Source organism: Rousettus aegyptiacus, unplaced genomic scaffold (genome assembly GCF_014176215.1).
Source record: "Rousettus aegyptiacus isolate mRouAeg1 unplaced genomic scaffold, mRouAeg1.p scaffold_m13_p_2, whole genome shotgun sequence".
Taxonomy (NCBI): domain Eukaryota; kingdom Metazoa; phylum Chordata; class Mammalia; order Chiroptera; family Pteropodidae; genus Rousettus; species Rousettus aegyptiacus.
Window position 1 is genome coordinate 94,425,650 of NW_023416295.1, and position 1,143,509 is coordinate 95,569,158.

The following is a 1,143,509-nucleotide window of genomic DNA, read 5'->3' on the forward strand; positions in this document are numbered from 1 at the left end:
CAAAAAATAAAAATAAAAAACTTACTTCAAAGCTACAGTAATCAAGACAGTATGATACCAATATAAGAATAGACATATATATATATATTAATGGAATAGAATGGAGAGTCCAGAAGTAAGCTGAAACATCTATAGTGAATGTTTTCAGACAAGGGTGTCAAGTCCAGTCAGTGGAGAAAGAATAGTTTTTCAGCAAATGATAGTGGGAAAACAGATAGCCATATGCAAAATAATGAAATTAGACCCCCTACCTAACACCATATACAAAAATTAACTCAAAATGGATTGCAGGCCTAAATATAAGCAGTAAAATTATAAAATTCTTAGAAAAAAACGTAGATATAAGTCTTCATGTTCTCCAGTTAGGCAACAGTTTCTTGGATATGATACCTAAAATGCAAGGAACTAAAGAAAAATAAATTGGACTTCATCAAAATTAAAGATTTTTGTGTATTAAAAAAGTGAAAAGACAGCTCACAAAATGGGAGAAGATTTTGAAATCATATATTTGATAAAGATCTAGGATCCAGGCAACCTAAAGAATTCTTACAAATTAACAATAAAAAGACAAATAACTCAATTTAAAAATGGATAAAGGATTTGAATATACACATCTCCAAAGAAGATCTACAAATGGTCAGTAAGCACATGAAAAGATACTCAATATCATTAGTCTTTAGGGAAATGCAAGTCAAAACTGCAATGAGATAACACTTTATTCCCATTAGAATGGCTATACTTAAAAAACAACTACGTCAGACAGAAAAGGTTGAGAACTATATGATTTCATTCATATGTAGAATATAAAACTGAAAGCAACAAGGCAAACAAACAAACAAAAACTTATAGATACAGACAACAGCTTACTGGTTACCAGAGGGAAATGAGGGAAGGAGAGGTAGAAAAGGGTAAAGGGGGTCAAATATGTGGTAACGGAAGGAGATTTGACTTTGGGTGGTGAAAACACAATGCAATATACAAATGATACACTATAGAAATGTACACCTGAAATTTATATAATTTTATTAATCAATGTCACCCTAATAAATCTAATTTTAAAAATCTCTCAAAAAATTTTACTTCACTGTATCATCAAAAAAAAAAAGGAAAGGAAAATAACAAGTATTGATGAAGATGTGGAGATATTGGAACTCTCATGCATTTCTGTGGTAATGTAAAACGATGTAACTACTGTGAAAAAGAATCTGGCAGTTTCTCAAAAAAATTAATATAAAGTTATCATATGACCCAGCAATCTCTCTAAGTTTACCAAAGAAAACCAGTGCTGCAAAATTGATGGTATATAAAAACATATATGAAAGTTAATTGCATCATTATTTGTAAGAGCCAAAAAGTATAAACAACCCAAATATCTATCAACTGATAAATAGGTAAACAAAATGCGATATTATACACACAGTAGAATATTATTTACCCATAAAAAGGAATGAAATATTGATAAATGCTACAATATGAATCACCTTGAAAACACTGTGCTAAGTGTAAGAAACCAGACATAAAAGGCCGCACATGGTATGATTCCATTTATATAAAAGGTCCAGAACAGTAAATCCATAGAGACAGAAAGTAGATTAGTGGTTGCTGGGGACTAGAGTAAGAGAAAAATGGAGAGTGACGGCTAACAAGTATGAGATTCCTTTTGAGGGTAATGAACATGTTATAGAATTGGATGGAGATGATGGTTACACAACCTTGTGAATATACTAAGAACCACTGAACTGTATACCTTAAAATGGTGAATAATTTTATATGAATAAAAAAACAAAGATCAACTAAATACAGTGAAAAATAAAAAACATATCTCAATAAAAACAAACATCAACAAAAGATGTATGATATCTCTCACCATGCCGAAGCAGGAAGGGATCTTATAAATCATCTGGTCCAACGCGATCATTTTAGAGAGAAGAAAATTGAGGCCCAGAGGAGGAAAGTGACTTTTAAAAAGTGGCACAGCTAGTCAACTGCTGGATGACTACGGGGGCCTAGGACCTCTACTTCCAGACGGTGCTTTTCTCTTTCTCTAAATTCTTTAACAAAAAATAGATCAAATAGCATAAGCTCCTTGTATCTATAACCCAGCTTTAAAAACTGTTAGTACACAACCAGTCTTATTTCATCTATGCCCTCATCCACTTCTTTCCTTCCCAGATTAATTTGAAGTGTATCTCAGACATCATATTATTCATACATAAATACTATAGTATGTGCATATTTCATACATATTTATTTTTATTAAAAATTATTGGGGTGACAGTGATTAATAAAATCAGTTTCAACTGCATGATTTTCAATAATGTCATATATATATATATATATATATTTGCATTGACCACCCAAAGTTAGATTTCCTTCCATCACCATCTTCATATGTTTTTACTTGCGTGATCTACTTCCCATGTATATATGCACACAAAAGAAAATAGTAACTGATCCCTCCAGAAAACAAAAAGAAAACTAGAAAGAATGAGCAAATAAACTGGTTAAACATTAAGTAAATCTATATGCATTCACTGCATAACCGTATATTACATTGTGGGTGAATATATAAGGAAAGTGGAACTATAGTATCTCACAAAATAGCAAGTAAGATAGGGTGGTGGTATATAGGATTACAAGGTGCTAAGGTTCTTGTATTTTTCAGGAGGAGGTAAGAGATGCTGAGTGACATGATCAACTCTTGCACTAGAATACACATACAACAATGTTCATAGACAGCATGAGAACTGGAAACAACCTAAATATGCATCGGTGTAGGAATGGATATATAAAACATGGTACAATTATACATTATAAAACTGTGTGTCATTAGAGGGAATAAACTAGATCTATGTAGATCAGTGTGCATTAATCTCAAAAATACATGGACTAAACATTGCAAAACAATATAAATAGTAAAATGGCATTGATTTGAAGTAAAAAAAAAACCTATTTTCTCATAGTATGGAGAGGGAGAAAGAATAGGCCTAAGAGTGGTACTTAAACGGAACTTTAGCTATAATCATGTTTTATTTCTTTGGAGAAAAAAAGATTAAGTACATATGACAAAAATGTAATAGTTACAAATATTGGATTGGGAGAATAGAGACATTAGTTATATTATTTGTATTCTCTATATTATCTGCACTTAAATTATATATATTATATATATATTAAGAAGAATTAAGGAGTCAGAAGAACAATCTACACTTTTGGCTTAATGTCATCTATGTTATATAAATAATCCCTGATAAGATGCGGATTTTATTGGAGCTATGCACATGCTCCATGGAGGGACACCCACCATTTTTGCTTTCCATTCTCCTATTTCTAGATTCTGACAAAATAATCCACGTTTTTAGATTTCCTGTCCTCATGAGCTTAACTCCAGAGTAGAATTCAGGTAGGTTAGAAAGGAACATTCTATTTGAAGTAAAGTCAAAGGTAATATCCTGAATTAAGGAAAAATAAATATATATTTATTTTTTAAATAAATATTTACCATATTAACATTGTCAAAGTAGGAATGAATTCTGTTTGAGATGTATAAGTTTGCAGGCAAGGGTGTAGTCAAATGCTAAGTAAACCAAAGGAGTTGAAGAAACAGACCCAGCTGAGGAGGCTGGACCTTAAAAGGGCAGCATGCAGAAGTTATGCCAAAGTGCAACTATAGTTAGGGTAGATGTCAGCCCTGAGGATAAGAGATGAATGATTATTGGCAGCTAGATACAGCAACTAGGTTAAGAGCATTAGCTGGGTGAGAGTAAAGGTAAGGCCGCGGCAACAGTGTAATTGCTGACTATTAATGTCAGGATCCCAGCTGGCATACAGAACAAACATTCTGGGAGACAGATTTGTTAGTGACTTGTCAAGGTGATATGACAACAACCTATGAGCTTAGGAAAAGCTTTTTGCATCGGTCAGGACTTTTTTGGTTCTTAGTAATAGATGCTCAACCCACACAATTTGGTGGTATTGACTTCAGATGCAATGGGAACTAGTGGTTTAAATAATCTATTCAGATTTGCTATTATCATGCTGTATAACAAGTAACTCCAAAATTCTCAATGACTTATAACAACGAATATTTATTTTATGCTCACAAGTCCACAAATTGGCTATGACTAAGCTAATATTGACTGGGCTTGGCTGGATTCAGCTAGACTCCAACCTTCAAATTGGCTACATATTTTTTTCTGTGTCTTCATCCTGGGACCAAAGCAGAAAGCTAACAGCGTCCCGCGGCCTGGTCCTTTCATAGAAGAAGGCAAAAGGTCCAAAGTGGTTGGTGGAAACTCTTAAGACCTCAGCTTAGACTGGGCACACTGGTCATTTCCATCACAACCTACTGGCCAAAGCAAGTCATATGGCCAAGTCCAAAGTCAATGGGCAGGGATATAAATTCCATTTACTCTCCTGGGAAGTACTACAAAGTCACATTGAAGCAGAATAGTTAGCCTAGGAAAGTTCCTCACTCCCTCCAGGGTGCAGCTCTAGAAATTTTCATCAGTCCCTTACTCAGCCCTCTCCCTGTTTTGATTTCAAGCATGAAACTCCAGCAGGAGAAACCAGCCAAAGCCAGGAGACAAGACAGATATAGTCTTGAGCGGCCTCCTCCCCTCCATGTCACATGGTAAACAAGCCAAGACTGGGAGGCAGGCCAGATAGCCTTGGGACAATGCCCAAGGCCAAGAAAACAAAAGCCCATAATTCAGTCACCTCAGGACAGACTCTCTGTGCTGCCCACACTTTTCCTTAAGTGTGTACTTTTGCTTTAATAAAACTGCACTTTTCAGCTTGCTGTTTGTCATATCCTTGAATTCTTTCTCATGACATAGGACAAGAATCTGGTCACCAGAGCTCTAGGCACAGGGTCCCTCTTTGGACCTCTGCTTTATGCAGCTGTCTGGCATCAACATGGCAAAAGATTCTATAGATAATAGATGATTGATAGATGATAGATAGCGATAGATAAATGATAGATAGATAGATAAGGTATACGGACAGACAGGTAATAGATCTCTCCATCTATATATATAATTTCAGGGACACAGTGAAAAGTTGAAGCAATAACCCAATCCATCACACTATTTCTGACTTTGCTTTCTTTCTGCTTGACTTTAGCCTGGGTATAGGCTCTGTTGCCACAGGCAAGAGGGCTGTTAGCTGTCCCTGTCTCATTTTCTCCAAGCTTAGTAGACCTAATGAACAGAGACCACTTTTACAGGTAACTTTAGTTGAAGAAGAAGAAGAAGAAGAAGAAGAAGAAGAAGAAGAAGAAGAAGAAGAAGAAGAAGAAGAAGAAGAAGAAGAAGAAGAAGAAGAAGAAGAAGAAGAAAGAGAAGGAGGAAGAATGAATGAGGAGATAGGAGAAAAAGGATCATGCCGCCCCTCCCTCTCCCATCACGCGATCGACCCCCATCCCGCCTAACTCAAGAAAAAAAAAAGAACTCCAAAACAAGCCGCCCTACCCTCCCGAAGAAAGAAAGAAAGAAAGAAAGAAAGTTAAGTTTAAGGGCTCCGATTGGTCTGACATGGATTCTATACCTAACCCTGAACCAGCTGTTGTAGCCGCCAGCCCCTGAAAGACAGACAGACCACTGGAACTCAGTGAGTTATAGGAAACACTCTTTATTCAGCCAGCTGGGTCTGCCAGGGGTATGCAGACTCCAAATTAAGCAGCCCCGAAATGTAGAGGTACAGGGTTTTTAAGCCCCAAATCCTGTTCTTCATTCTATCTAAACACAAAGGGCTATTTTTCTTCTATTCATTACCTGTCGATTCACAGGTCAGGTGTGCAAGCAGGGGTTACAGAAGCAGAAAGCTTGTTTAGAATGTTATGTTCCTACAATCAAAGGCCTACGTGTCTATAGCAATAGTCAAACAGTAATTTCCAGTAAGAGTCAATTCTTCAGCTACCACACAGCCACCACAGCTAGGAAGGACAGAGTTCTCTGACTGTCCAGTCTAGGTCACATGTTCACACTTTATTACTTGGAGGTTAGGAGGGAGATGGGGGTCAGCCTTGAGAGCCTTGCCAGCATCACATAAAACTAGTGAGGGTTACCTAAAGGAACCAATACTGGGCAGATGTAAGCACTACAGTCTCTACTCTCAACAGGAAACTGGAAGCCTAGACAGGGAAACCAAGTAAAGGCCCAGTCCTACATCATCAACAAGAGAGAACTAGAGAGGGAACAGCAGACCCCCAGGCACCAGGGTGACAGATATTGAGGTAAGAAACATCCAAACCTTAACAGAATTTTTGTGAGTTTATTTGAGTCAAACGAGGATATGTCTAAAGCAAGATCTCAACAGAATGAGAAAAATGCTTCCAAGAAGTGACAGTTTGCAGCTTCTTTTATGAATTTGGAATTAAGGAAGGAAGGTTAAGGAAGGTAACATGAGAGTGGGAGAAAGCAGGGTTGGGATGGAATTATAGAATAATAGTTCAGGAGATTATGTTCTCTTTTGAGGGTGGTGACTCTTTAGAAGGAGGGATCTGAAAAGTAGCATCAGAGGCATGAACCTAGATGCACAGAAACAATGGACAGGGCTTGCTTAAAACAAATATAAGCCTTTTACTAAAGAAGTTATGTGCCTGTTGATACAGGACACCACTTGTAAAATTCTTAATCTTTTAGCAGGAAATGAAATGGGACGTCTCTTACAGAGTTCTTAATCTTTTTAGTAAACCTAGTTAAGTTTCTACCTTTCTTTGGGAAAAAGGCCCTCTCCCTCAAATTCTGGTAATTGCCCCGAAAGTGGTGACTTAGATCCTCTGGCTATTAATAAGGGTCATCAGCCCATTGTCAGCAGAGATGGTATTAAGCCAGGCAGGGCACTTAGAGTCTGAGAGAGGAAGGAACTTAAGGCCAAATCTTTTTTTTTACTCTTTAAGAAATATATTAACCAAGCCTGTTTCCCTTTACTCACTTAATAGGCAAATCAATAATAGAAATTAATAGATATATTATTTAAATAAGTGTGTATCTTCTTTTTCTTGTCTAGGGACTGAGGCGGCATTTTAGCAGGAAACCCAAGACCCCACCCTGACTCAGGCAGAAAGGGAAAGAGCTCCATGAAACCCCTGTAGGTAGGGACTAGGGCCATTCTCAGCAGGAAGCAGATATGGAAGAAGAGACCTCCCATTCCTCAACATCTATACTAATAATAAAGGAGTTCATGACTCTTAAGAAAGAGTTAGGCAAGAAAGATAGGGGATTTCGGGTCTACCTGAAAAGACATTGAGGTCATTCTATCCTAGAAGGGGTTGGCCCTAACCCACCCACATTAAGCAAGCCAGAAGGCCTTTAAACTCATACAAAGAAACAAGTAAGCTGAATTAGATACCAGGTTAAGCCAGTCACTCGCACCTGCACAGTGAAGACCCAAACAAATTTCAACTCACTTGATCCTCATTGTACCATCATTATAATATGATGCATATGCCCGGAAGTTCATTAATATCATTATAACAGACTGAATTCTGGGAACAAACATGCGCAGAAAGCAAATGATGAATCACTGAGTCCTGTCAATCTTAGTTGTCAATCAAGGAAACCCACCCCTTTAAGAAAAGTAACCACTTACAGCAAATAGGGATAAAAACCATGAAGTCTTTGTTAACAGGCCTTTTGAGCCATGCTTTTCTTGCTCAGTCCCACTTTCATGTCTGGAAGTGTACTTTCCTTTCTAATAAAGTTTTTCTTTTCTACTGTATTTGGGTGTCCTGCTCAATTCCTTGTTCGAGACATCAAGAACCTGGACAATGCACCAAGAGAGGATCCTCACTCTTTGGTAACACTGGGATGTGACTACCCACCAAGACCTGGCCATTTATGATTTGATCATCCTGTGAGGTCACTTTCCATAAAATCTCTTTTATTGTCCACACTGTAATGGGACTTAGGCTGAAGCTTCTGTGTACTTCTTATCCCCGTGGTAGATCTGGGATGGGCCTAGTAGAGACTTGGAACCCTGGGAGGATACAGCTTTAGGAGCTAGAAGAAGTAATGGGAGGAGAAACAGTGTCTATTGAGCTGTGTTAGTAAAATTAAAATGTGTTTTAAAGCATGAAAAAGTAAGTGCATCTGAATCTCAGGGAAAAGCTATGCCGCTTCAACTTCAAGGCAGACATTGGTGCTGGTTGAGAACCACGGGGTAACATGAGCTCTGCACTTATCAAGGAAAGAGTAAGTACAGTGAGGACAATGTGGCTGGCCTTTCACCAGGCATCAGGTATATTGGCCTCTGTGGACTCATGACTCAGAACATCATCTGATAACATGCCAGCAACTTTATATTGAAAAGAAAAAGATAGCCGAGTTGAAGTGAGTAAAGTCCTTTCACATGAGATGTAAATGATATCATCTCTTAAATTAATGGAATGAAATTTAAACCTGTAGCAATTTTTAAATTGTGTGTTCTGCAAATACATGGTGAATGAATAAACCAGTCATCGAGACTTCCTTCATTGACCAGTTTTTTGGAAGACTTGTACCACTAAGGTGAAATAGGGGAGGATAAAAATAGAGGAGAATGAATAAAGGGGAAAGGGTACCAGTCCTGGGGCAGTGTAGAGAATTACATGCAGTAAAAACATAAAGGCAAGGCACTATTCTACTCCAAGGTGAAGAACGTTTTGCTTCCAGGCAAGCTCTCCAAGGAAATCTAAAAAGCCCAAGTAGGCTTATGTGTCCCCTTCCTGTCTTGGTTTATTCTCCCTCCTTTGGGAGTTGGTTCCCCTCCACCTCCAAATTCTCAGCCTTCAGAAGGGATGTGACATTAGCACTTGCCTCCCCAAATTCTTCCAGAAAGAGGGTCAGATTCAAGTGTGGAAGAAGCCAAATATTACTTCTGGCCTGCATTTTTGGAGATATTGTAAGACTCCAGAATGAGCCCTGTTTTTTGTGTTAACACCAGAAAAAATAAGATGTGCTGAGGGATTTTTTGGTCCGTGAAAGCAAAAGGTCGTGATGTTTCTGGCAATTTATTAAAGATTCTTTGAAGGTGATACAAACAAAAAATAATGTATAAAGGATTCAAATCGTACCCAAATGTTATAATAATCTATTTCTCCCCAGTACTCCTTCTAAGCCAGAACTCCTACTTGCCAGCCAAATAAACTACAAGTGAAGTAGAAATTCTTTTAGATAAGGATCAAGCCAGATTAGGGATATTTTAACCAGATCTCCCAGTCAAGATCAAGAGTTTCCATTTTTCCCTCTTCTGAGTCTGACAGCAGTGACGTTTCCATGAGCTTAGGCCAAGTGGTGATCCTGTGGCACTGAGTGGAAGGTTAGAGGTCTAGAGGACAGACCTCCATGGGGTACACCGAGGGCTCCTCTTATTGGTGGAGGCCGGTAGGGTGATTTGCCACATGACACCTTGGCTCTCACTCAGACTGTTAATTCAAAGTGAGAGCAGAATTAAGTGGCCTGATCAGCAATGGGGGAAGCAGGGATTGGGTCATTGTTACAGAAGTTTCAAAACCAGAGTTTGGCTGAAGCGAGGTGGCACCGATCTCTCTTCCAGATTCCAGACTCCCTCTGCCCTCGTTCTGTTCAAAGTCCGAAGGCCAAGACTCTCCCTAAAGCCCAGAGCTCAAGACACGCCACTCACACATCATATAACACTGTCTTTGGAAAGAAATTCAGTTAGGACACTGGTGAAAAGGTCAAAAAGCAGTGAAATGCCATCCCCCTGAATGCCAGCAGGAGATGTGGTCTTGGTGTGGAGATGTGGGAAAAGAGTGTGGAGGGAGGGAGTTCTCACAGGTGCAGCTCTTCTGGCAGCCACCGAAGAAAACAGAAAGAGGTTTGTTGGATGTTTCCAGCTTGTGCGAAGGAAATCTGATTAAGATTTACTGCTTTCCCCTCTTAGAAGCTGCTTGTTGTTTTTAGTTTGGTTTTGTTGTTGTTGTTAGTTTTACATATATATGTACATACATACATACACACATATACATATATCTATGTTGTCATGTTATATTGATGCAGGACAGAGCAAATTCCCCCAAGTAGCCCTGCACTGAGAGAGGGTGTTTGGCTGAGTGAGTGCAAGAAAGAAAACGCACGCCAGAGTCAGAGTCAAAAGGAAAGTTGATTAGAGAAGAGGTAACGCTCCACAGACAGAGCATGGTCTCATCTCAGAGACAGATAATGAGACAGCCTGAGAGAGACTCAGAGAGACGGAGAGACGGAGACAATGAGAGAGACAGAGAAAAGGACACTGAGAGGGACTCTGAGTGCTCGGGGATTTCAGTTTATATACCATTCTTAGTTTCTATGAATTACAATTTACATGACTTTGTTTACCCATTTTCCTTTGGTATGGGCGCACAGTGTGAAGAAGAATATGTAGTGGGAAAGGCCTGCTGGCAATTCCCAGCCTTTGACCCATATGTTCCCATGGTTTCAGCTGTAAGGAATGAATGATTTTGTTTTGTTTCAGGTGAGACTTAAAGACTCTGTTTTCCCTTCAAAGTGGGGAATGGTTTGTTAGCAATCCCAATAGCAATCTTCCTTTGTTCCGCAGGTTTCCTTTGGTCTGGCTACAGGGCTGACAGCGTATTGCCAACTCTGAATACAGCTTGATTTAACTTTTAGTTCCCTTACCTCCTCCTTATATTAATATTATATTGTGTTATGTAGTAATGTGTGTTTGTGTGTGTGTATGAATGTCAAAGCTGAGTTTCACGCTCTTGGCAGAAAATTTATAGGAAAAAAATCGAAGAGGGTTTGATTAAACATCGTGAGGTGATAAGGCTGGTTAAGTATCGTATCTTTAAATGTCTAGTTAAAGGTTTTAGTCTTATAAGGGTTTTCAGTTAGTTGGGTGGGTAATTTTTTTTTAATTGTGGTAAAACATACATAACATGAAATTTACCATTTTAATCATTTTTAAGTGTAGGGCTCTGTGGCATTACGTACATGCCCACTACTGCGCCACCATCACCACCATCCATCTCCAGAACGGTTTCATCTCCTCCAACTAGGACACTGTCCCCATTAAAACACTAACTTCCCATCTCCACCTCCACCCCAGGCCCTGGCACCCCCACTTTACTTCATATTTTTCAGAATTTGACTGTTCTACAGACCTCATAGAAGTGGAATCACATAGTCTCTGTCCTTTTGTGAATGGTTTATTTCATTTAGCATAATGTCTTTAAGGTTCCATGTTTGTTGTCTGTTTTCCATTGATGGAACAGTTTGTTTTTGTATTCTCGCTATGGACTCTGACACTGAAAATAGGATAACCCTCTGAAAGCTTGCCTCGCCTTGGGGCTTCCTTCTCACCACCCTAACACATATCTATCTTTGCCGTACTGGATGTTTTTCAGTGTTTCTTTCCTGCCTTGTTCACGACGTAACTGCTGTTTATTCGCTGCTCACAGTTCTCAGCAAGGCCCGCACTACCAGGATGGAGAGCATGCATATCTCCTTCTGTCTATCACCCCCCTTACTTCCTTCAGGTAGATTTAGAAAACAAAAAGAAGCCCTTTCTTCTCCTAGGAACCCTAGGAGACCTAGAGGGCAGGCCTGTGCTTACCTTCCTCCCTAAGCACAAGAGGCCCTTAAAGCATACTTAACATAGGCTTTCTGTTTGTTTGCTCTTTATAATTATTATTTTTAAGTAGTACATTCGAATGGTTAAATACATACACAGTAAGAAGGTGCAGTGGAAAACGCATCTCCCTGCCACCCCTGATCTCACTTCCTTGTTCCCCTTCCAGCAGTCAGCCACTGTCACTTGTCTCTCTTTTCAGAGAAACTTCACATGTAAACAAGCACACGGCCACCTTGTCACACAAAAGATGTAATGTTATACCATTGATCTGTATGCTCTCTGGAAAAATACAGAAAAGTAAGAGTGTAATATATGACGTTCCCACCATCTAGAGCTGATAAGAACACTTTAGTCATAGCTGTTTTTTTCTCTTATATGAAAGAAGTAAAATGTTACAGATTAAGTTCAAATATTCTCTGACCTTCACGGCCAATTTTATTCCCTTCCTCCTATTTCCAGAGTCAAGCACTATCATGAATTTGCGATGTCCTTTCAGACAAACATACATATATGTGTCTGAGTAGAATCTATAGTATCATTCTGTGTGATTTTTCAATTTACATTATAACCATGTTTAATATTCATTCCTTCTATTGACAGGCATTTAGATTCTTTCAGACTTTTACTCCCCAAATAATGTCGTGGGTTATTTCTTCCACATACATCTTTGTACACACATGTGAGCATATGTATAAGATAATTTTATATAAGTGAGCTCACTGGATTAAATTTTAATAGATTGTTCTACGGAAGTAGGACCAGTTTTTACTCTTGCTAACAATGCATGGAGTACATATTTTTCCACATTCCCTCCCTAACAGCAGTTTATCAAAATTATAATTATATCTCTTAGAGTTCGAATTTATATTTCTTTTGTTATAAATGGGAAAGCACCTTTTTGTATGTTTGAAAGCCATGCATATTTCTTGTAAAATTTTTTATAAGTCGTTGGCTCATTTTTCTTTTGGGCTGATAATCTTATTGATTTTTTTTTGGTCAATTACAGTTGACAATCAATTTTATTTTATAATAGTTTTGGGTGTATTTCATAGTGGTTAGACATTTATGTAATTTACAAAGTGATCCCCCTGATAAGTCTAGTGCTCACCTGGCATCAAACATAGTTATTATAATATTATTGATTATATACCTTAAGCTGTACTTTACATCTCTGTGACTATTTTGTAACTACCAATTTGTACTTCTTACTCCCTTCATCTTTTCCACCCAGCCCCCCAACCCTCCTCCCTTCTGGCAACCATTGATATGTTCTCTGATTCTATTTCTGTTTTGTTTGTTTATTTCATTCTTTAGATTCCACATATGAGTTAAATCATATAGTATTTTTCTGTGTCTGACTTATTTCGTTTTGCATAATATCCTCTATGTCCATGTTATCGCAAATGGTAAGATTTAATTCTTTTTAATGGCTGAGTAATATGCCATTGTATATATGTACCACTTATTGTTTATCTAATTGTCTATTGGTGGGCACTTAGGCTGCTTCCATATCTTGGCTATTATAAATAGCACTGCAGTGAACATAGGGTGCATGTATCTTTTTGAATTAGTATTTTAGTTTTCTTTGGATAAATACCCAGAAGTGGAACTGCTAGATCATAAGGTTATTTTATTTTTAATTTTTGAGGAACCTCTATACTGTTTCCCATAGTGTCTGTACCAATTTGCAATCTCATCAACAGTGCATGAAAATTCCCTTTTCACCACATCCTCACCAACATTTGTTGTTTCTTCATTTATTGATAACCATTCTGACAAATGTGAGATGATATCTTATCATAGTTTTAATTTGCATTTATCTAATGATTAGTGACATTAAGCATCTCTTCATATGCCGATTGGCTAACCGTATGTCCTCTTTGGAGAACTGTCTATTTAGGTCCTCTTCTCAGTTTTTAATTGGATTGGGTTTTTTTGTTTTTGTTTTTGTTTTTGTTTTTATATTAAGTTGTAGACATTTTTTATAAATTTTGGATATTAACCCATTATGAGATGTATCATTAGTGAACATTTTCTCTCAATCAGTAGATTATTGATAGTTTCCTTTTTTGTACAAAACTGTTTTAGTTTGATATAGTCCCATTTATTTTGCCCAAGGAGACATATTGAAAAATATATTACTAAGAGTGATGTCAGAAGTTTACTGCCTATATTTTCTTCTAGGAGTTTTATGGTTTGGGATCTTATATTTAAGTCTTTAATTCGTTTTGAGTTTATTCTTATATATGATGTAAGAAGGTGGTCTAGTTTCATTTTTTACATGTATTTGTCCAGTTTTCCCAACCATTTATTGAAGAAACTGTCTTTACTCCATCGTATATTCTTGCCTTCTTTGTTATAGATTAATTGACCATGAAGGTATTTATTTCTGGGCTTTCTATTCAGTTCCATTGATCTATGCATCTATTTTTATGCCAGTACTATGTGGTTTTTAGCCTTATGGTATATTTCAATAACAGATAGTATGATACCTCTAATTTTGTTCTTCTTTCTCAAATTGCTGTAACTATTCAGGGTCTTTTGTGGTTCTATGTATATTATAGGATTTTTTTGTTCTAGTTCTGTGAAAAATGTCATTGGTATTTTGATAGGGATTGCATTGAATCTGTGCATTGCTTTGGGTAGCTTTTGGGACATTTTAATGTTGTTCATTCTTCCTGTCAATGAGCATGGTATATGCTTCCATTTATTTGTATCTTCTTTAATTTCTTTTTTCGATGTCATAATTTTCTAAGTACATGTCTTTTACCTTCTTGATTAACTTTATTCCTAGGTATTTTTTTAATCATAAATGGATTCTAAATTTTGTCTATTGCTTTTTTTTTGCATCTATTAAAATGCTCATAGGATTTTTAGTCTTCATTTTATGTGGTGTATCACATTAATTGATTTGCAGATATCGAACCAACCTTGTATCCCAGGAATAAATTCCACTTGATTATGGTGTATTATCTTTGTAAAGTGCTGCTGAATTCAGTTTGCTAATATTTTGTTGAGGATTTTGCATTGCATCTATGTTCATCAGGAATATTGACCTATAACTTTTTTTTTATAATTCTTTTTTGTTATTATTATTTTTTAGGCACGGCAACCCTTGGTTGACCTCACAGATTGCAAGTACTTTGTCAGCTGACAATCCCTTATTTTTTTATTTTTTACACCTATAGCACTTGGTCTTCCTAGGTGGTCTCCTATCCAAGTACTAACCAGGCCCAACCCTGCTTAGCTTCCGAGATCAGACAAGATCGGGCTTGTTCAGAGTAGCATGGCTGTAGACTAATTTTCTTTTTAGATAGTGTCTTTTTGTCCGGTTTGGAAGCAGGATAATGCTGGCCTCATAAAATGAGGTTGGGCACCTTCCTTCTTCTCCAATTTTTTGGAACAGTTTAAGATGAATAGGTGTTATACTTTCAATTTTTGGTAAAATTCACCTGTGAGGCCATCTGGTCCAGGACTTTTATTTGTTGAGAGTTTTTTGATTACTAATTTGATTTTGCTAGTAGTTACCAGTCTGTTCAGATTTTCTGTTTCTTCTTCACTCAGTCTTGGAAGATTGTGTTTCTAGAAATGTTTCCATTTCTTCCAGATTGTCCAATTTGCTGGCATATAATTGTTCATAGTATTTTATTTTTTTATTTTTATTAAAAATGTTTTTTCTTTGACATTTATATAATTTATGAAGTGATCCTCCCGGTTACTCTAGCATTCATTTGGTACTACACACAACCATTGAAGTAATATTAACTCTATACCCTATGCTATACCCTAAATCCCCATGATGGTTTTGTAACTACTAATTTGTTCTTCATCTCTTCACCTTTTTTAATCCAGTCCCCCAAGCCCTCTAGTATTTTCTTATAATTGTTTGTATTTCTGTAGTGTCAGTTATTGCTTCTCTTTCAGTTCTAATTTTATTTATTTGGGACCTCTTTTTTTCTGATTAACAGTTTATCAATTTTGTTTATCTTTTCAAAGAATGTGCTCCTGGTTTTATTGATCTTTTAAATTGTTTCTCAGACTCTATTTTGTTTATTTCTGCTCGGAGCTTTATTATTTCCTTCCTTCTACTCACTTTGGGCTTTGTTTGCTATTTGCTTTTTAGTTTAAATGTAAGGTTGGATTATTTATTTGAGATCTTTCTTTCTTTTTTTCTTTTTCCTGAGGTACTATAAATTTCCCACCTAAGACTGCTTTTGCTGTGTCCCATAATTTTGGGTCATTTTCATTTTCATTTGACTCAAAGTATCTTTTTTATTTCTTTCTTGATCTCATTGTTAACACAATCATTGTTTAGTAGTATGTTATTACGCCTCCATGTGTTTGTGTATTTTTCAGTTTTCTTCTTGTAATTGATTTCTAATTTCACACCATTGTGATCAGAGAAGATGCCTGATATGATTCCAATCTTTTTAAACTTACGGAGACTTGTTTTGTGGCCCAACACGTGGTCCATCCTGGAAAAAAGTTCTGTGTGCTCTTGAAAAAAATGTATATTCTGCTGCTCTCAGTTGAAATGTTCTACAAATATCAATTAAATTCCTTCTGCTCTAGTATGTCATTTAAGGTCACATTTCCTTGTTAATTTTCCATCTGGATCATCTATCAATTGATGTCGATGAGGTGTTAAAGTCTCCCACAATTACTATATTGCCATTAGTCTCTCGCTTTATGTTTATCAGTATTTGCTGTATGAATTTAGGTACTTCTACATTGGATGCAAAAATGTTTACCAGGGTTATGTCCTCTTGTTGGATTGAGCTTTTTATCATTATGTGATGTTTTTCTCTGTCTCTTGTTATAGCCTTTGTTTTAAAGTTTATCTTGTCTGATATAAGTATTGCTACCTCAGCTTTTTTTCCATTTCATTTGTATGAAATATCTTTTTCCACCCCTTTACTTTCAGTCTGTGTGTCTTTCACTCTGAAATGGGTCCCTTGTAGGCAACATATATAAGGGTCTCATTTTCTTATCCATTCAGTTACCCTATGTGTTTTGATTGTAGCATTTAATCCATTTACATTTAAAGTAATTATTGATATATGTAGTTATTGTCATTTTATTACTCATATTGATGTTTCTCCTCCTTTTCCTCCTCTTCTCCTCTCTTCCTCCTCCCCCTTCTCCTCATGCAAGAAGTTCCTTTAACATCTCTTTTAACACCAGTTGGGTGACGATAAATTCCTTTAGTTTTTTCTTGTCTGCAAAGCTCTTTATCTGTCCTGATTCTAAATGACAGCTCTGCTAGTTAGAGTAATCTTAGTTGTAGATTCTTACTTTTCATCACTTTGAAGATTTTGTGCCAATCCTCTCTGGCCTGTAAAGCTTCTGTTGAGAAATCAACTGACAGTCTTATGGGAGCTCTCTTGTAGGTAACTGTTTTTCTCTTGCTGCTTTTAAGATTCTCTCTTTCTCTTTGACCTTTGGCATTTTGTTTATGATGTGTCGTGGTGTGGGCCTTTTTGGGTTCATCTTGTTTAGGACTCTGCACTTCTTGGACTTGTATGTCTATTTCCTTCATTAGGTTAGGAAGTTTTCAGTCATTATTTTATTGAATAGGTTTTCAATTCCTTGCTCTCTCCTTCTTCTGGTACCGCTATCATGTGAATGTTGCTAAGCTTGATGTTGTCCCAGAGGCCCCTTAAACTATCCTCATTTTTTATTCTTTTTTTCTTGTTGCTGTTCGGATTGGGTGTTTTCCACTACCTCGTCTTTCAAATTGCTGACTCAGTCCTTTGCTTAATCTAATCTCATGTTGATTACTTCTAATGTATTCTTCATTTTGATTACTGCATTCTTCATTTGTGACTGGTTCTTTTAATGGTTTCACTGTCCTTTTTTATGTTTACTATCTCTTTGTTAAAGTTCTCACTTAGTTGATCTATTTTCCCCTTAAGTTCATTGTGCATATTTATTTGAACTCTGTACCAGGCAAATTGCTTGCCTCCAGTTTAGTTCTTTTTCTGGAGTTTTCTCCTATTCCTTTATTTGGGACACATTTCTTTGTGTCCCCATTTTGGCTGTCTCTCTGTGTTTGTTTCTATGTATTCGATCTGCTACATTTCCCAGTGTTGGAAGGGTGGCCTTATGTAGTAGGTGTCCTGTGGGGCCTTGTGTAACAGTCTCCCTGGTCACCTGAGCTGGGTGTTCCAGGAGTATCCCTTGTGTGGATTACATGTGCCCTCCTGTTGTAGTTGAGACTTAATTGCTATTTGCTCATCAGTGTCTGGGTTTGACTCTCAGCCTGACTGGCTGTGAGGATTGTCCATGACCACAGGGGTGACTGATGGTGCCTAACCCCACAGAGCGGGATTTGCCCCCGCAGGGCTTTGGTACCTGCCAAAACTACCCTTTAGTTGTTCCATTTGTGGAGCTAATCAGGTACTGCTCTGTTGTGGTCTGAGGCTGGCCACTGGTTGTGCTGGTTCAGGGCCTCTTAGGAGGGGCTCAATGTTGGCCAAGGTCAGACACTGCCTGTGCCTGGCCAAGGGCCATCTGGTAGAAGCTATGAAGTGATCTGTGGTTGACAGCTGCCTGTGTGGGGCTGAAAAACATGTGGGAGAAGCAACACTGTAACCTGAGTCCATCTGCCACCCTGCTGGGTCTGGGGCCACTTAACAAAAAGCACAGGGCACACTGAGGTCAGCTGCCACTTGCCTGGGGCCTGCAGACCTTGGAGAGTTTTTAAGAAAGTTTATAGTACAGACCAGGCTGACCAAGTCACAGCAGCTGAAAGTGCACTGTGTGAGTTGGGTGTAGCGGGGTCTCAGAAAATCACTAGGGTGCGGCAAGTGGTGTTTCGCCAGGATAATGCAGATTCAGTTTTGCCTCCCCCCCCCACCCCCCACCCCTCCCCCCCCCCCCCCCCCCCCCGCTTCCCCGCCTATCTCTGCAAGCTGCGTGGGGAAGAAGGGTAGGGTGTGGCTTCAACACAGGAAGAATGGCAGGCAGCTCTCACCCTGAAGCCAAACAATTCAGTCTCTTCTCATATGTCTCTGGTGCCTTACAAGCTGCTGTTTCTTCACTGGAGCTCAGGATGAGTGCCTGTGAGTGAGTGAATCTGTGCAAAGGAATGTCTGAGTTTCCTGCAGCCCTCTGTCTCACTGAGACAGGTCGGAAGCAGTGCCGATCTTCAAGTTAGCTCTTGAGATGATTACTTTTCCCGGCACCTGATCCCTGGGCTGGGGATCCCAGTGCGAGGCTGGGACCCATCACTCCTCTGTGAGAACCTCTGCAGCTGAGAGATCCCTCCCAATTCTCAACTGCCACATATAGGTGTGGGATAAGCCCATTTTCCATCTCCAATCTCCTACCAGTCCACACATGGCTTCCTCTATACCTTCCCCGCTATCTGGGCCCTATATCATGTGAGGATTACATCTTATTAACTGTTAGGTGTACTTACTTTGCATGTGATAAAAAGCAGGTCTTTGTCATGATATGTGCTGCAAATATTTCCCCAGTTTCATATCTTTTGTCCTAGCTGTTTTAGTCATATGGAAAATTTCAGTTTGTATAGTCAACTTTATCAATCTTTATTAATGCTTTAAAGTGATGATACATTTATTACTTGTTCTTCCCTTTTTTTCTATCTTCCCATTTCTCCCAAATACCAAAATTAATCTGATTTCATTCTAACCCAAATCATATTTTATATTCCTGCGTCTAGGGTCAGATCAACAGCTGGAAGTCACCCGGAGCTAATCCAGATGAACCCTGGGGGTTCAACATAATTGCAGAGGCTCCAGGTGGCTTTGATTCGACTTGCCCTAATATGTATTTATGGGGTGTTCTAAGTTAGGACTGACAAGCACTGACACTTCTGGGACTTCTTACAGCCTGGGGGTACCCCAAAACCCAGCTGGTCTGCTTAGACTCCCTCTGCCATGGTCTGACCTACCCCTTGGAGGCATTGCAGTGGGGCTGACACAGAGGAGCTAGGATCATGGTAACATATTGTTTCTTCTTCATCCTTTTCAGCTCCTTAAAATACTTCCCACTGGAGCCAGGTGTCTCACTATCAAAGAAGGAAAAGGGAAAAAATCAGAATAAACTTTATGGTGTCAGATTGGAACTGGAATACGGTTATCAATGTGAACTCATGATTTCCAATACCTAAGGATAAGGAGATACGTACGATGTATAAGTGTGTAAATTTTTGAATTTGCTTTTGTGTGTTCCTTAAAGATTTTACATACACATCCTTTCCATTCTTTTCATTGAGTCATTCTCCCCTGGTTCGTAAGTGCAGGGGCGTGGCCAGCTGTTTCCTTTGCTTTCTCCACATCTCTTCTACCATGAATACAAAGATCTGCTCAAAATATTATTATTTAGGCATTGGAGATTAAAAAAATAAGACTGAGGAAAAAAAACAAAAACAAAAACAGAAAAACAAAACAAAAAGGGTCATTATTTGTTGTCATGGACTGAGTGGTATGTTCTCTCATCTTTTTTACCTTCCAAGGTCCTTTACAGTGGGTTGACATTTGAACTTCTCCTGGCCCTTATTATGGCTGCATCCTCCACACAAAGGTCCTTCTTCCCTCCCTCTACCCCTCCCTCCCTCATCTCACAAATGTTTACTGAGCTCTTACCACATGTCAGTGCTGTGCTTGGTCCTGGTAGTCCAGTGGTGAACTGGTGCTGTAGCCAACAGACACAGGTGCTGACCTCAGCAAGCATACAACCTAACAGACATAGTACAGTGTAACTCACTAAATAAACCAGGGTCCTTTCTGACAGTGGCTGATCCCTCACCAGAATAGGAGCAATTAGGAGGTCTAACTACCCTCAAGGAAAACACTTTTCCCTCTCCCACTGGGGCAAGAGAGAGGGAGAGAGAGAGAGAGCGCGCGCTTTTAAGTCTGATCCCCTTGTTTTTAGCATATTAATAAAAACTGAGATTTTGTTATTTCACATGCATTGGCTCATTTGATCCTCAGAGGGTGAGAGGGAAGATACTCTGATCTGCATTTTAAGGAAGAGAAGTGGTGGGTTGCCTAAGATGACAGATCATGTTAGTGACAATCTGGTTCTAGTGGAAAAAGAGACTCTTGGGGCAGGAGGAGACTCTCGGGGAGTAAGAGTGAAGTTACAGACAAGTGTGGAGGGAGAGGAAAGCAGAGCGGCAGCAGTTCATGACACTACAGCAGCTGAGCCAGAGCAAGGCAGGGTCAGAGAGGAAGACCCCAGGGGCAGGGCAGGCGAGAGGGACCATGGAAGGGAGAGGAACACAGCTGAGCAAGTCTGAATTCATCACAGGGTGAATTGACCCACATGTGAGACTTTCTTCAGCAAACTTTGCAGCAGGAGAAAAGAAGAGAGAAATTAAACAGCAGTTGGCCAAGGGGAGGAGGGAACCACGCGAGGCCATGCCTATGTAAGCACTTTGAGTATACAAAAGCCATATGTATACAGATGCCAGATACTGTTAATACCCTGTGGGAGTCAGGAATCAGATTGCTTCATAGCTCTGAGAAGGCTGTTTTCCCCAGTGGGAGAGAAAATAAAGTGCATTTCCTAAGAGGCTGGGTTCTGCCAGCTTTACCTTTGCAACTCACGCTACTGGGTACGGCTCTCTTAACCAGGAGGTCCAGGGGAAGATGGAATTTGAGGGTGCTGGCAGGGTGGGGTTGAAACAATTGGCCCAATAGGGAGGAGAAGAAGATGGGGACAGTAGAGGGCAGACAGTTCAGGAAAAGGGGTGTGATGAGACCATGGGTAGGTCTGAAGCATGATGGCATGGCAGGGGTGGAGAGCTGGGCGATGGGGTTGGAGAGGTGGTCTAGGCTTTGGAGTTATCGGATAATAAAGAACTCAGGGGTATGATGAGTTCCAAGGATGTGGCCAGTCTGATGAGTTGGCTTAGTTTGCTGTCATGAGATGGGCTCAGAGGAAGATGGTAGTGCTTGTCTTGTTCCCAGTGCCTTTGCAGAGGGGCCCCAAGGTGGCTGGAAGACAGCAACCCAAATGGGGTGAAGATGGTCTGGCTGGAGGCCTGCCGAGCAAGGTCCGTAACAGTGGTGTGCCTCCAGAGACTGACCGGGGAGAGCCCCGCAGCGGGGAGCGTGGAAGAAGAAGGAACCTTTACGCCAGAGGGTTTCAAACTAAATGACATTGTTAGAGAAAATCCAGAATTCGGTTAGAACAAGGAGTGAGAGTGTTTTAGGAAAGTAATTTAAAGTTCTGTAAGACTGCATTTTCATGGACTCTCCTGGATGCTTCCCCTAGAACCAGAGTTGGCTTTTCCATGAAGTGAAAACAGCCTACACCTCAGGCCTCTGCCTTGCCTTCTAAGGCCCTAATTGTAATGCTGCGTTTGTAATTGTAAAACTTGCCTCCCCCCTTGACCTCTAGGCCTCACAAAAGCTTACTCTGCCTCTGCCTAGAGCTCTATAAGTCAAGGGGATAGAAGGAGCTCAGGTCCCATAAACGAATTTTGGGACTGACGTGCAGATGTACCATTAGCACTGCCAGATGGTACATCTGAAAATTGCTAACAGAGTAGATCCTAACCATTCTTATCACAGAGTAAGAAACACATTTTCTTTCTGTATCTATATCAGGTGAGGGGCGTTAACTAAACTTACTGTGGGAAGCATTTCATGACATATATGTAAGTCAAATCATTATGCTGTACACTTTGAACTTAGAAGTGCTATATGTCAATTATATCTCAATAACTGAAATAAAATTTAATAAAAATACTTCTCTACCTGCAATGTAAAACAAAACAAAACAAAACAAATAGCCATAGTGGTCTGATTTCCAAACACTTTTTCTAGCTCTGTACTGTTGAAAGATAAAAAGGAACGATGATAGATGTTCTACCAGGAACAAAGTTTTGTAAACATTTTTGGCTCTGATATCTGAAGTTGTGTTAGTATAACCTTAGTAGAGGACACACTTACCAAATATTTTTTAGCTTAGAGCGAAGCTTAGGTGGCTGTCGGCAGAACGTGTGACTGTCACATGCGCAGGGTGTATCCCTCTGGGCAGCTTTGGACCAGCCACCTCTGTGTGCTCCTGTTTTCCTAGCAAACACTGGGACCTGGGCTTTGAAGCACAGCCCACTGTGTAGGGGTAACACCCTGCCTGTTTCCTTTTCTGGGAGTTTTGACTGCCCATCCAGCTGTCACTTGTACAGAATGTCCCCAGCTTATGAATGGGTATTGTTCTCAGAAAGAGATTTCTAAGTCCATTGTTTAGAATTGAAAGACATTTTCACAGATAAACAAGGATATGTGTAATCTTTATTATTCAGAACAGCCTGAAAGGACTTCTTGTATCCCTGAAACCAAGGCCTGTACAATGGTAACAGAAACATCACCCTGTGTAAACATACGTCCCTCAGAAAATGCCTTCCAACTTCTAACGTGAGACCCTGGGAATCTTCCATCGTCACAGACCCTCTGCGGGGCCTTTTCCAACTCTCATGCTTTGATGTGGCTGCCATGGCGTGGGGTGGAGGCCAGTGAGGAGAAAGGGCTGGAGGCCAGTGGGAAGTGGTGTGGCCAGTCCCCATGGAGGGCAGAGTCAACCCCAGAATTCCTTTAGGATCTGGCTTCCTGCCCACATCTTCCAAATGCCACAGGGATAGGCCTGCTTCTCTCATGCTTTGTCCTTTTGAAGTTTCCTGAGATTTAGAAACAATGGCAAACAGATTGGAGGTTTAAAAAAATGGCTCCTTTTTGAAGAGAAATGGAATTTTTCACTTATTTTCAGTTAGTGGTGCTCTCAGGTAAGAAGCTGTTTCCTTGGGGAATAATGATGGATTTCTGGGTATACAGAAGACCAAACTAATTAGAGTCCAGGTTAGAGTCCTAGAATTTGTAGTTAGCTTTAATCAAGAGATGACTCCCAAGATCTTACTTGTACTTTTTAAAAAATCATATTTTCTTTAATCTTGCCCTGATACAGGCTCAATCTTTTAAACGTCTATATTTTACAAATGGCTTTCACACCCATTATCTTATTTGAGGTAAAGATATTATTATTTATTTTATTGCTAAGAAAACTGCCTGAGATCACGGAGCTAGTTGGTTGGAAAGCCAGGTCTTCTGTTCCAAATATGTGTCCTTGCTGATGTTTTTTAGAGGTTAGTTAATCCCCCAAAGGGAGGCAAGACTCACAGAGTCCTGGAGCTAAAACGAATCTCCAGGGGATATCTGGTTTTCTCCCTGTCTCCAGACACTACTAAATTATTCTCAACATCTAAGTGCCTCCTGTTTTTTTCTTCTCTAGAGAATGAAATCTATAACTCTCAGTTACCTGTCCTGGTGACAAATAACCTCTTTCTGATTAGAAAGAAATCCTTTATTTCCACCTTGGTTCTTTTTGATACCGAAAAAAAAAAAAAAGTCTATTTGGCAAAAAAAAAAAAAGTGTTTTTTTCTACTTTGTTGGGAATACACAGTAAGAGAAAACAGGAAACTAGCCAGTAATTACTGGGTCAGTTCGCAACAGTCCACAGTACAATTGAAATAATAACTAACACAAGAATGAGATTATGTACATTTTCCATTATGTTTCATCATCTTCTATGGCAGCTAAGCCTTACAAAATCCCTGAGGGTGGGCAGAGCTGGCATCAGCTCCAGGTGCTGATAAGCAAACTAAAGTTTGGAAACCTGGTGTTTCAGCCAAAGCTCTTGCTCAAATCAACAAGAGAGCGAGACTAGAATTCTGGTCTCTGACCCTGGGATTAAAAAGTCACGTCTCTATGCCCACCAAAATGTCATGCTGAGCCCTTAATTCAGTGCTCTGAATTCAGGACTGCTGAAGGCAGAAACAGATATGCTCCCCAGGGACTTTCCTTAGAGGGTACATGAAGCCACAGTTGGCTTCCGCCAGCAGGTCCTGGGGCAGAGCCAGCAGAGTGTATGCAAGTGTGCAGTTGCTGGCTTTGCCCTGCTCAGGCCTGCATGTTCAGAGGCTTCTCCATCAGGTCTGTCTAGAACTGCCTGCAATCCATTTGGTTTTTGTATGATGTAGGTGCAATGCTGCTTTTGATGTACTCTCTATTTTGTGCATCTCTCCAAAGCTAGAGAAGATGAAGATGCAGGCCAAGCTTTGGGCTCAGGTTTGCCTAAAAAAAAAAAAAAAAAAAAATCCCCTTTATCTGATAGTATAATGTGGTCCAAATGACACACAGTGGAGATCAGAAACAGGTCCAGAAAGTTACAGTTGCATATCTTCTTATGTAGGAGGATTTGGAAACAGACTATACTGATTTTTGTCTCTTAGGAGACTCTAATTCAAGACAGTTCACCATTCTATCTCGAAGGTTCAATCTTTAGTGCGTAGATATTGACAATTTACTCCAATCCCCACCCTCAGACTTCTAACTGTTCGAGGTCTTGGTCACACTTCTCTAAGCCAAACACTTCCTGCAAACAGCCATCTCACTGCATGGAAGATTTGGCGTAGCCAGAGATAATAACCTATTAGCAATTCCCAAACCTAGCTGCTGAGTAGAATCGCCCAAGCAACTTTTAAAACACAGATTTCCAGACCGCACCCTAGATTCATTCAATCAACATATCTAGCTCTGGTTCCTGGAAGTCTGAATTTTAAAATTTTAATTCAGCCAGATCAAGGGAAAGCAATTAAAATTGCAATGAACTCCCTCCCTACTAACAGTACCAAAAGGTGGGAAAATCACTGCTCTCCCCATTTCCACACATTAGAGCACCACTTCAAGCTCAGACTCAGTTGTAACCCAAGCTGTGCTAAACGTCCGCTTTGAGCTTCCTCTCCCATACACATGAACACCTTCTTGCTTTGACTTGGGCTCCTTTCCCTCTGAGCAGATAGGGGATGAGGAGCCCTAAGAGCTGCTCATTTTATGGCTTTCTTCTAAGACCTACTCTCCTGCCCCACTCTTGCTCTGAACCAGGAAGCCCAGGTAGAGCTCTGAGTTAGGCAGCAGGAGCTGCTGTTCCTGCTCTCTGGCCCTCAGTGGGCTCACACTGGGAAGTGGGGGTGAGACGGCCTCTGCATTCTCACTTAGAGTCGTAATACCTGCCTCCGTTTCCTTTTCATGCCCAGCGCGCCTCTTTTCCTCATTCCAGTGCAACATGCAATTTCCACGCCTGATTGGTCTGACTGTACCGCCAGCACATCAGAGGGTGGAGACTGTCCTGAGTTTAGGAAGGAGGCCTTTCCATGGCCAAAAATGTGACACATAATTGGAAGATAATTTAGGTTGTCTCCTTTTCTTGTGATAGAAATTAACTTATTTGTGATGGAGAGTTAAGTCCTGGCAATGGAGACTAAGAGGCTGTAAGAGCAAATTGGAAAAGGATGTTTAGAACTTTAGTTCATGGCCCGGTCTGTTCGATATCAGACATTTTTAGAAAACTTCTAAATTTTAAAGACCACTATTATTCAAAACTTCAGACTCATATAAAACTTCAATACCTGGGAAAGGCAATGGAAAAAGAATTTCCTCTTGTGTAAGTTTGAGGAAAGTGGCACAATAGAGAACACCAGCCCTCTAGTGTGGGCCTCTGGGGCCCCTTCCAGATGGCTGGTCACATTCCCATCCTCCTGGGAACAGACTGGAGAGAAGGGACATTTCTGCCAGGACTGCTGGCTGCTTACTAACTGGGAAAAAATATTCTTGGAGAGAGACTTAACTGCTCCAAGGCTTTTGAAACACAAGGGAATTCCAACAACCAGGGGTTGGGGGCATCAAGATACTGACATTCCCAATCCTGCGAGATCCTACAACCTCTTCAGGGGGAAGAGATGATTCTCTGGCCCTGAGGGGCTTAAGTCATCAACCCAAGTAATTGTATGACCACCTATCCCCACTCTTGCTCCCCCAACAGCCCAATTCCATTATTTTCCTCTGCTCCCAGTTCCTACAGACCCATGGAGGGAAAAGCAATTGGCAACCTGTCCCCCTACTGCCTCTGACCTCTCCCTAATAATTGAAGGGAGAGTATTTTTCTTTTTAAGCAACAGGTTAGGCTGGGTCCCTCTCCCTCCTGTCCTTTGGGCCCTGACGTCTAAACCCTTCCCATCGTTCATCCATGTAGCTCATTTCTTTTCTGCCCAGAGTCTATCTAACCACCTCCTACCAGCTGCCTTGGTACTTTCTCCAAGTGCTATCATGTCTTGCCTAGCCTGAGGAATTAATTCCTTTGCTGCGTTGGTGACATTGCCAAAAACAAATTTAAATATTCAGAGAATAAAAAAAAGTCAATTCTGTTACGTAAAATGAACCTATCATGAGGCAGCTTATTCATACTGAATGTGTATTACCCAACTAGACCCACATTCCTAGGCAAGCAACTCTCCAAGCTCAGCATTCCGCCAGTTCTCTCTTTGCTTCAACATGTACATCAGTATATTCTCTTCACTTTGTGCATAATATTGTCATTAGCCCTGTACACTTTGTCCTTTTACTCTAGATTGAGAATTGCCAAGTTCCCTCTGCCATGTGTGCCTATCAAAATACATTTCCCTAGTCACTTCTCATCCAAAATTCATGGTGACAAAATAGGAATGATTATTGTACACATCTTGAGACTTAGGAAAAAATGGGCACTTCTTATTTCAGATGACTAGATCCTGCAATTATCCAGAAATCTACTGAGAAAGAGCTTTGGAATCAGCATCAATTATTGGCTGTGTGAGTCAAATGACATTAAACTTAGTTTTCCTCTCTGTAACATGTGGATAATAATGTCTGCTTTGCAGAGAGAATTATATGGTATAATATATGCAAAGCAGCTGGTATATAGTAAGCATTTGATAAATGGTAGCTATAATTATCCCCACCTCTATAATGATAACCTTCAAGCATGCAAAGTATTAGGCTACCTGGGAGCCACTTAGAAGCAGGAAATAATCCATGAATAAACACATACCTAGTATGCAGCCGCTTCCCAGGCCAGAAATAATCCATGAATAAACACATACCTAGTATGCAGCCGCTTCCCAGGCCATGCTCCATCATCGTTACTGAGGTCTCTCTCAGTGGCCCGGCTGAGCATTCCCCTCATGGTTTCCTTACTTGCATTACCTTCTACATTCGATCTTTAAAAACAAGTAAAAAACACTAACCTAACTTCTCAAATTCGTTCAAATGAAAAATCGAAAACTCTGCTGTTGTCTAGATTCTGTTTCTGCCGTCTATATACAAGGATCCCATGCCCAACTTCTGAACTATGGTGTGAGCCACAATGACATTTGGCTACAGCTGATAAAACAGCGACACCGTGTGGCCAGTAAGAACTGCAACCCAGTCCGGAGCCAGCGCTGCAGGAGCCCATGGTCTTGGCGCAGGCTGTTGAGCAGTTAGGTCCTGTCAGTTAGAAAATAAAATGAGGAAGTCAACATAGCACCTTACAAGTGTGAGTGGAATTACTTCCCACTTTATAAATGTGTCCCTGTCCACAGCCTGAAGGCTGGATGGCTTATGTCTTAAATCAAAAAGCACAGGAGGCTAGCCATGGGGCATACACAAAGTTTCAAATGTTTGCCACTTGCTCCCCAGGAGCTGTGGAAGATTTACAGAAAAATCTTAACCTTTCTTCCACTTGGCATGCCCTCAGACCTTGATAAACTAGAAAAAGCATGAAGGAAGCAATTAATACTGTAGGGTTATTATCTCAAAAGGAAGGTATCTTTAAATCGTTAACAGGAATCATTCATTGGCCCTTCAAATAGAGCTCAGTATAAAAAAAATAATAATGTCAGCCAGGACGGTCACTGAGTCTAGTCACCTGCTTAGGAACTTTTCTCCCTTAATGTTATCAGAGACATGAGCTGGTATTTTTATGTTATCAGAGACATGAGTTCAGGAAACAGGAGCCTTCCTCTTCACTTAGTGGGCTCAGGTTTTTACCTCCTTGAGAAGTCTCAGGACTTGTCCCATAATTATGCATTTTCACCGATAAAGGACTCCTCACCAGCTTTTCCAGGGTAGATACTTACAGGGTCTCCATGCACAGCGCAAGCTGGATTACGAGTTCTCTGATCTGACCATCGGCAGAGAAATTGTTGAGGACAGAGCAGCTCCTCCTGCTTTGATGAACTTTTACACCCCTCCACTTTATTGACTTTAACCACTGAGAGGTCATGGGATGGTGGAGAGAGCCCAAGGGCTCTTCCTCGGAAATTTGGAATGAGAATTAGGAGAGATTCTGAATCACTTCCCATGGCTGGAACTGTAGCCTATTAACTCAGAAGCTGTTGGCTGCCCTGTTTCCCACCATGAGGAACAGAGGAAGCTGGTACGCAGAGACACATGGGGAGGGAAGCCGACTACAGGGACCTGAAAGGACAGAGGAGAAGCAAGCTAGAGGTATCTGGGTCACCTCCTGAAGACCCTAGGCCTATGAGACTCTCCTGAACCCTTATAAAACTATTCTCCTTTTAAGCTGGTTTGAACCAATTTCTCTTACTTACAGTTTTGAGAGGAGAAACTACAGAGTAGCCTGCGCAGTTAATCTCTTTATCTTTCAGTTTCTTCATCTGTGCAATGAGAATCATTCATTTAACAAATATTTATTGAATACTTCCTCTGCGCTAGGCACTGTTTTAGGTTCTGAGAGAAACAGCTGGAAACAGAAGAGATTAAAAAAAAAAAAATTCCTTCCTTTATGAAACTTCCCTTGTCCTCTAAAGTTCTCTGAGAATAAACGTATGAGAGAAGAAATAAACTTCAAATCAGGTACCAGCCAAAAGGCTGTCTGATCTGGCAGACAGAGCACAAGCCCCCAGTGTCAGAAATGTACGAGAGGGCCAGGGCCATTTAAAACAAGACACAGTCTTTTCGGTTTTAAAATAAAATTGGATTAAAAGGGTTCAGCCTTTCTACAGTGGCTTTTCTTTTACATCTTGGTGCAACTGCCAAAGGCTTCTTCTTATGCTTTGCTGGTGGGCACCACACTTAGGCAAAGTCTCCGGATACTGTGGTTTCCTACTTGCTTTGGTTGTGGGCAGCTGTCAGTCTATTCCCAGTTATCATCGAGAGCAGCAGATAATACATGAAAGTGACAAACTAAATTCACAATTTTAAAATCTAATTGTAGTCACTCCTTTCCCACTCAGTTATTTATCGAAACTACTTAGGAAGCCTGAATTACCTGATTTGGTTCTATCTTCTGTTGCCGCCTCTGGTAAAGCTGCAAATGATCAGACTGAGGACCAAAAGGCAGGCAGCAGGAGGGAGAAAACAAAGAAGGTGGATAATCTGCATGATCAACACCCAACTCTTACACAATCTAGGAAATTAACTGTGTGAGGGCTGGGTCTTCCGTATTGTCTGACCGTCATACCTAGGCTGAAACCTTCTTACTTTGGGCAAAATACCCATAGCTCTTCATGTAAAATCAGGAATGAAAGCACTCTTTACTTCTTTTCTTATTGTCTTAGTATAAATACAGTGCAGGGATTCTTATGTAATAAAGGACAAACATTTTCAACTCAGGCAGCCCTTCTCGGCTCCCCAATATTCCTTCTAGAGATTGGAAGTTTGTCATCATTAGCCAACCAAGTGGGTAGGGATTTCCAATAAAGACAGAAAATCCATGTTATGCAGTGTCTCAGTCATTAGTGATGACAATTATTTTAAATTTTTTACATATTCCATGCCTCAAGTGCCTTTCCGTCTCCCCTTCAAAGTTAATGAAAAAATTCATTCCTGTGTGTATGGCTGTGCGTTAGTACGTGTGCACACACCTATATGCCCACCCCCCCATGTACACACACACATACACACACTGAGGTTCTTCCAAAATATATGTAACCAGTGTTAGTGGAGGCTGGCAATGCCTCAGAACCTGTTTTAAGATGAAAATGACTATTTCTTTCTTTTTTTTTTTTTTTTAGAGAATTTTTATGTTTATTTGAACTAAAACTGACAAAGGTTGCAAGAAAGCAAGATCCCAAATGCTCTGAAAATGACAATTTCATTTGACCCTTTCAGGAAGGTGTGGCTCTCTGCTCAAGAAATAGGCTTCTTTCTTGACAAACTACTGCAACCGTAAGATCTCTATCTCGTGGAGCAATCTCAACCACAGACGTCTTGCTAGTTCCTAGAACTCCACAGGATGACAAAGCTTAAATAAGATAATAATGATTTAAGATAGGAAGCAGGGTAGAATTTCAGAAGTAATAATAAATTTAGGATTTTAACATATATAGCAAGTTTTGTTTTTCACCTCAAAGAATGGAGAATGGATAACCACTAAATGAGTTCTCCAAGTTAGGACTTCAAATCCAAGTTCTTAAGACTTTCGTCAAAATGCCTTTATGAACCCAGGGCTGCCCTGATCTTAATTCTGGCTCTGACTCCCTTCTTACCTTCCTGCCTCTTTTTAAATGGAGACAGTCAGGCAGACCTTTCTAATTTTATCTTGAGGACGAGGTGAATACATGCAGACAAATAGCTAAGCAAATATTGCCTTGTTATATTCATAATGGATCCGCAGGCTCCCTCTAACAGCCCCAGGCACAGAACAGAGGCGAACACCCCAGGGCAAGTCAGTTCTGCTCTGTGCCACATACTCTTTCTTGTCTCATCAGAAAGGCTCCCTGGGATGACTACAGCCAATGCAACAATCTTTAAACTAGAGTACGTTAGTCATATATTTCAGGGATTAGGGAATCCTGCACAGGGTGGTCAAGGGCCCTGGGTTGGGAATCAGGACCTGGCTGCCTGTCTCTTTGCTGATCTTGGGCTAGCTGTAATGACAAGAGACTCCGTGTAGTCTCTGGATCACCAGCATGTAGTCTCAGGTCCTTGTTAAAGGTGCATATAGCAGTCCTAACTCTGCCCAAACCAACTGAATAAAAGTTTCTGGTGCTGGAGGGCTAGGACTCTGCATTTTTACAGTGCACTAAGGTTCGGATTTGGGTCCTTATCTGGAAACCCAGGAGCTGGAGAGCTGACTGTCACGTTCTCTCCCCGCTCTAACATTCTATGGTTCTGGGTGGAAGTTCCTTTTAATTCAGGTTGGTCTCCATGTTCTCCAGCCACATTCCTATAGCATTATTGGTCACTTCACAGACAACTGACAAATCACCAGGATTTAACGAGCATGTGACAATTACTATAACTTCATTCCGACCTATTTTGAAAATTAAATACTTCCTAACCCTGGTCGTCAGTGGATGCAACAATCACATTAGTATTTGAACATATGACTTGCTCCCCACATCAGAAAGGAAATATTCAATATTTACTCTATCCTCTTGCCGTGGCTCTGCAGGGAAACCTCGACATAATAGGGATGGTCCATCTCCCTTCAAGAACATAGAAGTCACTTCTAGGGTAGTGGACAAGTCACTCTCAACTAATTTCCAGTGGTTTCCAAGGATGAATTGGCTTTCAGCTCTTAATCACTCTGAGCACCTGATATAAGGTAACTCCACGCTCTCCACAACAGTGATGTGGCAAAGAACAATGATGCCAGCCAGTGTTTCACAACCTGCTGATCTGTGTGACCAGTAAGTTTATTTGGTTAAATGCCAACTAACAAAACCAAGGACATGGTTTCAATCTTTCATGGGCCAGCTGATTTCAATCACTTTCTTTCATGGACCACTCATCTTGAAAACATCAACCAAAGGAGTCTGAGTATGTAAGGAACAGTCACTGGTAAATAAACCTACATTTGATGTTTTTTGATGTTGGGTCAGAAGGTTCCTCTTTAGACACTGAAAATACAGGTGGTATACATGGCCATGGTCATCCTCTGGCAGAATCTCTTTTAGATTGTTTTTGCAATATCATTTACTCATTATAACCCAAGTCAATTCCGTAATTCCATTATTTCCCCCCAAATGTTTCTAGAATAAAACCAGTGTCTTTATGTAGTTACTGGCTCACCTGCAAGCTGTTCAGTCCAGTGCAGCCTGGACCAGTGACTCTCCCAGTAACCCTCACCTGTGCTTTTACCAAGGACCCAGTAAACAAACCAAGGTTAACTTGATAGGCTGTGAATGGAGGAAGAAGGGAAAGGGGAAGGCAAATGTAAAGTTTCAACTTAAATCTCTGAATTCTTTTGTGCATAACAAATAGTAATGTTAATACCTACCATTTATAGAGTATTTAGCCCTTGGGGACAGCATTTAAATACATTATCTTATTCAATTCTGATAACACTCTCCTGTCTTGTCTCTAATTGCCAAACTAGAGCTCTGAAAATCTCAGTTTCCTTACCCTCTTCCATATATGTACCCTGTAGCAGTGTTCTAGGGATTTAGGTAAAAAATCAGAGGAGATTCGCGAAAGCTAATTGTGTGTCCAAATAAGGAAAGGGAAAGAAACTTCAGTGAAGGGTATTTAATGTCAGAGAGAAACTGTACATGTGGGGCAGAGATGAAGAAACCACACCAGGCCAGCCGAGCCCGACCTAGCTAAGCATCCTGTTGTTCGTGAGGCCTCCCTTGATGGAGGAAGTGACAGCAGCAGCATCACAAGTTTCCTCTCCCGGTGTGGGAGCACAGTGCAATGTTCACTCAGTCCAGTTATGCGCCTGGCTTTCTGCAGCTCAGGCACAAATATTCAGTTCGTGTCTTTCCTAACACGGCAGGCCAAATGACCCCCTTTCCTCCTGGTGCAGGGAACTTCTGGCAGGAGCTAGTGAACTGTGCAAGAAGAGTAATTCTCATTGGTAAGACAGGGCCAGGAGTCTGGGGAGGTGCAGGTCCTTTTGTAGTCACCGGACAGAGATGACATCAGACCCCACCTTATTTCTGTAAAGGATTCGGCAAGTATGCACACAAATAGGAAAGTAGGAAGGCACTGGGCCTCTCACAGAACCAATCAATATTCTGGGCAAGATTCTGAAGACTTCGACGTTTAGGCTGAGTTCCTGCCTCTTTCCACGGGGCCTCTTGGCCCATTGGCTTGGGTTACAGGGCAGCCATCTACCTAGCAAAGACTCCAGCCTTTCAGACAAAATCATCTTCTCCATCTAAGCACCACCTCTCTCCAGGCCATGGTGGCTAGACAGCAAAGGTTTTCAAGTCCCTACATCCTGAGAGTTCCCACCAGAGGGAGGGAAAAAAAGACCTTTGTCCCACCCACTGGGAGTTGAGAACCAGCAACGTCCAATCCTCAGAGATCTCCAGCGTCTCTTAAATAAGCTTTTCCTTTCCATTTTCTTCTTTTAATTATTTATCACCCATCCACTCATTTATACAAATATAAAATATATTTATATAGATTTATATAATATAAACTTCTGTGAGGCAGAGCGGAGAAGAGGGCCAGGAGAGTGGGACCCCCCCCAGCTATTTACAGACATATTGGTCGACTATCTCCGTGCACTTCTTGCACTTGACAAAGCAGCACCAGTGGAACTTGCAGTGGCAGCGCTCCACCTGGACGCTCTTGAACTGGTCGTAGCCACGGCCACAGCACATGAGCTCGCAGCCGTCCATGCCCTCCGAGGTCTTGTTGCAGAGGCGGCCCTGGGTGCCCAGGGAGCCCGTGGTCTCGTTGCGCAGGCAGTAGTCGGGGCTGGGGTCCACGTACACCAGGTCCTCAGGGGTGGGCTGGTTGAAGCGGCTGTTGACGAGCTCCAGCTTGCCTTTGCGGGTGATGCGCATGGCGGCAGCGCTGTCGTACTTCTCCTTCAGCTGGTCCCCCACCTTGCGGAACTCAGCCAGCTGGAGCCAGCAGGTCTTGAGGCTGCAGGACCCCGAGACGCCATGGCATTTGCAAGCTACGTCTGCCATCTTATACACAGCCTGGGGGGAGGAGAAAGAAGTGAATAAGAAGGAGTGTCCCTGATGGAAGATGACAAGAGGGTAGCTTGAGTGGCCATAGGCCATGTATAGCAGAGAGCTAATGTGGGGAGGGGCAGGTAGTTTTTCAAATCTGACAAAGATCTTTCCAGGATCCTCATTCTCTCAGGTTGAAAGCAGATAAAGGGAGCACTGCACAGGAAAAAGCTGGGGAGGAAATGCGGTAAGTTTGATCAGCTACAAGGATGACATTTGGGGCACTTGTACTTTCTACTTTACTGTTTCTTATTACTTGAAATTATTACAATAAATGTGTCATCTTTACCATGGGGGGGAAAGGGGAAGGGATATTTCTATCGTGATCAAAGGCTCAAACGAGCAAATAAAAACCAACAAAATGTGTGCAGCTTTTACACGGTGTAAAAAGAGCACGAGTCAGAAAAAGAATCCAGTCAAATCATAAGCCCATAACAGAAACTGTCGGCATGGCCCCAGTTGGCCAAAGCTCCCCCGATTCTGCCAAATCCCCTAAGAATTAAATAGTCTCTTTTTCTGTGTTAACATTTGGTCATTAAATCCGTAGTTATCTGCAGCCTCACAATAAACCACATCATATCTGTGAGCAAGACTACTTTCTTCTATCCCAGCACTCTCTGACACCCCTGGGAGAGGCTGTGAGTATGGAGGTAGAGGGGCAAGGCCCGTGCAAAGAAAGAGCAAGCCGGTGGGCCTACCTATAGGGGTGATGCATTTGAAAACAAATTCACCCTCAGAAGTCACTGAACTACAATGATGTGGAGTGGGTTTGAACCTGAGTTATCCCAAATCGAAATGTAAAAGCAAGAGTAGACCAGAAAGCTGCTTACAAAGTGCTTTTCAATGAAAGCATACTGATGCATTGTGGCAAATAACCCTGGCAGCAGGCCCAGAAGTGCAGATGGCAGGATAAAAATGCAAGCCCACTGCAGAACATTTTCTTACGCCACAGCTATTGTCACCAACTGAGCAGGGACGCGTTTTTCAAGAGTTTTTCTCAGATTTCTTTTCAAGAGTCCCCAGATTGTGTCTTTATTCAGCACTATGCAGAGATCACTGCAGGTGCAAGAAATAGCTTAACCATCATCGGCTCATATTACTGTTGTCAAAATGTTTCCTGATTTTTTTTCTGGTGTGGAATTATTTCCATTATTTTATGGTGGAAAAACTGAAGCACTAGAAAGCCTCAATAACCTGTTTAGGGCCACCCAGAAGGGTCTCAGAATGTCTGGCACTTCTGCACTCTAGTCTTGGGGCTTAAAAACAGCTTAGGGTGGAGAAGGAAGGCAGGCTCCTCCCTGAGGTTAAAGGCACCAACACTTGGCTGGCAGCTCCAGGCTCAAGGCATAAAGGAACCGACACCCCATTCCAACAGGCACTTCAAAGACAGAGCCTGCAATTATTCTTCTGGCACAAATCCCCAGGTCTGAGCTGGAGCCTGACATTCCTCTGGAAATGGTCCTTGGTTTAGACAGGGATGTCGGGCATCTGGCGTTGCTGGAAGGAGGAAGCATTAAGGGCCTAACACTGTGTACCTTGCTGTTAAGTGACTAAGGGAACAGGATAAGCATCTCCACTAGGAACAAACACTTAAGGAGATTTGGGGGGGGGGGGGGGGAAGAGTCAAAGCAAGACCTCACAGAGTAAGGACAGGAATTTTAGTAAAACATCCAAGAGGACCCTCAGTATTTAGACATTCCTCCCATCCTTCCTCTGGGAAGAAAGATATTGTATGGACAGTGTAGAAACATAATATTTGTACTTTAAAATATTTTATGATGGATAATATATACAAGTTCCTCTTATAGGAGAAGGGGCAGAGTATAGAACCCTAATTCTTTGCCCTATCTGCTAACTAAAAAAGCAATCAAATGTTTAAAAAAATTTTTTTTTCTAGTTCTACATCTTGCCCCTGGCAAACCCCTCTCTAGTCCTTTTTCCATTTCTATCTAATGGTGTAACTGAGCTTGGTAACTGAAAGGACTCTCACAAGGATTAGGCTTTTATCTCCATATGCTTAGAAGCCCTTGAGTGACAGGGCAGTATCAACCCACTTCCCTTGCCATCGATATCTAAAATGGAGTTACTGGAAACTCTTAAAGACCAAGAGAAATTTCTTGCAAAGTATGCCCAAGATTTACTCTGTGGGCAAGATGTCAAATCTTAGATACTCTGTTTAAAAAAAAAAAAAAAAATCTGGTTGCAAAATACTAGTCCAGAAAATTTTCAATCCCTGCCACCATTTAGTCCTTCCTGAGGACCTTTTTGCGCAGGTGTGAGGAGGTGGGAGGTTGAACAGCTCTGGCCTCAGATGGTGATTGATGGCCAAAGCCTGTTCCTTGGAGAGGGAATAAAAAACGGAGGGACAAGAATGCCCAACCTGGAGCAGACAGAGGCAAAGGGAGAGATAAAGGGCTCTGGAAGAGGTGTGGAACTGGACGAAGGGGGGCCCAAAGACAGGGAGGCAGACAGGGGAAGGCGGTAAGGGAGAACGAGGCAGAAGGGAGGGAAGGTGCTGCCAAGATAAGGGCCAATACAAACAAACAAACAATTAAGGGCAATAAAATGAGGAGCCAGCAGAAGCGGGGTCAAGACTGTGATGGAAATGGCGCCCGGATTAGGATGAATGCCTAGTCACCTCCGCATCTGTCACAATGCCCCAAGGACAGCTCAGAGCAGAGACAGGAAACTGCCTTCCATGAATTTGACCTCTCACTCAGAAGCAATATGGGAAACTTTGTCTGCATGTTCACATGCTCCCACCCACGTAAAGCACAGCGAGGGTTGTTGCAAAGAAGCGCACATGGTGACCCCTGTCCCTACAGCCTATAAGGTGAAGAAGAGTAAACCATACTTCAGGAGGACAAATGCTCCACTGCAGTTCCGATGCAGACACTACTACCTACAGGGGATGGGAAAGAGTTGAAGGAGTATGTGGTATTTGAACTGGGATCTTGAAAAATGGATAAAATTTGGGCATTCGGGAGATAAAGTGGAGACCTTAACCTTTTTCACCAATCTCTCCCTATTGCTCATGGTTAGACACCGGAAGACTGGCAAATAGACTGCTGAACAGAGAGGAAATCCTGGAGACTGAGGCAGTCCTCCAGGTGCCTTCAGGGTGGTCACCTAAGACAGTCCTGGTCTCTCTGCCCCAGTTTGTACCATAACAACCACCGTTCAGAGCACTAACTAGATAGAACCCCTCACACCACGACGAATTAACACCACCCTCCACACGCCCATCCTATATGTGGCTAAAATCACTGGCCTCGGGATATATGATGTGTAAGGAAGATACCGGGCAACTGACCAATCTAATTTCTACTTGACGGCACACTGTTCGCACTAGTGTACCACATTTTACCAAGCTAACGTCGCAAGGTGCCGACTCATGTAAAACACGCTTCCAATCCCATTTACTTGCTATGTACTCCTACGAAACAGAACTTAATTTTTAAAAGTTGGTATTTAAACACATTTGTAAAAATATATTCATGCTGAGCTATCAAATCACCAATGAACCAACATTAAATTTCTAGATTTATTTCTTCTCAAGAAACCACTGTTCTCATTTATTAATTAGTTCATCTCTACTCTCACTGAAGTACGTTGCCTGGGCCCCCGAGCCAGCTGACTTGGCACAGACCTGAGTGTAAACAACACTCCCAGGAAGAAATCTGTGAGAGGTCTGTGGTCCCCTGGCCCTCTGTCAGGAGAGCACCCCACCACCTGGCACTCGGACCTCTCTACAGGCAGACCGGGATGCGTGTTCCCACTCCCGTCCACACTGGGAAAGCTGAGCAAGCCCCCCCAGTTCCCAGGGCAGAGGCCTCAGAGGGCAGCCAAGGAAAGAGGAATCCAGAGCATGAGCTCAGAGGTGGGGTCTTTGTGAACAAGGTGCAGGCAGAACAGCATCTGCCCTCCAGCGCAACATAACGGCCCCCTAAGGCTGCTGCCCAGGTATGATCTGCGTGCACAATAAAGCGAGCTCACCCCAAAACCCCCATTTTAGCTTCTCCTGAAACTGAGGCCCAGAGATTGTCACATCTTACATGAGATTGGTAAGACTGTCTACTTGAGCCAGGATAGTTGAGGATGGTTGTCCTTCACCCTTACACTTATGCTTAAAACTCCTAGCACACCTGTGCATCTCCCATCAGACCTAACTGAGCTTTTAGACTGGGTTCCTGAACATGGATGACAGCAGCTCATAAGTCGGCTCTGCTTCCACCTGAGCCTTCAAGAAATCATAAACCTTAGACCAAGTCTAACAGCCTAAACTTTCTATCATCCTTTCTGTTCAAATGATAAAGAAGGGGCAGTAGAGACAAGAATTCCACTCCCTATGCCTGGAACTCTGATCTTAAGACTGCACGTCAGCCCTATAGGGACAGATGTCCTATGGAGAAATGAATAAGGTTAAAAAAAAAAAAAAAAAGTAAATGCATGTGCCTGCTGTGAAAGGAACCTTTCGAAAGGGTTAGTCCAATAATGTGGGTGTCTAGGCCAGCAGCTAAAGGCCAGGGGACCACAGACCTCTCCCTAGTCAGGCCAACCCCCTTCCTTGATGGCCAGGCCAGGGCACAGAGCTCAGGGACAGCCTAGGTGGTCTGTGGTGCCTGTGGAGTGTGGGCAGATGGGGCAGGGTGGGGTGGGGTCCAGCTTACCCTTCGACCCGCCTCGTTGTTCTGCAGGTTCATGAGCACCCGGCCCTGCTCCTCCGATCCCTTGGCAAAGTTCTTCTCCCGCTCCCGGGCATCCACAAACTCCTTAGCAAAGCGGTAGCCATACTCCACGTTGTCCCCACAGCCACCCCACAGCCAGTCCCGGGGAAGGTCCTTAGGCCGTGCTGTCCGGCTACAGCCACATGTGGAGAGCTCGCCCTCTCGGCAAGCCCGGCTGATGGCGTTCACCACCCCCGCTGCACTTACTGCATAGGTGAAGGCGGTCTCACGGCTCCCTGCAAGAGAAGGCAAGAGGGGTGGTGAAGGAGGGCAGTGCTCTAGTGGAGTCTGTCCTTTCCCTCTGGCTCCTCCAGAACCACACCTGTCGCCTCAGCTGTCACACTCCCAGGACAGAAACAAGGCCAGGAGGGCACGCCTTTCACTTCCCATGGCCCTGATGGTTCGAAACTTCTCTTGATTACAAGCTGATTTGCCTCCTCTGCCCTATGGACATACCGGACTGAATGACTCCCTCCAGCCCTGGCCCATACTAACACCCATTTCAGAGAAGATTTCTAGGAGGAAGACCAAAATGGAGGGGAGAGTGGGCCTTTGGGAATTTAAAGAATTTAGGGAACACACAAGACAAACAGAATGAGACTGTGTAGAAATCATGGGACCAAGAGCAGGACTCTCACCTCACAAAAATCTCTCCCTCACAGAGGCCATGTTTTCAACACTCAATGAGCCACATCTCTGGCCTTTAATTGCTGCCATTATTGAGCTAGACAGCGTGGCGGAGACCAGGAGTAGAAAGTGGACTAGAATCACTATGTCGTGCTGTCTCCCTGTCTTCCATGGGGTCCACACTGCCTCCCAACTCCAGAGCACTGGGAACCGCAACTAGGGGATGCTCAGCACGGTCTCTCCAAATGTCTAGATCATTTCTAGTAGAAAATCTGAACTGCATTCCTCTTTATTGCTATAATGAACCACTTAAAAACTCACATGATGCATGCTCTACTTCGATAAAAATTTTTATAAAAAATAATACTCAGCCACCAGGGAAATGCAAATCAAAATCACAATGACATGCCACTTCACACCCACGAGAATGTCAATAATAAAAAAGACAACGAATGACAAGTTGGCAAGAATACAGAAAAACTGGAACCCTTGTGTACTGCTGGTGGGAATGTTAAATGGTACAGCTGCTTTGGAAAACAGTCTGGTAGCTCCTCAAAAGGTTAAACATAGAATTACCACATGACCCAGCAGTTCTACTCCTAAGAATATACCCAAAATAAATGAAAACCTAATGTCCACACACAAGCTTATACATGAATGTTCACTAAAGAATTTTTCTTAAGTCGAAAAGAGGAAAGAGTCCATTTTGTCCATCAGCAGATGAATGGGTAAACAAAAGGTGGTATAATCCATACATTGTAATATAAAGTACTGGTACATGCTACAACATGGATGAACCTTGAAATTATTATGTTAAGTGAACCACTTAGCACTTTGTATCTGTATTGAACCTGATATAAAAGACCATATATTATATGATCCTATTTATATGAAATGTCCATAATATGGTACAGACAGAAAGATCAGTGGTTAACTAGGGTTTGGGGAGAAGTGGAGGAGAAAGGGAGAGTGACCACTAATGGGTATGCAGTTTCTTTATAGGGTTTTGAAAATGTTCTGGAATCAGACAGTGGTGCTGGCTGCAGTCTTGTGAATATAGACTGAACTGTACACTTTTAAATGGTGAACTGTGAGGTACATGAATTTTCAATAAAGCTCTAGTAATAAATAATACTCATATGGACTCAAGAATGAAAGGAAGGGAGTGGTTCTTAGCAGGAGACTGAGATTCAATCCAGACCTATTAAACCAGAATATTCTGCTCTCCTTTTTCTTCCATCCTGCATCACCATTGTCAGAAGTAGACACCCCACAATTCTGTCTTAGCAGGTGGAGAGAAAAGCAGTCTAGCAAGATCTCCCACCTTACCTTACTTTTTGACATAGTGAAGTTTATAACCAGATCACATTGGGCAAATCAGTTTTTCTTAATTAACCAGGGGTCAGCTTCTGGTCAGTTGTGAAGTAGGAGCAGCCCAAGAAAAACCCAGATGATACAGGAGGAAATCACATTCATGATTCAGCTCTCTGGCTTGACATTAGAGTCAGGGCTGAACCACTGCCAGAGACCAGAGTCTATCTGGTCTGAGAGAGTCATACTATGAGTAAGAGCCGCCATGATGGTAAGATGGCCAAGAGGCTCTTAGTGGGAAGGGAGTCATGCCTGAAGTCATCCTAAATGGGGCCACAGCCCCATGACCTGGCATCCTGGGGCAGGAAGGAATCTCTGAAGCTGCAGCCCAAATCCACATTCCACCCACTGTAAGCATTCCTTTCACAACATTCCTCAGGGAAGCATGTTGGGTTCTCGAGGCAACTCATTCCGTCTTTTCCTAATGGCTCTAAATCACCAGAACGTTCTTTCGTTCTTTCTTGTATTCAGCTTAAATAAGCCTCCTTGTAACTTCTGCCTGCTGGAGATTCGCTGGCTAATCCTTTCTCCCTCTGACAGCCCTTCAGTATTTGAAAACAACTAATATGCCTTTTATGTGTTCTCTTTTCCAACCTACATATGCCTGATTTCTTCTTCCTTTCTTTAGCAAAATTGCTATTCAGAGCTGAATCACCTCTCTCAGAATTGCCTTTTAAAATACTGTACCTGCAGCTGGGCTTAATATTGCAGATATTATGTGCTCTGAAGGTTGTTACCTATCAGCATGGTTTGGAATCCCAATCTGTCCTCAGGTGAATTAACTGTCCTTTACAATCACTCTGCCTCTTTTGGTCAAGGACATCATTAGGCGGAAGGTGCACGTAGCTCTGCCTTTATGGGGCAGCATTTGGGTCTTTGGTAAGCCTGGTAAGTGCAGACTACTATTGCTACTCTCAGCAAGCAAGAAATAACTTGGGGCTTCAGAATGGATAAGCAATGCAGAGGAGGGAAGGGGTCTGTATATATGAAACAGCTCACAGTGGAAGCTCAAACCATCTCAAGGATGAAGGCTAATAAACCAACGAGCTACTAGAGAGACCCTACTCTAGTAGGGCAGCAGGAGACAGTGGGACAATATCATGCCTTCTCTGTTGCAACTACCATGCTGCCGATGTTCCCCTGGGTGGAGGCTGGGTGAAGTGCCAATAGCTCCCTCTGAGCTGCTCTGCTGCCCTCTAGTGGTGGATTTTTGCAGCCGCTCCAAAGAAGGAGGGAATCTTAAAAAGTCACACATAAGATAGCAGCGAGAGGACTCACCAGGAGCTACCTATCTGGGCCCAGGGGAAGGAATGGAGGACAGCTTCCCAGGTAGCACAAGCCTTCAGGGAAGCTTTAAAAAGGTACAGTGAAAATAAAGCAAACAGGAGGGTTCCATTGGTAACAGAATAGGGCACAGAATGGGGTCTGCTTTCACAAGTCATTCCACCATGGAAATCTGTACCCAGCAGAGTTTCTATTCCTGACAACCCTTTTCTTTCTAAAGTAAAGCCTCACTTTTTGAGCCTTCACTCTCACAAAACAACGCATGGAAAGGTCCAACCAACGTCAGGCGTACATTAGGTTGTTTCCTTAAAGCAATCAGAGGTGCCTCTCTCTACGGGCCATCCTAGTGTCCTCCCCAGGGCAGGGGGTGCTGCTGACCAAGACTTTTTATCAGGAAGAAGGGACAGATGCTTAGTTTATTCAAAAAGAATTGATAAATTATGAAGAAGTGTCCCACCTAACTCCCAGGTCCATTCTTTTGGGAAAGCCGCCCAGTAAGACTATCACGGGACACACATGAGCACTCCTCTTGTGCACCTTGAGTTGATACCAAAGGAAGAAAGAGAGAAGCACGGTTCAAAGTGTACTTTACCTTGGTCCTTACTGCTCAGTCTGGGGCAAGGGAGGTAGGGGAACAAGGTCAGGAAAGTATCCAAGTATCTATAACAGAGGAGCACGGATCTCAACTCCCTAACTCCTCTGCTGGTAAAATCAGTGGGAAAACCCCACTGAATGTCCAGAATGTCCATTGCCTTTTGAGGAGAAGCTGTTTTGAGGGAATGTGAGACAGGGAATACAGTGCTCTAACACCTTCCTTTTATGGCCCTGGGGATAAGATCCAGTAGAACAGGGCCGGATTTCTCAATTTCTTGCAAGGGAGAGGAGAATTGCATTTCAAAAGGACCTAAAACAATTAGACCCCAGATCACACCTCATCTAAGCAATAGGGCAGCCAAAGAATCCTAGCCCAGGAGTGAGAGAGGGGAGAGAACAGGGATCTGGAAAGAGGTGGCCCTCTCACTTTTCTTCTTGTCTGTCCCCTTCCCTCACTTTCACATACACCTCCTTCCAAATGAAAAGCCAAGAATGGATCTGAGTCAGGTCGATGTCAGCTATCATTAACTTGGCCCAAAGTTTGTGATCTCTTCAGGGTCCAAGTAGAAGAGGCGAAAAGCCTCCAGACATTCACAGCAAGGCTCTCAAAGGAGGCCCTGTACTGAGACAAAGGGCACTGGTGGTGGGCGGATTTCCTAATTCATTCTCGCTCAACTCAGATGGTCTAATCCCTTCCCAGTGAGTCACACGCAGGCTGCCCCAGACTGGGGGAAACTGGAAGCAGAGGGCTAGCTAAGCTGAGCCGAGCGGCTCATGTGTCATCTGAGACTGTGCTCCCTGTGTGCGTTTCCCTCTCTCCTTGCACACAGCTTGCAAGTCTTGAGAGAACCCACTTAGACATTCAGGTGGGCCTTCCCTGTCCCTGAGAGAGCATGCTTGCTCCCAGGCCAGGTGAGCAGAGCCCCTTTAGCCAAGTCATGCCTTGGTGGCCGCTTACCTATCTGCATGACCCTCCCAAAGACAGATGTGTTGTCCACGGTGCTGCAGTTCCACCGCCTCTGCCGGAACTGGTACTGGCACTCCTTGATGCCTGTCTTGGCTCCCTCCCCTATGTAGGCCATGTGCTCCTGGTACAACTGGCATAGCTTTCTCTGGCCAGGGGAGAGCCCAGGAAGCTGGCTGCACACAGGCTGGGCACCGATGATGAACATCTCAGGTCTCTGCACCGGGTTCATAGCTAACGACCTACAGCAGCGATCCGGAAAGGGGAAAAAGGCCAAGGAGTAAGCAAACGCCTGTGTGCAGCAGTAAGTCATTCATTCAACACATTTGCTGAGTGTTTTCTGTGCACAAGGCCCTGTACTAAGGGCATGGAAAGGAAAATTGGGGAAACTGAGGCACAATCACAGATGACATGAGAGATGTCAAATGCCTAAGACAGACTTCTGGATCCAGAGTGATCAGACAGCTGGGGAGAAGCTTTTAGAAAGAGATGGCCAGAGAGTGAGCTGGGTCTTAAAGGACATGGGGCAGAAGGAGAAGGCGGCAGAAAGGGCAGGTTATTCATCTGAGGCAGAGGGCAGAAAGAGCCATGACTTACTCACTTTGGCCCAAAGTGCAGGATATGTGATGGAAAGCAATAAATTCCCTTAAATAGAATTCCCCTTATGTCTTTAAAATCAAATCAAATTTACATTTGTCACAATATATTCTAAATGTTTTCACTTCCATATCTGACCCTCACAACCCCTAACACACTCTTTGTCAGCTCAAGGGCTCTCCCTTTTGCTAATCATCCACCAGATGTAGTAAAGTGTTAAGTTAGATGAGAAGGCTGTACATTTGCCATCTGAGTAAAAATATGAGCAGGGCACAGATCGTGCAAAACAGGTGGTGAGTGCCTGCCATTTCCATGTTGACTTGGTAATTATAATAGTCTCAAAAATACAAAAAGAAAGCCACACGTGGTCCTACAAATTCCTCCTCATCTGGTCTTCAGACTTATAAAACAGGAATTCTATTCTCCTTGCCCCCACCAGCAAAATGAACGAACGAACGAACAAATGAATGAATGAATGAATATTCTTGTCAATTCAATAGCAACAAAAGAGATATTTCTAGTCACCCATGGGAATGAAAGAAGGACCAGAAAAAGGAGGATGTAGACAGGATTAGAGGAAAAGCCAAATGAACTAATCCTTTATCCTTGTGGAACCTTACTTCTGGGGGCTTGAGAGAGAAAAAGGCTGTCCTAGTTTTCCTGGAATAAAAGAGGTCTGTAGGATTCCTATAAATAAAGGAATGATCACGACACATTGTGACCTCCACATTTCAATTACCAAAGGAAGCGTAGGTTGTAGAGTAGGACTTCAGCCCCTCTCACTCACCACCAGGAGCTGGCTTCGGCTGGAAGCTGAGCCCAGCTGGAGAGCACTGCAGCAGCGAGCAGCAGCAGGCCGGGCATGGTCAGCCTCAGCCCTCCCCAGTGTCCTGGGAAGACCTCAGGGACTGCCGGCTTCCAACACTGGGCACCCTGAGAAAACAGAAACAAAGGGAGAATCAATGTGGAAATGTGACACAGGAGAGGACCAGGAGACAGCGAGTGAGCTCTGAGATGGATCTAACACCACTTTCTGCTCCTCCAAAGAAATCCAGCCTCTTTCCGGCCTCCATCTCCTATTGCTCTTCTCACCATAAGACTGACTATCTCGTTGTCTCTTACCCTAAACAGTGAAGACCCTATTCAGGGACCTAATTCCAAAGGAAACAATGAGCAGAGAAACTAGAAGAAATGAAAACAAACCACTTTAAGAATGGAGGCTGCTCTATGCAGCATTTAGGAAGAACTCTAGCTGTTGCAAGGCACACCTGCTCCTCTTCCAGAAACGAGAAATGTCCCATCGCCCTTCCCTTTACCTCTCACTCCAGCCAGAGATGGATCTCTCTGAGTGCCAGGCTCTCTTTTGTGAGGCTAAAAACAATTGGTGAGTTGGACTGACATCCAGCCAAACAGGAGTCTTCCCTTTCAGTCTGTACCCTCTCACTCTCAATTAGTATCTTTCTCACTCTCAACAAGTTTTCCAAATCCCGACCATTGTTTACCAAGAATAATAATAGGGAGAAGGGTGAGGACTTTTCACTTACCCAAGGAAACTTCTCTGATAAATGGAAAATCCCTAGAGCCACCACGGGCCCCTAAAGCTCTGGTGGCTGGGGCAGTACCTTCGAAGGCGGCCCTCATCCCATCCTCTGGGCTCAGGGGCCCCGTCTCCCAGCAGCACAGACAGCAGCAGAGGGGGCGCCACCAGCTCCTGGTCTGCAACCCTTGCTTCACAGGCCTGTGCTGAGGACGACTCTTCCAGGAGCAACAACCCCTTCCCTTGTAGCAGGAGAGCCTCCCACATCTTCGCCTCAGCTTTTTTTAACTGCCACCTGTGTCTATAGCCCCCAAGAACACCTTTCCTTCAGCCTTTGAAAATAAATGGGAAATCTTCCTTCTGGATCCTGGAGCAAGTCTATAAAAGCATGCCCCCTCTGGTTCACCCTCACCTCGTTTCTCCCTTAGCTGCCTTCCAGGGCGTGACCCCACAGCTCCAGTGAGCCTTCTTCCCAAGACCCCTTTACACCTCCAACCTTACGCACCCAAACACACACTCGCACGGCTCCCAGACCCCCCACCCCCATCTCACCGAGCTGTCCCCACAGTTCTGGGTCGCTGGGCTCTCCGGGAGGGGTTGGCAGGTGCTTTGGGTCATCAGCCTGGCAGATATTTTTTGTCCTGGGGCCACCAAGACAGGAAGGTGGCCTGAGCAGGATCCAGAGAAGCTGGGCCACAGCCTGTCCCCACCCCTTTTGGCTTTTCTTCTTGAGGTCTTAGCTTGGGGGGGGAGGGAGATGCGGGGTAGGGGGGGCACCAAAGGCAGGTGTGTGGGGCCGGCAGGGGGCAGATCAAAGAAGAAACTTGCTCCTTCCCCTTTGTGATGCATAGCCCGCTCGGAAATGATCGGGTCTCTGGCCGGTCGACTAACAACTCCCCACACGCTACTTTCCTAACAGACCTCCCCTCCTCTAAAGGACGCTCCCTCCCCCTCTAACCTCTACCCCCCATAAATCCTCCCTGTCCCTCAGGGCAGGAGGTCTGTGAATGCACCGACTGGAACCAAGAGAGATGGAGCAGAGATAGGGCTGGCACCAGAAGCTAATGGCTTTATGGAGGGGAGGGGACCAGGTCCAGAGTAGGGAAGAGGAGAGAAAAGCTTCAAAGAGTTTCCTTGTCCAAACATCCTCAGCTCCACCTACCAGTCCTTCTTGGGGACTCCAGTCAGAGTTGCCCCTTCTCCCTGCGGTCCTTCTCCCTCCCCACTCCCTCCCTCCCATCCGCACGGCCATCCCCACCACCAAACCCCCTACTTCCACCCAACACACATCCTCACACATTTCCATGCCAGATAGCTGACTTTTCTCCAGCTGGTGACACTTCTTATCCCCATGGATTCCCCCCTCGCACCGCGTCTCTCACTTCTGTCACACCCTTTCATTGGGCCGTTGTGAAATCTCTCTGGCTCTGCAGGTCCTAGGTTCAACCCAGGCCACTATGGGGGGCCACTCTTTCTGATCCAAGGACAGGAGGCAGTGCCTGCTAACAGTCACTGTGGCTTTGACTCTCCAGCGCCAGGCTGACAGGAGAGCTAAGGCCAAATTTCCCACGAGCTGCTAATTCGTCCCCTGGGCGCCTTACAAACCTAAACTGAGACAGAATCCCTCCCAGCAGTGGTTCTCACTACCCTGTGCTTTCCATCAAACTCTCAGCTTATTAAAAAAGATTTTTTTAAAAAAACTTTAAAAAGAGAGAGAGAGAAAAAAAGACCGTAGCATGTGTGGTGGCTGCTTTCTCTGCCTTCCAGATGTGTGGCACCGTCTCTTGGCAGGCAGATGTGAGCCACCCCTCTGAGTGGTCACAGAACTGAAGTAGGGCAGCTGTCTGCCCTCATCTGCGTTCTTTGATTTCCTCGTGCAGTGCTGGGAGAAAGCTGAATGTTGGAGACTGGTTTCATTAGCATGGGCAGAATGGAAACTTCTTGCCTCAGCTGGACTGGGGAGGAAGGAAGCTACTCTTTGTGGGAACTGGTGATTTGGTCTTAATGAGTAGGATACATCAGAAGCCCTGTTTGTGGGTCACTGGTGAGTTTTATAGCAGGACTCAACCAGAGGAAGCTGTTCTTTACATGGCAAGAAAGATCTAGTAAACATCCAAAAGGCAGGGAGAGAGAATTTCTTTTGCTACCTTTGTAATAACTACAGATTTCCCCCCAAAACTAAACAGTTTCCCATTCCTAAGAGAGGTGAGTGTCATTTTAGACACATCGAACACCCCTGAGGTATGAGAAAACCCAGGGTTTCTCTCCTTTGGGAGTGAGCAGGAGGTTGCAGAGGTTGATGCAACATTCTCCATGAGGACCCCTCCAGAGGGCCAGAGTAGGCTAGTCCAACATATCTGTTCTGCTTCTTCATTCAGTCTTTCATTTATCCAATAAATTTGTTAATCAAATATGCATTAGGGACCTTGTAGGTGCCAGTAACTGCTCTAAGTGCCAGAGATACAGCAGTGAACAAATATATATACTACTGACCCTTGCACAAGGTGGGGTTTTGGGGTGCCAAACCCCCACGCAGTCAAAAATCTGCATGTAATTTTTGACCACTCCCCCCGCCAAACATAACTACTAAAAGCCTGTTAGCTGGAAGTCTTACTGATAGCAAAAATAGTCATTTAACACATATTTTGTATGTTATATGTGTTATATATACTATATTCTTACAATAAAGTGAGCTAGAGAAAAGAAAGTGCTATTAAGAAAATCATGAGGCTACAGCCATGTCACCCTGAATGTTCCCGATCTTGAAGGCTAAACAGAGTCAAGCCTGCTTAGTACTTGGATGGGAGACCACCTAGGAATACATAGGTGCTGTAGGCATTAAAAAAAGAAAAATAAATAAATAAAAGAAAATCATAAGGAAGAGAAAATACATTTACAATATTTATTGGGGAAAAAAATCCATGTGTAAGTGAACCTGTACAATTCAAACCTGTATTTGTTCAAGGGTCAACTGTATATGTGAGGTCCAGACTACTGCTATAAGAAAAAATCAAGTGGGGACAAGAATCAAGAATAAGTGGGGGTGAATGCTTACCTTATTTCGGGTCCTTGGGGAAAGCCACACTCTGAAACATCTGCCCACCCTACCTCTCTCCAAACCACTATGAAGATGGAAAGCAGCAGAGGTCCAACCCTGCTACACATCCCAGACCCCTCTGTGGCACACTCATCGTCCTTACGGAGACAGCACTGCCCAGCCTTACCATCCCAACCAAAGGGATGCATGCTTGAAAGTAGGAGCTCCAGGTTCTCTCCCTTTTTCTAGATGGACTCAGTCACCATGTTCATTGCCTTAGGGGGCTATGGCCATCCAGCACAGGGACAGGAGACAAGGGAGAGAGACTTAGACAAGTAGAGCTAAGATCCGAGCAAGTCTGTTAAAGGGGCATCTCTACACTTTCCACACACACTTCAGACCATGTCTACACTGAAAGCCCTGACCCACAGGACAGGGGCTTAAAAAGGTCTTTTGCTGCTCTGCCCACAAAAACCACTGGGTATGCAGCATTCAAGCAGCTTACGAATCCAACAGAAAATGATGTCCCATCCTATACCTGTCCCCCTGCCCTGGACAGGCACCCTCACATCTAGAAACATATCAGGAAATAACCAAGACTTTTTTTTTAAGTTATATATTTTTAATGACAAATGGCATTAACTTTGTGCAAAACGTGACCATAAATAATGACCACTGGGTGATAACTACTGGAAGTAATACTAGACAGAGGATTACTCACAAAAAGGGAAATTTTCAATAGAAAACTAAATATTCCTTAGGGGATAAACTTAATATTTTATTGTTAAACAACTGGGGCAAAATACTAGATTTGCTATAAACACCATTGCCGTTGGCTAATTCTTACTGGGTGACCCAATGAAGAGCTCCAGCTCTTCATTTGCAACTTCGTTAACATCCCTGGTGAAGCAGACAATCTCAGTGGTCTTTGGAAAAGGGATGCTTCCCTTTGTGAACTCCTGGCTGCACTGCTGTCAAGAACTTGCTTGCTGTTGGATGGTTTCTGTGGGGGTCGGGCAGGGAGAGTTGGAGCTGGAATGACAGAGCTGTCACCACAGCCTTTTCTCCCCTTGGCCACGAAGAATAGAGGAAGATTCTTTATGGATCTTGACAAATACCTCCTAAAGGGTGTGTCAGATTCATGCATTGGCTTCCCTATTTTCAAGTAAGTTCTCACCCTCCTTACATCTGAACAGTTCTTTGCGGTCTAACCCACATAGCTGCAACATGTTTTCTTAAAATACGAACTGTACATCATGACAGTTCATCTGAAAACTTACAGTGGTTCCCAGTTCTACAACCGTTCTAAACTTCCCAATCTGGCCTCATTTTCCCTCTCATCCTTTGCCTGAATCTCCCAGTATGAGAAACTAAACTCCTCCTGCTCCTAGAACAAGCTGGTCTCCTCCTACTCCCTCCCCCCGCCCCGCCCCAAGATCACATTCTGATCTCACCCCAGAAAGGCTTTCTCCTCTCCAGCAACCCAAAGCTTAAACCACTTTCGAGTTCATGTTCATAGTTCAAGTCCTCCATAAAGCTGTCCTCGATTAATCCAACGCCATGAAAATCCTTCCACTTACTTGGGATTTTCTTAGCATTTATGAATACAGATACTTGGTCTATGCCACCCTATCTTAGACATGCTGCCTTGGAACTATATACATTTCTTACTTCTCCAGTGATTGAAAGTTTCCTACAGGTACAAACTTACCTGTTCTACTTTCTGTTTATGTCCCATGTGCCTAGTATAGTTTTGCTAGGCAGTAGTAAATTGACTTTTGGTTGAAAACCAGTGACGATACCTAATATTAGTGAATATTTATTGAGCACCTACTGCAAGCACTGGGCCAAGTGTTTTATATCCATTTTTCTCATTTAATCCTTACTAAAATTCTATGTATTCTATGTGGTATATGCTATCATTGTCCTCACTTTGAATATAGAGAAGCCACGATATAAAGAGGTGAAGTAACTTGCTCAAACAGCATTGAATGGTAGACTCAATCTTGGAATCCAGATCTTTCTACTCTTTCCCAACACAGGTGAACACATCACCCACTTGGTAGTTCCTCCCTGTCACTGAACATAACACCCTCTATGAACTACCCTATTACTAAGGTTGCAAATAGTAAGACAGTAAATCAGCTAACAACATCCTGATTTATAGGAAGTAACACGAAAAACAATGCTTATTAAAAAACAGGCTGACTGCAAAGTTACTAGTACACACACACACACACACACACACCTTGTGGAAGGAAAAAAACCTGACTCAATGTGGATTGAGAATAAGCCAGGCTACATAAAGCTGGAAAAATTAAAATAAAGTAACAGTTTTAGAAAGTTGGTATTTATGTTTATGTTGGGATGGAAAAGACAAACCAGGCCAAGAGATAATGGTCTGGGAAGATGGACCCTGGCATGGTGGGAGGGGCTTATGAGATAGAGGCAGAGGCAAGGAGCAAAGTGGTTATGTGAAGAAATGTTAAGGTTTGGGGAAAAAGTAGGAAGAAATTATAGATCACTTGTAACAGAGAAACGGACCAAGGGATTATGTCCTCATCAAGAGAAGACCCTACTTTGATGGCATAAAATTGTATTACCTTTCAATGAATACAGGTTTCAAAAGGCTCTTTTTAAAACTCGAATTATTCAGCCATGAGAAGAGATGAAATATTGTCATTTGTGACAACATGGATGGACCTCAAGATAATAATGCTAAGTGAAATAAGCCAGACAGAAAAAGTTGAAAATCACATATCAATTATATGTGGGATATAAACCTAAAAGCAACAAATAAAGAGGACACACAAACAGAGACTCATGAACATGGACTATAGACTAGTGGTTACCAGAGGATAGGGGATAGGGGAGGAGGAGGGAGGTAGACAGGGTAAACAGGGTCAAATATGTGGTGACAGAAAGAAATCTAACTATGGGAAGTGAACACACAGTGTAAATATATGTATGCCTTACTGTTAAAGTGTACAGCTGAAACTTATTGGATTTCATTAACCAATGTCACCAAAAAAAGAAAGAAAGAAAGAAAGAAAAAAAAAAACACTCAAATTAGACCATTTGACTTCTGTGCTTAAAACCCTTCAAAGGTTCCCCATCTCCTAAAGGCAAACCCCCTCACCACATCATACAAGCCCTTTCAAATCCAACTCTGCCAAACTTTCCACTCAGTTTTGGTTTTCCCTTTGTGCTCCAGAAACCCTGCACTGCTTACATATACTTCCTTACCTACCCCTCACACTTTTCCTCCGCTTTGTGCCTTACTACCTTCCATCCAATCCAAAGAAGGCCCCTACCTCCATCATTCTCCTTCTAGCATCTTGCATATTTTTGTCACAGCATTTAGTATAATGTGGCATGATTTGTCACGCTAATCTGTTTATTCGTGTTTTTCTTTCCTCATAAGCTTCCCAAGTAGTCTTGTTCATCATTTTCTCTCAGGGGTTAGGATAGTGGCCCAAGGTACCTAGTAGGTGCTCAATAAATATTTCCTGATTGAAAAAAGAGAACAGCCCTCTTTGGCTTTCAAGGATATAAGAGAAAAGCCACTGAAGCCAGCCTCTTCGTGGAGACAAAGGATTCCTTTCACATCCATATGGCCCAGCCACTGACCAGTGAAAAAGCTGCTTCTCTGGATGTATCTCCTTATTTGGGAATGTACTGTCAAGTGCTAAGAGAGATTTCGGAGATTCCAGTTCCCAGCTTTGTCTCTACCTTTCCCTCAAATATGTGAGTGCCACTCAACTTCTAAGTCTGTTTATTACACAGTAATGTGAAAATGTCTAAGACCTTACTCCTTGATGAGCTTTGGTCTAGCTGGGGGAAAAGGAAAAACCTACTCTGAAATGCAAGACACACAAAGTGCCTGAGGAGTCCAAGAGAGCAATCGTGGTCAGGATGTGGGATTGGAGTAGGGCCTTGAAGAATATGTAGGCTTTAAATAGGAGGAAAAGAGCAAGAAGGACTTCATACAGAGATGGTGTTTGATCAAAGAAAATTTCAAGGTGCTTTTGGAAAGGTAGAAGAAATATTGCAATATATAAAGGCCTTTGGTAATTTCCAATGTTTTCAGAATCATTCTTGTCATTAATTTTATGTAGAAATCTGAGTTGAATCCCCACTAAGCATTCAACATCAGTGGCCCAGGGAAATGCCCATGAGTTCCTGGGGGTGTCACTGCAGGAACAGGGCCATCGGCACAGGGTATCAGTCATCTGTCGACCGTGAAATGATGGTTGAGTTGGTCTTCCTAGAGAGCCAAGAAGTACAGAAGTTAAGATACTGATTACGCTCTTCCTTGCAGCCTTGTTATTGTTCTCTAATTCTCTTCCTGATCCAGGCCTAAAATTTTGGTGTCCTTTTTGACTCTTTCCGCTCTTTTACCCTCCATGTCAAATCAACTGTCAAGGCCTCTTGACTGTCTCCATGATATTTTAAAAATCTATTCTCCACTCTCCATTCCTACAGCCATACTCCGAGCTACTACAATTGCTCTCTTTTCCCTCCGATGAATTGCATCTTTTGTCCCATTCTTATCTATCAAATGATTGAATGAATTCTTTCCATATTCAGTTCTCTAATTTCCAAGGTAAGAGCCAGCGACCAGGTTTCTCAAAATATTGTCCCCTTACTAACAGAATCAGTATCACTTGGAAACTGATTAGATACACAAATTCTCAAGCTCCACCCTGACCCATTGAATTTAATATTCCAAGGGTGGTGCTTAGCAATCTGTTCTAATGAGCCCTCTAGGTGATTCTAATGCCCATAAAAATTTGAGAATCACTGTCATAAAGCCATCCATAGAATATGCAATGAACTAAAAGCACTAAATCTTTCCAGTAACATATATGTTTTTTAAGGGCATATTTCTACACATCAATGCCTTGAGCCAGTGGTTCCTTACCTGGGGGCTAAAGACTTCTGGGGGCCGTAGGACCAGAGAACATATATAAACCAAGCGCCAACTCTAGAATGAATAAATATGTCTACCTACTTCTACTCTTACAGTCTACATGTATATAGTCTCCTGTAATTAAGAAAATATTAATTCATTCAAAAGGCTACTGATGATTGTGGGTGTACAACTCTAAGACTACATTAAAAATTATTTAATTGTACATTTTAAACAGGTGAATTGTATGGCATGTGAATTATATCTCAAGAAAGCTGTTACATTTCTTAAAAATTGTTCCTGATAATGCAGCAACTCTCCTGGAGTATCTGCCCAGGTATATACCAGGATACACATCAAGAATGGCGGTGCTGCTAGTAGCCTCAAGCTGGAAACACACATATGCATCAACCATGGCTGGACCAATTCATTGTGACATATTAATACAACGAAATACTAGACAGTAATGAAAATAACTGAACTACGGTTACATGCAACAACATGCATGAAACTTACAAACATAATGTTGAGAGGAAGCATGTCACGAAAGAATATATAAACTATAATTCCATGTATAGCAAAACTATATTGCTTAGGGATCCACACATAGGTGGTTAAGCTATAAAGAATAGCAAGGAAATGATTACTATAAATATCGGGAGAGTGGTTTCCTAAAGGTGGAAGAGGAGATTGTGATGAGGACAGGACATAAGAGGGATTTCTGGAGTGCCATTCAACATTCTATTTCTTAATCTGGGTAATGCGTATGTGGGTAACAATTTATTAAGTTGTGCATTTATGTTCAACACACTCACAAATATTTTATGATAAGAAAATGTCTAATTAATATTAAACGGTTTGAGGGGATCCTAGTAGAAAGTACAATTATAGTCTCATGGGGCACATGTCCTTTTGCAGGGGGCTCAAAAAACAGTCTTTATACCCCAAAAGAAACCTCTGCCTTAAATGCATGTTGGAAAATTTAGGTACAGAGACAGCCACATGGGGTAAACATTTGAGAGCAGGTGGGGCGGGTGGGGAGGAAGGGCGTTCAACACAAACCACATGGGTACTTGATACAGAGCGAGGCCCGGATTTACTACACGTGAAACGGCAGCTGCCCCCACCATGCCAGGAGGCAGCTCAGCATTTTGTTTCTTCTCTTCCCACACTGGGAAATGAGGACCTGGCAAAACCACCTTCTGCCTCACTTTTTTTTTTTTTAACCAAGTATTTCTATTTTATCCTGTAGCTATCTGTTTCTCTTATATAAATTTTTTCATAGATAAAAATTCACTTTCCTCCCTTAAAACTGTATTTTAAGTAGCGACCAAAGGTTAATGCAATGATATACCCAAGACTCTATCAGAAAATTCCATAACCTCTTAAAAGAATCCCCAGATGCTCATCTTTCTTCTCAGCTCAATTAACAGAGCCTTTCCCTGCCAGCCTTAATTATTTCTCTCAAGGGTTTCGCTCTGTCTCTAGGTCTCGCTCGTTCTTTCTCCCAAGCTTTGCTCAATGAATCCTCTTAGCCCTAAGGCATAGCATTTCTTTGTGTGATCTACTTTCTGACAGTTGGAGGAGATGAAAATTTAAAAAGTGGGTTTTTTTTGAGAAGACATCCTAGCTTCCACCACATACATCACTTTTCAGCTGCTCTGATCTCCCAAACAGAATGTCTTTTTTCCTTGTCTCTCTAGCTTGCAGGAATGAGAATGCCTTGGGGATGGGGGATAAAGGGGAGATAAAGGATGGGTAAGGAAGGATGAGATTTTAATTCTGGCCTTCAAGAAATATGCAAATTGCCCTTCCTCAATATTTGTCTGCCATTCACAGGAATAAATTTTTAGGGATTTGGGAAGTGTAGAGTAAAACTGACCCAGTCACAGCGCCAAGTTGCAGGGACACAGAAATAGATCCTGAGACTGCCACACTAAAATCTGGTTCTTGATGTTTCAGAGAAAAGTGATTCCCAAGTCTCAAGTTCCCAATGTCTCAAGAAATGGCCAACTCAGACCCTGCTAAGCAAATCCCACAGAGCAGGCAGACCTGAACCCCAAGATGCCAGGTCCCTGCGTAGCTCCCAGAAGTGGCAGATCTCAGCTGACTCCTCCTCATCTTATGTGTGAAAGCACAGTTTTCTCCTTGGGTACCAAGCAAAACTTCATCAGAAGTCTTATCCTTGTAGAAGATAAGAAAGAGGAATTTTTTCTTCTCCAGAATACTAATAAATTAAAATAATTTCAAAAGATGCTCTAGAAAAAAAATAGCAGAAACACATGGCCACGGATCAGTGTGGTATAGGTAATTATTTTAGAAGCATGGCAGCCACAGTTTCAGCAGTTTGGGAGAGTTTAGAGAAAGCTGTCTGGATGCTCTCACCTTTCTCTAAGTATCTATTTTCACTGGATCTGGTAATATGGGGAAGAACATTAACCTGGGCAACTGCCACCCACTTCCACAAATTCCCTGGTTTAAATAGAGTGAATGAAGCAAATAAATGGAATGCTGGGTCCTCCATCATGCGTAAGTTGATGACCTCTCTCTAGCCATGGGCTAATTAGAATAAAAATATAACTTGTGCTACCAAATAAATGTGCTCCTGTTTCGAAGCATATTTTTAAAAGACCTGAGGAAATCTTACTATTTAATAAAGCAGTGATCACAAACTGACACACAACCAAATCTCCTTGGCTAACATAATGTTTTGAAATTTTTGGAATATGAATGCGTTGGTGGTAGGGGAGTAGCTCCTTAATTTTCCAAAAATTTCCCGCTGCTCTCTATTGCATTTCTTCTGGCTGCTTGGCACATTCATGTTGCTTGTCTGGTGCCCGAAGGCTTTTAAGTATACCACTCTGTTATTTAAAGAAAACTTAATATATGTATTATGTATTATAATTATATTACATATAATAATCATTTTACTATATGAATAATCACTCTGAACTATTTATAAATATGGATTTGCACATGTGGGGTTTTCTGAAAGCAGTGATACTGATTCTTCTTTTTCTAAACAATTCTGTAATCCATCCCAGAAGCTAGGTTTGTATGAGAACTTATTACCTCACCTTATTCTAGTCTTTCTGCTCTCCTGAAATCTACTGAAGCAGCCAACCTTCTTCAAAAATGGGCAATTTCCATTCAGAAAAACAAGATAGTTATTTCATTTTTATTAATAAGTGGGAGATGCGAATTGCAATGAAAAGGAGAGCAGAGGCAGCAACTCTGGATCCACAGAGGCCTTAAATGTTGGGTTCCAGAGACTGTCCTTTAGCCTTCATCAGTCAGGTACACATGGGAAAATGGCAAAGAAATGACTGGGGCCAGATGGGTGCCAATGGCACAGTGGGAAAGGACAGACTGCAGGCTAATTCTCCCTGTAATTTATTGCTCATGCAGAAATGACACCTGGTTTTTTATTTAGGGGGAAACCAGTAACTCTAAGCTCCGTGCACCCCCCCTATTGCTGCCTTTAGCTGCTGCCCCTGTTTCAAATTGATCCTTCGCCTGAGCTGTGGATGAGTACCTAAATCCTTAGAGGAAAGAGTACCAAGCAGCCTTCTAATAAAAACCATAGGCTCAGCCCTCTCAGGCACAAGCCAACTTCCTTCCTCACCAGATGAGAACATTCAAAGGCAAGCTGGCTACCTCTTCTCATTTGCCCCTCGTCAATGCCAAGACACTCACATTTCCTTTACCAAAACTAGGGTCACCACTAGCAGTTTTCAGACCAGATTTGTGGGTCTCGTGGGTCCTGATTTTTGGAATTAAATAACTTCTGTGGCTGCCTCAGGAAAAAGCATGATCACCAAATTCAGGCCTGGGCAGGTTAAAGAGGCATTTGGTTTACCACTGAGATTCTTTTGTTTCTTTTATGGCTCTGCCAGGCCACTTTTCACAGGGCTCTCAAAGCTCTTGCCAAATTGCTCTCATGGCTGCCTGTTTTCCCGGTAAAGGCTGGAGGGAATGATGGAGGCTGACCCTTGTGATCAGTGCTGCCTCACAAGAGTTTCTACGGAAAATGAAGGTAACACCACATAGCCCTTGCTGAGCACATCACATTCAGCAGCCATGCAATAAATGTTAAATGTCATCATTTAACAAATATTTATTGTGGGCCTACTGAGCACCTAGCATTTTATAGGAGATTATAATAAATTATTAAGACATTACTTTCCCAGGAACTCAGTGTCTCTGCACTGTCAAATATGGTAGACACTGGCCACATGTGGGTATTTAAATTTAAAGTGAATTAAATATTCAGTTCCTCAGTAGCAGTAGCCACATTTCAAATGCTCAGTAGCCACATGTGTCTAGTGGCTATTGTTTTGGACAGCACAGATTATAGAACAATGCCACAATCACAGAGAGTTTATAGATGGTACTGGTCTAAAGTGGAAGCCTGGCAAAAAAATAAATCATCGCTCATACAAAACCAAAAGCACCATATGAAATCTACTGCTAAGTTTGATGTAATAAGGGCTATGAGAGTACTAACATGTCAAATATCATGAGCCTCTATGTAAAAACAATTAACTCTAGAAGCCATAACCCAGGATCAACACTGCGCCTATAGGCCAGGGAGATAATCTTTTCCTATTCCAATGACAACCTTTACTTCTCATCTGTATAGTTAATCATTAGGAAAAGCATTCACTATAATAAAAGTGGGAGTAATTTCCCATCATCACAACTAAATGGGTAGCAATTTTGTATTTGCTATTCAGAGTAAAGGAAGTTCAGACCCAGTGAAAATGCCAGAAAGTAATTTAAATGGAATTCTTTTGTGATTCCAATTCAAGTTGTCAATAAATACTACTGAGTATCTACTACGTCTTACTCAAAGACAAGACAAATTCTTATAATTTTGTAGGGATGAGGCAAACACATGCAAAATTACAATATTTAGCAGAATGATATGTTATAATGGAGGTATCAATTGCTATCCAATTGTTATACTAATAATTGTCTCCAATTATTAGCCCTAAGAAAGACTAATTAATTCCGAAGGAGGGGATGCTTCATGATAAAGATGGCATTTGAACTTGTCTAAGAGGATGGGCAGCATTTCCAGAAAGAGAGATGGGAGAGTGAGTCTCTCCTCCTGGGCAAAGGCGCAGAGGCCTGAAAACACATGACACATTTTGAGTATGACAAGAACATTATATAACAATTTTATGTCCAAAATTCAACTATAGAAAACTGGGGGGTGGGGAGACAGTAAGAGAGAGAGAATATGCGCACATACAAGTGTGCATGCATGAGCTAAGTTTGGGGGGAGAAACAAGGCCAAAATTTAAAGAAAAATAAGTCATGAATTCTGGCTGAAGTAGGACCTTCATATGGGACCTTCCTCATAGAGGACCTTGAGGCCTCACCTAGCAGTTTGGGCTTTATTCTGCAATCTGCAGGAATCCTGCAAGATGTTAACAGGAAAGAGACATTATCAGATCTCCTTTTAGGAAAACTGGCAATAATTTGCTGGCAATAATGATTGATAGAGCGTATAAAGTGAGAGTTTAGAGGCTGGGAAGCCAGCTGGGAGAGCTACTCCAGCAGAAACACAACAAGGGGCAGGAGGAGTGAACACCGTCAACCTGAGTGGAAAGGAGAGGAAGAGGTGTGGTCTTTGCATTGTGCAGCCATGGAAATGACAAGTTAGCAGTGGGGACCAACCACCAGTACAGGCCCTCAAACCCTTTGCATTGGTCACTGCAGAACTAAAATAAAGAATACTGACAGTAGGATATCTGCAAGTGGCCTTGGGGAAAGCCCATTATTTCTGTGCTCATCTCCAAGGAGACAATAGGCGGTTGAAGCAGGTTTGATCTTCATGATCTTGCAAACACATGCCATTGATCAGAGTCACCACTACTGAAAAAACAAACAGTACCTATACCATCTAGGATGAGTCAACAGAAACATGTTTATTAAAATTTACAAAAATATATAGTTAACAGTAGAAATAATTATTAATAATTTCTGCATTCCTGGATATATATGTATTTGTCCAAGAGTTACTTCACCCTCATCTGATGTACTTTGGACTCTCAAAGCTACCTGTAGTAGAGCTTGCCCAGTAGTAGTTTGACTACATTTTTCCAGCCTCCACTGAAAATAAGATGCGGTCCTAGATTTGAGTTCTTTCTAATGGAATGTTAGAAGAAATGACGTCCGCAACTTCCAGGCCTGGCCCTGAAAAACCTCCAACAAGCAGTCCTCCATGCTCTCTCTCTTGTCAACTTGATGCAGGCCAGCATGACTGCTTTCAAAGTGAGGGCTAAAGATAGACGCATAAGACAGAAGAAGCCCAGGTCCCAAATTTACCACTTGGAGAACTGTCTGCCAAGAAGGGACATGGATTTTGGTTTTTACATGGGCTAGAAACAAACTTCTATGGTTTTAGAGCCAATTTACATTTGTATATTTGCTCATTACCTTAATTAATACAAACTCTTACAATCCTTATTCTATTTTGTATAAGACTCATCTATATACTTAAAAAAAAAAACTCTTTTAGACTGTAATCACCTTATTTTTATTTGTAGTTGCTTTAGTGGTTTCTAACAAAGACTATCAAAAGGACTTCAATTGTGGATGAATTGCTATCCTCACTAAATATAGAGAGGTGTCCAGCCTCTAGTCATGCAAGAACAGAGAGTGAACGGGGAAACAATGCCTGAATTCCTATTCTGTACAGTCAACGACATTTTATCTGTCTAGAAAGACAGTGAAGTACAAGTGCCTTGAAGTATTAAAAAAGAAAAAGAGTTCAATCTTATATTAAGCTATTTACCTACAGCAAGATCTAAGTAACAGTGCATCATATTCTACGAATGCATTCCGGCTCTTCACAATGTGTGACTGCAGACAACTGCTCTATGTCCTCGATTTCTCTATTAATGAGTGAAGGGCTGAACCATACAAATCCCTAAAGTCGTTTTTAGTCCTAACACCTCTAGCATCTATTGACTAGTCAACCAAGCTAGTTAAACTGGCTCATTAAATTTATTGGGCAATTTATTACTCTTTCAAAATAATTTTTTTTTTTAAATTTCCAACCTTTAATGAAAATAAAGCCTACTAAGACACTAAAGCAGGTTTTAGTCTTACATGACAAAAGTTAATTAAGATGTTTGGATAGTATCATTTAAAATAATCTCTTCTCGTGATAGGTAAAAGAAAAAAAATTCTATCTCATTTTAAATCGCATTTCTTTGTTAGTGAGGGCATACACTTTTAGATGTTTATTAGCCATTCGTATTTCCTCTTTCATAGGTCATTTAGTTTTAAGATTAGAACACTTACAGTAGGATCACAGGAGGGATATTATTGCCTGCATATTTCAGCGAGTGGCCAACTGAAGGAGGATAAAGTATCTTGCCCAGAACTGTTACTAGCTCAACAGACAGAATTGTAGGACCCCTACCATTGGTTCAGCTCTATGCCTCCCAGAGTATCCCTGCCTTTCATTACGTGTTAAATTCAGTGGAATAAAAGTGGCTGCAAGCATAGCATTGTGGGGTTCCATATTTATTCTCTTTCTGTGACAGCCGCATCCAATTTTCTCAGTTGAGAAGTCAAAGGGGTTACAAATTTCACTCAGAACCTGGAAATCCAGCTGGGTGGTTTGACCCTTTTTCTACTTTTCCATGAATAAAGATTCTGTAGAGGGGCCCTAAACAAACAGTGCTGTTAATGATGTGTGAGGTAGATGGGTCCTCAAATTTAACTGGCTAGGGAGACACTGGCTTTGCCTGGTTAACTCCAGCGCAAGAATTTGTTTTTGCCAAAGAAACCCTGTAACTAGATATGCACTGAGGTTACATAGAGAGCGGAAGTGTTGAATCAGAAGGTATTTTTTGGCTGTGCTGCTTTTCAAAACCTAACCATGCTCTGTGGCCAGCACTGTTCCCACTTCACCCTTCTGTGTCTAGGCAACAGTGCATGTGCAGCGATTCAAAAAATGGAAAAAAACAACCCCCTCCTTCCATCTGGGTTCTATAAGCAAAATAAAACACCACTGTTGGTTTCAAAAGCATTTGGAAATTCGGTTTAAAAAAACATATTTTAAAATCTGACAGGGAAATTTTATTTAATGAGAATCCTCTGCAAAAAAAATGCCCAGTAGCTAGTGCCTCTGAGTTCGAGTCAAGGAAACATTAGCAGGAGTGCTACAGGATCTCCACCACTGGAGCAAGAACAAGGGAGGAGAGTTCTTGCACTTTTGCAAAAGTTCCTCATCCCTGTGGCCATCACTGTCTGGGATGGTAGTAACAGGCAAAGACGGCTGGATCTGAATCTCTGATGTACCACAAACAAGTGTGTGTCGATGGCACACATTTCCATGGTTTCCTTGTCTTCCTGGCTGAATAAAAGAAGCTGCGTTTTTTTCTACTCATATCTAGCACATCCACTGCACCACAGAAAGCCTAAACTATGGGTGGCACCCGCAGATGAAAGCAAGAATAGGAATGTAAAGCATATCCCAATACGATTTCCAGCTTCAAATGACCCAACTCCTAGGAAAATTTCAGTGGTAAAATGCATTCACGTTGTGTCAAGAGAAACCACACACCCAACCCTAATAAAAGCCAATATCAACAACCAAAAAGTCAATGGAAAACAGCGCAGCATAACACAGCAAGTATAATGTGACCTGATTTGGTTCAGTAGGGAACAGCATGGAATGTGTACAGCAAATGATAAATTACTGCATTTTTACAACATTAATAGAACATTCTCAAAGACTGAGGCAAACACAGAAATGTCTATGTGTTTTCTACCCCAGCTCCTGCCTAATCCCAGGTTGCTCCCCAGGACACAGACTCACTGATCTATTCTTTAAAAAAACAACCTGCTTTTTCCCTTTCTCTCCCACTCTGCTCCCCACCCCTAACACATATTAACCAAAGTAAAATGATCAGAATTAAAGCTGATTATTGAGTGCTGAATGCAAACACTGTACTGAAGGAGGTGGGTGCACAGAGGACTGTAGGTGAAGAGTAACAAAGAATGATAAAAAAAGATAAAATCTTTGCCCTAGTTCAGCAATGAGAACAGCCAGGCAGGGAGAGAGTGGCAGTCACAGGCAAGAGAGGGTGGTGAGGCTGAAGGGTAAGGCCAAGTTCCCATCCCTGTTCAATTCTGGGCAGCAGCTGCTGCAGCAACCTGCTTGATTGGCCTGTTGAATAAACAGAATTTACGATCATTTGTATACACAGAGGTAAATTTTCCTTGACCCATTAAGCTCCCCCTGACTTAAACACTTTATTGAAAAAAAATATACATAGGATAAAATGTACAAATCTTAAATATACAGCTTGATGAATTTTAACATACGTATATACCCACGAAACCACCACCCAGATGAAGTACCATCTAACCATGAAGCAAATCAGACTGATAAGCTGTAGAGAAAGGGAGGAATAGAATCTCTCATTGCCCTGAACCCCTACTATGCCTTTCAAAAGCTGTTTTATTGTTGTTGTTGATTTTATTCTGATGTTTAGAGACAGTTTACTCTTTGGGTTGGGGAGGCAGGTCCACTTAAGCAGGAGCTGGGAAATATTCTTCTAGCAAACACATAGACACTGAATTCAGGACAGAATTTTATACTTATTTCGAGATCTTTCAAGATCCCTAACATTTAAGAAATGTTTAAGAAAACATTCAGGCTTCAATCTCCTATTGCCACATATTTGAATCCTTAAGTTTCGAAACAGGGTGTGAAGTAGTTTAACTTCTATACGTAATCTGGGTACTTCATCTTGCAATAACACCACAAACTTAATTCTCTCCAACTTTTTTTGGTTCGTGAGCCATTTCTTTTCCTCCATAGAACAATAGGAGACAATGTTATCTTTAGGTCTTCAAGGCTTCCTTTTCCAGCTTTGTCTTAGAATTTAAATAAATGGGGTAAAAAAAATAAAACTTGATTTTCTTTTAAAGAAAAACAAAACAAACAAAAAACCTCTCAGTCTGGAACATGATCCGATGTCTAAAACTGAACAACCAGCTCTCTCCCACAGCCACGGATAATATAAGATGATCTAATGTTAACCATGTGATTCTTTATGTTGGTCAAAGACTAAGAAATGCTCAAGTTTTAAGCACTTTCTTATACCACAGCACACAGAAAAATATTAGCAAATTAATTTATATAATAGTCACAACTTTCTATCAGTTTATGATAACTTACAGGATGTTTTTAATAAATGCTATGTTTATATTGAAAAATATGATGAGTGGGATATTACATGTAGCATAAGGAAGAAAATTGGCAATTTCTGCAATGAAGCATTAGCATGCTGCTAATGAAATCACAATGCAAGCTAATTTAATTTTAGCTATGATAATTTCTTAGTTTATACATTATTTCTCAAAGTATGTCAACCTTTTTAAAATTGATAAGATCGAGAGAATAGAGAACTAAGATCCATTTTTGAAATTGAGCCCAAAGGTTGTGTTTTCCATTCTCCCACAGTACTTTAACAGTCACTAATATGCCTGGGTGACACACATTATCACTCTATTTAAAATGTCTGCTTTTCTTCCCTTATTTCAGATATCGAACAGCAATCCTAATGACTCAGTAGCACAAGTGATCAAATTTCTGTGTACTTCTCCCAATGTCTGATTATTGTTCCAACTATATATGGGTTTTATGGAAACATCAAGTACAAAGGCAATCCTGAGTGCACCTGAGAGGAGATTCAAAGATGCCCTGCAGGTCACAGGAAAGACCACTCGACCTCCATTGTTCCCATGACTCTGAGAAAGTCACTTCTTCATTTTATGCCTTATTTTCTCTATTTGTTAAAACCAACCAACCAACCAACCAACAAACAAAAAACAAGCCTCATCATTAAATATCTAAACCAAACTCTGATAGCTTAAAGAGAATGTGTCACCTAAGTACTAAGTTTTGTTATTATGCCAAAATGTTGCCAACTCCAGTTTAGGGTCCCTCAACCCAGCTAAATCAATGATCCTTGATGGTTATAACAGTAGGTACTGATTACTTAAGTTATTTGAACTTTTTGGCCTTAAACGGCAAGGGAAGTTTAAAAATAAAAAGTAAACAACCAAGAACCTCACTGAATTCTAGGTCTTAAGACTGAGACGAGTTGTGCCAACTTAAGAGAAAATGTGGACAGAGTTCACTTACTGGTTTCATGTCCCTTCTACCGGGGAGAAAAGCCAGTGCTTGGTATGCGTTACTGAAATCTTTGGGAATAACTGGTATTCAGTAAAGTAGCGGTATCACATGCTATAAAGACTGAATTTTATTTCATAACCATCTTTTCTGGGCTGTGAAGAGTTAACCCTAGCAAGGCTGGGACTTTGCTTTTTTATCCCATGAGTTTCTGGCTATTTTTTTAAACCTTTAACCCTATCCTCTTGGCAGAAAAGGAGACCTGGCTGTGAACTCTGCCAACAGGGCCAATCCCTAATACTCCTCTGGGTCTGGCATTATGTAAGAAATGTAAATGCTCAGTTCATCCAATTAGGCCTTTCCAGCAAAGTCTGGCTCAGCGCCAGCCCCTTTTCAAAAAGGGAATAACCTTCAAACCCAGTAAGGCTTTAGACAGCAGAGTCCCAGGCCTGACGTGGAGTTACAAACTGGTTCTGAGTAAGATTGCTCTTGATCCCCTCCTTGCCTTTTGAAATATTTATCAAGATATGACAAATCTATGGGGGTCCTGATAAAAATGACCTTTACTGGCAGATAGAACACAGCCTCAGGCTATGGAGAAGCAATCAAGTTAGCTGTCCACTTCAGGGTTGTGAAAGTTTGGACTTTAGTCAGCCTTTGTTAGTCACAGTATGTGCCTACATCCCTTGGAAAAAGAATTGAGACTTGTTAAAAATATTCCTTCTCTGCTCTCACTTCGGCCATCAGCACTGAAGCTCTGGAAAGAGCTCTAATGCAGTAACCATCCTATACCACAAAAATAAAATGGCATTTGATAAAAGCTGATATGCAGGAGCCTCACTTGAGACATCTTCCTTCCTCCCCTCTCTCTAAACGTTCTGCTTTTCCTGCTTCCTTTTCTGTGCCAGAAGTAGACTAATAATTATTTCTAGTTGCATTTTTCCCTCTCTTCAGATCCTGGCACTCCCTTCTTGCCTTCTGCCATACTCCTCCTTTCTCAGCATTGCCCCTCCATGACAAAATCTCCCTGAGGTTCTGCTCACTGAATCTCATTTGAAGGGAGGTCACTGACATCGAGTGGGCTTTTCATGGATAAAGGGCTAACAGGGAAGTAACCACTAGAGGGTGACATAATTACACACAAACACATTCCTTTGGGACCATACAAGGCTGGAACCTGCCAGGCATCCAGCTGTGGGCCTGGAGGCATAAAATGGATTAGCAGCGTATGTACCCACAGTATTCACACTCACAGGCTCTGGCTGTCGTGTGTGCTCTCTTGTTCTCCCTCTCTCGTCACACACACACACACACACAGAAGGACCTATATTGGCTAGCAAATTAACCAGGTCTCTCTAAGTGTTTCACGAGAAAGCCACACCTCATCATGGCCCAATACTGCTCATAGTACAGTCAATCTTATTCACTGCTTTCAGGGGGTTTGTTTGTTTATTTTGCAGTTTTTAAAAGAAGGTTTATATTACTCTTTTTTATTTTTATTTTTTATTCTAGTTTTAATTTGCTTTATTTTTCAATTACAATTGACATTTAATATTATTTTCAGGTGTACAACACAATAATTAGACATTTGTATAACTTATGAAGTTATTTCTCCCACAAGTCAAGTACCCATCTGACACCATACATAGTTATAATATTATTGACTGTGTTCTTCATGCTGTACTTTATTATATCCCTGTGACTATTTTGTAACTATGAGTTTGTACTTCTTAATCCCGTCAACTATTTCACCCATCTCCCCATCTCCCTCCCTTCTGGCAACCATCAGTGTACTCTCTGTATCTATGAGTTTGTTTCTATTCAGTTTGTTCATTTATTTTGGTTTTTATATAAGTGAGATCATATGGTATTTGCAGTATTTGTCTTTCTGTGTTTGACTTATTTCACTCAACATAATACCCTCTGAGTCCATCCGTGTTGTCACAAATGGTAAGATTTCATTCTTTTTTATGGCCGAGTAATATTCCATTGTATATATGTATCACTTCTTGTTTATCTACTTGTCTATTGGTGGGCACTGAGTTGGCTTCCGTATCTTGATTATTGTAAATAATGCTTCAATGAACATAGGGATGCATATATCTTTTTGAATTAGTGTTTTGGATTTCTTTGGATAAATACTTAGAAATGGGGTTGCTGGATCATATGGTAGTTCTATTTTTTAATTTTTGAGGAATCTCCATACTGTTTTCCATAGGGGCTGCACCAATTTCCAATCCCACCAACAATGCACGAAGGTTCCCTTTTCCCCCCATCCTTGCTAACACTTGTTTGTTGATTTATTGATAGCCATTCTGACAAGTGTGAGGTGATATCTCATTGTGGTTTTAATTTGCATTTCTCTGGTGATCAGTGACTGAGTACCTTTTCATATGTCGACTGGCCATCTGAATGCCCTCTGAAGAAATAAATGTCTATTCAGGTCCTCTGCCTATTTTTTAATTGTTCAGTTTTTTGACATTAACTTATATGAGTTATTTATATATTTTGGATATTAGCCCTTTATCAGGTGGTTTCACTGGAGAATATCTTCTCCCATTCAGTAGGCTGTCTTTTCATCTTGTTGATAGTTTCCTTTGATGTGCGAAACATTTTAGTTTGATTTAGTTTCATTTATTTTTTCTTTTGTTTCCCTTGCCTGAGGAGACATATGCAAAGAAGAATGATATCAGAAAGTTTACTGCCTATGTTTTTTTCTAGAAACTTTATAGTTTCAGGTCTTATATTTAAATCTTTAATCCATTTTGAGTTTATTCTTGTATATGGTACAAGAACGTGATCTAGTTTCATTTTTTCATGTATCTGTTCAGTTTTCCTAACATCATGCATAGAAGAGACTGCCTTTACCTTGTTGCATATTCTTACCTCCTGCATCCTGCTATTTTACTAAATTCATTGATCATTTCTAGTAGTTTTTGGTGGAATCATGTCATCTGCAAATGTTGTTGGTTGTGGGTTTGTCATATATGGCTTTTATGATGTTGAGGTTTGTTCCCTCTATTCCCACTTTGCTGAGAGTTTTTATCATAAATGGATGCTGGGTTTTGTCAAATGCTTATTCTGCATCATTGATGTGGTCATATAATTTTTATCCCTCATTTTGTTTTGTGGGGTATCACATTAATTGATTTTCAGATATCGAACCAATCTTGCATCCCAGGAATAAATCCAACTTGATCATTAATGTATGAACTATTTAACATATTGCTGAATTTGGTTTGCTCATGTTGTTGAGGATTTTTGCATTTATGTTGATCAAGGACATTGGCATATAATTTTCTCTTTTTTTTTTGTAACCTCTTTGTCTGGTTTTGGAATCAGGGTAATGATGGCCTCATAAAATAAGCTTGGGAGGCTTCCCTCCTCTTCAATTTTCGCAATAGTTTGAGAAGGACAGGTATTAGTTTTTTGAATGTTTGGCAAAATTCACCTGCGAAGCCATCCGGTCAATGACTTTTGTTCGTTGGGAGTTACTGATTCAATTTTGTTAGTAGTTATCAGATTTTCTATCTCTTCTTGACTCAGTCTTGCATGAGTGTATATTTCTAGAAACTTATCCATTTCTTCCAGGTTGTCCAATTTGTTGGCATAGAGTTGTTCATAGCATTTTCTTATAATCTTTTGTATTTCTGTGGTGTCAGCTCTCACTTCTCCTATTTCTAATTTTATTTACTTGGGTCCTCTCTCTTTTTTGCTTCATTAGCCTGGTTAAAGGTTTATCGACTTTGTTTATCTTTTTAAAGAACCAGCTTTTGGTTTTATCGATCTTTTGTATTGTTTTTTAAGACTCTATTTATTTCCACTCTGATCTTTACAATTTTCTTCCTTCCACTCACTTCGTTCTTTTTCTACTTCCTTTATGTGTTAGGTTAGATTGTTGGTTTGAGATTTGTCATTTCTTAAGGTAGGCCTGCATTGCTATGGATTTCCCTCTTAGAACTCCTCTGCTGTGTTCCACAGATTTTAGATCGTTCTGTTTTCATTTTAATTTTTCTCAAGTTATCTTTGATTTCTTCCTTGATCTCATTGTTAACTCACTCATTGTTTAGTAGCATGTTATTTTGCCTCCATGTATCTGTGTTTTTCAGTTTTCTTCTTGTAATTGATTTCTAGTTTTACACCATTCTGATTAAAGATGTTTGATATTATTTCAATCTTCTTAAAGTAATTAAAACTTGATTTGTGACCTAATGTGTCATCTATCCTGGAAAATGTCCCATTTGTATCTGAAAGAAAGTATATTCTGCTGTTGGGATGAAATGTTCTAAAAATGTGAATTAAATCCATCTGGTCTAATGTGTATTTAAGGCCACTGTTTGCTTGTTGATTCTGACTGGATGACCTATCAATTGATGACAATGGGGGCTGTTAAAGTCCCTTACCATAACTGCATTACTGTAGATCTCTCCCTTTATATCTGTTAATACTCACTTTACATGTTTAGGTAAACGCTTACAAGGGTTATATCCTCTTATTGGACTGATATGTTTATCATATGTAATGTCCTTCTTTGTCTCTTATTATAGCATTTGTCAGATGTAAGTATTGCTACCCCATCTTTTCTTTTCACTTTCATTTCCATGAAATATCTTTTTCCATCCATCTACTTTCAGTCCGTGTGTGCCTTTCAATCTAAAATGGGTCTCATGTAAATAGTGTATGTAACAGTCTTATTTTCTTATCCACTCAACCACCCTGTGTCTTTCAATCAGAGCATTTAATCCATTTACATTTAAAGTAATTATTGATAGGTATGTGGTTACTACCATTTTAGTACTCAAACTTTTAATTTTTCTTTCTTCTTCTTCTTAAATAAGTCCTTTCAACATTTCTTGTAATACTAGTTTAGTGGCGATGAACTCCTTTAGCTTTTTCTTGTCTGAGAAGCTCTTTATGTGTCCTTTGATTTTAAATGATAGCCTTCCTGGGTAGAGTAATCTCGGCTGTATGTTCTTGCCTGTCATTACTTTGAATATTTCCTACTAATTCCTTCTAGCCTGTAAAGTTTCTTCTGAGAAGTCAGCTGATGGAATTATGGGAGCTCCCTTGTAGTTAGCTGCTTTTCTCTTTCTATTTTTAAGATTCTCTCTTTGTATTTAACCTTTGGCATTTTAATTATGATGGTCTTGGTGAGGACCACATTGGGTTCATCTTGTTTGGGACTCTGCACTTCTTGGGGTTGTATGTCTATTTTCTGTACCAAGTTAAGGAAGTTTTCAGTCATTTCTTCAAACAGGTTTTCAATTCCTTGCTCTCTTCTTATGGTACCCCTATGATGCGAATGTTGTTAAACTGATATTGTCTCCAAGGTCACTTAAATGATTCTCAATTATTTTAAAATTCTTTTTTCTTTTTTCTGTTCTGACTGGGTGTTTTCTGCTACCTTATCTTCCAAATTACTGATTCAATCCTCTGCTTCATCTAATCTGCTGTTGATTCCATGTAATGTATTCTACATTTTAGTTACTGTATTCATTTCTGATTGTTTCTTTTTTTATGGTTTCTATCTCTTTGTCTAAGTTCCCACTGAGTTAATCTATTCTAACCCTAAATTCATATAACCAGTGTTTTGAACTCTATATCTGGTAGATTGCTTGTCTCCATTTTGTTTAGTTCTTTTTTTAGTTTTGTCCTGTTTTTTCATTTGGGACATGTTTCTTTGTCTCCTCAACTTGGCTGTCCCCTGTGTTTGTTTCTATGTATTAGGCAGATCTGCTATATCTCTCAGTTTTGGCAGAGTTGCCTTATATAGTAGGTGTCCTGTGAAGACCAGTGATGGTCTCCCTGGTCACTTGGACTGAGTGCTCAAGTGGTGTCCCCTTGTGTGGGTTGTGTGTGCCCTCTTGTTGTAGTTGAGCCTTAATTGCTGTTGGTACATCAGTGGGTGGGGCTGATTCTGAGGGTGACTGGCTGTGAAGATTGGCAGACTGGCTGTTGTGTGAGGATGCTGAGTCTAGGGAGTGGGATTCGCTTTAGCAGTGCTCTGGTGCCTGCTGAGCCCAGCCTTTGGGTGTGTCATTGTGGAGCTGAGTGGTGCTCTTGTATGGTCTGAAGTCAGCCACCAGGTGTGTTGGTTCTTGGGGCCTCTGAGGCCAAGATCAGCTGCTGCCTGGGCCCAGCCAGGGGCCACCTAGTAGGAGCTACAAAGTGATCTGCAGTTGGTAGCTGCCTGTGCTGGGCTTAGAGGCACCTGGGAGAGACTATGCTACCAACTGAGACCAGCTGCCACTAGTGTCAGATGTAGGGCTGCTTGGCAAGAAATACAGAGAACACCAAGGCCAGCACTGCTTGTTTGGGGTTTGTTGACCTTTGAGAGATTTAGAAAAGTCTGCAGTGCAGGCTGAGGCTGGAGCTTGTGCGCAACAGCCACCAGCTTTGGCTGGTGTCCTCACTGGGTGAGGTAGGGTCTCAAGGAGACTCAGATTTGGCACCTGGCCTGCACCTGCAGGCTGTGTGGAGGGAGGGCTCAACAAAGGAACAATGTCACCTGCCAGCACTTGTGTACAGGAGAGAGCTGCGCTACAGCTCATGCCCCGAAACCAGATAATTCATTTCCTCCTCATGGAGCTTTCTGAGCTGCTGTCCCTTCCCTGGAGCTTAGAGTGAGTGTGTGTGAGTGAGTCTGAGCTTGGGCCCTTTAACAGGATACCTAGGTCTACAGCATCCCTCTTTCTCAACCTGACCGTATCTCCACTGATTTTCATAGCCAGATTTTGTGGGAATGCCTCTTCCTGGCGCTGATGCTCAGGAGCCCGGTGTGGAGCTGGGACCATTTGTTCCTCAGGGGGGCACCTCCACAACCTCCCAATTCTTAACCACTACACTTAGATGTGGGACCAGCCCATTTCACGTCTTGTCCCCTTCTACTAGTCCCCATGTAGTTATAGTTCTGTTCAGCTAGTCTTCAGGTGGTTCTCAAGGGTGGTGGTTTTATAATTTAGTTGTAATCTGACGTGGTCATGGGAGGAGACAGCATTTACTTACTTTGCCACTTGACCTGAAGTCCTTTCATTCACTGTTAACCATTACTTTCATGGACCTCTCTTGATTTGGCGTCATATAGAAGCTGCATCCTAGCAAGGTAGGAACCTAAATTTACATTGTTAAGGCAGCAAAGCAAAATGATTTAGAATGTGGTCTCTAGTTATAGACTACAGAGATCAAGTTCCAGTTCAGCTAGGCGTCTGGTCTTGAGTTCAAGTTACCTGTCTCTCTCTATGCCACAGGTTTCTCTTGTAAAATGGAGATAATAATGGAAACTTCTTCATAATGTGAAGATGAGATATTGTGACGAATAGATAAGTTCACATATCTGAAGACCTTAAAATAATGTCTAATACACAATAAATGCTTAATAAATATTAGCTATTTTCTTTACGGTCAGGAACTGCACTAGGGGGTTCCACACGTTATCCCATTCAAACCTCACAAAACTCCCAAGATATGAAAATCACTAGGCCCCATTTTACAGGCAAGAAAACCAAAACTTTCTTTGGTTATATAACTTATCCAAAGTCATGGAGCTAATAAGTGATAGAGTTGAGAAGATTTTAACCCAGAATCTGTCCGGCTACAAAATCTAAGTTCTTTTCACCATATCACTGGGGGGGAAAATCAGTCTGTATACCAGAGGAGCTTGTGATCGAAAAGAAAAAAGATGGGAGGAAGACAACAGTTTCTTTTTTATATTACTTTGATTTTACTAAAAAGTGAGAGACTGTAACTATATTTAACAAAAGTTTTAAAATGAGAGAAATAAAAGTAGGTAGTAGGTGGTTGTTCTACCAGTGATTCTCGGCTGCCACTAGTGCCAGGCAGCAGCAGCAGCAGCAGCAGCAGCAGCAGCAGCAGCAGCACTCTTTGGGAATGCAAATTCTCGGGCCCCACCCCAGACCTTCTGACTCGGAAGCCTTCAAAGTTATCCTGATGCACACTCAAGTTTGAGAACCACTGTTCTAACCAAAGGAAAAGTGAGCGTTGGTAGTGAAAACATAGGTCAAAGGATGGGTGTTTGTCTGGCAGAGGAGGAGTTTGGGACTATTTCTTGGTGACTACATGGAACATGCTACTCTTCATGACTAACAGAGGAGAAAATGAGGTGCAAAGAGGTAGACAACTTGCTCTAAGTAAAAGATCATTTTATTATGCTCCTGCATTTTTACTATATTTCCGCTCCTTTAACCTGCACATTTCTTAAAAACAGGAAATAACATTTTAAAAATGTTTAACTGTCAGCAGATGTATATCTTTACAATTTGGGAGCACACCGTGTGGGTTTTTTTCATGGTGCATTTATATAAAAAAAATAAAAATAAAACCGGCATTTATTAGGTCCCTACTATGTGCCAGGTTCTACACTAGGCCCTTACTTCATTGTGGATTTTTTTCCTCCATGAATTCTCACAACAGCTCTGTGGGAAAAAAAACTGCTTTGATTTTATAGATGAGGAAATTAAAACTCAAAGAATTTAAGTCACTTTGCCATAGGTCATACAACTATAACGGGAGATCTAGGATTCCAATCCACAACGTCGGACTCCAAGTCTGATGTAAATTTAGCTCACAATGATGCCTTGGAGACAGTGGTGAGCTAAGGAGCCCTCATGTCACAAGCACTCAAGAGAGACAGGCATGGAAGCCACCCTCACGCCTGGGCCTTCCCAGGGGCCAGGCGAAGTCCTGAATGGTTCTGCTTCTCCACACCTGCCTGGATGTGTAACACCACGCTCTATTGTCAGAAAGGGGTAAACTGGACAATGAAAAAGACAGACAATTTTTTTAAAATGTCTCTTAAAGGCAATATTGCTTGTAAAAATAATAGCAAAATCCAAAACATGAACTAAAAATTTCTGACTTCAAATACTGAATTTTAATTCCAGATTGGTAAGAGTTAAGAGTTAAAGCGTCCTCATTCCTGGGAGGGAGGAAAAGCAAGCCAAGAATTCTTTGAAAAGGTGGTTTTTTCAAATTAATCTAACTGATGCCTCAATTTGGAAGAGCCATATCAGTGTGTCACAATGTATGGTTGCTACCATAGCGTTCTTAACTTTTTCTAAGCAAGACGAGAGAAACTTTAGCTTGTTCTCTAAATAAGTTTCAGCACCAAGTAATGCCCTTTCCCCCATCGACACCTATTCAAATTCTAGGCTTCCCTGTGGCGATCCTCTAAACACTAACAAATAAGGTCACTATCAGCAGGTGTTTTCTAGTTTATTGCAGACTTCTAATTCCTTAAAGGCAGAAACACCATCTTCAACATCTTGTCTACTTCACAGCACAGAGCAGTACACAAAAATTGTATTAATATTTCCCAAATGACTGATATGTTCTAATATGTTCAGTGCTGCTGAACCACTACATTTACAACACAGCTTATTTTTTTAGGGTTGTCATAGCTACCTGTTTTATAACAAGTACCTAAGGTGCTTGTTAATATTAATAAATAATAGCTGATATTTGAGATTATTCTATTATATCAAAGTATTTCTAATCCTTTGGTTGGGTGCCTAAAAATATGAAAAAAAATATTAAAGTTGATACTCAAAAGTTGCAAATGACAAGTTTCCTCATTTCCAGAGTAAAAGGAAGGAGGACCACTCATCTGGGCGGGATTATTAACAGCACTTCTTTTCAGTCTCATGAGTTTTCCCAGTTTGGACAACAAGGTATATAGTCATCCTCCCAGGGTTTTAGCTACTCAGCTCTCAAGCCCTTATTTTTATTGTGGTGGAAAAATCCCATGTTTACAGGATATAGTAAAATAAAAATTTGGGAAGAGTAAACAAATATTTGAGGGTGTTCCTGGCAATTTGTTGATGTGAGAACATTTTTCACTCATATTTCCTTTTTATTTACATATTTATTTCAAAATGTTTGTTGTTCAAATCTTGTCATCTTTAATTGTAGTAAAATACATATAACATAAAAGTTAACATCTTAACCATTTTTAAGGGTACAATTCAGTAGTGTTAAGTATATTTGCATTGTGCAACAAATCTCCAGAACTTTTTGATTTTGCAAAACTGAAACTCTATACCCAATAAACAACTCCCATTTCCCTCTTTCCCCAACCCCTGTGAGACTACCATTCCACTTTCTGTTTCTATGGCTTTGACTACTCTAGGCATCTTATATTCTCATATAAGTGGAATCATACAGTATTTGTCTTTTATTTCACTTAGCATAATGTCCTCAAGGTTCATTCATGCTATAGCATGTGACAGGAGTTTCTTCCTTTCTAAGTTTGTATGTATATGCCACATTTTCTTTATCCACTCACAATCCACGGACATCTGGGTTGTTATTACCTTTTGGCCATTGTGAATAATGCTTTTATGAACATGATGTGTACAAATATCTCTTCGAGATTCTGCTTTCATTTCTTTTGGATATATACCCAGAAGTGGGACTGCTAGATAATACGGTAATTCTATTTTTAACTTTTTAAGGAACTGTCGTGTCATACTGTTTTCCACAATGGCTGTACCATTTTACACTCCCACTAACTGTGCACCAAGGTTCCAATTTCTCTACATCCTCATCATTACTTGTTATTTGTTTGTTTGTTTGTTTTATTGACAGCAGCCATCCTAATGGGTGGGAGATGATTTCTTATTGTGGTTTTGATTTGTATTTCCCTAACAATTACTGATGTTAAGTATCTTCAGTTGCTTGTTGGATTTTTCTATATGTTCTTTGGAGAAATGTCTATTCAAGTCCTATGCCCATTTAAAACAGTTTACTTGGGGCTTAAGTATACTATTTGTAGTCAGGGTATCAAGTCCTCGCCTTCTCTTATTTTTAAAATTCTCTAACCTCGAGGCCCCAAGATATTTTCCTGTTTAGAAATACTAAGGATACAGAAAATTTTGCTCTCAAGAAATCTTAAAGTTGTAACATAGTTGGAAAGGCACCATTTTATAAACCTCAGATATCCATTGCTATTGGCTGTTCAGAACTCTTGAAGAAGTTGTGCTATGTATGGTCTTTCAAAAAGATATTACATTATTGTTATTATTATTCTCATTCATTTCAGTGCAACATTTACAGAGTGCCTACTATACAGTAGGCATTGCACCACGGATACATTAGAGTTAATACAAAACAAACACAAAAATTTTTAACTCCTCTGATCCAATACCCACCAGCTAGACTCTGAGTCACTATTAAAAAGCTGACTCTTAAACAACGTAGGGTTAAGGGAGCTGACTTCTGCGCAGTGAAAAATCTGCAAATAACTTTTGACTCTCCCCAGACTTAATTACAGTCCCTTGGTGTCCGCAAGAAGGGATTGGTTCCAGGACCCCAGTGGATACCAAAATTGACAGATGCTCAAGTCCCTTATAGAACATGCTATAGAGCAATGCATACAGTCAGCCCTCCCCATCACAGATTCCCAACCGCAGATCAAAAATACTGTTTTTGATCCATGGTTGGTTGAATCCTCAGATGCAAAACCTGGAGATTCAGGGGGGCAAATGTATATTTATTGAAAAAAATTCAAGTATAAGTGGACCCATGCAGTTCAAACCTGAGTTGTTCAAGGGTCAACTGTATACATTTTTGAATGAAGAGTATAAAAATCTCTTCTGATCTCTTCTGCCAGATGGTCCCTCTCTGAATAAGGAAGTATACATCCTTAAGTAAGCCTGATCTTTGGGTTGGGCCTCTCAATTTTCCTGGGCCCCGCCCCAATCTGCCCCGGTGAAAAACGCACTCTATCTGAAAATCTAGTTTCTTTAAAGTTCTTGATAAAGCTTTGGAAAGACTTCCTACAAAAGGCTATCATTTCTGCTTCTAAAAAGTTCATAGCTCATTCAGAAAAAAAGAAATCATTCTGGTTGCAACTTTTTGAATCATATACAAAAATCTCAATCTGTCCTTAAAATATGCACAGCTATCCACAGGATTGTCTACATTAGTGTACCTCTTTTCCAGGCACGAGTCTCTGGTCTGTAATACCCTTCATTTATTTTTATGTCTCAAATCTGAACCTACACCAAAACCCTACAAGAAGCCACTGCACATGAAAATATTCTTAATGTCTGGCCTGCATTAGAAATAACACATACTCCCGGGATTGAAGCAGAAGTAACCCAGGGGAAACAGACCCAGAATGGGGAGTCATTTCCTCAATGCCATATAGTTACCAGGTCTCCAGACAACAGAGGGCTTGTTCGATGCCCTCCATCTCTTTTCTCACTAATGTTCCTTTTCTTAGATGCTTCTTGATCTTTATGTTCCTATTTATTGAACATGAAAATAATCAAATTGCTTGAAAATCCTTGCAATATCTGTTTGAATGTATTAAATAAAAAGTTCTGTATTGAGAAAACTCTAAAGTTCAATCCAAGGACAAATTTTGCCAGTTCTAGGACCAGGCAGCCAAATTCTAGAGAAAGTGCTTTTAGGCACCTCTGAATGACTCTTTAGACATGAAAACAATGGCCCGTCTAGAGGAGAAACCACTAAGCTCCTCTTTAGGTCCCGCCTCCCTCCCCGTCTAGAAATCCCTCCTCCCCCTTCTCTTGTGTGGTCTAGCACTTTGTTTTGCCTTAAGTAGGATTAAGGTGTTTTGGATTAAGACCTTGACATAAACACAAACATATCTATATCCACGCAACAACAAAAAAGGTGACTCTCATGTAGAGTTCAAGGTAAAACTTTAGGCAGAGTAATCGAGACACCAATAAGCCCAGATACACTCTAGGAAAAGAGTATTAGCACAGGTATGCCCTAGAATTGTGACACGTATTGCCACGGCACACTTGGAATCATCTGGATGACTAACAGTACAGTCTATTATTTTAGGATGGTTATAAAAATCTATGGGCCTCATACCACATGTAATGTGGGTGAGGTGGCAAACTTGTAAGAATTTTTGCTTCTGCATTTCCTGATTTAGGAATAGGAGAGGTGAGTGGGGGCTCTAAAAGTTATTATGCCCATTAGTGAATCTGTATGTACTTGTTCTAGTACAGCACTCTTCTACAAAACAGAAGTGGCCAAGTTAACAATCTTAAATGTTGAATATGTTCAAGTCCTCAAAGAATCAAAGAAACAATTTTCCTTCTTGATAGCTAAATGAAGTTGTCTTGTATCTTGTTGTGTGGATCCATAAATTCACTAAAAATATACAGGGTCATTTTCTCTGATTCAAAAAATCTTGCTTTGAGGGTAGTTAACAGGAGTCTCTGAAATCCTATCCTCTGTGGGCATTTAAGACCCAGGAGCCACATTCTAGAATACAGCACTGTCCTGGTTCCATAAAACACGAGTCTATAAACAGACATTTGCTGGAGCACCTTAAACCAAGTCCAATAGTCATTCTAGTTTATAAAGAAGTAAATCTGTATTAGCGCTTACAAATATATTGACTATTAACATAATTGGGCCATACAGTGTATATACAGTCTTAGAGGCTGCTGAAAAAGAAAAAGATCACGAAACAAGGCTGCAGGAAGGCTGCTGCCTTCTATGTGAAAAGTAGGCTGAGGAGATGCCTGGGCATCTGCAGCGCTCCGACAGTTCACAGTTCAGCAGCCAAGTGCGAAAGTGAAGAGAAGTTTTGATGTATAAAGTACTGAGAGAAACATACAGCCGTGTCTGGAAACACCTAGAATATGCTAGAAGGAAGTAGCAATGAAAAATCTAGAATGAGGACTGGAGAGGGTCAGTGTTACGCTAAGGTATGAAAGCAAACAGCTGTTTCTTCATAATTTAGGGCAAAGAATGGAGAGAAAAGAATCGTAGGAAACAAATACCATTGGGGAGAACTGAGGGTGTGATAACAGATACGTGTTTTAAGGGGCATTAGGGGCAGCTGAAAAAAAAAAAAAGACAGTCGGGGTGATGATTATTGAGTACTACTGGGAGGAGGGTCTTGCAAGAATAATAAAAAGAGAAGGGTGTGAAGGGTCAGGAATTGTCCGGGTAAACTATGGGAAAAGACTATGCAGACGTCAGCAGCAAAGAAAAAGAGGAGCAGGGCTGGGGCGTGGCCCAGAAAGGGAACAGCTCAACTGCGGGCTACGGGTGAAAAGGAGAAGGGTGGGGAGGAGCTTGGCTGACAGCAGCTTTCAAACCGCGCCTACAGGGTTAAAAACCAGGGGCGGGGAGAAGAGGCAGAACTCGGTTTCTAGGGTAACGGCTCCGACAGTTCCGGCAGCGCAGGCCCGTACCATTGCGCGGCGCGCGCGGGGGGAGCGCGAGGGGAGGAGGGCCGCGCGAAGGAGCAGTCAAGCTGAGGGGTACGTCCCGGACGCTACCAACCGCGCGGCCCGCCTGCTCGCCCCCGGGTCGGCGCCGAGCCGCGCTCCGGCCGCTCGGCCGCCGCGTCCTCCGTGCCGGGCCGGCAGCTCCCAGCTGCCCGCAGACGGCAGTGGGGAGGGAACGTGCGCCCGGTGGCCCGGAGTGGCCTCCTGGTCCCCCCGCCTGGGCGGCGGAGTGCGGGCGGCCCGGGCTGGGAGGTTTGAAAAGCGGGCGAGAGACAAAGGCAGCAGGAAGCCTCCTCGGCGCCCGGAACCCGTGCGCGCAGCCCTCGGGGCCCCTCGCGGCCCGCCGGCCAACAACGGCGGCGGCGGCGGCAGTGGCAGTGGCAGTGGCAGGAGGCGGAGGATGCGGCAGGGGGCGTGGGAGCGGCGGCGGCGCGGGCGGAGCGGCGCGGCCCGAGCGCGGCGTGGTTAGACCCCAGGCGGCGGCGCGGTGGCGGCGGCCCGGCGGGCTGGGGAGTGAGTGAGGGGCGCTTTCCCCGCCCGGGATGTGAGGACCGAGCGGAGCCCGGGGCGGGGGGAGGGAAGGGAAGGGAGGCGAAGCCGGCAGGAAGGAAGGAAGGACGGACGGACCAGGAGGAGGAGCGGCAGCAGCGGCCGGAGCCGGAAGGCGGGGAGGGGCCGTCCGTTGGGCCCGAGGCGGCGGCGGCCAGGGCGAACTGCTCTCGTCGCCTCCTCCCCCCAGCGCTGCGGAGGGGGGAGGAGGAAGATGGAGACCCACATCTCGTGCTTGTTCCCCGAGCTGCTGGCCATGATCTTCGGCTACCTGGACGTCCGGGACAAGGGGCGCGCGGCGCAGGTGTGCACAGCCTGGCGGGACGCCGCCTACCACAAGTCGGTGTGGCGGGGGGTGGAGGCCAAGCTGCACCTGCGCCGGGCCAACCCGTCGCTGTTCCCCAGCCTGCAGGCCCGGGGCATCCGCCGGGTGCAGATCCTGAGCCTCCGCCGCAGCCTCAGCTACGTGATCCAGGGCATGGCCAACATCGAGAGCCTCAACCTGAGCGGCTGCTACAATCTCACGGACAACGGGCTGGGCCACGCGTTTGTGCAGGAGATCAGTTCCCTGCGCGCCCTCAACCTGAGCCTCTGCAAGCAGATCACCGACAGCAGCCTGGGCCGCATAGCCCAGTATCTTAAGGGCCTGGAGGTTCTAGAGCTGGGGGGCTGCAGCAACATCACCAACACCGGCCTCCTGCTCATCGCCTGGGGCCTGCAGCGCCTCAAGAGCCTTAATCTCCGCAGCTGCCGCCATCTCTCGGATGTGGGCATCGGACACCTGGCCGGCATGACGCGCAGCGCGGCTGAGGGCTGCCTGGGCCTGGAGCAGCTCACGCTGCAGGACTGCCAGAAGCTCACCGATCTTTCTCTAAAGCACATCTCCCGGGGGCTGACGGGCCTAAGGCTCCTCAACCTCAGCTTCTGCGGAGGCATCTCGGACGCGGGTCTCCTGCACCTGTCGCACATGGGCAGCCTCCGCAGCCTTAACCTGCGCTCCTGTGACAACATCAGTGATACGGGCATCATGCATCTGGCCATGGGCAGCCTGCGCCTCTCGGGGCTGGATGTGTCATTTTGTGACAAAGTGGGGGACCAGAGTCTGGCTTACATAGCGCAGGGGCTGGATGGCCTCAAGTCTCTTTCCCTTTGCTCCTGCCACATCAGCGATGATGGCATCAACCGCATGGTGCGGCAGATGCACGGGCTGCGCACGCTCAACATCGGACAGTGCGTGCGAATCACGGACAAGGGCCTGGAGCTGATTGCTGAGCACCTGAGCCAGCTCACTGGCATAGACCTGTACGGCTGCACCCGAATCACCAAGCGCGGCCTGGAGCGCATCACGCAGCTGCCCTGCCTCAAGGTACTCAACTTGGGACTCTGGCAGATGACGGACAGTGAGAAGGTCAGGTGAGGGCGGCAGCACCAACTCCCCTTGTCCCGCCCTGTTTCTCCTCCTGTCACCTCCCCCCTCCCCCGTCCCCATGCACAGTTATACATAGATCCTTGCAGTGATACGAAGCCTCAGGCTCATTTTTCTCCTCCCTCCTTCAGCACCCCCTGCCCACTACACGTCCATTCATTGCATCTGGGGTTCCTCTGCCACCCCTACCGTATTCCCCTCTCTTTTTCTCTGAGAATGGAGAGAAGGACTCCGCTACTTAACCCATCCACTCCTCTGCTGGGGGATGGAGGGCTGATTGATTGAGCTACTGTATCCTCACTGCGTTGCTTTCGAAAATGGGGGTAGGGGTGGGAAGAACTAGTCCTTTCTACCCTGGGGAGTTGAGGAAAATGTCTGCCTTCACTTAAGCTTTCATTGGAATACTGTGATCTGGTTTTTATTTTGAAATGTTTGAAAGCAAACCCAACTACAACGGCCTTTTCACCCTTCCTCCACTTAATAACTAATCCCAGTCTCTTCTCATCACTTTTCTTTTTACAGTACTCTGATATCCACGCTCATTTCATTTTTATTCTTTTTTTTTTTTTGAAGAAATTTGAAATCATGGTCCTTTTTTTCTGCTGAATATATTCTATATATTATATATATATATAAATTTTATATATATATAAATATATATATATGTCTGGCTACCTCGTTTTAGTTTACTTTTTTCTCTGAAGCCCTGGAATTCTACAAGAGAGATATTTTGAGACTAAAACATTTTTGTGCCTAGACTGGAAAGATACCCACTGGGTTTGTACGTCTTTTCTTGTTTGGTTTCTTCCCAAACCCCGTCCATCCAGTATGTCCCACTTCCACATTCTGGCTATAATTTTCTTTTTCTACTTATCCATTGAGATTTGAGGGCCCAACGATGTTCCTAAATCTTAATTTATAGCACAAATGTGTGGGAGAAATGAGAGTTGAACTGGTTTTTGTTTGAGATGCAGATTGTCTTGCAAATGATTATTATATATGCAAATTATGCCCTACCTTCACCCTCTTCCAAGTTTCCCCACAAAAAGGTCACACAGTGAGGCTTCCTGTTGGAAGCAGAGGAGCAGAGTTGGCCTACAGAGCCCCTGGGGCTGTAATGTGAAGGGAAGGAGACTGAAATTCATGTCTTATCTCTGTTCTGTTAATAAAATGGGAGTTTGTGGGTTTTAAAAAATTCTGTTTCTAAATGGAGGAGTAGATGACTTTATTTTGGTGGGGGTTGGGACTTGTGGCTTTAAAAAAAATCGCTTTTGAGTAGGATGTATATTTTTGTTGGATTTTTTGTTTATTTTTTTAGAATCCTCCACAGCAACATGCGAGACCATGGAGTTAAAGAAACCCAGAGACCTTTATCAATTAATTGTACTGTTTGTGAATTTGTATAAATAATAACAAAGATCCTCTTAAAACGTTTATATTCTTACAGTAAAAGGTTAAACTGATATTTATATAATAAAAGAGGAAATATGAAGTATGTTTTTGAGAAAAAACAACCTTGTATCTGTGAATTATTTTGAAGGCAGTGTGTGTTTGGGTACATGCCAAAGTCAGAGGTGCTGTTTGTGTGCTTTCAAGTAAAAGGAAATAAGGCACAGACTTCGGTGTGTCCTATGTGCTACGAGTAAGCTCACGGTTAAAAATTTCTTCTGTATAAGGTTTACCAGTGACATCTAAATGTTTTGTTTCTAGAAATGTGATTAGATCGAAGAGTTATATAATTTTGGTTTTCAACTGTCAACAACATTGAAATTTAAAAAAAAACTGAACAAAATGAAACTTTTTTGAAAACCAGATTTGTAAGAGTCACAATTTCCCCATGGTGGCATATTTTTCTTTGGGTGGAAATGACATCTAGGGGCAATGTTCAAAAAATGGGTCGTGAGATGTGGAAGTGGGGAAGACGGGTGTCTTTACACTTTGAGTGGGTGTGGGAGGATGTGAAATGGTGAAGGGTGGAGGGAACTGAAGCCATTGTTCAGAAAAGTTAAAAGAGCGCTGTCCTTGCTTCCTTGCCTGCTTGCTCAGTCATGCATGTTGAATCTCAGTGTGAGTGAGGGTCCTAATGGATAGGAGGAGGGCAGTTCAGCCCCTCTTTTTAACATTCTCCTCCCGGCCTGGCTGTATTTAGGCACTTTCCTGGGGGGTGGGGAGGTTGGCCAGGAGTTCTTGCCGGTTTGCATTTTAAGCACTTTCAAAGCTGAGGGTGAGGGTTCTTAGACTGAATTTGGGGCAAATAAATGAATACCAACATTTCTAGTAAAGTGTTCCCTTTGGTAGACAATAACTAAATAGTCTGACACCCTGTGGTTGGGCTGTGGAAATGGAAGTGTATTTCCAAATGCTCAAACAGTGGAGTAATTCATATTCCTGGTTTTACAGAGGTCTTTCCTAGTTGTTTCTGCCTTTTTTTTTTTTTTTTTTTGTAAAGAAAAATACTGATCCCAGCAAGAGCTGATAAGAGTAGTATAAAACTTTCCTGGATCAGCACCTCTTTCCAGGAAGAGAGCTAGAACCCAGGTTTCTCTTGGGATAAGACTGTTTTGTAAAATTTCCAAGCTTTCTGTTTGAGCATATCACAAAAGCTGCATTGTTCCTTTTTGGAGAGCCATCACAATTGGGTCTAATTGAGCCTGACACTAGAACCATCTTCCTTTTCTTTGGGGAAGATGTAAATGTTTCTTCCCTCTTAGGTTACTGCGCTTATTCCCTGGGACGGGATGGGGTAGGAACTTTGAATTAGGGTCTGCTTTCTCATTTAGCATTTGACACTACAGTGCATGAAGGTTACACAAGCTGTAGGTTCTTGGACTGTTTTTCTTCTTCCAAGAGAATGCATGGCTGTACAGATTCAGTCAATAAAAATTTGAGCACTTCCTAAGTCGCAGGCTCTGTGCTCACATTCTTCATTTTAATATGCGAAATAATCCTACCAACTAACTAGAAGGGTTATTTGGTTTTCTGTTTTGTCTGGTTTTTACTTTAAAGGTTAAATATAAGCTTGGCTAAAGCTTGGTAGATTAATGTTTGAAAGTTAAGATCACGGGCCTAGTGTCCTCATCCTGAACTGGGCATACTTAATAATATATTTGGAACATCTCTGGAAAAGATGAATAAACTACTTATTTTCATCAGTCAAGGTTAACTTCTTATCGCTAAACCATTTTGGGTAGAAAGAAAGGAATATGAGTTGAGAATCTATAGTGTGCTTTGCACGGTACTTGTTAATTTCCATTTTTAGTCCTCAAAGCAACCTGTTGAAACAGGTATCCTGTTTTTCAGATATACTCCTCTCCTTAAAGTCATCCCACTACCTGTTGAAGAGAGCTGGAACTCAAACCAGGTCCAACCCTTTTGCTCTATGAGAAGGTTGTTATTGGCCATACTTTGGTTTCCAGTAAGGCGGCCTCACAGGAGTGAGTGGTAGTTGTTTGAACACAGTGTGGACAAGCTCATGCCGCAGGGCACTACTTTAAAGTGAATAGGATCTCCACCATACCTACAAGAATGGAAAGAAATGCTTTTAAAGAATAGAGGCACTAAAGAAAATGAGTTGATACATATTTTGTGGGTGGTACAAAAGTTAAAATTCACTTAAGGGTAATTTTTAGAATAACAGAAAAAACCTGGTTCAGGTATTTGCTGAAACTTTAGGACTGAAAAATTTGTAAACTTTATCATCCAGAAGTAATAAACCTCAAGAGAAACCTCAAGAGAAAGGGATCCACACACCTTTCTTTTTCTAAGTCTCATCAGGCAGTAGCCCTGGAAGATCTGTACTGAAAAGATTATCTATAAATGTAATTGGGATTCATTCAGTTTCTGCAGCCCCCTAAGGACCACAGTACGCCTCTAGCTAAGAGTGTTGGGCAGTTGTGTAATTCTCCCTGCTGAATTCCTCAGTCTTAAGGCTGAGGAGGGCCCTCTTGATTTGATTTGACATTTGGCAATAGCGACAAGGATGCTTGCCTAAGTATAGTACCTCCTTAAATAGTTAAGGAAACGCAAACTGATCATATTCTTTCACGATTCAAGATCAACAAGGCTCTGAAAAGCAAAATGTTCCTTTTTTTGGAGTTTCTTTTTAAAAACTTTCTTTTCACTAAGGACATGATATATAAATAGAAGCCTGGCCTATACTCCCAAATTCTGCTGTTTTCTTGCAGTGGTTACTAGACAGATGCTAGTCTTGGGGTAAAATAAAAGTTAAACCTTTCACTTTGGGTTTAGAGAATTTGAACTCAGGGTTCCAAAAGGGAAAAGGTAGTGGCCCCCAGGGACCGTGTTTACAAAGAATGAGAGCCTCTTGAGTAAAAAGTCAGATTTGTAAAACAAAACGGAGACCTCACGCAGCTTGCAGCTTCTGAGAGCCCTCTGCAGGGAAGGGAAGGCCCAGGTCTCTGCTCTCAGCTGCCCTGCTGCGGAAAGGGGCTGTTGTCAGTCAGTCACCTAGTGGTCGTCCTCTCTGTTGTCTTTCTCTTCCCTGAGTCAGACCTCACACCCTTTTAAAAGTTACTTCTATTCCTTTAGTAGAGGACAAGACCTAAATTTTATGTCACTGTGAACCCCTGAGGAGTCGGGTTAGGCTTTTTGGTTAGATGATGTACATCATGGGTAAAGCACAGGATTAGACATTGGAAAGCTGCATTCAAACCTGAGCTTATGCTTAGGCCACATATTTATCTCATTTTTGCCAATGGATTCATTTACATATTAAGTAATAAGTTAAAGTTCTTGAAAAGTGAATATTGTCAAATAGGAGACGTTCATACTTTGGTCAGTGCCAACTATTAACAATTCAGAACTTATCAAAGGTAAGTGCACAGCTGAAATAAAAGCATATATACTCTGAGGTCTTGGATAAGTAAAGGGGTTATTTATAGATTGTAAATTTTAATGTCCACAAATGATCAGTTTCAGTCTTCCTCTTTCCAGGAATTGCTCTGATTTTGCCTGGTGGAGTTGTCTGTACCAACCCAGCACCTTTGGTACTATGTAAAGCCAAGTCTTCCAGTTAAGGTGCAAGAGAAAGTAAGCTTGAGATCTTGACTGCACGGCACTAGAGTACGGTATGTTTAGCATCCCCCTAAATAAAACAAAATAGAGGTGGAATTTCCCCGCCTGTTTGTTAGTCCAGAAATGTGTACATTTTTTTCTTAAAAACGACAAGTTTTTATTATCTCATTACTCTTCCACTTTGTCTGAAAGACAAATGTCACATATTCTTGTAAGACTGCTTTTATTCGTTACAGTGGAAAGTAGCCTCAATTACAAAGAAGAGAAGAATGAGGTCTGAGGTCTCTAGCAGCAGCAAAGGAACCCAGGTGAGACAGTGTTAGGGATGTGAATGTGGTCTGCTGGAAGAACTTAATCATAACAGTGTTCAATTTCTCTGTCTCAAAGTTTTTGTTTTCCCAAGTCTAACAGATATTGTACCTTTGATTTCATAAATGGAGAAAGAGGCTTGACAAGGGTGAAAATATACTGCCTAGGTGATATGAAGAGTCAGTATGAGAACTGAGGCTGCTCCAGACTTTAATGACCACGTCTTTAATGACCACATCAGAGAGTGATCAACATGCAGGTAGCTCTTTGATCGTTCCTCAGGATACTGCAGAACACCACCCTGACCCCTCTTCTCTTCAGAAGGGTGATAAACCAGAGTATATTTTCTTTGGGAGTTAAAAAAAATGTTGAAAGTTATTACTATTTAATAAGCATTAAATTAGGCAAACATGATATACAGGATTATTCAAGAAGCCGAAAAGCTATTATTAAGTTGGTAAACAGGCTATAGGGTACCCAAGTAGCTAGTAGTGCCAAATCTGTCATCTGTTGTCCTCAGAGGACTTGAGCCAGTTTCTAAAACACTGCTTTGTCACAAATAGTCATATGAAGTACAAAAGCTGGAAAGTCTGTACTTGGACTAAAGTAGTCTCAAAGCTAAGAACTTACACACATTTAACATGTTTACAAATGTCTGTCACACAATCCTTTTATAAAATAGAGTCAAGTTGTGAGAACACTAGCTATTTTCTTTCAAGGATAAAAAGGCTCGACTTCATAGATGTTTTAGTTACAAATCCCTCTTGTCTAGAAAGAGTTAAAGGGTCTAATTTGTTACTATCAGGCACCCTCTAATGTTTATTACTCCTCAATTTATGTAATCCACCCTCCAGAAGGATCAGGCCTATCACACAGCTGTCTGTCAATAATTTGGACTCATAGCTAGGATCGTCTGTGGGAAAACAGATTTTCAAACCAGATTAATTTTTTTAGTAGTGCAGAATTATTCAGTATGGTTTGGAAATCATTGTTTCCCTCATCTAAAAAGAATATGAGAATGTTTACTACAAACATCCATAATTATATTTCTCCTTAGGGAATCTTTACCTCAAGCTGGCATTTTTATGTACACATTTGTGTAGGAATAGCTGCCCGCTTTCACTTTGCTGTTTAAAGAAGTCGTCTCCAAATAGGGAGGAACCAAAAAATTGGTCCTGATATTCCTCAGAATCTTTAGTAAAATCACCAAGGCTGAAAATGGAAATATGGGTAAAATAAGGGAGGAATTGCAATAGTTAAGCCCCTCAAATTTTTAATGTTCTTAGGTAGAAGACAATGTAATTAGTACCTTCCATTTTTACTTGAGTGTTTTAAACCTTTGCTTCATTGCTAGAAAGCCCACTGCTGTGAATAACCCTGCCCCACCCCCACCGCCAAAGGGACCAGTAAGTGTGTCTTAAGCATAATATGAAAATAATGAAATTAAAGTGGCAGTTTGCAGCTCTTCTAAGTTCATTTCAAATGCACAAAACTTAGTCAGGAATCTATAAAAACAGTGTGGCCAGGTTCTGTAGTCTCCTGAACATCAAGCTTGCAGCTTGCTGTTACAGGAAGGCCTTCAAGAGAAGGCCTTTTCTGAGCTGCGATGGATGACTCGCTCTTCCAGCCTGAGCTGACGTCTGTGCACTTGAGCCAGATGCCCTGCCATTGTGCTCAGAGTAAATAGCGACAATCAGTGTGACCCAAAGGAAGGCAGCTGGCCTATCCCTTCCCACACATACGGGTCTAATTTTCAATGGAATCACAAGAGAAACTGCAGAGATTCACTACAGTTAAGCACAGCACAGGATTTAGCTGCAAACTTTAGAAATGAAACTTTAGAAATAAAAACATGTACATGCAAGTTAGGAGAGGACAAGCGCTACACTTTATTGAAAGGCATGGATGGAAAACCATTTTTGTCTCCTGGATTGTTCTTGACCTTCCCTATTCCCCCCAAAACCAAAATCCTCTCCCGCCCTCCCATACAGTTTACCCTCTCCACTGTGATGCAGCTATGTACTGTGCCCACACTAGTATCAGGGAGCTTGGAGGCCAACCCGACCTGTGTTTTTCTTTACCCCAAGATTATTAAGATGATTTTAGGATCTACTATAAGGAAGAAAATGTATGGCTAAAGCAAAACTCTATTTGTTTCCCAATGTGTAAGATGAAAAGTGGACAGATAAAATTTATCCACAAAATCTGCAAACCCTGTGTGTTGTCAGCAGGCGGCAGCATTGTCTATGAGTTAGAGGCTATTTCCAGTAGGGAACCCCAACCTCCTCCCCTCTGACAAATGTCCTCTCTAGTCACCACCTGTCGCCTGACCTACACACACACCCACAAAAAACTTCCCCACGGTATAAGAGTTGACAAAAGTGGAATTTCACGTCATCAAAAAGGTAAAATGGAATTTTTAAATATCAGTGGAACTGCTCAAAGGAACTTTGGGGCCACTTTGTTTTTGAAACAAGTTAATAGCTGCAGCCTCCTCATACCTAGCCACTCTCTGCTTTTGGAGGCTATTGAAATATCAGCTTCTCATTTTTCTTAAAGACCATCTCACACAAATAGTGTCACATTAATATATTTGCGAAGTATGAGAGAAAAAATAGGGAGCATTTTATAATCACACATGGAGAAGTCAATTTTAACATTAACAGCAAAAGGTGCTAGGGTTTTTTATTAGAAAAGGAAAAAAATTATTGTCTGTGATGAAAAATTCTAGAGATCTTTTGAGGAAAAACAAAAAAATATATTTTTTAATTTTAGGATTATCTGTCTTTTTATTATAATTAGGACCTTTATTGCCTAGATGAAGATGTCTTCATAAAATCTAAAGGTGTCTATGAAACTGAAAGGTCCCTGATAAAGAAGTAAGGTTGCTCACATACCTAAATCCCTCCTATGGAAAACTGACATTAGAAAAAGGTAGCAGAAATTAAAACAGAGAAAAGACCTTATGAGCCCACTTCACCAGATTCCATTAAATGCCACAATGACAGGCCGAGGGCAGGAGAGGCCACCAGGGCTCTTGCCCTCTTCAAGCTCAATAGTCTGGCCTCGGAGAATCAAAGCATGGATCTGAAGGGCGGTTGGTACAAACGTGGAATAAAAACGTGGAAGGTGGAAGGCGGAAATCCCCTGTGGCTACTTCTACCAAGCTGTATTAGCTGGATGAGGCGTAGCTCATTAGCTCGGTGATACAGAGGTCATTTTTGGTTAGAGCATGAGAAAAAAGAAAAGAAAAGCCTCTGGAACTTGGGGCCCAGACATGAATCAGATTACCATTCCTGGCACCATCTATGAAAGTCTTATAAAGGCAGACAGTCTCCCCGGGGAGCCTTACGGACACTAGCTGAAATATGCCATTGTTAGCGACAATGCCAAATGAATACAGATTCAGGGAAAACCACCCAGATAAAGAAAAGAGGTGGTAGGGGAAAGAAAAGAGATCATGCATCACTCCACCCAAACTGAGGAGGAGAAAGCAAGCACAGGCAGGCTTAGGAGCCAGAACAATATAGACGCAGTACGTGAAATTACGTAAGGGGAAGCGGAAACTACCAGTGACTAGCAGTTCCTGAAAGTCATCCTCAGGATGAACTAGGAGGGCTGCTCTTTGATTTGCAGTCTCTGAGAACGGCTTTCCTGGGCTGGCGCATGTTTTCTAGAAGACAGGCCCTCTTTCTTTGGTTGTTTGAATCTGACTTGAGACAAAAATTCCAACTAATAGGCCTGAGGTGCACCTGTGACTGAGGAAATGCACCACACACTGAAAATGCTCTGCTCGGAGACATGTGGCTCTTACTGTCCCATGGCCACCATTGTCTCCAGTTCGTTCATTGTAGTCAGGATGAATCTTATGTTTTCTCCACTATCCCATTTTCACAGGGCATAAGCAAGGACAACAGTGCACACAGGGAGAAACAGAAAGCAAGTGTTTCCGGGGCAGGCTGCTGCTGTGACATCCCTACACAGGCCCCTCAAGCAGCAGTCAGCTCCAGTGGCCTGAACACTGCCTGTCAACCCTAAACGATTCAGGCTTCTCCACTCCGTTCTGGCCGAGAAGGTATAACTGACAGCTCTAGTAATCCTAAAACAGAGATGCTATTTTAGGTAACATTCCCCAAACTCTCACCCTAGAGCACTGTTGCAAATCCACACAGCCTGAATATTTGCAGACCGGGCGGCCACTGATGCTTTCGTAACCTTCCTCCTCTATTCTCTTAGTCCCTCCCCGACAAAAATAAAGGTGTCCACAAAGACATCCATTTGCCGTTTAAAGTAACCAGCATGGCCACTTCTTGGCTTCTTGATTTTCTGATGCCCCATCTGTGGAGATTTGAAGAGGAGCACAGAGAGTGACACAGTGGGGTGACTCCAGGTGACGCGGATGGATGTATATAACCTGTAATGAAGCAAGTCGTATGGCCTCTTACACACAAGCATTACCTTGCAATCCTCCCTGATTTGGGTTGCCTTCTACTCGATAGTCCAGAGTTAAAGCCCCCTGTGCCATTCCTAACCCCGTTGGTTCCCACTCATGTGTCCATCTTACTTGTGCACCTGCCAGGAACTTGCAGAGAAACCAAGGCACTTGTGTACAAGTGGCTACAAACACCTTCCCACCCTTCCACTAGTGCCCAAAACAAGCCTGCTAATGCTAATCTACCCCCTCACTTGCAGCTCAACAGCTTTTCTCCTTTAAGCCTCTGATAATGGTTTTACTAAAATCCCCTTTTGATGGAAAAAAATCCCAGCTGGACATTTCAGGCCTCTGCACAATGTACAAGTCTGCAGGTCCTTTCCCTCCCTCACAAAGGCCTCTAATCAAGTGGAAAATGTGCTGGAGGCCAGAGGTTTGGGTCTGCAATTATTTTTTAAGGGATTACCAGAGAAGAATAGGGGGCAGTGAGGACCTGCCCCCCACCCCCACTTTGTTTTCCATTTGGTCCTGCTTTTAGACATATTGAGGTAGTAGTAGCCGCCCAGATCTCCAAGCATATGAGCTTCATCTCTTCCTTCTCTGGTAGAAGGATGTCCTCTTTGAACATCATCACTTCAAAAAGATTTAGAGAGTTTAAAAGCAATATGCAGGTTTTATTATGACCCCATTTAAGCCCTTATTTATAAAACCACTACGGAACAGGACCTCATGTGTGGGGAGAGCACTCATTCATTAACCTCTAACCCTACTCTGTATGCAGAGGGGAGAGTTCGCAGGGCGTCCATACACTGCTAAGATTGGGAGCATTCACTCGGGCTTCCCAGGCTGTGGAGGGCAAGAGGTCATGTTCCCAATCTTGCCAGATTGCCTTCTTCTTATTTATACATGTTGGCCCTGCCCCTCAGCATTGAGCAAGCATCCATGAAACGGGTGGAAATATAAAATGCTAACCATTTTTATCACTTTAATAGGAATTTCCATTTAAAAATGAGCACTGTGAAAGGGAATCTATCCTCTCTGTACATCATGAGGACCTTCTTTGATGTCATTTATACACGAATGTTCATGAAGGATTAACTGATAAAGATGAACATTTCAGGCTGGCACTAAGTTCTGATCATTCTATTTCAGCTCAGAGAGACTGCTCATTCTTCTAAATCTAGGTGGTTAGTAATGTATGCAAATACCCAGTAAAAAGGAAATGATTACAAATTCCTAAACTCATTCTGGGATGATCAAGGATTAGGCTGTTCAGCTCTGAAAGAGAAGTCTGCATACATTTCAAAACAAATACCAAGTTGAGTAATAATTTTCAGATCCTTTCTTCAAAGTCTCTGAAATACCTTGGATCAAAAACATAAAGCAAGTACAAAAAAAACAAAAACAAAAACAAAAGCAACAAAACAAAACCAACTCTGGTCTGCTTTCATCAGTACAAATACCTTATTGACATATTTGACTTATTAATTTTTAATTTCTCCCTAGAGAGAAGCACAATTATTACATTTAATACTTAATGCAAATGTCATGCTAGTATTTTATGTTGACCCTCATACTTTTTTTTAGTGGGTGTTACAGGAGGAAGGGACCACATAGGTTCCCCCCAAGGAAAGCAAGTGACATTGGACTGCTTGGACTACTCTTCCCAAAGAATGACAGACAGCTGGCTGAATTACTTCTGCTGGTTATCAAGATGTTGTGACAGCTTTCTCCAAGAGTGAATGATCTTTACCCTACTTTATATGAACTTTAGAAAGGTGAAGTGAAACATTCAAGGGCATCCAAGGAGACAGTGAACTCTAAAGCAGAGCCTTAGGGAGCCTGACTCCTTAACCAAGGAGCAAATCATGAGATAAGTCTGCCCTAGGAGGGAGTTGGTTCCAAGCTTCCTGTCCCAGATACACTTCCTGAATCACTACTCGAACGTCTATTTACTCCTACCCTGGGCTTATCACCATTATTTTGGTATTCATCAATATTCTTATACTTCTCTGCCCTTTTAACAAACTATATTCAACAACATTATCAATTGTTTTAGAAGTCGCTTTTCCTAGCTAGCCACATCAGTTTGGGGAAGAGTAAAATAGCAATTTGGAAACAAGAATTTTTTTGTACCGCCTACAGCACCTGGTCTTCCTAGGTGGTCTCCCATCCAAGTACTAACCAGGCCCGACCCTGCTTAGCTTCCAAGATCAGACCAGATTGGGCGTGTTCAGGGTGGCATGGCCATAGACTAGAAACAGTAATTTGATAAAACAGTGACAACAAGGCATCTCAGATTTTTCAAGGCAGTGGAAAATTTTGATACTTTGGAATGTAAACATCTTTCAGATTCTCCTTAGATCACAAGGTATCTAAAAACCAACTTAAGACCCATCTCTTAATTTTCTATTCAAAAAACAAGATGAACATAATTAGAATTAAGTACAAAGTATGAGCTTTCAAATTAAGAGAAAATTATGTTCAAGGTCTACAGAGACAAGGAAATTATATCTTGAGGTTGAAATATTATCAGTCCAAAGTTTACTGTGTCCAACTGGCATACCCAAAAGAGTTGGGAAATACCCTTGAGTCTACAAAGAAAAGATACGCAACATGACTTCTCTAGACAGCACCAATGGGGTCGTCCACAGGGAGAAATGGAGCCTCACTTCTCTCCAGTGTTTTCTTTAGCTCCTTCTCTCATACTCTTGATAACTGCAAGGCTACCCCAAAATCCTCAAGTTGTCTCTGTTGTATAGATAGCTTCGTATTTCCAAAAGTCTCCCTGTTCATTCACTTTCCATCATTACAGACACACTTATCATCTGGGTCGCCTAACTCTCCACCTTCCTGCCTCACAATCTCACTTCTGCACCTGCAGACTCTGCTAGGGAATGCTGCACTCCTGACTCTGGCTCTCTGCTTCCCCTTTTCTGCCTCCAACTCCACTCCCAGAACCTCTCAACAGCCAAGGAACCTCCCAGAATCTTCCAGACTTATAGAAGCCAGACATGATAATTGCCATTAGTGTATATGATTGGCAATCTCTACACCACAGTTTTTAAATACTATTTTTACTAAAATATGCTTACCTATTTAAGGCTGTTCTTAAAAGTGATACATAAATCCTTATTTTTTTAAAAAAAAAAAATCCTTATTAAAAACAATCATCCAGAATAGAAAAATGTGGATGAGAAGGCCAAGTTGCCCTTTAATCATGTGATGCCACTTCCCTCCCCTGAGGAGCTCCAGGTGACAGAGTGGGCTGGATCCATTTGGACCCAACTCCAGCTTTCAGAGCGACGAACAGTAGTGACAAATGCCCCAAATTCGGGTCTCACAGACAATCTTATTCTTGACTTACATAAGACCTTGAAATTAAGCATTTGTTGGCATAGGTTAAGCCCCAACAGAGACACAGTAATCAGGCAATATTAAGAATCTCTCTCCCCAAGTCTCCTGCTTAAGAAGCTCTTAAAGTTCCTCTCTGGGAACCATTATGAATTTATCTGCACAGTGCTGACAGTCAAGTGGCAGGACTGATAAAGCTTGTGTTTGGCTTTACTAGTTATAGAGCTAAAACTACTTGAAGAGCCTATAAAAACGCCACCAAATATTCCTTTTGACCAACCCATACAACCCTTGTTTACAATCACAAAATCCTGCTGGTTTATTGGGATTAATTGCTAACTAGTAGTTAAAATACTAGAGTTTATGAATGACTTTTTAAAAATGCAAATTAGTATGGATTCAAGACTATCTGTCTTTCACTTAGTAAACATTTATTTAGCATCTATTGTAGGAGGGAGTCCTGTGCCAAGGGCTGGGGATACAGTGACATCTCACATCTACTTGTATAGAGGTCCGCTTTCTTGAGTGAGAGAGAAAGTAACGTTCAATGTGAACTGCCCCCAACCCAGAGCTGGATTTATCCATGCCACAACCTGTCATCTGGATATGTCTGTGGGAGTGTGCCCCATGTGTGTTTTAGGGGGAAAAAGTTGGGGCTGCAGCTTTACAGAGTTCTCAGTGCAGGCGGGAGCCAGTCAGTGGTGGATAAGGAAGCAGAACTCAGGTTTATATACACACAATACTAATCTCCCTCTCACTCCCCAGACGTTGACAGCCTCGCCTTCCATGCCCAAATTGTTATCCTCCTCCAGGCTGCCCTAGATGTCAGCTTCAACTTGATTTCATTGGTACAAAAGTATTGACTGAGGGGCTAAATGAGCACACAAGGGCCTGTACAGCCAGCTTCTACTCCCCCACCCTCCCCAGCCACGCCCCCCCCCCAAAAAAAAATAATCACTGAAACTGCCATTTTGCCTTTCACTGGTAATCTTAGCCTGCCCGGACTTTATCAGCATAGCACAAGCAACCAAGGGAGGTCAAGCCAAACCAGGTCCTTGATTTAAATGACTATTTGAATTATTCCGTATCATCTCCAATAATTTTGTTTTAGTAGAGAAAGGGTCTGTGAGAAGAAAAGGAAATATTTAAGGTTTCCTCCAGCTGTTTAAAACTAGTTAAATGTGAACAGAAAAAAATTGTTGGGCTGTGTTGAGGCACTGCATACATTTTGTCCTGTGCATCTCAGTGTTCACACACACACACACATGCTGGGAGGCTTCACAAGCAAGAGGAAGTTCCCCTGAGCTCTTTCCTGATGGGACCTCTTCTACCCAAGATCCTGCAATGGGAGAAAGTTCGCGCTCAACCTGCAGACCGCTGTGTAATAACCCCCCAGGACCCAAGCACAGACAGCTCCCCAAAGACACGGCCCCCTCCTTACTCTTCTTCTAATGCGCACATGACAACTGATCGCACTCCACTCACTGTTTTCCAGCGGAGAAGCCAGGTGCCTACATAAGCTCCCACGACTATCAGCTCCAGACACTGACACAGAGCATGGACAGGCGCCAACAGCCGCTCCAGGGGCAAGGATCACAGTGTGCTGGGAGCGGAGAGGGCTGATTCCGATCCCAGAGAATCCTACTGAGCTTCAGAGGCAGGCTTTCTGAGGGGGAGTGGAGGCTGGGAGCACAGTATTCTCACTGACAAATGAGGAGGACTTTTCCCCAGGGGATCCTGAGTGGCACAGTGTCAGTGTTTATTCAAAGTACTATTAACCCTGGCTATGCACAAGGATCTGTGATTACAGCTAGGATATTCAGGACCAGAGATAGAGATGGAAGGATTGATAGAAAGGAAGATAGGAAGGAAGGGAAGGGAGACAGCACCTCCTGAGAAAATGAACTACTTTCATTTCAAAGTGAAATAAGGGAATCTCAGAGAGCAAAGAAGGATAAAACTATGGGGGATGTTTATTTTTATTTTAATAAGAAGTTTTTTCTCCCTTGGGGTTTGGCTTATCTGTCTATATATATATCCATAGAAAATATTATTCTTACAGTCCAGAGTCTGTTCATATTTATTTGTACAGATTTTTAAGGGCAAATAAAAGACAAGCAGAGATACCATTGATACTTATTATTTATACCTACTGTTGTACTCAGATGGTGTGTTTATATCTTCCCCAGCTAGTTCAAGACAAATTTGTACTTCAAGACCAAAAGTACTTTTGAAATATACTATTAAGTTCATCAAAGATGACTTTTCCAGCAAACTCCTACCAAAACCTTTCTGAGAGGCTGTGACCAGATCCAGTCTCTGAGCAAGGGTAGGAAGGACCCTGTCGACTGCACACTGCCATGGCCATGTCCCCAAAGGGTCTGAAGACTCCTCTTTGGCTGTCCAGCTAGGGTGGCCCTTCTCAGATCTCAGTTGCCCTCACTGTCCCTGCATCTTAAGGCACCTCCTCTGCCACAAGTCTTAACTTACTCCAATTCCTCATTCACATCCACCGTTTCTCCTGATGTGGTCTTTGCATGACCTACATGAGATTCACCGGGGCACCTGCTAAAATGCATTTTTCAGGGAGGAGAGTTCCCAACCTCTCTACTCTATCCCCAGAGTCCTTCCTAAAAATTTAATTGGATCATATTGCTATCCTGCTTAAGAACCTCCACTAGCTTCCTGCTGCATAAGCAATACAGTCCCAACTTCTTACTACAGTAGTGCAAGTCTTCAATGTCCCCAGTTACTCCTCAAGCTTCATTTCCTGCCAGTCCTCATGTCCTAAATTTATGCCTTTCTTCTGATCACATGCAACCTTTTCACATTTTTGTGCCTTGTGTTTGTTGTACCCCCAGGCCTAGAATGTTCTTCCCTCCCTGTTTGATTAGAGAACTCTTCCTCATGCTTCAAGGCCTGGCTCAAATGAACTTTGCAAAACCTTCGATTACTTTCTCCCTCTGCATCCCTACATGTTGTCTGAGGCTCCGATGTTAGCACTTTGGGCACTGCATTGTAATCCTTTTTTGTATTACTCTCTCTCCCTAGAAGGATCTCTTAGTCATGGTGGTCAGCAGGGCATACAATTGACAAATGTGAAAGTATGTATTAAGTTTCTATCTGGGGCCCAGCTCTGTACTGGTGGCTGAGGATACAACAATGAATGAAGCTTGCTCCCAGCCTCACAAAGTACAGCTTGTGGAGAAGAGAAACAATTACAAAGTAATTGCCACCATGTGTGATGAATGTTTTGCTAGGAAAAGTACCTAGAACAGGTTGGGGGTGAGGAACCCAAGAGGACCTACCCGGGTCTAGAGGTGAGAGAACACCTCCCGGACAGTGCCAGGGCTCCCTTTTGCATTCCTAGCACTGCTGCTGACACACTGGGAGGTTCCAAACAAATTTCTTTTTAGTGTCACCCAAATGCTGATGATCCTCAAATGCTCGTCCCAGAATTCTAGACCCACAGGCTCATCTATTAGACATCTCTACTCTGTGTCCTACGCAACACATCTAAAACTAAACATTTTCCCTCCCAAACCTATTCTACCTGCCCAAATAACCTACAGCGTCTATAAAGGCACCCCCTTGGTTGGCCAAACAAAAAATATGGGAATTATGTATGATTTTTCCCTTTCTATAATTAAACCCTATACCCAACCAGTGCATCCCAGCGTGTCAATTCTGCTTTCTAGATTCCAAGTGTTTACCCTCCTCTTGATCCCTGCCCCCCACCCTAAGTCAATCTTCATCATTTAAGACTTCCAAGGATGATTTTTCTAACGTACAAATCTGACATAATAAGTTACTTCCTTGGTCACAGTTCTTCAATGGCTCTTTCTTACCTCTGTGGTTCCTCCTGGCGTACCTTGGCCTGAGCACACACTGCACTCTCCCCTGGGAATGGGGCAGGACCCCCGGACTTGGGGATCCAATGTAAGGGACTCTTTTAAGTACAAGAGGGGCTGAGACTTAAGGACAGTGGAGGGTGCCTGGTGTATCTTAGTAACCAAAAAAGCCAAAAGTGTAATGAATAGTGTTTTGATCAGATCAAAATGTTCCTGCATTGAAAGAGACATACTAATTGCATTAAAATGTTCCCTTCACCAGATGGCAAAGGTGGAAGCTTTTCAGGATGAAAAAAAGTTTTGTATCTTGATTGTGGTGGCGAATTCATGGGGGTATACACATCTGTCAAAACTCACCATGTCGTATGCTTTAAATGAGAGCAACCTATTGTATATAAATTATATATCAATAAAGTTGTTATAAAAAATGTCCCCTCCATCAAAACTATTACATGAATATGGCATACTCCCACCTAAAATGATCTATCACAGCTTATCTGCCTGTAAATCCTTTTTCCTTCACTACCTCCATGAAGACTTTCCTGGAGTCTTGATATCATTTCTCTTGTCTTCCACAGTATTATTAGTAACCCCTCCCCATCCTTGACAGTGAGGTCTCTGAAATCTCCTTGACAGAAGAATTGACAATTAAGGAACTTCCAATTTATAGAAATATTGGCTTGTGGTGTCAAGGTCTCAAGTGACTAACGTATGGGAACTATCTTCATTTCGGTAACTACCTACACTCAAAAAGTGCTTGACCTATAGTAGTAGGTGTTCAACAGTATCTGAGGAACAAATGGAGTAGAAGAGACATACTCTGCACATTAGACTCAAGTGATTCTTACTTGAAGAAGGCAGATGGTGCTATTAATAATGACCCCAAATGCGAAAGGTACAATCTTATACTAACCTCGTTGGTGAGTAATGTATCAAAACCCCAGATTTATTAAAAAGTCCTCTTCGATAACTGCTCTGCCCCTATCCTGAGGTAACCATTTCAAAGTCAAAGGAACAACATATATGATCAGAATATTTCAAGTATCTTTTTTTAAAGCATTATATAAGTTTATGCAACTGATGAACTATGGTTCTTAAGCGTTGCTGATTAAAAAAGTGTTTCACAACTACTGCCATACAAAAACATGCTTTGGGGGATATACATGATTATAAGCTAAAATCTAAGATATACACATGATTCTAAAATAGTGACCAAAGAACTGTCCAATCAAATGGTCATAGCAACAACTGATTACTGATAAACAAACGCTGCACAGGACAAGGACTACTGGCAGTAATGGCGTATTTAATTTGTCATTGTCTTGCAGTGATCTTTCACCCAGATTCAGCAGGCAAGGGTAAGAGGAGCAGCGTCATAGGATGGCACTGGCAGTATGTACTTTGCCCCTGCTCTCATTACTCGTCCCATCATTACCACCACTTGGCCGACCACCAAAGGGATAAACATCAAGAGAGACCGAGAAGAATTAATACTATTTGGTCTCTGTGATCACATCATCAAAGATTTATTGACTATTCAGTGTATGTTCAGACTGAAACAGGCAAAAATGGACTAAACTTGGATTTTACTTTGCTTTGTTCATTTAGTCCTTAGCTTAGCTTGATTGACCATCCCTTGCCTCACATTTTTCCCTGGAAAAGCCAGATAAAATACTAGACATAAGCCTTGCTATTAGAACCAGGAAAACACTATAGGGAATCAAAAGAATGAAGTAAATCTCCTCAGCAAGTATGTTCTGTGGGTGTAGAACATGAAGTTGGTCCCTACCCAGATCTCCTCATCATCACTATTTCAGGGCACAGGAGCCCACCTTCTAACACCACATCCTGCCCTTCTTTGCAAGCCCTCCCTGCCCATTCTGATAGGTATTATGCACCAGGAATAAATGCTCCCTGGGACAGCCCTCAGACAACGACTGACAGGAGTTGGTGTATAACCCCTCCAGCCTGTGGGACATGTGTTCTTCCCTGGCTGAGGTCCCTAGTGGGTTGAACCGCAATAGTCTCCAGTGGTAACCGGCTTAGCAACCCACCCTTTATTGGCTGCCTTCCCTTCCTCCTCCCACTCTTCCACTCCCTGACTAGTAGTTTCCTCACCTCACAAATAATCTACACAAACAACCACTATCTTTTACTCAACTTGGAAAAGAAAGAAAAATGAAGAAAAAAAAAGCAAGACAAAGAAATAGGTGAATTTATGCTATCTCATTCTTTTAACTTATATACAGTCTCCATAAAAACACATATGCATATAAAGATAACACTGATTATATTAGCATGTATAAAGATGCACCCATCTTTTCCATTAGTCCTATAAGAATTTTAATGTATTCTTCACAACCCACTTTTATGAAAATATTTTTAAGATTATTATGATATTATTTATGATCATTATTCTAGTGTATTCTTAATGTCTCCGGACCATACTTTGTGCTGCCCAGCCCAAAGTGACCTCAAAGAGGCAAACATTAAGTATATACATATAGTCATAAACAAAAAACAATGATATATATAATGATTATATATGTTTCGGAAAAAGCAAACTGTGATTACACAGCAATAGTTGGACACACAAGGAATTCACAACTCCCCAAAGCAAACACATCTGGATGACCTGCTTAACAATTCCCCTCTGAGATACAGGAATGTCTCCATATTTCATTCCCTGTTCCTTCCCTGTTCCTTCCCTGAAACAGTTTCAATCACTTGACAAATCATTATCATTCATTAATAATGCTTACCGAGTGCCCATATGTGAAAGAAATTCACAACACATTTTACAGATGCAATTTCTTTCCCCATGGAATTTTTGCTTTAATGGAAACAATATAGAATATATATGTCTTCCTTTTACATATTCTGTTTGGGTTTGTTGTTGTTTCTTGTTTTGGCTTTCTCTCTCTGTTGCAGAGGAAAAATTTTCCTGGTTTTACAAACTAAGTTGGATCATTTCACTTCCATGAGTCAGGAAATACTTTATGAAAAAAATAAAAATTTAAAGGGGACTGAGGATAGGAGGTGAAAGGAAGCTGAGTAGAGGCAAACTAAGCTGGCTGAGCAGTGCTGGCTGCGCTCTTCTGTATGAAAGAAAATTCCTGGTGGTGGGTCGGTCACCTTATGCAGGGATCAAGGAACAATCACTGAGGACAAAAAGAGCACACATCAAGAAGAGGTCAAACTGATAGCAAGCAAATATTGTCCCATTATCACCGTTCTCATTGCCTCATCTCAGACTATCTTGTCAATTTGATGAGATCACATTCTCTTGGTCCCCATTCCATAGCCAGAGACTGAATTCCCTACTAAACAGCTTAGAAGTCCAGAAAGGTGGAATCTAATTTTCTCTTCGAAAGCTCTCTGCCAGGTCTGCCTTAGCCCAGTCATGATGGCCAAGGTGTTGGAGAACTCTGTCCCTTTTGATTATTCTAGGAACTGCTCCTAAGCCCAGACTAAGTCTGATAAGAATCCTCGCCCTACTGTTCAGAGACCTTCTGATTTGGATGCTAGTATAAGGACCCAAGGAATGAGCTTCCCTACATGCTGATCCTGGATGACTTGGGCTATTGGTATAGGAGCCTTCCTAAAAACATGGGAGTATCATCCAGTGATGCAGACAATTTGATGGGTAGTCCTTACATAGAATCACAAAAGTTTAGAGGTAGTGATTTAGAGGTCCAACAGTTTTAAACCTATTTTTTAAAAGAACTAGAAGTAGAACTCTGCTTTCCCACTAAAATTGTATGTTGAGGCAAAAGAAATGAAAATATTTATGTAGCTGGAACTTGGGGAGGGGAAGGGATCTCCACGCTGGCCCCTAAGTAAGAACTATCTCAAAGTTCTGTCTTAAAAACCTGTTATCTAGGTCAGCCCCTGCCCCCATTTTATGGGTACACGGTTTCCTGATGCTTAATCCTTTGCTCTTTTTGCTATAACACCTTATCTTGAAGAATCTACTCTGAACCTATGGAACTATGTATGGCAATATTAAGCCATGAAAATTACTGACTCTGCTTTCATTAAAGACTCCCTCCTGTTTATTTCCTGAGAAATTTTTAGTTCTTTGTACCACATTAACTCCAATTGTTAATTTTGGATTCCTCTTGGCAGAAGTAATATACATCAGATTAGGTGAAACACATATTACTATTAACAAAAAAAAATAAAAAACAAAAAAAAATAAAAACAGCTTATGGTCTACACACTCCAGTTAGATTTAATCAGCAAGACTTTAGTATTATACTACAAAAGAATTTGAATAGTGTTTTGAATTTTCCTATAAAAAGATTCTGCCTATATTGTATAATTGGCCTCGTGTTGGTAGATTCGATAATTCAGGCATTAGGTGGCTTCCAAGTCCTTCACCATATTATAAAATGTAACACTAGGATACCACTACCTAGCCCTCAGGAGCTTATCCCCACACTTCATTCAGTTTCACCAGGTAGTCAGATATGACATGCAATTTGCTACCCTGGCACAGAGAAGAAACAGAGAACAGGATAAGAACTGTCAGCACAGCCCCCTTGGGAATGGGCTCTGTGATCCCAACCTGCCCTGTACTAGCTCTTGGATTATTTACAAGACCAGAATCCTTAAAGTAATTATGTTCAAAACCTTGTAGAAGAAGGGAAGCTAAGTGAGAATTTGAAAGAAATGCATGTACATAGTTGAAAAATTGAGAGACAAGGTGGAAGTAGGCGTGGAAGGATGAGGTAGGGTATCAGACTTTGTGAAAGCCTGTTTTGTGGGAGGGCTCCTACACATTCCCACGCCACTGAGACTGGGGGAGGGGAGATGTTGCAGCATCAGAAAGGACTGGTAGTGGAAGCAACAGCAGTGAAAAGGAGGCCACAGGAACGAGGAAATCGTCTACATGGAGTATAAATTCAAGGCCAAGATCCAAGTAAAACATCAAATTGGAAAGAAAAAATAACAGAAACATTTCAGATGACAAAACTGAAACTCTGTCTCTGAGACGTGGCTACTTAGGTCTCCCTTTCACGCCTGACAGCTAGAATCAGAGCCCCGTCACTGCTAGACACTGAGTTCCTGTCATGTGATGCCTCTGGTACAGATGGAACCTGCTCACTGCTCAAGTGATCTGGGCAGGGGACTAGGTGTGTAGGGCCAACTCGCACCTCCTACTCAGGTTTCTCAACCATTAGCTCACATTTGAAACTTGGTATTAGAAAAGTTCATGCTGGGACACTTTCTGAACTCTGCTTGCCCTGGTCCTGGCACTTGTGCCCTACAAAGGGAGGGGGATTTTAATAGCACTGAAAAAAAAAAAGAGAGAGAGAAAGAGGGTGAAATACTTGTAAAGTTTTTGATGGTACTGAGTCACACACACACATATAAGCATGCAAGTGGTAAGAATACTGTATATTGTATAACATACACAATAAAACTTTTGGTAGAACAACCTTGTATATTACCTTATGGAGCAGCAAGGCTAAGTTAGAGTTGAGAACCAAACTGGGGCTTCTAAACATCTGGGGCTTTTACATGCTTTTTACTGTAGATTGTTTTGGAGTTACCTACAGCTTTCTGAACAGAGCGGAGCACTGAGAGCATGTATATTCTGCAGCACTGTAGAAAGAGCTCTGGGGTTAATTATTTGCTATATAATCTTGACTAAGTTATCTAACCTCTGGTCCTCAATTTCTGCATCTGTAAATGGGAATACTGAAACCTACTTCATAGGGTATGGTTGGAACAAATGAAATGAGATGATGTATGTACAGCATCTACTATAGTGCATGGTACACAGTAGATGCTTCATTCATTCAACCAATATTAACTGAGCACCTTACTTTTTGCTAGGCACTGTGCTGGAAACAAAAGTTAGCACAGACAGATTTGTTACCTGTCCTCTTGGCCACCAAATAGTAACACTCATTGTGAATTGCTTGTCTTGAGTGAAGTACCCCAGTGGTCCTACATGGGCTTCAAAAGTAAGTGAGGTATAGACTCTGTTCCTCATCTGCTTAAATCTGATCGAAAAGGTAAGAGAACCATGGCACTGAATGGCTCTGCTACTAATTACGTGGCCTTGAGCAAGTCATACAACAATTTTGGAGCTCAGTTTTCCCGTAAGTAAAACAAGGAGGCTGGATTGGACTAGTGGTTCTCAATCTTGGCTGTGCATCCGAATCTCCTGGAGGAGCTTTTAAAAGTATGGATTCCAGAGGCCCATCCCAGACCTGCCCATCAGAATCTCTACATATGGGGCTCAGGGGTCTGTCATGATTTTTAAGATGTCCTCGAGTGGTTAAATGCAGATATCTTGGTCTTGGTCCACCTGTAAGATTCCTCTTAACAAGAAAGTTCTGTGATAAGTTATTGTAACAAAGAGCTATAAAGCTAAGACCACCACAGAATAGGCACCACATCAACTGGTACCATGGAAGAGGAACTTGAGTTGGGTCCTGGATGAGGGCTAGAATCTCACCTTGAGGAGAATGAAGAACGGAACAGTATGGAAAACATAAGTCAGATATGTGGCTGGAGGACAAAAGTGCTTGAATGGGAATGAGGGGACATGAGGTTGACAATGCAGATTGAGACTAATGTTATTCCTTCCTTCCTTCCTTCTTCCTTTCCATTCATTATGTGACCTTACTTTGAAATAGGGTCTTTATAGAGGTCATCAAGTTAGAATGAGGTCATTAGGGTGGGCCCTAATCCTATATGACTGGGGTCCTTATAAAAAAGAGAAGTTTGAGAGCAGACATGTACAGAGGGAAGACAATGTCAAGAGACGCAATAAGAAGTCATGAGCAGTGGATGACTAGAATGTGCATCTATAAGCCAAGGAACACTAAAGACTGCTGGTAAACCACCAGAAGCTAGAGCAGAGGTATGGAAACTACTCTCCCTCACAGGCCTGAGATGGAATCAGTCCTGCAGATGCCTTAATTTCAGACTTCTAGCCTGTTTTAAGCCACCCAGTTTGCAGTACTTTGTTATTGCAGCCCTAGGAAGCTAATAAATAATATAACGGCAAAGGCAGAAAGGCAAAAGGACTGTTAACGGTTGTGTATTAGAGGCCTACCAACTGATGCAGTGAATTACTGAATTAACCAGCTAATTATGTGCCTGGTACTGCACCTGGAACACCTCATTTACTATCACTCTGTATCAATAAATATTTCCTGAGTAATTAATGAGATGTTGGGAACAAAAGGAGGAGCAAAGATGGATTCTTGGGGAGAAGGTGGGATGTGGGAGGATATGTGGGTTTAATCTCAGACACATGAGCTTTTCCAGATAGAGATATCTAGAGGCAGCTGGACAACAAATGAAACTTGGGAAAGAAGTCTGGGCCAAAGATGAAGTTCTGGGGACCATCCACATAGAGATAACAGATTAGATGCAGCTAGAAAAATTATATAGGAAAGGAAAAGAGTACTAAAAGCAGACTCACTATAACTTAGAGTCTCAGAAAAGGACAGGGAAAGAGGAGAGGAGACAGACAAGTTTGGAGGCACAGAGGAAAGAAGAGATTTCCAGGGAGAACTAGTTATGAGAGAAGGGGAAAGGGAGATGGGAGTTTTGACACTTTTCGAGTTTTCTTTCCATAGGACAATGGTCTTTCTTTTCTTTCTTCCCTCCCTCCCTCCCTCTCTTTCTAACATAAATCCATGATAAGTCTCGAATGGTTTTAAATGGAGCAGCTTTTAAATTTCTTAAAATTCAAATTTCTGGGAGTAAAAAAGTGTTAATCCTGAGTGTTTTAATAGCAGCCTTAACCCAAAAAGCTCAAAGAGTACTGGATCAAGCAAATAATCTAGGAGCAATTATCACCTCCCTAATGTCACAGATAAAAAGGCTCAGGAGAAATGGAGATATGAAGCTCAGTTTTACCTAGAAAATCGGGTTCAGGTGAAGAGTTGGGTTCTGATTCTTGGGCAAATATTCAAATCAAAGCACTCGCCACCTCATCTATTCATTCATTCATTCAACACATTATTGACCAGCTGGCGCTGTACCAGAAGCACAAAGATAAATAAAATCTTAAAGGAACTAAAGTTTAATGGGGAAGATAAACATATTATCAGGTAGTTTAAAAATATGTTAAAGACCTGAACTAGAGAAACTTTAAAAAGACAATAATGTTTCATTGATGGGTGACTGGAGAAACAAATATAAAGACACATGGAGGAACCATGAAGACATTATGCCAAGTGAAATAAGCCAGACATGAAAGGGCAAATATTGTATGATTCCACTTTTATGAGGTACCCAGCACAGACAGATTCATAGAGACAAAGAGTGGAATGGTGGTTGCATCGGCTGGGGATGGGGGGGATGGGGTATTAATGTTTAATGGGTACAGAGGTTCAGCTGGGGATGAAGACAGTTCTGAAGATAGGCGGTGGTGATGGCTGCACAACGATGTACTTAAAGTCACAGAACGGCACACTAAAAAATGGTTATAATGGTAAATTTTATGTTTTGTACATTTTATCTTAATAATAATAATAATAATAATAATAATAATAAAATAATGCTTGTGAACCTATCAGGTAACTGCAAAGACTGAAGTTCTTCTTCCCTGAATCCCTGTCAGAAATTAAAGCTCCTTCAGCTCAGGGAATGGCCAGATTCTTACATTACCAGATGCTATGTTGGAAGGGAAGTATTCCACTTTCTACTGCACAGTTGATAGCTAGCAGCGCCCCATGGTTCTAAAGACACACAGAGGCCTTTTCAACCATGACCTGTGTGTAACAGGTTCTTACCCTGCACAATTAGGGATCAGATGAAGCTGACACAACATTCCAGGGGGTCAGGAATTATGGCCCACCATCAGGGAGAAATACGAACTCTCCCAACTGCCTCCCTCCCTCCCACCATCACAAAAGTGGAACTCCAACCACAGACCTCTCAGACTGAAACCAAGGAATCTGTCATTCAATTTAAATGGCATGTTACCACTGGCATTAACTGTTAATATTGGTCTTAATAGTTGGGCATTCCAAATTTTCTTTTAACATACAGAAAAGATATGGACACGTTAAGTGACTGCCCCTGTCGAATAATAAGTCAATGTCAAATTCAAGCAGAGACCAGGTACAAGCTGCTACTGCAGTATACAGCACATATTTTTTTCAAGTTTTCATTATAATTAATTAGCATTTGCATCTTTAAAGGTAACTGTTGGGTTTTATTTTATTATATATTCACTTTCAGAAATATTAGAAAATAAGAATAAGAAATGAGAAGAAATAGCACTTAAAACCGTATCACCTAGACAGAAACACTATTAACACTTTGGCATACTATTTCTTGCTGGAACATGCCCTATATTAATTTTTAAAGTTCAGTCCCTTGTATAGGTATTTGCCATTCTCCCTAGGTACACATGGCACCGTGTGATCCAGAATGGGTTCCCAACCCCTGGGCCGCGGACCGGTACTGTCCATCCATGGCAGGAGGTGAGTGATAGGCGAGCAAGTGAAGCTTCATCTGCATCTGCAGCCGCTCCCCAGTGCTAGCATCACCGCCTCAGCTCCACCTCAGATCATCAGGCATCAGATTCTCATAGGAGCAGTGGTCCCTGGTGCCAAAAAATTGGGGACCACTGCAAAGGATCAGGTGACTTTCCCAGCATCCCAGCCTGTCAGGAGGGAAGTCAGAATTAGAATTCAATTCTCCTTGATCATCTGAGCCTCTTAGCCTCTCTAGTTACTATCTGTACGATTAGAGTCATCACCTATCACAGCCAGAGTCCCTGGCTAAAAATACAGCCTACTCTGAGATGGTTTCTGTTACTTAAATGTTTGAGAGCCAGCCAGAGCCTGGCCTGGGCACTGAGCAAACATCTGGGTAAAGGACTGGCCAGAGAACCACCCAGCAGCTGGAGGCCATATGGGCACTGAGCCTCCCCAGCCAGCAAGTCCTCCCTCCACCTCCTGCAAATCTCCCCTTCAAAGCCTTCCACCCCCTCTTCTGCCAGATCACAGCTCTCCTTTGCTCCTCTGCCCTCACTTCCCCAATCTGCCCAGGATAATAATTCCTTCCGCCTTCTTTGTTCCTTTTTCCCCCCTGTCACGTATCTATTGTCTTCCTTTTCCACTCTACCTGCACCTGGAAAAGTTTTTCCCTCCTTTGCTTGTCAGTCTGATGGTTTCCTCCTAGTGCTTCTCTCTGGAAGGCTTCCATGGACTTCCCACATCGAAGGCTTTCCTGACCAATAAGTCTCACCAGAGAAGGGTTTAGCCAGATTCGCCAAGACCTGCTCCGGGTCAAGCAGACTGTGTGCTGCTGAGGGCACAGTGATGAACAGGAAGGAGTGTCTCCCCTTGAGTGCCTGAGTCTGGTGAGAGGACAAACCAAAACCAAATAGCTGAAGGAATGTCCTAGGTTGTATGTTAGAATTTCAGTGTACAAGTGTCTTTGAGAGCTTTGAGGAGAAAGCAACCTCGCCCAGGGAGGTTAGGGAGGCGGGAAGAGAGGGCGGCTCTGATTGAACCTCGGTTAATGTGATTATCCCACGGGCTCCCAAGATGCAAGAGAACACTGCAAACATGGGGCAGGCACGTGCCAAGGCCCTCGGGCAGGACAATGCAGGCAGGAACGGCTGGGAACGCCGCCCTCAGGAGGCCGGGCCACGGTGTGCTGTGCACGTGTCCCTTGTAAAAGGGGCTGACACTGACTATGAGCTCACCAGATTCTCCAATTCTTATTTTCAGTGGGGAAAGTTCAGAGCAGATTTCCCTGGGCATCAGTTCACAGCAGAGCTGAGACCACTGCTGAAAGCACCGTTAGAGGTTCCCAACCTCACCCAGGGTGGCACTGCCACAACGGGCAGGGCCACAGTGCAGCCACCAGAGTCTGCTTGCGATGAATAACCTCTGTGGCGTTAGATTCTCAGAACTGGCAAGTTGGCTCATCTACTAAACAGGACGAGGAACCTGCTCTGACGGCGAAGGTTCCATAGTCAAAGAAGTATGGGAAACGCTCCCTCTCCTCAGGGATTTACATTGCATATGAAACATATTAAAGTTCTGTGGTTTAAAAAAAAAAAGTGTTTAATTTGGTCGAAACTAGCATTTCTCGAACTTATTTGATCACACAATCCTTTTTTTCACCAAATACCTATTAACCTCTAGGGAGGAACACATGTTGGAAAGTGCTGGATTAGATGATTTCCAGCCTACCTTTCAGCCATTAAAATTCATTGCTCTGTGGATTAAAAATAAGTCATTGGGCTGGAACTGGAGTAATCAAAATATAATTGGGTTTTATATATACTAACTTTTATTCTAAGAAGATAATGAAACTGGAAGTGTGACATGACTTTACGAAAGGGCGTGATGATAATGAGGAGGGGTCAAGCAGGCGGCCAAGAGGACGAGAAGCGAGACGAGAAATAATACAGAGAGCAGAAAAAGAAAAAGTCCTGAGGGGAAAGCAAAGGGTTGAAAGATAAAGCCAGGAAAACCCTGATCAGAAGAAAATAAGTTAGGAAAGTCTGCAAAGCGTGAGACAGTTTGAGAAATTCTCTGGGCACCAAGAAAGGCTGAGACAGGGACCAGGAGGCCATGAGGAGAACAGCCTTGCCCTCGAAGTGCAGGAGAGCAGTGCGGCAGGGACCACGGGACTGGGGGAAGGAGGCCTGGCCGCACAGGAAGCGCAAGTAAGGAGCGTCCTGTAAGAAAGCACAGCACCACTTCTGGCAGGAGGGGAACAAGAAGATAAGCTTGGGGTGAAAAGATAGGGAAAAAGGGATAATGAATACCTTCGACTGCAGCAGACTGAAAGAACAGCAAGGAGCTGGTTATCGATAATCTACCCGCTTAGTATGAATAGTTACAGGTTAAACCCTCGCCCTCTGCTCTCCATCCTTTTCCCTTCCGAGGCCTCTGGAACCTTGCTCACCAATCACACTCCTCTCTCAAGCATCTTATGCCCCTTTCCAACCCACCTTCAAGTTTTTCTTGACTCTGCTACCCCTGCACCCAAACTACTGCTCTATTTCTATCCTTCATTGCCAAACTTCTTGAAAAATGTTCCACTGACATATTTACAATTTCCTGGTTAGACTAGTCACCTCCAATTTAACATGTGCAAAAATGAATCCATCCACTTCCCACTCAATCCAGCCCCTAACTTAGCTACTCACATGAGTGCCACAACCTTCCAGTCAGCCAGACTTAAAGCAGCAGCCACCTCCCGACGCGTACAGAGGTGATAAGCCTTATGAAATCTACCTCTGCTATATCTTCCATCTGTGCCACTCTTTGAGGTCTCATTGCACCATCCTGACCTCTATTACAGTGGCCTTCTAAATGTTCCCCATACTCTAATCCTGGGAGGGCAAATACCCCCACCGAAGCGCACCCTCCCCTTGCCTTACCAGATTACCAGACATCAATTAAAAGACACAATAATAGATTACAGTACTCTTTCCTGCTGAACCCAGCCTTAGTCTCACAATCCTTAACAAAGTATACAGTCCTAGGAAGCCACCATCAGTCAATTAAAGTTGACACTCAAGATGACACTCAAGCATACATTTTATCGTAGTTTAATAATTCTAAAATCGGAAGCAAATTCCAATACTGTCAGCCAAACAAATTCCAGTGTTGCAATTACGTAGTCCTGACATAATGACTGCCTCTGAATGACAAGAGCTCGGTTGTAGTTGTGCATATTGTTATCACTTCGGTTGGGTAATGTACATTGTTGGTACAACACACACCAAATTTAACTGTCATTTAAAATGTCTTCAAGAAGATGACATCGTGATTCAGCATTGAAACACAAAGTTATCGGTACACAGAAAGGCATGGAAACAGAACAAAATATAAATTTTATATTAGTAAATAAAATGTCATCATTGGAATGGCCAAAGTTCCATATTTTATTGCAAAAAAAAGCTTTTTTTTTCTTTTACCAAAAAGCTTCATGGGACCCAAGAAAGAGAGATACTCAAAAAAGTAGATGAAGTTGGGTTACTTCTTACTAAGATGTACTTATCACAGGCCAAGCAATTGCAACTGAAGGCAAGAGAAATGGACAAATCCCTCAGAACAGATGAAGAAAACTGCAAAGCAAGAAAAACTGGCATAAATTCATATATTTCACGGGACTATCTTAGAAGCATTGTATTGGCAGTGTTTTTCTTTCTTTGACATATAGGAAATAAAAGTATAGCATAAAAATAAAGGCATTTTAGAGTCAAAAAAACTCTTGGTTCATATCAAGCTTAGCTTAGCATCTCAGTAATTTTTTCATTGTGTCCCCAGACAAAATGTCAGCAACAATAAAACCCCCTCATAGCTCCATTTAGTAAGTATTTTAGTCTAAACTACTTAATAAGTATTTATGTTCCAACAACTTAGTAGCCCTATTCAAAAAGATGATACACACAAATTGAAAAAATATATTTTTTTTTCATTTAATTCTTAAATAACCTCACAATAACCCTCTAAGGTGAACTCTCATAACTCCCTTTAGAGATGAGGGAGTTGCTTAGAGAAGTTCAATGACCTTCCCAAGGTCTTAGAGCTAATAAAAGGTTCTGACTTGTAAGATAGCAATCTGTGTAGTTTTTATTTCTCCTGTAGAATATAAACTCCCTAAAAGCAAGAATTATGTCTTAGTCATGTTTGTATTAAGCAGAACCCAACACAGCATCTTGCCACAAAATAAACAGTGAATAGTTCTTGAATTAAATAATTTCTGCCAAAGAACCCCTCTCATTACAGCAGCTTTGACATTTTCTTAGTAGCAGCCTCTGTGCTTGCCATATTGAAGAGGTTGGTTTTGGTACCAAAGGCAATGGAAAGAAGAATGGCTGGACAGAGGTGGCCAAGAGTCACCCAACGGGTGACCCTCCTGGACAACAGCAAGTAGGCCTGGGGAAGTCTTATCCTTGTAAGCCATTCCTAAGCTGTTCGGCCTTCACCAACTCTGATTTGACTGCCCCGCTCGGCTCTGCAGCGCCCAATAAACTCTACCAAAAGCACACAGGTCTTCAGCCACCCGAGCATGAACACCCTCACTGTGAACTAAGGCAGTGTGAACACCAGGGGGTCAGTATCATGTGTGCTGAAACCAACTACACCAAAAGGCAAAGGCCGGAGAACCGAGGTCGGGGCGAGGCTCTGGGGCAGCCAGGGGCTCACTGTCGCTGCTTCCGAGCCAGAACCTGACGCCAGACTCTCCGTGGCGGCAGTTCAGGGCCTCTTCGCAGGTGACTAGTGAAGCCACTTGGGTCTGTGGAAACACAAGCTTCCATCACAACTATATCCACACGGGCACCCTTGCCATGGGAGCTCTTACACAGCAACACATTAAGTGGCTCCAGCTGTATCTCGGACACCCAGCGTGACTTCTGCCACAGCAACCAAGCACAGTAAAATTGCAATCTCATACACTTACCTTATGGCCTGGGTGTGAGCCATGTTCCCCAGTTATCTGTCCTAAAAAGGGTTTTTATTTCTCCTCTGGAGAAAGATCACCTCTGAAGAAAGTGCAGAGTATGCTGGAGGAAAAACAGCTCTCCACAGGAATTCATTTAATTCACTTCACCTCATGTACCCTCCCAAATCCTGAACCTGAGGTATGTATGTATGTTTCATATGGGGTGGCAGACAGAAAATGTGTCCCCAGAGAAACAGCCATGGAGAAAAAACTCCATAAGGATTAAATGGATCTACCACACTGAATGCTGACAAGCCCCTGCAGTTCTGAAACGACAGCAAGTTAAGAACACAGAATTCATAGATCTCCCGAGACCACAGAAATCATCCTGTGGAAGTTACACGTGAGAAGTAAGCTTAGTAAACAGGACTGCACAGAGACAATCCAGGGGCCGGGCAGTCGATCAGTTTGGAGACCTTACAAAAGCCCCACATGCCACATTACTTCTCCCAGGCCTCCTGTTTCCCATTTGCCCATTCTGATGCTGGGGCAATTGGCTACAAGGTGGCAAAGAAAAAAACACAACACTCCACTCTAACAGTACCTCCTCCGATTCTTTGCATCTGTGGAAATGAGAGCAGTTTTTGAGGTACTCCCACATAGGTTCCTTCATTTGGTCCTCACAACACCTCAGTGATATGGCAGGGCACACATGAGTCACGAAGGGTAAGTATTGGCCTGAAGTCAGACCACAAGTTCTCAAATCCAGATCTCTCCAAGTCAGGACTCATCTGCTTCATCTTTAATCCAACGCCTCAAAGCATTCTTACCACCATACAGATGGGCAAATGGCAGCATGAAGTGATTTGCCTGAGGTCACACACACATGCAAAGCGTTATCATATTATCACCTGCTCTTGTAAAATGATTCCCATAAACTATAAGGTTGCTAGTTGATGGAAAGAACAGGCTGGCATGGGAGACTTGACTCACTACCAGTGCCAGACATGTCACTGAAATAAGACTCCTAGAAATACTTTTCAAAATATTTAACGAAATGATAGTATTCAGTTAGAATTTTGTGTTATTTCTAATTAGCTCCAATTATCTTAAGAGGTATCATGTAACACAAAACTAAATTTCGATTCACATTTATTTAAAAGACATATACCATGTAGTATTTTAGGAAAAGGGAGAGAAGAATGTCACAACATATAACAAGTTTCCATCTCTGAAAGTTCAAATTTATTTTCTGAGGACTTTCATTCACCCCTAAGCTTCCACAATTGTGCAAAGACACTATGGACAAAAAGCTAAAGTTACTGTGGAATTTGAACATCCCTAAGATCTCTGAGCTCTAACCACAAGATGCCTCACTCAGCCAATACCCCTATTCAACAGGCCAGCTGTCAGATGGGGCTTTGATGCACAAGTCATCTGTCCCAAAGGAAAGTCCCTAGGCTCCCGAGCTCCTGGAACCCTAATGATATCAGTCAGTGATGATTATAAGATTTTCTACTAATTAAATAAGAAAAGAATATTAAATACTCCAAATACATGAAGACCAAGATTTGTAGTTTATCAATTTATCATGGTTTGGCTGATAAATTGTTCAGGTTACTTCCTCCATTGATAACTAATGCAGGATGCCTAAGAGATCTGTATTAGCTACTTAACATGTTTTACATTTTCATCTTTAGTGGCACAAACAATGCGCCCGAAACAGAAAAAAATATTTTCAATTCATATATCTCATAAGCTACAACACATTAACAACTTGTACGATTCAATTAAAAGATATTCAATCCAATTTTTTAAATTGGCAAAATATCTGAATAGACATTTCTCCAAGAATATATACGAATGGCCAATAAGCACATGAAAAGATGCTCCGCATAGACATTAGAGAAATGCAAATCAAAACCACAATGAAATACCACTTTATATATCTGTCCTATATATCTTTATATATCTGTCTGCTCAGGCTATCATAACAAAATACCATAGACCGGGTAGATTAAACAACCGAAATTTATTTTCTCACAGATCTAGAGTTGGAAGTCCAAGAGCAAGGTTCAAGCATGGTTGAGTTCTGCTGAAGGCTCTCTTCCTAGTTTGCAGACAGCCACCTTCTCACTGGGTCCTCACATAGCAGAGAGAGAGAGTGAGCAAGTTCTCTGGTGTCTCTTCTTATATAAGGTCACTAATCCCATTAAGAGGGCTACACCCTCATGACCTCATGTAACAGTTCCTCCAAAAGGCCCCATCTCCAATACTACCACACTGGGAATGAGGGCTTCAACATGTGAATTTGGAGAGAACATAATTCAGTCCATAGGAATACCCATTAGGATGGCTATAATTCAAAAGACAGATAATAACAAATGTGATAAAAATGTGGAGAAATTGGAATGCTCATATGCTGCTGGTTGGAGTCGAAAATGATATAGCTACTTTGGAAAACAATCGGCCAGTTCCTCAAAAGGTTAAACATAGCTCCAAAATAACCCAGCAATTCCACTCCTTGGTGTCTGCTCAAGAGAAATTTCCACACAAAAACTTGGACACAAATGTTAATAGCAACATTATTCATATAGCCAAAAAGTAGAAATAATACTAATGTCTGTCAACTGGTGAAAGAATAAATAAAAGTTGGTAAACTCATACAATGGGTTATTCAACCATAAAAAGAAATGAAGTACCGACACATGCTACAGCATAATCTTGAAAACATTATGCTAAGTCAAAGAAGCCACTATAAAACACCACACATTGTATGATTCCATTTTTATGAAATGTCTAGAATTGGCAACTCTACAGAGACAAAAAGTAGATTAGTGTTTGCCAAGGGCTGGTAGGTGGATTGGAGAAAAAGTGACTGCTAATGGGTATAGGGTTTCTTTTTGGGGTGGGGGGGGTTGAGTGGGGGGTAAATATGTTCTAAAATTGATTGTGATGATAGTTGCACAACTCTGTGAATATACTAAACACCAGTGAACTGTTCATTTTAAATGAGTGACTTGTATGGTATGTGAATTATATCTCAAAAAAAACGTCATGTATTTTAAAAAATGGTAGTTAATATTTCTGGAATCCGGCTGAGACTTGCCTTAGGAGAAAAGACCATGCCCTTGAGTAAGACCTCTTCTAGACCCAATCTAATAAAATATGACACAAGCCCCAACAGAATCTGCAAGAAAGACGAAGCTAGTGTTTCAGTCCACCAAGTTAGTTTGTGCTTTCTATGAATCCACATGAACAAAGTCTCAAAACGAGCCTACATCAGCACAAAGTGATCAGCTGGCAATTTAACTACCTGCCAAAATAAGAATCAACATACTTCAGGGAATCAGGGAATGATAAAAAAAAAAAAAAAAGCCAGTCTTTAAAATGTTATCAAAATGCCCAATATTCAATCAAAAATCACTAGACAAAAAAATAAATAGGGAAAAGTTGAGAAAAATATTTAAAATAAGATAAATTTGACATGGCCTAGATACTGACCATAACTGACAAAGACCCTGAGACAGCTTTTATAATATTTAAGTCATTAAAGAAAAATATATTCAAATAATAAAAATATTGGTCTTAATGCAGAAATAAAGAATCTCAGGAAAGGAACGCAAACTATATAAAAAAAATAAAAATTTAAGAACTAAAAGGTACAATAACAAAAATGAAAAATTCACTGGATAACCTTAACGTCAAATTGGAGATGTAGAAGAGTCAGCGAACATTAAGACATCAATAAAAATGATCAAATCTAAAGAACAGAGAGAAAAAAAATTAAAGAAAAATGAACTAAATTTTAGGGACCTGAGTGGCAATATCAATCAGCCTAATATAAGTATAATGAAAGTATCAGGCTATTTCACTTACATGTGGAATATAAAACAAAAAGTTACAAACAACAAAACAAACAAAAACAAACTCAGACAACAGAATGGTGGTTTCCAGAATGGAAGGAATGTGGGGGGAGGGTGAAGTAGGTAAAGCCGGTCAAATATATGGTCATGGAAGGAGACTAGACTTTGGAAGAAGAATGGTTAGAGACCACACAATAGAGTGCATAGATGTCTAATTATAATCTTGCACACCTGAAAATTATATAATGTTATTAACCAGTGTCACCTCAATAAATTTTGTTTAAAAATCAGGATAAGTGGATGAGAATAAAGTAGATTAAATGTCTGAAGAAATTATGACCAAAAATTTCCAACATCTGATGAAAATCACTATTTTATATATCTAAGAAGCTCGTCAGATTCCAAGAAGGATAAACATAAAATAGACCATGTGTCAGCACATCATAGTCTAACTGCTGAAAGACAAAGATGAAATCTTGAAAGTAGTATGGATTGTGGAGCTGAGGGAGACATTATGTACAAGGAACAAACATTTATAAAGACAGCGGACTTCTCATGAAAAACTATGAGACAGAATACAATGAACACCACCTGTGAAGCGCTGAAAGAAAAATAACTGAATTTTATATCCAACAAAAATATCCTTCAAAAACAAGGATGAAATAAGAACTTTTCACGAGAATGAGAGCTGAGAGAATTCACCAACAGGCCCACACTGTAAGAAATACTGAAGGGACAACCATCAGGCTGGAAACTTGGGTCTATAGAAAAGAAGGAAGAGCACATGAAATGGTAAATAAGAGTGTAAGTATAAGAGACTCTTATCTTTCTTCTCATAATCTACCTAAAAGACAACTGATTGCTTAAAGCAAAAGTAATAACTCTATAAGGGGTTTATTGCATATGCAGAAGCAAAAGATACAGTAACTTAATAAGGCATGCCAGCAGGTAATGAAATTATACTGCTGTGAGTTTGTCACATCTGTAAAGTATAGACTGTGAAGAGGTACAATATGACTGTGAAGAGATACTCTAAACAGACTAATTAGTTAAGGATCCATACAGTTATCCCTAGAATAATCCCTCCCTCCCATCCCCATCCCCCACACACACAAGCAGGGGAGGGGATGAATAGAAACCAAATAGCGATATGGTAGACTTTAAACAAACCATATCAAAAATTCCATTAACTGATCAAAAGTTAACATCAGTAGTAGTAAGAATACTGACATCATGGACCCCCTGATAAGGTGCAGCGAGGAGGACACAACATCATTTCCATAGCGTTTCTGCCAGAAATATACAACCACGATCTAACCATGAGAAAACATCAGACAAGCCCAAACTGAGGGAGGTACATTTCTTAGCTGTATACATCTACAGGGTCAAGGTCATGGAAAACAAAAGAAACTTTGAAGACGTGTCACTGACTGGAGGAGACTGAAACATGACAACTAAGTTTAATGTACGATACTGCATTGGATTTGGAGTCAGGAAAAGACATTAGGGAAAAATTGCTGAGACTGGAATAAAATCTATGAATTATTAATATTGTAACAATGTTAATTTCCTGTTGTACAATGTTAACATTAGGGGAACTAAGTGATGGGTATGCATAAAGAAATTCTCTGAACTATTTTTGCAACATTTCTGTAGGTCTAAAATGATTTCAAAACAAAAAGTTAAAAGATGGAATTAAATGTAAATAAACATTTCAATTAAAAGTTAGAGATTGTTGTATTAACCAGAATCTAGAATAACTCAAATGTCAATCAAGAGTGAATAATCGAACTGTAGCATATTCATTCAATGGTATACTACTCATTAATAAAAAGGAATGAACTACTAATACCTCAACAATGTGGAAAATCTCATGGATATTATGCTGAGCCAAAGAAGCTGGACACCAAAGAGCTGAAAGAAAAGTACTAAGAATTCTGGTATAAATCTATTCATGTGAAATTCTAAAACAGGCAAAACTAATCCAGAATGACAGAAATCAGATCAGTAGTTGCCTGAGTTGGGGGGCAGGGTAGAGAATGCAAGGAGGATCAGGGGACTTTCTGAGGAAGTAGAAATATCTTGATTGGGGTAGTGGTTGCATGGGTGTATATATTTGTCCAAATTGATTATACAATACACTTGTAATTTTCTTGTATGCAAACTATACTTCTATAAGGTTGATTAAAAAGAAAAAGCAAGTAGCATCCCTACTATTCAGCTGTCAATATAGGGCAGCACTTGAAGAAATAGAGGACAGAATATATGAAACTTACGAGTTTTGACACTAAGACTTTCCCTAACTCTCAAAAGCAAACAGATTGTGGAGGCAAGTTCATGATATCTTTTTAGAAGCAGGCCTCCCAGGTTTTCAAGTATAAAAGTGAGATGCCACATAAGACTCTTTCTCAGTAAAGGAGATAGTTAACAGTGCACTGCAACAATCTCACTTGAAAGAAAATATTTAAAAGCTGTCTGGTAAGGTTGTTACCAGGATCCTCTAGATTTGGTTACAGTGTAATAAACTATGTATCTGAAAATGAAATGTTATTGAGGTCAGATTACTGTTGAACTGACATGTTTGTGTAGTTTATTAATGCCGTGCTTAAGTATGAAAATAACACCAACTCTACCCTTTCTTTCCAGACAGAATGAAATTTCTGATTATGTCAGCAGAACTAGTCTCTGGTGATTGCACAATAGTAATTTTTGTGGTTGTTTAGAAGCATAATTAAAGCAAACATCTACTGGGTGTCTTTTATGTGTAATGCTCTGCTTAGTGCTTTCCATGCATTTCATTTAATCCTCATAATGGCCCTTGAAGGATTTTCAGATATGGAGAAACTGAGGTGAAGAGAGTTTGAGTAACTTCCTCAAGGTCACCTCTGTGTGGTGGTCACACCACTGATGAGTTTTGGGCCAGGGTTGAGCCAGCACCGATTGGGCTGCAGAACCTGATTTCTTAAGCACTGTACATAAGAGATCAGACTTATTCTTTCATAATAAAGATATTTGTGTTAATGTTACTGATAGTTTATCTGTTCCAACGCCAAGGCAGTAAAATAGGAAAATATAAAATGGGGGCAGGGATTAAAAAGCTCACACTCTAGTTATAAGGATATAACTTCTTTTTAATCTTTTAAGATACTATTTCACTTCACCAGACAAGCTTCTATGAAGTTTTTAAAGACTCTTCTAGAAACAGAAATAAGACAAATGCCACATATGAATCACTGTTGAATCACTTGGGACTGTGTTTTGCCAGAGGATTTAAAAAGTCTCTGGGTCACATATCCACTCTGCACATCCTACAAGTAGAAGCAGTGCCTTGCATTGGTTATAACCACTTCCATACATATACACTGTTTCACTTAATCCTACAATAACTCTGTGAGGTAGGCAAAAGGTAGGGATGGCTACATTGTGAACCCACTTACAAATGAGGAAAGGGAAATTTGTCCAAGATATATTTTGCTCAAGATCACTGGGAATACAAGGGCAGTAATTCTAGACTTCTGATTCACAGGTGACCGCAGGAAGGTTGAGCAGCCTCAGCATCAGAGTCCAGGCTCCATTGTACATTTGGTCTTTGCCTAGAATCTCCTATCTCAATTTTAACTCTTAGCAGCATTCAACAAGAAGGTGAAATGCTAAATACTCTACTTTGCAAAACAGCAGAAGCACATTTCTCAGTGAACACCAAAACAGGCACCAGGAAATGACAACAGGTCATTTTAGTGAAAAGAAATCTATTACATTACTTTATTTCATCAACCTTAAGATGCTAATGATTTCAAAATGCACCATTATTTTTTACTCCTAAGAAAGGAAAGTACTCCCAATCAAACAATGACACATTGATTTTAAGGTGCATCCTGATCTCAATGTGCCTTAAAATGTGTCTTAGTATTGATGAAATATGGTAATTTAAGACAAGCTTTCTCCAAGTGCAGATTAAGATGTTCTTAGAAGTCACTAGTTCATTAATTTATCAGCTGATTGCTGGGCCTATTTATTAGTGGGAAGAGAGGGATGGAGATGAGTAAGCATCACTTCCGTCATCCATAACCCACTTCTCATATTGGGCCCCTTGGGGAAAATTCCAAGAGCCAGAGCTACTGAGCTCTCAACACTTCCTTGGTAAGAGCAACTGTCATATAAGTGAATTTCCAGGCCTCCTCAATGTCAAAGCAAACCAAATTACAAAACACTGAGTTCTTTTGGACCAAACTCTGAGCAGTTACTTAGAGCACAAAGATGGCAATTTCTTGAAACTTTTATTTTTTTTCAGTAAAGAGCTAAAGAAAGGCGCAAACATTGACTTAGTGCACACTACTGTGCAGGAATTGCCCTAATTCAAATAAACTATGACAGTGAATGCTCAAAATAACCTTACCGAGTTGAGCATTATCATCTCTGCTTAAAAGATGAAGAACTGGGAGCTCAGAAAAGCTAGACAGCCAGGGTAAGGTCAACTGGGTTGTGCATGGCTGAGTCAGGACACAAACCCGAGTCCTTCTGCCCCTAAAGGCCATGTGCTTTCTACTGGACAGGGGACAGAAAGCATGGTGGGCAAAGGCTTTTACATGCTTGAAAAAAATCACTGCTAGACTAAACTGAAGTCTAGAAGGGTGATGTTATAAACTACATAGTAAATAACAAACCTCTTCTGCTACAGGACACCTCATACAATTTGGGAAGCCATTTAATCAGTAGGGTGGCTGTTCACTGCTCTGAGATGATCCCATTTCAATCCCAGCTGCATGTAGGGACTCATCTAAGATCTACCTGAGAAGGCAGCTTAACCAGCCATGTAGTTAGTAGTGAAAATAAGACGTGAACACAATAAAACTAAATATAAGACAAAGTGCCCAAAAGCCATCATAATAAGTGTCCTCTGAACTGTTAATAGCTCATCAGGGAGCCAGTTTCCAGCCACCAAGAGATCATTCTGATGGAGGCAGCATCCAAGCTGCACCTTGAAGAACAGGTAAGTATGACTAGGAAGAGAAGGAAGGGGAAGGGACGCTGAGAGGAGCAAATGCATGAGCTAACATTAGGAAGCAGGACTTCTGGTTTGGCTGCAGTACAAGGAAGCAGCAGGAGATGAGTCTGAAAAGGCAGGTTAGGTTAAGATTTTGAAGGGTACTGAACACCAAAGTAAAGATATGATATGAATTTGGTAGAGAAATGAGGAGTCACTCAAGCATTCTGAGTGGGAGGGGGACCTAGAGCAGCAGCGTGATTTGTCTGGGAGCAGGGTGAGAGATGTCCCTTTGGGGAGTGGACCAGGGACAAATGGCTGGTAAGAAAGCTGGGGCCAAAACTCACATCAGACACGTAGGGGCTCACACTGGTACAGCAGCACAGAAATAGGATGTGAGACGGATAACAATTCCAAAGGGTTTAGGGGAAATAAAAATAAGGAAAGATTGTCAGGGAAAAAGAACAGAGACACTTTAGAACAGTTGTCTCTGACAAGGGGCACTTTTGCCCCCCACAGGACATTTGGCAACGTCTAGCAACTTGTTGGCTGCCGACACAAGGGGGCAGGTGCTACGGGCATCTGGTGGGTAGAGGTCGGGGATACAGCTAAATGCACAGGACAGCCTCCTACAACAGAGAATTATTGGGCCCAAACTAATCAATAGTACTGAGGTTTAGAAGCGCAGTTTAAGAACCACAGGAAATAAAAGTGGTAAAGATGCTACCATCTTTGGCTCATGAGCCAAAAAGGCAAAGAAACCAGTAGAACTGGCTCTCCATAGACTATAACTGCTTACCACACTGTTCACTCACTCCTTTAATCTACAATTTTGTGCACCTGCTGTACACCAGGCCCTGGCAGGCAATGAAAATAAGGAGAATAGGCCTGGTCCTTGCCTTCAAGGATCACCATGCAGAAGAGAGACAAGCATGTAAGAAACGTACACATGTGTCTGAAAATACATATGTGCTTGTAAATACATATGTGTAGAAAAGACTGAAAAGGAATGCACCAAAATATGATTAATAATTCTCTAATTTGGAATTTTTGTCTCTAACATGTCTTAATGTCAGTTAAAATTAACAGAGGTATGTTCTAGAGACACACGTCCTCACCAGCTGCCCCACGCCTGCAATCTCATCAGGAGGAAGGGGAGGAGGATAGGGAGCTACAGAGCAGAGGGAGGACCAACCCATCTACCGTGAGACTCATCCATGTTGGCACACAGACCCTGTCACTCATTCATTTAATTCCTTCACCTGCTGTGTATCAGACACTGTTTCATGTGCTCCAGAGATAACAGTGAACGAAATGGACAAAAATCCCTGCCCTCATGATGTTTATTCTGTAAGGAGGAAGCAGACAAGAGAGTAGATAAATAAAATACAAAAAATACGCATGTTCAGTAGAGAACTATGGAGAAAAATAAAGCAAAAAAGTGGGCTTGAGAACAGGTGTGAGGGTTGCAATTTACACAGGGAAGTCAGAGAAGACCTGGCTGACGTGACATTTGACGAAAGATCTGAGGAAGGGCACAGAGCGGGGGCGGGCAGCAGAGAAACAACAAGGTGCAAATCCTGAGGCAGAAGCATGCCTGGTGGTGGGCTCACAGATGAGCAAGGCGGCCAGTCTCCTAGAGTGAAGGGGAGAATCGATGAGGCCACAGAGGGACACCGTGGCCAGGTTACCCAGGTTGGTTGGCCACTCTGAGGACTCTGCCTTTTTCCTGCAAGAGATGGATGGTCACTGGAGGACTCAGGGAAAAAATGACATGACCAGCATGTTTCAAAAGGATCGCTACAGCTGACGAAAGCAGGGACACCAGTTGAGAGGCTGTTACTGTCACTTCTCAGGGGAGAAGTGCTGGTGGAATGAGCCAGGAGAGGAGTGGATGAGATGTGGCCAGGAATCTGGGTATCTTCTGGAAGTAGACTTGGCAAGATTCACTGATGGGCTGGATGTGGGCAGTGAAACAAATTAAAAAAAAAATCAAGACTGACTCCAGGGTTTATGGCATGAACAACTAGAAGGCTGAGATAAAGAAAGCTGTGCAAAGAGCAGGTGCAAGGGAAAAGGTCAGACGGTCAAGTTGGGATGCCTGTAAGAGCTCCTAGAGAGGGTGCTGTTTAAGTGATCAGATAGATGTGCCTGTCTGAAGGTCAAGGGAAAGGAGAAGGCAGGAAAAGAACATGTGCGCTTACTAAGAGTACTGATGGTATTGACAGCCATCACAGTGCATTTAGAGGAGGAGGTCTAAGGAGAGACAGAAAAGCAGGGAGGCTGCTGCCAGGAACACTAAAAGCGAGGTGTCCTGGAAGCCGAGTGAAGAGTATGCATCGAAGGGGAGGCAGTGATGCAGCCTCCCACGGCCAAATGGAGATCTTTTCTATCAGTTCTTTTCAAATTATATTCAAAATGGCTATACTGGATATTTATGCTAGGAAACCTGAGACCGAAGAGTTCCAGTAACTCCTAGATGATGCCAGTAGTCTGGAATGACAGTTTGGCAAGGTAGATGACTGTGTGCTTAGGATGCAAAGCACTGGGGATAAGGCACTCATGGGACTCATAATCCAGTTCCTTCACCATCTCTCAGTCTGGTCATACACAAATGAAAACTATCCCGCTGATAACAGCAGCATGGAGGAATGTTCCAGGTCCCCTTGATGCAGCCAAGGATCCAGCCTGAGCAAGAGGTCAGGTGATCGCTTCCTGTCACAGACGGACCACTGGGCTGGGACAGCTTCCTCTGACTGCTTGTGCTTCCTGCATTTCTGCTCTATACTGCATCCCAAAACTACCTGCAGTGTACATGATTACAAAATGGGTCTTAAGCATAAGATATGGGGGAATAAAAGAATTGAGAGGTTCTGGAATACTGTGCACTTGCTATGTGAATATAGTAGAAGTTACTAGAATAAAAGCTACTGAAGTTTGGGAACTACATCTTCTATCTCTAGCACCTGAGACATGCCTAGATCAATATTTGTTATTTGAATAACTGTCAACAGAAAATCATTTAAAATGGCATATTTATTAGGCAAAGTGGGCCTATGTCTAGCAAGAAACATGCTACACAATTATAAAGTTCATTGCCCTGAGATCAATGCTAGCAGATATTTCATTGAGCACCTTTTCAAGCTCAGGCACTGTTTGGCTCTGAAGAAAGACAAACAGGGGGAGCAGACATTTAATAAGAACTAATAACTAAAGAAGGTTACAGATGGTGGTAAGTGCTCTAGAGGAAATGGACAGGGATGCAGAGTGCCTGGGGATTGGGGGCAGTTCTGCATGGCAGGGCCTCTTTGAGAAGCTGAGACTTGAGGGCGGGAGGAGACAACCAACACAGAGATGGGCAGGGGCAGGTCTGACAGAGGGAGCAGCGGGTGGAAAGGCATCTGCATCATGTATACCCACCTGCGGCAGGAACTGGGTTAAGAGAGAGCGGTGCAAGATGAGGTTGGAAGCGAAGGCAGGAGCCAGGTTACGGAGAGCTTGTTAGACCATGGCATTGAGTCTGAGTCATATTTTAAGTTGCAGTGGAGGTACAGAGGGTATTTCTCTGGGAAGTGTGAAAACTCCCTGTTATCATCAAGAATGATACACAAAATCTTTAGGAAATCCCGTTTGTAATGGCTCCTTACCAGAGATGCTGAGAGATTAGCTTGGGAGCAAAGCTGGGATGAATGGTCCCTGGGCTTTGATGAGTTAAAGAACCCAACATGACTCCTAGATGAGGCTTCACCTTTGTTCTGGAGAAGGGCCTACACCCAGGTAAGCAAGTGGGTCCCCGCTTGTCAGTCTGAGGTCCCTGCAGTCAAAAGGAGGGTCTCTGTCAGCATCTGGCCAGCAGAGATGTTTGGTAGGGCTGACAGTGAGTTGCAAGTATCTGAATTCAAATGCCTTTAGGTGGGAATGCAGGTTTGCCACAGGGAGCCCTCCTCTACTCACTATTGCATTATAAACCTCTTCCTCTCTCACTCATTTTGATACCTGCTTGGTTACTGGGGACAACTGACGATGAGACCCTGATGGTTTTTCCCTTCATAGGTATAGTATACTGCCCTCTCTTACAGTGGTAGACAGATCTGGCCTAGGGGAAAAGAGAAAACTCTCAAGTCTGATCTTCCTCTTTATATTTAAAACTTAAATTTGATTTTGCAGAGGTTACCTTTTTAAGAATAAGAATACAAATGTCAAAATTTTGCTTGGTTTTCAAACACAGGTGTTAAATCAGTATCTGCTTAGTTAAAACAACAGCTTGAGATGGGGTCAGCAAGACCCCTTCCTTCTCAGCTAGGGACTCGCTGTATCTTACACCTTACAGGACCATACTAAAATCTAACTCTCCTACTGAGAGCGTCCTGCTTTTCCTTCCCTTCCTGACAGCCAACCCTGAACATTTGCCCTCTCCCGTCACTGGTCATTCCACCAACTGGGACCCTTTATTCCCATCGATGTAATGATCAAAATGACATCTATGCCTCATTGGACACAGCAGGTGTTTGTTCATGAGAGTCCCTTCCTTTGAGAACTGGCGAGCACATGTTGCCATAAGCAGTGAGTGTGCTGTTAAAGCCCCGCCCAAGGCAATCTACACCTTTCAAAGAGGAGCAAGTCAGGGGCAGGGGCCAAGGAGCTCTGACTGCCCTGCCATCGGCCCCTCATCAGCAATGCCATAATAGCTAACACTTCTACAGCCCAGCAAGGTCCCAGATATGGTTTTAGTGCTTTATATACACGAATCCTCACCACTACCTATCTCATAGCAACCAAATGAGAGAAGTATAAAGTTACTATTTCCATTTTACAAGTGAGGAAATTGAAGTAAAAAGAAGTCAGGTAACCTACACTGCCCCAGGCTACATAGCTAGCTACTAAGTGCTGGGACCCGTGCCCAGGCGGTCTGAGTCTAAAGCCCTAGTCTCTACTGTCTTAGCTTCCTACAATCTCTTGTCTCAGGGGTTATCCACATCATACAAATCTGGAAGCCTCCCCCATTCACCAGCTCCAGCTTCTGAGAGGGATACAGCATTTTCTAGTTCTAAACATACACAAAATCTCTTTAAAGTTTTAATTACTTTGATTGTAGGTCTTATACCCCAGACAAGATTTGTATAAAGTAGTTAGTAATTCATTATTCAAAACTTCTCAACAAAGGTGAGTGAGGTATATAATTTTAGAGGTGAGTTTAGAAAGAGACTCAACTGTACTCCCAGCTCCCACAGCAGTGGAAACCTCTTATCCTCTCCAGGAGCCTGCTGGGAAGAGAAATGGGTGGGAGTGCCTGATCCTGGTTCGGACCTAGGAGACACCACAGGGTGAGCACAAAGCCCGTGATGGAGCCCAGAGCGCAGGGCTGCTCTGCACTTCTCCAAAGTCTGGCTCCCTCTGAAGACAGAGTAAGGCTCAGCAGCAAACACCAGTAGCCTGAGCAGATGTTAAAAAAGCTTCATTTCTATATTTTTGTTACCCCAGCAGGATTCAGAGCAAATCTATTGATTGAACATTTCGGATAAATCTAAAGTGATCTGAGGGCTAAAGTTTGTAAACCAAAAACTTTTAATTCACTGCTTTTTCCAACTTAAGTCCAGCTATCATTTCCCAGACCTTGGGAAATTCACTCCTGACCCTTTACCAATTAGTCAGAAAAGAATAACCTTGGAGGGGTTAGCATTTCTGGACTCAAGAAGAAAGAGGACTAGAAACCCATTTAAGAACAGACTCTGGGTGCCTCCCCCCAGGAACTCAGGCAGAAGCCCTGAAGTCACCCGCGGCTGGAGACAGAGCCTCCCCGTAATCCTCAGGAGGCTGGCTAACCACAGAGGCCCCTGCCAGGCTGGAGCCCAAAGCCAGGAGCACAACCTGAGCCTCTAGCTCGACCACAAACCCTGCCTGCAAGACCACGATTTGTGAAACAGTAACTCTGTGAGAGCGGCAGGGCTGGAGCAGCCCCACCAGTGGGAACGCACCTCCTTTGATTGGCTGCTTCCCCACCCCCAGGCCTGGTCCACAGCAAAGGGATTTCCAAAACCAAGCCAGCTAAAGCTATTTAAAATGACAGAGTGTTAGAACTGGAAGGGGCCTCAAGTACAATCTAATCCAATCCCCTCACTTTACAGAAGAGACAACTGAGAATCCAAGGAGAAGCTACATTGCGTCCCCTCCCACCCCCATCCCCATAAACCTTCCAGGCAAAACCTCAAAAAAAAGAACAGGATATACAGGAGGGTTGGGTTCTTTAAGGGGTTTGGAGGTTTGGGGGTGCAAAAAGAAATTCTGAGAAAACACTCTGTGCTCTTCAGGGTTTGCACTGCTGTCAGCACCATACTTACTTAGAGGGGACCCCAGAGTTGCTGGCTGGGCTGGGTCATGATTACAGTCAGCAAAGCAGCCTAAGTCTAGATTTCCTGAAACCTCACGTATGCTATTTGGAGCGATAGGGGACAGTCTCCCCTCAGTACCAACCAGGTTCCCAGGAGGAAAAGAGTTGGGAAGAAAGCCACATGGGTGGAGAACAGGGAGGAGACCAACTTTAGAAAGTCTAGAAGGGATTCACGCAGCACAAAAAGACACAACTGCAACCGCAGGGGCAAAGAAGTCAGGAAATGCTGCCGGAGTGGCCAGCCCAGTGGCCAGACTGTCAGCCAGCAAGTCAAACTGGGCTGGAGGGGGCGGAGGTTTAAATTTAGCCAGGTAAACAGAGCTGCTGGGTGGAGAGGGCCTGGTAGGAGCAGGCAATCACCTGCTCTTCCCGCTGAAGGCAAAGTCCAGCCCAAACCACACCAAGCAGCAGGTGGGCTTTTGGGACTCCATCAAAATGCTGATCGGTGGAGCACAGAGCTAGGTAGATTATTTTTACTTTAAAACATGGCTCACATTAAAAACTATCAGGTCTTTTCCTTTCATCTTTATCACAATATCTATTCCCAACCCCTCTGATGGATTTTGCTGGACTCCTGGATACAGTTTGAAGACATGCCATAAAAAAAAACAAAAACAAACAAAAAAAAAAACAGCCAAAGATGCCCTTAGGCGAGTGGGGAGCTCCCATATTCTCTCCTCACCAGGGGATTTTTATATCTATTGCTCTTGTGAATCCTGAGAGACCTGAAGGAGTTACAAAACCACCACAACAAACTCAGGATTGTGTTCAGGTGTGGGGCTGGAACGGAGGTGGAGCCTGAAGACCTATTTAGAAGATTAGGGAGATAAATGACAGGCAGTTTGAAAGGGTTTCTAGGGAGAACGAAATCAGAATAGCGAACAGGAAAGCTTTTATGGACATATTGGTTTTTATTTCAGAGAAGGCAAGGACTATCACTTCACATAAAACTTTCCTACTCTGCTAGAGATGCCAGGCTGTGGCACTCCAGAAACCAGCAGAACCATCCTAGAAGTAAAAATTAGAACAGACTAGCCCTGGTCTTCTGCCCTCCTGAAAAAGTGCAAACAAAAAAATCTTTCAGCAGTCACTAGAGTACGAGGAGAGTGAAATATACAGGTAAAGACAATCCCCCAAGTTTTTTTATTTTTATTTTTATTTCACAGTATATGGCTGTCAGCAATTTGGCAATATACCTTTAACGTAAGCTTTTGAGACAGAAAATTTTTTAGAAAATGCTTGTTTCAAGCCAATAAGGTACCCTTGGAGATATTGCAACCACCAAATTTATTAAAGAGGACCGGTTTCAGACACCCCAAGCAAACACCTACCTATACACGCACACTCACAGACCCTCCCTCACATATTCATACTCAAATACATAAAACATCAGAGCCTGGGAAAGTAAAAAAACTCATGATGAACAGGGCCAACAAGCTCCTCCAAGGCTGATTCCTACTCCTGTGGCAGGCAGACCCCACAATATGTCACACACCACTGTCTGATTTTCTTTAGGAAAAGAAGGGGAGCTGTGTTGTTCATGGCTGCCTTGAGCTATTTATACACATATTGTCTCTTTAGTTCCCTTGGCTGCATTCACCTTCTACCCTGGTTATCAGCTCCACCTGCACCTTTCGGTGCAGAGACCTGGCTTTAAGCCTCTTTCCTTGGGCTCCTGGACCTGACGGCACCATGAGGAGTTCAGCTGCATCACTCTCACAATTGTGCAAAGAGGTCTCACAGCATTACAGTTCCTTTGGAGGATACACACCTGCTGCTTCTTGCTATTTATAACCACAGATCTTTTGTGTCACAGAGACAGCAGACACTATTTTGAAACGGAGGAAAACCACCACTCAGCCTTTCACCTCTCATAGATCAGTGTGTATGCCAGGACTTGTGTGTGCGCCTGGACAGGTATGTCTAGGACAAACTCAGGGACCTGCACCTACTCACCCATGTCTGAGACTGACAGTCTTGCCTTTGATACACATGTGAATCAGATAACAGCAAGAGCAGCCGGCACCAGGATAGGGTCGGTCCTCAGGCTTTCGGAGGGTATACCCACTGCTCCTGGAGCCCTATGTTACCTTAGGGCCAGCTGTATGAGAGGGGCCCCTAAGCTTTCACTCATGTGCGCGCTCCAGCGTTGATATGCGGCGGGCAGCACGACTCTGCCCCACTGCCCCAGAGGTTTCTGCACCCACACTGACGGTGTGGCACAGATGTCTGCTCACAGCTCTGTCAAGTGGGCACAGTCTCGGTGACTGGAGGAGTTCAGGGGATTGATAACACAATCCCGAGACTCTCTCCTCCAGGTACCAGGCTGAAACTCTGCCCAGGGTGGTAGTGAGTGGAAGCTGCTGCCAACGTGGCCAGGTGGCAAGAGCAGTGAAGACGACCCTGGGGAACGTGGAGAGCAAATCCCCCCATTCACAGCTCGGTAACCCATCCCTGGCTTGAGCCAATCATGCCCCAAGCAAACTAAACGATCTCCCACACTGATTTGCAGGGTGAAAATTTTTATCTAGGAAATCTGGCTCTGACTAGAGTGCATGGCCAAAAATCCATGAGTTTCCAGGAGAAGATGGAGAAAGAAGTCACTTCCCACTTCCGTCAGGGCAGGGTTGGATGAGCCCAAGGAGCAATGAAAGAAAACTGAAAATTCGGACCACCACTCAGGGCTTGACCTGCCCCGGGCTCAGGCAGGAATCCAGGCACCAAACCGCTGTGGGGGTTAAAATAATCCAGATGTAGTCCTCGCCCAGTCTGGCTGATGCGGGGCGCGGACCTCAAGCAGAGGATTCCAGCTGGGCCTGGCCAAGCCAGGAAATGTGAGCGAGAAGCTCGGAGGGGCTCACACTTCGCAGACAAGCACTGCAGGGCGCCAGGGCGGCAGCTCCCCAGACACCTCCTCGGTCGTCCAGCCCTCGGGACCGAGAGTCCTCGGGGACCGAGAGTCGCGAGCGCCCGAGCTGCCGGGGAGGGCGAGGAAACCCGACCCTACCTGTCCGCGGCCGCAGCGCGCGCCCCGCGCCCCGCGCCGCACACTGGCTGGAGGCAGCAGCAGCCGCAGCTTTGTTCGCGGCCCGGGGCGGGGGATCCCTTTCCCCTTCCGCGCTCCCTGCCCCCCACCTGCCCGGGCTGCGGCCGGCGCCGCGGACCCCGCTCCCAGCCAGCTCCACGCGCCTCCTCGCACAGGGCCGGGCCCCAGTGCCGGGAACCGCTCGTGCCTCCGAGCTCCCGGGGGCGGGAACCGGGGAGCTCTGGGAAGTTTCGGAGGCCGGAGCCGAGGAGGGGCGCCTCCGGGCGGCGAGGCCGGGGGCGGCGACGGCGCGCGAGCGCCCCTTTCCCGCAGCGGGCGGCGGGGCGCTTACCTGCGTGTCCCGCCGCCTGTCAGGCCCGCGGGCGCCGGCTCCTCCAGCGACGGCCGCGCCGGGGCGGCCGGGGGCGGCGGGGGCTCTGCCCGCTCTCCTCAGCGCGCGGGCTGCTCGGGCCGCCGCGCCGGACTCCTCATCCGCGGCGCGGCGCGCTCCGCTCGGCAGGTCCCGCCGAGGCGCCCGCGGGCGCCCGGGAGCCGCGGCAGCCTCCGCGGGGCGCGCGCTGCCCGGCGCGGGAGGCCGCGGGCCTCGGAGTCCGCGCTCGCTCTTGCCGCCCGCAGGGCTCCCTGCCCCGCGCTCGGGACCCCGCGCTGCGCTGCGCTGCGCTGCGGGGAGGTGGGCTGCGGAGCCCGCGCCGCGCGAGGGGAGGCCGCGGACCCTGGGCGCCGCGCTGGGGCGCTGCCGTCGGTCGTCGCCGGGCTGCGCGCTCTTCTGCGGAGCGCGGGACCTCAAAAGTTTCGGCCCGAGTCGCCTGCGGGCGGGCGGCGGCCGCGGCTCGGCTCCGAGTGCAGGGCGGGCGCCGGGAGAGCGGATCCCGGGCCCCGCCGCCTCCGCCCCGCCCCCGCGCCGCCTCCCCGCCCCCGGCCGCCGCGCGGGCCCCGGCTCGCTCCTTCCCACCCGCGGGCCCGCGACCCCCCTTCTCGGGGCTCCGCCCCGGCGCTGGGACCGTGACCTCCGCACCTGCCCCGCCGTCCCGGCGGACTCGCCTCTCCCTCGGCTCCGCCGCGGAGCGGCCTGGGCCTTGACTGGAGGTGCGGAGGGGAGCCCCCGCCGCCCAGCCCCCTCCCCGGCCCAGCGCATCCACGCTCTCCTGCTCCCGGAACTCGACCCCGTCCTCCGAGAGGACCGCTGGGACTCCTCTGGGCCAGCAGCCCCCGGTGCGTCCAGCGCTTCTGCCAGGAGCACCCACCTCGGGGGCTGCGGAGCTGGAGGCTCTGGAAGGGGAGCGATTATATTTACATCAAACTCTTGCACGCGCTTGATCCTCCTTTGAATCTCACCAAAGCAGTAGAGTTACCTGTTTATTTACGCTCTACCAACCCAAGTCATTCCTCTCCTGGTCCTGGACCTTTCCCTACAGCACCCATCAGAGAGATCTCTAGGAAAGAAACTTTGATTGGGGGTCTGGGGGACGCACCGAGAAAAATGTTTCCAAATGGGAAATGTGTTCTCTCAACACTCCTGTGACAGCTCAGGAAATGTGTTCTCTCAACACGCCCGTGACCTGTCATTTTACGGGGAAACCAAGGCAAAAAGTGGCGCCATGAGTTCATAGAAACTAAAAAGAATTAGTGGCCTGAAAAGGTCACTAGAGTCCAGATTTAGCCCCAGCTCAGACCGAAGTTTAAATACTTGTATGGAGGTTCCCAAGACCCGTTAGTAGTTTCCTCATAACACCCCTGGATGAGCTGCCCAAGAAGGAGTTGTCAAGGGCCTAGGAGATGCAGGAGCTCCAACCCCAGCTGCTGGATCCTGTCCCAGACCCTGGTAACAGGGCCCCAACTCTGAGCAGCCAGTATGGTTTGAGGCCTGCTCTCCAAGTGCCTTTTCTTTTACATCCCGAAACCTCTCTCTTCCGTGAGTGAGTAGGAGGCTGCCCTGCTAAAGAAATTGCCTTCAAATGCAGTACAGTGAGAAAAAAAAGAAAAAAAAACAATAGTAATAATCCTAGGCTTTGCCTTTTCTTACAAGGTGACAGCCTTCCCCTTTCATTGGGGGAAGGAGTCACAGGGAGGGTGAAGGAATGAGGGACCAGGAGCTCACCACACTGGGTTGGCAATAAGGAGTTATTGTCCTCCCGTTTTTTTACAATAAGGAAACTGAGAGCTATTTTAGCAAATACCTGCCTAATTAGAGGGAAAGCTTCCTCAGAACTGTGCTGGCTTGGGCCGGAAGTGCACTACAACTTTCTCACCTCACAGTGAATGGGATTTATGAGACCAGGTCCAGCAACCTTAAATAAATGGTCTATAATTGCCATGGGAGGCAGGGGCTGCCTTCAGGGTGAGGAGCTAGTTCACAGCTTTATCTTTGGGGACAGATGGAATAGGGAGGAGAGCTAGTCTAAAGCAGGCATAAAAGCTGTGAATCCACTTTGTCAAATTACAAATATGCTCAGTTTCTCTCCTCAGAATAAAGCATTGGTTCTGGGGTTAGGGTCTTTTTGGAGGTAAAGGAAAGGCCTTGTCCAGGTGGCCCCGCTTTTTTTGGAATGTACCTGGGAGAATTTGGGGATTCACTTCATACACATATTTATGGAGCCCTAAGCACACAGATAACCTAGACAAGTTCCCAGTCTCAGAAAGTTTAAAGTCTAAAAGAGTAGGGCGAAAGTGGGGAACAAACTTATTATTTGGGGCCTAGAATGAGCACACGAAGGGACAGCTTAGCTCAGTGCCCAACCGATGACCCAGGACAAGAGCAAGTGACGAATGACAGCAACCCCAGCTGAATGTCCCGCAAGTAGCCTTTCGCCTCCCGTCATCTCCGTCCAAGATGAGTAAAAACTTATGGCCCAGGAAGGGAAGCTGCATTCCCTCAGGAAGGGAGCTTGTGGGTGAGTAGCTGGGAAAACATTTGAATGAGGAGCCCTGGGCCAGCTTCCCAAGGGAAGTGGTGAGTGCCCTATTGCTTGAGTCACGGAGCTCCTGGGGAGCCTACAGCCAGCCCTGGAGGCAAGCGCTGGTGGGAATGAGACAGATCTCACCATGTTTTGTCTGTGATTGCTAGGTGGGGTCTCTCGCCTTCTCCCCAGAATAAAACATATCCTGACTTGGCATTTGTGGTTGAAACAAAGAAAGAAAGAAAAAGAAAAATCCACGTATTTGGACCTGTGGAAATTCGTAATGGTTCCTGCTCTGTTTATTAGAGACGCAGTTCCGCCTTCCTAGTCATGCCTTCCCCGGCCACCAGCCAGCCACACTCAGAGGTCTCTTCCAGGCCAGGGCTAATAAAATCCTGTCGGAAAGCGTCAGAGAGGAGTCTGCCTCCTCCATTTCCTTAGCTCTCTGTGGCCTTCCTGTGGGGGTATGTCTTCGGCTGCCCCCCAGCCCTGGGTCTGTGCATTCTCAGGGCAGTTGTTCCCTTTCCCATCCCAACACAAGGAGAAGGGGCTTCAGGCAGCATCGCTATCCCCGTGGGCGGTGGCCAGAGGAAAAGGCCCCTGTTTCAGGAGCGCCTGCTTCTCTGGCCCCTTTCAAAGTAGTTATTTGGGATGCACAGAAAGCGTCTTGGGGGAACCAGCCTGATGAGCCTTTGAAGCCTGGAAAGGATAGAGAGGCAAAGCTAATGACCTTTTATCCCAACAGGCACTTTACCTCTATTGTCTGTGTTATTTGGTGGTCATTTCTGTGCTTCTTATCTAGATGTTTTGCTAAGAACAAGGGCTTAAAAATCTGGTAGATTCTGACCCAAATATCCAAACACTGTCCATAGGTCTTCCCACCCTCTCCCCTCCCCCGCAGACTTACAGTGGCTGAGACAATTTGGGACATCCGGATGCGGGGAATTCTAAGAGATGAAGGCACAGGGTTGATAAAATGGAAACCCTACTGTGTTAAGTTCTAATGTGGATCTGCAGTTTACTTGTAGGGAAAAACGTGTGCACGAAGAAACCAGCAGCTGAAGAAATTTGTATAAAGGCAGAGAAGGGCTGCGCTATTGACAGTCTTTTAATGCCTGGTGTGTGCGAAACTTACCAATTTATAAACTGCTTTTACGTTTTTATCTTAATTGAGATCTATCAAATGAAGACAGTCCCACTCACCTCATTTGGAGGGCTCTCCTCTCCGTCAAAGAGAGGCAGCTACACTCCAGAGAGGTGGTCTAGCTGGTTACCAAGCAAGGGCTGGGCATCAGCCCATAGGGTACCCCGACTCCCTAACTTTGTGATCTTGGGCAAGGCGCTAATCTCTCTAAGCCTCAGTTTCCTCCCCTGAAAGGCAGTAGTGGTAAGATCACCTTCTTCATGGACATGTGAAAATTAAATAGGATAATGCAGATAAAGAAACCAAGACCGTGTCTTCCATATAGTATGTACTCAGTAAATATTAATCATAGTATTATTACTATTAAATAGACATAACCTGGCTTTCTGTTTGGAGAGTCTAATATTGCTCTCAGTCCTTGAACTCAAAGCGAAGACAAACAGAGTCCTAAATAGTTCCTTGAATGAATGACTGCTTTACGAATACCTAGAATGAAGCAGGTGAAGGTGTCACCAAAGACTGGCAAATTCAGAGCCCCCAGAAGACTGGGGATGGGAAGCGTTCTGTCATCCCATCAGTGTCACTCGTCAAGGTCCAGTTAAGAGAAAGCGGGAAGTTCTAATAAATGTGGTCCTGTTAATAAGCCGCTCCAATGCTTGACTGAAAAACGAGGCACTGTTTGGAATTGTAATTGACACAAAGTGCTGCTTTCCCTTTTGAATCTCTGACATCCTCCTGTTCCCCCTTCTCAGCTTTTACTGAAGTCCTTCCATGTATTCTGTACTGAGGGACACTGTGGAGGAAACGGAGACAGGGTACCTGGCCTCAAGGTGCTCTGCTTTCAGGGTGGGCCGGGGTCTACGTGAATGGGAGTGAATGACAGATGGCAGTGTGTGCATCTCCCAGTACCGAAGCCCTGGCAGATCACGGCGATCAGGGTTGGGCGGGGTGGCCTGGGCTTGTCCCCTTCTCTTCTCAAGGAGCTCTTCACCTTGAGCAGGTGGCATACCCTCTCTGGGCCTCAGTGTCCTCACTAAACAGATCTGTGATTCAGTCAAAGGGGACGTCAAGGAAGATGGAGATGTGGGCGGAAGACAATGAATTTGACTTCACATACATTTCACTTGAGCGTCAGTGGGGGCATTAAGTGCTGACAGCAAGAAATAGAGAACTGGAAGGAGGGTTAGAGGTCAGGGTGGCTGGAGAGGCAGTTTCAGTGAAGTGAACTGATAAGGCTGAAAGCCAGCCGGCCAGGGGTCAAGTCGGGAAGAGATGGTGAAGAACAGAGTGTGGATAATCCCTACAAGTTTAACTAAGAAGGGGGGTGAGGGGTCTGGGGTCAAGTGACGACTTTTCCACAATAAGGGAGCCCTGGACAGCTTGAAAGCAGAGAGGAGAAAAGTGAGGAGGGTGAGAAATTCCTGTTGTTAGAAAGGGATGGGAGGAGGCTGGGGCAGGGGGGAGGCCAGGAGCTCAGCTAGGGGGTTCACATTCCAGAGCATGAGGCGCCCCTTCCTCCTTCCTCTCCAGAGACAGTTGGTTAGGACTGTTTGGACGACAGAAGAAGTGGGAGAGAGAGAAGACAAAAGCGGAGCACGTTTGCAGTGTGGAGCCCTCCTTGAGGAGCACTGAAGAGGCACCCCTGCCCCTCGTGACCAGAGGGCGCCTCAAGGTCATTCAATCCGAAACCCCTCCTTGGAAGGCTTCCTAGGTCACTGATGGGTAAGTTGCTACTTTATCAGAATCCCCCCAGAGAGAATGTTAAAAGCACAGATTCCTAGGCCACCTCAGGCCTTCAAACTTCACATGGTTGCAGTCCGTAACTGTTAAAGCCCCGCAGCCAGGATTCTGACCCTCCACCAGTTTGAGACCCTGTCAGTAAGCCTCCTAGAGGGGAAGAGACGTGCTTGCTGAAAGGTAAACTTGGAGAAGGCTGGGTTCCTCTGAGCCCTAGGAAATGTCTCAGTTAAGTCCCTCAGGCTAGGTCGCAGTGGTGGTGGGAGGGAAGAGGGGAGGGTGCAGCCTGAATCCACCTGGTTTTCCACCAGCTGGGTTGCTTCCTACCTTGCCCTTGGCAAGGCCCAGGGGTTAGTGTGCTCAGACTGGGTTCCCGGTTCTGCCTTCACCATGGTCTTTCAACGTTAACTTTATACTCAATGGTACTAAAAAAGATGATAAAGGAAATCCACAGGTAATCCAAACATCTCTAGGTAAGTAATGGCTTGTCATCTGACCTGTAATTATCATCAAAAACATTTATAAACTCCTGAATTCTGCTCTCTGAGTTGGGATGCTTTGCTAGACAGCTTCCTTCTGAAAACACTTGTTTGGCTTGAGGAAAAATGGTTGTTCTGCAGGAGGCAAAGAGTGACAAATGAGGATATCATGATAAAGGATGATTGGTAAACATTCAGAATGTTAAATTTAAAGCATTTAGCCCAACGCTCTCCCTCGTTCTCTGAAGTTTTCATTCTACATAGTTATGCAAACATGTGGGTACTAACAGTAACTGACTTTAGCAACCTGCATTAAACTTCGAGGTTCTTAAATATGTTGATCAATAAAAATAACTCAGAAAATAGCAACCAGCTACAACGTTCATTAGACTCTAACATTTCTCCCTTCTTAGAAGTCCTTCTTGAGACTTCATGCACTGGCCGTAAGGATAATGGGATAGAGAAAGATGATTGGCGAAGAGACTGAAATTACGTTCAGCATTTCTTTTCCTTTCCAGTTTCAGAACCTCCTTCAACTGTAAGAGCAGAATAAACAGATAAATACCATTTGCTTTCATAGGTTAGCAATGTGCTGGAGGTGCTGACTTGCATTTCCCAAACCTGAGTAGGTGGGAAGGAAAGAGATAAGGAGAACAGGGCAAGAGGCAACTGGCCCAGGGAGGGGAAAGCACAGGGCTAATGACCTCACCGTCGTGCACAACGCTGCCCACACTCCTTCCTACCTCCCCTTTTAATTTCCTTTCGTGTAGCCTGGGAATCATACCTGTATCCCCACCTGCATTTCATTCTGGGGCTGCCATCTGTGGTGTGTTTTAAGCAGGAACTTCTGAAAACAGAAAAACAACCAGATTTGTAGCGGATGACCGACCCTCCAGCGGGAGAATTCCAGGCACTGAGGCATTGGAGTGGAGGAGATATATCAGGGCCCTGGAAAAGCTGATGGGAGCCTTCCCAGTGCCTTTAGCTCTTACCACCCAGACAGCTGCCTGCCTTCAGTCCATTCTCTAAGGTGCTCTGCTCGGGCTTCCCCACCATCCCAGCCAGTGGCAGGAGGCCAGGAGCTGCTTGCTTGGTTTCCTTCATTTCAATGTCCATCTGGGTTTGCAGTATGTTACAAGGACAGGTCTTCAGAATTGGACACTGCAGGCCCAGGTAATCAAAACCTGTCCCCAGTCCTCAGGATTTTCCCTCCCTGGGCAGTGTTTTGAGCATGTGTTTTAAAGGTGCCTTCATTCTAACAGTTAAAGGATCGCAACAAATCCAGGCACAATCAATACTCTGAATCTCCCTTTGCACTTAGAGAACCTTCAGCCTGACCCTGCTGGGCATGATGGCTGGTGACAGCGACCCAGACCGACCCAGTACATATTTATTTAGGTCCAAGCAATGGCTGCAGAGCCTTTTATGTGTTCATGTGGCAGGAGAGAGGAATGAAGCAGGCGGGTCGGCAGCTGGGTCAGGATGAGGAGAGGAAGGGAGGTTTCTGTCTGGGGAGCAGCTGTCTGCAAGCTGCCAGAAGTGGGCGAGGGAGGTCTAGAGCTGAGGGCTGGAATATAGGGTGTCCTGAGGGGGCACAAGAGGGCAGCCACTGGGCGTGCTGGGAGGCCCAAGCTCTGCCAGAGGGCTTGTGGTCACTTGCTCACCGCAGGTGCCAAGGGCTGGAGGAGCCCCTGCCGAGCTTTCACCTATTGAAACAAAGGTATGATCTCAGCATTGTCCTCAAGGGCCGAGGCTGGGACGAGGGAAGAGGGGAGCACCCAGTGAGGGAGGGTGTTGACAATGAGGTTCCTTAGCTGCTGTGGGCCTGCACCGCTAAGGACTGATTTCCAGCTTTGGCTGCCAGGAAGTCATCCCGATGCAGTTACGCCAGAGGTGAGGTGTTCTCTCTTACACAGGTAACACCGGCATCCCACTCGCACTCCAACCCCCACGCCAAAAACCCCACTGCGACTTTATTTCCAGTCTCAGTGGGATCAGGGAGTGGCTGGTGACTGGTAGCAATAAAGAATATTTTGAGCGGCTGAATGCACTGGTATAAACCTGGATCGTGGGGCGGAGACCCCAGTCCTAGAGCAGCCTCAGTGTTCTGTCCTTCTGCCAACCAGGTCCTCCTGGCTAGGGCTGCTCCAGCAACGTGGGGAACCGCTTCACCTGTGGCTGTTGCCGCGGCTCTCCACTTGAGCACTTCTCTGCTCCAGAGGCAACTGAGAGAAATAAGGAGGTGAAGTGACTCTATCTGGTCCTCGTTCCCAACTTGGATAAGAGGAAGGAGATGTGCACTTTCTCTGAAACCAGACCCTGGTTTCTCTCAGCCCTCCTTTCTGCTTTCTCTCAGCCAGCCCCTCTGGGTGTTCCAGGACCTTTCACTCTGGGGCCCAGGTGCGGTGGCTGGGATGGGGATGATGGTGCTCTGTGGGTTGGGGAAGGAACACCTTTTTCACCAGAATCCAATAGTAGATCCACTGTCTTAGTGGTACAGATTCTGGAATCCAGTCCTCAGGAAAAATTTTAGATTTTAGTTTCCACGGTTATTAAACAAGGGTGCTCTGTCAATTGCACTATACCATGTAAATGTTACTTTACATATATTATGTTGGTATGTGGTGTGAGGAAGTATGTGCCTCAATCCAGGACTTACTTTCGAGTTACCTACTCATGATTCCACAGCTGCCAGGTCAGGCTTCACATCCAGTTCAGAAGACACCGTCTGAGGCAACACTGAGGAGAATCCTTGCTGCTGTTTAGGCTGACTCTGCCCCCAACACCACAAGCTGGGAAGGAATTCTCCATCCCTACCTCTCTACAATTACTCAGGGACGGGACGCCATCTCTGGCCCCAATTCTATAAATAATGGAGAGGAAGAGTTGGGCTGGAGAACTTGAGAGAAATGTGGAAGACAAAGTGCTTTTTATATGTAATCTGTTCGAGGGCACAACGAGGCAGGAAACCTATTTTCCCCAGACTAAGAATTGAGGAAAGGGCGGTTCTTTGATTCTTACCTTAATCTCTCACTCCTGGGGCCAGAGACATGTTGCTTTTAATAAAGCAATTTTGAGGTGGTGCTTGGAATCTATGGAACAAAATCTCTGAAGTTTGCTCAGGCTGTGAATGGGTCAGGTCCATGAGAAATGGCCTCTGGGAGCTTGGGAGGGCTGCTATTTCCTTCAGTTTAGTTTCATTATTTCCTTTCTCATCTCCAACAAAGTAGAGGCTGCAAAGAAAGCCAAAGACCCCACCACCCCAGGGTGGGGAGCTCCCTCTAGTGGCCCAATGGACCTACTTGCTGATGGCCCCTGGGGTCTTGGCAAAAGAGAAGGCAGATGTTTGAACAAGTCCAGAGTCTGGCATAAGAGAAAATGGTCCACTTCTAGGTATATACCCAAAAGAAGTGAGAGCAGGAACTTGAAGAGATACTGTTCACCATGTTCAAAACAGCATTATTCCTAGTAACCAAAAGGTGGAAACAACCCAAATGTCCATTGACTGATGAATAATAAACAAAATGTGGTATAACCATTCATGATTTAGTCTTAAAAATAATGAAATCCTGACACAAGCTACAGCATGGATGGAACTGGAAGACATTTTGCTCAGTGAAATAAGTCAAACACAAAAGGACAACTATTGTATAGATTTCATTTATATGAAAAATGTCAAATTCATAGAAACAGAAGTAGAATGGTGGTTGCCAGGGGTAGGGTGGAGAGGGAATGGGCATTTGTTATTTAATGGGTACAGTTGGTTGGGGATGATGAAAAAAGTTCTGGAAATGGATAATTGCACAGCAATGTGAATATACTGAACAGTATTGAACTGTACACTTAAAAATGGTTAAAATTGTACATTTTATGTTATACATATTTTACCACATTAAGAAAAAATGGAAGAAAGAGAGTATGTGTCCACTTATTTTTGCGGGGAAAAGCATACCTTTTTTCAAGTTCCTTAATAATTTCCCAGATTACTCAATTCATGTTGAAATTTCCTGTTGTCTCAGGCTGGGATGAAATCTAGGGGAAATTTTGTCTTAAAATCCACTCATTTTGGAAGAGTGAAGTGAGAGGAATTATTGTACTTGATGTGAAAACTTACTATATAGTTAGAGTAACAAAGACAGTGTGATCTTAGCAGAAGGAAAGGAAGATCAGTGGAACAGAGTAGAACCCAGAAACAGACCTACACAAATATGCCCAGCCGATTTTTGAAGAAAGTGCAAAAGCAATTCCATGGAGGAAGAATAGTCTTTTCAACAAATAGTGCTGCAGCAATTGGATACCTATAGATTAAAAATATGAACCTCAACCTAAACCTCACTCTTGATACAAAAATTATTCTTTTCAGTTTTTTAATTTTTAATTTTTTTATGTTTATGGTGACATTGGTTAATGAAATCGAGTGAGTTTTAGCTGTACATTTTAACAATAAGGCATATATATATATATATACACATATATATATATAGACATCGTGTGTTCAGCTCCCATAACTAGATTTCTTTTTTTTTTTTATTGAAAAGATTTATTTATTTACTTACTTACTTACTTATTTTTTATGGTGACATTGGTTAACGAAATCCAGTCAGTTTCAGCAGTACCCTTTAACAGTAAAGGTGTATGTATATTTATACCGTTTTCCTCCCATAGTTAAATTTCTTTCTGTCATCGCATATTTCACCCCCTTTAACTTGACTACCTTCCCCCTCCCCCTCCCTTCTGGTAACCACTAGGCTATATTATAGTCCATGTGCATGACTCTGTTGGTTTGCCCTGTTCATTTGTTGCTTTTAGGTTTATATCTCACACAGAAGTGATACCATGTGGTTTTCAACTTTTTCTGTCTGGCTTATTTTGCTTAGCATGATTATCTCGAGGTCCATCCATGTCGTCACAAATGGCAGTATTTCATCTCTTCTTATGGCTGAGTAATATTCCATTGTATATACGGACCACAGCTTCTTTAGCTAATCATCTATCATAGAGCACTTCAGTTGCTTCCATGTCCTGGCCACCGTGAATAATGATGCTATGAAGATTGGTGTGCAAATACCATTTTGGATATGAGTTTTCAAGTCTTTGAGGTAAATACCCAGTAGAGGGATTGCTGGATCATATGGTAGATCAAGTCTTAGTTTTTTGAGGAAACTTCATAATGTTTTCTATAGTGGCTGTACCTATTTCCAGTCCCACTAGCAGTGTACAAGGGTTCCTTTTTCTCCACATCCTCTTCAACATTTGTTATTACTTCTCCTGTTGATAACAGCTATTTTAACAGTTGTGAAATGGTATCTCATTGTGCTTTTGATCTCCATTTCCATAACAGCTAGTGATGTTGAGCATCTTTTCCTATGTTTGTTGGCCATTTGTATGTCCTCTAGGGAGAAGTGTCTGCCCATTTTTTGATTGGATCATTTGTTTTTTGTTGTTATTGAGTCGTATGAGTTGTTATTGAGTCGTTTTGTTGTTATTGAGTCGTATTGAGTTGTATTTTGGATATTAGACCCTTATCAGAGACATTGCTTGCAAATATATTTTCCCATTCAGATGGTCTCTCTTTACTTTGTTGACGATTTCTTTTGCTGAGCAGAAGCTTTTTAGTTTGATGTACTCCCATTCATTTATTTTAGCTTTTATTTCCCTTGCTTTTGAGGTCAGATTCATAAAATCCTCTTTAAGTCCGAGGTCCTTGAGTTTGGTTCCTATGTTTTCTTCTATGCATTTTATTGTTTCAGGTCTTATATTTAGGCCCTTAATTCATTTCGAGTTAATTTTGGTGTGTGGCAATAGACAATAGTCCAGTTTCATTCTTCTGCAGGCGGCTTTCCAGTTTTCCCAGCACCATTTATTGAAGAGGTTTACCTTTCTCCATTGTATGTTTTGGGCATTTTTGTCAAAAATTATTTGCCCATATAAATATAGGTTTACTTCTGGATTCTTGATTCTCTTTCACTGGCTCATGTGTCTGTTTTTCTGCCAATACCATGCTGTTTTGATTACTGTTGCTTTGTAGTGTAATTTGAAGTCGACAGAGTGATGCCTCCAGCCTTGTTCTTTTTTCTCAGGATGGCGTTGGCAATTCGGAGTCTTTTGTGCTTCCATATAAATCTGATGATTTTTTTGTTCTATTTCTTTAAAAAATACTGATGGGGATTACATTAAATCTGTATAATGCTTTAGATAATAAAGTCATTTTAACATGTTGAGTCCTCCAATCCAAGAATACGGAATAGCTTTCCATTTCTTTGTATCTTCTTTGATTTCTTTTAATAGGGTCTTATAGTTTTCATCATATAAGTGATGTTTCACATGTTTCATTAGATTTATTCCCAGATATTTTATTCTTTTTGTCGCAATTGCAAAAGGAATTATTTTTTCCATTTCTTTTTCTGACACTTCATTATTAAAGTATAGGAAAGCCGTGGATTTTTGAACGTTGATTTTGTATCCAGAGACTATACTGTATGTGCTTATTGTTTCTAGTAGTGTTCTTGTGGAGTCTTTAAGGTTTTCTATATAGAGAATCATGTCATCTGCAAATAGTGACAGTTTGACTTCTTCGTTTCCTATTTGGATGCCTTTTATATCTTTCTCTTGCCTGATTGCGCTAGCTAGGACCTCTGAGGTTATATTGAATAACAGTGGTGATAGTAGACAGCCTTCCCTTGGTCTAGAGGGAAGATTTTTAGTTTTTCACCATTAAGTATAATGTTGGCTGAGGGTTTGTCATATATGGCCGTTATTATGTGAAGGTTCTTTCTTTCTATACCGATTTTGTTAAGTGTTTTGATCATAAATGGATGCTGTATTTTGTGGAAAGCTTTTTCTGCATCTATTGAATTGATCATATGATTTTTATTTTTTAATTTGTTTATGTGGTGTATCACATTAATGATTTGCATATGTTGAACCATCCCTGTGCCGCTGGGATGAAGCCCATTTGATCATGGTATATAATCTGTTTAATATGTTGCTGTATTCGGTTCATTAGTATCTTATTTAGGATTTTTGCATCTGTGTTCATGAGAGATATTGGTCTGTAGTTTTCTTTATTCATGTTATCTTTACCAGGTTTCAGTATCAGGGTAATATTGGCCTCATAAAATGAGTTAGGGAGTATTGCCTCCTCCTTGACTTTTTGGAAGAGTTTGAGGAGAGTAGGTATTACATCTTCTTTATAGTTTGGTAGAATTCACTGGTGAAGCCATCTGGTCCTGGACTTTTACTTTTTGGTAGGTTTTTGGTGATCGTTTCCATTTCCATACTGCTGATTTGTCTATTTAGATTTTCCAGTTCTTGATTCAGTCTAGGAAGGTTGTATTTTTCTAAGTACTGGTCAGTTTCTTCTAGGTTATTAAATTCGGTGTCATATACTTTTTCGTAGTATCCTTGTATGATCCTTTGTTGATACAAAAATTAACATGTTGATCATTAATCAGTAGAGAAATGCACATTAAAACCACAATGAGATGCCACTGCACATCTATTAGAACAGCTAAAATACAGACAGTGACAGCACCAAATGCTGGTGAAGATGTGAGAAACTTGATCTCTCATCTACTGCCATTGGGGACGTAAAATGGTACAAGCCACCCTAGAAAACAGTGTGGCAGTTTCTTTAAAAACTGAACATATACTTCAGTTCTGTACCCTAAAATGCAGTAATCACACACCTGGACATTTACATTAGAGAGATGAAAATTTATGCTCATGTAAAACCTTCGAATGGAAGTTTATAGCACCTTTATTTGTAATCACCAAACATTGGGAACAACAGATGAAGATTTAAACAAACTTTGCTACATCCTTACCTTGGAGCACAACCCAGCAATAAAAACGAGCCAACTACTGATCTCTGCTGTGATTTGGATGGATCTCGAAGGCATTCTGCTGAGAAAAGCTAGTCTCGAAAGGTGATTTTCTGCATGATTCCATTTATGACAGCCTTGAAATGACAAAATTATAAAGATGGAGGACAGACTAGCAGTTGTCAGGGGTTAGGGACGAGATAGGAGGGAGAAGGATGGGTGTGGCTATTAAGGGTAGCATGAGAGGGATCATTGTGGCAATGGAACAATTTTGTGTCTTGATTGACAGAAGTCTACACATGTGATACAATTGCATAGACTCCCGCTGCCCCGCCCACCCCCTCCCCTTACACATTGAATAAGCTGGTGAAATCTGAGTAAGGTCTATAGATTGCAGCATGTCAAGTTTCTGTTTTTGATTTGTTATATAAGATGTGACTGTTGGCAGAAACTGGATAAAGGGGACAGGGGACCTCTCTGTACTATTTTTGTAACTTCCTGTGAATCTACAATCACTTAAAAAGAAAGAAAGAAAGAAGAAAGAAAGAAAGAAAGAAAGAAAGAAAGAAAGAAAGAAAGAAAGAAAGAAAGAAAGATCCACTCAGCTCTTCAAGAAACAAGGAAGAAAGGAGAGTAAGCATTGCATAGCATTTACCCTGAGCCAGGTACTCTATGGGGATTATTTTATTCAGTTGAGGCCCTGTGAAGTATGTATTATCCCATTTCATAGACAAGGAGACCAAGGCTCAAAGTGACAAAATTGCGTTTCAAACCAAGTCTATCTGACCATAAAGCCTGTTCTCTTTAGGAATAAATGAAATAAATATTCAAGATTTTGCTTTACCTGCCAAAGTTACCATCCTCTCAGAAAGAAGCCCTGTGTACTTTATTTTGATCACTATTAATTGAATGATCTATCTCCTCAGGTTGTCCCTTTTGATGTCCATCTAAGCTAATCAGTACACACTCCTACTTTCTGAAAGCTTATGTCCTTCTTCAAATGCCACTTTCGTTATGCCACTCTCCAGCCCATTAATCTAAGTGCCCACTGAATGAAGCCTAAGTCCTTGGCTTGGTGCCCAGGCATTCGAGGTCCTGCCTGAGTGCCTCCTTCAGAAACGTCTGCTAAAAAAAAGTCAGTCTACGCTATGCTACCCTGAACAAGCCCAATCTTATCTGATCTTGGAAGCTAAGCAGGGTTGGGCCTAGTTAGTACTTGGATGGGAGACCACCTAGGAAGACCAGGTGCCATAGGCATAAAAAATTAAAAAATAAAGGATTATAAGATGACAAGGGCCTTGTAATCTGTGAGGTCAACCAAGGAAGGGTTGCCTCACTACTACTACTACTACTACTACTACTACTACTACTACTACTACTACTAAAATAGTCTGTTGTTTCCTCTCACATGAACCATCTCCTCTAACTGAAATAGTTTGTGGCTCCCATTTGCCTTTCCCGCAATCTAGCTCCCACTCATCCTTTCACTCTTCTTAGCCCATCTGGATTCTGTCCATCTTTACTGAACCGGCTTCACCGCCCAAGAAGCCCGTCCTGACTAGCCCAGTACAAAAGGTGCCCCTGTTCTTCACACTCAAGAACTTAAGTCTCTACTCAGCACACAGTAAGCACCAGGCATAGGCTTATTGAGGAAGTGAATTGATCTTACAGCATATGGTCTTGTATTGACAATAAATGTATATTTCTATGTTAGTTTCACTTCTCTAACCAGATGGCAAGTTCCTTAGGTCACACTGTTTCATATTCTCAGCAACCCTTAGCTAGGTTTACTAATTGATTTTAAAACACCCACTAATAATGAGAGCTTATTCTCATATCCTCAACTGGTTATCCATCTTCACCCTTGGTCAGTTATTCGATGATCCTGGCTTGGACACAGTCACTGCCGGGGGTGCTGGTGGCTCGAGGACCAGCTGCCATTGATTTTCTTCTTCTCGCTTCTCTTGTGAAGAAGTTTGAGTTGCAGAGGACCCAAGATGTGTGATCTCCTCTCCATTGCCCACCCACCCACCTCTCTCTGGATGAGTTCCTTCAGCAGTTCTAACCTTCGTTGAGGGGCTGGCTTGGCCCACGTTGAGAATGAACTCAGACAATGATGCTCATATCTCTCAGGATGAGCAAGTTAGGAGGGAGCTACAGAAAATGTAATAAAAGAAAGATTAGTTAGTGGCTGGGGAAAGGGCTGGGGCTTGACCTCGTTGCCTTTCACACATCAGTCTGTGCTGAGGCTTTGAGGAGGCACGATGGGGTGGAAGGTGTTTGTGAAACTCAGATGATTAGAAAGTGAGCTTGTTTCAAAGACAGTGAGTAGGAAAAGCTGCCTCTCTTTTCTGCTCTCTGGGTGCTTCTCAAAGGGCTCTAGGAACCCTTGCGAGATAGTAAGATGTTGGGGTCATCTGCTCAAGTGGTGCCCTTCAGAGGGAGCTTCTGGGTGTCCTTGAACCTTGATGCTCAGGAGTCAGATAGGGGCTCTGCCATCTATCCTGGCTCTTCAGAAAATCATCTAGAGTCCATGTGAAGAGACTCGAGGGACGGATTCAGCCAGAAGTGTCAATGCCGTGGTCTCTAGGATCCTTCCTGTTCTCTGGTTGAGCAGAAGCAATCTAGGACCACAACTTTGAAGAGTAAAATGGCTTCGTAGAGTGAGGGAGGAAGAGGAAGAAGTGATGGCCAAACCTCCATCTCTGTTTTCATTAATTGGGTCAGTTCCAGGGTGTCTGTCAGAAGGAACAGGCAAATTCCCCTGGAAAGGTGTTGCCGAAAGGTACATTTCCCTCCTCTTCATGGCAGTGTGGACACACATAGCTCTTTGGCTAACAGCACGCTCTTCCTGACCGATATGGTGGCATGCCAGCACAACCCGTGCAGAGCAAGGCTGGTAAATCCCCAGGAATTTGCACCACTGTCAAGAATTGTGGCAAGAAGAAAATGATGACATCCTCAGATTTTTGTCTAGGCCAGAAGTTGGCAAACTATACCTCAGGGGCTAAATCCAGCACGCTGCCTCTTTTTGTATGGCCTAGAAACTAAAAAATGGCTTTTAGATTTTTTAGTGGTTGTAAAAACATTTTAAAAAAGAATAATATTTTAAGAAGTGAGAAAATTATATGAAATTAAAATTTCAGGTCTATGAATAAAGTTTTATTGGCACACACATTTGTTCAAGTATCGCCTGTGGCTGCTTTAACACAGCTGAGCAATTGCATGTGACTGATGGACTGCAAAGAATTTGAGGTGCAAAATGAAAATAAGGGCTTCTCGTTAAAAAAGAATTATTCAAAATTCCACGATGGCAACAGGAGATCAGTAAACCAAATATAGTGGTCCCTCTAAACCCAGGGTCCTGTGTGACTGCCCATGAATCTGGCCCTAACTAAAATATTTACTATCTGGTTCTTTACAGAAAAAGTTTTCCAACATCTGCTCTAGAGAGTCAACACCAACATTAAAAACAAACAAACAATGTTAATCTCTAGCAAAAAATTTAGAGGAAGTTATTAAAGTGTTTCCGAACACACTTTGAAAATGAATTATTAAATACTAGGACACAATATGGGTTCACTCAAATTAAACTTATTTTCTTTTTGCTGGGATCATGGGCTGGAATGGGAGGGACATGGGGGCGGGGAAGGCCAGCGCTGTGGATATGTGCCCCAGTCCTTCGGTTTAGGCAGGCACCCTGCGCTCACGCCAAAACATCGGGGAAAATGAGTGACGTTTGTTCATGCATGAGGTTAAAGTTTAAAAGCGTAAATATTTTCGAGTCTTCTTATTTTTCAGATACCATGAAAGCTCATTTGAAAAACCTGCTTTATGTGCATTACAATTGAGTCGAGAAGTCATTTTTGAAAATTACGTGGGCTTTTTCTCCAGCCATCTCAGAGGCCATGCATGAAGTTGAATACCTGTTAGCATTTTTTGTCAGATACTGTACTTGAATTTGGTAGAAAGGTAGGCAGCAGATATAGTTTAAGGCTCCCAGATGGGGAATTGGGTGACTTCCCATCTGATCCCCAAAAGTTCAAATCTGCCTTATAGATTTTAGAATCCAAGTGAAGGTTATAGTCTGGAAGCTGCCAACACAATCTTCTGCCATCTCCATGAGATGATAAGAGCTTATTAAATAAAACAAGATATAACTTCCATTGGAGGTCCAATGGCATATCCATTTCTAGGTAGAATACTGATCTTTGCTCTTTCTGGGAGAACAGATTGATGCTTGTTGAGGGAGAAAGGGCTGGGGGATGGGCCCAGGCTCAACCTGTGTCTGGCTTCTTCACTGCCAGGGGTGCATTGTTAGGGCCGAGGCAGAGAGAACTGGCTATAGGGAGGAAACTCTGGGGCCTAGCTTTCCCCAGCTCATAGGTGCCATGCTGGAGGGAACCCTGGGCTGGAGAGCAGGTATCTGGGACTCCCCCTAAGTGCCCATGGGACCTTGACCATATTGCTTAGTATATCTAGACCTCATTCTGTTTAAAATGAAGAGACAGAACAGGGTTTTTGTTGTTGTTTTTTTTTTTTAAATTGAGTTTATCGGGGTAACATTGGTTAATACAATTATAAAATTTTCAGGTGCACATTAAAATTTGACATCTATATAATCTATTGTGTGATTACTACCCAAAGTCCAATTTCCTTCAGCTTCCATATATTTGGTCCCCTTTACCCACTTCACCCTCTCCAACCTCCCTACATTTGACCCCCTTTAGCCCATCTACCTCGCCCCTCCTCCCCTACCGCCTACCCTCTGGTAACCACTAGTCCGTTGTCCATAGGACGGGGTTATTCTTAACACCCTTTCCAGTTCTACTCATCTATGAACCTATAAGAAAAAATTTTCTAACATACAGATCTGTTCAAAAATAGAACTGGCTACCTCAGAGAGTAAGAGATGCATAGTCAAAGGGAACCTGCGATAAGAGGGAGCTTAGGGCAACCCCCACTGCTCTCTTAGGGTGCCCTTAATAGAAAGCAGCCTTTCTTTACTTCTAATATAAAGTGAATTCCTCAGGAGGTTTCTGCTCCGAGCCAAACAAATCTAACAAAAGGTAGTTTGCTAACCTCCTTGTGCCCCATTCCCGCTTAGAAAATGGAAGGTGCTCTCAGGTGTACTTTCAGAGTAGATGAGAGGAGGCAGAAAGAGCGGCCAGACAGCCTGGGGCAACAGGGAGGGCAGGGATGGAGGCGGCAATGTGCTGCCAGGAAACTTTGAATATTCCAGAGACGGGAGCCCTAAACTGGGCTGAGCAAAGGAGATGGGACGCCTGGGAGAGCTGGGGCCGGGGAGGCCTGAGGAGCAGCGACCAGGCCAGTGGACGAGCGTTGGTGCCAGGCTGAGGTGCTCAGGCTTATCCCTGGCCAAAAGGAGCCTTTCGAAAGATCCTAGATTAGAGAGCGACAATGACTAAGGCCGGGCCCAAGACTGCAAGGACTGGGTGTAGGAGCAGCCTTTAAATTAAAAAAAAAAAAAAAAAAAGTTTTTCATTGTGGTAAAAAATATATAACATGATATTTATGATTCTAACTCTTTGTAAGTGTGCAATGCAGCGGCACTAAGCGCATTCACAGTGTAGTGTAACCATCGCCATAACCTATACCCCACACCTGTTCATCATCCCCAACAAATACTCTCTTCTACTTTCTGTCCGTATTTGTTATTTTCATTTAATTAATTTCTTATTGTCATAACATTTACATGACAAAAGTTTCCATTTTAATCATTTTTAAGGGTGTAATTCAGTGGCATTAAGTATATTCACGATGTTGTGCGACCATCACCACCATCCTTCTCCACAACTTTTTCATCTTCCCAATCTGAAACTCTGTTCCCATTAATCACCGCCTCCCGTTCCCCTTCCCCGGCCCCTGGTAACCACCATTCTACCTTCTGTTTGCGTGGCTTTGCCTACTCTAGGTAACTTCTATAAGAGGCATCATACAATATTTGTTTTTTTTTGTGTCCGGCTTAACAACTTAGTATAATGTCCTCAAGTTTCCTCTATGTTGTAGCATGTATCAGAATCTCCTTCCTTTTTAAGATTGAATAATACTCCATATGTGTGTTTTGTTTTACCCGTTGAGCCATCAATAGACACGTGGGTTGTTTCCGTCTTTTGTCTACTGCGAATAATGCTGTTGCGAACATGGGTGTATGGATAACTTTTTAAAATCCTGCCTTCAGTTCTTTGGGATACATACACAAAAGTGGGATTTCCAGATCAGATGGTAGTGCTACGGTTAACCTTTTGAGGAGCTGCCATACCGTTTGAGGGTAGCCCTGGGGAAGGCAGCAGAGGAGGGGCTGGCAGGGTCCAGGCAGGCCCGGGCTTCCATCCGGCTGGTCGCGTGACTCCACATCAGTGGCATCCTGCTTGGAGCCTGTTTCTCTCCCGTTCATTTATGGAACACCTAGAATGCTCCAGCCGCTTTCCTAAGCACAGGGGTACGCTGACGATGAAACAGATGTGGGCCGTGTTCTCATTCGACATCTGTATAAAACGTGGACGTGCTCCCCAGGAACATGTGTAAGGGCTAGCTCAGTGTCTGGCTCATCATAAGCACTTAATAAAGAGTTCTTTCCTTCCCTTTAACTCGGCAGCTGGATGATCAAGGATTCTGTATGTTCTCATATAAATAACCTCCTGTCGAGGTATTCACATAAATAACCCCCTTCTAATTCTCATTTTTAAAACAAAGAGGGCCACTGTGAAAAATAACAACAAATCCAGGGCCGGTATGAAGTAGGAGCTGTCTGTTTTTGAAGGGGGCGTTCAGTGAAGAAAGAAGAGGACCTTATGCAAAGCCGGGCTGGCAGGAGGTGTTGGGTGGCAGTGGGGAGCTGGCGCCTGGGTTTGCCTTGGTAACTAAAGTTACCCACAGTCAACAGTGACTGACGCAAACCTGGGGACCAGCACACATTGGCAAACCTCAAAAGGCATCCCAAGAAAAGCTGGGGAGAGACGCAGAACATAAATAAAAGAGTTTGGGTCAGGACGCTTCCCCACCGACCTGGCCTGGCCCCCACAGCTGGGATTTTGTGTCCCCGAGACCGGAGAAGATTGCTTCCTAGCCCTGCTGGGAACAGACCAGACCTTGACACCGCCTCTGGTCAGCACCCGCGTGGACCTGGAGTCCGGCGCGGATTCCGGCCCATGTGGTTTCCTGATCTGGTTGCTACATATGGAGAAGAGAAAAAGAAACATTTTTTGTGGTGAGATCTTTTTCATTCAAAGGGGGAAAATGGGAGAGAAAGAAAATGAGGGCAGTTGCTGGGAAAGGCTTGGCAGGTGTGGGTTGGAGGAGCTGTCCCCACGGGCCGGTTAGCGGCAGGTGTGGGTGAGAAGGGCCGACGCCGGGCAGGCCCAGGCTTCCTGGGGTCGTGGGGCATCTCCTGGCTGGCGAAGCAAGTGCGAGCAGTCGAGCAGTCGCTGCAGCCTGCGCGCGCCGCAGCCGCCTCCGGGGCCTCGCTCCGCCAGGCCAGCGAGGCTTGCAGCACGCGCTCGCGTCTCTCTCCTCTGGGTCTTGGGAGGGAGAATCCGGAGAAACTCCAGGAGGAAGTAATTACGTTTAACAGAAGCCCTGGTTTGCAGACACACATCCAGTCAAGAATATTTAGTCTCTGTTTACAGAGACACCTACAAACACACGTATATGGGAAATTATTCCCGGGGGTTGGTGACGTCTCACCAGACCCACTCCCATGCCTCAGCTCTGAGGTGACAGAGATTCTGGGCAAAGGATCTCATACTCCCAGGAGATTGTACTGAGGAGATCTCTAAGAATGTCATAGCCAGTCCCAAGTTATGCTGATGACTTTTAACACCATGTAGTAAAACCAACACTCTTGCTAAGACAGGAAAGATCAGTGGGTCTCTTGAAATTGTTCAGCCATTTCATTCTAATGGGCCGGAAAAAGATGAGCATGGTCTCTTGCCCACTAAGGGAGGCTCCCTCGCTCCCTCCTGGCACCATTATTGTCTTTATGTCCTCAGGTCAAAGAACTCAGAGGGGCCAGCTCGGGGAGGGAGGGCTCATGTCAGGTGTGGCATGAAATGGCTCATATTCTAGATGCACAGGGCTCTGCAGAGACAGGCTCCTGTCTTGGCAAGCTTGTATCAGAGAGGGGAGATGAGACAGTTGCAAATTCAATGACCAAAAATTGCAAGAGACCTGGTGGTGCAGAAACATCCTCAGGAGTTGAAACAGCTCAAGGACAGCAGCTGGGTCAGGTGTGAGTGAAGCTCCTGAGCCTGGCAAGTCATTGAGGGGAAGGCGGCCTGGAGCCGAATGTGGGTCGGAGGTGAGAGTGGTTCCCTCTGCCCTGTGAAAGCTCTTTTTGTTGGTCTCCTACACCAGGGGTCCCCAACCCCATGCCATGGATCTCTGTGGGTCTGTGGCCTGTTAGGAACAGGCCACACAGCAGGAGGTGAGCGGCGGTTGAGCGAAGCTTCATCTGTATCTGCAGCCGCTCCCCAGAGCTAGCATCACTGCCTCAGCTCCACCTCAGATCATCAGGCATTCGATTCTTGTAGAAGCACTAGTTCCTGGTGCCAAAAAGGTTAGGGACCACTGCCCTGCTCTCTGATCCTGTCCTGATTCACTGTTGATTCACATCTTTGGTTTAGAACTCCTTGCAAGCAGAAATCTTATTCATATTTCTGTGTCTTATGAGATGCTGAGCATAGTCCCTGCCCCCAGTAAAGAGGCAGCTAGTTCTTAGAGGAGTGGATTGTCCTCAGGTTGGCTAGAGAGGAGCCCAGCACATGGGCAACTGGGACCTCCCTCTCCTGCTTGTGTCTCATATGCTACTCAGTGGGTGTTTCTGGCCAGTTCCAGCACTTGCTGGAGTAGACACTGCCCTACCTTGCCACAAGTCTCTTATTGGCATAAATGAGGCTCCATGTGTTAAGAAAATAGTATGAAGAAAGGTAGGAAAAAGAATCAGTAGTCTACAGGCCTTACCTGGGCTCCTGCAGCAGCCCCCACCCCACCGAACTGGGCGGGGCCGAGTCAGAGCTCAGCGGCCCCCACCCCGCCCTTCAGAGGCTGGACGTGGCCCACTCCCACCGTTGTCTTCCTCCACTGATTCCTTCTAGATTAGCTCAGTGTAGCTTTACCCCAAAGACTGTCCAAATTGGCAAGAGTCACCGATTGGACTGTTTGGCTTTTAATAAAATTTATGATTTAAATCTTGTGCTCTTAACACCTTCTTTGCAAGCCTCAGAGGGAAACAAAAATGTTAAAGTTGTTTACTCATTTCCTTCATAACATGGAGTCCCCTCACACTTGGCCAAAACCTCTGTGTGTGTGTGTGTATTAGTACAGAGTTAGGTCATATGGCTGCATAGCACACACACACACACATGCATGCACACACACACACTCGGAGGGAGAGGGGGAACCTTTAAAAAGGCTGGCTGCATTTCAGTCCCTGGCAAGTTCCCAAAACATCAAATGAGCCCTTCTGCATGAAGAATTTCCTCGGAAGAAGGAAAACCTGCATTAGATTCTGAATTTTTCCTCACCGTGATCAGTGAGGTAAGGAAGACACCTTCTCAGAATTCTTGAGAGCTATTGGAAGGAAATGAAAGTTCAAGGACACCAAGGTGCCTGAGCCGAGTTTGGTACAGGCGAGGGTAGAAAGGTCACGGTAAGATCCTCAAACAGGAGACGGGGGCTCTGGGCTCAAAGCCTAGCAGCTTCCCTCTCAGTTGTTTGCACAAGAGGTGCGGTTGGAGGACCCTGCTGCCCCTGCTCTGGCCAGGAAACAGGGACTTTGAACAGGAGAGGCAGCAGGTGGGATTCCCCATGACGTCGAGTAGTTCTGGCACAGGCTTGTTCTGACCTGTCCTGCCCACAGGGGAAGTTCGGTTCATAACAGATGTCTGTGCTAATATTTTAGGGACTGATACGATCCTAGTGACACGTGCTAAAACTGGGCCAGCTGTGGAAGTGTCTCCTGGAATACAAAGGTCACGGAAAGCCGACCAGTGAGCAAACCAGTCTGAACCACTTGGTGAACTCTAGCATGCACCATGCACGCGGGGACCTAAAAGGAGTAACACGCACAGTCCTTGCCCCCGGGGGCCTTAAATGCAGAGAGAAGAGCAGACCACTGGGGGCTGGGTGGGAGGAAATGGAGACCAAAGTGTTCCCTCACTTCTGGGGTTGAATGGGGACACCTTGGGTGCCTTTTGCAAGTTTTAGTCCGCGTAGGAGGGCTCCGAGGCATTGGAACCAGGGTTTGTTTGTATGCTGCGGCCTGAACTCCACGACGTGACGTTCTGGCCAAGGAATCCAGTCTCCCTGGGTCTCTTTTGTCACACTGACTAACCGGCAGGACAGACAAAGCTTGCATTCAACAGCCCATCCCTGTAGGAGGGTGACATGGCCCCAGCTGATGAGGCAGACACATTGGTATCTGGGTTTTTTCCTCCTCAAGCAGAAGCAATATGATTCTTGGCATCTGACTCCCCAGGGGGAGGGGACAGCAGCCCAGGCCTGGGGACTAGGCTCCCAGAAGGCAGGCCCTGGGGTCTTCTGATGGAGCCTCCCTGAGTTCAGGGTGGGCCCGGAGGGAGCCTGGGACAGGGCCGGAGAGAGGAGGTCAGTGATCCCCCCACAGATTTCTTGTTTCAGGTCTCAACTTTCCCACCCGTAGATTAATCCTACATCTATGGAAGATTTTAGACGGCAGGACCCATAACCTTGGAGAGGCTCTGGTCAGAGTGGGATGACCTTCTCTAAAGTGGGTGGTCCTGTTTTCAAGGCCATAGGCAAAACAATATGTGGATTTCCTTACAGGCCATGAGGGTGATCACACCCCACAGCGAGAGCTGGCCCGTCCACGCTGATTTAATGGAACAGACGGCTGCTGGTGCCCGCCATGGCCTGTCCTGGGGCTTGATGCTTTCCCATGCATCGTCCCGGTTACCTTCGTTAAAAACTTGTGAAGTGCATAGCATTATTTCTATTTTAAAAATGAGAAAAATGAAGGTCAAAGAAGTCAAGTGAATTCTCCAAGGCCACACAACTCACACACAGCAAAACCAGCACGGGAACCCGAGTCTTCCAATTTCTGGCCCACCTGCTTTCATGTTCAAGGCCAAGGTTCCCACAGGCCAAGTCCTACTTGGTCCTGAAATCAGCAAGCTGGTTCTTTGCCCGTTCTTCGGGGTAAGCATCCTGCTCTCCACAACTCCCGAAGACCCCACAGAGGCTGTGCTTGGGCTAGGAGCCTGTGTAGCCTGGAGATGGGCACCCTGAAGACGGCACGGCCCCTCCTGGGCAGGGTGTCCTTCTGGCGGCGAGCACGGTGGGACTGTCCAGTGACAAGCCCAGCTGCTGAGAGAGGCTGACTGGCTTCTTGAGTTTTCTTCCCTCCTAGAGTCAGATGACTCCTAAAAGCTGCAGGATCATCCCGACATCAGTGCTTATAACAAAGAAAGACTAGATGCAAAAATTTCCAGTCACCCACTCGCCTTGAGCCTGCCCTATGTTTGCAAGGTCTCTGCCCGCATCCACTCGGTTTACCATTTACCCCAGGGCCTGGCGCTGCTGCTGCGGGAGGGGGCGGCGGTGGCTGCAGCGCCGTCACACAGAAGTTCTCAGTTTTGGGTTGTGTTCTCAGCTCAAACGCTCAGTGAGGAGTCCAGGAACACCGACCCATTAAAATATGCACACAAGTCCAAGTTCGGATTGCAAACAGATGCCCTCCAAAGCCTCATTTCCGACAACCCTTCAGAGCGAAATCATAATAAAAAAAAATTCAAGATCAAGATGAACCAAACAGGAACCATCTCTTGAGTGTGAATTCCACCAGAGGCCAGGAACAGCTTTTTGGCATGGAAACTGCAGACATTTGATGGGTGTTTTTCCCTCACGTGTCCAGTTCTCCCTCCTAAATGAAACAAGGCTGAGGGGACCACGTTGCGGGGTGAGTGGGGGCAGTGTTAATTCAGGAAGGGAAAGATGAGTATCAGTGTGCTGTTGCAGAGCAGTTAGAAGGAAGACAGAGTGCTAGTTTCATAGGAGGACCAGCAGGAGGCTGTGGGTGTCCCAGTTGCCCTGTGAGCCACCACCATGGCAGGGTGATAGCTTCCTTCTCAGAGAACATGGAAAAGAAACGGCCTCTGGACAGGGAGGGCTGACGTGGAATTCCCAAGTCTTTGAGCCTCATTCCTTTCCTACCAAGGGCCTGAAGAAGGTGAGAACATCCATAGTGTTTCATCACCCGATTCTTGGGAAAAAATGGTGACCAGAGCCTAACAATACATGAACTCTTGGTGTGACTCATATCTGTCCTGCTTGTGAACAGGCTAGGAACATGATTTCCCTTCCTCTGAAGTCCTCAACCACCACCTGGCTTTGATGCCTCAGACCCTCCAAGGCTAGTAGAAGTCTCCTTATCAGCCTCCCACATGGCCCTGAGCCTTTCTCTGCAAAGGAACTGCAGAGAAAGGTTTTTAAACAGGTGGACCCAGATTTGAACCCTGGGTCGATCACTTTCTGGCTGTATAACTTTGGGCAACTTCCTTCGACAGCTCCAGGTGCAGAGAGGCCATTTCTCCACTATCTCCAACAAACTTCAAGGTCAGCAGGCTTTTTTTTTGATTAGCCTGTTGTGGCAGTGGTCAGGTCACTGGAGGTGTAGGTAATGCTCTCCTAAGCTGCCTTCCTGTCCAGGGTGTTAGAGAGCTCTCACAACATGGGCCCATCCAACTCCTTTGAAGTTACATTGCAGCCACCACGTTCTCTCCTCCGTGCTCCTAAGCCAAGCAGCATACGATCCATCGATGCTGGACTTCTTGCTAACCCCAACATCCCAGGCCCTTTCCTACTTCCCTGTCTTTGCTCAGGCTCTTCTCTGCTTCTCCTCATCCTTGAACTCCTTTGCTGGCAAAATTCATCATTCGAGGTCAGACTCGAAGGCCTGTGACAAGCACTGCATGGCCACTGCGCTCCCGCAGCACATTTTATTGGGATTAGTTTCCTCCCCTGGACTGTGAGCTGAGAGAAGAGGCCACAATGGTGGGTTGAAGAGCACAGCTCTGGAGACAGAGTAAGGATTAGATTGTAGCCCTACCACTTACTAGCTGCATGACCCTGTACCTCATCTGTAACCTGGGGGTAACAGTACCTACCTCACAGGATTGCCATGAAGATGGAATGAGATAAAACACATAAAGTTCTGAGAACTGAACCTGGCACATGCTATTATTATTTGTATGCCTGGTCCCTATAGCTCAGGAGGTATGAATGTTGAACTGAGTGCTGGGGTGGCAATTTGTGAATGTGGATTACTTGGACTGCGGGGAAAATATCCATGTGTGATGACTGAGCAAGTACAAGTGAAGGATGTGAATATGTAATGTAGGAAATTTCAAACATACACAAGGAGAATAGTATAATGAACCCTGTGTACACGACGCCCGGCTTCAGCAGTTGACTCACGGCCGGTCTTTATCCATATCCTGCTCCTTGCTCACTCCCCAACGCATATACTAGATTATTTTAAAGCAAATTGCAGACGTGAAGAAAGCAATTTTATGCTTTATAGTCTCTTAAAAGAGCTTTCAAAAAGGAAAAAACATAATCATTTATTATCCTCAATATGGCTTGTGATCTAGATAAAGGTGGCATCTTTTTACGAAGGGGAAAATGGAAGAGAGGCTGAGAGGTCAAGGGCAGCCATGGGCTCCAAGGTGCAAGTATAGGGCTCTTCCCAGGACATCTGGGAAAGCTCATGGATCTCAAACCAGCTGTCTCGGAACGCTCCCTCACCCCAAGGTCTAACCAGTTCTTAATCATCTTTGAGCCAGCCTGAGATATTCCACCTCAAGTATCAAATAGCAGCAGTCTTTTCTTAACTCAGAGGGGGGAAAAAAACCAAATTAATGAATGGAATTCTCAATTGCAAGTTCTCTTCTCATATTTTCCTTAAACCTCATGGTCTCTGCGTCCATTTGTCGGCCACTGAGTGCTGGTAGACCACAGAGTGAATAAACAAATAGTGGAAAAGACTAATGGAAACCCCTGGAAACAGCTGAACAGGGTGATCTGACAGCTTTCTGTGAACACATCTGTTTATGGTTGTGATTTTATGCCGTGCAGCATAAAACACGTTCTGCTGGTAAAACTGTCCCTGCCTCTCACTGAACTGATGTGCGACACTGGGCTTGCGGTCCTCTGAACGGCACCACCCCCAGGGGCCCCCTCCACCTGGCAAACTTACGTGCAGCTGCTCTGGCTGCAGAGGTGAGGCGGGGATGAGTCAGGTGCTCACAGGGCCTACCAGGGCTGTCTGAGGCTCTAGCTCCAAGTGCCAATGAGCAGTGGGCAAAAGAGTTTACCTGGGAGAGGGCGGGAGCACAGCAAGCAGGCTGGCTCCTTCCTGGGGTTGACACAGACATGAAACTAAGCAGAAGATGAATTCTCATAAAAGAAATTCCTCAGAATACTTTCTTGTTGAGCATTAGGCCCAAGATAAATAGGAAGACAGGAAAATTTGCAAGCACAGGTTCTCTGGGCTCCCTTTTGTTTTTGGTATCCACACTTCTGTTGACTGATACAGCTCACACATCCTAGAGTTAGTATATCAGAATATACCCAGCGAGGCTCCGATTCCAGTTCTGAACAAAAACTTTTCAAGCTGTGACCCTCCTTGCTGCTCTGCCATCTGAGCACGGGCGGCAGCTCCACAATCCCTCAGCAGCAGGTGCTGACTCTCAGCTCTGAAGAACAATTAGGGATCTGGCTCGGGGTCTAGGGTATAAGCAAAGAAAAAGGGGAGGTGGAAATTGACTTTGAAAGGCAATTACAGGGACTGCCAATCCAGCGTTGAGGTGGGAATGGAAAGGAGGCTTCCGCCTCTCCCTGCGAGCACCCAGCCAGGCCAGTCAACTCCCCCACCTCCCTTAGGACTGGGCACCCCTGGTTCTCGGGTTACCTACCACTGGAGTTGACCTTTTGGGGACTGCTGGCTTCTCCCTGCTCTTCTAGCATTTGAGGTCATCTCTCACTTGCATTATCAGACTGGGTGGGACTCAAAGAAAGACACAGCACACAATTTTTAAATAACTTTATAATCTCCCGATGGATTTAGTTTGTGAATAAAAAAAAAAAAAGCAACAGTGTTTACAATAATTATCAAGGCAAAGTTGACTATAACACAATTTCTTTGTAGTGTCATTATCCTGTCAGTAACACAGCTCTAGCCATCTCACTCACACACGCGTGCGCGCACACACACACACACACACACACACACACTTGAAGGCAGCAGGTGCATTTGCATCACAGACACCACCATTGCGGCTGCTACTGTCACCAAAAGGAACTCAAGCTACAAGGAGTCAGTACCCAGTGCCCCTCAGCTCCTCACTAAGGTGCAGCTCGTCTCTTCTGAAGCAGAGGGGCGTGAGTCCCAGGGAGCCTTCGAGCCTTCGTCCCGGACATCCTGGTGTGCCGGCAGCTTCCTGCGCTAGTCCCGCATGGGGCAGCAGGCCAGAATGGGTGGTGTGCTGCCCTCAGGTGGGCCTAGCTGCATTAGAGGATGATGCAATACTGGGGTGGTGTGGAAACGAGGGCTGGGCTCAGAGGGCTTGCTCCGGCCCAGGACTGGATTCTCTGGCTTCAGCCGGGTTCACTTCCTTTCCTAACCATGGCATCTCAGGCGCCAAGAGAGACAGCCTGAGGCCGAGAGATCTGGGGGTCTAAAAAAGCTTAAAGGGAAAGAACATAGGGACCGAAGCCAGAAAGAACTGAGATCTGAGTAGAATTCATTCACCTGGATGGCACGCTCGAGGCTAGCCAGTGCTCGGCCCATACTGGATGGGTCGCTGGGTGATATAGCACCAAGTGGGCAGGAAGGAGGTTCTGTGGCCTGTACAGGGCTGCTGCCAGGTGTGGGGCTTCAGAGCCAAGCCCGGGTGACCACACAGTCTTAGGCACACTGAGCTGGGACCAATGTGGGGGTGAGAGTGGTTATGGGGTCACAAACTGTGAAACTTCTACCCAGAGGTCCTGAGGACGAAAAGGGAAATGCTGGCAGAGCTGGGACTCTCGGAGCCCCAGATTCCTAGTCCTTTCCTCGGCCGCTGTCTTTCAGCCAGGCAGTCGCCTGCCTGGAGTGCGGACCTTGTGCTTCCCGGGTGGCCAGCCCAACTGCTGCCCAAGCCAACCTGGCAGGAAGGGAGGAGTCTGGCTGCCCCATAGCTTGAATTCCTTTACATGATACTGGTTTCCATTTTTTTTAAAACACAGCTCTTTAATTTTTCAGTTCTACAACTACTTTTTAATATCGTAATCTCAACAATGGACACAATGTAATTGCCCCAATTCTCTGAACCACACAGACAACATCGACAAGCAGGGAAACAAAAGAGGAGGTGGGATGGGACACAAACCCGCTCCCTCCAAATCAATCCCTAAAACCACCTCTCCCCCAAGAGTCAGGAGAAGAAATACCTACGATAGGGTCACAGCACTCTCTAAACACATTGGAAAAAATCAAGAGACACTTGGTTACAGTTTTGACACTAAAAGGTTTGGAAACAGTTTTTGCTTACAAAGAGTTAGTAAAGACAGCCATTTTGTTCAGAAAGATTTCCCTGTATGTTTTTTTGTTTTTCTTCTTGTCCAAATATTTCCTTAGTTCACACGGGGCAAACTCCAGATTCTTTGAAAACACTCCTTTGCATGGTTCGAGTCACTGTCCTGAGAAGCCCCGGGGCTGGCAGTGATGGGCGGTGGCCCTGCAGGCTCTGCAAGGGGCAGCATGCGACACCGCACCTACTCTCTCTTCTCATCTCCTGTTCCACAGTTCCGAACTCTCACAAGTGGGGAGATGAGGCTGGGAGGCAGGCGTGAAAGTCACTGACATTGCAGATACAGGCCCCACTGAAACTTAGGAAAGGCCACGTGAAGGTCACATTCTAAGTGGTGACGAATTCCTCGATTTGCTCTTTCCTCAAAGACCCTGAGGGTAGCCAGTGGGCCTATGCTTAGCAATAGGGGCAAACAGGAGGGCGGGATGGCTCTGGGATTAGCAGGACTCTCTAGCAGCAAATCCGAAAGCTGATCCTGACCATCAACAGGGGAGAAATTAGTTTAGCCATTGACTAAAGCCTTGTGAATGCTTCTCTTTGCTCATTCGAAGGAGTGGGTGGGCCAAAGAGTTCCTCATGGAAAACCAGACTTTTATTGACAAAAAGAGCCAAGTCTTATTATTTGTACACCTAAACTGGTATGATATTGTATGCCAACTGCAATTGAAAAATAAAAAATATTATATATATATATATATATATATATATATATATATATATATAAAAAGTGCCAAGTCACATTGCCACCACTGACACTGACGGTGGTCTTGGGTCCAGTCTGCCTTATTAGTACTTTTAAGGCCCAAGTATAGGAAAGAGAGAAAAGAATTCAGATCTTCTTCAGATTGTAATACACAAGGTCAAAGCTTAGAACTGAAATGGATTTGGGGGATTCCCATCATATTTCTTAATATGTTAAAGCCCATTTAAAGTCTTCTCTATTGCAAATGGTATCCAAGTCCTTGCAAATCTCGATTTGACATTTTGTCAAGAACTCAATGAGTACCTTGATAGGGTATATAAAAAGATGGAGGTTGCATGTTATTTCTTTAGTCATGAACCCCAGGTTGGATCTCACCCATTTTTCTTCTTCTTGTCCCTTTTATAATGACCTTGACTGAGGTACAGACCTTTAGGTGTTAAGGGGCGACTAGACTTGCCAGTGGAACAAATGAGTTTGGTGAACATCACGGGCAACCTGCAGTGAGTTTTCAAGGGTGCAGACCTTTGCTAGTAGTTGGGTGACTTTGTGAAACCCTGACTACCATAACAGGGTCACAGAATGACAAGTCCTTGTGTGATAGAAATTGTGCAATTAGTAGATGTTGGCTCAATGAATGATCTAAACGCAGTAAGATACTCTAAATGCTAGAAACCGTATTAACTTTGTCCCTATAATATAAATGCCGGTCATGTTCACCACTGAACTTTAGCCAGAGCCTATTTTCATCTAGGACCAAACAGTTCCCAGAACCAGTTGAGATATTAGGAAGAATCACTGAGATTCCCTGCTATGGTTCACAGAGACCAGATAGATGATGTCTGTCCCAGAAATTTTCCTTCTCAGAAGCACTTGTCCAGAGGACTTCCATAAGGTTTTAGAGAGGGAGCAATAGGAAGGGTTGAAATGAAAAGGGGAAGGAAAGAGGTGCGGTGAGAGTCATGCACCACGTGGGCAAGAGTGGCAGGGATTGTATTTGATGGTAAAGGCCGAATCAGCAGCATCCAGGGAAACCTGATTGGTGCCTTCCCTGGCCAGACCAGCTAGAGAACAGCCAGCCAGTGCCAGGCCAGGACAGGCTACTTCGCTGGCTATGGCTGCTTCTCCTGCTTTCTCTGCTCTGCTGTATTATACCCTGTGAAGGGTATAATTATACCTCGGTTCTTTGCTTTATGGTAGATAAAGTGAGATTCTACTACACCAGCCCTAAAATGTTAGAGGCTTACTATATGATTTATGGGCAGTGCAATAAATAAATGGAATTGAGGTAATTGACCACAAATGACCACCACTTACTAGCTAACCCCTGCATCCCCGCTCTGACCAGCCTGGCTATCAGGAAGCATCTCAGTAAGAAGTTTATGAGCAGAGTCCATTTAAACCTTCGATAAGAAACACTCTATAGCTTCTCACGGGGAGATTGTTTTACAGCAGGGACTCAGGGCAGCAGGAGATTTGACCATATAAGTTAATGAGATAGTCGAAGGCTGCTGGTGGGAAGATACTGAACTGACGGTTTTGATGACTTTACAGGCAGCAACAGATTCTTTGGGTGAGTAGCAGGGGGAGGGGAAAGGAGAAAATGCATGACAAAGACATTTAGCCCAGCAACTCTTATCAGAAGATGTGTGTGTCTGGTAGGTGTCTGGCTGTAGAGGTGGTCAAAGGCCTAGATTTGCGTTAAGTGGTCTATTTCTTGGTGCCTGATTATTTAACACTGCATTGTCTATGCTTGGGAAAATGCCCTTCAAAATGCCAATACCTTCAAATGGATTTGCAACTTTGTGGTCAATTTTCTGATTTGTGACATGGGGCTGGCCAAGTTCCATGAGGAACTTGGACGTGTTAAAGAAAACATCACCCACTATCACAGCCCTCTAAACAGCACCTCTTTCAGGGTAAGAGCAGAAAACAGAAACCCTGAATCACCCAATGCGATCCTGCAGGCAGGTAAGTGACTCAGCCCTCTGCCCGCAAACCCATCAACTCCATTACGGTCAAAAATGAGAAATGCTGATTTGTGCAAGATTCTTCTGGAAAACACATCTTCTATTAACATGGGGAGGGGATGGGTATGCCTTTTACTGCTTTGACTCAACTAGGTATGTCTCAGAATCCTTTACACCTATCCCTCTTTTTCAAGGATGGGTGCCTAAAGCTAACTTGGGAACAGTAGGCATTTCATAAATATTCTTTGAATAAACGAATGGAGGAAGGAATGTGTGTTGGATAAGAAACATTCATTTGTGCCAGAAGGAGGTTCCAGGAAGTGCATGAGGCTGTGGTTCTGGGAGTGCAAATCAAGATTAAAGCTACAAGGGTGGAGGGGCGAGTCATAAAGTTCAATGACCACTGGGCTGCAAGAGCTGGGATCATGGTGGTGGGAAGGCAGAAGCATTTTTTCGGGACTCAGGCGCCTAGAATGCTGACGGGAGAGATGCTCAGGAGAAACCAGCCTGACCCCAAGGAATGGTCATCTTCTACAGAAGCAGAGCTAGTGACGACAGTGTCTCATGCCAAACTCTTCTTCTCTTTCAATTAGATATATGATCTGACAAACTAAGCATAAGGTCAAAGGTCTTAAACAAGAGGGACTAGGGGGAGAACTGTGCACACCGTCCTCTTGTTAACTGGCTGAGAAGAGCAAGGACGAGAGACAGACAGGGCTGGGCATTAGTGTTCACTGAGCCACCAGGAAGGCTGCTTGCAGCTCCCCTGCACAAAACATTACGGTGAAAGTAAACAAAAGAGACAGTGAAAAGAAGAGCCGGTTTTCTCTTTGTCCCTGTTCTCTTTCCACCCCCGCTCTCTCTTTCTAATACTATCTTTCTGAGATTTTTTTTTTTTTTTTAAACCTTTTTAGGAGAAAGCACCTGTTGTGATATTAGAACACTCAGCTCTCCGGTCCATGGGGAAGCATTCTCTCAGTATGGTGAACTACAAGGAGATTCCAGATTTAGTTCTCATGTCAAAGACAGAAGGTAAGAGGCTCCCTACTCCGTGTCCCTCAGTGAGGGCACAGCAACCAGCTTCCAGAGTTCTCCGCTGCTGATGACCAGCTGTCAGTTCTTCATGGAGACTCAGCTACTCACCCACCTTGGACATCAAGAAAATAAGTGTAGAGACAATATCCAAAGTAGAAAGGCAGAGTAAGATGACAGATGTAGAGATGGTACTGGAATCATACTTGAATGACCAACCAAGGCAGGATGGAGTTCGTAGTGTTTGTTTGGTGCCAAGAAGGCTCTGGGTGCCTGTTTCTCATTGCTCTCTTTTCTTGGCTCCTGGGTTCACTATTTGGGCTGCTGGGTTGGCAACTCCCCATGAAGCGGGGTCAAGATGATTCTTCTAATGCGTTGACCACTTGCTCCAGGATGTCAGGGCAATGATCTGCTATCTGCTGGAGAATGGCATTGGCAAACTCCTGCAGTTCTGCATTGTCCCGTTCACCTTTTTCTAATTCATTTTGAAGCTGAAAAGGAAAGGAAAGATGAATTTTAGATAAAATAAAACAATTCTATTTGCGCTGCGCTAAGAATTATTGTTCATCAATAAAGAAATGACATTTGCAACAACATGGATGAAACTAAAGGGCATCATGCTAAGTGAAATAAGCCAGACAGAGAAAAACAAATACTGCATGGTATCACTTACATGTGGAATCTGAAAAAAAAAACGAAAAAAAGTGGAACTCGTAAAAACAGAGAGCAGAATGATAGTTGCCAGGGGCTGGGGAATAGGGAAATGGGAGAGATTGGTAAAAGGGTACAAACTTTCAAATAGAAGATGAATAAAGTCTGAGGATCTAATGTAAAACATGGTGCCTATAGTTGAAAATACTGTACTGGAGAACTGCAATTTGCTAAGAGTATATTTTAAATATTCTCATAAAGAAAAAAGGAACTATGTGAGATGATGAATGTGTTAACTCGACTGGGGGCTATTTTCACAATGTATATTTATATGAAATCGTCATGTTGCACACCTTAATATATCACAACTTTACTTGTCAATTATGCCTCAATAACACTAAAAAAATGATAAAAGAGACACTTTCTATATGAGGTCTTCCTGCATGTAAGTTAACAACCAGGCATGTGTAAAGGTAAATGTTAAATGTCTTTTCATGAAAATGAGGGCTAAAGAAGTTAGTGACTAGTCCAAGGACCGATGATGGTGACTTGAAGAGCTGGGACTCCAGTCCCGGCCCTTTCATTCCAGGGGAATGTCCTCTGCTGTGCCACACTATGACACACATGCCCAGGCAGGGGGTATGTGGTTGATCTCAGATGGAATCTTCATCTCGCATAATGGTCCTTGCCCCACAAAAACTTTTAATTTAAAAGACTTCCCCTATTTTCTATGTACCACTTTTATTCAATATATCAAACAGCCTACCTTAGGCCTGCTCATTTAGCTAAAGAGATTATTTTGAGAAACAAGGTAGTCCTTTGTTTGTTTAGGAGTAAGTGTATTTCCGACTTCCTATCGTTTTAAACACCCTCTCTGATATTCCTTCAAGCACTAAACCAACATTCTTGAGGGCCTAGATTTGGTCCTTGCCCTGAAGACCCATTTTGGTTAATAAAAGAGACAAATATGTAAACAGATAATTACAGCCCAGTAAGGGCCATACCGAGGCAGGAACATGTGCTACAAGGGAAGGCATAAAAATGGCTATTTCGTCCTGGAGGAGTCTGAGAAGGTACTAAAGGCAACATGTGATTTGGATCTTGAGAGCTGAATAGGAGTTTGGGAGATCAAAGACAGAAGAGGCTTTCAAGCAGATGAAACGAATGCAGATGCACGGAGCTATGAAAGGGCTTGGCACAGATCTAGGGAAGAGTGAGGCGTTCAATATGGTTGGAACATAAAGTAAGGCGATTGGGTGGAGAATGATAGGAAATGAAGCTGAAGAGACAGACCGGGGCCAGATTGTGTATGTAAAGCTAAGGAGTTCAGATTTAATCTGGTTAAAACAACAACAACAATAACAAAACGAAGTCCAAGAATTTTTAAACAGTCCAGGGACATGATGAGCTTCATTTTCTTAGAAGATAGCTATGGAGATAAAAACATGATAGACTGAGTGGGAAAGAGTATGTCAAGGAGGTAACTGTTAAAAGCCCAGGTGACAGTTAAGGAGGGCTGAAACCAAGGTAGGGTCCGGAGCCATGAAGAGGAACAGATGGATGTGAGACTTTCTAAAGGTGGAACTGGTAGGAGGTGGAGTTATCTGAGAGAATGGAGAATAATTTTGACAGTTTTAGCTGAGGATATTAGACAAATAACACTGAAAATACAAGAGGCAGAGCAGGTTTTAGGGAAGGAAGGAAATTAAAAATTAGATTCAAAGTGTAGTTAAGAACATAGGCTTTGGATTTAGGCTGCCTGGGTTTCAATGTCAGCTCTGTCAATTATTAGTTTGTGTTACCTGGACCTGTCTGAGCCTCAGTTTCCTCATTTGTAAAATGGGGAAATAACATTTGTAGGGTTGTTTTAAAGATTTAATGAGATATTCCTATAAAGTACAGTATAATGCCTAACTCATAGAAAATACTTGATATTAGATGTTGTTGTAATTATTATTACTATTGTTTTTTTTTAAAATTATTAAATAGGCAAGATTACTCAGAAAGAGCATGTAGATTAAAAAGCAAAGAGAATCAAAGTTTAATCACAGTGTTAACAGAATCTAGATGCTCTGAGCCATGAATTAACAGGCTACTTCCTCAAATATATCTAACTGTTGGGAACAGATTTAGTAATACACTTTCTGCTAAATGTTGACTAAAAGATCAAGACATGTGAGGACTAGATTTAAACCACACCGAGTCTTGGTGCGATGCGTATCAAGGCCTGGCTGTGTCATATAAATATGAATCTCTGAAATGGGGAAACCAAGGAGGCCAGATGCCTTGTGAATATAGCTGTACAGAATATAATCCAGAAATACAGCTAGGTGAAAAGGCTACAATTCTCAAGTCTCTTCAGTGGAACTGAAATCAACCAGGTAAAGTAAGCGAGGATGACGCCGGGTCCTATTGCTTCAGTTTCCCATCTCAGCCATTCCGGGGACATTCTGAACAACATTGGTTTATATTCTGAGCCAGGTATCTGGACTTCATTCTCTATGGGTCATGTATTTATTTCTCATGATTTTTTTTTTTTAAAATTCTATTTGGGTTCTGTTATTTTAAGTAGATAAACATGAAGTAGCTAATGGATACATTTTAGTTTAATAATATTTTCCAGGTTTTTAAAAAAATTTAATAAGTATTACACATGCATTATAGAAAATTTGGAAAAGAAAAGCGCCAAGAAAAAAAATCACCTATAAACATTAGCATCGGGAGATCGGGAGATAACCACTGCTATATATTCTGTATTATATTCTTTGAGATTTTTATTATATATACATGTAATTTTAGAAACAAAATCGTAATGATAGTAAATAGATTATTTACAGACCAATTTTATTTTCACCTAAAAGTATACCATAAATAAATTTTTAAACCAAATCTCAAAGACTCTTTTTGGAACTTGATAATATTCTAAAATTTATCTTAAAGTGTATACAAAGAAGAAGAGTCAAGAAAATATTCTAAAGAAATAAAAATAATGTCGGTCTTGCTCTACCAAATTATAGAACATACTATAAAAATACACTAATTAGAAGAGTATTATATTGATAAAATTAGATAAGTGAGATTAAGAATATGAACAGGAGACATCTGAAATCAATTAATATTTTAGGTCGACTGAACCTAATTGTATTTAGATTACTGCTTATTTCATATATAAACACGAACTTCAAACTGGCTAAAGATCTAAATTTAAAAATTACACTGTGAATACACCTTCTTCTTAAGTGCATGGGGAACATTCTCCAGGAAAAATCATATGTTAGGACACAAAACAAGTCTTAATAAATTTAAGAGTGAAGTCTCATCAAGCATCTATTCTGAGCACAGTGGTATGAAACTAGAACTCAATTACAAGAAGTAAACGAATATTCACAAATATGTGGAGATTAAACAATATGCAACTGAAAAAGCAACTAGTCAAATAATAAAAAAGAAAAAACAAAATACTTTAATACAAGTAAAAAGTGAAATACGACATACCAAAACTTATAGAATGTAGCAAAAGCATTTCTAAGAGGGAAGGTCATAGATATAAATGTCTACAGTAAGAAAAAAGAAAGATCTCAAATAAAAAACCTAACTTCACATCTCAAGTAACTAGAAAATGAAAGACAAACAAAGCCCAAAGTTAGTAGAAAGAAGGAATTAACAAAGATTAGAATGGAAATAAACAACATAGAGACTAAAAAGATAATAGAAAAGATAAATAAAACTAAGACTGGTTTTTGAAAAGTTAAACCAAATAGACTGTTGGTTAGACTTCTCAACAAAAATGAGAAAGAACTCAAAATCAGAAATGAAAGAGATGATAAAACTGATATCACAGAAATACAAAGAACCATAAGAGACTATCATGAACAAATATATTCTAACAAATTAGCAAACCTAGGAGAAATGAATAAATTCCTGGAAACATAAAACTATCAGAACTGCATCATGAAGAAATAGAAAGTCCGAACAAACCAAACACTAGTAAGGAGACTGAATCAGTAATCAAAAACCTCCCAAAGAATAAGACCTGTACATTGAAAACTCTAAGACATTGATGAAAGAATCTAAAGAAGACATGAATAAGTGGAAAAGATTTAGATTGGAAGAACTAATATTGTCAAAATGTCCATACTACCCAGAGCAATCTACAGATTCAGAGAAATAACCATCAAAATTCCAAAGGCATTATCCACAGAAATAGAACAAACAATCCTCAAGTTTGTATGAAACCATAAAAGACCCTGAATAGCCAAAGCAATGTTGAGAAAAATGACCAAAAGCTGCAGCCATCATGTTCCCTGATTTCAAACTATATTACAAAAAAGTTATAGTAATTAAAACAGCATAGTGCTGGCATAAAAACAGACACATCAATAAAACAGAATAGAGAGCCCAGAAATATATACATACACACACATATATATATAAAATATATATACATATACATACATATATATGTATATATGTATATATACACACATATATACATAAAAATATATATGCATATATACATAAAAATATATACATATATACATATATACGTATATATGTATATATGTACGTATATATACATATATATGTGTATATATATACATATATATGTATATATATATATTTTTCCAATTAACTTATGACAAAAGAGTCAAGAATATACAATGGAGAAAGGACAGTCTCTTCAATAAATGGTGTTAGAAAAACTGTATAACCACATGCAAAAGAATGAAATTGGACTACTATCTAACTCCACACATAAAAATTAACTCAAAATGAATGAAAGACTTGAATGTAAGACCTAAAATCTTAAAACTTCTGGAAGAAAACATAGGTAGTAAGCTCCTTGATATCAGTCTTAGTGATTATTTTTGGATTCAATACAATAAAAGCAAAGACAACAAAAGCAAAAATAAACAAGTAGGATTCCATCAAACTAAAAAGCTTTTTTGCATAGCAACGAAAACCATCAATAAAATAAAATGGCAACCTACTGAATGGGATAAAATATTTGTAAATCATATACCTGAAAAAGAATTAAGATCCAAAATGTATAAAAACTCATACAACTCAATAGCAAAAACACACAAACTGATTAAAAAGTGGGCAGAGGATCAAATAGACATATTTCCAAAGAAGACATACAGAGGGCCAACGGGCACATAAAAAAATGCTCACGATCACTAATCATCAAAACCACAATGAGACACCACCTCACACCTGTTCGAATGGCTATTATCAAAAAAAACAAGCAATAACAAGTGTTGTTGAAGATGTGGAAAAAAGAGAACCTTTATTACTGTTGGTGGGAATGTAAATTAGTATAGCCACTATGGAAAACAGTATGGCAGTTCTAAAAAAATTAAAAATACAATTACAATACGATCCATCGATTCCACTTCTGGATATTTATCCAAAGAAAATGAAAACGCTAACTGAAAAAGTTATATGCACCTCAATGTTCATTGCTGCATTATTTACAATAGCCAAGACATGATGCAACCTGTGTCCATTGATGGATAAATGGATAAATAGATAGATGGAAAATATATAAATACACACACGCACATATACAAACACACGTGGAATATTATTCAGTCATAAAAAAGAAGGAAAATTCCACCATTTGCAACAACATAGATGAAACTTAAGGGCATTGTGTTAAGTGACATAAGTCAGAAGAAAAATACCGGATGATCTACTTACATGTGGTACCTAAAGAAAAACTACAACAAATGAAAATCATCGACACAGATTACAGATTGTTGGTTGCCAGAGATGGAAGAAAAGGAATGAAGAGTACAAAAAAGGTACAAATTTCCAGTTATAAAACAAGGAACAAAAAGAACAAACTAGTCAAAAACAGACTCTCAAATATAGAGGACAATCTGTTGACAGCCAGAGGGGAGGGGAGCTGGGAGAAAGGGGTGAAGGGTTAAAGCAGTAGAAATTAGTAGTTGATAGATAGTCATGCAGATTGGGAGCATGGCATAGGAATGGTTAGGTGGAGAGCTAGAGGAGAGAAAGAGCAATCAGGGGGATCGTTTACAAACTATATAAATCTACATAAAACTATATAAGTCTAACCAATGTACTTATACTTGAAACTAATAATAAAATAAAATAAAATAAAAACTTTGTAATAAAAGTAGGTGAACTAGAAAGAAAAATAAATAAGTCCTGCAGATATAATGTAAAGCATGGTGACTATAGTTAATAATACTGTATTGTAAACTTAAAATATGCTAAGAGAATAGATCTTAAAATTTCTTATCACAAGAAAAAAAACTTGTCACTATGGGTGGTGGCAGATGGTAACTACACTCAATGTGGTGATCATTTTGCAATATATACAAATACCAAATCATTACATTATATACCTGAAACTAATATGACAATGTCATATGTCAATTATATCTCAATAAAAAATTATTTTAAAATTATACCATGAAAGTACTAGAAGCATAGGAATATTTTAAAATAATTTGTGCTGAAGGACTGGTAAATGCTTTGAATTTTATTTTTTGCTATAGACAATGTTTGTGTCCTCCCACTCCCAATTCCTGTGTTGAAATCTTAATCTCACTGTGATGGTATTTTGAGGTGGGACCTTTGGAAGGTAATTGGTCTTGAGGGTAGAACTTTCATGAACTGAGAATAATGCCCTTATAAGAAGAGTTCGGAGAGCTAGTCAGCTCTTTCCACCATGTGAGGATACAAGGAAAAGTAGTCAGTCTGCAACTGGAAGAAATCCATCACCAAAACCAGCTGTCACCATGATCTTGGATTTCCAGACTATAGAATTGTAAGAAACAAATTTCTGTTGTTGATCAGCCACACAGTTTATGGTATTTTGTTATAGCAGCCTGAACTGACTAAGACAAGGGGTAATCCTTTTAAAGAAAGCTATAAAAGGAAAGAAAAAAAGAGCAAATTAGATTATTCAGAAATTTAAAATATTTGTATGGAAACAGAAGAGATATAAATTAAGTTCAAATACAAATGATGGCTTAGGAAACATTTATAATAAATAAGACAGAATGAAAACACAGAGAATTAATATCAATAATTATTATAAAAGTGGTACTATAAGCCTAATAAACTTAACAGAAACATGGGCAGAGGACATGAACAAAAAACTTACAGAAGAAATACAAATAGCTTAATAAGCACATGAAAATATTTAACTCTGTTAATAATTAAAGAAATACAAATTAAACACGGTAGGGTTTTTTCTCCCTTATCACATTAGCAAAAGAATGTTAAAAATCAGTGTTGGTAAGGTTTTGAAGAAGTGGGTACTCTTTATACTACTACTGATGGGAATACAGATTGGTAAGCAATATGGTCTCATCGATCAAATTTAATTGTATATGTCCTTTGATCAAATAATTTCACATTTAAGAATATAGTCTATAGAAATGTATGCACACGTATGTTTACCAAGGCAATTTATAAGAACAAAAACTTATTAACGAACTTGGTGTCAAACAAGAAGTGAGAGAGATCTTTGCGTCTAGACCTATATATAAAAATTTATGGAAAAAATCCCACAAAACTATTAAAAGTGGTTAGTTTGAGTAGACAGTAGGACTTCTGATTTTATTATTTATACTTCTATATTGTTTGATATCACAAGCAACATCAATTTTATGCTAAGAAATCTGAATAAAAATATATAATATAAATATTCAATGCTATGCTTTTTAATAAATTATGTGTAATTCCTATATTTTAAGACACTGAGAAGGGACAAATAGAATTATATAAAATATTCACTTGAAGAGTATTGATTGATTTGCCAATGAAAAGGAATGAAGTTCTGAGACATGTTATAACGCGAACCATGAAAACATTATCCTAGGTGAAAGAAGCCAGTCACGAAAGACCACATATTGTATGATGCCACTTTTATGAAATGTCCAGACTAGGCAAATCCAGAGTTAGAATGTAGAGTAGTGGTTGCCTACAGTTGGGGCGAGATGGGATAATTGGGAATGGCTGCTATAAGTATGATTTCCTTTTGGAATAATAATAAAAAAAAAAGTCTGAAAATTGTGGTGATGGTTACACAATTCTGAGAACATATTAAACCTACTGAACTGTACACTTTAAATGGGTGTATTGTATAGCATGTGAATTATATCTCAATAAAACTGTAAAAAAAATTGAGTACTCTATGCAAAACACAGTGTAATGTCCACAGAGAGGTATAAAGTGCTACTTCCCTCAGTATGGGCGAAGAGGAGGAGGAGAAGGGGAAAGTTTCCTGAAGAATGTGGCGGTTGATATTAGAACACAGAAAAAAGTTCATTCTAAATGGAAAAATAGTATGAGCTAATACGGCATGGAGGAGGAAATGCACTTGGCTGTTCACTGAAGTTCAAGAATACAGGAATTACTGGGTCTTGACAGAAGCAATACCAGCTTTTCTGGAGTGACAAAAGGCTCCTGAGCTGCCTAGGCTTGGGCACTATCCCTCAGAGGACCCCTCCAGCTCCATTCCATTACAAGGTTGCAGTGAAGCCACACCTAGGGCACTGTGTTCCATTTCAGGCACCTCATTACCAGAAAAATGGAGACAAACTGGAATAAGTTCAAAGAAAAGTGGCAGGCATGACTAAGAAGCTGAAAGGATCATTTTATGAGGCAGGATTAGAAGAACTAAATAGTAGACCTGAACTAACTGAAAACTAAGGGGAGGGAATGTGATTATTACCTACAAATGTCAGGAGGGTGTAAACAAGAAGCGGGAAGAATGATTAGCATTGGAGGATGGAAAAAGATTAGGGGGAAAACAAACCAGAGGTAGACTATAAGGCTAGGCTTTTTCCAAGGTCTAATGAATGGTTTGCCTGGGAAAGGTGTTTAAAAAAATAAAGGGGATCAGAAGAATCAAAAAGTTTAGAGAAGGAAGTGTTCGTTCATTAGCTGCAGTTGCTTTCCATCTGGTAGGCCTTTCTCTGTTCTCCAGGGATTATGAATGGTTTGCATTTTATCTGAAAGCAGTATTAAATGTGGGCATGGCTGAGAATGGAGAGATTTCACTGGCACTCGATCCATTATATGCTAAAATTTCCTGTCTCGAAAAAAATCTCAAAGATCAAACTTTCTTGTGAAACTGGAATTACTTATAAAATGAGAGTTTTTATTCTGACTTTGAAATGCAAAGCTTTAGTCATTCTGAAGTCAAAAGAGTACTAGAATGTGTTGTTAAAATGCTTAGACCACTTAGTAAAGAAAGGCAGTGTGAAGTAAGCAAAAAACTTAGACAGATGTGTTACATAGCACAGGTATGAAAACAAATCTTGAAATGCATCAGTACCTCGTTATTTGAAAATATTTTCTTAGCATGTGTATCACATGTAAAAGAGGGTCCCATGGACAAGCTGGGAAAGGTATATTCTAGCTTTGGAAACTTAATTTACCAAATCTCACTCAAGATATTATTGTTCCCTCTACCCCTTGCCCACGGCCCATACTCACCCCTCCATGCCTGTCTATCATCCATCCATCTCTCACCTCTTCCCCAAAGAAATGTCTCTTTAGACTTGAATTTTCCCCAAAGTACAACCATGTAATATTCAGGATTTAATGAAAGTGTTTATTACATCCTAGCTACAATCGATTAAATCCTTCTCTCTCCCTCTTTCCCTTACGTGTTAAAGCTATGAATCCATACTTAGTGTATGTACTCCAACAAGATCTTCCGTGTCCTAGTATCTGCTTTCTAATACTGGCAGGCTAATTTCATCACTGCAATACTACAGTGAAAAACACTGTCTTCTTGCTTACTTTCTTAAAAGCACCATAACTATAAGCAGCACATAAGTTTACACGATCCCTTCTCTGGCTATAAACAATTTTCTGTGTATGCATGGAAGCTTTGCATCTAAAAACAAACTATAACAAACTTAAAAAACAGTTCCAAAATAAAAATTTCCACTAAACTGCACAACAAATTTGTTTCTTTGAATCTTGCAAGCTCCTTCTGTAACTTATGCATTAAACCTCATATCACAGCACCTTAGTTTCCTTCATATACAAAACATCTACTAGAAAAATCTTCCACAAGCCTCTTGGGAACCTCAAGCTTCGGTGAAAAAGTCCTATTTTCACTAAACTTTCACTTCATTGAGATATTCTGGAGAGAGGGGCTATTGGAATAATAAATGTATAGGTGTGTACCTTCAGTAGATAAAATATAAAATAAAATGCTCTGCTAAAAGAAATAGGGATTTGATAACGTGGATTAGGCTGACCACGAGGACAGCAAGTCTGGCTGCTCCAAATTTCCTGCATGTGGGGTCTGGTACTATTAGTGGCAAAGGACACAGCACTTAAGATGGCTCAGGGCCATTCACGGTATAAGCAACCAGTGATTCTGAGGAAACGGTTACTAAGGTAATACAGACATGAAACTTCCTGCCTCAAAAGAACCTTAAGACAGTGTGTGTTCTTCCTTCTCCAGGCTAGCCTGAGCCCCTCTCCATGTCTCTGTCCCTTTGACTGAACCTGTGTTTCTGACCTCTCCCCTTGTCCCCATCCCCCAGTCTTTGACCAGGGCTTCAGAGAGCACTCTCATCCTGAAAAGACCTTCTGAATCTGCATCTCTCACAAGCTAGTACCAATTTTTCACTTTCTTTCACCATCAAATATCTCCAAAGAATAGTCTGCATTTGCTACCTGTTTTTCATTTCCCTCCTTAACAGTTTTAGTTTTTGTCATTTCACCAAAATTGCTCTCAAAAGGTTACTAAACTAAGACCTTTACATTGAAAACTATAAAACAATATTTAAGGAAAGAAAAGATATCTTAAATGGAGGAATACAACATAATCATAAATTGGAAGACTCAGTATTGTAAAAGTGTTAATTCTGCCCAAATTAATTTATAGATTCGATGCAATCCAAATCAAAACTTTGGCAGGGCTGTGTGTGTGTGTGTGTGTGTGTGTGTGTGTGTGTGTGTGTGTGTGTCTGTGTGTGTGTGAATTGACAAGGTGATTCAAAGTGGAGGCTGAAGTGCACAGAGCCAAGGATAGCCAAGCAATCTTGAAGAACAAAGCTATAAGAACATGAAGAATTGTCATGAAGAAGAGTATTACTATACAGCTATAGGAATACTTACAACCGGCTTACAGCTGGCACAAAAACAGACATATAGACCAATGAAACAAAAGAGAATCCAGAAAAACAGCCTAAATCTGGAAATAACCCAAATGCCCATCAACAACTAAATGATAAACTGAGGTATATTCGTGCAATGGAATATCATACAGCAGTGAGAATGAATGAACCATATTTATATGTAACCTAATAGATGCATTACATAAACATGATGTTGATGAAAGAAGTCAGACACAAAAGGATTCACACGGTATGATTCCAGGTATATAAAGTTTAAAAATGGGCAAAACTAATCTGGTGTTAGAAGTCAGGTTACCCTAGTAGGTTGGAGGAGTGACCGGAAAAAATGAAAGACAAGAGGCTTCTGAGGTACTGAGAATGTTCTGTTTCCTGTTCCCAGTACTCAATATGAGTGTGTAAAAATTCACTGAGTTGCATATATATTTGTGTACTATTTTGTATGCATGTTACACTTTAAAACCAAAACAATGAAACAACAACAACAACATGAAAAACCAACAAAGAAACACCACCCCAAACCCAAACCTCAAGGATTACCTAACACCATACTCCAATGGTCTTTATTCAGTCTTCATCCTACTGGAGCCCCTTCTGTGATATTTGCCCCTGATAACACCTCCTTCTAAAATCTCTCTCCTTTCTTGACTGTCTGGCTCTCCTCGGTCTGTCCATATATTTCCTCTCTGACCTACTGCTGTTCTTCTTCCCACTTCCTTTCACATATGTAGGGGTTTCCTGAGCTCTAAGGACTTTCCTCTATTCTTCCTCCTGTGTAATAACCCCTATATGACCTGAATTTAAGCATTATCAAGGTATGTCAATACAATTATAACTCCAGTTTCCTCCTCTCTTCTCTCCTGAGTTTCAGAGTCACATTTTTCAAATGCCCGATAAACATTTCTTTGTGAATATTCCACTTACACATCAAATTGTACTGCTCATACTATTTAAAAAACTGTTCTTTTCACTTACTAATTACTGTAAATAGTTTTTCATAGGATTAAATATTCTTCTAAAACACATAATTCTTCTGTGAGATTCCTGTTACTGCCCTTTTTGTTACTGCTTCTTTTGGTTTAGGTTCTTCATTGCTGATTATCTTCTGGTCACAACCCTGAACACAAGCTCTCATATCCTAATATCTTTTGCTTATTGTGATGGCTTCATAATCACTGGTTTATAAGAGTAATCTTTTCAAAACAGGTGGATTAGGTGCCCTCCTCTTCCTCCAATATCTTAAAGGATTTCTTACCTACAAAACGGAGTCCAGTCCCTTCGGCATGGCAGCCGCAACTTGGCAGCCCTTCCTTGCTTTCCCAATGTCATCTCCTGGCATATCCCTGCCATTCCTGTCTTTGCTTTTATTTGAATGTGTTTGCCTCATCCTAGAATGTGGACAGCCTTACTCCTACACACCTCTCTTCCCTATCTTGTTCATCCTTCACTGTTGAGCTCAATTGCCCCTTTTCTCTGTGAAACTTTCTCCATTCAGAGGTGAATACTGCTGAAATATTAGTTTTTCTTGTGTGTCAGGAGCTGGCTATATGTTTAATTCTCTAACTCTTGTGCAAACTTCTTGATGAATTCTCTTTTGCATACCAATGCTGTCTAGCAAAATACCCTGTACATTGCAAACAATCAAAAAATGAGTCGACAGTCATGCCACCATGAACAAGCCCGATCCCGTCTGATCTTGGAAGCTAAGCAGGGCTGGGCCTGGTTAGTACTTGGATGGGAGACCACCTAGGAAGACCAGGTGCTGTAGGCATAAAAAAATAAACTAAACAAACAACAAACAAATAAATAAATAAGAGACTGTAAGTTGACGAGGTCCTTGCGATCTGTGAGGTCGACGAAAAAACAAAAAATGATGGGTGAATAAAGTAAAGAACAGACACTAATCCTGGGGGAAAACATCGATAACTTTCCAAAGAGCTTTTAAAGATAAAATCTGAAGCATCTCCAAATCAAGACTGATGATGCGGACCTTATAGCAGCGCACATAAACTATACACTGTAGCATCCCACTTTGTTTAAGTTTTTGAAAGATGGAATATGGGACAAGTATAAGATATGAAGGTGGCCTCTGGCAGGGATTTTCTGGCTTTGTCTCCTGAATGTTATTATAATGTATTTTGTTCTTAGTAGCTATTCCAGCCCTCCATGAACTCAGAGTAGTAATATGATTTCTAGAGGGACTCGAGCCAAGAATCACAAATGCAACAGCAACTCAATCTGAATGCTCAATGCAACACACATTTCAAGTGTGTGCAGCAGACGGGAAAAAGAGAATGCTTCAGCCTCCACCCCCGTTCAGGGAAGAAATGGAAAGAGGAAGCTCAGAAGGAAAGTGAGGTATTTCAGAGATGATGTTATACAACCTCACGCCCAACAAAAACATTATGAAGGGCTGGCTGTAAGGAAAACCACTGAGTTCCTTTCCTGCTTTCGATGTTAGGATAACTGTCAGGGAACAGAGCTGATGGTGTGAAGAATGATAAGGAACATAGCTGGGCTGGATGGAGGAATAAAATTATAGCTGAGGGATGGACTGACTGATTCAAGGAAACTGCCTTGGACATTTGTTGCTCAGCACAGGTCTGATTTTAGACCAGGTATAACACCTCTTCATAGCCGAGTAGAGACATCAGGGAGAGCTAACAGATATCTACAAAATAAGAAAGTCTTAAAAACGAGAAAATAACCTTGTTTCAAGGTAAACAGCGCTCTATTTCATGGTCACAAAAAAGATGAGGTGAAAGATGAGGATGTACAGATGGATATAAAGAAGGGACGGTTACTAGAGGTTACTGAATGAAGTCAGTTGTGGTTGGCAGTGACTCAGATTAATTCCTTTCTGTAGATGGTTTGGTGATGGGCGGGAAATTATACAGAGGTGATTATTTTGGTTTAAGCAGACAAGAACATGAATTTGAGGTTTTTAACAGCCGGGTCCCAGGATGCACAGGTCATCAAGACTGACCTGTAAACTGCCATGATCATTGGAGCTTTTCGGAGATGGTGGATTAAGCCGAAATACATAGCCCTTCTATCCTGTCCAGATATGGGCTACGGCCTGCAGCCCAAATCAACAAGCTGTTTAACTACAACTGCTTAGGAAATATGAAGACATAAAATAACTTCCGAGTTTTGATTTTTGAACAACTAAAATAAACGAAAATATATTTTGCCACAATAAGACATCAAATATAAAAAGCAGAGTAGATATTTCTTGCCCAGTCATTTACTTTTCTACAAGTATTTTGTCACTTTTTTAACTTTGTAGAATCCCTCTAGCATTTGTACTAGGGAAAACTAAAGTTGCTCTTGAAGAATTTGTCCCATGATTATTTCCTACAGATTAAGACTAGTATTTCAAGTCTGAGTTTGCAGCTTGAATCTCCCGGTTTTCTTTCTAATATCTCCACCCACCCAGCCTAAGGCCACTGCCACCACGGCCCTGGGTTCTGTGCAATGCTGGCTAGAAGTGGTAACGATCATGACATTGCTGTTGGGCCTTCCTGTCTTCCTTCTCCTACCTTGTAATAAACTCCTTTGCTAGGCAATGTCTGAGAATGTTTTTATAAGAAGGAAAGGCTGTTGTTGCTTAGGTCCAAAGTAAGTGAGACGTTACTGCTCTTTCACGACTAATATTGAACAAAATCTAGTAATAAAAGCAAGAGTTTAGTTCCATTCTACCAAGGGGGCCTGTATATACATGACGCACAGTCAAAGTTTCACTGCCGAGCTACATGGTATTCCACATCAAGCTTCTCAAGATTTACTTGGTGATATAAAGGAACTTTCTTTTTTCCTTCCTTCACAGCAGAAGCGTCAAGGCAGGAGGGAACCTTGGCCTCTCAAAGAATGCAAATCACACAATTATTTTCTAGTATTATCGAGAGCACTTTATGACTGGTACATAGTAGAAGCTCCCTAAATGTTTACTGAATCAATGCTTGCCATATGTCTTAGGGTAGCTGAATTTTTTCAATGTTATATCATCATGTATTTTTACCGTTAGTTTTCAAAGGTTAAAAACAAACAAAAACAAAAACAAATCAGGAGCTTCTCAGCTTTCCAGCTATGGCACTGAGAATTCTGCAGTGTGAGACTGGCAACTTCCCTAGTCCTGAGGAAATAAAACAGTTAAGATTTTTTGTGAATCTGTATTAATACAAAGTACATCTTTAGTTTTCTACGCTACTGCCCTCCTCCACAAAATATCAAACAGTGAAACTGCTAAACCTAAAAGCAGGTCAATACTGAAGTTTAGACTCATCAACCTGAACGGCAACTAATAGAACTACCAGTTCAATTCTCCAACCTTACAAGACAACTGAGGCCTAAAGAGGTAGAGAGGCTGGCAGAGTTTAGACTGACAAAGTATTTTACTTACCTCAGAAAAACTCATGTGTTATCTCCCTTCAAGCCCAACCAGTGAGTGGTTGGGTTAGGAGATCAAACTCTACAGTCTCCAGAGACTCAAGATCTCCATGAAGAAAAAAGGAAGTCTCCTGTGCCTCTGAGGAAAGAAGTCTGGTCTTCTAACTAACCACCAGACCTTAGATTTGTCACATCACTCGCTGTAGCCTATTGTTCTTTGGAAGGTCAGAGTCAGTCATGATTTCATGAAAGTCAGCAACTGAGAGGTCAAGTAACTGAGGTAAAAGTAGACAAATAAATTGTGGTCGGTGGCAGTCTATAGGACCAAAACGCATGTTGCTAAAATCTGTCAGTCCAAATTCATCTCCTTACATACAGCAGGAGCTGGAACCAGGCAAGTACAATGAATGCTAATGATCCAGTTTTAGATAGTTAGCTGTACATAAACCAGTACAAACTTGCTTTCTGATGATTCTATTATGTATTTGCAGATGTCCTAATGTACTAATGTCTTGATTTCTAACCTACTTATGTCTAGACACTTATAAAATGCTAGTTGCTTTCCTGCCTAAAGCATTCTTCCCTGGCTGAGATAATTTGAATTTTTCCTATGTGATATTCTGTGGCTTGAAGAACCTCCCTAGTTACGGTCTTCTTTGAAAGGTTATATCTTGATACAGGTGTTATACCTTCTCTGAACAAGTGGAGGAAGGGAGGGGACAGAGTATGGCAAGAAAACAGAAGACACGGCTACAAAAGATAAAAGTGAAAATAGAAACCCTACCCCCCAAAACCCAATAGGAGATTTACACTGGTCTGCCTATGTCCCCATCATTAAATTTCAAGAACCAAGAATCATTTCTTGTGTAAAAATGTTTCTGGAACACCAGTGGAACTGTGATGTGGCATCCCACTCAAAGAACAAGCCAGTTGTGACTGCAGCGATACTGCCGTATTGTATAATTGAAATTTGCTAAGAGAGTAGAACTTAAAAAAAGGTCAATATGTGAGGTGACAGATGTATTAATTAACTAGACAGATGGGGGGAATCCTTTCACAATGTATACATATAGCAAATCATCACATTGTACACTTTAAATTTCTTGAATTTTATTTGTTAAATTCTCCTCAGTAAAGCTGAAAAGAAAAAGAACAAGTCAATTACCCAACTGGGTTAAGTGCTTAGATAAAGCATAGTTCAGAGACAAAGGGATAGCATCATCTCTACGAGGCTTTACCAGTCCCAAGACTTGAAGAGCTACGACTCGAGGCTTGAGAAAATGTGAAGTGTTAAAAACAAAGAATCAGATTTCTCAGTGAGGCAGAATTTTAACATGGTTGTCTAGGTCGATTTGATAATATCTCTCACATGATTATCTCTTACAAAGCTGTTAACTGACATGAATAGAGACACTCAAATTAAGAGCCTGTCATTATCGAAATAGAGAAAATATTTTCTTCTTTGCCAAAGGGATCCATCAGAACAGCAGCAGGGCTCTGGGAAACTCAGACCCAGCCAGGCTTGCTAGTCGGCCCCATGTATTTGGTTTGGCTCCCAGCAATGAAGAGTGTCAAAAGGGAGAGGATGAAAAAAAAAAAAAAAAAAAACAACCCGAACAACCAATAAGAAATCTAATGCCGAAACTGTCGGGTGGCAAGAACAAGGCTTTGTTACAGCTGAAATGTAAGTGCTAAACCAGCCCAAAGACTAATCCACATCTAGCTCATCTCTCTGGCCAGGCGGGAAGAGAGAAGTAAGTATCCTCCAGGCACAGAAGCACGTGCTCGACGCACACTCCATCTGGGACTGCTGTCTGCCCTTTCCAGCACGCAGTGTCTGATTTTGGGGCCAGTGTGATAGGGAGACTGGCAAGGCTCCCACGGAGAACTCTGGATCTTGCTTGTCTTTTTTCTCTTTTTCGTGCCAATCTGATTATATTCCCTGGGTAGAATCTCCCGACTCCTTAATGAGATGACAAAATGACTCTGCAGTGTGGTACAAGCTCTTGGCCCAGTGATTCAGAAGGACCATGGAAGGGGGTGCCATTACTGACCAAGGCTCTGGGGTCATGTGGGCTGTTCTGAGTGATGTCTTGGTACATGTGATTATCTTATGAAGGACCATGTGCAGTGGTGAGGGACAAGCACGATATGATGACATGGCAAATTGCATCCGATGTGGCTGATATGAAGAAGGCTGGGTGGGGGTGGGAGGGTGGTGGTTCTGGGTTGCACGTTACTAAATTTGGATTGCTAAAGGGAACAAAGTATGTGATGTGATTTGAAAGCTCTTGGGGAAGGTTGGGGTTGAAAGAAAAATATTCCCACAGCCCCCTAAAGCTCAGAGAATTTTGCAGTCAAGTGTTTACTTAGGTGAAAGAGGGTGAGAATGTGAGACTCCAGAGATACTTCCAGTCCATTTTGGCTCTAAGAATGCCCAAGGCTCACCACACTTGTGAGCACAGTTCGCCCAGAAAGTGTGGGTAAAAAAATGACCATTCTAGGGCTCAAACAGCCCCACACAGCTTTATTTCCACATGGAAGGAATGGCCAAACATGGGAAGGAAAGTCCACACCAACGCGAGTACTTCCGGGAAGTTTCACCCAGCTTACTGAAGAGGAGAAGGATCCCAAGATCTCTTCTTCCTACTTCTTTTCCCGAGGAAGTAGCTGGAGAGAAGGTAGCCTCAACCTTCAGAAGCAGCCAAGTGAGAAGGTGAGCTCTCCATGGGCAAGAAAAGATGGAGGAGTCATGGGATCTGCCCTCTGCACACCCCCGAGGGGGCTAATCCAAATGAACAGCTCTAGCAACTCTTGCACGTGGCTCTTTCCAATGATCCCAATGCCCACAGGACCTCTGCCCATGAGCTGCAGAGTACCAGAGAGGGCTTAAGAGTTTCAAGTGACAGTGCAGGGAGCAAGGGAGGTGTCGGCAAAGCTGCAGCCTTGAAGGAGGTTAAAGGAACTTCTTAATAGATATTTTAAATCATCTACTATTCACTTTTGTCCCCCAAAGAAAGTCGCAGCGCTTGGTCAGCACACAATGCCTGAAACAGCGAGCATCTACCTGCCGGTGTCCCTTACTAAAACACACACTGCTTGAGCTAGAGCATAAATGCCCTTGCAGCATCCTGCAGATGACTTAACACTGCTGTGGGACGAATGAGTTATTACTAGAGCGTCCTGTAACAAGCTAAGGGGATTTTCTTCCAAGGGGGCTGCGGGGTGGAGCAGTGAGTAAAGGCTGGGAATGGAAGGAAATGTCCGGTTCCACTTGTGTCACTTAGCTCTGTCATCTTGGGCACGTCGCTTCAGCTCTCTGGCCTCAGATTCCTTATGTGCAAAAAGGTGAGATTAGATGATCCCTAAATTCTTTCCAGCTTTCATAATTTTTGAATAAATAAAACTCATTCCTGATTAAATAACATTAGAACGGTCAGTGCCAACTGAGAGCCTGCTGGCTATTTCTAGATGGGGTTTTTCAGCTCTCGCGAAGGCTTCTCACTGCACTTACTGTGCGTCATCATAGGATGCCAGGGAAAACTCAATATTTTTCCCGTGATTCCCTACCCTCCTGCTAATTGTATTCTTACATCCATCTGTGGTAAACTTACTTTTAGGCATGAATATCTAACTGACCCCAATTTAGACTAAAGGCTCGCAAAAGGTTCCTGTGATCTCCCACAGACTTTAAGCGTATCAGAGAGCTGAACGTCAGAGAACCCTCAAGGTAGTGATGCCTCATCACCAGGCCTGGGGTACACCGAGGAGGAGATTCATCTTGCTTTTAACCTGGCAATTCTGTCCTTTTTTGAACTCTTCTTTTCCTAGTCACTCACTACTCTTATCATTCTAGTGTTCGGGTTCCCTAAGCGTTCTAAGGTGATAGTGAGAGTGGGTGATACCTGCATTTAGAAAGGTAGTGTGCCTTGGAGAGATGCTTGATTCAAAGGAACAAATTGAACCAGTGAAATTTCAGGCATCTAGGCAGGAACTTTATCAAATACCTCATCATACTACTTTTAAGTCACTATCGGAGCATGCTTTTTTGTTAAGCTGGCAATAAAATGTTAGTGTCTAAAGCTCGGCTTAGGGTTTACATTAGAAAAGGGTAAGACTTTTTTAGTTTGATGACATTAAAACCACTATTTATCTTAAACAAGAACCCCACGGAAAATCCCGTCAATCAAAACCTAATCTTTAGGGTTACTAAGTAAGCATCACTGAGGTTTACAGCAAGGCCTGTTACCTGCAGTGGGAGAGCATAGGCTAGAAGGGGGCATTTTCTTTGTGCTTAGGTCTTTTGTATAAAAAGAGGTATATGAAGCAGTAAGATAGCATTTATAGCATGTAGAAGAATACCACAATCTTATCCCCAGAAAATTCCTGATTTTATTCATTTACTAAATGCTTTTTTATCTATTACATAGCTTTTTAAGAAAGGTCCAGTTACTAAGTTCTTTTCACATGGTATTTGGGACTGAAGTCACCAGCAGGCCCTGCATCTCCCCTAAGGGACCACGCTGTAATTAGTGAATGTGAGCAACAGATTCTGCAGTCATGTCCCCCACTCCCCGCAACCTTTTAATCGGCGGGGCCCCGGCATATATCTGGAGCGCTGCTTCCAGACTCTGTTTGGAAGTCAGTTGTTTGAAACTTTGAAAGAATTACCAAAGTAGTAGTTAGATGCCCAAGCAGTCCCCATGGGACTACTCACCCCTAATGTTTGTATAGGCTGAATCATGCCCCCTCACCCAGCTCGTGTTGACGTACTAACACCCCCATGACCTCAGAACGTGACTATTTGGAGAGGTGATTTAAAGAGATGATTAAACAGGGGAGGCTGTGAGGGTGGGATCTATTCCGGCCCCACTGGTGTTCTTGTGCAGAAACAGGGGAATTGCGGACACAACAGGGACGTGCGTGCGTGGAGGAAAAGCCACGGGAGGACACAACGAAGCTGGCCCTCTGCACGCCAAGGAGAGAACCTCAGCAGAAAGCATGCTTACTGACACCTTGATCTTGGACTTCTAGCTGTTTCAGTCACCTAGTCTGTGGTGCTTTGTTACAGCAGCTAATACAATATTATCATAGAACCTAACTACCATTCACAACATTTTATACACAGCTGGAAGGTGCCTTGTGAGTTTTAACTCCAAACACCAGAAACACATCTTCGCCTGCCCCAGTGGCAAGTGTGTCCTGGTCCCATCTTTCCTGTATAGGGGTTCAGGGAGAAAACCTCACTTCTATGGCGGTGGTACCCACAGCAGGATGTTCTTACAAGGGGTGCAGGAGATTGTCGTAGAGCCTCAGGGAAATCTAATAGCAATAATAATTCACACAGGGGAGTCAGGTGTTTGTGTGCATGTAAACTGGAGACTGCTATATTTCAGGTTACACCTCTGATTTTATACTTGGGAAGTCATGCCCTACTGGGAGAGGGGTGTGGTCACATACCTTTTTCTTTTTCTAAGTTTACATAGGGTTTCCCTAGGGTGTTACTGTTGTATATGGCCATTGTTACTATAAGAAGTTTTGTATTCTTCAGGGGTGCTGAGGCAGAAACGTGGTTGAGAGCCCCTGGCATGCACCATAGTAGATCCTGTCTATAAGAAATTTAAGTTCTATTTCTAGACTGCCCCACTAAACCTTTTTGCAAAGAATTAGTTTGGAAGAAAACTAAGGACAATTTATTAAAAATGCTCTGACTAGACTGGAAAACTGTCAGCTCCAAAGTTTGTAAGTTCCGCTGGCTTTAAGTTTGCAGTGCCTACTCTGGTCATGTTTTTTTGGCATTCACGAGGATTAATTTTCTTCTTTGCTCAGTTGAGGAAGCATTATCTTTGAAAGTTGACATTGGAGACGACAGACCCATGTTTAATGTACTGAATTGTAGCAATTGTCAAGACTCATTAAAATTCCAAGATGGTAAATAATTGCTCCTGCAGGAGCTCTAGGGAATCAGGAGTGCTAACCTTCTTCTCCCATGGGAATGCTTTAAACACAAAGGAAAACAAGCAAACAGAGCAGCAAGAAAACATTAAGATCTCTATAAATGCAGAGCTTTGTAATTAAAAAAAAATTCCATACTTATATGTTAGGACTCTAAGTGCAAGACTGAGCTAATAAAAACTACACTGAAAAAAGGTTCCTGCATTCATTGCTGCAAAGCCGAGGGCACATGAGACCTGAATTCAGAGTAGGTGCTTTATGTTCAATTTTATTTAGTTCTGGCAAGTTGGTGGCAAGCTAATGACCAGCTGCCCTAGTCAAGGAGTGTGTGTGTGTGTGTGTGTGTGGGTGGGTGGCGGGGGAGGGGGGCGCGGGAAGACCTGTAGACAAATCAGAAACAGCAGAATTCCCCTTCTCTGAGACAAGTGAAGGAAGCACATGGTTGAAGGGATCTTTTGTATCAAAAAAGGTGTGGTCTAGCTAAGTCTCTTAATACCCTTTCTCTCTACAAACAAGATTATTCTACATTTAGTGCAAAGCATGTAGTTTTGCCCTTATTTAAGTGTATCTTTTCATGCGTACACCATAAGGCTGCCCTCAGATTGGTAGTAAATTGAAATCAATGCTTAAAATCTGTGTGATTTCAACTATGTAAAAGAGTTTCTTATCGCCTCAATTTTCAAATCCTCATTTCCTCTGCCTTTACCCAACTTAGTTTTAGAGGATTTTATCAAGATGTAAAGTAGCAGCTTTGTGTGCTAGGGCCCAATTTAGAACACCATAAGCCCGCTCCCTCTTGTGTCTGCCCAGCTCTTCTGTATCTTCCCCCTCCTTTTTTGGGAACAAGCTTTTCTCTGCCAGATTTTCAGCACCCAACTGGCAAGATGTTCTGCTCTCTGCATAAAAAGGTTAATGACAGCTGTCAGAGGAAGGAGAAAGTGCCAGACTGTGGGAGAGCAGAGAGGAGAGAAACAGTGAGGTGATTCCACAGGGTTTTCCTTGTAAATTTGTCAGGAGAAATACACACACACACACACACACACACACACACACACACACACTCTCCCTCTCTCTCTCTCTCTCTCTCTCTCTCCCCCCACCCACGCCCCATCCACCCCACTCCTGATACAGACACACATTTATCTTCATGGCTCTGCAGTTCTTTTCGCTAGATTGCTGGTCTTGCCTCTCCCAGCCTCTTAAACTCTGCCACTTAGTTTTTTGGACAAGAGCTGAGGAAACAAGTTCAAACATCACAAAAAGAAGAAAACCAGATCAGAAACATTCAGGCTGGGAACCAGAACAAAGTTTGTTGCCCCACAAAGAATCATTCTTCTTTTTTCTTTCTTTCTTATTTTTTCTCCCTGCTTCCCTTATCCCTTGGCCCCCGACAGCTCATATGTCCATTTGGCTCACTTGTGTGGTACAATAATCTGTGCAAATGCATTCAAGAAAGAGAGCAGAAAGTCCTGTTGTGACTGATGATAGATGCACTCCCTGAGTGAGAGCAAGGACTGCAGGTTCTGTGCCCAGTACTGCCCCAGCATTCACACTCTCTGGTCCCCCGCCATGAAAAGAGAGGGGTATGTGCCAAAGAGTGATTGATCAAACTCTAGAAAACAAATGGAAGAAGGGATCCAAGGAGAAGACAAGACCTTAGCCAAGTTTTAGAACAATACTTCCCTGAAAATTAAAAATGGGCCTGAGCGCTGGGAAAGGGAGCTGGAGCCTGAAGCCCCGTGATGCAGGGAGCGGGCTGGCTGGTACGCGCCCATTCCAGGGCAGGCGGCCCCGAGGGGGAGAGGCATTCACGGTGGGGAAAAATGTGTGCTATTGGGAGAAAGTCCATTTTTAGCGTTTTAGCAGAATCTGCCCCTCAGTCAAACTGCTTCAAAAAGTTCAAAAAGAGACTGGAAGTGGAGTATGATTTTTCCTGTTTTTGTTTTAAATTAAGCAATCAATGAAATATAGCAAAATGCACAGATCTTTAAGTGTATAATTTGATGAATTTTGATAAATACATACACCCTCACGGCCATCTCCCCAACCGAGGTATAAAATATCTCCATCATCCCAGAAAGTTCCTTGTACTTCCTTTCGGTTAACTCTTAGAGGCAACCAGTGTTCAAATTTCTACCACCATATATTAGTTTAGCCTGTTCCTGAAAGTCGTATAAATGAAATCATACATCACTTACATATTCTTTTTTATCTGGCTACTTTTGCTTAACATAGCATTTTTGAGATTCATTCATAAAGTTGCCTGTATTAGTTCATTCTTTTTTATTGCTGAGTACTGTTCCGTTGTGATATATAATAATTAAAATGAACATCTGGGTTGTTTCCAGTTTGGGGTTTTTATGAATAAGGCTGCTATAAACAACCTTGCAGATGTCTGTTTGTGGACATGTTTTCATTTCTCTTGAGTAAATAAGAATGGAATTGCTGGATTCTAAAATAGGTGTACATTTAATTAGTCTATTTAATAAAACACTGCCTAAGAGTTTCCCTAAGTCTTGTACCATTTTAAATTTTCACCAGTAACGTATGAGCGTTCTAGTTGGTCCACATCCTAACATCTGGTATTGTCAGTCTTGTTAATTTTAGCTGTTTTCGTGGGATCGTAGTACTATCTCATTGTGGCTTTCATTTGTGTGAGCATTTTTTTTATGCTTAGTTTGTGTATCATCTTTTGTGAATTGCCTGTTCAAGTCTTCTGCCCATTTTGAAATTATGTTGCTTTGTCTTTTCTAACTGATCTTAAAAATATCTTCTTGATATAAGGTCTTTGTTTTATATATAGAGTATTTTCTCCCAGTCTTTTGATGAACAGAGTTTAAAGTTTTAATAAAGTCCCATTTTTCATTTTTTCCCCTATGTTAGTGCTTTATGTCTCCATGCCTGCTACATTGGGGGTAGTTTTAATACTATATGTGCCACTTTGCTAATATCTGGAATTATAACGCGTATCTTTATTAGGTCTTAAAAACAACCATCCATTGCTAATCCTTGGTTACATAGGCCCAATTTTAGAACCAAAAAAAGTTAGCCTTACCAAAAGTTCAGGGCTATAAAGATTTTAAAAATGAAAGTTGCACTTTCAAAAATATTTAATCACTCAACATTTAGGTCATATATGTTTACTGATAAAATGAGATGATATATATCAAACCGGAACAATATTGACAAGTTCAACCGGGTTGAAGAGGGGGCATTAAGGGGGAACTCAAGAGTTTTTCAATCTCTCGGAAAAAAAAACTGTACAACATTCCTTTGAAATTTGTTACATGCTCACAATTCTAGAGTCAGATTCTTATCTATGTTTAACTGAAAATTTTAAAATAATTTAATATTCTCTCATTATGTACTCAATAGAAATAGGAAAGACAAGAAACAGGCCTCCTCACCATTCAGAAAAAAGCCTTCATCCTATAACTGCATTCCATATCTTTATAATTTTTCTATGTTAACTGCCCTTTCTAAATAAGTATCTATTTTTTAATATACCTATCTTCCTCTAAGTCATACACACACAAACGCACGCGCGTGCACACACACACATATGTGTATATATGTAATTTTTTTTTTTGATGGGCGGGAGGGGATTTATAGAGTTTGAGCTAGGGTGTTATTTAAATACAATCTTAAAATTCTGGGGAGCTATTTTACAGTCCCTTTACACTAGAATACCAGGGTTAGAAAAAACCTTAGAAATAATCTGACAAATCACCTCCCAATGCTGAATTCCTTCCATAACCCAACCAAGCATCTCGTCCTCTAGAGAAGAAGAACCTATCTCACATGTGGCTGTCCATTCTTTTTGTGGACAGATCTAGGAAGTTTTTCATTCTGTTAAACTAAAAACTGCCTTTTTACATCTACCCACTGGTCATAGGGGAACATTGAACCAGTCTATATAGAAAAGTTCATTTCTGTCACCTGTGGGTAATATCTTGGGGTTGTCTAGGTGAATACACTTCTTAGTATTCTCAATATTGTTAAATATCTCCATTTTCATAGGAGGATGAAAATCTGAACCCCAGACTCACTGACTTAAATTTTTAAATAACTTTTTATTTTCAAATAATTTCAAACTCATAAAAAAGTTGCAAGAATAATAAACATAACTCTCAGACTCTTCACATTTCACTTCCTTCACCTCATCATTCATTCATTCATCTCTCGATGCATGGATATATGCATGTGCATATACAAACCCACCCATCCATCCTGCATCTATAGCCACATAACTACATATATGCTCCTTAATTGTTAAATTCAGGTTACATGCTGTTTGGCGAGCTTCCTCACTTGTGTTCTTTTCGATGCATATTATCAGGAGGCGCTTTATGTTTTGCCCCATCAGTCACTTAGTTCAGATGGTGTTTGCCAGGTTTTTCCAACTAAAACAGTTTTGTGCTAATTAAGTGGAACAAACTTTTTGTGAAGAGATGCTTTCAGACTATACAAATATCCTGATCCTCATCAAACTTTTACCCACTAGAATTAAAATCACAATGAGATAGCACCTCACATCTGTTAGAATGTGTAGCATCAATAAGTCAATAAACAACAAGTGTTGATGAGAATGTGAGGTAACGGGAGTCTTGAGCTCTTGTACATTGATGGTGAGATTGCAAACTGGAGCAGCCACTATGGAAAACAGTATTGAGGTTCCTCAAAAAATTAAAAATAAATTTACCTTATGATCCAGTAATTCTACTTGTGGGTATTTATCTGAAGAAATCAAAATCACTAATTTGAAAAGATATATGTATCCCTATGTTCATTGCAGCATTATTTACAATAGCCAAGATATAGAAACAACCTAAGTATCAATCAACAGATGATTGGATAAAGAAGGTGTGGTACATATAAACAATGGATATTACTCGGCCATAAAAAAGAATGAAATCTCACCATCTGCAACAACATGTATGAATCTGGAATGTATTATGCCAAGTGAAATAAGTCAGACAGAGACAGACAAATTCCATACGATTTCACTCACATGTGGACTCTAAAGAACAAAATAAATAAAGAAACAAAACAGAAATAGACTCATAGATATAGAGAACAAACTGATGGTTCCCAGATTGGAGAGTGTTGAGGGGCTGGATGAAAAATTTGTAGTTACAAAATAGTCACAGGAATGCAAAGTACAGCATGTAGTTAATAATATTGTATGGTCTATGGCCATGCCACCCTGAACAAGCCCGATGTCTGATCTCAGAAGCTAAGCAGGGTTGGGCCTGGTTAGTACTTGAATGGGAGATCACCTAGGAAGACCAGGTGCTGTAGGCATAAATAATAATACATAATAAGAAAAAATATTGTAATAGCTATGTATGATGCCAGGTGGTTTCTAGACTACTCAGGAGATCATTTTGTAAATTATATAAACGTCTAACCACTATGCTGTACACCTGAAACTAATATAAAATAATACTGAATGTCGACTGCAATTGAAAAAAAAAATTGTTGTGTAGTATGTTATCAAAAGCAAGCAAACAAACAAAAAAACAAAAATTTTTACTCACAGATTTTCACATTCACCAATGATGGTTCTTGCCCAAATCAGTTACTACTATCATGGACCAAATAGTGATTCTGTAATTCCATCATTCCATCTACATTATTTAGCTGGCATTCTACAATAGGATACAGCTTTCCTTTCCCTCTCATTTATTTGTTTATTCATTCATTTATTTATACCAGTAGAGATGCACATATTTCTAATTTATTCAATGAGTTATAATCTGTTACTACCATAATAAAAATAAATACACTTAAAAAATCATGGAGATAGCAAAAAAAAAAAAAGAGTTATAATCTGTTACTATCATTATTTTGCTTCTTGAATTCTTCAAGATTTTGCCATTGAAAACTCCTATGTCCTTCTGACACAAACAAATGGAAAGATATCCCACAGATCAGAAGAATTAATAATATTAAAATATCTATATTATCCCAAACCATCTATAGATTCAAGTAAATCCCTATCAAAATTCCAATGTCATTTTTCATAGAAATAGAAAAAAATGATCCTAAAATTCCTATGGAGCCACAAAAGACCTCAAATAGCCAAAGCAATCCTGAGAAAAAAGAACAAAGCCTGAAGCATCATATTCCTGATTTCGAATGATGCTACAAAGCTATAGTAATCAAAACAATATGGTATTAATAAAAAAATAGACTCATAGACCAATGAAACAGAATTGAAAACTCAGAAATAAACCTCTGCATGTACTGTCAACTACATGGAAAGGGAGCCAAGAATACTCAATGGGGGAAAGGATAGTCTCTTTAAAAAATAGTGTTGGGAAAATTGGAAGTAGGCAGAAGAATGAATTAAGATTACAGTCTTACACCAGTCACAAAAATGAACTTAAAATGGATTAAAGACTTAAACATAAGACCTCAAACTGTAAAACTCCTAGGGGATAACACAGGGAAAAAGCTCCTTGATATCGTACTTGGCAATGATTTCTGAATATAACACCAAAAGCACAACTAACAGAGGCAAAAATAAATGGGACTACATGAAACTAAAAAAGTTTCTGCACAGAAAAGAAACATTTAACAAAATGAAAAGGCAACCTATGGAATGGAAGAAAATATCTGAAAATCATGCATCTGATAAGAGGTTAATATCTAAAAAATATAAAGAACTCATACAACTCAATCTAAAAAACAAACAATCTGATTAACAAATGTGCAGAGGAACTGAATAGACAGTTTCCAAAGAAGATGTACAAATAGCCAACAGGTATATGAAGAGGTACTTGACATCATTAATCATCAGTTATAATCCATAAATCGAAACCACAATGGATACCACTCACATCTGTTAGAATGGCTATTATCAAGAAGACAAGAGATAACAAGTGTTGGGAAAGAGTATGGAGAACAGGGAACACTTGCTTGTGCACTGTTGGTGAGAATGTAAATTGGTACTGTCAGTATGGAAACAGTAGGGAAGTTCCTCAAAAAATTAAAAAATAGAACTACTGTGTGATCCAACAATTCCATTTCTGGGTACATATCCAAAGGAACTGAAATCAGGCCCTTAAAAAGCTTTCTGTACTCCCATGTTCATTGCAGCATTATTCACAATAGCCAAGATATAAAAATAACCTAAGTATTTGTCAACAATGGACAGATAAAGATGTAGCAGACACACACACACACACACACGCACACGCACACGCACATGCACACACACACAGTGGAATATTATTTAGAAATAAGAAAGAATGAAATCATGTTCTTTGTGACAACTTGGATGAACACTGAGGGCATTATGCTAAGTGAAATAAGTCAGACCGATACTGTACGATATGACATATGTGAAATCCAAAAAAGCCTAACTCAGAGAAATAGAGAGTACTCTAAGTGGTGGTTACCAGGGGCTGGGGTATTGCAGAAATTGGGAGAAATTCGTCAAAGGATACAAACTTCCAGTTATAAGATTAACAAATTCTGAAGATCTAATGTATGGGATAGTGATTATAACTAATAATATTGTATTATATCCTTGATTGCTGCTAAGAGAATAGATCTTAAATGTTCTTACCATAACAAAGAAATGATAATTATGTGATGGGATTGAGGTGTTAGCTAATGCTATGGTGGTAATTATTTTATGATATATAAATGTATCACATCAACATGTTGTATGCCTTAAATTTACACAATGTTGTTTATTAATTATCTTTCAGTAAAGCTGGAAAAAATTTCTTTCGGATCTCAGAACTAGAAACAGTCATGGTTTTGCCGGACTACTGGTTTGTTTTACTCTTGTAGGATAAGGCAAACTACAAAACTAATCACATTTCTCTCTTGATGGTGCTTGACAGCTCACCCCTGGATCCACCATTTTTCCCACTAACCTCCTTTCTCCTTGATATTTAAAATGGTGGAGAGGGAGAGTTCTTTAGTAGATTGTGGTGTCCATTTCCTCTCTGAGAAGCCTTGCCCCAGAACTACTCACTCAGTGTAGAGTACTATAACATCTTGAACTTGTTTCTGATTACTCACTCCATTATTCTGGATTATGCTCCCCATTAACCTTAAAGCTGAATTAATATAATATTGTGAATATAGCTTCTGTAAAACTATATGATGTGGACAAGAAAAAAAACTGTCTTGAAGAAATAAAATAATGGCTATTCTTTCATGTGTAGAAGACATTTAAAAACATGCTATCCGTGGCCATAAAGTATCTCAAATGTGACCTGGTCTAAATTTATTTAGTTGTTGGAACCTGACAAGATTGAAGCTAGAGGTAAAAATGACCTTAAATCCATTATTTGAACAATACATGCTTGGTAAAATCTAGAGACAGAAAACCAAAGATTAGAACTCGAATACTTAAGTCTTCAAAATATAATTCACATTCACCTGCAAAATATTTATAGCATACACAATTAACTATAGGTACCCAAAACAAATCTATTTAGTCTTTGGTGACTATCTGGCTCTGGCCAGTGTGTATAATAATTACAAAACATAAAATTTCTTCAAACTAGGATACTTTGACCCAAGAACAATATTATGCTCCAAGTTAGTTTCCACATTCACTTTATAACTATATGAGCCATTGCACTGGTAACAAGTTGAAAAGTTGAACTCTATGGTTACAAGGAAATTATGATATACAACACAGCAGTGTATGAATAAGAGAGCCATAGGAGACTTATCAATGCTTCCTCATCTTATTGTGAGTTGGCCACAATCACTTGCAGCTATGAGAAAGATTACACACATGAGTGTGGTCTTTCCAATACCTGCACCTGCAAATATCTGGAGTGTCCCACCTTGTTGTATCTTTCTGAAACTAAGAAACTGATATGTAGCCTATGTTCACTATAATCTTTTAAAAACATACACAACATTTATGTTAAACTCATTGCTACTACTCTCAAACAAACCAGGACCCAAATCCTTGAGCTCTGTGAAAATAACTGTTTGCATTTATAATGAAAGGAAAAGCCATTTGTCTGAAAAGTTTTAGTTGAAAATTTCCCACCATTTTCACGTAGTTCTATAGTTCTCAACCTAAGAACCAATAACTCAACAACTTGAGTAGATGTTGGTTCTATGTTAGTGTCAATGCTGGATTCATGGAGGCACAAAATTTTCCTGTCCAAGAGTTGTCAAGAAGGCTTGCCAAAGAAATGAAGGCAGCTTATGTAGGAGGAGAGGGTAGAAGTGTAGTGTGGGAAACATGGACCTGGTATTTTAATTATGAGCTATGATTCTGGAAGATAACAGACAGTGGTCAAGTATGGGACTTCTTAAAACAAACAGATGTTTAAATCTAAAACTGAACTTAATAAAAACTTTTTCTTAGTACCAGATATTTTGTACCATAATAGCATTTGACTTTGACACTACCTCAATCTATTTCTTCAAAGAAAGCTTCTTTAGGGCTCTGGAACCACATGTAAAATGGTATAAGATTTATACTTATCTGAAAAATTCAACAATGTCTCTTCTTCTAACACCAAATAACAAAAGGGCCTGGGTTCAGCAAATAATAATGAAAAGAAAGATAGCCTGAATAGTATGATACCATTTATTTCAAATTTGTATCACATTAAACAATACTGAATATTGTTTATAGAAACAAATGTGCATTAAAAGGTAAAAGTATGGACTGTGAAAACATACGGCAACTCAGGACAGTGCTTGCAACTGCAGATGGAAAAGGAAAAATAAAACTAAGAAGGGGAGGAAGAAGACTTCATATTTAGCATGTTAACAATTCTGAAGCAGATATAACATATTAATATTTGTTAATTCTGAGTACAAAGGTGATATTATATTAATCTCTATGTTTTTTCTAAATGCTTGAAATATTTCATGAAAAATAATCTGGTACAACTACACACACGAAAAGAAAAGAGCCTAGGGACCAAAACTGGAACTAAATATATATTATGTAAAAAATGGCAACTGTAGGTTTTCACAAAGGAAACTTTCTTCTGGAATCCTTTGCAAAAATTTTTTGTGACTAAATTATAAAAATGTAAGACGGCTCTCTTGGATTACAACACATATATGGAATTACAGGAAATTTGAAATTAAGAAAGCCCAGATACGACTTGAGATGTACAGTCAGAATTTTTCATGCTCAAGATTCTAGAAGGAGGGAAAATTCCAAGGTTGACATAGGCTGATTTTTAGTAAACTATTAACTGAAAATAATGATGATGGTAATAGCAATAACAACTGTCATTATACGCATTTATAATTCTTACAACATTATGTGCACTGAAAGATAAAGTTATAGGCAGAGATATTAAGAAAACTGAGATCAAGCAGATAGGCCGTGGAGGTAAAACACTGCAAATCTAAGTGTGTCTAATTCTAAAATGCGTATCCTTAACTCCCATACTACACTGAAGCTGACATGAGTAGCACACGACACTAAAGAACGTTATCCATGCATCCATTTATCAAATTCCATCCAATCAAAACTAATATATCGCACCTAAAGAAAACACCAAAAAGTATAAAATTTGGGTGCAGACTTATAATACTCAAAAATTAAAAGTCACTGCTGTAAAGAGATTCAAGAATTTTTCAAAATTAAAAACAACAAAGCAAAACAAAACCACAAGTGGACACATTATTTTCGAATAGTTGAAAAACAAAAGATAAAAAGAAAATCCTAAGAGTGGTCAAGGAAAAAAAACATGACAGGAAAAAAAAGGAAATTGCAGACTTTTCAAAAGGAACTATGGAAAATGGAACAGCATCTTTAAAGTATTAAAAAACAAAACAAACTGTCTACCTAGAGTTCTATATCTAGAAAAGAGTATCTTTCAAAAAGGAGGTATATTAGTTTGCTGGGGCTGCCATAATAAGATGCCACAGACTCGATGGCTTAAGACAGAAATTTATTTTCTCACAGTTCTAGAAGTTAGAAGTTCACGATTAAGGTGTTGGTAGGGTTGGTCTCCATGAGGCTTCTCTCCTTGGCTTACAGATATGCTGTGTCCTCACATTTTTTTTTTTTTTTTCCTGTGAGCATACACCCCTGGTGTCTCTCTGTATGTCTTAATTTTCTTTTCTTATAGGACACCAGTCAGATTGCATTAGGACCCACCCTATCAGCCTCATTTATAGGCCCTATCTCCATATACAGCCACATTCTGGAATTTAGGGCTTCAACATATAAATTTTTTGGGTGGGACACGATTCAGTGCATAATACACCACCCTGCGTAATCTAAAATTCATGTTGTTCTTATATGCAAAACACATTTATCCCCACGCCAAAAGCCCAAAAGTCTTAACACATTCCAGCATCAACTCTAAACCCCAAATTTCATCTAAATATCATCTAAATCAAGTGTTGGGTGAGACCCAAGGTATTCATCCTGAGGCAGAATTCCTCTCTGGATATGGACCTGCTGAAACCAAACAAATTATCTACTTCTAAAATATGAGGATGGAACAGACATAGGCTAGAGATTTCCATTCCAAAAGGAGAAACTGGATGAATAGGAAGGGATCATGGGTCTCAGCTCAGATAAGCCCCAAACCTAGAGGATAAATTCTATTAGATTTTAATCATCTTTGGCTGAATACTCTGTCCTCGAGACACTCAGGGGTGGCAGCTCCAGCCCTCTGGCCCTGGGTGGCACCTTGGCCTATTGAAACTGAGGAGGTAGCCTTGCCCTCTGGGACCAAGGAGGAAGAGATAGTTCTGCCCCCTTGCCCCCTTGACCTGTGCACTGCGTGCCTTGGTGGATATATGCAGTCTGCAAGAAACTCACTCTAAACATAAAGACATAGCTTAAAAGCAAATACATGGAAAAAAAGATCGTCTATGCACTTACCAATTTAAAAAAAGATGGAGTGGTAACATAAATATCAGACAAAGCATACTTCAGAGCATAGAATATTATTGGCTTTGAAGAGGGACATTACATAATGATAAAAGAGTCAATTCATCAAGAAGATATAACAATTCTTAATGTGTATGCACTCAATAACAGAACTTCAAGACACATAAAACAAAATGTGATAAGGTAAGAAAAATGAACAAACCCATAAATCTAGCTGGTATGGTAGCCAGTTTCTAAGATGGAAAAGGAAACAAAACAATTCTGGGAAATCTTCAGATGTCAGGTTATATTTCTATAGGCCAGGCAGTTACACAGTATAGTGTCATGACTCAGGTCATGTCTGAGTGGTTCCTGACATGAGTAGTCGGATTATCCATAGCTACTAAATAACACTGACGAAATTGTCTTGGGTTGCCAAATTAATAATCAGCTCAGTCTATACTAAGCATTCTCTACATACATAGTATTATACTAGGCACTTTGGAAATACAAGACATGCTCCCAGCAGTGAAGAAACAAGTTATCTAGATGGAGAATCATGAAGTAAAAGTTTCTAAAATTAACTAACCATGTGCTCTGTTTCCAGCAGACCCTCAGTTACATTTTCACTACATGGTTATTAATATCAAAAGGAGCTATTAAGAATTCAATTTAATTCTAACCTTTGTATTTTTCCCTCTTTCGAGAAGAAAGATATTAAAATTTCTTCGGCAACATGCTAAATTTGAGAGGCAGGCCTTATTTTTTCACATGAAAAAAATAAGATGGGTAACTAATTAGGGTATTAAATATGTCTATTATTAGGCAATATACACAATGCAGGGAAGTAAGCGCAGCTCTAAGATTCCAGTTTTCCGTTCTTGACCTGAGGGTTGTCACTGCTATCTTTAACATCACACCATGGGAGGTTTTGCATTTAACACAATTTTGCTTCATACATATGAATAAACAAATAATGTTTAATGATAGGAATTATCTGGCTGGAAAATGAGGGATAGCTTCAAAATTCTGATGAAGATTTTTAGAAAATTTATAACACTTGTGGCATTTAAGTCTTTTGGTGTATGGTCACAGTACTTACAAGGGGCTGAATATCACTAACCCCTACCTGAAAACTAGCTTAGAGTTAATGTTTTTAAAACTGCTCTATTTATCTTCTATTTTTAAGTGTTTATTTGATTTTTCTTTCCTTCACTTTCCATGTCTGGTCTCTACCCCTATCCTCATCCCGTTTTCTGTTTATTTTATTCATGGTTTTGTCTCAAGACTAACCTCATTTATTTATTAAACTAAAAAAAATTACAACATGAAAAATGAGAGCCAACAGAATATTACAGGCAACAGTAAGCAAAAAATACAGCATACGGTGTACCCTAAACTAGTTCATCTAATGGTTCTTTTACTTAAAACTTAGTATGCTGTAATCCACAGTTTCCTAGAGACGAGTTAAGATACATGCTACTGACTTGTCAGGAATACCTTCTCCAAATATCCTTAATTCGGACTCTCCTTTAGTGGCCATAATTATTACTGGCCATCACTTCTATGAAATAATATATGGTATGTTAACAGATTGTCCTTAACCCTCTTCCTTCTAAATTAGCGCTTTCTGAGACTTGAGCAAGCTACACTGAGAGAAGAATAAAGTAGCACTTTTTTCAAATGGTAATTCCTAATATCTGCTGAAGAACTAACCATTGCTAAGATTCTTGAATCTGAGCACTGAATCTCCAAGGTAGCTCCTACTGCATCAACCTAAGCAGTAGCTGAATTTTAATAGGGTCTTGTCGAAGTTCAAGTGAGAGACTTACCTGTTCCTGGGTCATCTTCTGCACTTCATTCTTCCAAGTTGCCTGGTCATCGTCCAAGTTATAGGAAGCTGGAGGAGTGAGCCCACGAAGGATCAGGGGGTCTCGGTCATGGCAGAGGGCTGTCAGGTGTCCAATATACAATTTTAATTTGCTTCTATTTTGGTCAAGTTCTAAGAGGGGCTGGATGATCTGAGGTGAAAAAAATGAGGAAACTCAAGGTCAATCTGAAACGAGAAGTTCAAATATCTTTATGCTTCCCAAATCAAATAAGACTGGCCAAAGACTAAAGCTCTTCTAATTAGTATTGAAATCGTCAGGATTATAAAAAGAAACAGTTCCACATGCTTGCACATTTACAACCATGATTCTGGGAGATGGGTAGGAAATACTGGCTTAGTATATCGATAGGAGACTGGGAGTTCCACACTTAGGGGATTAAGCACAGAACTATCTTGTTTTCACCGAGATGACATTCCTGATAAAGACTCCAGTTACCTCACAATCTCTCCTCCCATTTATTTATGAGTAGATTACAAAAAAGTGCTAGTGAAAATTGCTTGTCTGAAAGCCTGGACAACATATACTTCATGTGTTCCTCCATCTCTTGGAATGGAAGAAAAATTCTGTCTCTGGAGAAGGTGCATGTTTTCCTTGGCCAAGAGATGTGATGAGTGAACTCATTATTAAACCTGCCTCATCCTGGCGTAAGCTTCCTGAGTTCTCCAATATTCTTTTTAAACAGTGATTGATAAATCCTTGTTTAGCACCAAATACCTGACTCACAGCCAAGGACTCTGAAATTCTCTCAGCTGAAACACTGGTTCTGTTTTTCTTGAATAGTAGTCCTGCGCGCTCGCGCGCTCTCTCTCTCTCTCTCCTTTTCTTTTTAATATTCACTTAACTCTGGATGAACAACTATCCCTGTGACCCCCTTTGGAAGCACATTAAGTGACAGATGACTTCTGCCCCAGAATTTCTTATGACAGCTCTCATGATAATTCTCTGGTCAGGTATTTGGTAGCTGGTCAAGGCCTGGGGTGTTTAGGAGCAGTTGAGCCAGATCTCATCTCAGAACAATGAAACATTAACATAGCATCTGCTTGATACACAGCAGCTGTGAGAGCTGCAAAACATTGCCAAACTGCTGGCAATTCTCAAAATATTCCCAGGGTTTACAAGGCAGAGGTCTGCACCTGCTGCATGTCACCAGGCTGGCATTTTTCGTCAACAGGACACCTGTGACCCACCTAATGAATAAGGAGCTCAACAATCTTCAAGTCAACAGAAATAAGGCCTGCTATTACTTTCAACAGCGACATTGATTTCTCCCTGGCCTCCTCAGAAGGCTGCTCCTGCCGCTTTCCCTTCTTTTCAATAACTTTTAAAATAAATATTTAATTTTTTATTATGAAATCAACACATATTTTACTTTGAAAAATAGGAGAAAAAGCATAAAAGAAATAATAAAAGAGACAATAGGTATTCCATGAAGAATATCACTTAAAACGTTTTGGTAATTTTCTTCCAAGTTTTTAAATAAACTTATATTAATCAATTTTTAATAGTATGAGACTTCACATTTTGCTTGATAGACTGTTTATTCATTTAATGTTATATTGTGCGTACTATTTATGGTTTTTAATGGTTGCTTTATAAATATGCTACATTTTTTTTGTTTCTAATACTATATTCATGAAGTAATTAAAAGAGGGAAGAGCCAGGGATTACTGGCTAAAACAATCATTAGCTTACGAAAAACATCGGAGTTCAGAGTTCAGGCCTATAGAGTAAAATATAACATAGATGTTAAAGCCTGGCTAGGCAAACCAGAGAGGGTGAATTAATTTAGCATTATTTTTATTTTTTTAATCTCTCTCTCACACACAATTCTAAAAGGATAAAGGTTAAACACTTAGGTGCTGCTGTGGAAGGCTCTGGGGTTCTATAAGAGACCCCCAATGAGCAGGCTCATGGCTCTGTGCTGACATTTCCTAACTATGCTATGATAAATATATCAGTACTGCTAATCACCAAAAGGAAGGGACTATTTCGATTAAGTAGAGGATTTGGGGAGTAGGAAATTGTACATTTTTTTCACAAATAACACCGATCTCTAAAAAATAATTATATTTTATGTCTGACCATACATGTATACTCACTGTAGATAATGCAGAAAGAATTCCAAAGTGTAATCTTTAAAGGCAATATTCCTTTAAATGCATGTACACTTGAATAACTAAACTGTCTAGTCATGGTTCTATTACCACATCCCTCATGCCTCTAAGCAATGCAGTCCTATTTTAATTGCCATTTTATTTTTAATCTTAGATCTCTCTATCTTCTTTCATAGACATGTTGATTTTAAAAAATCACTTTTGGAATTTCTACTTGGTTGTGCAACTCATTTCCATTCTGTGTGTGTATGCGTGTGTGTGTGTGTATGTGTGTGTGCACGTGTGTGTGTAGTTGCCATGACATCTGGGTTACAAGGCTAAAAGAGCTAGTATCTTAGGTAATTACCGTTTGGATTGGAAAACTGGCATAAAAAAAAGTACGACCGTGGAGGGAAGGGAACAATATGATAAATGGTAGTAATCAAAAGGTCAAATTTCTCATAGGAAAACGGAATGACATGAGCTTATTATTGTATGATTAGGGGATGAAAACACTGACTTCTTAGGTCCCTGTTCTTAATCAGAGATGAATTTCAAGCTGATTTAAATGCATTTCATGCTGAAGCACTACCTGTTTAGAAAACATGATAATGTTTTGCACTCTAATTTTTCAAAGTTAAATTGAAAAGTTAAAAAACAATGAAATTTGAAAATTTTTTTCTAGGATAAAAATTTATTCTATGGCCAAGATGTCTGTCTTTTCTTCCCACATCAAAGAGAACTGCTTTAAAAAAACAAAGCCAAAAAAGCTATACAGCTTACTATGTGAGAATATATGAAACTGTCCGACTAGCATAGCTCCCAAATCAATCCTGAAAAAAAAAAAAACCTACTTTGGTCTCTTGGAGACACATTTAACCATGTCACTCATGTGGGAAATGCCCTTATCTCTCCCCCTGTCCCCAAACTAACTTGAGTAGGCCACTTAGAAAAGAAACTGCATTTTCCACAAGGTAGAACTGCCACTGCCGAATCTCAAGAGGGAAGAAGGACACTTTCCAAGCAGAAAGAGGGTGCCTTGCAGGATCCATAAGTTCTATCTTTTGTCCACAGACAAGCTCAGTACTCTGGTGAGGAGTCCTACCAAAAATCATTAGGAATGTGGTCAGGCCACATTAGTTCTATACCTTGCAGAACCACAGTTCTACACATCTTTTTTTTTTTTTTTTGGCAAATAGAAATTAAAAAATGAACTTGTCAAGATAACCTCTGTTTCCATCAAATATAATGCCAAAATAGCCATGTTCTACCAATCCTACATTTACCAAGCTGTTAAAAAAGATTTTAAATTATAAATAGGGGACATTTTTGATTAATGTACTGAGAGTTTTGTTTTTTCTTGAAAGGAGCTATTTACTTATGTATTAGTTCCTCAAGTTGGCTTCAGAGGCCAGCATTTGATGACATATGGTGACAGAGGACAATGGTTTTCCAAAAGTGTTTATTTTAACCTCCTTTCACTTAAGTGAAACAGATGAGTTGCTCCTGTATTGCTTGCTACAGATTATAATGGGAAATTCTACAGTACTCCATTTCTGTAACCCATTCATCTATGAACTTTGAACACACTTTCTTAGACCATTTGGCTTTTCACTAGTAGGATGAAATGTACAGAGCAAAAGTCCCCTTATCCAGTTAATTATACAGCCTCTTTTTGTCTTCATACTCTACTATTTCTGTGTTAGACACTCTAAGTATAGATTAGTTGGTTGCAACACATTCTAGGAACTCAGTCTTTGTCATAAAGACTGGATGAACAGGAACTGAATAGTATTTGAGACTTAAGGTATTTGCCCTTGGGGTACTAATGTTTTGTTGTTTGGAACATGCCCCCCGCCCCTTTAAAAAAAGATAATATTTATTGATTACTGACTATGCTTCTGGAAGATTATTTTTATACTTACCAGGATTCTTTTGTGGCTAGCTCACTGCCCTTAATTGGTTACAAAATCTTTTTGTTCTTCTATCTGCTAAAGTTTTCAGAGGCAGGGTCAACTGTCCATATATTAACTGCATAAATGCTAATGGTAGTTTTGATTTCTCACTGGGCTACCATTCAAATTTCTGTCTCCAATGGAGGTACATTAACAACTAACATATTAACTTCCAGAGACATTTCTCTATTAATGACATTCTTGTTCAGAGGTCCTAGCAAAGATCTAAACTTTGAAAAGTAAAAAAGGGAGGCAAGCAAATAAAATTCATCAATCCAGTCTCGAAGTCTCTTTTCCCCTGAATAACTAAGTTTATCTTCTTGGTCAATAATTACTTCAGGATCAGGAGGATAAGGAATAGTATTAAATCTCTTCTCAAAGGTTTGGAGCTTCAGGTTTGTTTTCACTTAAATGTAGCTATTTTGTGAAAGAAAAGAGTTCTTTGAAAAAATACACCCTCAGAATATTTTTGCTACATTGATTAGATATGCTGCATATCAAATTACGCATACTGAAACTAAAAATTTATATAACCCACTTAACAAATTTTAGCGAATGCCTTTGTGCTATGCCATACATAATCAGGATTAGCTGATTATGAGAATATTAAGAATAAGAATGTGGCCCTACTCTATATTAAAAAAAAATTCATGAAATAATAGGACTAATGTGTTGAGTGTATACAAGAATTAAAATGTGTAAATTCAAAGATTTATCTTTGTTGTATAACTTTAATTTTGAAGCTTACTTCATGCAAATCCTTAAACTGCTAAATAAACCTCTTTGCCTTGATTTGAAACCCAGTCTGACTTAGTCTTCATATATAAAGTTAGGAACAGACTGCCCGCATTCCTGAACGTAAGCTGGAGCTCTGAATCAACTTCCGGGGGCTATCTAAAAAGAAGTAACCACATCCTGTGTATGCACGAACTTGCAGGGCTGTTGCCCAGCGCCAGTCGAAAGTAGTAAATATTTTCTCCTTAAGGACTGTGCACCTATCCTAGAGCTGCACCCCTCCCTTCACCTTCTCCTGCCCCAGCCCCCCTTATCTGTAGCCAGTGTAAACTCTTTCAAAACAACTTACATCTTTCTTCTCCAAAACATAATGTATAAAAGAGCCTGTCAGCGCAGGACAGCAGCAGATGCGCTGCCTTCTCCATCCAGCCCTGAGGCCGGTGGTGTAGACTGCATATCCCAGGACCTGTCCTCTTCTGGCTAGCATTTGGCTCAACAAATCCTTTCCTTCGGAAAAAGTTTTGGCCATCAAAATTTTTTTGTTGTTGTTTAAAAAGGTCGCTGAGACGAAAAAATGTTAACCAGAAATCTTACTACAAACAGAAATATGTGGTTGAGAGTAAAACCTCTTTCCAAAGTTTTCATATTTAAAGGGCTTTATAGTTTGTTAAAGTGTGTGTCTATGAGAACTGCAAAAGGCTACAGGTTTTGCAATATGAAAAAAACTGAGAATCATTTTTAAAAATAGTGTGTGATAATTTCCTCTTAGTTATACAGCTCAGAAATCTGTTGTCAGCTTTTCGTTAAGCAAACCTTACCACTCTGGCGAAACAAAAGAAAACATCCTCTATTTCTTAATCCAGATATGAAAAGAAAGAAATTCTGTACTCAAAGCCATAAGGAAATAGGTAACAGGGTTTAGAATAAAAAGAATCTTAAAATCCGAACTCTAGGGCTGCTTGCTACATTTTGTTTTCACTTGGTTAAAGCCTGTCCTATGCAGTGTAATAAATGCTCCTCAAAGAGACAGAAGCGTGTTGTGGGCCTGCCCACCAGGGAGAGAGGGGAATTTCCTGTTGAGCTCATCTATTCACGTGCTCATGGAGAATGTTAAGGCTTTAGGTATTTCAAGTACTTGCTTTAACAGTTGGAAAGTTGTAAGATACATGAAAATAAGGTTGTTATACAACAAGAGGGCAGACAAGTATGTACAGATGAAGACAGTACAGATAAGTGGGCATAAAGGGTAGAGAAGGCTATTATGAAACACAGAAGCTACTACAAGCTAACCAATTAAGCAGACATATATTATGCACCCAGAAGGGATGGTTGAATGAGAGTGAGATAACTAGAATCAAGAAAGCTTCCCACTCGCCCTACTAGATTCAGAAATGCTAGGCGCAGATGTGCGTTCCAAAATTTTTCTTCCTTGCTCTTAAGAGCTAATAAAGATAGGAAAGCACCTTTGATTCAGTTCTTGGCTTGAGCCTTAACTCTCCACAAATTATTTATTGCATTTTAGTGAACATGTAGGGGTTACATATTAGTGTGTATGTATGTGTGCATATAAAATAAACTAAAAATAAAATAGCTGAATGACTTCCCCACTGTATAGTAAAGTTCCAGAGCCATACACTTCTGGATGAGAAATTACGAGGGGAAAAAGTCTAGACGTAGGAAAAAAGGTAAGGCAAAAGAGGGAAAAGAGAGGCTCACACTTTTTGAGTAGGCAAGTCAAATGAAGGCTGTTGCTAAATTTAAAAGGCAAAACTAGGCAAGCAGCTGGCCAGGTAAAAATGGTGTCCTTCACCTTCTTGCATGCCTGTGTACATACTCCAGTGCTGAAACTGATAATTCATGCTCCAACGGGATCCGTTGAGGTCTGATGCATAAACTACCTCAGCTGTTATTTGCTGCAGTCAAGCACAACAACACTTCTTGGCATTATTATAGGTTTGCTAGACAGATAGATCTGAAAATCAGCAACATGCTTGCTCCCTGCTGGGCAAAACACAATATCAGCCCCGTCGCAGCATTTCATTTTCTTTTCTCTCTAATTCAACATACCAATTACATTGGGTATGGAGGGGAAGGCCAAGTGGAGTTGCCCAGGTTAATAAAAAGGAGTGTCCTAACCTTGATAGTATCTCAATAAATAAGGAATAACACAACAAAGGATGTGAATCTATATACCACAGAGAACAATCTATTGGCTCCTTCTCACAATCTACAGAAATACAGAGAAGAAAAGTACCAAGTATGATTATCTAGTAACTATGAGATTTGATAGCTTATCTGTACAAAAGCTCCCAGAGTCCAGTCTCTGAAGGAGACTACTCTGTGATTAGCAGTTATTTCAAGGTCAGGTTAAAGGTGTGTGTGTGCATGTTGTGTATGTACACAGGAGAGCGGGAGAATAAACAAAGACAATTTACTATTAGTCATATTATCATTTCAATGTCAGCATGAAATCAAACACAACAGACAATGCAGACACTTAGAAGTTTATTGCAATGGCCACGGAGAGTCTCATTCTGTTTCTGAAGCCTTCGGCAGACACGGCTCCTCATTAAACAGTGCTTATCAAGAGAGTGGCCTAAGAGGGCACAGGTGGGCGGGAAGGAGAGTTTACCCATCGCTTGGAATGCAGGGGAAAATATAAATGTATCTGTAGCTGTGTATAAATACCAGAAATGGGTATCTGTGCTATTTAAGGACAAGTTACATACAGGAATTTAATCTCAATGCTAAAGTCGGAAATAGTCAGGAAGCAAACAGTGACAGGTTAGAAGCCTTTATGGCTTGGTGTACATAAGAATGCACATGTATATGCTTGCAGTGGCCAGGGGGTGCCAGAGCAAGATGGGGAAAGATCTGAGCAGAAGGGTCCTACGCCAATATTGTCAGCTTTAGTACAGTTTAGAACTCTACATAACTGAGAGCATGGAAATGTTTCTGAGTATTAAAAAAGTGCACTTTTAGAACTGAAACTAAGGATGTCTCCTTAACTTCTTCCTCTCATTGCTATAGATTGAAATAAAGCGAGGTTCTCAGTGAGGCAGCAGCTAATTTCAGGAAAGGCATGGGCGTTCACCCCCACCTCCACTCCACAGCTTTGTTTTGTATCCATGCTATTCTCTTCCTCTTCTTGCTACCTCTTCTCTTTCCTCCTGACCTATCCACATGAAGAATCTTTATTTCCACTTCAAACACACACACCAAAAAGTGTCATATATCTGACAGTCTAAAAGGGATCTCGGCTGCTCTGATTTGCCTTCCTGGATTTATGTCTGCCATAGTCAATCAGGAAATCATATTTAAAAAGCAAATTCTTTCTGAAAATTTTATATGCCATGAACAAATCCTATGGATTAACGATTTCCAGACATTGCCCCTTTTACCTTGTGAGTAATCCAGGCTTTGGGTGGAAAAAAAATTTAGGAAGACTGTTTTTTCTACTCATTTCCTTTATTTGAGAATACAACCTCCCATATAGTCACTGAATTAATCTCCCCTCCTCATCTCTGAAAGTTGAAATTGCTTAGCATAACCCAAAGTCTGATAGACACCACCATTTTCATAATTACTAGTCACTGATGCTTAAGCGAAGTTTTATTATTCGAGGATAGAAAAGTGACTATGATAAAAGGGGCTCTGCACAGAAATACCAAAAATCCTACAAGTTGTGACTGATATTATGTTTTAAGTTAATAGCCAGGTGAATTTGGAATTAAATAACCTGGAGCAAGCCAAGCTTTTTGGAAGAAGGGCCCCTGTGCCCGAATTCCCTCTGATCTAACACAGGGATCCCTAAGTGCTGATCGAAGATCAATTCTGAAGGGTGGTTGTACAGTGGAGCGGTCCCACCAGGATATGAAAAACAGAATGGTCAGAAAGAGCAAACCCCAGCATTCTGACAAAGCTGACACACCCAGAGAGAAAAACAAGTGAAAAGAGAGGTGCTGGCAGGTCGAGAAAGCTCCAGGGAACCAGAAATGGGGTACCTCTAGACTGAAGCATGTGAAGCTACATGATCTAACAAATAACAAACAGTCAGTAGGCTCCTAGCATAGTAAAGTGACTTGATAGTGGGAGAAAGTGTGCATAAAATCTTTATATTTATTTTATGTACCAGGTTTTAGCCCCACCTTTCAGTACAAAGCTACCATACACGTGAACCCACAACCAAATTTTGTAGCAGTTTTATTGAAGAAATACAAAGAATAGAGACCATGTTTCTGATATAATCAGAATAGCTAATAATATGAGTGTTTAGAAAATAGGAAACAGAAAGAAAGAAAGTGAAGCTCTAGCAATCAAGCAGAGAAGAAAAGCGACAGGAGAATGCGGAAACACACCTCTCCTTTGCCATGTTAATTGGTTCATGTTATTAGCGCTTTTCCTTGGTTTCTTTCCAGGGAGTGAGTATGTTTTGGTGTATAGTCTCAGACTTTAACAGTGACTAACAGGGAGAATAGCCCACTCCATGCTTTACCATCATGCACCGCACAATTTTGGGAGATTTTATATACTTAGTTGCCATGTGGGATTCAGCATCTATAATCTTCTTAAATATGAGATGCTACTGCTGACAAGAAATAGAAAGCCCTTCTTGGATCATCCACAGGGAGCAAAGCCTCTGCCATCTTATTCATCTGAGCAACAAGATCTCATGCCATTTGGTCTGCTATACTTCTGTTATTCGTCTATCTAATAAACCATCTACACATCATTTCCCAGATGTACCGCTTCAAAGAATATTGCAAAGCCATCCTAAGGCTGACATGTGTGTCTCAGACTATCTTGTGAGTTAGTGCTATACATCTGACGTACCTGAAGATTTTAAGCTTTCCCTGATTTCATTAACATGCTCATCTCAATGAGCATATATTTCCATGCTAGAGAATAAAGCATCAGGTTCACATCTCACTTAAAACACACGTACATGTACACACACACACACACACACACACACACACACACACAAGACTGTGGTCTGGTTGGCAGAGGCCAGGCTCCTCTGAACTGGAACTCCTGGAAATTAGTATCTCTTGGAATAATTCCAACTTGTACCTTCTAGGAAAGTACAGTTGTTTGTCTGGCTGCTTGCCTTATGTGCTCTCATGTTAGTTACTTCCCCCATGAAATTTTTTGTTAGTTACTCATGGAATTAAATTAACTTAGGTGGTCTTCTGCATCTTGGGATCTTAACTAAGAATTTTATTTACTTGAACATTTCTCTGGCAAAAGCTGCTCTGGCACCTTGCACCTTATAGCACTATGTTTCAAGCAGACACAGTGGTCTCTATTCTTTAGTGCCAGCAGGGCAGGCAATGTGGCTGGTCGTGGCCACATCCCTGACCATAAACATGACCGACCTGTTCAAACACTGCAGCCATGAGCGTGCGGGCCCTTGAGTGGTAATCATGTTAATTCCTGGGCATCCAGTTTCAGAGACTGTGACAGGCTAAGGCTTTCTAATGCAGAGGCTGCTTTCACCAGAGACAGATTTGTATCACTTGTGTTACGTGTCATAAAACGTTTGCATTGTCCTGATGACTCTGTGAAGCAGTGCAGAACTTCAGAGCAGCACAGTGCAGTAGTTAAGAGCATGGGCTCTGGAGACAGACTGTCTGGCTTAACTCCTGGGTCTGCAACATTCTAGCTATGAGACCTAGGACTAGTTACATTGAAGATAGTATATTTTATGGGATTGTAATAATCTGCATGTCCACCACATAGTAAGCTTCTTTAATAATTATTAACTATTGTTATTTTCAAGAATTTGTTTCACCATCTGTAAACTTGGAATAATAATGCTCATCCTTGTGAGTATCTGAGTACCTGTAAAATACAAGTTATTTCTGACAACTCTAGCTCACATCTTGACTCTGAGGACATTTTAACCCTATCATTTGCATTTAGCTACATATTCAACAACTGCAAATGGTTATATAGTGGTATGTGAAAGTAATGAGAAGCACAAAGAACTGGATATACAATACAACAGATCAGAGGTTGGTAAATTATAGACCATGGCCCAAATCCAGCACCGATGCCTGTTTTTCTACAGTCCATCAACTAACAATGGTTTTGCATTTTTCGAATGGCTGAAAAAATAATCAAAAGAAGACTATCTGGTGACACCTGGAAATTGTATGAAAATCAAATTTCAGTGTCCATAAACAAAGTCAGGTGAGAGCAGAGTTGTGCGTACTCATTTACATACCGTCTATGGCTCTTTCACACAACAGCAGAGCTGAATAGTTTTGACAGAGTGTATGGCTTACAAGGTATAAAATATTTACTATCAGAAACTTTACAAAAACTTCCGCTAATGCCTACAACAGACCAATCCCAGATTATAGGGTAACTATAATATTAAAGAGGAAATTCTTATAACCTTTTCACAGATTAGTTAAGAAATGAATAATAATTGCTGTTTTATAAAGACTCAATTCATAATATATATTACTTGTATGGATAGGAGTATCAATACAAAATAAAACACTGGCTAAACAGAGAATTGGATTTGGCAGTAGGCATAAAGAGAAGATTCATAGTTGCAGAAAGTTATAATTAGTAAAATTTCATATGGATAAAAACGCTAACTGAAATAAAATCTTGCCCTTGCTTTGGCAGCACATACACTAAAAAAAAAAAAATTTGAAATGATAATAAAATCTTTATAAAATTTAAATATTGAAAATAACATCAAAATGCCTCAGTAAAATAAGAATACTGAAAAAATTGGACATTTTCAACTACATATATAAAAAATTGATAAAGAAATTAAACTGAATTAACTTAGTGCTAACTTTAGGAAATATTCAGTGAAAATTCCTTGACACTGGTATAACCTGATTTAAATATTGTGAATAGGTCAAATGTTTCTACTGAGTCAAACATTCTTAAACAAGTACGAAACACGAATTGGATCAAAACAGCATTCTGTACTCATTTTGAGTATAGAACATTAAAGATGGAAGGAATTTTGCATCATCCAGGCAGTTGATCCACTTCTCCTTGCCCCAATTTCTAAGTGTAAAATTCAAGACCCAGAGAGGTCACCTAACTTGTAAATATGGTTAGGAGCTGAGTTACTCAGTGTCCGTGCATCATAGCTTGATGCTTTTCTCCTTGACACATTACAGAATGTGCAGGCTTTCTTTCATTGCTTTTTACCTGAACAGTTCCTGTGGGAAAGTTAAACTTTCTGAACTATAACTGGGCTTTCATACTGTGTTCTCTGTTTTCTAAAGCGAAGAAGACTATAAACGATTTGGGACACTTCTTAGAAGAACTGCAGCTTCTTGATTATAAATATATTCCTACTTCTCGAACTCTTCCATTATTGTACCCATCAAGTCCACAACAATATTCTCCAGGAAAAAGTAAGAAGCTCTTAACTGACATTGTTTCCAGTATTCTCCCCTTTCTGTCCATCCTCTACAGATTATAATGGTATACACTAAGGTCTTTATGATCTACCCACTGCTGACTGCGCCAGCAGCATGGCTTGTCACCCTACCCTTGCCCTTACACTCTGTGGTGTTTTTAAAATAAGTCTACGAATTCTTTGCCATTCCTCCCTTCAAAAAGTAGAACCTAAGACACTACTGTCCCATGAAATGTAAGATGGTCTTAGTGACTTGCAGAAGTGATGATGTGTAATTTCTGACCGTTGGTCATAAAAGACATTATGGCTTCCTCCTTGTTTTCTTCTCTGGAAGCCAGCCACTATGTCACGAGGCCATTGCAGCAGCCTGTGGCAAGGTCTATAAGGCGAGGACTGCAGGTTGTTGCCAACAGCATAAACTGTGCATGAGCCGTCTTGGAATCGGATGCTCCATCCCCAGTCAAGCTCCTGGATAACTGCAATCCCAAACAACATCTCGACTATGACCCTGTAAGAGACTCCAAGTAAGAACTACCTTGCTAAGCTGCTCCTAAATTCCTGACCCACAGAAACCACTGAGATAATCAGGTTTATTGCTTTTTTATGCTGCCAAGTTCTGGGGTAATGTGTTATGTTGAAATAATCAGGATATACTCTAGGATATATCCACAGTGAACTACCAAGAATATACCAATTTTGTTATGTCATTTATACTTCTATATCTTTGCAAATGTCTAAAATTGTATCTGCTTATTAGCAACTGCCTATTGCTTAGGTGTCATCTCCTCTGTGAAATCTTAAGTTTCTTGTAGAGACCTCGGTTTTTCTATTGCATCTTGTATAATTTTTTTTCTATTGGAGAAAATTCATTGTTTAGTACTTGTTTTAGAATCTTAACTAACATATTTTAATCTATATACAGATCTATATATAGTGTAGTGTGGTACATGAGAGAATCCCAATAAATATTTTTTGGGGAACTTTCTCACTTCAGTCAGTTTTAAACCAAACAATAAAAACTTCATATCACACTTACAGAATTATTCTATGTGAACTTAGGACCCAGACATCAATGATAAGGAGCGTGGAAATGTGCTTTTCAGTTTGTTAAAACATAAGAGTCAGGAATAAACATCCTGGTTCAATTTCTAGAAGATACAACAATGTGAATACTTGATTTTAAATAGCGACCCACCAACAAAATGACTATGAGAACTTAGACATTTAAGATGTTTTCATTTAATACCAAAAATGCCAAAGGCAAAATTTGAATAACTTATTTTATATTCACGTGAAAAGGAACCAAAGAGTCTCAGAACCTTCTAGGTTTGCCAAATCCCTCCTGATGCAAAAAGTTTGTGATTCTAGTCTTGAAATTGAGGAAAAAAAGTGGTAAATGTTCAGTGTTGACTATCTTTCAATAAAAAGAAATGAAATCTTGCTAACAAGTGGTTTGCCTTAAAACCTGAATTTTTAGCAGCCATCTGTTTTAAATATTTTAAAGACTAAGCCTCTATTTGTGCTCTCCTTTGATCTCCTAGGATAATAGGAAGACAGTGATACAGTCCAGCTACACCTCAATCAAGTGTGCTCATTTAATTCATCCCAGAAATGCCGAATGCCAGATCCAGCTGGAAACTTCGGCCTCGTCATCCGAGGATCAGGAAGGAGGAGAAAGATACATCAAGGGGAAACAGCTCTTTTGTTTTGGTTGATGATGCATTTTTGCGTCTAAGAAAATATTCTTTTAACCCAAAACAGACAGTAATCCTAAAGACAGAGAGAATGTATAGAAAATAACAAATTAGTGAGGAGCTGAGGACAAGTTAATGAAAGGAATACTGTAGGACCCTATTGTAACAAGACTGTTGTTTAACAGTTCAGATAAAATGTGAGTCGAATCGTATACTCCAAAACATAACTCTATAAAATAATGTGTGATATAATAGGCAAATGTTAGGCCTGTCTTCCAAAACTGTTATTAAAAGGGGGTCCTATCATATGTTAACTGAGGGGTGTGGGTAGTGAACTTGATATATTCTAGAAGTGCACTAGATATTGACTGGAACTAAGATCAGTTTAGGATACTGATACACACGAATGGTGTCAAATTATAGGACAACTCTGTTAGGGTACAGAGAAATAGAAAGATTAAAAGATAAAAACTCATGGACCTGAGAAAATATGCTCCAGAGATGTTTAAAACACTGTAATTTTCAGCCTAGGAAATAAATCAAGTGAGTCAGAGGACTATGTCACCTTAAATCATTCAGCAGAAACTACAAAGAATGTTCCTGTGGAACACTATAAATTATGTCTTAAAAATACATGAAGAGGAAATTTTCTTCTCTGAATTACTTACAACTTACTCATGTGGCCTAAGAGGTTTCTGCCTCTACAAGCGCATGTAATCGCAAAGCTTGTCAGAAATTACTTAGAACCACAGTGCAGAGGTGGTGGCTTCTGCTTCTTTCTATTGTCTCACCATCATCCTCGGGTCAGGAGAAAAAGTCACCTGCCACCATGCAGTTCTTAAAGGTAATTAGTCTGACTTAACATTCATGGATAACCTCCCATGCCTTAATACCTTGGGGCAGTATCTATCTATACTGTTGCTAAGGCAGTACTGGTGAACTTACAAATCGAACAGAGATTCAAAAAAATAAGGTTAATTTCTTTTGCTGCAGGAAAAATTAATTACTAGGATTGTGGGTTACTTATACAATTAGAGGAACGTTACTAATTAGGAGAAAAGAGAAATCTAGAAAGGAAGCAATAGCATCAGCGGATCTTATGAATATTCTAGGGTTGTATCACAACCACTATCAAAGTCATTGCCACTATCCTTTATTGAGCACTTCCTATATGCCAGGCAAAGGGCTAAGTGCACTGAATACATTATTACATTTAGTACTCACAATAACCTTTGCTATAGGTTTCATTATTGCCATTTAACAAATGAGAAACCCAATGCTTCGAGAACAGGTTTAAGTGATTTGTAGGACATCACACAGCTACCAAGCCGGATTCAAATTAGGTCTAAAGACAAAGTAGGCTGTTTACCACCAAATTAAAAGACCATAAAGATAATGTAACTGTCTTGTAGGGGACACAGAAAGAAATATATATTGTCAGTTTCATAAATGAGCTATAATAACACATTAAAAAAGGTAGAAACCTGTAGGTGCAGTAATGACCATGTATCACAACAATGACACCATGTAAGAAAAACAGTAACACTGGGCTGATACAACCAAATATTAATTGAGGTTGCAAGAGGGTGGTGGGATTATGATAATTCTCTTCCTTTTCTATTTTCCAAGTTAAATAATTAGCATTGACTACAAATTTTCTTCCTCCCAACGTACTTACCTTATGTAAAAGCTCAGATATGCATTAAGCCACCTAGATCTCATACAAGGAAGCCTCATGTAGTAATTTATAGTATGTGTAAAATCTGACAGGTAGTGAGAAGAGAGTATATACAAACGGAGATATAATGAGGTCTACTCCTTTTCTGTCTGCTTCTGTAATAGGGTGGGTATGCCTCTATCATGATAGTCATCCAGTTCTGGAAGACTCTTTCTGGGCTTTAAGAAAAGGAGTAGGTGAAAGGGGGTTTGAGATACTTCTAGGCTGGGAACCAGTTAACAGAGAAATCCTAGTAGAGAATAAAATATGCAAATTTACCTTGAATACCCCTGCGTTGTACCTCCTAGGGGCCTAAATGTCCTAGTAGGCCATTAGGAGGGCAAAGGTAGTAGTAGTCATCTTGAAGGAATTCTATCAGTTATAATACTTCTATGGTAGAAAATGTTTTTATAAGAAAAAAATGGAGGTCTTAGGTCCTCGCTTCCAAGATGACTGAGAAGAGAAAGTACAATTGTCATGACAAAAAGGGCCATGGCCACGTGCAGTTTATTCACTCCACCATCCTGTCTGATGTGTGCCCAAAGACAAAGCCATTAAGATGTTCATCGTTTACATAGAGAACAAACTGGTGACTGCCAGATGGGAGGGGGTTGGGTGAAAAAGGTGAATGGATTAAAAAGTACAAATTGGTAGTTACAAAGCAATCATAGGGGTATAAGTATAGCATAGAAAATATAGTCAATAATATTGTAATAACTATGCATGGTGTCAGGTCAGTACCAGACTTATTGGGGAGATCACTCTGTAAATTATATAACTGTCTAACCACTATGCTGTACGCTTGAAACTAATATAATATTGGATGTCAAGTGTAATTAAAAAAAAAAAAAGACATTTATCATTTAGAACATTATAATAGAGGCCGAAACTGTCAGGACATTTCTGAAGCAAGGGTCTCTGATGCCTATGTTCTTCTCAGGTTTTACTTACTTTTCAATACTTACTTTACTCACTTGGGAGGTAAGTCAAAGCACTTCTCGGCCTTTTGGCTAAGATCAAGTGGGGAAGTAAGTACAACTACATAAGTGCAGGAGTTGTGTCATTCACAGTAAGGTAGTCAGGAATCATTCTCCTGAAGCCCAGAAGGACCAAACACTATAATCCCGATTTAGACCTGCAGACGCTGTCACACAGCCTCTGTCAAAGCCCACGCAAGGAGCTAAGTCCTTAAGGTCTGAAGAAAAACTATCCTTTGGAAAAAAGTAAAATAGAAACTATATTAAAAAAAGAAAAAAAAGTGAAAAAATCTGGCCCAGTTACAAACCATTTTAATTATGAAGGAACAAAAAGTGATACACTGAACTCAGAAGTACAAAGGTACACAAAACATGGTGAAAAAATTGGGGCTAATTGCTTTAGACGTGATTATAAATAGGAAATAAAAGCAGCATTCTATTCCTATGATAATGTCAATAGAGCTTTCAAATATGAACTAGTATGCATTATTATACCTTACTGTATGAACTATTAAATAGCATATAATATAGTTGTTTAGTAGCCCCCCTTTACCTGAAGAGATTATGTTCCAAGACCCCAGGTGGATGACTGACATCATAGATGGTACCAAACACTACACGTATTATGTTTTTTCCTATATATACATACCTATGATACAGCTTAATTTATAAATTAGGCACAGTAAGAAATTAACAACGATAACTAATAAAAAAGAATACTTATGATAATCATCGAATGTAGTGTCTGTCTCTTGTGGATATGCCAGACTAAGGGATGATTCACCTTCTAGGCAGGACAAAGTGAGATGGTGCCAGAGATTTCATTGCACTACTCAGAATGGGGCAGTTTAAAACTGACAAACTGTTTATTTCTGGAATTTTTCATTTAATATTTTCGAACTGCAGTTGATCACAGGCAATGGAAGCCATACAAACAAAACTGCAGAGAAAGTGGGACCACTATATTTTAAATTTGACAAAAGCCGTACCCTAGAGCAAAGATCCTAGAATTCTGGGAATTTCTGCAAGTTATCAGAAAGAATGTAGATTTTAGAGAATGCTGATTTTTAGGAAGAGAGACTAATTCTAAAACTATGAAAAGTTGGTGTCAAACAATCACATCTTGCTCCCATTAGCATTCTGCTGACTTAACTGTGAAAAACATTCCCAAAACTAAAAACTAAGAATGTGTGTTAGAATTCAGATACCATGCAAAAGCTATACAGAAGCGAATGTTGGCTATATGAAGGTTAGCAAATAATGTCTATTTTTGTATAGCAAAAGAAAAATAGGACAGTTATCCTCACACTCATTTTAGAGATGAGTAAACTGAGGTTCTAAGAGGTTAATGAATTACTCGAAATCTCTGATGTTCATAGAATGCTTTTTAAAATTGTATCATAGTTGTGTACACTTTTCTTGGATAATTCTTGTCAAACAGAAAAAAGGACATATCTGAATACTGAGGAATTTAAAAGCTCAGTGCATAATGACCAGAAAAATGACAGTTGATACTAAGCCTGTCAGAGAAAAACAACTCTGGCAATTGAAAGGCTGTGCCAAAAGCTAAAAGCTCTGCTCAAGTCATGTAAGCAGATCAACACTGTCCCACAGTCATTCTGGAAAGCCAAAAACACATCAAGGAGGATTAATGTACATGAGACTTGTATCCACAGAGAAATGACTATTTTTGTAACCAATTTTTTTTATTCCACTTGTTGTTGTGAAGAATGGATAGGTACAGGTGACTGACACCTTTCATTTTAGTTGATTCAGAGATTCATAAAGCTGGTTAAGAATGCTGGTATAGAATGTTTGCTTCTCTGCCCTGATTATTAAGGACAGCAATAAGTTTCAGGGAAAAGAGAAGAAAGCAGCAAATCGAAGAGGATGCCATCCGCTGTAACAGGAAAGTATTACTCTCCCTACAGATCATACCAAAAAGTACTCTCACTCTCGACTATTAAAAACAATCTAGCACAGGTGCCTTACCAAAATTATACATGTACCCTTTACGCAACAGAAATACATATTTGAAAGAAATAATTCTTGGCAGCAAAGAATCTAACCCTGTCCTAGTATCAGTGACAGCATGCTATTCCAAAGCTAAAAAGAGATTAATAGCCAAATGAATGACAACAAAAATAAGTTTCTTACATTTTAAATATTGAAATAAATGCTTCTTAAGGTTCCAAGACATTCGGCATCTCCCATGGCTATGAGTGAGTGTGTTACTGCTGACCTGTGGAGTACGCACATCATCAATTCTCCTTAATACATACTATTTCAGCAGATGGCTGGGTAAAGAAAATCACAAGGGATATTTCAGTGTTTGCTTTCTTTCATTTAAAACATCATAACCAGTTTTAGCTTGTTTACCTCTGAGGAAAAGAAATAAGACAGAAAAAACGAGAACATGACCATGAGCCTCCTTCAGGCTGTATGGGTCTCTCTTATTTTCCTACTGAAGACAGCCAGGTGGATTGTCGCTAACTGCCCTGAGGATGTTTAGAACAAGAAACAACTACTCTTTTCAAATACTCATATGAATACACTTTTTTTTTTTTAAAAGAAGATAGAATTGTTGTATTCTGTGTTGTATTTTGTATTTAGTCAAAAAAAGAAAACTACAGACCAATATCTCTCATGAACACAGATGCAAGAATCCTAAATAAGATACTAGCAAACCGAATACAGCAACATATTAAAAAGATTATACAGCACGATCAAGTGGGCTTCATTCTAGGGGCATAGGAATAGTTCGATGTATGCAAATTGATTAATGTAATACACCAAGTAAACAAATTAAAAAACAAGAATCATATGATCACATCAATAGATGCAGAAAAAGTCTTTGACAAGACACAGCACTCATTTATGATTAAAACACTTAACAAAATTGGTATAGAAGAAAAGTACCTTCACATAATAAAGACCATATATGTCAAACCTTCAGCCAACATTATACCTAATGGTGAAAAACTTAAAACCTTCCCTCTAAGATCAGGAGCAGGGCAAGGCTGTCCACTATCGCTACTGTTACTCAGTATAACATTGGGTCCTAGTGAGGGCAATCAGGCAAGAGAAAGAGATAAAAGGTATCCAAATAGGAAACGAAGAAGTCAAACTGTCACTATTTGCGGATGACATGATTCTCTATATAGAAAACCCTAAAGACTCCACAAGAACACTACTAGAAACAATTAACAAATACAGTAAAGTTTCTGGATACAAAATTAATGTTCAAAAATCCATAGCGTTCCTATACTCTAAAAATGAAGCATCAGAAAAAGAAGTGGAAGAAATTATTCCTTTTCCAAATGCAACAACAAAAAAAATAAAATAAAATACTTAGGAATAAATTTAACGAAACATGTAAAGGACCTATATAATGAAAATTACAAGACCCTATTAAAAGAAATCAAAGATACAAAGAAATAGAAAAATACTCCATGTTCTTGGATTGGAAGAATCAACGTAGTTAAAATGATCATATTAGCTAAAGCATTATACAGATTTAATGCAATCCCCATCAAAATCTCATCAACATTTTTTTTAAAGAAATAGAACAAAAAATCATCACATTTTTATGGAAACACAAAATACCTGAGTTGCTAAAGCCATCCTGAGAACAAAGAACGAGGCTGGAGGTATCACTCTGTCCAATTTCAAATTATACTATAAAATGACAGTAATCAAAACGGCATGGTATTGGCAGCAAAACAGACACACGGACCAGTGGAATAAAATAAAGTCCAGAAGTAAATCCATATTTATATGGGCAAATAATTTTCGACAAAATGCCAAAAACATAGTGGAGAAAGGAAAGTCTCTTCAATGTATAGTGCTGGGAAAACTGGAAAGCCACCTGCAAAAGAATGAAACTAGACTGTTGTCTATCACCACACACCAAAATTAACTCAAAATGGATTAAGGATCTGTATATAAGATCTGAAACCATAAAATGCGTAGAAGAAAACATAGGAGCTAAACTCAAGGACCTGGGATTTAAAGAGGATTTTATGAATTTGACCTCAAAGGCAAGGGAAGTAAAAGCAAAAATAAATGAATTGGACTATATCAAACTAAAACGCTTCTGCTCAACAAAAGAAACCATCAACAAGGTAAAGAGACAGCCATCTGAATAGGAAAATATATTTGCAAGCAATGCCTCCGGTAAGGGCCTAATATATAAAATATACAAAAAATTCATATGCCTCCATAACAACAAAAAAACAAACCATCCAATCAAAAAATGGGTAGAGGACCTGAACAGACACTTCTCCCTAGAGGACATAAAAATGCTCAACAAACATATGGAAAGATGCTCAACATTGCTAGCTATTGGGGAGATGAAAATCACAATGAGACACCATCTCATACCTGTTAGAATAGCTATAATCAACAGGACAAGTAACAACATATACTGGAGAGGAAGTGGAGAAATAGAAACCCTCATACACTGCTGGTGGGACTGCAAATTGGTACAGCCCCTAGGGAAAACAGTATGGAGTTTCCTCAAAAAACTAAGAATTGATCTACTATATGATTCAGCAATCCCTCTACTGGGCATTTATCCCAAAGACTTGAAAACTGGTATCTGAAAAGATATTTGAAGCTGATGTTCATAGCAGCATTATTCACAGTGGCCAGGACATGGAAGCAACCAAAGTTTCCTACGATAGATGACTGGTAGAGAAGTTGTGGTACATATGTACAGTGGAATATTACTCAGCCATAAGAAGATATAAAATACTGCCATTTGCAACAACATGGGTGGACCTTGAAATAATCATGCTAAGCAAAATAAGCCAGACAGAAAAAGTTGAAAATCATATGATATCACTTATATGTGGGATATAAACCTAAAAGCAACAAATGAATAGGACAAATAGAGACTCATGGACATAGACTATAGACTAGTGGTTACCAGAGGGTAAAGGGTGGGGTAAGTGGGCGGAGTTAGGGGTCAAATAGAGGAAGGTAGGGGGAGGGTAAAGTGGGTAAAAAGGATCAAATATATGGTAGCTGAAGGAAACTGTACTTTGAGTGGTAATCACACAATAGAATATACAGATGCCAAATTATAATATACACCTGAAAATTATATAATTGTATTAACCAATGTTGCTCCAATAAACTTAATTTAAAAAATTTAATTAAACTAAATTAAAAAAAAATAAAGGGGTGTTAGTAATGGCTAAATCAGGAAATATTTTGAGACAAACGAAAATGGAAATGTAACAACAAAATTTATGGGACGAAGTAAAAGCATTTCTAAAGGTAAGTTCATAAAGATAAGTACTAACCTTAAGAAACAAGAAAGATCTCCAATAAACAACCTGTTAAAGAAACTAGGAAAAGAACAAATGAAGCTCACGGTTACTAGAAAGACGGAAATAACAAAGAACAGAAATAAATGAAACAGAGATTAAAAAGACAATAGAAAAAGATCAATGAAATTAAGATCTGGTCTTTGAAAAGATAAAATTTACAAACTTTTAGCTAGACTCACCAAGAAAATAAGAGAGGACTCGAAAGAAAAAAAATCAGACATGAAAGAGAAGTTACAACTGATATTACAGAAATACAAAGGATCATGAGACTACTATGAACGATTAATTATATGCCAAGAAACTGGACAACTCAGAAGAAATAGGTAAATTTCTAGAAGCATACAACCTACTGAGACTGAATCATGACGAAACAGAAAATCTTAACAGACCACTTATAAGGAGACTGAACAATAACTAAAAAACTCCAAACAAACAAAAGTTCCAGACCAGAAGCTTTTATTGGTGAATTCTATCAAACATTTAAAGAAGAGTTAATACCAAGCCTTCTCAAACTCTTTTAAAAAATGGAAGAGGTGGGAACTCTTCCAAATCATTTTACAAAACCAGCACTCCTCTCATTCAAAAACCATACAAGGATGCCACAAGAAAATTACAGGCCAATATCCTTGGTGAACATACATGCAAAATTCCTCAACAAAATATTAGCAAACCAAATTTGACAATACAATAAAAGAATCATACATCATAATTATGTGAGATTTATTCCGGGGATGCAAGGATGGTTTAATATCCACAAATCAATGTGATATTCCATGATAAAGGATAAAAATATATTATCTCAATAGATATAGAAAAGATATTTGACAAAATTCAACATCCATTTATGATAAAAATTCTCAACAAAACAAGTGGAGAGGGTAAATACCTCAACATAATAAAGGCCACTTATGACAAGCCCACAGCAAACATCATACTCAATGGTGAAAAGCCAAAAGCTTTTCCTCTAAGATCATGAACAAGACAAGGATGCCAATCCTTGTAACTCTTTTTTCAACAATGTATCAAAAGCCCTAGAAAGAGCAATTAGGGAAGGTAAAAAAAAGGCATCCAAATTGGAAAGGATGAAGTAAAAATGTCCCTACTTGCAGATGACATAATATTATATATAGCTGCGGTCCCCAACCTTTTTGGCACCAGGTGCTCCTATGAGAATCTAATGATCCATGATCTGAGGTGGAGCTCAGGGGGTAATGCCAATGCTGGGGAATGGCTGCAAATGCAGATGAAGCTTCGCTTGCTGCCTGCCACTCACCTCCTGCTGTGATGAGGTGGATGGACCCTGAGGTATTATGCTGAGTGAAATAAGTCAGACAGAGAAAGATAGATACTATATAATATCTCCTACATGTGGACTCCAGAACAACAACAAAAAACAAAAACAAACCAAGTTCAGATACAGAGAACAAACTGGTGGCTGCCAGAGGCAAGGGGGTAGGGGGTGAAAGAAATGGGTGAATTTTTAACAATTTAAATAAATTGAATAATAATAAAAAGGACATAACAGAATTGTATTTTATGTTCTAAAAGGGTGTTGATAATGGTTATTACTAAAGTGATGAGAGATAAGTATTGGTGAGGATGTGAAGAAAAGGGAACCTTTACACGCTGTTGGTAGAAAGGTAAATTGATACAGCCACTATAGACAACAGTATGGAGATTCTTCCAAAAATTAAAAATAGAACTACCAGATGATCCAGCAATTCCACTTCCAGGTATATATCCAAAGGAAATAAAATCACTATCTCAAGCAGATATCTGCAGCACTATGTTTGCTGCAGTGTTACTTTTAATAGCCAAGACATGAAAACAACCTAATTGTCCATTGATAGATGAACGGATAAAGAAAATGTGGTAAATATACACAATGGAATATTATTCAGCCATAAAAATGTAGGAAATATTGCCATTTGTGATAACATGAATGGACCTTGAGGGTATATACACATATATCGAATCAATATGTTGTACATCTAAAACTAATACAATGCTGTGTGTCAAATATATCCCGTTAAAATAGGAAAAAAGGGTGTTACTATGCAGAGAAAGAACTTTAGTTAAAATAAATACCAGGAGAGTAGTTTAAATGTAGCCAAAGGTCATTAAAGTCATATATTTATAAAGTTGTCCTTCATGACCTCTTCTAACTCTTCCAATATACAATAGTTTCTCTCTATTAAAACTTATACTGTATGTACAATCAGATTATTATTTTCTCTTCCTATTTAACCTACAGTGCCTACTTACTATGTCATTATAAGGTTCTTCTTGTTGTTTCTTCAATACTAAATATCAGAAGGCTAGGGCCAATGCATAGTTAACCTGGGAGGTAACTAACTTCCTAAAGTACTTTATCTATAGCATCTCACTCTCTATGAGAATTCTAAAATAAGAGTATTAAAAAAAATACATATTTTTATATATAATGGAAACCATATTATAGGCAATTTGCCACCCAAAAAAATGCCAAGAAAGTCAATATCCAAAAGTATTCATTGAATGCTTATTATTTGCCAGATAAACTTAAAGCGACCTTTACTGTCATTTATTCCAATTACACCTGAAGATTTAATACTATTCTTTCGGCAATTAATAGAGTGGACTCCCCCACCCCAACTACAAAATTATTTTAAGTAAAGTCACACAAAATCTGAACTTTATCAAGCACTTGGCCTAACTGATATTTATCGAACGCTATATGCAATAGCTAAAGAATACCGATCCTTTCAGGAGCACAGGGTATGTTCACCAGGATGGGCTATATTCTAGGCCATAAACTAAGTCTCAAAAAATGTAAAGTAATTAAAATAATACAAAGTATCTTCTCTGATCACAATGAGATTAAACTGGAAAGCAATAAAATATCTAGAAAAATCCCCAAAGTTTGGAAAAAGTGAAAACATTTTAAACTAAATGATAATAAAAATTTAACATATCAAAATCTGTGGAATGTGGCTAAAGCAGTTCTTAGGGGGAATTTATACCTTGAAATACATATTTTAGGAAAAGTAAAGATAAAAAAATCACTGACCTAACATCCAGCATTAAGAAGCCAGAAAAAGAACAAAGGAAATCCAGGTAGAAGCAAACGATAAAGAGAAAAAATTAATGAAAAAGAAAACAAACAAAAGCAAAAATTAACAAGCTATAAATTGATTCTTAAAAAGATGGACAAAATAAATTCTCAGATCGACTCATCAAGAAAAAAAGAATAAGCCAGTAACAGGATTGTAAGAAAGAATATCATGACAGATCTTAAAGATATCAAAAAGATAATTAGACACTATTTATTAGGAACAATTTTATTACAATAAATCAGAACAATTGAGACAAAACAGTCAAATTCCTCAAAAAATCCAATTTACGAGAAACATATGATGAAATAAAAAACTTATAACCCAAATAAATAAAATTTGTGATCAAAACATTTCCAAAAAGAAAATTTCAGGTCCAGAAAGTTTCATTAATTAATTATTTCAACCATTTAAGAAAATAATACTTCTATTCTTATATAAAATCTCTGAGAAGACAGAGGACAGGGGAACACAGCCCACCTCACTTTGAGGCCAATATAACTTGGTACCAACCTGACAAGATATTATGAAAAAAAGAAAATTAGAAAACCTTATTCCTTATGAAACAGATATAAATATTTAAAAATATATTGGCTAATCAAATCTAACAATATATAAAAAGGATTGCATATCATTAGGAAATGGAGCTTATCCCAGAGATGAAAGGTTATTTCAACATTTGAAAATCAGTCGCTGTAATTCACCATGTTAACCAATTAAGTAGAAAATCATATGACCATCTAAAAAATGAAGAGAAATTATCTGACAAAATTCAGTACTAGTTCATGATGAAAACTGCCAATGAGTTAGGAATATGAAAATTTATACATATATGTATGTGTTTGTGTGTGAATATAATTAATCTAGACAAACCTTACACAAAAATCAAATGGATCACAAACGGAAAACTGAAAAACCATAAAACTCCTAGAAAATAACATAGGAGAAAAACTAGATGACCTTGAGTACAGTGACACTAAAGACGTGATCCATAAAACAAATAAATTGATGAGCTTAATTTCATTACAATTAAAAACTCTTACTCTGCGAAGGACGATCTTAGGAAGACAGGCCACAGAATGGGAGAAAATATTTGCAAAAGACATGATAAAAGACTTATCCAAGCTATGCCAAGAGCTCTTAAAACTCAACAATAAGAAAACATACAACCCATTGAAAAATGGGCCAATAACCTTAATAGACACCTCACCGAAGAAGATATACGGATGTCAGATAGACATATGAAAACATGTTCCACATATTCATCATGGAAATGAAAGTTAAAATAATGAGATATCAGTGCACACATATTAAAATGGCTCAAATCCAGAACGCTGTTAAACCAAATGTTGGCAAGAATTAACAAGGACTTTCATTCATTGCTGGGAGGAATGCAAAATGGTAGAGCCGCTTTGGAAGGCAGTATGGCAGTTTCTTGTTTACAAAGCTAAACCTACTCTTACCATATAACTCAGCAATCATGATCCTTGGTATTTACCTAAAGGAATCGAAAACTTATGTCCACACGAAAATCTGCACATAGATTCTGTAGTAGTTTTGTTCGTAATTGTAAAACTTGGAAGCAACCAAGATATCCTTCAGTAGGTGAATGGATAAACTGTGGTATATCCAGTCAATGGAATCTTATTCAGCACTAAAAAGAAAAGAGCTACGAAGCTATGAAAAGATATGGAAAGTAGTTACAAAGCAGTCTAACATGCATATGTCATTACTAAATGGAATCAGAGTATGACACCCCAAAATATGCCACTTTGGCATAAGGGTTGTTTCGAGCTGAAGGCACTTAGCTCTCTGCCCTCCTCTTTTCTGTCTTAAAGCAAGGCATGCATACATTTCCCTTTGTAAAGGTAACAGATGTCCATTTGTAAAGATGTCTCCCTCTCTGATACCAGGAAGAGAACAACTCCCGAGACAGCTCTAGTCACCTTAGACTCTTACTTGCAGCAAACCTTACCAAATAATTTAGTTACCATCCAGTTCCAAGTCACCTTCCCATAACTTATCCTTTCTTCAGAAGCCCAAATCCATTTTCCTTTGTCTAGCCTCTGCTCCATATTTTATCTTCTTTTGTTAAGATGGTTTATAAATCCAAAATTTAATTGTCTCCTTGAGACATTTTGTTTTTGTAAGCTCCTGTTCACATAATTATATCCGTTTTTTCCCCCTTCCGTTAAGATCTTTTATCAGTTTGATTTACAAGCTCCAGTCATTGAACCTAAGAGGATAGAGGATATGATTTTTCCTTCTCTATACTACAGTGCGGTCCCTTTCTACTTGTTTAGCTAGGTTTCAAAGAACTGTTATTTCCTTCGACAGTCTTCGCTAATTTTTAATTGGATATCCTTACTCTTTCCCCTATAATTAAAAAACCCCTCTAGCTCTGCTTCCTTATTGGAGGTGGGTCAAATTTTGGCTTAGCTAGACATACCTAGGTTCAAATCTAGCCTCTACTACCTACAGGCTATGTGAACTTGGGTATGTTTACTAAATTCTTTCTCTGCAGTTCAGTTTTTTTTTCAGAAGTAAAACAATGAGAATCATGTCTGTCTTCTAGGATTGCTGTGTTAGATTAAATGAGAATATGCTTATAATGTGCTTATAAGTTTAAACTAAGTGCTGGGGACTTAGTAGGTTCTTTAAATGGTAACCATTATCATCACCATCCTTTAGTCTTTATTCTCCAACATTCTTGTTTGAAAATAGTTCCACTTTCCAGAATCTTTTTGGTTTTGACATAGGTTTAAGCTGCTCGAGACCAGGAAAAAAAATGAAGCATCATCTATATTAGTGTATTATAGCAGTTACATGATAAGAGATGGTGGCTTAAAGAAGAAGGGGTCTATGTATACAAAAAGGGACTTTCGGAGTATGATATGGAAAGCTTGGCATGATAATAGATAAGTTTTGAGACAGCTAGAGAGAACTTAGGATGAAAAGATTAGGAATAGAAGGAGCAGAGCCCTCTGGAAAATCATGAAAAGCAGAAATAAATGAGGATTTTAAACTTATTTTGGGGGGGAAGGAAAAAGGAGGGAGAAAGAAGCAATAAAGACAGAAAGCAGGCTGTGTACTTAGGACAAAGAAGAAACTAGTTAAAGACATTTCTGAAAAGAGTATACAGGAAACGCTATTAAATTGGAATTTATGTGGTATAAGAACAATTCAAATCCAGAGCTGAAAATTAAGGAACTCGCACACAATCCATCTATTTAAAGGAATGAGAGAGCAAGAGGAAAAAAAAGGAGAAAGTAGGAAGAGAGGAGGGAGGGAGGGAGAGATGGAAGCAGGAAGGGCACCATGCAATAAATGGTCAGAGTGTGTCTTCAGGTTGAAGACATTAATAATTAATGTTAATCAAGCAATCATGATATGCAAAGGCACTGTTAAAGGCTTTATATTATCTCATTTTATCACCCAACAACTCTATGAGGGAGGTGTATTATTATTCCCATTTTACATATGAATAAAATAAAGTCAGTTGGTTCCAAAATCCACATTCTGATTAGGGCCCTGAAGCATCAGAACTAGACGAAGAGGCGATCAACTCAGAATGCAGTGATTCAGACAATGTCCAAGGGAAGCTGACTGTTATTTTATTCTTCTGTAAAGCTCAATATATAATTGTTCTTGTGAGCTACTCACATTTATAGTTTTTCTATTTGAATTATGGGCACCTGATATTAATATAGAAGTGTGGATGGGGTACAACCATGGAGTGAATGAAGGGACAATGACACTGGTTTAGGCGGGCTGGTTTGTGTACTAGCCCCCACAAATCAGAATCTCGTTCTGAGGGCTGTCCTCCAAGTGGGTTCCATCTAAAATCCTTTTCCTTTCCGCTTCCATCCACCCAACATTTCCCCGACCTTCAAGAGCCACTTCTCGTCCCTTCCTAATCTGTACAGTTATAAATTCCTCACTAGATTCCTAGGTAGTTGCATTTATAAAAAATATCAGCGAAGTGATGTCAAAAATCCACCTAGGTTGGCTGCTTTTAGCAAGAGAAATTTCTTACTGGTAAAGGCAGTTTTGTTATTTCCTTCTACAGGAATACAATTCAATTCAACATCCAAGGAACTAGACTGCAAAGTGGTATACTCCTTCTCATTTTGGTTAAGGTGTAGTGGGACGAGCACTGGGTCTGGAGTCAGTCCTGGAGTTTACATGTCTGCCACATGTTACCTGTTTCATCTTAGAAAATTACTTAACTTCTATGAACTATGTCTTCTCTTTTATAAACATGTTCTTAGGGCAGCTGTAAAAATTAGAGACAAGAGATATGAAAGTGTCTGGCCCATAGTAAGTGTTCCCATAGTAAGTATTTAATATATGCTTCTTTTCTCCCTTCTATTTCTCTGTAGCTAGGATCCTCCTGCTTCTTGAATTCTACAGGATTTTCCAAACTTTCCAGGAAAGAAGTGTCTTGCTAAAATCTCTAATTCACTTTTGAAAATACAAGGTCAAATCATTCCTTGCCTTTTATATCAAAAACTGGTCCTGGTATTGGTCCAAACAGTTTAAACAAACAAACAAAAAAAATCTGGACCACACTGACAAAATATTCCAATTCACTACTTCGTTCAATTCTGTAAGATGATTTAACATCTCCCTTCCACAGAAATATTCTCAAGAGACTTAAGAGACTTCTAATGTAGTACAAATAGAATAACTTTAGAATGTTTCAAACTGATAAGGACAACCTCACTAGGACATACAAAAAAGATATGTCAGAAAAAGAGACACCTGTTTTAAAACACTTGTCTTAAAAGGCTCTAATTAAGTGACCTCTTAAATGACCTCTAATTAAAAAAAAGTTTCATAACATATTGGTCCAAATCCTGTTTGGCGATGCTATTATGCTGATGTAAAAAGCATGCAACCAATTTTCAGATTTTAGTCGATGAAATGGTCTTATACCAAGACAAACTGCTAAGGCCCCTGGTTGGTACATCCTGTACCTGAGTGGTCTGGCACTGGTGTACACAAACTGCCTCCACAGGATGAAGACCAGAAAGAGCATGTGGCCTTGGGACCTATCATGCTCCAGGGGAGTTTTCATGGCTATGAACCATAGGTTACTAGAAGAAAAGTTTCCACCTGAAGGATGTTAAGTCAGTAGATAGAAAATATTTCTGAATTATACAGAACTCCCTTTTATTTAGCATGAAATTGTAGGAGCCAGATTCCATGACTTAATTATGACTTACCTTTATGTTTTCGACATTTTCCTACAGATCTTTTTTGTCTCTAGATACTATCACGCCTTTCAAAACTTCCTTTTCTTGTACTAGTAATGTCAATATTAAAGCTAACAGCTGATTCTATGCTGTTGGTTTCAATGTGAGTTTTAATGTTTCTTCTTTGAAGTTCATGAATTCAGAAGTTAATTAAGTCTATATATATTTACTGAGGGCCTACTGTATACTAAGCGTTGTTCTAGATGATGGTAACACAAAAGTAAATCTATTTAAGTCCCTGTCCTCTGGGGCCCACAATCTACAGTGAGGGAACAAGAAAGACGACAATTCAGTTCAAATTAATCTCCCGTATGTTGAGGAATCTATGCCCTTGGGAAAACGCCTTGAATTTTATACAGAAATTCCCCATAAAAGAAAGTTAGTCATTGAAATATTCTTTGAAAGAATTTGCTGTCAAGGAAACTTCCTAAGACACACAGAATGAAGCAAGTGTTACCTCCATTTAGAAGATGTGAGAGACCCTTCTCTCTCCCCTCAGCCTATAAAAAATCCAGGTGAAATGTATTTGTAGTCTTAAGCTTGATAAGATATATCATTAATTTCAAAAGATCAAAATTTTAAGAAAATCTGTTCCCTGTAATATTAGCAAAGAAACAAGTGAAGGAAACTAGACAGCAAGTCAAGACTTCCACAGCGTTTTAGGGGTCACACATGCATTTCTTTAGATATAAACCTTATGATGTGAAGATATTTATAGCACATTTGGAAAAATCTGAAATAACCTATCACAGAAACTCTAGCTCTGGCCAGCTAATTGTAACTGCAATGTGTTAAACCAATGGCAATTAATATTTTAGTGCAGTAAGATCAATAGTGCAATAATTGAAAAAACAAAATCGGCAGCATTTGAACTCTTGCTAGGAGTTATTTTACTATGGGAGAAGAGAAAGGAAAATAGAGATCAGGAAGAAATCTATGCGAAGGTTTGTTCGTTTCTCAGTCTCCTAATAAAGTTTCCTAGGGGAATGCAATCCTGTTCATGTTCATGTATGTGTGGGAGGTACTTTCTGTTAAAGCATACCAAGAAGTTCTCATGTTCTGCTAAAACAGACAACGCAGGTTCATTTAGAAGGAGGAGACTGGTGAACTACATGTAACTGCTGTATGGCCCCACATGCTTCATGATGATAAATAACTACCCTCGTAGGGTATGTAGTATGGATAAAGAGAATCGGTACAATAATATTCTCAGCTTAGCTCTGTCTGGCATGCAATATGCTAACCCAAAAAGCATTTTGGTTGGTACTGTGCATTTCATCTTCTTCCACACCCTCAGGATAAAGTCATTTGGAAAACTTCCAATCTTCACAGTATATGCCCCTTTCAACAACTTACCTTGTCATCCTTCTTGGCTGTGTTTTCTAGTCAGAAGTCTACACATGTCCTCATCATTTTAAGAAGTATAACACCACGACAGACTTTTCAGGGAGAACTGACTCCAAGAGAGTGAGATCACTAATAAACACGGGCAGTGAATCCAGGGAGTGCAAGGCCACCAATATGTGTGAACTTATTAATCATAATTATTATTTTCTCTAAGAAAAGGATTTCCTTAGTCAAACCTCCAGGGCATCAGATCAAAGAGAGATACTGCCACAGCTGGACTATGTTTTCCAGCCAATTGGCCTGGAAAGGAGACTCCAGACAGTGTCCTGGCAACTGTTTAACACAGCAGCAATCCATAAAAGAGAGGAAAAGAATTCTTCAGACTGACTTTTTAAAAAGTCTTCCTTTACTTCTTTATTTCTCCGTATTTTTAAGAACATTTTGTGAGTGATGCCAAAGCCCTAGAGGACATCCTTGGTATGCACTCTGTAAGAATTACTGACCCTGCGAATTCAGAGAATTCTTCTACAAATGGAAACAAAAGGTTTTAGTTCACAGCACAGGTTTCTTAAAAAAAAAAAAAAAGACTATATATTTATATTTCATTATCATAATAAGCATATCCCAAATCTACTGGCAGAGTACTTGGTCAATTTTTAATTTACAGTTTGATGTAAGTCACTTACCAGGACACTGCAAAATCACACTAGATCAAGTACTTAATTAATAAAATCACAACAGGAGAAATTTTAGTTATATGCCCTGGAAGTTCTCCCAAAATGTATAAAAAAATTATAAAAGTGACTATTAACACACAACAAGGGAAAAAAAATGGCACTAGACCCAAATCCCACTATAAAAGCATAGCAATACACACAGGAATCATGTGAAAATGAGAAACCAGAAAGCACACCAAAAGATTTCATGAATTACAGAGAAATAAGATGTGAGAATGATTGTGTAAAAAAAATGAAAGCAAACCAACAAAAAAACATTTCTATAGTTAAGGAAAGCTGTTTCTCACCGTTCTGAACAAAATGGCTGAACTAAGATCATCTGATTGGCTATGCCCATATACCCTCCTCCTCATCCTATGGGGAGAGAGATGACAAAGGGAACAATGCCCCAGAGCAGCATGGGAATGAAAAAGAGTTGGTTAGTAATTAAAACAAAGACATAAGCATAAGTAGTAGGAGAAAATGATTTCTAATTTCTTGACTCTTTTTATATTAGGATCTAATTCCCTAAACTACCCAAATGAGTAATTTAGTTTGTCATTACAATTTATGCTTCCTATCTTTCCAAGATACTGTCTCTATCCCAGGGCATGATCTGGTTAAAATGATCAAATTGGAGACTGTTCCTTATTATTTGCCTTTTCTTCAAACTTTCTTTATTTCTGTTTGCTTCCCACGATAGCCAGGCATCTAATTCCTTGTATTTATTTTCAAAATCTGTGTCAAGGAAAGGGTCTAATACTCATTTTATATACACTGGCATAAATTTAGTTCTAAGTATCCAGAAACAGGCAGGGAAAGCAAAATGACTTCTTTGCAGAAAAAGACTGCTGACATCAGGCAGACAGCTCTCCATTTTGCCTACATAAAAGCCTGGCTTGCCTAAAATATAAGGCTTGCCTCAACTGAATTAGTAAATGTCATCATACTATGACTATAGCTTTTGAATCTTAGAAAAAAAATTACCATTTGGATATTACTGTTGCTTTCATCTGCGATATTTCTTCTTCTCTTCCTAAGACAACACCACAGCTATCATTTACTGGAGATGTTTAGTGGGGGAGTTCTCCTTGACTTTTTGGTCATATGGATGTAATTACTTAACTATTATTTTTTCCCCCTCAGCTATATATTTTAAGGTTGAGTGTGATGGAGATGTTGAAATCTGATTTTTGGCAATGGGATATGAGGTAATCTGTTCACCACTCTCCCCATCCATCATTTTCAAGATCTTGGGAGAGTTCCCTTCTTCCAAAAAAACAAGTTGAATATGGTTCCCTTCAGACTCATCAGTGCCTCTTATGCATTGATGAGAAGTTGAAGTCAACAATTTTCCTTCAGAATGACAGACTGGAGAGATCCACCAAGGTAATGGAGTGAAGAATCTATGTTTCAATCTTCACATTTAATAGGTGATGAGCAGAGAGTTTAAAATTTGCAATCAAAAAACAGTAACCTCTACAATGAGTTGTGCCTCAATGAGCTCACAAGGAGTCATATTTTTCTAATAAGGCATTATTTCTTTAATAAGAAAAAACAGTAGCCAATTAGTATGCATCTCTGAGAAGGTTTAAGTTTTTTTTTTCCTCAACCCAACTCAAGGATTATCATCTTCAAATCTTTTGAATATCTCTCCTCTTAAAACATTCAGAATCATCCATCACCTTCCTACAAAGAAATTAAATCTGAGTTTTTTTTAAAAAGTGGAGTTTTCAAAAACTGATAATTTATTTTTATTTTTCTAACTCAAACCCCAGAATTTGTAAATGCTAGTACAAAATACATCAAAATAAAAGCATACTGGTTTTTATAAAACATTCAAAAGCAGTCTTACCTGGTCTGGGGAGGGTTTATGATTGCTTTGATTGGAGTGGGAGGATCTGAAGTGATCATCCTCATAGTTGTCGGCCATTAGCTTCATTCGATTTTGTGTCTAAGAGAAAATGATTCATAAGGTTAAATTTAAATAAAATTTCTCCAATATACTGTAAAGTAACAAGAGCTTTAAGAATGTCATAAGAAAGGATAAAATTAATCCTGTCTCAAATAAAATAAATATAGGATTTCTGAGGATATTGGGAGAAAAATAGTTTAGGCACAGCTATAGGCTGAATTGTGTCTCCCCCACTCAAAATTCATTTTGAAGCTCTATCCTCCAATACTACAATATTTCGGAGGTATTTAAGATTAAATGAGGTCACAGGGGTGGGGCCCCAATCCGACAGGACTATGGCCTTGCAGAGGAAGAGAATATTTCTCCTTGCAGCCTTATTCTCTTCTCTGCCATGTGAGAACATAGAAAAGAAGACGGCTTCTGCAAGCCGGGAAGAGTGCTCTCACCAGAAACTCAATCAGCCGGCACCTTGCTCTTGGCCCAGACTCCAGAATTGTGAGAGTAAATTTCTGTTGTTAAGTTACCCCAGTATATGGTATTTTGTTATGGCAGCCTCAGCAAACTAAGACAGGCACCTAAATTGGTATAGGGATTTGATGGGGAAGAGTAATCTCAAATTAAGCACTTTATGCAATCCTTGTTTTTATTTTTATTTTTTAAAATAAAGACTGGATTATACTCTACATAGGTTGGGACTCTGTAACTATTTTTCTTTTCAGTTCCTGATATACAGGACCTATCTTTCTATGTTACTGTAAGAACTACTTACTCTTTTTTTTTTTTTTTAACAACTATTCCATTTTTTGGAGATGCTATAGAACATACAGATCATAAGGGAAAAAGTTACTATCTGTAAATGAAATGATTATACACCTAGAAAAATCCTAGAGAATCAATTGAAAATTATTACACCTTACGATAAAATTCAGTAAGGTGATCAGACAGAAGCTACATATATAAAATTCAATCTTTTCTTTAAACCATCAATAAACAACTCAGGTCTGGAAAATAAGTCAGATTCTGAAATCTTCTTTGACCCTAGACTAGAAGAAATTATTATCCCATTGCTTTTTCTCCATGTTTACCAAAAAGGAAGACTGGATTGGTGATCCTATTTGATTAATTTAAGCCCTGAATAAACGAATTATATATATAAAACATTTTAGAGATTCCCTTTGCAGAGCAAGCAATTCAGAAAATGCAGGGTGCACTATACATAAAAATCAAACAACAACATATACTGCACTAATAAAATATTGTTGGAACCTGAAGTTTTAAAAGCATTAAAAATAAATTTGCGAGTATCGCATAATTTTAAAATGTTCACTGTAATCTGAAAAAAAATCATGTGTAAATCTCTAAGGACAATGATAATTAGTCTTAATATTTAGGTGTATCCAGTCAGCCTCTTCCTATGCATAAAAAGTGACATGCTCTTCTGATTTATTTTCTATTTCTGCTACAATATGGCATTTAAAAAATTATATCTTACGGTATATTTTGGTATCTGGTTGGACATACCATCTTTCCTCCCCACCCAAAATTCGATTAGGTATCTTTAACACATTTTCTTTACTGGATGAATTAAAAACATTTTGTCTAGTTCTACAAAACACTATATAGAGATTGTTCTTCAGTATTTTTTCATGTAATGATGCCTGAGCAAGGGCTTTAGAGCCAAACTGCCTGGGTCTGAATTCTAATTCTGCCTCTTCCCAGCTGTCTAAGCTTGGGCAAACTACTTAAAAGCTTTGAGCTTCAGTTTTTTCACTTTTACAATGAGAATAACACTACTTTCTCCTCATAAGACTGTTGTGAGGATTAACCAACTGACTTAATAAAAGAACTTAGAAAGCTGACTGGCAAAAAATCAACACTCAATAAATTTTGGCTATCATCATCATTATAAACATTTTTAATGTCATTAAATATTATTCTAAAATCTAATTTTAACTGGCTGCATAGTATTCAGTTGAATGGATGTTTAACGAGTCCCATATTATTGGGCATTTAGGGTCTTTGTATTTTTACCTAGTAATATATGGACATTTCTAAGCTAGTTCTTCTCTCTAATATAAAGTGAAAGCAAAGAACATATGTATAAAAAATTATCTGTAATATCAAATTTGTCTTCTGAGATAACTTACAGTAACCTTGAAAATATATAGGGTAATTTTTCTTATGTCACGTGGTATTACACGACAAATGGAAAGTTTTCTGCAAAGCAGCTCTTGGGAAAGGGGAACGGAGATTGGAAAGGGCAAAGCAGTAGAACCAGAAAGTGAGCGAAACATCTGCATGTCATTCATTTGGATAAGAAACTTCTCCATGTCAACTTTAACAGGAATGTGCAGTGAAAGTATACTTGGCTAGTTGTTTTCTTAGAACATGACACACTTAATCTTAAATACCTGATACCCAGGGTAAGTTTAAAAACTTTAAAAGAACTAATAAAGCACACACAAATCCACTTTCAAGGCAGAGTGTATTTCAAGTATTTCTTAGGAATGAGTATGAAAGCCTTCCAAAGGAACTGATCACAGTAAACAGATAAGACCAAAGAGCACTCATTTGATCCATAAAAGTGAATGAAGACATAATAAGAACTTCTCCATTTTTAAAAGACATGACAATTATTAAAGTTTAGTATTCCTATGTCTAGTATTCAGAAATTTGCTGTGAAGCATTTTCTCTGCATAGTCATGAGGTTGAACACTTTGCTTTAAAAGGAGCTCCTATACTATTCTTTTCTTAAGGTAAGACCAACAAGCAAAAGGAGTAAGTCCTTTACATTTTACTAGCATGACAGATACTTTATATCCAAATATTTTCCCTCTTCAACCATGCCATGTGCATGTGCAGATAGTTGAACTCCCCAGTCCTAATAACATAAAAAATAAGATTGCCTGAAGGAAGGAAAAAAAAAAAACTTGCTGAAATAAACTTTAGCTGTAAGTGCATCATCTATGTACACAGGCAATACATATCCTCCCAGAGAAAAAGGAGCTCATTGTTTATTCTGTTAATCTTTTCTTCTAAGACGAAGATGGCAGTGCTAAGACGAAAGTGTTACAGAAACTGTATTTCACAGAAAAATACTTAGTTAAGCTAAGGAATAGTACATATTAGTTATCTGAACCTGAGTATTAGAAGAAAAAGTTTAAATTCTGATCTGAGTTACCTAGTTGTTTACTAATCTTTGCTTTTTGGTTTGTGATAGTGCTATTAACCTACCTAAATAAGTTTTAGAACTAATTATACTTAGAAACATTGAGATATTTTAGAAGACGTTTCATAAATAAATTTTAACCTTACTAATCTAGGTTTCTTCCAATTATGAGAATATATAAGAAAGTATTAAAATTATTTCCACATATAAGTGCTAAAACTTGGAAATTATTTTATTAGAGTGCGTTTTAATTAAACGTTCATTTTACGTATTGGTATTTAATATATATAATAAAAAAGGCATGATCTCCTTCAATTTCAATTAGGTGCATCAGATTTAGTGTTGGTTATAAATTTAACAAAATCTCAAACTATTTTTGAGCTTTATTTTAAACATTTCATGAAAAAATACAAATTAGTCATTAATTATTTTCGAGTTATACTATGTGTCTGTCATTTCATACACACTTGACTAACGATTATCTTTCTAGCTTGGAAGTTCCTTTTCCACTGGTTAAACGACCTCGGGAAGAACTCACGAGAAGCAGGGCAGCAGGAAGGAGATGGCAACAGAATTAGAATAACTACTGAATCTAGCCCAATGGCTGTCACAGTTGGATTACCTTTACATTCTATTTTATTATCTCAATTGGAGTGTAAGGTCTACATTAGAAAAATGTGTCTTCTTCTGATTTTGTTTTGATTTTGAAACAAGTTAGTGTGGTCATTTAATTTTGGTCCTGATTAGTATTTATAGCTTACTGATGAAGTCATGAAACTTACCCGGCAAACACTTTTATTATGCACCAAGAAAAATGAAACCATAAAGAATTGTGGCTGCAGAAACCCATAAGCTGACCAATTCTCCACATAATTTCCATGTTATTTTAAAAAACTTAATTATTATTTAGAATAATTTGGCATATTTATATGGTACAAAAGTTTATAATAGTAAGTCTGCCTCCTAATCCTGACAGCTCTTCTGCAAGGGGCTCAGCACAGTCACCACTTTCCTGCACGTATTTCCAAAGATTTCCTGACATTCTATGGTTACACAAGTGTGCACAAGCACGTGCAAACATACTTTTCCCTCCAACAAATGGTAGCACGGCTTATTTACTATTCTGCATACTTTTCCCCACCTAACTACACCTTGAAGAGCCTTCCATATTAGTAAATAGCCGCCTCATTCTCTTTGCTGATTTGCTGATGCACTTAGATTATTTCTAATATTTTGCTGTTACAAATAACGCTGTAAAGAATAATCTTGTACATATGACAAACTGACAAAATTAAATTGCCAAGACTAAGTCTCATTGTGTTATATATACCACTGTTCCTCCAAAGAATAGCTTTCCTCTAAGGTGAACGCCTAATTTTGTTCGGTCCTATGGCTGGAATGGTTATAAAGTCCAGGTCCCTAAGACACACATCTGGTTTCACAGAAAGGTTAGAGGGGCGCAAATGGTAAGAATGTATCTAGTGTATTTTTACTTATATAAAAAACAATGAACGACAATAGCATTAAAATGTACATAGCTGTTAGAAATATTTATTCCTATTTGATACGGAAAGGTTGAACATATTCGAATATGGTATTTGTACCTACTTTAGTATTTCTGAGGCTTGTGTATATTATGGTCTCATTATTGGTAAAACATCTAAGAGTTATAGTTGTAGGCTCTGTTTATCAGCCTATAAAAGTTTTTTTTTTTAATACTTTGATTAAGACCTAAAGGGACATCAGATTAAATCAGTTAAAATTATACTTGTGACACAGAAAATATGATAGAAATAGTTTGTGAGGCTCTTTATGAATCAGAAGTCATTTTTCCAAACAGTGTCACATCTTCATAATGAAGAAAAACACAGAGGACAACAAATATGTCACCATGCATAAAGCATTGTGAGCTCCCCTTTCCTTCCCTAAGTCTTCTCGCCATTCTAGGTACAGATTTTTTTTTTTTTGGTAGGTATAGAATTTTAGGGTTACAGTTAGGGTTGAGGTTAGGTTTGAAGTTAGGTATAAGGGTGAGGGTAAGCATTAGGACTATGCTAGGGTGTAAGGTTAGTGTTAGTGTTGAGGTTAGGTATAGTTTTAGGTTAGGGTAAGAGTTAAGGTTGAGGTTAGGTTAGGGCTAGGGTTAAGGTTACTGTTAGATTTAGGCTTAAGGTTAGGGTTAGGGTTGAAATTACTTTTAGAGTTATGGTTATGGTTAGGGTTAATTTTGAAGTTAGGAATAGAGTTGAGGTTACTGTTAGGTTTGAGGTTAGGTATATAGGGTTAAGATTAGGGTTAGGTTTAAGATTATGTATAGGTTGAGTTTACAGTTAGGGTCCGTATGGTATTTCTTATCTCCATGAATGTAGTCATTTTCACCAAGTTGCTCAATATAAAAATCTCATTATCATTCTTGACTTCTCCTTTCCCACTAATGCCTACATCCAGTCTAGCCACAAAACCCCACTGATTCTGTTTCCAAAGATTTTCTCTGTAATTAACCACACTACTTTATCTGCTTCTTTAAATTGATGTCAGTTATCTTCCAATAGAAAATTTGATCCTGACACTATCCTGCTTTAAAAAAAAAAAAAAATCTGCCCACTGGCAGCCACTGGAGTCCAACCTTCATGATGAACAACATATCAAGGCCCTTCACTATCTGGCCATATCCTGCCACTCCAGTCTCATTTTCTCATGGCTTTTGTTTTTTCTTGTAATATATTGAGATTATATTATTCTATTTTTCTCCTTTACTCTAAATCTAAACATTAAACCATCCCTAAATTCTTAAGAGAAACTGTACTTAGTAATAGTATAATATTTTTATACATTGCTGAATTTGCAAATATTTTATTTAGAATTTTTGTATCTATATTCTTAGGTAACACCGGCCTCTAATTTTTTGTATTATCTCCAGATTTAATATCAAAATTATACTAATGTCATGAAATAAGTCAGAAAACTCTCCTTTTATTGCATTTCTTGGAACAATTGTTATAAGGTAAGAATCATTTGCTGTTTTGATTTTGGTGGAACTTATCTCTAAAAACAACTAGGCTTTGTATCTACTGGTAGAAAAATTTTAAACTGACAATTTGTTGGTTTTAAGGGCTACTCAGGTTTGGTACGTTACATAATTGGCACAAAGTCCACTCTATTTTATTTTATGATTTTAAAAGTATCTTTTGTGGCAGTATATGTGTCTTCTCCTTTTCCTTTTCCAAATACTGTTTATCTATATCTGATATCTATTTTCTTAAACAATCTGTCCCCCTATCTTTCATATCCAATTGTAAGTCTCCAAGAACAAGTTTTTGATTTTGTTAATCTTCTCTATGGTTTGTTTTATGTTTCATTAATTTCTTCTTTGATTTCTTCCTTTTTTTTTTGGAGGGGTGGTTTACTCCAATGTTCTTTTTCTAATTGCTTGAGTGATGCTTAGTGCATTAATTTTTAATCTCCTAATCTGCATTTAAGGGTAAAAAATTTCCCTGAAGATCTGCTTTAGCAATATCCCACAAATTTTGACATATATTGTTTTCACTGTTCTAAATGTTTTTTGAGTTTTCTTTAGGATTTATACTTTGACTTATGAATTATTTAAAAATGAGCTTTAAAAATTTTCCAAATGTATGGAATTAAGTTGGTATATTGTTTTTATCAATTTCTAATTTTACTACATTATATCCAGAGAACTTCATCAGAATAGTATAAATTCAGTCATTTGTTACACTTGTTCTATGATTTAGTATGGGATTGCTTTTTATAAATGTTTCATGTATGCTTCCAAAGAATAAATATTTTCTAATTGTTGGGTACATGGTTCTGTATGTACCCATAAATAGATTGTTAATTGTGTCTCTTATATCCTTTTCTGTTTTTTTTTCATATGCTTGATCTGTTAAATTTCTCAGTATAATTGTGAACTTGTGAATTTCTCTTTTTAGGTTATATTCTTGGGTCCATAGAGCTTCAAGTATGTTATATCTTTCAGGTAAATGATTCCTTTTGTAATTATGTAATTAATATTTTTATACCTAACATTGATTTTCTGCTTTAAAGTCTATTTTGCAATAGTGATAGTGCTCTATTGGCTTCCTTTTGGTTATGTCTGCCCAGCAAATTTTTCTAAAAACCATTTTACTTTCATTCTATATCATTTCATTTTAGGTATGTTTCTCAAAAATAGCATATTCATTCATTCTACAAATATTAAGTGTCTGACATTGCTCTAGGAACTTTGATAAATGAACTAGTCCCTGGCCTTATGGCATTTACACTTTATAGAATATTGACTGAACTTTAAAATAGCCTATAGCTGGATTTTGCATTTTTCCATTTATCTTCAATAAAATTTAACCGATTTATATTTAATGTATTACTGATATTTAGATTTATTTCTAATATTATTTTTGGTAAACTATATGGATTTCCCCGACCACCTCTCTTCCTGACTTCTGGTAAATGGATCAACAAAATTTTTACTCAATCTTTTCATTATTTTGAAGTTTTATCTTCTATTTCTATTACATGACTACTGACACATAATATTTTGCATGTATAAGTTGACGAGTCCAAAGTTATCAGATATTTATTCTCCTTCCTTTATAATACAAAGACTTTATATACATAATATTAGGACTGGCCCCACTTACTATTTATTATTTTTATCACTGTTTTTAATCCCTCACAAATTTTGTCAGTTATTAAATTAATGTTTATGCTCAATGCTTATTTAGATTTGCCTATATATTCGTTCTTCCCATCCACGAGTAGAGCTTCTGGCATCTCATCTAATTTCTGTCTTACTCCAGGAGTTCATTTTGAATAAGTGAACATAAATGATAAACTCTCCATGTTTGTCTGAAAATATTTTGAATGCAGAATTTTTACATTTGCAGTTATTTTACTCAACATGTTGAAGATATTTATCATCCCATTCTCTTATGCCTTTTATTGAATTTACTGTCAAATTTTTGTATCTTTGTAGGTAATCTATCTTTTCCCTCTGGTTGCTTGTAACATGTCTTTCTCTTTGATGTTCTGAAGTTTCTATCTGTTACACTGACCTTGTGCTCAAGACTTTTGCTTTTCAGTTTGTAGTTTCATTTGATCAATTCTGGAAATACGTTTTTATTTTAATATTGTCTTTTTAATTTTCTTTATAATCTTTCTTAAAATCATATCAGATGAATGTTGTACCTTTTCAGTCTATCTTACATGTCTTAATCTCTCATATTTCCTACCCTGCTTTATCTCTCTATGTTGTATTTTGGGTAATTTCTGCAGTGTTACCTCCCAAATCATTAATTCTCTTTTTGGATGTATTAATTTGTCCACTAAGTTGTTAACTGAATTGGACTTTTTTTTGGTTTCATTTCATATTGATTATTTGGCAAATCTACATGAACTTTTAAAAATCAATAGATTTTTTTCTTCAATGCTTACTATGTACCAAACACTATTACGAAAGCTTCAGGTAGTTTAATTAACTTAATCCTCATAGTGACAACATGAAGTAGGTACAATTATCATTCCTATTTTATAGATGAAAAATCTGGGGTACGGAGAGCCATTCTAATACAGTAAAGTTCATTTGACGAATAAGTCACAAGGATGGAACTCCAGTACAGTTTTGCTTCAGAGCCTGTACTCTTTTTTAGAACTAAAATAACTGTTTCATATTGAGACTTTCCAAACATACACAAAGGGAAAGATAAAAAGTACCCCCATATATCCATGCCCATCCTCAAAAAACACCATTATATTGCTGTACTCATTTCCTTTATCTGCCTTCTCTTCACTTGCTGAGTTATTTTTTCCTTTTTTAGAAAAAAACACTTTTAATTTTGATGGAACAGGAGATTCAAATGCAGTTGTATGAAATAATATAAAAGTAGCCCAAACAACCTTAAAATGGAGAACAAAATTGGAGGACTCATACATCCTGATTTTAAAAGTTACTACAAAGCTTTCAGTAATCAAGACAGCATGATATCGGCATGAGGATAGAAAAATAGATCAATGGAACATAACTGCAAATCTAGAAACAAAGTTTAACTTTTGTAGTCAAGCAATTTTTGACATGAGTATCAAGATAATTTAATGGAGAAAGAATACTTTTTCCCTAAAAATGGTGTGGGGACAAATGGACACCCACATGCATAAAAATGATATGGCCCTCTATCTCACAACATAAAAGAATGAACTCAATATTCTAAATGTAAGAGCTAAAACTATAAAACTCTTATAAGAAAACATAGCAGTAAATATTCATGTCCTTGAGTTAGGCCATGATTTTGGAGATATGACATCAAAATAGCATAAGTGGCAGAAGAAAAAGCCAAGTAAATTAGACTCCACCAAAATTAAAAAAAAAAAAACAAACTATGCTACCAACTATATCATCAAGAAAGTAAAAAAACAAAAACAAGAACAATCCACAGAATGGGAGAAAATATTTACAAATCATATATCTGATAAAAAACTTGTATCCAGAACTCTTATAACTTAATAATAATAATAAAGAAAGACTCAGTTAAAAGTGGGTAAAGGATTTGAATCGACATTTCTCCAAAGAAGTAATGCAAGTAAGCAATTTGTACAGGAAAATACATTTAACATCATGAGCTATTAGGGAAAAGCAACCAAAACCATGATGAGATACCATATCATGTCCATTAGGATGGCTATGATAAGAAAGACAACAACATGTGTTGGTGAAAACATGGAGGAATGCTTACGTAATGCTAGTGAGATTCTAAAGTGGTGCAGCTCTTTGGAAAACAGTTTAGCCGTTCCTCAAAAGGTTAAGTACAGAGTTACATACAGACCTAGCAATTCCATTCCTAGGTACCGACTCAAGATAACCGAAAACATATTTCCATATAAAAAATTGTACACAAATATTCACAGCAGCATTATTTATTTGGTAAAAAAGAATAACCGAAATATTCAATAACTTATAAAGGAATAAATGAAACAGTTTATGATGAATTTATTCGCCTATTAAAAGAAATGAAGTACTTATACATGCTATAAACATGAATGACAATTGAAAATACTATGCTAAGTAAAATAAGACACACAAAAGGGTACACATTATATAATTCTATTTATATAAAATGCCCAGAATAGGCAACGTCGTAGAGACAGAACATAGCTTAGTAGTTGCTAGGTATGGGAAAAAAAGAGAATAACTTAATATGAAGAATTTGAGCATCAAAATCAATAATGCTTTCAATTTATTAAAACATTTGAATATATTAATGCTACAATATTTATATTACGAGATAAGTACAATCAAGGCTGTATACCTTAAACTTACATAATCTTGGGTCAAATATATCTCAATGAATATATAATAATCTACAAGATTGAATGATACTAAAGAAAAAAAGATCCTAAAAATTAAGAAATTGTGGTGATGTTTATATATCCCGGTATTTACTAAAAACCATGTCTTGCATACTTTAAATGGGTGGATGATGTGATAAGTAAATTATACCTTTAAAAGGTACTTAAGTAAATAAATAATAAAGTAATGTATGGTCATGTGAGTAATGTTTTTGCTTTAAAAAGAAGTAGGAAGAAAGAAAACAAAACTAATTTGTTATCATTAAAGTTTGCAAGGGTGCGCGCACGCACCTGCACACACACGTGCACGCACACACACACACACATTTTTTCTGCCTTCTTATGAATGAAATTTCAGGGTAACAAATTAGCTCCAGTAGATGAAGGAAAGTTAACTACAAAATAATTTCTGTTAATAAATGCAGAATGAATAATTGCCCTGAGGGTTTTTTATATATCAGGGTTTCTGTGTCCTTTTGACATTACCTCCATTATTCTTGCGTCCTGGCAAAGATGTGCTAAGTTCATCTTGTACATTACTTGCCCCAGATTTGGAATCAACCATTTTCCAAAGAGCTTGTTCAATTCAGTGGAAAGCGATAATGTGGGTATTGAGTACTCACAGCTGCTAGATTATTACTGCTTCTAGGCTCTTTCAGTAGGAAATACTTTTTTTTTTTTTTAAGAGGGAGTAAATTATGAATTAGTAGTATTTTCAATTCAGATTTCAGATATTAGACCTTAATCTTCGAGAATAAATTTTTACTTAATTTCTTTGATTTTATACTTTATATCTTTTTTCTCTCATGCTGAAAAATCTTCATTCCTAACAATAATAATTACTTGTTATTTCTTTTCAAATAATTCTTTGAAAATACCAACACCAATATAGTTACTATCAATATGCTTACTATAAGAATGAACTTTAAAATTTCTTGGCATTTTTTTCTTTCTCATTGGAGTACTGAGGATGTACAGAGAAAAATCTGTATTATATAAAGCTGGTTGAAATACTTCTTTGCTCTATGTGGCTATGTCAACAATTAATCTAATATATTACTAGATTCATTTCTTTTTATATATTTTTAAATTTCAACAATTGCTTCCCCCTTTCTAACCTAATTTTATCTGATTATGTAAAACATTCATATGATTCTTGAGTCAAAATTATATAATTATATACATTCAGAGAAGACTTGGTTCCATCCCTGTCTCCTCTATTTCCCTTCCTCCTTTTTATATGTAATTTTTGGGTAAAGTTTTGATTTATCTTTAAGTTTTTCTTTATGCAATTGTAAGCAAACATACACTCTCACAAACATTTATGTATTTATCGGTTTTTCTTATGTAAAGTAGATATTAAATACACTGCATCTTGCCTTTTCATTTAATGATAAATTCTAGAAATCACTCCATATCAATAGAAGTTTTCTCATTCCTTTCTATATTTCTTTCTAACAGAGTAGTCCACTCTGTTAGATATACTATACTCGATTCAACCAATATCCCACTGTTGGACATTTGGGCTATTTCTCATCTACTGCTATTATAAAGTACTGTAAGAAATGCTACAATAGCAAATATTTAATTACCTTGCATATATATTATTTTGTAGTTTTGAAGATATATCTTTGGGACAACTTCTAGGTTAAAAAGTTAGAGCAGAGATAAGTAATTTGAATAGATATTGCCAAATTCCCTCTATAAGAGGAATGCATTTTGCACTCCCACCAGTAGAGTATTAAAAGAACCTGATCTGCACAGACTTCTACTGAGTATGATGCTAAACTCTTGATTTTGGCCAAACGGCACCTCAGTTTGCCTTTATCTTAGTATGAATAAAGTTGAGAATCTTTCGATATGTTTAAAGACCATCTACATTTCTTCCCTATGATCCTCTAGTGATAACTTTTGACCATCCCTCACCTTCCCCATGAAATTGTTATTTTCTTCTTAATTTTCAGGAATGCTTTTCGTTAGGGATATTAGCTCTTTGAGACATTAGTTGCAATTTCTTTTCTGTAGTTTAACATTTGTCTTAATTTTTAGACCTCATTCTCTTAACTACTACACTATATTGCATCCACTGTTCTTTATGATCCTTATGCTTCATCTTTTAAAATTATTGCTCCTTTATGTCTTCAAGTCTTTAGAGAGGTAATCTTGCTGTTTTTTTGTTTGTTTGTTTTTACATTTTTCTCATGGTGCACCAATTGTGAGCACATCTTAAGAGGCACCTATCTTTACGCTTCGGGGACATTGTGAAGTTTGCGTTGTTGAAGAATCCCACCAGCGATATTGTGATTGCTTCCGCTACACTCCAAAGGAGTATGTAAGTCTGGGATAAATTTTTATACTAATATTTCAGGTAGGAACCTCCTATACTACGTGGGGATCTAAATCTATACTCTAAATCTGCAGGAAGTACAGGCTTCAGAATTTTGGCATCTTAAAGGGGACTTTGAGTTCCTTTCCAGAGTCATGGCAGAGAGAAGCTTCTTTGTCATCTATCAGTGGTAAAGGCTTGACTGAATTAATCTTGCTTTCGAGTGTATTACACTCTTCTGACTGCCCTATCCTACAGCAGAGGTTCAGTTCCAACTCCCACCTCAAGCAAATCCTAATATCGTACCTCTTTTTCCCCATGTAAGCATTAAAACCCAAGCTTCTAGTCACAACTGGGTTATAACTAGTCATAACTCCCCAGGGCTGCTTCTGCATTAGTTCAGAACACTTCATCTCTGCCTTTTAACCTCTTTTTTGCTTCAGACACCTGAAGATTTTCCTCGCTCAAGCATCTTTAGGTTTGGAACAAAAGTATTTCAGTGTTATCTGGAACCTCTTCCAGATTCTAATAATCTGTTTGTATATCTTTTCTTCCAATATATTGTTGAGTTTATGAGGGTGGGACAGACTCATTCATCTTTGTATCAACCCAGTTTCTAACAAAATTGCCAGCATAGATAAGATCCTGAATATATGTCTGATGGATTCAAGGATCTATTTCATGGTTTTCACAAAGTGAAAATACACTAGTAGTTCCCACATTTTCTACTATTTTAGACTATAAATTCTTATTTTTTTTGAGCTTCATATTTTGAAAGGGTTTTCTATCAAATTACCTTTCTTAAATATTTTTTCATTAATAAAAATATATGTAAATACCAAACAGAATTCCTCATGCCTATGAAAAATCCAACATTACCACAATGTTCTCAGCCAAAAGGAAAGAAAATAGGCATTTTAACTAACGAGCAGAGTTTTATCCCAAACAAAACATAATTGCTGCTACTTTTATTAGTTTCAAAAAGAACTTCAGAATTCAGAGATTCTGATTTATAAGTATTCATAATTTTCTTTCTTTGATTTCTTCACCTATAAATGGATCTATGTATGAAAAGGAGACCTTCTGGTTATAGATATCCATGCATTTATTTTAGTACTCAGTGGATTTTTTTAAAGCTTCATGTAATTTTCCTCACTTATCTCAAGAATATTCTTGGATTCATACCATTAATGGCATTAAGCTCAAAGAAAATCTGATTTTTCAACGTATTCTGTATTTCCTACCAAAATTATTTTTTTCTTCTTGGTAGAAAGCAAAGAAAAAACAAATGTACACCAAACTGTCTATCTCCTTGTTTGTAGGAGCTTAATCGCTTCTATTTCATTATCATTCCTTAATTCTTAAAATGGCTTTTGTGAGATTCCTTGCTTCTATAACACAGAGACACACAATATAGCTGGGGGAATTTTCAAACGTAGTTAATAGATTTCACTGAGCTGAAGATACCTCTTCTCAGCTGCCACAAAGAATATATTAATCTTAATGGTCAAACCTAATTATCATGTATATCTAACATGTTCCTACAATGCCATGCAGATTTAACTTTGAATTCTGGAGGACAGCAGCCTATACTTTTTCTCTTCAAGCAACTGTTAACATGAAGATAACGATATGTTCAGCATTGTTAAACAACAAAAAATATATTTTTATAAGAATTTCTAGTCTACTCCTCATTTTTGAGAGTTGTCCTGTTTTCTGGCACAGCCATGGTGTGTAACTGTAGTACACTGGGTGAGAAAGTGAGAGCCAGATCTTTAAAGCCATTCCTATAATTAGGTTATAAACTTAAATTCCAGGAATAAAATATCTTGTAGGCCAACTTGACTATACTGATCCAAAGCAATGTCTGAAATGAGTCTGTTCATAAACAAAATGTGACTGAGACTCTATTCCTGAACACTGTCTCACTTTCTAGCACATTTTTTGTCATCCTTGTAATAAATCTAAAGCAACTCTATTCCAGCTTTAATTAGGGTCATTTCTGCCAGCTATACCTGTTCTCAAAGAGAAGCCCTACATTCTGCAAAGCAACCAGAATATTTAAGGGTGATACTAGCCAAATCCAGTGATAGTCACTACCATACCTAAGGAAAGAAGAAAATATAGGCAGGTGTTTTCTGTTACTCTAGAAATCAGCGAACAAATACCGGGATCTGAGAGCATTTACAATTTTGTCTATGGTTTAGGCTGTGAGTGGCTGAGTATATAGTTAAAATTTTAAAGATACAGAAAAGTCACTCTAAATAAATTTCTTCACATGAAACTGAATAGACTTTTTTAAAAAAGCATAGATGGTGTTAAATACAAGTTAAAATCATTTTCTCTAGGATGGTGGCACAAATGATAGGTATCAGTTACAATGTACTCCAATCTAATTAGTGCTACTAAGCAGAAAAGTTTAGTAGTCTCCCTTCGCATAAGACCTTTCCTTAGTAAATACACAGAAATTAACCTTAAATTATTTAGTGCTTTTTATAAAATTTTCTTTTCTCCTGTTTGAGGAATAGCTAAGCAGGCAGACAGTTGATCTTCAAGAATGCTAAGCATTTTAAAATAGACAGGGAAAAAAAAAGCACTTTAGATAACAAATAAATTAAAGTAAGAAGTTTTGAGGGACTTTTATCTTTTCTTTTCCCAAATCATGGTCTGCGTGTGAATAAGGAAAGAACAGAATTGACTCAAAATATAAGTTAACCATAATCTGTATTCTCATGTGTACATACAACGAAGTATCTTTAAATGAATGCAGGGGATATGATAGCATTCAGATTCTTACTGAAAGCCATTCATACTGAAAACAATTGATAAAAGCCAAACTCTGCAATACCATCCTTTCTTACTTATCTGAGAATTCATCATAAAAGGATGTTGCCTTACATATGTGCTTGCACAAACTTTTATATATAAGAGGTTAAATTATTAAAATTGACAATACAACGAGCAGTGCATTCTTGATGTCTTCTCCACTCTCCAAAGTTCTTTTTTTGAGAAAGGGAGCTAACTGACTTTTAGTCTTTTATGTAAAGAGAAAAAAAGAAAACTGACATTTATAAAAATCAGGCCTTCATAAAGAAAGTTTAAATTATAGAAAGATATCTTAAATGAACTCATATATTTATGGTTGTTGAAATACTTCACTTATCATCTGATAAACTCAAGTATTTGAAAAACTTGGATTTCTAGAAATAAACAAGAAAATCAGACAAAGACAGAGTCTAATAAGGAATAGATAACCATTAAGAACCATTTAAAAGGAATCAGAGGCTGAATCAATTAATGATACTAGACAACAAAACTTATCTGCTACTTTAGGTATCATTTTCTAAAACACAAATATGTGACTAGGGTGGGAGGGTAGGGAAGTGATTAAAATAATGATTTCAAAAAAACTGGGTGATCTGAATATAAGCACTAAAATTCAACCTAATAATTACTTAGATATGTAAACCCAGAACATACCCTTTTCACTTTTCCTAAAAGTGAAAATGTGGTTTTGCCCAAGTCTTCCTTCAAAAATAAATGTTAGCTTGTGTCTCCAGAAGATGGAGAAGATATACTTTCCCTATACCTTTCACTAAGTATAAAAGTATGTACAACTAAAAACTATCTATAAGCCATATATACATATAATGCTACACTCACCCACACACGTTACCTCTAGACACACACACACACAAAGGCAGAAAAGATGGCAAACTGGTTAAAGACACTGGGGCCCAAAGAAAGACACAAATGCTAAGTTACCTGGATTTTCTTTTTGCCTCATACAACCAGATTTGGAACTGTCGAAACTGGGAACCCGGAAATGACAACACTCACAGACAACAAAAATCTATGTTTCCACTCAAAGAACTGCAGAAAGGAAAAGGGCAGACTAGCAAGACAAAAGTTTAGACAATAATCGCTCTACTCCAAAGACCACAGAAAGAACTGTGGCCCACTGCCGCCCATGGCAGCAAAGGTGAGCTGAGACTTCAACTGTCACAACTTCCGCTGCCCCCAGGAAAGGGGGTTGAAGGAAACCAAGGAGGGAAGCAGGGCTTTCGTCTCCAGTTGACAGTAACGAAGCCTCCTTTCCACAATGTCAGGGGAGATGAGGAGATGGAGGCATAGGTTGTCCCCTGGTAATTGTCAGAGGAGGCCATGGAGAGTTAGGAGTTCTACTGCTACACAGCTGTAAGGAAGCCACCTCCCTTTTTCCAGCCAGTGGTACTTGTGGAAGTGTTCCTGCCCCTCCCATGCAAGGATACATCAATGGACACCTACTGGGGATATGAATTCACCCCTCTGACTAGGAGTAACAGGGAGCCCTGCTCCTTGGGTGTCAACAGAGGCCAAGTGAGGAACCTGGACTTCTGCCTCCACTGGGCAGTGATGAGGCAGCACTCCGCTCTTCCCCTGCTGAAGCGTGTCAAAGAAAACCAACAAAAACAGAAAGTTTAAATGAGATCCAGAGTTGCATAATACTCAAAGTGTCCAGGCTTCAGTAAAAGAATTACTCATCATACCAAGAACCAGGAAGATCTCAAACTGAATGAAAAAAAGACAACTATGGTTAAAGGCACAGCAGCTACTGAAAACGTTCTTCTTGCCAGCAGGGTTAGGCACTCGGGAAACAGCTGGTTAGCTATCACAGCTGTGGTGCAGGGCCAGAAAGAGCCAGAGCTGTTCTAGATGCTCTCTTCCTTACCACGCTGGTCCTTCCCATTCCTGGGACAGGTTGGGTGAATCAGGATGTGGCAAGAACATGGGGTGCCGTATGTGCCTGAAGGTGACCTCGACTCATATCAGCAGCAATCTCAGTTTCTGTAGCCCTTGACCATGGTTAGGCTATAGGATTTAGACTGAATTACTTTTAAGATTTTTTTTAGTCCGCATTCATTTCACCACTTCAAAATATTAGTGTAACATTTATATCTCCCATCCTCCTTGTTTCCAGAACATATCTTTAATTTATAATGTTAAAACAGCAAAATGGCTGTGAAATACATAACATCACAATTACCTGTGATGTATTGTGCCATAAATGTTTAAAGCATTTTTAAGATGTGCAAAACATGGGAAGAAGAACTTAAAAGTCCTGACACCTCATAAAAAAACTTCTAGCAGTTTGTATCCAATAAAGCCAACTCTGAAATTAGTAAACAGTGTACTGCATAAAGGGCACATGTTCAATGAGTTATACTACGTAAGGATGAAAAGAATGGCAAGTCGATATTTTAATATGTGTTCAGAAAACAGTAAAAAGTAACCATAACTTGCCTACATTTTCTCTTGAGTAAGCTAATTCTTTTTCCTGTTTTTAACTAGCATTCCTGCTTTGATGATTCCAAAAATCAGTGTTTCTAGCTCTCAACATTTACCTGAAGCATAATATTTATCAGTCTAATTGCCTTCTTGAGATCTCTACTTGGGTAGATATTACAGACACCTCAAATTCAACTCCACTAAACAAAGAATGTATCATCCTCTCCATATATGGTATTTCTTCTGGATTACTCGTCTCAAGAAGTGAAACCACCTGTGCTTAACCAAACCAAACACTGACTCTGGCCAATGGTCTGTGGGTAGAAGTGACCTTGGGGCTGAAGTGTAGAAGAAACAGTACTCAACCCTCCAGCTGTGTGTTTTCCTTTGCCACAGTGAATAAGGGGGCCTCATACTGAAAGAGATAAGCTATAAAAATTTCAGTAGGTCTGAATCATTGAATTGCTGCATGAGAGTAACTGCCTCATAGTCAGCAAGACTTGTAGTAAACTCTGCAAACTGAGAAATTAACCTTTAAAATGTTAAACCACTGAGATCAGCTGGTGTTTGATAAAATATTATAGCGTAGACTGTACACTCTCTCTCCACCTCGACTGCCCTATATTTAAAAATTTTAAATTCTAATTCATTTTTTTTTATTGTGGATACACACACACATATGGCCATTTTAAAGTATACAGTTCAGTGGTGTTAAGTACATTAACACTTTTGTAAAACCATTGCCATCATACATATCTATAACTCTTTTCATCTTGTAAAACTGAAACTCTATATCTGCTAAACTATAACTCTCCATTCTCCCCTCCACTCAGACCCTGAAGCCACTATTATACTTCATCTTTATTATTTTGATTACAATAAGTACCTCCTTTAAGTGGAATCATACAGTATTTGATTTTTTGGTTGTTTTCATTTACCATAATGTCTTCGAGTTTCATCAACATTATAGCATATTGCAGAATCTCCTTCTTTTTAAAGGCTGAATAATATTTCATTGTATGTATATACCACATTTTACTTATCCACTCATTCTTTGATGGATATTAGAATGGTTTCTACATTTTAGCTATTGTGAATAGTACTACTATGAACATGATGTACAAATATCTCTTCAAGAGCATGCTTTCAATTCTTTTGGGTATACACCCAAATTGCTGAATCATACAGTAATTCTACTTTTAATTTTGATGAACGTCATACTGTTTCCCACAGCAGCTGTACCTTTGTACATTCCCATTAAGAGTGCATCAGGATTCCAATTTCTCTGCATCCTCAACCAACACTTGTTATTTTGTTTTATTAATAGCAGCCATCCTAATGGTCTTGAGGGGATCTCTTACTGTGGTTTTGATATTTGCATTTCCCTAATGATTAGTGATATTGAGCACCTTCTCATGTTCTTACTGACCATTTGTATATCTTTGAAGAAATGTCTATTCAAGTCTTTTCCCATTTTTTTTTTATTACTGTCAAGTAAAACATGTGTGTGTTTGCCCATTTTTGAATCAAGCTGTTTGTTTTTTGTTCTTGAGTTTTAGAAGTTCTCTATATATTCTGGATACGCATCCTTTATCAGATATAATTCACGAATATGTTCTCACATTCTGTGGGTTGCCTTTTCACTCTGTGGATAATGTCTTTTGATGCACAAAATTTATAGATTTTCATAAAATTTTCTCTGTTTTTTTCTTTTGTTACCTGTTGTGACTTTGGTGTCATATCCAAGAAATCACTGCCAAATCCATTATTGTTATGCTTTTGTACTGTTTTCTTCTAAGAGTTTTATTGTTTTTAGGTCTTACATTCTGAATTGATTTTTGTATATGGTGTTAGAAAAGGGTCCATTTTCATTCTTTTGCAGGTGGATAACCTGTCTTCCCAGCATCATTTATGAAGACTGTCCTTTCCTTATAGAATGGTCTTGGAACCCTTGTCAAAAATCATTTGATAATATATGCAAGAGCTTATTTCTGGGCTCTCTATTCTATTCCTTCGGTGTCTGTCTTTATGCCAAGAGCACACTGTTTTGATGACTGTAGCTTTGTATTGTTTTGAAACCAGAAAGTCTAATTCTTCCAGTTCTGTTCTTTTTCAAGATTGTTTTGGTTATTTGAAGTCCCTCAAGTTTTAGGATGGGTTTTTCTTTTTCTGCAAAAAGCATCACTGGGTTTTAAATGGAATTGCATTGAATCTGTAGATCAATTTATTTATGAATCTGTTTCCATTTATTTATGACTTCTTTTATTTCTTCAGCAGTGTTTTGTAGCTATCATTGTATAAATCTTTGGCATCCTTGGTTAAGTTAATTCCTAAATGTTTTATTCTTTTTGATGCTATTATAAGTGACATTGTTTTTGCAATTTCCCTTTCAGATTGTTCATTGTTTGTCATAGAAATGCACCTGATTTTTGTATGTTGTCTTTGCACCCTGCTACTTTGCCAAAATCATTTATTAGTTCTAACAGCTTTTTTTTTTTCTTTTTGGTGGAGTCTTTGGGGTTGTCTACATATAAGATCATATCATCTAGAAACAGAGATTATTTTACTTCTTCCATTCCAAACATGAATATCTTTTTTCTTTTTCTTGCCTAATAGCTCCAGTTGAACTCTAGGACTGTGTTGAAAAGAAGTGGTGAAAGAGGAACTCTTGACTTATTCCTGATTTGTAGGAAACATTTTCATTTCAATCTTTCATCATTGCATATGATGTTTGCTGTGGGTTTTTCATACATGGCTTTTATTATGTGGAGGTAGTTTCCTTCTATCCTAGTTCGTCTAGTGGGTTTTTTTTTTTTTATCATGAAAGGGTGTCGAATTTTGTCAAATACTTGTTCTTCATCAATTAAGATGAGCATTTGTTTTTTTCCTTCCTCTATTGACATGGTGTATTACACTGCTTAATTTTTGTATCTTCATTACAGGAATAAATCCCTCTTGGTCATGGTATATAATCCTTTTAATATGCTGCTGAATTTTGTATGCTAGCATTTGCTAAGGACTTTTGCATCAACATTCATAAGGGATATTGATCTGTAGTTTTCTTTTCTGATAATGTCTTTGGCTTTGGTATCAGGGTAATACTGGCCTCACAGAATGAGTTATGAAGTATTCCCTTGTCTTCAATTTTTGGAAAAGCTTGAGAAAGAAAGGTATTAGTTCTTCAAATATTTGATATAATTTAAGAGAGAGGCCATCAGGTCCAGGGCATTTCTTTGTTGGGAGATTTTTGATTACTAATTCAATTTCCCTACTAGTTATTATAGGTCTACTAAGATATTCTTTGTAACAGAATCTTGGTAGTAGGGTTTGTGTTTCCAGGAATTTGTCCATTTTATCTAAGTTATTCAAATTTTCTAGTGTATGATTGCTCATAGCACTCTCTTATGATCTTCTTTATCTGTACTATCAGTAGTAATGTCCCCCCTTTATTTCTGATTTTAGTAGTTTGAGATTTCTCTATTTCTTAGCTCCCCTAGCTAAAGGTTTACCAATTTTGCTGACTTTTCCAAAGAATCAACTTTTGGTTTTATTAGTTTTCTCTACTGTTTTTCTATTCTCCATTTTGTTTATCTCTGCTCTAACCTTTATTATTTCCTTTCTTTTGCTGGTTTGAGTTAGCTGGTTGGTTTTCTTCTAATTTCGTAAGGTGTAAAGTTAGGATGCTGATTTCAGATCATTCTTATTTTTTAATGTAAGCAGTTTATAGCTATAAATTTCCTCCTTAGCACTGCTTTCACTGTGTCTCACAGTTTTGATATGTTGTGTTTTCATTTTCATCCATCTATAAGTATTTTCTAATTTCCTTTGTGATTTTTTCCTTTGAGTTGTTTAAATGTGTATTATTTAATTTCTATAATTTTGTAAATTTTCCAGTTTTACTTTTGTTATTAATTTCCAACTTCATCCTGTTGTGATAAGAGAAAATACTTTGTATAATATCTATCTTTTAAAATCCACTGTGGTCTATCCTCGAAAATGTCCATGTGTGCACAAGAGAAGATGCATAAGAGAAGAATCTGTATACTGTTGTTGGGTACAGTGTTCTGTATATATTTGTTAGATCTATGTGGTTTTCTGTGTTGTTTAAAATCTCTATTTCCTTACTTATCTTCTGCTGGTCGTTCTGTCTATTATTGTAAGTGGGATTTTGAAATCTCCAATTATTATTGAAGACCTGTCTATTTATCCCTTCAATTCTGTTAGATTTTGCATCATATATTTTGATGATCTGTCAGTGGGTACATAAATGTTTATATTTGTTATATGCATTCTTTGTTTTATTATACTTTGCTTCATTGTGCTTTAAGATATTGCATTTCTTACAAATTGAAGGTTTATGGCACCCAGTGTCAAATGAGTCTATCTGTGGCATTTTTCCATCAGCATTTGCTCACTTCATGTCTCTGTGTCACATTTTGGTAGTTCCAGCAATATTTCAAACTTCATTATTGTTATGTCTGTTATGGTAATCTGTGAATAGTGATCTCTGACGTTACTATTGTAACTGTTTTAGGAGCTCAGAACTGTGCCCATATAACATTGTGAACTTAATCAATAAATGTGTGTTTTGACCCCTACCTGCTGGCGGTTCCCCCATCTCTCCCTCTCCTTGGACCTCCCAATTCCCTGAGACACAATATTTGAATTATACCAATAACAACACTACTATGGCCTCATGTTCTCAACTTAAGCGAAAAACTAGAAATCATTAAATTTAGTGCGGAAGGTATGTCAAAAGCTAGGCCTCTTGTGCCAAACAGTTAGCCAAATTGTGAATGAATGCAAAGGAAAAAGTTCTTGAAGAAAATTAAAAGTGCTATTCCAGTGAACACATAAATGATAAGAAAGCAAAACAGCCTTACTGTTGATATGAGGAAAGTTTTTGTTGTCTGGATAGACGATCAAACCAGTCACAACATTCTCTTCAGCCAAAGCCTTAATTCAGAGCAAGGCCCTAATTCTCTTCAATTTTATGAAGGCTCACAGAAGTGAGAAAGCTATAGAAAAAAGTCTGAAGCTAGCAGAGGTTTGTTCATGAGGTTTAAGGAAAGGAGCCATTACCATAACATAAAAGTGCAGGGTAAAACAGCTAGTGCTGATATAGAAGCTGCAGCAAGTTATCAGAAATTTAATTAAGATAATTAATAAAGATGGCTACGCTAAACAAAAGATTTTCAGTGTAGTTAAAACTGCCTTATACTGGAAGAGGATGCCATCTTGGACTTTCATGGCTAGCGAGAAGTCAATGACTAGCTTCAAAGCTTCCAAGAACAGGCTGACTCTCTTTTCAGGGGCTAATACAACTGGTGACTTTAAGTTGAAACTAGTGCTCATGACCATTCTGAAAATCCTAAGTTTCTTAAGAATTATGCTAAATCTACTTTCCCTGTGCTCTATCAATGGAACCACAAAGCCTAGATGACAGTATATTTGTTTACAACATAGCTCATCATTGTTGAGACCCATTGCTCAGAAAAGAAGATTCCCTTCAAAATATTACTGCCCACCGAAAATGCACTTGGTCACCCAAAAGCTCTACGGAGATTAACATTCTCAAGCTTGTTAACACAATATCCACTCTGCAGCCCATGGATCAAGGAGTAATTTCGACTTTCATGTCTTATTATTAAGAAACAATATTTTGTGAGACTACAGTTGCCATAGATAGTGATTTCTCTGATGAATCTGGACAAGGTAAATTGAAAAGGATCTTCTAGAAGGATTCACCAATCTAGATGTAATTAAGAATATTCACGATTCATGGGAAGAGGTAAAAATATCAACATTAACAGGATTTTAGAAGAAGCTGATTCCGCCTCTTATGGATGACTGCGAGGGGTCTGGAACTTCAGTGGAGGAAGTAACTGCAGACGTAGGAGAAATAGCAAGAGAACTAGAATGTCAAGTGGAGTCTGAAGACCTGACTAATTGCTACAATCTCATGATAAAACTTTAATGGATGAGGAGTTGTTGCTTATGGATAAGCGAAGAAAGTGGTTTCTTGAGATAAAATCTATTCCTGGTAAAGATGGTGTGAAGATAATGTATTTTCACTAGATTCAGGCTGATGAATAAGAGCCAGTGAAGAGTCAAGTGGGCTCCTACAAGTGTTTAATGTCGTCAGTCTTAATAGACAGCTTGGTATTATTGGTTTCAGGTCTGCAATTTGAGTACATTTGCAAAGAATGCATAAGTATTTAAACACAGTAATACCTATTCAATCTCTTTATATATTTCTGATGAATTGTCTAGTTAAAAACTAGGGTGGCCTGAAAAGTGTATGTTTAAAATTATTTTCAGAGATCCTATTATTTTAGATTTGACTAGTAGTAGCTTGCAATTTTATAAAAATCCAGGAAAAACATCATATCTAATTAAAAATGCCTCATTCAAGAACATGATTGGCAATGCCATAAACTTTAAGTGTTCTCTACTTTGAAAACTAACTACCGAAAATACTGTTTTAGTATTAAAGCTCAATTTATTTAGTTTATTAAATTCTTATATTTTATAAAACATTTGAAATACTAATGGAAAAAAACCCTTGAACTTCAGGTATAAAAGATGTTCATTCTTTGACAGTCAATAGTTTCTAGGAGCTTTTCGATAATAGCTTTTCAATCTCTCATATTTATGAGCTCTTCTTGAGAATGCAAATTTATTGATTTTTAAAATTAAAAAATTCTGGTGTCCAAAAAGTATCTTAATAAATGCTGTGTAACATTTTGGGACCAGATTTCCATCTCTGTCTCTCCCTCTTTCTCTCATTCTCTGTGTGACAGTAGCAGTGCTTTACCACCAGAATTATTTGTGAAGGTAATTTAGGGTTAGTGGCACACAGATTTTCAAAGTTGGCTGCTTCGAAATCAGCCTATCTGATTTCAGATACTGAGTTCTGGATCAAAACTCTGACCTACAGCTGTTCATTAACCCATCAACAATTTCTAAGATAATTGTTGAAATGAGAAGACATCTTTTGATATGAAGAAGAGATTTGACCTGTCAAGATTATAAATTAATTTTTTAAAATTGAGAGTAATCTTTTATGATAATTTATATATTTTCATAGTAATTGAAATAAGGGTTGATTAATGTACTGTTTATCACGAGAGAATTACTAAGTCATTAATAATATGGCTGAAGGCTACTGAAATCTCTAACCAAAAGCAAATAATGAGGGTAACACATTTTGGTAGTGATCAGCAGTGTCAGTACTAGAGTGATTTTATTTGTTCTGAATCCTAGCTCAGTCACTTACTAGCTGAGTGACTTTGGGAAAATCACTTAACTCAGCATTTCCTCTGTAAAATGAGGATAACTGTACTTCAAAGGGTTACTGTGAAGATTAAATGAGTTAATTCAAGTAAAGCACTCAAAACATGGCTTAGCTCAATAAATGTTAGATATTATTATTTGTCAGATGACTAATGGCATAAATACTGCTTTCTAAAAAGCCATGTAGTAGTAGATGATTTAATTTGGTCATGTAAATTACCCATGTAGGGGCATCCAGTGACAGCTAATGCTGTAGTTTATTTAATATTGCTCCTCTTGCCCTTGAATGCAAATGTTATTTAATTCCAATTTGCTTTGAATAAGTTTGAAAGAACTAATTTGCATTAGTTCGAAAGAGACCAAAAGAAGCAGGAGGAATATATTCTGAGGAATATATTGGTCTGACTAATTCCCACCCAGAGAAGTTTAGTGGGGAAAGGGGAACCACTCTGAAACCAATCTTTCTACATTTATGCTTAGTGAGATCCTCAGACCAGAGTGAATGAGCACAGAAAACACAGTAATATATCATGCCACCTGAAAGACATAGAAGAAGCAGGAATAGGAAGGGCATAAGCATAGGAACAGGAAACCCGGGTTGATTTATTTGCATTGAGACAATTCAAGGGGGATCAGGAAACTCAGAAGATTTATAAATTCCCTGTGGCATCATAAAAGGCAGCAGTCTGACAATAGGAAGGGCAAGTTAGATTCGATGCTAGAAAAGAAGGGAAGAAAGAGTCTTATCAAATTTTTGTGAAGAATTTTCCTACATCTGGAATTGATGACAAAAAAGATGGAACAGATGGAAGAAAGGAGACTGGGAGGAATCCAGATTTCCTCACATCTCTCAGCCTCTGGATTTCCCTTAACTCCAAGCAAGCGGAACTTATCAAAATATAATCTGCTTCTTTGTAGGATACAAAAAGAGTTTTAAGGAGATAGTGAGTAATCAAGATTTTTTTTTTCAATTTTAAAATGAAATATTTATTACTGGCAAAGAATAAGCAAATTTTTATATACGGATTTAAACAATCCTTATATATGTGTTTTCTTATATAATTGCCTTCTTTAAAATTATTACTAATGTAAGCAATTAGCAGATAATATAGCTATAGGTAATAAAAATCTTTAGACATTAAAATTCATATTATCTATCCATCCAATATTATAGATGAAGAAGATAAAACCCAGAGAAGGAAAGTTAGGCAGCTGTGGCCTGGTTTATAAAAAAATAAACAAAAACAAAAGGTTATTTGGCGACACTCATATCATTTATAAAATCATTATAAAACAGATTTATAGGTAAAGGGTGTCAAAAAATACAAACTTTCAGTTATAAGATAAATAAGTCCTGGGGATGCAATGTATAGCCTGGTGGCTAGAATTAGTAATATTGTATTTGATATCTGAAAGTTGCTGAGAATAGATCTTAAAGGTTCTCCTCACAAGAAAAAAAAAATATGAACTATGTGCAGTGATGGATGGTAACTTATTATGGAAATCATATCATAATATATACATATATCAATCATTTGTTGTACTCCTAAAAAAGAGAGATTTATATGAAAATCTGAATTCTCTGGGGGAGAAAATAGATGCTTGGATAACATAGGACTTACATCTTCATAGTCACAGCAAGCTGAAATTAAAAGTGGCTGCCTCTTTAGACAAACCATGTGGCCCCTACTTCATCACAGTTGTCTCCTCTCTCTCCTATTTACACTTTGCTTACCTCTTTGTTTTTTTTTTTTTATTTTTTTAAATGTTATCTACCTGGTCCATACAGCCCTTGGGTTAGGTGCTATAAGGCAGCGGTTCCCAACCTCTTTGGCACCAGGGACCAGTGCTCCTACGAAAATCTAATGCCTGATGATCTGAGATGGAGCTGAGAGGTGACGCTGGTGCTGGGAAGTAGCTGCAAATACAGATGAAACTTTGCTCGCTCACCAGCCATTCATCTCCTGCTGTGCGGCCCAGTTCCTAACAGGTTACAGACTAGTACGAGTCCATGGCCCAGGGGTTAGGGACCCCCTGCTATAAAGGATTTGAACAGTACTTTGTAAATTGTAAATTGTGAAGTGATGTATATTAGTTGATGGTGTCAGCACTGCTCAAGATCATACACTTAGTTATCAACAGAGTTGGAGGTAGAGCTCAGGTCTTCTGACACTCGGTTTAGTGCTATTTCTACTGTGCCATACTGCTTCACACAAATATGAAAACAAGACACCAACATTTACAGAATGGGAATTCCTATATTTAAAGAAACAGTCATACCAATGAGAATAATCTGGCATAGAATAAATAAAACTAACAAGTGTAGTGCCAGTAAAGTTTCTCTTTTTCTTTCCTTCGACCTTCTCACGTTTCAACTTATGTGAATTAAAAAAAAAAAAAAAAGCACACAATGCTTTGCTAATGATAAGGAAAACAACTGATTTGATGGGTAGAAAATTCCAAACTACAAAGATGAATCTTGAAGATTAAAGTAAAGATTAAGCTGTGGAAGTAGAAGGCAATTCCAGGGGTGAGGACAGTATATGGAAAATGTTTTACATCTAGTTCCTTTCAAATAAATCTGGATACCATCGGCAGGAAAAATCTAGCTGATCTTAATGTTTGTAGCAGTTTAGAGGAAGAAGTATATATATATATATATATATATATATATATATATATATATATATAGTCTATTTAATATATAAAAATCTGGACTTGAAGGGAGATAGGATAATTAAAAAGAGATTAACATTTTTATCTGACTCAGTCAATAAGGGCTATTGAATCACTGAACACTTACTGAACTGTAATTTTCTATTCTGTCAACTTTTAAATATTATAACTAGACAAAAGCTTTTTACCTTCTATAATCAAAATAGTAGCCACTATCAGGAGATAATGGCATACAAGACAGCTAAGAGGGTGACACTTGTGTATACTGCAAATATAGGAGAAAGCAGGCACTGTCAAGTGCAACATAAAAGGGGTTCTCCAGCAGAGCCTCACATAAACGTGTTCTCTGAGGAACGTCTGCTCAGTCAAGCAAAAGGGAGCTGGCATTACAAATGTGTGGTGAACAAATGGATACTTGAATGCTCTCAAAGGCTGATCTCATTATCAAGAATTTAAACTGCTTAGTAAGAAGGATAAATGCCTACTATGTTTTACTTTCCGCAAACAGCTTCTCTAGCACTCAGGCTACTTTAACACTTGCTACTTATTTTTCTCTTGTCCATTAACAACTCAGGAGCTCTTTGTAGCTTTACTCTATCACTGTTCTTTTATGGAATGTAAAATTGTTATATTGTTCTCTCTCCAATTTTAGATGTCACTTTTAAAGTAGTTTTAACACTATAATGAATGGGTTTTTCTAGTTGTTCCAGAATTGGTGACCAGGGCCCACAGCTGAAGACAAAGAAGAGCTAAGTGAGCCACATAATAAAAGGAGCTTGCTAAGATGTCCAGAAAGAGTATTACTGTCTGCCAGTCCAATTCCACACATGCCTTTTTTGGTGTGAAGTTGGTGTGAGGGTGATACTAAGACTGGTAGAAGAAATTTCAATGTCATGGGGAGTATTTATTCATGTCTAAGCTAAGTGAGAGGGGTTCAAAGAGAATGTAACCCTAAATCCAAGAGTCTTAATCCTAAAGATTGGGTGTGAGTACAAGAAAAGGAGATTGGCATCTCATTCCTTTATTTGGTACCTACTTAGATGCATCAAACATGTTGATGTGCTTGTCTGAGGAGGAAAAAGTACAACTGGGGACAGATGGAAGGATGGGCAGAGAAGTACTGAGGCAGACTACATAGTGTCACTATTTGGAATGGAAAGGATGCATGAGTTTCCTATGGGCCATGATATTATAGGAAGCTGCTAGATTTGTGTCTTTTGGTTACTACTCTGCCCCTAGGGGGTCAATGTTAGCCAGAGAAGCAGCATCAGAGTATCCAATAGCATCAGAGAGAGGACCTTAAAACCAAAGGAGGAAGAAAAAAGAGGAATGAAAGAAAATAGAATTTGTCCCTTTCCCACTGCGGGCCCCTCACATGAGCTGAGGTAGGGAAGAAAAAAGGATTTCTGCTTTGTTGTTTCATATGCTTTCTGAAGTCATACATTAGAATAGTTTTTCCCCTAGAGTTTAATATAAATATGGAATCATACAATTTATACTCATCTATGTCTGGATTCTTTTGCTCAGTGTTTTTGAGATTCATCCACTGTATCTGTAGTTCGTTCCTATTTATTTCTGAGTAGTATTTCATTGCATGTTTATTCATTTACTTCTTGCGGTAGCCATCCTTCAAGACAGCCTTCAACGATCCCTGTCTCCAGTTATTCACATCATTGTGTTGTTCCCTCCACACTATGGAGGGTTGGTCTATGTGATCAACAGAATAAGGCAGAAATGATGGCATGTCACTTCTGAGACTATATTACAAAAGACATTGCAGCTTCTATCTTGGTTGCTCTCTTCCTCTCTCTTAGATCACGTGCTCAGGTAGAAGCCAGATGCCATGTCCTAAGTAACCCTCTAGAGAAGCCTAAATGCCACATGACAAAAATAGAAGTGAATCCTACAGCCCTAGTCAAGCATTCAGATAAGTGCAGACCTGGCCAAACGCCTGAGTGCAAACTCCTAAGGAATCCTGAGTCAGAACAACTAGCTAGGCTGCTCTAAGATTCCTGACTCTCAGGAACCACATGAGATTATAAATGTTTGTTGTGTTAAGATACTAAATTTAAGGTAATTTTATGCAATACTGTATAACAGATTTTGGTAACTGGGAATGGGGTATTGCTGTTAACAAAACCCCAAAACGTGGGAGTGCCCTTGGAACTGTGCAGCGGGAGGAGGCTGGAAGAGCTAGAAAAATTTTGAGGAGAGTCAATGAAAATCTAATCTGCCTTGAATGGACTGTTAGTAGTGATACAGACTTTGAAGAGACTACTAATGGGGTCTTAAGAAAGTGAGGAATATGTTATTGGGATCTTTGTGCCATACCAGAACTTTTGGCAACAACTTCATTTGCTTTTATGTAGAAAGTAAAAAGTGTACCTAATGAACTAAGTGATCTAGTTAAGAAGACTTCCGGCCAGAGGTCTGAAGATGTGTCCTGATTCCTTCTTGCTTCCTACATGAGAGGACAGAAATGCACTAACGTGGTCACTGCAAAGACAGCTTTAACTTGGTCTTTTTATGTTCATGGGACTTTACAAAAAAGCCTGATCTGATAATATTTTTAAAAAACCTCTCTACTTAAATTAGTTATATGTTACGTAAATTAGTCAATATTGGGCTTAAAAATAATCATTCTTTGTGATACACTTCCGTCTGATAGTTTGTCAAGATCATGAAGTCCCCCACTGGAAGTCATAGGTATAGAACATGCTAACTATGCAGTTTATTCAGGATGTCATCTTGAGGTCCAAGTGCTATAATACAACAGTCAGCAAAGTATACTCTGTCTTCATATGCCTTAAATTTTAAGTCTTAAGTTTCTGCTTCCACAAGAATATTTAGTCCTCTGTTCATTCAGAAGGTAGGGAAGGGCAAGTGAATGGAAGACTGCTGTTGAAAGCAGCAAATAAAACTGACTAGACATGTCTTTCTCTGGCTCACCATTATAATACAGAATATATGATGGCAACCCAAGATTTTACATTGTAGGTGGCCAAAGGCTGATTCTCCACTCTTATTGGCAACAAACTTCCATAAAGGATTACATTTCATAAGGAAAGGCTTTAAATGAGCAAGTAATCTACTGAAACCTCTATTTTCCTGGCTAGTCAAAAGGATTTTTCGTAACTTTTTTTTTTTTCCTTTTAGGAAAAGAGAATAAATCTAAAACGGTGATATTCATTAAAACTAGGTCATACGAGTAGATTATTAGTCCTTACACTTAGCTTTGTTCAGAAATATCCTATGTATATTATAGAGAGCCAACAACAAATTTGACTGGTAAGAATCCATTTATTGGGCTCCAATTTGGTAGTCCTAAATGTTACCCTAACAGGTGGGTCAAGGCCTGGGGCTAAGAATTTGAAAACCAAATCTAAGTTTTTTTTTTTTCCTAAATGTATCTGACCCATACTTTCATTCTTCAGAACAACGTTGAGCAAGTTCTTCCTAAAACTTAGTAAGAGCAAATCATATTTTTATATACAAAACAATAGATTTATATTCTTTACTCAAAACTATGCAATAGGTAGAGGCAGACACATTGCAAACAAAATAAAATGATCTCAGCTTGGCTTACTTAGAATCAATATTTAAATAGCACATTCTTTCATAGAAACTATGATTTAAAAAAAATCACGTGCACCAAAGTTGGAGTTGAAACAAATGATAACATTTTGTTGTAATCCTCAGTACCAAACAAAGGGAATTTACTGAACTTTCAAAAATTTATTCTCCTTTGGACCATGAATAAGCATGAGAAATTTTAGTCCAAAGGGTGATTTATTTGAAAAGTTCCAAGTGCCTGGGAGTGGTTATGAAAAAAGTGCTTTTTCAACCATAACTTCATAGTTAGCACATCGTGCTACTATAATAGACAGCAGCCTTCAATGCTATGAGGAGGGAAAGGTAGATGACAAATCTCTGTTTAAAGGTGAGCCAAGGGTCACCCCTAGAACATGTGAGAATAAAGGTCTAAAGTCAAAATAAGAAAGACATTAATCTATACACACATTCTATTCACTAATAACAAAGGAGTAAAATAACCCCAAATAAAGGAAGAAAAGGGAACAAGTCCATATTATAGGATAAATTGTTGCTGAGTAAGATATGTGTACAGGGCATTGAATACCATCATTACCAGTAACCAGCATTCTAACAAGAATAGGAAAGTCTGAAAGAATGTATAAATGTGGCTTTTTAGATGAGTAAATGTATACTAAGCTAGACTGCACTAAGTGCCAGTTCTGGTTCCTTGGGCATAATCAGCAGTTGTCAGAGTTCTGAGCTCCACCTGAAGAAGCAATAAAAAAGAGGGAAAGTATCATGCTGGGTATCATAGGTGCCATATGTAGCTCCTTGAGAGAGACTAAAAACTGTTAACTAGAGAGTAGATAGAACTTAATAAAAGACTTACAGTATAACTCATTTAATTCAGATTTTTTTTTTTTTCATACTGCACCTACTGAAAATACTTAGGGCAACCCATTTCCATCAAGAACTTAAAGATTAAGGAAATTACTGGTCTTGTGAAGGTTAAATAAGTAAAATACATACAATCCAATAGAAAACTAAGAAAGTATGTGAAAATACTTGACTCAAGAGTATAGGACTGCCCCCAGTGCCAATCAGGATCACCTGGGTATAATTTCAAAGGAAGTATCAGTGGGACAACTGGAAAAAGAGTGTGTGAACAGAAGAGTGTTATCAGCCTGGAGCAGTAGAATGGAAAATCAGAGACCAGGAGCAGGCTTTGGTCAACTGAGCACTGTGAAGATGAATCACAACATTAGTTAAGTATTTGGGAATCAGCAGCTTCTCTAAGTGAGAGACACCTTTCTGCAGAATATGTACCAGATCTTAACATACCACACAGCTCTGTACTACTCCTCTCAACAAGCAACTCTTGGTCTCTTTGAAGATACAAACTGATCTTCGTATTTCTCTAATAAAAATTAGGAGAGAGATAATTACCGTTTTATGATTGGAGAAACGAAGTATGAGCACACAGCAACTCATCCGAGTTTTTTCTGTGTCCATTAAATAAGTACATATGCATTATTTATGATTCTTCAGGCCTTAGCTATCCTTGGTCCATTTACAATTAATTCTTCTATTGAGCATAATGGAAACTTTTGTTCAAAAAATATGTAATAAAGACAAATTAAAATTAGTTTAGAGCTCTTAAAATGAGACAGATTGAGCAATCTGAGATTATGTGACAAATTACCAATAATTTTTTTGCTCAGTTTTTTCAAACTAAGTTGAAAAGTTGAAAATGCTTATGTGACAAAATACCTAGAAATACTGGATAAAGTAGTTGAACTTGCAGTAAAGGGAAGTCCCCAATAGTTACGTTTGTTTTGCTTACGCTCGTATCACCAGCACCCAGGAGAGGGCCTGGCACATAGTAAACAGTAAATAATAATTGTTAAATGTTGCTAAATGAATTTAGAAGAGAGTTTAGGAGGATCTGTTAACAGTAAAGGATGTGGGTCAAGGAAGAAGAGGTTCTTGGATAGCAGAGGAAGTGCTAAGGCTGAGTCTTGAATGACCTAGCCCCAGAGTTCCAATTAGGAAGAGTGATGTGGCAAGCACGCTATCTATACTTAAGTACAGGTCTGCTTTTCTTCTTAGCCTTTGGTATCTATAGCTGATTTGTGCTGTTAGCTTATCAGTGCCTTGACATTACTTTTTGTGAACTGGAACTATGCTACTAGTAATCTGTTTTCCTTACAGGAGATCTTGTTAGAAAATGATGAAAGAATTTTGTAAACACACCAAAGAGGGCAAATGAATGCACAACATTACAGATATCCAATGTGAGTATGTAAATAAAAGATGTGAGGCCTTTCTGAGTTTATAGAAACCTTTTTTTATACCCAGATGAATTTTCGATGTAAGTATGCCAAAGAGTAGATTTCCTGAGAGATGTCTTAATACTTCATTAATAAGAATAGTGCAGGTTCTGGAGAAGAATGAGAATAAAGAAGACATAAAGATTCATAGGTTTAATGTTGATAATTTTCATGATAAATTATGAATATGAGAAATATTTGAGAAGAAAAGGTTAAGGCCCCCAAAATTTCGTGATGTAATTCAGAAGAAGCTACTGAATTTTTAAAAAGCAACCAATCGAAATTTTGGGCTTCTCGTTATGACTTGATTGAATTATCAACTTCTCTTACTTAGACATAATTTGGCATTATCTTATTAAAGAAGGTAGAGCCTTTGCCTATGGAACTCAAGAGCTGAAAAGTTCATAGTAAATACCATCATCAGTCACTAAGTTTCCAGGGTAATCTGTGATTATGACAAATTAATATTTCAGAGGTGGTTATTTTAGATCATATTTTAATGATCTCTAAAAAGCAACTCACCCTGAAAAACAACTAAATTAATACAGTCTAAATCTCAAATGGGTGGTCAGGTAAATATTCTTTAAAAACAGTGGTGTTGAATCTGTACCCTGAAATGACTATTCTGACTGGCTGCCCTGAAGGAGACTGTAATCTCTCTTATTTTATGTATGTCATGCTCACTCTAGTGGTATCAGAACTGAAGCGGATTCTCTTAACCCCATGTTAAGGCCAAACAGACTGGCCACACAGGCTACCTCTGGATGGCTGTGGGGTTAGAAACTCTCTTTATGACCCACAGAGAGGGGTCCAAGTGACCAAACTCATCTCTATAATCACTCTGAATTTGAAAAGTCTCCATGTATGCAGGGTCCAAGCTTCTGGGAGGCTGGCCCCTGGCTAGCACTTTTAGGAGTGATTTGCAGAGTGCTCAAAGTAGGCAGAATGAGAGGCATTCCTGGGTGCATACTGTTTTACCACAGCATGTTTAGTCCTGATAGAGGACTGCCATCTCTGATGACATAAAAGAAGCTAAATTATACTTCGTTGTTATTTTATAGCTTTAAGTACATGTTATTTCTCTTAGTAATTTGTAAAAGAAGGACGAAAACACATCATTTCTTTTTTGTTTCAGGTTCTTCACAAGCAGAGAGGGGAGGGGTTGACATATAATAAACACCCTTTCCTATCTCTCAAGGGAACAAATGAATGTCATAAAAACTTGAACAAGCATTGTCTGTATTCTAATTCTAATACAATCTTTATAATTTACGACTGTGGGATTCCCACACAAGATAGTAAGTAAGACAATCGGTTCTAATTCTGATTTCACTACTTAACTGTTATGGAAATTTGGCCAAATAAAGGTAATCTTTCGGGATCTCAGGTGCTCCATCTGTATAATTAGGATAATACTCTCCAGAGTTGTGGTGGGGATTAGATATGATGTATAAAAAGCAACCGTGCCCAGAATATTGTAGACAATTGGTGAGAGCCATTTTTCTAGTTATAATATTTTCTCATAATTCCAAAAAGTCATACTAGTCAGGGTCTTAAAAAAGAAGCATGTATGCAAATAAAAAGTCATGGAACTAGAAAGTGAGAGAAACAGAATATATGCTTAGGAGTTATAATTTTCCTAGGGATAACAGCTTTGGGCAGGTGGGTATTTAAATGATGCTCTTCAATGATAAAAACGTAAGATTTAAGAAAGACATATTGGAATTAATTTTTAAAAATGCTACATTATAGTTGTAGCATTAAAAAATAGGTAGAAAAAGGAAGGATCAAAAGGTACCACTAATTACTATGTAATTAAAAACAGTATAAAACTGGTAGTGTTGAATCTATACCCTGAAATGACTATCCTGATTGTCTAAAGGATGAAGTATAAGCAATAGGTAAGCCTCCGTTTCAGGAGACAGCGCTTTAGATGTGAACTTCCCTGACTCCTTTACTTGCTGCAAACAAAACAAAACAAAACAAAACAAAACAAAACAAAACAAAACAAAACAAAACAAAACAAAACAAAACGGTATCACTGCCTCATTCTCCTAAGTACTCTGAGAAGGACGTTCTTCAAAGGAGTAGAACATACTGTACTAGTTGTGTAATTCTGAACAGGACAGTCAGGTTATCAGAGATGACTGAGAATGGGAGGCGGAGCTGCTGAAACCAGCCCTTTCCTTAAGGAACACACATCCCCTGTGGCACCGTTCTCACCATGGAACAGTGACCTTTGAAGAGGGGATCTAAAGCGCTGTAGGTTTGCTACCTGATTTATTTTCACACCAATCCTGTGAGGAAAGTAAAGTTATCCAAATTTTAAAGATGAGGAACATAAATCTCAGAGAAGCAATTTGTCTAACTGGTAATAGAGATAGCTAGAGTTACAACATAGGACTGATTAGCTCTCTCACAGGCCGTTATGGGAAAGAAAAACATTCGTCTTCCATTAATACAATATTTGACACACAGTAGATGCTCAGTGAATCTGAAATAAATAGGCAAATAAATCACATAATGCAGGATGATTTGATGAGGCTGTCAGCAGAAAAAGATAGTAAGGCCAGGGACTACCCTCTGCGGAGTGGTTTTGCCAAATGTTAAGGACCACTAGTATTTTAAGCACGAGACTGAGCTTCTTTAAGAAAAGTATCATGTCTTTTATTTCCCTCGTGCCTAAAAAACGTTGGAATAAAAGAATACATTGTTTGACATTTAATCCTAATGCAGAGATTACGAAATTGTAGTTGTAAATGAGATTGTCTAGATTCAAACCAAGTGAGTTTAAGTTCGTAGCCTTTACTCTTATGTTATTGTTGACTTTAAAAAACAAAAAACCATCTAGTCTGTCTTGAAAGGCCTAACTTGTCATGACACATCTGCATAGAGCACACAGGGCAAAGCCAGACTTCACACTAACAGCAAATATAATATGTTGGTTGTAAAAAGAAGAAAATAATGCTGAGTGAAAGGCCTTCCTGTGGCTGCTGTGGCTAAACTGGCCGTATTAACGCTTTCCAGAGTTCTATGTGAGTTTACGTTAAATCCAGCATGGGTGCTTGACAATCACAGGAGGGGCTTCTTCATGATTTATAGTCTGAACACACCGGTTGGCACCCACCACAACACATCTGTGGTTTGTTAGACAATCTTTAGATTTTATTTTTTTCATTGGTCCTGGCTCCTTTCTCTTATGTAGCGAAGTGCTACTCTGCCATGAATGAGTCAAGGGGTGGTGTGTGTGTGCAGACAGGGGGTGGCAGTGGTGCAAGGGTGGTGGTAAACGAATTGGGACCATATTAGAAGGTGATCCCCAAATCTGTAAATCCCTTGTTGCTTCACCTCTTCCTGACAGTAGGAATCGTACATGAACACCAGCAGCCCATCAGGCAGTGGCAGCTCCATTTACTGGAAAGCCTGGTCAGTGCTGACTGCTTCCTTGTTAGGAAATGACCTTTGATTGAGGCACATTCCAGAATTCAAGGACTGGAAGCTTTAAATTGAAATGGCACTGATGCCGTATCCTCTTTCCAAAAGGCCTTTTCCTTGTCCAAAAGTCAGTACACACACTTAGAAAAACTAAAGATCAAAATGTATTGGGCAAGACCTGTTCCTTCTTGCTCATAGCATCCCAGACACATTTTAAACGGGCAGATATGTGAAACTTTACATGGAAGGGAGACAGAAACACCGTTAGAAAGAACTTCCAAGAACTAATTATCTTTCTCCTTACATAGGTCACATCACCGCAGAGTATTCAAGGTATATGGTTAGATATAAGATATCAGGAATTTTTTTGGCCATTCTTTTCTAATATTATAAATTCATGGATTAATTAATATCATTAACTTTCACCTAATGAAAACATACAGTCTTGAGAGCCAAGTAATCAAAAGCCACTGTGAATGAGATAGAGTATTCTAGTTTGCTAAACATTATATTATATTTGGTGTCTTAAGGACGATGAACTAGTTAAATCATATGTCTATATAGTCAGGCCTAACTACTTAAAAGAACTGGTATCCATAAATATATATACTCAAGTACAAACCAGTGAAAGTCCTTCCTCAACAATACTCTCCTATTTCATATTATGGGCTCCTCCCTGTTACTGAGGTATAATTGACAAATATAAATTATATATATTTCCATGGCCTCACATAGTTACCATTTTTTTGAGGGTTTAGTTAAGAACACTTACGATCTACTCTCTTAGCACATTTCAAATATGCAACACAGTGTTAACTATAGTCACCATGCTGTACATTAGATCTCCAGAACTCATTATCTTGTGCAACTGAAATTTTGCACCTATTGACCAGCATCTACCTTCCCATTTTTCCCACCCCTCTCAGCCCATGGCAACTTATCTGCTTTGATAAGCCAAATTTCAGTTTTGTACTACTGGGCAGAAGTCTAACAATAAGCACATTCTTCCAGTTTTACTTAACAGGCACTCAAATATTGGATGATGTCTTTTTCTTGTGACAAATTATTTTAGGACACTGGAAAAGTTTTCTTTTACTTGTAAATGAGCAATGGGTTGTTTTTGCTGGTCATCTAACTACGCTATTGATAAGGGACATCTTTTGGTGTTTTCTCAGCAAAGTCAGCCACATAAATAAACATAAAGTCTATTTATGAGCAGTTTTAATATTGGTTTACAGAGAAAATACCTTTCATGTGTAAATATTAATTTTTGCTAATCTGAGCATTAACTATTATGACCTAAATGCTATCAATTGATGATGGAGACTTCAAAATAGAAAACAAGAAATTCCTTTAAGTGAAAAACTCTTTCCCAGTCTGACTACTTCAGGTAAAGAGCGAATCTTGGCAACCAAAATGCAGAGAAATGTAACTGAGAAGGCAGGAGACGACAGTGGAAGACGGGGCTGTGGACACTGTCACTAGAACAGGGATGGCCAGTGAGGCTACGAAAGATAACGAAGGTGACTCGGATGTAAAATTTCAGCTTTCTCCAATATTTTCAAAGGGAACATTTCTTCCCCAGTTTTTAAATTGTGGTAACATATACATAACATAAAATCTACCATTTTAACCATTTTTAAGTATATAGTTCTGTCCATTAAGTACAGTTACACTGGTTGTGCAAAAATCAAAGGGGAAATTTTTAGCTTTTATTTTCAGATGAAAGGCCTTATAGAAAAAGTAAGCATTAAATCTGGGGATGGTTTAGATTGGGAAAGAAAAGGGCAAAATTTTGATCTTATCTTTAGAGCTTACTCACCCCTGAATAACTGGAAATTGTTTAAATAAAAATACATTTAGTACCTTCTGTAGTAGAAATCTAATTCAATATAAAAAAAATAAGCCCCTTTCATTTCAAATGGGCGGTATTTCACTAATTTCACCCAGACATTGCAACAGGTTAAAAAATATTCTCAGTTTTATATCCCACATGGGAGAAACCTATATAATTTTATTAAACAATATCACCCCAATAAATTTAATTAAAAAACCCACATTCTCACAGAAGATGTGTGACATTTTCTAAACAGGTCCTCTTAGCCAAGAATACTCTGCATTTCCTAGACATAGCTGGAAATTTGTGATGGTTAAAACTTATGCTTATGAAAATTAACTAGACACAAAAATTAGATGTCTATTATTAGATATGAGATCTTAGTATATAAGCTGGCAAAGACATGGGTAGAGGATGGCGTGAAAGCTCATCCCAATGACCGTCCTCCAGGAAACCCTCCTGGCACTTAATCATACCTGCTGTTTGAGCTGCTGAACCAGACGATCCTTCTCCCGCTTTAGTGCAGCCACTTCCTCTTGGGTCTTTTTCTTAGAGGATGAAAGCTCCAAAAGAGCGATATTGGCATCTTTTTCACTAATGGCAGCCAGAAGAGCTTCCTGCCTGCAAAAGAAAGAAAATGCCAAGATTTTCATTTAATCCTCAACAATCCTTTGAAGTTACTATAATTTTTACCCCCATTTTATGGGTGATGAAACTAAGGCTTGGCCAAATTTGCACTTGAAGTAAATGGTATAGCCAGGAATCCCATTCAGATTTTCCTGACTCTGAATGTCTTTACATGTTGTCATACTGACATCCCAATAAAGAGTTCCTAGACAAAGTTAAACTTGAAAAGCATACAAAGGTAATGACTTTCCTAAGAATAATCTTGTCACCTGTATACTTGACCCATTTAATTCATTTTTTGATAAGTATTTAGTAGCTTCCATGCAAAATAAGGCATTACTGAAATTAAAAACACTTTTATGTACAGAGTGTATAACAAATTGTAAACATCAGTAAACCAGCCATCTGTTTCTGGGGCATTCTGAACATCTACAGTTCTTTTTATCTCATCAGTGCAAATAAGTTTCCAGTCATGGATATAGCTGGCAATGATCTGTACACTTTAAAACAAAAATTTAAACTTTACAGATTCCTTATGATTTAGCTAACTAACTCTTTGGTTAATATCCAGAAAATAAAAGAAGGTGGGATTAAGTAGGGGGCAGTGGACAAGAAAATTTACAAAATAATCAGAATGAAGTTGGTGAACAATTAGTCTCATTGTCCAAAATGCATTCCTCAATAGCTCATCTTTAATGTAAGTCATCTGTAGGAAGCCAGATTTGATTTACAGGAACTATATAAGTGGCCTGAGCTTTTGACCTGAGGAAATGCTGAATCTGAGAATGGATTGCCCAAGTTTAACCTTGCTTCTGTCTTTTGTTAAAATAATTATGCTTCAATAGCAGTCATATGGAAGAGTTTTAGTTTGGCCACAAACTGGAAGACTATCTTTTGAATAGTCTGATTAGGATATTTTGTATTCTGGATGGGTAGGTCTGAGGAGCTGTGAACAAGCAGTACTAACAGAGGGAGGATGTAGCTGACTGAGTTTACCTCATGGAAATGAAGATTTGTTTAGTGAATGTTTGCTGTTGGGAGGGAAGAAGATTCTTGCTGACCCCAGTATAACTGTCCACTATCCTTACACTCTATATAATTCTAAGAAACTGCAGATGGCTTATCCCAGGAAGCTCTAGTCAACACCGAAGGGATAATGACCACCTAAATATATCCACTGACCACTTGAAAAAAAAATGTTAAGTGGTGAAATGAGCTTAAAGGTGAAGGAGTTCAAGATGGTCTCACTATGCGGTTTCCTGTTGATTGCTATCATCTGTTCCTTTTTTGGGAAGCACCAAGACTGACAAAGCTGAAATGAGAAATGCACTTTCTTAATTAGGGTGCTGCATTTCTGTGCAACAACAGTCAGAATCACACATTTAGCAGCAGGCAAACAAAAGATGAATGAAAGATAAATTATTCTATCCAATTAGATCGAATCATGAGCACGCACCTTTGCTGAATGCAAGATACACAGGTGATCTACTCTGAGTTCCAGTCTATGCTTAAGGAAAGCATCATAACATGAAATAGTAAAAACTATCATATATTGAAGCATCTTGACTGAATTCCAAATTCTTTTATAAATGAATATGCTTGGCCAGCTAGTGTGGTACAGTTAATCTTTGGGGTAAAATGTCACATTCCCAAACTGCAATATGATATAACAGGTGACAATTCAGATCCTAAATTTTAAAATAAAGAGTGTGGGAATGAAGGAAAATTATTCACATTGGAATGTCTTTTTGATAGAGAAAATAATTTAAAGTCTTTTTTCTTTTTATATATAATTCAAATAGAAATTTTATAATGTCTTTGATGCCATTTGTTTTTTATTCAGCACTGATAATATGAACTGCACAGAATCAAGCTTTCTCTCCCATACACATGACTCTCACTCTAAAAATTCCCTAATAGATTAACATACTTTCCATTTTGAAAGTCTACTCTTGATATTGATGTTTACATGTGTATGTGCCTAAAAAGGGCAATTCATAGTCAAGAGAATGAAAAGCTTTGATTACATATTATACGTATAATCATATAAATTCTGGGTACTGTAAGTAACTTTTATGGACATATTAGCTTTTGGGTTTTTCTTTTGTTTTTGGAAAGAGAAAGTATTGTTCTGTTTATAATTTTGGTGAATTTGAAATGGACACTATAGGGGAGAACAACCTCTAGAAAAAATGTAATATTATTATTAGGCAATAATATCAAAGCTAATAAATAGTAACAGCCACTTAACTTTTGGGGTAGAAGAAAAATTGTCATTCCCTTAACACATCTGCTAGAAAACACCATATGGTATAGTCGACCTTATGTGGTTAAGTCATACAGAGAGCATTCAAAATTGTCTAAACCAAAAAATTTTATTAAGAACAACCTGCTTTTCAGAGGGAATGAAATTCAGAGTGAAAAAATCCAATTGCAAAATGAATCTTAGTTTAGTAGCTACCTACCCTTTATATAACTGCTTCTTTGAAAAAAAGGTATTTCCTGGTAAAATTAACATGCATTCATTGAAGAAAAGCTGAAAGATACAGAAAACTATATATATATAAACCCCACCAGAAATATTTCCTTCTTTAATCAGAGTCAATTGCTTTAGATCTGGAAGTCACTATTCTAATTCTAATATGGCTGTTTAAAAGAAAATGAAGCTTGTTGGAGATTAATAATTGACCTTAAGAGCTTTACTCACTAAAGGCTATGAAAAGGAAGACTTCCTAGTGGAGCACATTCTGACTTCATTTCTCATGAGCCCCAGGGAATAATCTAAGCACATAAAATATGAAAGGTAATATATGTATGCCACGAGCCCAGAGCAAAATAAGAACCGCAATGCTCTTCCTGCCAAATTACTCTTCTTGTTCTGTTAGTGTCTTTTCAGTTAAACAAAATGAAAAATATGGACAAGTAATCTTTCAAAGTGATTAGTTAACCCCCTACTGCATGACTAACATGCCATGTTACCTAATGAGTAGTAGCAGAAATCTAACTTTGTGAGTCATTAAAGTGGTCTATTCACTCCATTCCTGGTGCTTTAAACTACCAGAACAGTTCAACCTGCCCTTTGACTCGCAAATCCTAATAGAATCAAGATGTCTCTAAAAGGATTCTGCTGTGGCATTCGAGGTTCAAGTAACAGTAAGACCACCACCTTCTCTGTCCCCTTCCCCCTTCTGAGCAAATTTCAGAAACAGGAGGCAAATACCCAAAGTGAATGAAGCTCAAAATCCTTTTGATAATTCCTGAATCCTTGAGAACAACACGTTAGCCTTTTGTAACTAGTCAATAAGAGATATAACTAATGTTGGAATGACAGCAGTTAATTTAAGAAACTCCTAAATATGTGTGTATGTTTGTTTAAAAGAAATGCAATGTACAAAAGGAGTATAAATGAAGGGATGTTACCAGGGTTTATTTTCTCCTCTTTCTCCAACTGGGTATATCAAGTGTAATGATTACATAATCATGTTTCATAAATTCAATAATTCTGAAAACATCAGTGAAAAGATAATGCAAGAATGAGAGTGTAGCTTTAGACATTGTCATGGACATGTAGGTATAGTTTAATCTACTTCAATTTTATAATAAATTTAAAATCCAGATTTTTTTAAAAAATAAAGTTTATTGGGGTAACACTGGTTAATAACATTACATAAGTTTCAGATTTACAGCTTTATAATACGACATCTGTAAAGTCTAGTCTCCTCTGTCACCACATATTTGACCCCTTTAATCCTCCCCTCCCCTATTTCTCTTCCTGGTAGCCATCATTCTGTTGTTGGCTGAATCTATGAATTTGTTCTGTTTGTTCATTTGTTGCTTTTTGTTAAAATCTAGATTCTTTTATTGATGCTCCCTTGATTCTGATGCCTCCTTTGTTATTTAACTACTTAACTATCTAGAGTAAGTAGCAAACTACTAGGATATCTCTTCAACCATTTCATCTCATTTCTTTTTCATTACTATTTTCTCCAAAATACTTTACAGGGGTCTCAGAGAGTCTGGCAGATATACTACGTTAATTAAGCTCAATGAAAACCAGTCTGTAGGTGAGCCTATGTAGGCAAGCCTGATTGAAATGTCTTATTATCTCCTGTCTAGGTCATCTTTATTTAGATACTCAAAAATATTTTTAATGTAAAATGTCAACACTAACTAACGTTTACCATCCACCATAACGAATTTTCTTTTCGATGTTAATTGAATCATCATATTCCTAGGTCTGTAAGCTAACAACATTTAAATAATTTGATTTCTTCTTTGCTTCCCATAACCAATACTCGAATTTTGTTGGTTCTTCTTAAATAGCTTTTAAATAACCCAACACTTTGTATCTGCATGCTCACCATCATAGACATTACCATACTTTTAACATGGACCTATATTATTTTTAAAACTTCTTTGATTTGCCCATCATTCTATACTGTTCTATTCCTCCAATGCCATTTTATCTGGTGTCTGACAATATCAAATGCTTTAGGCTAATATTTGACCAACTAAAATTTTCAACCTATTTCTTCCTCATTGTCTACCAAGGACTCTCTGTTTATGCTATGCTCTCTACCCAAAATGCCTTAGCTTTCCCTTCTTCTAAATCTGGTTCCACACCTGACTGCTAATTTCTTTCTATTCAAACAGCTTTTCTTTTAGCATTTTCACAGTTTACTTTATATTAAACAGCCATTTGCTCTATAAATGTCTTCCAGTTCTTCTACAGGTGGAGGATCTGTTTCCTCAGCTATCTTATGTTCATGGCTTAGGTCTTTAAATTTTTCTTTCAATGTTTCTACAAGTTTATTGATCTTTCAATTTATTAGTTCGCTAATTTAAAAAAATTAAAAAGTTTTCAATGTGGTAAAACAGACATACAAAATTTATCATCTTAACTATTTTTCAGAGTATAGTCCAGTAGTACATTCATACCATTGTACAACCAATCCCCAGAACCCTCTTCATCTTGCAAAATTAAACTATACCTATTAAACAACTCCCCATTCTCCCTTCTCCCCAGCTCCTGGCAACCACCATTGACTTTCCATCTCTATGAATTTATCTACTCTAGATACTTCATGTAAAGGGAATCATGTAGTATTTGCCTTTTTGTGATTGGCTTATATAACATAATGTCCTTAAGGTTCACATATTGGTAGCATGTGTCAGAATTTCCTTCTTTTTCAAAGCTCAGTAATATTCCACTGTATGTATACACCACAGTTTGTTTATCCATTCATCAGTCAGTGGACATTTGAGTTGCTTCCACCTTTTGGTAATTATGAATAATGCTCCTACCTTGTATTTTTAAAATATTTTCCTTCTAGACACTTGGTTTATGGTTTTACACACCAGGAACTTGCAAATATTGTAAACTCTGCATTGAATATACTTAAACCATTTATATTTTTTTCTTTCCTGGCACAGAGAAGGCATTTCATAAATGTATCACAAACCAACAACTCCACCAATCTCTAAATTGATCTCTAAAAATCTACATCTCTCATCCAGTCATTGTTGGACTAGGAAGGTGGTGGTGGGAACAGCCAAGATCAGATGGACCGAGCAGAAGAGGCAAGGTCTGAGGTGGAAGCACTGACAGGATTTAGTGAATGATGGCAGTAGCCTCATTGAAGCCCTGATGCTCTTCCTTATTAAGTCTATTTCAAAACTGTAATATACAACCATGGCTTCAGGGCCACTAGATTAGATACAATTTAGAATTTCTGTGAACAATTTGCCACTTAATGTTAAATGTTATTTGCAGTAATATTGAAAATCTGTTCAAGAAACTGGAGGTGAGTCTACAGCCATGCTGCCCTAAGCATGCCCGATATCATCTGATCTTGGAAGCTAAGCAGGGTCGGGCCTGGTTAGTACCTGGATGGGAGACCACCTAAAAATACCAGGTACTGTAGGTGTAAAAACAAACAAACAAACAAACTGGAAGTGATATTTATAGGAGTTCCAATATCTGGTTACTTGAAATAAATATTCAGTTATACAAAAGCCTGTCCAATCATCTAGAGGGCCGTAAGACAATGACGCCTGAAGAAGTACTAGAAATACAATAAAGCAATTTGGAGATAAAAGATCTAAAATAAAGAAAGAACCTCATGGGAAAACAGAATGGCTTTAAGGAGCACTGGCATCTAGCTCCTCTTCCATGAATATTTTAAATATAATTGAGCTTCCATGACTTTAAACAAGGTCCCAATAAACTCCAGACATTTTTTCTACTTCCCAACCGCCATGTTTCATACAAAGAATCAGATATTAATTCCATCCCTTACTGATTAGCTGAAAACAAGTAAATGCCTTTTGAAAACTACACCTTCAGCTTTTTTATGGATAGTCATTGTCTTATATATAATGCATTCTGTGGTCCAATGTTTTGCTTTCCTGGAGGCACTTTCATAAAAGAAATTCCATGAGACATTTTTACTCCATTTTCATAACTGTGGAATGTGAATTCGAACTACATTTTTAACAAAAAACCCAATTGAAAAATGGGCAGAGGACCTGAACAAATACTTCTCTCAAGAAGACATACAAATGGCCAACAGATGTATAAAAAGATGCTCAACCTCACTAGCTATTTGCAAATGCAAATCAAAACCACAATGAGATACCACCTCACACCTGTTAGAATAGTTGTCATCAACAGGATAAGTAATAACAAGTGTTGGAGAGGTTGTGGGGGGAAAGGAACCCTCATACACTCCTGGTGGGAATGTAAATTGGTACAGCCACTATGGAAAACAGTATGGAGCGTCCTCAAAAAATTAAGAATAGAATTACCATATGACCCAGCAATCCCTCTAGATATCTATCCCCAAAATTTGAAAGCATTTATCTGTAAGGATATATGCACCCAAATATTCTTACAGCATTATTCATTGTGGCCAAGACATGGAAACAACCAAAATGTCCTTCAATAGATGATTGGCTAAAGAAGCTGTGGTATGCATATACAATGGAATATTACTCAGCCATAAGATGAAATACTGCCATTTGTGACACGTGGATGGGTCTTGAGATTATCATGCTAAATATAATGAGTTAGATAGAAAAAGTTGAGAACCAAATGATTTCACTCGCATGTGGGATATAAACTGAAATCAAGAAATGAATAAGACAAACAGAGACTCATGGGCATAGGAAACAGTTTAGTGGTTATCAGAGGGAAAGTGGGGAGGAGGAGAAGGTAGATAAGGGTAAAGGGGGTCAAATACAAGGTGATGGAAGGAAATTTAACTTTGGGTGGTAAAACATACAATGCAACATACAGATGACATATTATTGAACCATACACTTGAAACCGATATAATTTTATTAATCAATGCCACCCAGATAAATTTAATAAACAAACAAACAAACAAATAACCTAGGTTTTTAGATCTAGGTCTTGTTTGTTTATAGTGCTCAAGATTAAGAAGGCAGAAGGGGTCTGGGTTTTTAACCACAATATCAGCTTCCCTTAAGAGAATGTGAGGTTGGTATGCAAAGCTCATTTTGCTAAAGCACAGATTTCTTTAGTAGATAACAAGTTCTTCTTTTTATTTTTTTTATTAAGAAAATGGTTCTATTTCCAATAACAGCAAAAAGAATATAACATTTAGGAATCAATTTAACAAAAAGTATAAAACCTTACTCCAAAAACTAGAAAACATTATTGAAAGAAATTAAAGAAGACCTATATAAATATAAAGACATTCTGTTTATGGTTCAGAAGACAATGTAGATAACACATTTTTTATTATCTTAATACAAACAGGCATTTTATTTTTCAGGCCAGAGACTGAGATAGAGTGACCTCAATTTCATGTGCCGATCTTTGAATATTTTTCTCTCACCTTTTATGTCCATCCTTTAAAGTCAACACTTATCTTCCCTGTATAAAGCCTTCTCAAGCTACTCTACTTCTGGCATCTTTCACTTGTCAAATCACATAGAACTTAATATATATATATATATATACCATATATTGTTTTGGAAGAGACAATCCTGGTAGGCTGGGAAGAATTTTTAAAAATAACATGTTACACATATTTAAATCTTCAGTACTCAAGATAGGGTTTAAGTTTCTTGAGTATAGGGACCTTATCTTAACTTCACTGTATTCTCCACATATAAGCTCTTCATAGAGCTTACTCTAATGCTTACCCCATTACTTGATCACAGAAAGCAAATACCTTTTTTGCATATAAGCTCATCCAGAGTCATTATTACACTTACTCTTCTTTATGCTAATCTTTTAAAGATGAAACTTTCTTAAAGAAGTCTCAGTACATTAAAGATGGTTAGAGCCCTACAGAAAAGAGCATCCCCTTCTGACTCTATTAAGAAACATTTACATGATACTCTGTCAGACAGAAAAAGCTGAGAACCATATCATTTCACTTGTATGTGAGATATAAAACTGAAAGCAACAAACAAACAAGACAAATGAACAAAAACTCATAGACACAGACAACAGTTTAGTGGTTACCAGAGGGAAAGAGGTGAGGGGGCGGGGTGGTAGAAAAGGGTAAAGGGGGACAAATATATGATGGAAGGAGATCTGACTTTGGGTGGTGAGTGAACAATGCAATACACAGATGACGTACTATTGGACTGCACATTTGAAATCTGTAATTTTATTAATCAATGCCACCCCAGTAAATTTAATGAGAAGAAAGAAACATCTACAATAAAAACTAAATAGGATTATAGAGGGAAAGCATGATATGACCTTGAAGGAAGCTGACACTTTTGCATAAAGCCAAATCCCATAAGATTTCTGAACGTGAGCCTTTGACACAAGCTACTCTGCAATTTAATGTTCTAATGATTCTTCAGAGGGAACAAAATCTATTTCTTTTTAGTGTGTCAAAAAATGTAAGAAATTTATCCCATTCATATTTAATATTATCTTAACGAACAACAAAGGCATCTTTAAGAAAAGGCATACAGCTGAATGAAGAAACGGGAGCAAATGTTTTAGTTACTATAGACATTATAGATATCATAGTTACAGACTGCAGTGATGTAACAATGGAAGTAACCTCACTGAGCTATATTAGAAACTCTCAAAAATTATACTAGGTCACAAAAGCCTGCTACTGAGAAAAGGAATTTAACAACTTTGCTAGTTCATTTTTTAGGTATTTTTATGTGCTTAGCTCTAGGTCCGGAAGCATGAACTACTTCACTTACTAGCCTGAGTCCTGACACTGAGATTCCTACTACCACACGCAAAACAAGATATGTTAATCAATTACCAAATACGTGGAGTGCCTACTACATGCCAGGTTTTATTCTAAGTACTACTGATATACTGACATGATGGCTTCACAGACCTTGGTCTATCACAGAAGCTAGACATTAAGCAAAATTATGCACACAACTAAATAATTTTAATAAACTTTTCTCTCTTTGTTAGATGTCACACCATCTTTAATAAGCCCTTTTTATATCTACTGATGATATCCATGTGCCAAAATGTTAGAAAATTCCTTCTGTATTAAAAAACCAACAAAATCTTTAACCAAGGTTTCTTTTAACAAAGTCTGGGGCACCCACCTTAAATTTTATATGTAGACGACAAAAAGATTGACTTTGTTAAGACCGGAGCAAATGTTGAGGCACTTGCAAAATGCACTTGGCTACAAGGTCATAATAAATATAGCAAAATCTACATTCCATGATTATACTGGCTTGCCCCAAAGCAAATGGCCTCAATTCTACAGGTTCCCTGGATTACTGAAAGTTTAATATCACTAATATATAAAGATGATCCTTATTCCATTTTTCCTTAAAACATAGCAAAAGTTATTTACTTGCTTCCTTCATGAACTATATACCTGTACCTATACTTCAAATGAAGATAAGTTCTTCAAAAAATTCATTTTGGGAAGTTATATAAAAACATTTATTCTAATGATGCTGCCAAATTTTAAACTGGTTTCAAAACTTATGCTATCATATGGCATTAGGATAAATATTCTTTTTTATTTTTGACATCAAGTCTGAGGCATTAAAGTTAAACAACAAATCAGGATGATATGCTTTTGGGACCAAAATGAGGTGTAACTACATATTTATTCTCGGAGGCATCTTGTAAACTGGCTCTGAAATCAACTCCAAGAAAAGAATTATAAATATATTTTTAGCAATGACAGCACCAATGGAATAAGTATAAAATTGTCTAGATAACTATTTGGAGATTCAGTTGGATCCTATGTTTCAACACTCTTATTTTTAAAAATATCCTTTTTTTTTTAATCACTTCATAGACAAACCTCATATTCTTCATGAATAGATCAGGACAACATAATCTCCTCTATACAGTGTTACATCTAGAGATCTCCTTGTGCTGAATATGACATCCAGACTCTTGCTTTTAATATTCTAAGTTTCTTCACTTTTGAATTATATTAAATCAAAGTAGCTTATTGTTCATATAGCTCAGTGTGCTCTCTCCTTCTTCCCTTCTGCTGACTAGGATGCAATGTGGTAGTGAGCCGCCTTGGATTATGTGGATGGGGTAATATCCCAGGGTTGGCAAAGCAACAAGACGTCTCTGAACCCTATATCTTCATAGAACAGAATAATTATACCAGTTTGAACTCTTATACAAAAGAGACAAATTTACATGTAAGTTTACTGTTATTTTTTAATTTTTTATTTGGTACATAATACTATATAAGTTTCAGATGTACAACATAGTGATTAAACATCCATATAACTCACAAAGTCATCAACCCAATAAACCTAGTGCCCCTCAAACACCATACATAGTTATTACAATATTACCAGCTATATTCCTTATACTACACTTTCTATCTCCATGACTATTTCGTAACTATCAATTGGTACTTTTTAATCCCTTTCCCCTTTTCCACCAACCTCCTAATCCCCCTCCCATCTGGTAACCTTCAAAATGTTCTCTGTATCTATGAGTTTGTTTCTGTTTATTTTATTCTTTAGATTCCACATACATGTGCAATCATATGGCATTTGTCTTTCTCTACCTGCCTTACTGCACTCAGTACACTGCCCTCTAGGTCCATCAGGAAGTATCTTTTTCCATCCCATGACTTCTAGTCTCTGTGTGTCTTTTAATCTGAAGTGGGTTTCTTGTAGGCAGCATATGTAAGGGTCTTGTTTTCTTATCCATTCAGCAATCTTATCTTTTGATTGTAACATTTAATAATTTGTCATCTGAAGTACTCATTGATAGATATGTAGTTATTGCCATTCTTTAGACTTTTGACACATATTTTTCTCTTCTTCTTAAAGAAGTCCCTCCACATTTCCTGTAATACTGGCTTGGTGGTGATTAACTCCTTTAGCTTTTTCCTGTCTGGGAAGCTCTTTATCTGTCCTTCCATTCTAAATGATAACTTTGCTGGGTAAAGTAATCTTGGTTGTAGGTCCTGGGTTTTCAACACTTTGAATATTTTGTGCCAAGCCCTTTGGCTTGGAAAGTTTCTGTTGAGAAATTGACTGACATTCTTATGGCCATGCCCTTGTATGTAACTAACTGCTTTTCTCTTGCTGCTTTTAAGATTCTCTCTTTGAATTTAACTTTTGGAATTTTAAATATGATGTATCTTGGCGTGAGCCTCTTTGAGTTCATCCTGTTTGGGGCTCTCTGAGCTTCCTGGAGTTGTATGTCTATTTCCTTCACCTGGTTAGGTAAGTTTTCCATCATTATTTCTTCAAATAGGTTTTCTATTCCTTGTTCTCTCTCTTCTCCTTCTGGTACTCCTATGATGCAAATGTTGTTATGCTTGACACTGTCCCAGAGACTTCTTAAACTATCTTCATTTTTTTGGATTCTTTTTTCTTGCTGCTGTTCCGATTGGGTGTTTTCTGCTACCCCATCCTTTATGTCACTGATTTGATCCTGTTTCATCTGCTTTGTTAATTCCCTCTAATGTTCTTTCATCTCAGATATTGTATTCTTCATTTCTGACTGGCTCCCTATGTTTTCCGTGTCCATTTTTTTTTTTCTTTTTATAACTCTGTTAAAGCTCTGAGCTCATCTACTCTTCCTTTAAGTTTCTTGAACATCCTTACAACCACTGGTTTGAACTCTGCACCTGGTAGCTTGCATGTCGCTATTTTGGTGAATTCTTTTTCTGGAGCTTTGTTCCATTCTTTCAAGTGGAAATTGCTTCTTTGTCTCCCCATTTTGGCTGCCTCCCTGTGTCTGTTCCTATGTGTAAGGTAGGGCTCCTAAGTCTCCCAGTCTTGATAGAGTAGCTTTAGGTAGTAGGTGTCCTCTGGGGCCCTTTAGCACAGGCCTGAAAGGGGTTCGGCTGCAGGCCAAGTTCAGCTGCAGCCTGTGCACTTCCGGGGCCACCTGGTAAGAGTCACCAAGCAATCCGTATACGTCTGCCACCCGTGCTGGGCTTATAGGTGCCTTGAGCAGCCAAGTTGGATACTGAGGCCAGCATTTACTCTGCTATTTTTGTCAAAGCAGGTGAACATAAATCTTAATTTTAATAAAATGTTTCAAATCTGTTTAGTATTTTGTATACATGAGGCAAAATCTATGAAAAGTCTATAAGTAGCAAAATAAACAGTATAACTGGAATCTAGAAATTAAAAAGATCAGAATTACCCTCTGAATACATTATTTAAGAAAAAAAAGTTTGAAGAGAAAGGAGTACCTTGTTAAGATATGTCTGCTCCTTTGGTATGTCATTTTACTTATTGATTAGAATAAGATCCACTAAAATTTACAGGATCCACATTAATTTGTAAAATAATGGCATATGAAATCTTTCTTTAAAAGAAATTGAGAATTATAAAATTAATCAACTATAAAATTGTATGTAAAACTTATCTATATATTTCCATGTGTGGGGATTCTAGTGATGTTATTTGTAGCTTTTGTTATACTCAAATATATAGAGAGCAATAGCCACTTCAATATAGTATGCAGAAAACAACAATTTACAGTGAAACAGTATACCAGAAAGGAAAATAATATCATTTAGGTTAGAGGCTTAGACTGTATTCAATATACGGTCACAGTTCATTAGACTAAGTTGTCTCCACCCCTAGTTCAGTGTAGAAGTGATCCCTGGATTCCACCTAATGATCACCTATTTCCAAGGAGAACTCATAAAAATAAAGAACATGTTTTATTTGTTCTAAAATGATTGTTCAGGCCCTCACCATGCTACAATTACTGATACCTATCTTAAAAAAAATTAAAAAACCTCAACTAACTTGACTTTCTCCTAAAGCTGCTATGCCTTCTCTTTTCTCCTCTTGGTTAAAATTATTTTAGGACTCCAATACAGAACTAATGATGGTTTTGGATTTGATTTCCAGATGGAAAATAAAGACCAATCAGCTCCCTTCTCCCCTAGAAAATCACTCCCAAACACCAGGATAACAAAAATACAGAAACCCTGTCTTTGATAATATAGATGATTTATGTTATGACAAACTATAATTTAAAAGAAAAAATGGATAAGGAAATTCTTAGCACATGAAAATCAATCCAAAGTGCCTATCGAGGGAAATATCTATGAGAGAAAAGTAGATTCACCTGTGGAACCCAAGAAGTGTTCAAGAATAATTAGGTCAATAGTTGTGGAAAGTTGTGTAACTGAAAAAAAAAATATATATATATATATATATTCAGACTTGCCTTATAAACGGTGGTTTCAAACATAAAGAAATCATTCGAAATGGAAGTCTGTGCTTTATTCCTGACCTATTTAATCTGAATTTTGGTGGATGGGTATCTATACTTTTAAGAAACTCTCCAGGTAATTTTGAGACCCAGTACTTTATAGAAAGATGAACTAATTTAAAAGGCCAAAAGTAAGGTATTAGGTATTCCCAATTCCCCACATCCTTGCAAGACTGGGTTTTTAGCATTTATATTTACTTTTCCTAATTCAATAAGTATATACAAAATCTACCAATTCCATAGTGAAAATGATCAGTTATTTTAAACTCTTAAATTCTGATGATATTACAGACATTCATAATATTGACCATTACTCTACTTAGAAATATCATGCAGAGATGACTTCTGTGGTGTGGTTCTATCCAACAAACTGAAAAAGTTTAGGTGAGCATCTCATAATGCATTCAAAGGCAAATTTTCTTCTATCTTCATAGCAAGGACCACCACAAGACAGTCAGGTGAACTCAGGATCTTCTGCTTCATAAATTTCTGCCTTTAAAAACAGCTGGCAAGCCAAGAGAGTTTTGCTGGGGATTTACTCAAATCCTATCAAAATCCCTAGTGAATTAAGTCTTAAACCCACTGATTTGTGTTGGGAAATCTGAGGGTGGGGGAAACAGCTTAGCATGAACCACAAGAGATGAACCTAAGTGGTCGGTTCACAGTGACATCTGGGGATGATGTGTACGAAAAGATTTAAACTGGCCTTTTCTTTCATTTCTGTCTTTACTATTTCACAATAGTATGTCCTTTCTGCCTCATGTTTGATAGTATAATATGAACAGAAAAATTCAGAGTACAAAACCTCCCCTATAGAGATGTAATCCTTTCAAAATAAGGTACACCTGTCGTTGTTACACTCATACTTTTGGGCGACACCATCTACTGTTTTCTTACGAATTTTCTGTTCCCAAAGGAAAATAAAGTCTTTACATTGTTTCTCAGAACTCAAACTCCAGAATACTTCTATTTATTTAGATGTCTTTTTTAAGAATAATTGAATGCTTTAAGCAATTAATCCCTGCACTTTGTCACTGTCCCACTGTTTACTTAACCTTTTCCAGTCATAGATGGATAACATGTCCATACCAGCTGTCCACACTGTGCTACCGTGGTGGCTGGCCTGCCTTTTTTTTTTTTAAGCTTACACTGCATTCCAAGTCTGTTTGCTATGATGTTTGCTAGAAGAATGCCAGTGGTATCATGGCACTCATTTCTCCACCTTTGAGCACAATCAAGAGCTAAGTGTGTCTTGATTTCACAAAATAGCCAACATTCTACAGAATATCTAATGTTTGGATGTGGTACACTGCCTAAAAAAAAAAAAAAGTAGGAATTGTTCCAATGATTAAATATCCAACATATTCTTCAAGCTATATAGGAAGCATCTTAAAGCTGTAGGGATCTACATGAATGACTGCTGGGGTGTGCTGAGAAGGAACTAAAAACACTAGGCTGCTGAGATCTTGACAGTTACCAAAAGCACTGGCTGGCCAAAATGGATGAAAGCAAACTCTAATTTACTACCTCTCTACATTAATGATTCAACAATTCCATCATTAGTTATCAATCTGTTGGCAAGAATTATAAGAACTCCACTCCTATCCAGGTTTGGAATGAAACATCTGGTGGAGAACTTCTACAGAAAGGGCGAGTGACTATGCTTGAGTTTGGAACATTAATTATTACTGTCAGCAGGGATGATCCTGTCTTCTCTGCATCCTCCCTTAGAGTCTAGTTGCTTGTCAAGTGCCAGACATAATCCTGAAAGCATGATTACAATACTTACCTTTCTTTTATCTATCTATCTATCTATCTATCTATCTATCTATCTATCTATCTATCTATCTATCATCTATCTATATGTGGCATATGGTTATAGTAGGCATGAAAGAATGGGAAATGCAGAATGTTTTGATAAAAGTGATTTTTTTTAACTTGAAAATTTTCTGCATAGCAAAGTTATTATTTAGTAGGGAAAATATGCTCACAAACAGTAAAGCAAAAACCAATCTTGTTTACTCAGTCACACATTTACTTCTCAAAGATACGGGGAAATGACAACTGAAAAGATTATTTCAAAACAAGTTTTACAATTTCACTACATTTAAACTGTTAAACTTTGCTGAGTATTTTAGCAAGTATAGTAAAGATTTATTTTAAAACTATAAAAAATGATAAACTACTGCTTGTATTTTGTATGTGGCCTTTGGATCTCTTTCTCCTTGACTAAATATTTTATTTCTCTTAAAACACTTCTATTTTATTTTACATTATAGCAATGCATATATTTTCCCCATTCTGAAAGCGGATCAATGGCAAGAATTTTTATCATGTCCACCTTCAACTCAGCCAAATCTGTGACTCAGCTATAGTGCCTGCCGAACTGGTGCCTTCCTTACAGAGGTAATTTCATTTTCCAAACTGCTATTCTCTGATCAGAGCAAGAATAAGAAAGACAGGATATTTTCCATTATTATTTCCAGTCTGCTCCATAATCAAAATTTTCACCTCTGGCGCACATGTATTCTGTATGTTGGATTTCTTATGTGTATTTCCACAAAAGTATGGCAAGAGACATTAACAAATGTCTCATAAAAAAAAGATTTCCATGGCCAAATAGGAGGAACATTGGGCTTAAAAGCACAATAGTGCAGAACTTATAAGAGCTTTTTATGGTATTGGTTATGCATCTTAAAAGGAACCAACATTTTAAAGCAGGGGTTGCCAAACTTACTGGTCACAAGCCAAATCTGGTCTGCCACCTGTTTATGTACATCCCACAAGCAGAGAATGGCTTTTATATATTTTAAATGGTTGAAAAAATAAAGGAAAACTATTATTGTAACATATATATTTGTATATATATACAGTATTTTGTGAAAATTATTTGAAATTCAAATTTCAGTGTCTTTATATAACATGTTAACAAAACACAAATGTATTCATTTGTTTATGTATTTTCTATGACTGTTTTAGCACTACGACAGGAAATACGAGAGACTGTGACAGAGAGCATGTGGTCCACACAGCCCAATATATTTATTAGTTGGCTCTTTACAGAAAAAGTTTATTAGTCTTATTCAAACCATTTCCCAAACTTACTAGACCATGGAACCCTACTGCCTCATTTTTTGGGTGGAACGCCAATTAACTTGAGGCATACTAACTAGTATTCCAAGAAAACAGTTTGGAAAGTGGTTCCTCAAGAGAACAAATAAAAGAGTATGAATGAACTGGTTAAAAATTCACCATGATCAACACTGCCAGCATGATTACTATAGAGGTGGAAAGTCAGCTAAGCACTTTGCACAGATTAAGTAATTTAATCTTTACAAACAACCCTGTGAATTTGAGAGAGGCGATATCTAGTAGGTAGTTGGAATCAGGCCCTAAGATGTGGATGTGAAAATGATCAGCACAGAAGGTAGCTGAAATAACTGGAGTGCATGAGACCACCAAGATCAGGGGAGGCAAACAGAGCAGCGGTGAAAGAAAAGTCGATAAGGAACTAAAGGAGAATAGTCGTAGAGGTAGAAGAAAACAGGGAGATAGGAGTATCTTAGAAGCTAAAGGAAGTTTTAAGAAATAAAAGAGATCAAATACTTTAAAATGTTTATAGACAAGTTAAGACAAAGAATGCAAAATTTCTATTGGATTTAGCTTTTAAAATGTTACCAGTTACTCTGGAAAGCAGTTTTAGTCCTGGGAGCAAAAGCCACATTGAAAAGGGTTGATGAGCAAACAGCAGTAAAAAAGTAAAAAGAGGCCATAAATTAGTCTTTCAAGATCACAGAGTCAAACTAGAATAACAGACTCAGAATAGCAGAAGACTTTATATATTATCAAATCTATCCACAGAAATCACTGCTTGATTCTGTTCTATAACATTCCTGTCAAATCCCCTCCAGCCTACATTTAAACATATTTTAAGGGATGGAACTAACTCTAGCTATCTGAAAGCAGCCTTAACTAGCATTAATAACCTAACTCTTAGAAATTACTTTATAAAATCAATTCTGAAAGCAATCTCTTTTTAACCTCCTTAGTACTATCCCTTTATGACACATTAAAAAAATTTAATCATTCTTCCACATGATTGTGATTAAAATATTTGGAAATGCTATTTATTCTGTCTCCTTAGTGCTAAACAATTATTTACTTGCCAATAGTTTGACCGAGGTGCTATGGATTAATTGTGCACTTCCCTAAGCCCAAGTAAAATGCATAAGAGTCTTGTAAAGCCAGGTGATCTGTAGGAACTGACATTTGATGGGCTGATTTGCTGATGAATTTCTAAGCTAAGCAAATATGTTTTAGATGTTTTACTCAGAACGATCTGTAAGCTGTATCATATGTAAAGTCTATTCTTAAAATCATAGTTAAATAGTGTCGAGAGATGTTGGACCTCCTGCCTTGATTTTGGAGAACAAAGTAAAGCTTAAGAAATTAGCATAACGAATACAAACAAGAAATGTTGATCTTCAATGGTTCTTTCATGATTAGATTAAAATTAGAAAATTTTACAGAGATTAAAACATTACATTATTTGGGATTGTTCCTGCTTGACTCAGATGAGGTAAAGTGAAATGACCTCCCGTGAATTGTATTATAACTGCCAAAAGGTCTTATTATCATCTCCTGATTGGCTAGGAGTTCTGATATCTTCCCTATGGTAGTTCTCTGTCAATCTCTGCAGAGCAGGAGTCTGTAATATAAGATCTCTCTGTTGCTACTGTCGGAAGTTAAGAAAAGTAAAAGCCTTTTGTGAAGGTAAAAAACAAACAAAAACAACAACAACAAAAAAGAAAACCGACATCATTATTTGATTTGTCCAAATATGCCCCTGGGTAATAAGACTTGATTGCTTCTCACACCCTAGAATTTTATCATAATGAGAATCAAGAGACTGGATTGAGAACACATGTGAAGAAAAAGGATATTTCATACTTAAAGTAGCCCTATTCTAAACGCACATTATCTTACATGAGAGATCATGAATGTAAAAAGTTTTATTTGTATGTATTTTGAAAGAAACGAAAAGAGAAAGCAACAAAAATAAAGTAAAAGCATGTGTAACAGACTCCAAAAACCCTCAAACCATCTCTAATTATTCATTTTATTTTAATTTTCACAAAATTCTGTGATTAGTGTGTATATGTGCCAGCACACTTGAGGACACCAGCTTTAATAGCCTAAGACTGAAAGTGTAGAAGGGTGAGAAATTATTTGGGAATTTACTGACATCTCAATTTTATTTTTCTGGATCATGACAATGAATTCTAAGAACATCCTAGATTTAAAAATTTACCATTCTCTGTAAGTGATAAGTATATAAATTCACAAACTACAAATGATATTCAAACCATTTGCAGTTTGGCTCTAACCCAAATTTTCCAGCCTAATGCTTTAATCTTTAGGAAATTCTGATGTTCCCCAAATATATGCCTCCTTTCTGGGTGCCTTTTTAATCCTTTCATTTAAAACTCAGCCTTTTAATCCTTCTTGCTCCTACTGGCTTAACATTTATTAAATGTCTTCTATGTGACAAAGGGCACATAGGCATTGAGCCAGATAAGGACTCAATCTTAAAATGTTATCCTGAGAAATCTTCTAGGTAGCTGGAACAGGGTGGCATGATGAAGTCTCGCAGTGAATGGAGCTGGCAAGCCCTAAGAACCCTGTGAGGCAATGAAGTAGACAAAGCCTCATGCCTTTTGAAACTCTTGAGGAATAGGGTATTTCAATATGTTACATTGGGTTGAAACTGGTGGCCTAATGGATCTTTGTGTCCTTTGAGGCAGTATATACTAAGTGGTGATTTATCAACTGTTTAACTATATAAAAGAAAAGTAACTGCTTATTTTCTTCTAAAAAGCTATATGTACATAGAATTTGTAAAAAAAAAAAAACTTGAAAATAAGCCCCTTTCAATTTGATTGGTTAACCATATGAATCTAGAAATTAATTTGCTTTACATTTCATTAATAATGCCTCTCCATTAAAATAAGAGACTATTAAGTTGTTTAAGCATATAAGTCTTTGTATTCCAGATATTTTGTCGAAAAACATTTACTATTATTTTTTAAAACATTTTAAAAATCTTCAACTATCATGAGACTGGAAAGACCAGCCACAGACTGGGAGAAAATATTTACAAAAGATACATCTGTTAAGGCACTATTATCCAATACATAAAAGAGCTCTTAAAACTTAGTAATTAAAAAATAAATAATCTGATTAAGTGGGCAAGACATAGTCATCTCACCAAGTATGACAAACATATATATAAGAGGATGTTCAATGTCATATGTCATTAGGGAATTGAATTCAAACAACAATGAGAAACCACTATACACATCAGAATGGCTAAATCCAAAATACAGACAATACCAAATGCTGGCGAGAATAAAAAGATTGTTTATTGCTGGTGGAGATGCAAAATTTGGAAGACAGTTGGCGTTTCTTGCTCACAAAACTAAACGTAACTCTTACCATATGATCCAGCATTCACATTCCCCAGTATTTACTCAAATGAAATGAAAACATATGTTCACACAAAAACCTATATGAGATTGTTTATAGAAGCCTATCAACAACTGACAAAACTTGGAAACAATCAAGATATCCTTCAGTAAGTGAGTGGATAAACTGTGGTACATCTAGACAATGGAATGTTATTTGGTGTGAAAAATAAATGAGCTATAAAGCCAGGAAAAAGATGTGGAAAAAACTTAAATGCATATTACTAAGTGAAAGAAGCCATTCTGAAAAGGCTACATAATATATAATTCCAGCTATATGACGTTCTGGAAAAAGGCAAATTTATGGACATAATAAAAAGATTAGTGGTTGCCAGGGGTTGGGGAGACAGAGAGATGAATAAGGAGAGCACAGAGGAATTTTAGGGCTGTGAAATTATATGATTCTACAATGGTGGATGTATGTCGTTACACACTGGTCGAAACCCATAGACTGTACAAAACTATGAGTGAACCCTAATGTAAACTATGGATGTTGGGTGATAATCATTTATCAATGCAGGTTCATTGATTGTAATAAATGTACCACACTGGTGCCCATAATTAGTACTGGGGAAGACTGTGCATGTTTGGGATTGGGGGTATATGGGAACTCTGTACTTTCTGCCTAATTTTGCCATGAATCTAAAACTGCTCTATAAAAATGAAGTTTATTAATCAAAGAAAAAATATCTAGTAAGTATGGTCATAGTGAGTTAAAGGTCTCTGTTAAGAGGATAAAAAGATAATGTAAAAAATGGGAGAAAATATTTGCAAAACCACATATCTAACAAGACAAGTATTCAGAATACAGAACTCTCAAAACTCCACAGCAAAAAACAATCTAATTAGAAAATGGGAATAAGAAAGAGATATTTCACTGAAAGGATATACAGATGGCAAATAAGCACATGAAAAGATATTCAACATCATTCTCCATTTGAGAAATGAAAATTAAAACCACAAAGAGATATCACTATATACGTATCAGAACTTCCAAAATAAAAATAAAGACAAAACCAAATGCTGGTGAGGATGTGGAAAAGTAGGATCATTCATACATTGCTGCTGGGGACATAATGTAACAGTGATATGCTTGGTCTCCCTGACTCCATCTTGTTCAAGTCTGCCTTGTTTCCAAGGCCTTCAGGCTAATAGCTCCTGCGTTAGACTTGCTAATCACTAGAGGAATTTGGTTGAGCCTGAATTTTTACAAAAATATCCCCTTATATTTTACCTTACTTAAGATAGACTTGAGAAACTACTAGGGCTCCCATCTTCTTGATTGGTGCTTTCCCAATCAATAAACTTTTCCTTTCTTCACACTCTGACAATTTGAGTTTTGGCTTTTCAAAGCATCGGGCACAAACACTTTGGACTGGTAATATTGTAATGCTAGTCTAAAAAGGAGTTTGGCAGTTTCTTAAAATATTAAATATTCAACTACCATGTGATCCTGTAATTGTACACCTGGGCACTTATTTCAGAAATATGAAAACTTAAGCTCATACAAAAACCTGTACACAAATATTTACAGCAGGTTAATATATAACAGTAAAGACTGGAAACCCAGATGTGCTTCAGCAGATGAATGGTTAATCAAATAGTAGTATGTCCATATCATGGAATATCACTCAGCAATAAAAAGGAATGAACTACTGACAGATAAAACAATCTGGATGAATTTCCAGATGATTATGCAGAGTGAAAAAAATCTAAAATGATCACACACTCTGTTTCTGTTTATATAATGTTCACACTCTGTTTCTGTTTATATAATGTTCTTGAAATGACAAAATTATGGAAATAGAGATCACGTTAGTAGCTGCCAAGAGGTAAGTGGCGGGGGACGAGTAAGAAGAAACAGGGTTTGTGGCTATAAAAAGAGATCACTGTGGTGACAGAAATGCTCTGTATCTCGACAATATCAATGTCTATATTGTGGTTGTGATCTTGGTTTTTGTAAGATGTCACTACCGGGGAAAATGCCTAAAGATACAGGGGATCCCTCTACATTTTTTCTTAAAACTAGATGCAAATCTACAATTATCTCAAAATAAAAAGTTTGATAGATAGACGATTTTATTTAGGTTAAAATGAAAAATTAGGAGGTCCAAGATGGGGATGGCATAAAAGGACATTGAATTCACCCCTTCACATAAGCAAAATCAAATATACATGTATGTAGGTAGCAATTACTCCTGTGAAACAACCGAATGCTGAATGAACAGCTGACAACAAATAAGAGAACTAGACCAAATAGGAAAGGCTGGTAAGCCAAAGGAGCCCTCCAGGGCTGCGGAGCAGGCCAGGGGAGCAGGTAGGTGGGCACCATTCTTTACATTCCCCTCATGTTGATAAGGTGGCGAGGAGCTCTATTAACGTGCTTTGGCCTACTTGTGAAATCACCATGGAGAGTTCCCAGCTACACTGCCTGGAGCCTTTTCCCTCTCAAACAAAGGAAGCAAGCAGGAACAATAAGGTATCACTACACCTGCAGGACAACCTGCCCGGAACCACTCTGCTGGCAAGCTAGTGCCCCAGGCACCATAAGCATCTGCTGGGCTCCAAGGAGCTTCTCAAAACTACCTGGCACATATAGCCTACAGAGAGGTCTCTTCTACACAGGGACTACTTTCCATAAAATGAACAAGAGAGAGACTGTATAGTGACAACTGGAGGGCCTCAGGAGCTCTCTGGGGACCGTAGGAATTCTTCAGGGTCAGAGGAGCTGGTGAGTACCACTGTTTATGTCCTCCTCCACCTCCACTGAGTGGGCAGCGTGCTCTCTCCAGGTGCTCTGGCCTGCCTGCAAGGTTGTTGTAGTGTGTTCTGGGACACATCACCCGAGCTCATTTGGGCCAGAACTAAGAGGATGAAGAGGGCATTACTTCGTGCCTTGGCCTGCCAACCCACCTGGGGCTGCTCTGGCTCAGCAGGCCAGTATCCCACATGTCCTAAACACCCACTCAGCTCCTACCTACCTGCCCAAATCACCCTGCACGCACAATCTATTCAGAACCCTATTCTACATAAGACTGCTTTTTCAAGACTAGAAGAGACAGCTACTTTGTTTAATTCACATAAACAAATACAGAAAGTGAAACAAAATGAAAAGACAGAAGAATATCTCTCAAATGAAGGAACAAGAAAAATCCCCAGAAAAAACCCCAAAGGAAACAGAAATAATTGGCCTGATAAAGAATTCAAAGAAACGATCATAAGGATGCTCACCAAGCTTGAAACTGGAATAGAAGAATTTAGGGAGAACTTCAACAAAGAGAAAGAATAAGAAAGAAACAAGTAGATCTGAAGAATACAATAACTGAAATGAAAAACAGATTAGAGGGAGCATTTGTGATCTTGCTTCTCAGCATATGTCATCAGTTTGGCTCAGATGTACTCTTATAAAATATAGTTCTCCACAGGTCTGGACGTTTCTTATTAAACATCAATATTTACTTGGTATACTGAAGCAGGATTTAGAAGCAGCCCACCCAGGACCACTTTGCAGACCCTAACCAGGTGCTAAGTACAAGCAAAAGCCTATTGTGCCCCTCTGGCTCCCCATTTTGCACTGGGTGAACTTGGGTCAGTTTCTCTTGAAATCCTCGGCCTCCTTGCTTTAAGTAGCAGGCAATCACTTTATTTGAGCTGTTCTTAGAAAATCCTTGAGGAGAGATAAGGGTTAAAATACCCCGGGAAAGAAAAAACAATGAGTTGCTCCTTTTAAGGTCAGCTTTTTAATTGGGTTGCTGAGAGTCTGAACAAAATCTTTTCTGGGTAAATGAGAGACTAAATTCTCTTTAGCTTTGAAAGAGAAAGACCTTGCTTTCTCAGCCAGAATAGCCAATAAGGCAACAATGAATCCAGAGCAGCAGAGTTGGGCGGTGGGAGTTGTCCACTGCAGGAATGCAGCCAGTCCTGAAGAAGCTGGCAGAAACCAGCAGAAGCACTGGGGAGAAGGGAAGGGTGCCTGGGAATGGGTTCACTCCGAGTGAGCTCCATGCTGTGGAAAGCGTCGCAGTTCTGATGGCATCCAGTAAGCTCTTGCTGGACCCTGCTTGGTACTCTTAGGTGACTAAGAATCTTTGTGGGGTTGCCTGAGAAAAATATCCTCTAGGGCATAAAGCAGTCCTCTAGGGATATCTGCCTTGGCTCATCGGAGATGAGGATCCTTGATACTTCTAAATTAATTTTTGTGTGCACAGTTACAAAAAGCCAGCTATAAAGTTTTGCAGAGTGAATAGGAAAAGGAACTATTAGAGACTGTCTCAGAACTTTAAAATGTCCATTTTGGCTTGATATTTGGCTACCCATATAAATCCTAAGTGTAATTCTAATAGAATCTCTTTATTAGTGCTGGGGAATCAAGATCAAAAAGCTAGGCAGAATTCTAACCTTCCTGCAATACTGGCATCATAAGCTTAGATTTAAAAGAGGATGACTGATCATTGGTTTAGTAGTCCAATACTATATTTTCCACTTCTTTCCTCCACCAAAAAGAAACTTTGCTTGATAAACCTGTGGGTAATTATCTAAAATATTCAAGTCAATTCTACTTTACAGATGTAAATACAAGAGAAAATATTAATGACAATAGGACTAGACTTACGTTTTAGAAGTATTTTTTAGATATGTAAGCAATGAATCAAACACTAGGTAGACTAAAACACAGCACACAAAAAGCTAAAGAATACATCTCCAAAAGGATGCTGAACCTATAACCAGTTCTAGAACTGTACATCCCTATAAAATAGGAAGAGATCTCTTGGACATGACACAAGCTGTGACTTGCTCTGCCCTATCTTACTTTATGGATTTATGGCAATTTTCCAGTTAAAGACCCATCCCAGAAACCATGTGTGGCTTACATATTTGCCATTCCTGCTATGCTGTGGCATAAATAAATCATGGGGCTTGGGTCAGCACAGCCAGCTTGTAAAGTGATTCATGGAGCCCACAGTACCATCCCCTAGGACTGTGTACTTTATTACAGTAAACCTCAGAACAAGATACAATTTCCTGACTCAAGAAGCAGCTTTTAAATCAGGACACCTGGACAGCGCTGGAATCACTTAAACAATACAATAGGTCTCAATCCACCACTGTTTCTCAGTGCTGGTCTGCAATTTGCCTCAGGCCTGTTACTTTTAACACTAAATACTAAATTCCAAATGCACCCCTTCTGAGTGAATTATTATGGTGACGGAACTATAGAATAAATAAATGCATTTCATCCTCTTTTCTCCTTTGTCCTTTGTTTTTTCCTGATTTTATTTACCTACTCAAGAAAATAATGTTCCTCATGTCAAATTTCCCTCTCAATCTTTTCCCCAGGCTTTAAAACTCATAAACCAAAGAGAGCATCTTTTGGAGCCTAAAATTAAAAAATGAAAAAACAAAAAACCCAAGGGACTGTGAACCTAGTTTACCTTAAGATAATTCAACAAGGAATACTAGTTAGGGAGATCCTGGGGACAAAGTTGCAAGGGCATCCTCTGGGCTTGGAGGCCTGCACTGCAATCAGTGAGATTTATGTAAATAAACCAAGATTGGCAATAGTCCTGTATCTTATTTAGGAAAACTGGAAATATAACTAGTTGTAAAGGTTATATGTTTGTTGAACTCCTAAGGGATTTTACATTAAGCTCTAAGTATAATCACCAAGCTATCTTTTACATCCTCAACTCTTTGAATAAAATGCTCAGAGACACTAAAACAAACAAGATCATATTTCTAGTTATCAAAAAGAACTACTTTAAAGCCAAGAAGCCAAACAGTTTTTAGCTAGACAAAAAACTACTAATCCTCATCAATCTCACTTTGGATTTACTGAAGCCTCCATGTCACATGCCAATCACATCATAATATCATTTTATGCTGCTTCTTATAGAAATCCTGGAGAAAAAGAAGTGTTGTGACTCTCTATTATGACCATAGAATTGTCTTCAGCACCTGATCCTTTGGGGCACAAATGAGGCAAATTTACTTTTATTCAGTAAAGACCTTAATAACCTCTAGCTTACTTCTTGAATCTGTGTCTTGCCAGAAGACATCCAAACAAGGAAGAGGCAGGCCATTTACATTGGTCATGAAGTTGTTTCTCACTAGGAAATGCCATAAGCCTTTGTAGCCTGACAGAAAGTATAAATAAACATTCTGTAAAATAAACCACATTCTAGAGAATTACCTAGTAGGAGAGATCTATGAGAAAAAGCAATTGAAAACAATGTTTATTTCTAGATAAGTCTTTGCTTGCCAGGTTAAGAAACCTGGCAGCAAAAAGGGTACTTTTGTTGGCCAAATTTATTTATCTACACAGAAATTACTACATTATCTCAATTCCCTCTTCGAAGTAGTAAATTTTGATTTGGGTGCATTTTAAATCGACTAGTAAGCACAGTTTGAAAAAATATCTGACACTAAAATACATCCTACTATTTTCATGACCTATTTCAAGATGATACATTGGAAAACTGCCAGGAATGAGTCTTGACAAAGATGAATAATTGCCTTTGTCTCAATTCTATATCTATATTGGACTACAAAATATCCTCAATGGACCCTGGGTCCAAGTCTAAAAAACACACACAAAAAAAGAACAAAACCAAAAAAAACCTCAAAACCATCTACCTATTAAATAAACAAATGTCAAAACACACTGTTTTCTATACATTACAGTAGTTGACTGATACCATCTACTTACTCCAGTAGGGTTAATCGATCAGTGGTTCTCTCAGAAATGAAAGGAGGATTGTCAGGTTTTTGAGTTCAGCCATCGTTGACTAAGTTTTTTAACTATAACATGAACATTATTCTTGTCATTAAGGACTATGACCCCTTTTGAAGTTTACTATGCTTTTCCCCTTCAGCTTTCTCCTTTTTAAAGAGGGACCCATATGAAATAGATATGAATACTAATAAATATTTGTAAATAGCCCTGAAAAAATGTAAAGTGATATGATGAAATGTGAAAAAAGGACAGGTTTTCATCCAAGGAAAACCCTTTGGGTATTCTCTCCAGTACTAGTGATTTCTATCATTCAATACACAACTAGACAGGAAGGCAAACCTACTCTTGCTAGTCAAGTCCACTTCATACTCAGACCACTGGCTGTTACAGATTGTCCAAAGAAGATAAGCTGGTACTGTGTGAAATCTAAGACTTTTAGATACATTTGTAAAGAGAGAACATAAATAGTTTATGTGTAACATAAGCGCTGGCTTACTATAAATGATATTTTTCAAAACTGTATGATGGAGATTAAAGTCATTTATGGTTTAATGACAAAATATATATGTATATATATTTTCCTAATTACGAGTTTTTGTAAAATCAATATTTTCTTTTCAATCCTATAATCTTGACATCATGATTGTTCCTCTTGATTTGCAATAAAAAATTAAGCAAGTATTAAATAAACACTAAACAGACTATGAAAATAAGTATACAAGTGAAAAAAGAAGGCCCAAAATCTTAATTCCATTTGGCTTTGTTGAACTTCTCTATACTCATCAGTAAAACAGCTAGAAGTGTTAGGCACAATGGATACAGGTTAAAACAGACACAGTCTCTGTCTGTATTTAGGAGTTTATAGTCCAGAGGCTGATAAACTATGGCCCATGGGCCAAATTAACCCTGCTGCCTATTTGTTTTTCAGTTTTTCTTTGTTTATTATTATTATTATTATACATGTTTTATATTGTGGTTTACCATATGTTATATACATAAAATTTACCACTTTAACCATTAGGTGTATAATTCAATGGCATTAAGTACATTCACGATGTTGTAAAATCATCATCACTATCCATTTCCAGAACTTTTTCATATTTAAAAATAGAAACTTGATATCCATTAAACAAAAACTCCACATTCCACACTCCCCAAGTCCCTGGTAACTTGTATTCTACTCTCTGTCTGTATGAATTTGCCTACTTTAAGTATCTTAGATAAGTGAAATTATGTATTTTTCCTTCTGTTTTAGGCTTATTTCACTTAACATAATGGTTACAAGGTCCGTCCATGCTGTACCATGCTGTAATATGTGTCAGAATTATATTTTTTTAAAAGAAAAAATAATAGTCAATTGTTTATTCACTCTCTGTTGATGAATATAAGCTGCTTCCACTTTTTGGCTATTGTGAATAATGCTGTTATGAACATTGGAGTACAAGTACCTGTTTGAGTGCATCCATCCTTTCAATTCTTTCGGATTTCTACCCAGGAGTGGAACTGCTGTGCCATTTGCTTTTGTAAATAAAGCTGTATTGGAACATAGCCACATGTATTTATCTACATATTTCCTGTAGTTGCTTTTATACTACAATGACAGCTGAGTAGTTGTGAGAGAGTCCTATGAAGCTGAAAATATTTTCTATCTGGCCCTTTACAGAAAAAAAATTTGCTGACTCCTGGTATAGTCCATTATAGTAAAATGTGGAGGGGGTGGAGAAGCAGCTAATTTTGTCATATAAAGTTATATGGGCTCTGTGAGTGTGTGCCTGTGCGTGTGTGTGTGTTTTGGAAGGGGCAATGGGAAAGGAACTATTAGATCCTAATACTACTACCTTGGAAAATCATTCATATTCTGTATTTACACTGAGATTACAGTCACAATGCTAACTCACTAAACTATTTAGTTCAGGCTTTTCGAAATGTACTTCAGAGATTCACTGAGCTTTACACTTTATCATTATAAGGTAATTATATGGTTCCTTATTTTCTCAACATTGCATTCTCCCTTGGCTTCTGTAAAATCACTTTTCTGGTTTGCTATGTAACTCATATATCATTTCTTCTTTGTTTCCTTTGCTGGATCCTTTTCCTTCCCCAGCATGTTCAAATCTCTGTGTTCCATCTTAAGCTCTTTTCTCATTTTATGTTCTTATTCATTCCCTTTTGTTTGAGCTCCAGACCTACAGATAACCAGGTGTTGATTAGATAGTCCTATCTTAATGTTCTATATCTCAGTGGACCACAACATCAACATCCACCTAGTTTCTCTAGCCCAGAAATCTAACAGCCATCCTAAATGCCTCTACTTCCTAACCTACCACATCTACTCAATAAACAATAAATTATGCCTTTTCTGTTTTTCAAATATTTCTCAAAAACCTCTTAAACCTCATAAGCATTGCTTAATTTCAAGATCTCGATAAGTCTAGATTACTATAGTTTTCATGACTTTAATTTTGTCCCTTATTATACCTCATTCTCCACAGCAGAATCATGAATTTGAAATAAAAATATAAATATCGCATATATGCTCAAAACATTTAATAGCTCTTTATCACTTCCAGGATGGAGTAGCCAGCCTCCAACATGGCTCCCAATGATCTCCACAGCCTGGTATTCACACCCTTTTGTAGCCTCTTTCTCCATTTTACCAGTGCTGATCTGTGGGTAGACAGTTGCCATGTGGTGAGCAGCCCTACAGAGGGGCCTATTCAGTGAGAAAATGAGTTCTCCCGCAAACAGCCAGTGAGGAGCCAGGACTCTTCACAACAGTCATGTGAATGAGCCATCCTAGCTATAGTTCCTGAAGTCACAATCATGCTTCAGATGACTGCAGCCCCGGCTGACACCTTCACTGCAACCTCATGAGAGCTCTTGGGCCTGCAGTGCACAGCTAAGTGGTTCCCAAATTCTCGACTATCAGAAACTGAGGTAATAATTGTTTTAAGCTACTAAGTTTGGGGTAATTTGTTGTGTAACAATAGATAACTAATATACATGATAAGGGCCAAATTCTTTATCATGGTACATAAAGGCCTTAGTACATGAGCTATGATTATGCCTCACTCTCTTCCATTACCTATTCTTATTTATACTCTGATATTACTGAATCACTCACAATTCTCCATGTCTTGTCAACTACTATCCAAACTTTAAAATCCTCTTCTGGTACAATGATCTCCTAGAAGCTGATCATCAATTCCTATCTCCCTTTATGTCTCATATAATTTGACTACTGCCAGAATTCTGTGCTACGTTTATACATGGTACATTACAGGGCCAGCAGCACAACACGATTTGAATTGTAGTTGATATGTGAATGGTACAGTGTGGCCACACACAAGTAACTTTATGTATATGCTCCCATTTTTTAACTTGCTTTAACATATTTATTTATATATCTCTCCTTAGCACCTAAAATAGGTATTCCATAAACACTTGTTGAATAAACAGATGAGCTAAATTTTGGTTATAATCATAGTAGGCAAACAATTAAAACATATGACTTAAAAAACTCCTGCAGAACCAGCAATTGTAACTCATCTCCTATTTTTAGTTATTCTAATTCAAGACATAAACTCTTTAACCCTAGAAAAGGAAAGGCTATGGAGATGTAGAGAATGTATTCTAGGCAATCCATATACAAAACAAAAATTTTTTTTGTTGTTAAAAGGCAAAAAAAAAAAACACGTGCATTTTAGGTTCTGCAGTTTCGATCAGTGTTTATCAACCCGTTTTATAATATGGAACTAACAGAAAATGATAATATTTGTATAGAAAACAGATTAAAAAGATGAGGCTGCTCTTGCCCCACACCTGAGACCATTTTGTAACACATCAGTACTCTGCAGCACCCTGGTTCACATATATTGTATTCTCTTAGAAGGCCTTTAAAATTAAATATGGCAATTTTGCCTAAAGGTAGGTTTCTGAATTTCCGCTCCAATACTTAGAAAAAATAAACAAAACACTGTGAAAAACTGTAAAATATTCACCTGTAGGAACCAAACAAGACACAATCTCAACTTTAGAAGCAGGGAAGGAAATATACCAAAAATTCTGGTGGGAAATGGAGGCGTTCTCACCTGTATTCTATGCCCACAGACAATACCAAGGTCAGAAATGAAGGGACAAAATTGTGTGAATTCCCAGTCACAGAGAATGAAATGATAGCTCAAGAAATGAAAGTCAGAAGAAATACTTATCTACAGAAGTCTCAAACAAGAAAAACTACCAGGATATACTGTTTTCTAAGGATTCTGAGGAATTTTGCAAATGATCTGAACCCTACTAACTTTTATCATTACGAATGCATGACATCAAAATTGCAGATGAAAAAAAAATGAGCCAAGGTCCTTCAACATGTCATCATGGCCTGGCTGAACACTGTTCCTTCTTTCCACATCCCTTAGGGTATAGAAAAGCAGACTGAAGTCAATACCCAGCCCTTACACTATGTCTGAAAGGAGGGAGCCATCAGGTGTCAGAGAAGGTGGGGGTAGAAATGGCATCAGGGAACATTCATCCACTCTACATCAAAAGAAACACATCAAGAATTTCATAACCAGCTAAGTAATTAATTCTTCAAGTATAATGTCAAAATAAACATTGTCAAGCATGTGAAAAATAAAATAAAATAAAATAAAATAAAATAAAATAAAGTAAAATAAGAGAAAATTTCAGTATGTATAACTCTTTCCTGAAAAAGCCAACTAATGATAAAATTCAATAAACAAAAAAAGAATCAAAGAATTCAGAAAAGTAAAGAGAAAATGTGGTAAAGGATAGGTGATAAGTACTGAATATAAGTGAAGAATTTAGACTAAGTAAATCTTGGAATTATATATAATTGTAAATGTATATAATGTAAAATCAAATATAAATGTTATAAACCTTGGTGAAACTGAAATAAAAATACATCATTAAATATATGTGAGAAAAAAATGTTAATTTCCTTATTTTTTTAGAGTGTGGGGTGAGTTAATATTCATTAAATGTTGAAAAAAATAACTCCAATCTCTTAACTTTTTAAAATCATTGGGAAGATAGTTAAGGAATTCTCCTCCTGTAAACAAATAACCAACTGAAATAATCAAAAGAAATAACCATTTTGTAAAAATCAAGTCAAATCAAATCTTTATTCAAAATGCATTTTATTATGATCATCGATTTTCTCATTTTTCCTTCTGTATAGGTGTACAGAAATATGACAGGAATTACTACTCACCTACTACACTGATTATTTCCTAAGCAGTTGATATTTGGGCTATTTCTTGCTTTCTTTTTTCGTTTTGCTACTGCTTAAATTTTTAAAAAGAACAGAATAATTATAAACCTCTGACTTGAGGCATACTATGAGACATTAGAATAAGCATAGGCTTTGGACTTCAACTTAGTCATGTCTTAGCTGTGTAACCTAAGGCAAGTAATTTCTCAAATCTCACTTTTCTTAGCTAAAAAATAGTAATACAAATGCCTAAATTTCCCAGAGTAGTCATGAAGATTGAGACTGTTTAAAATAATACAACTCTATTACAGCTGTGAATCTGGCACATGGTAGGCACTTAACAAATGTTAGTTTTCCTACAGAGCTCTGGCTGTGACAACAGGAATAGAAGAAACCCAATTAAACTTCAGGTTTTCTATTTCTCATCAGTTATATTTGTTAACCTTTAGTTAAGAGTCAAATAGATGTGAGGGTTCATTTCCCAAGATTAGTGTGGCTAAGGACTGTATGCTTTGTTATAACAGGATGACCAAATAAATGTACTGTAAGGGATTTCACAACATAAACTTTCATGTGGTTCCAGAGTCTTTCCTTTCTCTTCTTGACAGATCAATATCTTCTTGATTCAAAGTAAAGAGTATATTTAAAGTATATTAACTATGCGTCCCCACCCCTCGCCCCCCGCCCACTGAGATGCTGACAGAATCTATTGCATCCTGCAAGTAAAGGTTATGATTAGCAATGAAAACTAATCGCCACAGAACTGGATCAGTTACCTTAAAAGCAAAACAAAACAAAGCAAAAAATCTACCTTCCCCCAAAATGAACATTACCCCTTTTCAGTCCCATAAAACTAATTTTACATAGTTAAATGTTTTATTTGTAAACAAAGATGAAACCTACAGGGTTTCTACTGAGAAATCCACTGATAGTCTTATGGGGGTTGCCTTGTAAGTAATAAACCTATTTTTTCTTGCTGCTTTTTTAAGTGTCTGTCTGTTTTTTGATTTTTTGACAGTATAAATTTAAGATGTACAGCCTAGTGACTAGATATTCATATACTATTAAATGATAAATGATTACCATGAGAAGTTTAGATTATATGCATGACCTTATACAGTACCAAAAATTGATTTTCCTTGTGTGGGCAACTTTAAGGATTTACTCTCTTAGCAACTTTCATACCATACAGCAGTGATAACTATGTACATCCCCCATACCTAAGAATCTTAAAATTGGAAGTTTGTACCATGTGACCACCTTCACCCAGTTTCCCTATTCCTCACAACTGCGGTAACGATATATCTGATCTCTTTTCTATGAGTTTATTTATTTATTTTTTAGATTATACATATAAGTGAGATCATGCAGTATTTGCCTTTCTTTGACTTATTTCACTGAGCATAATGCTCTCAGGGTCCATCCATTGTGTCACAATAGCAGGATTTCCTTCCTTTTTTTTTCATGGCTAAAAAATATTCAGCTGGATGTATATACTATATTTTCTTTATCCATTCAACTACTGATAGATGCTTAGGTTGTTTCCATATCTTGGCTACTGTAAATAATGTCACAATTAACGCCAAGGTAACTATTTCAGATATCTTTCTGAAACAGTTATTTCATTTCCTCTGGATATATACCAAGAAGTGGAGTTGCTGGTAGTTCTATTTTTAAGTTGTGGAGGAACCTACATACTGTTTTCCATATTGGCTATACCAGTGCACAAGAGTTCCCTTTTTTCCACATCCTTGCTAACACGTTATTTTTTATCCTTTTGATGAGAGACATTCTAACAGGCATGAGGTGATATTTCATTGTGGTTATGATTTACATTTTTCTAATGAATAGTGATACTGAACATGTGTTCATAAACCCGTTGGTCATTTAAATGTCTTCTTTAAAAAAAATGTCTATTCAGGTCATTTGCCCATTTATTAATTGGATTTTTTTTTTTTTTTTTTTTTGCTATTGAGTTGTATGAGTTCTTTATATATTTTGGATATTAACCTCTTGCCAGATATATGATTTACAAATATTTTTTCTTATTGCATAAGTTGCTCTTCATTCTATAGTTTATTTCCTTTGTTGTGCAGAAATTTTTTGATTGATGTTGTCCCATTTATTGATTTGTATATGCTTTTGGCGTCGGATCTAAAAAATCATTGCCAAGACCGATGTCAAGTAGCTTACCCCTGTGTTATCTTCTAGGACTTTTCTGGTTTCAGGTCTTATAGTCAAGTTTTTAATCTATTTTGATTATACTGGGTATCTATTTTGAATATGTAATATTTTAGATATCTACTTGAATTGATTTTTGTGTATAGTGTAACACTGTGGTTCAGTTTCATTCTTTTGCATGTAGCTGTCCAGTTTTGCCAACGCCATTTATCGAGACTATCCTTGCCCCACTGAGTATTCTTGGCTCTTTTGTCATAAATTAATTGATCATATATGCATGGGTTTATTTATAAGCTCTCAATTTTTTCCCATTGTTCTAAGTATCTGTTTTTATGTCAGTACCATACTATTGTTATTATTATAATTTTTTTTTTATTTTTTTAAATATGGTTTGGAATCAGGGAATGGTGATGTCTCCAGCTTTGTTCTTCTTCGGGATTATTACTTTGGCTTCCATACAAATCTTAGGGTTTTTTTTTCTACTTAGTAAAAAATGCCATTGGAATCTTGGTGGGAATTGCACTGCATTGATAATGGCTTTGGATAGCACAGACATTTAACGATATCAATTATTCCATCCATAAATACTGAATATCTTTCCATTTATCTGATTCTTTTTCAATTTCTTTCATCAATCTTTTGTAGTTTTCAGTGTAGAGCTCTTTCATCTCATTGGGTAAAGTGTATATCTTAAGTACATATGTCTTGGGTAAAGTATATATCTTAAGTATTTTATTGTTTTAATGCTATTGTAAATGGGAACATTTTATTTCCCGTTCCAGCAATTTGTTGTTAGTATAAAGAAAAAGATTTTTATATGTTGATTTTTATCCTGCAACTTTGTTTGTTTTTTTTTTGGTGGCATCTTTAGATTTCTCTATCTAAAAGCATTCCATCTATAAATAGAGACAATTTTACTTCTGCCTTTCTAATTCTGATGTCTTCTATTTCTATTGTTTAATTGTTCTGGCTAGGACTCCAGGTACCAAGTGGAATAGAAAGGAGAGGAATTCTTTAAGCTGATTTTGTCTGGCAACTTATGAGCTTCATAAACTTGGATATCCAAACCTCTCCCCAGATTTGGGAAATTCTCAGTTATTATTTCTTTAAATAAGCTTTCTGCTTCCTTTTCACTCTCTTCTCCTTCTGAAACTCCAATAATTCACAAATTAATCTTTCTGGTGATAGTCCACAGATCGCATAGGCTTTCTTCATTCTTTTTCCTTTGTTCTCAAAGCTCCTATCTTCATTTTCACCGTTTCTTAACTTCTGTGTGATCAAGTCTGTTGTTGACACATTTTCCACTTCATTCAGTACATTCTTCAGTTCTAGAATTTCTGTTTAGTTCTTTTTCGTTTCTATCTTGATATTAAATTTCTCATTTTGTTCATTTATTTTTTTCCCTGATTTCACTGAATTATCTCTCTGTTGTCTTGTAGTTCATTGAGTTTCCTTAAAACAGCTCTTTTGAATTCTTATAGGGTAAATCACAGATTTCCACGTCTTTAGGTTTAGTAACTGGAAAATAGTGTGATCTTTTGGTGGTGTCATGTTTCCTTGATTTTCGATGTTCCTGTGAGTCTTGCATTGCTATCTTTGTATTTGAAGTGGAAGCCACCTACTCCATTCTTTAGTGACTGCGCACTCCAATGTGTCCTAAATCATCATCTTCTGTCCCAAAAGAATGCTGGAATTTCTGTGAACCTAGACTTCCACAAAGGCTCTCTTCTCTGCAGGTGACTTTCGATGTCAGTGTTCTCCAGGGGTCCCAGACCTTGGTTAACGAGGACTGAAGCAGGTTCACATATCACTTCAGGGTCCACAGCCAGGAATGCATGAGTGGGCAAGACTCTATCCAAATCCCTTGGTGTGTGGTGGTGGATCCCACAGGCACTTGTTTGTGGATGGATGCTGAATATTTGTTGTTGGAGAGGACGGAGACAAAGACAATAAATATCTTATGCCACCACAATGCTGATGTCATTCTTCTTTCTACTTTGAAACAAAAATGTACTGCCTATCACTCAAAAAACCGTAGAAAAGATTAGCGATATCTAAGAAATTGCTTCTTGCAGTCTAAATATGGCTTACACAAGTATTACGTTTGTTTGCATGGCATTTTGTTTTGTTTTTAAATGAACCTTGATGCCTTTAGACTGTCCCACTTCAATCATTTATATTATGTCCCATTTCAATAATTTTTATTATTTGTTGGTCCTTAAATATGTCTGAATTTGCTATTATGGGCTTGCAAGATCAAAAAACCGGACCAAGGAACATGGCAAAATCTCACTTAGTGGATTGAACAGTAAACACCTAACATTCAGGTAGCTGCTTAAAAATTTAGAGTTGTCTCGTACATTCAGAAGCATAACAGTTTGATGGGAGAGGACTAGTTCCAGGTAAAATGGAAGTCCCTTGCATTTCACCCATCCTCACTATGCTGAAACATTTCTGAGCATTTGAGTGTAAACTGGAAATCTTGGAACCTTCATAGGGGTCACCACTGTGGCCTGTACAGAAATCTGAGCCACGCAGGGCACATCACCACAGCAGAGTAAAAATATCCACAGAACTACGTAGTCAATTATTCAAGCCAAAAACAAATGAACCATCCTTAATTCCTCCTTTTCCTTCATCCCCAATATCTAATCTATCAGAATGTCACAGGCTTAACCTACAGAAGACATTCTACATCTACCAGCTTTAAGAACATAAATTAGACCATGTTACTACTATGGTTCAAGTTCTTCAATGGTTTCCCACTCCCTTTAGAATAAAAGTCAAATTCCTTTAAGGTCTTAAATGACCTGGATCTTGCCTATTTCTTTGAGCATATTTCCTATGAGTCCTCTTGTTTATTACACATTTATCAATGGTCTTGTTTCTATTTTTCAAACAGGTCAAGCTCAATCCTGCCTCAGGTCCTTTGTATCTGCACCATATTTGGCTTGAAATAATCTTAACCCAGAAATTCACATGGCTAGCTTCTTTTTAACATTAAGGAGATAAAACTCAAGCAAGACATAAAAGAAGTATTCCTGGGCCACATCTAGAAATTTTTGCAACATACCATCAAGCCCCTCCTGCTATCAATTTCTAATAAAGAGCACTTGTATTCGCTTCCTATTACTTAATAACTATCTAAAACTATCTTATTTATTTACCTATTTTATGTTCTTTCCCCCAACTAAAATGTAAGCTCCATAAAGGCAGGGACCTTATCTGTCTTGATCACTTGTGAATCTGATAGCGCATGAGGGATATTTAAAAATTGTTTGGTGAATGAATGAATTAACTTATCTTCAATCATTATATCACTTGTCAATAGTTATCTGAACTTTCCAATTATTTCTTCCAGCTTGGTGTCTGAAAGTTCTTCCAGTCCAATGGAGAGTCCATTAAAATGATACTAAAAAAATTCAAATAAAAAATGACTTCACTGTTATGGGTTTATTTCCTATTTGTATTTCTTTAGTATCAGTATCAGACAGGAGAGTTAAACAAACTTCTAGAAGAAATAACAAGAAAACAAGCTTGCTTGCTGTCAGATGAACAGAAAAGGAGAAAACTGCAGTACAGGATACATGCAGTAGGGGGCTACTGCTGAGATGGGAGCAGATCTTCCCCTGCTAAACACCAAAAGGATTCAGGACTCAAAACCAGCATGTGTGACAGGTAGAAATGAGAAGCCAAAAATAAGGGGTCATTCAAAGTCTATCTATTGGATAGCTCCTCACTTTCTTATCTTCTATACAGAGAAAGCGGCTTATTATTTTCCCTGGCTATGACAAGCAAGCAAGCAAGCAAGCAAGCAAAGAGATCTGAGGGGACCTTCTCTATGGTACTAAATAAACTACTTGAGGAGATCTAAGACTGGTTATGAAAGAGTTGGTACCCCTGAGAAAATTTTTCATTTTTGCACTTGGGGGGAGCCTCTAACCTAGCAGCTGGGTCTATGCCCACCCATCCTAAAGCGATGCCTACCCACTGACAAGTTCTGCTTGTGTATATAAAACTATTTGTCAGCTGCATCACTGAGAGGAGAGGGCTAGCAGAAAAGTAAATCTACAAACAACACCAAAGGAATCTCAATTCGGCCACCTACTGTAAGCAGGTCAATTCTTAAATATGGATGTATAATTAAGGACATCAGGCATATGTGGAAAACCTCCACAATGAAAGAGGAAATAAATCTATAACTGAGGCAGGAGAAAACACAATTCAGGAAACAGAAAAAGTTTTTAAGGTCTAATTACGTTTCTCAAACAAAATCAAGAAGATATTAAAGCTACGAAACAAGATATAGGAGGGTACAAAAAAAATTCTGATTATAAGAAAATTAAAATGCTCATTCTACCCTCCCTCCCAAAATCAAAAGGCTGAAGATGAAGTCAAGAAAATAACCCTAAAAATAAAGAAAGCATAATAAATAGAGTAAAAAGTAAGAGAAATCCATTTGCTAGATTTTGGAAGGTGACAATAGTGAAAAGGAAAGAAAATTGCCAAAGAACTAATAGAAAAACTTTTCTAACCTTAAACAAAGGGGGAAGAAACACAGAGACAAAACCCCAAACCCAGGAGTCTTCAGATTTAAAGAGAGATGTTTTACTAAATTCATGCTTTGAGACACAAAATACCTAGCGGTGACAGATAAAAGAGCAACCTAGAAAGCCATCGCTGGCCTCAAATACAATTTAAACATACGTGTGGACCAGAAATGGAGCAGAAGTACAAAGTGATATATAGGACTGAAGCTATGGCCTGCCAGAAATCTGGATCAATGAGTAAGTTGGGCTGGCTAGGAATTTGACTTCTGATGGAATCTAAAATCACTTTATAGGAGATACAGGCTCACTACTTAAAGCTAGGGTCCAAAATTCTCTACCGACCCTTCCAAATTGTTAACTGCTCTACAATTATGGCATAGAAAATCAAAAAACCAGTCTTGAGAATAGAAACAGAACCAAGATATTTACTGGTTTTGTGACTTGATCTCTGTGAAAGTTTCACCCTAGGTCAGGAAACAATATTATTCTGAAAATGTTTCCTCTCCTGATGGTGTCAGCTAGTTCTTCTATTTCTTTTTCATTATTTTTCATTCTTAGGTTTCTCTCTTCTTCCTTCTATTTCTAGATTTCTTTTTTCGATATCACTGATCTTTTCCTCCATTTGGTTGACTCTATTTCCCAAGCTTGCTATTTCATTTTTCAACTCTTGCATTTTTTTTTTTTTACACCTCCCGAAGATCTATTCTGTTCTTTTTGAGGGGTTCAATATCTTTGCTAAAGAACTCATTCTGCTCCTCTAGTTGGTTTTTCAATTCCTGAAATTGTTGATATGACTCATTTCAGAACTCTGCGTTTTTTCAGAAGTACCATCCTGAATTCTTTGTCATTTAAGTTGCATAGTTCTACGTCTGTAAGCTTATTTTCTGGATATTTTCTCTTTCTTTCTGAGATACTTTGTCACCTTGATTGTTCATGGTGTTTAATGGACCATTTCTTCACCTGGGCATTAATGGAAATGTTTTCTGCTTTTCTTCCAGAAAGAAAATTTATTATATGAAGGTCTCGCTTTAGCCTGCTGCAAAGAAAGAGCTTTTCTTTTGGTTTCCAGTAGTTGGCATCTAAGGCTCTTGGAGCCCTGTTTTATATAAAGCCTTAATAATATCTTTTTATTTTCTTGTAGATTTAATCACACTCACTATCCTCAGTCTCAGTCACTGTCAGTGTTAGCAACAGTTTTGGTAGCGTTTGCTCAGATTCCCTTGGAGCTCCGTGGTTTTCGGTTTTGGAGGATATCGGGGGTGGGAGGCACTGGGTTGGGAGTTGGGGGCTACAGCTCAGTCTCAGTTTTGCAACTGTGGCCAGTAAAAATCAACTCTTGCGTCTCTGCTGTCCCATTTCTCTGCTTTCTTCCCTGATAACTGGGCCCTGCCACCAGCTGCGTGGAGCTCACAGCTCTCCCAGGCAGGATTGTTCAGGGATCTCACTGTACCTTCTCCCCTCACCCTCCATCTACAGGGAGCTCCAGTGGCCACGAGAGGCAGCTTCATTATTTCTTCCAGTCCACTGCCTGACACCCAGGGTTACGACCTGTGGTAGCTCTTATCCACAGATCCCATGTTCAGACATGCTGGTGTGCAGTCTGGGTGTTTTTTGTTGACTTTTAGATGTTCACCTTATTGTTGTTTCAAAAGGAGAGATCTGAGGCATTTCTCACTCCGCCATATTTCTCCAAAACCAAAAATCTTAATCTTTAAATATAGCTCAATTGTCACTCATCTCCTCTGTGATCTCCCCCACCTCAAACTCCCAAGGAGTTGATTCTTCCTTTGAGCTTCCACATAGTATCTCATGCATATCTTTATAAAAAGTGATCTTACATTAGTTTTGAGCATGTCTTCTCTGTTGTGAATTCTCAGGGTTTCATTAACCTTTGTATTATCCCCCTGCACCCCTACGCCATAACATCACTGTCTGGCAAATAACAATTACTTAATTTAAGTTTGTTAAATGAATTAGTCGATCTGAAAAGGGTAATGCTTTCATCATCAGTAAATATCACTGCTTCTCATTGTCAATGCAATGGCCCTATTTTTAGCAAAACAAATCACAAGAGGTGAAAAATCATCTGGTTTAGGATATCCATGCATATGGTAGAGGGTATGGGGAGGGAGAGAAAGAGAGACAAGATAGTAAGAGAAGGAGCTAGAAAGAATCTAGGACTAGATTGTACAGGGTCTTACAAGGAGTTGAGATTTCATCCTACAGGAGATGGAGTGCTATTGAAGAATTTTAGACTTGAGAAATGACAATACCTTATTTACTTTGTGGAAAGTTGCTTAGCAGCAGAAGAAAGTCTGAATTGAAAGGTGAAAACAAGCTAAAGACACAGGATCAGTAGGCAAATTAAATAGCTGAAGTCTAAGATGATGAGAGGCCCAAACTAAGGTATTGAAAACATAAAAGAGAAGAACTGCAGGGGCAAGGAGGGGCAGGCAAGGCTTTAAAGTTTAGGGGATTGGATGGAGGTTAGTACCACTATGTAAGATAGGAAATACAGGAGGCACAACAGATGTGCTGGGCATGTAAGAGTTTAAAATTCCTGTAGGACACTTAGTTAAAAATGTCAAAAGACTGCATGAAAATATAAGTCCAGAAAGCTTCAGGATAAAAAGATTTGGAGTCAAAGATACACAACAGATGCAAGTGAAACTGAAAAAGGGGGAAAAATGAGCGTCATTATCTGACAATTATTAAGTACAGTTGATATGCCAGGCACTGTTCTGCAGGCATACAGGCATTAATTCATTACATCTTTATGATCTAAGGAGTTTCTATTACCTTCATTTTAAAGATAAGAAAATTGAGACAGATTTTAAGTATAATCTTGCCAGGTTTACATGGTTAGAAATTGGTGGAGCTGGAATCTGAACCCAAGCAGTCTAGTTTCAGAGCTCCCCTTCTTTGACACAGCTTCTCAGTAGTAAGGAGAGGAGAGACTGCCCAGAGCGAACTTAGAGGTGGGAGATGAGCGAGCTCAGGCTGGAGAGGAACACCAACATCTAAGAATTAGAAACAGTTCATGTCCATAAATATTTTTAAAGTCTCTACTATATAATAATTAATGTATGCTAGATATTGAGAGGCATAAAGAAATATAAGAAACAATTTACAGTCAAGTAGGGGAAATAGATTTACAAACAAATAACTAAAATACAGAATGACCATTCGACAAAAAGGGGCCATTATCAAAGGATTAAAAGGGATAGTTGAAGACAAGAAGTATGAGAGTACAGTATGAGAGAGTCAATGAGAGGAAACAGTTTCAAGGGAAAAAAGGGGACAATTAGTAGGGTAGCAAATAACTTTGCGCATCTACATAGAAGGAGGACCAAAAAGACAACAGTTTATTTACTTGGGTAAATAAACAAATTCTTAAATTTCATATTGAAAAAGGTGCTGTCTCCAGTTAGGTTTTCTCCCAGCTGTAGATTAAAAATTCTCATAATGTAAACACTGCAAATGACTATTTCAATTGTCAAATACCTTTAATAGTGTGGGAGCTACGTCCCTCACTGCATCAGGCAAATAGACATCAATTTAAGGTCATAAGCACAAGGACTTTTATTCAATCTCATATTACAGGGATCCCTAACTCCCCGCTGTAGACCAGTTGTGGCCTGTTAGGAACCGGGCTGCACAGCAGAAGGTGGGTGGCCGGCGAGACAGCAAAGCTTCATCTGTATTTGCAGCCGCTCCCCAGCGCTAGCATCACTGCCTCAGCTCCACCTCAGATCATCTCAAGTGTTGTGTTCTCATAGGAGCATGGGCCTCTGGTGCCAAAAAGGTTGGGGACCACTAATCTATTACAAACTTGGAAGCAGATGATTGACCACTTTCCGAAGCACAGAAAACACAGAAAATGCTCTGATCATTGGTTCTAAGAGATTAGCACTGGGTATAGAAAGACATAATCCCTTATTTCTAGGAATACATTATTAACATAGGAGTGATTTATCTTTTACTTTTACTAGCACAACAGGAGAACGATGCTTCACACTGAACAGCAGAGTACAATGATTTCAATAAACTTATGGAAAAGAAGTCAGAAACAGTAAAGAAAGACATTTATTATATGAATACTTATGTTATTTATAAAGGCTTCTAAAGCGACTGTATGCTTTCCAGTATATTACTTAAAACCATGGGTAAAAGATATTCTATTTGAATTTCCCATAGAGAACATTCATGAAGAATAGAACAATCTTCAGAGGTCTCGACTTCCTAGTATAGTCTAAACTATACTTAGAAGTTAAAGATAATTCAAAGCAGAAGCTGCATTTTCTATGCTGACAATGCTATATATTACTGATTAAATAATAAAAAAAAATCATTGACAATCAGGCTCCACAGTGCATATATGCAGCAGGGAACTGCTACTTTTACAAGAAATACCTGTGTTTCATATCAGACTATGTGGCAAATATAATTTAAGCTTCAGATAAAGTTACACATATTTGTAGAAAAGTGAAGGTCAATTGTTTTGTAATAAGTGCTGGAGGAAAAATGACTAAGAAAATAGGAATACATCTAGCTTGATAACAGCAGGAGTAAAACCCAATTAAGTACCATCACTGCTCCTTATTTGTAATAGTTATGTTCTATAAAGTCATTGAGAACAATGAATTGGCAAATACTGAACAACTGCTCGTAGAGGAAATGCAGGGTTAGGTTCCTGCAAGCCTTTGGATACATTTTCATCAACCTATCAATATATAACTGTGCTTCATGTGTGTTTCTGTTTAAAGGCATCTTATTTAATGTACACTGTTGATTCATCAACATTGAACTCATGGCCAAAAGCACTACAACTCATATCTGAGTGGAGCTTAACTAACACACGTATGTCCTCTCTAGGTATGTCACAGCCTTTGTGTGCTTAGGAACACTAGATAGTACTTTGTGGAAAAATGGGAAACAGGTGGCCTAAACAGATCATAAAAAGGACACCTATTTACAGAATGAGAACTGAAACAAAAAAGCAAAACATCAGCTGTTCAACCTCAGCTGCTAATGAGCATGTAAGGTGAGTCAAAAAGCTTTGCCACTCTGTCCATGAATGTCTGTGAAAGTATCATGAGTACTGATTTTGGAATTACAAATACATTTCAGCAAGTAGGTAAATTCACAAATACAGAATCCATAAATAATGAAGGCTGACTGTATTTGTTACTCAAATATATTAAAAGAAAATAAACTTTTATTTTCCACCCCAACAATTAATCCTGCTTCCTATTAGAGTAACTACGATCTAACAGGGGCCACCACTCTTTGCTTCAATTTTTGCTCATAGTTTAGAAAAGAAGCAATGTAGCTGGGTTATCAATAAACAAAATTAAATCTAGGAGAAAATACCAGAGAGATTCACTATACTTCAATTGTAACATTATAACTTCTTGAACAAAAGCTTGTAAAGATAATTATGGATAAACTCAGACTGAGTTTGTGAATGGATCTGAACAAGAAATTGAAATTCCTAATTCTTTACCTCCTTAGATTATACTTTACACAATAAGTATTCTCTTTCGCCAGTTCTAAGATTAATTTCATTTAGAGTGGATTCTTGAGATGAAAAGGTTTGGAAAGGTACAGTTCTGATTCCATTTGTCATCAGTATTCTTCCAGCAACTCTAAGAATTTAATTTTATATGTGCATACTCTATCTCGGATTTCATGTACATAACTTTATTTCTAAGAGAAATAAAAATGTGCTTAATAGCAATATAAGGAGTGAAAGAATTTACTAAGTAGAGATATGGGAAAGTTTCAGCTTAATACATCCTTAGAGTTTGTTAAAGAGGTGCTGAGAGTTCACTTTTCCATTAAGACCTCCGAGTAAACAAACACAGCTGCAGTAAGGAGCCTGAGAAATACTGGGCAGGTTTTTCTTAAAAATATTAAGAATGGCAATGGGTATTATCTAATTTGTGCTACAAAGTGGAGTAATCTTCCTCCTTCCTACCTCCATTCTTTCAAAAAACATCTCTATGCCAAGTAATGTGCTAAAAAAAAGAGAGAGAGAAAAGCCCACAATATGGCTTCAATAAATTCATAATCGATTGGAAGACACTACAAGTAAAGAGGCAAATAAAATATAATGTGGTCTGCTATATCTCCACACTGAATCAACTCAAATTTCTATCTATGGTTGAATGGATAAACTGTTGTTTAGCCATAGGCTGGAATACTATATAGCCATGAGAATAAATGAATTACAACTAAATGTAGGGGTAGCAGAAAGTAGGAGAGAGACCATGAAGAGCTATACATACCATACTAAGAAAAATATTTTTGTGTGAGAGAGAGACATGAAGGGAGGAGATAAGAACACTGAAGAATTTCAAGTAGACAATTCAGTATATCTTAATTTTATACCAATCGTGATGATAAGCAATGTGAAGCAGGTATGACAATGAGGCAAGACCACTTAGGAGTCAATTAAGAAAATCCAAGCGAAAATAACTATGAAGGTACAAATTCTGTTAGTGACAGCAGACATAAGGAGAAGAGGACAAGAGAAATCAAATATATAGAATCTAAAGAACTTGGTGTCAAAATGATGTGAACAGGAGTCAAAGATGAGTCCCAGAATCATTTTAAAAGGAGCAGGTAGCAGTTTTTTTCTTTGCAACATTTTTTGTACTATTAAAAGACTCTTTAAGGGTTGGCCAAGTTTTGTAGCCACAGAAAAAATTCTAAAATAAAAATAGTTAAGGACATGGTAAATAAACATATGAAAAGCTGCTCAATGTTACTAATCATCAGAGAAATACAAATTAAAACCACAATGAGATTATCGCCTCATACCTGTCAGAATGGCTATCACCAATAAATCAAGAAATAAATGTTGGTGAGAATGTGGAGGATAGGGAACCCTTGTGCACTGTTGGTGGAATTGCATATTTAAGCGGCCACTATGGAAAACAGTTTGGAGGCTCCTCAAAAAATTAAAAATAGCAACTGCACTTCTGGGTATTTATTTGAGGAAATCTAAAACATTTATTTGAAATGATATATGCATCCCTATGTTCACTGCAGTGTTACTTACAATAGCAGAATATGGAAGAAACCTAAGTGTCCACCAACAGACAATGGGATAAACAAGAAGATGTACGTATATACAATGGAATATTACTTGGCCATAAAAAGAATGAAATCTTATCATTTGTGACTGCATGGATGGACCTGGAAGGTATTATGCAAAGTGAAATAAGTCAGAGAAAGACAAATACCATATGATTTCACTCAGTTATATGTGGAACCTAATGAACAAAATAAACAAACAAAACAGAAACAGAATAAACTGATGGTTCCCAGAAGCATACGTTGGCAATTACAAAACAGTCATAAGGATGTAAAGTACAGCATAGAGAATATAGACAATAATAATTCTTTTTTCTGTTGACAGTCACTTGGGATATTTCCACGTTTAGGCTATTAAGAATAATAATAAAAAAAAAAAGTTTCTGTAATATTCTTGTACCAAACCGAACAAAAAACAAAAAAGCAAAACAAAAAACCCCAGAAATACTGTAATATAGAAACTCAATCTAAGTCATGTGATATGGGCAATCACCTGTTTGGGGCTTTCAAATCAGTAGCCAAATCAGAGAGCGATAGGGTGAGTGATTAAGAAAAATTCTATTTGGCATATGGAAAAAAAGCAGAAAGCTAACCCTAAATGCTATCCTTAAAGCACATATATATATAAAAAAAATACTCATATATAACATACACAGTATGTGTTAAGCATCAAAACTGATTCTTAAATTATAACTTAGAATAATGATAATCACTACCGACTTTTAAAAACGAGCAATAAAAGTGACATTGACTTGATACTAGGGGATGAAAAATGAAAATGATTACTATGGAATATAAAATAGAAGTAATAAGACAGCTATCATAAAGCAAACAACTGAAAGTTCAAAAGCCAGGAACATGGAAGAAATATGGGCTGAAATTTCTCTTCTTTCCCATTTTTGTTGGGGATGACATATTCCGACACTTAGTTACTCCCACAGAGGAAATGCTTTTCTCTAAACTCTTCTTCAAAATTACAAAGAGCTGAGAAATACACAGTAGATTTTTGGCAGTTAACCTTGGAGAGACTGTTGCTTGGAGCTTCTATACCCAAACACTAAGCTTCTCAGCAAACAGGGCCTGCTGTGGCCCATAAACTAATCTCTGTGGAGGGCCCCACTGAGAGACCCAAATGTTCTATAGCTAGTGCCAACACCCCTTTCAATGCTCTAAAGGTTCACTTGCAACTCTGCACAAATTGCCAGTTTCTCTTGGCTCCAGAGACAGCTTCACCTGCAGGGTTTCATTTTTCTGTTTGACACCTTAATGTTGATTTTCCTACATACTACAAAAGAGCTCTCTCCAGTGCTTCTCACACAATTACACAATCACTCCATTGTAACTCAGAAGAGGATTAATGATTGGGTTTTATTTGATTGTAGTTTTGATTAATCCTGACTTTGTTTAATTTGTGACCTTTGCTGGAATCCCAAGGGCTGGGAATTAGAAAATGCACACTGTACCACTGTACTCTGAGCAGTTTGAGCTTGCCAATTTATTTCACGCCTCATTAGCCACAAAAGCTATGAAATTTTAGTCCAAAAACAGCTTCACATTTTTTCAAGGTATGGGTACAAAATTCTGTATGAGCTTTTCATTCTGATTTAAATATAGTAAGCCAATAATTAAGTCTATCCTGGTTATGCCCACAGGGTCCTAATTCCAATTGGCGGGTATCTCAGTAAAATACCACACCCAGGGAAGTCATCATGATGCAGCTGTCCTGACTTCTCAAAGATTAGAATTAGTTTTTGTGAAAGGTTGAAATAAAAATCTGACTTTTTAGATTAGAAAAAAAATTATATAATATTCTTTGATAAAATTATCTTTGAAACTAAAATAAAATCCAAATGAATAAATTTAACTTAGTTTGTGTTAAATCTTAAAAATATCACATAATGAAAAAGATGCCGAAGTTTCTAGTAGTTTACTATTTGAGAATAATGTATTTGTAACATTTTTAAAAAATAATAATATACAACATTCTATATAAAATCTTTACTTTTTGGAGTTCCCAGAATCAACAAATTACTTATAAGATACCCTTTTAAATAACACTCAATTCTGCTGATTAACTCAAAAAAAGTTCATTAAAGAATGGAAAAATTATAAATAAATGTACACTTCACTGATTTTTGATGTAGGCAAGGTTTGAAGCTCGCCGTGTGATCTAATGACTTAAAATCTGCATTGTCTTTTTTTGTATCCTGTCCAGTTCTAGTTTTGTTAAAGTGAGGCTAATACTTACAACGTTTGAAAGCAATTTCAGTTTAAAACATTTTTAGATTTAAAAAATTTCTTCTATATTTAATAATTATCTAACTTTTACCCAATTCGATGGTTTTAAATGACTTACTTGTACCCTCTTTCCAAAACACTCAGCTTTAGTTTCATAGAAATATTTTTTCTTACATGTATGTCATTGCTTTTAGATAATAATAAAAATACATAATTACAACGTTAAGAATAGTAAAACAAGTGTAGGAACAAACACAACTTTTAGTTAATCGTACAACTCGACAGGTTTTCTGAGATGTGCAGGGTATACTCAAGAGTAGTCTACTAGTTATTCTAGCATTCTATTAGCCAGTATCTAGCAGAGTGAAAATGAAGCCTGGATTAAAGTAGGTTAAGGGTTAAGTGGAGGTTGGTCAAAAGGGCTTCTTATATATTTAATAGTAGTACTTAGCCTAAAAGTGCACATTAGCGTGCAAAGATGTTTACCACTTCAAACGATGGATTTGTGCTTCTAGAGATAATATAATTGATATCAGTTTTGTAAAGTGCTGAGAGGTAGGACCATAATTCACTTCTCGGTCTTTCCTAAATTCCATTATACCATCTTTCTCTTATCTTTCTGTCCTTTACATAAATGAACAGAATATTTTACAGATAGAACAGTAATAGGAAGGGAAAAAAGAGGATAAATTTGGGAAGAAGCACAGCCTCTTATTTTAAAATCTTATCAAAAAGCTTATGAGTATTATGTTGTTTACTGACTAAAATCCAACGAAGAAATAGTAAAAGAACAAGTCTTTTATAAAACTAGATCATTAGGCCAAGTTTCATTTGAAAATACTTTGAGGTTTCACTATAGATAAAATAGACAATACAAAATGAACAAATTAAAGCAAAAATATACAAATGAATAAAGAAACCCATAACAGCTATTTTAATTTTAAAAAAATTATATACCTGTATCTAATTAAAAATGATCACTATTATCCTCTTAATACAATATGTAAAAATCCTCCACAAAAAATGTTCATTCCTTACATTTTCTTTAGAAGGAAAAAGGTCTGACAGTAAATTATAATTCCTTAGAAAGTTCCATGAAATTTAATTACTACATGAAAGGAAAAACTGGCTGGAGTTTAAAATACCTTATGTCAATTAACCAGGCCAATCATTCTGCACATGTCTAAAATTCGATTAGGAAAAGTTTCTTGAAGCAGAACTGCAAGAGTCAAAGGTCTGTGTATTTTTAAAGTTTTTGATAAATAGGATCGATTTCCCTACAGAAAGGTTTACTACTTCAGACTACTACCTTACTGTATATACATTTTAAAAAATGTTTACTGTAATGGGGTATTATATGTCTGCTAGTGTGTTAGATGTTTAAGAAGGGCATCTTTTTAATTTAAATTTACTTTGTCGTTAAGTGAGGCTTAATATTTTCTTATAGTTTTATTGGCCATCTGCATCTACATTTTTGTGAACTGTTTGTTTATGTTCTTTGCCCACTTTTCCATTAGGGCCAATGTTCTCATTTCAAAGATGAAAAAGCAGAGGCCCAGAAAGGTTAAATAACATCCACAGGCTTTATAGTGAATCAATCATATGCCTGGAGTTAGAATATGGTATCTTTCCGATCTTTCTAATATAATAGGTGTGTAGGAAGTACTGCTGAAATACTAATAGGTAGCAAAGTAAGCATGTCAGCAAAGCAGGCTTACCACACCTTTCAACCCACAACAAAAAAAGGAGATTCAAAAACACATTTTAAAAAGAATATCTGATATATTTGAAACAATACTTGTAAGAGTCATGAGAAAAATCAGAACATCTTTGATCTTCTTTATACATATTTTGTTCAATTTTTCACAGTTTGAATCACATATGGAAGGCAAGTAGTCTCTTTTCAGTGAGTGGTTAGTACCTCCAAATGCTTGGTTCTTGCCTTGTAATTCTATCTCAGCTGAAGAGTCTAATATGCTAGACAAAATGAAGTTATATGTTTCTGAACAGGCAAGCAGACACTGGCAGACACTGTTAGTTGTCTGTTCAATATCCAGTCCCTTCTTTCCGTTTACTAATGAAATCTGGGTTTTGAATTGAAGAGTCCCCGACTAACTATAACATACAGTTCCATGCTCCCTTGCTATTAGCAGGGCATGGGTGTGGGAAGTACACGTTAAATATTTCTGGCCAGTAAGAAGTAAAAGGAAATATAGTGGGTGGGTCTTTGACAAAAGAGTTAGACCTAGATGGCAAATATATTTTGCCCCTTCTATGTGTCTTTCCTCATAGTCTGGAATATGCATGTTAGGCCTCAGTGAACAGCCCTTTTGCAAGCATAAGAAAAGCCATATACTATAGTGAAAAGAAAAGAGCTCAGACCCTTTGGTATCATGGAACCAATAAAGCTGCCCTAGATTGTCTCCTTCCACACTTCTTGTTAGGTAAGAAAAATAAAACTCTATTTTATTAATATTTTCTTAAACGTTTATTGAATATAGGGGCATCATTGGGTTTTCATTAAAAATGAACAAAGATAATCCTAAATTATATTGAAGTAACATGTCAAAAGTAATAATTGAAAAAATCATTATAGCATTTAAATGTCAGATAGCTTAGAGTTAAGAGAGCGAGAGTGTTAGGAAGACTAGTTGCAGTTTTCCAGAGATAACTTGATAAATACTAAAATGAAAGTGACTGGAGTAGAAACAGAAAAGATACCAAATCTAAGACACTTTGAAAGTAAAATGTTTAAAAATAATCTCAATTCATATGAAAGAATGGACCAACTCATAAATGTGATAGATGATTCAAGCTTAAAAATAACTGTGATTTAACAAAGAGATGTAATTATTTTAGGAGAAAATAATCAACCAAAATCCATAGATTAAATATTTCTTTAAAAACAACAACAACAACAACAACAAAAACAAAAAACCCCAACTGCTTTACTTCTCTGAGAAACAAATATGTTTTAAGAGTCATTGTCACCTTAGAGGCTTAGGATGCAACAAGCAAAATGAAAGTGATATGCCACTTTCTTTCCCCCCTGGTGATTGTTTCTATCACCTTTCATGCTTAAGGCGAAAGGTCAATCTTAGGGACTAAAAGGGCACTCAGCAGTACTACAATCAGAATAATACTTCTATATGAAATCATATCCCTGCAGACAGATAAAGAGCCCCACTAATAACCACTATTGCTGAAATAAGATAAATGGGGGCCATAAACAGGAGAAAATACACTGCTAGGAGAAGAAATTATGCTATCTAACCCCTGAATTGAGATGCAAAAGACAAAATAATGTTTCTTGGAGGGGGAAAAAAGGTAGTTTTCAAACAACGCAATTATATATCTTGGGTAGTATAAATAATAATTGGTGTAATTTTCCACAGCACAGAATCAATCATATAAAGCCAATGGAAAAGTTTTTATATTATTCAGACCTAGTTAAATTCTGTATCATTCAACTGTTGGAAACGTTTGTTTTTGGTCATATAATGTACCTCTATAGGAAGAAAGAAAAGTGAAATAGCCAGAGGATAACTGATAGCTCTATAAAAAAATAATCTTTTTTTGACCAAAAATAAAATAGAGCATTGCTTTTAAATTTTCTGCCACAATTTCCAAGAATTTCTATTCTAAAATAAATTGCACAAGTCCTAGTTACCCAGAACCTATATAGAAATACTGATTGTGTGTGTGTGTGTATGAGAGAGAGACAGAGAGATGTCTGCAGGCAAAAGAAAAGTTCCCTTTAATATGGCAACAATGGATCTACATTAGTAGTGACAACACAAATTATATTGATAAATTATTTTCCTAGACACACCCAGAAAGGCCAAAGGCCAAAGGCACATTTCTCTCATTTACTCTCTAAGTTCTTAAGGCCTTACACATCTCCCAACTTGAGAAAAAAATAATCTCCTACACTTGTCCATCCCAGCTCTACCATTTTAGGATGTTGCAGTTGAATGTTAACCAATAATCAGTGCCACATCAAACTTATAATGACAATAACCAACATATGAAACACTATGTAGCTGAAACCAGTAAGTTTAAAGATGTGATTAATTTCAAATAAAACCAGGGACTTTTCATTGTGTTTCTTCTCAAAGATGGGCTAAAAAGCCCCACATGATGTAGTAGGCCCTGCCTGCTTTACACAACTTTAATAATTTCACTTAATTTTCTACACTTAACCACAGTAGCTTTCTTTCAGATCCTTGAATAAACTAAGCTCTTTACTATTATTGGAATTTTCTTCACACTGACTTCCTGCAGTTGAAATGTTCTCTTCTTCTAATCTCTTACTGACTTCCCTGGTCATACAGCACTTCCATTCATTCTTCATGTTTTGAAAAACGAAAAATCTAAAACTTTAAAAATTTCTAATTTTTTCAGCTTGAGATATTGACATATAACTTATGTAAGTTTAAGGTATACCATATGTTTTGGCAAATGTATACACTGCAAAATAATTACCACAATAAGGATAGCTAACACCCCTATCCTGTCATATAATTACCACTTTTATTTTTGGTGGTGACATTTGAGATCGACTCTCTTAACTTTCAAGTATATAACATAGCACTGTTAATTATACTCATCAACCTGTACCTTAGATCCCCAGAGCTTATTCATTTTATAGAGGGAAGTTCGTATCCTTTGACCAACATCTCCCCAGTTCCCAAAGCCCAATACCATTTTGCTCTCATTTCTATGAGTTCGGCTTTTTTAGATTCCACCAAAAAGTCAGAACAGACAATATCTGTCTCTGTCTGATTTATTGCACTTAGCATAATGCCCTCAAGGTCTATCCATTTTGTCATAAAAGGATTTCCTTTTTTATGACTGGGGAATATTCCATTGTGTGGGCACCAACACAAACAACAAATTTTCTCTATATAGTCATCTGTTGATGGACTTATCAGTTTGTTTCCATGTTTAAGTTACTATAAATAATGCTGCAAGGGACACAAGAGTGCAGTTATCTTTTTGAACAAGTCATTTCATTTCCATTAGATATATACAGAGAAGTGGGATTACAGAATTATACATAGTTTTATTTTCCATAGTGGCTGTACTAAATAACATTCCTATGAACAGTACACAAGAGTCCCCTTTTCTCCAAAGACTCACCAAGACTTGTCCCTAGTTTTATTTTTTTCCTGGCTTTATAGAAATATAATAGACAATTAGTTACTTGCATTTACATTGTACAATCCAATGAGTTTTTTTCAATTATACAATAATTGGCATACAATAACATTTGTTTTAGTTGTATAGCATAATGATTGGACATCTATATAACTCACAAAGTGATCACCCCACTAAGTACCCCACTTCCCCCTTACATGTTTATTACAACATTAACTATTTTCCTTATGTTACACTTTATATCTACATGTCTATTTTGTAACTATCCATTTGTACTTCTTAATCCTTGCCCTTTTTTAACATCCCCTCCAAGCCCCCTCCCATCTCATAGTTCTCAAAATAGTCTCTATGAGTTTATTTTCGTTTCGTTGTTGTTGTTGTTGATTTTGTTCTTTAGATTCCAAACGTACGTAAAATCATGTGATACTTGTCTTTCTCTGACTTATTTCATTTAGCACAATACCCTCTAGGTCCATCAATGCAATATCATTTCCCATACCTTCTTTTAGTCTGTGTATCTTTTAATCTGAAGTGAGTCTCTTATAGGCAGCCTATGTAGAGATCTTTTCTTATCTATTTAGGCGCTCTATCTTTTGGTTGGAGCACTTAATTCTTTTCCATTTGAGGTACTTGTTGATAGAAATGCAGTTACTACCATTCTTTATTCCTGGTTTTGTTACATGTTTTTTTTCTTCTTAAAGAAGTCCCCCCAGTATTTCCTGTAATACTGGCTTGGTATTGATAAATTCCCTTAGCTTATTTTTGTCTGGGAAGCTCTATATACATCCTTCGACTCTAAATGATAGCTTTGCTGGGTAAAGTATTCTTTGTTGTAGATCCTGGGTTTTCATCATTTTGAATATTTTGTGCCAAGACCTTCTGTCCTGCAAAGTTTCTCTTGAGAAATCAGCTGCCAGTCTTATGGGAGCTCCCTTGTAGGTAACTGCTTTTCTATTGCTGCTTTTAAGATTCTCTCTTTGTATTTAACCACTGGAATTTTAATTATGATGTGTCTTGGTGTGGGCATTTTTGGGTTCATCTTTTCTGGGACTCTCTGAGTTTCCTGGGGTTGTATGTCTATTTCCTTCACCAGGTTAGGTAAGTTTTCCATCATTATTTCTTCGAATAGGTTTTGAACTTCTTGCTCTCTCCTCCTTCTAGTACCCCAGATTCATATAATGCAAATGTTGTCATATTTGATGTTGTCCTATAGACTCCTTAAATTATCTTCATTATTTTGGAATTTGTTCTTGTTGCCTTTTTGATTGGGTGTCCTCTGCTACCCCATCATCTATATTGGTGATTTGATCCTCTGCTTCCTTCACTCTGTTGATTCCTTCTAATATACTCTCTCTATTTTATTCCATTTCTGACTTGTTCTTTTATATTTTCCACCTCTATTTTTATGTTCTTTTTAAAAATATTTTTGTTAAAGCTGCCACTGAATTAATCTACACTTCCCCCGAGCTTCTTTATAACTAGTATTTTGAACCCTGCATCTGTTAGATTGCTTGACTCTACTATTCCTGGATATCTATTCTGTTCCCTTACGGTTTTCACATCTTTGTCTTCTCCTTTTGGCTGCCTTTCTGTGTATGTTTCTAAGTACTAAGCAAAGCTCCTAAGTCTTCCAGTTTTATTAGTGTGGCTTTGTGTAGTAGGTGTCCAGTGGCACAGTCCTGAGAAGGGTTCAACGACAGGCCAATTTTAGCTCCAGCCTGTGCCTCTCCAGGGCAACCTGTTAAGATTCAGCAAGCAATCTGCAGATGCTGTGCTTATAGTTGCCTCAAAACCTACTCTTTTTAATAACAGCTATTCTAATAAGTATGAAGTCATACCTCATTCTGGTTTTGACTTGCATTTCCCTTGTGATTAGTGATTTTGAGCATTTTTGCATTTTCATGTAAATTAGACTGTTATTGAGTTATATAAGTTCCTTAAATATTTTGGCTATTAAATCCCTTATCAGATAGAAAATTTGCAGTATTTTCTCCCATTTTTTGCATTGCTTTTTTATTTTTTTCATTATGCTGATTGTTTCTTTAGCTGTGTGGAAGATTTTTAGTTCAATGTAGTGCCACTTATTTTTGCTTTTGTTGCTTGTACCTTTTTTTTTGCTGTCATATTCAAAAACTCATTGCTAAAACCAATGTTAAGGAGTTTTTTCCCCTATGTTTTCTATTTCACTTTCAGGACCTAACATTTAAGCCTTTAATTCATTTCAAGTTAATTTCTGTGAGTGATATAAGATAGATGCCCAATTTCACTTTTTTGCATGTGAATATCTGGTTTTCCCAGCACTGTTATTAAAGAGACTGTCTTTCCCCATTCAGTATTCTTGGCTCCTATGTCAAATATTAGTTGACTGTATAAGCAGGAGTTTAGGCCTGGACTCGCAATTCTCAGTTCCACTGACCGATGTTTCTGCTTTTATACTAGCAGCATAATGTTTTGGTTATTAAAGCTTTGTAATATATTTTGATATCAAGGAACGTGATGCTTCAAGATTTCCTTTCTTTCTCAGGATTGCTTTGGCTATTTGGGGACTTCTGGGGTTTCATATCAATTTTAGGATTTTTTTTTTTTTATATTTCTGTGAAAAATACCACTGGAATATTGACAGTGATTTCACTGAATCTACATATGGACATTTTAACAATATTAATTCTTCTAATTCATACACATAGATATCTTTCCATTTATTAGTGTCTTCTTCAGTTTCTTTTATCAATGACATAATTTTCAGTGTATAAATCTCACCTCCTTGGTTAAATTTATTCCTAAGAATTATTTTTGACACTATTGTAAATAGGATTGTTTTCTTTAGCTGTTTTTCGGAGCATGCTGCTAATGTATAGAAAACAACAGACTTTTGTGATAATTTTGTATACTGAAATTTTACTGATTTTTTAGTTCTAACAGGTTTTTTGGTGGACTCTTTAGGGTTTTCTATATCTAAAATCACACTATCTGCAAACAAAGACAATTTTACTTCTTTACTGATTTGGATGCATTTTCTTTCTTTGTCTTGCCTAATTATCCAGGTAGGCCTTCCAGTACTATTACTAGGAATAGTGAGAATGAGCACACTTGTCTTGTTTCTGATCCTAGTGGAAAAGCTTTCAACCTTTCACTGGTTAGTATGTCAGCTGAGGATTTGGCACATAAGATCTTTATTATATTGTGGTATTCTTTCTATACTGAATATGTTGAGAATTTTTATCATGAAAGAAAATTGCATTTTGTTAAATGCTTTTTCTGTAACTATTGAAATGATATGATTTTCATCTTTTCTTTTACTGATATACTGCATGACATTTATTACTTTGCATATGCTGAAACACCACTGCACCCTAAGGACAAATCTCACTTGATCGTGTGGTATGATCCATTGTTCATTGCTGAATTAGGTTGCTCACTACTTTGCTGACCAGTTTTGCATCATATTCATCAAGAGTATTTGATTTTCTTTTCTTGTGGCATCCTTATCTGGCTTTGGTAGCAGGGAATGCTCGCACTGTAAAATGAGTTTGAGAATGTTCCCTCCTCTTCACGTTTTTGAAATGTCTCAGATGGACTGCTGTTAACTCTTCTTTAAATGTTTGGTAAAACTCACCAGTGAAACAATGTGGTCCTCAGCTTTTCTTTTTGGGAGGTTTCTGATTATCAAGTCAATCCCTTTATTCATTATTATTCAAATTTTCTATTAATTCAGTCTTGGTAGGTTGTATATTTCTAGGAGTTTATCTACTCCAGGTTATCTAATTTGTTGGTATATAATTTGTCACATTAGTCTCTATAGTATCAGTTTTTATGTCTCCTCTTTCACTTCTGAGTCTTTACTCTTTTTTTCTTAGTCTAGTTAACCCATTTTCCGTTTGCCCCAAGAATACTTGCTGGAGGTGCTTGCCACGGCAGCATTCATTCCAGGTTAACTCGCAGATTACAGTCCTTACCTTACCCCCAAAGTTTGCCATGAAATATCTCATTTTTATTCCTTTTCACATTGCTCTAGTATATTGATAGTCTTTGGAAACAAATAATATCATTCTACTTATAGAATTCTGTTTTTAGTAGTGGTAATCCTCGACTGCTGAAAATGCAAATCCTAGAAAACGTAGCATTCCTATGTGTGATGTTAACATCGTTCTTGAACAGCTGTTAGTCGAAGATTCATTTTATGAATCTGATATATGTACACACTTTTGTTACATTAGGATTAGAGACAAGTTCTGTTTAGAAATAACTTCAAGAACAGTTTTTATATTTTATTTTCACATTGAAAACTAGTCAGATTTGCTTCAGTCTCAAAGTGCATATTTATGTAAAATTAAATTAATGCTGGCAGCGAGCTGCATTTTTTTTTTTTCCTAAATGGGAACTAGGTTAAAGGCTTTTTGATTTTATCTTTTCAAAAATTCAGCTCTTGGCTTCACTGATATTTCCTATAGATTTTCTAGTCTCTGTTTTTTATTTCTATTCTGATCTTTGTTATTTCCTTACTTCAGCTAAATTTGGATTCAGTTTGTTCTTTTTTCCCAGGTAAGGGGTAAAATTAGGTTTATTTGTAATCTTGTTTTTTTTAAGGTAGGCATCTATCACGATAAAATTCTCTTAGTACTGCTTTTGCTACCTCTTATAAATTTTGGTATGTTGTATTTCCATTTTAGTTTGTTTCAAGATATTTTTTGATTTCCCTTTTGATTTCTTTTTTGAACCCTTGGTTGTTCAGGAGTGTGCTGTTTTAATTTCTACACATGTGAATTTTCCAGTGTTCCTCCTATTGTTGATATTCAGTTTCATACCACTGTGGTTGGTGGGAAAGATGCCTGACATGATTTCAATCTTCTTAAATTTAATAAGACCCATTTTGTGGCCTAACATATGATCTAAACTGGAGAATGTTCCATTTACACATGAGAATGTGTATTCTGCTGGACGGAATGTTCTACAAATTTCTGTTATGTTCATCTGCTCTAACATTTCCCTTAAGTCCAATGTTTCCTTATTGATTTTCTGTCTGGATGATATATCCACTGTTGAAAGTTGGGTACTGAATTTCTCTATTACTGTATTGCTGTCTCTTTCTCCACATAGATAACTGCCTTATAAAGTTAGATGCTCCTATGTTAGGTACAAAAATACTTACTAATGTTATGTGTTCCTGATGACCATCTTTGTCTCTTATCACAGTTTTTAAAAATTTTATTTTTACTTTCAAGTATACGATATATTGGTTAGACTTTTACATAGATTATGAAACAATCTCCCTGATTACGCTTCCTCTCCTCTGGCTTTCACCTAGCTATTACATTACAAAACCATCTATCAACTACTAATTTGTACTTCTTTAACCCTTCACCCCTTTCTCCCAGGCCCCCAAACTCCCCTCCCCTCTGGCAATCACCAGACTGTCCTCTATAGTTATGAGTCTATTTTTGATTAGTTTGTTCTTTTTGTTTCTTAGAGTCTGCCTACAAGTGAAATCATATGGTATTTATCTGACTTATTTCACTCAGCATGTGAAATAGATCCATCCATGTCATTGTGAATGGCACAATTTCATTTTTTAAATGACTGAGTAATATTCCATTTTATATATGAACCATAATTTCTTTATCCAATCATCTTTTGATGGACATTTAGGTTGCTTCCATATCTTGGCTATTGTAAATTGAGCTGCCACGAACATAGGGGTACATAGATCTTTAAAATTATTATTTTGTAAATTATCAAATTGTTGGGTCAAAAGGTATCACCATTTTTAATTTTTTGAGAAACCTCCCGACTGTTTTCCATAGAGGCTGTACCAATTTGCAATCCCACCAACAGTGTACTAGGGTTCCCTTTCCTCCACATCTTGCCAACTCTAGTTCTTTGATTTATTGATTATAGCCATTCTGACAGGTGTGAGGTCATTTTAATTTGCATTTCTCTGATGACTAGTGATTTTGGGACCTTGAGAATCTTTTCATATGTCTATTGGCCATCTGTATTTCCTCTTTGGAGAAATATATATTCAGGTCTTCTCTCATATTTTCATTGTATTGTTTTTCTGTTGTCGAGATGTATGAGTTCTTTATATATTTTGGATATTAACCTCTTATCAGATATGTCATAAGAAAATATCTTCCCCCACTCAGCCAGTTGTCTTTTTTTGTTGATGGTTTCCTCTGCTGTGCAAAAACTTTTTATTTAGATGTAGTTGCATTTGTTTATTTTTTCTTGTGTTCCCCTTGCCCGAGGAGACGTGTCTGAAAATTAAATTACTAGTAGCAATATCAGAGAGATTACTGCCTTCGTTTTCTTCTATAAGTTTTATGGTTTTGGATCATATGTTCAAGTCTTTAATCCATTTCAAGTCTATTTTTCTATATGGTGTAAGAAAGTGGTCCATTTTTTTTTTTTTCATGTATCTGTCCAAATTTCCCAACACAATTTATTGGAGACTGTTTTGTTACCCCATTGTATATTCTTGCCTCCTTGTCATATATTAAGTGAGAGTATAGGTGTAGATTTATTTCTGGGCTCTCTATTCTGTTCCGTTGATCAATGTATCTGTTTTTATGCCAGTGCCATGCATTACTGTTGGTTTATAGTATAGTTTGATATCAGGTGGTGTGATACCTTCAACTTTGTTCTTCTTTCTCAAGATTGCTGTGGCTATTCGGAGTCTTTAATGGTTCCATATAAATTTTAAGATCATTTGTTCTAGCTCTCTACAAAATGTCATTGGTATTTTGATAGGGATTACACTGAATCTATAGATTGCTTTGGGTAGTATGGTCGTTTTAATGATGTTGATCCTTCCTACCCATGAGAATAGCATATATTTCCATTTATTTGTATCTTCTTCAATTTCTTTTTTTCAATGACTTATACTTTTCTGAGAATAGGTCTTTCACCTCCTTGGCTAATTTGATTCCCAGGTATTTTATTGTGTTTTTGATGCAATTATAAATGGGATTGTTTTCTTAATTTCCTTTTTTATTTTATTCTATTTTTATGCAAGGCAACCCTTGGTTGACCTCACAGATTGCAAAAACCTTGTCAGCTTACAATCCCTTATTTTTTAATTTTTATTATTTTTTTTACGCCTACAGCACCTGGTCTTCCTAGGTGGTCTCCTATCTAAGTACTATCCAGGCCTGACCCTGTTTAGCTTTCGAGATCAGATGGGATTAGGCTTGTTCAGGGTAGCATGGCTGTAGACTTAATTTCTCTTTCTAAAAGTTCATCAGTGGTGTATAAAAATGCCACTAACTTCTGAATATTATTTTTGTATCCTGCTACTTTAATGAATTCATTGATCAATTTTAACAGCTTTTTTGTAGAATCTTTAGGGTTCTTTATATATAGTATCATGTCATCTGCAAATAATGAGAGTTTTACTTCTTTCTCTGCAATCTGCTTACATTTTCTCTTTCTTGCCTTATTGCTATGGCTAAGACTTCCAATTAAATCTTGAACAGGAACTGTGAAAGTGGGCATCCTTGTCTTGTTCCTAATCTTAAGGAAAACTCTTGTAGCATTTCCTCATTGAGTATGTTAGCTGTAGATTTGTCATATATATGAATAGAGCCTTATTATGTTGAAATATGTGCCCTCTATTCCCACTTTGCTGAGCATTTTTATCATAAATGGATGCTGGTCTTATTACAGTTTTTGATTCAAAGTCTATTTTCTTTGATATAACTATAGCTACATATACTCTCTTTTGTTTTCCATTTGCATGAAATATCTTTTTTCCATCTCTTCACTTTGAGTCTATGTGTGCCCTTAAAGCTGAAGTATCTTCTGAAGGCAGCATATAGTTAAAATCTTATTTTTTAATTTATACAGCCACTCTGTGCCTTTGGGTTAAAAATTTAATCCATTTACATTTTGAGTAATTATTGATAGGTAAGAAACTACTAATGTTATCTTATTGTTTTCTGGTTGTTTTTCAGATACCTTGTTTCTTTCTCTTATTTTGGTATCTTTGTTACCTAATTTTCCATAGTGACATACTTCTCATTACTATGATGCTTTCTCATTATCTTTTGTGCATCTACTGTAGGTTCTTGCTTTATAGTTACCATGAGGCTTACATAAAACATTGTATAGATATAAAAGCCTATTTTAAGCTGATTACAACTTAACTCTGCATACAGAAACTTTACCCTTTTGCTCCCTTACTGATATTTTGTTTTTGCTCTCATAACTTACCTCTTTTTATATTGTGTATTCATTAACAAATTATTGTAGCTAAACTTATTTTTAATACTTTTATCCTTTCAACCATTAATCTAGAGTTAAGTGTTAACAGATTAGCATATTACAGTATTACAAATTTGATTATATACTTACATTTACCAAGATGCTTTCTATTTTCACATGTTTTCAATGTTAATAATTAGCATTCTTTTGTTTCAGCCTGAAGAACTCCTTTCAGCATTTCATGAGATCATTTTGTGTCAAAATTTTGTTGTGACATATTAGATCCATGAATGTGAATATCCTAATATCTCCACAGATTTGGAAAGTTCTCCACCATTTTATCTTTAAAAAAGCTTTCTCATTCTTTCTCTTTTTCTATGCCTCGTGGGAGGTCAAATAATGCATTGCTTGTTTCTTTTAATGGCATCCCATAATTCACATAGGATTTCTTCATCCCTATCCATTTTTTTCTTTTTTCTACTCCAACTTCATGATTTTGAATGACCAGTGTTCTAGTTAAGTAATTCTTTCTTCTGCTTGGTTGAGTCTGCTGTTGAAGCTCTCTACTGAATTCTTCATTTCTTTTTTTGTTTGTTTGTTTTTTAGGTGAAGCAACCCTTGGTTGACCTCAGAGATTACAAGGACCTTGTCTGCTTACAATCCCTTATTTTTTTATTTTTTACATCTACAGCACCTGGTCTTCCTAGGTGGTCTCCCATCCAAGTACTAATTAGGCCTGACCCTGCTTAGTTTCCAAGATCAGATGGGATTGGGTTCGTTCAGGGCAGCATGGCTGTAGACCTAAATTTTTCATTTCAGGAAATATATTTTTCAACTCTAGAATTTGTTTTTTCAAATGGTTTCCATCTATTTGTCGAACTTCTCATTTGTTCATGTATTAATTCCTGATTTCATTTAGTGGTCTGTGTTTTCTTGTAATTCACTAAATTTTTTTAGGAGTATTGATTATTCTGAATTCTTTTCTCAGATGATTCATAGATCTCCATTTCTTTAGGGTCATTCCTTGGAGTTTTATTAATTTCCTTTGGTGGAATCATGCTTCCTTGATTGTTCATGATCCTTTTGGCCTTACATTGGTAACTGCGTATTTGAGAATGTAAGTACCTCTTCCCATCTTTACTGACTGGCTTTGCCAGGCAAAGTCCTTCACCAGACAGCCCATCTAGTGATGTCTGTGGGCAGGCTGGCTGCTAGAGTCCTTGGATGGGCAGGCCTGGTGCTTTGGCCTGCAGTAATGAGCCAGGGACCTGGGTCTGCATGGAAATACCTGCATCCTAGATCCACTGGGGCCAACTAGGCTCCAGGGACCACTGGGGTAGACCTGGGGATACCTGGTCCAGTACTAGGAAGGACCAGAGCCTAGTTTTGTGGAAGCCAGCCTGGGAGCCTGGCTTTCATGGGTGTTGATTTTGAAGCTAGGGCAGCTAGGGCTGCTGAAGCTCTCTTGGTACTGGAGTGAGCTGGAAGCCTGGGTTTGTAGTAATTGGTCTGCAGTCTATGTCCTTTGGGGACTCACCTGGTGCTGGTCTGGCTGGAGGTCTGGAGTCATGGAGCTGGCCTGGGGTTGAGGTAAGTCTGTGGTAGGTGGTCTAGAGCTAGGTAGGCCCAGCTAGCAGACTAGATTACTTAATGCACCTGGAGCCTGGGTTCACAGGCGTTGACTGGAAACCTGAGACAAAGAAGTTACCCAGGACCATGGAAGCCAGCATAGGAATGTGCTGGGAGCCTGGGTTCACAAGAGACCATCGGGAGCATGGAGCCATAGGGGCTGCCTGAGGATGTAGAAGCTGGCAGGCACTGGGGCCTGGGCTCACAGAAGCCTGCAGAGAGCCATCTAAGATTGAAGGAGTTGGCCTGGTGCCGGGGTGAACTGACTCTGGGGTCCATGGTGAAGCCAGGTGCTCACTTCATTTTCACGCTACACTAGGATGCCTGGGCTTGGGGGAGGGGTGATGGGAGTAGTATAAATCAATGCGTTTTATTTCTGTACCTCATGCAGGTGTTGTAATCTCTCACATAAATCCTTGGCTCCTCTGAAGGTATCTTTGTACAAGGACAGTTATTTAAATTGATATTTCGGCAGGGGCAAGAGTGCTAGAAATTCCTATGCTACCATTTTGCTGATGTTGCTCTCATTCCTCAGGTCTTAATGCTACTTCACAGAGAAGATCGCTGCAGATTAGCTCAGACTCCCTGTTATACATTTTCATTTAATACCATATTTTTTTGTGAATTAGATGCTATAATTAAATTATTATTTGCTTAACGTGTCCTTCCATCACTAGGATATTGGATAAAAGGACTGAATCTATCCTGTTCGAATTATTAATGTCCACTATGGTTACTAAGACACAGGTGCTATTGTAGACATTTATTAAAAGATAGAAAAAAAGAAAGAGGAAGGAATAAGACAAAGAGGAAGAGTAGAAGATGAAAGAAGTGGAGGTAAATGAAACTCATACTTTTTTATTATGAGTATTTCTTTTAAAAGTAAGCCAAGGTATTCCATTATTTTTTTTCTGTAATGAAAGAGATGGGTTCTACACACTCCTACCAGCATAACCTAATAACCTAGACTAAGCATTATATATTACTCTACTAGCTATAACTTCGTGGAAATTACCAACTATAATTAAACACCAGGACAGACTGAAGAAAATATCTATTAGAAAAAACTATTAATATTATGCATCTAACACTACTGCAGTTGGATAAAAGAAAATATAAAAAATCTTATACAAATGGAACAGGGAAGAGAAGTTTAGGGACCAACTTTTCTTGCAAAGTAGTTGTGTCTATTTTAAGGCTCTTAGAAATTCTAGGTTGCCCAACCCAGTGCAAATAAGTGAGAGAGGCAAGATTCAAATCCTGGTGTGTCTATCCTTAACATTCATACCAGAAAGGATACTTAACTACTAAAAGTTATAAAATACGAACTTGATTACAGGCTTCCTTATCCCTGTTAAATACACCCACTATTAGGGTAACAGTCATTCTCCACATTTCTAGGCCTCTGTTCCCGGTCTTGCTCCCTTGAGAGTGACCCAGCTGGCGAGTTTTGAGAAAGAGATGAGCATGCTTATTTTGGCCCCTTCTGCTCTCTTCTCTTCAGGGATTCACCTGCCTACACAGGATGCACATTTTGTTCTGCTCTCTGTCGTGTAGTAAAATGTCTACAGTTACTCAACTGCGTAGTGGGTAGATCTGTCTAATTCAGGCATGAAATATTAGAAAGGTCATTTGGCTGTAAATACAAAGTCATATACTTTCATCAGCTTTATCAGTATAAAGATAATATTTTCATCTTTCTTGTTCAGACTCCCTGTTTATCTCTCAATTGGATCCAAATTCAGAAGGGTAAAAGCTGAAGATCTTTGGTAAGGGATACAAAATATATCTGCCCCAGGAGTGAAAAAATCCACCTTTTTACTATACATATATAATACCATTTTTAGAGGTTGAATCTTGTTTTTTCCCAGTCCCCAAATATTCTAACCTGTGATTATTCATTGAGATTCTAGTAATAATTAAAACAGAAAATAACAGCCAAGGTCTGTTTTAAGTGTTTTAGATGTAGCAATTTATTTAATCCTCTCAACACTGTGTATTATTATGAATCTCCACTTTATAAATGAGGAAACCAAATAGCTGAAAGTTTAACTATCTTTTCTGTGGTCACATACCAAGTTGGACTCCAGAGTCTTATGCGCTTAACTAGTCTTCTTCAGTTTAGTGGGTCTTGAGGAGCAAGATTTAAAATACAAAATAAACAAGAATAAAAAAGAATAGAAAATATCAGTGCATACAGTAAAAGTACTGCTTTGTTAAATGCTTGTTTCAATTATGTATGTGTATGAAAGTGAAAGAAAAGGGAGAGAACAAGAGGATGGGGAGAATAAAAGAGAAAGAAAGAGTAAGAGAGATGTAAAATATTTTTCGTACTGGGGTCCGAGTCAAAAAAAGTTTGAAAGCCACTGTTCTTAATTAACATACCATGCTGTCTCCTCAAAGGTAGGTGAAGAGAGTCACAGTTACACTGTTAACACTCTACTATACCATTTACCCACTTTCTGGCATAGCAATAATTATTTCTGGACTAAGGTGTCATCAATTCTTATTATTAGGTAATCTTACTCTCTACAATACTACTCAGGTTCCCAAATTGCCCAGAGAACTCACAGAGGCAGAATATTTTGAATTTGGGAGGTAGGAGTAACATAGTGACATCTGTCAGACAATATGAAAATTACTAGCTTCTGGTAGTTCACAGTGTCAACACCAGAGCACGCTACATTCCTGTTCATGCTATCTCTGTGAAGCTGGATTTTTAATGGTTGCTATAATTTAAAAGCACAGAACAGTAGTGCACAGAAATAAATACAGAACCAGAAATGAAGGTAGTAGTGTCCAATCTGATTACAAGATTTGAAGAACTGTGAAGTGCTCAACGAGCACACATATCAGTAAGTTACTGTGGTGATTTAAGAATAAAATTAAAATACTATTTTTTTCAATTTATGTATATTACTAATTTTGAAGTGATTAATAAAGTTTGGACATATATATTTAAATTGTACAAACCTAGTTACTACTGTTAGGAACTCTAAGGCATTTATTTTGGCCTGTAATTCATGAAAAATTTACGTATTGCACTGGGACCAGGAAAGTTTGGGAGCCTATGCCCTATTATAAATAAATGGACTGCTTTAAGGAAGTTATAACATTAAGTCTAAAGTCTAGCAGTTAAGTTTAAGGAAATTTCAAGTACTTTTTCATTCTGTGCATGTAGAACAACATAAGTAGATTTTGTTTTTCATTAAAAATTTCTCAAAAATATTCTCACATTGATATAATTAAACATGAGCTCTTTTTTTTTTTTTTTTTTTAAAAAGAAATCTCAGGTCTTTATCTGCTCTAATCTGCTTCAATACTCTAGGATCCAAAGGAAAACTGCCTGTGAAGTAATAACTACTATTCATGCAAAAAACTTATCACTAAAAAAGAAAAAGAATCTCAAGTGCAAAAATATTACAGTTTAGCAGCTACTCACCTCTCATCTTACCTCTCTCTGTCAGAGGCTATGACAGACATTGCCCTACTTTATGAGCAAATACTACTATTTTCAAAATAATGAAATAACATCTTACATATAACCTATGAGCATTCAAACAAATGTGACCTTTGGGACTTATCTTATGAAATTTTGAACCATGTTGTCAGTATTCAGATGGGATTTATAATGAATCAAAGCTACTACTGTTCGTACTACATCCACAATAGACATAATATTTTCATTTGGTACTTTTTATTAGCCTACAGTTCAGCTTAGTTCTAGTCAATGAAATACACAGTGCTTTCTAAGTTAAAAGACTCCTTTTATAGTACTTTTTAGAAGCTGGGATAGAGAAAGAACACCATAGAAGATAATTCCTGTGAGCTAAAGAGCAAGTAAAAGATACTCAATTTTAAGTAAAAAATCTTGGGTGGCATAAAGGAATCATCGATTTACCTAAACAGTAATTAGTAACTAAAGGGATGCTCTGCTATTAGTTTGAAATAAAAACATGGTCCTGGAACATATTTATACTTTAAAAGTGAAAACAAAGATGTAATTATTAGCAAGATGACATAGGGAAGGATCCAAAGCTAAATAATAGAAGAATGAGAAAGAGCTGCTATAACAAAGAAACTCCTTCACACTAGCAACACCCCAGTTAACTATAAAGGGAAGAAGTCACTTCACTCAAAACTCAATGTGTAAATTTTCTCAATTGCAAGTACTGAGAAACAACAAACACCCTACACCTAAGGCCTATGGACTTATTAAAGCGTTCTGTTGAAAATCACAAATGGGGGGAAAAGGAAGAGGGAAGCAGAGAAGAAGAAAGTAAGTACATGCTGACTCGACAGAGTCATTTCATTAAGAACTTACTTTATGCAACAGTTTATACTTATTTTCAATCAAAGAAGCTGACATCTGCTAAAATAACTCTCATCTTAGTGATAAAAGAGATGGGATATACTAATGAGCACTGGCATGCTACAAATAGGGTGGCTCTTGCCCTGGAGCCCATCAGCAATTCCCAGAATGGTGACTGGGAAAGAGGGTATTGTCCATACTATTTGCACATGAAAGCTCCCCAAAACAACCAGGCCAAAATACTTCTGTTTGAATGTCACGAGTACATAAAAGTTTGTGTGTTGTGTAATTATTTGGAACCCTTCTGAGAGATAGAATAATGATAAAATGGGAGGAAAACACTCTTAATTAGGAAAGATCCAACTAGAATACAGGCATATCTCATTTTATTGCACTTTAATGCACTTCACAGATGATGTGTTTCTTATGAATTAAAGATAAGACCCTCCACCAGCAAAAACAATTATGACCTGCTTTATTGCAATACTTGCCTTACTGCAGAGGTCTAGAATGAAACACACAATATCTCCAAGGTGTATGACTGAAGATAGGTATATTTTCCCTGCTATAGAAAGTCTCTGATTAGGCCCTCTTCCACATCTGGAAATAATTGACAGCCTTGAATCATATTACTTCATTGCAGTAGGACTTCACCCCTAGCAAGGAGAGCTATAGGATCTACTTAATAATACAATAATTTAATCTATCTCCTATTATCTTTGAATTTTAGTACTGATGAGTTTAACCATATTAAGGCTGCAAATAAAATAAACAAAAAAGCAGATCTAGAAATAAAAAGAAATGCCCTCCAGCACAATTTTACATAAAGAGATAGAAATACATAAGTACAGTGCGACTGTCTTATCGCTACAGGAAATTAGTAGCCAAAAAGGTTCACTCTTCCTGTTTCTATTTCTACTTCAGTGTTAATGGGTTGAGCAATTACTACATGGAACAAGCCCCTTTAATACCACTTGGTCTACTTCTCAGCAGTAAATTCCACTCCCAGGCTTGTCATGGCTCATTTAGATAGTACAGTGAGTTTCCTGTATAAGTCTGCTCCAAGAGCTTACAGAGTTTAAGATATAATGAGATATGAAGGTGTTTATCGTGAGGTGGAATAGAACTCTGAGACAACGCAACAGAAACTTGGTTATCACAAGCAGGCTGGGAATAGAAACTTTTTTTTTTCTTTAATGTATTTTGGAAAAATAAACTATGTTTTACACAAGGTTTGGATAAAAATGAAAGATTTTAACAAAAATAATTCTCCACCTTACAGAAACTTAAGAGAACATTTCAGAAATAGCGATGAAGAGGAGTAAGCACATCTTTCATCATTCATTGTCTCTTGTCTGCTCTTCATAAAATTTTGGTTCAAGAGAGTTGTAATTACCTCACCCCATGCAACATGGCAGAAATTTTACCACCGATATTCTGTCTAAAAAGTAGCAATCAAAATCGTTTTTATGTATTTTGAGGACTTCAGGAAGGAAAATTATGTATATGAAAGTAAAGGCCAATGAAAATTATAAGAGGAGAGGTGAAAAAAACAATGAAAATAAATTTGGTTTAAATTGGAACTTATGCTTCTGATAAATATTATAAAATAGGTCAACATAAAAGGACCCTTTCCTCTTGCTCTAAACTCATGAAAAAAACTACATAAAAGAGAAAGCAAAAATTAGGTATTAAGAGTGATCTAAAGCAGAAGTGCCAATAACGAAGATTGAACTCAAAGTCAAAGCATTAATCAGAGATTAGGTGGAATTGCTCATAAGGTGTAAAAACCTAGGTTATAGGCTTTAAAATAGGTATCAGTCTGTGGCCTGTTAGGAACTAGGATGCATAGCAGGAGGTGAGCAGTGGGCAGTGAAGCTTCATCTGTATTTGCACCTGCTCCCCAGCACTAGCATCACTGCCACAGCTCCACCTCAGACCATTAGGCATTAGATTCTCATAGGAGCACTGGTCCCTGTTACCAAAAAGGATGGGGACCACTGCCTTAAAAGCTAAGAACTAAGAAAAAGATTCCAGGATTCTGGCTCAGGGGGAGATGGAAATAATGTGGTATATAAACCTAAACAAAGTCCCAAAGCTTGGTTCCATCTTTAAAATGGGGATCAGAAAAATTCTGCCTACCAGCCCAATGCAAAGAATCCAGATCTATGGGTGAGAAAAGAATCACCCAGGAGAAATCACTGGTATAAGAGAGAAACACAGAATTCCAAACACAGAAATTCACATAAAAATTGGTCTAGAAATAATAAAACTCACTATTTCAAAAAAACTCAGAGTCAATCTGAAGAAATAAGACTCCTGTGAAAAGTAGCCTCACTGAAGATGAGCTCATAACCAATGATTACAAACCATATAAGAAAATAAATTTTCAAGAGAAAGTAGAGTTACAACAAACAGTTTCCAGTAAAGACGGCTGAGTGCTCTCCAACCAGGAGCATCATTGCCTGGAAGAGGAGTTCCCACCACATATGGCTGTGAAAATCAGTGGGGATTCAGTCCTGGTGAGACTGTGAACTGCACTAGACCCAGGCATCCTCTTATAGGGCCCAGGCACAGAGTCGCCAGCTGACAAACTCTCGACTTAAGCTCCAGTGAAGGAATAGCAGCTTGGAAAGTATCAGGGACACACAGGGAGGAACTGAATTGTCTGGCATCAGGGCAAGGGCTGGAGGGGCAGCTCTCTCCTGGATGGAAGTGCTGGCAGGTGCTACTGTTCTTTTGTTGAGCCCTCCCCTACACAGCTGGGAGGAGCAGACAGAAGTGCTAGCAGGTACCACTGTTCCTCTGTTGAGCCCTCCTCACATGTAGCCATTTACCTGGCTAACAACACTTGTTGTACCCTGGTGATTCCCTGAGACCCCACCCCCACACAATTAGTATACAAGCCTGAACCTCTTTCAGCAACAGTTACACACAAGTGGCAGGCCTCAGCCTATGCCATGTACTTTTCCTAAACTTTCTTAAAGGTCCACATATCCCAAACGAGTAGCAGCTGCCTTGGAGTGCCCTATATCTCTTGCCAAGCGGCCCCAAGTCTGACACTCGTCTCAGTTCACAACATAAACTCTCTCAGGTGTCTTCAAGGCCAGCACAGGCAGCTACCAAACACAGTTCACTTTGTAGCTCCTACCAGGTGGGCCCAGAACAGGCACAGGCAGTAGCTGACTTTGGCTAGCACTGGAGCCCTTCCTAAGAGACCCCAGAACCAAATACCTGGTGGCCAGCTTCAGGCCACACAAGAGCATCCAATTAGTGAAACAAATTACATATCCAAGGGTTAGCAGGCACTAGAAGGATGCTAAAGTTGGATCAGTCCCCACAAAACAGCTACTCTGCTACAGTCACAGCCAATACTCATAGCCAATTAGCCTCAGGGTCCATCCCAACCTCTAATGTGTCAATAGCAATCAAGGCTGAACTACAAGAAGAGACCACACAACCCGTACAAAGGACAACCTTAGAGCACTTGGCTTAGGTGATAAGGGAAACGGTTCCACTGGGCATCATGGGACATCTACTACATAAAGCCACCCTGCTAAGACTAGAAGAGCAGATCTACCTAATATATAGAAACAAACACAGGGAGACAGATAAATTTAGGAGACAAATGTGTCCCAAACAAATCAAGAGGACAAAACTCCAGAAAAAGAGCTAAACGAAATGGAGGCAAGCAATATATTAGATACAGTTCAAAACACTGGTTATAAGAATGCTCAATGAACGTAGGAATAAGAATAGATAGAACTCAGTGAAAAATTTAAAAAAGAGAACCAGTCAGACATGAAGAATACAGTAACTGAAATGAAGATTACAGTAGATGGCATTGACAGCAGACTAGATCGAATCAGTGATTTGGAAAGACAAAGCAGCAGAAAACACCCAATCGGAACATCAACAAGAAAAAAGAATAGAAATTAATACAAATTGCTTAAGGGACTTCTGGGATAATATCGAAAGTATCAATATTTGGATCACATGGTACCAGAAGAAGAAGAAAAAGAAAGCAAGGAACTGAAAATGTATTTGAAAAAATAATGACTCAAAACTCCCCTAAGCTGGCGAAGGAAAAAGATCTACAAGTTCAGGAAATGCGGAGTCCTAAACAAGATGAACTCAAAGAGATCCATACCAAGACACATCATAATTAAAATGCCAAATATTAAAAACAAAGAGAGAAACTTAAAAGCAGCAAGAAAAAGCAGATGACTACTTACAAGGGAGCTCCCATAAGACTGTCAGATAATTTCTCAACAGAAACTTTGCAGGCCAGAAAGGACTGGCATGAAATAATCAAAGTGAGGAAAAGCAAGGACCTAAAACTAAGACCACTCTACCCAGCAAAGCTAGTTTCCCAGACAAAAAAAAAAAAGCTAAAGGAATTCATCACCATCAAACCAGTATTAAAAGAAATGTTAAAGGGATTTCTAGAAAAAGAAGAGAAAAGAAGAAAGGAGAAGCAAGGAAGAAGAAGGAAGAGGGAGGAGAAAAAGAGGAAGAGAAAGAGTAATTATGGGGTCATTTTATAAACTATATAAATGTCTAACCAATATACTGTATACTTGGAATAATAAAATAAAATTAGAAAAAATAATGTTTAGACAGAAAAAAGAAAATATAAATAACTACATGCCTATCAATAATCACTTTAAATGTAAATGGATTAAAAGATCCAATCGAAAGACATGGGGGGGGAATGAATGGATAAGAAAACAAGACCCATTCACATGATGCCTACAAGAGACCCACTTCAGATTAAAAGACACAGACAGACTGAAAGTAAAGGGATGGAAAAAGATATTTCATGCATGTGGAAATGAAAAAAATGAAAACTTTAAAACGAAGTCTATAACAAGATACAAAGCAGGACATTTCATAATGATAAAGGGATCAATCCAATAGGAGGATATAACCCTTGTAAACATTTATGCAGCTAATGCAGGAGTACTTAATTACATAAAGTAAATACTGATGGACATAAAAGGAGAGCTTGATAGTAATAGTCACAGTAGGTAACTTAAACATCCCACTGACATCAATCGATAGATCATCCAGACAGAAAATCAAGGAAACAGTGGCCTTAAATCGACCATTAGATCAGATGAATTTAAGTGATATTTTTAGAGCACTTCACCTCAAGCAGCAGACTATACATTCTTTTCAAGCGCTCATGGAACATTTTCTAAGATAGACCATTTATTAGGCTATAAAACAAGACTCAATAAATTTCAGAAGACTGAATATCAAGCATCTTCTTCGAGCACAATGGTATGGAACTAGAAATCGATTACAAGAAGAAAACTGAAAACACACAAACACGTGGAGGGTAAATAACATGCCACTAAATGAATAGGTAAAGTCAAGATCAAGGAAGAAATAAAAAAATACCTTGAGACAAATTAAAAGGAAAAACACAATGACCCATAACCAAGGCATTCTAAGAGGGAAATTCAGAGCAATACAGGCCCACCTCAAGAAACAATAAAAAATCTCAATTCAACTATCTAATTTACACCTAGAGGAAAAAAAAAAAAAAGCCCAAAGTGAGCCAAAGGAAGGAAATAATAAAGATCAGAATAGAAATAAATGAAATAGAGTTTAAAAATACAATATAAAAGATGAATGAAACCAAGCACTGCCCCTTTGAAAAGACGAACAAAATTGATAAATCCTTAATCAGATAGAAAAAAAGAAAGAGGGCCCAAATAAAGAAAATCAAAAATGAAGATGTGACAACTGACACCAGAGAAACACAAAGGATTATAAAAAAAGAATACGATTAAAAATTGCATACCAACAAATTGGACAACCTGGAAGAAATGGATAAATTCCTGGAAACACACAGTCTTCTAAGACTGAATTAAAAGGAAATAGAACATCTAAACAGACTGATAAATACTAACAAAATCAAATCAGTAACTACCAACAAACAAAAGTCCTGGAATAGATGGCTTCAATCGTAAATTTTACAAAGCATTCAAAGAATTAGTGCCTATTTTTCTCAAAGTATTTGAAAAAACTAAGAAGAGGAAAGGTTTCCAAACTCATTTTATGAGGCCAGCATTATACCCCGATTCTAAAACCAGACAATATTACAAGAAAATTATAAGGCAATATCTTTGATGAACATAGGTGCACAAATATTCAACAAAATAGTAGAAAACCAAAGTCAGCAATACGTTAAAAAGGTCATACATCACGAGAGAGTAGGATTTATTCCTTGGATACGAGACTGGTTCAATACAAGTCAATCAATAATATGATACATCACATAAAAATGAAGGATAAAAAACATATGATCATTTCAATAGATGCACTTGACAAAAGCCAATACCCATTTATAATAAAAACTCAGCAAAGTGAGGATAGAGAACACGTCTCAACATAATAAAGGCCATATATGACAAACACACAGTTAACACCACCTAATGGTAAAAAGTTAAAAGCGTTTTCCTTAAGATCAGAAACAAGACAAGAATGTCTACTTTCACCACTTGTGTTCAACATAGTATTGGAAGTCCCAGCCACAGGAAAAAGTAAAACTGTTATTATTTACAGATGACCTGTTACTATATAAAGAGCCCTAAAGATTCTACCTAGAAACTATTAGAGCTGATAAATGAATTCAGTAAAGTAGAAGGATCTAAAATTAAACATTCAGAAATTGGTTACATTTTTATACACCAATGGCAAACTATCAAAACAAGAAATTAAGAAAATAATCACATTAACAGTTGTAGTGAAAAAATACCTAGGAAAAAGTTTAAATAAAGGGGTAAAAAACCTATACTCAGAAAATTATAAGATATTAAAGAAATTAAATGCCAATAAATGGAAACATATACAGTGCTCATAGATAAATAGCATTAAATACATTAAAATGTCCTTACTACCCAAAGCAATCTACAGATTCAATGCAATCCCTATCAAAATACCAAGGGCATTTCCCTTATACTCAGAATAGTTGAGTATCTTTTCATATGTATACTGGAAATCTGTATGTTGGGAAATGTGTCTGGATCAGGTCCTCTGCCCATTTTTCAGTTGTTGTTGTTGAGATGTAAGAGCCCCTTATATATTTTGGATATTAGCCTCTTTTGTGAGGTATTGCTTGCAAAATTTCCCATTCAGTTGGTTGCCTTTTTGTTTTGTTGATGGTTTCTTTTGTTGCACAGAAGCTTTTTAGTTTGATATAGTTCCATTCATTTATTTTTAATTTAACTTTGCCTTTGAGACAAGTTCAGAAAAACACCTCTGAGACCAAGGTCCATAAATTTAGTACTTATGTTTTCATCTACGTGTTTTATTGCTTCGGGTCTTATATTCAAGTCTTTAACCCATTTTCTTTCTTTTATGTATTTGTACTTATTTTAATTAAAAAATGTTTTTCAATTACAATTGACATTTAATATTATATTTTAGTTGTAGGTTTACAACATAGTGGTTAGACACATATAACTCAAGAGGTGAACCCCCACCCCTTGATAAGTCTAGTACACAACTGACACCATATACAGTTATTACAATTTTATTTACTATGTTCCCTATGCTGTACTTTACAACTACATGACTATTTTTAAACTGCTAATGTGTAGTTCTTAATCTCTTCATATTTTCACCCAGCCCCCAAATCCCTCTCCCATCTGCAACCAATAGTTTGTTCTTGGTATCTACAAGTCTCTTTCTGTTTCATTTGTTCATTTATTTTGTTCTTTAGATTCCACATATAGGTAAAGTCATATGGTATTTGTCTTTGTCTGTCAGATTTACATAACATAATATCCTCTAAGTCCATCCATGTTGTATCATTTATTTAACTATTTGTCTTTTGACTGGAGCATTTAATCTATTTATAATTAAAATAATTATTGATAGGTATGTAGTTCTCTATTATTTTTTTCCTGTTTTCTCTTTTTTTATGTTACATGTCTTAGCTCCAGTCTTTTGTTTTGTGTTTACCATTAGGTGTATGTAAAAAAAAATAAGATTTCATATATACAGTAGTCCTTTTTCTTCTGATAACATCTTCATTTGCCTGTGCGAGTTCAATCCTTTACTCTTTCCCCTTTTTATGTTATTGTTGTTACAAAAGATCTCTTTGTTCTCTGCATTTGTTTTCAAATTGTAGAATCTATAGTCAAAAAACTGCCTCATCCCCTTGAAACTTCATGTTATAATTGTTTAATGCTCTATCTCAAAACACAATTTCAGTTCCCCATTTCTGTCTATTATTTTACACCAGTATCATATCTTTTTTTTTTTTTTTTAAGGTGAGGCAACCCTTGGTTGACCACGCTGGTTGCAAGGACCTTGTCATCTTACAATCCCTTATTTTTTATTTTTTTTATGCCTACAGCACCTAGTCTTTCTAGGTGGTCTCCTATCCAAGTACTAACCAGGCCTGACCCTGCTTGGCTTTCGAGATCAAACAGGATTGGGCTTGTTCAGGGTGGCATGGCCGTAGACATATCTTTTTGTTTCTTTTCAACATTTCTCCTAATACAGGTCTTGTGGTGGTAAATTCCCTCAGCTTTTGTTTGACTGGAAAAAATTCACTTCTTCTTTATATCTAAAGGATAACTTTGTTGGATATATTATTCTTGGCTGGTGGTCTCTCTTTTAATATTTTGAATATTGTATTCCACTCTATCTTAGCTTGTAAGGTTTCTGATGAAAAATGCAATGATAATCAAATGGGGTTTTCTTTATAGGTTATAGTCTTTTGGTCCCTGGCCACCTTGAAAAATCTTTTGCATTAACTTTTGATAGTTTTAATATAACATGTCTTGGAGAAAGCCTTTTTGCATTGAGAACATTAGATGTTCTGTTGGATTTTGAATAGAGGAACCAGCTCTTTCTATTGCTTTGAAAAGTTCTCACTGATTATTTTTGAATGGGCTCTTTGTTTCCTTTCCCTCTCCTCTCCTTCTGGTGTACCCATTATCCTTATATTGCTCTTTATAATGGAGTCAGATAGATCTTGTGGATTTCTTTCATTTTTTTTTTCTAACTCTCAGTTTGCTCCTCCCTCTTACTAGATTATTACTAGATTTCTATCTTCAAGCTCACTAATTCTCTCTTCCATCTGGTCTGCTGTGTTTCCCAAGCTAATTCATTCTTTATTTCATTTAAAAAAAATTATTTATTTTAATTAGTTTCAAGTATACAATACATTGGTCAGACATCTATATAGTTCGTAAAATGATCCCCTCAATTACTCTCTCCCTCCTGTGACCCTCCACCTAGCCAATGTATTAATGCTAACTGCATTCCCTATGCCGTGCTCCCCATCCCCGTGACCAACCATCAGCTACTAACTTTATTCCTGTTCTTGATACATGTCTTTTCTTTTTAAAGAAGCCTCTACAACATTTCCTGTAATACTGGCTTGGTGGTGATAAATTCATTTAGCTTATTTTTGTCTGCGAAGCTCTTTATCTGTCCTTCGACTCTAAATGATAGCTTTGCTGGTTAAATGATTCTTGGTTGTAGATCCTGGGTCTTCATTCTGTCGAATATTTTTTGCCAAGCCCTTCTGTCCTGCATAGTTTCTTTTGAGAAATCAGCTGCCAGTCTTAGGGGTGTTCCCTTATAAGTAACTGTTTTTCTTTTGCTGCTTTTAATATTCTTTCTTTGTATGTAACCTTTGGCATTTTAATTATGACGTGTCTTAGTATGGACCTCTTTGGATCCCTGATTTTTGGAATTCTCTGAGCTTCCTGGAGTTTTATGTCCATTTCTTTCACCAGATCAAGAAAGTTTTCCATCATTATTTTTTCAAACAGCTTTTCAACATCTTGATTTTCTTCAGTTACACTGATCAGACAGATATTGGGACTCTTAATAGTGTCCCATTTCTCCTTAAATTATTTTTAAAGTCTTGGCATCTTATCTCTTGCTGTTCTGATTGTGTGTCCTTGGCTTTCCCATCCTGTAGATAAGGCATTTGATCTTCTTCTTTATTAACTCTGTTTATTCCTTTTTTTAATTCCATTTAATCTACTTCTCATCTCAGATAATGTGTTCTTCATTTCAGACTGGTCCCCTTTTATAATTTCCATTTCTATTTCCATGTGTTTTATCTCTTTATCGAAGTTCTCTACACTTCTAAAAGTTCATTGAGCATCTTTGTAACCAGTGTTTTGAACTCTGCAACTGTCAGATTGACTCCATTATATCTGGAACTCTGTTCTCTCATATGGCTTCTGCTTCTTTGTCTTCCCAATTTGGCTATCTTTCCGTGCCTGTTTCTCTGTACTAAGCAAGGCTCCTAAGTCTCTCAGTCTTATTAGTGTGGATTTGTGAAGTAGGTGTCCAGTGGTACAGTCCTGAGAGGGGTTCAGCTGCAGGTCAAATTTAGCCCAAGCCTCTACCCCTGCGGGGCCACCTGTTAAGATGCAGGAAGCAATCCACAAATGCTGTGCTCATAGTTGCCTCAAAGGGCCCCACCAGAAACCGAAGCCAGCTGTCTCCAGTATGAGTCTAGGAGCTGCTCAACAAGGAGCACCTGATTCGCTGAGGACACACCTGAATGTGGTTTGGGTGGGGCCACGAGTTGGAGGAGGCAGAGTTTCAGGGAATCCTCTGGGTGGAACAACCTCTGTTATCCAGTTTGATGAAGTCACCGGGAGGGGGAATGGCTCAACAGGGAACAATAGATACTGCCGGCACTTCCATACCAAGCGAGTCTCACCTATGCCCTCACTCCGACAATGTCTCTCTGTAAGTCCCTGGTGCCCCCTGTGGGCAGCCTAATTGGCACTGGTCCTCAGAGCGAGCAGGTCCATCACTGCGAAAATCCGCTGGTGGATGTGGCCCCTTTAAGAGGCTTCTGCTGCTGCCGCAGCCTCCATCTCACTCAGCTGCTCAAGATTGGGCAGCCCAGCGTCCTCGCCCTGTCCTACTTTCTGCTGTTGCAGGGCGATTTCCTGGATTTCTCCCTAGTTGTATGGCTTGTTCCTTCCAGGCGATTTTTCCTTGCTGCTGCTCCTTGTTTCCATTACAACTTTGATTTGATAGCCAGAGGGGTAAACAGAGCCTCTCTCATCTATGTCATTTTTTCTGTCTTCATCTCATTTACTGAATTCTTCAGCTCCAGAACCTCTGTTTGGATTGTGATTATGGTTTCAACCTCTTTGGTAAAGTACTCCTTTTGTTCGTTGATTTTATTCCTGAGCTCACTGAACTGCATTTCTGAATCTTCTTATATCTTGTTTTTTGCAAACTGCAATCTTAAACTCTGTCATTTAAATCACAGTCTTCCATGTCTCTGAATTTGGTTTTTGGAATATTTAATTCTCTTTCAGAGCTACATTGTTACCCTGAATATTCATGGTACTCGATGGATTGTTTTTCTGCTTTTGCAGTACTAAACTCTTTAGGTACTATTTTCGTTTTAACAATTCAGCAGTAGATAAGTAGATGAAAGTAGAAGAAAGCTTTTGTTTTCCAGTAGATGTTACTATAGCACATGTTTTTATTTTCTTTTACCTGCACCACTGGGACTTCTGGGATGCTGGTGGGGCTGTGTCACCTTCACTGTGAATTCCCCAAGGAGGTGGGCGTCTCCTCTGTGACCAAATTGTCTCAGTCTTAGAGCACCAAGCTGATGGTAGGAGGTGACTGGCGATGAGCCTCCAGGCCTGTGAGATTCTGGTGCTGCCTCCTGTAACCGGAGGCTACCAGCTATCTGAGGTATCCCAGCTGACTCAACTGGGTTTTGCTTCAGTAGGTGGGGGTGGGCTGTGTAGATGGTGGTGACTTCACTCTCTGTGGCTTTGCTGTTTTCCTAGTAATGGCAGCCACCAGTTCTCGGCTGCCACACCTCTATATTTCCACCCTATCACTGGGTTTAGCCAGTGTGCACCGGCTACTCAAACCGGAATGTTGCTTCTATCCCTCTGGCCCTCTAGATTGGGAATGCCTGTGCTGCAACCCAACACCTCCTATGCTGCTACGTCTGCTGGGCTGTAGCAAGGTCCAGGCTGGGTCTGAGATTCCCATCTCTTTCTCTCTATCCTGCCTTTCCCCTGTTTGTTCTGATACGCCCACCTTCAGATGTCTCAAGGCATGGATCTTTTGGACGTATTTGTGTATTGAGCAGGGAGTCCTCTTTTGAATTACAGACGTCCAACTTGTAACTTCAAGGGGAGAAACCAAGAGTTATTCCTCACTTTGCCATGATGATCGAGACTTGATATTTTAGAGTAGTTTTAGGTTTACAAATAAATTGAGAGGGAGGAACGAGCAATTCCCAAATGCCGTTTTAAATTCATGTGTTTTAAATAAAATTAGAGAAATATTTCAGCCATTACTTTTTTCAAAATTTAGTTTCCTGTCTCTTTGTTACTCTTTTATCTTTCTGGAGTTCCAGTTATATGTATGTTAATTAGCCCATGTGATACTGTCCAACATATCACTGAGGCACTGTCCATTTTGTAAAAAACCTTTTTCTTCTTGTTTTTCAGGTTGAATAATTTCCATTGATCTGTTTTATCATCAATGTGACATTTTCCTTTAAGTCTCTGAAGCATATTTATAAGGATAATATTAAAGATTTTATTTGTTAAATCCATTAAGACTTCTCTGAGTTGATTTCTACTGCATGCTTTTCTTCATGATAAGTCTTATGTTACTGTTTCTTTGCATGTCTGGATATATATTTTTTAAATCCAACACAGGCTATTGTAGATAGTAGATTGTAAAGACTCTGGATTCTGTTATTTTTTTCTGAAGAGTAATGATTTTTAGTCTAGTGGGTAAATCAGTTAATAGTTTCTTGAATTTGTGTAGGCTTTGGATTTATCCTTAGTGTGATCTGCTGAAAGCTCAGGTATTTATTTCTCAAACGTCTCTAACTAGGTGGGACTCATCCTCAAAATTCTATTTACCCTTTAGACTTTCTTGGAGCTTTCAGTTTTTTTAGGCTAGGTCTATAGTAGGCTTTATTATAGGTCATGATCCCTACTCTCCTAAAACATAGCTTTTCTGTCATCTCACTAAGATATCTGAAGTTTTAACAAGGATTTTCCTACCCTTGGTTGGAACTCCAAATTCCCCAGTACTGCTTTATCTCTAGTATCACAATTCCACTTTCATCTCCATTACTAAACCTTGAGTAATGTCATCTAGTAAATGTGTAGCCCAGTCCTCAGCCAAGAATTCATGGACCTCTGACCCCCAATTTCTTCTCAGTATACTGTTTACATGTAAGTTATTTTTCTGATTTACTCAGAGCATTTACAACTACAGAATCAATAGATCTCAGAAGGTCACCTAGTCAAATAATTACATAATTTTTCAAACCAGGGATTTGAAAATCTTTAGATATTTAGGAAAACTTTTTATTTCAGCATGAAAAAGCCGCAGACCTGAAAAGTTAAATGCAAATTTGATTTTCAGCTGTATCATGCTTTGCAAATATTCAGCTTCACCAATTACAAAGTACTTCATTACTTTATCTCATTTGATTCTCATGACCACCTGATAAGGTGGGTCTAAGTATTATTGGTAAAATAAACTAAGTCAAAATTTAAACACATTCTTTGCCCTAAGAGCTTCTTATAATACTCTTTTATTTAGGAAACGCTTATGATTAAATGGATGAATTACTATCTTCTACATCCAAAGCTTCAGGAAAGTTCTACCTATTTACAGGATGAATAACTACCTATATGATATTCTCTGAAGAACACTAAAAAGGAAGGTCCTGAAAGAAAAAAAGAAAAAAAAAAAACCATACCCAAAATACCTCACATACTGGTATATTAGATAATAGATTTTCTTATAATGGGTATTGTAATTAGATTAAGGCATTAGGTGACCTACCTGCAACAGTTAACCTTTTAACTGATTCATATGTATTTAACAGAAAGGATCAGGGTTGACCATATACCTTCAGTAAAGGAAAAAATAAAAAAAAAAAAAGTAGGTCAATAATCTCCTTTCTCTTTGAAAGATGACGACCTACTTTCTCAATTCATCCCTTCACAGGTGAGAACATTCTTGTACATAAACCATATATTGATAGGTAGAGAGAAAGAATTATAAAGGCTGGAAAAGAGAGGTACTTTGGAGGCCTTTATCAGAAAAGTTTACTTCTTTACTTGCTACTTAGGGATTACTCCAGCCATTTAAGCCCCTTTACAGGAAAAGATCATTAGGGGGCAAAAATATTTTAAAGAATATGGCTGCTTCTGTTCGGGAGTTACATGACTTAAAGATGGAATGGACTTAGGCTTAAAGGGAGGAGACGGCAAAGAATATTTAAGGTTATTTATAACTGATTCCAGTTCAGGTCACAAGAAAAAAAGATTTGAGAACAACATTTATAATACACATGCCTCTACTGGTGAGGACTTGAGCATCACTGTCAAATTTAGAAGCAGGAAAAGGTAAGGAACTATAAGAATTACTATATTTAACAAACCCATTTCTATCACTATCCTATAGCAACACAGAGCTCCCACTAAACTACTAGTTCTGATGAGGAAAGATGTTAGAAACAGTCATGATCACACATTCTTTAAGGTGAGTAGCCTAAGAGAGTTGACGATATGGGCAAAAAAAGAGAAGGCAGAATTAAAGAGTTAACTAAGACTAGGGGGGATATCCCAAGTCCCAATGGATAGTTGATTCTAGATGATACAAACTATGATTTACAATTTTAATTATAACGAGTACTACCAGTGTTATTTGTTTATAGCTAATACAGTACAGTTGATAGTTAGGAGAGCATTATCATTTTCTTTTTTCAATTCAAGTATAGGGAATTTTTATATTAATTTATGTGATTTCCTACAGAATGTTTATTTTTAATTTTTTTTTTAAGTTTATTGGGGTAACATTGGTTAATACAATTATATAATTTTCAGGTGTACATTATAATTTGACATCTATATATTCTATTGTGTGTTTACTACCCAAAGTCCAGTTTCCTTCAGCTACCATATATTTGATCCCCTTTACCAACTCTACCCTTCCCCAACCCTCCTAAATTTGACCCCCCCTTACCCTGTCTACCTCTTCCCTCCTCCCCCATCCCCTACCTTCTGGTACCCACTTGTCCATTGTCCATGTCCATGAGTCTCTGTCCTGTTCATTTGTTGCTTTTAGGTTTATATCTAACATATAAGTGATATCATATGACTTTGAACTTTTTCAGTCTGGCTTATTTTGCTTAGCATGATTATCTCGAGGTCCATCCAAGTCGTCACAAATGGTAGTATTTCATCTCTTGTTATAGCTGACTAATATTCCACTGTATATATGTACTATAGCTTCTTTAGCCAATCATCTATTGTAGGACACTTCGGTTGTGTCCATGTCCTGGTCACTGTGAACAATGCTGCTATGAACATTGGTGTGCAAATTATCTTTTTGGATATGGGTTTTCAAGTCTTTGGGGTAAATACCCAGTAGAGGGATTGCTGTATCATATAGTAGATCAATTCTTAGGTTTTTGAGGAACCTCCATATTATTTTCCATAGTGGCGGTACCAATTTGCAGTCCTACCAAGGGTTCCTTTTTCTCCACATCCTCTCCAACATTTGTTATTACTTGCTCTGTTGATTATGGCTATTCTAACAGGTGTGAGATGGTATCTCATTGTGGTTTTAATTTGCATTTTCCTAACAGCTAGCAATGTTGAGCATCTTTTCCTATATTTGTTGGCCATTTGTATGTCTTCTAGGGAGAAGTGTCTGTTCAGATCCTCTGCCCATTTTTTGATTGGATCGTTAGTTATTTTTGTTATTGTTATTGAGTTGTATGAGTTCTTTCTATATTTTGGATATTAGGCTCTTATTGGAGGCGTTATTTGCAAATATATTTTCCCATTCAGATGGTTGTCTCTTTATATTGTTGACAATTTCTTTTGCTGAGCAGAAGCTTTTTAGTTTGATGTAGTCCCATTCATTTATTTTTACTTTTACTTCCTTTGCCTTTGAGGGCAAATTCATAAAATCCTCTTTAAGTCCAAGGTCCTTGAGTTTAGTGCCTATGTTTTCTTCTATGCATTTGTATTGATTCCGTCTTCTATTCAGGTCCTTAATCCATTTTGAGTTAATTTTGGTGTGTGGTGACAGACCACAGTCTAGTTTCATTCTTTTGCAGGTGGCTTTCCAGTTTTCCCAGAATCATTTATTGAAGAGGTTTTCCTTTCTCCATTGTACACTTTTGGCTTTTTTTTGTCAAAAATTATTTACCCATATAAATATGGATTTATTTCTGGACTCTCGATTCTGTTCCACTGGTCTGTGTGTCTGTTTTGTTGCCAATACCATGCCACTTTCATTACTGTCATTGTATAGTATAATTTGAAGTTGGGCAGAGTGATGCCTCCAGCCTTGTTCTTTTTTCTCAGGATGGTTTTGGCAGTTTGGGGTCTTTTGTGCTTCTATATAAATCTGGATTTTTTTTTTCTATTTCTTTAAAAGATGTCGACAAGATTTTGATGAGGATATCATCTGCATAACTACTTTCAATTTTGTAGTTAATTTCGAGGACTGCCATATATCTCCAAATGGGATTTTTTTTTAATGTTAGCAACTCTACAATAAATTTTAAAATGAAATACTGCAGGACATTAGTAGATAAAGAAATTTAAATACATTCTAGTTTTAATTATTCAAGGTATAATGGAATGATCACCTAACTATACTATCCCCAAATAGCATGAACTTATTCAATTAACCATATTCTATCATCTTCTCAGTTCTAAGCATATTCTATTTTTCTCTCTTAATAGGCAAACGTTATTTAAATAACATAAATTAGATTATATTATTGGACTTTTTTAGGTACATATAAAAATTTATTTTCTGTGTGTGGTAAGTTAGATCTTTATTTAGCCAAAAGGCATCTCAAAGAGTACATTATTTAGCTCACTGAAGTTTGGATTTCTCTGCTAACTTTCCTAAAGGGATGCTACTTATCAAGCAGCCCTGAATTCTCAAAGAAACTAAAGAGCTCTTCCACTACTTAGCCTAACAAATCAGTACTTAAAGTAATCAAATTCATAGTTTGATTAAAATTTTATTTGAAATGAAATATTCGTCTTTTAAGCTGTATTCGTAATGTCAACACAGGGCGAGACTGCAGTAGGAGTCTGAATCCAGAGCAGTAGAAAATGAATTAGTTCATCTAGAAATCTTAACAGCGAAGTTCATGACCTGAACTGGTATTTAAAATTAATAATGCTTATTAGAGTTATTGTTTATTATTTTCCCCCCTTCTCCCATTCATCTTTTCTTTCTTAGGGAAAGAGGGTGACATAAAAGTGCAATAAAAAAAATAATAATAATGGCTAACATAACCACAGCATAAGGAAAAGAAGAACAAATGTGGGAACTGCCAATAAAAGTATTCCTTTTCTTCAGGGCTAGCTAACCAATTCAAATGTTTCTACTGAATCACTGGCAGGCTACCACAGTTTCACATCTCCCCAAAACCATAACCACCATTTATCTGTAACAGATGTTCAAAAATTATAATCATAGATGCTTGGGATAGAAAAGAACTATTAGGATATTACTTTTGGTTTCACTAGGGTCAGGATTATTCTAGAAAACTAGAGTATTCTAGTTCTTTGCTGAAGAATTTTCTATACAAATGGGCTAACTGCCTTTTCCTCAGGAAAGATTTCTTAGATTCAGAGTCACACACATGCATGTTTTGGTCTCCTGCACAGTGCATTGATCCTCGTATTTCTTCTACATTTCAAGTTCTCTGGTTCTAATGAACAAGTCCTTTAACTTATTCAATTATCAATAATTAAACACTGTACACCTTTAAAATATGGTAGGTCCTGCCATGATTAAAAAATGAAGAATATTGTTACCAATGCCAATAGCCACAGGTAGGATACTGCCTTTCTCCTTTTAAATTTTGTTTAAATAATTTTCTTGTTTTCTTACTAATCACCACTGGAAAATACTTATACAAGCGCGTAACATCCACTATTAAGTGCTTCCTGTGACAGGCACTGTTCTCAATGCTGTATATTAATAATTTCTTATTTTATTGTCATGAAAATTCTATGAGGCAAGATCAATTATTATTGCCATTTTTAAAAAGAGGAGACTGTGGCACAGACAGTTTAAACAACTTGCCGAAGTCACAGAGCTAATAAGTGGCAAAGTCAGAATTCAGACTCAGACTCTTGTATTCTGGGAAATAAATGCTTACTAGTTGCAAAAAGTAATTAGAGGCAGATATGCAGAACTACTTGGAGGGATTAAACTCTTTACAAATTGCCAACAGAATGAAGTAAATTCTGAGCAAAGTTGTAGAAATTTAGACATCCTCAACACTGGACAGCTGCTTAGCACAACTCATTCGACATGTAAAGAGGAGTCCCGAATATAACAGAAAAATGTCTGTTCCCTTGGTTAGCTACATAGTGAAAAGGAATCAAAAGTTCACTGTATCAGAAACCACAATATGTCACTGATAGTGTTTTGTGTATAATTATGCTTATATTAATTGTAGAGTTTTCAACTGAGGTTTTATGAATCATTATATTTGTCTGCAAAACTTTTAACATTTTTAAAATAATATAGGGGTTTCAATTCACTGTTCTAGATGAAAAGAATGAAATAAGTGTTAGTCCCCAAACTTGGCAGAACTATGATCTACAGGGCAACGCAAACAGAGAAGATCTGTTAAGAACCACCACTCTTTCAACAGAGTATTTGGGTAGAGAATTAGGCCTAAAGTGCTGAGATAATTTATTAAAAGGAAGGTATTAACCATTTTACTAAGATGGAAAATGAAAGATAACGAGGGGAAATATAAGTGCAAATTAAAGCAAAGACTACTTTAAAACTTGGTTGGTACATCCAAATGACACAAAACTTGTAGAAAATTGACTAAGAACATCATGAAGCCACAACGATATATCCTGAGCAATAGAAGAAGGTGATTTAAGAGATATATCTTCTTTCAGAGTCAGGTTTTTAGGCTTTACTTCTAGAACTTTTATTTCAAGTTTATTAAATTTCTATGCCACTTAAATTTCTCTATATATTTTAATTATTTATCCCATGCTTAATTATGTAAGTGCTTGATCTTACCAAAAAGTTTTGCTGATCATAGTATTTTTTAAAAATGTAATCACCAACCTGGGTTGGCAAGGGAAGCTCAAAATAGAGTTTAGTACTGTGGCATAAAAAAATATATATTATACACAATTCCTTTTTCAAGTCAAGTATTCTTCAAAAATTATTTCATATCTTTTCCAAGTCTTAATAATACAGGAAAATTTCTATACAAATATACAACTATTTTGGAATAAACAGACATTTGAACTGACTGGGAAAGATATGACAAGATATTGGTACATAGAGAAAACAAAACAAAACTTATATACTGTTGCTTTAGCAGAGTCTGCCCCTGCTTAGGAAAATCACATATAACACCTTGTTTTACCCAAAATTAAATCCTTCCTTCTTCCACTTTCTTAATTACTTTAAGCCTTGATTTAATTTTCTTCTCAATTCTGTCTTCTATCATGTTCTAGGAATGGTTCCCAGACCTCTTCAAATCAAATGATTTTATTCTTTATTACCCAAGAAGTTATCTCTATTACTTCATATTTAAAATATCAAGCTTGAATATTATCACCAGTGACAAAAATTTGTCTCACACCTCAGTCACTAACTTGTCCTAAAAAGCATACTTGCAAACCTTTTTCTCATGAAGCTACTCAGAAGCTTAACCTCCCTGTATTCTCTCAGCATATCAGTCTATCGCTGGCTTCAAATATTCATCACTCCCAACAGATCATCTGTAATGCTTTCCAGAAGGGTTAGAATCCCTTAACCTTGCACTGTACCCTAATAATCCGTAAGTGCAGGTGACACACCAACATGTGCACTCTCAATTCTTGGGTCGTTGTCATATCACAATAATCATGTCTCATGAAAATTCATACTAAGTATCATGGCAAGATCCTCTGCTACTCTATAATTATGGTATTCAACATTTATTGATAGTTCAAAATAGCAGAAAAGAAGAGGTAATACTAGCTTAAAGCACCACCTGGGCTGAGAAAAGTTTGTTTCCATTAGGTCAGGGAGTCTGCATATTAATGCGGAGAAGAAGGAGCTAATAGAAAGTGAGCAAGGATTATGTGAGAGAAAATTAGAGCAGGATTGCAGAGGACAGACCAGTGCTTAAAATCTGTGATAGAGAAAGGAAGCTAGCCTCATGAAGGAGAAAGAACGTCTCCTCAGAAGACAGACCCCCCCGCCCCCCCAAAAAAAAAAACTCCGCAGGTAACTGCTGAGATAAAGGTAACTGAGGGATCCCAGGACAGATGTGGTTTCAGTAAAATGAGAGTACAACAATTAGGTAGTGGTGAGGGTTGGGTGCTAGTACTACTGGACTTTCAAAAGAAAATAAGATAAAACTTATTCTTAAGAGAAGGAAACCAGAACTTTTCAAAGTCACAGAGGAGAAAAAGCACCTATTACGTACTAGCAGATGTATACACGCTTCACAACAGATTATTATCTCAGAAAGCCATAAGACATGGGGCAAGTAGGAAAATAACATACAGCAAAGTTTTAGTAAAAGTGAAAATTTTTAAAAAATTGACTGGTGAGTATGGCAAAATGTTAATTGTTAAATATGGGGGATAGGTATATGGGGGTTCATTATTCCATTCTCTCTACTTTTGTGTACCTTTGGAAATGTTCATAATAAAAAATAATTTTAAAAATTGCCTAGTCATCATATGACCTCAGGACCAATAGTCAACTATTTCAGTAAGCTTAACAATTTGCACAAACTTTCACGTAACTGGATACAGATATGTATACTCTAGAGAATTTTAAAATTCATTGAAGAGGAGTCAAAAATAAAATTCTATTTGACCAGGATTTGTCCCAAATTTATTCTACAGAGTGAGAAATACAAGTTAGCATTAAATTTAGGCTAAGTGTGCCAGAGGTAATAAACAGGGCCAGAAGAAGAAAGTAATGAGGAAAAGTACTTCTACTAAGCCCATGTGTGAAGAATAAGATTAAAACACTTACTTCATCTCCAGAACTTCCTCTAAGTGTTTCCTTCTCTCTGCCCGAAGATTGGTCAGATGAGTTTCCTTTTCTGCCAGAGACTGTTGAGTAGAGGACAGCTTTGCTTTCATGGACTCTAGTTCCTGCTTTACTTTCTCCATGGCCATCAGTAACTCCTCCACCTATGATAAATATGGAAAAAAGAAAAAATGAACATCTTGATCAATTAAAGTCAGAGACCTGCGCAATGGGCAACTCCTGGGTCCGCAAAATTGAATATACACACACACATATCAAAAATTCTGTACTCTTTATGGATTAGACATATATATATCAAGAAGATATAGTAGATAATGAAATAAATCTCTGATCATCCTTCTGCTACAATTCTTTTCAGTTTAATTAAGAAAGAATTTCATTTTTTTTTTTTTTTGATAAACACAAGGACATGAGTTCAAGAAGTTGCCCTTTGCCATGGGCAATTCCTTTTAAGGAATTGTCTTAATTATTTTAATTAAGTAGTTAATTAATTTCCTTTATTATTAGGACTCATTTGGAAATGGTACAGAAATTTCCATGGAAATAACAATATAACACAGATAAAAATATAAAGAACAGAATCAAAATAAGTACTTACAGAAGGATTTTAGGAAATAAGAGACAAATGACTAATAACAGATTTAGTATAAACATAAATTTTTTTTCTGTTTACACCATTAAAAAGCATTTCTTTTTAAAGAACTGCTAGAATTCAATCAGATAATTTCTTGCTGTAAAGGCAGATAGGTAGTTTTTTTAAGGAAGGCAGGAAAAAATGTATATATAAAATGACCACATAAAGAACAGACAGAATGCTCAAACTAAGAGCAAGATATGTACTTTACAGTCATTTCCACTTCCTCTGGGTAGTTCCCAAATTGGAATAATTTAAATGAACATGTTCACTTTAATTCAGAATTAAAAAGTATGCCAACAAAAATATCTGTTATTACCAGGCAACTGCACCAAGTCATGAGAGTTTATGTCAGGTTGCTGCTTGCCAAGAAATAATTTTGGTGATGATAGACCTTTTCAGAGGTAGAGGTGAGTGTAGGTAGATAGGAAATCTGCTGTTCATTGACTCCTACATTAAATTAATTTGTGTGATACTAAAACTGAGAGCAGTGTGGAGACAATACTGCAGTATAACAAATCAGAATTGTTAACAGACCCCTGTAATTTAGTGCCTCATACCTTAACCAAAGTCTCCATGTTAACTGGTAACAGCTGTAAAACACCAATAGTAAACAGATACATTTTGATTTTTGGCACCTGAATTACTTTGCATCTTTTCAGAAGTGATTAAGTTAATATTCTCAGCTAATAGCATCCTCACAGTCCCAGTTGCAGTGAGAATATATATTATCATGCAGATCTTCTCAGATATATATTCACATATCTGCAAGCTTTACATAAACATATATCACCATCTGCCTTTTTGAAAACTGCCAACGAGGATGATTCTATTTTATCAGTTTAATTCCTGTAAAATCTTATCTAAAATTGAATTGAAATAATACACTAAGGTATCAGTAATGGATAGCATTGTTTATAGAAGATCTTAAAAAGTATAGGATATGTCCACCTTTTATGGACTTACCTTAAATACATCTCAGCAAGTCTCCCTTCCATCCTGTCTTTCACTATCTCGGGCAAGCAATGGTATCGGTTTCTTATGTAACTTGGAGAGAGATTTTGTATATACACAAGCAAGCATGTATAAATAACCTATTCCTCTCTTTTCCACCCAAAAGGCAGCCAGCCCATTCTATGCATACTCAATATCTAAACTTTTTGGTAAACTTTTTATTGAACTACAACATAAATACAGGAAAATACATAAGTAATAAATGTACAACTTGAAGAATTCTCAAAATGAATACGCCTATGTAATCAGCACAGAGACCAATAAACAGAACATTACCAGTACCCCAGAAACCCCTCTCATATCCCCTTTCCAGATAAAGAGTAACTATATTCTAATATTCTAGGTTAATTCTGCCTATTTGTTTTAATTTTATTTAAATTAAATTACATAGTATATAATTTTAATACAATTTTTTTTTTCATTCGTTGTTATGTCTGTGAGATTCACCCATGGGTAAAATTATAGTTCTGTAATTCTCATAACTGCATGGTATTCCACTTTGTGAAGATAGCAAAATTTATTGAAGGTACTTTTGATAAATAAAAGTTGTTAATTTTAATGGAATTTAATGACTTTTTTCCTTTATGTTCATATTTTTCTGTACCCTAAAGCCTACCACAAAGTCATACAGATATTCTTTTATTCTTACTTCTAAATTTATGGATTATGTTTTACATGTAGATCTACAATACATAGACGATGGATTTATGAATACAGTATAATGATTAAAATTCATTTCTATCAATATGGATATCTAATTGACTCAGCACTATAAACAGAAGGACTTCAACAGTCATGGTAGAAAAGTACTTTGGGACTATTTGGCAAGAGATTAGAAATTATTTAAAGATTATTTACAAATTGTAAGAAAAATAATTTAACACTGCTTTTATTGCACATAACCAACTTTAAATTTCCTAAATGAGCAATGTGAAATATTACATGTATATAAAAAAGGAATATGTATATATTCCAGAACCAAGAGCAAAACAGATCTATTTATTTGCCACCTTTGTAAGTCAGTTATCCAAATGTACCCCCAAGGCTCCTGAGATAGATAATAACCATTCTTAATCTGTGTTACTTATGCCTTTGAATTTCTTTATTTTTACCTTCTCTGATGCATATATTCTGAAATATATCACTGCTTAGTTTTATGAATTTATAAATATTGTATAAATGGAATATTTTGATTTCATCCAACATTGTTTTTTTCATGCATATAAAAAAAGAGTCCACCATATGCGTATATTCCAGGACGATAAGAAAAAACACTCAGGAGCTAAACGCAATGACAACTAATAGCACTGAATACCACAGTACCCAGTTTATGGTTTTCCACTTAACTAAATGGGCCCCTTAGAAAAATGGCTGATTCGGGTTTGATTAAAAGATGAACTTTGCACATCTTATGCCAGAAAGTAGAAACAGGGATCATGACACAGAGACACTGGTAACAAAACCAGAAAAATACATGACAAGAAATAAAAAAGAAAACTATAAAGGAATATCTATCTCTTAAGAATAAAGATGCAAAAAGTACTAGAAAACAAAACCCAACAAGATACAAAAACTGGACTTTATCCCAATAATTCAAGTTGGTCTAATGTATAAAAATCAATGTAATAAACCATATGAACAGAATAGACTTGGGTTCAATTCTTTTTTCATTTCAATAATAATCGGTGAGGTTAAACATGTTTCATTTGTTTAGGGACCATTTTTGCTGCTTCTTCCTTGAAACTCTTAACCAAATCTCAACCAAATCTCTTAACAATATGTGTGATTAGGCTGCACTTACATCACTGCCAAGAAAACAATTTACCGAATAGCTTTTGCCTTTCATTTGGGTTCTAGAATGAGCCATGTAAATGAAGCATAGACACCTGAGTCAGCAAATAAAGTAGAGCCAACCATGCTCAGCCATGTGACTGAGAAATAAATGTTTATTATTATGTGTATTAGTAAGAGTTCTCCAGAGAAACGGAACCAATAGGATATGCATTGACTACAGTATATGAGTATGTGCATAAACGCATGTGTGCACGCACGCACACACACGCACACGCACACACACACTGTGGTCAATATATATATCCTATTGTTTCTCTGAAGAACTCAGAAATAAATACATTAATGCTATATTAATATGATTAATAATATATTGCTTAATATGTAAAATACATTATCTATAATACATATAAAATATTTTCAATAAAAAATTGCCTCTTGTGATTATGGCTGATGACTGCCAACATCTGCAGAGTGAGTAGACAAGCTGGAGACCCAAGAGAGCTGGTGATGTCACTCCAGTCCAAAGGCTGGCAGGCTCAAGACCCTGAAAGGGCTAATGTTTGAGTTAGAGCCCAAAGGCAACAAAAATTGGTGCCTTATTTAAATGCAATCAGGCAAGATTTATTCTTACTCAGGAGAGGGGAATCCTTTTTGTTCTAGTCGCTTGGACTGGAAGGCCTGAAGGGAACAGGATGAGAGCCACCCACATTAGGAGGGGCAATCTGCTTTACCCAAGTCTATTGATTTAAACATTAATCTCATCCAAAAACATCCTCACAAAACACCCAGGATAGAGTGTGACCAGATATCTGGGTGCCTGCATGGCTCAGTCAAATTGACACTTAAAATTGACCATCATAATTTGCTATTGTTATTTGGTGACTGCTTGTAATATAACATCTGACGATGACTAGAAGCTTTCCAAGGGTTTTAAAATACTGTATTTAACATTTAGTCTCTAATCCACCTAGAATTCATTTTTGTGTACAGTGTGAAGAAGTAGAGGCATAATTTCTTTATTTCCCATGGTGATTATCTAATGTCTCAACACTGTTTATTGAAAACATATTCTACCTTCACCTTTGACATTAGTCAAGTATGTTTCTGCCCTTTCTATTACAGTCTACTGGTTTGCCTATTCTTGCACCAAAATCACATTGTCCTAATTATTATAGATTTATAAGGTTTGATATCTAATAGTCTTATCTTTTCAAGAGCACCATAGCTATTCTTAAATTTCCATAAAAAAAATACTTGAGTCCACTATGTTCCAGGCACTGTTCTAAAACAGTTCATGAAAAAAAATATATTGAGGACTTTAATATCTTTTTAAAAGTTTTATAATTTTCCCCATAAAGATCTCAAAAATTCTAATCATATGTATTCTCAGGTATTTAATATGCTTTTTGAATGGTATAGTAAATAATATCTTTTTTAAAAAATGCTGTTTGGTACAGGTTATAGAAATGCAACTGATTTCTGTATATAGAAACTGTATCAGGCAGCCTTTTGTAAATGTTCTTATTTATCTATAGGTTTTTTATTTACTATGTAGACAACCATATCATATCTGAACTATAATTTTCTTTCCTTCTAATCTTTATATTTATTTTCCTTGCCTTACTGCACAGCCTAGAATAAGGACAATATGCACTCTGTTCTATTTCTGATCTTAAAAGGAATGCTTAAAAAGTGTTATCCAAAAGTAAGTCTTTTATCAGATTAAGAAAATTCCCTTCTATTGCTATCTAGATAAGAATTAAAAATAATTTTTTAAATAAAAAAATAAAAGAACTTTTTAAATTATAAAATACAAATTTTCTGCATTTATTGAGATGATATGATTTTTCTCTTGTCATCTTTTAATAAGGTAGGCCATAGTAATTAGTTTTCTAATGATACCAATCTTAAATTCCTGAGATAAACTAAACTTCTTCAATCATATTTTTCTATTTCACATACATTAATTTTTAATGGGCGATACATTGTTTAGGCATTCTGCATTTCCATTCATGGCTGAGATAGGCCTAAACATTTCCTTTATTAACTTTGTCAAATTTTGATATCAAGTTACATTAGCCTTACAAAGATGTTGGTGATTATTTGTTTCCTCTTTTTTATTTTCTGGAACTGTTTCTGTAAGACTGAAATTATTTGTTTCTTGTATGTTTATTAAAAATCACCAGTATAACTCCCTGGGCTTGAAGCTTGTGGGAAAAAATTTATTACTGAGTCATTTTTTCCCAGTATCTTTTTCATATTTAACTAGTTTTGCTAAGTTCCATTTTTCTTGGCATTTGCTTTTTTAGTGTAAACTTTCAAATGCACTCGCAAAGGTATTTGTATCTTTTTAATACCTGCAAGACTTGTAGTTATGCACCCTTTATCATTCCAAAAATTGTCTACTGTGCTTGCTTTCTTTTTCTCTTTTAGTCTCACCAAAGGCCAAATTTCTTAGTGTTTTCAATGGACTAATTTTTAAAAAGGGGCAGGGTTGGTTACCTATTAGAGTCTGTACCTTGGGCGACCATGGACATTTACTTTTGGGCTGCTAATATACAAAACTAATCTTCAAGCTCAACAACTTATCAAGTACTTATCTTTGAATTCCCTGTCTATTCATTCCCTGACATGAGAATTTCTTACTTTCTTGCCAACTTATGAATGCATATTTTACAACCATCTTCAATTATTTCTGTGGAAGTTATTTTCCCAGTGTCTAGTCTGCCATGTTTACAGGAATGTTTTACGTTTCATTCTAATCTTCCACTTACAAAATTGTGCCTGTTAGTAAAATATAATATTCTTAAAGATTGCTTAGTTTTCCGATCCATTTGAGTGCCAGGCCCTGAAGGTATTTCTACCTCAGATCATGCATAAATCCAAAAAAGTCTGAAAGCATGTTAGTATTTAAGGCAAGAATGGTACCATAAATCAGGATTTCCAGCTAATCATCTGATTTGCTCCCTGGCTCCAAGACAGGGAAACAGTTTCAAGCCAAACTGAAATACTTCATACTTTCTGTTACTTTTCCACAATCCTGGAGAACACATTCCACTTTCTCCATTTGAATATCTATCTCATTACGCATGTTGTTGTATAGTTTGGGGTACAGTCACTGAGAAATAAAGGTAATGAAAGCTTAGTAGAAAAAAGAAGAGATATATACTACACCAAACAATGAAGAAACTCTCCACAATTTAAAAATGTGCTCCGGGTCACAGTACAATTTTCAAAAGCATATGTTTTAAGACATAAAAAAAAAAGACCAGGCCAGAGCTGGGATTCAAGTATGTAGCTTAACTGCCTCCAGTAACATATTAAGGAGAAAGCACAGAGCTTGATAGTGTGCAGTGCCAGCAGGGCCAGATGGTTTGCTTAAATCACAAGCTAATAAACTTTTACTCAAAATAAGAAGGGAACAAATTATGACTTTACCACAGACCCATTTTCCTTAAGAAAGCAAAGCAATTGGGTGCTTCGGGTGCTGGCAAAGACTACATCTTCAAGTTTCCCACCTTCTTCTGTTCCATAACTGAGAGCAAAATACTTTTTGTAGTTTCCAGGATGCTTATGGAAAATCTTGTTACAGTTTCTTGGGAGAGTAAGAGTCACATGTCTCCAAAGGAAAAAAAATGATTAGAAGAAAAAAGGAGTGGTACAAAAAGAAAATTATCTAGAAGTTAAGCATTCATCACATAAGTTAGATTTACACTAGAAGGTACACTAGTTTCTTAACTTCCAGAAAATTCTAGATTAAGATCGGTACCAAGCTTGAATTGAGGAGCATTTTTTAAGTATTAGTAAGAATATACATATATACGTACATACATACATACATTCGACCATCTTCTTCCAACAAACTCCTTAGGTACCTACCGCACAATCACTATAAATGAGAATTTGAATTTACAGAACTCCTAACGGAGCTTTATGGTAGCATTTACACTAGAAATATCTTTTCCAAATATGTTCCTTCGGCTAATGCTTGGTAAATCTTTGACATTATATATACTAACAGTACAGTACTTTATAAATATGGAATAGCTATAGCTATTATAATAATAATACTAATATGGAATAGCCATAACTATTGCAATAATAATACTAATAGCAACTTACATTATGTCATTATATATATACTTTGAAATATTCTAAGCATGTATTGTCTCATTAAATCCTCATAATGATGCTATAAGGTATTAGGTATTATCAGCATCCTCATTTTTACAGGAAACAAAAAAACAGGTTTAGAATTTAAGTGCCACAGTGAAAGTCAGTCAAACAGCCAGAGCAGGCTGAGCCAGGATTCCGACCTAGGTGGTCAGACTCCACTGTATTTACAGTTAATGCCGCTTTGCTACAAAGTTATCAGTGTTCAGTAAGTCCTAAAACAGCTTTCCACAATTATATCTAAAGAATCACTCTGAGGAGTGTTCCCATGTCCACTTTTGTATCTTTCCATCATTCCTTTCTCTTCCTTTTCTCCTACTCCCTCCAAAATATTTATTTCCCACCATGTACTAGGTAATGCATTATGCATTGATGGCATTATAGAAAACAAAACAAACATGTTACCCTATCACTCTTGTGCTTAGAGTCGATGCAGAAATATAGTCAATCAATTAACAAAATTCATAAATATGTAATTATAAACTGTGGATATTATTATGTAAGAAGTTACAGAATAAGTACGATGGGGCTTTGACCTAGGTTTTCGAAGCCTAGAGAAAGTTTCCCCAAGAAAGTCAAGGAGCCAATGGGAAGGAAAAAGAGATTGCAGCTTCAGGGCCTAGCATGTACAGTAATCCTGAAGTGGGAAATCACATACATACAAGGGAAGATAAAAAGTTGAGAGTATCACAAGACCGAGAACAAGGGGATGAAAGGTGTAAATGTGGCAGGAAAGGGAAGAAGGTGCTGGCTGCAGAAGAATCTTGTGGACCATATTAGGGACTTTGGCTTTTATCCTAAAAGTAACGAGAAGGTACCAAAAGGATCTACTAAACAGAAGAGCAAGAGCATTTAGAATGTTAATATGAGAATTACTGAAATAACGGACCACGGAATCTAGGCTGAATAAAGAGGAAGACAAAGACAGAGTTAATGGATCAAGATACACCAAGAGACAAATAAGTTTAAATGACATGGAAAGATAGGTATAGTGGGAATACTTGAACAAGAAAGATAAAATGATAGGATGTTGTGATTAGAGAGGAAGATGCTTAATGAGTGAAGCTGGAAGTATATTACAACAAGGTCTAGAATGTTGGACATGGAATGCAGAAAGTCAGTGGAGGCAAAGACTGAGAAGAGAAAGTAACAAATGGGGTATCCATGTAGATTCTAAAGTTAGTGATATAACAGAAGTCCTCAATGAAAAGCTTCAATGCTATAGCTGAATGGCATAACCTCAAAGAAGCAAGGGTTCTTATAAGAATGTGATGAAATAACGAATGGCCTGAAAGCATAACAGGAAACAAGGATGAGGTTTCTACTTCTAACCCTAAGGTTCAGAATAAATACTTATTTATCACCAGAAAGGGTTTTTGGGAATTTCCAGGGGAGAGGTCAGATTACACTTTAGGCAAAGAAGGTGAAAGATGTTTCAAGAAGAAAACTAGGAATGTATATGACAGAGCCTGGCACAGAGTAGATAGTCATTGACTATTTGTTAATTGAATAAATGAAGACAGATGAATTTGTGAATTTCGGTGACTTAGGAAGATGTGAAAGGGATAAGAGTTGGAAAGCTAGGTTAAGGCAAGAAAATACTGAACTAATATAGGCATGACAGGACATTAGAGCACAGATGACTGGGGGCTTATTTTTTGGACATTATCTAATGAAATCCAGGCTGTAAGGCACAGTCAAATTAACTTCTCTAGGTCCTCTGAAAAGGTTGGGCATTGGTCTCACTGGACCATAACTTCAAAATGAACCAGATACCACTAAAATAAGAATTTAACTTTTTTATTTTTTCCTTTATTCCCCATTTAAATGCATATGACTTATATAATAGTGTTGATTATAATTTTCTATTCCATTTACAGAAAATAAAATATTCTAAGTGATTCTTGAGATATCACTGAATTTAGCAGTATATTAAACTTAGGACTTGTCAGGTACTATCGCTATTTTTTACTTCTGATTTTATGAAGGACCCAAATATGAGTAGGAGTCAAAGACAGAGCACTGAAGAAGAAACCACCGAAACCATATTTCCACAATTCAACTTTGGGAATCACTAGATCTCTTGACTTTTTACATATTGTTGCATTTCTCCAACAAATTAACACTGCCAAAAGTTTGTGAGAACAAATAAAATCCACAAATGACACTTTAAATAATTAATGTGCTCTATGGGTGAGAAATTTACAAAATGTTTTTGCTATTTCTCAAAATATAACTGACATTCCCAAAGGACACTTCACAATGCCAGATATTTCTATAAAAGCATATAGTTTATAAGTATCTACACAGTTAAGCCTGACTTGTAAATGAGGTAAATTCACACTGATTGGCTGTATTCCTTCACTGGCAACCGCCTTTAAGTTTCCAGTAATACTATGCTGTGGTAACAAATCTTCAACTTAAGAGAAATTTAAAAAGAGTGGAAACATGACAATGTGAAAGAAATGCTTCTTTTTCAAGCCATCTCAATTTTCCTTTTTTAAAAAAACCAACTCAGAGAACTTGAGTAGATAAATCCTATAATGAGCACTCACCACTCCTAGATGGAGCCTGAAAAATCGGACATCAATAAAATGTGCATTCACACTTTCAAAGCAAAGCGAATGTCCCCCTGCTGCTATGACTCTCATCATCTTGTGTCACTGATGCTGGAAAGAGGCTTTAAGAAGGACCAATGTTTATTTCACTGCCAACTCTATTTAAGTGATTGTGGTAACATAGCGTCAAAACTAAAATCTAAAAATTTGAATTAAAGCACTGATAACTAGTTTTTTTTTCCCCCAGAAGATTGTTATTTGATTGTCTCCTATGACTTGCTTATTTACTTCAGCAAAAAATAGGGTGTAGCAGACTCAAGTAAAACAAAAATTAATAATTTCTTGGGTCCAGATAAACTCCGTGATTCCTCTCTAACTTAAAAGAAAGACGGAAATAATCCTATTTTCCTTCTTTAGCAGCAGTAACAAAGATGATGTAGCGACCATCATTTTATACATTTTTGCATCTGGGTCTGAGACTTCTTTATATTTTTTTAGGGTTTGTGACAAATGAGTAATTCAGGAAAAGAAATACAGATAGAGGTGGAATGACAAGACTGTTCCTGAACTTCAAGTTCTGGTAACTTTTCTTCTGAAAAAAAAATTTTTTTCTGCATTGCTACAAAGTCAAACTACAGAAGTTGTCCAGGTTTTGAAAAAAATTTCCTTCTTTGTTGAAATTACTTGGTAATTTCACATGGAGAAAATATTAATTCCATTTTATTACAGAAAACAGCAATCCCTCCAGTAGCAGAAAGTCACCAATATGTGAGAACAGACCATTTAAGGGCTTTAGCCCATTTTTCCAAAAATTTTACAAGATCATATAAACAATCTGAATAAAACAGCTTCATACAGTTTTCTTAAGTTTTCAACAAAAATAAAAGTTTACTGGCATTTTAACTGAAATTTTTATCCTCGTTTGCATTGCTAAAAAAAATAAATCAGTGGTATTTTATTAATTAGGGATACATTTTTGTGGAGAAAACATATTATTTCAATATAACCTCTGGAAAATGGTTACAAAAAAAATACTGGCAAATGAAATGCTGGTTATTTGACCTCATTGAGAGTTTACTATTAGTCAAAGGAGAAAAGTAAAAGGGTTGAATTACATGTCTGGCAAACCAAAGATACCAAGAGGGGAGGCTCATTAGTAACACATGAGTGTGTGTATGTACACAAATACACATATATACACAGACACACACAGGATTATTGTGGCCATAAAAATAAGGCTCAACATTTGTATAATGCCTTTATAGGTTATAAAAACACTTGCAGAGATAATTTACTCCACACAGATGAAGCTATAGAGGCTTAGAAAGAATACAGGACTTACCCTAAATCACACTAGTAAACAGAAGAGAAATAGAATCCACATCTTTTAACTTCTGGTTTAATTCACTTTTCACTAACCCTTATTGCCTCTTTATTTATTCATTAAAGAGGGTAGAGATAAGAGGAAGGGACAAGTGAGTGCCAAAATAGAGCTTGGGAAATACCACACGCAAAAACTATCTATTGTGTAAAATAACTCCTGCTGTGTGTATTTCTCTAGGAAAATCTGTTTCATTGAAAACATCCAGGAAGGTGCAGCCAAGGAGAATATAAACTGCATATAAAAATCAGCAGGAAGCCATCTGGTTCTCACGACTTCACCTTCAGCCATATCTTGGATGACTGCCTCTATCGTCAATAACTTGGTTTATCAAAATTCTCAGTAGGAGATAACAGAATAAGGGCCAAACACTCCAAGAACTCATTACAAGCAAACTAAATATCATCTGTTATAGATCTGCCATATAGATTCCAAGAGTGCTTCCCAGTGCAGTAGTGGTTATTCAGTTTAGACAGAAGTATATAAACATGTCTACTTTGAAAACCAGCATCTATCGACTCTGGCACTCATCTCTGTGGTTTGATTTTTGTGCCAAGGTTTTATTTCTTTTCCACTGCAGTTAAATTTTTCATTTGATTATAACTTTTAAACATAGATGTAGTCCTTTTGTTGAATAACAAGGAAAAATCAAGTCAAAATTCAGAGACATAGATACTTCCTGAATTTCTAGGACAATATAATCATGTACTATTTTACCACAAAATTTTCAAGAGGAAGGAACTATGATAACAAAAAAGACAAAACGCAAATGCATTATTTTAAGAACTACTGTTAGAAATTACCCTTATGTATATAGAGAGCTTTTTGGTCATATCATTGCATGTGATTATTTCCTGGGGGCTTCAGTTTTCCTGAAGAATTTCTTTAGTTGTTGTCTACTGACCCCAACTGGCAAAAGTACAGAGGAAGTTATAGTGGCTAAAACTTCTGCAAATCACACTGAGAGTTTTATTTTTGTATTGTTTTATAAAGAAAATTTTTAAGAAATAAGAAAATAGAAGATCAAGGCAAGAGAATCTAAGAATTCTTAGTTTTATTCTTCTATAATACATAGGAGGAGAAAGTACACACGTAATTAAGAAAAGGTCATGCACTGAGTTATCATTTTAAATTCCAGCTAATCCTCAATCTCATTTCATATCACATATAAAATCTCCATATTATTATTGCTATATTATTTATAAAATGTTCCATTTACTTTTTTAAGTATACTATGACCCCAAAGGAGTATCTTTTAGGGCTATCAGTATTCTAAAAGAAAGAATTCATGTTACTGCCTTTTCCTTAAAGATCCTTGTTAGTAATTTGTTCTTTTATTAAAAGTTTTATAAAAACTCTAAGATTTTAAAAAAAATTTTGTTTGTCTAATACAAAGATGAGATAATTATTTTGAAATGGTATCCAGAATAACTGAATGAATGATATTTGAAATAATACAAGACAGTTTAATATTTTAACTATAGAGTTACTAAAAGTAGAGGAATGTCATCAGTTTAAACTATGCATATCAGCCTTGTGATTACAGGTTTTAGTTAGCCGCCATTCTTATTACATCTTATTATCTTATTATTCTACTAAAGAAGGTAAAAATTACAGGGAGAAATTGAAGGTGAGTTTTAAAAACACACTGAAAGTTTTATTTCATCCACCATCTGACTTATTCCTCATTTGTGAAGATGACCTCTACAATAATAATATGGAGTTTCAAATCTTCTTTTGAACATTCATTCTCTGAGACATCTGAGTTTTTAGACTTGGCTGTTATTTGAACATACTGGAGTAATATCTATTAATAAGTGGGTTGAAATAGAGAATATTGTGTTGCCATTACTACTGACTATATCCTTCCTTTAGCTTAAAGCCCATTTCATACATCTTTCTAAGATCAAAAGAAGGAGAAGTCTAAACATGGAGATTTCTGCTATGGCAGGGTACAGCCATTTAACTTCTTTCAACAAGCCAGAGATGGCAGAATTCTCTTTGAAGTGGCAGCCCTGTTAGCCTTTGAAGTCCCTTGTCAATTGCAGAATGGCTCTGGTGGGGTTTGTTTTGTAGCCAGCTGTCACCATGAAGGCAGACATGACGTACTTCCAGCAGTCTCACTTCAGGGTCTGTCAACCCACTGATTTCATAACCAGTCACCATGACAAAGGAGATTCAAACTCACTGATATTAGAGCAAAAGTCTACAACGAAACCTACCACGTTCCTCTTGACAGAGCTTGATTTAAATACTGAAATGATCACACGATGGCAAAGAGAAAAATGAATGTGAATTTAACTATCACATCTCAGATTCTTGGAACATTACAATGTACTTTTCATATGTTTATCAATAAAATGTTTCATAATATCTTACTTTTTTAAAAATGAAATCTCTTTGAACAACGGCAGTTTCAATCTTTGCACTGATGAAAAAAGATGACTTCTGCAGAAATCAGTAAACTACTTTAACAGCATAATTTATATTGCTAAATTACAAATGGACCTTTTACAAGACTCAATGATTCTATATAGTTCTGAGAAACATGGTTACATTTGTAATACTTTTAAACTGCTCAGCTACTCGTACCTCAACAATCCCTATCACTACTGAAACCAGTATAAGACTTATAAAAGTAAAGAAAAAGAATTGAAAATATGTTCAGAAACTTCTATAAACTATAAATATAGCCCATTACACCACAATAAAAGGAAACAATTGTAATAATATTATAAATCTATTTTCAAGGCAGCAAGATATGTGACAAATCTTTAAAAAACTTGTGTCAATTTACTAATGATGATCAGAAGTGTTAGTACTACTGGAAGAAAATAAAGTAGGACCAAAAAGATTTTCAAACTAATTTGGTCATAGTTTATATCTGTTCTACAGTGTTTTAAATTTTTACGTTTTTATGAATATGTCTTACTGTTATTTGAGTTGAAAACTAGGTGCTACATAAGACTTTTAGAGAGCTCCCATTAGCTAAAATACTAACAAGAGCACATTTATCCTAAGAGACAAATTAAGGCATCTATTCCCCACTGAAGGACAGGTCAATGATAATGATAATTTCTAAATTTTATTTTTCCATTACGGCTACCATGCTTTAAAATCATGCACTGAAGAGAACTGCGGGCTGACTAAACAACTTCTGAACAACGAATGAGAGACCACACAAAAATGGGTAGGAGCACCAGAAACAGGGCACCTGAGGTACCCTTACCTGGACATACTGCTCTGTAGCCAGGAGGATGCGCAAGGGCCTTAGTGGACTCACCTGCCCTGGGACACAGTAAGATAAGAGTGATTTAAAGAACATCTAGACTATACTAAAGGGAAATCCATTTACTAATCCTAGAGTAACTGTCAAGCAGGAAGGGAGCTACAGGAATTCCCTCTGACACTGGAGAGTGCCATTTGTGGCTCTCCTCCTCCCCCTTGATTGTAAAAGCAGGAGCTTGATCCAGGTGCTCCAGCCATAGGCCAAAGCCACCCCAAAGCTCTGCTGCTTGTCCCTGGGACTCCCTGAAGCCCTCCCTTGCTCCGTCCACAGCTCTGGGCCAGTGTGGCTTGTCTGTGGGTCTCTTTATGGCCTGCTCCAGCTTCAGTCTCCAGTGGCCTACCAAGGTCGCCCCATGTGGCTTGCTCCTAGGATTCCCCTCATTTTCACACCTGCCCTAGTTACAGTTCCCACCCAGGTGTGGTTTGTCCCAGGTCTCTTTGCAGCCTGCTCCTGTTCCAGCTAATAGACATCTCGACTAGTCCCCAGAACTCTCCTCGGCTCCACACCTGCCCTAGGTATAGGTCTCACCACCTAGGTGTGGCTTGTCCCTAAGACTTACTGTAGATCATGCCCACTTCAGCTACAGCCCCAGTGGTTTATATCCTGGAATCCCTGCAGTTCACACCTGCTTCAGCTTCAGCCCCAGCCCCAGCCCCATTCGGCTTGCCCCAAAGACTACCAGAAGCTTAAGCCCGCTCCAGCTACAACCCCGACTGCTTGCCAAAGCAGTCCCACTGTAGCTGGCCCCCGGGACTACCTTCTGCCTGTGCCCACTCCAGCTAGAGCTCCAGGCCCCAATGAGGTTTGCCACACACACACACACACACACACACACACACACACACACACACACGTCCCCCGCAGCTAACTCAAGCTCCAGCTCTAGCTGGTCTGCCAAAGACACTCAGCCTATACTAAGGCCACTCCTTCAGGACCTAGAGAAGTGGCTGTTTTGCCTAATTCATAGACACAAACAAAGAGAGACAGCCAAAATGAAGAGACAAACAAATATGTTCCAAACAAAAGATCAGGACAAAACCCTTGAAAAAGAACTAAATGAAAGAGATAAGCAATCTATTAAAAGTTCAAAACACTGCTAATAAGGTTGCTCAATGAACTTGGGAGAAGAAATGATAAACTCAGTGAGAACTTCAACGAAGAGAGAAAAATCATAAAGAACCAGTCAGAAATGAATTATACAATAACTGAAATTAAAAAAATACACCAGAGGGAATTAACAGCAGATTGGTTGATGCAGAATAAGGAGTTAGTGAGCTAGAAGACAAGGAAGTAGAAATCACCCAATCAGAAAAGCAAAAGGAAAAAGTTTTTTCTAAATGAGGGTAATAAAGGGATCTCTGAGACAATATCAAGCCTACCAAAATTCAAATGAATCAGAGGTCCCAGAAGAGAGGGAGAAAGGGGCAGAAACCCCATTTAAAGATATAGCAATGGCTGGAAACTTTCACAACTTGGTGAAGGAAACAGACATCCAGGTCTAGCTTCTGGATCTTGGGTTCTATATCACTCTCCGCTAAGAACCAGGGGTCCTCAGCAAAATGGCTGAGTCAAGGGCTGGGGCTGGGAGAATAAGCTTGGACCATTTTGTGCCACAAGTAAGAATGTGCTCAAAGAATGACAGGCACAGAAGCCAGCTTGAAGGAGCTCCCATTGGCCAAGTTTGGGACGATCTGAGCATCAAAATAAGTAAAGAGAGTAATGGATTATAACCTACTGAATAAAATCAGAATCTAAGGATCCACCATCAACTATAGTAAACTTATAAATAAGGAAGAAGGAAATGCCTTTACAGTAAAATGTTAACTAAAAAATACAGAAGGTATGATGTATCATTATTTGGCAATCATAGTAATTAGATTCAGGCAAGAGCCATCAATTCACATAGCTTCAAATAATCTTCCCCACAGATTAGTTATTAATTACAAAGGGGAAAATAGCAATTTTACAGTAGAGAAACTTGTAAGACATGTCCGGAACTTGGTGATGAAAGTTAACATCACCAATATGGGAACAAATAAATAAAGCGATTTGATTTGATTGCTATTACAATTTCCTGCCACCTGATAGGATAGATAAGAACACAGAATCACCTCTGATGTATTCCTGCAACCTATAACCTGAATCTGATGAAGTATCAGATGAATTCAAATCAGGGGACTTTATACAAACCAACTGGCCCCAGCTCTTTAAAATGTCAAACTTGAGAATGACATAGAAATAGTCATTAAGACTGATCCAGATAAAGGACTACTGAAGAGACATGACAACTGAAATTCAACAGCTTATCTTGGATTGGATCCTGGACCTGAAAAAGTCTTACTGCAGAGGACAAGTAGGACAATGGGTGAAATCTGAATAAAGTCTGTGGGTTGGATAACAAAAATTAAAAAAATAAAATCAAGCACTAAAAAAAGTAAGTTACTTGTGAATAAATATCTAATTTGTGAAATAATATCTAATTCTTTAAATCTACAGTTCCACAATCTTTGAGGTTGTTTTTTGATCCAATAATAAAATGCTTCATCAAATCCTATAAAAAGGAGTTGCAAAAGGAATAAAAATGTAATAATTCAATTTTTGGTAACTACTATAAAAATCATAAAATTATCATTAAATGTTAAATTTAGTAAATAAAGTGATACTGCTGTTATCAGGGGTACAAACATTCAAGGAGTCAGAATAAAACTTCATTCACTCACTCATTAAATTCATTCACTCCATAAATATTTACTGAATGTTACTATGTACCAGATATGATGGTACATATTAAGGATACAACAGTAAACAGGACACAGCCCTAGTCCTTGAGGAGTTTTCATTCTAGAGACAAAGTAATAGGCAGTAAATAAATAATAACACAGTGGTATAAAACAAATAGTACAGAGTGTTGATGGGAAACATGGGAGAGACATACAACTCAGACTTGGAAGGTCAGAGAATGTTTTATGGAAGGAGAATTAGAATTTATCCAGACAAGAGAACAGGATAAAGATGAAGACACTGCTTCACACATGTAGTTTAATGCAAACCTTTCTTCACTCTTCTGAAAAAGACCCAATGAGCACTTATGCTCTTCTTCTGTCCAGAAAACATTAAATATATCTAAGGATTTGTTGTTTTAATAATTAAGTGATACTATTTTAAAAAGTACTTATCATAGTGGCTACTAATTAATTGGTAATCAATAAATGTCAGTATCTCAAGACTTGTAATTGTATTGAGTAAGATGCTATGTACTTCCTGTGTGTCACATTTTATAGATATAAGCCAGTCACATGTTTATGGAATCACTAAAAGCTTAGTTCACAGGAATATAGAGTAAACAGGCATCTTGTCAATGTACGTGCACTTCAGATTAAGTGGAAGAAGCCTGTATATTGTGAAACATGTTATCTCCCAAGTTTTTATTTTTAGCTCAGAGTGCTCTTCTGAGTCATATCCATATATTCAACTACCTGACATCTTCATGAAAAAGAGGGCACAGGCATCTCAAATTTAACATATACAAAATTTAATTCCTACCTTAAACCCTTCCTCCTCCAGGTTCCCCACAGTTAAAGAAACATCATCCACTTAGGTCTTCACAGTAGAAAATGCGGACATCAGCCTTGTCACATCCCCCTCCCTCATCTTCCTCATGCAATCCATCAGCAAAATCCTGTTGACTCTATCTATCTATGTTTATATCTGTGATCACCTGATTAACCCCCCTAGTAAATAAATGCCATTAAAAAAAGGACTACATTTGTTTGGTTCACTGAAGTAGTCTCAGATTCTAGCGCAAGGGCTCTCAATAAACATTAACCAAATGAATAATGAAATAGTAAAATAAACTGAACAAATTATATCTCTGAAGCAATTATAACTCAATGCTGGGATGGCATATTCTCATGATAGACAAATGTCTTTTTTTCACTTCTATTACTATTCTACTACTTCCTATATTAGTTCCATCACTCGTGCTATAAATTTAACTGTTTAGTATTATATGAATAAGTAACACACATACACAATTATGATGTCTCTTAAAAGTGACCTAATTCCTCTACCAACCTAATCTTTCACCATTATTTCTTAAAGGAAAAATTACTTTCGACAAACATGTTTTCAGACTGTGGTTTAGACTGTTTTTCTAAAAACAAAAATGATAAAAGGACAAGAAAAGTGTTTGTACTTGTATATATCAGTACTACAACTCTGTAAAACTCAGAGGGAAAAACTAATTAGTAGCTGCTAAGTATGTATATATGTAGGGATCCATCCATCCCCAGAGTTTAGCTATTCAAGACAGTAGCCATTAGCCACATGTGCCCATTTAAATTTAATTAAAATTAAGTATATGTAAAATTCAGTTCTTTAGGTGTTCTAGCCTTATTTTAAGTACTCCATAGAAACAAGTGGCTGGGTGTTACCACACTGAACGAAAAACATATGAAACATTTCCAACTGTCTCAAAGTTCTATTGACCAGTGCTGCTATGAAGACTACAGAGGCTCTAGCAACCAATAAGCACTTGCAAAGAAAAATGTATGTTCACGAAGTTTACTTTATTTCAAAGGAAAACAGTAATTTCTGTTTGGAATTCAAATCCTTTTAAAAAGAAATGGTGTTTAGATACCACCTCTGAGTAACAGGAGTATGCACTGCAACTGAAATAATCACTGTTGCCTGAGTATTTTCAGTGCATGGGAAACGTGTTCACATCTGTGTTCAAGAGAAAAAAGTCATGAATATTCACACGGGTATTTCTAATTCCAATGTAAAGTTATGAGGATCAAACCCTTGAAATTTTTAATCCTAAATCTTGTGTTTTCTTACTTCTAGGAATATGGTCCAGGCATAATGTTCTAAAATTCATATTTTGTTTTAAAGGGTGCTTAAAAAGGTTTTTTTGCCCTCTCTTCTTCCCTCTCTATTTTCTGTTCTAAAGAAAACACAGAACACATGACTTTATAAAACAAAAATAGCATTAGGATTTAATTTCACAGCATTCACTTCTGGCTATTTCCTAAAACTGTCCCAACTATCTTTATGAGGAAAACATAAAAGTAAATTGGAAAATAATGAACAGACTAAGATCCTACACTGACCTAAGACAGACTCTCACAGAATGAAGAACTAGTAACAAGAATAATGCCCACCTAACCAACCTATTAGTTGGCTGCATCTTGGTTGATGCAGACACTACAAACTCTAGGTTGGGTAAGGAGAAGAGATAAGAATTTCCTCAAGTTACGATGATTAAAATTGATGTATATAAATGAAACTTTTAACAATAAACATGCCATCACTGGTATGGAACCAACCAGGCAGGGTCTACAAACAAAGTTTCTCCGGGGCCTTAGACTGGTCATAGCAACCCCTTCCCTAACTCTGAGCTATTAAGGGCAGTGATAGTAAGAACAAAAGTATCAATAGTAGCTAATGTTTATTCAGTGCTTACTATATGCCAAACTCTGTTAGAAGTGCTTTATACTTTTATGTGGCAGATATAACAAGTATCTTTCTTTGACAGCTCAGGGAACTGACATCAAAGTAACTTGCTTGAGATCACAATTTGTTTAAGTAATGAACCTGTAATTCTGACCAAGGCTTCTAACTCTAGTACCTACTTTCATAGGCAGTATGTAAGATAGCTGCCCTAAGGTTCTGAAGTGGCCTTCTGAACTACAGAACCAGGGTATAAAACCTCTGTACCTCACCTATCACTCTGCCTTTCTTGGACTTGATTCTCCTAACACTCACTACACCTAATTTCGGCTTTGTCAGATAACAGTATTTTCTCAGATGAGATGAAAAAGCCTGAGAAAACTGGTTTGACAGTAGGCATCAGTAGTTATGGATTTCAACAGTTTCAGGTTGAGATGTCAATTGGAGTAAAGATATGAAGCAGAACTAGTTTGAATCTCAGAAGACAGAACTGAGCTGCAAATATAAATCTCATATGATAAGAATTCTTCTACTACTACTACTACTACTACTACTACTACTACTACTACTACTACTATATTTCTTTAGCACAATTCCCTGGCTTTTATCTTCAAAGAAGTTTTTCCCTCAATCTTTCTCATCTCAGAAAATGGAACCATCATCTTCTTAGCTGTCCAGTTGGAGGATCATCTTTGTCATCTCTTTCATCCTTACCCATACATGCAATTCACCAAATCTTTTTACATAGATTTCCAAAAGATATTCTAAAGCCATCCGCTCTTCTCTATGTCCACTCCCACTATATAATTTACTCAGCCACTGCCTAATCTGCACAATCTCTTCCTAGACCAGGAGTCTTTAGATGATTTGTTTGTATATCTCCCAAAAGAGTTCATATAACTATGATTTTAACTTGATGCCTAATTTTTTTTATATCAAAACTTTAAATAGTTGCAAAGAATATAATTTCTTGGGTACTTTAAAAATGTTTTTACAAAATAAAGCATCGCTCTTTAAAAAAGAGAAAGCATCCAGTGAAATATAAACCCTATAGTGAACTAATATTCATAATTATCTATTGAAAACTATAAAGACCAACAGCTCATCAATAATTAAGTTTTACATTTTCCTTTTTCTCTTTGGCCTGTGTTTCCATTCCATTTCTTATAATGTTATACTAATGAAATTTATTTTCTACTAGACTGTTTGTATGGATCCTCTCTTGTACTTTTTGTAACAAAAAATATGTATATAAATGTAAATTTAACATTTACAAAATATTCTGTGGTTATAATTCTGTTAAAAATTCTTTTGGATTGCATTATCATTACAATTAATAGAAACGTTCAATAAAAATTAATATAAATTTTAGATATTTTGGGAAAATAACTATTAAAATTTTATTTAAAATGTATCTTAATAAGAAGAAACACGGTGGAGTGAGAGATGTCCCCAGATCTCTCCCCTTGAAACAATAAGCTGAACAACTAAAACTCAACAAAAAACACCCAATCTGCACACCAGCATGTGAGTGTGGCATCTGTGCATAAGAGCTACCACAGGTCAGAAACACCAAAGTCAGACAGTAGACTGGGAGAAGCAAAGAAGCTGCTTCAGGCAACCGGAGCTCCCTGCAGGAGTAGGGGAAGGGAGAAAGTGCGGCAAAGTTCCCTGAACAGCCTTGCCTGGGAGAGCTGTAGGCCTCAGTCAGTGGCAAGGACCACAGATCAGGCAGAAAGGAGAGAAGTAGGGACGTCAGAGAAGCAACAGGTGATTAACACCAGCGTGGCTGCAAAATGTGAGGCTGAGCGGCAGCCCTCATCCCCACAACCCCAAGGACCCCTCTCACCAGGTCCTCTAAGACCGAAAACTGCAGTGCCACAGGGGAATCAAAGAAAATGCTATCAAAACTGTCACAAACACTGACAGAAAGTGAGACTGAGGGTAGCAAGCATGTTTGAATATAAGAAAAAAAAAGGGGCATTATTAAGAAATTACATAAAGTGAGGATCAAAGAGGTTTAGATGCAACCTACCAAAAAACAAAAGAAAAATGCCATCTTAGCAACAGGATCAAGAGAGACCTTTATATAATAAATGTTATCTCTGGAGAAAAAGCAGAACATACTTCCATTAATGTCCAGGCAGAGAAATAGTCCATTAAACACCATGAACAACCAAGGTGATGAGGCAGCTCAGAAAGAAAGAAAAATCTCCAGAAAATAAGCTTACAGACATGGAAATATGCATGACAGAATTCAAGAAGGTAGTTCTGAAAAAACTGAATGAGATCCAAAATAATTCACATCAATAATCCCAGGAATTGAAAAAAACAACTAGATCACCAGAATGACTTTTGTAGCAAGAAGACTGAAAACCTCAAAAAGAACCAAATAAAACTTCTGGAGATGAAGAACACAGTTAAAGGGATGAAAAATAAATAGCAAGCTTGGGAAACAAGTTCTACCAAATGGAGGAAAAAAATCAATGATATCAAACAAACCTTACAAGCCAGAAAGGAATGGAATCAAATACTTAAATTATTAAGTGAAAGAAACTACCAGCCTAAAATAATGTATCCAGCTAAGCTCTCTGATAGATAAGGAGAAATAAAGACCTTTTCAGACATACAAAACTTGAGGGAATTCTCCACTATGAGGCCTGCAGTACAGGAAATACTGAAAGGGGTCAGCTCATCTAAAAAAAAAAATGAAAAATAAAAAAATATAACTATGAGTAAGGTGAATAACAGATAGAAGCAGAGGAGTCCAATCCTTACTAGGAATAGGGCATTATAAGCTTAAATAATAAGAGATTTGCTATTACAAGATAGTAATGAACGCTTAGCATACATAGAGACAAATTGAGATAACAGTGACCGAAAAGGGGATGATTCAAAGATACAAATTTGCAAAGAGGAATAGAGATAAGGCACGTGCAGAAGAATATGGACAACTGTATAATATATAACTATTCTTTTCATATTCATAATGGTAATCACAAACCGAAGATTCAGAACTGATGTATATAACATAAAACAAGAACCAGAGGGAAAATCCACAAAAGTTAACCAAAATAAAGAAAACAGAAACACAAGGACAAGGAGGCAATGGAAACACTGAGCTACCAGAAAGCAAAAGATAAAATGGCTATAAGAGACTTCATATTTCAATAATCACACTAAATGTAAATGAACTGAACTCACTAATAAAAAGGCAAAGAGTTGCAGAATGGATCAAAAAATAAAACCCAATCATATGCTGCCTCCAGGAGACACATCTCAACTCCAAAAGCAAATACAGACTCAAAGTGAAAAGAGGGAAAATGATATTTCAAGCAAATTGCAATCTGAAAAAAGCAGGAGTAGCGGTACTAATATCAGACGAAATAGACTTCAAAATAAAAAAGGTAAAGAAAGATACTGAGGGATACTTCATAATGAGAAAGGGAATTATGCACCAAGAAGACATAACACGTATTAATATCTCTGCTCCAAATCAGGGAACCCCAAAATATGTAAAGTAATTACTAACAGAACTAAAGAGAGAAGCAGACTAAAACATTATTGTAGTAGGGGACCTAAATACCTCTCTGTCAGATATGGACAGACTATCCAAACAGAAAATCAATAGGAAATAACATTCTTAAATGACATATTAAACCAACTGGATATAATTGACATTTACAGAGCCTTTCATCCCAAAACGGCTGCTTATACATTCTTCTTTAGTACACAGACGTTCTAAGGACTGAACACGTACAGGGACACAGAGATAGCTTCAACAAATAAAAGAGGGTTGAAATCATACCAATCATATTCTCTGATCATAATGCTTTGAAGCTGGAGATCAACTGTAAAAAGAAAGCAGGAAAGACCATAAATACATGGAGATTAAACAATATACTGCTGAAGAATGACAGGGTCAGAGAAGAACTAAAAAGAAAGATCAAGAGATACATAGAAATGAAAGATAATGACAGTAAAATCTATCAAAATTTTTGGGACATGGCAAAAGCGGTCATAAGAAGAAAATTCATATCCTTATAGGCCTGTCTCCGAAAACAAGAACAAGCCCAAATAAACAACCTAATGCTTCATCTTAAAAAACTAGAAAAGTAAAAAAAAAAAAATGAAGCCTAAAATCAGCAGAAGGAATGAAATAATCAAAATTAGAGCAGAATTAAATGAAACTGAAAACAGAAAAACAATAGAAAAAATAAATGCAACGAAGAGCTAGTTCTATGGGGAGTTTAATAAAATTGACAAACTCCTATCTAAACTCACTAAAGAAAAAAGAGAAAGGACTCAAACAAATGAAATCAGGGAAACAAAATAAAAAAGAGGGAAAATTATGACAGACATCGCAGAAATAAAAGGATCATACAGGAATACTATGAAAAAGTATATAACACCAAATTTACCAACCTAGAAGAAATGGACAAGTACTTAGAAAGATACAACCTTCTTAGATTGAATCAAGAAGAACTGGAAAATCTATATAGACGAATCAGTAGTATGAAAATTGAAACAATCATCAAAAACCTATATAAAAATAAAAGCCAGGATCAGATGGCTTCACCAGTGAATTCTACCAAACATTCAAAGAAGATTTAATACTGATTCTTAAGCCTTCCAAAAAATTGAAGAGGAGGCAATACTTCTTAACTCATTTTATGGGGCCAATATTACCAGAACCAAAACCTGATACCAAAACTTGGTAAGAAAACATGAAAAAAGAAAACTACAGACCAACATCTCTCATGAACACACATGCAAAATTCCTAAATTAGATACTAGTGAACCGAATATGGCAACATATTAAAAGGATTTGACACCACGATCAAGTGGGCTTCATCTCAGAGGCACAGGATTGTTCAACATATACAAATCGATTAATGTGATACACCACATACACAAATTAAAAAATTAGAATCATATGATCATATCAATAGATGCAGAAAAAGCCTTCAACAAGATACAACATCGATTATGATCAAAACACTTAACACAATTGGTATAGAAAGAAAATACCTTAAAATAATAAAGGCCATATATGAAAAACCCTCAGCCAACATTATACTTGATGAAAAACTAAAAACCTTCCCTTTAAGAGCAGGAGCAAGGCAAGGTGTCCACTATCGGCACTGTTATTCAATATAACATCAGAGGTCCTACTGACTGAAATCAGATAAGAGAAAGATAGAAAAGGCATCCAAATAGGAAATGAAGAAGTCAAATTGTCACTATCTGTGGATGATATGTTTCTCTATATAGAAAACCCTAAAGACTCCACAAGAACACTACTAGAAACAATAAGCAAATACAGTAAAGTCTCTGGATACAAAATCAACGTTCAAGAATCCACAGCATTCCTATACTCTAATAATGAAGTGTCAGAAAAAGAAGTGGAAAAAAATAATTCCTTTTGCAACTGCAACAAAAGGAATAAAATACCTAGAAAAAAATATAAAGAAACATGTGAAAAACCTACATAATGAAAACAATAAGAAACCGTTAAAAAAAAATCGAAGAAGATACAAAGAAATGGAAAGATATTCCATGTTCTTGGAATGGACGAATCGAATAGTTAAAATGACCATATCACAGATTTAATGCAATCCCCATCGATATCCTATTGGCATTTTGTAAAGAAACAGAACAAAAAACCATAAGATTTGTATTGGAAACACGAAGACCCCGAACTGGCAAAGCCATCCTGAGAAAAAAGAACGAGGCTGGAGGTATCACTCTGCCCAACTTTAATTATACTACAAAGTGGCAATAATCAAAAAAGTACCGGATTGGCAGAAAAAACAGACTCACAGACCAGTGGAACAGAATCAAGAGGCCAGTAATAAACCCATGTTTATATGGGGAAATAGTTTTTGACAAAGAAGCCAAAATCATACAGTGGAGGAAGCAAAGTGTCTTCAATAAATGGTGCTGAGAAAATTGGAAGTCTACCTGCAAACCAATGAAACTACACTGTTGTATTCACGACACACCAAAATTAACTCAAAATGGATTAAGGACTTGAATAGAAGGCCTGAAACAATAAAGTGCATAGAGGAAAACAGGAACTACGCTCAGGGATCTTGGACTTAGAGGATTGTATGAATTTGACCTCAAAGACAAGGAAAGTAAAAGCAAAAAATAAATGAATGGGACTACATCAAACTAAAAAGCTTCTGCTCAGCAAAAGAAATCATCAACAAGGTAAAGAAACAACCATCCTAACGGTAAAATGTATTTCCAAGCAATGCCTCTGATAAGGGGCTAATATCCAAAATACACAAAGAACTCATATGACTCGATAACAACAAAAAATCAAACAATCCAATCAAAAAATGGGCAGAGGACCTGAACAGAAACTTCTCCCAAGGAGGCATACAAATGGCCAACAAACACATGAAAAGATGCTCAACATCACTAGTTTTTAGGAAAATGCAAATCAAAACCACAATTAGATATCACCTCATAGTTGTTAGAATAGCTGTTATCAACAGGACAAGTAATAAGGAGTGTTGGAGAAGATGCAGAGAAACACGAACCCTCACACACTGCTGGTGGGACTGCAAATTGGTACAGCCTCTATGGAAAACAGTATGGTTTCCTCAAAAAGCTAACACTTGATCTACCACTTGAGCTACCCCTCTACTGGGTATTTACCCCAAAGACTTGAAAACCCACATCCGAAAAGATATTTGCACACCAATATTCATAGCAGCATTATTCACAGTGGCCAGGACATGGAAGCAACCGAAGTGTCCTTTGATAGATGATTGGCTAAAGAAGCTGTGGTACTTATATACAATGGAATATTACTCAGCCATAAGAAGAGGTGAAATGCTGCCATTTGTGACAACATGGATGGACCTTGAGATAATCATGCTCAGCAAAATAAACTAGAGAGAAAAAGTTGAAAACCACATGATATCACTCATATGTGGGATATAAACCTAAAAGCAACAAACTAACAAGACAAATAGACAGACTCATGGACATGGGTAATAGGCTAGTGGTTACCAGAAGGTAGAGGGGGAAAGGGGAATGGAGAGGTAGATGGGGAAAAAGGGGTCAATATGTGGTGACAGAAAGAAATTGAACTATGGGCAGTGAACACACAATATTATTTATACACACACACACACACACACACATGCCTTACTTTTGAGTTGTACACCTGAAACTTACTAGATTTCATTAACCAATGTCACCATAATAAAAATAAAGGAAAAATAAAATAAGATTAAGAAAAATATAGCATAAATCAAAGTATCCTTTTATTTTCTGAGCATTACTGCCATTTAATTAAAAATGAGAGAAATAAAACTTACTAAAAATTTCCAGATCAGTACAGGACTATGTTTATAAAACCAAAGAATAAAATGTCTACTCAGAATAGCTAAAAGTAAGAAGGCAATGGGGAGGTTTGGGGAGAAATAATAATAGTTCTATTATCATGCATTCTATAGGCCACCTGCAACAGTGGTAACTGTTCTATTTAGAAAAGTACCTGGGTATCATGGTGATAATTGCTATGTAATTGACAAGGTAGGTATGTGGCCAATAGAGTATTTAATAAATTTTTAAGAATTAAAAAAGTGGAAGATCTGGCAGTGGCCACTACACAGAATGAACTCTACTCGCTCATGTGTCTAGTTCTGCTTCCTATGCAAACGCATCTGACAAACCAGGTATGACTGAGACTGAGAAATCTCACTGAATCAAAAGGAAGAAAGAAACACAGGAGAAAAATCCTCTGTCCTCAAAGGAAACAGTCAAATAGAAGACGCAAGCAGGTTAATCATAAGACAGTGTGTGTCACCAATATGCACCGCACATTCCACGAGCATCGCCTTCTCATTTTACTCCTTTTAGCTATTTAAGTTTGTAAGATGCAAAGAGGTTAGATCAAGTTTAACAGACCGTGCTGCCCATTTTCACATTATAGGATCACAACAAAGGCCATTCTCATCTGCCTGTCTGGCTGGCAGGGAAGGAAAAGAACTTGCATGTTAAATTCAGAAGCTGGGTGGAACAACAGCGAAAACTAAGGTAAAAACCAAGCTGGTCCAAGGTGTCCTGCAGGCTGTAAAATGCAGTTTAATCAAGAGTGCTTTGTTTTTGTTGCTCAAATCATTTTAATTATTGGAATGCACAATTTTTAATATGCAAATAAGTTTAAAAACCTAAATAAAAAAGCGTAATCCTAAAAAATGCTCATTAATCAATAATTACTTAGCAAATCATTGGTAAAACCTATGGTCAAGAATTTACACTCAACAGATAAGCCAAATAATGTCAAAATGGTAATTTGAAGAAATTGAGTATCACTATAAAAAATGAGCATTTAAAATAAAACTTAGAACTCCTGCGCAGAACTGAGCCACAAGAAAAAGTTTTATTACTTTAACGGCATTTTTCAAACCTTTAGTTAGCAATCTATTTGCAAATAGCTCCCTCAAAAAGTAAATTTATTCTCAAAATACTCCAGCTAACTAAGATACATAAAGATATTTAAGAAGACAATTTTTCAAGTGCAAAATAAAGGCATTTCTAAAATTTTAAGTTCATAGCAGCGTTGCTGAACTAAGGAGATTGTTTGCTACTTCCTGGCAATTCTGAGTCTTGTTTAAGAGAACAAATTTTTACTCTATGCTCACTTTAAGAAAAGGAACTTTTACATTCAACAAAACACAAAACCTGCCCAAACCTGAGCAGAGAGGTTTCAGAAGAAGAAAACCCATGTGGAAAAAAACTCCTGGGTTTCCCCATGGGAGACATCTTCCTTCATTGGATCATTATATAACTTCTCCAAATTTGGGGCATGGGCTCAATATAGAGCAGCACGTATTAGGAACAAAGATATTGTACAAGGGATACTGTAAAGCAGGGGTCCCCACCCCCTGGGCCATGGACTGGTACCCATCTGTGGCCTGTTAGGAACCAGGTGTTGCAGCAGGAGGTGAGCAGCTGAAGAGCTAGCTTCATGTGTATTTGCAGCCGCTCCCCAGCGCCAGCATCACTGCCTCAGCTCCACCTCAGTTCATCAGGCGTTATTAGATTCTCATAGGAGCACTGGTCCCTGGTGCCAAAAAGGTTGGGTACTGTTGTTATAAAGAATATACGAAAGGAACCAAGAAACATTTTCCTTTGAGAGTTTTTCCTTGCTCACACTTTAAATGGTTCTGTATTTTACTTTATGAGAGATATGGTTCTTAAACAATTTTACTTTGCTCTTTAAGAAATCAAGAGATGAAGACATACTGTTTCTGTGAGAGGGTGTAATTTCTTCTCAGAGGCTAAATTTAGGCAAGAGACAGATACATTTTGGACATAAGAAAGATAATAAGAATAATGTCCCTAGCCCAAAAAACTTCATCCATTTAAGATATTTCAAAAGAATATTTGTAGATTATCTTGGTACGTAAAATTAATACATATAAGTAAAATTAACAGTGGAGTTAAAAGACGCAAAAAGATAAAAATTAGAAAGAATGATGAGACCAGGAAGAGACAATGACTGAAGGTTATATAGCCTCTGAAGTACAAACACAAAAGTGGTTCCTTCAGATCTTAAACAACTTAAAGCCCAAATGACTGGTGTCATGAAACATTTCATTCAACAGCTTCAGCTAGGCAGTGAGTAACAGAACAACATAAAAAAGAGAAAAAAAGCATGCAATGAAAAGCCAATATACATAGCCACTCTAGAAGATAGTTTCAGTTCCTTTCAAAGCTAAGTATAGTCTTACTATACAATCCAGAAATCACACTCTCAGATATTTACCTAAATGAGTTGAATGTTAACATACACTTTATTCATAATCATCAAAAATTGGAAGCAATCAAGATATTCTTCATTAGGTAAAGGAATAAGCAAACAGTGAAATATCATTCAGAGATAAAACCAAATGAGTTCTCAGACCACAAAAAACACATGGAAGAATCTTAAATGCAGAGGCTAAATGAAAAAAGGCCGGTGTGACAAGGCTACACACTGCAGTACAATTCCAATTATATGACACTGTGGAAAAGGCAAAACTATAGAGACAGTGATCAGGGACTGGGGAGGTAGGGGAGGGGTGAACAGGTGGAGCACAGTTGACTTTGAGAACAGTGAAACTATTCTGTATGATACTATCATAGTGAATACATGACATTACACATTTGGCAAAACCCACAGAACCATACAACTAAAAGAGTGAACCAAATTAAACTATAAACTAGTTAATAATGTATCAATATTAGCTCATTAATTTTAACAAATGCATCATACCAATGCAAGATGTTAATAATAGGGAAAACTGAGGTAGAGGAAAGAGTATACGGAAACTTTCTGTACTTTCTGCTCAAGTTTTCTATAAACTAAAAAACTGACCTAAAAACATCTATTAATTATAAATAATTTGCGAAAAATCTAATTTTAACCAGTTTACCCAACAATAGTTTTAAAAAGAACACGTAACAGCAGTCTATAGTCCATAACGACAAGATCTATCATTAATTGTCAAAATTTTTACATAATCTCTGATATGTATGGCTTGTAACAAAATAATAATCCCAAAGCAGAAAGGAATCTTTACAGAAAGAAAAAAAATGGGGGACATTTCAAAAATAAAGGAAAGAATGTAAAAAAGAAGATCTCTCCTCACCCTGCAACAATGGCTGTCACCATCCCTTAGCTCTATTCAACTGTACGTCAGGAAATATTCAAATAAAAAGTAGACTGAGGCATTTATCTAAGAACAGGACACTGGAAGACACTCGTGCAAAAAAGTCAATTTTTTTCAGCTTTGCTAATAAATGTCAGTCTTTCTTTCTTTCTTTACTTGACACTAAAGAAACTATAGTCTCATATCTAACAAGTTATGACTCCCTTGTGGTACGTACTATAATATGTCTGCTCTGAATGGACCCTTCTTCCTTTTTATGCAACTACTTCAACTCACAAGAGCACTGGTGGTCTGATCAAGGAGGTTCCCCAAAAGACTCATGTTATCTTCTCATTGAACTCTTTTTACCTATTTAACATTTCTATTTATTCAACAAAAAAATGGAAAGGAATTAATCACTGAAAAATTAAATGTCATGGGTCTCTATGTGAGGAAGACTCAAAATCTCCAATCACACTCTCATAATGGGAATTGAAATTAGAGTCTTCACTGGTTAAAACTATTTCTTCCATTCACATGTCCCATCTTTAGTTATTCTTCCTAATAAAAAGTTAAAAGTGAGGAAATGAGGATCTAAAAAGATTTAGAAAAATATATAAAACGAATAGCAACAGAACTCTTTAACAAGTCACTTCAAGAGACATGTTGATCTGGTACTCTCAAATGTAACGATATTATCTCCTTCATACCTGCTATTAACCTCAACTTGTTATTATTTTAACTGCTCTTTGAACAAGCCAGAGAATAAAAGAAATAAACTACTTGCTATTTTAAATCAATATCTTTGACTCAGAAAAATTTGTGCTTTTTTATTTGATTTAAAGGCAGGGTTGTGCCCAGTTTTGTAACAGACAAGTTCTATTTCAATTCATCAGATACGAGGATATACTACATAAATATGAAATCAGTCCCAAATTATTAATGCAGAGACTTCTGCATTAACATTAGTCAACTATATTTCAATTTTTATTTAAGTTTAAATATCTTATACTTGATGAATGTTTTTGAAACCATATATACATACCTTACATATAGTTTGCCTAAACTATACTGACTGGGTTTTACCTTCTGTTTAACCAGCGGCATTGCCAGTAACTGTATAAAATTGCAGACCTGTTTTTCAGCATTGGTCCTGGCTGATTCCTCTTGTGCCAGCACCATTTCTCGCTCTGCAGTTATCTGTACACTTTCTCTTAGTGCTTCTTCCAGCTCTTCAATTCTGTCATCCTTCTTACGGAGACTGTCCTGGAAAACGATGGAAGACTTGGTGAAGTAGACTAATTAGTTAACTCAAGGAGAGCCTATTTATCAACAAAAGGGTATCTGCTTATTAAATGTTCTCCCCTTCAGAAGTAAATCCAGGCCAAAAAGATATCATAATAGAAGAAAGAAGTAAAGGAAGTTGAGTAAGAATAGTACTAAGAGCAAAGAGTCAAGTTAGTTAAACAAGAGAAATGTGTGATAGACTTGTTTTCCACAACAGAGAGAACAGAATTGTTTGTATTAGGCAGCACAGGTAGCAAGAGCTTGATTAGTTCGAAAAACAAAGCTATTATAGAACTACTCTCTAAACTGTTAGCTTAAAGACAGCTTAGATGAAGCCCAAGTAATAAGACTCAATGCCAAAACATTCTTTTTCCCTGCCAAGTCAAGATAAAAAAGTTAAGTAAACAACATGGTTTTTCAGATTACAATCTTCATATAGACAATTACTGGCAAATAAATTTTTAAAAAGAAATGAAAAAGAACTTTTTCCTAACAAATTCAAGAAAGCAAAGTTTTCTCTCAATCTTATATGAGAAGACTGATATAGCAAGACTGGTCTGGCTAAAGAAGAGTAATTTAGTTAGCCAACCTAATTACACTGCCCTGGTACTCTACACAAGTTTAAAACCTAAATTTTGAGAAGGTGAATATGAATTTCTATCCGCAAGACAAAATCCTAGAGGACTGTGAGATCATGTAAGACCGGAGAGCTTAGAATAAAGAGGATAAATGAGGCAGTGTTCAGTAGGATGAAGAACTGAATTTATCAGCTTATTATAAGAACTTCCTCATTATATTTTTATAGAACCAGAATGTTAAGAATAAAGTGCTGGCTTTATTAACATATGAAACAAAGGAACAAGATTGCCAAACCATTCTCTAACTTTCAGAATACTTCAATCAACAAGATATCAAATGATTTTGGCTTATATCTATGCAACTCTCATTTAACTATATTTAGCTCACTTTTTTTTATGTGTAAGGTACAAGAAAGTCCTTTTGCAACTCTGTCTTCAGAAATCTAGAACTTAAAATCTGTCAGATTTTGAAATGTTAGATTTTTCTTCCAACTTTGAAGGAATGGCATTTATTATAATATCCTTCCTAACAAAAAATTGATAAATAAATCTTTTGCTCCCTCTAATTTTTCTCAATTTAAAAACAAATGAGATTTAGAAAAAAATATTTACATTTCAATGATGAATGTTATGTTCATTTTAAAAAAGTTTTCATTCTTCTCAGAGGTAATGTTATATTATGATTTAGTCACATAAGTAAGATTCTCTTTTCTGTAGAGCAGTTTAGCTATATCAGAAAATGATTTTTGTTGAGATTTTTTTTTTCTTTGTTGAGATCTTAATGCTTCCACAGTTTGCTTGCCATGGACAGCAGAGTACAATGAGGGTTTCTAAAACAACGCCAAGCAGAGAGAAGAAATGATGCCAGTAAAATCAAAGTCCCAGGTAGCTTGAGTCAAAGAAAATGAAATGTAACAGAAGGATTGTGAGGAAAGCGATGAACACAATGATCAGTTCACAGTTCATTCAGTCCTCTCAAAAATAACTATATTTGTAGTAACATGAAATTCTGATTTACAGCTTGCTCTAAGCAAAAAGAAACACTAATGTTTCCCATTACAACCTTGTGAGTAACTCAGCACTACGTTATTGTCCAATCTATTATGTACTTCACTCTTCAACTGGCTTTTGGAGATTTCCTGAGAAGCTTCAACCTAAATTCAGGTTGAAAAAGTTATTCCAAATAACCTCCCAATTTCGACCAAACAGGTTTAGTTGTACTTCTGCATGGGCCAAAAACAGCTCTGTGGCTTTATCAATAATTAAATTATTTAAAAAGAGAGGATGATTAGTAATTTGTCATAATGTGGATGATCAGTGTAGGTTTTTGAAAGTATCTTCAAAATCCATGGTAAAACCAAAGTCTACCAGATCAATTCAGCGTGCAAGGCCACTGACTCAAGAAAAATTCTTTATTCAATGGCAGAGCCTCGTTCAAAATCTTTCTCTATAATAAAGACAAAGAACAAAAAAAAAAAGAAAGAAAGAAAGAAAAGCCAAGTAAAACCACAAATAAAAGGAAAGAAAGGGCTGTTAAATGATATTTATGAGATATTTAAGTTGTATCTTATTATAAGTTGCATCACATCTCAATGTAAAACTAAATGTGGAACAACCTGCTCTAAAAAACTATATTAAACCAGGGAAGTAACAAGAAAATGAAGATAATACCTTCATCACCTTAATCAACAAACTCCATAACTATTTAATCAATCTAGTATGTAAAATTTGGCTCCAGTTTCATTTTTTGGAATCTTAACAGATATCTGCTAAGGTAAACCACCTTGAATCTACTTCGTTTTAATAAAATATTGAGCCAACACCATAAATAAACAAAAACTTCTAGTTCTACTAACACTGAAGTCCTAAGCACACTGTTAGGTCATATTTCTAATTATTCTTTCTTGTCCTCACTCTTTCAATAAAGATTAAATGCATCTTTCTGTATTTAGATTACATATACTCTTTTTTTTTAAAGTTTAGAATACTAGAAAAGAAATTGTTTTTACATTTTAAAAAAGCCCAAAGTGATCATCCACAAAGAGTAAAAAATTAGAAAGCACTGGAATTTTTAAGAGCCAACACAGAAAACTAGAAGACAACTGATGTAATATTTTCAAAACTTTGAGGGAAAGATGATTTCTAATTTAGAATTCTATATCCAAACTATTAATCAAATGTGACAGTAGAATGCAAAGTCTGAAAAAATATACACCACATTACACACTCAAAAAGGTACTAGAGATGTGCTCTACCACAATGAAGAAATAAAGCTAGAAAGAGGAAGACATGGCATCATGAAAAAAGGAGATCTACCACAAATGAGTGGTGAAGGGAACCTTGAGAGTGGCAGCACACCTAGAGAAAATGTAGTTTGGAGGAGAGACTAGAAACTCAAGGGAAAATATTAACGAGAAAAAAAAAAGTGGATGTATAGATTACCTGGGTTAATTAATAAGGAATAATGTTATTTTACAATAGTAACATTGGGAGGAATGTTATAGTTTGAGAAAGGAAGTTGGGAATAAACTAGTAACTATATATATATATATATAATACATACATACAACAAACGAAAACCCAAAGTGATTATTACCACCAAGAAAAACTAAATGTACAATAAAGGAAATGTAATTATATACTATTTGCCTTAGACAAACAATGTAAAACTTGATATTATAATGTTGGAAAGATGGAAAGAGGGAAATGTGTATAGTGGCTTGTGTAAAAAAGCTAATTCTTCACCATTCATAGTAAGTTGATAGCTAACTATTGTCGAATAAGAAAAATATAATAAAACAATATAAGAATGAGTTGAAAAGGTGGAGGTATACAGCAGAAGTAACAACTATAAGAGGTAAGAACAGTTGTCTTAAGAAAGCAGGAATCAACGTTAGACGAGAATGAGATAGAGGACTATTATTATTTATTATTAGTCACAGAGTATTTCACTTTGTATATAATGTAAATATGTATTGTTCTGAAAAAATTAAAATCAGATTTAAAAATGTTAAAACATTGCAAATAAATTAACAAGAATATAAAGGACTTCTGGAAATAGTTACAAATGTGGTTACTATTTCGGATGCTGATACTCGAAATATATGGATTAACTATGGGCAAATATATCTTAAGATGGCACTAACTGCAAAAAAAAATTTAAGAGAAAAAAATATATGAATTCTAAAAAAACACATGACTGTGCTTGTCGTTTTTTTTATTGAAAAATCCTGTGAATTTCATCATGCCAGTAATGTGCACGAATGAATCAAAATTATCATGAAAAATTCCTTTCCAGTCTTTAAGTAACAATGGGATAGTCCAAATAACATTTTTTAAACGGATGATATATTGCAGTAAGTTCTGTTATTGTTCTGAAGGTTCTAAAGATACCTAAGCTTAAATATCCCAATAACAGATGTCTGAGATACATACCAAGCCATGGACTTTTGAAATTGTCCCCTGTTCCCTTTTCTGTGCGAACAGTTTCCTTTTTTTAATTCTTATTTACAAAATAGTAGTGAGATTTTGTTGGTAAAATCTGACACAGAATTCTAGTGACAAAACTGTTCATCTCTACTATACTTAATCGTGTATTTTCGTTTGAAGGAAGAGAAAATAATTGTTCAATGTCTGAACTTTGAGTAGAAGTGACGGTTTATCACTGCTTCTCTGAATATGTGCAAGCCAGGAACTATGAAATACAAACAGACTTAGTATTCTGCTCTCAGACCCAGGCTCAAGGAAGTAAGGGGATGTGCTGAAACCCGAAAGATATGCTTCTTGGTGACTCAAATAGTGACAGTGATTATACCAGGTATAGCCTAAGGCCCTGAATGTGTTTCACAGTGTTAACTATACTTTTTCTTTCAAAAAAGTCCATGTATACCAGTCTTCGAATTAAACCATGAGACAGTCATACCATTATGAGCCTGTAATCCTAGAGAAATCTACATAGAACCTCTGATATTTCAATACCTTCTATCCCTAGGATAATCCACAGGTTTGAAGGATCTGGGGCATTTAGAATATAGAAGGATGACTTACTGGAACCAAATGTAGATATAGACTAAATCATTCCTGTCATTTACATGCATTGTTGATTTGCTGTTTGCTAGGAATAATGTCTTCTAAACTTTTTCAGCAAAATAAATTATTTTGTGCTGTCCAATACAATAGCCACTAGCCACATGTGGCTCTGTGGCTTCTGAGCACTTAAAATGTGGCTAGTCCAAATTGAGATGTGCCATAAATACACTTTCAAAGACTTAGTACCATGCACACATAAAAGTAAAATATTTCATTAATAATCTTCACATTGACTATTGAAATGGTAATATTTTGGATACACTAGATAACAAAATACATTGTAAAAATAAATGTGACCTGTTTCCTTCCAGTTTATGAAGCTATTAGAAAATTCAAAATGATATACATGTTCTCATTACTACTGGACAACACTGCAACAGCTAAAACAGTTTTTACATATGAAATGTATCCACAAAAATTATACAACACATCAAGTGTTATATAAAATCATAACTTTTCTTAGCTCATATAGCCTATTAGCACATGAATACGGATTACATAGGTGATGATCCTTATGGCAAACCGCGAAAAACTCTAACAATCTTTAGCGCTGAAAATTACTGTGGTGATAACATTAATAAAACAAATTCCAAAGCGGTTACTCTTCTGCCAACAGAGAAAACCAAATTGTGGATTTCAAGAGAAAAAATATTCAAGCCTATGGCAGAATACTTTAATACCTAGGATATAAAGTGCCTGTATTAGTTGTTTCTTGTTATATAACAAGTCACCTCAAAACTTGGCAGCTTAAAACAACAGTGAATATTTTTTATCTCACATAGTTTCTGTGCCTCAGAAACTCAAGAGCAGCTTAGCCAAACAGTTCTGGTTCCAGGGTCTCTCATGAAGTTATAGTCAAGATGTCAACCAGGATTCGGTCCTCTGCTTCTACTTACATGGTTGGCAAGATGGTGATAGCTATTGGAGAGGAGCCTCTGTTCCTCTCCACAGGGCTGCTTGAGTCTCATTATGACATGTCGCCTGGCTTTCCTCAGAGCAAGTGATCCAAGAGAACAAGGCAGAAGTATCAATGTCTTTTATCGTCTAGTTTCAGAAGTCACATACCATCACTTCTGACATTTTGTTGTTCACCGGACTAACCCTGACATAGTGTGGGAGAGGACTACACAAAGGATAATGAATACCAGAATGTAAGGGTGATTTGGGGCCATCTTGGAAGACAGTTATCAAAGTACCCAAGGGTGCAGCTCCAGTACAAGAAAACTGGATTATCAATGAAGCAATGAAGAATGAAAGCAGTGATTACCAAAATTGCTTCTGAGAGAAAAATATCTGTTAGCATAACAAGGCTTTACTATAAAGACACAGCTTTTGTAATGAAGTTATACTAAAATGGAACCCAATGACATTACATTATGAGAGAACTCAAACATTCCTAAAATGTAAAAGGCAGATATTAAGGAGACGTCACAAAATTGAGATATGGATCAGCATATCAGCAGATATGAGTTCATCAAAATATGCATTCTGTCAGGAATTATTCAGAATAAAATTTGCATTTGGGTTGAATTGTAATGAGAAATGTTTTCTTATAACTATGGTAAAATTAGAGTAACCCAACTTCATTGATTAAAACTCAACATTGTGCCGATGATAAGAACGCTCAATGATATGCCCATTAATTAAAGTTCAACAAAAAAAAAATTATTTGGCAAATGTTTAAAAAGCTATATGATGACAGAGGTTTACTAATAAGTTTAGTCCTCACATTTTAGTGAAGTTCCTTTCTTTTTAGAATCAATCCATTTTTAAAGAAAATATGAGAATGACATATTCAGTCTTATCGGCCCCCACAGAGTAAAGACCCTCTTTAAACTCCTGTTCCTTCATGGATTATCATTATAATTGAGTCTACTCTTAAGGTAAACAGGGGAAGGGGGATCACAAAATTTAGCTGAAAACAAGAGTCTAATTTAAAACTACAAAGAGGAATTTATACTGTTTGGAGTTAATTTTCTAGCACTCGTCATCTGGAAGAAAAGCAGTAAACTGCCTTCTGGCGGGGGGTGGGGGGGGGGGTGGGCGGCGACTAAGTAGAGAGAAAGACTTCAATTTCATTTACCTGCTCTAACTTAGATATTTCACTGTTTAACCAAATCAGGCAACCCAAAGTTAGACATTACTCCATGCCACAGAAAACTCATTTAACAGCTCTTTGGTGACAGTAGAGGAACATGCTTTACCATTTTAAATAATTCATTAATCTAAATTAAGATCATCCAGTAATTAAATCATTTAGAGGTAGTATCTTTAGAATTCTACTTCAACTGCAATAAATTACATTTGCACTCATCAAAACACACAAGTTTTCCTACCACTGAATTAGGTACTCAAGCCTATTTATTATGCCAATTGTCCTTATTAACTGAGGTCAAATAAAACTACTTCGTTCACAAAGTATAGGGTTCAAAACAGAAGGTTTGTGTGACTAGTTTTGGGGAGAGAGGAATAGGAAGCTACCAAAGAATTCCTCAAATCCTTAAATAAGACTATATTCAAACGAAACTGAGGCAAACACTATGACAGCTGTAACTGCAATTTCATTCAGGCAAATTAATAAGAAGACTGGTCCTTTTAGCAAATCCCATACTACTACTCCCCTAATACACTTCTCTGAACTGTGCTCCCTGAAATTGGCTCTGTGAACATCAAGCTATATAATACTGCAGGTGTAAGACTCCAGGCTACAGTGCCTTTCTTTCAAATTAAACATTCAATAAAGAAAGCAAAGGCAAAATAAAAAAGGAAAAACAGCAATTAAAAAACACTCTTCTCTTCAAACACCCCCTTCAAAATTAAAAGAAAAAGGGCTCAAAAATATAGTAACATAAAAAGAAATCACTTGATAATGGCAGATCTTATTGAGCTTCTCCCTTTTTCAGAGGCTGAAGGAAGGTCATTGCAGATTTCTCATAGATTATCCAAGATAACAGAGCCTCCCACATTGACGCATCCCTTTCTCAACTCTGACTCTCCCATGGTTATGGAGGTCATTTATTTGGGTTAATATTAAGAGCTGCTTCCTTTGGAGTAAACACCACTTACTGGAAAGACTTTAACATGTTCTGAAAGATATTAATGTTAACTGCTATCTGTTATCCTTAATGTAAAGAGACAGTAATTCTTTATTACCCTCAACCCCACTGCTTATTCTTTCTCCTCTTTCCTCATCCCCCAAGCATATATACACATGCAGAAGATTTCATTAAAATCATCCAACATGTCCGAATTCAATTACCAACTGCTCAGATGTTTAGTGGGGGAAAAAACTGAAGCCAGATGCATTGATGCAGTCGATTTTAAGTAAAGAAGGCTAGTCTAACACAGAGACAGAATTTGGTTACATACCAACTATGTTTTAAAGAAATGCTTTGGATTAAAATTTAAAGATATTTGTCCTCCCTTCTCTTTAAAGTCCCTCAAATATCTTCCCCAGTTAGAGCAGAACTCTGATATAAACTCAATTGTTAAAAATCAAAGTCAAAACAAAAGCAGAGGCATTTCATTAAAGAAACAGAAATTTATATAAAATGATGCTTTATGTAAATAACTTTTACAGAGCATCCAGTACAAAAATTCCATATCTACTGGCCAGGTTTTCATCTTGAAAATACTGGTAATTGATTATCAGAAACTTGGGCAAAGTTGTGGGGTTCACCCTAATTTTAGGACATGTCTTCTCTATCAGCATGCTTATAAAAAGAACTAGCATAAATTTTCAAAGTCTTTACAAAAATCGCAAAGACAATCTTTTATTTAAAATAATAAACAGCTGATGTGGTCCATAAGAGACTGACTCTTGCATCTGAGGTCTTGGCAAAGGTGCTATATATATGTCTGCTTCCACTCTCTCTTAAAAATGAAAAGAATCTTATTGTGGACTTTATATTCCAAATGCGAAGGAGGAGTTGCCACAGTAACACAAAGGAAAGGATTAAACCATTCATTTCACTGGGGTGAGAACACAGTGCTTACTTATAAGAAGTGTTAGTGCTAAATGTAACTTTAAACACTCATCATTTTATGGTGAGCATTTTTATAATAAGTTCAAAGGATGTAGCCAAAGTTCCCAGAGAGCAGAGCCAAACTATAGGAATGGCTTAGCAAGCTACATTAATATAATACTATCAATAAACATTCTTTTGGTAAATTGAATTGGCTATCAAATGGACCTAAATTTTGGCCAGAGGGAAAAGGATAAAGAACATTTCAAACACTATAGAGTTTTTAAAAATAATTTTAAAATCTGTTTTGCTTTTTTTTCCTAAATGGTAAAAAGTGGCACAGTTTGATCTAAAAGCTTTGAAAAGTTGCACGCACACATGCCAACATTTGAGTAATTGCTTCAGCTGTAGGAAAACAATTTTCAAGTTAATTTCAGCAACTATCCACAGGATTGTAAAAAAAGACACTGATTTGTATGTACCCTTCTCCAATGTAACCCTATCTCCATTTAATACCTCGTTGAGAACACCATGAAGACCCATTCATGCCCACATTCTAGATAAAATCCTGTTTTGCCAAGAAAAAAGTAATTAAAAAGAAAGAAATTGAACAGGATTAAATCTTTAAATAGGTCAAAGATCTGTTAAGAACAAAATTTATTTTTACAAAAACAAGAACATTAATAAATTAAGAGGTATCTAGCATGTGACACATCACATACTATTTTTAGAAAAATGTGAGAAAATCTTAATTTTTAAAAGTTTTCTTACACAATTATTCCCATGACCAATGTGAAAACTAAGGAAAAAATTTCTTACCTAAATGAGAGAAATTTTTTTGGTAGATAAAGCAAATCAAACTAAATTTGAAAGAAATACAAATGTTTCACTAATTCTATATCTAAGACGAGAACATGCCTTAAACATATATCTATATATCTGCTTTCCCGACCTCATTTTTTTTATTATCTTCACTTTCTTTGAACTTTTATTCTCAATATTTGTTGGGCTCAAGAGAGCTGACTCGCAATAGCCACTGTTCTTTCAGCAGTCCCATTAATCTCTCTGACAGTACCCTCTTCAAGGTTAAATTAAGATACTTTGTTATAAATAAAAACAAAGCACCAAGCTGCTATTAACATGAGCTCCCTTTCCAGTTCAGTCTACCTTGCCTTATCAGAATATGACTAAAACTTGTAGTTTTGTCAAAAGACAAAGTGAGTGTTATTGCTTGAAGAATAAAAATATATAAGGTAAACATTCTCAACTGAGTGAGGGAAGAGGACATTTCCTTTGTTAAAATATGTGAGACCTTTAAAGGATAACCTATGAAATTTTAGAAATATTAGGATGTTAAATGTAATATCATCATACAAAGTATTTTCTAAATTTGTAACTAAATTCTTAAATTGAATTTTTATTATTTATAATAACTAAAGCTGAAATTAATGAATATCCTATGCAAAATATTTTTAAGAAAGGCTAAAAAGAAATTATAAAAATAGCCCTTAACCAAAGGCTCATATACACTAGTCAAGAAGGGAAAAGAAACAAGACTAAATCACACAGGAGCAAATTTAAAACAATATACTGAAGAGTGTAAAACAATAAACTATAATTAAACATACACGCTGAGGAACAATCAATACAACAATAAGAAAAGGGAAGAATTCGTCAATGAAGGTTAATTTTAAGACAGAATCTTTAGGTGGTAAAACTGAAAATCCACAGGAAAAAGATTCTGCCTAAGTAGACAAGCATAGATTAGGAAACCATAAATTGTATTTAAGGAACACCAACACTATCAGCTTGCCTAGAACAGAGTAGCTACAGTAGTATCTCACTAGAGAATGAGGGTAGGAATACAGTTGGCCCTTGAACAGTGTAAGTTTGAAATGCATGGGTTCGCTTATATGTACATTTTCCCCAATAAATGTATTTGAAAAATTTTTGAAGATCTGTGACAATTTGAAAAAACTCGCAGATAAACTGTATACCCTAGAAATACCAAAACTACGAAAAAGGTAGGTATGTCATAAATGCACAGACATAATTCATCTTGTAAACTTACAGTACTAATCAATACCACACGACACTGTAAATGTATTTTCTCTTCCTTCTGTTTTTTAATAACATTTTGTTTTCATTTAGCTTACTTATTTTGAGAATATACTACATATAACATACACATAACATATAAAATACAAGTTAACTGTTTACGTTATGGGTCTTTTGGTCAACAGTAGGCTATTAGCAGTTAAGTTTTTGGCGAGTCAGAAATTACATGGGAATATTCAACTGCATGGGGTAGGCGGAGGTGTTAGCACCTTTAACCCCTGCATTTTTCAAGGGTCTACTGTACTTGAAAAGTGTGAATGATGGGAGAATTCAAAGGCCAGGCTAAGCTGCTTGTGAATAAGAGTTCTTGACATCTACTGAGGTAAGAGAATAAATATTTTATAGACAGTAACTATGTACAAAGTGCCAAGACATGGTTCCCAAACTCAAGTACATGGGAAAAACAACACACAAAATAATTAGCATATAATACAAAGTAAGATAAAATAAGGTCTGAAATCAAAGCAGAAATAAACTCTAATGGAATTACAACAGAAGGTGTGATTAATTCCAACTGTGAGGATTTAGGCAGGCTTCACAAAGGAGTGAGCGTTTGTGATCTGAACCTTAAAAGATGACTAGGCTTCAACAGAGAGCTTTTAATCCTAAAATCACATCAGTCAAACCAACTAAGATTATGCTTCCATATAATGTTTATTTGGGACACTCTTGTTACCAGGACTTACCTAATTTCAGTTCCTCATATAGCAATTACTCTATGAATTGCACTGTAACACACCTTTTGACATACACAAAAAAGGTCATAATGAGCATATCTAATGCTCATGGAGAGGAAAAAAAACATTTTTTATTTATCTCTATATCTTCACAGCACTCTGCACAGTGACAGTTCCATAATAGTCACTCAATAACTTTACTGAAGACAGCTACAGATTATTCTGAAATCTGATTTCTCCAATTAGAGTAAAATATGGCTTACAGAAAATGTTAATGAAAACTCAGAACTGAATTTAAGTATACCAAGCTAAATTCTTGAGTAAGGGAAACAGAAAATTTGGCAAAACTAAATGGAGAATATGAACAGAATAGGCACTATAATAGAAAAACATGATAATCATGTTTTATCATTCATGTACTATATTCATGAATATAAACTGGGATTGTGAAAGAGTTTAAATGTGAGTACATATGGACTATGCTAGAAACACTTTAAATAACCACTGCATAAACAAGTCTTAAAAGAGCTATGTATATACCTAAGAAGACATTGGAAGATGCAAAAGATCTTATGAAAGATCCTTTTGTTAAACACATTCTTACCCTCTGAAACCACAAGGCTGTCCAGGCGCACTCTTTATCTTCCTGCCCCAGCCCTGGAATCAACCACTTTTCTAAGACACCTTGCTTCATTTCATGGAGAAAGGTGTATAAAACCAAAGCCTGGGTGTTAAATATGCTTACTGCTTCTAAGCCTCTTTAATGGACAGAGTTAGGAAATACATGCACACAAAATAATCCCATGCATATATACACATATCATTATCTGTGTGTAACTTAAATAATACAAATTCATAGCTCTGATACCAGTACAACACCACAGGGTTCATTTATGCCTTACCACTTTGTTTGCAACTTCTTTCTCAAACAATGAAAACCTAAGCCCTCATCTATATTTATTTGTCGAATTCTAGTATGTATGTATATATATATATATATATATATATATATTTATATTTACATATAATGTGGTTTTATAATGCCTAACCTATCCACTGTGAGAAAGACATTTACTACTAGATTACATTTATGTACAGTTCTTTTTGTCTTAGCTTTACAGTATTCAGTCAAGAAAATGTCATCCAAAGCTACTTAAGTTAGTTCCTTTCTTCCCCACCCCTTTGAGGACAGTTATGCTATTGATATATAAAAGCTTGTTTGCTAGTATTTGTGTTCCTTTTTAGGTTCTCCCCCACATCTTGATTAGTTTTTTTTTTTATTTTGGTTTTTGAGCTTGTGAAGGAGGGATATGCGAAACATTACTGAGGTTCTCAAAGTCAGAGCAGAACAAAGAAATATGCTAAAAGATGTCACTTTCTCCTCAAATCTACTATCTCAATCCCATTTCCCCCTTCTTTCCACTTGTCTCCCAACCACTCCCACGGGTAAATGATCTCTTTAATTTCTAATCCAACCTTCCTATTTCCTTTTTTAAAAAGATCAGATATGTCTGTACTTTCTTATACAAGAGTAACATAGGATAGTCTTTTGTGCTTTTTTTTTTTTTCTCACTTGACAGAATGTCCTGGAAATCACTCCATATCAGTTCATTAGAGATCTATCTTCCTCTTTCTTTTTAAAAGCTGCCAGTCTCCAATGTGTGGATATATAGCATAGATTAAAGCACTCACCTATCTATAGGCAGTTAGGTTGTCTCCAATATTTTGCAATTAGCACCAATATTGCAAATAATCTTGTGCATATGTGTTTTTATACTGTTGGAGATATATCTTCAGATACGGCTAAATGTTGGACTGGGTCAATAAGTAACTGCGCAAGTATATAATAATTACAACTCACATAAAAATCGCTTTTGGGACTTTAATAATAATTTTTGAGAGTATAAAGGGTCTTCTAAAACCAAAAAGGTTGAGACTAATATGGATCATGGCAATAACCGTCCAAAACACAAAGATAACAAACTGGATAAAACTGATCAGCAATGTGATAACTTCAGAAAGGGTATTCGTAACTGAGGCCAGGATTTAAAAAAGCAGTGTTTAGAGTCTATGGAAGCCCTAGATTCCCTCCATTTGGGGGTAACATTTTTATTTCATATGTAAGAAATTTGTTTAATCTCTTCAGTACACTTTTAATGTGTTGAGCCAAGAACAAAGAGCAAAGTAATTTGTTTCCAAACTCACTTTCTGCCAAAAAGGAATACTTTTAGTTCCATCTGAAGTATTCGAAAAATGGAAAATTGGAAAGAAATAGTTATCTTTTCAGAACACTTTCAAGATAAAATATGGAATTTTGAATCTAAAAAAAGCCACAGTACAGCAAAGACAATAAAAGTACAAATGCTACGCACAACTATCGTGAATAAATCTCACACGATATTGAACAAAAGAAGTTACAAAAGAATAAATACAATGATTGCATTTACATAAAATAAAAATATGCAAAACTAAACTATACTTTTTATTTAATAAATCCATAGGTCATAGGAAAAGCAAAGAACAATAAAAGTCACAATAATAATTTCCTCTGAAAGAAGGGAAGAAATAATGACTGGGAAAGTGTGTGTGTGTGTGCGTGTGTGTGTGTGTGCGCGCGCGTGTGCGTGCGTGTGTGTATACACATACATACATACATATATATATGCGCCTTAATGTTTAATGTTAAATTGTACACCTGGAACTTACTGGATTTTGTTAACTAATGTCACAGAAAGAAAAGAGAGGTAGGAAGGAAAGAAAGAAGGGAAAGGAGAAGGAAGGAGGGAAGGAGGGAGGGAGGGAAAGAGGGATGGAGGGAGGGTGGAGAGAGAGAGAATCGAGAGAAGAGATCGATAGATGGTGATTTCGGTTCTCTTCATCTTCGCTCTCTCTCTATCCTCGCCTCCCTACCTCCCTCCAGCACTCACGCCCGCTCCACGCACGCCCGCACCACTAACGACCGCCAGAAGACATCCAAAGAAAGAAGAAAAAGAATTTTATTAGTCACAAAAAAGGTAAATAAAAAAGTGGTACAACTCAGGTGGACAACTAACTTCTACCAGAAAGAGTGAAGCCACTGATGAACTTAACACCATTAAGTGTCAGTTACTGAATAACAAAGGGTAAAAATGAACCTTCTCCTTTAAACCAAGTTTTAATCTTAGGAACAAAAGAAAACACACTGTGTGTTTGTTAACATAGTAAGAAAAATTAACTTTTGGAAGCCAAAGTGGCATCTGATAAAGATTAAATATTCATTACTCATCAAAGATCAAAACATTAAGTATAAAGTCTTTTTAAAATGAGAAAGAATATATTTTAATCCCAGAATTATTATTATGCCTATAATAAAACATTAAAATACTAAAATAATTCCTTCCCTTTATTTTCTCTACTTCATGAAAACATCAATAGATGGACACAAATGTATATTCAGAAATTGAAAACACAAAAAAATCAGAAAGAATTTTAAAAAATATAAACCCTCAATCAACTGTTTTTCTGCTATTCTACTCCCTCATGATTCTACTATTAGCCATTTCTCCAAGAACTGCCCACTTCTTTCAGTAGGGAATCATATTTAGAGATTACAATCCAGGGGTGCTAGGGATATTCACTACCCTTGGGTTGTCATTTGCAATAAGGCAGTTAAGAAATAAGTAGCAGAGATAGTAAAAGAACTGAGATCTGATTCAAAGTATCCTATTTGTAGTCTAGTGTTCTTTTTACTAGATTTGAATGAATTACATACATATGTATTTTGCATATGGCCTTCAACTATCATTTTTCAGTACTTTAATCTTAAATATCTATCACTTACCAAGGCACCTTGGAAAAGTCATTCACCCACTCTAAATTAATTTTCTCTATATATAACATATAAATAAATAAAGAATATATAATAATATATAAATAAATAAATATACTTATCTCTTGGATTATATAAAAAAGAATAAAAGATTACATACAAAAGCACTTTTGGTGTTATCATAACAACTAACAGAAGATTAAAAGGGCACCTTTCCATTTACAAAGACAGACTGGTAGTAGAAAACATTAAAATGGCGGCAGGGGAGGGAGAAACAAGACAAATGAAACAGTTAAGAATTTAACGTAAAGAAGGGCTTATCATAAAATAAATATTTTCACCACTTAAAAAATGTGATCCTAGTTCTCAAGAAGAGAGGTTCTGAAATCCTAGAAACAGCCCAACTATTAAAAAATTTCATGAAATATAAAGATGCCAATTCAAATTGGTGAGCAATGAAATAATTTCCTATAGTCTAGTGAAACTGTTAGCAATGAAGAAAAGCTAAGACTATCACCACATGAAATACCCTGAAACAATTTAACTTAAAAAGTACAAGTAGAAAATGAAAGCCTACAACAAATTTAAAAGATTTATAGGCAAATATTTATATGTTCTCTAAATAGGGAAAAAACTGGACAGAAAATCCATGTGGCGGGGGGGTGGGGGGGGGAGGGAACATGCCATGGAATAAAAATAGATTTGAATTACCAAATAAATAAAAATTTAAGATATGAAAAAGTACTCAGCCTCGCTGATAATTAGAGAAATAGAAATTAAAACAAACATTAAATATTTCCACTTATCAGATTTGGCACTTAAAAAAAAGGAGGAAGAAGAGAAGATTGACAGTGTCAATTCTTGTTGGCAAGGGTGAGGGAAATTGGTATGCTACTTTTTCAAAAGTTGGTATGTTCGAGGAAATTTATACTGTTTCTCAAGGAAATTTATACTGTTTCTATAAGGAGTATGTATTTTAAAATCAATAAAAATTATGTAAAAAGGAATGAAAACATGGATTAACTCAGATTTTCATGTCTGAAATGAGTATGTTGAATGCCTTAAAATGCTTCGACATACCAGATACTAACTCCTCCAAATCTTTCCAGTAAAGATTTCACGATTATGCAATTGTGGCATAAGCACTCTATCATATCCAGTTAGAAGTTGTAATGAGAGAAAAACAATCTGGCAGTGGCTTAACAGTCTCAGCAGAAGTTTCAGAGGTTACTGGTAAGTTTATAGTATTCTTTTCTAAAACTTAGGCTAGAGATCCAGGAAGTTTCCATTAGAATGATGGCTGAGCCATTTAGAAAGCTGTGTGCATTTAGGTAAGTAATTTGATTTTTTGAGTCTATTTCGTCATCCGTAAATTGTGCACAAAATCGTCTGCCCCACTGGATCACTGTGAAGGTTAGAAACAGTGAATACCCAGGGCCTACTTTCAAGGACAGGGCACATAATTGGCACTTATCATATGGCCACTGCTACTACTGTTATTGAACCTGAATTAACCTAATCTGTGAATAATTAGGTTTACACATCAATTATCACTCCTTTGAAGCAAAAAAGTATAGTTTATACATTCTGCATGACTGTGAACTATGCTCTCTAAACTGAATTTTAAAAAGGAAGGAAAAAAAGAGAGAAGGAAAAATAGAAAAGAAAGGGAAAAATAGAAAAGGGAAAAATAAAAAAAAAAAGCTAAAACGCAGACATAACCCAAGATTAGCAATGCACTTTAATGAAGGAAAAAGGCAAATAGTTACAATGACCACCCTAAAGCTCAACAGTACCCACTCATTAAACTGACAATGAACTTACCAATTTAAGTGTGATCGACTTGAAGCAAGATGAGCTTTCTCCTACGCTGAGATGTCCTCACAAAGCTGTGGAATAAAACTTGCCTTTTCTATTTAAAGCCATTCCTTTATTGCTAAACAATTGGTCTGAGGGGGAGGCAGCAAGCAGGGTTAGAAAGAGAAAAAAGAGGATCAAGATGAAGAGAAAAACAACATGCAATTATGCAAAGCTCTTCACCCAGTCCTTTCAGTTCTCCTGTGTTCTAACCTGTAGCTGTGCTGAGCTGTCGTTGAGATTGTCCTCCCTTCGCCGAGCCTCCTCTAGCATCTGTGCACTCTTCTTCTTTTCCACCTGTTCCTTGTGCTTCAGATTTGCTACCTTCTTATTCTGGTCTTTCACTTGCCTATTGATAAGGGGGAAGAAAAATCATACCATCATATACATGCACTGAAAAAAAAATATTTTATTTACATACTTATACCGCTGCCACCAAGGAATAGCCTGAAAACCAACAAAGAGTTCCTGCTGCAAAAATTTTCCAACACTTTCAAATGCTCTTTTACCAAGAGTAGCAAATTGTTAACAATGATGTATCAGGAACATGTATTTCAGCATGTACTTTATGAAGTACAATGAAATCATGAAACAAAAGAAAGGCATGAGATAGTCTGAAATGACAAGAGAAAGAAACCAAGTCAGCGATTTATATTGGAAATATGGAAACAGTCTCCTGACATCACTGCTATGAAATAGTAGAATGGCTGATTGAAAAATGTTTCGTAATACAACTCCAATTTTATAATTATTAAATCTTTCAAACTTTCAAAAGGCTATAAGCAATGCTTATGTAAATAAAAATAATGATCTAAAGAACTGGGAATCCAGCTTAAATAACACTGAACTTTATATCCACTTCTGAAGCTCCTTCTCTTCCATTGCCTCCACACTAAGAATAATCTACACTCTAACAATTTTGTGCTTAAAATTCTCGTTTTTATTAGTTTTGCTACGTATATGTATCTTTCATTTATTTTGCGTGTTTTTGAAGTTTATAAAGTTTATTAGTAAACTATTTTGTCTTTTCAATATGTTTTGAGACTCATACTGATCAATGACTATAATGTAGTTTTGTTATCTCCTTCGTTTTCACTGGAATATAAAATAATATCCCACAGTCGTTTTAACCTATTCCCAAGTTGATGAACTGGGTTGTTTTATTTTGCTTACTATTATTACAAACAACACTGCTAGGTACATTCTGATATACCTGTGTAAGAGTTTCTCCAAGGTATAGGCCTATAAACTGAAATGCTAGACAATATAAATGCTACAGCATAAAGTTGAAGTATACCTTCAACTTTACTAATTATTTTCCAAAATGTTGTATTAGCTTCTACTAACATTATAGTGCAAAACTGTGCCTTTTACACGACTACATATCCACTAATACTTGGTATTATAAGACTTGCTAAATTTTTTGTTTTAAAATGCACGTTCCTGGCTACTAAGGTTGAACATCTTTTCATATGACATTTGGCCATTCCTAGACCCACTTCTGTAAAATAGCTACTTATGTGTTATGCCAATTTTTCAATTGGGATATCTTTTTCTAAGAGATTTGTAAGTATTCTTTATATATTTCAGATCATAATCCTTTATCTGTTATATGTTACACAAATATTTTCTTCCAATCTATGAATTATTTCTTTGATTGTTTTCATTTATAAAAATTTAAAAATTTTAATTGTTTCAAATGCACTAATTTTCTCCTTTATGATTTGCAATTTTGTGACTTTCACACAAAATCTTCCCCACCTCAATTTCCTAAATGTAGTCCCTGAAAATTCTATTACTTCATCTTTCACACTGCAGTCATTAATCCACCTGTAACTGATGATGTGTATGGTATGAGGTAATGATACAATTTCATTTTGGGGGTATGTATGAAGAATAAAATTTCTTTTTTTTACATGTATTGATAACTGTCTCAGCAGTAATTACATGCATTGTTACTCTGTCATATATGAAGTCTCTATAAACATGTGTGCCTGTTTTGTAGCTCTCTACTCTGGTATCTTTGTATATTTCTGTGCCAAATCTACACTACCTTAATTACTATATCTTTATAAGAAGTCTCAATATCTAGTAAGGCAAGCCTGCTTACCTTGTTCCTCTTCTTCAGGAATGTCTTAGTTATTCTAGGCCTCTATACTTCTGTAAATTTCAGAACCAGCTGTCAAGTTCCACTAAACCAACCAACCAACCAACCAAACACAGCGAACAAAACTAAACAGCAGACTTTTGGGATTTCGATTGAAATTATACCAAATCTATTTATCAATTTCGGAAGAAATGATACTTTTATGTTCCTGAATCTCTCAATTCATTAACATAGCATATCTCTCCAGTTATTATATAGTTCTCCTTTAAAAGGCTTTCAACAAAGTGTTAAAATTTCCTCAGTAAAAGACTTGCATTTATTTTATTTGTTGGTTGCTTATATGTTTTGTTATTTTAAGTTTCAGATATCATGTCATTATATATGGTTCTTTTATACAAACTAAGTACTCTTAAGGGTATTTTTTCAACAATGTAAATTTAACAAAATTAACAATAATAATAATCCCTTATTATCATCCAATATACAGTCCATATTCAAATTCCCCCAGTTGTCTCAAAAACAATTTTTTTATACTTGGCTTGTTTGAATCAGAATCCAAAAAAAGATTTGAAATACAATTTGTTTGTTAAATCCTTCAAGTCTCTATCAGCCTAGAGAAAGGTCCTCTCTGCCCCCTTTTTAAGGCCATTGACTTAAGAATCTATAAAATAACTCCAATTTTGTATTGTCTGTATACTTCTTCATGGTGTTTTAACTTGGTTCTTTATATCCTTCTATTATTTAAATTAGATACTAACAGCTTTAAAGACTTGAACAGATTCAGTTTCAACATTTTAGGTCAAAATACTAATAATGGTGGCATTTACTTCAAAATGCTTCACATCAAAAAGCATATAATGTCTGGTTTCTCACTCTTAGTGAGCCTAGGGTTCAGTGAATAAATGGAATTAAGGTAGTGACAGCCTGGGTTTTTTTTTATGTGGAAAGTTCACCTTCCATCAACATTTCATCTAATAGTTCCATGCACTAATGAATTTTTGAAAACATTATTTCATTGGTATTTTCAAATGAAATTTTCTAACGTTTTCTTGCTGGCATGTAGACATACACTTGATTTCTGTATATGGGCTTTACATTTGGAAACCTTGGTAAACAAATGCTCCTGCTAATTCTAATAATTTTTCTGTGGATTCTTTTGAGTTTTCTATGTAGACAGTTATATAATAAGTGATTTTAAAAAATCCTTACGATTTTTTTGTCTTATTAAACTTGCTAGAAGTTCCAGAACCATGATGAAAAAAGTAGTGAGAGTCTTTCTCCTAATTCTTAAGAAAATGATATTTACATTTCACCATTGACTATGATTTTTGCTACAGTTTTCTCTGTAGTAATTTTTTGTCTATTTATCTGCCAAAAGTTGCTGTTGTTTTAGTTATGAAGGAAAGAATGCTGAAGTTATTGACAGGCTTTTGAGAGTTTCTAATGTTAAGCCAATTTTATCATAAAATAAACCCTATTTTATATTTTGCATGACATTTACCTCTATAAATTTCTTTACTTCCAGCTCGACTCAACCATACATTTCTAAAACTATTGAAAAAAATTTGGCATTTTTACTGTTTTGTGTAATGACAGTTTCTCGGAGAAAATAGTAAATAATACTGTCAAAAACAAAACTGTGGAATCTTTTTTATAAGGTTTTAAAAATACACATTCTCTTTGGGGTAATTTGAATATGATTCTACCAATAAGTCAAAAAAAAAAAGATTTAAAAAAATAATTTCTAAATATTTCTTCAGCATAGAATTTTATTTATAAGAAATCATTCAAAATCAAATAGTAAATTAATGATATAGATGGTAAGATAAGAAGTCATTCTCTGATGGAAGTGCATACTAATAAACTACTCAAAAGCCACATTTCAGACCTTTATTTTCTGCCATCCTGAATATATCTATAGAAAGTTTCAACCAGAGAATATAATAAAACCAGTTACCACTAGGAGAAATAAAAATGGAACTAATGTCGATATTTGATTTTCCTCACTGCGCAATTTTCTGTGCTAATATCTCTATTTTTAATAATCTGATATCAATCATGTCAACTAATGAAAAAAAGACTGGGATCCTTGCATTAGAAAAAACATGAAAAGACAAAATTTTGTTTTCATAAATCAAACTGATTTTTTTCAAAATTAAATTCCTTATAACACTGGTTTGTTACAAGCAAAGATTTTGCTCTCTGTTTTAAGAGAGAAAAACGTTTTTAATGGTGTATAAATTCTTTTCACCTTGCATCTGTGAATTATTCCAGATGGTGCTGGCAACCACGAATGTCTGTAGGAGAGCCTGGTTATTTGGAGCAGTAGGACACATGGAGTAAAAAACCTAATTAAAACCACTTGACTATTTTTTGGTAAAAGGTAGATACTGTAGGCTAAACTTTGATCCAATCAAAGCCAATTTCATTCTTAAGCACATTTTACCATAATTATATCTTAGAGTGTGATTTTTTTTATCCCAACTATACCTCCAATTCATAGAACTAGGTCAGAGTGTTTTAGTTGTGTTTTGGGAAAAGATTTTAAAAATCCATTGCCTCCATCCTATCCCAACTACCACTCCCCTTGTGTGTGTGTTTTTTAAAAATGTTTATTTTGATTTTCACAATATTGGGCATATAATTTTAATGCTTACCTCCACCAACTCCAAAAAGACATAGTAAAAAATAGAGAATATCAAGCTAAATGGTCCTAAACATATGTGTGTGCATGCACATGCATAACCAAGAAAAATAATAAAAAATTAAACGGGAAAAATTTAGGATATTTAAATTTTTCTCTTTGTGGTTTTCTGTAGTTTCTAAATTTTCTACAATAGACAAAACATTTTTAAAAAATACTTTAAAGTTTTTTTTTAAGTGAGATATGGTTGTATCTTAAAAGAGGGTCTTTGGCCACATGACACTAGATAGAAAGTAATCCAGTATGGTGCATTTGAATCTTCCTTTTTTATTTATTTTGGGTTCTTTAACTTTCCATTTCCTAATCCATTTTGTTTTCAAATTTTCAATTTCCTTTCTTTAACTTAGTTTTGTGGCTATTAGTCCCATATTTTCACTCTACAGACTAAAGGACAATTAAATATGAAAATAAAATGATTTTATCTAAGTCAGGCAGCCAAGAAAAGTACAGAAAATTGTGAGAGGATTAAATCAATCCCTTTCCTGTTGTTTTTCTTCCTCATCTTCTTGCATTATGTGTGTGTTCACATGCAAGCGAATTCATATATAGTTTGAATTCACGAATTAATTAGGGCCAATAAATGCACACAACTTTCTTGCCTCACTGATATCCTTTTTAATACTGCTTTTGGGGGAAAAGCAATATCAACAAAATGTGTTAATAATAAAAATGTTAGGCAATGTTTCTTGAATATATATTTAGGAATAAATATTCTGAAACAGAATCTGTGAAACATGAAATTTCTTTCACTTCTCTTATAAATAGATCAATATATAATTTGACTTAATCTGAGTCCACAAGAAAATCCAAATATGTTAGTAAATCCATACTTTAAAATGCATATCAGAAAGAAAAGGATTTTTTTTTAACTCTCTCATACTGCTGTCATATTTGAATTAATTAACTTGAGTTAAATTAAAAAATGACTTACATCTTTCATTATTCTTCAAACAGGAAAAGTAGAGAAATGAGATATATTCATAAATAAATTAATCCATTAAAATCAGATTCTCAATTTATGAGTTCCCAACAATGATCATAAACAATGAAATGATGAATAACAGATTTAACTCTCTCCACACAGATATGAATAAATCAAAGTGTAAGAAGAGATAAAAGCAAAGATGGAAAAGGAAACAGTTAACCTCTATTGGTCTCTGCCACAAGAAGTTTTATAAAAGGTGGTCCTCTATTTTGCTCTTTACAATGTGATCCATTAACTCACAGCGTCAGCACAACCTGAGACCTTTTAAAAAATACAGAATTCTTAGGCTCACACCAGATTTACTAAACCAGAATTTGCACTTTAACAAGATCTCCAGGTGATGTAAATGCACACTAAAGTTTAAGAAGCACTGGTCTACTCCCTAGACTGTGCTCTGCCCCGATGTACTTTGTTATTGCTCCTTCAGCCTGTGTCTCTTAAACTCCGAACTCAAATTTAGGTAAATCTGTTAGGTCATAACTGCTACTAACCCCTACTACCACCACCACCAACTCCCATAGCACTTTAACTGACTATATCTTATGAAATGTTAATTTGTTCCCCATAATCCATGTTCATGTCTTCTTATGCCTATATAATGCCTTCCTAGAGTTTAAGGTCCACATTTGATATATTTTTGTTCTTCACAATTCCTAGCATAGCTCCTCATGGTGTACAGATGCTCATTCAATATTTGTTGAACAAATGCATTAAAAGGAAACTAAATACATCCCTTCTATTGGCAAATCTACCCACAACATGTCTCTGAAGGAAAATACAGTTCAACATTCCAAAACTACGTTAAGAATTGAAAAATGAATGCATTCCTTCTCTTTCAAACAAAATTAATTGGGAAAGGAATTATTCTTTCCTTCTTCAAAACTTATTCCCACTCTATCTAGAACCTATTAATATTTTTGTCAAAGACTACACTTCTACTGGCTGTTTTGCTTTTTTAAATATACTACCCCACCATAAAAATCTCCTGCACAAATTTAAGAAAAAGTAGAATGCTACTATTGTCAAATTTAAAGAAAAAAACATAGTAAAAATCAAATTTGACTCATATTTATATTTTAATTGGAGAACAGAAGTTTCAGCTAGACAGCTAAAAATATACTAATCAGAAGCAAAATGTTTGTTGAAGTTTTACATATGATATATAAATATCTATATTATATTAAAATGTTACAGAGAGAATAATATATTGTGTAAACACACACTCTCTCCTGCTGTCCCAAAAAATAACTCCACATTCAGTTAATATTCGAATTAAGATATAAAATTTCACACTACCTAAATACCTAAACTTGGCTTAAAAAAAAGAATTTCACATTACCAAAAAAGTATCTAAGTTTCTAATTAAAATGTTTTGGATTATTTCAAAGATGCTTTAAAGAAAGGTATTGTTTCTGTGGAACTGTATCTCTAACAATCTAAAGTAAATAAGCGTAAGGAAAAGAGCGCTATCAATGTAGAATGTACAATGATTAACAATGTAGGGTTTTATATAAACACTTTTAATTCAACATATTTTAATCAGCAAGGGAATAGCATGATAATTAGTCCCATCTTACATTTAATTTCATTTATTTCCATGTTTGTTCTCACTACCACACTGATCTCTTCTTGGGCAAGGACCTTATTTTGTGTATCTCTGCAGATCTTCACAAGGCCTGTCTCATAGCAGTTACTCAAAGTTTACTGAATTGAAATATTTTAACAGAAAGCTCTTTTTTAAATTTTAGTTCTCAGAACTCAGAATAACTCTAATCTATTACCATTAATTCAATATTTCATGAAAGCTTCTGTGTACTAGACAGTAGTTTGGGAATAGGGCTATCATCTCAGCATTCACTGAGATTACAGTTTACAGGGGAGATACAGAAGATAAGTAAAACACACAGAAAGTCAGATGGTAGTAAGCCCAACGAAAAAAGAAAAGTAAAGGATAGGAACATGTAAACAGGGGGCAAAAAGGCAATTTTAAATAAAGTGCCCAGGAAAATCCACGCCGTGAAGGAAACACTGAAGGAAATGTGTGAAGAAAGTAAGGAAGTGGAGCCATGCATGTGTTGAGCAAAGAGTGTTCTACACAGAAAATAGCAAATGCAAAGATTCTCAGGTTAAGAATGTGCCCGGCCAACGGGACTGAAGTGGATAAGGGAACAGTATACTAGTAGATGAAGTCACACAGGTAAAAAGGACCAGATCGTCCAGCAACTGTTAGCAAACTGTTAGAGCCATATAAGTAAATATTTTACACTTTGTGAGCCATATACAATCTGTGTCACATAGCCTTCTTTTTTTTTTTTTTTCAACTCTCTTAAAATGTAAAAACCATTCTTAACTTGCAGGCTATAAAAAAATAAGGTGCAGGTGCGCTGTAGTTTGCTTTCCCTGCTGTAGAGCTTTGTAGGTCACTGAAGTCTTTTGCTTTACAAAGCAATTCCTTGGTATCACGAAGTACAAAGGAATAGCTCATAAATACTAATAAAAATTCAAGTTATCAACTGAAACAAAGCAATGTATTTGTCTATAATTTAAAACCAGTAAGCATTCTCAACTAAAGTTTCAAATTTTTCAGAAAAAGGTTGGTCTTCACTTACTTATTTAGCAAATATTTACTGAATGCCAACTAAGGCCATATAGTTTTAAGAAAGAGAACAGAATACAACCTCACTACCCTCATAGAACTTATTTTCAAAAGGGGGAGGCGTACAAACATAAACTATGAAACAAGTATCTCATTGCTCAGCTGACATGCCGCAGAAAAACTACAATGTAATGGAGATCCTGATAGTGACAGGGCAGTGTGTTTATCTACAATGGTCGGGGAAAACACCACCGAGGAATTGCCATGGAGGACGTGCAAGTGAGTCATGTACAGATCCAGAAGAGAGAGAATATAACTACAAATGCTTTGAGAATAGAAAGAACTTAGCTTACTTTTTAAAAAGTTGATATAGTGGTGTACAATGAAGGGCAAACAGAGGTGGGGGCACAGAGGTGGCAAGAAGTCAGATAATGCAGAGCCTTATTAATCATGGCGAGAAGTTTGGGTTTCATTCTAGCCAGCAAGATTTTAAGCAAGGAGTGACAACATCTACTTTAAGTTTTAAGAGTTCAGTCAAACTGCTATGGACAAGTGACTGGTAGAGGAGCAAGATACCAGCTAGAAAGTTACTGCAGTAGTCCGAGCAAAAGATAGTGGTTCAAAGCAGGAGGTGGAGAGAAATTTCAGCTCTATATGTGAGGTGTAATAGGACTTAGTGATAAATTTGATGTAGGAAGTGCGAGAAGAGAAGAATCAGGAATTAGTCGGTGATTTATTTCCCATTTATTGAACTGCAGAATGTTAGAGAACAAGCTTTGAAAAGGATGAGAAAATCAAGAGATCTGTTCTGGGCAAAGTTAAGTTTAAAATTTAATTAAAGATATCATATATTATTCTGGAGGTCCTTACTGTGTGTGTATGTATTAAATTAATTTGGGAACTATCAATATATGGTTGATATTGAAAATTATGAGACTTGAAGACATATTCTGACAAAGTATATATAAAAAAAGAGAATAGGGCTAAGAATGGAGCCCTTCAGGATCTAGGAGAATATGTAGAACCAGAAATGGCAACAAGGAAAGAATGACAAGTGAAGGTGGGGGAAAATAAGGAGAATCTGCTGTCAGAAATGCCAAATGAAGTGTTTCGAGGAAGGGAGTATGCAGAATGATGAGGAAAGGTAAAAAAGATGGTCATGGAAAGTGATTTTTGGACCTGTCAATGTAATTATATGTATACATATATGTGTATTTATGAGACTGATAATTCTGACAAAAGCAGTTTCAGAGAAGTGATCAAAATATATTTAAAAAAATAAATAAAAATAGAAGCCTGATTTGATGAACTTGAAGAATGGTGAGGAAATGCAGATAGCATTTATAGTCCTTTCTTTTAACAAGATTGACTAAGAGAAATGGGGTGCCAGCCAGAAGGCTATCACATCAAGGAAGGACTTTTAAAGAGGGAGGGTGGAAATTTTAAGGCATGCTTGTTGTGATAATGAATGAGGAAAGAGCAAAATTTTTTTTGAAAATAAAGGAGAGAGAAGGATAATTAGCGGGGAGACATCCTTAAGCTGGGATTGAGAGAAAAGTAGTAGAGTTGAACTTAGAATGGGACAGCGACACTACTGCGGAAGAACAGGCAAAGCACACAGGCGTGCGTGCAAACTGGCAGATTCAGCGATGGGAAGATGTAGTAGCTGGTATCTGATTATTTTAATTTTCTCAATGTCATATGAAGTTAGCAGCTTTCAGTGGGAGAAGAGGAATTTTATAGATTTGACAAGAGGGAATATAATATAATCATCTCTGAGAATGGGAAATCAAATTTGATAGACATTTGTATTAGGATTGCCTGTATAATTGAGAACACACTTGAGATATGTGGCCATAAATTTAAAGTGAGACCAGTCAGCAGTTTGGTGACTTTTTCCCCCAAGTAATATGCCGCTGCTCAGTACAGAAATAGTATAGATATGACTGGGGTTTTGCAAGGCAAATATGAAGGAAGAGAGAGAGGCAAATAAGTTAAGGGTATTTAGAAGAGAGTGATTATATTGCTAAACCATGAACTCTGAGGCAAGATAAGGAAGGAAGCAGGGACATATGAGCTTAAAAACAAAATGATATGTTGCTGTATCAAGGGTCTAATGAGGTCCAAAAATTGTTGGAATGGGAGACAACTAGAGTAAATGAACTGAGGGAACAGGAGGTAATGTTCAGAGCTGCACTGTATTTTTCAGCATCACTAAAACCACTGTGGAGAATTCTGACGTGTAACAATCAACTCCATAGACTTAAATATATAGGAAAGGAAAGATGCAAGTTTTACTCTAGCCAGAATAGCTGTACAATCCCCCAAGTCTAAGAAATGACATTGCCTAGGGATGGTACCAAACCAGAGAAAAAGAAAAGCAGAGAAACCATTCTCTCATATTTTAGTATAATTTATGGATCTGTTTTACTACAACAGTCATTCCTGCTTCTCAAATTGCATAAAGAATCCAGCACAGGTGGTATATTCAAAGTCAATTTATAAAATGTGGAAAAAACCAACCAAGGGTATGACACAATGCTATGACTGCATTGTGCCAAGAAAACTGAATATGTGGTAGAAAAAGAGAACCAAAGAAAATCCTTGCCTTAAAATTCTGACTTGGCTTTTTGGACCTATATAGATTAAATATATTTCAATAGTTTTCATTTTTTAAAAAAAAGAGGATGCTGCTCTATGTTGCTCACTCTGGATTTCTCCCTGATTTATTCACAGTGACAGCGGAAAGCATCAAGCACCATTATGGAAAGTATCCATGTCTTTTATGAATTAGTTTAATTTCTATCATTGTCTAAAATAGTACATACAACCTTAGACTTTTGATTAAAATTTTCATACTAAGAAAAATAAACACATATATCCTCATGCCCTATCTCTAGTTTGTTCTCTCTTTTAAATTTCATTCTTCTTCCCTAACACTCCTGTTTCATTTAATATTTTTTTTCCTTTTCATATTTTTCTATTCATATGCTTGAGGCCTCATAGAATTAAGCAGGGATTCAACCCTGATGGAAGTCAGAAGACCTACGGAGGTTGCTGGCTTCATGACCTAGGAAAAGTAATGTTCCGGCACAAACAGAATAATGAAATGGATAGTAAGTCTTTTTATTTCCTGCTATCATTTCCATCTTTCAATTTGAAAACTACTTTCGTAGATATAAGTCCATGTACTTTTTCCCCTCCAAGGCTATGCTAATGATGAATGCTCTGAAAGTTACAGTTTAACCATACTGCAAAATAGTATATTAAATTGTATATGCAGACAGAGTACACCATCCATATTTTTTCACCTGATGATGTCACAGGACAGGATTCAGGCTAAAAACTAATTTAACTTGGGTGTTTTATTAGAACATAAATAATGTAGAAGTAATAGCTGAAGGCTACTGTGGGAATCAAGGTATTAACAAAGGGTTAATAATAAGCAAATGTATTAAATAGATAATGGTATCGATTTTTATTCTAATGTAATACTAGAATAAATACTAGTGATAGGAAAACTTCTTAAGTAGTTTTCTTCATAAATTTTGGTCAAAATACAGTGAAAATCATTAAATCAATTGGGTAGAAAACAATCACTAAAACATTCTAATGAAATAGGAGAGAGAATAAAGTTTAGTTTTTGATTTCATTAATTAAGGTTGGGTCTAGAGGAAGAAAGGAAGGCAAAAAAAAAAACAATCAAAATTATAACTTATAAATCTAAAAATGTACAGGGAAATTTATTTTCATTACAAAAATATTTACATTCTACTTCCAAGGGGTCCTTAACCAATAGAGCTCTGAATTTATGTAAAACATGATTTAATTTACAAAAATTCAGTGTGCAGACAATTGAATTGTGAAAGCTTGTTTACATTCTCCAGTTTTTTGTTTTTGTTGGACTCATACTGACTATCTAATAATATTCAAATTCCCTGAATTAGCAGCAAAGGCCCTTACCATCTATATTTTGTTACTCCCTCGAACAGTCAAGTTTTGTATTTGGGGGTATTTTTGTGGTTTTTTTTTCTTTTTGCCTTTTCAGGTATTTTAAAGCCCTTACCCTTTCCCCTGTCCTGCTTCTGCCTAGCATACATGCACTCATCCTTGAAGGTGAAGGTCGAAGGGTAGCATCTTGTCAAGCTTTCCAGTACTCCCTGAAGCAGAATTCCTGCATCCCCACAACTGAAGTGCCTGCATCTGAACTACAGTATAATGTATAACTATAAAAATTTTTTTTCTAGATCTCGTGTTTGTAAATTATAAAACTTAAAAATATACAAAAATTAAATATAGATTTCACAAATTAAATATAAGGAAAACTAAAATCATGATTAAATTCACATTACCAACATGAATTTAATACCCAGGGAAATCACTGCTCATAGTGTACTCATAGTACTTACTACTATGGTCCAAGTTCTTTCAAGTCATAAGAAGATTAAATTGTCCCTAAACTTTTATCAAATTGCAACATCATTTAAATGTTGCCTGAAATAAAAGCAACATCATATATTGAGTCCACCACGTTCTTTTCTCATTAGCTTAAAACAAGTACAGCAGTAACACTTAAGGACATCAAGATTATAACCACACAAATGGATGATGTAACTACATATGCTACTTAGTTATAATATATTCACCCAGATGATCCTAAATACGCATATAAATTGTGATTTTGATTGTTTTTGATTGAATTTGTATTGAAATGAAAATATAAAATCGTAACATCTGCGTGGCAAACTTTTAATTTCAAAACATGCTCATGATCGCCCAAGGATATGTGGCCCATTAATGGGAATACAGTGATGGAGAGGTTAAAACCAGAGGGTTCCTCCTCCCCCCTCTGTACAGGAAGACATTTTATTCCAGCTGTAAATAACAACATTAATAACACAACTGTTAAAACAGAACTGGCCAATGATGACATTAAAAGTAGAGTAATAATGTTCTGGGCATTGTCACCAGTTAAATTGTGTTAGGAAGGTGCTAGCATTTACCCATATAACAAAATGGTTCCCCTAATGAGTCTAAAGATGAAAAAAATCACCATTTAGTTTTGTTGGCTCATAGTTTCCATTCCAACCCAATGTTTGGACATAGGACTCCTCTTCCTTTCCAGGAACCATTTAAGTAATTGGATGACTCCAGGCTCTAACTGCCTTCCTGCCACTTTTTCCCTTTACAGAGACCCTGGTGATATTTTACTGATGCTCATCTACCTGCTACCTCCTTAAAAGCAACTGCGGTTTTGTTTAAAATGCACTTAAATCTAAAATCTCTTTATAGCCCTTTCTCTGTGTTCATTACCTGATTCTTACTAGATGGTATTAATATTTTTGAGGATTTCAACACTGTCCACTAAGGTGGAAATGTGAAACTTGAAACTCTTGTCAAATGCTACTACTGGAAAAGGACTGAGACTTAGGAAAGCCATGCTCTTTTTCGTCTACCGTAGAAAACACTACAATGCAAAATTAATATCTGCTGAAATCTCATTTCTAAATGAGCTATAGATCAAAGTCATTGTTAAAGACTTCAGTAGTAGTGTGATACTGTGACATAATATATATTATTATTACTATATATATAACTGGTCTTCCTCTCATCTCTCTTTTTATAAGTTTTATTTTATTATTAGTTTCAAATATACAGTACATTGGTTAGACATTGACATAGTTTATAAACAATCCCCCTGATTGCTCTTTCTCTCCTCTGGCTTTCCACCAGGCCATTACATTAATGCTACCTGCAGTCCCTATGCCGTGCTCCCTATCCCTGGACCATCTCACAACTACTAATTGGTATTTCTTTAATCCTTCACCCCTTTCTCCTAGCACCCCAAATCCCCTCCACTCTAGCCATCACCAGACTGTCCTCTATATTTATGAATTTGTTTTTGATTAGTTTGTTCTTTTTGTTCCTTAGATTCTACCTATAAGTGAAATCATATGGTATTTATCTTTCTCTGACTTATTTTATTCAGCATAATAACCTCTAGGTCCATCCATATTGTTGCGAATGGCAGGTATTAAGGATTAGAGAACTCAGGATTAAATACTGACCCACCATTCATTACCTATGTGATCATAAGCTTCTTGAAACTTCAGAGTTTTTGTTTTAATCTTTTTAATTTGTGATATAGAAATATATCCATCTCTCATAGAGTTGTTATGTGGAATAAATAAAATGATGTATGGGAAATGCTTAGCATAGGATTTGGCACATTGTAAGAGGTTAGTAATATTCATTCTCTCACCCTCAATACATACACATACATTTACCTTATTGTATTTTAACATATTAATTTAAATATTTAAATTCCCTATACATCAACCTCCAGAAAATTATAGAATATGCTTTTTTTTTTTTACCACTTTGTGAGGTGAGTGTGTGTGTGTTGTTGAATGTTCTGAGTATATGATTAAATCTAAATCTAGCATCATATCTAAATCTAGTTTCATATATATATATGCAATACTACCATAACTTCTTCAAATTACTTATTATATACCAAGCACCTTACTGTTTATCATCACATTATCTCATTTGGCATCTTATTCAAAACACTTTTATGAGGTTTTATTAACTCCACATTATAAATGAAAAGACTAAACCTTCAATAAAATTTAGTAATTAGCCCCAAATCACAGTTTTACATATTATAGAACCGGTACTCAAGCCTAGGTTTGCCTAACTGCAACTGCTATACATTTAATCTCTCTGCTATCATAATTATGAACAACAATTGCTTATTTGGTAGGATCTTTGACACCAAATATTGAGTGAAGATGGCTTACATAATACATAAAAAAAAAATTAAAAGGTGAAACCCATTGCTTTATAGAGTTGTTACAGAGCTTCCTTTGTTCTTAAGCAATTTCATCCTTCAGTGTTTTTTCCTTTCTCCAAAAGGGTAGCAGCACATCCTGACATTCTTATATTAACTCATTTCTTTCTTTTTTTTTTTTTTTAACTGAAACCCTTCTAAAAGCAAGCTTCAGCTCAATAGCATTTCTGTGCACTTTGTCTTTTAAAAAGCTACCACTTTCTCTTCACTTGATGAGTGCGGCAGATATGCCTTTAGGTCTTCTATAGAATTTGTCTCTTCATTTACATTAGGTGGTAAAAATGAAAGTGTACTGTAAACTATTAGATACTAAATAAATGTAAAACACTATGATTTTATTTTAACTTTAAATGGGCAGTCCAAAAAGAAACCAAAGGTTTTAGGCAGAAAGGGAATAATTTTACACCTAGAAGATATTACCTCAAGGCTATATGGTTGCCAGAAAACTAGACCAAATGGTAAGTTGCAGGTAAAGAAGACAAACCTCAGCAAAGGGTGGAATCAGGGTCACAAACAAATTAAAATATATGTTTGAGGCATTGCCCAGGAGAAAATGGGCTCTGCACAAGAGGATCTACATTTGTATAAGCTTTGACAGTCTGCTAAGTTCTTTACATTTTCATTATTTTCTAAATACACAAATATTTGGTTAAACACCACCACTGTGTATTAAACACAAGGGACAGAAATCCATGAATAAAAATAGTTCCTGCTCGCAAATACCTCCCAGGCATCCAAGCAAGACCAGTATATACTAAGTGGTACGAGAGTCTAAAGAAAAGGGAGCTAACCTAATGTCAGGGTAGGGGTGGTGGTGATGATCAGGAAGAGGTTTCTGGAAAGTGATACATGAAATTTCCTAAGGTTAGTAGGCAGGGAATATAGTACTAGGCAGAGAGAACAGTATGAATAAAGCCCTGACAAAAAGGAGAATGTGTCATGCTGCGGGGAAACCAACTAGTCAGTATGACTACAGCTTAAGTTTGGAGAAGAAGAGTAGAGACGAAAGAAACAAAGCCAAAAATTGTATCATGCTAAGAAAGGAATTTGTAGTTTAACCCAAGACTTTTGTAGGGAAGTGATATAATTGGCTTTCCAAAATTTTAGAAAACAAACCGAAGGGAAATCATATCAGGGGTGGGTGGGGGTGGGTGGTGTAAATTAAATATATTTCACAGTAATGAAGAACCACCTTGATTGTACTCTAAAGCTGCATCATTAAAATATACTAATAAATAGAACAGACAAGCTAGTATGGTTTATATTTAAGTAACTACCTTTAAATTAGGTAATGATAGCCTATGGTGAGTTTTCTTCTCACGACATAGTCTATGAAAGTTGTTCTGATTATCTCCAAGACAGATCACCATGACCACTTTACCAACTCATATTCCTTGTTTCTTGTTCTTTTGGAAAGTCATTCCTTTTTCATCTCAATTTTGAAATTGCATTTGGAGGGAATTAATTTTCACTACCACTTTCAAAATAGTTTAAGTTTAACACACTTCTTAAATGACTTCTGAATTTAGAAACTTGCGATAACATATACAGAAATGTTTAATACCTAGACCAAAAAGGTAGCTATAGCATATGAAAAATGTCATTTGTGGTCACTGGTGGCAAATATGCCAAGTACAAGAAAAACAAAATAATCCCACCTTAATGAAAGAAAACAAAGTGAAGAAAATTTAAGCAGATATTTTTCTTCCGGCGTATGACAAAGGTCAAGTTCCTCAATTCCATTTGACTTGTAACTTAACTATGAAATCTACTTGTAAAAAGAAATAAACTACTTTACTGATCTTTGCTATTATGATCTAAAATCTGTCATCTCAGACAAGAGCCAGATGGCTAAATTAATAAACTTCATTGACAAAGAAAATGCCTATAATGGATAAATACTTTAGCTTATTTTTTTTTTAAAGAGAAAGTAATACCAATGTGCATGGAAATAAACCAAATCACCTTAGAGATCTGCTAGCTGCCACTTAAGATGACCGATTTCCTTATCTTCTTTTCTCAGTCCACAATCTCAAATTCTGAGACCCTGAAGTCATATTCAAATAGAAAATGAAAACTGGAAGGAAGGGTTCTGTCAAAGTATAATCCATTCTCAAGTCTCCAATTATTTTGAAGTTTGTTGCTTACTCCTCCCTCCCTCACTCAACTCTCAATTTCCTGTCACCCTCGTCACTTTGTTATACTGCTCAACATGTTTTTATGTATATAAAGTAAGATGGTAACAGGTGCCAATGGGAACAACACTTTTACTCTAATACTCAGAAATTTTAACTTGCCTCTTGTACCTATGCCAATATGACACCTCAGAGAGTCTTTAAGAGAGGCAAGGGTGGCCTTCTTATCCTGAAACCAATGGTATAAGCTGGTACAGGGAAATCAACAGAGATGATCTTAAAAGTTTACCTTTTTTTAAAAGAAGGAGGAAAAATAAATTCCAAAAATGTTATTAATTTATAGCCAGCATTCTACAGCTTTACCAGTCAAAGCACGCGTCCCAGATCAGGAGCGTCAGTACCACCAGTGAGCTTCTACAAATGCAAAAAGGATCTACCCAAACCACTAAGTCACAACTGCATTTTAACAAACTCCCATTCAATCTGTATGACATGACAGTTTGAGAAGCACAGTTCTGATGAATGTGACCAAATACATCACATTACCTAGTACCTAAAATATAAGTTGTGTTTTGGAGCTTTCCTTGAGCAAGCTGAGTGTACTATATGAATCAATAGGGCAATACTCATAAATACTCCAGTCAACACTGAAGGAACATCTCATAAAACAAACAGGCTAGAAATGGTGAAAGACTGGCAATTCTCACTCAAGAACAACATAATTAATCCAACCCTCTGCTGCCTTACTCCAAGGAGCTAAAAAGCACACATTTAATAACATGTTACTACCTACTCATCACTTTTGGGTCTCGTAAAGGTCCACAGAACAAACAGTAAATGAAAGCAGTGTGGTGGACACGAAATCAGAGAAACCAGATTTGTACCTCAGACTCCGCTACTTAGTAGCTATGGCCCTCAATAAGTCCCCTAACTCCTCTGAACTTCAATTTTCTAATACTGTAAAATGGGAAAATATCATTCATTTTTTAGAGCTGTTAAGATCTCAAGCGAGATAAAGAATGAGATTGGGGAGGCTGAAACTAAGTTTGTCAGATAAAATACAGAATGTCCGAATTTATATTTCACATATATGACAAATATTTTAGGTAAAAGTATGTCCCAAAATTTATAAGACATATAAATACTAAAAAATTATTCATGGTATATATGATATTCAAGTTTAGCTGGGCATACCATATTTTTATTTGCTAAATCTAGCAACCCTACAGAAATTCAGATTTTGGCTAACTGTAAAATTAGTCCTTCCTCCTTTCTCTATTAAATTTGCCTCCTTTAGCTCATCTACAGAATGCCAGGCAGTTATCTACAATTGCTATCTAGAAAAACAATGTTTATCACTTCTCAGTGCATGAAACAACACTTTTCAGTAGAGAGTTAGCTAGATCAGCACAAGCCTCTGTTCACACATTTTTTACCTACCAAAGGATCATTCCAAACAGTAACACTATATTTATTTCAGGAAAAGTTAGTTAACAGGATGTGTGGCTACACTGCACTTACATGGCCTACTATAAAAAAACTAGGCAATAGTATTGTTTAAAAGGAAAATAATATACACACAAAGAATAAGGTTGTTTAAGAAAGCCAAAAAAATGACAAGTGGAAGCAAAAAATGTAATTAATAACCGATGATTCTCTTAGATTATAAGCTCATGCCCATAAGTCACACTTCTTACCGTTAGAAAACACAGGGCTGGAAATGCTCTGAGACATATAAAGTCCTGAACACTTTGGCTACAAAGTAGGAAAATAAGTAAGCTTTCAAAATAAGGCTTTTTGAATGATATCTTATGAATTTTTAGTGACTAGTGTCAGTTAATCAAGAAAAAAGTATTTCTAAATTGTGCAATCAGAAAAATGGCTGTTTGATTAAGTTAGATTTTTGAAATCAATGTAGAACTCTTTCATCAAACTAGATGAAAGAGACTATAGCAACAGGAATGTATTTGAGGAAGACATAAAGTATTTAACTTTTATTACATAACAATACAGGAACACTAGTCTTAATACAGTTATTAGGAAGCATCCCACAGACTCCAAACATCTGTTTTGAAGACAAGTCTGCAATAGTCACTACTAAATAAAACACAGGTAATAAATATTTAGCTCAATTTATTTATATTTAAGAGTTAAAGAGAGTGAAAGAGATGACATGTATAGGCCTCACTTCCTGAATGTCTTGCCTATAGCCATGCTGCTTCACAGTAAAATGCAAGGATGAATTTTGAACCAAATCATATCTTTCCATCCATGCATGAAATTATTTCTTTGTATTCATTTTCTGGGGTTAATGTCACTAAACAGAAACTAAAGAGAGGTATATGTTTAAAGACAGTGTGAATCTTCAGTTATCATTACTCTAAATAAAATCTCTATGCTCTGTATCGAATGGAAAAATAGATAGGGGAGAACAGGGTAGAAAAGAGGAAACAAATTTACCCAAAATCTAAATGCTTAGTGTAGATACTAAAATACAAATACTACAGTCAAATACCACTTTTAACACAAAACAGGTGGTTAAAGAAAACACTGAAGGGTCAAGTATCCCATCTAAGATCATATAATGAAGTCACTCAAATAATCAATTTAATTTCAAACCATCAATAATAAATTATACTCTCTTGATGACCTACTCAATTGCACTTGAAAAAATAATTAAAATAGTGAGTTGCCTATACATGTCTGTGTGAGTGAGAGTGAGAGAGAGAGAGAGAGAGAGAGAGATTTAAATTCCAATCTGGAACGAAGAGAGACTTTTCTAAATATTACTGCCAAAATGATCATTGCCACTGGAAAAAGAAACCTGTTTTATTTTGTATTCCTTGAAAAATAAACTTATTTAGAAATAGGTATTGTTTAATGGCTTTTACTACTAGAGTAAAAACGACTAAAATGAACCAGCTAACAATATTATAATTAACATAATTTGCAACTCAAGAATTATGTATACTCTAATGACTTCCACAGGCAAATTCTTCTTGAGCCTTTTCAAAACAATTTTAGAAGTTCTGCTTAGAGACACTTAAATCACAAGCTGTCATGCTAAAGACAAAATATGAAACAAAGTGTAAAACTTCCCAGTAAAAATGTGAGTCCATTTGAAGCCTAAAAGTTAGGGATGAAAATTTTCCAAACACAAGAAAAAACCTTCATGATATTTTTCTGCTAAAGCTGAATTCTTTTCAGATTTAAAATTACTTAACTCCAAATAAGTTCAGACTTGGAATTACTTAAGTGGTAAACATACTATTTTACTATATCATGTAGAGAAAATATTTAGAGTAGAATATAGAAAAATACAGTGAAATTTTTATTGCAAATATTGTAAGATTTCTTCTGCAATGAACATAGTTTATTTTGAAATAAAAGTTCCATACAAATTTGAATAAATAAAATAAAATAAAACTGAGCCTTGGGTGGCAACAAGGCAGGAGACCAATAACATAGATGCAAGGAATTTTTTAAGAGAACATGAGAAACACCAAAAGTTACGAAACATGTAAAAGAAGAAAAGCAAAACTGACTAAAAAATGTTTATGAGATTTTAAGAGATGTAGCAGAAAACAATGTCACATAAGCTACAAAAGAAGAAAGAGAGATAGTCAATAACATCTAACACCCCAGAAAGATCAGCAGGCCTAAGACAAACAAGGTCAATGAATTTGGCACTTAGTATATCACTGAAGTAATTTTAGCACATCAGTGAGAGAAGAATCCAAATATTGGTTTGGAAAATAAATGGGAAGTGTGAAAGTGCAGGCAGTGAAAATAAAAAAGATTCTTTACAAAAAATGCACAAATATGGAGAAAATAAAAAATGAAAGGTAAAAGTAAGATATCATACTGAACTGAAGCCAAGGAAAAGACACTGGGAAGGATTATTCACATTTCTTTTATGGATGGGGGAAACTTGGATATGTTTTATGTTTGGGAGAGTCAGTGGAAGAGAATAGAATAAGGGGAAGGAAGAGTGTGGAGAATCATGGCGGAGTGAAATACATCCCAGATCTCTCTCCTTGAAACAACAATAAGCTGAAAATCTAAAACTCAACAAAATCACCCAAACTGTCCATCAGCACATCAGAGTGTGGGATCTGCACATAAGAGCTACCACAGATCAGAACCCCAGGGGTCAGGCGGTGGACTGGGAGAAATAAAAAGTTGCCTCTCGCAGCCTCTGGAGCTCTCTGTAGGAACAGAGGGAGGAGAGAAGGGGTGGTGAATTCCCTGAACAGCCATGCCCGGGAGAGTTTGTGAGTTCCACGCTGCCAGTGACAGTGCCCAGTCATCAAGGCAGAAAGCAGAGAAGTCGGATGACAGAAAACAACAGTTCATTTTTACCAGCCATGATTGCAAAACTGAGGTGGAGCCACAGCCCCCAACCCTAATCCAGAGGGCCTCTCCCCCCATGCCCTCCAAGAGCCACATGGAACCTGAGCAAATGCTACCAAAACTGCCGCTAACACTGACAGGGACTGAGAATGAGTAGTGACAGTGATGAAACATCTATAATTTTAAAAAAGGCATCATTAAGGCTTTATATAAAGAAGAGATCCAAGAGGCTTAGATGTTACCCACTCAAAACCAAAAGAAAAGTGCCTTCTTAGCAACAGGCTAAAGAGACACCTTTATATAATAAATCTTTTTTCTGGGAAAAATGCTGAATATACTTCCATTAATGCCCAGGCAGAGAATAGTCCATTAAACACCACGAACAACCAATGTGACAAGGCAGCTCATAAAGAAAGAGAAAAATCTCCAGAAAATAAGCTTACCAACACAGAAATATGCAACTTAAATGATGGAGAATTCAGGATGGTACTTCTGAAAAAGCACGGTAAGTTCTGGAATGAGTCATATAAACAATTTCAAGAATTGAAAAAACAACTAGATGAGTATAACAAGTGCTTTATCAAGTAGATTGAAACCCTCAAAAAGAACTGAATAGATCTTCTAGAGATAAAAAAACACAGTGCAAGAGTTGAAAAATAAAATAGCAAGCTTGAGACATAGAGTCGACCAAATGGAGGAAAGGATTAGTGATATCGAAGACAGAAATCTAGAAATAAATCAGAAGGAAAAAGAGAGAAATCAAAGAATGAAAAATAATGAAAAGAAATTCAAGAACTAGCTGATACCATCAGGAGAGGAAACATAAAAATAATGGGAATTATCAAAAGCGAGGAAAAAGAGCAGGGATTAGAAAGCATTTTCAGACAAACAGTGGACGAGAATTTCCCAATTCTAAGGAATGAGCTGGAGCTTAGAATTCAAAGAGTACACAGAACATCCAATTATCTCAACTCAAAAAGGCCTTCTCTAAGACATATTGTTTTAAAGTTATCAAAAATCAACATCAAAGACAAAATTCTCAGGGTACCCAGGAATAAGAAAATGGTAATTTATAAAGAAAAACCCATTAGATTATCATCGGACTTCTCAGCACAAACGTTACAAGCCAGAAAGGAGTAAAATCAAATATTTAAACTATTAAGTGAAAGGAATTACCAGCCTAGAATAATGTATCCAACTAAGCTCTCCTTTAGATATAAAGGAGAAGTAAAGACCTTTCCAGACATACAAAAATTGAGGGAGTTCTCCACTGAGGCCTGCACTACGGGAAATGCTAAAAGGGGTCAGCTCACCTAAAACAAAATGACAACAAAAAAAATGCATAACTATGAGTAAGGTGACTATCAGGCAAACAGAAGCAGAGAAGTGCAACCCTTACTAAGAACAGGGCATTATAAGCTTAAATAATAACAAGAGAATTGCTATTGCAAGATAGTAATGAATGTTCAGCATACATAGGGACAAACTGAGACAACAATGACTGAAAAGGGGAGGATTCAAAGATCCAAATTCACAAAGAGGAATGGAGATAAGGCATGCGCAGAAGAAAATGGACGACTGTATATATATAACTATACCTTACGTATTTGTAATGGTAACCACACCCCAAAGATTCAGAACTGAAATATATAACAGAAAAAAGAAGAACCAAAGGAAAACCCACAAAAGCCAACCAAAATAAAGAAAACAAAAACACAAGGGCAAGGAAGCAATGAAAACACTGAGCTACCAGAAAGCAAAAGATAAAATGGCTATAAGACCTCATATTTCAATAATTACCCTAAATGTAAATGGACTGAATTTACCAATAAAAAGGCGCAGAGTTGCAGAATGGATCAAAAACCAAAACCCAACCAGATGCCGCCTCGAGGAGACACATCTTCGCTCCAAAGACAAATATAGACTTAAAATGAAAGAATGGAAAATGATATTTCAAGCAAATGGCATTCAGAGAAAAGCGAGAGTAGCGGTACTATTAGATGAAATAATAGACTTCAAAATAAAAAAGGTAAATACAATACTGAGGAACACTTCATAATGATAACAGGAATCAAGCACCAAGAAGACATAATACTTATTAATATCTATGTTCCCAATCAGGGAGCCCCAAAACATGTAAAGCAATTACTAAGAGAACTGAAGAAAGAAACAGACAAAAACACTGTTGTAGTAGGGGACCTAAATACTCTACTGTCAGATATGGACAGATGGTCCAAACAGAGAATCAATAGGAAAATAACATTCTTAAATGACACAGTAGACAAACTGGATGTAATTGACATTTATAGAGCCTTTTATTCCAAAACAGCTGCTTATACATTTTTCTCTACTGCACATAGAACAGTCTCAAGGATTGACCACATACTGGGACACAGAGATAGCCTCAGCAAATATAAGAGGGTTGAAATCATACCAACCATATTCTCTGATCATAATGCTTTGAAACCAGAAATCACTGCAAAAAGAAAGCAGGAAGAACCACAAATACATGGAGATTAAACAACATGCTACTGAAGAATAACTGGGTCACAAAAGAAATAAAAAGGGGGATAAAGAGATACAGAGAAATGAATGATAATGACAGAACAACATATCAAAACTTTTGGGACATGGCAAAAGCAGTCATAAAAGGAAAGTTTGTATTATTACAGGCCTATCTCCAAAAACAAGAACGAGCACAAATAAATAACCTAACACTTTACCTTAAAAAAGTACAAAAGAAAGAACAAGTGACGCCTACAGTCAGCAGAAGGAAAGATAGAATCAAAATTAGAGCAGAAATACATGAAACTGAAAACAAAAAAAGCAAGAGAAAAAATAAACACAACAAAGAGCTGGTTCTTTGAGAAGGTTCATAAAATTGACAACCCCCTGCCTAGACTTACTAAAGAAAAAAGAGAAAGAACACAAACAAACAAAATCAGGGATGAAAGAGGGGAAATTACGATAGACACCTCAGAAACAAAACGATCATACACGAATACTATGAAAAAGTATATAACACCAAATTTAATAACCTAGAAGAAATGGATGAGTACTTAGAAAGATACAACCTTCCTACACTGAATCAAAAAGAAATGGAAATCTAAATAGAAAATCAGCAGTATGGAAATTAAAACAATCATCAAAAACCTACCAAAATGTGAAAGTCCATGACCAGACAGCTTTACCAGTGAATTCTACCAAACATTCAAAGAAGATTTAATACCTAGTCTCCTCAAATTCTTCCAAAGAATCAAAGAGGAGGTAATACTTCCCAATTTATTTTATGAGACCAATATTACTCTGATACCAAAATCTGGTAAGGATAACACAAAAAAAGAAAACTACAGACCAATATCTCTCATAAACACACATGCAAAAATCCTAAATAAGATACTAGCAAACCGAATACAGCAACAAATTAAAAAGATTTAACATCACGATTAAGTGGGCTTCATCCCAGAGGTACAGGGATGGTTCAACATACAAGATTGATTAACATAAACAAATTAAAAAATTAGAATCATATGATCCTATCAATAGATACAGAAAAAGCCTTCAACAAGATATAGCATCCATTTATGATCAAAACACTTAAAATCAGTATAGAAGAAAAGTACTTTAACATAATAAAGGCCATATATGACAAACCCTCAGCCATCATTATACTTAGTGGTGAAAAACTAAAAACCTTCCTTCTAAGATCAGGAGCAAGGCAAGGCTGTCCACTATTGCCACTGTTATTCAATGTAACACTGGAGGTCCTAGCGAGTACAATCAGGCAAGAGAAAGAAATAAAGGGCATCCAAATAGGAAATGAAGAAGTCAAACTGTCACTATTTGCGGATGACATGATTCTCCATACAGAAAACCCTAAAGACCTCACAAAAACACTACTAGAAATAAGCAAATACAGTAGTTTCTGGATACAAAATCAATGCTCAAAAATCTATAGCGTTCCTATACTCTAATAATGAAGTGTCAGAAAAAGAAGTTGAAAAAATAATTCCTTTTGCAATTGCAAAAAAAAAGAATACCTTGAAAAAAATCTAAAGAAACATGTGAAGGACCTATGTAAACTATAAGACCCTGTTAAAAGAAATTGAAGAAGGTACAAAAAATGGAAAGCTATTCCATGCTTTTGGATTGGAAGAATCGACATAGTTAAAATGACCATATTACAGATTTAATGCAATCCCCATTAATATCCCATTGGCATTTTTTAAAGAAATAGAACAAAAAATCATCAGATTTGTATGGAAGCACAAAAGACCCCGAATTGCCAAAGCCATTCTGAGAAAAAAGAATGAGGCTGGAGGCATCACTCCGTTGACTTCAAATTATACTACAAAGTGATACTAATCAAAACAACATGGTATTGGCAGAAGAAGATATACGAGACAGTGGAACAGAATCGAGAGTCCGGAAGTAAACCCATATTTATCTGGGCAAATAATTTACGACAAAAAAGCTAAAAACATACAGCGAGAAAGGAAAGCCTCTTCAATAAATGATGCTGGGAAAACTGGAAAGCCACCTGCAAAAGAATGAAACTAGACTGTTGTCTATCACCACACACCAAAATTAACTCAAAATGGAACAATAAAATGCACAGAAGAAAACATAGGAACTAAACTCAAGGATTTTGTAAATTTGACCTCAAAGGCAAGGGAAGTAAAAGCTAAAATATATCAATGGGAGTACAGCAAACTAAAAAGCTTCTGCTCAGCAAAAGAAATTGTCAGTAAGGTAAAGAGACAACCATCCTAATGGGAAAATATATTTGCAAACAATGCCTCCCATAAGGGTCTAATACCTAAAATATAGAAAGAACTCATATGACTCCATTACAACAAAAAATCAAACAATCTAATAAAAAATGGGCAGAAGACCTGAACAGACACTTTTCCCTAGAGGATATATAAATGGCCAACAAATATATAAAAAGATATTCAACATCATGTGCTATTAGGGAAATGCAAATCAAAACCACAATGAGATATCATCTCACACCTGTTGGAATGACTATAATCAACAACACAAGTAATAACAAATGTTGGAGAGGATGCGGAGAAAAAGGAACCCTCATACATTGCTGGTGGGACTGCAAATTGGTACAGCCACTATGGAAAACAGTATGGAGATTCCTCAAAAAGCTAAGTATTGATCCACCATATGATTCAGCAATCCCTCTACTGGGTATTTACTCCAAAGACTTAAAAACCCATATCCAAAAAGATACTCGTGCACCAATGTTTATAGAAGCATTATTCCCAGTGGCCAGGACATGGAAGCAACTGAAGTGTCCTATGATGATTGAATAAAGACGCTGTGGTACATATATACAATGGAATATTACTCAGTCATAAGAAGAGATGAAATATTGCCATTTGTGACAACATGGATGGATCTCGAGATAATCATTCTAAGCAAAATAAGGCAGACAGAAAAAGTTGAAAATCACATATCACTTATATGTGGGATATAAACCTAAAAGCAACAAATGAACAGGACAAACAAACAGAGACTCATGAACATGGACTATAAGCTAGTAGTTACCAGACGGTAGGGGGTAGGGGAAGTAGAAGGGGTAAAGGGGATCCAATATGTAATGAAGAAAGAAATCTAACTATGGGAGCTGAACATACAGTGTAAATATAAATATAAATAAATAAATATATATATATATATATAAATATATATATATATATATATATATATTTACTGTTAAAGTGTACAGATAAAACTTCCTGGAAATCATTAACCAATGGCACCATAAAAAAATTAAGAAAAATAAATTAAATAAATTTAAAAAATAAAAAAAGAACTAAGGTGAAGGAAAATTTAATTTATGGAGCAATGTTCTGAAACTGATAAGAGAGAAGGAATAAAGAGAATAGGAAGATACAGCCTGGGCAAGGAAAGTAAAGATGAGTGAAGACAGAAATTTGGGGACTGCTGATACATTGTAGCTCTATTTGCTTGGTAGAGCAAAAGAGGTCAACTGCTAAGAGAGAGGGAACAGGACAGTGTAGATCTGACTACAGAACCCCCTTCATGAATTAGATTAGTAAAAGTAATTATGCAAGAAGGATTTTATTTTGTTTCTTAACATACTTAAACGCCACACAAATTGCTTATTTTTAAAAGAGTCAAACGTAAGTAGCCTTTTCCAGAAGTATGTTTAGATCCTCAATTAAAACACTGAGAAGAAATATCGAGGAGTAGAAATGTGAAAGAGAAACTTTTTCCAAAAAAGACTCAACTTCATCTTTCTACCTATAACAAAAGAAATATGTGTTCTTTTATCATTTTCTACACATACACAACTTTTCACTGGGATTCTACTTTGCACTTTGCCTAACACTAACATGAATCAATAAGAACTGATGGTATTTTAAAGAATCTAAAATGTATGAGGTCATGCCATGATATCCTGGATCAAACAGGACTCCATGAAAAAGGCAAAAAGGAATAATCATGATAGCTACAGTTATTGATTGCTTACCTTGTGCCAGACACTGTTCTAAGTGCTATTTGTATTAACTTATTCAATGTTTCCAACAACCCTTTAGATTAGATAATTATCTCAATTTTACAGATGAGAAAACCACAGCTGAGAAATCTACCTAAGAAATTTCAAGCAATCTGGGGCTCCATAGCTCACACTCTAATTCCCAGGCTAGAGTACATATAATATAAAGAGCCCTATGGTTGAAATGAGAAAATCTGGCTTCCAATACAAGCACCATCACTTACTAGTTGGTTGACTCTACAGAAATCATGTTCCTTAATCATAAGTCTTCATCAGAATAAGTCTAGCTGCGAAAACCAGAGACAGGTGTTTTTATAAATAGTAAATATATCTGATGTAATTATTTTGGGGAAAGAACTGCTAAGTAAAACACACAAATCTCACACCTTTATTAACACTGCCATGGCTCATACACAAAATAAAGAACTCTTAAAATGCAGGGTTCAGATTGCTTTCTGCCAGCTTCTCTTACTAATTTACTTACTAATGAAGATGTAAAGCTTCTACCATAGTGCCTCCAACACATATAAATAGCAGTAGCGGTGGCTCTTTTTATTATCACTAGTTCTACCATTTAGCAGAATCACAAAACAAACCCAAAACTTAAAGATGTGTGTGTGTGTGTTGTTTATGTGAAATAATTCAAAGGTTCTTAGACGAATCCATACTGTGGCAACTTTCCCTCCATCAGTCACACTGCACTTCACCCTCCTAATATAATATTATTAGCCAGAATGTCTCCAGTGAAATTTTAATTAAATTTAAACAGTATCCTCCCTCCACATTCCCCTGATGGCTTTCATCTTCATTTCTTTCTGTCAAAATCTCGTCGGTCTGATTCTTGCTTTCTGACTACTTTCACCAACCATCTTTTGAAGCAAAAACTTTGAGTTCACTTTTCTGATAAACCTAAAACCCCTGACACTTTATGCACTCATAACTAGATTTCTAGCCACTGCTTTCTAGGAATAAGGTCTATCATTTAGGTTCCTTTTTACAGTATGAGATAATGTTAGTATACAATGCTCTATCATATATCTTGTTTTAATACAATCATACTGACCTTGAGGTGAGACTGAAGGCAACAGCAAATCCAGGAAGAAAATGTGAAAGAGAAAGTTAGAGAGAATTAATAAGAACAATATTCAGAAATATTATTCATAGACATAGACAAAACATAAAGCACAGGATTAAAGAAAGGGAAGGAGTCACAGATTCTGCACAGGCACTACAATTAGTAATTTCAGATTTTCAACTTTCAAATGTATTTTCATATTAGATTATACCACTCACTGTACCTTAGCATAAGTTTCTAAAGGAAAAAATTTGTCTAAAATTGACCATTTCCTGGGGCAGGGTAAAAATTTCTTAAACACACGGGCAAAGAAAAAAAGATTAGCTGCTCCTCCTTTTCATTTATGTAGGTAATTGTGATTTCACAACTTTGGTCAGTTTAGTTTTATAAACAACCACCTTAAAACTGACTACTCCTTTACCCATCCCACTCTATTTCTTGGATCCAAGTTACCTATGAGCAAAAACAGAAAAACACTGACAACTTTGGTTATTCTATACAATACAGGCCTCTAATTTATTTTGAAGAATTTGATATAATTTTCTCAAATATGAAAACAAATATTTTTCCCAATTATAAACAATATTTCTCATTTCCAGCCTACCAAAACCTACCTCAAATGGTGCAACATATAAGCAATAATAAAGAAGAACATAAGGCTCTATAAATGTCAATCCATATCCAATACTGCTCTCGGCAGTAAAAGATACAGAATAGCCATGCTTACCACTCCCACATAGCATGAAGCCTCTGGTTAATTACTGCTTTTTATAACAGTTTACCTTTTTAAAATTTAATCAATCTCACTAAAATTAGTATTATTCTCTAAAAATTTAGACTTCTAATGATCAGTGCCATCTGGACTGTCTTCGAGATCTAAATTTTACTTTAAGGAAAGTTTCTTGAATGCCGGGACCATTTAGATGTGTACTTTGTTTTCTAATGTTTCAGTACTTAAAAGAGTTTTTAAAAGTCATTGTGAGAATAATGAAAGGTAGTGATAGGATTTATTATCCCCATTATATTAGATAAAGAGATGAACAACAAACAAAATGACTTTCTCACAATCACACAGTAAGTGGTGGATCAGGACAAGAATGTAGGTAGGTCTGCCCATATGCCACCTGAGATACGTTGTATGTTCTGTGATCTTTCTAGAGTCCTTAAATTTGGAATTTATAAAAATCCAAGGCTCTTTGGCATATATAAAACAGTCTAGAATGCAATATTCAAAGTTAAAAAGAGGTTAATCTCGAAATGACTGTTCCCAATACTCTTCTATTTTACTGGTTATGATACAGTAAGTTAGAATAATTTTAGATCAACAATAACACTAACTGAAATCTCCATAGATATAAGACTATACATTTTCAAAATGGTTGCTTCTACTATAGAAAAAAAATAAGTCTCTCAACAGGTGTAACAGTTTGAATGTAAATAACAGAAGATCCTGTTTCAAAATGTTTTAAACTGGGAGAAAATGTACTATCTCACATAACAAAAAGTCTAGTTTCAGAAACCGTCCATTAGGGTCTGGCTCTGCTTCTTTGGTATTCCTGACTTTGTCACTGAATGCTGACTTCATCTCAAGCTGATAAGAAGGGAGCTGTGGCCATTCTAATCACCACATTCAGACATGATAATGTCCAGAACAAAGAAGCCACCTTTCCTTTTACAACTACTTCTTATAAGAAAATCATTCTCCAGAAGCCTCTCTGTGATTTTCTCATCAAATTACCTGTGGATTGTATGCTCGCTGTGTATGTATCACTGGAATAGAGGGTGCTTTTACCTTGATTGACTTAAACGAATCAGGACCTACTCCGGGAGCTGAGGGCGTAGGAAACTATAAAACTTGTGTCATATTAGGATAGAAGAGAAAATGAATGCTTTGTTGTTATAATCAAATTTGTTCTCAACTCCAAATGAAAAACAAACAAACAAACAAAACAAACAAAAAGGGAAGTAGAAAACTAAAAGCTAAAGTAAAATGTGAGGACTAAAGTGTGATGTATAAGTTAATTTAAAAAGTAGTTCTCAGATCTGTGGTCCCTGAGGCTAGGAAAGGGAAGAGATTTGCTGCAAATGGATATAAGAGAACAACTCGGGGTAAAGGAAATGTTCTGTATCTTGATTGTAGTGGTAGTTGCACAAGTGTGTACATTTGTCAAATCTCAAAAGGCTTAAAACAGGTGCATTTTATTATATGTAAATTGTACCTCAATAAAATAGGGCCTTTTTTTAAAGGGATTCTGAAGAAAGAACTCCTCCTTGAAAGTGTCTGTTCAAACAAATATCACCTTATCAACCAGAGGTTTTTCCTGACCAGCCCATAAATACAGCAACCACTCAAACCCTCACACTCCCTATCTTACTCTGCTTTATATTTCCCATGGCATTCATCACCCCTTGACACTCACATCTTTAGTTTCTATTGTCCATCTCCTCCCAAATGGATCATAAACTCCATGAAGGCAAAGATTCTGTTTGTTTTGTTCCATACTATGTCCCCAAAGGCCAGAACAGTCACCAGCAAATAAGAGCCTCCATAAATAGAAAAATTAATTCATTAGTTAATGAAAAAAAGGTATGTTTTGTGGCAGAAAGAGAATAGATTATAGAAAAAAACTAAACTCACAGATTGGATATTATTTTTAAGAGCTTGATAAATATAAATCTTATCAACAGTGATGTTTTTAGATGCATATCTAAAGGGAAGGTAACCAGGCAAAAGGAATAAGGAGTAAAAAGAACTTTGGGGCTTTCAAAAGTTAAAGGCTTACAAGAAAGCATGTCCTTACCTTCATCTGTTAACCCCACTGCTAAAATGTGAAGTACCCCAAATGAAATATACATCAATTAAAATCCCAGCTTTATATTCCCATAAATTGGGAAATACAGCAGATCCATATTTTCTAATAATTATTTAGGTTATACAATAATAGATTCTATTATTCTTTATCAGTGAAAATTCCTAACCTTCATAAACCAAAAGCAATCTTTGATACCTAAATTATATGAAAATCAGAAGTTGGTTGCCATTCTCTATACATAAAAGCTCCTAAATGATGTGTTGAATCTAATCTAAATGACTTTCATATTACAGTAAACTTAAGATTTCTGCTGCAAACACCAAACTCTGTGGATTCATTAATCCTTCTGTATTATGAAGCATTACACAATATGCAGCATAGGAAAAAATGCTCGCAGTACACTGCCATGCCATGAGTATTTAACTAATAGGATAGTATGAGTAAAAAAGTAGATCACAAACAATTCTTTCAGGAGTCAAAAAAAAAATGCTATTATCAGAATTCTATCAGAATTTTGGTAAATTACTAAATAAGTTAAACATTATGCAAAAGAAAAGCCTATTAATTATGAATCTAAATAAAAACTCCAATATGCTCACTTTAGAAGAGAAATTTTCAATTACATTCAGGGTTCCTGAGGTGAATTTAAATTGATCTATTTACATAAGGACAATGTCAAGTTCTAATTTTTTATTTGTTTTAGTTTTTTCCCCCTAAATTGATCTATAAAGACTATTCAGAACCACTAGGTGATGACTTTCTTGAAGTGTCAACTTTACTAGGCTACTGTGCCTAGTTACTTAAACACTACCTGTTGGTTGCTATGAAGGTATTTTGCAGATTATAATTAAACCCTTTAATCCATTTAAATAAAGGAGATTATCCCAGATAATTGGAGTGGGCAAAACTGAATCCTTTGGAAGGTTCTAAAAGTAGGGCAAAGGTTTCTCCATGAGAGGAAAAAAAAATTCTGCCTGTGGACCACAGTTTTGGCCTATGCCCACCAACGGTCGATCCTGCTAGTGATCTTCTCTTCTTGATAGCTTGCCATACAGATTTCAGACTTGCTTAGCCAGCCCTGAACAATCATGCAAGATGACTCCTTGTAATAAACCTCATACATACATATATATACATATATGCATAAGTATAAATATATATACATATATATAATCCCTTGTAATATATAAGTGTGTCTGCAGATATATATGTCATCGGCTGTATATATGCATCTCTCCTACTGGGTATACCTCTCTGGTTGAAATCCAACTGATACACACCACAGTATGGAATATGAATTTAGAAGTAGTACTTCTTGAATTTAATTTGGAAATATATTTTATATTTGCAGATGTATGGGTAGATGTATGTAATCCTCTTTTTTAAACTTCAGTAAGTCAAGATAGTGGTAGGCACTACATCATCTCTGACAGTAACTACTATTGTTTTATAAAAAGCAATGTAAGGGACTATTTGTTTTTCTCAAGACCACAAAATAGGTCTGAGAATTCTTCATGATTTGATCTAAACCTTTTAATACCGGATATCCTTACCTAAGAAGTACCAGGAAATTTTTAAATTATTAAGAATTTTCTTTAGTTCAATGATTATAACAGTCTGCTTTTATTTTTGCACTTAGAAGGTTGCTGAATACCCTTTAGAAACCAATTCTACATCCCAAATTATGGTGTAGCACTACAGTTGCATCAGCTAAGGGATTACTACCTAAAGGGCATTCCAGCATGAGAACAACCTTATAAAAGGTGGGCTAGAAACAAAAGCTAAGACAATTATAATGAACAATATCAGAATCTTACCATAGAGAACATACACTTTATATATAATGTACTTAAGAGGTACACTGTGGATAAAGCAAAGTTCTATGGGTAAAGAAAGGAGAAAAATAACTTTGAGGGAAAAATATTAAGTTTATCAGTAACTGAAAAAATTTTAACTTAGTAAACAACTTCTGAAGTTAGTTTAATACTTTCCAAACTTCAAGATAATAAAAATATTCCTAAGAATCAGGCTCCAAGGAGCAACATACATTAGTGACTTCACTCTGTCACGGTGTCAGTTTCTGACTATTCAGAATATGAGTAATTAATGAAATCCTACTGGAAAGACTGTTTCTATGCACTTATGAATTTAAGTTAATTATACGGTAGGTATAAAAGAAGAGGTCAAAAGGCATATGCTTAATCTTTAGTATAATACACCCTAATGAGAAAAAAAAAAGACAAAAAAAAAATTCCAAGAGAACTGTCTGGCCCGATCTGTTCAAACATAGTTCATTTTGAAGAATTCAAAGCCAGAGCTCCATAAATATATCCAAGTCTCCTAAAATGTCCTCAAAAGGTCCTTCCTTCTTCTAAATTTGGCCTATGCACTGATGTAACAGCCTGCTTCTCAACAATACAAATTGTGAACTTTAAAAATACATCGCCCAAAGGAGCATCGGCTCAACAAAAAATGATCTAAACCAATGGAAAAATATTAACTCCTTGAACTTGAGGCCCATTTGCTCCTTAAACAATTAAAGAGCAAGTGGCTACTATGTGTACTCTTTCGATTAGCCAGTAGAAAACTTTAATTCCTTAATCAATTAAGACTTTCTTTCCAATCATTAATGTTGAAGTCCATAGCTTCCAAATTTATTCCTATTGTGATGCCATTTAAAGATGGCAACAATGAATTTACCCTGCACTTAGAATAAAAAGTAGAAAATAAAGAAACGTCAAACACCCATGAATCTAAATTCAGAGAGACAGATATATTGAAAAGCGTGCCCCCAAAGTACAGTTTTAAAACCATACATTAATCTTTTCATCACAGTGCGTCCCTGTTCAGCTTCCCTTTTCTTACCTTTCCAACTCAGCAATCTTCTTATCTTTGTCATTCTTCTCATTTTCCACCTCCTTCAAGATTTCCAAGAGGCGGTCAACTTCTGCCTGGGCCTTGCTAGATTCATCTTTATACCTGGCAATCTCTCTCTCCAATTGCTGTATTCGGTCACTCATCTCTGGACTGGCTCTGGCTTCCAATGTTGCCTCATGCGCCTATAAAGAAAAGTTATCAAATTCTATCAAATATACATACAGTGACAGTGGGTGAACCATGTCTGAACTATCTATATTCCAATTTAAATAGGGTACTAACAAATAGCTAACAGTATTCAATTTATAGTTTTTCTATGCTTAAATATTACAAAGACAAAATATTAGTAATAAATGGAGAAACTGTCTTAGATTCCAAATGGATTAGTTTTTAAAATAATACGTCTCTGAATATTATTAGACCAAAAATCATCATAAGCCAAGAGATGCTTCAGAGTCTAGTGAGATGTACTAACAAGCCATTAGACTACAACTGATCTCTTCAAAATAATGTCAAAGGACATCACCAGAGATTCACTGCTGATCTAACTATAGCAGTACCAACGCTGAGATCCAATTCCTACTTGACCTTCACTTTCCTTCCATTCTCCTATATATTGCTTTACCACATATGTATGAATCATAAGACCTTTAGCATCTAGAATCTATAGATGCTGCAAATATGATGCCATAAAAATGGAGTTAGGTTAAGAAAATGGCTATCACCATACAGGTACCTTCCCAATGTAAGGACTTGGGATTTTACAAGATAATGCAAGACAAAGTCAGAATTCAACAATCACATTTATAATTGAGAAAATATTTTTTATTCAGGATCTTACTGCAAGTGGCAACTAGTACCTTCGATGTGTTTTGGAATACAAAGCAGTCTCCATAATTAAAAAATAATTTTCAAGTGTTCAATTTTACTCCTAAATATCTAAAGCCAAGCATGTATAATGCATTTAATGAGAAGGTAAAGATTAAGATGTTTTATTTTCTCTTATTCGATATACAACAAAACATACTTAGTCCCTTAAAATATTTGGAAAAAAATATTAAAGAGGTAAATATATATTCTTAACAAATATTTCAGAAATCTCTGATGCATAATATCTGAGTAAAAATGTTTCTATAAACTAGGCTAAATGCTCTGTCAAAGCAACAGCTGTACTTTTAAGGTTAACTCCTTACCAATATCTTTTGTTACAATTTTAATCAGTTGTGAAAATCTACAATTACTTAGAGTAGCCTTTAAAGGAGAGCCACTGGTAGACACAGCAGACATATTTCAATGTGTTAGCAAAATTCTACCCTAAACTGGTATGGTTAAAAGCCACAGCAGAGTAAAAGCAAGGGGAAAGGAGAGAATTAATTAACTCACTAAGGATTTTTTTAAAAAGCAAAAGCAGAAGAAAGGTAAACATGTCCCAAAGGTTATGGGAGAATTTTGGTCTCACAGAAACTTTTCCACTTTCCAACTCAATATACTTTTTAAAAAGTCAATAAAACAAAATTAAAAAATCTACAGTTTCTACTTAAGAAAGGTAGAGATGAGAAAGACAAGTGTACTCACTTTTCTATAGGGTAGTTGAAAAACTGCATATGCAAAATGCTACCCCCCCAAAAAAAAAATCAACTAAGGCTTTATGGCACTACTTTGCCAGGTCACTTGCTGACTTGGACGGGTGGCTTAACACAATTTCAGGATGCTAAAGGGAGACAAGTCGGGGAGAAAAGTAAAAATAAGAAGGAATTAGTATAAAAACAGAATAAGAGAAAAGAAAAAGAACAGGTGAAAAAATATGGTTAAAAAAAGAACTCTAGAAGAAGGGGTCTGAGAGTGGAGTAGACAGACTCTAAATTCAACTCACCTCCTCCACAGACACAGTGAATATACAGCTACATATGGATCATTTCCCTTTGAAAAACATCTGAAAACTAGATGAACTGCTCCTCCACAGCAAAAGATAAAAGGACCACATCAAGATGGGTAGGAGAGGCAGAGAAACACTTGCCAAAAACAAACAAACAAACAAACAAACAAACAAACAAAAACCCCCAAACCTCCACCCTTAGTATAGCAACACACAATAAGGGATCTCACTAGTCTGGCATTTCACCCAACAAGCAAGGGATCTGTGCCCCTCCCTCATGCACCCTAGCCCTTGAGACCTGTGCCAGAGAGAGATACGCCCTAAAACATCAGGCTTAGAAGCCAACAGGGTTGATGCCCAAGGGGCCCAAAGGGCAAAAGGGAACTAAGACTCTCCTTTTACTTACTTACTTACTTACTTACTTACTTTCTAATTAATTTATTTTTATGGTGACATTGGTTGATGAAATCCGGTTAATTTCAGCTGTACATTTTAACAGTAAGGCATATATATATTTACATTGTGTGTGCACCTCTCATAGCTAGATTTCTTTCTGTCATCACATATTTGACCTCTTTTACCCCATCTACCTCTCAACTCCCCACTCCTTTCTGATAACCACTAGTTTATTGTCCATGTCTATGAGTCTCTGTTTGTCTTGTTTGCCGCTTTTACGTTTATATCCCACATGTAAGTGATATCATGTGATTTTCAACTTTTTATGTCTAGCTGGTTTCACTTAGTATGATTATCTTGAGGGACATCCATATTACTGCAAATGGCAGTATTTCACCTCTTCTTATGGCTGAGTAATATTCCACTGCATATATGTACCATAGCTTCTTTATCCAATTATCTTTCATAGGACACTCTGGTTGCTTCCATGTTCTGGGAAACATGAATAATGCTACTATGAACATCAGTGTGCAAATCTAAGATTCTCCTTTTGAAGGGCTCCTTTGTGGTTTCACCCCAAGACCCAGCACAAAAGTAGAAGTTTAAAAGGCACCACGCCTATATATGAAGGAGATCATTTGTTAATCTTAAAGTATCTGCTGGAGGGGCAAGGGACAGCTAAAATTCCCAATGGAGACAAAGGTGCTGGCAGACACCAATTTTGCACTCTCCACCTGTCCTTCTAGTACAGGCAGGTGAATGTGGACACAGCACCATCTCATTGTGTTGCTAGGACAGGCTGTGGCAAGTGGTCACAGCCTGTCCTGTTGCTCTGCTGAAACCAATAAGCTCAGATGGCTGCAGCATTCCCTCACTCCCCAGCTAAGGCAGGCAAGCACAAATGGTCACTGTATTCTCCTACTCCTTCCCTAAAGCTGATACACATACAGGTGAGACACTCTCCTGCAGGCACACACAGTCAAGGCAAGTTCCTGCTGCCTTGCTAAAGACCATGAGTGGACACCACACCCTCCACTCTCCAGCTGCCTCATTAAACCAGTGGGCACACACAGTTAGTTGTTGGCATGCTTCCACCCTCAGGGCAATGAACAAACAGCAGCCTGAAACATACCCATAGACTCCCTGTGAAAAAGTCTACATTTACTTAGCCTGGAGCTTCAACCTAAGGGACGGGCTTCAGGTTTCTCATATATCTAGAGGCTACAGAAGTGATCCCAAAAACGTAAGCAGGGAGATACCTTCCCTGTACACTCCCTTGGCTATAGCTCGACTATACCTCCCAGAAAGGAGCTTATACATTCGCTTAGAGCTCTAATTTTTGTAATTCTTGCTTGGGGCAGCAGTCCCCAACCTTTTTGGCACCAGGAACCAGTGCTCCTATGATAATCTAATGCCTGAAGATCTGAGGTGAAACAGAGGCGGTGATGCTAGCGCTGGGGAGCGGCTGCAAATACAGATGAAGTGCCACTCGAATGCTAATCACCTCCTGCTGTGTTGCCTGGTTTCTAACAGGCCATGGACCAGTACACATCCAAGGCATGGGGGTTGGGACCCCTGACTTTGGGGACATCTCCAGATCTCCTGGTATGGATACCAGTTGAGTTTATGATTGCAATCCCACAACCTATACATATTTACATATTTTTAAAGCAGCTGCCTAAAAATCTGGCTTCCAATCAGTCTGAGACTAGGAGCTAAATATTTTTCTACTTGAAACATTGACAGGTTTTGGCATACCCTGAATAATGGGGACCTATTAAGAATAAATCAGACTATTTAGACAAACACAAAGGTTAAAGAGACAACCAAAAGCTAGGGCAAGGTTGAACAGTAAGACTCCTAACCTACATAAGGCCACTCCTTCAAGACAGAGAGGTAGGTGTTTCACCTAATACATAGATACAGATAGTTGAGCAAAATGAGAAAACAAAGAAGTATGATCAAAAAGGAAGAACAAAACAAAATCTCAGAATAAAATCTTAACGATACAAATGTAAGTAATCTATCTGATATGGAATTCGAAACAACGGTGACAAAGATGCTCATCAAACTCAGGATAAGAATGAACACAGTAAGAACTTCCACAAAGTAGAAAATATAAGAAAATAAAACAAATAAAGAAACCAACAAAAAAAAAGACTCTTAGATACAGAGTACAGATCGGTGGTTGCCAGAGGGAGGGCAGCTGGGGCAGGAGGATTGGCTGAAGAGACTCGCAGATACAAAATAAAGAAGGCACAGGGATGTAATGTATAGCAATATGATCAATAATAGAGTATTAACTTGCTTCTGTGACAGATGGTAACTAGACGTATTTTGATGGTCATTTTGCAATGTATTTACAAACATCAAATTCACTATGCTATACACCCGAAACTAATATAATATTGTTTATCAATTATGCTTCAATTTAAAAAAAACTCTGATAAATTCTGAATAAATTAACAAACAAAAAGACTCACAGGGAACAAACTGGTGATTACCAGATGGGAAAGGGGTTGGGGAGCTGGGGGGAAAAAGTAAAGGGATTAAAAAGTACAAATTGGTAGTTACGAAATAATCATGGGTATGTAAAGTACAGCACAGAGAATATAGTCAATAATATTGTAATAATTATGTATGATGCCAGCTACATACAAGACTTATAAGGGAAATCATTTCATAAATTATATAAATGTTTAACCGCTATGCTTTACACCTAAAACTAATATAAAATGAAAGTGAATGTCAATTGTAATTGAAAAATTAAAATGAAAAAAAACAAATTCTGAGTCTAGAAATACATATTTTTTTCCTAGAGAAAAAAAGAATTTAGTATTTTTTAAAATTCTCATAATTAAAAAATCAAATTTCAATGCTTTCTTATATAATTCTGATGTTATCTCACACTAAAGACAGAATACCAAAATTGAGGTACAAGGTAGAAATTTTTAAGTCATAAATAGGTCATTATCTCAAGATGAGTCATTTCCTACTCCAAACAAAATACAGAATAAATTTTCCTTGAAAATTTCAATAAACGCAACCTTTCAAATAGCTAATAGAATGCCAACCTTACAGTTTTAAGCAAGAATATGCCAAATTTTACTTTATATAAATCCACAAATAAGCTATAAAGCAAAAGACTACTAACACAGAAGAAAAAGATAAAATTTTAGCCCTAATATACTACTAAAAAGAATTAAATTGTAGCCAATAAAAAAGCATCTGACAATATTTGCCCTAATATTTTATATTTTATTTTTATTGAGCTATATTTAACATAAACATTATATAAGTTTCAGGTGTACAATATAATTCAATAGATGTGCGTTGTGAAATAATCACTACAATATCCATCATTACAGTTACAAATGTTTTTTTCTTGTGGTAAGAAATTTAAGATCTACTCTCTTCACAACTTTCAAATACACAATACAGAATTTTTAACTATAGTCACCATGCTGCACATTATATCTCTCAAGACTTATTTCATAACTGAAAGTTTGTACCTTTTTACCTCTTTTGCCCACCTCTCTCCCCCTGCTTCTCTCTCTCTCTCTCTCTCTCCTCTCTCTCTCTCTCTCTCTCTCTCTCTCTCTCTCTCTCTCTCTCTCACACACACACACACACACACACACATACACACTCTAACACTAACAATAACACTCACACATACCTGCTGTGCCCCTACAACCATCAACCTGTTCTCTGCATCTATGACTTCAGGTTTTGTTTTGTTTTTTTTTACATTCCACATGTGAGATCATACTGTATTTGTCTTTCTGTGTCTGTCTCATTTCACTGACCTACTTTTAAAGTGTAATAATGCTATGGAAGTATTTATCTACTGGAATGAGATAAAATCTGAAATACTATATTAAACAATCGTTCTGAGTCTTACATTTTATTACTTCTTATCCCAATCTTACATTAGGAAATATACTCTCTTTTATTCTAAGATATTTTTTAAAGTCAATTTCTTTACAACAGAGGCAGTTTCCAATACAAATTAATGAGTTTAGAAACATTTCAATAATATAATTAAATGCGCTAGTTCATCTAACATCTAGCAGAACTAAGAAAGTTGTACAAGACAAATATGTTGTTGATTAAGAACTCTATGATCTACTCTCAAATTTCTGGGAATAGGTAACTTATTGATTCCATGAATATTTATGTTACTTAAAAAAACTAAATATTAATAAAACATAGGCAATAAATTGTTATTTTATTATTATTTTAAATTTTATTCTAAGGGGCAAAATTTACATAAATATTTTCATAAAATAAGAATGAGTAGGTCTGTTCCATATGAAAACTACAATAACTTCAGCTCCAACATGTAAAGTGTCTGCAAGTCATCACTACCATCCTTACAGGAAAAAGTTGAAAAACTGAAAACCAATGACTTTTCTTGGACCTGTTAGAGAACTGAGGTCACAGGACCAACAACCTCTCAAAAATCAGGAGACAAGGGCAAATCCTGAGAGCAGAAGTAGAGATCTGCTTACCTAAGAAGAAGCTGTTAAAAGAATCACTTAAATGTAACTTTGAAGAATTGCTGGTGGCTGAATACACATAAACATGAGAGTGATAAAGTCCCAGGGTAACCAATTTTAAGGGGCACTGTCCACCCCCCATTCACTTTTATGTACTTTAGATCTCTAGGAACCCTTCCAAGTGCTCACAGTGAAAAGTTAACAAAAATACCCTTGTGGTTCTGGCGAGGGGATGGGAAGAGTAATAATTGTAAAATATGCCCAATGAATGCTCCATCCAAAGGCAGACTCTCCAGGAGTACAGATTTTTGTTTTCTATTTTGATCACAATATTGCTGGTAAGACTCACCAAGTGATTAAAAGATGGCTGCCACCTGTCCTGTACTTATAGTGGCCTCAAGAGGCCACACCAGAAACTGAGGCTGGATGCCACCGTGTGGGGCTTGGAGGTGCTCAGAAAGGGGCGCAGGGCATGCCAAGGATAGCTCTGGAAGTGGCTTGAGTAGGGTTGCAAGTTTGAAGGAGTGGAGTTTCAGGTAGGTAATCCTCTGGGTGGAGTGACCTCTATTACCCAATTTGATGACATCACAACTATGGTGGTGCTGTGTCTGCACTATGGGACAGGGGATGGCTCAACAAAAAAATAATGAATACCACCAGCACTTCTGTGCAGGAGAAAGCCTCCCCTCTGGTCCTCTCTCCAGAGTCCAACAACTCAGTGTCCCTCTCCTCCATATATCCCTGGCACCTCTTGAGCAGCCACTCCAGTGCTGGAGTTCAGAGCAAGCGAGTCCATCACTGAGAAAGTCTGGTCTCAGTCATGATCCCTTTAAAATGAACATCTGCACCTCCAGCCATAGCTGCTGCAGGCTCTGTCTTGCTCAGCAGTGTGGAACAAGGCAGCCTCATATCTACACCCTCTCCTATTGTTCCAAGGTGACTTTTTATTTCTCTCCTTAGAGGTAGGCCTTCTGTTTATCCACCCCAGGAGACTCTGCTTGCTGTTTGCTCCATGGTTTCGTCACAATTTTGGTGTGGCTGCAAGAGGAGATGAACAAAACCTCTATCCTCTATGCCATCTTGACCAGTCCCCCCAGGGGTAAAGATTTTAACACAGCATTATACCACCTGGGAGAAGAGCATTTCTCCCACTCTAATCCCACTAGCTAAGGAGGGAAAAGAAGATAAGAAACTTTTACAAAGATCACAGTCAGGGACACAGGTCCATAAAAGACTGAAACTTAATCAAAAGATTATAGAAAACTTACCCTCCCCCATAGCTTATTATCACACCAATAGGACTGTAGTCTAATAATAGAGGATTACAGCTGAAAGAACTTCAAGACACAGATTTTGAAGTGACAAACCCAAAGTCAACAGAGAAAGCAAGGAGACTAGAGGAATCTGTAGCATCTGGCACATTTACCTACAGCAAACATTAAATACAGTTCAACATGTAGCTGGAGAAAACCTTACACATAGGTCCATTCAATGAAAAATTACAAGGCATACTAAAACAAAAGAAAAACCATAGCCTGATGAGATACAGCAAGAATCAGAACCAGACTCAGATATTAAGACTGATATTAGAATTATCACACAGGAAATTTTAAATGGTGATAATTAATAGATAAGTACTCTAATGGAAAAAGTAGACAACATCCAAGAATAGATAGGTGATATAAGCAAAAGGAAATGATAGGTATAAAAAACACATAAGAAAAACTAATGTTTTTGATGGGAACATCAGCAGACTAGAACTGGCCAAAGAAGAACCAATATGCCTAAAGACAGGTCAACAGGAACTTCCCAAACTGAAATTCAAAAAGGAAAAAACATAAAATTTAAAAATCATACTACAGATTTGAAGAAACATGGCAGAGTGAGAGATGTCCCCAGACCTTTCTCTTTGAAACAACGAAAACCTGAACATCTAAAATTCAACAAAAAACACCCAAACTGCACACCAGCACATCTGAGCCTGGGATCTGCTCATAAGAGCTACCACAGGTCAGAACACTGGGTATCAGGCGGTGGAATGGGAGAAATAAGCGACCTCTCACTGTAGGCGGAAGCGAAGGGGAGAGGAGAAGGTGTGGTGAGTTCTCTGAGCCCTGTCTGGGAGTGATGTGAGCTCCATGCGGCTGGCTGCAGGAACCAGCCATCAGGGCAAAAACCAGAAAAGCTGGCAAGACCAAAGAGAAACAACAGTTGATTTTTACCAGCTGTGGTTACAAAACCAAGGCTAAGCCGCAGCCCCCAAACCCCAACCCAGAGGGACCCTCCCCCCATACACTCCGAGACTGAACATCTCAAATCCCCAGGAAAATCTGAGCAAACGCTACCAAAACTATAGCTAATATTGATAGTGACTGAGACTGAGGGTAGTGAGCGTGATTAAATATCTACAAGGAAAGAAAAAGACATTATAAAGTAGGAATCCAAGAGGCTTAGACGCCACCTACTGGAAACCAAAAGAAAAGCACCTTCTCTAAAACATCCTAAAGAAAGACATTTATATAATAAATCTTCTGTCTGGAAAAAAAAAAGCAGAACACATTTCCATTAATACCCTGGCAGAAAAATAGTTCATAAAACACCATGAACAACCAAGGTGACAAGGCAACTCAGAGAGAAAGAGGAAAATCTCCAGAAAATAAGCTTATAGACATAGAAATATGCAACTTAAATGACAGAGAATTCAGGATGGTACTTCTGAAAAAATGCAGTGAGTTCTGAAATGGGTCATATCGACAATTTCAGAAACTGAAAAACAACTAGATGAGCAGTATGAGTTTTTTAGCAAGGAGATTGAAACCCTCAAAAAAGAACTGAATAGATCTTCTGAAGATACAAAACAAACTGCAAGAGTTGAAAAATAAAATAGCAAGCTTGAGAAACAGAGTCAACCAAATGGAAGAAAGTATCAGTGATACCGAAGACAGAAATCTAGAAATAAATCAGAAGGAAAAAAGGGAGAAGCCAAAGAATGAAAAATAATGAAAGAGAAATACAAGAACCAGCTGATACCATAAGGAGAGGAAACACAGGAATAATGGGCATTACTGAAGGTTAGGAAAAGGAGCAAGGATTATAAAGCACTTTCAGACAAACAGTTGACGAGAATTTCCCAAATCTAAGGAATGAGCTGGAGCTTGGAATTCAAGAAGTCAACAGAACACCAAATTATCTCGAACCAAAAAGGCCTTCACCAAGACACGTTGTATTAAAATTACAAAAAAATCAATGACAAAGACAGGATATTCAGGGCAGCCAGGGAAAAGATGATGCTAACACATAAAGGAAGACCCATTATTATCGTCGGACTTTTCAGCGCAAACATTATAAGCCAGAAAGAAATGGAATCACATATTTAAACTATTAAGTGAAAGGAACTACCAGCCTAGAATAATGTATCCAACTAAGCTCTCCTATAGATCTGAAGGAGAAATAAAGACCTTTCCAGACATACAAAAATTGAAGGAATTCTCCACTACGAGGCCTGCACCATAGTAAATACTGAAAAGGGGTCAGCTCACCTAAAACAAAATAAAAAAAAAAAAAAACAATAATAATTAGGAGTAAACTGACTATCAGGAAAATAGAAACAGAGGAGTGTAATCCTTGCTATAACAGGGCATTATAAGCTTAAATAATAATAAGAGAATTGTTATAGCAAGATAGTAATGAATGTTCAGCATACATAGGGAAAAACAGAGACAACAATGACTGAAAAGGCGAGGATTCAAAGATCCAAATTCACAAAGGGGAATGGTGATAAGGCACACGCAGAAGAAAACGGATGACTATCTATCCATATCTACCTATCTACCTATCTACCTACCTATCTACCTATCTATCTATCTATCTATCTATCTATCTATCCTTTACATATTCGTAATGGTAACCACACACCAAAGATTCAGAACTGAAATATATAACATAAAACAAGAAGAGCCAAAGGAAAACCCACGAAAGCCAACCAAAATAAAGAAAACAAAAACACAAGGACAAGGAAGCAATGGAAACACTGAACTACCAGAAAGCAAAAGATAAAATGGCTATAAGACCTCATATTTCAATAACCACCCTAAATGTAAATGAGGGCATTATGTGAAGTGGAATACATCAGAAAGAGAGAGACAAGTACTGTGTAATCTCACATGTAGAATCTAAAAAAAATAAAACACAAACAAAAAAGTAAGTTTATAGATACAGAGAACCAATTAGTAGTAGCCAAAGGCAGGGGTGAAATGGATGAAGAGAACAAAAGGTACAAACTTCCAGTTAAAAATAACTAAGCCCTGGGAATATAATGTACAGCATGGTGAGTATAGTTTATAATAGTGTATGGCATATTTGAGAGTTGCTAAGAGAGTAGATATTAAAAGTTCTCATCAGAAGAAAAAAGTAGTAATTAATGGTAACTAGATACTGTGGTGACCATTTTGTAATACATACAAATATAGAATCATTATGTGGTACACTTGAAACTAATATCTTATAAATCAATTATATCTCATTCTTTTAAAAAGGTGTTCTCACCACACACAAAAAAAATGGTAACTATATAAGATGATAAATATATTAATCAGCTTGATTGCAGTAATTTCACAGTGCATACAAGGATCAAATCATGTTGTACACCTTGAATATATATAATTTTTATTTATTAATTATACCTCAATAAAGATGAGAAAAAAGGGTCAAAAATGTATACCCTAAGGCAACCATTTAAAAAAAATTTAAGAAATACAACTGATATGCTAAGAGGGGCACAAAATGAAATGATAAAAAATGCTCAGTTAAAGCACAGAAAGCAGAAAAAAGATGGAAAAGGGATGAAGAACAAACAAAACAAATAGAAAACTACAACAGTGATCTCCTTAAAGCAGGGCATTGTGGAAGCAGTCTGATTGGAAAGCATTGGTAATTAATTAAATGAAAAGGAACACTCATCCATCAAGGGAAAATATAAAAATAAAAATGGCCCTAGATAGAAAAATAGATAATAAATCCAATTAGGTATCCTATACCTAAAGATAACTTTATTTTTTCTCATGAACCTATAGAAAGCCTAAAATATAAGAGCCCATAAAAAAGACCAGCTATAGAAGCATCATGATTAAAAGAAGATTACAAATAAACAGAAAATTTGGGATTGTCATTAACATGAAAGTTTAGAACATTAATTGATAGTTACCGCTCAGGTTTTATAACTCTAAATACAACTTTATCTTCACTATTCAGGTATTAAATAGAAAGTTACCTCTACCTTTGTAGTGAGAAAAAAGGAAAAAACTATCAAATCTGAGTTGATTAGAACCAGAACCCTTAATCTTAATAAAAGTTTTTTCCTACTTATTCAAAAGTAACTAAGATACTATATTTTCTTCCTTTCCTTAGCTAAACAATATTATTTCACTTTAGGCATAGCCTATATGATGATTTATTACAAGGGTATCATGTTGAATATACCCAATACATGGAAAGAGAACAATACTTGAAGTCTCAAGATTAGGCTGTACCTCTTTTTCACTACTAATCATATCAACTAGACGAAGTTACTGTAATTGCTAAGAAGTCTCAGTTTCAATTTTCAGAGTTGATAGCTTGGGACTTCAAAACTATAAACTGCCATACAAATATTAAAGAGTAAATATGTGTACCATACCCTAATATTCACCTGTGTTGGTCACTATCATCACTGTTATATTATCTCCTTGTAGGAAGCCTGATGCTAATGGAAAAAAAATATCAGATAACTGAGATGTTTACATTGTGGTCTTACATTTCATCCATAAGGAAGCTGCATAATTTAATCTTCCCCTGAACTGTCAATTTTCTAAGAGTTTGGGGATTCTCAGGAGTAAAATAAAATCAGTAAGAATTCTAATAGAATTAATCAAGGTATAAATGGTATTTTGAACATTAGGGGATTTTTATTCCATTGGTAGTTATTACATATGAAAAATGGAGTTTTCTACTTTGTTCTTATTTAAAGCAAAGCAAAAAAATGGAAATTTTTTCTTTAACCTTTTTCAACTGTGATTCCATTTTCAGACATTCCTCCTTTTTCTGCTCCAAAGCAATCTCTAGTGTCTTTAGCCGCGAGTCCTTTTTCAGTCCTGAGGAAGCCAGGGATGAAGCATGTTCTTTTAGATCCAAGAGTGAAGCCTAAAAGAAGCAACATATGCCTAGAATAAATGCTTGCTATAAACAAAACAGAGATTTAAATTTATTTTTTTGCTGGCTTATACTTTCTTTCCATTATCGTATACTGACATACTTCCATTTCAAGAACATGAAATATAAAACAGTATTGACTTTAGCTTTCGAGTTATAACTAAAATTAGGTGAATTCCCAAGAAATACCAACTGAATAATGATTTAATGAGTTCTATCAAAATATATCCATTCCCACAAAAAAATGGAAGTAAATCAAGCTTTGTGAATGTAAGCAGTCGACCTCAGTAGCTACACTAACTTAAATATAAAATGCTTTTCCCTTTTAGAAGAAAAATTCTACTAGAAACTTTAATTTCTATAAGTCTTCTCAAAGATATTAGAAAGAAAATTTGATCATAACGTATTAGGCATTTTGCTATTTAGGTCATATAAATAGGATTCTCTAAAAGTAGTATCAAAATAAATTAAGTCACCCAATTGGTCAACATTTAAGATTTTACTGTCAATGGTAAGATGTATTCTAAGAGCTGTTGTAAATAAATTGTTCCTCTTTTGCATATTCCTTTCCTACCATAAGCACAAAACTTCTCCAAATGTAACTGACTTTTAGGATCTTTAAAAAGGTTATTAATAAGAAACCAACTCATAACACACTAAAAGAGATAAGACTTAGGATATAAATGGCTCTGCAAAGCTTCCTTAAATATGCCTAAGTTCTTCTCAAAAGGCCTGCTACAGAATATTAAGAAAATCTTCTATCAGATACTTTTTTATATGTATTATGCAAAAACCAATAACACATAATGCATTGACTCAGCAAACCAAATAATTCCATTTCAGTGATCTTAACCTCTTTCTCTGAGAGGTCGCCTTGCAACAGGCTGACTTTTTCTTTCAAGTCTTTAAGATCTTTTTTGTAGTTATCAATTTCCTCTTGTTTCTCTCTCTCATCTCGGTCCCGCTGCTCCTTTAAACGTTCAATTGTCCGCTCCTGATGAGAGAGTACATCAATACATGAGAAAATTCCTTTCATACTTTTATTATATGACTGTAATTTTACTTTCAGATAAAATTTCACACTTCCATCTTCCATTCAAAAGACAGTGATAAGTTGCTAATAATTTACTTTTTAAAGAATTCATCCTCCCTATCTATCTTGCTATAACAAAGATCTGGCTTTGTTATTTTGATACCCCTAGGTTTCTTTGCACATTATCTCAACTAGTATTAGATATCCCTAAAGTATGCATTCTTTTGGAATAACCCCATTTATTCAATGCCCAAGAAACCAAAAACTGTTATACATACATACACACTAAGAAAAATAAGTAACAAATATTTGTTCTTTATATATAATCAACATGTTGCCTACAAGGCAATGGGTTTTTATATCACAATTTACATACCTAAAAAAAGAGGAGGTTGGGAAGGTTATGATACGTTGAGTTTATAGCATAAAGAAGGGGAAAGAAAAGAGAAACCACTAAAGCTTCTTTCTGTCAAAAGATACTCAGGAAGTCTGACAGTTAAGTAATTTAAGTACATTTCTGGGTATTTTTTCAGAATATATTTAGGGATCAAGTTTTGATCCCCGCAAGGCAGCCTAAAGCATTCTGAGTCCAAGAGGCTTAAGGAACAGTGACCTTATTCCTTCAAAAAAATCCAGTTAAAATGCCCCACTAAGATTCCTTAAACTTCCTTTTAAGACATTAACACTTGTTATGTTGGATCACTTTTTTATTTAGTCAATCATTCCTGAAAACCGGGTTTGGTCATGAAGGCAAAATAAAGTAGCAAGGCCAAGACTAGAAAAACAGCAAGTACACTGTATTAATAACTAAAACCCACAAATACATTAGGTATCAATGTAGCATTGTATAAAAGAACTAATCATACATTGCTTCTTGATGATCAGGAAATCCAATAGTCCCATATCCCCAAACTAATTGATACATAAATAAAAATAACTCTCTTCACAAGATCATAAATGGGGAACACATGACTAATTCTTTAGAAACTTCAGCCATTGCCCTCTAGTGTAGAATCCATCTCACCTAGCAACATATGTTTAAATTGGCAAGAATGCAATGGATTTTCTTTCCCCTTACACTATATGTGTCATGAATAGTATAGAGGACTTTTTTCCCTTTTGCCCAAAGGGATTTCTTCTGTCTTCTGTATCCAAGTCTCATCACTACAGAAAATATTAGATTAATAAGAAAGCAGAGGAAATGTGTGCATGAACATTCTGGACCCATCACCCACTTTCTCTGCCAGGGCCTCCTCCAAAGTTGTCAAGGCGGTGTCGGTGTTGGTGGTGTCAGCCTGCAAGGACTTGACTCGTTCTTTCAAGCTGCTCATCTGCTTTTCCTTATCTCTAAGTTGCTCTTGAAGATTTTCAATCTGAGTGTGCATATACATTTAAGGGAGAAAAAAGGAAATTAAAATAAATATGAATAGGCAAAAGAAAAATTAATTTTAAGCTAAAAACAGGTAGATAAGGATTGCCTGTGAGTGTCAGTCTTGTAAAAATAATTTAATCATAAAGGTTTCAGGACTGCATGCAAAACTTTAAACAAAGAATTTATAGCCAGGACAGAGAAAAGATACACACACGGGCTTGCGCACACACGCATAGACCCAACATACAGAGATGGGGATGGAGAAGGGATCTACAGCGAGGAAAACCATGAGAAATAGGATTGCTTCCAAAATGATAGTGTAAATTTCAAGAGGAATTCCTTCGCAAAGAATCGAGGGAAGACAGAGAATGGAACAGCTAGACAGTAAGAAAAACAAGTCAGCTGTATAAAGGAAAAATTGTTCTTAAACGCTAGTATTAAGTTAGATTTTTATATCATCTTGTATCCAAAAAGCAAGCATTTTCAATGGAACTTCCTATTGTACTTATTCGTTCCTCGATGCATATTTATATGCACTCATTTTCTCAAAAAAGTATATAATGAATTATTTATGACATGCCAGGCACTACTGATACAAAGAAAAATGAACAGACCCATTTTTATTATGTTTTAAGATGGTAAGAGAACTCCCCATTATGTAGCTGAATCCAAACTACGGATGGGCTTGTGTGCCATTCCAAAGGGCACAAATGCTACTCTAGACAGATGGGAACCATTACGGATTTTTAAGTAAAGAAATGGTCTGGTCGGTTCTAAATTTTATAATTCTAATGCCCAAGAAAAGGAAATTTTAGGGGACTTGCATAAAGACATGGAAAACAACTAAGAGACTGTATTAATTCAGGTAAGAGATCTTGGGAGACTAAACGGGAGAAGAGAGATGGAAAGGAAGGAATGGGTTTGAAAAAGTGTGGAAGTAGCATGTTTTCGTTAGGGAGATTTAAGTACACATCATTAAAAATATTAAGCAAAAATATAAAGGCATTGGAGAGAGATATTCTTAACAAAAGGAAAATAAAGCAACTAGACTAGAACTCACAAACTTCATTCATTCATTCATTCATTCATTCATCCATTCAACATATATTTGAGCTCCTACTATATGCCAGGCACTTTTCTAGATGTTGAGGATATAGAAATAATCAAAATAAATAAAAATCCCTACCCTCAAAATAGCTTAAACCTAATAGGATAGACAACAAATGAATTAATGAAATGAATATAGTATGTAAGATGGTGGTAAGTTCCATGGAGAAAAACAAAGAATATAATCACAGTCTTCTCTTGAGCTAATACTAACTAGCTGGTTTATTTTTACATGGCTTTCAAAAAGGAACATATCAGTAAAATACGTTAAACAGAGAAAGATAAATACCATATGATTTCACTTACACAGGCGGAATCTAAGGAACAAAAAGAACAAACTAATCAAAAACAGACTCACAAATATAGAGGACACTTTAGTGACGGACAGAGGGGAGGTGGGTTGGGGGGCTGAGAGAATAGGGTGAAGGATTAAAGAAGTACAAATTAGTAGTTGATAGATGGTCATGAGGATTGGGGAGCACAGCATAAGGAATGCAGTTAGCATAATGTATTGGCCAGATGGAGAGCCGGAGGAGAGAAGGAGCAATTAAGGGGGGTCGTTTTATAAATGATATAAATGTCTAACCAATGTACTGTACACTTGAAACTAATAAAATAAAATTTTAAATAATAAAAAAAATAAAAATAAGACTTCAAGATTCACACGTATAAAGTTGTACATAACCAGATACAGCTCTTAGTAAAACACAAACCTACCTCCAAAAAAAAAAAAAGAAAAGAAAAGCAACAGAAATGCTATCTCCTTTTGGAAGACTTTCTTGCTCCTACCTTAGATTGAGCTGATCACTGTCTGTATTCCATCATACTTATATCCACATATACATACACCTTTATCTCCATTCTTTTACCTATCTATATATTTATTACATTTACCTCCACTCTTACTTCCATCTATACATTACAACACTAATCCCTAACCATCCTGCCACTTCGCCCCAGGTTTCCATCTTCATATCTGGCACACATCGGGTCTACGATAAATACTGGTTAATTAGTGAGTAAATAAATAATATATAAGTTTGGCCTTTTATAAATGTATTTAGGCATACACATAAACTCTTGCCAAAAAGGGAACTACAAAAAACTCGAGATCCAACCTTTAGATAATTTCCTGCATTAATCAATTTAGCATAAGTTCTTTGAGGGCCTGCTTCATTCCATAGAGGAAGAGAAAAGAAGATTCTGTCTAGAGTCAATGAGAATTCCACAAGCAGAACAAATAAGAGAAGCAGAAAGAGTTGGCAAATTTAGAAAAGGGTTCCATAAATACTCTAAGTCTTTGATTTTCATTTTTTTTAACTTTTTAAAAATTAAGTTTATTGGGGTAACATTGGTTAATACAATTATATAATTTTCAGATGTACATTATTATTTGACATCTGCATATTCTATTGTGTTTACCAAAGTCCAGTTTCCTTCAGCTACCATATATTTGATCCCCTTTACCCACTTCCCCCTCCCCCTACCACCGTATATTTGACCATCTTTACCCCTTCTACCTCTTTAACAAAGAAATAATCATACAGATGAACCACTAATAAGCTGAAACGGATTCTAACCTTTTCAATGCCAAAAAAGTCCAAAGCCTGTCATGAGAGAAAAGACCATCACAGATGAAAAGCATTAGTTTTCTTTTAGTTTAATCAGACACTACTACTGGAATCTCACATGAATCAATATTTAGGTTGATCTCACAACCACTGAAGAGAATTTTGCCACTCAAAAATCTAGTATATACTCCATATACATACAGAATGCAATGCCCTGGGGTTTCTATATTTAACCAGCTGTACAGGTCAACCAGTTGCTAATGATATAAACCTTATGCAAAGAAAAGATATGATCATGCTGTTGTTTAGAATTTCTTATCAAAAAAGAGCAATACAAGAACCATTATTTAAAATAAAATTTCAAAGAACCAACCAAGTTTTATATACAAGAAAATGGATGTTTTATGAGCTCAGCTAATATACAAATAGCCAACATATGCATAATAATGATAATACCCTTCTTTCTCCATTGTTAGCATCTAAGAAAGAAATTAAGAAGCTAAATTGTTAACAATTCCACGTATATAATTTATGTAGCCAAACTACTAAAGGCATTCATTATTCTTTGCTAGCAAAAACTCTTCCTGGTAATACTTAGGTGCAAAAGCTGCTAACCTAGGTAAAATCCCCATTAACAAATTCTCCCTAGTCTACTTTCTTCTTCAATTATCCTGATTGACTGTTGGGCTGGAGGGGAGAAAAAGGATGGCTACTCTTGGACTCCTATTTACTTCTAAAGAGAAGGAATAAACACACCATAGTGAAAAGAACTGACAAAATGAAGGAAGGGCAGTAGACACTACTAATATTGCCTCCTTTGGACACGTTGCTCTCAGTGAGGAAGACTTCGAATAGATAGATATGTGTAAAATGCCTGTGCAAGCATCAAATAAACCCAAAAGATGCTGTGGGAGGAAAGGTATGTACAAAAATACTTTTCCTTTATCCAGCTTCATGATGGGTAATAGTTGAGCCCTACTGAAAGGTCCTACTACATATCTTCACTTTGTTTGTGATTCAAAATTGTGCTTTTTTCATCATCAAAGATCTCTGGATTTCTATGTGTTGCTAACCAACTGGTATATGAATGCTACCACATTATTATTGCCATTAATCTTTTCCTTTTCACTAATCTAATATTGACATTGTTCCTCCTGATAGTCCCCTATTTTAGTATTTATTATGCGATATATATATATATATATACAATTTATAGTGAAGAGCTTATTCTATACTAAGTTTAATTATCCACATGATCTGAAATATACAATTTACAAAAATTTTTGACAACCAAGAGAAAACCTAGGTCCATTATGCACATACTTGAATATTAATGATAAAGATGACTGTTTAGAATCATGTTAAGTGGAAAAACACTCCTTTAAATATGCTCAGGATACCTACCAAAAAAAAATCACCTTCATTTTGTAGAAAGAGAAAGCACAGAATCCCTAAAATGATACCAATAACAACAAAAATAATAATAATGGTGTTAGTTAGTGAAGGAAGCAATGATCTTAACAGGAACCACTAACACTTAAAAAGACAGTAGTATGTATGTGACAGGCATTTTATGTAAACAACTCTTTAAGCCTCACCACAAACTAATTACTAGGCAATCTATCTCCAGAATCCTACTCTCTTAATCACTATAAATAGTTTTCTGATGGGAAAAAAAATCACACAAGGGTAACTCAAGCATTTTTCCATAAACTATTTCTTATTAGTAAACAGCATTTATTAATAAACATAGTAAATTATTATTATGGTCACTTACATTAAAATGTTATCCCTATGAAACAAGGAATGAAGGGTGGAGGTACCAAACCACTGCAAATACAAAAGTACATCTTCCAAGGGAGGAACATACATCCAAACACAATATCTAAAGCTGGCGAGCAAAGCCAAAGATATTTGGTATCAGGATTCCAGTATCACGATATTATTAAAATTGTTTGTTTAGCCTGACTTTCAAGGGGTAGAAGTAAGCCAGTTTATTAATATACATGGACTACAGAGCATGTGACAATGAAATAGCTAAAAAGCTTTTCTTCTTTTACTTAAATAACTTATTTTTAATAATAGTGAAAATTAATAAAATGATTATTGCAGAAAATGATATATTTTACAATTTTATGGGTTTTCTTCCTACTTTATGCATACCCTGTCTAATATAGAAAGAAATCATTAAGTACCTTTTAGTGTGTATTCAATTTCTGCATGAGTGAAGTTTTGTAGAAATCAAAGGAACTGGTCTTTATTCCATATATGTGTCCTTGATGAGAAATAGGGAGAAGGATCAACCAGATTTACACAGACAGTTTATTACCACAGAAGAGAACTAACAAAAAAGAATTCAAGAAGGAAATATTTTTTAAATAACTATTTAGAGAAAGAAGACATTTTCTTTACAATGAGCTCTCTAATCATAATATAGTTCTGTTAAATAGGTTGGAAAGAAAAGAGAAATAACATTGGATTATATAGAGCCTTTCTTCTCCTCCCATAATGTATTTTACAAAGAGAGAGAAAAAAAACAATGAAACTAGCCGAAGACTAATACCCGAGCACATGGTACATGTGAATTAATCAAATCTGCATACCAATTACACATTGGCGTAGATTTCTTGACATTTTTTGTTTTGCTTTTTATCAGCATTGCCAATTGTCAAAAACTATCGTGTTTCAACATGAGTGATTTATTCGTAATCAAGTAGGGCTGATTACTCTGCCTTTGAGGCCCTAATCATTGACAAGAGGTAGAAGAGACTTTGTCTAGGATACAATTCTAAGGACAAGGAAACCCAAACACTTCTTATAATCACCTGGCTACTTTAAACATCATTTAAATAATTTTTTTAATGATGCCTCCACAGTTGTTCTAAGCAGCCATAAGCATCAAACTTATCATGTGAAATGAGATATTCAGAAAGGCTCTGACCTTTGCCTTCTTGGTTACTAATAACCTTTGAGTAGCAGTGGCAGAAGTACAGTCTGGGTAAACAAATTGGTCATCATCAACTGGCAAAGAGAGATCTACAATAATTAACAGAATCTAAAAAAGGGAAAACTTATCAAGTCTCCTAATTTCTAGGCAAGTATTTTTCTACCACTCTATACTCCGAAAAAATGTACAAACAAGGCCCAATTGTAATTTACCAAAATGAGTAGGTTTGCCCAGGCTATTTATATTGGCCTCTAAATTTTACTTGTCCAATCATGTGTTTCCAACGATCAGAAGGAAGACACAAGAGTAACAAAGCCATGAAAAACTCTAAGCAATGGTTTAAACTCAAGTTAGGTTGTCAAAAGCTTCCATATCTATACTCTCAATTAATGTTTATGATCTTTAATAAGCCCAGCAAAGATTGATTGACAACCAGTTACTTCTTTGGTTGAGTTTTCCTTTCAATTGTGCTACTCTGTCATTGTGTAAGTCAGCAGTCCTCAACCTATTTGGCCTCCGGAACCAGTGCTCCTATTAGAATCTAATGCCTGATGATCTGAGGTGGAGCTGAGACGGTGATGCTAGTGTTGGGGAGCAGCTGCAGATATAGATGAAGCTTTGCTCGCCTTGTTCCTAACAGGCTACAGACCTGTACCAGTTCGCAGCCCTGATATTGGGGACCCCGGTGTAAGTGATGGAGAGAATTACTGTAACAAACAAACAGCTAATTATGTCACATTGGGCAAGTTATTTGATCTTTCTAATTACTTTATTTATAAACAAAAGCCCACTAATATTCCTTTCAATTCTAAAATTCTTATAATAGGAAAAATAAGAACATCTGAAAATTAATAAACTTTGTCAGAGTACTACTACATTTTATATTAAAAATTGTTCAAATCACACTACATAGAAAGTGTAGGTATAACCTTGAGGAAAATAAAGTCCACTGCTCCCAACAAATTTTATTAGTTGCTGAGAGGGGAAATAAGTTACTTAACAGAACTGCTCATAGGACAAATAATGGATTTAGGGACCTCTTACATTAAAATAACTGAATAATATGAGGCAAAAACTGGTGAGAGTAAAGGTCACTCACTACCAGTCAAAATCTGTTTGGTAGACAATTAGGAAATACTTCTTTTTATACCTGACAGACATATATAAGAACTGGACAGACCTTCCTGTTCTTAATTCCTCAAAAAACAAAGAAGATCCATTGATCCACAACAGCAGTCCTTCTGAGGCAGCAGCAATGGTCAGACTGCACTTAGAACCTCAATTCACATCATCTACATGAATGGCATCCCTTCAAGTTGTACACTAACAATGGCTATTTAGAGTCTTAATAGACATCATAGTTCACTACATTTTTGTGATGAAAGAACTCAGTATTTTTAAACAACTAAAGCAGACACACTAGGGTTAGTTTTAGAAAAAGAAAAAAAGCACTCATTATTTTTTCTGTTATTTATTAATAATAACAAAGTTATTAAAAATCAAATACATGACAATAGGCGGCTAACTAAATTAAATATAATCTATATACTGGCTAGAATATTATGCAACCAGTACAATTCACACACTTGAGGATTAATCAAAGATTTGGAAAATTGTTTATTATATGCAATGACATGGAAACAAAAAGTTATCAAAATGTACAATAATATCCCAATTTAAAACAAGGAAAATTTTATTTTTACATTTAATTTTCCTCATTATCGCTTTTCCATATTTTTCAAATATTTGGAATGAACATAATCATTTCAATAATAATGACAAAATCAGTCATTTTCTAAACATTAAGAAATCTTAAGATTTATGATAAGGAATATAATTAGGATTATGGTAAGAGGGATTCTCTTATCATATGGACCTATCAATATGGGAAATCTCTAAGGGTTTCTGTGGAGCATGTAAATAACTATTTAACCCATACCTTTCACAAGTTCACACTGTGTGACCAAACAAATCAAACTATCAGAGACTTAGGGATTTTCCTACAGCACCAAAGAAAGACTGGGAGACAACAAATGAAATCAAATGAAATCAAAGACTTTCAAAATCTACTTGAAACATAAAGTTTGAACAGAACAGAAATGGGATGGTTCACACATTTTAAGTCCAATTCAAGTTCATCTAAGTTTTTACATTAGCCAGGCCTACTTTTACAGCCCAAAGCTACCTTGGACTAATAGTCAACCCTAGTGTCACAAGGCTAAGACTCTGAGGAGGTGGACCCTGAGACAGATTTTACTGTGCAAAAAGTTTATTAGAGGGTGCTCTTGGGATCAATATTGGTGGAATGGAAGAGGAGGGAGGGAAGCAGGACTGTGCAGAGAGAAATTCTGTTGCCACAAAGTCCCAAAGAATTCATACAACCCCATGAGGAGCTTTGAATCTGGGATGACCTTTCAGAGTTGTCTCAAATCAGGGCAACAGATTCAAGCCCTTACACCTTAGAAGGAGCAGTCACTGGATACCAATGGGAAGGAGAATGCCATTGTACAAAGCAGGTCTCTTCAGTCAAGGCAAATTTCATCGAAGCTAGCACTTCCAGCATCTGGGGGAATACATCCTTCAACCCTTGAGAGGGATCTGGGTCACTCATCACAGTATCCATTATGCCAGCAGCTATATCTTTTCTAGTAACATGAAATCATAATTTACCCTTAATTTATATTGTATCTGAACTATATACATAATTTTATGGTTTTTTAACACCTAGAGACCCTTGAATCCCAATGTGGTTCTTTCACTGTTAGAGGGTATTTTTAATCAGGAGTTCATGGATGGCCTTTAAGGTGTTGTGTATGACATCCTGGTCCACCTAAATAAGTTATGTGCACTTTTTTCACAGAGAGAGCCCACAGCTTTAATCAGATTGTCAAAAGGGTAGGAGAAGTTAAAAATCATTAATCAGGTACATTCTTTTCAAACACACAAAATGTTGTTTAAAATGAAGATCTACTTCCTTGCTTAGCTGCTTTATAAAAATACTGTGTTACCAAATTTGTTGTGTATAAAATGAGTTTGGCTTGAGTGGGATGCAGGAAGAAAAGGACCAGTTTCTTATCAATATGCAGTGGATGCTAAAGAATCTTATAAAATTTGATAAAATTGCCTCGATAAATTTGGATGGCTTTTCTGATCTGAAACACTCTAGGAAAAAAATAAGTGTTAGAAGAAAAAAGTAAGGAAGTCTGGCAATTACAGGAGGCTAAAACAGATTAAGGACAAAATACACATCTGATGCTTGAAGCCATTTTCTGGTTAGGGTGAGCATATTGGTGTGGCAGAGAGAAGGAAAAGCACAAAAAGCTACATCAAAGTTTGATTTAACAACTTCTTCAAGTGGTTAATTATTTCAACTTCTCAACTAGAGTTGACAAATACCTGGGCATCTATCCAAACAGCCATTCCCACAGGTGAGAATGCAATGCAAGTTAATTCATGTCAAATTATAAGCAGTTTTAAGCAGAAGAAAATATTGACCTTGCTTCAGAACTCTGATCGAGCTTTTTTTTTTTTACAAATCCCTGTCCCTTTCTAGATACTTATCTAGATATTTATTACTCTGACATATTCCTGCTACAAGGTCTCCTGAGATACCACTAAGAACATTTGTCACAATAGGCATCTGACCCTCCCATATTGACTTGTTATTTATCATTTTTCAAGTTTAAAACAGAAGTCAGGGCACTCTGAACTAGAGCTTACAAGACTCTGAGAATATTAATATGGCTTATTAATTACACAGATAAACAAAAATCCTCAAATGACCCACTAAGTTACCTAAAAGTTTGAATATTTTAATAAGGGTCAGAATTACTTCTATGTTGTACAAAGTATTACAATATAAACCTCTGAACAGTTCTTATTTTTATTATACCTTAGCACTCTAAAATAAAGCATTTATGTAAAGAATATGTTCTCCCCGGTTCAGTCCTATGATAAGGTTGCTTCCATGATAAGGTTGGGAGAACAACTTTTACCATTTCCTCAAGAGAAAAATACAAGGCTATTTAAAAACATACTCATCCTTACCAAACATTCAAAGAAGAATTAGCAGCTATTCTCAAACTATTCCAAAAAATTCAAGAGAAGAGAAGGCTTCCTAATTCTTTTTATAAGTCCACCATTATCCTGTTTCTAAAACCAGACAAAGTACAAAATAAGAAAACTATAGGCCAATATCTTTTATGATCACTGATGCAAAAATCTTCAACAAAATATTAGCAAACCAAATTCAGCAATACATTAAAAATATCATATACTATGACCAAGTTTATTCCTGGGATTCAAGGTTGATACAATATCCACAAATCAATTAATGCGATATACCACATTAACAAAATCAAAAGATAAAAACCATATGATTACATCAAAAGATGCAGAATAAAGTGTTTGACAAAATCCAGCATCTATTTATGATAAAACTCTTAACAAAGTGGGAATAGAGGGAACATACCTCAACATAATAAAAGTCATATATGACAAATCTACTGCTAACATCATGCTCAATTGGGAAAGGCTAAAAGCATTTTCCTTAAGATCAGGAACAAAATAATGATGCCCACTTTCACCACTTCTGTTCAACGTTGTACTGGAAATCCTAGCTACTGCAATCAGGCAAGAAAGAGAAATAAAAGGCATCGAAATTGGAAAGAAGTAAAACTGTCATTATTTGCAGATGACAGGATACCATATATAAAGAACCCTAAAGATTCCACCAAAAACCTATTAGAACTGATAAATGAATTCAGTGAAGTAGCAGGATACAAAATTAATATTGAGAAGTTGGTTCCATTTTTATACCAATGAACTATTGGAAAGAGAAATTGAGTTAACAATCCCATTTACAATTGTATCAAAAACAATAAAATACCTAGGAATCAAATTAACAAAGGAGGTAAAAGACATGTTCTTGAAAAATTATGTCAGTGAAAAAAAGAAATTGATGAAGATACAAATAAATTGAAGCACATACCATGCTCATTGGTAGGAAAAATCAACATCGTTAAAATGGCCATATATCCAAAGCAATCTATAAATTCAATGCAACCCTTATCAAAATATCAATGGCATTTTTCAGAGAACCAGAACAAATAATCCAAAAATTATATGGAACCATGAAAGATCCCAAATAGCCACTGCAATCTTGAGAAAGAAGAAGAAAGTTGAAGGTATCACGCTTGTGATATCAAACTATACTACAAGGCTACAGTAATCAAAACGACATGGTACTGGCATAAAAACAAATACACAGATCAATGGAAAAGAATAGAGAGCCCAGAAATAAATATACACCTATATGGTCATTTAATCTATGACAAAGGAGGCAAGAATATACAGTGGAGTAAACAAATGGTGCTGGAAAAACTGGACAGATATAAGCAAAAAAATAAAACTGGACCACTTTCTACACCATATACAAGAATTAACTCAAGATGTATTAGACTTAAATGTAAGACCCAACCTTAAAACTTCTAGAAAACATAGGCAGTAAATGCTCTGATATTGCTCTTAGTAATATGTTTTCTGATATCTCCTTGAACAAAGGAAACAAAAGAAAAAATAAATAAGACTACATCAAACTAAAAAGTTTTTGCACAACAAAGGAAACCATCAACAAAACGAAAAGACAACCAACTGAATGGGAGGAAATATTTGCCTATGATACATCTGAAAAGGGGTTAATATTCAAAATTTATAAAGAACTCATACAATTCGACAACAAAAAAATGAACAATCCAATTAAAAATGGGCAGAAGACCTAAATAGGTACTTCTCCAAAGAAGAAATACAGATGGCCAATAAACATATGAAAAGATGCTCAAGGTCACTAATCATCAGAGAAATGCAAATCAAAACCATGATGAGATATCATCTTAACACCTATTGAAATGCCTATCATGAATAAATCAAAAAACAAGTCTTAATGAGGATTAGGAGAAAAGGGAACCACTGTGCACTGTTGGTGGGACTGCAAATTGGTACAGCCACTACAGAAAACAATATGGAGGTTCCTCAAAAAAATTAAAAATAGAACTACCTTTCAACCCAACAATTCCACTTCTGGGTATTGGTCCAAAGAAAAACAAAACACAGTTCATAAAGATCCATGCGTCCCTATGTTCACGCAGCACTATTCACAATAGCCAAGATATGGAAGCAACCAAAGTGCCCATCAATAGATGATAAAGAAGTTATGGTACATATATACAAGGGAATATTACTCAGCCATAAAATTAATAAAATCTTACCATTTGCAATGACATACCTCAAGGGTATGGTGCTGAGTGAAATAAGTCAGACAGAGAAAGATTAATACCACATGATTTCACTTATATGTGGCATCTAAGAAACAAAAGAAATGAACAAACTAAAAGAAAAGAGATTCACAGATCCAGAGAACGACTGGTGATTGTCAGAGGGAAGGGGGGTTGGAGAGCTAGGTAAAAAAGATGTAAGGATGAAGAACTACAAATTAGTAGTTACAAAACAGTCATGGGGATATAGAGTACAGCAGAGAGAATAGAGATCACATTATTGTAATGGCTGAGTGCAGAACCAGATGGATGCTAGAGTAATCGAGGGGATCACTTCATAAATTATATAAATGTCTAGCCATTGTACTGTATGTCTGAAATGAGCAAAAAAAACCACACACACACACGCGCGCGCGCGCGTGCACGCACACACACACACACACACACACCCATCCTTATCCCAGAAATGCAAGGCTGATTCAACATACAAAAATCAATCATCATAATGCAGCATATTAACAGAATAAAGAACAAAACCATAAAAACTCTCAATAAACTAAGAATAGAAGAAAACATCCTCAATCTGATAAAGGGTATCTAAGAAAAACCCATAGTTAACACCATACTTACTAGTGAAAAGTGAAAGCCTTTCGTTTAAGATAAAGAATAAGATAAGGATGTCTGCTCTCATCACTTCTATTCATCATTATACTGGACAATTAGGAAAGGGCAATTGGGGAAGAAAAAGAATATAAAGGCAGCCATACTGCAAATGCATAACTTTATACATACTAAGAAAATACTAAAGAATCCGCCAAAACACTATTAGAAGCTAACAAACAAATTTAATAAAGTTGTAAAACACTATATCAACATTCAAAAATCAGTTGTATACTAGATATGAAAATCTGATAATGAAATGAAAACAATTTGATTTACAATAGTATCAAAAATAATAAAATATTAAAGAATTTTAAAAAGTGCAAGACTTGTAAACTGAAAACTAAAAGAAAAATTGATGAAAGAAATTAAAGACAACACAAATAAGTTAAAAGACATCCTGCGTTCAATTGAAAGACTTGATATTAAGATGGCAATATTCCTCAAACTGATGAAGATTCAGTGCAATCACTATAAGGTCCAAATGCCTTTTTTACATAAATGAACACACTAACCCCAAAATTCATATGGAATTACAAGGGACCCCCAAAATCCAAAACAACCTTGAAAAGGAACAAAGGTAGAGGATTCACAACTCCCAATATCAAAATCTACTTCAAAGCTACAGTAATCAATCAAGACAGTGTGGTATATGGCACATAGACATATAAACTGAAGAAAAAGAAACAAGAATTCATAACTTTCAGCAAACATCCCAAAAATGAAAAGATATATTACATCTCAATAGGGAAAAAAGAGTCTTTACAACAAATGGCTATGGGATGACTGAATAACCACATGCAAAATAGTAAAGTGAGACCCTAACATTATACCAAATACAAAAATTAACTTAGAAGAGATCAAAGATCTAAATGTAAAAACTAAAACTATAAAACTCATTGAAGAAAACGTAGGAGGAAATCTTCATGATCTTTAATTAGAGGCAATCTTTTCTTAGATATGACACCAAAAGCATAAGTGACCAAGAAAAACATGGATAAATTGAACTCATCAAAATTTAAAACTTATGTGTATCAAAGGATGCTATCAAGAAAGTGAAGGGATAACCCACAGAATGGGAGAAATATCTGCAAATTACACATCTGTTATGGTGGGGCCTCAGAATGTATAAAGACTTTCTAGAACTCAATAATAAAAAGACAACTGGATTTAAAAATGGGCAAAATACTTAAAAGACATTTTTCCAAAGAAGATAAACAAATGGCTAACAAGTACACTATGGAAATGAAAATCAAAACAACAATAAGATACCAATGCACACCCATTAGAATGGAATATAAAATTGTGTGGCCACTTAAGAATCAGTGCAGCAGTTCCTCATAAAATTAAACATGAAGTTAATATCAATTCCATTGCTGGACATATAACCAAGAAAAATGAAAAGATATATTCATACAAAACCTTATGCATTAATGTTTATAGAATCATTATTCACAATATACAAAAAGTAGAAACAACTAAAATGTCTATAAACTGATAAATGCATAAATAAAATGTGGTATATTCACTGCAATTAAATATTATTCAGCCATAAAAAGAAATGAAACACTGATACTTGCTACATGATGATGAACCTTGAAAATATTAAAGACACCAGGCACAAAAAGCATATATTCTAAAATTACATGTATAAGAAATGTCCAAAATAGGCAAATCCATAGAGGCAAAAAGTAGATTAGTAGTTGCTAGAAGGTAAGGGGTTGTGGTAGCTTACAGGTATGGGTTTATTTTGGGGATCATGAGAATGTTCTGGAATTGAATAGTGGTGATGGTTGCACAATCTTGAAAGGAAACAAAAAAAATTTTTTTAAATAACTTAATTATACACACTTTAAAATGGTGAATTTTATAGTATGTGAATTACATCTCGATTAGGAAAAAAAGAATCATCCATCCTATTAACCCCTTAGTGATGGCTTAAAAGTCAAAGTTCTACCATGTCAATGAAGTGTGAAACTAAGCCTCAGATTTATCCTGCTTTATTCTGTAAATAACGAAAAAACAATTTAGATAAGTTTGTCTGTTCCTAATGGACTTAAAAGTTCTTTTGCATTCAATGTGTTATCTGTGCCCATATTTAGTCTGATTATCTTCTAGATCAGCAGTCCCCACTTTTGGTACCAGGGAACAGTGCTCCTATGAGAATCCAGGAGCTGAGGTGGTGACACTAGCACTGGGGAGTGGTCGCAAACACAGATGAAGCTTCACACTCGCTCACCAGCCGCTCACCCCTGCTATGTGGCCCAGTTCCTAACAGGCCACGGACCAGTACCACCCCAGATCAAGGGCTGGGTAGATGACAGTGTCTTTCACCTTAGACCAATCATATGCAAAAGTTTTCTTCTAGACAGTTGTGCTTTTCACCTAAGGTGGATCTCCAAAATAAATATGTAGCATTAATTCATCTTCTGCTGTCAGTCCCCCCTTTCCATACACCATATTCCTCTCTACCCTTTTCTTATACATTATTTTCATACCCTGTGATAATTCCAAAATTATGTAAAACTTTTGTTGGAAGCAATGGATGTGACTTTTGTTAAGAGGTGACTTTTGTTGGGAGCAATGGATGACAGAAGCCCTATGAATAACAGATAAAACACTGAGTTGAACATGGAAATAGAAAAATTCCCCTTTGTTCTGACTAATAAGGCTGTAACATCATAACAGAAAGGAGAATAAGAATTTTATCATCATACCACACACAAAAGAAGTCTCACTCATATTCTCAATCCTTTATCCAATGTTTTATTCAACTGGCCCCAAAAGGGCCATAATATCTCCCATCTTACATGCTCTTCTGTAGTGTGGCTTTGTCACACCTTCATTAAGAAGCGTGTCTATTTCTTGACTCCCCTGAAATCAAGGTAGGTCCTGGACTACTGTAAGCAACAGAATACAGCAAAAGGAATCCTCTGCCACTTCTAAGCCAATTCCTAGCATAATCCTTAACTGGCCAGGCAGCTTCAACTTCTCACACCTATGAGAGTCAGGTGCCACATAAGAAGTGTGACTACTTTTACCCTGGGCTCATGTAGAAACCCTGAGGCAAAAGATGCCATGTAGCCATATAGACCGAGGCCAAGGAATACCTAGAATATGTGCAAGTGAGGAAGCCAAATTGGTGGTGAATTATCCAATCGCAGACACCCCCAGCTGTCACCAAATAAATCAGAGACAAACTACCCTTCCTGAAATTCTGGCTCACAAGCAAGCAAAATAAAATGGCTGTCTAAGTCAATAAGGCTTTAGGAATAATTTATGCAACAATATGTTTTTCTCCACCTATCTGTCATAAAACAACGTTACTGCTCCTCTTACTTGATTCATGTATATCTGAAGTTTACTGTTTCTAGATTATCAGAATGTATGGGTGTTGTGCTTTATTTTATTTATTTATGTATTTTGGAGAGCAGAGCTCTGGAAGTGGAAGGGATGGTGAGCAGAAACATATTATTAAAAGATATAACAAGGAAAACTAAGACCAAAGAGGATTTGGTGAGACAATTCTTCAGTCATAAAATGTTCTTGTATAAGATCAACTTCATTTAAAAAGAGTTATCTATTGAAAAATTGGAAGTTAAATTAAGACTTTGTAAGTTCAGCTATCTACTTCCTTATAGTTTTCTTGAAAAAGGGTAAAAAGGTTATATGAAGCAAAGTAAATCCTTACGAAGTATATTCCCCAGTAGAAATAGCATCATCAGTCAGACTTCATTCACTATATACTCTGTTATTTTTTAAATAAAAATTTAGCTCCATAAACGACAAAATGTTAAATAAACTGAGTCATATTAAAAATTATAAGTAAAAGGAAGAAAAAGGAAAATTCCAATGCCTAAGTATAAGTTTCCAACTTAAAATCTGATTGAGGTCTGACTTGGTCTTCTCTTACTTATCTCCATTAACAGCTGGGTTGTGACTTAAAAAACAATAACATTTAGAAAATATTACAATTAATCCTTATTAAAGATAAAATAGCACCATTTTAAATATAAAATATTAATTTTCTCTGAATAAATTAGTAAATATTGTTTTTAATGACAAAACATATTCTTTCCATTTTATGATATGGCAAAAGCAAAGAAACTGACACTGCCTTAGTCAAGAGTCCACAAAAAAACAAGAATATATAAAGAACCTACACTTTCTGACTTGCTACTGAAAATGAAATACCAGAGCAGACTTAAAGAACCATCTAGTCTCAGTCTCAGTCTCTCTCTCTCTCTCACACACACACACATGCACGCACGCACGCACGCACGCACAAACTCTCTATTCTACATTTCAATCAGCTTTCTGCTACTGTTAAATCTAAAGTCTAAATACCAAATCCTAGGAAACTAGAGAAGCAAGCAAGGTGAAATAAACATAAGTTACAGAAGCATAGAAGGGAATGATGATAACATCTGCATCAGCAAATTAAACTCCAAGTTACATTATCATTTATAGTCAATCAAGCAAGAAGCTGCACAATTTTAACACAGATTTTGAATGCAGCTCAGATTCAAATGCTCAATTACATTTTCCAGGTCAGTGATTTACTATAAAGATAAGAAATTTACTGTAACACAAAACTACTTTAAACCATAGGAGAGAAACCTGGGAAGGAGGAGCCCAATGCTAATCCCATTGTACAGCATGCTTGGCCATCTGCTAGTGTCCCATTTCCTTCTCTGAGCACAGGGTTAACCCAGTGCATACAAATATACACAGTGCCTAGAAAGCTGGGAGACTGCGAGTGGGGAAGTGGTACCCAGATGCAGCTAAAAATAGTCCGGAGTATGTGATTCACAATCCAGCCATTATCACAGCTGCTACTGTTCTCAGCAAAGTAATTTTAAAAAAGATTCATATCTAATACATCAAAAGTAATGCTAGAGCAATATACTGTTTCCTAATATTCTCCCTTAAACATTAAAATATTTAAATATTACTTAAATATACAATTATAAGTAATATTTGTGGGAAAAAAATAGAGGATGCAGATGATGCCCAAGAACAAGAAAAGGATGAAAGCAGAGTTACCATACCGTCTCCTCTATGTCTGAATCAAGAAGCAGAGTAGGTTAAGTATTGTGCAGAATTAAGACATCTCTCCAGAAATACCTGAATTTCTACCTGAAAGGTTATATTTTCAATATTCTATTAAAGATAAATCTCTAAAGTTTTTGACAGAAAAGTCTTTAGAACCAGAGGAAAGAAAAGTTGAATTCTATTTATTAGTTTCTTAAATTAATAGGACAATAAAGATGAGTACACTCACCAAAAACTTTCTCATTATATAAAAACAGGGGAAAATTTCCCCAGAAACCAGGTAATATGGGAATTCATATTAAGAGACAAAAGGTATTCATAGGCAGAGCTCTACCAGAAGTTTTTAAGAATTTATATTACAAAATGTTTGAAGAACAGAAGTAAACTTCCAAGGCATAACACTCTGGAAAGGAATATTACTCCACATCATTTATGCTGTTCTCTTGGCTTAGGATGTCTCACCCCTTCCCCATCTGTCTAGCAAATTTTCACTCATTTTCAGGACTCAGGCCCTAAGATACTTTTTACACAAGGTGAAATCTAAAACTTCTGTTTTTGTGCCCCACTGTACAGAATTTGTATAACTTCTGGAATGCCCTAAACTCTTGAGACTCTGAGAGCAGAAACCACGTATTATTTGTCTTTGTAATTAGCACAGGGCCTAGTTTACAGCAGGAGGTACTACGCTTAATGCATGAATGAAGACAGTTCAGGAAGATTTGTTAGACCGGAGAGCCCACAAAAACATAATTTTTCCTATGCATCTATTAATGTACTCAGTAAGAGGAAAAAAGAAAAAGAGCAAAGAATATGCCGGTGCACAAATACATACAGTGCTTAGAAAGCTAGGAAAATGTCTAGGTGGTGGTCCCGAAAAAGCCAAAAATAGTTGAGTATATCATGTGCCTCATAATCCAATTATCACTATAAGAATTATATGGAGTGATCACTCCAATTGACTCAAATTTTTAAAACATTTATAAGGCCCTGGATAAGGAACAGAGAGGAACATGGATTTATAAAAAAGCTAGACCCACGAACAAACTGGGCTTATTTAAAAAAAAAAAAAAAAAAAGACAACATAAACAGCTTTTAGAATTATTTTGATAAATCTATCCATTTGATAGAGACTTCTGATACCACAAAAGTCTTTTCTGGGCCTATTCAACATTTTAGCATTTATATGAAAGTATAAAGAATATGCACCTAAATGGGTAGAAGGCATAAAACCAAAGGAAATAAATAGACTATATAATCAAATCAAGAGTCTAAAAAATCTTCAAAGATTACAACAATTGGTTGAACTTAACAAAGTAAAATTAAATAAGAATAAACAATATTAACAACTTATATTCACAGTATGTTACACTTTACAGGTTCCAAGGCGCTTTCTGACACATTATAAAAAATCCCATGAGGTAACTATTATATCCTGTCCGTAGATGAAGAAATGAAGGTTAGTGAGTTTCAGTGAGGTGCCCAAAACAGTATTTCAGCTAGCACCAGAACAAAACATTAACAGCATTCTAAATATCTCTTTTGCAATTAGGTCCAAAATTCCAACTGGACAAGTATGGAGGAAAAATGAGTTTAGACAAATAACTGCCATCAGAAACATTAACCAGATCCAATAAGAACAATGGAAGAAACAAAGATTTCACCTAGGAAAAATAAGATTTAGGGGCTGTCAAATAGCAAGCTTCCAAAATCTAAAAAGCTATCCTGCCAAAGAAGAATTACACTTGTTCAGTATGACCCGAAGTTAATCTCAATAGGCAAATACTATAGTGGCCAAATTCAGGTTCAAGAAAAGAGGGTGAAAACTGTCCAAGTCATTTATTCATCAAAATTGGACATATTAGACCATAACCTGAATAAATCCATTTGTCAGAGACTTTATAGGAAAACTTTAATCAAACAGACAGCTAAATTTTAACAAATGAGACTCTATGCCTGTATTATACATTGCTTTAAAATGTACAAATGAACTTCTAGGGAAAGGTGGTTCTAATTTCAGAATCATAAAATTTAAGAATAAATTTAAAATAAAATAAAGGAAATATTATTTTTCAACAAAGACAGCTATATGGAGAGAGGTTTTTCTAAGCATTTTGATATTCAAACACAAGAAAATATATAGTTTATAATAAACACCCATGTACCAAACGTGTAAATGTAATAAAAAGATTAATCTGCCTCGAGTTATTTTTAATTATATTACATAATATTTAATACATAAATCTATATATAATAAATTAAAGACATATAAATCCATTACCCATTTTAAGAATGAGAACATTACCTAAACTACTTAAAAGATAAATATGCGCGCACACGCACGCGCGCACACACACACACATGTTCCTCTTTAATCTCACCTCTCTAACTTGCCTACCTCCAGAAAAAATGACTTTACTGAATTTTTACCCTAAATATTTCCTTGTCTTTAAACAAAAAGGATAATATGTTCTATAGTGTGATTATACCACAATTTACTTAACTCATTCTTCTGTCAGTGAACATTTGCAATATTTCCTCACTTTTGTTTTGGAGTTTTTAATCCAAGCAAGGTTACTACAGGCATTCTTATACATGTCCTGGAGTTCATCTAAGGTGTGTGTGTATATATATTATACTAAATATACATACTAAATTGAAACTAAGCATATCCTCATATATATACATACATATATATACATACATACATATATATACGCTTAGTTTATATATATTATACAAAATATATACATATATTTAGTGTATATATATATACTAAATTAAAACTAAGCATACATACACACACACACACACACTTAGTTTTAATTTAGTAAGATAAATGCTTTCCAAAGCAGTTGTACCATTTTAAAATCCCAATAGCACTGTGTGAGAAATCCAGTTGCCCTATTTGCCAACACTTGATATTGTCAGACTTCTTACTTTTTATCAACATAGCATAAAATAGTAGGTATAAAATGGTTTCTTAATCTGGTCTTATTTTGTACCCCCCTGATAACAGTGAGGGTAAATTACTTTCCATATTTATATGCCATGTATATTTCCTCTTATTATATATATTTTACTAATACATATGTAGGTTGTAAAAGTATAAAAACATATATCCTGATCTAAGTTATAGAACATATATATAAACAGCAAAATCAAGTGTTTATCTCTGGAGAGAATGAAGGGGAATACTATCAAAAAAAGATATGCCAAGGAACTTCAACTGTAACTAAAATTTTACTTCTTAAGTAATTAAAATTACATATTATATTATTCTTTATACTTTTTTGTATCCCTGAAATAATTATATTATAAAATATAAAAAGGTAGTATAAACATGTAGTCAACAAACAAGAACTTGGGAAATATAGCACTCATGACCTTCCTGAAAAAGTATTCAAAGGAATTCTTGGACAAGCAGATGCACTGGCTTAGCCAAAAAAGGACTTCTGACTATGCATTCCTGTTGGTAAACTCACAGGTGACCCATGTTTTGGATTACTTATCCAAGCTCATGCATTCTTCAAGTCTTAATAACTGAAATGTTTATCTCTTCAGGGTCAAAAACAATCAGTGTAAAAGGATCATAAAAGGATCAAAGTATCTCCCTATGTGTCAAGATTAACCTGAGAAAATTGTGTGAGCTGTTGACTGAACTGCTTCTCTGAATCAGCTGGTGCTCACTCTAGTTTTAAAAACTCACAGGAAGCAAACTGAAATCCAGAATCTTCTCAGAATAGGATGGAGGAAAATCTGAATATATCACCAAACATAAGAGTTTCAAGCTTTGGAAAGAGCCAAAATGTCAAAAGCAAGAAACTGCAGAGCTCGGTCCCATCTGGCATGATAATCTGATATTATGTAACAAATTCAGCATGTGTCCATCAGAATTCCAGAATACTGATCAATCTCAGGGTTCATGTGATTTAAGAGAAACCTTTAATTACAACTGAGAATCACACCTCAATGTTTTTTTCACAGTCAAGTTCTGGAGTCTTTTCACTGTGTCTGTTTATGTGATGAAGGGCTCCTACCAGCGCGAAATGGAAAGATGACGTTGGTTTGGGGGGAAGACAACTGTGAAACAAGTAGCTATGAATGTAGAAAACACGGCAACCTAGAATGCCCCCACCAATCCAGTCAGTGGAAGCCCTGTTTCTGGAGGCCTCCAACAGATCCTGAATGCCACAGAAACTCAGAGGCTTGTGATCTGGAACCTTCCAGGAACTCAAGATCTCTCTTGCTGTGGTCCTTTCCATAATCACGCTGACCACAATTCTCTCCAATGCCTTTGTGCTTTCCACCTTTCTTACCAGGAAGCTCTACACTCCAGTCACTAATAATTGGCTCCCTGGCCATACTCGACCTCTTGATTTTCATCTTGGTCACATCCATCAGCATCATATCCTCTCACAGAACTTTGGCCAGATCCTATGTGACATCTGGTTGTCTTCTGGCCTCATGTGCTACAAGGCCTTCAACCTGCATCTCTGTGCCATCGTTCTGAATAGGTACTGAGCCACTACTCATGCCCCACATTACAGTAAGCACCAGAAATGCAGCCTCCATGTTCACCATTACCTGGGCCGTCTTCCTCTAGGTCTGCAGTCTGTAACTCTTCTCTCAAATCTTCTACACTATCTACTACATGTGTGGTGTCTTCTACACTCTGTCCATATTGCTCATCATCATCTACATGGCCTTCTGAAGTCACCATAATTTCACCACAGCCCAATTCATCAGAGTTCACGCTATATCCTCCACCCCACACTCCATGAGGGGTACTGCACTCAGCCAGTTCCCCTTGTTCGTCAACCACATGAAAATCAAGTTTGCTAAAAGTATCCTGGAGCAAACGAATATTTGCAGCGTAAAAAAGGAAAGCCACAATAAAAATAGTTAGAGCTCTTTTGAGAACCTTAAACTGTCGAACTTATTGTGTTCATTTTATTTACTTTAAGTGAATCTAAAAATAAAAGCTACTTATATTTAATAAGCAAACAATGGTCCAGGAAATACATCAGCAATGTTGACTCTGATCGTGTTAGTACAGTAACTTCTATGACAAATAAGAAGACAGAACATAAAGGCTCTAAGCACTAAAAATGACAGGCACAGAGGTAATTAAAGAGAAGCAGTAAAACTTAACCAGTTTTATAAGTTGCTGTTTTATCTACTTAATAAATGTTTTAAGACAAATCAAAGTCTGCAAAATGACAAATTAGTTTAGGCAGTGTAGTGTACTACAAAGAACACAATTAGTGGCTCACCACAGCCTCTAGTGAAAGATAAAGAAGCTAGGCAAAAATAATATATATGATGTTTTTATGATTTTCTACAGCGTCGAAAAGCTTTAACATGAACTCTGGTCAAGCTGGTGGAGTAGGTAACCATTATGCTTGCCTCCCCTACTGACCACAACAAAATTACAACTAAATTATGGAGCAACCACCCTTGAGAACCACCTGAAGAGTAGCTGAACAGAACTCCTATAACTAAGACATAAATAAGAAGCCACGTCAAGACTGGTAGGAAGTGAGAACCAGGTTGGTCCTACATCCACATGTGATGGTTAAGAATCAGGAGAGATTAGAAAAATGAAGAATGAAATCTTACCATTCGTGACAACATGGATGGACCTAGAGGGTATTATGTTAAGTAAAATAAGTCAGACAAAAAAAGACAAGAACTACATGATTCAACTTATATGTTGAATCTAAAGAATAAAATAAATCGACAAAACAGAAACAAATGCACAGATACAAAAACGAACTCCTGGCTGCCGGATGGGATGGGGGTTGGGGAGCTGAGTAAAAAAGTGAAGGAATTAAATACAAATTGGCAGTTATAAAACAGTCACGGGGATGTAAAGTACAGCATAGGAAATATAGTCGATAATACTGTAATGACTATGTATAGTGAGTGACAGGTGGGTTCTAGGCTTATTGAGGGATCATCTCCTAAGTTATATAAATGTGTAACCACTATGCAGTACACCTGAAACTAATTAATTTTAAAAAGAAAAAAAGTATTGAAACTAGAGAGGAGTGTTAATTATACATATGTAATTACATTTAGGTGAGTACCATAGACAACACTGACTTAGTGTACTTTATAATGATTAATTCTATTATATGTGAATTTCACCTCAATAAATAATAAACATATTAAAAAGTAACATTAAAAAAAAAGGTTTTAACACATATTACCATGTAATCCTCCCAAAAGGGAAGTTGTTATAATGGGAAAAGCTGTATTTTGGAGTAAGACCAATCTTGTGTCAAAATCTGAAGCTACATTTTTTAGCTAAACAAATTTGTACAAATGAACCTCTCATCACATATTATGTTTGTTTGCTTTGAGTTTATTTTTATTTTGGGGGTAAGAATAGGGAAGCATAGGAGTAAGATGTCAAGATGAAAAGTGTTTCATCAGTAGGTACTGAAATAATTTAAAGAGTTAGGACTAATATATTTTTTATTCCTTTAAAAAACTGGAAAAGATAGGTCAGAGTACTTCCATGAAATTAAAGTAAGTATATTTGGGGAAAGTTTTGTTTTAGTTATCTCTTCTACAGATTTATACTGTCTATGGATACAGATGAATGTGTATGCAATAACATGTAAAATATATTTCTTATTATGTGTCACAGTCTAAAATTTTAGTCACTGATTTGTGATAGAGCAATCAAGTTCGAAAAGTCACTGCCAAAGGGATAGAAGGATTAAACGAGATCCTAAAGTGGCAGCATAAGTGTTGCCATTCTATTTTTTACAAACTACGATTATTTCAGAATAATAAGGTTTTAATTCTAACTTCAAACCTCTAGTCATGGTTATTAAAAACTTAAAAAAAAAAATGTTTACCTAGTTCAAAATAAGACATGCACTATACTTCCAAACAGCTTTTGGGTTCTAACTTGCTACTTGGCAAAATCCACCAACATTACAAATGCAAATCCTTTCACCCAGCAGTTCTACTTCAAGGAATTTACCTAGAAATATACTTCACACATGTACAAACTAAATACGTATGACAATCTTTAACTGCAGCACCATTTTATGTAAAAGCAGAAATATTAAATAAACTAAAAGTTCCTCAGCAGAAACCCTGTTAACTAAATTGTACTACATCCATACAATGCTATCGGTAACAATGAGGAAGCCCTTGAAAGGAGTTTAAAATGTATCAACAGAAAAAAAAAAAAGGAAAGGAATAAGCACTAAGGAATGGCAACATTTGCGTTAAAAGAAACATTTTTGCTTTATATGGATTATGCATAAAATGTTTCTGGAAGAATACAAAAATAGGTAAATATAAATAAAAAGAATACATATTTGCCTGTATGTATGCAGACTGTTTCTGGAAGAATATATAAGAAACAGGTAAGGGTAAGTAGGTAGTGGGAGGAAAGAATGAGAAGGATATATACACACACACACACACGCGCGCGCGCGCGCGCATAAAAATTTAAAACAATAAATTAGCATCTACTAAAATGATATATTCAACTGAAATTTAGAATGATCAAATTTTTCTTTACTTATAGAAAGCAAATAAAAACTAAACTAATATAGGACAAATATATGACACAGCCCTCTTTACGTAAAAGAAAAGCTGAACTGAAGTTTAATAAAGAATTTTATTCTTTAGCTACTGTTAGAGGTTAAAAATAAACTAGGACAATGTCAAATATGTCTAATCTATCATCTCACTGGAGATGAACAAAAAATTCCAGTGTTTCCTGTTATCTCAAGGGCACCCTTTTAAGTAAGCTAAAAAAAAAACAAACAAAAAACAAAAAAAAAAAAACCAGTATTAGTACTTATTTATTCCAAAGTTCACCTCTTCCCAATAATGATTAAGGTAAAAAAGGAATGTACATTATATGTCACACATGTACATTATGTGCTAATTATACTAGCATGTTTTCTATTCAAAATTATAGTCTTATTAATCATGTAGATGGAGTTGCAACCATCTCTAATGCACATACAATACTAATTCATGTTATCATAGTTCCGATATAGAAGAGGTAGAAGAATGTCAACATAAATACTTTGGCAATTTACAAGGCACTTTTCAGAAACAGCAGCATGAAAAATACTACTGACGATAAAATAGTGTTAACTTTAAAATTTTTTAAATTGAATATGCAGAGAGAGAAGTTTTAATAATCTACCTACTGTAACATTGGTTTCAATTATTAACCACAAAAATATAAACGGAGGAATGAGAAAGAAACTCTGACAACATTTAGGTATAACTCAGCAGTAGGAATGAAGATGAATGCCAGATGTGGGACACTGAACTCAGAATACCTGCAACCTTACCTTCTTCTGAAGAACATTAACCTTCCGCTCCTTCACATCCAGCATATCCTTGAGGTCATGTATCTCTCCAGCTTGTGTTCCCTTCTCTTCAGCCATATCCTGAATTTGTTTTGTCTTCTTATTCAACATGGTTTCCTTCTCTTCCAAACGCAATCGAAGAGCATCCACCTAAGAATGTAAGATTTTTACAAATAATTAACATAATTCCTTTCAAATAAATGTGCATAGTTTCCCAAATGATATTTGTATCTATTCATCAGAATCAAATAAAATACCACTCTAAATATAGTTATTGCTATTTAGAAATTAACCCTAAAATTTTGTGAGCACTTTTATAATAAAAATAAAATTTACATCAGTGAAATTTATCATCAGATGATAGGATAAATAGATTTGAATCAAGGGGGCAAAATGAAAAACTGTTATAAACAGATTGAGTTCTGCTACTTCTATAAAAGTAACAGTCTACAATTATGTTTCTCAAACTTTATATGCATTAGAATCACGTGGAGGGTTTAAATAGATTGCAGGATTGGGGCTCAAGAATTAATATTTCTAATTTTTAAGTTCTCGAGTAATACTATACTGCTTGAGAAAATCTAAAATTAGGTATCTGTACAAGGCAAAGCAAAGGTCTACTTTCAGACCCCAAGCCTAGTCAGCTGAAGTCTGGTATCCAGTTATCCTGATCCCTGAAGTTTAACAGCCTTTGTTAAATATAACTGTAAAATAACTAGACATCTAATGATAATACTTATTTTTTAAATCCATCTATAGAACATTTCATTAAGCATTACTTATACATCAAATTTTGGGGAATTTTTTTTGTTTTTATTGTTTTGCTTTTCCACTAAGGATTTATAATTCAGCAAATAGTTACACATTTGATATAGCAAAACAGGAAGTGGATTTCTTTCATCTTAAGACAGGAATAATAACATAAGTCATATGTGAAAGCCACATATGAAATTTTAAGTTTTCTAGCAGCTACATTAAAAAGTAAAAAAGAAACAGGTAAAATTAATTTTATTAATGTTTTATTTAATCTAATCTATCTACAATGTGGTCATTTCAAACATGTAATCCATACTAGAAGTATTAATGAGTTGGTTTACATTCTTTGTTCTGTACTAAATCTTCAAAGTCCAATGCATATTATAATTTACATTTATATCACATCTCAGTTTGGACTAATCATATTTCGAGTGCTCAATAAACACAGGTGGCTGATGGCTACCACACTGGCCATACATATCTAAGATATCAAGCATATTTCCTTAAAATATCTTTAATCTTGAACTTGTCCTATATTACTTTTCCTATCTGAGTATGGATTAGCCTACAAATAAAAAACTAACATTCAGAGTACAGCAAAACTCTCAGGAAATATCTTACAGTACATATCTACACTATAAGGTATCTGAGAACCAATATTGATCAGTAAGTATTATGGAAATTTTCCTAGGAGGCTAGTTTCATTTGAGACTGCCTTAGTTAAGTCATCATGTAGTTACAAATTATGTTGGGCTATGCTGGAAAGGGAAAACATGTAAACAAACTAAACTTCATTCTGCTAAACTACATTTCTACCAACCACTTCAATGTCACCAAGCCAGAAATTGGGAAAGCAATCACTTTAGGTCCCATTTATAATTCTTCATCACAAGGTCTATCAATAAACACTCTTTCACTACTAATTTTCCTCTATTCTACTTTAATAAATGACATATGGTTAACAATATAATATTCTGGAAAAGTCCACCTAAGAACTTGTAAATTACTGACTCTTCCCATAAGCAACCTGAATCAACCTCTGAAAATGGTCCCTATTCAATTGACCCAGACAATCCCATAAAATCATGCAAATCAAGAAGTTCAAATCTCCATGTTCACTTTAAGTACACTAGTGGAACTGCTCAAGCCATCAAGGGTATGCATATCTGAAAAGCTACCAAGAATCTGAATGACGCCACTTTACAGAAGCAGTGTGTGCCATTCTGACGTTATAATGGCGGAGTTGGCAGGTGTGCCTAGGCCCAACAGTGGGGCAGGATGCATGGTTGGTGGCCCAAAGAGAGTGCTGCATGAGCTTAAAAATGCAGAGAGTGATGCTGAATTTCAGGGTTTAGATGCAGACTCTATGGTCATCGAGCACACACAGAACTTGTGGGCGGATGAACCCTACATGAGCGCCCCCGCCACACGGAGACAGTCCTCACTGAAATGGAGCAGAGAGTTCCTGAGCCGGAAGTGGAGCTTGCACAGAAGAAAAAGATGTCCCAGGAGAAACTTATGGCCCAGGAGTAAATTCTACATCAAATAAATGCTAATAAAAGTTGAAAAAAAAAAAAAAAAAGAACTTTCAAACTGTGCAAATCTTATTTCTGAAACAATTCTTTTCCTTTTTCTATGCCTATCACAGCTTAAATTTACTCCTTGTCCACAGCATAACCTCTAATCTATCATCCCTATCTTTTTCATTATTATCTCTATTCTGATTTTACTTGTTTTTCTCCCACCATGAGCAATCATTTCAAACAAAGCCTCACATCATCTCCTTTATTTTTAGTCATATTTATTTTTAAAATGTTTACATCTATATTAAACCATTTTCTTCATCCTACCCTCTTACTTCTGAACCTTCCTGCATATGGTCAAGTATATGCTTGCCAATCATATATACAGTATATTAACTATCCTCACAATTCTATCCTCAAGCATCGTATTTTCTTCCCTCAAATTCTCCCTGTGGAAAATTTCACTCTCTCATGGCAACCTAGGAAACTAGCACTTAGGATGGCAAGCCCAAGGTTTCAGAGCTATAAATAAGGGATAGAGAAAGAATTTAAGATTAAATGGTCTCCAGATGCTATGACCTTACCCATTAATTCTGTATTACACTCCTCCCCTCAGAGATAGACAAAAAGAGTATATACTGTATGATTTCATATAAGTGAAATTCTAGAAAATACAAACTAATTACAGAAATAGAAAGCAGATAAAGGGTTGCCTGGAAATGAGGGAGAAAGATGGGAGTAATAAAGAATGCAAGGGAAGGGCAAGAGAAAGGGATTACAAAGAGGCACAAGAAAACTTTTGAGACAATATTTATTATCTTGACTGTGGTGTTGGTTTCACAAGTCTATGTGTCAAAACTTACCAAATTGTACATCTTAAATATATGCAGTTGATTTTATGTCAATAAATTTTTTAAGAAAAATCAGTAAGTATGGTGTTGGTATAGGAATAAACCAATAGACCTCTGTAACAGAAATGGGAGTTCAGCCACAGACCCATGCACATAGGGACCCATACACATATAAAATAGAGGTGACAATGTGATCAGTGATAAAAGGATACAGTATTCAATAAACTGTTTTTAGAATACTGACGGAGGGGAAACCCTAAGCCATATCATACACAGAAAGGAATCCTGGGTGAATTAAAGGTTTATATAAGAGAAGCAAATCTTTAAAACTTCTAGAAGGAAATATAAGAAAATACTTTTAAGACACTGAGGCATGGAAAGATTTTTTTAAAAAAGACACAAAAGAGGTACATTATGAAGAAAAAAGTACTGGTAAATCCAACTATGTTAAAATTAAAACTTTGGTACATCATAATACCATTTTAGTGTTTGTTTTATTATTTTATCTATATTTTTATGTGCCCGCAATAATTCTTAATAAAATAATACTAAGGAAAATGCAGGCACATTTATAGTTATTTTTAAAAATAAATATTTTGTGAACTAGTCGAAATTAAATATGACCCAATATTGACCTCCAAGTTTCAAAATTTATGACCATTTAAGATTGCTCTTAAAAAATTAAAAACTTAGGTATAAATCTAACGAAACATGTATAGGCCCTATATGCTGAAAATTACACACAGCTAATGAAAGATATCCAAGAAGATCTAAATGAGTTCTTCCCTTGAATACTATATGAAATGTTAACTTGACATGTTAAGGTAGCCAGTCTACTTAAAATTTTCCTCAGGGACAAGGAGACAGAAAATATTTAGCAGTGATAAAAATGTGTTTTACTGACAAATGGCAGAAATAAAATAAGCCAAGCCCCATGGATCTAAGAGATGTTATGCTAAAAATTTACAGAATTCAGCACTAAAAACTTCAGAGCAAGAATTAAAATCCAATGCAAAACAAAGATGAATTACACTGAATTCTCCAATGGTCCTTTCTAAAGTGCCAGATGTCAAAAGTCTTTAAGTTTCCTTCAGTTTTATTTCGTCTACATATTAAAATCAGAAATATTCCATCATGCAAAGAAGAAAAAAAAAGTCCAGAAGTGTCAATAATAGATGGAACACTGATTCAATCAGGAAAAAAAATAACTGCCACCACAAAGCAAACACCTTCGTGGAATATGAAATTCAACAACCAGCCTGCTCAAGATGCCAAAAGAACCCACTGACCCTTATCCATTTGGCATTCAGGCTTAGCTCAAGCCAGCCTACATGGCTACTAATCCTACCTGACAGTACCAGATTTGGTCCCTATTAGCTGAATCCATAAGAGGGTTCCAGTCATGGTAAGTCAAGAGGGTTCTTAATGAATCCATTGACCCTTCTGCAAAGTTAAAGATGTCAAAGTCTTAGAAAACTATACGTAACTGAAATTTTTAAAAAATAAATAAATCATATACTAATCATTTATACCTAATTTCTACATTCTAATTTTTATTTTGTATACTATATATGCCACCTATAATATGTATACTATATATTCCAACGACCACAAGCAAAAACACAAAGCAACTGTCCTAAAAGACATTTTACCCTATATCCCCGAAATACACTATTAAATTCTTATTAAAATGCAAAAGACATTTAAACATGTAGATAAGTCTTAACTGCTCAGTTTCCTTATCAGTCATTTCTTCTCAGCATTAATTTCAGAAAAATTAAAGGCTTTTCATCTGTGGGTCAGAAATTAGAACACAGTAGGAAAATACCCCTCATCACTTTTAAATGTTTCTCATTCTCATGGTGCGAGCATCTCATAGGAAAATAACTGTGAGGCTTCATATTGCTTCTTCTTTACCAAAGTACCTAGATGCCATAAATTGCACTTTTACATTAAACCCCTGCCTCAATTAAATGACCTGGAAAAATGCCAGCACTAACCAGTCATGAATACCTGCATGCCATTTTGAGGGAATGTCAGGTATGAGACCCACAGGAATTGGTGACTGAAAAAGGTAAACAATAAAAGCTCTTGTTATAAACATACAAAGTTTTGGTGTAAGAGTAGCTGGAAATGCGGGCTTTGATATAAAAAATATTGCATACCACAAATATTAGGCACAGAAATTATCTAAGTCCATACTCTAATTACTATACGATATTTTCTTTACTAAATTTTCAAATCCCCTATATACACTTTTTTTTTTGTCCTGTTTTTCATTCCATGCAGAATTTAAATGTGTTGGTATGGAGATCTGAGATAAAACAACCACAAAAACCACTTTGCTACTACTAGATTAATTGCTCTGAATTCTAAACTGATCTTTTGGTTTGGAGTGAACTAAATTCATAGTATAATTTTCTGTGAGGTCCATATTTTACAAACCACAAAAAAACATATTCAGGAAAGCCGCTCAGAAACTAGCAAGACACACAGTCATCACCCGAACACCAATCCTGGCAGGAAGAATAACACCTTGTTTATTCACATCAACTGAGCTGGAGGAACTGCATCCGCTCAGTTAGCCAAACATCAAGGTCTGTGGCAAATAGGTTATGCCAATTTCAATATAAACAGAAGGTTTCTCTGCAAGATTTTCTCTACCAATAGACAAAAACAGAAAAGTGGCTACCTCTCACTTCTGATCATAAAACTATTATCTCAACCTATCTTAACTTCCTTTTGTTTTATATCAATAAATGGACCTATCTAAATGCACACTAGCAGTACTTATTGCATGGAAACAATAGTTTGTTTCCTATAATTCCAGTGGTTATAGCTTTACCAATATGACTCACTCTCTTTCTAACTCTGACCACATCTCTTCAGTTTTCACTCTGTTGTTTTCCCCTCTTCACATCTCACTTTATACAACTTCCTCTGGAAAAAATAATTCAATCTAAAGCTTTAACTACCACCTCCATAACAGCTTCCAAATCTTTATTCCTAGACCAACCAGTTTTAAATGCCTGAGATTTTAACAAAATTTTCTACTTAAACCAGATCTTCCATTGAATATTTAGTTTAGAATGAGATTTTTTTAGAAGCTTTTCTTTTAAAGGACCTTTAAAAATCACCTAATGTGATCGAACATTAATATAAGTTAAATCTGAGTGGTATCCATTATATTATTCTCTAAATTTTTCCTAAATATTTGGCAATATTTCATAATTTTTAATGAAATAATCTAAACTCCTAAATTTAGAAATGAAGCTGAGCAAATCAGAGACCAAACTAAGTGACTTGCCCAAGATCACTAAGTACAGTTTCCTATCACCACATTTCCCATCATTCCCATCTAGAAAGAAGTCTGAATGAAGGGCATTGGGCTATGGGATTGACAACATACACAAGTAAACCTTTTTAAAAGGCTACTTCAACAAATTGCATTGACCTCTGTTTGAAGCCTCATTTCTGATAAAAAAAAAAATTGAAGAGCTCAGAAAAATATCAAAAAGGTCATTCCACAGTAGTTTATTTGTACTTCATTTACAAAACAAAAAAGAAAGAGAAAAAAAAAGCTGCAAATTTATAATCTAAAAAAACAATGTTAACATCATCTCCACCCACTTTCCCTTGAAATTTCACAGTAAACAAAGAAGACACGAATGGATATACAAAGTGTAAACTGTAATAAGCTATATTCAGCTATGCAGTCCCAGTATAAATGTCCAAACTCTTGGTCTCTGCAAATCCAACAAAGCAGTCAGCCAACCTAGTTCTATCCTGACCCCTTCTAAGCCAACATATCGGTAATACTTCCTCATTCTGGTATCAGAACTAAAATCAACTAAGCCTTAAAGTCCTGTGAAAAGAGCATTGGGAGGATCCTCAAAGTAACCTGATTCAATCTCATCTAAAGCCTGAATTTCTTTCAGTGATCCTCAACCTTTTTGGAACCAGGGACAAGTGCTTCTATGAGAATCTAATGCCTGATGATCTGAGGTGGAGCTGAGGCAGTGATGCTAGTGCTGGGGAGCGGCTGCAAATACTGATGAAGCTTCACTTGCTCTCCTGCCACTCATCTCCTGCTGGGCGGCCCAGTTCCTAACAGGCCACAGACTGGTACCAGCGCATGGCCCAGGAGTTGGGGACTCTTACTTCATATAATAACTCTTTTGAGCAGGCTTCTCTAATATTTAAACACCTACGGTAAAAACCAGGTACATGTTTCCTCTCCAGAGGATGCTCACGCTTTGCTTTTAACAGGGATAGTAAAAAAAATGAAGGAAGGAAGGAAGGAAGGAAGGGGGGGGAGGGAGGGAGGGAGGGAGGGAGGAAGCTATTTCTTATCTTGAAGTAAAAAACATGTTTTTCTGTAGTTTTATCCATGGGCTCAAGTTTAACCCCTTAGGCCAGACTCTCTTTCACTTAACAGTCATTCACATATATGCAGAGTATCACGTACACCCAAGAGCATTTCCCAAGTAACCTTCAAGCGTCCCTTAATTGCCACAACGTCAGACTCTTTGTGTCTAAACATGCATAAAAACGCCAATGCTTCTTAAATCATTGTACCAAGGACTCAATATTTTAGGTGTGGTCTAATCACCTTATCCTTATTTCCAGACACTTCAAAAACAACCTAAGATTACAGAGTTTTGAGGGGTTTTTTTGGAGAGGTGGGGTGGCGGCAGCCACTATTCAGATATTGAAGGATAGCTTAAGTAGAATGTTTTGTTTTGTTTTGTTTTTATTGTTGCTTTTAGGGTCTTGTTTTGTTTGAGGTTTTTGCTAGCTTTTTGTTGGAGAAAAGGAGGGGTAGAAAAAAGGTTTTTACAGTCATCCTACTAAATTTTATTCTTGATTTAGCCCATTACTTTCCTCTTTAAACATCTTTAGGAATGCTGAATTTCTTATCTAACATGCATGTTGCCCACCTCTCCCCCAATTTTTTCCCACTCAATTCATTCAGAAAAATACTTAACAAAGAAGAGTCAAGTTTAGAGGGATACAAGATACTACCAGAAATTTAAATGTAGGTTAACATATATCATTAAACATATTACCCAGTTTACACTTCTTCATCTTATTTACATTGCCTTTCCAATGCCCTGGTGAGGTATAGATCTACAATATCTCCCATATTTTCTTGATGTCCCAGACCAAAAATCCTACCAAAGAAAAACATGAGTCTGAGGGGATCTAGTTTTAGTGGTGACTTTAAGTGATCACAGCTTCCACTTGAAGGTCCTCCAATATTCTATTCTAAAAATGCACTTAGAAAACATTAGATTGTGCATAGATGGGGCATTCCTCTTCTTTCCTCTTTTTGAAAATCGAAATGACATTTTCTCAAAATCAATCTAACAAACCTATCTTATTGCCATGATTCTTCAATAATGATCAATAACAGATCTGTGATTTTATTTGCACCTGAGATTCAAACTGTCCTATCCAAAAGACAAAAAGTTTCATAGACTTTCTAAAACTGAGGAAACTCTTAAAATGCAAACTCTGATTTAATAGATCTGAATTAGCTCAAGATTTTGTGTTTCTAATAAGCTCTTAGATGAGCTGATACTTCTGGCCTTTGAACCACATTTTGAATAACTAGGTTGTAGATCTTTCGGATGCTTTCTAACAATATCTCTTTTCACACATCTTGGGCTTCATTTTCATTTTCCCACTGTTGAAATATACTTCCTACCCTTTTTCAGTCCTATTATGTTCTTCTTGATGGGAAAGACAAAAACAAACTAGATAGAGAATTTCACCTGCTCTATAGCATCGACAAATTATAGCAACAAGCAGAAGTAACTGCTAAGGTTTTCCTTTTGATCTTTCTCCAAAAGTCTTTACTTTTATTGGATAAACCTCAATTGATTTTGGAGTTTGGGTTTAATAACACTATTGTTGTTAAGCCTATACCAAACTCTTATGTTAATATTTGATTGTTTTTCCTACTTGTCACACTAACGTCTTTTTTCAACTCTTCTTTCTTGCATCTCAACCCTTCCTCTTCAGTACAATTTCTTTCTTTTTACCAGTTCTTTCTATGTGGAGAGTAGAAAACTCTCAGTTTGTGTAGGTCTGGAAAATGTCTTTATCCTACCTCCACTGATGAATGACAGTTTAGCTGGGTACAGAATTATGAGTTGTCAATGTTTTACACTAAACTTGGAAGATTTTAGTCTACCATATTCTTGTTCCTGTTGTTGCTGTTGAAAAGTCTGCTGCTGGCCTAATTGTTAATCCTTTATTAAAAAACTTTTCTCTCTGGCAGTTTTTAAGATAGGTTTACCTATGGTTTCATTATGATGTACATAGGTCTGAATATTTTCCTGCTCAAGAATTATTTGCTCCTGAACTGAAGTTCTCTTCCTATAATCAAGTCAAAAATTCTCAGCAATTATCTTTTAAAATTGCCTCCCATTCTCTTTACCCTTTTTGAAACTCTCCTAGATATAAGTTAGACTTCTATCTCCACAGCCTTCTCTTAAGTAATTTCTATTTGTTTTATCTGCCCGATAGCTTTCTGTATAATATCTCATTATACAGATTCACGAACTGTCACTACAGCTCTAATTTACAGTTTAAATAATATATTGAGTTTTCATTTTAGCTATTAAATGTATTTCGTGTCCAAATTCCTGTTTTGTTCTTTTACAACCTGCATAGTTTACTTATTATATTTTGCTATTTGTTCATGTTTTAAATCCTTCTTTCATGTATTTAATAATAATAATAAATATTTACTGAATACTACTATGTATGTACATAAATATTTACATATACATGCTTAATTCTCACAACACTTATGGAGTGTTATTATTCTTTTCACAGGTGAGAGAAGACTGACGTACAAAGGTACAAACTTATATAACAAGTGGCAACGCCGAGATTAAAAGATGCTACACTAAACAGCTAGCGCTACCTTTACTGTACTGTATCAGCTTTTACTCTCAATATTTCCACATAACAATCCAATAAGTTATATCTGCTCATCCATTCTGGAGAGTGCTCCCACGCTTATTATACCATCTTTTACTTTAGTTATTTAATGCAGGGGTCCCCAAACTCCGGGTCGCGAACCAGTACCAGTCTGTGGCCTCTTAGGAACCAGGCTGCCCAGCAGGAAGCAAGCAGTAGGTGAAAAAGTGAAACTTCATCAGTATTTCCAGCTGTTCCCCAGTGCTAGCATCACCACCTCAGCTCCAAGCTCCACCTCAGATCATCAGGCATCAGATTCTCGCAGGAACACCACCCTCTGGTGCCAAAAAGGGTGGGGAGCACTGATTTAATGGATAGTTTCGTTTTATTATCCAGTGTTCCAAAGGGTCTAATAACTCTTTTTGTTCTTCTGATATCAGCTCAGAATAGATGAAATTCCACTGGTGATTAAGAAATTTGAGGTTGTAAATTCATTCTAAGCAGGGTTTTTAACTATGGGACTCTGTGAACTAGGCTGAAAGTATGTTCCCTGAGAGCAGCTGTGTGTATATTCAAACTCAAACCTGCTTGAGTGAAGACTTCCTCCAACTCACAAGCCAAGTGAGTAAGTCAGTTTCTCATACTGTCAATTAATAACTGTAGAAGTTTTTTCTAGTCCATTCTTTCTCAGGAAAGTCCTGGATTTATGCAAATGTATCAATGTCAAATCTCTACCCCATTTAGGGCCGAGGTCTATTTGCTATTCACATGTCACCATTAAGATCCATGCCTCTTAGTTACCAAATACAATAATCCTTCATAACAACTCTGGTAGTCCTTGTTGACAGATGCTCAGTATTGGAAGGGTGAGGAAAAACATGGACATCTACCCTGTCAGGAAGATAAGCAAAATCAACTCTGAGTTCAATAGGGCAAAAGATCACATTCAACTTACCCTCATAGTAGTTACAAAGTCAAAATTACTGCTTTCAAACTTTTATCAACTTGGAGAAGGAACTAAATTATTCTCATTCCTCAATTCACTTGAAATTGTCATTGAGCAATGCAGTTTTACTATTATTTTTCCATTCATGTCAAATATCTAGTCCTCCTTCAATATGCAGCGATTATAATGTGTTTAATATGTTCTTGAATATGCATGTATCTTAGAAATATAGCAGCTTATTTTTATATTCACATGTGTTATTTATATAAATGCTATACACCTCTAGTCCTATAAATACTTTTAGGTCATTGCTTTTCTTTTGCATAGAATTCCATAGTCCATATCCACTGTTCTTACTTATCCAACCCACCCTCCCCGCACCCCCCCCCCCATTGCCACCAGGAATGAACACTTTGGTTGCCTTCAATCCCTGTTCTACAGTGAATATTCTTATGCACGTCCTCTTGTGGGTCAGCTTTAATTCTCTCTGGGGACTATATTCAGGAGTGGGATTATTGGGACCAATTAGGATATTGATGTTCCTGTTAGCCCAAATCCTACAAGTACTGAATATTATCCTCATTTCTAATTTCCTTCACTTTGATGAATGAAATATCGTATTTCACTGTCTTTGAAATTGACGTTTCTGTTTATTAATGAAATTGAGGATCTCGTGTTGTATCTGTTAACCACTTAGCTTTCTTTGCCTATTAATTACCTGTTAAAATCCTTTCCTCCCTTAGTATAGTCACTATCTTTCCTCAGTTGCAAACATCCTTTTTTTAATCCTATATCTCAATCTTTGGTGTTTTGGGAAGTACTGAAAATATGTACTCCCAGCCACCCATTTGTTTAACTTTGTCAATGGTGTTCTTTCTTAACTAAAAATACTGAAATTTAAAGGAGTCATTTAAGATATCCTATCTAAAATATAATATTTTCATTAATTAACGTTATTATTTTCTCTTTCACATTGAGATCTTTAATTAATCTGGAGTTCGTTGTTTTATTGGTATGAGATAGGTGGCCAACTTTATTCTCCATACAGTTTGTCCATTTTATAGCACTTCCTCAATTCACACTAGTTTATGATATCCCCTCCAAATACATGTCTCTGATTTCAAATTCTGTATTGTTTTTTCACTGGTCTTTCTGCCCATTCCTATGCCAGTACTACACTGTTCTGGGGTATATTGTTTGGTTTTGTTTGGTTTCTGGCTCTGTGATACATTTTCATATCTAAAAAGGCAGGTCTCCATTCTTTTCTTTTTCTTTCCTTTAATGTTAAACCTGCTTTTTTTTTTCTTTTTTTTTTTTTTTGGTCCATGTAATTTTTTAAAATTTTTAATTGTGGTAAAAACCATAACAAAAAATTTGCCATCTTAACCATTTTAAGTGTATAGCTTAGTGGTGTTCAGTACATTCACACTGTTGTACAACCAAACCCCAGAACTCTTCATCTTGCAAAACTAAAACACTGTATCCATTAAAAAACTCTCCATTCTCCCCTCCCCCAACCTATAACATCCACACTTCTATCTCTAAGAGGGAAGTTTATAGCCTATCTTGAGACAAGAAAAATCTCAAACAATCTAACACTAGGAAAAAGGAACAAACAAATGAAGCCCAAAGTCCGAAGAAGGGAATAATAATAATAATTGGAGCAGAAATAAATAAAATAGTGAAAAGACAATATAAAAACTTAATAAAACAAAGCTGGTTCTTTGAAAAATAAAATAAAATTGACAAACCTCTGGCTAGACTAAAAAAAAAAAAAAATGAGAAAAGACTCAAAAAAAATTAGAGATGAAAGAAAAGTTACAACAGACAGCACAAAAATACAATGAATTACAAAAAATACTATGAAAGGCTATATGTCACCCAATTCAATAACCTATGAGACATGAACAAAATCTTATAAATATATAATCTTCCAAGACTGAACCACAAAGAACTGAAAAACCTAAATACAGAACTATAATTAGAAAACTGAAACTAATCAAAAACCTTCCCAAAAACTAAAGTCCAATACCAGATGGCTTCACTACAGAATTTTACCAAACATTCAACTGTTCCAAAAAATTGAGGCCAACATTACCCTGATACCAAACTCAGGCAAAGAAAATACAAAAAAAGAAAATTACATGTATGATGAACACATATGCAAAAATCCTAAACAAAATACTAGCAAATCTAATACAACAATATATTAAAAGTATTAATCATGATCCAGTGCGGTTTGTTCCAAGAATACGAGGATGATTCAATATCCACAAATAAATGTGATGCACCAAATTACGAAATAAAAATCATATCATCATATCAATAGATGCAGAAAAAGCATTTAATAAAATACAACATCCATTTATAATAAAAAAAAACTCAATAAAATGGGTATAGAAGAAATGAACCTCAACTTAATAAAGTCCGTATATGATAAACCTTCAGCTAACATCAAACTCAATGGTGAAAAATTGAAAGCTTTTCCTCTAAGATCCAGAACAAGACAAAGATGCCCACTCTTGACAGTGTTATTCAACATAGTACCGGAAGTTCTAGCTAGTGCAATTAGGCATAAAAAAAGAAATAAAGGTCAACAGATATATAAAAAGATGCTCGGTATCATATATAAAAAGGTGCTCAGTTTCACCAGTTGAAAGGGAAATGCAAAATTGAAACCACAATGAGATAACACCTAACAATGGCTATTGTCAATAAGACACAAAATAAGACAAGTGTGAGAGAGAATGTAGAGAAAAGGGAACCCTCATATGCTGCTTATGAGAATGAAAACTAGTGCAGCCACTATGGAAAACAATATAAAGGTTCCTCAAAAAATGAACAAAAAAGCTATTATGTGACCAAGTAATCCCTCTTCTGGGTATCTACTCAAAATCTGAAAATACTTATTCGTAAAGATATATGTGCCCCTATGTTCATTGCAGCATTATTCTCAAAAGCCAAGACATGGAAACAATCTAAGTATCCTTCGAGCAATGACTGGATAAAGAAGTGACACATCTATACATTGGAATACTACTCAGCTATAAGAATAGATGAAATACCTCTCTTTGCAATAACATGGATGGATCTTGAGTGTATTATGCTAAGTGAAATAAGTCAAGCAGAAAGGACCAGAACCATATAAGTGAACCATATGAGTGAAAACTCATATGTGGGATATAAAACATAAAGCCACAAATGAACAAACAGAACAAATACAGGAAAAAAACAAAGACCCACAGACACAGACACAGACACCAGAACGGTGGTTGCCAAAAAGGAAGGAGCATGGAAGAACAAAGAGGGTAAAGCCTATCAAATACAAGGTGATAGATGGACCAGACTTTGGGTGGGGATCACACAACAGAGTATACAGATGTCATACTATAAAGTTGTACACCTGAAATTTATACAATGTTATTAACTAATATTATCCCAATAACTTTAATTAAAATACTAGATATTTCCAACTAAACCCTAGTTAAGTCCCACGGACTTATGTAGTGCTTTTACTGTCGTTCACTTCTAAAATTTTTATATTTCTCCTTTAACCCAAAGGTCATTCAGTGGTATGTTTTCAGATTTCGAATTTATTTTAATTTTGTGTTGACTTCTAATTTTGCTGCATTAGGGGTCAGAGAACATAGTCCATGTGACTTTGATTCCTAGGGATTTTTGTAGCTTCCTCTGTGGCCTGGTACATGGTTAATTTTATGATTGCTCAGTAAGTTCTTCAAAATATTGCTTATTCTCTATTTGTCAGTGTAAGTTATCTCTCTCTCTCTCTCTACACACACACACACACACACACACACCCCTATTAGTTTGAACTTATTAATAGTATTAAAATTTTCTCAATTTTTGTTTACCTTTATCAAATTCTGAAAGCAGCATATTAAAATGACCAATTGCTAATCTTGATTTATCTATTTCTCCCCAGTGTTGTTTCATATACTTTAAGATATACTGTCAGATGTATAACTGTTCACTATCATATTTTCTCAATCAATTGTTCCTGTTTTAGTATATAACATTGCTCTTTGTGCTTTATAACTTCTTTGCCTTAAAAACAATTTAATTAGTATTAAAATGAAACATTGGGGAGTCATATTTTCCTGATATACTTTTTATTTTTTAATTTTTCTACATCTTTATTTTTAATTTGGCTGTTTCTTTTTGTCTTATTTTAATTCTTATTGATAACATTCATACATACATACAAACATACATACATACATACATACAATCTGCATCTTATTTTTTAAGGACATATTTTTATGCCCTACTGAGATTGTATTTTTATCTAAGTTAAACCAATTTGCACTTATTGCCTTTCCAATTATTCATACTTATTTCAGCCAATTTTTTCATGCTGTCTACACACCATCTTCCTCCCTCCATTCTTTTCTACCCTCGTCTGGATAAGCTGCATTTTCTACTGATGTTCTGTGAAACTACTTACACATTCCATTTTCATTATCTAGTGCATCGACATCCTTACTTATGCTTATATTTTCCTGTCAACTTCTTAAGCTTATCATTATCTACATCTCCCCAAACGAGTCTTTGAGTGGTACCAGCTCACTATTTTAAGTGGGGAAAGTGGTTGTGGCAGGAAACAAGCCCCACAGAGCCTCTGGTGTAATAATTTGCATCTCTCCCTCTACCAATGTTCTTTTTCTAAAACTATCCTCTAGCTCAGGTATAGAGGGGATGTGAAGAGAGGAGGGAGCACTCAGAAGATGGTCCGTCTACCTTCACAAGTTGGCTTGAACAGCACACTACTGTTACCCTGTAGCACCTGCCCCCACTGCTGACTCATAACTGACATGAGGCTATGCACTGCTCACAGTTGTGACAGGGCAATGATCCAGCCAGAACAATGTGAGAGAGAAGCACACACACATGCACACAAACATTCCAATCATTTTCTATTGTACAACATTTATGTTAATTTGTCAGATTCTTCAACTTCCCTCACTTCTGTGTTATCTCTAGGAGTGGATATGGTGGGAGAGAGACCCAGCCTTTCTGTTTTATTCACCACTGTATCCCTAGTGCCCAGAAGAGTCCTTAGCTGGTATCTACAAATAACTATTGAATGAATAAAAGAATTAATCCATACATCTTTCTCTTCTTTTCATCATCTCATGTCATGAAAGCCTGCCTCTTTTTCTGAAGCTATGTATTACCAGTATTCTAAATTCTAGGCTGTATCCTTTTCTCATCTCTAACACGAATTGTTTCTTTTTCTTCCACTTTTCTATGTAGCTAGTCCCCAACCTACCAATCGAGCAAGAGTCATATCATAATTAGCAAAAGTCATAAAATAGAGGTTCTAGTCTCAAAACTAATATCAAACAGCTGCATAGACCTCCAGCATGCCACTTACCCTCTCTGCAATTCAGATTCCATAGGGAGACAATACAGCATCATAATCAAAAATATAAGTTTTGGAGTTTTAATTGATCAGGTGCTGAATCCCAGTAAGTCATGCAACCTCAATCTCTCTAAGCTTCAATGTGCCCATTTATAAAATGCTACAATTCTTATTTCTTAGAAGATTACTGTGAAGATTACCTGAGAAAAATGAACAAAAGTATGTGCACCCTACACAGTACACGGAAAGCATTTTACATTAGATATTATCATATATATTTTTTTTAATTATGGAAAAACTAGATCATCTCTAAAATTGCACTCTAGTCCTAAGAATGTATTACTAACTGTCAGTAAACTGAGGAAGTCAGAATGCTAGCTTGAAGAGGCTGGCATTCTGGGGCACCACGCTGGGACTGCAAGCAGAAGGTACACGGTAAACAGCAACGGCCAAGCTCCAGTGCCTGAACATCTGGAGCTAGGGCAGTTCTGTACTTTGTACTGGACGCTGATCCTCTGACTCAACTATGAAAGAAGAACTGCTTCCTCTGTCAGCAAGATATTGATGATAACGTCCACTTATAATAAACAGAATTCCAAAACTCAATGTCCTGAAAAAGTAAGAAAAAGTGGTACTACTTTGAGACAGTAAGGTCTCTATTATTTTAACTTATTGATAAAATCATAATGAGAACTCGACCAGAGAATAAACTCAATGAGTGGTCCATGATATATCATTAAGATTAAGGAACAAGAACATGGGCAAAAAACCAGAAAAATTCTAAAAAATACTGTAACCAATATCGAAAGCCCCTGGGTTACTAGTGAGATTGGCCCCAAGTCCTAGCATAATGTGCTAATTAAATACTTTATATAATTCTCAACTAGAAAAACAAGAAAACAGTATTTGTCTTGCCTAACTCATACCATCATTTTGAGGATTAAATAAAATAATACAGATCATATAAAAGTACTAATAAACTCTAAGGTATTTAAAATTTTTTTAACCCATTGATGTTTAATATTTCCCTCCAAATTCGGATGAGAGCTACATAATTTTACATCTATTCTAGCCTTAGGAACTTAGTATGATTATTATTACCCTCATTATAATTATTACCCTCATCAGGAAATGGAGTATTATAACTCACCCAATGTCACAGAACTAATTAATGTAGAGGGCTGTGTTTCAAGGCTAGGTCTGACTCCAAAGCCCATGCTTCTCAACACTGTTACTAAATCCAGACCACCTCCATGAAGGTCAACAGATTAAAAGAGATGCATTTGCATAGACACTGTAAAATGTACACTGTCCAACATGAGAGAGCTGAAATCCCTGGACCCTGAACAGGAAAAAAGATCAGGTCTTTTCCCATATTTCTTTTTTCCTTAAAAAATTTTGAAATTTTAAAATCCATGTTCTTTTTCATATGTGCTTAATTTAGTGATTCGAGAGTTAGGACCAAAGTCTAGGATAGCTGCAGAGAGAAAGACAAAATAAATTAAGATCAAATTATGAGAACTTTCAAAGAGCATGTTCAAACTTCCTATTATGGGCTCTAACATGAGAAAGTTGCTTTAGAAAATATGACCCTTGTCAAGTATCACCACAGTAACTTAAGATAAAAAAACTAATGCTAATAAGTAGGCATATTACATTCATATAATCATCTCAAATTCAAAAGGAAGTTAGCTCTTATACTGTTATATTTTAGGATGAAACAGTTATATTTGAGCAATTGTCCTAATAACTTACGAGGTAATCACTGAAACTCAGTTACTCCCACAATGGCTAAAATCAAATATAAAAATGATTCAAGAATGACCACAAATACAGTCTTTATTCTCTATGGTTCAAGAAACCAATCACAAGCCCATCTGTGTAAGACCTAGCTAATAAGAACATTATTTGAGAGGGGTACAAAGAGAAGGATGGATTGCCAAGAGGAAAAAGTCATTTATTAGACTGACAAGCTTTTAAATGTTTGCATTATCATCAACCAACTGCCTGGTTCTCTGGTTCCCACACCTGCTGCCTCTATCCAAAGCTAACACAGTAGCAAACCTGGAAGTAGACTCACGTCTAAAACACTGGCACCCTCTTCTGATCCTTTCATAGTACTGCATGGACACCAGTTACTGAAGTGAAAACTTTAATAAAGCCACAAATTGACAGCTTGCAAGTAACATTTTCCAGATAATTTTATATTTAAAATTCCCTAAATAAACCTAAATTTAGCTTAACAAAAATATGAAAGAGCAGATCTTCTAAATTAAATTTATGCCAGTGAAAAGAAAACCAACTATGTTCTCTTAACGTTCTAGTAGTTTATATATATTAGCTGATTTTACTACAAGAATCACAATGATGACAACAACTACTATACAAAGACCTTACTGCGTGTGCCAGGCATTAGATGTGAACACCTAGTTTAATCCTAACAACAACCTTATGAAGTAAGCATTCCTACTCTCATCATCTTAACGGGTATATAAAGTGAGGCACAATGAAGTTAAACATGTCCTGGATCAGGCGCTTGGGTAGTTAAGTGGTGAGGCTGAACTTCAAACTCAGTTATTATGACTCCAGAACCAGTCTTCCTTATACTCAAAATAACCCTCTGAGGTAGAATGGATTTTGGATATCATAATAAAATGACAAATGAATAAAAGAGAAAAAATTAAGTTTTAAGCCATCCAAATGTCTCAACTGCAACTACGTCCCAAACTACGAAAATACTACATGGAATCATTTTGGGCATTTTCCAATCCTTCCTCACTTGAGAATTCTGATCTTCTGGGTCTATGTTTTTATGCATTCTTTTTACTACTCCCCATTTCTTTTTTCCATCAAACCATACCCTTATGTATGTATGATCTGGTTCTTTAAAGGAAAAACTAATTCATACTATATGCTTTTTCTTCTACAAAGCGGAACTACTTACCTATTCCTACCTAAATTCTCTATTTCATTGAGACCTTTAAAAAGTATTTATATTAAAATAGTAAATCCAAATAGCATAATCAATTCCTTTTCACTACAATTCTGACAAATTCTCATCTGTCTTAAATTATTTAGTGTATTCTTACCTGAAATCTGGGCTGACAAACTAGATAATCGTCTCAGATTTCTAAAAACTGACTTTCTTTTCAAATAGGGTATTCTAAAGGCACATTGTCTAATGATTTGTAGTTCAAAAGGAGATCTATCTACAACATTTCTAGATTCCACACTTAATAATCCAAACATGGGATAATCAAGCTCATTGTCATTCATGACCAAAAGATTTACCATGGGTGAGAATAAAAGCTTAATTTAGATTTCTTTTTTACAACTGTGTTTTCATTTCATAACGTTAGTCTAAAGCATACTTACAAGTACAGACTTAGTGAAAGTCCAAAGTATTAAAAACATATATAAACTGCACCAATTTTAATCTGTTAGATCCAAAAACAAGACAGTTATATTTTAGTAGGATAATTGATCACATTGCTAAAGAATTAATCATAACATTATTCTTATCCCCTTAATCTAAGCACAACAAAAACAGCAAGGGTAATGCATATGAAATGTACCAAGGAACTGACTCTCTGCAAATATTCCAAAATTCTTTTTACCTCGGTCTGGAGGATGGCAGCCCTTTGTTCCTTAGCAGTCAAGGACTCTTTCAGCACTTCGATGTGTTGCTTGCTGTCTGAGAACTGGTTCGTGAGTGTTTCTAGCTTTGTCTGTAGAGCTAGCAGTTCTGTGTCCTTTCTAGACAGCTCCTGCTTCACCTGACCAATCTACAGGAGAAAATAAAATGCTTTAAAGAAAACAAAAATGAAACCACCTCTGATCTAGATCTCTGACATATGAGTCACAAGATATAAAACCAAATGCAGTATGAGTTTTATGACAAGATGTAGTTCATCTTTTTTGCATTATCTTGTCTTAGATACCCATCCCCCCCCCAAAAAAAATAAAACCCAAAGCTTATTCAAGTAATAAAGAAGTTTCCTATTTTCATTTATTGTGTTTCCTAAACATTATTTGAAATCCTTCAGAAAAGGAATAGAAGGAGAAATATCCCAATTCAATTAGATGACTATGAGATAGTAGTAAACACATGAGTAACACTGTGCTGATAAAACAGTTTTCATTTTATGAAGTCAGACCTCTTCAGAATGTAAAGCAGGATTAGTGTAGATATAATTCAGAAGGAAAAAAAGAAAATTCCTCGTATTGCTATTTAAATTTGAACGCAGCCACTACTGTATTTTTTAAGTTTTTTCTCATTCGGGAACAAAAGTTTACATAAAATCCTTATCTTAAAAGCCACTTTTAGTGCTATAAGGCATTATAAATGTGCTTCTAAAAAAAATCCTATAATTTTGATGAGTTAAGGTTATTATCTAAAAAACATTCCATCTACAAAGTTATATAACCTATGACATATCATACTTAAATAAAGAATGGGTAAATCTCATTCTGTAGAATCTATGTGTGTAATTTAAATTTTAATTATTCTGACAGAATAATCTACAATCCATAGATGCCATTTGTTGTCCTATAAATTTCTCTCATCTTAACTTAGAAAACATCTAGCATCTTCTTTACATTTGTGTTTCTAAGAATTTTTTAAGTAGTCTTTTATTCTAAATGTAAGCCAAATTAACAGAAATCAGATCTGCTTTTATATTATGTCTACTGTCAGCAAGGTAGCTGTGCACTAAGGGATGTAATGAAAGACACTATGCCATTGTAGTATGTGGCAACTGATGGCATATATCTATATAACGGGATGAAAATATAATTTACAATTATCTTCCACTGATGTTCTTTGTATCAAGTACTTTGCATGCAATAAGTATACAAAAATATTTGCTGAACGAATAACTTTATCTGTAAATAAGACATTTCATGCATATGATAAAATGCTTGTCTTCTTGCTAAAAACAGTAAATTAGAAATTTAATTCTAGTGCTTTTTAGAAGGCTAATTTTAATTTAAGTAAACTTTATTTTATACTTCCTCATGAGAAACTGTTCTGAAAAGTTTTGTCCATTATACCAAGGTTATTACAATTAAAATACTTTACATACATTCAATTTAAAAAAATAAAAAGTATTTTTGTTTCATTGGTGATACTGAAATTACTGACTTCTTATCATATTTATACTTCTCATAACTAATCTATCTTAACCAACAAAAAACACAGGTTAGTATTATTCCATCCATAACATACAGACCACACTAAGAACGCACTTGCTGTATGAATGAATCTTCAGGAGAAATGTTTGAAGTGTTATCACTTCCTCAGCTAAAGAACCATGGCCTAAAGATTATTGAAATTTCCAGCTACCTCTAATCAGGTGATCAAAAATAAATACGGAATGTGATTATTATTAAATAATCTTCAAATAATGCTATACTGACCACAAAGACTGAGAAAGAGAAGAAAATATTCTAAGTGGGAAGCAGAGTTGAGAAGCACAAATTCTGCTTAAGAGTTAGAAGCACAGGCTTTGCAGTCAATCGCACCTGAGGATGAAGGTGTCTCTAAGTAATTATTTTACCTCTCTAAAGCCTTGGTTTCCTAGTGAATATGGAAAAAGTCACCAGTGCCACTGTATTGTTTAATGATTAAACAAAATAATGTACAGAATATGCTTAGCCTATTGACACAAAAAGGAATGAATTAATAGCAGCTGAGGGAAAAAAAAGAGAAGTTATAGATCAACTTCTCCTCTAGACGATACATAGTTACTGTAAACAAAATTAGACCCTTGCAGACAAAATGCTTTACTTTGTATTTACTCTATAAAGTGGCCCATAAATAGCAAACACCAGATTAGCATAAATTCTTTTATTCTGCATTCCAGTCTTATCCCACAATTATTTTCAGAAGCACTTTTTTCTGACACTTGTGTGACAAATATGTGCACAGCCTAGTATAGGGCAGTTGAGTGAAGAGCTTATCAGTACAAGTCCTGGAACCAGATTGCTTGTACAAAAATCAAACTGCCTCTTACTAGCTCTGTTTCCTAACCACCACTATGTTACCTCATTTTCCTCATCTATAAATAGGGCTTGGTAATATGCCTACCTTAGTAGGTTATAAAATGCTTATAAGAAAAGTGCTCAACTGTTAGCTATTGTAATACTATATTTTCAAATGAATTTTAAATTCGTTAGAAAGATTGAACTAGATTTAGAGACTTCAAGTAAGTTTCATGCTGTCTAATTTACTAGATAACTCTAAATAAACTAATCACTTTCTATATATCTGTTCTTAAGAAAGTAACATTTGTTGCAAAATCACCACATTGGGACTTAAAGTTGTTGTCTACACATGAAAGTAAAGCATTTTACTCAAGAATTTCAAACTCAAATAAACACTAGGTAATGCACCTAGGACACTGCGTATTCTTTATGCCTAAGAAGAAAAAAGAGACTACCATTCTAATAAATCAACAAGTATGTAGTAACAGGAAAGGAGTTAGAAAAAACAAGCTTTGAAGTACCATCCATACAGTGATAAAAGCAATAATAAAAAACCTGGTATAGGGCTTCCAGAGCAGGTGAGGGCTCACTACACACAAAGTGACATATGGGTCAAACTGGTAAACAGGAGTTGGTTAAAGAGCAGAGCAGGCTGGTTAGTGCCAGTACTGGGCAAAGCTGCCAACCATAGAGAATGAAAGTGTAAGCCACCCAGAAGCCAGAGCTAGCAGGGTCCCACTATGGGATCACTGCACACAAAGAGTAAATCTTACGGCAAAGACCTCAGCCTGAAGACCAGCCGCTCTCTTTTTCAGCTCCTCCCCTTGAGCCTCTTTCGAACTTAGTTCCTCCTTCAGTTGCTCTACCTGTCACGACATTGTTATTCTTTTTTAACTCATGTGTCAATTTAGGTCTTATTATCTGCTTTTGACCCAGAGCAGTAACTGGAAATAACAATAACATATAACACAATCAAATCTATTCCCCTAATTCCCTCTTCAAAGCACGAGAGATGGTTTTCTATTTTCACAGCATTTTTTAAATGGCCTGGAATGTGCTAACCAGCAAATGAGATGCAGAGCTTACAAGGTAGTATATTTTGTTTTCATGTTAGGGTAAAAATTTCATGTTAATAGAAAGTTGGATATGTGAATTTTTGAGTTTTAAATTAACATGAAATTGGCAGTAGTCATTTGATTTCAGATTCTTAAAATATTAGAAAAATGTTCCACAGGTTTACATATGCCAGGTACAAGCATCCAGCAAGAAATCAGAAACTGGAGAGGGAGTTTAAATTGTATGATTCCTTTACAAGTTTCACTCCAGAGGAACTAGCCAATTAACACAATTGGGATATGGTGTGGGAGGGAGAGGCACGGGATACTTATTTTCTAGGTAATATTTTATAATTACAATTATGATTTTTAATTAAACCACAATAAACTTGATAAATTGATAAATGTAATAAACTAAGTTCTCCAATTTACTTAAATAGTTTATAAAATCAAAGGAAGAAATATTGTGACTGAGCTTATAAATGTAGACTGACATGTATCAGTGATACCTATATCTTACTTTACTAATACCTGAAGCACACATGGGAAACAATAAACCTGATACAAAACGATCTTCTCCAAGAGACAGAGCAAAGGGCATTCCTTCATGGAAATGTATTTGAAAGGAAAACATGATTTTAAGCCATTTCAGGAAAAAAAGGGAGGGGACTGGGTTTAGCCTCTTACGGTTTTGACTTATAAAATACTTCATAAGAGGTAGAGAATTAGATGTCTTATACAATGAATAAAACTCATCTGGCTGTAATTCTACTAAATCATCTCAGAATTACTGATAGATATCGAATGTGAAACTATAATAATATATACTTAGCCTCATACAGGTAATTTTAAGTGAAAACTTGAGAAAACTATAAAATATCAGTAATTCTGACTTCAATTCTGAGCAAGTTCCACTTGAAAGAATTATTTTAGAAGTACTCTTCCCTGAAGTCTGATAAAACAGTGCGAAGTTCCCCATCATCACTAAGGACGTAGGAAGAGGCATTGATTTTTCAAACCTCTTTTTAAAATTACGGTATCACACACCATTACCTTATTTTTCATAAATTTAGAATGGCTCCTATAGACTTCCATTTGCTTCATTTCTTCTTCCCGTTCTTCAGTACTCAAAGCCCCATTTGATTTCAGCATCTGAATTTCCTCTTCCAAGTCTCGGAGCCCACGCTCCATAGAGGAAATTTTAGAATCCTGAGGACAATGGAAGATTCAAACATTAAAGTATTCACAAAAAATCAGAGAAACTGAACAACCCAGTCTTCACAGATGTTACATTCAATAAAGATAAATATACAGGAAATTGCTGTCCAGCAACTGATGCCTTACTTCTAAGATACATCCTTTATGGCCATTTGAGTGGGAGGAAGAAGACTCAGCTCTATAATGTGTTTTTGTCTCTATCCCTTCCTACAGTCTACACCTTTTCAATTTAAGTTGAGAGAATTAACTAAAGAAGTAGAAGCAATGGAAAACTGGTTAACGTTTCTTTGTATTTTATGGTCACCAAAATGCCAGTGAAAATTTTTGTAATATTAAAACCTTTTCTAACTATAATATTTTATCATTTTATTTGGTGACCACTAAAGGGTTTCTTTTTGCCCACAAAAGAGAGACGTGTAAAAGAGGGTTTGAAAGATTTACACAATAATGTGTATAATTATATTTACAATAATAAAGATTTTATAATTTCCCATTGCAGAATAATAAAGGGATGAGTAATTACATTAAGTTACAGTTTATCACATTATAAATCTTACTTTTTCCCTGAACTTCTCCATACATTTGAAATATTTCATAATAATTTTTAAAAGTCACTGTCCTTGTAAATCATCACCACCACAAATATCACCTCCTAGCAGAACATCCTTCTATATTCAATTTCTTGGTTTATCTGTCACAGTATCTAGTGATTAGATGTCACCAATTACAGAAAAACTCCTAAATTGAATGGATACTCTTACATCTGTAGTTTCATACACTTCTTTAATTAAAAAATAAAGACCTTAAAGAGCATCAATTAAGTATAGCTTTATTTTATTTGGAATTTTGGAAAACAATTCCTTTAGGAAGTAATTCTGAGATGACTTCCTTTTGCACTTTACCTCAAGGATTGCTTGATTGACTTTCCTTGGTATCATAACTCTTAGAGCAGGCATATGAAAATTAAAAAATTTATCATGAGATGACTATGGCTAGCTATTTTCAGGTTCGGGGAGAAGAGGGACATGTACTCCTCTGTCTTGCATTGCATTACCTTTAAAAATATCACGACAAAAATTTTCTTTTACAAATCTATTCAAATTAAACTTGTATTTGGTTCATAATTAAATGTATTGAATGAGTACAGAGACATTCTAAATCCTAAGCCAGGATTTTGCTTTACTCCTTACAACTAGTGGGCTGCAGGCAATCTCCTGGTCCATAAAGAATAAACTATTTCAATTGAATTTAAAATTCATTTTTGAGATTGCTATACATCTTCCTGGAAATATCAGGATGTAGTCCCTCAAGAATGACTAAAATACTAGGCATATGCATGCGACTAACCTGAAAATGAAAGAAAGTGCAATATGGTTTACCAATGACATTAGCCTAGATGGCAATGAAAAGGGGCCAGCAGAACTGAGGCAGTGAATTTCTAGCACCACTGGTGTGCCACACAAGAATAAATAGCCTTTAGCTAAGAACTCCAAGTTCTGCATTATCACCTAGACAGATTCTACCTTTACAAAGCCCCTATGAGGCCCATGTCAAGAAACATTATCCATCTTCTTCCCAAACCCCAACACAGATAGAGAGGCAGCTACCGACCAACTCAACACCCCCACGACCGAATCATGCACCATACAAGGTTCTCCCCTGGAAGGGACCATAACTGCACCTCTGAAAACCACGAGGAAGGCACTAACTGCCCAGAAAAAGAAGCTGCTAAGCTGTTCTCTGAAATCAGGCCAGAAAACTATTGCCTGATGTGCTCAAGTAGTTCTAGCACCAATGCAACCAATACTCAGGCTGTGTTTATTGGAGGACAGTCCTTTCAACAAGGTTTCTTACTCCTAGAATGTGTAACAATGACATAAGTAAATATTCCTTATCATCTTACTGCTCTGTACTTCCCCAGCCCTGCGTATTCCATAATTAATCAACAAATCCCACTGAGCCTACTGAAATGCTCTGTTCCTTATTAAATTTCCAAGTCTTCAACTTTGTTTCAAAAATTGTCTCTCTACTCCAAGTAAAACATGGCTTTCCCAAATGATACAATTTCCCAGAACTCTCTCCAGGGCAGGTCACTAATCCCCCAGTACCATAAATCAGGCAGGAAAATGTGTGGACATGCTAGTTCCTCAAAGATGTCCCCCTTTATTTAAAGTTCATACTCCTTCTCACTCTCCCCCCCTTACTGCTGCCATCTAAGGACTTCCTACTCACTCGTGCCAATTTAAGAAGTCTCAGCACCTGACTTACAATCAATCTTCCTTCCAAATGCATCTTGTCACCATCCTAGGATTTCAGTATCTGAATTCTTTGATGTCCTTAATTCCAGTGATCTCATCTTCCAGTTCATTTTAGCCATCCAGTTTATAGGTCTGCAATCTGGATCCTATCACTACCCCGGTCTCTCTTCCTACGCCTGTCACACCATCACTCTCATTATCACAGAGATCTCCTCTTGCCTAACTTCTAAAAATTCTATTCCTTCCTACTATTCAGGCTACATTCCTGGACTGATCATCCAAACTTATCTTTCACCGTCATCCTCAATACATCTGTATCCCAATATTTCTGCTACATCTGCCCAGCAAAACTCTAACCCTAGAGCCATACAGTAATTCTTCCCTGCTCCTCCACTACTAAAGAAAAAAGAAAAGGGAGTAAGGAATGAAGAAGCAAAGGAAGAAGAGGGGTAGAGAGGGAAAACATAAAAGGAAGGCAGGAAAAGGGAGCAGGAAGAGGGGAAGGAGGAAGAAGGAAGAGGAGGAGAATTACATCACCTTTAAGATAACTGTTAGGCTCTTTTATTGTCTGTCAATCATCTTCTTTTCCCACTTCCTGCAAAGACTATTCTAGATCTTCATAATCCTCTCAAGCTCATGCCACACTCTCAACAACTCAATTATTTCAATTGTGATTTCAGCATAACATCCGACTGACCTCACTTGGGCCACCAGAATCTCAGAATCTCTTGTTTCTTAGCAGAATGCATAAAGGTTAACACAACTTAAAATAGATCCACTACCAGTTAATTATACTTCCCCATATTTTTCAAAAGGCAAGTAAAATAATTTTGTAAATGTAAGTACATTCATGTGTTTTATTCTTAGGTTTCAACAGGGATCAGGAAATAACAGGTACAAATAAACCTGTGGGAATGGTGAATATTCAATTAAACCGTTCTAAAGGTTCTTTACAAGATTATGTTCAAGACTACTAATTGTATAACTACAAAGAATCTAGAATCCATTAATTTGGAATTTGTTTGGCAAATCCTTTCCCTATTGAGAATAAATATGTGCATGATATAAACTAGGTTTCAAGAGGAAACATACAAATTAAGAGACCAGTCCTCACAACTGTACTTGAAAAACACCTATTTATATAAAACTACTTATATATCAAAACTAAATATTCAAAAAATATTAAATGAAGACCCACCATATACAGTGTCGAACTTCTTTGGAGACATGAAGAAGTTAAAGAGAGAGAGAGAGAGAAAGAGAGAGGTATCCCTATCTGTAAGAATCTTTCAGCTTTTGTAAGAAAGAACATGTTAAAAATAATAATAGCAGCAGCAGCTAACACTGACTGATTGTTTACTATGTTGCCAGGTCCTCTTCAAAGTGTTTTACTCTTTTAACTAATTAAACTTTAAAACAACCTATGGGATGGGTACTATTATTATCGTCATTTCTTGATAAAGAGGTATAGAGGTATGTGTCATATGGTTTATTAAATAAAGTCAGATTTTGAATCCAGGGCATTTAACTCAAAAGGCAAGCTCTTTATCACCAACTGCCATACCATACAGCCTAAAGATTTTTAACTATCCATTAACTTAAAGCAGAGGTTTTCAAAGTATGGTCCATGGAAACCTAGGGTCTTTCCCCAGACCCTTTCAACAAGTCTGCATAGTCGAAACTACTTTCTTAATAATACTATGACTTTTTTTGCCTTTTCTAATGTTAACATTTTCACCAAAGGTTTAAAGGTGAGGGTGGGCAAAACTGCTCATGCCTTAGGGCAACAGACAGTAGCACCAAGGTGTAGCAATCATTGTATACTTTAGTGTCATGCACTCGCAGAAAAAAAAAAGATAGAAAGAAAAGAGAAAATTTTTAAAAGACTGCATCACTTAAAAATGTTCTGGATTACTTTAGAATTTATAATAAATCCCAACCCTTGGGCACACATCTTTTTAATATTTTGTGTGATGAAATAGGATGGAGCTAAGTATTTGTGCTGCATATTGAATGATGGTTGTTCCTAGGAACAGTGCGTGTGTGCTTCTTTGAGTTGCAAGCTAAATTAGGTACTTTTTTCATGGAACACTATTTTTACTAGAAAGAACAACTGACAAACTATGGTTACTCAGACGTGATATGTGGCCGACATTTTCTTTAAAAAGAATGATATGAGCCTGCCATTTTACGAGTATAGAAAGATCATGAGATCAAAAGGTTTGAGAATAGCTGATTTAAGAAATTCTGGACAATCCTTTTGGTACGATTTGAGTTATGCGCTACAACTAAAAGGAACTGAAACTGAAGTTCTTTAAGTGATATTTTCATTAAGTCTTACTATTTCATTTAAATCTATAAAATGAATAAAATATTATTACATACCACTTGTTAAAACTCATGCATTATAGTGTGTGGCCACTTACATGTGTAAACTGACTCTTAGGGTTCTTTATTCTCACTTACCTTCATTTCAATAACAGTTTGCAGGGCTTTTGTCTTGGCAGAATCAGGAGCATTCTCAAATCTCCGATGCATCTCCTACATAAGAGCAGCAAAAAAAGAGAGTTAGTGTCCTCCTTTTCACTCCTGTTTTGTTTGTTTGTTTGTTTGTTTGTTTGTTTGTTTGTTTGTTTTTAAGGGAAAGGAGGGGAAGAGAAGGGAGCGAGAGTAGTTATTTGCAAAAGATGATTACCCCAGCCTTGTGAGATACTCTGGTCCCTTTCGGAATCCCTGACCTTTCTCTGTGAATCAGGCAACCCACAGACTGCACTGGGGCTAAGGAAGCACAGGAGGATGCCAACCTCTGAACACTTAGTTATTTAAAATTAGTCACACAGACTCCAGCGACTATAACAGTTAAAACTATGCCACAACCAGGTTAGTATGTCAATCTTCCACATGGCATATATCTTCCTCCAAGACATATAATCAGAACTCCAAATGGTCCTAAAAGAGGATTAGAAATATTCCCTTTTTAAAAGGAGAAGTAAAAGCAGTCACAGTCTGCATTGCACAAAACTACTGAAAGCATTACTTTTGCAACATCCTCCCATAGCCTCCACCCCCAGAGTAGCAACCAACTGGCTACCTATGATGAAAATCTCTGTCCAGTGGGTCTACAAGTAGAAAGAAAGAGATAAGACTGTTGAACAAGCTCCCTAAGTAGTTCATAGTTTTAAAATGTCAGAAAAACATGGCAATTTTTTTTTTAATCCAAATTTTAGTGAGTTCAGGATCTGGAAGGAAGGAGATAATGATAGTAATATCACAACTAGGGTCTTCAAGGATCACCTTGAAGTCTCCAGAACACTTTGGGTTATTTTCTTATAAGATTTTGTGAATGTCTCTTAGTTAAGTCAGTACTTCCAAAGCACCTTAGACTTCAGTGATGCCAGAGAATAGACAGATGAATACTTCCCAACTGAACAGTGCTTAACCATAATAAAAGGAATATGTAATACTTTATACCTTTGACCTAATTTATTCATTCTTGCCTGACTAGGAAGAATGGTTTGAGAGAAATAGAAAGTAACAACTGCAAACTTCACTGAGTTACTTCTTCCTGAAAGAGTAATTCTAATGAGCTGACAAAAGTTCTAAATTATAAACAGTCAGTAATTTCTGAATAGCCAGTCCCCATCTGGCTGCTGATACTCTGGTGCAAACCGCTATCAAATACACACCACCCTTTCTGTTACCTCTCTCCCTGACTCCAGCCTTAAATAACCAACTGAGTAACCCACTTGTATGTTTAACAAACATCTCAAACTCTACATGCCCAAGACTAAACTCTTGGTCATGCCTCCAAACCTGCTCCATTCTTCCAGTTACTCAGGTCAAAAACCAATGAGTCTTCTTAATGCCTCCCTTTCTCTTTAAAGCCACAGTCAGGAAATTCAGTGAAACTCTACCTTCAAAACATATCCAAAATCGAAGCACTTCTCACCATCTCCACTGCTACCATTTGGAGTAAGCCACTCAAAAAAATATAATCCAACAACAACCTTCTAAAAAGGCTCCCCACTCTTTGTCTAGCTCTCTTACAGTCTATTTATTCTCAACATAACACTCAGAGTGACCCTTTTAAACATAAATTTGATCTTGTCACTCCTCTGCTCAAAATCCTGTCATGCCTCCCCATCTGACTCAAAGTAGAGCCATAATCCTTTCAGTAGCCTACAAGACCCCACCTCTTAACACTCTCCCCTACACTTCGGCCACACTAGACTCCTTGCTGTTCCTCAAATATGCTGGGCATTCGCCATTTTCTTAAGACCTTTACACCAGATGTTCCTGTCGCCTAAACTCTCTTTCCACCGCTCATGAGGGAAGACCTGGTCTTCTTCAAGTCTTGGCTCAAATATCTCTTCTACTTTATTAGGTTTATTAGTTGTGATAATCGAAGTGTGGCTATGCAAGAAAATATCCATAGGTTTTAGAGATACATACTAAAGTATGAAGAAGTAAATGACATCATGTCAGAAATTTGCTTTAAAATCTCTGGTGAAGAAAAAAGAGAAAAAAAGGATACATGAAGCAAGTGTGGCAAAACTTTGGTAACTCGTATATATGAGTAATAAGTATATTGAGATTGATTATACTATTTACTTTTGTGTAAGTTTAAAATTTTTCATTAAAAATTAATGTTTAATGTTCTCAGTGTAACAAACCTTATTTTATAACAAAAATGACAAAAAAAAGAATTCACATGTCCTTTTCCCTTTACCTTATTCTACTTTTCCTTTTTCCTATAGCATGTTTCCTCTAACATATTACATAATTTGTTTACTTGTTATGCATTGTTTATTTTCTATTCCCCTCTGAGAATGTATGCTTCACAAGGGCCAGGGTCTTGGTTTCATTCACCAACGAATCCAAAGTGGTAGAACAGTAGCTGGCACAATGATAAGTGCGTAACAGATATTTAAAGAATGGATGTCAAATGAATGAATAACTAGCGGCTGCCAAACTTTTAAGAATTAGGTAAAGAGGGAATCTTTTAACCCCTTCCTACTCATGTGCTGAATTATGTTCACCTCCTCTTATTTCTCACATGACATACTACACAGACCTCCTTTAACACCACATTAAAATCAAAATAATTTTCATACCAGACTGTGAACTCTTTAAGGGCAAAAACTGTCTTCTGTATCCCTCAGACACTGTCTGACATGTAAGCAATCAATAAAAATTAGTTCTCCTCCACATCCATTCCTCTTTTGTTGAGTGAAGGAATGAATAAATAAATGAATAAATTATTGCTGGTTTCCATTTTCGCTACACTACTGGACAACTCTTTCTACAATATCAAATAAAGGACCTCCTTGTTTTTAAATCTAATAGCTGCTGTCAGTCCATATTCTCTCTGAACTCCATCTAGAAACTGACTTTTTTTAAAAACCATAAGGAGATTTAAGGGAAGAACAACTTTAAAATTTTCAACTGGTTTCTATTACATAATTATCCTAGCTCTAAATTCTTATTCTCTGCCCCTTCCCATATCCTACCCACAGACAGATATTTTCTAAGTTCCTGTCCTTGGAACTCTTCTCAATCCTATAGCCCCAATCCAGAGCCCATAGGGTAACTTAATGTGAATTGGAAAAAAAGCAAGATCTCTGGGTGGACACAACCTCACCATGAAGCATGAGTTGAGTTTTAGGCCCCACTTGTTCTATCAGCAGGAAGCTCTTGTTCTGTGAAAGATCTGCACATGCAAACCATCCAAGGCAGCCCCTCCTCAAACCCACAGATTCAATTATTACCCTTCCAAGGATAAAACCTACAAAATCTGTTTCTCTAGTCACGTAGTAGACATTATCACTCTCTCTTGCCCTTTGATATCTGATCTCCTTTCTATGTTTTGAGACTCCACATTTTAAGGCAGAGTCTACCTCCCACAAAAGAAGCTAAAAATGCCACGTTCTCGTTTTCACAGCCATTCTTGCAGTAAAGTCAAAACACGTGACTTAGTCACCCCAATAAGACACAAACACCACTTAGTTTGAATCGGAATCTTATAATATGAAGAAGCAGTGACATGAATATTTAGAGACAATTCTGGCAACGAGTGGCAGAAATAGCAGCTACCTCAAGTTTCCAGACTCAAAAACAGCAGCGATTTGAGAGGTAGTGAGGCGTGTCGATGACGTCGGGGAACAAGCCGCTGTGCCGTGCCCTGCACCAACAGCAGCACTGTCTTCACCAAACCTGGAAAGGAGCATGACTGATTCGAGGTGCTCTTTTTGGCTATATAACTTCTGACTCAATTCTGCAGTCCACCTAGCGATTCAAGAATCTAAATATTTTATTCATTTACTCATGCCAAGAACTATGCCAAGTTATGGAGATTTAATAGTGAAAAATAATAAATATGATCCCTTTTATCATGGAATTTTTAGTCTATCATGAAAAAACAGATTTTAATCAAATAATCATCTAAACGATTCATCATGGTCACCAGTGACCTCCATATTGCTAAAACTCATGATTAGTCCTCAGCTTACTTGATCTATGAGCAGCATCTGAAATAGTTGCTCAATCTCTCTTCCTTATTATATTCTCTTCCGTTGGCTTCTAACACATGACACTCTCTACATTTTTCTTTCCTCTTACCTCACTGGTTCCTTTCCTGCTCAACTCCTTAAAAGAGCCATGGGAATTGGTCCTTTGTCCTCATCTGCAACATACTAATCCCCCTGTGCTCTCATCCAGTCTCATAAGTTTCAAAATCATCCACATAATAACTCCCGACTTTTACCTCCTGCTGAAATCCACACTTGAATCCAGCACGTTCATGTGTATATCTAAAACCATATCTAAAACCGAACTCCTAATTCTCCCCGTTTAAACTTTTTTCATCTATCCCACCACAATTAATAGTATGTATCCACCTAGTTGTTTAGGCCAACAATTTGGGAGTCTTTTTCATATATTTACATCTAAACAATCAGAAAATCCTGTTGCTCCTATTTTCAAAAACGTCTCCAGAAGCTGGCTGCATCTTATTACCTCTACCGCCACCATGATCTGAGCCAACATTATCTCTTGCCTGGATTATAGTAATAGTCTCCCAACACTGATTTCCCTAATCACAATACGACAGCTAGAATGTTCTTTTTAAAACAAAAATCAAAATGTGCTTGAAGCCTTCAACAGCTCCTCATTTCACTCACAGTAAAAGTTGCAGTCTTTTGCTGTCCGGGAAGGCTTCAAGTGATCTGGCCCCATTACCCGTCTGGCTTCACCTCTTACTATTCCTCCCTCCCCAGACACACTAGCCTCTTTGCCTTCCCTCAGTACATCAGTCCTGCTCCTGAGGTAAGGCCTTTGTGCTCATTGTTTCCTCTGTTTGACTCTCTTCTTCCCTTAACTATTATTCAATATTCAAGTCTGTTCAAAAGCCAAAGTACCTGTAAGTCCCATTCTTGTGATTCTATTTAAAACTGCAATTCACCTCTGACACACACTTCCAATCTTCATAACCAAGCTCTATTTTTTCTTAGTATTTATCACTTTCTAAAAGCATATTACTTATTATGATAAACATAACAACTATCTTAGAACTTTTTTCTTTTTCATTCCCTGATATATACCAAACACCCAGAATAATACCTAGTACACATGGTATACTCAAATATTTGTCAAATAAATAATTTTTCTAACTATATAATTCATATGTGAACATTTTTATGAAGAAAAATGTCCACAGTACCACAAGAGAAAAATTTGAGGAATCTTAATCAATTCTAGAGATCTTGGAAGTTTCCTAAAGAATACTTGAGAGCTGAATAGTGAGTAGGAATTGGAGCGGGCAAAATTCAATTGTAAAAGGTGACAAGAAAGGACTCACAGATATGTTCTCAGCCAACTAAAATGCAAGCTGTGAGGACAAATGGAAGTTCAGAATCTGGAATTGCCCTGCATACTGCTCACACATCCTAGGAAAGTCTTTTGAACTCCAAAACACACAAATATCACGGCTTAAAGACTGCTGGTCTACACCAGTTATCTATCTCCTTCATTCCTCATTCATTCTTGTGTTTTATTTAATTATAAAATATTTCAGACATACGAGTCTAATGAAAGCAACCGAATCTGGCTTTTTTTTTTTTTTTTCCTTTTTTTTTGTTACCTCTCCACTCAAACAACTCATCAAGATCACCAATGAAGTCCTGGTTGCCAAACCTAATGGGCACATTTCTGTTCTCGCCTTCCCAGAAGTCTCAGAAGCATTCAAAGCAGCGGCCCACTTCCTCCTATACGCATGTTTTCTCTTGCCTATTATAACATCACACTCTCCTCTTTTTGTAGCTTTCCAGTTGCTGTGTGTGTGTGTGTGTGTGTGTGTGTGTGTGTGTGTTTTAAGTTCTTTCTTCTAAATTAGATCCCCAAATACTATAGAGGCCAGGGAATCAGTCCTGAACACTTCTCTCTTTTTCATCTAAACTCTTTAATCTACTACACTGCTTAAAATTCCATTGAGATGCTAGTAAATTTCTAGGCCTACCCTCTGCTCTGATTTCAAGACTCATATATCCAACTGTTCATTTGACATTTCTCATTAGATATCTAATAGGTAACTCGAACTTATTCTATCCAAAACAAAACTCTTGATTTTCTCCTCCTTAATCTGATGAGTCTGAAGAGAAATGAGTCTTCCCACCTCATTAAATATGGCACTCCCCTCCCAGTGACTTAAGTCAAACACCAGAGTATCTCCATTCATTCTTCCCAGAAGTAATCCAACAGCAGGTTCTAGTTGTTCTATCTTAAAAATATATCTTGAATTTACCCAGCTCATTCCATTTCCAGTCTAGTTTAACCCTAGATAGCTACAATAGCCTCTACCTAGTTTTACTCCAATTCCTCTGTCCATTTTCAAGAGAGCACCAGGTTAATCTTGATAAAGCATCAACAAATTATGACACTAGTCTGTTTTAAATGCGTCAATGAGTTTCCCATTTACTTCTCACTCTCTACAAAATAAACATGATCTGATCATAACAAAGAGAAGACTGGCTCTCCTGTCCTAAACTATTTTAAAATTAGACAAAATGCATGAAATAACTGTTTTCAGACACTGAAAAATAAGCAGCGCAGGACTATGACCCTAAGAGAAGAGAAACAAACAAGGTGATGGTCCAGACTTGCTATCTAGCATGGGATGTAAGGAGAGAAACCCCAAAAAGAAAACAGCAATCTTGCAGAACTCAGATCCACGTGTAAGACTCCCAAAGACAGTGGAAATGTGTGGAGGAGAATAACAGAAAAGGAAGCTAGCCAGAGAAGAAGCAGTATCCCCTTGAGTCTTTGGCCTAATTAATACGAAGTAAGCATGCACAGAGCAAGACTCCCCAGTGTGTCAGACAAAGAACAACTACTGAGGACAGAACAACTACCACAGAGCTGAGTTGAACAACTACCTGAACTCATATGGGGCTGGGAAAATTTCAAGTTCCAAAGAGCCAACAAGGAGAGATCAGAGGCACTTAGCAGGCACCCCAGAAAGGTCAAGTCTGAGAGTTGAGCTAATCTAGTCCTAGGGGGAAGGCTGTCTAGACCAGTCCTAACAGAGCGTAAATGCAAGTCTTATAAGGATTAAGTTAATTCACAATTAAATTAACTGTTATAAGACAAAACACTTCATTAAGGAAGACAGTAAAATCCAGAACACTTTAATCCAGGACATAATTTGAACACATTAAAAATGTTCAGGCCATAAGAATTTCTCACCTGCATTAAAACAACAAACTCATCAGCTTCCTCCCAGTCTCCAGCCTGTCCACATTTAATCAATTCTCCACACTGTAAACAAGGTGATCAATTGGAATCCAGTAGATATTTAATATTTGTTCAATAAATGAGTGTAAAACTTTAAAATATACACACAAAAATAAAATGAATCCTGCTAATTGTAAATAAAAACCTTTATTGATAAAATTCCTGTAGCTATACTTTGCATTTTTCATTTGTAATTCCTGTATCTACTTGAAAATATTAAAACTGCAAATTCTTTGAAATATTTTGAAATTCAGATACTGAACTAATTTTATCTGACCTCTTTCCTATTACCCAATTCTAAATTAGGTAAATTTCTAAATGCTTTAAGGTAAAACTATTATAATTTCATTTTAAACCCCAGCAAGCATGTAAGCAAAACATAAAACAGAAATTCATTTGAATTTTTTTTAAAAAATCCTATGCTAAGGAGCTAGAATGCATTTTGAACCATTCACAGGCAAAAAAAATTTTCCTATTAAGACATTTTAAACGTATCACTCACAGGAAATTTCCATTCAGAGGTCTGCATTTCAAGTAAGGTTCACTATGAACACATCTTGCAGTCGGTGAGCTGATAAAACTCCCTTTTCCCCATGAGTAGTAAGTACATCAAGCCTCTGGCTCATGTTTAAAACTCCATATGCACAAGCCCCAAGCACTAACCAAAACAAGTCTTGCCTGTAGTTCAATATTTGTCCAATAAAGAGAAGAGACTCTGGAGATAGAAATGAATGTACTATTCAAACAAATATAAGTAGAACATGCTATTTGCTCACTTTCTTTCACTCCTTTTAGCCTAAAAATTTTCACTCAAAAAAATTTAAAGTACAAGTAAAATCATCTATCTGGCTCTTACTACACTGTCAATTGAAGGAGACAGCAGAAAATGTGTTCATTTCTTCTCATTAATTTACTAAAGAATAATGATTAATCTAGAGTTAGAAAACAAACAAGCTAGGAACAAAATTTCCTATTTCTCTTTCTTTAGCAGTTTCTTTTTAAAATTAAGTCAACTTTTACTTATATAAGTGAGCAAAATGAGTATTTGTGACTGAAAAGAACTACTACTATGTTTGAAATTTCTTTTCTTCAACTTTGAGGTATTAGCTTCCAAAACCCTTGGTTCAAGGGTAGAAGCTCCAGACTACTTCTGAAGTCCTTTCATAGATTCCATTTTCCACACAAGTTCTATGATTACTGTACTCACAACAAAGAGGAGGCAGAAATGAAGAAGGGAAGAGAAAATGGAAAAAATCTTGTCTACTTTTCCTGTATCCTAACCCAGTCAATGTCAGACAGCATTGTACTTTAACCATTCACCATCTCTAGTAACGGCATTATTCTGAGAAAAAGTATCTTCTGTCAAAATGGAAATGAGCCATAAATGACAAAAATAAGAAGAGGAGAAATAACCTAAGTAAATAAGATACTCATTTTCTGAAACCACTACAAAAGAGCAAACTAACTAGGGACTCCTGTTTCTTTTTTTAATTCTTCCTATTATTTGTCTGTTATTTCTGTTTTTCCCCTATATATCTCTATTTCTTTTTTTTCTCTCCAATCTCCTCTGCTTATACCTTACAACTTCCAGTGATACGAACAGGCATTCTTCAGATATATTAGGCAAATTCAGTATTTCTAACCTAGAACCTAGTCAAATATTAGGACTTTTAACTTCAAACTTTCCTGCAAACTCTAACATGCTAGCAGTTATACTAATAAAGTTTGTTGTCTGAAATATTATAGACAAAAACTAGAATAAATGTAACAATGTTTTAAAACAAATTTGTATTTTATTCCTCACAATAGCATCTACATTTTAAAAAACAAGAGTACATCCTGGGTCTGAAACATATTATTTATTTGGCCATAGCCAACCTAAGTAATGTTCTGCCAGCAGATTAAGAACCAAAATTTGGGTTTCAAACTTTGGTGTACATCAGAATCACCTGTAAAGCTTGTTAAAATGCCATATGTACAAGCTCCAAGAACTAACCAAAACAAGTCTTGCCTGTAGGTCAAAATTTGTCCAATAGATGTCTTCACTCTCCTATCAATCAAATGAAAGGTACTACACCAGTAAATACAAGTCTAACGATAGTCACATAATTTAATTCTGGTAAAAACAAAATGCTTAATTTAATTTTTTTGGCTTTTATTTGAGGTAATTATTTGCCTGTTACCTACAAAACTATGTTCATAAACAAAATGACAGACTAATCACAAATGCTGCTGGATATGACTGCCATTTTAATGTTACTGTATTTCATCAAATCCAGGATGCCATTGACTTTAAGACATACCACTGATTTATGGGCTGGAAAAAAAATGGGAAATGCCCCCAAAGAAATCATGACACAAAGCTTTATTATTCAGAATTCTTACTTTATATTGATTGCAAGAGTTCTTTTTTATTTAACCATAGTTTAATCATGTACCATTTTGAACTGTTTTCATGACTTTCTCCATACCAATAACTTTTTGTTTAAATGTTGATTCACAGTGCACTATTACTGAAGACATACTGAACAACAATTAATGTTAATAATAAATACCAAGAAAACTCACACCCTCAACTATAGTGATAAAATAAACAGCTATGTTTGTGAATGCACAGGCAAACAAATCTAGCAGGACTGCTGCCTTGCTGACAGACTGTAAAATGTTATCAAGGGTAAGACTTAACTCGATTTCCTATTGTTAAATGGGAAAAACTGTAAGTCTTAGAATTGATGAAATACCAATTTTTGGCAAGATGGACAATAATCTAATAATTCCTAAAACCTATGAAAATCTGACATTTCCAACTCATAAATTTTTTTGCCTTTCATGATACACTAGTCATTTGAAATATACAATAGTCATTTGAAATCGCCACTGACCTAACCTAGTTAAGTTCTTTACTAAAACGTCCTTGTTCATTCTTGACTACCCCCTTCCCATTTATTCTCAATCAGACTAAATTTTAAAAGCTAAACCAGATCTTAACACTCCCTTGATTAAACTTTGGAATAAGGTTTTCTCTTCAACTTTGAATAAAATTGTTGCATTATCTGCAAGAATCATGAAGGCAAGTGCTTTGTCTCCTAGAGGGCATGGATTTTGTTTTATTCCCTGCTATTTCCTTAGTGTTTCGCACATGGTTAGTGCCCAGTAAATTTGATGAATGAAATGAATGATCCTGGCTACCTCTTCAACCTTTTATCCCATGCCAGCTTTCCCCTTATACAATACACTTTTGCCCCCTAGTCTCCTTGCTATTTCTTCAAAACTCCCTCCCATCAAGCCTCAGAAACTATTAATCATTCTTGATGAAATGACTTTACTCGAATGATCAACACGATTGTCTCCTTGTCTTTCTTCAAATCTCCTTTGAAGTGCATCTCCCCAAAGATATTTATCCTGTTTATAGAAATCCCTTCTTCCAACATAATTAGACTCCACTCAATTTGTTTATTTCATCTCACACTTATCAATTTACTATCTCCCTCCTCACCCCCCGCCCCTCCCACACACACACACATACCTAACCAAATTTTTAAGTTCTAAGAGAGCATAGACCATGTATTCTGGCATGAAAAATATATATAACCAGTCCCTATCCCAGGATTAAATACGTATGTGTCAGAGGCTCAATAGATAGCTGCTGTGTTTCCTATAAGATGCTATATTATTAATGGCAACTGGAACTGCATGTTGGTATGACTGACAAGGCCTGAATTTCTTTCCACATTATATATGTTAAGTAGGACTTGATAGCTGTAGGGCTTGTTATTTGAAAATCAAGTCTTAAATTCAGGGATTTTTTTCCTACCACTTTTTCAATTCACCACATTTCTAATTGTTCTCTTCCAGAAAAGTACTGTGGTTTTTCACAATCCTTAACTATTCACTATTTATTAACCCCAAAACTCAAAAACAAATGGGCATAAATTGAATTATTCAGAAGAGAAAAATGTAACATTCAAAGATCATCATGAGACATTAGTTTTCACGTTACATGTTGTTTGACATAATTATGACTTCCCTTACAATGTTCTATGCCCAGGGTTATCTCATTAAAATATAAAGTCTTTAAAGTAAACTGAAAGAAACTCGGGATATGACTATAAAAAAACAGTTGATAGAAAATTTTCTAAAACAATATGCTCTGGTAATTTGAAGAGCATAATATATACACAGCTACAGATTAACTATAAAAATATAGTATATGCTTCTGAAAGATAAATTAGTTCAATCACTCTGGAAGATGAGATTATTCAAAGTTTCAAAAATACACACGCTAAGAAAATTTATCCAAAAAAAATAATGTACAGAGAGAGATACATGATTAAGGATATTCAGTGCAGCATGGTTTTATGACACAGAAAAATTAATAGTGGTCTAAATTTTCAACAGTAAGAGATATTCAAATAAATGCAATAGAATATTATAAATGCATTTGAAATTACCAAACTCTATGTACTGACAAAAAAAAAGGTGGTCAAGACAAATTATTAAGAAAAGCAAGTAACGTTACATTATGCATAGCTGCACTACAGTAAACACTAGCTGCATGCAGATACTTAAATTTATGTGATTAATTAAATTTAATTTTAAATTACTTATATATAAATAAAATTTTAAATTTCACTTCCTCGGTCACACATGTGACTCATGGCTACAATCTTGAACAGTGTTATTATAGAACACTTACTTCATCACAGAAAGTTGTATTAGACAATACTGATGAACAGTGTTCCATCTTTTTCAAGGAAAATATAAAAATAAGAATGCACACATAATAAAAATAACTGAAAACATATACATAATGAAAACCGACAGTTATTGCTAGGTAATGATGCGTTGGGTTTCAAGTTTTTGCTAATCTATTTTCTAATTTTCCTATAACAAATGAAAATGAATTCATGGTATAATGAAATTATTTTTTAAACACATTGAATTTCTTTCAAAAATAAAAATATCCTCACTGTAAATAAATATTCCAGATTTTTTACAAAAGGAAAAATTATGGAACAAACTATAAATTTAAAAATATTCGTTTAAAGTCGCTATTTTGCTGCTTTGCCAATAGTTTCATTTTTCCAACCTCCTTCCTCACATTTCACTTAAAAAGGAATTATTCAGACTGGCACTAACACAGTTCTAAGTTGTTTTCTTTATCCAAATGTGAAAGTTATCTGAAATCTCTGACCACCTACAGAAAATTATAGCTGTCGATTTTTTTAATTCAATGCAAGATGAATTCTTCATTTATGCTTTTGTAAAATGAAGCATTATCTAGAAAAATGAAAAATTACCAATAGTCACAGTTTTCAGCTGAAGTCTGAGTTTCTTCTCTAAGAAAGTAAGTGACAATGTGCTTCTGTATCATTCTTTCTCACTGTGCCTCCATGACGGCAAATGATTTATATCACATATATTTTACAACAAGACAACAGTTTCCATGGAAACCACAGGGCAAACATCCATTACTCTCTGCCAAGAACTTTTAGAAGCACACCTAAACTGAGGTTACCACTTACTTTCTCTTATTAATATTTAACTAACTGACCAATAGTTAGCTACTCTGATTCTGGTTTTGTTCATAGATCTCTATGAACCAATCAAGAGATGAAAATTCTGTGCCTCTCTACAACAAAACGAGTCTATAGAAACCAGGAGGGAAAAGAAAAGACCCTGAAAGTTATGGAGCCAGTATACATACAAATGTTATCTCATACAAGAGAGCAAATAGAAGAGAAATCGTGAAACACTTAAATACTAAAGGAAAAAATCCTTTCCACTAGCTCGGTAGAGCATATAAATTTATCTAGGCCAAGACCCTGATTAATCGCATAAAAAAATACAATCAGTAAATCATAACAACTGAAAAAGTAGTCACTCACCTCTCTTAACATATTGTTCTCTTTTTCCTTCTGCTCCAAAAGGCTTTCTAAGTGGTGGACGTGCATCTCTGCCTCTGCCAGGCGTCTTGTTCTCTCATGGTCTTCTTCAGTAGCCTTAGCAGAAAGTCCTTTACTCTGCAACATCTCCAGAAGCTTCTTGATGGATTCATCCCGAGCACTTAGGGTTTGCTTCTGAGTCTCGATCCGCAGCTCCATTTCCTCCAGAGTCTTTCGAAGAAGGAACAGCTCTTTGGCCTGCCTTTCATGCTCAGCATGTAGCCTCTGGAAGTTCTCCTCTGTGAGTTCTGCTACACAAGGTTCACCAGTCCTAGTGCTGCTATCTTGCTGAAACAACTGGTTCAGGTCCCTCTGGATCCGTAATTCATCCTGGAGAGCCTGGATTGTCATCTGCATGTGCTAAAACCAAGGCAAAAAAAAAAAAAAAAAAAAAAATGAGCTTTCATCCTTGAGCAGTAAAACAAGCAGACTGGGAGAGTCAGAAAGTAAGTTACCTGGGCTCTCGGAATCCTGCACTTAGCCCATTAGGATTCCAGTTAACTTTGTTTTACACTGTCTTAAAAATGATTGCGGTAATCTTTAAAATGTCAGTAAATTAACTTGTGTTTATTCTCAACAAGAAACAAGTATGACAGCTCCTCACTTTGCATAAGCCATGACAAAATAGAGACACTGTTCAAAAGAATAGGTTTTAATTACTACACAGAATTGAAGGGAGGAGAGGGGGAAGACAGGGAAACTTTTAGGAATACAAACACATTGTATACAAAATTTCACCTAAAAAAACAAAGGATATCAAAACACAAATGACTTTTAAATATTTAACAATTAAATTTACACCTTAAATAATAAATACTAGTATTTAATGAGTAGTGTCCACATGGTGCCAAGCACTTTTTATGTGTTAACTCATTTAATCCTCTCTATGAAACATACACTATTATTTCAATTTTAGTGATGATGACACTAGGCTTACAGAGATTTAAAAAACTTGCCCAAGATCAGACAGTTACTGATACAGCTTAGATTCAAAACAAAGCAATTCTCCTAGTCCACCGAAACTAGTACTACCCAAAGTTAATAACTTGAAGCTTAAAAAAAAACAAAAAAACTGAGACTATGTGAGCTTTTTACACAAGGGAGGTAATAACACAGGTGAGTAATTAAATGAAGACGTTAATATAGATAAATTACCAAAATGTTTTGAGAGGGCACGTCTTTAGCCTATATCCTAATGAAAATATGGACCTTTCATCTCAATGAAAAAATCCCAGCACATTATATAAAATATGTTGCATCAAGAATCTTATGTTTAGAAATGAAGAGACAACAATAAAAGATCACTCTTTGTATTTAAGGTATTGAGGACTGGTAGTGCCACAGTGGAAAGAACACTAACCCACAAACAATTAGAATATGTGAGTTTTAGTTCCAGTTCTCACACTATGTCATTTGGGACACATTTTCATCTTTCTGGGTTTCAGATTCCTCATATTTAAAATGAAGACATAAATATATGTACCATATTTTCACAGAGTTAATATAATGGAAATCTTTGTGATATATATTTTAAAAACATACCTTTTTAAAAAATTGCGGCACACTGCAAAAGAGCAGTTTAGTAAATATCTCAAAGAAATAATCTGCCAAATATACAAAGATGTATATACAAAGATATTCAATGTTGTTTATAATAGTGACAAAACTAGAAACAACCTAAATGAATATTAATAGGTGACAAGTGAGGAACATCTACATGATTTAATACTATGTGTCAATAAAAATTAACAATGTAGATTTATATTTACTGATGAAAACTACAATCACAATATATTGTTTTAAGTGTAAAAAAGCAGACTATATAATAGCAACTACAGGATGATCTCAATTCTGATTTTTAAAAGTATATATACACAGGAAAATGTCTAAAAATATAAATGATTACCAATGATTATCTCTGAGTATAGATAGCATTCACATTTTTCTTCATGCCTTTTTGTGCTGTCTAAATCTCGGATAGTAAGTATATAAACCTTTCGAAATAATAAAAGAAATTTTTACCTAAAGAAAAAAGAAATAAGACTACAGAGATGCCTGCTTGAGTACAAAACACTGTTCAATTTGCTACCACGTTTGTTAAAAGGGAGAGAACAATAAGCATTTACTACTTATTATAAATAAGAAATAAAATATTCATAAAAGTAACAATATTTCTGGAAAGTTACACAGGAATAATTGTTATTTTTGTAAAAAAACTTAAATGATTGAGGGACAACTTATAAGATTTTACTATATTTATTCCATTCCTCTTGAAATTTTTTAAATTGAGGTATAACTTAAAATTTTTTAAAAACAGCTTTATTAAATATAATTCATATACCATAAAGTTCACCTGTTTAAAGTGCAAAGTTCAGTGGTTTCAGCACATTAAAAGTTGTACATCAAATACTTTCATCACCACTAAGAGAAATCTCAAGTTCATTAGTAGTCACTTCTGACCTTTCCTCCTCTTAACTTTCCTCTTTAACTGAATGGATGTATTACCTACTCAAAACTTAAATTTAAAAAAAAAAAAAATGCCTACTGATATTTTCTAGCCTTAAAAAGAGAATGAAATTCTGACACATACTACAACATGGATGAACCTTAAGGATATTATACTAAATGAAATAAGATGGTCACAAAAGACAAACATATGATTCCACTTATATGAGGTATCTATAACAATAAAATTTACAGAGACAGAAAGCAGACAGTGGTTGCTATGGGCAGAGAATGGGGAGTTATTGTTTAGCTGGTGTAGGGATTCGGTTTTACAGATAAAAAAGAGTTTTGGAGATGGATAACAGTGATGGTTGAACAATGAATGAATGGACTCTATGCCACTGAACTGTATTCTTGAAAGATGGTAAATTAAAGATAGTAAATAGAAGATGTAGTTTACAAGAAAAAAAAATGGAGGAAAATGCTTGCCACATTATTCCATTACAGGATATTGAATAATTGATTCATAACTATTAATAAATATTTCTGTTGGTTATCATTTACTATTGTAACAGGCACCTTCATATGCATATTTTTGCATACAGATCCAAATATTTTCCTGGGGATAAATTCTCAAATATGGATCTGCTGGACTGGAACATATGCAATGATGATTTTCATACATATTACAAATTATCTCTAAAGGGGTCTAAAGATTTGAACTTCCACCAAACAATGTCTGGGAATAGCCATCCTCCATACCCTCAACGACTTTAGGTGTTTTCTTTTCTTTCTTTTTTCCTTTCTTTCACTGCTTGGCATTTCTCTGATTACAAGCACGCTGAATATCTATTCGCATATCTACTGACACTTTGTATTCTTTCAACTCAGCTGTTCTGTGCCCATTTTGTTATTGGGACATTTAACCTTTTTCCTAATTCACTTTAAAAGCTTTCTATATTAGCAAAATAACCTTTTCCCTGCTGTATATGTTACAAATATATTTCCAAATCTGTCATTTTTTTCTTTTAACATAGTTTATGGCAATATTTTAAATGGAAAAAAATTAATGCAAAGAGATCAACCCTTCTTTTATAGTTTCTGGATTTGGTATTATGCTTAGAACAAGTACTGAACTTGCAATTCTGTAGTCTTCAAAACTCTTTAAAAGCACTATTTTTCTTGCCAAGAATAAATTTACAATAAAATTATCAAATATTTTAATTCATGAATGTGATTTTTTAAATTTAACTACCAGCATCACATTATAGATCCTTAACAGTTGCTACAGTTCAAAATCCTTAATAAAAAGATATGTCAAAATGCTATAGTTCTCTGAAGGCTATAATCAATCCTAGTTTCCTTTTTTACTTTTAGAAGTTAAAAAATCCAGATAAATCCTAAAATGAATTTATCTGATATATCCCAAGAGGGAAATATCCGAAGTTGAATTCAATATTAAAACTAATTTCTATGTAAACTGTTCCTCTTTTTTTTGGTCATTCATCATTAAATGATTCAAGTCAGGAGAAACACACATGACTGACTACAGCTAATAGTCTCACATACGCTTTAGCATTTATGATTAACTCTAGTATGGCAATTAACTATTTTGGTGAAAAAAAATGCAACTACTAGTGTGTCTACTTTGTCAGATCCGTTCACACCCATTTTACTATGGTAGAGAATTGAAATGAATCTCTGACTAGTACCTAGAAGGCAATTTTCTCCACTGAAATAGGAATCAATGTTCTCACCTTAGGCTACATTTAAGTGACTTTATAAAAACTCCTCCCAACTTCTTGGGAGAAGAAGTAGTCTAGATAGAAGCCAGGCTATTCTTTCTCTGACATACTCACACAGAAAATAAAATTAGCATATCTGCACATCTCTTAGCCATTTAAAATGATTAACCAAAAACAAACATATTGAATTTACTGCAAAGATCTGAACTGTAAGATATTAGGAAAATTTCTATTTGGGAATTCTGCTCATGATACTCTTCAAAATGATCTCACACTTCTCACATTCCAGATTTTCTATGAACATACACTAGTCAACTTTTCACTCAAACACTCAGCCTAATCTGGAAAGAATGGAAAAGTGTTTATAATTTACTCCAAGGACTGTACTATTATTACGCCAAGCTATAGGTCAATGAAATGGTAGGTTACTGAAAACAATAATCAAAATTCTAAATTCTGTGATAGAAAATATGACTTTTATTAGAAAAACAATGCATCTGCAAAAATGAGAAAAGATTACAACAACCTTTCATTTATATATTTGAAATAAATATCAAAAGCTCTTCATAGGTAGAACTTCAAGAATAAACTATCATTAGTTTCTCAGAATAAGGGAATGCTTTGATCCAATTTATTGATTTCTGAAAATTTTAGAGACAAAAATTATATATGAAAGTGGTCTCCATTACAAACACTATACCACAGAGAATTCAATGCACGATTTTTCAAGACGACTAGTTAGAAAAATACCAGTATTGCATCATATTATGTTAAATTAAGAATGTTTATGAAACGCATAAACTTTATTAATTCAAGAGCTTATAATAATTCTTACTAAAGTCATCTGAGTTAAGTTTCCAGCTTTTCAGGCTATCTGATGCTCTGATCTGTGCTGCCACAGTACTGTATCCTAAGAACAGCACTTACCAGACTGATCTGCAATTTATGTCTTTGTATTTATCTTCGATAAAAAAACTTCCTAGGAATTGTGTCTGTCATCTTTTTACTCTGGAGCACAGCACAGTGCTTGGTATAATTAAATCTCAGATTTCTGATGAAAGATTGACAAAAACAAATTTTGAGAAATTATTCTGAAAGTAAATGGCTACTGGATAGTCGACGCAAACCAAGTCCCTGGAAAGTTATCTCTTTCTGCTATAAGACAGTTAATTACTCTTCTTCTGTAACAATTAGTTTTTTCCAGCTCAAGAGAAACATTTTCAGATAATTAACAGTCAACAAGAATCTTTCATACTTTTAGTGCTATACAAAGCACACAAAAAGTATAGGATAGAGTTCTTACTAAATTGGTTAAACGCAACAGTTATACACACACACTCATTCACCTGAATTATACCCTATTATAAACTTTAAATTAAGAACGATATTCAAAAAAGAGAAAAGGGACACCTATAAAGCATTTACTATACATACTGTATATTCAAATAAAGTTTGGAACCTATAAAATCATTATGAGCTGGACACATGACTCTTCAATATGAAAAGAAACTATTCTCATTTCTATCATTTTAGAAGAAATTTGGTAAGTAATTTAATGAGTCTGAACCCCAGAGATTGAGACAGACGAAGAAGCTCTAAGGCAGTTCCTTTCTTCTGATCATTAGTCTAATTGTCTTTCAGTTGATGACAAGGATGTTTTCCTATGCTGCAAATAACACTGTAAACTCTGAAATATAACAGAAAAACCAAGTTCTCGAATCTGAACACAGCAAGAGACACGCTACAATGCAAGGAACAACCACACCACAACTTGAATGGATAGATTAAATTGTTGAACATTCTCATCCTTTACTCCGAGCTTTTTCTCCTCTAAAAAAGATGTTGCAGTCTAGAAAATAATCAAGTAAAAATAGAATAATAGAATTCTAGCAGCTACTCTCTGTTACTGAATACAGGAAAAATCAGAATATCTATCTTTATGCTAACTCAACCTAGAACGGAAGTTAAAGAACAAACAAAAATACTAACAAAATCCTAACGTCATAATATATTCTATATACCATGGAATCATCAAGGTAATCAACAACTCGAGCAGCAATAAACTGTTTTTAGTACAAGTTCCAGAAATCTCAAATAACTTTTCGTTATCCAAACCTCATGCTATTTATTATTTAGCCCTTAACCTCTACTTACGCAGTCTCTTCTGCCCTATCCCTCTCTTTCACTCCCAGCTAAATCCTGCTTGTCCTTTCATTCTTAGATCAGGTATCATCTCCCCTAGAAAATCTGTTCTGACTCCCCCAAATGAAAGAAAGCCAGAAAAGAGGAAAGAAGGAATTGCTAGAGGAAGACAAATACAGAAGGAAGGAAAGATAGTACTCCGAACCAGAAATTACAATGGTAAAAACATCATATTAGGCAATGAGAGGATAGAAGAGATTCATTCTATGAAAAATAACATCAAAATAAGTTTTTTTAAAAACAATTTTAAGGAAAATCAACTAGCAGAGGAATCCTATAACAACTATTTCCACAGTGTTTAACTTGAGCAACAAACTACACATCACTTTGTATCTCCTACTAAAAGGCCCCAACCCAGGCAGAAGCAGCAGCTGACCATGGCATGCAATAAAGGACCTCCAAAGAGGTTTTAGAACCAGCACACCTGGTAGCCAGCTTCAGACTACACCACAACACACCACCCAAAAAGCTCTACAAATGGTAAACCCAAAAAACAAACTCAGCTGGCACCAGGGCACCACTAAGGTGACTCCCATACAATAGCTCATCTGGTGTAATCATAGCCATCCCTCACAGCCAGTCAGCCTGTGGGTCAACCTCACTCACCAACAAGCCCACAGCAATAAGGTCAACTATAACTAGAAGGCAAATACAACCCATACAGGGTACACCCTTGGAGGACCCAGCTCAGGTAACCAGAGGAGACCAGGGAGGTTGTGCCACGTGGCCTCACAAGACACCTTCTCTATAAGGCCACTGTGACAAGAATGGGAGACATATTAGATCTACATAAATAAATAGAAACAAACACAAGGAGTGAGCCAAAATGAGGAGACAACTAAACTTGTCCCAAAAGAAAAAAAAAAAAGGAAAAACACACCAGAAAAAGATCTAAAGAAAGCCAAGCAATCCACTAGATACAAAGTTCAAAACGCTGGTTTTAAGAATAATCAACAAACTTAGGGGAAGAATGTATGAACTCAGAAAGAACTTTCACAAAGAAACAGAAATTATAAAAAAGAACCAGTCAGAAATGAAGACTACAATAATTGAAATAAAAATACATTGCATAAAACTGACAGCAGATTAAATGAAGCAAAGGACTGAAAACCAGTGATTTGGAAGACAAGGTAGTAGAAAACACCAATAAGAAAAGAAAAATGAAAAATGAATTTAAAAAAAAAATGAGCATGGTTTAAGAGACCTCTGGGACAACATCAAGCCTAACAACATTCACATCATAGGGGTACCAGATGGACAAAAGAGAGAGCAAGGAATTGAAAACTTATTTGAAGAAATAATGACGGAAAATTTCCCTAACCTGATAAAGGAAAAAGACAGATAAGCCTATGAAGTGCAGTGAGCTCCAAACAAGATGAACCCAAAGAGACCCACACCAAGATACATCATAATTAAAATGCCAAAGGTTAAAGTCAAAGACAGAATCTTAAAAGCAGTAAGAGAAAAACAAGTACTTATCAACAAGGGAGCTCCCATAAGTCTGTCAGATGATTTCTCAACAAAAATTTTGCAGGCAAGAAGGAACTGGCACCAAATATTTAAAGTGATAAAAAGCAAGGAACTACAACCAAGATTGCTCCGCTCAGAAAGACTATCATTTAGATTTGAGAGATAAAGTTACCTAAACAAGAAAAAGCTAAGCGGGTTCATCGCCACGAAACCAGTATAAGAAGAAATGTTAAAGGGACTTCTTTAAGAATAAGAAAAAATATATAAAGTATGAATAAGAAAATATAATGTAAAAGAATTCTCATTAACAAAGGCAAACACTTAGAAAAAGCAGTGGATAAACCAACTATAAAGACAGTACAAAGGTTAAAAGACAAAAGTTATAAAAACATGTAATTACAAAAATAAACAGGAATACACGCAAACACATTAAAAATAAAGTTTTTAAAAAGTGACAGAAACATAAGTATGGAGAGGATGAATAAAATTGTAGTGATTTTAGAATGTGTTCAAACTAAGCCATCAACTTAAAATAGACTGCTACAAATGTAGCTTGGTATATATGAAGCACATGATAAACAAACAACAAATCTGTAAGAGATAAAAGATAAAGAGAAAGGAATCCAAATACAATACTATGGAGTAAAAAAATAGAACAGAACTAAAAAAATTAAAACAGAAAACAAAAAATAGCAATAACCACATACTTATCAGTAATTACTATCAATGTAAAATGGACTAAATGCTCCAATCAAAGGAAAAAAGGTGACTGAATGGAAAAACAAGACTTGTACTTATGCTGCCTACATGAGACCTATTTCAGATCAAAAGACAAACGCAGACTAAAAGTCAAATGATGAAAAAGAAATTCATGCAATGGAAACAAAAAAAAGCTGGGGTAGCAATATTTAAAGAAAACAGACTTTAAAAACAAAGGCTATATAACAAGAGACAAAGAAGGACATTTCATAATGGTAAAGCAATCAATCCAATATGAGGCTATAACCCTTGTAAACATGTACGGATCCAATGTAGGAGCACCTAAATATATAAAACAAATATTGACACGCATAAAAGGGAGAGAGCAACACTCGTATAATAGCAGGGGACTTTAAAACACCATTTATGTGAATGGAAAGATCATCCAGACAGAAAATCAATAGGGAAAAAGTGGCCTTAAATGACACATTAGACCAGATGGACTCAATTAATACTTTTATAACATCTTATCGAAAAGCAGCAGAATACAAATTCTTTTCAAGTGTACATGGGACATTTCACAAGCTAGATCACATGTTAGGCCACAAAACCAGTCTCAATAAATTTAAGAAGACTGAAATCATATCAAGCCACTTATCTGATCACAATGGTATGAAACTAGGAATCAATTACAAGAAAAATGAAAAACACACACGTGGAGGTTAAAGAACATGCTACTAAACAATGAATGGGCTAACAATGAGATCAAGGAAATCAAAAGATACCTTGAGACAAATGAAAATGAAAACACACAATGACCCAAAATCTATGAGACACAGTGAAAGCAGTCCTAAGAGGGAAATTCATAGCAATAAAAACCTACCTCGAGAAACAAAAAAAAAATCTCAAATAGACAATCTAACCTTACACCTAAAGGAACTAGAAAAACAATAGCAAACAAAGCTCAAAGTGAGTAGAAGGGGAAAAAAAGAATAAAAATCAGAGCGTCAATAAACCAAACACAGACTAAAAAAACAATATAAAAGATCCACAAAACCAAGAGCTAGTTCTTTGACAAGATAAACAAAATTGAGAAGCCTTCAGCCAGATGCATCAAGAAATAAAAAAAGAGGACTCAAATAAATATAATTAGAAATGAAAGAGGAGAAAAAAACAACCAACACCACAGAAATACAAAGGATTACAAGAAAATACTATGAACTATTATATGTCATTGTTTTGTACGAATTGAAAAAAAATGAATAAATTCCTAGAAACATACAATCTTCCAAGACTGAATTAGAAAGAAACAGAAAATCTGAACTACTAAGGAAACTGCATAAGTAATCAAAAAACTCCCAATGAACTAACATGCTGGACCAGATGGCTTCAGTAGCAAATTTTACTGAACATTCAAAAAAGAATTAATAGCAATACTTCTCAAACTACTCCAAAAAATTAATGAGGAAGAAAGGCTCCCAATCTCATTTTATGAGGCCAGCATTACCTTAATACCAAGCCAGAAAAAGACACTACAAAAATATTTATAGGCCAATATCCATGATAAACATAGATGTAATAATTCTCAAAAATGCTGCTAGAAAACCAAATTCAGCAATACATTAAAAAGATCATTCACCATGATTAAGTGGGATTTATTCCTGGGATGCAAGGTTGGTTCAATATCCACAAAATAATCAGTGTGCTATACCACATAAATAAAATAAAGAATAAAAATCATATGATCATATGAATAGATGCAGAAAGGTATTTGAAAAAAATTCAATATACATTTGTAAAATTATTTTTCAAAAGTTTTCAACAAAAGAGCCAAAACAAAAAGTGGAGTAAGGAAGCCTCTTCAATAAATGGTGCTGGCGAAACTAAAAAGCCACCTGCAAAGGAATGAAACTAGATTGTTGTCTATCACCACACACCAAAATTAACTCAAAACAGATTAAGGACCTGAATATAAGACCTGAAACAATTAATTATATAAAAGAAAACTAGGAACGAAACTCATGTACCTTGGACTTAGAGAGGATTTTATTATATTGACCTCGAAGTCAAGGGAAATAAAAGCAAAAATAGATGAATGGGAGTACATCAAACTAAAAAGTGTCTGCACAGCGAAAGAAACCATCAACAAGGTAAAGAGACAACCATTTGAATGGGAAAATATATTTGCAAGCCTCTGATAAGGGCCTAATATCCAAAATATACAAAGAACTTAAACAACTAAATAACAAAAAACAAATAAACAATCCAAGTAAAAACTGGGCAGAGGACTTGAACAGACACTTAAGACATAGAAATGGTCAACCAACACATGAAAGAATGTTCCACATCGCTACCTACAAGGGAAATGCAAATCAAAAGCACAATGAGATAGTATCTCACACCTATCAGAATCGCTATAATCAACAGGACAAGTAATAACAAATGTTGGAGAGGATAAGAAGAAAAAGGAACCCTTATACACTGCTGGTGGGACTGTAAATTGGTACAGCCACTATGAAAAACGGGATAGATGTTCCTCAAAAAACTAAGAATTGATCTACCATATGATCCAGCAATCCCTCTACTAGTATTTACCCCAAAGACTTGAAAACCCATATCTGAAAAGATATTTGCACACCGATATTCATAGCAGCATTATTTACAATGGCCAAGAAGTGGAAATAATCGAAGTGTCCTACAACAGATGACTGGATAAAGAAACTGTGGTACATAATATACAAGGGAATATTACTCAGCCATAAGAAGAAATGAAATACTGCCATTTGAAACAACATGGATGGACCTTGAGATAATCATGCTAAGCAAAGTAAGCCAGACAGAAAAAGTTGAAAATCACAAGATATCACTTATATGTGAGATATAAACCTAAAAGCAACAAATAAACAGGACAAACAAACAGACTCATAAACATATACAACAGACTAGCCATTACCAGAGGGTAGAGGGAAGGGGTGAGGAGGAGGCAGATGGGGTAAAAGAGGTAGTGATACGGAGGAAAGAAACTGAAGAAGATAAAGTAAATGGAAGCATAAAGCATACTCATGAATTGGAAGGATTAATATTGTTAAAATGACCACACTACCCAAAGTAGTCTTTTGATTCAATGCAAACTCTATCAAAATACCAATGGCAATTTCATAGAACTAGAACAAATAATTCTTTTAAAAAACTTATAAAACTCAAAAGACCCCGAATAGACAAAGCAATCTTGAGAAAGAAGCACAAAGTTGGAGGTATCATGCTACCTGATATCAAACTATACCAGAAGGTTATAGTACTCAGAACAGCATGGTACTGACATAAAAAGAAGCACACAGATCAATGGAAAAGAATTGATAAAGAAACCAGTAACAAACTCATGCCTATATGGTCAATTAACCTATGACAAAGGAGGCAAGAACATATGATGCGGTAAAGACAGTTTCTTCAATAAATGCTGTTGGGAAAACTGGACAGATACATGCAAAAGAATGAAAGGGGATCACTTTCTTATACCATATACAAGAATAAACTCAAAACGAATTAAAGATATAAATGTTAAGACCCAAAGCCATATAACTCCGAGAGAAAACACAGGCAGTAAATGCTTTGGCATCACTGTTAATGATATTTTTTTGGACGTCTCCTTGGGCAAGTTTAACAAAAGAAAAAATAAAGAAATGGTACTACATCAAACTAAAATTTCTGCACAATGAAGGAAATCATCAACAAAATGAAACAACAGCCCAATGAACAGAAGATTTCACCAATGATATATATGGTAAGATATATTATAGGTAGGTAGGTAGATAGATAGATAGATAGATAGATAGATAGATAGATAGATAAGAGAAATATATAAGAAACTCATATGACCTAACACCATAAAAACAAAAAGTCCCATTAAAAAAATGAGCGAGGATCTCAACACATATTTCTCCAAAGAGAAATTACAGAAGACCAATAAGCATATGAAGAAATATCATCAGTAATCATCTCAGAAATGCAAATTAAAAGTACAATGAGCTATCTCCTCACACCTGTCAGAATGCCTGTCATCAATAAATCAACAAACAATGAGTACTGGTAAGGATGGGGAGAAAAGGGAACCCTCATGCACTGTTAGTGGGACTGCAAATTGGTGCAGTCACTATAGAAAACAGCTTGGAGTTGCCTCAAAAAATAAAAAATAGAATATACTATATGATGTAGCACTACCACTTCTGAGTATTACCCAAAGAAATCCAAAACAGTTACTGGAAAAGATATACCCACCCCTACGTTCACTGCAGCATTATTTAAAATAGTCAAGAAATGGAAGCAACCTAAGTGTCTACTGATAAATGGATAAAAAAGATATGATACATATATGCAATGAAATATTATTCAGCCATTAAAAAATGTGAAATCTTGCCATTTGTAACAACATGGATGTGCCTAGAATGTATTATGCTAAGTGAAATAATTCAAAGACAAATACCACATGATTTCACTTACACATGAAATCTTTAAAAACATATAAATAAACAAAACAAAAACAAAGTCATAGACACAGAGAAAAAACTGGTGGTCACCAGACAGAAGCAAAACTTGGGAGGATGGGTGAAAAGGTAAAAGGAATTAAGAAATACAAATTGCCAATTATTAAAATAGTCACAGATGTAAAGTATAGCATTAGGAATATAGCCATCAATAACACTGTAATAACTATATATGGTGTGAGATGAGTATTACACTTACCAGCATGATCCCTTCATAAGTTATGTAAATATCTAATCACTATGTTGTACACTTGAAATTCATATAATATTGTATATCAGCAGTAATTGAGAAAATTTTTTAAAAACAGGAGACAAGCAAGCGATAGATACGTAGATAGATAGACAGACAGACAGACAGACAGATGATAGATAGATAGATAGATAGATAGATAGATAGATAGATAGATAGATAGATAGAAAGAAAGAAAAAATCTAACTATTAAGCAAATCAGAATGAAAATGATGGCACTAGGCAACCGATGGACTACAATAATCCACTATTGTGTTTTGTTCTAGAGAGATTAAGAATAAATGAAGTACGACATGAGAAGGAAATAAAAAGTATAAGAATAGAAAAAAAGAAACACAATAACTATATAGAAATTTTGAGATGAAACCTCAGAATTAACTACAGGCAAAATATCTGTATCATTAAGAGTTTAGTAAACCTAGTGAATATAACATCAACATGTAAAATTTTAATTTCTCTACACGGTAACAAATTTTTCAAAAGTCGAATTAAAAGCTTAATAAGAACAAAAAGCATACCGAGGTTAATAAAAATAACAAAATGTCTCTAAAAAGCTTTTATAGAGAAAATTATAAATTTTTCTTGAAAGTAAAACACTGAGGCATAAATATAAATATTTATTGTATACACTCCTTAATATTTCGCATGGACACCATTAAATAGGGTATGTCTAAGACTCCTCTGCACATGCTTCTGTAAAAATGCGGAGTAGATAAAAGAGATCTTCATTTTTTTCTCCTCTCTTTAACCCCACCAACCCACTACCACCTCTGATCTACAAAGGTTACAGTCTCCCCTTCAAAACTGGATGTCTGAAGGCGAGGCATCTCCTCCCAGTGCTTGTGGCACATCCCCAGTGTGCCTGGGGGGCCTAGCACACCCCGGGACCTGGCACCCCCAGCGCACCCCGGGGGCCCAGCGCACCCGAAGTATGAACCCAAGATCTTCTGGGTGTAAAGCAGATGTGCTAACCACTACACTATGAAGCCATCCCCAAAATGAGATCTTTAAAACTTAAAATTATTTTGAAAAATTAATGAACAGAAAAATCAATTTGGGTAGTAAACACAATACAAAAGATTGCTTCATGTTTTAGCAGTGCTGATGAGAACAAATAAGAATACCACATAAAATCTTTATGGAGTATTTAAAAGGAAAATTAATTTACACTCCTGATTCACCCAATAAACATTTTCAGACAGATATTTAATTAGTGTATACATATTTGCAGAAATTTTACTTACCACGTGCACTTGAAATTAGAATTCTTGGGTCTATAACCACATTTCAGCTGACTGTAACTTTTAAGGGAAAGATATTTGGATACCTATTTCAGAAAGTACTACTAATAGAATGACTATCACAATTAAATTTTTCTGCTTATTGAAAGCGACTATTATAAAAATAAATTGGTAAGCCACATCCTGGGAGAAATAATAACTGTCAAAAAAAGTTGTATCCTGAATATATAAGCAACTCCCATAACACAAAAATTTAAAAATCCCAATATTTTAAAAATGGGTGAAAGATTTAGATACTTCTAAAAGGAAGATATACAACTAGACAACAAGCAAATGAAAGTGACAAATACCAGTAATTTGGGAAATGAAAATTAAAACCAGAACACTACACTAGTTAATATTTAAACACCACAACCTAATGTTGCCAAGGATGTGAAGCAATCAGAACGTGAAATTATACCCACACTCTGGATACTGGTCTGATAGCTTCTCATAGTTAAACGTGCACCTCCCCTATGATCCAGCAATTCCACTACTAGATATTTCCCCAAGGGAAATGAAAACATGTCCACAAACACATCTGTTTAAAATGTTTACAGAAGTTTTATTCATAAGAATCAAAAAATGGAAATAATCTCATCAACAGAAGAATGGATAACTGAATATGCGATACCTATACAATGAAAATTACTTGATACTTAAAAGGATGACTATAGATATATGCAACAACACAAATGTGAGACACTATGCTGAACAAAAGAAGCCAAACACAACAGAGTACAGATTATGTGATTCCATTTATATGAAGTTCTAGAAATGGTAAAACTAATCTAAGGTAAAAGGAATTAGCATACTATCTATATATTGGGGGCAGAGTAGATATTCACTGGGAAGAGGTATGTCTGGGCCAAGAGCAGGCCGCCCCGAAATACCACACAACAGCATACTGACTACTCTAAATTAAAGTTACTTGACAAGCAGCTGGTGCAAGAAGGGCACAGTGCCCTTCCCTTATCTCCTTTAATGCATGAAATATAAATCTCCTTTTTGGAAGGTGCCTGCAGACTAACAGAGACACCATAATCACTAGAGTTAAGGAATCCAGGGCTGAAAAGCCTGCATAAACATACCTTTTTACTCTTTTACTAATTTATTACCCCAAACCAAACTTTGTTCAGATTCTTCAGTAATAAGTACCCAAACCAAAGTGTCCTGTCATTTCTTCACAACTATTGTTTGTCAAAAAAGTATAAATAGTTGACTGGTTCATCATTTCAGAGAACATCTTTCATGATTCTCCTGAGCACACATATTAAATTGGTTTTTCTCCTGTTATTCTAGTCGTTGGTCAATTTCATTATTAATCCAGCTGTAAGAACTTGAGAAGAGTGGAGAGAATTCCCCCCCTCCCCTACAGGTGTAAGGGACTTTACTCAACAACAGAAATGTTCTATTATCTCAATAAAACTGTAGCTTAGCCAAGTGTTGGCATTTGTTAAAACTCATAGAACTATATTTAAGATCTGTGTATTTCACTGTATATAAACTATATCTCAACAAAAAAAAAATTAAAAGAGTAAAGTTTAAAAAGTATAGGTTTAAAATGGGAAAAATAAATTTATATTTAAGATAATTTCTTAACAAGTAGGAATGACTTCACTTAAAAGGATAATTTAGGTGATTTTTAAGAATCCTAGTGCTAACATGCTTCGTAGCATGCTCCATCACCTAATTCAACCATAACCTTGAATTCTTAAAAAGGTAAAAGAGAAAAAGTAGAAGCTTGGGGTTATAAAGACTCACTCAAACATACAACAAAGTAAGGAAGTCGCTATCGACAATTTGCTTTATTTACGTCAAATCTCACTCACTATTGCTTGTTTAAAATTCACATAAATGATATCATTTGTACATGGTTCTCTTTGCAACTTGCTTTTCTTACTCAACATGTGTTTGAGAATGTAAACTGGTGCAGCCACCATGAAAAACGGTATGGAGGTTCCTCAAAATATTAAAAATATAATTACCATATGATCCAGCAATTCCACTTCTGGGTATTTATTTTTAAAAAGGGGGAGGGGGTGAGAGAGGTAAGAAGAAAAAACGCTAACTTGAAAATATATATGCACCCCTACGTTCCTTGCAACGTTATTTACTACTTAACAATAGCCAAGATATGGAAACAATGGATGAACAGATAAAGAAAATGTGAGATACACACACACACACACACACACACACACAAAACAGAATATTCAGCCATAAAAAAGAATGAAATCTTGTCATTTGTGACAACATGGACAGAACTTGAGGGCATTATGATAAGTTAAACAAGTCAGAGAAAGAAAAACAAATACCAAATGATCTCACTTATATGTCAAATCTTAAACACGTACACACACACAAACATACACACACACATGCAGCTCCTAGATAGAGATAATGGATTGGTGGTTGCCAAAGGCAGGGAGTGAAATGGTTGAAGAGGGTCAAAAGGTTCAAACTTCTAGTTATAAAATAAATAAGTCCTGGGGATGTAATGTACAGTATGGTGACTACAGTTAATAATACTGTATTGCATATTTGAAAGTTGCAAAGAGAGTAGATCATAAAAGTTCCTATCACAAAAAAAGGCTTTTTTGTAACTATGCATGATGATAGATGTTAATTACTTATTGTGATTAACATTTTGTAATATATACAAATATCGAATCACGTTGTGTACTGGAACTAATATAATGTTATACATCAATTATATTTCAATTTTTTTAAAAAATGGATTTGAGATTTATCCACATTGATAAATGTAGCTCTAGTTCATTCATTTTATGAACTGTATAATACAGGTTCACAATTCCTGATCCAAATTCTAAAATGCAAAAAGCTCTGAAGACTGAATTTTTTTCTAAACTTATTTAATGGAAAAACTTGACTCAACAGCTATGAGGCTTTTTGCCATTTATTTATCCAATTTAATATGAGTATTCCTACGTTTTACTACAGATGTATCGATATGTCTGACTACTTGGTGTTGCCCATACTTCAGTGGGAATGTTACACAATATACAGTATATATACAAAATCTGAAAATATCTAAGTTCCAAAATATACAGTATATATACAAAATCTGAAAATATCTAAGTTCCAAAATATATCTGCCCTAAGTATTTTGGAGAAAGGGATTTTGTACTTACATTCTATTTTATAAGTAAATACCAATTTATCCACTCACCTACTGAGGAGTAGTTAGGTATTTTTCCACTTTTTCACTATTATAATAAACACATATACATTCATCTCCTTGTGCACATGCATAAGCTTCTCTCAAATAAAAACACAAAATGAAACTTACTAGGTAGTACAGTATATCTTAAACCTTACCAGTCATTTAAATTTAGCTTTTTCAATTTAATACAGAATGATATACATAATATGGGTAATAAAAGGGGTCAGATATCCAGTCTGGAACTTACATATCTATAAAACTATTAATTATATAAAATTTTCCATTAATCACATAACCATTTTCCTAAGAGAAAATTTTTGGTAGAAATGGATTGAGATACTATTTTTTAAAAAGCCAAATGTCTGCGCATTCAATTCTATCCATAAGGAATAATAGCAGAGAATTTTCAAAGAAAGTTGTTAATGATGAAACTGTTTTAGCAGAGCCCTAGCTTTATTCTGAAACATGAGAAGAATTTTCTCTCTCTGAAAGAAGGAATGAGAAAAGAAACGAAAAAGACTGGGAAGAATTCTAATTTCTCTCCTCCTCTCACCTTTTAAATTAAAATGACATATTTCCTCAAGAACCCCCACAGAAAGCAATTATTTTAATCTTAATACCTAACTTTTGATCTCAAAGATTCCTACAAAATCATCTTAGTGATAAGGACCCTGAAGATTTGAAAACAATAATCAACAGCTTCAACAGTTTCCCTTCTGCCCCTTTCATATTTACTGCATCTATCAATCAATCAACGTGTCTCCTTTTGTATCAGGTATTTGAAAATTAATAGTTACCAGGGATACAGTTATCATTGTATCATTGAACAAGGTAGATGTTTCTTTTTTTTTTTTTTCTGACAGTTTTTGCAACAAATTCTTTGATCCCCATGCCAGAGAAAACTGGCATTTTAAAGACAGCTATTTATTTAACCAAACATTGAAGAATAAAGAAAAAAATACTAAAGTACAATCCCTCACTGATAGAATAAATACTTTTAGTAGATATTAGTGTCAAGCATTATGCTCCTTGCTAGAGACAGAATGGTAGACAGGCATAATAAACATGGTCCACATAAAGGCAGATAATATAATATAGATAACGGTAGATAAGACAGTCAATCAAAATGCAGACACACACTCACATATATATACATATACACATAAGCATACACAAAATTATAACTGCAAACTGGTATAAAAGCTACAAATTTAAGGTAGCAAGGCGATACATAAGGAAAAGACTTGGCCCACGTTGGGAGGTTCAGGGAAAGTTAACCTAAGAAAGTGATTTGGGGTCTGAATGAGATTTAAAGAATGAGTTAACTTCTGTTAACTATTTAAAGACAATTTTCAAGGAAGAGGGACCACTTATGTGAAGACCCTGAATAAGAAGGTGGCATGGCTCTCTTGAGGAATTAGGAAGACTAAAGTACAAAGAACTTTAAGGAAGTATGGTAAAAGTTATAATGGATTTTAAAGAACAATAGGAAGCCACTGTAAAGTTTTGAGCTGAGTATTATCATCACCATCATTACCACCAGCATATATCAAGTGCTCATTTAATTCTTACAACAATCACATGAGGTAATAATTATTATAATCATTTTACAGATGATGAAACTAAGGTTTGGAGAGGTTTAGCAACTTGCCCAAGGTCACATAACTAGTGAGTGGTAGAGCCAGGATTCAAACATCACATGTGCATTTTTAAAAAAACTAAAACCAGCTACAGTGTGGCTGCACATTACATGGAAAGAGAAAGACAAGAAAATTGGAAGACCGTTGTAATAATCTGAGCTAACAATGATGATGACCAAACTGACAGTGGCAGTAGGGGTGGGAAAAAGGATGGCTTAGAAAAATAATTAAAAGGAAAAAAAATCAACGAGATTTGACTGGCAGGATAAGAAATGAGGGAGTCAGGGAATCAAGGAAGAGTCTCAAGCTTCTGATTTGAACACCCTGGACAAGTGGTGGCACCATGAATATGGAAAAAATAAGGAAGAACCAGAATTGTGAAGGGATCATGAAGTGAATTTAAAGTGCCTTTGAGATGTTGAAAAATGTTTCAAGTGAGAAACCAATATGTGGAACAGAAGCTTGGAGAAATGAAATGAGTTAAACATATAAATGTGGAGGTTTTGATACACAGGTGTTAACTGAAGCCACTATAGTGAATGAGACTCCCTAAAAAAAAAAGAACATAGAGTAAGAGGAGACAGTCGTAGGACTGATCCTCTATTAAATGATAAGTACAATATAAGAGGCTGGCAAAGGAAACAAAAAGAGCAGTTAGAGAAGTGGGTGGAAATCAGGAAACTAAAAGAATAGGACCCCTTCTCTAGGTTAAGGGGAGAACACATCAAAAAAGAGTTGCCTCTAGGTTCAATTCCTGGTTGCAACAGGATAACTTTAGTAAAGTTAAACACTCTGAGTCTTAATTTATTAATCTGTATTATGAACATTATGAAACTTAACCTGCACGGTTTTACAATAATTAGCAATAATATATAAAGAGGGCACCTAACACATTTTAAATTATCAATAAACAGTAGTTACTGTTGTTACTGCTGTTTGTAAAATCAAGAAGTGTGGTTAGTGACTTATCGATCCAGGTTCTATGAAGCCTAGGGATTCTAAACAGCATCTCCTGGGTATGCCTGGGAAACTGGGCTCCCCACTTTTTGTCTCAATCAGAACAGCCCTTAAAATAAGTTTTGTTTATATATCGGAATAATACTCATTTGAAAAAAGGGATCTACAGCTGTAAAAATTTTTTCAAAAACTGCTGACTGAATCATTCAATAGGCTCTTCAATTCATTTAGCTTACAGCTTATAATTCTTCACCAAAGTAAAAAGTGTGAGAACAAAACAACCTATCTGATAACATAATTCCCAACAAACCTTACAATTTATGAAAATTACTTTATTAGAATAATGGTTATAAATCCATTAACTGTTTATCTACCAAAAAATGGACTCTTATTCAAAAAGCAGAAGTAAAAATTAGAAGCCAGAGACAAAACACAGGGCCTAAATCATCTATAAAGGTTTAAAATACATAAATGCACACTTATAATAGAATCGATGAATGATATGATGCTACATAGAAAACTATAAATAACCCATCTATTACCACAAATTTGTTCAATAAGTGAATGTCCTTATCAACATGGCATTCCCTTATTTGCCAGAATATCTACAAATAAACCAATCGAACTTTCAGAAGTGATTTCTTTTCATGCAAATCTTCCAAATCCAGTTCTCATGTTCTTCATTAGGTGGCCTATTCTCTTATTTAAAGTTTCCTTCACACACGAGAATCCAAAGAGCAATTTAAAAGCTCACTATTCTAAAATATATAAAAAGAAAGATGCAATTAAAGCCTTTAAAAATACAACCTGTCTTTGCTGATTTGCTGACAAATCTGCCATTAAAAATTCTTATTCATAAATGATAGCACTTGCTAAAAAAGAAAGCCCTATAGGATTTTAATGTAGTTTAACTCTTTTCTTCACTGTTAACACAGTTGCGATCTTAAAAAAAAATAATCAAAAAAATTAATCATTGATTATAAGGCTATGGTGCTTCAATAGCACTAATAACACTGATCCAGGTACAATTACGCCTTTATCCTCAAAGACAAAGAGAACAAGAAATATCAATAAAGACCAAACTGCATGAATGATAGGAGCTCAGCTATCTTCCTTTAAGCATTTAAGTACAGAAATGTATTGGGGTTAGGCACAAAACCAGCAATTAAAATAAAAAACATTTAGGAGGGAGAAAAGTCTGAAAAGGAAAAAGCTAATGGCATGTTATAGAACTAAGTTGATAAAACCTAGAACAGTATTTCCTTTCCTCACGCAACCAATTTTAAATCTTAGGTTCTTATAGTATAGCTGCACTATAAAAGAAAAACATATAGACATACACATATATTAGTAAAGGGACACTGCACTAAGAGCAAAATACTATGATACTTTACTATTATAATATTTAAAACTCGGATTCGGGTGGAAACATGGCAGAGTGAGCGACGTCCCTAGATCACTCCCCTTGAAACAACAATAAGCTGAACATCTAAAATTCAACAAAAAACATCCAAACTGCACACTAGCACGTCTGAGTGTGGGATCTGTGCATAAGAGCTACCACAGGTCAGAACCCCAGGTGTCAACAGGTGGACTGGGAGAAATAAAGAAGCTGCCTCTCACAGCTGCAGGAACTACTTGTAAGAGGAGGGGGATGGGGTGAAGGTGCAGGAACTTCCCTGAACAGCCCTGGCTGAGACTGCTATGAGCACCCCCTCCCCTGCCAACCCCCTCTCCACACCCCCGTGCTGGGCAGAAGGGTCCAGTCATCAGGGCATAAGACACAGAAGCGGGACGGGGCCGCAGAGAAATAAGAGTTGATTTTTAACTGCCCCAGATGCAAAACTGAGGCTGAGCTGCAGTCCCCAGCTCCCAACCCAGATGGCCCCTCCCCACATACCCTCCAAAACCAACCACCGCGGAGCCCCAGGAGAATCTGAGCAAACGCTGCCAGAAACTGTTGCTAACACTGACAGGGACTGAAACTGAGGGTAGCGAGCATGATCAAATAGCTACAACAAAATTTATTAAAAAGGTGTATCAAGACTTTATATAAAACAGGAATACAAGAGGCTTAGACGCCACCTACTGGAAACCAAAAGAAAAGCACCTTCTTTGCAACAGGCCAGAGAAACCTTTGTATTATAAAACTTTCTGGAAAAAGAGCAGAATACAATTCTGTTAAGGTCAAAGTGGAGAAATAGTCCATTAAACACCATGAACAACCAAGGTGACAAGGCATCTCAGAAAGAAAGAGAAAAATCTCCAGAAAATAACCTTACAGATATAGAAATATGCAATTTAAAAGACAGACTTCAGTGTGGTACTTCTGAAAAAACTCAGTGAGTTCTGAAACGAGTCATATCAACAATTTCAGGAATTAAAAAAACAACTAGATGAGCAGAGAGGGAGATTGAAACCTTCAAAAAGAACAGAATAGATCTTCTGGAGATAAAAATCACACTGCAAGAGTTGAAAAATGAAATAACAAACTTGAGAAATAGAGTCAACCAAATGGAGGAAAGGATTAGTGATATCAAAAACAGAAATCTAGAAATAAATCATAAGAAAGAAGAAAGAAACTGAAGAATGAAAAATAATAAAAGAGAAATTCGAGAACTAGCTGATAACATCAGGAGAGGAAACATAAGAATAACGGGCCTTATCAAAGGCGAAGAAAAGAAGCAGGGACTAGAAAGGATTTTTGGACAAACGGTGGACGAGAATTTCCCAAATTTAAGGAATGAGCTGGAGCTTGGAATTCAAGAAATCAGGAGAACACCCAATTATCTCAACCCAAAAGGGCCTTCACCAAGACATATTGTTTTAAAGTTATCAATGACAAAAATATAACTCTCAAGGTAGCCAGGGAGAAAAAATGGTAACCTATTGAGGTAAACCAATTAGATTATCCTTTAACTTCTCAGCGCAAATCTTACAAGCCAAAAAGGAATGGAATCAAATATTTAAACTACTAAGTGAAAGGAACTACCAGCCTAAAATAATGTATCCAGCTAAGCTCTCCTTTAGATATGAAGAAGAAATAAAGACCTTTCCAGACATACAAAAACTGAGGGAACTCTCAACTACGAGGCCTGCACTACAGGAAATACTGAAAGAGGTCAGTTCACTTAAAGCAAAATGACAAAAAAAAAAAACATAATTAGAGTAAAGTGACTATCAGGGAAATAGAAGCTGAGGAGCGCAACCGTTACTGAGAACAGGGCATTATAAGCTTAAATAATAAGAAGAGAACGGTTAATAACAAGATAGTAATGAACGTTCAGCATACATAGGGACAAACTGACATAAAAGATAACAATGACTGAAAAGGGGGGAATTCAAAGATCCGAATTCTCAAAGGGGAATGGAGAAAAGGCATGGACAGAAGAAAATGGACAACTATATATATATAACTACCCTTTTCATATTCATAATGGTAACCACACACTAAAGATTAAGAACCCGACATACATAACATAAAACATAAAAAACCAGAGGCAAAACAAAAGCCAACCAAAATAAAGAAAACAAAAACACAAGAACAAGGAAGCACTGGAAACACCAAGCTACCAGAAAGCAAAAGATCAAATGGCTAGAAGAAGACCTCGTATTTCAATAATCACCCTAAATGTAAGTGGACTGAACTCACCAATAAAAAGGCACAGAGTTGTAGAATGAATCAAAAAACAAAATCCAACCATATGCTACCTCCAGGAGACACATCTCAGCTCCAAAGACAAATATAGACTCAAAGCTGAAAGGGTGGAAAATGATATTTCAAGCAAATGGCATTCAGAGGAAAGTCAGAGTAGCAGTACTAATATCATATGAAATAGACTTCAAAGTAAAAAAGGTAAAGAAAGATACTGAGGGACACTTCAAAATGATAACGAGAATCACGCACAAAGAATACATAACACATATTAATGTCTATGGTTCCAATCAGGGAGCCTCAAAATATATAAAACAATTACTAACAGAATTAAAGGGAGAAAAAGACCACACACTATCATAGTAGGGAACCTAAATACCCAACTGTCAGATATGGGCAGATCATCCAAACAGAAAATCAATAAAGAAATAGCATCCTTAAATGACAAATTAACCAACTGGATATAATTGACATTTACAGAGCCTTCTATCCCAAACAGCTGCTTATACATTCTTCTCTAGTGCACATGGAACATTTTCAAGAATCGACCACGTACTGGGACACAGAGACAGCCTCACAAACATAAGAGAGTGGAAATCATACCACCCATGTTCTCTGATCAAAAAATGCTTTGAAACTAGAATTTAATTGGAAAAAGAAAGCAGGCAGAACCACAAATACATGGATATTAAACAACATGCTACTGAAGAATAACTGGGTCAGGGAAGAAATAAAAAGAGAGACCAAGAGATACAGAGAAACGAATGATAATGACAGTACAACTCATCAAAACTTTTGGGTCATGGAAAAAGAGGTCATAAGAGGAAAGTTCATATTATTATAGGCCTATCTCCAAAAACAAGAATGAGCCCAAATAAACAATCTAACGCTTCATCTTAATAAACTAGAAAAGGAAGAACAAATGAAGCCTAAAGTTAGTAGAAGAAATGATCAAAATTAGAGTAGAAATAAATGAAATTGAAAATAAAAAAAGCAATAGAAAAAATAAATGCATCAAAGAGCTGGTTCCTTGAGAAGGTTAATAAAATTGACGAACCCCTGGCTAGACTCACTAAAGAAAAAAAGAGAAAGGACACAAATAAACAAAATCAGGGGTGAAAGAGGGGAAATTATGACTGATATCGAAGAAATACTAAAGGATCATACAAGAATATTAGGAAAGCATCTTTCCCACCGCGATGGTATGAAACATAAAGTTGATTACAAGGGAAAAAAACTAAAAAACACACAAACACATGGACATTAAATAACCTGTTTTTAAATAATAAATGGGTTAACAATGAGAGCAAGGAAGAAATCAAAAGATACCCTGAGACAAATGAAAATAAAAACACAACACCACAAAATCTTTGGGACACAGCAAAAGAAGTCCTAAGAGGGAAATTCACAGCAATATAGGCCTACATCAAAAAAACAAGAAAGAGCTCGCAGAAATTACACTGAAAGTAAATACAAAAGAACAAACAAATCACAAAGTGAGTAGAAAGAATAAAATAATAATAATCAGAGCAGAAATAGTCTAAAAAAAATACAAAAGATCAATAAATTCAAGAGCTGGTTATTTGAATAGACAAAAAATAAATAAATATATAACCAGACTCATTGGGGGGAAAAAAGACACAAATTAAAAAAAAAAAAAATCAGAAATAAAAGAGAAGAAATGACAACACCACAAAAATTTTTTTTTAATACCAAGAACAATTACACGCCAACAAGTTGCACAACTTAAAAGAAGTGGATAAATTCCTAGAAACATACAGTCTTCCAAGAATAAATCAAGAAGAAACAGAAAATCTAAACGGACTGATTACTACTAATAAAATCAAATCAGTAATCAAAAACTCTCAACAAATAAAAGTCAGGACCAGATAGATGGCTTCACAGGCAAATTTTACCAAACACTGAAAGAATTAACACCTATCATTTTCAAACAGTTCTAAAAATTTCAAGAGGGGGGAGGTTTCCCAGCTCGTTTTACGAGGCCAGCATACTCTGATTCCAAAGCAAGACAAAGACATTACAAAAAAAAATTGTAGGTCAATATCCCTGATGAAAATAGATGTAAAAATTCTCAACAAAATAGCAAACTGAATTCGGCAAAACATTTTTAAAAATCATACATCATTATCAAGTTGCATTTATTTCTTAAATGCAAGGTTGATTGAATATCTGTAAATCAAATAAAATGATACACCACATAAACAAAATACAAGATAAAAATCATAAGATCATATCAACAGATGCAGAAAAGGCATTTAACAAAATCCAACATCCATTTATTATTAAAAACTCTTATCAAAATGGGAATAGAGAAAATATACCTCAACATACTAAAGGTCACATATGACAAACACACAGCTAACATTCAACAGTGAAAAAGCTAAAAGGATTTTCCTTAAAATCAGGAACAAGAAAGGATGTTCACTTTTACCACTTTTATTCAGCATAGTATTGAAAGCCCTCACCAAAGCAATCAGATAAGAAAAAGAAATAAAAGAATTCAAATTGAAAAATAAGTAAAACTGTCATTGTTTGCAGATGGCATGACAACATACAGAGAACCTAAAGATTCCATGAAAAAAACTATTAAAACTTATAAGTGAATTTGGTAAAGTAGCAGAATAAAAAACTAATATTCAGAAATCAGCTGCATTTTTATACACCAATAACAAATTATCAGAAAGAGAATTTTTTTTAAATTCCCATTTACAATTTCATCAAAAAAAATAAAATAAAATACTTAGGAAAAAACTTAACTAAGAAGGTAAAAAGACCTATACTTGAAAAATTATAAGACATTGAAAAAAGAAACTGAAGAAGATACAAATAAATGGAAACATATACCATGCTCATGTGTAAGAAGAATTAACATCATTAAAATGTCTATACTACCCAAAGAAATCTATAGATTTAATACAATCCCTATCAAAATACCAATGGCATTTCACAGAACTAGAACAAATAATCTTAAAATTTATATGTGGAAGAAGAAAGCTGGAGGTATCGACTACCTGATATAAAACTATTCTACAAGGCTACAGTAATCAAAATGGCAAGGTACTGCCATTAAAACAGATACACAGATCATTGGAACAGAATAGAGAGCCCAGAAATATATCCACACCTATATGGTCAATTAATCTATGACAAAGGGGGCAGGAATACACAATGGGGATGGAGATAGTCTATTCAATAAATGGTGTTGGAAAAACTGGAGAGATACATGCAAAAAAATGAAAAAATCTATACTATCTAAAAGAATAAAATCAAATGAATTAAAGATTAAAATGTAAAACCCAAAACTATAAAACTCCTATAAGAAAACATTGACAGTGAACTATCTGCCGTTGCTCTCAGTAATATTTTTTCTGATATATCTCCTCAAGGAAGGGAAACAAAACAAAAATTAAACAAATGCAACTACATCAAACTAAAAAGTTTTTGTACAGCAAAAGAAACCATCGACGAAACAAAAAGACATCCTACTGACTGGGAGAAGATATTTGCCAATGATACATCCGATAAGAGGTTACTATCCAAAATTTATAAAGAATTCATACAACTTAATACCAGAAAAACAAACAATCCAATTAAAAAATGGGCAGAAGACCTGAAGACTTTTCTCCAAAGAAAACATGCAGATGGCTAGTAGGCATACAAAAAGATGCTCAACTCCACTAATCAATAGAGAAATGTAAATTAAAACCACAATGAGGTATCACCTCACGCCTGTCAAAATACCTATCATCAATAAATCAAAAAACAAGTCTTAATGAGGATGGGAGAAAAGGGAACCATCGTACACTGTTGGTGGAATTGCAAATAGGTACAGCCACTATGAAAAACCATATGGAGGTTCGTCAAAAAAAACCCCAAAAAACAGAGCTACCTTTTGACCCAGCAATTCCAATTCTGGGTATTGATCCAAAGAAAAACAAAACACTAGTTTGCAAATATCATGTAGCGCTATTTACAATAGCCAAGATATGGAAGCAATCAAAGTGCCCATCAACAGATGATTGGATAAAGAAGTTATGGTACATATATAAAATGGCATATTACTCAGCCATAAAATTAATAAAATTTTAATATTTGCAACAACATGAGTGGACCTAGAGGGTATTGTGCTGAGTGAAATAAGTCAGACAGATAAATACCATAGAAAGATAAATACCATAGATTTCACTTATACATGAAATTTGAAGAACAAAATAAATAAAATAGAAATAGACTCACAGATAGAGAACAAACTGATGTTTGCCAGATGAGAGGGGAGTTGGAGAGGCTGGGTGACAAAGGTGAAGGGATTAAGAAGTACAATTGGTAGTTAGAAAATAGTCACGGGGATGTAAACTACAGCATAGAGAATATAGTCATAATATTGTAATAACCATGTATGGTGCAGGTGTGTACCAGATTTATTGGAGAAATCACTTCATAAATTATATAAATGTCTAACCACTAGCCTATCCACCTGGAACTAATATAACATCATATTGAATGTCAACTGTAATTGAAAAATTAAAAAATGAAAATGAAAAAAATTTTTTAAAAAAGGAAGTGCCACAAACCAGAAGGAAACAGACCAGTCACGCATCGCAGTGTTAAGAAAGCTTTCCAATTATTAAAAAATAAATGTTCTCTTCACACAAAATTACAAAATAAATTCCAAGAAGATCAAAGAAGTATAAAATTCAAATTAGAAAATAAAAAGAAAATAAACATATTTAATAATATTCAGATAGAGAAGGGCTTTCTAAACAAAAAAAGGAAATTACAAAGAAGTGTAGTACATTTTACTGCTTAGACATTTAGAACTGTTTACATCAAAAAAAAAAAAAAAGCTAAAGAGCAAATGACAAACACTAAAAATTATTTACAACAAATGTAACAGGAAAAACTTTACCCTCACTACATAAATAGCCCATAGAAGTCAATGAAATACTGAGGACTTCCTATCCGCAAGAAAAATTAACAAATAGGAATATACAATTCATAGATAATGTACAAATGGAGAATAAACACATGAAAATATAAAAAAATAATGCAAATTAAAACCGAATAATATTTTTAACCTTTATAAAACAGGCAAAATATTTTTTTTCAGGCAAAAGATTTTTAAACATCATATTAACAAGTAAGGTGAGACAGACATTCTTATACACTGCTGGTGATCACCTAAAGTGGTCCCCTCTTTCTGGAAAACAATGTGCCAATAGGCATATTCATCTCTTTTATTTTATAAACACAATTGTATCACCCGTAGGAAGCAGAGGCTACTCTTAGTAATGGCTTTTTTCCTGCAAACATGAGATAAATAATAATTTGTAGAATCATTTTTGTAACACTTTCTCATTACAAATTAACAAGTACGTTAAGCATTTTAAAAATGCATAAATTCATATGGAAAAAAACTCTCCTATAATTTCTTTGATCCTCCTTGACCCATAGATTCAATATTTTAGCAATCTATCATAGGAAAATAATCAGAAATGTGAAAATATATAACAAAGATGGCCAACATAGTATTACATATGACAAACACTTTGAAAATCCCTAAATATCTAACAAGAATGGTTAAAAGCATGACAGTATGATGTAGTTATTTAAAAGTTTCTGAAGAATATTTATTAACGGGAAATGCTCATCTCATACTAATTTTAAAATTAATTCTTACAAAGAGTGTGTGTGTACACACACACAAATAGACACCTAAGTATAATCCCAATTGGGTGTGTCTGTGACAAATGGAATTACAGGAGGTTTTTTCCCCTGTATACATTTATGTACTGTTAATGTTTTGCTGTATGTATTTATTAATTTTTAATGAGAAAATATGTTATCAAAATAACTATTGGTTTGCATCTGGCTCAAAGAACTCACCTTTTCACCATGCAATATATATGACTTGTTATTGAATTAGACACTTGAAACATTGGATTTTGTTAATCAATGTCACCATAATAAATTTTTTTAAAAAGTCTAGAAATTACCATATTATCTACCTTGTGTTTGAAGAGAGAAGCAAAATACAATGTCTGCTTCCTGAATGTGACACAACTGTGCTTTATGAGAGACTAAACATATATTCTTCAAGAATAAACAGATCAATAAATACTCTTAACAGTACTATTAAGATAATTAATATACCCTTCCATGTACTCCAATGTCAGTCTCTTAGGAGTAAAGTTAGTCTCCAGCCAAGAAACTTTGATTACAAATCCATGAACACTTAGTAGACTAATATTTACTACAGTTAGTACACCAAAACTAAGAAACTGGCTGACCGTTCAAGTATATACTAGAGACATTTAAAAGTTATTTAACAATAGTTTTCCTTGAGATTTGGCCCATATGTAAAAACAGCCTGCTATGAAAAATCCCTTCCTCATCCAGTATCATGAAGGTTCTAATCAAGTTCAAAGTTCATTTAAGTGCAAGTAACCTGAAATCAATATATAAAAGCTTCATTAGGCAACGCAAATGTAATCTTTAGACTCAAGAGAAACTCTCATTTAAGCAATACAGAGAAAACTAACAGAGCACTAGTAAGAGTTTATGCCTATCATTCAGAAACTCTGAAGTCACTGTTTGACACTTAGAAAGTCTATAATAGGATCTTTGAAATCAAAAGGCCACTCTGGCACGACCAGCTATGGCAATTACTCCAAAAAACATCAGCTAAAATGGAACACAGTGAAAGTAGCAAACTCCAAAGAATACATATACAGTTTTGCTATAAAGGATGTTCTTATATTATGAATTAGTTCATACATGATCATGGTAAATAGAGAACTAGCATTGCATTAAAGTTGTGTTGGTTCATAAGCAACTTTTCCTAAGCAAAGGAACAACAAGGGCAGTAATAGAATTACAGCCTTCAGAGGGAAAGGAAAATATCCCCATCTTGACTGCTGCATAAAAAGGAATCCTTCCAGCTCTACTTTAGGAAAATTAAAAATGCACACCTGCAGCATGGATCCTAGAAGAACATACCTCCTTCACTAAGCACCATCCTTCTGCAAGCACTCATGGCTCCCTGTTTAAGGTAGGTTACACTTCCCCTTGCACTAAGAGATCTATATCCATCTGCATTGTTTCAGCGCTGTGAGTAAGCACTTTTACTCAATTATTTTTATGAGTTTTCAGTATCTGCTAGAGCAGGCACCAGCCACAATGACTTGCCATCCTAGGGCTATCCAAGTTATCTCCTGAGGTACCATTTATTATCTCTGTGAACTGTTCTGGTTACAAGGTTGCATATATTTTGATTAGTCTCCTCCCAACTCTAACTTTGCTATAGTGAAATCTCATGATGTGTTCACAACACTTAGTAACTATCTGTCACTGTGCAAAGTTATCACACTATTGACGATTTCCCTTCATCTTTTTCACCCATCTCTTCACTCCTCTCCCCTCTGTCAACCATCAGCTTGTTCTTTTGTTAGAGTGTTTTTTTCTTTTGTTTGTTCATTTTGATTACTTTCTTAAATCCCATGATTTAAATAAAATCATGCATTTTCTTTCTTTGTCTGAATTATTTCACTTAGAATACCATCCATGTTGCTGCAAATGGCAAGATTTCACTCTTTTTATTGATGATTAATATTCTGTTGTATATATTCACTTCTTTATCATTTACCAAAAAAACTCTAGGTAGCTTCCATAATGTTGCAATGCACATATGGGTGCATATGTCTTTTCCAATTAGTGTTTTCATTTTCTTTGAATAAACACCATTAAGTAGAATCACTGGGTCATGTGGGTAGTTCTATTTTTAGTTTTTTGAGGAATCTCCATACTGTTTTCTATAGTAGCTGCACTAATTTACACTCCCACCAAGAGTGCACGAAGGATTCCTTTTCTCATTATTGACAAGTCTCATTATTTGTAGACTTTTTGATAACTGCCATTCTGACTGGTGTCAGGTGGTATCTCACTGTGGTTTTCATTTCAATTTCCCTGATAATCCATTATGTTGAACAACTTTTCTTATGTCTTATGGCCATATGTATGCTCTCTTTGGAGAAATGTCTCTTTATGTTTTCTGCCCTATTTTTTTTATCAGATTGTTTATTATTATCAGATTTTTTTGAGGGGGGGTCACTGAGTTATGAGAGCTCCATACATATTTTGGATATCAATCCCTTACTGGATATATCATTTACGAATATATTCTCTCATTCAATAGGCTGTCTTTTCATTTTGTTGATGGTTTCCTTCTCTGTACAGAAGCTTTTTAGTTTGATGAAGTCCCATTTGTTTATAACTTGCTTTTGTTTCCCTTGCTAGAGGGGATATAACCATAAGAGTGATGTCAAATGGTTTGCTATGTTTTCTTCTAGTTTTATAGTTTCAAGTCTTACATTTAAGTCTCTAATCCATTTTGAGTTTATTTTTTTATATGGTTTAAGAATGGTCTTTTATTTTTGCATTTATCTGTCCAGTTTTCCCAACATCAACTTGTTGAGATTCTCATTTCTCCATTGTATATTCTTGCCTCCTTTGTCATAGATTAATTGACCATATAAACAAAGGTTTATTTCTGGGCTCTCTATTCTGTTCCACTGGTCTATGTGTCTTTTTTTGTGCCAGTATCATATTGTTTTGATTATTATAGCTTTGTAGTATAGTTTGATAACAGGAAGTATAATATCTCCAATTTCATTATTTTTTCTCAAGACTGCTTTGGCTATTCAAGGTCTTTTGTGGTTCCATATAAGTTTTAGCATTATTTGTTCTAGTTCTGTGGAAAAGGCTAATGGTATATTAGCCTGATAGGGATTGCATTCAATCTATAGATTGCTTTGTGTACTATGGTCATTTTAACAATATTAATCCTTCCAATCTATGAGTGTAGTATATGCTTCCACTTAACTGTGGCCTCTTCAAATCCTTATAGTTTTCAGAGTACAGGTCTTTTACCTCCTTAGTTACATTTATTCCTAGGTATTTTATTCTTTTTCATTAAATTGTAAATGGGATTATTTTATTAATTTTTTACTTATCATTATTATTATTTATGCCTACAGCACCTGGTCTTGCTAGGTGTCCTTCTGTGCTCTTCCAATTCCCCTTCACTCCGTGCACTGCCAGAAGGACCCCAATTACCTGAATCCTTCCCAGTCATTTTCTTGGGTGATTTGTGTTTTGATTGCAATCTTTGTCTAGTTTTATCTATTCCACTTTCCTGGTCTTTTTTTTTTTTTTTTAATCCTTCTCTCACTCAGCAACTTACTCTAGAAAATCAGAGTTATGTCTCCTCTTCTTGCTTTTATTTTTTATTTTTTGACTTCTCATAACTTCTCTGAGACAGCACTAGAAGAGTGTTCTGATGCAGAATTAAACTATGATCAGATGGCTGTCGTCAGCATCTGAATCTGACCCCAACAGAGAGTGGAAATGCTTCCTATGATGTTTTTAGACTTTTTAGAACATTTCCTGTTCTTTGAATGATGATGTTGATATTCATGCTCAAACATGTGCAAAAAATCTTTAGATATTCATTTTCCTTCATACTCTAGAGCTATATCCTCAAACGCTGGCTCCTACAAATCTCTCCCAGATATCTTCCTGGTCACTATCAATTCCATTGGAGTAGCTTGTTTCAACATACTCTTAAATGCAGATTCTTTTCATTTCATCTTCTGAGCTTCCTCTTTCTCTCTTTTATATTCACAGGCTTCTGCCTTTTCTAGTAAACTATTAAAAGCCAACTTAATATTTCCAGCATCTAACATGTTTGTTCTTTTAGTTGAATTGATTATTGCCAGTCTTCAAAAGCAGTATTTACTTCAATTACAAATTTTTTATCCTTTAGAATGTCTTTTATTATTTTCTTCTTCTCATCATGATAACATGCTTTAAGATCCTTAACATAAAACTTGAAAAAGTCAAGTGCAGTTGAATCCGGCTGGCCAAGCATATTGGTGAATCTTATGTCAGAACTAATCATTGGATACAATTCCATCCAACATGACATAAAATGCAGTTGTCCACATTCATGCAGCTCATCTAAAAAATATCTGAAAAGATTGTTTTTACACTGTCATCTCCTTTCTCTCAGCAACCTCTTGTTTTTATTCTTCTTCCTTTTCTAAAGCCCAAATATAGTCTTCAAAGCAAATTAATGGGTCGTCTTTATCCATGTTCTGTAACTCTTCATCTTCTGCAAAAGTTGGATTATCCATCAGAAACTGCTGGGCTTCACACCAAGTAATAGAGTATGTTGCATTAGCTACGTTGACAAATATGTTTTTTAAGGCTTCCCAATTACTCTCTTGCAATGGCTTTGCTCACTCTTTCTTTTAATGAAAGAATAAAACATCTTCATAGATTTCGAGATAATTATGTTCCAGTATTGCATACCAGACTTCTATCTCTCCACACATTTGCTCTGCTTTCTTGTATTTAGTTGTGGATATCATTTTCTCATGATTTTCAAGAAAACACTGAAAGGATTCCTTAGCCTCTTTGTATTTCAATCTTGCTTCTTTTTCTTCTTTCTCTGTCTGGACTTTAATTTTTTAGCATTGAAGTCCTGTCTTTTTTTTTTTTTTAATCAAGTTTGCTAAAGCACTGTATCATGGATCATTATTGATCATTTTCATAGCTTGCTCCCATGAAGCATTAGATGGTACCCACTTTTCTTTCCATAATTCTTTAAACACTTGTCTTGCTTCCTCCTTTGTATTCCAAGTATATGGTATTTTTGCTAGTTGGCTTTCCTCTTCTTCTTTACTGATAGAAAAATCAGCTCCAGTTACCTACTTAGATGTTTCTTCTCCAGCATTTACAGGACACTTCGACACTTCCATCCTGAACAGCAGAGATACTAGTTAAGTTGTGCTTTTTCTTCTGTTGCAATTGTTCCTGTGTTTTCACTATCTGCAACAGTAGCAACAATATAAGTAACTTCAGGTGCAGGAATAACTGTAACAGTTCCACCAATAGTATTAAAAGCATAGATGAAAGCACTGGCATTGGCTGCATACAGCAACAGTGGCTGCTGCAAAAACGGCAGCTGCTGCTTCTGCAGCAGCCGTGGTGCTCACTGTGGTCAGAATTCTTTTGTAGGAACTGGAGCTGTTGATGCTGAAGCACACTTTTCTTGCTTGCTGCTTTCTTCAGCTTTGATCATTGCATGCGGGTTTGATTTTGTAATAAGACTTCCAGCAACAAAGGTATTCTGGTATCCTTCAAGATCCTCAAGTTCTTTAGGTGTGGCCCAGAGGGATTCTTTTGTTTGAGAATTATAATAGTAAGGCTTTCCAGAGTCAGATTTGAACTCCTTCCAGGGGCATTTAGATGAAAGTTGTTCAGCAGGTGTTTTAAGATCACTTGGTTTCTCCCAAGTAGACTGTTTTGTTTCAGTATTGTAGTAATAAGTACTTATATTGGGTGGTTTATGGTCAGTCCAGTTGATTTTGAGCCAGATGATGTACTTTCTGCTACATATGTATTCCTTTCTCCTGGCAGTAAGGCAGGCAGATTGCAGGGAAGCGTGAGGTATTATTATGTGTCCATCATTCCAGGCATCTATCCCATTGGTGACCTTCCCATTGAGGGCATCATTTGTGGCATCATTCCATCAGTTACAGAAGACATTTTTACTTTCTGACCCTTAAGGTGCACTCTGACTGGGGCATAATGCATGCCAGGATGCGCTATCATGAGGCCTCCACATTCAGCTCCTGTCCCCAGCCTCAGTGCCTGGCTCAGAATGCTTGACCAGTGGCCACTGCTGCAGCTAGAGAACACGCACCAGGGCCTGGGTTCATTCTTCTTTTCTTGTTGAGTCTGAGTAGAGGTTTGTCAATTTTACTTATCCTTTCAACAAATTTTATTTATCCTGGTGCCATTAATCTTTTTTTTTTTTTTTTTTTTTTTTTTTAGTTTTTACTTCATGTATTTGCACTCTGATCTTTATTATTTCCTCCCTTCTACTTATTTTAGATTTTGTTTGTTCTTCTTCTAGTTCCTTTAGATAGAAAGTCAGATTACTTGAGAATTTTCCTGTTTCTTGACATAGGCCTGTACAGCTATGAACTTACTCCCTTAGACTGCTTTTGCTACATCCCATAAATTTTGGAAAGTTGTATTTCATTTATCCCAAGGTAGTTTTTGATTTCCTGTTTGATTTCCTCTTTGATCCAGAGGTTATTTAGTTCACATTTTTTAAAAACCCTGTATCTGTGTTTTTTCCATTTTCTTCCAGTTGTTGATTTCTAGTTTCATGCTACTGTGGTCGTAAAAAATGCTTCATATAATTTCAATCTTCTTGAATTTATTGAGGCTTATTTTGTGGCCTAATATGTGGTCTATCATAAAAAAATGTTCCACAGGTACTTGAGAAAAATGTATATTCTGCGGTTTGGGGATGAAATGTTCTATTAATATCTGTTAAGTCAATTTGGTCTAATGTGATATTTAAGGCCTTTTTTTTTTAATTTTCTATCTGGACAATCTATCTATTGAGGTAAGTGAAATATCAAAATCCCCAACTATTATTATATTTTTCCATAATTATTTGTTTTATATACATAGGTTCTCCTGTGTTAAGTAGATATTTATAATTGTAATATCCTCTTCTTGAATTGACCCCTTTATTTTGCAATATCCTTGTCTCTTTTTACATTTGTTTTGAAGTCTATTTTGTCTGATATGAGTATTGCTATCCCAGCTGTCTTTTCATTTTTACTTGCATGCAATATATTTTTCCACTCCTTCACTTTCAAACTATGTGTGTCTTTAAATCTAAAGTGAGTTTCTTGTAGGCAGCATATAGATGGGTCTTTTTTTTTTATCCATTCAGCCACCCTATGTCTTTTCACTAGAGCATTTAGTCCATTTAAAGTACTTATTGATAGGTATGTACTTAAGACCATTTGTTCATTGTTTTTTGTTTTTTTTCCTTATCCTCTATTCCTTTCTTCTTTCTCTTGATCTCTTCTAGATTTGCTGGTTTTCTTAGTGTTTTGGTTGGGTTCCTTTCTACATTTTGAGTGTTTTTTGTAAGTTTTTGGCTTGTGGTTACAGTGGGGTTCATATAGACCTATCTCTATTTACAGCAGTCTATTTTAAGCTGATAGCATTTAAGTTCTAGTACATTCTAAAAGTACTACATTTTTACATGCCCCTCTATACTTTGTTTTGACACTGTGTTTTATATCTTTTATTTTTATGTATCCCCTACTTATTACAGGTATAGTTGACTTGACTATTTTGGGGTTTTTTTAACCTTCATATTAGCTTTTTATGTGGTTGAGTGATCGTGTTTATTATGTTTGCCTTCACTGGTGAGACTTTTTTCTTTCCTGTATTTTCTTATTTCTGATTATGGCCTTTTCTTTTTTATATAAAAAAGAGATCATTTAACATTTCTTATAAAGCCAGATTAGTGGTGGTGAATTCCTTTAGTTTTTGCTTGTCTGGGAAACTCTTTATCTCTACTTCTACTGTGAAGGCTAACCTTGATGGATATAGTATTCTAGGCTATAATTTCTTTCCTTCCAGTACTTGAAATATTTCCTACCATTCCCTTCTGGCCTGCAAAGGTGCTGTTGAGAAATCAGCTGATTGCCTAATGGGTTTCCCTTGTATGTGACTTCTTGTTTCCTTTTTACTGACTTCAAGAGTGTCTCTTTAACTTTTGCCATTTTAATTACAATATTCCTTGGTGTGGGCCTCTCTGGTTTCATCTCGTTTGGGAACTCTCTGTGCTTCCTGGACCTAAATGTCTTTTTCCTGTCTCAGATTAGAAAAGTTATAAGCCATTATTTCTTCAAATATACTTTCTTCCCCTTTCTCTCAATGTTCTCCTTCTAGAATCCCTATCATGTGAATGTTAGAGTGCTTGATGTTGTGCCAGAGTTCCTTTATACTATATTCATCTTAAAATATTTTTTTCATTTTGCTGTTCTGATTTGGTGATTTCCACTATTGTGTTTTCCAGGTTGCTAAGCTATTCTTCTGTATTATCTAATCTGTTTCAATTTCTTCTGATGTGATTTTCATTTCAGTTATTGTATTCACCTGATTAGTTCTTCAGTATGTTTTTATATTTTCTAACTTTGTTGAAATGCTTTCTGAGTTCCTTCTGTTTGTTGAATTCTTTGAATTCTTTATCAAGCAAATTACTTATCTCCATTTGATTAGAGTTTTTATCCAGGGTTTTTTCATGTTCCTTCATTTGAGCCATATTCTTCTGTCTCCCACTTTGTTTGACTTTCTGTGTTTGTTCCTATGGGTATGATGAAATAGATCTCTCTCCCAATCCTGAATATGTGGCTCCATGTAGACTGTATGCTGGAAGGTTTTGGCAGGTCGGTGATCGTCAGGGCTAAGCATATGTGGTACCTGGTGCACCACGCAACAAGAAGGAGTGAGTTCCAGACAGGGCAACCTGGTACACACATACTTGGCAGCTCCCTATTATTCTGACTGTTCATGGCCAGAACAGAGTTGGTGCAGGGCAGCCTCATCTGTGCACTCTTTCTTGCCTTTCTGATCCAGGAAGGGCTGCCCAGTGTGCACAAAGAGCACCACGTTGCTTTAATTGTCTGTTGCCTGAGCCAGTTGTGCGCCAGACTGTCCTGATCATTGCTGTGCACTAGCAGTTTTGTACTTTCTTCATACAGGGCAGCCCTTGTGCATACATCACAGCTTTGCCAGTCCCACCCTTTCTCTGGGCAAGACAGCCCCACATGCCACATAGCACCAACTCACTATCTCATTTTCTCTGGACAAGTCAGCCCTGCATGTGGGTATTGCAGTGCTTTGCTAGTTCCACACTCTCTCTTGGCAGATAAGCCCCATACACACACACACATCCCAGTAGCTGTGTGCAGATGCATCCCGCCATACCCACCGGGTCAATCTCCAGGGGAAGGGGCCATGAGTACCTGTGCCATGGCTTCCTCTTGTTCCTGTTGGAGCTAGCTCCAGAACGGGTGGCTGGGAAAGTGCTACAGCAGCCTTGCAGATCAGCCAGAGAACTGGGACAGAGCACCCACCTGATATCCAAGTACAAGTGAAAACAATGGTACTTGCCGGTTCCTCCAGCACTGGAGTGTTCCTTCAATTCCCGGAGAACTCTTGCGGTTCCCTAATCACCTCTATGAGGTCTTTCTCTCGTTTGTTGTGTAGAAGCTGTTCAATTGGCTCTTGGTTGCCTCTTAGGGGAAACTGCCCTAAATATAGGTGTACATTTGATGCGTTTTTGGGAGGGGACAAGCCCCACGTCCTCCTACGCTACCATCCTGAACTGAAATTTAACCAGTAAACAATACAGTGCCATTTAGCACATTCACAAGGTTGTGCAACCACCACTTTTATTGAGTTCCAAAATAGCTTCACTACTCCAAAGTAAAATTTCTTACCCATTAACCAGTTTCTCTCCACAGCCCCTGACAACCACCAACTAGTTTTCTATCTCTGTAGATTTACCTATTATAGATATTTCACACTGGTGGAAACATACAGTGTGACCTTTTGCATCTGGCTTCTTTGACTTAATGTTTTGGAGGTAACACTCACATCATAGTATGTCTAAATAATATTCTGTTTCATGTACATACCACATGAATGGTTATCCATTCATCTATTTAGGGACACGTGGACTATTTCCACCTTCTGGTTACTATGGATGGATCGGTTCTCACTTTTTTTGGGGGGGTGGGGTGAGGAGTATATATCTAAGAATAAAATTGCAGGGTCATATGGTAATTCCATATTTAACTTTTTAAGGAACTGCCAAACTGTTCTCCATAGTGGCTGAACCATTTTACATTCTCATTAGCCATGTACAAAGGTTCCAATTTCCCTACACCCTGGCCAACATTTGTTATTTCTTTTTTTTTTTTTTTTTTTAACTATTCTAGCCATCCTAACAGGTCTGAAGCAGTACCTCACTGTGGCTTTGATTTGCATTTCCTTAATGACTAATAATGTTGAGCACCTTCTCATGTAGCTGTGCTCATAGTCTTTTAAGTATTCCTCCTACGTGTGAAGAAATACCCTTGTTTTAAGTCCTGTTTCCCCAGTATAGGAGTGAAAACTCAAATTCCTCCATTCCCTTGTAGCTAGACCCAGCATGTGATCCAGACTCTAACGATAACACGTGTGCAAAAAAGATTGATATGGGATCAAATAACAAGAGAAAAGAGGCTCTATTTCCATTTGTACTGGGGCAGATAGTAACAGATGGATGATTCCAGCTCTGGGAGACAAGAACAGCAGTAGTTTCCCAGTGATCACAGGTCAATTCTTGGCTCATAAGAGACATCAAAGTATCAACTGAAGTATTTCCTCTAGGGTCCCGTGAGGCAATGGCAATAGCAGAGGTTTCCATATCAATATAGTGTAGAATATTGTAGAAGCTAAGACACACACATCATTCTCCAGCCCTACCAGCAATTCTGTGAGCTATAAAATATCCACCTGGTAACTTCCTTTTCTATTATATCATTATTCTAGAAGAAGCACTACATTTATTTTACCTGGCTCCCAACTGAACACTTAGAATGAATGTCAAGTAATTACACAGAGGCAGGTCTAGTTGAACCTAAGAAAGCTTCCTAACATTTAGATGTTTACTGAATTTTTTTAATTGAAATAAATTACTTTAAAACAGAGTAAACAACCAGTGATTGCAAATATAATGTTGCTATTCCATCTGTCATGGATACTGTGAAGAAGGTGAATGCAGAGTTGAACAAGATGGCCTTTAGGTGCCCTGGCTGACCTGCAGGGCTTCTACAGCACTCTCCCAGCTACGTTTTTCTACCATATATCCTGTACATCTTAAAGATAAAATCACCTATGTTGTCCATTAAACTTAACTCAAATATTTACTAATTTATTAGCAACTAACTCTAGCTTTTGTCATGTAACAATTCATATGAACATTCAGGCTAAATCTTATTCTTTATTATCTTTTACTTTACTATATAAGAAATGCATGTCCATTATAAGAAAAAAAATACAGATAAACAGAAAATAAAATAATCCATAATCCTATTTATCTGAGAAAAAGACTGTGAAACTATATTGGTGGTTATCCTTCAAAACATTTTTTCCCATGTCGAGATTCAGCTATAAAAAAAGATTATCATAAAAATAGAATAGCTAACATGTAATAAGTGCTAACCACATGCCAGTCCCTATTCTAAATGCTCTCTGTATTTTAGCTCATATAATCCTCGGCACTACTATTTTTATTTTACAAATAAGGAAACTAAAGAGAAAAAAAGTAACTTGCCCTAGGTCACTTGGAAATTAAGTGACAGAACCACCTAACAGTCTGACCCCATAGTTTGCACTGTAACATTATGTTAAAATGACTCTATATACTGTTTCCAAAAGACTGATTATGGTATACACACTAAATATATAGCATTCCCCTAATACATTATATTTTTCCATTTCACTAATTCTTTAAATCATGAAATTGTGGGAAATACACTCATATTTTAGGATATACTGATTTTTTAAAATCTACACATAAAATACTAAATTTAAAGAAATCCTAAATGTTAAATTATATTCCACTTATATGAACAAATTGCACCTCGGAGAGAAAACAGCTTACTCTTATGATCCTGAAGCTACTCTAGGACAAAACACTCTAGAATTCTGCTCCTCCAAAAATTAATCTTTATAAAACTCTCCTGCTATATACATTTCATGATAACATGATTTTAAACTCCTCGGATGCATGTATTTCTTTCTCCCCCTCCTCCCTTTTTCTTTAAAAAAAAAAAAAAACTCAAAACATCTAGCATACTACAGGGCATTCACAGTAGGCACTCAATAAATATTTGACAGACTGGTTAGACAATGCTATATTGAAATAGAGAATATGCAGAAACAAAGGTCCTTTCTCTTATCAGAAAATCATATGGATAACCAAAATGAATTCTACCCCTATAATAAATACTGACGTATCACAAGAAAAACAGCTAACATTGCCACCATCTTTGCCTAAATGCTGAACTCTGACTGCACTGTCTAAGGTCAAGTAAATACACAAACAGGCAAGGTACAAACTAAGTAAATTTCTTTTTAAAGAGGATGGGACAAGAATCTTAGTGACACACAAATGATAGGCAAAAACAAATGTTGTAAAGGGCTGGCAACGTGCAGTTCCTAACAAACTCCAATCACTCTGTGATGTTCATCACACTACACAAGGTGCACAGGTCCTGGAAAATCATTTGGCCTTAGGGCAGCCCTCTACAAAGAAGGAAGTCAGTTAATGATTGACCTTAGATTTCAAAATTTGGCTAATCCTAATGAATTTAAGAACTGTGACAGTTCAAACTTTGAATATGTGGGGGTTTTTAAAATAATTTTTCATTTTTAAATTACAGTTGGCATAAAATATTACATTAGATTCAGGTGTACAACATGGTGATTAGATATTTATATAATCTACGAAGTGATCACTCCAATAAATCTAGTAGCTATCTGACACCATACATAGTTATTATAATACTATTGACTATTCTCTTTATGCTATACTTTACATCCCCATGGCTATTTTGTAACTACCAATTTGTATTTCTTAATCCCTTTCTCTTTTTCAACAGCCCCTATCAACTCCCCTCCCATCTGGTAACCATCAAAATGTTCTCTGTATAAGTTCTGTTTTGTTTGTTCATTTTTTTTTCTTTAGATTCCACATGTAAGTAAAATCATATGGCATTTTTCTTTCTGTCTGACTTACTCCACTCAGTACAATGCCCTCTAGGTCCATCCATGTTGTTAAGATGGCAAGATTTCATTCTTTTTACGGCTGAGTAATATTCCAGTGTAAATATTTGCTACCTCTTCTGTATCCATTCATCCACTGATGGACATCCAGGTTGCCTCCATATCTTGGCTATTATAAATAATACTGCAATGGACATATAGATTCACATGTCCCTTCAAAGCAGTGTTTTGGGTTTGGATAACTACCCAAAAATGGGATTACTGGGCCCTTCTTTGTCTCTTGATATAGCCTTTGTTTTAAAGCCTCTATTTTGTCTGATTATAGGTACTGCTACCCTAAATTTTGTTTCCATTTTCATGAAATATCTTTCAATCCCTTTACCTTCAGTCTGTGTGTCTTTCAATCTGAAGTGAGTCTTGGAGGCAGCATAGGTAAGGGTCTTATTTTCTTCCTTCAGCTACCATATCTTTTGATTGGACCATTTAATTCACTTACATTTAAAGTAGACATGTAGTTATTGCCACTTTATTATATATACTTTTGGTGTTTCTTCCTCTTCCTCTTCCTCTTCTTCTTAAAGAAGTCCCTCCAACATTATTTATAATGCAGGTTTGGTGGTAATAAACTCTTTTAGCTTCTTCTTGTATGGGAAGCTCTTTATCTGTTCTTTGATTCTAAATGATAGCTTTGCTGGGTAATCTCATTTGTAGGTCCTTGCTTTTTAACACTGAATATTTGGTGCCAATTCCTTCTGGCATTAAAAGTCTCTGTTGAGAAATCAGATGACAGTCTTATGGGAACTTCCTTATAGGCAACTTTTAGGTAAATGCTTTTTTCTTGCTACTTTTAAGATTGTCTTTAACCTCTGGAATTTTAATTATGATGTGTCTTGGTGTGGGCCTCTTTGGGTTTACCTTGTTTGGGATTCGGCACTTCTTGGGCTTGTATATTTCCTTTGCCCAGTTAGAGAAGTTTTGTGTCATTTCTTCAAATAGGTTTTCAATTCCTTGTTCTCTTCTTCTTCTGGTACTCCTATGATGCAAATGTTGGTATGCTTGATGTTGCCCTAGAGGCCCCTTAAATTACTCTCATTTTGGGGGGGAAGGGGGGCTTGGAGGATGGGGAGATTCTTTTTTATTGTTGCTGTAATGATTGGGTATTTTTTGCTGCCTTATCTTCTAAATCGCTGATCTGCTGCTCTGCTTCATCTAACCTATTGCTGATTCCCTCTAAAGTAGTCTTCATTTGTTACTGTATTCTTATTTTTACCCGGTTCTTTGTTCTCTATATCCATTTTTATGTTTTCCATCTCTCAGTTAAAGTTCTCACTTAGTTCATTGATTCTTCCCCTAAGTTCACTGAGCATCCTTATAATCAATGTTTTAAACTCTGCACAAGATTGCTTTTCTCCATTTTGTTTAGTCTTTCTCTAGACTTTGTTCTTTCATTTGGGACATGTTTGTCTCCCCATTCTGACAGCCTCCCTGTATTTATTTCTATGTATTAGGTAGGGCTGCTATGTCTCTTGCTCCTAGTAGAGTGGTCTTATGTAGTAGGTAGCCTGTGGGGCCCAGTGACACAGTCTCCCTGGTCACCTGAGTCGGGTGCTCAAGGTGTGTCCCTTGTTTGGGCTGTGTGTGCCCTCCTGTTAATAGTTGAGGCTTGATTGCTATTTGTACATCAATGGAAGGGACTAATCCTCAGGTTGATTGGTTGTGAGGACTGGCCAGTGAAAGGCTGACCCTATGGAAAAGAATTCGCTTTAGCAGAGCTCTGGTGCCAGCCCAGTCTGCCCTGTAGAAGTGTCATGCTCGGACACAGCCCTCGGTAGTGCTTTGGCTCCTCTGAAGCTGGCCTCTGGGTGTGCCCGCCCTGGAGCCTCCTGGGAGAGGCTCTGCCACAAGCCAGGTTCAGCTGCAGCCTGTGCCCTACTTGGGGCCACCTGGCAAGTCAGTCACCAAACTGCAGATGGCCACCACCTACACTTGGTTTGGAGGCGTCTCAAGGCCAAGTCACGAACTAAGGTAGGCTGCCACTAATGCCAAGCCTGGAGCTGTTCAGCAAGAGGTACAGGGGATGCCAAGACCAGATGCTCCCTCTTTGAATTTTGTGAATCTTTGAGAGATTTTAGGAAAGTTCAGAGCTTAAGCCAAGACAGGCCAGTTCTATGGAAAAGCCACTGGAAGTGGCTTGGGTGGGCCCACAGTTTGGCCAGGGGCGGGGGAGGGGGAGCGGTCTCAGAGAATCATCAGGAGGACCAGTGTTAGCCAGGTTAATGGAGACAGATGTTGCAGCCACCTACATCTGTACTCCAAGATGGGGTAGGGCTCAAAAAAGAAACAATGCATCTACCAGCACTTCTGTCTGGGAGAAAGTTGCCTGTCCGACCCTCACCCTGAGGCACTCAGTATCTCCCCGTATGTCCCTGGCACCTTTCAATCTGCTGCTCCAGCACTGGAGCAGAGCAAGTGATTCCATCAGCAAGTAAGGCATGGGCCCTTTAAAAGGAATGTTTGCAACTCCAGTGGCCTTCCATCTCACTCAGCAACAATCTCTGCTGGTCTCCACAGTCAGAAGTTATGGGGACTTCTCTTTCCAGCACTGGAATTCTGAGCTGGAGAGTGAGGTGTCGGGCCGGGGACTCTTTGCTCCACCAGAGGAACCTCTGCAGCCGAGACATCCCCCTCGATTATCAACTGCCACATGCAGGTATGAGACCAGCCTGATCCATGTCTCCACTCCTCCTACCAGTGTTGAGTTGGAATCCTCTGCATGTCCCCAGGTGTAGGATTTCCATTCAGCTAGACTCCAGGAGACTCCCAATGACAGCTACTCTGTAGTTTAGCTGTAATTCTGATGTGGTTGTGAAAGGAGGCAAGCACAGCATTTACCTATTCCGCCATCTTGACTGGAAGCCTCTGAATATGTTTTGTATAGCATACAACATTTAAAACAATTTCCTTTTTGTGACTTTTCAGGTCCTTATCCATGAATATGAGGAATTTAATTAAAAATAATAACCTATATATTTTTTATGAATCTAGAAGACTAGTATACTACAGATAACATAGCTAGTATGCTTTGACACACTGGTCCTAACTCCAAATAAGTTGTTTTAGAACTGAACAAATTATATAGTTAACCTTTCAGATTATAAATTCCTATGATTTTACAACACTGTCAAACTTTTCTACAACCATACATAGCAGTTTACCCTCCCGGGTTTCTAGACACAACAAATAAATTCAGTTTATCAATTATGTGAACTATTCAAATAAACTATTTAAATAGAAAAACAGGATAAAATGACAGCACCAGATTTCATTTTAAAAAATGAAATATTTTTTAATATTTTATAATATTTTAATGTTTTTCTTAGATTGAGCATATAATCTAGATTGTACTCTTTCCTGACCTCACTTTGTTACCTAAAACATTGATCAAACAATACAGCATAGTTGCCTCAAGATTACAGTAGTTTAATCTAAAGAGCACTGATCTCTAGCCCAGAAAGTTTCCATATTTTACTCCTTGTATTCAAAAGTGTAAATTTAAATACAGCACCCTATTATGACTAAAAAGGTAATATTAATTCATAATGAATATTTTTCCAAAAATCATTAACAGTAGCTAATTCTAGGTGATGAATACATGAGTTTGGGTTTATTATTTTTAAAGTTTCCTGGATATATGAAGAATAAAATCTAGTCTAACGTCCAGGGTTCTAGCTTGGTTAACTAGTGTTTCTTCAAGTGTGATGCCTATACGGCAGCATAAGCATCACCTGGGAAATAATTAGAAAATACAAATTCTTAGGCCCACCTCAGGCCTACTCAATCAAAAACTCTGAGGGTAGTGCCCACCAATTTGTGTTATAACAAACTCTCCAAGTAATTATGATACATACTTAAATTTGAGGACCATCTGACTAGACAGAAGATCTTACCATTCAATAAGAAGAGAAAAACAAGAGAAGCAGGCTGCAGCAGAGAAGACAATTAGGATAAATAAAAAGTCTTTGTGTTTTACCAATTCACATTCTTTTCACTCCTTCCTGTCATACCTTAGGTGGTCACTTTCTTCCTTATTTCTAATTCCGCCCAGATAAATTCATTTAGCATTCATGAATTTATGCTATTTACATTGTACTTTTTTTAATCCCTAAATTCTCAGGCCAAAATACACATTTTTATTTCCTGGGAGAATTTTTTTTAAATACTGATCCCTAGGTCCTATAAAATACCAATAAAATCAGATTTTCTGGGGGTGGGGAATGGCCAAAGTATCTTTTAAAAGCTCCCCATGCAATTCTAGTGTGCAACCAGAACTGAAAACCACAAAGTCCAAATGAAAGTTCTTGTCTCTACCAGTCTGTATTTGTCTATATTTCCAAGTATGATGCAAAAACTACTTGTATCATAATCACAAAAGGCATACTTCTCAAAATGATGGTCAAGATAATCTTCAGTGATACATACATATATGACTTTTTAATAAACAGCTATTTACTTTTACAGGTTTTTTTTTTAATTGCAAGTGATATGTTTTCTATGTATGGCAGTGAGAGTTTCATTTTAAAATATTGTTTTTTAAAAGTAAGTCAATTAAAAAAAAACACTACATAAAAAATAGTACAAAGGATAAGGCAAAGATTGAAAAGATGTCAGACAAACAAAAAAGTTTGGTTAACTTTGACCCTGAGCCCTATACCCCAGCAGTCCTAAACCAGAAACTACAGAAGTGAGGTCCAGAAATTTACATCTTTAACAAATATTCAGATGATTTTTATTCACTAAAGCTTGAGAAATGCTCTAATAAGAGGTATGTGAACCTTTTGCCAAAAGGCAGAGAAAAAGCTTGAATGTAAAAAGGAACCACCCCCCCCCCATTCCATTCATTTCACTACCACCACTAACTGATCTCACAGAGGGATGACCCCCCAGTGAGGAAGAAGTGCAATTTTTGCTTTGAGATTTAGATCCCACCCTGACTTCCAATTCCATCTCTTTATTAAAAACCTCCCAGAAGCCAGAGCTCATTCTAATTTTGCTCTCTTCTTTTCACCTCTCTCATCCTCAACAACAGCCCTATACTTTGAGTATTCCCACTCCAATATGACCACCTCCTGTTCCATGCTAATTCATATTTCCAGCGGTTCTGTGAAGCTAATACTTTTAAAATGTCACAACTGAATCATCCCCAGGTTGTATATATACTCTCAAATTCCAATGCTAAATATTTTCTATTCATTCAAATGGAAAACTTTTTCAATGTGCATATATTATGACATGATTATAAACCACCTTACTAGACAGAGTATTGAAGATTTCACTTCACATACCAACTTTTATCCACCCACTAGCAGTAGCCAGCAGTTCTCAGCTTCGACTGCACATTTGCACAACCTGGAGAGCTTTTAAAAATCCCCAATTGTTTCTGGAGTCTCTATGACATAAATCTATTTCATAATTATATTCATTATACTCAGTAAAATTAGATCTTCTCATTCGACATTTTGTACACACTTCAGTCTAATATACTATAAATCTTTGAGTATGTGAAATTCAGACATGAAAATCTATTCTGTAATAAATATGCCACCAGAAAGATTACATCAAGTGAAAAATATATTCTTTAAAAGCTAATAAAATTCACTTTACTTTCGGTATGACAAAATGTTTAAATTTAGAAAGTTACAATTCTAATGAACACTTGGCAAAGAGAGTCACAGTTGTATCCACTTCCTGCCATAAATGCCAGCAGCAAGTACATCCAATTTCAGGTTCTTCTGGAGCCAATGAGTGGGTAGAAGACAATCATAGCCAAAATGGGGAATGCATGATATTCATTCTTTGAAAAAAATCAGCACTGAATTACAACCAGGAGGGGAAGCCATCTGTCACAAGAAAAAAATATGGCAGTAGCTATCAAGGACTATAACGTGCCACCAAAACCTGAGCAGAGTCAAGTTTTAGATTTTAATTCCAGCTAACTCTTGCAAAAAGCAACAGTTTTCAAAATTATCAGTGCCAAATTATGAATGGAATGGGTAAGACAAAAAAAAAAAAAAAACTACCAACACTGTAACTCTATCACACTATTAGAAAGAACAACACAGCAATGAGAATCTACACACATGTAAAAATTCAGAAACAAGTCAACACTTCAACAAATTCAATTCCTTCTAGTACAGAAAGCACTGGCAGTTTTATCTGCATTTTATTTCTAGCCTATGAAATCTTGCCCAGAATGAAAAAAAAAAAGAGCACCTTCCCAAATATGAAGGTAAAAGTGAACCACAAGTTAAAAAAAAAAAAACCTTTACTACTGCCCTATATCCCCTTTACCTAACCCACCTCCAACCACCTTAACCATCTTCCAATCACTGTAGTCTGTTCTTTGAGATTCCACGTCTAATAAGGTAAAATCATTGTAATGTAGGGAGGAAGCAAGAGAACTAAAATATTAAATCAAGCTATATTCAGAGACTACAATACGCTGATCAGCCCTAAAGCCAAACCAGGAGGAAACCAGCAGAACAATGGAATATTTCTGCTGAAATTGCTAACAAACTATTTCCCGACTCTGTGAAGGTAAAAAGTCTTTAAGTCTTTCTCTACACAAAATAAAATCATTCATTCCCTAAGGCTAAAACCATAGGGAAGCAATGGATCAAAGCCTGGGAACTGCCAACAGGTCTTTCACACTAGTGTTCTTAACTTTTCACACTACATACTCTTATCCTTTCACACTGTATGACCATACCATGAAAGGAAAATGGATAAACAGAGTCTTTAAACTACAATTCACAGAAACTAAAAATGAAATATAAAGTGAATATGCCTAACACTCGGGGTCCCTCGCAAGTGTCTTTTTCTCAGTCCCTCCCACTGTCTTTTGCTCTGTTCCTCTATAGTCTCTGTCCCTCTGAGTCTCTCTCAGGTGCTCTTACTCTCTGCCTCTGAGAAGAGACCATACTCTATGGAGCATTACTCCTTCTCTAATAAACTTTTGACTCTAACTCTGGTATGCATTTGAATTCTTTCTTGCACTCAAAGAACCGTCTCTTTGGGCAGGAAATCTGGGGGAATTTGCCCTGTCCTGCACCAACTGGACAATTAAATAGATTTGAAAACAGAATCTTAAGTGTCAGTCCTATCTTCTGCATGGTCTTAAATCCATTAAAATCAGTTTTAGACACAGTAGGTTTCTAGGCTTCAGAGGAACACAAAACTAATTAAACATTAGTTACCATCATTTTTAAAACACAAAATACAGTTGATGTTTAATTCAAACAAAGTGTAGCCACCAGATATCAATTTATTTAAATCATCATTTTATACTGTTATTAGAATGTATAAAAGCTGTTTTCAAACACAATACATTATTTGTGAAATCAGAATTGGTCACACTAATTCTAGTTTAGTTACTTACTTGCTAATATTCCTCCCTTCATTCAAGGGTAACCTTACTTTCTCTCCTCAGTCTTCTCTAAAAAAAAAAAAAAAAAAAGTAATTTCCTCTAGAATAAATTCATCTAAATATTTAGCCATTAGGTAGTTAAACAGACATGAGCAATGGGGGGAAAAAAGGAGTGAAGGCCCAGCCCAGGGACTGCCCAAAGACCTCCCGAAGAACATCTGTTTTGTAGCTATAAATCACTCCTGCATCCTGAGAGACAAAGGAATGGAGGGCCATAAACATATAGCTAGTTTAATCCAGCCACAGATGAATGTGCAATAAGGACTACTCTGACCCTCTCTTCATCTCAGCTTTATTATACTGTCATTATATCATGCTTATGCCCAGAAGTTCATAAATTTAGTAACAGACCGAATTCTGGGTAACTGCATGCACAGTAAGCAAGGAGTTATATAACAGCCAACTGTCAATCAAAATAACCTCACATGCCAATTACCTTGAAATGGCTTTGTAACCCACAATCGTGGCCCTAATATATACAGACCTCCCCACCTCTACAAGTTACAGCCCTCGTCGCTGTAACCTACGCCTCACTTGGAGCGTACTTAAATCATACCTTTCCTTTCCGCATGGTTGTAGCCTATTTAGGCATGACCCGCTACTACCTCAAAATGTGCCTTCAGTAAATTTTACCTTTCCTAAACGTCACTGAGCTGTAATTCTTTCTGAATCAAGAACCCCACTGTTATCAAGGCAATGCCAGAGTTCAGACGACACCAAGCAGTAACACAACTACTAATTTATTTTTTCTCTCAGATTTTTGCATACAAAGACATACTCTAAAAAAGAACAGCCATGAAAATTTTAATTAGAAGGCTATATACTTCAAAAATTATTTTTAAATTAAATCAATGACTTGGGAAATATACCTTATGTTCCTTAAGAATACTGAGATTGGATTAAACATGGCAGAGTGAGAGAAGTCCCCAGATCTCTCCCCTTGAAACAATAAGCTGAACATCTAAAACCCAACAAAACCACACAAACTGCACACCAGCACGTCTGAGCATGGAATCTTCACATAAGAGCTACCACAAGTCAGAACCCCAGGTGTCGGCGGTGGAAGGAGAGAAATAAAGAAGCTGCCTCTGGAAGCCTCAGAGCTCCCAGCAGGTGGAGGGGGAGGGGTGAAGGTGCAGTGACTTCCCTAAACAGCCCGCCTGGGATTGCTGTGAGCTCTATGCAGCTGGCAGTAGTGTCCAGTCATCAAGGCAGAAGGCAGAGACACAGGGACAACAGAAAAGCGGGGACGGCAAAGAAACAACAATTGATTTTTTCCAGCCCTGGCTGCAAGACAGAGGCTGAGCTGCAGCTCCCAAGCCCCAACTCAGAGGACCACCCCCCATACCCTCCAAGACACAACACTGCAGAACCAAAGGGGAACCTGAACAAATGCTACCAAAACTGTCCCTAACACTGACAGCGACTGAAATTGAGGGTAGCAAGCATTATTAAACATTCATAAGAAAAAAAACAGGCTTTATTAAGACTTATATAAAGCAAAGAACCAAGAGGCTTAAACACCAAAAGGAAACCAAAAGGAAAACACCTTCTTTGCAACAGTCTACAACCATAATAAATCTTCTTTCTGCGGAGGGGGCCGGCGGGTGGGGGGCGGGGGGAACAATACACTTCCATTAATGCCCAGGCAAAGAAACAGTCCATGAAACACCAGAAACAACCAAGGTGACAAGGCATCTCAGAAAGAAAGAAAAAACTCCAGAAGATAAGTTTATAAACATAGAAATATGCCACTTAAATGACAGAGAATTCAGAATGGTACTTCTGAAAAAACTCGATGAGATCTGAAACGAATAATATCAAAAATATCAGGAATTTAAAAAACAACTAGATAAGCAGAATGAGTTCTTTAACAAGGAGACTGAAATCCTCAAAAAAGAACCAAATTGATATTCTGGAGATAAAGAACCCACTGTAAGAGTTGAAAAATGAAATAACAAACTTGAGAAATAGAGTTGACCAAATGGAGGAAAGGATCAGTGATACCAAAGACAGAAATCTAGAAATAAATCAGAAGGAAGAAGAGAGAAACTAGAGGATAAAAAATTAATGAAAGAGAAATACAGAAACTAGCTGATACCATCAGGAGAGGAAAGATAAGAATAATGGGAATTCTCGAAAGGGAGGTAAAGGAGCAGGGATTTGAAAGCATTTTCAGACAAATAGTGGACTGGAGCTTGGAATTCAAGAAATCAACAGAGCACCCAATAATCTCAACCTAAAAGGACTTCACCAAGACACACTGTTTTAAAGTTCTCAAAAATCAATGACAAAAAATTATTAGGGTAGCCAGGAAGAAGAAGATGGCAACCTATAAAGAAAAACCCATTCGATTATCATCGGACTTCCCAGTACAAACCTTACAAGGCATTTTTTAAAGAAATAGAACAAAAATCATCAGATTTGTATGGAAGCACAAAAGACCCCAAATTTCCAAAGCCATCCTGAAAATAAAAAACAAGGCTGGAGGCATCACTCTGTCCGACTTCAAACTATACTACAAAGCGACAGTAATCAAAATGGCATGGTATTGCAGCAAAACAGATACACGGACCAGTGGAACAAAATCTAGAGTCCAGAAATAAACTGATATTTATATGGGCAAATAATTTTTGACAAAAAGCCAAAACATCCAGCGGAGAAAGGAAAGTCTTTTCAATAAATGGAAACCTGGGAAAACTAAAAAGCCACCTAAAAAAGAATGAAACTAGACTGCTGTGTATCACCACACATCAAAATTAACTCAAAATGGATTAAGAATCTGAATATAAGACTGGAATCAATAAAAAGCACAGAAGAAAACATAGGAACTAAACTCAAGGACCTTGGACTTGAAGAGGATTGTATGAATTTGACCTCAAAGGCAAGGGAAGTCAAAGGAAAAATAAGTGAATGGGACTACATCAAACTAAAAAGCTTCTGCTCAGCAAAAGAAACTGCCAACGAGGTAAAGAGACAACTATCCAAATGGGAAAATATATTTGCAAGCAACGCCTCCAATAAGGGCCTAATATCCAAAATAGACAAAGAACTCATACAACTCAATAACAACAACAACAAAACAATTGAATCAAAAAATGGGCAGAGGACCTGAACAGACACTTCTCCCTAGAGGACATACGAATGGCCAACAAACATATGAAAAGATGCTCGATGTCACTAGCTATTAGAAAAGTGCATTTCAAAACCACAATGAGATACCATCTCACACCTGTTAGAATGACTATAAGCAACAGGACAAGTAATAACAAATGTTGGAGAGGATGCAGAGAAAAAGGAACCCCATACGCTACTGGCGGGACTGCAAATTGGTACAGCCACTGTAGAAAACTGTGTACAGGTTCCTCAAAAAGCTAAAAACTGATCTACCATATGATCCAGCAATCTCTTTACTGGGTATTTACCCCCAAAGACTTGAAAACCCATATCTGATATTTTTGATATTATTCGTTTCAGATCTCACCAATGTTCAGAGCAGCATTATTCACAGTGGCCAGGACATATGAGCAATTGAAGTGTCCTGTGATAGACGATTGGCTAAAGAAGCTGTGGTACATACATACAATGGAATATTACTCGGCCATAAGAAGAAATGAAATACTGCCATTTGCAACAACATGAATGAACCTTAAAATAATCATACTAAACGAAATAAGCCAGACAGAAAAGGTTGAAAATCACATGATATCATTTATACGTGGGATATAAAACTAAAAGGAACAAAGGAATAGGACAAACAAACAGAGACTCGGGGACAGGGACAATGGACAATTGTCCAGAAGGGAGAAGGGAGAGGGGCAGGGAAAAAAATAAAAAAATAAAATGTTAAAAATAAATAATTAAAAAAAATACTTACTGGTGATAAACAACAAAATAAACTTAACCTTCTACCAAGTTAATGGTGCAATTTACTATTCTAATTATACCAAAAATTAAGTTGATATAGTCCAGAAGAGATGTGCTCAAGAATTCAATAGTAGGACATTAACAAGTAGACAGATCACCTCAATCAACAAACCTCTTAGAAAAATAGTCAAACAGCAAAAAGAAATGTTCACATATCATGAATTAATGTGGACTTCTCCATTAGACTACTCAATGATAACATTTTGAGCAACAGAATAAAGCTACTTCTCTTTCCCTAAAATATTTAAGGTAAATGTGAAGAATGTGGTTTTTTTTTTTTTCCTGACAGTGTAGTACAGTGGGAAAGAGACAATGGAGCATATCATCTGGGCTTGAATCCTGACTCTACCACTTAACAGTCATGTGGCCTTGGGCAACTTATTTATTCTGAGTCTCAGTTTTTATATCAATATAACAGGACCTACCTCATAATATTGTTATGATGATTAATAATATATGCTCCTTAGTAAACACTACATAAGCTATAGTCCCTTGGCTATTACTACTTATTATGTGGTCTAAAGCAGATGTCGACAAATTTTCTCTGTAGAGAGCCAGATAGTAAATATTTCAGGTTTAGAGGTTCATACGGACTCTGTTGCAACTACTCAGCTAACGCTGTAGTGGAAAAAGAGCTATAGAGAATACAAAAAAAAAGTAAGCATGACTGGGTTCCAACAAAACTTTATTCATGGATTCTGAAGTCTGGATTTCATATAATTTTCACATGTCACAAAACGCTATTCTTTTGATTTTTTTCAATCATTTAAAGATGTAAAAACCATTCTTGGCTTGCAGGGATATACAAAGCCCGTGGGCAGGATTTGGCCTACAGGGTGTTACATGATGACCCCTATTGTAAACTAATGCTTCTTAAATACCAGTCTATGAACAAGTTTCTACCAACCCTTAATAAAATTGTCACTGGAGAATTAAAAGCTATATTTTCTTGGGAAGAAATGTCCTTTACTCTGATATTATGCAATTTTAATTTCATTAGTACAAAAATGTTTTTCCCCTTATAAAATGGTAGTAAGAGTTTAAGGTCATGTACATTTTTTTAATTGCCTTTATTCGACAATCCCATATCAGCCTCCAGTCTCTACTTGTTTTCTGTTTTTGTTTTTGTTTTGAAAGGGGGGAAAGTTTGTTGTTTATTTTTTTATTTTACTGGTGTGTGAAATCCAAGTCTGAGAATCGTTAATGTAAACTTTTCCAACTAATCAAAACAAGTACTGAGATGTGTTATTTACACCAGCTGATATAGACTGATTGTTTAACCAACCAAATTAGATCTTTACCATCTGCTCAACTGATCACCTACTCTGTCCTTTCTCTTAACTTAATGTGAACTTATTTACAGAAGCCCGTGGATTCTCTGATAGTCCCATTCTTGTACTTACTCTTCCAACTAGAAGATAGTGGAATTTTAATAGCTTTTTAAGTTTAATAAATTACTGAACACACATTAATTTTTCAATAAATATTTTAAATAGGTATCTACATTCGTTCTTAGTTGATATACCACAATGATATTTTAGTTGGCATTGTAACCACATAAATCAAGATCTGTCACTTTCCAGATGTGAGACCTAAAAAGGTTATTGTCTTGATGTTTAGTTTCCTCACTTCTAAATGAGGACAATATCACTTTCCAACTAGACTATTGTTAGGATTAAAAGTAATACATGAAATAATCTAGTATGGTTTCTGTAAATGTTCTATAAAAGTAGTTATTATGAACATGTTCACTGTGTCTCTACACCTGACACTGAGATGTATTTATCGCTGTGAGCAGAGAGCACTTTTTAGCAACATACACTTATGTAAAATAACAGCTAAAAAAAGGAGCGCAACACGGAAATAGCTTAAAATAAACAGAATGAGTAAATATAAGCATTCCATGTTGCCCATTCTCAGGAAATCTCCATTGCCTTGTGAAGGTTAAGTCTTCATCAAAAAAGACACATAGTTTAAATTATTTACAAGTGTTTTGGATCCAACTAAATAGCCAGGAACTCCTTACCACAGAAAGAAAGTAGAGCAGTGAAAAAATTATTTCCAGAAACATTACATTCCTTTTGGGAAAGTACTCTATAATTTATGGATGAGTCATTTTGGAAATAAAAATGTTAAATAATGGATATGACTGTAACTGAAAATCCTGAGAGCTAATTACCCTGCTCAAAGTTTGTGGAAACTCCTTCAGGAATATTAAGGCTACACTAGTAGTAATTAGTTATCCAAATGAAGCTTATTATCTGTTTGACCCACTTTATAGAAATACTGTATAGGTCCCATGCTACTATTTCCCTTCTCATAGCAGATAAAGCATTCTTCATACTTTAAAAAGTGTATACAACATTATTTGTATTTATGCAATGACTTCATTCTCATTCAATTAACATTTATTGCGTATCTATTATGTCAGGTAGTCCATCATTTTATACGTATCATCATCTTTAATCTCATTTAACTATCACAACCACCATAAAAGCATTTTCTACATCTGACAACTGATGAAACTCATAAGAAGGCTCTTTGCTCTTTATAAGCAAGCACTGCTTTTATACCGCCTACCTTGAAAAGAACATCCATAATCAAGTGTTTCTAATTCCCAGAAGCCCCTAACTTTGTTACATAAATCAGTCTAGTGAGCATTACAATCAAAGTGAATAGACTCTTTAAAAAAATCCATCAGGATAACTGACAAAAACAAAATCAGGTAATTTTATAAGAAAGATTCTCCACCTTTATAAGAAAGACCACCTCTCTGGGCTTAACACATGAGAAAACTGGGTGCAAAAAGATTAAACAATGTGCCCATGGTCACATACCTAGTTACTGATTAGCAGAGCCAGGATCAAACTGAGAACGCATATCTCCTTTTTTAAAATTTAGTGTCCTATTCACACATAAATGATTCTCAAAGCTCATCAGACCCAATGCCACCCTTCCCCTTTTTGTAACAAATATTTGTAATGTGCCCTTTACTGTCCTGAAACGAAATTCACAGATGATAATCCCACCTTCATATGCAATCAAAAAAAAGTCATATAACACTCTATAAAAGAAAAATAATAGAATTGTATAATAAAATAACATGTGTGTGTTTATATGTAAATGTCGCAGACAGCTATACCAAAAGACCTGTGCAGCTACAGAGACTGAATAGGTGGTTGCATTGACCTACAATGCAATGCTGCTGTTGAAATAATTTTCTAAAATGATAAATACTCTAGGTAAAGTTCCAAACAAAACAAAGTGCAATCTTCCATCATTTTACACAGGAATCCCACTGGTAAAAAACTTACTATATATTAAAGCCATTCAAAAAAATATGCCAATGTAATTACGTACATGTAGCTATGATCTAGGCTCAGGTCATTATAAACAGATCTTTCACCTACACAAACTTCTGGCAAGACAGCTGAAAATCATATAGAATAAGTGGGAACTTTTCAATATCCAGGGCTTCCCTAAGCAATGCATGGTATCTAGCAACCCTAGACCCTCTCTACCTAAAATCCAAGAAATGCCTTCTGCTTCCAAGTTATTTTCGCAGCCAACATTCCCACAACTTTCCAACAACTGAGAACCAGTACACTACATCTTGAAAATAAGTATCTTCAGAAATACCAAGAGAAATTCAAAAATTTATCCACTACCATTTAAGGAGATCCTCTTTTACCTGCTTTATATCTCTTTAAAATGTTCTGTTCCAAGGGTAACTTGTTTTTACAGAGAAACAAGAAATACCTCCCATGGAATTACAGGATAGAAAGAACTGAAAACACTCACTAAACTATGGTTCTCTCTTAGAATTTGGCACCTATCCTAAGTTCCTATGCCCATAAAGCAGAAGAGCCATGTGGCAAAAATAGTTTTACTAATTATTTGAGTTATCAAATTTCAAAGATAATCAAAACTAAAAATATTTCCAACTTCTCAGCAGAGTTTAAAACCTATACAACAGTTTTCACTTAGCTCCATTTTCTTTGAAACAGAATGTTGTAGGTTTATAATATAAGCACAACATGACTGTGTAAAAAAAAAAACAACAACAAAATTAAAAATGCTATGCTTAAACAAATATTTATCTGTGAATGGTTAATCAAAGCAGTTTTACTTTAACACCATTATCTCAGACCAACAACAGAAATGATACTGGTGTACGAAGAAAAAATTTATATAAATACCTGCCCAAAAACTCTTAACCCCTAATTAGATTTTTGGACAATGAAAATGACTGAATTACAGATATATAACTCTTCCTAGATTTCACAAAATGTAAAAGAAAAGCTCAATAAAAACAATGAAGAAACTTAACCTGAAAAAATATTTTCTTCGGTTATGCTTTTAAGATACTATAAAAATGAAGGACAAAGTTTCTTTGTCGCAAAATTTTACATGAAGGAAAACTTATGAGGTTAACCTGTCCAAATTCCCTTTTCAGGGCAAAATAAAAATGTATAATAAAACGATGAAAATCTCTCATTGTATTTTACACTAGAGGCATCAGAAAATAAAAATGCATTTCTTTTTTACCATACAGAGAATTTAAAAACCAAATCAAAATGAAACATACAAAATATTAGGTGTTAATGTTCACAATATAACTTCAACAGAAGGCAGCAGGTATCACGGGCTAAACACTCACAGATAGCTTTTATTTTAAGCTTAATGCATGAGGAAAGAAGACATTGTATTCCTCAAGCACAAACTAGGTAATAAAAAAGTACATAAATTTTTCCATGAGAATGGCTTAATATGAATTTCCTGCGAATATTCTTAATCTTTAAAATTGAGCTTTCAGAATTTTACAATACTTTCTAATAGTTAAGCAATGGTAATACTGATTCCCATTTTAAAAGAATTTTTCATGATTTGCTCTCTTCTTTTTCAGGGCAACAAATTATAATGTCCAAGCACTGCTCACGAGATGATTTTTAAAGTATGCAGTGATTCTTGAGGAATTTCGGCCCTTCTTCAGCTTCTATTAAACAGCACACAGAGCATGGAAGAACAAAATTAAACATTAACAAAGACACAAATACCACCAAAAATGGGTCAATATGTCCTTTTTCCTTTTTTAATTTCTTCCTAGTAAAAACTGTGTGGGTAATTGATGAGACAAAGAGGAATCCTTACCACAAAACACTCAATAAAGAAAATACTTACTAATTAGCCAACTATAACTATAGGCTAAGGCAGTCCACCCAAGGAATCTAAGAACAGACAAATATAAGGTATCAACAAAAAACATCAACAGAGAAACACTGAATCTTTTGACCTTTGTCAACTTGTTGCTCTTTCTTTCACTGATGTTTCTACTAAGGGTTACTTATGTATTTCTAGAAATCTACTATCCTCACATACATTTTACCCTACTAAGATATAGTTTGGAAAGAAAATTCAGGAGAAAATATATGTATTCTTTACATGCATCCTCTAAATTACTAAGTCACTTTAATTTTAAGTTTAATTCAGGAGTCCAAAAACTCAAGAAAGGTAGTTACCACCTTGCACTTCACACTGCTTTCAGCTTTATCCTAGTTTGGACAACTCACCAGAAAAATATAATGATGCAAAGTATGTGGTCAATGCTTGTTATAGCACGTAAATATTAAATATTAAAACTAGTATTTAATAATAGATGAACACCTTCATGGCTTGCTAGAAAAAGGGTGGCATCTCTAACCACAGTTAGCATCTGAGAATGCACAACCAAAAAAACATTAAAACAGATCTCAAGATAGAACTTTTTAAATCTATGTGCATGGGTAAACTCAATCCAAAACTTTGAAAAAGTACTTTTTGAGCCTTCTAGAACAGCAAAGCTTCCTATTATTTAACATAATATGGGCTGAATTGGGGGCAATTAGGTTTTACCCAGTCTTTTCCCATTACTCACTATTACTGAAGAAACAGTGTAATTTCCTAAACCATGACAAAGAAGCAAAAGCCTTGTTGGTATCAGAGACTGTAACATTTTATTACAACACTAAACAGATAAAAGAAAAGGCACATTAGCTAAAGTATAATCTAGTCAAGACCTTTAGTAGCATAGCAACCTTTTATCACAGACAGAGAACATCTGTAAGACCTTTAGACTTGTAGTGCCTTCTGCCTATAACATTTTACTCCAGTCACATGCAAGTCTCTTTGCTGAACTAGCATCTTCAAAGAAGCACAATGCACTTCTGCTGCGTATTGAAATACAATGGTTGTCTTAGTGAACTGACTGAACTGACAACCTATGATTATTTGACTTGGCTGAATTTTTCTCAAAAATTAATGAAACAAATCTGTCACTTCAAAGACAATAACTTAAAACATCTCTTGCCAATGATAAAATTTGAGCTTTCAAGCAAAAATTAGAATTTTGGAAAACTTGTATCTCCCACTTGGTGAGCCTGACAGCTTACCAATACTTAAAAGATTTTTCTGATGAGATAGGAAATGATATTAATGAATGTAATTTTTTGAATTTGTCTAATGAAATGTGTCAACATGTAAAAGATCTGCATAACTCAATGAACCAATGTTTTCCAAAGGACCAATGCATAATATCATAAATGCAGAAGGCATATGAATTATTCATGTATATTCTCTACATGTAAATGATATGTTCAAAGTGTAAAACAGACCAATGAATTTTAAAGTGATGAAGTATAGAAAGCTCAATGACAAGGTTTCAGATTCCACACTGCAACTAAATTTAAGAAACTATCACTTGCTGATGAAACTGTTCTAAATTGGATTTTTATGGTTGCACACCTTGCTAAATTTACTTTAAAATATCATTGCATTATATACCTAAAACCGAAGAATTTTGTGGTATATAAATCAGACTTCAATAAAGTTTTAATTTAAAAAAAAAATAACCACTTCTCAAATTATGGTGTGGTTTCAAAAAATATCCACAATTATCTTAAAAGGCTTTTGAAATACTCCTGGCTATTTCCAACCACATATTTATGTGAGGTCTGATTTTCTTCATATACTTAACCAAAACAACAAATTTCAGCATACCACTGAAAGCAGAAGCATATATGAAAATCAGCTATCTTCTATTAAGCCACACATTGAAGAGACTTGCAAATGTTTTCACTAAAAATATTACTTATGTTTATATTTAATGGGTTTGCTGTTATTTTTAAACATACTAATAAATATTTTTCATATTTCTATTTTTGTGTCTAATGTGACAAATATTGATAAAGCCAGCATAAACAAAAACTGCTTTGGGCTCCTTAATAATTTTTACAAGCGTATAGGTGTCCTGAGACCAACATGTTTGAGAATTACTGCTAAAGGGACCACACAAATGTTTAAGGTCTCATCCAAGACCAGAACAGTCATACAAGGGTGATTTGAAAGCAAAATAGATCCCTGCATGTAAAACACTCCAGAAGTATATAACTCTGTTAAGGGATGGTATACAGTGTGCACATCAAGGCTGAACTATTTCTCACCTTCTCAGTCTACAAGGTCTGCAACGGATGAAATTAGGCTGGACAGGTGTAATTTCAACCCAGTATTCTCCACCAACTGTCAAAATTTAACAGAACTTACCATGAGCCTATTAGGTAGGAAAAACTGCCAGAACAAAGAGAAAAGGAGGTATTTTCAATAATCATTATTGCTAATAATATGGGAAAATTAAAGGAATAGATCTGTTAAAGACCAACTTTCCCACTCCAGAAAGAAAAACGAATATTTTTAGAAATGCATATGGCAGCAGAGAAAATGAGAAAAATACATACTTTTCATAAAAGCATTTCTAATATTGTCCATAAAAGAATGGAACACTTTCAATACAAAGTTAACCACTTCCTTAATGAAAGCACATTTTATGCAATATTTCTCTTTTTGACAAATTTGCTCCAGATTCATCATGCAGAGGTACATGCTCTTCAATGAACTATTAAATAAAGGACATCTATTAGTAGTTCATTTATCATAGGAATATAAACCTTTACTGACTGTGTTTAATGAATAGTGACTTTCAAGATTTGAGAGAATCACTAAAGTTAACTTCCTTCAAAGAAAAACACCACACCAAAGATAGAAGACCAAAACACAAAAATAGCTCGGTAAGAAAATACATATAAAACATATACCATTTAATGGCTTCTCTCTTCCTCTTTACTACTCACTCCCAAGCAGAAACAAGTAACTTGTGATACTGAACTGACTAGATCAGTAACTTTTCCAACATTAACAAGTATACAGAAAAAATAAACAAGCATGCATATAATAACATACATGTACATATACCTAAGGTCACAGTCATTAGTCTCTTAATTACAAATGCTTAGGAAAAACTTCTACTCAAATTATTAAAACTAAATTCACCATTTCTTACTGTAAATCTTGTTCTAATTAATTTCTAATCTCTATCCATTTTTCATCAACAGCAAAAGTACCTCCCCCTGGGACATCATAGTCTTCTCTCTTGCCATATTAGTCTATATCCAAATATTTCTTTGAAAATATTTCATGGATGTGCACCTTCTTCTCCATCCTTATTACCCAAATTAATCCAAGCCTTCTTTCTGCAACAAACTTTTTTGCTTTCCTTCCTTCCTTCAATCCACTCTGCTGACAGCAATAAAGCTGCTCCTAAACAGTACTTTTTGTTTTGTCATTCATTCCCCTGTTTGAGAACTCCCTAGGGCAACTCCCTAATACTTTCTTCAAATTCTTCTTCAAATAAGTCAGTTTAAGAAAGAAAAAATTACACACTTTCAAAGGATGAATTGAATTATATCTCAATAAAGTTGTCAGAAATGAGGGGGAGAATCACAGGAAGGACAAAAAGAGGTGGGATAAGGGTAAAATCGCTAAACGGTTATCACTTTACTTCATTCCACTTCAGGTATTCTGAAGAACTGAAAGACTTAGAGCACTCACACAGTTTTCAGAGGCAATGTGGCTCCCCAGTAACCAACTTTTTCATCAAATAGCTTTGTTAGAAAATTATTTCTCCATAGAGCCAAAATCTAAAACCCTAAGATATGCACTCATTTCTCCAGTGTTAGCCTTCCAAAGAATGCCAAAAAAAAAAAAGAAAGGAGGAAAAACTTCCTTTTAAATGGCAACCCATCAAATACGGAGTATAACTAAAATGTCACACACATTTTCTTCCTTACTCTCCTCAACCACTAGTTATAAATCATGGTTTCTAAGCATGTAGACTACTCTTCTGGGCAAATAAAGCACCTATAACATGTCAAGTTCCAAAGTAGTATATGATTTGAAAAAAGAAAAAGAAAAATGGAACTATGACCACCCTTGATCAATATTAATGTAACTAAAAACTAAGTTCATTTAATTTTCTGGTTTCTTTCGCAAACAAGAATTAAAAGTGAGTTTCTCAACTCATATTTAAGCTGCTATCTGCAAAGTTACGGTATATTAGCAAATCTCTAAAAACATTCTATTTCATCTGAGATAAAATCACACACTAGACTGCACATGACATGGAAAGGGGCGGGGGAGGGGAGCAGGGAATGGTATCCTCTGGCAAATTCTCTTATTTCCTCAAATAAAATAAAACTTGTTAAATATTTGAACATTTTTAATTAGATTCACTGAATCATTTTCCATAGTACTCCACTACATTCCAGATAAGCAAATTTACCAACTTTACAAAGAACCCAATTTCCCAAACCCACTTACATGGCTGCATATATGACAAGATCCAATGGATGGGTAGCTTAGATTTCTATTAGCCACACATGGACAAATTTTGCTTCTCAAAATGATTAACTCTCCAAAAGAAACATATCTATTTTAAATTTGATTTAATTTGCTCAGGGCATTCCACACAGTGCTTTTAAGACATCCCATTTCTTGAACATCAAAAAAGATCAAATCTATCTGGAAAATAGACTACAACGCCTATTTATCCACAATATGCTGAATAACCATTTATAATTCACCTCTATGTTAAATCAGAATTATCAAACAGAAAAATTAAACAAATAGTCCAAGACATACATCTCAGATTTTAAGATCAGGCTTAACATGACAGTGAAATAATTAACAACCTCATGAAAAAGCTTAAGTTCAAATAATAATGTCCTTCACCATATGACAAATCAAGGTACAACCTAAAATTACAAAAATGGTAAGTCACCAGTGTCTAAACAGTGCAAACAAACAGCAATGCACAGAGCATAAGTTTATCTTTTTCTATTTCTAAATTTGAAATTCTCTTGATTCCTAATAAAACCAAAATCAAAAAGTCTGAATCCTGAATTAATGACTCCATAAAGTTAAACATACTTAAAGCAAAATATTAAACTCACTTGCCACACTATAATATGAAACAGAATGTACTCTGACCACTCAAAGTTCCAATGAAAATACTTTAAAATAATTGTTTTTAAAATAAGCACCCAAATAAATTCAACACACAGAAATAGCACAAGGCATAATAATCAAAAAATATGACAACATCTTGTTAGATGTTGGTTAGCTTAAAAAATATAAGTCAGCCAAAGTCTTAGCTTTGCTATTCAATCAAGCTCACAGCTGGATTTATAGTCATCAGGCAAACATACACGAAAAGCTTTCTTCATTTTCAATTTAAAAAAAAACAAGAAAAAGGCCTTTCCTGTTATAATATATATTGTTTCATCTCTCTAAGGACCAGTACTTGAAAAATTCAATACCAAGAAGAGTATGAAAATAAAAACAGCTGGGTATTTTAGAAACAATCTTCTAAAAGGACTCCATAACAATGAACCATACACATTAGGCAATTCTAAGCCAATATGTTTATATACTTGATAGGATTCTAGACCAAGCGATTCCGATTCCTTCGTCCACGCAGATCAAACATTTAGAATGCATCTAAATCTCCAGTCTCAAACTGAAATGAGGAAATTCGTTTAATTACTATAAATCCTATTAAACCAATCTTCTTTGTAAAGTGGGAAATGTCTGACCTCTGAGGGCTATGCAGAGTATAATGAATGCGGAGTTTAATTAGGGCCCACTGCTGGCTCACTATAATCTATTAATTAGCATTCTCAGTTCTCTATATCTCATTGCAGTGTTTCACTTTACTTTAAAATTACACCCTTCGTTTTTTGGACCAAAGATATACAATTTTAGGATTGTGTGATAATTATAGTGGGTGCAGGAAGAATATATTCCTGCCAGCACTGGTGTTTAATTAGGGCAAGGGGCGGAATCTAGATAAGGCAGTGTTCACCCTCCTTCGGCACATATGGTTTTTTTGGCATCACAGTCCTGTGAACTGTTTCACTTCCACTGGACTGAAGTGCTGAGTCTCCACCACAGTCTTTTCAGAAGATTCAAATATTTTGCCTTTCAATGTAACTTGATAATTAAGAAGGAAATTGCCATTGCTTTTTACCCACACAGCTTTTAAAGTATACGCATAAGCTGCCTCAATTTTTTGAAAATAAAGAAGTGTGCCAATATTTTCCTCGTTAAAACAGGCATTTCCAAGTTACTTAATATTAAAAACCATCTTGATGATAGGCATATTTTCAGCATCATCGGAGAAATGCATTGGAAGCTAATTTAATGATAAATCCAGTAACCTCAATTCGACTATCAAAACACACTCTTAATTTTATATATTTGTATATATACACACATTTGTCTATATATATATTTACACACACATGCACACACATACACACAAAATCTATGCCTGAAAGGTAGAACTTTTAAAGAGAAGTATTTATTCATGTATAATTTTTACACATTATTTTATAATAATTTGTAGCTCAGTCATTTTTCAGGTCAATGGAAGTAAACTGTGATTTTTATAGTAACAATAGACTTGAGATTGAATAATACTCAAGTATGATGCACTATGATGCCTAATTGTCTAAATACACATAAAGTACCTCATATTTTGGCACTGATATACCACCAGTACAAACTAGAAGTTTATCAATTTCATTTTCACAAAACTTAAAAAGCCTAACAACCACCCTAGGACTACAGATATAGTTTCTAAGACCTATGCTACATTGATACTTAATCACAAGACTAAATTAAGCAAACTCATTTTTCTTCTCTTGATGTTTACAATTCAATACAAAACTATAAAAACTTTCAGAATGTACTATTATTTTATATTTAGGAATGATAGGCTATTGATGTTGTATTTCACTTTCTGCAACTTAAATTTTAACTGAAGAAAAGGTATTTATTTCCCTATTCTATTGTCAAATATTATCTGAATATTTTAGCTTGTGCATCAATGATTCTCAATGTCAGAAACATCAAAATCACCTGCATGGCTTTTTTTAACTAAACATAACTAAGATTTTAAACACCCTTTTTCTGTACACACGTTCCTTCTACTGAGGGTCACTGTCACAGTTAATGAACATTAGGTACAGGAGTCTGCCATGACCCTAAGGTGTAACATGTATGGCAGAAAAAAGGATGAGAAGCACTGAGCCAACGATCCCTTGTTTCTTTTCTCTTCTTTCACAGGTGAGCCCTAGAGTGGCAATAAAACCAACCCAAATTCCCTATAGCAGATATGCAATGGACTAGTTTAAGAATTAAATGTACCAAATACTAAAGATCCCAAAACTGGTTTATCATCAGAACTACCAGAGGAGCTCATTTAAAATACAGTTCATGGACCCCACCGCCACAGGTATTTACTTAGTTGATATAAAACAAGACCTGGAAATCTATATTTTAAACAAATATATCCGTTGATAACTGATGTATCTAAGTCAGGATTTAGGAACCCTGTCCTTACTTTTAAGATTCAACACTGGGGTCTATTTAGTTCTTTGGGTTTTTTTTTCCTTTCACTTTTTTAAAGTCTTGAAGACTCAAAAGCAAAGAACTTCCTGAGGAATACTTTTTAAAAGCATTTCCTCTTTTTAAAAAGACTGGGTCTCTAGGAGACTTAGAGATTTAAGTATATTAATAAAACATTCAAATTCTGTATGATGACAAATTAAATTTAGTCACTGGTGAAAAAGTAAAAGCATACTGTATGTCAACCATACTTTAATTTTAAAAAAAGGAAAAGCAAAGTAGTTTGCTATTATAGCTGAGAAAAAAATAAAATTATTATAATTTCTAATTATTTTGAAATCTGATTCAAATGAATTCAAAGTTGTTTTTAACTCATTTTGTACCATTAAATATGAAGATTTTTAACTGTGACCTTAAATTAACTAGTCCAGATACAATAGTATAAAGTCATCAAAAATGACTGTGATATATATATCACAAGACTTTAATATATAGTAGAAATGTTGGCTAAAAAAAGGTCACAACATAATATGTGTAAAATTCCATTTATGAAAACTCTGTATGTGTGTATACACGGATAGTTGATTAAGTAGAAACATCAAAATCTTAACAATAGAATAGCAAACTTATAGATAGGAGGATTTAGGTAAAATTTTATGTTTTTCTTTATTTTTATCTATGTTTTTCTGTATTATTTTTATAATCAGAAAAAAAGCTATTTTATTATTAAGAAAGTAAGTCTGTTGGGGAGGTAGATGGGGTAAAGGGGATCAAATATGTGGTGACAAAGAAATCTAACTATGGGAGGTGAACACACAGTGTAAACATATACATGTCTTCCTGTAAACTTATCAGATTTTGTTAACCAATGTCACCACAAAAAATAAAAATAAATAAAGAAATACCAAACAAAAAGTAAGTCTGGGACTTTAACATACAAACTATCTAACTAGATATTTTCTTCAAGTAACCAAACAATAGGTCTCAATGCCTTAACTGTATATTAGTAACAGAACAGTAAAACAATCAACAGAAATCTTAAATTTACTTCATCAGAGACAAAGATCATTTGTAATTCCTTCTTTATTTTTTAGCATCATTCAAGTACACTGCAAAATTCCAAATAAGTTTATTATGTTCTTCATAATTTTTATTAAACTAACCCCAAAATAAAGTATAATACCGACAATAAAGTAGCTACTTTAAAATTCTCCTTTAAAAATATAGAATTTTTTTTTTTAAAGCCATAGCACCCGGTATTCTCAGGCAGTCTCCCATCCAAGTACTAACAAGGCCAGACCCTGTTTAGCTTCCGAGATCAGACGAGATCAGGCGCATTCAGGATGGTGTGGCCATAGACAGGAGAATTTTTTTAAGGAGCAAATAATTCAAATTTGCAAGTTTATGAAAAGTTCTAAAAGTATTTTAAAACTATTTTTATGATTTGGAAGAAACAGTATAGAGTTGTTCAGATCTTTGGAGTCCTATGTCACTGAATGTGACATGCCTATGGCCAAAACATCAACTACAACCTGGAAGAGTACAGAAAAATAATAAATGAACGTTCTGCATTTCTAATAAGATAGCATTTAGCTCCTGAACTACAAAACCCATAATTATAATGCCTAGTTATCTCATTTATTTTCTAGAAGCAACTAATCACATCGACTTGCCTTTCTTCCACCTTTAATTTATGAATTAAAGAACAAAAAAAGTTATATAAGCATCCTAAAGTTAAACTATCATGAATGTACACAGAAAGAACTGCTCCTCATTGTTGATACTTAATAAATATTTACATCATCAATATTAACTTCTTGGTTACAGCACTGCTGGTTGCTAACCCGCTCCTCCCTTTGGAGCGTACTATCTTATCTCTTTACCTCCCAAGTTTCACAGGGCTGTAGCCTTCCCTAGTGTGGCCCGTCTCCTTCTAAACTGTACTCTGAATAAATCTTACTTTTCCTCAAAAAAAAAATATATTAAACTTCTTAAAACTAATGTCCATTCTATGCTATCAACATATTGATTTGCCTTGTAATCTTTCTTAAGATTAACTTTGTTGGTATTTGTTATGGTAAATCTTAACGTTACACCTCACATGTAAGTTACATAGCCTAAATAATTTTGATAATAGATCTTCGAGTGTGTGGCAAAATTATATTCTCACTAGAATTGAAAAAAGTTAAGATCTGCTGAAAGAAAAGTCAGGAAAAGAAAGAGAAGCCAAGCAAAAGAAACAAGCAAGAATGTGAAGCAAGAGGTCATGGTGACCAGAAAAAAAATGACAGCAAAGGACCAAATCTGGAAAAGACTGAGAAAAGGAGGACAGAAAATACTAAAATAAATAGTAAACAGGAAGATAAATGAACGAAAGGGGAAAAAACAAAGAAAGAAAAGAAAAAGAATTGCTCATTTCATCAATAAACACAAATTCAGACAATAAAGGTAAACATACATATAAAACTAACCTGATTTTCCTCCTGCACAACTCTATACTGTTCCTTCCAAATAGTGATTTTGGAAGCTTCGTCTTTTCTGAGGGCTCGTTCTTTCTTCAGTTCTGGGCTCCAGAAAGTCTTGATGCTATTCATTGAAGAACTTAATTTGCTCTCCTTTACTTCCACATCCTTGCGCAAGAGATCATTTTCCCTTAACACTTCCTTCAGCTGGGTCTGCAGATCCATGATTGTGTTATCTCTGGCCTGACGAAGTGAGTGAGGAACAGTGGACGCCATACTCACAGGAGGAAGGTGATGCTCTCCAAATGCTATGGTGTCACTAGCAACCCCACTGCTAGCTATATTGGGACTACTGCCCATAGCAGTCATCCTAACACCATAAGGCAGACGTCCCCCAGAACGGCCAAGTGTCATGGTGCTTTTAGGAGTTTCTGAACCCACATTTTCATGGTCACTTAGGTACATAGGGCCAGATGTGGCATAGGCAGCATTTAAGGATTGGATATTCTCCATTGAAAGGGTTTTTCCACTGCCACCTCCAACACTGCTTCCAGAACTCCCTCCTGTACTGTTGGTTCGACGATGACCCAAGCGAGGGGAACGTGGAAGCCTAGGTGAACGCCCAGGGCTCTGGTTGCTCGGTTCCACCTTCCCAACTGAGCGAGCACTTCCATACATGGTTGCAAGACGAATTTAGGTGCCAGGAAAGGTATAAAGCAGAAAACAAAATATGGAACTCTGTGAGGTTTCTCTGGCTGTAAGTCTGCTTAAGGCTAATCAGAAATAACAGGTCCTCAGCTGTCCAGTCTTGAAGAAATATCTTATACCATATCTGTAATGAAAAGATCACATATTAAATATTCCAATAATAAACATTTCCCTTCTCAGAGACTTTTCACTACCCCCACTTGAGAAAGATCTCCCTTCTATCACCCATTTACTCATGCATTCAAAATTTCTTTATGGCACAATTTATTTCACAGTAAACATTAGTTTTTAAATACTTCATGTCTCAAAACTGAATACTAAAAGCACACTATACAAATGGAAAAGAAAAATATATAAGAGATATAGTGACTAGCATGGGAAAAATAAAACTCAATGTTTGAATATATGATTTCCTAACTGGAAAACCCAAGATCATCAGCTAATAAGTTATTAGAACAACAGAACTCAAGAAATTGGTCAGACACAAGATCAATATATAAATAGTAATACTTTTCTATATATTAGTAATGACAATTAGAAGATGCAATTTTTGAAAAATCAATTCACAATCACAACAAAACCATAAAAATACTTGGATTTGAATCTAATGAAAATATGCAAGCATTTTTAGAAAAAAACTACAAAATTTCACTGAAAGAACACCTGAACAAAAGGAAAGATATCCATGTTCATGCGTGAGAAGACAAACACTGTAAACGTGTCAGATCCTAATGATTCTTCACATAAAAAGTTGACTCTAAAATTCAAATATGAGGAAAGGTACACAAATAACCATAACAATCTGAAATAGAACAAAGGAAAAAGATGTCTCCTAAATAGCAAGATAAACTACAGAGCCGCAATTCTTTATTTGCAATGCAAAAATCCAAGAAGGTCCAAAAATAAGATGGTGGTTTTTTTTTTAACTTACTTAGCAGCAAAACCTGACCTAAGGACACTAATGTTTACATATAGCTCGCTTAGTGCAATTATTCATACAAGTCATTGAGAAAATAATGTGTAGGATTACAGAATACTGCATAATGCCCACTAGGTATCACTGGGAAAAAATATGAACTCCAAAACCACATCTGACCCCAGGTTTTCTCATAAGGATTTGTAGCCTTTTAAAGCTACAGTAATTAAAAATGTAAAGTACTGGACCAGGAATATAGTCTAAATTATATATGAGTCTAGCGTATGCTAAAACTAACATTTCAAAACAGTGAGAACAGGACAAATCATTCAATAATGGGATTTGAACACCTGGTACTCTTACAAAAAAATTAATTACATCCCTACTTCACACCATACATAGAAATAAATTCTATGTACATTAAAGATATAAATTTTAAAATGATTAAAAGTACTAGAAAACGTAGGATAATATCCTGTGAACCTGTGTCAAGGCAGGGTTTCTTAAATAAGAAACAAAAAGCAAAAACCAAAAAATAAAAATACATTATGCCGAAATGGCAAATTATACCAAAAAAAAAAAAACAACTAAAAGCGAAATTTAAAGGAAGATCAAAAACTAGGTGAAAAATATATCTAAAATATGTATAAAGATCTCTGTACAAAATATACAAAGAATTCCTATATAGGAATGCCAAATTTGAAACAGCAAGGATTAGAAAGGAAACTTGTACATGTAAGGGGAGGCTGAGGGGAAAATGTTTGTGAAGGCTTTAGCTTCACTTTTAAAGCTTTATACTCAGACTGAAATAAAGCTTTAATTTTTTAAAAGAGAAAACATGTTCATATTCTACAAGTAGAATTAAAACAAATTTTAAGAACACACATCACAGCTATCCTTCTTTCCACATTTCTCTCAAAGATAAACCAATAAAGATCTAAACTAGATCTCTAATTCCCTAATATCATTCCACCAAAAAATTGGCTTAGGTTATATAACGGGTTTCAGCATATTAAATAATAATTTCCAAAAATCCACTGTTACAAAGAAACTGATTCTTATAAATGTTTCCTTACTGAAAATGTTATCCAAGTAAATTACAAGATCTATAAATTCTAATAAGATTTTTAAAAGTCTATATAGTCTAGTAAAACTCAAAACAGGTTAAAGGTCTTCAGAAATATGAGTACATTCGTGATCCAATAAAGATATCCCTCAAGTAACAAACAACAAGCAGGACAGGAAAGAGAGCCCGAACTTTTAAGATTCCATCTTCGAAAGAGCAACAGTACACCAAGTTCAGAAATTTTGCTAGTAATGTTAGGAAATTCCTTTTCAGGACTAACCTAGCTCATGAAGTAAAAATTCCTTTTCATAATAAATCTGGACTGTAAGGCAGGTGACAAGTAATAATCTACATGTTACTGTTTGAGTGAATTCTATTTTAAGATCAAAGAGGGATGCAATATTTTTTTTCTTAAGTAATCTGAATATTGCTTAAAATAAGAGCCATTCATTATCCAGAATCCCTCAAATGATAACAAAAGCTAACATATATTGAGTATTTACCATATGCCAGGCATTGTGCTAAGAATTTTATAAGGTTTAATTTAATATTTATAAACCCCCTATAATACAGGTGCTTGTCACCTCCATTTTACGGATGAGTGACTTATCTAAAGTCACAAAGCTATTAAGTAGTACGGTTAAGACCTGAACTAGAGTACCTAACTTCAAAGCCCTAGAGGCTCTTAACTTCTATGCTTAACCACCATCACCTGCTGACATTAATGCCTCAATTGTCCAGTTATTAAAAGCTTCCACGGTTTTATGGCAGTGTGTCCTGCTCATCTAGTACTCCAAAACTGAACTTTAGAGACATCTTAGGTTTCCCAGGTGTAAAGATCAAATAATTATATTTATCTTTCTATCAAAAAGAAAGTCTTTTTTAAAAGTGGGCAAAAGAACAAAATAAGTAAAACCAACAAAATAAAGAGCAATAATTCAGAGTCAATAATCATGCCATTAGAACTTTAAGCTTCCACATTCAATTTAAAAATTCCCAGGCATGCCTTGTGAAGAATTCTGTTTTCACGTAGTTAAGTAACTAAATCACACTGAATAGGCTATGATCCAATAACAAAAATTCACATCAAGTTTTCAACATTAGCAAGTGCACTCTAATGTTCAAGTGACTTTCAGATCCAAAATGGCTTTTGCATGTAGAATTTTTGTTATTATTAGAACTATATTCATTTATACAACAAAAGAAGGAAATTCACTACCTATGTCTAAAGCCTTCATACTGGCTCTTTTTTATCTCATGAGCTTCAGGGAAAACAGTGTTTAAAAAAAAATTCTCTTAAAACTGTGCCAGACACACAACCACAAAATAATAATTCCTGCACTTTGAATGGCTGACAAAAAAAAAAAAATGAATTCTGAACAAAAAAAGTTAGAAAGTATAATTCCATTAACATAAAATTCTAGAACTACTCTTTCACGACAGAAAGCAAATCAGTGCAAGCCTGGGGATGAGGATGAGAGGGAGACATCGATCAAAAAGGGTAGGAGGAAACTTTGGGGGTGATGAAATGTTATCTTGACTAGGGTGATGGTTTCACAGGCGTGTGTGTGTGTGTGTGTGTGTGTGTGTGTGTGTACTCATCAAACTATATACTTAAAATATGTTCAGTTTATTATATACATATTTATACTAGAAAAGTTTGAAACAATAATTTCACAGTCCAAACTCCCTTGCCTTTGATGAATCCAAAAGAAATAGCTTCACTGACTACACACCTGGAAATATGATTGCTACTGGAGAAAATCACGCAGCTGTTTGGTTTCAGCCCATAATGTTGCTCCCAGAGTCCTCCTACAAGTCTCTCAGTTAGCTTTCTATCCAATGTTTTGTTAGCTCCCTATCTAGTATGTTATGGTTGTTATTTCAAACCTTCCTCTGACTATCAAACAGAAAACAAGTCTCTGGGGTCAGAGGAAAAGAACTTTATTACAGCACAGCAAACAGTATGAGCATCATGTTTGAATTGGCTCCCTGCTACACCCAAGTTCTAGAAGGTGACACAGAAGGGCCCAGATAGATGCTACATATGGAATGTTTGCATCACAGCTGAGGAACATTTAAGATTAGAGAACCTATCACTTTTACAATAAGCACAAAGTAAGCCTTTTCTCTCCCCCTGGGAGATATTACCTCAACCCTCAAGGTGACTTGCTGCAAATACAATAATGAGAAATGGCCCAGGTTAAGAGCAGCCAGGGCATTGCATTCCTAGCATACCCAGCAAGGCATACAGGAAAGAGAGACCCACAGAGGACTCACTCTCAATATTTGTGGTAGTTTTATGGTATCTTCCTAAATTCTTTGATACTCCCTTCAAGAGAAGAAGCCAAATCCAAATTCCTCTCTCTTTGAATTAGTACTAAACTTCGTGATTAGCTCCTAATAATGTATCATTTCCAAGACTAACTTACAAAAGACAATGAGACTTCTGTCTTGGTCACTCTCTTGGATCATTCGCCTGGAGGAAGCTAGATATCATGTTTTAAGGATATTCAAGCTACCTCAGAGAGTGAGTCACACGGTGAGGAACTGAGGCCTCCTGCCAACAGCCATGTGACAGAGCTTGCAAAAGAATCCTCTAACCCCAGTCAAGCCTTCAGATGACTGCAGACTTAGGTGGCATCTTGACTGCAACCTCATGAAATACCTTGACCCAGAACCACTCAGCTATGCTCTTCATAAAAACGGTGAGATAATGTTTGTTTGTTTTGAATCCAGTAAGTTTTGAGGTAACATTTTATACAAGAGATACCAAATACAGTACTGTTTCCTAAAACTTTTGTTTTAGGTGTGCATATGCATACATATGTGCATACTGCATCACAATTTAAAATGTGTTTCTTTTTGTAGGTTCTAAACAATTCTCAACACCACTGCCAGAATATAACAATTCTCCAAGTGGGTCAAGAACCCCCAGGGGTTCCTAAGGCACTTTCAGGAGAGCAAAACTATTTTCATAATAAGATTATTTGCCTTTTTCACTATACATTCTCACAAATGTACAGTAGTGTTTTCCAGAAGCTACATGACACGTGGTATCATCCCACTGATAGCTAATGGAATGTGTGCTTGCGTACTCTTACATATTAAATTTTTCTCAATTTTTCTTCCCATTATGGTAAATAGTAATAGATATAGCCTACAGAAACAAATGCTATTTAGGGTCCTCATTAGTTTTTAAGACTGTAAAGGGATGCTTGAACAAAAAGTTTAAGAACCACTGCTCTAAAATTTTAATATGATATAATCACACATACCTACATACATCATTTGATGGCTTCCCAAAATAAGAATCTAAATTCCTTAGTTGTGCATATAAGATTTTTCATAATTTGGGCCCTCCCTATCTCTCTATAGGCAGGTTACTTCTTAGCCACTCTCCTTTCCATGTGATAACCATGATCAAACACCTGAAATTTCTAGAACACTAGCTCTCTCTTGCTTCCCTGACCTTCTTCCCCATCGATTAGTTAACTACTTACTAGTCATTCTTCCAAACTAAGTTTAATAGTCACAATCCTACACAAACCCTTAAATTCCTCAGTCTAATTTAAGTGCCCCTCTTATAGAATCAGGGGCTTTTAAAATAATGCACTTACTATGTTTGGGTTAATTACTTCTTTAAAGGCAAAGGAATGCCTTATCCCCAGTACAATACTCAATAAAAATCAAGCATACAACAAATGTTTGCTGAATCCACAAGTTAACAAACATCCAAGTAAAAATCATTAAGCTAGTTCTTATACATTCAGAAGGTGGTAGTAATCTTGAAATTCGTTTATGGAAAATGCAAATAAATGTAATGTGAGAAAAATATAATGAAAGCCTTTTTATCATTTCTTTCATGTTAATAAACTTTATTTTTAAACTGTAACCAAATTCCATAAATTGACAACCTCCTTCCCTATAGGCTTTGCTATGTATTTTCCATTTCTAATATCATGCCCTGAAAATTATAAAGAAACTTACTGAATTATCAAGATTTCAATTAAAAAAAAAAAACTGTTCTTATATGAATAAAAATAGGAAATTCTGCAGCTAAATCTTAATTCCAAGAAGATAGTATAAGCTCAACAAGAACAGGCTAATACTGTCTCTCATCTTCTAAGAAAACAAATTAAAAATTCACACACAGAGAGCAACCCATAGGCGGAAAATATGCTTATGGATACAAATCTGTTCGCAGTGCTGAAAAATCTGTATTAAATGATCTATCAAGTTAATATTATAGCTAGAGACCAATTAAGTACTTAAAATGAGTTTTCTTATCCTATATTTTGAGTTTTTTAAAATTCTAAAATTTATCAGCACGGCATTTAAATCTTTGCAAGTTTGTCCAGATTTATGTTCACAAAAATTTCTTAAAATCTACCTCTGACAAGAACATTATCAGAAATCTGGTTTACCCTACTATTTGATGTTTTCAACAACACAGTTCTACCTTCAACTCATATTTCAATGCTCCCATAAAAAATTAAAATTTTTAAAGCTTTCCTGTTTCACAAAAGAAACACTTAACTCTGAAAGTCTCAAAATATTGGGTTTCCCATCAAGAGAAGGCACAAGTATTTCTCAGAAAAGAAAATCAAGAAAACTAAAATTAAATCCATTTTGGTTATATGTACTTACAGGCAAAGATTTTTTTCAAGTATACAAGATAATCAACATTAAAAGGATAGGTTTATTTTCTTTAAAATAAAATCATTTTTTTAACTTTGCCAAATGAAGTAGAATGACAAAAGTTAAAAATACAATTCCAAATCATGAAGCAACAACAGTGCTCAGAACACATAGACACAGTAGTTTTTATATTACCCTACTTAACAGTGTAGCCTTTTGTATTAAAGCATTTTAGCACTATGCTCAAATATGAAACCAAAAATGTGACCTATTCTTTCCTACAGAGTAAGTAACAAAAATACAATGCATAGATCTTAAATACAGTTCATCCTAACAAGGACCCTATAAAATAATTTTTATTGTGCTCCTGAGGTTCAGTCATGCTGTGACTAGTAGGAAAGGCTTAGGCTAGTTCAGCTCCACTATTTAAGTATAGCTTTTAACAAATCAATCTTTTAAAGCCTCAGTATTCTCATATACAAAATAGACATAATACTTCCTCAAAGGATAGCTAACAAGATCAAATCAGTAAGTATAGAATATCTGGTCCTTGGTAGGTTTTCAATAAATGTCAATCATTACATTTCTAGGAATTATCTTACACATATTTTCACGCATGTAGGAAAACTAAATAAAGATGAACTGCAGAATTCTTTGAAATAACAAGACTCTGGTAATAGCCTATAAATTATGGGAATATTGTGCAACTATTAAAAAGAATAAAGGAAATCTGTATGTACTGATAAGAAAAGAGATACAAGATATACAAGATATATTTTAAAATTTACAAAAAGAGGAACATGAGAATTTGTGGGAAAAGGTGCGTTTTTACATTTTCTTTTCTCTACTGATTGAGGTTTTAACATGAATTGCTTTTATAATTTAAAAAGAAATTACAGATATGTGGGATATTAACCTAAAAGTAACAAATGAACAGGACAAAGAGAGACTCATGGACACGGACAATGGACTAGTGGTTAAAGGGATGGGAGATGGGGAAGATAGGTGAAAAAATTTAAATCATTTCTTCAATTAAAAAACAATTAGTTGAAAATTCAAAAAATAAAAATAAAAAGTAATTACAGACCCACACATACATTGACTACTCATTTCTGACAAAAGCGCAAAGCAATATAGTGGCAAAAGTAAGGCAATTATGCTCTCCACAACACATCTGAACAATAGATTTTCATGGCCACCACAGCCCATCCCTTGCTTCTCCATGATTGCGGCCTATGTTCTTGAGGGGAATCACAGACAAGGGCAGGTTACTGGAACAAACTACAGCTGCTGTTAGTATGAAAAGCACAAATGATACTCTCCTTCTCCCTTCTCTACTATTCTAAATTGCACTCATCCTCAGTTCTCACCTCAGCAAGTCTTAATAGCTGATATACAGTAGCAACTCAAACTTCCATTCCTAAGGGTTCTAAGCCCTTGGAAATCATATTCATCTCAAACCAGGGTTTGTGCATATGTCCATTTACAGTTAAGACAGAGCAAGAGAGTACTAAAAGGTGCCAAACTGGATCACCTAGATTCTACTACATGTATTATTCCTGCCCTCATTATGTTCATAAGTGAAAAATTATAATCTAAATGTCCAACAATGAGGCATTGGCTATATAAGTTAAAGCACAACTATAAAATGGTTTATTATCTGTAATGGGTTGAACAGTATCCCCAAAATTTTTATGTCCACAGACTTATGTGACCTATATGGAAATAAAGTTTGCAGATGTAACCAAGTTGAGTTCATATTGGATCATGGTAGGCCCAAAAGCCAAAGGCTAGCATCTTTTCATGAGAAAAGAGAGATTCAGTTATATACACATACATAAGAAAGACCATCTAAGATGGAGGTAGAGACTGGAGTGATGCAGCTACAAGCCAAGGGTCACCAAAGCTTGTCCAGGAGCCACCAAAAGCCAGAAAGAGGCAATGGGAAATTCTCTCTAGAGCCTTCAAAGAGAGCAAGGCACTATTTCCACTGATTTTAGACTTCCAGCTTCCAGAACTATGAGAAATAAATTTCTGTCGTTTTACATTACCAAGTTTGTGGTTATTTATTACAGCAGACCTAGATGTGGCTCTATATTTAATTAGAGAGAGAAAGATTTGTGATCTGTTGACAAACCGAAGAGGAAAAAAAAGTTATAAACACAGATTCTACCTGAGTTTTGGATTTGTTTTTTTAATTACAGCAGAATATATAACTATGGGTAGTAAGGTGGTGATGGTGATCTCACTTTCTCTCCAAATCATAATTTTCTATGAGCACATACTATTTTTACCAATGGCCAAAATAAAACTATTTGTGGGAGAGGTGGTATAAAGATATCCAACAGAAAGGATATACTGCCCTAAGACAAGGCTCTAGATACTAAAAACTCCCAATACCACTTCTAGAATAAAGCCAGAATAGTTTCTTAACAGCCACATTCAATGGATTCTCTTTCATTCCACTGCGTTCGGCACTTCTATTTTGAAACTTTTACCTGGGTCTTTCTAATATTTCTTTCCTGGTTTCCCTACTATCTCTCCAAGACAATGCCTTTTTGTACATTTTATTAGCTCTTCTTCCTCTGCCTACCTTTAAGATACTGGTATATATCTTAAAGCTTCTACCAACATGTTCTTGTCTCCCTCTATTATACTTTCCCTGGGCAATCTCATTCACAGCCATTGTTTCAACTTTTTTAAACTATTACCTATTTTAGCTAGGTACATATTTTAGTTTAGATTTTCTCAGTATTACCAACTCTGGCTTCTCCCTTGGACTGCAAACTTATATTACCAGCTCCTTACTGTACCAAGATTTCCTACAGGGAACTCAACAGTTCTAACTAAATAAATATATATTTTTCCCAAAACAGGCTTCTTTCCTCCTATATTCCCTAGTTCGATAGAATTCATTCTAATTCCTCCTCCTTCACTCCAGTATTCAACTCCCATTAACTAATCAATCATTGTGTATCATCAATTCTTACCTTTCCAATATATTTCCTTTCCCTCCCTATTGCTACAATATCATCTTGTCTGGCCCATACTATTACAACATAATCCCCTAAATAGCCTCCTTGCCTATATAATTTTGCCTCTTTCCAATTTACTGATGATTCTTAATTTTATTTTTCTCAACCCAACATATTTAAGAGATATGACAACAGCAGTTATTTTGATAAACATTTTCAAATTGAGGGTGAGAGACATATTAGAAATTCCAGAGGCCAGAGAATCATTTTTCATTTGATAAAAGCCCCATATTGTAATACCCTCTGTTCTCTTCCTCCATGCTCCACTGAGAATCAATATATTTTGTATGTCTTTTAGTTTTGTTTCAGCATTTTTTAACCAATTCATATACAATAAAATTCACCACTTTTAACTGCACAATTGATTCTTAGTATAATCACAATGTTGTGCAACCATCCCACTACCTAATTGCAGAATATTTTCAACCCTGCAAAAAGAAGCCCTATGGACCTGTAAGGAGTCACTTCCCATTTCCCATTCCCCAAGCCCTGGCAACAAATATACTTTCTATCTCCATAGATTTGCCTACTCTAGACATTTCATATAATACAATCATACAATATGAGGCCTTTGGTGTCTGGTTTCTTTCATTTAGCATAATGTTTTCAAAGTGCACTCACATTGTAGCATATATCAGTAGTTCACTCCATTTTATGGCTGAATAGTATTTTGTTGTACAGATACTCTACATTTTGGTCATCCACTCATCAGTTGATGCACATTTGGGTTGTTGCTATGAAGAATACCACTACTATGAACATTCATATCCAAGTTTTTACATGGACATATGTTTGTAATTCTCTTGGGTATATACTTCTAAGAGTGCAATTGTTTGGGCAATATAAAAACTCTGTCTTTAACTTTTTAAGGAAATGTCAAACTGTTCTCCAAAACATCTGCAATATTTTACATTCTTAGCCACAATGTATGAGGGTTCCAAAGTCTCCACATCCTCATCAACACTTGGACTGTCTGACTTTTTTATTATAGCCATCCTAATGAGTCTGAAGTGTTATTTTATTGTGGTCTTGATGTTATGACTTTTCATTTAAACAATAATCTTTAAAAAATTATAAGCACATCTGAAGGCAAATATATTTGGTGTCCGTTTTGAAACTATATGTTATTAATATATTTAACCTGTGACATTAAATATTACTATTAAATGAATACATGCATACAGAAATAAAAATTCAAATAATAAAAGTTCCCCCCATCCTTCTCACTAGAGATAACTACTTTTGACCACTCAGCTTTTAATTCTAATAGTTAACTCTATAACTCTAAATTATGTAACTTTTTCTTCACAGTATTACCATATAGTATGCAATTTGTTTCACTTCCCTGTTTTATCATGTCTCCTTCACTAGAATGAAAGCTCCACGGGGACAGTAAATTTTCCCTTTTCTATTCACTGCTGTACCTCATCATCTAGAATGGGGCCTGACATATAGAAAGTAGCCACTAAATATACATTAAATGAATGAACAAATTCTATTGCTTGAATTATCTAAGTCTTTAAATACATTTTCTTGAGATTCTCAACTAATATACCTTAACTTCTATTTCCTTTTTTCTCTATCAAATTTAAACTCGTAACTTCCCACTACCCATTCAGTACAAGATAAAGAATCTAGAGTTCAATACATTCAGCTTCCTCCCATTAATCATACATACCACTACTTTTACATTATATAAGTATATAACATTTACTTTTTGATCTATAATTGTCTTCTTTGTCTACAAACAATTCTGAAAACAGAGAGCCACAAATAATTTACAATATGATGATAATGTAAACATTACTTACTGCAGAACCAGGTAGTAATTGGAACTATGGAAAACACATAATCCTGTTTATCCCCATCCCAGGATTTACTACAATTTATAATTATTTTTCTTTACATGCTTTGTCTGTATTCCTTACTATACCATAAACTCTATAAAAATAGGATTGTTATACATAGACTACAGCCCTTACTACTACGTGACACATAGCATGAATTCAATAATTATACGTTTATAGATCCATGGATAAATTGTGGAAAGGGGAGAGGAGAAAAAGAGAGGGAAGGCCCAGCCACCATAGACACCCACATACACCCACCAAGGATGTCAGTGCCAATCTACTTTAAACATGATGCCAATCTTCTTTAAACATGAAGTATCATATATAACATCCATTCTCCAGCATCAATCTGAGATAGAGTTAAGGTAGAAGGAAATAAATCTATAAGCTCTACCAGTCCAGCAAACATCAACTAAAGGTTAAGTTAGAATAAGAAAGTGATATCCTTCCTGTTTCTGCATTTTTATAATTTTTACAATAAAAATTTATTGCTTTTCTTTAGGTGTTCATCAATAAATGAATGGATAAAGAATAAGAGGTACATATATACAATGGAATATTAGCCATTAAAAAAAGAAATCTTGCTATCTGCAATGACATGAATGGACCTAGAGGGTATATACTAAGTGAAATAAGTCAGAGAGAAAATACAAATACCAAATGATTTCACTTATATGTGGAATATAAAAAACAAAATAAATGAACAAACAAAAGAGAAACAAACTCATAGATACAGAGAATAAACTGACAGTTGCCAGATGAGAGAGGGGTTGGAGGGATAGGTGAAAAAGAAGAGATGAAGAAGTACAAATTGGTAGTTACAAAATAGTTATGGGGATGTAAAGTACAGCATAAGAAATACAGTCAATAATACTGTATTCAATACTGTAATAATACTGTAAAGCCAATAATAACTATGTATGGGTACTAGATTTATTGGGGCACTCACTTCATAAGTCACATAAATTTCTATTTGCGATGTTCTACGCCTGGAACTAATATAATATTGTATGCCAAATGTGACTGAAAAATAAAAAAATCATTTAAAATAAAAAAGAAAATGCAAAAAAAAAAAACATTTATTTCTTTTGACAACCCATTTCTCTTATTTTTAAAACCCTCTATATGTATGTGGGGTGGAGAGATATTGTATTTTCCCCCCTGGGTTTGTTTTAATAAAGTCCCTTCTGAAAAACTTCGATTTTACTCCAAACAGGAAAAGTACTTTTTCTATCTCTTACCCTGGATATATGGATGGCCATAAAGCAGTATTAACAGTAAGAATAATCCACTTCAAAGCCTCCAAAAGGAAGCAGGGAAATGCTGCTGAAATAAAGCAGGAAAACATGGAAGGCAGAAGAAGCATAGCTGTGGAGGTCAATTCTTAGTGATCCGAGGTTTTTAACATCCTAAATCCTACTTCCAATACTTATTACCAAATCTCCATGAGGTCTTAAAACAACAACAACAAAACTGAGTTCAGACCTGCGCACTACTATACATTCACACTACAAGCTTGTCAACTAGGTCAGGAAAACCATAAAGAGTAGAATACTAGAAAATTCCAGAATAAGTTTTTCTCTACAAGAAAAGTATTATCCCAATACCTACTGAGAGAGAACACAGGCCAGCCCAGCCCTATTCCACAGACACCCAAAACACACCCACTCCGAATCCTGTAGTATAGCCAGGCCCTAAAAATACAAATACTTCCACACACAATGATTGTATGTTAGCCTTTAATTTTCACTCTCCCGCAAATAGCTAAAAGCATAACATGCAACTGCAAACAGCAGTCTCTCACTCTGTTCTCACAGATTAGAAGGGTTATACTAGCTCTCTACACCCTGAATCTCCAAAAGAACACCATATATTCATAATCAAAAGAAAGCAGAAAATCCTTTAATGGCAACATGGTAACCTACTTCAAATTAATTACAACTGGATAGGCTAACAGAGGTGTGCTATGAGTTGTTTATAAGGTGAACTAGAAATACCTCAGCCATTAACTATTTAAAGCATTATATGTAAAAGTCTGACTGAAATCTCAAAATTACTAATCGAACATGATGGGTTACACTAACCACTGATTAGCATTTATATCAGAAAACGATTTAGGTATAACACTGAATTTCAACATTTTTAAAGATTTGGTTCATTTTGTTAAAGAGTTAAAAATGTCACCAGGGGCAAGAAATGTGCTGCTACCTTAAGCACTCTATGAAAAGATTAACTTTTAAATCCCATTCAAGTACGATTCGGCAAAAACTATCAAATTTCAAATGGGCATACCCTCTGACCTAGAAGTCTCACTTTTAAAAGCATTCTCTATAAGATATATTTCACAGGTTCAAGGATATAAGTGCAATGATGATCAATTACTATATTACTGATAATGGCAAAAAAGAACTACTTAAATGTCCACCAACATGATACTGGTTAAATAATGATATCTCCAAAATATAGAATAAAATACTGTTTAAAACAACTTCTTAAATGTTTATATCTGACAATTTCCATAAAGACATCTATGCTATATTGTGAAGTGGAAAAGAAAACAAGTTCAGACCTGTATAATAAAATCCAATCAAAATATAAAAAGTACACATATATAAAAAGCACACATATATGTTTGTATAGCCACAGAAATTATTTGGATAGTAAGAAGCTATTTCTGAAAAATCAGATGGAGCCAATTTTTCCCTTGCATACATTTTATATATATATATATATATATACATTTCAACACCGAGATGTATTACTTTTACTCACACATACACACACAAATACACCCAGTCACTAAAAACTAAGGGCTTAAATAAGGATCTCAACTATTCAGCACTATTCTATGGTAATTAATGGGCTAGGCCCCAGGCTGTTAAGGTCTCTGTGAGTTGCAGGAGGCCAGGGAATGGGAACCCAAGGAGTTAAAGAAGGCACAGATGTCTCTGCTTCCACCCTCAGCAGGTAGCTTATCACGTTTCTAACATCAGGCATCCCTAACCTGATACTCCTAGAGACCAAAAATTATAGAACCATGTGGCTAAAGCAACATGTTTTGGTGACACACCTAAGAAAGAGCACCTCTGCTGAGAGCAGCAGTAACACTTAAAACATCTGTCAGTAGCACTTCATTTTTTTTTTTTTTATGGGTGAGAAGGTTACTAGGTTACAATCAAGTTAATTGTTGTTTTTCATAATTCTTACCAATCAGTTAATCAAGTTAATTGTAAGGTCTATCAAAGTTCTCAGCATGACAAATATTTTGTCAAGCAGATACTTAGAAGCAAATACAAGGTTATTAACCACAGCTGTTCTCTACTTATATCAGCAATCTGTATGTACCACTTAGTTCAACAGAATCAAGTTCTAGATTGTGTAGCCTTTCCCAGTGACTCCATTCCTCACCAATAACCTGATTTCTTAAAATTCTAAAATATTAAATTGTTTATTGTTACCTTTCATTTTACACCCACATTTCAATCTACATCATGAACACTTCAACACAAAGTTCGACAAATCCTACCAGACTCATTAAACTGAACAAACACAGTGAACAGATGCACATGTTCACAACCTCTCATCCACAAATTGAACTCCAAAAATCTATGAAAATCCAAATGTTCTGTAACCAGTTTAGTGGCAAAACCACACTTGAACTGATACAGAAATACCAATGTGTGGTAAAGATATCTATAATCAGGAAGACTACAATCTAACTACACAGAGTTTTTAACTATATTTTATTTTTCAAGCTAGGTGGTGGGAACACCTGCAGTAACTGCACAATTCTAACTTTATGCATGTATGAAACATTTCATAAATTTTTAAACTTTATGTGAAAAAATTGTGGGTACCCAATGTTTCCTTTTCTTCCTTAAAATAATAAGAGCATTTGGAAAGCATCAAGTTGGAAAATGGCTAAGGGTCTTAAAAACATTCATATCTTTTGAGCCAATAATTCCATAAACACGAAACCAATCTACTTAAATGATCCAAAATGTAGAAAAAAACTGGCTACATTATGAATTATGATATACTAGGTTATTAGTATTCATTCAATTGGGAAATGTTTAAGTGAAATCTTTACAAATTAACATGCCACCTTCCAAAAAGGTATTTACAACTAATGTCTGACGTAAGAATGTTTATATTACAGTAAATTAAAGTGGATATACATTTAACGTATGCTTGATTTTGCAAATATACATATAAGCATAGCAAAAAGAATGGGAGGAAATCTGTTTACTTTCTTAACAGTTGTCAAAATTTTCAAAATGAGTATATAACACTTTTTAAAAAGAAAAAACATTTAAAATATTTAAACAGAAACGAAAAGGAAAAAGTCACGGTAATTTAAAGTGAGTATTTCTCCCTTTTGGACCTGGTCACGAAATCCTTCCCAACACAGCACTTCCAGCTGCCACCACCAAATGTAGTTAGCATATAATATCAAACCCATCTGTTGGCCCTAAACGCATCATAAAACATTTTCATTATCTGCAATGATACAGATACAAAATGTCTAATATTATTTCAGACATAAATGAGTATATGAGAAATACTGTGAAGAAGACAGCAAGATTTCCTGACACGCGCTAGGTATACAATGCATGGGGTAGGCATTGTGAAATTGTTTCCTGTCTTCTCCAATACACTTGAGAAATGGCACACCGACAGGTAAAATGTGTAAGATAAAACCTGAGGGAAAGACTCAGAAAAAAAATTTGCAGAGCCATTAAAAATCATAATTCCTTTCTCTTTGACATGGGAGAGTCCATTTTTCACCTGTTACTATGCATCTCTAAATAAACTCTACCAAGAACTGTTTTTAACCATAACTCTTTACATGTATATACCTAAATGTAGAATTACAGACTTTAGATTCTATAGATTTAACCTAGAGTACAAAATTATAAACTTAACAGTATCCAAAAAGATTCAAAGAGAATTCAGTAGTTCCTGGATTAACTAAGACAAAGAGTTAGACTACAATACATTTCAAAGTTCCAGAATTAAAATAGCTTTCTAGTACAGACTACTTAAGTGAAACTTTACAATAGAAATACCACATTATTCTGCATATTTTTAAAAAATAATTTACATCATATAAAGCATTTAACATAATATGGGGATCATACTGAACACTCATCATATTTTCTGTATTTTAAGATATACTTTTTTCCTAATTTAAAATTTCTAAAATTGGGATTCAGTTTTTAACAACATGTATAATTAAAATAGACTTTTTTTCAAAAAAGGAGTAAATTATTAACTTGGTCATACACCCCACAAAAAAGAAATGGCAACTTAAAAATGAGGGGACATGGTATTATACATGGTAAATACTTGCCATGAATAAATACTTCCTTTAACCCTTTCAGCAAAACTTTCAGGAAGAAAGATTTTATTATGCTATTTCTAGATGAGGAATTAAGGCTTAAGTTAAAGTAAGCTGCCCAAGATCATGCACCTAACATTAAAGTTACACAGACTCTTAACCTCTATAATATATGCTGCGTACTCATCTACTATTTTAGCAGTTGCATTTATGGATTTTTTTTGACAGAGTTAATATTGGTTTGTCCAAAATCACAAACTTGTTTACCTCCACGTTCCTCATAGTCCTGCCATCTACTGTCTGTTTCTACACCTCTTTCCTGAGCTCCAGACCTTAATTTCCAACTATCAAGTGAATGCACTTGGTTATTTCAGAGGTGCACTGTCCAATATAGTAACCACTAGTCACATAGAGCTGTTGGGAACCTGAAATGTGGCTAGTGAGACTATGGGACTATGGAGCTATTTCATTGTAATCAAAAGTTAAATTTAAAAACATAATCAGTTCAGGTACTGGAAAACTTTTAAGCATGTTTGGAACAAGTTAGATGAATCCACTTTTTCAACTGTAAATTTAATAGAATCTAAATACAAATCAGGTATTTCTGAGAAAAACTTAGCACCTGAATTAAGATATGCTGTTAAGGATAAAATTGGTTTCAAAGACATAGTATGAAAAAATAAGGCAAAACTGCCTGTTAATAATTTTTAAATATGATGTTTCAACCTGTTGAAATGATGCTTTGGATGTTTTAGGTTAAATAAATGAATATTATAAAAATTATAATATCAAAGAGTTTCTTTTTACTCTATAGTGTGGCTACTAAAATTTTAATTACATATATGGCTCATATTATATTTCTCCTGGACAGTACTTTCTAGAGACTCCTGTTGCCCCCACATAGCTATCAATAGCTCAATGAAAGGCATCACCATCCCTCTAGCTCAGTGCTGCCCAATAGAGCCTTCTCTGATTATGGAAGTGTTTTATATCTGATGACTGGATGGTAGTGGTTGTGGTGGTGATGATGATTAAGTCTGACTCATGGAATCCCTTAGGATATTGTGGAGCCAGAGTTCTTATGAGACTGGAGAATATCATCTATTATTTTGACTTTCCTCTGAGGGAAGAGTAATTACAAAAAACTGCAGACCAGTGCTGTGCAACAAAACTTTCTGTGACAATGGAAATATTCTATATCTGCAATGTTTAATTCAGAGGCCACTATTCCATCTGGCTATTGAGCATATGAAATATTGCTAGTGCAACTGAAAAACTGAATCTTAAACCTTATTTCACTTAAATTCATATAAATTTAAATATTCATACATAGCTAGTGACTACCTTATTATACAACACTGTTTCTAGCCTACCTTCTCCATCTGAAAGTCTGGGAGTCACCTTAGTCTCCTCCCTCTTCATCAACTGTCTTTTCCCCCCACAAAAGTATACACACACACACATGCATAAACACACAGACTGAATTACCTAGTCCTGTGTTCTTTAAAGCTTTCAATTCTGTATGCTTCTCTATCTCCACTTTCACAACTTGCCTTTTCAGGCCTCCTCACTTAGCCCTCCCCATCCACCCTTTGTAAAATGTAAATATATTTGTATTTCCTTTACTCAGTTCTCTAAGGTCTTAACATTGCCCCAAGGTAAAATTCCAAACTCATCTGAGGCCATGCCACCCTGAACAAGCCCAATCCCGTCTGATCTCAGAAGCTAAGCAGAGTCGGACCTGGTTAGTACTTGGATGGGAGATCACCCAGGAAGACCAGGTGCTGTAGGCGTAAAAATTTAAAAATAAGGGATATTAAGCTGACGAGGTCCTTGCAATTTGTGAGGTCAACCAAGGGTTGCCTCACCTTAAAAAAAAAAAAAAAAAAAAAAAAATTCCGAACTCTAAAATGACTTACAAAGCCCTTCATGATCCAAACCCAACCTCCAGCCTCATCTTTCACCATTGCCTTCCACTAATGAAAATGAAGTGAATACTGCCACAAAGGTAGAAAAGTCATCCGTGTGGCATCTGAAGGGATGTATCCTAAAAGATCTGAAGGGATGTAATAAAAAAATATATGTAAAACACAGGTACTTCTTATTTCAGAAGAAATCTTATGAGTCTCTTAGATCTTTAATAATTTCTTATTGATTAATCATAAGTTTGAATGAGTCTTTCTGCCTTGAAAAGGTCAGCAAGAGTACATTCTGTATGTACAAGGAGAAAATTACACACACACAGAAAAAAGGCAGGCAGGCAAAATTAGTCTCTATCAATAATTTTTTTCAAGTGAAAGTTTTTAAAAGAAAAAAATGCTTACTCTTTAATCAGTAGAATTTAAAAACTCATGTAATTAGCCACATTAACAGGTAAACACACACACACACACACACACACACACATTTGATTGTCTCAATAGATATGAAAATGCATTGGGTAGATTTTAACATTTCTTACTGATGAAAAATCTTAACAAATTAGGAACAGAAGGAAACTTTCTTAATCTAGTAAAGGATATGTGCAAAAGCAAATAACAAATATCTCTTGGGGAACAGCTCTGCTGTTTCATGTTTGGCAACCTGCAGCTTACTTGAGCCTTTAGCAGAATGCCTTGTGATTCCCCCAAGAAAGATGCTACCCATCTTTCTTCCAATGCCACCTCCAGTCCATTATTCCTGAACTCTTACATAAAATCCTTGTTACTCTGATTCTCATGCTATTCGGCAACCATCTTCTACCTCCGCCTCTTTAGTATGAGCTAATAACCACCTGGACGTCGCCATTCACACTCGGTAAGGATATGCCGGCAACCAGTTCATATTGCCACTATCTTCTATGCCATCACTCCTAAGCCATTTCAATATACAGGTGGATGAGTCTTCTAACACCAGTTCCTCAAAACCAGGAAACAACTCTCTAATTTCTGGATATAGCCATTTACAACCAGTTGTGAATTTACTTCATTGTATTATAATCCATTCATTTGTCAAATATTTAGTATTATTTGCTCTGTAGAGAACATATGACAGTCCCAGTTCTCATGAAACACAGGACATATATTTTCACTTACCACAAAGACAGCATGAAAAGGTCTGAATAAAGTCCAGACACATTACAACTACTATCTTTCCTTTATTTAGCTGTCTAGGAACCAGTAAATTCTAGGAAACTAGAATTACTATCTGATGTGACCTAGTGAATCCATGCTGTACCCTAGTGATCACCATCTCTCTTCACAAGGCTTCTAAAACTACCTTTTAAATAATCTATTCTAAAATACTGCCAGAGTTCAATATTAGATTCATCAATCTATAAATGTATAACTGTGCTACTCAACACATTAGCTACTAGTCTCAATGGCTATTTAATTTTAATAAAATTAACAATTCAGTTTCTCAGTCACACTAGCCATATTTCAAGTATTCGATACCCACATGTGACTAGTAGGTACTGTATTGGATAGTGAAGAGATAAAACATTTCCATCATCACAGAAAGTTCTATTGGATAGTACTTGTCTAATGTTTTTGGTATTCACTTCCTCCCCCAAAAAACTTAAAATGATAGGTGTCATTTTCCAGTCTCTTGAGAACTCTCTGGGATTCCATAATATCCTAAGAAATTCCATACATCGGGCATCATCCTCATCATTATAATCACCATCATCCCCACCCAACTGTCATCATCAGAGCAGCTGGTTTTTATTGAATACTTATTATATTCCAAGCACTTTATTAAAAGCTTTGTATAATCTCATTTATTCTTCAAAACAATCACATGAGGCAAGACTATTATTCCCATTTTATGGATGAAAAAATTAACTGCATTTTAGACAATAAAACAATTTACTCAAAATTATTCAGCTAGAAAGTGACAGCAATCCATAAAGTTTAAGCAAATTAATAATGTAATTATTTTGCCTTTTTAAGACAACACACTTTTTAACAAAAAGGATGTCACGGTGGCACTCGACATTCCAAACTAATTTTAGATCCCCCAATTTGTCCTACAGCTTTCTTGCCTTGGAGTTCTGCAAGTGCTGTTCCCTCTGCTTGCATCCTTTTCATTTTGCCAACTCCAACTTAATCTTCAGATGTGGTTGCTCTCCCCACAATCCAGTTTAGAGATCCATCCTATGGGCTGATGTAGAACCCTGTACGTGACCAAATAAATACTAAACACTCCTACTAACTTTTCCCTTTCTCCAACCAGAATGAAACTCTAAAAATAAGGGGTCTTGCCCCTTATTTAACATGGAATCCATCTGGCCTAGCCCAGGACTTGGAGCACAAAAGGTACTTAATAAATATTTGATAAATGCAAGAATAATGGAAACAAGACACCTAGATAATCAAATCATTTCACAAATAGTTATTCAACCATGTGTAATCTAATTTGACTTTTACACAAACTTATGCTTCTATTCAATCACAGAATGTTAAATTGCCATTTAGTTGGTAACAAATTATTTCACAAACCTTTTTCCCACATAATATGCAAAACAATACTTAAACCTCAAAGTTCAGGGAGTGACTGCTAATGGGTTGGAGGCTCCTCTCTGGGGTGATTAAAATGTTCTAAAATTGATTGTCACATGGTTGCACAAAAAACTGAATTGTGCCCTTTAAATGGGTGAATTGTATGGTATGTGAATTATCTCTCAAGAAAGCTGTTATAAAAAAACAAAAGGTCTGCAGATAGCTAGACTTATATTATGAACACTATTAAGCCTGCAAAAAAAAAAAAACTAGAAGTTAAAATACTTGTTATATTTATGCAATTTTAAAATAGCTAATGCCATATTTTTGCAAAAAAAAAAAATCACTGGTTAGGAAAAACAATAAATTGGAAACAATAATTGCTTTCAGGAATAACTGGATGGAACAAGAAAGACTTTTCCTGTGTAATTTATACCTTCTGATTTGATACCTGTATTATCTATATTTTAAAAATATATATGTATACATAAGATTAATAACAACAAAGCCATATCTTTCCTTAGTGCAGTACAAGTATACACTCCCAGGCTGCCTATTTTGTTCTGAAAAAAAATAACAAATGAAAAATATTGTAATAAATCAACGTAGGGGCATTTGTCTCATCTCACACTAAAAAGCATTTAGTCAATTTTCTGTTATTAGACATTATAATCAAACAGAATTCTCTTATCCAACACTCTGACACATCTTTAAACAATGACATAGTTGATTGATCATCATTCCCTCCTTTAAAACTTCCTTTCCTTCACTTCAACTACATAGCATTCCCCGAGTTTTCCTAACTCAATGCCTCTTATCAAACTCCTGTGCCAAGGTCCTCTTCATTTCTCCAGAAGATATCTTAAAAGGTAAGTTCCATGAAGGCAGGAATTTTTGTCAGCCTTGTTCAGTACTGTATCTCCCAATAGAAAAAAAAAAGTACCCAGAACCATACTCAATAAATAACTGCTGAATGAATAGATGAATGAATCATGCCCCAAGACTCAGATGTTGAAGGGCCATAGAAATAAATTATGTTCCATATAACCTTTATGCTGTTTATTACATTATATTTCTCTAAAAATTAATAATCAATGTACTGATTATTATTTGATTAACCAAAATACTTCATTCCCTGGTCTTTCTGTGTCAATGTTTTTGACACAGTATGTGTAAAATGCACATTTAACAGCTCTTATACTAGTTTCAAAAGCATAAACTTAGTGTATTAAAAAAGCAGCTATTGCTATAGGAACCTTCACTTTTTTTTCCAGCATTAATGTTGAATAAATAGACTGACATACTTATCTGACTTTACAAATGAAAAAAATTTTTAAAGAACCTCAGTAGACTCAACAAGGATATCACAGCTAATGACCAGCAAGTGACATTTCTTGAAAAATAAAATGTAGGGATTTTTTTAAGTCACAATAAATTCTAAAGAGAAATAGGTCACCTGTATCTTATACTTTCCCCAAATCAAATAATTTCATTCCTACAAGGAGAGAAATCACATCTCACCAAGCAAATGTCATTTTAACAATATACAAAGTTTCAGCCGAAATCTTAGTTCACATTTGTCCCCATGTGTACCCAAATTAAATCAAAGTATAATTTAAAACCCAAAACTAGACTGTGAATTTTAATTTTTCCTTCTAATCCAAAATCAAATCCAAAACTAATCCAAAATCAAAATTATTCATGTACCAACTTATCATTTGATCTATCTGAATAGTTAATAAATATTTTATTTATAATTATGGATTGGACCACACCCTTTCTTTTTTAATAACTACATCATATGTTTCCTATAAGTCTCTCCAAGCAGAAGTATTTGCTAGAAGATAACCTGCTCATGAAGTAGGCATGTTAAAAAAAGGTAATGATCTGCAACTACTGACATTGAAATCCGTATATTTCTCCCTTGGGTTACAGGAAAGCACTTCTCTGGCTGTGTTCCCAAATAAATTGAGTAAGCCTTGGGAAAGTCACTGCTTAAATTCCATTTCATGATGGTTTCTCTTCCTCCATAAATGAATTATTAAGAGTCATGCCTACTTCCATCCATTACATAATACATGTCCATCACAGGACCTATTTCCGAGCAAGAAACAACTTACATGACACTGATAGGTAAGGTCAAAGAATATTGTAATCTAATAGGGAGCAAGAATCCAGAAAAGAAGATTCTGATTTAATGTGCTAAATTATGAAACACTGATGTGAAGAGCACTGAACAATGTTTACTCTTAGTAACATCTCCCTATGAAGTGACAGACACATGTCCCCAAATGTTATTAAAGAGCATTTTAAAAGCACTTGACTCCAAGAACATTTCTCAGAAATTGAGGGGCCTACCGAAAAAAAAAATTCACTTCATTTTTAAAGTATCTAATAAAGACATCTGCAATTGAAAAATAAAAATAATCAATAATTATGTTGAACACAAAATGTCTGAATGTCAAGGTCTACTGAAAAAGGAGCTGGGACAGCTGTGCTTTAAAACATCAAGCATTTTTTTCATGTAATTAGCTCCAACAGAACTGTTCAAATTGCTCATCTTATCCATCCAAAGTAATCAACCACAACCACCTTCAACTATTACTCAGAAATGTGTCTTCCAAAGCAACCACCTGATTCTCAGGCCATCTCTTAAGAGGCCAGGATAGAGCTTGTAAATTAGGTGGTAAAAAGAGATCTCCTAACCACAGAAAAAACAATGGAAGATAACATTTAAGGTTCTAAGTGTAATGGGACCTATTTCCCTAAAACTGCTGCCTGAATGAAGTTGTCTTAACCAAATATCTCACTCTTCTTGAAGGGTGTAAAACTTCAGATTTATCCATGCTCACAATTTATTCACTTCGAGCCAAAAGCAGAGGGATTCTCTTCCCTCCCTGACCCACTCACCCACCCCTCCAAGATGAAAATGAAAAAAGAAAACAGAAAAGCAAAACCCTAAAGTAGAAATGTGCAACAGCTTTTCAACTGCCTCAAAGGCAACATCCACAGCTCATCTTCCTTTGAAATACAACCCTTCATCTCCTATCTTACCATTTCCCAAAAAGAGCGGGGGGTGGAGGGGAATCCTCATCTCTTTTAACATTTTCCATCAGTCACCCAAATCCACAAATCCATCCTGACCGCACCCCATCCTCAAGGCTCCCCAATTTCTCCATCTCGCCACTACCTCACCCGCAACATCAAGCCTCACCAACCTTCCACCCTCCGTTGTCCAAGCACCCAGAGACCCCAGCTTCCACCTCCTGGCCGGGGTCCCCACACCTAATGCCTCAGCTCCCGCCCCATCCCCGAACGCGCCTGGGTGGAGCCCGCCGGTGGGCTGGGGTGGGGTCTGCCGCTCCCCGGACTTCCCCAGCCCCCCGACACAGACAGGAGGGGGAGGGGGTCCTGAAGCCTCACCTACAGCTCCGCCCCTCCCCGGGGGCGCGCTGCCTTGCCCTAGCCAGGGCCGTGAGGAAGAGGCAGGGTAAAAAAAAAAAAAAAACCAAAGGAGCCTCGGGGCCAGCCAGCGACAGACCGGAAGCTCGAGGTCCCGCCTGACTTCCGAGCTGCCGCCACCGCGGTCGTCTCACCCTCCTCCCGGCTGCTGCTGTTGCTGCTGCTGCTGCCGCCCGGGAGCCGCCACCACCGCCAATACTGCCGCCACCACTACCGCCGCCGCCGCCGCCGCCACAGCCTCAGCACGGCCCGGGCGCCCGCTGACGTCACCGCGCCCCGCCCCCTGAGCGAGACACCTAGCCCCGCCCCAGGCCCAGCCGCAAGACACTGCGAGCTCCGCCTTCTCCCTTCCCGGCCACCTCGTTTCCCCGCGCCCTCCGGCGAGCGGGACTCGGCGTCCCGCAGGCCTCTGGCGCCTTCCAGGGAAAGGCGTGTTATGGGCTAGGAAGCGGGGCTGACCCAGGCTCCGGCGGGGGTTCGCGCTGAAGCTAAGTAACGGACAAGGGGCGTCATATGTACACACCCCACACGCGGCCTCTGCGGCCACGCGAGGGGCGAGCTGGAGCCAGCTCGGGAAAAAGGCTGGAGGTGGGAGCGAGGAAAGGCGGCGTTTGTCTCCTTCTGCTTGCCGTAGGAAGTGGACCGGCCAGGTTCTACGAGCGGAATCTTCGCTTTTCCAAACCGTACAGTCGCCCCACCCCCTCCTTGGCTGGACCGTTACGCGAACCCTGGGACTACCGCGCCGTAGGGAGTATCTCTAAGGATTTCCAGCATGTTCCCAGCTGCGCTGCCACTGCTGCAGTGGGCGCCCTTTCTCAGAGGGAAGTTGGACTTGCTCCCTACACTTAGCTTTTGCAGAAGGTGGTGGCTGAAGGTAGTAATATGATCTGAGACCCTCATGGTTGTCCACACCGCCCTAGGGAAAGAACCTAGGTGTCGCAGAAGACCCGCGCCAGTGTAGATCGTTTTTCTGTAGTGACTATCATGAGCATGGGTGGAAATTAATGTTCATATTCAGTCCCTGCGATCTGCCTAGTACTGTGCTATGTTGTCTTGTTTACTCCCCAAGACAGCGATGCGAGTCTACCAGTCACCTGGTAACCTTATTGAAGGCAACCCAGTTTTCCTGTACTGAATCACTGTCGGGTTTCTTTTGTCGGAGCCATGGAAAGAGGGTAACTGCATCCACTAATTTAAAGATATGGGTAAGCTATCTCTTAAGAGTTTGAGAGAATTGTGAATTATTTATTCCCATAAATAATTCTAGCGTTTATTAAAATAATTTTAAATGCTCTCGAATCATAATTTATCCCTACTTTCCACCTCCACAGTTAGCCAGCTTGCACTTCCTCGTAAGGCCACTCACATTTTCCCGTCTCTCAGTATTCTCACATTCATTCACCAAATTTTGTTTCATCCTAACCAGGCTCTTTAATTGTTCCCTCAGGGTCACCACACACTTGGATTTTTGCAGTTCCGGGTTCTGCTATACAGTCGCCCCCTTCAGTACATTCAACATATGGCTGCCAATTGTTAGGCTGCCAGAGAAGGAGACCATGTAGCTGCCAAATAAGCATCCTAAAATATTTTCTTACACATATGACTATTATCAAGGAAAGCCATCCTTCTTTGACTGTTTTTCAAGATCTTTCTTATCTGACTGCTGATCTGCTCTTGTTAATCTCCAGCGGTGTGGTGAGGGAAAAAAAAAAGCCGATGTCATCTTTCTGGTTTCCATTCTGCCATTTTCTGTGTGTGACCTTGGGGAAATTACTCCTGGGTCCTTTTCTAAACTGTAAAATGGGGTGCAACTAGATGTCTGAGATTCATTATATTCCTAAAAAAGTGCAGATCTGGAGAGTTAAGGGGCTAAGCACCAAGTTATACATACACAGTTACTGTCAATATCACAGATTCAGAATTTGTTAGGCTTTTTTTTTTTTTGACATTCCACTAGTTGTTTTTTCTTATTTCCTACTTTGCCCCAAATATCTTTTTTTTTTAACCTACATTTAGGATATATTTATTAAAGCTGACTGAGAGCATTCATTGCCTCTTCCTGGGAGTCCATTAAAATGCTAATAAAGGAATAAAAAATTATACAAACCCATACAAAATAGAAAATGGGAAGGCACCATATATATATTTTTTTAAGTGAGTGCAGTCTAACAAAATGGAAGAAACCATAAAGTGGAATAGGCGCACGGGGTGCTATGGCTAAAGAAGGGAGCCTATCTGCCAGAAGTGATTTAGACTGAAATTTAGGGGCACAAGACAGAGAACAAGATTAAGAAGCAGGGCTGGAACAGGGAGAATAAATAAAGGTCTGTACATAGAACAGCACAATCCTACTATATCAGATACAATAGGTAGGCATTTATTCCAGGCTAAAAATCAAGAGTTTTCATAATCTCTAGGTAGGACTTCAGCAGCTATTTGAGCATTCAATGACTAGGAGTAAAGCATTCTTCATTCTGGCACAATAGTTCATTTTCTACCAACTCACCTTGGAGTGAAGTTGTGCAAGTTAGCAAGACCCTACCAACTAAGTTCACAAGATTCCTAATCAGCATTTCAACTACCTTATCTTAAATATAAACGGACAACCAAGGATGATGATGATGATAATTAGAGGGAAGATAAAAAATGTGACCCTAGAGGAAACGGAGAAACCACAAAGAACTTAAAAAAAAAACTAGTATACTCATAGATATTTATTACACCTATGAAACAAGAATAGTATATGCAGATGAAATAATCTAAAAATAGGTCTTGAAATTAGAAATAAATTGCCAAAATTTTAAATTTACCTGAAAGATAAAAAGTCAATGAAATTTTAAAGAAAATAGAATATGCAATTTCAATTTATTAAATTTATTATATGTAATATATAAATAAAGAATATTAAATTTATTTTAAAGAAAATAAAAGAAATACAGAAAACTTCAAGAGAAATTGCCCCTAAAAGAATGGAAGAAAATTTCTCAGAGCTGAAAGCATTCACTAGTGCAGAGCAATATAAAGGAAAAACATCCTCACAAAATGTTACAACTAAAGATAAAAAGATCGTAAATTTAAAAAAAAGAAATGTGATCCATAAAAGAGCAAGAATCAAGCTGAAATAAGAAATCTTACCAGCAACACTAGGTATGAGAAGATAACAAAGATCTTCAAGTTCCTGAGGAAAATATTTCTTGAATTTCAAATTCTTAGAAAAAAAAAATTTTTTTTTAAACTGTAGGTGTTCAAAAAAATAAATAAATAAACTATTCCTGCCGAATTATTAAGTAAAAGAGCAGAATGAAAACATTTTCAGATATTCAGGGACTCAGGAAATTAAGCTCCCACATACACTTTTTAAAAAAAATATTGGATGTGCTGGAGCAAAACAAGATAGGAAATAGTGTATCTGACATATCCAGAAATCGTTACATCTAATTCAGAAAGTCCCAAGTCCTAGGATATAGTGGAATGCAAGGATAGGAGTTCTGAGAGAAATCTGAAAAAGAATTTGAATAGTTACTATGGCAGAAAGCTTAGAAAATGCTGTTTTTTGACATTTAACTTCTAGACCCAACATTAATAAATTATAATTGTGCTATAGTTAAGGCATAGTTTATAAATTATACCAATGTTGACTCTGTAGCCCAATTCCTGAACACGCTAACTCCATATTCCCCTCCCCACCCCCCAGTCCTCCACTCCCCACCTTTGGCAACTACCCTTCTACTTTCTGTCTCCATAAATTTGGGAAGATGAAAAGGTTTTGGAGATGACAAGGGTGATGATTGCAGATCAATGCGGATGTACTTAATGCCATACAACCGTACACTTAAAAATGGTTGAAATGGTAAATTTTATGTATATTTAACCACAATAAAAACTTTTCTAACCTTTTGTACTTCAAGCATGGTTTGGACTGAATTGTGGTTCTTCAAAATTCCATACCCTTTCCCTAAAGGAGAGGGTTCCAAGAGCTTCCAGGTTGGTGAATACGTGGAGATATTGGGAAAGTGGTGCACCTGGACAGGTGATGGAAGCTCTGTGCCCTTCTCATACTTTGCCCTATGCATCTCTTCCATCTGTCTTTTCTTAGTTGTATCCTTTTATAATAATATTGTAATCTAGTAAGTAAAATGTTTCTCTGAGTTCTGTAAGCCACTCTAGCAAATTAATTGAACCCAAGATGGGGATCATGGGAACCTCTAATTTACAGCTAGTCATTCAGAAGTACAGGTAACAACCTGAGCTTGTGGTTGGCATCCTGAGTTGGAGTCTTGAATTAGTAGCCACTTGATCAGAAACACTGGTAACAACCTGTGCCTGGGCCTGTCATCTGAATTATGTGTGGAGGGTGCAGTGTTGTGGGACTGAGCCCTTAACCTGAGAGATCTGATGCTATCTCCAGGTAGATAGTGTCAGAATTGAGCTGAATTTAGAACACCCAGCTGGTGTCTGCAAAATTTCTCCTTGGTAGTGTGGGAAAACCTGCTTCCCTCCCTACTCCTAGGTATATACCCAACTGAACTCAAAACATATGTCCAGAGAAAACCACAATAATGTATATATGAGTGTTATGGCAGTAGAAACTAAATCGTGACTAAGTAACAAAAACCCCATAATCTTTAATACGTTGGTGGCTTGCAAGATAATAAAGGAATTGCCCTCAAACACTCTGCTTATAAACAGCAAATATTTATTTCTCTCTTAGTTGGAAATTGACAGCTGGAGAAAAAGGTAGTCAGATGTTGTGGCTGTGTTCTAGGTACAAATCAAATTCAAGTTAGTTCCACTTGTCTTCCATTCAAAGACCCAGACTAAAGGAGCAGAAGCCACATGGGTTATATTTTCCTCTGAGTGGAGGGCAAGCACACAGGAGGCTAAGCCACAGAAATTCATTTGAAGCCTCTGCTCAGATGTACAATATGTCCTTTGTGCTCACATTGCATTAACCAAACTAAGTCCCATGGCCAGGACCAACATAATGGTGTATAATGGGAAAGTGTACCCTTCTCATGGAGTAGTAGGAAGGAAGAAAAAAGAGAAAGAAAAAACATGCCCGTTAAGAAAACTTTCACAAACTTATAAAACAAAATACTGAAACTTAAAAATTTAATAGACACATTCGATGCATATGAAGCACAAATAAAGTATAAGATATAGTTGAAGAAACTACCTGGAATGCAACACAGAGAGACAAGGAGATGAAAAAAGACATGGTGGATAAAAAAAGCATTTTCCTAATTTAAATCTATTTAGACTCCCAGAAGGAGAATTGAGAGAATGGAAGTGAGCTTATATTCATATAATGAATGAAAACTTTATCCAAACAATAAAGACATAAGACCACAGATCATGAATCACTATAAATATTAAGAAGATAAATAAAAAATCCAACCAAGATATATTGTAGTAAAATTGAGAATGTAAAAGACCACATCTTTTTTTTTCAATTAAAGTTGACATTCGATATTATTTTACATTAATTTCAGGTGTACAGCATAATGGTTAGACATTTATATAATTTTTGAAGTGAACACCCTAGTCTTTACCCACCTGACATTATACATAGTTATTACAATATTATTGACACTATTCCCTATGCTGTACTTCATGTCCTCATAACTATTCTGTAACTCCCAATTTGTATTTCTTAATCCTTTCATTTTTTTCACCCAACCTATCGAATCCCCTCCCATATGTTAGTTACCAGTTTGTTCTCTGTATCTACGAGTCTGTTTTGATTTTGTTAGTTCATTTTGTTCTTTAGATTCCACATATATGTGAAAGCATATGGTACTTGTCTTTCTCTGTCCAATTTATTTCACATAGCATAATACCCTTTAGGTCCATGAATATTGTTGCAAATGGTAAGATTTTATTTTTTATGGCTGAGTAATATTTCATTGTGTATATGTACCACTTCTTTTCTATTCAATCATCTATTGATGGACATTTAGGTTGCTTCCATACCTTGGTTATTGTGAATAGTGCTGCAGTGAACGTAAGGCTGCAAATATCTATTCGAATTAGTGTTTTTCTTTTCTTTCTTTTTCTTTTTTTTCATATAAATATCCAAAAGTGAAATTGCTGGGTCATAAGGTAGGTCTATTTTTAATTTTTGGAGGAACCTCCAAACTGTTTCCTATAGCGGCTGTACCAATTTGCAATTCCACCAACAGTACACGAGGAGTCCCTTTTCTCCACATGCTCGACAACATTTGGTTGATTTATTGATGATAGCCATTCTGACAGGTGTGAGATAATATCTCATTGTAGTTTTAATTTGCTATTCTCTCATGATTAGGGATGTTGAGCATTTTTTTAATATGTCTATCGGCCATCTGTATATCTTCTATGGAGAAATGCCTATTCAGGTCCTCTGCCCATTTTTTTAATTGGATTGTTTGTTTTTGGTGTTGAGTTGTGTAAGTTCTTTATAAATTTTGGATATTAAGCCATTATGGTTGTGTTTGTTAGTTTATTTTGTACTGTAGATTCCAGACATCACTGAAATCATATAGTATTTAACTGCTTATGGAAAATATCTTCCATTCAGTAGGTTGTTTTTTCATTTTGTTCATAGTTTCCTTTGCTGTGCAAAAACTTTTTAGTTTGATGTAGTTCCATTTGTTTATTTTTTCTTTTGTTTCCCTTGCCCGAGAAGATATATCAGAAAAAATTTACTAAGAGCAAAGTCAGAGTTTACTGCCAATGTAAACTCTAGGAGTTTTATGGTTTGGGGTCTTACATTTAAGTCTTTAATCTATTTTGAATTTCTTTTTGCATAAGGTATAAGAAGGTGCTCCAGTTTCATTTTTTTATATGTATTTGTCCAGTGTTTCCAGCACTACATATTGAATACACTCCATTGTATATCCTTACCTCCTTTGTCATCGATTAAATGACAATATAAGTGTAGATTTATTTCTGGGTTCTCTATTCTGTTCCATTGATCTATAGTCTGTTTTTATGCCACTACCATGCTGTTTTGGTTACTATAGCTTTGTAGTATAGTTTGATATCAGGCAACATAATACCCGTAACTTTGTTCTTTTTTCTCAAGATTGCCGTGGGTATTTGGGGTCTTTGTGGTTCCATATAAATTTTAAGATTATTTGTTCTAGTTCTGTGAAAAATGCCATTGGTATTTTGATAGGGATTGCACTGAAGCTATAGATTGCTTTGAGTAGTATGAACATTTTAACAACATTAATTCTTCTTATCCATGAACATAATATGTTTCCATTTATTTGTATTTTCTTTAATTTCTTTCTTAAATGACTTATGATTCTCTGAGTAAGGATCTTTTACCTTTTTGGTTAAATTAATTCCTGGGTATTTTTTTGATATAATTGTAAATGAAATTTTTTCTTAATTTCTCTTCCTAATGGTTTTTTATTGGTATATAAAAATGCAACTGATTTCTGAACATTAATTTTGTATCTTGCTACTATACTGAATTTAATTATCAGATCTAACAGATTTTTCGTGGAATCTTTAGGGTTCTTTATATATAATATCATGTCATCACTTTTAGCTTTTCCCCACTAAATATGTTAGCCATGGGTTTGTCATAGATGGCCTTTAGTATGTTGAGGTATGTTTTCTCTATTCCCACTTTACTGAGAATTTTTATCATAAATGGATGCAGGATTTTGTCAAATGCTTTTTCCACATCTATTAATATGATCATATGATTCTTATCTTTCAATTTGTTAATGTGGTGCATCATATTAATTGATTTGTGTTTATTGACCCAATCTTGCACTCTAGGAATAATTTCAACCTGATTATGGTGTATGATCTTTTAAATGTATGGCTGAATTCAGTTTACTGATATTTTGTTGAGGATTTTTACATCTATGTTCATCAGGGCTATCAGCCTATGATTTTCTTGTTTTGTAATGTCTTTCTCTGGTTTTGAAATCAGAGTAATGGTGGCCTTATGAAATGAGCTTGGGAGCCTTCCCACCTCTTCAATTTTTGGAATAGTTTGTAAAGAACAGGTATTAATTCTTCTTTGAATATTTGATAAAATTCACCTATGATGCCATCTGGTCCCAGACTTTTGTTTGTTGGATCTTACTGATTTTATTTTGTGAGTAGTTACCAATTTGTTCAGATTTTCTGTTAGTTCTTTCTTTCTTTCTTTTCTTTTCTTTTTTCTTTATTTTTTTATTTAGATTAGTTTCAAATATACAGTGCATTGGTTAGATATCTATATAGTTCACAAAATGATCCCCCCCCAATTGCTCCCTCCTCCCCTGACCCTCCACATAGCCAACATGTTCATGCTAATTGCATTCCCTATGCCGTGCTCCCCATCCCTAAGACCATCCTTCAGCTACTAATTTGTACTTCTTTAACCCTTCATCACATTTTGCCAGTCCCCTAACCTCCCTCCCCTCCATCTGTCACCAAATTGTCCTCTATATTTGTGAGTCTGTTTTTGATTAGCTCGTTCTTTTTATTTCTTAGACTATGCATAAATAGTGTTTATCTTTCTCTGTCTGACTTAAATACCTTCTAGGTCCATCAAAGCAATATCTTTTTCCATCCCCTTCCTCTTAGTCTGTGTGTGTCTTTTAATCTGAAGTGAGTCTCTTAGAGACAACATGTAGGGGTCTTGTTTTTCTTTCCATTCATCCACTCTTTTAGTTGGAGAACTTAATTCTTTCCCATTTGAGGTACTTATTGATAGGAATGTGTTTGTTACCATTCTTTATTCTTATTTTTGATACACGTTTTTTCTTCTTAAAGAAGTCCCTCCAATATTTCCTGTAATGCTGGCTTGGTGGTGATAAATTCCTTTATTTTTGTCTGGGAAGCTCTTTATCTGTTCTTCAGCTCTAAATGATAGCTTTGCTGGATAAATTGTCCTTGGTTGTAGATTCTGGGTCTTGATCCTGTCAAATACTTTTTGCCAAGCCCTTTTGTCCTGCATAGTTTCTTTTAAGAAACCAGCTGCCAGTCTTATGGGTGTACCCTTACAAGTAACTACCTGTCTTTCTCTTGCTGCTTTTAATATTCTTTCTTAGTATTTAAACTTTAGCATTTTAATTATGATGTGTCTTGGTGTAGGCCTTTTTGGATCCCTGTTTTTTGGGGATTCTCTGAGCTTCCTGGGGTTTTATGTCCATTTCCTTCACCAGGTTAGGGAAGTTTTCCATCATTATTTCTTCAAACAGCTGTTCAACATCTTGTTTTCCTTCAGTTGTGCCAATCAGATGGATATTTTGACCCTTAATAGTGTCCCATATGCTCCTTAAATTATTTTTATAGTCTTAGTATCTTATCTCTTGTGATTCTGATTGACTGTCCTTGGCTTTCCCGTCCTCTGAATAGGTCACTTTGATCCTTTTCTTTATTCATTTTGTTTATTCCTTTGATTATTTCATTTAATATACTTCTCATCTCAGATAATGTGTTCTTCATTTCAGACTGGTTCCCTTTTATAATTCCCATTTCCATTTTTATGTTTTTTTATCTCTTTGTTGAAGTCCTCACTGAATTTATCTACACTTCCCAAAAGTTCATTGAGCATCTTTATAACCAGTGTTTTGAACTCTGCATCTGTTGGATTACTTGACTCCGTTATATCTGGGTCTCTGTTCTCTTCTCTCATATGGTTTCTGCTTCTTCATCTTCCCCATTTTGGCTGCCCTTCTATGTCTGTTTCTATGTACTACGCAAAGCTCCATAGTCTCCTAGTCTTATTAGTGTGGATTTGTGAAGTAGGTGTCCAGTGGCACAGTCCTGAGAGGGGTTCAGCTGCAGGCTAAATTTAGCCCAAGCCTGCGCCCCTCCGGGCCACCTGTTAAGATTCAGCAAGCAATCCACAGATGTTGTGCTCATAGTTGCCTCAAAAGGCCACACCAGAAACTGAGGCCAGCTGCCTCCAGTGGGAGTCTAGGAGCTGCTCAACAAGGAGCACCTGACTCACTGAGGATGTATCTAGGTGTGGCTCGGGCGGGGCCGCGAGTTGAGGGAGGTAGAGTTTCAGAGAATCCTCTGGGCAGAGAGACCTCTGTTATCCAGTTTGATGATGTCACAAATATGGCAGCAATGTGTCCAGTGCACTGATAGGGAGGAGGACTCAACAAGAAATAATGGATACGGTCAGCACTTCCGTACAGAGCCAGTGTTTCCTCGGCCCTCACTCCGACAGCGTCTCCCTATAAGTTCTGGTGCCCCCTGCACACAGCCGAATTGGAACTGGTGTTCAGAGTGAGCAGGTCATCATTGCAAAAATTTGCTCATGGACATGGCCCCTTTAAGAAGTATGTGCCACTGCCATGGCTTCCATCTCAGCTGCCTAAAACTGGGCAGCCCCGTGTCCTCGCCCCAGCCTATCTTCTGCCATTGCAGGCTGATTTCTTGGATTTCTCCCTAGTTGTATGGCTTGTTCATCTAGATCTCAGGCAATTTTTCCTTGCTGCTTGCTCCTTGTTTCCATCAAAACTTTGATTTGATTGCCAGACGGATAAACAGAGCCTCTATCATCTAAGCCATTTTTTCCCCTTCTCAGATTTTCTGTTTCTTCTTGACTCAGTCTTGGAAGACTGTATGTTTGTAGGAATGTATCCATTTCTTCTAGGTTACCCAATTTGTTGGCATATAATTTTTTGTAGTATTTTCTTATAATCCTTTGTTTTTCTGTGCAGTCAGTTGTCAGTTCTCTTTCATTTCTCATTTTATTTATTTGGGTCCTCTCTCTCTCTCTCTCTCTCTCTCTCTCTCTCTCTCTCTCTCTCTCTCTTTTTCATGATCCAGGTTAAAGTTTTATCAATTTTGTTTATCTATTCAAAGAACCAGCTCTTGATTTCATTGATTTTTTGTATTTTTTTAGGCTCTATTTTGTTTTTCGATGCTCTGCTTTTTATTATTTCCTTCCTTCTACTCACTTCGGGCTTCGCTGTTCTTCTTCTAGTTCTTTAGGTGTAATATTAGATTGTTTATTTGAAATTTTCTTGTTTCTTGAGATAGCCCTGAATTGCTATGAATTTCCCTCTTAGGACTGCTTTCACTGTGTCCCATAGATTTTGAGTCATTGTGTTTTCATTTTCATTTGTCTCAAGGTATCTTTTAATTTCTTCCTTGATCTCATTGTTAACTCAACCATTGTTCAGCAGTATGTTATTTAGCCTCCATGTGTTTGTGTGTTTTTCAGTTTTTTCCTTATAATCGATTTCTAGTTTCATACCGTAGTTGTCAGCAAAGATACTTGATATGATTTAAATCTTTTTAAGTTTATTGAGACTTGTTTTTGTGGCTTAACATGATCTATTTTAGAAAATATTCCATGTGCATTTGAGAAAATGTATATTCTGCTGCTTTGGCATGAAATGGTCTAAAAATATCAATTAAATATATCTGGTCTAGTCTGTCATTTAAGGGCATTGTTTTCTTGTTGAAAGTCTGCCTGGAAGATCTGTCTATTGGTGTCAGTGTGGTGTTAAATTCCCTTACTATGACTATTACTGTCGATCTCTCTTTTTATGTCTTTCAGTGTTGCTTAATATATTTATATGCTTCTATGTTGGGTGCATAAATGTTTACTAGGGTTCTATCTTTTTATTGGATTGATCCCTTTATCATTATGTAATGCCCTTCTTTGTCTCTTATTATAGCCTTTGTTTTAAAGTCTATTTTGTCTGATATAAGTATTATTACCCCTGTACTTTTTTTTTTATTTTCATGTGCATGAGATATCATTTTCCATCCCTTTACTTTCAGTCTGTGTGTGTCTTTTGATCTAAAGTGGGTCTCTTGTAGACAGTATATGTATGGGTGTTCTTTTCCATTCAGCTATCCTGTATCTTTCACCTGGAGCACTTACTCCATTTACATTTTAGGTAATTATTGTTAAGGATGTAGTTATTGTCATTTTATTATTCACATTTGTGTTCTTTTTTTCTTCCCCTTTTTCTTCTTAAGAAGTACTTTTAACATTTTTTTGTGAGAGTGGTTTGGTGGTGATGAAGTCCTTTAGCCTTTTTTGTCTTGAATGCTTTTTATCTCACCTTCACTTTTAATTGATAGCTTTGTTGGGTAGAGTAAACTTGATTGTACGTCCTTGCTTTCCACCATTTTTAATGTTTTGTGCCAGTCCTTCTGGCTTGCAAAATTACTGTCGAGAAATCAGCTAATATTTTTATGGGAATACACTTGTAAGTAACTAGCTGCCTTTCTCTTGTTGCTTTTAGGATTCTCTCTTTTTGATAACATATCTTAAAATCAGTTGTATATTAGTTTCTAAGGGCTACCATACAAAGTGCCACAAACTGGGTGGTTAAAAACAACAAACTTATTGTCTTATAGTTCCAGAGGACTGTCAGCAGGGCTGTGCTCACTCTGAACCAGTAGGGAATAATTCTTCTTTGCGTCTTCCTAGTTTCTGTGATTTCCCAGCAATCCTTGTCATTCTTTGGCTTAAAGTTGCTGCACTTCAATCTCTGCTTTTATTTAACCTTAATTACCTTTTTAAAAGCCTTATTTTCAAATACAGTTACATTGAGAGTTAGAGCTTCAACATATGAGTTTGGGGGAACACAATTCAGTTCTTAACAGTTACCTCTAGAGAAGAGGGAGGAATGGATAAGGATACTAATAAGATTTCTTTAGGCCTAACTTTTGTAAAGGTTTCCATTTTTAATCACATAAATGGTTTATATATTTTTAAGAAGTTAATTCAAAAAAACTGAAACAATTAAACCTAATTATATCAAATTGTTACATAACCACACTGTTATGGGCAAGGACTCTGGAATCAGACTTCATGCCTTAATTTCCTTATCTAAAATGAGGATAATAATAATAACTACCTCATAAAGTTATTGTAAGGATTAAATGAGAAAATGCATGTGAAGTGCTTAGACTAGTAAGTACTTACTTAGAATGTAAGAAGTACTTGATAAGGTTACCTACTATTATTATTGAGCAGTGAATCAGTTAGGAATGCTTTCAACTGTAAGAGAATACTTGATTTATAGTGGCTTAAATAAGAAGGGCAGGCAACTTGGAGATAAGTGGTTGCTAAAATTGGTTTATTTTTACAATGCCAATCTTGGCCTCTCTTCAATTCCCTTGGACTTTCCCTGATGGTTGCAACACCACCAATCATCACATTCTCCAACAAAGGCATTCAAAGGCAGAAAGCAGGGGGCAAGGAAGGGCAGAGATATTTTCCTCCTGAGCCTTTCTCTCATTAGCGAGGAAGCCGCCCCTCTGTGTTTTGCATTTTGTTTTGTTTTTCAGAATTCTCTTAGTTTGAGAAAGCCCCCAGGCCAAGAAATGGAGGTTCTGGCAGTTGTAGGTTAGGCTGTCCTAAGTGCACTGATGTGGTATAGTCAAGAGATATGTGCGAGGCGCCAACTTGCTCCTACAGCATCTATGAGGCATCTGAAACCTTACATGTTCCAAAACAAACTCCTGATTTCTATGCCAAAATCTGCTCTTCCCACAGCTTCCCCATCTCAGTAGATGGCAGCTCCATCTTTCCAGTTACTCAGGCCGAACATTGGTGTCCTTAATTCCTCTCTTTTACACCTCACATTCAGTTAGTTAATAAATCCTGTCGGCTCTACCTCCAGTTTATGTCCAGAATCTAACCACTTTCATCACCCCTCTCATTACCACATTGACCCAACCCACCATTATTTCTTCCCTGGATTATTTCAATAGTTTCCTACCTAGTCTCTGTGCTTTCTTCCCTCCTCCCCCATCCTTTTAAAATCTAGATCATACTATGTCATCTTCTTGCTGAAAATCCCCAATGGCTTCCATTCTCACTCAGAGTAAAATCTAAATTCTGGTAACAGCCTATAATTCCTACAAGATTTGATCCTCTCTGATTCTTTGACCTTAACTGCTACTCTTATTCTAGCTCATTCAGCTCTACTTGCCCTGAGTTCCTTGCTATTCCTCAACCATTCCAAGCATGCTCCCATCTCAAGACCTGCTCCTTCTGATGGGTACAGTCTTATGCCAGACAGCTTCGAGGCTTATTCCTTCACCTCCTTCAGGACTCAGATGTCACCACCCTTGAAGGCTTCTCTGACTCCTATAGAGAACAGCCATCTCTCCATGTACTCCCTGTTTCCCTTACTCTGTTTTAATTTTTCTCCATCTGACATACTATAGATATATATTTATGTATATGTAGATACTATGTTTCTTTATTTTCTATCTCCCCTATTGAAATTTAAGTTCCATGAGGGAAGGGGCTCTGTTTTGCTCCTTTTTACCCACAGTGCTTGGAAGATGGTAAGCACTGGAAAAATTTGCTGAATAAATAAATGAATGAGCAAATAATATTAGACATTTGGGTTGTTTCACTCTTTGTGTATACAAACTTTTGTGCATATTCCTTCCATATTTTATGATTAATTCTTTTGTATATATTCCCAAAATGAAATTAATGGTTGAGAAGGTAAAAACATTTTTTTATTTTTAATAAAAATTAGCCAATTGCTTTCCTAAATATTTAAACCAATTATATAGAGGGTATCAGTTATATGATGCCCTTGCTAAGTATTATACTTTTAAACTCTTCCATAAATTTTATAGAAAAGACTAACAGAATTGATTATTTTCATATTTATTTGTAATCATCAATAGTATTTTTAAATTAATATAATATAACATAATATTACAAAAATAAAATATAATATAAATAGTACTCAAAAAATTAAATATCATCCACGGATTTTTCTCAGGTTTATTCACCTTTTTGGCTCTGACCTATTCTTGGCTGACTGTGAGCTTATTAACCAACTGTAAACACTATTTCCCTATTTTTCTCTATTAAGTGTCCTAATGGCCTCTCGAGTTCAGAATTCTAAGTCATATTTATTAGGTTATATTTTAGTTAAAGAATTTTCACACTACAGGGAAAAGCAATTGTTTCTCTCTATATAAATATGCCCTTTAAAAATTATCATACCCCTCCCCACAGTGGTTTCTGTATCCTGTAATTATAATAATATATATATCTTGCATATATATGTATATATCTTACATATATATACATATATATATCTTGCTTATATATGTCCACTTAAGTATACTTCATACAGTTATGTTTTCATTGAATGAGAGTAGTTATATGTAGTTGTATTTTTTTGTTTGTTTCAAAGTTTCAGCAAAGAATGTGCCAGGCTTTAGTTATTAATGAGAAAAGTAGTTAATATAACATTCCAATTATTTATTCAGCTAGCACCTTGTTTTATGAGCCTCCTACTTCCAAATGTTATTCTAAATTACCATTTGCAGCCACTTCTTCTCAATGCCCACTCCCAACTACCTTTCTAAATCAACATTTCACAGTTCTTGCTTTGTTACTGTTCTTTCTAGTTTTCATTTAAACCTAAGAACTCTTATCTTTTTCAACCACCAATCCTAATAGGCCAAACTTTCAAACTGCAAGAATTTTAGTAAGTGTTTTGGTTAAAAAAAATGTTCTCTCACTTTTGGTTATAAAAATATCTTGTTTTTTATTTTAAACTAGGGATAGCTTCTTGACCATATTAGATTATGTTAAACAAGAACCCAGTGACCACACTAATTAGCAAAATGAGATAATGAAATAACAACAAAAGAAATGTTACTCTGGAAAGAAAGACTAAATTATGATTATATTACTGGAAGTGTAAGTGGGACATATGAAGAAGATATTTCTCACTTCTCACAAATATGACATTTAAGTCAAGAGACTAGAAGCAAAGTTCCTAAATTATCATCCATACCTATAGGTACAGTGTCTAGTTAACTTCTACATAGTTTCTTCTTTTTACTCCTTTCAGATTTTGTACTTCACAGTTAATATTGAAAACCATACAAAAAACTTGAAATCCTAACAGCTATCCGAAAGAGCATTCAATTGTAAATATATATAACAAGTAAAATATTTTTATATTTTAAATAACATATTTAACATATATAATATAATTAGAACAATCCCACCAAATTCTCATTAAAATAAAATTATAGATTATTATACTTTTGGTATGACCCGATTTTTATTGTTAGAATGTTAAATAATTCTTTTATTGGTGTTCTTGGGATGCAATATATATATATATATATATATATATATATATATATATATATATATACACACACACATATATATTTCTATAAGACTCACTAATTCCTCTCCATTTGTTCAACATTTATTAAATTTTCTATGTGAAAAGTATAGTTACTGATAATGAGGATACAGTGGACAAACTGCGGAGGCCCTCATTGGCCTAATACCTACAGGGAAATACAGACATAGAGCCTTCTCAGGTCTTTCTGGAGTGTGAACACAGCTGTAAGTATGTGCTGGTTATCTGCATTACCAGGAATGTGTCAGAGCTTTTCAAATTCTTATGGACATGTCATCTGCTAGCTTTTTCTTTTAAGCTTTAGTTTAGCCTATGGTGGCTCCACTATAATCCACCAGCCCAGGCAGCGATAAAGTTAAACAATTTTCTCTAAATATTTCTAACAAGTACCTCTAGGGAATGTTTTTAAACCCTGTATGAGATCATAGTCAGGTCAAATAAAGGCAGCCTTGCAAATGGATCTTCCAGGGAAGCATCAGACAGATAAAGGAAGAAATGACCAGAAAAAATTGTCAATAAGTGGCAAAAAACAAAAACATGAGTTGAAAGCATAAGACCTATAACAAGAAACTCCAAAATAACAGCCGCTTACACAAGATCAGTATGTTTCTCTCACATAAAAGAAGAATGAAAGTAGATAATGCAAAGATAGTACGGCAGCTTTACAGTGTCACCAGGTACCCAGGCTCCCATCTTTCTTTCTAAGCTCACGTTTTTGAGTTTCAGGGTCTTCTCAAGGCTGAATATAGAAACTAGAACTTAAATTTTCATACCCAGGAGCAAAAGAGTTGATGTAAAAAGGAGCACATCCCTACATATAAAGGAGATTTCCAGCAGTTTCATACAACACTCCTACTTATATCTGACTAGCCAGGACTTAGTCAACTGTTCAGATCTAGATATAAGGAAAATTGAGAAATACAGTCTCTGTGCCCTTTATCATATCCTTTATTATATAACAAATTTTATTACATAATAAACTGGTAAATGTAAATAAGTTTCTCTGAGTTCAGTGAGCTCTTCTAGCAAATGATTGAATCCAAAGAAGAGGGTAGTGGGAACCTCTGATTTATAGTCAAGTTGAACAGAAGTTGTGGGAAATCTGGGCACCTACTACCTGCATTTAGTATTTGGAGTGAGGGTCAGTCTCAGGATAGAGCTCTTTATCTGTGGAGTCCACCTTACTCTGTTTAGTGTCAGAATTGGATTGAATCATAGGGCACCCAGCTGGTGTTGCAGAGAATTGCTTGATGTGTGGGAAACCCACACATATGGTGTCAGAAGTGTTGTGAGTGTATTAGTATTATGACAGTAAAGCAGAAATACACAGGAGGAAGAGTGTATTTTTTCCTTACTCTTTCTCACTCATTTCATTTGTTTGCAAATGTCATTTTATCAGAGATACTTGCCCCAACTAATAAATCTATCTAAAAGAGTCCCACTTCTTTCATCACTCTTTAGCTTCTGCCTCATCATCTTTTTCTATTTTTTAATTTTTAGTTTTTCAATTACAGTTTACATTCAATATTATATTAGTTTCAAGTGTACAGCATAGTGGTTAAATATTTATATAACTTACAAAGTGATTTCCCCGATGAGTCTTGTATCCACTCGGTACCATACATAATTATTGCAATGTCATTGACTATTTTCCTACGCTGTGCTTTACAGCCCTGTGACTCTTTTGTAACTGCCCATTTGTACTTCTTAATTTCTTAAACTTTTTTCACTCAGCTTCCCAATGCCCCTCCCATCTGGCAATCATCAGTTTGTTCTCTGTATCTATGAGTTTGTTTCTGTTTTGTTTGTTCATTTATTTTGTTTTTGTTTTTGTTTTTTATTTAGATTTTACATGTAAGTGAAATCATATAGTATTTGTCTTTTTCTGTATGACTTATTTTACTTAGCATAATACCTTCTAAGACCACCCATTTTGTCACAAAATAATAAGATTTTTTTTTATTATGGCCTAATAATATTCCACTGTATGTATATGTACCATTTCTTTATCCATTCAACTTTTGATTGGAGCATTTAATCCATTTGTATTTAGAGTAATTTTTTATATGTATGTTGTTATTGCCATTTTATTAATTGTTTTTTGATTGTTTCTGTAGTTCTTCTGTGTTCCCTTCTTATTCTCTTGCTCTCTTCTCTTGTACGTTGATGACTTCCTGTACTGTCGTGTTTGGATTCCTCTCTATTTCTTGTGTATCTCTTGTAGATTTTTGATATGTGGTTACCATGTGCTTTACACATCCTCAGCTATGTTTAAAACAGTCTATTTCAAGTTGATGATCGTTTAAATTCAACACATTCTAAAATCACTACTACTTTTACTCACTCCCTGAATGTTTATGTTTTTGTCATTATTTTTTACTTTGCATGTGTGTGTGTGTGTGTGTGCGCATGTGTGTATCCCTTAATTTACCTTGTAGTTACACAAGATCTTCTACTTTTGTCTTTTAAATTTTGTAGTAGCTTTATAGTTGGTTGATCTATGGCTTTTACTGTTGGCCTTTGTCAGTGAGAATTCTTTTTCTTATATTATGTTATTCATATTTTTGTGTGTGGTTTTTGTTTTTTTTTTTCATTTTTCTTCTTAAATAATTCCCTTTAACATTTCTTGTTTATACTGATTTAGTGGTGATGAACATTTTTAGCTTTTTCTTGTTTGGGTAACTCTGTCTCTCCTTTGATTCTAATAGCCTTTTTGTGTAGAGCAATCTTGGTCGTAGATCCTTGCAAAATCACGGTTGAGGAATCAGCTGAAAGTCTTATGGGAGCTCCCTTGTAGGTAGCTAACTGCTTTTCTCTTGCTTTTAAGGTTCTCTCTGTCTTAAACCTTTGGCATTTTAATGATGTGTCTTAGTGTGGGCATCTTTGGATTCATCTTGTTTGGGACTCTCTGCACTTCTTATACTTGTATGTCTATTTCTTAATATTTCTTCAAATAAGTTAGGGAAGAGGTACAGGGCACACCAAGGCCAATAGCTGCCTTTAGTCAATATTTCTTCAAATAAGTTTTGAATCCTATGCTTGATGTCATCTCAGAGGTTCCTTAAACTATCTACATTTTTTAAATTCTTTTTTTCTTTTTGTTGTTCTAATTGGGTGTTTTCTGCTACCTTTCAAATCACTGATTTGATGCTCTGCTTCATCTAATCTGATGTTAATTCCATCCGATGTAGTCTTCATTTAAATTATTGTATTCTTCATTTCTGACTGGTTCTTTTTTATGGTTCCTATCTTCTTTTTTTGTGTTTCCCATCTCTTGGCTGAAGGGCTCACTGAGATGATCTATTCTTCCCCTAAATTCATTGAGAAACCTTACATACAGTGTTTTAAATTGTATCTGGTAGATTCTTTGCCTTCATTTTGTTTAGTTATTTTCCTGGAGTTTTGCCTTATTCTTTCACTTGGGACATGCTTCTTTGTCTCCTCATTTTAGCTGCCTCCCTGTGTTTGTCCCTACATATGATAGGTCTGCTACATTTCCAAGTTTAGAAGATTTGCATTATGTAGTAATTATTCTGAAGGGTCCAGTGGCACAATCTCCCTGTTCACCCGAGATAGGTGCTCCAGGGTTGTCCCTTGTGTGGGTCATGTGTACCCTCCTCTTGTAGTTGAGCCTTTATTGATATTGCATTATCAGTGGGTGGGATTGATCCTCAGACTAACTGAGGCCTGGTTGTGACTACAGTGGACAAGCTGTTGTGCAGGGGCAGAGAAGAATTTGCCTTAGTGAGGCTCTGGTGCCTGCCGAGTTCATCATTTGTGTGTGTTATTTGTGGCACTAATTGGATAGTGCTCTGGTCTGGTCTGAAGATAGACACCAGGTGTGTTGGGTCTGGGGCCTCTTGGGAGGGGCTCCAGTGCAGACCAAGTTCAGCCACTGCTGTGTCTGGCCTGGGGCCATCTGGTAGGAGCTATAAAGTGATCTGCTGTTAGCAGTTGCTGGTGCTGTGCTGGGAGGTGTCTGGGGAAAGTTATGCTATGAACTGAAGCCAGCCGCTACTAGTGCCAGGCTTGGGGCCACTTAGCAAGAGGTACAGGGCATACCAAGGCCAATAGCTGCTTGTTTGGGATTTGTGGACCTTTGAGAGATTTTAGGAAAATCTGCAGCATGGGCCCAGACCAGCCACTTGTGCAGATTATCTTCTGAAAGAGGTTTAGGCCGGGCATATGAATTAGGTGGTACAGAATCTCAGAGAATTACCAGAGTAGGTCCAAGGTGGTGATGGCCAAGTTAATGAAGAGCTCAGATTGGGTGCCTGCCTGTGCCTGCAGGATAGGTGGGGAGAAGGCTCAACAAACAACAATGGTGACTGAGAGCAGCCCCTCCAGCCTGCACACTGAAGCCAGGCAATTCAGTTCCTCCCTGTGTGTCCCTGGAGCCTTGAACTGCTGTCTCTTTTCTGAACTTAGGGCTAGTGTCTGTGAGTGAGTCTGTTCATGGGCCCTTTAAGAAGACACCTGAATCGACAGCAGCCCTTCATCTCACCCAGATTGAGTTGTTGCTGATTTTCACAGCCAACTGTTGTGGAGACTCCTTTTTTCAGCACTGGTGCTCTGGGCTGATGAGCCTTGTGTGGAGCTGGGACCCCTCCTCAGTGGGGACTTCCATAGCTAAGATATCACTTCCAATTCTTCATTATCACATGCGAGTGTGGGACCCGCCTATTTTGCATCTCAACCCCTTCTACCAGTTTTGACATGGCTTCTTCTTTATATCTTTAGTTATAGGAGTTCTGTTCAACTAGTCTTCAGGTGGTTCTCAAGAGTGATTGTTCTATAATTCAGTTGTAATTTCGATGTGGCCATAGGAGGAGGTGAGCACAGCAGTAACCTGCTTTGCTCTCTTGACAAGAAGTCCCCTACTCCATTTTTCTTCACAGCACTTACTTCTACCAGCAATACGATATACTTCTTTACTTGTTCATCATGTTTCTGCCATCTAGAATACAAGGTCCATGGAAGCCAAGACTTTGTTCTTTGCTCTAACTCAGTGCTTAGATTAGTGCCTTTCACACAGGAATGGTTTAATAAATATATATTTAATGAAAGATGAATAAATGAATGAATGAGAAATATTTACTACTTACTACTATAGTATAGGAGCCTTCAGCTGTTAAAATATTTGGAGTTCACTTGTCATACAGCACTCTGTGCAAAACAGAAAGAGCCCACACATTCTGCATAAGATGCTTCAAATTAAATGAAAGCTTTTCTTTAAAATAAATTTGCTCTTTTTGTCTCTCATTCACATTTCTCAAACCTAGTAAAAATTAGCCCATACAAACTTGCTCAATTAACTGTCTTAAACAATGTCTTCCTTGGCTCCACATCTCTCTCCATCTCCTACGCATTTCTCTAATCACTTTCATTATACTTCTTGAAAGTGTGGCCTATAGGCGTCATTTTTATTTCTCATTCCCATTCTTTTAATTTTACTCAAACTTCTACAGAATTTCTCTTTTCAGATTCATAAAGTTATCTTCTTGATCGTTTCTCCATCCTCATTTAATCCCACTTCTTGTCAATGTCCTGCAGAGTTGAACATTCCCTCCTGCTTGAAACGTTTTTCTCTTTACTTCTGGAATAAAATACTGTATTGCTTTGCTGGGGATGTTGTGACAAAAAATACCACAGACTGTGTGACTTTAATAAGAGAAATTTGTTTTCTCACTGATCTGGAAACTAGAAGTCAAAGATCAAGGTATGGGCAAGTTGGTTTCTCCTAAGGCCTCGCTCCTTGGCTTGCAGGTGGCCACCTTCTCCCTGTGTCTTCAGATGGTGATACTTCTGTGCACATGCACTCCTGGTGTCTCTGTTGTGTAACTCAATTTCCTTTTATAAGGACATCAGGTGGATTGGATAAGAGCCCACCCTAACAGCTTCATTTTTACTCAATTACCTCTTTAAAGGCTTTATCTTTAATTACAGTTACAATTACATTCTGAGGTACAGGGGGTTAAGGCTTCAACTTCTAAATTTCAGGGCAACATAAATCAGTTCATAAAAAATACCTTTTTGGCTTTCTTCCTTACAGGCTATTCTTTTTCAATTTCCTTTGCTTATTCCTTCTCTGTCTTGCCTCTACATGTTAGAGTGCTCAGGGTTCAGTCTTTGGGGTTCCTTCTTCTCTTTATCTATACTGTATTCTTACATTATCTCATCCACTCCCATGGCTTTAAATATTATCTATATACCAATGACACCTACATGCATATTTCTAGCTCTGACTTCTCCCTTGGCTCCTCATTAGCATATTAAGCTAACATTTTCATCTAGATGTCTAACAGATAACATGTTGATATATTCAGAACAGAACTCTTGATTTCCTCCCAACCTGCTCCTCCCTCTGTCTTCCCCATTTCAGCAAATTGCACCACCACCTTAGTTACTCAAGTTAAGAACCAGGTATTGTTTTCAATTTCTTTCTTTATCTCCATTATCCAAATTATGGTCAAATCCTATTGTTTGGATTCTCTATAGATCCTCTATGAACATATTTCTCAAGTCTGTTATCTTTTCCCCAATTTCACTAAGCCACCATCTATCAGCTCCAAACTAGTCCCTCTGCACCCCAACTTGTTTCCCTACAATCCATTCTCCACACAACTGGAGTGACTTTTTTACCCAGGTCAGATCATTTATCTGCTTAAAATCTCTGAAGGCAAATGTAAGGTTTAGAGGGAGAGTAAAGTAGGTAAAGGGGATCAAATATATGGTAGCTGAAGGAAACTGAACTTTGGGTGGTAAACACACAATAGAATATACAGATGTCAAATGATAATGTACACCTGAAAATTATATAATTGTATTGACCAATATTATCCCAATAAACTTAATTTTTAAAAAGATCTCTAAAGGGCTCCCAATAACACTTAGAATAAAAAACAAAATCTTTCCCCTTCTTATAGAGCTGATATGATCTGACCTCTATGCCCTCCCTTTCTGCACCTTACACTAATTGCCCTTTGGCCCATTTCTCTAACTCCTTCCCACTTTGTATTTGCTGTTATCAGCCAGAGTTGCTCTTCTACCAAACATAGCAATATCTGCCTTCTTGTTACTCAGGTATTGAAAAAAAGTCATCATCAGACATCATAACACTCTACCTGGTATGTTATTATCTTTCTTTTCCCACCATAAATAAGTCCCATGATAGAACAGACTTTATCTGCTTTGTTCACAGGTGTGTTCTTAGTACCTAGAAAAATTTTAACTCATCATAGGGCCCAATAAATGTGTTAAATGAATAAAATTATATATTTAAATATAATAGGGTAGCACAGTAGAGTTAAGAGGCACTGGAATTAGACTTGGGTTTGAGTTCCCATTCTGATACTCCCTAACCTTGCCAATTACCTCACCTCTCTAAAATGTACTTCCTTTAACTGTGAACTTGCAATGACAATAGTAGTGCCTCGTTCTTGGAGTAATTTTGAAAATTAAATGAGATAATGCATAATAAAAACAGCATGCTGTTGAGTAAACAATGTTAACATTATTTTTATTCCTTCAGAATTTCTCTGTGAAAGTATTAAATCATATGCCTAAATGCATCTTTCTCTGGTGAGTGGACTGGCAGTGACTTGATAAGCAGTACAGCTGCCATCATACAATAGACAAGGAAAGGAAACCAAAATAATACTCTATGCCCTGGGGATCATGAGTGAATTCAAAGAAACAGAACGTTATTACTAGATTGGGAACCTAGCCACATCGTTAATACTAATACAGTGATGCTTAAGGAAAATGCTACCTAACCTCCTGAAGCCAGACTATCCTGTCTCTGAAGCACCCCACCCACCTCCATTTTATGTAAAATAAAAAGGACCTCTGAATCATCACATCAATTCCACACCGCCCAGATCCTTCCAATTTCAGCCTGTTAAACACGAAGTACATTTAAGGTTCGCCAGCCACTTAATATCCTGGCTCAAATTGCTAGTATTCTGTGGCAGACAGTGTTTTCTCAAAATGGCTGTCACAATATCTTCCATCTCACATGTTCTTACACTGTAACTTGCCACTCTCCCACTGAGAGGTGAGCTATCCTTGAATCTGGGAAAGCTTCTGGCTAAAGTGTATATTGAGTGACTTCTAAAGCTAGGTCATGCAAGGTGATACAATTTTCTGCTATTCTGGAATGCTCACTCTTAGAGCCTAGGCAAATGCCATGATAAATCCCAAGCAGTCTGTGGCAAGGCCCATATGGAGAAGAACTTAGGCCCCCAGCCCCTATCCATACTGAAACCTGAGCTGAGAGTCAGCACTTCCTTCTCAGACATGAGTGAGCCATCTTGAGAAGTAGATCCTGCAGCTCCCAGTCAAGCCACCCCAGCTGATGCCGCAAGGAGCAGATAAAGCTGATGATGAGCACTGTTCAAAAAGAGATTCATGAGTAACATAAATAGTTTCCTTCTCTAAACAAATATTATTTATAACAAAGAAGAAATCAAATATGAATAAAGTCTATTTTTGCCAAGGTCTACACCAAAATGGTAATCCTTAATATGTAAAGATAGTATTTCCTTCTTCAGATTTTTTAATTCTTCAATTTAAACAATGTTACCTCTTTGTTAACCTTTGTAATGTTTGTTATTTTCCTTTTTTTTTTTTTTTTTTTTTTTTTACCGAGTACTGAAGTTAGTTTGTCCAAATAAGGACTTTTGACTACATGGAATTTTTATGCTTCTCTCCTTTTACCAGGTGGGCTTATTATAAGATGTAGAATTGAGAATGACTGCAACAAACATTACTGGAACATCTATTAAATATTGGCTATTAAGCTGTATGTTTTACATTTTAACTAATTTAGTCTTCCCACAACTCTGACGAGTAGGCATTATTTAATCTTATTTTAAGAAAAAGGTTCAGCAACCTAAAGCGAAAGGTTCAAGTTGTAGAGCTGCATAAGTCCAAAATTCATGCTCTTTACATAATTTCTGTCTTTATCTCCTTGAAGTGAGAATCCAGTGATTTCATAGGAAACAAACTGTTATAGGTGAATCTTGCTCCAAGTTTAAATACATTATCAGAATGTGTTTAGTTGTAAGTAACAGAAACTCTAACCACAGTATGCTCATTAAGAGGGACGTTTATTGTTAACAGGGGGTTCGGAAATAGGAGATTCCAGAATTGGCTTGTCACTCTAATTAGAACTTGCTACATAATTTGTGAGTCCCAATGTGAAATGATAATGCAAGACCTTTGGTAAAAATTCTTAACTTCAGGACAGTGATAGCAGAGTGTTAAACCAAGTGTAGGGTGGTCCCAAGTGCTGAGACCTGTGCAACTGGGACCCAAAAGCTGAACCTGGTATTAGGACTCTGGGTTGGCCTCTTCAATTTTCTTGTCTTTTCCCATTTGGGCATAATATGGCTGCAGGAGTGCCAAACAGAAGACGATGGACAGGAAAGTTCCCAGGAGATATCTATTTGCATTTTGTTTGCCAGAACTGAGTCACGTGATCACTTCTCTTTCAAAGGAGTCTGAGAAAGTAAGTATCAGGAAGAGGGAAACTGAATTGCCACAATAGACTTTAGTCAATCGAGAGTCAGCCCTAAAGAAGAGTACATTGCCAGCCTAAACCAGGGTTCTGTTAGCAAAGATGAAGGGTTGAAGTAATAGCCATGGGGCAAGCAATCACTGTGTCGTCTACAAATACCTTTTCAGAGTCAGAACACATTAAACCTTTTTGTATCCTATGGTCCAGCCAAATTGGGCACATTTTTCCAAATTAGATGGAGTCTTAATTTCTTGCCTCTGCATTTTTATTTATGCTTTTTTATTTATATTTTCCTTCTACTTAGAAGTTACCACACACGTAATTTCTTATGTGTCTAAATCTTATTTGTACTTCGGTCTATTAAAAATGTCACTTCTGTCATAAGAAATTATCTGCTTCTCCAATTGTTTCCACATATAAACCTTAAGAACTTTTAACTTTAAATTATAGTTAATAGGTATATTTATCTTATCACCTCTACAGTGACAATTATTTTGTCTGCCTAGCACTTGGTAAGCATCTTGTTCTCAGGACATAATAATGGACATGTGAGCTAAGCCAGTCAATCAGAGCCTTTATGATTTTTCAAATTGGATCTAGGAAAAGAATTCCTTGTGCTCATTGATCACAGAATTAAGAAGTTGAAAATCTGGACTGTCATATTCATCATAAACTTTAACTAATGCCACATTTAAAGGAAAATTGTAGATTAAAGACCTAAATGTGAAAGATTACACTATCAATATTTAGAATTAATTTAGAATTTTAATAAAAGCTGCAAGATAATTTTTTGTGCTCTATAGCCAGGAAGGGATTTTTAAATACTATCAAAAAAGCATAAACCAATAAGGAAAAATATGTATGAATGTTATTACATAAAATTTAAAGATTTTTGTTCAAGAAATGACACCATGGGCAAAGTTAATAGGCAGCTAACACAATAAAAAAGAGATATTTACAAAATCAGAATCTGCCAAGAAACTAACATCAAGAATCTCTAATAATACCTGAAAATCAACAAGAAAAAGGTAATGACTGCATAGAAAAAAAATATGTCAATAGAAGAGTAATATGAACCACCAATTTAAGAATAGAAAACTAAAAAACTTAGCAAGCATAGGAGTAAATGCTTAAAATCATTAATAATCAAAAATATAATTTTAAACAACAATAAAGTATCTCTTTACAACTATCAGACTGCCCCAAATTAGGAACCTGCATCATGTCAGGTGTTGACAGAAATATAAAAATATAGGAACCCTCATGCACTGCAGCTATTGTGAAGTACAATTTGTCATTACTTAGGCAAATAAAGTATATGTCTATGACTCAACAATTTCATTCATACATTCTGTGTGTATATTCCAACAAAGTTCTCACACAGATATAGGAATATGTTCACTGTTGCCTTTATTTATGGTGCTGGGGAGCAGGAAAAACCCCTAATGTCCATGGTAGGGAAAATAAATAGGCGATATGTGGTAGTAGTTATACCATGGAAAATTCTGTGACAGGTAGACAAAATGCATTATATATAACAATGTATTAGTTTCCTAGAGCTGCCATAACAAATTACCACAGACTGGGTGGTTTAAAGCAACAGAGATTTATTCTCTCACAGTCTGGAAACTAGAAGTCTAAAATCAAGGCATTGGCAGGGCAACTCTCATTACAAAGCTTCTAGAAGAGGATTCTTCAGTGCCTCTTCAGCTTTTGGTAGAATGAGATATTCCTTGGCTTGTGACATCGTAACTCCAATTTCTGCCTCTGACTTCACATGACTGTCTTCCCTCTGTGTCTGTCTGTGCCTCTGCCTGTTTTCTTTTCTTATAAGACTACCAATTATTTTGGATTAAGATCCACCTTATTTAATATGTTCTCATCTAATCTTGATTATATTATCTTCAAAGATCCTATTTCCAATTAAGGTCACATTCTCAAGTACTGGGTGTTAGAACTTCAACATATCTTTTTAAGGGACACAATTCAATCCACAACAAACATCAACTGGAACAAACTTAAAAACATAGTGCTCAGAAAAAAAAAATGATATAGCATATTCAATGGCATTTAGATAAATTTAAAAATACACAGACCCACAAAATTATATATCAAAATTTGTAGGATACTGCTAAATCATTTCTAAAGGAAAAATATACCTTGAGATGCTTATATTAGAGAAAAATAAAGGTTCAAAGTAAAAGGCTAGCTTCCACCATAGGAATGAGAAAAAGGAAAAGTAAATTAAAACTAAAGTAAGCAGAAGAAAGAAAATGATAAAGATAACAGTAAAAATCAGTAAAAATTTTAAATGAAAAAATAATTATAGTAATTAATAAAACTATGAGCTGGTTCTTTGAAAGAAAATCAATAAAATTGACAAATCCCTAGCTAGACTAATGAAGGAAAAAGGAAAAGACACAAAATTAGGAATAAAAGGAGACATTACTACATATACTACAAACAAAGGGTAATTAGGGAATTCTATGAACAACTTAATGCCAATAAATTCTACAGCTTAGATAAAATTTTTAAATTCCTTAGAAGGCAAACCAACCAAAGCTCACTCAAGAATAAATAGATAAAGCAAATATTTCTATATCATTAAAAGAAATTCAATTTGACATTAAAAACCTTTCCAGAAAGGCAACCTACCAAATGGGAGAAAATATCTGCAAATCATATATCTGATAAGGGAGCAATATCCAAAATATATTAAAAACTCATAAATTCAATAACAAAAAGATGAACGATTAAAAAAAAGGACAGAGGGTCTGAATAGACATTTCCTCAAAGAAGACATACAGATTGCCAACAGGTACATGAAAAGATGCTCAACATCACTAATCAGCAGGGAAATGTAAATCAAAACCATAGTGAGATATTGTTTCACATTTATTAAAATGGCAATTATCAAAAAGACAAGAATGTCATGAGGGTGTAGAGTAAAGAGAACCCTTGTGCATCTTTAGGGAGAATGTAAATTGGTTCAGACACCATAGAAAAGAGTATGGAGGTTCCTCAAAAAATTTAAAAAAGAACTATCGTATGATTCAACAATTACGCTTTTGGATATTTATCCAAAAGAAATGAAAACACTAATTTAAAAAGATATTTCCACCCCCATGCTCACCGTAGTATTATTTACAGTAGCCAAGGCATAGAAGCAACCTAAGTGTCCATGAATAAATGAATAGATAAAAAATTGTAGCATGTATACACAATGGAATATTATTTTGCCATAAAAAAATTTAAAATCCTGCCATTTTGGACAATATGGATGAATCTTGAGGGCATTATGCTAAGTGAAATAAGTCAAACAGAGAAAGAAAAATACAGTGTGATCTGACTTACTTGTGGAATGTAAACAAACAAACAAATGAACTCATAGATACAGCAAACAGATTGGTGGTTTCCAGAGCCAAGGAATGGAGATTTGGTGAAGGTGGTCAAAAGATATAAACCTCTAATTATAAAATAAGTAAGACCTTGGAATGTAATGTACAGCATGGTGACTATAGTTAATAATAATATCTTATACAGTTGAAAGTTGCTAAAAGAGTAGCTCTTAAAAGGATCTATCACGAGAAAAAAATTTTGTGACTACATGTAGTTATGAATGTTAACAGACTTATTGTGATGATCATTTCATAATATATACAAATATCAAACCATTATATTGTACATCTGAAACTAATATAATGTTATATGTCAATTATGCCTCAATTAACAAAAATCTTTTAAAAAGAAAATTTCAGGTAGATTTCACTAGTGAATTCTACCAAACATTTAATAATAAAATATCAATTGTACAGAAACTTTTTCAGAAAATCAAAGAAGAGGGAACCCTTCTCAGATAATTTTATGATAAGCTTTAACCTAATCAAAAACCAGACAAATATGAGAAATGAATATTACAGATCAAAACCTCTTGTGAACCTTGATCCAAAAATCTCTAACAAATTTTAGCAAATCAAATCTAGCAGTATAAAAACTATCATGACTAAGTGAAGTTTTTCCCAGGAATGATTTAACATCAGAAAATCAACCAATGTCATTCAAGTTAAAAAAGAAAAATCATATGATCTTCTTAATAGCTGCTGAAAAAGAATTTGACACAATTCAACACCAATTCATGATTAAAACTTTCAGCAAAGTAGTAATTAAAAGGAACTTTCTCAATATGATAAAGTACAAGTGTTAAAAATAACCCAAACAACCTATATCTAATTTCATGTTAATGAAAGACTGAATACTTTCTAAGACTGGGAAAAGTTTAAGGATGTCTGCTCATATCACGTCTATTCAACAGTCTAGTAGGAATCCTAGCTGGTCCAAGAAGACCAGACAAACAAACAAAAAAGCATACTGATTGAAAAGGTGTGACTATGTAGAAAATCTTCAGGAAGCTACAAAAAAGTACTAAGTTTGACAAAGGAAAAAGGTAAAAAATTCAATTACATATGTGTAGACTGGTAACGAACAATTGGAAACTAAAAAAATACCATATCAATAGCATCAAAGATATAAAATACTCTAGGATAAAGTTAAGAAACTGCAAATGTTGCTGAAGAAAATTAAAGAACACCTAAATATATGAAGAGATATACTATATTTATGGATCAAAAGACTCAATATTGTTAAGATGTCAATTCTCCCTTAAATTGCTCTATAAATTCAACATAATCCAAAGAGAAATTCTAGTAGATATTTTGTATAAATTGACAAGCTTTTCTAAACTTTACGTGAAAATGCAAAGGACCTGGAAAAGGCAAAGCGGTTTTGAAAAAGAACAACTTTGAAGAATGTAAACTACTTATTTCAGGAATTACTATAAAGCTACAGTAATCGAAACATGTTGCATTGCTCTAAAGATAAGCATATAGATCAATATAATCAAATAGAAAGTTTGGAAATACACTCTCATATATTTGGTGGATTGCTTTTTTTTTTTTTTTTTTGACAAAGGTGCTAAGGCAATTCAATGGGGAAAATGATTATCTATTTAATATATGGTGCTAGAACAACTACATACCTTAAGCCAAAAAAAAAAAAAAAAAAGAATCTTGACATTTACCTCACATGATATACAAAATTTAACTTGAAAAGGAACATAGACCTAAATATAAGAGCTACCACTAGAAGTGTTCTTGAAGAGAACTAAGAGGAAATCTTTCTGACATTGAGTTAGCCAAAGATTTTTTTAAATAGACATTAAAAGCACAAAATATTTTATAAGAAGTTAGATTTTATTTAAAACTATTATTCTTCGAAAGACTGTAAAAAATAACAGTCAAGCCTCAGTCTAAGAGAAAATATTTATAAAACATATATCCGATCAAGGAGTTGTATCCAGAATATATAAAGAGCTAATCATTAGGGAAAAACAAGTTATAATCATAAGATATAACTAACTACATACCTACTAGAATGGCTAAACTTAAAAAAATCGATGATACCCAGCATTTTTGAGGATGTGAAACAAGAGTAACTGCCATACTTTGTTGGTAGAAAACCAAAATAGCACAGCCACTCTGGGAAAATAGTTTGGCAGTTTCTTATAAAGCTACTTTTCAACATAGCTCTTACATTCCTAGGTACTTATTCGAGATAAATAAAAAAACAAGTCTACACAAACACTTGTTCTGGAGGACGGAACTTTTGAGAGTGAAGCCTGTAAAGGGCACGATACTTGTAAGTTTTCCAATGATAGAAAATTTTAATACTTTGATTGTGGTGGTGGTAAAGTAGTTACATGCAATTTGCCAAAATTCATTAAAATTAATACTTAAAATTGGTGAATTTTATTGTATGAAAATTATACATCAATAAAGCTGATGAAATAAGAAAATAAAAATACGTGATTTTCTAGAATTTACCAAAAAGTCACATATATTAAATACATCAAAGTGATGGTAGAGATGAAGAAGAGACATTAGGGTGATTTGGAGATTAATGGGAATAAACAAATACCAACAAAAGAGGAGCCTTACACAGAATAATGTTGATAATGTGCTATAGACAGTAGAGCATGATTAATTCAACTTTTTTACATCTGAGGTTAAGAGAAAGAAAAAGAAAATAAAGACATTTCCTATAGACACATCCTAAGTAATTATGGCAAATGTATAGATGCATAACCCAAAATCTATTCTGGCCTTCTCCTTTACTAACAAGATCCTGACTTTGTTCAAATGGTAATATGCTTGGAGGAAAATACTCAGCATCCCAGGTATAGAGGTGTTTATGTGACCTTCCTTGTTTTGGCCACTGTGACTTAAGTGTAATGCTTAGTGGGGTTTCTATAAAAGCTTCTAAAAATTGTCAGACTTGGCTAATATATCTTTTGTCTTTTCACTCTCTGGAACATGGATGTGAGGCTCAGATAGAGCAGCTATACAGTGATCAGAAGGCAAAAAACCTGTGGATGAAAGCCACATGTTAAGATGATGAGTCTAAGAGAAAAAGGCCTGCCTGCAGCATTAATGACTTTATGAAGCTGCTATACCAGCTTTATGTTAGATCTCTAGACTTCTTATTATGTGAGAAAATTCTACTTCCATTCAATTAAGCCACCGTACTTGGGTTTCTGATATACACAAATGGATACAATTCTAATTGCTATAATAATTATATCATTTCAACAAATCAAGGTGATTCTTTTATTTTTATTGATATAATTGACATATAACATTGTGTAAGTTTAAGGTGTACAACATGTTGATTTGATACACTTATATACTGGGATAGTTGTAGCACAGCTAATACCTCCATCATATAATTATCATTTCTTTGTCATGGTGAAAACATTTAAGATTGAATCTCTTAGCAACTTTCAAGTACATAATATGGTATTGTTAACTATAGTCACAATACTGTGTATTAGGTCCCCAGAACTTATTCATTTTCTAACTGCAAGTTTGTGCCCTTTGACCAACATTTCCCCAATTCCTTTACCTTCCAGCCCCTAGTAACCACTGTTCACCTCTCTGTATCTATGAATTCAGGGTTTTAGATTCCACATATAAGTAGTATCATGCAGTATTTGCTTTTCTCTGTCTTTGTTCACTAAGCATAATGCCCTCATGCTCCATCCACGTTGTTACAAATGGCAGAATTTCCTCCTCCTTTATTGCTGAATAATTTTTGACTCACTGTATAAACCACATTTTCTTTGTGCATTCATCTGTTGATAGATAGGATTGTTTCCATAACTTGGCTATTGTGAATAATGCTGCAATAAACATAGAAATTCAGATAATATTTTGATATCTTGTTCTCATTTCCTTTGCATGCATATCCAGAAGTGGAATTGCTGGATTACATGGTAGTTTTATTTTTAATTTTTGAAGAACTTGACATAGTGTTTTCTATAGTGGCTGCACCAGTTCATGTTCTCAACGACAATACACAAGGGTTCCCTTTCTCCAAAGCCTTGCCAGCATTTGTTATTTCTTATCTTTTGATAATGGCCATTCTGACATGTGTGAAGTGATATTTCATTGTGGCTTTAACTTGCATTTCCCATATACCTGTTGGCCATCTGTATGTCTCCTTTGACAAATATCTATTCAGTTCCATTTCTTAATTGGATATTTTTTCTAATAAGTTGTATGAGTTCTTTATAATTTTGAATATTAAGCCCTTATCAAATACATGGTATGCAAAAATTTTCTCCCATTCCATAGGTCGCATTTTCCATTGTTTATAATTGTGTTTTTTTGGTATACAGAAGCCTTTTAGTTTGAGGCAGTCCTACTTGTTTATTTTTGCTTTTCTTGCTTGCGCTTTTGGAAGTTGATTCTTTTTAAATAAAACATTAAAATTAAGGCATTAAAGGGATCATTTATGAGGGTTTTCTTTAAGATTTTGGATTGAGAGATAAAATACTTAAATTAAGTCATTTATTTTCTCTCCTCCATAACCCTCACAATAGACATTTATGGGTCACCTGCTCTGTGCCTAGCACCACACAAGTTTCCTAATAAGAATACACAGTCTTAAGGAGGATACATACAAGTAAACAGATAAATTACAGTACAACAAAGTGAAAGCCTTATATAAATAAGGAATTTGTCAACAAGAAAAATTGAATCCATACCAGGCATAGAGCTCAGATTCTTGCAGAAGATTTTTTTTCAGAACTTAAACAATGGTGCCTAAGTGTTTCTTTCTGCCATTGATATGCAAATTATTTCCTCTGAACTTTTATTAACTTAAGAACAACTGCACACAACCAACTTGTAATTTTACTTGTCAACAAAGAAAATTGATATTTCATAAAAAATTAAAATCTACAGGAATTCCCAGATCACATTGAAAGCAATAATGTCAACCTAATCCACCTAATGTTTTATCAGAACCACTGCAGCAAAATAGGTTGTAGTTCTTTGCTCACTTTCTGGTAGAGGTATGGAGTTGTGAAAGGGCCAATTTTAAGTCATTTAGAGGGAAAGGAAAACAAGTAGCCTGAACAATCCAACAGTACATATATATATATATATATTAGTGCCAGAATAAGTAAATAAGGAGCACCTCCTAATTTATGCAATAGATTAGCGCAACTATAGGTTCAAAAATAAAAAATTTCTGATATTCAACCATTTCTGACCTGTAAAAAAGTGTCTGTTTATTATGGTTTAAACTGTCAGGCAAAAACAGAAATATCAAAAATAGGCCAAAAAAGAGGGCTAGATCAAACTTGCAGAAATCCTGCACTCTACCTTCTAGGGTTCATTTAGTCAATAAATATTATTGAGCACCCTGCTGTGTGCCAGCCTACTATAGTTTGGTCAATTAGCAGATAGTGTTGAAATTCAATTCTAGGCCTAAAATGGAGCTGCTCCTGCCTGGGCTACAGTGTCAGCAAAACAGAACTTAGATTGCTTTTGTGTCTTTATAAATGTTCTGCTTGACAAAAACACAGTAGATCTGGTCAGCCAAACCCCAAAATTAAGCCAACTCTAAGCTCTATACTTGTTTCCTGTTTCTTATCATTTTCTATTTTTCTCTTCCTTGTTCCTTTTTTTTTATCCTATCGTTACTGTTGGGGTAATCTAAAATCTGTCATTGCCCTGGTAGTACTGAGGGGGTCCTCAGTTGTCACCAATGCAGTAAAGAATTACAGATGAGAGAGATTTAGAAAAAGTAAGATTTCTTAAAGTACATTTTAAGGGAGAAACGCACTATGATAAAGAGGACTGAGCTTCGTAGAAGTAGGAAGGTCTGTGTATTATATTAGAGCTGTGATGGGAGGTTATTGGGGTTATGCTAGATGATTGGCATGTGAGGTCATTTTGACTGACATTTGGCTATTATATAACCCTTTGTGAACTGTGCATCCAGTTACCCAGAATTCATCTGTTATAATTAGATTCATAAACTTCCGAGCATACGCATGGTATTATAATGCTAACATAACAGGGCTAAGGTTACAGAGAGGTTAGGGTAGTCCCAATTGCATAAGTGCTTGTGGCCAGACCAAACCAGCCACTATTTTATGGTTTTTTACTTCTTTGTGCCTTGGGATGTAGGAGTAATTTCTAACTATAAACTGGTGGTTCCAGGGGGGTCTTAAGAGAGGTCTTTGGGAGGGGCATTCATTGCCCAGTCATTCATGTCTACCTAACTACCTAACACTATAAAAGCTTCCTGCCTTTCACCCCATTTTGCAATTCTCTCAACTTGGGAACATAGACTCTCCATAAAGCATCGAATAAAATTTGTTTGTATCAACTAAGTTGCCTTTGTTAATCATTTTAACAGTGGTGTCAAAGAAGACAGCATCATGGCTTGGCTGTGGAATGATACAGGGACAAGAAGCACCAGTCCTACCATATGTAGCTTTCCTGATTTGCTTTTGTTAAATCATGAAATTCCAGTGTCAGAAAGGGACTTGGAGGCCATTTAGTCGCAGACAGTAAATACAGAACAAGAGATAATTTTTCAGATATAGAAGTTCTGTAATAAATGAAGTAATGAAGTTAATGATCACTGACCCTCTTAAAACAATGAAACCAAAGAGCAATCCTTTTTGACTGTAAAAAGGCTTCTCTTAGAGGAGCAAAAATTACGTTAATAGATGTAGAAACTAGACTTATTCTCTCTTTTGTTGAAGCTACAAAACTGCTGTAAAAATAATTGTTTTATATTTTAGATAGCCCTATAGTTTATCAAGCTCTTTCCAGTAGTAATAATTGTGTTTTACATTTGTGGGAAGACTTATAGTTTACAAAGGCCTTTCACTGACAAGATTTTATTTGATCTTCCCAAAAAGTCTGTGAAATGAATAAGACAGGTATTATTATTTCCATTTTGAAAAGCATTTTATTTCAAAATAATTCAGTCTTAAAGAAAAGTTGTCAATAATACAAAGAAGTTCCATATACCTACACTCAGATTCTCTGCCTATTAACATTCTACCATGTTTGCTTTATATCTATCTATTTGTTGGTCTAAAATGTCTTTTTTATTTCTGGACTGCTTGTAAGTTGCATTTCTTTATCTCTAAATACTTCAATGTATATTTTTAAAAACCAGGTAAATTCTTTTATATAACCACCACATAATTTTTCAGTATCAGGGAATTAACACCAGTATCATACTATTAGCTAATCTGCAAACAGTATTCATATTTTGACAATTTTTCTAATACTATCATTGCTAGAAAAAGAAAATTCCACATCACAGACTGCATTCAGTTTTCATGTCTCCTTAGTCATTTTTGGTGAGTACAGGCCAGTTATTTTGTAGAACATTCCTCAGTTTGAGTTTTTCTGATGCTTTATTTCCATTTTTTAAGTGAGAAAAATAACATTCAAAGTTGAAAGATGGGTAATAAATGGCAGAGGTAAGACACAAATATGGGTCTTCTGACTTCAGTATAATTACCCTTCAAAATAATAATAATTTAATTCATTTATACATATGTATAGCTTACTTTTACAAATATTATAACAATCTATTATAAAAATTAATAAACAAAAACCTCATTCAAAATGAAGTCAAGAGGCCAGAAGGGAGAGCTCTCATGCCCTCCATCAATCTCAGGCACCAACAGGAAGAATTCTTTTTATAACAGCCCCTCCCAAGTTCACAAAAGAACAATCCTCTCCTTTGTTTCTCTGGATCTGCGTGTGGTTCACAATTAGACCACATGTCCCAAACTGTAATTCTTTACTGTTCTCAAATAAACCCATTTTGCTGGAGAATATCTGGTTATTTGTTTATGATTAAAATTATTTAATGGCCAGTATGGAGATCCAAGGGAAGACCGCCCACAGAGCCAAATGAGCTCACTGCTTCCTTGCCCACCCTGGAGTTTAAGTTTTCTCCAGGATCTGAGCTTCCTCTCGCTTTGCATTTTGAAGCCCTCCAAGCTCTATTTGGGATCTAATTTAAGGCTTTGTTCTTTTCTGGTTAAGTCCTTGTTTGTCTGCGAGTACTCCTTCAGGATCAAGATGTTCTCACTGGAACTATGCTGGTATCTGGCCTGCAGTCTGTTTAAATTTTAGCTCTTAAAAAAAAAAAAAATGCCTCTGAATAATAGAATCCCAATTGTCTAAATACTTTGAAGGTGCTCTACCCCAACCCAACAGAAACCCCAGCAGATTTTATGTTTAAAAACTGTGGTCTCTCCTCATGCACATTTCTACCTAAATGGACCAACTTAACCAAAATTAATTTAGAATACTAACGGCCATTATATAAACTTTTGAAATTCTCGAACTTATTTTAAAAAACATTAAATTGGATAACCATAGCTCTAAAATTGGCAAACTAAATGAAATACCTATTTCAATTGGTATTTTGAGGCTCCAAATGTTACCCGCAGTCTAAAACTGCCTCTTTGCAAAATAAAAATTTAAGATTAACTGAAGCAAATGAACGATCTAAGAAAGACAAAATGGTTCCCAAAGCCTTGTGCTCCTCTCTCCAAATTTCCTTGTCTCAGATTCCACCTATACTGCCATTTTCTTTTTCCTCTGAACCTACAATTAAGCCTTCTGAGGATCCTAATAAACCCCAAGTTTCTCATATTCCCTAGACTAAGGCCAATCGTGATCCACAGTTAAAGAATTTCCTAAAGTAACCAAGGAACTCCATAGGTTTGCTGAAGAATTTAACATAGTTACTCAAACTTACCAAGCTGGTTTCTCAGATTTACATCAGTTAGTCCACATGCTTATTGGTGAAGGTCAAGCCAAACACTGGATGGAACTTGCATGATGGGAACATACCAAAAGGGATTTAGAAAAACAAATCCCTAACTTTTGGTGAAATGCTAGAAGACCAGCTGTTGACCTCCACTGAGCAATTACGGTAGCGTTCCCAAAGCCTGTTAATTAGAACAAAATCCAGCCTTGCTCTCAAAAGTTTGATGAACCTGTTCATGACTATTATCATCAACTTCAGGTTGTTTTCAAAGAAAATCTGATCTGTCTTCAAATTTTTATTTTACTCGGGCAGCTTTTAACTCTATGTTTATTAATGGCTGAACTGAGACTTTTTTCTTTTAGTTAAAAGGACCAGGATGGAATGAGAGACACTGTCCACTGTGCATTTGGTCAATTTGGCAAATCAACTTGCTTGCACCCTAAATGAGTAACAAAAATAAAATTTAAAAAATGCTAAAATTCTTAATTTTCAATTCTGGCAGATGAAGGTATCTATACGAAACCAACAACCTCCTAGTTTCTGCTTTTATTGCAGAAAACCAGAACATTAGAAAAGAGAGTGTCACAAGAACTTCAGGTGCCTTCAGCCTTCTAATCAGCCCTTTCAATATCCTAATTCCTAATGATGGGGCTCCGAAGAACTACAAGAGCTCTTCCCAATCTTCCCTCTTAATAGGTTCTAAATTGAGAATGAATATAGGAGTCACACTCTCAGTGTTCAACCTCACTACTATAATGTAGCCCTGGCCTCAGAGCACTAAAACAGTTCATATAGGGAGATCTCTAATAAACCACAACAGGTTCCTATTTCTGAACCCATCCCTTTTTGCTAGGGCCTTTTGAGAGATATTCACCCTTTTCTCTTTAGTTTCTCTGCTCCTTTTCATTTGTGAGGCCAAGACTTCTCAGAGAAATATTGTGCCAGAATTTCTTTCTTCTAAAGGGGGAAAATAATTCTAGAATTTGACAACAGCCATCAAAATAGCCAATCAGGTGAATTAAATGACCCTTTGACATCTTTTATTTGCTCTTTTTTCCAATGACACTCTAGCTGAATCTGGGAGCATTGATCATTTGTCCTTATTGAAGCTACTGTCTTCTTTATGGGCAAAATCTTCAACTGATATTGGCAGAATCCACAGTGCATCTCCTATCAAGATTCAAATAGAGCCCTCAAAACCCCTCCCCCAAATCAATCAATCAATCAATATTAGAAGATGACAAGACTCAAGGTCTCATTTTCCATTGTGCTAGTCCCTGTAACACTCCTATTTTACCTGCCAGAAAACCCAAGGACCATGGGTGGAGGTTTGTGCAGGACCCGTGAGCAAGTAAACAATATTGTTGTCCCTCGATACCCTGTTGTCCTCAAGCCTCGAACACTGTTAGCATCTATCCCAACTGAATGTGAATTCTTTACTACAATTGACTCATGCTGTGCATTCTTTAGCATTCCAGCTGATGAAGTTAGCTAATACTTTTTGCCTTCGCTTGGGAAGGAAAACAATTTGACTGGATAGTAATGCTTCAGTGTTCTACTAAGAGCCCTTCTTATTTCTCACAATTCTAAAGGCTGATCTGGATGATATAAAGGTCCCTAGGGGTTTTACTTTGTTGCAATATGTGGATAACTTGCTTTGCTATTCCTTGCAAGTTCCCTGATGGGAAGACAGCATCCACTTGCTAAAGCTTTTAGCCTTTAAGTGTCCTGAGTTTTCCAAAACCCAAATCTAAGCATCAACTGCAAGGTTTTCTCAGTCTAGTTGGTTATTGCCAATATTGGACCCAAAAATCTTTCTCTCATGGACAAATCTCTGTATGTTTTACTAAAGAACAACAACAATGATCCAATTTCATGGGAAGAACAGGACGACATGGCCTATATAGCCTTAAAGAAAGATTTAATAAACCCACCTATCCTTGGGCATTCTAACCATCAGATTCCCTTGTTCTCTTTTGTAAATGGAATGAGAGTGCCCTCAGGATTCTCATTCCCAAAACATGGAGCCCACCATTGTCCCATAGGATAGTATAGCCAGCAACCGGATGCTACAGCATGGAGATATCCCCCTTGCCTTGGAGCCATTACTGTTGTTAGGTAGTTAGATAGATAAATGTGTTGGGGGAACAAAGGAATGAAGTCACAGCCCAGAGACCACCCAAAGAACAGCCGTTTTGGAGTTAAAGAATCACTCACGCATCCTGAGAGACAAAGGACTGGAGGGCCATAAACCAATGGCTGGTTTAGTCTGGCCATAGATGCTTGCTCAGAAAGTGCTACTCTAACCTGCTCATAACCTCAGCTTTTATACCATCATTATACTATCATGCCTATGCCCAGAAGTTCATGAATCTAATTATAACAGACTGAATTCTGGGTAGCCATATGTTCAGTAGGCAGGCTGTTATATGACAACCAAATATCAATCAAAATGACCTCATGTGCCAATTACCTAGGAACACCTTTATAACCCCCATCATAACTCTAACATAATACAGACCTTCCCACTTCCGGGTTGTTACAGCCCTCTTGGCTGAAAGCCCACTCCTTTGAAGCATACTCTATCTTTTATCTTTTCACCTTTCAAATTCTGCGGGGCTGTAGCCTTCCTTAGTGTGGCCCATCTCCTTCCAAAATATACTTTTAGTAAATCTTACTTCTTCTAAATCTCACCGAGCTGGAATTATCTCTGTATCAGTGAAAAGAACTGAGAATCCCCAGTGTTACCAGGGCAACACTGAGATCGGATCACCTCAAATGGTAACACTGCCACTGCCTTTTTGGTTAAGGCCACCGAGGAAATCACTGTAAGATTCCCTTTAACTATCTTTATACCTCATGCAGTAGAAGCCCTCTTGAATTCTTATCACACTCAACATTTTTCAGTCAGCTACCTCACCCCCTATGAAGTTCTTTTAACTCCTCCTCACATAACTCTTTTACCTCGTAATTACCTTAACCTTGCTGCTCTTCTCTCCTCCACTACTTGCAAAGTTAAGCCCTCAAGACTGTTTAACACTGATGGATCACCTCCTGACCCCTGGTGATGATCTGCAGGAAGCTCCTGTGAGTGATGCTGATTTCTCTTGATTCACTGATGGTTTTTATTTAAAAGGTGACAAAGGCAAATATTGTGCTAGTTACACAATATAAAACAGTACCTTTGCCTTTGGCTACTATATGGTCCAACAAGTCAAATTATATGTGCTCATACATGCCTGCATCCTAGACAAGGGCAAAACATTTATAACTGATAGTAGATAAGCTTTTGTAGTAGCTCATGATTTTAGAATATTGTGGAAGCAATGTGGCTTCCCTACTTCCAGTGGAAATAAAATTAAAAATGGGCCATATGTTCAGGAATTATTCAATGCTATTCTTTTACCTGTTACTTTAGCTATTATTAAGATTCCAGGGCATTCTAAACTTGACTAACTGGAGGTTATCACTTTGCTGACACTTTTGCCAGGAAAGCTGCCCTTAAAGGAACTGAGAGCTGTCAAGCTTCTGTCCTGATCCAAAGGGATATTTTCCCAAATGGCAACTGAGATAGAAAAGGATTCAGAGAAGGAAAAACAAGATTTAAAATCCAACAATTACTGGTTTGATAAAAACTAAAAATAAAAAAAAAAAGCTCTGGAGAGGAAAAGAAATGGCATAGATGATAGACATTCTCTTCATCCCTCTGGTGACCAAATCAAAGTTGTGCTGGAAACAAGGAGCGACAGCAAGGAAAAATTACCTGGGATCTAGATGAACAAGCCATATACCTATGGAGAAATCCAGGAAAGCACCCTGCAATGGCAGAAGGCAGGAAGGGGCGAGGACACGGGGCTGCCCCATCTCCAGCGGCTGAGTTGGAGGCTGCAGCAGCGACAGAAGCCTCTTAAAGGGGCCGTATCCACAAGAGGTTTTTTGTGGTGACAGACTTGCTCGCTCTGAACACCAGTTCCAATTTGGCTGTGTGCAGAGGGCACCAAGAACTTATAGGGAGACACTGTCGGAGTGAGGGCCAAGGAAACACTCGCTCTGTACAGAAGTGCTGGCGGTATCCATTGTTTCTTGTTGAGTCCTCCTCCCTATCAGTGCGCTGGACACATTGCTGCCATATTTGTGACATCATCAAACTGGATAACAGAGGTCTCTCTGCCCAGAGGATTCTCTGAAATTCCGCCTCCCTCAACTCGCGGCCCCACCCAAGCCACACCTAGATACAGCCTCAGTGAGTCAGGTGCTCCTTGTTGAGCAGCTCCTAGACTCCCACTGGAGGCAGCTGGCCTCAGTTTCTGGTGTGGCCTTTTGAGGCAACTATGAGCACAACATCTGTGGATTGCTTGCTGAATCTTAACAGGTAGCCTGGAGGGATACAGGCTTGGGCTAAATTTAGCCTGCAGCTGAACCCCTCTCAGGACTGTGCCACTGGACACCTACTTCACAAATCCACACTAATAAGATTGAGAGACTTAGGAGTTTTGCTTAGAAACAGACTTGGAAAAGCAGCCAAAATGAGAAAGACAAAGAAGTAGAAGCCAGATGAGAGAACAGAACGGAGATCCAGATATAATGGAGTCAAGCAATCTAACAGATGCAGAGCTCAAAACACTGGTTATAAAGATACTCGATAAACTTTTAGGAAGTGTAGATAAATTTAGTGAGAACTTCAACAAAGAGATAAAAACATAAAAATGGAAATGGGAATTATAAAAGGGAACCAGTCTGAAATGAAGAACACATTATCTGAGATGAGAAGTATATTAAAATGTGACCTATCTAGAGCACGGGAAAGCCAAGGACACTCAATCATAATTGCAAGATATAAGTTGCCAAGACTATTACAATAATTTAAGGAGCATATGGGACGCTATTAAGGATCAAAATGTCTGTCTAATTGGTGTAACTGAAGCAAATCAAGATGTTGAACAGCTGTTTGAAGAAATAATGATGGAAAACTTTTCTAACCTGGTGAAGGAAATGGACATAAAACCCCAGGAAGCTCAGAGAATCCCAGAGAACAGGGATCCAAAAAAGCCCACACCAAGACACATCATAATTAAAATGCTAAAGTTTAAATACAAAGAAAGAATATTAAAAGCAGCAAGAGAAAAACAGGTAGTTACTTGTAAGGGAACACTCATAAGACTGGCGGCCGATTTCTCAAAAGAAACTATGCAGGACAAAAGGGCTTGGCAAAAATTATTTGACAGGTCAAGACCCAGGATCTACAACCAAGAATTATTTATCTAGCAAAGCTATCATTTAGAGTTAAAAGACAGATAAAGAGCTTCCCAGACAAAACTAAGCAAAGGAATTTATCACCACCAAGCCAACATTACAGGAAATGTTGGAGGGACTTCTTTACGAAGAAAAAAACATGTATCAAAAATAAGAATAAGGAATGGTAACAAACACATTCCTATCAATAAGTACCTCAAATGGGAAAGAATTAAGTACTTCAACTAAAAAACAGAGTGGATGAATGGAAAGAAAAACAAGATGCTTACATGTTGCTTCTAAGAGACCTACTTCAGATTAAAAGACACAGATTAAAAGGAAGGGGATGGAAAAAGATATTGCTTTGATGGACCTAGAAGATATTTAAGCCAGACAGAGAAAGATAAACACTATATGATTTCACTTATATGTGGAATTTAAGGAATAAAAAGAAGAAACTAATCAAAAACATACTCAAATATAGTGGACAATATGGTGATGGACAGAGGGGAGGGAGGTTTAGGGGACTGGGAGAATGGTTTCAAGGGTTAAAGAAGAACAAATTAGAAGCTTATGGATAGTATGGGGGATGGGGAGCACGGCATAGGGAATACAATTAGCATAAATATATTGGCTAAATGGAGGGTCAGAGGAGGGAGGGAGCAATTGGGGAGATCATTTTATGAGCTATATATATATGTCTAACCAATGTACTGTATACTTGAAACTAATTGACATACATAAATTTAAAAAAAAAAAGAAAGAAAGCTCTAGATGAGAACTAATAACCTCCCAGTTTTATCGTAGACTCTAAAATTCTCTTTCTAACTACTGTACATGCATTAAACTGTTGGTCTACTAACGAAAATGATAGCATTCTTGGATCAATATTGATAAGGAAATATTAATAAGGCCTACCTCACTTCTCCCACTTGTCCAAAGTACAACCCAGGGAAGCCTATCTGAACTGCTCCTAAACATTTAAAGTGGCTTAATGGATTAGTCAAGATCTAGCAAGTGGATTTCATGCAGCTTCCCTGTCTCATGGATACAGATATGTTTTAGTCATGGTCTGTAAGTTTTCTCGCTGGAATAAAGCTTTCCCTTGAAGAGAGACTGCTGCTGCTGCTGCTGCTGCTGCTGCTGCTGCTGCTGCTGCTGCTGCTTCTTCTTCTTCTTCTTCTTCTTCTTCTTCTTCTTCTTCTTCTTCTAATTAAATTTATTGGGATAACGTTGGTTAATACAATTATATAATTTTCAGATGTACATTATAACTTGACATCTATATATTCTATTGTGTGTTTACCACCCAAAGTCCAGTTTCTTTCAGCTACCATATATGTGATCCCCTTTACCCATTTCACTCTCCCCCTACTCCACTATATTCGAACTCTTTACCCCATCTACCTCCCTCCTCCTCCCCTACCCCCTACCCACTGGTAACCACTAGTCTATAGTCCATGTCCATGAGTCACTGTTTGTTTATATGTTCATTTCTTGCTTTTAAGTGTATATCCACATATAAGGATATCATGTGATTTTTAACTTTTTCAGTCTGGCTTATTTTGCTTAGCATGATTATCTCAAGGTCCATCCATGTTGTTGCAAATGGCAGTATTTCATCTCTTCTTATGGCTGAGTAATACTCCATTGTATATATGTACCACAGCTTCTTTAGTCAATCATCTATTATAGGACACTTTAGTTGCTTTCATTTCCTGCCACTGTGAATAATGCTGCTATGAACACCACTGTGCAAATATCTTTTTGGATATGGGTTTTGGAGTCTTTTGGGTAAATACCCAGTAGAGGGATTGCTGGATGGTATGGTAGATCGATTCTTAGGATTTTGACGAACCTCCACACCGTTTTCCATAGTGGCTGTACCAATTCATAGTCCTACCAAAAGCATATGAGGGTTTCTTTTTCCTTGCATCTTAACATTTGTTATTACTTGTCCTGTTGATTATAGCTATTCTAACAGGTATGAGATGGTATTTCATTGTGGTTTTGAGTTGCATTTCACTAAAAGCTAAAGATGTTGAGCATCTTTTCATATATTTCTTGACCATTTGTATGTCCTCTAGGGAGAAGTGCCTGTTCAGGTCCTCTGCCCATTATTGATTGGATTGTTGTTGTTATTTAGTCATATGAATATTTTGTATATTTTGTATATTAGACCCTTATCAGAGGTGTTGCTTGGCAAATATATTTTCCCACTCAGATAGTTGTCTCTTTACCTTGTTGATGGTTTCTTTTGCTGAGCAGAAACTTTTTAGTTTGATGTAGTCCCATTCATTTATTTCCGCTTTGACTTCCCTTGCATTTGACATCAAATTCATAAAATATTCTTCAAGTCCACGGTCCTTGAGTTTAGTTCCTATGTTTTCTTCTATGCATTTTATTGTTTCAGGTCTTATATTCAGGTCCTTAATCCATTTTGTTAATTTTGGTGTGTGGTGATAGACAACAGTCTAGTTTCATTCTTTTGCTGGTGGCTTTCCAGTTTTCCCAGCACCATACATTGAAGAGGCTTTCCTTTCTCCACTATGTTTTTGGCTTTTTTGTTGAAAATTATTTGCCCATATAAATCTAGGTTTACTTCTGGACTCTATTCTATTCCACTGGTCCGTGTGTCTGTTTTGCTGCCAATACCATGCCTTTTTGATTACTGTCATTTTATCGTATAACTTGAACTTGGGCAGAGTGATGCCTCCAGCCTTGTTCTTTGTTCTCAGGATGGCTATGGCAACTCGGGGTATTTTGTGTTTCCATACAAATGTGACGATTTTTGTTCTATTTCTTTAAAAAACGTTGATGGGATTTTGATGGGGATTGCATTAAATCTGTATAATACTTTAGGTAATATGATCGTTTTAACTACGTTGATTCTTCCAATCCAAGAACACGGAATATTTTTCCATTTCTTTGTATCTTCTTCGATTTCTTTTAATAGGGTCTTGTAGTTTTCATTATATAGGTCCTTTACATGTTTTGTTAAATTTATTCTTAAGTATTTTGTTGTTGTTGTTGCAATTGCAAAAGGAATAATTTCTTCCACTTCTTTTTCTGACACTTCATTTTTAGAGTATAGGAACGCTATGGATTTTCGAACATTGACTTTGTATCCAGAAAGTTTACTGTATTTGTTTATTGTGTCTAGTAGTGTTCTTGTGGAGTCTTTAGGGTTTTCTATAGAGAGAATCCTGCCATCCGCAAATAGTGACAGTTTGACTTCTTCGTTTCCTATTTGGATGCCTTTTATCTCTTTCTCTTGGCTGATTGCCCTCACTAGGACCCAATGTTACACTGAGTAACAGTGGCGATAGTGGACAGCCTGGCCTTGTTCCTGACCTTAGAGGGAAGGTTTTTAGTTTTTCACCATTAAGTATAATGTTGGCTGAGGGTATGTCATAAATGCCCTTTATTATGTGAAGGCACATTCCTTCTATACCGATTTTGTTAAGTGTTTTGATCATAAATGGATGCCGTATCTTGTGGAAAGCTTTTTCTGCATCTATTGAATTGATCATATGATTTTTATTTTTAAATTTGTTTATGTGGTGTATCACATTAATCGATTTGCATATTTCCATCCCTGTGCTCGTGGGATGAAGCCCTCTCGATCGTGGTATATAATCTGTTTAATATGTTGCTGTTTTCAATTCGCTGGTATCTTATTTAGGATTTTTGCATCTGTGTTCATGAGAGAGAGTGGTCTGTAGTTTTCATTTTCTGTGTTATCTTTACCAGGTTTTGGTATCAGAGTAATATTGGCAGCATAAAATTAGTTGGGAAGTATTGCCTCCTCTTTGATTTTTTGGAAGACTTTGAGGACCAAAGGTATTAAATCTTCTTTGAATGTTTGTTAGAATTCACTGGCGAAGCTGTGTGGTTCTGGACTTTTACTTTTTGGAAGGTTTTGGTGATTGTTTCAATTTCCCTACTGCTGATTTGTCTTTTTAGGTTTGGTCTAACGTATCATTTAAGGATGTGATTTCCTTATTGATTTTCTGTTTGAATGATCTGTCCATATCCAACAGTGGCGTATTTAGGTCCCCTACTATGACAGTGTTTTGGGCTGTTTCTCTCTTTAGTTCTGTTAGTAACTGCTTTATATATTTCGAGGCATAGATGTTAATAAGTGTTATGTCTTCTTGGTGCATGATTTTCTTTGTCATTATGATGTGTCCCTTCATATCTTTCTTTATATTTTTTATTTTGAAGTCTATTTCATCTGATATTAGTACCGCTACTCCTGCTTTTCTATGAATGCCAATTGCTTGAAATATCATTTTCTACCCTTTCATTTTGAGTCCATATTTATCTCCTGGAGATAAATATGGACTCAAAATGATTGGGTTTTGTTGTTGTTGTTGTTGTTGTTGTTGTTGTTGTCCCATTCTGCAACTCTGTGTCTTTTTATCGGTGAGTTCAGTCCATTAACGTTTAGAGTGATTATTGAAATATGAAGTCTTCTTATAGCCATTTCATCTTTTGTTTTCTGGAGGCTTGATGTTTCCATTGCTTCCTTGTCCTAGTGTTTTTGTTTTCTTTTTTTGGGTTGACTTTTGTGCATTTTCCCTCTGGTTCTTGTTTTTTGTTATATATTTCAGTTCTGAATCTTTGGCGTATTGTTACTGTTACTAATATGAAAAGGATCGTTAAATGTGTGTGTGTGTGTGTGTGTGTGTGTGTGTGTCGTCATTTACTTTCTTCTGCATGTGCCCTATTTCTATTCCCATTTGTGAATCTGGATCTTTGTATCCTCCCCATTGTCATATCAATTTGTACCTATGAATGCTGAACATGTATTACTATCTTGCTACAGCAATTCTCTTCTTAGTATTTAAGCTTATAATGCCCTGTTCTTAGTAAGGGTTACACTCCTCTGCTTCTATTTGCCCGATAGTCACTTTACTCCAAATTACGTATTTTTTTTTTTTCGTCATTTTGTTTTAGGTGAGCTGGGCCCCTTTAAGTATTTCCTGTAGTGCAGACCTCATAGTAGAGACTTCCCTCAATTTTTGTATGTCTGGAAAGGTCTTAATTTCTCCTTCATATCTAAAGGAGAGCTTAGCTGGATACATTATTCTAGGCTGGTAGTTCCTTTCACTTAGTTGTTTAAATATTTGATTCCATTCCTTTCTGGCTTGTAAGGTCTGTGCTGAGAAGTCTGATGACAATCTAATGGGTTTTCCTTTATAAGTTACTGTTTTCTTGTCCCTGGCTGCCCTGATAATTCTGTCTTTGTCCTTGATTTTCGATAAGTTTAATACAGTATGTCTTGGTGAAGGCCTTTTTGTGTTGAGATAATTTAGTATTCTGTCGACTTCTTAAATTTCCAGCTCCAATTCATTCCTTCATTTTGGAAAATTCTCGTTCACTATTTGTCCGAAAATGCTTTCTAGTCCCTGCTCCTTTCCTCACCTTCGGTAATGCTCATTTTTCTTATGTTTCCTCTCTTGATGGTATCAGCTAGTTCTTGTATTTATCTTTCATTATTTTTTATTCTTCAGTTTCTTTCTTCTTTCTTCTGATTTATTTCTAGATTTCTGTCTTTGATATCACTGATCTTTTCCTCCATTTTGTCGATTATATTTCCCAAGCTTACTATTTCATTTTTTATCTACAGAATATCTATTTTGTTCTTTTCTGAGGGTTTTCAATCTCCTTGTTTTGCTTATCTAGTTGTTTTTTTCAATTTCTGACAGTGTTGATATGACTCATTTCAGAATTCACTAAGTTTTTTCAGAAGTACCATCTTGAATTCTCTGTCATGTATGTTGCATATTTCTATGTCTGTAAGCTTATTTTCTGGAGTTTTTTCTCTTTCTTTCTGAGATTTCTTGTCACCTTCGTTGTTCGTGGTGTTTAATAGACTATTTATCCACCTGGACATTAATGGAAGAACATTCTGTTGTTTTTGCAGAAAGAAGGTTTATTATATAAAAGGTCTCTCTTTAGCCTTCTGCAAAAGAGGCGGGGTTTTTTGTGGTTTCCAGTAGGTAGCGTTTAAGCCTCTTGGATCCCTGCTTTATATAAAGCCTAAATAATACTTAAAAAAATATTCTTGTAGATACTTAATCACACTTGCTACCCTCAGTTTCAGTCCCCGTCAGTGTCAGTGACAGTCTTGGCAGCATTTGGTTATTTTCCCCTGGGGCTCTGCAGTATTCAGTCTTGAAGGTTATGGGGGAAGGGGTCTTCTCAGTTCAAGGCTGGGGGCTGCGGCTCTGCTTCGGTTTTGCAACCGGGGTTGGTAAAAATCAACTGTTGTTTCTCTGCAATCTCGTTCCACTTCTCTGCTTTCTGCCCTGATGACTAGGTGCTGCTGCTAGCTGCATGGAGCTCACAGCACTTGCAGGCAGGGCTATTTAGGGAAATCACTACACCTTCACCCTTCCCACTCCTCCTGCAGGGAGCTCCAGAGGCTATGAGGGGCAGCTTCTTTATGTCTCTCAGTCAACCACCAACACCTGGGTTTCTGACCTGTGGTAGCTCTTATGTGCAGATCCCATGCTCAGATGTGCTGGTGTGTAGTTTGGGTATTTTTGTTGAATTTTAAATGTTCAGCTTATTGTTGTTTCAAGGGGAGAGATCTGGGGACGTCTTATTCTGCCATGTTTCCCCCAGATTTGGACTACTGCCTCTTCTGTGGCTAAAGTCTTTTGACAAAGATTATTACTCCCTTGGGAACCTTTCTTGAACTCTATAGTGTTAGAGGAATCCATTTTACCGGTCAGGTGATTGGACAAGTCTGGGCCTTGTTGGTTTTACAGCACTTTCCCTGGCCTTACCACCTTCAATCGTCAGGTTTAGTCGAACACACTGATGGCCTTATTAAGTCTCAACCGGCAAAATTTATAGAGTCTCTCAAAATATGTTGGTCAAAAGCATTGCTGTTGGTCCTGTTAAGTCTCAGATCCACCTACTTTGGAACTCATAAAATGAAGGTCTTAATGTTCAAACAGAGACTGCTTGAATATTTTCCTGTTAAATTTAACCATTGAATTGGGAGTGGGTAGTGATTTTTTGAAGCAGAGTTGCTTCAGGGCCAAGAGGGCAAGGCTCCAGTTTCCCACCCCAATTTCACTAGGATAAAACCACTGTGCTTCTCTATTGGGGTCACATCTACAATTTTTTAAAAAAGGATTCTGTTTCTAAGATTTTGAAAAACATTAAATGAGATAACCTTTAAGCTTACTTCAAGTTGTGCTTGAATGAAAGAACAGATAAGAAAATTAGAGGTAGAGACCTATACATGGTTAAGAAAGAAAAAAACCCAATGACTAATATTCTCCAGAAAAAGCAATTTTTAAAACTTCAATAAACTTCAAAATAGCATTCCTAGGTTATTACATTAGGTCTAGTAACTGTCATTCCACAACATAATTTCTAATATCAGTCCTGAAAGATATTAAATTCTCGTTTACTTGCTACTTTCCCCATGAAGTCTTCCTGATGACTATTCAGAAGTAATATCTTCATTCATCTAAATTCCATCATCATTTACTACTTTTAGTCTGTGTTGTAGTTATTACTATAGATGTCTATTTTCCTATTATAAGTTCCTGTGGAGTAGGTACTGTGTTTCATTCTCTTTGTATTCTCTGTAGTTCCTTGTACAGTATTTTGCACACAGTAAGTGCTCAATAAATACTAGTTGAATGAAAGCAATACAATGGGTCCTGTCATTATTTGGGAAAATAAAACTAAAACATTGTCATATAAAAGAGGTATTTAAGTTTTTCTGGGTGGTTCAAAAGGATGAATTAAGAAGTGCAAAATTTTGAGATAGAAGCACTTTCTTCCAATTAGAGTTGTCTAAAAACAGATTTTTCTGACTTGTGAGGTAATGTTGCCTATCTTGTATGGTTTCTAACAGAAGAAATTCAATGGCTATTGAAGATACATAGGATTGAATCTTATTCAGCTCTGAAAGTCTCTTAGTGGCAAAAGCATTAACTTTGAAGCCAGACCATCTGAATTCAAAGTATGACTAAACCACCTACTACCTGGGAGGTTTTTGACAAACCAAATCTCTCTGTGCCACGATTTATGTATCTGCAAAATGAGAATAAGTTCTTTGATTCTAAGACAATTATTTTAACATTTCTTATTACAGTTATTGTCAGCCAGATGGCAGTTGCGACACAATCATCAGTTCGTTTGTCCATGCTTGAAATGAGCTATCTGAAATCTTAGTACATCATATATGTTGAGTTTGACTTCCTTTTAAGATGTCTCAAAAGATTAAAATATAAATTGGCATTGAAACTAAACATTCTGTGTATGCAAAAAGTCAAGGAAACAGAGTGATGGGGTATCAATTTCAGATTAGTTCCCTCATGTAGTTATTGCGAGGACTGTAAGGATTAAATGAGTTAATATATGTAAACTGCTCAAAATAGGGTCTGGCACAAAGTTAGCATCCTGTAAGTATCATTGTTATTATATTTTTATATACTTAGTCATTATGAATTTCAACAGTTGCACCTTCTAATCTAGCTTCTAATTGGGTGTCATATGCAGTAAGGTTATGAGAATTGCAAAAGGAAAACAGGGGTTTCTCCAAGGTGAAAATATAGCCTTGGAAATTAGGAAGCAATGTCATTAAAGTAAAGGAATAGAGTAACATCTTGTAGAACCAGACTCTCAGTTCTCCTCAGTTACGCTAAATGCAAATGAAAGGCTCTGGAAATAAAAATATCACAATTTATGGTGGAAACACTGGCCTTACCACTCTCTTACTCTCAGTTGTTTCTCTGCTGACCCACATTTCTGTTTTGCCACTTTACTGTCTGGCAGAAGTTCCACCATTTTGAAGTTAAATTGCTTGTAAAAGACTCCATTCTAAATACTGACTGATTCTGCAGCAACCGGAAGAGAGCCAGTGCTTCCCCTAACTTCCTTCCTGCCACTGCCTCAAATCCAGGTAAAATAACTTTTCCCAGGGGGTGGATTAGATGGGAAAAGATGTTTTCATTGAAGCAGGGTAGTTCTGATCCCAGCTGGCTCCATCTCAGAACCACTTGTTTGAATATTCAGCCCTTGATGGGCTTTGTGGAATGTTAATTATTGAAGGAATGCAGTATATACATTTTCATTTGACAACTGCTAATCTGAGTTCACAAAGCCTCTTGTTTCCTTATTAAGATACAGGCAGTAGAATGTATAGAAAATTCAAGGTTAACTTGGTGTACTGCTTTGGCTGGGACCACACCTGAGTATTGCCTCCTAGTATGTTAGCTCCTGCTTTTCAACAAGCAATAGTTAGGCAATCACCTATTGACATTTCATTAGTCTTATTCCAAGCATTAAGTTCACTTCTGCCATAACTTCCATAGGGTCAAGCAATGAGAGAAGGGTAATAGAATGGGGAGGGGGGAGTGAGGGGCTAAGAGGGCATTCTTCGGTCTTTCTTGCTCCAGGATACCAATGGGCTGCAAAAATGAAGGATCAGTAAGCTCTGGAAGTATTTTATTTAGATTGCTACCCTGTCTTCTCCACATCCTTCCTTTCTAAAATATTAAGAATTCAGTCCTTGTTACACAGGGGTGACAACCCAGGTAGGAAAGATTGATTTTCAGTATGGCTAGTTTAAGTGTGTGCTTGAAGACAGAGTCACCAAAACAATCAGCTATGCTGAAGAGTATAGAATTGTACTGCTCACAGGAGTGTACTTTAAGGTTATGGAATAATGTCCCTGTTATGAGGTATGGCTCAAACTGTCCTGTCTCTACATCAAAGACTTATGCTAAGGATAAAGTATAATTTTAAAATCCGGGAGCATCTTAGAAGGAAGTTGCTTGATAAACACCAGGTGTTCTAATATACTTAATTCAATTATTGCGAAGCAACTTGAGGAAGTATCAGTATGTCGATCTGCTCTGAAGTCATGTAGGTGGTATTGAAGGCACTCCAGGAGATACAAAGAATGTCTCAACTGCCATTTAAATCATACGTTTTTTTCTGATTATAAAAAATAACATCTGCTTATAGTAGGGAGAGGGGAATGCAGAAATGTGCAAGTTTATAGCAAAAATAAAATCATCTATATTCCCATCATCCAGAAAAATCTGTTTCCTTTTTATCTTTTAAAAAAACGAATATATACATAATACATATGATACAAAATTAGTACTGTATTGCATATATAGTATTTTTGAACTTTTCATTTGGAAATAGTTTCAAACTTACAGTTGCAAAAATGAAAATAGCACAAGGAATATCTGTATATTCTTTACCCAGATATGGTTTATAGTTAACATTTTACACTATCTGCTTTATCATTTGTTCTATCTACCTATCGACCTGAGGATTGCAAAAGAAAAGCAGGGGTTTTCATCTATCTATTATCTATCTATCTATCTATCTATCTATCTATCTATCTATCATCTATCTATAATTTAAGGGTGAGTTATATATATCGCAGCTCTTTACCCCTAATTCAGTGTGTATTTCTGAGGAATAAGGATTTTTCTCTAACATAACCACAGTTGTCAGGTTTATAGATTCATAAATTTACATTCATTTAAAAATTTTATTTAATCTACCATCCGTACCCCTATGTTATCAATGGAGCCAAAAAAAAAAAAAATGTCCTTCATAGCATTTTCCCCCTGCAGCACAGGATCCAGTCTAAATTCAAATCCCTTAAGCCTCTTTCATTCTGGGACATTTTCATAGTCTTTATCTTTTCTGACATTGACATTTTGAAGGATGCAGTGCCTCTCACCTATGCTAACACATGCCTTTATTCTTGTAATTGAATGCTCCCCATTTTGTATTTGTTTACTGTTTCTCTGAGTAGATTGAGGTTATGCATTCTCTGTTGGGACATCTCATAGTTCTGATTCTAGACGTTTTACTCAGCTTTGGATGGTGTTACCGGGAAGATGAGTAGTCATCCAGGAAATGACTCGCCTTGGAGTATTACTGCTCAGCTAATGAACGGTCTGATTAAAAGGAGTTTATTGAAACAACCAATTTGAATACGTAAGGCAAATATTTTATTGGAGTTCTTAGTACTTAATTTGGGGTTTTGATGACTAAACTTTTTAATCTTGTTTTTGAGCATTGCTAATGGGAGTGTAACCATTACCCAGTGGCAAGACACAGTTCCAAGGGACATTCTACAGTACTTCCTTCCTACAAGCCGTCACAGATTCATTTCCTTCCACTTTTAGCTAATTTAAGAAGCTATGAGGTGATGAGTGGGTGTGTGCACCAGTAGCTCGATAGGAAAGAGGCCTCGGTTTGCTCTGCCTGTCTGGGATGGAATCTATGAAGGGCTCTGATAATTATTTCTTAACGAGACTTAAAAGCATTGTTTTCTCTTCCTGCCATATCCCTAATGTGCACGGAAAGGAACTGAGAAATTCCTCCTTAGCCCCATAGCTGCATTCTAAACAGGGAATGGGTCTGTAAAGTAGTGCAGAAGAACGGACCCAAAGTGACTAATGCATACCCCTGGCGAGCTCCCCGGGCCCGCCAGGGGGCAGCAAAGATGAGGATGCCCCACGAACAGATGGAGCGGTTGGGTATTCAAAGCAGAGGGAGCGAACCGCCTCTGTATTTAGAGGTCAGCAAAGCGTTTCCAGCGTGCTTTACGACTTTCGACAGATTGCTTTGCGGCTCTTCTCTCCTTCCGATTTGATTTACAGCTCCTCCTCCTGTCCTTCCCGCCTCCACCCAGGGTTCGCGCTCGGTTCGGACCTTCCTCCCAGGGTCCCCTTGCACTTCCTTCCCAGTCTCCTCTGCGCGGCTCTATCTGAAGTCTCTTCCGCGTGTATTTATCCTATCGCTGTCGGAGGCGCGTAAGTGGGGAGGGAGGATGGCCTGGTAGGGTGGTTCTAGCGGGGCTAGCGGGGCGCTGTGGAGCTGGGACGGCAGAGATTCTGAGTAGAGCACTGAGGCGGTGGTTCAGTTTGCCCTGCGGTCCCAACATACTGAACTTGAGTGCAGAGGCCTGTACCAAGTACAGGGCTTCAGAGAATTTGGTTAGGAGGGACAGGGGTACCCGAAACCTGCACCAACACACGTAGCACACACGCCAGGACCCCACCATGGGGTAAAGGCAGCGTATTGTTAACTGTGGCAGCCCCCGTGAGCGGGCGCGAGATTGCTAAATACTGCTTGACAGGAGTGAAGGGTGCTGAAGTTTCTGTCAGTAGCTGAACAGAGTTGGAATGAGTGGCTGCGACTGGGAAGGAATTACCCATTTAAACGGAATTTGGCGCATAGTTTAGCCCGTACTCATCCTTTCTAGACTTGATTTTTTTTTTTTTTAATTCATCTATGATTAAGTTTATCCTTTTAAAGTGAACAATTCTAAGCAGAGTCGGGGCCTGGTTAGTACTTGGATGGGAGACCACCTAGGAATACCGGGTGCTGCAGGCGTTAAAAATGAAGTCAACAATTCAGTGGTGTTAGTATAGTCACAAGGTTGTGTAACCATCACCATTATCTAATTCCAGGACATTTTCATCACCCCCTTAAAAGAAACCCTGAACTTATTAGCAAACAGTTCTCATTTCCTCCCGTCCCTAAACCCACTAATTTACCTTTTGTCTTAACGAATTTGCCAATTCTAGATATTTCACATAAGTGGAATTATACAATATTTCCTTTGTGTCTGGCATACTTCACTTGGCATAATGTTTTCAGTGGTCTGTATTATGTGTCAGTACTTCACTCCTTTTGATGGCTGAATAATAATACTCAGTTGTAGGGATATACCACATTAGTTGATGAGTTTGTTTTTTTTTTTCCTACTGTTTGGCTTTGTAGACCTTTTAAGGTCTTTTCCTCCACAGAACTCTGAGGTACAAACATTTTAAAACTAAATTCTCAAGGGCCAGCATTTTTTAACTCTGAGATTGAGTCAATTTCGGTGACTTTGGGTCTGGTATTTTTAGGGAAGTCTGTCTTTTTAAAGTCTTTTTAGTTTATTCCTTATCAGATCATTAATTGTACTGGTAACAAGCAGAGAGAAATGTTTATGTGTAGTTCTTATCAGAAGCTGCTGTGAAATGTATGCCATGACCTGTTGTAATGTGAACTGGGTGTAGCTGGAAGTGAGCATGTGAAAATGTTATTGAGATAGCTGTGGGAGAGCTAAAAAAAAAAACAAAACAACCCTTACAGCTGATCCTTTAATTTGTCAAGTCTGTATTTGTGAACTTACCTAACTCTCTAAAAAAAGAAAAAAAAAACTTGATATCCCTTCCTGCTGTTCTTGATACATTCTGACCTCATCCATCACTGAGTCCTGTCAATTCTACTTCCTGTAATACATATCCGGAATCTAGCTTTCCCTGCATTTTCATGTTCTTAGTTGAGCTGTTATCATTTTCTTTCTTTCCTAACTGATCTCTCCATTAATTATTTGCTGTTGACAAAAACTTTCTGAGGCATAAGTAAAATTTTTATTATTCTCAGCTTAAAATTTCCATTGCGCCCCATGGTTTGCAAACTGAAGTTCTAAGCTTTTGAAGGTGGCTTCTATTATTACCCTTCATGATTATGCCTTCTCCTGACTTTAATAAAGATGAGGAGGTCAGAAAAAAGGAGAATTTCCTTATGTAACATGCCTCATTCTCTCTTACTCCTTCCTTCTTTCTTCTTTCATATATAATTAGAAATGCTTTTAGGTAATAAGGAAATGGATAAAAATAAAAATATTTCCTGATCTTGTTTACCTTCTTAATATCTCTCGAATTCATCGATTTCTTGCTCACACTCAGTATCCTAGTTCAAGTTCTTTCCTCTTACCCCGTACAAGTTTTTTTTTATGGGATGGGGTGGGGTGGGGGGTCATAGGTTTTCATTTCTTGGTAAAAATACCAGAAGAATTCTTGGGTCACATGGCAGATGCATATTTCTCAAGAAATTATCAGGTTCATTTCCAAAATTATAAAACTATGAAACTTCTAGAAGAAAACATAGAATATCTTCATAATCTGGGGGTGTAGTAAAGTTTTCTTAGACAAGACTCAAAACAATAACCACTTAAAAGATAAATGGGATTACATCAAAAGTTAAAACTTTTTTTCAGAGACAACTCTAAGAAAGTGAATAAGCAAGCACTGCCATCTATCTGATGCAAGGCTGACACCCAAGATATATAAAGAACCATTAGGGTTCAAGGCCTGGGACTAATAATCTCTGGCTTGCAGCTCTACCTTCTGGACCTATGGCTCCATCTTTAAGTTATTCTTCCCTTTTTCGTAAAGGGTAGCATGTGTTTACAGCTGAGCAGTTTTATCACCCAGTTTTCTGCCAACAGTGATCTAATTGGTTCATCTTGCCAGCCTTTTGTGTGGTCAGTCTTTATTTTTAGCTATTCTGGTAGGTGTAGAAGGGCATGTCATTGTGGTTTTAATTATACTTCTTGATTATAATGATGTTGAGCACTTTTTCCTGTAGTTATTGACATTTGTATGTCCTTTGTGAAATACCTGTTCAAATCTTTCGCTTATGTTAAGTGGGTTGTCTTTTCATTATTGAGTTGTAGGAGTTCTGTATATGTCCCTCTTATATCCTGGATATCAGTCATTTGTGGTTGCCTATTCATTTTCTTAGAATTGTACTTGACAAGCAGTTTTACATTTTGATGTAGTCATGCTTATCATTCTTACAGTTATTGCTTTATGAATACTGTCTAAGAAATGGCCACCTCCAGATTGTGAAGATATACTTCTGTATTTTCTTCTAAATAGTTTATAGTTTTAGGTTTTATAGTTAGGCTTGTGATCCATCTCTATTTTTTGTGAATAGTGTGAAAAATATTTTGTGAAAAATATTAATGTTTCCCCTTATAGATATCCATTTGTTCCAGAACCATTTGTTGAAAATGCCATTGTGTTGCATATGTACCTTTATTGAAATTCAGATGACTGACTGTATAAATGGCAGTTGATTTCTGGACTCTCTATTCTCTATTCCATCGATCCATCCTTATGTCAGTACCACTGTCGTAATTACTGTAGCTTTGTAGTAAGTCTTGAAGTTACGTAGTGTAGGTCAAAAACTTTGTTGTTGTTTTTCAAGTTTGGTTTAGATAATTTAGATCCTTTGCATTTTCCATATAAATGTTAGAATCATCAGTTTCTACAAAAACAGTGGTAGGCTTCTGATTGGGATGGCATTGAATCTTTAGGTCAATTTTGGAGGAATTAATAACTACAGTATTGAGTATTCAAACATAGGAACATGGTATACCTCTCTTTTTATTGAGATCTTCTTTAATTTTAGTACTGTTTTGTTTTCAGTGCAGCAGTCTTATGCATCTTTTGTTAAATTTTCTCCTAAGTATGTTTTTTTAAAACTCTCTTGTAAGATGGAGCCTTTATTTGTATTGTTACTCTGTACATGATATTCTATTTTTTTCTGATGGCTTTCAAGATTTTCTCTTTATTTTTTGTTTTTTAGCAGTTTGCCTATGATGTATTTAGTTGTGATTTTCTTTGTATTTATCCTGCTCTGAGTTTGCTGAACTTCTTAAATGTATACATTTATGTCTGTCACCCAATTTTGGGAAAATTTGAACCATTATTTAAAAAAAATTCTTTTGCCCATTCTCATTAATCTCTTCTTTTGGAACCTCAATTATATGCAAGTTAGCCATTTAGATATTAACTCGTGGAACCCTGAGACATTTTTATTATTTTCGATCTTTTCCATTTTTTATAGTTTTATTGAAATATAATAAACAACTTGTTGCTTATATTTGCAAAGCATAATTCAGTGAGTTTCAGTTACAGTGTGTATACAATAATATATTAGTTTCAGTTGTGTAGCATAGTGATTAGAGATCTATATAACGCACAAAGATCATCCTACTAAATCACCCCCCTCTGCCCTCTATTTATTATAATATTGACGACATTCCTATACTTTATATCTCCATGACTATTTTGTACCTATCCATTTGTACTTCTTAATCTCTTTGTTCTTTTTCATTGACTCCCCCCCCAAACTCCCTTCCCATCTTGTAGCCCTCAAAATAGTTTCTGTATCTATGAATTTGTCTCTGTTTTTGTTGTTGTTGTTTATTCTCTAGATTCCACATGTATGTGAAATCATGTGGCATTTGTCTTTATCTGACTTACTCCATTTAGCATAATACCCTCTAGGTCCATCATGAAATATCTTTTTCCATCCTCTTCCTTTTAGTCTGTGTGTGTCTTTTAATCTGAAGTGAATCTCTTGTAGGTAGCATGTATAGGGGTCTTGTTTTCTTATTTGTTCAGCCACGATATCTTTTGGTTGGAGCACTTAATTCTATATCATCTGAGGGACTTGTTGATAGATATGCCATTTATACGGTCATCTGAATTTCAGTAAAGGTACATATGATGTTGTCTCATATGCTCCTTAAATTATCTTTATTATTTTGGATTCTTTTTTCTTGCCGCTGTTTCGATTGAGCTTCCTCTGCTACTCCATCCTCTGTATCAGTGATTTGATCCTCTGCTTTCTTCATGCTCTTGATTCCTTTAATGTACTCTTCATCTCAGCTATTTTATTCTTCGTTTTTGACTGGTTCTCTTTTATAATTTCCATCTCCATTTTTATGGTTTTTATCTTTTTGTTAAAGTTCTCACTGAGTTGATCTACTCTTCCCCTAAGTTCCTTGAGCAACCTTATAACCTTTTGAACTCTGCATCTGGTAGTTTGCTTAACTCCACTTTTTCTAGAGCTCTCTTCTGTTTTTTCATATGAGACATGTTTCTTTGTCTCCCCATTTTGGCTGCCTTTCTTTGTCTGTTTCTATGTACTAAGCAAAGCTCCTAAGTCTCCCAGTCTTATTAGTGTGGCTTTGTGTGGTAGGTGTCCAGTGGCACAGTCTTGAGAGGGGTTCAGCTGCAGGTCAAGTTTAGCCCCAGCCTATGACCCTCTGGGGCCTCCTGTTAAGATTCAGCAAGGAATCCACAGATGCTGTGCTTGTAGTTGCCTCAAGCAATTACGCCAGAAACTGAGGCCAGGTGCCACCAGTGCGGGCCTTGGGCTTGGAGCTGCTTAGCAAGGGGCACAGGACACGCTGAGGACACCACTGGTTGTGGTTTGGGTAGGGCTGCATTTTGGGAGAGTTTCAGGGAACCCTCTGGGTGACATGATTTCTGTTATCCAGTTCCATGACATCTCAGCAGTGGTGCTGAGTCCACTTACTGGGAGTAGGGTGGACTCAACAGAGGAACAATGGATACTGCTAGCACTTCTGCCCTGGAGAAAGCCCTGCCTCTGGTCCTCGCTCGGACAATTCAGTGTTACCTTGTAAGTCCCTGGCGTCCCCCTGAGCAGCCAACCTGACTCTGGTGTTCCGAGAGAGCGAGTCCATCACTGCAAAAGTCCAGTCGCAGTCATCGCAGCTCCTTTAGAGGAACATTTTCACCTGCTGGCTGCAGCTGCCATAGTCTCACATCTCTGCCCTCTCCGACCTCCTACCATTGCAGGGTGATTTCTTATTTCTCTCCCTAGTTGTAGGGCTTCTGTTCATACGACTCTGCTTGCTTTTTGCTCCATGTTTCTGTTACAACTCTGGTGTAGCCACAAGAGAAATGTACAGAGCCTCCACCATCTACCCCATCTTGCCCAGCCCTTGAGTCTTTATTTTAACCTATTTTTTAGATTGCATAAATTCTGTTGAACTATCTTCGAGTTCACTGACTCTTTATTATCTGTCACTTTGCATTTTGTGAACAGTTTATGAGATTCCTAGTTCAAGAGTAGTTCCTATTCCTTTGTAAGTATAATGAGTATGACTTCTTTGTTAGAAGGCTTTTTGGGGGGAGATGATTGTCTGTCCTTTGACTTTTAAATTGTTTCTTGTATTACAGGAGCCTAAATTTCCCCTCTTTTGCCCTTCTCAGAACAGTTTCGAAGGACATCTTATTCCTTTTCAATGTCTTCTCCCCGGAAACATTGAGTTCTGCGTACACTCATCTCTTCTTTTTCCTAGGCTGCTCTGGTATGCTAGAGCTCTTTCTCAGTATCTTTGTACTTAGTGTGGGTTTTCTTTTTCCTGGAGTGATTTTAGTTCCACTTAGGCTCTTCACCCTCCTCTTCTCTTATATGTGTTTCACTTCCTGTCTGGGTCCTACCTTGCTCTCTTTAAAGAGCTGGGATGAGTGAGAAATATCTTCACCAGAAATTGATGTTTACTTTTTCAGATTCCAGACAACTTGAAGCTTGTAGTATTTTCAATCTTCTAATTATGTTAGGAGATGTGAGATATTTGTGGTTTTATTCTTGTTGGTTTTTGGAGGATGTATTAGGACATTTGGATTTATGTAGCTGCCATAACCCTGCTATTAGGAAGTCTTCCTTAACATTTTATTTAGAAAAATTTGAAGCCTTTAGGAAAGTTATACAATGAACACCTTATACCTTTCACCTAGATTTATAATTTGTTACTTTATTTTATCTTTTCCTCTCCCTTTCTTTGCATGCGCACACACACTTTATTAGTTGACCGATCTGAGAGTAAATTGCAGAAAACATGCCAATTTACTCTAATACTTTATCACGTCTCCTAGTAAAAAAATTTTCCTGTGTAACTATGATATAATTATCACACTCAATATGTTTAACAATGATAAAATACCACCATCTAATATACCACCATCAGATTTCCCCAGTGTTCCCAAATGTCCTTTTTTCCTGATCTAAAGTCCTATCAAGGATCACACAGTGCATTTTAATTGTCATGTCTCTTTAATTTTCTTTAGAAGAGTTCATTAGCTTTTTTGTTTTACTTCATTTTGTTTTTTGAGACATTGACATTTTTGAAGAGTCTAGGCCTTGTAGATTTGAACTTGTCTGATTATTTCCTTATGATTAGAGTCATGATTAGGTTGGTAGAAATACTACCTAAGTAATGTTGCGACCTTCTTGATACATCCATCGAGAAGCATATAATATGACTATTATTGGTGACATGTTTGATTACTTGATTAAGGGGTTATCTGCCAGATTTCTCCATTTTAAGGATATCTTTTGCCCCCCTCCTACCCCACAGTTTTTCTCCAAGTACAAGTAGTTTTTTTGAGAGATGACTCCAGGATATATTGGTAGAGGAGAGGGGTGGTGAGATGGGAAAGAAAAGGCATTCAACAAAGGTGTGTTATCAAGCCATTTAGCACTGCTGGGCAGCTAGAATTCACTGGAGAACTCAAACCAGTGCAGAACTCATGGCTCAGCATTATCTCACAGAATGGGTTAGAAATCTAGGGTCTTTATAGATCAATGCCTGGCAATCACTGTTTGACAGCTGCTCCCAAGGGCATCAATTATCTGGTGCTTCCAGCTTGCCATGAACGGGTGCAAAAGGGGCCCTGGCTGCTAAAGGAAGCCTTCAGGTAAAGAGATGTAGGTGTTGGCATTTGGAAGTTAGGCCAGGGTGTACTCTTGTGTTAACAGCTGAAGGAATAATTGGCAGAGCATTCATAGTATCTGCTATACCTGGGTACTCCAGAACCTGGAGCTTGAGACAAATGCTTGTGTGCTATTATTTTTTCAGGAAGTGAAATTTTAGGAAGCAGAAGTGAGGGAAAGGGGGATTGAGGAGAGGAGTTGTTTCAGAGGAGCCAGCTTGGCCACCTCTTTGGTAACAAGTACAACCGATTGTGTGGTTTCTTAAAGTGTCTCCCAGGAGAATGTGTAAGGTACTGATTCCCAGGACAATCTATCCCAAGGAAGGAAGGAGATTTACCCCCTAGCTTCTCTATCTCATTGGTAAAAGCTTTGGTACATTTATTCCCTAAAACTTCCAGGTCGTACATGTGTGGGCATCAGATGAGTCCCAGAGGTTCTGACACCTCAGAGTCCAAGAGGTGAGAGGCATCCAGCATGAGCAGGAAGTAAGGGACCATGGGGTTGTGCCGGTGTGCAGATGGTTAGAACTTATGCATGTTTGTTCTGCCTAATGACAGCCAGAATGGTCAGGGACCTCAGAGACAGGCAAGGCCAAGAAGACTTGAGGTGCTGCATAAAATATGCCTGATACATTTGGAAAACAAATATGCATATACATACACATAAAACACATATACACAATCCCATTAAAAAAAAGTTATTTCTTGCTGATGAGGATCCAGCTAAATTTTACTTTAGTCCTTATTTTTTGACATGTTTAAAGCTTTCTACAATAAAGATATTTAAATTATATGATAGAACAATAGATACGAACAGTTTTAGAAAAGAAGGCAGAGCAGTGAGCTTTTTTTTTTCCCAAGTGGAAACTGGCAAAAAAAAATTATTCCATGTTTTATGGGCAGAGACAAGGATTGTCTTATTAAAAGATAGAATCTTTTGAGACATTGTTTAGAAAAGTAGCAACAAGTTGCTTTTTAAATGTGAGAGGTGTAACTCTTGCCTTATAAAATTAGTTTCTAAAGAATTAAAAAATATATGTTGTCTCTCTATGTATGTATTATGTGTTGATTCACCTACCAATTTATTCATTTAATTACTAACCAGACACTTCATTCCTGATTCCTACTGTAAGGTACTGTGCTAGTCACTGGGGGTGCCAAGGTGAATCAGGTGGAATCTTCCACCTGCTAGGAGCTCACATTGGAGTGGGGGAAAATGGATGTGGCAGAGAGTACTCATCAGATATTCAAATGGTTTCTTACATTTTCCAGTCTCCATTGCAATTAAGTTGGGACTGTGGGACAAGCTCTGTCCAGTGAACTTGACCAGAAGTGATACATATCACATGTGGGCTAAGGCAGCTATGACTCTCAGTTCTCTCTACTGCTGCCAAGATGACCTTAGAGGTACATGTACAGGTGACACAGCTACAAGATGGACAAGGCCACCAGACTACATTAGATCTTGCATGAATGAGACATAAACCTTTACTGTGTTAAGCTAGCCTTCCTTTTTTTATAGTGATGTAATATGCATAACATAAAATTTAACCATTTTTAAGCATGCAATTCAGTGGCATAAGTACATTCACGATGTATACTGCTTTGTTTTTAACAAATAATCAGGTACTTATTTGACACTTTACGAATATCCTGGTTCTCAACAACTTTTAGTATCCAATGAGGAGTCTAGCTGGATGCTGTTATTATAACATCATTTTAATATGATAAAATTTATGAGATTGATCTTATTCTCTTTTACAAATGAGGATATTGTGGCACAGAGAGGTTAATTGCCCAATTTAAGTAACTTGAGCAATCCTGATGGAGCTGGACATTGAACCACATTTAACTATAACCTTCAAAGCATGCTTTATAGCAGAGGTTGGCACACTATGGCCTGTGGGCCAAATCTGCTGCCTCTTTTGATAATAAAGTTTTATTGGAACACAGCTATGTACGTTCATTACATATTGCTTATGGCCTCTTTCAAGCTAAAGTGCCAAAGTTGAGTAGTTGTGACAGAAACCATATAGTCTGTAATACCTAATATATTTACTTTTTGGACCTTTACAGAAAAAGTTTGCTGATTCCTGCTTTATAGAATAGGTATTTACATTTTTTTTTATTAAAATAATGCACATATTTGGAAACAAAATAGCACCAAAAGCTTTACTTTGGAAAAGATAATTCCTGCTGCAATCTTTATCCCAGTACCAATCCTCAGAGACAGACATTTATGGTTACATTCTAAATATCCTCATTCTGTTATTTCATGATTTATCAACTTGAAATCCTAATTATTGACTAACCTAGGTTAGGCTACTATCCTACTTTTTAGTGCTCTATTATAAATTTGTCATTCGTAGCTGAAATGTAATATTTTATGATTATTTAATTTTCTGCATTTTCATCATAATGTACATAAGAAAATTAACATAAACTTAGTAAAAATTAACATTTATTTGGTACTTCATATGTGCCAGACACTATTCTAAGGCAGATTTATGCAATAAATTTGTGTTTTCTACATGAGAAAACATTATAGAGATTATGTGACTTTCCCCTTGATCGAGCACCTAGTGGGTGATAGAGCCAGACACTCATGTTTAGAACTTGAGCTCTTAAATATTATTTTGTAATACTATGTGAGGAATCATACTTCTTGACATTCATAGATTTGTAGTTCTATTAGCAGTAATCTGAGATTTACAGCATATAAGTTTGCTGAGGCATCAACTTTGAATCTGATTTAAGACAGGTGTAGGAGTAGTCAGATAGTGGGTCAGCTAGTTGCAAGTGCTTGTTCAGAGGGTAATTGTATTTTCTTATAGACTGTAAATTTGCATAGTCTCAGTCTAATGCAGGGGTCCCCAACCCTTGGGCCATGGACCGCTACCAGTCCATGGCCTGTTAGGAACCAGGCCACACAGCAGGAGATGAGCAGTGGGCGAGGCAAGCGAAGCTTCATTTGTTTTTGCAGCCGCTCCCCAGCACTAGCATCACTGCCTCAGCTCCACCTCAGATCATTAGCTCCACCTCAGGCATTAGATTCTCATAGGAGCATAGTCCCTGGTGCCAAAAAGGTTGGGGACTGCTGGTCTAAGGCACTAGCTCTCAAACTTGAGCTTGCATCAAAATCACCTGGTGGGCACTAATTCCTGGGCCTCACCTCTATTTCCTGATTCAGTAAGTCTGTGTTGGGACCCAGAATTTCTAACAAGTTCCTGGTGATGCTGATGGTACAAGGGACCAAACTAGGATAATGCTCTATTATTTCTGCATCTTAGGGATCTTCTGTATTGCCTTATTTTGCTCTTTTATTGTTTCATGTATATTAGTCTTCTCCCACCAGCTAGCTTGTTAGATTCTGGCAAATGTTCAGTTACTGTGGCTTACATTTCTTTGTTGACCCCACAGAGGCCAGGGTCATGTTGCACATATAGTAGGTAATAAGCTGAATGTTTGCTCTTTTTAAAATGTTTTTGTAATTTTCACTTATAAACATTCTCATTGTGAAAATCACCTGTAATAACAGAAAAGTAGAAGCAGCCCCTAAAGGATTTTCAGGGGCTATAAGACTAAACACCGAAGAGCTCAGTCCTTAATTGGGGCAGTGTTTAGAAGTATATAAATAAAGTGACTTGTAGGATATTGCATATGGATGCTCTATCTGATTTTTAGTAGAGGCTCTGGCATTTTAACTTTAGCATTTTTTGAGAATTTTTTAAAATCTTCTGTTTATATAGATGTCAACCAGAATCAACATGTCTGGGACTGAGGAAGCATTTCTTGGAGGCCGTGACAGCCATCCTCCTTCTGCTGGTGGCACCTCTGTATTATGCTTTGGACAGGTAACTGTGTGGGTTTTTCGCACCTGAAAAGAATGAAGTTAAGTGAAAAAGGTATCAGGAAGCAGTTTGTAGAGCATCATTATATACACATGTATAAGCTATTTATTGTTAATGATTTTTTTTTTAGATGCCTTATTTGGGAGTCTTTGAAGGGCATTTTGGATCTTTAGCATCAAAAGACATAGTACTGGGGATTACATTAGCTTTACATTTTGTTTATTTTTGGGATAGATTGTATGTTCATATGACATAGCATTCAAAAAGAAACAAAAACATGTGAACAGTCTATTTCCTTGTTCATTCCTACCCGCTTTTCACCTAGTTCTCTTTTTTGGAGGCATCCAGAGTTTCTGGTGTTGTATTCTTTGTGCATATAAAAGGGATTCTTGCTTTGTCCACCTAAATTCTGTCTTTGTCTTTACCGGAGATCTGCTTGTGACTATTTCATTTAATTGGGGTAAGAGGAAAACTACTAAGGGGACAAAAATCTAAACATGTAGTAGTATATTTACTCTGTAAGATGGGAAATTTGTTCAGTTGGAAAGGAGGTATGCAAGTTTGGAGGAAGCCTTCTCTCTTATTTTCTCTCCCCTACTCCCTTGACTGTGTAAATGTCATAGGTGGACTCGGAGGTGGGAAGTTTTAGTTTCCTAATTCTGGCTTGAGAAAGTTTTGTAAGATTGGTAGTAACATCTAAGGCAGTGGTTCCCAAAATGTGGTCTCGCGACCCCTGGGAATTTACAAGACCTTTTCAGAGTCCATGAGGTCCAAATTTTTATAATAATACTAAAATACTACTCGCTTTTTTTCGCTGTCATTCTCTCACAAGTGAATGGTGTGGAGTTTTGCGGAGACTGCATAACACATGGTGATATCATTGCTCTTATGGCTAGTGGAATATGTGTCTTAAAAGTTTCTCAGTTTTAATACCAAATATTGGTAGATATAACCCATAAAAACAAAACCTCTTAGATCCTCGATACTTTTTTTTTTAAGAGTGAAAAAGGGTGTGGAGACCAAAAAGTTGGAGACTTGCTGATATAAAGAATGGTGGAAATGTCAATTAAATTTTCTCTTTCTGGACTGTAGTACCAATATGCTGCAGAAGAGTACCAGGCCATCCAGAATGCTTTGAGGCAGAGGCTGGGTCCTGAATACATAAGTAGCCGCATGGCTGGAGGAGGCCAGAAGGTAGGAGAGTCTGTATACCTGAACAGTGGGTGCCCATATGGCTGACTCCTCACATGATCTTGCCAGCTACCTTTCTGTTTCCTCATAGATTCAGAAGGTCTCTTGTTCACTGTTACTGGATGTTTCCTAGTGCTTTGGGAGCAGATGGATTCCAGCCTTCATTGTCATCTGAAGTGACCCAAGCGTTGTCTTGAGATTTATATACCTGCCATCATAGGATTTTTACACAATCTTTAAAAAATACGTCTCTTGCCATTTGCTTCTAATTTTAACTTTAGTGCATGTTTTTGGTCTTCTATAATATATGTCAACCTTAGGTGTGTACTTCTTTTGAAAACTGAGTTTTGGAAACTGCTAGGTGAGTGTATGTCTTTCCCCATTGAGTCTAATCCCTTTAGGCAGAACATTCGTTCTAACTGGATTCTTGAGGAAAAAATCTTTGAAATAAGTTCACTGAGAATTTCCCTGGAATATTTAAGGGCAGTTTTGCTAAAAAAAGAGAAAAACTGGCAAGGAATAAATTAAGTAAATTTTTGATCTACATGTAAGTACGGCAGGAAATTTTAACAAGCTTTTTTTCTTTTAATTTTTTCCCAGGTGTGTTACATAGAGGGTCACAGGGTAATTAATCTGGCCAATGAGATGTTTGGTTACAATGGCTGGGCACACTCTATCACACAGCAGAATGTGGGTGAGTATGTTTCCTGCTAACTTCTTCATTTACCTTACTTGGCATTGTCTAATTTCTGATTCGAATATTTTGTGGGTGAGGATGTAGGGTAGATATATTTGGTTGCCAGCAAAAAGAATATGGGTAAGGCACAGGGATTGGTGTCTCCTTCTATTGGTTTTCTTTCCCACTCCTAGATTTTGTTGACCTTAACAACGGCAAGTTCTACGTGGGAGTCTGTGCATTTGTGAGAGTCCAGTTGAAGGTGAGGGTGATGCAATAGACTTGATGCCTCCAAGGATCAGGAGGCTGGTGAAAGAGAATGATCAGGTAGGGAAGTCTCTGGACTGTCGCACAGCCAAGCTGGAGAGCTAGGCCCAGAGCTGTGTCTTAGACAGTGTTCCTTAGGATGGTGGTATTCAAACATTCTTACTCATATGCCTGGTAAAAGAATTTTGAAAAATTCTGTTCTCTGCACATTTTTAAGTTGACACTTAAAGTTTTCACCATAAATATAAATAGTTGCAAGAGTATGTTTTTATGCATATTGTAAAATTTGATGTTCCGAAATAAATCTGTTGTATCTTTTTAAATGTACCAAATGATTCGAAATAACCTAAAGGGTTAAATACTGTCATCCATTAAAAAAATATATGAGCAAGCTGTTTTTTAAAGTAAGCTATTATTTAACCATAAGAAATTTTACATTGTTTCTTCTTTCATATTTCCACTCTGTTTCTCCACTGGCTTTCATCTAATGTATATTTATCATTGAAATTTTTTATTAATGACCTTATCATACTTCTCTGCCTCCGTGTATGTGTGTGTGTATGTGTGTGTGTATAAAATTAAAAATTTTGGGTAAATTTCCAGTGACCTTAAGGCTCTAAATAATAAAAAATTTCTTCTGGATTGAGTTAGTGTTATGGGTATCATTAATTCATAATTGGTCAGTCAATTGTGTTTATGTGGAAGAGACAACATAGCTAAATTAAAATTTTTATGTTTAATAAAAATAAATTTTATGGAAAATGCATTTCTTAATGAGATGTATGAAGCTGTTTTTTTTTTCAATTGGTTTATATATCCATAGTTTAATATTACTTATTCCTAGATAGATCATTCAGCATTAATTCTATTCTGACTTTTTACTTTTATAAATAGTACTAAAAACCTTATTCACATAAATAAACTGGAATGGTTAGAGTTTTTTTTATAGTGTCATTCATTTCTTTGAATGCTTTCTGAGTTCTATTTCAAAAATCATAGAGTGCTATAATAAAAACTTTATTCAGTTCTCTATAAGCTAACAGCTGGATCAGATCTACCTTCACTGTTGGTGAAAACCAAGAAATGGATACCACCTGACTTCAGAAGAATTTGCTGTACAATCATTAGTGTCTGTTAAATAAAATATTTCAAATTTTCTTTTTGTTTGGCATCTCAGAGGTTTTTATACCTTTGGGTAATGCACTTTAGTGAGATTTGGGGTGGATTGGATATGTGCATTTTTTACCTAAAAGAAGAAGTGGGAAAGGAGAATTGTTTTGACATGCTGACCACAAGTACAGTTCCAGGCAGATCAGATGTAGGAAATAGTACTAGGAATTAATTCTCTTAAACTCTCTGTGCCCATGTGCCCTTTAGCAGGCCCCTGGGTTATATGTGCCCACTTTGAATACCACTACTTGAGGAAAAGAAGAGCTGTGGAACCAGAGACACAAATGCAACTTTTCATATTAGATTTGAACTCCTTTTCTACTCCCAGGATGGTTCATATCATGAAGATGTGGGCTATGGCGTTAGTGAGGGTCTCAAGTCGAAAGCCTTGTCTTTGGAGAAGGCAAGGAAGGAGGCAGTGACAGATGGACTGAAGCGAGCACTGAGGTAAGTAGAAAGAAAGGGTCGGAGTCTAACCTGCTTCATTTCAGTGCTTGTTTAAAGCAGTTTTGGCTTTTCTTGAATAGGTAATACAGTCAGTCACATGTTCAAAAATCAAAATAACATAAGTCTCATTCCCATCTTTGTACCCGTCTGCCCTGTTTTCCTACTCTCTTGTATTTTCTCAATGCTTCCTTGTGCTTATGTCTCCCATTTTTGGGAATAAGTGGTAGAATACTATCTTCTCGGTTTTTTGCCCCCCAACCTGACTCAGTAATATTTCTTGAACACCTTCCGCATGAGTACATAGATAGCTTACTCATTCTCGTTAATGCACCTAAATGTTTCATTGCGTATATAAAACATAGAGCAGGGTTTTTAACCCTTTTTGGGGTCATAAATACCTTTGAGAATTGAATCACCAGAAAAATACATGTATAAACATGCACTAAAAATTTGTACTACCATAGCCTGTGGGGGTGTGCGTATGTCCCATATAAAGAAATTTAATCATGGAGGATTGTACCCCTAAGTGTGTGTTGCCCACTCCTAGTGAGGAGTTGGAGCAGTGCTTGGGAAAAAAATCTCTGCTCTGGAATTTGCACTCCATATCAGGAGGTAGCGAATGGGGTTTTGGGAACGTTTTTTTCATCTTTTTATACTCATTGCCTCTCCATGAGGATAGTTATTTGAGACTGTTATGCTCACTCTTCTATTCTCACAACCTAATACAGTGCAGGCATGGCAGATGTTCACTAAACAGTTTTGAATACATATTAGGGTCCATTTCCTCTGCTGCAGTTGACAAGTAACTTGCACAAAGTTGTAACTCTGTTCTTTGATATTTACATGTAACAATTTTCAACCCTGTTTCTCTTGTTTTGCCTTACCCTTAGAAGTTTTGGGAATGCGCTCGGAAATTGTATTCTGGACAAAGACTATCTGAGGTCTCTAAATAAGCTTCCACGACAGGTATGTTAGAAATAGATGAATGAATGCATTACAGTAAAGATATGACTAATTCCCTTGTGTCATGGGTTGAGTATTCAGGGATGAGAGAAGTGAAAACTGAGCTATTTAGATGGTCTGGAATATGTATTTTAGACTTCTTTGATTATCAGAGCTAGGAGGAACGAATCACCTTATTTTACAGATGAAGAAATTAAAGCCTAGAGAAATCATTACTCGTCTCTTATACAAAGAGGACTGTGGTTGAGGTGGTTGGTAGACCTCAAAAGGAGCACATAGCCCTCTGCAGCACCACTGTCATTTCTTAGAAACATTCAAAACCTTTCTTTCCTCTTCGACTTTCTTGCTTTTCTTTAGCTTTGGCATCTTCCGGTTCAGATCTCTCTTATTTTTGTCAATGTCAATCTCATGATCTGGGCACTTGCCTTTGGAGAATGGGGTCTAGAGTTTAGTATCCCTTGAGTCACACTTGACCTGGACTTATTTGGGCCCTGGAGTGTTGCTGTTGCCTGCTTCCTCGGTGGCATTCTCTGCGGTCTCTGCAGCGTTGCCACTCAGGGCAGCTTTCCCTCATCGTTGAGGGTCCTTTTTCTTGTGGAGCCATTAATAGAGGCATGCGTCCAGTGGTGTCTGTCGAAATTCCATTTATTTCCTTTTATAAAATGCTTTTTTATACATTGATGGACTTGGTTTGCTAATATTTTGTTAAGGATTTTTGCATCTATGTTTACAAGGGATATTAGTCACAGTTTTTTATATTTTATGGTAAAAAACACATGACATAAAATTTCCCATTTTAAACATTTTTAAGTGTACAGTTCAGTAGTGAAATAGAGCTTTAGAAATTTATCTTGTAATATTGCAACTCTACACCCATAAAACAACTTCCCTTTCCCCTCTTCTAGCCCCTGGTAACCACCATTCTATTTTCTGTTTCTATGATTTGACTCCTTTAGATGCCTCATATAACTGGAATCATATAGTTTTTGTCCTTTTGCGACTGGCTTATTTCATTTAGTGTAGTGACCTCAAGATTCATCTATATTTTAGCATGTGTCAGAATTTTCTTTTTAAGGCTGAATAATATTCTACTGTATGTATATAAAGGCATATTTTTGGATCGCCTCTCTCTCTTGGCTGTTGTGAATAGTACTGTCATGAACATGTGTGCGCAAGTACCTCTTCAAGATCCTGCTTTCAGTGTTTTGGATATACCCAGAAGTGAGGTTGCTAGATCATATGGTAGTTATATTTTTTATTTTTTGAGGCACTTCCATACTATTTTCTATAATGGCAGTACCATTTTGCAATTCAGCCAACAATGCACAAGGTCTCTGATTTCTCCATATCCTCACCAACACATTATTTTCTATTTATTTCGATAGTAGCCTTCTTAATGGGTGTGAGGTGATACTGTACTTTTAATTTGCATTTCTCTGATAATTAGTAATGTGGAACATCTTTTTATAGGCTTGTTGGCCATTCGTATATCGTCTTTGGAGAAATGTCTATTTAAGTCCCTTACCCAATTTTAATTGGGCTATTTGATTTTTGTCGTTAAGTTGTAGAAGTTCTTTAAATATTGTGGATATTAACCCCTTATCAGAGATATGATTGCAATTTTTTTTCTATTCCATAGATTTTTATGTTTGATATAGTCCCATTTGTATATTTTTGCTTTTGTTGCCTTTGTTTTTTGGTGTCATATACAAGAAATCATTGCCAAATTTAATGTCCTGAAGTTTTCCCACTATGTTTTCTTTTATGAGTTTTAGAGTTTTAGAGTTTAAGTTTAGATCTTTAATCTGTCTTGAATTCATTTTTGTATGTGATGTAAGATACAGATCTAACTTCATTCTTTTACATGTGGATTTTCATTTTACCCAGCATCATTTCTTAAAGAGACTCTCCTTTCCCCATTGAATGGTCTTGGTATATTTGTTGAAGGTCATTTTATCATAATATACAAGGGTTTATATCTGGGCTCTCTGTTGTGTTCCATTTGTTTATGTCTGCCTTTATGTCAGTACCATACCATTTTGATTACTGTAGCTTTGTAATGTGTTTGAAATGAAGTGATGTGAGTCCAACTTTGTTCTTCTTTTTCAAAATTATTTTTGCTATTTCAGGTCCCATGAGATTCCATATGAATTTTAGAATTTATTTTTTTATATATGCAAAAATGCCATTGGAGTTTTGTTAGGGATAGTGTTGTATCTGTATATTACTTTGGTAGTATGGACATCTTAACAATATTAAGTCTCTTAATTCATGAATGTGGATGTGTCTTTCCATTTATCTGTGTCTTTAATTTCTTTAAGCAATGTTTTGTAGTTTTCAGTATACAAGTCTTTCACCTTCTTGGTTAGGTTTATTCTTTTTGATGCTGTTGTAAATAGAATTGTTTCTTAGTTTCCTTTTCGGATTGTTCATTATTAGTGTATAAGGCATAACTGATTTTTGTATGTTGAGTTTGTTTCTTAAAACTTTGTAGAACTTTTTAGTTCTTACAGCTCTTTTTGTTTGTTTTTGTGGCGTCTTTAGGGTTTTATGTATATAAGAAGATCATGTCATCTGTGACCAGAGATAATTTTACTTCTTTTCCAGTCTGGATTCCTTTATTTCTTTTTGTTGCCTAATTGCTCTGGCTAGAACTTTCCAATATGTCAAATAAAAGTAATGAAAATGGGCATCTTTGCCTTCTTCCTGATTTTATAGGAAAAAGCTTTCAGTCTTTCACCTGTGAGTATAATGTTAGCTGTAGGCTTTTCATATATGGCTTTTATTATGTAACAGTAGTTTCCTTCTATTCATAGTTTGTTGAATGTTTTTATCATGAAAAAGCATTGGATTTTGGCAAATGCTTTTTCTCTATCAATCAAGATGAACATGTAGTTTTGTCCTTTCTGTTAACATGGTGTATTACATTGATTTGTGGATGTTGAATCATCGTTGCATCCTAGGAACAAATTGCACTTGGTCATGGTGTATAATCCTTTTAATGTGCTGTTGAATTCAGTGTGCTAGTGTTTTGTTGAGGATTTTTGCAGTAGTATTCATCAGGGAGTATTGATTTATAGTTTTCTGGTTCCCCCTTACCTACAGAAGATACAGTCCAAGACCCCAGGTGGATGCCTGAAACTTTGAATAGTATTGAATCCTATATATATATATATTTTCCTATATATAGATACCTATGATAAAGTTTAATTCAGAAATTCAGCACAGTAAGAGATTAACAATAACTAATTATAAACTATCTTATTGTACTGTATTGACCCTTCTTCTTGTGATGATGTGAGGTGATAAAATGCCCTATTAAGTCAAGTTGAGAACTTTCACCTTTTAACTTAAAGGGAGCACATTATGACTTCTCTTTGGCATATTCAAATTGCCAGTATCATAACTCTTGCAATTTGGGGTATTAACTAAAATCAGGGTTATTTGAATACAATAACTGTGGTACCACAATAGTCAATCTGATAACTGAGACAGCTTACTAAGTGACTAAATGGTGGGTAGAACATATAGCGTGGATTTGCTGGACAAAGGGATAATTCAGGTCTCAGGTGGGATGCAGTGGTTCAGTGAGAGATTCAGTCACACTATTCACACTAAACAACTTATAAGTTGTTTATTTCTGAAACTTTTCATTTAATATTTTTAGACTGCAGTTGGTTGTGGGTAACTGAAACCATGGAAAGCGAAACTGCAGATTAAGGCAGAGGTGGTGAGAACTACTGTAGTCTTTTTTTTTTTTTTTCTCGTAGTATCTTTTTCTGGCTTTGGTATCAGAGTAATGCTGGCCTCACAGTATGAGCTTGAATATGTTCTTTCCTCTTGAGTTTTTTTGGAAGACTGAGGAGGATCGTTGTTAAATCTTTAATGTTTGATAGAATTCTCTAGTGAAGCCATCTAGTCCTGTGCTTTTTTTTTGTTATTGGTAGGTTTTTGACTACTGATTCCATATCTTTACTATTTACCAGTCTCTTCACGATTCAGTTGTGGTAGGTTGTATTTCTAGGAATCTCTCTGTTTCTTCTAGATTATCTAATTTGTTGGTGTACAATTGTTCATAGCAGTTTCAAATTTTTTTCTACTTCTATTGCATCAGTTGTAATGTTCTTTCATTTCCGATTTTAATTATTTAAGTCTTTTCTTAGTTAATTTAGCTAAGGGTTTGTCAATTTTGTTGATCTTTTCAAAATAACTCTTAGTTTTGTTGTCTTCTGTTGTTTTTTTTCCCCCCCTCTATTTCCTGTATTTCTGCTCTAAGCTTTATTTCCTTTTTTCTGCTAGCTTGAGTCGGCCATAAACTCCCGTTAGCAGTGCTTTTGCTGTATACCATAAGTTCTGGTAAGTTTCAATTTCATTTTCATTTGTCTCAAGATATTTCTAATTTCTCTTGTGACTTATTCTTTGATCCATTGTTTGTTTAAAAGTGTGCTGTTTTATTCCCACCTATTTGCAGATTTGTCATTTTTCTTCTGCTATTGGTTTCTAGTCTCATTTCATTGTGATTGGTAAAGATACTTTGTATGATTTCTGTCTTCTTCAATTTGTTAAGACTTGTTTTGTAGCCTAATATATGGTCTATCCCAAAGAATGTTCTATGTGTATTTTAGAAGAAAGTATATTCTGCTGTTGTTGATGGAGTATTCTCTATATCTGTTAGGTCCATTTTTTTGCTCTTATAGTGTTTAAATCCTCTTTTTCCTTATCGATCTTCTGTCTGGTTGTTCTGCCCATTATTGAAAGTAGGATATTAAAGTATCCTACTATTATTGTATTGCTATGTATTTCTGTTTTCCACTGTCAAATTTTTCTTTATAAATTTAGGAGCTCTGATATTTGGTATGTAAATATTTACAATTATTATATCTTCTTGGTGAATTGACTCATTTATCATTGTATAATGTTCTTTGTCTCTCTTAACAGTTTTTGATTTCAAGTGTCTTTTGTCTGATAATAGTATACCCTACCTTGCTTTCTTTTGGTTTTTATTTACATAGAGTATCTTTTTCTGTCCTTTTACCTTTAGCCTGTGTGTGTCCTTAGATCTAAAGTGAGTCTCTCGCAGAAAGTATATAGTCGTGTCTTGTTTTTTAAATCCGTCCAGCCATATTTTAGATTGGGGAGTTTAATTCGTTTACATTTAAAGTATTATTGATAGGGAAGGACTTACTGTCATTTTGTTAATTGATTTTTGTATGTCTTGTAGCTTTTTCTTCTTCTCTTACTTCCTTCATGTTTTGTGGATTTTGGGGTAGTGACATGATTAGATTGCCACCTCATTTCCTTTTGTGTATATTCTACAGATATTTTCTTTGTGGTTACCATTGCAATTATGTAAAAAACATCTTAAAGTCATAGCCTTCTCTTTCAAGCTGATAACTTCAATTGCATACAAAAACTCTAGTTCTTTACAACTCCATCCCCCACCCCACTTTGTTATTGATTTACAAATTGCTTCTTTATATATTGTATACCCACTAACATAGATTTATAGTTAATAAAGTTTTCATGGTTTTTATTTTTTTAATGGTTTTTAAATTTAAATTCTGTATGCATTATATAGTTTTAATGGTATTGTGTTTAAGTTCTATGCACCAAAATTAAAATACTACAGGTTGCTATATTTGTCTATGTGTTTACTGGAGAACTTTTATTTTCATATAATTTCATTCTACCATTTAGTATCCTTTTGTTTGAATTGGAAGGACTCCCATTAGCATTTTTTAAAAATTTTTATTTATTTTTTTAAGTTTATTGGGGGTAACATTGGTTAATGCAATTATATAATTTTCAGCTGTGCATTATAATTTGACATCTATATATTGTCTATAGTGTGTTTACCACCCAGAGTCCAGTTTCATTCAGCTACCATATATTTGATCCCCTTTACTCACTTCACCCTCACTCTATCTCCCTATATTTGACCCCCTTTATCCTGTCTACCTTCCCACTCCTACCCCACCCCCTACCCTCTGGTAACCTCTAGTCCATTGTCCACGTCCCTGAGTCTCTGTTTGTCCTGTTCATTTGTTGCTTTTAGGTTTTTATCTCACATATAACTGACATGTGATTTTGAACTTTTTTAGTCTGGCTTATTTCACTTAGCATGATTATCTTGAGGTCCACCCAGGTTGTCACAAATGGCAGTATTTCATCTCTTCTTATGGCTGAGTAATACTCCATTGAATATATGTACCAAACCTTTTTTAGCCAATCATCTAGGACACTTCAGTTGCTTCCATGTCCTGGCCACGGTGAATAGTCCCACTATGAACACCAGTGTGCAAATATTTTTTTGGATATGGGTTTTGGAGTCTTTTGGGTAAATACCCAGTAGAGGGATTGCTGGATCGTATGGTAGATCGATTCTTAGGATTTTGACAAACCTCCACGCTGTTTTCCATAATGGCTGTACCAATTTGCAGTCCCACCAGCAGTGTATGAGGATTTCTTTTTTCTCTGCATCCTCTCCAACATTTGTTGTTACTTGTCCTGTTGATTATAGCTATTCTAACAGGTACGAGATGCTATCTCATTGTGGTTTTGATTTGCATTTCACTAAAAGCTAAAGATGTTGAGCATCTTTTCATATATTTGTTGGCCATTTGTATGTCCTCTAGGGAGAAGTGCCTGTTCAGGTCCTCTGCCCATTATTGATTGGATTGTTGTTATTTAGTCATATGAATATTTTGTATATTTTGTATATTAGACCCTTATCAGAGGTGTTGCTTGTCAAATATATTTTCCCATTCAGATAGTTGTCTCTTTACCTTGTTGATGGTTTCTTTTGCTGAGCAGAAACTTTTTAGTTTGATGTAGTCCCATTCATTTATTTCTGCTTTGACTTCCCTTGCATTTGACATCAAATTCATAAAATATTCTTCAAGTCCACGGTCCTTGAGTTTAGTTCCTGTGTTTTCTTCTATGCATTTTATTGTTTCAGGTCTTATATTCAGGTCCTTAATCCATTTTGTTAATTTTGGTGTGTGGTGATAGACAACAGTCTAGTTTCATTCTTTTGCTGGTGGCTTTCCAGTTTTCCCAGCACCATACATTGAAGAGGCTTTCCTTTCTCCACTATGTTTTTGGCTTTTTTGTTGAAAATTATTTGCCCATATAAATCTGGGCTTACTTCTGGACTCTATTCTATTCCACTGGTCCGTGTGTCTGTTTTGCTGCCAATACCATGCCTTTTTGATTACTGTCATTTTATCGTATAACTTGAAGTTGGGCAGAATGATGCCTCCAGCCTTGTTCTTTGTTCTCAGGATGGCTATGGCAACTCAGGGTATTTTGTGTTTCCATACAAATGTGACATTTTTTGTTCTATTTCTTTAAAAAACGTTGATGGGATTTTGATGGGGATTGCATTAAATCTGTATAATGCTTTAGGTAATATGATCATTTTAACTACATTGATTCTTCCAATCCAAGAACACGGAATATTTTTCCATTTCTTTGTATCTTCTCCGATTTCTTTTAATAGGGTCTTGTAGTTTTCATTATATAGGTCCTTTACATGTTTTGTTAAATTTATTCTTAAGTATTTTGTTGTTGTTGTTGCAATTGCAAAAGGAATAATTTCTTCCACTTCTTTTTCTGACACTTCATTTTTAGAGTATAGGAACGCTATGGATTTTCGAACATTGACTTTGTATCCAGAAAGTTTACTGTATTTGTTTATTGTGTCTAGTAGCGTTCTTGTGGAGTCTTTAGGGTTTTCTATAGAGAGAATCCTGCCATCCGCAAATAGTGACAGTTTGACTTCTTCGTTTCCTATTTGGATGCCTTTTATCTCTTTCTCTTGGCTGATTGCCCTCACTAGGACCCAATGTTACACTGAGTAACAGTGGCGATAGTGGACAGCCTGGCCTTGTTCCTGACCTTAGAGGGAAGGTTTTTAGTTTTTCACCATTAAGTATAATGTTGGCTGAGGGTATGTCATAAATGCCCTTTATTATGTGAAGGCACATTCCTTCTATACCGATTTTGTTAAGTGTTTTGATCATAAATGGATGCCGTATCTTGTGGAAAGCTTTTTCTGCATCTATTGAATTGATCATATGATTTTTATTTTTAAATTTGTTTATGTGGTGTATCACATTAATCGATTTGCATATTTCCATCCCTGTGCTCGTGGGATGAAGCCCTCTCGATCGTGGTATATAATCTGTTTAATATGTTGCTGTTTTCAATTCGCTGGTATCTTATTTAGGATTTTTGCATCTGTGTTCATGAGAGAGAGTGGTCTGTAGTTTTCATTTTCTGTGTTATCTTTACCAGGTTTTGGTATCAGAGTAATATTGGCCTCATAAAATTAGTTGGGAAGTATTGCCTCCTCTTTGATTTTTTGGAAGAGTTTGAGGAGAATAGGTATTAAATCTTCTTAGAATGTTTGTTAGAATTCACTGGCAAAGCTGTGTGGTCCTGGACTTTTACTTTTTGGAAGGTTTTAGTGATTGTTTCAATTTCCAGACTGCTGATTTGTCTTTTTAGGTTTGGTCTAACGTATCATTTAAGGATGTGATTTCCTTATTGATTTTCTGTTTGAATGATCTGTCCATATCCAACAGTGGCGTATTTAGGTCCCCTACTATGACAGTGTTTTGGGCTGTTTCTCTCTTTAGTTCTGTTAGTAACTGCTTTATATATTTCGAGGCATAGATGTTAATAAGTGTTATGTCTTCTTGGTGCATGATTTTCTTTGTCATTATGATGTGTCCCTTCATATCTTTCTTTATATTTTTTATTTTGAAGTCTATTTCATCTGATATTAGTACCGCTACTCCTGCTTTTCTATGAATGCCAATTGCTTGAAATATCATTTTCTACCCTTTCATTTTGAGTCCATATTTATCTCCTAGAGATAAATATGGACTCAAAATGATTGGGTTTTGTTGTTGTTGTTGTTGTTGTTGTTGTTGTTGTTGTCCCATTCTGCAACTCTGTGTCTTTTTATCAGTGAGTTCAGTCCATTAACGTTTAGAGTGATTATTGAAATATGAAGTCTTCTTATAGCCATTTCATCTTTTGTTTTCTGGAGGCTTGATGTTTCCATTGCTTCCTTGTCCTAGTGTTTTTGTTTTCTTTTTTTGGGTTGACTTTTGTGCATTTTCCCTCTGGTTCTTGTTTTTTGTTATATACTTCAGTTCTGAATCTTTGGCGTATTGTTACTGTTACTAATATGAAAAGGATCGTTAAATGTGTGTGTGTGTGTGTGTGTGTGTGTGTGTGTGTGTTCATTTATTTTCTTCTGCACGTGCCCTATTTCAATTCCCCTTTGTGAATCTGGATCTTTGTATCCTCCCCATTGTCATATCAATTTGTACCTATGAATGCTGAACATGTATTACTATCTTGCTACAGCAATTCTCTTCTTAGTATTTAAGTTTATAATGCCCTGTTCTTAGTAAGGGTTACACTCCTCTGCTTCTATTTGCCTGATAGTCACTTTACTCCGAATTATGTATTTTTTTTTTTTTTTGTCATTTTGTTTTAGGTGAGCTGGGCCTCTTTAAGTATTTCCTGTAGTGCAGACCTCATAGTAGAGACTTCCCTCAATTTTTGTATGTCTGGAAAGGTCTTAATTTCTCCTTCATATCTAAAGGAGAGCTTAGCTGGATACATTATTCTAGGCTGGTTGTTCCTTTCACTTAGTTGTTTAAATATTTGATTCCATTCCTTTCTGGCTTGTAAGGTCTGTGCTGAGAAGTCTGATGACAATCTAATGGGTTTTCCTTTATAAGTTACTGTTTTCTTGTCCCTGGCTGCCCTGATAATTCTGTCTTTGTCCTTGATTTTCGATAAGTTTAATACAGTATGCCTTGGTGAATGCCTTTTTGTGTTGAGACAATTTAGTATTCTGTCGACTTCTTAAATTCCCAGCTCCATTTCATTCCTTCATTTTGGCAAATTCTCGTCCACTATTTGTCCGAAAATGCTTTCTAGTCCCTGCTCCTTTCCTCACCTTCGGTAATGCTCATTTTTCTTATGTTTCCTCTCTTGATGGTATCAGCTAGTTCTTGTATTTATCTTTCATTAATTTTTTTTCTTCAGTTTCTTTCTTCTTTCTTCTGATTTATTTCTAGATTTCTGTCTTCAATATCACTGATCCTTCTCTCTATTTTGTCGACTATATTTTCCAAGTTTGCTCTTTCATTTTTCAACTCTTACAGTATGTTCTTTTTCTTCAGAAGTTCTGTTTGGTTCCTTTTTTGGTTTCAGTCTCCTTGCTCTGCTCATGTAGTTGTTTTTCAATTCCTGAAATTGTTGATTTGTGTTGTTTTGGATCTCATTGAGTTTTTTCAGAAGTACCATCCTGAATTCTCTGTCATTTAAGTCGCATATTTCTATGTCTGCAAACTTATTTTTTGGAAATTTTTCTTTCTGAGATGCCTTATCAACTTGGTTCAGCTTGGTTGTTCATGTTGTTTAATGAACTGTTTCTGCACCAGGATATTAATGGAAGAGCATTCTTTTGTTTTTGCAGAAAGAAGGTTTATTATATAAAAGGTCTCTCTTTAGCCTTCTGCAAAGAAGGTGTTTTTTTTTTTTTGTGGTTTCCAGTAGGTAGTGTCTAAGCCTCTTGGATCCCTGCTTTTTATAAAGCCTAAATTCCTTTTTTATTTTCTCTTAGATATTTAATCACACTTGCTACTCTGTTTCAGTCTCTGTCAGTGTTAGCAACAATTTTGGTAGCATTTTCTCGGATTCTCTTGAAGTTCTGCAGTGATTGGTCTGAAGGGTATGGGGGGAGACGTCTGTGTTGGGAGTTGGGGGCTGCAGATCAGCCTATGTTTTGCAACCGGGGCCAGTAAAAATCAACTGTGTTTCTCTGTGGTCCCGTCCCTCTTCCCTGCTTTCTGTCCCAATTACTGGGCCCTTCTGCCAGCTGCTAGAAGTTCGTCACTTCCAGGCAGGTTGATCAAGGAAATTGCTGCACTTTCTCTCTTCCTCCTCCTCCTATAGGGAGCTCCGGTAGCTTGAGATGCAGCTTCTTTATTTCTCCCAGTCCACCACCCGACACCCAGGGTTCTGACTTGTGGTAGCTCTTATGCACAGCTCCCATGCTCAGACATGCTCGTGTGCAGTTTGGGTGTTTTTTGTTGAGTTTTAGATATTTAGCTTATTGTTGTTTTGAGGGGAGAGATCTGAGGATCTCTCTCACTCTGCTGCCATATTTTAGCATTTCTTGGAGAGCAGGTCTAGTGATAATTAACTTCCTTTGTTTTGTTTATCTGAGAAGGTCTTAGTTTCTCCATTTTTGAAGGATAGTTTTGCTGTAGTATCCTTTGAATATGTCATCCTACTACTTTCTGGACTGTATGATTTCTGCGGAGAAATTTGATAATCTTCTGAAGGCTCTCCTGTATGTAGTGATTTGCTTTTCTCTTGCTGCTTTGAAGGTTTCTCTTTGTCTTTGACTTTTAGAAATTGAGATATCATTGACATATAACATTAAATTAGTTTCAGGAGTACAACATAATAATTCAATATTTGTATATATTTTGAAGTGATCACGATAAGTAGTCAGCATTCATCACTATACATAGTTAACAGTCTTCCTTTTGATAAGAACTTTTAAGATTTATTCTTTTAGAAATTTTCAAATTATTAAATTACTATATTGTCACCATGCTGTACATTATACTTCCATGGCCTGTTTATTTTGTAACTGGAAGTTTGTACCTTTTGACTCCCTTCATGCATTTCACCCACCCCCTCCTGCCTCTGGCAGTCTGTTCTCTGCACTTATAAGCTCCTTTTTTTTTTATTTCACAAATAAGTGAGATTGGTTTGTGTCTTTGTCTGACTTAACTTCATTTACCATAATGCTTTCAAGGTCTATTCATGTTGCTGCAAAAGGTAAGATTTCCTTCTTCTTTATGGTGAATAATATTCCATTGTAGATATGTATACACCATTTTCTTTAACCATCCATCCATCAATGCACACGTAGGTTGCTCTTATGTCTTGGCTACTGTAAATAAGGCTGCAGTGAACATGAGGGTGTGGATATCTTTTCGAGTTGGTTCTTTCATTTCTTCTGATAAATACCCAGAAAAAGTGGAATTGCTGGAATTGCTAGTTCTGTTTTTAATTTTTTGAGGAAACTCCATACTGTTTTCTGTAGTGGCTTTACCAGTTTACATTCCTACCAATGGTGTACAAGGGTTTCTTTTTCTGTACATCCTTGCCAACAGTTATCTCTTGTATTTTGGTAATAGCCATTTTTAACAAGTGTGAGATAATATCTCATTGTGGTTTTATTTGCATTTTCCAATAATGTGATGTTGAGCACCTTTTTATGTATCTGTTGGCCATCTGTATGCCTTCTGTAGAAGAATATCTACAGATCCTCTGCCAGGTTTTAATCATATTGTTCTCTTGCTATTGATTGAATTGTGAGTTCTTTATATATTTTTGGATGTTAACCCCTATTGAGTTATATCATTTACAAATATTTTCTCCCATTACGTAGGTTGTATTTTCATTTTGTTGATAGTTTCCTTTGCTGTGCAGAAGCTTTTCAGTTAGATGTGGTCTCATTTGTTTATTTTTGCTTTTATTGCCTTTGCTTTTGGTACTTAATCCAAATGGTTGTCACCAAGACCAATTTAAGCAAATTATTGCCTGTTTGGTCCTAGGAATTTATGGTTTCAGGTCATACATTCAAGTCAGTACTTCATTTTAATTTTTGTGTGTGGCGTTAATAGTGTTCCAGTTTCATTGTTACACGTTGCTGTCCAGTTTTCCTACACCATTTATTGAAGAGACTGTCTTCATTGTATATTTTTGGCTCCCTCATCATAAATTAGTTGACCATATATGTGTGGTTTTCATTTCTGGGCTCTTATTCTGTTCCATTGATATATATATGTCTGTTTTTTTATGTCAATACCATAATGTTTCAGTTACTGTAGCTTTGTGATATAGTTTGAAATCAGGGTGCATGCTCCCTGCAGATTTGTTCTTTCTCAAGATTGCTTTGCCTATTGAGGATCTTCTGGTTTCATAGAAATTTTGGGGTTCTATTTATGTAAACAATGCCACTGGAATTTTGATCGGGATTTCACTGAATCTGGAGATTGTTTTAAGTCGTTTTAACAATATTAATTCTTCCAGTCCATGAGCACAGAATATATTTCCATTTATATATGTCTTCTTCAATTTCTTTTATCAATATTTTATAGTTTTCAGCATATAGGTGTTTCACATCCTTAGTAAATTTATTCTTAGGTATTTTATTTTATTTTTGATCCAGTTGTAAATGGGACTGTTAATTTCTTTTTTAGTTTGTTATTAGTGTATTGTCTTTGACTCTCAACAGCTTGATTATGTTATCTTGGTTTTATAAGGTCTCTTTGGATTTATCGTATATATAGTTTATTGAGCTTGAATTTGAATGTGTTTTCTTTCCTCAGATTTCGGAAGTCTTTAGCCAATAACCTTTCTGCCCCTTTCTCTTTCTGTTCTCCTTCTGAGACTCTTTTAATACACAATGTGAGTGTCCTATCAGTCCCTTAAGCTGTCTTCATTTTTATTCATTCTTTCTTTTAGCTTCTCTGCTGAGATGATTTCAAATGACCTGAGTCTTTATTCTGCCTGAGCAAGCCTAGTGAATTTTTCAACTTTGTTATGGTATTTTTCAGCTCCAAAATTTGTTTCTTTTTTATAGTTTCTCTTTGTCGATATTCTCATTTGTTCATGTATCATTTTCCCGATTTAGTTTAGTTGTCTTTGTTCTCTTTTAGCTATTGAATAACTTTGACAGTTATTTTAAATTCTTTGTCAGGCATCTCATAGATATGCATTTCTTTAGGGTCAGTTAGTTTTAATTTGTTCCTTTGATTGGGCCTTGTTTCCCTGTTTCTTTAGATGCTTTATATGCTTTTGTTGAGATTTGAGTATTTGAAAAACAACCAAGTCTTTATGTACTGGCTTTGGGCAGGGGATGAACTTCAGTAATTAGCCTAGCTAGAGGTTCTAAGACCTCTCAAATCTTTTATGATCTTTTTATCCTCCTGGGATCTGAATGCGTAACTGCAGCTCTGATGTACAACTGTTTTTAGTGGTGTTCCCCTGTTTTTAGTGGTCGCATTAGTGTTCTGAGTCAGGTGAGACAAAAACCAATGGGCAGCTCCGACATGAGCCAGGACATCGGACACACAGTCCACTCTTTTGCTTCCACACTGAGGGAAGAGCCCTAGTGTGGGAGGGTTCCTGGTTGCACTGCTCTACACCAGTAGGTACAGGGGCACAGGTGGGCATGCAGAATGCCATGCATTTTCTTACCTCTTGCTGGAATCTTTTTTTTTTTTTTAATTACGGTTGACACTCAATGTTATATGTTTCAGGTGTATAACACAGTGATTAGATATTTATATAATTTACAAAGTGATCCCCCTGATTTGTCTGGCATCATGCATAGTTATTACAATATTATTGTCTGTATTCCCTATGCTGTATTTTACATCTCTATGACTATTTTGTAACTACCAATTTGTACTTTTTAATCCCTTCAGCTTTTTCACCCAGGTCCCTAATATCCCTCCTATCTAGCAACCATCAGTTTGTTCTCTGTATCTATGAGTTTGTTTTGTTTGTTCATTTATATTGTTTTTTTAGATTCCACATATGAGTGAGATAATGTGGTATGTTTTTCCCTGACTTATTTTAGTTAACATCATACCCTCTCTGTTCATCCATGTTGTTGTAAATGGTAAGATTTCATTCTTTCTTTATAGCTGAGTAACATTCTATAATATATATATGTACTACATCTTCTTTACCCACTTGTCTATTGATGGACACTTAGGTTGCTTCCGTATCTTGGCTATTATATGTGAAATACCCTTCTTTGTCTCTTGTTATAGCCTTTGTTTTAAAGTCTGTTTTCTCTAATGTAAGTATTGCTACCCCAGCCTTTTTCTCACTTTCATTTCTATAGAATATCTTTTTCTATTCCTTTACTTTCAGTCTTTCGATCTGAAGTAGGTCTCTTGAAGGCAGCATATGTATGGGTCTGGTTTTATCTATTTAGCCACCCTATGTGTTTTGATTAGAGCATTTAATCCATTTACATTTATTATTATTATTATTTACTTTTATTAGCATTTGATGTTGAATTTACTCCCGGGCCATAAGTTTTGTTTCTTCAGCTTCTCCTGGGACATCGTTTTCTTCTGTGCAAGCTCCTCTTCCGGCTCAGGAACACCCTGCTCCGTTTCAGTGAGGACCGTCTCCGTGTGGCGGGGGCGCTCCTGTAGGGTTCATCTGCCCACGAGCTCTGTACCTTCTTGCTCTGCATCTTAGGAGCCTTGTTCTCCTGTGTGTGCTTGCTGACCAGTCTGCATTTAAACCTTGAAGTTCAGCATCACTCTCTGCATTAAGCATGTGCAGCAAAAATTCAGCACTCTCTTTGGGCCACTGACTCTGCGTCCAGCTCCACTGTTGGGCTGGGGCACACGTACCAGCTCCGCCATGGTAACAACAGAATGGCACACACTGCTTCTGTAAAGTGACACCCTTCCAGTGCTTGGTGGCTTTTCGGATATGTATACCCTCGATGGCCTGGGCAGTTTCACGAGTGTTCTTAAAGTGAAAACTAAGATTTGAACATCTTAATTTGCATGATTTTGTGGGGTCTTCTGGGTCAAGTAAATAGGGAACCATTTTCAGAGGTTGCCTCAGGCCATTTACGGGAAGAACGAAAGTAATTATTGATAGGTTTATAATTATTGCTGTTTTATTGTTCATATATCTGATCTTTCTTGTTCTTGTTCTTCCTTTTCCTTAAGTCCCTTTAACATTTCTTGTAATACTAATTTGGTGGTGTTGAAGTCCTTTAGCTTTTTCTTGTCTGGGACCTGGAGTCTTGTCTTGGTTTTATACTGGCCTGAACACTATACCTTCTCAGCTAGTTACCTGAGTTCTCACACAGGTATTCGAGACTCTATGTTGTTGTTAACTCAGTGTCTCTGTAGGGGCAAGAGTGCCCGGAGCTTCCTTATCTGCCATTTTGCTGACATTACTATTTCTTTTTTACTCTTATTAAGTAACTTCTGTGCTAATTTCTCTCTGACTTCTAGTTTCATAGCTTATTTTTTCCTGGTTTTGAACTTTAAATAAATGGAATTGTAGAGTTTGAGCTTTACAAAAATTGAAGTATTAAAAAGTACATAGAGACATGTAGACTTACTCGTGCACATATCATACATAAATGTTGAGCTCGATGTATTCTAAAGTTACACATCCACATAACCAGCATCTGAATCAGGGCAAAAAATTACCAGTACCACAAGTCTCATTTGTGTCCCTTGCAGTCACTGCCAGCCTCTCCTCTTCTCATCACTATCAAAAATAGTTGTTAAACTACTTTCAACAACATAGGCTAGTTTGGGCGGTTCTCTACTTTTTGGATTCAAACAGTTTAATTGTTTTGTGTCTGCCTGTCATTTAACACGTTTGTGAGATTTGTTCATGTAGCAAATAGTAGTTTCATTGCTGTATACATCTCAATTCATGAGCAGCCAACAATTTTTTTCCCATTCTGACTTCATTTGAGTTGTCTGTAGCTTTTGGTTATTTTGAATAGGTCTCTTGTAGGCAGTTGAGGATTCTTGTACTTGTCTTTTGGTGCATATACACACTCATTTATCTTGGAAATTACTGACAGGCCAGAGGACAGGCATAGGCTTAGTCCGAGGAGAGCCTTCCAGTTTTCCAGCGTGCTGGCACTAAGCCACACCCCCACGTCGCAGCATGTGAGTTCCACTCGTTCCATATCCTCGATAGCACTTAGCATGGTCAGTCTTTCATTTTTTTCAAAGCTCATTTTTTCCATTTTTTTTTATTTTGGTAAATGTACATAACAAAATTTACCATCTTAACCATTTAAAGGGTACAGTTCAGTGGTATTAAATACATTCATAATGTCGTGCAGCCATCACCACCTTCTCTATAGCTCTTTTCTTATAAATTGAAACTGTTTACCACTAGTAACACCCCAGTCCCCTAATTCTACAGCCCCTGGCAACCACCATTCCACTTTCTGTCTGTTTGATTTTGATTGTTCTCAGCACCTCCTATAAATGGACCCACACACATTTGTCCTTCTGTGACTGGCTGTTCCACTTAGGGTAATGTCCTTAAACCATGTTGTCGTAAGCTCACTTCTTTTTAACTTACTCATTTACTTTCCGACGTAGAGAAGAAACTTCACTGTATAATTTTTGTTTTTAGGTTAGCTTTCTCAAAATGTAGTCATCTCAGCCCTTCATTTTTAGTTATTCTTTCAGTACCAATATTATGAATTGAGAGCATTCTCCCAAGTGAAAAATCTCTGGTTTCTGTAGTGCTCATGGCTTAGAAGTAACACAGTTTGCCATTTGCTGTGAAATACTTAATCTTGCTTCTCTTATTTGGTCAAATGCAGGAACAACCCCAGTTGGGAGATTCTCTGCAGTCTTGGCTGCTACCTATGTCAGTGCTTTCCAAATCATCTTCTTCTTCTTTGAAGGATACTTAATTGTGCCACAGCATGCCCAAGGCTTCTTTAGTGATGAAAGTTGGATTTGTGGGGCAGGGGCGAGGAACATCCCCTGGCAGAAAGGGCAGAGAACATGTAGGCTTCTACAAAGACTGTGTAGTCATTTCCATTAAAAAAAAAAAAAAAAAAAAAGACAATAGGTAGACATCCCCAGACAGATCTAACTGCCAAGGAAAGATTCATATTCAATTTTATAGGCCATTTACCCTAAATCAAGGCTAAAATAAAGAGTCCTTTTTATCAAATTTCATGAATACTGAATGACACAAAGTAGGAAAGGAAATTTTTTTGCTCTTCCTCATAAAATTAAAAATCTGCTTGAAGTGTCAGATCTTGTCTCAGCTTCTCAGGACCTAGAGGGAATGCTGGATAGAGGATTGTCAAATGCCTTTTTCTAGGAATCTAGATCTTTAAGACAGGGAAAAGAAAGAAAAGGGAAGAGCAGTTGGAGAAAGTTATTCCCCACCCCTTCCCTTCTCTCATTAGTTGCCTCTTGAAGTGGATTTAACTAAAGCAAAGAGACAAGATTTTGAACCATCTGTGGAACAAGCGAGATACAGCAGCTACCGACACAGCATGGCTCCGGGACCCCCTAAACCACAGGAGGTGACCTCCCCTTGCAGACCAAGCCACTCAGATGATCCCCACATTGTGATACAGGGGGATAAGGACAGCAGCTCCCGGTATGGGGCCTAAGTTCCCTCTCTTTCCTCTTCTGCCTCCTCGTGTGGTCTAAGTTATCTCCATTTCTGCCTTCAGAGCTAGCAAGTTGGTTTGTGTGCTCCCTCAGGAACTCTGTATTATTCATTCAGTTAACTCAGGAATTCACTCCCACCTTGCCGCTGTTCTGATGCAGAAGCCTGACCTCTGCCGCAGAGAGTGATGCCACGTATCAGCGGAAGCTACGGCAGAAACAGTTGCAGCAGCAGTTCCGGGAACAAATGGAGAAACAACAGCAAGTTCAACTATCTGCTCCATCAGTTGAAAAGAAGAATCTGGGTGTGTAAGAAGGATGGGAGCAGAGGCCCCAGGAAGTGTGCTCTGAAGGAGGAAGTAACTCAATCCTCTGCCAGTACTGTGCGTTCGTCCAGACCAGAACTCAGTAGGACTTACCTCAAGTTACACACAGGATAGAGGAGCCCCAAAAAATTAAGATATCTTGCCATACCTTTCCCTATTTCTAAAGACACTGATCTTTTCTGGGGGAAGGAAACAACAGGCCTTGACAAAACCTAAAACTAGAAATTTCAGGTTATAGAACTTTTTTTGTTTCAGTTACTTTGGCTCTCTCTGCATTAGAAAGCTTTTCTGAGCCGTCATAGAATGTATGACAGAACTGCATTTGAAGTTAATGGGGGCTTTTGGCAATTACTTATCTATGAAATTAGTTTTTTTCAGAGTCCAGATTCAGTAGGAATAGTAGATACTAGTTACTTTTGTACTCCTTCCCAGAGAGTAGAAACAGCGAGGGCTTATCCCAGACCAATTAGATTATTGCCTAGCTTCTCCCTAAGGATTATGAAGATTCACAGAGGATTTGCTTCACGTTTAGTTCATTAATATTCCCCTCAGTACTGCCAGGCCGAAATTAATGTAACTCCTTCCCCTCAAACCGAAACAGCTTGCTGTGCTGGAGATGTTCTTAGTGAGAATTACTCTGAATCTTTAGCTTCCAAACCGTTGCAGAAGTTCCCTGGGGGTGAGGGGTGCAGGAGAGTAACCTCCAGGACTCTCCTCTTCAGACAACCAGTCATTGTTTCTATCAGGTTTACATATTGAATTTCTGCTTAAGATTTTCTTGGAACAAGGGTGATAGCTTTAAAAAGTAAAAAGTAGAACAGATGTCTTCTAATAATCTTTCTGTTTTTGCTGCTAAAGGAGAAATAAACTCCCCTTCCCCACCCTCCCAATTCGGTGAGGGAAAAAAAGTCTTTTAAATCTCATATATATCTATAGATAGGACTGGGACTCAGGAATCTCGAATTCTACCACTGGCTGTGCTACAAACCAGTGTAACCCTAGGCACTTGAGGCTGCTCCAATACTTAAGTTATATGATTCTGATTTTGTCCTTTCTGTGTCTGAACTGTAGCGCCGCTGCCAGCACCTCCTCTGAAGCACAGCACTCCCATAAATGGCTCAGACCCACTCACTGAGAAAGACTCCCTTGCAGGTCAGTAGGGGCAAATGGAATGCTGAGTATTAATTAGTCAGTACCTATGAAATGCTCTGTTACTGTGCTGTGTACTTTTGGTAGTCACAGATGCATTTTTAAAAGAGGCATAAAAATCCTCATTTCTGTTTTAGAGCCCCTTGAAGTTTTAGAAAGAGGAGGACCCAAAATGGATTATTGGCAGTTCTGAGAGCACATATTCAGCTCTATTATCTTAACCTAAGAGAAGCTTCAGTGTACTTTTAGGGAGAGGGAAAGAGAAATTCCAAAACCTCTCATCGGGCACTCATGACCCGAGATTTCTTATGACCTATTTGTCCAGTGTTTTATGTGAGAACAGTTGTTTGTTTGTTGATGCTACATTTTCCTGTGGTCTCTGGCCTGGCAGACAATCTTGAAATGTGGGATATGGCTCCAGATGCAGGGGACAGTGTTATCGAGCCCTTGTCTAGACCAGAACCACACCAGACCACTACCACACCAGTTCTGAAGAATCAAATGGTGACCCAGAACAGGGCCCTACAAAGCCTTTGCCACCGGAATCCACAAGCAAAATCTGGACCTTGGCACCCCCAAACTTCCAACATTGACCAACACGTAACAGGTAGCAAAAGGTTTTAGGGAGAAAAACTGAAGGGAGAGCCTGGGTTTAAGTCTATGAATTTTAAAGGAGGGGCAACATTCTACTTTAAGAAGTTGGATGACATCATACAGAGGACTAGCGGTGTGAGAAAATAGGAGATACCTGGTTTGGGAACCAGAACTTGTCCTTTGGAGACCTGACTTGTGTGAAGTATGACTCTTTTCAGTCCTTGAAAGCAGAAGGAAGCTTAAGCATAACTGCATTAAGAGCTTTTCCTATGAAAAGTAGGCCCGCCCATCATGATTATTGTGACAGTCTGGTCTTGAAGTCAACAGATTGGATCTGTCCTCCTAACAATTTTCATTCTTGGGCTTTCAGTTTAAAGTAGGATCATTAACTCGTACAATTCAGAAATTACTAGCTCTAAGTTTGTTTATTTTAAAATTATGGCGCCTATATCTAAATGACTTTTTCTTTCATAGGAAACTGTGATTCCTATAGGAAGAACCAGGACACGAAGAAAAGGAAATTGGATCCATCTTAACAGAGGCTCAGGTCACATCATTGGACTGTCACAGAGGGACTTTAGAGAACATTTGGTCAGGAAATTGTTCATCATTCCTAGGGAATGAGCGTAATTTCTAAGGATTTATCTTGCTTCATTCTGAACTTTTCTAGATTTGACTATTGGAACCTACTGCAGATAAAGCTAAATAGTTGGAAAATAAGCATTTTAAAAATATTGTCACACACTACAGCAGGAGGCTTTGGGGAGATTAAACACCTTTTCTTGGGCTCTTTATTATTTATTCTTAAGCTATTATGTTAATAAATACAGAATTCTTAGGAATCACCAGTGGCTACCTGCCCTCAAGCAATATAAGCCACATTACCAAGTACTGACTTAACAACTATTTATCTACATTAAATTATTGTAATCTGCCTTCTTTCACTTTAGGACACCATATTTTAATGCTGCCCATGAGCACTGTGCATCACGCTAAGAACAAAACCTACAGTGCTGTTTTACTACTGCATCAATCCAGGCTGTAATCTTCATGTATGACAATCTCTGGTTTATAGGTTTATGATGTCAGTATCCTACATTTTTTTTTAATCAAGGAAGCAAGGATCTAAGGCTAAAGAAAAGGCATTTCAAGAGCGCAAAATAAATCCTTTATAACACAACAGAAAATATAAGCTGTTGTTTCTGTTTCCCCATTTCGCATGTGAGACAAGCCACCTTTAACATAAAATGTTTTTTCATCATGTCTAGATGTTTCGTAATTCTTTCCCCCAAATAATGAGTTTGCAAATGTACTTTTCAGGTGTATTTCAGGCTGTGTCTTTTATCTAATCTTGAAGGGGCTTTTATTATTTTTTGGATCACAGACCCATTTGTAGGAAGCTGGGAACCTGAGGCAAGGAGCTCGAACAGGAAGGCAGCCAGCCATCTCCACTCCTTGGGAAGATGAAGAGGCAGCTACCCAGACTTCCCTTTTACCTACCTCACCTATTGCACAGATTTAGTCATATAGTCACCTTTTGATTTTGATATCCTTATTTTCTTCAGAATAAATACCTTTCTTGTCTAAAGCATAATCTTAGTTCAGGTCAGAGTTGCTGCTAAAAAACATTCTTGGAGTTAGTTAGGAATTCAGTTATAGATTGCACACAAAACAGGTAATGTGATCATGAAAAAAGAGTTGCCTGGAAATGAAACCCCACAATTCAACAAAAGCAAATTTCGTTTATTTGAATGGTTTCATTAAATAAGTCTACAAAGGTAACAAACTGAAGCACAAAGCGCAATCTTACAAGAAGCGCAACACCCAGAGTTAGTGCAAAATGTACAATTAACGGCTGCTGAGAAACCCCCAAGGTTTGAATTCAGTTTGTTTGTTTGTTTTTTTTTTTAAACAGTATACATTGTTAAATAATGTAAGGAAACATTTATAATTCGGAAAGATTTTTTTAATGTGGAAAAAGATACTCGAAGTGTACTATTAACAAAAATAATTTAAATAGTTCAGTAGCACTAGTTCATTCCTCTAGGCTTCAGTTATTTCATCCACAGGAGGGAAAAAAATCAACAGTAAATAAAACCAGGTTTTTTTTTTTATGCAAAAAGAGATCTCAAAATTATTAAGCCAAAGTAACAAAATAATGTGCTGCATTTGGTTCCCTCATTCCTCTAGCAGGAAGTATTGTTGCATTTGTCTCAGGTGGTCCGTTTTTCATTTACTTGGCGCCTTCTTCTGTCCTTACTCTTACCATCTCCCCAAGAATTATAAGCAGAGAACAAATAATAATTTTGAAGTAGGTCTTGGGACCCCAGCCCTTTTCATTTCTACCTTCCTAAGACCTTCAGTTTTCTTTTACATCTCTGGGGACTAGGCTAACTTAATAAAATGGGGGCCATGAAGGAACGACAGGATAGGATAGCCAACCAGGCCCTTCCTACTGTGGTGACTCCAGGGATGAGCCATTGAGATGGGTTAAGAGGTTGGGAATATATCAATTTCTCAGCTCAAGAGTCAAGAAACACCTCAAAATTTAAGAGTCCCAGCTTCTTTCCCCATCTTCAGAAATAACAAAGATCCCAAACATAGCCAATTAAGAGAGTATTTCCTGAAAGCTCTGAAAATAAAAGAGCTGCCCATTACAACTAGGCACAACACTAAATAATACTGGTTGGTTGCAGTTATTAAGGGGAATATTTGTTTATATGAAATGTGAGACTATCAGTTATAATTGTAGAAATAAAAGTAGCACAATAGATTATGATCCTGCAACCATTTAGACATCATATAGGAAATGAGTAGGAATAAGCATTCTTTCACAATGCTTAATTCAGATGTGGGTCCACTTTCCACAAAAATACAATACCCCAAAATGAGGAATACATTTGAAACAAGAGGAAAGCAATCCAGGTTTTCTTTAGAGCAGCTTTCTCGATCTGTAACTTTTCACTATCATGTTTCCCAACTTCAAAACCAGCCCCCACCCCTATTCCCTTTATATTCAGCCATTTCTTCTAGGTCTGTTCAAGCCCAGCTCAAATGAGTAAGGCTTATGGATGGCATCCATTGGCCAGGCACCACATATCTTCAAACCAAGTTTGTTCTTCCATTCTTTAATCTTTTTCATTCACTTATCACACACCACCCTTCATCTTTTAAATTTTGTTACAACACCCCTCCTCACTATTTCTGAAACAGAACTTTCTGCTTTCAACCACTGATGTCAACTTAACTTCTCACCCTGCTCGTCTTACATCTGCTCTAGACAAAATTGCTGAATGACTTCAAAAAAAAATACTCTCAATTTCCCTTTGGCATAATCCACTGATGGGGTCACGTGGACCTTAGATTTCTTTCCATACGATCTTTGCTGATCTGGGGTCTGATGAGAAGTTGATGCTAATGGCAGAAGCAATAGAAGTCCAAGGCACTAAAATATCCAGCAAGCAATACTGGGACAACAGAAGTATTCAAGTACAGTAATTTATACAATTTTACATTCACATTTATTTATCTAATACAATGGAAATACAAAGGAAAAAGTTAAAGTGTCTCAATAAGTAAAGGACAGAGCTAGCTTTTTTTTCAACTTTTTAAACCTTTCATATTTTCATCTTAAAACTACTGTTGTCCAACAACATTTATATATCACAGTGTTTCCACATCAAAACTGATGGCAAAGTTACATGTCCGCAGGGAACTTTTTTTCCTAATTGCTAATGCTGCAGTCAAAGCTGCTAATATCATTTGCTTAAAGCGCTAATGACCTATTATAAGAAAAGGTTGAAACCTCAGTCCCCTGGTGTTTTTCACTGGGTTCTAAAGAGAGAAAAAAAGAAGAGGAAAAAAAAGTGGGAGTGGGTGGGGGAACAGGGTAGGGGACAGCCCAATACTTTATTTTGTCTTGGGGTTTAGTTGTGAGGAATGAGGGACTGGGGTGGGTACCAAGATTAAGAGCTCCACCCACTGAAAATACAGATGGGGTGTGGTTTTCCCTTGAGCGTTCTAGTAGCTTTCTGATAAACACCATACTCTTTCCTAGCCCTCACTGTTGGGTATAGGTAAACAGGAAAGCATAGTTTGAAGCTGCCCCATCACAAGAAAGCTGCTCATTACTTCTTGTCCCACTCCAATAAATGGTGAAGGGGAGAAAGACTCTCCATTCTGAGGGCTCTAAGCAGTATTAAACACATTCCTTTCTGGCAAGAAATAACCAGTTAAATGCAGCACTAGTAGTTAGTTAGTATATAGGCTACTTCCCCGTCCCCCCTCCCACCCTCCCCTTAGCACTCCGTCTCCTGCCCCCAAATCTATTCAGTTACTGTCTCTAGGTCTGACTAAGTGGTCCTCAGGTTGGAACCTGGGGGGTTGCTGATGGATTTCTGCAAATTGCTGATGTTGAAATTCTGTAAGGAGGCAGTTCCCACAGGTTGGAACTGGCCAAGTGGCTGTGGTGCTGGGCCACCTGTCCCACTCCACTGAGTGCCAAAGGGGGTAGGTGGAAAACCGTACTGCTGTGGGGGGCACATAGACTTGGTGAAGTGACCTAGAGAGGTAGCTGATGCTGCAGAGATGGGGGCAGAGCCACCCAGGTTTGAGGTCATGGAGATGCACAGCTGACCAGGTGCAGAGAACTTCCTTGCCATTCCAGGGCCCTGAAAACAAACCAATTAAATGTAAAGTGTGGTATGGGTGGCAGTAAAATATAATTCTAGAACCAGGACTGTTCTTACAAAACCTTTCGTAATAATTATTGGCTCTTAACACGCATCAAACAAGGGTGAGAATAACCATTCTGACTGGAAGTGGGCAGGGTCAGTGTGTGTGTGTGTGTGTGTGTGTGTGTGTGTGCGTGCGTGTGCGCGCGCGCGCAATTCAGGGTATTGAAGGAAAAGGGAAGAAAAACCTGAATTGAAAGGGTTCCTGGGTTATTTGTCTTGTTTTCTAACAGTGTTAAAATTATTAAGTTACTAAAAAAGGTCATGGCATGAAATGTTGGCCTACACAGTTTATATCGTCTCTGATTCAGACGCGCCAAGTGATACTCTGAAAGATTAGGAAAATGGCGAAAAGGGAAGGCTTACCTCATAATTCATGTGTCCTTTGCTTCCTCTCCTGCCTGAAAGATTCATGGCGTCTCGGGCCCAATTGTCTACCAACTTGTGCAGGTCATCAGTGAATGTGCCCTTCCTGCTGGACGTCATGGCAGGAGGCTGAGCTTGGGCAGCTTGGCTGTTCACTGTTCCCCCGACAGTGTTTGTGCTGCTGGTCCCTAGAGTTAGAAAAAGCAACAGAATATAACCATTAAACGGCATTTGGATTATAATTTCGGGAAGAAGAAAAACTTTACAGAATGCAAATGGCAAGCCACAGAATGGGGAGAGGATGGGGTTGGGAAGCCATGCAAGAAAGGAAGGTTCCATGGTCTTATTTAGCCAAAGTTTTGGGATAACGGTCATGAAACCAGATTCTCTTCAGGGGCTGCAGGTTGAGGCCAAACAACTCAGAGTAATGGTAGGTACAAAAGGAAGGAACCGCTCTCAGTCACTCACAAAGTATCTCACAGAGTACTGAAGCTCACTGCCAGTATGTTCTTTCCCGGCATCACACTGACGAGGGAGCTGTAGGACAGTGAGGCTAGCTGCTCTAGCATGTAGCATAATGCAGGGCAACAGAAGATATTTCTTGAGCACTGGGGCAGGGTTCAAGTAGGAGTTACAGAAATGCAAAGATAGGTGCTTGGCCTAGGAAAAGATGAGGTTTCCAAACCATGTGGATACTGCCACAATCTTCAGCCACTGTTTAACAGCAAGAGGTGATAAGCCCAACAGCATGCTTTGTTCAAAAAACTTTTTCACCTGGACCCATAAACATGAATTTGTAAACATAAACTGGGGAGGAATTAAGGCTTCAACCGCTTCCAATCTCCTATGAGTAAAGAACCCAGATTACTCACAAGGAAGGTTCTCTATCGTGTGTCTAAATCTTTCAACTCCAGGAAGACGTGCTTTTCCTGAAGATGACCTCAGTTTTGACTGGTTCAAGGATTCTCACCCCTTTCCCCCGCTTCCCAGAAGGGCAAGCACTCTTATGTGGAAGCAAAGGAACATTCATTCAGCTGAGGCAGGGGTGCAAAGGGGAGGAGGAAGCTTTGAGGCTTTGATGAAGGGATTCTATTTCTATGGTTTGATGAGAAAGAAAGGATTCTGTGTCCTGCCTGATTTCGGCTCTGCTGGAGGGCACACTGAAGATTATTCGAAGAGGCAAGTTTTAAGGAAGAGGGAAAGAAGAGTCACAGTCTTGTTTTGTACGCTCGCCCCCCACTTTCTTACCAGATCTCACGTTTGCTGCAGAATAGTAACTTCTGAGCCACTAGGCCTTAAGGTATCCAAGTAATGCTGGGGCTAAATAAATGCACACATTTTCCTGCTTTCCAGGTCAAAGCAGCACCAGAGCACAGCAGCACACCTGAAGCAACTCTGCTATTGACAAACCCGCTGTAATCCATCGCTGGTCTCAAGTCAAGTTTATAACACACCACCCAGGGAACGGCACACACAAGCATGCCTGTAGTACATAACAGCTAATTCCGAGGTGAAGCTGCAGAGTGAGGAAGGTCACATGCTTCTACCACCAAGGCAAGACGCGGAACTACAGCAGTGTGTGTGTGTATTAGCTCACTTCTTGGTGCCTGCTGGAGCCACAAGGGGATTGCTACTGCACATACAGTGTAAAGGGAAAAGTAAGTTCCCCTAAGGTATAGGAAACCCAGTGGAAAGTATAAAAGCAAGGAAACAGCCTTCTTCGAATAGCGAGAGTGAGACAGTGGTGGAGTGGGAAGTACAGGCAGCAAGGATGGCAATCGTGATGATGAAATCAGGAGGCAAGCGCATCGCATGCATGAGGACTATCTGTGTGAATGATTATTGCTTGGTGAGCTGGATGATCAGTGAGACAATCAAAACACACAAACAAGAACAGAAATAATAATAAGTGAACAGAGCTGCCAAAAGCAAAATACAAGAAGCTCTGCAGAGGTGAACACCATTTATTCACAAAGAGCTCGTGCTGGGAGTCACACCTCACACCTCTCTAGTTTCATGCTAGTCACCTTTCATGCTGTGAGACCCCTTTATAACCAAATTTCATTTTTCATTTTAGTGTATATTATAGAATACTTGATTCTGAAAGTAAAGTTTACACCACAAGGGAGTCCACCACACAAGTGATGACCTCATTCTGGCTTCTGAAACAGGCTTTCCCATTAAAGAAGGAAACAAACATCACCACCTCACCCCTCTTCTGACCAGAAATTAACCCCTGGGAAAAGATGACTTGACTATAAAAGTTAGTCGAATGCATAGCGCATTTAGTCCATTTTAGTAATAAAATGTTTAAGAACATTTGTAATACAGATGTTCCTGAGAATGCTGCTTGCTTTCCAGAGTACTAACCTCTAAATCTTTCTCATTTCTGCTGAACAGCTCTAAAAATATAGTGTATGCTTTACCACCAAAAATCTGTTTTTTAATCTTCTCCACCCCCACACCTCCAGGTCCTAGTAACAATAACCTACCAGTAGCCACGACTTATTGCCCAGTATCCTAAGTACAGGGTTTTCTGGTTGACCCTCTAGCTGGCCTGTAGGGTTGTTGAACTGCCTGCACTTTAATGAGAAGCCACCAGTCTAAGAAGCCAAACTCTACAAAGTCGTGTTTCTTGCCTCACCAATCTAGCAGATGTGAGGGTATGGACTTTTTGTATGCTTTGACCACCGCTCATTCTCCAGTGGGTAGAAGAGTGGCTGGCACACATTTGTTGACTAAAGAATTCTTTCCCAAAGAAGTCACGAATCCTTGGTCTCTCTACATGTCCATGGCTTATCAAGCCATAACTGTCACAGGGGTAGGCTCACAGGGGGTCATCGCTGAAAGCATTTGACTATGAGGTGATTTCTTAATCTGGAAGGATAGCCAGTGGTCAGCAATTAAGCATGTTAAATAATATATCAGGAAAGGGTGTAGAACTAGACAGATGAGAACTGGAAAATCCAGGAGTTGTGAGGCTTCGAGGTTCAAAGAACTCATGAATAACAGGCTTTGCAATCAAGTCCAAAGGTAACAGAGAGAAAAGATAATTACTACAGAGCTGGTTGCAAGGACAGACTTTTTTCACCATCTTCCCTGAAGCACAAAGAGAGAGCAATGTGTTAAAGATAAACAGTGTAAAATATTTAGAATCTCCAAACAGCACAAAAAGTCCCAGCAAGAGAAGCAGGAGGGGAGACAGACTGGTAGGACCTGGGAGCCCTTGCCACAGATACAGTCCTATGGGATGTAGCTTACTGTGTGTTAGCCTTAACTCGGTTATTGGATGGACTGTGGTACTTGGGCAACAGAAGCTGAGTTTCCACACTCAATCTTTGTATCTAAAGAGCAATGCCCTGCTCTGACATTCTGGGATGTTGGGAATTCCAGTTTCTCAGGTCTCACCGCTTGAATTTCAAATACCCAAGCAGTCTTTCCACCTACCCTGTCCCACTTTCTGTTTCTCCTGCTGGGTTGTTAAAAAGCACTCAATTAAATTCATTAGCAATTTTACCACAGTAGGCTGATAGTACCATCTCGTTAAATTTTAAGTTAATTTAAACTGGCTAATATATTTCCATGTCCTAGACATACATACCAATACCCGCCCCTCCAGAAAGATCTTTAAAAAGTATATAGAAAATGAGCAACTTTTGAACATAAATAAAGCATAAAGCCAAGCCGTGCTTTCAAACCATTATCTATTTTGAGGGCATAAAATAATGCACCCGAAACTAGTAAGACTCCACCACCTCTATAAGCACTTGGTTTCTTTCCCCATATTTGTTTTAAATCTGCCTCTTGTGATTTGTTCACCAAGGCTTATATGATATATACTGATCTGCCTTCAACAGATACAGGGCCTCTCATTTTAGACCCAAAAGGAAGTGGTAAGATTTCCTATTTCTAACCACTTTAATTTGAACAGTGTAATACCACCTACCTTTTAACAGTGTGATGAGAATTTACTGCATTAATTTGAAGTGGTGCCTGTCACGTTAGACTTTACAAAAAAGCCTTGGTTCTCTTTATCCACTCTTAGACATTTCAGGCTGTATAACTAAGGCCTGATGTGTCACATTCTACTTCAAAACACTTGCTCCTATTATTAATGTCTATCTTTCTAGCTGGACAGATAACATTAAATGTTTACTTAAGTACTGAGATGCTAATACTCTTGGTCCAGACTAGTTTAACCAGAAAAGATATCGATTTGAGTGCTTAAAAACCACACATGCTTGGAAAACTACCAAACTGGGTAATGCCTTCCGCTTCCTTTGTTAAATGGCTCTGGACTAGTGATATGTGAGGCCCAAGGACCTCCGAAGCATACACAGAAACAGTGATGGCTTTAGCACATGCATTTAAAAAGCACTTCAATAACCACATCAGAAGTTTGAGGCCTTAACAGAGAAGATCTCTATCCAAAGTCCAACAAAGGTTTTCTAGTTCAAAAATAGGGCAATTTTTTTTTTCAATTTTCATTTCAATATACATGTATTAATTACCATATACCAGGAAGGCACGGGCTAAACAGAGAGAAATGATGTGTGTGCCTCCAGTGCTACTTGTTTTTGTGTAAAAAATCTTATTTGATTTGTACAACAACCCTTGCTATTGTGCCCTATTTTTAAGAAGAAAGCTGGGAAATCCCAGTAATCATGTGAAATAAATCCTTTTCATGTGCAGGTGTTAGGATTTGGTCTTTAGTAGAATAAATGCTCTATGAGACTAACTATATGGAAGCCCTTTTTGAACTACTAATTTTATGAAGCTAGAAGGTAGTGGTGGTGAAAGAAAGGAGCCAATGAAGAGATACTAGTATCTTTTCAACTAATAGATGATCAGGCTTAATTGACAAGAAAAAAAGATTCCAACTTACTCTGAAAAATAGAATAACTTTTACTTGCTTTCAGGATCTAAGTGCATCAGTAGTTAGGATGCTTTCTGTCACTAATGCCAAAGCAAGGGCAGTCCTCAACAGACCGTGGGGTTCAGCCTTCATTATTCTAAATGACCCAGCAATCTATATAGCCTTGACACCACATCCATCCTGTCATGGCTCTATGAAGAAGCAATTCTACCAGTTACTTTGAAATTTATAGAAATCTACTATTATTTCTACACCTTTTTATCATAATACAGGGACCCAAACTTCTGAGGGTAACGTAGTCCAGCCAGGCCGCTGAGTCAATGATATACAGAGACAAATGAAAATGGACTGCGTGAAATATCAGATTCAAGCAGCAGAAAAACAAGGACAAGGAAGGAGTAAAGGTGTTACACACAAAGAGCCAAGCAGGGCGTACTCAGAAATCGGGTCCTCCTGCCACCAGGTTTGAATGTCACCTGCTCTGATGCACAGTTAAACTTCGCACAGCCTGTGAGAGGGAAGAAACGGAAAAACAGAGAGAGAAGAGACAGAACACAACTACAAGATGTTAGAAACTTGAGGCTGGAGTGGTGAAATGAGCTAAGATGGCACACAGAAGAACAAGCTTCTAGGGAAAGGTCAGAAATGTAAGGCAGGAAAATTAGGCCTCAATTCCTTCCATCTGCAAAATGCTGAAGCTTTTTCCAGTGAGAATAACGGCAGCTAGTCTGTGCTCCTACCAACAAGTACACTCATTTTGCAGAGACAATCTAATCTCTAATTTTGGTGGTACTGTAGCAAAAGCACCTAAGCTAGCTAGCTATATTTTCTTTCATTCGTTTCCACCCAGATACCCAACTCCTTTCAATTCTTGTTCTAATGTTGTTAGAAGCTCTTTCCTCTATAGGAATGGTCTGAGTGATCAGTAATAAATAATTCTATACTTGGAAAGGAGATTATAGATAATAATTGAATTGCAGGGCTATTCATCTTAGGATGCTTCACTCATACTTCGTAGTTCAAAAAATCTACACTGGATGAGCAAATGCATTAGCTTTTAGAAAATGCCAAAACTCCTTAGAATTTGGTCCAGGAAATCTCAGCACAGTCTTAAAACTTAAGTTTCAAATCCTAAGTGAGTCATTTATTTAGACAATGCCTCATATAGATCACAAATGTAACTTTTTGCTGTTATCCTTTGAAGAAAAGCTATTTCACCTGATGGAAGCAGCAAGTACACCTATCTAATCATCACCCAACTTCCCCTCTCAGCCCAAAGGTCCTTAAAGTGTACAATACACAGGCTGTGTTCTGGTCAGCTGGTCTTCCAACCCACCTTAACAATAGGTTGCTCATCAGGCTTTTGTCCCAGATATGGCAATACTGCCATTTTAATGTTTTTGGAAAATGGTGGTTGCTTTGATTTCTTACCTTGACCTGGAGCAGAAAGGCTTGGTACTGAAATGGCACCATCACTGGTGAAGGCTGAATACAGGTTGTCACTGGAGGGAGATGGCTTAAGGGGCTGTAACAACTGATTCTGCCCAGTTTCTGGGATGTTGCCGGGAGGGTGGAGGGTCTGCTGGGGGTGCAAGACTGAAGCTTCACTCTGACCAGACATATTACCTGCCAGAAGGTAATGTGGCATGAGGAAACATGTACAGCTTTCCCAAAAAACTTAATAGGCACTGTCCTTATTCCTCTAATTTGTCCCAATGAATGATTAATAATGGGTCAAGAGCTATAACTGATGAACTAAAAGAGGGGAAGTGAGGAATGATATGAGAATCAACAGACAATAGGGCTATTGGAAACTACACCAAGAGACTTTTAGCTTTAGGTAACCTAGATGGTTTTCAGATCTGCGCTAAGTAACACTAAAGTATGTAGTGGATATGAGAGAATTCCATTTTGCAATTTCACAACTGCATTTTTCACCCTATTACAAAACACTGAGTTGGATCATGATACAAAGAGGTCTCTGCTTAGTTTTTCTTATAAGCATGTGTCAGATCAAGTACAAAAGAGGTATCAAAAAAAATGATACAGGTGATTATAATCACACATACTTAAAATTATTCTTAGTAGGTGGCCTTCAATCACTAGTCAAGTGTCTTGATATTGACTAATTTCTCTGTTCCTTCCTAACTTGTGGAATAGAAGTCCACTCCAAAAAAATATGTCAAAATTAGGATCGGAATCTGAATTAGCTGATATCTCTTATAATCACATCTCTATTAATGAATTAGTTCTAACGTGGTAGAGAAAAGTCTGGGTCTCTAAAAGCTTCCAGGGAATGCAAAGCTGTTAAGTTTACATTCCTCCCCAACCTATCCTCTCCAACCTATTTGTATTGAACCTGCAGAGCAAATATGAGTATAAAAGTCAGAATTTTTCACTTTTCAACTAATTACCTGTTACCATTACCATAATTTCACCAAAAGGTAAAAACTCTTTATCACAATAACTCATTACGAGAGATTATGATTTAACTTTTTTTTTTTTTAAATTACAACCACTAGGAAGTTCTTTATTCCAATATAGGTAAATGAAATAAAAACATTAATCAAGGAAATTACCACTTAAGACATAACCAAATATCTATATGAAATTTATATTCATCCTAGTTGCAATTAAAATGAATGATTTCATTCATTAAAAGGAAGAACCTACCTGATCTTAACTAAGTAGATAGAGATCGATATTTTCTTCCAACTGCCCAAGAATTTGGGTGGGAGGGGGGAGGTGATAAGGATAAATGTTTTATCCTTAAGAACAACTATAAATGAAAACTACCAGTAGATAGCAATTATAGATTATAATGGAATAACCCACTGTACTCACGCAGGCTATTTCCATAGACTAAAAAAGAGGTACTATAAATGGGGAGTAGAAAATTCAAGGAAGTAAGAATATTAGGATAGTCAAACTCCTTTGAAATTTAACAACAAATGTTCAATAACTTATATATATGCCACTGGAGACAGAAACAAAAGATGGGACAGCCATGGCCGACCTGGTGCAGGGCTTTTTACCTGAAAGCTGGGGGCTTTTACTCCCCAAGGAACTGATACGACTAGATTTGCTGCCTTTGCTTTTAGTGGGTCGCCTTCTTCTTCCTGAAAGGGGGGCCGCTGGGGGAATAATGACAGCAGGAGGAACCTTGCCCAGTTTAGTATACAAAGATTCAATTTCATGCTTCTGGCGACTCTGTAGGTCTTGAATCTCTTTAAGATGTCTATGGAAGATAACCAAACATAATTCAAAAATATCAAAACCATTGTCATTCAAAAAAGAATAACATATTCTTTAATTGCCATTCAAGTGTTTACTTACTTTTAAATGTTTGCTCCAAATGTACTTAATCTAATTACTACTACCTTGAGATTCTAGTTTGTTGACTCATCTTGCTGGCCTCCACTACTGAAGCCAAAATCCAACAATCTCCTAGCCAACAATAAATGGTTGATGATATGTAAAGAGAAAAAGATTTCCTGACTTTTGAGGCTATTCACCAGAGTACTGAATTTGTTACTCTGATCCAGTCTGTCAGATGTGATCAACCTGTTAATGTAATCTACATTGGATTCATTTGGTAGACTAGTAAATAGCCAAGATTAGGTTAATAATAATAAAAAGTGCAATTAATAAAAATAATAATATACTAACAATAATACAAAGGTGTTGAAGTTCTACAACAAGAAATGCTGTGGGTCCTTATAGTACAAGAGACCTAATGAGAACTACGTTCAGAACACTAGCTTTTGCATATCACCCTTCTCTTTAAAAGAAATAAAACATAAGCATATTGCAGTGAAAAGAATACTAATCTAGACACCAGGAGTTAAGTCTTAATTCTGTTATTATTTTGTCACAGGAGAAAACGTACTTACTTGTCTCGTAGTCGTCGCAGCTCTAACTTTAAGTCTTCATCTTCAATATCTGACTCATTGTCACTACTCATGTAAGAGGAGTTGAGTGAGTTACTAAGGCTTTGACTTAGATTCTGGATAGGTAGACTCTTTGAGCTCAGTTGGTGAGGAGAGTGTGGACTACCTGAACCATCATCTACATCCCTACTTAGGAAGGCGGCCTCCAAATCAGAAGATGGCCCGTTCAGATGTGAAGGCTCTGACAGTTCAGGTTTTTCTTTCTTTGGTATCGCAGCAGGAAGAACAGCTTGTTCCAAATCCATAAAAGGAGGAGATGCCGTCGGTCCCTCTTTCTTTGCCTCAGTGATCCTGTCTTCAGTTCTTGATACAGAGAAACGACCTACTTTGTTTGCTGTAGTTGTCACCTGAAAACGTCCAACCTTGGTAGGTTGCCCAGTTTCTGACTTTGCTTCTGCAGCAGGAGTTTTGTGGGCACTATCTGGCATATCTAAAGAAATACCATGGATGGTTACCCCATTAGAGCCTGGCTTCACCAGGGTACTCTCTGGACTACTACTTGATAGCACTGAGGACTCTGAAGTGCTGGATTCAAAATGAACAGACTTTGCATCTTCTGACTTATTTTTACCCTCTTTTTGGGAATCATCTATTGCAACTGAAACCTGATGGAAGAGACCAAAGAGATTAAAAAACAAAGTCTAAAATATTCCATTTTTAGAACAGATTGTAAAAAAATGGAGTCACTTTATTTCCTAGCCAGTAATTAGGCTGATTATCTGTTTACATAGTTCCTCCATATTTGACTGTGAAAATAAATAGCATACCATTATAGAGAACAACATATCTGTACTGAGATGTACAGATTAGATGTAGATTCTGAGTGGATGACTAAGCTTACTAAGTAAATGACTTACTTTCATATCTTACTTTAATGCACAGGACTCACACTCAAATTTTAGTGAAAATATATATAACAATTGGTCATGGAATTTTGAAGGTTGCTTGTGAATGAAAAAAAAAACTACGAAGATTAAATCCAATAAATGTTAAATGCCAGCTAAGCTTCAAGAATCAACACAACTAAGTGGTACTAAAAGGAGGATCCAGGTCCTCGTCCTAGTTAGTTTATGTGTTATAAATACAAACTCAGCTCAGCTACAAACTCTCAGTTTACAAGTAAGAAAAATATCATCTACAATCCCCAACTCCAAGTGCTATCATGAGAATAATCGGAAAGTTGCTGTGAAAGCAGTACGAAAAATGATTTTCAGAGCTTGTCTGGCACTATATAATAAGAACCAGAAAATGTTCACTTGTTGGGCCAATGGGGAAAATAAAATATGGGGAAAATAAAATATGATATCACTTGATGCTGACTCAGTATTCTTACTTCAGAAAGTAATCCTAAGATTACTCTAAATGTGGAAAATATTTTTATATACAAAGATGTTTACTATTACTTTACGTATTATGAAAAGCAACTAACAACAGGAAAATGGTTAGGTAAATGAACTAATGGATGGGGGAAAAAAACTACTAAGTATCATTTAGAGGAGAAGCAGGGTCAATTTTAAATATATACATGTACATAGGAAAAGGAATGGAAGGAAATACACTCCAAAAATTAATCATGGGGAAGGTGGGAGGATGGGCTGACTGTATCACTATCTATTGTTTCTCTATTGTTCTAAGTATTCTATATTTTCTTTAACTAGAATGTATTATTTTTTAAGAGAGGGAAATAATAAGAGCTATAAAATGCTAATAAATCATCAAATTGGCAATTATGTCTCAAAAGGCAGGTAATGATTTTATTAAATACACATTTGCCCAAAACAGGGAATCAAGGCAAGGAAAAGTGACGGTCTCACCTGAAATCGCCCCGTCTTAAAAACACCAGTTCCTGAACTAGTTGCTGGGACAGAACCTCCTGTGACTTGAGAAACTGAAACAAATACATGAAGGAAGAAAAAAACTTAAATTAGCATTTCTTTTTAGCTAGCTTATTTTTCCTTTGGACAGAAATACTGCAAAATAAAACTGCATATTAGATGAGCAAACTCTTACCTCCCCATCATCCCCTTTGGCTTTGTCTAAAAAGGGGAAACAGTTATCGTTTGCTCTCCTACTAGATACCTTTAGTATGAAAGACTATATTGTTTGTGAAAAATTGTCAAAGTCTGAAAATTTATCATTGATCCTCTACTTTTCCTTGTACACGTTTGATATGGTTGATATGGCATTGTTTGAAGGAATAAAAGTTACATACAGAAGTCCCATCTTATCCGTGGTTTTGCTTTCCATGGTTTCAGTTACCTATGGTAATGCCAGATATTTGAGACAGAGAGAGAAGAGAGCACGTACACACGTGCAAGTACAACAAACATATAACTTTTATTATAACATACTGTTTTAACTGTCCTATTTTATTATTAGTTACTGTTAATCTCATCCTGTGCCTGATTTATTAATTAAACTTTATCGTAAGTATGTACGCATAAGAAAAAACACAGTATACATAGTGTTTGATACTATTCAGGCATCCACTGAAGATCTCAGAACACATGCTCCTCAGATGAGGAAGGACTACTGTGTAACCAAAGCAGCTTTGCCGCTTAACTTCAGCATCAAGAGATACTACAAAACTCAATTCTTCATTTTTTAACTCAAAGACATAAATAAATAAAGAGGAAAATGATATTTTACCTAGGATGTTAAAGACCTATTTTTAAATGAAAACCAGCCATGGCAAACTGGTTAGGCAACACTTAGGCAAAATCCTAGAACAGGGCAGTGAAGGAGTCAGATTGATAAGTAGTTTTGAGCAACTTTAAAGCCACCTAGGTCCTCCTCTCTTGGAACAATCACTTGTTTGAGTTTCTCTCTCTATATAATGTAGATCTATACCAGCAATTTCCTTATTTTATACAACTAAAATATTGATTCTGGTATTTTCATTTAACGAAATAATTTAGAGATCATACTGTATCAATGTCTCATTGTTTTTAATGGCTGCATAGTGCTGTACTGTATGTATGCATCCTCTAAATTAAAAAAAAAAAAATGTACACTTCAACCAGGCTTTTAATGATGAACATTTGTTACTTTAACTTCTTGCTATTATAAAAATGCGCCAATAAATATTTTCGGATAGATCTGTGGAATAAATACCTAAGAATGGAAGTGTTGAATCATCGCAATTTAAAACTGACAGACATTACTAAATTGATCTCCAAAGAGGCTGTATCAAGTCGCTGGTGGTTATTAAACTTCTGAATTTACCAATGAGAAGTGAGAAATGCTCTCACTTGTAGTGCATTCCTGCTATCATGAAGGAAGTTAAGTATTTTCATGTTTATTTTTTGATTATTTTGGGGGCCATGCAGAATTTATGGGAACTCTTTATGTTAGCAAAAATAGCCCTTTTTGTGATATGAATACATGAACATATACATTTCCCACGTTTTTCATTAATCTTTTGATCTAATGAATTTTTTTTTCCACGTAGAATATTCTAAATCTATTACTGCCTGTGGACAGGGGAATTAAACATAGCAATATTTTTCTCTATATCAGGGATCAGCAAATGATGACTCATGGATCGAATTTAGCCTACTGCTTCGTTTTGTAAATACATTTTATTGGAACACAGCTAAACTCACTCATTTATGCATTATCTATTGCTGTTTTGGGGCTATAATAGATCTGAGAGACTGTATATGGCCAGCAAAGCCTAAAATATTTATTTTACAGAAAAAGTTTATTGACCCTGCCCAAGACAGTTAAAAAAAAAAAAAAAGAAAGAAAAATATTCCTTTTATATCTTCTTCTTACAGGACTATTTTATGATATCATTATTCACCTTTGATCCATTTGAAATTCATTTTGGTATAGGCTAGTGATCTATCCTTGCTTTTTTTCCAGATGGCTATCCAGTAGTCCCAAATCATTTATTGAAATATCCTATCATTTTTTCTGATTTGAAAGGTCGCCTTTTTCATATTCTACATTCCGTTTTAGTTTGTCCATTTCTAGTCTTTATAACTTGTTCCAGTGATTTTTAAGTCACTTCTTTTAAAATGAGAGCCAATTCTCTTGAAAATATTTTAATTTAGAGAGGTTTTAAGTGAAATTTAGCATTTAAGAAAGACAGGAAGAAGTAAGAGCATTTAGGTAATCTTATTAATAGTTATACAGGGAAGTATGTTTATGTCAGGTGGTACTGCGAATGGATATATTATAAAAAGGGAAAATTAATATTAAGCATATGCTATACAAAAATCATGTTGAGTAATTACAGCTTACAATTATTTTCACTTTTGAATAAATTTGATTCTGAATAAAAGGTGACAAAAAATAGAAGCTTTAAACTTCCTAAGTTCTACGGGGCTGGATGATGTGGTAACAAGAGATTCACAACAAAACTTTAGGATAGCAGTAGTTGATATGAGTTTATGACTACGCACATGGTGATAAAAGTCCTATTTAAATTGCTGGTACAGCTAATTTTTAAAAGTTAAGTTGGGAATATGCCTTTCTAAAGAGGTTATATTTTATGGACATGCCAATTTTAAAGATTCCAGAAAGATAAAAATAATGTTTAAACTAATTAAAATCTTATATTTGTATTTCCAACATCCATGCTATTTAAGTTTATCTCTATATATTTAGTGTCACAAAAGCCACGAGGTTACCAGTAAGTTAAGTTTTATAAACATGCTTGAATTTCCTCACCTCTCTTAGTAAGGATCTGGTCTAGCTAATAACAAAGGGTTTTATGTTAAGGAAACTAGCATTACCCCTTGCACGCTCCCCCTTAAAAAAAAAAAGAAGCAATGTAAAAGATTCATCAATTTGCTAATATTAACATCCTCTAGATATTAGTATCAATGCTCCTCAGTTATGAAATACATAAAAGTGTACTTTAAAATAGTCTCAAAAACACCTACATTCTCAAGAATGTGTCTTTGAAATGGAAAACTTTGAAATCAATTACAGGGAAGTTTGGAAGTAGTAATAATATAAGAAGAAGAAGGATGCTTCTCACCATCCTTCTGAGGCTGTGCTCCTGCTTCTGTAACTGCCGCTGGAGCCACCACGGACACAGGCTGCAAAACACATACACACAGATACCACAAAATCTTTAGCTTTGGTCACTCTTAAAGTTTTGTACTGCTGCCTTTCCTCTGGTTTTTATAAACGGCAGAGAAAGACAGTATGATGAGGAAACACTTATGTCTGAGGAAATTTTTTTTTTAACTGCCTAAAAATAAGTCTGATGTAAAGAAAGATTTTTAAGAAGAAATTCTGAGTCTTAACCCTTCTAATATTGCTTTATTAATTTTTTCTCCTGGATACTTCACTATAACTTGAGTATTCATTGGAAAGTGTTTTCAACCAGAACATTATTGTGTCACAAGCCTAAAAGGAAGAAGTTAAAACTTTAGGGTATAGCCTCCTTCAAAGCATAAATACAAAACTCACAGGACTCATCTGTGGTATAATTCTAACCAGAGGTTAGAAAAGTATCTTTCAAATCAAATCTTTTCCATATTATACTGTTGGGTTGGTGTTAATTTTTCATTAATTGGTCTTATTTTTGTTGGCTGGAACAAGCAAAGACTAAATAGGTATTAAAAGTATTAATAACATCTAAGTTACCATTTTTGTTCCAGGAATATATTAGGGTTGGGAAGATTTTATCAAGATTTTCAAAACTTACACCAACTGCGGATGTCACCGCAATAGCCTCTGGACTAAGTGCTCTTCTTAACTGAGCATCAAGATCTTCCAGAGGTTGCTGGGACTGAACAAAAACAACCACAATAAGTACAGGTCCTTGGGTATATTCAGAGCCACTATATACAGAGCCAATTTATATAGGACATACTGTTTTGTGCTTAGAGTGACATAACATTTGTCTAGTAACTGAATAGAAAATTCAATATACTAAGCTCAATTTATATTGCTTGAATGATTTACCAATCTCGAAAGTTTTATGTCAACCTCTCAAGCCTTAGGGAGACTGTTACATTCACATTTTTACAGTTTCTAAGTCTTCTTTCCTTTCCTTTATGTTTGGTATTACCTAAAGTGATAGAAAAGTTGTCTATTTGTTCTCTCCTTAAAAATATATTCTGAATCCCATGTTCCCTATTTTCTTTTCAGTTTGGTACATCTTTCTGAGAACTTTGTCTTTATGAATAAAAGATGGCATTAACATGTTTTGTCACTATCAAGGGATATTATTCTTTTTCTTCAGATCTTAACAGTTTATACTCTTATACCCTATAGATGGCAGCAAGGAGGAAATAAATGGAAGACTCAATATTCCAACCTGTTAATGAGGCCTTATCATCATCCACCCTTTGCCAGGCTCTTATTCTATATTTATCTTGGCTTCTATCAACCTGTTCTTCTAGGTTGATAAGGCTTTATTTAAGCCTTTCCCTCTCTATATGTAGGCACTATCCACCCACTTTAACCCCTCTACATCTCACTGGCTGTTTCTCATCACACTTTGAGCCCAATTAGGAATCTCAATACATGTTTTTAATAAGAAAATGGGTTTAAAACTGCTGATTTACAGACTTTCACAATGCACTTTTTTTCAGAACTTAGCAGTTGATGGAATGGGTTCTCTGCTGGAGTTATTACTTTATTATATCAAGTTCCTTAACTTATATTCTACTGTATATCTGGGATTAAAGAAGTATGGTTAATTCAGACTCCTCAAATTAGCAATTTACCCTATTTTTCTTATGATTCTAAAATAAATCCTAATATAGTTTCAATGTTTACCAGCTTGTTCCACAACAGAAGCTTGTTCATGGTTACAGTGGATGCATAATGAATACTTCCTATGGGAATTCAACTTAATGTGTGGAATGGTAGGATAGGCTGGGAAAAGGAAAGGCAATTCTGACCACCATTCTAACCAACAAGCAGAGCTGAGTGTGATAGGAATCTTACATTCATGTCTCTGGTCTCAGTTACTCTATGAGTAATCAATCTCCTGTTAGCTAAGCTGTTATGATTTTTATATTTAAAGACGTAATACATACTTTTTCATGAAACATCCCCCTCATACCCACATATATGTAAGATAATTACCTCATTAGGTGGTCACTGAAAGAAATGTCAAATTCTAGAAAAAACTGGTTGCACTGAATTCATAGAAAAGGGGCATTATCAGTTATCAGTATGTTACTCTTTCCTAAGGTACTTTCAAAGTTAATCTTGTTCACATGCAATTTTTTACTTCCATAACGACATAAAACCAATTATCTCATACTTAAGATGCAATTTCACTATTCTATGAAAGTACTAGTGAAGGAGTTGGCAAAATGTCAACTTGGCTATTTTCTTCCTTTGTGAGATGTGAAAAAAAATACTGATATTAAATGTTTGTAATATTGCTTCAAGTAATCTAGAAAACAAAAGAACTATGAAGCTTCTTACTTTAAGCAGGGCCTCATCAAACATACTATTTTAAAATAAAGTTGTTACTATATCAAAACCAAATAGAAGCCAGAAGCCAAGATGGAGAATTTAAAGAAGCTTTGTAAAAGAAAGTAGGGTCACAAAAAAATTTTTCCAAGTCTTGGGGCACCTGAGTTAGTGAAGGTCCTGGAATAGGTGGCAGCTGCTCACTGGATGGAGTACCAGCTGGAAGTTCAGTACCCACTGGCAGCACCTACAGGCAATGAAAGGAAATTCAAGTCCATAAGATACTAAGAATAAATAGTGCATACTGGAGAACAAATCAACTAATTCAAATGCAGAACCATAAGAATAACATGTATCTAGTTAAGGCATGCTTGTCTCCTGGTCACACTCTGGTATCTATCTCAATTCAAGGACATTATAACCATGATAGTATTAAGGAGTTGCTATAACATACCAAGAAAAATGAACAGTAAATTTAATAAAAGATTCATTCTGTAGGGAAAAGAGAGAAAACAAAGGCTATATGGACATGAGAGGCACAGTACAGATATTCTTGAACCACTAATTTCATGCAGTATAATCAGGCTTTTCCTAAAACAAACAAGACTTTTCTGAGAAAACAAAATAGTTCAGGAATAACCAAGGAGCCGTTCTGATAACAAAAGCCATCAGAAATCTAATACTATCGAGCGATTTGTTCTTTTAAGTGAAGCCTCTATATACTGTAAACAGAATCTCACATCAGCGGCAATGCATAAAGCTGAGTGAAACATACAATGCAGTAAAAAAAGAAATACTGCTTTGTTACTTGGAGATCAGAGAGATTAAAGATGGCAGAATGAGAGCAAATTCACCATATTTGAAAACACATTCTAGTTATTTTATTCCTAGGATTAGATTCTGTCTCCTCCTCTGTATCAAATTTATCACTGATTTCCAATTTTTTATAAAACACAATTGTACATCTGTGGAATCTAAGCAAAGCAGAAAATTCACTTCATTCTCATTGAAACAAAGACTGTAAACTGCTGTTACTAAGTATAACTGCCAACAGAAGCATTTAGCTCCCTTTTGAGATACAGATTTCTTCAGTTTGTGCCAATTAGGAAAAAATGTCTGTAATTTTAGCTGATTATTATAAATTCTTACAAAATTATGCAATATAATCAACTCAAAAATCCTGCCATATTTCAAAAGAAATATCTCAGGTTTAATGTATTATAAGCCAGGCATCTTTATAACTTCATTTGTAATTTGCAAAGCTGACTTGAAAAAATATACTGATTAGGGGAAAAAAGAGTGATCGTATTTATCAAATTATTTCAAAACAAGAATCTTACTGGAGCCTTAGTTAAAGGTAGCTTTGATGGAGCAGTTCCAGGTTTCACTCCTGATGTAGTGCCGACGGGGGTAGAAACTTGCCCAGTTGTGACCAGTGGTGTAACGGACAAACCAGCTGTTCCTAATGGCAAACTGGTTGGTGGTAAGCAAGTACTTGTAGTTGAAGTCATGAGTTTGCTGGGTGCAACAGCAGTGGTTGGGATGCCTGGTGTGACACTAGTCTCTACTACTAGTGATGTCTCCAGTGCAACAGAGGCATGTTGAGCGCCAGAAGAGCTGTGTTCACTAAAGAGGGAACGCAACTTTTCCTCTAAAGTCTTTATGTCATCAATCCCAGGAGCTTTGGGTTGTGTATCAACATCTATTTCAGGGCAGTGTGTATGGGGCTGGTTGGGAAGCAAAGCTGGTTGAGGCTGACTATGAATTAGTGTCTGCTGTACAGCAGGCACATTGGCAACAGGTTGCACCAATGGTGGGATGCTAGGTCCTTGGGGTAATAAAGGTGTAGAAATAGGTACTGATGCCTGGGGAAGGACAGGAGTAGAAGCTATAGCTGATGGGACGACCAAAGGATGTACCCCACCAGACTGAGAAATAGAACTAGATACTCCTGCTCCAGGGGAAGAAGTGGAAGATGATGCAGAGTGGGACAAAGCCAATCCAGCTGTACTGCTATGAGATGTTTTATCTAATGGGTGTGCACTAACCACCACTGTTTCAGCTAGAGTAGGAGCAGAGGTGCTGCTGCTAAGCTGAAGAGATAGCTGTGAAGCTGTGCTTGGAAATGGAATGGTGGTAGAAACTGATGTTAATGTGGCTATCCCTGTAGTAATGCCTGCTGACTGCTGAGATAATAGAGGTGGAGACTTAGCCCCTGGGGTAGCAGCACCGCCCACTGCAGAGGCTGAAGTTGCTGAAACTGGTATAGAAGGGAAAGTGCCTACACTAGAAACAACGCTCCCAGATGTGGGAGCCTGAACTGACTGGGATGTTGTTGATATTGAGACAATTGTCGGTATTGTGATACTTGAAACCACACTGGAAAGAACTGGTGATTCAGATGCAGGGGGTACTGGGAAACCACTTGAAGTTATTACACCTGTGCAGGTGGCAACTCCAGCAACTCCTTTTTCAGTGGGCACTGTAATCTCAGACTGAATTATTGACGTGGAAACGTCATTAAGAGGGCAACTAGTTACAGGGACTGATATTGAAGGTGCGGCTGCTGTTGTCTTTGGGACTCCAGCAATGCTACTCATGGAAGGAGGTACTACTGGAAATGTTGGTCCTGTATGACTGAAGTTGGGAGGTGCTGTATTGGGTCCCTCTGTCACTTGGGCGTGTCTAAGTTCAGAAAAGGCCTGCTGTAGACTAAGGGAAGAAGCAGAGTGGGACAAGTTCACCCCAGCGCCATGAGATGTAGAGGCGGCAACTGCAAAGGAAAATAAATAGTTTAGAATCAGTTCATTTTAAAAGGGTGGAAATAAAAGTTTGTCCTAACAACCTACTTGTGAATTACTAACAATGCCACATACCAACAAGGTTTAAAAACTCTCTCCAGGAAATGATAGGCTCTAAAATGGCAAAGTAAAATAGTAATTTAATCAAAATAAGTTAGCATTTATGAATATCTATTTCTGAAAAAAACATGGAGTAACCACAAAGCATACACAATAGTACTACATGGAGAAACAAAAAAAAATACTACTGTATCTAAACGGTATCTATTACAGTCTGTATCTAGTATGGCTGTCTTTTTTGGCTCTTTTTCTTTAATCTTTTCTATTCATGACTTATTTCCTTCCTCCATATGTTTACCTGTTTGTTATAATCTCAATTTTTAACTCTACTGTCTATGTCATCATTTGAAGTAGTGCTAGAGGACCAAACTTCCAATATAGCAGAGATGCTGCAAGATTTAAAGAAGTATGTGGTAGAAGCAATTCCTTACCTGTATCTGACATTTCACTGGTGAAAACTTTTGATTCTCGTAATCGGCTTTCTGGCACAGGACTCACTATAAACCGTCTTCCGGCAGAATGAACAACTTGAGTTAAAGAACTGGTAGGAATTCCTGGTTAAAAAGAAACAAACCACTTAATTGCATTATTTAGATATACACTGTCACCAATAAGAAGCTTTAAGACTTCATTATTAGAATATAACTTCTTAGGTCAAAGAAAAGAGCAAACATGGAAAGAAAAGATACTCACCTATTTGCTGTGGCATGGAAGATGCAGGAAGTGGTTGTTTGAATTCTCCCTCCAATTTCTACAACAAATGAAAGTAATTAAATGCATTCTCAAATGCCATCTTAGCAATTGGGCAAAGCAAATGAATCACCACATGAAAAGAGAACATAAATGTTTGATAATCTCAATCAGAAGTGTAATATGATATTACTGGACATTTTGCATAGCAAGTTTTAGTACTACAGAAATATTTTTAATAAACAAAACTTCACTAGGGGACTGCTGAACCTACCTGAGAACCTGAAAAGCCATAGTCATCCTTTCCCTGTAGACTCTCCAATCCCTGGTCACCCTCAGGTTCCACACTGACATCCTCACTGAGCATTTCATCAGCTTTTTCAATAATTTCCCGCACTTGATCCACAAATGACTCTCTCTCTATTGCTAGAATAAAGTCATTGTTCACCTGTAATACAAATGTGATGTCAGACTGATTACTACAATGTTTCTCAAGCTTTAAATCACTCAGTTATCACTTTCATGATGTCTGCCCTATCTGTGTACCACATGCATTACTATTTACTTGATATGAGAAGTTAATTCCTCAATACCTAATTTGAAATGTCCTAGACAAAAACATCTCTAAATCACAGGTTTGGTGTACTAGGTATATTCGCACTGAAATAAATAAGTACCTATCAAAATAGATTGCAAAATACTGCATATTTGCCTAGGGTAGTGGACATCTAAATCAAGTACTGAGGCAAAATTGGAACTCCAAATGCAAACATACCATAATTGTTGCTATCTCCTCAGGATTGTCACCATCTAAATCAAATTTGAATGTAACCATTTTCCGATTATGAGTCTCTAATTGACATTCTACTACCCGGTCTCCTTTATTTGAAACCTAAAAAGAAAAAAGAAAAGGTACTTCATACTTCAGAAGACCATAATCACCTTTGTTACTGAATATGAGAAAGTAATGCAGATTATCACTTGACCTTAAGCTTGCTGTTATCGATATTCCCTGAAGCATTGGTACTCTGCCTCTTTAACTGGTAGCAAGAAAACCTTAAGAAAATATTAGTCTTAGAGATAACATACTCATCTTCCACTGAAGAGTCTGGAAGGAATGTAAAGCCTTTGTTTTACGAGCTAAAAGTATTCTTTTTCTAAAAGGTAAATAGAGCCTCGTCACAGAAAATGGAATTTAACAGTATCATTTGGGTGATTAGAAGATCCTAAAGTTTCATCAATATACCTGAACCTTAGAAATATTTAAATAATATTAATATCTGAAACTCCAAAATCAGCAATACTTACATTCAAAATTCTCAATTTGGGGCGTGAAGTCTTTTCATGACGAGAGCGACTTCTTACAGATTTTCGATAATGCCGTTTTGCAGTTCTCCCTTCATGCCTTCCACCAGATGATGGGACATTCTCATTGCCATCGCTCATACCCGAAGCGACATCTGAATGAGCACTTCAAAAAAGAAGTTCAGTTTACAATATGAGATATAAAGGTTTGAAATTTTAAAGTTTCATACCATCCTACCTACCAGTCATGGATAGAGAATTTTACTTTCACATACCTGTCTATAGAAGAAACCAAAGCGGCAGGCTGGGTGGGCTGTGGCTGTGCTACCGAAACTGGCTCTGGAGGAGCAACCTGAGAGACTCCCTGAGTACTCTGTGAATAGAAAGGATCATTCAAATCTTGGTAGTAACAGATTTTATTATTCCCCATTCCCAAAAGCTGCTTGATATTTCCTTATCCCTCCCCTAAGTCCTAGAAGCACTAAACTTACTAGTAATTCTCAATATTCAGCATCTAGATACAGTGGTCTTAAAATTCCAAAGGAAGTTTCTAAAGCTAGTCTCTGGTATGGTGTAACATCAGCCAACACAGTTGCTACGTAGTAAGAAACTACAATTTGCCATGCAGCCAGCATCTTACTAGAAGTGTGCAACAGGGCAGGCAGAGCAAAGTGCAAAAATGATTTAGATCTTTCTCTTAGTAGGGCAAAAATTACTGGGCACACAGTAGGATAAGATAATCTTATGACTGCCAATGGCAAGAATTCATGAAAGGTAAGAATAATGGCTCAAGTACTAGCTAGAGAAGTGAAGTGCTAATAGGGTTAATCTTCTCCAAGGCACACTCACTTCCCAACAGAACAGCCAGTGGCAACAAGGCCCCCACATTGGCATTTCATTCTGCTGTAAGAAAAAGTCATTCAGATGTTAGTTTGAAATAAGTCTCCAAATGAGCTCTAAACCAGGGAACCTATGTTTCTCCTATGTAAGTCTTATCCTATGATATTTGTTTTAGATATAAACATGCAGAAATTCCATTTACCTCCAGAGCTGCTTGCTGGGAGGATGCAGTGGGGGCTTGTGCTAAACTCACTGCTGGTTGGGACACTTGAACCTGTCCTCCTATACTGCCCACAGGAACCATAAGATTTGATTCCATATAAGGCTGCACCACTGTAGGAAAGTAACCTGGTGTAGCTAATGCTTCTGTCGGCATTGGAGGGGATAGGACTGTAGAAGGAATGGAAACAGAAGCCACGCTGGAAGAGGAAGCAATATTTGAATCTCCTGGGTATTGTGGTGGCAGTCGAGGTGGGAAGCCCTGTGACAGAAATGAGGAAGGTGAGTTAGTGCAAGTTGGGTCATCAAATTAGCAAAACAGCAAGACATGCAAAATAATAATAATTAGAAAGAAAGACAGAAAAAAGAAAAAAAAAAGAAAGAAAAGAAAAAAAGCACATAGAAAGAATAGTAGCCCAATACCTTTCTAAATAATTTAAAGATTTCAAGACAATTCTTGAAATGAAATGACTGCTTTCTATTTAGGGAACAGGACTCTACAAGTATACTTTAAATTGCTGTTTTTTCCTCCTGGAGCTTATTTAAATAGGAGGAACAGACATAATTCCTTCTAGAAAAATATCTACTTTCAAACTCTTCAAGGTGTCAGTCATTCCAATCATATCATGACATGCTAGCTCTTTTAAATCTAAAACCTGAAGCTTTTTATCACCATGTTAGCCACTCTATGTACTATATTACAAAAGCAGCTGTAAGTACTCTATTATTAGCCATATCTAGCATTCAATTAGCTTATACTGAGTATCAAGGGAACCATTTTTCTCTTAAGAGGTATCTTGAGAAAAATGGAAATGATCATCAAAAATGATCACCTTATCCTTTCTCAGAATTTTACTTTTTAGCTTCTCTAGTTGAGATCAACTTTTGTTATTGTTAGTTATTCTGATAGTCAACTATCAGATTTTCAAGTCCTCGATGGTCTACTATTAAGAACCAGACCCTCTGGTGCCCTCCTTTTTGCTAGCCAACACAATACCTGGTATAGAACATCTCCAGAGGGAAGTGGAACCTCGGCAGCTTGTCCAAGGTTAGCTGGTATTCCCATGGACTGAACTGCTGGCTGCAGAAGCTGTGGGTGAACCTGACTTGGCAGCTGAGTCACAGACTGCAGAAGGGCTGGTAGCTGACTAGGAGCCACAGTTGATCCCCCTGGGATTGCAGCTGCTGTAGCAGATGAAGCCAAGGTGAGCAGAGGCTGATTAATGCCAGCTGCAATTGTGATGGGAAGGGTTGAGAAACCTGTCTGAGCCGTGGACACATGAGGAGTTGACACAGGAATTTGAGAGGCAGGGTACTGAGGGAGTAAGGAAGTAGGAAGTGGCTGTCCCATAGGGAGGAAATGAGCACCAGAATGCACTGGAACAACTGAGGGTTGTGTCGCAACTGAGATCTGAGGTTCGCCTTGGACAGTTGGTACTGGCTGGGAAACTGGAAGCTGAGAAGGTAAAGAAAAACAAAAAAGAGATTTAAAAAAAATAAAAAAGCAAGGCTGCCAAAAGCAAGATTTATGTATTAGCCAAAAAGAGGGAAAATTAAAAAAAACAACAAAACAAAAAACCCTGCATACATTAGTGTAAGTTAATATGCCACATAAAAATAGGGAAAGGATAGCAGGAAACAAAGAGGCTGATAGACTGGCTACTGTTTCAAATCTTTCTTTGTAGAAAAATTTGCTAATGCTTCATGGTTCAACAGTAAAAATAGGGCCCTTTCACAGGCAAGGTTTTTGTTTGTTTGTTTTACAGCTTTACTGAGATACATTTCACATACCATAATTCATTGACATGTTTGCTATCACTAAATCTATGACTGTGATTACAGTAGTTACTTAAATTCAAATAAATTTCTTTCTTCCAAGTGGAATTAATATTTTATCCACTTTGCTTTTAGTGTAACTCAGGCATATAAAAATAGGTATAATTACTGTATTTCATGTAATTATCTCAGGATGCAAGCATCTCACTCCACCACCTTGTCTCATTTTAACATTTGTGAAACTGAGATATATTTTACAATTAATGGTATGCTAGTACTCAGTGATACATAAAATAATAGCACATTTTACAATTAATAGTATCTCAGATGCGATGCATTATGACAGAAACAATACATTGTGCCAAAATACAAGCACAACAAGCCCCAAAGTTAAAGCTGAAAAAAGGTCATTCAGAACATACCTTCTACAGGGAACTTTTCAGGCGATTGAAAGGACGTCTTAGAAAAAACACCATTCCATATAAGAGGTTTTTATGACTTACTGTCAAGTAGTCAATGAGGGACAAAACAATGCATAAATCTACTTGAAAATATAGCATAGTTGCAGACCTACAATTTTAGATACAGCTGACACAATTCTAGAAAATGTCATAGGTTCAGTTACCAAAGTACCCGTATTTAATCCATCAGTTCTAATACCTGTCGAACTGACTGACATTTACATTAACCAATGCATATGCACAAAAGGAGCAGTTTTTCACCAAATGAATCAAAAATTATTGCAGAGAAAACAACCAACTTTGATATTTCACCTCAGAGAAGGTAGAAGCCTATCTACACGAAAGGACGAGTTACATGCGGTTCCCTTTTAGCATCCTTTTAGAAATTAAGAGTTTACCTGTTTTCCAGCTGATGCTTGAGGCAAGACCTGTGGAGCTTGAGGCTGACTCACTGGCTGTGCAGTAGTGGCCTCACTGGAGGTTGATGTCTGTGGAAGTGAATACTGCACTGTCTGTTGAGGAGGGGCTGTCTGTTGTATTCCATGCTGCTGAGAATAAAATATAGTTATTCAGCTCTATTTCAAGTCATTAAAAGCATGTTTCTAAGGAAGGATGCTTGCCTAAGGCCTTCAGTACTTGTAAATGATGACAATTTTGTAATCAAGATATCCACAAACCCAAATTCATCAACTCCCCTTTACATTTTTTTTCTTCTGCTGTTCTTTACTTGTGATGGTACCACCAAGAACGAACCCATGTTTTAAAACTTGAGTCACCACCAGTTCTTCACCCAACATTCCCCTTTGCCCCAATAGGAGGTCATTTATAAAGACCTTTAGATACTATATCCAAATAGATCCTTCCTCCTGTAACCCAACGCCCCTTGTTTTCCTATTACTTGGTACTGGCTCTCTTATACTGATCTAATCTTCTTTTAATCTCTTTCTCTTAATCTACTTTATAAACTGTTATCATCAACTTGCTTGATTAGCTCTGATTATAGCTATAAAAACCTTAGAGACTGCTCATTTTACGGCCAAAATGAAGTTTCCTTTGAAAATGAGGATACTATCACTCAACTCAAAGTGGAGCATGTGAATGACATTTAGGGAATCAACCATGTGCTAGGCACTTTGGTATAAAACACCTAAATTTGATGCATGGCACATAACTGTACCCAAATACCAACTTTTGTAATAACTTAATGGCCCCCTCCTGCATAACAAAAATCTGAACTTCATAACTGACTTTCAAGACTCCTAATACCTGTAACATAACTTAAAATTTTTAATACAAAAACAACACTTGTTTGCAATAAAAACTTTCAATTATAAAGTTAAATGAAAATACCCCAACCCCATTTCTTTAGTGCCAACCACTATTAATGGTTTGGTGCATCACTGTTATGAAAATTTTTTCTATGCATAAATTGTCATTTCCATACAAGAACATTTTTTTGTTAAAACAAAACCAAAAAAACATGCCCATTATATAAATACTGTTCTCTAACATGTTATTTTCATTTCATTTATCAATGGCATCAATGTCCTAATACTGAATATTTTGGTTGACTTTTTTTAGCAAAATAAAATCACCAAAAGAACCCTGAAATATAATGGTGATGGCAGTCATGTTTGCTTTATTCTTACGTATTTCCGATAATCATTATTTAAATTTAAAAGATGAGGAACCGATGGCTATTGACTTATATAAAATTTATTTGCAGAAACTAAAATACATTATATGAATGCAGCTATAAGGTAATTCTGCATATTTTCCCATTGAAAAAAAACAACTAAAAAACTAGAAAACTTTTTTGGTCAACCTGTATATCTTATTGGTCAACCTGAATATCTTTAATCTTTAAGGAATTTACATGGAAAATCTACGATTATCTAAGTCATAAATTTATATACCTAGATATATTATATAAATATAGTAATTTAGAAATACTGCTCCCATCCATCATTCAAATTCTTCACATGTAATACACCAGTGTCTTTATCTTCACTGGAGCTATGCTATGAACGCTATTGTCTTCTGGAGCATTATATAACACTTTTCCTGAAATTTGTGTCTTGAGATAAAATTTGCCATGACAAGCATCTGTTTGAATAATATTAGCATAGTTGGATGGTTTTTTTTTTGCACTTGTCTTATAGAATATAAGACAGGTTATAGAATATAATTCAGGTTATCTTTGTACTAACTTCTTAAAAGTTATCTTTAAATAAGTTGTTTACAATGGCATACAAACCTAGAATAGTGAAGGTTTGACTTGGAAGTCATTCCCCTAAGAATAAGGACCAAATCTATGTTTAATTTCTTGGCTTTTATTTTAAAACCAATTCTGTGAGATGTTGTCTATAAATATTTCCAACTATATACACTATTTATGAAGTTTTTATGATACATGTAGTAACTATAAATTTTATTTCAAACAGCCAAGATCCAATTGTGCCAAAAGAAGCATTCCCATGCAAATAATTGCTATTAACTAATATCAGTGATGAACTACAGATATTTCATTTTAGAATTTTATTTCTACTGTTAAATACATCAGCATTGTATTCAAGTCTTGAGTTCCACGAACCATTGGGAACAAATCAGAAGTTTAACATTTTTTTAAAAAAGTTCCTGAAGTAGTTGTTCTTAGGCCTTCATACCATGCCTCTTAGCATAAAATCTGATGTTCTATCCCACAAATTAGAAATAATTATAAAGGAGTGGAGCATTACTAAAGTTAAGCACAATGAAACCAACAACAAAATGATCACAAAAGGACAAGTCATAAAGAGAGTAGAAAACTGATATTCTTTGTATTGTTAAATTGTGCTGAACCATCCGTTTAAGAAGGCAAATAACATATTAGTAACAATTCTTTTAAATTTCAATGTATGTGTAATCCAGTAATTGTTCAAAAATACATTAAACAGAAGAGTTTCTAAAATGTTAATGAATATAAGAAATGTTATGTGGCCTCTTGGTTTTCCATTCATAAACTTAGCAAGTCAATTACATCAGAAAACTAATTCAAGATGTAAAACAGCGTATTGACTTGCGAATCCGTAATGTGTAACAATGAGTCGCTCTCACCTGCTGAGAATGTTGTATGGATTGGGAAGATGAAACCCCTGTTACACTACTTGAGGATGGCTGACCCTGGCTCTGCCCCTGTGCCTGAAGGAAAGAAGTAAACAACAAATCAGAGAAGCCCTAAAGTCAATAAATGTGTAGAAAAGTCAGGCTTTTGCAAAACATATTACGCTTCTGAGAATGTGCTAAAGTAAGATGAAACATTACCTTGATAAAGTATGTATGGGAGTCTGTTGCGCATCTTTTGTAAGAAAAGGTTAGAGAAGCACATACTCGGACCCCATGCAAAAACCACTGGTTAAAATAATCAACCACTTCTGCTCAGGCTATAATTTTAATTGGATGTAAGATTCACAGTACAATTGCTATTGAAAATAATCAGGAAAAAATAAGACTATCAATGTGAAAAAAACTCTATGTGAACAACTGAAAAAAAAAAAGGTATTTGATAAGGCTAACTTGGTTCCATTTGCTATTTCTTGTACTGCCATGGTGACTTTTATCAAAAATGTAAAAATCTGTTATCATCAACTGCCAAGCACGTATAGCAATGATTCTCAAGGGACAATTTTGCAACCCCTTCTCCTGCCCCCAGGGACATTTGGCAGTATCTGAAGACATTTTTGGTTGTTACAAATGGGGGAGATGGCTGCTGCTACTGGCAGCTAGTGGGAAGAGGCCAAGGATGCACAGAACAGATACCCACAACAAAGAATTACCCAAACTAAAACATCAATAGTGCTGAATTTGAGAAACCCTAACATAGAAAAAGTTACACAACTGAAAAAGTGAAAAATCAACACAGGACTTTATAAAGGTAAATTAAGGAAATGAAAAGGCCCACCTTTGCTGCTCCATTTCAGTTTAGAGGAGTTTCTTTGAAGATTACTTGGCTATGACATCACATTCCACTGTATCTTAACCACTACAAGTATTCATTCTTTCTGCAATATGTGTGTAAATTAACTACCTGATTATTTGAAATTTATTTTGAAAAGTTTAAAGAATGGCTGGCAGTGCATTAAAATTTACAGTATGGTGTACTGACATAAGTATACTGTATGCCCATGCAGTATAATTTTCAAGTTTCTGAATCTTTTTGATCCTTGGTACTATTTGAAGTAATTGATATTTTATGTATACTTTGAGAGTTTATACCTCCAGTGGGGGACAACTTAGGAGGAAAGTACGAAGAATATATAGTACTTTATAAAAGAGTGGAATATTTAAAAGATCCAAAAGATGGATCTTTTAATTTACACAGGCTCCTATGCAGATTTTTTTTTTTTTTTTTTTTAAGGCAAGGCAACCCTTGGTTGACCTCAGATTGCAAGGACCTTGTCAGCTTGCAATTCCTTATTTTTTATTTTTTTCTGCCTACAGCACCTGGTCTTCCTAGCTGGTCTCTCATCCAAGTACTAACCAGGCCCAATCCTGCTTAGCTTCCGAGGTCAGATGGGATCGGGTTTGTTCAGGGTGGTATGGCCGTAGATGCCTATACAGATTTTATAAGATCTATATATTTGACAAAATGTATAAAAGAAATATATGAAATAGTTAATACTGACTCCACTTCTTTAATTCTATTATGTCCATTACTTTGTCTTTATTTGCAAGAGTACACAAGACTCATAAACATAAATAACAAAATTTAAGTTTGTTCATGAAAAAACTAAGGCTTTGGATAACTTAATGTTCCTTAGCTTGCAACGTATATCACAAATTCTTAAAACAAATAAAAAAAAAACCCCACACCCACATTAGATTCTGACTTAGTTCCTCAAAATTAGAATCAGTCAATTTTATGGATTAACATTTTATTTGGACATATAATACATAGCGACTCATTCCATTGATGCCTTTTTAAAAAAGCATCTTCATTTGTTAAAACAAATTCCTAAGATGTTTCCCTTTCCCTGTCTTTTCAAATCTTTCCACGCTAAAAATGTTATCCTTTCTATTTTTTTTTAAAACTAGCCATGTTTATTTCTAGGGAGAAAGAAATACTTCACATTACTATTTGTAAATAATCAATGCTGAGTCAACTCTACATTACAGACATTTGCATTTTCACTGCTAATTGAAAATATTCTATAAATGGATAATTGATTTTGACAAGACACAAATTCTTGTCATGTTCTCTTTTCCAAGGCTTTGCATATATTATAGGTAAATTAGGCAGTTTCTCTCTATTTTGTCCTTAAATATGTTTATATTACCCCCCAAATGGAGAAACACTACCAATAAAATAAAATAATGTTCTTCATAAATGGAATGGAGGGATAGAAAACTTAAATGTAATGGTGCACAGTAGGGTAGTTTAAAAGAATCATGGAAGTTTTCCTATAACCTGTGGATGGAGTGCAGATCCTCCTGAAGAAAATGAGGCAGATAAAATCTGCTGAGATGTGGTTCCTTGGGGGAAACAGAAGAAAAGTGGGGATTCTTGTAACACTGTCTGAGGTAGACGGATAAAGGGTAATGAGACGTCAGAGCCAAAAGATGCAGGTGCTCCCCCTGTAGGGGGAGGTGACTGAAAATCACTGGGGTCTGAAGAAGTAATTTGTGAGGAATCACTGGAATATTCTGGGCTTCCTATTGGCCAGTTCTGTCCGATAGGCTCTACCACAGAAACAGTCAATTCTGGGACATGGTAATTATGCTGTTCTTCAGTCACAGGCTGCAGGCGGCCATGTACTCCAACTGATTGAGGAGGTAGTTCTTCCTGATTCAAGTCCACCGCAACCTGTCGATTTCGGTAAACACGCTGAGATAAAACTCCTCCTCCTTCTCCTGAAGAGGAGCTTGGAGTGTGAACATGAAATTCAAATACACAATTGCTTCTGTTCTCATTGTTATGAGTTAACACAGCAGGTGCAGAATGAGGAACAAAGACAGGGTGAAATTTCAAACATGTAGCATCTGTACTGATAGGTGCAGAAATACTAGAGAGGGGAGATCCTGGACTCAATCCAGAATCTAATCTTAAATTCTGAAGGTGTCCTACCAAGAAAGCCTGTCCAGATGGAAATTCAAAGACAGAACTCGAGGTAGGGCCCCCTTGTACTGGCTTCTGTTCAGGTATCTGTTTCATAGGACTTGACAGTACTGGTGAGTTGTATGGAATACCCTCATACTGTTCTGCCACCTGGGCCTGGTACTGCACCCCAGCTAGATACACTGCTTCCTGAGGAATAAAATAGTGAGCTTCTTCTGGAAGTACTAGTCCAGGTCTATAGTCACTGTACACTTGAGCTGGTTCACATATAGAATTGACCTGTATATCACATGGCTCTCCGGATATTCTACTGGTTGTAGAACCCAGCATAACTACGGCCTCTGGTGTCCAGTTAGTTGGGCTGCCACCAGGTGGAAGAAGATTTTGGCCAACAGTCCTCAGCAGGGGTTGGAAGTGGTGAGTTTGAGCTTCCAGGAAGGAGGTGCTCTTACGTCGCTGGGAAATGGCTACCTTCGGTGGACAGGTGGGAGGTGGTGAAAAAGAAACTGGACGTTCATGAATAGTTGGGAAAAATATCTGTGATTCTGGGTATGTTGGGGTCCCCCCACACGGATGCGCCATGGACTGAGGCTGTATCAACATGAATAAGACAAGTAATTCATACATTCATATGTGAAATTACATTAAACATGCACAACTGGGTAGCTCTGTGTAACTCTATGAAACAGTTACACCAAATTTAAAATTAATAAAGAAATAACAATACTTTTTGAAATTATGTGCATAGTAAAAATCCATTAAATACATCCAGGGTCCATAAAATTATTCTGTGGGACTCTGCATCAGATAAAAGCTGCTTTTCCACAACTTTCCTTTCTCAAAGGAAATGGAAGAATTTAACTTTCTAAGTGATTACTCTCTTTTTACCCACAATTAATACACTTACTCTCAAGACTTAATATGAATTACATCAGTGGCAAAAGAGTTAAAGGAAAAGTAAGAGTTAAGGGCAGACAATAAGCCCCCAGGTAAGCAATGTGCTTCAATTTAAGCTACTGTACAAAGTCTACCTATATTCTATATTCTTCTTATCCTGTGCTATTAGAGGTTTCAGTGTTATTTTATCAAACAATCATATGTCTTCTGACTAGAGAGCAGAAGAGATTTTTGGTGGACAGGAGAAAACACAACTTGACTAATGACAGTAATGTCTTTCGCTGGTCTATCCCAAACTAGATGCAGTTAATCTTACTACACGAAACATGTTATAGATGTCGAATCACTGAGTATCCACCTTTCTGATAATAGTTAAGGGTTGAAAAATTTGGTGTTCAAATCAGTTGAAAAGTATAACATAAATAACAGCTGATCTGATTTAACAGCACTTTTTCTGTTCACAGAAGCAGTTCTAGATTTAAGGCCCTAAATTTAGAATCCTACCTTTCCAAATGCAAACAATGTGCACTAATAATTCACTTTCAAGGGCTCTTTTTAAAAAAGAGTAAATCAGTTTCCATTTCATTTTTTCAGTAGGGAAGTCTGTTATCAAATTAGCAAAATGGATCAATTGTTACTTCTTCACAACAGCTAACAGGGTCTCTTTTAGTATCCAAAAACCATAAAACACTGTATAGTTAATTATTCTACTAGGTAAAAGAAGATTTTGGGGCTTATGTATCAGACTGTTAACTACATTCACTAACTGGAAAAGCAACAGTAAGGTCCCACAGTGTTTAAAACTTTAAAAGCTAGACCTTTCACTGACTATGGAAAAAAATGGACTCACCTAGCTTCATTGTGTTCTTTAAAATAAAGTAAGGAGAAAACATGTTTGTGTAATGTAAGATAAAGAGAAAATATGCTTTTGATTAGGACAATGAGTTTAAAATTAAATAATAGGCATATACTTTGCTAGAATATGAAAATGCAAGGATTTGTGTATGTCAGTAGGAAATAGGAAAATATAATTAAAGGTAAATCTTATTGTGCACACACTGATATGTGCCACAGGTGTTATAAGTATTCTCTCTCAGTACCTCCTTGCCGTTTTTTCCCCCTTTAAGCCTTACAACAAAAAAATTTCCTGTAGGAAGAACTGGTATCCTAAAAGCATAACATATTACTAAGTTTAGTCTTGTTCTTTATTTAATTTTTATTAAAATTCTTGATGCCTGGATGTATTCATTGGTAGTAAATTTTCATTTGTCAGGAAGTTTATTGTTACATACAGTACTGACAAAGAGGGAAGGCAGGCTGGAGCGTCGGTGCTTGCGCTGAGAGGCAGAGTGCATAGGCAGGACGTGCTCCAATGCTTTAGAAAGCTTTTCGGCAAAAGTTTCCTCAGGGGCAGTCCGAAGGAGGGAAGGAGAAAGAGGTGCAGACAGCACTGGTGGTGGGGTGGAAGGAGCACTGGGAGAGATGCGGGACAGAAAGGGAACAGCAGAAAGATGGGAAACACAAACCAACATGCTACGGCCACGACGAGGCTAAACAGAAAACAAACATATACATGAAAAACACAGTACTCTGAAAACAAAATAACCAAATGTACAATGATAACAAGGCATAGTTGACACAAAGAAATGTTCCATTCTCCCCTAACTCCGCAAAGCCAATTTTGTGAGGAGAGATATAATTCCATAAAGCACACCTGGAAGATCACGTTAATCGCTCTCTACATTGTTAGTCAAGTACAGGTTTATTTTATGAACAGCTATGATAATGATCAATTGTCTTACAAAATATTCTGAAATAACATGGATTGTTATGAATTATGAATAAGGATGAGTGACTGACTGAGGTAGCAGGTCAGGGAAAACAATAAAGATTGGCTTGCAGTTTCTATAAACTTAAGACTAAATAAGAATAAATTCTATTAGTTTAATGTAGATTATATGATAGAGAAGATTTGTAAAGATTTGTTACTTTGCAGGAACTCTGGAAGCCTCCAAAAAGGTTTCTCAATTTTATTTTAGAAGGCATCAGACTAAGAAAGTTGTTGGCTCACAGTATTTTATTTATTAAACTTGCCTATCTTAATCTGTAAATGTAAAAAGTCATTTTCTACTAAAAAAAAGCATTAGCTTTCTAGAAGTAATTCACAATAGGTATAGGAAACATTCTGTATTTTTACTAAAGCAGTCAATGGAAAATGTCTTAAATGTGAATCTCTAAAGAATACCTTTAACTTTTTTTCAGGCATATCAGATATCTAATTTAAGTTTATAAAGTTTAAGGCACCTTAACACAAAGGTTTTAATATAACTACAAAGCAGTACCTCTAATACTGTAAGACTGCCCTAAACAAGTTTGTCATTTTCTTTTAGATATTGTAAATGGTAACAAAATTTTCTTTACCAAAACTGGCTGCATAGAATGCTTTCAGCCAAATTTTCAGCCAAATTTGTGGCCCACCAAAAGCAAGTACGTAAGTATCACTACATGATTACTTAGTTTCATTCTTGGTTCTCTTTTTCTCTACCATTTCTCTTTTATCCTAATTTTTAAATTCCACTTATAATTGATATAAGCCTCAGTAAAATATTTCTGGAACAAGAATTATAAACTTTTTAAAATCCTCAATATTTAAGAACTCTTCATGATACCTCCATAGAATATTATTAAAAAGCAAGACTGTCATTAACAGCCTGCTTTTAGAGTATCAATAAATAAAGCAAGTTTGTGGTTCAAATATTTAAAATCTTCATAAATGACCAATCCATTTCCTTTTCTAATATTGAGACCCAATGTTCATAACTCTATAATGGGGGAAGTCAAGAGATTAAAAAGTTAATTATGATGATCCAGGAAAACAATCAATTGTAAGAGTAGAAAGTGACATGAAATGCTGACAACTAGTAATTGTCAAATCATAGAAATACATCTATACAGTCTAAGAATTTTATAAAGTTCTTCTAACCTATCTATTTTAAAGGTCAGAAAAGTAGATTGTTAAAACATTAGTACATTAGTAGTTTTATTTGTGCTACTTTGGCCATTCATCTTGAGACCTAGATGTAGGACTGATGAATGGACTCTGAAACAAACAAACCATCTTTTATTCCAGGCTATAGGATAAAAGATCAAAGCACGCAGAATTATTTTAAAAAGAGAGAGATTTTCATTTAATGAAGAGAAAGAGTTCTACAAAATTCAGATTAAAAACTTTCTGAGAAAGAGAGAAAACTTGGCACTAAACAAGAGCTATACAGCAACCAGTTATTCTCCAATTCCTTCCTGAAGCAGATGATATAGTTTACTTCTGAAGACTTCATAGAGGGTTGTCAAAAGAAACGGGATGTTACCTGATGATCTACTTTAACACTGTTTATATGAGAAGAATGGCTAATGTAAAACGTGGGTAAAAATGTATGTATGTGTGTATGTCGATATCTGTGTGTGTGCATAAAAAAGCATAAAATATTTCAGGACATAACCTCCAAAAGTTGATTCTGAAAATAAATCAGTAATAAAACAGATACCAAATAAAGGGTACAAGCAAATGAACATATATACCAGGGAAGGAACTTTTGTCCAACACAGACTTTAAAGAGGAACACGCATAGCAACTGATGATTAACTCAACATAAGCATTAAATTAAATGGTCACACAAACAAAGGATTCTTTCGCTCTAGAGGACTCACATGCAGCATTCTATAATAACCTGAAGGTCTTACCTGTGTTTTTATACAAGTAATTTTACAGAATATACTTAGTAATTCTTTTAATAAGTAAGCTTTTGAAAAACTCTCCTCACCTCCACCCCCAAAACATTTTTATGTCCAACTAATGCTGCTCTGAACAATTTCAACTCTAACATGCTAAAGAGAGCATTATCTTTAATCAAATGCAGCAGTCTAAACCTTATACATACTTTCTTCACATAGGAAGTTCAGCTAATTCCCCCCTCTACACGCACACATATATATCCCCTATCCTGCCTGAACTACTCTAATTATATGCTATTATAAACATATTTCCTTCAGAAATATGAGATTTATATTTTCTATCTCAGACTCATGCTGTTATTTTTGAATAATATAAAGAATGTGAATTTGAATTTAACACATTATCTCTTGGCTCTCATTATAGGCTTACCACTCTTTTACACAGTTACTTACCATACTTGAGGGTGGATATACACCATGGGGCTGAGATTGTGCTTGGACAACAGAAGCTGTATGCCCTGGGAATGTGCCAGTAGAATGTGCCTGTTCATGTTGGGAACCATATGAAACTGTCTGTTGGCTGCTGACTCGAGATTCTGTGAAGACAGAAGATCCCTGACCACTGTCAACAGTCCCATCGGCTGAAAAAGAAATGAATTGCCAAAAAAAACAGAGAGACAAATCACAAAAAGGAGGTTCATGTTTTCCCCATCACAAACCTTTGGGGTCAATTAATTTTCTCTTTGCACAAACCTAAACTAAATAAAATATGAACACTAGTTAATTTACCAAGTATAGTTCTATGTTTAAATGAGGGATCCAAATGGATAAGAGTTTTAATGTCTTAAAAAAAAAATTCCCTGGCTATCGCAGACTCTTATTACTTGAAGAATAAGGGAAATAAAATCGAATGTTGTTAGTCAGCCTTAAATTTGACACAACTTACACAGTCTTAACTTTGGAGGTCAATGGTTCTTAGCATTAAGCAGGAAGTTCAACTAAAGCAGTCTCATTAGTTTCTACTTTATGTTATTCAGCTTTGCTAAAAGAGCTAAACCAGATTAATGGGTTTAATTTTAAGTAGCTAACATAAACTTGTTCATTTTTCATTAATTATATTGGAATTTCTAAGATGAAGGAACCTGTAAAGTCATTTTATATCCCAATCACATTTCCTTACTATTCCACACTTCTTTTCTAGTGGTCATGGACCAATAGAAAGAAAGATAGATGGCAACAATTTCAAACTTATTTTATGTTGGATTCATCATTCAAAACCAAGAGGCCAGTGCAAAATCATTAACAAGAAGATAAAAAGTCAATTACAAATATCCTTAGCATATTTGTCTACTTCCTAAAATACTTACATAACACAGATACACTAGGTTGTTGGTACTGTAGTTGTTGATGTTGGTCTGCCTCAGGTTCTTCAGGTTCTACTTGTGTAGAAACTGAAGCTGAAGTGGCAGAGGCAGTAGGTATGCCGGTGCTAGCAGAAGAGAGCTGCTTGATTCCTGCCTGGGAAGCACTTGGTTGCTGTTCTACTTGCTGTTTGAGACTGCTCTCTTCCTGCTTTCTTTTTTCTTGCTCCTCTCGCACCAATTGCCGCTGCTCTCGTTTTCTCTTAATTAAAGACACTCTATCTTTGATGGCTTTTGCCATAGTCTTGTGATCACCTTCACAGACATACCCAGACTCTACCTACAGATTAAATAAATACATTAGGAAGCAGTAGGATATAAAAGAAAACAAACCAAATATAAAACAAATAAAAAATAGGCACTTTTGGGGAAAAAAACAGAGAAGACAGGGAAGAAAGAACTCCGTAAGGATTGGTCTTAAACTGTGGAATTACTGGTCTACATTATGTATTTCCTCACTGTTTGTGCCAGGACTTTTGTAGAAACTTGTGGAATGGGTGTACCTTTAATCCTTACAACAAAAACAATGAGGAACCAAAAACCAAGGTTTTTAAACCAAATAAAACTCATTCTACTCTATTCATTCTATTTCCCACTCACATGTAACCACTAACATTAATCTGTGTTGCTTTTACTTCCTTTCACTAGGCAACCAGTTAACCAGATAAAACAACTGTGGTAAATATATAAAGGTAAAAAAAAAGAAAACACTTCAAACAGCATAAAAAAACTAAAATAAATATCTCTTTCATACCTGACTCATTCTCAAAGGCAACTACTATTGAATGGTTCTTAGAAATTCTAGTAGAGATATTCTGTATCTTTGTATAGGAAATGGCTATTTTAGGCACTATGGCAAGCCTAAAATTGATTGCTTCCTTTTTGAAAAGCGATCTTTTAGAAATACTTCAAAAAATGATTCACCAAAGGCTGCCTACTAATAATTTATCTTGAAAATCCCCTTCAAAGTAAAAGCAATTTATGATCTATTATAGGGTTTATCCAAATGACTGATCAAAGGCTAATGTATCAATATTTAGAAAACATAGCTTGTCATTCTAACAGAAATAGACTTACAAAAATTAAGAGTCATTCAACATCACAGACTTTCAAAATTAAGAATGCATTCTAGTTTGTTCTTTCTTCTCTCTATATTTTATTCTATTCTATCCACCCATCCATCCATACCTATACATATCTAAGTCTATATATCTTTTCTTCAAATAAAAATAACTTTTTGGGATGTTAATCAACACAATTTTTTATCAGTGGGATATGCCAACACACTGCTCTATAAACTACTTTTTACTCAACAATATCAACGTCTATAACCTACAGCAATTGTTAAATGGCTGATTAATAATTTACCATTTCTTGAGCAACATCTTCTGGCACATCCCTCTCCAGGTCAAAGGAAAACTCAATAGCTTCATTGTCTTTGTATTTTCCCTTTAATTTCTTAATATCTTCAATACGTAGCCATAATTTAATGGCTATCTTTTCTCCATCATCTTCTTCTGCTAATTCTACCCGCACCCCTGTTTCCTCCTGGAAGAAGGCATGGTTCAAAAGGTCTTTGATGGAGTATCTTCCAAAGAGAGGGGGAAAAAACAAAACAAAATGCCATTAGACCGAAAAGATAATTTTCAAGTGTGGCTGATTATAATTATGCTTGGAATAATGAAAAAGGACTGTGAAAAGAAAAATAAAGAAAATTTTATAATTCATTTTTACTTGTTTCATTTAAATAGTGATTATTGTTTCATTCTCAAGTTAAAGAACATCATAACCATCTCATTTTTTTATGAGAAGTGAAAGTGAAACTTTTTAAATCTAATGATCTAATCTCATATTAGTTAATAATGTACCTATCACTAGCAATACTAAAATTATCATAGCTTCAAAATGCCACATCATCATTTATATAGCATTTATAGTTAACAAAAAGCCTTATATATATGATTTTGTCTGATCCTTAACCAACATCCAATGAGATATCCTAAGTATTAGGAAATGGACGTTAAGAGAGCTTGAAAATCTTGCTCATAGTTATAAAAGTCATAAATGGTGGAATCGAAACTTGAAAATAAATCTTTTGATTTCAATTTCATTGCCTTCTACTATAGCCTTAAATTTACCACCCCAAATTCTCTCAATTCCTTGTTCAATAATTTGTGTACTAGGCAAGCAAAAGTCTGATTGTAGAATAATCTTCTTTAGATAAATGGTCTCAAATACCAGTAATCTAATAAACTATTCCATCCAGAAAAGAAACAAGAAAAGACTGGAGACAAATATTCCTTTGTTTATAGTAAAAAAAAGTTCTTAAAGATATTAAAGACTCTCCTTTCCTATCAGTGTAAATAAAAACAGAAACCCAAACTAAATTTCTACTAAAAAGCCTTAAAGATCATGATGTTAAGTGTTTCCAAATAACAAAGTTATGAAAAGAGTATGTGACTAGAGAAGCAAAGATAGGAAATTCTTTAATTTGGTTGATATACTTGATTGCTCACATTCTTCAGAAAGTAGACTATGCTCAACTTACAATTTACATTTGTATTAGCTGATCTACTTTTTCTTTTTTGGAGGGTGAGGCAAACGGTGAAGGAAGATTATTTTTCAAAAACAGACACTGGAATTTTGCCATGCCTAACGGGTGATGAATCAGCTACATGGCAGATCGAATACCTGCCACTCCTTTGAGAAAAGCCCTCTGTTAGTACAAATGACTAAGCCAGATCTCCTCCTAAGCTTTGGGCGAAGTCATCTCTTTTTACTCAAAGGAATTTTGATGTTTTGCTCTTCTTCAATTCTGGCATAATAAAAGCAAATCAAGACCTGTATAGTTGAGCCTATTTTAAAGAACCAAAATTTTATTCCACCTTTTAGAATTCAATGGATAAAATGCTAACAGAGATCTGCTGTTAGAGAGAGATTGAACCCTATTGAGTTTTATAAATCATGCTGATGCTTTAAGTGAGTAGTCCTCATTAAATGTAGTAGCTATGTTCTGGTTTAAACCCTACCAAATCACATTTTTACAACATTCCAGTATATCAAATCTGAATACTACCTTCAATGGATAGAATTCTACTTTTAAAGATATTACATGACATAAATGGAGAAACTAATCACAAGTAAAGTATTAAATACACCTTAGATTGAGCGTTGTATTCAGAGCATGTTATATTTTAGGTCAAAAGAGGCAACTTACCTTTCATCTTTGTTTTGCCGAATGCAACCTTCAATAATTTCCTTCACTTCAGGAATTGCTACTTTGTCAAAACTGGCTGGTTTCACCCCCTAAAAACCATAAAAACAGTTACAAAAAATTATTAAGGAAGACAGGACCTTTGAACTTTGACTTTCAGCTGACTCTTAGATTGCCTTCTTATTAACCTGGCTTTTTTTCTGATTTGTCTGCAGGAGCTAGTTCATGCAGGCTCAGAGTTGGGTAGTAGCAATTAAGCTTCCACAAGAAAATAAAAAGGACTAGTTAGGTAGTAGGGTCACTTACTTCCATGGCCTCTATATGTGGATAAGGAAAAATTTAGGCTGTTGTCAGCATCTGCTATATTTCAGGTAAAGGAAATTATTGGCTAAAAGGAAGGCCAAATGTTAGTTGCTTAGAATATCTTTTGTTCAACCTTATTTCCTAACACATTAATCAACATAACATTTAACTATTTTCAACAGTGAACGTGTGGGCATGAATGCACATGCTTCGTTTGGCAGGTATTCTATTATTACAGTACCCTTTAACAAACTCAGCAAGGAGCTAATAAGGATTTGGATTGGTTTGGCATGATAAACTGAAGAGCAAACTGTCTTACATATGAAACTTAAAATGAAAAGTGATATATTAGACTGATATGAAAGACAAATTATTCAATTAGTTTCAGAAGAAAACTCAATACTACTAGTATATGTAATACTAAATAGCATCACAGTGATACTTTAGAATCTTCATAAAAGTATAAATTCTTTGCAAATAAAAATTTTAGCAATGTGTGGAAAATATACATAAGCTATAAGAGTAACAAAATATTCCTATCTGAGAGGTGATATGGAAAAAAACCATCTCATTATCTAATTCCCACTTCACCTATGTAATCACATGAATTGAGTTGAAGTAGCTGTACTGAGACAGTGTTCAAGTGGCACCATAAATCTATAAACACACAAAACACAAGAATTGGGGAAAAGGGCAGAGGAACTAGAAAAGTCAGAATATAAATTCTAATCATGACTGACAAGATATATTAAATCAAAATAGTGATAATTTGATAATCACAGAAATTCATGTAGTATCTCACAGGATGAACTGAAATACAGTTGACCCTCGAACAATATAATATGAGTGTTAGGAGTGCCAACCCCACCTACCGAGCAGTTGAAAATCTGCTTGTAACTTTTTACTCCCCAAAAAACTTAACTAATCGCCTACTATTGACCTTACCAATAATATTAACAGTTGATTAACACATATTTTGTATGTTATATATATTATATACTGTATTCTTACACTAAAGTAAGCTAGAGAAGAGAAAATGTTATTAAGAAAATCATTTAAGGAAAATACATTTACAGTACTATATAGACTTATTGAAAAAAAATCCATGTATAAGTGGATCTGCACAGTTCAAATTGTTGTTGTTCAAGAGTCAACTGTACATCAAAAGGTTAGCTCTAAAAAGTCTTTAAATACTAGACTTGTGGGATAAGTCTCATTATTACTCACTGCATTATTCAAAAGTCCTAATTTGGAGGATTCTACCTCTAGGGCTAATCTTTCACAGCAAGGAACTATCTAGTAGGTCTGATTAGAAAGTTAAATCAATGTATTTAATTTCATTTTTGAGTAGTGACTACAAAGATCACAATTTGTATTTTCCTCAGTCTTCTTAACTTTCAAATCCAGCAAATTAATTTTTTCAACTGGTCTTTGATTTCATACAGTTCTTCTAATGAAAACAAGAAAGTGCTGCTAAAGCAAAGGCTGCTTTAATTGAGCAAGATGGTATGGTATATTTCAAACTAAGGCTTAAGAAAATAGGAACTGCTTAAGGAAAAAAAAAAGATGATGTACTCTAAAAGTTCTCAGGTAATAAAACAATGGAGATTTTGTTTTATATTTATCATTTTCTACAGTAAACATGTAAAACTGTATAAAAGCGATTTTTTAAAATACTATTTATAAGTTAACAGTAAGAACAATCTAAAATACTGTATATTAAAATCATAGAACATTCAGGATTGGCAGAAAATTATCTGAAAGCCTGTTTTCTGGTAAAACTGGACCCTAATACATTGTTGGCCTTTGCATGTAAAAAATTACAAATGTTACAGAAAAGTGGCTGAAGAGAATATACAATATGACTAGAAAAATGTTCATTTGTCCATAAACACATTTTAGGGGAATGTGGTTTGGACCTCCGGCAGAAAAACTCTACATATATTAAGTTAGTAAAGCACATACACACTGATTATATTAAAAGACTCCTCTGTTTCATTTTAGCATAGGTATATTGGAAAGATGAAAAGATTCAACAGAAAACTTGAATTCAGTATGAAATGGACAAATATAAACAGTTGAGTTTCAGATTCCCTGAGTAGCAAATGGGGGTAATCCCTGTCCAACTTACCTATCTGTATTCACAGCAGTAACAATCAAATGTAATATATAGGTTGAAAGTTCTCTGAATTAAGTTTGCTGACCTAAGGCCACTTTTGAGTTCAAAGACAATCACCAAAGATAATAAAGCTTAGGGTTAAAAGAAAGCAAAGAATTCTCTTGAAAAATAATCACCAAGCTCCATAGTAAACCTATTTCATCTTTGGTTATCCTTAACAATAAATAATGTTCTTGTTAATCCTATACATTCATGACTTTACGAATTCCTATTTACACAGAGAAATACTAGCTGAACGAACTGAAATATAATAATAAAACCAGCAACTGTGCATCATATAATGCCATGAATTTACTAGGTTAAGCTATTTTTTCTCAACCGACAGCCAAGGTTTAGGTATACAAAATTCCATACCAATGTTACACAAAACATACATTTAAGGGAATGTAGTATGGCCTCCTGGCAGTAAAACTCTACATGTTTAGATATCACTGCTGCCTTAAAAAACATATTGCAGGTGCCAAAGTAGCCAATAAAATGGAGACACACATTACCAGTCCAGCAGCTGGTAAATGATTAAGGCTGCTCTTACTGTTACTCAATTCAGAAAATTAAAAACATAAGAAGAAATTTCACCAGTCAGCTACCATCAAGAAGTCAGGATTATCAAAATATCTAGCAGAGGTATCCTCAATCATTTCAGAAGACACAAGAATATGTAGATATTGTCTATTAAAAATGACCCCAAAAATGTAAAAATGGGTATAAAACTGCATTGACCCTTAAAGTGACCTACGGAAAAGTCATCTGGGACATATAATAGAAAACTGAGTAAAATAAACAAGTACAGATTTGATATACACTTCATATTGATGGGCTTCTTGTTCTTAAGAGATAAGAAAATGATGTATTTTTAAATATTTTTTGTAACTGATAATTTTTTAATTAAAAAAGTTGGTCAAGGTTATTCTAAAACATGGTTTTAACCACCAGACAGAACAAATAATGAGAATATGTTTTAATAATAAAAGATTTCATCTTTTTTCCTTTTAGTTCACATATTTCAACGATGATCCACTTACAGCCAAATGTCATCCCTTTTTCTTTACTTCCTTATTTAATACCACATAGCCCTATTCTAGTCTTGTTCTGACCAGTAAAAACAAAGTTTTGCTTACCTATTCTGAATGAGGTGCAAAAACAGAAAAACAAAGCAGAGAACTAATGTAGATTAAGTTGGGCTAATGTTTTTATGTATAAGAAAAATAAATAGTTACAAACACATACTCTCTTACTCCTTCTTCCAGAGATAGCAACCTACTGGCTCTAGAAATAATTCTGCCTACTTCTGTAATTCAAAGAATCTCTCTTTAGGCAGTAGTACCACATTATGTTTTTTGACATGGTACTGTAATATGTTTCTTTGCAAAATGACTTGATAATCTATTTAAGATATTTTTGGGGTTATACAAAATTATGTATTCTCTTAAAAAATGAAGGCTACTTTTGTGGAATCTTAAATGTAGTGAAAAAAAACTGTGACTCCACAAAGGCACACCGATATAAGATAAATGTTTATCTTTGAATTCTATATACTTATGGTTTGCCAACTAATCTGCTAGAATAATAAAAGTGAGTCATAATATAGTATTTTTGTGGTTCAATTTCTAGCTATTAAAAACTGTCAGTACTTGCTTCTTAAAAGCTTAAGTTTCAAACTTGTTAAAGTAATATTTAACTACCCTCTCATAAAAATAAACCATCTCTTAACATTCTGAATTGAGAAAAGCCTTTTTCTCCTCTTCACACAAAATGTAGTGTAAGTTACAAAACTTTAAATATTTTAAAAAGCATTCTGAAATAAATGATTTCAATACTTTCTATACTTATCACCAAATGACCATAATATACCACCTTTTGTAAATATTGGAAATTCTTACCTACCTCATTTACACAATCCTTTTGAGGGCAGCAGCAGCAATGAGAATTTACAATGACAAACACTGAGCAAAAATCTTCCTTTGTAAAATCCATGAGAAAAGGCAAAATAGACTTGTTACAGTTACAGGAAAATACGAGGGGAAAGGGATAAGACGTAAATTAATGGAGTAAATTAGCCCCCAGCATAAGCAAGACAGACATCAAAGTCAGACTGAAGCATAATTTCTTGTTTCACACTAGCCATGCTTTCCTAATTCTCAGATATGGGTTTACTCTGCTCAGCTAACAATCTACTTATTCTAGATCGGCCCCTTAAACAAACTATCTTCTGAACAGCTGGGAAAGTGTTCTATTACTATTCTTCCTGCTTCTCTTCCAACAGCAACAGGTCCCTGGACAAGCAAAATGAAATTTTCACTTGCTCAAAGCTCCACCCATTATGTCCACAGGTTCTGCCTCCTTGACATCAAAACCTACATTAGAAATCTACTTACCTAAACATTCCCTTTCCCCTAATCGCATTGGAACTATGCTTTTAAAAGAAAGTGGATATTAAGTTCAATGACCAAAATGTAAACTCAGAATACGTAGCCAAAGGAAATCACAATACCTGGGCTGGGTTCTCAGATAAATCTCTCAGAAACCAAGTCTGTGTGACCTGGGCCATATCCCTTGAACTCACTTGAAAAGTGTAAATAATAGTTCCTCTGTTTACCTGATTTAAAAAGTGGTAACATTAAGGTAAACTGTCTTATGATATATTAGAAAGTAAACAAACAGCTTTGAATTGGTACACGGAACTGGTAAGAATTTATTCTTCTCCTTTCCCCTCTAGTAAAAAGGAAAATGCGCATTTCTACCTAAAGATATTTCCATTGCCAGGAAGAGTCATGGATCCAAATAACTCCTTTGATTTTAGTGATTAAGGAAAAGTTTTTGTTCGTGGCATTAACAGAGATGGGAGAAAAAGCACTGTTCATTGCACTGTTTTAACAGGTAACAGAATAAAGTCCTATCCCTTGTAATTTGGTAAGCTTGAATCCCCATCAAGACAGTGGGTACTAAGGTTTCAATTTCTAAACAAAAGTAGCATAAGTTAAGGGCTTATAAGCTATTTGGTAGGAATACTTCTCTAAAGGCTAGAAAGACTGTATATTCTAACAAGCTATTTAAAAGTAGTTACCACTGATCTCTGGCTCAACACAATTCATCACTACCAAGTAGACAGTCGAGGATGTCAGGTATTGGTCAGAAATATAGCAATGGTCCAACAATTATCTCTAACTTAAGTGTCTGTGTTAGCCTGTTCAGCTTTATGGTTAGCTAAATGAAAATGAAAGAGCTAAACTGTTTCATAAGTTTATCAGATATAAAGAGGTGGGTAGGTTTTTAAACTAATGGGCAACAAACGAAACCAAAATGAGGTAGCTTTTTTGGGACAAAGATATAATGTAGACACAAATATCTAGATCTATAAGGACTGGCCTTTTCTATATATCAAATAAAAATTTTCAGTATATACTGACTTGTTACCTCTCAAAATCATCACTTCTTTTGCATAACATCTGTCACCAACAAAGTCCAAATGATCAAAAATTCACCTCATTAAGCTTAGACCAATTTAAGATGGGCCTCACCATTTCCATTCTCTCCATCTCCAATTTTTAGTTTACACTGTGGCCAGCTCAACAATCTGGCTTCATTTAATCATCTGATATTTATTCATTTACAATCACCTGACATCATTTTACTCACATCACACTGCTTAAAAATGGTTACTAGTTCATACCTACGGGATGGCCACAGAATTAATTACAGATCTACAAAAAAATCTAAGAGTCCCTCCTTGTTCAAATAAGACAACTGTGGGCCAGAAATTAATACCATGTCTAAGTCAGGATTTATAAATTAATTCAACTGGCATCTACAGAGTGTCTAATCTGATCTAGTCTAGTCTAGTCTAGCTAGTCTAGCAGGTACAAGACACCTACTAGATATATTGCATTATCTTCAGCACCTAGAATAAAACAAGTGGAGTCTATATTCCAATGGGGAAGGGCCTAATCAATGGTAAAGCAAAAACCAGAAATCAGATTCTACCATGTATAGTTCAATGTTACTTCTAGTCCATGTTACAGTGTTTTTCATTTCTTTAATCTGTTGTGAAAAGCCCTCACAATCCAATTTCTATCTACTTCTATATACCAAATTAAGTCCAAACTGGTTACTTGTTCACTGAATACTTAATTCTTGTACATCTTCACTGACAAGAATACTCTTTTACTCTCCCCTTTTTTTAGCCGAGCTCTATACTCCTCTCATGGTATACCTCAAATGATATATAATGAGAAAGCAGCAATTACAAAGTATGAATCTTCTGGCATATAAATTATTTATAAGATATCAGAAAATTCAATAGTATTACAATTTATTTAAATATAAAAACCATCTTTCTATACCCTACCTGTTTTTACTGTATAGTCTAATGTCTTATAATATATAAATCAACATCCAGTGTAGATAAGTAAAACAAGCTTTTCTGAGAAATTCTAAAATAAGGGTTTCACAATTGTTCTTAGCATCTAAAACACTGGGAATGATACCCAGAACTGTTTGGTTTAAGATTAACAGTCTGATTAAGAATAAGAACCTTTAATCTTAATCAAATCACAGTAGAGTAATGGAATGACTCTGAAAATGATTCAAAATGTCCCCAAGATACAGCACATGACACACAATTTTCTTTTCTATGCATAATGCAAACATATTGGATAGAAACAAATAAAATTTATAAAGGAACCATTTCAGCTAATTCCAGTAGATTCAGATCTCTGGGACAGCACACAAAAACCCAGCTGCTAAAAGCAAAAAACGCAACATTTCCCTCAACTTTTCAAACCCTATCTAATCGGGAATCAGTCTCCACTCTTTCTGTAAAAAAAAGTAGTGTGAATTACAAACTGTTATATAAAAACTAAAAGGAATTTTACCCTAACTGCTTTAATTCTGTTTTTCCCAGACAGAATGTTCAAACCTTGCAATTCAAAGGCTAATGGAATCAGTGACAAAGTCAAATTACATAAACAAAGTAATTAAAAATCCCCATTATTTCTAACTTGGTTGTTATGAGGCTGGATTCAGCCAGATTCTTACTGGTATGAACCATTAGTTTACAGGAATTTGAACATACCTTATGATCCCATTGGAAAACAAGCCTCTTCAAACTCTCTACCAAATCCAGCTAGTTCTATCAAAGAAAATTAGTTTACCTCATGATTTCCCAAGGCTTATTACTCTCTGGATACATGAAAGCTTGTGTACTGCTCCAAGCTCAAATACACTGTATCTTTCATATAAAAAAATTGATGCCATTGCTTACTGTAGTTTCTTCTTTTAATAGCAGACAAAAATTACACCAAGTACATTACTACTCTTTTTTGGATTTTCTCATTTTAATGACAGAGATTTTCAAAACAACAAGTTTTTCTCTTTTACACAGGGCTCAAACCTATGATACTAGTTTTATTACTACCTAGGTACCTGAAGTTTTTTACTTTCAGATTTTTTCCTTTTGAGATCTAGAAAAAAAAAGATTAAAAAACAAAAACAGGTAAAGAAAACAATTTTAAGGTTTGCATTAGTGTTATGTTAGAGATGGTTGATTTCTGAAATTATAAAAATTATTATTATTTCTCCTGCATTACTTTGGGCAAAATGTTTAACCTCTTACTTTCTTATCTATGAAGTAAAGATACTATCTACTATATACATACTACTTACCAAAATAGAAAATATTACAATAATTAAAATTAGATAGTATATGCAAAGCACTTTGCGAGGTGACTGGCAAGAAAAAAGTGAGATTACAAATAAATATAAGTTCATTTGCTCTCATCTAAAACCTGACTTTAAGTTCATTAAATACATTTTAGTCACTGCAATTTGGTTAATGTCAATAGATAAGACCAGAATAAGAGTCTTCTTTCACTACTAAGCATGTCATAATGATGTTAATAATAATAATGGCAATAACTAATAAGTACTTGATAACTGCATGTCAAGCACTCTACTATTTTCTATATCCTTAATTCTCATAAACGTTTACCTTAGTTTCAGAGAAGTTAAATAACTTGCCCAAGGTGTCACAGCTAAGAAATGACACTGCTGTGATTTGAACTCAAGCAGACCCAACTCCAGAGCACATTTCCTCCACAAGCAACATAAAAGTGTGTTTCACGTTGTGTTCAATTGTGTATTTATGCATTCATTTCACAAATACTGAGTGTCTATGACTTGCCAGTTTCTAAATACTAGGAATATAGCAAAGAATAAGTCAAATAAAATCCCTTTTGAATTCTTTTGGGGCTTTAGATAAATACTGTGAGGCTGTGGTAAAAGCCATGAAGAAAAATAAAACCATGAAAGGGATAGTAGTAAAATGTACTTAAGAATGTTTTAGATTGGTAGGGAAGGCCTCTCTGAATAAGTAACACTTAAGAGATCTGAATGAATTGCATGTACAAAACACTAGCATATAACAGTTTATCATGAGTGCACTATAGAATGTAATTATTAAAACACAGTCTACATTTTATCCCCTTCACATTGGCACTTACACAGATTCAAATGCCCTCAGGTCACAGGCTGACGTTATAATCGACATTTATGGATTCAGTATAGCATTTTGATGTAAGCAGGTGATCTAGGATCACAGTTGTTATTTTCTAGATATGTAATCTTGGGCTAGCCTTCCTGGGCTTCAGTCTGTTCATTTATAGTGTTGATAAGAGTAGTATTTACCTTCCTGCCCAAGAGTTGCTGGAAGAATTAAATTAAATAATACATGCAAAGCGTTTAATGAAATATCTGGCACAGAGGATGTATATTAATATTTACACTACTATCATTGGCTATTTGCATGGCAGTGTACCCTGGCAGGCTCAGACATGTTGCAGTGAATTGATCTAAGAGGAAAAGAGAAACCTGTGCACGAGAGGCTCAATTCTAATAGGGAGACAACAGTTAATGTCAATATTATTATTATATGACATTAATAAAATATAGGTAGAGTATGGTGGAAACAGATGAGGGAGCAATATTGGCATGACTTTCAGCCAAGAATCCTAGAAATATTTCTGGTAAAGAGTGCCAGAGGACTGAAGCTACTTTATATAGACTTGCCTCAGCATCCCTGTTCACAGTAGGCTAATAAAATTCTGTTTAAACACACATTTTCAGGAATATTGTTTTTAACCCTCTCAAGTTCAAAAACCCTTACTTTGTTATGTCCATAAAATCCACCCACATTACTGTAATTACTACTTCAGTGTTTACCTTCCCTACTAGAAGGTGGGAGGAACAACAAAGCCCATTGTCTCATTCACTGTTGTAACCTCAAACTGGCACATAGAAGATACCTAATTAATAGCTGTTAAATAAATGAATTGTTAAAATAAATTTAAAAGAAACTGAGAACTAGAGATTATGGTTCAACTGACTATAGAGTTCTGTGACCTTCAGATCTAAAAAGGTGGACCTAAAAAGATGGACGATTCTTTGTACCCCTTTTCTAAGTTAGTGCCAAACCTACAGAAGATCTTGTGTTCAGGAGGGTAAAGCTTCCTGATAACTAATTGGGTATATACAACATATCTGAGATGGAAACCAGAAATCTGGAGTGATAGAGGCATGGGGCAAGGGGGTGGCAGGGGAAAGTTAACATGAAAGAGCCCTATGATCTCTCAACAGATAACCAAGGATATTTCATTAAAATGTGCAATAGTTAGGTGGACTGATGCTAACATATACATTTAAAAACTTGGTTGAATTTACATCAAAGGCAGACTTAAGAGAAAATATAATAATATTTCATGGTATATCTCAACACAAAGTTATCATTATTGTTTATATAATGACATAAATTATCATATAATCTACTTAGATCCCTCACATTTATCTCAGCACCCAAAACATGAAAAAAACTTTAGGTAATTTAAAAAGGATATAGTCCTTTTTATTCTTCATCGGAAGCCAGAATATAGGACTGGAGATTTGTGAAATCATGACAGCATTTCTCAGATAAGAAATAGCATAGAACAGATAGTATAGAATAATGGACTATAGATAATATAGAACTAAATTTTCACAGCTGAGAGGAAAATAAAGCACAAGTATGTCTTCCATATACTTAGAAACTAAAAATTCTAACACAGCTCCAATTGACTTAAAGAACTCGGCAAGCTTTTTATTCTATCTTTTCTACAGCCTGACTCATTGTTTTGTTTTAAAAAGCAATTCCTTAATAAAGCAGAAAAAAATAATACAATTATAGATTTAAATTTCTTAGTCAGTTTGGTTACTTATAATGCTAGTAAAAAGGTTCCATGAACGATGGGATGATAATTTATTCAAATAATGTTTGGTATTATATTATTTAATGTATTTTTAATTTATTTGAGCAAAAATAAGGTACACAGAACTGACAGGGACCTCAGGTGATTGCTATTGCAGCTCACATTTCCCAAACTTTAATATATACATGAATTATCTTTGGATCTTGTAAAATGAAGGTTTTCATTCAATCCATCTGGGATGGGGCCAAAATTTTACATTTTTAAAGAAGTGCCCTAAGGATGCAGCTTCTGCTGGTGTAGGAACTGCACTTTGCATAGCAAAGATCTAAATACTAGTGATTCTCAAAGTGTGGTATGAAGAACCCTAAGAAGCCCCAAGACCCTTTCGAGAGACCTACAAGGTACTTCACTTTCTAAGGGCATGATCTGCTGGAGGCCAGATTGTCTTCACATACTTCAACCAAAACAATATATTGCCACAAACTGAAGGCAGAAGCGGATATGAGAATCTGGCTGTCTTCCTTTTGACCAGACATTAAAGATATTTGCAAAATGTAAAACTGTCATTCTTCTCACTAAATTTTTAAATTGGTATTTGAAAAAATTATTTTTTTGTGAAATGTTATTGTCAACATATATGGGGCTTATTATTTTTAAATTACTGAATACATTATAAAATTCCACGTTAATTTCTAATATGGTAAACTAGATAAAACAAAAGTAAACAAAAAATCTTTGGGGTCCTCAATAATTTTAAGAGTATAAAAAGGGCCTGGTACAAAAGAATTTGAGAGCCACTGCCTCAAATCATTCAAGTCTGGTAGCTGCTATCTTGATCCCTTCTCAAAAGGTCTCAATGGACAGAATCTCGGACCTCTAATAGTAAACTTTTGCAATGTCTTATAACCTTGCCAAATTATTTATGTTCAATTATGAGTTTTCTGTCCTTATTTAGTCTCCTTTAGGTCAAGAAAACAATTGCTGAGCACCTCCCTCTTCCAGTTATGCATATAAACCCCTTCCCTCAAGAAATTATAGTCTAAAAACTAAAAATTATGGGGCTCAACCAGAAAGGACTCATGATATCAGGAATAGTCTTAAAAAATTTGAAGGACTAATATGTGAAATTACTATTTAGTTTTCCCTATGAAATCTCAGAGAACAAAGTGAGAGTAATTACAGGATAAAAATTATGGAGAAACAAAAAACCACACACACTTTCTAGTCCTGGAATTTTGACTCTTTCTAACTATTTAAGTTATTGTTTTCTGCTTTATTTGTACCAAATATTTTTCCTATTCTATAAAATGTATTGCTTTTATATGTGCATTAGTTTCTACTTGCTACTATTCAATTTCATTTTAGTAAGATGATTTTGTTAATATTTCAAAGGTGACATTGTTTCGTTCCCCTTTTGCAGGATAAATTCAACTCTCTGAATCTTACATACTGTCTAACTGATTATATTTGGGATTCCCTTCATTCTTCAAAACAGTACTGAGTACCTATAATATGCCATATGCTATACAGTATGTATAAATAAAAATTTAATAAATCAGGTTCTAGGACAATACCTTTTAAGACATCATTATATTTCATCCTTCCTGTTCTCAAACCCTCTCCAGAGGTGAGGGTGGCTATAGGTTCATATAGTTTAACAATGAGAAAAGAAGAAAATATAGAACTAAAGGGTATAGAACCTGCTGAACATAACAAATATGGTATATCCATACAATGAAATGTTATTCATACACAAAAAAGAATTAAATACTGATTAATTATATAACATGGATAAACCTTGAAACATTATGCTAAGTCAAAGCATAACACAAACGAAACATAACACAAAAGGATATATATTGTATAATTCCATTTGTATGAAATATCCACAATAGGCAAATTAAATCTATGGAGACCAAAAGTATAATGTTGGTAGCCAGGGGCTGGGTGGTAAGGGGAATGAGGAGTGATTGCTAATGGGGTTTCTTTTTCTGGAGTAATGGAAAGGTTCTGGCATTAGTGGTGATGACTGCAAACCACTGTGAATATACTAAAACCTTAAAATGATTTAAATGATGAATTTTGTGGTATGTGAATATTATCTCAAAAAAAAAAAAAACATTGAAAAACTGACAACAGGGTAAATACTATACTAAGAATATGGAAAGAGTGATATTGGTCTTTCTAGGTTCCATTAAACTAATACCAAAGAATTCTTTCGAGAAGACTTTCTTCTCAATTGAGCTAGAGTTTGCATTTGCAAATAAAGATGCATTTCTTTATTAGTGCCTTTTCTTAAAAATCTAATTTTTCTTTACTTTTATCAAATAATTACCTATATAAATTTTTATTTAATATTACAGCAGTGCTACACCTGATAGTCTGAAACGTACTGCTTTTAGCCCTGAGCGTCTGGTAAGCAACTTTTAATCAACAGAGTTTAGCCATATTTTTCACCTACTCATCCTACACGATCGTTATTTTTAACTAGTTAATCATATATGCTGGGTTAGGTTTGGAACAGGAATAACATTTAATACAGGTCACCTGTAAAATCTGCATTTTAGAAAGTTGGTACTACCATATAATTTATAACTTGATTTCTTTAAGTAATGGAGTTATTTTTATATTTATTTTATACAAAGAAATCTAAAAATCCATGATTCTGTGAAACATTTTAAGTACCAACTCTGTTTAGAGAAGTGTCCAGGAACTAAATTTACAAGATTAATCAAAGACATTTATCACTAAATAACAGAGACAGCCCAGTCGATGCCTCATCAGTGTTTCTAACAGCAGCCTACAAAACAACAAAGCGATTTTCTGCTGGTACATAATGAAAACGACCCGTTACGAATTAGAAATACTGCAAGATCAACAGGCCGGTGCTAAGAGAGATGGCAGAGAATGTTTAAACATATGGTTATCTTATGTATATTTTCCTCTTCTAGTCTGTTCAAGTATTAAAACATTCATCATTGTTGGAATATAAATAAAGGATACTGGTTCATAAACCCTAAAAATGAGTTAACTAGATACTATGTGCCTCTTGAAATACACAGTGCCACATATTAATTATTTTGGCAAAAAAATCTTTAACCTAAATTTTATCAAGCCCTTGGAACAGTGGTTCTCAAACTTGTTACGGTTTCAAGTGGACAACTCTGGAAATATCTCTGGTAGAGATTAATCACTATGTGTAATTTGAACTAGAGTAATGTTTTCATTTATACCTTAAACACTGTATGTACTTATAAATGATTTACTATAGCAATGCCACCCTGAATGTGCCCAATCTCATCAGAAGCTAGGCAGAGTCAGGCCTGGTTAGTACTTGGATGGGAGACTACCTAGGAATACCAGGTGCTGTAGGCACTGAAAAAAAAAGTTTTAAGAAATTAGTTATATCAGTTTTAACCCTTTCAGGGAAAAGTCTGTGAACAAAGGAGCGTGGGTTAAGAGCATTACTTTTAACTCAGATAAATAAACTTTATGGTAGGAGGGAATGAGAACTTACATATCTCATAATAAAGGTTTAAATGAATGCAAGAAGGGGTCCAGGATAAACTGCTGCTTCTTTGACATTTATGTTTGCTCCCACTATATCATGAGCAATAAATAACTGAACTCCCTCTTCCCCCAACACTTCACTATGCTTCCTATTGTTCCTTTTTGCATGGTTTGATATTACCCAGCTTGGGATTCCTTCTTAGATATGACCTAAGATCACCAATCAGTTAGGGGAAAACTTACACTGGTCACTCGACGGTAGATCTGCGCAGCATTTTGGCACTCTGAGTAAGGGTATTCAGATGTGGCCATCTCAAGCATGCACATCCCAAAAGCATAAACGTCAACAGATTCATCATATTTCTCCTCATACATCTCAGGGGCCATGAACTCAGGGGTACCTTAAATTAAAAGAATGATTCAGACTCAATGCCAGTCGAAGCCACATATATTACTCAAAGGGGAAGCAGCAGAGGGCTGACCTATAGTGGAGGGAGGAAAGGAGAAAGGAGAGGGGAAGGAGGTAAGAGTGGGGGAAGAGGAACAAAATCATCTTAATCAGTCTGTTCCATTAAATATCTTACAGATCTTCCACTACAAGGCTTTTATAAAAGACACGGGAAAAGGGTCAAGCATCTTTATTTACTATTTCAAATCAATTACTGTTATACAATGTCAAAAGAGAGCCTTGGATAAAAGATAAAATGATATAACTCTATTGAAAACAAATGGAAAGAAAAGCTAAGAAACTAGGAAGGAATAAAGTAGACATAACGGCATCTACCTGTAAAACAGGATGATGGATTTAAAAAGACCAAAATACTTGTCTGCCCCCTACTGTATGCTAATTGTAAGGTTAACATTTAGCAATTTCCAGAGACATTTTCAGCTGTGACAACTGTGGGGCGGTGGATAGGGGATGTGCTACTGATATGTAGTGAACAAAGGCCAGGGATGCTGCTAAATAATCTTACAATACACAAGAAAACCCTTATAACAAAGAGTTGTCTAATCCCAAATGCCAACAGAACTGAAATTGAAAATTTCTCTTTTAGACATATCATGTCTTCTGAAGAGTAGGAGTAAGAAAAAGCTGATAAAACCAAACTTTCAGAATGAACTCATATTTTCACATTTTAAAATAAAGTTTTAATAGATATTTTTGAATATACACATATACCCAATAGACATTTTTATAAACTAAACTACATATAAATTGTTTCTTTTATGTGGAAACAACACATTATATAAATAAGTATATAATACTAAATTATCTACCAACAGAATGACCCAATAAAATTGATAGTTATATAAGGTTTTAAGAGAGTTCACTTTACTTCTCTTTACAAAAACATTGATAGTCTTAAAGATGATTCTAGAAACGTAAGTATAGAGAACTCCACATCTCATAAGCAGAAGTGATTGCTTCCTAGTTTCAAGTTATGAATTCATAAAGGTTTATTTCATGCAATAAAAGCTCGACAAGGTTGGGTTTCTAAATAAAAGGATGTCAGAAAGCCAGTTAGGCTGCAAGGTACACTTGAAACATACCTATCACACTCTTGGCAAAAGAAGCTCGCTTCAGGGTTGCCAGACCTAAGTCTCCAATCTTGACTGAGCCTGTAGGGCCAGTGATAAAGATGTTGTCACACTTAAGATCTCGGTGAATAATAGGTGGAGTTCGAGTATGAAGAAATTGAAGTCCTTTAAGGATCTGACGGCACCAGCTTCTTAAAACTTTGATCTTCATCACCTTAAACCTTTTCAGATACCTAGAAAAGGCAAGGAATACCAAACAGGTTATCAATGATATGAGTTTACTGCTTTGAAGAATTCCATTAAATTTTAGCATATCTGAAATGGGAATATCGAATTTAGAATATTAAGATTCAGTAACCTTAAAAGTTTGTGATACTTTTATTAAGGTTAAAGGGGATGAGATAATAAGTACTTAAGCAAACTCTGATAACAAAGCATAAAAAATGAAGTCCTTAAAATTATATCACTATTAAAACAATTTAAAAGTTAACAGGTAGGTAGAGTTCAATTTCTGGTAAATGGTGGAACAATTCTTATTGGACACAGAAATCATTATAAACTCTAGTAAAAATCTATACAAAACAACTACTTGAACGCTCTGGAGAGCAATCAAAATCAGGCAATAATTGGAAGGGAGTTCCCAAAAGAAAAAAGGGAAAAAGCACTGCTTTGAGCTTTCTACTTTCTGTACCTTTTCAGTTGAGGGAAGGCTCCTGACTGCAGGACAGCTCAAACCTGGATAGAAAGCTATGCAGCCTTACTAGCTGCGAAAAGTGAGGACAGAGTTCAAGACGACCACAGCATCTATAACGGTGCTTTCCAATAGAAATTTCTGCAATGATCGTCTATCCAATAAAGTATCTGCTAGACAAATGTGAATTTTTATATTTAAATGTAAACTAATTATAATAAAAAATTCTATTTCCCAGTTGCACCAGCCACATTTCGAGTTCTCAACAGCTGTGTGTGGTAAGTGGCTACCACTGTGGGCAGTGCAGATTACAGAACATTTCCATTATCACGGAAAGTCCTACTAGACAACAGGCATCCAGAAAGTAAAGAGGGAAATCCTAGAAAGGAGATGTAGAAGGGGAGCCTCATATTCTGCATATCCACTCTGCAAAACCTTGGGTTGACCTCAGAAATATGTGTATGTGGGGCAGATTCCAAATTGCCCAGCTAATGCAGAAAGAATGAAACAGATTTCTGCTGATGTTATCCAATATAAGAAAGATGAAGTTTTGAGATTGAGTTCAGATGCATACTGAATTTGAAAATAGGGGAAAAAATGAAGAGTACTAAAAATGGTAAATATAAAAGATTACGTTTTCCTCTTACTGTTTTAAAAATATATATGACTAGTTAAAGGGAAATTTACGACATTGTATTACAGGGTCTATAGAATATGTAAATGTAGCATATATGAAAATTATAGCATAGAGAATAAGTATAAAGGATAAATGAAACTATATTTGTGCAAGTTTCCTTTATTTTACATGAAATTGTACAGTATCAACTCAAAGCATATTTTGAAAAGTTAAAGATCATAAATGCAATCTCTAGAATTGCTTTAAACACACACACACATACACAGATATTTAACTAAAAACCTAATACAAAAACAAAAATGAAATTCTACTTTATTCCATAAAGAACACTAATGTTGAAAGTTGCTTTTATGATTTAAAAAAATATCAAAACATAGTCACCTCGAAAGGGTAAAGGAAAGGCTTGCTGGGAAGAGGAATAACGGCATTTAATGATATGATGAAAATGTTCTATATCTTAACAGTTTTGATTACATGAGTAAATGACTTTATCAAAACTCATCCAATGATACAATGATGGCTTATCCTTTTCACTGTATGTAAGTTTTACCATAAGGAAAAATAAAGCATACAAACATTGGAACTTTAATGAAATGTGTACCAAAATGTTTACGGATGAAGTATACTAATGTCTGCAATTTATTTTGAGATGAGTAAAATTAAAATAGATTGATAGGAGAATGATTAAATGGACATATGATATGGTAAAGCAAATGTGGCAAAAGTTAATAACTAGAAAATCTAGGCAATGAGTATGTGTGTTCACTGTATAATTCTTACAACTTTTCTATATAATTGAAATATTATAATAAAATGTTGGGGAAAAGTTGAGGCTGGCTTGGATCTCTTTCACATCTATAAAATAATAAAGTATATAAAATTTAATAGTTTATTATACATTAACTTTGTATCTTACAACCTTGCTAAAATTGTTTAGAATTACTGCAATTACATAATCTGCAAAGGTAGGAAGTTTTGTTTCTTCCTTCCTAATTTTTATGTCTTTTACTAGTTTCTGTTTTTATGCCTTATTGCAATGGGTGGGCCTTCTAGAATAATACCGACCGTTAAGCTGTGAAAACAGGCATCCTTGCTTTGTTCCTCATCTCAGGGAGAAATGGTTTAGGTATGACTTTGGGTATATGTTTTTCCATGGATGCTCTTTACCAGTTTGAGGAAGTTCCCTACTATTCCTCATTTGCTAAGAGTTTTTAGTCATGACTAGGTGCTGAATTGTCAAATACTTTTTCCACATATATTGAAATAATCATATTATTTTTCTCCTTTATTCTGTTAATGTGTTGAATAACATTGGTTCATTCAATGCTAAACTTTCCAATCCTGAGATAAACTCTATTTAGTATTGATGCATTGTGATTTTTATACATACATTCATGAGAAACATTGTTCTATAAATTTCTTTTGTTATAATATCTCAGGTTTTCATATTAATGTTATGCTGGCTTCATAAAATGAATTGGACACTGGTTCCTCACCTCTATTTTTTGAGAAAATTCAATATACTGGTTCCCTACCCCCTTTGTATTATAAAATATACCTAATATAAAATTTATCATTTTTAAGTGTATAGTACATTCATATTATTGTAAAATCATCACCATCATTTCCAAAGTTCTTCCCATCTTACAAAATTGAATCTATATACCCATTAAACAAAAATTCTCCATTCCCCTCTACCCTACAGCCCTGTCTCTATAATTCTAGCTATTCTAGGAACCTTATATAAGTGGAATGATACAGTATTTGTCTTTTTGTGACTGGTTTATTTCACTTAGCAAAATGTACAGTTTCATTCATGTTACAGCATGTGTCAGAATTTCCTTCCCTTTTAAGACTGAAAAATATTCCATTGTACATGTAGAGCACATTTTACTTCCATTGACAGACACTTGGGTTGCTTTTACCTTTTAGCTATCGTGAATAATGCTTCTATGAACATGTGTATATAAACATCTCTTCAAGACCTTTTTCAATTCTTTTGGGTACATATATACCAATGGAATTGTTAGATCATACTGTAATTCTATTAATTGTTAAAATTAAAATAAAATGGATATATAACATTATATTAGTTTCAGATATACAAATAATGATTCAAAATTTGTATGTATTTCAAAATAATCACCACTTTAAGTCTAGTCCATCACCACACAGTTACAAATTATTTTTGTGTGATGAAAACTTTATAGGTCTACTCTCTTAGCAACTTTAATAAACAATACAGTATTATTAACTACAGTCACCAAGCTGTACATTAAAGTCCCAGGACCTATTTATTTTATAACTGGAAATTTGTACCTCTGAACCAGTCATCTCTCCCACCCCTAACCCTGACTGGCAACCAACAGTCTGCTTTCTGTATCTATGAGTTTGTTTGTTGTTGGGTTGTTTTATTTTGTTTGTTGTTGGGTTGTTTTGTTTTTTAAAGAGTCCACATATAAGTGAGATCATACAGTATTTGTCTTGGACTTATTCCACTTAGCCCTCAAAGTCCATCTATGTTGTCACAAGCAAATGGCAAATTTCCTTCTTTCTTATGGCTGAATATTATTCACGTACACACACACACAATCTTCTTTAGCCATTCATCCACTGATGAACACTCAGGTTGTTTCCATGACTTGGCTACTGTAAATAATGCTGCAATAAAAAGGAGGGTACATATGTCTTTTCAAGTTAGTGTTTTCATTTCCTTTAAATAAACACCCAGAGGTGGATCGTATGGTGGTTATATTTTTATTTTTTTTAAGGACTCTTTATACTATTTTTCATAGTGGCTATACCAATTTCCATTCCCACCAACATCATAGAAGGGTTCTCTTCAGCACGCCCTTTCCAAAATGTGTTATTTCTTGTCTTTTTGATAATAGCCTTTCTAACAGGTGTGAGATGGTATTCCATTATAGTTTTGATTTGTGTTCCCTAATGACTACTGGAGCATCTTTTCATATGCCTGTTGGTCATTTGTATATCTTCTTCGGGGTAATGTCTATTCAAGTCCTTTCTCGTTTTTGAATTCAGATGCTTGTTTTTATGTTGTTTAGCGAGTTCTCTATCTATTCTAGATATTAATCCCTTTTCAGTTATTAGATTTATAAATATTTTCTCCTATTCTTTGAGTTGCTTTTTTACTCTGTTGATAATATATTTTGATGCAGAAGTTTTTAATTTCCATGAAGTCCAATTTTAAACACACTGACTTTTAAAACATTTAGTCTGGCATACGTTTCAAAGAATGCTAATAACCAAAGTTACTTCCACTTCTGAGAAAAGGCATCAAGTTTTCTTTTTACTGATGAGGATAGTGACCCCAGGGTCATACAGCTATTACAAGATAGAGTTGGCAACTGAATTCTTAAGTATGGTCTACCTGCTATTGCCTGCCTCCATATTTTACCTCTAATCTGTTATGTACGACACCATCAGATAAAGAAATTCTAACACAGTCCCTGGCCCAAAGTGGGTACTAAATTGTTTTCTGAATTATTCAATGTATTGTATCACTACTGGATTATAATCTTTCTAATGGTTCCCTTCAGAGACTTTTTAGTCATTATTCCTCTTTGTAAACTTTGTTTTTAACCAAAAGGGTTAATTTACAGCTAACCTTTTGGTCTCTATTTTTATATAATTCTCATAGCACCTCTCCACTTACAGAAAAGCTATCAATGCTTTAAAGCCTAATTTAAAGCCTCTTACACTTTGGTAAAGAACTTCAAGATTTCTCTAGCCAGTAGGAAGGAAGTGCTATTGAGTGCTATTGTCTTCTCGACTGCTATTAATTAGAAATTACAATAACTATAATTTAGCCATAAAAAAAGAATGAAATCTTGCCATTTGCAACAACATGAATGAACCCTGAGAACATTATGCTAAGTGAAATAAATTGAGAGAAAGAAACAAACAAAAAAAGCTCCTGGATATACAGAACAAACAGATTGGTGGTTGCAAGAGGCAGAGGTGGGGGTGTGCAAAATGGGTGAAGGAAAGGAGTCAAAGGTACAAACTTTCAGTTATAGAATAAATAATTTATGAGGAAGTAATATACAACATGGCAATTAGTTAATTACTTATTTGGAAGTTGCTAAGAGTAATATTAAAAGTTCTCATAATAAGAAAAAAATTCTGTCACTATGTATGGTGACAGATGTTAACTGGGCTTTATATTATTGTGATCATTCTGCAAAATATCCAAATATTTAATCATTATATTTTACACCTGAAACTAACATAATGTTGTATGTCAACTATGCCTCATTGAAAAAATTAAAAATCATTCTAAATTGTATTATTATTACTACTTTAGTTTAAAAATAGGAATATTATCTAAAACCACCACAACCAAACAAGTGACAACCAGGTATCATCAATGCAGAAAAGACATAATTAATAGATGGATAAATGATCTTCCTGATACAGCATTTTCGAGTCCTTTATTATGGCTCACCCATGTCCAATCGCACTGAAAAAAAAGCCTACTAGTTGAAAAGCCTTATTATAACCATAGCTCCTAATCAGCTTTTCAGTTCTGAAATACTAATATAAAGTGACAATCAACTCATGATTTAAATGGGAGTAATCAGGTTACCTATCCCACAGAACTGGAAGACTAAATGCTAAGAACAATGGCTGCCAAATATAACAATGACTGTTGAATATAACAATTAGAGTATATAAAATTTTAGTTCAACAAAGAATATCAATCAAGAGACAGAAATTATAAAAAGTAACCAAACAGAAATTTTAGAGCTAAAATACAATACTGAAATGAAAATTCACTAAAAGGTTTTAGCAGCTGATTTGAGCATGCAGAAGATAGAAGCTAAAAACCTGAAAACAGATCAATTGAAATTATCCAGTCTAAGGAACAGAAAGAAAACAGAATAAAGAAAAATCAACAGAGCCTAAGAGATACCACCAAGCTGGTCAACATATACAAAATGAGAGTCCCAAATAAGAAAGAAAAGGAGCAGAAAGAATATTTGACAAAATAATGACCACGAACATTCCAAATTTGATAAAAGGCATAAATCTACACATCTAGGATGCTCAACAAAATCCAGGGACAAACTGAAAGAGATCCACAGTGAGACACACTACATTCAAATTCTGAAAGACAAAGACCTAAAGAATCTTTGAAATCATAATTACAAGCAACTCGTCATGAGCAAGATACAATACACTGTGTGAAAAGGGGAATGGGGAGTAACTGCTTAATAAATAGGGAGTGTTCTTTTGATGAAGAAAATGTTCGGGAACTTGACAGTTACAAACAGTATCACTGTGCTAAACAAACACCACTGAATTTTACACTTTAAAAAGATTAATTTTATGTTAGTGAATTTCACCTCAATTAAAAAAGAAGCTAATTTTGTTTCTATCATCTGAACCAAGTTTTTTAACCCAATATTCCCATCTTATTTTTCAGGTATGAGTGTTTATTTATTTATACATATGTGGAACAAAGGAAACTCAAAAAGTATGTACTTTGGAACTAATTCCCATCACTTTCTTCCCATTTGCCTCTCCAAATGCTACCAGTGTTTCTAATTGTTCTGTATTCTTCCAGGTATGAATATGGCTTTGTTTTCAATCTATTTGCTTAGGACTATATACACATCCTCAATCTGAGCCAATATTGTCTTTCCCCATTCTCTTCATTTTTTTTTCCAACTAGAGGGATAAATCTAATTATCTTCTCACTCTGTCTCATTTTCTTTTTTCATATTTTCCATCTTTTTCTGCTTTCTGATTTCTTCATATTTATTTTTGTCAATTCAATCTAGTCTGCTGTTTAACCTAATCATTAAAGTTTTAATTTTAATAATTTATTCTTATTTCTAGTTCTTTGGATCTTTCCTAATTATGCCTGAACAATTTTTGATGAAATTATATTTCTTCATTATGGTTTCTATTCCTTCTTTTATCATTTTATATACATATATATATATATATGTCTTTACTGACATCTTTTTATAGTTACATCTTTATTTTGTAAATTCAGAGTTGTCTATAGTAACTTTAATTCCCGTGGTGCTATTTTTCCAGTTGCAGGTGCTCATCTTTACTGGTGTGTTTTGTAATTTAATTGTGAGATCACCTTCACTGTTTTGTCCATGGGTATGATGACCAATGAAGTACAGGAATGTCCTCAGGAGCTGTTGTTGTGTTCTGGAACAATTACAATGTTCATACCTAGGTTTGAGATTCATGCACCCCAATAGGCAGTATAAATTTATATTACAGAGCTATCTACATATGACCTAGAGTGAGATTTCTGTTTTTCATAGGAATTTCTCTCCCATTCAAAGTCCTAGGCAGAGGGGTTTCACTTGCTGGGGTGCAGAATTCTCCCTTTCAAGAATAACTCAGTTTTTTAACACAAGCTAAGTTCCCGTTCCCCTCTCTACTGAATTCTAAGGTTTTTATCCTTGGCATGGACATTCAAACTCTAGTAACCAATCCTCAAGCCCCAAATGTGGTATGAAAACCCAAGAGAATGCCAGGGCATCAGTTCCTGTTTTGGCCTTGAGTTACTTCTTTGTCTTTTTTATCTAGGGGTTATCTTTTTTTTTCTTTGAAGCTTGGATATGTATGAATGAGCTTTTATTATATTCCACTTTTTCATTTGTTGGTGGGGGGAGGCCATCCCATAGGGGCTTAGCCTACTATGTTACCCAAAGCCCCTCATTACAGTTTTTAAAGCAAGTAAAACTATTGTAGGGTATTCTTGTAGAGTATGCCTGAAAGACTATAGATAACCCACTACATATCCAATCCAATGAAAAGAATCTCAAGATGCAGATACACATATAGCTACTCCTTAATTCAAATATTTATCAAGTTTCAGGAATAGCACTAGGGAGCATAGTCTAGTGGGAAAAAAAGACAAATGTACAACAAAAGCCTGGATGACTAGGATAAGGATGTTGCCATAAATATTACAGAAGTTTGGTAGGGACATTAGAATTTGCAGGGGGAAAATAATCTGTTGGCTTGTCAACAAGTTAGTTTTAAGCATCCAAGAGCACTTGCGAGTGACTACATCCAAGAAATCCAAGACTACGTTTCAAAGATCTGGGATTAATGAGCTCAATAGCATTAACTTAAAAAAGTAATAAACAATAAATATACACTACAAGGACAATTTTTAAAAATATAATTCCTCCACAAGAAAAAAATTACCCCATATAATTTACACTAGTTTCCTCTCTGAGTACAGATACTCTAAGAGAACTGAGATTCCAAAGGCATACTCCAACACTACCATAAAACTCTTCATAATAGGGAACAGGGAATTTCTGTACTTGAACTATCTGTATTCCTGAAAGGGATGATAGATCTAGCTGTTTGGGCTTCAATTTCTGATGCTATAGGAAACGAAGTTACCTAGTGATAATTTTTACAATACAATGTGCATCTGATATGATAGTTGTATACATGCAGCAAAAAGTGCCCAATACAAGGTGATAAATAGGTAAAACTTCTCAGTAAGTGTCAACCTCAATTTCACCACTAGAGGGCTAGCTACCTTGTCACCATTTGTTTTCTGATCCCTTAACCACTCAATTTAGAAAACACCAAGTACTATGACTTAAAAAAAAGTAAGTTTTTTTCTGCAGTAATTTCTTCTTTTAATACCTACCAGTAAATAATTATCAAATCACTTTATACATCAGAGGACTTTGGGCACAGAAAAATGTGCTAATATACTAACCAGGTGAAGAGAGTGTTCCCCTTTTAGAACAATAAAAGTAGGACTGAAAGGCCTAAATTAAGAACACTCAAGTTCTCTCATAATTTTTGGTCAGCTTTTATATTATTAATGGACTTACGTTTTAAGTGTTCCAGATGTCATAAGTTCAGTCACCAAAACAATGCACTTCTTTCCTTTTACTGTGGATTCCCAGGAATCATAGAATCGAACAATATTGGGATGCTGAAGACCCTTTAACATTTCAGCCTCTTCTTTAAATCTCTGCCTCTCAGACTTTGTTAACTTGCGGTCCTAAAATCAAACACCAAAACAGAATGTGGTTTAAAATAATAAAACATCAAGTTTCAGTTAAATTTAGATGGTAACTATGTACCAAATTAAAACCTACTTAACGATTGTTTCTATCCATATCTACAATTCCAAGTTTTCAACAATGTTCTAAAATGCACAAGGCTTATCAAAAAACTTAAAGTAATTTACTTATGTCTTTCACTACAGCCACAATTCTATTCCAAGCCATCATGGTCTCTTCTAGATTCCTGCCAACAATCTCCTAAATTGTTCCCACACATCTAATCTTACCGTTATACAATCTGTTTTCCACTTTGTCCATATACAGCCAGAATATTTTTAATACCATTTTAATCAATTCTAAGGTATGCCTACTTAATTCTTAGAATACCACTTTTCACATTTTTAATATCTCTGAAGTTAGAATGTCATACAATTATGAGTTTTAAATTCAGTGAAATACTGTAGGTCATAATTCTGTTTTAAACGTTTTAATAGTTTTCTACAGCCTTTAGGATAAAGGTAAACATCATTGTGACCATATATATGGTCCCTGCCCACTCTTGGAGCCTAATTTTTTGTCACTCTAATCTTTTCCATTCTCAAACATTTCATGCTTCTTCTCATCCAGGTTCTTCAAAAATGCTGTTGTTCCTTCTATCTAGGATGGCCCTCTATCATCCTTTATTTGCCTAGTTAATGCTCAGGCATCTTTCAAAGATCAAGTCATTTCCTCAGGAACACCTTCCCTGGTTGCCCCTCACTCTAGGTTAAATCATCCCCTCCACACTGATACATGGTTTTACAAACTAGGCAACTACCTCTTTCATGGCATTTAATAACAAATAATATTATATTGAGGTCTATTCTAAAAGCATCGACAAAATGCTTTTTCAGTGTTCCATCTTAAGCATTTTAGTATAACAGACTTATTCAATAGCCATGCATTGAATGAACCCCTTGGATGCGCTTTCAAAATAAAAAAGTATGGGTATGTTCTTAACAAGCAGTTAGCATTTATTTCCCAAGGGATAAAAGAAATTCCTATAGCTAGGGCTTAAAGGTGAGAATTGAATGAAATTGGGCCTCTGAGTCTCAGTAAACTTAGCACAAAGACCAACCTGCAAAGGTCACAGCTGTTATCATTTTGATTTTTAAAAACAGTATGTAAAAACTCATTGTAAAAAATCTGCCAACCACTTATTTATAGCAAAGTATAAAGAGGAAAAACAAACACACAAACAAGGGCTTTGTCCTAACCAAAAATCTACACCAATTTTCCTTGAGGATACACTGAATGGCAATCTTAAAACTTTTACCCAATTTTGCTTAGGAGTCACCTACATTGTAAATAGAGGCTTTTTTACATATAGATTTTTATCCTCCTTGAAATTACTGATGATTTATTTTAAGGGATCTAAGAACCTTGCTTAAATCTGTAAAATTAGAAATATATATATGAAAAATACATATGGTTGCATGAGTACAGAATATCAGCTAAATCGGGGGGAATCCCAAACAAATAATTTGATACTTCTTTCAATTACTTGTCAACATCTCAGAGACCTACATTATTTTAGCACCTAAAAGAATTTTTAAGATAATAAAATAGATCAAAATTAATGCAGAGACCAGTAAGAACAGCTGAGGCTTTTAAAATAACATCTGCCAAGTGTTTGCTATTACTAGCTTGTTGTTTTACTTCTGTTCTCATCAATTCTCAGAAAAACCCTGAGATATCAGGTAATATTACTTTATTTTGACATATAAACACAGACTCAGAAAAATGTAGTATCTCCCTCAAATTTCCATGAAAAATAAAACCAAGATTTAATGAAGATCTAATTTAAAGCTCATGTTCTATACACTGTATACCAAATGTTACCTTAAAAAGCTGTAAAGCTTCTAAAACAATTTTCTTCTCAGAAAAGCCATGCTGATATTTCTGTTATTAACTAGGGATTACTGAAAAGGACTAGGTACATTACTAAATTATAGAAGGTAAAATAAGAGGAGTATATATTGTTTAAATATTACTGTCAATCAAATTATCATGAAGACAATGATATCAAAAGAGATTTAGAACAGATTAGCCACTGTTGCTTTTTAGTACTTTCTCTTCAGCATTACCAAGTTAGACACTCCTAGGAGCTTGATACACTATCCCAATGCAGCATTCATTACCTTCAGTAAAAAAAACTAGAGCTGATGCAGCTAACCCACTCTATTCATTTCATTCATTTCTTTCCACCTACATAAAATTGTTTTGACAGGCTAAATGAACAAAACCAAGGATCACTATCACATGACCTCCCATAACATGCACAGTTGGAGGCTGCTGAGGGGTGGAGGGGGTAGCTGGGCAACAACTAAAACAATTGTTCATCTCAGTACCATCCAAACAACAGTGCTCAATAGATTATTTGCTGATGCAACGTCTTCTTGGGTGAGATACACAATGCTTATATATATGGTACAATGGCCTTACAGTAATTTATACATCTTCAGTTCTTTGCTTTTATTACATTATTTTATTTTAAACATCCAATTTTATTTTAAACATTTTCTCTTTGTCCCTAAATTTCAGTATTTTCTAAAAGTAACAACCTTGTCTCATACTGCTTATTCTATTAGACCCAGAAGCAAATGTTGCAAATAAATTGTGTGACTGAAACGATGAGATTGATTTTTTAATTAAACCTGAAATATTCACTTTATTACCTAATACCTACACACACACACACACACACACACAGAGGCCCTCAAGTCTTATTACATTAAAATGTCAGTAGCATTTTATTTTTAGCAAAATTCAAAGTTTAACTGCTAAATTAAGACCATATGTGATAAGTCTACATATCAAAATATGGGTGGAGAGATGTGTCTGGAATTTCTTGATTAAAATACTTAAAGTCAATACTGGAGTCCTCCCTCCTTATCATGTTCTGCACCACACTGACTTAGCAAAGATCTGGTCATATATTGCACCTTCTAAAGTGATACTAATTGTTGGGTATTGGGATGTAAAAGTAAAAACTTGTCTTCACAGAGAGAACAGCAGTTTGAAACATTACTTTCCAATGAAGCATGGGTTTCAATTACTGTTTGCAGAAAAAATATTTAAGTACTCCATATTTTGAAAGAAAGGAATCATATAAATAATAACTTAAGTCTGGCATATATCTATCTCATAGGCCTACATGGTCTAATAATAATTCAAAGATGACACTTCTTTTTATTCTAAATACTTTGGATTTTTAACTATAGGTAACTTTTCTGCTAAAAATTCCAGAATAATTAAGAGATTGAAGGTGTGGAGAAAGGTGGGAAAATAACTAATAGAAGCCTAATAAATGACTCTCTTGCAAAAACAACTACTTGTTAACAACAAAAAAATGATTAAGAGGGCTTTTAAAGTGTTCTGAAATACAATACCAATATTAAGCCTGAATTTTATGTGCCCAAATCTACAGAGTAAACTCCTACTGTAAATTTCTTTATGACCTTACAATCTGGAACTCTTAAGAGAGGCACTGGGTCTACCCATTGAGAAGAGTCTACATTAGCTGAATTTTCCTCAATAGGTCAACAGATATTATAATTGTGGAGGACGGGTGAAGGGACATTTTTTAAATGACATCATGTCCCTTGCTTCTCCATGGAGTCTTCTAAGAACTAGTCTGAAATAGCACCAGTTTCAGAAGAATAAAAAAGGTCATCGAAAGAACAGTAAAAAAGAACCTGGTTGTTCTAACTCCTCCATCTATCCTTTCTTCTCAGTCTGACTCATCTTCATTTGCATTTCATTTATTATAAAAAAGTTATGTTTCAAAGCAACAAAAAAATATGATCTACACAAGAAAGATTAGTGTTTTCTCAAACCAGATATGTATTGATTTATACAGTTCTATCATTAAGCACCCTCTACTTCAAATCTGGGCCATAATAATGTAAAGTTGGGACCTAAGTGATTCTTTCCTTCTCTATCTTTTGGAGGACGGAGGGACACAAAAGCCAAACAAAATTAAAAATATCTAGAACTTGGCACATATAGAAAGCTTTATGTTAATGCTAAAAATGCAGCAGATACTTTTAATAGCTGAATCACAAAAAGTAAATATAATTGGTCCTATTAGAAAATGGCAAAATATTTTCACAAAATGATTTGCAATATCCATTGTATAGTGAAACTCAGAATACTGCTTTGTCATTCACATAAATTCAAATAATTTTTACCAAAATAGATGAGATTCATTTGAATGTGAAGGCAATTAACTGAGAGAGCTAAACTCCAATTGTAGTAGATAGGGCCTTACATTAAAACTTTTTAAAGAAAGCAAAAAGGCCCAGAAGGGGGCAAGAAGGAAAGCTGAATGTGGATGAGAACTAAGATCAAAAAGGTCTTGCTCATTATAGGAAGAAAATTTTACACTTCAAAAACAACTGTAACTCTGCAGAAGATAGAGAAGACAGTTTCCAAAGATTTTTGAATGGGGTAAGGAAGGGTTGCCAAAGGGGAGACCAATAAAACGAAACTGAAAAACTCAAATGGAGTTACTAGCACTGAAACTTAGTGGGTCATCTTGCTGAGAATCTAGCACCACAGGAAAGCAAATGTGGTGGGTGCAAATTATAAAGACAGTAAGAATATCATCAAAGAATTCACTGAATTTCATATTCACAACTTGTTTCCTTTTATTCAGTACAGAATCAGTAAAATAAAGTCCAGTATATAAGAATGCAATGCATTAGTTTTTCAATGTGTATAAGGTATTCACTTAAGGAAAAAAGACCAAAGTAAAATTTTTTTAATCTAAAAAAAAAAAAAAAAAAAAAAGGAAGGATTCAAAGAATAACATTCATATTAATGTTTAATACTTTTGTGTCACCTTTCCTTCTAGGATTCTCTCCTCATCAGCTGAATCTTAACCTCTCCCTCTTTACCATACCCACATGGGGGGAAGGGAATAAATATTTCAGCTTAACAAGGAAATTCAGAATTCAGAAAGCTGTAAGATTTGAAGAGTAAGGAAAAACAAAAAGAGAAAGCCTGATTTGCATAAGTGCACCTGCCTTAACAGAGTTTTACATTAACAATAAACACTTTAGATCTTCACCCTTGGCAAGGTGTGACTAGTTTAATGTAATGTTTTACTGATTCTAGAACTCAAATTAGTATGTACAAATGTCTAATGGGCATTTTATATGTCCAACTCTATAAGTTTCTTCCACAAGTCAGCTTATCCATTCCAAATTCCCGATTTTTTTGTCTTGCCAGGTAATAAGGTTGAAACCTTTTCCAATCCCTATAATTCCATCATTCTCCACATCTCATTTCTACTGCTGTAAACTAGTAAAAGGTACAACTACACCTCATATAACTACTGTCTAATTAATTACTCTTTTCCCACTTAGACACAGATTATTTCCCAAAACACTATTTTTATAAAGCCAAGTCTCCTAGTTCAGAAATAATGTGTAAAATTAATCAATTTTACCTAATTATAAGAATCTTCTAGCGGAATAACTTATGACAATTTCGGGGAAAAAAAACCTCTAGTACATAAAATTCAAATTCCAAGGCCACTCAGATCCATTTCGTATTGCAACAATTTCCAAAATAACCAGCCACTCACATACCATGCTCATAACATCTTTTGCACTCCTACATCTAAAGTAACTGACATGAATCTTAGTTTCTGTAAAACGGAAACACAATCATTCTTGACTAAGATTTTGAGAAGTCAACATACTGCATGTAAGATTTCAAAACTGTGAATAATTACACAAAATAAGAACATTTTTATGGCAGTCACTCCATTCACAGTGATTTATTCCCTCATACATATTCCTGAATATAATTTACATTTGGCCATTTTTACATTGTAGTGAAACAGACTGTTAAAGATATATATTATCAAGGGAAATGGGCAATTTCTTAATTTGGGACCACAGACATATCAGGGGTGGGTAAAAGAAGTCTGTGCTCTAAATTAATTACTAATTACAAATTTTCTGGCTCAACTAGATGACCAAAAGATTACATGAGGCAATCTGCTTTTTTTTCAATTACATGGGCAGACAAATGATAACCTATATGGCAATTTATAAATTCAAAGTACTAACTGTTTATTTTATTAATAAATTAATTCTGGCTGCAGGTAGGGTAGCATGTCCTAAATTGTCAGCAAATTTTTCCAGTTGATTATTTACTCCAAATTCCTTTACCAGTTAAAGATAAAATTTATGCAGTTATAATTTGTAACTGAAAAAGACATTCTCATAAGACTAAGTTATTCATAAAGGAAGAATGACTAATAATTTGGTTTAGACTAGTAAGGAAATAATTTGATTTTAGTTGGTTTTAATTTGCATTTAATCAAGTGTTTTGATTTTATAGTTGTGTAAGATCTATACAGCACAGGGAGTGTATATTGTTTTCTATTTACACATGTAACATATTAATAAATTAAGTCACACTAAGGGTTCATAATTTTTTTTCCTTTAAAACATGTCTAACAATGAGATACTACTTCAAACCCATTAGGATGGTTATTATTAAAACGAAAACAAAAAACCTAGAAACTAACAAGTGTTAGCAAGTATGCATAGAAATTGGAACTTTTTTGCAGTAACTGGCAGGAATGTAAAATGGTACAGCCATAGAATTACCTAGGCATATGATCCAGCACTTCTACTCCCTAGAATATACTCAAAAGAATTGAAAGCAGGAACTCAAACACATTTGTGTACACCAGTACCCATCAACAGGTGAATGATAAACAAAATGTGTTAAATAGGTACAATCAGAAAAGGAAATGTGTTAAATGCGTACAATAGATATTATTCAACCTTAAAGAGGAAATTCTGACAAATGCTACAACACTGATGAACCATGAGGACATGATGCTAAATGAAATAATCCAGATGCAAAAGGACAATGTTGTAGGAAGCCATTTCCATGAGTACCAAGAAGAGGCTAATACATAGAGACAGAAAGTAGAAGTTAACAGAGGTTGCGGAAGGGGAGACTAGGAGTAAATGTTTTATGAGTTGAGTTTCAGTTGGGATGATGAAAAAGTTTTGGATGTGGATAGCAGTGATGACTGCATAACACTATGAATGTACTTAATACACTGAACTGTATACTTACAAAATAGTACATTTTGATAAATTGATGCTGTATACATTTACCACTAAAAAAAACCCCTAAATATTACTTGATTTTGATTTTGAGGTACCGTGCTCTTAACACTTAAGAAAATGAAAGGCAAAATTCAGAACAGAGGAGACAAGAGGATGATATCGAGAAGCACAGTGAGAACTTCACAGGTTGAATGTTCTAACTTCTTACACTATGTTAAGTACTTGATGTACATGTTGAAATATATATGTGATACTGTATCTAGTTCTTTTACACCTCAGAGAAAAATAATGTCTACTGATCATCTTATCAACTCCCTAAATAAGAGAAAAAATACCTTACAAATTTCACATTTTCTTACTTTCAAGGCAAGTATATAATTCTACCTCAGTACTGACTTTTTGATAAATTGAACTAGGAACCAGACTAGTTTGCATTAATATTATTATTACAACCTAATCCAGCTGTCATTTCACCCAATGAATTGGTTTTAATCTTTTTTAAAAATCGACATGACATGATATATGGAGAATTTAAATACTTAAAAACTTTACGTGAATCCTTTCGAGCATAAAGACAGAATATGCATATACCATCTATATTTGTTACATCTCAATGTTCTACCATATTTGATTTAAATTATTTTCTTTGAAATAAAATCATTCCTCTCTCACCCGCCCCATAGCTAGTTACCTATTAGAACATGGCATTTATCACTCCAATATATATATTTTTATGGTTTTACAATATATGTACACATTCATGAATGGTATTCATCCTGTTTTACGTATTTTTATGTAAATGCTATCTCTGAACTTTTTATGAATCTTGTTTTGCTTATGATCTTTTTTAATGAACTTCTTATCCCAACAGAGAAGGTGACCCTCAGAGTGTACCTGACTAAATAAAACATACATTCTTGTCAAAAAAAGCAGCAATAACCATGGATTTTCAAAGTAACCATTATTTATTTAACTAGTTTACAATACATAAACCTAACCTCTGAATTAATGTATTTTTAGAAGCCGCTTGACAATGGTGTGTGTGTGTGTGTGGGGTGGGGGGGGAATATGCACATTTTCTTTTAACTAAATCTTGTTTATAATTTTAAAATTACGGCAACTGTGGAGGAAAGCTCTTATTAATTGAATATATTCACCTAACTACAAAATTAAATCTGACTGCATTTTATATACGGCTTTAGACTGGCTGGAAAGTTTTTCTGATGAAAAGGAAATCAGTTCCTGATTGAAAAGTATCTTGCTTACTACCCATCTGGACAATGAAGTTTCAGTTTATGTAGAATCATAATCCCTTCATTTAGAAATCAATATAATTCCCCAGTCTTAACGATTAAACTCTGCCATTGAATCTCTAAACTGCCATAGGAGATCTGTTCCAATCTCCGACATTTCCAGATTTATATGCAAAGATTAAATAAAAAATTAAGTAAAGAGTTTTTTTCTATTGCATTCTTGTCTTTCTAAAAGGAAAAATAAGAGATCAAAATGAAATCAGATTTAAGTGTCATAGCTTCAGCAATAAGTCATCTCTATAATCAACTCCACATTATTAACTAATACGTATTCCTCCTAAAGTCAGCTCTGAAAAATTCTTAACTGAAATTATATATAGGATTATTAAGCACCACACGAAAGTAAGTACAAACAATTCAAAGTATAAGAAGAGTGTGGCATCTACATCTGAGAAACTCAAAGGGGGTGGGGCATGTGAAGGACTTCAGGAATTTTTTAAAAAGCAGAAATATAATAAACCATATTATAAGGCTAAACTAAATAAAACTGTGATTTTTGTCAGTCATAATGGTTGAATACAGTGTATGTCATATGATTCAACCTAACATATAACTGAATTCTTTTCCTTTTCATGTCTTCTCCCAGTGGTTTGGAAGATACTTTATTTAATTCCATAGGTGCTTACTTTAAGTTGTCCAACAACATTCTTTAACTTATATCTAGTATCAGGATTTTTGAAGTGCCTCATATTTGAGTTCAAAACACGTTTACCACCTTTTTACTTCTTAGTTGTTAATCTAGGGATTAATTATTGCTTCACTTTTGATGCCATAGATAGTTGGTCACAAATAACATGACATTTATATTCCTGTTACAACTATATTTATAATTTTAACCATTTCGTAAGTACTGTCAGTTATTATAAATTGACTTCAATTCCTTGATGATTTAATTTGTGTTTCAATACTGTAGTCCCTTTAAACACAATAGATGCCATGCTCTTCTGGTATCTAACGATGGGGGTAAAGAGTCTGATTTTAGATCTTTAGTAAATAACAGTATTTTTCTACATAGAAATTTATAAGATGTCCTTACCCTAATCTTTAAAAGTTCAATTATTTTGCTAGAATGTGTCTAGATTTGGGGGGGGAGGGGGGGTTTGATTTTTTAATAGAATGAAGTGAGTTTTCTTCTCTGTATACAAAGACTTTTTTTTTTAACTCAGAAAAGTTTCCTATCAATTATTGGTCCATTAGAAATATCAATTATCTATATTTTGTTTCTCTCATCTTTGAACTCACTTGTCTCATCATCACTCTCTTTTAGCTGCATTCTGAAAGTATCTTTCTCATCACTAATTTGATTTCCTATGGCATCAGATTTTTTTTTCTTTACTAAGTTCAATGTGGATTTAAACTCTGCTATTGTTTTTCTTGAATTGCCTTCTTTATTCCTCAAAATATTGTGGTTTTCTTTCTCACATAAGTCAAGCCTTCACGAATTTACTGAATATGTTAACATTTTAATTTATACTTTTAGATTCTTAGACTCATTCTTTTTTCTCCTGGCTTATTCTTGAACAAGGCTAGATCTTAAACTTAGTGTTTATGTCCAAATTATCTCTTAACACATCTGAAAATCAGATTCCCATCTCATATTTACAATTGTGATAATGCATAATATCAGTACTATTAATAGCCAATTTCTAGTAAGCTCTTACCTGGTGCAGATGTTTCTCAAATTTCTGTTGTCTATCATTTTCACAATTTTTTGCTAAAACCAGTACCAGCTATAATATTTATTTGATTTTTTTTTTTTTACAACACTAAATATCTATTTTAGCATCCCTCTTAACCAATTAGTATTGCTGGTTATTGAAACAAACTGTTCATTCATATATTGCCCCAAAATGTCTTTATCCTACAAGTATATGCACTATATTTTGGATAACAATGCCCATGTACATTACATGCACAATATCAGTTACTATCTTCATGCCCTTTCCCCCGACCACCACATTTACAGATATTCTAACATATGGAAAATCTATGTGGGGCACACACTCAAGGCTTGGAAAAAGGACACTTGGTTTATCACATGTGAAAGTAGGTAAAGCAGATGGCTGCTCAAACTTTCTAGTTAAAATGGGCCCCAAGTCTGACTTTTGAACAAATAATGGGGATAGATAAGGATATTTTTTTTCCTGTTGGTGGTCTCCATTTCAAAAAACAAAAGTTGATGTATATTCTTTGTGCTGAAATCTACAGTTTTTCTCTATCTGGCTCATTGTGCCTCATCGTTAGTACCACTTATGCCCAGTTCTGTCTTTATGTCTATCAATTTTCATCTGTAGCAATGTTAAGAGTTTTCATTCATTCCTGATTTCATGATTATTTTAGCAAGAAAAATAAGAAATGAAATGATGTATTTGGAGTTGCTAGTCAGCCACCATCCTGAAACTTCTCCTCCCCTCACACATACCAAATTTCCAGCTTTGCTAATAAGCAAACAACTAAAGAGCTATACACAATTGACACCAAGGAACAAGCTTGTCACACCACATAAAGGTGATTCAAAATCATTAACATCATTCAAGAAGCTTGCAGGAGGTTCCAACTCAAGATGGCAGTATAAATATCTTTACTACTGTTCCGTACTTTCCCTTCATATCCCATAACACAACAACCCAAGAAAGTTACAAAAATAAAAACTAAATGCAAACAAATAAAGATGAGAGAGAAGCCTTCAACAGATAAAATGTTTGTAAATGGTAACATTCTGGCTCAAGAAGTAATAGCCTAGAATATAGTAGAAGTGTACCTAAGAAGGACGCAAATCCTTTCCTCAAAAAGACTGAGAGACTCAGTAAAATGAAATAAGAGATTTTAAAAAAAGAAATAGAAAATCTTTAGGTCCAACTGCTCAAGGCCCCTTCCCTTCTTTGCATATAGCAAAATGCTCAATCAAGAATTTACCATTGGTGAGAGGTAAAAAATTAAGATTCTATTCTAAATAAGTCAAAGCAATTAATGTGGCAATTAAAGCAGAAGTTAGCATCTCAAAACAAAATCCATACATCTGTCATTTTAAGGGCTCCCTGACTATTCATGGGAGAGTGAAGTCTGACAGTTAACAAGCTCAGCCACATTCAAAGCTCACAGCAAGCCTCCTTCTTAAGTATCAGCATGTAATCACTACACTTGAGAATTTGCAAAGATAAAATTCCCCACTCTACCAAAAAAAGGAGTGTAGTAAAGAATTACATTAGAGAAACAAAAAATTCAGAAACTATAATACACTTAAAAAAATATCCCTTTGTTTAATGAGTACAGAGTTTCTGTTTGGAATGATGACAAGTGGTAGTGATACAAAATATTGTGACTGTACCTAGTATCACTGAATTGCACCCATAAAAATGATTGAAATGGTTAATATCTGTTATATTTTTACCACAAAAAAAACCATTATTGCATGTTATTGAAATGGGAAAAAGAAATGACAGCCATGAAGCAAGAAACCTGAATGTTAGAGGAAAGGTGGATGTTCTTATTATCTTTTCTATATATCACAAATTCATTGCCAAATGAAAAGGTGATCAAAGAGGATGCAGCTAAAAAATGCAGGGGAAAAAAATTTAGAGCCACGTCCGGTTGTTAAAATTTTTTTCTGAATTTTGTGATAGTATTTTTCTTAGTTCTTTCAAGTTTGTAATTTGTAGTGATTTCTTCTCTCATTCATTTTCATAATTTCTTTAAAAAATTTTACAGAACATGAAAAATATTGTGACTATAAAACAATAACAGTAAATGAGAGGGAAAAACCAGAAGGAACTCTTAGAAATTAAAGATAATGCTCATCACTATATTAAAAATTCAATGAAAGCTTACAAAAATAATGCCAAACCAAGATGGCAGACAAAGGGTTGTGGGCAAAGGTGGGATGGTGCAAGGAGGGAAAGAGCACAGTCATTATAAGAGTTTCAACATACAAAATGTCCTCTAAAAAAGAGAATAGAGAAAAACAGAGGAGTGGAAATTATTCAAGAATTAGAACATGTCCCAAAGAAGAAAAATATGTTTAGAAGGGTCCATTTACAACCTAAGAAAATGGATAGCAGAGAAGAAAATAAAAACATAACAAAATAAAAAAGAGAGCCCATTCCTTTAAGACACGTTTCCAAAAACTAAAAATATTGAGGGGATGGGAAGGAATATCAGAAATACCATGAAGAAAAAAAAATGATATTAACAGACTCCTGAAAAAACCCAGAATATTTTTAAAAAGTAATTTCATATGTGGAAGCAAAGTTTAACATACTTGCATACTTTCTGTTGAGCAAGCTACTTAAAAAAAAATTTTTTTTAATAAAAAAAGAGGAACATAAGGGATTCAGGAAACAGTAGATTCAATCTTCAAAAGAAAAAATTTTTAAAAGACAGTTGTGTAGTATCCTTAGATAACAGCAAGTTCAGAACAGGGGTATAGAAAACTAAAAGACTTCTCTGGGAAATCAGAAGACTTACTATATTAGGATGATGAAAACAAGACTTTGAAAATGTGCTAAGAAAAACACAAAGGCAACTGGAAACTACAAAAAACAAAAACGAAACAAACAAAAAAAAAACCAGAAAGGAACTGTATCCACACTTGGTTCAGAGATAAATATGTACAGTAATAAACACTTGGTTCTTTTAGACATTTTTAAAGCACAGAAAACAGAATGTTAATCATCTTTATAATACATACAATGGTGGTTAGACAGTACAGTCACGTATCGCTTAATGACGAGAAATGTGTTGGTTGAATAAACACCACAGAGTGCACTTATACAAACCTATATGGTATAGCCTACTACATACCAAGGCTATACAAGGTATACTTACTGTAGGTAATTGTAACAACGCTAAGTATTTATTTATCTAAACACCGATAAACATAGTAGGTGTGAGAAGGAGGGAAGAAGTAGGGAAAGAGAAGAAAGAGAAGGGATGAGAAAGGGATAGCAGAGATCAAGACATTCAGAGAGATAAAGCTTGAGATGAGTAGTAGGAAAGAGAAATAAAGAGAAACTGAGGGAAGGGAAGTAAATTTGTGCTCATGAGTGTGTATGAGTGCATGTCTGTGTAAGAATGGGTTCCCAGGCTCCCCCTCTCCTCCCCAGTCCTCTCCTCTTATCGACAGAAATATCGTTATGCAGCACATAATGGTAGAATTGAAAAAAGGGTATGGAGGCTGTCATCTTCATCTTACAAAGAAGAGAAACTGTCTTTGATAGAAAAATAAATAAAACTATAACATGGGTAGATTACCTAAAGTTATAACTGAAACTAAGTTAAGCTCGATGTTTCCTTATCAGTATTAGGACTGCTGCTGTATTATCACAGTATTTTTTAAACCTAATTTTCCCTCTGAACTCCATCTTTTTATAAAACTTAAATTTATGATTAAAAAATTTTTATATTACTACTGTGACTGAAAACCAATGATCTGATGCTTGCCTTATATAAAAGGTAACCATAAAAATGGGGAAATGTTACTAAACTAGCTAAATTCTGTTCAACCTTCATTAGACTTGTGTATCTCAAGACGAAAATCATAGTCTTAAAGAATCCACTGTGTAGTGGGGCGGTAAGGAATTAAACAAACCAATCACAATAACAATGATTCAGTCAATCTTAGAATAACGCCCTAGTATAGCAAAGAAACCGTAAAGGAGATTAATTTATGTCTGGGAGGATTATTTAAGAGAAATTACTTCTTTTTAAATGAATTTATTAGGAATTCAAAAAACAACATGAGCATAGAAATGAAAAAACAGAATGTATATAGATAACTTCAAAATATAAAGTTTAGGAATTGTTAAAACACCATCTGAGGATGGAAATGATGAGAGGAAGCTGGATAAACAGTAAAATCTTGGAGAACTTCATATACAATATGGAGATTTATTGTATTTTATAATATATTGTAGAGAATAGGGCACCGCTGAAAATTTAAAAATATGTGATCAAATCTGCATCTTCAAAAGATCACACAGGGAGACAACAAAAATGGCATCGATGACAGAGACTCTGTTCTTCCCTCTGGCCAAATCAAAGTTGTGACGGAAACAAGGAGCAAACAGCAAGAAAAAATCACCTGGGATCTAGATGAACAAGCCATACAACTAAAGAGAAATTTAAGAAGTCATTCTGCAATGGGAGAAGGTAGAACGGGGTGAGGACGTGGGATGGGGTGAGGACGGGAGACTGCCTCATCCTGAGTGGCTGTGGCAGCTGCAGGCGGCTCTTAAAGGGGCTGTGTCTGCAAGCAGACTTTCATGGTAATAGACCTTCTTGCTCTGAGCACCAGCACCAGTTCAGCTGTGCAGGGGACATTAGGGACTTACAGGAGGACACTGAGTAGTCTGAGGGCTGACGTGAGACTTGCTCTGTATATAAGTGCCAGCGGTTCCTTTGTTGAGCCCTCCCCTACTCACAGTGTGCAGACTCAGCGCCGCTATAGCCAAGACTTCAACTGGACAACAGAGGTCACTCCGCCCAGAGGATTCCCTGAAACTCTGCCTCCCCCAACTCGTGGCCTCACCCAAGCCACATCCAGGCGTGTCCTCATTCAGTCAGGTGCCTCTTCCTTGCTGAGCAGCGCCTAGACTCACACTGGAGGCAGCTGGCCTCCGTTTCTGGTGTGGCCTTTTGAGACAACTATAAGCACAGCATCTGTGGATTGCCTGCTGAATCTTAACAGGTGGCCCTGGAGGGACACAGGCTGGGGCTAAATTTGGCCTGCAGCTAAACCCCTCTCGGGTCTGTGCCACTGGACACCTACCACACAAAGCTGCACTAAGAAGACTGAGAGACTTAGGAGCTTTGCTTAGTACATAAAACAGACACAGAAAGGCAGCCAAAATGGGAAGACAAAGAGGCAGAAACCATATGAGAAAACAGAACAGAGATTCAGAAATAATGGAGTTAAGCAATCAACAGATGCAGAGTTCAAAACACTGGTTATAAGATGCTCAGTGAACTTATGGGAAGTGTAGATAAAATCAGTGAGAACTTCAACAAAGAGATTTAAAAAAAAAAAAACATAAAAATGCAAACAGAAATTATAAAAGGGAACCAGTCAGAAGTGAAAAACACATTATCTGAGATGAGAAGTATATTAAATGGAATAAACAAAGGAATAAAGAGAATCAAATGACCTACCTAGAGGATGGGAAAGTCAAGGCCGCTCAATCAGAATGACAAGAAAAAAGATGCCAAGACTATAAAAATTATTTAAGGAGCCCATGGGACACTATTAAAGGTAAAAATATCCGTGTCATAGGGGTACCTGAAGGAAAACAAGATGTTGAAGAGCTATTTGAAGAAATAATGATGGAAAGCTTCCCTAACCTGGTGAAGGAAATAAACATAAAACTCCAGGAAGTTCAGAAAATTCCAAAAACCAAGAACCCAAAGAGGTCCACGCAAAGACACATTATAATTAAAATGCCAAAGGTTAAATACAAAGAGAGAATCTTAAAAGTAACAAGAGAAAAAGCAGTTAAGATATCCACAAGGGAGCACCCATAAGGCTGGCAGCTGATTTCTCAAAAGAAACTATGCAGAACAGAAAAGTTTGGCAAAAAATATTCAACGTGATGAAAACCCAGGATCTAAACCAAGAATACTTTATCCAGCAAAGCTATCATTTAGAGTTGAAAGATAAAGAGCTTCCCAGACAAAAATAAGCTAAAGGAATTTATCATTGCCAAGCCAGCATTACATAAAATGTTAGAGAGACTTCTTTAAAAAAAAAAAAACATGTATCGAAAAACAGAAATTAAGAAATGGTAATAACTATATTCCTATCAACAAGTACCTCATATGGAAAAGAATGAAATGCTCCAATCAAAAGACAGTGGCTGAATGGATAAGAAAACAAGAGCCCTACATATGCTGCCTACAAGGGACTTGCTCCAGATTAAAAGACGCAAACAGACTAAAAAAAGGAAGGGGTCGGAAAAAGATATTGCCTTGATGGAACTAGAGAGTACTGAGCTGAATGAAATGGGTCAGTTAAAGACAAATGTCATATGATTTCATATACATGTGGGATCTAAAGAACAAAATCAAAAATAACAAAAGCGAAAATAAACTCTAGATAGAGAGAATATTTAGAGAGATACTAGATGAGAAGCGGGTGGGGGGGGACAAAAAAAGGCAAAGGTATTAAGAGGTACAAATGGACAGTTGTAGAATAGACATGAAGATACAGAGTGCAGCATGGGGAAGATGGTTAATAACGTTGTAATAAATATGTAAGGGGGAAGAAGGGTCCTAGATTTAGTGAGGTGATCACTTTGCAAGTCACGTGGATTTCTGATCACTATGCTATGCAACTGAGACTGATATATTATCGTATGCCGACTATAATTGGAAAAAAAACTCACTGAATTGTACAATGTAAATAGAAGCAACTAATTATCTATTATATTTCAATATAGACCAAAAAAAAGATCACAAAGGCATTGGTAAGGAACACATCTTAGAGAAATGCACTTAGACTTAGGGAGATGATTTTTAGTGACAGCTACATTGATACAGAAGTGGCAGAATCAAGATGACAAGGTAGTACATTAGAAATGGGAAGAGAGGTCTAAGAAAATTCTCAGGGCGTTTTGGTTTTGTTTTTTTCAAAGCAGAAAAATGGTTAGCCAGGGAGGCTTGATGAAAAAGATGAATCTATAATCATAAGTAAATTTAAGTTATCCCAAATTGGTAATTCAATTTTAGTTTGAGATTTCAAATTAAGAATTCTAATTATAATCCTTTTTTATTCTCTCAAATGTTCCCCTTCCCCTTTCTAATTATCAAGCTTCTTATTGCCTAACTCAGTAGAGTATGTATTTCCTGCTACTCTCTCTTACTTTCACTGGTTCCTATAATTCAGAAAAATGTATGACAAAAATAGCACAAGGATGGTTTAGAGGACCTGGGAATAGTGTACTATTGTAAGGTCCTTGCTGACTCGTGAAAGGTAGAAATTTATTTGAAGACAGATTCTGATTAATTTAAAAAGTATATTATAAACTCTAGTGCAATCATTTAAAAATATTAAAAGTGAAACATATATTAAACCATTGGTGGAGATAAAACAGAAATGCTCAATTAAACCAAAGGCAAAAGGTAACATTAAAAAAAAAAAAAAAAACAGGAACAAGGAGAAACCAAATAACAATGGTATCAGTATCCTATTATATTTTAATGATATAAGGAAACTGTATAGAAACAGATTAACCTAAATTAAATAGAACAACTTCCTAGAAAGACACAAACTATGAAAAGTGACTCAAAAAAAAAAAAAAATCTAACCAGTCCCATAGCAAGTAAGAATACTGAATTAGTAATTTTTAAAAAACTTCCCACAATGAAAAGCCCAGATACAGATGACTTCATTGGTGAATGCTATCAGAGGTTCAATCCTTCACAAACTCTTCCAAAAAATAGAAGAATTCTATTATTAACCGAACACAAAAACCAGATAAAGACATAGGACAACTACAGGACAATATCCGTTATGAAAAGAGATGCAAAAATCTTCACCAAAATACAAGCAAACCAAATGCAGCAACAAATGGTCAGGTGGAATTTATCCCAGGAATGCAAGGCTGATTTACCATATGAAAATTAACCAATGTCATACATCACATTAACAGAATATAATGCCCACATGATCATCTCACAAAAAAGCACTGAACAGAATTCAACACCCTTTGATGATAAAAACACAAGAACCTCTGTGTAAAGAGAACTTCCACAGTTTGATAAAGGGCATCTACAAAAATCCACACATAACATCACACTTAATGGTGAAAGACTGAATGCTTCCCCCCAAGATCAGGTACAAGACAAGTATGGCTGCTCTTACCACTTCAATTTTAACATTATTCTGAAGATTTTAGGTAAGGTAATTGGGGTGTGTGGCGGGGGGGGAGGAGTGTTAATTAAAAGACATCCAGATTAGAAAGGAAGATATTTTAGTAAAACTATATTTGCAGATGACATGACCTTGTATATAAAAAGTACTAAGGAATCCACAAAACACTACTAAAGTTAATAAAAATGTTCAGTCAGGCTGCATGATATGAGGTCAACATACAAAATCAATTGCATTTCTATATACAAAAACACCTGTGGAGTTTCCACACACTAACGATTCAAAATTTAAATTTAAAAAAGTCAATTCACGATAGCCTTAAAAAATAAAATACTTAAAAATAAACAAAATAAGTATAAGACTTGTATGCTGAAATCACAAAACTCTGTTGAAAGAAATTAAAGAAGACCTAATAGAAACACATCCATGTTTATGGTTTAGAAAACTTAACATTAAGATAACAATACTCATCAAATTATCTACAGATTCAATGCAGTCCTTACCAAAATTCACCCTAAATATCTCCCTTTTTTTTTTTTTTTGGCAGAAATCAACTAGATGATCATATGAAAATGCAAGTCACCCAAGAAGTCAATACAATCTTGAAAAAGAACAAGGTTGGAGAACTCGCACTTTCTGATTTCATAATTTATCAGAAAGTACTAAAACAGTAATCAAAACTGGTGTGATGCTGGCATAAGTAAAGGCTTAAGGTTCAACAGAATGGACTAGAGTCCATAAATAAGCCCTAACATCTATGGTCAATTGGTTTTTAACAAGAATAGCAAGATAATTCAATAGGGTAAAAAAAAAAAAAAAAAAAAAAAGTCTTTTGGAAAAAATGGTGCTGGGACAACTGGATATTGACTTGCAAAAGAATCAAATTAGACCCCCTCACTCACACCATATAAAAAACCAACTCAAATGGGTTAGAGATCTAAATGTAAGAACTAGAACTATCAAACAGAAGAAAAGTAGAAGTCTTTGTGAAGCTCCAGTTTGACATGGTTTCTTAGATATGAAACCAAAAGCACAAGTGACAAAATAAGAGTCAATGGGACTCTGTCAAAATTAAAACCTCTTGTACGTAAAAGTTTCTATCAAGAAAGTGAAAAGACAACCCACAGAATGAAAGAAAATGCAAATCATATCTGAGAAAGGACTTTTATCAAGCCTACTAAATAGGCTAGCGAACTCTTAAAACTTAGCAGAAAGACAAATAATCCAATCTAAAAAATGTACAAAGAATCTGAATAGATACACAAATGGCCAAAAAGACGCTTAACATTACTAATCATTAGGGAAATGCAATAAAAGCCACAATAAGATGCCACTTCACCTGCACACTCACTCAAAGCTAAAATAAAAAAGATACATAAAATTAAGTGTTGACAAGGATGCAGAGAACCTGGAACCCTCATTCTTTGCAGATGGAAGTATGAAATGTTACAACCACTTTGTAAAACAGATTGGCAGTTCCTCAACAGATTAAATATCAAATTACCATAGACCTAAAAAATTCCAATCTTCAGTATCTGCCCAAGAGAAATGAAAGTATATGTCCATATAAAAGCTAGTACATTAGTTTACAGCAGCATAATTCATAAGAAACAAAAGGTGGAAACAACACAAATGTCAGAAACTGATAATTGGATAAAATATGATGTATCCATACAATGCAATATTACTCAACCATTAAAAAAAGGATGAAGTACTGATACATGCTACACATGGATGAATCTTAAAAACATGCTAAGAAAAAGATGTCGGTCACAAAAGACCATAATTGCATTATTTCACTTATATAAAATGTCTAGAGAAGGCAAATCTATAAATACAGAAAAGTGGGTTAGCTGTTGGCCACAGCTGGAGGGGCTGGAGAGAATGGAGTTTCTTTTGGAGGTGATGAAATGTTCTAAAATTGATTGTTATGATGGTTGCACTTTATTAAAAACCACTGAATTGCATACATTAAATGTGTTATGTGAATTACCTTTCAATAAAGCTGTTTTTAAAAATGCAATGACAAGTTAAAAATAATACAAACCATCATCAAATGGATTTAAGAACTGCCATATCTAGTCAAACCTATGGTCCCTCTAGTCCAGTGTTCTGTCTCAAATAGTGCCAGAAAAGCGCGCACGCGCACACACACAGAAAAGAAACAGTCCATTTCTGTTAGAAAGGATAATGTAGAATCCTAAAATCATACTGTCACTCAGTATGAACCTCTATTATCTAAAACTGTTATCAGCCTCTCTTTTCATTTGGAATAATTGGTTCCAATGTTTCTACTCACTGAAGAGAGAAACACTGTCCTTATTTTTGTCCTAAATTTACTATTTAGCTCTTTTGTGGGTGTCTTCTTAGTTTAATATATGACAGACCAATGTTTAATAATGAAGACCAATATGTATTATCATTTATAATTCTATTTACCTTTCAGGGTCATTCAACTGTGGTAAACTTTGCTTTATAAAGCTCTTCCATAAATAGCTAATAACTTGATATCTCAAGGGGTCCAAAAACCACAGAGAAATGGTCTGATTTATTCTTCATGAAACAGTTCTTTAATCATTTGGTGACAGTCATCACTGCCATCATTGCTAGGTCCCATAAAGATTTTATTCTCTAGATTTAGAGGGTTGGCTGATTGTGCTTTATTACTAAAAGTTTATTGCTTAGGTATAACAGGATGATATAGAGACATCATGGCTATAGTAGGATGATATACAGATGTCACAGCAGCTACCATGTGTTCGTTTACCAAGAACGAGATACCATTCTAAGGAGTCCATATGCAGTCTCATCTAACCTCTGTAATAACCCTAAAAGGTAAATGTTATCATTATCCTCCTTTTACAAAAGAAGAAAACGGAAGCTTAATGGCTAGCTGGTATTTGAATCCAAATTATTTTTTCTCAGAGTTCGACAGGACCTGATAAGATCTCCATGAGTTAAAGATTAAAAAAGTCACAGAACAATAAGTTGACAAAAATTTTTTTTTTCAACGTGAACATGTATTTGTGTAAATGTATGAAGAAGTGGAAGCACACACCTTTGGGCAAAGAAGTAAAAGCAGGAGGGTAAGGGCAAAAAAGAATTTTTAGGCTCTACTGTAAATATTTACATGTGGCTTTAATATTAAACAGTGCAAATGTGTTCCTATTCATGTTTTTTTCTTACAAGAATAGCAATACCACAAAAATGGAAAATATAGTTGTATTAATCAGAATACACATACTAGAGCATTTCTGTGACAAGCTCTCTCACCCTTAGACCTTTGTCCTCAGTCTACAACATACATATTCCCACCTCTCCCCCTTTATCCTCCAAAGAACTTCCTTGATAAGCTCTCTCACTTTTGGGGGACTAGGGGCAGGAGAACAGCAGTTTAGGTATTACACCAATATAATTAAGAAAGTTTCTGTCCTTAGGTCTAGGTGGAGAAAAGAGTAGGCAGGTACTCAGTTTGGTGTAATGGGAAATCCCTAAATTCCTCTCCATCATTGTAGGTACTCTAGCTTCAGGTCCTGAGTAGAATAAAACTTCTATTCCCCATTGAAGCCTAAAGGTGGGAGTGGGAAAACAGCTGAACCTTGAACAACATAGGTTTGAACTGCACAGGTCCACTTACATGTGAATTTTTTTCAATAAATACACAGTCGACCCTCCATATCTCTGGGTTTGCATCCTCAGGTTTGTATCCACAGATTCAACGAACCACAGATCAAAAACATATTTTCAATACGCAGTTGCAAATCCACAGATGAAGAGGGGAGACTTGAACATCTCCAGATTTTGGTATCTGCTGGGGTCCTGGAACCAATTCTCCCCACTCCCGGCCCCTGTGATGACCAACGGAAAACTGTAGTTAAGTTTTGGGGGAGTCAAATTTATATGGAGATTTTTCAACTGCAGGAAGGTCGATGGCCCTTACCCCATAGTTCAAGGGTCAAGTGCATCATAAAATGTTTAAAACCTAGACTAATAAATAACTTGTACTGCCATATGTATAAACATAAAAAGACTGAAAAAGCAAATGTCCTCACTCAATTTAAGATTAGAAATGGAGAGAAAATTATCAGGAAAGGATATATCAACCATATTAATACTAACTTTAAATACTTTCAGAACTACATCTTGAAGATAAGTTAGCTGTAAACACAATTTTATCTGTTCTCCTCAATATCACAAAGTAAATCATTAATAAATACTTGATGAACTAAAATAGCTTACCATGTTAGGGTGACAAGTTAAAAATGAAATGTAACCTTAAAAAATAAAAAGCTCTCTTAAGCACAGTATCTCTTGTATCAAGTATAAACTTAAACCAGGAATTACAGAAAAGCACAGTTCTAAGTTTTAGATATATTAAGAACTATGTTGTACATAACGCTGTCATCGCATGTTACAAAGAATCAATGTTTATAAAAGCATTCTGATATAGTTAAAATTTTGTGTATATACATGAAAATTTCCAGATGGGCCTTACTATTCATATAGTAATTATCTTTTTCTTTGTTACAAAGAAATCTTTATATACATTCACTTAAAAAAAATCTGTTACTGACACTTCAATTTTTTTCCCAAGTGTGCTACATAATTATTATATGCTGTGGTACTAGGACATCCACAAAATTTACAATAACCGACCAATCCTAACAAAAGCAGTTTTACACCTCTTTAAAAAATATCAGGCTCTCTTAGGTTTAAAAAGATCTTAATACAGTTGTCCATAGAATCTTAATATAGTACACTTCCCTTAGTTTTCCACTGGAGCTACAATTCATTTCCTTAAAAAAATCTAACTTCTAAACCTAGCTCTATTAGCCAAATAATCTGGAGAAAATTATTTAATCTTTTTGTATTTCTACAACTTCATCTCTAAACTTAGAAGAACAAGATTAGGCAGAGAGAATCAAAAGATGTACTTAAGTTCCAGTCCAAAAAAAAAAAAAAAATGGAAGAATTTAAAGATAGGGAACAAGTGGGAGGAAAAGAAAAAAGCAGAAGGAGGGAGGGAGAGGGGAAGGGAAGAAAAAAGGGAGAAGGAGAGGAAGAGAGACAGAATGAAAACTAAAAAAAACAACACTTAGGATGTAAACTTATATTTCACAGTGTGTAGCAGTTTCTTATAAGGCCTTTGTCTCACATAAATGTTTCATTCAACTAAACCAGTTGTTGCATGTTCCTTTCAAATAAGTCCATGACACAGCTTTTACATACACATACATAAACTATCAAGATAGATTCCTAGGGAAATACATTAGGCATGTTTACTATTCTTAAAAAGGAAAAAACAAGAGAGGGAAAAAAAAATGGTGTAGACGATAGAGGCTCTGTTCATCCCTCTGGTGACCAAATCAAAGTTCTGATGGAAACAAGGAGCAGCAGCAAGGAAAAATGGCCTACAATCTAGACGAACAAGCCATGTAACTAGGGAGAAGTTCAAGAAAACACCCTGCAATGGCAGAAGGTATGACGGGCAAGCACCGGGTACTACTGAGATTAAGGCTGAGGTAGCGGCAGACGCCTCTCAAAGGGGCCGCATCCTCGAGCAGATTTCCATGGTGACCAACCTGCACGCAGGGGGCACCAGGGACTTACATCGTGGGAGTGAGGGCTTAGGAGAGATTGGTGGGTACAGAAGTGCCGGTGGTATCCACTGTTCTCTGTTGAGCCCTCCCTGCTACCAGTGTGCAGACACAGCGCTGCCACAGCCCTGACATCATCACACTGGATTAACAGAGGTCACTCCACCCAGAGGATTCCCTGAACCCCACTGCCACCCCCCCACCTCCCCATCCCCCGACTCCCCACCAACTTGCAGCTCCACCCAAGCCACACCCAGGTATATCCTCAGCAAGTCAGGTGCTCCTTGCTGGGCTCACACTGGAAGCAGCTGGCCTCAGTTTCTGGTGTGGCCTTTTGAGACAACTATAAGCACAGCATCTGTGGATTGCCTGCTGAATCTTAACAGGTGGCCCTGGAGGAACACAGGCTGGGGCTAACTTTGGCCTGCAGCTGAACCCCTCTCAGGACTGTGCCACTGGATACCTGCCATACCAAAAGCTGCACTAATAAGACCAGGAGACTTAGGAGCTTTGCTTAGTACACAGAAACAGACATGGAAAGGCAGCCAAAATGGGAAGACAAAGAAGCAGAAACCATATGAGAGAACAGAACAGAGATCCAGATATAATGGAGTCAAGTAATCCAACAGATGCAGAGTTCAAACCACTAGCTATAAAGATGCTCAATGAACTTTGGGTACACGTAGATAAATGTGGTGAGAACTTCAACAAAGAGATAAAAATGCAAACAGAAATTATAAAAGGGAACCCGTCAGAAATGAAGAACACATTATCTGAGATGAGAAGTACATTAAATAGAATAGACAAAGGAATAAACAAAGTGAATAAAGAAGAGGATCAAATGCCCTATTTTGAGGACAGGAAAGCCAATCAGGACACTCAATCAGAATGGCAAGAAAAAAGATGCCACGACTATAAAAATTATTTAAGGAGGATATGGGACACAATTAAGGGTCCAAATAGTCATCTGATTGTGTAACTGAAGAAAATCAAGATGTTGAACAGCTGTTTGAAGAAATAATGATGAAAAACTTCTCTAACCTGGTGAAGAAAATGGACATAAAACCCCAGGAAGCTCAGAGAATCCAAAAAAACTAGGATCCAAAGAGGCCCACACCAAGACACATCATAATTTAAATGCCAAAGATTAAATACAAAGAAGGAATATTAAAAGCAGCAAGAGAAAAGCAAATAGTTACTTATAAGGGAGCACCCACAAGACTGGCAGCTGATTTCTGAAAAGAAACTATGCAGGACAGAGAAGGGCTTGGCAAAAAGTATTCGACAGGATTTACAACCAAGAATAATTTATCCAGCAAAGCTATCATTTATAGTTGAAGGACAGATAATGAGCTTCCCAGACAAAAATAAGCTAAAATAATTTATCACCACCAAGCCAGTACAACAAGAAATGTTGGTGGGACTTAAAGCTTTTAGAAGAAAAAACATGTATCAAAAACAGGAATAAAAAATGGTAACAACTACATTCCTATCAATAAGTACCTCAAATGGAAAAGAATTAGGTGTTCCAACCAAAAGATAGAGTGGCTGAAAGAATAAGAAAACCAAGACCTGTATATATGAAAAGGAAGGGGCTGGAAAAAGATATTGCTTTGATGGACCTAGAAGGTATTAAGTCAGATAGAGAAAGATTAACATATATGACTTCATTTATATGCAGTATCTAAGAAATAAAAAGAAAAAACTAATCAAAAACATTCACAAATAGAGTGGACAATTTGGTGTTGGACAGAAGGAGGGGGTTTGGGAGAATGTGGTGAAGGGCTAAAGAAGTACAAATTAGCAGCTGATGGATGGTTATGGGGATGGGGATCACAGCATAGAGAATGCAGTTAGCATTAATACGTTGGCTAGGTGGACGGTCAGGGGAGGGAAGGAGCAATTAGGGGAACTGTTTTATATAGATGTCTAACCAATATACTGTATACTTGAAACTAAATTAAAAAATAACTTGCTAAAAAAGAAAAACAAAAGCAGCATGGCTCAGAAGAATACGCAACAGTATTACTACTAATTTCTCCTTGTCCACAAAACTCAGGTTAGAAATCACTTTATCTAAAAAGTTGTTTCCTACTCTACTTCCTCTCCATTCCTCAAGATTGAGTTAAGTAGCAGGCACTGCCAATTGTTTATTGGCCATTCTCAAACCTCCTTCAGCTTGCTAACCACAATCATTTATTTGGTTCAAATAGCAATCCTTACTAGAAGAAAGGCAGGACCCATCTCCAGTCCAAGGGAATAAATGATGACTGCCCTCAGCCAATAATAGAGGCCTCATTTTCAGTACTTGATTTAGGCATGGGCATGTGACCACAACTCCTGCCAGCGAGACATGAGACAACCCAAAAGAAACCCTTTCTTCTGCAGCTGAATGCTATGCAGGATCTATGTAATGTTTGAGAATGAGACAATTAGGGGCATTAGTCTGAAATATAGGCTGAGTGTAACAAAAAAGATCTTTAATGACATAATTAAATCAACCCACTGGAAATGCCCTACGTTTTAAGAGAGAGTATTAATCTTTATTGAATAAGGCTGAATTTTCTGTTACCTGCAGCTAAAAACATTCAGAAAACTCTGTGCTTTCAGAACATACTTTTTCAAAGCAAAAATATCACAGAAAATACTATCAAAGGGCTTTTCACAAAAACTACTTCCAACATAAATGGTTTCTTGCTCTTCGCAGAGTTTAAGCTGAGGGTATATTCTCAATATGTGTTCTCTGAATAACAGTGTTAGTCTAAGTGTGTAAGGTAGGAAGGAAGTGAAGCTAGAAAAGTTGGTTAGACCAAGACTAAAAACCTGAACAAGTTAAAGAATTCAGACTTTATCTTATGATAGACCAGGATCTCACAAAATGGTGTCACACAGAACACTGCATATTAAAAGACATATCGAGAATATGAAATGTATTTGGAAAATATTGGTAAAACTAAGTTAAACAGGTTTCTACAATGCAGGATTTATGAACCTACAATATGCAATACACATTCTCAACTCCCAAATCTTAGGAAAATGTAACTTAAAGCAATGGAAAGTAACATGAACATTGTTTTGTTTCATAAAAACAAATCCAGTGACAGTACAGGAAATGAAAGACTTGCATTATGATTGAGTGGGGTAGTATGGGTACACGCAAAGAGAGGTAACACAGCTGGATGCTGAACAGTTAGATTATCAAAATATCAAGATGAGATAATGGCCTAAATTAAGACAATAGATTGAGATGAAAGGAGACAACAGAAAAGAGAAAAATTTCTGAGGTAGAAAAGACAGTTTAATGAAATGGAAAGAAGAGAGTTGAGCTATAACCATACAGTTTCTACCTCAAGGAAATGGAAGGCAAAAGCGATACCAATAACTTGAGCACTAAATAAAGAAAACTAATATAGGTTAAACAGGCGACAGAATCTAAATTTTATGACTAGTAGTGTGCATCATTTACCAATGTATTTCTATTGCAATTTCAGTACCCTATCCTTCACCACTGACTGCACCAACAAAAGATGTAATAAAAGCTCAGTATTCTCTTTCATTGTTCAAATTGAAGGGAGCATGTGGTCTTCAAACCTGAGGATTCAACTAATAAGTATTCCCATTGAAACTTATAATCAAAGGTTAAAGACTACACAACTATTCACATTACAGGTACCAAACAGATGTACAGCATTTAATGTTGATTTCATACATTTAAAAATAGGTTTCTCTTCCATATGTAATGCATTTTAGGTATCAGCTTTTGCAGGCTATTCTAGAAACAATAATTTCTAGTATTAGCATTATAGGCCTTTTTCATTTCGAAGTCAACAAATGACCCACGAACTTTTAGAATATGATGCATGCATAAATTGATCTCATATTAGCAAGGTATAACTATAAATTATATTTTACTAAAAATCTAAATAATGCTTAATTTCCACGTAGTATAATTATACACAGTAACATTTATTTATTTTTTTAATTTCAAGAGGCTGGTGGGCAAGGACAATCTCTCCTGAAACAATAGGCCCACCACCTATGATGGTATTATGTGTCAACTTGGCTATAGGTCCCATTTATTCAATCAAACACTAATCTAGATGTTGCTGTAAAGGTATTTTGTAGACGTGGTTAATATCTATACTCAGTTGACTTTACGTAAAGGAGACTATCCCCTTCTTCAATTATTTGAAAGTCAATAAGAGCAAAACTGAGCTTTCTGAGGAAGAAGAAATTCTGTCTCAGAACTTCAGAATTTCAGAATTTTGCAGTATCAGGGCCTGCAAAAGTTTCCAACCTAATGGCTTGCCCTTCCCCCCAAGGATCATATAAGCTGATTCTTTAAAATGAAATAAATCTATAATATGTGATATTATGACTTATAAGGAGAAATATTTATTTGGCATAGAGCTCCTAAAATCCTTGGAATTTCCTAAGTGATGAGAACAATTTAAAAAGTGTCTTTAGTTATGATAACGAGTTGACTTTGGAAAACGTCTAGGTAACCTAAGGATGGTGGCTGATTACTAGGGGATCCACCCATGTGATTAAAATGTTGGAACTTTCAATGTTACCCCCCCCCCCAACTTCCTGGGGAGGGGAGAAGGGCTGGAGATTGTGCTCAATCATCAATGGCCAATGATTTAATCAATCATGCCTATGTAATAAAGCCTCCATAAATACCCAAAAGGACTAGGTTTGGAGAGTTTCTGGATTGGTGAACATGTGGAGATGTGGGGAGAATGGCACCCTGGAGAGGGCATCGAAGCACATTAGCTTGCCTTATGCATCTCTTCCATATGGCTGTTCCTGACTTAACAGCCTTTATAATAAACTGTCAACATGGTAAATGTTCTCCGCCACATTAATTAAACTCAAAGAAGGGGTCAATGAAACATCTGATTTACAGTTAGCCGGTCAGAAGCACAGATAACAAACTGGACTTGCCACTGGCAACTGAAATGGGAGTGGGAACAGTTTTGTGGGACTGAGACTTAACTTGTGAGATCTGACACTATCTCTAGGTTGTCAGTGTCAGAACTGAGTTGAATTGTAGGACACCCAGGTGGTAAATGTTCTCTGCCACATTAATTAAATTCAAAGAAGGGGTCAATGAAACATCTGATCTACAGTCAGCTGGTCAGAAGCACAGATAACAATCTGTGTTAATTGCCTTGTGGTGTGGAGAAAACATACACACAATAAATGTCTCCTGTTAGTTACATTTCTCTGGAGAACCCTGATACACTATCCCCCACACCCAAATTAAACACACACACACACACACACACACACAATATGTTGTTAAAGCATTCAGTTACCTACGACACCACTATTCCATCCAAGATGTTAACATTTTGTGGTTGAACCTGTTCAGAGGTTGAAGAAGAAATAGAAAGAAAAACAGAAGGAATACACAAAAATCAAAATAAAAGAAATGAATAGAAAACTTAGCTGAACAGAAGACAGATTTGAGTTTTTACTACTAGAGCAGCCCACACACATTACAGAACAATGAAAACAGAATTGTAAAAAGGATAAAGATGAATCTCTTAAAACACTACAGAAAGCAAATACAAAGAACCAGGTAAGCATCAACCACTGGAACCCACAAGAACTAAGCTAATTAACATAGTTTCAAGGTTTTGTTAATAACTGACACCTAATAATAATAAGTAACATTTACTGAGTCCTTACTATGCGTCAGGTCCTGTTTTAGTGCTTTACATACACTAACACAGTTAAACTGTGAGGTAGGTTACTGTTAATGTCTTCTCTCTTGAAAAGTAGCCAAGCCAAGCCAAGTCAAGCCAAGATCCAAGCAAAAGCTGTCTCGGTCTACAGTCTGTACTCTTTTCATTACACAATACCACCTAAGAAATAAAAATAGTATTATTTTTAAAAATTAACAAGTTCTAAAGTTAGATTTCAAAATAAATTTTAAGGTAATCACTTGAATGAATATATAACCAACAGATCACTACGGATAAAAATGCATAAAGAAAATCAGGCAAAAGAAAGAAAAAGCAGGGGACAGGATTCAAGATGGCATAGAAGGTAAAGGCTGTACCTGCCTCCTCTAGCAACTACACCAAAAGTATAACAAACTACAGAGCAACCAGTACATGGAGTTGCCAGAGGTCTGACTGAACAGAAACCCTTCAACTAGGTCACCTCAAATAACAGGTCACATCAAAACGATAAGTGGGGCAGAGATGCGAAATGTCTGGGTCCCACAATCGCATGTGGTGGTCAAGAATAGGGAGGTTATCTTGGCTGTAGAGCCCCCTTCCCTACTTGAAGAATAAAGGGTCGCAGCCACACACTAGGCTCCCCAGCTCAGGGTTCCAGTACCGGGAAGAGAAGTCCCCACAACTTCTGGCTATGAAAACCAGCAGAGGTCGCCATCGAGTGAGACAGGGCTGTGGGAAGCAGAGACCTTCCTCTTACCAAGGGCCCACACCCGGACTTACTCACTGATAGACTCACTCTGAGTTCCAGTGCTGGGGCAGCTGCTTGAAGGCACAAGGGACTTAAGGGGAGGCTATTGGACTTCAGCGCAAGGGCTGGAGAGGCAGTTTGTTCAGGGATAGAGGTGCAAGCAGAAGCCATTGTTCCTTTGTTGAGCCCTACCCCTTCCCAGCCTGCTGACTCAGACGCCATCAACCTAGATAATACGGGTCACTCCACCCAGGAAATTTCCTGAGACTCCACCTCTCCCAACTTGTGGGCCCACCCAAGTCATTTCCAGTGGTTTACTCCATACAAACGAGCTCTCTTGGCTCCTGCTGCAACCTTTCATAAAATCTCTCAAAGGCTCACGAAACCCAAAGAAGCAGCATCTGGCCTCAGCGTGCTCTGTATCTCTTGCTGAGCAGCCCCCAAACCCTGCACTAGGCATCTATAAGCTCAGCATGGGTGGCAGCCATATGTGGATTGCTTTGTGACTATTACGAGGTGGCCCTGGAGGTACACAGGCTGTGGCTAAACTTGGTCTGAAGCTGAACTCCTCTCAGGTCAGTGCCAAGGGGCCTCACAGCACACCTACTACATAAAGTCACTCTACTAAGACTGGGAGACTTAGGAGCCCTATCTACTACATGGAAACAGACATAGGAAGGCAGCCAAAATGGGGAGAGACAAAGAAACACGCCCCACTTGAAATAATAGAACAAAGCTTCAGAAAAAGAATTCACCAAAATGGAGACAAGCGATATACCAGATGCAGAGTTCAAAACACTGGTTATATAAGGATAGGGGAAGAGTAGATGAACTCAGTGAGAACTTTAACAGAGATAAAAAACACAAAAGTGGAGATGGAAATTATAAAAGAGAACCAGTAAGAAATGAAGAATACAATATCTGAGATGAAGAGTATATTAGAGGAAATCAACAGAGTGGATGAAACCCAATCAGAACAGCAATAAGAAAAAAGAATTGAAAAAAATGACGATAATATAAGGAGCCTATAGGATAACATCGAACGTAACAACATTTGCCTCATAATGTACCAGGAGGAGAAGAGAGAGACAGAAATCAAGAAATTCAAAACCTATTTGAAGAAATAATAATGGAAAACTTCCATAACCTAGTGAAGGAAATAGACATACAACCCCAGGAAGCTCAGAGTCCCAAAAAACCAGGAACCCAAAGAGGCCCCCACCAAGACACATCATAATTACAATGCTAGAGGTTAAATACAAAGAGGGTATCTTAAAAGTAGCAAGAGAAAAACAGGTAGTTACTTGTAAGGGAACACCCAAAGACTGGCAGCTGATTTCTCAAAAGAAACTATGCAGGACAAAAGGGCTTGGTAAAAAATATTCAGAGTGATGAAAATCAAGGATCTATAACCAAGATTATTCAATCCAGCAAAGCTATCACTTAGAATCAGAGGGCAGATAAACAGCTTCCCAGACGAGAAAAAGCTAAAGGAGTTCATCATCACCAACCCGGGATTACAGGAAATGTTGGAGGCACTTCTTCAGAAAGAAGAAAAAAATGCAGCAAAAATATGAATAAAGAATGGCAATAACTACATATCTATTAACAAGTACTTCAAATGAAAAAGGATTAAGTGCTCAAGTGCTCAAAGATAGCTGAATGGATAGGAAAACAAGACCCCTTACGTATGCTGCCTACAAGAGACTCACTTTAGATTAAAAGACACTTACAGACTAAAAATTAAGGGGATGAGGAAAGATACTGCAAGATGAACCTAGAATTAGTGTGTTGAGTGGAATAAGCCAGATAGAGGAAGACAAATGCCATATGATTGCATGTACATGTGGAATCTAAAGAACAAAACAAACAAACAGAAACAAACTCATAGATACAGAGAACATTCTGAGGATTATCAGATGGGAAGAAGGTTGACAGGGTTGGTCAAAAGTGGGGAGGAGATTAAGAAGTAAAAATTGGTGGTTACTAATAGTCATGGAGATAGTACAGCATAAGGAATATAGCCAATAATATTGTAATAACTATGTATGATGTAAGAGAGGTACTAGATTTATTGGGGTAATCACTTTATGAGGTATATAGAAGTCTAATCACTATGTTGTATACCTGAAACTAATATACTATTGTATGCAAACTATAATTGAAAAATAAAAATCATTATTTTTTAAAAAGGCAAAAATAGAATATAGAAAGCTGGAAGACGAACTCCAAACATATCAATTATCATTATAAATGATAAATGTGAATAGGTTAAAGTTCTCTATTTAAAAGAAACCTTTGGAACAGGCTTTTTTTCCCTTTTAAATCTAGCTAAGTGTTTTTTATAAGAAATACATCTAAATTAAAATAGAGGAAGGAAGAAGATACAGGAATATATGAGATAAATGCTTATAAAAGAATGACTACATAAAAAACTGAATTTAAGTAAAAAAAAGAATTTGAGACAATGCATGTCTTATATTGATGAAAGGTATAATTACTCCAGTATATTAAGTCCTCACTTAATGTAGCCAATAGGTTCTGCACTTTAAGTGAAACGACAACATTAACAAGAGCAATTTTACCATAGGCTAATTGATATAAACAAGAGTTAAGTTCCTGTGGCATCTAATCAACATTATAACAAAACAACATTGAACAAGATGATGCTTTTCAAGGACCTTCTATATAACATTCACACATTTAACCCAGCCTAAATATAAAGCAATAAATATATACGTACTATATAATACCAAAACTGTTACAAATACAAAAAGAAACTGATAAATTCACAATTATTTTATAGGGCTGATACATGTTTCTCAAATATTAACTAATCAAAGCAAGAATGTATGGAATTTAAGTAATAAGATGAACAAATATAAAACATTTCCCCCTTAATAGAGAACATACTATTTTCGAATGACCACAGAACATTTTTTTTTTTTAGATGAGACAACCCCTGGTTAACCTCACAGATTACAAGGACCTTGTCATCTTACAATCCCTTATTTTTTTATTTTTTCCGCCTACAGCACCTGGTCTTCCTAGGTGGTCTCCCATCCAAGTACTAACCAGGCCCGGCCCTGCTTAGCTTCTGAGATCAGACGGGATTGAGCTAGTTCAGGGTGGCATGGCCATAGAGAACTTCAGTTTTTAAAATACCAACATATCAGGCCATAAGCAGTTTTAATAAAATCTCTAAAGTATAAATCATATAACCCAATCCATAAACTAACCTCTGGCCATGTGCAATAAAACTAGGAATCTCACTAGTGTAAATGGAAAGATCTAAAGTTACTGACATCTGGGTTCCAAAAGATTCTGAACAATCAGTCCTGTCAGATCAGTGAGGCCCACAGTAAACAAGCACCAGCCATTATTAAACTTTTGAATTTCTCAACACCCAACTCAAATACCAGCAGACAGTCAAGGCTCATAGAGAAACTAAAATCAAAAAGCTGAAGCTGTGCAAGGAATTGAAAACTTAAAGAAGAAAGGAAAAATAGGCATCATTTTGTTTCATGTATATAAGAGTTTCTCATTTTAAAGATCTCTTGGAAGTTAAAAATTAAAGCAAAAATGAAACTCAACAGTATGGTCAAGCCAAGAGTTTGTTTCCAAGAAGTCTTGAGAATGGAACTAAAAAAACATAAAACTGTGAATAACAGGAGAAAAAAGATAAGGAAATTAGACCATTTGGTTTAGGAGAAACAACTTATATATAACAGGAGTTTCAGAAGAAGCAATAGAGAAAATACAGGGTAAGAAATAAAAGCAACAGAAGGAAAATTCTGAACTAATGGCTAATGAATTTCCAGATACAAATAGCCATGATGGAAAAAAAGACTCAAACCAAGGCACATCACTGCAAAGCTTTGAAACACTGAGGACAAGTAGAAAAACCTAAAACATTCCAGAGGAAAACAATTGGTTATAGGGGACAGAGAATCCTACTAGCATCAGACTTTAACAACAAGAGAAGTTAGGAGAAAATAGAGCAATGCCTTTAAAATTCTCAAGAAAAATGATTTTCATCTAGAATTCAGTATCCAAATTACCAATTGAGGGGAGTAAAAGTAAGGTGAAGAAAGATATTTTCAGAAATGCAAGGTCTCAAAAAATATTTATCTCCCAATGTCCTTCTCAAACGACTATAAAGGTTTACTTTCAAATATGAGGGAGGACACCAGGAGAGAGAAGAAAATGGGGTTTAGGAATAGAATCCAACATTAACCAAAGATATAAATAATTCCCACAGTGAGTAAAAGGAGACCACTAACCTGGGCATCAACCTAGAAAGCAACTCGTACTTATTAGTGAAGGTTAGAAGTTAACAGAGGCATCTACAAAATGGAAGAATACCCAGCAGCTTCAGTGTATTGACAGATTTAAATAGCTGGGAGAAGAATTTAAGAGAAAAAATATAATAAATACATAGAAAACAAAGCAAAAATGCAAACTCTGACCCCCTAGAAAGCAAAAGGTTGCACGATAAAGAGTAATCATATTATTAGGCTCAGCTTTATACAGTACTTACAGTCGCATGAAATATTTCCATTTCTTTGGAGAAGTGACAGAGGAAAAGTATGCATGGAGGATGTGAGAGTTAATGCATTGTGAGAATCAAAAGATAATGTTGAAAACTGAAAAACCAATAAAATCCAGTATTAGTATATCATGTAGTATATGGGAGTAAATACCAAAAGAAATAGCTTAAAAAAAAAATTGAAAGTAGGTACCTCTTGGAACTAGGAAGAAAGTGAAAAGATAACCTAGGAACCACTATTTTTTGTAATAAGCTTCACAGAACTATTTACCTCTTCAAATTATATGAATACAAAACCTATCATAAAACTTAAAACTTAATAAATGTGCATACCCAGTTACCCAGCAATTCTGCTACAGGTATCCGTCTTGTATTAATATGTTTGCACTAAGCAAGGATGCCTAATATATTGCTTACACTGTTCAGTACAGTATAAACTGGAATACAGGCACACTTTGTTTTGTTGTACTTCACTTTATTGTGCTTCACAGGTGTTGTAGCTTTTACAAAGTAAAGGCAAGCTACTCCAACAACAAAAATATTACAACTTGTTTTATTGTGGTACTAGCTATATTACAGTGGTCTGGAACCAACACAATGTTTCTGAGATTTGCCTGTACATAGCCTAAATATCCCTCAAAAAAGAAATTAAATAATTTATGAAACAGTTATACTATAAAAACTGTGAAACTGTCAAAACAATCTAAGTGCCCATTAATAGACGACTGTATAAAGAAGTGGTACATATATACAATGGAATATTACTCATTCATTAAAAAAATGAAATCTTACCATTTGCAACAATACAGATAGACCCTGAGGGTATGTTAAGTGAAATAAATCAAAGATTTCATTTAAATGTGGAATCTAAAGAACAAAATAAATGAACAAACAAAATGAAAACAGACTCATAGATATAGAGAACAAACTGGTGATCACCAGGTGGGAGGGGGGTTGAGGGGCTGAGTGAAAAAGGTGAAGGGATTAGAAGTACAACCTGGTAGTTACAAAATAGTCAAGGAGATATAAAATATAGCCTAGGGCATGTAGTCAATAATATTGTGATAACCATGTATAGTGCCAGGTGGGTACTAAACCAATTGAGGGAATCACTTCGTAAATTACATAAATGTCTACAATGATGCCATACACCTGAAACTAATATAAAATATAAAATAATTCTGACTGTCAACTCTAATTGGAAAATAAACATATTTTAAAAAGCTGTGAAACTATCAAAGAGACTAATATCAGTGTGATGCAGAATATTATCAGTTTAAAATTTGGGCAGGGAGGGGCAGTGACAACAATATTTCAACTTTTGCAAAAGGTTATTAATTCGAGTAAAAGTCCACTGGTGACTGCTAATGCATATAGGGTTTCTTTTGGGGTAATAAAAATGTTTCAAAATTGACTGTGGTGACAGTTGCACAACTCAGGAAATACGCTTAAAGACAATGAAGTGTACCTTTTGGATAAATTAATTTTATGGTATGTCAATATCTCAATAAAGCTGGCCAAAAAATGAATGAGAGAAATCTGATTTTTAAAAAAGATACAAAAACAATTCAGTGAAGGATAGTCTTTTCAACAAATGGTACTGTAACAGTTAGATATCCATACATAAAACTAATAAACTTTAATCTATACCTCGTGCTATATACAAATATTAACTCACAGACCTACGTGCAAAACCTAAAATTACAAAACTTTTAGAAAATTTCTGTGGCATTAGGTTACAAGAAGCTTTCTTAGATATATCATTAAAAGGATAATCTATAAAAGAAAAAATTAATAAATTATATTTCATCAAAATTAAAAACTGCTGGTCCTTGAAATGCATGGTAAGAAAACAAAAAAGAAAAGCCACAGATTGTAACAAAATATTTAGAAATTCATACATATGTTAGACTTATATCCAGAATATAAGAACTCAAAGAAATCAATAATGAAACAAACAAAAAAATCAATAAAAAGAAGTTGGGCAAAGTATTTTAAGACACTTTACCAAAGGTATACGGATAGCAAATAAGCACATGAAAAGATGCTCAACTACATCAGTCATTAGAGAACTGCAAATTAAAACCAGAATGACACATCACTACACATATATTAGAATGTATAAAATTTAAAAGACTGACCATATCATGTGTTGGTAAGTAAGGATGTACACCAACTGGACTCTCATACACTTTAGAAAATTGTTTGGCAATATCTCAAAATATTAAACATATATCTATCGTCCTAGCTCTTCAATCATAGTTATTTCAAGAGAAATGAAAGCACATATCCATAAAAAGACCTGCACAAATATATGTAACAGCTTTATCTGAAATAGCAAAAAACCGTAAAAACCCAAATATCTATCAATATCAACAAGTGACTGTTTAAACAAGTTTCAGTACATCCATTCAATGGAATACTACTTAGCCATAATAAAAAAGAACAGAACTACTGTTACACACTACATGGATGATAATCTAAATAATTATACTGAGTGAAAATAGCCAAACAAAGGAATGCAAGGAAACTTGATTGAGATGATGGTTGTACAAATATACACATATCAAAACATATTAAATTGTGCACTTTACATACATGCACAGTTTATTGTATGTCAATTATACCTCAATAAAACTTTTTCAAAATAAAAATTTTAAATGTCATAAAAATATTTATATTATAAAAGAAGACACATAATAACATTGAAGGCAAAAATAAAACCACAAGAAAAGCCTATGTACAGACAACATACTGGGTGAAAATTCACTACAATATTAACAGTATTATTTTTGAAAGGTGGAAACACAGGTAGTTTGGGGTTTTTTTAAATTGAGATATAATGGACATATATTAATTTCAGGTATACAACAAAGTGATTAGATATTTGTACATATTGCAAAATGATTACCACAATAAATCTAGTTAACATCCATCACCATATACAACTACAAAAATAATTTTCTTGTGATGAGAACTTTTAAGATCTAATCTCTTGGCAACTTTCAAATATGCAATACAGTATTATTAACTATAGTCACAATGTTTTATTATTACATCACCATGAATTATTTATTTATAATGGGAAGTTTTACCTTTTGACCCCCTTCACCCATTTTGGCCTACCCCCAATCCCTTCCTCTGACAACCACCAGTATGTTCTCTGTATTTATGAGTTTGGTTTTTGTTTTGTTTTGTTTTACATTCCACATATAAGTGAAATCATACAGTATTGATCTTTCTCTGATTTGTTTCACTCAGCATAATGCCCTGTATTGTCGCAAATGGCAAGGTTTCCTTCTTGTTCATGGCTAAGTAATATTATATTGTGTTATGTGTGAAACACAAGTAGTTTTTCTTTCCATCCTTAGATCTTCCAAAATGTACATAATGAGCAAGTATTAATACTCTAATAATAAAAACCCTTAAAATAAATATATTTTCTAAACCTGATACTGAGAATTCAGATAATCAGATTGCATCTATCCCTGTACCCATAGCCTCACTATTGATATTGAACAACTTAATACTTTTAACATCGACTTCTTGGATGGTGGGGAAAGGTTGCTCAAGAACAGTTTAACAAGAGGTCCTTAGCATTCAGACCTAAAAAAATTTAAAACCTCAGAATTGAGCTGTTCAATAATGGTAGCCACTACCAAATACAGCTATTGAGTACTTCACTGAAATGTTGCTGGAGTGAACTGAGATAAGTCAAATGTAAAACATACACTAGATTTTGAAGATTTAATAGAAAAAAATATAAAATATTATATTTTTATTTTGATCCCATGTTAAAATGACATTTAAATATATAGGGTAGGGTAATACAAAATATATTAAAGTTAATTCCACCTTTTTTTTTAACGTGACTACTAGAAAATTTATACTACATCTGCAGTACATGTATTCCTATTAGACAGAGCTGACTTAAGACTTTAATCTTTTTAATCTACTAAATTAATCATAGATAAAAATATAGTTAAGATAAAGTATCTCACTACAATTTTATTTCCATCATGTTTTCCTTGGATTTTAATGAGATTTCTAGATTCTAATTTCATAGATTTAGGAACCCCAAATGATATAGTCTATGATACACAACTAAGCTGCATGTGAGGACCTGCAATTTTAGAAACATCATTCCACCAACTAGTTCCCTTGGGTCTCATCTATAAAATAGGAATGACATTCTATACATGGCATTACTGAGAGAATTAAATGAAATGATATACTACAGAACTAGGTGGCATTGTTATAGAACTGCTAGGTTAAACAGCTATGTCGCTGCTGCTACACTATTTTATCATAAAAAAACCTCAGAAGTTAATTTCCAAAGTCAAGTCTACGATAATGACTAACAATTATATAAAATTTTGTACTATACTATGAGTATACTGCATTTTTTTGTTATTTCTTTTTTAAATAATCCAATAAAGTACATAAAACTATCATTTTCAGATGAGGAAAAGACTCAGAATTTAGCTGAGTTTCTGGATGTCCAAATCACACAAATATTAAAATTCCCAGAAAACTTTATTTTAATCTTTGGATTTAAAAAGCCACAAATCCCATAAGAACTCAATCACAGGGGCAGGGAATAAATGAATCTGATAGAATCAGAAGATTGGCAAGTTTTTTACAAATTGTATCTTCATGGTTAGAATACAATTTAAAAAACTCATTTAAAATAACCACAAAATAAACTCAAATCCAAAAAGGTGCTGAAGATTTTTAGTGCCTATTAATAGGGGACTAAATAGAAAGCAGAAATAAAACTAACAAATCATTAAATTATCTACAATGAAAACCAGCAACTGTAATACTTTGTGTGCTTAACTTAAGCTGTTATGTAAAATAATTATCATTTGTTCCTGCCTAAGAATGAACACTGTGTTCAGAGCTTGTGTTATGGTTAACAATGGCAGGAGCTAAAATTCGTATAGTATAGCCACTATATTTTCATTCTGTGGCAAATATTTAATTTACTGTTTGATTTAACTAGTTAAGTTAAAAAAAAAAAAAAGAAAGATCTAACTTCAAGTTGATACTCTAAACAAAGTGGTTTTCAGAGTGTCAGAGTGAATAGTAAATAGCCTTAAAAAAATGAAATAAAACATAAAACATAACTCTCATCCCTAACAATTATTTTGTGAAACTTTTGTCTTTTTATGTGTGCATGCGTTAGGTCATACTGTGAGTTTTATTTCTTAGAATAAGTCTCGCTCAAAGGTATGAAAGCCACTGCAAAGTAGTCTATCTATAGCAAATTTATACATTTAGTAATTGGAGAAGTGTTGGGGGAAATCAGACTAAATCAAAGTAAAAATCCTCCTTTTTGTCCAAGAGGATAAGAAGCTTATTTAAGGTAACAGCCTAAAGAAAGGATGCTTAAACAATTCTACCACTCACTTTACTAGTAAGACAACATACTTAACCAAGGTCATTCTTCTATAGTTAGCATAGGAACCAGGTTAGAACCAAATCTCCCGTTCTAATTCTCTTTGCACTAAATTGGGCTACAGAAAGGCACTTAAAAAAAGCTATCAGGATTTAAGTGCTAATTCTCAATTTCCTATTTTGGTTTCTAATAACCAAAAGAAACTGCAGTTTAATACATGCAACCATTTCCTCAAGTACTATTCTACCAGATTAATGACCACACCAGCTCTCCCATTAAAAGTTTTTTCCAGCTACTTACTTGGTACTTAGCTTTTTATGGCACTTTTCTTTTCCCATTATGCTCAGCCGTGCATGCAGTACACTTCCATTCAAGAATCCAACACGCTGCTTTTGAAAATGCACAGCTGGGGCCATAATGTTCCTAAAATTTTCCTAAATTTCTATATTCGGTACAAAGTTTAAAAGCAAACTACTACAAAATCTAATTAAATAAGACCACATTTTTTGTGATCTGTGTACCTCACTAATTATAAAACATTATGAATATTTTGAGGTCTCATTCAGAACACTAAAACTTTGAAGTTTGTGCAAAATACTTCATTCCTGGAATCTCTTGACAAATAAATCTTCACTCACAAGCGGAGTCAGTAAGAAGAGAAGATACATTTAAAGACTTAAGTCTAAACAAAGGTAAAAACATTAGATACTACAAGTGGAGGTAGATTATCATCGCTACATAAATAAAGCAAAGATTTATTTCTACATACTCTCTCCTGGTAGTCATAATAAGGTATAATGTTAGTTGCAAAGAACCCAAAAAAGTATTTCACATTATTTCTATAAAGAACATTAATCATTCACCCTTAAACAATTCTGTTAATAATTACCAACAAATTTCCAGATTTTAAAATTACTAAACACTGGGAATGGCAGAAATATAAAATTATTTCTTCTGACTTGAGACTTATGATGACTAGTCAAATCAGTAAAGTAAATAGGAATTTCAAACAAAAGCAGGGAAATGAAATGGAGGCTGACTGAGGTACATTGTCCTTCACACCCCAAGAAAATCTTAGTTATTCTTTATTTCTCAAACCCGCAGTATAGTGGTAGAGACACTTAAAAATCCAATATTTATCCACAATCCAGTCAATTCACAAGATTGTGTATGAACTTTTCTCTTCGAAGACTAAGGGAAAGGGAATTTATAAAACAACTACACATGTATGTATGTATATATTTTGAAATTATATTAACAACATAAGCTAGATGATTTCCCCAACAGGGAATTCTATATCTGAGAAGTACTATTCATATGACAAAAATGAGCTGCCAAAGTCCATTCACTAATTTTTCTAAATTATAACAAAAGTTAAAAGTATCATTATTTTGAGAAAGAGTAAACAACATGATCTTCATGTTCAGAGAAATGTACAATCAGTGGCAATTTTAACAGAAGAGAATGCTGAATTGAGGAGGGTAAATCAGATTTCATTCTTTAAAAAATATAAATCTAGTCTTTTTTTTTCTTAAAAGCTTTCATTTTTTCCTATAGTTTTGTTATGGTAATCTCTTTAAAAAGTGGACATATCCTGTGCCATATTGTTAATAATCACAAGTGTTATCAGAATGAGGTCTCCTTCCAATTTCCACGAATCACTTTTTAATAAATTATCATTTAGCATTACAACCAAGAATCACAAGATATTCACTTTTCTAGGTTTACGTTATATTTAATATCTTATTAAAATATCTTACCATTAGCATATCTACACAAATTTTAACATCTTTATAGATTTTTTTTAACTCAAGCCAGCAAATCTTAATCATAGACATAAAAAAATCTAAATATTAAATACTATAATAGCCCTCTTCTGGTTTCCCACAGCTCAAGTAAAAATTTTAAACAAAATTTAACCTTAATTATAAGCTAAGACGTGAAGTCACTTAGGTTGGAAGATAATTCCTCTTGAGTGAAAATTTAAATCACTAGGAAACAAGGAGTCAGCTATTACTTACAGATGTCTAGCCAGAGAACTAAATAAGAAGTGAGGCCTGAAATCTAAAGCAACTAACAAGGTATCTATTGCCAAAAGATCTGAATTATGTTGAGACATATTTACCTATACTACAACTCAAAATTAAATACCACTCAAAGCTTGATTTAATAGTACAATTCTGCCATATCTCAACAGGACACAAAGACGGATGTAATACTGTAAATTTTTGTAAGCTAAACAGTCTAGTTTCCTGAGTCCGTGGTAAGGTAAATTATTTTGTAAAATAGCTACATTAACTTGTTTCACTGAGCAACTACAGTAAACTTTAATACTAAATATTGACCATTTGTCTTTCAAAAGAAATACCATACCTACAGCAAGCTTTAATTTCACTGTTTCTCTTCAAATCAAATTATTAATATTATAATAACTTGAGAAATTACACAGCTGGGTAATATAATTCCATGGTAGACCATATCTAGCTCGATCTCCAAATTCTAGCAGACAACGTTTGGCCCAAAGTAGCATAATCATCTAACTCCATGACAAAATCTTGTTTTTCACACAGAAACAAAACTAACTCTTTGGCTATTTAAAACCTGCAAATGAAAAACATAGATGCTGACTGATTTTATCCAACGAGAATAGTGACTAAAAGTAGCACTGCCCATTAAGGAATGAGCTAAACTGTGCACCTAATTCTCAATAAATCGCAAAACAGTAGTAATGAAAGGGACCAAGGTCATTTATTTCAATCCTTTATCTTCAACACTTCTGAATGAGCACCTACTCTATGTAAATAGGTCTTTGCAAAGATTTTAGTCAACAATTATGACTCAATCACAGGATTACTGGTGAAATTTCTGCAGTTCATATTCTTATTTAGATTCCATTTTCTTCTATTGCCTTCTGGAAGACTTAGAAAACGATACTTCTCTCCCAAAGCACCAGCTCAGTTACAAATGCCACACGAAGAAAGCACACATGAGATTCAATTCTAACTTTATATACCAAGATATGAAATTAGAATTCCTAGATATGAAAGAAATTCCTAGGTAGGAAATTAGAAAATCATTTATAAACTTTAGAGAGAAGTCTCACAAAAATTATAAGTAATGAAGAAAACAGAATCAAAGACAATACAAAAGAATTATAAGACAAGCCACAGATTTAGAGAAAAGATATAAGCGATAAAGGACGGTTATTCAAAATTACAAAGAACTCTTAAAACTTAATAAGGACACAAACAATCTGTTTTAAAAATGTGCCAAAGACTTAACAGACACTTCACCAGACATACAGATGGCAAATAAGCATCTCCACATACGTCATCAGGGAAATGCAAATTAAAACAACAAATGAGATACTACTACACACATACTAGAATGATCAACATTTGGATCATCAAGAACATCAAATGCAGGTGAAGATGCACAGCAACAGCAACTCTCATTTGTTGTTAGTGGAAATGCAAACTGAAACAGCTACTTTAGAAGACAGTTTGGCAATTTCCTACAAAACTAAATATACTCATATTATACAATCCAGCAATCATAGTCCTTGGTATTTACCCAAAAGAGTAGAAAATTTCTTTCTACACAAAAATGTGCACACAGATTTTTATAGCAGTTTTATTCATAATTGCCAAAACTTGGAAGCAACCAAGATATCCTTTAGTAGGTGAATGGATAAACTGGTAATATCCAGACAGTAGACTATTCAGTACAAAAAGAAATGAGCTATCAAGCCATGAAAAGACATGGAGGAAACGTAAATGCAATATTACTAAGCAAAAAGAGGCCAGTCTGAAAAGGGTACACATACTGTATGATTCCAACTACATAACACTGTCAAAAAGGCAAATCTATGGAGTCAATAAAAAGGATAGTGGTTGCCAGGGGTCAGGGTGAGAGAGACAGATAGGCTATGTATAATTATACATTTGTCCAAACCCACAGAATATAGCAAGAGTGAACTCTAAGGAAAACCAGGGACTTTTAGTTATGAAGTGTCAATGCAGGTTCTCCCTGGATTAAAAAATAAAGGACCATTATGGTAAGTGATGATGATAACGGGGGAGACTGAAGCTATGCATGTGTAAGGGCAGGGGATACATGAGAAATCTCTGTACCTTCCTCTCAATTTTGTTATAAAGCTAAAACTGCTCTAAAAAATTAAATCATATGAAGAAAAAAAATTATGGTACTGTTAACACTCAATTCCCAGCACTGAAAAAGATTTACCGAAAATACACAAAGGATTTTTAATTCTGATGTGAAGAATTTATGAAAATTGATTAGGACAGAAGAGCACCTGAAAGTAGACAAAATATATCAAAAGACAAAAGAGGTTATACAATCCATTATCGAACATACGGAGAAAAGTTCTAAAGAAATAAAACATAAAGCAGTAAGAACTTTTAATAGTATTGATAAATTGTCAGTGAAATAAGAACTCTCACTTGAGCCACTGAAAATACACATAAGCAGTATCTTTTTTTGGAAAACATTCTGAGAATATGTAAAAAGTATTTAAATGTTACTGAGAATTGATAAATCCATTTTTAAAATTTAATCTTAAGAAAACATTTTTACACAGTGAACTCTGAGGTATTAACTGTGTTTTGTTCACAAGGCAATAGGTTTATTCCTTTCCCTTTTCCAAGCCTTTGTGGTCCCCTGCTTTGGGGTCTTTTGTGTTATTTTAGAATCAGCAAGAAGACAATTACCCACAGCTAGCTTCTGATAGAGAAAGTCCATGCCCAAGGAGAGTAGTTTAGCAGTTGGAGCAGTACTGTACCAGAGAGGGACGGGATGGAAGGAATGAGAGAGTTTTAAGAGACAGAAACTGGGTCTACGGCCATGCCACCCTGAACATGCATGATCCCGTCCCATCTCAGAGCTAAGCAGGGTCGGGCCTGCTTAGTACTTGGATGGGAGACCACCTAAGAAGACCAGGTGCTGCAGGGCCTAAAAAATAAGGGATTGTAAACTGACAAGGTCCTTGCAATTTGTGAGGTCAACCAAGGGTTGCCTCACCTAAAAAAAAAAAAAAGGGGGGGGGGCAGAAACTGAGGGATAAAAAGGGGGATTAGAGGATTTACCCAGACAAAGATCAATACCCTCAATCCCGCTGGGAATTGCAAGGGGTGGGGGAGGTTAATGGAGAAATAATGATGACAAGAACTTTGTTTTTTGGAAAATTCTGCAAAAGATTCTCTGTAATTTGGTCTTCATGAGAACTTTCTGGGCTTACATAAATGAGCATGTCAATGAGAAGACTATATGAAGCTATACAAGGATTGGGGGGAGGAGAGGTGTGCAGGAGAATAAAATAGGGGAAGACACAAAACATTAAATTTTAGTAAAGCAGGAATATGATATTTCATGATTATAAACACAGAATAAGACTCATGTCTACTGTATTTATAATTAAAAAAATAACAATACCTAACACTAGGATAAATCATGGCATTTCTCCATAAGGAATTATACTATAAGTGTTCAAAGTATTTATACTAATTCTTATTTTACAATGAATTACAAAATTATCAGCATAAGATTATACGCACACACACACCTATAATCCCAGCAAAGCAATAAGTTTCAGGAGGGCAGTCCTTTTTTTCTATTTGCCAACTAAGACAGTACATAGCACATAAGTTTAACAAATATTTGTTGAATAAATATAAAACTAAGTTTGAGAGAGAAATGAAAGGAAAACATTCTAAAATGATACATCAGCACTGTTTTTTTAGTAATGGAATTTTAGTGAGGTTATTTTGGTTTCTTTTTTTCCCTGTCTTTTGTCTCGAGTATATATTACCTAATTAATAATAATGATGACGATGATGATGATGATGATGATGATGATGTAGTTCCCTTTAAACACATTAAGAACTTCTCATATTTTCTAAATATGCTCTAAAGTAGACTTAACTGAAAATTTCAATAAAGGAAACATTTTTAAGTTACAATGAGTGGGTAGGAAGTAGAAAAAGCACACTAAGTCTTTTTCCTCCTACAGTTTAGTCAATACACAAAACTAAACTTCCTCCAAGAACTTTCCATGTACTGTTATCAAAGCCTCTAACACTTGGATTTTAACCACAGTAACATGTTCTAAAAGTAAAGAATCGATTTAAAATATCCTGACCATGACCAAAAGTATGAGAGGTAGTGAATCAACTTGCTACAAATCTCTGAACAAAGACTGGAAGTTTTAAAAAAATAATCATCTTTGCAATATTTCAACCATAGCTTTTAAACTTCTGTTCAGTGATCAAATGCATCAATAATCAATGTCCAGGATTTTGTTTTAACTAAGAATTGGAATTTGTGGGCCAAACATTCTAATTAATTTTCCTTTTTGAGACTTAAAAAGAAATAACAGATATTCAACTAGGAGTTCAAGAGCTGTTGTACATCCTAACTTAAGATCAAAATGTCAGTTCTGAGCTTTTAATCAAGATGGCAGAGCAGGTAAATGCTGTACTCACTTGCTCCCAGGACATCAAAATTACAATGAAACAATAGATCAACCATCATTGAGAACAATCTGAAATCTAGCTGAACAGAAGTCCTACAACCAAGGACACAGAGAAGCCATGTTCAGACTGGTAAGAGGGGTGGAGACATGAAAGGGGCTGGTCCCACACCCACATGCAGTGGTTAAAAATCAGGAGATAGCTTGGACTGCAGGGGTCTCCTCCTAAAGAGCAAGGGGTCCCAGCCCCACACCAGACTCCCTAGCCCAGGGTTCCGGTGCCAGGAAGAGAAGTCCCCATAACCTCTGGCTGTGAAAACCAATAGAGATGTGGCTGAGTGACATGAAGGGCTGCTGAAGGCCCAAGTGTTTCTCTTAAAGGGCCTGCTCACGGACTTACTCACTGATGGACTCACCTGCTCTGAGCTCTAGCACTGGGGCAGCAGCTCAAAAGGCACCAGGGACATATGAGCAGAAAGTGAATTGTCTAGCTACTAAGCCAGAGCTGGCAGGCAGCTTTCTTCCAGACAATAGTGTCAGCAGAAGCCATTGTTCCTTTGTCAAGCTCTCTACCCACCCCAGCATGCAGGCACAGACCAGTGCCATATTTGAGTCTCATCAACCTGACTAACAATGTCTGTTCCCCCATGGTGATTACCTGAGACCTCACTCCATCCAACTTGCAGGCCCACCTAGACTACTTCCAGTGGCTTTCTATACGAACAGCCTGCCTTGGCTCATGCTGCAGATTTTTCTACAATCTCTGTAAGATCCACAAACCTCAAACAAGCAGCGTGTGGCCTCTGGCTTAGCGTGCCCCATACCTCTTTTACTAAGCAGCCCCAAGCCTGACACTAGCAGCAATAGGCCTTAGTTCACAGCTTAAAACCTCTCCCAGGTACCTTTAAGCCCAGCACAAGTGGTAACCATCTGTAGATCACTCTGTAGTTCATAGAGCCCCCAGGCACAGCATAAGGAGTAGCTGGATTTGGCCTACACCAGAGGCCCTTTTAAGTGGCCTCAGAACCAACACACCCAATGGCCAGCTTCCGACCACCTCCATAAACAACACATACAAAGGGAAGAATCCAGAGCCCCGCTAAAGTGAATCGTGTCCATAGGGTCAGCCCCTGCCAATACCTCCTCCACTGTAGTCACAGCTAATCCGCACAATCAATGTACCTGAGAGTCAATCTTCCTATTCATGTGCCAACAGCAATCAAGGCTACTACAAAAGGAGGGTATACACAACCCACACAAGGGACACTCCAGGAACACGTGGCTCAGGCAACCAGAGACTGTGACACTGGGCCCCAAAAGGACGTAACACTGTTCCATGAAAACCAGGAGACACAGCAGCTCTACCTAATACACATAAACAAATACAGGGAGGCAGCCAAAATGAAGAGACACAGAAACACATCCCAAATGAAAGATCAGAACAAAACTGCAGAAAAAGAACAAACAAAATGGAGAGGAGCAATCACTAGATGCAGAGTTCAAAACACTTGTTATAAGGATGCTCGATGGTCTCAGTAAGAACTTTGACAAAGAGATAGGAAACATAAAAATAGAGATAGTAAACATTAAAAAAAAAAACACAGGCAGAAATGAAGACTACAATACCTGAAATGAATAATACATTAGAAGGAATCAATAGCAGATTAGATGAAGCAGAGGATCAAATCAGTGATTTGTTACATAAGGTAGCAGAAAACACCCAAACAGTACAGCAACAAGAAAAAAGAATCCAAAACAATGAGGATAGCTTAAGGGGCCTCTGGGACAACATCAAGCATAACATCATTCACATCATAAGGGTACCATAATAGAGAGAGGAAGAAATTGAAAACCTATTTAAAGAAATAGTGACTAGAAACTTCCCTTACCAGGAGAAGGCAATAGACATACAAGCCCAGGAAGTACAAAGAATCCAAACAAGATGAACCCAAAGAGGCCCATTCCAAGACACATCATAATTAAAATGCCAAAGGTTAAAAGACAAAGAGAGAATCTTAAAAGCATCAAGAAAAAAGTAGTCAGTTATGTACAAGGGAGCTCCCATAGGACTGTCAGCTGATTGCTCAACAGACTTTGCAGAAGGGACTGGCATGACATTCACAGTGATGAAAAGCAAGGGTCTACGACCAAGAGTATGCTACCCAACACGACTATCATTTAGAACTGAAGGAGACATAAAGAGCTTCCTAGACAAGAAAAAGCTAAAAGAATTTGTCACCACCAAATAGTATTACAATAAATGTCAAAGGGACTTCTTTAAGAAAAAAAAATAACAAACATCGAAAATATATACAATAAAATGGCAATAACTACAAAACTATCAATAATTTCTTTAAATGTAAATGGATTCGATGTTCCAAAAAGATACAGAGTGGATGAATACATAACAAATCAAGACCCTTACATATGCTGTCTGCAAGAGACTCACTTCAGATTGAAGGACACAAAGACAGAAAGTAAAGTGATGGATAGAAAAAGATATTTCATAAAAATTAAAAAAAAAAAACTGAGATAGCAATAAATACTTATATCACGTAAAATAGGCTTTAAAACTAAGGCTGTATAAGAGACAATAACCCAGCAATTCTACTTCTGGGTATTTATCCAAAGAAACTCAAAACACTACTTCAAAAAAGATATATGCATCCATATGCTCACTGCAGCATTTACAATAGCCAAGACATGGAAGCAACTTAAGTGTCCGTCAATGGATAAAGATGTGGTACATGTACACAACAGAATATTATTTAGCTATACAAATAATGAAATGTTGCCATCTGCAACATGAATGGACCTAGAGGGTATTATGCTAAGAGAAATCAGACTGAGAAAGAGACAAATACCATATGATTTCACTTATATGTGCAATCTAAAAAACAAACGAACAAACAAAACAGAAACATACTCAGATACAGAGAACATTTTGCTGGTTGCCAGACGGGAGGGGAGTTGGAAGGACGGGTGAAAAACAGGTAAGGATTAAAAAGTACAAACTGGTAGTTAAAAATAATCATGGCAATGTAAATAAAGTATAGCATAGGGAATATAGTCAGTAATATTGTAATAACTATTTATAGTGTCAGACAAGTACTAGATTTATCAGGTGATCACTTCATAAATTATATAAATGTCTAATCTCTATGTTGCACACCTGAAACTAATTAATATTGTATGTCAACTGTAATTGAAAAATAAAATTGAAAATAACTAACATTATTTTTTGTAAATGTTAGTTCTGAAACTGATGTCACAACTGCATGTTCAGTGATATATCAAAATAATTATAACAGTATATAATCAACATTTTAGTATTCTATCTAAAATCTCAAAAGTTTAAGAATTTTTTCTATAAAGCAGGAAAATTATGCCACCATACAGCATATTCGCAACTATATAAACTCATATACCAATTATTATTACAGTATACTATTATCTTTTTTTTTATCTAAAACCCTCAAATTTTTAAATGGGAAAATGCTTTTACTGTGCAATAAAACAGGCAAACTGTACCACCATACAGTCTGATCACAACTATTAAAATAACTACGGACATGCCACCCTGAACGTGCCCAATCCCATCTGATCTTGGAAGCAAAGCAGGTGCTGTAGGTGTAAAACAAACAAACAAACACTATAAAAATAAAAATCAAATGTACAGAAATTATTACAAATATTAATAATGCTTATCTCTGGATGAAGGGATTGACTGCAGGTTATTTTTCTTTTCTTTTTTTCCCTCTAATTTCCTAATTTTTATAAGAATGTGTTATGTTTATAAAAATGTTTTTAAATCTTTTGTGTATGATTTAAGGATGGTTACAAAAACTAAGGTGGAAATAAATGACGCTCGTAACTCAGAATAAGTGAGTCAAAATCAAATGAAGCACAGAGCTCTAAACAATGACAATCAAAAGGCCCTGCTACAAGAGGAAAGTAGGCTTCTGTGGTCATCAAATTACCATTCAGAATGTGAAAAGCATTGTCTTGGCATCTCAAATACTTCACAACTTTATTAAAATAAAGAAGTTAGCTATATTTTCATAAACCTTTTCATTCTTAATATGCAGGAATAACTAGTCAAAGATTTAACTATTTTGGAAAAACTTAACGGAAATAAGTTTTAGAACTACAAATATTGTCTTTTTTATAAGCACAAAATACCAAAAATCATTATGACCTATTTCTCAATATCATTAAAAGATGAATATGGGCACTAAATGGGTTAATAAGCTGAAGGGGCCACAATGGCTAGAAATTACTAAAGAACATAAATAAAGCAGCAAGTTTACACATTCATTATCCATCTAAACATACACTAGCAGTTTATCTGAAATATGAAAGAGCCAAAAATATTTATAAAATATTTCAAGATATTTGCAGTAAAAACTGACTTCTAATACCAACTTGGCAACAACTAAAGTACTCAAAAAACAGAACCATAAGAAATGTCATTTGATACAGACATGTATCAAAACAACAAAAACAAGATAAAAATGTAAAGAACTAAATGCTAATTTTCATAATAATCAGGTAGTATTAAAAGCAGCAAAAATCAAAAAGGAAAACTTTAAAAAAACAAATTTCTGTGTCCAGCAACAGCAAAACTATTACAGTTTGTAAAAACTGCTAATGAAAAAACCACAAAAGGAAAGTTGCTAAGATATTTTTTAAGTAGTAATGTACACTACGGCAGCATCAGCTCTTTTACAGCATTTTAACAGCAGTGGCCAACAGAACTCTAATGTAAGCTACATGTGCAATTTTAAATTCTCAAATAGCCACATTGAAAAAATAAAAACAGGTGAAATTAATAATATACTAATTTACCCAATATATCCAAACATTATCTTTTCAACATGTAACCAATTTTCTGAAAAACTGGAATTATTTTAACTTTCTTTTTAATACTAATTCTTCAAAATCCAGTGTGTATTTTACACACAGTATATCTCAGTTTGGATGCTAAATTTTCATCAGAAAAACTATGGAAAATAATTAAATATTAAATTTGAAACTAAGACTCATAGAAGTTATCTGTATTTATAGGGAATGATTTTGAATGTGGGTGAGGGGAAAAACTCTCCTGGATTACTGCAATCTCCTACAATTACAAAGTAAATCAGGGTAATTTGTATCATCTCTTTTCTCCAAAAGCAGTAGCAAAAAGAATGTAAAAGGACAGGCAGTAAATTAATATCTGCCTCTCAGGTACAGAGGAAGATACTAGAGGAAGAAGGGACTGGCAGCTCTGCTGCAGTGAGAAAGGTACCTGAGAAGACTTCACAGTCCAAAAGAGGTAAGAGTTTCGCTACTCTGAACTGTTTACTCTCAACACTTTTGAGAACAAACCTCTGTTTTATACAAAAAATTTTTTCCACAAATTTTGTTTTTCAACAAAGTTTTCAATTCTACGGACACTGAATGAATGTCTTATAAAACCAATTCATTTCTGACACTAACTACCTGGAGTTAGCACAAGCCCACAGCTTATTTAAGGGCTCTGTCCCACCGGACTGCCCTAATGTTAGCTTGCAAGTCCCACCAATATAGTTGACACCTATATTTCTGACATGCTATAAATCAGGGGTTCCCATTACCTTCTTCTCAGGTGTGATAATTTGCAGAGTGTCTCAAAGAACTGAGGAACAATTTATTACTATTACCAGTTTACTCTAAAGGATACAATCCAGGCAAAGCCAAGTCAAAGAGATACACAAGGCAAGGTATGGGAGGGTAAGGTTCAGGAGGAGGGCTACGGGGCTGCCATGCCCTCTCAGGTGCATCACTCACCCAGCACTTTCACCTATTCATCCGCCCAGAAGTTCTCTGAACTCTTTTGTTTAGGGTGGTTATTTTTATGTTTGTTTGTTTGTTTGTTTGTTTTAACAGAGATTTCATTACATGGTCATAACTGATTAAATGATTAGCCATTAGTGATTAGCTCAATCTCCAGCTCCTCTTCCCCTCCCTGGAGGCAGGGATGGGAGTAGAGCTGAAAGTTCCAATCCTCTAATCATGCCTGGATCTTTCTGGTCATCAGCCCCTATACTGAAGCTATCTAAACACAACAAGAATACTTTTGAAAAACCTGTCATATTTTGAGGTGAGATCTTGTGTACCCAAGTATAGATTACCCTTGATCTAACGGGGTATGAGATTTTGACTTCAAAGAACCATTTTGGTCTAAAGAACATCCAGGAATTCAGGCTATATGATGATATGCTTATTATTATTAGTCTGTGCTGGTGGGTACATAGGCAAGTAAATCAATTAATATACTTTAAGAGTCTTACCAAATTGCTAATGCAAAGTTTTGCTTGCTACTTTGAGAAGAAAACTTCATTTTTCTGGAAATCTTACTGGAGGTGAGGTAACACCTTACTCCCCTAATAATGCTGAATAAACTAAACATTTCAGAAGATTTCAAAACATAATCATGTAACTTAAATTAGATTTATATTTGGACCTCATACAAGTAAGAGAGCTAATAAATCCTTCTCAATAGCACAATATGTCAAAGTAAACAGTGAAGAGAAGAAAAAAAAGGTAATAAGATTTTTAAGAATCAAGGAAAAACCTCAACTTATACTGTCAGTATCAAGAACTAAACTAACAAATTACAACCTCAATCTTAAAAGTAATTAAAACTAAATCCTATGGAAATTATATAATAATATGTCAATCTACTCACCCAAATCCTTAATTCTGCTTTCCTGGTGAGTAAAAAAATAGCATAGGTACCTAACAATTTTAAGAATTTCGAAATCCAATTAATTCTTACTAACATTGTAAAACTTGAAAATGAACAATCTTTATACACGAGAAGTCGTCTAAGGACCAATGACACAATCCCACCAACATTATAGCCATTCAATTTGTCTCTATTAAATGGAAATTTGATACACACAGACCTCTAGAAATAATACTCCTCCTTAAATATTTAAGTCTAAACACAACATCCTCTACAATAACCAATGTTGTCTAAAAAACTGTGAACACTCCAAGAAGTTAATAAAACAAATCTGCCATCTCCCTCTTTATAGAATCTACATATGCACACTAGCTAAAGGGCCATTTAAATGGAGATTTATTTCATAAAATCCAAGTATAAAAAGTATAAAATGCTCATCGACAAATTATAATTCCTAGAGAGCAAAAGGATTTAGAATTCAAAGTCTTCTTGGTTTAACTGATGTCTTCTGCAGTGGAAAGAAAAAGGACCCAGATATGCAATGTGATCTTAACCAAGTTTTTAAACCTGAGTTAGTTGTCTCAAATATAAAATTGAGAAAACATCTGCCTTGCACTATTGTGAGAATTACAAATAATATGCTGTGGGCATAGCATTGTGCTTGTCACAAAAATGGGCTCTTATTAACGTAAGCATTAGCAATCATTAATACTTCTCCAAATTAATTAATTAACAAGGAATACTGCCAAAAGACAAGACCTGAAGAAAGTATACGCAGTATTTAGGCTTTCTGTTGTGGAAAAGTCCATTCTGGCAAAACCCTACAAATATTATAATAATTTAGAACCTTTCTTGTAATAGAATTAGAAGAAATCTGGCTGTTTCCTCAAGTGACACACAGGATCCTGGTCATTTCAGAGAGCTACTCCACTCAGAAAGTCTATATCACTGTAGTGATAAGCACATATAGCACAAATGCCAGAGATTATAGGAGAAAATCAAACTTCAAAAATCAGCACATTGCCTAAGTGAATATTCTGGAAACTAGTTGGTAAATGGCATAAAGTCTGAAAACCTACTTGGACTGAATTTAGCTATCCATATAGAATAACCAAAACTAAAACAGTAACTGGCTTAGAAAAGACTCTTACAATAGATACTGAGGCAGAGAAAGCAGACAAAATATTATAAAAATATTATATCTCAATGCTTCGACTTTTAAAGACCTTTTCTTATCCATCTATTCATCTTATCTTTGATTACATCTTCTACTTATCCAATCTTCCTCGCTCTATATTAGTTTAAACTTATCTAAAAAAATTACCTACTCTTACTGTCTCTACTACTTAACCTTCCTCAGCCACTTCTTAAATCCAGTGCAGATCTTCCACTCTTTTGAAACTGTAAAATCATCAAATTTTTGGAGCAAATGTGACATAATGTTAATCTTTGTTAATTCTGCATGTACATATGAGTTTTTGATAATACCCTTTGCACATCTTTTCCAAAAAAGAAAAGGCTATTTCTTAAATTACTAATAGAGGATACATTTTCAAAATGTGTAACTTAAGTTATAAAAGTACCACACTTTATACTATTTCTGTTGTGTCAATTAAATCTCAATAAAGCTATTTTTTTTAAAGCACAACTCAACCCAAGATCTAGATACAGCACATTCCAACAGAACTTTCTGCAATGACTAAAATGTTCTTTATCTGTGCCATCTAAAATGGTAGTCAGTCACACGTGGCTTTTAACACTTGAAATGTGGCTAATGTAAAGGACTAAGTTTTTCTCTTAAAACTGTATTTCATTCATTTTAATTAATTTAAAATTAAACAGCCATATGGGGCTAGTGAACAGTGCAGAAACTTAGAGTACTACCAGTGACTTACATCTACTTATGTGCTTCTCCCTTGCTCAATCGCCCCTCACTTATATAATTCTAAATTTTGTTGTTAATGAGTTAACAGCTAAATATAAGATATAATTTCAATAGCCTAAATAATCTCTACACTTCTATTCCTTCTAAAATTCATCCTCAACAATTACTACTGTGCAAATTGGACTTCTGTGCTATATTCCCTTCTTGAAATTTTATTTCTTTGATATTACTATTCTTCTAGTGTTCTATTTAATCTAACTCCTGAGCTCTTTTTTCCCTTTGCCACCCATTAATTATTACTATCGCGGCCTAAGACCATTATTCTCCCGTCTCTTCCTCTACTTCTCTCCCTCCGCCTCTTCCTCCTCCTCTCTCGTTCTTTCTCTCTCTATATATATATATACACACATACACATACATATAAATCTATATATACACATACACACAACTTGCAAATCTGTGTGCGTGTATGTGTTTATATGTCCTCTCTCGATTTCATTTATTCCCCTTATTTCAACTATAACTAATACAGACATTTGAGAATCATTAGCCTCTATCTCTACCTCTGACCTATTCTTTGAGCTCCAGTAAATATATCCAACTGACGACTGAACTTCTTCCTGGAGGTTTCATAAGGACCTCAAATGCCCTCATTCAGGCCCTAGAAATCTCATACTCATAACCTAACTAAACTCTAGGCATCCCTTGTACTCTTAAATCCATTCTTCACAATTATTATTACACAAATATAACCAATTAACTTCTTTACTTAAAATTCTTTATTATTTTTCACTGCTTATAGCTGAGTATTTGTGTGGGAGGGATGTGTGGAGAGTTCAAAGCAAATATAAATATGATGTCGTCTAGGAACTCTTCAGCATGTTTAAGAGATGATCGGTTGCATTTCCCAAATTACCTTAATTTGCAATGATTTACCAGTCCAAGTAAAGAGAGTATGTACAAAGAGATGTATATATTGGGTTAGTTAGCTCAAAACTATTAGCCACAAGCAAGCTATTTATTTATACCTAATAAAGAAAATGTGCACATCAATAATGACTTGATCCACTAATTCATTTCATCCCTCACAGTTTAGTTTACATATATTTGTGTTTAATTAACACAAGACCATTACTATGTACATACTGACCAACAAAAAAAGATTATTTGTCTCTGAGAGGATGAAACTTGGCTGCACAAAAGACATCCACAAAAATAAACAGTATGATTTTTCCTAACCTGAATATGATGACTATAATTAAATTTCAAATCACCTGTTCTTAAATTATTCTTAAATTTCTTTAGAATCTTAAATTACTGGGGAAACTATCTGCTTGCGATGACAAACAGCTTATCCGAGGATCCTTTTCTAAAAATCATTAAGCACATTCATTCAGTATAGCACATTTAATACATCAATCTTGCAATGCCAAGATTCAAGTCACAACATCAAGAAATAAATTCTGTATGAAACCCCATCTGAAAAATCTAAATTAATGTAAATTAAGGTAGAGATATTATATGATCAATTAAGTCAACCACAAAACCGAGCAAATTACTTTTTCTTCATGGAGAACATAATCAATAACCAATCTTTTTAAAACCACATACAAAATTAAGTTTGCCACCTGTCAAAAGCGCAATCCTCTTCCACATAAAATCTCCTAAGAAGAGTTCCTGGCAATTTCTCCTCAGTCTGAAAAGCTATTTCCTTTTTGTTCTTAAACTTTGATAAAATTCCTAAGTTGACAACCAAATAGCTCCTAAAACCCAACTTTAACTAAGATGTTTTAAATATTCAATTTGTAACAAGTGACAACGTATGGCCTTCAAAATGGATTTTTAAAAGCACCACCATCTTTTTATTATATTGTATATAACATTTTACTTTTCCAAAGTACCTTCACATAGCATTTCAGTTGATCCTCAACAATCCTGATAAATCAATAAGATATATTACTAATAAACAGCATTACAGATTAAGTATTTTACTCAGGTTAGATAACTGAGTAACCTAGAACCCAATTGTTCTGCCTTGGAACTCTTTTCTATTATATAATACTGTATTATACCAACCTCAACTCTCCAAATACAAGATTAGAGAATCTGCAAGAACTATGAATGAAACAACTCTGAGATCTATAACTATTTGTAACTTAATAACAGAAAAATTTTAATATTTATTAAAGTATATTGCACAACTACTTATATCTTCAAAGAGCCCAAACACTAAAGAAGTAGACAAAAAAACAATTTGAAGAATATTATTAAAATGATACCAAAAGGAAAAAGATTTTAGCAAATTCTGGAACCTAGTAAGTCAGAAAGGCTGGCATTGGAAAACTGACAGCTCATTAAATTAGAAAGTTAGGCAGAAAACAGGTAAAGCCAAAGAATTTGAAAGTACTGATGACACCATATTCAACTCCAAATTTCCTCCTATAAGAATGGTAGCAACAGTAAGAATTTTGCTACATGATTTTTCAGGCATAAATGTAAACAAAACAAAGAAAATCTTCACTGATATCTCAAAGATAGCCTAAAAGAGATGCTGCACCATCATAGTTAATATTTATGTGGCAGACTCTGTCCTAAATGTTTTACACACACACACAAATTCATTCAACCATCACAATTCTATAGAATAGGTACTTACTGATAAGAAACTAGCACAGAAGTTGCTCAAAGTGACACAACCATTAGCTGAACCAAGCAATTTCACTCTTAGTTACTATATTATACTGCAAAAAAATAGTGCAGTATTCAAATCTAAATTCAAGTTATGCTAAGTCGTATCTATTCCTGCAGACAAGATTGGTCCTATGTTTAAAAACAGAAAAAGAAAAAAAAACTCAAATAAAATGCAAGATGCTAAAAATAAATATATAGAAGTAGTACAGCAAAACCTAATAATCGTAATTATCATTAAATTAACACTTTCAGAAATTGTAATTTGATCATAACCACTCTTGCTGCTTATACAGCTTTATCTAAAAAAAATTAAAGCTACCAGAAAATCCAAACCCAAATCACAGGTTTAGGATGATTTCTGAAAATGAGGACCTAGTTATAATTGAATGTTTCCACAGTGTTTAACTAGAACTTTTAAATCACCAGGATTTTGTACTAGATTCTGAATGCCAAGAAATGAACTCAGTCACCTGGCAACAACAGATTCCTAATTTGTTTTACACAAAAACAACCTTGCTTTCCAAGTTCTTACACTAGGAACAACTGTGATACTAAAGGTGAAAAAAAAAAAAAAAGGTAAATAAAAGAAAAAGATAACATAGATAACATATAAACCCCTAAGTAAGAACAACCTACATCATTAAAAATAATTAACCTAAATGTAATTCTCAATTCCTGTACCACAAAGGTTACTTCCTGCAACAATAATACTAAATATATTTTAAATCAGATCTTGCCTGACCAAAATTATTCTGCTTTTAATTCTATTCTGTCCTTTTTAGAAATAACAAAGGATTATTTCAAACAAGTCGCCAATCATTCTCTAATATGCATAGCAGCTACCCTCGAGTTATCTCAATTTTGCCCATACTCATTAGGGACTATGAGAATTAAAAACAAATTCCAAAGACTATTCCCTGAAGTCTAGTTCCTGGGACTCAAAATTAGTACAGATTCTCATCCTAAAAAACGAGGAATGTGGCAAAAAATTTAAAAGTAGAGGTAAAAACAATCCCCAAAATTCAGATGGGAAAAGATTCGGTTCAATCAGTTATTTTAAGAATTATAACAAAGAAGTTATGATTTCTTAATCACAGAACCACATCCCATTTCTGAAGCACTGCTCAACTTTTTATAAAACATTAATATCACATATTCACAATGACACATGAGCTTTAACTCACCAAAGCAAGAGAAAAGTAAGAACTAAGTATATTGGAGCTTAAATGAAATTTATGATTTGATCTCGCCTTTCAGGGAAATTGGGAAACAATCTCATCAATACATAAAGTGAATATAACAAGTGTACTCCGTATTTAGAAGCAACTTGGGGAGAAAAGTGCTTAAAGTAAGTAAATCATTCCTAACTGTGTATAAATACATTTTCTTAAAGCAAACTATGCTCTGTTTCTAAAAAAAAAAAAAAAAGTCCTCCCTAGAAAAGCAATATAAACTCTGCAAAGTCCAGCTTTAACATTTTCTGACCAATGCATATAATTTGCCTAATATAACCTGGTTAAGAAATTTGCATCTTAAAAGATCTCAGTTATCATTTAAGATCCTGTGGTATCAAAGCATTATTTATATATTATTTACTTTAAGAATTGATACTTGTTTTAATAGATAGCTATACATACTGTGACTCTAAAAAAAAAGCTGGAAGGAAACAAGTTCAATTTGTATACCACATTTACCCATTCTCCAACCCCAAAAGCCTATTCTCCATTTGAAGTGATAAAATTAATACCCGAATCAGAAGTAAAAAATTTGATGACCTCCATACCAAAATAGAATTGCTTCATTTTAGATTTACTAATTAGCCATCTACTAAACTATAAATGCTTTAACATTTCCCAAATTATTAGATCCTAACCAGTCTGTGTTCTTTACCAATCTAAGCAAGTCATTTACTTGCTCTATGATTTCAGGTTCTGTATCAAATAAGTAGTTGGAAATAAATAAATAAGGAGTTCGGCAGAATAACCTAAGATTTCTTCTGGTTTTAATACACTAAGATTTTTAACTCAACACCTGAACATTATTTCTCCCATCTTTTTACAGAAAAAATCCATATATTAGAAGCATATATATTTAATGAAAAAAGCTTTCCTTTCTTCCTAATACTTTAGTAATCCCTCGGCTTGTCCTTTAATTTGGATCCTCTTAAAGACAAAAACTCAAACACTAACCTAATGAATAGGTTACCAGGCAAAAGTCTTTGTCAAAAAAACAAAAACACTGCCCACCTACTTCTAAGGATCCTAGGGCTAGGACAGTCTCATTTAAAAAAAAAAAAAAAGAAAGAAAGAAAAGAAAAATTATAGAAGCAGGATCAAATGACATATGGAAGTTTCTAAACCAGGGTACCACTCAATGAGGCAGGGGTTCTGCAGCCGAATCCTGAATTGGCTTGAAAATAATATGGCAACATTATATATAATGATATCAGATACTCTTTAGTTTTATCCATGCCTAGAGAACAAAAATCCAAAATCTTGCATTCTAAGAAAAACTGAAACACTCATACAAAATTCTTATTGTGTGTGACATTAGATGAACTAAGTTTTTTCCATTGCACCGTTAGTTCCAGGATAATTAACTATCAGAAAATTCTATCTAGGTGATAAAGGAAAACACACACATTACATTCTAAGAAATATTCAAAGTTAAATAACTGAAACTACCAAAATGAATCCATGAACTGCTCAGCATTTTACTTGGGTCCAATCTTGAGAGTAAAGGTAACCAATTAAGGAACAAAATTGTTAAAAATCCCTATTCAAATACGAAGCTATAACGAATAAAATCCAGATCAGTAGCAACAGACACCCTGAGTACAAAAAAATAGGTGTCTGCCTGTAAACTAAATTTTTGCCTGTAAACCATAAGAAATTAGACCTAAGTTTTCTTGAAGACTCATTAGACTTTTAATTAAGTAACTGAAGTCCCCCAAATATGAACTGCTTCACCAATTTGCATATCATTCTTGTGCAGGGGCCATGCTAATCTTCTCTGTATCATTCCAATTTTAGTATACGGGCTGCCCAAGCAAGCACCTGACCTAAGTTTTGAGTATGACTTAACCAACAGAAATAAAGTTATAGTTTGACAAGTTTTTTTTTTAAAGGTTCGCCACCTTTCCAATTCTAAACCACTATAAAATTGAGCAGTTATTTCACAATGCCCTAGAAGTTCTATATCACTAATTGCAAAACCTAAAAAAATTATGTTCTAAAGAACTTCTCAGTTTTTAAGTTTACTTCCTTCCACATGTTAATTTCCCTTCACATTTGATGTGGTCTTAGTCATTTGGAAGGTGACATTCAAAGGATCAAGCATTAACATATTAGTTCATGAATAAAATAAATTCCTAGATCTTTCAGTTACTTTCATATCCTGCATCAGCTTGGTCCATTTCCTTGGCATGAAGAATATGGATAATGGTATTTTTTCATATATAATGTAGCTGACTTTTTTATTCAGTGTAACTGCTTCTTCTACTAACCTCTGTTTACTTCCTGGTGAGGAAATCAAGCTGCTACAGGTAAAGTAACAAGCAGTCCAAACCTAGCTTTTTAAACCTAGAATATACTTGTCAACCAGAATGACACACCATTATTTACACCATGAAAACCTCCCTGAAAGGTTAAAAATAAAAAAAGCACTGTGATTCCTTTGAACTCTTGGGAAAGTTTGGTTTAAAAACCTTTTATAACAAGATTAAAACATGACATCACAACTCTCTAAGCACTAATACAATTTTATGTGGACTCCTGCACTATTTACTGTATACTGAATGGGCTAAAGACATACTAGTTTTAATTAACAATGTCAGATCGCTGCTAGCTACCCATAAGGCTTATTATGCACCATTAGGTGGAACAATATTAAATTGTACCTTACTAGTCCCAAGGCATTTAGCCAGATAAGTCTTTTAGATATATATACACATATATATAGTATATATATATACACATATATATACATATATATAGTATAGTTATTATTAAATGCCTGTGCAGCCACCAACTAAGATATAGCCAAAGGAAAGTCATTCGTGAACGAGGTCGTTCTTAAAAAGAACAGCCTGATCTCAGGGATGGAAACACGCATGTAACACACCAGCAGCTCATCATTGCAGAGCTGCTGATGAGATTGAAATGTACAAGGCAAGAAGACTCTGTACTTTCCTAACTCAAAAACTTTCCCACAAAGTCCAAGCTTCCTGCCAGACACTAAAACAGTAACAAAGAGGCAATGCGTTTGTACTATTTTCGTTTCTTCCCAAGTTGCAAATTTCGTTGGCTATCAATAATTCTTGGTACATAACCCCAAAATCTAATTTCAATCTCTTCCGAAAGCTGATCTCGCCTACTCAGAGTGAACAGTTAGAGAATGAGAAATAAAGGATGAACTCGATAAACTGGCTTAACCAAGCCACATTTGGGATCCAAAGCACTGTAAAATAAAGAAATGGGCGGGGCTGTACCTGTAGTTCACACCAGGCGACCTCCACAGTGGTTTCAGTGTCTAAACCTTTGTAGACCGTCTTAAAGGAGCCTCTGCCAATTTCGATGTCAAACTTGAGAAAGCGGCCATCATTGGACATTCCCACGGCCTTGGTCTCCAACTCTTCGATATCATCCTGTTGCTGGCTCCGTTCCTCCTGTGGTTCTTTGGCGCTGCTGCCGCCGCCGCTGCCACTTCTCGCCGACGGAGGCTCCTCCTTGCTCCCCACATGGTTGGGCTGAGAAACTTGGCGGTCTTTGCTGGTACTGCTGGGGGCAGTCGTGGCGACAGGGCCCGCGGCGGCCGGTTCCCCAGAGACAGCAGTAGAAGCGGTGGGAGGCTGCTGGGCTACCTGGGCAGCGGCGGTAGCGGTCAAGGTCTCTTCGCGCTGGAGCTCTGGTGGAGTACTCTGCGGAACCACCGCGGCGACGCTGGGCTGGGGCAGAGAAAGTGGGAGACCCGGCAGTTCCAATGCAGTGGCATTGGAGTCGCAGATGACGCTGCGGCGGAAGAAGCGGTGCTCTGTGGTGGTGGTCGCGGCTGCTCCACGGCTGTCCTTGTCCATAGTGTGGCGGCGACGCCGATACTCCTCAGTCCTGCCAGTTCCAGCGTCGGTTCCCGCCGTGCCCAGTTTCTCCCCCACAGAGGAATCGGAGCTGGAGCCATTCTTGGGGGAAGGCGCAGGCGGCGAGAGGAACAGAGAGCTCGGAGTGCTGCTCTGCTTCTCCGCGGCGCCGCCAGACATGGTCGGTCCGCTGGAGCGAGGCAGGCGGTCTCGAATTTGTGAATGAACAGAGGGCAAGGGGCCGACCCGAGGAAGGGTGAAGGTCGACAGGCCCAGCTACGACGGCTCCTGCTCCCCTGCGGGTTCGGATCGACCCGGACGACTCCTTACTCAGCAATGACAAGTCACCCCAAAGGCGAAGCGGGACACGGGGCCCAGTTGCGGCGGCTGCTGCGGCTCACAAGGCGGGCTCGTCGGCGGACGATCCAGGAGCTGAGCCACCAAGGTTAGCGCCTCGCGGTCCACATCCATCCTGCGGCGAGCGGCGGCCGGGAAGGCTGAAGCAGCAGAGGCGCCGCAGTCATGAGGGGCAGGGCAAGGTGCCGGCACTGAGTCGAAGCGGATGCGGCGGATGCGGCGGCCGCTCCAGCTCCCCGCCGCTTCGCGGGCTGGGCGGGCTAGGCCCCGAGGGCGGTGGCAACGCGAGGCAGGGACTACCACAGACTCCCGAACGGTGGCAACTCCGGGGCCAAAGAGAGTGGGAGGGGCCGGGGAAGGAGAGGGAGGGCCGGGCCCTGAGGCTCCCGGACAGTCAGTCGGTCGCCGCCTCCCACACGCGCCCCCAGTGAGGGGGACCAGTCTCACAAGGCGCTCATCGCCCGGATGGGAAGGACCGAAGCCGCGAAACCTCGGTGCCTGAGGAGCGGGCCCCCCCTTCCCCAAGGCCTCCCCGCCCGCCCCGGGCCTGGCAAACCCCCGTCTCCTCCCGGGCCGGTGCCGGGGGCTGACTGAGGGAGGGAACGGTGGGGAGGGGAGGGCCGCTCACCGCGGGGCCCGAGCTCCGCTGCTTCTCTGGATAGAGAGCAGAGGAGACCGAGAGGACTGGGTGAAGGGGAATAGGGAGAGAAAAGAGTAGTCACCCCCACCAGGCGCCTTCTGTCACCGAAGACGGAGGTGCAGAGTGGCCGAGTTAGAAGAGCCGCGTCCGCCGAGGAAACTCTCCGCGCTAAATGGCGCCGGGAGTCTGAAGGCTCCACACAGCCCGCTCGGACCCCGCCCCCCGCCGCCAGGGGCAGCCCCACCCCCACCTCAGTCTCGGGGCTCTCGCGCAGGCGTCCCAGTACTGAGGCTCCTGGGACTTGTAGTTTACTTATTTGAGGAGTAGAAGGGACTCAGAAAGAAAGAGCCTACAACTTCCGTGATGCCCTGCAGTCAGTTAACTTTATGCCTCATGGGAGTTGTAGTTTTCTTGTGAAAACCGCCCCTTCTGGGAGGCTGATGGGAGCGTCACCGTGAGTCGCTAAACCGCATCCTTAAGTCCCCGGTAGCTGGGAAAATCATTATTTAGGGAAAATTGTTGAAGAAGAGAAGGAAGAAAAAAAAGAAGAGGGAGGCCGGACAAGAGGAGACTCCCATCATGCTCTGCTAAAGCGAGAGAGAGAGAGAGAGAGAGAGAGAGAGAGAGAGCGAGCTTTTCGGGTTGCCATGCAATGAAAAATGATCTGTTGTTCATCTCTAATGGAGAGAGTGTTGAGTGACTGTAGGGGTAAGGGGTGGAGGGGAAAGGCAAAGCAGGAGAACCAGAACCTGAGCTCAGGGAGTCAGAAGAGCTAAAGACTCCTGTAGGGTAAAAAAAAAACTTTGTAAAGATTGCGCATAAGATTAATATTGATTAAATGAGTTGGGGAAGGAGACAGGAAAAATTATCTTCTATCCTCCTTTCCGTAGCAATTAAGGCCACATTTTCAGTCCCATCCCTAAAACAGATATTCCGGCTCTTGGAAATGAACTTGTCCTACTGAAATCAGGGATCTTAGCGAAATCTTTGCTAGAAACAAACAAAAAACGGTGCAGGGTGGATTCAAGAAAAGATAAACTCTACAGATCTTTGTATCTTTTAGTACAAACTTGAGAGAGCTGAGTTGACTTGTGCAGTTTGTTGAAACTTAATTTCTATCTTTCTTTGACTGGTGGCTTAGTAAAACAATACCTCCTCTTTCTCTAGAGGTGCATGAAAATACACACGTAATTTATACCATGACTTTGGACATAGAGGAAATCTGGAACCATACAGTTCATACTAATGGAATGCTTTCCTTGAAAGCATCCTTGGGTTCCCTGGACCCCTTACTTCTCGCAACTACTCATGTTTGTACAGGTGGTGAGCACCAGGGGGCACCAGACAGAGTAGGAAGCCAAACCAGGGAGCCAGTGGCAGTTAAAAGTCTAAGCCCAAACGGTAAGAGCGGGAAGTACTTAAACGTACGCAACCGCATCAGAGCGTCCACACGCTCCTGCCTCTCATCAGCGCCCGCTGTGGAACGAGCTCATAAGCCCACATCGTAGCCGAAGACCACGCTAAGACAGTATTGGAAACAACTGAAGATTCGTTCGTTAGCTCTAGTTTCCTAGGGAGTGCCCACAACTTATCTGGATGAGCTCCACCTAGAGAAATTTTGCTATACAATTATCATATTAATTCATCTGATACGTAAAATAGTTACACTAGTTTTCAATTTTTTTTAATCAAAAGCTACACTTTCAAGTATACAAAAAAATTTGTTTTAAAACCAATGGTCGTTAGGTTTCATGAAGCTAGCAGATTATGAACATTTTAAAATACAAACTTATTTGCTACGGTAATAGTAAATTTCACTACGGTATATATAATTAATGGTCTGTCTCCAACTCTAAATTTAATATAAGACAAAGGAAGAAATGACTTTAAGGTACATTTTTATCATTCTTCTTGAGGCAGATTCTTAGAACTTGAACTCAATTGTTGCTTTACTGAAAAATAGTCTGATTTTAAACATAAGGCAACTAATTATAAACTGGTGTGTTAAAAGGAGATCAATAAATAGCAATGTTCACATTCCAACACCATAGAAAATGAGGCTATTTTTGTGTGAATAATCATTAAAAGGCTCTATTATTGCCTATTCCTGTTTACTGGGCACTGAAACTTTGGCTACACTGTATTGTATACAAGTCCCTTGATAATCACCATGTCCTATCAACATGTTATTTCAACCAGGAACAACTAAATCCATTGTAAATAATTAACTGTTGATTTAAACCCATACCTGCCCACATGATAGCTTTTCCTACTTGTGTAACATTAGCTTTACTATGAAAACAGTTATAAATTTAAGTTGAGTATCACCATATTGTGTACAATGGTTATATTTAAAGGTTAAACTGTTCAGTGTGAATATTTTACAACAGACACTTTATTTGCTCAGTTTCCTTTTTAATGCTTACCAACTTTCAATTAACATGATATTTTGTGTTACTCATTACTATAATATCCCTAATAATACATTTCCTTTCTGTCATTTCAATTATCAAGTAGAGAACTGACCCCTCTATAGAAAACAGTAAGTGATATAAGTAAAGGTAGCAGAAAGAACCCAGGACACAATGGATGCACTAAGCTCAAAGATTTTATTTCCTGACAGGTGGGTCCATAGACAAATACAAGTAGTTTATTTCCTCTCACCGTGTTCTTTATTCACTTTACTCCTTGTTTATTTTCTCACGTTGATTCATGTTTCTATTTCCCATCCATTCACATTTTATATTTACATGGTCCCTGTCCTTTGTAACTGACTAGCCATGGAAGCCAGAGCCAGCTTTGATTTAGAGTGGCTGAACACATAAAATCTACCTTATTTCATATGTGCTATAATTCATAGGGTAGCTTCTTGAAGTATAGGAGGGAAAATACCACTTTGAAAGCATTTGTCTTTTTTCCCCTTTTCCTCATTTCCCATGCTCCTTTGTCTTGCTTGCAGATAATTTTTATTTTACCTTCTTGTCAGCTGAAACTCAAGACAAGATAAGCAGGCAGTTAAACAATGAAGAATAGATTTTTTAAAATCTTTTTTTATTAATATAAATAAAATAAAGAGGGGTGTGACTTGCCTTATATCAAAGCATAGTATAAAACTATAAGAGTAAATCTGTATGATATTGAGATAAGCATGGATAATGAAACAGAAGAAAATACAGAAATAGTCTCAGGTATGTATGAGAGTTTCATTTATGAAGAACACATTTCAAGTCAGTGGGGAGAGATTAATAAACAATGTTTTGAAATTGGTTATTCATCTGAAAAATTAGGTTAAATGTCTACCTCATGCCATTCATAAAATTAATGTCCACATAGTTGAAAGAGATAATATTTATTAAAAAGAGCCCTTAGAATTTTTTTATAAAAAGAAAACATGAGATAGGAAAGGACTTCAGACAACAACCCCAAAGCCATAAAGAAAAAACAGTTGACGATATCAAAATTGACAATTCTGTTCAATGAAGCACAATGAGTAACGGGCAGAAAAATTTGAAACATGTATAACAAAGGACTAATATCCAAAATACGTAAAATAACACCTTAAATCACAAAGAAAAAGACAACCCAGTAGAAAAGGGAGTGAGGATATGAAGACAAAACAGGAGGAAATGCAAACAACAAAAATAAGCTTGAAAAAATGCTGAAACTCAGTAGCTAGGGAAATACAAATTAAAATAAAGTATATATTTGTCTTCATAAAATTAGCAAAATTCAGGATTTATAATACCAGCGGTTAGCAAGGGTGTGGAGAAACTCAGGTGCAACTTTTTTTGGAGACAATTTGTTAGTACTCATTAAAATGTATAATGTATATAGCCTTTGACCCAGCAGTTTTCTTTCTTTGTACTAACTCAAATACTTGCACATGTGCACTAAAAAAAATACTTATAAGAAGATTCACTACAATTTTCTCTGTAGCAAAAAACAATCTTCATGTGCAATGATAAGAAAATAGTTAAACTATGGTATATCCAATTTGGAAACACCATACAACAACAGAAGAGAAAGAGGTATATATATGATGGTATAAAAATAATAAGTGAAAAACTCAAGTTGCAGAATAATATGCACTAAATTATATGCTGTATTAAAAATCATGTCTCTCTATATATTTAATTTAAATATACAGAGAAAATGTCTGGGTAGTACACACCAAAATAAAAAGGGGAGGGGTTACTTCTTCTGGGGAGTACACATAACTGTATTGTGTGAATTTCTTAATACATTCTTGCATATTGCAGACAATTTGAAAAACACAGAATAGAATGTGAAAGTAAAAAACACTTTACTAGTCAAAGATATCAGCTTTTGATATTTATGTCTTTCTTTCTAGACCGATTTTAAAAAGTTTATAATTGTATTATAAGCCTTTCCAAGTCATTAAATAGTCTTTGGAAGCATCATTTTTAATGGCTGGGTAGTATTCCATCATATGACATTATCAAGTATAAGTTTATTACATTATCTAAAATAAACATTGGGGGAAATATTCATATCATGTCCCAGACCTTAACAAGCTCTCATGGGAAGAGGTTTATCAGAATCACCTAGGAAGCTATTACAAAATACATCCATTAGAGTGTTTCATCACCCCCACCCCCACATCAAGATATATTTTTTAACTTTTTCAGGAAAAGAAAATATTAGAGAATGGATTAGTAAATTAGGATTTAAACAAAGAATGACACTGGAAAAAAATAAATACGTTGAGAAATAGAAAAGGAATTTTTTGAAGTCACATCGAAAGATAAATATCAAGTTAAAGCAAATATAACAATAATTTAATATATATTTATAATATATATAGAAGTAAATGGGCTACAATTACAGTACAAATGACAGGAGGGGAAAATGGAAGAATATGTTTATAAGGTTCTTAACACTAATATATTAAATGGCATAATATTATTTGAAAGTAAACAATAAATTAAAGATATATACAGTAAATACTAAAGCAATAATTAAAATTATAAAATAAAGAGGTATAATTAATAAGCCAATAGAAATAAAATTGAATATTTAAAGAATGCTTAAATCATTCAAGAGGAGGTAGGAAAAGAAGAAAAGAAAGCCCATGGGGCAACTAGAAAACAAAGAGCAACAGCCTACTATATGCTGCTCACTTTCAGAAAACAACTTTAAATATTAAGACAAGTAAAAAAAAAATGATGAAAAAAAGATGTGCCATGCAAATACTAATCAAAATAAAGTAATAATGGCTATATTAATACAAAATAAGGACAAGTAACAGGGATGTAGAGAAGAATATCTCATAATGCTAAAAAGGTCAATTCATCAGGAAGACATTTCAGTCCTAAATATGTGGGCACCTAATAATTAAGTTTAAAAAGAAGCAAAAACTCTGAAAAAAAAAATTAGACACAAAGTCCACAATTATAGTTAGATAGATCAAAATCCCTCATTCATTATCTGATAGAGCAAATAAAAATGTCATTAAGGATATAGGATACAACATATCAAAATTTTCAGAATGAAGCTAAAGAAGTGCTTAGAGGGAAATTTATAACATTAACTGTTTATATTGGAAAGAAAGAAAAATCTAAAATAAATTATTTAAAATTTACCTTAAAAATTACAAAGAGAATAGGAAATTAACCCAGAGTAAGCAGAAAGAAGAAAATAATAAATCAAGAGTGGAAATCAGTGAAATAGAAAGAAGAAAAACAAAAGATAGTGTCAATAAAACCACAAAATATTCATTTGAAAAGATTAATAAAATTAATAAACCTCTAGACAGACTAATGAAAAATAGCGAAAATTCAACCTACCAATATCAAAAACAAAACGGGACATCGTGACAGTTGCTGCACGTATTAAAAAGGTAATTGAAGCATATCATGAACTACTTTAAGTCAATATATTTGACAAATAAGATGACATAAACAAACATCTTGAAACAAACTATCAAAGTTCGCTCAAGGGGAATAAAAAAGAAAATCTAGTGGCGCAATGTCAAAGCAATTGAATTTATAGTTAATCTCACAAAGAAAACTCCAAATTCGAATGGCTTCATTGGTAAATTATAGCAAGCATATAAGGAAGAAATAATACCATTTCTATACAATCTTTTCAGAAAACAGAAGAGTAGGAAACAATTCTAAACTCATACTATAAAGCCAGTATTACCCAGTTACTAAAACCAGACAAACACATTCCACAAAAAGAAAACTATCATGACCAATATCTATCATGAATACGTTGCAAAAATTATGAGCAAAATTTTGGTAAATCATATCTAGTAATTATTTTTAAAAAATGATAATACGGCATATCCAAGTTGGATTTATCTCAAGATATAACAAATCAATATAATACAAAAACAGTGTAATTACCGATGGTCTTATCCATTGCAACAAGAGAAGAAAAAAAATGCAGACTATAAAGAAAGAAGTTAAACTGCCTATATTCACAGATATGATGATGCACATAAAATATCTTAAGGAATCTAAAAATAAATAAATAACCCTGGTAGAACTAATAAGTGATTTAACAAGGACATTGGCTACAAGGTCAACATACAAAAATCAATTGAATTTCTATACACGAGCCATGAACAATTGAAATTTATAATTTTAACTCTATATCACATGGCCTTCAGACTTCAGCAAGTTTCCAGTAGTTGTCCCTTTGCAGAAACATTAATTTGAACAAATATTTACACACAAAAATACATTCACAAGAGCTAAGGATTCCAGGTGGGGATTATATCACCTAGATGGAGCACAGAAATAAGAAAAAAATGCATTGAAGAGGGTAGAAAACAGTTTCGCATTATCCCTGCCACCCTTTTCTCAAGCCCAAGCAGCCCAGTGAGGAGAGAGACACTCTCTCAGTGGGAGAAGGAGAGCAAAGTGAATACTCAGCTTCATGGCAGACCCCAGAACCAGGCCCATTACAGTGCCAGATTGACCCCTGTGGCCCAAGGTTCTCACAGAACTAGAGTCTAGGCCTGTTCCAGTAGATTTCTGCATTGGCCAGCCCCCATAGACCCAGGCACCAGGCCCATCCCTACAGAGCTAGGCTTTAGGCCCAACACCACAGTCCTAGACACCAGGGCTGCCTCTGTGGACTCGGGTCCAAGACCTACCACCGTGGATTAGGTGCCAGGCCTGCTTTATGGATCCAAGTGCCAGTCTCAACCCAGTGGACCCAGGCTCTAGAGCTAGTCATGGAATCAGGCACCATGCTGGCCTCTTTGGGCTCAAGCATTAGGCCTGCCCACCTGCTGACCTCAGCACCAGACCTGCCTACCAAAAGACTCCAGCAGTAAGTCCACCCACAGAATCTCTGAATGAACTGGCTGTTGAAGGGCTTTTTCTGCCAAAAACAGTCTGTAAAGATTGGAAGAGGTGCCTACTTTTTCAAATATACGTATACCAACACGAAGTCACAAGGATCACAAATGATCAAGAAAACATGATATCACCAAAGTAAACTAATAAAGCTCCAATAATTGACACTAAAGAAATGCAGATCTATGAAATATCTGACAAAGATTGAAACTAATCTTCTTAAAGGAATTTAGTGAACTATAAGAAAACACAAAGACAACTAAATGAAATTAGCAATTTCCTGGATGTGATACTAAAAGCACAAGTAACAAAAGTTAAAATGAACAAGTGGGACAACATCAAAATAAAACAATCAACAAAATGAAAAGGCACACTACAGAAAGGGAGAAAATATTTACGAACCGTATAGCTGATATGGGTTTAATATACAAACTATATAATGGATTTATACTACTCGAAAGCAAAAAAAAATAACCCACTCTAAAAATGAACAAAGGACATAAATAGATGTTTCCTAAAAGGAGATATCCAAATAGTCCACAGATACATGAACAGGTGTTCAATAGCACTAATCTTCAGGAAATGAAATCAAAACCTCAAATAGATAAAACCTCACACCTGTTAGATTGGTTATTATCAAAAAGTTAAGATATAACAAGTGTGATAAGCATGTGGAGAAAAGGGAATCTTTGTACACTGTTGGTGAGAATATAAATTGGTACAGCCATTATGGAAAAAACAGTGTGGAAATTCCTCAAAAAAATAAAAATAGAACTACTACATGATCCATTGATTCTGCTTCTGGGTATCTAGCAAAAGGAAATGAAAACAGGATCTTGAAGAGATTTTGCATTCTCATGTTCATTACAGCATTATTCAAAAGATATGGAAACAACCCTAAGTGTTCATTTACAAATTAATGGATAAAGAAGATGTGTTATATATACAATGTGAAATAGGATTCAGCCTTGAGATAGAATGAAAACCTGTCATCTGTGACAAAATGTAAAAAACCCTGACATAATGTGACAACCTTGAAAACATTAAACTAATTGAAATAAGCCAGACAGAAAAAGACAGATACTATTTGATCTCACTTATGGAGCCCATTAAAAAAAAAAAAAAAGTGAAACTTATGGATGCAGAGAGTAGAATAGTGGTAACCAAAAAATAAATATGTTGATTAGCTTGACTGTACCGATCATTTATTTCACTATAGATATGTATATCAAATCGTCATGTTGTACACCTTAAATATATGTAATTTTTATTTTTAAAAATATAAGTAAAAATTCAATATTATTTTAAATAGCATCAAAAATGTCATATAATTAGGAATAAATTTAACAAACTGTATAAGATTTATATGCTAAAAGCTACAAAATATTGCTGAGAGAAATTGAAGATCTAAATAAATGGAGAGATATACTCTACTATGGATCAAAACACTCAATATTGTCAAGATGTCAGTTCTCCCCAAATTAATCTATAGATTCAATGCAATCACAATCAAAATCTCAGCAAACTTTTTAAAAATGGAAATTGATTAACTGATTCTAAATTTATATTAAAATACAAAGAACCTGGTATAGCTAAAACAATTTTGGAAAAGAACAAAGTCGAAAGGCTTACTTTACATGATTTCAAGACTTACTTTAAAGCCATAGTCATCAAAACAGTGTGGTACTGACATAAAAATTGACAAATAATCAGTGGACAAGAATAGGGAGTGCTAAGACACCAATAGACAAAGATGCCAAGGTAATTCAATGGGGAAAGGGTAAATTTCACAATAAATAATTCTAGAACAATTGGATGGCCATATGGAAAAAAAATAACCTTGATCTTTATCTCATACTATACACAAAAATTAACTCAACATGGATAAAACACTTAAATATGAGTTAAAACTATAAACTTCCAGAAGAAAGCACAGGAGAAAATTGTTGTGACCTTGGGTTAGGCAAAGAATTTTCAGGAGCACATACGTTTTTGCTTACATTGTTTAGTTTTCTATGAAAATTCTATAAACTGCTTTAGTATTAATAATTTAATATTCAATGATAACTTTCAGAATCTTAAGATGATCACTTTATTGAACATGCTTTGCTTAATTAACTTACACAGTCAAGTTTACTCTGCAGCTAGAAAGAGTATTAGCAAATTTAGTAACAACAGCAATAATATCACCGTCTCCAAAATGTCTGTATGTGTTTGGACCAATTGAAGATATTGTTTTAATTTGCTTTCTTAGAATGGCTGAGAATTAGGAAAAGAGCTACAAGTTCTACAGTGTGTAGTGCTCCACAGTGTACAGAAGTATACATTCTTTTAAGACAGTAATAATAGTCTTTAAATAGTAGCCTCGTTTTTCTCCAACTTAATCACAAAGCTCATAAAATTGTACAGCATACAAGGAAACAATAGGGGGAAAAGATAAAGAAAAAAGGATGCAGGCCACCCAGGTCAGTAGTGGATGAGACCTTAGCAAATCTGTCTTCTCAAAGCTGGGGCCTTCATTGAACTGAATTAATAAGTTAGTATTCCATTTTCAGAGTGGCAGGTTACTTCAACCTACTCTCTTTGGCACTTCTGGTGAAGTTTCTTTATATTTTCTTTAAGAAAATTCTAAAATGACTATTTATTTCCCATTCCACTGCTTTCCTTCCCTCATCCTCTCCTAAGATACCTCTAAATTTCTTTTGTGTGCATCTCTAGATTAGGTTCTCATGGAAGAGGAAGTATGTCTGATTTCACATTTTGTATGCAGTGTAATTTTAACTCTTCGATAACGGCGCTAAACAATAACAGCAGTCATGATGACAATAGCAGCCAGGTTAAAGATATGCATGTGGCATCTAAAGGTGGAATGTGGAGGGTCCTAGAGAAAGACAAGATAATGTTGCCTTGTACCTTTGTACATGTTGGAATTTACCTGTTGGACTTCTCAGAGGAGACCCTTTCAACTGCCAGGCTGATTTTAGCTTTCTATCCATATATCTTAATAGCTCTTATCACCAAGCTTTGACAGAGGTATTAAGTTATGACAGAAAAGGATTGAGAAATCTTATCACTGGTTTCTGCCTATACCAAACCAGGACAGTGTTAGATTAGCTGCTGAAAAGAGTCAAGACACAAGTGCTAGGCCTTGGTTAGAAAAAACGAAGTCACAAGTAGTAATTAAACAGGTGCCCAAAAGGCTGAACACTGGCCCAAAGAGAAATTTAAAACCCCTGTAAAAGACTTCGTCTCTATCTTATTGCCAAATCAATTTTGATTCAATTTTATAAATGGGAAAAAATATCTTACCTCTTCATACTCCTGTGATACATGGCTATTACCTAAAGTCAGATAACATTCCAAAAAAGATTAACTAAGATGTTTTCAAGTATATAGTTCTCTCAAGAAGCATATGCTGGTCATCAAGTTACATGAATAAAATATTATGTAACGATTTGTGGAAAAACACACAAGCTAGCCATGGGAATTATTTCTGACATTTCCACAATCAAATGTAAGCCTGCTGAGAACAAGGTCTATGCCTCAAGATGAATTGTACTCTATAATATCTATGAGGGAGCCCAGGTCTTAGTAATGTTAACTATGAGATTAATTTAAAACATTAAACTAAACTTGTGTATCCAAGACCACCCCATGCATACATATTTATACACACAACAAACCAGGTTTTTAATAAATTCTGTTCATCATAACAGTAAAAGACATACTTTAAAAATTACATTATTTTTTACACTAAAGGCCAGGAAACATTCTTATTTATTACTGCACTCATTTAAAAATGAGCTTCCATCTTTTTCTCATTCCAGCAGTATATATGTTCTTTTTAGATAATTTAGAAAATAAAGATAAGCAAAAAAGGTAAAAAACACTCATAAGTCTACCACAGAGATAACCATATTAATATGCTTTTATGTATGGGTGTGTTTCTTCTTTTTGTTTTTTACTGTACATGTTTTATGTTTTTACCTAATAATATAATTATATTTTCATAAAAGTATTACTAATTTTTTTTACTTACAATATCATTTTATATGACAGCACAGGCTTTCATTACATAACCGAACCAAAACTTACTTAAACATTACCTCAGTTTTGGACTTTTAAGTTGTTATTAATATTTCACTGCTGTAAAAAAGATGCTTTTGGGAGATCTGTCTCTATTCCCAGATCTATAAGTGCAAGTTATGTGCAACGGGGAATAGAAATAGGTAGAAATGTGAACTGGCTCCACTATCACAGAGACCTCCTCCCTCTCTCTCAGGCCTGGCATGTTAACAGACCTCCTTTAAAGAAAGTTGTTTTTATGGTTATTATTTAAATACTAAATACAAGATATAGAGCCTCATTTTCTTTATCTCTGCATTCCAGCTTGATTGATCCAGTCATTCAATTTGCCCTAACTCATCTTTATATTCATCTTTCCTTTCTAAAAATTGGTTTCTCTCTTCACACTACTATTGACAATTTACTTCACAAAAAGACCACTTCAAAGTTTGTACAATCTGATAATTCTGTTATATTTTAATTATATGTAGAAAATTTATAATTGCACTAGCTATTATCACTAGAGCATTCTCTTGAGGAGTTGGGGGGAAGACCAAAATGAACTTCTTAATGAGATTCTGTTTGTTGCTACAAGCTTTGTGTTTCAAAGTATTTTATTCTTACCGTTAGAGGCTTTGTAATGAGCCCAGTTAGAAATAGTTTAGTAAACAAATATTAACTAGACTTACTGTGGTAATCATTTCACAATATATACAATTATCAAATCATCATGTTGTACTAACACTAATATAGTGTCGTATGTCAATTATACCTCAATTAAAAAAAAAGAGGAAATAGTTCAGTAAGGAAGAGAAATGACCTGCCAGGCCATGTTGTTTTGGTCACCTTAAAGCCCTTAAACTAGTCTATTTTTTTTCCATGACCACTGAGAATAACAAGAGTTGACAATGGGGAAAAGGTGGGGAAGGAAATAAGTAGGAAATTGTGACAAATAGACATGAGCGCCAAGCTCCATTCTAAAAAAGGTCAACAAATCCATTTAGATATTATGATACCCTGTCAGCTTCTAACACACTATTAGCTTTTAGTATTTATTTAATATTAATTGGTGTTTTTTAAAAAAGTCTTCCCAGTCAGTATATACATATTTTTTTTCAGGTAAAAATAAAGGCATTAGGGACAGTCGATGTTGTGTCAAATAAAGTCTGACCTGCCTAATCCTGATAAGAGTTCATTCCATAGTTAAAATCCCTCATCCACAATAGTTCCCAAACTTGCAGCTGGCAATCTATGTGACTTTTAATTTAATGCGGCCAGCAATCCTAATCCTCACATTTAATTTAGAATTAAATAGTTTTCTAGCTGAGTTTACATGTCTGTGTTTTTAAAAGGTGCTGCAATGGCATACTCAAATGGATTATTTTACCATAGGTTTAATTCTTAAAGTATGTTAATTTGTCTTTAATGGGTTATTAAATGGCGTGTTGTATTTTCCTAGTATCTTTCGAATTTGAAGCTCTTCACATGGTCATACTCTTATTTTCATTTTCCCACAACCTTCCAAGGAAGGGAGGAGAATGGGATAAGACAGATGAGGAAACTGTGATGGCACAGAAAAGGGAGGAGTTTGGCCTAGTCCCCCAGGCAGTGACTAAAAACTAAGTTCTCTAGTGTCCAAATTATAACCTCTATCTACACCAAGGCATTGGATCTTAGTGAATCTTAGGATTTTTTTCCCCCTATATTTATTGGTTAGAAAGAAACTTTCCTATCTTAAAACATACTCTTCTGGGTGAATAGCAAGTGCTGAAATCTGGGATTTTTAGAATACAAGACTGGATAAGCACATGATTCCTTCGATGAACTATCTGAGTTCAAACCCCGATCATCACTTAGCTGTTTAACTTGTGCAAGTACCTTAACCTTCCTCAACGTTTTTCTACCTCATGGGATTGTCAGGTCAAATAAGTAAGTGGATATAAAAAATTTTAAACACTCCCTGACTGTTAGTAAACTCTACCATTATAAGTACTCATTGTTAATGTATTGCTTGCACAAATCTTTTTAGAAAGTCAATTGTTGCGTAAAACCCGAAAACTAACTCCTAGTAATAATCCTCATTTCCTTTGTGATAAGAGCACTAACCTGGTAAATCAAAGAAAGGCCGTAAGACATAGTGTCTTTTTATTTTTATCAGGGCTCATTACAAAATCCCTTAGGTTATTTTCATAGACGAGATGGAGAAATGTGAACTGAAAAATATCAAAAGAACATAGCTGCTATATCGGAGGGAGGTCATTAGGTTCATGTCACAAAACTCTGTCCCTGACCTGTATTATTCAGCAGTTTAATCAACGTCTTCAACACCAATTAAATTTTCAGATGACATGAGGCTTAGAGGGATTGCTGATTAATACCATGAATATCAAACCAACATTTTAAAAAGATCTTTGGAGGCTCAGATAATGAACCAAAATGATTGAATTAAAATTTTACACAGATAAATATAAAAGTTCTAAACTTACATTTAAATAAACATTTGCACAAGTAAGCTCTAGAGATGCTTCATTAATGACAACAAAAAGGGAAGGAAGGAAGGAAGGAAGGAAGGAAGGAAGGAAGGAAGGAAGGAAGGAAGGAAGGAAGGAAGGAGAAAGGCCACCATTTGCCGAAATTATCAAGCTAAATACTCAAACCTGATTAAAAAACAAACAAACAAAAAAAAACCTTAGACTTTATTGAATATTCAGTTAAGGAAGGTGATAGACCTATTAAACTCCAAAAATACCATTTAATACCTAGGGTCTATGGATAGGTTTTAGGCAATTCTCAAACTCCCTGAATGACCTGCACAAATGAAGAATTTTGTGTCTACATTCTTTTAGGAGAGAAGATACATAGTTTTCATTGGATTCCCAAAGATATATGGACTCCACCCCCGTCAAAGAAAAACAGCTTCCAAACCACTAATCTATCTTATAGTGTGGAGTTCTGAGCACTTTTTTCAAGGAAGAAATTGATTTAAAAGGTTTAGGTTAATAGAGCGCAGATTGGCAAAAGGCTTGGCAATCATGTTCTGTGAAAACAGTCGAAGAAACCTGGGAAATGGCATGGATAAGAGAATTTGTGTTTGAGGACATAACAGTTTTCAAATATCCAAAGGACTTGTATGTGTAAAATGGATTAGTTTTATTCTGTGTGACTCCAAAGGGCAGAAAGGTAGAAGTTACAAGGTGACAGATTTCTGCTTAGTATAAGCAAGAATGTGCTAAAGAGGAAATCTACCCTAAATTGGAATCAACCACCTTGTGAGCCAGTGAACTCCTTGTTATGAGAAATGTTCAAGCAGCAACTGGAGGACTGATCTTCATTCAGTCAGTGCTATGGAAGGGACTTTTCATATTGGACAGTAGGTTGGTCTGGATGACCACAAAGGACTCTTTCGAATTTAAGATTCTTTCATTCCCTGATCCCTGTCAACCCTAGGCATATTCCTTAGTGCCGCCACCCGCTCCTGCCATTCCCAAATAATAATGAAAAGTGTTTTTACCTACTTTGTGTTTTTTGGTTACATTTAATGGAGCATATAAAACAGAACCTTCCTAGAGAGAAAAAAAAAAAATGACTTAACCAGAATCATAAAATAGGATCTTAGAAGAAGCTTGAAGAGTGCCTTAGAGGTAGTCTAGTCCTATTCTCTACTCTAACCTGCCCCTTTAAAAATAGGTAAAGAAACTGTGGCCTAAGAAAACCAATTTTTTTTGTCCCAAGATTCCGACATTCTTCTACTAGCCAGGTGTGTTAAAGCTACAATATTACTTTTTAAGCTAGTAAATGTTTTTTTCTTTTTCTTTTCTTTTTTTCTTTTTTTTCTTATTTTTTTGAGTAAAAAAGACTCCCAGTCCCAACAGGGAACTAATTATCCTAATGGTAAGAATTTGTTATAAGATGACATTACTGTATAACAACTTCTTTTCATAATTCAAATTCAAATTAGACTGTTTGTGGATTATTTATACTTTTTTTCTCTTTTCTCATCCTGCCAATCTTTTAAGCTATTTATATATTTACAGAGGAGATAAAAGGATAAAGAAACTTAGGGGCAAAAGTGAGGAGTGGGATGCTGGGAAGAAATTACTAGCTAAAATTTCAGTTTTGGATTATCTTTGGATTTTATTTTTCCACGTTATCCCTTCTCTCATTATCAGTTAATCCACAATATATCACATGTTTGTTGGGAACCTACTGTGTGCAAGGCATTGTGATTATCCAAATAGCTATTAAAGGCATTATAAAAACTATGCTATACCTCCACCAAATTTGTATTAGGCTTAATATATCCTTGAAGAGGTTAATGTTATGGTCAAAATATCTATTTTCTTTGTTGCTACCAGCATGAAATGAATACAAACTCGTAGTTGGACTCAGGTGATTGCACGCCACATTCAGAGGATAAAACTAGCTCTGTTCTGAATATTCAACAAGTGATTGAGAGATTAATAAATTTCAAAACTATGTGTAAAATAATGGTGAAGGACCAGGATGAAATAATCAAAATGCTTAAGTAAAAAAAGAATATATTGTAAACCTACAACTAAAATTATACTTGATGGTAAGAGACTGACTGCTTTCCTATTAAGATCTGGAACATGACAAAAATATTTGCTCTCACCAGGTGTGTTCATTGTACTGGAGGTTCAAGCCAGGGCAATTAAACAAGAATGAATGGGAAAGAAAGAAGTAAAACTATGTCTATTTGCAGATGAAATGATCTTGGTTATAGAAAATCCCAAGGAATATACTAAAAAATGATTAAAACTAATATCAAGTTCAACAAGTTTACAGGATACAAGGTCGCTATACAAAAGTCGATTTTATATATATATATATATATATATATATATATATATATATATACACAGTAGCATTGAACAAACAAAAAATAAAATTTAGAAAACAATTACATTTACAATAGCATCAAAAAGAATAAAATAATTATGAATAAATTTAGCAAAAGAAGTGTAAAACTTATACTCTAAAAATTATAAAATATTGTGAAAAGAGATTTAAAAAGATCTAAATAAATAGAAAGACAGTCTATGTTTTTAATTGGAGGACTTACTATTGTTAAAATGGTGATACTTTCTAATTAAACTACAGATTCACCATAATTCTTATCAAAATTCCAGCTGACTTTTTTATAAAAATCGACAAGCTGATCCCAAAATTTGTATAGAATTTCAAGGGAATAGCAAACATAATCTTGAAAAAGAAGAGCAAAGTTAAAGCACACACACTTCCTGATTTTAAAAATATACTACAAAGCTACATAGAGTGGTATTGGCATACAGATAAACATGTGGATCAATGGAATAGAACTGAGAATCCACAAACAATCTCTTTTCTTTATGATCAGTTGATTTTTAACAAGAACGTCAAGACCACTCAGTGAGAAGAATAGTCTTTTTAACAAATGGTGCTGGAATAATTGGATAGCTGCGAGAAAAAGAAAGAAATTGAATACCTACTTCTCTCAAAAGTTAACTGAAAATGGATCATAGAGGCAAATGTAAGAGCTAGACTTATAAGACACTTAGTGAATCTTTGTGACCTTTAGTTAGACAATGATTTCTTAAATATGACACCAAAAGCGCAAACAACAACAAAAAAACTAGATATATTGAACTTCACTGTTCGTAGAAATGTAAAACTTTGGAAAACTGTCTGGCACTTCCTTAAAAGTTTAAACACAGAGTTACCATTGAAATTCTAGCAATTCCAGTTAGAATTAGGCTATTTATATAATTGATAAATGGAGATAAAAGGAAAAAGAAGTTTAGGAAAATTCCACTCCAAGGCGGACACCCAAGAAAAATGAAATGTATTTCCACACACAAAAAAAACATGGATGTTCATAGCAGCATTATTCATAGTAGCCAAAAAAGTAGAAATAAACCACATGTCCATCAAGTAATGAATGGATAAATGAAATGTGGTGTATCATACAATGAAATATTATTCAAGCATAAAAAAGAATAAGGTACTAATATATGCTATAACACAGATGAATTTGAAAACATATGTATAATCTGCCATTAATCTCATCCAGTATAGTTGCCATCTTGGACATAGTTTTCACTTCTAAAAGTTCAGTTTGGGTCTTTCAAATATCTTCCATGTCTCGACTCAATAAATTTAATCTTTCTTCTAGCCTTTGAACCTAGGGCACAGAGTTATAACACAATTCTAATACCTGCATCATTTCTGGGTCAGTTTGATTAATTATAGCCCCCATTATGGGTCACATTTTTCTGCTTCTTTGTTTGCCCAGTAATTTTTTATTAATGCCATTTATTGTGAAGTTAGCTTAGTTGAGTGCTGGATTTTTTTGCAGTCTCATAAATATTTTTGAGTTTGTTCTGGGGAGCAGTTATTTGGAAACAGCTTGATCCTTTCAAACCCTGCTTTTAAAATTTGTTAGGTTGAAGCAGAGCAGCAATTAGTCTAAGGCCAGTTAGCTCCATAACAGAAGACCCTTCTGAATACTTTATTTAACTCCTTATGAGTTGTGAGAAGTCCAATCTGGCTAATGGGAATAGGCACTATTCTGACCCTATATGAGTTCGAGGTTACTGTTCCCACAATACTTTCAGGTGGTTCTTTCCCTGGCCTTGAACAGTTTCTTCATGTGTTGGTGAATATTCTGCTGAATCCTTGAGGGGGACCCTCTGAAGATCTCTGGATTTTTGTCATCGTCATTGTTATTGTTAGTCATTTTCTCTCTGTGGGTAACTCTCTCCTATCTGGTATTCTACCTTGCAAACTCTAGCTGTCTTGGTCTCCCTGGACTTTCAGCTCCATCTCCTCACCTCAGGCTCTACCTAGATTCCACATTTCTATACCATCATCTGGAAATTCTTTCAAGGCAGTAAGCTGAGAAATCGTAAGGCTTACCTGATTTGTTTCCCATCTCTCAGGGATCATTGTTTATGTTATGATGTCCAATGTCTTGAAAATTGTTATTTAAAAAAATATTTTGTGTAAGTTTTCATTTGCTTTAGGCCAGAGGGCAAATTATTTCATCCTGAAAGGAAGTGGAAGTCCAAGCCCATGATAAGTTTAACAAAAAGGTAGAATTGATTGGCTTATGTAATCCAACCACAGAAACAAAAAAAGTACATATTATCTTTAGGGTTGAATCAAATTGACTCAAATTACACCAGAATGCTTCCTCCTTCTCTCTCATTGTCTATCTCATTTCTACTTCTACATGTTGGCCACATTGTAGTGGAGGACATGCCACTATCAGCTCTACAGCCCACCCTGACAGCATGACAAGAACAAAGAGAGAACTCCTTTGCCATCTCCTACTTGGATAATTTGGTGGAAAGAGTGGCCTGACTTGGATGTATCCTATGTCTGCGTACCAACCACTAAGCCCTAGAGGGTACGTTACCAAAATTGACTCACCAAACAACAAAAATACATTTTATCCAGCTTATCATTGTACACATAAGTTTGAGCATTTGTATTTTCTTAGAATAACTTCCAAGAATTTGCTCAGGTTTTAGAGAAAGCTTTTTTTATATTGTCGACTTTCCCACCAAAAAGTTTATACCACTTTATTCTCTCATCAACAGTGAATAATATGGCACATCATAACCAACACTAGTTATTTTTTTCTTTCATTGTTGTAAAACTGACAGGGGGAAATAATTTTTCACTGTTATTTTGAGTTCTTTGATTAGTTCTGAAATCAAATGTTTTTTCATAGACATTCATTCATACATTGGATAATTACTGAATGCCATCTATATGACAGGCACAGTTCTATACAATAAATGTTTACCAGCCTTTTCTATTTTTTGTGTTGTGACTTGCTTATCCTTTGGTCATTTTTCTACTAAGGCATTTGTCTTTATCTTATTGATCTATCACATATGTAGCAATATTTTAAAATTTAAATCTTCTGTCTTTAATTTTTTTATATAATTTGTTGATGTAAACCTTTTAATATGTTTGCGTCAAATCCTTTATGATTTCTGCCTTTGATGTCAATAGTCTTTGCGCTTTTCAGCTGATCACATATGGTATGTTAGTCAGCTTCTATTTAAGATTCACCAAGTCATATGTAAAATTCAGCTTTTGACACATATCTCTTCTAGAGTTTAATCTGCTTCTTATAAAACTCCCAGGATTGCAGGCAGCAATTCAAAACAGGGTTTCTCCCAAAAGGCTAATTAAGAGAGGGAGTACTTCTGTTTACCAAGTTCATCATAGACGTAGCTGATAAACAGACATTCTCATAGATGATGTTCTCAAATGATTAATTTTAGAAAATCTATGAATAGTGATACTGATAAGTCAAATAACAACAATTTATTCTTTTATTTAGGACCTTTTACATTTTGGTTTGCTTTGATCTAATAGCTAACTTATTTCCTGGTAGTCCCAGGAGAAAAGCAGAACAACTACATACATCTACAAATGTAGATGTGCAAGAGCTGTTTCTCTTATATAGACTCATTTACCTTTTAATCAAATATTCTGCACATTCAGTAATAGTAACAGACTGGAATATGAAGACTCTAGCTTCTCAGATATTTTAAAAAGGGTCTCCTAGGGTTTTCTGGCAGTTTCCCAGCCCAAAATATAATTTTTTTAATAATCTGTAAAATACACAAAACTTTCCTTCTATCTTTTGCTTGGCAAGTCATGTTCAAAATAACGTTCTGCAATGACAGAAATGTTCCATATCTGTGCTGTTCAAGATAGTAAACCATTAGCCATATGTGTGGCTATTGAGCTCTTAAAACACAGTGAGTGAAACTGAGAAACTAAATTTTAAAGTTGCTATTAAATTTTAATTAATTTAAATTTAAATAACCGCATATGTATGTTTATCAGATTTAGCAAATAAAAATATAGGATGCCCAGTTAATTGTTAACTTCAAAAAAACAACAGACAATTTTGTAGTTTAAGTATATCCCAAATATAAAATTATTTTTTATATATCTGAAATTCAGATTTAACTGGGTGTCTTATATTTTCTCTAGCAACCTATGCATGTAGCTGGGAACTACCATACTGGACAATGCAGGATATGGGTGGATTGTCCTGTTGTTTGCAAAGTTTTCACAATTGTTCAAAGACTCCTGTAGGATTAAATCAAGGAGGAAAAATGGTTATGGTTGTATTTTGGCAAGAAAAAGTAGCCTGACTTCTGAAAGGAGGCTGTTAGATTACAGGGTCGGTACTACCAAATCAGAGAAATTCAAACCAACAGTTGTTTATTAGATACCTTCTGTGTGCAGAACAAATATTCAGCTGTATACACCAGTATGGCCATACAAATTGGCTAAGACCAGTGTCCATTTGAATTGATTGATGCCTGTGCTGTACTGGGTGTTAATAACCTTGGAAATCATCCTTGACTGAGAGGAAAACAGTGTCTTAAGATCCTCTTCTCCAGGAATTTACAGTCTAGCAGAAAAGCAAACACCAACTTTTAAAGCAAACAAAATAAAAGCCCTTTAATGTGAGACAGATGCTAAGTAATATGTACAAGAAAAATGCTATGGAAAAATAAGATGATATATTGATGTATATATTTGGTCTTCATCCACAATTTCTGTCTCATAGCTGCCAAAACTTTTGGAATTAGGATACGAAGTGTTGAACGTAGAAAATGTGTCTTTTGTTATGTTAATGAGGTGACTTTTGGAAATACTCAGGATGACCTAAGGATGAGGTCTAATTGCCAGGAGAACCAATCTCATAATTAGAGGGTTGGAACTTCCAGTCCCACCCTAGACCTCTGGGGAGGGGAAAGGGATGAAGTATGAGTCAATCGCCAGTGGCCAATGCCTTAGTCAATCATGACCTTGTAAAAAAAAGGCTCCACAAAAACCCCAAAAGACAGAGATTCGAAGAGCTTCTAAGTTGGTGAACACATGGAGATGGGAGAAGAGTGGCATACACCTGGAAAGGACATGGAAGCTCAGTGCCTTTCCCATATACCTTGCCCTATGCATCTTTTCCATCTGGCTATTCCAGAGTTACATCCTTTTATAATAAATCAGTGATCTAGTAAGTAACATGTTTTTCTGAGTTCTGTGATCTGTTCTAGCAAAATAATCAAACCCAGGGAGGGGACTGTGGGAACTTCTGATTTATAGCCAGTTGGTCAGAACAGGTAACAACTTAGACTTGTGATTGGCATTCTGAATTAGAGGGAGTCATTGGAACCTCCAATGTGCAGCTAGTAGACCAGAAACACATAGAGTCTTGGCCTGAGACTGGCCTCTGAAGTATGTGAGTATTTAGGGGTGGGGGAGAGGGCAGTCTAGTAGTACTGAACCCTTAACCTGTGGAATCTAATGCTATTTCTGGATAGTTGTCAGAATTTAGTTAAAGTCTCCAATACCCTGCTGATGTCTGAGAATTGTTTGTTGGTGTAGGGAGAACCCCATACGCAGTAGAATTAGCTATGTGAACCCAATTTAAGGGGTCAATATAAGGACACAGAGGGAACCACTGAGTGGATGATGTCGTTCGTTTGGGGGTTTTTTGTCTGTTTTGCAAAGGTCTAATAAACTCTCGATCTTACCTTTTCTTCCTAGAGCTTGACAAATTGTACAAATAAGACTTTTGGACCTTTGTAGGATTAAATCAAGGTGGGCATATTTGTGTGTGTATTACAAGAAAAATCCCCCCACTTTCTGCAAAGAGAGCCAATGGGTCTCTCAGTCAGGAACCCCAAACCAATGAAATGCCATTCAATTCAAAAAGACATGTGTTGTATCTACTCTGTGCAATGTCTATGATTCCAGGCTACTAGAATTATTCCACTTCCCTAATTTTTACATTCAAAAGAAATGCACAGATTTCTCCATCAGCCACGGACATAGCTGGGGTGTACCCAAGGGTCATCCGGCCCTTGCGCTGCACTGCAGAAAGTTGCCAGTTACAGTATGTCCTTTTCTCCATTCTAAATCTCAACTCCTACATAAGGTTCTCCTTATTTTTTCCTTCATTACTACTTTCTGAAAATCATGACAATTAAAAATTTCCCCTAGATTTCGAACTTGAAATATGACTCCCTGCTGCATAGCAGGTTATAGTGGATGCCCTGATTCCCGCAGCTGCAGGTGTTAGCTATTGATGGTTTATAGCTGAGTCCCCTTCTGAATGGCCCTCAGCAAGGGAGCTGCATTGTACAAGGTTACACTCATTCCCAGGAGCAGCTAGCATCAAATGACTGTTCAATAAGAGATACAAAGGTCACACCTTGTGTTGCTTGGAGCAACTTTGCACTGTTATCCAGCACTCCCTAGGCGTAAGTGAGGCCTCTGTTGCAACGGCATTGGCGTTCAACTTCTCCCTTTGCCCAATTCTGCTTCCCTTTCTCATGTACAACTGTTGTTCCTAAGAGTACTTCCCACCAAAAAAAACTAAAAACTAAAAAGCTCCAACACCCTGCATGCATATCTGCATCTAGGAGTCTGTTCTGGAGAAGCCTTGCCAAAGACATAGGTTGTCAAAATATCTCTTAAACAACCTTCTAGATTTGTAGGACAAACTTCTAGTTTTGTTAAGATTGGCTTTTTCTATTGCTTGGGAAAAATGTGGCCTGAACTGCTTTTTTCCAGACAGATGGGTGAACTTCAAAGAGGTAGGAGACTGAGAAGTTTCTGGAACATGAGAGGAACTTTCCAGGGTTAGTTGCATTAACTGTGATGACCAGCCTGGCAGGTGCCTGCAATTAATCTTCCTACTCCTCAGTATAGTGCAGGTGGCCCAGTGAGATACTCAGATCTCTGCATAGCCATGGGCTAATCCAATCCTGGCCCACAAAATAGTTTCTTATTACAATGAAGGAATCCCAAGACCCAATTTCACTCTCTGCGAGGAATAATGACATCTTCTGTCTTCCAGTAGGTCTTTCATTTATTCCTCTCCAACTAACTTATTTTGAAAACTAAAAGCTGCTCTTTGGAATCTTGGGAGTGGACCTTAACACTTCTGATTCACAACCACTCAGTCCTATGGAATTTGACTAACATCTCTCCTATTGCCAGCTGTCACCCATTCATCTTTCCTTTGGCTCTGTGCCTTCTTTCAGCTTGACTGCAAAGTGGGAAATGAGAATAGAGTGGAGAGCAGTGATCATATGGATGAGTTTATGCTATGTAACTAGCACAATACCGATACTTCCTATTACCTCAATTAACTTCACAAAACCCCTACAAGATAGAGATATAGATATGCTATCTCTACATCCTTACTCTCCTCCTGACGCACACAACACCAAGGTTCAAAGAGTTATGTTATTTAGTTCTTTGAGATGTATAACCTCTCCTCTGTAGGAAGTTATCAATCTCAGCTAGGTTTGCATAGGATTGTGAAGCAGCATCCTAGGTTGATTCTAATGTTACTAATCCTGGTATTGATAGACCTTGGTTTGATAGTGGCCTGGAGGCAGATCTAACCCTTGAGTATCCCCTGAGTTTGCTCCTAAATCATTTATAGTTTTAAGCTGTCCCAGGGCTGTAGGTCAGAGGAAGTATCTGAAACCTAGAGGGTCTCCTAATAGCTACCAAAATTCTTGTTGTATTACTGATTAACTGATTAATGAATTCATTTAACAAGTATTTACTGCATCTTCACTGCCTACAATGTGTATGAAACATTATTGGGGGATGCTATGGCCCAGGAATAGAGAGTGTAGACTCTGAGGTCAGACTACTTAAGCTTGAATCCAGGCTCCACTGCTTAGTGGCCTACTAGATATCTGCTACACTAGATATTAATCTTTTAGGTCCCCAAGTTTTCCCCTTGTAAAGTAGAGGTAAAGAACACTTACTTATTTAGAGGTAGTTGTGAGATTTGAATAGGATTGTCACATGAACTTGGCACACAAACAACTGTTGATCAATAGTAGCCATTCTCTTTCAGGAGAATCAAAATGAAGAACGGATCCTAATTCAGGAAACATGAAGTCTAGGAGGGCAGATAAGGTGTGTGCACAAAAAAACTATAACACAAATTTAGAAAGTGATGCATGATTTGGAAGTAGAAATCATGTGTAATATAATTTAGAGGAAGGAAAGGTTACTTCTTGGTGAGGAAATCAGAAAATGCATCTTGGATAAAATAACATTCAAATGATGGATGATATGCTCACTATATAATATTAATTTTGTGAGTGACAACTTTTTTTTTAAACTTTAATTAGTTTCAAGTATACAGTACATCAGTTAGATATTCCTATAGTGTATGAAATAATCCCCCTAATTGCTCCGTTTCTTCTCTGGTTTTCCACAGTGGCAACCTTTTTGTAAACCAGTAAGTATTACACAAAGTTTAAAATAATACCAAATAGACTCCTAGTGCAGGTTCCTGGAGTATAGCATTATAAAGCTGGATGACCACTGAGTATGATGACGTGCCTACAACATCAGTATAGGCAATACACATCCAACACACAGATTCTGCTTTCCAGTCGGTTCCGCAAGGGTCATTCTGACCCAGGCAAGACTTCTTCTGCTTAGGTGACTTTGATCAGGACCAGCTGTGGAAAAGACTCCAAATTAATGACTGTCAGTAAAAGTATATTAAGTGCCTAGCATGAACCCTAGAGTTATGAGAAAGGATACCAAGAAAGAAAGAAAGAAAGAAAGAAAGAAAGAAAGAAAGAAAGAAAGAAAGAAAGAAAGAAAGAAAGAAAGAAAGAAAGGGAGGAAATAGAAAGGAAGGAAGGAAGGAAGGAAGGAAGGAAGGAAGGAAGGAAGGAAGGGAGGGAGGGAGGGAGGAAAGAAAAGACAAGACAAGACTGAAAAAAAGAAAAGAAAAAAGAAAAGAAAAAAATGAAAAGATGCGACCCCTTACTCTGAGAGTTTGAATAGTCTAGTTAGGAAGGTAAGAGTAAAATATAAAATGATTTTTTAGCATTATTGTTTTTCCTCCTATTTCAAAAGCAATACAAGTTCACTGTTGAAATTACTGGAAATTATGTAGGAAAAAAAACAAAATCATCTTACATCTAATGACCTAAGATTAACCATAGTTAAACATTTAATTATAAATTTTTATACCCCCAAATCCCCAACTGCCTCTATAAACAGGCATACTACCCCCTCCCTCACCTCACACTTACTCATAGGAGGTTCTTATGCAAGTGGATCATAAATTCTCCAACTTCCTCTTTCCCTTCTGGAGATGTCTGCCTGGGAATGTGATTTGGCTCAAAGTACAAAGTTTTTTTTTTTTTTTTTTTTTTAAAGCTACTTCAGGTTCTCAGTATAGCCATCAATCAACAGACAGCTCTGTAAGGGCTCCTGTTTCTCATGCAGGCAGGCTTCTTGGCTTTGTATTACTATATAATGTAAGGGAAAAAGGAAGTGACTGTCAACTCTGCACGAAAAATGTAAAGCTATTCCCATTTGGTTAGGGAAGGATAAGTAAATATTATATTGCACATTGAGAAATGGTTTTCTTCCATAATGTAATTCCAAACTGTACTGTATTTGAGAGTTAATAGTAGTCGGGTTTGCTTTTGTGTGTGCACATGTGTGCGTGGTGCATGCATGTGTATGCTTCTGGATAACTAAGAAGAAACACTCATTCTGCATCTACCAATGGCAGCAAGGTCTTTAAAAAACCTCATAGCCCACTTTGGACGGCTGAAGGGAAGGCCCCCTGTGGTGGTAGTCTAGACCAGATATCCTAAACTAGGAACCCTATATAGTGTTGGCCTGCACAGTGTGTAAATTGTAAATTAGTATTCAATATGAAACCATCAGGAGATATCCATAAAATTTTGAATATACAGTTTCCATTAAAAGAAAGAAATAAAGTAAAAAAGAGGGAAGGAAAGGAGGAAAGAAGAAAGGAAGGAAGGAAGGAAAGAAAGAAGAAAAGGAAGGAAGGAAAGAAAGAAGGTAGGACAGGAGAAAGGGAGGAAGGAAGGGAGGGAGAGAGGAAGATCTGGTTATCCTGGGTTCTTTTTTTTTTTTTTTCCATTAAGGAAATTAGCCATTTGGGTGTCATATTTTTCCCAGCTGGTTATTCACCTTTTAACGGGGGTGGGGGGGGGGGGTAGGAATTTTTGTTGTTTGTTTTTGTTTCTGTGCAGAAATTTTAAATTGGTATATATTTTATCAATTATTTCTTTTATGGCTTCTGAATTTCATATCTTGCTTAGAAAGATTTTAGTCACCTGTATTAGTTTGCTAAGGCAGCCATAACAAAGTACCACCAACTGGGTGGCTTACACAACAGTAATTTGTTTCCTCTCACTTTTGGAGGCTAGAAGTCCAAGATCAAGGTATTGGCAGGTTGGCTTCCTCTGAGACCTCTGTCCTTGGCTTGTAGATGGCCACCATCTCCCTGTGTCCTCACATGGTCTTGTCTCTTTTTGTGTCTGTGTCTTAATCTTATCTCTTATAAGGACACCAGTCATATTGGATTAGGACCTACCGCAATGACCTTATTTTAACTTAATTACATTTTTAGAGGCTCTATCTCCCAAAATAGTCACATTCTGATACTGGGAGTTATGACTTTAATATATGAATTTTGAAGGAACACAATTCAGCCATAACATCATCTAAGATCATTTAAAAATTTATTTCATGTCTTCTTCCAGTGCTTTTATAATTTTATTTTTAACATCTAACCATTTGACCCATCTGGAATTTTTGTATAAAGAATGAAGTAGGAATCCAATTTTTTTCTTGATAGTAAGTTAAATGTTCCAATTCCACTTATTAATAATCTTCCCCTCCCCCAAATCCTGAATTAAATCTTTATCTAATACTTGATTCCTTTATATATTTTGGATACTTTTTTATAACACTAATCTGTGTATTTTTGTACCACTATCAAACTTTTAATTATGGTAATTTAATAATGTATTTAATCTTCTAGGGCTAATCTTACCTTATCATTCTTTTTTGGAATTTTCATCACAATTTTTGCACATTTACTTTTCAGCATTTACTTTCGCATTTTTTGTCTAGTTCTAAAAATATTCAAATAACATTTTATTGGGATAAGGTAAAATATATAGATGAATTTAGAAAAACTTTACATGCTTGTATTATTGAGACTTTACATGTCTATATTATTTCTTATTATTGTTTACCCTTTTGTACTGCTTGAATTTTTAACCATGTACATGTATTTTTTTATGACTAGGAAATTCATTTCTGTTCTAAAAAAAATTAAAAATAAAAGAATACAGCAGGGGTAAACAACGATTATCAGAGATAAATTTATCTAGGTTAATTGGGGGAAAAAAAGATTTGGGGACTCTCAGAGGCACCATTCCCCTTAGTAACATTTTTAAAGGAAATGGCCTTAACTACAGAGAGAATAATTAAGATCTCTTCAAAATAAAAGATAACGAACAAAATCTACCTTTTCTTACATTAAAACCTTTCTTTGGTTAATTGGAAAGAATCTCTTCTAGCTGTGATATATTTATTTATCATGCATTTATTATAATTTGAAACATATATAATGCTGCCAAAATAAATTTGTCTCCTAGTTCCCTTAATGAGTGGAGGAGGGCACTCAGATATTTATCTATCCAACAAATATTTATTGCATGCCAACTTGAACCAGGATCAGTATAGAGTACTGGAGATAATTTCTGCCTTTGTGAAATTTACAGATTAATAAAGGTGATAGACAATAAACTGATTAATAAATATAGAATTACTAACTGAAAGCACTATGAAGGTAACAGTAATGTGATAAATTATAATACAGATGGGCCTTCTTAAATACAGGCAGGGAAGGCCTATCTGAGGAGATAATATTTAAGCTGAAATTTGAGGATAAGAAGGAGCCTGCCATGACATACAAGGAGACAGAGACTGGCTGTGTTCTCAGAACTAAAAGAAGGCCAAAGTGACTGGAGCGAAGTGAACAATAGGAAAAAGAGCTCAAGGATGTTTAAGATGTGGACAGGGTAAGGCTAGATCATGGATCCCCTTATATGCCTTGGGGATGGATTTTGGTTTTTGTCCAAGTGCAGCATGAAGCCAACTTACTTTTTTAAAAGATCACTCTAGCTCTTCAGAGTATGGTAGCCACTAGCCACATATGGGTATTAAGCACTTGAAATATGGCAAGTCAGAATTGAGATACACATGATTTGATATACCTAAAATTATACATTCAAAATTACATTTAAAGCCAATAAAGACTTTTGAAAATCTAAATAAATTGCTATATCAGAGGACAGAAAGAATCATTATAAAATATTTTTCTTAAATATATTTGTTTAATTAGTTTTACTATTAATTACTACTAGTTGCTGCTGTTAACTAATCCTATTGTTGTTTTGTTTAAATATAGCATTTATGTAACAGAAAAGTAAAAAAATACAGAATAAGACATAATTTCAAATAAACATTCATTTCTCATTAAAAATTACATTAAAATGTAAAATATCTCATTAATTTTTAAATTGATTACATGTTGAATGATAATATTTTGAATATATTAGGTTAACATTATTGAAATTAATTTTACATATTTCTTTTTAGTTTAATGTAGCTACTAGAAAATTTTAATTGCATATGTGGTCACATTATATTTCTAGGGCTATTTATGAAAAACAGATTCAAGGAGAAGCAGAGGAAGTGAGAAGACCAGTGATGTGGCAATATTGTTGGAATTTAGCAATGATGGGCCAGTTGGGATAGTATCTGGTCACGAAGAATGGAGAGAAGAAAATACATTAGAGATATGGTTTTTGCTTGGGGGTTCTATGGAACTTACTGATGACTCAAGGATGGTTCCCACATTTCTGACTTGAGCCACTGGTTATATAATGGTGCTATGTACTAGGATGAGTAAAACTAGGGAAGAATTGGCTTTGGGATGGTAAGGGAATCCCAAGCCCCTTTTTAGACAATATTACATTTGAGATGCCTGTGAGACATCCCCATGGAGATGCCAAGCTAGCAGATAGTGATCTGAGAGTGGGGCTCAGAGGAGTGGTTTGGACTAGACTAGACAGAAAATTTTGAATTCTCAAAATATAAAGTTACATGGGTTTAGGAAGATGATGTAGACAGAGGAGAGAAAAGGGCCTGGTGACTGAGCTCTGTGTGAGTTAGTCAATTCACATACCATAAAGACTGTAAGAGTGTGGGTAGAAGACAAGAGACCTGCAAAGGAGGACAAAAGGAACAGAGACCTAAGAGGAAAACAAGGAGATTGTAGTGTCATCGAACCAAGAGAGGAGCTTGAAGAAAGAGAGTGACAAATACTGCTGGGAGATCAAATGGAGCACAGAACAGTGTTCATAGGTTCAAGCAATAAGTGAGCTATACACTGTTAATAAGCATGACGAAGCCATTTTTCAGTGGAGAGGTGGGAACAGAAGCAAGATAGTATGTTGGAGGTGCATGGACACTTAGCACCTTCAGAAGTTTAGCTCTGAAGAGAGCAGAGATGAGGAAGTCACCTGGAGAGAGACGAGAAGTCAAAGGGGAGACAGGAGTGGAGGAATGACAACAGCTGGAGTGGGATTAATGACACAGGACATGGAAGGGATAACCAAAGGAGCAAAGTTCTTCAGTTTTCATGAGGAAATGAGATCTGGGACACAGGTGCAGGAAGAGAAGGATTTATCTAAAGCTGGTGAAGCCGAAGCCTCAAGGCTCCTTACTGGCAAGGGCTCCTTTCAAGACCCAGTTTTTATTTGTAATTTTGTATTCTTTTTATTATAGAGGGCCCCCGAACTATATAGGCTTCAGGCCCTGGCAAAATCTAGTTTTGCCTCAGCATGGAGGGACTGACTTTTGATAGGGAAAGAGAGAGCTCTGTGTTTATCAAACTTGAGTCATGGCAATAAAGTAAAACAATGGAAAAAGTCTCAAGACCCCCAAAAATGTATCATAGGTACCCCAGGAAATTGTGTTCCCCAATACGAGGATCACTGATCTGCTCGAGACATTCGTAGATGGGATTGGAAACCAGGACTGAGATCTGCGTCTTGCTTCACTTGCCCCATGTACAGGGTTGGCTTCATGGCTGTGCGCCCTGCACAGTCACATAGGACCCTGTGCTTAGAAGACCCATGCTTGGTTGAATGCTCTGCTGTCAATGCCTTGAAATTCCTCATAGTATTTAAACAGAGGTCCTACATTTCCATTTTGTACGGGGCCCCGCAAATTATGTAACTGGCTCTTGTCAAGTGTTATACTTGACTTTTTATTTTAATTGAGATATAATTCACAGACCATAAATACTTCACTTATCTGTGCCTCAGTTTTCTCATCTTCACATAACCATAATAATAAATCTCACCTCTTAGGAAGATAGTTTGACAATGAATGCAAAGTTCTGTGAGTTCCTCCAAAGAGGCAATTCTTCCCCTTAGGAGAGCTTTCAGACTTGTTTTGCATACTACTACTTAGTATGCCTGGGTTTCTTGCAGCTGCTGCTGAAGCTTTCTATTCTAAATCCACATTGATATGATTTTTTTTCTTTTTTTTTTCACAACAAATTTTTCCAAATTAGGCTTAAATACATTGATCACATCATCCTCTTTCCCTAGCTGTCTTGCTTGGTAGGGTTTGGGTTCATTAGTGATCGCCTTATGTGAAAGGTATAGCAGATGTAAATCCAAGACTTAATTGAGCAGAGTTGGTGCTTTCAGTCCACTTCTCCTTGTGAGGGTACCTAAAACACAGCTCAAGAGAGTAGGCAAGAAAAGGAACAAAGAGAGACAGGTCTATTTCTAACATTTGCAGGATCCCAATGCTCAAATACAGACGAAGAAGCAATTTATAATTTATGCTAAAATCTTACATCCTTTACCTTGGCAAATACATTTTCATAATGTTGGATAGGTTTAAATTTAGGAGTTCTTGCTGGAACATAATAGTGCAAGGTGAACCAGCCTCCATTCTTCTCCATGTCTCTTCCCATTCTCAGCTCAAAAATCTGGGAGGATGACAGAGCAGAAACCAAAGAGGGGCTGAAGGCAGAAGGGATAGAAAATGCCCAAATATTGCCCTTGAGCTGAGCCAAGCCTGTGAGTGCATCTTAATTTTTATTCTTATAGGGATTTATTTCTCAGTATTAGAAAAGACGCAGGAAAGCTGAGGTCAGCTGAAAAAAAAAGAGCTCAGCTCATATGTTCTAGCCTAGGCCCTGTATACCACTGGCTTCAATCCGCCTGCCTGTTGAGGTCCTGTCAAGAATGGCTGCTCAGCAGTACAGGGCCACTTTCAGTGGGCTTGACAAGACCAAAGCAAAGGTGCAAGTAGTAAAGGAGAGGCATGGTAGGCAGTTTTGAAGAATGGGTCCTGAGACACTATATTTTTCAATGACTCTACAGGTGATATCAACCTATGTTCCTTTACAAGAACAGGATTAGGTACTTGTTAACATGAGGCACAGGTTAGTGAGCCAAGATTTTCCAGAGGAAGTTGTCACTACTGTGATGGATGGTTGTCTAGACTCTGAGAATATCTCCAGAGTTCCCACCATCATAAGAATAAACTTTAGCTTGATGTTAGACTACCATTATCACCAGAAGGATGGTGAACAGAATTTAGCCAAGCTCCTGATAGCTGTCTTGCTTTCTAATATTGGTGTCAAAGAGATTATGAGAGGCAAAGGGAGCTGCCAGGGGACATCATACTGCCAGGTGCAAAGAATCTTTCTGAGAATAAAATCAAGATAGAATAAAACAGAGCCAATAGACTCAGGGAGACAGCAAGCATGAACAAATGATCTGATGACCATGGACCCAGCCTTGCCCAAGAGTAGTAACTCTTAACTCTGATAGCTAATAAATTCCTCCTTCAGTTTTTTTTTTCCATGAGTTAGTTTAAGTTGGTTTTCTGTCACTTGCAAATGAAAGAGTTCTAATTAAACCCTGAAGTAAGGTTTCATGTACATGATTAGAGAGTTGAGTTGAGTTGAGTTAAATAGTACAAGGAAGATCCTTCAAATCATCACATCTGTAAGTATGGTATAAATTGGACACCACGCTTTGAATAAAAACTGATAAACATTCTCTAAGAATGTGTATGAGCACTTGATCAAAAGGATTAGGCAAACCATTCCTTCTAATCCCACTTCCTCTTTCACTACCAGCCAGCTACCATCATCACACTCTGTCCATTCCCCACAACATACACACACCATGTTACCTGAATTTCTCCAGTATAGAAAGTAAGAAAAGCAAAGAAAGCAATATATATATATATATATATATATATATATATATATATATATATCCAACCAGCTGACAGTAAGACTGTTTTCTGTTACTGACTCCCAGGATGAAAGGCATATTGTCCTAATTACATGATCACACACAAATACTTAGTGAGTTCCTACTCGGTGTAAGGCATTAGAATAAATCCTGTGGCAGATGCAGAGAAATAAAAAAACATTGGTCCTTCCTTTAAGAAGTTTATAAAGTTAATTGAGAGATAAAACCTAAATAGTATATATAAAAAGTTTTTTAAAATGTAATTGTTTAAAAAACTATTTGGCAGTTCCTTAATCAAATGGAATTAGTTACCATTTGATTCAGCAATTCCATTTCTGGATAGTTACCTAAGAGAAAAGAAAATATGTGTCCACACAAAAATTGTACATGAATATTCACAGCAGTACTATTCACATAGCCAAAAGTGGAAACAACCCAAATGGATAAACAAAATACGGTATATTCATACAATGGAATATTATTTGCCATAAAAAAGAATAAAGTATTATGGTAGGATAAGAAATATATATTTGGCCTTTGTCCCTGGTTCCTGGCATAGAGCTTCTAAACATCCTTAGAATTTCCTAAGTGATAGGGAGATAGAAGAGTCTTTTGTTATTCATAAAAAGTCCCTTTCGACCATACCTGATTTATGCTAATGAGATAGCTTCAGGATGGGAGCTGGTTGCAAGGAAGAGAAAGACATGGTTAGAGAGTTGAAACTTTCAGCCCCATCCCCAACTTCCAGGGAGAGAAGGGCGGGAGATTGAATTCAATCGCTAATGGCTAATGATTTATTAAATTATGTCTACATCATGAAACCTCTATAAAAAGTTCTAAACAATGAGACTGAAGAGCTTCCAAGTTAGTGAACACATCAAAGTGCTGGGAGGATGGTGTGCCCTAAGAGAGCATGGAAGCTCACATCATATCTTGCCTCATGCATCTTTTCCATTTGGCTGTTTCTAAATTGTATCCTTTATAACTGGTAACAGTAAGTAAAGCACTTTCCTGAGCTGTGAGTTAGAGTCATTCCAGTGAATTATCAGACCTAAGTGGTGAGGGTCATGGGAACCCCTGAATTTGTAGTTGGCTGGGAGAAATGTGGGTATCCTGGGCACTCCATTTGCAGCTGGTGCCTGAAAGGGGAGCAATCTTGTTGGACTGAGCCCTTAATCTATGGGGTCTGACCCCGACTCCAGGACGGAGATTGGCAGAAATGAATTGTGGGACACTCAGCAGATGGTGGCAAAGAATTGGTCAGTGCCAGGAAGAAAGAACCTCAGAAGTATTGATACATGCTACAACATGAATGAACCTTGAAACACTGCACTTAATGAAAGAATCCAGACACGAAAGTCCACATATTATATTATCATATTAGTATTGAATGCCCAAAATAGATCAATATAGAGAGACAGAAAGTAGATTGTGGTTGCTAGGAACTTGGAGGAGGGGAGAATTGGGAGTGACTGTTAATGCATATGGGTTTCTGTTTGGAGTGATAAAAATGTTTGGGAATTTGATAGTGGTGATTGCACAACTTTGTGAATATGCTGAAAACCATTGAGTTGTACACTTTAAAAACAGATAAATAAAAGCTTTATATTTGAAAGAGCAAGAGGAAGAAATGTGGTACAGTTATATATAAGAAGTTATCACACCAGCTTTCCCTGCATAGAGCAATGCATTGTGAAGGAGGCACTATAATGACAAACAGGAGAAATTACAGCTTCTAGTCAACTGACAGTCACTTGAAATAGCTGATTCCATAATAGAGGCTATTTTCAGCCTATTGCCTTAGCTAGCTTAGCCTCATATAGAAACCAAGTATTTTTATCTTAATTACATAGTCAAATCATTGCTCATTCCCAACATTTACTTTCCTCTTAGTCTTAGATCATTGTTTACAAGAAATTGCTTGTTATTTTTGACTAAAAAAATATAAGAGATATCAAAAGACCAATGTTGCTATATTAGCTAGTGTTCTTCCTGGAAAGCAAGGATTGAGATCAAGGCTTGAGTGTAAGTATTGAGGAGGGGTGGCAGAATCAGTAAGCCCAGGGAACTGGGGAGAATAAAACTGGAAAGGAAGGAAAACCAATACGAAGGTGTATTTTCAAAACAGTTGTTGTAGGAAACTGAGTCTCTGTCTCTTAAGGACCTTTTGAGGAGCTATATTTAATGCCCTCAAAATTTTCCACTTAGAATTGGTTCCTGAAGCCATTGGTCAAGGTTTGCTCCATGGGGCATTGACACCCCCGAACTTCTAAGGCTGAGTATACATGAGTGCTGAGTGGATTTTTCAGGTATTCTTCAACTTAGTCTCTGAGTTCTGGGGCAGAATACAAGAATTATGCCCAAGAAAAGTTGGTTTCTTTTCCATGGGACTTAACACCATTGGCTCTCATGGTTCTCAGACTTTCAAATTTGGATGGGAATACCACCAGCTCTCCTGGGCTTCCATGTTACAGATGGCTTATCATGAGATGTCTTGGCTTCATAAGCACATACTCTTTTTGAAGATATTATACTTGAGGACATTGAGTGCATACAAAAATCATGCATAATATGAATTCTTAACATGAAGTTATGAGAGTAATAGTGAACTGCCCAGCTACCAAGAAATCATAGAAGCCTCTTCCTTGGTCTTTTAGATTGTTCCTTCTGAAGACAGCTGGCTACCATGTTTTGAAGACACGCAAGCGGCCTTATTAAGAAGATAATATGGAGAAGAACTGAGGCCAGTAGCCGACACCAATTTGTCAGCTATGGAGAAAATACAGTGTAAAAAGTAGGCTTTCACCAAATACTGAATGTGCCAGCATCATGGTCTGAACTTTCCAGCCTCCAGAACTGTGAAAAATACATTTCTGTTGCTTGCAAGTTAAAAAAAATTGGAGGGAGAGGAGTGAGTACAAGGTGATCCAATTAATCATTTAAAAATATTATAATACCTTAAATTTATACAATGTTAATGTCAAATATATTTCAATTTTTAAAATTCAAACATAGACAATAAATGCTAAGTGAAAATATAGGCAATAAATGCTAATAAATCAATACAAGAAGAAATCATTTCAGGCTGAAGAGGTAGGGCATCATGAAAGAGGTGAAACATCGATTCGTAATATTAACATTGCTCTATATATTAGTTACCTGGTTTTGTTATTATATTTAAATATAATGTATTTTCTTTATATCTTGCTTACAATTTAAGTAATTCCCGCTTTTCTTACCATAGCAGGGAACCTAAAAACAAGTAAACAGAAAAGAGAATAAGGCCAGGAAAGAAAAGTCTCTTCAACAAATGGTGCTGGGAAAACTAAATATGCACATGCAAAAGAAAAAGTTAGACCTTTACCTTACATTACATATAAAAACTAGCTAAAAATGGATGGCAGACCTAAACATAAGTGCTAAAACTATAAAACTCTTAGAAGAAAATATAGGGGAAATTTTCACGACACTAGATTTAGCAGTGATGTCTTGCATCTGATATGAAGAGCACAGACAACAAAATAAAAAAGTAAATAAATTGGACTTCATCAAAATTAAAAACATTTGTGTACCAAATAACACTATGAAGACAATGAAAAGACAAACTAAAGGAGAAAAATTATTTCAAAATCATATGTCTGATAAAGAATTTGTATCCAGAATACATAAAGAATTATAATTCAACAACAAAAACCACACCACCCAACACAGAAAAGGGCAAAATACTTGAATAGATATTTCTCCAAAGCAGATATACAGATAAAGCAGATATACAGATGGCCAATAAACAAATGAAAAGGTGATCAATATCACTAGTCATTATGGACATACAAATCAAAACCACATGAGATACCACTTCGCGCCCATTGGAATAGCTATTATATTTTTAAAAAATTAAAAACAACAAATGTTGGTAAGAATATAGAGAAATTGTAACCCTTGTACATTGCTGATGGGAATGTAAAAGAGTGCAGCCACAATGGAAAACAGTTTGGTGGTTCCTCAAAAGCTAAACATAGAATGAGCATATGATCCAGTGATTCCTCTTCTGGGTATATACCCAAAGGAATTGAAAGCAGGAACTCAAACAAATATTACATACTCATGTTTATAGCAGAATTATTCACAGGAGTCAAATAGTAGTAATAACCACATGTTCCACAGATGAATGGATAAACAAAACGTGGTACATACATACAATGAAATATTATTCGGCCTTAAAAAGAAAAGAAATTGTGACACATATTACAAAACATAGATGAAACTTGAAAACTAATCAAACACAAAGGGACAAATATTATATAATACCGCTTACATGACATTCCCAGAATGGCAAATTCATAGAGACCGTAAGTAGATCAGAGGTTATCAAGTCTGAGGAGGGAGGAATGTGGAGTTATTATTTAATAAATACAGTTTCTGTGTTGGGGTCACAAAAAAGTTTTGGAGTAGATATTGGTGATGGTTGCACAACATTGTGAATGTAATTAATGTCACTGAATTATATACCTAAAAATGGTTAAAATGGCAAATTTTATGTTGTGTATTTTACCACAAAAAAAAAAGTACCAATAAAAAGGAAGGAAGGAAGGAAGAAAAAAAATGCCAAAAATTCTTCAAAGGGACTCAGTCAGCAATATTCAGGGCAAACCCATACCATCATAAACTAATAAAGCAATAGAGAAAATAGGTGAATTTAGAACGGTCCAATCAAAAAATGGGCACAGAACCTGAACAGACACTTCTCCCTGGAGGACATGCAAATAGTCAACAAATATATGAAAAGATGCTCAACATTGCTAGCTATTAGGGAAAGGCAAATCAAAACCACAATGAGATACCATCTCACACCTGTTAGAATAGCTATAATTAACAGGACAAATAATAATAAATGTTGGAGAGGATGCGGAGAAAAAGGAACCCTCATACACTGCTGGTGGGACTGCAAATTGGTACAGCCACTATGGAAAACAGTGTACAGGTTCCTCAGAAAACTAAGAATGGATCTACCATATGATCCAGCAATCCCTCTACTGGGTATTTACCCCAAAGACTTGAAAACCCATATCCAAAAAGATATTTGCACACCGATGTTCATAGCAGCATTATTCACAGTGGCAGAACATGGAAGCAACCGAAGTATTCTATGATAGATGATTGACTAAAGAAGCTGTAGTACATATGTACAATGGAATATTACTCAGCCATAAGAAGAGATGAAATACTGCCATTTGAGACAACATGGATAGACTTTAAGATAATCATGCTGAGAGAAATAAGCCAGACAGAAAAAGTTGAAAATCACATAATATTTTTATATGTGGGATATAAACCTAAAGCAACAAATAAACAAGACAAACAAACAGAGACTTGTGGACATGGACAATGGATTAGTGATTACCAGAAGGAAGGAGGGAGGGGGAAAATAAATAAAATGTTAGAAAGGAAGGAAGGAAGGAAGGAAGGAAGGAAGGAAGGAAGGAAGGAAGGAAGGAAGGAAGGAAGGAAATGTTTTTAAAAAAAATAGGTGAATTTAGGAGCAGGACAGGTAATTTACACCTGTGTGTAATATGGGGCATCTATAGCTGAAGTGCCTGGTAATAACAATGCTTTGAGAAAAATAGTTTCAGGTTGGGTGTTTGGCTAGGGTTACTCTGAAAACAAATCCTTACAAGGTTTAGATTTTCTCTGGCCTGTTTGGCTCCTTTTTTATTGTCATGAGCCAAAGCCAAAACCAGATCACCACCTGGCACCTAAGGATTCAAAAGAGATTTTGGTGCACTAACGCAGTGTCTCTTTTCTTTCTACTCTTGGCTGCTGGAATCCTCTGTTTGATAACTGACTAATGGTCCTGCTATGACATCTTTGCTTTTAAAATGTAAGTCTGTGAGCCCTAGGCATTTTTCTCCAGAATTGCTGAATGAAGGCTTCAAGAATGGTTTTTCTGGTTCTTCCTGTTTAGCCTCTGCTATTGATTGCCCTCTCAGATTCACAACAAATAACTTTTCTTTCCAATTTTCTTTGCCCATGACATACAACCAGCTCCAGCTAGTTTGCAGCCATGAACCCACGCACTCTCTCCACTCTCTTCCTCATTCTGCCTTCAAATTATCTTTGTAGGACACAGAAAGTACCTGTCCCCACAGCCAGCATGTGGCAAGACTTGTGGTGAGCACTTCTGGATTTGGCACAATTTCCCTGGAGAATTTCCTGCTTATTCTTTTCCATGGTTCTTCAAGGCTTTTTTTTTTTTTTTTCTGACATTTGTTTCTCTGGTTATTACTTGTGGGAAGAGATTTACTTCTTGACTTCAAAGGCTTACTCAGAGCAGGATCTCAGATCTACAACCATTTTCAACCACCCTTGATAACTTCCTGAATACTAGCTAAACTGAAGTCCTATAACTAATGATATAAAGAAAAAACCATGTCGAGACTGGTAGGAGAGCATGGAGACACAAAACGGTCTTGTCCCACACTCACATGTGATGATTAAGAATTGCAAAGAATATGTTGGCTGCCAAGCTTCCCCCACAAGGAGCAAAAGATCCCATCGCACACCTGGATCCCCAACCCAGACCACTAGTGCAAGAAAAAGGAGTTCCTGAAACTTCTGGCTCTGAAAATCTGGAGATTCTGTCCTATTGAGACAAAGGGCTGCTGGAATCTCAGACGTTTCACTTAATGGACCTTCGCAAAGACTTATTCACTAATGAACTCACTCCCTCTGAACTCCATATTGGGGCAACAGCTCGAAAAGCACCAGAAACATACGAGGAGGAACTGTGCCTGTAGGCACAGGAAGGCATCAAATCTGAATCGTCATCAAACTGGCTAACACTGCTCACCCTGCTCTGTTACCTGAGAACCCATACCACCCAACTCATGCACAGGCCTGAACCTCTTTCAGTGGTGTTCCTAACAAGCAGCTAGCCTCAGCTCAAGCTGCAGACTTTCTTGAAATCTATCGAAGGTTCACAAACAATCAACAGTTGGCTTCAGCACACTCTGTGCCTCTTACTAAGTGACCTTCCCCATCCAGCACAAGTGGCTGCTAGCCTCAGATCACAGCACAGCCTCTCTCAGGCACCTCTAAGTCCAGCATAGGCAGCTACCAACCACAGACCACCTTGTAGCTCCTACCTGATGGCTCCAGGCCAAGTGTAGGCAGCAGCTAAACTTGACCTGCACTAGACCCCCTCTTAAAAGGCCCCAGAATGAACACGCCTTGGGGAAGCCTCAGACAACACAGAAGCACCACTCAATTAGCTCCACAAATGACACACCTAAAGGGTGGGCTCAGCGGGCACCAGAGCTCCACTATAGCAAATCCCACTCTGTGGGTTCAGCCTCAACACAATAGCTTATCCACTGTAATCATGGCCAGTCCTCACAGTCAGTCAGCCTTAGAGTCAGTTGTACTCACTCACATGCCAACAGTAATCAAGGCTCAACTACAACAGGAGGGCACACACAGCCCACATAAGGGACACTCCTGGAGCATCCAACTCAGTTGATGAGGAGACTGAGTCACTGGCCCTACAGGACACCTACTATATAAGGCCACCTGGCCAAGACTGGAAGATGTAGCAAATATTGACAGACAGAAAGGGAGAAATTGACAGTAATATAGTCATTAGTAGGGGAATTTAACACTCCATTGACATCAATGGATAGAGCACCCAGACAGAAATCAACAAGGAAACAGTGGCCTTAAATGATATATTATATTAAATGGATTTAACTGATATTTTTAGAACATTTTGCCTCAACGCAGCAAAATATACATTTTTTTTTTCAAACACACATGAAACATTCTCCAGGATAGATTACATGTTAGGTCACAAAACAAATCTCTAAAAATTCAAGAAGGCTGAAGCTGTATCAAGCATCTTCTCTGATCACAATGGTATGAAACTGGAAATTAATCACATGAAGAAAATGAAAAAACACAAACCCAGTGAGGCTAAATAACATGCTGCTAAAAAATAAATGGGTTAATAATGAGATCAAGGAAGAAATTAAAAAAAGATATCTTGAGACACAGCTAAAGCAGTTTAAGAGGGAAAGTCATAGCAATATAGGTTTATCTCAGAGAACAAGAAAAATCTCAAATAAACAACCTAACATTACTCATAAAGGAATTAGAAAAAAAGAAGAAAAGTCTAAAGTGAGTAGAAGGAAGGAAATGATAAAGACCAGGTAGTAATAAACAAAATAGTCTAAAAAAAAATACAAAAGATCAATGAAATAAAATTAACCAACAAAACATTTCCAACAAACAAAAGTCCTGGACCAGATGGCTTTACCAGTGAATTTTACCTAACATTCAACAAAGAACTAACACCTATCTTTCTCAAACTATTCCCAAAAAATGAAAAAGAGGAAGGGCTACCAAGCTCATTTTATAAGACCACCATTACCCTGATTCCAAAACCAAAGATATTACAAAAAAAAAGAAAATTATAGGCCAATATCCTTAATGAACATAGATGAAAAATTCCTCAACCAAATTTAGCAAACTGAATTCAGCAATACATTCAAAAGATCACACACCATGATCAATTGACATTTACTCCCAGAATGTAATTTGGCTCAATATCCACAAATCAATTCATGTGATACACCACATAGACAAAATGAAGAATAAAAATCATATGATCATATCATTAGATGCAGAAAAACCATTTGACAAAATCTATCATCAATTTATTATTAAAAAGCTCTGCGAAGTAGAAATAGAGGGAAAATACCTTAACATAATAAAGGTCATCAATAATAAACCCAACTAACACTATACTTAACAGAGAAAAGCTAAAACTGTTTTCCTTAAGATCAAGAACAAAACAAGGATGTTCACTTTCACCACTTGTGTTCAACCTAGTATTGGAACTCCTAACCACAGCAATCATACAGGAAAAATAAAATAAAATGCATGTAAATTGGAAAGGAAAAAGTAGAACTGTCATTATTTTCAGATGACATGATACTATATAGAGAGAAGCCAAAGATTCCACCAAAAAATATTAGAATTAATAAATAAATAAATGAATTCAGTAAAGTAGCAGGCTACAAAATTAATATTAAGAAATTGGTTGCATTTCTATATACCAATAATGAACTGTTAGAAAGAGATATTAAGAAAACAAGTTCATTTACAGTTGCATCAAAAAGAAAATTAAATACCACTTTGCTGCATCTATTACTAGGATGAAGACCATTCTTAGCAATCAGACTGTCGATGTTACAGAAAATGTGGGCATCACTTTGAAGTGACACACAGTCATTGTGTAGGGCCCCAGAGGCACCATGCAGAGGGACTTCAATCACATCAGTGTAGAACTCAGTCTTGGAAAAAAAGAGGCTCTGGGTTGACAAATGGTGGGGAAATAGAAAGGAACTGGCTAATGTTTATACTATCTGTAGTCATGTACAGAATATGATCAAGGGTATTTCACTGTGCTTCCATTACAAGATGAGGTCTGTATATGCTCACTTCCCTATCAATATTGTTATTCAGGAGAATGATTCCCTTTTTGAAATTTGAAATTTCTGGGTGAAAAAATAGATCCACAGGGTTCAGATGAGACTGGGCATTTCTTGTTTAGTAAAGATGAGTTAATTCTTGAAAGAAATGACTTAAACTTGTAACAAATTCAGCTGTTCTGATTAAACAAGCCACATTAGTTATAAAACAAGAATAACAGAAAAATTTTGGATGGTATCTATGTTTCTGAAAAAGGAGCAGTTCAGCAGGCTGATGAATAAGATCAAAGTTGTCCAGCCACAGAAACACCAAGATGTCAGATAATGCCTCAGACTTATTTATGATATTTTAAAGATGCAATAATACTCATGTATTGAAAAAAATACATAAATAAAATAAAATACCTAGGAATACCTATAAACAAAGAGGTAAAAGACCTAAATTGAGACATCAAAGAAATAAATTGAAGAAGATACAAATAAATGGAAGGATAGATCATTTTCATGGAATGGAAGGATTAATATTGTTAAAATGACCATATACCTAAAGAAACAATCTACAGATTTAATGCAATTCCTATTAAAATACCAATGGCATTCTTCACAGAAGTAGAATAAATAATCCTAAAATTTATATGGAACTATGAAAGATCCTGAATAGCCAAAGCGATCTTAAGAAAGAAGAACAAATTTGGAGATATCATCCTACCTGACATCAAACTATACTACAAAGCTATAGTAATCAAAACAGCATGGTACTGGCATAAAAAACAGACACATAAATCAACAGAACAGAATAGAGAACTCAGAAATAAACCCATGCCTATGTGGTCACTTAATCTATGACAAAGGAGGCAAGAATATACAATGCGGTAAAGATAGTCTCTTCAATAAACGGTATTGGCAAACCTGGACAGATACAGACAAAAAGATGAAACTAGACCACTTTATTATACCATATACAAGAACAAACTCAAAATGAATTAAAGACATACCATAAAACCCCTATTACATAATATAGGCAGTAAACTCTTTGGCATTGCTCCTTTTTTTTTTTTTTTTGGATATGTCTCTTTGGGCAAGAGAAACAAAAGAAAAAATAAACAAATGGGACTACATCAAACTAAAAAGATTTTGCACAGCAAAGGAAACCGTCAACAAAACAAAAAGATATCCTATTGATTGGGAGAAGAGATTCACCAATGATACACCCAATAAGGAATTAGTATAAAAAATATAAGAAACTCATATAACTTAACACCAATAATACAAAGAATCTGACTAGACCTGAACAGATATTTCTCTAGAGAAAAAATACAGATGGCCAATACACATAGGAAAAGATGCTCAAGGTCACTAATTTTCAGAGAAATGCAAATTAAAACCACAGTGAGGTTATCACCTCACACCTGTCAGATGATTATCATCAATAAATCAACAAATAACAAGTGTTGGTTGGAATGTGGAGAAAAAGGAACTCTCGTGCACTGTTAGTAGAGTTCCAAATTGATGCAACTACTATGGAAAACAGTATGAGGATTTCTCAAAAAACTAAAAATAAAACTGCCATATGACCCAGCAATCCCACTTCTGGGCATTTATCTGAAGAAATCCAAAGCATTCGAAAAGATATATGCATCCTTATGTTCATTGCAGCATTATTTACAATACTCATTATTTACAAATTCTACCATTTGTGACAACATATATAGACCTAGAGGATATTATGCTAAGTGAAATAAGTCAGACAGAGAAAGACAAATACCACATTATTTCACTTATAGGTGGAGTATAAAATACACGCTAAATGAACAAACAAAAGAGAAACAAACTCAGACACATAGAACAAACTGATATTTACCAGATGAGAGGGGAGTTGAGAGGCTGGGTGAAAAAGCTGAAAGGATTGAGAAGTACAAATTGGCAGTTACAAAATAGTCACAGGGATAATACAGCATAGGACATATAGTCAACGTCATAATAACTAACTACGTGTGGTGTCAGATGGGTACTAGACTTAATAGAGGGATCACATTAAAAGTTATGTAAATGTCTAACCATTATGCTCCAAACCTGAATGTCAACTGTAATTGAAATTTTTTATAAATAAAAAAATGCCTGATCAGTAGAAGATACTGTTGCAATATAGTTCATCTTCCCTGGGTTCCTGTCCTCTGAATAGAATTATAATTTAGCATTTAGTGTATCGAGGATGTCTTACACTGCAAGCAAAACCTCAATTGAGATTTGTTAGAACATTTGCCCTTTGTTTAGTGTTTTTATAATTTTCAAGAATAAATAAGGAAAACATGTTATTTAAAAAAAATTTTAAGTGATGCAAAATAAGTCTGCCATCTTTAAAATTTATCATCAATATTTCCTTTGTTCTTGGCTTTTCCATATACCTGTCTCTTTCCTTTTATTTTAGCTACAGAGTGAAGATTTTATTCTTTTTTGAGTGTTCAAGGCTTATGGTAATAATATGTCTAATAGTTTATCAGACAGTGCCTTTGGAACCAACAACTGAGGATAAAAGGGGAGGAAGCAGAATTGAGTAGAAGTTGAGCTGCCATGCAGGCTTGATGACAGCCTCATCCAACCCCACAGGAAGCTCTGGAACTAAAATGGGTCATCAAGTAATTCCATATCTTTGTACCCTCCTTGGCCATTGGATATGGGCTGCCTTAGAAAGGATGTGACCTTGAGCTAGGGGGCTCACTGTAGCTGAGATAAGTTCTGAAGCCTGCAGCTGCCTACCACATTCCCAGAAGCTGGGGCCACAAGTCTGTCCTTGAAGGGAAGTAGCATATCACCTTGTCCACTCCAATAGTTTTTATGTAAGACTACTGAGGGAAGCTTCAGAAACACAGAAGGCCATGGGACATGGACACCAGTGAGAATGTGGCAGGATTAACACAAAGTATATCATTCACAGTGAGTACAAGGGTCTCTGTGCAGTGATTAAGAACACAGACTCTAGAGCCAGACTACCTGGGTTTGAATCCCTGTTTATGTATTTCCCAGCTGAGTAACCTTGGTCAGGTTACTTAACCTCCCTCTGTTTCAGTTTCCTCCTGTGACTAGGGGTTTTAGTAGAATTTGTCTGACAGGGTTGTTATAGAAGAATTAAATAAAGAAATGCACCTATAGTGTTTAATATAATGCTGTGCCCGTAACAAACACTCTATTTGTCACTGTTATCGTAGCTATATAAAATTTTATGAAGGCTTTGAATGAAGATAGGGTTTTATTTATTTTTATTTTTAAAAATTATTTATTATTATTATTTATGCCTACAGCACCTGGTCTTCCTAGGTGGTCGCCCATCCAAGTACTAGCCAGGCCCAACCCTGCTTAGTTTCTAAGATTAGACCAAATCGGGCTTGTTCAGGGTGGCATAGTCATAGACCATGGACCGTGGCTCCACTGGGGCACAAATTAAGGAGCTTCTGTGTGTAAAGCAGACATGCTAACTGCTACGCTATGGATCCGCACCCAAGATAGGGGTTTTAGAACCTGAAAAAATAGTAGGAAACTAGAAAGAAGTTGAAGGATTCAAAGAGCTAGGTGCAAAATGAACAACAAAAATGAGCAAGGAAGCACTAGAGAATGAGAAAAGAGACATACAGAGAAAATAATAAAAATGACTAGGAAAAAAAGTGTTTAGCTGAACATTAAAATCAAAGGGCAACAAATTAAACAAATTAAAACATGACTAGAAAGATGGTTCTCTGAATATTTAAAGAATCTTACATGTAGCAAAATTGCTTCTGATTCCTACTCGTTTCTCTTTCCAGTCATCCCACTATATTTCACCTTCCTCCTACTCAGTTTCCAAGTCCCAACCCTACTGACCAATTGCTAGGAACTGTCATTATAGGCATATTTCAAATTCAAACATAGTGCACTCAGTTAATAAACATGAATGTTGTCATGAAGTAGGTCAAGCAAAAGATGAGACAAGTAGACCAGTACACAATAGATGAGTGATATAAGCACATCATTCCATCAAATTGTTGCTACAAATAAATCCAGTATGCTGTAAAAAAAAAAATCAGAGTTTAAACTCATAAGCATAACGTTGAAGAAACAGATACTCCCCTCGCCTTTAATGCTGGGCCTTCAAGTGTCCCAGGAGGAAAAAAAAAAACTGTAACTGGTAGGAGTGGAATAGAACTGTCAATAGCACACAGAATCTTTATTGATTCTGTGACAGACTTAAGACTCTAATAATGTTTTTAAAAATTACAAAATTTTCCAATTAGAACATAAAAACAAACAACAAACAAAATGAGAGTACCTTCATATCCTAACTGACAATGATCTTGAATTGTTCTGACCCAGTGAGAGTCCTTCCACTATCTCATCCATGTGATCTGGACCTCTCCTCTCCAAACATTTTAGTCCTGCTACGTTTATGCTGAGGACTGTAGGATTCTGTAGAGCTAACCCCACCCAGACCCGTGAAAAGAAAGTTCTTTTTGTCAAGTATGGTCTGAGTTCCAGACCACATTTGCGTTCTTAATGTGTGTATGGTCCTGCATCCTATTGGATACTAGATTTCTCTTCTGGCTTCCCGGCATTACAACATATCTTTGAAAAGGGGCTAAGCTCCTGAGAAAACTGAGAACCAAAGAATAGGAGCAGGAACTGATCCCCAATTTCGGAACCCTATCTTAAGCCACTGTGTCAATAATGGAAGTATTATTCTCATCTCTTCATCAGCAGGACCCATTGTTCTCTGTTTACAGCAGGAGTGAGATAACAGCAGCTGTGAAACCCCTGCCCTTCCTCTTCAGGGGCCAGGGTCCTGAATGTGAGAAGCCTAGCATTAGAACAGAGGGTTCTGACAGTTCTCAAAAGAGAGAGTTGATGAAGAAGAGGACATGAAAGTCACTCTTTAAACACAAAATATTATCCCCTAGGAAACAGTAGGAGAAGGATGAGATGTTACAATGACTATTATCACTAATATTTTCCTATATTCTGCATATGAAATAATTAGAAAAACAACAGTTTGCGTACAAATTGCATATTTGCATTTGCCATGCCTTATGTAGTCTTTGAGTCAATTTTCAGGTTTTTCTCCTTTTTTTCTTATCTTGATCTTTGTGGTTGTTTCCTGCACCTTACTTCCTCAGATTCCTTACAATGTATAGTCAATTCTCATTTTTCACAGTGGTGATGCTCTACGATGTCACTGTAAACACTGAATTAGTGAATCTGAAACATTGCTCCAAGGGGAAATACAAGCTTAGGTTCCCACAACTCTCTGGTCACAACATTTTTATCAACTGATCATTTATGTGTTTCTGTTAAAAGACATCTTATTTAATATGTTGTTGATTCATTAACATCAAACTTATGACCAATAGCACTATAACTCATGCCTGAATAAAGCTTATCTAACACATGTATTTTCTCTGTAAGTCACATCATAGCCTATTTGCACTTAATACTGGACAGCACTATGCTTGAAGTCCTTTTTCAACAGTCAAATCATACATGAGGAGTACAAAACTGTGAAAAACATGGCACTAAATGGACTTCAGAACCTTTTTTATAGAATGAGAGCTGAAACAAGAAGGCAGAGTGTCACCACATTTGACCTCAGCTGAAAAAGTACGTGTACTTTGGGCAACTCAAAATTTTCACAGCTCTGTATATGTCTATGTATGACTTCAAAAGCACTGCTACGATTGAATTGGGGTTACAAATAAATTTTAACAAGTAGACAAATTCACAAATACAGACTCCTGTAATTGTACATATTAGCAAATAAGACTGTTTTGCTGGTGAAGTCTTGCCATGAAACCAGAAATTAAGAAAACATGGTCCTATCAGCTGTCAGAACATGGAAAATTCTATTTTAATGACACTATAGGATGGGCTAGACTTCACACTGCCTAGTTCCCTTACTCTACTGTCTTTAGAACTTGTACTGGGAGATGATTTTCCGTTATTGAATATTCATTAGCTCTAAGCCAGTGATTCTCAAAGTATGAACCTGGATGGACTGGCAGGCAGCATCAGCATCACCTGAGAACTTGGTAAAAATATAAATCCTCAGGCCCCACTCAAGACCTACAAGATTAGAATCTTAGGGCTTGAAGTCCAGCAACCTGGGTTTTAAAACCCTCAAGGTTAAGAACACTGCCATAAGCCCTCATCTGGCCTTCTTAGTGGCTAGTGCTCTACAGTAGGCCTGATTCATTGTCCTTTGATGTGAAAAGAGCCAGGGCTTGGTAGAAGAATTGGGGGCAAATCCCACACCTGCCTTTTATAATGAAGAGGCTTTAAGTTACTTAAATACTCTGACCCTCCAGTTTCCTCATTTATAAAAATATAGAGATTAAAAGAAATAGTAGATGAGAAAGGGCTTAGCACATAAAAGGCCCTCAGTAAATGTTAATATTCTTTTATTTTTCTCCCTTTCATTATTCATTCCTGAGTATAATATGAAAAAAAATCCCAGAGACAGTTTTCTGTCTTTAGAATAGAATAGATCTTGAAGATTTTATCTCAGAGAAAATAATTATCATGTTCATCATTCATTCTCCACCATCCCCAACTCCAGGCTAGCTCTATGAGGAAAGCTGGTTAAGCTGGCACTCTGGTCCCGATGTAGCTTTATCGGGGAAAACACACCAAAATTCTTCAAAGACAACTCAGATTATTTCCTTTATCTTAACATATAGTTAAAAAGTAAGTTCTCTAGACTCATTAATTCTCCTATTTCCCTCCTATCTTCTACCTTTAGTCAGCTTTTCTTTTAGCCTAAGGAACTAAGAATTCCTTTCAGTTGCCTTGCTAGGAGCCTTAAAGACTTAATTTGAAAAAAGATGAGTAAAAGCTACTACTGCCAACCATCCCTCCACTCCAACTAGATATGGCTGAGGGAGAATTCAGGTCTCAACTTGCCAGCCCTTCATCTTGAGTCATGCAGTCATTAAAATCAAAATAGAGCCCAGCAAGTTGTTGTGTTCAGAGATTATAATTCCGCATATTGGAAGGATTTTTTTTTTTTTGGAAATTACTCTTTTTGCTTCCTTCATAGGATTGTAGTTCATGTTCTCTGGTTGCTTGCAAGGACACTGTCTTTCTGTACTTAAACCCTGTCGGAACTGCTTTTTCTGGCAATGTATAAAATAGTTTGTCCCAATTTTGATTCCTTTCCTCTGGTAATCTTCAATAGGTTAACCAACATTTACAATGAGGAAGAAGAGGTTGCAATCTTGGAATAGTAATGGTAAAAACCAAAGGGAATTTAACAGTAAAAACCAAAGCCCTGCTCTAAGCCAGGGAAATTCCTTAGTACAGGTTTCAAGATACCTCACTGCCTTCCACACTCCAACCCCCCTTAACTTTTTTCATACTTCAAATCAGACTCTGCTTCAGCTATACAAACCTGATTGCCATTTCCTTTCCTATATGATTTCTTCTCTGAAAAACAGAGCTAAAGAAAGCTGAGACCCAGGAAAGAGAAATTATTTATCCAGATCATATTTTGGTCTAGGGCTCTATCTTCAGTACCATACTTCTCATTCCTACTCCTAAGTGATTAACTTAGGCTTTCCCTATTACCCCAACCTTGCTTTCTCCTTTCTACCAAAACCTATTCTCAAACCTTTCAAATCTTTCTTGAAAGTTCACCTCCACTAAGAAACCAGACCTTTCTGATCCTCATCTGGCTCTGATCACCCCATTTACTACACAATCCTCTTTCTTGTCCAGGCATAGACTATAGGGTTGTAGAAATTTATGACTTAGAGGATTACCCCAATATTTATAGAAAAGGACCCCAACTAGCTAAGTCATTAGTCTGAGATCAGAAAGCCAAGTCTAGAACTCAAGTCTTTTGAATCCTTAGATCAAGATTCCTTTTCATTACAAGGAAATAACTGTTTGTGCTTCTTGCTCTATCCATACTCATATGTCTTCTCATGAGGTCCATCCTTTCTATTTTTTTGTCACTATTACCATCATCATAATCATAATCAATGTCATTACTCAGCAGTTCCCCAGAGCATTTTGCACAGTGCCAGTGAGTATTCTATAACCATTACTGATTTCCCAGATCCTTAACTCTTTTTCCTTATGTCCCAAATTATTCCAGCTTTAACACCCTATGAGCGTCCCACCCTCAAGCCTTAAGGAAACCAGAGTTGATACAATGAAAGAAACATTGCTACTGATGCAGGAAACCCACTTCTTTATCTGAAATACTAACTTTCAAAATACAACTTGCTGAACTGAAAGAGCAGGAAAGATGGGAACCATAGAGAACTTAATTTCATGGAAGCTGGCACAAGTCTTGTGTATTAGAATTCACAGGACATTATACCAACTAGTGTGAAGATGCTGGATTTTGGAAGATCCCATTATACTTATGGCTAGCTATAATGCACTGTTCAGCAATTCACTCCAGAATCAAGCTGGGCCAATCTCACTCTCTTATGGCAATTTAGAATTAAAGTATAGAAGCTCTGGTACCTGTCCTTTAGAAGCTAGAATTGTGAAGTGGTGTAAAGCTAGGCCCAGATGGTCATGCCTGATAAAGCTGTGAAAGAGAGAAAATGAAGCAGAACCTCAGAGAAGCAGAGATAAGACACTCAAAAAGATGGGCAGCAATCTTAGGTCCTGATTCCCACTCTTGGTTCCACCTTTTGGTGATCTGTAAGAAACCCAGTAAATCCACCAAAATCCTTCTACTTCTGCTTTTTGCCCCCTTGACTTGAATCAGTTGAGTGGATTTCTTCTGCAACCACAAAATCTTAAGTAAGACCCTCTCCTTCTACACAGAGCTGAAAGATGAACCAAGCAACTGCGTGTGGTTCGGAGGTCTGGGAAAGGGTTGCCAAGGACTTAAAGTCATTGTTTCCTTCTCTGTAGGAGGTAGTTCTTTTCAGTCTGTGATTTCCTGTGAATCAGATCTCACAATCATAGATATTTTCTTCTGCCCCACCTTCCACCCCCATCAAGGTAAACACAGCAACCATTGCCAGCCTTCATCCTTCACAGAATTTTATGTCTTCACATTCACTTCCTTCTGAAAAACCTAGGGGACATTTTTATTTGGTTGGGAACAGAAACATTCCCAAAGCCTTGTTAAAGTTAATCCAACTAGTCTTTCACTTTTTTTTTCTTCCCACTAATCTCTCTTTTGGGAGGCAAAAAGGTACATTGTAGAGATTCACCAACTTCAGTCACTAGCTTTATAATTCTTGACATTTCTACATACCACTTGTACTATGCTTTTCTTAATATTTTTTTAAAATACACTTAAAATTTTCTTGCTTATCCTCACCTATGATATTCATTAATGAAACAATGGATTTGCTGTGTATGTTATATTTCACTAATATATATATAAATGTGAAACTATTACAATAATTTTTTTTATCACCTAAGATTACCTCTTCTGTATCACCTTAGGAAACAGTAGTGTAGTGTGGACATTGGAGTCAGACAGGCCTGGTTCAGGTATTAACCATACCACTTAATATCTGTATGACCTTGGACAAGACACTTAATCTCTTTAAACTTCAATTTTGTCATAAAAAGCATGTCTTTCTCAGGATTTTGGTGAGGATTACATGGGGTAATTTTAAGTCTGGTATGTTTCAAATGCTTAGCACAATAATGTCTAGCACAGTAAATACTGAATAGATATTTACTATTATTGTTCCCTCTAGTTTTGCCCTTTGTTGATTCTTCTTTATTTCCTTTCTTCTCTTCTCAATCTATGTTTGAAACAGGTACCAGCATGACATGGGTTTGCTTCCTGAAATGTATGGAATTTATATAAATTCCTTCAGAGACCAGGATAGGGAGCTGAGTGTGAAGCATCTGCTAGATCCAAATTTGTTGTATTAATGATATGACATTATTCTATTGTGCTGATGTGACTGAGATAATGACATTGTTTCTATAGAACAAGGTTTTCAAGGTGTTCAAAGCCCTTGTGGACATTCTCTAACTCATCCCTATAAAGTGTGGACAAATGTTATCTTCCTCAATTTTCGGGTAGGGAATCAAGATCCCAACAGGCCTGACCCAGTTACTCAGCAACACTGTGGCAGAACCACACAGAAGAGTCCAGGACTACTGATTAAAAGGAAATTATGGTTTTAGTGTAATATTCCCCATGCTAGTGTGAAAGGCATTCCTAGAAATGAGCAGAAATGTTCCATGTGCAAATACAGTATGAACACTAGATTAAAAAAAGTTAAAACAGATTTCTTTTCTGCAAGACTTCGCAACCTGTAATTTGCTAATGTGCATTATTATTATCCAGCAGAGAGATAAAGAATACTTAATTTTCCAAATATGACCACTGGGTATACCTACTTACCAATTCTTCAGATAGTTTACCTCAGAATACTAGTTGGAAAATAGGGCCTTAGTTGATTATATTGGCATGAATTCTACTCCTCGAATTCCTTTCAATTAGAAAATTAAGTTCATCTTGGAATGCTGAAAAATAACCATGTCTGAAATTATTCTACCCCCACATCACCGTAGTTCCACCCTGGAGACTAAAATTCCATTCTTGTATCACAAGCTGTTGCATGCCTGGGGAACTGATTTCCCCACAGCCTGTCTTTGATTACATGCTTGCTAATGCGTAATATTTCAATTCTTTATCTGGTTCTTTGGTTCTTTTAAAAATTTGTGTGTTTTCTCCTTTTTGAAAACAAAATAATACAAGAAAGTAATTATTTCTAATTTTTCAAAATAAAATATTGATATTGATAGAAAGTTAGAATTAGAAGAAATGTCATATTATACAGAAATGAAACCAAATCCTACTGAGGCCCAGTCATACAGCAAAAACAATAGCACTCTGAGAAATAGAACCGAAGTATCCTGTCCCCAGCACAGGTTGTTTTTCGCTACTGAAGTGATTCCTTTGCTTACGTTTACAGGTTTAGTTGTATTACTTAGCCCTTTGCATTACCTAGACTCTGTGTTTCTCATTTGGTTATTAATATAAAATACTGTGTGGGGAAGAAAGGAAAAGATAGTCATGGAAATATCTGCTTTAGAAATATGAAGTAGACCCAAAAGATATTTATCCACAGAGAGAGCATCCTGATTAATACTGATGTGGGTTATCAAAGCTGATCCCAGGTTATAAACTAACCTGGATAATATCAGGCTTTTTACTTAACATTGTAGTCATGTTAAGGACTGAAGTGTAGGCCTCTTCTGCAGCTGAGGTTTCCTCATTGCAGGAGAGATGAAGCACAGTCAACAGAGAGAGCCTGACAAGAAGATAGTGTAATAGAGGGGTCATGCTTTATTCACTTTTGTTTTCTGAAGAGGTTTGAAATAGCTTAAACAAAGGGTATACATACAGCAAATTTAGTATCAGGGTTGCAAGAAGAAGCACATCAAGAAGGCTACCATACACACTGAATATACTTTTGTCTCTGAGTTGCCTGGTAACCATAACAAAAAGAAAAACAAGTTGTAAAAAAAAGATGGATGCCTACAATTTATCCACAATAGAAAACAATTTTCCTGGACTACATTCTTTAAAAAAAATTTTTTTCACACATAAGATCTTATTTTAGGAGTTATTGTGCAATAAAATGGACAATGTCTTGAACAGTAGCTTAACAGTAAATGTAGAAAAGCTTCATAGGACCATTTCCTGTAAAAAGTTTAAATTGGAGTCAAGATTATTATAGCAAGGCTTACTGACTATGGCATTAGATTGGTCTTTGATGAAGAACTTATTCTTTCTGGGCCACAGTTTCCTCACTTATAAAATGAAGAAACTGCCTTTTAGATCAGAGAAGAGGCAGGGAAGCATATCAAATGCATCTGAAGAGATTATTCAAAGTACACATGCCTTCTACATTATCTTACCCCCTTTAAAAATCCCACAATTTTAGCGGCTGAAAACAACAAAAGTCTATTTCTCAATCATGACACATGTTTACTCCAGGACTCGAGCTGAAGAAGTAGTCTGAAATAATAAAACTGTTAGTTACTACAGAAAACAAACAAACAAACAAACAACATAATAAATTGTGTATTTGGTTTTTAAATCTTCCATCCAGAAGTAATACTTCCACTCACATATCATTGCCCGAGGTAAGTCATATTGTCATGCCTAACTTCAAAGAATATACCTGCAAGAAAAGCCAGAGTATTCATGAACAGACCCAATGACTGTCACGGTCTACTTTGCTTCTCTCCCAAGATCTATTTTCCTCTCCACTCAGAGGAAGACACTATTGTGAATTTAGTGCACATCTAGACCTCATTTTATATTGTTACTACAAAATAAACATTTATAGATTGAGGTCAGAATGGCAGAATAGGTAAATGCTGTGTTTGCCTCCTCTCGTGACCACATCAAAATTGCAACTAAAGTACAAAACAGCCATCATTCAAAATCACCTGAAGTTTAGCTGAACAGAAGTCCTATAACTAAGAACATAGAGAAGAAGCCTCCTCCAGGCTGATAGGGGGGTGGAGACACAGAATGAGCTGGTCCCACACCCATGTGTGGCAGTTAAAAATCAGGAGGGATATCATAACTGTGGAGGACTCCCCAAGAGAGCGAGGAGTCTCAGCCTCACGCCAGGCTCCCCAGCCCAGGGGTCAAGTGACGAGAAGAGAAGTACCCACGACTTCTGGCTGTGAAAACCAACAGAGACTGTGGCTGAGTGAGAGGATGGCTGCTGGAGTTCTAGGCACACTTCTTAAAGGGCCCTCAGATGGAATTACTCACTGATGGACTCCAGAACTCACTGGGACAGCAGCTCAAAAGGCGCCAGGGACTTACAGGGAAGAACCGAATTATCTAGCTTCAGGGCAACAGATTGAGGGGAAGCTTCCTCCCAGACAGAAGTGCTAGCATAAACCATTGTTTCTTTGTTGGGCCCTCCCAACTCCCAGAGTGTAGATGTAGACAAGTGCCATATCTGACTGACCATCAACCTGGCTAATACTGATCTCCCTGCTCTGGTGACTCCCTGAGACCCCACAAACTTGCAGGCCCACCCAAGCCACTTCCTGTGGCTTTTCCATTCAAATAGCCTGTCTTGGCTCATGCTATGGGCTTTCCTAAAATCCCTCAAAGGTTCATAAAACCCAAACAAGCAGCATCTAGCCTCAGTGTGCCCGGTACCTCGTGCTGAGCAGTCACAAGTCTGGCACTAGCAGCATCTGGCCTTGGTTAGTGGCTTGGCCTCTCGAACCACCTCCAAGTCCAGAACAAGTGGCAGCCATGTGCAGATTGCTCGGTGGCTCATGCCAGGTGGCCCTGGGCAAGGCATAGGCTGTGGATGAACTTGACCTGTGACAGGGCCTCTCCCAGGAAATCCCCGGATAGCACACCCCACGGCAGGCTTCCAACTGAGCCAGACCACCACTGGAGCCACATCTGAGGGTGACACACCCAAAAGGCAAACTGAGCAGGGACCAGAGCCCTGCTAAAGTGAATCCTGCTCCATAGAGTCAGCCTCTGCACAGCAGTTTCTCCACTGCTGTCACCAGTCAGTCCTCACAATCAATCTGTCTATGGGTCAGTCCTTTCCTTTGATGTGACAATAGCAACCAAGGCTCGACTATAATAAGAGGGCTCACACAACCCATACAAAAAACACACCTGGTGCGCCCAACTCAAGTGACCAGGGAGACTGTGCCACTGGGCATCACAGGACACCTGCTATATAAGACCACGCTACCAAACCAGAAGCAGTTCTACCTAATACATAGACACTAACAGAGGGAGATAGCCAAAATGAAGAGACAAAGAAACCTGTCCCCAGTGAAAGATCAGAACAAAAATCCAGAAAAAGAACTAAACAAAATGGAGACGAGCAATCCACCAGATGTAGTAAAACATTGGTTATAAGGATGCTCAATGAGTCTACGGCCATGCTACCTTGAACGTGCTCTATCTCATCTGATCTCGGAAACTAAGCAAGGTTGGGCCTGGTTAGTACTTGGATGGGAGACCACCTAGGAATACCAGGTACTGTAAGCATTAAAAAAAAAAAAAAAAAAAAGCTCAGTGATCTCAGTGAGTACTTCAACAGAGATAGGAAACACAAAAATGGTGATAGTAAACATAAAAAAAGAACCAGTCTGAAATAAATAATACAATAACCGAAATAAAGAATATGTTAGAATCAGATTAGATGAAGCAGAGAATCAAATCAGTGATTTAGAAGATAAGAAAACACCCAATCATAAAAGTAAAAATAAAAAAGAATTAAAAAATGAGGGTACTCTGGGTGTGGTTCCATAGTGTAGTGGTTACCATGTCTGCTTTACATGCAGAAGGTCCTAGGTTCGAGCCCTGGTGGAGTCACAGTCCATAGTCTACAGCCATGCCACCCTGAACAAACCCAATTCTGTCTGTTCTTGGAAGTTAGTACTTGGATGAGAGACCACCTAGGAAGACCAGGTGCTCTAGGTATAAATAATAATAAATAATAATAAATAATATTTTAAAAATGAGGGTACTTTAAGGAATCTTTAGGATACCATCAAGTGTAACATTCATATTATATGGGTACCAGAAGTAGAGATAGCAAGGAATTGAAAATCTATTTGAAGAAATAATGACTGAAAACCTCCCTAACCTGGGAAAAGAAATAGACATACAAGTCAGGAAGCATAAAGTTCCAAACAAGATGAACCCAAAGAGGCCCACACCAAGACACATTATAATTAAAATTCCAAAGGTTAAAGACAAAGAATCTTAAAAGCAGCAAGAAAAAAGTATCTAGTTACCTATAAGGAAGTTCCCATAAGACTCTCATCTGATTTCCCAATAGAGACTTTGCAGGCCAGGAGAAATAGGCACCAAATATTCAAAGTGGTAAAAAGCAAGGACCTACAAACAAGATTACTCTACTCAGCAAAGCTATTATTTAGAATCAAAAGACAGATAAAGAGCTTTCCAGACAAGAAACAGCCAAAGGAGTTCATCACTACCGAACAGTATTACAAGAAATGTTAGAGGACTTCTTTAAGAGGAAGAAGAAAAAAAGGATAAAAAATAATAGTAATAAAATAGTAATAACTACGTAGCTATCTATAATTGCTTTAAATGTAAGTGACCTAAACAATCCAATCAAAAGTCATAGGGTGGCTGAATGGATAAGAAAACAAGACTCTTACCTATGCTGCCTACAAGAGACTTACTTTAGATTGAAAGATATGTACAAACTGAAAAAGATGAAAAAAGATATTTTATAAAAATGAAAATTAAAAAAAAAAGATGAGGTAGCAATACTTATACCAGACAAAGGCTTTAAACCAAAGGCTATAACAAGAGACAAAAAGGACTGAGTAATCATATTTCTGGGTATTTATCCGAAGAAACACAAAACACTACTTTAAAAGGACATGTGAATTCATATATCCATGGCAGCATTATTCACAATAGCCAAGATATGGAGACAACCTGGGTATCCATCAATGGATGAATGAGTAAAGACATGGTGGTACATCTATACAATGGAATATTACTGAGCAACAAAAAAGAATGTTCTTACCATCTGCAAACACATGGATGGATCTAGAGGGTGTTGTGCTGAGTGGAGTGAGTCAGATAGAGAAAGAGAAGTGTCATATGATTTCATTTACATGTGGAATCTAAAGAACAAAATAAATGAAATAGAAACAAACTCATAGATTCAGAAAACATTTTGGTGGTTGTCATATGGGAGGGGATTTGGGGGGTGGGTAAAAAAAGGGAAGGCATTAAGAAGTACAAATTAGTAGTTACAACATAGTCATGGAGATGTAAAGTATAGCATAAAAAATATAGTCAATAATATTATAATAACTATACAGTGTCAGACGGATACTAGATTTATCAGGGTGTCTAATCACTATATTGTACACCTGAAACTAATATGATATTGTATATCAATTGTAATTGAAAAATAAAAAAATATTGTTAAAAAATAAGCTTTTAAAAAAATATGTGTTATATTTATATTTTATAAAATATTTGTCCTGTTTTCGGGATTTCTCTATTTTGAACCATTTGGCTCTGGTTCATTTATTTAAACTGCTGCATAGAATTCTATATACTGTGATTTATATATCTCTTCCCTTTTCAATTTTTTATTATTACTGGTAGTGTGATATTGTAAATATGTTTGAGATATTACCTGGCAGTCTTTATCAATTGGGTTTAACAGGATAAATCTTAAAGTCATAATGAAATCACTGTATGTAATGAGTTAACTTCTTTCCTATGTGTCTAGAATGATACTAGTTATGTATCATCTTTGGGAGAGTAGAAAAAATAGTCACTCAAATAATTGTCTGTGTTCTGTTCAGATGAAGAATCTGTTAAGTCTGCTTAAAGTATAACCCTGAAATGGATTGGAAGGACTTAGAGCATGAACACTTTCAACTTTTCTAAATGAACTTTGTAATTTCCACCAGATATTTATAACAGTTCTCTTTTTCCTACATCTTTACTGACAATTGCTATTTTCAGACATTTTACTTTCAACCAATCCCATGAGTATGAAATTGTATCTCATTGTCATTTTAAGTTGCATGAGTCTGATCACTGGTGAAGTGGAGCATTTTTTCATATTTAACAACAGAGTTTCTTTTTCTGTAGATTACCTGTTCAAATTCTCTGCCAGTTGCATTGTTTATGTTTTTCCTGTTGATTTATAGTAGTTCTTAACATTTTTAATCTGATGCTTAACTGTTACATATGTGGCCATCTCTCAGTGATCCTGGTATATCTTTCACCTACACATCACCCACCACGACCATTGAAGTCACTTCTATCTCTAACGTTTTTTGTATCTGTATTATAATTTGACATATATATATACATACATACATAGCCAAAGCAAGGGCATTTTAAACAAAGCTATGAAGAGTTCTTCTAAATGTATAGATATAGTTTATATATTTTGTCTATACCTAAGTAACCTCTTCCCTGAATAGAAGAATATTCTGGATTTGCCTAAATTACAAAGAACTTTTAAATGGCCAGATCTGGACAAGGCTGTATTAAGTGTTAGGTTAAGCCCCATTATTGTTACCCAAAGATCAGCAAGTCCAAGTGCTCTCCTCATAGAGGCCTTCTTTGACCAAGTGGACAACAGAACTCTTTAAAATAAGCCGACCAGTCCTTTCAATGAAACAGGATTTGTCTTTACTCTAAAAGACCAAAGCAGAGCACTCAATGGTGCCCTGTGCTAATGAATTGGCAGTAATGTCGTGAAAAGGGACCATTAGTTTAGAAAGACATTCTAAATGCAAAAATAGTATGGTAATTACAGGAGTAAGTGGAGAGTGAAGTTTTTCCTAAAGCATCATCATCAAAATAGACTACGTGCAGGAGTGTGTTAAGATGATGAAGTTATTTATGGTATTTTTTTTCCTTTTCTTGAGTCTCCAAATAGTCTATAATAGACTTATACTATATTAATAATTCAAAAATCATAAAGAGAACTAAAACCAAAATGTAACTCATTTGTAATTAAAAGGATTCTCAGTTTCTCAAGTAGGCGTTCACTTCAAGTAGGGGGAGAAATCAAAGGCAGAAAAGTATAAGGGTCTTTCCCATTTGTAAGCTTTTCAAAGTAAAGTTGAAAGTGCTAGAAAACTGCAGGCTTAACTAGGATGGAGGAGGAAGTGGCAAAATGCTGTGAGTGAGAAGTGTAGAGAAAACTACTGGTGTGGAGGGGGTGAAACAGAATGGAGCAAGGAAGGAAAATGTTAACTCAGCCAAGTTCAAGGGAGTTCAGAATAGATTTTTATGCCTGGCTGAACAAGGCAATGAGGTACAGAGGAAAGAATGAGAGAAGTTTTGATGTAAAAAAGACTCGTGTGTAAGCCTTGGCTCTGCTGTTAACTAGTGTCTGACAATGGGCAAGCCACTCGTCCTCATCTGTGAAATGAAAGTGACTCTCAGGTTGTCATGCAGTCCCAAATGCAATGTCTGTGAAAGTACCGGTAAATGCTTAAGTTCCAAACTCAGGTTAGTTATTATTAATGAGAAAAGGCACGAGGTGTGTGCTAGTGAAGAGCAGATAGAGAGAGAAAGAAAAGCTCCAAGGGCAGGGCCGGAAGGGTGCCCATCGGCATCACTATATATATATGCCCATAACAGAGAAAATAGTGCCACTGCACATGACACAGGGACCCAAACCATCCCTGTCCTTTTCTAATTCATTGTGATTGACCTAGGGTTATAGTTGTAGTGGAGATCCTTGAGACACAGGGACTTGGGGGGAAAACACTTTGTACACGCATTGTATAAATTTAAAGTATAATAATGTTATTTCTTATTAAATCTCTTCATACAACATTGGGTTAAGAGTGCTTGTTAGTAAAGGTCACCATGTCATCTAGAAAGATACACTTTCTAAATGAGTGGAAACATAATACCAAATGAGAAGGGATTTTTTTTTTTTTATTCTGATGCCTTTCATCTTCTGGGAGAGAGATTACATCATCAGCTCTTGTTAAAGAAGAGGCCTCAGGCTGGTGTCCCTAATCCAGCTCTTCAAGACTCAGTTGACTTGAGAGACAAACAACTACCTGAGTATTCTTTCCCTCAAACACCCCTAAGGTGTGGGTTATATTTTGTGATTTTTCTTTCCCCTTCAAAAAAGTAGCAGTACACTAAATGTCTTTCTTTAAACCACAGTTTGGTAGCAAATACATATATATACACACACATATATAGTGATGCCGATAGAAGTATGTACAGTGATAGACCTTACTCCTCTCCCACTTCCTGCCCCCCAGCACCACAAACCTGATTGCAGTTTTCACTAAAGAATTAAAGCCTACTGAGACTTATAATGATTAAGGAAATTTCCCAAAGTCTGGAGTGGTATATTGTAAGATTTCTGTTATTAGCTTCAGAACCAGCTCTTTTAACATGTAGCTCAATGAATGTCAAGAAGTAGAGGGGAGTACGTTCCCCCATTGGGATATTTGTGTGTATGCATACGTGTGTGTATCTGTCTGAGAGGTTCAAAATTATATTCCATATAATAACATTATTTGTATTTGGAAAATAAACTCTATTGCTTTTATTTCGCAAATTGTAGAAAGTAAAACTGATAAAAATCTTCTTGGCCGTTGGGGATATAAAAAGCTATCTTCTTTAATGTGGAGAACATTCAGAGCAAGGAGAACGAGATGTTTATTTTCTATTTATCAGATGGCAGATATGGGTTAAGTTTCCACTGGCTGCATGTTCCTGCTTTGCTTCACTGGTGATTTGTATTTAATATAATCTTTCAATGGAATTATTTTCAGCACTTTGTCATCCGAAACTTCAATATTTCTCACAAATAGGGACTGTTTTCCTCCTATATTTAATGACATGATCTATGGTCTGAATGTTTGTGTCCCCTCAAAATTCATATGTTGAAATCCTAATTCCAAATGAAATGGTATTAGTAGGTGTGACCTTAAGGAAGTGATTACATCATGAGGATGGAGCCCTGGTGAAGATCAGTGCTCTTATAAAAGAGATCCCACAGAGCTCCCTAGCCCCTTCCATTATGTAAGGATACAACAGGCAGTCTGTGACTTGGAGGAGGGCTCCCACCTGACTATGCTGGCACCTTGATTTCAGACTTCCAGCCTCCAGAACTGTGAGCAATAAATTTTTATTATTTGTAAGCTACTGAGTCTGTGGTATTTTGTTACAGCAACCTGAATGGGCTAAGACTCATAGGGAAAAAAGGTATTCATGCTATAAAATGGAAAAGAATGCAATATAATATTTACAATATAATCTCAATGTTACTAAATTTTTTTTACTAATTTATAAGTTACCATGGGAGGCAGTGTGCTGTAGTTAAAGAAAGCATGGACTTGCAATCAGAAAGATTAGGTGTAAATATGGTCTCTGCTGCTTACTAGCCATATAAAGTTGGGCCAGTGATTTAAATTCTCTGGTCCTCAGTTGTCTTATCTGAAAAGTGGAGGGAGTGGGGAAATATTTACATTTATTTTGAGGAAGTTGAATTAAATTAGAACTAATTTATGTAAAATATTTGATACATATAAAGCAGTCAATAAATAATTTTATTACTTTGAGGAGAGAATGTAAAAAGCCAGCTTCGTGGGCACATATATGACTATTTAGTCATATGGGGCCTGGTGCTTGTAAAGGGTTTGTACTTTGTTTAATGCTTTACTGTTGCCATCTTAAAATTTGTAATAATTTTTGAAGAAAGAGCTCTACATTTTCATTTTACACTGGGCCTTGCAAATTAAATTATGTAGCTGGTTCTGGGAATTCACACACACAGACACACACACACACACACACCCCAAAGGAAAGAATCGAAAAGCAATAAACCAAAATGTTAACAATGTTTGTTTTCGGGTGGTTTTAAGGGTGATTTTTATTTTATCCTTTATTTTTCTGTGTATTCTACATTTTCCATAATATATATACACATATATATATATGTATATGTATATATATATATTACTTTTTTTAATCAGGAAAAAAGTGAATACATGTTCTTTTATAAAATTGTTCTCCCTGTTTTGCAGATGAGTCAAATAAGGTAACAGATAGGAAATTACTCACCTAAGATCACAAAACAATTGATATCACATTATGACAAGTGCTCGGTAACTGCACTTCCAGTTTTGCATCTCACGCACTGGGGTCTGAGTTATCCACAGGTTTTCTAACAAGAATCTCTTTGGGCATCTCACTTGGTTTGGGGGAACCCAGCTCTACACCATGCAGAAGGGGCCCCCCTCAGAAGCCCCGGATCACCCACTCTGTGCTTGTCTGCATGGGCCAACTCCTATGGGAGGTTCAGAAGTAGAAGCCATGATTCTCGTTCTCAAAGGGCTTACAGACTAGTCGTATATGAAACAGGGATGTAAGTACTGTCGTTTGGACTCTAAATGTTGTCAGAACAGCAGGGGGAGGACTTGGTTGTTGGAGGAGCAACTGAGAGCACATGGCACAAGTTAAAAATGAGAGAAGCTGGAGTTTTTTTCCTTTTAACTTTCCCAGGCTACCCTCTGTGACAGTGTCCAAAGATAAGCAGAATGAAGGAGAAGGGAATATAAATATACAGGCTACTTTAGTTTGCATACTCGATGGTTTGCAGTATTAAAGATCTCCTTTGAGAAACTTTCACTGAGAAGGTTTCTTTATTTCACATTCACAGTAACTCAAGCAGCAGCTCACCCCCCACACTCTGATTTTTTCCCTTCTGCACTTTCCCTTCCCCTTCTGTTTCTCTTGGCAAGTCATCCAAAGCAGAACTTCTTGTCCTGTGACCCACCTTGAGGGTTCTGTGAACGTCCGTGTATTTTATCCCTGCTTCTCCTAACCCTTCTTCATCCAAGAACCAAACTTATAATTTAAATTCCTCTCAGCAGCACAGTAAATCTTCATGGACTTTAAGGAATCTCTAGAACTCATCTCTGGCGGAATTATCTCCTCCCTGACTAGAGGCTCTGGGCTGAGCTAAAAGAGAACAAGAGAAGTCTCAAGAGAGTTTAACAGCCAGGCGTTTACTGATGACCTTCATGTGAAAATTTGTATTAACTCCATTTAATAGGTTTTTACTCTGTGCCAGGCAGGTAATTAGCTTTACACCCATGATATGATTTAGTTTGATTCTCACAATGATCTTTATAAATTAAGTACTATTAACCCCATTTTTACAACTAGTTAAAACTCATTGACTGTACAATACCAAAAGTGAATCCTAATGTACTCTATAAACTTTTGGTGATAATGTGTCACTGTAGGTGCATCAAGTGCACCAAACATACCCCACACGTCGATAATTGGGGAGGCTGTGCAAGTGTAGGGTCAGGGAGTATAAGGAATATCTCTACTGTGTGCTCGATTTTGCTATGAACTTAAAACCACTCTATAAAGTATACTCTTTTAAAATACAGACACAACTAGTAAATAGCAGGACTGGAAGTCAAAACTAGGTCTGCCTCCTTGATCGATAGTGAGTTACTGTCATCGACAACCTGTTCAGCTAAATTGCACAGGTAAAAATGATGGTTGTGTGTATGCGCGCATGCTCATGCATGTGCACACATATGTGGAATCTTATTGCAGATCATACTGTTGTGTCTGAGTAAGCAGTGAGGTTGGAGGTGTATATTAAGCAGTAGCATGTGGAGAAAAGAGAAAGAATTGGATGGAAAAATCTCGAATTGAGTCCTGGCTCCATCACCTGGTAGCTGCATGATCTTGGGCATATCACTTTGGTTTTAGTTTCCTCAGCTGTAAATTGCAGCTGGGCCATTGTGAGGGTCAAATAAAATAAAATATGTACAAAGTACTTTGAAATCATAAGTAACTATTTCCATATTAGTCGTCTTTCTTCTCTCTCCCTCTCTCACGCACACGCACATACACATACACATAATTAAGAAGGTAACCAGGAAATTTAGCTTCTAATTCTCTAACTCCACCTTTACCACTAAGCTGCCTCTGTCATCTGTAAGATGGAGGGAGTAGTTGGACTGGTACTTCCAATTCTCAGGGATTTTTTTTTTTTTTAGTCTTGGAGTTCTGATTTCCACACTCTACTAAGAATTCTGTTACTGTGCTGTCTAAGCCTCCTGCCCCTGCCCCTTCCCATCAGTCTTAGAGCCATGTGTGTGGTCTCTGTACCCCTTATGCCGATTCCCCATGGCATCTTCCAGCCTTTATCCTTCTCACACCCCAACCCTGAGTCCTTCATGCTCTTTGGGAAAAGCCTTCACTATGTAAGGACACTGTCAGTAAAAAAAAAAATAAAAAAATAAGGCCCTGTGGGTCAGCATCCCATCTGCTGCTGAGATAAATGGCCACAATTTTGACTGTGCTTTTAAAATCTTCTTTCTATTTTTTTAAAAATGTCATATCAAGACTTGAAAACCTCCACATAATTTTGTGTGACTTGTAATTGCCCAGCCCTAACACACCCAAGGCCCTAGGATGGTTGTAAACCATGCCACCTGGTCAGAAGTCAAGGGGTTCCCAAGAGGTACCTTAAGGGATAGCTTGAGAAATATAGAGAGTAGGACAGGTGGGGCAGGAACAGATATGACTCCAGGGTCTCAGCAGCTTTACTTTAATCTGCTTTATATTAACTTCTGCATAAGATCTCACTTAAGAAAAAGATTCCCTTGCTTTAAAAAGTTTGAAAGCCACAAACGTCTCTCTCCTACTACTAAGAAGAGATCAGCTATTACCCTCTCACCTTCTTAAGCCACCAAGAGAGTGCCTGGCACCTTTTAACTTTATCACAGAGATGAGAGGTAAGAAGCGTTCCATATCAACATGACAAGACTCTGTTATTAATCATTCATTGAACAGTGAGTCAAAGTTAAAATCCCCCTACCCTGAATGCAAAAGACCCAAGGGGAATTTTACCTACCACAACCAAGAGCATCCCTGGGTCTCAGGGGGCATTCCCATGAGAGCTGTGTGCCCTGAGTTTCTATTTATGTCAGATTAGACTTTTGCCTAATGAATATCTATCAAGAGATGAGTGGCCAGGATGGGAGTGTTTAATAAGTGATGGCCATGGCTCAGCAATGTTGTTCTTTTTTTTTTTTTTAATATTTTTCATTTTTCAATTATAGTTGGTATACAATATTCTATTAGTTTCGTGTGTACAACATAATGATTATACATCTATAAAACTCACAAAGTGATCAACCCTAATAAATCTAGTACCATTGGACACCCTAAATAGTTATTATTATATTATTGACTATATTCCTTAAGCTATGTTTTATATCTCCATGCTTATTTTGTAACTACCTATTTGAACTTCTTAATCCATTCCTCATTTTTCACCAATACCTCCTAGCCCTCCTTCCATGTGGTAACCCACAAAATGGTCTCTGTATCTATGAGTTTGTTTCTGCTTTATTTGTTAATATGTTCTTTAGATTCCACATGTATGTGAAATCAACAAGGTTTTGAATATACTGAATTTTGGTCTAGAGCTCCACTGTCCAACATGGTAGCTACTGGCTATTCAAATGTAAATATATTCAAATTAAACACAATTTAAAATTTAGATTCTCAGTAACACTAGCCGGATTTTATGTGCTAAATATCTACATGTGGCTAATGGTTGTCATTCTGAACAATGAAGATGAAAATGTTCTTTAACATAACATTTTTTTAACAGTTAGATTTTTTATTCATATTGAAAGAGAACTTTTAGATGCTATCATTCTTATAAAATATAAATGAAAAACCAAAATAAAACCAATTAACATATTCATAAAACTTCACACTGAGTCAAACTCCTTTAAATGAATTTTTAACTTAGCATCATTGATATTTGTGTTTTTTTTCTGCAAAATAATCCTCTGTGCTATAAAGAGTGGTCATGCAATATTTTTAGAGAATTTATAGAAGTGAAACTACCATGTATTGTAGGTAGAACAGGCTTACTTTAGACTTCTGCTAAGGAATGTTGCTAAGTATGTCTATAACATTTTCATCATTGCAGAAAGTTCTATTGGATAGTGCTAGAGTCACCCAATCTAATTCTTAATTATCCATTTGACCATCCTGGGCACCTTATCAGGCTCCCTCCATAGACACGCCCTCTCCCCTCCAAAAAAAAAAAAAAAAAAAAGTTCCCAATTAACATTCATCCCAGCCATAGGATTTCTGGAGCAGTGAGTTTGAAGAGGCTAAATGAATGCGTAAATGAACATAAATGAGTTTGGAAGCATTTTCTGAAGTATGCCTTTATTCTCACTTTGTTACCTTGTTTGTCATGTACCCTTGCCCACTCTTCACTAGCAGAGGTAGTAGAAGGGGGTTATTTTTCCTATAACGTTTCTAATTACATAAATATTTCTTAACTTTTATAAACTAAAATTCTGACCTGAATCTGAGACCTTATACTGTCACACGGGAAGTGTTTAATATAAACGCACATTAGAAACAGAATTTAAGAGCTGAAAGAATCCTAGGAATCACGTTTTATGACAGCTTTGCTTTTCACAAAGGAGAATATAGGACCCAGAATAGTTCAGTGACTTGGCCTAAGAACACACAGTGATTCAGCACACACAGAGGAACCTAGGTTACCTGCTTTTCACCATAGGGCTTTTCTCACTATTAGACATTAAGAGGTCTTTTTGCTGGCTTCTTCAGTACCCTACAACTCATTGTGCCTCCTACCACAGTAAGATGCCCCTAGGGTCTCATTCTACACCCCCATTCCATGATCACTTTCTGAGTGTCTCTGAGTATTTACTTATCTATAAGTTCAAGCATGTTCTTTAAAAAAATCTTCCCAAGAGGCAGTTTCCCTAAAACTGGGCTTCACACTACAAAAGTCACCTAGCAATAAAGAGAAATAGATGCCTTTCCCATTTGAATTGGATAACTACCATATAGGTAGAGATTTAGTATCACAGACAAATGTCAGAAGCATAACTTTAGCTTAACTTTCCATGTATGTGTCTCACAAGGGCATACATTTTGTGATTTTATATCCTAACAGTGTTTAACATATTATCTTCTCAGTAGGGGGCTCAGTTGTTACCTCTCAAGACATTTTTTTTTTGTAAATAAAGTTTTATTGAAACGCAGACACATTCATTTGTTTATATATTGTCTACAGCAGCTTTCACACTACAATAGCAAAGTTGAGTACTATAGTTGTGACAGAAACTATATGAATCACAAGGCTAAAAAATATTTACTCTTCAGTCTTTTACAGAAAAAAATGTGCTGACCCCTGGTCCAGAGTCACAGTCGCTAAACGAAATCCTGCTTGCTATATACTTCCAAATGATATTAATGAGGTAGGGAAATGTCCATATCCAGAAAGATCTTGCCAAACCAAAGACCATTACTATAGCCACTTACAGCTTTTTTTTTTTTTTTAAACCAGTGTGCTTATTAATACAGCTTTTCTCTTTTGCATTTTCTTGTTCTGATTTCCCCTCTAGTCATCCAGATGCATCCATATCATCTAAAGGATGATTAGGATTATCACAACAGGAACACAAAGAGAAAAAAATAGTCAATATTTTGCTTCTGACTTCCAAACTAGGGTTTCTCGGCAAGACAATATTTTTGATAGCCCCGTTTTGTTGTGAATGAGCATTTTCTAAATTTCTTTATCTCCGCTTTGAATTATTATCATAGAGTTCCACAAGAAGCACGTGCTAATCAAATAGGAGAAGAAAGTAGATAAGGCTACCTTTTCTGAGCCTATGGGATTTATGGGAAGAAGGAAAGTAGAGGAAGAGAAAGCACATATCCAAACTAGTGTCTCAATCTCTCCTCTCTGAGCCAAAATCATGGATAAGAGCATAGACTCTGAATCAGATTGCCTGACTAACATTAACTTGTGTTTCTATTTCCTCATCTATAAAGCAGGAGTAATAGTAATATCTACCTTGTTATGAGAACAAAGTAAGTGAGTTTGTACAAAAGTGCTTGGAATAGTGCTTATCTTGTAGTGGAAATTTTTATGGGGGATGGAAGCGGTGGATATTCCTAGTAGATTTTGAAGGAATGCTGAGAGGAGAGTGGACTCTAGATCTCTCTTCCATTTTGGAGTCTAGAAGAAGATCACCTCAAAGGCTGTCCTTGTACCAACCTGAAGCAGCCATATCAAAGCCAACTCTACCAGAAGTAAAGCTGAACTTGCCTTTCTTCAGGACTGTCAGCAGCAATCAGTCCCCAAGTACCTGAGGTGGAACAGGAGCAATTGCCAAAAGTATGGTAGGAGTTTTCAGAGAGGATTATCTTAGAGGCGTGGCCCCCTGAAATGGTACTGCTGGAAAGGGAGCACGTAAGAGTCATGGCAGGTCTCAGGGTGGGCCACGAGAGCCAAGATAAGGCAGAGTCAGCAACGGAGCTGCCTGGGTCCTTAAGAGCAGACAGAGAATGTACCATGAGTTATCTTGGCCACAGACAGTGGTCACCAACACTGGCAGGAGGCCCAGGAGCAGGTCACAGGGTATGTCCAAGAGCCATTAGCCCTCCACCACTAAGCGTACATGAACCACATCGCTCTCCTGTGCACCTAGATGCCGTCTTTGGGGGAGAAGGGTAGGAATCTGAAAAACCGAACACTCTATTGAAACTGAACTATTTATAGTTTAAATTAAATTTAACGATGTTTATTAGGTTAGACTGAAATATCATCTTCATCCTATTGTCCATCTCTCCTCTTACCTCTTGTCCAGCAGGATGGGGACTTATAGAGACATTAGGTCATTTAATAAAGAAATTGCCCTTTTTTCACATTTAAACGTGGTGAGAGTTAATTTGTGACTCTGCTACTCTTCCCCGCCCCCCAACCTTTAAACTCTAAATTAGATCACTCCCCTGTAACACTGCCCACCTCTGGCACTCACAGACATACCCACACCCACTCAGACACAAGCTGGTGTCTAAAATCAGCTTCAGGAATAAGCCAGAAGAGTTTTAGCTTCTAACATAAACAACAGAAAAAAAAAGGAAGAAAAAAAAACCTTCTAAAAAAAAGACTCACTCTTGGTAGCTTTATTTTAAAAGCAGGGAAAATGCAACTACTTGTATAAACTGAATTCGAAGGCATAACTTTTTTCTGTTCTCTTTCTGGCTAATTAAGGGAGAAAATGAGGGCATCAAACAATCTGTCAATAACAATGTGTTATTTACTCATTTTGTAAAATAAGGCTTATGCTTTGGGGCTTATTAGATAAACTACAATTTAATTTTTTTTGGGGGGGGGATAGAGGAACAAAGGAGAGAACAACAGAAGTCCTTCAGCTTCAGTTTTGTGAATATGCTAGAGGCCACTCCACCCTTGGTGACCAGGAACCCTCTCAGCTCCACTCATGTGAGGTTAGACAGTTTCCTCACGTTGTTTTTCAAGTTCCTTGATAAATCTGCAGGGTTTCTGGACCAGTAGTAAAGCCACTAGCTCCAAGCAGCCTGGGTGACCTCAGATGGCTCCTCTGGGACTGGAGGGGCATTGGGGCTACCGGAGAAAATGACGCTGTCACTACCAACTCAAAAGGCCACCTATTAAAGTGTCACTTGCCACCCATGGAGCACGAGCATGCACACACACACACACACACTTGCACGTGTATACATGTGTATACTTCCCCCAGGGGGTGAAGCCAAGACGGGCATCCCACATCAGATGGATGAATAGCAGGTCTGTCCTGCCAGCTGTGTGCTCTCTCCCACCCCCACCCTCCCCCTCCCCCAGAAAAAAAAAGGCAGTAGAGACTTGGACAGCAAAGCCTGGAGTAGCCCACACAGTCTGCTGCCGGCACCCAGTTCATGCAAAGGCACTCCAGAGCAGCAAGATGGAATCAGAAAGAGAAATCATCAACCTTCAAGTAAGTTTTCTCTGGGAGAGAGGAGAAGGGGGACAGAGATGAAGTTGGGGGGAGAAAAGATTAATATTTTGATCACTTGATATTCTCCCTCCCCACCCCCTATTTTCTTTCTTACTCACCCCCCTTCTCCAAATACTCTCTAGGCTTTTTCTCTTTATTCTCTATTTCTCTCTGATTCCCTGCTTGGTTCTTTACTTGTTTTTAAATATGTGAAAAACGGATTGTTTAAACTCCTCTTGGCCTCTGCTTCCTCTTGTCAGTCAAAGATCTAATTAGATTCATATTACCAGAAAATGATTTCACATTCTGTGCAGTGCTTTTCCCAAAACCCCAGGACAGTAGAGACTTATTTGAGAGCTGCCGGGCGGTTCTCTGTAGACAAGGAAAGATATGAATTTTGGGGTTAGAAATAAGGTAGCTGGTCAACTATGTATTGTACAGTTTGGAAAAAAACTGGAGCCTTTCCTCATCTCTCTCCACAAAGCTCTGTTGTGTAGGACAGAGTGTCTCATTCTGACCATTCGAGAAAAGAAAATCAGTATTATATACTGGGAGGAGGCAGAGACACCGTGTCCCTCCTCGCTTGCAGATTAACAGCAGTTCCAGTCCAACACCACAGGGGAGAGAATGGGGTGCTCTGGTGAGAGGAGGGTAGCAGGTCTCCCAGACTCTCTGTCTATTGAATAGAGTTAAGTCAACCCATCTATAGTGATGACAGAGGTTGTGTGATAAATTTTCATAGTGTCTGACAATTACAGTGCCAGAGGACTTTTGAAATGGAGAATTTTTGATCGCAGAATGTTCTTCAAGTAAAACTTTAAGTAGCACCCCAGTATATGCTTCAGATGAAAGAGGAGCTTCTCTGTGTATGTTGGGCAGAATGGTGGGAGCCTGGCAGAGCCTCCGCCTTTGGCCTGTCCACCCCTGCAAAACAAACAGAGAAGTTTTAGCATTACTTGGAGTACTGTGTTAAAACCATTGATCTAGTACAGCCATATATCAGAATCATTTTCCTTGATTGTCATTGAGTCCCAAACATGGGCCCACCCCAGGGTTTGCCAGTCCCTCAGCCTGGAATCCTCTTACCTTGGCTGGCTCCTTCTAGTACATTCAGGTGTTGACTCAAATGTTACTGCCCTTGGGAGCACCCCCTCTGTATAGAAACCCTCCTCACAATTTGTCTTTCGCATTTGTTTTTTTTTCTGCCATAGCACTGCTCACTCTTTGAAGTTACATTATTTATTGATTGATTACTAATACCGCTAGAACATAAACTCCATTAGAACAGAACCTCCTCTCTTTTATTCATTGCTATATCTCTAATGCCCTGGGAAGTGCTCAGTGCACAGTAACTGCTCAGAAAACACTTGTTAAATAAAGAAGTTAAGGAAACCATGAGTTAGAGGGATCCCTAATAGGCATAAGGTCACTCAATTAGGTCACTCAATAAGGTCACATGAAAGAGTCAGGACTTCAACTCAGGTCTTCTGATGCTAGTCTCTCTTCACTTCATCTAGTTCTTACTTCCATTGAATATATAGTAGCTAAGGAAACAGTATTGCTCATTTTCAGTCTCTGGAGAACAAATTTCTTGTGCGTTGATGGACTAAACAATCCTGAGTTACAGGCTAAGGACTCTGCATTTGAAAGAAAGGTTCACAAAGAAGAAGGAAGTTAGGACTAAGGAGGAGGAAATTACTGGCCAGGCCTTAATAAATGTCTCTATTGCTAGCAGGTAACTAAAGTGTTGAGTTACCTTTTTTTCTTCATTAGAGTTGTTCTCTCTTAATATATTTTTTTATTCTAGTATCTTATTCATACTTTCCTCTGCTCATTTATGTATTTGGTTGGTCAGAAGATTATTCATTAGTTTTCACAACTTCCCCTTCAGCTCTGGATCAAATTAGGTATTGAATCTTCTTTGCAAACTGAGTCACTTTAGTCTTTGGAAAAGAAGGTGAGCTTTGGTTCAGGATAGGTGGAGGTGTCTGTCCCCTAGTAGCATGATTTTACCCTCCCTTCATGTGGCAGCTGCCTCATGGAATCCAGAGGAAAGATATATATAAAGACCCTAGAATATTATGTACTGAATAAATATTAGTTCTCCCTATTTTTTTTTTATTGTTTCCCAGGAGTGGTAAATATCTATTGACTGTAGCTAAGTCATTTTATCCACTCATTCAACTAATAGACACTAATCAATGACTATATATTTTACTCTGTGCTTAGCAGGTATGGAAGAGTTCTCTTAGTTCATGAGTCATTACAGCGGGTTGAATTTCTGTGTGAGCTAAATAATGTTGCTTGGTTTTACAGCTCCAAGACAAATTCTTATACTTGTAAATTCTTAAACTTATAAATGTGTTATTTATTCCGAGAAGAACAGGTAAAAAAGTATATTAATGATTTACTGTTTTTCATCCTGAACACCTTAAAGCCCAAGTCCAAATAATGATGGCACAGTATTTAACCAAGACAATGTTCTTTATCATGTAATTTAAAAAAAAATTTTTATTTTTCAATTATACTTAACATTCAATATTACCTTTGTTTTAGGTGTACAACACAGTAATTAGATATTTGTATAACTTATGAAGTATTCCCTCCAGTAAGTCTAGTACCCACCTGACATTATACATAGTTATGACAATATTATTGACCATATTCCCTATGCTGCACTTCATATCCCCATGATTACTTTGTAACTGCCATTTGTACTTCTTAATCCATTCACCAAAAATACAGAACACTTCACGAATTTGTATGCCATCTTTGTACAGGGGCCATGCTAATCTTCTCTGTATCATTCTAATTTTAGTATATGTCGTGCCAAAGAGAGCCTAATTATCCTGATCTTGGAGATTTCATTTATGTTAGTACAATAATTAACTCCTATTGATCACTACCCCATCACCAAAACAAAACAAAACAAAGAAAGAACAAATATCTATTGAGCTTCAACACTGTACTAAGTACCAAATAAACCATACATGACCTTAGAAGGCTCATAATTAAGTGGAAGAAACATGCACAATTAAGTATAATAAAAAGAAACTGTTTAGTTACAATAGTGTTTCTGAAAAATATGGCACAATTATCACCAATAGGTAGTAAAAGTATCACTGATTGAGGGACAATTTTTCATTGTAATGGTAATCTTTATAGTTTTAGTGTGGATTACCAAAAAAAACCCCGCTAATCCATCAAACCTTTGATTTCAAAATTTTTATTCCTAGCATGAGGTTAAAAGAAGTGGCACGTATATTTTAACAACTTTTGCAGAGCTTGCGAATGATGTGGAATCGCCCTGAATGGTTTTTTAAAATTGATTTATTTAAATTCATTTCAAGTATACAGTACATTGGTTAGACATCTATATAGTTTGTAAAACAGTCCCCTCAGTGGCTCCTCTCCCCGGCCCTCCACCTAGCCATCACATTAATACTAACTGCATTCTCTCTACCGTGCTCCCCATCCCTGTGACCATCTATCACTTACTAATTTGTACTTTTTTAACCCTTTGCCCCATTCTCTCTGCCCCCCAACCCCCCTCCCGTCTGTCACCAAATTGTCCACTATATTTGTAAGTTTGTTTTTGATTAGTTTGTTCTTTTTTGTTCCTTAGATTCCTCATATAAGTGAAATCATATGGTATTTATCTTTCTCTGTCTGACTTATTTCATTCAGCATAATAACATCTAGGTCCATCCATGTCATTGCAAATGGTAGGATTTCATTTTTTTAATAGCTGAGTAATATTCCATTTCCTTATCCAATCATCTGTTGATGGGCATTTGGGTTGCTTCTGTATCTTGGCTATTGTAAATTGTGCTGCCATGAATATTGGGGTGCATAGATCTTTACAGATTATTGTTTTGGTTTTCTTTGGATAAATATCCAGAGTGCAATTGCTGGGTCAAAAGGTATATCCTTTTTTAAATTTTTTGAGAAACCTCCATATTGTTTTCCATAGTGGCTGTACCAATTTGCAATTGCACCAACAATGTATGAGGGTTCCCTTTTCTTCACATCTTTGCCAACACTTGTTGTTTTTTCATTTATTGATGATGGCCATGCTGACAGGTGTACGGTGATATTTCACTGTGGTTTTAATTTGCATTTCTCTGATGGTTAGCAACCTTAAGCATCTTGTCATACATCTATTAGCCTCTTTGGAGAAATATCTGTTCAGGTCTTCTGCCCATTTTTTAATTAGATTTTTCATTGTTGAGTTGTATGAACTTTTTATATATTTTGGATATTAATCTCTTATCAGGTGTATCATTAGTGAATATCTTCTCCCAAATAGTATTTTTCTTTTGTTGATGGTTTCCTTTGCTGCACAAAACTTTTTAGTTTGATGTAGTCCCATTTGTTTATTTTTTCTTTAGTTTCCCTTTCCCGAGGAGATATATCCAAAAAGAAATTCCTGTTAGTAATATCAGAGCATTTACTGCCTATATTTTCTTCTAGAAGTTTTATGGTTTTGGGTCTTTTCTTGTATGTGGTGTAAGAAGGTGGTCTAGTTTCTTCTTCTTCTTCTTCTTCTCCTCCTCCTCCTCCTCCTCCTCCTTTACATATATCTGTCCAATTTTCCCAACACCATTTTTTGAAGAGACTATCTTTACCCCATTGTATATTCTTACCTTCTTTGTCACATATTAAGTAGGTATATAGGTGTGGATTTATTTCTGGGCTCACTATTCTGTTCCATTGATCAATGTATCTGTTTTTATGTCAGTACCATGCTATTTTGATTACTATAGCCTTATGGTATAGTTTGATATCAGGTAGTGTGATATCTCCAACTTTGTTCTTCTTTCTAAAGATTTCCATGGCTATTTGGGGATTTTTATGGCTCCATATAAATTTTAGGATTATTTTTTCTAGCTCTCTGAAAAATGCCATTGGTTTTTTGATAGGGATTGCATTGAATCTATAGATTGCTTTGGGTAGTATGGCCATTTTAACGATGTTGATTCTTCCTACCCATGAACAGGATATATGCTTCTGTTTATTTATATCTTCTTCAATTTCTTTTTTCAATGACTTAGAATTTTCCGAGAACAGATCTTTTACCTTCTTGGTTAAATTGATGCCCAGATATTTTATAGTTTTTGAGGCAATTGTAAATGGGATTTTTTCTTAATTTCTCTTTCTGAAAGTTTATCATGGGTGTATAAAAATGCCTGAATGTTTTAATAATTGTATATGTCTTAACTGTTAAGAAGTGTGACTGGTTTGGATGGTATGATCGTAGGTGTATGTGTCTATACATATTGCTGCTTTCTTTTCACTAAAACATTAAGATCACAAGCAGGATACAACTGAAGTTTGGAAAACTCCTATCTAAAAAATAATTGAAGTCTCTGAAATAGTGTTATGCATGTTTCCCTAGGTCAAAACCTGTGAGACTGAGATGGTTAACAGTAGTTCAATCAGGTGTAAAAAAGATTGACACATAATACTCAAAGAATTTGCCTCTACTAGGTGAGCGCCTGAAACCGTCCCTCTCCTACAGCCTAAGGCTGTGGCCTCCAGGTGTCTGCCCTTCTCCTTGCCCTTCCAGGGAGGTAAGGCTTCCCAGGCTCGAGACTTGACTAGTTTTCCATCTTTCCCCAGCTACAGAGTCTGGATGTATGAAGAGTTGAGGAAAATTCATTGCTTCCCCTTTAATTGGTGTTGCAACCCTACTCCTAAGAATGGAGTTCAAGACACTTGCCTTGCTCTTTCCCAAAATGAAGCTTGTCTTCTACTTACAGATTCACCTAAATAGATTCAGTCCTCTGCCCGGTTTTTCTACCTGTGCTGATATTGAGGGAGATATGAAGAAGGTCAGAGATGGTCTCCTAGTAAGAGAACTAAGATTTGTACATACTGAATACAAATTCAGTGTAGAAAGGGTTAAGTACAGCAAGACAGAAGTGGAATACAACAGGAGTGGAGATAAAATTACTTATGAATAAAAAGAGGGTTGTAGATAAAGTCCTCTAGAAATATTTTCAAATGGAAGGTCCAGAAAATCATTTTGTGGTATGCAACTAGGCACTTAAAAATAACCTAGTAATCCTACTTCTAAAATAAGCCTAAGAAAATAATCAGAGATGTGTTCAGTTATGCAAGGATGTTTACTGAAATATTTATAGCAAAAAAAAAATGAGTATCCAACAATAAAGAAATGGTTAAATAAATTTTGGTACGTCTGTAAACAGATATCTTGAAAAATTTTTTTTCAATGTTTGGGAAGGATATTTAAAGGAATACCAAATTGTATGTTATATGTTAAGTCAAAAAAATAGGATACATAAGATGTATAAACATCTTATCCCAATTTCCTTTAAAAATTATATACAGTACATACATGCAAGAAAACTGTTCACAAGAAAGACACCAAAATGTTAATACTGATTATTTCTGGATTATGAATGACTTGTTTTCTTCTTTCACTTTCATTTTTACTTTTTATTTCCTCTACACACTTTCTACCAACCCATATATTATATTTAGAATAGAAAAAAAAACCTGTAGTTTAAAAAAGAAAATTAGAGAAACAGATGTGCCTATATGCAAATAAGCAGATTTCTGAATATGGGCCATAGAGCCATAATATACACACACACACATATATTTATTTATTCCCTGTCTCTGATTACCAAAGAAAATAAACAGCTGATTAATCTTTTTTAAGCAGGGATCTCCTTTTAAGTGGTTGTCCCACTTTTTTAAAGTTTTACACAGTATCTTAACTTATATCTAAGTATGCTCCAAAAACAGACTCTAGAAATGTGACATCCCAGGACAAACCTGCAGACCACTGAGTTTCTCTAGATCCCCTTAGGAGGTAAAATATCAGACACAAGTAGAAGAGGGTGAGGTGCTTACATCTTTGGTTTAGTTAGATCTTATACCTGATAACTTGGGTAACATGTCCAACGTCCACCTAAAGAAAAATATAAAAAGCACTTGTATTAGATGGATGGATAAGTGATAGATTAGATAGACAGATAGATAGGTAGGTAGGTAGGTAGGTAGGTAGGTAGGTAGGTAGATAAATAGATAGATAAATAGATAGATAGATAGATAGATAGATAGATAGATAGATAGATAGATAGATAGATAGCTACACAGATGGCAAAAGGATTTGAGATGACTTCTTGGAGGAAATAGTCATTGGGTGAAATTTGAAAGGTGAATAGGATTTTGACTAGTGGAAGATATTCTAGTGGTAAGAACAGTGTGAACAGGGGGCATATTTGGAAAAGGACAAGTAATCCAATTTGTCTAGGCTATAAAGTGAATGAAAGAGAAGCAGTGGAAAATACAATTATAAAGGCAGGTTGGAACCAGATCATGATGGACCAGGAAAGTCAACTTACTCTCCTCGGGGATGAACTGACCAGTGACTAGGGTGATTGATGCTGTTTGCTCTGTAGAAGCACCCGGGCTCTCATGTAGAGGTCCTGGAAAGGGGTAGGCAAGGAATAAAAAATGTGTCTGTGCCTCTCAAGACCTAACCCTCCTCCCAGATTTGGACTTCTAAGTGGGACCTGGAGGGGTCATTAGTCTATTAGACCAAAGGCCTTGTATGATAGAAGAGAAAACTGAGGTCCAGCGGTGTGTGATATTTAATTGGGCCTTTGAATCCCATCTGATCTGCCCAAAGTCAGCCACAACATTGAGTAGAGTATCCAATGGACAGCAGACAAACTACTCAATAAACACTGTATTTGCTGACAAATTCACATTTTAAATTTGCCATGCACAGTGAAAGGGACTTACAAATACATGATGCTATGTAATCTTCCCAACTACCTGGTGGTCATTACCTTTAATAGGTAAGGAGCTGAAGCTGAGAGAGGTCAAGTACACAGAACAGAAAAGTGGCAGGGTTAGGACTCAAACCTAGATCTTTTCTTTTTCCTTTTTCTTTCTTTTTTCTCTTCTCTTCTCTTCTCTTCTCTTCTCTTCTCTTCTCTTCTCTTCTCTTCTCTTCTCTTCTCGTCTCTTTTTTTCTCAGTGGTTTTCAAATGTGGTTCCTAGAGCAGCAGTAGCCCATGACGTAGGAACTTGTTAGAAATGCAAATTCTCAGTTCCAGCTCCAGACCTGCTGAATCAGAAGCCCTAGGCATAAGGCCCAGAAATCTGTATTTTAACAAGCCCCCTGGTGACTCTAATGCACACTAAGTTTTCAGAACCACTGCTTTGATAAATGACAAATCAATGCAGTGGGTATATGAAGGCTCAAAGACAAGCTTCCTTTCTCCCAGTTAATCCTAAATAAACCAAAAGGTAGCACTTGCACTAGACCTGGAGTAATGTAGTACCACCCCCTCCCTGGATCAGGTGGCGATGTTGGCAAAGAAAGGGGCCCAGGCTGGAACAGACGCCAGGAAGGAGGAACTGCCAGTCACTTTTTGAAAGCACAAAGAATCTATGCCTCACAAAACCAAACTTCTTGTTTCAATGCTGCACATCACCACACTACCACTGCTATTACATACATGTGGTGACTTACACCCACTTTGATGAGAAAGGATTTGGAATTACTCCAGCCTGGGAAAGAAGTATGTTAGACAGGCCTACCCTCCTAGGGACATTTAAACATAACGAAGAGCACAGGTGAAGATGAATGTCTCTCTCCCATCACCCAGCCCTGTCTCTCATGGGAGGGAGGGGAGCAACTACAGGCAAAGTTGGGACTTTCCCACAGAGCATCCAGGCACAGACACCCAGGATGGAGGGCACTCCCCTTCTGCAGAGGTGGGAGAGGAAGAGCAGAGGGGCATAGTATTCCCAAAGAGTCTGCCCAGAGCCTTGGGGAAAGGAGTTAGGAGGGCAGGGGGCAGTGCCGAAACATCGGCCAGTGGGAGAGAGTCGCATCCTGAAATCTAGAGGATCTCTGTGAAAGGGCTACCAGTGTCCTGACACACTGAGCCTCGGAGCTGCAAGTTCACCAGGTTCCATGCCAAGAGAATGGAAAAGCCATGGGCCTCTTCAGATGTGAACTCCCTGTTTCCACAACCCCTATTCAGGGAACCAGGGTTGCTGACACCCGGGTGTGAGGGTCAGGCTTTGGTCTTTGTTTTTGTGTACCTGCGTTGTGACCTGGGCACAGAGTCCAGGGACCAATTGTCTACCCGGATACACATTTTCAGTCCTAATCTGTACACAGCCAGGCTGGTCTCATTCACACAGCCAGGACCTTTCCCCTTCAGCTGCAGTTTCCTAGAAGTGTGACTGCCCAGTGTTGTGATTCAAACAGGACTCAGTCTCTAGGGATAGCAGGGCAGGGCGGGGTTGGCAATACTGGACCTTTAATGCCTCAGCCTGTCTCTGTCTCTCTTTCTCTAGTTTTCACAGCAATCTACAGAATTTGATGCCCATCCACACCCCTTGTTGTGAAATGCCTTCAAGAGGGTTAGGGGTAAGGATGAGGAACAGAAATCATGCAAATCCCATACTTGTCCAGTTGCCACAACAGAATCTGTTAACCAGATCCTGGATGGCTCCAGGAAGTACCTGGAAAGCCAGTGCCTTCCCAGTCCTGCAGAGCTTCCAGCCTCTACCCGCTGTGCTTTCAGGCCCTCACGGAGCAGTAAACAGAGCAAAAGCTCCAAATTTTCTGCTAAGATTTCTCCTCTCCTGGCAGTTGTGGGGGTGGCTCTAAGAGGAGACAGGGTGTGATGGAGGAAGAACAAAGGGTAGACAAGCTAGCTGCTCAACACAATTTCCACTGGTATCCCCAAAGCCCAAGAGTTCAGTGTTGACTGTGCATGCTTTTCAAAGTACTAGCACCTAGCAGGGGGCTGTCAGTATGAGAGAGAGAGAGAGAGAAAGAGAGAGAGAGAGAGGAGTGAATATGAATGAATATGATGAAAAAGAGACAGAAAGATAGAAAAGAGCCTTGTTGTTTTGTTTTCCATTCTCCATGCAGTACTTTTCCTCCTCCCTTAAGTCAGCCTCTTCCTCCACCATCCTGATGTGACCTACTTATCTGTTCCCTTTAAAGGGAGGTACCTTGGAAGGCATCCCAGTCCAGGGTGGTTCTGTCTGAGTCTCAAAGAGACAAGCTCTGTAGTAAGTGAAATCCAAAAGCTGTAAAATCATGGGGCAACGTAGTAGAGAGGTTAGGCAAGGCTGGGGAAGAAGGGAAACGGGGGTTAGAGCCCCGAGGAGAGTGTTCAGTGGTGTGCCTTTGGCCATCAGAACTGATTCATGCCGTGCCTATGGGGAATAGGTTTTGGACCCATCAAAGAGTACTGGAAGAAGCAGATGCTGACTGCTGGAAAGAGTACACAAACAAGTAAAAATAAAATCCCAGTTCTTACAAGTTCCTGCTTTCTGCCCCTAGTTCACTGAGCTGAGTTACCTAATCTCTGAGTCCCACTTTCCTTATCTGCAAAATGTGGATAATGATTTCTACCTCAGAAGACTGATGAAAAGATTAAATGATTTATGCCACCCTCTGTTCACTCTTAAAGAAAACTCGACTAGGTCTCGGAACCACGGTGCACATATCATAACAGCTACCATGTATGTGTACCTTTTTTTGTGGGAGGCACTGTATGTATAGTTTATTCACTTAATTCTATGATGAATGTATTATGCCCATTTTACCAGTAAGGATTCCGAGGCCCAGAGAGGTTAAATCACTTATACAAAGTCACACAACTAGCAAGTAGCAGAGCTGATGCTGGCACTCACAGCTGTCTGACTCAAGGCTTGTGCCCTTCAATACCTCCTCTAGACTATCACACCACTGGCTTTAAAGACAAAGGAGTTGGCAAAACCCTTGTCCCCATATCTTAAGCAAATTTAGGATGCTGAGTCAGATTGGGGTCCTGAGAAATCAAACAATAATTGGATTGTATAATGCTATCATTTTATGTTAATCTTGGCAATGAGGAGAGATTGTCTTGCAGTCTGGAAGGCTATAAAAGCCTATCTGGTCTTTAGCCTTTGGGCCTTCAGTCTGGCCTCCCTCCAATCCATTCTCCTCGCTGTAGCCACAAAGAACATTTTTCTGCTTCTATCAGTGGTTCCCAGCTTCCCTCAGGATTACATCCCAACCCAATATGGTCAGGGCCTGTTCTGTCCTTAGTAGGCCCTAGGCTTGAGAGGCCCTTCCCTATTTTTTTATCAAATGTATTCAAATATACCCATATCTCTCACCAGATGTAAACTTTTTCATGTCAAAATATGTGAACTTTTTCATGTCAAAATGTGGAAGGGTTTAATTATTTTAATGTTGGAATGGTTAATTTAAATGTTCAGTTTTCATATGTAGGTGCCAATAAATTTTTTTCAGGTCTCATATATTTGGGGTCCTCAGAAAGCTCATAGTCCTAAGGACTACAAACACGGTGCCAAATGGGTGAAACAACCCTCTATGTGGCCCCTTCACCTGAATGCCAGGCTTTTGTAAATAGTTTCCTCTGCCAAGAATTTTGTTTCTCCTACAACTGTACCCTGCTCTCATCGTTCTCTCCCTCACTGCCCTGAAATTTATTTATTTTGACCTCAATTCATACATACCTAACCTCTCAACTTCCTCGTGTGTAAAATAAGAATAATAGTGGTACTTCATATGGCTATCAAGAAGATAAAATAAGTTAATACATCAATCCTTGCTACACAAAGTATGATTCACACACCATCACCTGGGAGCTTGTTCCAAACACAGAATCTCTGGCTCCACTCCAGATATTCTGAATCAGAATCTGCAGGTTAACAAGATCCACAGGTGATTCGAATGCACATTTAAGCTTGAGGAACACTGCACTAAAGCACTTAGAACAATGCCTGTTATGTAATAAACACTCAATAAATGATAACCATTATCATTATAGTCATGATTGTTAAAGGTCAGGTTTTTAACATTGTCTTCAGTTTCCCTTAAAGCCTTTTTTTAAAATTCAAAACTCTAGTTCAGTGGTTTGCAAACGATTCCTGGGGAACATTGCCATCCTGGGACCTGGACCATGGCGTCTCAGCTAAATGCTGAAGTTTCAGTCAAGAAAGGGTTCCTGAAACTCAGGTGGCTTCCCTCCATCTGGAGGGAGATAGATAAGGAGATAGACGACTGCAACACTTGGTGTGCTAAGGGCTACCAAAAAAAGGATGTAGAGGTGCTGCAGAAGGAAGTTGACCCAGGCTTGTGGGGTCAGGGAAAGTGCTATTTATTTTACAACTTGAAACATGTTTAGGTAACTCAAGATTCCCCACCACCACCCCAAAGTGACAAAGTGGTCTCTATTTAAACAGTGGACTAACTGCATCCAGGTGTGAGAGGGAACGCCTCTAAAATTGCTCTAGGAAGCACCTACTGCTCTTGCTGTCTGCTCCCAACCCAAACAAGGGAACCATGGGGGTTTGAGTCTAGACACTACTTGTCTGCAGTTTGAAGCCCAGTTTGGCTTGTTGGAAACTAAACCCTCAGTAGCTGTAAATTTCTTAATCTCTGGAGCCTTCGTTTCCTCATTTCCAGAAATAGAATAACACACCTATCATGGTTCTTGCGCCAATTAAATGAGAAGACAAAGTAAAGCTCGAGGCACAGAGAAGAGGCAGAATTAAGTGTCCCCTCTCTTCTCCCTTTCCCTAGTTGGAGCACCGTGTAGCAGCTAGGTGGATTTAGGCCTGAGGGCTGGAGCTTCTACACTACAAATATTTCTTCCTCCAAATACCTCACTCCCTTCCACTCCAACTGGGCTGGGAGGCTGAGGTATGCTGCAATCATGTCTGTGAACAAGCTGGAAGGGAGGTGGTCAGTTAGGGTCACAGGTGGGGTGGTTCTGAAGAAAAGAAAAGCCGCACTGTTTTCTAGAGGCCCTAAACAGCCCTGATGGATGCTCTGAAAACCACAGAACAGACCAGGCACAGTGCGGCCACGGCGAACCTGGGCCGGCCCGCCTGTCCTAGTGGTGCATTCCCTGGCAGTGGCCTTCGCCTAGAAATGTGAACACTTTCTTCATAAGTAGGAGACTGCGTCCTCCGAAGGAATACCCAGGAGAGGGACCTTCCCTTACTCAAAGTGGCCCTGAGAGGGGGTGGCGAGCGCGGAGCTGAAAAGGCCGAGGGGCCGGGCAGCCGCTGATTGGCGAGGAGGAGGCCGCTCCCGGGACCACCCAGCGGGAGAGCGGGCTCAGGGGCGGGGCGAGCGGGGCCCCAGAACCTGGAGAGCCCGGCGGGTAAACACACAGTCATCTGACTCCGGCCTAGGAAGCCGCGAAGCGGCAAGGGGGTCTAAGGATACGCTTCCTCCTTCCGGCCCTGGGGCCTGCCTTGCGTTTGGCCTTGAGCTTTTGTTACGTGTTTTTATCTCTTCCTTCTCCCCCAACGCCGGCCCCGCAGAAGGCCAAGCGCAGGCCTCACCCTTTTCTCAAGTAAAACAACCCCCTTCTATTCCCAGCTCAGTCCTTGGCTCCATCTGTACTGACCGTCCGATGGCTTCCGGTTGGGGAGAGCAGAGAGGCCTCTTCCTGCCTCTCCCCCTCTTGGAGTGGACTTGCTGACAGGGGTGGGTGGAGCCCAGGCTGTGCTATTTCGGTTCCTTCTTCGCGGAGAAGACTTTGGTTTCCTGCCTAGTTTCCCTTAGGTATCCCTTACGTTGTTAATAATAAAAGAGACCCCTTTCTTAGCTCTTGCCTTATATCAAGCAGGCACTTTTCATATATTTTTTCTGGTATTTAAGGGTAACTGTGTATCATTAACTCCAATTTACAGGTGAGAAAATTTGAAGTTCGGAGAAGTGAATTTGCTGAATGTCACAGCTAGTTAAGTGGTTCAACTAGGATTCCATCCTAGACTGGCTGACTCTGAGCACTTTAACCCTGCCATGCCTATGCCAGGACTATATTGTAGAATGTGATGGTCAGCTAAATTTTCCCCTAAAGCCACACTATTTTCTGCTAAACAACAACGACAACAACAAAAAATCAATTGAATAAATTCGAAGATCTAATGGGCTTTATTGAGTGATTCATGAATGGGACAGCATTCCATCTAGCAAGTAGAGAAAAGCATAAAACATGAAAGGTTTTTATAGACAAACTGGGTGAGGAAAATAAAGTTACTAGCAAAAGAAAAAGAAAGATTGTTTCAGGTTATCTCCCCTTAGGTGAAGGAGGTGTGTTTTATCAGGCAGATAGCCTCGATTCCTGGGGGGGAAAAGGGAGGTTCACATATGGAGAGGGCACAAGTGACAGATGACCTCCTTGGTATCGACCAGAAAATTCCAGACTGATAGACTAAGATTACATTCCTGGATAAAGTCGAAACTGCAATTAGGTCAGGTATAGAATCTAGGTTCAGTGTAATGGGCTTCAGCACAAGTGACTCCATTTTGGGCCTATGGTTTTCTGTTAAACACTTCAAAGGCATTTTGGGCGCAGGCTAGAAAATAACCTAGTTCTAGGGCAATATTAGAAAAGATTTCCCCTAGAGCTTGTTTCTTTAGCACAGGAATCTAATCAAAGCTAGGCATTCTTTTTGTCCAAAGCCTCACCAATTGGAATTTGTGTGCAAATCAGTTATAAACATGATCAATCTAGAGAAGGAAGAAGTGAGGCATAGGGAGAAACTTAGGGCAATCACTTTCAGGTATTCTCAGTCTTAAGAAGGATACCAGTCTCCCAGGTCCTATCCTACTTGCCCCCACAGATAGATACATCCCATATCCCCAGAACAACTTTCTCAGTGACACAGTAGGAGTGTTTCAGAAGGTGTAAGTGGTAGCTTTGAAAACCAGAGAGCATTATACAACATGGAAGACAGGGTTTTTGTTTTGATGAGACCTTAGTAAGACAGTGACTATTATTATTTAAAAATAGTACAAGCAATTTGTCAAATAATTCCGTCTTGTGAACATAATTACATAAGAGAAATGCCTGAAAACCACCTGCAGTACCCATACCTTAAGATCCCTAGACACATGACATACAACGACCTATGAAAACTACTTCTACCCCCATCTCCAACCTACTGCCCTCCATTCATCTGGTACTGACCTGGAGATGAGTCCGTGGCATTGGAGCCACAGAGGGGGTAGAGTATAGATTATTCTTTTACGTTTGAGTAAAACACAATACAAACTGGACATTAAAACAAACAAACAACAACAACAACAAAAGCCGTTAAGAGGGGAGGAGAAATAAAAGTTACCAGGCCCCTGGGATGAGCTAATGACTATAGTTGCGCATAGAAGCTCCTGAAGCTATTGAAGGGGAGATCTCAGCAGCCCCTGGTGCACTTCCTTCTGATTGTGTTGTATCAGAAGAACTACATTTTAGCTTTCCTCGGGCCAGAGCCCCTGATATTTACCCTTTTTTTTAAAGCTTCAGTTTCCACATTTGTAAGATAAGAAATTTAGATATGATGACTCCTAGGTTCTCCACCCCCTCATTTGGAAAACTCCTGATTCTGCAATGCTCAGATATTTTCATTAAGTGATGCTCAACTCCTCCATCTCAATAATGTGTTAATCATCTGACTAACTGCTCAGCTTTCCTGCTTTATGAGATCATCACTGCCGGTTCCAAGTGCATTTGGCTGCCAGAGAGCAAACAATCTGTGTGTGAACTGGAGATACATATTGCTGTGACAATAGGTCTGGCAAATTTGAGGCATGTTGATTTAATCTGAAACAGCACTAACGCTGTATAGTCTCCAACACGGGACTTTGGAAGCTGGGCCTTGGGCAAAGCCTCCTAATTTGCTTTCAGGTAGTATCAATCTCAATCCTTCAGGGTCTTCAAGGAACCAAGAATCAGAGTCCGAGAAACCTTGTGACTTCCTAGGATATTCAGAAAGTTATCAGGTCTTCTCCCACCTTCAATCACATAGGATTCATTACAGCTGGACCATCATCAGCCTTGTCTATTAAGTTGAGGTTCTACTTGGTATGATCCACAGCTGGGGCTAAAACCATCCTCAGGAGGCACTTGCTGTGGAAATTTATGTATATCACATGACTAAATATAGTCATGGTCAATGGCCATGATCTCCCAGTGACAACCCATACATAGTTTCCATAAGGCATCAGTAGCTCCTTATAGGTACCTCAAACCCAAATCCAGAGGTGAAGCTATAGGTTAGGGTTGGGATTGGGTTTTTTTTTCTTTTCAGTTAATTCTCACACAGTGTTCTTAGTGCCATCATTGAGGCCTATGAGGATGTAGAAAAACAGAGAAGGGAGGAAAGTGGTGTGGATCAGGGCACATTTCTTGAACACCACCAGCATAGTGATTAAGAATACAATCTCTGGAGCTAGACTGCTTGGGCTTGAATCCCAGGTCTTCCGCTTTCTCGCTGTGCTAACCAAAGGCAAATTACTTAACCTCTCTGTGCCTGTTTCTTATAGGACTCTTAAGAGGATGAAATGAATTAATTTATGTAAAACAGGAACAATGCCTGCCCCATATAAATGCTATATAAGTGTGACTATTACTGTGGCAAGTCCTATGCTAATTGCCTTACGCATATTATCTATTTAACATGAACAATTCCTTTCGAAAAGGAAAATACAGGAAATTACTGAGTTCTGCCACACTAGTTATAACAATATCCGTGACTAGGGGTATGTACAAGGAAGGAAATATACACACATATGGACCAAGCCCTTGTTTCTTCTACTAGTCCTTTCTACATCAAGGGTTTCGTACTGTACCTGATTGCTTTTTGTTGACACAATAATATGAATTGGAAATCTCTTCATGTCAGAATATGTAGCTTCACCTCGTTCTTTTAACCGTTATGTAGTATTACATAATGTGGATATACGGTGGATTATTTACACGTTCCCATACAGTTTTTGTGTGTTAATGTTTACTGTGTACAGTACAGGATGTAGGAGGATGCATAAGTGGCAAAGCAGCATAGATCATCATTCCCCGAGAAGCTTGTGACTTAGTGGGGGAATTCAAGACGTAGTCGAAACAATCAGAGACCACTACAAGGAGGTATATAATAAAATTTTTAATTGAATTTAAAACTAAGGGTCAACGCTGGTAATTTAATAGGGAATAAAAATACACTGTATAAAACGATGGAGCTGAGGGCCTGCCTCCTGGAAGCTCTGGCTGGGAGAAGAAATTTACACATTAGTTCTTCCAGGCTCTTGAAAAATTACTCAAGACAAGAAGGACAAGTCTACACTCCCTTAACAAGCTGCAACACAGCAGCAAGCTTGTGTCTCAGCTGGAGGTGGAATGCAGCAGGCCTAGGTGTTCTCCTGCAACTTACTTGGCATGTGGGCAGCACCTTCTTCCTCAAGCAGTGCAGAGGACTGTTCTCACCTGCTTCTTCTGGTGGAGGCTCATGTTATTCTTCTTGAAGTCCAAGTGGTGCAGATCACTCAAGGCACAGTGACTCTGCTCAAGGAGCCAGAATGGGAACTCCCTTTTTTGAGGTCCTCAGACCTTTGTTTAGCCCTGCTACCTCGGGAAGAATTCACCAGGTTGTGAGAGCAGTTGCCCCATAGGGCCGAGCTGGGGACATCCTATGCTTAGGTATTCATAAGGTTTTGCCAAGGCCTATTTCTTTTACTCCACCCCTAAGCACTAATCACTACCTAAGTCAGTAACACCTGGTTGCCACAGAGAATTAGATTGTGTCAAAACCCACACTTGACATTCCTTCTGCAAGGCCCTACCCAGCAGCATTTTAATACCTTAGTTAGAGTAAACCTTTTACTCCATCCTTGACTGCTTATACTTTAGCACATGCCTTTTTCTCTATCGTGATGGGATAGTGAATAAATAGAAAAATATTTACTAGGTACTTTCTATGTATTTAGCGCTGTACAAAGCATGGGGCTGGGGATGTTGGGGAGGGAGTGTTATAAGAAAAGTGAGATGTAGCCCTGCCCTTGGGGGCTTAAAACCTTAATATACACAAGAACACAACACAGTAGATCCTGAAATGGTCAAGGTAGGTGGCCTAAACAATGTGCCTCATCCAAATCACCTCCCAAATAATCACCTCCAAAATCACATTTCAGCTCCTTCTGACAATTCTGGGGCATGAGTTCAGTAAAACAGGATGACCCAATGTGGCAAATAAATCAACATTTTGCTCACCAAGTCACAGAAAGTCACTGTTTCCCTGGTCACTTGGCAACCAAAATAACTATCCTATTTTTTCCTTTTTTAAAAAAATTTCCAATACAGAAAAGTAGAAAGACTAGTATAATGAATATCCTTAAACTCTTCACCTACATTCACCAGTTTTGCCATATTTACTGTATTTTTTTCTATAGACACACATTCTTACCTTCTATCTGAAAGTAAATTGCAAACATCATCCCTAAATACATGATCTTCTAAAAAAGGTATTCTACATAACCCCACTCTCAGTATCACTCAGAAGAACTTTAAGATTGATATACAGTTTATATTCACTGCTCCTAATTATGCACACAACAATGCCCCCTACAGATTTACTTCTTTTTTAAAGTTAAAATATAATCAAGAATTACTCATTGTCTTTGGGTGTCCTGTCTCTTAAGTCTCTTTTAATCTGTAACAATACCCTAATACCTTTTTTGACCTTTCACTATCTTGACATTTTTGAAGAGTGAAGATCAGTCATTCCGGAGTATGACCCACAATTTGGATTTGTCTGATTGTTTCCTTACCATTGATTGCAGATTCTGTTTCTTTCTTTCTTTTTCTTTTTTTAATTATTGTGGTAAAATATCTGTACCATTAAATTTACTATTTAAACCATGTTTAAGTGTATATTTCAGTGGCATTAAGTACATTAATAATATTGTGCAGCCATCATCACTATCTATTTCCAGAATGTTTTCATCATCCCAAACAGAAATTCTATGCCCATTAAACAATAACTCCCCATTCTTGCTACCCCCAGTTCCTGGTAACCATCATTCTACTTTCTGTCTATGAATTTGCATACTTTAGGTACCTCATATGAGTAGATTTATACACTATCATTTTGTGTTGGCTTATTTCACTTAGCATAATGTTTTCAAGTTTCATCCATGTTGCGGCATGTATCAGAATTTCCTTCCTTTTTAAGGTTGAATAATATTTTCTTGTGTATATATCACGTTTTGTTTATCCATTTATCCATTGATGTACACTGGGGTTGTCCCTAACTTTTGGCTATTGTGAATACTGGCGTACGAATATCTGTTTGAGTCCCTGCTTTCAGTTTTTTTGTGTATATACTTAAGAGTGCAATTGCTGGATCATATGGTAACTCTACAGGCTTCCAATTTCTCCTCATCCTTGCCAACACTTTCTTTCTTTTCATTTTTTTTTCATAATAATCATCCTAATGGGAGAGAAGTGGTATCTCATTGTGGTTTTCATTTGTAGTTCCTTAAGTGACTAATAATGTTGAGTATCTTTTTACGTGCTTATTGGCCATTTGTATTTTTTTTTTTTTTGGAGAAATGTCAATTCCAGTTGTTTGTCCATTTTTGAATAGGGTTATTTGGTTTTTTGTTGTTTTTCTTTAGGTTATAAGAGTTATTTTTCTCTTCTGGATACTAATCCCTTATCAGATATATGATTTGCAAAAATTTTCTTCCATTCTGTGGGTTGTCTTTTCATATTCTTGATAGTGTCCTTCGATGCAAAGAGTTTTTAATTTTGATGAATACAAAGGAATTTAATGTTATAGTGCTCTAAATTTGAATGCTAGGAAGAGTGCAACATTCTGGAGAAGTCCAATTTTTAGATAAGCATTTAAATTGTCAGTGGTGAGCAAGTATCTTATTCTATCTTGAACCCATCCCCTTACTATCTTAGGCACAACCATTCTCTACATTTTTTACCGTGTTACCTAACCTAAAGGACCCAAATATGCTTGCAAGTCATGTTGTTTTGAAATCCCACATTATGGGAATGAGATTGATTTTGTATATGTGTGTTTAGCCTTTAACTCATAGGAGAAGAAGGACTGAGATTAATCAATAGTTATTTATTGAGCACAATTTATATGGGGCACTGTAACATAATATTCATATACAGTGTAGTTGGGAGGATATATATGAATGACTTGATAATTACTTAAAGATGAGAGAGATGAAAGATGAAATATCTCTAAAAGTGGGGCCTTTTAGAGATTGTTAAAGAGGAAGAGTAAATTTACATTCAGGGTTTAAGGTGAAGAATACTGGTATTAAAATGCAAGGGCAAGAATGAGTAAGCTATCTGGGGATAGTGAGAAGGCCAGCTTGACTAGATCAGAGGGTGTGTGGGGAGAACACTAGTGGATATGTGGGGTGGGGTTAAATTATGTAGGATTTTTAAATAACTAGGCAAAGGAGTGTGCACTTGATTTAATAGACAGTAGGAAACCTTTGAAAGTTCTTAAATGACAGGATTGATTTTTCTAATAGAGGAATGGGGCATTGTTTTAGGTAGGTTGGTACAAGAGGGGATGTAGGATAGATTATAAACAAAGAGGAATTGATTCAATGATTCAGTTTTCATAGGACTTCCCTGGAAAGAAAAGTAGTATATCTTTGCCCCAAGTCCAATACCATACTGAAGTGTGTTCACAACTCTTCTTATTGAAATTCACCATTAGAAAATGCATTATATCTAAGAACCTATGAAATCTTGCCCAAGTTCAACCTGGCCTACTAACCTCTTCTGCTAATGGCATAAAATTTCCACTCCTGGTTCTGGTTAGGTTTGGCACTCTCCCCAGATTGCTTCACTGTGGTGCCATGTTTCCAAAGCTTCCAAGCTACAGGCAGGGCTATAATTTTAGTTTCCTCATTTTTGCAAAAGGTCAGGTTTTCTAAGGCTATTAGTAGATTGACTGGAATTTGTCTAGGTTGAGAAGGTGTATGAAAACTGGAGGACATTGCAGTCAACCTTTAGAGCCTTCTCCCCATTCCCCCTGCCCCCTCCACTTCCTCCCCCCTCCTCCATTCCCCCAGATACTAAGCCTCATCAGGGCCTAGTAGTTTCTCTTCATTTAATGCTTTCCCACAACAGCTGAAAACTGCCTGTGATGCACACAAGCGGTTCAGGCTGCTCAGTTGTAGACAGGTATGCCGAGCCCTGCCAGCTGACATGCGTGTGTGTGTGTGTTGGGAGGGGGGTAGGGGTGGGGGGTGTCACAGGAAAGAAAGGATAAACAGGAAGTGTCCCATGGACTAGAATTGGGGGAGAAGCATGGGATACCCGTGAACATTCCAGGGTGTGGAGTTGGACAATGGCATGTGAGGAGCCATTAGGTTGATTTCCCCTGTGGTTGGAGGCTAGCTGCATATTCACCCTCCCTTCCTGGCCCGAACACTCCCAACACTGGAATTTCTTCAGATGGCTACCGTGTTTGGTTTTCAACCAGTACAAAGAAAAGCGATTTGTTTTCCTGTCTGCTTTTCGCTGAATGGAATCTCTGATTCTACCTACTAGTCATACCTTAGACACCTTGGGGCTGGCTGGTTAGAACTTTAAACTCCTAGCTTAAACACAGGACTCCTAGCTTAGCTGAATACTTTTCCACATCCTGAGCCTGAGTACAAACTTCATCCTCCCCCTCACCATACTCCCCTCCCCATTGCCTCTTCAATCTATGGGTAAGTCTGCAGCCAATTCCCAGCTAATATTTCACCCACAAATTGCTATTTCAGCTGAACTTCTCCAAACTTGAGCATCTTTACCAAATATTTTAGGATTCTTCACAATCTAGTTATCCTCTCATCTGCATGCCTTTCTGGCATAATTTTGAAGTGGTGAAAAATCTCTAATTTTAAAGGGCATGCACTAAGGGGGCTGGAGTTCTACCCTATTTTTTATCTTATTCTAGCCTTCCAGGAGTTTCACATAAAATTTCCTCGAAACCTTTGTGCTTGGTGAGGTTTTTTTCCCCACCTTTTTCTCTTAACTGAAGATGGGGTGAGGAGCAAGAAAAGAGAATGCGAATCAGAATGATTAAAAACAACATGCACATATAACACAAGGAGGCTTTGCACATCTTGTTTCTGATCCAGGGCTCAGGAGGTAGAGGCAACTCCAGGTGAGTAAATTCGCAGATGCCCACGCATGTCCGGAACATTTCCCAAGGGTCATTACAGACTGTCCAGTGGGAACGTGGGGGCCAGTCTTCCGTTTTGGTTTTCTTTCAGAACTTTTGTCCAGAGAGCATCCTGTTCTGTTATATACATACCCACTGCTGTCTCCAAATTGCTAGGTTGAGCACAACAATACTCAAGTGCCTGGCATTGGGTTAGAAATAGGAAATGAGCTGGCAAGACCCTGGTCCCAAGTCTATGACAGAGGCTATTGCTGAGTCCTCCCCCACAAACCTGTGTTTTGCCCCTCCTTCTTCTCCCCAGATCCCCGGAGCATAACCCCATCCTCACTCACAGTCAAAGGCATTTTCAAATGTTTTCAAATATACCCTTGATTCTTTCATATGTTTAAGAAGTAGTTCTTTCCCCACCAGAACATTAGGCATACAGCTGACCCAGATCTTTTCTCCCCTCTCTCACTCTGTGGATCAGTCCGTTCTGCTGAGATGGGGCCTCTCTGAAGGGAGCCTGCAGGAGAGGAGCGCACACCCAGCCTTTGAATGAGGGAACCGAATGGGGTGGGAAGGCAGTGCGTTTGCAGGCTATATTTAAGATCAGCTTTCCTGTGTATAGAAAGCAGTAGCCCACTCTGTCTATAATTATGCCTAGAGAATCACTTTCTTTCAAAAACTCCATTTTCAGGTGTTTATCATTTTCTTTAAAATGGGGGAAAAAAAAAAAAAAGTGGCCTTACAGGCCAGCAGTCCCCAGTGCATTCTGTCTCCTAAAGAAGGAGCCTAGGGGTGGTTTGGTAAAATTTCACTGTGCTATCTTGGAGTTAACTGAGGACAGAAACTGAGGTAGAGCCTTAGGAACAGCAGGACTGAAAATTCTTGTTTTTATCACCTAGTGAAGTCTTAGGTAGGTTCATTGCATAGACGGACCTGAAAGACAGGATTCTTGAGTTGTGCTCTTACTGCCCCCCTTATCAGACCTATGTTATTTCCATTCAGGTAGCATTGCATAGTGGCCAATGAAACTGGACAGCCTGAGTTCAAATCTCATGTTACTAGTTGTGGGACCTGCTTGGGCAAGTTCCTGACCGATCTTATTATTATGAGGATTAAATGAGTTAATACATGCCAAGTAGGTAGAATAGGGACTGGCATATATTACATAAATACTACCATGACTATGTTTGTTTTTCCTTGCCTGCAAAATGGGGAAGTGTTATTAACTGTTATGTTGATCATTCTGCACTATGGACAGGAAGAGCATCCGTCATGTATCAGACACTCACTGTAAGCTGTGGAGGCAAGACCTAGCCCTTACCCAGGTCTTGGGAGGTGAAGGGAGACTCCTCAGAGAATATGTGAAAAGGAAGAGAATTCCACACTCTGCTTTCCCTTCTGAAAAGTGTCATGACACAGAGGCCTGTCAGATGTTTGAGGACCTGTGGTTGCTTCACCCTTAGCAGCTCAGCCTGAGGGTCAAAGAAAGCTGTGAAGGGATCACGCAGGCCTCAGACACGCTCGGCCTTTGGACTGCATGCAGCTCCCTGCTGTACTGATTGGCCTGTCTTTGTTACCAATCCTCACACCCCAAGGCCTCCTGTCCAGCACAGGGTGCAAAAGAGTTGCTGGGAGCACAGATAGGACTTGACCTTGCCAACTGGGATTTTGGCAAGAGTCTCTGGAGCAACTGATGGGCTACTGTCGCTGGACCCAAAATCTGCCCTAGGGCATTCTGGATCCTCCTCCTAACCTGGCCCCACACTCAGAGCCCAGGCTCTGGGCTCAGTGGCCATCTTTGGTATATGTGTGGCATGCCATGGCTGTGCCCACCAAGTCACCTGGTCTCTCTTGAACCCCCCACCCACTCTAGGCTTTTATAATCAGAATCCTCCTTGCTTTACTTTGTCCACTCAAATCCTACCCAAAACTGCAAAGGTCCATTTCAATCTCACCTTATCCATGAAGCTTTCCCTGACTGCTCAGCTCACAGCACCAGACTCACTGTCCTAAGTTTTCTAGTTACCTATTCCGTTCATTTGGAAATTAGAAATGTACTTAATTATATTTCCCCAAAATATCTGAGCAACTGTTTGGTAGCAAGACACTAGGGGTGGGTGTTGGGGAAATCTATAAAAGTAAAGGAGAGAAGCACCTTCTATCAAGAAGCTTAAACTCTAAGGGGATGGCCTAGAAAATTCCCTATTACCATATAATGCTTTTCAGGTCTGATGTTATTATTTAACATCATCATCATCTTCTTCATCATCATCATCAAACAATTTTTGGTCCTTGTTATGGCCATTGCTGTACTAAGAACTTTACAAGAATTATCTGGCCCTTAATAGCACTCCTATATGGTAAGTACAGTTATTAATCTTACTTTACAACTAAGGCAACCAAGATACAGAAAAGTTAATATTGCCTAATGTCAACTAGTGAGAAGGCCAATATTTGAACGAGGCAGCCTGACTCTATTGTTTATATCTTGACCATGTACCATGTTTTTCCTGTATTTACCTTTTCTGTTCCAGTAGAGTGGAACTCTCTGAAGGCAGGCACCAGTCTCATCCTTTCTCACAGCTCCTGCAAGAACTTAGCACTTCGTTGCCTTGTAGGTAGAAGTACTCAATAGGTAGTACGTACTCAATAAGTACTCGAGTGCCATGGTTAACAGGTCCTGCAGCAGAGAGGAAAAGGGATCAGCTAAGTTTCTTAGTTCCGGGGTGATAAAATTGGGAAAAGAGGCCAGGAGTCCAGGACCCCAATACTGTTATGTACTAACTCTTAACTCACACTGCCTCCTTGCTGGCACAATTCCTTCTCCAGGCCTAGATCAAGGTCACCACGGAGACATCTGGTTGGTCACTAGGAAGACTTCATGCGAATCCCTCTTCACACTATGGACATTAAGGACAGGCCCAGCAGCCTTAGCAACTTCAGGTTAATGCTTACTGGGACCAAGGAGTCCCAAACATTGTCTGGGGCCAGGCATGTCCTGTCTTGAGGACAGACTCGTCCCATCCCCAAATCTATCAGCCTCCAGCATCCCTCATGATTTCTCATCATATCTGCCAAGTTAGAGTGATTGTATATCTGAGAACAGTGAGTATTTCAGCAAGAAAATATCCATCCTCACTCAAGAAGAGTCTCTGAAGTGTAATGAAAATCTTACTCACACTGTAGTTACTTATCTATCACGTTTTCTATTTCTTTCATATTCATTGATTGCCTACTTAATATAAGAAGCTATGTAAGCACTGAGGGCATACGCAATAACTGATTTCCTGCCCTCCAGCAGCTTATAATCTAATAAGAGATGACTTAGGCTCTATACACACATATCTACAATGTGAGTCATATGATAATGATCACCATATCGACCATTTATTAATTGCTTACACTTTGCCTTTATGTTAATAAGTATTTTAGAAAACTATATATATGTTATCTAATCTTTATAACAAATCCGGATATAATTATCCCCATTTTACATATAATGGATGAAGCCCTGAGAAGTTAGTTTGTAGCAAAGCTATAATTCAAGCCTGGGATTGTGGGACCTCAAATCTGCTCCTAACAACTACACTGTACTTCTCCCCTTGAGAGGTCCAAACAGTGAGTACCAATGAAAATAGAAGTCAGGCTCACCGTTGGCTTAGTTGACCAGAAATAGCTTGATGGAAAAGTCTCCTATAGAAGTCTCCTCCCCTAAATGACCCAAACTCTTCTTTTTCAACTTTTTCTCCAATCTAGCCTCCAAAGAACTACCAGATTAATCTTTCTAAGATATAGCTATAATCGTCATGAACTCCTTTGCTCAGTAACCTTCAGTGATCCCCCTAAAAATTTCAAACTACTCTTAAGACTGACATTCAAGGTCTTCCACTGGCCAAGTCTATCCTGGCTTTCTGACCTCTTTTCTTTCCACTCCCCTTCCCTGTGTTCTTGCCAAACAGAACTGCAGTCTTCCCTTGAACAACATGGGAGTTAGGGGAACCGGCCCTCTGCATGATAAAAATTTCTTGTATAACTTTTAACTCCCCAAAAACGTAACTACTAATAGCTTACTGTTGACCTTACCAATAACATAAAGTCTATTAACACATATTTTGTATATGTATTATTACAATACTGTATTCTTACAATAAAATAAGCTAGAGAAAAGAAAATATTGTTAAGAATATTATAAGGACAAGAAAATACAGTTACAGTCTGTATGTATTTATTGAAAAAAATCTGCACATAAATGGAACCCTGCAGTTCAAACCCATGCTGTTAAAAGGTCAATGGTATTTGCTCTTCTGCAAATACTGGCTTCCAAGTCTCTTTTCATGTCATTCCTTCCACCTAGAATGCATTTTCCTCATCTTTGTCTCTCCAACTCTTACCCATCCTTCTATATCCATCTTAAATGTCAGTTGTTATGTGACAGTTATTAAACTAAGGCAAATGTATGTGTTTTTATTTATAGTTCATATACATATATTTTACCTTGTATTGTGGTTTATTATGCATTGTATTTCACTGGACATCAAGTTCTTAAGAGCAGAATCCAGATTGCATTCATTCTTACATTTTCCCATAGCTTAGTATATCGTTATGTTCTCCCACATCCTCCATATCCTAATATCCTGACCTAATTAGAGCTCCATAAATACTTTTTGGATAAAGTAATTTCTAAAATCAAAGAATAATGTTAGTAACCAATATCACCCCCAATAAATTTAATTAAAATAAATTAAAAAATAAAAAAGAAAGAATGGTATTAAACTCACCAAATAAATAAATAAAATAGAAGAATAAAATAATTATGAAAGATTTGCATATGTGAGGTCTTCTGCTGCCAATCTTTCTCTGAAGTGCTCATATCCTTACACAACCTGTAAAGATATCTAGACAATTACAGGTTTAGGGTCCTAGAAAGACCAGATAGGATTCAACCCAGCTGGGTAAGATTATAGAGAACAATGGAACATTTGCACAGTACATTATAGAGGAAACAGATGGAACATAGAGTTTGAGGGGAGGGTGAGGGAAAGGCTGTAATACCAATGAATTTCATCCTTTGAATATTGCCCAACATCCTGGTATTTGGAGAATTTATCTCCCTTGCCTGGCCTCCTAGCCAAGCCTCACAGCTTAGACTCTCACTGGTGGACCTGTTGGTTTTTTGCTGAGTCCCTCCAGACCTGTTGCCCTCTCATTCATCCCAGGGCACATGTTGGATGCAAACCAAGTGTAAGGATGGATGTTCTTGGGCCAACAGAGCTCGGGCTCAGGTTGGTAAGTAAGCACTGGGCTTTTAGATTCAGAGTGATGTTTTGTGTGGATGAGAAAAACCTCCCCTGATTTTGGTTCATTCATTCAGGAACTCACAAAACTGAGCATGCTCAGTGGGCTGCCTCAGCAAGAAGATGGGCCCTAATACAAAAGGTGTCTTAGCACAGGATCTGAAAGTGAAAGTAGAGCTGCCCCTGTGGGTAGGTGGGAGGAGGGGCGGAAGCTGGAAAATCCTTTCGAGAGATGAGAGCAGCTTTCCATTTCAAGGACTACAGGTCTACAGGCATACGGTTCCTAGGATGGAAACCTATAAAAATAACATTGTCAGGAAAAAGTCTTCACTCTCCAGTGGACTTTGTTCCTAAGCTCCTTTCTTGGTTGCATTTATCTTACACCAGCTACCCAAAGAACCTAGCCATGAGGTGGTTGGTCTTTGTGATGAACCATCTTAGAGAATATAGCCTTTTTCTGATCCAGTCTTCCAAAATCTAAGAAGCTTATAATAGTAATTGGGTAAGGAAACACTTAAGGGTCTCATTAAAAGTCCTGTGGGATTTTAGAGATTATATCCATGGCAAACTAAGAGAAGGTAAATTTAAACCTATTAAAAGCAACCTACACAAGAGCAAGATTTCCTAACCCAGGTCTTGTAAATCTCCAGAGAGGTCCCTGGTGAATCCACTGAAATTGTGTGTAAAATTATACATGTATGTGGAACTGTGGCTGCACTGCTTCTGGAACAAGGATCCATAACCTTTATCAGATTCTTAAAGGGACTGTGACCTCCTGAAAGTTAAACAAAACAAAACACCACATTTTTCTAGAGGATAAAGGTGGGAACTGGGTGTCAGGGGAATTTGGAGGACATTCCAGCTCCTCCCACTTCCCATGTGTTGCAAACATGTGTGCAGTTGGAAACAATGACAAATACAGGGAAGTGACAGGTCACTTTCTTAAAAAGACCTCCAAATTGATAGACTCCTGAAGATTTCCCAGATTTTCTTACAGAAGTTGTCTTCCTCTCCTCAAGTAACACTACTACTTTTTACCTGTCCCTCTTCCTACCATTTTGTCTTCACTTCTACAAGAGAACCTATTCTAGTAGCTGTTATTTGTTCAAGGGGATTGAGGCCATAAGAGGAGTGGTGTTTCTTTGTCAGGCTGAAATGAGGGGTCACAGTCCAGGAAAGGTAGATTGTGTCAGCCAAGTTTTTCAAGTTTGTACCTCTTTAAAATTTCCAAAGCACCTTTGGATTCCTCCAAGGAATTGTAATTATACTTTTAGTATTCATGAGTGAAAAATTGCATGCTGATAAAAAGCTATAGTACATTCCATAATCCTTTAATATGTATTTTAAAAATTATAGCAACATTGCTGTGTGTTTGAAAACTAGCTCAGTACCTACACGTGAGATGAATTATTTAGTTGGTCTGTAGGCACTGTGTAGTGTGCATCTGGATCTAAGGTCTTTATGCTACAAGGGGAACCTTTCCCCTTCCCACGAAGTGGGAATCACTGGTCCAAATTAAGCTCTTACTTTATAGATGAGGAAACTGTGGCCTAGAAAAATGAAGCTTCTAGTGAGGTAGGGTGAAACCCATTTCAAAACCCAGGTCTCCTAATTATTTCCTGGGCTTTGTGCAGGAATGTGCTTAGAGCATCTACTCTCTCACTGGCCTTGGAACTGCCTCCTCTCTCACACCTGTACCCACACTTCCCATACTCTCCCCTCACTGAGAGGTGTCCAAAGGGAATATGAGGGAAGAAATGACTCTTTAGGGCCTTCCACATCTGGGAAACAATCATATAAGAGTCAACTGCAATACTGGGCCTTGGCAACAAATAGGAACACAAAACTGTAGCTATGCTATCATGGGCTGAGGGTGCCAGCCATGAGCTCAGCCTTCCCTCATTTAGTCCTTACAACAACCCTGTGAGTTAAGTATTATTATCATCACCTTCATTTTATAGATAAGGAGATGGAAGCTTAGAGAAGTGAGGGACAATGGCACAGGGTCACTAAAGGCTTCAGAGATAGGATTCAAAGCCAAGTCTAAATTCAGGCCCTGCAATGGTAACCACTATGCTACACTATGTTATAAAAGGCTGACAAGGCTCCAGATTCTCAATTCGTCATTAGCACTAAATTATTTTGCTACACCTTTACTCAAGGAATCGTTCTAAACCCAGTCACAGTTTACCAGTAATGTGTGAGCTCCCCTTTTCCAGGAGTCTGAAAGCATCTTTGTCATGCTTCCCAGGGATCCAAGTGAACTCCATGGGCAATACTCAACCCTTAGGGACAGTGATCCTTGTTCTTTACAATTCTGTTTCTAGCTCACAGACTTTGTACAAAGAAGGCTGGAAAGGGTGAGTTCTCATGCTCATTTCTTCCTCTGCCCAGGCCATTCTCCATCCTAAAATGCTCCCTCCCCAATTCACCCACCAACTAAAGAGTATAATAGGCTTATGTTATATAAAGATTTCTCTACTCTATGAAGCCCTTTAGTCCTACATGAATTCACACATGTTTCTCATTCTTTCTGGAGCATTTTCTCTTTGGTCTTAAACACAGCTTCTGGTTTTTAACTCTTTTAACTCCTGTGTGAAGGTCTTATGTACCTACCACACTCCTTGAAAGCAGGGGACAAAGGTATTCTGTATCCCCTTCCCCAAGTATTCATCTTGGAGCTGGACATATCATACACTGCTAATAAATACTTGCTGAATTAAATTCAATTTCCTCCCTTCTTTACCATTCATTCTAGCTATGACTTTCCTTCAAAGAAATTGATGCCCCCCTCACACTCTGTCCCCAATTCCCCATGAGGCTCATGAGCTTTAAAAGTTCTGGGATTTGTTTTTGCTGCCTCATCAAAATAGAAGCCTGACTTTTCTGAGAATCTTTTGTTGGTGGGGCCCATGTGAGTCTATGGAAGACGTGAGTTTTTCTGCACCTGAGCAGGGCTCTTGTAGAGCCCTAAGAGACCATTCAAGGCTTCGGCAGCTGAGCCTTTGAAAACTACCTGAGTCCAGGCGGTGGGTTAAAGGCAAGAGACAGAAGAAGGTGTGTGCAGAGTTCTTCAGCACTCTTGTCACTTTCTCAATGGCTCTTGTTAACCAAGTGTGTTTGTCTTTTGCTACCCTGGGAGCCAAGAGCCTTTTTTCTCTTCAGACTGAGACAGACTGTCTGGAGTAAGAAGCTATTCAGCTCTTGATCCAATACCACTGTCTCCCCAGAGCCCAAGCCTCTGACATTGTGACTGAGCAGGCCGTCCCTCCAGAGTGCTGTTTGACTGACCTTCACTGGGTCAACCTAGACTGCTAACTGAAGCCTGCTGGCAGTCTTGGCCAAGACATCCACCTCTCTGAACCTCAGTTTCTTCATCTGTAAGATGGAAGTGTGGGCATTAATCACTAAATTCCTTGCATTAATGTTCTAGAGTCCCAAAATAGCACTGCCTTCCCAGCACTTCCCCCACCCTTACCCTCACCCCACCACTGAATCCCACAGGGTTTTTAACCACACTGTAGTCAGGGCTGAACCTTGACATTGTCCAGCAGAGAGTTCCTATAGGTTGGGATGGTCTCATTGACAGAACAGGGCTGCCGCTATCCAGCACTCCAAAAAATTGCAGAAGAGGACAGAGGAGACTTTTATGCTGTTTGACATTAAATCAATACATCAGATTCTCCCACAGTTACCTTTGGGAAATGCTTGATCCCTTTCCAGCCACCAGAGTACTAAATAATTTTAATAACAATAATAACTGAAAATTTTACCTGATTTTACAACTACTGTCCCATTTTTAAATCCTCATGAAAACCTCTTATAAAAGACAGGGCTTATTATTCTCATTTTGCAGTACAGATAAGTGGAACAGTTTACTTAAGTTACTCAACCAGAATGATAAAGTCGAGAATGAATGTGCTATGTCCTAAATAGAAACTGTAGGGACCTAGAAGCCAGGAGTAAGTGCATACATACATTCTTTTAAGGATGCTTACTTTACCATGAGAGAACTCAGTGTGAACATTTGAAGGAACATCTCGGTAATACATATATTTTATGCAAATAATGTATAAACTTGGTTCTGGAGGTTTTAAACCAAGAGCTTATTGGTGTTTTGCAAAGGGATGTGGTAGTGCTCATTCTATTTCTTCCCACAAGCAAAAGCCAGAGAAAGCAAAAGAGACTGTGAACAAAGAGGATATTGGGCCATTTCCAGTCTGCTTTGTTCCCTCTTTTGATAATTTTTGTGGGGGAGAGAGACAATGGAAAGGGAAGTAGGGATCTTGGCCAGTCAAGGCCTTGGAAAAGAGGAGAAATCTCTTTTTGTTTGGCCCCTTCCCCTTCCTTTTCTCACCCCCCAGTTCTTGCCTAAAACTAGGTAAGATAGAGTACCCTCTTGAGATCAGAGTTCCTTCATGAAACCTGGGGTCTCCCACTTGGGAACGGCAGTGATGAAAGTCTGCAGTGGGAAAGACTGAAAATGATGACCAAGTTACACTATATCATTACCCTTAGCTTGGGCAAAGGAAAGTGAGGTGATCCTTAAGAAGGTGAAGAAAGATCTTCATACTCATAACATGTTCCTGTCTAAAGAGGTAAATCAGGTGAACTCCAGGTATGTCTTCTGTAACTTTATATACATCCCTTGGGCCCTGTCAGAAAGTGCAACTACTCTGAGGCAGGAAAGGCACTGGGTGAGGCAGGAAAAGCTATTTGTTTTGGCTCTCCAAGGAAGACTTGGTGATCTGAATTCATAGGGTGACTACAGGGCTATGGTCAATAACATTTCTTAGAAAAGAAAACCACTTTGATTGCACCTACCAAAGGCCAAGCACTTCAAACAAATTTTCTTCTTAATCTTCACAACATATTTGTAAGAGAAGAGTTACTTTGAACCTCATTTACAGAGAGGCGAAGGTCACGGTCACACAGCTGGTAGGTGGAAGATCTAGGATTCAAGCTCAGAGTGGGTGACCCCAGAGCCTGCACTCCTGACCAGTGCACAGCACTGCCTTCATGTGGAAGCTGGATGTGGACAGAGGCCTCTGAGCATCAGACCTCTGAACAGTGATGCCCAGAGAAAGAGTGATCAAGGTGTCAGGTGAATGCCCAGGCTTCAGAGTGACTTCAGATCACTTGTGAAGGAGAAGCCCTTTCCCAGGAAGAGGGCCCTGGCCCTCCTGCCCCACAGTAGTTGCCCAACCTGTGGCTAAACAAAGAGAGCTGAAGTGAGGAAATCGGAACATCCTGGGGAAGGAGCAAAGAACAGAAAATGCCAACACCATGGGGCCTTGGGGCCAAGGGGAAAGGGCACCCTGTAAGCTTGGCTGAGGGCTGTGGCTGGAGCCACCGCACTTGGTTGTGTGAACTTCTGCCTGCAATCACCTCTTTGGAGAGCTTGGGGGACCCTGAGAAAAAAAAGCACAGGGGCCAGACTGATTTTTTTATTCCAAGGAGCTTGGGAGCTTCACAGATACCCTTTAATTACAAGCCCAGGAAGAAAAGGGAGGTGAATTGTGCATTGGCCAGGACACTTACCTCATCAGCTATTGTGAAGACAGGTCTGGGAGGCAGAAGAAAGGCTCCAGCAATGGGTATAGAGAGGCAGGTTTTCAAGGGCTTCTCAGCACAGGGCCAGGCTTTAACTGAGAGGGAGAAGCCTGGGGACGCTGTGCTCTGACTGCATTTATTCCTCCCCATCGCTTCTGACTTCCTCTTAGCATGTTCCAGGCTTCACTGTAAAAACCTTGCTTAGGTTTGGAGACCCAGGACAAGAGCAGGGGGTGACACACTCTTTTCATGAAATGCGTGCAAGTTTACTGTTGTAAGTGCCAGAGATTAGCAGCATTTATTTTGGAAGGTGAGCACCCAGGGATTTTTAATCTTTTATTGGCATGACTAGGGATTCTTGTCTCTGGTTTGGGTCACATAAGATGCTGCTATATGGAAGGGGCTAGGGTAGCCTTTTGGACAAATCTTAAAGGTATGAGAAAGAAGAGCACTATGCAGTTTCCTTACATCATTCAGAGGTCTAGCTTCTAATTTGTAAATTGGTAGATAGACCCATTTCATAATTAAGGAGTCCCTGTTCTTGGCATCATGGCTTCTTTCCTGTTTAGAGCAGGCAGAGGTGGGTTTCCTGGTGAAATCTGAAACACTGTCCTCATCGTCCCTGGGACCAGATCAATCACTTTTTTTTTTCTTTTTCTTTTTTTACTGTAATAAAGAGAACACCACACAGATAATTTTCTGGCATTCCATTCTTGAAAATTCTGTGCTGAAACCACCCAAGGATTCAAACATGTGTCCTCCCAAGAGCAAGCCCCTGAACCCATACACATTTCTTTCTCTTTAGGATACTCCGAGAAGTCCAAGTCTGCTCCTATAGCCTTTCTGTCTGTAGGACTCTCTTAAATCTAGGCCAGGAACCTTTGAGATGAGCGATATTGTCCGGGTTTTCTGTGCTCAGAAATCAGCTTGAACTAGTCTTTTTCCTTCCTGAGAACTTCCTATGCCCCAACAAATTCTCATGCGCTTTTTCTAAACAATTACCTCTAGCCTATTAAAAATACCCCTTCTGCAGCCCTTCACTTGAGATAAAATCCCCTGTGACATATACCCTGGCTCTCAGAGAGTACACCTCACTTTTCTCTTCAGTCCTCTCCTCCCACACACTTCCTATATCAACATTAGCTCTCCTGTCTGTCGGTAGACCATGAAATGGGTCTAGGCTGTCATGTGCTCTGGTAACACGTGGCCCATTGGGTAACAGTCTCACATGTAGCCTTCTGTAATACTGCATGGAATGTGATTTGCTAGTGGGATAAACCAAATGCTTCAGGAAAACTGAGAAAGAGGAATAAATTTAACCCATAGAGCTGAGTAAGTCTTCCCAGTTGAGCTGGGCTTTGAAGGGTAAGGAGAATTTCTTTAAGTAGAGAAAAAGAACAGACAGCAGATACGAGCTTTGCAAGGGCTAAGTCAATCCTTTTTTAAAAAGTTATCCTCCTTTTGATAAATATAAAATATTCCCATTTATCATTCTGGTCCTGGAGATTCCGATGTATTTTCCCTGTGGGGTTTGCATTTCTCCTTTGAGAATCACTCATTTATCAGAAGTGAGAGATAACTATAGATTATTATTTCTATATTTCCATAATTTCTATTTTAGAGAGCTCTCTATAGATCTCTCTATTATAATAATCTCCAATAGATTATATCTCTATATTTCATTCTACTCCCCAATGATATTAGGGAGGGTTTCTCCCCCAAACACACACCCTTGATTCTTCAGAGAGAGCATAGGAGTGTGGAGTCTTCCTGGAGTTCCTGCTTCACCCCTGTGGGTAGTGTCAGAGATGTGAGCTTGTATGCTAAAAGGAAGAGGTCAAGTCCTCAGGTTTAGGTCTTTTAAGCTCAGGACCACAGCCTCCTCAAGCCAAGCAGCTTCCTTGTCTTTATATGACAGCTGTTTGTTTTTCATAGGGTGCTCACAATACATGTCATCCGCATGTGAAAATATAGTCCTACGCTTGGGCCTCTGGGAACCTGAACTAGAGTAATAGTCGGCTTTGGGTGCAAACGCAGCTGGAAAAGCAGGCAGGCTGAGTTCTGAGGTGTGGGACCATTGTTCCTTCTCTGAGGATAAATGAGCTAAGGAGGTGACTTCCCTGAAGTAAGTGACACTCAGATGGAGTCACCACGGTGTTCTTTGTTGAGGATGAGAAAGAGGCAGGAGTCATGTTAGGGCCTAGGCATTAAAGAATGCCTGAGGATGGGGGAGGGAAGCATGGCCTGAGGCGAATGGGAAACAAGGTAGAGGCAGAGAGGGAGGGAAGACAGGCTCCAAGAGGGGGAAATGAGAGGGCATGTCTGTGAGAAGACTGCCATCTGCTGAGTCTCCTATGGGCACCACAGGGCACACTACCCCTCCCCCACCACATCTCCTGGGTCTCGCAGCCCAGCCCTGACTGACCCAAATCAAGCCCTGCTGAGCTGGTGCCCATGGAAAAGTCTGGACAGTAAAGGCAAAAATGATCAAAAGACTGATCTTCAGGAGGCAGTATGACATCATGTAAAAGACAAGGTTTCAAGCCAGACTAACCGGATTCCTTTCCTACTACCTTTTCTACCAGCTATGGGTCTTGGGCAAGTTGTGTTACCTGTACTGCATGCTTATTCTTTCTCAACTTTGCCTTCTTTTCCTGGAAAAATGGGTTCTTATAGGGTTTAAATGAAAGGGAGCTGGAAAGTGCCACATACAGTGCCTGGCACACAGTGGAGGTACATGCGTTACTTTTTCCATGGAAGAGGAAGAAAAAGCCATTTATTCTCTAAAATACATGGTGAGGTATAGAATTAGAGAGAATTACCCAGGAAAAAAAGAGAAAAAGATAATTTTGCATTTTTTCTAGGAGGCACAGAAGTGACAAGTTTGACATAGCTGTCATACTTGTGAGAGCTATTCCTGGTGTGTCAGAGCACCACCCAGAATCAGGCCATCCAGGGATGGCAGGGGAAGAAGCATGAGTCTAGGGTCTAGGACTAGGGTTCCAGTCCAGGCTCTGCCACCGAACTGTGTGGCTTTGGGCACACCACTCAACCTCCATAGCCACACTTTACATGATGCCCTTTGTCCTTTTCACCCCTGATTCTGTGACTCCATGAGGCCTACTTAGCATCCCTTATAAAATCCACGGATTGATCTGCTAGCCAATCAGACAATTTATCCATTCATTTAGTTCACCTCAGATCCTTCTATTGTTGCAATTATGAAAGGATCTATTGCTAGGGGATGGGCATCAGAGGCATGGGCCACCTGGTTTGTAAAGATTCCCACCCAAATCTTTACAAGGGATCAGAAGAAACTTAGACATTTCGGTTATAGGTAATAGAAATGAACTTAAAGCACCTAAGACCAAAAGGAGAAATTTATTATAAGATGTCAGAGTCCCCTCCAGGAGTCATCTGCAGAGTGACCCATGGAGGCCATACGAAGGCTTAGAACCAGGAAGTAGGAAGCGCAAACAAACCCAGGCAGCTTCTTTCACTTTGCCTCTCCAGGGATGCCTGGCTTCTCATTTATGCTTCTTCCTGTGCATCTTGGTTCATGTAATCAACAGAGGTTAGATAGCAATAGTAAATCTCATTTGCACATTCATGGGAGAAAGAATTTGATTGGCCAGCCCTGCTTGGATGGAATGCCTACCCTAGTCCACTCAGCCACAGCCAAATGAGCCAGGCATTCATAGACCACTATGATAATCTCTTCAACGCAATCTCTCTGGGCTACTTCCCAAGTGAGTAGAGTAGAATTATTTTGGAGAAGGGGAGATTGTAACTGTCCTGACACCCCAAAGGGGGTTGTGTTAGTTGGGAAACAAGATGCAAAATAATAAAGGCTTAGAGAAGATGGAAATATTTCTCTCCTGTGTGTAACAGCCTAAGTGTAAACAGTCAAAGGATAATATGGTTGCTACATATATTAGAGACCCAGGCTCCTTCTAGCTTGTTGCTCTTCTCTTAGGATGTTTGACATATGTACATAGTTGAAGAAGGCTCACCACAATGTCCACATTCCAAGAAAAAAGAGGTTAGGGAGGACATGGGCCTTCCTTTTAAGGGTTTGGTCATTCCTGCTACTTCTCATTAACCAGAACTTGATCATGTGGACATTCTACAAGAGAGATTAGGAAAGATTGACTTTAGTTAGGTGGTCATACGCCCAGTTCAAAGCCTACAACCCTGTAAGAAGGTCAAATAGATGACCTCTTACAATGAGCTATTGTGGCTTTGGTTCCTGGAAACTCATCAAAGCTTTTTTCTCTCCTGACTCTAGACTTGGGAGGAGGTTATTGCCAAGGAAGAGCTGTGGCAAGCCTGGGAAGAACATCAACATGGAGAAGCTTAGGAAGATTTGACCAGGAGGAGTTTAGACTTAATGATTTCTAAAATCCTTCTGCACTCTTAACACCACTTCAAGAAAGCCATGGGGATGATGTGCCTCTTCCCCTATCCTAACTTAGAGTACAGAAAAGGAAGTTCTTAGGACAGATTGCAGAAGTGAATTTATAGCACAGTGTTCTTTAAAGAACAGATTTACACTGTTGTGTTTCTTGTAAGCCTTGCTCAGCTCTGCTCTACAGAGGGAGTTGAAGTCATTTCCTTCAGGCGTTAAACACACATATTATGTTTCTGCCTAGCAACCCCATCCTGCAGCTGTGCCGGCCAGAATAGTTCAGAGCAGCTAATCCACCAGTAAAGTTGTGTTAAACACCTACTGTATGCAGAGCACTGTGCTGGCTGCTGTAGAGGAGCCCACAGTTGTAGGTATGTCTAACAGAAGGTTGTGCTCGCTGACCCCTTCCTCTCAGCCATCAAAGTGACTTTATCTTTAGCTGAGGTCTTCCTGTTCACCAGAATTACTTACTAGGGCAAGAGGCTTCAGTTCGCGTCAGCAGATAGGATAATGAGTCATGATGCATATGGTAGCTGTGGCTTTGCTGACTGTGCATTCACTGTCTCAGTGCTGTGCTTTGGGCTTTGACCAAGAAAGGAGTGTTGGTTACCAGATGGGGCTGTAGCATTATTCTGTGTCTTTTGAATGTCCAGCTTTGTGTGTGTGTGTGTGTGTGTGTGTGTGAGAGAGAGAGAGAGAGAGAGATAGAGAGAGAGAGAAAGAGAGAGAGAGAGAGAGAGACAGAGAGAGAGAGAAAGAGCGCTTATTGGGTTGGGGAAAGCAGAATGGTCATACAAAGTAACTGTGGGAAGTTAGAAACTTTAAGATGCCTTTTTAGCTTTAAGTGACAGTGATGTTAACATGAGATATGAGAGTTGAGTGCAGAAGAATTGAGAGCAGAAAGAGCCTTAAGGTAGGAGTTAACCTAGGGTCACACTCTATTTGGCTACAACTGAATTGAGTGAACTTCCATATTCAAATATCATTTCCGCCATTTAAAAAAAAAAAAAAGAAACAGTGATAATAATTGACTTGCTCAACTCCAAAGGATTAACAAAATGAAAGAGAATTGGACTGTGAGCCTCACAGAGGTAAGGTCTGTATTTTATTTTCTCCGTGCCCCTTCAGCATCTGGCATGGCTCTTGTGCTGGTAGTAACTCTTCAGTGAGTGTTGTCTAGATGGAGTCGCTGAAACCACCTGGTCCACTTTACATATAAAGAAACTGAAACCCAATGAGGGAAACTGACTTGCCTAAGGTCACACAGCCTAGCTGGGAAAATTAAGCATGGAAATCACCCAGCACTTGACTTGTGCTCTGCATTCAATCAGCTTTAGTAACCTTTCTTTCTAAGTGGCAGCTTCAGGAGTAGAATACAGATCTTTTAACTCTGTCACCTCTGCTCTTGCCCCTCACTGTATTGCCTTTGAGTTATTTGGCTCAAATCAGATAGCTTGTTAAGGCTAAAATGGGATTAGTTTGCAGGGGAGCTGTTGCTGACACTTTGTTGGCCAAGGGCATCTGTGCCCACGATTTAAGTACAATAGTTAAAGAGCAGGGACTCTGGAGCCAGACTACCACTTATTAGCTCCAGGACTCCATTTAATCTCTTCATGCCTCAGCTTTCTCATCTGTAAAATAGGGATCGAAATTATATTTAACCTCACAAGGTTATTGTGAAGATTAAATGAGTTAAAACAGGGGGCCCCAACCCCTGGGCCATAGACCGGTACCAGTCTGTGGCCTGTTAGCAATTGGGTCACACAGCAGGAAGTGAGCAGTAGGCGAGTGAGTGAAGCTTCATCTGTATTTGTAGCCACTCCCCAGCACTAGCATCACCACCTCAGCTCCACCTCAGATCATCGGGCATTAGATTCTCACAGGAGCACTGATCCTGTGAGCACTGGTTCAAAAAGATTGGAGACTGCTGAGTTAAAACACGTAAAGTGCTCAGGAAAGAGCCTGGTACATAGTTAGCACATTATTAAGTGCTGCTATTCATAGTTAATGTTAGGTTTTCATTATTGTAGTGGTGGATACAGAGTTGGTTAATGACAATTGGCCTTCACAAGGACAGCCATTTGATGATGGTAGAGTTTATTTCTAAATAGGATAAGACTCCTATAGGCATTTTAAAGGACTGAGGACTTATTGTGTAAATTCTTGGAGGGCTGGGGCACTTCTCTGGTAAAGATTCTCAAGCACTGAGTACAATGCCATACAATTGGGGGACAATTAAAAAGCAATGAGCAATAACTCCAGGGGAGGTACAAACCTGGAATAACCATCCCCTATCCATAACACACCGATGGCTGAGATGTGACACCAGCTTTCTATAAGCATGTCTCTTTTTAAAATCTTTAAAATCCCAGCTTCTATACAAATTTCTTCAACATTGGACAGACAACAGAACCCCAATACACAAAGAAGTTGGGTGAATGCCAAAGAACCAGAGCCAGGAAAACTATGTGAGAGGCAACCTTGCTCTTGCCAAGAATAGGATGCTATTTCCTACCCCTTCCTCCACAGTGGGCCCCCCAGCCTCCTCACGTTCCCATCCCCCTTCCACCCCCCACCCCCCGCCCCAGTCCTATGGGCCACAGGTTTCTGCCTGAAAAAGCAATTAGAAGCTGCTCACTCAGTGTATTTCCTCCTGACCTACTTCCTGAGTGCTGGGGCAGAATGCTGGCTCTGCTGAGAAAGGTAGCATTAGTCCAGCATTCCCCCAGCCAAGCGTCATCCCGGATGTTGAGTGTCTGTCACTCACTCACAGCCAATTGCCACACCTGAGAGATGGTTTTTCTTAATGGTTTCCCATGTCAACACCTGGACCGACTAACCTGACAGGTTTCTGAAGTAGAGCTGAATTCTGTTTCCTGGCATAAATGTGCTTTTCTGCCTTTTCTGTTGTGTGACTGTTTTTATAATTTGCTTCAGAGCCACCATTTGCCATGGTCCCAGTAACTCTTCCTGAGATTGTCATCCCAAAGTTTTCCTAGTATCATCATCATCATCATTGTCATCATCATTATCACCTACAGATTACCTTACAGAATACCTATTTTGTGGGCAGGTATTTTACATATATTTAATATGCCTGATACCCAACCTTGCAATGTAGATATATTAGGACAGTGCTTCTTAGACTTTAATGTGCATATAAATCACCTGGGAAACTTGTTAAGATGCAGATGATTCTTTTGAGTAGGTCTGGGGGTGGGCTGAGAGTCTACATTTCTACAAGCTCCCAGGTGATATTGATCCTGCTGGTTCTAACTCTTTGAGTAGCAATGGTATTATGAGGAAACTTGGTTGCAAGTGACTGAAACCCAATGGTTTAAAATGGGCCTCAGGAAGAGTTGAGGCCAAGGACAACTCTCTTGGTCTCCTGACTCTGCTTTATTCTTGCACTTACCTCATTGCTTCATTCTTCCTCTGTTTCTTCCTTTTATCTTCTTCCCTCTGTGCTGCTTAATGCCAAGGCAACTCTACCCACAGTTTTGTGGATTCCATGACTTCTTCCTCCTTAATTTACTCTCTTGTTTTTTTGGTTCATATCTTCCAGTAACTTCCTAAGAAAGTGAACAAAGGAAGTAAAAGTTTTGCTTAGTAATGTGACTGAAAATATCTTTACCCTTGATTGAAAATTTGCCCAAGTATAGAATTCTAGCTTCTGGAGTGGCTGCTGTGATATTCAATGCCATTTCAAATATCTGTCCTTTATATCTCCTGTCTGAACGCTTTTAAATTCTCCTCTCTGACCTCCAATGCCCTGGAAGTTTACAATAATGTGCCTTGGGACAGGTCTTTTCTCATTCATTCTTTCTCATTCACGTCCTTCTTGCTTTAGAAAAAACATATATACTTATTTATTTAATTATTTCTCCCCCTTGCTTTCTTTCATGAACACTGCAAGATTACCCATATAGAAAAGACCAAATATGTAGTCTCTTGCCTTGAGGGGGCACCAGCCTTTGAGGGGGTAGTGGAGGAAATCTGGAGGGTTGAACTACTATGTAAATTGACTTTAGGCCTGTCCCCATCGCAGCTGTGCAGCTCACTCCCACATTCCTAGGTACCCTGTATTTCTTAATCTAGTGACTTCCTGAACTGTTCATGTCCCATTATTGGTTCTTTTCTGCAGGCATCAGCTTCTACTTCGTGGCCAAGTCATTTGTCCCTTTTTGTTCTACTTGTTTCTTCTCCCATTCTCCTTGTCCTTGCAGTTTGTGCTTTTAAAAATTCGTTTACTGTCATTAAGATGGCAATACTCCCCAAATTGGGCCACAGATTTAATGCAATCCCTACAAGATCCCCGTTGACTTCTTTTGCTGAGTTGATCCTAAATTTCAAGGGACCCAGAGCAGCCAGGATGATCTCAAAAAAGAACAAGTTTGGAGGACTCGATCTCCTAATTTCAAAACTTTACTATAAAGCTACAGCAATCAAGTAATCAAGTGTGACAGGCATAAGGAGATAGATAGATAGATAGATAGATAGATAGATAGATAGATAGATAGATAGATAGATAAATGAAATAGAATTGAGAATCCAGAAACAAAACCTCAAATTTATGATCAGTTGATCTTTGACAAGGATGCCAAGACAATTCAATAGAAGAAAGAATAGTCTTTTTAATAAGTGGCACTGGGATGACCAGATATGCACACACAAAAGAATAAAGTTGAATTCCTACCTCACGCCATACACAAAAATCCAGTCAAAATGGATCATAGACCTAAATGTAAGTGCAAAAATTTTAAAACTCTTAGAAGAAAATATAACAGTAAATCTTTATGAGGCAAAGCCTTCTTATATATAATACCAAAAGCATAAGTAACAAAAGAAAATATAAACTGAACTCGTGAAAATCAAAAACTTTTGATTGAAATGATGCCATCAAAAAAGTGAAAAGAGAACCTAAATAATAGGAGAAAATATTTGCAAATCACATATCTGATAAAGGACTTGTATCCAGAATATATAAAGAATCTTTACCATCTATAATTAAAAAAATTTTTTTCAAATGAGTGAAGGATCTAAATTGACATTTTTCCAAAGAAGATATACATATGGCCAATAAGCACATGAAAAGATGTTCTACATCATTAGCCATCAGGTGAATTCAAACCCAAAACCATAATAAGATACCACTTATATTCACTAGGAGGCCATTACCTACATGACAGATAAAACAAGTGCTGTTGAGTATGTGGAGAGATTGGAAGATCACATACTAATGGTGGGAATGTAAAATGGTGTAGCCACTTTGGAAAACAGTCTAGCGGTTCCTCAAAAAGTTAAATATAGACCATAAGACCCAGCAATTTCACTCTTTGGTATATAAATTCACACAATGTATGAATGTTCAAAGTAACTTTATTCATAATAGCCAAAAAGTGAAAACAAACCAAATGTTTATCAACTGAAGACTGAATAAATAAAATGTGATATATCTATACAATGGAATATTAATCAAGGATACAAAGAAGTAAAATACTGACACATGCTACAACATAAATGAATTTTTAAAACATCCTAGGCAAAAGTCACAAAGGACCATTTTTGTATGATTCCACTTATATAAAATGTCTGGAATTGCAAAATATGTACAGACAGAATGCAGTTTAACAGTCACCTAGGATGCAGCAGTGTGGGGTGAGCAGGGAAGAAAATGAGTACAGGGTTTCTTTTGAGGGCAATGAAAATGTTCTAAAGTTGATTGTGGTGATGTTGCAGAACTCTGTGAGTATATTGATAGCCACTGAATTCTACACTTTAAATAGGTGAATTGTATGATAGGTGAATTATATCTCAATAAAGCTGTTATAATGGAGTTTTTGGCGTAGTGCACTATGTCTACCAGCAGATCTCCAACGCATCACCCTTAAATATGGAAGTCTCCAGCACATCTTATATACAGTGCTTCTTAGTTACCACCACATTAGGAGATCAAATGAGGTGACACATTCGTTCTTACTCTAATGGTTATTTAAGGGATTGCTACTGGCTTCATTAGGGGATATATCTAAAAATGGTGTTCATTGGGTCAGACAAATTAAGAAACTGTGCCTGACTTTACTCTCTTATTCCACAGAAAATGGTTTCTTTTATTTTTAACAAGGTAGTTCCTTTTATTAAGAGCAAATAACACAAAAAAGCACCTTCCTACTTGCAAGTCTGAGAATGCATTCTATACGAAGGTGCAAAACCCAGTTTATTCATTTATTTGGCAAATATTTATCAAGCATTCACTATGTGCTGGTTGTTCTGCCGGATTCCGTGAATGTAATGGTGAACAAATTACAGGGAAGAGAGAGCTAAATAAATAAGCTGTTAGGTCAATGTAGACACATGTTCTTTCAAAGGACAGAGATTTATCTATCAGAGGAATTGATAATGTTTTAACTATTGAAGGATTCAGAGAAATGTCTACATGTCTTTTTTTTCCTTTGAGAACACAAGGTTGAGGTTTTTTTTAAAAAAATTACATGAATATTAGACACTAGTAAATAAAAAAAAAAGATTTAACAACAGTTCTGCCACTTGCCCCCCATCAATCTAATTTCAAACTTTTTCTCCACTCCACACATTTTTTAAAGCTTCTGGCTCAATTTTTCTCATAGTTTTGACCACCTTCATTGCACATCTCTCAAAGAACCCAGTTCAAAGGAACTCCCAAAACTCTCTTTGAGAAATTCAGACTTGAAGTGTTGAAGTTTGGTGGCAGCCAAGACCCCTGACCCCCGCGGTTGCTCAAGAGGTTGGAGCAGTAAAGGAGCGACTGTGAGTCCAAGCGCCAATTTGTTTGGGGCGCATTCCCCAGGACTCAAAACATCAGGGCTCTGCCAGGCTGACTGAGATAGATGAGGCCGTGCCTGAGGTGTGCAAACCTTGTCATCAGAGGTGTCCCACACTCAGAGACTGACAATGTGAACACCATGTAGCACAAGCAAGTAGATAGTAGATGAGAGACATCTTGGGAAGGAATGTGAGCCCCCACTTGGGTGTGCTGGGGTGCAAGTATGTCCCAGCCGAGGAGGACAGGCATCAGGCAATACCCCGTAGACAGCATGAGGGCCTCAGAGTTTCCACATTCTGGTGGGACTGACTCTACTGAGGCAAGTGGGATCCAAATACCAGTGAAGCCAAGAACATGCTGTGAAATTTTGATGGGTCTCTTCATCTCTCTGAGCCTGTCCATTTATCTGTAAATGGAGATGATAATCCCCACCTCGCAGGACATAGTGAGGGTCGGAGATCATATAGTGAAGTCTAGCACAGACTGGTTCTCAGCGATTGTTAGTTTGCATTGTGTCTAAGACTCCTCTATTCTTTGGGGATTATGATCCCCTCTAAATTTCTAGGATTTAGCTTTGTCCTCATCCCTTGGTGAGTAGAATTTTAAAAAATCTTACAAGGCTTCTTTTACAATACAACTACAAAGTAATATGTGCTTATTATAGAATCTTTGAAAATTTCAGAAAAACAACATGAGATAAAAATAATCTATAATTTGACCCCTCAGAAATAACCACAGTTAACATTTTTATGTATAGTCTCCCAGTTTTTTGTTCTATGTACATAGTATCATAAAGCACACATATTTAGTGTTCTATTTTGTATTCTATTCTAATGATATTATTTGAACATTACCTATGTCATTATGATTTTATATCACAACATTTAAAATAATTATCATATAAATACCGATATCCCATAGCATGATTATACCACATTTAACCAATTCCCTATTGTTAGTTATGTCGTTTTCATTATTATGAATAGTACCATCATGAACATTCTTTTTTTAATCTTAATTTTAATTTTGTATCCTGCTACTTTACTGAAGTCATTTATTAATTCTATTGATTTTGGTGAAATAATTAGAGTTTTTTATATAAAGTATCATGTCATCTGTGAATAGTGAAAGTGTTACTTCTTCCTTTCCAGTTTGAGTGCTTTTTATTTCTTTCTCTTGTCTAATTGCTGTGGCTAGGACTTCTAATACTATCTTGAATAGTAGTAGTGAGAGTAGACATCCTGTCTTGTTCCTGATCTTAGAGGGAAAACTTTCCGCTTTTCACCTTTGAATGTATGCTAGCTGTAGACTTGCCATATATAGCCTTTATCATGCTGTGGTAAGTTCCTTCTATATACACTGTCGAGAGTTTTTATTATAAATGAGTGTTGAATTTTGTCAAATGCTCTTTCTGTATCTATTAAGATGATCGCATGATTGTTATCCTTGATTCTGTTGATGTGATGAATCACATTAATTGTTTTGCTGATGTTGAACCACACTTACCTCCCTGGTATAAATCCCACTTGATCATGGTGTATAATCTTTTTAATGTATTGTTGAATTTGGTTTGCTAGTATTTTGCTGAGAATTTTTGCAACAATGTTCATCAGGGATATTGGCTTGCAATTCTCTCTCTCTCTCTCTCTCTCTCTCTCTCTCTCTCTCTCTCTCTCTCGTAGTGTCTTTTTTTTATCTAGTTTTGGTATCAGGATAATGCTGGGCTTATAGAATGAGTTTGGAAATGTTCCTTTCTCTTCAATTTTTTTTTTTTGAAATACTTTGAGAAGAATAGGTATTGATTCTTCTTTAAATGTTTGGTAGAATTCTTTTGTGAAACCATCTGACCCTGGACTTTTGTTTGTTGGGAGTTTTTTGATTACTGCTTCAGTTTCACTGCTAGTAATCAGTCTGTTCAGATTCTCTGTTTCTTCCTGGTTTAGTATGGGAAAGTTGTATGTTTTTAGAAATTTATCTATTTCTTTTAGATTGTCCAATTTGTTGGCATATAATTATATAATTATTCATAATATTCTTTGATGATCCTTTGTATTTCCGTAATGTCAGTTGTAATATCTCTTCTTTCATTTATGATTTTATTTATTTGTGCTCTCATTTTGCTTGGAGTCTTGCTAAAGGTTTGTCAGTTTTTTTTTTAATCCTTTCAAAAAAAACAGCTCTTAATTTCATTGATCTTTTCTGCTGTTGCTTTTTGTTTAGTCTCTATTTTATTTATTTCTGCTCTGATCTTTATTTTTTCCTTTCTTCTACTTACTTTAAGTTTGTTTGTTCTTCTTTTTCTAGTTCTTTTAGGTGTAAAGTTAGATCGTTTATTTGAGATTTTTCTTGCTTCTTGAGGTAGGCCTGTATGACTATGAACTTTCCTCTTAGAACTGCTTTTGCTGCATCCCATAAATTTCATAAACTTGTATTTTTATTTTCATTTGTCTCAAGATATTTTTTGACTTCTGGCTTAATATGCTCTTTAATTCATTGGTTGTTTAGCAGCATGTTGTTTAATCTCCATGTATTTGTGTTTTTTCCAATTTTTTCCTGTAGTTAATTTCTAGTTTCATGCCATTGTGGTCAAAAAATATGATTAATATAACTTCAATTTTCTCGAATTTATTGAGGCTTGTTTTGTGACCTAATATGTGGTCTATCCTGGAAAATGTCCCAATGTGCACTTGAGATAAATTTGTAATCTGCAGTTTGGGGAAGAAAAGTTTTATAAATGTTTATTTGATCTGGTCTAATGTGGCATTTAAGGCCATTATTTCCTTATTAATTTTCTATCTGCATGATCTATCCATTGAGGTAGGTGGGGTATTAAAGTCCCAAACTATTTTCGTACTGTTAATTTCTACCTTAATGTCCATTAACATTTGCTTCATATACTTGGGTGTTTCTATGTTGAGTGTGTATATATTTGCAATTGTATATATTCTTCTTGAGTTGACCCTTTTATCATTATGTAGTGTCCTTTGTCTCTTCACATTCTTTGTCTTAAAGTCTATTTTGCCCGATACGTGTATTGTTATCCCAGCTTTCTTTTTGTTTATCTTTTCTTTCAGTTTCAGTCTTTGTGTGTGTTTTTAGTATAAAATGAGTCTCTTATAAGCAGCATACATATGTATGGGTCTTGCATTTTATCCATTCTACTACCTTATGTGTTTTGATTGGATTATCTATTCCATTTACATTTAAAGTAATTACTATTTTTTAAAATTTATTTATTTAAATTAGTTTCAAGTATACAGTTAATTGGTTAGACAGCTATATAGTTCATAAAATGATCCCTTCAATGGCTCCCTCCCTCCCCTGGCCCTCCACCTAGCCATTATATTAATGCTATCTGCATTCCCTCTACCGTGCTCCCCATCCCTGTGACCATCTATCACTTACTAATTTGTACTTGTTTAACCCTTCACCCCATTCTCCCACTTCCCCTACCCCTCTCCCTTCTGTCCATCACCAAATTGTCCACTATATTTGTGAGTCTGTTTTTGATTAGTTTATTCTTTTTGTTCCTTAGATTCCACATATAAGTGAAATCATATGGTATTTATTTTTATCTATCTGACTTATTTCACTCAGCATAATAACATCTATGTCCATCCATGTCATTGCAAATGGTAGGATTTCATTTTTTAATGGCCGAGTAATATTCCATTGTATATATATATATGAACCATAATTTCATTATTTAATCATCTGTTAATGGGCATTTAGGTTGCTTCCATATCTTGGCTATAGTAAATTGTGCTGCCATGAATATTGGGGTGCATACGTCTTTACAAATTATTGGTTTGGTTCTCTTTGAATAAATATCCAGAAGTGCAATTGCTGGGTCAAAAGGTATATTCATTTTTAATTTTTTGAGAAACCTCCATACTGTTTTCCGTAGCAGCTGTACCAATTTGCAATCCCACAAACAATATATGAGGGTTCCCTTTTCTCTACATCCTTGCCAACACTTGTTTTTTCATTTATTGATGATAGCCATTTTGACAGGTGTGAGGTGATATCTCATTACAGTTTTAATTTGCACTTCTCTCAGTTAGTGACCTTGAGCATCTTTTCATACATCTATTAGCCATCTGTATTTCCTTTTTGCAGAAGTATCTGTTCAAGTCTTCTGCCCATTTTTTAATTGGATTGTTTGGTTTTTTGTTTTTGAGCTGTATGATCTCTTTATATATTTTGGATATTAACCCCTTATCAGATGTATCATTAGTGAATATCTTCTCCCAAGTAGTCAGTTGTCTTTTTGTTTTACTGATGCTTTCCTTTGATATGCAAAAACCTTTTAGTTTGATGTAGTCCCATTTGTTTATTTTTTTTTTGTTTCCCTTGCCCACGGAGATATCTGAAAAAAAATCCTGTTTAGTAACTTCAGAGAGTTTACTGCCTGTGTTTTCTTCTAGAAGTTTTATGGTTTCGGGTCTTACATTTAAGTCAGACTATCTTTACCCCATTGTATATTCTCACATCCTATGTCATATATTAAGTGAATGTATAGGCATGGATTTATTTCTGGGCTCTCTATTCTGTTCCATTGATTAATGTGTCTGTTTTTATGCCAGTATCATGTTATTTTGATTACTGTACCTCGTAGTATAGTTTGAAATCAGGTAGTGTGATATCTCCAAATTTGTTCTTCTTTCTCAAGATTGCCATGGCTATTCGGGGGTTGTTATGGCTCCATATAAATTTTAGGATTATTCTTTCTAGGTCTCTGAAAAATGTCATTGGTATTTTGATAAGAATTGCATTGAATCTGTAGATTGCTTTGAGTAATATGGCCATTTTAATGATGTTGATTCTTCCTACATATGAACATGGTATATATTTCCATTTATTTGTATCTTCTTCAATTTCTTTTTTCAATGACTTATATAATTCTCTGAAAACAGGTCTTTTACCTTCTTGGTATTTTATAGTTTTCGAGGAAATTGTAAATGGGATTGTTTTCTTAATTTCTCTTTCTGAAGTTCATCATTGGTGTATAAAAATGCCACTGACTTCTGAATGTTTATTTTGTAACCTGCTACTTTACTGAATTCATTCATCAGTTCTAATAGTTTTTTGGTGGAATCTTCAGAGTTCTCTCTATATAGTATTATTTCATTGACAAATAATGAGTTTTACTTCTTCCTTTCTAATTTGGATGCCTTTTATTTCTCTTTCTTGTCTTATTGCTGTGGCTAAAACTTCCAATACAATGTTGAAGAGGAGTGGGGAAAGTGGGCATCCTTGTCCTGATCTCAAGGAAAATGCTTTTAGCCTTTCCCCATTGAGTTAAGTGTTAGCTGTAGATTTGTCATATATAGCCTTTATTATGTTGAGTTATGTTCCTTCTATTCCTACATTGCTGAGAGTTTTTATCATAAATGGAGGCTGGATTTTGTCGAATGGTTTTTCTGCATCTATTGATATGATCATATACTTTTTATCTTTTGATTTGTTAAAGTGGTGTTACGCATTAATTGATTTGTGGATATTGTACCAACCTTGCATCCCAGGAATAAGTCCAACTTGATCATGGTGTAAGATATTTTTAATGTATTGCTAAATTTGGATTACTAATATTTTGTTGAGGATTTTTGCATTAATGTTCATAAGAAAAATAGGCCTATAGTTTTCTTTTTTTGTAACATCTTTGTCTGGTTTTGGAATCTAGGTAATGGTGGCCTCACAAAAGGATTTAGAGAGCTTTCCCTCTTCTTGAATTTTTTTGGAATAGTTTGAGAATAGGTGATAATTCTTCTTTGAATGTTTGGTAAAATTCAGCTCTAAAGCCATCTAGTTCAGGACTTTTGTTTTGGGGGAGTTTCTTGATTACCAATTCTATTTCATTGGTGGTTATCGGTCGGTTCAGATTTTCTGTTTCTTCTTGACTCAGTCTTGAGAGATTGTATGTTTCTAGGAATGCATCCATTTCTTCTAGATTATCTAATTTGTTGGCACATAGTTGCTTGTAGTATTTTCTCATGATCCATTGTATTTCTGTGGAGTCTGTGATTATTTCTCTTTCATTTCTTTCTTTCTTTTTTAGGCAAAGAAACCCTTGGTTGACCTCACAGATTGCAAGAATCTTGTCAGTTTATAATCCCTTAATTTTTATTTTATTTTTTACACCTACGGCACCTGGTCTTTCTAGGTGGTCTCCCATCCAAGTACTAACCAAGCCCAACTCTGCTTAGCTTTTGAGATCAGATGAGACTGGGCTTATTCAGGGTGTCATGGCCATAGAGTCCTCTTTCATTTCTGATTTTATTTGTTTGAGTCCTCTTTCCTTTTTCTTTGATGGGTCTGGCTAACGGTCTTAGTTTATCCTTAGTTTATCTTTTCAAAGAACCAGCTCTTGGTTTCATTAATCTTTTGTATTTTTTTTCTAGACTTTATTTCATTTATTTCTGCTCTAATCTTTATTATTTCCTTCCTTCTAATCACTTTGGGCTTCATTTGCTGTTATTTTTCTTGTTCTTTTAATTGTAAGGTTAAATTGTTTATTTGAGCTGAGCTTTTTCTTGTTTCTTGAGGTAGGCCTGTATTACTATGAATTTCCCTCTTAGGACTGCTTTTGCTGTGTCCCATAAATTTTGAGTTGTTGTGTTTTGATTTTCATTTGTCTCTAGGTATCTTTTGATTTTTTCCTTGATCTCATTAACAAACCATTCATTGTTTAGTAGCATGTTATTTAGTCTCCATGTGTTTTTGTATTTACTAGTTTTTTTCTTGTAGTTGATATCTAGTTTTATATCATTGTGATCAGAGAAGATGGTTGATGTGATTTCAGTCTTCTTAAATTTATTGAGATTTGATTTGTGTCCTAACATGTGGTCTATCCTTGAAAATGTCCCATGTGCACTTGAGAAGAATGTATACTTTGCCACTATTGGGTAAAATGCTCTGAAAATATTTATTAAATTCATCTGTTCTGATGGGTCTTTTAGGCCCATTGTTTCCTTGTTGATTCTTTGCCTGGAAGATCTGTCCATTGGTGTCAATGGGATGTTAAAATCTCCTACTATGAGTGTACTACTATTGATCTCTCCTTTTATGTCAGCTAATAATTGTTTTATGTATGTAGGTACTCCTATGTGCATATATGTTTATAGGGGTATGTCCTATTGATTTATCGATCCCTTTATCATTATGTAATGCCCTTTCTTTGGTCTCTTATTATAGCCTTTGTTTTAAAGTCTATTTTATCTAAGTATTGCTACCCACCTTTTTTTTTTCATTTCTGTTTGCGTAAAATATCTTTTTCATCCCTTTACTTTAAGTCTGTGAGCGTCTGATCTGAAGCGGGTCTCTTGTAGACAGCATATGCATGGGTCATGTTTCCTTATCCATTTGATTACCGTATGTCTTTTGATTGGAGCATTTAATTCATTTACATAAAGTGATTACTGATAGATACATTGCTACTGCCATTTTATTATTCATATTTGTTATTTCTATTTTCTTTTTTACTCCTCTTTTTACAGAAGTCCCTTTAACATTTATTGTAATGCTGGCTTGTTGGTGATGAATTCCTTAAGTTTTTTCCTGTCTGGGAAGCTCTTTATCTCACCTTCCATTTTAATCAAAAGCCTTATTGGGTAAAGTATTTGTGGTTGTAGATTCTTGTTTTTCATAACTTTGGATATTTGTTGTCATTCCCTTCTGGTCTGCAATGGTTTCCATTGAAAAGTCAGCATTCTTTTTAGGGGTACCCCTGTAAGTAACTAGATTCCTTTTTATTTCTGCTTTTAAGATTCTATCTTTCTCCTTTAACATTTTAATTATGATGTGTCTTAGTGTAGGTCTGTGTCTGTTTGAATTCCTCTTATTTGGGACTCGTCATGCTTTCTGAACTTTTTAACTAATTCCTTTGCCAGGTTAGGGAAGTTTTCTGTCATTATTTCTTCAAATAGGTTCTCAATCCCTTGCTCTTTCTCTTCCTCTTCAGGTACTCCTATGATCCGGACATTTTTAAGCTTCATGTTGTCCCAGAGGTCTCTTAAATCATCTTCATTTTTTAAAATTCTTTTTTATTTTTATTGTTCTGATTGGGTGTATTCTGTCACCTTGTTTTCCAATTTGCTGATTTGATCTTCTGCTTTGTCTAATCTACTGTTCAATCCTTCTAGTGTATTCTTCATTTCAGTTATTATATTCCTCATTTCTGTCTGGTTCTTTTTTATGGTTTCTATATCCTTTTTATGCTGTTGAGGTTCTCCTTGTGCTCATCCATTCTCCACGTAAGTTCGTTGAGCATCCTTATAACCATTATTTTGAACTCTGTTTCTGGTAGGTTACTTGCCTCCATTTCTTTTAGCTTATTTTCTGGAGTTTTCTCCTGTTATTTCATTTGCGGCATGTTTCTTTGTTTTCTCATTATTAGCCTCTCTGTGTTAGGAATATTTGTTTCATTTCTAAGCTTTAACCAGATGTCTTAATGTGGAAGGTATTCTGTGTGGCCCAATGGCACACTCTCCTGGATCCCTTATGCCAGGGGCTCTGGACATGATCTTTGTGTGGGTTGTGTGTGATCTTCTGTTGTCGCCAAGACTTTATTGTTGTTAATAGATCAGTGAGTGGGATTAATGCTCAGGCTGACTAATTGTGGGAATTGGCTGCACTCACAGGCTAAGAGTTGCTGTGTAGGGGGCTGACCCCACTGAGTAGGGTTTGCCCTAGCAAGCTTATGTACTTGTAGCAACCACCCTTTGTGTGTATCACTAATGGGACCAGTCAAGAATTGCTCCATTGTGGTCTGATGTGTTGGTTTTGTGGCCCCATAGGAGGGGCTCTTTCATAAGCCAAGGTCACCTTCTGCTTTGATTGCTCAGGGCTACCTGTTGAGAACTACAAAGTGATCTGCAGATGGTTGTTGCCTATGCTGGATCAGCTTTGATGTAATCACCTGGACCTCAGGTGATTCTCCACATTGATTATTTTATAATATGGTTATAATTTCAATGCAGACCTGGGAGGAGACAAACCCTGCTTTTACCTAGTCGACCATCTTTCTCTCTTAAAGTAATTATTTTTTATTAATATTTATTTTTTTATTATGATGCCATTGGTTAATGAAATCCAGTAAGTTTCAAGTGTACAATTCGACAGTAAGTCATATATATTTTGCATTATATGTTGATCACCCATAGTTAGATTTCTTTCTGTCACTACATGTTTGACCCCTTTTACTCCACCTACCTCCCTCCTCCCCTGCTACACTCTGGTAACCACTAGTCTATTGTCTATGTCCACAAGTCTTTGTGTTTTTTTGTCCTGTTTGTTTGTTGCTTTTAGGTTTCTACCCCCTATATAAATGATATCATGTGGTTTTCAACTTTTTCTGTCTGGCTTATTTCACTTAGCATGATTATCTCAAGGTCAATCCATGTTACTTCAAATGACAGTATTTCACCCTTCTTATAGCTGAGTAATATTCCATTGTACCACAGCTTCTTTATTGAATTGTCTATTGTAGGATACTTCGGTTGCTTCCACATTCTGGCCACTGTGAATAAAGCTACTATGAACATTAGTGTGAAAATATCTTTTCAGATATATATTTTTAAGCCTTTGGGGTAAATACCCAGTAAATGGATTGCTGGATTATATGGTAATCAATTCTTAGTTTTTTGAGGAAGCTCCATACTGTTTTCCATATTGACTGTACCAATTTGCAGACCTACCGGCAGTGTATGAGGGTTCCTTTTTCTCCACATCATCTCCAATACTTGTTATTATTAAAGTAATTATTGATAAGTATGTGCTTATTGCCATTTTGTTGTCTTTGGTTGCTTTTGCTCTTCTCTGTTCCTTTCTTCTTCTCTTAAACCTTTTTATTTGCTAGTTTTCTTTAATGTTTTGACTGGATTTCTTTTTATTTTTAGTAAATTTTTGGTGGGTTTTTGGTTTTTGGTTATAATGAAGTTTATTTATATATAGCAGTCTTTTTTAAGTTGATAGGTGTTTAAGTTCAAACGCATTCTAAAAGCACTATATTTTTACTACTCCTTCCACGTTTTATGTTTTTGATGTAATGTTTTATACGTTTTTATTTGGTGTATCCCCTGACTATTATAATTATAGTTAATTTTGTTACTTTTGTTTTTTTAACCTTCACATTAGCTTTTTAAGTGATTGATTCACTGTATTTATTATATATTTGCCTTTACCAGTGAGATTTTTTTAATATAATTTTTTATTTCTGATTACGGCATTTAGTTTTCTGCATAAAGAAGACCCTGTAACATTTCTTATAAAGCCAGTTTAGTGGTGGTGAACTTCTTTAGTTTTGCTTGTCTGGGAAACTTTTAATCTCTCCTTCAATTCTGAATAACTTTGACAGATACGGTGTTCTAAGTTTTAGATTCTTTTTTCTCAGCACTTAACTTTTTACTACCACTCCTTTCTGGCCTATAAAGTTGCTGCCGAGAAATAAACTAATAGCCTTATGAGGTTTCCTTTGTATGCGACTTGTTATTTTCTTATGAGTCTTTATCCTTAACTTTTGTCACTTTAATTACAATCTTTCTTGTGTGACTCTTTGGGTTCATCTTCTTTGGAACTCTCTGTGCTTCCTGGATCTGAATGTCTGTTTCTGTCCCCAGATTAAGAAAGTTGTCAACCATTATTTCTTTAAATATACTTTATGCCTCTTTCTCTCTTCTCCGTCTGAAATCCCTACCATGTGGATGTTAGAGCACTTGATGTTGTCCCAGAGGTCCCTCACTGAAAAAAAAAAAAAGTGTGTGTGTGTTTTTTTTCCATTTTGTTGTTCTTATTAAGTGATTACCACTATTCTGTCTTCAAGGTCGCTAATTTGTTCTTCAGTATTACTACTCTGTTGTTGATTCTTTCCAACACATTCTTCATTTCAATACTCATCATATTCTTTATCTCTGTTTGGTTCTTTATTACATTTTCTAACTCTTTGTTGAACTGTTCTCTGAGCTCCCCAAATGTGTTGAACATCCTTATGACCACTTTTTTTTTTTTTAGTTCTTTGCCAATCATATTACTTACCTCTGGGTTTTTTTTCTTGTTCTTTCATTCGTGGTACATTCTTCTGTTTCCCCATTTTGTTTGACTTTCTGTGTTTGTCCATATAATTTAGATGAAATACCTATCTCTTCCAATCTTGAAAAAGTGGACTCTGTGTAGATTGTATACCAGATGTTTTTGGCAGGTCAGTTATAGTCAGGGAGGGTACATGGGGTGCCTGGTGTGCTGCCTCGCCAGAGGAGTGGATTACAAGTTGGACAGTCTGGTGTGTGTGTGCTTCCTTGACCTTCTTTCCAGGCCTGTTGTGGCTTGGATTGCCAGTTGTCCAAGCAACTGTCCTGTTGCTTTAAATGTCCATTGCACAAACCAGTTCTGGGTGCGGCTGCTCTGAGTGTGGGCATCACAATGCCCCACTATCTCTGCATTTTCTCCAGATGGGCAGCCCTGCATGAATGCACCACCACAGTTTGCTAGTTTTGCATCCAGGTGGGGCAGCCCTGTATGCAGGCACCACACACTTTGGTAGCTCTACACTCTCTCCGAGTAGGGCAGCTCCACATGTGTGCACAGGAGTGCCCCACTATCTTCACATTTTCTCTGGAGAGGGCAGCCCTACATACAGATGCTACAACATTTTCCTGACTCTTCACTCTCTCCAGGTGGGGTAGTCTCGTGTGCACACGCAGCCCAGTGGATGCACTTAGGGGAGTCCTGCCACACCCTCTTGTTCAATCTCCAGGTTGGAGGGCCCCATTCATGCATGCTATGATGTTCTCCTATTCCTGCTGGATCTAGCTTTGGAAGAGGTGGCTGATGATGTGCTCCAGCAGCCCTGAAAGCCAGAGAACCTGGTTAGAGTGTCCACCTGTCATCCAAGTGCAGGGATAGTGTAAACAATTCAGTCATCAGTTTTTTCAGTTCCCAGAGAGCTCTCATGGTTCTCCATCCTCCTCTGTTTGGTCTCTCTCTCTCTTGTTTGTTGCGCAGAAGCTGTTCAATGGGTTCTCAGTTGTCTAAGAAGAAATTGCTCTAAATGTAGGTGTACACTAAATTTTCTTGAGAGAGGCAAGTTCAGCATCTTCTTATGCCAACTCCCCTTCTGCCACTTTTTAATGTTTGGAAAATCCTTCCCCTTTACAAGGTCACTTTCTTGTCTTCTGGTTTTATTGCTTCTTTTTCACCTATTTAAGCTATTTGAAGTGTATTTGATGAACAATATATCCCTTTTGCTGATGAGTTTGTGATCCTTTCTTAATGGTCATTAAATTCTTATTTATATTAAGATCTGTTTCAAAGTCAATTGATCTTTTTATTTAATAGATGTTATTTTGTATGGAAAGTCTTTCTTCTTTATTTTTTTTCTAAGAATTCTTAGTGACTCTGCCTTAATATTTTGCCAAATAAACAATATAATTATTGCATCAAGTTGGTTCGGTAATAAAATTAATGAATTGATTTGAAAATAGTTGATATATTTAAGACATTCATATTTATATTTTTCCATTTTAGAAATCTCTTCTACTATATTTATTATATCTTTATGAGTTCTATTTTTGTCTATTCATATTTTCTTTTTTTCTTGATTACATTTACAGAGAATGGTTTCTTGTACTTTTCTTTCAGGAAAAAAAATCAAGCCCAGTAGATTTATTTACTAAATCTACTGATATTCTGCTTTGTAACTAACAAATTTCTAGAATCATCTTAGCTTTGTTCCTTATTCCTATTTTTCTTATATGTATTTTATAGTTCTTTTCATAAGTTTTCTGAGATGAATTTCGGTTGCATTAATTATTTCTTATAATGGCAGCATTTACTTTTACCTTTGACCACATTCCGTTATGTTCTGATTCTCGTAATTAAGCAAAGGGTCCACCATTGATTTTTTTAAAACAATTTTTTTAGAATATAATGTCTATGCCATCAAATTCACCTGTTTAAAGTATACGATTCAATGGGTTTTAATGTATTTAGAGAGTTGTGCAACCACTACCATAATCTAATTTTAGAACATCTTGTTATCCTTGTTATCAGTTACTTCCCATTCTTCCCTCTTAGTTTTTGTCAATCACTACTTATCTTTTTAACTCTATGAATTTACCTATACTAGACATTCGACATAAATAAAATGATGTAATATGTTGACTTTTGTATTTGGCTTCTTTCATTTAGCATAATGTGCTCAAGGTTCATCATGTTATAGCATGTATCAGTACTCTATTCCTTTTTAGCTGAATAACATTTCATTGTATGGATATACTACATTTGATTTATCTACTCCTTAGCTGATGGGCACTGGGTTTATTCTACTATGGCTACTATGAATACAATGTTGTTATAAACATTTATATACAAGTTTCATAAACTTGCGGACATATGGTTTCATTTCTCTTGGGTAGATATCTAGGAATGCAATAGCTGGGACATACGGTAACTCTATGTTTAACCTTTTGAAGAATTGCCAAGCTGTTTTCCAAAGTGGCTGCACCATTTTACACTCCCACCAGCAATGAGAGTTTTGGTTTCTTCATATCCTCATCAATCATTTTTATTGTAGCCATTCTATTAGATGTGAAGCGATGTCTCATTGATTTGCAATGACAATTTATGATGATTGATTGTGTTTAGTATCTTCTTATGTGCTTATTGGATGTTCATGGAGCTTTTTTAGACAACAGTCAATTGGGTAACTTGTCTTTTGTATTTATTGATCTGAAAGCATTCGTTACATATTGTGGATATTAACCCCTTATCGGATACATGATTTGCAAATATTTTCTCCTATTTTCTGAGTTTTTTTTCACTCTCTTGATGGCATCGTTTGAAACATTAAAGTTTTTAATTTAATAAAATTCAATTTATTTTTTCTTTAAGCACTTATGTTTTTAGCACTTAAAAATTCATTGCCTAATGTAAGGTCACAATGATTTATTTCTATATTTTCTTCTAAGTATTATGCATTTTTAGTTTTTTAATTTCGGTCAATGATCTATTTTGAGTTAATTTTTGTATGTAGTGTGAGATCAGGATCTAACTTCATCTTTGCATATAAATATCCAGTTGTCCTGTGTCATTTGCTGAAAAGATTATTCTTTCCCTATTGAACTGCCTTGGCACCCTTGTTAAAAGTCAACTAATCATACATATGAACATTTATTTCTGAACTCTCAATTCTTCTCCATTGATATATATGTCTATCCTTATGCCAGTACTCTGCTGTCTTGATTATGGTGTAATTAAATTTTTAATTTATTCTTTGGAACATAAAAGTGTATTAAAAGTGTATTTTGAAACTTCCAAGTTTCTAGAAACTTACTTTAATACTTAGTTTTATTGCATTGTGGTCACTTACACTTTAAATTGTAGTTTTATTGCAATGTGGTATAAAATAAGAATTTCATAAGGTGCAGAACCCACTGTATACTCATTTAGGCTTATGAATAGTTAGTACCCTGTCCAATAGAGTAACCATGAGCCATATGTGACTAATACTGAGCAACTCAAAATGTAGCTAATGTGACTGAGGAACTGAATTTTTAAATTTTATTTAACATTTTCATCACTCTGAAAATTTTCCTCACTGCCCACTTGTAATCAATCTCCATTCCTACCCCTCTACTAGGCAACCACTAATCTGCTTTCTGTCTCAGTAGATTTGCCTATTCTGGACCTTTCATATAAATACAATCCTACAATTTGCAGTCTTTTATATCTGGCTTCTTTCACTTGACACAGTATTTTTGAGGTTCATCCATGTTGCAGCATGTGTCAGTACTTCTTTCCTTTCCGTTGCTGAATAGTATTTCATTATGTGGATACATCACATTTCATTTATCTATTTACCAGTTGCTGGACATTTGGATTGTTTTGATTTTATTTAATTTTAATTAGTTTCAACTTAAATGTGGAAGCAGGTAAAATATTTTTTCTTTAAGCACAACTTTATTGCATTGGTAGAACTACATTTCTCTTTAATCTTTGAAAAAGCTATATGAAAATGTATATGAATTGAGATGTGCTATAAGTATAAAAGACACATTCCATCTAAAGACTTAGGATTATGAATATGCTTAAGAGATAAAGTAGATTGAGAAGCTGAAGAAGGAACAGAGATTACCAAGTAAACTTGAAAGATTAACAAAATGGAATTTCAGAAATGAGGGAAAAGGCATAAAAAACAGCTCTGAATACTTTTGGCAATGATGATAACACCCTTGTAATTTTTAGCAGGCATCGTTCTATTTTACATGTATTATTTCTTTTCAGTGAGGTAGGGACTGTCATCTGTTACCTTTTTGCACTTGAGGAAACTAAAGCTCAGAAAACTCAGCTTGTCCAAAGTCACCCAGCTAGCAAATAGGAAAGCCAGATTTGACCCTATTCTGGCTTCAGTCCATATTTTTAGCCATTGTAGATTAATAGGAAGTCCACCAGGAATGCAAACATGATATGTGTTTGGTTACAGCCTGGCCTTTGGATTTAAGGAACAGTTGGAGGGATGAACAGAGCAGAAGGAGCAAAGGAGATGACTTGGTAAAAATAGGGTTTTTTGCTCAAAATCAACAAGTTATTTCACATATTATACCTGCCCACTAGCCAATTCACTCTTCCAGAAGGCGTTTCCATGAAAATGAGACCCAGACTTTGCCCCCTCATTCCTGAGAAATACCTAAGGACAAAAACCCATGGCCTTCAGAGGCAGTTCCCACAAAGCCTGGCAGCACCCCCAGCACAGCTGCACAATAAGATAAGATGAGCCAAGGGACCGAGGGAGAGACGCCAGCCTGATGACGCTACACTGCTCCCTCAGTGACGTCTGTCTGCAGTAGACACCATCCCTCGAGGGACCCAGGGCTCAGCCAAGATGCTTCTGGTTTTAAGACCTGCTCTATGGAGCTCCGATAGCACTGCCTTTCCAAAGGCTTCTGTAACCTTGTCCCCAGCGCTCTTGCCAAGGTTGCAGACAAGTCAGCATTCAGTCTTTAGGAGGGAGGTCTTAACAGTGATGACTGAGAGAAAGGACCTTGTGTCAAGAAAGCCAGCAAGCCCAGGTTGTGGATATATGTGGGACTGGGCCCTGCAAGAGTGACAGGGCTGTTTTTGCCTTGGCAGGGTGCTGTCAGCAAGCAGGAGGTGAAGGGTGATGCTCCAGGCAGTGCCACTTAAACTTGGTTAAGAGCTGAGTCTCAACGCCTAAGGACCTAAAACTGCCTTCACTGTTGTTTCACAAAACTGGGAAGGTGAGGAGCCCTAATGACGCTGATACCCAGAGACAGAAGCCAAAGAACCTGGAGCCGCCACACCATTTTGAGAAGAAGTATCACTCACTCTGATCTTTTTTCTCTCTCATCTCCTTCTAATCTTTATCATAATGCTCTGTTCACCATTTGTTTGGAATGGTTTTGTCCCAGGTTATACTCAGCAGTGAGCATCAGTCAGAGAGGACTCTTGGCCCTGACAGCTTCCAAAGGTCCTGCCTGGCACAGTAGCCCTGGAAGACTGTCATACTTGGCACCAGGCAAATAGATACATGTAGAAGATTGTCAAAGGTGCCCCTTTGCACAAGAGCTGCATTCCTGGAAAATCGGAATCCTATTTGAGTTACAACGCTGAGGTAAAATTCCAGGCTATGAGTGCACAGGAGTTGCTACCCAAACCAAAACACAGGGTGTCATCCTTTACTCCTTCCTTTCCCACACCCTCAACATCCTATCATTCACCAAGTCCTGATGGTTCTACTTTCTTAACCTGTCTTGGGTTAACCTGTCCCATTGCCATACTCACTGCCCCTGCTGTGTGTCAGACCCATTGTGTCTCTCTTGACTCCATTACAATCTATCTTTTGTACTGTTTCCAGGGTGATCCTTCTAAAATGTTTCTGTAAGGATGTCAGTCATTGAAGAAAACCTTCTTACTACTCCCTTCTGCTCTCATGATAACGTCTTATCAGACGGCCTGGTCTGTTTCACCCTCCACACCTCTCCAGCCTCATCTCCACTTCTACCTTCCATCAATATCCAGGAACCACTTGGTCCTGAGCTTTGAGCCCACTGCATGCTCTCTGAGACTACCACCACCTTATCTGCTCATCTCTTAAAGTCCTGCACCAGTGGCCCCTCCTCCAGCCCAAGAGAACTGAGCCCAGAGCACACTTCTCCTCTAGCACCATCCACACCTGGTGGCTCCCACTGGATAGATTTGCCACCTGTTTCCCCCATTAGAGAAGAAATTCCCTGAGGGCAGGAGCTGTGTTTATCCGTCTTCCTACCCTCAACATCTGTTATCAGTGCCTGGGACTCAGTAGGTACACCTAGTATATGCTTGCAGAATAAACGAATAAACAGGGGAAGGTGCTGTTTTGCTTTTCATTTATTTGTCATATATTTAATTTTATCTTTATTATGCTTTTCCTCATCATAGATGGATGATGTGTTGTCAAAAACTCAAATTGGGAAAATATATAACTTAGAAAGGGAAAGTCCTTATTGTGATATAAATTCCTTCTGTATTTTCCTTCCGCTTATACTAATGCATAGTAATATAAAATAGATCCTCTGAATATTTTGTTAAGTTTTTGTCAATATAGGATCCAGTCATATTTGTAATGACATTTTCCCTCACTACATACATTTTATATATCTTCCCATATTTATGCATAGGGATCTTCCTTATTCTTTTTTTTAAGACATATGTAGTATTTCGTTGTGTGCATAAAATACATTTTGATGAGCATTTTCGGTGGGAAAAAACTTTTAGAATAGATCATTGCCAAATTGTCCTTTAAAAAAAATTGTAGTAATTTGAGTATACTTGGTAATAATTTACATTTACATTCCTACTAAGTGTGCGGAAATGTCTGTTTATTCACATCTTCACCAACACTGAGTACTCTCAGTCAGTTAAATCTTCACCAGTCACACGATACAGCCATTTGTGATGTTTCTTCAGTGCCTTGTTGGTCCATATTCTTTATTTTTCTATTGAGTTCATTTTAAAGACCTCTATGTATACCAGGGAAGTCAGTTCTTTGTCCTATGTGTTCCTCATTTGTCTTTGTCTTCTTTGGCAGTGTAGGGAGTGGCCAGAGCACAGAATCTGAAAGCTGACTACTTAATAATCCTTGTTTTGTCTCTAACTCACTAGCCGAATGACCATGGTTTAGTCACCTAACCTCTCATTCCTCACTTCTAAACTGAGGAATAAGAATAGCACTTAACTCAAGAGAGTGAATAAGTTAATGTATATAAAATGTCTGGTGTAGCATTTGGCATGAAATAAGTGCTACAGGGGTATATGCCATTGTTTTTTACATTTATTTATTTCAATTAGTTTCAAGTATACAGTATATTGGTTAGACATCTATATAGTTCATAAAATGATCCCCCCAATCGCTCCCTTTCTCCCTGACCTTCCACCTAGCCAATATATTAATGCTAACTGCATTCCCTATGCCATGCTCCCCATCCCCATTACCATCCATCAGCTACTAATTTGTACTTCTTTAACCCTTCACCCCATTCTCCCAGTCCCACAACCTCCCTTCTCTCTGTCTCTCACCAAATTGCCCTCCATATTTGTGCGTCTGTTTTTTAGTAGTTTGTTCTTTTTATTCCTTTGACTCCGCATATAAGTGAAATCATATAGTGTTTAACTTTCTCTGTCTGACTTAAATAGCTTCTAGGTCTATCAAAGCAATATCCTTTTCCATCTGCTTCTTTTTAGTCTGTGTCTTTTAATCTGAAGTGAGTCTCTTATAGGCAACATGTAGGGGTCTTGTTTTCCTTTCCATTCATCCACTCTATCTTTTAGTTGGAGCACTTAATTCTTTTCCATTTAAGGTACTTACTGATAGGAATATAGTTGTTACCATTGTTTATTCCTGTTTTGGATACATGTTTTTTCTTCTTAAAGAAGTCTCTCCAACATTTTATGTAATACTGGCTTGGTAGTAATAAATTCCTTTAGTTATTTTTGTCTGGGAAGATCTTTATTTACATGTCCTTCAACTCTAAATTATAGCTTTGCTGGATAAAGTGTCCTTGGTTGTAAATCCTGGGTCTTCATGACTTTGAATATTTGGTGGCAAACCCTCCTGTCCTGCATAGTTTCTTTTGAGAAATTAGCTGCTAGTCTTATGGGTGTTCCCTTATTGGTAACTATGTGCTTTTCTCTTGATGCTTTTAATATTCTTTCTTTCTATTTAAACTTTGGTATTTTAATTATGATGTGTCTTGGTGTTGGCCTCTTTGGATCCCTATTTTTGGAGATTCTCTGAGCTTCCTGGGGTTTTATGTCCATTTTCTTCACCAGGTTAGGGAAGTTTTCCATCATTATTTCTTCAAACAGCTGTTCAACATCTTGATTTTCTTCAGTTACACTGAGCAGATGGATATTTGGACCCTTAATAGTATCCCATACGCTCCTTAAATTATTTTTATAGTCTTGGCATCTTATCTCTCGCAATTCTGATTGAGCATCCTTGGCTTTCCCATCCTCTAGATAGGGCATTTAATCCTTTTCTTTATTCATTTTGTTTATTCCATTTAATATACTTCTCATCTCAGATAATGTGTTCTTAATTTCTGTCTGGTTCCCTTTTATAATTTCTATTTCTATTTTTATGTTTTGTATCTCTTTGTTGAAGTTCTCACTGAATTTATCTATACTTCCCAAAAGTTCATTGAGCATCTTTATAACCAGTGTTTTGAACTCTGCATCTGTTATTCCTGGAACTCTAACTCCATTATTCCTGGATCTCTATTCTGTTCTGTTCTCTCATACAGTTTTTGCTTCTTTGTCTTCTGATTTTAGCTGCCTTTCCATGTCTGTTTCTATGTACAAAGCAAAGCTCCTAAATCTCCCAGTCTTATTAGTGCAGCTTTGTGTGGTAGGTGTCCAGTGGCAGAGTCCTGAGAGGGGTTCAGCTACAGGCCAAATTTAGCTCCAACCTGTGCCCCTTCAGGTCTACCTGTTAAGATTCAGCAAGCAATCCACACATGCTGTGCTTATAGTTGGCTCAAAAGGTCACACCAGAAACTGAGGCCAGCTGTCTCTTCCAGTGTGAGTCTCAGCAAAGAGCACCTGACTCGCTGAGGATATACCTAGATGTGGTTTGGGTGGGCTGCAAGTTGGGGGAGATGAGGTTTCAGGGAATCCTCTAGGCAGAGCAACTTCTGTTATCCAGTTTGATGACGTCATGGCTATGATGGTGCTGTGTCTGCACACGGGAGTGGGGAGGGCTCAAGAGGGAACAATAGATACCACGAGCACTTCCGTACAGAGTGAGTCTCGCCTCGGCCATCAGCACTCACGCCGACATTGTCTCCCTGTAAGTCCCTGGTGCCCTCTGCGTGCAGCCGAATTGGCACTGGTGCTCAAAGTGAGCAAGCCTGTCACCATGAAAATCCACTCACGGTTGCAGCCCTTTTAAGAGGATTCTGCCACTGCTACAGCCTCTTCTCACTCAGCCACTGGAGATAAGCAGCCCCGTGTCCTAACCCCATCCTACCTTCTGCCACTGCAGGCTGATTTCTTGGATTTCTCCCTAGTTGTATGGCTTGTTCATCAAGATCCCAGGTGGTTTTTCCTTACTGCTTTCTCCTTGTTTCCATCACAACTTTGATTTGGTCTCCAGAGGGATGAATAGAGCCTCCATCATCTATGCCATTTTCCCCCCTCTCCGTATATGCCATTATGATGATGATGATGATGATGATGATGATGATGATGCATAGAATAGTTTTAATTTTCATGCAGTCATAGATCCTTTATGGTTTTGGATTTCATGTCATACTTATGAAGGCTTCCTCCTTCTAAGATTAGAAAAATATTCGCAGAGGGTGCTGTTTAAGAGTCCGCAGGGAATCCATTTGCAATATAAATCCCCCTCCACTCCCATTTTGCTCTCATGTAAATTAATTTGGCTTTTCACATGCTAGGATTTTTTAAAGTGGAGACCTACCTGTGTTGCCATCGTATGCAAGAACTGGGTAAAGTTGCCTTTATGGCACACTGTTTTGGTAAATGGACTGTGTTAGCTGTAGTTTCATATCTAAAGAATGGGCCTGGGCAGGTCATCCCCTCCCTTCACAAACGCAACAACTTTTCCTTGTCAGTAAGTGCCAGCGGCAGGCCGAGTTTCCTATCCTGAAGGAGTTCACAGTCTGCTAGACAACAGACTAGTCATCAGATCGATGGTGTCATCAACAGCCTCAAGGTAGAAATAACATCCTAGATGGAAGGAAGCACTTAACTGGGTGGATGGCCAGGAGAGGCACTGAGGACTTTCCAAACAAAGGTGACAGGATGTTCAGTTACTACTCTAGAAATATGCACCTGCCTACAATGCATCAGACCCTCTCACTACCTCTGCACAAAGGCATGGAGGTGGGGAGGACATGCCGTAGTGTTGGAAAGTCATGATGAAATGGAGAGTAGTCAGAGGCCAGATGACAGAGCATTGGACCAAGACTTCCCATCTCAGTTCTAAAACATAACTAGTTAGATGGCCTTAAGAAAGTGACTTCACTCCCTTTGTCCATCCTTAATATGCAGCTACAATTTATGTCCTTAGGCAGCTGTGCAAATTCTATGACATTACACTGTGCAAACATTCTGTCCTTTACAACAGAAAGAAAGGTTTGACACCTTCAGGGCACTGTGTGCTGCTAATTGGTAACTGGAGTTATTCCTGCCTAGGGGTCTTCACTGTGGGTTCAGCCTGTCTGCGTTCCCTGGGGCTCCTTAGCCTGCTTCCTGCAGAGGGGGCAGCTTTCTGCTGGATCCTGACCTGTTTGTTCTCAGCCCTGCCCTGTATCCTAGGTCTGATCTCCTGACTTTCCTTAGTTTTTTTGTTGTCTGGGGTCGGGACTCTACTCCAAAACCCTTTAATCCTGATAAAGATACTCCATTGGAAAGGCTGAGCTTCCTACCCTGGCAGATTGTTAGTAGCAGGATTAGAAATTTCCTCTTGGCATCTATTGTATCCCTTTGGCCTTATTTTTCCAAAACATTGGCATGGGCCCCTCTCTAACCCTGGCAATTCTACCATCTACTCACGAGTAAGGGCTAGAGGTGGGGATGGCATACCTCTTCCCCACATACCTCAACTCCCTTTCACACCACCAGAACCCAGTGAATGGCGTCTTCCAGTGGCCCGCAGTGGTTCTCTCAAGTAAGCAGGGTCCTGGAGGCCTGAAGACCACTGCAGAGGGCAGCCCCAAGCCCTTAACTTTCAGTCCAGTGCAGAGGGCACCAAAAGGCACCTGGCTGTTAGGGAAAGGGCACTTGATAGAAGTTATGGAAACTTGTGTTCAGGTTTCAGTGCTGTCTAGTTGTGAGACCTTGGATAGGTCCCTTGCCCTCTCTGGTTCTCGGTTTCCCCATTTGCAAGATGAGAGGGTTGGCCATAGGGCAGAAACTGATGCCCTACTAGCAGACAGAAATGTGCATGGTTTGAAGTCGAATGTCTTTAGGTGGGGCCAGCATTTCCCAGCGAGAAGCATTTCCCACCACTGTCACCACTGAAGGCGTCTATGTTCTTTGCTGCTCTCCAATCCTGGCCCCTGGGAAAGGAGCCAACAGTCTCTGGTGTTTGGGGCACCATTATTAAGAGATAGAACACTCCACTGGCCACAAAAAGAGCTAGTTAAGTACAGAACCAGACTTGGCTAGTTTATTTCACCTCCTGGAGGCCAACCTTGATTGAAGATATAAACAGTAAAGTAGTCACTGGGTTTCCCAAGGCCTGGGGTCCTCTTGGCAATAAATCCTAATAATTTTCTCTTTCACTTACTGGTAGTCTGGGCTGGCTTCACAGGGCCTGCTCGGAAAGAGCCCAGCACTCAGAAGGGTCCACACTTAGTTTAATGCTCTGCCATTATCATCTTGAAATTCTTAATAATTTTGAACTTGGGCTCTGCAAATTACTGTGGGTTACATTAATACCCATTTAGAAACCTTTTGCCAGTCTCTCCTGTTAGGTTTTTGGTTCCCAAGGTGGGGACTCTGATTACCTGAGGAAGAACATTTTGAAGAATTCTTGTCCTTCAAGATCCAATTGAGATAGCACTGACACTCACGAGGTCTCCACTAAGCTCCCCAGAAGGATGCCCGTCTGCTTTCTTACTTCATTTGTATCTCTCACATGGTACCTGTCCCTTCCTGTAATTCATCACAAACTCCTTGCCTGCATTTTCATCTCTATGCCATGCCCTCCACGCTCTGACTTGCCCCAAATAGATAGATGCTCAATAAATGTTTGTGGACTACCTGGAAAACAAACTGAGCTATCTTCTCAGAAAAGAGTACAGGCACTACACACAGTGGGTGCTCGATTAATGCTGAGTCATCCACTGAGCAGGCCAAGTTGTCATACCATACAACCATGACCTTGCCTCAGCCAAAACGTCATGTGGACAATCATTCTCTCTACTTCCTGCACAGTGAGGATAGGATCAATGAGGTCCAGAACAGTGCTTCTAAACTACAGGGTTTCTTGGTGCAGAGCTGGAAGGAAACTATTGCCTACCCACTTCTGTAGTTCCAAAATGCCCTTGGAGGAAATTATTGTAAGAACCCCTGACATTTGCAAAACTCTTTAAAGTTTGCAAGCCAGTTTCATAGACATTATTCTTAAAATGTCTGTAAATCAAGACAAATACTTAAATACAATTATGTGGTTGTTGTTTAACATTTTTTTTACTGTATATGTTCATTGAGGAAAAATTAGAAAATACAGATAAAGCAAAAAGAAAAAGAATACTTCAGATCATAGTGCTAAGAGATGACAGTGTTAATATCTTAGTCCATATCATACCAGATTTATCTATGCATATAAGCATATATCTTTAAAAGTAGAATAATACCGCCACTCTTTGTAACCTTATTATTCCCATTTGACTATGTAGCTAATGGAGGTCCCAGGTCACAGAACTATTGGGGGCAGTGCTGGGATTTATTCCAAGTGTTCTGACTCTGAGGCCAGCATCCATATCCCCGAACCAGGCTGCTGTTCAAACTCCAAAAGGGGCTAAAGACATTGATGCCCTCAATTTTCATGGCTCTGGGAATGGAGCCCAGCAAAAAAAGTATTTGCTGTGATTGGGCGTAGGGGAAAAGCCCCCGAAACTGTCCTGGTGTTCCACAGTTAACCATGAGTGACACTTGACTACGTTGGACCTGGCTGCTCAGGAGTTCCCGCCTCTGCAGAACTGGACTTTGCATTGCAGTAAAAACACTCACAGGGATGACAGGCATCAGCTGGCAGGCAGGGGGCCCAGAGGGAGCAGGTGCCAGCTGGCAGGGTCAGGCTGTACAGGACTGACCCCAGAGAGCAACTGGATAGCTGCTTGGTGGCCTTGGAGAGCTCATGCTCTTTGTATTTTTAGAAAGGGGTTAAGAGAACAGCAGTGACCAACAAGTGCTTTGTTACCCTGGGGCATTGCCCTGTGCTGTAGAAAAGCGTATTTCCAGTCTGGGTCTGGGTCAGGCTGAAGGCAAGACTAGCCTGCCTGCCTTTCTTTTCTCCTTTCTTCCTTCTGGAGCACACACTACTGATCAGATACTGTGTTAGGCAAAAGGAAAGATTTCTTCAGGGCTCTTGCCTTCCAGCAAGGTGGCAAAGAAAAAGAGCTAAACAGAAGCTTGCAGAATAATGTGGTGTAAAGAGTTGGACCTTCGGCTTCAGACAGACCTGGATTCAAATCTTGACACCCCTATCTCTAGCTGTGTGACCTCAGGCAGGTTACTTAATCTTCTATGAGAAGTGAGATAATGCATAAAAACACTTAGCAGAGTGCCTGGCATAGGGTAAATACTGAACAAATGCGGTAAGAATCCTGGAACTTGGGCTGTTTAATATGTTCAGCATCCATGGTGGTTCTAGTGCTAGAGAATGCCTTGAGGTTTGGGTTAGAACTGGTCTGGAACTTACATGGAATTTTTGCTGAGGGTTTGGCAGTGGTTCATCCCTTCATGTGCATAGACTGTTCCATATACCAGCTTCTCACAACGAGGGAGGAGGGGTAGTATCCCCTCATTTTACAAAAGAGGGAGCTGAGAAGTACAGCTGCCTGACCTACTGAAGGCGCCGAGAGAAGAAATGGGAGCTAAGTTCATTTCGGTCAGGCCCCTTGACCTGAAGCGCAATGTCATCTATTCACTCAACTTTCATTCTCCTCACACCCTGGCCTACAACATCAGAGCTGCCACTCGGTGTGCAGGAGTTGGAACTGGGAGAAAGTGTGACTTTGCACTTCATCGAAGCTTTCAAATCCTGAGAAAAGGAAGGAGAGTGGGTGTGAGAACCCAAGCCGGATCTGCTGGGCCAGAGGGAGAGAGGGGAACTCCTAGGGCAGGGGCGGTGGGGCCTTCCTGGCAGGCTCCTTCTGGACCCAGGTCTCTCTGGATTAGCTAAAGCCAATGAGAGACATCTTCCTGACCCTTGAGGCTGGCCGACACTTGAGGGCTGTTCTCAGCCATCTTTGATCTGGGGACTCCCCTTACCTGATCCCACCTCTCCTCTATCCCGATCTCACCTATCCCTGGAGCCGATCTCACCTATCCCTGGAGCCGCAGCTGGGCTTCTTCCAGTGAGTGTGGCAGCACCTCTTCCTCATCTGCAGCCTGCCCTGTCTACGGCAGGACCCAGACACTGCTCACACACACACACACACACACACACACTCTAAAACTGTGCTGGTGTACTGAGAGGAGTGAAGAGTCCACATGCCCATGTAAGACAGCTATTTACTAGCACCTCCGGAGGGCTTCGTATAAGAGGTGTCCATGGAGCACAGCTCACCATGGCCCTGCCTCTTAAGCCCCTTCTGAATGAATATGGGGAGTGACAAATGCATCATTCATTCATTCAGCATGCCAGGCTAGGTGCCAGGCTCTGGGATATGGCATTGAACAAGACAGATAAAGTCCTTGTTTCTGTAAAGTTTTCCTACTGGGGTGGAATTAAAAAGGTCTTTTTATCTCTTGGCTCCCCCCTGTATACACTTCATTCTCTGCTAAGCCTTGGCATTTTAAGGGATAAGGGAAACAGGGATATAGGGAAAGCAGGGATCTTTGTTGTATCAAAGATGCCTAGTACACGATAGGAGCTGAAAACATATTCGTTGACCTGAACTGAATAGGAATTTTGGCAGGCTCTCTGCAGGGCTGGATGGGGTGGGAAATTCACCACCTTCCCTTTTTCCCATCTAGGTGTCAGATATGATCTATTTCGTGAGATCTTCTCACCTGGACTGTAGCCAGAGATTGTAGGCACAGCTCTTATTGCTTCTTACTCGAATTGCCTGAAATTCCAAGGAAATAATTCGTGCCTTTTGGAAACATATAATCTAGTGGGGACAGATGGGACTCACATACACCATCATGTAGAATGTTGATATTTTGCGTTACGATTAATTGTTCTGAAAGTCATTTTCACTTACGTGTGTTTAGGTCTCCTTTCTGGGTTTAGATTCCACCACAAAATCTAAGGTTCTACAAAACCAAGAAAGGCTCAGTAAATGCTTCCGAGCGAAGGCATGGGGAGGATCTAAGGATAAATGTATCAGACCCTTGTGAACAGTCCATGATGAGCGACAAGCTGGGCAGCACTGCGCCCTGGGAAGACAAGAGCTGCTGGAGTACACCAGCTGCTGGTGTGAAATACCGAATCCTATTCGATGGAAAGGTCTAGATAGATAACCTAACCATGCTTTAGACCAGTGTCTACCTTTCAGGGGTTTACATGGCCTATGCTTCCAGAGATTGTATGGTGTAGTGGTTTAGGATGTAGTCTCCAGAACCCGCCTAGGTTCAAATCCCAGATTTAATATTTAAGAGCTGGGTGATCCTGAGCAAAATTAAAAAACTTTTCTGAGCCTCAATTTTCTCATTTGTAAAGTGGGGGTTAAAATATTTCAATGACAAAATCAATGCGAAAGTGTGTAGCACCAAGCTTAGAAGATAGTAAGCACTGACAACTACTGCAGTTTGGCAGCATGGTGTAGACCAACGGCCCTCAAACTTGAGTTTGCATCAGAACCACCTGGAGTGCTGGTTAAAACGCAACTGGGTTCTACTCCCGGAGTTTCTGATCCAGTTGATCTGGGGTGGAACCTGAGAATTTGCATTTCTAACAAGTTCCCACATGATGCTGTTGCCAATGCTGCTTTAGGGACCACACTGAGAACCACAGGTATATTGAAGAAAGTATATAACTTTAGGATTTTGACACTGGGACCGTCCCTTGATATCTGGTGACGCTGAGCAGGTAATCACTTTGAACTTCAGTGTCTTCACTTGTAAAATGGAACTATTAATTCCTACTTCATGAGAGTGTGCCTAGCATACAGCATTATAGTTATCTAGGTATTATTGTTTAAATTTTAGCTCAGTTTGTTGGCCCTTGAAAGATGAGTTGGATTACAATGAGATGGGTTAGGTGGGCTTGGGGAATGCCACTGGTGCCCCAAAGTGGAGCCCCTAGAGTAAAATCACCCAGGAGCAAGGTGCAAATTTGGAAAGTACTCTTGTTTGAAGTTCATATGGGGAGAGAGCAGAAAAATTCTTTGAAATTCCTATATGGCAAATCCATGATTAACTTTGGACCCTAACTGAGATGATAGTATTTCCTGAAAGCCACTGACAGTGCGACTTGACTTCCTGCAGGGGAGGTGTTAAACGCTTCCTGAGGAAGAGAAAGCAGGCCCCATGGGGTTCCTATGGAAACCCCTAAGCCTTCACGTCTCTCCCTGCACTCTCTGTTTCCGTTTCTATACAGCCCCCTTTTGTTAGAGAGAAACCCTGTCAACCTTCTGGATTCACAAAGGGATCCTGGCCCCTGGCCGGTTGTGCTCACCAGAGCCCGCCGAGCTGTTTCCTGGGGGCCCCCTGGTGGAAGGAGAGGCACTGCAGGCTTTCCCAGGGGGAGGTCTCCCACGTGCCCTGTGAGAGCCGCAGCTGCAAAGCCCAGGTTCGCCTTCTGGGGCAAGGGCTGACGCCGCGCAGTAAGACTCCGAGGGCTCAGAGGAGATTTCTGGGCCGGTTGAGTGTTATTACCGGAATAGCACACAAAACACACCCAACTCGAGGTGCTTTAGAGACTGCTGATTTTTAAGGGCGAGATCCACTGCTCCTGGCACTGGAAGGCTGCCGTCAGAGCGCTTGCCCCAGACAGAGGCCTCAAGGGTCTGGGCCTTTGCAGGTTTTGGCCTGAAGACCCGTGGTAGCTTCCAATCTGAGTCATTCATTCCCTGAAGCAAGATACCAGGGGAGAAAGGGCTATCCTTGGGCCAGAGGCTTTTATTTTAAAGGCAAAGATTGACTGTCCTAACCCAACTCCCTTTACCCAGAAGCCATTGTGTCTGAAATCTTACCCTTAAAGACTCTTTCTTTTGCCTTTTTGAAAATCTCTTTGAGGTAACTCTTTCAAATTAAGAAATCAGTTATTATGCACTTAATGTGGCAAGTCACTGAGCTCAGCACTGTGAGTTGCAGTAAAGAAGGCATTGGATGAGCCATCTAGAGAGGTCTGAACAAAGCCTCAGGCAAGCTCGGAGCAGGGCAGCCTTTGCACAGAGCCCTAGTGGAGAGTAAGCAGATTGGGGTCTAGAAGGGAGGGGAGGCTTCCCTGGGGGAAAGGGGTAATAGTATGGGAAGAAAAGCCTTAAGTCCTGGAGTGCAGGGTGGGGTGTGTTCAGGAAGCAGTGAGTAATCTGGTGTGGCCCAGCGCTTTCTGAGCATCAGAGAGCCTGGCACGGGCAGAGCCCTCCTGAGGGTTAGCTGTCTGCCCTCTCCCCCATGGGAAGAGGGACAGGATACCAGGCTAGAGAGGCGGATGGAAGCCACCTGGGAGGGTCTGCACTGCCCAGCCATAGCAGAGAGCATGGAGACCTAGTGTACGAGGGCTTGTCTGAGAATTTCCTCCCTGAGAAATAGGCCTGGTGCAGTTCGAAGATGAGAAGAAAGGGTGCCCTATTTGTGGAGAGAGGTATTTCAAAGAGTATGGGGTTACTGAGAAGGAAAATGGTGTCTTCTAAATTTGGGCTGGGACAGGTCCTGAGTCAGACGTAATATTTAAAATGCCACTAGGCCCACAGGTGGGAGTATAATCCTGAGTGGGAGAGATTTCTCTCTCATCTCATATTTGTTTTAACACTTTACGGTTTTCAAAGCACATTCACCTACATTATCTCATTGAGCTTTTTAACAGTCCTGTGTGCTAAACACAGCAGATATTTCCATTTCACAGATAGAGAAGCTAAGTAAAACAAAGTAATAAATTCTGCTTTATTTTATTTATTTTAACTAGTTGCCTGTTGGGAGTACTTATTTGTTTTTGTTTATTTATTTATTTATTTATTTTTTAGATAGTTCGAACATTCACAGGATTCAAAATTCAAAAGGTACAGATAAAAGTCTCTTGTGTCTCAACTCTGTTCTCCCAGGTTACCTCTTACCAGTTTGAAGCCAAACCTTTTGACTTTGGGTAAAGTGCCCTTTCTGCCACAACAGTGCAGGGGCTCAAGGACACAGCCCCATTGTAAATTTAGGAAAACCTAATTCAAGTTCCATACCAGTAAAGGTGTTATACCTCCTCTTAGCAAGTGTACATATGTACCTTTATGGGACTGTTCGATTGCCTTCTTTCATAAAAATCATAAAGATTTTTATCTTCAGATCCTAAACTCCTCAGAGGCAGGGAGTATGTTTTCAACTTCTGGGTTGTAGTAGAGTAGGGGTTAAAATTACAGGCTCTGGCACATAGAGAATTGGGATAAAAACTGCACTGTGTGACCTTGGGTAAGTTACTTAGGCTCTCTGAGCCTCTGCTTTTTCAACTACGATTATCATGCCCTCGCCAACTGCACAGGGCTATTGTGAGGACTGGATAAGATAGTTCGTGTCCCATGTTTAACCCTGTGCCAGGCACGAGGTATGTGCTCCGTAAACAGGAATTACTGAGAGCCTACTGTGTGTGTACACAGTATGACAGACCCAGGGACCCTTTCAAACTTAATTCTGACAGAGAAGTAAAGATATCAGGCACCTAATTTCAAAGTAAATTGGCATAGTAGGTCACCCAAATCTATACATTTGAACGAATCACTCTTCCTGGACTGGAATCTGCCCTTTCCCTGTATGGGAAACCAGTCTTCTGAAGGCCCGGCTCATCGCCATCTCCTTTTCAGGTGAGACCTGTCTTTTCTGGATAGTCTGTCATTTTGAGACCAACAGAAGGGCCAGCAGACCACTGCCCCTCTGAGCTTATTTTGTCCGTAGCCCTGAGTTTGAACTGACACACAGGGAGACTTCCATATGGCTTTTCTCAGGGCTGACAGGAATGACTCATTGGAAGGTCACCAATGCCCTGGGGCAAAGTGACTCACTGGATCTGCCCCTGGGCCTGGCTCCACAGCTGCCTGACCTCTGCCTTTCTCAGGGTAATGTCCTCATACCCAGAGAATTCTCCACTCAGAGGAGCGGACTTACCCACTCCAAGATCACTCTTCGTTAGAAGGGACCCAAAAAATCACTTCTTCCAACCCCTCTCATCTCACAGATAAGAAAAGGAGCCCAGAGATGGCACCAGGCTTGCTCATACATCTAGCTTGTAGCAGAACCAGGATCTGAACCCGGGTCCAGGGTGCCTTCTGTGATACTCTCCTGGCTGCCACAGATCCCTACCTCTAGGCCCCTTCCCCACAGGGAACTCACTGCTGGCCACCTGCTCCAGGTCCTAAACACTCTGAGCCATGTATTGCTTGGCTTTTTGGTAGGGCCGTTATCCCTTCAAAATCTTGTTTCCAAGAAATGCAGAATGATCTCCTAAAGCTTGTGGTTCCCCCCACTGACCATAATGTCAATAAACAATGTAAAAATTTGTTTACTTTTCTCTTAAAAGAAGCATTCCTTTCCTAGGCATCAAGTTTTGAAAAAAAATAAAACAAAACAAAAATATAGGTCAACAAGGATTAAGGGATAAATAATTGTCTGGCAGAACAATGGAGTAATCCATGACTTCAAGGGCTGGAATCCACACAGGCCTGGGGAGCTGGGACTTGGCCGGAGAGCCTGTTACCCAGAAAAGTCTGAACTGGAAGAGGGAGGGAAATGACGGCAGGGAGAGGAATGAGGTAAACTGGGAAACCCGTGTGTGGTGGTGGTGGGGATCCGTCATGTCCCCAACCTGCTTGCATCATCCCACTCCCATCACCAAAAACCTATGCCCTCTTCATGCCCAGAACCCCACTGCACTCCTGATCGGAACACTGGACCTACTGCCATCTCCCCCACACCCAACCCTGCTACAATTCATATCAACCAGAATTCCCCATTGGTGTTCAGATGTCGTGGGTCGGCAGGATTTGAGTAGGTTGCCTTTCCCAGGGGTGTATGCATTTTAAATTAGGACTCTGGAGTCTCTGGTTCTGCCTTCTGCTGCCCTCCAATAAAAGTGGAGAGGTTGGGTGGAGTTGGATAAAATAAGACATAAGATGCTGAGAGACAGAGGGTCATTGAAAGACAGATCTCAGACAGGAACGAATGAGAAGAGCTTGGAGTCCTGTCTTGCATTCTGGGGAGGAACAAATTCTCTTCAGTCTTTCCATAGCTTCCCCCACTTCAGAGATGGGATTTTCCTCCCGTTTTGTAGACAAGGAAACTGAGGCCCAAAGTGACACACCCAGAAGCAAAGCTGGGCCCATAAGCCAGGAGTCCTCATTTCCCTCTCCCCAGCCCCTGCTCTAAGGATCCAGATGAAAGAGGCTAGGAGCTAGGGCAGGGCATGTTGGTTCGAGGGGAAGGGAGGCCTCCAGCCCACTCTAGCAAGCTCTGGCAGAGGGGCTCTGCAGGCTGCAGCAGGCGGACCTCAGGCCGCTCCTGCCAGTCAGCCCCAGATGGGGCTGGGGCCAGGGGAGCAGGCGAGCCAGTGATTCTCAGTCCCGTGAAATATAAATGACTCACGCTGGGTGGCACCAAATGCCGGCCCAGCCCACATTCCCGGGCCTTTGTTCCCGGCCAGCCTGGGCCGGGCCTTAAAGGGCCAGCTCCTGGAAGCAGGAGAAGGCCCACCCTGCCTGCCCGCCCTTCTGCCACCCCCACCTTCCTCTCCTGACCCCTCTTTTGAGTTGCTTCTAGTCCCTGGGCTGTGAGCAAAAAGGGTGGGATTTGGGGATTCATTTAATAGAATCCTCAGACTATAAGGGCGGACCCTCAGGTCATTTCAGCCAGAGGTCTGCCTCAGGGCAGAGCTGCACCTAACCTGACCCAGAAGGACTAAGAAAACTATTTCTCTCCCTTTCAAAAGCAACTTCTTCCAGTGTCTCATAACTATGTCTCATAATTATCCCTCATGCTGCAGTTGGTGCTGGAGGCCCCTCCCCAGGTTTCTGTCCTGGAGGTTCCCCACCCTGTTCCGGCCCCATCTCAGTACTGGTTTATCTTTGAACTCTCATTTGACACGTGTTTGGTGGGTTTCGGTTTGGCCTAACGAGACTCGTGAACCAGGCTCCCTGTCCTGGGCCTCCAAGGGGTCCAGATTTCACAACAACCCTGTCCCTTTAGTGGATTCCTCAGGGGAGAAATACCATCCTGACACCAGAGCAACCCGGGTACCCAAGTCACTTCTTTGGATGCCGCGCGCCACCATGTGGACACTCTGGAGAGCTAGTGTCTTCAGAAGCTTGGGTGGAGGCAGGAAGGGGGCGTGGGGGAAGGGGTGGTGGTGCCCTGCAGAGCCTCCCACCACCACCATACCAACTCAAAAAGTATCCTGGATTGGCAAAAATCAAAATAAAAGAGGGCCCTAAATTAGAGGGGAAAAGAGCAATTTAACAACAAAAGCCTGTCAGCCCTAATAAAACGTACAAATCACAGTATTTTCTGTAGAGGGTTGGGAACATCTCTGTGTCCCCAAGTATCCACTCCCTCACACACAAAGCACACCACTAGAGGTTTGGGTTTAAGGTTTTGTCCACTGTTAATATGCAAATTTTCTGAGAAAGTATTCTCTCCCTTGAAGCTTTTATTGTAATTTCAGAATTTATCAGATCTTGAACTGAGAGCTTGGTTTGGAAGGAGGAAAAAGTGCAAAGTTTGTGGCTACTGGGCAAACTAAAGGGTGGAGTAGGGAGAGGAGAAGTGGGCATTACCTAGGAGAAGATGGGGGTCAGAGAAGCCTGGTTCCTGGACAGAAGCGCTTTGAATTGTGGAGAGGACTGGGGCTGCCCCATAGACTCTCACCTTTTATGTCCTTTGAACCCAGGAGTCATTGCCAAATGGGCTAGGACCACAGGTTGTAGCCTTGGGGTCTTTGTGGGTTCTTGGCCTTGGCATCCCAGCACTAACCAACCATGCCAACTGGCCCCAAACAAGCCCAGCATCCAGAACCTGCTGAGACCCACCCCATCCACCCATCCATCCATCTGTCCACTCTCTCGACAGATATCCTGTTGTGGTCATCTGCTGAGGTAGCTTCTCTACCCTAGGCTGTTAACATTTCTCAAAGTCCTTCATTCCTCTCCTATCTTACTACCACATCAGTTCAATTCCTTGTCACCCTGACCCTAAATCAGTACCATAACCTTTCGACAGGTCTCCCTGCTTCTGGGCTCCCCTAGGCCAATCCATCCCAAGCACCACTCCTAAATCTCCCTAAAAGGTACCCAAGTTCTCTTGAGTGACTGCAAATTGCCTACAGCACCCAGTCTGACTTTTTTGGCTCAACTCAGAGGTCCAAATAATATGCCTTGCATTGTAACTCATTCTTTTGGAGTTAGTGACTTCTTGAGACTAAAAGCTTTGTTTTTTATTTCGAAATTAAATCTAATGCAAATTATACATCAATAAATCCCAGCCAGAAAAAAAAAAAAAAAACTAAGAGCTTCCAACTGGCATGCACGGCTGCATGCATATGTACATGTGTACAGACATGTGTTCTGATTTCGGCCTGTTTGACAGCTAACAAGTGTGCCTGAGAACTGCACAGCTCCGGTGCTCCTGGCTAAGGGGCTGAGTGGGATATAAACTCAGCTCATGATCCATTTGCAAAGTTTTGCACCCTGCCTTGGGGGCGCACCATTCTGGGAGAAGGGGAGCCTTTTCTATTCCACCCAAGCCTCAGAGCTCCTGCTTTAGTTTTCTGAGATGTTTTCCTCTTGGAAGAAAACAGAATGGCCCAAGGCCAGGCCTGGCTCAGATAAAGTGGCAAATAAAAAGAGGAAGGCACATTATATAAGCAGCTGAGAATTCTCTCCTTTCTTCAGATGGCTATGTGAAGGTGGGTATCCCCTGCCCACCATGAAATATAAATTATAACATCACATCATTTCAGAGTTCTTTCAAGTCATAAAAATGAGAAGTGTTTCTTGCCCTTGGTTTCACCCCCAGTTAGGGGAGAGCTTTAAAACCTTTCTCTCCTTTCCAGTTCCTCAACTGCTTCCCTTCTAGAGCCTCCCAGGTAAGCCTGTGGTTTCTCCCTTTCAGCCTGGGACCCCCAACCCCAGGAGGAGCCAGCCCATCAACCTGAACCATTACGCCACCAAGAAGAGCGTGGCAGAGAGCATGCTGGATATGGCTCTCTTCATGTCCAACGCCATGCGGCTGAAAGCGGTGCTGGAGCAGGGGCCGTCCTCTGAGTACTATACCACCCTCGTCACCCTCATCAGCATCTCTCTGCTCCTGCAGGTCGTCATTGGAATCCTCCTCGTGGTCATTGGTGAGCCCAGGCCTGGAGTTGGCCCTGGTGACCCCTAGTGGGAAGAAAAGTCCCAAGTGTCTCCCTAGACCACCCTGCATTTGTACATGCAAACTACCCAACCGTGCACTAACCTGGTGTTAGCCCCCTGCACTTGCAAAGGCTCAAGGACCACCTACACAGCGATCACAAGCACCGCGCCCTACCTCTTGATGTTCCATATAGTGGCCATGCCACAATACCTGCTGAATGACGGTCCTCACTAGCAGAGTTCCTTACTGCCTTCTGTGTGAGCTCGTATCCTCACTCTTAGAAGACCCAGTGTGAGTTCCCAAATCCCAATTCTATTAAGCACCACATGGATGACCCACACACTGGTCAGTAAGGGAAAAGGCTTCTAGTGCAATGACCACCACCTCCATTGATATCTAACACATGGATATATCTCTGAGGTGCCAGACTTTCCCTGAACCCTAGTGGAGGTCGTGAGGGAAATTCCAGGCTGTGGCCCCCACCCTGACCCTTACTTCCCATTCCCCACTTCTTCACAGCACGGCTGAACCTCAATGAGGTAGAAAAGCAGTGGCAACTAAACCAGCTCAACAATGCTTCCACCACCTTGGTCTTCATCACTGTTGTCGTCAATGTCTTCATTACAGCTTTTGGGGCACATAAGACAGGCTCCCTGGCTGCCAGGACCTCAAGGAATCCTCTCTGAATTCAGCTTGGGACCCAGGTAAAGAAGGATGGGAGGTCCCCAGCTTCAATGGCTCCCCAGGTGGCCCTTCTTTCGCCTCTGGGGATTTGGGGTAAGAGAGAAATCCTTGCCAAGCAAGAGGGGAAGGTAGAGCTGGAGTAAGGAGGGAATCTTGGAGAAGAGCTTGGATGGGGACTCTCCTTCAATTCTTAGGCTTGGGTTTTTCCACAGCCTGAGAAGGGTGGGAGGCAATGTGTTTAGCAGTTGACTCTGCCCCTCCAGCAAGAGGAAAGATGGAGATAAGGAATTTCTCCTTGTCATTGTCCAACAGTCCTTGCTACTCAAACTGTGGTTCATGAACCAGGAGCAACAAAAGCACCTGGAAGCTGCTGGAAATGTAGAATCTCAGGCTCCACTCTAGATCTACTGAATCGGCATCTGCGTTTTGAGAAGACTGCTAAGGGAACCATGTGTACGTTAAAGTCTGAGAGTGCCGCCCTCACAACCTCTTCTCTGCTTCCCCTACAGATACTGCGTCTGGAGCTGCTTCTGCCTCTTTCCTCTCTGACCTACCAGGCTGATGGGCACTTTCGGGGAGAGCTCCTGAAAGGGCAATGTGGATACCTGCTTCCTACCCACAGCATCTGAATGAATATGGGCTATTTTACCGTCTAAGTGAATTCCATCTTGATCTAGAGACCTGAGCTCAGTCTGGGGCAATGTCTTTCCTCCTGGGAGCATCTCCTACACCTAGTGTGTCTATCTAAAGCCAAGGCCACCCAGCCTAAGGACTCTGGTTCTGACTCTACCCCATTCCTTCCCTTTGTCCCATCCATCCCCTCTGCTCCAGGCCTATTTACTGTTTCTGTAAAAGAGAATTATTTCTATCTATAAATATTTCTGCAAACCCACTGAGAGTCGATTTTTATGTCTTCAGTTGCATCTGGGCTGCCATCTCCATCTGTGTCCCGGAAGGGACTCAAAGGAGCAAACTCTAAGCCTGGAGAGAGAAAAGGCTTTTAAAGCGCTCCCTCTCCTCTGGGTCCTGCTCTAGTCAAATTTCCTGGCCCCACATGCCTTGGGCTAATTACCATCTGCTATATCAATGGCACATTAGTCCACTCTAGATTGATACATGTATACACAATCCTTTTTGAGAACCTACTATAAACTTATTCTAGCTTTCATATTAGCACCTTCTCTTAGGCATGTGTTTACAGAATACAAACTCATCTTGATCTTTGCCTAGACCAAATATAACTAGGAAGGTCAGTTTGCACCAGCAAAGCATCCACAGGGCGTCCCCAGATCAAACAGGAAGGAGTTTTGGATTGTCTGCTATGGTAGAATAAGCCACACCTGGGCTTTTCTCCACTAACCATTCTGTCCCTATATCTAGCCTTATTCATCCAGGGTGCCCACCAGCCTTTCTCCACTGAAACCACCAACCTGCTGAACAAAAAATACTTGATCTATCAGATTGTGGGCTCCTCGTACAAGAACAATGTTGTCCGTTCCCGAATAAACCACAGCAGAAAAGGCTGTCCCCCATAGAGCAGACACCAAACTAATGGTAAAGGGTGCAGAGTGGTGTGGAAGGGTCCTTGGCACGTCTTTCAGAGGCCAGACAGCCAAAGGACAGAGACATGAGCCCTGAGACCCTCATCCCAACCCTCTCCCACCATGATGGGCAATAGGAAAACACAAAAGCCATTCTGTTTTCTAAGAAGATGCTGTATTTAACACTTTCCCTCCCATCATCCCACTCCCTCCTCCCACCCTAGATATTTCCCTACAGAGTAGAGCCCTTGCCAGGTCCTCCCCATTAAGGCAGATGGTGTAGAGGTAAGAAACATCAAACACAAGGCACTGGCCCAGGAGGGGGGCGGGGCAGGGCAGGGGAGGGGGAGGGAGGCTGGGCTGGCTCTTGTTATCAAAAGTGAAGCAGGAGGGCTGTTTGGGCTGGCTCAGGCCTCCAGTGAATGCCCAAGGACAAGAGTGGCCCCAGAAAGGAAACTAGCACCCTAGCTGGCCAATTGCAGCTTTGCCTACTCCTTATAGCCTTCTGCCGAAGGTGGTAAGCCTGAGCAGGGACCCTAAAAAGCCACAGTCCAGGGGGCAGGTATGGCATCCATAAGTCACAACTTATTCATTGAAAAGTCTTTGTCCTTTCCGATTTCTTAAGAGGGAGGCAAGGGTTCTCTTCAAGCTCAAGGGTTCTCAATGGGCTCCATTCTTCCCTATGCCAAGTTTATGCTCTTAGTGAATGCAGAGCCCAGCCAAGTAGACCCTGCAGCTCCAAATGCTGTTTCTTGGACTGTCACAGTATGGATCTTAGGCCAGCTGACTGGCCTCCTGGGCCCTGCTGCACCCGCCCCCCCGCCCCCCATAAGCCACAGCAAAAAGCCCTGTGCTCGCCTCCCTAAACAGACACTGGAGCCCAATGCACCACTGGTGAATTCAGCAGCAGCAGCAGTAGAAGAATCCCCAGCTGCAAAAGTAACTGGGAATTATTAGTGCAAGATATGTGCGTGGGCATCAGGTGACAGAAAGGTTGGCCTAGATTACAAAGGCCACGGGCTATTTTCCCTGAACAGGCTTCATATCTCAGTTCCTCCTGTCCCCTGCTTCCTTCCACGTAGGGAAGAGACCTCCCTAAACCTGTCACCCTGCTGCTTCCCACCCTGGTCCCTGTTTCATGGTTCCGTGTCACCCACACCACTTCCTCTTCTTCCACACAAGGCACAGGCTGGAGCTCTCCCTGTAGGAGAGCAAGTCCAGGGGAGCTGGGCCATGAGGACTTAAGGTTTCCACTTCCCTTTTCATCTCTTCCTGCTGGAATCCCACCCCCTCCTCTCATCTTAGTCGATGGATTACTTATACCCACATCATCTTTCCTCTCTGCCAGGGCCTGAGCTCACAGAAGGGACTTCTCTCCCCGCCTCCTCCACCTTGCCTGTCCCACCATGGCCTTTACCCCAAACGACAGGGACGAGCCCACCACCCAACACTTCCCCATCTCCCAACCCCTCTGTGGCACCAGGAAGATGATGCCAGTTCTGTGCTTCTGATGGTCTGAAGATGACACTGCCTGGAGGGTAAGGTGAATGCCCTAATTGGTGGCCAGCTGTTCGGTGGCTACCTGGGAGAGATGTGCGTGTCTCTGGAAGGTATGAGCCTGGGGTACAGCGGAGAACTGCTCTGCTGGGGGCCAGCTCCTCTAGTTATAAATCAGCTGCTGGGTCAAGGGCTGAGGGACACACTTCTACACAGGAGTGGAAGTGCGAACACTCCCTAAATGCACAACTCCATGCCCCTCACAGTCAATGTTGGGTCTGGACAGTTACAGTTTTGGTTTTCTGATTTAAAAAAATATTTAACCCCAATAAAATATGTCCGATAGAAGTTCCCAGTTCTTGGTCACCGCTCCTGTGCGCAGCACTGGGTGGATGCCGGCACGTACCTCTCAGATTAGGATGGTGTTGCACAAGCAGTTCTTTCTTCCCGACCTAACTGCACCGCCCGCCCTTCCCAGGAATTGTTCCATCTCTGTCCATTGTGAGCCAGCGGCCCCTCCTGGCCTTCATTCCCAAAGTCCTTCCTCTGGAGGCCCAGAGGGTGGAGAGAGGGGCCTTGGCAGCTGTCTCTATGTCAGGGAACGGCTCCTGGTGGAGCGGGTGTGTTAGCTCTGAGGCCTCTCTGGGCTTTGGCTCCCCTCCCCTCGCCTCCATCAGCAGTGAACAAGGTGCTGGGGAAGCAACCACAAGTCAAGGGGCAGGAAGTGGTCGGTCCAGCAGGTCACCCCTTGGGATTATGGCATTTTCATCTGGCGGCGGTTCCACATGCCTCGCTTGGAATGGAAGTGATGGAAGAAATTCCTGAGGGAGAGACGTTCCACTTCTAGGCCCGCTTGGAAGATCCTGAGTAGGGAGGGACAGGATGAGCCACAGAAGCACAGGAGGGAACTGCAGAGAGACCCAAGCCCCCAAGGAACACACCCTTCCACACCTTCATCAGACCCTGCCCTGATATTCCTCTGTTCACTCCCCACAGGGCAGCAGAGCAGGATGTAATACAGAGAGTGTGGACTTTAAAGCCAGACAGCCTAGGTTTGAATCCTAGCTCTGAACCATGGAAATCACGTCACCTCTCAGAGCCTCAGTTCACTGATCTCTAGAGAAAGGATAATGATGACATATATACATTGGAGGGTGATGGTGAAGACTAGAGGTAGTGGACGTAAATGCTCGGCACAGTTCCTGGCACACATCAAGAGCCCAGTATCTGGCACTCAGCTTGCAGGGCACACTTCATGGTGCTTCATGGAGGCAGAGGGCTAAAGCGGACCTTGTCCTCAGCCCTCCCCCTGTCCCTTTCCTGTATGCAAAGCCCTCTCACAGAGAGGCCTGTACTTCGGGCAGGATGGAAGTTACTGGAACTTGGAGAGGTTTCTTTCTGCTTGGGTCCCAGAAGAGACAGGGTGGTTGAGAACTGTGCCAGAGGTCTGGATCTTCCCAGCCCAGCAGGAAGATCAGGGATAGAGGTGATCCCTAGCCCAGGCTTCGGTCCACTTTGGGATCTACCTGGATCTGGCCTTCAGAGCCGGGTTATCTCATATAAGCTCCCTCAACCTCCCTCCTTTGCACCTTAAATTCTCTTAGTATTGTCATCTTCCTTTCCTTTCTTCCCTCTAGGTAAAAAACACACAGATCGGGTTTTTAAGCCTCTGACACTTACTGGTTGTGAGATTTGGGGCAATTTATTAACTTCTCAAGACTCAGTTTTCTCACCTGGAAAATGGAGATAATTACTCCTAACTCACAGCGGTTTGGGGAGGAATAAATGAAGGGATGGAAGTGAATGGCCCACCTACCAGTATAGGCACCCAATGATTGATGGCTGTCTCTTGCCCTCTCAGGGAGAAGTATATCTCTTCTTTGTCAAGGCCCCCACTGCCCTGGTGCTCCTGACCTTGCCCTGTCCACCTCCCCTGGGCACTGTTCCCTTTCTTTTTTTCCCCTGCTCTCTCCTTTGTCCCTACCATTTAAGCTCAACTCTCAAGGTATTGTTCTCTTTCCCTCTCCTTCTCTTGGCAGCAAATTTCTTAAAGAAGAATCTCATACTAACACAGCTTCCACTTCCTCAATGTCCCTGCGTTCTACAGCGCCCTATAACCTGGAGTCCCAGCCCAGCCACCCCCCGCTCCAGTACCCTCTCCTTGCTCACTCGCCAAGCCCAATGGCTTGTCCCATGTTCTCCCTCTCCTCTGGGGCTTTTCATACCAGTGACTATTTCCTCCGCCCCCAAACTCCTTGTCCCTCAGGCTTCCAAGGACCCAAAACCTCCTGGATAGCTTGTTCCCCTTTTGTGGTCCACATGGTCTCTCTTGCTGGCTCCAAAGTCTTTCTTGACCCTTTGCCAGTCCCTGCTATCTATCCCATGACTTCAGCCTCCTCCCCTAGGCAGCTGCAGAGGGGAGGAGAGGGCCGTCCTCACGGAGGGCAGCCATGTGCTCCCATGCTTCCCCTGCTGCTGAGAACACTATCACTTACATTTGTACAGATCAAGTTTTTGCTTTTCCTCTGACAGTTTAACAAGCACTTTCCACCCAGCCATGTGACCGAGACAGAGGCAGCATCCTCTCCTCTAACAGACACAGAAACTGGACCCCAGTATGTGGTAGAGCTTCCTCCGAGTCCAGTGCTCTTTACCTGCATGCGGGGAATCCATAGCTCAGGGACGGGGCCAGGGCCGCTCTAGCCTTTTTCCCACCCCAAAGTGCCTGATGGATAAATTCCAGCAGATGTCTCAGATGCCCTGCTTTCCCAGTCACCTGTCCAGCAGCTCCCAGTCTTCCCCACCCCAGTGGTCTCGGAACTCCTTAGTGTTCATGCCCCCAACCTTGTCCAGGTCTGACTTGTAGATGCCAAGCAGTCCGAATCCATTCACCTCCCAGTAGCCTGCGGACAGACAAGAAGCACCAGATGAGGTGGGCCAGGGTCCAAGAAGAAAGAATAAAGAAGGCTTCCAGGCTGTATTCCTAGAGCCTTTTCTGAAAGACAGAGGATAGGGGTGTGTGCGGCTGAAAACTGTCTCGTCTAGATGAGCCCCTTGCCTGTTTTGGGGGGAAAGCTTCCTGAGCTAAGGTAAGGGTCCAGTGAAAGCAATGAAAGCAACAGTCCTACCAGGGAGTGCCCAAGGGCTGGTGATAGCCCTACAACTGGATCTGACAATAGTAGCCACTCAAGGCACAGCCAAGGGTTGGTTGCTTTCTTTGTCCATTTCCCTCTCAGGGAGCCTATCTTTCCATCTTTGTATCCTCAGAGGGCACAGAGTCTGGCACATGGTAAATGCTTAATAAATGTTTGATGAATGAATGAAGAGGAAGGTGGGGCAGTGTTCATCATTGCTGCTGCTATGGCTATAGTGCACCCCTCAGGCGACTTCTCTGGAATGTCCAGGTGGGCAAAGGGGCAGCAGGGCAGGGTGGGAAGAGTAACGCTGCTGTCATAGACAGGACTATTTCCAGCTCTGGGGTTAAGAACCAAGGCCAAAGAGGTCTTTCCTATCTTCCTTCACTCAGGAGAGGGCTCACTCACCCTCAGGCCATTGGGGGGTGGCCCCACAATGCAGCCTCATCACCATGGGGGCAAAGGCCATCTTGCCCTCCACACAGTGCTTCCGGATGGCATCGATGACTCCAGCTGGGAAGTGGATGTGGAGGTCGCAGAGGAAGACAATGCTGTGTGGGTCCTGGGGACAGATGTGGGAAGATGAACAGACCCTCTAGACGAGGGTGGAGGCCAGGCTGCTCTCTGGTACAATCCTCTGTCTCTTTCCCAACAGAATGATGAACTACCACAAAACAAACTGTTGGGTAGATTTCCACGGTGCTGGGCATCAGAGAGTGGATTCTGACTCCTGCCCCTACTCTTTATGGACTCCAAGGTCTCTGGACAAATGCTCCACTGTCATTTGTTTGGTCCCACCCTGACACTGGCCCCGTAGCATAGCAGAGAGGACCGCCCCATGCCCGCCCCATCCCCGTATCCTGACTCCTTCCTCCCCGAGGAGCTGACAGCCTTACACATCCCAAACGTCTCTCGACCTCTTCACCAGTCTTTAAGCACATCGATTACATCTCCCAGACCCCCCCAGCCCACTTACCTTCACCAGGTCTATGCCAGCCTGAAGTCCAGCCGAGCGCTCGAAGTTTCCACTCAGCTTCATGTACTGGTAGCTGCAGCGAGAGGAAAGAAGAGAGGGGCTGAGCATTATGACTTGGCTGTGGCAGTCGTAAGGAAGCTAGCAAGCAAAAGGTAGAGATGATATGTGTTCCTAGGATGGGATTATGGCCAGGTGAGCCCCCTGGAAAAAGCCAGAGACCAGGAACCTGGAAAGCTGAATGAGACTTCTGGCTTTGCCCCAGATCTAGTAGTCCCGGGACTTTAGGAAGTGGGGGGTGGGGTGGGGTTCAGGCTGCACTCCAGCCAGGGAACCTCCTCACCTCCGCAGCTTGGACCTTTTTAGGGCCGTCTCGACATCCATGTCCTCACTGCTATAGTCAGTGATGATGATGTTGAAGTGTGGGTCTCCAGTGACCTGAAACAGCTTTTCCATGTCTCTGATGAACTGCTGCACCCAGCGCGCCTGGTTCTTCACTACCCGAGTGGGGCAGACAGAGGGGAAAAGGCAGAGGTAACACAAAGACAGGCACCTCCACTCCTGGGCCTCGCATGAGTCAGGAGCCCCAACAGACCTCTGCTCAGGGGTAATGCAGTACAAAGACAGAAGGCAGAGGAAACCACACCGGTGAAAAGGGCCTCTACATCCTGCCCCTGCATAGCCTCCCAGGCAGCACCTCATAAGAAGGCCCTGGGCTGGGGCTCGTCATCAGTTCTCTCACAGGAACCCCGTCACACTCTAACATAAAACCCTGCAATCCGTTCATCTTACTATCATTCTTTATTTCTTGTCCTATCTCATTGTCATTCTCCTGTCTGTGACATGGTCCCTTTCTCATAAAAACTAGCTAACCCACTATATAAGTCATATTTCCCCAGACCAGTTATAAACTCTAGGCACCCCTCAGTTAATTATCACACCCAAACCTGAAACCTGGTACCACAGGAAGAGCAACTGGCCTCAAGTCAGTATCTATTCCTGGCTCCAGTGCTTGCTAGCTTTGTAAACTTAGACTGAAGACTTTTCTCTCATAAGCCTTAGCTTCCTGGCTGTAGAGTGGCCATTCTCACAAGTTCCTGTGAAACAGAATTAGTGAGCAGAGACCTGGGTGCTCGTGATTACTACTGGGCCCCTGCTCTGCTGACAGTGCCCAGGCTCTGCTGGAGGCTCACCCGGCACGATGAAGTGGACCACAGCTCGGTGATTCCAGGAGAAGCCCTGAGGCCAGCACAGCTTGGGCTCTGAGGCCTGGGCATTCAGGACACGTCTCCGGTGGTTGTGTGGGCTCCAAACCAGGCCCTCCAGATTCCGGGCCTCAGCCTCTTCCCTACCAGCTGGATCGATGCCCTGCCAGCCTCGTGCAGACACATACTCAGAGAGGCGCACCAGACGTTGGCCTTGCTCCAGCAGCTCAAGCTCCAGGAGGTAGCGACCCCCACGCAGCTGGTCCTGACGCTTCTCCACATTCACAATGCGTCGTAGCTGGTATCTCCTAGGGCAGAAGGGGTGTGGGACTTGAGTAAGTCCTTCCCCTGCTGTAGGAGTTGCAGACTACTACAAGGGTAGAAGACTACAAGGACAGTTGTCAGGGGACCCTGGTTTTCGTGCTAGCTTTGCCACTGGCTAAGAGGCTTATGCAAGATGCTTAACCTCTCCAGGGTTCACTGCCTCCATCTTTAAAAATGCACCTATTAAAAAAATGCACCTGTTGAGCTGGGATGATCTCTAAACTCTTTTATAGCTCTGAGATCCTTTATAGGCTGAATGAATTTCCTTCAGAAGTTGACCTTCATTGATACAATGCTCTGTTCAAACAACAGTACATAATATACAATAGATTGTTAGATAAATGTTGATTGATTAGCTCAACATCATTAGTCACTAGGGAAAATGCAAATCAAAACCACATGTGAGTCTATGGCCATGCCACCTTGAACAAGCCCGATCCCATCTGATCTTGGAAGCTAAGCAGGGTTGGGCCTGGTTAGTGCTTGAATGGGAGACCACCTAGGAAGACAGGGTACTATAGGTGTAAAAAACACGTGATACCATTTCAAACCCATTAGGATGGCTATTTAAAAAAAAAAAGTGTTGACAAAGATATAGAGAAATTAGAACCTTCATACACTGCTGATGAGAATGTAAAATGGTGCAGCTGATTTGATAGAGAGATTGGCAGGTCCTCAAAATGTTAAACATAGAGTTACCATATGACCCAGCAATTCTACTCCTAGGTGTATAGCCAAGAGAACTGAAAACATGTTCGCACAAAAACTTATACACAAATGTTCATATCAGCATTGTAGTCACAAGAGCCAAAGAGTAGAAACCCAAATGTCAATCAACTGATGACTGAATACACAATATGTGGTATACATGTACAATGGAATATTATGCAGCAATACGAAGGACTGGAGTATGCTGTGCATTCTACAGTATGAGCCTTGAAAACATTTTGCTAAGGGAAAGAAGCCAGGCACGAAAAACCACATATTATATAATTCCCTTTATATGAAATGTCTAGAGTAGATAAATCTATGGTGATGGAAAATAGAGTAGTGTTTGCCAGGGACTGGGAAAATGGCAATTAACCACCATTAGGTACAGGGATTCTTTCAAAAGTGATGAAAATATTCTAGAATCAGACAGTGGGCCCTTCTAGCCCATATCTAGGATCTTAATTGGTCTCTGTTAGCCTCAGTTTTATCTGATCCATCTCTTTACTAGCTCCTTTCCTGAGAGAGGGGACCAAATTTACCAAGCCCTTCTCTTGGGCCCGGCACCTGGGCATTTCAAAACCTTGCTTGATGGTGAGACAAAGACCTGACTGGTCCAGGTCACCTTCAGGGGCAGGGGCCCCCAAAACTTGTCCTTCCCAGAAGCCTGCAGCAGGGAAACCTGCTACAGTCCCCAGGTCCCTGACCCCGGGCCAGCAGGCTGCCATATGACTCAGCCCCAGCCCCATGAGAGCCCTTTACCTTACCCCCGGCTCCTCTGGTTGAGCTTCTTCAAGAAGACTCGTGTGACCTCGAGAGCCTCCTGCTCTGGAAGCAGCAGGTTGCCAGATGTGTTACAGTTCAGATCAATCCAGTCAGTCCGCAGGGCTTGGAAGTCAAGGTTCCGGGCACTGAAGGTCTGGTCCCAGTTTACCACTGGGTCAAACATGGGCACATAGTCGAATACCTCGCTCACATCCTCTTCCTCTTCCTCTTCCTCTCCCTCCTCCTCCCCCTCCACTTGTCTTTCCTGGCCTGCAGCTGCGACCACCTCTTCCTCCCCATGCCAACCCCTCCTCGGGCCCAGAGGCTCCATCCTGTCACCCCTCCTCTGCTCTGCAATGTATGATTCAACTTGATTCAGCCACTGGGACTGCGCTAGGGTCTTCCTGGGACTGTCACCAGTGGGCTTGGGCCTCTTAACTTGAGGCAAGTTCCCCGCCAGGTGCCCAGGGGGCCACTTGTCAGAATGAGGTGTCTCTTGGGTGGGTTCAGGGCTGGGTTTCCTCTGCCTCTTCTCTGATGGCTGGGCTGGGATGTTGCTGGTTCTCAGAGGGAAGGGAGCTGTAGAGTTCTGCTTGGAAAACGGGACCACCAGCCCCTTGTGGGGAGCAGCCAGGAGTTCCCGCAGGCTTCGGAGGCGGTAGTCAGTGACACCCTGGCCGGGGGTAGAGGTAGGCACTTGTTTTCCCTCTGGCATCCTGCCATTCTGGTCAGTGGAGGCAGGGGGCTCCTCTGCTGCCTCTCCATACTGGGACTCTTCCAAGAGGCCTTCCTCAAAACCTGTTGTTAATAACAACCATTCCTCACATCAGTTTTCAGCCTCTCCCTAACAAGATATATAAGATAGCTGATGATTATATTTGTGATGCTCTTATTAGGGGTTTTCAGACCGGGATGGCATCTGGGTTCTGTTGCTTACTGTGCAACCTGGGGCAAGTCACTCAGCTTTCATAACCCGTTTCTTCATCTGCATAAAGGGAATACTAATCCATCTTCCACAGGGTTTTTGTGACGATAGAGTGAAATAAAGAACGCCAACTGCCTAGCGGGTGCCTGGCATATGCAGGGACCGAACAAATGGTCCCAGCCAGACCCTAATGCCTCAAGAAGAAAGGCCACAGGAAGACAGTGTTTCTCTGTAGCAGAATTTCTCAAATGCCTTGCCAGGGACGACATGTCCTCAAGCAGCCCAGGTAATCTCCTCCAGGGCTCGGAATCTCCTCCAGCTGATCCCCAGCACACTGTTACAAATAGTCATGTACTACATGTGCCTTGACATGGAAAAGGTAGGAGTACTGCTCTATGCCCCAGGGCGTGGGAGGAGGGGCTGTGCAGTGTGGATTTTTAAGCTCCTCAGAAGCAGGGCTGGAACTTTTCCCAGAAACGGACCATGGTCACCCCTGACCCAGATGGCTCAGCTCTCACTCTGTACCTGGCTGCTCTGGCCCCTGTTTCTCAGGCTGGTCGATCTTGATGTACTCCTGAAAGCTGAGCCTGCAGGAGGAAGGGAGAGGCAGACTGGCACCCTGTGCCTTGCAGGGAAAGTGGGAGGCTCTGCTGGAAGTCCCGGCAGCAGTCTGAAGTCATGCCCCAGCCGGGAGCGGAGGAGGGAGGCGGGGTGAGAGTGTGTGTGGGTCTGTGAGTGTGAGAAGTACCCAGGAAGAGCCAAGGCTCCTTGGGCTGGAAGGGCACTTGTGACAGCTCTCCAGGCTCTGACAGAGCCCCTCTGTCAGGCCATCTTCTTGCCCGACTCCGGGTTGCTCACCTGTCCTGGTAGAATGTGCTTTCCTGATAGAAGCATTTGTTATGGGTTTCCATGTGACTCAGACGGGTGTAGTCATTGGGGTAAACGAAGGACAAATGAACCTGAAGGTAAAGAAAGCAGCGGCAGAAGAAAGAGGGTGGGATCTTGGTAAATCAGCCAACCGGGGTTTTGCCAGCCCCTAGCCGTAATCTCATAGGGCTCCTGGAACCTGCCCTGGTGGCAAGAGAAGGGGCCCTCTGAGCTCTGAATGAAACATCTGCTTGCGCAGACTGGGAGTCCATTCCATTCATTATGCCTCCTCCCCTGGGCTCTCTGGACCTAACGTGACACCTGATCTAGTTCCCCAGTGCAAACGTCCCTCATCTGTCCCAGCTCATTCTCCACAGCTGCAGCAGAGACTCTTCCTTCCCCCTCCTGCCATCTTATCCTCTCCTGCAACATCTAAACCTTTACCGGCAACCCTCATAGACCTGGACAACTCCTTTTGTTATTTACTACACTGCTTTTTGCCTACTGCCCCTTAAACATAGCTCAAAGCAATCGCCACCCAAAACTTTCTTGATGACATCTGCCCCCTCCATCCTCTGACTCCTGTGCCATTCTCTTCCTGACTCCAGCACTCTCTCCTCTCTAGATCTGGGTATACAGTGTTCATTCTTCCTTTCCAGTTACCACATAAGCTGGAGAATCTCTATAGTTCCCCTCCATAGTTCATTTTCCCCAGTGCCTTTTCTATGAGTTTAGTAAATGCTCCTGGCTGACTAGCTGGTAGGACTGAGCCAGGCCTGTCCTGATCGTATGGCCCACAGAGCAGAGTGCAGGAAATCTCAAGCCAGTCCACCTCACATCACCGCCATGGCAGAGCTGGTGTATGGGGGCTTCCTAGGGCAGAACTGCATTCTCAGGCTTTGCAGAGCAGTCCATCTGGGCCAGAGGCAACTTGGAATGCTAGTTCTCCAAGCCCAGGGACCAGTGAGGTCATCTTGTCTGCTGGTACATTGTGTGCGAAGGATGGTCAGCCTCAGCACCTCCCCCATGTTAGCCAGAGGCAGCAAGTCCTCTCTTACTCCTGCCCCCACCACTGCCCGGGCCCCAAACTTACAAACCGGAGGCCCTGATAGCGCTGCAGGGGTAGCCCATCCACCAAGTAGCTGGGTTTGTAGGGACAATCAGGCAGGACGTGGCGGAGATGAGACTTGGGGATCAGAGGCACTGAGGACAGTAAAGGAAGAGGGATGAGGGTGGGGGTATGAGCCGGCAACTGGGGCTGGCTTAGAGCCACAAAGGGCTAATGGGTAAGGGCTGAAGCCTTCTGCCTTATTGTATTCACTCATGGCAGCTGTGGTCAGAATCCATGGCCATTGGCTGAGGCTGCCAGACTGAGGCTGGCACCACTTTTTGGGGGCAGGGACATTCATGGAAAACCTTGGTGACAGAGAACTCAGACAGTCCCTAGTTCAAGGCATAGTATGGCACTGGGATCGCCATACCACGCTAGCCTCAATAAAGGTTTAGAGACTTCCAAGAGGCTCCAAAGCCTCACCCTACTGAGGTGCAATAGCTGAATTTCCTTCCAGTGTATGAGGAAGCAGTGGTTGGCACGGGAGATGACTTTGTCATCTTTTAAAATATAAACGCTCTCAAGAGTTTAAGACTCTAACACCTTAGTTGGAACATATTTCTCTCTCTGGTGGCAAGAGCTGGATTCCAGTTAGAAACTATGATATTTGGATTGCAGAGGAACGCACAGGGAACTTCTGGATTCTAGTTCTATTTCTAGACTTGGGTGACAGTTACACAGATGTTTGTTCTATAATGATCTGTGTAATGTAAAATTGTGTGTATATATTTTTGCACATCTCTGTATGCATGTTATATTTCACAGTACAAGGAGCAAAACAATCCTGACTTTTGGGACACTGTGATGGAACTGACAGGTCTCCTGAGTCTCCCCGACCCACACCACAGACCTGGCAGTGTACCATCTCCAGATTGGTGATAACTGCGCAGTTGGAGACTCACCTTGATAGAGGGTGTCCCGAGGGTCAGGCCGAAGCATGTCGACAGCGGGCTCCTCATCTCTGGGAAGAGAATCCTGGGAGCCTGTATGGCTGGCTGCTGTCTGTGGGATGTGACCCACCTCATCCATCCTTAGGATCGTCTCATCTGGGCCAGGGAAGAAAGAAGAGAGGGCAGCTGAGAGCCCTGGGGCAAACGGCCCAGAACCCAGGCCCTGCCTCTGAGGGCCATGGAAGAGGCTCAGTCAAGGCTTCTGTATTCCCCTTGGGAACAGGATGGAGTGTGCTTGACTCTCTTCCCTCTAGTCCTGCCCCCTCCCCCCATAACTTGTGGCTTCAGCTCTTTATCTCCCTTTGACCCCCTCCACTGGCCCCATGACTAGCACACACAATTTTTGTGTGAATTTGAAAAAGCACACATCTTTCTCAAAATGTTTTACTGCTATCTGCTGGAAATCTGTCATTATACTCAATTTATTTAACAAACACATACATAGCACTTACTAAATAATAAGCCAGGCACTGTTCTAAGCATCTTACAAATAACACATTTAATCTTCATAACTACCATATGACTTATGTACTACTACTATTACTCCTACTTTAGAGACAAGGAACTTTGGCAAAGAGACTTTAAGTCATTTGTCTAAGATCACACAACTGATAAGTGGCAAGGTCGAGTTTGAATTAACGCAGTCTAATCTCAGCCTCCAGGTTATGTTGCTTCTCAGACAAGTCAGCAGCGCCCACCATGAGCAGCACCCACCATGAGCAGCACGCCCCAGAGTGGGCACAGCGGCCCGGCTCCTCCTCCCCAGCTGGTATTCTCATCCTCAAGTCTGCATATCTACTTCTTCCCTTTTCTAACCAGCCTGGGGGCTGGTGGCCTGTCTTTGCTCTCTGCCTTCTGGGTTCATTTGTCTTTGGCCCCAGATGGAGCTCTCCTTCTATACCCAAAGCTAGTTACCTCTGGCCCTAGTTACCTCTTACTAGTTTCGTACCTGAACTTTGCTATGGGCCTCTTTCTTCCTCGTTCACATTGACTCTATGGATTTTGATTCTCTCTTCTTCCTCTTGCCCTAACCCAGCAGTTCACAACCTCTCCCTCTGCCCCGAACTTGTCTCTTGCTTTGGTCACCAGCAACCTCCTCCCACCCACCTTGCCCATCCTGTACTGCCACCGTCTCCTGTGAACCCAGAACTTTCCTCTTCTCTCCATCCTCCCCTCCTCACACACACACTTCCCAATGCCTTCCCAGTTTTCTCCCAGCACCTGCCTTTCCCTTCCTCCCTTAGGGTTCTAGTCGTGTCTGCTCTTCATACACCTGGGCCCACACAGCCCCTCCTGCCAGGTAGCAATTTCTCAGTGAGACCATCAGGTAGGAGTCTTGCTAAGAAAATCATAAGCAATGAATAATACAATGGAAAAATTCATTTATTCAAATTTAAAGGAGATGGGAAATTTTATTCTCCCCTTGCCATGGCTTTGCAGGAGCCATGGTTGCCTCATCTGTGAAATAAGAGATAGGCCTCATTCAGAGGTTTTTCATCTGGAGTGAGCCACGTGGTCTCTGGATTCCCTTGAAACTGTACACAAAATATTGTGTGTGGGTACACAAAGACATTTTTCCAAGGTGAGGGCTCAGAGAGCTTCCATCAGGTTCTCAAAGGGGTCTCTGACTCCTGAAGTTCTGTTCCTTGTCCCCTCACTCCCATGTTCCAAACATCTCGAGCTTTAGCCTCCACCCACCACCCCTCCTCTGACCGAGGCCCCCAGGTGGGCTGAGATGCTCCCCATGTGGGTGCCACCTCGCCTCTGTCTCAAGCTATGGGCAGAGCCTACTCACTTGTGAAGAGGGACAGGGAAGCAGAGTCAATGACGGTGAACTTGGCTCCAGGGTCGTTCCGTCGCCACTGCAAGAGCAAAGAGGGTGGACGTGGAAGGCTGGAGGGTAGCTGGATTTTGAAAAGAGTTTTGGGGACAAGGGAAGAAGAAGAGTGGCTAAGGACTGAGCTAGGAGAGGTAGGAACAGCAAAGCACTCACCACGACCTCCACGTGATCAGTGCCCTCATCATTCTGCTTGTGCAGCACCTCAAAGTAGTACCTGCGGGAGGCTGAGAGGCTGGTGGGAGAAGAGGCGGAAACAGACGGCTGTCTTTCCCGGCCCCGTGGCCATCGCTTGGTCCCACTTTTTCGCTGCACCACACCTGCTCCCACCCCACCCACCCTTAAACTCTCCTTCATCCTTTTCTCCTTGCTCCTGGAATCCCAGAGTCCTGCCACTTAATAACCATCTGGGTTAGAATCTCCACTCTACCACTTCCAACAGTGGTTTTCTCTTCCGAAAGATGGCAGTGATATTAGTACTTACTTCACAGGACAATTGAGAGAATCAAAGGAAATATTAATAATTAACCCTTAAAGAGTTGTTACTCTGTGCTAGGCAGTGTTCTAAGTGCTTTGTATACACTGAGTCATCAAGGCACAGAGATCTTGGGTAATTTGCCCGAAGCCGCCAAGGTACTACATGGTGAAGTTGGGATCTGGACCCAGGCGGCCTTGCTTGAGTCCATATCATTAGCTGCTATGCTGAATTACACCACGGAGGCTGGCACATACCAAGAGCTCTTTGAAAGCTGAACTGTCTTCTTCTCATGAACCAACATCAATATTACCATCAAGCGCATACATGCTCTAGCCTGCATGTGTCAGACACCAGGTGGCGCTCAGAGGTTGGGCTAAGTCCCCCTTTCCAGCATGTTAAAGTAATTAATTCCAGCCACTATTACCCGGGCAAGGCCTTCATTTCCCCCCAGTCTACCAAAGGATCCCTGTAACTAGGAAGTTTCTGTAGCACGGGGAGGGCAGCCAGTGTCCAGGCTATACAGATGTGGACATTTCCAGGGATGAAGAAAAAGTGAAGGGCAAGGATGGGGAGAAAGGCGACCTGTTTTGTTTGCCAGTCCTGAGCGTCACTAAATAGCTGTGTGACCCTGAGTTGTAGCCCTCTTTGGGCCTCGGTTTCTGCATCTGTGAAACGAGGAAGGATGAGCCAAATGGTTTCTAATTCACAGACTTCATTTACCAGAGTGCATGGGTGCCGAGCCCAGAGCTTCTGGAATAAGGACAGTTGGAGAGTGGAGGGGACACACTGGGCTCTTTGACTCAGATTTGGCTTCGGCACTTGAGGAAAGTTGGGGGGTTTTTTTTGTTTGTTTGTTTTTTTGTTTGTTTGTTTGTTTTTTTGCTGCTCATGAGAATGTCATGACGCTCCCTACTCACCTCACTGGCTTGGAAATTTGACTCCGAAATTTCCCAAACTCTCCAGGGGCAGTCCACTCTTTTCCAGTCTAGAGGTATGAGGAGAGAGAGAATGAAGGAGGAAAAGAGAAAATACAAAAGATGGGAAATGGTGAATGAACGAACAAGGAAGCAATGAGAAGGAAAAAGCAAGAGGGAGAGAGAAGAAGGAAGAAGATGAGCATGGCGAGAGTGACTGAGTAACCCATGCAAGAAGAACTTCCACCCTTCCTAGAAGGGCCCTAGCACTTCGTCCCCTTGGAGTGGGTCCTTGGTACTGAGCTAGGGACCATTGGGCCCAAAAGTTGCATGTGGTCCAAGCCCGGCTCAGAGATGAATCTTCCTGGGTTTTCTTCCCAGCCTCAGACTGACTCCCTCCTCCACAGACCTCCCTTTATCCCTTTGTAAAATGGGATGGGGTGAGAGGGACGATGCTTCCTATTCCTGCCTTCTTCCTGGCTGTCACACCAGAGATACCAGTGGTAATGAGTGTCTACTGATGGAGGCTGGGGACCCTTCAATGCCTGGCACCTGGGACCTAGGGGAGCGCTCCTGGGCTGATCTGACCCTACCTTGCCCACACTGGCCAGCAGCTGAAGGCCTGAGACCTGGTCGTCACGGCTCAGCCAGAATTCCGCGTTGTCGTCTGCAGCAATGGCAAACTGGATTGTCCCTGGGCAGTGAGGGGAAGAGTCCAGGTGAGAGCAAAAAGGACATCAGTGTAAGGGCTGAAAGTCTGTGATTAAGTCATCCCAAAGGCTTGGTACATGACTTCCTCTTGCGGAGTGGGATTTCTCCATCCTGGGAGACACTGTAACGATGGGAAGACTATAGAGAGACTCGAGCTAGTTCCAGACTCTACAAGTCAGGGAGTGAGAGGGCAGCCTGGGGGTGGAGGTGGGGGCTGGATGAGACCTCGCCCTGGCTCAATTTTCCCTCTCCTCAAAGGTGTACTAAAAGGGGTCCTAGTGCAGACTTATGTTCTCTGGGCACCCTAAAAAAAGAACTGTGGCGCAGGAAGTAGAAGGGCCTTCTACTTTGGGGCTGGCCTCACCATCGGTGAAGGGGTGCAGGTAGCCAAAGATGCGGAGGCCGTAGTTGGTCCATTTGGGGGACACGGCCAGCTTCCTCAGGGTTGTGCGGATCTATGCCAAGAAAGGGGAGGGAAACTGTTACCCAGAAGAGGGAAGAGGAAAATGAAGACATTGGTCCACTCAGGGCTGGTGGGAAGACCAGGAGAGAGTGAGACAGGAGGGGCCGAAACAGGGCTTGGTGTGAAGTGTAGGCAAAACTCTACTCCCACTCGCTTCTTTGTCCGGGTGACCTTGTACAGTGCACACCAGCACAATCACTTGTGATGGCCCCGGGTGGACTCAATTACGAGCCACAACAAGAGTCTAAAGCTGAAATGACGCCGAAGAGAAACTGAAGGAATCCTTGGGAAGGGAACAAGGCAGATATTGTGGGCAGAGGAAAGAAGGGCCCACAAGAAAAAGGAAAAAAAAAAAGTACCCGGAAAAAAGCAAGGAAAGATGAGGAAGACGGAAAATGGGGACGATGAGAGACAGGAGTGGGCAGAGGGAGAGGAGAGGAGGTGGCGTGGAGGGAGGAGGGAGAGGCCGGTCCACAGGCACTCACGTGGGGGTACAGTGGGAAGTGGAGGTTCCTCCTGAGCTGCTGGATGGAACTGCCACACCAGTCTTCAAACACATGCAGGTTGGCGCGGCCCCGGAACTGTACATACGGAGAAGCGAGCGGGTAAGAATCAGCACCCCCAAACCTGCCCGTGCTGCAGCCTTCGGCGTGAAGAGGAGGCTGGGTGGAGGTACAGGCCACCACAGCCTCAGCTTGAGTGTGCCGCTCACCACTGAAAGCCACGGCCCCTTCAGGCCCATTCTCATCCTTGGTACCCATGGCTTCTTTCAGGAACCTCGTCCCCATGGCACGGCCTTGAGACCTAGGTCTGTTTTCTGGCTATGAAAGTGCGCACACATGCGCGCACACACACACACTCCTGGCTCTTCCCACACGGGAAGGGGGCTGGTTTGCATTCCCCAGGCAAGGGGGAATAACAGCCATGACAGAATGGCAGAGAAGATGGGGGAACTGGAAGGAGGCTCAGGGCTTTAGCTCAAGCTAAAGACTTGCTCTACTGCCCTCCCCCTCTCCCTCCCCCTAATGCCTAATAAGAGGAAAGCTCCACAGCTGTCTGCTGGTGAAACCTTATCTACTCAGTGGTCTTCACGCCTGGGGCTCCCCTTGTGGGGAAGCAGCTGGGAAAGCGTTGCAGGAGGTCTCTGGGGGCCCTGTGGCAGGCCGGCCTCTCGCTGCTCTCAGGAGCTCAAAGCCTCCCTCTCTCCCAGGCCTCCCTTGGATAATGACCCAGGAGGGGCCTTCGGGGCAGCCCTGGGAAAGCAGGAGCAGAGGATGTATTCTCTCTCCTCCTTGGCTGTGGTACTGGTGGAGCACGGGGGTCTAGGCATGGAGGCTTGGAGCAGAGGGCCCACTACAGAAGAAATGACTGTGGCAGCAGCAAGCACTCTGAGTGCGTGGAGGCCTGGAGCTTGAGAGGGGAGGGGAAGCTGGGGATACCACCCCAATTTATCCTGACAAAGTTTCAGACTGCTCCATCTCAGCTCTTTTCTCTTCTCCTCCCCTAGAGCTTAAGCTCCAGGATGTGGGAGATGAGTCCTAAATTGCTCTACACAAATAGGCCCTGCCCTCCACCTCCCCATTGCAGTCCATCCGATTATCAAAATCTGAGCTGCCCTTAGGAAAACACAGGAAGAAGGAATCCCCAGACTGGAAGCCCAGATAGAAGATAGTGATATCAGGTCTCCAGAAAGATACCTGAAGGGAGGTACGGTGAGGAGAAAGAACATAGGGGTTGGGGAGAACTCCACACTGGAAATGCCAAAGGTCTGAGGGGTGGCTGGTCGGGTGTGCACAGGACCCAGCGCTGGGGAAATACTACCCGACAGATGAATCCAGAAAAGATCCAGAAGAGCCAGTTACTCCTCAACCCTTCAGCAACTTGGCCCTTCCTGGGTGTGCTGGCCTGGAATGTGGGACCTTGGGAAGCAGCCATCACTCCCAGGAATATGAGTGGGGGGCTGGGACGGGTGGGAAAGAGAGTGTGGGCTGGGTAGGTGGGGGGCGGGTTAAGACTTCTTGGAAGGAAAGAATGGGTACATTGTGCTACTTGTGGAGAAATTCCTTAAGTCCTGTTTACAAGACTTAGTTGTCTCCTGCTAATGGCCTCAACGCTTTGTCCTGACCCACAACAAACTGCAGGGGGAGGGCATGCCACCGGAGAAGTCTGTGGTGTTCTGCCAGGAGGCCAGAGGCCACAGCAGGTTTGGGCAGGGGAAGGAGGGAGGCTGGCTTTTGGGCCTCGCAGGAGATGCTGCGGGAAATGATGAGCAGGAGGCGGTGGGGGTGCAGGGAGAGGACTACCCAGCTCCTGAGGGTCTCGGACCTCACTCAAACCATGCCTCACCCACCCTCAGACTGAAGGGACAAATGGGCACCATCTTCCTCACCAGGCCTAGACTGGTGATCCCACCAGGATTTGTGTCCCTCCAAGTTTTGGAGGCTTAGTATCTGGCAGGGATGCGGGAGCCCAGCTCATCAAACACTACCATTTGCGTACTTTCCACCGTCCAGCAGCGGCTCAGGCTCAGGCAAGGGCACTGGCAACTCCCATTGCCAGAGCACATCCATGGCCAATGACGGATTTGGAACTTCCAATTACAAGTGGTGGAGAAAATATCTGTTGGAATCCTCTCATTTTATTTTATTTTATTTTATTTTATATTTTATTTTTAGGTGAGGCAACTCTTGGTTGACCTCATAGATTGTGAGGAACTTGTCAGCTTACAATCCCTTATTTTTTACACTTACAACACCTGGTCTTCCTAGGTGGTCTCCCATCCAAGTACTAACCATGCCCGACCCTGCTTAGCTTCTGAGATCAGATGGGATTGGGCTTGTTCAGGGTGGCATGGCCGTAGATGGAATCCTCTCATTTTAGAGGTGAGAATATTGAGGCCCAGTGAGGTAAACTGGCTCCCCAAGAACACGCAGCAATTAACCCTGTAAAAATGGGGAAGGTATATTGGTGTCTAGGTACAGAAGGGTGAGGCTGGCCTGGAATGTTCACTGTCTTCCATCCCATTCCTTCCTCAGGGGCTTGCCAAGCCTCCAGCAGAGTTTCCAAATTGACTGAAGTTTCTCCCCCTCCACGAATTCTTCACACTGCCTGCAGAGCTGTCTTTCTAAAGCATGGATCTGATCATGTCACTCTGCTGCTCAGGAGGTTCCCAGAAGACTTCAAAACAATACCTGACCTTGGCACAACTGATGTACCATCCTGGCCTCACTCCACACCACTCCCTGTCACATACCTAAACTCCATCCATAGCAAACTCTTTCACCTCACTGTGCCTTATTCTGTGGTTGGAAGGCCCTTTCCCTTTCCTCCCCACCTGGTAAATTCCAGCTCATTCTTCAAGGCTCTTCTCGAATCTTTCTCTCTGAGGCTTTCTCCCTCCTCTGTGTTCCCTGCATATCTTAATTACTTAAATGAATAAATGCTTAGAGAAGCTAATCCTGGAACCATATGTTCCTTCATTTATTCAATAAGCCCTGAGTGACTGCTCTGTACCAGTTAAAGGTGAAAAAGATATTGTCCTCAAAAGAGAGAGACACGTAAACAAACAGTGTTACCTGTGTCAGAGACTACCATAGAGGTGAGGGATGCAGAGGAAAGGAAGGTAAGAGCGGTCAGCCCTACTTCCAGGGGAAGTCAGAAGCCCATCACAGGATGTGAGCGTCACTCTCCGACCTTCTGCTGTGCCATGCTGCTGCTCAATCAGATTCACATTCACGCAGCTAGCACAGCTGGTTGGTGGTTGCCCTCATGGGGCAGTGAGGCCTTGCCCAGGAGAAGCATGAAAGGCTGGACCACATGATGCCAACACAGCAGGACAATGAGGTAGGTCACTTGTTCCTATACACCAGACTCCTGTTCAGTTTCTAGGTACTCAAGCTACTCTTGACTCCCTGTTCACATCTGTCCTTTGAGAGAGCTCCTCCTTGGAATCTAGGGCTCCAGACTCAGTGAGGATAAGCGGAAGCTCTGGATTTTGAGGAAAGAGCCAAAGGCCCTTTGGTGAAACCCTAATGGGTGAAATTCCCCATCTGAATAGATAGTTTGTAAATGAACAGAGATGCCACTTATATCTCACCAATGTGACTGAAGTGTGGGATGATGGCGTTTCTGGGCTCTGAAAGTCTGATCCACACAAAAACATGTACATAAATGTTCACAGCAGCATTGTTCATGATAACCAAAAAGTAGAAACAACCTAGATATTCATCTGTTGAGGAATCGATAAATAAACTGTGGTACATCCACACAATAGAATATTATTCAGCAATAAAATGAAATGGAAGTATTGATACATGCTACCGCACGGATGAGCCTTAAAAATGTTATGCTAAGTGAAAGAAGCGAGACACAAATGGCCATATATTGTATGATTCCATTTATGTGAAGTATTCAGAACAGGCAAATCTAGACAGACAGAAAGTAGATTAGTGTTTTTAAATGGGTGAATTATATGGTATTGCATTATATCCCAATAAAACTGTAACAAAAAGAAAAAAAGGGCAAACCTAAAAGGAGTATGCATCCCAGCCCCCTCCTCAAGAGATACATACCTCACACCTCACTAAAGCTCATATGACATGACCAAGGAAAATTCTGACTTGTTTTGATCTGATTTTATATTCACCAAATTTCTTTCTTGTAACTTTTGGTTTTCCAGGGGAAGCATCTTGACTAGCAGACAGTGTTTTTGGTCAATAGATAAATTGACATTGAGGTTCGTTGATTAGTGGGGTGTGCTACTTCGTGGCTTATGATTTGGTTGACATATATAAGTTTTTGAGGGCAGTTACCCCATGAGGCCCAGTCCCCTGGCCGTCTACTCTGATGGTCTCTCTCTGACACATCAAGTAGAATGCCTAAAGCTGTTTCGCTTCTGAGAGTGACTTCTGGCCTCAGAGACTCTGAGTTGCCAGCCAAAGGCTGGGTGAGGAAAACCGTTGGAGGAGAGACCATCAACAGCCTGCTTATGTTCTGTCCTTGCTCACCTTCAGAGCAGGGCCATGCACTAGCAATGCCACACTGAGTGAGTAAGTGAGTTAACCCCTCCTGTTACCTGAAAAGGGGGACAATAGTACAACCTGACAGCTCCTGACAGCTAGTGATGTTCAATAAATAACAGCATTAATCTGGGCATTCCTTGCCAAAACTATATGTCTAAAGGCAGCAGACAGGTAAGGAGATAGGAACAGAGAGGCTCCCTTGATGGCTACAAGAGAGTTGGAACCAGTGTGTGGCTGTGTGACTGCATATGTTAGTTATTTAACCTTTCAGGGCCTTATTTTCCTTGTTAGTAAAATAAGAAGATTGCATGGATGACTCCCTGAAGATCCATGAAAACTGTAATGAGGATTCTGTAAGCTACTTTCCATATTAAAAAGCACAAAGTTAATGGAAATCAGGCATTCACCACCAAAAAGCCATACAAACTTACTACGAGCTCAACTATTTCTTTAAAAAGTTGATCCCACATTAATCACTATTTACTATTTGTTTACTATTTTCATTTCATATATATATCTCCATCCTTGATTAGCTAAAAAAGTGGGAAAGTTAACAATAGATACAGAATATTATGTAGTTTTAATCTGTCAAAATAACTGGTTCACCAAGAAACAGGATCCAGAGGGGTGGAGGGAGGAGGGAAGTAGATGGGGTAAAAGGTCAAATATGTGGTGACAGAAGGAAATCTAACTATGGGAGAGGAACACGCAATGCAATATACATATGTCTTACTGTTAAATTGTACAGCTGAAACTTTCTGGATTTCATTTACCAATGTCACCAAATAATAATTAATAATAATAATAATGATGAATTTTTAAAAAGAAGTCCAATGTTATATAAAACAAAGGCTTCAGATCACGGAAGGTCATCGCAAGCAAAAGCAATAAAGTCTAGGAGACGGCATGATTTCTTGCTGCTATATTTGCTGTATCACGTGCTCTGTGTCTGCCAAGTGACCACAGTTACTACCATTTACAGAAAAGTAATTGAAAAAATGTTAATTGGTACTAGTTGTATTATTTTATTTTTCAATTACAGTTGACATTCAATATTATTTTATAGTAATTTCAAGTGTAAAGTATAGTGGTTAGACATTTATATAATTTTCAAAGCGATCCCCCAATAAATCTAGCATCCACCTGGAAAAAAAAGAAAAAAAGAAAAAAAAGAAAAAAAAAGGAAAAAAGAGAAAGAATCCAAAAGAAAAGAAAAATGACCTGATCACCATAAACAAACTGCAAAAACATTTACAGCAAGTGACAAATAGTTTATATTGCTAATGGATAAACTAATTTATAAACATTTCATGTAATTTATGAATTCATATTGCTAATTTAGGAACAGAAAAAAATAACCCAATGAAAAATGGGCAAGAGATACAAACATATAATCCAAAGAGAAGAAATATAATGGTCAATAAACATATAAAAAGATTAATTTAAAAATTGATCTGAACTGTGCTCAAAGTAGAGAAGGCTGGATTACTGGCAACTTCTTTTCAAAATACTACCTCCAGGTGGGGTAGGACAAAACTACCTGATGATGTCACCCAGGACAGGTGTGCCAATGTTGTAATCCATCCTCTCTCAGGGCTTTAAATAGGGGCAGATTTGCAGGGTGGATAACCTAACCCTCATGTCATGTTTAGCATGATACTGTTTCCTTCACTCCTGCCCCATAGCAAATGGGTAGATTGGAAATAAAATCACCCTGGCTGAAGAGATCAATCAGTGATAGGTATAGATATTGGCAGTGGGCTGCCCAGTACCATCCAGCCCAGAAAAGTAACCTATTCCACAAGCCTTAGGGCTAAGCACTTAGTCAAGGTAATCTCGAGCATGCTGATTAACCTCCCTGAGCCTCAGTTTCTTGACTAAAAAAAAAAAAAAAAAAAAAAGAATGTGTCAAATCTTATATAAATAAAAGGTATCATGATGATTATGACAACTTTTATTCACATGTTTAATTGCTTCCTATAAAAATTTTCTAAGGTAGGGTTTCCTAGTGCATGATCCTTAAAACACTAATTAACTATTAATAGATGTTTCATGGGGAAAAAAAGCAATTCAGGAGGCAAATAAGTAAATGCTGAGCTAAACCAAGTTAAACAGATTGCTGCAGAAGTTCTCAGAAACTTTAATGTGCTAATGGGTATTTCCAAAAAGTAGATCCAGTATATAGCTTTTCAACCTTATTTAACAATGGACTCTTTTTTTCCTGGAATATTTTACAGAACTTAATGGTTCAAGAAAGAGAGTTTGGAAAGCCTGTCTTTAAGATTGGGGATTGGTGTGGACATGAAAGTCATGGCTTTCCGGAGCTTTGTTTTTCTCACCTATAAAATGAAGATAATGATACTCTTTTACAGGGTAAGAAAGCTGCTATGAGATGACACACAAAGCCTGGCACATAGTAGGCCCATAGCAAATGTTATTTCTCCTTCTCTAAAGGAAGAAAATTAAATGACCTGGAACCACCCTTTTTTTTTTCCCAAGTTAGGTAAAAATTTTTAATAATAACCACTGGAATAAAATTTCTGTGGTCTCTGGAATTATCTGTCAAAGCTATTTTTTAATCCCCTCAAGGAACGGGGACAGCAGAGAGTCCCTTACCTCTGAGAGCCAGGGGACAGGCTTATTCCACTTCAGGTAGCTGCTGTTATTGCTTCCACCTCGCTCAAAGTCTTGGTCCTGGCAGAAGAGTAAAGAATGAACTTCATGGGACTATTAGGGTGAGAACAGGATTCAGATCCCTTTGAAAGTGCCTCTGATGAAGAAGAGGGTCAGGAGACACAGCCCTGCCCCCAGGAAGCTTCTCCATCTAGGGCACGCTCCATTTATCATTCACACTACATCCTTCAGGAATATATCTCCTTTCAGTTTCATCAGGGTACACTCCTGAGGTTCTTTTGCCTCCCTGAATTTTCTGTCTTCCCATATGGAAAAACCTTTTTTTTCTAATTAGATCAGGCTCTTCTGAGGGCAAGGACCTTGCCTCCCCTTCCTCTACATCCTTTCCCCTCCAGGACTCTGCCCAGATTTATCACTCATTTATTCTAACAAATAGGAGCCCCCCTGGGGATACCCCAACTGTTCCCTTCTGTGCAGACTCACAGGTTCAGTTTGGTTCTGGTCCAGCCTTGGAGATCTTTATCTGTTCCAGGCTCAGAGGCTCGATCTCAGGGCTCCAGGCTGAATTGGACTCCAATTTCACTGACAAACCCCTCCCCCACGCCTGCCTCACTAGGAACTATTGGCTCAACACTATAGGGGAAATGCTCCATTACGAATCTGTCCCCCAGCTATTTGCGGGGGAGAGGGAGTGTCTGTCTACCACATCATCTCAGACTCTTTGCAGCAAGCATCTGGGATCATAACTAAAGTACCAGCCCTGTCTTCATACTGGTCCTGCCTAGAGCCCTTGGCTGCTATTGGAGATGGAGGCCACGGGCCTGGAGAGTCAGACACAGGCATCTCAAACCATGTGATGGAGGCTTTGAGGAGTGCAGGATGGACATCTCCATCCATCTAGCTAGGAAATCCTGTGATTCCAGGCTGCCATCTGAGGGATTCTTTCTCATCTGCCTCTCTTACCACAGAAAAGTGGAGGTTTCTCTTAAGGCTGTAAGGAAAGGGGCAGTTGAGGCCCCATGTTCATGCACAGGCAGGGAAAATGGGCTGGCCTTGCCACATACCTGGAGGCCCAGCCTTTGGGGATGGTAGAACTGGAGATTTGGATCCACAGCTGGAATGTTCCTGCTGGCCAAAGCCTTGGCCAGTTCTCTCCAGCTGCCATACCCTATGGAAGGAAATGAAGAGAGAAACAAAATCAACATCACCTGACAACCTCCTAAATCTGTAAGAAATAGGGGGAAAGAATAGAGGTAATTGTTCCCCCTCCTGTAGCTCCTCACCCCTCATATGGTGGGTATGAAGTGTGAGTGCTGGTGTTGGGAGATAGTTACAACCTTGGCTAAGGTCAAGGGCAGAGAGAGCGGAAATGAGCTCGTATCCCATTAGAATTTGCTGTCTTCCACAAATCGGAGAAGGAGCCAGGACAGGTGTCCTCCCACTGGTAACCCAGTACAGGTTGATTCTTCCCCAGTTGCCTCTCAAGGCCAATTTCTCCCAGAAATCACTGTGGAAAAATGGTTGTAAAAGGCAATGTAACTAAGCTTTCTCCCACACATGTTCCCTTTCCAGCTCAGTCCCTTTCCTCCACACCAAGGCAGACAATGGGTTATCTAGTTGAGGAGGCCATCCCCACTGCCCAACATTAATCGCTGGGTTCCTGGATGGAAGCAGAGCTGGGGAGGCAGGAAAGGGTGAGTCTGGGACTTGGTGTGTGTCAAACCTATCATAAATCCCTGGAGATATAAGATTTGAAGGCCAGGGATAGGTGTGTTGATTTGGAGGCTGTGTGACTGCTGATGTCCATTCCCTGACAGCTCTGGAACTGGTTGGCTTATATACATATCGGAGAAAGCTAAAGGCCAAACTGTGATGAAAGTGGGGGGTACAGGAAACTGTTGGGGTGCATGTACATATTCACAACCAAGCAAAGAGGTAAGGAGCTGTGCGGGGGTAGGGAGAATCGGAGTTCAGTGGTCTCAGTGCTATTTGCTGGCAGGGGTCAGAGCCTCCCACTCGTCAAGAACACTGCTTGGGCATGACTATTAGACTGTGAATGTGTGGAACCAAACCACTGTTAGCCATAAATGAGAACCATAGACCATCCAGAGCTGTAAGGGGCTTTCAAGATCACCTAGTCCGCATTTCAGATCTGGCTGATCAAATGCCTTATCTACGCTCACTTAGCACATAGTGACAAGTCTCAGTAAGACGAACTCAAGTGTCCACATGGGTTCCCACTGAGCTGCTCCTTTCCCTCCAACAGTGCCATCAAGATGCTCCCATGAAACTGCAGTGGGCACTTCACACAGGAGTCAGACTGCCATCTCTGATCCCTGGGAGCCAATAGCTGGCCGAAAGCAAAAGTGTCACAGCAACCTGAATGTGAGCACCAGGAGAGACACGGACAGCCAACCAGGCACAGAGGAAAAGAGCACAACCCACAAATACGGGCCCACAGAAGGTGGACATCAACGTTTTGCTTGCGTGTTAAGTAATTAACTCTGGGAGAGGATTAGGATGGGGCCAGGGAAGTGCTTTTCTAACACACCTTTGTGTGGCCCTTTAGTGTTTACTAAGCACCTCACAGGGACGATCTCAGCCTTACAAGAGCCCATGAGAGACAGGCCAGGTCCAATTACCCCCATTTAACAGATGGGGAAAGAGAAGCTCAGAGTTTAAAGTCACAGAGTTAGTTGTTTTGAAGCCAGAATCAGAATAGCCAGGATCAGAACAGAGAGTCTCTCTGTCTCACAAGCCAGCGTTTTCACATTCCGCCTACATTTTCTCCTGTGGGCACTTTTTGGCAGAGACTTTAGGAGTCCTGGGGGCAGAGGCCTCAGCTGGGGATCTGTGCCTTTGAGATTCTGCACAGACATTAAACCTCTGCTCATGTTATGTTTATAGGGGCTTCTGCAGGTTTATCCCTCTGCCATCAAGGTCTCTCCTGTTTCCATGGCTGGCCAGCTGGCAGTCAGAAACAGGTCAGACTAGTTAATGCAGGGGGATGTTCTGGGGAAGCAGGATTCTGGGGCTAGTGGAATGAGGTGAGGATATGGGAATGAGGCAGAAAGAGAATGAATGCTCCCTGCCCTACACCCTGCATTTCTAGATAAACTCAGGGGAAAGTTGTTTGTTCATCTGCTAACCCGAACATGTAATATAAGAGTCTCATCCTTTCCTAAGCCCAGGGAGCTGCTGGCCAGTGGTTGGGGGCTCAGGTGCCCATGTGACAAATAAGCCACACTGTGGGAGGGGGCAGGCAGGCCCTGCCTTGCCTTTGCCTCTGAATGACCAGGCCATTTCTTCTTTGACTTTGTGCCTAGGACTAAAAACCATTCTAATTCTAGACAATGTTGTGAGAAAATAATAAAAATGCTATTTGCCTTATCAAATAAGAGTTACTGAATGTCTTAGATACACATTCTTTCTCATAACTAGTTTTCAATTCCAGCCAAATTCTTTTGACTCTTGGAAGTCACACCAAAGGTGACACAACTTACCCCAAGGTCCGGGAACTATCACTGTGGGTCTTCAGCATGCCTTTTCCTGGCATTTGCTGGCAAGTGAGAAAGACTCTCTCCTTGACCAAACTTTAGACAGGCTCCTCTGAGCCCTCTTATAGACTAGGTCTTGCTCTTGGGCCCCATCCTTGGCCTACCTAGCCCAGTTTTTAAGAAGAATCCTGCCTGTTAAGTTTGTTTAACAAGAATCTCCTCCCTTGATGTCTTCTTTTAATAATTTTCCTTCCACTGAACCCCCTCACTCTGCTCTTGGCAAGAAATCCCCAGCTGTCTTTGCTGTATTCAGAATTGAGCTCAGTTTTATACTGGTCTCTCTTCCATATAGTGATAGTGCTGAACAAATCTGTCTTTATCATCTTTAACTATTTCTCTTTAAAAGAAGGTAAGGGGTGACTCTCTCAGTGAACAAGGACAAACCCACGATGGGCGGAAGGGGTAAACCTAACCATGCCCTGCCCCTGGGTCACAGGTAAGTCCGGATGGCTTTGAAATTCCTGGATAGTTGACAGCCCAGCCTTTAGTCATTTAAGGAGTAGGAAATTCCCTTTGCAAACTTCACAATATAGTAAAAAGACGAGCAAGGCTTTGGAGTCAGAAAGGTTGAACTCTACACCTACCATCTAGAAACAGTGGCCACTTGAACAAGTAATTTATTCTCTTTAGCCTCAGTTTCTTCATATGGATGGTGGGGATAAAAACATCTGCCCCACAGGACCACTGCAAGGACTAAATTATATGTGTCAGAACTGGTGTGGTGTCTGACACACACAGTAAGTACTCAGTAAGCAGTGGTTCCCCTTAACAACTTCTGACTTTGGGGTTTTGGACTTGGGAGTCTGAAGATGTGATTTGCAGCCCCTTTAGAACACTATAAATTGCAAACAGCCAGTAGCTCTCTCATTCTCTTCTCTCTGTGCTTACTGACCAGAGAAGTAAGTGGACTGGGGGCCAGTGGTGAATCAGTGGTAGCAGAGTAATAGATAACAATTCCTGTGTTTCATGGGAACTGCCTTCTGTTCCCCCATCCACACCCATCTCTCCTCAAAACAACACACACGCGCGCACGCAATATTTTCAGACTGCATATTAGGTATCAAGCATTGTGCTGGGCATTTGGTATTTCCTCTTTCCCTACTTTTTTCTCAATATTAATCCTGTCAGTGGATGTCCAGGCATTGTTTAGCCCCTGGGGGAAACCGGGAGCTTAAAGAATGACACTTGTCACTTACCCTCTAGTAAGTAAACTCATCCTGCTCCTGGCCAGACCTCTCTTCCCAGAGTGCCAGTTGCCAGGGCCTGTTTTTCCTGCAACAGGTGTCACATTTGTGCCAGGAGACAGACACCCGATCTCAGGTGACAGATAAAGCACCACCATGGGCCTCACATTCTGCCCTCACAAAGCTGAGCTATCAAATTCACCATCAACTGGAACTTTGCCAACATCTCTCCTCTATGCAATGTGGACTTTTCAATGGCCTGAAGATGATTTATTTGGGGTCTTTGGTGAAAATATGGCATACAAACATCTCTTGGTGCTTTTTTTCAAAAGACTCTCACATACATTATTTCATTACCTCCTCACAACTTCCCTGTGAACTGTTATATCCATTTTAGAGATGAAGAGGTAAAGTCATCAGCCCAAGGTCACAGAGCGAATAAAATAATCCATGTAAAGGATTTAGTGCCTTGAACATAAAAAGCACTTAACACATAGCAACTTATTATTTTATTAGTCACAATGTTGAAGATCTGAAACTTGCATTTATCTCTCCTGACCTCTGGTTTGATTCTCTAGCTGATACGTCATGGGTCAACAGGAACATTCACACCAGGAAGAAAGAAGTCCCTCACTGCTCAGGCAGGTTTTGGATTTTGGAAGTACAGCTGACGAGACTTGCTGATGTACAGGAGATGGAAAGAGGAAGGAATCAAGAATGATGCAAAGACTTCTGACCTGAGCAGTTGGAAGGCTGGAGTTGCCATTTACTAAGACAAGGAGCCTAGGATTGGGTGTCAACAGAAGAGATGGAACAGAGAGTAATGCCTGAAAGAGAAGTAGAAGCATGGGGGGCAGTGGGGGGGGGGGGGAGGCGGGGGGAACATCCAGCAAGCAGAGGCAATGGAAATGGTATTTCTGAAGCACTATCTCCAGCCTTTGGGCAGGGCTCCTGAGCTAAAACACACTTTGCAAGAGGGGAATGACTGACCCTTCTGGAGCCATGGTAACATGGGGTTGGAAGAGCCTAGTAGGGCTGGCCCCACAGGCTCTACCAGGTTTAAAGGACCCAAAGATTCAAAGTGAACGTAGACAATTTGCTAAGAAACCCAGCGTGTTTACAGAGAAAAGGTGATGAAATCCAGAGTAGCTGAACAGAGATGGAGCCCTTGTCCTTCTAGAGAACAGGAGGTTGTCTGGGGAACAAGAGGTCGTGACTCCCAGGGCACGGTTCCACAAATGCCGGGAACCAGCACTGAGTCCCGGGATGAAAAAAGCAAACACTGTAGTCTGACCTTGGAGCCACTTGAGGACCAGTCACACATCCTCAGCAGAACACGGACGAAACCAGCAGGACGTGGACCCCACCAGAAACCTAAGATGATACAGACAGCCAGGGATGAAGCCAGGGACTGCCACCCAGGAGGGAGTCTCTAAGGCAAACCCAAAGCTCCAAAAGCTGTGTGGCTCAACCTTTCCTTTCCAGCCCATAACACCCCAGGGGACTTGCTGCAAAAGAAATGATTATGAATGTAACTTTAACTGTTAACATTTATGTGTCAGGTATACACACACACATACACACACAGAGAAAAGGTGATACACACACACACATACACACACATATACATATACATATACAAACACACATTTAAATTTAAATAAAATACAGATTATTTTATTTAATACAACAACCCTGTGGAAAAATAATACCTAGAGGTTAAAATCTTGCTAAAAGTCACAAAGGTAGTGACAGAGGACAGCATTTGAACCTAAAACAAAACCCTGTGTCCTTAATTCCATGATTCTCTATTCAATATACCTCAGAATTTGTTTCCACTTCTACCATCACTGTCATTACTAACTGTGTCAGGTCCTCACTTAGTCACCAGTCTATGCCCTTCACACCCTTCCCCAATTATCACCCGCTCACCGGCCCACACATGCCCGCCACACACCCCGGATTAATTTGGCCCCTAACACTCTCCAAAAAGAAGCAAGAGAGAGTGTGAAGACCCTAACATCCCAAAACAGCTGGAAAATTGAACATGAAAGGATCTGAACATAGGCCTGCTACCCTCTTCCTGGTTTCTGAGCCTCTTCCTTCCCAACCTGCAGGTAAGCAATCCAGCTGTGTATCTGTGAACAGGGGCTGGCCCGGAGGAGGATTATAAGTAGTTTGGTTAGCTCCATCTCATTCTCCCTCATAGCACAGGTGTTGGGGAGAGGGGGACAGGAAAGAGGTGGGTTTCAGAGGTCTCCCTAGCTCTTCTTTGATGAACAGACAGATATAGGTATAGCCTTGATGAGCCTCTCCCCCTACAATCCCACCCGCAACCCTCCCAAGCTGCTGCAGCTCAGAGCCAGGCTCAGGAACCAGAAGAACAGCCAGCTCCCTGCCAAGCTAGCACCTGAGCTGATATATTTGTGGTCAGCTACAGGTCGAGGCTTGCCAGTGAGACACAAGAGACTGTACCTATTGCCTTGATGAGTGCCGCCTAAAGCAAACCCAAAAGAGGGCATTAGAGCTTGCCAAATGTATTCTTGTGTTTTAACTGCTGTCAGTGTTTCCTGCTCACCCAAACATCCATATTCAAGTGTAAAACTTTAAGGGAGTAGACGAGGAGAGGAGATAGAGTTCAATTACCTTTTCTAGTCTGCTGCTGCTCTGGGAAATAGGTCTGTCTGCACACAGCCCAACTCAGTAACTTTCCATTCCCCAAGCCATGGATCTGATCAGTAGGGGCCCCAGAAGATTTGCCCAGGCCCTGAGGTACCTCTAGGATATCATCATCACCATCATTGGTTACCAAAAAAAACAAAAACAAAAAAAAACAAAAACAAAAAAACCTCACATTAAAGGCCCCATTTACAAGTCAGTGTTATGACAGAACAATTATAGCCACAAACACAGTTCTATCCAAGGGGAGTTTTGACTAAAGACCCTCGATGAAATGGGATGGTTTCAGGAAAATCTAGAGGTATGGGATGGTTTCAGGAAAATCTAGAGGTAACAGGGTGCAGATTCCTAAAACTGGCCCAAGCTGAAGAGGTGCTAGGTCAACCTCTGGCTGGCCTAGTCAGGAACCACTTAGATGTCTTTAAGATTCCTCTGGACCCATTAGGCTTGTCGTTTCTGGTCTTCATTCTAGATTGGGATGCAGATGAGCTTCTGAATGCGGAGGAAAATGTGGGACTATCTTTTCCCTTCCTATAGTCTTTCAAGAATTAATTTTAGTGGTGTCAAGAGTAAGCAATCAGCATGTTGGGAAAGAGTAAATAAATGAATCAACCACCAGGCATTCATTGAGCACCCGTTGTAGACTTAGCACTCTGCCAGCTGCTGTGAGAGACGGAGAGGTTCAAACAGACATTCAGCTTCATCCATTCCTAGGTGCAGTTATGGCAGACATCATGGTGAATGAAAGGACCAACATGTCTCTGGACTCACAGATGTGCTGTGGCACTCACACCCAGGCCCACATGTAGGGCATACATAAGCCAGTTCTGCTTATGGGACAGGTAGACGCACATTAGACAGCAGGGCTAACTGAATGCTAATGATGTGATGTTGTTCAAATGATTTTCCAGACTTGCAGAGATGTCAGGCAAAATTCTATGCAAACATTTTCTGGGATAAAGGAACTGGTTTTCAGGGCCCCAAAGAGTTCAGGAGAAACAACATGGATAGAGGAGAATCCTGATTCCTTAGATGGCAATGGAGTAGTTTCAGCAAAAACATACCAGGACTCACCTGAAGATTTAACATTCCTCATGGAAATTCTTGAGAGTTTCCATACTGGGACAATATCCTAGTAGCTATTGTCAAAAGCCAATGCTCTTTCTTCTACTGCTTTTCATGTGGAAGGAAAGAACAGTAGAAGCCTAAGATCCCAGGAATTCTCTTTCCCAACCAGTGGAGGCAGCGCCACCCCAATTTGAGGGAGAGGAGTTGTTTCCATAGTTATATTTCCTGGAAGACATTCAAGGATGGAAGATGTTCCAGAAAGAAAGAGTAGGAACCAGAAGAAAAACAACAACAACAACAAAGATTGGAAAAAGACCAGAACAGGAGAAGAATGAAATTTGGAGAATGTAGCTTTGGAGAATGTAGCTTTGTAGAAGAGAAAGAGAATGTCACCTAGCCAGCTAATGAGACAGGAGAGGAGAAGTTGGAAATATTTGACAGTAACTATGTGAATTATGAAGACTTTAGGGTGACTACAGTAAAATGCCAAGAGTCCTGGGCAGAGAACAACACTGTTTACAAAGCCCTCCTCCATACATTACCTACTTAACCCACTAACATGTTAGTACAATGTGCATTTACAGAGGATAACTACAGCAGCTAACACATGTGCATTTGCCCAAGCCAGTCAGTATGATAAGCACCTGACATACATTGCCTCATTTAATCTTCATAACAATATTTTCAGGTAGGAATTACTATTGGTAGGTATTAATATCATTCCCATTTTATAGATGAGGAAACTGAGACCCTGGACAGTTAGAAGGGTACATAACTGCCCAAGACTTCACAACCTGTACATAATAGAGCCAAAATTTTCAAACTCAGATCACTTGACTAATTTTTTTTTTTTTATAATTTCTGATTTTTTTTTGTTGGAGCACTTAATTCTTTTATTTTTTATTTTTTCATCTTTATTGAAACATAATAGACAATTAGTTGCTTCTATTTACATTGTACAATTCAGTGAGTTTTTTTAAGTATAGTTGGCATACAATAATATACCAGTTTAGTTGTATAGCATAGTGATCAGAGAACCACATAACTTGCAGAGTGATCACCCCACTAATCTAGTGCCCCTCTTCCCCCTTACATATTTATTGCAACATTATTAACCATCTTCCCCATGCTACACTTTATATCTCCATGTCTATTCTGCAACTATCCATTTGTACCTCTTAATCCCTTTGCTTTTTTTTGTCCCCCCACTCTCCCCCCCCATCTAGTATCCCTCTATATCTATGAGTTTATTTCCACTTTCATTGTTGCTGTTGTTGATTTTGTTCTTTAGAGGCCACATTACGTGAAATCATGCAATATTTGTCTTTCTCTATCTGACCCATTTCATTCAGTGCAATATACCCTCTAGGTCCATCAAGGCAATATCTTTTTCTGTCCCCTTCCTTTTAGTCTGTGTGTGTCTTTTAATCTGAAGTGAGTCTTTTGTAGGCAGCATATGTAGGGGTCTTGTTTTCCTATCCATCCAGCCACTCTATCTTTTGGTTGAAGCACTTAATTCTTTTCCATCTGAGGCACTTGTTGATAGGAGTGTTGTTATTACCATTCTCTATTTATGTTCTGATACATGTTTTTTCTTCTTAAAGAAGTTCCTCCAACATTTCCTATAATACTGGCTTGGTGATGATAAATTCCCTTAGTTTATTTTTGTCTAGGAAGCTCTTTATCTCTCCTTCAACTCTAAATGATAGCTTTGCTGGATAGAGTATTCTTGGTTGTAGATCCTGGGTTTTCATCATGTCGAATATTTTCTGCCAAGCCCTTCTTTCCTGAAGAGTTTCTTTTGAGAAATCAGCTGCCAGCCTTATGGGTGCTCCCTCGTAGGTAACTAACTGCTTTTCTCTTGCTGCTTTTAAAATTCTTTTTCGTATTTAACCTTTGGCATATTAATTATGATGTGTCTTGGTGTGGGCCTCTTTGGGTTCCTGGTTTTGGGGATTCTTTGAATTTCCTGAGCTTGTATGTCTATTTCCTTCACCAGGTGAGGGAAGGTTTCCATCATTATTTCTTCGAATAGCTCTTCAACTTTTTGTTTTCCTTTCAGTACTCCTATGACACAGAATTTTTATCTTTAATAGTGTCCCATAGGCTCCTTAAATTATTATTATAGTCTTGGCTTCTTTTTTCTTGCCATTCTGATTGAGTGTCCTTGGCTTTCTCATCTTTTAGATAGGGCATTTGATTATCTTCTTTATTCACTTTGTTTATTCCATTTAATATAATTCTCATCTCAGATAATGTGTTCTTCATTTCTGACTGGCTCCCTTTTATAATTCCATTTCCATTTTTATACTTTTTATCTCTTTGTTGAAGTTCTCACTGATTCATCTACACTTCCCATAAGTTCACTGAGCATCTTTATAATCAATGTTTTGAACTCTGCACCCGTTAGATTCCTTGACTCTATTATATCTGGATCTCTGTTCTATTTTCTCATATGGTTTCTGCTTCTTTGTCTTCCCATTTTGGCTGCTTTTCCATGTCTGTTTCTATATATTAAGCAAAGCTCCTAAGTCTCCCAGTCTTATTAGTGTGGATTTGTGTGGTAGGTGTCCAATGGCACAGTCCTGAGAGGGGTTCAGCTGCAGGCCAAATTTAGCTCCAGCCTGTGCCTCTTCAAGTCCACCTGTTAAGATTCAGCAAGCAATCCTCAGATGCTGTGCTTATAGTTGCCTCAAAAGGCCACACCAGAAACCAAGGTCAGCTGCCACCAGTGTGAGTCTGAGCTGCTAAGGAAGGGGCATCTGACTAAGCGAGGACACACCTGGATGTGGCTTGAGTGGAGCCGCAAGTTGGAGGAGGTGGGGTTTCAGGGAATCCTTTGGGCAGAGCAACCTCTGTTATCCAGTTTGATGACTTCACAGCCATGGCTGTGCTGTGTCTGCACACTGGGAGGGGGGCGGACTCAACAAAGGAACAATGGATATGCTGGCATTTTTGTACAGAGTGTATCTCACCTTGGCCCTCACTCTGACAACTCAGTGTCCCCTTCTAAGTCCCTGGTGCCCCCTGCACAGCCGCACTGGTGCTGGTGCTCAGAGTGAGCAGGACCGTCACTGCAGAAGTCTGCTCACGGTCACAGCCCCTTTAAGAAGCATCTACAGCTGCTGCTGCTGCTGCACAGCCTCCAACCCACTCAGCCACTCTGGACGGGGCAGCCTTGCAACCTCACCCTGTCCTACCCTTTGCCATTGCAGGGTGATTACTTAGTTTTCTCCCTAGTTGTAGGGCTTGTTCATCAAGATTCCAGGCCATTTTTCCTTGCTGTTTGCTCCTTGTTTCTGTCACAACTTTGATTTGGCTGCCAGAGGGAGGAACAGAGCCACTACCATCTATGGAATTTTTTTTTCTCACTCTTATAATTTCTTAAGTATTTTACACAGACCTGAATGTTTGCTGAGAGAAGAAAAAAAAACCAGTGGTATCCAAGGGAATCAAAAAGAACTAGGGGCCCTCAGGCCAAGAAAGTTGTCTAGGACCACACGGGGACCATGTTGGAAACCAGAAGCTAGAAGCCACAGCTGCCCAGCCCTCTCTCCATCTTGTCTCCTCTTAGAACAACTCACTCTTTGAAGCATCTTATTGAGCCCCTTCTCTTTTCTGCATCAGGCATGAAAACAAATAAGATCCATTGTCTGATGTGAAGGGCTGCCAGCTGCTAGATTTGTGAGGTCTGATGAAGGTAACTTGCCAAAGCCAAGGTGAGGTTGTTGTGGCCTGTTCTCAGAAAGGAGAGGCATATGAATGGGACAGGGAAGATGTGCTCGACAGTAACTCTGCTCTGCAAGAGAGGAATGTGGGGACTCTGCCTTCTTTCTCCCTACAAAATATCATTTTAATGGAACCTCAAGCGTTAGATCACACAGAGGGCAGAGGCCCGAGTTATATGTTAGCCCTCATTCCTGAGTCAACCAACCCACTACAATCCATCCGTCTAATATTTCTATATCAGAGCTCTTTCATATTCTTGGTCTCATTCTTATTTTTATCTCAATCCTGTGAGTTATTTCCATTTTGCTGATGGGGACACAGAGACCCACAGATAAGTTGATAGATTTGTCTAACATCAAAGGAAGCCAGTGCTAAGGCCAGGCCAGAGCCTAGGCCTTTGATTCTCGGTGTAAAGTTCAGTGCATTATAGCACAGTACTCATCTGTGGCTGCTAGAGTTAAGAGGGCTACAGAGGGAGTGTCTAGGGAGGACTCTGACTAAGCCCAATATAGGAAAAAGTTGAAAATGAGCACTGTGCTGGCAGGAACTAGGTCTCTCATTTGTTAGTATATTCCCACTGTATAAATCTATTGAAATTAGTAGTTTCAACACAGCTCAGCTAAAGAAAGGGGTTAAACTAACTGGGCCTGATTTTATATTCCCATTGTATAAATCAGGCACTTAATGCATGTAGAGTGAATGAATGAATAAGTGAATGAATGCCAAGGATGGTTACATGAGGGGCCTGGCATGTTTATCATCACAGAACTGATTAGATGTCCTCTGGCCACAACTCTGGGCTAGGGACCAAATGAACGACAGGCACGGGCCCTAATATTATGAAAGTTACCAACCGGCTGAAGGTTGTTTCAGCGCTTGTGGGCACTCACAACGCCACAGATGTCAAAGTCACAACCCAAAGGTGCCTCTCAGGAAACTCTTTCTTTAGGGTGCTCTTGCTCTTTTTTAAATTTATTTTCTAGGGCTGCGTATGTGTGCACACACACGTGTGCGTGTTTGTGTTAAAATATAATGAACATAAAATTTACGATCATTATCATTTTTAAGCATAGAGTTCAGTGACATAAATACATTCACAATGTTATACAACCATCACTACCATCCACCTCCAGAACAAACTGAAACTCTACATCCATTAAATAATAACTCCTCATTCTGCTCTCCCCCAAGGACTTGGCAAATACTATTCCACTTTCTGACTCTGTAAGATACCGCATACAACATTTGACCTTCAGAGCGTAATATCCTCAAGGTTTATCCATGTGGTAGCATGTGTCAGAACTTCTTTCCTTTTTAAGCTGAACCATATTCCACTGTATAGATATACCACATTTTGTTTATCTATCCATCCAAAGATGGACACTTGGGTTGCTTCCACCTTTCGGCTATTGTCAGTAATGCTGCTGTGAACATGGGTGTACAAATATCTGTTACAGTCCCTGCTTTCTATTCGTTTGGTAGGGCACTCTCCTTTAAACTGCTAAAGTTTGTCTATCATTTTAGAAATAAAGGCAGGAGCTGAAGGCGAGGGAGTGGAGGGTGGTGAATGACGCAACAGGCTGCTATCCTCATAGTAGAGCCATGTGGCAAACCTCATGTTCAACAGAGAATGCAGGAAGTCTGAGGGACAGTGGGTGGAAGAAGGAGTGTTGGGAGGGTGGGTCAGGTTGGAGCAATCCCAGTCAGCGGAGGAAAAGCAGGACTTCTGAGTAGGCCCAGGTAGGGCTTTCTCCAGGGACAGTGATGTCCTAGTCAACTGGACTGTGTCAAAATTACAGTTGCCATGTAGTCCAGCTTCAAAGAGGTTTAAGTTACTTTGGCCCCTAGAAACTCCAGCTCAGTGTCTATACCAGTCCACAAAGTGCTAACTACAACTCCTTAATGAGATAGGTACAGAAACTTCAAGTAGGTATTTAGAACCTTTTCATGCAATCTGATATTGCTGCAACATCAACATGGGATAGTGGGATCATCTCATTGAACATGAACAGACCATTTGGACATTTTAAAATGCTATGGTCAGTCATATGTGGTATCCTCTACGTAATGTGTAGAATAACCACATATCAGTGAAGACTGGGAACTAAGAACAAAAACTGGAAAAATGGGTCCTTTACTATAGTTTGTTGCAATTAGCACCATGGGCCTGTCTGCCTACCTGTTTCTCCCTTTCCTTCCTTCCTTTCTTTCTCCCTCCCTCCCTCCCTCCCTCCTTCCTTCCTTCCTTCCTTCTCTCCCTCCTTTCCTAACTCAGGCAAAAGGGAATTTTGAGAAAGACTACTGAGCAGCTCACAGAATCAAAGAGAGAACCTTGCAAGCAGTCACCAGAAAGACCAAGAACCAGGTCAATGATTGGAATCTCAGCAGCCAGCCAATGACTCAGTTCCAAACACCTCTATATATCTCTGCTTAAAATTCAAATTCCCAGGAAAAACAGTCTGAGTGGGCTTAGCTTGGCTCAGGTGTCCCTGTGATAGTGGAAGGGTGGGGCTTATTTCAGGAGTGCTGGTGAGATCCCTGTAGCTCCATTAGAATAGGTAGAGGGAGGGATAGTTTCATCATAGGGATTTTCTGAGTCTTCTATGCATCACACATGCCTTTGCTCCTGACTCCTTTAGCCACAGCTTTAAACATGAAAGATGTTCAATAAATAGCTATTTCATTGAAATATCTTTTATTGTTTTTACTAAACTTTGTTCTCTAAGCACATTTATTAAAAAATATTTAATCTACATACATGGAAATATCCACAAGTACATTAAATGCTCCTTTGCCATATTACATATTAACATTCTACATGGAAGAAAAAAAATCCCTTTTCTCTGGGTTAACAAACTAGTTTTTAAAATAAATAAATATAAGTATACTTGAGAATAAAGAGGAATTTAGACTCAGTGGGAAAGAAGCTAGTAGGAGTACCAGTAGTCATCTTGGTCAATATTTATATTTGTTTTCTACCTTTACAAATAAGAATCTGATCATTGGACTGCAGTGTGATTGTTCAAATATCTGCTTTAGCTCAGATACTACGGATTACAATTTCATAGAACAATCTCTGCCAGCTACTCTTTCCTTCACAAATAGAAAGACTGACACCTAGGATGACTGATTAAACTAGTTAGCCTATGGTTTTTATATCCCACACAGTCAAAGCACCATCTCTATGTCAAGAGGGAAACATGCAATAAATAGAAAGGTGAAGTTTTGATTAAGTCAGCTAACTGGTCATTTGATGTGTCAGTGACATTATTTTCTGAACCGCAAATCAGGACATGTGATCTGACCAAGGCAAAAGAATGTCTGAAACAGTTAACCTTTCCTAGAAACCACGCTGAATACTCACATTGTTTATTTGACACTAAGTGATCAGTTTCACAGATCTCTGCTGTCCTTAGCCTCACCAAATTTGCTTAATTCGCTGGTGAAATGACTAGACAGGACTGATCTACACAACTCTATCAGGTTAACAGGGATGTTGGCTAAAGATGCAAATAGTTCAAGAGGATAAAAGTTCATTTCAAGACCTTCTGTCCCATGCCCAACAGTTTCTTCTACCACTCTCTTTCCCCTGAGCCAGAAGGCTGAGCCAGGTCTACCGCCACACCATGCAGAAGTGACAGCTGGCACAGAAGTAGAGGCAGCACAGAAGCATTGCTAGGCCAAATATAGTTTGAACTAACCCTGCCCCCCCCCCACACACATAGGACATATGGAGGGGGTGGAAAGCCAAGAATATGAAAGTGACTCACCTGGCAAAGAAAATCTTCCAGGTAAACTTATCTAGAATTATCACGAGCACCACTGAAAGTTAAGTGAGCAGCTCAAGCAACCTGAATTTATTTGTGTGCCTGATTGGGCTTAAAGAAACTCAGTGAACCAAAAATTCAACAATGTCTGGTGAGAATCAAAGAGAAACTCAAAAGATGAAGAGATGAGCTGATAAAAACTGATTCCAAAATTTAACAAACTACTCTGAGCCTTACCAAAAAAAAGGAGGAAGTAAAAGAGTGCTTTGGAGGAGGAATCGGTGTACAAGAAAGCTCCAGAGACAAAAAGCAGGAGGGAGACTATTACTACCAAGCCGCGTGCTGCCAGCAGTTTAATATTTCAACGCTTCTGCTCTGTGTCACTCTCATTTTACTTGTGTGATACCTAAATGGTTTCTGAAACTTTCTCCTGCCTGGAGTACTGGTGAAGACAAGTGAAGCACAGAGAACTTAGATTATGTTTTGGCTTCCTGAGTATAAACTTTGATATTTAATGACCTGTGATAGTAGTCGGTATCCTAGTGACACATAAAACCCTTGGGAATCTATTAACTGTTTAGCATTCCCAGGTCCTAGGGGAATATGTTTTCCATCTTTCAAAGAGTTCGTTGTGGGCAATTTGTAGAGTAAGATGCAAACGGTCCCTGGAGTGGGCTGAGGCACTGAGCTAGGTTACCCTGGAGTTCACCACCAAAACAGATACAGGTTTCTCACAAGGACTGCACAGTCTGTTATTTATTTTGAAATGGCTTCTTGGATCAGTTTATTAAAGCTCTGATGGTTGCACTAAATGGCTCATAGTGGGAAGGAAGCTTTAAAAAAGAGGTCTGTGAATTTAAAGAGGAAGTTGTATAAGCAGTCAATTAACTACATTTATTGAGCATCTAGTATGTATACACAGCTGCTTTGCCTGCCTCTGGGCAGGTGATCGATCAAGTATTGTGTTCAAAACCAGTTTCTAGCAAGAAATATCTGGAATTGATTCTCGGCCCTCCCACTTTCTGTCTGCCAGACCTGCAAGTTCCTTAACCTCTCATCTCCCCACCTCCCATCATTCAGTTAGAAAGAGCAACTAGGTCCATGAATGAATTAAACCGACACTTGTTCCATGCAGACCAGCAATGCACAGCTCCTTTAGTATTCACGGCACTAGCTAACTACTCTTGGCCAGGCATTTTACATTTGTTAACTTCCAATGCATGATAACCCTGGAAGGTAATAAAAAAGGTTTAAAGAGTTTACAGGATTTGCTCAAGATATCATAAGTGGCCAAAGTGGGATTCAAACAAGTTCTGTTTGCTTCCAAAGTCCACAGTCTTTCCACTGCTTCCCAGTTAATCCTTACTGCAACCCTGTGAAGCCCATATTGTAAAGACTCACTTACGGTAAAGAAACAGAGCTTAAGGAACCATCCCTGGAGAGAAGTCACAGCTCAGAGCCCTGCCATCACCGTCAATGCAGAGCTCAGCTGGATTTCCACACCCGGATCTGTATCCCTCCTGTGCTTTTTCCAGGATGCAACTCTGCTTCACACATGCAGGGTGGGTTTGGTAACATGATATAGTGCACAATGAAGCACTAAGTAAGATCCTGGAATTCAGAGAAGATCCTGGTGGTCAGAGAAGACTTCACAAGCAGGTCTAGAGAGTAGGTGTTTTGGGACGTAGGTGCAGTTGCTGGGTCTGGGAATGGAATTAAGTCACTGGTCTTAAGGAGACCTAGATTTTACAGGGCAACCTGGATTGTTTCCATCCCCAGCTCCGTGTCCCATACCTGCCTTGGTTACCTGATTGGAACCCAGAGCTTTTTTTTTCTAAAATAAAAATAGCATATGAACACCACCCTCCCCTACTACCACAGAAGCACAGAAGTTTATTAAGCAGAAAGTTGTGCTCCGCCCCCCCCCCTCCCCGGTATTCCCCTCTCCACTCCACAGACCACTCCTTAGTCCTTTTGCTACATGCACTATCTTTGTAGGAAGGATAACTTCTTTTGGGGCTTTAGCCTGTGGACTACTTCTCTCCTATCTACACTCTCACCCAGGCTAATCTCCAGTGGTTCTTTTAATACTATTTGTATGTTGATGACTTCCCTAGCTTCAACCCTAACCACTCCCTGAACTCCACATTTGCATATCTAATTTACTTTCTCCCCCACTCTGAGACCTGAAAAGCATCTCAAACTTAACAGGTCTGAAACCAAACTCTTGATTTTCCTGCCAAACCTGCTCCTCCCCACCTCCCCATCTTAGTGAATGGCAACTCTAGCCTTCCAACTGCCCAGGTCAGAAATCTTTGAATGGTTGATCACTCCTTCCCCATAGCCAATCTACCAGCAGGTCCTGTCAGCTATAACTTCAAAACCTATCCGAAGTCTGACTATTTCTTACTCCTCCACTTCTCCCACCCTTGTCCTGGCCATCGTCGCTCATCAGTCTTTGTGCTCCCACCCTCACACCTGACAGTCTAGCAGCCAGGTGACCTCACGAAAATGTAAGTCAGGTGATATCAATCCCCTGCTCAGAACCCTCCAATGCCTTCCCAGCTCACTCAGCATACAACCCTGGGTCCTTCTGATGCTTGCGAGCGACGTTTGCTGGGGACAGAGAGAGTTTACACTGGTCATCCTGGCAGTATTATTAACAGCACCCACTTTCACTATCCAAAGTGCCCTTACCTGAACAATAAGTGGTATGGTCACCGCTAATGATGCCTTACAGATTAAATTCTTGCCCCGGTCTCATCTTCTATCCCTTTATCATCACTTGGCTCCAGCTACACTGATTTCCTTGCTTTTCTTCTGTACCTCAGGGTCCACACTTCCTCTACCCAAAACATGCTTCCCTCAGCTATTTGCTTGGCCCACTTGCTCCCTTCATTAAAGCCTCTGCTCAAATATCAGAAGCCTTTCCTGATCATTCTATCTACAACAGCATTTTCTCCATCCCCAGGCCATCGTTCTCCCTCTTACCCTACATTATTTTCTTAATAGCACATATTACCACTTGACATACTATCTGTACATGTGTATAAACACTCTCTTCTCCCCATACATTTCTGTATGCCTAGCACATGGTAGGCACTTGATGAATAAACGATATAACTGTTAATAGTATCCACCTAGTTTCACACAATGGTTAAAGGAAGAACTCTAGAGTTAGCACCATAGTATCTAACTATGTTATCTTACTCTCTAAACCTCAGGTCCCTTTTCTTAAAATAGTGGTATTAGAAGGATATACCTTATGGAGTTACTATGAGGACCAAATGAGATTGTTATATAGTAAGGGCTCAAAAAATTCTAGAGGTATTAATAAGAGTTAATACATTTAGCATTTACTATGTGCCAAACAGTGTGCTAAATTAAACATTTTACAAATATTACCTCATTCAATTCTCATAAAAACCCTTTGAAGTAGGTTTTGTTATTATCTTCATTTTACAGATAAGGAAATTGAAATTCTGAGAAGTTAAGTAAATTGCCCAAAGCCACATAGCTCCTAAGTGGCAGATCCAGGATTTGAACCCGAGGTCTCTGGTTCCAGTGTCTGTTCTTATCCACTACTCTTCTTTGACCGTAAATTCTTCCTGTGCATGGTTCTGCTCATTTCCCCAAAATTTCAAGTGTTCACCACAGCCAGTGAACTACAGAAATATATATATTTTAAAGTACATCCTCTCCTTCTATCCCTTCCCACCATAACTAATATTAACAGTAAGCAAACTTCCATACTTTTCTACTTGCTCACACACTAATAGAATTCATTAACTTTTTGTTTTAAAAGATAGGTTCATATTAAATATATTACTCTGGATGTTGTTTTTCTTACTTTATGGACATTTCTCTAGGTCAAAATACAATTTATTTTTTAAAAATAGCTGGAACAATATGCCATGGTATGGCTATAGCACAAGTTAGCAAACAATGTTCTTATTGATGGACATTCAATTGTTTCCAAACAATGCTTCAAGCATGTACAGCTGCTATAGTTTCTCTAGATTAAGTTCCAAAGTGAGATTGCGAGGTAAAGTGTATTTCAAAAGTTTTAGTAATTAAAATACTACTTTCCAAAAAGGTTTAAAAATAATACACACTGTCACCGGCATTATTTAAAACTGTTTCCAGGCAACTTCATCAGTACCACATATTAATATTTAAAATTTTTGTCAGTCTGATGGGAGTATATGTTTTTAAAACATGGTTGGTCTTATACCATACATATTACCCTGCAAATTGCTTTATTTCCTCAACAATATCATGGGCATCTTTTCAATCATTTAAAGTTTTTGCTGTTTATGTCATACAATTCACCTAGCTGACCTGGAGCATTTCTTTCCCACCTGGGACAGGTGATCTGTGAGTGAAATGGGGATGACAATGTTGACCCACCTTAATTGGCAAGTGAAGGTAGAAATTAGCAAGTGTTGGTAAGGAAGAAACGGATCACCATACACTGCTGGTGGCAGTGTAAAATGGTGTGGCCACTTTGTAAAACAGTCTGACAGTTGCTCAAAAAGTTAAACATAATTCTACTCCTTGGTATATAACTGAGAGAAATGAAAACATCATAGAAGCAATACTCATGATAGCAAAAAGTTGGAAACAACTTCAAATCCATCAATGATGAAGGGATTAACAAAATGGGTTATTATTCAGCAATAAAAAGAAATGAAGTACTAATGCATGCTACTGCATGGATGAGCCTTGATAACACTATGCTATGTAAAAGAAGCCAGACACAAAAGGCCACATATTGTATCACCCCATTTATCTGAAATGTTCGGAACAGGCAAATTCATAGAGACATCTGGGTCTCTATTCTCCCTCATTCTCCAAACATCTCTACCCCCGACTTAATTATCTCAATCCCTAGAGAGCAGGCAACAGGTTTCTTTTCAAAGCTGCCATGGTAGGGTTTGTAGATAGCACTGCCTCTCCTTCTCAGACCCCTCCTCTTTGTACCCAGATCATTTACTTATTAAAACAATTAGATTAAATGACTCATGTTGCACCCCTGGGCATGAAGTGAGGTAAACAGCTCACAAAAGAGTCTGACTTGTACTTGAAAGGGACTGCTTCCCCTCTCAGCTCAGCCTGGCTGGCTCTCCTTACCAGCCCCTTCCCCTGCCCACCACCCTCTACAAAGCACTTCTCAGATCACAGGGAGAAACCTGAGGATCAGGGGGGAGTTGCTACCCCTACCCACTTGCTTTCTTACCGAGGAAGCCCACATCAAACCCTCAAACAGTTAACACAATAGTCTTCTTATTTCTATTGCTTACGAAGCCAGCAGGCAAGAAGCTCAGCATCTGGACAAATAAATGCTTGCAGAATTCCCAGTTCTTCAAAGACTTGTCATGTGAAAAATTGCCAGGAGGGTTCCTGAAGCCCTCTTGCCTGTCCTTTTGCTGCTACACTTTAGCCCCACAAGGTGGGACTCCACTGATGTTTCTTCAGGTGCTCCATCCTTGTCAAAACTCACTTGAGTTGGATGCATTGGTGATGGCATGCAGCTAACTAAAAGCTGGGCCCATCACTCATCTTACTTGGAAAATAAGGGTAAGGGTCTAGATTATTTGTCCAGGCTCTAAGACTGGTGAATGTTCATATCAATAAACAAATGACTGACTTCACTATGTCCTAAAGGGTAAAAGAAGGCATGCTGAACAAGGTCTTCATCACAGGGAAGACTCAGTCTCTCTAGCGGAGGAAGGGAGGACTTAAGCCTAAGTGGACAACTTCAATATAACGCACAAGGAGTGAAACAGACGAAGTGGTACAGAAGCTCTCCTGAAGTGTGCAGAAGAGGCTTCCTGGTCTCCTTTCCTTGCTCCCTTCATCCCGCCCCACGGCACACTTCTCTGCCCTGCCACCAAAGGCACCATTGGGGACATACATCGAGGTTGGCAGGAACTTCTCTAGGCCACAACCCAGTTCTGCTCTCAGCACCTGCTTCCAAACACCACCTCAAAGACCTCCCTCCCGACAGCCTGAAATCCAGGAGGGAGGTGTGATTCAGTCAGTTCCTGTCCTGGAGTGGAACCACATCCTCTTGCCACCCCCACCCAGGCATTTCCGCCTTTGTATATTTATAAGACTCTCTTAAAATAGGTCCCAGCAAACAAGAGCAGAGACCTGATTTGGGTCGATGAAATCAGCATTTGGGAGAGTAAAGACTCCCTGAGAGCAAAGTTGCTATTTTTTCTCCTATTCCATATCCAAGTTCCGGTATCATCCAACTCCCCCAGGAAGCCTCCCTGCCCCCCACTCACTGTGGCTTCCTTCCCAAATTTCTCCTGCCCTGGAAACCTCCCTAGCTCCTGTCCTGTAAGAAGAGTCAGTTTCCTAAAACACAGCGGCCCCAGGCTGCCTTCTCATTCTCATTTATTATTAAGCAACTGCATTTTGCAAAGCAGTTCTCTGCTATAGCCCTTTCGCTCAACGAGCCTGTCTACTCACCCCTAAATGGGGTCTGAGTTCTAGAAGGGAGAAGAAGCAAAAATACAGTGAAAGTCGTCAGATGCAGGTGTCCCCAGCCCCTATCAACCTCAGGACAAGTTGCACGTTGTCTTTTAAGTATTGGAAAGCAGTGTCATGGGAGTGTGTCTGCCTCAAATACGTGCTGGGGCCTGGCAGAGATTCTGTGCGAGGTGAGAACTAGCTGAGTGTGTCGTCTCCACCTTTCCCACGTGGAACGCTCCCTAGCAAGGTGCTAAGAGTCTGGAGCCTCTGCCCAGCTCGGGTCACACCGTCCTGTCAGCCCCACGAGGCTGCATGGGAGAAAAGAATATGGGTTCCCCGACTCCTTTCGCAGAAATGACTTATTCTATTTTGCCAAGTGGGATGCCTGCTGGGGAGGCTTTGTGGAATGGGATGAAGAGCGTTGTCTATTTCTCACCTCCCTCTGTTTTGTGTAAGTCTCAGGCCCTAAAAGGAGTGTTTGCGATCCTTGGTGGAGGAAGAACCACTAGAGCTCTGCCACCGGGGCCTGTGCGAACGAGAGGTCGAGAGGTCGGAAGGAAAGGGCCAGGGCTGAGGTGGTGAACTTGAGATAGGGGGTAGTGGGGAATGTTTAAGTAAGGGGGTTTAAGGCAGATTGGATGCGATGATATTCCCAGAGATACCTGCGAGAATCAAACGTGAGTTAAATAAGAGACATTGAAAAATAAAAGGCTGTTTTAAAATATGCACTTGGTCCTCCAGAGGTGACAGGGGCACTGGGAAGGATCAGAAAGCTTCTTCATTAACTGATATTAATGGGATGTCTACCCTAGGTCCAGTCTGGGGCTGGAAGGGAAGAGAAGACATTCTGCTCCCACTGGCTATGGGACCTTGGGTTAGGTCATTTTTCACATCTTTTCCAGTTATAATTAATAAAAACAGAAATTTCTTTCACAGGTTAATACCAACCCTCCACTCCAGCACTCCTGACAGGTGGCCTCCAGGCCACTGCTAGAAATAAATATCCAGGGACATGGAATGCTGTGCATGCCGAAGTGGGCAGCTCCACTGCTGGATGGTTCACAACGTTACTGAGTTCCTTTCTGTTGCAGGGCCTCCCAACCCTTTTATGGGAAAGCGCTTCACCCTGAGTTGTAAACCCTCAAACACGTGGAGCCACGTGTGGGGAGAGTGGTGAAAGGGTGAGGGGTGGGGGTGGTAGAGCCAGTAGCACTACAGGCCACTTGGTTCCTTTCCTTTGAGCTCTGTCAGTTCATTTACATCTGAGTTTTCTGCCTCCCGTAGCAAAACTCCAAGACAGCAGGAAATGTCTGTCTAATTCACTAGACAGCCTCCAGGCCCAGCGACACTTTCAGACAGGGGCTTTCTACAAAGGGCAGTAGAAATGACGGGGTAGAGCAATTCAGTAGAACACTATGGAGATTTTAAAAGGTGTAGAAGGCCTCGCTCACCCTGAAAGGTGTTCAAAACATATAGTTATATGTATTACAAAAGTGAAGGTATCAAAAAAATTTTTTTTAACTTTCACCACCAAGAGGAGCCTAAAGAGATGTGGTGATATGGATGGAATGAATTCTGGGACAAAGGACACCTGAAAGGAAATCAGAATAAAGTATGCATTTTAGTTAATAATAGTGTGTCATTATTGGTTTAATTGTAACAAATATACCATATTTATAAGACGTTAATAATAAAGGAAACTGGGTATGAGGTAAATAAGAACTCCCTGTACTATCTCTGCAACTTTTTGTAAATATAAAACTATTTTAAAATAAAAGATTTATTTTAAAATGTACTTATGTCTATAAACATAGGGTTTTTTGTGTATATGTATCATATGGGCATAGAAGAAACTGGGAGGAAGGCAGACTACACTTTGTATGGTTCTTCCTTTGTGTGCCTTCCTCTGGGAAGACAGTGTTTATATTATATGCTTTTAAATTTTAAAATGTTTTTAAGTAGAAGGAAAGAGATGAGAATGAAAATATAGGAAAATCAAAACTGGAAAATTGCTATATTCCTTTATTCCTGTAATAGGAAGAGTGCAGAGCTAGGTGTCAAGTGGCTGGGGTTTTGGTCCTTGGCCTCCCACTAGCTTTATAATCACAGGAGCCTTCTCGGACCCTCAATTGTCTTATAAAATGAGGACATTTAGGGACTGTTCCAAATGTTACCTTCTATGATTTGATGATAAACACACACAAATGAAAATGTCACCCTGCTAGCAGAACCATCATGGGTGGTCCTTTAAATGATAAAGCCCCCTAATGCATTTAAAATACTTCAGTCCCTAAAAAAGTTATAAACTGCATAGAATTTTTCAGGGACATATCTACATGTACACTGAACTCTGCAGTTTCGGAGGTTAAAAAAATGAGAGCAACAAATTGGGTTACAGTCTGATTTATAAGAAGAGTATTGGCTGATGCTTAACTGGCTCAAATCTATGCAAATGAAAGAAGACAAAAAAAGATGGATGGAGTTGCAAATGGCAAGGCTCCCACTCCTCACTGATCTAGGGCTCTTCATGGGGAGGGTTGAAAATCCTCGGCAGGCTCTGCAGAGCTTTGTTTCCAGCTCCCCATTCACCTCCCTCAACTCCTATCAACTCCAGATGCAAGACAATTTGAGAGGCAGACCTATTCAGACCCCTATCTCTCATGATAGCAATCCAGCACCTGGTAATGTGAAACAAGGGTCTTCAGGGCACTCTCCCCTATGACAATGAAGTGTGGCAGGGAGACAATATCTCATCTAGTGGGAACATTCTGAAAATGAGACAAGAAAGCGTGAGAAAGGCCAGAAATCGCAAAAGCCAAAACCAAGGATAGGGGCAAATTTCTCTCCTAGGCCAATTTCATCAAGACCCAATTCTTGATGAGGTTTATGTAAATCAATCTTCCATTCTAAGAAGGATGCGTAGTGGGGTGGAGGGGCAGTGTGGACGGGCCTTCCTCTCCCTGCCTAGACTCTTAGGAGTCCCAGGTTGGAGGCTGCACTGGGAAGAAACAGAAAAAGAAGATGCTGTGAGAGCCACTGGGGTCACTGATATTTCTCTGTGGGAGGTCAGCACGGTGGTCACCCTTCTCTCTCTTTATTCTCTCACATGATATTAATTTATTCTAGGAAGAATGTCAAACCCCAAGTTGTATCAAAGCAGAACCACCAAGTAACCAGCTAATTCACTGGTCACAGAGTGTAGAGTGTCTGTTGGACCCTATGGTAAATTCTTCAAAGACATATGGGATGTGTATATGCATGTGGGTTTTTTTAGGGGGAGGTGTGAGGATTGAGGACAGAAGAGTTAAGACATAGAAGATTTAGGAGTTTATCCTAACTTTAAGGAGTTTATTCTCAAATTCGAGAGCACTAGACTAATATAAAAGATAAAAGTTAAGTTTTTACAAAAGCACCAATAGATATAAGTCAACATAGTTCAAACTACTAAGTAAACAGTGGGTATGGAATAATGGAGCGCGTAGATTTGAACGGAGTTACTCTAAGAAGGCTCCTTGGGAGTGGTAAACTTCTTTTGTATGAGCCTAGCTAGGCCCTCCCTGACATGACTGTGCTAACCCTGGCATTCAAGGCGGATAGATCTTTGGATCTAAAAATCGGACCAATATTTTCATTCTGGTTCTGCCACTCACCCCTGCTGCCATCTTCAGTGAGTGGTGAGCCATTTTCTGTTTTAGGTTCATGTCACATAACAACTACTGCCCTTTTCAGGATGTTGCAAGAATCAATGAAAAAAAAAGAGAGAAAAAAAAAACAAGAAAACATTTTATATATATATATATATATACATATATATATATATATAAAATTTGTGCTTTGAGGCCCATGGAGGGAAAAGTGCTAAGATCAATTGCTGGTTTCCAGTATGAAAACAAACCTAACCTAACGATGGTCTTTGTTATACAGTCTATGCTTCCTTCTAGCCTGTGTAGATGCCAGCATGTATGATAATTCTACCAATGACCCCCTGCTTGGCACACAGAGGGGAAAAGACCAGCTTGGCAGGACACTAGTCTGCTCACTATCTCGGCTTGCTTCCCAGACCCCTCCTTCTTCTCCCGTCCCACTGCCCATGATTTTACAACTGTGACTAGCCAAACCCCTTTAATTGCCTCCGTCTCCCCATAAAACTCATTGACTTCCGGCAGCTTTTGGATTTCAAAGACATTAGAGGGCTACGGCTGTAGGATAAGCCTCCTCTGGAAATCCTCTTCTGTCTGCACTCCTGTTTTTCCTCAGCTTTCTTTCCAACTCGGCCTTTCTTCTCTAGTTGCCTTTCTTCAGCTTCCTTTCTTTCCCTGGGGCAAACTAAAGGGGTCCAAAGGAGGGAGGGAGAGGTGAGGACAGTGGAGACATTGTTTGATTTTAATATCTTTGGCTGCTGTGCAGTAGCCTGATCTTACTGCACCTTTTCTCTATAACCAATTCTGCATATTGAAGTTGGTGGGGGGAGGACATCAAAATCTCATTGTCTAAGGGCCGCCTGCTCAGCTTTGGGTTATTTTAGCACTTGATAATTCAAGGCAGGCTTAACTATCACCTTGGCCAGATATCCAAGGGTACAAAAAAATAGGTCCCCAGGCAAAATGCCAGAGAAAGGGACATGACTCAATGAATGGGATCTGGGGTCATACAGACCTGTGTCTGACTCTTGGCTTTGCCACTTATTATGGATACATTCCTGGACAAATTCTTACCCTCACTGAGCTTTGGTTTTTCTCAACTGAAAATTGGAGCTAATAAGATGTAGTAGAACGAAACTGAAAGAACACTTCAACTAGAATCGCTAAGCGAGACCGTATTTTTTTTTAATTAAGTTTATTGAGGTAACATTGGTTAATACAATTATATAATTTTCAGGTGTACATTATCATTTGACATCTGTATATTCTATTGTGTATTCACCACCCAAAGTCTAGTTTCCTTCAGCTACCATATATTTGATCCCCTTTACCCACTTCACCCTCTCCCTAAATCCTATATTACCCCCATCTATCTCCCCCGTCCACCCCCACTCCACTAGTAACAACTAGTCTATAGCCTTCTGGTAACCACTAGTCTATTGTCCATGCCCATGAGTCTCTGTTTGTTTGTCCTGCTCATTTGTTTTTGTTAGGTTTATATCCCACATATAAGTGATATCATGTGATTTTCAACTTTTTCTGTTTGGCTTATTTCACTTAGCATGATTATCTCGAGCAGACAGTATGTTTTGAATTGGGGATTGCAACCCATGAAATCAATTTAGTGGGTCACTAAATTTATTTTTTTAATGAAATAAACATATCATAGCCATCCCACATAGTATAAGTATTGTGCTAACATTCTGTCAGTCGTATCTAAAATGTATAGGTGCATATATTTATACTGCCAACGTAAAGGGAACTTTTTTGGTGGATCGCGGTAAAAAAATTTTAAGTCTCACACATGGAAGGATACATGATGTCACATGTAAGTCCACATGGAATATCCTGTCTGAATCTATAAAAGTTGGCCTAAAATTCATTCATTCTTCTCTCCCTACCCAGCTGCTATCGCCACACATACTTCCCCCGTAAGCTCCCTTCAGGCGTCTTCCTTCTGTTCCCCTCCCGAATACTAGGCCTTTGGCTCAGCATTTGCACTGCAATTCCACTGGGCGAGCCGTGGCTTTTGCCTCCCCAATCAAACCATAAGCTCCCCAAGGGCAGGCTGGCAGCTTCTTATCACTTTCTCAATAGTTGGCCTGTGCAGGCTCTGCATAGTGGAAACATTCAGCAGCAGGAGGGCAGGCCCAGGTTTGTGGAGAGAGGACAACTAGGTCCCTTTAGAATCTGATTCAACAAGCGTTTACTGAAGGCTCACACCATGCCAGGTGCTGTGCTCATGCTATTACTGACATCATATTTAATTTCAAAAAAACACCATAGGATGGCAGGGAGGGCATAAATTGTTACCTCATTTTAGGAGTGAAGAAATTGAGGTTCACCTAACAAGTAAGTGGCAGAGATTTGATTGCTAGTCCAATTTTCTTTCTTATAATTACATCATCCATTCATTCATTCATTCTTTCAACAGACACCTAATTAATGCTTACCATTTGCTAGGCATTGTGCCCAACAAATAAGACAAACAGATGAACAGTTCCTGACTTCAAATAAGAGGTAAACACGTGAATTTGGTAAATGCTTAGAGAAGGGGATGGAGAGAAGGGGCTGGATTTGAGACATTTCATCATCACACCAGAGAAGTGAGAGAACTAGTGCTTGTTACATTTTACTTAAATTCAAGTATATAGTATTGAGTTTCTTTTTCTTTCTTTTTATTTTTAACAATGAAAATGCATTACCTTTATAATTTTGAAAAGAAGGTAGTAGGGGTCAATAGTGTCAAATGCTGCAGAGTAAGTGGGATGAAGGCTGTTAAGAGGTCAATGGCTTAGGGAATTGAGTTCTACCAAGGTTCACAGACCTCAAGTGACTTATTTTGGTAATCAAGGGCCTTAACTGCACGGTAAGGAACAGAAGAGCAGGCTTTGGCTATCAGGAATGCAGGTGGGGATGAGGGAGGAGAGTAGAAGCTGACTTTGGCATCTTTCATCTGACAAGCTCCAAGTTCCTTAAAGACATTAATTCATTGTCCACACAGCAAGGAGGAGTTAGCAGCGAGCCGGAGGTTTACTTTACAGGACAGAAATCTGAGACACAGACAGGAAAAACGCTTTGGGCAAGAACCCGTGGAGGATTTCACAACCCACAGCAGGTAAGTCATGACTCCCAGGAAACCTGCTTTGAGAGAGAGGTGGCAGTTGGAGGGAAGAGGGTGTGTTAGCTGCAGCCCCACCAGGCAGTGGAAGAAGCAGAGCTGAGGACTTTGGAGATTGCAGGGTGTGGTTATTATTAGGTAGGTGGTGCACAGGTGTGTCGGTGAGAGAGCACAGGGAGGCAAGGCAGGCGGCTCTAAAGCAGGGAGGCCTTGTGGTGATGTGAGTCACTGCAGACATTCCCTATTGCCAGGATCTCACTACTGGGAAAACATGTCAGTGGTTGCAAATCCAAAAACATCCTACCTGTTGCCTCTGTTGAGTTACTGCATCTATCTAGGAATTCCTATTCAGCAATTTGTTCAAACAGAAAGGAAAAGGTGCTCATCCTGAAATAATGGCAACACTCTCTACTTTGGTGCTAAGAATACCACTCACCTCTTCATTTCCTTCCCACATTTTAACTTCTCTTTCCTTAGGTCTTTCTTGGCCTCTCTTCCTGAGTCATCTTCTATCATTTCCTCCTTTTTTCTCCTATTGGTTTCTTTTCTCCCTCTGATCCCTTTGCATCTGTCTCTTGGCCCTATAGCCCTATGCTGCCTTCCTTGTTCTTGTCATTCCAAATTAGTGAAACACTTACAGCAAAACTCCCAAGGCTGTGCTACAATATTTTACCTTCGAGGGAACTCCCGAGGGTACAATTATGAGGCATTGAGTACGAGCGTCCAACAGAAGAGGCACTCAACAATGACAGCTGCCACAAATCAGAGAGTCTGATGACAAGAAGGCAGGAGGGTGCTGGAGGCGCAGCTCAGGACACAGAAAGCCCTGTCGACAGGTGGCTTGCACAAGGTCAGCCAACTGGGCCCATGCCCTACAGGAATGCCATGAGAAAATACCCATAAACAAGCTAATTTGCCTAGACCAGATCTTCTCTCCCGGAAAGGAAACCCAGTTCACACCCTGTGTTTCTGGTTTATCCTGAAGCCCAACAAGGTACCCAGGCTTTTTCTCCCCTTGTTCTTTGCTTTCAGGCTTAGGGGAGGATCCCCACACCAACTGGCTAAGGAGCATTCATTGGTTCGCATTGGTCAATCAGTCCTGTGCACCAAGAAAATGACCTACCTCATCTCTCCTAGTTTTATTGCCCCCTCCCCCATGCCCTGGCCACTTGCCAAATTCTCTGTGCTTTCTGCTGGGCTTATTAATACCTTAACAGTGCCTGTCCTGTGCACCAAGGTGCCTACAACTCACACAAAGTGTGTGTTTGAACTTTACGTATGGCCTGCTTCACTTACTTAAGTCACCTGCTTACACCTCCAATTTTTGACCCCCCTGGACTAAACATGCAAAGGTCAGAATGACCACAGTCAGGTAGGCAATGCCCAAGATGTCACCTCCCCAGCAGCTCAAGCTTCCTAAAAGGACAAGGTTGTTCCCTAAAAACCTTCCCAGCCCCCTAAAGAAATCCTGTCTTCAGATTTTATATTGTTGGGGGTTCTCTGAATTCTAACCCAGAATACCCCCATCAGATTTTGTGTCTTCTCACCATACCAAAGCTCTCTTGTCGTGTACCTAGCGTTACCAACTTGCCATTTAATTGGATTTCCCAAGTCCACTACCCAGGTGACACCATCGTTGAGATTCTTTTCAGGACAAGGCAATATCCCCTTGGATGTCCAGCTTGCTGGAAGGAGCCTCTTTGGGGATGGACTTGAGAACATGCAAGAAGACAAAGTTATAAATGCTGCCTTATCAATCAGTATAAATTCCTCGACCCGGGTGTTTTGAATATTCTAACCTAGCCCCATTTATCTGCTTTTCTCAGCTTGTTATTCCAATCTGAATTTTTTCTTTTTTCATAGGTGCCATCCCAACCATACCTGCCTCTCTCTCCTTCCCTGAGCCTATGATCTCACAGATGCAAGAATCTTTGCTTCCTGAGAGCTAATCGAAAACCAATGACCGGTGTGGACAAACATATATCAAGGAATATATCAAGAACAAAATCAAATCAGGAATTCAGCAGTAAATGGGACCACAGATGTAGCTATTAACACCCCTGGTGGATCAGGGACCATCATTCTGGCACATGGTAGAAGGGTTGGGTTCGGAGCATCCAAGGCCAGCATCGTGTGGCCTTGTAGTCTGAAGTCTCTAGTCTTTGGATGGCAACTGCACTTGAGTGGAAAAGACAGTGTGAAAGCTAGAGAGGACAGCATCTCCCTAACAACCACCTCTCTGTTTTCAAGATAATCGAAAGCAATTTCCAATGGGAAGAGAGAAAATAATCTTTCTTTTGGTCAACTGTGAGGCACTGTTAAAGTATTAATAAGCCCAGCAGAAAGCACAGAGAATTCGGCAAGTGGCCAGGGCATGGGGGAGGGGGCAATAAAACTAGGAGAGTTGAGGCAGGTCATTTTCTTGTTTGGCCATTCCACAGGAAGTCTGGGGTGGGCGTGGAAGTGGAGGGGCGAAAGTGGGAAGAGACTAAGAAACCCAGTGTGCATTGTACCCAGGAGGGGACTTAAGAGTCACAGTGACTAGAAACAGACTAAGAAGTGCTTAGGGCAGGAAACAAAAACATTTTAGAGGAAGGCTGGGCTACTGAGTAAGAAGAGGTACAACAAGAAGATAGCAAGCAGGCCTCACCAAGAACAGATCAGAAAGTCACTGGGTTTGGGAACGTTGTTGACAAAAACAAGGAAAATAAAATGTCTACATCCTGACTTGGAGATGAGGTGAAGGTGCAAGAATGGAGAGGTGGAGGCCAAGCATGGCAGGGAAGACGCCACCACCTAGTTCACTGCTCAACAAGAATAAACAAAGGCAAAAAAAAAAATTAATAATGAAGGCATTTCTTTAGAAAGTTAAACTCCTGGTTATATACCCAAAAGCACTGAAAGCAGGTATTCAAACAAATATTCGTACACCAGTGTTCATAGCAACACTATTCACAATAGCCAACGGTAAAAACAACTCAAATGTCCATCAACGGAAAAATGAATAAACAAAATTGTGATATGTACAATCAGCCATAGAAAGGAATGAAGTACTTAACAAGCTACAATATGGATAAATCTTGAAAACATGCTAAATGGAAGAAGCTAGACACAAAGGGTCATATATTATATGAATCCATTCATATAAAATATCCAGAATAGGTAAATGCATAGAGACAGAAAGCAGATTAGAGAGTGTCAGGGGATTGGGAGTAAGAGGAATAAAAGAATTATTGTTTATGGGTACAGAGTTTCCTTTAAGGGTGATAAAAATGTTTTGGAATTAGACAGAAGTGACGTGCACGACATGATGGATGTACTAAATGTCCCTGAACTGTACACTTTAAAAGGTCAATGTTACATAAATTTCACCTCAATTTAAAAAATAAATAATGAATGAAGGCAGCAACAGAGTCTAAGGTACAAGGCTAAGAGATACCAGAATAGAAAAGCAGAGTCTGGAGATGGACAAAGGGCTGAGTTACTATCATTTGTGTCCTAGTTCCACAGCATTCAATCTCTTTTCTGCCATGATCCTTGACAGGTAACACAGCAGGACACATCTAAGGGTGTATTTAGGTTTCTTCACAACTCTCAAGGAGCTAAGGAATTCTAATTTTTTCTCTACCTCTCAAGAAAACACACTGGAATACAAGTGAGGGAGAAAAGTGTGAAACTGCTTTTACATTTAGAGATACATATATGAATACAAAGTATATATTATCAGTAAAGCACATAAATGTATATCTTTAAAATGTAAATCATTCATGAACAATGATATTCTTGTAATTCTTAGCAACCAAGGGGACCCTGCTTCCATTATTTCATGAGGATACAATTCTAAGTAAGGATAAGAAAGCTGTCCAAGAGCAAGACTTAACCCTGAACTGCTCTAGCACAGTTGGAGCCATCAGCCTGTCTGGTGCCTTTCTGCCCTTCCTCTAAGCATGCAGCTTGGTAAGTGGACCTCATGCTAGATTTTGGTCCCCACTCACCACCTGGAAGGGGAACATCTGTGCAGTATACAATCTGCTCAGCTGTACACAAAAGCCTTGAGCACAGGCCTGGAAATATGGTGTGTACTACCAAGTTCCGAAAAAAAGAATGACCTCAGAGGTAATCACATCTTACCTATGGGATGTTTGAGGTATAAATAACTCTTCAGTTTCTTATTTCAGTTTGTGTATTGGGGAAGGGTCAACTGAACTAAGGTTTACAAAGAAAGTCAAGGTGACTAAGGAGAAAGAAAAAGTCCCAAGAACTCAAGAGGAAATGAGAGATCACAAAGAGGCAACTAGAAACCCTCCCCCAGTAAGATGACACCCCAAATCAAAACCATTTGAGAAGAGCAGTAGTATATTGAAGTGATTAGGAGCATGGGTTCTTAAGTCAGATAGACCTGGGTTTAAATCCTGACACTGTTACAATGTGACTGTGTATCTTGGGGTGAATTATTTAACCTTTCTTAAGCCTCAGTTTACTTGTCTGTAAAAGAAAAATAATACCTACTTTGCAAGGGGGCCTTGAAGATTTAAATACTGCATGCAAAGTGCTTCACACTGTGCCTGGCACACAGAAAGTGTTCCACAAGTACCAGCCATTACTAATATCCCACACCATGTTTATGCCAGAGCCTGAAGCTAACTAAAATGCTAGGTCTCCTTCTATACCCCTAGATTTCTTAACTCCTAACCAAAGGGGCTAGGTAGGTGCTTTTACAATACAAGTGAAATCTGAGTCTAAATCCTTAAAATTGCTCTGATTAATGACTCTTTGTTACCAAAGAATAAAGGTCACACCGCTACATTAGGCCACAACCTGTCTTTCCAGCTTACTCTCCCGTCGCTGCCCTCAGGAGCCTTGTGTGTTCCAGTTTTTGATGTTTGTGCCACTTGATCATCAACATGCCTGGTAACAAAGAGGCCAATCTGTGGGTCTTCCTACATCCCTGTTCTAATGCCTCAGCTTCCAATACTACTCATGGGTCTCTGAGACAGGAAAAATCAGATCCCTCAGGAAGTTCTCCCAAGTCCTAGAAGTTATAGCTAGGTGTTGGCTTCAATGCCTTAAGCTATGGTCTCTTCCAACCCTGCATGTCTCGTATGGAATAGTGGAAAATTGGGGAAGAGGGAGAAGAGACACCAGAACCCAAGGACTCACACTCCTGAACTCTTGGCTCCTAAATTCAGGTCAGCAGCTGGGTAAACAGAATTAAGTTGATGTTAGCATTAGCCTTGAAATGCCAAAGCCTGCAAGGCAAACTGTACATTTTAAAGAATGAACAATAAGGCCCTTTTCTAAAATGACCTATGCCCGTAAAGATGAGAACATCACTGAGGATACCTCAGGTTAAATGACCTATAAAAAAGTATGGTCTGCCTCTCCAACAGGGACTCTACTGCTATTGGGTCATCAGTTGGTGCCAGGACATATATAATATCCATCACTTACCTCTATGTCTACTATAACTTTTTACTATTTTATTATATTTTTTAAATTAATTATATTTTTTATGGTGACACTGGTTAACAAAATCTGGTTTCAGCTGTACATTTTAACAGTAAGGCATATATATATTTTGTGTTCACCTCCCATAGTTAGAACTTTTTATTATTTTTTAAACTACCTCCATATCATGATGGATCATGTTTAAATGATATGGGAAATGTACCTGAGACTACATAAAAAGCTAGTGGATAAAGGAAGGAACTGCTATGGAAAGTGGCTAAGATACTAACATAGTTTTTAAAGTCTTGCTAGATATACTGGTAAATTATTGAACACTTTCCCTCTAAGATCAAAACAACACTGCATTTCAAATTGTACTAAAAGTACTAGCCATTACAATAAGTCAAGAAAAAGAAATAAAAGTGATAATAACTAGAAAGAAAAAAAACTGCGTTTTTCCTTAAAGATTATGTACATAGAAATGCCAAAGAAATTGACAAAGTATTAGAATTAATTAACTAATTGGCTTGCAGGATATAGCATGGTCAATATACAAAATTCAATTGCATTTTCTATACACTATAAATGATTGAAAATAAATTTTAAAATATTATTTACAATAGTATCATAAAAAATTAAATATATTGTAATAAATTTAGTAAAAGATATGCAAGACTTTGACATTGAAATAAACCATCACTAAGAGAAATTAAAGGAAACCTATATAAGTTGAGAAATATTCCATTTTTATGGACTGGAAGACTCAATATTACTAAGATGTCCACTCTCCCCTAATTTCATTCCATTCAAAATCCAAGCAGACTTTTTCTAGAACCTCATGAGCTGACTCTAAAACTTTATAGAAGGCTTTAGGACTACAAATAGCCATGCCAACCATAAAGAAAAAAAACAAAGTCAAAAGACTTACACTACGAGATTTTATAACCTGCAATAAAGCAACACCAATTAAGACAATGTAATGTTGGTATCAAATCTGGACTTTTTGAATAGCCCAGTAGAGAGTCCAGAAACACACACACACACACACGCACATTGATTTTCTCTAAGGATTTCAATGCAATTCACCAAAATTAAAACTTTCTTATGGAAAGAAAAATAAATAAAAAGCCTTGAAAGTGGGGTAGGGGTGATATGTAAAACATATCTGACAAAGGACAAATATCCAGAATATAAAAAGAACTCCTAGAAATCAATAAGAAGACCATTTAATTATTAAAAATGAGCTGAAGATTGAAACACTTCATGAAAGATAAAGAAATGGTTGACAAGCAAATGGCAAGATCCTCAACCTCATTGGTCAACTGGGAAATGCAAAGTAAAACCCTAATGAGATACCACTTCATACCCACTTGAATTACTAAAATTAAAAAGACTGATAATGTCAAATGTTGCCAAGGAGATGGACCAACTGTAATGCTAATATCTTGCTGGTGAGAGTATAAAATAATACAGATACTATGAAAAACAGTTTAGCAGAAATTAAACATACACCTAATGTATGACCTAACAACTCTACTTTCATAGGCACAAGAGATATAAAAACATATGTCTACAAAAAGTCTTGTAAAAGAAAGTTTATAGCAGTTTTATTTACAAGAGGTTAAACTGGAAAGAACCCAGATTTCTATCAAGAGAAGAATAGATAAATATGGTTTAGCCAAATATGGAATACTACTTATCAATAAAAAGAACTACTGATATAAGCAACACCATGGACAAATCTCAACAGCATTTCTAGTGAAAGTGTGTGACTCCATTCATATATGAAGTTTAAGAAAAGGCAAAATGAATTTATTATGGAAACCGAACAGTGGTTGTCCTTAGGAGGAATTGATTGAAAAGGGGCTTTAGGAAATATTCTGAGATGGCTGAAAATGTTCTTTGGCTTGATTTGGGTAATGGTAGCATAGGTGTATATGTTGAACCATGCAATTAAGATCCATGCATGTTGCTGTACATACATTATTCTTCAATAAGAAAAAACTATTACAACATATACAGGAATAATCAGAGACAAACAGGTATTTCAATGGTTAGAAATTTATTGGGAAAACAAGATACAAGCACATACACAGGTTTTGTGGAGCCCTTATGGAGAAAATTAGAACGTGAGATATATGTAAATAAGATCAGGGTGCCATGAATCCTCAAATCATTAAAGGACTGAATTCCTTGCCACTTACGTTTGTCGGGTTTTTTCAGAAGGAGCCACCATATGGATGGTTCCTGACTTACAATGATTTGACTCACGATTTTCGACTTTACAATGGTGCAAAAGTGATACACATGCAGTAGAAAATGTACTTTGAATTTGGATCTTTTCCTGGGCAACTTACATGTAGTATGATACCGTCTCACTGGGCAGTGGCAGTGAGCCCCAACTCCCAGTCAGCCACAGATTACAAGGTCATCTGGCTTGACCAGATTATCTCTGAGATTCCTTCTGCTCCAAAACTTTTAATCTGTGGGTTGACCCTAGCTGCAGATAAGAATCATCCAGAAAACTTTTGGAAAACACTAATGCCCAGGTCCTACCCAAAACCAATTAAATCAAAGTACAAGGATGTACTTCGTGTTTCTTTATAACTCTAGGGCCAGAGGCACGGGCCCCACAGACCCTTCCCACATAGTTTTTTTCAAATTAATAAACTTTATTTTTTAGAGCAGTCCTAAATTCACAGCAAAATTGAGCGGAAAGTACAGAGTTCCTATATACCCCCATCCCAAAATATCCACAACTTCCCCAACTATTAACACTCGCCTCCCCATAATGGTACATTTATTATAATCAATGAATCTACACTGACATATCATTGTCACTCAAAGCCCATCATTCACATTAGGGTTACTAATGTCACTCTTGGTGTTGCACATTCATTGTCAAATGTATAACTTGCTGGGTTTTGATTAGGATCACACTGAACATATGGATTAAGTTGGGAAGAACTGACATCTTGACAATATTGAGTCTCCCTATCCATGAACAAGGAATATCTCTCCATTTATTTGGGTCTTTAATTTTATTCATCAGAGTTTTGTAGTTTTCCTCCCTGTACATGTTTTGCTAGATACCGATCATTGGAGGGGGGTGTTCTTATGTAAATGGTAATGTGTTTTTAATTTCAAATTCCATTTGTTCATTACTGGTATATAGAAAAGAGATTGACTTTTGCACTTGTACTCTGCAACCTCTCTGATTTCTTATTAGTTCCTAGAGGGTTTTTTATCGATTCTTTCAGGTTTCTTACATTGATGACCTTGTCATCTGTGAACAAAGACAGTTTTGTTTCTTACTTCCCAAACTGTATATCTTTTATTTTAATTTCTTGTTTTATTGCATTATTTAGGACTTTCAGTACTATGTTGAAAGCAATAGTGAGAGGGGACATCCTTGTCGGTTCCTGAACTTGAAAGTACAATGTGAGCTGTAGATATTTTGTAGACGTTCTTTATCAAGTTGAGTAAGTTCACTTCTATTCCTAGTTTGCTGAGTTTTTATCATGAATAGATCTTGGGTTTTATTGAATACTTTTCTGTATTTATTAATATGATCATATGATTTTTCTTCTTTAGCCTTTTGACATAATACATTACATTAATTGATTTTTGAATGTTGAACCAGCCTTGCATACCTGAAATAAATCCCACTTGGTCATTGTGTATAATTATCTTTATATATTGTTGAATTTGATATTCTAATATTTTGCTGAAAATTTGAAGCTAAGTTCATGAAACATAATGGTTTGTAGTTTTCTTATAATTTTTTGTTTATTTTGATATTGTGGAAATATTGGCCTCATAGAACGGATTAGAAGTATTGTCCTGCTTCTACCTTCTGAAGGCTATTAAGAATTGGTATACTTGCTTCCTTAAATATTTAAGAATTCACCAGTAAATCCATCTGGGTCTGGTGCTTTCTGCTGTGGAAGGTTATTAATTATTACTTCAACCTCTTTAATAGAAACGGGCCAATTCAGATTGTCCATTTCTTCTTGTGTAAGTTTTAGCAGATCATAGCTCTCAAGAAACTGGTCAATTTCACCTAGGTTATCAAATTTGTAGGACGAGTTGTTCATAATATTCTTTTACTATCCTTTTTTTTTTTTCGAGGCGAGAACTAGTTTTTATTTATTGTGTTAAAACAATTTTATGAAATTATTTACAAACTCTACATGTAGAAAATTGAATAACTAGGAAAATATCTATTGCATGGGAAAATATGCAAACTGGACTAACTCCCTCTAGACTATTCTTATTGATCTCAAATGGCATCACAAACTAGCATTAGCAGCTCCTGGCAAATGAAGAAACAGCAGTAAAGTGTTGCAGTGAAGCTGTGATTCTTAAGGTTGAACTGTTCATCCCACCAATCCTGCAACTTTCTTACAATCATTTATGCCTATATATTTCCACTTCCTACAGGATAAGCACCTAGCAAAGTGGTTCTGAGAGGAATGAGATAGAATATCACATTTATATTTGTCTTAGACAAAGTCAATGGAAGGCAGCAGAGGAAATGGAAATTACAAAGTTATAACATTTAGGCCAGGTGATGAAGCCACAATTTTTCTTCTAATGCTGTCTACTCTAACAAATGAAATTATCAAAAGCTCTTCTCACTTCTCTAGGAGTGATTCTAGCTCTTCTTGCAGAGAGCTGAGCTTCTCCTTTTCTCAGTCTTCCTTTTGTTTGATTTCATCCAGTAGAGCCTAAAATTTGTTCTTTAGAGCCAGGTTTCCACTTCTATGAGATCTTCCTGTCCTTTTGCCCTGTTCTGGGTCTCTTGGAGCTTGCCTTTCATCTTATCAATCTGTTTCTGAATTCCCATAACCAGCTAATTGGTTCCTTCATTTTTTTGGCACTGTTCATCTAATGCATTTAGTTTGTCCTATAGCTATCTTTCCAGATCTTCTTTAGTATTGATGATGTTTATTTCTTCTTCACCTTGATGCTGTCTCCATCTTCACTGCTGAAGTCACTGAATATTCTCAAAGCTCAACATATCCTGATAAGTCATGGTCTATGGCCCAAAATTCCTGGAGAAGTGATATCAAAGCCTTAATTTTGTTTCTTTTGTTTCATCTTCAGCAATTATTTCCCAATGAGTAATGAGAGCTTTGGCATCTGTACTCAGCAAACACTTCGCTTCTTTTTCCATGTCTGGAGATTCAATATATTCCTTTGTTGTCTTACGGAAACTTCTCTCCTCCTGACACTTTTTAGAGGCAGAACGAGTCCATGGTTCCATACGAACTTTTTCTTTTTCTTTGTCCTTATCCCTTTTCTTTTTCTTCTTTTCCTGGTTTGCTCTAGGAGCAACAGCAGCAACTGGACCCTCCAAGCCCAATTACAATTAAAACACAGTTTCTCCAGACAGGAGCAAGCGGAAGAACAAGGCAGCCCGGTAGGTGCATCTCCTTCCTGATTCCTTTGTTTCTCTGGGCTCTTGACAAAGCGATCCGCTACTGATTTATCAATGAAATAGCCCAAGACACGCAGCGCAAAATCTCGCCACGATCCGTAGCTCTGCCGACCTCCATCAGTGCTGCCCTTTATTAGCCTCTTAATGTCCATGGAATCCTTAGCGATGTCCCCTCTTTCATTTCTGGTATGATAATTTGTGTCTTCTCTTTAACTGTTTTTTTTTCTTCTCCAGGAGTTTCAGTGGCCAAATATGAGAAAAAAATGAGGAGAACCCATTCTGTTAGTGAGCTCTGGACATCACATGGTCACTTGGAGGGATCTTCTTGACAATGGGGAGTCTAATCACATCCCTCTCCAGCAGATACACACTGAGGTCAGGGAGACATCTCTCCACAACTGCATCATCTGCCCAGATCTTGGCTCAAGTCCACTGGGGAAAATTGTAACATTGGTTGCCATTTACCATTAACAGGTACTCCTTTTGCAGCACCAAGATTTGTAGGTCAAACGGATGGCCTCCCACTAAGGGCATATGGAGGGATCTCACCTCACGTGCTTAGCCCCCACACACCAGCTGTTCATCACCACACATTCGCCAAAGTATACTTGGAAGCAGTAGGCAATGTCTAAGTTCTCTTCAGTTCCAGTGCGGAAATCCACCTGCAGTTGTGGGCTCATACAGAGAGGCACAGTAGGTTTCCCTTTGATTGTTACTGAAAAACCAATAGGTCTGGCATTGTTGTGTCTTCCTCTGGGCTGCTCTTTCAAATTATGTTTCATTTTTCACTCTTTTTCTCAGTTAGCCTGGCTAGAGGCTTATCAACTTCACTAATCTTTTAAAAGAACCACTAGCTTTGGTTTTGTGGATTTTCTGTACTGATATCCTATTTTCTATTTCATTGATTTCTGATGCAATTTTTATGATTTCTTTTCTTGCTTATTTTGGGGGTTAATTTGCTCTTCTTTTTCTAATATCCTAAGGTGGAAGCTTATTGATTTTAGATCTTTTCTAATACATGCATTCAATCAATGCTGTACATTTCCCTCTAAGCACTGTATCCCACAGATTTTGATAAGTTGTGTTTTCATTTTCACTTAGCTCAAAACATTTTTTAATTTCTCTTGAAATTTCTTCTTTGACTCATGAGTTAGAAGTATGTTGTTTAATTTCCATGTATTTTGAGATTTTCTAGGTATATTTCTGTTATTAATTTTTAGTTTAATTCCATTGTGGTCTGAGAGCAAAAATTGTATGATTTCTATTCTTTTAAATTTGCTCATGTGTTTACAGCCCAGAATGTGGTGTATCTTGGTAAATGTTCTATTTGAGCTTAAGAAGAATGTATAAAATGCTGTTGTTGGGTGAAGGAGTCTATAAATGTCCAATTATATCCAATCGATTGATGGTCCTGATGAGTTCCACTATATCCTTACTGATTTTCTGCCTGCCGAATATGTCTATCTCTGATAAAAGGGTGTTACAGTCTCCAACTCGAACAGTGGATTCAGCTGTTTCTTCTTGCAATTCCTTCATTTTTTTTTTTTTGCCTCATTTATTTTGATGCTCTGTTGTTAGTCACATACACATTAAGGATTATTAGGTCTTCCTATTTATTTTATCAGTATATAAAGCTCCTGATAAATTTCTTTGGTCTGAAAGTTGCTCTAAAGTTAATATAGCTACTCCTGCATTCTTTTGATTAATATTAATGTGATGCATCTTTCTCCATTCCTTTTTATCTATATACATCTTTATATTTAAAGTGGCTTTTCTGTAGACAACACATAGTTGAGTCTTGTTTTGGGATCCATCTTAAAATCTGTCTTTTAATTGGAATATTTAGACCACTGATGTTTAAAGTATATATAATCTTATATATAAGCATATATAATCAAATACATTATTAGTATTATTATTTATTATCTGTTAGGTTAAGAATAAGAAAAATAAAAGTTTTTATTTTACCTTCACATATTCATTCTCTAATGTTCTTCCTTTCTTTATATAGATCCCAGTTTCTGACCTATAGCATTTTCCTTCTCTCTGAAGAACTTCTTTTAACATTTATTTCAAGCCAAGTCTACTGGCAATAAATTTCCTCAGTTTTTGTTTGTCTGAGAAAGTATTTGTCCACTTTTGAGGATAATTTCACAAGGTACAAAATTTTAAGTTGGTGGCTTTTTTTCCCTCGATATTTTGAATACTTTACTCTCTTCTTGCTTGCATGTTTTCTGAGATGTCAGATGTATCTCTTATCTTTGTTCCTCTATAGGTGAAATGTTTTAACTGCTGGCTTCTTTTAGGATCTTTTTCTTTATCTTTGACTTTCTGAAATTTGAATGATTGGGAATGGGGGCATTTATCTTGCTTAGTGTTCTCTGACCTTCCTGGATCTGTAGTTTGATATTTGCCATTAACTTGGGAAAATTCTCAGTTATTATTGCTTCAAAATATTTCTTCTATTCCATTCTCTGTCTTCTCTGGTATTCTCATTACACGTATGCTATACCCTTTGTGATTGTCCCACAGTCCTAGGATAGTCCGTTCCATCTTTGTTTTCAGTCTTTTTTCTCTTCGATTTTCGGTTTGTGAAGTTTCTATTGTCATATCCTCAAGCTCAGAGATTCTTTCCTTGGCCATGTCCAATCCACTAATGAGCCTATTAAAGGCATTCTTCATTTCCATTATGGTGTTTTTGAGCTCTATAATTTACTATTCTTTCTTAAAATTTCATCTCTCTGTTTGCATTACCTATCTGTTTTTGCATGTTGTCTACTTTTCCATTAAAGCCCTTAGCACATTAATCATAGATTTCTAAATTCCTCGTCTTACAATTTCAACATTTCCACCATATCTGACTCTAGTTCTGATGCTTGTTCAGTCTCTTCAAACTGTGCTTTAGCCTTTTAGAATGCCTTGCAATTTTTTATTGAAAGGTAAACATAATATACTGAGTAAAAGAAACCGCAGTAAAAAGGCCTTTAGTGATGGGACAGGAAAATGTAAGGGAAGTAAAGTGTTCTATAGTCTTATGATTAGATCTCAGTCTTTTGGTGAGTCTGTGCCCCTGGACTGTGAACTTAACCCATGCTCCCCAGTTACTACTCTTACCCTTAGGTAGGACAGTATGGCTAGAGTGGGCCATACTAGAATGACTTAGGTATTTCCCTTCTTCCAGGTAGGTTAGGCTCTGGTAAAATAGTTTCTCTTTAGGGCAGGCCTCGTTAAGAAGAACAGAGTGTTCTGGCATTTTTCAAAGTGGTTCTTCTCTCTTCCCACTGTTGCAAGCATAAGATAATTTTTCCCCAGTATTCACTGTGAGGACCCGATAGAGCTCCTGGAGGTAAAACTCATAAAAATATGAGGGCCCCCCCTATGAATGGGTCCCCTGAAGTTTTTGTTGTTTTTTTTATTTTGTTTTACTGATATAATTGACATATAACATTGTATAAATTTAAAGTGTACAACTTGTTCATACATTTATGTACTGTAGTATGATTGCTGGCAAAGGTCAGCTAACACCTCTATCACATCACAAAATGATCACTTCTTTTTTGTGGGAACAATTAAAATTTAGCACCTTTGAAATTTATAATACAGTTGTGTTGACTATAATCACATTTGGCTCCTGAAGTTTTTAATTCTCAAATTTCTCCCTGATGAACCTCTAGCAGTTTTTCAATTACAGTTTAGGTTTCCCTATCCTGGCACTGGTTCCCACTGAGGTTTCTGCTCTACTATGTTTTGCTTTAAAATTAACTATACTTTAAGTATAATTTATATACGACAAAACGTACCCATTAAGTGACCAGTTCCATGAGTGTTGACAAATGTATATGCTTGTATAACCTGACTCCTTTGCCTGAATTATTTTTTAAGTTTCCTGGATGATCTACTATGCAGCCAGGGTTGAGAACCACTGTTCTGTCACTCTTAGTTGCCAGCTAAAGCCTTGGAACTGTCAATTTGAGGTTATTTGCTTATTCCTTTGTTTTGGTTTCTTAACATCTCTTATTCTTGGATGGAACATCTGTAAACACCACCCCACAACAGAGGCCCCAGTTTGCTGATCTCTAGTTATAGAAGCAGGCTCAAAGTGGAGATAGAAAATTTATTTAAATGTTCAATTAATTCATCTATCCTTCCCTTATCTATTGAGCCTGCGCCCATTTCCCATAGCTGGTTCCTCCCTACCCTCCTCTCAACTTTAGTTGCCTTTGGACTCTAAGGACCTCTTTTCCCCTTCTCACTCATCCTCCCTAAAGAATATAGCCTCCTCTCCCAACAGGCCAGATTCTTCATTATACCCCTGGCACATCCTTGCTAATTCCTTGTCTTCATCCTTCCTCATCTCATCTCCATCTATCTAAGCCCTCTGTGTCATATAAGTCCAAGTTCAAATCCCACCTCCACCACAAAGCCTTTCTTCCCAACTAGATTTTACTTCTTACTTTTACCAGGCACATAATCACATTCCATGTGTTCTAAGAGCTCACCTCATGTTAGTTGTTTCAGACAATCAAATTCAATTAAACAAATATGGGATCAGGTGAGGGTTTTTAATGAAAGCATAATGCTAGGTTCTGGGTAATAGAATGGTAACTAAGGTAACTAAAACACAAAACAGACATGGTTCCTGCCCTCACATGACAGACTCTTAAACAAGTATAAGCTTTACCCAGAGATAAGAGGGTTTCTGGGTGCTGGGGAGAACATATCAAGGGGATGTATTATTTCCGATGTGCATATCTGTCTGTGCAAGAACACCATAGCTCTTGGAATACCAACTGGATGGAGTTCACAAGTCTTTGTTTCTCCTGCAGCTCACATACAGCATATAGTCAAATGTTTATTGGAGGACCTGAACTCACAGAATGGTACCATTAGAAAGGTAAGGGGCCATTATAGAGAGCAATTTAGCATCTTCCAGCACTGACTACATATGTATGTGTGTGTGTGTGTGTGTGTGTGTGTATTTGCATTTTCTCCTCTTTCCTTTTTATTTCAGGGTCTCCTTTCTTCTCTGTTCCTTGTCGCATTTCCAGTCTTCCCTGGCCTAACCCTGGACCAGCCTGGGCCCCAGGGCATTCTGGTCATTGCTCAGCTGTGTCCTCCTTTCCAGCATTAGTCTACTATAAACCCTTATCTCTTCATCACTGTTTATTTCTTAGCTCATCCCACCTGGAGAGAAAGTACAGCCCTAAGGTTTTCCACCCTGACTACCTATTAGAATCACTTGAAAAGTCAAGGCTTAACCTCCTTCCTCTCAAATCTACTTGATTGTCTTGAGGTGAGGTCTTGGTACATAGTTCTTATAGCTCCCCAGGTGATTCAAATATGCAGCCAGACCAGACCAAGAAGCATCGGGATAGACTAAGGGTTTCCAAGCCTCCACCTTCTCGGATGAGAGTGATAGCCCCCAGCGATAACCATGGAACCTGGCATGTGCCAACAGAATAGCATTGCTTGCACTAGGGGCAGGGTAGGGATAGCTGCATCATATCTCTAGCATCTCATCTCTGGAATAACTGTCACCAACAAAGTCAAAGCCAGCATCCAGGCTGGGAGAGGAGAAAACAGGGAGAAGAGAGATTTGTTAATAGAGGAATACTGAGAGCAAGGAGGCAGACTGCTCTATAAAATCATGTGCTCATGATGGGTTGGAGGGAAGATTAAAGGAGGTAACACCTGAAAGTAGCTGGCACTGCATTAATTCTCAGTAAATTTCAGCTTTTACACTGACTTAGTGCTTTTATATTCAAACTATATGCACAAGAAGGGGCAGCAAAAAAATTACTTCCGTTTCATAGATTGGGAAATAGACGTTTAAACCTTCCTGCCTTTCCATCCCCTGTCCCACCTCCATAAACCAGCTCACTGTGCAAGTCAACACATAGCCCCTCACATTGTAGTGTAATGGCTAAGATGTGAGTACTCAAACTTGACTGCAAAGGCTATTCACCAGAAATCCCTGAACAAGGTAAGTAACCTCTCTGAACTTCAGTTTTCTCACCTGTAAAATGGAAACAGTGTAATGGTCCCTATCAGGGCCATTGTGAAGACTAAATGGGATGACATGTGAAAGCGCATGCTTGGGCTATTATTATTAGAGCTGCCATAGCACTTATTGCTCTGTCATGTAATAACATGGTTTCCTTGTCTCTCTCCTCCTTCCCTAACCCCCCAGCCCATTTATCTCTAGTTTGTAAACTCCTTATATTTTTCGATTAGTTTTTTTAAAAATTATGTCACACAGATAACGAATATATATGAATGGTTTAAAGAATAACACCTGTGTATCCATCATTCCATTTGAGACATAATCAATTCTTTTGAGCCTCTGTGCCTCTCTACAATCACATCCCCATCTTTCCCCCCCAAAATAACCACCTTCCTGAGCTGTTTCCTTGATTTTATTTTTATCAAAAATAGATTAATCCCAACGATGTATTTCACCTTTGTATCCCCAGAATATTGAACTTTATAGGCATTCAATATATGTTAGATAAATGAATGACTGTTCTAGAAGAACTAGAACTGGGTTTTTTACTTTCTTAGCTGTTTAACTTTGGGCAACCTTCTCTAAACCTCAGTTTCCTCATCTGTGAAAAAAGAGGATAGGTTCCATGCTCTCTGGATTCCCTTCCAGCATAAGTCCACAATAAACCCAGAAGATGTTTTCTGGGGCTGGGACTTGGCATTCATAGAGAATATAACTATAGAAAGATGCTGGAGAACAATATCAGAGCATCCCAATTAGTGTCCCAGGGCCCACTAGTGGGCTTCGATGGGTAACAGATGTGCAAAGTATCAACCCCATGAGTTCCCAGGGTGCAGAACGCTAAGACTAACTGCATCCAATCACAAATACCCTTACCTTCATGTGTACACACACACACACACACACACACACACACACACACACACACACATCATTTTCCTGTCATGGTCTATGTGTGCCAGTAGGAAAAAGGTTGAGAAGCACTAAATTAGATTATTAGCTTGCTGTTGAGTGGGAGGTTGGATTTAGCCTACCAGTCCAGAACATTTGGGGGAATATTCTCTTTCCCCTTTTCCACTGAAAACAAAGATGCCACACTACACAGACACCAAATCAGTAGTTTCTGGGCTACAGAGCCACCTGGAAAGAGATTGAGGATAGCAATATCTTAACGCAAGGAGAAAGGAAGCCTTGAAGAAAGGAGTGGCTTCAAGGTCCTACCCTCTGTGCAGAGGAACCCTCATCCCTGGCTTTCCCTGCAGCTGAGGCAGAGCGGAGGAATGTGCCCATGAGAACAGAGCTAGAGGGCCGTGTCCAGGGCTCCCTGCAAGGAGACTCAGAACGCCCAGCAGGCAGCCCAGCCCAGCCCAGCACAACACAGGCAGCTGCTGCCCAGCCACAGCTGTTGGCAAGGAGTCTCCAGGTCTAAAATTAGCCTCCAGCTCTCCACCCAGGCAGTTCCACCACTCACTCTGGCAGACAGGGCCCTGCGGTGAGGTAATGACTGGGAGCCTGTCTGAATCAGGACAACAAGGGGTTAGGGGAAGGCAGCACAGAGCAAAGTCCCACTTTCCCATCATGGTCAGCTGGAAACTGAGGAAACATGAAAAGCAAGAGCATCTCTGCACACAGAACTTGACTTTTGTTTTGCTTCTGCTTTTCCTCCATGTCTGTATCTATAAGGTACACCCGGTCCTATTTTTATGGAACACCAAAAAAAGGAAAGCAAACTATTATTGAGAGCTTAAGGTGTACCAGGTTTTCAATTTGCCACCACAACCTTGTAAGGTCAAGATCATTATTTCCATTATAAAGAACACCAGGGGATGCTCATCAAATTAGTGGACCTAAGTCAGTGACCCTGCAAGACTCCAGAAGTGTCCACCCCTTCTTTCGGAGGAGAAGACTCCTTCCTGGAGGGGCACCTCTAGGGCAAGTTCCTTCCCTGAGGCAGAGCCTGAACCCCTGACTCACTGACCCCCGCCTCTTGTTTCCCAGCTTCTGATGGTCTGGTCAGGAAGCCTGTGGCTAAAGCTGCCAAAATAAGCAGCCAACCCAAAAGCCAACCCCTGGGCATAAGTCCCTCCCACCCTGAGGTGAACACACAGTGGTGTTTATGTGATGGCTGCCCAGGAGGCCGGGACGGGGTGGTGAGGCTCTGAGTGGAGGATTGGTCCATAACTCTGCATTGCGGAGGAGAAGTAGGAGGGCTATGAGAAGGATGACCATGGTCAGTCACCAGGGCCTGTGGAAATGCCCCTCAAAGTCACTGAGTCTCTCAAGCAAGGAAGGCGGCTACTCAAGTAACATAACACCCTTGGACGTGTTTGTGTCCTTCCACAATTTCAGATTTATTAAGTGGAACCCGCTCAAACAAACTAGTCAGGTATCCACGCAGGTTAACACACAATACACAAAGAGGGGAAGGCACAGAGGCTTCTGTGTGTTAACACGATAGAGTGAAAGGATAAAAGTCCTTAGTCTATCCAAAGCAAACTCTGTTGACCAGTGGCATGGATGGTCTTGCATTGGTCCCAAGCCAGTGGCTACAACAAACAGGTCAGAGTCTTCAGCTCTCAGCATACCTTTATCCTTCCTGATGCTCTCAGATAAGACTTTAACATCATCTGTCTGAGGTGTTCACTTTATATGGTCCTTACAGGGTAGAATCCTTTTGCTTATCAGCTCCTGCAATCCTGGCTGACATTTCTATGGTTTTGAGTGTTCAGGTCACACCCTAAAGGCATTCCCATCATGTGACTTGGTTGTTTGCCAGCTGACATTACTGTCATGGTTCCCAATGCAGTCCATTTTGTAAAGTCCAAAAAAGTCCTCCACTCTTTTTGCTCTATACAGTCTGTCCAACCAAAAGCTTCCCTAAGGACCGTTAGCCAGGGCTCATCCAGCCTCAGCCCCTCATTCACTGCTCCCACCTATGGAACCTTTCTATTCCCAGGTGAGTGGGAGAGGAGAGAATGCGAGAGGAGGAAGGTGGAGGTTGGCAACTGTTTCAGGGATAAGAGCTGAACCCAGGGCCCAACTCCCATTCCTGACTGAGCGAGAAGGCGAGGTCACACACAGCCAGGTGACTGGAGCCAGAATTTGAATCCATCTTCTCTAAGTCTTTTTCTAATATTTCTCTATCCACTTCCAGCACAGAATTCTCAGTGCTGGTACAGATACCTTTCATTGGGAATAATGTCAGAGCCACAGGGGACCTCAAGGACCAAGTAGCCAAGACTTCTTATTTACAAATAAGAAAACTGAGGCCCAGAGGGCAGAACTAATTTGCTCAAAGTCACAGAGCCAGTTCATATCAGAATCAAGTCTGGAATCCAGGTCCCTTGACTCCCAACCCAGGGTTCTTAGCCCTAACCATGTGCTTAAGAGGAAAAAAAGCCATCTAAGTTCCCGTCTAGCTCAAATACCCTATGTTTCCATAACACAGTTTCTACTTTCCTCCTCTGCTACAATATATCTCAATTGACCATACAGGTCACCAGTAACTCTCCCTGCTCCTTGACTAAATATGCTCATTTCTTCTTAGACTTTCTGGACCTTTCATCTGCACCTGACACTGTTTCTTTATCAAAACTCCTTAGAAGTATAATTCCCTCAAATATATTTCCCTAAATGTTCATTTTGTCTCCTTCATTGGCTAGTTGGAGGCGGCTAAGGTTCTCCCAAGGTGTATCCCCTTCTACTTCTGTTGGTTCCAAATCTTATCCCCCCACCCCAGCTTCAGCAAGTCAAGGAACATCAGCTCACTGGTCTAGGGGAGGTCTCTGGGCAGGATAGGACAGTGACATCAATGAAATGCCCTCAGCAAGATTTAAGTTACTCAAGAGAGATTCTAGACTACGCACGACGGCCTGCTGAGCTTCTGAACCACCCCATATCTCTTACATAGTGCTGAGAGTCAATACGCTGGAGAATGGGCCTCCCAACTCCTTCAGTAGGCTTAACAGGTATGTCTGTTCCAGCCTCCTCTTGCCTCTTAGTTTCTCTACATAAAGGAGGTTGCAGGCTGTACCTTCTGTTTTCCTAGTGAATTTCAGGACGCATCATACAATATGAGTGTCATTTCCCACCCCCATTGCTTCATGTGCATCCATGGGCTGTAGCAGAGGATACCTTCCCTGACAGATGAAAAGGACCCATCTTCCTTCAGGAGAAGTAGCAACCTCCAATCCTAAAATGTGACTGCTGCCTAAGTTGCTCCAAGTTCCCAAGAGAAAGGATCCATGTGAAAACAAGGTACTATTGTTCTCCCTCGCCTTCCACTACTTCTCTCACATGATTGGTACACAAAAGCCCTGCCAGCTAGAGAAAGTGTTCACTACCCTAGAACTTTCCAACCTTCTTAGAGTTATAAAGGAGAAGAAAAATATATATAAACAACTCTTTCTTGAGGATTTTTTTCCTTGGTTTTAGAAGAAACAACTTTGGGTATTTTCTGCCTCTCAGGCCTTCCAATTTCTGAATATACCAAGTATAGTCATTTTGAGCAAACCAAGTTATGTACAATATATATTTATCTTGTTAAACTAACAGAAAACTACTTTAGATTTGTAAAGAATGCTTAAAATATTTCATAACTGTTTCCTTAAATATATTATAATATATTTCCATTTCCCAGAAATCGAACATCCCTAATTTTTGTGTCAACAAATGCCTTAGGCAGTTCATGCCCATGTATTTTTCTCAAAGTGGTAAATACCAACTATCAATTTAATAGCTCTTGCTTCCATAACACAGGTGGTATTTCCTGAGAAATGTAATTAAAGCTTCACCATTGTAGAATATTCCTTATGTAAATATGTTTCCATTTTTTATGCATCAGAGCAAAGTTGAATTTTTACTCAATATGCTAAATGAAGCCTAAATATTATGTTTTTACCTCCTTTATGTAATCTGCCAAACATGTTCTGAACACACTCTGCAATTTTTCTTCAATCTGTCACCCATTTCATCTTTAGCCCACAGAGAATTACCAGTAATGGACTTCCCTTTGATGACTAGGATTATGAAAATACCAGCTTGTATCTTTCTACAGAGATGAGAATAAGGGAACAGACAACAATTTTTTTAAATACATACCAAAGGATTTAATGATCCGTGTGTTCCAAGACTCTTTTGGTTTAAAATCAGTTTTGCCTATTCCTATTCTCCCAACCCTCCTCACTCAAGAAGGTGAGAGAAGAAATCGTAACTCCACTTCTATTTTGTTTTTTAAAAGAAGCTCTAGACACAGAGGGACAACCACGTGAAGACACAGGTGATCTATATGCCAAGGAGAAAGGCCGAACCTGCCCGATACCTTGACCTTGGACTTTAGCCTCCAGAACTATGAGACAATAAATTTCTTGTTTAAGTCAACTGTTCCCCTCAAATAAAAAGAAGTTCTACACTCCTTTAGTAGAGTGGGCTCTCTTCTGAGGGTGGAAGAGTGAGAGGAACAAAGGGACTTGTTAGATGAGAAATGTCAAGTCCTGGCCTGCCCTTTGCAATATGAGAATTGATAACAAGAACTTCTTTGCAGGTTACCAACTATCAGTATCAATACATGGTGTCACTGGAGAAAGGTCAGAAAACCCACAGATCACCCCCAACAGCAGCTGGGTCAGGTGCATGATTTACCCCTACCTAAGTGGCAATAACTCCAGTCAGTTCACTGCCAAAAAAAGATAAAAAGACTTGAAAATGGGTTGTGTGCATGTCAGATTGCTTGGACAGGTAGGAAAAAAAGGCCTCATGAAACTCAGACATTAAAAGGAAGTGTTCTTAGCAAACAAAAAAGGAATGAGCATAAGTGGTAGGGTGTGTTGTAAAGAGCATTGCCCAAGCATCGGGAGTTCTGAGCCCAGCACTGCTCTCTAGGCAGGCTGCTTAAAATTCACAAGGCCTTAAATTCCACGTTGGTAAAACCAGGAAGTTGGGCAAACAGACGTATTTTAATATATTTTAAGAGGCAACTCAAATCAATTTGTAGCGACTGCATGGGGAGCTATGTTGAGAAATATTGAGACTGCATCTGGGCTCAGCAGGAGAATTCCACATTCTATTGGAGAAGTCTGACATTGGCCTAAATAAGAAATGCAGGTATTTTCTATCTTAGAATTTTGAAAATCTCTGAAATCCATTCCTGTTCTAGAATACTTTGTGAAAGGCAGTGCCTAAAAACCAATCAGAGAAATGGCACTTTAAAGCTGATTAAATGATAATAAAGAATAACAGCAGCCAACATTTATTAAACATTATGTATCAGGAACTGTTCTTTATACATATTATTTCATTTAATTGTCACAACGAAACCCCAATGAGGTAGTTACTATTAATATTCTCATTTTACAGATAAGGAACTGGGGCATACTGACGCTCAGTAATCTGCTAGTTGAGGCACGGCTTACTAAGCACTGGAGCTGGGGTTCAAGCTCAGGTAGTCTGATTTCAGAGACTTGCTCTTGACCACTATGTTATGAAGGATGAAGAAGAGGAGGAGTAAAGACACTGGCAGATGGAGTGGGGGATACAACAGCAGCCTCCGGTACTAAGGCAGAAAAGATGGCTGTGTCTGTATGGAGGAAACGTGGGCATGGTGAATCTGTCCTGACTAAATTCTAAGTTAACTACCAAGCACTCCATCAATGCTGGGGGGAGGGTGAAGCAGACTGCCACGACCAGATACTTTAGGGCCATCACTGGCTTCTCTAATAACCTACACAAGCCAGACCCACATGAATTAGGAACAAAAGAAATTATCTAAAAGATAATAATATAAGAAAATATCAACTTGAGTTTGAGACCACTTAAGTGCAAGAAAACTTCCAAAAAGGATGAGGTCAGTTGGAACTGAAATAATTGAGGAAGGTTTCAGGAAAGAGATAGGACTGAATGAATGGGCAACATTCTGAAAGGCAAGCAGAAGGAATAGCATGAGACTGGAGAGCAGCATTCAGGAATCTGAGGGAAGACCACCTAACATCTATCCCCTGCAACCAGAGTAAAGGAATGTAATTAGGAGGAAGTCCTCAAGTCACCCAAACTCTGAGAACTTACCATGTACAAGATGCTGGGCAAAGCACTCAGGCAGAGTTCTTAACAAGGCATCCATGGATAGGTGTCAGGGGCCTGTGAACCTCCCCAAAATAGCATGCAAAATATATGAGGGGAAGGCAATTTTCTGGGGAGAGGGTTCAATTTCTTCATCAGATTCTACAAGTGCATGCAAGCCACAAAGGTGAAAAAAGTCTCTGCACCAGGGAGATAAAGGGGGTAGGGGGTGGGGGAAATCCCAAGTCCAGCACTATAGAAATGCACAAGCTCGTGGAGAAAGAAAAACAGATATAAATAACTCTAATGCAAGGCAGACTTTGATAAGTGTACGAAGGGAGGTATGGAAAAATGCCGTGAGGGAAGGAGGAGAAGAGTTCATGCTAATTGGGCTGTCAATAAGACATCCTCTCTTCAATCCTGGTTTTGGGATCCAAATTTGTAAGGAAAAACAACCACTCTTGCCCAGGCCCAAACAGAGCCCCTAGTCAGCACTTCTTTCTCAGGTACTCCCAGGAGAGTGGAGGCCGACTCTATTCCTGCCAGGAAGGTGAAGGAGGACATTGTTTTCAGGGCAATAGGAAGCAGCAGGAAGGAGATGTGCATCCTGAAAACGAGCAATGACCCTGTCTACATTCTTTTCCTCTTCTACCCAGGCCCTATTCCCTGAATTCCTAAAGTACTCATTATCCTCACACTGAGTGCTTAATCCTTAATTGTGTCCTTTATCCTCACTTTATCTATTTTAAGGAAGTCCCTTCTCAGAGAGGCCCCTTACTCTCCAAGCTAGTCTTTTCTCTCACCCCTCCATTCGGAAACTTTGTGCCATTATCACGTTTCACTTTCTTCCAAGAACTCACCACCATCTGATCATCACTAATCTATTTGTTTATGTGTTTATCATGTCTTTTCCTCATAAAATATAAGCTCCATAAAAGTTAAGCCTTTAAATTTCTGGTTTCCTTCTATGTCCCTAATACCTACACATTTCCTGGCACATATGAGTGCTCAAGAACTATTTGTTGAGTATCTCCTGTCCCTTTGTATTTTTCTGCAGGACCAGCACAGTATCCAAGTCCTAGAGAGAAAAGCGTAAGGAGAAATGAAAGCACTTTTTTTCTCATGAGAACATTTTTGAGATGCTTGGAGTGCAAGACAACCCTTAATTAAATGATCGTGGAGGAGTGTCACCAGAGAAACATGTGTGAAACCCAGAATTTTAGTATTCTGTTGCCTTCTACATCATCTCTACCACCAAATTCTGTCATTTGTCACTTCTCTCTTTGACAGCTCTCAGCTTTCTTCTGTCACCCTTCTCATCTAGGCACTCATCGACCACACTTTAGGACTCTGCAACAATCATCTGGATGGACTCTATCTCCAAGCCATCCTGCAAGCTTCCAACAGCTTAATCTACCTATAATCACAATTCCTAGAACATAAAAGGTTTTCACTAAATACCTGAAGAATTAAAGTATGAATCAGTGGATGGAAATAAAACATTGCCTTCCATCATACCAAATTCCTGCTTTAAAAAATTTATGTTGCTCCCTACCGAGTCCAAATTCAGCAGTCTGGTACTGCACACTCCACAGCTACGTCACAACCACCTTTCAACCTCGTCTCCTTCACACCCTGTGAGCCTCAGAATTTGTATTCCCCAAACTTTTACTTCGCTTCAAGCCGAAGGACTTCCTTTTGGGAAATACAGCAAAATACTAGCCAATGCTGGATAAAATGACAAAACTTTTTATTTACCCAGTTAACCTCTCTGTGAGTGAGGAAAATTGCCAGGGGCCAAAAATTAAGATGTGAATGTCAAAACAGCGAGCAGATAGTTTGGGCAACACAACTTTAGACAATAGATAAAATAAATTTGTTTTAAATTATTAAAAACAAAAGAATATAGTATTTAAAAAAGAATCCAATTCGAAATGAAGCCAAATAAAACTTACAGGTTTGAAAATATAATCATTGAATAAAGCAGGGGGAAAAAGGGGGTAGATGTCTCTCTGTCAATCTCTCTCCCTAAATTTCCCATTTCTTTGTTCCTATGTAACAAATTGTTTCCCTGCCTTCTCTGCTGGAAGTCGCTTACCTGAGATGTGCTCCCTATCCTCCTGTCTCTTTCCTCAGGCCCTCAACTCAGCTGAAATGAAAAAGAAAACCAAGAACTAAGAATACATATTAACACTTGTCCCTGGTTCACAAGGAAATTCCTCAATGTCCTCCCTCCCCCTACCAATCCTTGACACAGGTGGTGATGAGCAGTTAGGAGACCAGCTGGTTGGCGAGGGAGGGTATGTGTGTGCACAAGGCTGCATGCATCCGTTTGAACCCTAAGTTGGCAGGCAGGGTGGAAAGGAGTAGATCAGAGGATTTGTAAGAAGATCTCAGGAGAGAGGCCTTTAATCTTTGAGGCAACTTTTTGTATGGAGACCATGTTGTGAGAGATAACCTTGGAGACCAAGTAGTCAGAAGCACTGGAATAGCTGTGACCTCTCAGTTCAGGCAACTATCTTGAAAGAACAGGGCTAGAATGTCAAAGATTGGCTGTCCCCTTGCCCCCTAAGAGACACTGGAGAGGTTCCAAACCTATCCCTGAAAGAGGCACCCCATTCCAAAGATTAGGAAACTGAAACTCTGCAAAGAAAAGGGGCTTGCCCAAGGACCCTCCAAAAGTCATGTACGAAGCTAGGATAGAAACTGAGATACCTGCCAAACGTTCCTGCCTTCAGTCCTAGAAATCCTCAGCATGGACTCAGGGGCATGCAGCAGAGGAACAAGTTAGCTTTTCCCAACTGCTGATTTTTTGTGTCCTGGCACATCCACAAAACATCTCTCATTCTCAGCAAAATCCTTGCCTTCTAGCCTACTCCTCCCTGCCTCCCACCCCCATGCAAATATTCACCCGAAATCAGAAAGGAAGCCTGGAGGCAGCACTGAACATCATGGAGAAAAAAAAAAAAAGAGTCTTTAAAGAATGTGTATTTGGTGGCAGGTGCTGGCTGCAGATGGCCTGGAGACTGCTGAGGATATGGCTGTGTCATGGACTGAGCAGTTGAAGGAGCACCGGCAAAAGGGCTAGTTGAGGAATGTATCTATCCACTCCTGCCTGCCCTGTAATTCTCTAATTCCTACCAGACTGTAAACTCTGAGCGGAAGAGATGGGAACCACCATTCACTGAGCTCCTTATGTGTGCTAGGCTTATGTTAAATCTAATTGGGCACCTAATATGTGGTAGGCTCACTAAACTTTAGTCATGAGGAAAGCACTACAGAGAAGGCATTATAACCCCATTACCAAAGGAAGCATTAGACTTGAAAAGGTAAGTATCTTATACAACTGATGAGTTACAGAGAGCTTGGATTTGAACCCTGCCCTGTCTTCGAATTCCTTAATTTTTTTCGGGAACTATCAATGCTTTTTATCCCACTTGCTCCTCCATAAAAAAGTAAATGCTCCATAAACATTTTCAGTTTTAAAATGAATCATCTCTGAAGTGATTGAAGGTTAGCAAAATAAATAAAAATTGAAAAACTCACATCGCTCAATGTTTTGGGCATTTATAAAATCCTTGATTCTGTTTGGAATATCATTTCTCTATTCCCACTCCCACCTTTCTCCTTTTCCAATCCTTAGGCCTCCTCCCAGGTCCTGATACCATAAAGCAGCAGTCCTCAACTTTTTTGGCACCAGGGACCAATATGCCTATGAGAATCTAATGCTTTATGATCTGAGGTGGAGCTGTGGTAGTGATGCTAACTCTGGGCAGAGGCTGCAAATACAGATGAAGCTTCGCTGGCTTGCCCACCACTCACCTCCTACTGTGCAGCCCAGTTCCCACCGGTCCATGACCCAGGGGTTAGGGACCCCTGCCATAAAACACAATTCTACCTACTATGAAGCTGAATGCAAGCATAGCCCCTGCTCTGCACAAGAATACAGTTTAAAAAGAATGGACAGAGAAGGCAAATAACATCTCTGCCAGGCCTGATTTTTCATCTGTTAGTAAATGGGATGGATCTCTGATGTTTGAGACTTTATGCATCCAAGAGCCATGGGCTGGGCAGTGGTCACAAGTCTTTGTGCTCATGGTCTCCCCACAAGTCTGAGGGCATAGGAGCCAACCTAACTTTCCTGGCCTTCCTGTCTGGATTTCTCAGTTGTTTCATTAGTAGTGTCAGGGATGCCCCAAGCCTTATGAATTTTTCTTGTATTTATGTCATTGTTTAAAATAACAGTCGCTCAGGTCCCAATACCTATCAGTAAACTCCAAGCTTTTCATATTCTTTTCATACATAAGGAGGTAGGAATTTATTTTTGAAGGTCATTCAATTTTTCAATACCTTAATAAAGACACACACAAAAAAAGTACTTGTTCAACTTTCCTGTGTTTTTAATAGAGAATTCTTGTTAAGGTATTCCAGATTCCAGCATTTTTATCACTGATTATACTTTTTTTTTTTTCAATAATCTCTAGGTCAGAGTAGTGGGATTATAGGTGATTGTTAATTTCTTCTTCATACTTTTATGTATACCATAGCACTTTTGATGTATTTTATGCCTCGATTTGGTCCAGAAAAAAATTTAAGTGGCTTACAAGGACCACAGAATATAAGATGACATAAACTAGAAGTAGTGATGGGGAAAAAAGGAAAAATAAAGGTATTGGCATAAAATTGACACCAAAATGCAGATCATAAAATCTTTTGCACTTTTTTTTCCGATGAACCAACAATTAAATTCTTCAGTTTTCCAGTAACCAACACAAAGAGAGAAACCTGAGTGGTTTTACAGTTTATATGGCCAATAAAAAAAATTAAACAAATTGATTGCTCGAGAGAATCATAGCTATTTCTAGTATTCTGGGAGGGCTCTCACATAGGGCAATGTTTTTCAATCCCATCCTTGCAGCAGATCTAATGCAGAATTTCGCAGGGCTGTATCTCAGAGCATTTGGTCTTACTTGACCACTTCCTTAGTGTATCTATCAGTTGTACTGGGGTGCCTAAAGCACAAAAAAAATTACAGGGTTAATGTGGTCCAGATACACAGCTGTCATCTGATATAAAGAACATGTATTATTTTTTAATCATAAATATTTTTTAAGTAAATCACATTTTCATACATAAAGTAAAAAAATAGGCTAACTTAATCTATGCTCATGGTAGTGACTGAAAGGAAGCCCAAGGGGGGCTGTTGTGGTGCTGGTAGTGTTCTATTTTTTCATCAGAGTGCTTGTGATACAGGTCTGTTCAGTTTGTGGAAATTCCTCAAACTGTACACTTATATGTGCATTTTTATGTACATACAAGACATTTCAATGAAAAGTTTTGAAAACACACACACAACCAGAGACAGGGACAACCTGTAAACCTGATTTTCTTAAAAAAAAAAAAAAAAAAAAAGTTGGTTAGTAAAGAAATGAAAAAAGATTAGTATAAAAAAGTACATACTAAAATATCACAAGATGAAAAGATTATTCATTTTTGCTTGTCTCATGAATACTTCTAATACTGAACACAGCAGTTGGTAGACACTAAGAGTCTGTAAAAGTTGAAAGATCCATCTATAATGCTTTGCTCAGAATATATAACATTTAGCCCAATGTCTTTTGTATATACCATCCAAACTGTTCTCACCTCTTCCAGTAGTATTTTTTTTTACATCAGATAACATATATATCTATTAATTGTGGATCACAAGGTCAAACGAGAATTAGCTGAAAGCTCAAAATGTATGGTTGGCCTAGTTTAGACCTCATTATCCTTGGCTATAAGGAAAAAGGCTCATGGAAAATAAAAGGGTAGATTTTGAGTCTGGTGGAACTTGGTAGAGAACTAGACAGTGAGCGGCCGACTCCAGGAACAGCCTCCAGGCCCCATTCCAAAGCAAACTCTGCTATGGTGGCTGCGCTGCTCTGCTCCGCTCCATAAAGCTCAGCACTAGAGGGCAAGACCAGGCTTCATGGCCTGGAAAATTACTGCAGTGCAACTACCAGCCTCTCCTAAAGCCAGCACAGAAGCGGTTGCCTTAGAAAGCCTTTTGCTGCAAAGTACTTATAACCATGAACAACTCTCAGGACAAGGAGTGATAAGAGACCCAGTACCGGCCAGCAGGCAAATGGGGCCTCAACTCAGTCTGAGGGGTCCTGGGTGGTGGGCAAGATAGAGAGGATGTCTATGTTGCTGCAATTTTGCTGGCCAGGTCAAGACAGAGACTGAAAAGATGGGGCAAGAAGACGCCAGGTCTAGGTAAGGTCTCCTGTTGTCACACACTGTGTTAATGATGCACAGTGCTAGGTCCGAAGAACATACATATAATTTAAAAAAAAAAAAAAAGCATTGATGGCTTAATTCTTATCTTTTGCATTTGTGTTTAAGGGCTATTGTTTATATGTATTATGTATGGCTCTAGGAACAATTCCTAGGTTCTATTCTTGGATCCTTCACTGATTAAAAAAAAGTATCTGCCAGTGGAAACTAACCTATCAGATGCTCAGAAAGTCAGAGCTTATTACCCATAACCAGAAGGTATTTATTTGAGTGCCTACTATGTGACCAGATTTGAATACTGATTGGAAGTTACACGCAGCACCTGGGTGACCAGAATGGTGGTGTCAAGAGAGGTAAGTAGGACACAAGAACAGGAGCCAGAGGTTCCGTGGGAAAGAAGGCCAGCACAGCCAGGGCGGTGAGAGAGTCCCAGGCCATAAGGCACAAGTGAAGCTGTTGTTCTTCCTTTCTCCACTCGCCTCTGCTCTGAGTTTCAACTCTAAGCCACACCATCCCTTGCTCTGCCCACACATCTGTCTCATTTGTTTCTCCCTCTCTCCCTGCCTGCGTCTCAGATTACTGTTCTGCCCTGAGTTACCTCTGGTACTGGTTTGTATCCTTTCCAAATCTGAATGGCTGTCGTGACCCCAGGAGCAGAAGTGCTTGCCCGATGATATCTGTAGGTGTGCCTCCTCAGCCCACTCAAAGTCAATTAGAAATCACAAGAGCCAACCAGAGATGTGATGTAGATTTAAGGTAGTGAAAGCCGATTAATCCCTGCGCCTAAGAACACTTTGGGATTCAGCAGGTAAACCTGGAACTTAAATTTGAACATACCTGAACCAGCCTTGCAAGATCTCGATAGCTGGCACACACTCTCATTCAGCCCTGGCTCTGTGCCCAAACATGATCTCTTGGCTCTAGCACCAAGTTGGTCCCAGCAGATCAATTATAGAGCAAAGAACCTATATACCATTTAGCTCAGACCTCTGCCCTCAGGCAGGACTTAGCTAATTCAATCTGAACAAATGGGTATAACTTGTTAAAACCTGCCAGAATGGAGTCTAACTTCCAATATCGTCTGTTCCCAGGGCTTCTTTTCAGCCAGTACATACCTATACAGCTTACCAGTTATTAAAATACTGAAATACATATGAACATGTTGGGATACAGTGACTACCCAGGCCCTCTGAATGCCCACTACCCTGACCTGTTCATGAAGGAGAGCTTCATGACCCAGCAGCTAAAGGTCTAATGCAAGCCACAACAAGGGACCCCGTTCAAGTACTAACCATTCCTACCAAAGTATTACTCTATTGCCCTTGTCCATTCCATTCTACATGGCTACCATATTCTAAAACTTCCAGCTGCTTTCTCTTACCTATAAATGACACTCTTTAAGGTTGTTATTCAAAGTCTTTCATAATACAGTGACATTGTATATTCACCTTCATACCCTCTGCTGCACCAGACCTAGAGCTTCAACAATCCCAAATACTAACCTTACCCTGACTCTTGGTCTTTGTTTATGCTGCTCTTTCTGACTGGAGTAGCCTTTTCTTTCTGTACCCATTAAAATCTCACCAACTCTTCGGATCTCCTGAAATGTCACCACTTCCATGAAATTAGTCGAAAACGCTGTGTTCCATTTCCAGAAGCATCACAGAAAAAATCTGGGTTCTACATTTTTAAAACTTAATGACTGCTTCATATTTTTTACATATGCACCTGAACTCCCTTCCTTGAGAGCTGTTGAGAGGCCAGAAACTATTACCTACTTATTATATCTCAGTGACCTAGCACAATGCCTTGCTCAAGATATGTGCTAAATAGTTGTTTAAATGAGTGAGTTAACAGCTCTAATGCTTTTGTCCAAGAGACCCGTTTTCTATCTGTTAATGATTTCAGTTGCTTTTCTCTGAAGTTACTCCAATTGTGGTTGTATCTTTTTTTACATATGGAGCCCAAATTGCACATCATCCATATCTTAAACTACTGGGTTATACCATGAAGATAGAGCAGGAAACCAGCTCCCCTGTCATTACTTTACCACCCTGGAGTTTGTGACCAGATTGATGTACCAGTCACACAGGGACAGACAAATGAAAGGTTCTTGGTAATGAAGGCTGGCCTTACAGATGACAGGAAAGCTGGTGGTGGAGTGAGTTGGCAGGGATTACTAGACAGAAGATGCAGGGTGGCTTGTTGGGGAGCATAGCCAAGATGAGACTTTGGTTGCTGTGGTCAAGGCCATGGGTACAGTCCTGGGAGGGGAAGTTTTACTACCCTGGTTGCTGTTGATAGGCCAAGGTGTAGAGGAAGGAATGCTAGCAACTCCCTTCCTACCTCTCTATTTCCTAATTCTTCCTCCCTTGATCTCCTTTCAGAGGAATAGCTTTGAGCTGAGAGTAAGACCCATATGGACAAGAGGACTTTGATGCAAGATGCCTGGACCTCTTAAAAACAAAGAAGAATGGAAGACAAGGGACCAGAAACCACAGCCACTGTCTAAAGCTCATTCCAAAAGAAAATCAAGGAAAGAGTGGAACACAATGAGACAGCCCAGCATGAAAAGCCACCCTGGGGAGCAGATGGGTTTCAGAGTTCTAGAAGGCAGAGAAGAGAAAACGAGTGATCCATCAGTGCCCAGGCTTGGAGTCTTGTTAAAAATGATGGCTAGGGAAACAGAAAGCCAGTTCTAGAATAGGAAGCTGGTAACATTTTTTTCTGGAGAAGGGTCAGTTTGGAAAGGAAACAAAGAATAAGGAAACTCAGTCAGAGAGTTAAGATATATCTAGAAGGGAAACCAAACAGACCCAAGAATTGATGGCTAAGGATGAGACAACTAACAAGAGACAAAACTGGGAGCCAAAGTGTGAGATTCTGATTATGGCAAATTGGTTCTGGTCTCTGAGGAGAAAGCAGATTTGAGGTTAAAAAAAGAAAGTAAGTGTGTGAGGGCAGGAGGGGAAGGAAGGGAGATCACCGATTTCAGGGTCACAAAGCAACTGCTTTCCTCTATATTTTTAATTGGTGCAGAGGAGCCCACTGGCCACATTAATAAAATGGTGCCCACACTGAGAAGAGGTGTCCCAAGGAGGAAAGGTAGGAGATACCTCCCTCTCCAGGGCCTCCCACCTACACACACTCCAATTGCGTTCATCCATTTGGGACTATGAAGGGTATGGAAAGGTAGCTTCTCTGTCTTTCAGAGGAAAGAATAAAGCTCAGGGGAAGAAAGAACTAACTATAGGAAGGCAGATTTCAGTCATCAGAAGAACTCTCCTTGGTGATCAATTGGTCCTACTTCCTCCTTCCACCAGAGAAACTGTCATTTTTCCCTTGACTCCTCAATTAGTTAGTGGCAGAACCAGGATTGGAACCCCAGTCTCCTAACTCACAACCAGAATTATTTCAACTGCCACACAGTGAGAGGTTCCACCATAAACATCTCTCTACCCTGAACCAGCTCAATCACTGACCCTAATAATTCCCTCTCTTTAGCCACAGGAAGCAAAGCACCACACCCAACTCTGGGCAGAGCAGTTGACACAAGGGCCTGTCAGAGCATCTTCTCACCAGCAATTTCATCAGTCATTCCTTGCTTCCTGAAAGGGGGAAGCGAAGGCGTGAAAGGTGATGTTCTAGAACTATGAATTTCTGCTCCTTGGGCTTGAGAAGGTAATCTGGTAATTCTGGGAGTCTCTCCACTCCTTCCGATTATTACATGGCCCTTTACGGGTCTCTGACACTTTCAGTTTTACCTCGTTAGCTCCATCAGTACTAAATTGAAAAGCACCTCGATTGCCATAACTTTTAAAGTAGAAAGAGAGACCATTCCCTCCTCCATTCTCCTAGGAGGAAACTGAGGCACAGAAACATTAAGTGGCTTTGGCAAAGTTAAAAAGAATTAAGTGGTCCAATGTCCTGCACATTGTCTCCTTAAGCAGAGTCTGGGGAGTTTGGTAAATTCCCCAGGGTTCTCAAGGAGGGCTTCAGATAACTAGCTGCAGGGACGGACAGGACAGGAGAGGCGACGGCTCAGAGAGGAGGTGGGGGACTGTGGAGGAAGTGGAAGGAGCTGGGGTGGAGAGTGGCGTATGGGAGGAGGGGAGGAAAAGTGGCTCTAGGAGGTATTGTTAAAATAAAGACCCGCAGAAAACGCAGCAGGAGAGGAAATGGAGCGAGCCCTAGAAAAGGTGGTGAGCAAAGTTTGGGCCGCGCAGGCTGGAGCGGGCGGCCTGGGTGGAGACGGCCGAGGGCATCCCAGACACAAATCTCCAGTCCGCGCGTGCACCGCGCGTGTCTCTTCCAGGGGGACTGCAAGCCTGACGCCGCTGGAAGTGCCCCAAGTCTCCCAGCATTTCCGCGGGGCGGGCGGGGAGCCTATCTCCCCATTGCCCTCCGAGCGGGAGAAACGAGCAGCCCCAAGGATGCCCCGGCCCCATGTGGCCCGGTGGCCAGGCCCGGGCTCGGGAACTCGGCGCTTGGCCGCCGCACCCACTTGTCTCCCCGAGTAGGCAGAGGGGCCGCGCCGGGCACCTGGAGACGAAAACGAGCTGAAAATCGGATCTGATTATAAAAGACGGATCTCCCCGGTGCCGGGGCCACTGTGTAGTACCCCCTCCCACCTCCGCGTCCTCCCCCGCCCCTTCCCGGTGCTACTTACTCCGGTTCAGGGGGTTCCCGCCGACCTGGGCCGACGCCACCAGATAAAGAGTCCAGAGCCCCACCGACACCACGGCGATCGCCAGCAGCAGCCGGAAGCGCCGCCGCAGCCGTTTGACCGGCCGCAGGAGCAGCAGAAGCAGCGCGGCGCGGGGGCTCCCCATGGCGCTGCGCTCCGGCGGCCGCCACCAGCCCCGGCCCCCCGGCCGGGCCCAGCGCCCCGGGCGCACGGGGTCCCAGCCCCAGCCCAGCGTCTCAGGACTGCGCCGAGGCCGTCTTCCCCGGCCGCCCTCCAGCTGGGCGCCGGCTCATGCTCCGCGCCCGGGCCGCAGGTCTCTCCAGGAGCGGAGCCCGGATCCTCCTCCCCGACTGTCCTCCGCGCGCGGCTCTCCTCTCCACGCCTCTCCTCGTCGCAGGCGCGCTGCCGCCCTCCCTACCGGCTGTCTCTCTCGCACACACTGCCCACCCAGAGATTCCCTAGGTGCGCGCCAACCCGCCTCTCCTCTCTACTCCTCCGGCTCCGGCTTTCTCCCAGCCTTAGCCGCAACAGTGCACCCACCTGTCCAGGCCCCGCCCCCGGGGCACAGGTGAGCCCCGCCCCCGAGGAGCCCTGGGAAGGGGCAAGAGCCCCTCTGGACTGCCTGGGGAAGCAAGAAGTGGGGCCAGTAAACTACTTACTGGCACCCCTCATCCCCCCCCCCCACACACACCCCGACAAGGGATGGAGAGAGAGTTGGGATGTAGGTGGGGTTACATTCTGGACTCTGAGGGAAACTGAGGCATTGTCCAGGCAGGCACCTGTGGGTGTTGCTCCCCAAGGAGAAGTGGAGGTTCATATCGGGGTGACATACGAAGTTTTGGTCCAGGCCCTTTCGTGGACTACACAGACCCCACTTACTATTTTAGGTAACAAGAGTAAACGTGATGGTTGGAAGGCAATGACCACTTAAATTAGCCATAGTTTCATCTGATTTGAAGATACTTCCTTCTCAGCCTCAACCACACCTTCGGGAAACACTGGAAAGTTGTATGGCCTCCAGGATGAATCTCAATTGACTTTTCCTAGACTAGGATGAAATAGCTGTTGGGAAAAGTCGATGTTGGAGGGTTCTGAAGAATTCAAAATCAAAAAAGAAACTCATTCTAGAGTTGAAAAGATCATCAAGACATTCTGTAGTATTCCAGTTCTCTGCCTTCAGGCAGGTAAAACATCTGATTTAAATGAGATAATTAAGGTCCAGAGGAGAAGAGTAAATTGCCTCAGGTCACGCAGCAGGTGATAAAGCAATTTTATTTTCCACGTTTTCTCCTGGGGAAAATGGTCAAGAACCAATGGGAAAAGTGGAGGATCGAAAGCATTCTGGACACTTTAAAATTAAATGAATACCATGCGAACACTTTTCCAAGACGAACGTTTACAGAATCAAGTGCTATGTTTTCCCTTCTCTCTGCTATCACCTTAGTAGGATGTTCAGGAGTCCAGTCCTCTCTAGTGGACTTTTGTAACTTTAGCTGTCTACACTCCAGACTCCTCCACCCCACCGCAGCCATCCTCTCCACTACCACCAGATAGTCTTTAAATTAAAATTTAAATCTCTTACACATTCACACACCTGGCTAGAAGTATTTAATGGCTTCCTGGTGCTTATTGACTCAAATGCAAGCTATAAATCTGAATCCAAGGCCTTCCAGAATCTTTTCCAACTTTGTGACCATCTGAAACTTGCTCTAGCTAAAACGAGTTTATTCACACTGCCCTTCAATACATTTTCTTTTTTAGTTGGTCAGGTTCAACTCTCTTCGAGATCCATTTTGGGTCCTATGAAGCTTTGTTGGATGAGCCCAATTCTGAGCGCCCCCACCCTCCTTGGAGCTTTAGTATTATTTAAAGTGGGCCCCACCTGCTGATACACACAGACTCACTTTTTTTAAATTAATTTATTTATTTATTTTTAATTCTTTAATGCCACCACATATTTGATCCCTTTTACCCCATCTACCTCTGGTAACCACTAGTATATTGTCCATATCCATGAATCTCTGTTTATCCTGTTCGTTTGTTGCTTTTAGGTTTATATCCCACATATAAGTGATATCATGTGGTTTTCAGCTTTTTCTATCTGGCTTATTTCACTTAGCATGATTATCTCGAGCTCCACAGCTTCTTTAGCCAATCATCTATTGTAGGACACATTGGTTGCTTCCATGTCCTGGCCACCAGGAAATATGCTGCCATGAACATCGGTGTGAAAATACCTTTTCAGATATTAGTTTTCAAGTTTTGGGGGTAAATATTCAACAGAGGGATTGCTGGATCATATGGCAGATCGATTCTCAGTTTTTTGAGGAAACTCCATAATATTCAGATTCACTTTTATGTGTAACTCATGTTCTCCAACTTCACTGTGAGGCTTCAAACATGGGAACTTCATATCCTAAGTATGTAGCACATTGGGGAGGAAATATTATCCTCTACACTTCAAGCTCTTCCGGGTGGGCTAATAACCAAATTAACACAGGACAGATTAGCAGGAGGGAAACAGATTTAAGTTTAATAACATGTATACTTTCTGTACAAATAAGAGAGACCCAGGAAAACTGAGTAACCAGAATGGCGGAAGCCGCTTTTTCCTGTGGGAGCCACCAAGTTCAGAGGAGCGCGGCCTTCTCCTCTCCCCGCCACGGTGTGTGCTTGTCCACTGATTTTGGTGTACTCCGAAAAGGGGGAATCATCTGGCAAAAATGTCACTTCGTCAGCTGTGTTCAAAGCTCCTATTGACCTTATATCGTGCAGTTTGTTCACACCAACTTGCGCAAAAACAATAGACAGCCCTATGCTGTCAGTGAATTAGCAGGTCATCAAAACAGTGCTAGGTTGTGGGGTACTGGCAGAGCTGGGGCTCGAATTCCCAGAGTTCGAGGCGGTGGGACTCATCGTTCTAGCCAGAGTGCTTTTGGCAATATGTGCCGTGGAGATCTCATGTTTGCACCAACCAAAACCTGGCACCACTGGCACCACAGGGTGAACACAACACAGAAGTGATATGCTATCTGCTCTGTCCTGGCTGCCTGGACCGTACCAGCACTGGTCATGTCTAAAGGTCAATGTATTGAGGAAGTTCTTGAACTTGCTTTGGTGGTTGAAGATAAAGTTGAAGGCTACAAGAAGACCAAGGAGGCTGCTTTGCTTTTTAAGAAACTTAAGGCCTGGAATAATATAAAAAAGGTGTATTGCACTTGGCAAAAAGCTGCCTCCCTCAAGAGTAACTACAACTCTCCCATGCACAAGGTACTCAATACAGACCCTAGCAGAATCTTGAAAAGCTCAGAAATCCAGAGAGCCCTCCGAGCACCACGCAGAGTCCTAAAAAAGAATCCACTGAAAAACCCGAGAATCATGTTGAAGCTAAACCCATATGCAAAGACCGTGCGCCAGAGCACCATTCTTCGCCAGGCCAAGAACCACAAGCTCTGGGTAGATAAAGCAGCAGCAGCTGCAGCACTAGAAGCCACATCAAATGAGAAGGGGGTTCCAGGCAAGAAGCCTGTGATAGGGAAGAAAAGAAAGAAGGCTGTTGGTGTTGTGAAGCAGAAGAAGCCTTTGGTGGGAAAAAAGTTCTGCAGCTACCAAGAAACCAGCAGCTGAAAAGACGCCCGTGGAAAAGAAACCCACCGCAGAAGAAAAGAAGCCTGTGGCATAAACTGAAATTAGTTTATTCCATAAAAGTCAAATGACTTTAAGACAGCTAATTTTGAATAAAAACCTGATCAAAGAGGCAGTCAGAAAAAAAATGGTGGAAGCAATCACTTTTTGCTAAAGACAAAGATTTTGGGGATGGAGAGTCAGTCATGGGAGCTTGCTAGGGTAAGCACAGTAAGGATAATATTGTTACGAAAATTTAAACCGTTACAAATGTAAATATCCTTTTTACAAAGGGTAACTTCTACTTGGTTTTCTGAGCTTCTCTCAGGTCTACTTATTCTTAAAAATAACCAGCCTAAAATAATATCCCAAAATGGCATATTTTGGGGTGGCAAACTCTGCTCCTCCTCATAGCGCAGTACCCACTTGGCATTCAGTAATGTTTGAGGGTGAAGGTAGCCCTTAGAGTGAACAACCCCCAGAAATTTCAGGGTAGTTCTTTAGCAAAAGGTGAATCTGAAGAACAATTCTCTAATAATAGTCCCAGCGAAATGTCTCTGTGAAGTTCCAAACCACAGCTGCGTGCCACTTTCCATGCTCTTTCTCACCAAAAGACAGGAGCGGCCAGCATGTACAAGCGTGGCTGAGGCAGGTGGGAGGTGACCAGGGTCCCTGTGAATAGAGTCTCTCTCTCATTGGGAACAACGAGACTAGATGGAAGGTTGAGTCAGTTTAAGGACTTTGTCATGGTAACATGCCTCAAAAACGAACCTTCTGAGAAAACATATGCAATCACTTCAATCAACCAAACCCTTGAAGTATCTATTATGTGAGAACCGGAAGAGATATAAAACAGAGCGCATGCTGTTAGCCGAGGAGAAAAGATATTCCACAGAAAAAGAAATCTGACATTTTAAAGGCCGAGTTTCTAGTCCAAAAAGCGAATTCCAAAGAAATTCAGAAAAGGAAAGAGATCACTCTTAGGCTTCCCAATTCTGTGCCTTCCTCTTCTCACTTGTTATACATTAAACTGATTATTCCTTTCCTTGCTCATGGTGAGAGGGTACGAGGTGGAGAGGGGTGGGGAGACCAGGAAACACTTGTGGCTCTCCTCGCCCCCTCTTCTGTTCTCTTTCCTGCAGTGGTTGCCTCCTCAGTCCTGAGCTAGTCCTCACACACCAAGCCCCTGTTTTCAGACTGTTTGCTCCAAATTCCTTTTTGACTCCTAGTGATCTTAACGTAGGGAAGAGGCAAGAGAACTAAAGTGTTGAACCAAGCTATATTCAGAGACTACAATATGATGATGAGCTCTGCAGCCAGGCCAGGACACCTGCAAAACAAAGGACGATTTCTGCTGGGATTGCTAACAACCCATTTCCCACAACTGTGAAGAGGAAACAGCGAAAACACAGTCTTTTAAGTGGCTGCCCTACACAAAATAAAATCATTCATTCCCTATGCTAAAACCATGAGGAACCCTATGGATTAGAGGCTGGGAACTGCCAGCAGGCCTTTCATACTACATATTCTTACCTTTTCACCCTACATATTCAACCCTTCCTCTTCCTCACTGTATGTCCATATCATATCAAAGGAAATGGGTAAATGAAGTCTTCAAATTATAATTCACAGGAACTAAGGATGATACATAAACTGAATCTCCCAAGCACTCGGGGTTCCCCTCACTGTCCTGCTTAGTGTCTTCCTCTCACTGTCCACAACTCTCTCAGGCCTCTCACTCAGCCTGTGGAGTGTTGCCCTTTTTCTAATAAACTTTCCCTTTCACCCTAACCTTGACATGTGTGTTAAATTCTTTCTACACTCTCTGCCAAAGAACCCTCTTCTCTCAGTGCAGGGCTTGATCCACCCTTTCCTATCCCTCCCCCACACACACTCAGGGAAATTCGCCCTGTTCTGCATCAATTTCATGGCAGGGTAGGATTTGGACTTTGAAACACAAATTCTATTCTCAATCAATTGAGCTAGCTGTCATCCTCCTTCAGGTCCAGGACTATATATGTGAGTTGATGTATTCATGATGACAAATTTTGATGGCATAATATTGCCACCAATGTCTGTTCATATGTCATGTCAGTTTAACTGGATGCTCACTGGTTGTTCTGATGATTTTCACTGTCTTTTTGTTCTCCCACTTCAGCATCTAACTCAGAATGGCCCAGGGTCACAATAGAGAAATTGTACCCTAAATGAAAAATAATTTCCATCATGTCACCTGTAAAACTGATGGGATGGGCTCTGGTCATTGGCTTAATAAGGATGTCAGAGTCAGGTCAAACCACAAAGGTTCTCCCAAATTACAGAGGTTTTGTAAGGTAGGTCAAGCTAAGCTTTCTAAAATGGGCCAAGGTTAGCCCAAGGACAAGAAGTTCTGGTTTGTAGAGAATTCAAAGGGGAAAGATGTCCAGTGACCATTAGGTATGGTAGAACTCTTGTAACTAGAGCAATTCTTACTCTATCTATAGGGATATCAGAATATACTAATCCCATGACCCCAGGACCACGCTTATCATTTCCTAAGACAAAACATATACACTATAATGTGGCACCTTTAAGCTTACAGAGCATTTTTACATCTATATCACATGTGTTTTATTTTCAACACCCGAATGGGAATAGCAGGGGAGGTATTCTCCATTTACAAACAAATAAGCCTCAGTTTCTTCAAGGTGACATGCATCAAATTCACATGACCAATAAGTGATGGAATCAGAACTAGAACCAGATGTTTAGTCTCTGGTCCTTTTCCAATTGTACCCAGAGATCTCCTTCTCTGGCCTGACCTTCCATAATCTGTGCCCATATAGACCCTCACTCTCTTGTGCTTTAGGAGCTTCTCTGCTATTCAAATGTATTTCATGGATACCTCCTTAATTTCAAATGCATAGAAGAAACTGAAAACTGTTATTCCCTGAAGCATTTATCTCAGTCTCTTGAGATCTTGCTTGCAGGTATATCCTCTTTTTGGCTCAAATAAATTTTTATAAAATTTCTCTACACATTTGGATGCTCTTAGGTGGATATCAGCAAAGATCTCTGGGCCATCACTAAGTCAATGTCTTAGACTGAGACATGGGAGGACTGATTTCCTTTGAGAGAATTCCTAAGAGAGAAAAGAATAGTGCTAAAGTTATCTCCAAGTATCTTGGTCATCTTGGTAAACATTTTTTTGCTTTATCTATTTCAACTCATATAAATCATCCATACCCAAAGCTTCGGGTTTCACTGATTTCATTTTACAGATAAGGAAATGGGCTTAGAGATTTTTCAATAACTTGCTCGAGGTGACGTAGGAGATTCATATTTTAGATGAGACTCAAACTCAGGTTTCCTAACTTCAGATCCAGTGCTTTTCTTTCTTTCTACTTTTTTTTTTTTCTTTTGCACATGTTGTTTCCCTGAAAGTTCCTCTGGAGGAACATATTCACCCTGGAAACTCTGAGCTCACTCTCAGCACATCCATAACTCACCCAGACACATGATAATTCTTCTCATCCTTCTCCCCCACCCCACCCCACCAATCAATGCTTCCTGTTCTGCTCTTCACTGAAGAGATCTTTTTCCGATCCCTTCTTTACATGTGTCCATCTCTTAAAAATCTTTCTGTAGAGTTTCTACTATGGAGGCCAATCTTGGTAAAAGGTGGAAATCTCAATGAATGCTTCTTATTGGCTGCTTCTCTTGATTTCCAACATAGTTGGGCCCTTCTGTCTAGATGGTGGAAAGAATTTTATGAGCTCTGACCAAGCTTAGTCTCTCCACCTGTGGTCCTAACTATTTACATACTAGATAGGGAAACATATGAATAGTCACCAACCCAAGAGAAGAATGTGTGCAAGACAAGACTGTATTGTTACTGTTAGGGGCGATTTGAACTCCGGTGTCACCCTGAAGGCAATGGGGGGCGGGTAATGACACAGAAGTACAATTAGCATTTTCCTCCATTCTTTCCTGCCAACATAGCAAAGAATTACAGATCAGTGAGATTTAGAAGTAAGATTTATTAAAGTATATTTTAGAAGGAGACGGGCCATGCTAAGGAAGGCTATAGCCCTGTGGAATTTGGGAGGCAAAAATATAAAAGAAATAAAAGACAGAGTACACTCCAAGGGAGGAGCAGGTTCTCAGTGAAGAGAGCTGTAACCTCAAGGGAGGGAGAGCGATCTGCATTATATTAGGGCTGTGAGGTCATTTTGATTGACACTAGGCTGCTATATAACTCTTTGCCTAGTGCACATGTGCTTACCCAGAATTCTGTCTGTTATAATTAGATTCATGAGCTTCCGGGAATAAACTTGGTATTATAATGACGGTATAAAGAGGCTGAGGTTGTGGGCAGGTTAGGGTAGTACTTTTTGCGCTCACATGCGAGCACACACACATATCTGTGGCCAGATTAAACCAGCTACAGATTATGGCCCTCCTGTCCTTTGTCTCTGGGGATGCAGGAGGGATTCTCTAACTACCAATAGCGTGTCCTTTGTGATGCGGCTGGGGTAAGCCAAGGCATGGTCGTCTTCTTGTCCAGGGACTGCCCTGATCCACTGCTGGAGGAAGCTGTCTTCTTTTTCAGAAAGGGAGAGACCTTCTAAGTCCTGGCATGTGTTTGATGTTAGAAGCTGTGTGGCTCACCATGGCTCCAAGCCCATGGCCTGTAGTGCCCATACCTCGGAGTGAACTCTTGGTACTTCCTTCTCTTCTCCCTAGGACATGTTCCACAGGCTTGGTTCCCACAAGTATGAACGCACGCCCACTGGTATACGCACTCCCTTTGGGAGGCTGTGCAGACTGTGGACTCAGGGGCAACTTTCTTGCCTGCCTTAGCTCTCTGGCACCACCTTCTGTAGCACATCTCAGCATTTTCAGAATAAGCTATAGGTCTCTAGGCCTCTGAGCCAAACTGCATTTCCTACCCCCATTTTTTCATCCTAGAGAAGGAAACTCTTTCATCTATGCCTCCCACTCCTTACTTCATAACTCCTTCAGTCCCCAGCAGGGCTTGTCAGTGACCACATCTGTTCTATATTCTATAATATGTACTCTTTCTGTAGTGTCCAGCCCAGAAGGCATTCAATAAACACTCCCTAATAATGGAAAATGTTCTTACTCTCCATTCATATGAGGCTCTGCATCTTCTAAACCCATTTGTTTAAGAATGCCTTTCCCCCAATAAGGCAGAAATGGAACATGGGTGTTCCTTCCTTTGCTTCAAACACAATTGAATGCACTTTTACCTGTGGGGAATGCTGCAGGCAGCCCAGTAAGTGGACAGCATGGCTGTATTAACCTACCTTATGGCTTTGCTAAGGGAGAACAATGATCCTAAAGGCCAGGACATGTGCAGAGTGCCACAAAACAGCTCAAGTGCTCCAGGCCCAGACAGACTTTCTGAAAACCTTCTTTGTCTAAGTTCATAGGTCCAGGCTATAAACCCTAGTAAGAGAACACCAGCCATGCCACTTAACACTCAATCACTGTGGCATCTCAGCAACATGTCTCAGTTTCCAGACGGTGATGCTGGGCACTGATGAGAGTCAGAGCTGTTGGTTTCAGGTTTCTCAGTCATGTTATCTAAGGACCGGCTGCTTGGGATTTGATCAGGGCTGGTTTGGGAGAAAGGCAGACGCCGTCTTTTCCCCAGAACAGACTACTCTTTGAGCTCTGCCGCCACCCGGACTGGGGATGGAAGAAAGAAAACAAAAATCCCCACTGTATGTGGTTGTCCGGAATTTAACTTGGCCTGGGAGAGGGAAAATTAAAGAGCCACATTGCTCTTCTACTCTTAACGCCCTCTGCAGGCGGCAAAGCACATTAACACTGAGGCTTGTCAGGACTAAGGGGTTAGGGTTTGGACAAAAGCAAAAACAACAACAAAAATCCCCGATTTCTCAGTAGTTGGGGAGGCTCTCATCTCCTTCCTAAGTCAACACGAAGTGCTCAGTGGGGGCGTCTGATTTAGAGTCAGTTTGCAAAAAGTAATTGAAACTGAACATTCTCATCTAGCTAAGCTCTGAGGAAAGGAGATGAACCCGGCTTAGTGATTTGGAACAAGGACAAACAGTGAAACTAGTCATGTGAGGAGGTCTTTTTTGTTCTCCTGCTCCTTCATGTATTAGCCACATACACATACACGGTATGTGTGGTGGTAGAGGGTAGTTAGGGCAGGTGTTTGGCATTGGGAAAGTTTTTTTGGAGAAAGCAAAGTACAAAGTTCTTCCTAAACTTTCATATTGCCTGACACTTCTGAAAAAGCCTCTGCTTTGACAAAGATTCTGCTTTTCAAACAGGCTTTTACCCTGAAAAGAGGACTGCAGTGCAGGTGAGAGATGTGCGTGGAAAACCTTGCATTCTATCATCCCAGGTCTTTTTAGAAAACATTTCACACTCTCAGTTTTCCTTCAGAATATTTAGAGAGCAAACTCAGAGACTTCAAATCTATCTCTGAATTAGTTTTCTCATCAAGGTCAGATACACTGAGCTATACATTTTCCAGTTCTTGTGTTATCTTGGCTTTCTAGGTGGGATATTTTGTTTGGGGGTAAGTTTTCCCTTAAATTCCATCATATTTTCAAGGGAGATTACTCCTGATTTTAGAGAACTCTAGGAAAAGGAACCCCAAAACATTCTCACCATCAGTAGTTGGAGTCATGGAAAAGCACAAGATCACATAGGGAGAGGACGTGGGTGACTAGTGGAAAGAATCTTGGGAACACCAACACTGAGAGGACAAACGAAAAGGGTTCAGAGATAAGATGCAAGTGAGCCCAGTAGACACAGGAGACAGATGAGGACAGAGAGCTAAGGAGAGGAGGGCAATGTCAGTGCAGGTGTGGACAGGGCAGCAACCTCAAATGCTGGTACTCAGGACGTGAGGCTGGGAGACCAGCTGTGATGCATGAGGAGACAGGGAGAGATGAACTCAAGAAGGGTCTAGTCAGACTGAGTTGAGGTAAAATATAGAATCCCAAAGGTGTTATAGAGGATTTAAGCAGAGAACGTATAGAGAAAGAAGAGTTTTTTATAACGTTGTTTTTTGGGTAAAGGAGTTCACTGCTTTGGCATGAAACAAGAAAAGCTGTTTGCACAGAGAAAATATAGCTATTTTCTGCAGAAGTTTATTAGTTGCTGGTCTAGCCTGAGGAGCGATACAGGAGATGCAGGGCTGGAGTGGGGAATCTCTTCTATTACTTTCCCACCTCATGTCTAAGGTGATATCACAATATATTCAAAAAACTCCAGACTAAGCAGTTCAACCATGATTCATTATTGAACTTGGGGCCAAATGAAATTTAATAAAAGTCTTCATGACAATACTATATTAGGCTCATTCAGGTTTTAGATTCATTTATTTATTTTTAAGGTTTTTATTAATATATAGCTAACATACAATATTTTATTAGTTTCCAGTGTACGCCATGGTTATTCAACATTTATATACCTAAAGAGTGATCACCATGACAAGTCCAGCAACCATCTGACACTCTAGATCCCTTTATTTAATATTTAATTATCCCTTTCCAAATGTCAAAGCAAGGTTGCCAATTAAGAGGCTCTGGACTAATCAAAATAGCAATATCAAATTTGTACTGTTTTAAAATTAGCACCAATATTGTCAAATACTTAGTGCTTAGTGGCTATCACAGTTGTGAACAAAAAGAAGAAGAAAATGTCACAAAACCAAGACAAGGTCCATCAGAAACATCATGTCCAATCTGGAGTCATTGGGATGTAAAAACCGCAGACTAACCATGTCAAAATGGAGGGGCTGACTGGCAAGGGGAAACGGGGGGAAATGTACGAAGGAATGCTTTGTATGATTTCTTATAACCACACGTGAAACTGCAATTATCTACTGGGGATATGTTTCAAGACCCCCAGTAGATGACTGAAACCATGGATAGTACCAAACCATATATATACTGTGTCTTTTCCTATATGTACATACCTATGATAAAAGTTTGATTTATAAATTAGGCACAGTATGAGATTAACAACAGAAACTAATAATAAAATAAAATAGTTATAACATTATACTACAATAAAGGTAATGGGAATGGCTTTGAGACCATTATTAAGTAAAATAAAGGTCACTTGAACACAAGCCTGTGATACCACAATAATCAATCTGATAAATCTGATAACCCAGCCAACTGCTAAGCATATACAGCCTGGATATGCTGGACAAAGGGACGATTCATGTTCTAGGCAGGACAGAGAGGAACAGTGGAAGATTTTATCACACCACTCAGAATGGCACACAATTTAAAATTTATGAATTGTTTATTCCTGAAATTTTCCACTTAATATTTTTGAACTATGGTTGTGAATAACTGAAACTGTGGAAAGTGAAACCACAGATAGGGAGGAACTACTGTAGATAGGTAGACAGACAGACAGACAGACAGATGATAGATAGATAAGATATAGGTGAACTGACTTATTAAGCACATTATTTTATAATAAATATTTGTCTAAACTAAAAAAAAATACATATTTAGCACACTAACTTGATGATTCTATTTACCTAAATTCCCGTATTAATTTGATCTATATCTCAACTTCATATTCTTTGCCACTGGTTGGTCTGTTCATGTTTAATTAAAAGAAAAAAAGGAGGCTCAGTTTAAAAAAAAAAGACCACGTAGCCCAAGAACCTAAGAAGCAGAGATGCCAAGATCTGCATACAAAAGCAGTAATAGCTGCCACTTGAAGGTCAAGATCTCAGAAGGCTACTAAGGCAAGGGCACTGGGTTTCTCAGAAACAATCTTACTCCACACATACTTACATACCACTTAAGATGTGAATATTACCATTTAGTAGTTTAAAAAACAAAACAAAACAAAACAGAGGTGTGTATCATTTCCACAATGAGGGATTTCCTATATGTAATATAACGTGAGTGTATTGTGATGTCACCTTAGACATGAGGTGATTGCTCCAGAAGTCTGAGTTGTGTCCATACTTGCTTTTCATAGAGCTAAATTGAAACCAAGCTACCAGTAGTCCATAAATGGAAACCTTCACAGCTTAGACCTACAAAGCAATGTTTTAATGTAGAGACTTAAAAAAAAAAAAAATCCTTCGAAACATTTTCTTTGCAGCGCCTCTCTTCAATCGGTAGCACGCCCTCCCTCCAGCTCCACCCCTTTACCTACCCTTTTTCCTATTGGTCTGTCTATCCTAAATTCGTTTGACTCTGTGCTGTTGCCTGCTTGGGAAGTTGAAAAAGTACATGAAGCAGACTGTGACTTGCTACAATTCTAGACATTTTTTCATTGGCAGTCAATTCAACTTAATAAACCCCTCATCGAGACCCACCCCTAACATTTCCGTCATTTGCCCGATTGGCTTCTTTCCATCATATCATTCACTCTTCTCATAAAGCTCATCACATCAGTGCCCCATCTCACTTTCAGTGGATGGCTTTGATTTTATTTCCTCTATGAAAAATAAGGTAATCACCCCTTATCTACTCTTATTGCCTCCATCAGTACTGGTTCTCATTCTCCTCCAGCATCTTACTTCACAAACATCCCCTCTCATTCCTCTATCTTCAATATCTTCCTCTGCCTTTTTCCTGTAAGTCAATAAATATGATTACATCTTTCTCAATCTATAATCATCAGAACTCCTTTCCTTAGTTTTATTAACTTTGAAGCTACTTGCCATCTTCCTCCTTGTCTCATCATCTCAACCTAGTTTGGGCCAACCTCTATCTCCACTTCACTGAAATTGCTCTCAATTTACCTGCTACTAAATTGCCAAATCTTAATTCTAATTTACCTTATTTTTCTGCAGTGTTTGGCGATACCATCAGCTTCTTATTTCTTGAAATTTAATTCCTCTAGGTTTCCAGAAAACTTTTTTCTTATTACTCAGACAATTCCTTTACTACTAGGTATCTCTTCTGAACATTAGGTTCTATTCTCTTATTCTATAAGCTTCCCATCTCTGATCTCATCTATATTCATGGTTTGGATCCATTTCAATTATCTTTTACATGTTAATAATTCCAAATCTCCACCTTTAATCTTAACTTCTCTTCTGACCTCCATTATTCCTATTCTCAAATTTACTAGAAACTTACTGGTTCTTATACATGCTAAATCTCAGTTAATGGTGCCACTGTACACATTGTTCCCCAAGCCAGAAATTTCGGCTTTAGACAACCATCCTTAACTCTTCCTTAACACTTACATCTCATCCATCACAAAGAAATGATGTTCACTCTACTTTTAAATGTTTCTCAAATCTGTCCTTTCCTCTCTATTCCTAACGTCTCTCTTTAGCTCAGGCCCTGAATTTCTGTTCTGGGTAAGGACTGTAGCCATCTCCTTTCTTCTGTTCTTGTATGCAGTGAGCAGTGGCAGTACAATCTGCTCTGTTGTAAATATTACAGTAAATCTTGGTAGCCCAACTAGTGTGATATAGGTAAAGAGGCAAAGAGAATCATGAGACCAAAAATAACAAAGGCAGAGGCTATTTTACATTGCAAAAAATCACATAAATTTCATGGATAAAAAGGTGACTTATTACTATGAATGACACATACATAGGCTAGAGAAATCCCAAAAGGCAAAGTAAATGGCACTGATGGTTCTTTTCTAAAGATCTTTTGCACATTCCTTCTTTGTTTCTGCAGATACTGCACTAAATTCTGATATTAAGTGTGAAGTGTGCCTTACCTTGATCTTCAGTACAGAATTTCCCAGGAAATAAACATTTCATTTATTTATTCATGTGTGGTGCTTCCTCTCCACCCCTAATTTTTAAGAAAGTGAGTTTGCATTTCAAATGATTTTTTTTTCTTGCATAAATTGATATCACTATGTTTCTGATTTTGGTTGTTTTTTTTCTCATTTTTACATAAACCCAAATGTTTTCCATTAATGCAAAAGTTCATGAAATATTTGACAAACTTACAGTGCATTAAATAAAATTCCACAATTTCTTATGTCCTATATTACATGACTTTGTCTCCTGCCCTTGCACTTCCCCAAACATCTGTACTTCCATGGCTACACACATTGTCCATATCCCTAGAATGCCCAAACTCCTGACTCTGAACTCCCTTCTAAGATTTAGCTCAAACATGACCTCATTCAAATCTTCTCTGCATCCATAGAACTTACCTTTCCACAAACTTCTGGAGGACAAAGACTGTTGTTCTGTTCTCTATATACTCAAGATCTAGAACAATTTCTAGTTCACATAAAGCGCCTCAGAATAAAATACTGAATGAAGGAATGAATGGTATTAAATGCATCCTGGAATGTGCCTAATAATGGTAGGCAATTCATTTTAAGTCAGTTGAGGCCAAAACATAGATAGTAGTTAACTGTAATTGAATGCCTCACTATACGCTAGGCACAAGATTAAGCCATTTCATGGACTTTTAAAAAAATTGATATATGATCCACATAAAATTCACCTTTAAAGTATGCAATTCAGTGGTTCTCAGTGTACTTTTGCTACCATCACCACTGATTTTAACACCACTGATTCTGGGGTGATTCATCGCCCCAGAAAGAAATCCTATAACTATTAGCAGTCACTCCTCATTTCCCCCTCTCAGCCGCTGGCAACCAGTGATCTACTGTTTCTAATAATTTTGTTTACCTATTTACCAGCTGATAAGACAATTTGCGTCATTTCCACTTCATGGTTACTATGAATAATGCTGCTATGAACATTTGTATACAAGTTTTTGTGGGGGTGTATATTTTCATTTATCTTGGATACATACATACCTAGAGTGGAATTGCTGGATCATGTGATAACTCTCTGCTTAACTTTTTGAACAAGTTGGACTATTTTCCTCAGCAGCAAGCACCATTTTAATATTCCTATTAGCAATATTTTAGGCTCCCAGTTTCTCCACACCCTCATTAGCACTTACTATCTTTCGTAGTATAGCCATCCTAGTGAGTGTGAAGTGGTATCCCATTGTTGACTTCCATTCCCTAATACCTAGTGGTGTTGAGCATCTTTTAATGTGCTTATTGGCCATTCGCATATTTTCTTTGGAGAAATGTCTATATTCAGATGCCTTGGTCATTTGTCTTTTTTTACTGCTAAATTGGAAGAATTTTTTACATATTCTAGATATGCATTTTCTTTCTTAATCACCCTGCTGAATTAAGAAAGGAGGTTTATTTCTATTTCATAGATGAAGAGACTAGAGCCTGGAGTTTTAGTAAGAGGCATGATTGAATTTACATCTGAGATTCTCTAAAGCCCAAGTAGGCTCTTTCTACTATACTATACTGCTTGTTGATGATGGAGTGGTTTTAAGTGATGATGAAGTTGAGAGAGTAATTACACTAGTGGGCTGTTAATATGAAGATGAATGCCATTGGAATTGAGGCCCGAGTATTAGTGACAATGAATTGATTGCTGAAGTTAATGGTGGCCGGCCTCAGTCATATTCATATTAAAAGTTGATCTCTAAGATTCCTTCTTACCCTGAAATTCTATGATTTAATAGGTCTTGTTTTCCCCAGCATCAAAACAGCAATGGTCACGAAAAGCCAATTCCTTAAGTGTTAGAACAAAGGAAGAACCATAGATTTATGTATACCCCTCTAAAGCCCAGGACTGGTCCCTTTGGAAATTTCCATCCCAATTTATTAGTGAAAAAAATATGTTCTGCTTTCATAGGCTTTTAAAAGAAGGTAGCATCTCCTACTGACTACTTAATCATCATTCTTCTTAACACAAATATGAAAACCTGAGTTCTTTCCTTTGCTTTGACCTAGGTAGATAATTATGATGCCACATTAAGCTAAGACCAACTGATTTCTCAGAGGCTGTCCAGGTACAGATACAATTAAAATGCATAGCAATTTGTCTATAAAAGGACACAGATGGAAAAAAATGGATAGTTTTAGTGCCATCACCTTTATTATGATCTGCTACTTCCAACACCAGATGATTTCAAGGGACACATTTGGAAAACTTTAATAATTGCACAGGACTGCGAAGCCATGGTACAAATAAGTAATCTGAGTCATTAACAAAGTATAAATGTAGTTTTAATAAGAAATTACAGAAAACTCAGAGAATATTTTCAATTACATATTTTATTTAAAAAGTTAATGTAAAATAGATACATTATTTAAAAAAAATGTTATTAGTAAAATCCTGAACTTTTCATATAAGGAACATTTACATTTTACTCACTCTTACCAAAGTGGCACCTTTATATTCATAAATACTTTGCTTAAAAGTAGGGTCTCTAGTGCCCTCTGGTGAAACTTCATGAGATTGGGTGTCCAAGAAAGTAATTCAGGCCTCACAGCTCAGAACTGAAGTTAAATAGCAGAATTACTGCCTATTCATATTTGACAATTGTGATCTGATACCTTTATCTCCTCAGGAAAAGTGTTCCTCCCACTGACGTTCAGCCAAGCTCACAGCAAAAATCCTTGTCATTATAAATGGGAGAGATAATGTACGAATTTCTCTAGGTAATTTAGGTTATAATAGAGACCAAAAAAACAAAAAAGGTTAATAGGTCAGCAAAATTATAAAGCTTAGCATGAAAGAAAGGCTTTTTTTGTGGTCCCTGATTCTTCACCCTGTCTTGATAATAATGAATAACACCACTCTAGTCAACTCTGCTTACAGTTTCTGGAAGAAGATGACCTTTGTTTCAGATTTCAGAAAGCAGACTCATTATAGGTGAGAGCCACCTCTGAAAGTTAACATCAACAGAGTCTAAGTTCATTCTCCAGACCAAATACTTTAGACTTTAGGTTCTTCAGTTCTCCTTGTATCTTATGTGCCCGTCTATTGCTGTCACGGACCTCACACAGAATGGCAAGATCCTGGTTTGCCCTGGTATTAAATGTTGCCTAGAGTTTTGAAAAAAAAAAAAAAAAGAAATGATTACAGCATACTCCAGGGGAGAGAAATCAGTCATAAAGACCAGGCTACCCTGGTTCCTTTTTATGAGACTTTTGGTATACAACATAAATTCAATCCTTAGTTTGTTTAGTGACTAAAAAGGAAAATGTAGAGTAAAAGTACAGCAGATAGCATGAGACTCTGCTTTCCAACACAACAGTAAAGGATCCTTGAGATAAAGATCAATGAACAATTCATGAGTAAAAAGAAGAGACCAATATAAACATTACTGGAAGAAAGCATCTCTTCTTTTCAATAATCAACTTTGTTTAGACACAGTGATCATTTAGGATACATAGATAACTGGTTAAATCTCTTTAAGAAGGCTCTTCAGGTAACTTTGATTCTAAATAAAAGCTTTGTCTGATAGGGAAAACACTTATTTCTCAATTATTCACTTTCTCTATTTGTAAAACAGATACAGTTCATCTATTCTTAAATTGGGATGGATAAAAATTTCTAAGTTTAGCTTAGATGGTAGTATAATGATGTAGTCAATTCAATTATTTCAGCCTATTTTTATCTTCCTTCTAGCTGTACTTGTTAAACTGATTTAAGTGACGCTTAAAGGATGGTGATCCATTAGTACCTACCATCAAGGAAACAGAACATATTTCTTCTGAGGAGCCCTCACCTGCACCACTTTTCTCCCTTTTAGTAATTTAGGATCAGCAATTACCTTATAGAGCATTTGCTCCAAGTCTTTCAGTTTCTGCCGGAGAACCTTAATATCTGTCTTAAAGCCTTCCACTTCCAAGATACGCCGATTCTCCAAAGCCTGATAGCGTTTTGTCATTACCTGTAAACGCTTCCCCATCTTGTTAGAGCGATCCTAAATGTAAGGAAATGGGAAGGCATTTATGGAGATGAGGGAGTATTCCCCAAGCCATCTGACTTCTCACTCCATCATAAGTAGCAGAGAACTTTGTACCTTGAAGATCTCTCTCCTCACTCCCTCTTCCTCACGAATTCGGGCAAGTTGTTCTTCTAGGGAAATACACTGTTCTTGGTACATGTTAGACAGCTTTTTCTCTTGTGCTAACTTGTCCTTTAGGGACTGTAGGTTAAAAGAGAAAAAATTAATAGTTCTATACCTTAGGTAATTCAAATGACATTTAGGTAAAGAAAGAACAGAAAAGATTTCCAGAAATGCAAAATGAGTTAAGGAATGAGGAACTCTGTAGAACAAGGATTCCCTTAATCTTCTTCTAAAGTGTACAAAGTAGAAATTCTTTAAAATAAATATTTTTGGCTCTGGGAAGAGTAAATAATAGAGCTTAGAACTGTCTCAAGTAAGACATAAAAATACAGTTGGTGCTTACTTCAGCAGCCCATATACTAAAAACTGGAACCAAACAGAGTTTAGCATGGCCCCTGTACAAGGATGATAGGCAAATCTGTGAAGGGTTTCATTAAAAAAAAAAAAAAAAAAAGTTGGCTCTATATCCACAGGTTCCACATCCACAGATTCAACCAAGGGACAAAAACATTCCAAAAAAAAAGTTATGTTGTTGCCGACATGTGCCATGTATTTAGGCCTACTGAACGTGTACAGGCTTTCTTTTTCTTGTCATTATTCCCTAAATGATACAGTATAACAACTATTTACATAGTATTTACATTGTATTAAGTATTATACATAGAGATGATTTAAAGTATAAGGGAGGATAGGCACAGGTTATATACAAATACTATGCCATTTTATATAAGGGACTTGGGCATCCATGGATTTTGGTGTCTGCAGGGACCAATTCCCTGTAGATAGTGTATATGTTTGGGGCACATTTCTAAAGTTCTTCTTTAAAAAGAAAGAAACATCAAGAACAACATTTATTATACATGTTCCACTGAGCACCCAGAATGATCTTTAAAAACCTAAATCAAATCACGTTACTTCCTTACACACAGACCTGGGGGAAGAGTATTCTAGGCAGAGAGAAGAGCAAGTTTAAAAGCTCTGGAATATGTTCAAGGAAAAGGAAGGATGTTGTGGTTGTAGAGAAATAAGCAAAGAGGAAGAGGTATACAAGGAGATTAGAGGGGCAGGCAACAGCCGACCACGGGGGGCCACCCCTCCAACTTCCTTGGGTACTACTACCTCCTTGAGCATACTGCTCTAGGGCCTTTAAACTTGCTCTTCTCTAGGTCTGTATGGCAAGCTCCCATTTTTCTGGTCTCAGTAAAAACACCAGACTTAGGAGAGTATCCTTGTGCTTCCCTACAAAAGTAGACTTTCAGTAACTACATATAATCTTCAAATAATCCTTTTAATTTCTTAATACCACTTTTTTACAATCTATTATTTTCTTGGTTGTTAATGTTTCTGTTGTTTCTCAGCCATTAAGATGTAAATGCCATGAAGGCAGACCTATCTAGTCTAGTTTATTTAGTGCTGTAGCCCCAGAGCCTAGGCCACAGAAGGAGTACGATCAATATTTGTTGAATTAATGAATGAATCAATCAATCAATAGTTGAAAACAGATAATTCCTGGAAGACATACGGAAACTACCTTAATATATTCATTTTCCTTGTGATGACTCTCATGAACAGCTGGCCAAGCTTTTCCAATTTTATCTTCTTTCTTCTTACACTGTACTCTGTATTGCTTAATCTTTGACATCAATTGATCTTTTTCAAGCATCCACGATTTCTCCTTATTTTGGTTTTCAAATCTGAGCTGCAAAAAGTCTTTTGTGCTCTCATAGAGCAGTTCCTGGGTGTGATGAAGACTATAAAATAGAGTACAAATGTGGACATGAAGATGCATACAGAGCATATATGATATATAATTATTCCAAACAAAGGGAAGATGTAGGTTCTTTAAAAAATGTACAATACATAAATTCTATAAAATATTAGCAGTTTTAAAAAAAATGCTTAATCTGATCATTGGCAATCTGATATGTTTTACTAGACAAAGTGTAATGACCCATGTTCATTGGTTCACAGATTGGTCTTTACAGGTATTTTCCCAAATGATAATTTCATGTTATATAATTAGAAGGGATATAGAAATATTTACACATAGCCTGCATAAACATGGACTATTCCCAGCCACTGGACTTTACAGTAAAGCACTGAATTGTTTTCTGATTAAAGGTTAACAGAAGTTCTAAGATGTCAAAAACAGCTTTGCTTTTGTTTATGCTGTGCTCCACATGAAAACTGCCCAATATCAAATCTTGTCTTCTTTTCAAGATCAACTTCCTCTCAAAGTCATCTCAATAACTTTAGCCCATTTAATTTCTCCATTCTCTGAAATTCCTTATTAGTTTAAATCTATACTCCTGTTATATAATTCAACACTTGCTTATATACTATGTCACGTTGTCATTATACATGTTTTCCAACCTGAGTGAAAACATATACTTATTTATCATCTATTTTTGTCCTTCTACCAGCATTGTCAAGGACCATATCAATTACCGAACACATACAAAGTACTAGATTCCTGCTGGCTACTAAGATTTAGGTATAGACCAATGATGTTTCTAGCTTCAACATAGAATATCATTAGAAGTAAACAACTCATCAGTTTAACATCAATACCTAGAAAAATATTGTATCAAATAATCGAACTGCTTGCAAAGAGTATTAAATACTGGGAGACAATCATTGTACCTTTCCACTGAAAAAATGTCACCTCCACTCAGTTCTTTTCATGAGTAATAGGGCACATATGTAAGAGGAAAATAACAGTATAATGCCAGACACAAAGTAAAGCAACTATATATATATATTTATTTATTCAGATATATGTATATGTATATAAGGAGGAAGAGAATGATTCAGTTATCACAAGGATCTTTCTTGCTTTCAATGAGTTATTTTACTCTACCTTACATTATGTTCTCAATTAGAAACTGGGAAAGTATGGTCTTGTTAACATACGAATGGTTTGAAAGGAAAGTGACACCCAAAGGCCAATCATTAGTGGCCTTGGATTTCATGCCATTCATGATATAATAGATGGAACTGGTCATGTGCTCAGATATGGAGATGATGCTAAACTGGGAAAGTTATTAATATCCTAGAAGACGAATATAAAATTACAAATTACTGTGACAATTAAAAAGTACTGTTCCTTTAAAAAAAACAATTAAAATCCAAAGAAAAGTGAAGGTGCTATGCACGAGCACAAAATAACTAAAATAAAAATGATGATGGAGAAGTACTGGCCAAATGTAAACGTATTACACTATATTAAAAGAAATAGAGCCTAAAAGGGCCAGCAGATTTTCTAGCCTACACTGGTCAGAAATTTTGAGTATCATATCCAATTTTAATCACATTTTTAAGTGGAAGAAAAGACACTAGAAAAGTTTGAGATGACAAAAAAACAATAAAGGGATAAAGAATGTAACATGAAAAAATATTTTAAATGTAGGATGTTTAACATAGAAAAAAGATGGTAAGATGTAACTAGATACAGATCACCAAATATTCAACAGATGTTTATAGTGCACCTATTATGCACACAGGGCAGGAAAGTGGCTAGGGCAAGACCCTGGGGGAACAAAGACATAATTACAATAGGTGGTGATAAGTGCCATCATAGAGGCATACTAATCCTTTTGGGAATGTAGAGGGAAAATTTAATTCTGCCTAGGGAAGTGTTCAGAGAAAAAGTGACATCGCATAGCAAGGTACCTGCCCCATAAATAAAAGATATTATTAAGTCTGGCTGAAGGACAAGGTGAACTACACAAGAGAAAAAGAAGATTGAATGGTTACTTTGGTACCAGATGAAGTTCCTAATTCAGCTATCAGGACTTTATCGTAAGATAAACAGGGAGCTTTCTAAACAGTTTCTAAATGTTTCTAAACAGTTGATAAATCCTAATGGAGGAGCTAAGTCATAATAGTGAGGAAGACTATAGAATACAAAGGAACCAGTGACAGAAAGAACATTTATATTATTGCAACAATTTAAACAAGAATATAGCTTGAACCAATATAGTAAGAATGAGAGGGCAGAGAATAGATTTGAGAGGCTTCTCAGGCTTGCACCTGATTGGGTTTGGAATTAGAGACTAAGAGTGGGGAGTTGAAGATAATCCTGAGGTCTCAAGCCTGGGAAACTGGATTGATGTGATATCATTAAACTAAATGAGAAAAACAATGAAATAGGTTTACGATGAGGGAAAGGGGTGCTTGTTGGGAAAGAAAAACAGTTTGGTTTCAATCATGGTAAATTTGAGGTGTTCAAACATATACAACTAAAGATATCTTTATAGAACAGGTTGGACCACTGGACAAAAAGGCTGAGGAGAATTAGATAGTTAGAAGAGCCAAAAAAGACAGGTGTTGCAGAAATCAAGGATGATGAATTTCAAAAAAGGGAGTGATCAGAGGTGCCAAATATGCAGAAATATACTAAATATAATGAGGACTGTAAAGAGATAACTGGTCAGAGAAATTAAGACTTGGTAATGACCATAGAAAGTTCATGTTTAATAAAATGGTGAGATGAAATCACACTGAAAAGTGAGGAAAGGCAGGCAAGTAAGGAACAAAAACAGTTGAGTAGAAAGAGTTCGTATTTTTTGTACAGGTATGTAAAGTCAAAGTGTTCCATACTCATGAAGGGCTAAATGAAGGAAAAGGTCCCACTATATTGAGTCAGATAACATACCAGTGGATAAAAGAACATTTTTTAACCACTAAGGGCAAGCTAAAACACTACTATAGGTTAAATGGACCATGTGAAATACCCATTAGCTCTTCAAGAAAATAAACAACAGCATTCCTGAAAAGCCTGGACACCCTCCTATATAGAGGCAGGGGTGTCTAATGAATGCAATTTTTTCAAGGTCCGTTTCAGTTCCATGACCTTCTGTTGCTAAAAGTACAGGACCGTTAACTTTCCAGCCTCTCAGAAAAATTTTAACTCTGTTTGGTATGGCTTTTTTTGAACACTCACTTTTCGGTAAGCTCTTTGATTTTGTCCTGATTTCTTTGGTGATGAACTTGTATTTCCTCAATGCGAATCCGTCTATCTTCCATGAGCCCTTCAACTTGGTCTCTAGAAAGTTTGGTCTGTTCTTCCAGCTGAGCCTGCAGTGCTTCCACCTAGATAGGCCAAAAGGGGTGAGGTACCCACTCCTGCCCTGCTTCCACTTATTCCTTACATCTAAAAGTGAGCCCTTCTCCAGAAAAAGTCTAAAAAACAAAACAAAAAACCTACAAACAAGCATAGCATCAAAACAAACAGAAAAGCCTCAACTGTACTCCTCTTTATTTAGTCTTGTAAATGGGATTAGGCTACACGAGAGCAGACTCTATTCACACTAAGGAAAGCATTTACATCACACAAAGAAGGCTAGAAAATCCAGTTTCCCCTACCCTAAGGCTCTCACCTTTTCAATACCTCCCATTTTGGACTTTTAGGACTGTCTTCCTTTTAAGACTCCCTAGCTGCATAGAAATTGAATGACTCTTTATTTCATTTTTTAATTTAAAAAGTGAAGCAAAATGAGTTAATGTAATTTCTTCTTTGAGTCTGGCTGTCATGACTCCAAACAGAGATGCTGGCCAAAGGTAGAAACTGTCATGCAAATCAATAGAGCCCCCTTGATAAAGATAGGAACTGGAGTGAAAAATCATAGTTGCAAATGATAGACAATTACCAAGTGTTAAGATGACTCGTTACTTTCCTAGACTTAGATCACATGCACTAAACTGATATACCCCTAAAGGTTAATCTATCAGCACAGACAACTGCAACTGTCTGTATCCCTTAGGCCAACCACAAAGGGAATTATTACTGTATGATGGTTTTATTGGTTAAGGTTTAGCATATAAACTGAAGAAAGAAGGTTCAGAATAGCATCTCTAGAACGGCTGAATACAGAATAACGGTTTTAAAATATAAGCTTCTATAAATTAGGAATAACCTCAATTTTCTTAATCACATGATGCCTCAATGTAACGTGTGTGAAGAGATACTTATGGGATAATGAAAGTATGTTACACAAAGCTAAACTCATGGATAGAAACTGTTTTGGTCTGCCAAAATAAATTCTTTACCTGTAGGATAAGTGTTTGTATATCTCTTTGGCATTGCTCAGAACTTTCTTCCTTCTCTCTCAGTGCTGTTTTTCTTTTGCTTACTTTAGAATCTAAAAGAGAAAGCAAAAATGAATGAAGACCTTTACTTAGCTTTTCTTTCTGCTATTCAAATATCAGCATTACCTTTGCAGAGTTCAGTTTCATTTACCTATATGTGAAGGAAAGGAAGAAAAAGGAAAACACAATAATTATAGTGCTAATTTTTCAAACAGTAATTTCTATAAGAAACCTCAGCCAGGATGTCACCTGGATGATGATATCTTTCTGAAGAATAAGCTACTAAATTTTCCTTGGGAGTTGTGCCCATTTTCTTTGTAAAGTCTTATTTAATCAGAAAGAGTAAGAAATAAGCAAAACTAAACCTAAACATTTTGGCTATGATGTATCACACTTTTTAAAGGAAAAAATTATTTTTAAAATAAGCAAAACTAAAAGCACAAAACAAAATTTAATTCATTTGATAATTCAAGAAGCTCATGCTAACAGCGTAGATATTAAAAGTTCTCATCACAAGAAAAAGAAAATTTGTAACTGTGTGTGGTAATGGATGTTAGCTAGACTTATTGTGATCATTTCATAATATATATAAATATCAAATCATTATGTTGTACACTCGAAATTAATATAATGTTATATGTCAATTATATATCAATGAAAGAAAGAAAAAGAAAGAGAGAAAGTTGGGGTTTCTATTTAAAAAAAGAGAGGTAAAGTCTACAGCCAGGCTACCCTGAACAGCCCGATTCCCGTCTGATCTCGAAAGCTAAGCAAGGTTGGGCCTGGTTAGTACTTAGATGGGAGATCATCTAGGAAGACCTGGTGCTGTAGACATAAAAAATAAAAAAATAAGGGACTGTAAGCTGACAAAGTCCTCGCACTCTGTGAGGTCAACCAAGGGTTACCTCGCCTAAAATAAAGAGAGGTAAGATGACTAAGGCTTAGAAATGCTAAGTAATGCTGATTCCTAAGTCCTTCAAATTTCTTTTATGATCTATCACTGGTAAGCATGTTAATTATATATTTTTTATTTCCATTTCATTAAAATATCATGGAAAGGTTAAAAAGAAAAAAACCCAGTAAGATCTTAGACTAAAGAGCCATCATTATGAACATTTTTACTGTGTAACAGGAAAAATTTTCTAATTATTTGCACTATTTTTGAATTCTGCATCAATGAGAATTTATAACATGGTTAGTACCTGCTCTGAAAGTTGAAGCTTCATTCTGTTCACATACACCCACAGCCTGGATTGTCTTTTGGAAAATGCTGACCTTAAAAAGCAAAAAGTAGGTATGGAAGTAGCCTTCTTGTAAATGTAATGTTTCACTTTTTAGCTTTACTATCACAGAGCAAACACTATTCATAAATTAAATTGGTCAAAATGGATGTAATCATTATAGGAACGTCATATATATGAGAACAAAGTAGACAAAGTAACAAAATGGATAAAATCCAGTGTTAGTGATATAAATTAAAAAATTGAACTTCAGGGGTGTGGCTCCATAGTGTAGTGGTTAGCACATCTGCTTTACATGCAGAAGGTCCTGGGTTCACACCCCAGGTGGAGCCACAGACCATACCCTGGGTGTGCCAGGCCCCAGATGCACCACACAAACATGTGGGAGGAGACACCCCGCCTTCAGAGATCCAGTTCTTAAGGGGAAACTGCTACATTCCTTGGGTCAGGGGTGGAAGTAGGGGGTGGGGGTAGAATTAAAAAGGAGGAAAAAATAAAAATAAAAAATAAAACTCCAGGGTAATTTAGCAATATCTGATTAAAAAAAAGTTTTGACAAGGGCCTTTAGGAAAGTAATGGAAACAGATGTATACACATGTAGATATATATATAAAGATGCTTACTAAGCCACTGTTTACAGAAGTGAAAAAATGGAAATAGTATATACACATAAATATTTCTATATGAATGGAAAAAAGTTTTATTTTTGGGGTACAGATTAGGGGAGACTATCACTTTTATATGATAGATTTCTGTGTGTTTATTTTTAATAAAAACCATGCATTACTGTTGTAATCAGTATATACAAAGATTAAAAAAGAAACGAGTATTGAAACTTGCTCCCACACTAAGTCTGTTTCAGCTTTCCTCTTTCATCTCATCCAAAACATCTACACCTCTGTGCTTTAGGTTTCCAAGTGGTAAAATGAGTAAACAATGCTACTTCTCAAGGATTTTGAAGAAAAAGAATAAAATCATAAAGCTCTTCAAAATTACAGAAAATGCTTTGAAAACTCAAGTAGACTGAAAACTCAGGTAGACAGACATGGGAGTATGATAGCTAATACACCTTCTCACTTCTTTAGCAAGCACCAAAATTGCTGATTATGGACCTTAGCCTGTATTTTGTAAAAGTCACATTTACCACGCTATCTATACCAAAGATTACTTACTTTGTTGGGAGGCTCCTTATAAAAATAGGTCACTTCTCCAGTATCTGTTCCCACAAGAGCCAAGAGATTCTGAATCTTTTTCTTGTCTTCTAGCTCCCTGCAATTCTCAGAGTAAGCACACATTACGTCCAGAATAAGTAAATTTTTCTGTTTAAAGTTTTGCCCTTATTTTTTAAACAACGGTAACTTCATATTAAAATTGAACAGGACTTATCTAGACCTTAACTCTAATTTTTAAAAGATTAAGTACGTACATTTAGGAATTCAGAGAGAAGGGGCCAGAAACTAATTTCTTGTTTGGTTCTAGAAAAGTAGTGGACGTTAGGGTATATTGCTCAGGTTCTTGTCTTCAGGACTGATGGGTTTATTCTCTCAACCACCAGCAATGCTGCAAGCTGATGGCTCACAGCTGAATCTCTCTCCAGAACTGCCATCACGCGAGAGAGACTGCCTTATATAATTATATGCCCAAGATAAGCCTGCATCCAGTGCCTAGTTAATGAGAGGTACCAAAGCCAAATCCTCTTGCCTCGATTCAGGATATTTCTGAAACGTCATCCCAACTTTAGGGCACCCTGTGGCCTTGGTTGAATTTGGTTGTAATTAAATCACAGTTCAACTTTTGCCCAGACTTGCCTTATTCTCTTATAAGTAGTTATTCCTGAGAGCACTCCCCTATAAACCTCCTGCAAGTAAATCTCCATTGCAGTGTCTGTTTCCCAGAGAACCCAACCTAAGACGACTGATATCAGAAATGAACCAAGGAAGTGAATTCTAAAATGAGATTTCAGAGCTTGTGATGTGGAGGGAGGGTGAGTGCTGTGTCCTATACAAAATCGTGATCCCTGACCCATTTTCCACACCTCAGCCAGTTTGAGGACCCAGAGACTATTATCTAAAGGAGGAACTGGGTCTCCCAGGGGGTAGGACCCGGTGACACCACAGCAGGTGTACGTGGTAATGATTCCTCCAGTTCTTCCCCAAAGGATCTACGGCCAGTTATTCAAGTAATAATACACCGGGGAAAAGGAAATACCCAGGCAATTTCAAAGATTACTAGATAATATGGTCTGAGTTGACACTGGTACCTGATGGCCTAAAGTATTATCATGGCACTAGAGTATATGGGAACCACGTAATGAAATTTTGGTCCAGGTCCAGCTCACAATGAGCACACTGGATCCAGACCCAACCAGTGGTCATTTCCTCTACCTCCAAAAGAATACCTGAAATGAACATATTTGATAGTTGGCAAAACTTCCAAACTGGTTTCTTGACTTCTGGGTTAAGTCAAGTGGAATCCTCTGAAACTGCCCCTCCCTATCCCAGCCAAGATGGTAAATAAAGACCTAAAGGATGTAGGGGTGGAGATCTCCACGAGATCTCCATTTCATTCACAAGTACAACCTATGCAGACCAGATGGATAACGGTAGACTACCAGCAAGTAGGTCTCGACTTCAGTCACTGTGTCAGATGTAGTATTTTTGTTAGAGCAGATTAAATTGGTCTTGAGAACATTAAACTAATGTGTTCCTGTCCATTCATAACAGGACCACAAGCAGTTCTAATTTATGTAGGGTGAACAGCAGGATACTTTTATAGTCTTTCTCTAGGACCATGTTAATTTTTCTGCTGTCAAACTTCTACCAAATCAGTCTGAAGGGACCAGGATCTGGCCATTCCACAGATCACATTAGTTCACTATTGATGATTATCATGTTAAATCAAAATGGACAAACATAAAATGACAAGTGCATTAGGAACCTTGGTAAGATACATGTGCACCAGAGGGTTGGAGGTAAACCTTACAAAGCACATCAGTGAAGACATTCCCTTCAAAGTAAAGAACAGATTATTGCCATTTCACGCCTACTATCACCAAGAAGGAAACATAATGCCAAGAAGGACTCTTCAGGTTCTGGAGACAACATGTTCCATACTTCAGAATGATATTCTGACCCATATATCAAGTGACACAAAAAGCAAACTTTCAGTGTGGCCAAAAGTGGAAAAGTTCTGCATTAGGTCAAAGCTGACACTATTAAGGAGACTGAATCAGTAATCAAAAACCTCCTGATGAAGAAAAACCCTGGACCTGATGGCTTCACTGGTAAATTACACCAGACATTTAAAGAAGGACTAACAGCAATCATTCCCCAAAATTAAAGAGACGGCACTTCCCAATTCATTCTCTGAGGCCAGTATTGCCCCAATAACAAAGCCAGATAAAGACATTACAAGAAAACTACTACAGACCAATATCCCTTATGAACACTGATGCAAAAATCCTCAATACTAGCAAACCAAATTCAGCAGCATAAGAAAAGGATTATACACTATGATTAGGCTGGAATGCAAGCGGAGTCCAACATATGAAGAATAAAGGAAAAAAAAAACATACAATCATAAATTAATACAGAAAATTCATTTGACAACATTCAATACCCTTTTAAATCTAAACACTCAACAAACTAGGAACAGAAAGAAACAACCTTCACAAAATAAAAGCCATGTATGAAAAAACCCACAGCAAACTCAACGGTGAAAGACAAAAAGTTTTCCTCCAAGATCAAAAACAAGACAAGGATGCCCACTTTCACAACTTCTATTTAACGTAGTATTGGAAGTACTAGCCAGAGCAAGTAGCAAGAAAGACATGCAAATTGGAAAGAAGTAAAATTATTTTTGTTCACGGATGACATGATCTTATACACAGAAAACCATAAGGTTTCCACAAAACAAACAAACAAAAAACAATGCCACAAAACACAACTCTTAGAACTGGTAAGTGAATTCAGCAAAGTAGGAGAAAACAAATTCAACATGCAGAAATCAGCTGCGTTTTTGTATAATAACAATAAACAATCCAAAAGGAAATTAAGAAAATAATTCGATTTATAATAGAATCAAAAAGGATAAAGTACTTAGGAATTAACCAAAGAAGTCAAAGGAAAATACTGCTGAAAGAAATTAAAGAACACATAAATAAATGGAAAAACAGCCTGTGTCCAAGGACTGGAAGACTTAATATTAAGATATCGCTATTACCCAAAGCAATCTACAGATTCAGTGCAATTCCTATCAAATCCTCAATGACATTTTTTGCAGAAATAAAACAAAAATCCATCCTAAAATTCATATGTAATCTCAGGAGATTCCAAATAAAGCAATCTTGAAAAAGAACAAAGCTGGAGGGCTCACTTTATGACTTCAAAACTTACTACAAAGTTATACTAATCAAAATAGTGTGATACTGGCATAATGACAGACATGTAGACCAAAGAAATAGAGAGCCCAGAAATAAGTCCTGCATATTTGCTCAAATCATTTTCAACTTTCAAGGCAAAAAGATTGTTTTTTCAACAAATAGGGTTGGGGAAACTGGATATCCATATGCAAAAAAATGAAGCTGCACCCTTAGCTAACACCATATACAAAGATTAACTCGAAATGGATCAAAGAATTAAATGTAAGAGCTAAAATTATAAAACTCTTAGAAAACAGTGATATTGGAGGCAATGATTTCTTGAATATGACGCCAAAAGCAGAAGCAACGAAATAAAAAATATTAAAACTGGACCTTATGAAAATTAAAAACTTTTGTGCATCAAAGTAAAATAAAAACCCTCAGAAAGGGAGAAAACATATGCAAATCACTTACCTGATCCGGGATTAATATGCAAAATATACAAAAAACTCTTAAAACTAAACAAAAAACAAACAACCCAATTTGAAAATGGGTAAAGGACTTGAATAGATATTTATCGAAAGATATGCAAATGACCAATAAGCATGTGAAAAATGCTCAACATTACTGGGGCAACGCAAATCAAAACAACAATGAAATACCACTTCACACTCATTATGAGGGCTAGTATTAAAAAAAATAGAAAAAACTGTTGACATACATATGAAGAAACTGAAGCCCTTGTGCATTGCTAGGGGAAATATAAAATGGTGCAGCCAGTATGGAGAACAGTATGGTGGTTCCCCAACAAAATTAAACATAGAACTAGCATTTGATCCAGCAATTCCATTTCTGAGTAAATACACACAAGAGTTGAAAGCAGGAACTCAAACAGGTATTTCTGAACCAATGTTCATAGATAGCAGGGTTATTTACATAGCTAGCAAGTGGAAGCAACTCAAATGTCCATTAACAGATGAATGGATAAATAAAATGTGGTATATTCATACAATGAAATATTATTTAGCCTTAAAAAGAATGAAATTCTGAAACATGCTACAACATGGATGAACCTTGAAAACGTAATGCTAAGTGAAATAAGCCAGGCGCAAAGATAAATACTGTGTAATTCCAGTTATCTGAGGTTCCTAGAATAGTCAGACACATAGAAACAAAGTAGAATAGTGGTTACCAAGGGCTAAGAGGAGGGGGGATTATTGTTTAATGGGTACAAAGTTTCTGTACAAGATGATGGAAAAGTTCTAGAAATGTATAGGGGTATACAGGCATAAAAATGTGAATATACTTAATGCCATCTAATACACTGAAAATGATGAAAATAGTAAATTTTATGTTAAGTACATTTTACAACAACTGGAAAAAAAAAGTATACTATAGCGGATGTTGTGGACACCTATCCCCTGGTTATTGAGTTTTTCTCCAGAAACTGCCTTGGACTGAAAGGCGCTGCCTCCTCCAGGCTTATACTCTCTCCCTGGTGGCAGCCTACATCCAATGACTGACCACTGTGGAAGTAAAACGTCTGACTCCTTTGCCTTTGAAAGGCTGTCCTAGCCTCAGAGCTCCCTGTGGGGTTGGCTAATGCTTCTGTTAACCACTGGATCACAGTTCAAATTCTCCCTCTACCTAAATCTGCTCATTGATGTTATTCCAGAGAGCCTCCCTACTAACCATCCTGCAAACAAATTTCCAACTCAGAGTCTGTTTCCTGGGGAATATAACCTAAGAGAACAACCACAAAGAAATTTATTTTGTTTGGTGTAATTAAGTAATATAACTCCTACATTTCTCTATTCCTACTTGGTACCTGATTCTCAGTCGGTCGTTTTCTGAGTAGAGGCGCAAAGCATGTTCCCGTTCCTGGAAAAGGCAGACCTGCATGTCACTTAGAGCTTTCTGTAATTCAGCAATCTCTTCCTCCCTCTGCTGCAAATCCCATTCTAGTTTGTGCTGGGGGGAAAAAATAGTCAAAAAGATAATGAGCTTCACAGGAGTATCTCATTGGATATAAAAGAGTCAGTTTGTGTAGAAACATTACAAAGAATGGTTTCGCTAATATAGAATTCAAACAACAACAATAAGTTGTCCATAGATTTGAGTTTAAAAGCTACAGGGTGAGACTGGTATTTGCATATAATGTCAAAGTTCTCTTATTTTCTTTTTACAGACTAAAGAACCCAGAATGCTATGATTCACCTGTTCTGTTCACACTTTTTTTAATGCTATCTATGTAATAAGCATTATGAAATTTTTGAAAACAAAGATAAAAAGTAGGTTTCATACCGAGAGCTAAAGAATTTTGTGGGGAGACATACAAACAATCAAAATAAAATAATTATTTAATGGAGGATCATGCGCAGTAAAATGGTATAGGGGGAAAGTATGGCAGGAGTAAAATCTCGAACGCCTTTTTGGGAAGTCAGAAACTACCACCAAAAAGTTGAAACTTCAAAGATAAAGACTGCTAGAGACAAGCAAGGGTAGGTACTCTCAGGAAAGAGAACAGTAAATATAGAACCATCAAAGAGTCTTAAATGTTTGGACAACCACAAGTATTTTAGTATTACTGGAGTGAAAAGTGAATGGCAGACTGGAGAGATGTGAGACTGGAGGCTGGGATACTGGTTAAGGAGCATATTACAATAATTCAGGTGAGATATAACAAGAATCTGAACTAGTGTTGAGGCAATATGATGAAAATATTGGAATGCATTAAGAGATATTTAGGAAGCAGAATTGACAGGACTTACCAAATGATCGAATATAGGGGTTGGGCAGAATTGTAGGCAATGATACCATTTTTCTAAGATAGGAAATAAAGAGAAAGTTAAGAGATAAGAAATGGAGGGAGGGAAAATGGTAGTGGTATATGTGTATATGTGGGTAGAGTAGAAAAAGGGAGATTAGTTCAGATATGCAAATAACAACATGAAACTCAGGAGAAAAATGAGTCAGCATTAGTTATTTTGTATGTCATCATCCCCTATGTAGTAGTATAGATAAACACGAGATCATTTATGGTGGAATCTGGAAGAACTTTGCCATTGAAGACTAAGGAAGGGGAACTGTTAATGATGACTGAGAAGAACTGGTCAGAGGTGAGATAAAAACTGAGGGGGGAAATGACAGAAATCAAGGAAAGGAAGTTTTCAGAAAGCAGAGGTCAACAGTGACAAACACTGCAAAGGTCACAAAAAGAAGAGATCATTTTGGCAAATTAGAGACCATAGCAGGAATAGTTTAGTGGAACAATGAGGAAAGAGACCAAACTGCAGTCAGAGTCATGAATGGGTGATAAGGCCAAACTATTTCAGAAATGGAGCTGGGAAAAGAAAAAGCCATCTATGTAAGAAAGTAGATAGAGAAGGAAGTACAGCTCAAGAACTATGAGTATGTGTTTTAAGTCAGGAAAGACCTAAGCGTATTTTTATACAGTACTGAGGAGAAAAAGCCAATGTTAAGCAAGAGGTTAAAAATAGAACACAAAAAGAAAGAGGGATGATGAAGGGTTTCTTAGGAGGAAAAAGGGATGGGGGCCAGGGAGAGTGTTGGATCAATTCAGCTTGAAGAGGCAGAGATATCTTATTCCTAAAGCAATAAGGAGATGGATATAGATGTAGGCAACTGTGTGTGGATGGGCAGGAAGAGAGTTCATCCATGATAGCTGGTATTTCCTCTGTGAACTAGGAAGCAAGACTGCCTGATGAGAGAGGGCTAAGAAGGGGTTGCAGGGTGGCGGAGAGTAGGGAAGGTATGGCATGGATGTAGAGGGAGAAGGAACCTACTAGGAAATTGCTGTGTAGTGACTGATGCAGATGAATTTATCATGAATTGATTCTGTAATGATGTTACCTTTCTAGGACAGTGGTTCTCAAATAGTGGCCATCTTGCCTACACCCCAGGAGAAATGTGGCAATGTCTACAGACACTTTTGATGGTCACGACTGGGGGTGGGAGGTGCGGGATGTGCTACTGATATCTAGTAAGTAGAGGCCGAGGACACTGCTAAACATCCTACTATTCACAGGACAGTCCCCACACCATAAAATTACCAAGACAAAATTGTTAGTAGTGCCAAGGTTGAGAAACCCTGCTCCAGGAGAATAGGATTCAATGATAGCTAGGGTTTTTGCTGTGCAACTGGAGCAAAAGACTAAGGGGTCCTGTTTCACATGATGGGATTCAGATTAGAAGGGAAGGACATTATGTCAGAAGTTGACATGCAACACTTAGGAAACTGAAAAGTCAAGGAGCCATGGAGGTAATAATGAGGTTAAATGAAGTCAGGTGTAAGGGTGTGAAAGAACTAAAGGTACGAGACTGAGATGTAAGAGTTTAAGATTTTAGAGGTCCCGCAGTTTCAGGGAGATTATGATCCAATGAGGGACTCAAAGGGAAGATGTAGAAGGGCTGGTGTCGAAAAGAATTGAAAAGAATGTTTTTAATAAAATATCTGCTTGTGATACAAGCTGGGACTTCTAGATCTTCTCTCAATAATGAACAGACTTAATCAGAGTCCTAAAAGGGCATGCATCATTTCTTTGCACCTGTCCTTCACAAGTTTCTTTGTACAGGTCCAGTTTCTTCATTAAGTCCTCATTTTCTGCTTCACACTCTGCCATCTTCTTCTGATAATATTCCAGAAGCTCCTGAGAAGGGAAGAGGATGGCCAGACGATCTTCAATGGAGGGCAAGGGCGTTGATTCCACTGACTCTGAGAAAGACACTCCCTTCCACCTGCTAGAACCACTGAAGCCACAGGTAGCACCATGTTTGGGGACAGTTGTCGGCCTATGTGAAATTAGAAAGGACATATTCATTAAACTGCCAAACATTTATGAGGTATTATAATTTCTTAAATAATAAGGGGTTTATATTCTTACAAAGTGCTTATAATTAAGGTGCTCATAAGCCTTGAAAGTTCGATGTTACAGGTCAGTGAATAATCTTATGAACTGCTTCCCAAGTATTAAAAATATAAAGCTGACTTCAAAATACATGTAGAGAATAAAAAGGTCATTTTAAATATAAAGTAAGAAGATAGTAACAGAAAATGTAATAACATTAAGACATACAGTAACAGGAATACTAATACACTACCGGTGAAGTGTAAATTGGTAAAACTAGACTAAATTGCCAGAATCTAGTAAAATTGCAATTCCTCATCCTAGAGAAACTCATGTACCTATATACAAAATGACACATAACATTCATAGTAACATTTGTAATAAAAACAGTAAACCTTCCAAATGTCCATCCAATAGCATAATGGATAAATTGTAGTATGTCCATATAATAGAATATTTTCAAAGTTATCAGAAACTATGAATTAGAGAATATTTTCAAAGTTATCAGAAACTATGAATTAGAGATACATGTATAAATACAAATGTATTATCCATACAATAGTAAATGGGAAAATGTATAGAGATGCATATATAGATGATATTACCATTTAAGATTGGAACCTGCAAAATGAAACAGCTTGTTTTTAAGGATAGATATAAAAGTGGCAAAATTATTAAAGAAGAGAATGATAATATAAGAGTCAGGATTAGAAAATATAGCCTAGTTACTGACCACACAACCACATCTGATCCTAATCTCTAGCACTGGAGACATCTGAATTACAAAGACCAAGACTAGACAAGACCTAAGGCTAGTCAAAGGCTGGACAAAAAGTTTTCTCCTTTGTTTGCTTATAGCAAATAACAGACTCAAGCTAAAACAATTAAAGTTAGAAAATAAATGATGCAGAAGTAAAGAAACACTCATGTGAAAATCCATTTTGGCTAAGTGCCTACAATTTAAAATGTAACAAAAAAAGAGTGGAGAAACTTTATACCAAAAGCCAAGAGTTGTAGTTAATAAAGGTTATGGTCATTACTTAAATAAGTGAGCATGTGTAGAAGAGACATTAAAATGTACTTTCAGCTTTCATGAAGAAAAAGTCTAATATTTTCAAAATCATTAAAAGCTTATGACAGAAACAACTATTTCACTTGATGTTTCATGTTTTCAAAGGGGGTTGCCTTTCAACTCTGGGAAATAGCTTAGTAGGTGAACCAAGAGGTATTTGAGACTGCAGATGAGACTTGTGGTAATGAGGATGAGAAAGATCTGTCACGCGGCAAGGGAATGGCAGAATAGAATTAGTCCCCTGTATATGTTGGTTGTTTTCTCTGTAATACTGGGTGCACTGAAACTATACTAGGCCCACTCAGACTGGCTGGATTCTGGCATTGTTGTGAGTTTCTTGAACAGAGAGACGGGATACTGAGGCTATAAGGAGGAAGCATCATTTACTGATGCGGGCACTGGCTCAGCGGATTCTTATCCAGAGGCTGAACCCCGATTATAACATAATAGGCAGTTTATTATACAGTCTTGTCATTCTTACACGGCTACAGATATAACGAAGAACACTGATTGGTTGGTAAGCTATGGGAAAACTGATGTTAGCCAGAGTCCTTGGAAAGAAGGGGCAGTCAGGAATGAACTTGTTAAAGCAGGAAATGACCAGGCAGGGTTGGGCTGCCACAGTATTAACATTTAATATGTTCTAGTTTTTAATCTAAATTCCATATAACGAGAATAGAAAAATGAGTCTAACATATAATATAGTTTAAATCCAGAGTTTGGAAACCCTTCTAGTTCCTAAACTAACTTGCACTAAGGCTACAGAAGTTTTGATTCTTTAACAACTCAAAAAATAAGCAAATGTCTTACTTTCTGTAGACAGGGGTATGTGTTGGCGTAAAGTTCATGTTGTCTTTTTCACACCTGTCAAATACACAAAAATTCAGAATGAGGGATCAGGAACAGAACAGTATAGAACATAGACTAGCTCTCTAACACCATTATGTGCCTCCTAGCGAGAATATGTTTTAAAATGTAATATAATTCTTTAAAGTAGTTCCAAATCCTTAAGATCTATAACTTTTGAGTTTTCGTAAGGTATTCTCATTATTTTCAATAAAATCAGAATAGCAATTAATAATTGGATGGATAAGAACAGACAGAAGAAAAGCCTCCTGAAATTATAGGTGAGGGAGATGTAGTTTCTAATAAGAGATAGTAAGTGGAAATTAAGTAAAAGAAGTGGTCCCCAAACTTATTGGCACCAGGGACCAGGGCTCCTATGAGAATCTAATGCCTTAAGATCTGAGGTGGAGCTGAGGTAGTGATGCTAGTGCAGCGGAGTGGCTACAAATACAGCTGAAGCTTTGCTTGCTCACAGGCCACCCACCTCCTGCTATGCGGCCTGGTTCCTAGCAGGCCACTGAACAGTACCAGACTGTGGCCTAGGGGTTGGGAACCTCTGAGGTAGAAGACCCATTATGCGAAATTTAAACTAAATACAAAGCCACTGATATTATCTTTATTTGGTGTGCTGTATCTATTACTTCACCTTAAAGAGAAAAAAATATTTAAAAGCCTTAAAAGTTTCTTTCACAATCTCCGTTCCAACCGATAAGATAGATCTTATCATAGAAATTTTCAAGAAGATAAATCTTAAGGAGGAAATACCGAATTAGGTGAGAGAAGGAAAAGAGGGAGGTGGGGAGAGGGAGAGGTTTTTGTTTGTCTGTTTGTTTGTTTTAATATATTAACTTTGGGGAAATCTTTCTTATCAAGCATGCTTTGTCAACCCATTCTGATTCTGAGCCAGTCAAGAGATGATGTAATGCTATTCTTGCGGTCTTCTACCAGGTGTATATCTGCTTAGTAGTCAGTTCTTTGGAGAAGAATTTTGTGAAAAGAGTGAAAAGAGATCATCACTATTGTTAATTCTATAACCATTTTCCTACTAGGAACTCCAGAGTGCCTCTCTTCCTATTCCTTGAAACTTTTCTTCAGTTGGCTTCCAGGGCATCACATTTCTGGTTTTCCCCCTTCCTCACCGGTTTGGTCATTGATAGTTCTTCCTCATCTTTCTCCATACTTATTTCCTTGGAGACCTCATGAAGTCTCATGGTTTTAAATAACATGTACACCCTAATGGTTTTCAAGTCTATACCTTTAATCCTTCCTCTGCCCTCCACTCTAGGGATTTAAAAAATTTTAAATCCTCAATATAAATTTAACTCTGTTCAGTATCTTTTTCTTCTACTGGTCAGTCTATTAAATCTAACTAGAAAATCTGTTACTGCCTCTGTTATTCCATTTGCTCTCTTCTACCAGCCAATCCTTTAAATATACCATTTCTCTTCTTATCCTCACCTTTAAAATGACTACCTTCTTCCTTTGAACCCACCTCCTTCTACAAAACTTCTCCAAATTGGGCCAATTTGCCTCTTGTGAAGAATAACCTAGAAAATAAAAATGGTAGTTGGGATGGTATGGTAAGACTACAGGTGACATTTATTAAAAGCTTTATTGAGATATAATTCACATTCCATACAATTCACTCACTTAAAGTGTACAATTCATAGTATTCAGTATATTCACAGCCAGGTCCAACAATCACCAGTCAATTGTACATTTTCATCATTTCAAGAAGAAATTCTGTACCTTTTAGTTATCTCCCCTGTGCTCCACTGCACCCCAGCTCTAAGCAACCACTAATTTATCTCCTGTTTCTATAACTATTCTGGACTTTCATATGATTGCAATTGTACAGTATGCAGTTTTGTGATTGGCTTCTTGCACTTAGCAAGTTTTCAAAGCTTATCCATGCTATAGCATGTATTAGTACTTCACTCCTTTTTATGGCCAAATAATATTCTATTTTATGAATATGGGTGACATTTTAAAGATAAATATCATTGTACTAAAAACTAAGAGTAACTTGGAACTTTAAAACAGCCTTCTAACAACCTGCAACCTCTCTAATCCCTGGGTTAGACTGTCCTCACTCCTTCTCCTTCCTGACTATTGTACATTTACAAAAAGTTGTCTACACTCACATTTGTTTTATAATCTCTAACAATCTGACAACTACAACATCTGAAGTTGCTGTTTTTAGTCAGCAGACAACCAAATTAATAAATTAATTGTTCTTTGGGGTTCCCATCTTCCATCCAACAAGTCACTCCTTGATTTGTATGCTTAATCTGTCAGTGTTGACCACCCTTTACAAAATATTGCTTTGTAGTTGAGAGCATGGGCTCTGACTTGGGTTTCAGTCAAAGCTCTGTCCCTTATCAGCTAGCTGTGTGACTTCAGGAAAGTTATTTAATCTTTCTAAACTTCAGTTACTTATTAGAAAATGGGGAGAGTAAAAGCATATATGTTATATGTCGGTGTAAGGATTAAATAAAATAATGAATAAAAGGGTTGAGCACAGAGTCTGACACATAATCACTTAATACATGGAGATTATTATTTTTACTGAAAATGTTCCCCATTGGTTCAAAAGGTTCTGTCTTCAACCTTCTTTACTACTCTCTTTACACATTTCTTTGGAAATATCATTATTCCCACTGCTTTTATGACTACCTCTTCTTTAAAACACTACCTGGCATAGAGTAAAAACCACCTGTTGAATGAACAAATGACATCTCTTTCAATCTCCTGATTTGAATTTCCAATTATGTAATGCCCCACAGGAGCTTGAATGTTTAACAAAAAGAAAAAAAAATCACTTAGGTCGCATATTTTTTAGTACTTCAAAGCTAACATTTCCCAAACTTAATATATCATCTGTTTCATCCAAACATGCTCTTTCTGAATTCCCTATTTTAATATTAACATCTTCCAAGCAACCTGGACTTGAAAATTATTTCCTTCTCTTGACCTTCTCATTCAACCATATAAAAATTGTCTATATTCTATTTCAACACCGACCATGCTAATTAAGGATTTCCTTATCTTCTCTACTCTATTGCGATGGCTTAATTGTTCTACCCACCCCTGTATCACCTTCTTAAAGATCCTAAAATTCTTCAGTAGCTCCTTATAACCTAATCCATTAAATCGAACTCAGCCTAGAGGTCACTGATAAAGGACAAATCTATTCCTTCTGCTTTATTTTCCCTCCACTCCCCTAACCATATCCTTGGTTTCCAGATAACTTTCTTTTCTCTTTTTCACACCTACAGCGCCAGGTCTTCCTAAATGGTTTCCCATCCAAGTATTAACCAGGCCCAACCCTGCTTAGCTTCCATGATGGGAAGGGATTGGGTGTGTTCAGGGTGGCATGGCCTAGACACCAGATAACTTTCTTGCTTCCACACCTTTGCTCCTCCAACTAGAACATAGCTCCCCCCAATCTCATTAATTTCACTTAATGACATTGTCTGTATACAAAAACTCAAATACAATCTCTTTCCTGAGTCTCTCCATCCAAAATGATGGATAAAAATGATCTAACTATGCATTTTGAATTGCATTTGCAAGCCTCTATAACATTCGAGTTTTGCTATCATTTCTCCCATGCTAGTGTATGTTCCTTGTAGATGAAAACTGTCTTACTCAAAAGAACAATGCCTTTGCTTATAGATAAATTACTGGGTATTATATAGCTTCTCTTCCTCCATCTCTGCGATATCCTTGTCTAGGTATTTTTTGTAGCTTGTCTACTTACAATTAACATTTGTTTAGCATGTTGACATTTATTATTTTATCCATGCCCACAAGAACTCTGAAGTATTTTTATTATTCCTTAATTTTACAAATGAGGAAACTAAGGTTTAATTAGAATAGAGTTCAGTGAAGGAATACCGGAACCCATTTCCAGGACGTCCAAATTCGTACTCTTTTCTCCATTTCATCCCGTTCTTGACTCCTTCATCGCTATAACTCCCCACTCCTCCAGCACGCCCGAAATCTTTCTCTTTGGAGCCCTCCTACCGACCCCCTTATTTCAGGCTCACATCCCTCTCTCCTGCACTGCTTCCAGAGTTACTTCTCCATCACAACGTTTTTCCTTTCCAAGGCCCCCTGCCCAGCCCCGTAACCAGAAATCCGAAACTTTATACTTACGCCACAATAAAGTCAACGAGTCAGATAACCCAACCGAAAAACAAAAAAGTTAAATTAGGGAGCGTCACGGCGCCGCCTGAACGTGCACGAATTTGTCCAATCGCCCCCAACTTTACTCGGCTCTTTGGACTGCACACCAATAGAAAGGCTATTCACAAGAGACACGCCCCGCCCCCTCGCGCCCTTCCTCTCTCGCGTATTACCGCGCAGAGATCGCCGGGAAATGTAGTTTTACTTCTGTACACAGCTCTGGGCATAGGTGTAACTCAGCTTCAACTCAGCTCGTCCCAGTACTGATATTTGAGGTCAGAACTAACTAGTTCTGGGCACCCCCAGGTTATGCTTGCTCAACTACTTTGTTTTCATGAAAAAATGATGCAGAAACGCCGTGCATGGTCATGGAAAAGAGCGCAGGATTATTGTGTTGTACAAGCTTATTTCAAGAAGGTGAAGATCGTTTCTTCTCCATTGACCTGGTGTCCTAAGCCAAGACAGGAACTGTGGTTCAATTTGTACAGTCAGGGGATTTTGTATATAAGTGCTACTACTTTTGTCAGGTAGCAGACACTATTTTCCTGAGAGGTGTGAGAAATTGGCTTTAATAACATAAGCTAGTTGAAAACCCAATTGTAGTCTCATCTTTCCCGAGAAGCAAGGTGTCCCAGGAATAAGAGGAAAGGAACTTCAGTCTCAAGAGCTGCAGCTACTGTTGTGGAAAAACCTGGGATTCTTCACTGGTACAAGACCTAAAAATGTCAGAAAGAAACTCGCTAGGTTCTCCTAAACCTGCCTTTTTCCCTTTTGTGATTTTCTGTTAGTGACATATAAATATTCCCAGACACCTTGGCTCAGTATTTATGGCTCTCTTTCAGCCCCTACATTTTTTTTTTAACCAAATCATGGTGATCTTATCTTCATACTGGTTCTCAAATATATATCTTCCTATTTATTTCCACTCCAGGTCCCATTACCTTTCATTCGAACTACTACATTAGGTTTCTAACTAGTGTTTTTCCTCAACTTTTTTCCTTCTCTAGTCCATTCTTAAGATGATTATTTTTTTTAAAGCATTCTTCTAGGCATGTCACGTTCCTGTTCACTAACTTTTGGTAACTAATGAACATTCCTGTTCATTAACTTTTGGCCACAGAGTAGAGGATGAAGTCTAGACATTTAAACACTGCCACAGTCTGACCCCACTTATCTCTATTATCATAAATAACTGGTTATTTTCTGAATGTAGCAAGCACTTTTCAGCTTTGTCTCACACTCTTCCTTTCATCTGGATGGACCCTTTCATGAATCGTCACTCATAAAATTTCTAGCAAGTCCAATGCAAATACCATTTCCTTGATTATAAGTAATCCTTTCTGCTTTGATATTCATGTACCAATTTGTCATTGTGTGTTTATAGCATAGCTTCTATTCAGATCTCATCAATCTTGAGCCCTTCTCTGACTACCCTATCTTCCCATACCACTGTCCCACTCCATCCCTTCTCTACTTTTTAAAAGACCTATTCATCATCTAAAATAGTATATGTTTATTTGCTGGTGCTTATTATTTTATCTCCCCTCACTACCAGAATGTAAGCTCTATGAGTGGAGATAATTTGCCTTGTGGTTGTCATATATCCAGCATCTAAAAGAGTGCTCGGCACATAGCAGACAGTCAATAATTGTTTTTAAATACGTGTATAACATATCCCCCTACATGTATGTTGTCCCTCCTGTAAGATTGCTCTTCTTTCGTTCTATATCTAGGTTAACGCATCATCACTTATTCAAATGCTAAGGGGTCATTCTCAATCTGTCTCTTGCAACCATCCAACATCTGAATGATAATTTTAAAAAGTCATTCCAGTGGCAGAGGATGAATTAACAACAACGCTTGAAGATCTGAGAGGCTACAGAGACAATTCATATGAAGGCAAAGGCCTAAACAGGGTGGCAATGATGGAAATATGATGAAAGAAATGGGAGATATTTCAAAGTTCCAATAGGCTGGACCCAGGACAGGGATGCTAGCTAGAATCACTGACATTAATCAGAATGGAAAATACAAAGGAAGAATATATTTGGAGGTTGTGAGAAGAGCAACGTAGAAAACACTAACTTCATACGTTCTCCCACCCCAGGGTTTTACTTTCCTATTCAGCTTAGTTCTGGAGTGCATAACATTTGACTGTTCTTGCCAATAATCATATCTTCTTTCTTTGTCATCCTGTTGTAACTGTGCTGATAATCCCTGCACTTTAGATTATTCTTGCCATCTTCCTTCTACTAGAGAATGGCTCATCTTTATAGGAAATGGTATCACCATAAACTTATGGTCTCCAACCTTAATTAAGCCCACAGAAGTGAAGAAAAACATTTCACAGGAAATGTTTGCTCCTCCTAATTTCCACATTGGCCTTCCCAGTAACTTTCTCTTTAATACTCAAAGGCACCGACTGTCTCAACTTCTTGTGGTCTCACACGCTTATTTACCATCTCTGTACCTTTACTTGTTTCCTTCTTTCCCCTTGCTTTATAGTCAGTTGTGTTCCTCTTCTCATCACGCATTTTCTTTTATCTCTTTAGGGACTTTGATTTTTCTCTTAGATAGCCAATCTCCATTTCTCCTTTAGTTCTTTCTTCTCAGCACTTAGACAAACTCATCTCTCTTAGCTTATAAAAAGTTTCTTGGTTCTCCTTTAGTAACTTTCATCTCTCCATACCCCACTTTCTCCTCTACAACCAAGAAATCTTGAGCCTTTGTTTGGCTCCTTGGCTTCACCTCCTATTCACTTAACAACTCATTAGAAACTGGATTTTGAAGCCATGACTTTATTTAAATTGCTCTACTACCTACTAATTGCTAGATTTAATAATCACTTCTTATGATATCTCACATGATCTCTTTCTGGCATTTTACAGTGTTGACAATTTTCACCTTTTCTCCCCAAGTTCTACTCACCTGATGACTATGAAAACATTTTCAAATCTCTCCTATTCATTCTTAGTAACATGGGCTGGTTTTTCTTTTCCAGTGGAAAAAAACATTACCTTCCTGGAAAATTAACTTTTAATTAGCTCAGTACAAATAACTGAAGAGTAAACTTCTGGCTTCTCTCAGTTGTGCAGGAGAGATCATAGGCTTCACAGCAATAATATATCAGAGTAAGAATCAATATCACTAAAGAAGCATGTATTTGGGATGCTCCCATTTTCACTTACTGATATATTTAAGAAATAACAGCTCTTGTCCTCTGAGAGATTACAGAAAAACAGACAATACACATACAAATACATGAAAGGAAATGAGTAAACAAAAAGTACACACCTGTCCAGGACGCCTACACCAAGAAAATGAAGAAATAATTACTAATCATATTTTAATTTTGAAAAACCACAGAGCAGGGAGAAGATGGAAGACTGCTATTTATCATCTCCTCTCCATTATTTATTTATTTATATTTTTACTCCCATGTCTAGGTTGGTATGGAGTAGAGAATAAGGTCTGTGATCTGTTCTCTATGTTCAGTGGTAGGTAAAGTGATCTAAAGATTTTTAAATGCAATATTTCATACAATGATTGTTTCTTTATAATGTCATGATAAAGGAAGAAGGAATGTTCATAAAAATTGAATCTCTTATTCTGATTTGTCCTCTATGAACTATATGAAGTCTGTTGCTCCAAATTCCACTTAAAAATGAGTCTTAATTATATCATATATGTATTCCAAGAGTTTGTTGATTCTTCCTTTCTCTAGTTTGGAATACAAATAACAATTTTTCTCTGTTTTCTAAATACTAAATCTGTTTTTTAATCAACAATTACATTTATTTATTTATTTATTTATTTATTTATTTATTTATTTATTGTGACAATGGTTAACAAATTCCAGTAAATTTCAGCTGTACAATTCAACACTAAGGCATATATGTATTGCATTGTGTGTTTACCGCCCATAGTTAGTTTCTTTTTGTCACCATATATTTGACTCTTTTTACTTCATCAACTTTTCCCCTTCTCCCTCCCCTCCTACTCTCTGGTGACCACTAGTCTATTGTCCATGCTCATGGGTCTCTGTCATGTTCACTTTTTGCTTTTAGGTTTATATGCCACATATAAATGATATCATGTGGCTTCCTATCTTTTCTGTCTGGCTTATTTCACTTAGCATGATTGTCTCAACATCCATCCATGTTGTTGCAAATTGGCAGTATTTTATCTCTTCTTATGGCTGAGTAATATCCCATTGTATATATGCATCACACCTTCTTTATCCAATCATCTATTGTAGGAAACTTTAGTTGCTGCCATGTCCTGGCCACCATGAATAATGCTGCTATGAACATTGGTGTGCAAATATCTTTTTGGATATGGGTTTTCAAGACTTTGGGGTGAATACCCAGTAGAGAGATTGCTGGATCATATGGTAGATCAATTCTTAGTTTTTCGAAGAACCTCCATACTGTTTTCCATAGTGGCTATAACAATTTGCACTCCCACCAGCAGTGTATGAGGGTTCCTGTTTCTCTACATCCCCTCCAACATTTGTTTTTAACTGTCTTGTTGATTATCGCTATTTCCCTAATAGCTAGTGATGTGAGCATCTAGTCATATATTTTTTGGCCATTCGTATGTCCTTTGTGGTATAATTTGAAGTAGGGCAGAGCGATGCCTCCAGCCTCATTCTTTTTTCTCAAGATGGCTTTGGCAATTTGGGGTCTTTTGAGTTTTCATATAAATTTGATGGTTTTTTGTTCTATTTCTTTACAAAATGCCGATGAGATTTAATGGGATTGTATTAAATCTGTATAATGCTTTAGGTAATAAAGTCATTTTAACTATGTCAATTCTTCCAATCCAAGAACACAGAATATCTATTTCTTTGTATCTCCTTCAATTTCTTTTAATAGGGTTTATAGTTTTCATCATATAGGTACTTAACATGTTTTGTTAAATTTATTCCTATGTATTTTATTCTTTTTGTTGCAATTGCAAAAGGAATTATTTTTTCCACTTCTTTTTCTGACAATTCATTATTATACTATAGGAACACTATGGATTTTTGAATGTTGATTTTGTATCCAGAAACTTTATTTGCTTATTGTTTCTAGTAGTGTTCTTGTGCAGTCTTTAGGATTTTCTATGTAAAGAATCATGTCATCTGCGGATAGAGACGATTTGACTTCTTTGTTTCCTATTTGGATGCTTTTCATATCTTTCTCTTGCCTGATTGCACTCGCCAGGACCTCCAACATTATACTAAATAACAGTGGTGATAGTGGACAGCCTTGTCTTGTTCCTGATCTTAGAGGGAAGGTTTTTAGTTTTTCACCATTAAGAATAATGTTGACTGAGGGTTTGTCATATATGGCCTTTGTTACATTAAGGTACTTGCCTTCTATACTGACTTTGTTAAGTGTTTTGATCACAAATGGATAATGTATCTTGTCAAAGGCTTTTTCCACATCTGTTGATATGATCATATGATTCTCATTTTTTCATTTCTTTATGTAGTGTATCCCATTAATCGATTTGCATATGTGGAACCATCCCTGTGCCCCTGGGATGAAGCCAGTTGATCGTGGTGTATAATCTTTTTAACATGTTGCTATATTCAGTTCGCTAGTTTTTGTTTAGGAATTTTGTATCCATATTCATGAGAGATATTGGTCTGTAGTTTTCTTTTTATGTGTTATCTTTACAAGGTTTTGGTAGCAGGGTAATATTGCCCTCATAAAATGAGTTGAGAAGAGTTTGAGGAGAATAGGTATTAAATCTTTTTTGAATGTTTGGTAGAATTCACTGGAGAAGCTGTCTGGTCCTGGACTTTTACTTTTTGATAGGTTTTCCAGTTCTTCTTGATTCAGTCTAGGAAGGTTATATCTTTCTAAGTACATATTCATTTCATCTAGGTTATTAAATTTGGTGTTATATACTTTTCCATAGAATTCTTCTATGATCCTTTGTATTTCCGTGGTGTCTGTTGTAATTTCCACTCTTTCATCTGTGATTCTGTTTATTTGTGTCCTTTCTCTTTTTTCTTTAGAGAGTCTAGCCAGGGGTTTGTTGATTTTATTAAACTTCTCAAAGAAAAAGCTCTTTGTTGCATTTATTTTTTCTATTGTTTTTTTGTTGTTGTTCTTTCCCATTTCATTTAATTTTTATCATTTCTTTCCTTCTGCTGATTTTAGTCTTAATTTGTTCTTCCTTTCTAGTTTTTTAAGATGAAGCATTAGGTTGTTTATTTGGGCACATTCTTGTTTTTAGGGGTAGGCCTGTAATAATATGGACTTTTATTACCACTTTTGTTGTGTCACGAAAGTTTCGATATGTTGTGCTATCATTATCATTCATTTCTATGTATCTCTTGATCTCTCTTTTTACCTCTTCTCTGACCCAATCATTCTTCAGTAGCATGTTGTTTAATCTCCATGTATTTGTGATTCTTCCCACTTGAATTCCAGCTTTGATTTTTGATCTCCAGCTTCAAAGCATGATGATCAGAGAATATGGTTGGTATGATTTCAACCCTCTTATATTTGTCGAGGTTATCTCTCTGTCCCAGTATGTAGTCAATCCTTGAGAATGTTCCATGTGCACTAGAGAAGAATGTATAAGCAGCTATTTGGGGACAAAAGCCTCTGAAAATGTCAATTATGTCCAGTTGGTCTAATGTGTCATTTAAGGATGTTATTTCCTTATTGATTTTTTTTTGGATGATCTGTACATATCCAACAGTGGAGTATTTAGGTCCCTTACTACAATAGTGTTTTGGTCTATTTCTTCCTTTAGTTCTGTTAGTAATTGCTTTACATATTTCAGGGCTCCCTGATTGGGAGCATAGATATTAATACGTGTTATGTCTTCTTGTTATATGCTTCCCTTTATCATTATGAAGTGTCCCTGAGTATCTTACTTTACCTTTTTTATTTCAAAGTCTATTTCATCTGATGTTAGTACCGCTACTCCCGCTTTTCTCTGAATGCCATTTGCCTGAAATATCATTTTCCACCCTTTTACCCTGAATCGGTATTTATCTTTGGAACTGAGATGTGTCTCCTGGAGGCAACATATGTTTTTTTTTCTTTTTTTTTTTTGATCCAATCTGTAACTCTGTGCCTTTTTATTGGTGAGTTTAGTCCATTTACATTTAGGGTGATTATTGAAATATGAGGTTTTCCTATGATTATTTTATTTTATTTTATTTTATTTTTCTGGTAGCTCAGTGAATCCATTGCTTCTTTGTCCTTATGTGTCTGTTTTTTCCTTTATAAATTTGTTTTGTTTCTGTGGGGTTTTCCTCTGATCCTTCTTGTTTTATGTTACATACTTCAGTTCTCAATCTTTGATGTGTGGTTACCATTACAAATATGTAGAGGATAGTTATATATATTTAGTAGTCCATTTTCTTCTGCTCATGCCTTATCTCCATTTGCTTTTGAGAATTTTGATACTTGACCCCTCCCCTTTTCTGTTATCATCTCAACTTGTCCCTATGTATTCTGAACATTAGTTACTATTTTGCAATACTAAATCTCTTCTTATTGTTTATGCTTTTAATGCCCTGTTTTTAATAAGGGTTATATTCCTCTGCTTCTATCTGCCTGCTAGTCACCTTACTCCTAGCTGTGTATTTTTTTGTCATTCTGTTTTAGGCGAGCTGACCCATTTCAGTATTTCCTGTAATGCAGGCCTCATAGTAGAGAATTCCCTCAATTTTTGTATGCCTGGAAAGGTCTTCCTTCATTCCTCCTTCATATCTAAAGTAGAGCTTTGCTGGTTACATTATTCTTGGCTAGTAGTTCCTTTCATTTAATAGTTTGAATATTTGATTCCACTCCTTTCTTGCTTGTAAGGTTTGTGCTGAAAAGTCCAACGATAATCTAATGGGTTTTCCTCTATAGGTTACTGACTTCTTTTCTCTGGCTGCCCTGAGAATTTTATTTATCATTGATTTTGGATAATTTTAATATAATGTGTCTTGGAGGAGGCCTTTTTGGGTGAGATAATTGGGTGTTCTGTCGACTTCTTGAATTCCAAGCTCCGGCTCATTATTTAGATTTTGGAAATTTCTCATCAACTATTTCTGAAAATGCTTTCTAATTCCTGTTCCTTTCCTTTGAGAATGCCCATTACTCTTATGTTTCCTTTTCTGATGGTATCAGCTAGTTCTTGTATTTCTCTTTCATTATTTGACATTTTTCAGTCTCTCTCTTCTTCCTTCTGATTTATTTCTAAATAATTGTCTTCCATATCACTGATCCTTTCCTCCACTTGTTCGACTCTATTTTCCAAATTTGGTATTTCATTTTTCATCTCTTTTAGTGTGTTCTTCATCTCCAGAAGTTATTTTTTCCCTCCCTCTTTAATTGCCCCCCACTTCCACCCCTGACCTATGGATGTTACCGTTTCCCCTTAAGAACTGGATCTCTGAAGGAAGGGTGTCTCCTCTCACAGGCTCGCACCGTGCACCAGGGGCCTGTCACCCCCTGGGGGCTGGTTTCCCTGGTGCACTCAGGGGGCCTGCGCACCCAGGGTATGGTCCATGGCTCTGCCTGGGGCGCCAACTCAGGACCTTCTGTATGTAAAGCAGACCTGTTAACCACTACACTATGAAGCCACCTCCTCCAGAAGTTTTATAAGGTTCTTTTTGAGAGTTTCAATCTCCTTGCTAAAAAACTCATTTCGCTAATCTATATTTTTTTTTAATTTCTGGAATTGTTGATATGAATTATTTTGGATCTCACTGAGTTTTTTCAGAAGTACCCTCCTGAATTCTGTTATTTAAGTTGCACATCTCTATGTCTTTAAGTTTATTTTCTGGAGATTTTTCTCTTTCTTTCTAAGCTGCCTTGTCACCTTTGGTTGTTCATGGTGTTTAATGGACTGTTTTTTTTTTTTTTTTTTTTTTTGCCTGGACATTAATGGAAACATATTCTGCTTTATTTTTTCCCCCAGAAAGAAGATTTATTATATAAAGGTCTCTCTTTAGCCTTTTGCTAAGAAGACGTTTTTCTTTTGGTTTCCAGTATGCGGCATCTAAGCCTTTTGGAGTCCTGCTTTATATAAAGCCAGTAATGCCTTTTTTCCCCCCTAAAAATATTCAGTCATGCTCACTACCCTCAGTCTCAGTCCCTGTCAATATTAGCAACAGTTTCGGTAGCATTTGTTCAGATTCCCCTGAGGCTCTGCAGTGTTTGGTCTTGGAGGATATGGGGTGAGGTGGCCTGTGGGTTGGAGGATGGGGACTGCAGCTGAGCCTCGCCTTTTGCATATGTGGATGGTAATTATCAATTGTTGTTTCTCTGCTGTCCCCACCACTCTGCTTTCTGCCCTGATCCCCGGGCACTACTGCTGTGTGGAGCTCACAGCTCTCTCAGGCAGGATTGTTCAGGGAACCTGCCACACCTTCTCGCCTTCCCGTTCTCCTGCAGGGAGCTCCAGCTCTTTTTCACAAATTCCTCACTCAGACGTGCTTGTATGCAGG

At 37.7% G+C, this 1,143,509-nt stretch overlaps 10 protein-coding genes, 1 long non-coding RNA gene, 6 other non-coding genes and 17 pseudogenes across 60 annotated transcripts; 14 read left to right on the forward strand and 20 right to left on the reverse strand.

Annotated features, from left to right (window-relative positions):
* Positions 1–14,753: 14,753 nt before the first annotated feature.
* Positions 14,754–14,872, reverse strand: LOC118614858 (annotated as a pseudogene).
* An 18,008-nt stretch (positions 14,873–32,880) lies between these two features.
* WNT5B (Wnt family member 5B) lies at positions 32,881–131,882 on the reverse strand. Of its 3 annotated transcripts, none has more exons than XM_016125986.2 (5): positions 131,362–131,882; positions 45,292–45,437; positions 43,902–44,149; positions 39,011–39,303; positions 32,881–34,307 (listed from the first exon to the last, which is right to left on the reverse strand). In XM_016125986.2, exons 2-5 carry the CDS (start codon positions 45,366–45,368, stop codon positions 33,849–33,851), a joined length of 1,077 nt encoding a protein of 358 aa, XP_015981472.1. In that variant the 5' UTR covers positions 45,369–45,437; positions 131,362–131,882; the 3' UTR covers positions 32,881–33,848. The 3 variants fall into 3 exon arrangements, with proteins under 3 accessions (XP_015981472.1, XP_036091874.1, XP_036091875.1); XM_036235981.1 differs by lacking the exon at positions 131,362–131,882 and adding an exon at positions 46,594–47,239; XM_036235982.1 differs by lacking the exon at positions 131,362–131,882 and having other exon boundaries at positions 45,244–45,338.
* FBXL14 (F-box and leucine rich repeat protein 14) lies at positions 79,895–83,812 on the forward strand. The gene is given in 3 exon segments (XM_016125975.2): positions 79,895–81,356; positions 82,688–82,719; positions 82,722–83,812. Coding segments are annotated over 3 exon segments (1,260 nt in total). The 5' UTR covers positions 79,895–80,157; the 3' UTR covers positions 82,751–83,812.
* On the reverse strand, positions 93,281–93,399 carry LOC118614598. Its single transcript, XR_004956126.1, has one exon. It is a non-coding gene; the product is annotated as a 5S ribosomal RNA (ribosomal RNA).
* Positions 131,883–146,249: 14,367 nt separating the features above from the next.
* On the forward strand, positions 146,250–146,367 carry LOC118613945 (annotated as a pseudogene).
* A 13,828-nt stretch (positions 146,368–160,195) lies between these two features.
* Positions 160,196–627,569, reverse strand: ERC1 (ELKS/RAB6-interacting/CAST family member 1). 15 transcript variants are annotated; one of them, XR_004955594.1, is made up of 20 exons: positions 627,468–627,569; positions 601,843–602,665; positions 532,322–532,738; positions 519,114–519,188; positions 514,225–514,380; positions 509,749–509,916; positions 489,722–489,889; positions 463,637–463,774; positions 462,222–462,362; positions 461,219–461,359; positions 448,397–448,590; positions 442,707–442,718; positions 413,586–413,721; positions 396,128–396,259; positions 364,024–364,184; positions 275,251–275,395; positions 235,485–235,583; positions 233,938–234,004; positions 201,251–201,474; positions 160,196–165,931 (listed from the first exon to the last, which is right to left on the reverse strand). XR_004955594.1 is itself a non-coding variant. In XM_036236308.1 (20 exons), exons 2-20 carry the CDS (start codon positions 602,509–602,511, stop codon positions 165,794–165,796), a joined length of 3,363 nt encoding a protein of 1,120 aa, XP_036092201.1. In that variant the 5' UTR covers positions 602,512–602,665; positions 627,468–627,569; the 3' UTR covers positions 160,196–165,793. The 15 variants fall into 15 exon arrangements, 12 of the variants coding, with proteins under 12 accessions (XP_036092201.1, XP_036092198.1, XP_036092199.1 ...); XR_004955595.1 differs by lacking the exon at positions 396,128–396,259 and adding an exon at positions 512,899–512,982; XM_036236308.1 differs by lacking the exon at positions 233,938–234,004 and adding an exon at positions 512,899–512,982 and having other exon boundaries at positions 201,251–201,439.
* LOC118614012 lies at positions 178,888–179,006 on the forward strand (annotated as a pseudogene).
* LOC118613888 lies at positions 192,768–192,883 on the forward strand (annotated as a pseudogene).
* On the forward strand, positions 281,210–281,328 carry LOC118614163 (annotated as a pseudogene).
* Positions 335,921–336,039, reverse strand: LOC118614590 (annotated as a pseudogene).
* On the reverse strand, positions 337,708–337,826 carry LOC118614654. Its single transcript, XR_004956132.1, has one exon. It is a non-coding gene; the product is annotated as a 5S ribosomal RNA (ribosomal RNA).
* Positions 351,332–351,450, reverse strand: LOC118614157 (annotated as a pseudogene).
* On the reverse strand, positions 565,131–568,346 carry LOC107503452 (annotated as a pseudogene).
* Positions 600,613–600,731, reverse strand: LOC118614781 (annotated as a pseudogene).
* LOC118614168 lies at positions 621,065–621,183 on the forward strand (annotated as a pseudogene).
* Positions 627,570–682,022: 54,453 nt separating the features above from the next.
* On the forward strand, positions 682,023–719,896 carry RAD52 (RAD52 homolog, DNA repair protein). 4 transcript variants are annotated; one of them, XM_016131760.2, is made up of 12 exons: positions 682,023–682,175; positions 693,485–693,589; positions 694,679–694,780; positions 695,378–695,471; positions 695,648–695,715; positions 697,219–697,337; positions 698,228–698,303; positions 716,353–716,549; positions 716,723–716,865; positions 717,958–718,038; positions 718,427–718,642; positions 719,104–719,896. In XM_016131760.2, exons 2-12 carry the CDS (start codon positions 693,485–693,487, stop codon positions 719,163–719,165), a joined length of 1,263 nt encoding a protein of 420 aa, XP_015987246.2. In that variant the 5' UTR covers positions 682,023–682,175; the 3' UTR covers positions 719,166–719,896. The 4 variants fall into 4 exon arrangements, with proteins under 4 accessions (XP_015987246.2, XP_015987248.2, XP_036092879.1 ...); XM_016131762.2 differs by having other exon boundaries at positions 698,231–698,303; XM_016131761.2 differs by having other exon boundaries at positions 682,054–682,171.
* Positions 719,897–720,351: 455 nt separating this feature from the next.
* Positions 720,352–852,938, reverse strand: WNK1 (WNK lysine deficient protein kinase 1). 20 transcript variants are annotated; one of them, XM_016131739.2, is made up of 30 exons: positions 851,152–852,604; positions 788,406–788,578; positions 779,234–779,454; positions 777,926–778,083; positions 763,460–763,548; positions 761,611–761,830; positions 760,189–760,522; positions 759,275–759,462; positions 751,195–751,278; positions 748,497–748,646; positions 746,859–747,317; positions 745,845–746,123; positions 745,078–745,175; positions 744,806–744,968; positions 744,273–744,389; positions 743,772–743,945; positions 743,501–743,558; positions 743,239–743,361; positions 741,287–742,719; positions 740,110–740,193; positions 738,220–738,303; positions 737,545–737,605; positions 734,369–734,442; positions 732,498–733,159; positions 731,640–731,842; positions 730,036–730,230; positions 729,041–729,112; positions 726,786–726,827; positions 723,729–723,916; positions 720,352–723,299 (listed from the first exon to the last, which is right to left on the reverse strand). In XM_016131739.2, the coding sequence occupies exons 1-30, from the start codon at positions 851,914–851,916 to the stop codon at positions 722,982–722,984; spliced, it is 7,269 nt and encodes a 2,422-aa protein (XP_015987225.2). In that variant the 5' UTR covers positions 851,917–852,604; the 3' UTR covers positions 720,352–722,981. The 20 variants fall into 20 exon arrangements, with proteins under 20 accessions (XP_015987225.2, XP_015987223.2, XP_015987224.2 ...); XM_016131737.2 differs by having other exon boundaries at positions 729,020–729,112; XM_016131738.2 differs by having other exon boundaries at positions 729,020–729,112; positions 748,497–748,643; positions 851,152–852,603.
* LOC118614788 lies at positions 752,569–752,687 on the reverse strand. The gene has a single exon (XR_004956145.1). It is a non-coding gene; the product is annotated as a 5S ribosomal RNA (ribosomal RNA).
* On the reverse strand, positions 821,964–822,082 carry LOC118614660 (annotated as a pseudogene).
* LOC118614038 lies at positions 833,741–833,858 on the forward strand (annotated as a pseudogene).
* LOC118614446 lies at positions 849,612–849,718 on the reverse strand. Its single transcript, XR_004956050.1, has one exon. It is a non-coding gene; the product is annotated as a U6 spliceosomal RNA (small nuclear RNA).
* A 45,178-nt stretch (positions 852,939–898,116) lies between the features above and the next one.
* LOC118613879 lies at positions 898,117–898,235 on the reverse strand (annotated as a pseudogene).
* A 10,480-nt stretch (positions 898,236–908,715) lies between these two features.
* On the forward strand, positions 908,716–908,834 carry LOC118614338 (annotated as a pseudogene).
* Positions 908,835–923,057: 14,223 nt separating this feature from the next.
* On the forward strand, positions 923,058–1,003,541 carry NINJ2 (ninjurin 2). Of its 4 annotated transcripts, none has more exons than XM_036237151.1 (4): positions 923,058–923,170; positions 1,001,730–1,001,961; positions 1,002,492–1,002,676; positions 1,003,166–1,003,541. In XM_036237151.1, the coding sequence occupies exons 1-3, from the start codon at positions 923,138–923,140 to the stop codon at positions 1,002,656–1,002,658; spliced, it is 432 nt and encodes a 143-aa protein (XP_036093044.1). In that variant the 5' UTR covers positions 923,058–923,137; the 3' UTR covers positions 1,002,659–1,002,676; positions 1,003,166–1,003,541. The 4 variants fall into 4 exon arrangements, with proteins under 4 accessions (XP_036093044.1, XP_036093045.1, XP_036093043.1 ...); XM_036237152.1 differs by lacking the exon at positions 923,058–923,170 and adding an exon at positions 945,137–945,172; XM_036237150.1 differs by lacking the exon at positions 923,058–923,170 and adding an exon at positions 950,035–950,464.
* Positions 925,906–926,010, reverse strand: LOC118614440. The gene has a single exon (XR_004956045.1). It is a non-coding gene; the product is annotated as a U6 spliceosomal RNA (small nuclear RNA).
* On the reverse strand, positions 928,298–940,126 carry LOC107503446. 2 transcript variants are annotated; one of them, XR_004955754.1, is made up of 4 exons: positions 936,610–940,126; positions 930,997–931,274; positions 930,547–930,630; positions 928,298–930,110 (listed from the first exon to the last, which is right to left on the reverse strand). It is a non-coding gene; the product is annotated as an uncharacterized LOC107503446 (long non-coding RNA). The 2 variants fall into 2 exon arrangements; XR_004955753.1 differs by having other exon boundaries at positions 930,547–931,274.
* Positions 1,003,542–1,005,118: 1,577 nt separating the features above from the next.
* On the reverse strand, positions 1,005,119–1,093,002 carry B4GALNT3 (beta-1,4-N-acetyl-galactosaminyltransferase 3). The gene is made up of 20 exons (XM_016137865.2): positions 1,092,840–1,093,002; positions 1,029,779–1,029,882; positions 1,028,697–1,028,774; positions 1,021,545–1,021,640; positions 1,020,961–1,021,051; positions 1,020,479–1,020,579; positions 1,019,889–1,019,956; positions 1,018,650–1,018,728; positions 1,018,452–1,018,518; positions 1,016,609–1,016,752; positions 1,015,689–1,015,798; positions 1,014,587–1,014,687; positions 1,014,254–1,014,315; positions 1,012,806–1,013,601; positions 1,010,995–1,011,314; positions 1,010,145–1,010,298; positions 1,009,805–1,009,877; positions 1,009,237–1,009,390; positions 1,008,471–1,008,597; positions 1,005,119–1,006,557 (listed from the first exon to the last, which is right to left on the reverse strand). Exons 1-20 carry the CDS (start codon positions 1,093,000–1,093,002, stop codon positions 1,006,449–1,006,451), a joined length of 2,997 nt encoding a protein of 998 aa, XP_015993351.2. The 3' UTR covers positions 1,005,119–1,006,448.
* On the forward strand, positions 1,011,736–1,011,854 carry LOC118614759 (annotated as a pseudogene).
* Positions 1,023,803–1,023,921, reverse strand: LOC118614633 (annotated as a pseudogene).
* LOC107506926 (galectin-10-like) lies at positions 1,067,076–1,069,891 on the reverse strand. Its single transcript, XM_036237049.1, is given in 2 exon segments — positions 1,067,076–1,069,394; positions 1,069,397–1,069,891. Coding segments are annotated over 2 exon segments (357 nt in total). The 5' UTR covers positions 1,069,617–1,069,891; the 3' UTR covers positions 1,067,076–1,069,257.
* LOC107507373 (60S ribosomal protein L4-like) lies at positions 1,093,001–1,096,617 on the forward strand. Its single transcript, XM_036235854.1, is given in 5 exon segments — positions 1,093,001–1,093,425; positions 1,094,619–1,094,716; positions 1,095,479–1,095,613; positions 1,095,616–1,096,454; positions 1,096,456–1,096,617. Coding segments are annotated over 5 exon segments (1,581 nt in total). The 3' UTR covers positions 1,096,540–1,096,617.
* A 12,764-nt stretch (positions 1,096,618–1,109,381) lies between these two features.
* CCDC77 (coiled-coil domain containing 77) lies at positions 1,109,382–1,134,130 on the reverse strand. 2 transcript variants are annotated; one of them, XM_016137858.2, is made up of 13 exons: positions 1,134,026–1,134,130; positions 1,131,357–1,131,411; positions 1,129,829–1,129,882; positions 1,127,647–1,127,890; positions 1,124,907–1,125,049; positions 1,119,891–1,119,987; positions 1,118,680–1,118,752; positions 1,117,439–1,117,530; positions 1,116,333–1,116,481; positions 1,112,919–1,113,138; positions 1,111,340–1,111,465; positions 1,111,088–1,111,240; positions 1,109,382–1,110,356 (listed from the first exon to the last, which is right to left on the reverse strand). In XM_016137858.2, exons 3-13 carry the CDS (start codon positions 1,129,864–1,129,866, stop codon positions 1,110,210–1,110,212), a joined length of 1,482 nt encoding a protein of 493 aa, XP_015993344.1. In that variant the 5' UTR covers positions 1,129,867–1,129,882; positions 1,131,357–1,131,411; positions 1,134,026–1,134,130; the 3' UTR covers positions 1,109,382–1,110,209. The 2 variants fall into 2 exon arrangements, with proteins under 2 accessions (XP_015993344.1, XP_015993336.1); XM_016137850.2 differs by having other exon boundaries at positions 1,109,565–1,110,356; positions 1,131,323–1,131,411.
* Positions 1,111,723–1,111,827, forward strand: LOC118614483. The gene has a single exon (XR_004956076.1). It is a non-coding gene; the product is annotated as a U6 spliceosomal RNA (small nuclear RNA).
* Positions 1,118,193–1,118,311, forward strand: LOC118613970 (annotated as a pseudogene).
* Positions 1,134,131–1,143,509: the final 9,379 nt, after the last annotated feature.

Excerpts from the sequence above, each read along its gene's own strand:
- WNT5B (XM_036235981.1), bottom strand. The coding sequence starts at position 46,890 with ATGCATCACAAAGGGGAAGGAGCAAGTTTCTTCTTTGATCTGCCCCCT. Across the intron at positions 45,438-46,593 it reads AGAACTGTGGGGACAGCTCG|GGTGCCCAGTGTTGGAAGCC; the intron begins GTGAGATGGGGG and ends CTGTTTTCTCAG. Across the intron at positions 39,304-43,901 it reads TGGGAGGGTCATGCAGATAG|GGAGCCGTGAGACCGCCTTC; the intron begins GTAAGCGGCCAC and ends CTTCTCTTGCAG.
- ERC1 (XM_036236305.1), bottom strand. The coding sequence starts at position 602,511 with ATGTATGGAAGTGCTCGCTCAGTTGGGAAGGTGGAACCGAGCAACCAG. Across the intron at positions 509,917-512,889 it reads TTCAGGCTGAGGTCTTTGCC|ATTGGTCAGGTGAAGCAGGA; the intron begins GTAAGATTTACT and ends TTTCTCCTGTAG. Across the intron at positions 235,584-275,250 it reads TTCAGCAGCTCAAACAGCAG|ACACAAAATCGAATGAAGCT; the intron begins GTATGATTAAGT and ends ATTTTCTCTTAG.
- RAD52 (XM_016131760.2), top strand. The coding sequence starts at position 693,485 with ATGTCAACCAGAATCAACATGTCTGGGACTGAGGAAGCATTTCTTGGA. Across the intron at positions 694,781-695,377 it reads TGGCTGGAGGAGGCCAGAAG|GTGTGTTACATAGAGGGTCA; the intron begins GTAGGAGAGTCT and ends ATTTTTTCCCAG. Across the intron at positions 697,338-698,227 it reads GGACTGAAGCGAGCACTGAG|AAGTTTTGGGAATGCGCTCG; the intron begins GTAAGTAGAAAG and ends CCTTACCCTTAG.
- WNK1 (XM_016131759.2), bottom strand. The coding sequence starts at position 851,916 with ATGTCTGGCGGCGCCGCGGAGAAGCAGAGCAGCACTCCGAGCTCTCTG. Across the intron at positions 778,084-779,233 it reads TTTTGCCAAGAGTGTGATAG|GTACCCCTGAGTTCATGGCC; the intron begins GTATGTTTCAAG and ends TTTTAATTTAAG. Across the intron at positions 761,831-763,459 it reads CGGCAAAACAAAGATGAAAG|ATACTCCATCAAAGACCTTT; the intron begins GTAAGTTGCCTC and ends TCTCTTTGGAAG.
- NINJ2 (XM_036237149.1), top strand. The coding sequence starts at position 950,407 with ATGCAAACCAAGTGTAAGGATGGATGTTCTTGGGCCAACAGAGCTCGG. Across the intron at positions 950,461-1,001,729 it reads CCAACAGAGCTCGGGCTCAG|CCTGGGACCCCCAACCCCAG; the intron begins GTTGGTAAGTAA and ends TCTCCCTTTCAG. Across the intron at positions 1,001,962-1,002,491 it reads AATCCTCCTCGTGGTCATTG|CACGGCTGAACCTCAATGAG; the intron begins GTGAGCCCAGGC and ends ACTTCTTCACAG.
- B4GALNT3 (XM_016137865.2), bottom strand. The coding sequence starts at position 1,093,002 with ATGGGGAGCCCCCGCGCCGCGCTGCTTCTGCTGCTCCTGCGGCCGGTC. Across the intron at positions 1,028,775-1,029,778 it reads CCCAAAGGCTGGGCCTCCAG|GACCAAGACTTTGAGCGAGG; the intron begins GTATGTGGCAAG and ends CTCTTCTGCCAG. Across the intron at positions 1,018,519-1,018,649 it reads CTGATCACGTGGAGGTCGTG|TGGCGACGGAACGACCCTGG; the intron begins GTGAGTGCTTTG and ends TTGCTCTTGCAG.
- CCDC77 (XM_016137858.2), bottom strand. The coding sequence starts at position 1,129,866 with ATGAACTTTACGCCAACACATACCCCTGTCTACAGAAA. Across the intron at positions 1,119,988-1,124,906 it reads AACGACCGACTGAGAATCAG|GGAGCTAGAAGACAAGAAAA; the intron begins GTACCAAGTAGG and ends TGAGAATTGCAG. Across the intron at positions 1,111,241-1,111,339 it reads TGAGGAGAGAGATCTTCAAG|GATCGCTCTAACAAGATGGG; the intron begins GTACAAAGTTCT and ends CCTTACATTTAG.